We start from the raw sequence: 1,082,174 nt of genomic DNA on the forward strand, positions 1-1,082,174 counted from the left end.
CAAGGGTAGGGGGATTCTTGTTAAACTGACCTGACAGCATTCTTGCTGAAGACAGGCCAGGGTGATCAGATATCAAGGATGGGTGATGAGGACTTTTTGATCAGACTGAGATATCAAGGGACCTAGTTGAAATAAAGCAAGGACCTAGTTGAAAAAAGGGCTTGGAATTCCTACCTAGAGCAATCAGGCAAGAGAAACGAATAAAGGGCATCCAAATTGGAAAGAAGTAAATTATCCTTGTTTACAGATGATATCATCCTATATTTGGAAAAAGACTCCACCAAAAAACTATTAGAACTGATAAATTCAGTAAAGTTGCAGGATAAAAAATCAACATACAAATATCAGTAGCATTTCCATATGCCAACAGGGCACAACCTGAAAAATCAAGAAATTAATCTCATTTACAATTACTGCAAATAAAATACCGAGTAATTAAAGAAGTGAAAGTTCTCTACAATGAAAACTATAAAATATTAGTGAAAGAAATTGAAGAGGACACAAAGAAATGGAAAGATATTCCATGTTCATGAATTGGAAGAATTAAGGTTGTTAAAATGTCCATACTTCCCAAAGCAATATACAGATTCAATACAATCCCTATCAAAATACCAATGACATTCTTCACAGAAAGAGAAAAAGGAATCCTAAAATTTATATGGAGCCACTAAAGACCCAGAATAGCCAAAGCTATCCTAAGCAAAAAGCAAAGAGGGCTCAGAGAGACTTTGTAAACATGGCTGTTTTGTTCCTCCTCCTACCATTCCCCATTCACCCTCACCTTTCTTATAACCTGGATCTCTGATGTCTGAAACTGCAGCAGTAATTTTGTGTTCACAAAGAAATACACAGGAGGAAAAAAGCACCTTCATTAAGGAGGGTGTAATGAAAATAAAGAGCTGGAGCTCCTTTTGGCATCATTAGTCAGTAAACAAATGCCAGCAGCCACCTGAGTCTTCATTTGTCTTGTCTTTGCATTTTCCAGCTGATAAATCTACCATTTTCACCTATTTCCGGTGTCCCTCCCACCTCAGGTGAAATTTCTGTCCTATTTGGTTCCAGAGTTAATAATATTGGAAGAAGAACTACTTTAAATTTATTCCTGCTTTAGATCCCACCCCTTGACTCTAGCATTGACTTACTCTAGCAATTGACCTGACCTGGCATGGGTAGAGTACCCAGCACTCTACATGAGGCTCCAGAATTGCATCCTCAGTGTACCTGCTTCATCTTTCATCTGAGATGTGATATTCTGGGGACAATTATGGGCTTCTCAGTTGTTCTCTGAAAAGATTACTTCCACCTCTTACCTGTTTTATGTGAATAAGCTTCTGAGTCTTTGTTTTAAGCCCAAGTCTTCCATGTGAGTGTCAGTTTATAGAACTGGACTTTTTACGCTCCCATTCCTGACTCCTGCTGGACATTGGCTGTCTCTAACCCTGGTCTAGAGGCTGGCACTCTTTTCCCCTTGAGAAGGCCTAATAGACACCAGTGTTAGCCTCCTGAGCATCCATGCTCTTTGGTTTCCCTGCAGACCTGTGGTGGCCCCCTAGCTTCTCATCCTGAACCCAAAGCATGGATAAACCATGCATAAGCCATGATTGGAGATGTCCATAAGATTTGGACTTTGCGTGTGTTTTTAAAATCTAGACTATGCTCAGCTGTTAGCTTTTACAGCTGATCAGTTACCCCAGCAGAAAGTCTGACCTGGTAGGTGATTCTAGTGTCATACCAGTCCCATTGCCTGGTCTCATTACAAGAAAATGGTCACATCTTAGCTACAAATCCTTTGATACTTTGATAATAATTCTAGTTACTTGGGATTTGTGGTTTTTCCTTTTAATAATACCATTGAGACCCTGAGGGTTAGTTAATTCTTTTTAAATTTTTAAAAAATGAACTCTGAGGTTATTTATGAACATGTAATATTCTAATAATAATTGTTGAATGAATGGAAAATGAGTCACTAAGTCCAGGGAAACCTGTAGGTCAGAATAACAACAGTACTTTCTTTTCATATTTCTGTCTTCTGAACAGCTTCAGGGAGTGTGGCCTGGTTGTAATTGATAATGAAAATAGGAGACTTTAATTCTTTCTGGTGCTGTCTTGTTTGATTAGCACCACAATTTGTGTCCAGTAGTTACATGGAAAAAAACAGTTATCTTGGCATTTAAGCTAGTAATTCCAAATGTGACACAAATGACCTGGACACTGCTTGTAGTGGAAAATATGAAAGAGGCTTAATGTAAAATCCAACCTTCGAGGCCTTTTGTGGCCACTTCTGCTACTCAGGATCCACTCATGCCTGACCGGCACCATTCCCTGGTTTTAATCCACGTATCTGGTTCGCCAGCTGTTTCTTGGCTCATTAAATTTGACAAGGTTCCCAAGATGGTGAAACTAAGCCTCCCTGGTCCTTTTTTTTTTTTTTTTTTTTTTTTAACTAGGGAGAGGAAGGAAACATTTTCATCTTCTCATTGCAGTTTTTAATGAAATGTCTTTTTTTTTCTTGTTATATGTGGAGTGATGTCAGTGAAAAAGTGCTGGAACGTGAAGAAAAAGCAGGATAAGAAAATGGTAGAAAGAAATGGCAAGCTGCTATATAGAGACTTAAAAATAAACAGAAGGGCCCACTTAGGACCAGTGGATGAGGAAAGCTATCTCAGAGGTTGTCCCACCATGGGCTTGAGTCAATCACAGTTTATCTGATTCACTTTCAGTTCTTTGGAGACAGCAATGTTTGTAAATTCGGTTCCTTTCTATTGAAGAAAAGCTTTTGAGCCATGCCAAACAAGGGTCCTGTGATGAAATCTACAAAGGCCTTAAACTGAAGCCTCCCAAATGAAGGCTAAGGTCTGAAGAAGACTACTTTACACTATGGGTCAGTGAGTGAGCCAGGGGACCTTACTTCACTTTTCTTTTTTTTTTCCTATAGATTCTGACTCTACAGAATAAGCAACAATTGAGTATTTTGACCACCAACAACAAAAACATCAAAAGTCTTTAAGTACATAAGCAATAGAATATTGTAGTGTAGAAAATTGCAAGTAATAAAACAGGTAAGATAATAAGTACCTGTATTCCAAAGAAAAGTACATCAAAGGCCATTATAGCAAGTTACCTTACAACAAACATTATAGTCATTTGCTGCCCTGTGTTCTGATTTCCAACTTTCACCTCCCCTCAACATCAGCTACTCATTTCCATGGCATTGTCTGGACTACTGATCACCCAGAACTACTCCAAAATGACGATATGTAACATTCTACTCTTGGCCCATCACTTCCTCCTTCCAGCTCTCCCTCCTTCCATATCCCTTTATCCTTCCACATCTGCCCTTATCCAAACCTCCAGTCACATTCCTCCAAGTCTATCAGAGCCCCCAAAGTTTTGAACCAAGATGAAGGCAACCTTCATTCTGCCTTCCTGGAAGCTAGAGTTTGGCCACTGAATGCTGTTGGAGAAAGTCGCAAAATCACACCAAATGGTGCTATCACAGATTCATGATCTCTAATCTCAGCTGGCCTTCCACATGGCCCAGGAATTCTTACATATGTTTAGACATCATTAGCTCCAACAAGTGTGGCCCAACCTTCACAACTCTCCTCAGGCCCCCTTTACCAGTTCACTTACTCTCAGCAAATAATTCTCTTCCTGCTACATGAATAAAACAGGGTCACCATATCTCTAAAACTGTTGATCTGTATTCAACACCAAGAGCTCCAGAGAAAGAGGCATCCCTCTTCCTGTTTAAGACCAATCTCTTTCCTGTACCCTGAATCCCATTTGCATCCTCAGGAATATCTCCATCTACTCTACAGGCCGACTGTTTCTCTCCCGGACACATCCTATTATTTCTATTGCAGATCTCTTATTTGTCCTCTCTGCTTCTCTGCCTTTAGTAAGATTCTCCTTACTGAAGACCTGTAGGAGCCTCTTGCTGGTCTTCCTGCCTCTTCCATTCTTTGCTTCTCCCAGTCCACCCTCATCACCTATGAGTAATCTTGCATAGCAATACTAAAACATAAGCCTGACAAGTCTTTCCTCTATTCTTAAAATCCTTTAGGGGCTCCTTATCACCACTAGGAAAAAAGTTCAAACTCCCTGGCATATCATGCCCTTCATAACTGGGTCTTTCCCTAACCTCTCCAGCTCTATCTCTTCTCTGTTTGCCACTTGATGCTTCTGCAATCAAAACCCTCTTTCTTTCCCTTACATACTACTATCTTCCAGGTCTCTGCTTATGCAGGTATCTCTTCCTGAGATGTCTTTTCCATGTCTTGTCATTCCTGATTGGTCAAAGTCTTTCATAAAAGGCTACCACCTCTGTGCTGCCTTCTCTACCCCCACTTCACCTTATAACACTCTATTCTAGGTTAAATGCCTTGGCGTTACAATCACATCCTCCTCATGATTCTTTTCTAGTCTCTATCATGCCTGTATCATTTATTCATCTATTAAGCTGTTTATTTCTTTACACAAATTAACTATAGAAAAATTGAAACTGGCCGGGCACTGTGCTGAGGTCAAGAGTTCGAGACCAGCCTGACCAACATGGTAAAACCCCGTCTCGACTAAAAACACAAAAATTAGCCGGAGTGGTGCATGCCTGTAATCCCAGATACTCAAGATACTGAGGCAGGAGAATCGCTTGAACCCGGGAGGCGGAGATTGCAGTGAACCAAGATCATGCCACTGTATTCAAGCCTGGGCGACAAGAGCGAAACTGTCTCAAAAACAAAAACAAAACCCCAAAAAACCCCTATAATTTTCTATCTAGATTTAACAATACTAAGTTTTGGTATATATTCTAGTATATATTTCTAAGTATATATATAATTCTTTGATAGTGGGTTGACAAATACTGTTTTATAGCATAAATTTTTCAGATAGCATTATAAAGAGCTTTTCACGACACAAATACACATCCACGTCATAATTTTTAATAGCTACTGAGCAGCATTACATTGTATGGATATTTTATTAAAGCCATTCTCCATTCTTAGTAACTTAGAATATTACAAAGTTTCATTATTATAATCTACATTGCAATGATTATGCATAAATATTTGTATGTGTATTTGATAAGGATATTTTCTTACAATCAACTCTTAGAGGTAGAATTTCTGGGTCAAGGAGAATTTTAGATGGTGTTGGGAGATATTTTGCCTAATAGAAGAATCACTCTGTATTTAGATGCTGGTCTGTTTCTCTTCCTTCCCATTAGTCTGGAGCCACCTGCAAGGCGGAAACATTGTTGTGTTAGTTGCTATGTCCCTAGGACTACACTTTAAGTATCACTGCCTCATGTCAGAGTCAAGCATGTCAGAGATTCATGCCATCTGGCTGACTGCTGTTCTCTAAGAACAGGGAAACATAAAATAGGACTTCAGGATCATCAGCACCAAACTTTGTTCTACTATTGTCAAGAGAATAAATCAGCCCAACAGCATGATAAAGCAGAGTGTTTGAGACTATGTGTTAAATGGGTACACATTATGTGAAGTCAACCTTTATGGGCTCTGTCACTCATTTGGTGATTAATAAAGAGAGACATATCTGTGATATTAATATACATATATCACTAGATAATATACTTGTCTCCATTTTTCACAATTAAGAGGAAATTCCTGGAAAATGGCAACCATTATACTTCTATGAATGCCTGTAACTGTGTGTTCTTGGTAAGCCCTCAATAAATGCTTTAGTCACCCAGATGAATCTAGTCTTGATCATAAAACTGTTAGGAGGAGGGACAGGGGGCTCATTCTGCTAATGTTTTCAGCCTCTGATAAAGGGCCAGCTAAGAGAATCAGCTGCTTGCAGGACACTTGTAAAACAGAGTTGAAGGTGACTTTCCTCTGCTCAGCATCACTCACCAGTGGCAGGATGGTCTTGGCTGTGGCAGCCGGTGGGCATTTCTGGGAGTAACATGGAAGGTCAAAGGCCATTTCAGCACCTCAAGAAAATGCACATTCGTTATTGCCACCCAGGAGTTCTTTTCAGCACTGTATCACTAATATTTTGTATATCTGGTTTGAAGAAGTTTTCTGAATGACACACAGCTTCCCACCAACTTTAAAGGATGGTGGAATTTTCTTTAAAAGCTAGTAACAGGAATATAGGGGAAAAGGAAATTAGTGTCTGGAGACATTACCCACACACCAGGGTTGCTCAAAGACTTTTGACTTGAGTTCTGTAGCAATCAAGCACTCGAGGCTCACAGTTCAAGATGAACCCCAGGCTCTTAGCCTAAAAAGTCTACAATCACAGCTGAGCATGATGAGATGGAGAAGAATTAAAACAGGTTCAAACTTACTAAATGATGTAAAATCACTACAAGAAAAATATATCCCATGAAATACTTGAGGCCAAGGTGATAACTAATCAGCTTATTTCTATAAAATGTTTTGACTCTTGCAGAGAAAAGTATTAAAAATAGTCTCTGCAAATGTTCCATCTTACTTTATTTAGAGTAATGGATGCCCTAGGCCCTAGGTCTTCTCCCACACCACTCTCTATTTGGAGAGTTGGGCTTCTACTTCTACTCTCCTTCCCTTGCTTCCCAGGCTGAGATTTCAGGAAGTAGTACAGTGAAAAAAAAAATGAGACAGCTGTAGTTTGTTAACTTTTAATTGTACGAGTAAAGATATTGGGAAAAAATCCTCTCATGTACCATCACTAATAGTTCAAAAGCAGAGGACATTGTAACGTCCTAGAAAGGTAGACTGAAGAGAAGTTCTCAACTTGGGGCAATTGGGAATTTAAGACAGCATATATATCCCTATCATGTTGCTCTTATTTTTTCTTATTTTACAAAAAATTTGTGAAAACTTCATAATAGGGCAACACTGGCATTTGGGAAACATTCCTTTAGTGTATAACAGTATGTTTTCCATGTTTCCCAAACATAGCCCTTAAAGCAGGGTTCCTCAACCCCTAGGCCATGGTACTGGTCCTTGGCCTGTTAGGAACCTAGGCCACACAGCAGGAGGTGAGTGACTAGGCCAGAGAGCATTATTGCCTGAGCTCTGCTTCCTGTCAGACCAGCTGTGGCATTAGATTCTCACAGAAGCATGAGCCCTGCGGTGAACTGCGCATGTGAGGGATCTAGGTTGCGTGCTCCGTAATAAGAATCTTAGGCTGGGTGCAGTGGTTCACACCTGTAATCCAAGCACTTTGGGAAGCCAAGGCAGGCGGATCACCTGAGGTCAGGAATTCAAGACCATCCTGGCCAGCATGGTGAAACCCCGTCTCTACTAAAAATACAAAAATTAGCTGAGCATGGTGGTGGGCTCCTGTAGTCCCAGATACTTGGGAGGCTGAGGCGTGAGAATTGCTTTAACCCAGGAGGCAGAGGCTGCAGTGAGCAGAGATCGTGCCACTGCACTCCAGCCTGGGTGACAGAGTGAGACTCTGTCCTAAAAGAAAAAAAAAATCTAATGGCTGATGATCTGGGCTAGAACAGTTTTATCCTAAAGCTATCTCCCTACCCTGTCTGTGGAGAAATTGTCTTCCACAAAACTGGTCCCTGGTGCCTAAAAGATTGGGCACTGCTGCCTTAAAGCACTGCCTTTCTGTTTCCAGTCTGTTCTCAGGCACATTCTCCTCCTGCTCTCCTCCCCAGGCATGTAGCTTCCCTTGCTTACTCTCATCTTTTTCTTCCTCCTGCTATTCTTTTCCTCTGACCCCACGGAGCTCTGATTCCACTATGGGCCAACATCCGTTTTCTTACCTCTTACCTGTATTTCTCCCCAGTCCTCTCCTTTAAATTATATCCTAGATATCCTGATTATACCTCTTTCTTAGGGGGTTTTACCATTGCTGAGTGTGAGAGAAGGGAAGTAGCAGGATCAGCCCACCCAGTTCACACAACAGCTGAGGAAATTGGCCAAGTGTACCCAGCACTGGGGTTCTGCTGGAACTCACCTATTTCACTCCTGAGGCCGCTCCTGCTTATTTTTGCCCAGGATTTTCCTGTTTCTGGGCAGTGCTTTCACTTGGTGGTTCCTTGGTCTACTTGTCTCTCCATTTCCATTGCGATGTTTTTTGGGGAAGGTAAATTATAAAACTGATAGTTATTTGGCTGAAAATCTGGAAAATTCAAAATAAAGAAATGATCACCCATAATTTCACATTATCAGTTTTTTAAGCATGCAATTTAAAAAATGTGGCCATAATCATAGCATACATGTACTTTAAATCTTGCTTTATTTCATTTCATGTATTAGTTTTTCCTCCTTGTTAGCAGTCTTCAAAAACATTCTTTAAAATACTGTTATATCCCATTTCATTGATTGTATTGTATTTTATGGAACCATCTTTATATGACATTTCTTTTTTTTCTTTTTCAACTTTTATTTTAGGTTCAGGGGGTATATGTGCGGGTTTGTTACATGGGTAAACGTATTGCTGGAGTTTAGTGTACAAATGATTTTGTCATGCAGGTAGTGAGCATAGTACCCAATAATTTTTTTTTAACCCTTATCTACTTTCCACCCCTCCACCATCAAGTAGGCACCATTGTCTATTGTTCCCCTTTGATTTTTTTGTTTGTGAGACAGAGTTTTGCTCTTGTTGCCCAGGCTGGAGTGCAATGGCATGATCTTGGCTCACTATAGCTTCTGCCTTCCAGTTTCAAGCAATTCTCCTGCCTCAGTCTCCCAAGTAGCTGGGATTATAGGCATGCACCACCACTCCTGGCTAATTTTTGTGTTCTTGGTAGAGACAGGGTTACACCATGTTGGCCAGGCTGGTCCTGAACTCCTGACCTCAGGCGATCCACCCACCTCGGCCTCCCAAAGTACTGGGATTACAGGTGTAAGCCACTGCACCCAGCCTGTTGTTAACCTCTTTGTGTCTATGTGCATTCAATGTTTAGCTCCCACTTACATGTAAGTGAGAACATGTGGTATTTGGTTTTCTGTTCTTGCATTAATTCGCTTAGGATAATGGTCTCCAGTTGCTGCAAAGAACAAGATTTTGTTAATTTTTATGGCTGCGTAGTATTCCATGGTGCATTTATACCACATTTTCTATATCCAATCCACCACTGATGGGCATCTAGGTTGATTTCAGATCTCTGATATTGTGAATAACGTTGCAATGAACATAACAAGTGCATGTGTGTTTGTGGTGGAACAATTTATATTCCTTTGGGTATACACCCAGTGATAGGATTGCTGGGTCACTGGTAGTTCTATTTCAAGTTATTTGAGAAGTCTCCAAACTGCTTTCCAGAGTGGCTGAACTAATCCCACCAGCAGTGTTTAAGCATTCCCATTTCTCTGCAACCTCACCAACCTCTGTTAGTTTGTGTTTTTAATGGCCATTCTGACTGGTGTGAGATGGTATCTCATTGTGGTTTTGATTTGCATTTCTCTAATGATTAGTGATGTTGAGCATTTTTTCATATGCTTCTTGGCCACATGTATGTCTTTAAGACGTATCTGTTCATGTCCTTTGCCTACTTTTTATTGAGGTGGTTTGCTTTTTCCTTGTTTATCTAAGTTCCTTATAGATTCTTGATATTATAACTTTGAAGTACATAGTTTGCAAAAATTTTCCCATTCTGTTTACTCTGTTGAGAGTTTCTCTTGCTGTGCAGAAGTTCTTTAGTTTAATTAGGTCCCACTTGTCTTTGTTTTTATTGGAATTGTTTTTGGAAACTGCATCATGAAATCTTTGCCAAAGCCTATACCAGAGTGGTATTTCCTACATTTTTTTCCTAGGGTTTTGATAGTTTTAGGTCTTATATTTAAGTCTTGAATCCATCTTGAGTTGATTTCTGTATATGATCACAGGAAGGGATCCAGTTTCAATCTTTTGCATATGACTAGTCAGTTATCCCAGCACCAATTATTAAATAGGGAATACTTTCCCCATTGCTTGTTATTTTTGACTTTGTCAAAGACAAGATGGTTGTAGGTGTGTGGCTTTATTTTCTGGTTCTCTAACCTGTTCCATTGGTCTGTTTTTCTACAGTACCATGTTGTTTGTATTACTGTAGCTTTGTGGTACAGTTTGAAGTCAGGAAGTATGATGCCTACAGCTGTGTTCTTTCTGCATAGGATTACTTTGGCTATTTTGGCTCTTATAGTTTATTATGAACTTTAGAATAGTTTTTCCTAATTCTGCAAAAAATGTCATTGGTAGTTTGATAGAAATAGCATTGAAACTGTAAATTGCTTTGGGCAATATGGCCATTTTAACAATACTGACTATTCCTATCTATATACATGGAATGTTTTTCTATTTGTATAATCTCTGATTTCTTTAGCAGTGTTTTGTAATTCTCACTGCAGACATCTTTCACCTCCCTTGTTAGCTGTATTGCTAGGTATTTTATTCTTTTTGTGGCTATTGTGAATGGGACTGCATTATTGAGTTTGCGCTCAGCTTGGACATTATTGGAGTATAGAAATGCTATGAATTTTTGTACATTAATTTTTGTATCCTGGAACTTGACCAAAGTTGAAACTGAAGTGAGTGAAATTGAGATGCGAAAATCCATACAAAAGATCAACAAAACCCAAAGTTTTTTGAAATAATAAATAAGAACAATAGACTTCTAGCTAGATTACTAAAAAGAGAGAAGACCCAAATAAAACACAACAAAAAGTGACAAAGGTGACATTACCACTGATCTCATAGAAATAACAAAAATCCCTCAGAGACTATTATGAACACCTCTATGCATACAAATTAGGAAACCTAGAATAAATTGACAAATTCCTGGAAACATACAACATTCCAAGATTGAACTAGAAAGAAACTGAAATCCTGAACAGACCAATGATGAGTTCCAAAATTGCATAAGTAACAAAAAACCTACCAACTAGAAAAAGGCCTGGGATGGAGGGCCAGATAACCAGATATATTCACAGCAAAATTCTTCAAAACATAAAGAAGAGCTGATACCATTCCTACTGAAATAAGTCCAAAAAATTTGGGAGGAGGGACTCCTCCCTAACAATCTATGAGGCCAGAATCATTCTAATATCAAAACCTAGCAGAGACACAATGAAAAAAACCTTCAGGTCAATATCTCTGATGAACATAGACTCCTGATGAACAAAGTACAAGCAAATTAAATCCAGCAGCACATTAAAAGGCGAATCCACCACTATCAAGTAGGCTTTATTCCTGGGATACAAGGTTGGTTCAACATATACAAACTAATAAATGTGATTCATTATATAAACAGAGGTAAAAACAAAGACCACATGATTATCTCAATAGATGCAGAAAAGGCTTTTGATAAAATTCAACATCCCTTCATGTTAAAAACCCTCAATGAACTAGGCATTGAAGGAACACACTTCAAAATAATAAGATCCATCTATGACAAACCCACAGCTGACACCATGCTGACTAGGCAAAAGCTAGAAGCATTCCCCTTGTGAACTAGAACAAGACAAGGATGTCCCCTCTCACCACTCCTATTCAACACAGTTCTGGAAGTCTTAGCCAGAGCAATTGGGCAAGAGAAAGAAATAAAAGGCATCCAGATAGGAAGAGAGTAAGTCAAACTATCTGTCCTCATAGACAATATGATTCTATATCTAGAAAACCCCATAGTCTCTGCCCAAAGGCTCCTAGAACTTATGACTAACATTTCTATGATTTGATTTTTTTGCCTATTGTTTATCCTAATACTCATGTTCCATTTTGGAAATATTTTCTTGGCATAGGTTTACAGTAATGGAGTTATATGGCTCAAAGGACATAACTGTTTTTTAGACTCTTGATCCATATTGCCACATTTTGTTCTGAAAAAGCTATCCTAATTTAGTGCTACCAGCTATATCAATTAGTACAACTTTCACAATATTTTTTCTACAATTGGGTACGTTTAGCTAATTTAATAGTACATTTAGTGGCCTGGTGCAGTGGCTCACGCCTGTAATCCCAGCACTTTGGGAGGATGAGGCGGGTGGATCACAAGGTCAGGAGATCGAGACCATCCTGGCTAACATGATGAAACACTGTCTCTACTAAAAATACAAAAAATTAGCTGGGCATGGTGGCTAGTCCCAGCTACTCAGGAGGCTGAGGCAGGAGAATGGCGTTAACCTGGGAGGCAGAGCTTGCAGTGAGCTGTGATTGGGCCACTGCACTCCAGCCTGGGCCACAGAGCAAGACTCCATCTTAAAAAAAAAAAAAAAAAAGAAAAAAAAATACATTTAGCTAATTTAATTATAATTTAATATGCTAATTTAATAACACATGTTATTTGACTATAGTTTTTTTTCTGATTAGTAGAATGGTTATTTTTCCATATATTTGTTTCTGGTTCATCTTTTATAAATTATCAAAATATTTTCTCCCTTTTGCAATACTGTGTATCTTAATAGCATATTTTTAAATCAATTTGGGTGAATGAAGACATTAACATTGTTATATTTACTCCAATTGTGTGTGTGTGTGTTTTTTTTTTTTTGTCCTGTTCTTTTATTTTGGTTATCTTAGAGAAGTTTTGAAATTTAATAGAGCTAATTCTGTCTGCTTTTTATAAATTATTAAGCTTAAAAAGTTGCCTAACCAAAAGGAATACAAAGGAAAGAAAGAAGAAAGTTTCCCTATTGTCTGAGGTTGGTAAATATTACATTTGTTCTTGTCTTCAGGCCTAGCCATTGTGTTAGCTAGATAAATATGCTCGAAGGTCACAGTCAGCTCTCCTCAAGGAGGCGGCCAAATGAGACGGGATCAACGCATGGGTAGAGAGCTTAACTCTGAAGAGAAGAGCCTCTTTCTCTGGGTTTAGATGATCAAGGATTTGGATACATTGTGAGTGCTGAGGCAGGAGGCTGAGGTAGTCCCATGTAGACAGTGAGCGGAGGGAGAAAGGGTGTGATAGGACATCCTTGCCGAATTTCTTCATTATAGACCCAAGCCCTCTTAACACTCACCATGCAATTACTAGTGTTTTTCCCCTTTGGAAATAACCTGGGACTGTTAACTGCTGTAATGCACTAAGACATATCAAGACCTTCCTGTGCTTTTATCCGAATGAGAAAATTTACATAATTGACACAAAAGGGACTTGTAAACTGTTAATAATACCTGTAAAATTCCTTTTAGAAGTCTGTATAAAAATTGTTTCTCTTGGCTCCTTACTGCTGCTACTAAAGAAGAGGAGCTTGACTGTTAAACCCTTCACAAATGTACAGGATTAAAAGTAGCTGGTCTCACTGCTACTCACTTCTGCTCTAGTAGGAGTTTCATATGCATCCAGAAACTCCTCCACTTTCATCTCCTCCTACCTGCCACACCTATGCCTTTCAGTAGACACCTGGTTGCAAACTCCGGATGTCCTTTTCAAAGAGGCCCGGATCCAGATTTGCTCTTTTATATAAAGGAGAAAAAAATACGAGAAGTGAAACCAGTGTAGTGGCATTCAAATATTGTATAATTCTTTGTCAATCTCTGAAAATGCGTCATCATACTTGCATATAGTTCTATAAAGCCACTGCATAAAATAGCCCCTTGCAACATCCCAGTCACCACCCATTTTCACTTCTCAGAGACAACTATTTTCAATTTTTAAAATTATTTCTTAATGTTTACCTTTTATCTCTAAATAAAAAAGTTATCTTTTATTGATACTTTTTGATTGTCATTAAGTTTTATGCATTATCTGCTAATATCCCTTTATGGAACATGAGAATTTATTCTCCACATACATGAATTCCTTTACCCTCATCCTTCCAATATAATTGTACGATAATTTGGGGCTAGACCAATTATGTTTTGTATTTCCATAACTATGTAAATATGATAAATAGCTAACTCATACAGTATATTATAGTTACATTTGCTTTCTTGTGTAAAAGGTTGTGGTTCTTTCTGGAGTTACTAGCTTTTTCTACTTGCACAGCTTTCTAGGTACCTATCTCATCCATCCCTTAACTCTTACAAAAAGGTATGTCTCCCTTTAGCAAGATTCAAACACAATGAGCACTTCATCAGCTTCATCTTCTTGGATGGAGACTGTTCATTCTGTGAGCAGACTGGGCTGTTTAGGGTGGCTGTTCAGATCATCATCCTCACTTCTAGGCTTTTGGCTCCTTAATTGGTTGTGAATGACAGAGGTAAACTCTGGATAAGTAAAGTGGTACATGGGTTCAGAATTTTGGGAATTTTCTAGTATTCTACACAAATAGAGAATCTAAAATGTCTTACCAATCTCTTCTCCGGAATGAAGTGTTTTAGTAGGTGCCGTCCTAAATTTAATGCCTGTTACTTTTCATCTTCCCTTTTCACTTCATCAGGATATCAATATCCTTAGCACAAGATTCTATAAATAAAATACTTCACTGACTTATTAACCTTTCCTCAAACTTTAGGTAAGGTAGCAGTATTCCCCTCCCTCCCCCCACCAACATATTAAATAAGTAAACACACATTGATATCCAGTCTTGAAAAACTTGCCACAAAAATATATTGCTGGTGGCACTAAAACTGACATAAGACTCTCTGAACCCCCTCACTTAAAATCCTTGCCTGGCTGTTTGTATTCATCCTAAACAATTATACTGTGATTTTTACCCAATCCTACTCAAGGCCTGCTCATTAAAAGATCCACCTTAAACAAAACTCCAGAATTTCAACAAAATCTGATCTTACCCTTTGCCATAAGACACTACCAAAGCTCTGCTGAGGTGGGTTTCTCTCCCTTATGGTAGGGAGCAATGAACTCAGCCCTGTATCGTCAATAGATTGTGTTGATGACTGTGTCTTTGAGGAACTAGCAGTTAACAATTTAGAAAAACTATGTAATATATATGTGTAGAAAAAGGCAAAAGGAATATGTAAAAATATTAATAGTTATGTTTGGGGATTGGTATTTTGCTACATTTTCCAACCTATTTTTCTGGTATTCGTTTTTTTGTTGTTGTTCAGACGGAATCTCACTCTGTCGCCAGGTTGGAGTGCAGTGGTGCAATCTCAGCTCACTGCAACCTCCTCCTCCCGGGTTCAAGTGATTCTCCTGCCTCAGCCTCCTGAGTAACTAGGACACAGGCATGTGCCACCATGCCCACCTAATTTTTGTATTTTTAGTAGAGATGGGGTTTCACCATGTTGGCCAGGATGGTCTTGATCTCTTGACCTCGTGATCTGCCCGCCTCGGCCTCCCAAAGCACGGGGATTGTATGGTATTCTTACATAATGAGGGCTGGGCTTACTTTAATAAATAAGTAAGAATTCATTTCAGTACAAACCACCTTTCAATGTGCACAGATAAAACAAAGGCAAAGCTATGCAACTTGTTGTTCTCTTTGTTGTGTTTTGTAGAACAGTTAGTAACAATCCAGGGAGAAACCTACTTATGTAGGAAACTGAGCTCTTCCTATTGTAATTATGCTTGTAGAGTCCAAAACTGATGGGCTCAGTTGTAATGTAAATAACCCAAAAATATTCCAAAGTCACTTAGATAATGTTGAGAAACAATCAGAAAGACACTGACAATGGCCTTTATTTTTTGTGTTTTTGAGACAAGAGTCTCACTCTGTCACCCAGGCTGGAGTGCAGTGGCATGATCTCAGTTCAAGTGATTCTCCTGCCTCAGCCTCCTGAGTAGCTGGGATTACAGGCACCTGCCACCACACCCAGCTAATTTTTGTATTTTTAGTAGAGATGGGGTTTCACCATGTTGGTCAGGCTGGTCTTGAACTCTTGACTTAAAGTGATCCACCAGCCTCAGCCTCCCGAAGTGCTGGGATTACAGGCGTGAGCCACTGCACCCAGCTGACAATGGCCTTTAAATGGGTTTTTGTATTCAATGAGGCTGAAGCTGTAGACAATGGTTTTCTTGGCACTGAGTTACATAAATGTCTTAAACCTAATACAATATTGATACATTTCACCAAGTTAAAAGCCAGGCTTTATTAATAGAAATCTTATAGTCAATGGGGTTTTCAGTGTATATTGAATGTATATTTTCTATTATTTTATGAAAACCAGGGAGAAGAGTTGGCATGCAGATAGATTTTTACCACAGCTGTCAAAAGCAGCATTTAACCATGCCCTTATATGCTTGGAATTATCTGTTTTATGTCAAGTTTTCTGATGCAAACAAATTTTGATGGTTTGACTTAAGTTGGCTCTGGTTAGGGCCAATGAATGGTCAGCCAACCAGGTAAATGCTACCTTCTCTATGGGCTATTAACCCATATTGTTTGTTACCTTTCCAGTGATTGTTTCCTACGGCGTAAGTGAGCTGTAGTGAGTGTGAAATGCATCTATCTGGGCACGACAACACAAACAGGATCTATCTAAAACAGAAGGCTAGAAATCTCACTATAATAAGATCAAGAGTCGCTTCTATTCCAAGTAAAGACATGCTGATGATAGGAGTAAAGACAGAAATATTAAGATTAATCTGGTAATTTTATTTAATATTTACCATTCAGCAGCAACCAACATGAACATGTGGGCTAACAGAATCTCTTAAAATGTTCTGCTATGTAGCTGCTTCAGAAATACACACACATGATAAATTCAAGATAAATTCAACTGCTCACTGCCAAAATTTTTTTAAAAAAATGGCTCCAAGAGCAAATAACACTGATTTATACTGTGCCCAAGCACTAGTCAACAAATCTATTAAATTACACAGGAAAAGGAAATCAAGGAAGCTTTGTTATCTTATGCATGTCATCTTATTTAAATGGAAGTTTTTACTTCTTTAAAGCAACAGAAATATGGAGCTTCACATATATATGTGTATATATATGAATGTGGTTACAGACACAAAGTGTTATCAAAAGCAAAAGCTAGTTGAAAAAATTTCTGACTGCAAAACTTGCAAGATACAAAGCTAAAATGCATATGTTCCTTTTCTCAATTATGAACACTTTCACTAAACATAAATATTTAACATATATTAATTTTTCCGACATTCAAAATTGTAAAGTCAATATGGCAGAATTGTTAAAAGCACATATGTACAAATATTCTTTTTCCATACATAAAGTATTTGGCATAATTATAACAATCATACTGCATCAACAACTGTTTGCTTTTATTTTTACTTTTTTTTACACATAATGGTATCTCTTATTAAAATTAACCAGTTATATACAAAAATACTTGAACATTTATTATAGAAAACCTCTATAACCAGCCTCAACAGCATATACCTGCTGAATGGTTTCATTAAGAGAATATAAAAAAGTGGTCACTGCCTTCCAGGTAAGCTACCAACGAAATAAACATGGTTAAACTAAAATGAGCTTCCCAACAAAAGAGGGAAAATATTTAACAGTATGATTTAAAATACAGTTCATATCTATTGTCAATTGAGTGTTATAAACAGTCAGTAAAAGAAAAAACAAAGATATAAAATACATTACTACAGACAAGGTGCTTTATTCACACTTCTACAACTGTGGCATTAGCATCCCTACCTAGATCTAAGATGCTATGTTGCAATATTCAAGCTAGAGAAGTCTACAGCAACCCTCCTTCAACAGAAAGACGACAGGTCAGCTAAGACAAACTCCACTGGTAAAAGTGGAGAGTCGTGAGGAATTTTTTATTTTGTGCAGGATTGAAAGTTAATGCCCTTGCCTTTGATAAGTCCTTTTGCCATTTAATCATGCTAATACATTTTCACTAAGTTTTTTTTTCTTCACTTAAGCTATTAATTTAATACTGTCCTGTATTGATTCCTGAATTCTTGCTAATGGGGCACAGTCATTTGTGCCTCTTTAACACTTGAGCACTTGCTCTTGTTCAATGACAAATTTTTTATAGGAAACAAGAAAGGAAGCGCAAAATTCAAGTAAACATTTCTTCTGGAGTCTCTTGCTTAATCTAGCTGATTGGAACTCTGAAGCAAATTGCACCTTGAAAAGAAATACAGTAGATACCATGGTGTCAGGGTTGTAAGGGATTTAGCAACCAATTCGCGAAATAGCATTTTAAGAATGTAGACAGCAGTCAAACAGCAAAAGCAACCTTAAAGAAGCATTTTGTTTCAAGAACAAAACAATTTCCAGTCCCAATCCTTGCAACCCTTTAAGTATACTGTCTTGCTCACCTGCTTGAACTTTAATTCTGATGATCTGCACTGATAATCTGCTCAGGGGAAGAGCCAAAACCCTTGCCTTATTTACAGAAGTCTTCTAAAATAAGGACCACTGTGTTAGGATGTACACTGACTTAATAAGCTTTCTCCAAGTATCAAGTATTCAGTAAAAAGGATACAACATTGTCACACATTGTATTGTCTGACAATATCGTATTGGTTTTAAGATTAAACTATATAAAAAAAAGTGAACATAAAAAGGTACAAAAGGAGTCTTTATCACTATTTACCACTTTCAAATGAGAAACGTTTTAATGAAATTCAGCCCTACTTCATTTAACATCTGGCATTTTAGATCAGCAACTTTTAATATTGTGCAACATGATATTAATAAGCAAGTTTTAATTCCATTCATCGAAGGATCTGAGTAAGTTATTAAAGTGCCTACACTAAATGTCTTCTCATCATACTTCTTATTTTGTAAACGGGCAAAGAATGCATCGCAGGTACATAGAAAAGTGACTTATAACTGAGAGACCTTGCGCGGCAGGGGCCTGGGCCGCGGGCCGGGGTCAGTCCTCCGGGCCCCATTCTCCAGGTGGCTGGATCGCGCTGCCAGAGGCTTGGGGGGCAGCGCGGGCGGCTCGGGCGTGACGGGGATGGAGAGGCTGTGAGGTAGCGGGACAGGGCGCCGCAGAGTCCGCTCGTAGACGCTGTACGGGGGCGGGGTCTTGCTCTCCTTGCGCACCGGCTCCTCCCCGCCGTAGCTCGGCACAGGCACAGGCACAGGCACCGGCACTGGCACTGGCACCGGCAGGGGGACTGACTGTTCGTTCACCTGATTTTCAAAGCCTGAGGTTTCCGACGTGCTGCACCGGCTGAGAGAAGAAATCCCACTGCTGTAGCTGCCCGACAAGACGGGGGAGTTGGAGATGAGTCCTGGTGAGTGGTACTCCACCGGAGAGGGGGTAAAAGACTGCACAGAGCCCTGCTCCGGGGAGAAGGAAACGAGAGGGAGACACAGTATTGAGTCGTGAACGCAGATGCGCTGAAATGCGCGCCCCCATGCGGAGGCCCCCAGAACCCCCAAAGCCAGCTGCATCAGGAGATGCAGCCTTTAAGGAGGTGATTAAGGTAAAAGGTCATTACGGTGCATCCTAATCCAAGCTGACTGGTGTCCTTATAAGAGGCATCTGGACACACAGGGAGACGCCAAGAATGCGACACACAAAGACCTTGCAGGAAGGGCGGTCTGCAAGCTCAGGAGGGAGGCTTCGGGGAAACCAAGGCTGCCACGCCTTGATCCTGGACTTCTAGCTGCCAGAATTGAGAAAATACATTGCCGGTGTCTAAGCCACCCAGTTTGTGGTATTTTATGGGGGAAGCCCGAGCAGACTAATACACTCACACTCAAATTTGAGTGTTGTCCTTTGTAGCACTGAAAATGCACACCAGACGTTTATCTGCCAGGGCCACCAGTCCTTGAGTTCAGTTCACCGCCCAGTTTACTCCTTATTTTCAGATAGAGGATACATGAGCTAGGCGTGGTGGCTCACGCCTGTAATCCCAGTACTTTAGGAGGCGGAGGCACGGATCATTTGAGGCCAGGAGCTCGAGACCAGCCTGGGAAACACGGCAAAACCCCGTTTCTACTAAAAAATCCAAAAAGTTAGCTGAGTGTGGTGGCTCATGCCTGTAATCCCAGTTCCTCTGGGAGGATGACCTGAGCCTTGGGAGGTTGAGGCTGCAGTGAGCCGTGATCCACCAGTGCACATGAGACTCTGTCTCGAAAAATAATTTTAAAAAGGTACCCACCAAGATAATTTGGAGGCACACATTAGTCCTATAGTTTGGAAGAGAGGAACTGGCCAAAAAAAAAAAAAAAAAAAAAAAAATAACACAAAAACCACCATACAACCTTTGGGGGCCCTATTCACCTTCCCAGCTCAGCAGGGCATGCTGCAGGCCAGGAGCCAGGGCCGCTGAGCACACTCAGCTCAGAGGACCCAGAGAGCTGAGGAGGAGGAGCAGAGGCACCCAAGGTCCTGCACCTGATTTCTCCAGCCATCACTCCAGACTCCTGAGCTGAACTGGCATACTGGCAGCTCCCGGGCTGTAGCCTGAGATGTGAGCTGTTTCATCAGCAGGGTTTTTTAAAAACCTGATTTAGTTGTTATTTTTTAACATTTCACATTTCACATGAAACTCCAGAATTCTGGCAGTTCATAAGGAGCTAGAAGTTCTGGCCACAATGGCACACATTCTCTTAATAGAGAGAATCTTTAAAAGCTGAGCAGGGGCTGTCCCTTTTCACTGTGCCAGTCCCCACTGTGCCATGTGGGGACTATGCCCAGCCTCCTTCCTTCATTTATGTCAGCTGTCTGGCTCCATTTGGCATCTGAGTTTGTTGCTTTCCCAACTGGTATCCCATGGAAAACGAGTCCTAAGAGATGCTCTGTGAAAAGAGGGTTCTGCTGGGAAATGCTGCACACCGTATGCTCCTTGTGTATGTTCAAAACATATTCGCATTTTCAAGTCTTAGAATAAAGGAATACAAATAATTTTGTTCAGCCCAGTGTTTTCCAAACTTACTTGACTATAGACCTTTTATTCCCCGCTTATTACATAATGTCCTGGAAAACTAATGTTCTGTGGCATACACTTTGAGAAATGCCATCTTAAGCTAACTTTACTTTGGTCTCTCTTTGTAAACAAAACAACGCTGGTAGATATACATCCTGTCATTTAGTAGGAGCCTAAAATTAAGGCCAATTAAGAGTTCCCAATTCACTGCTACCTCTGTCAAAAGTTAGACCTGAAATTCAAAATATGGCAGGTCAGCTCAGTCTTCGCTGTAGGGTTAGACCCATAGTTTAATGGCTGGCGGGGGAAAAAATTCCCAAAACCCCACTAAACTCTATCAGTTAGGGCAGCACACTGCAAAGCTAGTAACATGGTAGCAGTATGCCCCCTAATGTAACCCAGGAGATATAACACAAATGTTCGATCTATGTTCTTTTCCTTCAAACCCTACGTATAAAGACATGGCTTCGGACTGTATATGGCCAGTAAAAATATATACAGGTCTGCTGAAAGACAGCATATACCAGCTTGCTAACTAAGACTATTTCATAGCTATTCAAACATTTTTAGCCCTTGGGTTCTTTTTAATGTTTAAGAATTAATCTCTAAGACTTATTTTCTTACTACCCAACAAAAATTAAGTTGAAAAATACAGATGGTAATTCCATAGCAACGTGTGGGAGCTCTGTGTGAGTAAGAGTAAATGTAAAAGTGTGGAAAAGCCATATTGCTTTCCTTTCCATCACATCGAGGTGACAGGCTATGGCTTCCAGAGTGAATGCTGTCACAGGTACTTCATAATAACAGCTGCATTACAGAATGAGAACAAAATGAGCCAATCACTTGCACTTACCCGCGAATTTCTACATCAGAAATTTTGGCAATGCAAGGGAATCACACTTCTTTGCAATTTTCTCCGTTTTGCGGAGGGAGGCGGATTGTTTTCCAGTTTCTCAATTTCTATCAGCAACCATCGTTAGCACCACAGATGCATTGGATCGCAACCTGCCCCTATGTATTTGTAGAGGCTAATTTGTCTTTTGAACATTAGCTAGAACTAGCTTATCAACACAAAAGACACGGAGCGTGTAAATCCTGAGTCACTCAGGTACAAAATCATTCTTTCAACACACTTCATATTTGCCTCTGGTGCAGCAGTTCTGAACACCAATCTCTCACGCACTGACAATCCTTGAAGCTAGTCTGATTCAATTTGGATAGAGACTAAATATTATTCTTTATCTTCATGAGGGACTTTTTTTATGTTTAAAGTTGTTAAATAGCCCATGTCTGCAAACCAATTCAAATGTCTGACCTTTACAACTTTCCAGTTTGTTCCCTAGAAATGTTTAAAATCCATATTACTGCCTTGTTTTTCATGATCAAGTATGTATTTCTAATGTAAATGAGAAACTTGGTATAAAAATATTAAAAGAGACTGTTAGGTTTGGCTTTGATAAAATGGGTGAGGCTTATGATAAAGGCAAAAAGACAACAGAGAATATTTAGTAGATCTTCATAGTGATGTTTCTCAATCTAAGTGTGTGTGTGTTTGATGTGCCTGAAACTAAAAGGCCAGGCTGAAAATTTCCTAGGAGGTACATTAGGACCACATTCCTTTCCTAATTCAGTATATGCACTGACTTCAGTTTGCAAGTTCTCACTGCTACCATTTGGAGAATGAGGCTAATAATGGAAAAACAAATGGCTGCATTCGTGGAGGAGGCACCCAGAGGGGAAAGTCCAGTGTTCTTTTCTTACCCAGCTTCCCCTATCCCTGCTTGATATGTTCTTTGCCTTGTCCCTGCAAATTAAAGCACCTTTTGATATATCCGGGATGAGTCTTAGAGAAAAAAAAAAACCTGGGCCAGTCTCTAGCTTCAGTCGAAAGACGGGCCTTTACCTTCAATGGAGATCGCCCGGCAGGTGAGGGGGATACTGATGTCGTGTGTCTTGCTGGTGAAGCTGTCAATGGGGAGAGAGATAACATTTCAATTAAGAAAAACCAGACGATTGACTTATCTGCACATGCTCTCTGTGTTACAAACCCAGATAGATGATCCAGTGCATAAAGACCTTCTAAGCAAAGGGGGTGGTGAGGATGGGGCAGAAGCTAAATGATGCCTATCTAGAATGGGTTCTCACAAAGGGCGGCACTGCCAAGATATGGGAGCATCAGCAAAAAGTTATCATGGCATATATGATGCTTTGACCAAATGACAGGTTCCCAAACTCATCCAATGTCCTTTCCATTTCCCCAAAGTTCAGGTGCTTCTGCACTGCTTGCTCTATCTCATAAGGTGCTTTTAGGTGTGAGGTGCTAGGGAGCAGTTCTTGGGGAACAGCTGTTGTCTTTGACCTAAGCACCAATGAGAACACCATGGCCACCCCAGCAGCCTGGAACAGGTCTATGGGAATATATTGAATCAGCTCCCCCCAACAACTCCAGTACTCTCCAAATAGGTAGAAAACCCTTGGCCATGGCCATACAAGAGGTGCATGGTTTTCCATTTCTTCCCCTAATGCTTGTACTCAGGTCTTCCCATTATCCCCTGGTGGTGGGTCTCTATGGATTTCATCATCGTGGCCAAGAAGAGTGAACTGTTTGCTTTTTCTCTCTAGATTTTCAAGTCCTACTCGTGGGACACAGCATGTGTGATAGCACTGCTCCTGTGTGCACGCTTGTGTAGCAAATCCAGCTCTCTAAAGCACAGTCCTGTATGGTGAAGGCTGGCCGTGACACAGTCAACAGGGCGAGGGTCAGCCACATTTCTCAATTCCACAGAGATGTTTCGGTGAACTCTGGGCATGTTGCTCTGTGATTAGCTGCCACTCTCCCAGCTGTCACAGTGAGGTTTGTAACTCGTAACAAAACTACTGAAAGGCTGTAAGGAAGAAAGACAGTTACAGAGCCCCACAACAGTGACCACAGATGATGACATAAGAACAGAACATGAGAGCAATCAGTGCAGAAGGGATGGCAGCCCTGCCAGTGAACTTGGGAAGGGTAAGGTCACCTGTGTGCTCTGGGTCCTAAGGGGTCAGGAAGAGTGCTCCATGATCACACTGCTGGTATGCAGCCTCTCTCTTGCTGGATCATGCTGTCAGCATGTGTCACATTCTAATAACAGCATTAGTTCTCCTGTCCCGTTGATTGTGGGTGATGATTATGGAAGAAAATCATGTCTGTAGGGAGAAGCTGATCCTGATGGGGAACTATATTCCTGCCTTAATGGTGGCAGAAAATTTATTGTTCCCTGGGACCCTCTTCCTCTTGACTCAGGCAGTTGCTGACACCACCATGGTGGCCCCTGCAACCACAGCACATTTGCAGAAATAGTTCTCTGGAAAGGCGATTTCCCACAGCAACCTAAAATAGTTCCATCAGTATCCTTGTCTTCAGGTTTGAACTGGCCTGGAAACCTAAGGACCATCAATATTATTCCCTAAAAAATGTTTTGCAGGTTCTCAACTTTAGGGACACAACCAGGTTTAAACTGGAGACTGCCTGAATATATGTACATTGTGAATGAGATACAAATAATTTGGCCAATAAGTTTTAGGCCTCTGCACACATACTGATACACTAATGCAGGTCATCAATAAGCTTAAAGTTATTTCTTGTTTTCTTTGAAGACCTCATATGCCTTTCAAAAATTATTGGTGACTTGACTTTGGGCTTTGACAAGTCGAGAGTAAATTGGGTGGCACACAGTTTATTGTATTTTGTTGCAGGGTCTCACTCTGTTGCCCAGGCTAGAGTGCAGTGGTGCACTCTTGGCTCACTGCAACCTCTGCTTCCTGGGCTCAAGCAATTCTCCCACCTAAGCCTCCCAAGTAGCTAGGACTATAGGTGTGTGCCACCACACCTGGCTAATTTTTGTTTTTCTTGTAGAGATGGGGTTTTGCCATGTGGCACAGGCTTGTCTCAAAACTCCTGGGCTCAAGTGATCTGCCTGCCTCGGACTCCCAAAGTGCTGGGATTACAGGTGTGAACTACCTTGTCTGGCCCACAGTTTATCTTAAAAAGAGGTAAAGAAGGATGAGATGCTAGACTACAGCAGATGAAACATGAATAAGCTAGAAACATCTATGAAAGAAATCATGTCATTTTTTGTTCTTGTTTTTAGGCTAGTTGTATTTGTAAAACTTCAAATCCACCAGAGACATAGGTAAGTGCTGAAAAAACTCTCCCATCCAGAATAAGCAAAGCTAGTAAAACAGGGCAGGCCCCTCTTAAAAATGGCCCCACATGTAGGTCACCAAGCAAGTTCAGGAGGCAAGGAGGCTTAAGATCCATTTTCAGTGGTTCTTAAGATCTAGTGAGCAGAAGGATCACTAGATCACTGAAAGGTTTCATAACAATACAGATATTAGGGTCTTACCCCAGAAAAACTTAGATTCTGATTCAGTAGGTGTGAGGTTAGAACTGAGAATTTGCTTTTTTATTTATTTATTTTTTTTGAGACAAGGTTTGACTCAATGGCCTGGGCTGAAGTGCAGTGGTGCCATCTTGGATCACTGCAACCTTGGTCTTCTGGGTTCGAGCCATCCTCCCAAGTAGCTGGGACTGCAGGTGTGTACCACCACACCTGGCTGATTTTTGTATTTTTTGTAGAGACGGGTTTCGCCATGCTGCCCAGGCTGGTCTTGAACTTGTGAGTTCAAGTGATCCACCCACCTTAATCTCCCAAAATGCTGGGATTACAGGCGTGAGCCACCACACCTGGCCAAGATTTTGCTGCTTAAACCACCACCTGAGCGGAGGCAGTACCCTGAATCAACCCTTTGAGAAATATAGTCCTTGCATAGAGACCTCTCAAAGCAACAGATAACTGCGGATGCAAAGTTAATGACTCTGATAAGCTTGTGGAGCATAACTATTAGTCAACAGCTATTTAGAGGCAACTGGAAACTTTGGCATCAGGCCTGAATAAGACTGAAGAAAGAAGCTGAGTTAGCAGAGGTTGATAAGAATGAAGTGGTTCAAAGTGAAGGTTAGAGAAGATGCTAGTGACCTACCAAGGTTAGGGTGCCTCCCCAAATTTGAGAATGGTGGCTTGGTAAAGAGCACTTTATAAAATCTGAGAGGCTTACTTGGAACGGACCATTGTTTGACCCCGTGTAATAGAAGTTCAGGAAAGAGGGAGACAATTGTCAAGGAATTACGCAGCCACTAAGGTATTTATCCCAGAAATCAAATGCCTACCTTTCTCTCAGGAATTCAGGACAAGCTGGAGTAGTCAATAAAAGTTATTTTATAAAAGTGATTGTTCAAATGCTTCAAATACCCACCAGTCTGTGTGGGTCTTGGAGGGACAGGGGGAGAGATAAGTTTCCCACTATCCGACATGTTCTTGGCTTCCTTCCCACTGTCCAGGCTCCAGCTGCTAGGGGTGGGGTTCACAGCTGGAAGGGAATAACACAGCTAAAAACACATGGTCCAGCTTTGCCCTTCCAATGCTTGAGATCTTAGAAGAAAGTCAGAATTATCCAGAATGAAAAAATTAACTGGATGAAAAACAAAACAGGAAACTTGTTGAATACTAAATCTTTATTTAATTGGCTGCCTAACAGTTATAGTTACCATTTAACTGGGCGCTAGCAAGTCTCTTCATTTCCCTTAGTGCTGTCAAAGGGAACTACAAATCTTTACACTGGGGTGTAAAACTTGCTGAGAATTACACATGTATTTAGATGCTGGATAACAGACGGAAGATGTAGTCACTGGACTATTTTAAAACTTGGTTTTTAGTAGACATTTCTGGACAAGTGACACCTCAAAATGGAGAAGATAATGACATACTAATATTTTAACTATTTGGCAGAATTCTTGGGAAAGAACAGCCATGCCACATTATCTCATTGATAACTCTTTGAGGAAAGAACTTTCTGAAATCAATGAATTACACTGAAATATGTCCTTAAAAAATGACTTGGAATACTGACAGTATCATTCTTATTTTGTAATTTGTCTGCTCTGTGCTTCGGTAAAATGCAGCAATATGGAGCAATCCTGGCAGGAATAAGGGCAGGATACGCTGGTTGTAAATAGCCTCTATGCAATGAGGTTTACATCAAATCTGAGTTCCAGTGACTCACTCCCTGTACAGACACTGCCATCTGGTGGGCATGTTGAGAATTTTAACATTTTACCACTCTCTTTTTCATTTAATGGGATGGAGTTACCCCTCTTAAAATTCTTTTTCTCTCTTCTTTTAAATTTGCATTGTGGTTTTCTTTTTTTTTTTTTTTTCTTTTTTTTTTTTTTTTTGAGACGGAGTCTCGCTGTCTCCCAGGCTGGAGTGCAGTGGCGCGATCTCGGCTCACTGCAAGCTCCGCCTCCCGAGTTCACGCCATTCTCCTGCCTCAGCCTCCCGCAACTACAGGCGCCGCCACCGCGCCCGGCTAATTTTTTGTATTTTTAGTAGAGACGGGGTTTCACCGTGTTAGCCAGGATGGTCTCGATCTCCTGACCTCGTGATCCACCCGCCTCGGCCTCCCAAAGTGCTGGGATTACAGGCATGAGCCACTCTGCCCGGCCTGTGGTTTTCTTTAGTAGAAGGGGTGAGAAAAATACCACATTCCTTAGTTCCGACAAAGATCAACATGTGACTTGTAACATTAAAGCCAAATTTGTGTTTTAAAATAATTTTGCCTAAGACTTCACTAATTTGCATCTTCCAAGGAAAGTTCTAATGTATTGGTGTACCCAAATGACAGTACAGTTTATTTCTTAATGAGGGCAATTAAAAGGCACTTTCCCAGAATATTTCATTAACGACTCTTGATTCATTGGTCTGGGGAACTGCTCTTATTTTTGAGGCCTGACCCTGAGAGAGGTGAATGGGTGACTTGCTGCAAGCCCCGACCTGTAGCTGAGGAAATCGTGTTTAATCTGCTCTTCATCTTCTGCTGTGTTGCAGACTGACCCTAATTGGCTATTTACTGCTATCCATGTGTTTGGTTCTCATTTTGTGTGACCTTGAGGCAGGGCACACTCCATTATGCACTGGATTGCAATTCTTAAATGGCATTTAATTGTACAAGAGCCATATCTGAGTCACAACAAACAACACATGAGTTGGCTGAATGAGCTTTGTAAGGGAGACAAAGGATGGGACCACCGAATCGATCTGGGAGAAGCTATTTTCACGGTGCTGAACAAGGAGCCTAATTGGCAACTTTGTTTCAGGAAGAGGAGGCATTGCCTGGGTGACTCACTGGATGGTAACAAAAGACCATTAAACATAGGCCTTCCTATCTTGCTCAGATTCTGCTGTTAAAATCTTATAGGAAAACAGCTTTTGATAAATGATCATGAATAACTGTCTTTCATTAATCCCCTAAAAAGCATACCAGTCCTGATCATTAAAGCGCTAGAGCACTGCTTTCCACACAGACACACAGAAGACTGGAGAACATGAGGATAAAACAAGCCCTTACACATTCCAGGCCTGATCATGCGGCTGGTCTTACCTTTTTCAGGTGCAGAGAGATTTGGGTCACTGCGTGGCAAGGCCCCGTCTCCAATATGATTAAACAGCATCCTCTGCAAAGGTACAAGGGTTGATTTTTATGATGTGATATACGGACATGTGAAACCTTTTAGAAAATGAGATGATTATCCCCTCACTAAAACTTTTGGTTCAAAATAATTTTCATATGATAGGATGAGCCTAGGAATAAATAATTTAATTAGATTTAAGTAAAAGGGGGTGGGAAGAGCCTTAGGTTTTGAGAGTGTTTGAAAAGTTTGTATTACATTTTAAATGTAAATGGTAAATGTTCATAATAAAATGGAAGGTAAAAAATAAATCGTAAATAGCAGTTGTGCTATGAAGTTCTTTTTTTTTTTGAGATGGAATCTCACTATTATTGCCCAGGCTGGTCTTGAACGCCTGGGCTCAAGCAGTCCTCCCACCTTGGCCTCCCAAAGTGCTATGATTACAGGCATGAGCCACCACACCTGGCCTGTATGGAGTTCTTTATAAATACAAATGCTACAGTGGTGATATAAAACAGAAGTAAGAATTAAAGGAGAAATATTAGTTCAAAAAATCACTTGCGAATGACATTTAACCCCTGCCTGTTAAAAATCCTTTATTAGGTTAAAAAAATGAAATAGTTGATAGTCTACAATTTTTAACTTATAAAAATGCCAGTTTTACATAGTTTTACCTAATATATTAAATAGAAAGTACCAAGTCCTTAAAAGTAGATGTACTACAGCAATGCGCACTATTGAAATTTTGGCAACATACATACTGCTTCCAATTTTGCTAAAACCAGAAAACTTGGGAGGCTAATCAGAGAAGGCTTTCAGAGTTGCCCATGCTGGCAACAAGTTCTCCTGGAGCAGAACAAACTGAGAAATTCCCTTGCAGCATCATCGAGTGACAAAGGGTAATAGCTAGTCCAGCCAAATGCATTCAGATATAATTTCTGCAAGACATCAGCACTGTGCAGAGGCGGTACCCCGGGACTTTCGGGAGGATCACACAATCAGCAAAGACAAACCAATCAAGCCAAATCCCACTCGCGCTCATTCACTTCCAGATGCGGCTACAGACTTCTGCCAGGACAGTGTAGAAAAACAGAGAAATTACCTGGCGTAGAAATAACTATTTTTCTCTGCTCCTAAATTATTCCCAAATAATCTTTAAAATTCAGAGGCTACCCATGAATCTTCAACTTTGAAACCAACCTTCAAGGCTCTCGAAGTGCCCAAGGGCTGAGCCCAAGTCTCTGCTCTCAAAAAAACAGGGATCACTTCAAAACCAAGTTCAGGCAGGGGCTGAGGGCCATGCTCCCTTCCTCCCATGAGGAGTTGACAGGGAAAGGCCAATGACTGAACCACTCTTTTCTCATGCATTCAAGAATGGCAAAGGCAAACAAATTGCTCCTATACTCATGGGTACCCAGAAAGGAATCTGTTGCAGCTCTTTTAAATAGGTCTAGGCAAAGGCAAAGACTGCTGGGCAGGAGAATGCTTCTCTTCAAGGGTATTTTCCTAGTCTAAGACGTTCCCCCAGACTTCTGTTACATACACAGGGCATGCAAACACACACAGGCACTTTATTCACCCAACTACTTTGCGTAATGTTTAAGCAGCAGCAATGAAATAGATCAAGGAGGGTAAATTTCCCATTTCCCTTTTAGCTTCACTGCCAAGCAACTACCATGTGTCCCTATCAGAAACATGGCTCAGGGCCGGGCATGGTGGCTCATACCTGTAATCACAGCACTTTGGGAGGCCGAGGCGGGTGGATCACCTGAGGTCAGGAGTTCGAGACCAGCCTGGCCAACATGGCAAAACACCGTTTCTACTAAAAGTACAAAAATTAGCCAGGCGTGGTGGTGTATGCCTGTAATCCCAGCTACTTGGGAGGTTGAGATAGGAGAATCACTTGAACCTGGGAGGCAGAGGTTGCAGTGAGCCAGGATTGTGCCGCTGCATTCCAGCCTGGGTGACACAGTGAGATCCTGTCTCAAAAAAAGGAAAGAAAAAAAAGAAACACGGCTCAGGCAGAAATTTCTAACCATGGGCAGCAGACAGAGGTGCACTCTTCACCAGGTGGATTGGTCTGACAATGCCCAGCCGCTTGCTTTCGGCAGCTACCATGTGTTTCTGCAGAGATATGTAAGCAATTCCAGAATCGTCCTTGTTTTCTAGTTCCTCTACCCTACAAGGATACCTGCGAAGGCTCCACGGGTGTTGGATAGATGGCACTGCATGGTCTCTCTCTTGGGGACAGGCAAGAGTTTTCTCGGGAATGTTTGTGTTTGTCAGACAACAAAGGAGAAGCTGGGAAGAGAAGGAGAGAGGAGCATCAGCATGGTAGTGGTGCTGCACCTGTTTGGAGAAGAGAGCCTGAACGCGTGGCAGCTGGCCATAGTTCCCAGGACTAGAATGTTCTCTGGGTACCCTTGGTCTTCCCCACACTCTGGCACTGACCTCTGGCACTCGATGGAGCAGAACTTGTCACATTAGGTGAAGCCGAGTGAGTAGAACTCAAGCTTGAGGTAGATGGACTTGGCTGGAAACACACAGGGAGCTATTATCACACCCTGATTAAAGGCTGCCCACAACACTGACATATTTGAAACAAAATCATCAACTTTTTTTTCAAATCAGCAAAAAGTCCATTTAACAATATAGAAAAATCTTAGTAACTTAGATTGACAAAGAAGTCTGCATGAATTAATAAAAAGTCTGACATTTTGACTCCTGCCAAAGGAATGCCTTCGTGTTAGATTCAGCTACACACTGTGACTTTGTACCAGTTAGCAGCGCATTCCTTGGTTGAGGTGTAAGTAGACAGACTTCCAGCCTAGGGCCCCAAAATAGGTGGGTATAAAATGTGCCTTATAAAAGGCATAAAATGTGCCTTCTCGTTATCTGTAAAAGTAAGTTCGACCGGGCATGGTGGCTCACGCCTGTAATCCCAGCACTTTGGGAGGCCGAGGCGGGCAGATCATGCGGTCAGGAGATCGAGACCATCCTGGCCAACACAGTGAAACCCCATCTCTACTAAAAATACAAAACAAAATTAGCCGGGCATGGTGGCGGGCACCTGTAGTCCCAGCTACTTGGGAGGCTGAGGCAGGAGAATGGCATGAACCCGGGAGGTGGAGCTTGCAGTGAGCCAAGATCGCGCCACTGCACTCCAGCCTGGGCAACGCAGCAAGACTCTGTCTCAAAAAAAAAAAAAAATGTTCAAAGCATGAATTGGGAAATATGTGTTATGCCCCTTTTTCAAAGACAGTGGTGAGGAAAATTTCAGCTTAGTCTTACTGAACTATCATAAATGCCATATTAGTAGTGTTTAAATAAAATGGTTGCAGGAGTTATACTAGCTCTAAAATTCCTAAAAACTGCATTTTTCTTGTGTTTAAAAAAAAAAAAAACTTTGGAAACTTTCTGATATGTACATAAGTAAAGAGAATTTTAAAACAGACCCTCAAATTGTGTATTTTTTTTTTTTCTTTGAGACAGAGTCTCACTTTGTTGCCCAGGCTGGAGTGCAGTGATGTGCTCTTGGCTCACTGCAACCTCCTCCTCCTGGGTTCAAGCAATTCTCCTGCCTCAGTCTCCCGAGTAGCTGGGATTACAGGTGTGTGCCACCATGCCCGGCTAATTTTGTATTTTTAGTAGCGATGGGATTTCACCATGTTGGCCAGGATGGTCTCAAAATCCGGATCTTAAGTGATCTCAAGTTCGCCCACCTCGGCCTCCCAAAGTGTTGGGATTATAGGCATGAGTCACTGCACCTAGACAAATCATGTCGTCTTAAAGAACAAAAAGCCATTTTGGAATGCTAAGAGGGGCTGGGCGCAGTAGCTCACGCCTGTAATCCCAGCACTTTGGGAAGCCAAGGTGGGTGGATCACTCAAGGTCAGGAGTTTGAGACCATCCTGGCCAACATGGTGAAATCCCGTCTCTACTAAAAATACAAAAATTAGCCGGGCGTGGTGGTGCACACCTGTAATCCCAGCTACTCATGAGGCTGAGGCAGGAGAACTGCCTGAGCCCAGGAGGCAGAGGTTGCAGCGAGCCAAGATCGCACCACTGTACTCCAGCCTGGGCGACAGAGTCAGACCCGTAAAAAAAAAAAATAAATAAAAAGGCAAGCTAAGAGGCAGCTAGTGAGTGGCGACACACTTTGAGAGTCCCGGACTGCAGAAGGAACTTGGGGCAGGTCTCAGAGCTGAACCCTGTGCAGCGTGCCTGGGCTTTTCCATCGCTTGCTGATGTCGTCTTAGAGCGATGGGGCAGTTTTAAGAGAAACGTCTTTGTAGACTCTAGAGACCCATAAAGCAAGAAGAGTGTTTAAAGGTTTGTCCTTAAGCCAAGTTCTTGCTTGTTGGCCTGTTCATCAGCGCAGCAGAATGAACAGAAACACTCATGACTGAGACAGAAAAGGAATAAACACAACCAGACAAAAAGCTAATTAAGTACCTGCATGTTAAAGACTTCATCAGAGCTTTCTGATTGCCCTGTAATATTGCTTACTTCAGCAGAAGCTTGTGAGGACAGTGAGGAGGAAGAATATCGGTTGACAGCTGGGTAACTTAATGGGCTGTTTCGGGGGAAAAAAAAGGACATTAACTCAGTCTCCAAATTGTACTTTATCATGTGCTAGAATGCTATGAAACCAAAGGGGGGGGGGGAATATATCCCATTTTGTTTTCTCCTGTTTGCCTCAATATAATCAAATGTTTGAGTTTATTTATTTCTCACGCTGTTGCTGTTTCACCAGTGGCAGATGTCTGCAGCTGCCTCGTGGGTTAGTTATTTCATTAAGAAATAGCATATTTGACAAATTGTGCCATAAAGAATGAGAGAACCACTCCAGAACATCTTGTGGATGAGGCCAAATTGTAAGATAATTTGGAATATGACTTACCTGCGTCTAGGAATTACCCTGGTACCATCTGGGCTCACAGAGGCAGGTGCTGAGTTTCTACACACACGAGGGCTTCCATTAGGAAAATGGACAGGACTGGCTTGCATACAAGCAGAGAACTCCTAAAGATGTAGTGAAGGAAATATCTCATTACAGTAATGATATGGGCAAAATTACTGATGAGATAGGTTAGCATACTAGACACACATCCTAATTGTCATCAAATCTTTACATAGGGAGCTATTAAAGCAAGTTCCAGAATTATTTGGCTTTTCCTCGCTTACATTTGTGTTTTCCCAAAAGGAAAGCCTCGCAAATAGCAGACAAGGCAATTGTATTTGAGGGCTCCCTGGTAAAACAGTGCAGTTCGGTAGAAAAACCAAAAGATGTCACTATTGGATATATCATCATCCCTTTAACAAGCAAACGGCAGTGGTCAGGCTGCCCCGCCATGGACACCTAAGTGTACATACCTGTATCCCTAAGCTCGACTTCATCACGAAGAATTGGTCGACCAGCTTTTTGTGAAGGGGTCTCATATCTTGAGGTACAAACTTCTCATGCACGGCCAAACCAAATTCCAGAATCTGTGCCTTAATTAACAATATAAGGAAAAAACCTCACATCAATGACTACCTCTCACTAAGTGCCTGCTATGGGCCAAACACTTTACTATGCATTTTGCTTACATTACTGCTAATCCTCTGCCTCTGACAAGGTAGGAACAGTTGTCACTTTACAGGTGAAGAAAAACTGAGGATCTGAAAAATCCTTCATGGATAAAAGACAAATGGGGATTAGAACTTGGTTCTGATTTCAGATTAATTTTCCTACTCCCCCAGGCTTCTTTCCCACGTATTTTAGACCTATAATTACAATGCTTCGTAACAGTTACGTGTCTTTTGGACACTTCCTTCTCTTCCCAGGGTGGAGAAGGAATAGGGGTGGGCACTGCTCCCTGTTAAGAGGGCCGGCAATTCTCCCCTAAGGATCTCTTCTTTGCATGGCATCCTCTCCCCCACATTTTCCTTCTCTCTCCCATCGGGTTCCTCTGTGCTCATCCATCCCTCCCACAGACTTTCAGAATCTGCCAGGGAGGATGGAAAAAATGAAAAGGAATTCTATGACAGTTTCTATGCTTCTTGTTTTTGTTTAAAAAGATTATTCCTGGCCAGGCGCGTGGCTCACCCCTGTAATCCCAGCACTTTGGGAGGCCAAGACGGGCTGATCACAAGGTCAGGAGTTCAAGACCAGCCTGGCTGACACAGTGAAACCCTGTCTCTACTAAAAATACAAAAATTAGCCAGGTGTGGTGGCACGTGCCTGTAGTCCCAACTACTCAGGTGGTTGAGGTAGGAGAATTGCTTGAATCCGGGAGGTGGAGGTTGTAGTGAGCCAAGATCACGCCACTGCACTCCAGCCTAGGTGACAGAGCTAGACTCTGTCTCAAAAACAAAAAACAAAACAAAAAACCAAAAAAAAATTATTCATTTTCACTTATAATTCAACAAGACAGCAGGTCCTACTTAAAAAACTTTCCTGCTGTGAGGATCCGAAGAGATGAAGGTAAACATTCAACCTTTCTTTGTTCAACCATCAATAGCGTGTGATTCCTTTGATTTGAGCAGCAGCTGTCTTTTGTATTTAAAAAATGCCCCCCATGCTAACATGGTCAAAAGGACAAATTTCACAGACTGGGAGGAAAATGAATCCTACATCACTACAAGGTTTTGTTGTTATTGTTGCTGTTTTTAATCTTTGCAGCTTGTGAAGATTTTAGGTTGAAAGCTCAGGTCAAACAGGACTGACCCTGGCGGGCTGGGGCATCCAGCACCTTCCCTAAGGGACAGGGCTCTGGATGCTGCCCACTGCCTGCACATTTGCATAACAAATATCAAGGATGCCTCTGAAAGGCACAGTTGGAGTGAAGTGTGTCTGAGGCATAAAGGGAGAGGCCACATCTGTGATGAGGACATGGAAGGAATGTAGGAGGTGAATCTAAACATAGGGGCCCCGTCTTCTCCATTTTAAACACTAGCGTTAGGTGACTTCCCTTTTGTTCACAGATTGTTGCAAGTTGCAAGTGTGCTGGGAAGCAGACTCCAGCATGGAGATCATAATGTTTATAAGGGTGTACCTTGGGATTGACTGATGCCTGTCAGGGGGAGGGACAGAAGCCGGACTTGACAAGAAAAGAAGTTGGGCTGCACAGCAGTCCTGTCAGCTGCTGCCAAACCCAAGGGACCTCTGGAACGTTTTTAAACATTTATTTGTATTTTAATCTTTTTAGAGACAGAGTCTCTCTCTGCTTCCCAGGAAGGAATGCAGTGGTGTGATCATAGCTCGCTGCAACCTCGAACTCCTAGGCTAAGATGATCCTCCCACCTCAGCCTCCCAAGTAGCTGGGCCTACAGACATGCACCACCACACCCAGCTAGTTTGTAGGTTTTTGTAGAGATGGGGTCTTGCTATGTTGCCCAGGCTAGTCTTGAATTCCTGGTGTCAGATGATCCTCCTACCTCAACCTCTGGACCTTTAATGGTCTGTTTGAGTTGTCCTGTGTTGGGCCCAAATGGCCAGGCTTTCTATTGCTTCCTCAGTCTGGGAAGTGCACCACTGAGAAGGTAGCAACCTTGGGCCAAGTGGCTCTCTGCAGCCAAGGCAATCCCTGAAGGGCCTGACAGCTGGAGATGTCTGTCGATAGCCACATTTCCTGCAGCTGAGGCAGCGTAAGGCTGTCCTGGAAGAAGCATTGGGGTGGTGCATGTCCCTGTCCTCTAGAGAGTTTATCTGAACTACTTTGCAGAGGTCCAGAGAAGGATGGTGCCCTCTCCAGTCCACCTCCCCAGAGAGATGATGAGACTTGGCCAAGGTCACATTGACAGTCATATGTGCACTGCTTGTCTTATAATAGAAATCTCACATTTCCTAGGCCATGGCTCTTTCCACGGTTTCAGGAACATAATCAAGCAGGACATAGAAGAAATAAAGGTTCCCTGGTTTTATTTTTCTTGGGAGTCTTCTTGACGCTGAGCTACCATTTAATTCTGGGGAAATAATTCAGTCAGGCTGAATCCAGCAGATACAGTCCTGGGGTGAAGTGAACCATTCATAAGAGGTAAAACACAGATCTTTAAAAATCAATGAAGGTTAAAGTCATTGCATAATTCTAAGTATTGGATGACCTAAACTGCTCACTTCTAGTATCTACAAACACCCAGAGTCACATTGGGAACTTGACTTATTCTTTATTTCCTTACAGATCAGCTTCAAGTAATTCTTCTCTGTCTTCTATGGCCACCTCTTTCCCTGCAGTATTAGGTTTTGTGGACTAAGCCTACAGAGCATAAAAAAATGGATGAAAACCAGACACAACCTCATCATTTTCTAATCCAAAGAGCATGCTTTACTTATTAATTTGGCATTATTGAGTAGAAACAGATGCCTTTGTCACATTTCATCACACATATTCCGCTTTTCACAGGAATCAAATGTTTTTATTTCCTGTTTAACACAGGCTTCCAACCATGTCTCCTACCTCAGAGGTTTTCAAACCATTTTCAGGCTGAGAGCTGTCAATAGGGACACAGTAGGCAACAGATTACTCCTTCCAGTTATTTGTACTTGACGGTTCCAAATAAATAAAATAAACCACGCTTCTCTGGGGTAGAAAATGATGAGTTGTATCTAGTTTTGTCCATATCATGTAATCTATAGGTTTACTTTGCAAAATATGACACTGCTTTAAAGCAAGGTCTATTGATTGCCCACTTCCTTATTATAATGCTTACGTAACAATCTCATTCATTCATGCACTCATATTTGGAGTTGGCATCAAACCTACAGCAAGTCTCTAGGAGGAGAATGTTCAAAGAATGTTTTAAGAGACCACATGAAGCTGTTTGTTTCATAGGTTGAGCATCCCTAATCCAAAAATTGAAAATCAGAAATGCTCCAAAATTTGAAGCCTTCTGAGTGCCAACATGATGCCACAAGTGGAAAATTCCACACCCAGCCTCATGTAATGGGTTATAGTCGAAACTTCATGCACAAAATTATTAAAATATTATATAAAATGACCTTCAGGCTATGTGTGTCAGATGTATATGAAATAATAAATTTTGTTATTTGACTTGGGTCCCTCTCCCAAGATATCCCTTATGTAAATGCAAATATTCCAAAATCTGAAACACTTATGGTCCCAAGTATTTTGGATAAAAGATACTCAACCTGTAACTGGCTGCCATAGTCTACTCATTGTTAAATTAATTTTTGCATCCCAGTGGGAAGAAAAAGTAGAAATTAGCAAGTTGGGATATATTACAGGAATCTGTGACCCTTGCTTGCCCGCTTCAGTTAGACCACTGATGCAGGAAACCATGCAGAGGGGGCTCTAGGTAAGCGAGCACATATCCAGGCAAAATAGAAGGGGATTGGCTTCTGCTTCACTTACCTGCTCAAGCATCAGCTCTCTTAATCGTGCAATTTTCTCCCCATCTTCAGGGTGACTTAAGATATATTCTTTGACAAAGAATGCCTAGTAAGGGAAAGGAGAATCAGTCTACTTCAGTGGAGTTACAAGACAAGTCAAAGACAAGTTGTTTTTAAAGACCTGGCATCTTTATGGAAATGACACCATTATAAACCACATTTTGGGACAGATGGGCTGATTACGAGCGTAGGTGGTTGGTCAGAATGGAAACATAAGAATTGTTAAAGGAAGATCAGTGATTGTACAATAAGTACCCTTGGTAAAATAAAGAACAAACCCAAATCAATAAGCTATATGGCTTGTATCCTAAAACAAACTGCCTTAAGATTCAGTGTGACCCAGATGGTGGCCTTACCTTCCAGGGTACTGTATCTTTCTGTTTAAGAGAGCAGATGAAAGGTCCACTTAAAGCATCATCTAAGCAAGATTGGTCTTGTCTTTTTTTTTTTTTTTTTTTTTTAAATTGGGATAGGATCTTCCTATGTTGCTCAAGCTGGTCTCAAACCAAAGTGCTGGGATTACAGGTGTGAGCCACTGAGCCCAGCCCAGATCAGACTTTTCTATGCCCATGAACTTCTTTGCTTAGAGAAATTATTTTAGGTGGATATTTATTAAACAATCCTAACGTCCTTTCTACTTTTATTCATGCAAGAATGAATACACACACATTTTTATTATCAAAATATAACATGTTGGGAAAATGGAGTTACTGAGCAATTACAAATGACTGTATGTTTTGCTCTGTTTAACAAAGGACTCTGTGTCAATTGCAGCCCTGTGTTTGCGTGCTGATATGGGTACACAGTCTGAAAAAAAGATTCATGAAACCCTGAGAAGGGTTTCACAATTGAAAACTTTCTCTGAAACAATACCTAATCCTTACCTCTTGGTACCTGGAAACACCACCATTAACTGCAGCATCTATAACTCCATTCAGGCACATCGTCAGGGGATTAATATTCTGCATCTGTCTTGTCTGACACTGACTAATCAGAGTCTTCAGTTGCTGATTCTTATTTTCCAGCACTTCAATTGCATTTTCCAGAGGACTCATTTCTACCTGAGAAGCAAATGAACATAAATATATGTTGAATTTGTGACATTCAAGAAGAAAGACAAAGTAGTTTATCCATGTTCTGAATTATCTGCGCTCCCCCTTGGCTTCCATCAATATCTCTACCAGGGGCCATTCTGTAGAATAGACTCAAGTGGGATGTTCATTAGCAAGGTTTGGAAAGGGTAAGGTAATTATATTTATTCATTGAAATGTGGTTTGGATAATCATCAATTCTATATTAGCACTGCAACAACCAATTTAATCCTTAAAATAATATCCAAGCATCTCATGTCTTTTAAAACCAGTTTTTTTTTTCTTTTGAAGGGTTAAATATTCAGAGACCCTGAATATTATCACCCTTCTCAATGCTTATTTGATACAAAGCACCATGGGAGATATAAAGATGCATTTATGGATCCTCTGATGTCAAGGAGCTTTCAGCCTAGTTGGGAAGATGGGACATATGCCATATGAACCTCATATGTATATATAACAGCACCATAAGGTGGCACAGGATGGCACACAGTTGGGAATTATAGAAAACAAGATAATATATACTGCAGGATCTATTTGTTGGAAAGCCAAATAGAATCATAATGACTTAAAAATTCCAGGCTGTATGGAGGACCTAATTGTGAAAATGGTAAAAGTGCTCTTCAAATGTATGTCATTGAGATTGCTATTGCCATTGACATTTTCCTTGAAGAGAAGGTCTGCCAAGCTCTCAGCAATCAAGTAATTCAGGATTACAATAAGCATATTTAAATATTGGTTCATGCAGGCAAGGAAACAAATTAGAATTTTTAAAGGTCACTTAGATCATCTTAAACCAACACTGAAAAATCCTAGAATATTAAGACTGAACATTCATCAAAGACACAAAGAGAAGGGAAGATAAGCAAGAACATAGAAGATTTTGTAACATGTGTAACCATCAAAAAGCACATGTTCAGGGTTTATAAGGACTCTTAAAAACCAATAAGAAAAAGGTAAACAACCAAATAAAAAACGAGCAAATGAATTAAACAGCGACTTACAAAGGAATAAATTCAAATGGCCAGTAAACAAATAATGAAAAGGTGTTGGGCCTCATTTGTGATCAAAGATGTGAAAAATACTACTACAATAACATACTACTAAACACCCACTGAAATAGTAAAAACAAAAATGACAACAGCAGATGAGAGTGAGATTGTGAGCAACGGACTCTCGATTACTGCTACTGGAAGTTTAAGTTGGTACCTTCACTTTGGAAAAACAGGTGAAGATATATATAGGGGTGTGTGTGTGTATATCTATATCTTATGATTCAGAAATTCTAGGCATATAAGGAAAAGTGGAGTAGGAGGTTTTTGTATGTATATACCAGGAAACATACAAAAATGTTCATAATCTCCAAACTCCATAAGTCCATTGACAAGAGAATAAACATATTGTGATATGTTCATGGAATGGAATAGCATACAGCAATGAAACAAACTTCAGTCACATGCAATAACATGGACAAATACTACAAATAACACTGAGTCAAATATGTCTCAATAGAACACAACTAGTATGTTATATAAAGTTCAAAACCAGGTAAAACTAAATTGACTTGTTTAGAGAGGCAAATAGGTGATAAACTAAGCAAGGCAATGGATACCATAAAAGTCAGGATACTGACTACTTTTTATGGTGAAGATGGAGCTATAATTGAGAAGGGGTGCATGGGAGGCCTGCAGGATACGGCTGGCAATGTTCTGTTTCTTTACCTGAATGGTGGAAAATGGGTATTTACTTTCAGATTATTTGTAACAGTAAATCTTTGTTTTATGAACACAAAAGTTAAACCATAAAGGAAGTCTGAGAGCTCTGAGTAACTGAAAGTTAAAAAGTAAGCAAAACATCTTAGAACATAGAATGGTGGTTCCCAGGGGCTAGGGGGAAGGGGAGAAGAGAACTGCTGTTGAGTGAATACAGAGTTTGAGGTTTCCAACATGAAAAACTTCTAGATACCTGTTGCACAACAATGTATATATAGTTAACACTACTGTACTGCACACCTAAAAATGGTTACAATAGATTTTATGTACTTTTGGGTATAAGAAAAAAGCAATCTTCATCTTTGTAAATTCAAATGCTATTAAAAATCAAATTTTCTAGAAAGTAAATAAAACAAGATATAATAAACATAGGCAAAATACAAACGACTTGGAAAATATTTCCAACATGAAGGATAGACAAAATGTTAGTATTTGCCAAATACTGAAGAGACAAAGGATATGATTGGTGCATTCACACAAGAAAATAGAGTACATCAATATATGAAAACATATCTTCACTCAGCATTCAAAAAATGCTGAAACAAAACATCCAACCCCAGTATAATTTTGGTCTATTTGGAAAGATTAAAATATACAACACTTAGTGTTGGAGAAGATACTGGGGAAATAAGTATTCCTAAGACTAGTTATCCCCTCTAGACAGGGTGTAAATGATATATCCCATTGCTGATCCATGAATCAATGGTTACAGTGAGGATACTTTTGATTAATTCACTTCTAGGGAAATCTAAGGGGACGGTCAAAGAAATGTGCAAAGATATGTGATATAGAGTGTTCACCAAGAATTACTTTCCTCCATCCCTCAGATTACAATCTGTAAATACTGTTTACCACCAAAATGAATAAAGAGTCATTGGAGAAATAGCTGCTTTCAGGTCTAGGGCAGGAGACGTTCAAGTGATCCCAGACCACCTGTCTTACCAGGAAGTCCTTCAAGTATCTGGGAGGCAAACATGAAAGTATCTGGCCTGTGATCCATTCATTTTCTTTACTGGGCAATGTCCTTAGGGGACAGAAAAGACAGGTGACTATGTCTTATCTCTTTGTCAATTGAACCTTCAAGTAAACAGACTAAAAATAATTGCTAGGGGGAAGAGATGTTATCTACGGAATGCCCAAGAGGGAAGTCCCCAGTCAAAGGATTTCTTTAAGTAAATAAACCAGAAGCCATGAGGCATGATTACAGAATGTCCCTGAGAAGCTTTACAACTAACTCTCTGGAGTAGAAAATGGAACGTTTCCTAATTGACACTTCATAATTTAAATGTGCTTCTGAATGAGGAACCTTGTGAACCTCACTTAGGGACTCCACCTATAATTCTGAATTATTACTGATGTGGGGAAGAAGGACCTGGCACGCGTGATGTCTCAGAAATCTCACTGCTTTATCTGAGCATCCTGCCTGCCTTTAAATTACTAGCAAAGCTTGATGCTGGGAGGGGTCACTGAGTCCTCTGTGGAATTTGACAGTCAGATCCTGTGTGTTAGCTCAGTAACAAAGACTACTTGGATACTGTGAAAAAAGACTCAGGAGCCATTCTGATGAGGCTTCCAACAGGCAAAGATGGAACATTTTGAAATTTAATAAGAATAACTGCAATGGATTAAAACAAAACAAATATGCTTACATCCATGAGTTACTAATGATACTAAAAACAAAACCAACCAAACAAAAACCCCTCTGGTCGCTTTTGTAGAATACAGCATTATCTTTACTGTACCTCAGGGTAATCAAATATTTTTTTTTTTTTTTTTTTTTTGAGACGGAGTCTCGCTCTGTCGCCCAGGCTGGAGTGCTGTGGCCGGATCTCAGCTCACTGCAAGCTCCGCCTCCCGGGTTCCCACCATTCTCCTGCCTCAGCCTCCCGAGTAGCTGGGACTACAGGCGCCCGCCACCTCGCCCGGCTAGTTTTTTGTATTTTTTAGTAGAGACGGGGTTTCACCGTGTTAGCCAGGATGGTCTCGATCTCCTGACCTCGTGATCTACCCGTCTCGGCCTCCCAAAGTGCTGGGATTACAGGCTTGAGCCACCGCGCCCGGCCTCAATCAAATATTTCGTGAGAGGACATTTATGTTTACAGAAGTATTCCAATGAGTAAATAAACATGAAATGATAAAATATCACCATTTTGTGACCCATAAAAGATTAATAGATCTGGTCAATGATCACCAGTGGCTGCCAGCATCACACACACACACGACAACCAGTAGCACATAACACCAAGTATGAAGTAGTCTTGTGAAAATAAAAGCAAAACATTTCATCAAGTCTCTAGTTCTAACTACCAATTTACAAGGAATACAGGCGACAGAGAAACATGTTAAATGACTTCACTGGGATGCAGTCTGCAGAATCCACACGTAAGGAAACATTTCAGGATAAACAACCTAGTTTCTTCAACAAAAAAAAATAAGGAAAGTGATGCAAGGGGAAACGTATAGCTTGAAAGAGACTTAGAAGACATTTCAATCAACTGCAATGCATGGCCTTTATTTAAATCTGGATTCGAATAACAGAGTAAAAATAAAATTTTTCTTTCTTGTTTTGAGACAGTCTCACTTGTTCTGTTGCCCAGGCTGGAGTGTAGTGGCGTAATCTTGGCTCACTGCAACCTCCACCTTCTGGGTTCAAGCAATTCTCCTGCTTCAGCCTCCTGAGTAGCTGGGATTACCGGTGTGATCCACCATGCCCAGCTAATTTTTGTATTTTTTGTAGTGACAAAGTTTTGCCATGTTGGCCAGGCTGGTCTTGAACTCCTGACCTCAAGTGATCTGCCTGCCCTGGCCTCCCAAAGTGCCAGGATTACAGGCATGAGCCGCCGTGCCCAGCCTAAAAATATATAATTTTTCTTTAAAAAAAGAGACAGGGTTGAGACCGTCACTGAGGCTAGAGTACAGTGGTATGATCATAGTTCACTGTAACCTCAAACTCCTGGGCTCCAGTGATCTTTTGGCCTCAACCTCTGGAGTAGGAGGTTGCTAGGACTGCAGACATATGCCACCATGCTGGCTAATTTTTAAAATTTTTTGTTGAGATGGCGTCTTACTACATTGCCCAGGCTGGTCTAAAATGCAGAATAAAAGATTTGGTAAAGTATGAATGAACACTGTACATTTTATGGTCAAGGAATTACTGTTAATTTTTAATGTGACAATATTTCAGGTTTTTAAAAATAAATATGAATACTAAAATATTTGTAGATGAAGTGATATGACATCTGAGATTTACTTCAAAAACAGTCCAGTTGAGAAGGAGCAGGTAGACATGTAGATGAAACAAAACTGGCCTTTTTGATGGCTGTTGAAGTAATGATGGGTAAGTCAGGTTCATTATATCATTATATATTTTCTCTATTTTTGTATGCTATAACTTAAGTTTTAAAAGGTCACTGGCTGCGAAGTACAAAAGAGACTACAGGGATAAGGGTTGGAAAGCTAATCTTTCAGGAGGCTACTGCAGTAATCAGGCACTAGGTGGCGCTATCGGTGGGGCGCTGAGGACTGGTTAGCTTCTGGGTATACAGTATTTAGAAACAGGCACATTGTTTTCTGATGGGCAGGATGTGGTATGACAATATTATCGTGATCTTTAGTTGGATTTAAAAAAATTATTTATGGATTCTAAACTATAAATGTTTGTCTTGATTAAAAGTTTTTAATGAGCTTAGTTTTTTTTTTTTTTTTTTTTTTTTGAGACAAGAGTTTCGCTCTTGTTGCCCAGGCTGGAGTGCAGTGGTGTGATCTCAGCTCGCTGCAACCTCTGCCTCCCGGGTTCAAGCAATTCTCCTGCCTCAGCCTCCCAAGTAGCTGGGCTACAGGTGCATGCCACCACGCCCAGCTAATTTTTTGTATTTTTACTAGAGACGGGGTTTCACTGTGTTGGTTAGGCTGGTCTTGAACTCCTGACCTCTGGTGATCCACCTGTCTCAGCCTCCCAAAGTGCTGGGATTACAGGTGAGTCATGGCACCTAGCTGAAATGAGCTTATTTTTTAATCAGGACAAAAACACTTTTTTGGGTTTTGAAAATAATAAATAAACTACAGAGGAAACAACAGTTCAAAGGCATTGATATCTTCACAAAAGTTGATAAGCCATTGAGGGGGTCTATGAATTAGAAAATAAAGGTCCCCAATTTCATCTGAAACCTTTGGTGCCATATGTTTCAGAATTAAGAACTTTTCAGATTTTAGAAAGGCAGTATAGGGCCATATATGGTATATTATAAAACCCCCAGCAGGATCTAGGGCAGGTTCCTCTAATCAAATGCATTACATTAATAAGGCCGGGCATGGTGGTTTATGCCTGTAATCCCAGCACTTTGGGAGACAAAGGCCAGAGGACTGTTTGAGCCCAGGAGCTTGAGACTAGCCTGAGCAACATCGTGAGACCTCATCTCTACAACAAATCAGAAAAGTAGCCAGTTGTGGTGGCACATGCTTGTGGTCCCGGCTACTTGGGAGACTGAAGTGGGAGGATCACTTGAGGCCGGGAGGTCAAGGCTGCAGTGAACCATAATTGTACCACTGCACTCTAGCCTGGGTGACAGAGGAAGATCCAGTCTCAAAAACAAAAAAGGAAATACAGTTTTTTTACAGTGAAACACATGAACCTTCACACTAAGTGAAATACAGTTAATAAATGGACTTGCATTAGAAAAGCTTGGGTGTATTATTAGCAAATGAGCTTTGGAGTCAAATGAAAGCATCTCTTGGTTTTCAGACATTGGCATCTGCAGATGAGGAATTTCAATTCAATGTGATATACTTGTATTGAGTACCTACTACCTGTCCCTGTTCTTGAAGACCTTCTACACTAGAAGTTAAACCAGGAAACCAATAGCTTTAATCGATAGTGAGGACATTCTAGGCAGCAAGAACAAGAGAAAAACACAAAAGCTGTTAAGAGTGGGCTGTGTTCAGGGAACAAAACAGTTGAGTTTGATTTGTTCTATTTGACAGAACATAAGATTACATATTCTAATAAAGTAGGCAGCTGATGTTTGAAAGGTTGTGTTTAGTAATGCTCCTTTTATCATTATCAGCATGCTATTTTTTATTAGCATTGTATGTGTGTATGACATTTCCAAGGGCTAGGACCATTGGTGAGACTTCACAGGATTTAATGCTCTGGGTAGTAAGTAGCTAAAGGCTCTCTGAATCATTAATGCAGCATGGATGACTAAAAACACTTCTCTAAGTTGGACCCATGCCATTCAGCAGGAAGCATAATAAGACTTTTTGAGCACTGCGTTTAGCAGTCTCCCCTCTTCCATGGAAGGTACCAGGGCACAATGTGTAAGCAGCCAGTTTTTGGGGACTCTGGACCTGAGACTGGACAAGAATACAACTACACTGATGTAATCTGCTGAATAGAGTTCAATTTTAATTTTCAAATCCTTAGCTTAATTGAACATGATAGGCTGAGAGTAGTTTCAATGCTGAGACATTTCAGGTAAGACAATTCTTGAAAAACAATTTGGTCAGGAGCTGTTCTTTCTACTGGATTGAAGGAATAGCCTTGTGACCTAAATAAGGTATGAATTACATTATATTTGTACAATTGGCACACTTCCTATCAGAGAACTACAGCGATCAAAAGGGTGAGATCCAGGCTCAAAAACGAATGACAAACACATTATTTCTGCAGTGAAACAAATGAACATTTCCACTAAGTGAAATAAAATTAATAAATGGCTATAATGGATGTAGCAAGGAAGGCTGTGAGACTGTGAGGCTGTGGCTGACATCGAGGTGCTGTCAGCTGGAAGAGCAGCACAGACAGCTGGGTGGGGGTCCCACCCTGGATGTGGCTGCCTTCAGCTGCTGCTCTCCCTGCTCTCCACAACTGGGGACTCGAGCTGGGGTCACATTTTACAACCTGAGGGTTCTTGGGAGCTGTGGTTACCAGGTTCTGTAGCGGTACCCACTGTAGATCAGGACTGCTCAGAGAGATTAATATGCTGCCATCCTTTCTACTGGGAACTGTAACAACACAGACCTACTGTGCATCGGGCACTGGGCAGAGACTTGACATTAGCCTCCTTCAGCCTGTAAGAAAAACATAGCTAGAAGAGATTAATATAACTGGCTTTGGAATCAGAAATATCTGCGTTGGAGTCTCTCTTCAACATCTTGCTATGTGATCTCTGGCAAAGGCTTTTGACCTCTTGTCAAACATTGCAAAAACAGGAATAAGAATATATACCTCATAGCTTTGATACGATGATTAACAGAAAGCAGGTAGCATTAGCACTGGTCTGACACAGTAAGCATTGAAGGTCACACAGCTATAGCAATTAGGAGAGCTGGAATTCCAAGACTCCTAACTCAAGGGCCTGAGTAGTTTTTTTTACATGTAGCAAATTGAGTTTTCAAGGAATCCCTCCGTCTGGATGCATTAGGACAATATTAATGTTTACCTTCTCAGCTTGGTAATAGCAGCCAATACTATAAACATTCACTATTTTACTATGAGTGCTTCCAGAGAATCTGGGTCAAAGGAGAAGTAATGAATATATGGCACCAACTCTAAGTGAACAACTGTGATGAGAAAGTGCTTGAGAATAAGCTCTGATCCTTACCACTTCACGTTTTTCCACTTCAAACCAGCGAGAAATGCCAGGCAAACTCTGCACCAAGTATAATGACGTTCTCTCCACCCAGAGACTCTACAAAACAAAAAGCACATTAAGTCCCCCAAGTTGCCCTTCTTTCTAGCTACTTCCATGACTAGTGTTTGTAACCCACTGTTACCAGGTTTTCCTTATTCCCATCAGCCTTTCTTTAGTCTTCATTCAAGCACTCATGAAACTATCACAGTGAGATATTGCTGAAGCTGATTTTAACAATTCCACTGTATATCATCAAGCTTTTTTCCATGTGGAATAAATGAGCTCCTACTTCAAACAGCAAGCTTAAAAATACAAAAATAGGCTATATGTTATTTTCTTTGCTATTTCTCCAAAATTCTAATTCAAACTCTCTTCACTCCTTAACATCTAGCCATTTATATGTAGAGGGGTCAGCCAGTCAATGTATTAGCCAGTTAGTGTAAGATTAGAATAAGAGTCCTAGGGGAAGCAAAGGCTTTAGGAACCACACAGCGTGATCTATGTTAAAGATGAGGACGTGGCCGGGCGCAGTGGCTCATGCCTGTAATCCCAGCACTTTGGGAGGCCGAGGCGGGCAGATCATGGGGTCAGGAGATTGAGACCATCCTGGCTAACATGGTGAAACCTCGTCTCTGCTAAAAATACAAAAAAATTAGCTGGGAGTGGTGGCGGGCACCTGTAGTCCCAGCTACTCGGGAGGCTGAGGCAGGAGAATGGCGTGACCCAGGAGGTAGAGCTTGCAGTGAGCTGAGATCACGCCATCGCACTCCAGCCTGGGTGACAGAGCAAAAAAAAACCAAAAAAATTTTGAAGACACTAAGTCTTAAAGCAGCAATGTGACTTGTTCAAAAGCTATACTACCAATAGAGCCAGCACTAGAGCCTACCCACTAGGACCTCTGACTCCCCCTCTGTTGCTGAATCTACTGTGCCACATTTTCTTGTGCTTGTTTGAACTGCTGTTAATAGAGGCAAATCTGTATTTTAGAGCCAGGGCTGCTTCTGGCCAGGACCAGCAACCCCAGGACATGTGAAACCATGCCGCTTTTGGTACGAGCTGCTGTTGATGACAGGTTTCTTTTTTGTCAACCAGGTTTTAGTATCTATGCCTCATCTTTCTTACTTAAACCAAGTATATTCCCAAGAGGATAATACACTTTACAAAATTCCTGAAATAGTGCCATTTACTCAAACCACCACCACCACAACAAAAAAAATGGAAGAGTTTCTTTGGGCCAGCCAAGCTGTGCTGAGATGAATAGGACAGAGATCCTGTGACAAGAGCTCGCAGTGTTCTGGTGCTGACAGGGAGGTAAGCAGATGAATAAGAGCTCAGAGTGAAGAGAAAGGGATGTTCAAGGCTCTGGGGGCCAACAGAGGGGGATGCAGGCGCACACGCCAGCCTGGGGGAGGAGGACAGCAGTTCTCAGAGGGGGCGATGCGTGAGCTGCATTCTGAGGAGTGAGTAGGAGTTTGCCAGGAGGAGAGTGGGGGTAGCAGTGCTGGCAGGAGAAGCAGCTTGCGAAAGGGCTTGGCGGGAGAGGAAGAAAGAAGCCGAGTGTCGCGGAGGCTGAGAGGGAGGAGGGGTGAGTAGGTTGTGGTGGAGATGAGGCTTCTGGAGGGGCAGTTTGGAGCCAGATTCTGAGGGCTATAAAGCACAGGAATCAGGAGCCAGATTTATTATTATTGCTTTTTAGGGAGATTGCTGCACTACTGATACAGATTTAAAGTGACAACCACAAGGAAATGTAGTATGGTGGAAAAAACAATGAAGGAGTCACAAAATGTGAGTTCTAGGACTGGGGCTACCAGTAACTAGAAGGTGACTTTGAACAAGTCAATTGCCTGATTTCAGTGGATTTCTGACTATGTTTTAACTAAAAGCAACTGCAAGAAGAACTGTATCATCAACTGGCTATATCTTTAATTGATTTTGGAAGGCACAAAGAAAAATGTAAGTTTCCAGAAAAAAACAAGAAAATGATCATGGATCTTTTTAGTACTATCCCATTGTTGTTTTCCAGTGGGCTCCTTGCCTTGGTATTTAGCCCATTAAATCTCCGGGCACAAGGGACTGCTCTTTATTCAATCCTGTCATAACTCTGCAAAACCTTCCCCTTCTGATCTCCTCTGGGTTGCGAATGATTCCTAGAAATACTTCCGGGAGTACTGGGAACAGACACAGGCAGAGCTGACCAAGTGAGTTAACATGAGACAATCATGTTAGGAACATGTTTCCTAGCTTAAGCAGGGAACATCTGTGATGAAAAATGGTAAGCCAATTAACTCACAAAAATAAGCTAATTTTGCATTCTTCGTTTAGGTACGAAATAAACTGGGGGGGGGTTTCACTATATCATTGTTTGCAAAGAAAGGGGCAGACTCTAATTTATCTAGTGAACAATCTTGCCCCTTTTCTGCAGTGGGGCTATGAGAAACCTTGCCCCTTTCTGGCAGAGAGGGTGCTGAAGTAGGAAGGTATGTTGGAACTACTGAGAGCAGAGAACTCAACACAGGCAAAGAATCCAAGATTTGCTTTTACTCGGAGTCCTGAGAAGTTCTGATTACACACTGTTCCCCCAAGAACAAGCAGCAAAAGATGGCACATAACTTACCCACCGTACCAGCAGTCTACCCAACTGTTCTCTGTCTTTAGGACCTCCTTTTCTCTGTTCCTTATGTATTCTTTATTAATTGAACTTTATGTGAAAATAAACATCCCAAGGTTCCCACAGTTGGTTCAACATAAATGAATGAGAGGACTGACTTCAGCCAGGAGTTCTCAAAGACTGGTCTAAGAACCACCAGCATTAGAATTGTTCCAAAAAAGCTGATTTTAGGACCTCCTCCCAGACCAACTGATTCAGAATTCCTGAGCTGGGCACCAGAAATCTGCTTGTTAGGGAGCACTCCATGTCACTCTGATACACGTGGAGCTGCAGAACCACTAGACTAAATGATTTATATAGTCCCTTCTGTTTCTGTCACTTGACACTATTCTGAGTGAATATTTACCAAGGGTTGCACCCCAAGGGGCTCGCAGTCTATCTGAGGAGTTAGCATGTAATAAGAATTGCATGGTACCTTGAATTCATTCTCTTTATCTTTTGTGCCTTTGTGAAATGGTCGGTCATAGCGGAATTTCCAGATGTGATTCACTTTATAGAAACTTTTGATGTTGTCCGGAACGCCCTCTCTCTGCAGGACCTCCTGGCTCTCCGGAATGGGGGTCACAGCATATATCTGCAAATCTAGGATTAACGAGTCAAGGAGAGAACCTGACTTGGCAATCCATGGAAGTCTGGCTCGGGCTGAACCATGGCAGAGAGAAGAGGATGGGTAAGAATCTTCTGTTTCCATTTCAGTTGAAGTCATTTAAAAAATTACCAAGAAGATGCCAAGAACTCAGTTCTAGCAAATCATGTCTCAAACTACAGGTCTTGAACTAGTTCTAGGTAGGTGAAGTATCAGCTTGAAATTTCCATGACTTAAAATTTTCATGACCTCTGAATTTAGATATCACTAATTTGTGTGTGTGTGTGTGTGTCTGTGTGTGTGTACGTAGACGTGAATGGTTTGGGCCTTAGGTACTCAGGATAATCCTAATCCTTGTTCATGAGACATATCTTAGTCTGTGCATGAGCCATTTAAATTTATTGTTTGCTGATAATAACATGTAAATACCTATGCAACCATGACCAAAGACAGAAACTAGAACATTGACAGTGACTTCCACCTATCTGTGTGATTTTCTGTGTCCCTAGCCTTCCCACATCTGTGATAACTTCTCTCCTAAATCTTGTATTCATATGCAGGGTGTTTAGTTATAGTTTATATTTTTAAAAATTACATTAAAGGGGTATCATATTAACTTGTATATTTACTTCCTTCTCTTCTTATCTAAAGAAAGATAGCAAAATATTTTTCCTATGTGCTTTCTTGCATGTCTTGCATTTTGGTTTCTGCTTTGAGATGGTATTCACAATTGTCAGTGGAAGTTTTAGGTGTTTTTTAAGACCATCAGTTTCAGGAAAAGGCAGAGGGGTTCAGAAAAGAGTGCTGGGGTGAACTGCCTTTGTCTCTAATACCTATATAATTTCAGCTCAGTTGTTTGTGTTAAGACAATAAGAGTATGAATTATACAACAATGATTAAAGGCTGTTCAGGATGCCATAGCTAAAAGCCCCCGAAAGATACTGGAGTAGCTCTTTCTCGTGCATTCCTCATTCTAGAAAAAAATTATCAGGGTGGGGGGAGGGGCAAATAATATGAGCCAGTAAGCATAATACTATGATTTTCTTGAACTTAAGCAGTTTCCACAGGATATGTCAAAGGAAATTTATTCTAAAGGAAATCACTAGAAAGGAGCTTTAAAGGCAGGGTGAGCTATTCAAGAGGTTTAATTAAAAGGGAAAAATTCTTTCAAGAGAGTTCTTTCAACTGACATCATCATAATAAATAGAACAATTAAGTTCTATTCAGAAGGAGTTAAGCTAAAATTAAGACGATGGAAAAAAGGGAGCAGTAAGGATGTGGCTGTTGAAAAGGGACTGGTGGCTGAACAACCTTGCATGAAAATGCTCTGCAGCTAAGAGCCAGTGCAATCTCACTGAGTCCAGCCCTTGTAGGTGCGGATACACTGAGCTTCTGCCTGGAAAATGGTCTCATCGGGCTGGTTGGCATGCTGCATGGCGATGGCGTGGGGGAACTCGTTCAGCATTCTCTGTTGGAAGGCTTCCAGCCTCTCGTAGTCATGCCCTCGACACACAAACTCCTTATTCTGGAGATGAAAGCAAAAAAGAAATTAGGGCTATATAACGGAGTGGATTACAGACAAAGTCAAAAAACATGACACTGGCAGTAACTGACCACACGCCTCATACCAAGACACTCTAACAAAAAATATGTTGGAACAATCTGAAAAGTTTGCCCAATTGTTAAAAATGCAGATAAAGATCAAGAGTTCACTCTCTACTGCATTTCATAAGACCCAATAGAATGCCTCACTCTTTCTGGTTCACTTGCATGAGGCGCAAAGAGGATTCTCAGAGCACCAAAGTATAAAAACGAAACACTTGTATTCCCTCTAAATGTTAATGAGCACATGTGTAAAGATTATTTTTATAAAATACATATGAAATTCACATGGGTAATTTTACAACGTGGAGGAAAAGTAAATTTGTTGTCTGCTTTTTGTGTGTGTGTGTGTGTGTGTGTGTGTGTGTGTGTGTGTGTGTGTGTATGAGTATTCTGCCATTCATGATGCTCTCCTTCAGGAAGAATGGTGAAGGTTATTTCTGAGGTAGGTTAAGACAGCTGGAAAGATGGGAAGGTTTCCCAAAAGTACCTGAATGATCTGATTAGATAATGATGGATCTGACATTTTAATGGTAATGAAGTTGTAATAGAGCACAGTCATTGACGAAGCACACTGCATGTGTCATTCAACTCATACAAGCTTGACAGGTAGTCACTGTCCCCTACCCCACCCCATTTTATAATTGGGGAACCAGGGCTGAAAGTCTTTTTTTTTTTTTGAGATGGAGTCTCACTCTGTTGCCCCAGCTGGAGTGCAGTGGTATTATCTCGGCTTACTGCAACCTCCATCTCCCAACTTCAAGCAATTCTTCTGCCTCAGCCTCCCAAGTAGCTGGAATGACAGGTATGCACTACCATGTCCAGCTAATTTTTGTACTTTTAGTAGAGATCGGGTTTCACTGTGTTGGCCAGGCTGGCCTTGAACACCTGGCCTCAGGTGATCTGCCTGCTTTGGCCTCCCAAAGTGCTGGGATTACAGGCGTGAGCCACCACGCCTGGCCACGGCTTAATGTCTGGAAATACTTTGTCCACGTGTACTAGATTGAAATTCTGGTCTGAGTCCAGACCTTGGGCTCTTTCTAAACTGAACACGGCCTAGTGTACGCAGGAAAAATGCCTAGGAGCTACCAAGACCAAGAAAGCTTGCGGGATCTCAGGCCTTGGAGATCGTCAAGTTAAGGGGAGATCAGTTTGGGGCCTAGAGAGCTGAGGCCCAGGGTTTTCCATGTTGTCCAGCTCTATGAGGTTCTTATGTAAAATGCTGTAAAGAGGAACTGCAGGCCACAGTGAGGGAGTAAGAAACAAGTCATGGGCAGAGGCTTAGTTCTTCCGCAAGGAAAGGGCAGCTGCAGGCAGGCAGAGGAAATGCAGCAGGAACTGAGCTGGATAAACTACCTCGATTCCCCACAAACCCCTAAATAAATCATGATCTTTTGAAAAACACAAGGTTAAGGCAGACTCTACCTATAATTGTGGACCCCATACAATTCTATATTTAAAACTTTCTAGATAAAAGTTACAATATCTGATGCTGTATTTTAAAAATTCTACTCAAAAGATAATTAATTTGCTTGATAAAATAAAAGACAATACATCCCTCTCTGCCTATTACAGGAGCCCCCAAATAAATATTCAAATATCCTAGTAAATGATATATATTTTAAAACAATGCTTATACATAACAGTTTGTAAAAATCGGGGCATTTGCTCTAAGAATACAGGCGTTCAATGCTATTAAGAAGCCATTTTAAAATAAAATGAAATTTTGGCTGATATTTGGGACTCCAAGAAATAAAGCATCTTCCTTATCAGTACTCTTTTTTTTTCTGAGAAAAACATAGCTTTATTGAGATATAATTCACATAAAACAAAATCCACTTTTTAAAAATGTGCAATTCAGTGGTTTTTAGTATATTTATAAAGTTGTGCAAACATTAACAAAATTTAATTTCAGAATCTTTTCATCATTATCAAAAAGAAACCCTATACTCATTAGCAGTTACTTCCTATTTTCCCCTTCCCCCAGCCAATCACAAAACGACTTTCTGTTTGTATGGATTTGCCTGTTATAGAATTATACAATGTGCTGGCCTTTTGTGACTAGCTTTTACTTAACATAGTATTGTTAAAGTTCATCCATTTTGTAGCACATATAAGTATTTCTTTTCTTTTTATTGCTAAGTATCATTGCATAGACATGCTGTATTTTGTTTACCCATTCATCAGTTAATAGACATTTGGGCAGTTTCTATGTTTTGGCTATTATGAATAATGCTGCTATGAAGATTCAGGTACAAGTATTTGTGTGAATATGTATTTTCAATTTTCTTAAGCATGTATATAGAAGTAGAACTTCTATGTTAGTATTCTTTAACCCATTTTCTTTTCTTTTTTTTTTTTTTGGAGACAGGGTCTCACTGTCACCCAGGCTGGAGTGCACTGGCTCAATCACAGCATACTGAAGCTTTGACTCCTGAGCTCAAGCAATCCTCCTGCCTCAGTCTCCCAAGAAGCTGGAACTAGAGGCGCATACCACCAAACTACTTTTTTATTATTTTTAGTAGAGACACGGTCTCACTATGTTGTTCAGGCTGGTCTTGAACTCCTGGGCTCAAGTGATCCTCTGGCCTTGGCCTCCCAAAGTGCTGTGATTATAGGCGTGAGCTACTGTGCCCAGCCAAAAGTAACCTGTTTTCCATGAGGGGAAAAATCCCTACTTAGATCATAACATTGTATAAATGTATTTGAGTTCTAAAAATTGTCTTGGAAATTGATCAAACAACAAAAGACTTCTGGCCTCAAGCAATTCTCTTGCCTTGGCCTCCCAAAGTGCTGGGATTACAGGTGCGAGCTACTGTGCCTGGCCAAAAGGAAGTTTTTAATGTTGATATTTGTTTGCTTTTAAATCCAAGAACAGACTAGAATCTGATTCCTTAAGAAAAAAGGTCAGGCTCCGGGATTCTGAAGAGTGTAGTGCCCTTTAGAAACCAATAGAGGGGGACCCTTCTCTTTCATTTTGAAGCAAATGCCATTTATACCCAGGAAAGCTATTTTTAAAAGAAGGATGATATAGAAGATTGATTTATTCTAATTGACTTTTTAACAAAATTTATTCTATTAGCTAATGCAGTTTTCCAATTTGCTAAACTCTCTTTAAAATTATGACTCTTAAACTACTTCTAGCTTTTTTAAACTTTATACTTTTAATTATAATCTTTCAGATGTGACTCTGCCAACAGTGTCATGTCTGTCTGTGCCAACAGAGGGAGATGACCTACTGAGGCAGAGAAGCATCTGGACCCTGCTGTGCAATCCCCAGCCCTCTGTGCGGCTACAGCTCTAGACTGTGCCGCTCCACTCAGAACCTGGATCCAGGCCATCTGCAGTCCTTAGCGGGGTTGCTCATAACAGCTTGGGACCAGCTACACCTCCAAAACTTAGTCTTTTAAATTCAACATGTATTCTGACTCTGCCATTTTTTAATTTTCATTTTTTTGGGAGTCTCGCTCTGTTGTCCAGACTGGTCTGGAACCAGGTTCAAGTGATATTCCTATCTCAGCCTCCCAAGTTCTTGGGATTACAGCGTGCCACTGTGCCCACTTACTGACGTTTTTTATCAGGAATCAAGATTTCCTCCATTTTTAGGCAGGCCCACCTGCAGAGTCAGCTTTGTGACCGCCCACTATACTGTGTTTTAATGCAACAAGGAGATTGCACATTATGTCTGTGTAGCACCCAAATGCACGGTCATTTCAATTGACTAAAGACAACATTTGTTCCATGTGATACTAAAATGAACCTGTATTGGATATTTTGGGATCTACCTATCTGTCTTTTTCATTCTGAAAGGCAGATAATGATTATTAAACAAACAATAAAGTGAAATCTTTCTCTTCTTCTCCAAGCACACCCATCCTAGTATCCTGTCATATGTGCTGACAGGCAAGATTTAGGTAAAAACAAACATCAAAATATTTGTATATTGAGAACTAAAGTTGTAACAAATTGATTCAATTTTAAAATTATCCCAGATACGTTTCCTTAGTTGCTTGGGAATTACATTTGTTCTTTTAAGCAATGTTTTTACACAAGGAAGGTGTATATACTGAAGTGTCCAATAAATATTCAAGCCTAGAAGACACTACTTGGCAGAATGTGAAAAATGAAAAGAATGGAGTTGAATATTTTATTATCTTGTAGGTATCTTAGAATGTCTAAAGGTTTTCCCTTTGTAGAAATGGAGTTTATACTAGCAATAAATTGGGTCTCTTTGCTGGGTGACATTTATCTTTTTACAAATTCATCAAAATGGCCAAACAACACTCTTTACATGGTGCTGGAGGTAGGGTTTTCACGTGATGTGAAACTGCATTGCTTTCGATACTCTGCAACTCCCAGCCTCCTGCAGTGCCCCGCCATTTTTTTTCCTAATACTAACTTGATGGGAATTGCAGACTGAATTAAAATAGTGGGTATCATATAAGGGAAACTATTATTATCAAAGATTGCTCACAAAATATACTAAATTTAGGAAGGGGTTGATTGCTATCTCAGAAATTATTTAAAACAAGGCATTCTAGATTAATATAATGTCAGCAAAGTAAAAGTTTAAAGAAAGTCTCATGCATATTACTACCTGTCATATAAAATGTCACTAACAGCTTAGTTTTCTTGATTGGGATATCTATATGAGAACTATGAAAGCAAAATTAAATAGTATATTACTTACTCTTAAGAAAAATGGAAATTTTTTTCCATAAAATCCAACTCTGAAGAACTCTGGTTCAAGACGTTGCTGGTCCATAATTTTGTCATACAAAGAGGCTTCCATCATCTAGAAAGCACAGAAAAGTTCTAAGCATTTTATCTCATCTTTCGTTTCTATCAAAGTTAGAGAATAAGATTTCTCTTTTATATAAAGGAGAACTTTATTTTAATTGAGTTTGCTGAAAAGAAGGTCTGACTTTCTTTTTGATGCTTTAAGTTGGGGATTGGCAAATTTCCTCTATAAATGTCCAGAGACTGTTTTATATTTTGCAGGCCATATTGTCCCTTCACAACTATTTAATTCTGCTAGGCCCAAAGGCTGTAGTTTGCTTACCCCTGCTTTAAAGGATCAAGTGTATTATCACATGTTATCCCAAGAGAAAAATTATTTCTACGCATGTAGTCTATCAAGAAAAATATTTTCTTCACAATTAAGTAGAAATTAACGTGAATTATTAGAGGCAAAACTTTTCTAGAGAATTCTCGTGCCAGATGTACTTACCTGTGGGTTTGCCTCCACCTGCCTATGGTAATTCAGGACATTTGGAAGGTGCAATCTTGCACAGGTTGGGCAAGGATAAAACAACAAACCAAACCAAAGGAGACCCATAGTGCAAAGTGCTGTCTGGGTCGAAAGCTCTTAAGTGCGCCTGACAATGTTGAAACTATGAAGCATATAAAGCTTATGGTTTCCCATTCATGGCATTATCATCCCCAGGGTTTCCAGAGAAAGACTAATATTACACTTGAAGATTCCTCCTCTATCCCCCCTCTAGTAACAGCACCCCAAAGAGCAGTTGGCATGAAGTATAATGCTTTGGGTTTATAAAAATCTTAGTGACTATGGCACCCAAGGGCTCTCACAAGTAAACATCATCACCTCGCTTCTCGTCACAGGAACAGGATGCCAAGAGATGAACATCAATGTTTTTATATAAAACTGCAGTGCCTGCCAGAGTCAACATGATGGACTGAAGTTAAAACAGGGTTTTTCTCTTTCATTTTCATGTTAGGAGAAGTATCGATGAACTGCTGACATGAAATACTGTGCCAAAAGGACAGAGTCAGTTCCTGCCAGTTGAATAAATTCCTTGTTGGGGTGTAAGGGATTTTATGAGCTGTTACAGGTTTATGGTATTATCTCTTAAATGGCTACCTCAAAATTAAAAGGCAGTATTGTAATCTTTTTTTAATGTATAAAAACTGATGATCCTACTTTAGAAACCCCGAGGAACTGACACACTCAGCAGGATCTTGTGTATTACAAGATGACACAAACGTTCATGCTGCTCAAGAGTAAGGACTTGGAGGGCAAGGAGGACTTGTCTGAACCTCAGAGCAAAGCAGGTATGAAACATCTGGTTCAGAGAAACAGAGTACTCAACTCCTTGAGCTCTTAGGTGCTAAAATCTCGATCTAAGTCCCGCAAATAAAAACACATTGCTGAAGCTAAAGAGAGGTGACGCGTACAGAATTTGGCCCTAAATTATTTAGAAATAGGTCAGCCATTCCCACAGATTTGCAGATTATGGGACTAAGAATGGTATATTGTTACAGAAACATGTGTAAGTGGAAACTCTTCAAACAGGGTGGAGATTTTCCACAATAAACTAAAAGTGTTAATCCTGGATTAGACTGTATATTTCATATATGGTGTATTAAACAGATCAAGCGCTCACTTTTTTATATTAAATAAAAGCATTACACAAATCAATTTGCTATTTCTCTGTATAAATAGCTAAGTATGCTTCAGAGGATTTATCTTAAAAAACGTTTCTGCAAGACCACAGAGTTAATTTCATAGAACCACACTGGAAAGCTAATCACAAAGGGAGGCTATGGCCTGATCAGGATGCAGTCAGGCACCTTACCCGCATCTTGCTCAGGTTTCTGTAGTCATAGTAACTCTCATACTGCTCTGCAATCTTCCGGCACAAGATAATGCCATTCTCCCAACACTGTGGACAAATGAATGAGATCAATGGAACCATCCGACAACATCCACTTACTTCTACCCAAAAGTCAGAACATGAGTGTGTTCAGAGCACCAAGCCTTACTCCTTAATCTTTTTTTTTTTTTTTTTGAGACGGAGTCTCGCTCTGTCACCAGGCTGGAGTTGCTCAACTCGGCTCACTGCAACCTCTGCCTCCCTGGTCCAAGCGATTCTCCTGCCTCAGCCTCCTAAGTAACTGGGATTACAGGCAGGCACCACCATACCCAGCTAATTCTTGTATTTTTAGTAGAGATGGGGTTTCACCATGTTGACCAGAATGGTCTTGATCTCCTGACCCCATGACCCGCCCACCTTGGCCTCCCAAAGTGCTGGGATTACAGGTGTGAGCCACCGCACCTGGCCACTCCTTAATCTTTATAACATACCTTTAATCATATCATTGAGACTTTAAGCTTGAAAACACCATGTAATTAAAATGTAAATTATTAAAAATCCTTTGAATGCTGGAAACGATAATCTACCACAACAGTCATTAATATTTGGTGCATGAACAATATTTTTTGCTGTCATTCCAGAATCATCTTGAAATAACTACAGTTCCACAATGGCCGAGTAGATGGATATAAACAGGCAGAGGAGAGAATTACCACTGACCCCTAAGGCCCAATTATCTGTGACTGGTACCCTGGATTTCTTGCTTGGCTTAGTTGTGCTTGCAAATTGTGAGAGGTCTAACCCAGCTGGTTACTCTCAGCAGAAATGTATAAAAGTCTTTGATCTAGTATAGGTGTCAGCAAACATTTTCTGCAAAGGGCCAGAAAGTCAACACTTTAGTCTTTGAGGACCATATAGTCTTTGTCACAATTACTCAATTCTGCTGTTATAGCACCAAAGCAGTCATAGACACAATTAAGCATGGCTGTGTTCCAATAAGAATTTAGGGCCAATAAAACATGCATTTCATATCATTTTCACATGTCCCAAAATGTTATGATTCCTTTGATTTCTTTCAAACATTTAAAAACGTAAAAGAGATTTGTAGCTTTGGGGCTGCACAGAAACAGGCAGTGAGTCATGTGACCTGTGGACCATAGTTTGCAACCCCTGATCTAGCACAAACTCCTGGGGATGGACCAATACATGAATCCAGAGAGTTTGTACCACCTTATCCCACAGGTGGAAACTTTACAGCAGGAGGGCACAAAAACATTTCTTTTGGTATTCATGTAATGGTATGTCAGTGTAGCTAGATAAATAATAAAGGAAGATGTGAAAGAAGCAATTTCCTTGCATCAAATTTTTACGTGTACCCAATTATATTTTGTAAAAGAATTACAGCCATTGGTTGTATTTTAATTTTCTGTTTAACCTTCGCAATCTGGAAGATATATTTGAGTCTAAGACATGTACCACCAAAGCATCCAAGTGTTCAAATCCAATAAACAATGGTGGTCAGATTCATGAATTTTTTAAAAGAGGACTACAAGCCCTTGAAGAGGGGGAGGAAGTGGAGGGAGGTGATGTACTGAATTGCTTTATGAGGTCAGTGAGGTTTTTTCAACACCCCAAGGCATCTCTTAAGTATATGATGGGATGCCACAAAATTCTTTAAACAAATTAAGTTTCATATATTTTACCTTAAAGTAGAATGGGGCAGAATGCATGCCAATTTCGGGAGACTGTGAAGGGTGATAATGGTTTTTCAGAGAATATAATACCTGTGTGCTACAGTCTGCACATTTGGGTCTCCTACAAATTTGTATGTTGAAATCCTAACCCCCATGGGATGGTATTAGGAAATGGGGTCTTTGGAAGTGATTAGGTCATGAGGGTGGAGCCCTCATGATTGGCATTAGTGCCCTTATAAAAGAGGCCCCAGAGAGTTAGCCAGTCCCTTTCACCATGTGAAGACACAGCAAGATGGCCCTCACCAGACACTGTATCTGCCAGGGCCTTGATCTTGAACTTCTCAGCCTTCAGAACTGTGAGAAATAAATTTCTGTTGTTTATAAGCTACCCAGTCTAGGGTATTTTGCTAAAGCAGCCAGGAATGGACTATGTTACTGGCGATCAAAATCTCTAAATCCTTGTTTATCAAAGTGTAATAAAAGGTCACGCACATTGGACTCTCCTAGGGTCCTTGTTAAAATCACAGATTCCCCAGCCTCATGCCAGATAAGGCATGAATCAGAATGGCTGATTCAAAATCAAAACGAATCAGAATGGCTAGGAGTGGGGCCTAGGAATCCTCATTTTAACAAGCTCTTGGGTGTTTCTAATATACGTTAAAATGTGAGGATCTCTGCTCAAGGAGGTGGGCATTCATACACTAGAAATGAAAGGGAAAGGGACATCAACACCACCCCCCCAGGAGGGACCCCAGGTGGGGCAGGGCCACTTACTTTGCCTCTGTCAAAGTTCTGGATGATGGTGAGGTGCAGGTGCTCTTTGCGCTGCCATTCTGTTTGCATGGGGTAGGTCAGGAACTCCCTGAGGGGCCGATCAGACCATTCCAGTAGCTCATCATATAAGAGGAGGGTATATGCAGCTTCTGCAAGTCACGTGGGAAGGCAATGATTGAGACAGGACCCCAAGCCACATTCCTTCAAATGTGGCCAGTTTCCGACAAACTGGGAAAAAAATACTATTTTCTAAACTTCGTGATATAGCAGAAAAATGTCCAGAATATATGCAGCAGTAGGGTAATGAACGAGGACTTCCCCTGGATGATGGACTTGGGCTTCTCAGAGATCTGTACTTCATCTTTTGTTTCCCTGTAATTTCTGTTTCTGTTTTTGCCTTTTGTTTTTGTTTTCCCTAAAATGTCTGTATGCTACAGCATAATAAAAATGTGTAAGGATATCTTGCTGTTGCTGGTTCAAAGATGTGGGGAGACAGGCCTTTGTTTGCTGGGAGAGTTCACTAGTAAGTTCCTTGGGGACTATGAGCATCTTCCAAAGAGCAGGCTTAGGAAACAAAAAATGGCAAATTCTTTGGAATAATAAAGGGCTGAAAAATTGAAACTGGTGAGGAGCGGGGATCAGAGTGGAGGCAGAATTTACAAGGGGCAAAGAAGCCAGAGAGAAGCTGAGTGAAGACAAAAAAAAAAAAAAAAAAAAGAAAAAGAAAAAGAAAAAGAAAGAAAAAAATCTAGCAACAGGGTAGGAATTGGAGAGGGTGGAAATGCTGGATGAGGAGTAGGGGGAGTATGTCGGTGTGTGGGTGTATTTGTGTGTGTGAGAGAGAATGAACTGTTGCAGGCTGTGTGACATGACCACCTTGCCCCAGATGGCCCCACAAATCTTCTGTAAAGACTACTGATATCATTACGTGCTTGACATGGTTGAATTTCCTGCAGAAACAAGGGGTGATTTTTCCATATACACATAAGTGGAAAAGGTGACTTATGAATTTAAGTATAGTTGGCAGATAGTGTATTTGACAGAATACTTGCCATTCTGCAGGTCTCTCCTTTTCCTGAACTGTAAATATAGCCAAATAGATCAAGAATAGGGACCAGAATTGTCACTGATAAAGGACTATAATAATTTTTCCTCTAATGTCATAATAGCCAACTCAATTACTAAATTGAATAAAATGGACAAATACTTAGGTTATTCGTCCATTTAACTCCACCTCATAGGTTTCTCAAAAGACATAATGGTAGCTTTTCAGATGGTATCAACAATGGTAATTCCTTTTCTTCATTTATTTGCCTTTAGGGTAACTACACATAAAGCCCTAAAGTAACATGCTAAGTTATAATGCTATGATGTGGCCATCTCCATGTAAAAAAGATAGTTGCAATAAGAAGGGCCAGGGCCCCTATCACAGGCTCTGGTCTTTTTTCTCTTCAGTTACATTTGGTGAGCTTATACAATCTCCTGGTCAATTACTATTGTGAAAGCTTTCCTAATCCACCAGCAGTCTCTTATCCCCCTCCACTCAGTTTGCAGTTACCAATATGAACTTCTTTCAATGCAAATAAATGATGATGTTGCTTCCCTGGTTAAAACCAGTCAATGACTCTCAGTAGCTCAAACAATAAATTTAGGTCTCCTACAGTGACAGAGAAGGTTGCTCATGATCTGGTTCTTACCAGTCTCTATCCCCATTTTCCCATTGGCTCTCCATGTAGTACAGGTATGAAAGAGCCCACCTCCAACTCTTTTAAGAAGCTTCAGTAGCTGCTGAGGCTCCAGTCCTCATAGTTGGACCCCCCGGACTCCAGTATCCACTTTCCAGGAATGAGCAAGATGCACTGTGGTCCAGAGGCAGCTGGGCACAAGAAAGCTGCCCGACAGGGACAGGGATGCCTTCTGTTGCATGCACTCTTGTTGGTCTCTTTCTTTATGGGATTGAATGTAAGATGGACAGAGAAAGCAGCCACTAAAAAGGGTGTCAGTTAACTGGTGGATGCAGACACAGAGCTGAATCACCATAACATAGGTAGCCATGGAAGACTGCTCTGATTGCACAAGAATTATAATAACCAGATCCTCAGAAGAGTGCTGTTATTTTAATAGGCATCTAGTTTTCTCTGACATCCCTGAGATGATCTCCTGATGTTTAATTCCCCATGTATCATTGTAATAAATGCTAAGTATCTAAGGAAACTCTACGTGTATTTTTGTTCTCGCATCCACACTCTTTGCTCTTGTCATCCAAACAAGCTGTGCTTCCTCTCACATACCTCTCTGATTCACACCTAAGGGCCTCACAGCTTGCGCCTGCAAGACTTTCTTTCCCCTTTAGCAGAAATAACGCCTACTTTCTCTCAATGACCCGGCTCAGGTCATCTTCTTTGTCACTCAAATTTCTTTTGTGTATCTGCCAACATGTGAGTACTCAGAAAATACCCCAGAGACTAACTGATCATTTCAAAGGATTAGGAAGACTGAGTGATGTCCTTCCCACAGCTACCTACAGGCAGTGATGACTTCAAGGGTGATGAAAGTCAAATTTACAGAGACAGAAAGTAGAATAGTAGTGGCCAGGGGTAAGAGGAACGGGGAGTTAGTGTTCAATGGGTACAGAGTTTTAGTTTGGGAAGATGAGAATAGTTCTGCCCCTGTAGTCTCAGGTACCCAGGAGGCTGAGGCCAAGAGTTCAAGATCAGCCTTGGCAACACAGTGAGTCCTCGTCTCTAAAAAAATTTGTTTTAAAATTAGCTAGGTGTGGTGACACACCCCTGTAGTCCCAGATGCTTGGGAGGCTGAGTCATGAGGATTATGTGAGTTCAAGACCAATCTGAGTGATACAGTGAGACCCCCATCTCAAACAAAGTTAAAGTTCTGGAGGTGGATGGTGGTAATGGTAGCACAACAGTGTAACTATACTTAATATCACTGAACTGTACAGTTAAATGGTTAAGATGGTAAATTTTATGTTATGCAGAATTAAAAAACAAAAAGAGGCCAGGCACAGTGGTTCACACCTATAATCCCAGCATTTTGGGAGGCCAAGGCAGGTGGATCACCTGAGGTCAGGAGTTTGAGACCAGCCTGGCCAACATAGTGAAACCCTGTCTCTACTAAAAATACAAAAAGTTAGCTAGGATGGTGGTGGGCGCCTGTAATCCCAGCTACTCGGGAGGCTGAGGCAGGAGAATCACTTGAACCCAGGAGGTGGAGGCTGCAGTGAGCTGAGATTGCGCTATTGCACTCCAGCCTGGGCAACAAGAGTGAAACTCTGTCTCAAAAACAAAAACAATCCCCCCCTCAAATCAAAAACAGCAATGAAGGTCTCCAGTCCCCAAATGTTTTCCCAATCAGCTTGCCCTTGTAAGGTCCTGGGATGGGTGGAATGCCAGGTGTGGGTGAGGTGCCCTGGGAAAGCCTGGGAAAAGAAGGCATTAGCAGGCAATCAGATGAAACTGACAAATGACTGAGCGATGGCATGGAAAAGATGTGAAGACAAATTACACCTGTTTCAGAATTTGATTTGGGAAAATGACAACATGTATCTGAAGAAAAAAATGTGTCTAGAGGAAGCAGTAGTAAATTTTTATTAATCCCATTCTACCATTTTGAGAAGCGTATTATAAGGACACCAATATGCAAAAAAAAAAAAAAAAAAAAGAGAGAGAGAGAAGAATAGAGATGAATTAGGAATGGAGGATGCTGTCACAAAAGGCTGGAAAAGGGTTAAGTCACTTAAACAGAATCCTAGAAAGACAGAAAAGTTCCCCATCAATTTCACTGTCTCCAAGTACAGAAATGAAGATATAAGAGAGAAGAATAAAATGTTACATGGGAAAAGAACTGATTTCTTATGACTTTGGGGAACATAAAGACTGCAAGTTGAGTAAACAAATGGGATTTACCCGTTTTTGAAATATAATCAGACAAATTTGGACTTTATTTCAGAGAACCAAAATATATCTATTATATATCTGGAGTAGCTTATCCTTACTTCCCTTCTGCGTTTTTTTTATGAACTTTAAAATTTTTTAAAAGTTTACTTCTTTTTTTTCTTTTTGAATTGAGAATTACCAATATTGAGAAAGAAAATCTGCTAATCAGGTGTTAATATTTAATAATTAAAGGGTACATTAATTTGTGATGCATTTATTTAAATCTCACATTGCTAGGCACTATTCTAAGAACTGAGAAGACTAAAGTAAGAAAAACATCACTGTGGGCTAGGTGCGGTGGCTCACACCTGTAATCCCAGGACTTTGGGAGGCCAAAGCGTGTGGATCTTCTGAGCTCAGGAGTTCGAGACTAGCCTGGGCAATATGACAAAACCCTGTCTCTACCAAAAAAAAAAAAAATTAGCTGGCTGTAGTGGCATGTGCCTGTGGTCCCAACTACTTGGGAGGCTGAGGTGGGAGGATTGCTTGGGCTTGGGAGGCAGAGGCTGCAGAGAGCCGAGATCGTGCCACTACATTCCAGCCTGGGCAACAGAGTCAAACCCTGTCTCAAAAAAAGAAAAGAAAACATCATTACTGTACTCAAAGGACCCTTTAACTGAAGATTATCCATATATACATGCATGCATGTACATACACAATATATAATATATAATCACATAATATGCAATTATTAATTTAAAAAAACCAGTTTGATATGTACTTTAATAGAAATCTGGGGCCGGGCATGGTAGCTCACACCTATAATCCCAGCACTTTCGGAGGCTGAGGCAGGTGCATCACCTGAGGCCAGGAGTTTGAGATCAGCCTGGCCAACATGTCTCTACTAAAAATACAAAAAACTTTAGCCAGGCACGGTGGCAGGCACCTGTAATCTCAGCTGCTCAGGAGTCTGAGGCAGGAGAATCGCTTGAACCTAGGAGGCGAAAGTGGCAGTGAGCCGAGATCACACCACTCTACTCCAGCCTGGGCGACAGAATGAGACTCTGTCTCAAAAACAAAACAAAACAAAACAAATCTGGAAAAAATGCAATGGGAAAAAAGAGATGGGAAAAATCACTCAGCCTACGGGAGGATTGTGGGGCATGGAGATGGTGAGAGAAAGAGAAGAAAAAGAACTTCAGGAGGGGGATGGCTGCATGGAAAAGAAGGCGAAGGAGCTGATCCTGAAGGATGAAAGGAGGGTATGTGGTACAAGTGGTAAGATGAGGCTGAATAGACAGGCGTTGGTTCAATTACAACAGACCTTGAATAAAGAATTTGTAGTTTATTTTGTAGAACACATACACTGACAAGAGAGTGCTGTCTAGGGAAGGAGTTGGCAAACTTTTTCTTAAAGGGCCAGACAGTAAATAATTTAGGCTGTGGTCTTTGTCTCCACTACTCAGTTCTGCCACTGTGGTGCAAAAGCAGAAACAGACAGTACATAAACAAGTGGGCATGGGTGAGCTGTTATAAAACTTCCCTTACAAAATAAGGTAGCTAGCCTGTAGGTTGTAGTTTGCTGACTCCTGTCCCAAAGAGTAACTGGTGATAGTCCAGAGGCAGTCAGGTGAGAAATGACGAAGGTCTAACTGAGGCAGTGAAGATGGGAATAGTGAAAAGGAAATGGTTTTGAGATTTCTAGGAAACAGAATTAATAGAACTTCATGAATGATTATTTGAGGGAGGCTAGAAAAGTCAAAGATACACCAGGGTCTTCTGACTGAGTAAACAGTGATGTTACTAATTGAGACAGTGGAACCTCAGCTAGAGGAATGTGTAAATTCTAGGAACACAAGTACCATTTCAGAAAGGATTCCCTTACTCTTTTAAAGCTGGGGGAGGAGCCATGATTCAGGAGTTCCTTGGAAGAACAGTGTGGCAAAAGACCAAGATTTGTAGTTCCCAAATCTAATTAAAGGGTTCTGCTTAAGATGGAGTACATCCTCTCTCTCCCACTGATTACAACTAAACAGCCTGGAGAGACTATATAACACAACTATTGGAGGACTCTGAAAAGTAAGTAAGAGCAGGTGGACTGAGGAAAAAAACTAATACTCAAAGAATGACATACCATAGTTAATTCTGTTTTTATTTTTCGCCTTCCATATCTCCTGGCTTAGACTTTCCTGTTTCCTGGAACTGCAAATGGGAACAGACAGAAAAAGCTCCAAGAAAAGTTCCTTTAGTCGGAGTACCGGGTAGAAGGTCCCCTGTGGGGTGAAGCTCTGTAGAAATTTCTGGCCTCACTCTGAGTTTCAGAAACAAAGCTACACAATGCAGGGGTGGCAGTGAGTGCAGTGGCAGTGGCAGTAGTGCCTTCTATGAGCTCTTTTCTTTCACTGCTTTGCCCACAGAGAGACCAATTGCAGAGAGAGCATCATGGCATGAAGAGGATCAAGCCTTGGCTATATAGCCAGAGTACTAGGAAAGGAAGTTCTTGGGAGACAGGAAGAATGGGGAGGATCACAGAGGGGAGGGAGCTCAAGAAAGGGATGCTAAATTCTGTATATGAAGTCAGACTCATCTCCAAGGTGCACAAGTGTAGAACAAACCAATGGATCAATATAACAAGGACTTCTATCTGTTAAAATTTAAAAAGTTAATGTCTTCCTAAAGATTTTAACAGAATCCAGAGTCCTAGAACATAATATTCAAAAGGTCTAGAATATAATCCAAAATTATCTGACTTTTAAAAAACTAAACAACTCTCAAAGGGCAAAAGCAATGAAAAGATGCCAACCCCAACTAGATGCAGATGTTAGAATTATAGCCAAAGACTATGAGGTAGTTATTATAACCATGCTCCACGAAGTAAAGGTGAACATTTTTGAATAAATAAAAAGATAGACATTCTTTGCAAAGAAATTGAAGTTGTAAAAAGAAAATAACTACATGGAAATTTTAGAACTGAATAATGCAATAACAAAAATAAACATTTCACTGGAAAGGCTCAATAGCTGAATGAAGTGACAGAAGAAAATCAGTGGACTTAAATCAATAGACATTAGTGATCTGAAAAAAAAGGAAGAAGAAAAGTTGAACAAAAATGAACAGAGTTCCAGGAACCTATGGAACAATATCAAAAGGCCCAACATTAATGCCATTACAGTCCTCAAAATGAGGAGAAGAACTGGTAGAGAAATATATTTAAGGATATAACACTTGGGAACTTCCCGAATTTGGTAAAGGAAATAAATGTACAGATCCAAGAAACTCAGCAAACCCAAACAAGTTAAACTAAACAGGAAAACCATGCCCATACATACAATAATCAAACCACTGAAAACCAAAGATAAAGTCCTGAAGATAACCAAAAAAAGTTACAAATTTCAGGTAGGTGAGTAATTTATTTTTATTATTTCTTGAGACAGGGTCTGGCTCTGTCATCCAGGGTGGAGTGCAGTGGTGCGATTTTGGCTCACTGCAGCCTCTGCCTCCCAGGCTCAAGTGATCCACCTCAGCCTCCCGAATAGCTGGGACTACAGATGTACACCACCATGCCTGGCTAATTTTTTGTATTTTTGGTGGAGACAGGGGTTTCGCCACATTTTCCAGGCTGGTCCATAACTCCTGGGCTCAAGCGATCCACCTGCCTTGGCCACCCAAAGTGATGGGATTACAGGCGTGAGCCATCAGGTCCGGCCTCGTAGGTGAGTAATTTAAATGACTGCATATTTCTCGTTAGACACCATTAAGGCCAGAACACAGTGGAATTATATTTTTAAAGTACTGAAACAAAAGAACTGTTCACCTACAATACTGTATCCAGCAAACATATCCTTCAGGGATGAAGGTGAAATAAAGACATTCTTAGATGAAGGAAAACTAAGAAGATTCTTCACCACTGCATCTGCTTTAAAAGAAATACTAAAACAAGCTCTTCAGGCTCAACAAAAAATTATAATAACAGAAGGAACCTGGGAACTTCATGAATGCAGAAAGAAGAACAGAAATGGCAAACATCTGAGTAAATAGAATAAAGTATTTTTATCCTCTTAAATTTGTTAAAATAGGTATGACTATTGAAAGGCAAAAATTATGACATCATTTGATGGGACTTTCAATGTATGTAGATGTAATACATATGACAACTACAACATACAGTGGGAAGGATAATGAGACCTACATAGTTGTAAAATTCTCATATTTAACTTTGATATGGTTTGGCTGTGTTCCCACCCAAATCTCATCTTCAATTGTAGCTCCCACAATTCCCATGTGTCATGGGAGGGAGCAGGTGGGAGGTAATTGAATCATGGGGGATGGTCTTTCCCATGCTGCTGTCATAATAGTGAATAAGTCTCACAAGATCTGATGGTTTTATAAGGGGGAGTTACCCTACACAAACTCTCTCTTGTCTGCTGCCATGTAAGATGTGCCTTTTGCCTTCCACCATGATTGTGAGGCCTCCCCAGCCACGTGGAACTGTAAGTCCATTAAACCTCTTTTTCTTTATAAATTACCCAGTCTCAGGTATGTCTTTATCAGCAGTGTGAAAACAGACTAATACAAACTTGAAGTGGTAAAATCTTAACTATAAGCAGACTATAAGAAGTTATGTATCTATTTTGTAATCCCAAGAGCAACCTCTGAAAAAGTATGCAGAGATATAGTCAAACAACCTACATGTGTGCCTATATGTATCATGTATATGATATATATAGAATCTGCAGAAATATTCAACTAAAAATAAATTTTAATTTTAAAGTAGAAATGCTTGAGTCTTCCACTCAAATTATGAAAAGCGTAGGAATGATCATGCTTAATACACCAGCCCCTTCCCCAATCTAAGCCAAAAGACAGAATTACCTGTAAAGTTCTGTGCTTTGAGATGCAGATCATAGAGTTTGTGAATGTAGCGTATATACATCTCCTCCTTGTTCAGTTCAGTCTTATAGAAGTTCTGTAAAATAAGAGTACAGGTATGGATAGTTCCTCAACAGTCTGGCCTACAATTATCTGCCTTTTACTCTGCTAATGTTCCATGTGTGAAGCCAAGAGAACTGATGCATTTTTCCATGTAAATATCTCTAAAAATGAAGTAAGGTGGGTCAGTGACAGTGTCAGTCATTTCCTAGCAATTACTGGATAAGTTGGTATCTTGTTATTTTTTATTTTATTTATTTATTTATTTATTTTTTTGAGACCGAGTCTCGCTGTGTCGCCCAGGCTGGAGCACAGTGGCCGGATCTCAGCTCACTGCAAGCTCCACCTCCCGGGTTTACACCATTCTCCTGCCTCAGCCTCCCGAGTAGCTGGGACTACAGGCGCCTGCCACCACACCTGGCTAGTTTTTTGTATTTTTCTTTAGTAGAGACGGGGTTTCACCGTGTTAGCCAGGATGGTCTCGATCTCCTGACCTTGTGATCCGCCTGTCTCGGCCTCCCAAAGTGCTGGGATTACAAGCTTGAGCCACTGCGCCTGGCCCCCTTGTTATTATCAGGTTATTATCCCTGATTCCTATTTCTTTACTTTTTATGATTTTTTGTTAGTTTAAATGTCAATGAACAATCAGCCTGTTCAACTAAAAAATATTAAGAATATGTAACAGATTAACCCATTTATTAACTTTGTTGATTTATATTCAAAGGACAGTTTCTTTCATTTTAAATTTCAAAGATATTTTGTTCTAAAGAAAAAAGTCTCAGCTGGGCACGGTGGCTCATGCCTGTAATCCCAGCACTTTGGGAGGCCAGGGTGGGTGGATCACGAGGTCAAAAGATCGAGACCATCCTGGCCAACATGGTGAAACCCCATCTCTACTAAAAATACAAAAATTAGCTGGGTGTGGTGGCACACACCTGTAATCCCAGCTACTTGGGAGGCTGAGGCAGAAGAATTGCTTGAACCAAGGAGGCAGAGGCTGCAGTGAGCCAAGATCATGCCACTGCACTGCAGCCTGGTGACAGAGCAAGACTCCGTCTCAAAAAAGAGAAAAAAAAAAAAAAAAGCAAAAAGTGTCTAAGACATACAGGTAAGGATGAGTAAAAGCAATGTAAAAGAATGTGAAGGAGGATAAATAAAAAGGCTCTTTATTTTTAAGATGTTATTCTGCATTTCCTACGTGTTGGACTTCAAATGTTTCTAGTTTATGTCCAAAACATAAAGGGACTAAGAGATTTTATTTCAAATTATTATTATAGAAACATGCTTACTGAAAATATTTTGTTTCCTAAGAAGTATTTAGATCTTAGGAAACATCTCTAAAATGTTTTTAACAAAAACTCAACTTTTACTTACCTGGACACATTATGTTGGCTATTTTATTTTTAGACAGAGTCTCACTCTGTCACCCAGGCTGGAGTGCAGTGGTGCAATCTCAGCTCACGGCAACCTCCGCCTCCCGAGTTCAAGTGATTCTCCTGCCTCAGCCTCCTGAGTAACTGGGATTACAAGTGTGCACCACCACACCAAACTAAGGATTTTTAGTAGAGATGGGGCTTTGCCATGATGCCTAGGCTGGTCTTGAACTCCTGACCTCAAGTGATTCACCTGCCTCGGCCTCCCAAAGTGCTGGGATTACAGGCATGAACCACTGATCCTGGCCTAGGCTGGCATTTTAAAGGCATACTCATAAGCATCCAAAGCTACTTCTTCACCACATTATAAAGCACATAAGTCCTCACTGAACTTAGTCAACATAAAAGTGAATATAAATGAAGTTGGGTTCTAGTAAAAGCATAATGTTGTCAGTCTCCAAAAAAGACACGTTTAGTGAACAAATCATTGTGCATTATGAAATCTCTGCTGGAGACACTTGAACTACTATCACTATTTATTGTTACTGTTTTATTTGATGCTAGTTGGTGTGTGGAAGAAGGGGAAATCAGTGATGAGGGAATAAATCTGTTGACTTGCGGGAGTGACAGGCTTTTCTAAGGAGGAAAGACCAGGAATTCTAAAAACGTTTTAAAGCTGATTAGCTAGACAGGGCTTTGGTAATAATGGACCAACCTAGCAAGTGTGGCTGTTGAAATGGTACTTGGGCTTGAAGCCTAAGGATCTGCTATCAAATGTACTTTCTGCCCATTACCTAACAGATGTCCGTTCTTCAATCTGAAGACTCTTCCAACTTTGAGACACTGATATTAAGTCAAATAAAACATAATTTTTTTTTTTCAATTTATACCATTATCCTCCTTCTTTTACTCTTGTCTCCTGTAGATCTTGGCATTCTTTAAAAAGTTCAGTAAATAATGCTATTCACATCTCTCTTATTATAACCAAAATTATTTTAATTAGCAAGAATTGTTGTACCATAAACACAAATCTAACAACTCCACAGCAGGTTTTTATATTATTAAAGGATGATTTGCTCTAATAGCTTTCTGGTAAGAAGCAGCTTTGAGAACAAAACAAGCAATCACTCTAAATAAATAGTTATCTTAAAAAAAAAATCTCCAGTCAGCAGATGATAATCTTTCAAATGTCTGACAAAGTGTGTGACACAAAGAACAAAACAATAATTACATTTCCTAGTATTAGTCATATCAAATATTACTTTTTTAAAAAAACCAATTTAACTCGGATCTTGTAAGGAATGCCAAAGCTCTCCTGAAGACAATCTGGAATTGACTTTTCCAAAAAGTTAAGAGAAGTCTCTAAGAGGAAGTGAGTAATTGAAGAGAACCACATTGCTACTAGAAAAAAATCAAGAACTTTCCATGTGGAGTAGAGGCTAAAACGATTAGCTTCAAAGTGATATTTTTGGTTCTTTAATAAGTATTCTTCTGCTAGTCTGAAATAAGTAGAGCTTTTGAAGTGTTAAAATTTTCTAGAAGGACTATTCTTGGTCAGTGCAAAGCTATCAGGATAATGTCCCAAGTGGTTAGTAATGTGGCCACTGATTATACTATGTTAAATCTCAGGTGTATTCCTACTGGGAGACTAAATACATAAAAGGCAGAGCATTAACTCTTTCATCTAAGGAAGTGATCTCTTCTTTTATACCAATTGTGGAAAAGAACATAAGGTCTATATTTATTTGTTCATCTCCAAATGGAAGGTACTTGTGAAAGAAGATGGAAGAATGGAGAGCATTACTTTGGGGAAAGGTAAAGACTTTGAGGTTATTTATGAGACTTTGTGCCTGGAGTTGAGGCAGAATCAGGGTTAAGAAGACAGAGAAGACCTAAAGCACTTAGCTTTTCTCCCAACACTGACATACAAGCAGAGACGTGGGAGAAACTCAGGCTGAAGGTCTTGACTGTGATGAGGGGCTGGCAAAAGCAGGTAAGAAACTGGAGAATCAACTAGGAAATTTAAGAGAGGGAATGACTATGTTCAAGGTTAGAAATGAGTATTGAGAGCAGAGGTCAATGGTCTGACCCAGTGAGCCTGGGCTGATGGCCTACAGGTTACCGTTGGGTCTAATGAAAACATTATGGAAGACAGTGAACAAGATGTGGCCTGATAGAGGATGCTTAGGTTTCACTATTTTTAGGGACCGATATTGGAGGTGGAGATGTAACAATTAGATTAAAAATGTGGAGGAGGCAGTGGGTGTGATAAAGACGGATACCATCCTAGACTCAGAGATGAGGAGCAGTGCAGCAAAAAATGAGGAAAATAGATGAAAAGACAGTCACAAGAAAGCAGAAGCCCTGAGCTTTGAAGACGGACTGTGACAGAAGTAGACAAAGTAATACAAAACTAAACAAAACAAAAAGACAGAAACTGATGAGCTAAGAAAAGGCAAAATCAAAGTAGGGACAAAAAAGAATTTCAAGGTGCAAGCAAATAGAGAACAATATGGTATGTGAGGAACTCAAATGATCAGAGTAAGGATAAGGATGACTGTGCAGAACTTAGAATGTAATAGATGGCAAGGATTCCTTTATTCTATAAAATATAACAAAAAGAAACCATGAGATTCATAAATACAGAACTAGACTTTTCCTGTATTTCATATTTTCCTGTACTTCAGATCTGATTAAAGGAACTTATGAAAAACATTAATTTGACTTATGCTAAAATATGAAAAATAAATGTCTAAATGTAGGGCCACTCCTTTGCTCCGCAGTAAGAATACCATTCTATTTAATAGTTAGTTATGTGACATTTTATATAAATGTTGGCTTGCCCAGGACAGCTTTGGATTAGCCTGTTATTCTTACAGAATGTTTAATTTTACTCTCAAAAATGTCCTGCTTGGTCATCCTAGTTATAAAGCAAACCTTAACAAAGCTGCTATTATGAATTCAATTTGCAAAAAAGCTAGAGTGAAAATTAGCGTGTTAAATAGAAAACTGTCATAAGTTCACAAATGAAGAGATCACTAATATTTAAGAAAATATGGACTGCATATCACTCTGTGAGAAAGGAAAAGAAGAACAGAAAGAAATTGTTACACAAAAGTAGAAAGACCTCTAACAGGGGACACAGTGCTTTTTCCCAGGACAGCAACAAGACTCTAGGGGGGTGATGTAGTACAACCAGGAAACCAAACAGCATCACTCTGGGATCCCACAGGGGTCTCCTATTAGGGCTGCGGGAAATGCAGGGGATGCACTTTGTAATGTCGGGGACTGAGGATTTCCTGGGCTTTAATTTAACCTGTAGCTCACTATGCTTCTCTTAAAAACACTTGTAAATTTAGAAATAACTCTTCTAAGAAACATCACATTGCAGATTAAACACAAACAAAACATAGTATTTCTGGGAAAAAAAATACCAGTATTAGGAGAAAAGGAAAAAAAGGGGAATAGTTTACTAACCAGAAGGCTAACTGTGCAGCCAATCTTTTTGCCATCTACCTCTCCCATTTTCATGCAGTCCCTAAAAACAAAAAGCAATAGTCAGAACTCAGAACTTCCTTCCTAGGGGCAAACACAATTTGTTCTTTTTGGGGGGAAAAAAAGAAAGAAAGAAAGAAAGAAAAAGAAGCCACTTTTAGAGACCAGAGGCAATTTGCATGCTCCAAGGACTGATAATCTAATCTCTGGGGAATCTGGGGAGTCAGAGACTCTTGAGCATCAGCTTCCGTTAAGAATTGCATTGCCATGTCAAGATTATGCTCCCTCTCAATGGACATGGGCTCAGGAAGTTAGAGTGAAAGTGTGTTATTGTACACTTTCTACAGTGGGATGAGAAGTGGTTGGTAAGCCTGGCCATTAACAACGAGAATGAGGGTTTCATTCCTAAAATAACACCAAACCACCATGTATTTAAGTGGGATGAACTACTTTAACAGTTTAGATAATATAAAAATAAAAAACATAGGTCTACGGAAGGTGACAGTGTAAGTTTCATCCCACCCACATCCCCTTTTTAAGAGAATAGCAAGACTGTACAATTCTCCGTTACACTGTTTTCACCCGAAAATGGATTGGTTCTACTGGTTCTAGGGGCTAAGTTTAAATATCAAAATAAAGATTTTTTTTTTTTTTTTTTTTTTTTTGGGGAACTCTCAGGGACTCTGAGAATCCTCTCAATTCACCAAGACTTTGAAAGAACTATCAAAAAACAAAACAAAGCAACAAAAAAGAAGCAAAAGCTCAAATTAATGGCTCTGAACCAGCTGGTTAGAAGTTCATTATCTTAGTACACCAGGTTCCATGGTCTGATAATCAATTGAGTGATTCACAAGAGTGGAATGTTGATTGTATTCTATTTGATTTTCTAACTGGAGTTTAGCATGAACTGGAGTTCAGAAAAACATGCGACTTGGCTTACCTGTAATCTAACAACCTCTCCATTAGACGAGTTACAGTAGCAATTAATGAAACGCCACTTTCCCGCCATGTTTCCCGCTCAATTTTCTTTAGTAGACTGGAAAAGAAAGAACCCGGGGCATTTTCAACATTTATTTTTATCAGTCACCATGACAACCACTTTACTTTCATCAGTACCTTAAATGCCTTAGCAACCACTGCAACATCTCACAAGTAGCACAATTTGCAAACAATGTCTTACCTAGGATAGGGACCAAATAGTGGAATTCTAATCCAGGAAGCATTGACAAAGCAAATTGATTTTCAGATTATCCAAGTCATAAAATACAAACACATGCATATAATCATATTTTCAAAATACACAAGCATCTCACAGCTCAAAGACATTTTTTCCTAGTTTCTCTCTTACACTAACAGAGGCTTGCGTCTTACCACATCAAATAACACTGCAAAAAGCAAAAACAGGAGTGCCTCCAAGTTTACTTTTAAGCAAGATCTTGCTTTATTCACATAAAAATATTTTCCTACCTCTCAGTGGAATGCATCTTCATCCAAGCAATTTTACTGCAATGCAACTGCTACAGGAAAATCCTTGTACAGACGGTATGACGTTTTGCGTTTTTTCCTTTCACTTAACATTTGCCCACTCAATACATATTGTACTATCTGTGCACTCACTCAACAGTTTCATTCATTTTGTCACTGATCACAGAGGATTTTCTGTGTGGTTGTTAGAGCAGACTGATGACAAGTACCGAACCACATCTCTCCTCCTACATTTCCCCTAATCCTAAGCACCTTGGAGCAGAGGTACTATGTAAACACAAAATAATAACAATCATGATAATTAGAATCTGTGTTACTTTCACTCCCACTTCTCAGCAAATTAACACAGTATTTGGCAAAGGCTTTATGATTGAACTTTCCCCAAAAGATAAAAGTAAGAACATAAGCATGGCAATATGTGGATACTTCCCTACCCCTCGAAATTTAATGATCGTCATTTCTGTCTAGAATCTTATTTGTCTTTCATATTAATTTCAGGAATAAGAGAGAAAACATTTCTTACAAGTACAATCTAAGCATATCATATATGTACTTAGTTCAAAAATAAACGTTCAAGAAGAAAGCTGTTTTGTCAAAGCTTTCTCTTGTCTGTGGCTATGTTCTCTTCCAAGTTTTCTCTCCATCATCCCCCATCTCTTTCTCTTGCTATTGGCATTCTAGTGCCCAGCCTTCTGTCTTGTCTCCTCCTCTGTTTCCTATGCATCTCTCATCCTGTTTTTCTGGTTTATTCTAAACTGTTTCTTAGGTTAAGGGTGGAGACTGTATATGGAAGGCATGGAATCTGCCCTGACCAGTCCTGCAGGGAAGGTCCCCTAGTTTGTTTAAAATGTGCTTTCTTTTAAAAACTCTGAGCAGCACCTGTTTCGGGCTTAAAGTGCAAATTGTATTGAACTCAAATGAAAATCTGCCTGCCAAAAAGCAATGCGGAATGATGTAGAAATTTCCCCGTGACAGCCTACACCTCATACTTTAGAGGCTGAAAAACAAAGAACTCAGGTTAGGTAATAATTCTAAAAATACATGGAGACTTCTTTTATGGGCATAAGTTTCATTAATTTGCACAGACTTCTGATGCAGTAAGAACTACACAATCGTCTTGTAAGAAGAGGCAAAGTTATGCACAGCCTGTTTCCTTGACTAACTCAAGACCAAATGCTAGGACTGAGTCTAAAACCCAGATCATCTGTGTGCTCAGCCAGCCTTGTTCCTTCTCTCGGGAAGCTTGCCATTTCTGTTTTCCTGATACAAACTGAGAAAGAGAGGCTATCAGCAAAAAGACAAGAGTCTTTCTAGGTAACCTGGGTGAGAGTGGCTATTTTCATTTGCTCTATGATAACGCCCACGTACCCACATTGAGCATATAGGGAGCCCTAATAACAGTGAAAGGGGGTTTCTCATTGCTAATTGATAAGGCTTCTTTCTTCTGTGCAATAGAAATTCCTAACACTGGGAAGCAAGATAATGGCCCTGCAGGGATGACACTGCTCACCAGGTTTTCACTCTATGAAAGAAATTTGTGTGTGTGTCGGGGATTTGACCCTCAATCTCCCTCTCTTGGTATCATAACGGGGTTATGTAGAAGTCATCACTCTAATACATAACAACTGTGTCTGTACATGCTCTTTTTAATCCAAAGAGAAGAGTTAAAGATGTAAGGTACGGTGTCACATAGTGAATTCTCTGTCTCCAAATGGTAATTAAATGTGTGATCACTAAAAATCTTTGAAATAATGTGGAGTCTTACTGAATTGTTTAGAACTACATAGGAGAAGGCAGAGTGAAAGACTAAGAAAGACCTGAGATGAACGTTACTTCTTCTGGAAAGTCCCTTTGGAACCCCCAAGACTGTAGGTAGACCTACTGTGTGCTCCTACAGCATAGTCACTGCTGCATGCCCAGCCCTGGGGAGTGCCCAGTAAATACAGTGGAATGAGCGAATCAAGTGGAGCCAGGGGAAGCAGAATTTAGTTGTGATACTCTCTTCTGGATATTGCATGTCAGTGTCTATAATCTAGAATTTCAGTGTTATCAAAATGAATATATCTTTTTGAAACTTATTTCAAAAAGATGTAGTATGCATTAATGAAGATAATGTTTGGGCTTAGGGAAAGACGAGTTGAGTTCTTAGGAAGGAAGGTACTAGACAAATTTAAAGTTTTACTCCAAGCGGGCCATTTTGGCAAGCACTACAATTTAGAAAGCAGTGAACTACTTACAGCTTTTCAGCTTCAGAACAAATTTCAAGAACTTTTAGACATGAATTACACAGAACAAATGAGAATTTGTACCATATAACGGCATGTGTTCTTAATTCATACCGTGTGCAGTGACTCATTGTGATTATACTAATTCATTGTGATTTCTGTTGCCAAAAAAGCAATTTATTGTTTCCTGAAATAAAGTAATATTTGCACCTTCTTTCTTGTGCTCAGGTAGTAATGACACTTAAGTATCACTTTAGATTTGATTTATTCCCAATATGCTGATCATAAAAGCATGAAAGGAAATTATTTATAGTAGCATTTCTAGTAATATCCTAAAAATCAACAAAAGTATAAAAATCTCTATAGAATGAATCAGACACCTTAAAATATTCCTAATTATAGAGGCTTAATATTTTAATTATTGGTTTGATTCTAATGTCGAGGCACATCTTCTATTTCAAAGTCATATTTATACACAAGCAATTGAAATTGCATACTATCAAGCCTTTATTAAAGTAGGTAAGAGGCACTAAAGAACTATGTGGGTATTTATTAATCCTGTGAATTTGTTATAAATAATTAATCACAAATCTCAAGAGATTCATTTCACTGAGTGCTTTCTCATTTTGGTTCTTTGTTCAAACCAAGGACTAGTAACTGAAATGAGAGCAGTTTTCAAAAGCAATTTATTATACTGCATGAGATTTTAATCAGAATTCTTGCTAAACTCCAGGCTGTCATAAAAGACTGAAGCTTTGTACACTAGAATGAATGAGGTCTTAGTGAATAATTATGAAAACTTCTGGTTTAATTACCATATCAGAAAAAAATGATATTGCTTAGAATCCAGTACAAAGAATATATTTTATCACCCACCACCACCACAGGAAATCTCTATACCCTTCTTGGCTTTTCCTTTTAATGTAATTTTCTTAAAAGCTTCAAGATAATTTTTAATCAGGCATGCTAAAATCTATCTAACCTATTAGTCACTAATAATATTCTTCAAGCCTATATATTAATGTTTCTACTGTTGTAAATTCATGATCATAAAATGAATTACAAAGTTTTGGACCTGGCCATCAATACTAACACGCTGATACTTAGTTTTGGGTGATACTTGGGCATAAATACAAACACAAATATATTTTGTTTTAGAAAAATGTGTTACTGAATTATTTTGCACTTCTGAAAGAACTGCAAAAATTTTTCAAGCACAATAAGCGAATTCTTCTTTCAAAAAGAAATACTTAGCACATATGTTAGATTTGAAAATGACTAAGATCCATAGGAAACTGTAGAGAAAACAAGTGCCAGAAGTAAAATCCCAAAGCACTAAAACATTCTCACTGTATCTTCTGGCCATTTAAACACAACGCATGAATACTTGGTACAAGCAATTCATCCTGTGGCTATGATCAGATTCTATGGGTAGGGCAACCTTAAAGCCTCTTCACAGCATTCCATTATTTCTCTATCTTCCATACAAATCCAAAATACAGAATTTACTAAAAGTGATTTGCTTCTGAGACATTCTAATAAAAGGCATTTAGGAAGCAATTAATGCTGAGTGAACAATCAGTATTAATGAATTAAATCAGGTGTTGAAGAACAAATGCAAACTAGGTTAATTTTTCAACAGCAAATCAGCATCAGTATCTGGCTTTGGAAAGAAGTGCACACAAACATTACAATCACTCCCCTTTTGCCCTCTCCCACTTATAACCCCACTTAAAATCATTATCTTGCAGCAATGGTTTTAAAATTATCAGGCATGAAAAGAGTGAGATTTGTTATGTAACATATGCAACCTGTCCTAATCAGAGATTAAAATAGGAAGACATGCCTAATCATCAACATAATAAGATCCATTCGCCAGAGTTAGGCAATTATCCTTTATTTCACACTCCACAAAGACAAAGCACTCCTGTGAGACCTAAGCTGTCTTTGCAGCTCTCAGCTACCGTGGTGCAGAGAGGCTCAGTACTGACACCAAATCCCCAGAATAGAATCAACTTCAGATAAACGTATTACTCACATACTGTTGAAGAGCTCGCGGTATGTTTCGTCACCTTTGCCTTCTGACATCAGGCTATCCAGTTTGTCAATTAGCTTGGCTTCCACCTGAAACATACCCAAATATTATTCTCTTTCCTCCCCTTCACAAGTAGGATTTCTAGGCAAGTTAAAACATATTTATTTATGCCAAGGAAAAAGCCAAGGTAAATTTTGTGAAAGTGACATTATCGGCTACAGCTAATAGCAGGCATCTCTTTGGAATTCTAAGGGACTAATCTAGATAGAGTTACTTGACTTCACACTCCCGGCTGGGTAGCGTTTATTGCTGCCAAAGACATCTATCTATTTGTTGATTCAAACACAAATGCTTGCAGCCCAGTTTAAATGTTTGAATTCTTTTTTAAGAGCTATAAAAACTGGCAAGTCCTGTTTCTTTTTTCTTTTTTTTAAACATCACTATATATAAGGACATCAGGAAACTAACATATCCACATACATTAATTTAAATCTTTGATGTGTTTTACATCTATTTTCTTTCTCAAAACAGTTTGAGGTTGCACTAGATCTTTGCTGAAGTTGAGAACTTGCCTTACCCACGTACAGATGGTAGATCCATAGCAATAGTCTAAGTCAGCAATAAGCAGCGAGAGAGAAAGGACATATTTCCTGAAAACTGTAGTCAAAACATTTATATTTTCCAGGATGTAAATCCTTTGGAACTTGAATATCAGGAATGGAAAAATATTCCTTCATCTATATCTATCTGAGGTGGAAGAGACAGAAAATGAAAAACTTCTCTATGGCCAAAGACAGTTAAAACATTTAGGGACTGGGAGGAATATTTGACTTTGTCAAAAGACTAAGTCCGATTATTATTCCTTTAAACCAAATTTCAATCAAGAAGTAAAGACAGGGGGGAAAGAAAGTGGAGTTTTCTTTCCTAAGTACAATTTTTAAATAGTCTTTCATTCATTTATCAGCTTTCTCGTAAATAAATGTGTATACCAATACAGGCAAAACACCCATGCTTTTGGCAATAGGAGGGTTGCATGTCTGCAGTCAGATTGCTTGACCAGTTGACAACCATTCCTGAGATTTGAAGGAGGCTTCTTCTGGAGAAGCATGAGGAAGTGCCAAACCCTGTGGGCACACAGGTTTGTGCCGGGACTGTGTGAACAGACAGTAGGCCTACTATCTCCAAAATGAAGGACCTGGCAGGGCAAAAGCAGTGGATTCCTTAAGAGATCTGCTTTTGTAATAACAATGCCTGTTTTCCCAAAATTGGAGCATAACTGTTAGAACCTATGTCAATGAGAAATGGTAAGCTCATTCCCTTGGAATTTCCTTTGTAAGAATTTCCACAGCTCTTTCCTTTAAATTAATTCTCAATGCTTCAAGCAAAGAGCAATAAAACATACTGTGAATCAAATGCTCAAAGCTAAGCGATTCGCCATATACAATGTGCAGACCACTGAGAGCTCAATGAGTTTAATCATTAACTCTCGATTCTTCTGCTCTGTGTCCAACTGGGTGCAAATAAAGTCTCTGCAAGTTCTTAAATACAGATCTGGGAAATCACAAAATTTTTCAGCTGAAAAGGAATCAAATGGTTTCAGGGCTTCACTGGAGGCTCAGGACAACACAGGATCTGAGAAGTATCCACGGCTGTGTGGCTTGGGAGTGGATAGGCCAGGCTGGAATCTAGGTCTGCTGGCCCAGTGTTCATTTCCCAATTCGGAGTTGAATCTGGAAGTTCACAGATGCTTCAGGAGAGCTGAAACTCTTCCAACTCTTCTGAGGAGTACTTCTGCCTACCTGTTTAAAGTTGCCACTCCGCCTCTGCTCCCAGTCCATCATATCATGAAAAATTGGAATCATGACATTCCGAAGATCTGGCTGGGGTATCAAGGTCACTTCTAGGAAGGGGCCAATCAGGGCAGGGATAAAATGAAGCTTGTGCTCTCCTAGAGTGAGAAAAATATTTGAGTTTCAATATATTCAATCTTAATATGATTTCAGAAATTAACATCATAAAATTTGTTTAAAACTATTGCTACAAATATATTCAATTATAGTTGTCTCCTCAAGCAAGAAAATAAAAGAAAATAATCCATGAGATACAATTACAAATTATATAAATAATCAGGAATTGGGGCCGGGCGCGGTGGCTCAAGCCTGTAATCCCAGCACTTTGGGAGGCCAAGACGGGCGGATCACAAGGTCAGGAGATCGAGACCATCCTGGCTAACCCGGTGAAACTCCGTCTCTACTAAAAAATACAAAAAAAAAAAAAAAAAAACTAGCCGGGCGAGGTGGCGGGCGCCTGTAGTCCCAGCTACTCGGGAGGCTGGGGCAGGAGAATGGCATGAACCCGGGGAGGCGGAGCTTGCAGTGAGCTGAGATCCGGCCACTGCACTCCAGCCTGGGCAACAGAGCGAGACTCCGTCTCAGACAAAAAAAAATAATAATAATAATCAGGAATTGGTTATGTACCTTATTGTACAGGCATACATTAAAATTTTTATGTGATCATTTAAAGTAAGGCTGAAGAAAGATAACATAGGTGAAGTTTTTCAATATAATTAAGTGAAAAAGCAAAAAGCAAGTGCAATACAGTATGTATAGGAACATTTTTAATTAAAACACACATACACACACACACATACACACATACACACACACACACATATATATATCTTAGTCTAGAGTATTATATCCCTAGTGTTAACCACAGAAGTTATCTCTGGATGGTGAGATTATGGGTGATTTTTGTATATGTAAAAAGGTGGTTAGGTGGTTCTCATCTGTATGATATAATTCTTCTTGAGTGTTTTTTTTGAGATGGAGTCTTGCTCTGTCACCCAGGCTGGAGTGCAGTGACACAAACTCAGCTCACTGCTACCTCTGCCTCCCAGGTTGAAGCAAGTCTCTGGTCTCAGCCTCCTGGGTAGCTGGGATTATAGGCACACGTCACCATGGACGGCTAATTTTTGTATTTTAGTACAGATGGGGTTTCACTATGTTGGCCAGGCTGGTCTCAAATTCCTGACCTCAGGTGATCTGTCCAGCTTGGCCTCCCAAAGTGCTAGGATTACAGCGTGAGCCACCACACCTGGCCTGTTTTTTAAAAAATAGAGATGGGGTCTCACAACGTTGCCTTGAATTCCTGGGCTCAAGCCTTGGCCTCCCAAAGTGCTGGGATAATAGGCAATGAGCCACCGGGCTGGGCCCCTTGTATTTTTTCTTAACATAATAAATACACAACTTACATAAAAATCTAAATAGTGGTCCCCCCAAAAGAATATACACATTTTGTGAAAAGACTAAAATGTAACAATAGTGAACCCACAATGGTGTTTTACCAGGTGCTAAAAGGTATGGTATTAATAATTCAGAGGAAAGGAAGGTGGGGAATGTATGGACACAGATGGTTTCATGTAGCAGGTGAAAGTTAAGTCTATTATGCCGGTGAGTGTTAAGTCTATTATGCTAATCATCTTTGTTAAATCTCATAAGTTTCTAGTTCTATAATATGACTACCGCATGCTATGAAAAATACGTTCAAGAGCTAACCTTCAGCATCATGGCTGAAAGCACATGCTACTAAGAGCATCCACTTAGAATTTACAAGTTGGGAGGCTGAGCAGAAAGATAGCTGACTTCATGAAGGAGGGTAATTTTCCAGTGACACTGCAGATTCACAGTGCATAGGTACACTATAAATGACTTTAGAGGGTTTCTGTTGTTGTTGTTGTTGTTGTTGTTGAGACGGAGTCTCGCTCTGTCACCCAGGCTGGTGTGCAATGGCACAATCTCGGCTCATTGCAACCTCCGCCTCCCGGGCTCAAGTGATTCTCCTGCCTCAGCCTCCTGAGTAGCTAGGGTTACAGGCACGCACCACCATACCCAGCTAATTTTTGTATTTTCAGTAGAGATGGGGTTTCACCATATTGCCCAGGCTGGTCTTGAACTTCTGACCTCAGGTGATCCACCCACCTTGGCCTCCCAAAGTGCTGGGTTTACAGGCGTGAGCCACTGCACCTGGCTTAGAAGGGTTTTTTTTAAAGTAATGTGAATATGAAAGAATCTGGGGAGAAGCTAAAATGATGACTGAGATGAGAGCTGGGAAAACATGTGGATGTTTGTGAATTCACTGTTTTTTGGGATTGGAAGTGCCTTGGGAAACCTCCACCATCTTTGGAAGGTGGGCCCCCATCTCTGCACAATCACCTTATTTTCGGTGCTATGGGACATTAGCAAGAAGATGACTAAGTCAATAGCAAGTTTTTCATATCTTGGCACAGAAAGTAACACTGACAATAGACGAACACATGAGGAAAGTGGGCACACAATGACTTCTGGACAATCAGTGAAATTGTTGAAACATTTCAAAGCTAAACCCATGTATTATTTTTTTCCTTTAGGCTAAAATATCCAGCATCAAGAAGAGTTGTTTGATTATTTCTACCCTCAAGTATTCACTCTCTAATATATCCTCAGAGTATGAGCATTTCTATCATGATAAAACTTTCTTCCCTCTCTCGATGACACAGAAGGGTACCTGTTACTGCACATAGCTGAATATTTTAGATTTGAAGGGCCATGTTGCAATACTGCACATGCCACCAATGTGAGAGAAGAGAATTTAGAAAAACTTCCCTACAGTCTGTAAGCCAGAGAGGTCATGGTATCTTCTGTCTCTACACATCAACTTTCCTCAACAAGACATTACAGCAGTCAAAGAAATGATTTGAATTTTTAAGTACTGAAATTGCTATAAACACAAAAAGAGATAAAGCAGTAGGGGTTACTTCTTTCTTGTACATGTTTTGATAAGGAACAAATTATTCATTTCATAGACAGTTTGGGAAGTTTGGGGGAATGTCAAGATCATAAAAATGTACCTTATTCTATATTGTATGTGTTTACTGTATTTCCATTTTATCAACTCATTCAGTCATTATTCATTCAGTGACTCAAGAAATAAGAATGTCTAGTGTATGTTAAACACTGTATTAGGAGAAATACTTGTAAATAGCTAAATCACAATGGCTATTTGGGCTATTGCTAAGCTACAAATCTAGTATCAAGAAAAAACAAAGGGTCGGGCACAGTGGTTCACGCCTGCAGTCCCAGAACTTTGGGAGGCCAAGGCAGGAGAACCGCTTGAGTCCAGGAGTTCAAGACCAGCCTGGGCAACATGGTGAAACCTCATCTGTACAAAAAATACAAAAAGTTAGCCAGACATGGTGTGTCACACTCAGAAGTTCAGTGTGGCAGGGGTCAGGGTTGGGTGAGGGAAGTGTTGGCAAAGAGGGTGACTTGGTTTGTAAGCTAAGCTGAGTGGAAGAGGGAGTTGGGTAGTTCAGCTGTGGGTGGTGGTGGCCGATTAGAGCTTTATTTTGTAAGAAAATAACTGGGAGAGTGTGGAAGATGGGCTGTAGTAGGGAGACAGATGCTGGAGGGCCAAGTAGGTTATCCAAGTAAATATGACAAAGATTGGTTCAAAAGCAGCAGCCATGGTAATACAGAAAAGGGGCAAGAGTATGAGTGAGAGTAAACACTGCTAAATGATATCAAATTTACAGAAGCAGAAGCCAACTTAAGACGTGAGGCAAGATCACGACTTCAGTTTGGGGCATGTTTGAGGTACTTCTAACACTGAATACTCTAGCAGCTGTCAAAGAGCCTGGTCTGGGGCTCAGGACAGAGGCCTGGGCTGGAGATGTACTATTTCAGAACTCTCAGTGATAAACAGGGTGAATGAAATCACATGGGGAAAACCTATGGCAAAATATAAAAGGAACACTTTGGAACACGACAGCCTGGGCACACATGTGCTGGGACAAGAGAGGAGCCGACTGAAGAGACATGGTGTGGGTTAGGGAAGGGGAAGTGGGAAAGAGGCAATGGGAAATGATAGAGAAGAGAAGGCTTTCAGAAGCAAAGAGGGGCAAAGTTGTCAAATGCAGTGACTCCTTAATAACATCTGGTACTTGTAAGCACTCCCTATGGCAGGCACTGCTCTGGGTGCTTTACATGTGTAATTTCTTTTTTTTTTTTTTTTTTTTGAGACGGAGTCTCGCTCTGTTGCCCAGGCTGGAGTGCAGTGGCCGGATCTCAGCTCACTGCAAGCTCCGCCTCCCGGGTTCACGCCATTCTCCTGCCTCAGCCTCCCGAGTAGCTGGGACTACAGGTGCCCACCACCTCGCCCGGCTAGTTTTTTTTTTTTTTGTATTTTTTAGTAGACACGGGGTTTCACCGTGTTAGCCAGGATGGTCTCGATCTCCTGACCTCGTGATCCGCCCGTCTTGGCCTCCCAAAGTGCTGGGATTACAGGCTTGAGCCACCGCGCCCGGCCTACATGTGTAATTTCATTTGCTCCCTACAACAACTCCAGTTGGTAGGAACTATCAACCTCCCACTTACAGAGAAGGCAGCTAAAATCCTGGGAAGTTAGGCAACTTGCACAAAGTCACCCAGCTAGCTGGCTCTACAATGAATTCTTAATCACCATCCTAGGGATGGGACTCACTACAGGCCTTTAGATGTGTCAGAAGAGTAATGCAAGTGAAAACCTGATTACAATGAATTACAAAGTAAAAAGAGAGAGAGACAAGGTAAGCTGGCAAGGATTGCCAATTTCTTCTCTTAAAGTTGTCTGAGAGTAAATGCAAGAAAGCTAATTAGGAACTTGAGGCATGGAAATGAAGAGGGATTTTTTTTGTCTTTCTGATGGGAGAGTGCAATCACATGTGTCATTTGTCCCACATTAATCCATCATTCCATGTGGTTGGGATGGGGTTGGGGAGTCCTCACTCTACTGCCCCAGCCTCAAGAGTAGGCATATAACCTGGGCCTTGCCAAAAAGATAGCTTCAGCTGGGTTCAGTGGCACTCCTGGTAGCTACTCAGAGGCTAAGGCAGGAGGATCATGGAAGCCCAGAATGAAGTACAGCTGAGAAACATAAGGACTTCTTTAAACAAACAAACAAAACCCAGCTTCATCCCTGGCCCCAGGGACTGGTTCATGATAGGCACATCACCCAGCAGGAACAATCTGTGGTTCTGTGCGACATTCTAAAAGGAACTTGGAAAAGAGGAAATAGGCTCGAAGCTGATGGAAGCCATTTTCCCACAGAGTGGAGAAAGCCTGAGAGTACACAGAGGTTAAAGTCCACACACAGAACAAAGGAGAGCTGGGAAACAGCCAGCTCTGATGTGTGTCCTCTTGAAAATTGTCATGCCTGAAGCCAGATCCACCTATGGGCTTCCTAGCTCCCAGAGACAATGTATTTCTTTAACATGAATTTGGTGTTTTGATCTTTGACTTTGTCACATGTAATCAACGGAGCTCTGCTATACTAGTTAGAATGTAAGCACCAGTACCCTCTGTCAAAGGCCCTCTGAACAGGGTCCTGCCTACCCTCTGCAGACCAATATGGTGATAAGGAGGAGATGGGAAGCTCTGTGCTAAGACCTTCATAAGCCTGAATTTCCTTGGAATTTCCATCCTCCTGGAAAAGGTACCTTTGACAGAGGCCACTGGTCTGAACAACCTTCTATCTTGAAAATACCTAGACGGCTATGCATCAACTTCTCAACCACAGTCTGTGATGCTGTCCCAAGGCCGTCTCAGATATCCGCCTCCACTAGGAACTGGATATCCTTGCCTTTAGCCTGTATCCTGAGTGCCCTAGGGGACCAAGGTCCTCATGATCTCCACTGGCAAGATGCTCACCCCCCCTTTAGCTGCACCCTGGGGCATCTGGGATGTCCCCCATTCTTGGGAATGGGTGCTCCCCAGAGACCTTACACCATCAGAGAGTGCCTCTCTATCACAGGAGGCAGGCTGATTTTACCTTGGGTTGAGTGTCAGTGTGACTTACAGTGATCAAAATGCTTTGGGCATCTAGGCAGAAATACAGCTCCAAACACAATCCTCAGACCTGTGCCCATTTGAAAGTCCCTTTATATCACCAAAGTCATGTAGTTCTTTCCTCTCTCTCAAGGTTTCAACAAACGTAACTTAATTGTTTCTCACTAATGCATGACACATTGCTAGTTCTTTGCAGTACACTGAAGCTTTGCAACTTTTCCTTTTTACATTTTTCTACTGCTACTTCTGTGAACAGGAAAGTTCTTCCTTCAGCAGTTGGCAGTAAGATATCTTCTGTAGCCAAATGTTAGTCTCAATATTTTCCCATCAGCAAAAAGATGGCCATTTGGTTTCTACGTTCTTTTAAGGCACCTATAGTGTTTTCTATTAAAATGGTACTTAATTAGTAGGGGATTTTAAGTTCGTAAGTTAACGGAACCATTTTTTTTAAAGGTAAGTGCTTTAGCATGGGCCACAATAGCAGGCAATCTAGCACATTTCCTCTGTTAAAGAAGCCTTGCCCAAAGGCAACACAGTCTCTCCAAGATCCATTTTTTAGAAGGCCAGCCAAACCACAAATATAGGAAGTCAAAGGGGAATCACACAAGGTGGACGAGCTAAGGTTGCGTGGGTAAGCATGGTTAGTCCCATCCGTCACTTAGTTCATCCAGTTCCATGACTTGCAGGACCATGCCTTCAACCATGGGCAACAGATTTAACATGGTGCCAAGATCCAAAAACCAGAAAGGGAAAACAGTCGGAGAATTCTCCCTGTCTTCTCCTCCACCCTGGGTCATACGGAAAGGAAGACGACTAAAAAAATGCTTTTATTCTCACTTCTTTTTCTAAATGGGTAATAAATTATCTTCAGCTTACACCCCTCTGAAGTGCACTCTAAAACACCAGAACTTCCTTAATCTTAGAACTTTAAAGAGAAAAGCAACTCATTTTCTTTTGCACAAGGACATGGCATTTTTACCAAACCTTTGCAACCCAGCTCTTTTAGCAATCTTATCAGGTAGGGCCAGGGAAAAAGTTCCCCAAAATTAAAAAAGCAACTTCCAGGGGAACCATCTAAAAATCCCCCTTATTTGGGGCCCCTTTAAGTTCCCTTCTTATTACAGAGCCTTAGGCAAATAAAGGAAAACTTAGGCTGATTTTCCAAAGACCCTAATAGGTATACAGAAGTTTTCCAAAATTTAACTCAAGTATTTCACCTCACAAGGAAGGATGTTATACTGCTCCTAAACCGGAACCTAATGGTAGCTAAAAAGCAAGCAGCTCAGTTTCAGAGGTGAGCAATATATTTCCCATAATACCACAAAAGGGAAGAAAACAAACAAGGAAAGCAAAAAAAATTGTAGAAATACCATTCCCAATTGGGAGGGAAGCAGTTCCAGTAAACACTTCTGATTGAAATCCCAACAACTCAGGAAATAAATGAAAACCAGGGCCAAACCTCTTAATTACTCTAAACTGTCTATAATAGACCACAAGACAGGTAAGAATCCTGTAGCCTTTATGAAAAGGCTGAGAAAGGCACTAATAGAATACAACTCCTTAACCCCAATTCAGTCAAGGGATGGCTCGTTCTAAAAAACAAGTTTATTACACAGGCAGCTGCCAATATTAAAAGGAAACTACAAAAGCAAGCTATGGGACCAAACAGCACCTTAGAAAGCCTCCTAACAGTGGCTAATTTGGTCTTTTATAATAGGGACCAGAAGGAGGCCCAAAGGAAAAAGAAAAAGCTCAGGAGAAGGACAAAGGCTCTAGCAGCAGCTTTGCAGGCTTGCAAAGTCCAGGATCCCCGAAGTGCATCTGCTAGCTGCTATTAGTGTGGCAGACCAGGGCATTTTAAAAAGGAATGCCCAGGCAGCAAGAAAAAGCCATCTCAACCCTGTCCAGCCTGTGGCGGAGACCACTGGAGACAGAACTGCCCCCAGAGGTGGAGGTCACTGGGTTCAGGACCAGTCTCACAGATGGTCCAGCAGGACTGATGGATCCTAGGGCTCAAGCCCTGGCTCCAGCGGCTCAAACTGCCATTATAGCATGAGAGCTCTGAGTAATTCTGAAAATTAAAGCAAGGAAAGTGAACCTCCTTCTAAACATTAAAGCCAGTCTCTTTCTTTTCTCCTCTCTAAACCAGGCCTCCCCTCTTCCCATAGCAAGACCATAAGGGGTATCTCAGGAAAAACTCTAATCCAATATTTTTCTCAATCTTAGTTGCAGTTAGGAGGACCTATTACACACACATGCTTCCAAGCCATTGTCATAATAGCTCTACTAGTCAAAAAAGCCTCCAATTTAACCCTAGAAAATTATTTAACTGTTTATACCCCACATAAGAATTACTGTCCTCTAGGGAAAACTCTTAGCTAACAGCCAGTAAAACAAGAAATACATAAGGCAGGATAAGCAGTAGTCACTCTAAATAATGTCTCTCCCCAGGCACAGTGCTCAATTCACTAAGCTGATAGTTCTTACAAGAGCACTTGAATTAAGCAAAGGAAAGGTAGCTAACATTTATACTAACTCCAAGTATGCTTTCCTAATTTTCCATGCTCATGTTGCCATTTGAAAGGAAAAATATCCGCTTACCACTAATGACTCTCCTATAAAATATCACCAGAAAATCAATAGGTTATTATCCTCAGTTTTTCTTCCACAAGAAATAGCAAGAATGCATTGTAGGGGACATCAAAAAGAAACAAGTGAAGTAGCCAAAGGAAATCAATTGACTAATCAGGTAGCTAGGTCAAAGGCAAGGAAGCCTCAAGGCATCAACATGCTTCAAACCTCTTCTAATCTAGGAAGGCTCCATAAAAGAAATTAAACTTCAGTATTCCTTATAGAAATAAAATAGGCCACTTCTCAAGGGCATACTTTCCAGCCCTCAGAATTGCTATGGTCAAATAATGGCAAACTCCATTTGCCAGCCTCCAGCCAATGGAAAGTTCTTAAAATCCTTCACCAAGCTTTTCACTTGGGAAAGGATAAAACTTATTAATGTGCTCAGATATTGTTTTCAGGCAGAAAACCTCTAAATTGGTTAAGCATATAATCTCTCTATTACTTCCAACAAAAATGGACACAACTAGCAGAAGCCCAACCCCAGAAAATAGAGCCATCTTTATTCAACCCAGGACATTTAGTATTAGCAAAAACTCTCATCTCTCTTTCCTTCCATAAGCCAAGCTGGAAAGGGCCCTACGCTGTTCTTCTTTCAATCCCTTTGGCAATAAAAGTTACAGAAATCAACTTCTGGATACATCACACTCAAGTCAAAGCCTAAAAAGCTAAGGGAGCAACCCCTGACAGCCCAGAGGAACGTCCTAAATATCAGTGTGAAGAAATAGAAAATCTTAAGCTAAAACTCATAAAAAAAATAAGTAACTACGTAAGGGCTATTCATCTTAATCCCACTCCTACCTAACCTTTCCTCTCAAAGTTCATCACCAAATATTAAAACTTCTTTTTAACTCATATTTGCAAACAAATTTTAATTATACATGGGATTGCATTTGTAACTTTATAAATCTATGAAGGAGATTATATCTTGGCAAGTAAAGAAATAATTTTAAATGGAAATTATTTACTATGCCACTCTTGTGGGAACTGTTATCATCCTGCTACTATTTGCACTAAAACTATACACTGTGTCACCCACAATGTGGAATTCTGGTTGAAAAATTCTAATTGCTGTAATATTTTGCCTGATTGTCATCCTTATAACAGGATTAATAATTGCAGGAAAGATTTACTCAAGGTTGTTTTGCTTATAGCAAAAGTAATAGGAATAAAAAGTAAGTATAAAAGTTTTACTATCACTAAGTTTAATAGGCCTTTTTACTAAAGGTTGATAATACAATACACTTTAAGCTAGGAAAAGAAGGTTATTAAAAAAAGATTTTATGCAAGGAAAGATTTTTATGGTAAATACAGTCCTAAAAAAAAATACAACTGGTTATTTGAAAGAAGGATGTTTAGAACAAGTCAGAAAGTTTAAGTATGTTGTAGAGTTTGTGGAAGTTATTAAAAAATTAATAAAGAAAAGAAATGGTCAAATTAATGCTAAAATTATTTTAGCCACCCAATAACATATCTCTCCCAATCATATTGCAAGGTACAAAAATAGCCTAAGCCTAAAATTACTCTCTAACGGCAAGTCAAGGGGCAAATACATGCTTTTCCTCAAGAAAAATGTTCCTTTTATATTAATGTTTCTAGTAATGTTCAGCACATCTAGTAAAGGCAAAACGGTATTGCAATCCATTGGTGTAACAAACAGGTGTCAAACTCTACTGTCAGTTACGGTCTATAGGACCCCCACTAATGGTGGTAATCTTAATGCTCATATTCTAACCCTGTATTTTAAATCTTCTTGTACAATTTATCTTTTTTTGCCTAAAGGTAACCAAACTCCAAACAGTGCTGCAAACAAAGCCAAACATAGACATGCTATTCTTCCAAAAACCCTTAAATCAACCTCAGGAGAAGGCCCAACTCCTGTTCCCCCACACGGCACCCCTTTTCAACAGGAAGTAGCCAGAAAGAATCGGCATCCAACATCCCCTAATAGCAGTTAGGTTTACTTCTCTTTAAAGGGGGAATAACACAGTAGTTATTAAGAAATAACTTTTAGGCAGATAGCAGGGGTAAAGGTTCTCAGTGAAAATTTTCCTGCAATAAAAAGCAACTGCCCGAAACATTTCTTCTCTAACAGAAAAGGCAGCTGAAGAGCCAGGCTGGCAAACTCCAATATGCGAATACCAGCGATCAAAAACTAGGTCCATCTGACATGGCCAATATGGCGATTCCTGCTTTCTCCTTGTCACCACCTGTGCCAAGTGTCATGGCCACCTCCGGATAACACCACGTGTTCAGAACATCATGGTGACCCACATTTGCATATTAAAGGACTAAGGTGGGAGGGCCAGGTTTTTTTCGGGCTATGTAAATGACACACCTGGTCAAACCAATCCCCTGGGCCCATGCAAATCAAACATCACCTCTTCCAGCCTCTGATATAACTGACCATTTTTCCGCTGCTCACGCAGTCTTTGTTTCAAGCCCCCCCACCTCTGTCTCTGTAGAAGGGAGCTGTTTTCTTCTTTCTTGCCTATTAAACTTTTCGCTCCTTAAAACCACTCCACGTGTGTGTGTGTCCTTTTACCTAAATCAGTGCAAGACCAAAAACCCTGGTGTTCTTCCATTCATCAGAGCCGTATCATCACTATCTCCAAATTACTTATTCATATCCATTACGTGTGAGGAAGAAATGTGGCTCATAACTCCTTTTGCATTCCTACCTTTATTTTTGACCTAGATATTCCTTTGTCTTTCCCAAAGGACTGCTTAGTTTTCATCAGAGCAGGAACACCTCAAAAGAAACTTTTTTATTAATCTAATTGTATGTTTACTGCCCAATAGAATCCTTTTTTTTTTTTTTTTTTTTTTTGAGACAGAGTCTTGCTCTTTTGCCCAGGCTGGAGTGCAGTGGCGCGATCTCAGCTCACTGCAAGCTCCGCCTCCTGGGTTCATGCCATTCTCCTGCCTCAGCTTCCTGAGTAGCTGGGACTACAGGCGCCCACCACCACACCTGGCTAATTTTTTTTTCTTTTTTCTTTTGTATTTTTAGTAGAGATGGGGTTTCATCATGTTAGCCAAGATGGTCTTGATCTCCTGACCTTGTGATCTGCCCGCCTTGGCCTCCCAAAGTGCTGGGATTACAGACATGAGCCACCGTGCCCAGCCAGAATAAATACTATCAAGACTGACAAACTCACTGAAATATAAATTCATAGCTCTCCCTATATTTTCCTCATTCTATCAACATACACAATTCCAGCCAGTAACTAGCAGCTAGCATTTGCAATTCCTTCCCTCAGTTATTTTTGTCAGGGTAGAAAACCCATGCAACCTGAACTCAATCACTCTTATTGTCATTTTAAAAAGCCTAAACCCACTAAACAGCTTATCAAGATGTTCTGGAAATTGAGTGGGGGGAAAGAAAAAAGGGGGAAGAAAATTTCTGTTAGGGCAAAGGCTCACAAATTCTGAGATTAACAGGTCTTGCATTTGTTCCACAACCCTGCTCCAGGAGATGGCTGCTGGGGCTCAAAGCCCAGTCACAGAGGCTGCACCCCAGCAGAGCCCCAGCTATGCTCTCTCTGCTGCCTTGACTCTGTCTAATAAACCTTTGCACAGCTTTTGGGTGTGTGTGAAAAAAGAAGGATGGAAGAGAGAGGGAATACAAAATGAAACTGAATTTCCTGCCAGCCCAAGTAGTTCTCCCATGCCTGAGTTGGTAGATGAGATTCAGAGCTTCTATGTTACTATCTTGGTCTTTAGTCTTTCCAGAGCCTGGCATCCCTTGGCCTCTCTAATGAAGACCATATTAGCATGCACTTGCTTGAGTACTTTTGAATCTCATCAAAAAAATCTCTTCCACTTATGATATTTTACAAACAAATCTTCTTCTTTAAATTTTTTTAATATGAAAAATTTCAAATGCACACAAAATCACAGAAAATAGTAAAAAAAAAAAAAAAAAAAAAAAAAAAAAACTCCATACATCCATCACCTAGCTTCAATAATTATCAAGACTCTTGTCCTTCCCATTTTACCTAATACCTCAACTATTTCTTTTTCTAGAGTACTTTAAAGCAGGCCTGAGACATTGTATCAGTCTACTTGTACACACATCAGTAAGCATCTTTAACAGACAGGACATTTTACAAATATAGAATTAGAATGCCTTTATCACACCTAACAAAGACAAATAATAATTCCTTAAATTAATTTAAAACCCAGCCTATATTAAAATTTCCTCTGATGGTCTTAAAACATGTCATGTATAGCTGGTTTCTTTCAATCACAATTCAAAGTCCATATACTACATTCTGTAGCCTGATTTTTCCATTGACAGTAAGGTCAGAGAAGCCACACCTACATTTAAGTCACTGTGCAGGAATGCATGAGAATAGCTTATTTGCTGAAAACATACTTTGGGAACACAGAATCTGCAAACCTGAACAGGCTCTCCAACCACAGAAAATTTAATTCCTGCAGAACCAGCAAAGCAATTTTGAGCTATGTACAGCAACAGCAAAATAAACTTCATTTAAATGACTTCTTTTTAAACCATAGATTTAGTATACTTTCTCTATCTCTAATTGTCGGCCACATGGTCTTATTTTGAAGTATTTAGGGCACCTGCTACTTGGGCTGTTGGAGTTTTACATTTAAGCACACAGAACAGCCTGCTAGGGAAGTATTGATTTTTTTTTTCCTACAGCAGTTACAAGACGCTATGTTTGCAAATGTGGAACAAAGAGCTCACTTTATATTTAGTAAGAATGTTAGTTCATCTAAAAATAGAAAGAAAAACTTAACCTTGAAGAAAGAGAAAAGCCAGTGCTGGAACACAGTAGTAAAGACCAACCTTTTTCTCTGTTCTTGCAAGTAGGGGTAGAGATGGGTAAAGTTTCGGGGAAAATATATGCCTTCCTCCACCACGGCCCTTGACAGAACATTTTTTAGCCCTTCAACTTAGAAAATGAAAACGCTGAGGAATACCATATTTAAGAAAAGCTGTTTACTTATCACTAGCTGGCTTTGATGCTCCAAAAATACATTATTTGACCAAAACTGCAAATGAGATACCACCTCACACCCATGAGGATGACTCCTGTCAAAAAACCAGGAAATAACAAATGCTGGAGAGAAAATGGAGAAACTAGAATGTGTGTGCTCCGTTGGTGAGAATGTAAAATGTTACAGCAGCTGTGGAGAACAGTTCCTCAAAAAATTAACAATAGAATTACCATATGATCCAGCAATTCCACTTCTGGCTATATACCGAAAAGAACTGAAAGCCAGATCTCAGAGATATTTTATATGCCCACGTTCATAGCAGCACTATTCACAACAGACAAAAGGCAGAAGCAACCCAAATGTCCACTGAGGAATGAATGAATAAAGCAAATGTGGTATATGCATACAATAGAATATTATTCAGCCTTAAAAAGGAAAATTTTGATACATTACAACATGAATGAATCTTGAGGACAATCTGTTAAGCAAAATAAGCCAGTTACAAAAAGATAAATTCTGTATGATTCCACTTATGTGAAGTACCTACAGTAGTTAAATTCATAGAGACAGAAAGTAGAATGTTAGTACCAGGGGCTGGGGAGACAGGGGAATGAGAAGTTATTGTTTATTGGGTATAGAATTTCAGCTTTACAAGATGAAAAGAGTTCTAGAGATGGATGGTGGTGATGGTTGCATTGAAGTATGAATATACTTAGTATCACTGAGCTGTGCCCTGTGTAGTTAGAATGTACATTTATTTTTATTTATTTTTATTTTTTTTGAGACAGAGTCTTGCTCTGTCCCCCATGCTGGAGTGCAATGGCACAATCCTGGCTCACTGCAACCTCTGCCTTCCAGATTCAAGCGATTCTCCTGCCTCAGCCTCCCGAGTAGCTAGGATTACAGGCATATGCTACCATACCCAGCTAATTTTTATATTTTTATATTTTTAGCAGAGATGGGGTTTTGCCATGTTTGCCAGGCTGGTCTCGAACTCCTGACCTCATGTGATCCACCCACCTCAGCCTCCCAAAATGCTGGGATTACAGGTGTAAGCCACTGCACCCAGCCAAGATGTACATGTTTTGTGTATTTTACCACAATTAAAAAATACTTTAAAACTAAATATTAATTATATGAGCAGGATGATGTGTTCAGTGCTCTGTATGCACTGGAGACAGGCAGCATGACTTAAGGTTCCTGGCAAGAGCTTAAAGCCTTTCTGTCCCCAGGATCCACTGCTGTCTCACAAGGGAAGAAGAGAAGCCCTGCCTCGTTGACCTGTGGAGGACTATTTGTTGTCTTTAGACAACAAAACCTTTTGATTTTATTTCTATGTTCCCAACAGACTTCATAGAACTAGGGCTGAAGCACAAACTAGCAGAGCCATGGATTCATTCTGGTAGACGTAAAAATGGGTGCTCATGGCTCTGCTTGCAAAAACTCCAAGACTGAGGGGACAGCAGAAGAGAAGTTAGAACTCGCTTCCTCCAGTTGTGTGAACTAAATATACTAAAGGATCCAAATATTTACTTATTCAGAACAAAGGTTAAACTGTCTTTATGTAAATAATCATTATAAAAGCACATTTAATACTACAGATAAGTTGTTACATAATTTTAGAATTATAAAATATGTCAAGCACACACAACTAAATGTCTATTAGTCAGATGATTTATGGTTAAAAATAACACTAAACGTAAGCAGTTCTAGGTCTCAGAGGGTTGAAAAATTGCTCACAGGTTGCTAAGGGATATAATGATCAGATTTTAAAATCCTACAGCTTTAAGTTTAAAAGCAGACAAGTCACTGAATTACATGTGTCTTTCCCCTCCCTGTCCTCAGTAGAATGGAAAAAAACAACATGTTTCCAGCATATGGAAGAATTTCAACACTTCAGAGGTAAACATCAATGACCAAATCTGATTTAAAAGTATTATCCAGTAAAATGTGTATTTCTAAATTAGACCAACTACATAGTTTCAAGTGGATAAAAGTACATTAAGTGACCTTGGGCATTTCCTCCCTTCATCTTATTTTCTAAAAGTTAGTGCATTTTGTATCTATTAAAAATATTGAGGATCTTGATATGTGAAATCATAAAAGCTTACTAGCTTTACTAAAACATGATGATGTTGTCTTTGTCAGGCTTTCTCATAGTTCCAACTAAACTGGACAAAATTTTAAAATATAAGATTTTAAAACTAAGATTTTAATAGGTGTGGACCATTTTTTCTTACGTCCTCCAAAATACTTGCATATATCCAGTGCTTCATAAACTTAGTCAAATTGAATTTATTGGACTGTTAACATTAAAACATAGAAAGTTTATAATTACCTGAATAAATTCACTTATAGTATTCGAATTCTCAACATGACATATTTATAAGTAAACCAAATGATAACTAATGTATTTTGATATTCCTAAGTAACAAGCTGATCTAAGGCCTATAAGGGGTATCAACATATCACTCTGAATACTTATTCTTCTCCTCATTTTATAAAAATATATATTGGAAGGGAGGCTTTAACATTTCCGAATATTTTCCAATTCTAGCTATTGCACAACACCAACAAACCTTAAAATTCACCTAATATTTGGGAAGTCTTTAAAAGTCTAGACACAACTCTTGGGAAATAATGCAGTAACCAAGGAATGAAATGAAAATTTACACTGACCCTACGCTTGAACCATGTCATGCTGGGAATCTGTAAGTTGAGTATAAAGGAGGAGCCTTTTCTAAAAGAGTCTTAAGATTGTGCTAGAGCTAAGTCTTTAGGGCTGTAACAACAAAGAAAGAGGATAAACTAAAGCAGTGCTTTTCAGTTTTTAGCTAAGTACATAAGAATCACTTGGAGAACTTGCTAAAACAGACTGCTGTGCCCCAATTCCAGAGATGGTGTTTCAGTAGGTCTAAGGTGGAGTGAGAGATTTTGCATTTCTTACAAGCTTCTAAGGATGCTGATGCTACATTATAACAAAATACTGCATTATAGAGATTGATATGCTCCAGAAATTTTCCATATTCTCTAGATCTCTGAGAAAAACAGAGAAGTAATTTAACATAAAAACCAGGGAGGCAGAAATACTTTCATTTTAGAAGAAAGACAAAAGAGAGGATAAAAGTTTATGAAGTATACAGTGACACGTTTAGGGAGATTACATGTGACAGCTTTACTTAGCAGCCTGAGGGTCATGGGACTAAATGCATAGCTATTATGGTTTGGATACAGGTTTATGTGGAAATAACCATCGATGGCAATGCTGAGATGCATCTGGAACAGGAACTGGCCATGCTTTTTAACATTCTTGTAACTCAACAGAATCTGTCCTGCTCTCATAATTTGAGCCCAGAAAAGAGCTTACACAATCACAAGTGCATTCAAACAGATTCAATGCAGCATTCTCTCAAAAACATCTTGCTAAATTAATGTCGAATGCAATACGGACACTACAAGGGCCTTGATCTTCTTTAGAAACAATAAGGACACAAAGAATGAATGAAACCTGAAGAACCTGAAGACTAAGAAGAGCAGTCTCCAAATAAGAAAACTATTTTTGAGCTGCAACTAAAGACAGACCATGATATCTTCTGGCTGGCCTTACATAGTTGAAGGTTGTTTTCAAGATGATAACTCTTTTATTTTTTTGTCAGTCTCACTCTGTCGCTCAGGCTGGAGTGCAGTGGTGCAGTCTTGGTTCACTGCAACCTCCACCTCCCAGGTTCAAGTGATTCTCCTGCCTCAACCTCCCAAGTAGCTGAGATTACAGGTGCCCACCACCACACCTGGCTAATTTTTGTATTTTTATTAAAGACAGTGTTTCACCATGTTGGCCAGGCTAGTCTCAAACTCCTGACCTCAAGTGATCTGCCTGCTCCAGCCTCCCAAAGTGCTGGGATTACAGGCATGGGTCATTGCTCCTGGCTTCATTTTTTTTTTTTTCCTTTTCCTGAAATCACCAGCAAGCATTGAACACTGGGCTTAATTATATATACCAAAGTCCCTCAAGTTGTTATGTATATTTGAGGAATAAACATACCCTATTAAAAAAAATCACCCTGTAATGATTCTGCTCAAAAATCAGTCTGTAACATGAGTGGAAGTAAAACAATAATGGTTCTATTTTCATTCACAGAAAATAAATCCTTCCATCTTCAAGTTGTGCTTGGATGAGCCCAAGAGAAAAGATACTTTCAGGTCATTACATATTCAACTCAAATAGGTCAATCTCTTTAATAAATAAAAGAGGAGCATTAAGATGCAGTAATAGTAAATGAATACTAAAAACTTGCATAGTTAATATACCAAATGAAATAAGTTACAAATCTCTAGAAAGGGACCTTATGCCAATGAATTTTAAAACAATTTGTTTTCCAAATATTATTGTTTTCTATGTGACCAGATCTGTGCCATCAATTTTCTGGGATAATACACTCTATCTGCTATGGCAGATTAACAAAATTGGATCTAACAGTTTCTTAGCAACTGCAGATGCTTTTAAAATCCTTTGGCTATACTCCTTATGATATAGGACAATGTTTTCAAGTTTTTAAGAGTAGTGACGTTCAAGTCAATGTTTCATGAAGTTTAACCTAAATTTATTATGATTCATAGCTTCAATTCAGAGTTCTAGAAATTTTGAGTTGTTACAGTTCCAAATTCTGAAAGGTTACCTCACCGCTGGAAATATGGGTAATGTTGGAGCAATGCTAGATTATAAAATTTATCATTAATTAATAATGAAACACACAAAGGTAAGGTGACTTTTCTTAGAGACCAATTTAAAGAATTTGTTGTAACCTTATTCAATGCCAAAGTGTCAATTATTTTCTATAGATGTTTATTGATTTAGACATTGGGTTTCAAATGGTGTCACTGGTAAATTGCCTTTCTTCATTTGTACACCTCAAGGTACAGCGAGGAACTGTACAGTAGATGTGGCTTCTCTTTTCCTCACTTACCTAGGTTTTGCCACATGCTGAAAATTTCACAACCCATTGTTACCCGCATGTCACCATACCTGAAATAGAACAAAAAACCAAACCTGATACAATGCCTCCAGAACAAAGGACTATTTGTGTGTCTTTAGGATACAATCTATCATTCCGAATTAAAAGGCAAGGAGTTTTAAATTAAAGATGTTGAATATATATGTCACGATGCCTCTAAGTCAAATCCTCATGTAAACCTTTTAGTAAAACAGATCTATTTCACAATTTTTTGCATCTATAGACATTTTGAATCCTGAAAGAGCCAGGTCAAAACAATGTGTAAACATGTTTGAAACATTAAGACGTCAAGAAAAGACTGCTTCTTGACCCCCTGGTCACCGGTTCTTCACTGTGTGATTTCCAGTTATGGGCATTCTAATTTATGAATCATTTGAACTAAATATTCTTTAAGAGGTAACATTTCTCACCTGATTATACATTGATACTTACTTTTCTAACACCTTTTTCTTCTTGGAAGGTGTGAACATCTCCAACTGCAGACACAACTGGTTTATAAAAATGACTGCGAGGTAAAAGTAGGAATCCCAGATCTAAAACAAGAACAAGATATTTCAATACTATGGTGTTACAAGCATATTGACAGGTGAAGTGACATAGTATTTTGGATTTGCTTCAAAAGTGGTTGAGGGTATAGTTGAAGTAAGACTGACCATGAGTTGATAATAGATGAAGCCGGATATGGGTACAGCATGGGGGTTCATTATACTATTTTCTCTAATTGTACATATGCTTGAAATTTTCTAAAACAAAGAAGTAACTAAATAAATAAGTACTATTATTATCTAGGTGTATATTGCTCCAAAGCTGTATTCCAGGTTTCATGAGCTTTTTGGTATATGCTAAAAGGTAGATGTGTGACTTCTCTTGTAATATGTCTGAGTATCTCCAAGAAGATGAAGTATAAGATGGATTTCTTTATTCCTGTGTGAGTTCATTTTTGGAACTCCTTTTAGCGTAGAACTTGTAAAAAATGCATACACTTCTTCAGATATGCTAATTGCTTTAAATTCAGACATTATATAAAAATTCCCTGCCCAGGCAAATCTTTTAAGTTTTCTTATACCAAAAAACAGAATCAGAAAGAGATCTGAATAAAGTTTCCTGAAATAAACTTAGCAAAAAAAAAAAAAAAGGACATAATGGAAGGAACACACTTCTCCACTGACACCACATAAAATTAAAGACAAATAACAAACCAGGAGACATATGACACAGAATCAGTGTCTGTTATATATAAAGAGCTCTTACAAATAAAAAAGAACATAATGAAACCCTAAGTAAAATAATGAATAAAAGTCAAGAACAAGCCAGGTGCAGTGAGTGGCTCACGCCTGTAATCCCAGCACTTTGGGAGGCCAAGGTGGGCGGATCACAAGGTCAGGAGCTCGAGACCAGCCTGGCCAATATGGTGAAACCCTGCCTACACTAAAAATACAAAAAGTAGCCAGGCCTGGTGGTATGCTTCTGTAGTCCCAGCTACCCGGTGGGTTGAGGCCAAAGAATTGCTTCAACTTTGGTGGCGGAGGCTGCAGTGAGCCAAGATTGTGCCACTGCACTCCAGCCTGGGTGACAGAGAGAGATTCTTTCTAAAACACACAAACACACACACACACACACACACACACACACACACACAAAGTCAAGAACAATTCACAAAAATATGAAATTTGATCAGTAACTAGTAACTAGTCAACAAGTAATAACTAGTGAGAAATGTAAATTAAAGCAAACAGGATTTTTTCTTTATCTGTCAGAAAAAAAATCTCTTCTAGTGTTGGTGTAGCTGCAGGAAAAGAGGCAATCAAATGTAATTGGTACAACCTTTCACTCAACAATTCCACTAATAAAGATTTGTCTAAAGAAATAATTAAGGGCTGGGTGCGGTGGCTCATGCCTGTAATCCCAGCACTTTGGGAGGCTGAGGCAGGCAGATTACCTGAGGTCAGGAGTTCAAGGCCAGCCTGGCAAACATGGCAAAACCCTGTCTCTACTAAAAGTAAAAAAAAAATTAGCCGGGCATAGTGGTGTGCACCTGTAATCCCAGCTATTCTGGAGGCTGAGGCAAGAGAATCGCCTGAACCTGGGAGGTGGAGGTGGCAGTGAGCTGAGATCGCGCCACTGCATTCCAGCCTGGGCAACAGAGCAGGATTCTGTCTCAAAAAACAAAAACAAAAACACCAGAAACAAAAAAAGAACCAAAGAAATAATTAGGGATATATGCCAAGTTTTATAAGAATGTACATAAAATGAGTAATTTATAAGAATGAAATATGAAATTTTGATATATTATAAGCTATGATGTAGACAAATATTATGTAACTATTAAAATTCATTTTTTATTGTATTTGTGCTTTTTTGTATTTTCTTATTATCCAATAAGGAAATTTTATAAAAATGTTTAATATGAAATATGTAAGAACAGAGTAAGAACAAAGATGCCCAAAAGAACCACCATTGAGGAAGAAAGCCAAGATAGGCACTGCTCATCTTTGCTGTTTATAATTTGTAGGCACCCAGGCATATCACATTATATCATAGATACACAGAGGGTTCTGCCTTAAAGAACCTTACCAATGTTTCATTTTTTCTTTTCATTAATTCATTCTAAAAAAATGGGAAGACAGAGAAATAACAAACTAAAGGGTCTACTTTGTATATGTTTTCTTCATATAAACTCCATTTCTAAAAAGTAAAAAAACACTATGTTCTAAGTCTCCTTTGTCATAAACAGGGATCATACAGAAAAGAGCAAGAATTAAAATGTATAGTAACAATAAAAAACTATCTCCTTGTAAGCGCTATGATTTCCCAGGTCGATAAGCATTATTATAGCCTTCATTTGTTCACAAATAAAATGAAAACTGTTCTAATATTACTCATAGTTAAAACTAACATGGCCCAAGAGAATGTTAGGTAATTTCCTATAATACAATGTGATTCTTCTAGCCCAAGCAGGAGAGTCATCTAAATGAATGCTTACCTTATAATCAAAGTTTTCATTTAAGAAGTTCTTACGAAGTGCATCTGAGAGGTACAGAACTGTTGTAATAATAACACTAGTGATAAAAAAAAAAAATGTCAAGGTGAAAACTTCATATTAGTGAAAATCATTTAGTATACAAGAATAAAAAGCTACTAAGATAAAATAAAACCTTCAGTAAGCATCTGGAGCAATATTAAATAATTCATATTTGAAACAAAGACATGACGGGTCAAAAAAAGGGGAAGGCATCTATCACTGAAGTCAGGTCCTTTGTAAACTGATACACAAAAGATCTATGAATTCATATGACTCAGACAGAAACATATTATTACCTTGATGTTTTGTAATGTTTTTTGTTAATTTCCAAACAAAACAGAATGATGAACTACAAACATAACATTCCATATTTTTCTGTTTTCGAGACAGGGTCTTGTTCTATTGCCCAGGCTGGAGTGCAGTGGCATGATCACAGCTCACTGTAGCCTCGAACTCCTGGGCTCAAGTGATCCTCCTGCCTCAGCCTCCCAAGAGGCTGGGTCTACAGGTGCCTGCTGCTGTGTCCAACCAAATGGTTTTTCAGTTTTTGTGAGACAGGGTCTCACTATGTTGACCAGGATGGTCTTGAACTCCTGACCTCAAGCTATTCTCCTGTCTGGGCCTCCCCAAGTGCTAGGATTATAGGCAACATTCCATATTTGATTATCATAAAAGAAAGTCATGCTTTTTAAAATACAGAGGAAAAAATGGAGCCCAAAGACAAAATGGATAGGAAAAAATAATAGAATACATTGAGTACTTATTAGCCTTCTCTCTGTTCTCCCCTGTTTAAGGTATTAGAGGGCATGGGAGAGCTATGGAAAACAGATTCCCTCTTTAAGGGTGACAAGACTGCCACTAAAGAAACAATTACAGACTGTGAAATTGTCTATAACCCAGTACTAAGCTGTGCGAAACCAACAGAGTGCTACAGACATTCAGAGAAAGGGTCATCTCCAGGGCCGGAGAAATCAGGAGAAGCCTGACCAATACAGCCACAGGTAGCTCACTGGGGAGATTTTAAAAGGAAGGATTTGGTGGTTAGTTCTAGAGCTCTGCAATTTGTTCAAAATCTGCTAATTTTTATAACCAGAAGATAAATATTTAAAGTTGAATATATTTCCAATTGGTTCACTTAATGTTTAATACAACATTATGCTAAAGCAAGATAAGCCACCCCCTGAGCTGCTATAAACTGAGGACCAATATATAAATTGTTGATATTTAAAATTTCTTTGACCTTAGAATTCTAAGATGCATGTGCAATGAGTGTGTGATATGATAAAGCCTCAGTTCTCTTCATGGGATTTGGAATTGGAGGATGTATTTATGTCAACCTAGGTAAAATGAAAAAACAAAAGAAAACAAAATACATGATCAACTTCATACCTTGGCTATCTTGCTAATAAAGATTATATTTACTAATTAGAAAAATATAGACTTTGAAAGACAAATATTCATTATTGTTATCTACTGGGAAACTCACTATTATAGTTTTCTTGTGGGGTAGGGAAACATTAACAAGGGTAAGTTGATGGTTAAATGTGGAAGTTCAAGGTAACAAAAATGAAACAAAACCACAATTTCATGGGAATCCGCTCTACCATGAACAGGCATTGTTACATGGGTGTGCATTTTATATATGCATACGCACCTTTCAGTGAATCTTACTATTAAATTTAAGTATAAGAAAAACCTATGAGATTGAGAAGTCTTATGGTTTCTTCAGTCCCCTAAATGGCAGGTATCATCAGACAAAGTCATATCAAAGATAAACATCACCTGCAAATGATGGTATAATGTGCCAATTTCCCATAGACACTGGAAAAATCAATGATAATTGAAGACATCATTAATGTTCCAAAGTATTTTACTCAAGTTTTACTATATGAAACTGAAGCCGAATCATCAGAAAATAAAAGGCTATCAGGCAAGGAAGTTGTTCTTGCCTAGCATCTAGCAAGATCATTGGACTTCTAAGTGTAAAGAAGAAAAATCTGGGCCGGGCACGGTAGATCATGCCAGTAATCCCAGCACTCTGGGAGGCTGAGGTGGGCGGATCATGAGGTCAGGAGATCGAGACCATCCTGGCTAACACGATGAAACCTCGTCTCTACTAAAAATACAAAAAAAATTAGCTGGGCGTGATGGCGGGCACCTATAGTCCCAGCTGAGGTTGAGGCAGAAGAATGGCGTGAACCCAGGAGGTGGAGCTTGCAGTGAGCTGAAACCGCGCCACTGCACTCAGCCCGGGCGACAGAGTGAGACTCCATATCAAAAAGAAAAAAGAAAAATCGGTATCCTTAACATATGGTTATAAGCACAAACTTTTTGCTTTGATGTTCAACGGAGAAATATACCCAGTCCCAGTACACCTGAGGTTTACATTAAAAATCACCTTGTGGCCCACAGTTTCAGCTTAGACTGATGTTCAGACACAGTACCTCTGGTGTTAGTGAAACGTGACATATCTGGAATTCGGACTGTCAGGCCAAATGTCACAGAAAGGAGCTAACAAACCCAATCTTCCAAGGGAGAGAGAAGTTATTCCATGGCAAAGATTACCAAATTGTTATTTACATGGTGGATCCCAAACACACAAAAAATATTTGTGGCTTTTTGAAGTACACTTGCTGGTAAACAACATGGAACCTCGTGGCCTTACCATGGAACAGTGGCTCCCAACCTGCCCTGGGCCCTAGAATCACCTGGGAGCTTTTAAAATACGATGTCTGGGTCACATTGTCAGAGACTTCTGATTGGTCTGGGCTACAATCAGAACATCAGGATTGTCAAAACTCCCAAGTGATTCTTATGGTCCAGAGCTGAGAACCACTGCTCTACCTCAGAGCAGTGCTTCTCAAACTCTAACAGGTACCTGGTGATCTAGTTAAAGTGCAGATGATCCAGCAACCCTGGAGCGGGACTGGAGATTTTGCATTTCTAACAAGCTCCAGCGGATGCTAATGCTGTTGGTTTGCAACCACTCAATGAAGAGCAAGGCTCTGGAGTGGCCCGAGTCAGAAATATTCCCACAAATTCTGCTTCAGCATTCTCCTGACTTCTGGAATGTTAGGACGATTCATATGGGGCCTGCAGTTCTTATTTCCAGATTGAACACCTCACCCTCTTATCAGGGCTGCCTTACCATTAGGCACAAAGAGGCACAGGGCATGGGGCCTGTGAGCCTTTCAAGGACTTTCGAAAACATTGAGACCTGAAAGAATGTTATGCAACCAAATTGAAACTACAAAATAAAAAGTAAAAATAATGAGTAATTACATGTCCACAGAAAGGGACACGATGACTTTCATTAATTGTCCAATATTTATGCAATTTTAAAAATATAGATTTTATAATTTTACAATTCCTAAATATAGTACACATAAATGCTGAGAAATCACAGCCAATCAAAATTAAATTATTTTACTTGATAAGCCAATAATTAAGAAGCAAATATAAAAAATACTTACAATTTTTTCTTCAGCAAAATTGTATCCAGTGTGGCATGTGGGTCTACTTAGTGTTTGATAGGATGAGGAGTAGGGTCTCCAAAAATATGACTGCTCAGGGCTAGAAAGATCTTAAAATGACTGTTCAAAGGCTTTTCTTTCCTACCTATAACATTCAGCCCAAGCCACCAAGGCAGTTCCCAGAGCCTTCTATGGTAACTCATCACTGAGACCATTTCCTAACACACAGGTCCCTAAGCCAGCCAGAGGCATTTATACATTATTGCTCCTACATTTTAGTGGATACCTGTGGTGTTTAGGGATCGTTCTTTACCTGTTTCAATTTATCCAAAACCATGTGGCTTCTCTGGTTTCATTCTTTCACTTACAACTCAGTGTTTGAACATGGGGATATTGCAAATCTCAGTGTTCCAATTCAATAGTCAAAAAAGATTTTCAATCTGCTACCACAAATGGCCAAATTACTGGTTTATTCCTTATTTACCTTCCTTCCTTCCCCTCCCCCTTCCCCTCCCCTCCCTTCCCCTCCTTTCTCTCTTTCTCTCTCTCTTCTCTTTCTTTCTGAGTCTCTCCCTCACCCAGGCTGGAATGCAGTGGTGTGATCTGTGCTCACTGCAACCTCTGCCTCCCACGTTCAAGCGATTCTCTTGTCTCAGCATCCCAAGTAGCTGGGATTACAGGTGCCCACCACTGTGCCAGGCTAATTTTTTTATTTTTAGTTGAGATGGGGTTTTGCCATGTTAACCAGGCTGGTCTCGAACTCCTGACCTCAAGTGATCTGCCCTCCTCGGCCCCACTGTGCGTGGCCCAAATTACTGATTACTGCCACAGCAAGGCATGCACTAGGATCATTTTTGACAATCATAATCTACAGGCACAGCATGATAAAACTTACGTCTAAAAGTGAAACTGGTGTACAGGAAATCAAAGTTACTGCTTTATGGTTTTCCAGTTGCCATGTCATTTTGGGCTTAAGAATTAACTTCAAGCAACCCTATTTCTCCCTCTCACTCTCACCCAGGAAAGCTTATCTGCCATAATTTTTTTTTAATTACTCCAATTGGATAATCTGCTCAAACACAAGCCCAAAAATCATACATGGACTGAGAGAAATACCTTTGTGGATAAACTGGGTCTCGACAATATTGATGTGTATATAATGAAAAACTAAGGACATCTGAACCTGGAGTCCAACAATTTCCCTACAACCTGGTGGATTAATTAGGACAGCGAAAAATCAACACAAAGACATTTAGGGGAGATGAAATTCCTGGATAACCAATGTGGGAATGCATCCAAACTAGTGGTTCTCAAGCTTCAGCATGCATGAGAATCACCCAAAGGATGCTTAAGACTTCAGGGTCTTACCACTACCTATGGCTTGGGAGGTTTGCAACCAGGCCCAACCAGGTGATTCTGAGGCATGTGGTCATCCTTCTTATTTTGAGGACTGGTGTTACACATGGAAGAGAAGATAAGGAAGGGCTGGGACTTAAGAGAGCAATGGCATCTGGGAATTTGGTCTTGTTTGCCACGGCATCCACAGGGGCGGAGACTAGTAAGCGTGTGTTAAATGACTGTGGCCTTATGATTACATTTGAGTCTATGCTTTGTTATACTTGTTTGCCATATTAGATGACTCTAAAATGTGAAGCTTATACAACTTTTATTTTATTTTTAAGCTATTTTGAACAGACTGAAATTAGACAGGGGCAAAGCTGATCTAAGTGGAGGGCACAGAATCAGCTAAAGCAGGGAAGCAGAAAAAGGAGTGATTTTGTTTTCAGTCAATGGGGCATGCAGTGCAGATGAAGCAAAAAGAATGGAAAAGGATTTACATGGAGTGACTCTGAAAACTCTTTTTACCAGCACTTCACTGGGCAGTACTGGTAGAAAACCACTCATATGGCAACAGCCTCTATTTTGACCTTTTAGGCTTAAACCCTAAGAAAGCCTTTCCTTCATGCATTCATTCTCTCTACCAACTCCTCACAACTCACCTGGAAGAGATGGATTGTGCAAGCAATTCTTTTGTCATTATTTGCTGTAACTATTCAAGTTTGGCATATTCAGCATAGTAATATACAGTTTTGATAAAAAATAAATATCTATTCTCTCCCTGAACAGTAAAAGCCTTTAAGGATAACTACACTTAATTAAACAAGCCAAAAACAAAACAATAGTAGCTGTGTCATTGGATGCTCAGCAGATTAGCTACTCTACCACTCAACTTTTCAGGGTCAGTAGCGCATATTCCGCCTTCCTTTCTGTTACTATGGATAAACTGTCAATGCTCCTAGCTTTCTTTGTGTGCACTAGATCAGTGCTGCTCTAAGTGTGGGAAGCTTCCTTCCTTGAGAAAGTCTTACCACAAAAAAACAATGTCAGTTTAATTAAATTGCATGCTTACACTGATGATTTATTTTTACATGCAAGCTTGTCATGGACAGGTAGCAGATAGTTCTTGGGCTGGCATACGTAGCAACCTTGCATGCAATCCCATCCCTGCTTGCCCAAGGACATTGCTCTTTTAATTATCTCTGTTTTCTTTAGCACCAATATTTCTGTCTTTTACTAACAGGGCCATTCCTATTAGTAAATCAACATGCTGTAATATCCCATATTCTAAAAAGAATCTCAGTCCTAGCATCTCCTTCCAGATACAGCCCTGTTTCTCTGCTCCCTTTGATAGCAAAACTCTTCCTGTAATTGCTGTTTTAGTTTCTCAACTCCTATTCACTCTTGAATTCACTCTAATCAGGTTTTCCTTTTTACCACTCCACTGAAACAACACTTGTCATGGTCACCACTATCCACCGCACTTCCAAATCTTGGGACCAGTTGTCTGTCCACATCACCACCAACCTCCCAGCAGCTCTAGATACTGCTTCCTTCTTGAAATGCTTTCTTCACAGGATACTATACTTTGCTGATTCTCATCTTACATCACAGGCTGCTCTTTTTCAGTCTTCTTCACTGGATACCTCTCTACTTCCCCACTTTTAAAATGTTGGCATGCCCCAGGACTCAGTCCTGTCTCTCTCTTTTCAGTCTGTACTTTTTTCCTCAGTGCTCTTGTTCAGTTCCAAGGCTTCAAATCCTGACCATATGCTGAGGAGCCCAAACATACATGTCCAGCCCCAACGTCATCCCTGAGCTCCATGCGAACATGTGTAGCTTTCTCTTCTACATCTCCACTTGGAAATCTAGTACACCTCAAACTTATGTTCAACATGGAATTCTTCAATTCTCTCATCCTCAATGCTACTCCTCTCTCCATTTTTTTCACCTAGGTGAATGGCATCACAATTCATCCTTTTGCTTAGGCCAAGCATCTAAGGAACATCTTCCATTACTTTTCTTTTCTCCCACCCACACCCAGTCACTTGCCAAGTCTTATCATCCTTATTTCCCAAACCAATCTTCTCACTACCTTCATTGCTATCTGCCTGTCCAAGCCATCACCAACATCTCTTACCTGGATGGCTGCAGTAAGCTCCTAACTGGTTCTCCCTGGTTTCTCTTTGATCTCTCTACATATCAATATCTGGGCTCTGTCTTCCTCCGCCAACCTCATCTTTACTGGTTCCTTCCCTCCCCATATTTCAGCCACACTAACAGTCTTTCAGTTCCTTGAGTGTGCCACATTTACTCTGACCACAGGGCCTTTGTAGATGATATTCCTACTGATAGAATCATTCTTCCTTTGCTCTTTGTTACCCCCTGCTTAGCTTTCAGTTCAAGCTTCACTCCTTCATGAAAGACCCCTCCTGTTCTAGTCCAGAACAATGTTCATTTCATAACACCCTCATAGACCTGTGCTCTTTGTCTTTATAGTACTTATTTTAAACATTAGGCACTGGAGAATACTGGCTGAATAAATGGGTCAGTAAATGAATGGACAATCTCTCTAAGAAACTTTGATTTAACAAACCGCTTTTTGGCTATGTAGAGCTCATTTGAAACCCAAGTTGGTTAATGTATGATATGTTTGAGGCCAATACGCACACAAGATAACCAAAATACAGACCTGAAATTTCAACTGAAGAGAGAGTTTTTACTTTCCTCAGTAAGCAAGTATGTTACAAGATTTTTCTTCTTGAAAATATGTATAAAGCTGTGACTTTATTTTTGTACTTTATTTCACAATGTGTATGGGAAGGGGGTGGAGAGAAGCTTGTTTCAAAGTGTCCTGTATTTTTGGTACTTAATTTTCATCTTCCTTATGTTCCTTCTTTATTAGGTTGAGCAGTTGTTCTCATCAGAAACATCTACCAAGAACTTACAGGGGGTCATGAGATAGCTCTGCAGCAAACAAGAAAGAGAAGAAATGCTTCTTGCCCTTGCAGAATTGTGAGTGGGCACACTTGCTATGTTATACAATATTAGGCATGCAGGTAGAAAAAAACAAAGAACCACACAAATCACCAGGTGTCTGGTCACAAACTCTGGCAGAGCTTTACACGAAGCAGGCAAGCTACAAGATTTGGAACAACACAGCTTATAGATGAAAGTTAAAGGCATTTAATTTACTTGAAAACACAGGAAGAAAAGACCAACACAAAAAAGAACATTCATTTTGAGGGATGAGCAATTCAATTGAGTTCAAGGGTAGGGCAATGGTGACTTCTCAGCCATCTGCTATCAATTTGACATGCATTAAGCACACAACTGGGTTAATAAAAGTGGGAGTTTGGGTTAAAATGCCATGCTGAGAGGCCCTGAACAAATGTTTGTCTAAGAAAGTTGAAACTATGGAAGAAAAGGTGGTCAACTTCAGAGACGTAGATGTAACTCTTGCAACGTGCTTCAACATAGTTTAGCCAAGCGGAAACCTTTTCCTCCTAGTGTATGCTCTTTAACATATTTAAGATGTCCTTAACATCTTTCAGAATCTAGTTTTCTACCAATACTATACGGGTTAATATTTTTCACAAAGTACAAATAGTAGAGGGCTAATTTTTGGACTGTGATACATTTATGAAGCAAAGCAAACCTCATCTGCTTTCATGACTTGAATGGAGGAGAATGGTTAGACTATTAAAAGAGGAGAGGAGAGGAAAGAAGAGGCAAGAGCAAGAACATGCAGCAGACTGGCTGCTCCAACTTGGCAGTGGTCTCTTTAGACACTGGAGTCCTGTCCATGAATGAGGCTGGACTCGCAGCCACCAGCCATTGCCAGTGGAGAGGCAGCACCATACTCCTACCAGCACTCACATGGGTGGGAATGGAATGAAGTCACCACATTTAGCAAAGAGTGACGGCACATTTCTTGGGTTTGCTATGGGAATAATCTTCTGTTTAAATGTATTACACAGAGCTCATCTCTAACAAAATCACCTTCCTATTTGGTTAACACTGTAAATGAAAATTCTGAACACTGTGTGTTTACTCAAAAGCAGAATCTATACTTCTCAGACTGCTATCCACTTGTGTGACCACAAAGTCTTCAAAATTGGAGTAAAGATGGGGCAGAGAGAGGCAGTATTTAATATCAAAAAGCCACACGGTTGTCACAATTTTAGGCAAGCTTAAGCAGAAATTGTATATGTAAGGAATAAAATGTCAATGTTACTTTCAGTTTGAATTTCTACCACTGAAATTTTAATTCAATCTAAAATATTCCTCTGCACATGAGTCAGGCAGAATGACCAAATGTTGATGCTGCATGATGATGATGTCCATAGCCTGGACCTCTTCCCATCTGGCTCCTTGGATTTCCTCACAGCCCTTCCCAGGTACTCAGAATGCTTGCTCTTTGGTTGTAAGGCCAGATGCATGAGCAAAAACTCCCACCTAAATCTGTAGCATGCGGACATCCAAATGAATAGATAGTTGATTCTACTCACAGATATCAAACTAAATATGTTAAATTCTAAAGACAGCTATTTCAACAGTCTCAATTAGTCTTCAAAATGGAAAAGCTGCTTCTGTACTTATGTAAAATATAATATGCTATGTTATACTATTTGTTACTTCACAAAGTTTTTAACACATCATTCTAACACCTCCAAGTCTAAAAATGTATACTGCAGCAGAAGCCATATTGAGCATATATAATCAAATTCGAATCCTATATTCCTGCAGCTCTCACCACCATCAAAGCTTGCCATCTGGAGAAAACACAGGGCGACTGTGACCTATGGATAGATGCTTAGAGAATCCAACCTTCATCCTGAGCATGAGGGTGTTGGCGTTCGGAAAAGAGGAAGAAGGCGAAGCAGGCAAATGTGGTCTTGGAGAGTGAGAATGAGAATGCTAATGAAATAGGGTAAATAACAAGCTTGGAAGTGAAGACCAGGCTAGTTTCCTAGAGCACTTTTCCATTATGTATCCTGAGACTATGGAGACAGAAAGTGGAGAGAGCAGATAAATCCATGACACCGCACTCTCCGGGATCAGTTCCTGCCATTCCGACTGCCCTAATATCCTTTCCTGGCTCCTCTCTCTTCTAGTATTACTCTCAGATCATGCTGGATATGCTTAATATAAACTGAATTTATCATCTTCTAGAGATTCCGATATCAACTTTATGTCAATAACCTCCCAAATGCCTATGTTTTGTTCTGAAGTTTCCTCTGGGCAATATTTTCAGCTGTCTATTGGCCATATCACTTGGATGAACAGAAAGAACTTCAATCTCCATGTGTCCACCTCAAGGGTCATGTCTTATTCCCAGTGTGGAGCAAACGGCAGATGCTTAATGTATTTTGTTAAGACGAATTAAGAAAGATCAGAAATGATTCAAATTTCTAGTAACAGAGAATTGGTTAAATAAACTATGGTATGGCCATTCAATGGAATATTATTCAGCTGTAAAGGAAAATACATAAAAGAATGAAAGGTTTTCTATCTATTAATTTGGAAAGGTTGCCAGGATTTCTAAGAGTGTTATAAAGAACAGTGTGTATATTACATTACCTGCTGGTCTCTGTATAAAGGAACACTAGGAGGACATGTAAGAAACAAATACAAGTGGTTATACAGCCTAGGGGTAGAGGGTCAATGGGAACAGAACTTCTCAATGCATATGCTATTATGTTGTTTGATTTTTGAATGATGGTAATATATATAAAGGAAACAGTAGTTCAAGACAAGTGGTAATATTTTTTTAAAAGGCTTAATTCAGAGGCAAATAAAAAAAAAAAGCCACCACTTCACATTTGAGATCAAATGAAAAAGATTATTTTGTACTCTCTTCTTCCTCTATACATTGAGCTGCAATTATCATCAACTTAAATGCCTTACTTGTTGGCAACCAAGCGCATAACAGTCCAGTCCTTTGGAAACATCTCTGGGCGTATCAATATTCGGAACACAGTAAATATCTGCAGCAGGAAGTCCTTGGATAAGGAGAAAATAGATCATTTTATTGGTTTATTGTAACTGTCAACATACATATGCACATACACAGGCAGTACTGTTGTACTGTTACCATTTCCAAAGCAATTATAGAGAAGAGAGCCATAGTTTAATAGTTTGCCCAATGGAAGGAGTCATAAACCTTCCCATTCTCAGCACTCAAACCCACCCAAATGTTTTCTTTTCTTTCTTAGGCACAGTGAAAATGAGTTTTTATTTCTCTCCACAAGTTCTAACAATTTAGGGTTTTGAAAATAAAGTGGAAAACTTGTAACAGAAGATTAACACGGAAATACATTCCCTTTCTTCCATTATAGTGTCTTAAACATCAGAATTTTTCAATGCAGGAGAGCAGTGAACAGTCCTGGCTCAGCTCTGCTTTCCTTTAAGTGGGTGTCAAAATTTAGAAAGTTATGCTTATCAAAAAGCATGTCAAACAAAAACCTATTTTTCTTACAGGGCATTCTTGAGATGCAGTATTAATGGAATGTATGCAGGTTTATAGAATTTGAGTGAGTTTTCCAGAGTGTGCTATGCAGAATACATTCAAATGAGGATATGTGCTAAGTCAAGCCCAGTGAGGAGTGCTTAGTAGTTATGAGATTATCAATATATTCCTCAGAAAGATGCCATACCAGAATGGTAGCAGTATTTACTGAGATGTTATCTTTAAATTGATCACCTGAAAACACTCTTGACAAGAAGCTATCATCAAACATGGAACTATTACTTCCTTAAACATTACAAGAGATAGGGTCAAATGCGCTATAGCATATGATACTTAAAGTGGAATCAAGGAGATAACGTACCACACACAATGAATGAAATGAGCTTTCCCTACTCAAAAAGGGATTAGCTCGATCTAGCTTTGATTTAGATTTATTAACTAGAAAACTTAAAGAGCTTTTTGTAACCTAAGTGATTCTAGGAAAATACATTTCTCTAACAATCTGATTGAAGGTAACGATATGGTGTTGCTTCAAAAATAAAAAGCAACCCCAAACACCAGAGTTTTATTTATCAAATACAATGACACATTAAGTTAAACATGTAAGCTGCTTGAATGTAAGATTATGGTTGTCACTCATGTCAACAGAAGACAGAAAAAAATCTAAAAACTAAAACCCATGTGGTAGCTTTATTTTCTTTTTATATACACTAACAACTTCAATCAAGCCCATAAATATTTTGACAACAACTTATTTTAGCTTCTTTGGCATCAACACACATATGTTGATATGTAGTATGCGCCATGTGGAAACATGCCCACTAGGTCATCCATCTTTAAATGGCTAGACAAATCCAGTCCATGTCTCCAGAATCACTGGAAGCAGAGTTTCCCAAATGTATTTCACTGTAGGTCAGATAATTTTGGGAAACACTTCACATTCCAGCTCTCTCTTGGGAGAGTAGGCCATTAGCTTACTAAACTGTGAGAAGCCCTTTCTAATGCATTTCTGAAACTTATTTTAATGGTTTCTTTTTTTTTTTTTTTTTGAGACGGAGTCTCGCTGTGTCGCCCGGGCTGGAGTGCAGTGGCCGGATCTCAGCTCACTGCAAGCTCCGCCTCCCAGGTTTACGCCATTCTCCTGCCTCATCCTCCCGAGTAGCTGGGACTACAGGCGCCCGCCATCTCGCCCGGCTAGTTTTTTGTATTTTTTAGTAGAGACGGGGTTTCACCGTGTTAGCCAGGATGGTCTCGATCTCCTGACCTCGTGATCCACCCGTCTCGGCCTCCCAAAGTGCTGGGATTACAGGCTTGAGCCACCGCGCCCGGCCTTAATGGTTTCTCAGTTGATTCTTTTGAGTTACTTAGACACACATATATATATATGTGTGTGTGTGGGTATGCGTGTGTGTATGTGTATATATATATATATAAAATATATAATCCCTGCAAAAATGGCTTGTGCATTTATCTTTGAAAGAGTTATACTCACTTCAGTTTCCTACCTTGGTGTGTTTGCTTAGATAGATATCAAAGTCACTCAAGTGGAGATTCTTTGGCTTTATGGTCAACAACTAGTTAGGAATAGTATAAATAAATGATAAAATGCGGAAGTTTTATCTTCTTGCCTCAAAATTTGTAACAGAATTGGAAACTGGAGGCAGCACTCTTAGTGGTAGTGGTGGTGTGTCTGTATGTGTGTATGTGGTATGTGGGGTGGGGGACTGTGCTGTCAGTTGCAAGGAGGAAAAATACTGGCTGAAAAGATTGGCTATAGGAGGCAAAACATCTATCTTACCAGCTAGCAACTTGAGTTTTCTTTTGTAGTGCTGGGGACAAAGGAAACAGTATTGCAGGTGGAGGAGTTGGGGATAGATGAACTGTTTCTGTGCTATCTCATTTTCCTAGACTCATTTATCTCCCACAATAAAAGGGTGAGGCAGCATGTGACATTGCCAATGCCTGTGAATTTACATAAATCTTTATTTCCCCCAAGAAAACTTTTCAGTGTCGCAAGTAGTTTTCTACAGTATCCATTCAAGATTCATTGATATTTATAAAACCAAACACATTCAGTAGTAGAACCTTGTAAGAAAAATAAAAGAGCATAATAATGAGGATCAGAAAACCTAGATTTTAAATCCTGGCTATGCAATTAACTAGCTCAATAACCTTGGCAATTTGTTTAACCTCTCTGGAAATGAGTTCTCATACTTGTAAAATGTGGGAGCTTTGAGGTCTCTTGTAGTTAGAGGAGATTTAAAAAATCAGTATGATCACTTAGTTATTCAAAAGGCATCTCCACATTTTTCTTACTTCTAAAATGTAGGCAAATGTTTCATCACATCACGTTGTCATAACACAAACACCTTGCATTTTAGTATTTACATGTAATTTAGTTCAGCAAGTCTCTGTCTACTGCCATGCAACAGGGTTTATTCCAAACTCAGTTCCAATATTCGAAAGCAATGTGACCTCAATGCTAGATTCTTTAACATTTCCCTCCCTCCCACCCAAAATACAGTGGTATTTCCTCGACTTTCCTCTCCAAGTACTTTTCAACTCTGGTCATTCCACTAAATATGTGTTTTTGCATAGACAGATGTGGTTATTTTGTACATTTAACTAAGTAACCGATTCTTTTTATAATTTGAAAAAGAACGTTGCCATGCCTATAATATTCCTGCTTGGACAGCACAAAGAAATCAGTATTTCATATGCTACCATTTAAAACCTGGCAGAATGGGAGCAGTTTCTTTTTCTGTTTTACATCATACAGGACAACAGGGTCACTTAACCACATTAAATTATTTAACATGGTTAAACTGTATTATTGGAATTCTTCAAATCAGGGTTCAAAATAAAAAAGAAACAGGGAGGTGTCACTTTATAGAAGTCTTTTTTCTGCAGAGGTTCAAGTAAGAGAGAGGTTCAAGTAAGAAAGTTCTTGTGAAAGTGTTCCAAAACAATAAAAGTCCCATATTTAAATATAAAACAAAGTAGGAACAGTTGTTATAATTTTAGAAATGATCACCAACATGTACTGATTTATAAATACTGGGTGCTTTACTATGTGCCAGGCACTGTGTTAGATGCTGGGGACACCTGGTAGGAGACATTCTTTTATTTATTCACGCAGCAGGTGTTTATGGAGTGTCTGGAACATGCCACACAATAGTCAGTGTGTTAAATGTGCTCTTTGCTTTCATGGAGTTCACAGTTCAGTGGGAGAGATAAATCTTAATCTAAAAACCACACAGATACATGCATGCTTTGCAAATGTGAATAGTCTGAAGGTCAGGTATTCCACACAGAGGGAACAACACCTGTAGGCCTCAGAGGCAAGAGAGAGCACAGGGTTGCCTGGACTACAAGTGGCGGTGGCAAGACATAGGGCTTAAAGATAAACAGGGATAAGTAAAAGATAGAAAAATGTCATAATTTTTTCCATAGTAAGGAGTTTGGACATTTATCCTGCAGGCATTGTAGAGACACTGAGGGGTTTTATGCAGATGTTTGAGAGGATCAAATTTGTGTTTTAGATTTTTTAACTGTACCATATAAAAACTGTTTTGTGCTTACATATGATACTATGATATTAAGAAAGACACAAGACAGGATTGGCTTAAAAAATATGGTACATTTACACCATAGAACACTATGCAGTCACAAAAAAGAACAAAATCATGTCCTTTGCTGCAACAAATAGCTAGAGGCCATTATCCTAAGTGAATTAACATGGAAACAAAAAACCAAATACCGTGTTCTCACTTATAAGTGAGAGCTAATCATTGGATACACACTGACATAAAAATGGGAACAGACATGGGGGACTGCAAAAGAAGGGAGGGAGGGAGAAAGAAAAGGGCTGAAAAACTACCTATTGGGTACTATGTTCACTATTTGGGTGACGGACTCAACTGAGGCCCAAACCTCAGCATCATGCAAAGTATTCATTAACAAACCTGCACATGTACCACCTGAATCTAAAATTTTTTTTAATCTAATTTTTTTTTAAAAAGAGAAAGCCACAAGACAAAAATTAGTCTTGTGAAACAGAATTGGCAAGACACAGAGAGACAAATCCTGAGTTCATGAAACATGAGTTAAGACATCCATAAAACAAAGCATCATGAGGCTGCTACACAGAGTAGGACATTTTTTTCTTACTTCAAGAACAATGAACAGGACAGACCCTCAGACTATAGTCAAATGTCATTAAAAAAATTTGCCACAAATTTCAAACCAGTAATATCCTTGATGTGAGGTTTGAATTCAATTAAAGGGTGTTAATAATCATTATCACATTGAAATTTACATTCTTAAAATGGAATCTTTAAGTATCTTATGCAAAATAACTCCCAAATGATTTTCCATCTTTTAGAGCTATATAACCATTTTTCTGTAATCAATATATTCAAATAAAGATAAGTCAAAATAATTATATTGAAAATCTTTTGAAGCAGGCAGAAATATTAAGACCATGCATTCCTTCAACAAAGATTTAATGTTCCAGGTTCTGTGCTTAGGACACCAAGACATGGTCTCGACTCTCAACGGCCCATAGTCATCAAAAACACAAGGAAGTGGCAAATAATGAGAGTGCATTATTGCGTGCTATCAGAGAGGGAGGATTGTATCCTGGGAAGGCTTCATTGAGAAGGTGATACCTGAGCGGGATTTGTAGGGTGAGCTGAATCAGAAAAGGGATTAACAGGGGTACACATTAGGCAATGGAAGTGAGGTGGGGGTAGAATAGGCATTACAGATAGAAAAAAAAATGATTCATAGGAATTAAAAATTATATATTTGGTTTTTAAGGAATATAACAGTATTTGAAGTGGCTGGAGTGACTGAAAGGTGTTCAGAAGGGGGTGGAGGATAATGTGGTTGGAAGGTAAACTGAGGATAGAAACAACATGATAAGGAGATTGGACTTTGTCCTGTAAGGAATGGGAAGTACTCAGAGTTTTAAAGCCAGATTGGGGCTTTAATCAATATATATGATCAGATATAATTTTTGAAAGCTAGTGGGACAGTATATAGGAGACATTGCAGTTATAATCGTGCTGTACTTAACTTCCAGCTCATGTATAATCTTGTGCTTATAGCAAGATTCCCACAGTTCTATGAAAAGTCATAATCAACAAAGCACAGGAGTCTCACTGCTGTATATACATGAAATGCCAAGGATATGGACAAAACTGTAGCCTCCAGTACAAGGTGGGTGTATAATAAAGCATTACTGATGACAGAAGGAGGAAACAAATCTTAATCACTACTTGGTGTTGACTTTTGTTCATTTTAAAATAATATTATGTTCTAGAGAAGGAAAAAAACAATACAGAGTACCAGCCCTCAGGTCTTTGCTGCCACATACTTGTGTTCTGACACTGTGACTCATGCTCTCACACACAAGTAGGAACCTGAGGACCGAGGAGGAGAAGTGGCACACTGCTCAGGAAGCCAGAAGCTACTTCAGCAGTAACCCTGGAGGCATCCAGGCTCTTCAGGCAAGAATGGAGTTGAAAGACCATTAGTCTTAGCAGATACTTGAGAGCTACATACTTTTAAAATTCATTTTGATTTACAGAACCACTGGAAAATGCTAAGACAAACCTTACCTTTCTTTCAACTGTTAAAAAGAAAGGAAAAAGCAACATCAGGAATAAAAAACAACATGAATATTCATTTGAAAATCTCTATATATAATTGGTCAAGTATCAATTAAAATATAAAAGGTACACATCCTATGACCCAACAATTATACTTCTAGGAATTTATTCTACAGCAATATGGGTACAAGTCCATAGAAAGAGGTGTATCAAGATGTTTACTGCAAGACCCATTCTAATGGTAAAAATCAGAAATGATTAAATTATGTAGCATTCATATAACAAGATTCAGCAGAATAAGGTAGTGGGCTATATAATGAGATATTATCATGTAAAAAAAAGTATAGGTCAATATAAATAGTATGATTCCATTAAAAAATGTGTATGTGTGTACATATATATATGTACATATATAGCATACAAAATAGTCTACAAGATTATACCTTTAGGTGTTAACAGCAGCTACCTCTGGGGATTAGGATACATTGGGGGTTGAGAGGAGGGTAACTACACTTTATTACTTTTTAAAACAGTAGCGTTATATGGAATTTTTGGTGTCTAATTTCAATATCACTTATAATTTTCCATTAAATATCACCCGATTAACTGTACTTTACCTGCTATTTACTTTCTAACCTAAATATACATACAAAACCCCAAATAACTCTCCTTCTATTAATCTGGCCTTTCTTAGACATCTCCATTCTATGACTAGAACTGCCTTATTATCTTTAAAGAGTTGACAATTGAAATTTTATATAATTCGATAGGAAAGATTTTGGTTTAAGAAAGTTTATTAAAGTTTAGGGAAAAGCTGAGTTTAGCTGCCTGAGCAAAGAGCTCAGGATGTTAATAGAATTCCTAGTTCTCCCAATTACTTAACAATAATAGCATCAGTCAATCTCACGGCGGGGGAGGCAAGGAGAGGATGAAATGTGGGGTAAGCACTACATCTGGCTCATGGCTGTGGGATGGGGGTGAGGAGGTGTTCTGTAACTGTTAGCCAGTATCACTGCAGTTTACATAATGCTTATTTATAAGAATGATTTAGATGGCCTTAATAACAGGCTTTTATTAGTCTTGATATCCCTAATGTCTAACCAAGATGCTCAATAAATGTTTGTTGAATCAACAATTGGTATCTGCAATAAAATAATGGGGGCCTACTTCACGGGGTCCTTTTGAGGATTAAACTGAGTTAATATTAATTAACTGCTTAGAACAGTGCCTGATACATACTAAATTGCATATAAAATGCCTTCTGCTTAGAGGTCTTCACTTCCTTTACTACAATATCAAAACCCAAAATTACTCTAAAATTTTTTGCTCTTATAATCCATTTGGCAGCAAAACCTGACCAGAATGATTTATAGTCTTTATTTATCACATATGGAGTGAACATTTTGTATCACTCTAGATTTTATTGGAGGTGCCATATATGTACCATATTATCTTTATGAAATCATAAAAATTCTGATTTCTGAAGTAAAATTGGCACTAAGGACTTTGTATAAGGGTCTAGGGACAAGTGTTATTATCTTTGAAAATATTACAATGTAGGGTTCAGGAACATAACTAGAAATATTTGGTTTCAAAGAAAATTGAGCACAGGAAACATTTATTAATATCTTTTATAAGGTGATATATGAACTTTTAAAATGCAGATTAAAACAAGATGACCAGGGAGGCTGAGGTAGGCAGATCACAAGGTCAGGAGATCGAGACCATCCTGGCCAATATGGTGAAACCTCATCTCTACTAAAATACAAAAAATTAGCCAGGCATGGTGATGCATGCCTGTAGTCCTAGCTACTTGAGAAGCTGAGGCAGGGGAATTGCTTGAACCTGGGTGACGGAGGTTGTAGTGAGTCGAGATTGCACCACTGCACTCCAGCCTGGGCAACAGAGCGAGACTCATTCTCAAAAACAAAACAGAACAAAACAAAAAACCAAAAAAAAACCCAAGATGACTAATCAGCCTTTAGTAAGTTAAATATATGTCCTCTAGCCTGCATTTACTCCAGTTATTTCTTCCATTCTTACACTGGAAAAGTGTAAGAATCTTATTCCCAGTCAAGGATAATTCTGTTCCTTCCTGCTGCCTTCTCAGAGACCTCGCCCTGAAAGTTAGTACCTCTTTCTTAGATTTTCAGCTTCTCCCTCTCCACCAGCTCTAATCATGAATATATTTACACATGCTTAAGTCTCCTCCATCATAAGTATTCATCAAAACAAAGTCTACACATCCAAACTTATCCCTCTTCTTCTTGAAACACTGCATACAATCCACTGTATCGTTTTCTATTTTTTTTTTTTTCTATTCTTCAATCCATGACAAGTTGGCTTTCACCCTCATCAGTGAAACTGCCCATCAGGTTCACCAACAATATTTAGGGAACCTTTCATGACGGTACTTGACCTCCTTGCAGGAGCAGGCGCTGTTTATCACGCCTCCCTCCTTAGGCTTAGGATTCTATGTAGGTCCTTTGGCCAAACTCTACACTCTCCTTGGATGTTCACATTTACTCCCATGATGTCAGTTATTATTCATTGACTGATAGTTTCCGGATCTACATCCCACAACCCATCTCTCTCTCTCTTGAACTTCAGACACAACTTACTAAACAACTCCATCTAAATGTCCCTCGGGTGGCCAAACTCAGGCTGAAACGGAATTTACCTTCGCTCCCAAACCCGTACACCTAACTCCTCCTGGGATCCTCATGCAGTGAATGGCACCACACCAACATCCAGCCAACTGTCAAAAGGCCTAAGAGTCATTTACAACTCCTCCCTCTCCTTCACCTTTTTAATAGTATCAGTCATCGAGTCCTGCCAATTCAACTTCCTAAATGTCCCTAGAATCTATCTCCACAATCACCTCTATTTCAAGCCACAGTCATTTCTAGCTTAGGTTACTACTTCAAATCTTTTACAGAGTTCTGCCTCTCATCTTGACCTCAGTGAATCCCCTTTCTTTCTTTTTTCTTTTTTTTTTTTTTTTTGAGACAGGGTCTCCTTCTATTGCCCAGGTTGGAGAGCAGTGGTGCAATCACAGCTCACTGCAGCCTCCACCTCCCTGGCTGAAGCGATACTCCCATCTCACCCTCTTGAGTAGCTGGGACTACAGGCGTGTGCCACCACACTCAGCTAGTTTTAAAAAACTTTTTAGAGTGACAGGGTCTTGCCATATTGCCTAGGCTGGTCTCAAACTCCTGAGCTCAAGTGATCCTCCTGCTTTGGCCTCCCAAAGTGCTGGGATTACAGGCGTGAGGTACCATGTCTGGCCAAATGCATTTTCAAAAGTGCAACCAGACAGGTCTTTCTTCCCTCAAATGTGATCTTGTCTCTCCCTTCTTAAAACCCTCAAAAGCTTCAAAATGTCCTCAAAACAAAGTCTACACTCATTCATACAGCCTTAAACTCTATATTCTATCAAACAATCAACAACTATTTCTTGAATGCCTGCTATGTGCTAGGCATGGTCTGGAATCTGAGGATACAGCAGTGAGCCAGACAAAGCTTCAGACATCAAGGAGCTCATGGCCCAGTGGGAAATACACATAAATAAATAAACAAAAATATTCCAGATTCTAATAAGTGTTATAGAGGTTGGGTAGAGAGTGTGCTGTGTCAGTCGGGGCATTCAGGTGATATTTTAGTAGAGACGTTTGAACGTTCCAGCCAAATATACATCTAGCACACTCCTACTAACCTCAGTTCTCAGCTGAGACCTCCCTTGGGAAGTTTCCTGGTGCCTTGAGTCTGGGTTGGCAGCAACTCCCACATGCTCTACAGCACCGCGTGCTTACCCTGCACATTCACCACTCAGGGTGCTAATGCCCATTATTGGTCTGATTACTCCCCAACAAGGACAGGACATCTTTTGCCTGGTTACGTCCCTAGTACATGGTGCACAGTGCTTGCCATGCTTGAGTTGCTCAATATCCACTTCCTGAATGGCAGATTAATTAATTAATATCATTAAATAATTCTCCTGGTCAGAAGGCCTCGCTATTAATTAATTAATTAATTTATTTATTTATTGAGACAGAGTCTCACTCTGTTTCCCAGGCTGGAGTGCACTGGTGTGATCTCGGCTCACTGCCACCTCCACCTCCTGGGTTCAAGCGATTCTCCCGCCTCAGCCTTCCAAACAGCTGGGACTACAGGCACGCGCCACCATGTCCAGCTAATTTTTGTATTTTTAGTGGAGATGGGATTTTGCTATGTTGGTCAAGCTGGTCTTGATCTCAGGCGATCTACCCGCCTTGGCCTCCCAAAGTGCTGGGATTACAGGCCTGAACCACGGTGCCCTGCCAGCCTCAATAATTTTGAAGAGGGGAATATAATTGTCCTTTGAAGAGGTGCATTGGCTGCCTGAAATGAGAAAAGTCTACATAAAACATTTTATTCATTATTTCCATTTGTTTTATTACTGCTAATATGAAAACCAAAGCATAAAACGCAACATCTGGATAATTAATCACGTCTTTCAGTTTATGCTTCTCTGCTGTTTTTTAATTCCCAGGCTCCATAAAAATATGTAGGCTTTTCCTACGGGAAATTTTCAAATATGAAGTCACAGAATTCTTAAGTAAAACCTAATGATTCTTTAACTGTGTTAAGAATACAACTTCTAATGAAAGTTAATAAATGCATAAATGCACAGTCATCTTCCTTTTGATGTTACAGATTTCTGTACTCAGAGTGGTTAAGTCCTAAGGCCTTTTATTCATTTTTAATTCTAAACTCAAAATTGAATGTAAGGCCAGGCATGGTGGCTCATGCCTGTAATCCGAGTACTTTGGGAGGCTGAGATGGGAGGATTTCTTTAGGCCAGGAGTTTGAGACCAGCCTGGGCAACATAGTGAGACTCCACCTCTACAAAAAAATTAAAAAATTAGCTAAGTGTGGTGGCATGTGCCTGTAGTCGCAGCTACTTGGGAAGCGGAGGCAGGAGGATTGTCTGAGCCCAGGGGTGAGCCATGATTGTCACTGCACTCCAGCCTGAGTAACAGTAAAACCCATCTCAAAAAAAAAAAAAAGAAAAAAAAAAGAAAAAAGATTGAATATAAGAATGAAAAACATGATGCCATATGCCAAATGACTGACTGCTGAGGGATTACATCTGCCACAAATGATTCTTCGTGTTATATGACTCAGCTTGTCAACTTCTCTAAGGTAACAACCAGAAGATTTTTCTGAGATCATACAATATTTTCCAGTTAAAGTCAAAGACAAGCCACCCCTATGCACTATCTATATTAAAAAATCAATAATTTCTTCCCCTAAGGCACTGGGAAGGCTTCCAATCAAGCAAATGTCATAGCAGAACTGTACTTTTGGTCCTATAATTCTCCACCACCCAGCTTAAAAGCAACACTTCCAATATGATGGTTTCCATATTAAAGTTGTCTGGAAAACTGAAGAGATGGAAGAGAAATAAAAGTAAATAAGGAAGATGACGGATCATATCATTCCTCTAAGAATAATCAAGCATTTCGTGAAACCAGTGCATTACATTTCCACAAATCTCAGTAAATACTGGATTTTTATAAACCTGGCATCCATATTTCCTATTTAATGTCAGCTTGTCAGGGTAGCACAGCATATTGATTAGACTATAGTTGATACAGAATATCAAATACAACTCTGTATCCCTAGTCAAAAAGTTGTAGTCAGAACTTCTCATTATGGTTTTAGTGAGATGAAATGAGCGAACCTATTTACATATTCTCCTTTATCTCCTATTAAGGCAATATTTCTAGGTTCGTGGAGTTAGTCTATTTGTTTTTATCTCTTCAGTTCTGTTATTCTGCTTCTAGTTTATTGAACTTTGATGACAGATACTTCACATCCTATATCCTTCTCTGAAATGAGAGTTAATAGCTTTGCCTGAGTACCAGAAATCTTTAAAAGCAAATATAGATGAGCAGATCTGTGGATGAGACTGAGAAAAAACTGCTTAGAACTTAATGGAAATAGGTAAAGCAATTGTCTAGGATTTATCTGAACAGTGATGAATAAAAACAAGAGAAACTAAAAAGATATGTTAAAGAAAATAATTTTAAAAAGTCACTTACCCTTAGTTCTTCCTTCGTATTGAAACTATCAAGAAGCTGTTGATAATGTCTATCAGTCATTTGTCGTAATAGGGACAGGAGACAAGCAACAAACTCCCCCTAAGTTAAAAAAAAAAAAAGCATATTTTTTTCTTTTAGTAAGGACATAAAAGAACATCAGTAACTTACACTGAACTGTCCTCAAAGAGAATACGTTAAAATGAAATCACTATGATCCAAACTTGCCCTGTGAAGTCTTCCTAATCTAAATTACCCAAAATGTCACAGCCAAAACTTCTCCCTATGATGATTACCATTTATTTACCTGGTATTCACAAATTTATAATTTTAGAGATGATTTTTTTTTTTTAACTTGGGTGGAAGCTTTTCACTTGGGAACTAACTTCACACATTTAAAGAAGGTAAGGCACTGAGGGTGATGATCATTTACTGAGCATTTAAAATGTCTGCACTAATTATATCATTTAAGTTTCATATCAGCACTATGAGGTAGGGGGTATAATACCTTTTTGAAGAAGGTAAAATGTAGTTTCTGATGTGCTTAATGACTTGCCCCAAGTCACTCAGCTAGAAAGTAGCAGAGCTGGAGTTATGCCCAATCTTTCTGCCTCCAAAGCCCTTCCTGTAGCTTCATGCTCCATTTTTGAATTCATATGACCTCCTCCAACTCATCAGAGAGTTGATCTGCTGACTCACAGGGTATAATGAAAGCCATACTTTGCATAATGTTCATTTCAATCTCCTTTTAAAAAATAGTGTTATTCAGATGTCTTGGAGGATTGAAAATAATTTTTTTAATTGGCCATTCTTTTTGTGCTTGGGCTCTATGTGATTTATAACCACAAATTCTAATTCTTAAAAATTAACAATAAAAAAGTAAACATAGCATCCATAGATTTGAAGACCTACATAAAATTGCTATCACTTGCATTTTTGAATGAACTTCTAATTTAAAACGCTTGCATTTTCAATGCAACCTTTTTTGCTCAGCAAAGAATTTATCTACTTTTAAACAGAGTAATAACATTTAAAACAAAACAAATACAATAGGAGAGGCAATTACTGGTAACTAACTGTATATTTACAGAAGTGCAATTTAATTGGGAACTGGTTTCTTAGATTTTACATGGAAATGACTACAGACTTTATAAGCAGAGACTAAAATCCCTGAGAAGTGGAAATTTTCAACAGAGGCAGCTGGGTCAGGAAAGTTCAATGTATCCTCGCCCACTGCCATGGGAGAACCAAGGAAGGTATAATACTTAAAGACCATGTCAGGGTAACCAGGTACTCAGGCTAGATCTTTGTTTGCAGATAATCATTTGCAACACACGGGTATGACAAATAATTGTCTGTTACATTTTTTAGGGTAAATATTCAAGAAACTAACCAGTGTGGAAAAAACACCCTTCAAGCTCAACATACACTTTGTTAATGAACATGGAAATCCTTGATATTTAACAAAAGAAATAAAAAGTTTAAAGGCAACATTACTTTTTGTGTATGTGTGTAAGGAAGTAACCCAACCCAACACTAGGAAAAGAATGATCTGGAAGGATTGAGAGAACAGTGCCTGGTGCTCACACACAGGACTGGGAATAACAGTGCCTTTTTTTTTTTAAACCAGCCAGACTGGAAAAAGCTCACAATTAATAAGGTATCAGTTAGAGTACCAAAAAGAGTGTTTCCTTAGTACTGGGAAAAATTACTCCTAGAGTAATGCTGTTCTGGTCCTACCTCACAAATTTCAAAAGCAAGACCTAAAATGATCAAACAGTTTCCAATAAATTTAACCTCATTCTATACCAAAGCTCAAATAAATTTTTTAGAAATTAAAAAAATCCACCTCTCGACAATGTAAAATTCACAATGTCTGGCATGCAATGAAAAATTGCCAGGTGGGTCAAGAAGAAGGAAAAAATGATGTAAATGAGGAGAAAAAGTAATATATCAATAGAAACAGATCCAGAAATGACACAGATAATAGAATTACCAGACAAGAACATTAACATAGTTATATTACTGTATTCTAATTATTCAGGACGCTAGAGGAAAGACTGAATATATTAATTTAGAGACATGGCAGACATAAAAAGAGCCCAAATTAAACTTCTAGAGATGAAGGCTACAATTTGTAAGATGAATATTCACTGAATGGATCGAGTGGCAGATTAGACACTGCAGAAGAAAAAATTATTGAACTTGAAAGGGAGAGCAGTAGAAATTCTCCAAAACAAAGCATAGACAGAAAAAACTGAAATAGATAGAAAAACAGAAAAAAGCATCAGCAAACTGTAGGACAACTTCAAGTAGTGGAATATCTATGTAACTGTAATCTCAAAGAGAAGGAAGAGACAGAAAAAATAATTGAAGAAATGAGAAGAAAACCTTTTCAAACTCTTTGAAAATTATAAACCTATATATCAAAGAATCTCTACAAACCCCAAGCACAAGAAACAAGAAGAAAATTACACCAAGGCACATCATAATCAAATTGCTTATAGCCAGTGGTAGAGAAAATCTTAAAACACTATTCAGAAAAAAAAGGGCACATGACATAGAGAAGAACAAAGACAAAGATGAGAAAAGATTTCTCTTGAAAGAATACAAACTGAAAGACAATGGAGCAACAGCTTCAGAGAACTAAAAGGAAAAAAAAAATAACCCAAAAACTATTAACCAAGAAAAATATCTTCCAAATATAAAATATAAAAATATCTTCCAAAAGCAAAGACAAAATAAAGACTTTTCAAACCTCCAAAAGCTTATTCACCACCCCTACTCCACATTGTACTGAAGGTTTTAGTTCAATAAAGCAAGAAAAGGCAATCAGGAATACAGCTTTGAAAGCTATGAAATTGATAAAGAGCTACTAGAACTAACTGAGTTTATTTACATTCCAGAATATAAGATCAATATACAAGAATCAATTTTACTTCTACACACTAAAAATGAACAATCTGAAATTAAAATTTAAAATATCATTAAAATATGAAATAATTACTGATATATACAACAAAAGATGTGTAAAATCTGCACACTGAAGGCTGCAAAACGCTGAGGGGTGGAGTTAAGACTTTAAAAAAATGAAGAGATTACATGTTAATATTAGGATTGGGTAATGCAATATCGTTAAGATGTCAATTCTGGCTGGGCGTGGTGGCTCACGCCTGTAATCCTTTGGGAGGCTGAGGCGGGTGAATCACCTGAAGTCAGGAGTTTGAGACAAACCTCGCCAACATGGTGAAACCCGAGCTCTACTAAAAATACAAAATTAGCTGGGCATAGTGGCGCATGCCTGTAATCCTAGCTACTCAGGAGGCTGAGGCAGGAGAATTGTTTGAACCCAGGAGGTGGAGGTTGCAGTGAGCCGAGATTGCACCACTGCATTCCAGCCTGGGTGACACGAGTGAAACTCCATCTCAAAAAAAAAAAAGTCAATTATCCCCAAATCGATATATAGATTCAATGCAATCCCACTAATTATCCTAGCATAGCTCTGGGGGTTAGAAATTGAAACGCTGATCTGACTTTCAAATCCATAAGGAAGTGAAAAGGATCTAAAATAGTCAAAACAACTTTGTAAAAGAAAAGTAAAGTCAGAAGACTTACACTTCCTGACTTTAAGATTTATTATAAAACATGAGAATCAAGAGAGTATGTTATTGGTGTCAAAACAGAAAAACAGGTAAATGGAACACAACAGCCAACCCTAGGAACAACTCAAATGTCTACCAAGAGGTGAATGAATGAACAAATTGCAGTATAGCCATACAATGGAATACTAGTCAGCAATAAGAAGGAATAAACTATTGATATACAAAAGAATAAGGATGAAACTCAAATATATTGTGTGTGAAGACAGAATTCCCTGACCCAACGCCCCCCGCAAAAAACTATGTATTATATGATTAATAATAATAACTATGTACTACATGATTCCATTCATATCAAATTCTAAAAAATGCAAAGTTATGTACGGTAACAGATAAGTTACTATAAAAAGCAGGTCAGTAGTTGCTTGGGGATGAGGTAGCATGGAGAAGCAAAAGAGAGGCAATGGAGAGGGGCACAAGGAAGCTTTTGAAAGTGATGAACATATTTGCTATCTTGATTGTGGTGATGGTTCATAGGAATATACATACGTCAAAACTAAAATTGTATATTTCAAACAGGTGTCATTTGTTTTATGTCAATTATACCTCAATAAAATAAAAAAGACATGTGACAACACTATGATTTATGGAATGGCACTATGTGTAAGTTACCATACTTTGACTATACTATTGAGTTCATTCCTTATTTGGGCTTTGTTGGGGAGACACAATCAACTTCACTTTAAAGAAAAGATAATTATCTCTTAAGGTTCAGAAATTTACCCCAGGTTCCACAGCTTGAGAATTGTGAGACTGGGGATGTGAACTCAGGTATCTCTGGTTCTAGAAGTCGGAACTCAGTGACTCATCTATTTCTGCTCAGACTATTTGATTGTATAGAGAAAATACACCTGATTTTTTTGGTTATAATTAAAATATTAGTAAGTATACTGGAATCCATCAGTTGATAACTAAGGTTCATACTTTTTTACCTTTCTCTTAATACGCCTTGACTTAAAAATGCAAATCTAGTTAGCAGAAACCCATTCATCTCTTTTCCATCTCTTAGGTTTTCCATATCATATTCACATTGTCTCCAATACAGCTACTAGATTAATTTTCCTAAGACATTTACTTCAACACACAATCCTGTGAATAGTGAAATATGCTAAAGTGGGAAAAATGACACATTATTTGTTGTAAATTTAGTAATAAGAAATAGTATGCAATAATGAATAGACTTTCATCTTAAGTCTTTACAGTCAGTATACATAGGGGAACAACCTGTTTGAATCCAGATTTATGATTTTATTTGTCATATCTGACTTAGGCCCATTTTAATAACTTATAATCATGACATATAATCCCTGAGGCACTTAGGATGATTATTGTCAATCCCAACATCTACTCTACAATGTCATTTATTCACTTATGCTGTTTAGGAACTCCAACCACATTCAACTCTGTTAGGAGGCCTACATGTCCAATTACTAATGTATATTTTATCCATAATGTAATTTTTTTGCTCTATTTTTTAAATTTAAATTTTAATTAATTTTTTAATTTTTTTATTTCCATAGGTTTTTGGGGGACAGGCGGTATTTGGTTACATGACTAAGTTTTTTAGTGGTGACGTCCAATTACTAATGTATATTTTATCCATAATGTAATTTTCTTTGTTTTTAAGATATTTTAAGAATGTATCGATATGAAAATCCTAGATCCATAATTTGTTAAAAAGAAATAAAAAGCCATCAGTGGCCAAGATGTACTTAGCTGCAGTGTAATACTTTCTTATATATAAATCACCTTGAAAACTCTGTAGTCCTCAGTGGCCATTTTATGTATAGATTGAGTATAATGAGAATTTCTATAAATGATTTTGTATAGCACGGGTATTGGAGGGCTACAACTGTCTTCATGAAAGCTATTATACACATACATTATTTTTTCCACATATTTCTTATAGAATTAACCCAGACCCATTTCCATACCCCAATCACAAACCGACAACACATGAAATTTTTAGATGAACACATCAGAGTAGCTGTCTTAGACCTGGCCTATGCCCAGAAGAATCACTTGCTCCATAAATGGTACTTAACAGAGTTATGAACAAGTAAGCATTTATAATTGTAAGGAACTCTGGAGCTCCATCAGTTGAGAATGCAAGGCAAGTGGTCATTTGTACTGCTTTATAAAATCTGCTTCTACCTATAATTAGACTGTTGAAAGGAATTTATCACAATGGTGCTTTTTTTTTTTTCTCGCTAGAGAAAGCATTTTAAAGTTCAAAAAACAGTTGGTGGGAAAACAAAAAGTACAATCCTTTTAAATTGTAAAAATAAGGCCTCTGTTATCTGGAACTATGATACAGCAGAAGCCAGTGCTCACGCTGGTGTGGCTGGGAGGCAGGGTAACAATCATGGTGCTTACAGAACACTGGAAGAATTCATCACGGCACACTGTGGGATCTGTGTTTACTTACAGTGTGTCTACCTGTCATGGGCACTTTTCCATATGTGTCTGCACAGAATGAAAAGGTGCTCAATGTAGAACTGTCATGTAAAGACTCCCTATTCAGAAAGCCTGTTCTCTGTGAGAAAATGATAAAGAAATTCAACAGATCTTCGGTCTCCAGAGAATGGATTTTGTGAAAGACCAAGGCATATTTCTCGCCATAGAATTATTATAACAACAACAATACATCAAGCACGTCTGCAACAATCATGGTATGACTGTGACTGCTGCTGCTACCATAATGACTAATGGCCAGCATTGATCGAGTTAGCAGACCAGATACTGTTTAAACACCTTTACAGATCTGAGGAATCCTCACACTAACTTTGAGATAAGTACAACTATTTTCTCTGATTTACTTATTTATTTATGAGACACGGTCTCGCTCTGTCACCCAGGCTGGAGTGCAGTGGTGTGATCTTGGCTCACTACAACCTCCACCTCCTGGGTTCAAGCCGTTTTTGTGCCTCAGTCTCCCAAGTAGCTGGAATTACAGGTACCTACCAACATGCCTGGCTAATTTTTTTGTATTTTTAGTAGGGGTTTCAACAAGTTGGCCAGGCGGGTCTCGAACCCCTGTCTCAAGCAATACGTCCGCCTTGGCCTCCCAAAGTGCCGGGATTATAGGCGTGAGACACCACACTCAGCCTATTTTCTCTGTTTTAAAGACAAAGAAACAGAGGCTTAGAGACATTAATAACTTGACCAACATCAGAGTCAGTGCAATGGCAGAGAAGAAATCAAGCTAGGTCTGTCCAAGTATTCTTAAAAAAAAAAAAAAAAGTCTTAAAGCATAAAAGCAAAGATGTCAAATAATTTATGTGTGTGTTTCATGGAAAATTTCACCCCACATACCTTGAGAGTTTGGTTTCTTACACAGCAAGGGGTACCACAGAGCCATGCAGGAAGGATTCTCCTCATGTGATTTTCTTATAATTTAGTACATGGGACAATCACTCTGCCTGCCCTACCCCACCTCCACCCACAGACCTGATTCACTGACTTCCTGAAGTCTCCTAATTGGCATTGGTTATTACACCATATGACCTGAAGACCACATGTATGCCATAGAGATTTGATGCACAACAACCTGGTACACTCTGCACGTCGATAGAAAGCAGTTTAACAAATGTTTTAGCTTTTGATCTCAGGCAATCTTTAACCATGTCCAGCATTTGCTATGATTTTGTTTGCTGTGCCATTATAACTTTTGAACTATGTAAGAGTTATATTGCCAGGAAACAATTAAAATGTTACCATCAAAACCATAATGAAAGAGACATCCTTCCTCTTCCAGGTTGAAAGTATAGAGACACTTCTCCCCTATTCCTCCTGCTAAGTACAACTAAAAACCTGAATATCAAATACAAAACAAACAGAAAAAGACTCTGACAGGAGGGGAGAGAGGGCAGACTGGCCAAGAACCTTGGGACCTGAGGAAGGGCATGGTGTAGATTTTTGGGTTTTCTTTTTTGCCTCATATATTTCAAACACGCGGCTGAAGAGGCCAGCAACTGTGAAAGACCAATAGTTGGCAGACAAAAGAAAGAGTCCCAACAAAACCTTATTTCTCCAGCCAAAGGACTAGGAAAGAGCAGCCCTGCAGGGCAATACTTTTAGCCACAACTGCTCTATTCTAGCTGAACACCACGGAAAACTTTGGCCTCAGTCACCCGTTCACCGCAAAGGCTGAGTGAGGAGCCTAGACTTCCATCCTCATGAGGATGTAGTGAGGTGCCCCAACATCTCTCCTAGAGTGGAGCCAGAGAAGGTCAAAAAGGGAGCAGGTACTTTCATACCCATGGGTCATGAAAACAATGGGAGCAACCTGGACTTCCACCCACAACTGGCAGTAACAAGTCACAATTTTTCCCTCCCTACTGAGGTGGTGTCACAGAGGCCTAGTAGAGAGTCAGGATGGCTACTATGGCCCAGCAGTAACAAAGCCACTCCCACCACTTTGTCAGTAGAGACCACATGCAGAGCCAGAACTTCCACCTCAACCAGCAGTAACAAGAAGCCCTCTTGCCTCAGGTGTCAACAGAAGCCAAGAGGCAAAGCTGGATTTCTATCTCTGTCTCACCATAACATGTAGGCACTCACTGTTTCCCTGATCAGTGGTGTCACATAAAGCCAGCTAAAACAGAAGGTTTATGTAAGATCCAAAACCTTATAATATAGAAATGTCTTGGTCATAAGAGAAAATAACACATCCTATTAAGATCTAAGAAAATCTCAAATTGAATGAAAAAGATAATAGATGTCCACATTGCAATGTCAGACTGTTAGAATTATCTGACACATACAAAATGGTTAAGGACTTACATGTAAAATATAAAACTACACTACTTTTAGGAAAGAAACTAGGAGATAACATTTAAGACACAGGGCTAGGCAAAAAGAGTCAAAGCTTGAACCATAAAAGGAAATTAATAAACTGGACTTATACGAAATTAAAAATTTTTGCTTTGCAGAGCTTGTTAAGAGGATGAAAAAACAAGTTACAGGGTAGGAGAAGAAAACCACATATTATAAAAAGAAATAAAAACTCAACAGTAGAAAAACAATCCAATTAAAAAAATGACAAAAAGACATGAAAAGACATTTTACTGAAGAGGATATTTAGATGGCAAGTAAGTATGTGAAAATATGCTCAGCATCATTAGCCATTAGGGACGTGAAAATTAAAACCACAATAAGATACCACTACATAGCTATCAGAATGCTCTCCACTCCAAAAGAGACAACCCCAAATGCTGATGAGAGTATTGAGAAAGTGCACCGTTCATAACTTGTATATTATAGTATATATAGTAGAGCCACTATTTTCCATGGTAGCTATACCATTTTGTATTCCTGTATATACATAAATAGATACACATTTTTAACTGCTAGATATATTATTTCTTAATATTTTTTCTTAATGTTTTACATGAATATAAAATACAGATATAATATTAGACTCAAAATAGTGGCACTTCAAAGCACCTTGAAATTTGCCAATTGCAGACTAGGCATGGTGGTTCATGCCTGTAATCCCAACACTTCAGGAGGCTGAGGCGGGTGGATCATCTGAGGTCAGGAGCTCGAGACCAGCCTGACCAACATGGTGAAACATTGTCTCTACTAAAAATACAAAAATTATCTGGGCATGGTGGCGGGCACCTGTAATCCCAGCTACTCAGGAGGCTGAGGCAGGGAGAATCGCTTGAACCCGGGAGGTGGAGGTTGTAGCGAGCCAAGATTGCGCCACTGCACTCTAGCCTGGGCGACACAGCAAGACTCCGTCCCAAAAAATAAATAAATAAATAAAATTGCCAATTTCAACCTTCTCATTTCCTAACTAAGGAAACTGAGGCCGAGAAAAGTTATGATCATGACTAGTCAGATTGAAAAATCTGGAATGAAAACTCAGGGCCCCTGACTCCTATTACTCTGTTTCACTCTTCTCATTTCCTCAAGCAATTTGATGGATGATAAGAAAATAAAAAGTTATCAAGTTGACTTGGGACATAAAATCTGGGATTAATTTAAACCGGACATGGTATGACTAATATCAAAGCTGGCTTTCTGCCATTAAAAACCGCTTATTCCAAGTTCCTTTAACAAACATGCTTTATATCTTGGTTTCCTTGTAAAATTAAGGTAACCTCATATGATTTTGAAATGCTCATGGGTTACTCTCCTAAGGTCAGATTTTCCAGATTATAACATCAAGCCACCTGCAACGTGACTGAAGCTTTAACAAGCATAACCAGGCCCTGTTCCACGTGCCATCTGCTCTATGATCTTACAGTGACATCCTGGAACTGGAACCGCATTGCTGAGCTGGACGGCTGAGGTCGGCTGGTGATCTCCAATATGGTCCTCAGCAGAATATCCAGCAAGCTGGCCACTATCACATCTATTTCCTCCAGCACAGATTTTTCCTTAAGAGAGAAAAAAAATAGTGTGTTCAGGAAATTGGGGTTTAACATGCACTTCAATCTAACAGAAAAGGGGAAATCAAAGAGTCAGAGAACTTGAGAGACCTGGATTTCACCTAAGTGAATGATCTCCTTTTACAGTAAACAAAGGCACAGAGAAGATAATGGCTTACCCAAGATTACACAACTCAGTGGTGCCATGGATACCTGAGGTACAAGTAAAAAGGTGGGTGATATCATGAACGTACACCAGACACACCAGTCTAACTCAGAACACCAGCTAGGCTCCCAAAAGGGTGTGTGATCTCAGGCAAGTCAGTTTGCCTCTCTAAGCCTGAATCTTCACTGCAAGTCCATCCTGGTTCTTGGTCTATAATTTATCGGTTCCAGACTGTGCTTATATTTACTTTTCTCATCATTGGAGTTACATCAGTCATTTTCCAAAACTCTATTTTAAGTACAAATGGCTATTCCTATAAAAAATGATGTGTAAAAATCTTTGTAAGTAAATATTAGGAAATGGTGTTTGGCCCAAATACCTGTAGCTACAGAGTAGATCTAAGGTCATGTGGCCATGTGGAAACTGCTTCTCTGATGCAAAGCTAATAGTATCCACGCCTCAGGACTTGAAAGAGAAACCCAAATTGCTCTGCACTGACTGTATGTGGAATTGGGTTCTTATTCCACCTGCACAAAACAAAACTCTATGTACAAATGCTCCTAACCAAGGAGATCACTCTTTGTAAAAAATACTTTCAGAAACTACGAGTTTGAAAGAGTTTTTTGGCTAGGATCTCACGATAAATTTTCTTACTCTTGCAAGAAAACTACCAACATTTTTCCTCCAATGACTTGGTTTCTGCTCTGAATGTCTACAGAGAGCAGAAGTTGTGGAGGTGATTTCTTTTTATTTCTCTTCTGCAGTTTTTGGTTTTGTGCAGTGAACTATCTAACTTAACATTTTACTCTCAGCAATTATAATTTGGGAAAAGATTCTAACTAGGCATAGCATAGTTATTCTTTGTAGAATTTTATAGAGTGGGGTTTAAAACTGAACTCATGCCTTCTGTCACCACGGTTCTGTCCAGTTCCAGATCACCTTTGGGGCCTGGATCATGGGGGTGGGAAAAAGTCAACTGCTTTGTTCCATGCAGGTTCCTCTTATTACACTTCCAGAGGCAGAATTTCCAGCTTTTTTCTCTCAAATGCCAACTCTGTTCCCATGCTACTGGGGCTCTATCTCCAACAACTCCACTGAGTTCCCATCCCAGCTCACTGATCTTCGGAAGCTGATCGTAACTGACAAATTGGGAAAACTGCAACCTAAAGGTAATAGGGAAGCAGAGAAACAGGATTCTTGGCACTCATTGCCAAACTCTGCTCCATAAAACCTGTTACCGATGAGCAAAATGGTTACTTAACAGTTGCATATTGGCAGAAGTGGAACAGGATATTCTCCATATGTGGATTTCACACCAGACCCCTGAGCCATGAACACAAATACTCTGAGTTGTCCCATTTATAGGCAAGCATGTGATTCTTCTCATTTTGCAGTGCACTCTCTAACGCAATTGCATTGCATCAAGAGTCAAGCACATTGATAGGAATCCCCAAATCCATAACAATTTGGAGATCACTGTTGGGGCCAAGTAATGGTTATATTGTAAGATACCCCTAATCTCCTGGAGCTGTCCTTTGCTTCTGCAATTTCCAGAGGACTCAGCCCGAGGACCATAGCCAAGTTCTGAGTATCATGAAGTGGCCTTTCACAGAATGGATCAAAAACGACTTCACGTTGCAAGAAGTAATTTATTCTTGCCACAGAGCAGTCATCATATCAAGATTAAAGACACGTGTGGGAGGCTTTGAGCTTTCTAATTTTTCTCACTCAGTATGCAGTTCTTCCTTGAAATACAAGTTTGGGGAACCCAGGTTATTTGGGGTTACAGAATCCCACAAGGTTAAAAAAATTCCTTCCAAAGAGGAGCAAAAAGTCCAGCCCAGCTGGAAATAAAAGTGAGTCTAAGAGGCTTCCTCTTTAGTGTGGTTTCTGTAGACTATTACAAGTTATTTCCAGAAGTCATTTGATGGGAACTATATACTATGACCTGTATTTACTTACCGAGCTATTTTTCTTGATGAGACAAAATACGTTGCTAAGGATACGTGCACACATGATCAGGTCCTTCTGTTCTTGCAAGTGAATGTGGAGGTGATGTAACACGACAGGCAGAAGAATGTATCGGGAATCTGAAGAGAGAAGAGTCATTAGTGTCACATCTGTTGGAGTCCCACGCAATACCTAGGGCAAATCCTTATCTACTTTTAATTCAATTTTAGTTGTTAAATTATTAACACATGTAGTTACAAAGGTGTTAGTTCTGCAAGGTTTATATTGAAAAACATCAGTTCCTTTCCCTAATGCACAATTCCTACACTCAGGAGGCCTTTGACACTTTCAGGTGAAATAGATTATCTTTTTAGAATTGTTTGTTTTACCTTTACATTTCTAAATCACATGCTTCTCTTGCTGTTTCCTGAATTTTCGTTAAGATAGACCACCTACTGACTTCCCACTATGGTAGATGAGGACTTAGTTTTGTTTTGTTTTTTTAACCCCCTGATATGGTTTGGCTGTGTCCCCACCTAAATTTCACCTTGAACTGTAGCTCCCATAATTCCCTGTGGGAGGGACCTGGTGGGAGAGAATTGAATCATGGGGGTAGTTTCCCCTATACTGTCCTTGTGGTAGTGAACATGTCTCACGAGATCTGATGGTTTTTTAAAAGGTTTCCCTTTTCACTTGGCTTCATTCTCGCTTACCTGCCACCATGTAAGATGTGCCTTTCCCCTTCCTCCATGATTGTGAGGCCTTCTCAGCCACGTGGAACTGTGAGTACATTAAAGCAGTTTTTCTTTATAAATTACCCAGTCTTGATTATGTCTTTATCAGCAGAGCGAAAGTGGACTAATACACTGCCTTTTCTCCCCCAAGCCTCTCAAAATGGTTATATCACAATTTCTGGCTAAGTTAACATTATGGTTTTGCTGCTGCTCTGATTTCTAAACCTTTGTACATGACTGGATTTTTGCTTGGTTTTGTTTTTCTCTCTTTGAAAGCTTTTGGGAAATTATCCCTGGTAATTCAAAATTTCATGATTATGTAACTTGCCTTGACCCTTTCAATCTATAAATTTGTGTTCTTCAGTTCTGGGAATTTGCCTTGAATTATTTCTAGGATTATTTTCTTCTATCCTTTGCCTGTAAATTCAACTACATTTACACTGAATCTCTTGAGCTATCTTCTGCTTTTCTAGGATGTTCCCCCTCTTTTTGTTCAACTTCTGGTAATTTCCATACCTTATCTTCCAAATCATGTATTCCATTTTATTATTTATGCTATCAGCTATTTTATTTCTAAGAGCTTTCTCCCTCCCAGGACCAGTGTCGTGGCTGTGTAACCTGAGAAGTCACACAGGTCCCTGTGCTCAGAAGGACCCTGTGCCTGGTGTAAGCGATGCTACTGCCACCTTGAAATTCTTAACTTTTGAGCACCAGGTCTTGTATTTTCATTATGCAGCCATTCCTGTTTATTTCTCTGAATGTTCTCTTTTCAGAGCTTCCCATTCTTGTTTCATAGATGCATTCTCTTCTCTCCCTGAGGAAATCCAAGATTTTTCAAAATTTGTTTTGAGGCAGGAAAACAGGGTCTGGAAGCAGGGAATCTGAGGCCAATTTGTTCTGACTTCCTAAAGCTGAACTGAGGAAAAACACTAAGGTCTGGGGCAGGGAATCTCAGGCCAATTTATGCCGACTTCCCAAAGCTGGATAAAAAGAGAAAACACCTGAGTTTGGGGGCAGGGACCTTAAGGCCTATTAATGCAAACTTCCAAAAGCTGAACCAAAAGGAAAAACCCCCCACTCCCCACGTCTGGGTAACAAGTATCAAAGTTTCCTCTCCCTGCAACTCTCCCCTTCACCACCTCTCAGATGGAAAGGGAAAGTGCCCTGGATTGACCACAGGCCAAGCAGATACCATCCCTTCATCTGCATAGGGTGCCAATTCACCTCAGCCTTTAATTAGCCATAGACCAAATCCTTCATCCAGATAAAGGACCTCAAAAGAAGTACTTCAAACCCAGAAAACTTTCTAACTGGGCCCTAGAGCTGCTTGCTCGGGCTGACTCTCATTCTGTGGAGTATTTCTCGCTTTAATAAATTCCCGTTTTTGCTGCTTGGTTCCTGTGTTTCATTCCTTTGTTACTTTGCGTGTTTTGCCCAATTCTTTGTTTAGAATGCCAAGAACCTGGACATCTCACACTCAAGACCCTTCTTCTGGTAACAGTTTTGCTCCCTAAACTATCTTTTTCTTCCTAGTTACTCTTTTTTTTCTTTTTCCTTTTTTTTTTTTTTTTTTTGAGACGGAGTATCACTCTGTTGCCCAGGCTGGAGTGCTGTGGCGCAATCTCAGTTCACTGCAACCTCTGCCTCCTGGGTTCAAGTGTTTCTCCTGCCTCAACCTCCCCAGTAGCTGGGACTACATGCACGTGCCATCACGCCCAGCTAGTTTTTGTATTTTTAGTAGAGACAGGGTTTCACCATGTTGGCCAGGCTGGTCCTGAACTCCTGACCTCAGATGTTCCACCCGCTTCGGCCTCCCAAAGCGCTGGGATTACTTTTTTCTTTATTTTGGCTTCTGCTTTTCACATTAGGGGCTTTTCTCCAATATCTGATGATCCTTCTTTGTCCATTCATCTTTACAAGTAAGGTACTAAAATGCTAACTGGAAATCACAAAATCTCTGTATGCCTAGGAAAGCTTGTGAACTAATGAGGCATCACTGTTGGATGGGGAAGATAGGTGTTCCGCTGGGGCAGGGGTCCCCAGAGTTCAGTATCTGAGATAGTTTCTCTTGGGCTGATAAGTTTCTCTGAAGATGAAGGGTGCAATGCATATGAAAATTAATCAATTTCATCTTCAGAGCTACCCGATATTTTCAATTCCTGATCCTTTCTGAAGCCTACCTGAGTCTTCTGAGGTTCTGTGGAATAAATTAGTTTGCTCCTTGGCTCTACCCTAACTCCACACACACCATGCCCACATTTCAGCCTTGTCTTGTCTGCAAGTCAACTGCCACCCAGTATCTGTAACTACAGATACAAAAACCCTTTTCAAAACTTTAGCAAATCAATCCCAACAATATATTAATATAAAGTTGATAACACCCTTGATATGTGATTGGGTTCCTCATCCTCCACCATCCTAGGTGATATCTGATCACCTTGCCCTGTCCTCAGCAAGAATCCTGTTAGGTCAGTTTAACCAGAATCTGCACACTCCCTGCCCCCACCTCCCACCTTATCTTTAATACTTCCTCTTAATAATTTCCTGTGTATACACCCCAACTCTGTTCCTTGGCTATAAAGTCCCACTTACCCACGCTATATTAGAAATTTAGCCCAATCTCTCTCCCTGTTGCAAAATCCCTTTGTAGCCATCCCCACAGCTATCACTATGACCCTCACCTTGAAAAAAGCCTGCCTTACTGTCCTCTGAGCTCAAGCTAAGCCATCATACCCCCTGTGACCTGCACATATGCATACAGATGGCCTGAAGCAACTGAAGAACCACAAAAGAAGAGAAAATAGTCAGTTCCTGCCTTAACTGATGACATTCCACCTTTATGATTTGTTCCTGCCCCACCCTAACTGATCAATTGACCTTGTGACATTCCTTCTCCTGGACAATGAATCTCAGGAGCTTCCTAGCGAGCACCCTGTGACCCCCGCCCCTGCTCGCAAGAGAACAACCCCCTGTAACTGTAATTTTCCATCACCTACCCAAATTCCATAAAACTGCCACACCCCATCTCCCTTTGCTGACTCCTTTTTCGGACTCAGTCCACCTGCACCCAGGTGATTAAAAAGCTTTATTGCTCACACAAAGCCTGTTTGGTGGTCTCTTCACAGGGACGTGCATAACACTTACCATCCATAGCAAATGTCATTAAATTTTTTTTTCTTTAACAGATGCTGAGGTAATTCAATGGAGAAACAAGTTTTTTCAACAAATGGTGCTAAAACAATTGGATACACATATGTTAAAAAAAATTGAAAAAAACCCTCTATCCTTACCTTACCCCAAATACAAAATTTAACTTGGGATAGATTATAGACCTAAATGCAAAGGTTAAAAGTATAAAAGTTCTGAAAGAGCCGGACACGGTGGCTCACGCCTATAATCCCAGCACTTTGGGAGTCTGAGGTGGGTAGATCACGAGGTCAGGAGATTGAGACCATCCTGGCTAACATGATGATACCCCGTCTCTACTAAAAATACAAAAAATTAGCTGGGCGGGGCGGCACGCACCTGTAGTCCCAGCTACTAGGGAGGCTGAGGCAGGAGAATCGCTTGAACTCGGGAGGTAGAGGTTGCAGTGAGCCAAGATTGCACCAATGCACTGTAGCCTGGGAGACAGAGTGAGACTCCGTTTCAAAAAAAAAAAAAAAAAAAGTTCTGAAAGAAAACATAGGAGAAAATCCTAATGACCCTGAGTTAGACATAGATTTCTTAAACAGGTACAAAAACCTCAAACTATCAAAGATAAGTGATAAGTTACATTTGATCAAAATTAAAAATTCTACTTGACTTGCACCACTGACCCTGTTCAAGATCCCTATTTGTTGCCTTCTTTCTACTTGAGGACCCAAGAATCAGACTGCTTAGATTAGAATTCCAGTTCTGTGAAAGACTAGCCTCAGTCTTTTCATCTGTAAAACGAGGACAGCAATGGTAACTCCTCCTGGGATTGTTTTACGGATCATAGTAGCTAGCAGTGCTTGGAATGCAATGAGTGCTATGTAAGTGTTATTCTCCTTTCTTCCTCTTTCAATTTTTTTCCTCTAATTTCCTCTATCTATAGATAAAAGTGATTCTGTATGCTACTAAAAATCATAAGGAGTGCAAATAAAGCATCCATAACTGGGAAAGTGCCTCTCTCTCCTTCTTTTTTTTTTTTTTTGAGACAGAGTCTCGCTCTGTCGCCCAGGCTGGAGTGCAATGGCACAATCTCGGCTCACTGCAACTTCTGCCTCCTGGGTTTCAGTGATTCTCCTGTCTCCGCCTCCTGAGTAGCTGGGATTACAGGCACACACCGCCATGCCTGGCTAATTTTTTGTATTTTTAGTAGAGACGGGGTTTCACCATGTTCCCCAGGCCGGTCTTGAACTCCCGAGCTCAGGCAATTCACCCGTCTCAGCCTCCCAAAGTGCTAGGATCACAGGCGTGAGCCACCACACTCAACCAGAGTCTCCTATTTCTTTTGGTGCCTGCCACTGGGTTACCTGAGGTCTGGCCTCAGGTTTAGCATCAAAACAGACAACATAAGGCACAGGCATTCTATACATGAAGAAAACAAATATATACAGAATATGCAAATCCAAACTTGTAAAATAATTCATTGCAAGACCTTCTTTAAACAGTAAGCCTCACCAAGGAACTTAAATACTTATTTACAAATATCAATTACTTGACAAAAAGAACCAGGAAAACAAAAAACAAAAAACAAAAAAACAAAAAACCCTGAGAATTTAAGTGCCAGGAGTCACTGCCCAGTAATGTTTAATTAGAAAGGAAGATAAAGCTTATCTGATATGTTCCTTCAGCTAGGGGGATTTGATTTCTAGAAATTCAATTTGCAGCCAACTGTTAAGAAAATGTCGACTGCAAAAAAGGAAGGTAGACAAATAATTCGTGTGTGGCATGTATAAAAAGAAATACATAACAACCTAGCTTGCAGATTCGCTTTTTCTCCATTACCTGGGCAATGGCAGCCAGTGCAATTGATAGAACGGGTGGGTAAATGCCAAATAAGCTGACTGGTTGATATGCTAATTCTTACCTTTAAAAGAAAACAAACAGGCCCGTTAAATAAGACCCCCCATAAAGCAAACCCAAGTTGAACATTCACTAACTTTCCATGCATTTAACAATAGAATCTGCCGTGCAGATTCTCTCCTTGAAAGGGCTGATACACTCATATTCCACATCTCAGATAAAGCTCACGGTGTTTTATGTCTCCTTGAGTGTATAAGGAGTGACTCTCATTTACTTTTTTGCTATACACTTGAGTGGATATACAGCCAGCTCCCATCAGTAATCCCCAATGGACACGGGACTAGGAAGGAGCAAGGGAAGCTAAGAAATGGGGGTAGATTTCCTCCTTTAGGTTAATTTTGAGGAGTCATACTTTGGTCTCTATCAATAGGCTTTAGATGGATCCTTGAAGCCAGCTTCGGTCACCAAGAGAGCGAGGTCTTTGAGTCCCATGACAACACACGATGGTTGGCCATCACATTCCACAAACTGGGTTGTAGCATGGGCTGGACATGGGCACTGCTGTGGGGCGGCCTCAGTAGGGGGAGATTGTAAACAAGGGAGGCAGAAGGACACGCAGCAGCACAGCTTTGCATGTAGCAGAACTGCTGACTACAGAAAGCCTGACATCAGAGCTGGGATGAGCCTCTGTGATCAAAGCCACCAGGAATTGAACTGCCAAAGTCACAGCCAGTCACAAAACCTGCAAACAAGCCTTTCAGACACTGGAATACAGACAACAAGAACTCAGAGAGGAAAGGACTGCAGATTCAGTGGGCTACGTTCTCATGAAGACAATGTCAGGATCACAGAGGAAAGCAACAGTGGAAGGCTACGGATGATCCCTGTATTAAGCTCCCAGATCCCACCCACTGGCTTTAATTGCACCCTAAATGCCTCCACCTCAGGCAACTTTCCTAAAGCAAGACACATGTACTGTGTACATCTTACTTTTGGTAGTTGTGCCACCTCCTGGCCTGGGACTCCTTACATAGCCGCCCTGCCACACACTGTTTTATTGTCATATTCATGCTCATTCTTAGCTCAAAAGTTGCTTTTCCAATAAGATTTTTTTAAATACACATCATTTATTCAGTAGTGTTTTGTTTGTTTGTTTGTTTTAGATGGGGTCTTGCTCTGTCACCCAGGCTGGAGTGCAGTGGCATGATCTCCGCTCACTGCAACCTCCGCCACTCAGGTTCAAGTGATTCTCCTGCCTCAGCCTCTGGACTGGCTGGGGCTACAGGTGCGGTCCACCATGCCTGGCTAATTTTTGTATTTTTAGTAAGGAAGGAGACCACCCCTCATATTGTCTTATGCCCAATTTCTGCCTCCAAAGAAAGAAGAAATAAAAACTAAAAGGCAGAAATGAAATCCACAGGCAGACAGCCTGCGCCATACCCTGGGCCTGGTAGTTAAAGATCGACTCCTGACCTAATCAGTTATGTTATCTATAGATTAACAGACACTGTATGGTAAAGCACGGTGAAAATCCCTGTCCTGTTCTGTTCCGTTCTAATTACCGGTGCATGCAGACCCCAGTCACATACCACCTGCTTGCTCAATCGATCACGACCCTCTCATGCGGACCCCCTTAGAGTTGTAAGCCCTTAAGAGTGACAGGAATTGCTCACTCTGGGAGCTTGGTTTTTGAGATGCGAGTCCTGCCGATGCTCCCGGCCGAATAAAGCCCTTCCTTCTTTAACTTGGTGTCTGAAGGGTTTTGTCTGCAGCTTGTCCTGCTACATTAGTAGAGACAGGGTTTCACCATGTTGGCCAGGCTGGTCTCAAACTCCTGACCTCAGGTGATTCACCTGCCTCAGCCTCCCAAAGTGCTGGGATTACAGGCGTGAGCTACCGCGCCCGGCTATTTAGTAGCTTTTGCTACTGTATCCTGATCCCTAACCCATGACTCAGTCAGTACCTAGTGTTTATGAAACATCTATTAAGCACCTACTTTGCACCAGGCACTATTAGAGAAGCTGGAGATATCATTGTGATCAAGGCAAATAAAGTCCCTGGCCTCTGGGGTTTTCCCTTCTGGGGTGGAGGAGGGAAACAGACATCAATCAATGAAATACCCAATTCTCTTATTTCATTACAACTGTGCTAGGTGATTCAAGAAGCAAAACACAATGTACTATAAAAGTGATAATTGAGTGGGTGGGGCAGCAAGATTTCTTGAGAAAATAAGAGACTAAACCATGAAGGATAAGTGGGAATTAACTCTGTTAGGCAGGAGCTGAAGAAAGTGGATTCTAGAGAAAAGTAGCAAGGAGATGGGATGACACAGGTGGACGGGGCCACATCATGGGGCATGGAAGATCAATTCTGGAGCGTGCCCCCCAATAAAACAGAACTGGGATGTGAGGAGGAGCTGGAAGTGACATCATCTGGTATGATTCTAAAGGTAACTTTGGCTAATAGACGGGTAGGCGAAAGGCAATACAGGAAACAAGGACAGAAAGGACAGAGGCAGCTCAGAACAAGTGAGGCTGGACAGGAGAGGAGGCAGTGGGGGTGTGGAGAAGCTACAGACTCACGTGAGGTGTCTTGGCCATGGACAGAGACAAAGGGCAAAAGGGAGAAGGAATGACTCTGAGGCTTCTAGGTGGATGGTGCTGCCACCTACTGAGCCGAGGAAGAGTAAGCTCAGAGAGAAAAAAGTTGAGATTTCCATTTCAGACATGCTGAGTTTAAGGAGCCTGTGAAATATCCACAAGAGATGTTAAGAGCACAACTGGATACTCAAGTTTGGAGCCCTGAGGAGAAATCTGGCCTAGAAATACAAATGTGAGAGTTGGGTCAGCACATGGATGGCACTAACTGAGGCTAAGCAGGTGGAATGAGACCCAAGATTTGCTCAGATTTCCCTGCTGCATGGCATCTTGGAAACTTGCCCCATCACAAATGCTGCTGTACTTTATCATATTATAATTACTTGCCGGGCGCGGTGGCTCAAGCCTGTAATCCCAGCACTTTGGGAGGCTGAGGCGGGCGGATCACGAGGTCAGATCGAGACCATCCTGGCTAACCCAGTGAAACTCCGTCTCTACTAAAAAATACAAAAAAAAAAAAACTAGCCTGGCGAGGTGGCGGGCGCCTGTAGTCCCAGCTGCTCGGGAGGCTGAGGCAGGAGAATGGCGTGAACCCAGGAGGCGGAGCTTGCAGTGAGCTGAGATCCGGCCACTGCACTCTAGCCTGGGTGACAGAGCGAGACTCCGTCTCAAAAAAAAAAAAAAAAAAAATATATATATATATATAATTACTTGTTCGACATCTACTTTTGTGCTTTACTGTAAACAGACATCGGGCAGGGACTCTATCGGTTCAATTTGTTATAATATTTCCATCATAATATATTTCTAAGATAATACTGTGGAGTCTGCCCATAATAAATATTTGTTGAATGAATGAACTCCATCATGAGTTCTACTGGATATTACAGGCTACTGAAATAGAGCCTGGCATTTCTGTCTTCAGGTTTAAACAGAGCTTAAACAGGAAGAGTGCAGGAGGCCCATTATCAGTCTAGTTTACAATGACTCCATCTGCTGGTGCTTGCTCTGAGCACGGGGAGAGCGCGATTCCCACTACCTTGCAAGCCACGGCAGCTGCCTGTGACACACATGCTCCCCATCCCTCTGGAAATCTGTGCAAATGTGGATGAGTGACGTGTAAGAAATGAAATAATACAGGTGTCACCCTTTCCCCAGTAATGTGCTTGCTATACTGTCAATCAGCATTGAAAAGTTCAGAAACATAGTAAGAGAACTAAGTTGAAAGGGAGTCTTGTGACTCCCAAAATATATGAGTTTACATTTGTTTTCAAAACCCACAGTGAAAACCTAGGGGCAACTATGATTTCAGTGAGGCATATTTTTCATCTTAAGTTCTATGTGCAGGGTGAGGTGTTACCTAAAACTCTTAATTTTATCTTTGCCCTGTCTAGAGACAGACGTAGAAACTATCTTTCAAAGATAATCTTTCTAGGTTCTTCATTAAGAACATCCACTTAAACATGGTTATAGCTGTTTAAACTTTAGCAACAACAACAACAAAAACAGAAAACGCAAAATCATTATGTGGGCAAATCTTTCATAAAATCCAAGAAAAGAGCCTGAAACCCAGTGGAAACTGTTACACTTTCAGCAAGTGCTTTCAGAGCTCCCTGATGGTGAAGAACACCCGGAAAGGCATTCGCCCCTGAGTCTTTTCCCTTTGGAAAAGCCTGGGAGAGGGAGCCAGAGGGGAATACAGGTAAGGGGGAAGAAGTGGGGTGAGATAAAGGGGTAGAGACTGAAAGAACAGAACACTAATGATTTTTAGCCAAAGGCTTTCTTGAGGTCCCAGGTAGTTTTTGAAAATATACTTTTATATTGGATCATCATCACAAATTTCATATGAAAAAAACTAAGGTCTGTACATTTTTTTCCAGTGGTCCTGCATTATTACTCTGCATCTAGAGAAGAAAGAAGCCCTTATTTGCACAACTTTATTCTTTATAAGGACTCTGTATTTTGCAAGCCCTGGCTAGCAGAAAAGTTCTAAACAAATGTCATTTTTAAGAATAAAAGAAATTTAATCACTTGCAATGCAATAAAACCCAACACTAAACTGCACTTTACAGTTCTAAGAAATAAAAGCTACTAGGCACCCATCAACTGTAGTAAGATTTTATTCCTGAAGTTGTCAAATTAACAGAAAAACCCATCAAACATCCTTTCTTTATATTATGGCCTAAAGTGTTGGGGAGGGCATTAATTCTTAGGTATATTTTAAAAACAGAGTAATAGTCTACCTTTCTCTTTCTTTCCCTTAATTTTTTATTGCAGTTTTGTATAAAATCCACAAGATTCTTAATGGGGACTGGGGAGTTTCCGCCAAAAAGAAAAAAAACAAAAACAAAACAAAAAAATACTTGATTACTTTAAAAAATACCTACCCTAAAACACTTATTTTTTAGTTTGTAGGCAAAAGCAAGTTATACCAGCAATCTTCTCACCAATGGTACATGATGAGTGCCTTTAGGTCTTTATACTCACTTCTATTATCTGTGCTGGGTTTTTGCCTGATAAACTCTTCAATTCTTTCAAAATAGAAACATATATAGTTATTTTTTAGCAAGAAAATGGCTCAGCATTACCTGCAGACATCTGCTAAACAAATCAAGTACTAAGCAGTGGTGACAAATGCAAAGTGAATGTAAAACCCACAGCTCTAGCAGAATTTGACCTTGCAAAGTCTGGGAGACCCTGTTCCTGACCTCTCACTACCATGCCCTAAACTATGTCTCTCTGCTACCCTCCATGCACCCTTCTTCTCCAACAATCCCTCCACATCAAATCTACCCTTTTGTCATTGCCAAAGCTGTCTTCTCCAAAACTATTTAGACTCTTCTATTCATGGCCTTCAGCAAATAGGAAGAATAAAATTTGGGGGAGAAAGGGAAAAATGAGTTGCTGATTTTTAATGCTTTAAATAAGTCCACCTGGACCCCAGATTATTTAGACATCAGATACCAATCTATTTAGATTCCAAATGTTATCTGTGTCCTTCAGGTTTGGTCAGATGTTCTAGAATCTGACCCTGGGGGTGTGACTAAGGGGGTGATTCAGTCCTCCTGCCCACTCTGTCCAGCTGTGTGGCTGCCCAGAGACCCTTAACACAACCTGTCTCGAATCTTCCCAGGCCAACATTCCATTCCTTTCTGTGGTGCTGACATTCACATATGTCCTTCTTTCTGTCTTCTCTATGTGTTAATTTCTACTCTTAAGCTCAACCATGACTATTCTGCAGCTGTGTGTGTTACTTTGCACGCCTCCTCTGCTTTTTTCTCCTTGGGATTTGTGATGGTTAATTTTAACGTATCAACTTGTCTGGGCCATGGGGTGCCCAGATAGTTGGTTAAACATTTTTCTGGGTGTGTCTGTGAGGAAGTTCCTGCAGGAGAATAATGCTGGAATTGCTGGACAGAGTTTAGCAAACTGTCCTCCCCACGTGGTGAGCCTTGTCCACTCTGTTGAAGGCCTGAATTGAAGAAAAGGCTGAGTAATGGAGAATATGCTCTCTCTTCCTGATGATCTTCAAGCTAGGACAATGGTCTTCTCTTGCATTCGGACTTGGACTTGAACTGTAACTTGTACCATTGTCTCTCCTGCTTCTCAGGCCTTTGGTCTCAGACTGAAACTATATCATCAGCTTTTATGGGTCTCCAGCTTACTGACTGCAGATTTCTCAGCCTCTATAATCACGTAAACCATTTCCTTATGACTCCTTTCCTTCCTTCCATCCTCCTCCCTTCCCTTTCTTTCCTTCCTTCCCTCCCTTCCTTCCTTCCTCCACGTATATACACACATACCCTATTGGTTCTGTTTCTCTGGAGAAATCTGACTAATACAGGATTCTAATAAAATGTCAACTTCTAGAACTTTCTAGTTGTCTCGATGGGCTTGTAACATCTAAGGTCTGAAAAGGTTTTGAAATTCATTTTCTTAAAATGTGAGCCAACTGTACTCTTTGCTTCCCCCTTTTTTTGAGACAGGGTCTCTATCTGCCAGCCAAGCGGGAGCGCAGTGGTGTGATCATGGCTCACTATAATCTCAACCCCCTGGACTCAAATGATCCTCCCATCTCAGCCTGCTGAGTAGCTGGCACCACAGGTATGCACCACCACACCTGACTATTTTTTGTTTATTTTTTGTAGAGATGCTGGTAATATCTTAATTTCGGCCCATTGAGAATAATCTTGGACTTCCACCCTATCGACCAGTAGGATAAAAAGTTTGTGTTATTTATTTATTTATTTATTTTATTTATTTTTGAGATGGAATTTTGCTCTTGTTGCCCAGGCTAGAGTGCAATGGCACTATCTCAGCTCACTGCAACCTCTGCCTCCTGGGTTCAAGCGATTCTCCTGCCTCAGCCTCCCAAGTAGCTGGGATTACAGGCACTTGCCACCAGGCCTGGCTAATTTTGTATTTTTAGTAGAGATGGGGTTTCTCCACGTTGGTCAGGCTGGTCACGAACTCCCAACCTCAGGTAATCCTCCTGCCTCGGCCTCCCAGAGTGCTCGGATTATAGGCGTGACCCATTGTGTCTCGCCAAGTTTGTGTTGTTTTAAGCCACTAAGTTTGTGATTATTGTCACAGCAGCAATGAGAAATGACTACACCATAACTATATCTAAAATGAGTCCTATTTCCACATTTTGGTGATGCTATTGTTTTGTGTTTATAATAAAATAATTTTTTTAACCCATTCCTTGTTATTTGGATACAGTTATCTCTGGGGAAACATGATAAAACCTAGGGCATTCAATCCCAAGTTCCCCATCCCCCCAAAGAACCCTTAGGTGTTGTAAAAATTGTGTATGTGTGTGTTAATTTTTTAAATGGAAGGTCAGAAGTGTGAGGCTTAACCCTTCTACCTTTTATTTTGAGTGGACCACTGGGCACTCTTTTATTATAGTTCTTTAGTTATACAGTTTTATATTGTCCCTCTTCTTTCCTCTCCAGTCAGACAGAATCAGCCTATTTTTGTGAGATATACCAAGGCCCTTGTCAGGATCACACTCTCCAGTTAACCACAACCCAAGATATCACGTCCTGTTCTCTGACACTGTCTGTGGAGCCTGCTGTTTGCATTTCACATCTTCTTTTCCTTCCCACATCTCCTCTTTCAACTAGACAACATAAATATGCCCATCAGTCCCCCCTAAGTCCACAGTTTCTGATTTAGAATGCCAAAGTCACTAGAAACACTTTCCACGTTTCCCTAGCAGTATTGTGTAGTCCCATGTGATTTAAACAGAAGATACTCTGAGCCCTGGAAGGCTCTCAGGGACACTTCGTAGTTTTCCCCATAAAGATGGGCTCCTTCTTGATGTGTTCTGCCTGGCCCATCTATACATCACAGTCTCTTCAATGAGTCAGGAAACACCAAGCCAAGCCACATCCTGTTGCAGCAGGGACAGAAGCCTTTTCTCTGTTCAACATCTGCGTGAGATAAGGATTCTGTTGATCGTGAGCCACTTTTGCTTCTCCATAATCATCCTCCATGGCGAGCTTCCCACACATGAGCAGACAGGGTTTCCTCTTCTTCTCTTCCTCTTGCATGCCACCATATCCACTATTACCAGCTTCCCCGCACTGGCCCTGAGCCTCTCTTCCAGGGCACTGACACAGACCCTGCAGGGTCAACATTTCTTGGGTCTCATGAGTCCTTCCATCCCTTACCATAGTACATGTTCTCATCAATTCCCACGGGACCCAACATTCTTTATCCTGCATCGCAGCAGCTTCTTCTCTGTGTATCTTTCCAGTCCTGATTTCTCTATTCTCTACAGAGCATCAGGAACCAATAAGGAACTGGGTCCAAAGACAGATTACATTGCTCAGAGGCAATGAACACAAACCCCTCATAATATTTTCCTTACATTTGAAAACAATTTTGATGACTGTCTTGCTTTCTTAGTGTAAGACGTTAACTTAACAAAGAATTATCTGGTCATTGTGGGAGAAATATGGCAGAAATTAGCAATTCTTCTGAGACAGGAGTGAACTTTTCTTAGTGTGGTGAAGGCAGGGTTGGTGCTTGAGTTACAGTAGGGTGCTCCATCGGGACCTACATCCCCTGTACAGTCCCTGTTCCCAACCCCGGAGAGATTCCCGAATCACTGTACAGAACCCTTAGGGCTCTGAGCAGCAGAGTCAGAAAACCACTACAAGAAGTATCTTTTCTCCAGGAAATGTTTTCATTGGGAGAAATCGGAAGGTTGAACTTTCTTTTACATTGTTTGAAGTGCTATTTCAGAAAAAATAATTAGAAACATCTCAAAAGTCCTTCAACAGGAGAAAAAATAAATTAACTGTGGTATGTTCATACAGTGGAATATTGTACAACAGTAAAAAACAACAAAGTAGAGCTATATCTAGTGGCATGGAAAAATATAAAAGTATAATATTAGGCTGGGTGCGGTGGCTCACGCCTGTAATCCTAGTACTTTGGGAGGCTGAGGTGGGTGGATTAGCTGAGGTCAGAAGTTCAAGACCAGCCTGGCCAACATGGTGAAACCCCATCTCTACTAAAATACAAAATTAGCCAGGCATGATGGTGGGTGCCTGTAATCCCAGCTACTCAGGAGGCTGAGATGGCAGAATCATCTGAACCTGGGAGATGGTGGTTGCAGTGAGCCGAGATTCTGCCACTGCACTCCAGCCTGGGTGGTTGAGCAAGACTCTGTCTCAAAAAAACAAACAAACAATAAGTATAATGTTAATCAAAAAAAGCACTCCAAAGAGTGACATACAATGTAGTGTTATCATTTAAAAGATGAAATGATTTAAAAATTTGTAAAGAAGAAAAAATCATATATTTTTAAAGCTATGTAATAAAGGAATAGAAAATAGGAACCATAATCTCTGATAGTGGAAATTTCTATGAAGGAAGTGGGAGCCTAGACAGGAGGACCATGAGTATATCTGTGATGAATTCTTAATAAAAAATCTAAAGCAAGGCCAGGTGCGGTGGCTCACGCCTGTAATTCCAGCACTTTGGGAGGCCAAGGTGGGCAGATTACAAAGTCAGGAGTTCGAGACCAGCCTGACCAACATGGTGAAACTCCATCTCTACTAAAAATACAAAAATTAGCCGGGTGTGGTGGTGCACGCCTGTAATCCCAGCTACTCAGGAGGCTGAGGCAGGACAAACACTTCAACCTGGGAGGCAGAGGTTGCAGTGAGCCGAGATCGCACCACTGCCCTCCAGCCTGGGCAACAGAATGAGACTCCGTCTCAAAAAAAAAAAAAAAAATCTAAAGCAAATAAATGGTAATGTTAAGATTTGTTAATGATTTGCCATTATTATGCTCTATTCTTAAATGTATATACAAAATATTTTACAAGAAAATATGTAAAAAATTGTTTACTATATATAAAACTATTTCAAAAAATTATACATACATACACATTCATATGGGAAAATCATTCTTTTTTTCTTTTTTGAGACAGGGTCTTGCTCTGTTGCCCAGGGTGGAGTACACTGGCGCCACCTTGGCTCACTGCAACCTCTGCCTCCCAGGTTCAAGCAATTCTTCTGCCTCAGCCTCACGAGTAGCTGGGATTACAGGCACCTCCCAACACACTTGGGTAATTTTTTTGTATTTTTGGTAGAGATGGAGTTTCACCATGTTGGCCAGGCTGGTCTTGAACTCCTGACCTCAAGTGATCTGCCCGCCTTGGCCTTCCAAAGTGCTGGGATTACAGGTGTGAGCCACCATGCCTGTCAGGGAAAATAATTCTTAATGGAATTTATTTTAATAAGTTTTTTTACTTGGGAGGCTGATTTAAATTTCTTAAAATAAACTTTAAAATGAGATTTGCAGTCACTCTGGTATTTCTTCAGGGAAAAAAAAAAAAACAGAAGAAAACGAGAGGCCATGGAACGTACTAACAGTTATTACAACAAAATCAATTTAAGTAACTGACCACTTGCTCTCGGGGTAAAGTAAAAAACAATAATGCAAAGTTTCATATAGCTTCAGAATGCAAACTGATGAAAACCTTTTAAAAACAAAAGAGACAAATAAGGATCCTATCAGGTACCTGTAAGCCTCTCTGAAGGAAAGTGTTAAATCCCATCAAACATAAAAAAACAATAATTTCATCATTAGTTTTCATTATTTCCAGAAATAAAGTTTTAATTGCCATACTTTTGTATTTGACTACTAAATACATTTACCACCCAAATAAACAATGGTTTTGAGAAAGTGCCTTTAAGTTTTTTGTTTTTAATTGCATCTGCTGACCAATGGCTACAATGCACAAAATGGCTTTTTAGAGGCAAAATTTCCTCCAAGAGACTCAGCACCCTACCTGGGTTGGTATAAAGCTGGCTTTCCACGGTTTTGCCAATGCACTGCAGTTTGATGGCCTGCAGGGAATCATCCACGTGCAGGATGGTCGGCAGACTGCCCAGAGTGTCCTGGACCAAGTTAGCCACTTCCCGGACATCAAAGAGCTTCAACAGTTCTGAGTACACAGCGGGGAAAGAGCTCAGAAACACAGCCTTAAAAAGAAGAAGAAATTTAAATGAACTCCCAGATATGCCATGAGAAATATGCTGCAAAGCGTCAGTGAGTTTAAGGACCGTGGCAAGTATTTTTGAATGGTAGGAATACAAGTATGAAACGTTTCTGTTACCTAAAGCTAAAAGGTAAATGTTTAAAAAGTGCAGCAGAATAGGACAGTTTTTGAAATGTACAAAGGAGCAGCATAATAAAAACTGGGAAATTTTGGAAAACCACTGACATTAGCAAAGAGATTGACAAAAGCCTCACAGAATAAGTGAAGTGCATCATGATTGAATAGAAAGAACGCTCAACCAAGACCTGGATTGTAGTCACTTTTATTCATTCCTTTTGGAAGAAGCTTTCTGAAACGCTCACTTAAATCTCATTCATGTTTAAGAAACCAAACACGTTAATTCCTCCAAAGCACTCCATTTCTGATTTAAGAAAAAACACAGGCCAGGGCATCAGAAGACCTAAGTTATATAATAGTGTTAGCTTTGCTTCCAATCAACTCTGTGACTTTGGAAAGTTATTTGAGCACCCTTTAGTTTCATCATTTAGGCTTTAGTTTCATCTCTTGTAAAACAGAAAGATCATTACAAGATCTTCAAGATCTATTTTAAACCAAGAACTGTGTGTACAGACTAAGAACAATATTTTTATGTAAATAAAAAACCCAATAATCATTTCTTATGGGGAAAAAAGATGCTCACATCAAATCTCAAAGGGCATACTTAAAAAATTCGGCTAGGATTATACATCAAAACAAACAAAGTCAGCCTTTTAAAATTCCACAAAAGGAGGGCAATGGAAGAAGAGTCGACTAGCTTCAACTGTACCTCGTCAGGGAAGGCACGTGTTTCTAATACGCTAAGATTCAAGTGCTAGTTGGCGTACCAACAAGATCTGGTTCCATCAGAAAGTAGGTCGCGTCTACATGTGCTGATGATTCAAACACAGACTCAAACTCAAATTTAAGAATTTTAGTATTTATTTATTTATACAGCAGCAGCAAAAATATCTAGAAGAGCCAAGATCTGTGTTTGATGCCAGAGCCCTCAAAATACTTCAGGTGCTATAAGTCAACAGTGATGGCCCTTGGCTCTTAAAAATTATAGATTTACTTGAATATATTTAAAGTTAATAACTTGGTATTCTCTGTTAGAGCCTGTATTTATATAACCTTCATGTCACCCTGCAGAGAGCTGAGTCATACCAATGAAGTTAAATAAAATGAGCCCAGCTTTCTGATTACTGAAAAGTCAACTAAGTTGATTTTCCTCAGGTATCCCTTAATTTATCCATTATTTATTTATTTATACATCTCGACTTCAAAAAGGTATCTGAATGTGCCTACAGTATAAGATACACATATAATAGGATGATTAAAAAGGATAAAGGAACAAGGATCTTGTGATGACAGCAGGAAGACAGCTGTGCCAGGGCAAGCTGATTGTTTTTACTGCAAGTAAAAATAAAAGTACAATTTAATTTTGACCTTCCTAGTAGCCAGGACACACAGGGAAAGATAACTATTGGGAATCGTCTAGCAGAGTTTGGGCTCATATTCCTTCTGACATTCTTCTTCTTTTAGGGATCTTGTGGTAGGGGGTGTATGTCCATGAAATGGAAAGCTAAGAATCACTGTTGCACTAGCTGGGTTAGTCCTTAGTCCTTCCAGGACAGGGCTAACAAGAACAGTGTCATTAGCAAGTTGCATTTGGGACAGGAGGACTAAATGAACCTACCCAGTAGGACCAGGATGGATACATCTGTGGGGTAGCTTCCCATCAATCCAACCCAAAGGACTGTGGGGATGGCCTCTAGAAGACAGCGTTTGCCCTGAGTTGTAGCCTACGTGGAAAAAATGCAAAATGGAGCAAGGAAACCAGGTTTCTGCCTCTAAGGCAGCCTAATAGTAAAGCTTGGACCAATTCAGAGCTGAATTTTATTTGACTGTAAATGTGGCAGGCAGGATTCTAAGACGACTCCCATGACCCTGTCCCCTGGTGGTGTTCCTGTGATTACATAATGTCACATGGCAAACGAGATTTTGCAGATGTAATCAAGATTACTCATCAGTTGACCTTCAAATATGGAGATTTGTCCAGGTGGGTCTCACCCAATGACATGAGTCCCTAAAACAGTTTTCTCTGGCTGGTAGCAGGAGAAGTAGTCAGAGAGATCCAAAGCATGAGGAGAATCTGACATACTGTTGCCGGATTTGAGGATGGAGCAGCCATGTGCCAAGGACTGCAAGTGGCCTCTGGCAGCTGACAGCACCTTCCCCCACTGGCTGACTGCCATCAAGGAAACGGGGACGTTAGTCTTCTGAAAACAAACATTTTCTGCCAACAGCATAAAAGATCATGAAAGTAAATTCATTTCCAGGCCTCTAGATAACACATGAAAGCCAACACTTTGATTTTGGCTTTAGGAGATCCTAAGGAAAGGACCCAACCAAGCCTGCCTGGAATTCTGACCGATAGAACCATGGGCTAATAAATGAGTGCTGTTTAAAGCCATTAAGCTTATGGTCATTTGTTATACAGAAAACTAACACATCGGATCCACTGAATTAGTGGCACTGCCTCTGCAGAGAGTACATGGGATCAAAAGGGAACCTGGTATGGGCAGAGGTGTGTGGCATTTCTTGTCTTCCCCAAATACAAAGAGGCAAAGTTCTCATTGCTTAATAAAGAAAACTAACCATTTTATCATTTTATATGGATTTTTTCTGAGCATCAAACTAAACATAAATTACCACATCAAAATATACAGGTTAAGTGATACTTGCACAAAATAACAGAGAATGACTTCAGCAGAGTTTACAAAGATGTTCAGAAACTTTACGGGCACATTTACATATTATCTCTTGATTAAAAGCTGAGAGCAAAAAATATCAAATATGATTCTTTGAAGGTGCTAAAGTTGTTTCTAAAATTTGCTGTGGGATAGAGCTCAGAGAATCAAGAGCAGTGGGAGTCAGTGTGTTGAAGAGGTGAAAGCGAGCTGCTCCACTCTGCTGTACCCCCGTGGCCCAAGCCACCTTAGGGGGACCTCCAGGATCCAGTGGTACAACAAAGGTAAAAAAAAAAAAAGTCTCCTGAATCCCTAAGAAGAAACCATGCCTTACGGTTACTCTTAAGAGTAAGAAAATATTTTTCAGGTGTGAATGAGGCAAGTTTCATCTCTGTAACTGATAAAGGGTAAAAAAAAAAATCTCAGGGTGAAAACTCAAATTCTGAATTACTTTTGTAGAGATAGTAAACTTCTAAGAACTCTGATCTAAAGGAATGCACGGTTAGCCTGTTGGATTATCCTGCTTAAATATCAAGTGCTGTCATCAGGGTTTAGCTAGTAGCGGGCAACTTGACACTGAGGTCTCTGGCAAGTTCCCATAGTGCAGTGATTGTACTCTTGACTGCAAAGGCCAAAATGACACTTAAAAGAGCCTGAGTTGTATCCTTGCCCAGATGGAAGAAGAGTCCACCTCTATAAAGAAGAGAGGAACAAGAATAGACCTCTAAACATTCAGAAAAAATACAGCACATTATCGGAGGGCTGGTGCATTCCTGGTGTTTTGCTTTCTGAACCTCACATAGTACCAAATCATAACAACACTGTTAAGGATCTAATTTTGTCTCCCAATCTCCCTTTTTATGTCCCAGTTCTCAATGATTGTAAGTTTCTCTAACCTCTAGGGCATGGTAAGAGGCTGCTTCTCCTTCTGACAGGTTTTTAACCAAGTCATCAGAATTAAAAGTATACAAGAAGAATCGAGAAAGTATAGGGAAAATATTCAGAATTACCTCATGGAACATATTCAAGGCCATGCTATTTGGGAAGTAGATGGATCCCATTCTTAAAAAAAACATGTGAGGTCATTTCCGGTAATAGAGTTTGGCAGCAGCAGCTCTGCACTGGTCTTATAAGATCACTCCCAGGATGATTAGGGTCAAGTTCAATAAAACAAAATAACATGCAGCTTAGCTGAGTCCAATATAATGATTCTCAAGTTGACAGATTAAAATGCAGTGAGAGGCTTGGGGAAAAGAACTGCAAGAGATTGGCTCTAGCGAAATTCCTTCCCCAGGGCTGGTGGTGATAGCATGTCCAATCATCAGTATGTGTTCTGGTAACTGGAAATGAAGCTGATGCAAACCAATAGCCTCTCCATGCAGAGAGAGAAGGGAAAGGCAGCCCACTTCTGCTCAGCTGGTACACAGAAGGTGGGGGAATTTTAAAAGTCTACTCATAAAGTTGGTTAAGCTACAAATATAAACTGGAGCTATTGACTTCGATGGAGAAAACATTTGATTACACTGCTGTGTAAAAATAAATAAATTGCACTTATCGCTTTCTTCTACTCAGCATAGATGAAAAGAAATTACCTGTGACTGAGATAATGCTCCAGACCCTTTGCTCTCTTGTGAAAGAAAGAAACGGACTGACATGAGAAGCTCCTGAATGCAGCAGCGGAATTCCTCTTCGTTTTGCCCACCAGTGGCAAGGGAAAACAGCCTTCGAGACTGAACTATATACTTAAAAATGTATTCTTGTGCCTTAAAAATACAATTTTTAAAAGTTAGCTTCAAAGGAGACAAAGAGTATTTATTTAACAATGACATGGCATAAAAACTATGGTATGGCATTAAACTTTCAAATTATTCATGTAAACGCCAAGGCCTTGTGAGGCTTTTTTGAATAGTATTTACTTTTATGGGGAACAGCCACTTTTCTCTGATGCTTAGTGAGAGAAACGTATAGAAAATTTAAAAACACTGGGCGTGGTGGCTCATGCCGGTAATCCCAGCACTTTGGGATGCCGAGGCGGGCGGATCACCTGAGGTCAGGAGTTTGAGACCAGCCTGACCAACACGGAGAAACTCCGTCTCTACCAAAAATACAAAACTGGCCAGGCATGGTGGTGCATGCCTGTAATCCCAGCTACTTGGGAGGCTGAGGCAGGAGAATTGCTTGAACTTGGGAGGCAGAGGTTGCGGTGAGCTGAGAATGCACCATTGCACTCCAGCCTGGGCAACAAGAGCGAAACTCCGTCTAAAAAAATAAAAAACAACAAACACTTTATCATTCTGGAGTATGATGAACACTAAGTGTTTTTGACCTTCAGATGTTTTTTAAATTTAGTCAACAAAAAGATAACTGTTTTTGAAAAAATAATTTTGTTTTGACAAGTAGTATTCTTGCCACTTAGCATTTTACCTTCAATCAGCCCAAAATTACAAATGTATAATTCACAAAATGCTTGTTTTATAAAATGTATACATTGTCTACTTAAATCTACTGACACCGGATAGGATGGTCCTCAACAACAGGAATCAGAAGACTACCAGGGCTGTTACTGGACAGTTCCTTTAAGAATTTGCACTCTTTTTCAACATGTTTGCAAGTAAGGGATTAGTATCTCCACAGACAAGGGAGCATATAGCACCCAGAGACCACAAGACCCAGTAAAGCCTCAGGTTTCCTCATTATAATCCCTGCTAAGCCACCCTATTTGCTCTTAAAATTTAACATAAATGGTTCTCCGATGGTCTCTGTCAGGTTGGTGGAAGCAAGAGCCAGGAACTTCTTTTTTTTTTTGAGACGGAGTCTGGCTCTGTCGCCCAGGCTGGAGTGCAGACGCCGGATCTCAGCTCACTGTAAGCTCTGCCTCCTGGGTTTACGCCATTCTCCTGCCTCAGCCTCCCGAGTAGCTGGGACTACAGGTGCCCGCCACCTTGCCCGGCTAGTTTTTTGTATTTTTTAGTAGAGATGGGGTTTCACCGTGTTAGCCAGGATGGTCTCGATCTCCTGACCTCGTGATCCGCCCGTCTCGGCCTCCCAAAGTGCTGGGATTACAGGCTTGAGCCACCGCGCCCGGCAAGAGCCAGGAACTTCTAAGCTTAACTGCCCCTATATAGTCTTCTCTCGCAAACCCTCCCTCTCCTGCTCATCTTAGACTTCAAGTGCTCTACAGCCCAGAGGAACAAAGATTCAACCCCGAACAGTTTCCAGTAGACTAGCCTGGCAAAGCCCCCTTCAAATTTCATCAGCTCTCAAGCAGCCACAAACTGATTAAGATCCTTGAATTGGAATGTCAGTAATATATCATCACCCATTACTGTCTGTGTAGAGGAACCAATTAGTTTAAGCATCAGCATGCAACAGCTTTGTCAGACTCTGTTATCAACAGCATGTTATCACCTTCAGCACCTCCTGGATATGCTCTTGCCGCTCTGCTTCTGTGATCCGGTCCACATACCATTTGAGCACTTTGATGAGATCTCTAAAATACAGGGGAAAATGTGCAGAATGTAGAATTGGTCTAATTCTCAATTAAATGCCAACAAATCCAACGCTTAACTGTATCATGAGGAGGCTTCTTTTCCCAACAGTTCTCACATTTTCCTGTCAATCTGCTGTACAATAATTTTACTAAATCTGCAGATCAACACTGCCACCCCTTTTCAAAGCTTAAGAGAGAAACAACACTCAATCTGGACATATTCCATAGTCCTGCGTTTCTGGTAATGCCTCCAAATGGGTGAACACGAATATTGGAGAAAAGGACTTTGGCCACCCAAGTGCCTGGCAGTATGACTGCCATGGTCAATACTGTAAAACTGCTCACTGGGATTTCTTTTCCAGTGACCATGTAAACAGTTGGATGCAATATCATTAGGCTGCAGGCAAAACGGGGTGGGGAAGAGGGATGGAGACAATGCTTCCCCACTGCTACGCACACCTTACGGATTTATCAAGGCAATTTTCTGACCCATGAGAAGAACATGGCTTATGTCAATATGTGCCTTAGGAGAATTTCTAGAAAGGCCAAGGTTTTTTTTTTTTTCCCCGTTTTGAAGAAATGTACAAACAACAGCGTACAACTCTCAAGATTATAGTTTTACCACCTTGAACTTTGGTCAGTTCTTGGTTTCTTTTTTTTTCTTTTTTTGAGACAGAGTCTTGCTCTGTCACCCAGGCCGGTACGCAGTGGCTTGGCCCACTGCAACCTCTGCCTCCCTCATGGGTTCAAGCAATTCTTCTGCCTCAGCCTCCAAGCAGCTACAATTCAAGTATGCACCACCATGCCCAGCTCATTTTTGTATTTTTAGTAGAGGCCAGGTTTCACCATGTCGGCCAGGCTGGTCTTGAACCCCTGACCTCAAATGATCTGCCCACCTTGGCCTCCCAAAGTGCTGGGATTACAGGCAAGAACCACTGCGCCCAGCCAGTTCTTGGTTTCTAGGAAACAGTTTACCCAGCAATGTTTCTCTGGGCCAGGGGAGAATACTTGGATGTGCCAGCAGGTGGATGTTGGTGGAGTGCTATTTTTTAAGATAACATGCCAGTGAGTTTCTGATCACCCCCAGCCTGAAAGGATTCCACAAGCCTTATTTGTCTTTTTAAGATCCTGCTTTCCTGGCCAATCAGAAGTGTGAGAAATTATACTCTTGTTTTCTAGCTTCCAAAGAGAATTTAACTTGGAAGCAGTGACCTCCTCACACTAGGGCCCAAATTGTTAGGCTGAGTGGGCCGATGTTTCAAAACTATTCGTGAGGTTGCATTTCGCTCTCAGCAAAAAATCACACTGATGAATGGTCTAGTCTAACAAAATTACCTTCATTCATTTCGATGTTGGAGATGTTGATCTTAACATGTCATGGTTGGGAATATCCAAGTAAACAGGATCAAATGCTTATCTGATAACCTACTAACCTTTATATATTACATAGATGGGGGAAGGATATCAACCTGATTTCATGCTTTTTAAACTCATCTCAGGGAACAGTCAGGCATGTGCATGCCCATAGGTGCTTAAGGTATAAGGTAGAAATATGGGAGAACAGCAAGCACCATATTGGACTGGGAGACAGACAATGGGGTACACTCCCAGGCTATCTAAGCAGAGCCAGACTGGGAAGGTGTTATTTGTCAAACTAAAAGAGAGAAGCTGTGGCCTCTGGCAATTATCAACTACCTTGCGAAGAGGCAGGCACTAGCTAAAGCATGACATTATTCATAACTTTTCAGCATCACCTGAGCCGGTAGAAAAGGAGGAGCAGTTAAAATAGCAGCCCCTGTCAAAAAGTAGATCCCAATGACTAAATTGCCTGAGGCCAGGGACCAGGTCTTCACATCATCAGCATAAAGTACAGCGCCTGGCAAGCAGCTGGCAGTCAGTAAATCCTAACAGATAAATGAATGAATGACTTTCAGCAGGTGTGAAGGCAAACGTTGTTTTCCATTCATATTTCTTTCTTATGAACATTTATAATCATCAGGGAGTACAGTGATGAAGTGGGACTCTCAATAGCCAAAGTGCCAGACATTTTAGACCAAAGAATATCCAGTGAAACAGAGACAAGAAGGAAAGACTTTATATTATAGGGCTCAGGAATAGAATTCAGGAGGTTTTCTTTCCCTTTTTAATCAAAATAAGTTCTAGCCATTGAAAAAGGGTGTGTTAGCAGGGAAGAGACTTTCTCAAGAGACACTTCAGTAGTGCTCCATTTCTTCCTACACTCCCTTTTAAATTTTCCTATATCGCCTCTTCTGCTGAGAAAAGCTTGAAAGGAACCACTTCTAAACTAATTACAAGATACAGGGCCTTACCTGTATGCAAGTGCCCCAGCAAAATGACTCTCAATATAAGTGTCCATTACAGGTTTAAAATGATGAAATTTGCTATCTTGCAGCAAATTTATTATGTGAACCTAAAAAAAGAAAATTGAGCTTTATAAAACCAAATGCAAATCAAGGTTTCCCTTTTTTTTTCTTCTTCTTTTTAAAATGAACTCTTACATTATTAAGTGCATGTTTCTGAATCAGCCTCATGAAAGTCAAGATTGAGAGACAAAACAGTTAAAATATAATTTAGGGAATTTGAACTTACCAAAGAATCAAACACTTTAGACCCATATTTTTGGGAATTTTCATCTAAAATTCCAAATAAGGTATCCAGTGTATCCTGCAGAAACTGTTAGATAAAGAAGTAGTACATGAGTAAATAAGATACTATCTGTCTTTTTCCTCCAAATGTTCTTTATTCTATGAATCTCTGCAAGGAAAATAGTAATGAAATACTATATACCTTTACTATCTCTGAGCCATCGATTTCTTTTAATTTAGAGAGACAGCCAGTGATCTTGTCTGGGTGGGTTCTCCATTTCAAAAGATCAAGCATATCACCTTTCAAAACAGAAAAGGAGGATTAATTGCCTTAATAGGGAACAGGTCCTCACATGAAAGCGTTCTGCTGGTAAAAGTAAAATTCTTAACACATGTGGCTCCCTTCTCCTAGCCACTCAAGTCGCAGGCGCCCACAAACTGTGACTAGCCCTCTCCAGGATGGCATTTATTACACTGTATTCTGTTTCCTCCCCACTGCTCTTGACTTAAAAACTCCTACTCTTCTTTTAGTCCTCAGGTTGGATGTTGCTTCATTTTGGAAGCCTTTCCTGAAATCTCGAGCTAACTGTCCCTTCTCCATGCTTCCACATCACAGCAGCACGTACCTTACCATTACAGTTGTGGGTGTATTCATCTATGCCTCACCTAGACTGTAAACTCCAAGAGAAAAAAGCCATGCCAACCTGGCCCCTGCTGTATTCCCAGCACCAAGAACAGAGCAGGCAGGTGACAAATATTTGTTGATTAATTTTTCTGCCTCCTCCTGGAAAGATGAGAGTTTCTTGAGGGCTGGGAACCTGCTTTATTCCTGTTTGGGTGGCCAGCACATAGCACTCTGCCTAGCAACCAACTCCACCCAGCAACAAAGGTCTTCCTGGCAACGTGACCAAAATCTTGCAGACTAAAAGAATGATAACAGGCCCAGTGATTTCTCAGATCATCCAGGGAGCTCTCAACCTGAGAAGAGCAGTTGCTGGACCCCATGGGCCATCTTCCATCCCAGAGTCCAGGTAAGCACACGGCCCAGCCCTTTAACCCTTTCCTAAACGGACATGCGGGCCTTAGTTCAGCAGGTCCTGAGAACCTCTTCACCTGGGGAGGGAATAAATTTATCTTTCTTGGGCAGAAGTTAGAAAGGCTCTGGGAGATGGTGTTCATGTGTTATTAGTCTACAAAGCATGCAGGGAGATGTGGCATCTGGAGGCCAACAAATGCAGTGAGAACTGAAGGTTCATGTGTGCCAAGCATGCACAGGGCAGGGGGACCTGGTAGAGCTGGACTCAGGGCTCGGTGGAGTTGCCAGGCTAGACTGGCCGAGAGAGAAGCCAGGACAGAATTTCCAGGCAGAGAAGCAGGAAATTCACTTCAAATCACTTGTTTTAGCAGAAACCCAAAAGGGACTTTCTAAGAAACAGAAAGATGAATGAGGGAACAAAAACTCCAAACCCCCCAAAACCAAGGAAGTAGGTAAGATGAGAAAGAAAAAGAGAATATAGAGAACAGAAGTGAGAAAAAGCATTAAGAATCTCAAGGAGAAAGAGAAGCAAGCTCCACCAAAGCCAGATTCAAGAGAAAAACCTCACAAAGGATTTACTATTAATAGTAAGGAATTCAGTACCAAACAGGAATGTTTATCTGCAACAAACATGGGTAAGAGGAGGAGGAGGAGTTAGAATGAGAAAAATAAAGGGATTTTAAAAATACCAACTTTGAACAAGAGATTTATGAGGTTTTCATAACCAAAAACCCTGAAAATGTTGACTATTCAGATGTAATTCAGACACCCTGGGGTATGATTGAAACCTTTTTAAAACTGATTGGTTATATTTGGCATATCAGATATTTCCACAGAGTGAGACCCAGAGTGACAAAGGCAAAGCTCTATTGTTCTCCCCAGTTTGCTGCTTCCCTCCCACCTACTTCCTACTTCCTGCATCTCACTTCAGGAGGCCTCCCCTCCCTGGCATCTTCTCTTTCATAATCCCCCGTGCACTTCCCCTGCCATTCACTCCTCACTTCCCACTCCACCCCCATCCCAGCTCTCACTCCTCCTTTGTGTTCTCTTTCCCTTCCTTTAAAGTGAGGCAGTTGGAGGGGCCATGAGGACCCTGCTCAATGTGAGGAGTGTGGGGAGGAAGGAGGTGGCTACGCTGGCTACAAAGTGGCAGCAGTGAAGAATGAGGACTAGTGCCCATTTAAGTAGGGCTTGAAAATAGATTACAGGGGTCCAGAAAATGAGTCAGGATGAGCCTGCCCATCTTCTCTGCAAGAAGGCTGATGAATCTCTACACTGCTCATGATGGAGCACGTGGAAAAGCCCATTCATTAACCACCGAATGCTGATAAAGCCTGGTATAACAAATCTTAACTTGGTGTCCTATATAAATATAGTAGCAATGTATGTTGAAATTGAGAGGTGTTTTAAAAGTGGTCAAAATTTTGATGTTACATTTTGCTTTTTTTCTGAGACTATGATTACATCTGGATGTAATTAATCATGTATGCAAAATACTTAGAGTTCAGGCAAAATTGCTGTATCCTAGGTTTTTGCTTTTGCCATCTGAGGATGTTAGCTGCAAATTAGGAGCTACAACCTATCACAGAAAATACCAATTTCTACATTCCATTCAACAGGCATTTATTAGGTGTATATTATGTACCTAACCTATCAAGAGCTATAAAAATAGGAGGATGCCATGACCCCTAATCCTCCGAACCACAAAATCTCTACCTGTTCTGGCAGTCACAGATGCCCAGCGTAGTGCTTTGGCCTTGGTACACTGTCCATGTTGGATGACACAAAGCGTGTGCAGACAGACACACTTTGGGAATTCTGAAATGCAAATCTGCTCTAGGAAACTGCTCCTAGAGACCATATCACTTAGTAAATGCTGAATTATAGTAGAAATAAGATTTGTATATTTTCCAAGTCAAGAAAAATGAATACATAGCAATTTAATTCCAATTTGGAACTAAATTACTTCGACACAGAGATGTGTGTTTAGCATGTAAATTTCAGAAAGACCAACTAACTTCCTTCCTCCTTCCCAACTCTTGAAACATGCCATTCATTTCCTGGCTCCTTTTGAGCTGTTTCTCATTGATAAGGTTAATCAAAGCCAAACTAATAATGAATGAAACACTTATCCATCTCCAAAAATGAGCCAACCATTGCATGTGATTCTGATCCCACTTTCCATATAGTGAGATGTTTAATATAATTATTTCATAAGTTGTTTTTTACTCATATTTACCTGAAAATGTTCTCTACTTTTAAAAAGTAGCAACCTCTAATTTTCAGGATTTGTTTCTCTCTGCCTTATTTTCATAATTGTGTCTAACATCCTAAACGCTACAACTAGCACAAATTCAGTATGTAGGACCAAATATCTTGATGGAAGAGAATCTATTGTTAGGTTTACCTGTGTGGTAGGCAGAATAATGGCCTCAAAAGAACCTGTTCCAAGAATTAGGAGGGACTATGTTTCCCTCACACAGCAAAAGAAGACTGTACAGATGTGATTAAAGATCTTAAAATATTGGATTATCCAGCTCAAGATAATCATAAGAATCCTTAAAAGATGTAAGATGGTCAGAGTCAGAGAGATGTGATGATGCTATGCTTCTGGCTTTGCAGCTAGAGGAAGGGGCTATAGGCCAAGGAATGCAGGTGGCCTCTAAAGCTAGGAAGGGTAAGAAAATGGATTCTCTCCATTCCAGAGGGAATGCAGCCCTGCTGACACTTTGATTTTAGCCCGGTGGAACTGAGTTTGGATATTTGACCTCCAGAACTGCAATAATAATAAATCTTTATTGTTTTAAGGCAGTAAGTTTGTGGTAGCTGTTACAGCTGCAATAGATAAGTAATACAACCCAAAATATTCTATTGGGGAAATTCAGTTAAACATGAATGCAAACTCTACTACCCACACACAACTAATCCACATAGAATAAATAAATATTTCTGTTTAAGGATCTCAATAAAAGGTTGATTTTATTATCTTCATAATTTCTATGGGGGTAAACTGGCCTCATAAAAAAAATACCTGAGGTTTCATAAATGCTTTATAATCATTTATTGAGTTATACCAATGGAAGTTTTATTTAAATAAAATCATTAACTACTGAATGCTGATAAAGCCTGGTATAACAAATCTTAACTTGGTGTCCTATACAAATATAGTAGCAATGCATGTTGAAATTGAGAGGTGTTTCAAAAGTGGTCAAAATTTTGATGTTACATTTTGCTTTTTTCCTGAGACTATGATCTAAAAGAAGAAATGTTTCCTTCTACAAATGCTGTTCTCTGACACAGAAGAAGGAACTAAGAAAGAACTAATAACAGCACACATGTTTAGGCACAGGTTTTTATGAGACATAATACTTCATTATAAAGTGATTCTTCTCAACATAATGAATATAACTTATTTAATGTAGCATTCAGGGTGCTAGCCAGAAGTCTTATATGGCAATCATAAAAAACTCAAAAATGTTTAATTTACTTCCTTCATTAAAGAACATGTTTTCATAGCAATTTGCCAAGGAGAAGAGCTTGCTTTATTAATCATAACTTGCTAAACAATCACTGACATAAAAAGTAATGCTAGAACTGAAAAGCAATATGCATCTAATTAAACAAAAAACAGCCTTTATTCTAAAGCCTGCAATTAGCACTGTTTATGGAGCTATAAAACACGAGATTAAGGTGTTGGTATTTTCGTCCTTTTTTTTTTTTTTTTTTTTTTTTAAAGCAGCTGGGTGTTGAGGGTTTATTTGAAAAGCTGTGTACTTGTTTTTCAATACTGGGATAATTTTGAAGTCCTTCTTAAATGACATGCATTCAACAGATCACTGGGTCACATTTGTTTCCATTTTATTCGAAATCACAAACAGAAGTATCCATAATTTTTCTAAAGTTCTTAACTATAACTTTGGTGTTTACTGAATATGCTTACCAAAATTTACATGATTACTAGGTACTAGCGCTTTCAAATAAAATATTATACATTACCATTTTGTGTGAGTTTTGTGGAACAGAGAAAGGATGTAATACAAAAAGACTCCTTTGTGGCCTTCATGGCTTGATTATTATTCCCAAGGAAAATGCCCTTGGAAAAGGGAAGTTTGAGGTAGCGGGTAGTATCCTGAAGGTTTGTGTTTTCTTCACACTGTTAAAAATATTAAAAAAACATAAGGGTAGAGGAAGAGATCTTATAAGAATTATTAAGCATAATTTATATTACTAGTGTTTATAAATTGGGAAACATTCCAAACAGCATTACAAGTAGAATTTGGTTTTTAAATAAAATGCAAAAAAACTGTCTAAAAGAATTAAGCATGGATTTTTGGACTAAGATTAATTTGAGTTTGCATCCCAGCTCTGTAACTTCCCATGTGAGTGACCATATCAAATCAAATTATTTAACCACACACTGTTTCCGTTATCTTCTCTAAAATCTCATTGTGTTGTCACAAGAATTAGGTTATATAAAGCCTTTAACACACTCCTGATACATTGAAAATGATCAATAAATCATATTTGCAGTGACCATAGCATTTTTTCAAAAACGCTTAAATTCTTCCAACATCTCATCTGAGGCAGCTGTTAAACAATTCCTTACTTTGAAAACTGGTAATTAAAAGAAAGGATATTTCAGTTATTATAATTTGAGAGTCCTACTATGTGAGGGAAATCTCTACTTTCATAGTAAATGCCAGCTAACACATGTAAAAGCAATTACAGATTTAGAAAATATAATTTCATATCCCTACTGTAATTATTTTAGTCAAGGATTATTGCTTAGTGCTAAAACTGAGGAAAGAGAGAGACCCTCTCATACTATTTTATATTGTTTTATACTCAGTACCTGTTTTAAGAAAAAAACAAGGAAGTAAAACCAAAGACAGGCAGCCCGGCGCCAGGCCCAAAACCAGGCCTGGGCCTGCCTGGCCTAAACCCAGTAGTTAAAAATCAACTCATAACTTAGAAACCGATGTTATTCATAGATTCCAGACATTATATAGAAGAACGCTGTGAAACTCCCTGCCCTGTTCTGTTTCTCTCTGACCACCAGTGCATGCAGCCCCTGTCACGTACCCGCTGCTTGCTCAAATCAATCATGATGCTTTCACGTGAAATCTTAAGTGTTATGAGCCCTTAAAAGGGACAGAAATTGTGCACTCGGGGAGCTCAGATTTTAAGGCAGTAGCTTGCCGATGCTCCCAGCTGAATAAAGCCTTTCCTTCTACAACTTGGTGTCTAAGAGGTTTTGTCTGCGGCTCGTCCTACTACAAAACCTGCAGAATTGTTGAGGAGGAACCGGATGTTCATATGGTATCAATGTAGCAACATATAGATTACTTCCTGAACTGGCAAGAAGACAAATATAACTGCATGTGGGGGAACTGAGCTGTCATTACACCAATGCAGGGCAATGCAAAGACACTTATCATCATCTACAATGCTTTCTTACCAAAGGTGCTGAACCCCAGTCCATCACATCTAGATTCAACTTCCACATCACAGGAAACACAAGAGATAGAGCAACATGTTGAGCAATACTACAGGGAAGAAACCAGAGAATCCAAAAGTTGGGGGTAAGAGATAAGAGATAAGATGCCTGGTCTTATCTCTTTAAGTCAGTGTTGCCAAAAAAGGGATTGTTCTAGATTAAACAACACTTAAGAAATAGATAGCCAGATGCAACATATGGTCCTAGATTTGAACAAACCTGCTGATGTGTCCGACTTTTTAAAAATCTGTACATTGACTAAGTTCCACATGAGATAAAAAATGTAGTGATTGGAAACTCATGAACTGAAAATAGGTAGATTAAAAATAAATATGAAGCAGACCAAGATGATGGAATAGAAGCCTACACTGCTTGTTGCCCTGCACCAATCCCAGAACACCAAATTTTCGCACACTATTTGCACACAGCAAAGCACTATCACGAGAACCAAAAATCAGGTGAGCAATCACAGTACCTGGTTTTAACGTCATATCCCTGAAAAAGGATTTGGGGAGGGCAGAAGAGACCGTTCTGAATCTCCGATGCCCTCTCCCATCTCCCACCCCTCCCCCATCCCCCAGCAGTAGATATGCAGCACGGAGAAAGAATCTGTGCAAGTTGCTGGGAGAGTGCAGTGACTGGGGGACTTTACATTGAACTCACTGCTGCCCTGTCATTGAGTAGGAAATAAAGCTTTTCTGAGCTCAGACAGTGCCCATGCAAGGAGGGAGCACTGAAACCAGCCCTAGCCAGAAGAGAATCACCATCTCAGCAGCTAGAACTTGAGTTTCTTGGCAAGCCTTGCTACCATGGGCTGAAGTGCTTTGGGGTCCTAGGTAAACTCAAAACGCAGTCTAGGAGACAAGGACAGAAACTCCTAGACAACTCCTAGTGGTAGTCTGGGCTTACAGTCCATGGACTAGGGTGGCATGTGACCGAGGGAGACACCTGCTCGGATGAGTAAGGGAATAGTAAATCTGGCACCATCCCTTCCCCAACCCTGGGCTGTGCAGCTTGCAGCAACAAAAGTGACCACTTCTTTCTGCTTAAGAAGAGAAGAGTGAACAGTCAAGAGGACTTTGTTTTGCATCTTGGTTACCAGGTCAGCCACAGTAAGATAGGGAACTGGGCAGAGTCATGAGGCCCCCATTCCAGGCTTAGATGACATTTCTACACCCATCCTGGGCCAAAAGGGAACTGACTTCCTTGAAGGGAAGGACTCAATCCTGGCAGGATTCATCCCCTGCTAACTAAAGACCCCTTGGGCCCTAAATAACCAACAGTGTTACCCAGGGAGTACGCTGCAGGGCTTGGGCTCTGAGATGTCCTGGCTTCAGGTGTGACCCAGCACATTCCCAGCTGTGATGACTACAGTGAAATATTTCTTCTGTTTGAGAGAAGCAGAGGGAAAAGCAAAGGGAACTTAGCCTTGTACCTTAGGTACCAGATCAGCCACAGTGGGGTAGAGCACCAAGTAGGCTCTTGGGGTCCCCCAGTACAGGCCTAGGCTCTTGGATAGCATTTTTGGACCTGCCCTGGATGAGAAGGGAGCAGGGTAAGTCCCAGGTCTGGCAGCATTCACCACAAGCTCAGACAGATAATTCAAAAAAGCTGTTTTGAGGAAACTCCAAGAAATTCAAGATAATACAGAGAAGGAATTCAGAGTTCTATGAGATAAATTTAACAAAGAGATTGAAATAGTTAAAAAGAATCAAGCAGAAATTCTAGAGTTGAAAAATGCAATTGACATGCTGACAAATGCATCAGAGTCTCTTAACAGCAGAATTGATAAAGCAGAAGAAAGAACTGGGAAGCTTGAAGACAGGCTATTTGAAAATACAGAGTCAGAAGAGACAAAAGAAAAAAGAATAGAAAACAATGATGCACTTCTACAATATCTAGAAAATAGCCTCGAAAGTGCAAATCTAAGAGTTATTGGCCTTAAAGAGGAGGTAGAGAAAGAGACAGTGCTAGAAAGTTTCTTTGAAAGGATAATAACAGAGAACTTCCTAAACCTAGAGAAAGATATCAACATTCAAGTACAAGAAGGTTACAGAACACCAAGCAGATTTAACCCAAAGAAGACTACCTCAAAGCATTTAATAATCAAACTCCCAAAGGTCAAGGATGAAGAAAGGACCCTAAAAGCAGCAAGAGAAAAGAAACAAATAACATACAATGGAGCTCCAATACATCTGGTAGCAGACTATTCCATGGAAATCTTACAGGCAAAGAGTGTGTGGCATGACACATTTAAAGTGCTAAAGGGGAAAGAAAAACAAACAAACAAACAAAACAAAACCTTTACCCTAAAATAGTACATCCAGGGGAAAAATATCCTTCAGGCATGAAGGAGAACTAAAGACCTTCTCAGACTAACAAAAGCTGAGGGATTTCATCAACACCAGACTTGTCCTACAGGAAATGCTAAAGGGAGCTCTTCAATCCGAAAGTAAAAGATGCTAATGAGGAAGAAAAAATCATCTGAAGGTACAAAACTCACTGGTAATAGTAAACACACAGAAAAACACAGAATAGTATAACACCGTAATTGTGGTGTGTAAAATATTCTTTACTTAAGTAGAAAGACTAAATCATGAACCAATCAAAAAAAACAAAACTGGAGGAATCACATTACGTTACTTTGAATTCTTCTACAGAGCTATAGTAACCAAAACAGCATGGTACTGACATAAAAACAGACACAAAGACCAATGGAACAGAACAGAGAACCCAGAAACAATCCACAAACCTCCAGTGAACTCATTTTCGAAAAAGGTGCCAAGAACATACATTGGGGAAAAGAGTCTCTTCAATAAATGGTGCTGGGAAAACTGGATATCCATATGCAGAAGAATGAAACTTGCTCCTATCTCTCACTATATACAAAAATCAAATCAAAATAGATTAAAAATTAAATCTAAGACCTAAAACTATGAAACTACTGTAAGAAAACATCAGAGAAACTCTCTAGGACAGTGGTCTGGGCAAAAATTTCTTGAGCATCCCCACGAGCAGAGGCAACAAAGGCAAAAATGGATACATGGGATCACATCAAGTCAAAAAGCTTCCACACAGCAAAGGAAATAATCAACAAAGTGAAGAGACAACCCACATAATGGGAGAAAATATTTGCAAACTACCCATTTGGCGAGGGATTAATAACAGAATATATAAAGACCTCAAACAACTCTCTAGAGAAAAACCTAATAATCCAATTGAGAAACGGACAAAATATTTGAATAGACATTTCTCAAAAGGAGATACACAAATGGCAAACATGCATATAAAAAGGTGCTCAACATCATTGATAATCAGAGAAATGCAAATCAAAATTACAATGAGATAACACCTCACCCCAGGTAAAATGGCTTTTATCCAAAAGTCAGGCAATAACAAATGCCGGTGAGGATATGGAGAAAAGGGAATCCTCATACACTGTTGATGGGAATGTCAATTAGTACAACCACTATGGAGAACAGTTTGTGGAGGTTCCTCAAACAACTATAAAGAGAGCTACCATGTGATCTGGCAATCCCCCTGCTGGATATATATTGAAAAGAAAGGAAATCAGTACCTCAAAGAGACATCTGCACTTCCATGTTTGTTGTGTAGCACTGTTCACAGTAGCTAAGACTTGGAAGCAACCTAAGTGTCCATCAGCAGATGAATGGATAAACAAAATGTGGTACATGGATACAATGGAGTACTATTCAGCCATAAAAAAGAATGAGATCCTGTCATTTGCAACAACACGAACGGAACTGGAGGTCATTATGTTAAGTGAAATAAGCCAGGCACCAAAAGACAAACATTGCATGTTCTCACTTTTTTTGTGGGATCTAAAAACCAAAACAATTGAACTTATGGAGATGGAGAGGAGGGAATGGTTACCAGAGGCTGGGAAGGGTAGTGGGAGGTGACAGGGAGGTGTAATGGGTACAAAAAAGACAGAAAGAGTAAGACCTAGTATTTGATAGAACAGGGTGACTATAGTTAATAATAATTTAATTGTACATTTAAAAATAACTAAAAAGTGTTTGTAATACAAGGGATAAATGCTTGAGGAGATGGATACCCAATTTTCCATGATGTGATTATTACGTATTGCATGCTTATACCAAAATATCTCATATACCCATAAATATATATATCTACTATGTAGCCACAAAAATTAAAAATGAGAAAAATTGTATAGTGTATTATATAACATCATTTGGGTGTAAATATCCACACAGAATATCTGGATGATATACACTAAGGAGCTAATAGTTAACATCACCTGGGTAATGAGACTATGGTACTTTCTTTTATTTTGGTTTATCTGTATACTGATTTTAATGCTGTAATAATAAAGGTGATTTTTTTTTTGAGACAGAGTCTTGCTCTGTCACCCAGGCTGGAGTGCAGTGGTGCGATCTCGGCTCACTGCAAGCTCCGTGTCTCAGGTTCATGCCACTCTCCTGCCTCAGCCTCCCGAGTAGCTGGGACTACCGGCACCCGCCACCAGGCCTGGCTAATTTTTTGTATTTTCAGTAGAGACAGGGTTTCACCATGTTAGCCAAGATGGTCTCGATCTCCTGACCTCATGATCTACCCGCCTTGGCCTCCTAAAGTGCTGGGATTACAGGCTTGAGTCACTGCGCCTGGCCACAAAGGTGATTTTAAATTAAAATTTTGAGGAAACAATTGTAACAGATATATAGCTGGTACAGCTTAGATGATTCTGATTATACATTAGAAAACTTATATTAACTTTATTCTTTTGAATTTGTTTGAATATTTTCAAGTAGGAGTTTAAGCACCGAATCCCTTTAGTATTCTAGACTATTCTGTGTGACTCACAATTTTTTTTACCTTTTTTTTTGAGACAAAGTTTTGCTCTTGTCACCCAGGCTGGAGTGCAATGGTGCGATCTCAGCTCACTGCCACCTCTGCCTCCCGGGTTCGAGCGATTCTCCTGCCTCAGCCTCCAGAGTAGCTGGGATTACAGGCATGCACCACCATGCCCAGCTAATTTTGTATTTTTAGTAGAGATGGGGTTTCTCCATGTTGAGGCTGGTCTCGAACTCCTGACCGTGTCATCAGGTGATCTGCCCGCCTCAGCCTCCCAAAGTGCTGGGATTACAGGCGTGAGCCACCGCGCCTGGCTACAGTTTTCATAATAATATTTAGGAAAGACCTCTCTAACAAGTTTAGAGAAACAGAATCGGAATATGACAAGATGTTCTTACTAATACACCTGCCCAGTAACAGAAACACCAATATAAACACAATAAATAGCCTCTATAATTCTTTTAATATTACAACTCCAAATGGTTTCTTTTACTACTGCAAAGTAATTCATGTAGACGGAAGAATGCCTAAAACATACATATATGGTTTAAAGAATAATTATAAAGTAAATACTTCAAATGCTTTTTTCAGAAAAAGTGCTTAGGCAAAGTAATGTTCTGGAACTCTAGAACACTGACCCCCTCCCCTCAGTCTCATCCCTGGCAAGTCAAAGCATGAGGGCAGCACTCTACATTCACCCTATCTAGTCCATAGTGTTGGAAACATCCTCTGATCTCTCATCTCTATCCTGATTTGTGTTCCCTGTGTCTAACCACCACTTCCTAGTGTGACTAAGTCTCATGCCAAACCCAGCCCAGACACTCTGTCCTGCTATTTCCAGGCCTCCTCCCCAGGATTTGGAGCCTGCCCTGGTCTAGCTAGATCCATCTGTTCACAGAAATTCTGCCACTGTAAATAAATCTCTTATTAACTCTCCTCCCCCTAACTGCCTGCCATCTCTGGAGCACTTCTGCAGCCTCTTGGAATTCCTGCTTGATATCCCATGTAGCTCAACTGGTTGCCATGGGATGGACCCCTTCTGTGAGTGAAGGTGTGATGCTATGCTGTATCCTTAGCGGGTATTATGAGTAGAAGACTTGGCTGCTTTTCCATGGGCCAGGAAAAAGTGATGTGGTCAGGTCAGTTCCACCAGCCTTGGTTCTCACTTCTCCCCCAGGCTGGAGGGGCCAAGACCTCAGCATCTGAGTCTGAGTTATGACATCTTGATAGCTTCTTATAGCTAAACTCTATCACCCTTGCTCAAGTATAAAATATAATAAATATGAACAATAGTCTGGACATAAAAGTTATTTCAAGAGCTTTCAGCAAAAACACTGGGGTGTGTGTAAGAGAGATGGGGGTAGCGGGAGAGAATCCCGCCCATCGATTCAGTAAAGCAAAACATGTAACCACTCTTTGGTCTCTATGAACACTTTTATATATTTACCAGGGGTTCAAAGCTGATTTTTTTATCCAGTAGGATTACACTAGATATGAGGTTAGGTTTTAATCTATTTCTGAAAAACTTAAGCTAATACACAGAAAATATTATAGCATATCTTTCATTGTTCCTTGAGGTTTTCAGCATGCACCCTTAATATATCATACAAACACTGGAAAGTTTTAAGGCAATCCAAGCAACTACCCTTTATAAGTGCTTACTGTGTGATAGGCACTACTCTGCACTGTGTGTATACTCTCTTCTCATAACAATCCTTGAGGCAAGATATTATAACCTAAGGAGCTTATGTGATTTGCCCAATGTCACAATATTAGAAAGTATCAGAGTCAGAATTTGAACCAAAATTTGTATTCACAACTACTATATAACATTGCCTCCCTCTACTGTTGTTTTAGCCAAGTTTTGAATTCAAGTAATGAATTCAAAGTTTACTGATTTATAGATAAAATACTGCATGGTAGGTATCGCTAAGAAAGACCAAAAAATGGTTAGCTTTTCAAAAGAAAGGTATCTTTGTGGGAGACACCCTGAGAGAGGGTTCAGAGTGGTATATGGAGCTGAAATAATTTCAAATGCAGTAAGCTCACGAATCTTACAATGAAATGGCTAGTTTATGTCTTCAAACCATGCAGGGAGCAAAAGGGATCATACAACCTGGATAAGGTAGGGAGGAAGGGCAGGTGGGAGCAGATGGGGCATAACATAGGGGCTTAGGAACACAACAAATGAGCTAGAAATCATTCATTCTTTCATTCAATGAGAGGGGATAGGAAAGAAATGTGTTCAAGAGCAGTGAAGAATACAAATAAGGTTCTAGCAGGTAGCCTTGTAAGGCAGAAATAGCTGTCGCATAGAGTTTAAGCCAAAAGGTTATCCAGTTCCCTAATACTAGAAGCAGCCAGGGAGTCAGTAAATTCCCCAGGTGGGAAAAGGGTCTACTGTGAGTGAGATTCTGAACTAGAGTATGGACTGGAGAAAAAAGTCTTCCCGTTAGGTGAAAGGCTAAGAGTCAAGATGTCATAGAAATGAGGCTGGAAAAGTATGGTTTGGCACTGCCTGTGCTTTAACTGGAAATACTAAGTGCGACAGAATAGTGGCTGGATGCTTGAATGCCTAAAAACGTGAGCAATACAGGCTCAACAGCACCAAACTGCAGATGTGAGATTCTTGTGCTGCGTGTAATTGAGAGATGGCTTTGTTACCATGGTAAAATCCAGCTATACCCCTAACCTGGATGGGGTGGTTAAATATGGATCATTTGCATTCTGAGGAATACTTGTAAAACAACAGTTTAGGCTTTCACATAGAGAATATTTTTTCTACCAAACCCAGTGAAGACATGGAGCATGGCAACGTGGATATGAGAGTAAGACGACAGTGTCCTCTCTACTAGAGAACTCGTTTTCTTGTGGAAGACACAAGCACATTTAAAGTGTTACCAGCGTTATGGCAGATGTATGCTGGCAGATGGATGAGGGAAGAATTAATGAAGTCATTTTTTTTTTTTTCCCAGGGGAAACAAGGCAATGTGACCACGGCTTCTTGAAGCTGCTACTGGACTGGGGAAACAAAAGGATGTCACTGTAATAGTGAAGGATAGTCTCTGCATTTGCTATGTTGGAATCTGTGCAAGTTATCTTAGAATGGCGTGGAGATAATTTACAAATTAGAGAGGAGAGAGATAAGAACCATCTTTGCTTTACTATACTTGGAGTCTGAAATCAGATCTGGCCAGAGAGATGTGCTCCCTCAGACTCTTACAGAATTATTAAAACGCAGGCTTTGCAGCAGCAGCAGTAGTCTCATCTTCTTTGAGATTATGTAGTTTGGCTCACAGTTTCTTTCTTTTTCCAGAATAAAAATCACTTGGTATAGCAATGAATACTGCATTATGTTCTAGGCTAGTTTTTGACTACTGTCTTAAATATGTGAAAGAGAATGTCAGTGGTCAGTCCTGGACAGTGTTCCAGAAGTATGATATTTGAGTTATGCAAGACATATGATTGAGAGATCCACATCTACAATTTACTAATTTAAAAACTGGCACAGGAGTTCATGTAATTAGTCAAATTAAGGGATCTGTAACTTGTGAAAAGTAGGTAATTACATCTTAAAAATACAGTACGGTAGACAATCCAGTTGAAACTCTGTTATTGCCAGTTGATAAAAACCAGATTTAAATAGTTTTTGGAGGAAAATACCTTTCTTTTAGGAACTTTTTCAAAATGACTAGTCATCCTTCATGTCATTATTAAACATTTATTAAATTCCTAATATTTGTCAGCCTTTCAGTTTGGCATTAAGAATATAACAAGGAAATGAACACAGTCTCTGTCCTTGAGGGCACTGCATGTCTGTCTGATCTCCGCATTTATCTGTTAATACTGATTACAACACTGGGATAAAGACCACTAGAGACCAGTTCTGCTGGGGAAGGGAAGGAAGACCTTATCGAAAAGGATGGTCTTTGATCTGAGGTCAAAGGACTATTTGACTTCAGTTGTAAAGAAAAAAGGGTAGTCAAGCAGGCAAGGGAGGAAAAATCAAGGGAGGGAAGAAACAATACACTTAAAGGCACTGGGGAATAAAAACACACATATGAAACTACGGGGACACGACCATTCAATGCAATGTGGGATCTTGGAATGAATCCTGGAACAGAAAAAATGACATTCGTGGGAAAACTTATTGTGAAATCCAAATAAATTCTGTGTTAACAGTATTGTGCCCAGATTAACTTAGTTTTGATAAATATGCCATAGCTTATATAAGAGGTTAACATAAGGAGAAGTTGGATGAAGGTTATATGGGAATTTCCTGTACTATTTTTGCAACTCTTCTATACATTTAAAATATCTTTAAAATAACCACTAAAAAAAGTACAGGCATATTGAAGCAACTATATATAGTTAAGTATGGCTGGAATAGGGAATTTTTCAATACATAAAAGCCTTGGGATTACCCCCAAATCTCTTAAATAAGAAAAACCTCAGGTGGTTCTAATACTCACCTCTGGCTTAGATTTCTTGGATGAAAGTATTATTGAGGAGGTGGAACTGACCACTTATGCAACAAACTATTTAGACATGGTGGGTAAGTGTGACAAGAGAAGCCTGTGACAAGGTTTGTCTTCATGGCAGGAGTGGATGGAGACAAGACAAAATGCTCAGTTTTGGACATGCTGAGTGTGTGGTGTCTTTGGGAAGACCGATTGAAGATGTTCAGTAGGCTGGTAAAAGTTTTGCACTAGAAAAACATATCTGGCAGTTAACAGCATAGCTTACCTGCCCAAAGGGATGAGATGGATCTAGAGAGTATAAGACACACATGGCAGCCAAGGGCTAAACCCCTGGTAACATCAACATTTAAGGTATCCATAAAGGGAAATGAGTCCTCAAAGAGGGGGAAGGATGAAACTCAGGAGCACATTGTCAGGCCAAGGAGTGTGGGATTTTAAAGAAGCATTATTAATCGTGCTCTATGCTATAGGGCAGTCAAGTATGGAAAGGTTTTTTAAACATCTAGTAGCTCTAGCTACTAGATGCCCTGGCTGGGCACTAGTGACCGAAAGGGGAAAAACTTCAGTTAAGCAATGAGGACATGATGAAGCAGAGGCAATGAGGGAAGAGACTTTTCACGCAGGCTGCATGTCATCACGGGAGGGAAGAAGGAACATGGTGGCTATTTAAAATAAATTATTTAAAAAAAATAAGGCTTGAGCATGTTTATAATCTGTATGAATACTGCTGGAAGAGATGCAGGAGGAAGAGACAGGACATTGGGAGGGGCAGGGTCTCACAACAGTCAGGAGGGAGGGAGATCCTGAAGGAAGTAGGTGGAAGAACTAGTCTTAAAGCGAAGGAATTCTGCCCCATCCCCCGAGACTGGAAGCCGGAAGGAAAGGAAGGATGCAGATAAGTTTGCAGGTGGCAAGGAGAGAGCACAAGAAGTTAAGGAAGTTCCTGTCTGATGGCATCTGTTTTCTCTGTTAAGTAGCTGGGAAGTAGTGGGGTAGGGAGAATGGTAAGCTCTTGTAAATAGCTCTTGTGAGGACTAGTTTGCCTGCAATGTTGATGGACCCACATCTATACCCAGGCAGATGCTAACCTACAGCAACTGTATAATTTCTTCTAGCAATGCCCCAATCTGTCAGCATTGCCCTCTCCTATCTCCAGCCTTAATTTCTTCTAGGGCTGGGGATAGCAGAGGGCAATGCTTCCAGATTGATCTAGGACTATTTTTTATTTCCTATGCAGGCACAGTAGAACTAAGCATTAACAGATACCTTAGATAACAATGGGAAGAAAATCAAGTGGTCTACTGGAGGAGAAAAAGACTGAAAAGTAGGTATAGTTAGAAAATCAGAAGGTTGAAAGGCTGTGGTCATAATACTGGGAGTTTATGATTTTTGATATGAAGTGGTTGTGGATGATTTCATCTACCCATCCACCCATCTACCCATCTATCTAATCAATGGGAGATTCTGATGGGTAGAGAGGCAATAAGGCCTATGGTGTGGCCATAGTGAAGTAGAAGGCAAATGGAGGTGGCTAGAGTTGAAGTGGCCAAGAAAACAAGAGGACATGAAATTGGACAGTCAACCAGAAGGAGAAGACTCTGAACTAGGAACTAGGCTCATTGTGGGAAACTAATCAGCGACTTACCACACCACTCCATCCTCCCCGCTCTTCCTCATTGGCCCTCAAAATACAAGTTGGTGGAAGACAGTAACCAGGACACATGGAAAATTTAGCCCTATATGGGATGAGCCTTGTAAAGGGTAGGGAAGCTCTTTACAAGAGGGTGGAGAAAGAGTATCTCTGGAAAGCGTTAGGGTATTTAGAGACAGCTGACCACCAGACACTAGACACCCAGCTTAAGAAGAGGAGCTCTCTACTCCAGCAGCTATACAGGAAGCCCTCTCAGCAGAGGAAAGTCAGGTCTCACTTAAGGAAGAACATTTTGGGAGGGTTGAAGATGTAGCAGTATGAACTGGTTAGCATTGAAGGGGCTTTCCGCAGGTCGCTTAAATACCCCTAAGTGCTACGACCAAGGCTACCTATTAAGATAGCTTAGCCTTTTCTCCCCACTGTTCAGCTTGATATGTTTTTATACTAAAGTTACCAGGTTATTTATTTTCGAACATTGTAGGTGTTTTTTTAATTTCTCTCACAGTGTGTAATGAATGAATAATCAGTCAAGTGATCAATTCTTCTACAGCCAAGCCTGGGGAGGACAGATATGTTTCTGGCTTGTCTAAGATTTACTGATTATGGTTACAGGGTGTCTTTTAGAAGAGTTGGTGGGGAATGTGCAATCTGGGCAGCAGGCTAGACTGCAATCCCGTCAGTCTATCTAAATTTTCAGATTCCCCTCATCTTTTCATTTTACTTATGAATGCAAGCATACTATAGGAAAAGGCTACACTGAAGTTTGAGATAAGCAGAGAACAGTAGCTTCTACCTGGATTTGAGAAGTCCATCTCAAAGGTGGTGGTCAGTGAAGTGTATTTGTGGGACTACTATGGACCAAGTTAGGGACTAGGATATAGCATAAGAACCTGAAAACTTGTAGAGAAAAATGTGGGCCACAAAGGGTTTATGGACAAATTTTTAGTTAACAAAGGTGAAATAAGTTACTCCACAATAGACTTTTACTGTCTATGTAATCATATTAAATTAATCCCTCTCCAACCAGGAAACAGCATCACCTTCTATTTGGCTGACTTTGTACCTGGCTCTTTTCCTTCTCGAATGCCTTGGATTAGGAAGCCAATAAACCCCACTACAGGAAGCAGATTCTCTACTAAGCAAAACTCTAGCTTGGTTGAGTCCAGCCACTTCAGTCATGGTGGTACTTGACAATCAATAGTGATGAATTTACAAAACCGCAACTTCTCCAAGGCAGACGGTATTATTACTATTTTCTTACTGGACCAGAGGGTGTTTCAGAATGTACTTCCAGTGACTAAAATTGCTCCACTAGAGTGAGTCAGAATGAATGGGGACTTGAGCACATAGTTACTTGTCTTCCTAGGCCCCTCTTTTTGGATTCTCACATCAATCTCCTTAAGAGATTTGACTTTTGGAAAACAAATTTGCGTCCGCTCATTCTTTTTTACTTTTTTATTTTTTGCTTCATTCTCTTTCCTTAACTTTTTGCTTAATTCTTTTTTCTTAACTTGTTTTCCAGCAGGTAGCTGAAACAAGCTTAGCCAAATACATTCCTACAAAGTTAAGGAAGACAATAATTCTAACAGAATGAAATACCAAAACTTAAGATTAAATACGGTTATTAGCAAACTAGTGATTCTAAAGAGAAGTTTTAGACTTCTCTGTCAGCCATTTGGAGATATAACTGATGTTTTGAGAGTTATAAAGGGGCCTCTGGAAGGACAAAATCTCTAACGACAACTAAGTTATTTTACTTATCCTCCTAGAGTTATGACATGCAGATTTTTATAGATTTCAGAGTTTATTGCCATTGGAAACCACTCCAAATATGTAATCAATCAAGTGATGTTGAAAATGACCTTTTCCCTTAGGATTCCTTAGACCCTGCCCTAAAAGGTGAGTTCAGGTCCTTGACAAAGTATTTACTGAAACAGCTCGGTAAGAACGGTTTCCTTAGAACACATTCGGAAGTTCAGCCATTGCTACAAAGGGAAACTATCTCACAAATTTAAGGCCTAAATTAGGATACTAACAGCCTTCAACACAGCAGATTTCTTCTTAGCTCACTGCAGGATTGAGTCTTTTAAACTAATACTTTACATGAAGAGCAAGTAGGTTTTAACCAATACTCTACTACAAACCAGAGCTATTCTCTGCATCATATCTCCAAGACAGATTTAAAGACACGTTTTTTAGGGTATTTTTTTCATCTCCCATTAACTTTGATATCATGGGCAGTACCACCCAATAAATGACACAGAACATGATTTATAAAAATCCAAGACAATTAATGTTCCCTCAAAAACCTTACCATAAACATTACTGTCAAGATTATATGACACAAGAATGGTCTTTACTTACATAAAAGTCCAGAATTAAATAGTATAAAACAAGACTAAGTTTAAATTTCTGTCTCTTCCTATTTTTGTTTGGTCAAAATTAAAAAAAAAAACAACACATTATTAATATTATAAAATAACACTTCTCCACTAACAAAAAATTTAAGCAATGTGAAAATAAAGAGTCATTATTAATACTTAAGGATATCATTCCAAGCATCTCTGTATGCACATATATACATAAGAACCTATAGTTAAACAACTTTATAAAAATGGTATTATACTAAATATATACATATATAAAGTATTAACAATAAGTACTTTTCTATGCATATAAAATTATCCTGTAAACATTATTTCCACATATATAGTATTTCATTCACTGCATGGATATAACTAAATTTAATCAGATCTATTTTACTGGCAATTTAAATTACTTCCATGTTTTCCATATTTTAAGCAATCTGCAATGATCATCCTTGAATCATCTTTACTCACCTTTCATTATCTTCTCCCAAAAAAATACCAAGATGTGTGGGACAGCTGAGTCGAAGGATATATACATTTAAAATTTATCTATGTATTGCCAAACTGCCCTCCAGAAACACAATACTATTCACATTTCTTCTGTAAATGCATGAGACTATTTTCCCTTAACCTTGCTCTCCAATTCGGGGCTTTAAAAATCCCTGCCAGTCTGACAGGCAAAAAGGTTTCGAATTTTTTAACTTAAACGGATTTCTTTACTTATTCATGCTTTTATTTTATACATTTGCATTTATTACTTTTAAATAGCCTGTTTGTAGCATTTATCAGCTTTTCCTTTTCCTACTGATATGTGATAACTCTTGGTCAATTAGGAATAGTAACCCTTTACAAGGGTTACCTATGGGGTTATAAAAACCCTTTACAAGCTACGTTGCAACTATATTTCAGTTTGAAATGCGTTTTCAGCCTAGATTATGATTGTTTTATCAATAAATATCTTAAATTTTACGTAGCCAAATTTACTTGATTTTTAAATTTGATTTCTAACATTTGAGACATCCTTAGAAAGGCCCTTCTCACCTGTAGATTACAAAAATGCTCACCCATATTTTTAAGGCTCATACAGATTGATTGATTGATTGATTTGACACTGAGTTTTACCCTTGTTGCCCAGGCTGGAGTGCAATGGCATTATCTTGGCTCACTGCAACCTCCACCTCCTGGGTTCAAGCAATTCTCCTGCCTTAGCCTCCCAACTAGCTGGGATTACAGGCGCCCACCACCATGCCAGGATAACTTTTTTGATTTTTAGTAGAGACGGGGTTTCACCGTGTTGGCCAGGCTGGTCTCGAATTCCTGACTTCAGGAGGTCCACCAGCCTTGGCCTCCCAAAGTGCTGGGATTACAGGCATGAGCCACTGTGCCCGGCTCAGTTTTATTTCTTACATTCAATCTGGAATGTGTTTTCGCAATAAGAGGAAGGTAGGAATCCAGTTCTTCCCTGCTTCCCCTAATACCCATTTTATTTATCTCAACACCACTTATTAAATGGGCTATATTTTTAGCTCATAATTTGAAACATGCTTCTCTCTCCACGTTTCTTTTTAAATACTGAATTCAAGGTGGCACAGTGACCGGCAGACTGTGTGCCTTCCTCTCGTAGCAGAAGAAGGATTATGTATTATGCCGGTAATATGGTTTAATAATCATAAATTACAAGTGGCCGTAAGCTGCAACTGAACTTGTTGGCTCAGTAGTATGAGAAAGAAAAATAAAAGTTGTTATACTTGGCAAGTATTTCATAACTCTGTAAATAAGAAATACTAAATAACCCTATTCATAAGAAAACTCAGCTACTTGGGGTTTTTTCTGTGGAGCGAATGCTTCCTGATGGATCCATACAATGCAGGTCTGCCCCAAATTAGACAGCCTACACATACCACACTGAGTTTCTCTTGTGGTTGAGGACACATTTTTCATGCTCAAATAAATTCCCCTTTATGGATTAGGATTCTTAGTACCAAGTCAATTTTTGTGGAAGAGCTTCAACTGAGTCAAAGTCCTATTTTTGAGAAAAGTTTTGGCCCTGACTACAGGCACCTGGACAGGCCTCTGTCTAGGAATTAATACCTGTTTGACTCCTAAATGTTCACGTGGAGAAACGAGCTCTGCTACCTGTCCTCTGGCATTTTAGGCATATGCATGTCTCTAGTCAGCAACTGAGAATCTTAGTATGGTTCATGCTCATGAAGAGAAGTCAACCAGGACTTGATTGGAAACCTAGCACTGACAAAGACACACCCGCAGACCCATAGGTGAGAGGGTCCAAACGGGATATGCTATGTAGAAGTGATTCATTCTTTTGCATATCATTAGGAAATGGGGAGCCCAGTCTTAATTATCTTAGCCTTACCTTTTCTGAGCTAAGATTTAATGTTACAAAGACATTTATATGAAGTACCATTTACGTTTTTGAAAATCGAAGCTCAAGACATTGCCTGTTATATTATATATCTTAGCGGGGAGCCTCAGACCTACAGCTGAGATAAATAGATCATCCCTGCAGTCTAGTATATGTAGTTCCTCTGCTTGCTTTTCTGGTTACTACGCTTTAAAATATTTTTGTATCTTTCTATTTTAACACTGTTAGCTTGTTAGCTCTTTTAGATTACATTATGAAGAGAGAATTTAAAGGCCAGAAATAGAAGGATTTGGCTGTCTTGTTTGCCACTATTTTCCCAGCACCTAGAACAGTACCTGGCTGTAGTCTGTGGTCAATAAACATGTTGAACAAATAATAGAAAATGAATGATTAAAGAAATAGACACTGAAATATACATTCTATAAAAATAGAAAATACCAGGTGTGGGCTGGGCGCGGTGGCTCACGCCTGTAATCCCAGCACTTTGGGAGGCCGAGGCGGGCCCATCATGAGGTCAGGAGATTGAGACCATCCTGGCTAATGTGGTGAAACCACGTCTTTACTAAAAATGCAAAAATTAGCTGGGCGTGGTGGTGGGCACCTGTTGTCCCAGCTACTCGGGAGGCTGAGGCAGGAGAATGGTGTGAACCTGGGAGGCGGAGCTTGCGGTGAGCTGAGATCTTGCCACTGCACTCCAGCCAGACAAGAACAAGACTCCATCTCAAAAAAAAAAAGAAAGAAAATACCAGGTGTGTTATATATTGCCTCTCATTTGACTAGCAATCCAAAGAAAGTTTTTGCTTATAATCTCCTATTCATTCAATAATCTTCACTGAACATCTATCACAGGCCAGAATCCCTCTGCATAGCTGTTGTTCTCAAGGGGCTCATAAATCTAACGGGGTAAGCTGAGGGATCAACAGATAGTTCTGGAACAGTGTGATGAGAACAATGGTAAGAGATGTGTGCAGATAGCGGGGAGCTCAGGGAAGGGCAACTGGCCAGCTGCGAATATGAGATGGGCCAGGCGATAGTTCCTGAGGGAGGTTGTGGCCCGGATGAGTCTCTGGGAATGAGCAGAAGATACTCAGAGGGAGAGGCAGGGGAAGGCTGACTCCAGGAGCCACAAGGGCAGGGAAGAGCAGAAAGAGCCAGTAGCAGAGGGTGAAGAACTAGAAAGTGCTGGATGTGGTTGCAGCATCAAGAGGCCGGTAAGGAGTGGGGCAGTAGGGAGGGAGAAGGTTGGCATGCCCTGAGATGCCTGGGATTTATTCTCTCAGCAAGAAGCTTTTGAATGGGTCTTAAGCTGGGAAGTGACATGTCTGGATCTGCTCCTTAGATGAGTGACCCTAATGTCTAGGCTAGAGGAAGACAAGACCCAGCCCAGCAGGACCAGTTACCATAGGTGAGAGTTGATAAGGGCCTGGCTATTACACAGTTACAGAAATGGAGAAATGCAAAGGAGGAATATTTTGGAGAAAATTGCCTATGCACTTAAAAATACATTTTTTACCCTACAGTTCATTATTACTAGTATTCTCAGATAATTACAAGAGGTTCCTCCTTTGTAAGTTTTCTTTTTGTTGCCTACTATAATACACTTTGTTCCAAATGTTTTTTATGACAATTCTTGATTTACAAGAACTGCTAAAGTTGTCATGATGAAATACAGCCACTTCTCTGCCTGCTTAGTAACAACAGCAGACAAAATAGTAATGCTGACCTTGCTAAATTTACTTCTGGGGATATACAGACCTAGATAAGAAAGCGCGTACTGTAGTATTTAAAAAGTTATTTGTAAGGTTTACTTAACCCCACCACAGCAATGGAAAGAACTTTAAGAACAATACACAGATTTACCTAAATATCCACCCCTAAATTAGGATGAAAAAATAAATCATCTCTAAAATATGTTCTAGAATATGACAGAATATAGAAACAATACTTTCAAAAAGATATTCTCCCTGAGAGCAATCTTACAAGAGTATTCTTTTCAGTCATTTTTTTTTCTCTTTTCAAAATGATAAGATAGTGAGGTGCTATTTCAGCACTATTTTTTACTGCCCATCGCCACCATCTGACTGATGTTACCTTATGCACGATGAGCTCATGAGTGCCATCTGGAAGAGTCCTACCATCTTCTTGCATCAGAGGGACAAAAGAAAACCCAAACAACTTCTTCTCTCCTTTCTCCTTTGCTGTAAAAAACAAAATTACTGGCTTATTTAAGTGTATCTATGTTCAGGTACATAGTTTGTCAAGAAGCATAATCATCGAGAAATATAACCCATACACAACAGTTCCCACTACACAATAGAGCACAGCTTTTCTGACAGGCCATCTCTATAAAGCAGTCACCCTCTAATCCCCTCTTCCTGCCCCCTTATCTGCAACTTACATTTCTTGCCTAATTTTCTTTATGGGAGTCACTATCTGAAATTGTTTTTTAAAAATTTGTGGATTGCCTGTTTCTTCTTTTTACCCCTAGGTCCCATTGAGGGCAGGGGTCTTATCTGTTTTATGTTATTGTTTCAAAGAGTGCTAGGAACATAGTAGGTGCTCAATAAATACATAGTAGGTGCTCAATAAATATATGTTAAATGAATGAACAAGTGAATGAATGAAAGTGAAATGCTTTGTTTTGATTACTAACCATCGAAAGGGAATCTCTAAGCTCTACCCCCGTCCATGACATAACTTCTTTCCCTATATCCACACTTGTAAGGAAAGTAAGTCCTGTTGCAGTTACCTCCTTGGAATAAGTTAGGCATGTTGAAAGCCAATATGAATATTAAACCTATAGTTTAATAAGGGCTCACTACTGTGGAAACCGGAAATGAGGCGATGAGGTTTTCAGATGCCTAATTAAGAAATACAATAGCTAGAAAAGGCAAGGATCATTAGCAATTATTTACAGATAGGGAAATTGAGGTCATAGATGTTACGTAACTTGTTGTAGATCCCTTAAGTACCATTCCAGCCATTCCAGTTCTTTCCACCAAGATTTTTTTTTTCCCCCTCCAAAAATGAAGAAAGCATTAAAAGAACCTTGTTTGGTTAACTTGACTCTCCCATTGTACTTAGATGGCCAGAGAGTTCTCCAGGGCCAGCAGCCTGTTAAGGGCTGAATTGTCCCTCTTTCACGAGTGGAACATTATACTTGAACAGAAAAGTTCAACTTTCGGATGCAGTGAGATCTGAGCTGGAGGTGTTAGGTATGGTGATCCTGAAGTTTGGACAAGATGTTTAGCAACACAGCATTTAATTGCTCCAGGCATTTAAACACAGGGAAGTAGAGCCTAATGCAGAAAACGGTAATTTTGTCTGGCTGGTGCTGGTCCCTAATATGAGGACACTCTGAAAATGTGATTATAGCAAAGGACTTTCTTTTAAAATCATTAATTTCAACCCCATAGAGAAACTGGAAAAAGAATTCATGTTTTTTAAAAAGTCAAGCAAAAATCACACCAAAGATCTCTGGGAAGAGATATCCACAGCAATGATAGTACAGGAACTTGAATCCATAAGTTCATTTAAGAACAACTGGCATCTTGACGACATTGAGTCTTCCTGTGCACAATCATAGCTCTTGTATCCTTTATAGCAAAAATTCTCAAAAGATTTGTCTATACCCATTACTCCCCCTCTTTCCCCTCCATCTCATTCTTTAACTCACGTTTATCACCACAGATTCACTAAAACAACTTGTCAGGTTCAACGAGTTCCATGATGCCAAATCAAATTATTTGTCCTCATCTTATTTGATCTACCACTGGCACCAGACACATGTGATCAATCCTCTCTCGAAAAACTGCATTCATTTAGCTCCTGGATTCTATTCTTCCTGGACTGGCCTTCAACCTACTAGATAGTCCTTCTTATTGTCATTTATAATGCCTCCTTCTCATTCTCCCAGCTCTAAATATGGCGAGTACCCCAGAGACCCATCCTTGGACTCCCCTTTGCTCTCTAAACTTACTACCTGGGAACTCCAATCAGTCTCGGACTTTAGAAATCATCAAAATTAGTGATGTGCTGGAACTGGATCATACTGGTCCATAAGAGCTGAAAGTGCACATTTCTCCCCAGTTCTACATTCAGTGATGTCATGTTGGAAGCTTGAAACTGGCCATGGTGGGAGTATCTACACCATGGAAATCAGCAAATGCTAGAGTTCAGGGATCCTCCCCAACCTCCAGTGCTGGCTCAGTAGACCAACCACTGAACAATATGTTCTCATTCCCAAGTTTCCAACCTGGAGGTCACTCAACTGCCCACTTGACATCTTGAGTGTCTAATAGACATCTCTGATTTAACATGTCTAAAATGCAATGCTTGATTTTTGTTCCCCAAACAGGTTCTTCCTGTTGTCTTCCCCACTTAATTAAATGACCATTAATTCTCAGGCCGACATCTTTGGGTCACTCTGGACTTTTCTCCTTCTTTCATATCCGATCTGGTAATATTCTGTAAAAAAGAATTGAACCACTACCCTCGTAATGCAGAACACTTTAAATCTCTTACTTGGAAGACTAAAAAAAGCTTCCCAAATGGTTTTTCTGTTCCCAACCTTACTACCTATAATCTATTATCCCATAAAGTAGCCAGACTTATCTTCGCTCCAAATCCTCTAGTGGTTCTTCTCAATTCAAATAAAATGCACAGTCCTCATCATGAAATAAAAGACTATACAAGATCTGGTGCCACTGCTACCTTCCTGGTCCCCTCACTATTCGTTGAAAATGCCAAGCATGTTTCAAGCTCAAGCCTTTTGTACTGACTGTCCTGTCTGCCTGGAATCTTCTTTCCCCAGAAAGAATAGTCTCAATGGCTCAGACCTTCACTTCTTTTAGTTTGTTGCCAACACATGTCCTTATAAGAGAAGTCTTTCCTGACAGCCCTATGTAAAACAGCAACACGGTACCATCACTTCCTACTCCCTAACTGCAATTTAAGTCTTCACTGCACTTCATCACTTGCTGTCTGATGTATTATGTACTTAGTTTCTCAGCTATTATCTGTCTTTCCTCTCTGGAATGAAAGCTCTGTGAGAGGGGCTATTTTCTTGGGCTCACTGATGTGTCTCCAGTACCCAGTAAAACGCTTGGCATATAGTGGGAGTTCAATAACTATTTGTTTCATGAAAAACTGATGTTTCTGAATAAAGATATGAACACGCAGATAAATATTTGGAAGCCCACTTTATAAAACGATTGCATTGGTTATTCATAGTTTGTGGTATTATCAAGATTTTTTCCTTCTTTACATTTGGCTGTTTCTTCTGACTTTTAATTAGGAAAATTAAAAGAAAAAAAAAAACCTATGAGTAATTTTTCAAGTACAGGGATAAGAAGGTAGAGATCTAATAGATTTTACTGAAAATAGCCTTTATTCTACTTTCCAAGTTCTGAATTAGAATAATTACCTCCAAATGCTCTTTCTCTCTTTCCCCACTATTTCACCGTTATTTTCTCTTTTTCTTACCTTAAAGCTCAAACCTCATTTTAGGCCCCAGGGAGAATTTATAACAAAGATTGATGGAAGAAATAGTACGGCACCATTGTAAGTCCTTTATGTTTTCCTACTTCAAGTCCTTTACAGGAAACTCTTCTTGGAATTTGGAAGAATTTTAAGACCCTGCTAGCTCTCTTCCTGCATTCAGAAACATTCACACAAGCATAATTTATGAAGCTCCTTGAGTCAATTCTGAAATATGCCATAATTCCAGCAACAGATAAAGTCCTTCTTCTCTGCCCGAACCTTGGGTAAATTACAACAGCACTGAGGTGAAGTCACCACAAATCTTTTGGCAAAGCCCCTATTCCTTCCAGACTGGAAAGGAGCCTGCTGCTTCTTCAAAAATGTGATTCTCCTGTATCTCTCATTTGTTGTATTGCTCCCAAAGCTAGATTCGCCAGAACCTTCTCTGGTCACAAGGTACACTGGCAGTGCTAAGATACCCTCAGGGACACAGGGAATATCAGAAGATTCCTGGACTCCTGGTAGTTGGGGGAGAGAGATGGGGCTTGAGAGGGTGGTAATGAATGCAAAAAAAACTGAAATAGAAACACTGAGAAGCAATAACTTTATGGATAGCAATGCCCATGTGGACGAACCCTGTAACAGTTCTATGTCTTGGGTTGTTTAAATCTATAAAATGAGGCCGGCTGTGGGGGCTCATGCCTATAATCCCAGTACTTTGGGAGGCCGAAGCAGGCAGGTCATCGGAGGTCAGGAGTTCGAGATCAGCCTGACCAATATGATGAAACGCCATCTCTAATAAAAATACAAAAATTAGCCAGGCATGGTGGCAGGCACCTTTAGTCCCAGCTACTCAGGAGGCTGAGACAGGAGAATTGCTTGAGCCCGGGAGGCGGAGATTGCAGAGAGCTGAGATCGCGCCACTGCATTCCAGCCTGGGCGACAGAATGAGACTTTGTCTCAAAAAAAAAAAAAAATCTGTAAAGTGAGGCAATTACTTCATGTTACTTCTAAGCCTTTTTCCAGCTGACATTATTTGATTCTCATCTGAATACTGTCTGAGAGAGTACAGTGATGCAGACACACACAAATCAGATATGCATCTGAGCCGACCAAAGGCTTTCCCCGTGGCTTCACATGCCATGAAAAGTCCTAGTGGGTTTTCCCGATCTGTGTGAGAGCTGGATCAACTCCTGGAGATACCTGAATGGTTAGGATTGCCTAAGCCCACCAGAATCAGTTTAGTTTTTAACGCTGTTCCTCCCCTTTCTGGCTAATCTTTCTAGAATGGAACAAACTGATTTTTACAAAAGTAATCAATTTAAGATCAACCCACATCTTCATGAGAGCCCAGTAAGCAGGATACTCCAGCACAAGAGAGACAGGCAGTCAATGCCATCAAATACTTACTGGAACAATGCCGAAACTCGAAGCGGATGTGTGCGCCCCGGAATTTATCCACGGGAATGGGAAGCTTCAGCAGTTCAGACCACCTGGGGCTGTTGTTATGATAAAGCACAAAGGAGTGGTACTCACTGGCTGGTGGCTCCCCAGAGCCAAAGGAGATAAAATCCTAACAAAGGGAACACACAGGTTAAAGAGAGCTTCATCTAAAGATCTTTTGAAAAGGCAGAGCAATCACTTTGCTCTATCTGCCTGCCCCTCAAATAGCACTTCACAGAAAATTACCTCACTGGTTCTTTGCCGTGTGTTTCTGTACCTGCTGCTGTTTAGCAGGGTGTATCTATTTAATTCTGATGCTGGTCTCCAAGGATTTACTGTGCCAAGGGTAGACCTGGGTGATACATGGGAGATGGTCGACTGCATGCCCCACTTGGAGCTCAACTACATGGCAAAGTTCCCAACCTGCAGTAGTCAAAAGCCTATTTTGTGCCTCAGTAGGTGACTCACTAAGCCCCAGGACCAACCTTCTTATTTAAATGGGCAGCTGTATTTCTCCATGAAGAAGGGGCTCATGAAAACTACTTCTTCCATAAAAACACCTGCTATTCTCACCCCAATTAGTAAGGAGTACCCTAGTCTTCATGCCTATTTTGGTCAGAAAGAAAATATATAGGATTAAATAATGAAATGGTTTTAAAACTATGCTGCATTTATCTCAGCACTTGGGGAAGACAAGGCTCGAGAGGATCACTTGAGGCGAGGAGTGCGAGACCAGCCTGGCCGACATGGTGAGACCCTGTCTCTACTAAAAATACAAAAAGTAGCTGGGCATGGTGGCACATGCCTGTAATCCGTTACTTGAAGGGCTGAGGTACGAGAATTGCTTGAACCCGGAAAGGAGAGGTTGCAATGAGCGGAGATTGTACTACTGCACTCCAGTCTGGTGACAGAGTAAGATTCTGTCTCAAAAAAAAAAAAAAAAGCTGCTTTTAAGTTAACAGCTGCTATAAGAAAATTATTGACACAATTAATTAAGCAAACTGTCGAAGTTGTTGCTGTTTTCTTTTCCTGGCTTGTCTTCAGCATGAAGACTGCGTTTTTCTGCTCTCTTTTCTGAAAGGAATTTTAGTGAATTTAAAAAAAGGAAAAAGAAAACTACACAGGGGTGAAGGAGAAAAATAAGATAGAAAATAATGCAAATCAGAAATTAACTGATTGCAAATCAGAAAATAACTGATCACATTAAAGATTAAGTGAAAGCAATTACACAGACTTGTTTGGCCTGGAAATATCAAGTATTAACATACCTTCAGGGTTTGGCCACTGCTGTCTACAATGAACATCGTAACTTCCACATTTCTGGCCACGCTCTTCCCTCCTTTCTCAAATTCTCCCCTTTCAATAGTGATATATAAATCATTCCTCATTTCACCTATAAGGAAAGGAAAATTAAAACCATGTTATATATATTAGGAAATGTAATAAAGTGCTATATCAAGGAAAAGTTTATACAATATATGGTTATACAGACATATAAAAGTACAAATATATTTGCATTTTTATAATTTTATAAAAGTGTCCTCACCCTCACTGCCAACATCTGAGAAGAATAAAAGCCAGCCTCTGCTAGTCTGAATTAGCAATACTGTAATTGTATATCTAGGAGGCGAATACTGGGACCGAGTAGGAAGGTATTGTCAGGTCTCACCATTTTTCAATATTTCCCTCATTTTATTTATGAGGTGTGATTGTAAGATGACAGCCTAGCAGGGGTGGCTCAGAGAAACCAGTCTTATTACTTTATAGTCATAGCAATTTAGGGTAGAAGAAATACCTAAATGTAGTAAAATAATAGGACTGTAAAGGATACAATTACAACTGAAATCTTTTCCACAATTCATGGACAAAATGATCTCACTGCTGGAAGAATCCAGATTAGCAATTTATGAACACAGATGTAGAATAATTCAGTCATACAGACAAACTCAGCTTAATATTTCATATCATCAAGCTATAAAACAAGTGAGAAAGGCCCTATATTCAAATGGGCACATCCTATGTACATATATACTGTCGATTTTTTCTCTACTGGTGATTTATAAAACTTCAGTTTTTAAAACTCTCAACCCTTTCTTATTATTGCAAGATATAAAAAGAGAAATTTGATGCCAACTAGCAAACTTAGGCAAATGTGCTAACAGCATGCTTTTACCTCTCTTATAAGAATTAAACTAGGGGGAAATAATGAATGCATAGAGAAGTGAGAAATAAGTCAACAAAGCACAACTAGAAAGTTTTTAAAGGTAAATGGTGAGATGGCAAGGTCGAATTTACTTTTACTTAACACAGATTTCAAACACTTGAAAAAAATCAAAAGTAATACTGTTTTCTTTTCTTTTCTCTTTTTTTTCTTTTTTTGAGTAAAAAAAAAGGGGGGGTCTCACTCTGTTGCCCAGGCTGGAGTGCAGTGGCGCAATCTTGGCTCACTGCAAGCTCTGCCTCCCGGGTTCCTGTCATTCTCCTGCCTCAGCCTCCCGAGTAGCTGGGATCACAGGTGCCCGCCACCAGGCCCGGATAATATTTTGTATTTTTAGTAGAGATGGGGTTTCACATTGTTAGCCAGGATGGTCTCAATCTCCTGACCTTGAATACTCTGTTTTCTAATAAAAAATTTCCCCATAAGAAAGCAAATCACTAGAAAGAAAAATAACCATACAACTATGTCTACAATGAGGAGTTTTATAAAACTTCTTCATCAAAGTATGGACAAGGAAGTACCCTAGTTCCTCAATGCCATGGACCATGGGAGATTATCAGTGTACCTGATCATCTTCCTCCATAAAGACCAACTTTTTATGATGGCATCATTTGCAAATGACCTAGGCTGACAAGGACACAGGTGGGCCATAAAACAGAAAAACTAAGTAAGTTCTAAAAAGAATTACATCTTAGTCACTCTTTACAAAGGGTATATATAAAATATATATAAAACATACATTAGTGGAAACAATACAGAGGTCTCTGGCTTATGAATTTCTAGTACTCTTATACAGCTTATACAAACCAACTTGGGAAGGCAATGAACTTAAAGTCCAGGAGAAAAGCAACACATTTCAACACTTTAAACATTGTATTTGTGTGCTTTGAAAGTTTTCTGTTTTAACTATTTCCTTTATTAATTTTTAGAGAATGGCCCAGTACATTTTATGTTTATTAGACTTTTTATAACCCATTTCACTTTACTACATGTATTCTGTACTGCCACATTTAATGTTATTTATTTAACAATTCCGTTATAGAATCAACAGCAAACCCCCAAAATTTGTCCCCTGAATCAACTGACTTCAACAAACAAAAAATAAGTCTGGTACATACAATGGCCTGCACATGCTAGTTTAACAAGAGGTTTGGGAGGAAATTCTTGACAATAATGTTTCCATGAGCAGATCTGGCAGGTGAAAAAACAACACTCAAATCAAGATACTTTAGAGCAAAATATATTGGCTAAAAACAGCAGAATTCTTTTGCTTCTTGGAGTAAGTGACACATCATAAGTAGCTCTGCTTACAAATAGACTGTAAAACCTACACTGACTAATGGGAAGTATAGCTACAGGGGTTTTTACCTTAGGAATTTCTCATAATGAGTAATTAGCTTGTCCAAACCACACAGGGATTAACTGTCCTGCAAAATAAAGAGTAAGTGTTTCTTGGGAAGGTGCTTTCCACTGTTATCTGCTAAAAGGACAGGGACCCTCAGACTCCAGCAAAGGCAAGAGGTGATAAGGGAGGTTTGCAAGGTAACCTGTTTCCCTCTGTCTGTAGGCTAGGCCCAAAGGAGGGAAAATGAGGGCTGTACTGCCAGCATCACAAAATTCTTTTTTTATGTACTGTATTTATTCAATGAATGTTTCTTGAGCATCTCCTGTGTGCTAGATACTATTATTACAAGCCAGGAAGATTCAGTAGTGAATACAGCAAAAATTATTTCCCCAGAGTCTTGATTCTAGTAGGGGTAACTCCTTAATAAATAAATAAATAAGTAAAATATATAGCATGCTAAGTGATAACAGACACTGTGGATAAAAGTGAGGAGGAGGATACAGAGTACTGAATGGGGATGGAGGGAGAGTTAAAATTTTCAACAGGGTAATTAGAGAAGGCCTCATGAGAAGATGAGCGCCCTGAGTAGGCTACGGTGTGTTTCACAAAGGAGTAAGGTTCCAAAGGGCGTTAGCTTCTCAGGCCAATCCCCAAGTCCTGTTTAGCTCATAAAATAGCTGGATTCTCCTAACTCTTCTTCACAAAAGAGATTCTGAATTCAAATATACTAACGGCAGTAGGTTCACAGGACAATTAGAATAAGGAGATATAGGTTCTAGTCTCTGCTACTGCTACGGTGTGTGACATCAGTCTACACAGGATATCAGAAACCTCTGGGTCTCAGGTTTTTGTTATCAAAATGAGAATAGGGTAAAGGTGGGGACAGGAGAGGTGGTAGGAGAGACAACACTACTTTGTTATATTATGCTGTTTCTATGCCTTACAAAAGAACCTCCTCAAAACAACACGTTCACAAAATCCAACTCCTTATACATACGCTTTAATTTTCTGTTCTTTAACTGTCACTATCCCTGCAACCCCATTATCTTTTGCAAATCTTTTAGACTAAAACCAGATTTCTTTGAAAAGAGAATACACGACAAGAAGAACACTTCTCCTGGGTGACATTCTCCATGTGCCTCTCCCCAGGAATTTTACAGCTTGCTTATGTTCCAATTCTGCAAGGTGCCACGTTTTGACAAAATATGCAGAAGGATCAAGTTGAAACAAGTGCTAATTAAAATCAATACATTTGAGGCTGACTCTGGAGAAAACTCATGAGTCCAAATGGTGTTCAGAAAGCATCTTGGGTAATTAAGAGAGAAACCATCAAGTCAGTATAAAAAGGAGTCATAACACCCATGTGAAAAGCTATTTCCCTGACAATGCTTATTAACACCTTGTACCTCTCAAATTTATTACTCTGAAAATTTCATGTGCACCACACTTTCTTTCTCTTTAGCAGGCCTGCTGGCTAGGGAGCCTTTACACATATGAAGGCCTTTCAAAATACCACTGTAGACAAGATAAAGACAAGGTCATAAAAGTGGGAACAAACTCAAGAGTTCAGTGACTGCAGTCAAATGGGTCCATTAACAGCTTCACCTAGATGGGTAAGAATTTCCATCAGTAGCTGAAAACTGTAATTCTTGTTTCTGTCTTAGGAGTGCCTTGGATAAAGGCATATAGTACATGATCACCACAGCATGTAAAGCACTGTACACCATCCCAGCAGCTTTATTTTATATATATATACACACACACATATATACATATATATACACACACACTGGATATTTGTTAAGAGTTATGGAACCAAATAAAATTTCCTGTCCTTTAGTTTAAAAAAAAAAAAGGCCGGGCGCGGCGGCTCACTCCTGTAATCCCAGCACTTTGGGAGGCCGAGGCGGGTGGATCACGAGGTCAGGAGATCAAAACCATCCTAACACGGTGAAACCCTGTCTCTACTAAAAATACAAAAACTAGCCGGACGAGGTGGCGGGCGCCTGTAGTCCCAGCTACTCCAGAGGCTGAGGCAGGAGAATGGTGTGAACCCGGGAGGCGGAGCTTGCAGTGAGCTGAGATCCGGCCACTGCACTCCAGCCTGGGCGACAGAGCGCGACTCCGTCTCAAAAAAAAAAAAAAAAAAAAAGAAAGAAAATGTGTAAATGACTTCGGTTTTTTGTGAACTCAGATTATCATTGATGATGTTGTTAATGATGATGGCAGTAGTAAGAGTCCTAGTAGCAAAAGCAGCAGCAGTATACTTTATTGAGTTCCTACTATGCGTTGGGTACTTTGCAAAATGCTAGAAGTAGAACATCTCATTCAATTATCATATCAACTTTATAAAAAAGGCACTATCATTTCCATTTTGCAGATGAGGAAATGAAAATGTAGGGATGAAGAAAGGTGCCCTAGGTATTATCGGTGACCCCACATTACCTCTGAAAACCTGTAATTCCATGCCATGAGAATGGCCGTCAAATAAGCCACTGCAATTCAGCCTTTGTTGGGAGAAGTGACTTGAGCAAGGAAGGGAGCAGTCCTGCGTTGCTTCGTATTTGTCAGACCAGTTTTTAAATACTGATTACAGTTCTTGGGACCATCTTTACAAGACAGAGACAGACACCAATGGTATCATCCAGATCATAAACAATATGAAGAAAGGACTCAGAACCCATCACAAGAAGGAAGATGTAGACAATAAAATTAACTGAATTTTAAAATGCTGAAGTTCCATGCAGAAAAGGAAACTGGTCCAACATGTCACTTTGAGAGACAATGTGATGATGTATTCTTGGTCAATACAAATATTCAAGTATGAGCCAGAAAACCACCACTAGGAACCATGAAGAGGAATGCATGCACTAGACACATGGCTGGGCTGGGTGGCCCCTCATGTGTGTGAAAGGCAGATTAATACCCCCTCCCCAAAGATGCCTAGGTCCCAATCCCTGGAACCTATGAGTATGTTACCTTGCAGATGTGATTAAATTAATGATCTTAAGATAGGGGGATTTTCTTGGATTAACAGGGTGGGTCCAATATAATCACAGGTCCTTGAAAAAGGGAGGGGGAAGGGTCAGAATTAGAGAAGGGGATATGATGAGGAACACAGAGGCTGGAATGACTTGGATCTAAGCCAAGGAGTGCAGGCAGCCTCCACAAGCTGGAAAAGGCAAGGAAGTGGATTCTCCCCTAGAGGCATCAGAAGAAATGCAGCCCTGATCACACCTTGATTTTAGTTCAGTGAGACTAGCTCATCCTCTGACCTCCAGAACTATAACGTAATAAATGTATGTTGTTTGAAGCCACCCTGTTATAGCACCTATAGGAAACTAATACAATGTGTCTTTCATATCCAAGTTTCTGTCACTTCATGACACCTTCAAGGAGGAGGAAGGAATGGGAGCAGGACTCACAGGTAACTGGAGACTGAAGCAGAGCACAGACAGGGCGAACATATGGATAGGCTGAAAAATTAACTAATATTATATTTCCAGTTTCTCACACAAGATACACTTGAGTAAAACCCATCAGGTTTTCTCTATTTTCTGTCTGTCATTCTCACTTTTGTTTTGCTCTGTTTTTAAAAGAGTACTATGAGATACTGAACTCTTTTGGGAGGTAGCTTTTTATGTTTTGCTTATGACAATTAAGCAAGCAAGGGCACATGATACAGCACCACAATGGGCTCTCCAGACAGTTTTGCACAGAGCCAAGAGCATGGAAAAATGTGGTTCCCTGTTGCCATCCCACTCTGGGACAATGCGTGGAGATCTGGCAGCCCGTTGGGGGAAGTCCTATACTCTTGGGGTGGTGGGGACTGCAAGCTTCATAATTTGAGAGGTACCAGCCCCTCCCTCTGTCTGATCTAGGGCTGGGATATAACTTCAGGGTGACACATTAGAGTCTCAGCTTCCCTCTCTCTTCAGTCACTGTGGCATTCATTGGTTGAAAGACCACCATCTCCTCGCAAATCAGGGTTCAGGCCTAAGCTAAGTGGTGTGGGGGCCCAGTGACTAGGGCTGGAGGGTGGTAAGCTTTGGTTAGGTTTAGGATATATACAGATACATTATATATATCAATGTATATTTTGCTACAGAGTCTCACTCTCTCCTAGGCTGGAGTGCAATGGCATGATCTCAGCTCATTGCAGCCTCAACCTGCTGGGCTCAAGCAATTCTATCGCCTCAGCCTCCTGAGTAGCTGGGACTGCAGGCGCACGCCACCATGCCTGACTTTGTAAAGACAGGGTTTTGCTATGTTGTCCAGGCTGGTCTTGAACAACTGAGGTCGAACAATCCATCCTTCGTGGTCTCCCAAAGTGCTGGGATTACAGACGTGCACCACCATGCCCAGCCAGATTTAGGACATATTTTTAAGGAAGATCAAATCTTACTAGTACACATCTACTTCTCCAAAAGAAGGCTTACTGCTGTTTCAATTCTATCTTTTGATGTGTATTTCTCTATCAGTACATAGTAAGGAATATTTATATTGGCCAGGCGCAGTGACTCACGCCTGTAATCCCAGCACTTTGGGAGGCTGAGACGGGTAGATCACGAGGTCAGGAGATCGAGACCACCCTGGCTAACATGGTGAAACCCTATCTCTACTAAAAATATAAAAAATTAGCCAGGTGTGGTGGCAGGCACCTGTAGTCCCAGCAACTAGGGAGGCTGAGGCAGGAGAATGGTGTGAACCCGGAAGGCGGAGCTTGCAGTGAGCCGAGATTGTGCCACTGCACTCCAGCCCAGACGACAGAGTGAGACTCCATCTCAAATTCAGAAAAAAAAAAAAAAAAAAGAAAATGTATATTTAAAATAATGAAATTGTGTACTTCTTTTTTTCTCAAAGTGACTTTTATTTATTTTTTATACTTTTGTTTTTATTTTGCTTTAAGTTCTGGGATGCATGTACAAACATGCAGGTTTGATACACAGGTATACATGTGCCATGGTGGTTTGCTGTGCCTACCAACCTGTCATCTAGGTTTTAAGCCCCACATGCATTAGGTATTTGTCCTAATGCTCTCCCTCCCCTTACCCCCCACCCCCCAGAGGCCCCAGTGTGTGATGTTCCCCTCCCTGTGTACATGTGTTCTGATTGTCCAACTCCCACTTAGGAGTGAGAACATGTGGTGTTCCTGTGTTAGTTTGCTGAGAATAATGGCTTCCAGCTTTATCCATGTCCCTGCAAAGGACATGAACTCATTCTTCTTTATGGCTGCACAGTATTCCATGGTGTATATGTGCCACATTTCCTTTATCCAGTCTATCATTGATGGGCATTTGAGTTGGTTCCAAGTCTTTGCTATTATAAATAGTGCTGCAATAAACAAATGTGTGCATATATCTTTATAATAGAATGATTTATAATCCTTTGGGTATATACCCAGTAATGGGATTGCTGGGTCAAATGGTATTTCTGGTTCTAGATCCTTGAAGAATCGTCACTCTGTGTTCCACAATGGTTGAACTAATTTACACTCCCAACAGTGTAAATGCGTTCCTGTTTCTCCACACCCTCACCAGCATCTGTTGTTTCCTGACTTATTAATAATCGCCATTCTAACTGGTGTGAGATGTATCTCATTGTGGTTTTGATTTGCATTTCTCTAATGACCAGTGACAATGAGCTTTTTTTTATATGTTTCTTGGTCGCATAACTGTCTTCTTTTGAGAAGTGTCTGTTCATATCCTTCAAAATTGTTTATTTTCTTAAACATAAGACAAACATCTCTATAACGTTCTTCTTACTCCAGTCTGTAAATCATTATTTAGTCAACTTTGACCAAATAGAAATTTGACTTATTTGAACTATAAAGACACATGCACACATTTGTTTATTGCAGCACTATTTATAATAGCAAAGACTTTGAACCAACCCAAATGCCCATCAATGATAGACTGGATAAAGAAAAAGGAGGATCGGTTTGAATAACACTTATAAAATAAACTTAAATAAATCCTGAGATTACTATTAAAACTAGCCCCCAAATCTCAACTCTATCACTCCAGTGTTTTCACTTAAATCTTTTTAGGGGATGGGCATGGTGGCTCATGCCTGTAATCGCAGCACTTTGGGAAGCTGAGGCAGGAGAATCACTTGAGCCCAGGAGTTCAAGACCAGCCTGGGCAACATAGGGAGATCTCATTTCTCCAAATAATAAAAAATTAGTTGGGTGTGGTGACACACCTGATGTGGTCCCAGTCATTCAAGAGGCTGAGGCAGGAGGATCACTTGAGCCCAGAAGGCTGAGACTGTAGTGAGCCGTGATTGTACTACTACACTCCAGCCTGGGTAACACAGGGAGAACCTGTTTAAAAAAAAGAAAAAAAAAAAAAAAAAAACTTTTTAGGGTTAGGAGCTTCACAGACCTACTAAAAGTGAATGCACTGAAATGTATAAATGATGGGTTCCCTAACAAAGAATGACAGTTGAACCAAGTGATATATGGGAACAAGTCTCTAGAAACAGGGTATAGGCATGAAAGCTTAAGTTATGAAATCAAGATGGAGGCAAAGAAAATTGTGTCTGAAAACAATTACAGAATAAAAAATGGACATTTGGGGTGCAGGGAAGACAGTCAGATCTTCCATGACATTCCTGACACATCAGCCAGCTTTGCTCCAGAATGTCTGACGGATGGAAACTTAGACCTTCCTGATACTCAGCAATAGGCCAGGCCCTGTTTGCATAGGGTCTGTTAAGATATTTAGAGCTGGGCTGTCCAAGAGGGTGACTGCTGCCACCCGTGGCAAAGGAGCACTTAAAACGTGACTCGCTAAAAAGAGACATGCTGTACATGTACGATACTCGCCAGCTTTCAAAGACTGAGGTTGAAAACAGAGTGTAAAATAACTCATCAGTAGTTTTTCATATGGATCACCTATTAAAATGATAATATTTTGGATATTTTGGGTTAAATAACATATGGTTAAAATTAATTTCACCTCTTTTATTCTCATTTTTTTTAAGTGGCTATTAAAAAATTTAAAATTACCTTCATGGCTCAAATGATGTTCCTACTGGAAAGCACTGATTTAAATAATTTGCTGCTCTCCCGCCCAGACCGTGGAACTCCTTCAATCAGAGGTATTTGGCTTGGAGGTGGCAGTGACAGAGTCTCACAGAAAATGTTTTTCCTCAGTTGGAAGTCTGACACCTTAAGAAATAAAGTGCTGTGCGACAGACCCTTAAACAAAGAATAGTCCAGAGGACTTCATGATGACTCAGAAGCACATGGGCAGGTCACCTCCTCACACTAGGAGACCTGTCTGTACAATAGTGAGACCAGTGGAGAATTGCTGTGCCTATGCTTTTCCCACTTCAAAAAGAGTCTGGCACTGATTACATTGTGTGATTGAAAAGAGTTTTATGTATGTTCTTGTCCTTGTCAGGATCGCAGATAATTCATTCTGCAGAGAGGCAGTGACTGTGTGCATAAACTTGGTCCTGTTGGTATAATCATGTGCCTCACCTGTTTTGACCCCTATCAGAATGCTAAAGATGCAAATTAACTCTGAAGGACACATCTAGACAATGAAAAAAAAATTATGCTTGCAGACTGTCGTTGTAACATTGGCATCAGAAATATTGTTCACATACATTTTCTCATGGAAGATTTCAGCTCAAGTTTTCATTAGAGCCACTGGTGAGAATGAATTGACAAGTCTGAAATTAACAAAGGAAAACAAAACAATGACTGCATGCTTCCCAGTGGAAAAAATTCAACTGAGTTTTAAAGTTGCTTTCAGTTGTTTAAGGAAATACATACATCTCTCCCTTTCCTATTATAGAAGATTAAAAAGCCAGAGGAAGAAAGGGAAAAAACAAAGAGAAGGAAGTGCTTTTAAAAACCCTCTTTTGTACTCCCCTCCACTACAGACACATGTCTGGAAGAACAATTTTCCTGGAGAGTATAGACTTCGCATTACAAGGTGGTACCAGAAAGGGACAGAAGCGAGCCTTATTCCACAGAAAGTTCACGTCCATCATTAAAGCCACACAAAAGCTGCGTGAGCACAGCAGAACCTGGACAATTAATCAGCCAGTGAAGTGTCATCTTGATTTATATTTTTCCATTTCTCCATGATACTGCCCAGAGACCAAGCTGAGGAATTCTTCAAGCAGCTGGCTGCATTCTGCTCTAAATTTTTTTTTTTTTTTAATATTAGATTTGTCCATCAATTTGCTTTCCAGTGGGATGAATTTTTTTTGTTGTTGTTGAAGAGGAAATACCAGCTATTTATAGCAACTGAAGGAAATCATGAATGGTTTTAAGAGCCACAGAATGGCATTCCACCAAGTAAACAGTTCTATAAACAGTCATTTTCGACAACAGTACCATGAGATGCTCAGGCCGACTGGGTTCCTAAGCGAGGTCAGGTCATCTCAGGAAAACTTACAGGATGTTCTCTCAGCCTTCCTTGCATAAAGGAATTTCAGTAGAGCAATCACAAAACGGTGCAATGGGCGATACTGGTCATTTAAAGTCTTTATTCATAGCAATCTCATTATTGGGTCTCATAGCTATGCCAGGTGCCTTGTCAGATACAACTTCCTTTGCTTGCACTTACACGTGGGATTTAAACGGTGGTTTAGAAGACCTCATTTAAAACAAATACTGTCAACAATTTAAGACTATTTTATTTGGTCTTTCTATTGTTTTTCCCTCTTCTTGGTTGTGGAGGGTGGGGTATGGAGCACCAAGAAATACTACTACTTAGTATGCTATTTGTCATCTTCTATCTGTAGACAAAAGGGTAGAAGTTCTTTGTTTCTACAGAAGACCAAACACAAGTGAGGTCCTTTTATAATAAAATTCATGACTAAAAAAATCTCATTTCTTGATTTGTAAAAACAAGAGGATATGTCAAAAAATTTTAAAATGTAAGCCACAGTAACCCATGTAGCTTAGTCCTATTCTGAGGAGGGAGGAAACAGAAGAGGGGGAGGAAGAGAAGAGGGAAAGAAGATGGAGGAGGGAGGAAAGAAGATAAAAAGAAAAAGAAAAAAAGAAAGATTAAGATCAAGACTGACAGGAAAAGAGAAAGAAAATAAGAGGTCCAGACACACACAAAGAAATAGATAGGCATAGACAGAACCAAGGGTTTTTGAAGATAACCCCAGCTGGTCATACCTGTGTTCCTAGGGACAGGGTGAAATTTCTAGAACTCTAGTGGTTCATTACTAAACGACAATTAGACTTTTTTATTTTTATTTTTTGGTTTTAAACTTCAAAAGTTTTTAAAAGGCTATTCTCTCATAAAATTGTGACTTTCACAGAATTTTAGAAATTAAAAATTTTTAGAGCATAGAAATTTCCTTTCCTTTTTTTTTTTTTTCAGATGGAGTTTCACTCTTGTTGCCCAGGCAGAAGTGTAGTGGCAGGATCTTGGCTCACTGCAACCTTCGCCTCTCGGGTTCAAGTGATTCTCCTGCCTCAGCCTCCTGAGCAGCTGGAATTACAGTCACGCGCCAACATGCCCAGCTAATTTTTGGTATTTTTAGTAGAGACAGGGTTTCACCATGTTGGCCAGACTGGTCTTGAACTCCTGACCTCAGGTGATCTACCCACCTCAGCCTCCCAAAGTGTTGGGGTTACAGACATGAGCCACCGCCTCAGGCCAGAAATTGCCTTTTAACATTGGAGGTAGGCCAGGCACTGTGGCTCAAGCCTATCATCCAAGCATTTTGGGAGGCCAAAGCAGGAGGATAACTTGAGCCCACAGATTGGAGACCAGCCTAGGCAACATAGGGAGATCCCATCTTTACACATTTTTTTTTTTCTTAATTAGCCAAGTGTGGTGGTATGTGCTTGGAGTCCTAGCTACTCAGGAGGTTGAAGTGGGAGGATCACTTGGGCCCAGGAGTTTGAGACTGCAGTGAGCAATGACTGTGCCACTGCACACCAACCGGGACAACAGAGTGAGACCCCATCTCTAAAAAAGAAAACATAAACAAACAAACAAAGAAACATCAGAGGTACAGCCATGTTGGCTATGACACATAGTCTTTCACTATTAAAGCAGGTACTTGCTATTAGTACAGTGGAGAAAAGACTGAGGGGATGTGGGCCTAGAATCATTAGCATTGAAGACCCTGCTCAAGTGTTACCTCCCCAGGAAATTTTAACAAGACTCCTTCAATAAGATTCTACACCTCCTCTGTGCTCTCCAGGCCATGTTCTCCAACTCCTTTCCAGTTACAGTATGTCTCTGCCTGTGGACTGTAATGAACAGGCAGAGCATGAACAGGTCTTACTCTCACCATCTCTACTGCTAACACCTTGCTCGAGGACAGGATCACCATTCACCTGGATTAGCTCAAACAGCCTCCAAACCCGTCTCCCTGTTTCTCTGCTGCCCTCCCACATTCCCTCCAGGTACAATCTCTATACAGCAACCAGTGATCCTGTGGCAATGTAAAGCAGTGTCACACCTCTATTCCAAACCCTCTAGCTGTTTCCTTCCTCGTTCTGAATAAGAGCCAAAGTTCTGATTGTGACCTACAAGGTCCACACGACTTTCCTCTTTGAATCTCTACTCCCATCCCCAGTACTGTATTTTGACCAAGTTGGCCTTCTTGCAGTTCCTCAAACAAGCCACACCTCTATGGCTGCAGGACTACTGCCCTTATTGTTGCTCTGCCTGGAATCCTCTTATCTGCATGGCTTCCTCATGTCTTTTAGGTCTCTACTCTACTACCTTCTCACCTAAATTTCTTACCTAACTCAAATCTCCATCTCTCCACCCACTACCATCTAAGACATTCCCTAGCCCTTTACCTACACTGGTTTTCACCTTAGCATTCGTCATCTTTGAACACACATGTTTTACTTACATATTTATTATAATTTTCCTTATTACAAAGTAACTGCTATGAGTTTTTTCTGTTGTGTTCAGTATTATAGCCCCAGTATCTGGAAGAATGCCTTTGTACATAGAAAGTGTTAAATATTTATTTGTAGAATGAATGAACTCACATTTTAACTTTTGGCTTCTGGCACAAAGTTTTGATTGATGCTCAGTCAATGCCTGCTGACTGACTAAATCAATTTTTGCTAAATATATATCCTTCCTCATCAGCAAATGTACTATTCTTATCCAATTCATAAGTTATAGATTAACACATTCAGAAAACCCTAAATTTCCATAAGCATGTAAAGGGATGTGCTTTTAAAAATTTATTTTCGTGGAGAGATTCGGACTGACCCACTCCCAAATGCATCAGTTTCAATGAATTTGGCATTCATTTCACACTGTAAATCTCCTTAACCCACATCTTTTCTGCTTTTGGGGAATTCTGGGGGCACTAATATATAGTTAAATCATACACACAAATAGATCTGGAAAAGGTGTAGAAGTACATATAATACTTGCATATGGCTGCTTATTTACATATGGCTAACTAGTGTTCAATAAGTTTTTATCAAAACTGTGGATATCCTCTAAGCATCTTCACCAACGTTTTCCATCAAGGAGTAAAATATTTTCTGGACAGTATCTCCGTTTTCCTTCTTCTCCTGGTCATAATGAAATGTAGCCATGGCCCCCACAAGTTAACCACTTTAGAATAATCAGAATGTAAAGATATTTTTGAGCTTCAAATCACTGACCAGAAAATTTATATAAAGGGAAAAATTTTAAAATTAAATTGAGAAGGATATTTTAGAAAAAAATGTGCTTACTTACAGTCACATACCTCATTTCATTCTTCAGCATGGCCCATGTGAATGCTTCAAAGCTGGCAATTTGAAAAATTTCTCAAACGTCAAAAACAGATAGTATACCCATATTTCATCATGTTGGTATGTCCCAAGTCACCTACCAGGCATAATAATATTTGAAAATCCCAGCTTCCTCGTTATGGATACTCCATGAGAAAATACTGATGAATATTCTCTTCTGATTTGTTCAATGTCTCCGTGCAATAGCTGTAAGGAGACTGCTAAACCTAAAACAAATGAGAGATACCCAAGTTAAAACCAGAATAGAAATAGAATAAAGAGAAACTGATGTATTGCAACAAGCCCAAATTTAGAGTATCATGGTTTTAAACTAAGGGTTAATATTCTGACAAAATCAACAGAATCTATATGAATCATATCTGAATAACACTTTTCCAACTTCAACATCTGAGTTTCCCATTCATAAGGAGGTTCAGAGCAAGTGGAGAAAATGAGCAGAACTCTAAAAGGCAAGCTGGCTTCCAAAGCCCAAATCTCTCCTCCAACCCCAGTTTGGTGGAGCATGTTCCTGTACCAACACTCATTCCAGCAACAGATGAAGGTCACCTGGCCCTAAAAAATACTGACATCAAAATTGGAGGATTAAAAAAAAAAAACAAAAAACTCTATAAGGTCTATGAATAGTTGCTTATCAAATATCAAAAGCATAAACATAAATCTGAAAACATATTAAAGATTTTAAGAATACTGATAGAGATTTTCTTCAAACAGAAGTAATAAAGCTGATTATAATGAAACTAGGATTATATTAATAATATATACAGTAGAAACTTAGGATGACATGATTTTCTAGTGAGGAGAATTTAGCAGGATACAGGACACTTTGACAAACAAAAGAGAATTTAGTCAGTAAAGTAATTTTTACCACAATTATAGTGACATTACCATAGCGGGATATACAGAAGATGCAAAACACTTTTCATCATATATTATTTTCTCAATTTCCAGGCAAGAAGTACAAAAAAATTAATGTCGTATCATTGTGAATATGTCTGTATGCATATTCCAAAGATAGTGATTCTCTTTCAGCTTTTTCCTTCCTTCTTCGTTTATCTTCCTATGTTTTAATTTTTTAAGATAGCCAAATTATTATATTTTTTACTTTTTTATTTCCATGGGCTATTGAGGAACAGATGGTATTTAGTTACGTGAGTAAGTTCTCTAGTGGTGGTTTGTGAGATTTTGGTGCACCCATCATCTGAGTAGTATACTCTGAACCCAATTTGTAGTCTTTTATCCCTCACCCCCCTCCCACCCTTTCCCCCATGTTTTGTTTTGTTTTGGTTTTGGTTTTTTGGAGACAGAATCATGCTCTGTCACCAGGCTGGAGTACGGTGGCGTGATCTCAGCTCACTGCAACCTCCACCTCCCGGGTTCAAGCGGTTCTCCTGCCTCAGCCCACTGAGTAGCTGGGACTACAGGCACACACCACCACGCCCAACTAATTTTGGCGTTTTTAGTAGAGAAGGGGTTTCACCATGTTGACCAGGATGGTCTCGAACTCTTGACCTTGTGATCTGCCCTCCTCGTCCTCCCAAAGTGCTGGGATTATAGGTGTGAGCCACCGCACCTGGCCTATATGTTTAAAAAAAATATCTCCCATCTATATTCACTACAGTAGTGATAGAAAATGAAACCAGTAAAAGACTTATTTTTAAAAACATTCAGTCATCATTAACCTGAAGTCAATTTAAAGATGAATTTGCTGGCTGGGTGCAGTGCCAGTTTATTTGTCATATGTCTAGAGGAAGATCTTCCCTTTTACTCTCTTTCAATAATAGAGCAAACAAACAATAACAATGAAAGTAATGTTTTTTCTTTTTTGGTTGGTTTGCTTGTTTTTCAATAGAGTGGTTAAAATATCAGGAAAATTTATAAACAAAAAATAAAAAAAGAAGGAAAGAAAAAAGAAAAATGCTTTAGGCTCAAAGAGAAACTGGAGCCTCTCCTGAGGCCCAAATCGGAGCTGAAAAGGAGGACAGGGACATGACGACATGATCGTGTCCTCATACTTTCCAGTTTGTGCACCAACAGAATGTCTCCAAGAGCTGTAAGTCTGGCACATCCTCAGAACTTCAAATCTGCATCCCAGTTAAACCTAACAATCCCTTATCTCCCTCTCCAGCTCCATCCCATTCACTCTGACTTAGGTGACTGGTAACAATAAAATGGAGAGCGTCTGTCTTTCCATGGCCAGGGAAATGAAGAAGGGGAGAATAAGCCATCTGGATGATTTGACGGAGACAACTATCATCAGAGAAGCTTTTGGGCACTTTATGTGATACTACTGGAACCGTTTAAAACCTAGAGGCAGAAGAACGAAGACAAACGAACATGTGTTATGATCCATCTGTCCCAGCAGCTATTTCTTCCTGACTCACACTCTACCCCCACCTAATCATGGATGTCTCTGTTCTTCTCCCACTTCTGTCCTTTTGCCTTCAAAATACTCACCCACATCATTGCCATCATCATTAGCATCACCAGGATCTGGTATTTGTAGAATATCAGTGTTTGCCAGACCCAGTACATAACAACAGTTCTTCCTGCTGGGGAAACACTGTTCAAATCCTGATGTACTATATGAGCAACGCTTTCCAGTACAGAATAAGATGAATTTAACAAAATTCTTAAGATCCTGTAATTTTTTCAAGTGAAGATCATTTTACTGGGGCTTCTCAGTGAAAGATCTGATCAGAGACACTAGCAACATTATGTGGTACACATAAAGGAAGAAAAGGACTCAAGAGTAATGAAAAAAACAAAGAGATTATGCTATTCACAATAGAAGTTGGAGAGAGGAAAACTGACCAAGATTCTTGTTTTGCCCTATAGAAGCCAGCGGCGACTTTAAAAATAAATAAATAAATAAATAAATAAGTTGAATACTGTACTTTACAGAGGATAAGACAAGGAGAAAAGAAAATCACTGGGTCAGAGAGAAGGTGAATCCTTAAGAAAATTAAAGAAGACAGGAAAAGGAGAAAAAAATGTTTTGGAAAAGACATAGACAGAGGGAGAGTAATAACAAACAGAAATATATCAGTGTTCTGTAGAGAGCAAGGGCCACAGAGGGAAGAGAGTGCAAAAAGACAGAGAGGACCCATTTAATGGAGACAGTCGACAGAGAGGAGTCAGTCAGTGGAGAAGGGAAGGGAATGGGAAAATGACAGGACAATAGACAAAACAGTGTGGGGAAAAGGAAAAGCAGGCATTTCAGATTTGGATGCATACTAAAAGTTTGAAAGATATGGTAGTTTTCAACCTGAAGGTTTAGAGCAATATAGATGAAAGCCCTCAGTGTAATTATGCCATTTGACTAGCCAAGTGACGATAATGGGGGTTGTGAGGGAGGGCAGTTACTGCCATTCGGAGGTTCCCTAATTTCTCCAGAACGAAGAATTCACAGACATCAAGAATTACAAAGGTTAAGAGGACACAGCGTTTGACCACAATGTATCTGGCTCTGCCCAAATCATCAACTCTTTCCACAAAGAAACCACAACATATGACTAAGAAACATCAAAGAGTAGGAACACAAAGAAAAAACATGATTCTGAGAGTGAGTCCACAGGGACCAGCCCACAAAGAGCCATTGCAATTCCATTTATTTTCCAATCAAGGAAACTCCAGATTCTATTTTTACTGTGGTCCTTAATTATCATGACCACAACCAAGAGGCTGGATAAATGAGCCGCCAGAACAGTAAGAAATAACATAATGAAGACTAAGAAACTACTCACCACTACAAAGGAGACACACAGCAAATATTTACACATTCCTTCTAAAAACGTTGAACTCATAGAAGCAGAGAGTGGAATGATGGTTGCCAGGGATTGGAGAGGGTGGGGGATGTGGGGGTTTGGGAGAGTAAACCAGGAGATTTTGGTCACAGGAGACGAAGTTTCAGTTGGACAAGATGAAGACATTCTACAGAGCTATTGTATGGCATGGTGACATGGTTAGTAATAATAGACTGTATACATAAAAATTGCTGAGTGGATTTTAAAACATTTTAAAATGAGGGTGAGGGTGATACGCTAATTAGCTTGATTTAATCATTTAACAGTGTATACATATATGAAAACATCACATTGTATGCCATAAATATGTACAATTTTTAATTGTCAATTATATTTTATTAAAGCTGGGGCAAAAAAGACAAATATTTACACATTCCAATTACCTGAGGATTAGCCCTGTCTTTTCCGGGTTATGACATAGGGCATTGTTTGGAGAAAGGTATTTTTCTTTCCATTTTCTTTCTTGTCATCCTACTTCACTGTCCTGGCCTTATCTGCTATCTCTGGGGTTGGGGCAACTTCTTAAATTTTATCTGTACATTTTACCTTATTCCTGCCACAGTTCAACATGCACACTCTGAGCAGCAGTAACTTATGGCTTGAGAGGAGGGTGGAAAGTGGGATTTAAGGATGTATATAATAGTGTTCCTACTCCCAAGGAACTGATAATCTAACAATGAAAATAAGAAACATATACAGAGAGAGAGAGAAAGAGAGAGAATATAAAACAGAATGGATTATTGGTATGATAGGAATATTAAAATAAGAAAAAATTATCATGGAAAGAATTGGAAAGTTTAGGGAATTTTTTATTGGAATTTATGACAGCCTGTAAAATTAGATTGAATCTGAATTTCATAAAATTTTAATTTCATAAAATTTCATACAATTTAATTTCATAAAATTTAACCTAATTTTGTTTATATAAATAGTATTTTAAGTCACTTTTTATAGCCCTTAATATAAGTGCCCAAAACGAAATTGCTATGGGAGAAATGTCCCCCTTCTTGGAAGAAACATAATCATTAAAGTGAACTTTCACATCAGCTTAGATGTTCAAGCCCAATGATAAATACTTAACATTTAATTTTAAACAAAAGGCATAGTCATTAATCTGGAGTCTGCCACAAAACAACATATGATTCATGGTTAAGTTCAGCTTACGGAGTAGTAGAAGACGAAAGAAAGGCTTGGTATCTTTTAAGCCAAATGTGGCTGATTGCTTGGAAGCTCTAATTTCATGAGAATCGAAACTCATTTATTCTACAAGTTGGCTCCTTTTAAATTCATGAAATTCTGCAATTTTACATTAAAAATGGGAAGCATAGCATGATTTTTAAGTAGCAGCTGAAATTTTAGAATACATGAGCCATTTTGCCACTAATAAATCAAATAACATGTAGCTATGAATGTACAGCAATGCAAAAATGGAAAACTGTGATAAATATATTTGATAAATACATGTTGTTATTAAGTGTGCAGTTTAAGAATTATATCATATGGTTGCAAGTGCCTGTCTCAATCTTAACCTCTGTGTGCTTTGGTTTCCACATCTGTAAAGTAAAGATAATGATACCAATTCCATAAAATAGGTAATGTTTAGCACAAACGAAGCGCTCAAAAATGTCAGCTGCTACTGCTACAACTGCCACTGCCACTATCATTATGTCTACCATTGTTTCTGTTCTCATTCCTCCCTACCATGAGTATCAACAAATTAGATTTCATCAAAAAATGGTCAAAGTCCCCTTAGTGTCATATACAAATAAAATATTCCTTTTAATAGTTGTGCCCACTTACCACCAGATAAATTCAAATATTGTAATTAAGTTCTATAAAGGTTTCAAAGGCAAATATGCCTGTGCATTGAGAACAATCCTCTAACATGGGAGACCTGACAAAGACATAACCGAGAAATACAAATAGATGATACGTACAATTAGACGTATGTGAAGGTGGTGAAATTCCTAATGACATGGAGATTACGGTGTTGTCCTCAGATACTAATAAGTCAATGCTCTGAACAAGTGACAAATTCTGTAATATTCTTCAGAAGATACTTAGTATGTAATTTAGTCAGGAGGAGAGGTTACACTGCTATCTTATTTTGTTTTTCAAATACGATTTTTATTTGCTTTTTTTCCCCCTTCTTTTTCATTTCTACCCTCTAAATGGATTGAGTTTTCTTATTCCCTTATTCATGTCTCTATAGTTCTGGAAATTATACATACTATTTCTATTCTTTAAACGTTTAACATAAGTAATTGACTTAAAGACTAAATTTAATCAATAGCTCTAGTCTCTTCTGGAACAAATCTGGGAACTTCGATCTTTTAAACTCTGATGATGATATGTTTTTAAATTGTTGCTGTTTGCAGTCAATGCTTAACTAGATTTATCCTGACATTTACTGTTCTCTTTGTACACACTTGCTTCTTACATTTCTTTCCTTCTGGGTTCAGTTCTTTTTTTTTTTTTTTTTGAGATGGAGTCTCATTCTGTCTCCCAGGCTGGAGCGCAGTGGCGCGATCTTGGCTCACTGCAATCTCTGCCTCCCAGGTTCAAGCAATTCTCCTGCCTCAGCTTCCCAAGTAGCTGGGACTACAGGCACGCGCCACCACACCCGGCTAATTTTTATATTTTCAGTAGAGACGAGGTTTCACCATGTTAGCCAGGATGGTCTCGATCTCCTGACCTCGTGATCCACCCGCCTCAGCCTCCCAAAGTGCTGGGATTACAGGCGTGATCCACTGCGCCCGGCCTGAGTTCAGTTCTTTACTCCTGATGATGAACTCTGACTAGTTGTTTCAGTGGATGTGAATGTAAAATCTCCAAGTCTTTATCTGAAATTTTATTTTACTCCCCCTTTTAAATATGGCAGGCCTTTTGTTCTGTGGGGCTCTGCATCTATGGATTCAACCATCTGGGTGTCAAAAATATTTGGAAAAATCAAATCAATAAAAAATAACAATATAACAACAGTAACCACAAAAAACAATACAGTATAACAATCATTTAGATACCATTTACATTGTATTAGGTATTATACATAAGCTAGAGATAATTTAAAGTATATGAGAGGATGTGCATAGGATATATGTAAATAGTATATGCCATTTTATGTAAGGGACTTCAGCATTTGCAAATTTTGGTATCCTCAGAGATCCTGGAACCAGTTTCCCATGGATGCCAAGCAATGACTGTAACAGTTCAGCAAGTAAAGAATTCAAATTGGCCACTTGCTCCCAGCAGTTTTAACATATTATCCCATAATATTCTGACCTCTGTAACTGCTGCTAAGACTATTATTTCTTTTTAGGTAATCAGTATTTTCTCTCTGGTTTCTGATTTTGTCTTTGGTGTTCTGCAGTTTCACCATAATTTATCTAGATATGACTTTAATTTTATTTATCCTGCTTATAACTTTTGCTTCTTTTATCTAGTATTTTATCCTCTGCAGAAGTTACTTAATTTATCTAGCTATAACTTTAATTTTATTTATCCTACTTATAACATTTTCTTCCTTCATCTGCACATTTTATCGTCTGCAAAAGCTCTACAAATTCTCAACCTTTTCAAATATTGCAGCTTATCCACGTACTTTATTTGTTCCTTCTGGAATTCCTCCTAGATGTATGCTGGTCTTTTCATTCAATCCTTTACTGCTCTTAAATGTTTATTCAGGTTATTCCATTGCATTTACCCCTTGGGTAGCATTCAGGCTAATATTTTAAGTTATAACTTTACTAATTCATTTTTCAACTATGATTGTTTGCTATTTAAGTAGTCCACTGAGTTCTTATTTTAATAACATTTTTAAAAAGAATTTTACAAGTTCTATTTAATTCTCTTTAACCACTAGAATTTACACACAAAGAAGACAAAGATTTTTCATTGTCAAAAACCCTATACCAGTGCCTTGAGTAATGCTGGAATATACATACTCAATATTCTTTTGATGTACGGGTTTAAAAATCTCATTTCATTTTTTTCATGATGTTTTCTTTTTCATTAGGAATCTCTTTTGCTACTTCTTTTCCTGATAGTTTATTACCTAAAATTTCAAAAGATCATGATTCTCATTTGTTGCATTTGCTTACTCTGCCTCATTGATTGCTAATTGTTATCATTTTATCACAATTCATCTTTAGTGGGTGTTGTTTTTTTCACAGGGATTCCATGCATCACAGGTGTGGAAGCGACGATATGCAGTAGGTTACACATTTACTTTTTTTAGGCTATGGAACTGGGACCAGAAGAAATGCGAAATGCTAGTAGCCTACCCTCTCCTGGTGAGATACCATATACCTTGCCTGGAAGGTGAAGGGAGAGGGAATCCCATCTTCTTGGCTACATGTGTATGGAGTGGAATTTTCATCACGCTGAGCTGGTGCAGGCAGGAAGGAGAAAATGAGATGTGACATAAGTTTCACCAACTCTCTTGATTCTTATCAGGAGTTGGTAGTTACTCTTTATTTGTTGTCTACACTTAGGAAGATTTCTAGACATCAATACTGTTTTAAAATACGATTTTTGACCAGGCACATTGGCTCATACCTATAATCCTTTGGGAGGCCAAGGTGGGAGGATTGCTTAAGGCCAGTTCAAGACCAACCTGGCCAATATAGTGAGTCCCCATTTCATTTTTAAAAACAAATAAATAAGAAAAATAATTTAATTTAAAATCTAAAAGAAAATATGATTTTCATCAATAATGGTTGTTCTATTGGAACAGGATGGTGCAGCTCTTCACACTGCCATTCTGTAGTGAACTCTCAAAACACTGTTTCGTGACAGTACTTGCATACTTTGTATGTGTTTGGGACGTGGGGGCTAAGAGCAAAACACAATTGGTGGAATTTCTACACTTGTACTACAAAATTACTAACAGCATGAGGTATTAGCAAAACTTCCTAAAGATGATATTGCTAGATTCTTTCAAAAATCACTTTCAGTAAAACCTGTTCATTTTTGAAATACCTAGGGCCTCAATATTATCAAAGCACAAATTTTTACAACTATTCCTTCCTACGTGCTTAATTTACAAAATTAATCATCTAAGCTTTGCTTTATGCATTAGAATGTCATGTGTTATATCTATAAGATAAGATAATTGAATTTTTAAGTAAATACATTAGAAGCTATATATCCTATTTGGAGTTCAACTCAAAGCCAGTGAAAACTTTTCAGAGGCACATCCTAGCTACACCAAGCAGTAAAATTCTGACTGATTAAGATGAGGCATTTACACTGGGAGGTCAGAGATAGGCCCTGAGAGTCTCCAAAGCAGAGGAAAGAAAGAAAGTCAAATTTCTAGAAAGTGTGAGGTATCAAGTGAGACAATACTACTGGATAATGAGTTATTGTCCAGAGACAATACTACTGGATATTCTGGAACAAAAGCCAGAATATTAGGAAGAGACTGGTGTGTACAAATGAGCCAGGTTAGATGGAGAAATCAAGATGCAGATGGGAAAATGGGAGCTGTGAACACTACCAGAGGTCTGCTTAACAATGTGTTAATTAAATGATGAAAGGGGCCTAGCTTCTACTTAAAGCCTCTACCCAGTAGGACCAAAGTACCCAAATTACAGCTGTCCTTTAACACTGTCATCTTGCAGCACTAGATACTTATGCTATTAATGTTGCTACTGCTTAAATTTGGGATTTATCTCCTCTTTTAGATATACTTTCAAAGCCAATTTAAAATGAAAAGAAAGAAAAAAGAGGGCCGGGCACAGTGGCTCATGCCTGTAATCCCAGGACTTTGGGAGGCCGAGGTGGGCAGATCTTGAGGTCAGGAGATTGAGACTATCCTGGCCAATATGGTAAAACCCCATCTCTACTAAAATACAAAAAACAATAATAATAATAAATTAGCCGGGCATGGTGGCGTGCGCCTGTAGTCCCAGCTATTCAGGAGGCTGAGGCAGAGGAATCACTTGAACCCGGGAGGCAGAGGTTGCAGTGAGCCGGGATTGCGCCACTGCACCCCAGCCTGGTGACAGAGCGAGACTCCGTCAAAAAAAAAAAAAAAAAAAAAAAAAAAAGAGAGAGAGAGAAAGAAGGAAAGAAGGAAGGAAGAAGGAAGGAAGGAAAGAAAACACTTTTTATTTCGTAATAGTCATACCTTGGTTTCTGAGTTTTAGCCAGTATTGTTCAATTTGTGAATACGCTTATTGTTGACTGCTTCTTTAAACTAAGTTAAGTCTTAAAGAATATAATTTTGACATCACTCAAGATAACTCAAAGGGTCTGACCATAGGCTCACCGTCTGAAGATCATCTTCCTGAGATCTTTAAAGTGGGTAACACTATCCCTTGGGATGACTACCTTCTAACATGTAAAAAGTATGATAAACATGAACAAATAATCTTCTGATTATAACTGCTGGTTCGCAGATCTGCTAGTTCTAAATTTCAACGTTTTGGAAAAGGCTTTTATGTTTTCTCTAAATAAGTGATTAGCTCATGGCTAAGAGTTATAGAGAACATAAGATCGAAGCAATACATAATGTCACAGAATGTCAAATGAAAGGGCATTAAAGACATGTGAAATTACTTACTTTAATTGAGTCTTAACCACAAAATAACTTTGCTGACCTGCAATGAAAGCTGGAGAGGGGCTTGTCCACATTTGGCAGGAGTGATGAGACCATTCAAAGGGATTTCAACATTTCCTTTTTAACTAAGGAGAATTTGTCACTTTAAAGTTTCCATTCTTTTTTTTTTTTTTTTTTTTTGAGACGGAGTCTCACTCTGTCGCCCAGGCTGGAGTGCAGTAGCGCGATCTCGGCTCACTGCAAGCTCCGCCTCCCGGGTTTACGCCATTCTCCTGCTTATTCTGATTTAGTGTATCAACATTCCAAAAGTATATACTGAGGATTATGTCTAGCTTTTTAAACAGGCTTTGTTTGTTTTTACTGTAACTATTATTACCTATTTGTATTTTATTTCCACAATACCAATACAAAGGAATCCATGGGCTGAAAACCATTTCAAAAATGTATATAGAGCATAGTGATGGGGTTCAGGACACATTACCCTAAAACATGGTACCTTGGCATACTATTTTGAGAGACACCATGTGCAGGAAGGTCTCTGGGACCTTCCCTGCCATTCTCCCCCGAGCAGGTCATAAGAGGTGCCCTCCCTATCTTGGATGAAAAGTACATCCTTATCTCTGAAAACAAAGTGTTGCAGAGAAGAATCTGAATAAACAGGCTTTCCTAAGTTTCTCCCAGTTTATTGCCATTAGATAGTATCTTTTTGTCTCCCTCATATTTCTCTACAACTCCCTGTTCTTCATCAGACCTACTATTAAAAAAACTAAGATTAAACTGTTTCTTCAGGTGTTCATTTCCTAATGAAGGCTCTCATGTCACATAGAACTTAAATAAATGTGTATACTTTTCTTTTGTTATTCTGTCTTTTGTTGTGCGGGCTTAATCCATGAACCTAGGATACACGAGGAAATATTTTTCCTCCTCTACAATAGTATCTATGATTGTAGTTTAATATCTGATTATTTTAATTTATTGAAATACTTCCATATTTTTCCTATGCAGCAAATCTTGCAAACAGTATTGTTAGCGATTTTACCTAAATTAGCCATACACAGCTCATTTAGAAAATGAAATTAAGCTCTAATCACTACTTCCAAAAACATCATTTGGATTTTTTTTTTTTTTAATATTGGATGAACTTTAAAAAATATCTTACAGTGTAATGTAGTAACATATTTTAAACTATATTTTTTCTTTGCTGTCATTAGCATGATTTAGATCGACGGAAACAAGAGATATGACAACTGCATGCAAAATAGCCTGGATTTCCTTTCTTTCTCTCTTTTTTTTAATTTTTAGATGGAGTCTTGCTCTGTCAGCTAGGCTGGAGCACAATGGCATGATCGTGGCTCACTGTAACCTCTGTTTCCCAGGTTCAAGGGATTCTCCTGCCTCAGTCTCCCAAGTAGCTGGGATTACAGGCACATGCCACCACACCCAGCTAATTTTTGTATTTTTAGTAGAGATGGGTTTTCACCAGGTTGGTCAGGCTGGTCTTGAACTCCTGACCTCAAGTGATCCATGGACCTTGGCCTCCCAAAGTACTGGGATTACAGGTGGGAGTCACCAAACCTGGCTAGGATTTTCTTTTGTTATAAAAGACATGGAGAAAATTGTCAAAATCTGAATAAGGTTTGCAGATTAGATAATAGTATTATATCAATGTTAACATTCTGATTTAGATAATTGTACTGTGGTTCTGTTGCTATGTTCTGAAGTAAGCATGGGTAGAGAGGCATCATGTCTTCAATTTGTTCTCAGGCAGTTCAGGAAAAGAAATGTATATATATATGATATGTATAGATGTGTATATGTGTACATATGTACATGTCTGTATACATGCATATATACGTGTATATGTACATATATACACACACAAACATATACAATCAAGGCTCTGATATAATCCTTAAGAATTATATCAAATTCATTAATGTTGAGTTATATGACTATATGCACACACATATATATATAAACGGAGGGAGATTATGCAAATGAAATGTAGTAAAATTTTAACCTTTGGGAAATTATGAATTCTTTGTACTATTTTTCTATAAATAAAATTAGTTGAAAAAAAAACTTTAAAGAGAGATCATGGTAAAATAATTAGTAAATTCCAAAAGTCAGCAAAAAGGTCACATATTAAATGTCTAACCAATAGGTGGTGCCAATAAGTACTACTTTTGCTTTAATGATACTAGAAAGCAAATTCAATGTTCAAAAATCAGGTGCACTGATCAAATTCTTACGAATTATACCAACTTGGTAACACTGAATAAAATGACTACATTGGTAAGTGTGGACCCCAAAATGCAACCTAACACTCTCAAAAAGCCTCCTTTCACCTCAGCCAAATAAAGAACACCATATATTTCCTGAATAGAGTTAAACTGCTCTCGCTATATATTGTGGTCTCCTTATCTAGGTAATTCCTTTTAACTTTCTGTGGGGGTTAAAAAGTATAGCTGGCAGGAATACAACCATGTACACTCATCTAAGATAAAATAAAGACTCTAGAAACTTACCTGAATAGCAAATAGGATTTCTTCTAATTGTAAGCTATATGTGCAAACTATAGAAAATATTTCAAAAATACATAGATAATATGAAAAGACTTTGAAGTTTCTCTTAGGACATACTGAACCATTGTCAATGATTTTTACACACTGTTTCAATACGTAGAACTTAATTTGCCTCAGTAAATCATATTGGCTCAGTCCAATTTCACATTCCTATAATTCAACTGCTGTCTATCAGAGGTGACATTTATAATAACCATTTGCTCAACAAACCTAAACCAGGCTCACATTAATGAATATTTTTAGAATTTCAAATTCTCACAACATTGCCTTTGGATTTAAAATTCATAAAATAGCACAACTTTGGAGATTTCAAACTACTCAACCTAACTAAATCTAACCATGGAGATACAGTAATTCAATTTTTTAAAAAAATCTTAAAAAGTTAAACGGATCACTTGCAATTTTCTCCCAGTTTCTAAACTCAACTAAGATAGTGGTTAATGTACCTTTGCAACGTAAGTCTTAGGTTAGAGGGGAAAAAAACCCAGTTAACTAGATGAATCCCTTTATTAACCAGACAAGATTACAACTCCAATAGCTAGGAAGACATCAATGAAGCATAAAGGGCCTGGAAATTAGCTGGCAGAATTTGTTTCCAAAACCAATTTCAAAGCTGTGTTTTTTTCTCTTTTTTTTTAGTGCCAATGACTGAGGAATAGCAGGAGAAAGTGGGGAAAAACAGTACTTTTTAGAGTGAACTCAATTCTTTTGAAAACATTTGAGTGCACGGCTTCCATTTAATCAACAATTCTGTGGCCCAGAAAGAAAACAGCCGAAGTCAACATTATCTAACTGCTGTGACAGCTTAAACATTAGGCACCCTAATTTCCCTCTTCAATTTCTTGTGCTCTTGCTTCTCCCACTATCTTGAAGTAAGCCATTAATGTGCCTCCCGTTCAATAATGAAGCTGAACAGCTCTGGAATCCCTATCTGCTGGCCACAGAACTTCCATTCCTCAACCAAGGGTATAGATCAAGGGGATACAGAACAATGATCTACCTAGACTGAAGAGTGGAAGCTTTGGTGGGAAGGAGTATAAGTTTTGCTTTTCTTTAAAATAGTTTTTAGGCTTCTTCCTGAGCTTCCACTCTCTGGAGCATAATTTTAGAGTGAAGAGGCTTAGGGCTGGGTTTGCCTCAGCTTGAGAGAGGCTAGAAAGGATCAGAGAGAGAGACCAGAGAAATGGCAGATAGATGCAGGCTGTGTGGGCCTGGCTGGGCCTCAAGGTTAAGAGAGAAGGGCAGAGAAGGGCTGAGGTCACAAGGACAGGAGAGCAGACAGGGCTTTGTAGCAGAAGCCAGGTATAAAGAGCATACATTTGGTTGCCTAGGAATCTGAGCATCACGGTAGGCTGCAAAATAGGAATGGATCTTGCCAAAGGAAGGGGAACCCTTTTTACAAGGCTTTATGGTACAATGGTTTCTTTCATTCTTTGCAAAGGCTACAACACGTAGCTTTTCATTTCAGTACAAAGGCTGTAAATAGAAAAGGTATGACTCATGGGAAAGGGTGGTTTGGATCTCACTTTCTGGTAGGGTTTCACTCAGGATTCCAGTAAGAATAAGGAGCTAGTAAAGTTGACAAAGCACATGGAACATGTGGACACATCTAAGCATCGGAGGAACTGGCCAAGGAAACAGAATGTGCTTCCCTTCCTTCCTGAAGTTAATCAGAAGGCCAACAATTAAGTTAAAAGAAACCAGGAAGAGATAATAGCAATCAAATCAGCAGAGAGGAGATGAAGGAAACAAAGTGTAGAAGGGGTTGGTTCAATGATCCAACATATCAATAATCCAATTGTGTTATTCTAAAAGTCTTCATTAAGGAGATTAAATCAGGATCCATTTTGAAACAACGAAAACAGACAACTTAAGAGGTAAGGATAGAATATTCCAGATAGTGGCTTTAAAGTGGGTAAACAATAATAGCTAACACTAAACACGTTACCATGTATGAAGTCCTATGGTAAGTGCTTTGCATACATTTTTTTTTTTTAATCTTCCCGATATCCCTTAGAGGATTCAAACCTAGGATATCCTGCTTGCAGAGAAACAGCTCAATACTACACTATACTCTCTAAGAGATGACTCCTGTCTATAAGCAGAAGGAAATTTGTGGTTTGGTTTAACTGGAATCCTGACCTCTAACACAGGTCTTAAGGATACAGGATCACTTATGTTAGGGTCTATCTAGAGATATAAATCAAAGCCTATCATTGAGAACTTCACCAAGATTCAAGAGGCAATAGGGTATCACCTCAGGGTTTGGACAATGATATATTCAAACAACCTAATAACAGATGAATGTTGTTCCGCATGAGGCATATGTGAAGTGGGAAAGGGCTGGAAGATGAAAAGTAGTTCGGAAAGGCATGTAGCCAACAGTTCAACATATCGTGGTGGGTCAAGACCACATCTATGATGGTAGGAAGCTCAGGGACTACAAGTCAGAAGGTCAGGATTAGTTTGGGATTTGTTTATTCATATAGAGGGCAAATGCAAGCAAATAGGGAGAAAGAACAAGATACACAACTGTTACCAACTCTTCTATTCACAGTTAATAGGCAGAAAGAAAGGAGCAGGGCATAATGGATTTGTTTGTGATCCATATAAATTAAAAAAATGCTAGCCTTTAAACAGAGTCTGGAGTAGCACTGACTCAGAAGTATAATGTGAATCATGAATGAAATTTAACTTTCCCTAGTAACTATGTCAAAAAAGAAAAAAAGAAAAAAATTAATAGCATATTTTATTTATCTCAATATATCCAAAATGTTATCATTTCAACATGCAATCAATTTGAAAATTATTGACGGGATATTTTACATTCTTCTTATTGGGCCAAGTCTTCAAAATCTGGTGTGTTCTTTACAATTACAGCATATCTCAATTCTAGTGGTATACTAGGTTCATATCTAACTGTCAATAGCAACATATGGCTGCTGCCTCCTGAATTAGACAGCACAGGTCTAGGGTAAATTTAATGACAAAATGATGGTTACTGGTATCAAGAAACACCAGAAGGTTTAGAGTAGAACTGCATTTGGCTGAAAGTCTACCAATGAATTCCACAAGATATGTTCTCTAAAAAACAGCAGCTCTACCATCTTACTGAGGGGGTATTGAAATTAAACCATTTTATCCATAGACAATCAGGAGAAGTATATATACATATATGTGTGTGTATATATATATATTTATTTTAGATGGTGTCTCTCTGTGTCGCCAGGCTGGAGTGCAGTGGTGCGATCTTGGCTCACTGCAACCTCCGACTCCCTGGTTCAAGCGATTCTCCTGCCTCAGTCTCCGGAGTAGCTGGGATTACAGGCACACGCCACCACACCCAGCTAATTTTCTGTATTTTTAGTAGAGACGGGGGTTTCACCATGCTGGCCAGGATCATCTCAATCTCCTGACCTTGCAATCCACCCGCCTTGGCCTCCCAAAGTGCTGTGATTATAGACATGAGCCACTGCACCCGGCCGAGAATTATAATTGTTTTGTGGGAAAAGAGAAGACAAGCATACGTAGTAGTTCCATGTTGTACTTCATTTCTCCTGTCTCCCATGAGTCTTTTAGAGACTCTGCCCTCAATATTAAGTACTCCAAGTGTCTTGTTTGTTTAGTGGTAGATGCAGGACTTTGTCCAAAGCAAAGGGCCATCTGCATCAAATAAAACTCAAGTTATCTCTCCAACTCTTGGGAGAAGGAGGAGAAAACTGACCTCACCACTTATTACAGTCTGAAGCATTGCCACATGTATGAGTTGGAGGTACTTATGGCTCTCACTGAACTGAACGACAAAGCTCTGTCTACAGTGATTTTCTCTTTGTGGGTCAGTTTGGTCTAGCAAGATGTGCAAGGGTCTGAAAAAAAAAAGTGGTTTGAATTTAAATTCCAGTTTTCCTAATTGCCAGGTGATTTGGACTGCAACAAAAATATCTACATTCAAGGTGCTTTTAAAAATCAGTCTTAAAAAACAACGCATTCAGTTCAAGAAACAGCTTACTTAATTTAAAGTTTCTTTATGTCAATCAAAGCACATGACTGCATACTTTGTTTTGCTTCAATGTGGGTCTGAACGGTGGATAAGAACAAACAATATTCACCAAGTTTTTGTCACTGACCAAACCTAAAGATGTCATTATATATGCTATGCAATCTATATATGCTATATAATATAGTATATACTATATGTTACTAGTACAGTACTGTGTACCTCATATGATTTATAGTGGTATATAATATTTCAGTTCCTCTCTGAACAAGCACACACACATTTTTCTTCACATGCCACTGCAGTCAGCATCACTTTCCTTTTTAGCCAACTTCAATGTGTGAACCTGTATGTTTGTCAATAATGTCGAAGCTCAAAGCCAGCCATAGGCACCGAAGCACGTTTTTTTTTTTTTGGTGATGTTGTTTGTTTTTTGCTTTTTTTTTGAAACGGTGTCTTGCTCTGTCATTCGGGCTGGAATTCAGTGGCGCAACCTTGGCTCACTGCAAGCTCCGCCTTCAGGGTTCATGCCATTCTCCTGCCTCAGCCTCCCGAGTAGCTGGGACTACAAGTGCCTACCACCATGCCCGGCTAATTTTTTGTATTTTTTTTTAGCAGAGACGAGGTTTCACTGTGTTAGCCAGGATGGTCTTGATCTCCTGACCTCATGATCTGCCCGCCTTGGTCTCCCAAAGTGCTGGGATTATAGGCGTGAACCACCACACCCAGTCATAAAGCATGTTTTTATTGGACCTCACTAAAAATTGCTATTTATCAAACTTATTTCCACAGAATAGTCACAAATCCAAGCATCGTATTTGTCATGCAATTTTTAGCTTTCTTTTTTTTTTTTTTTTTTTGAGACAGAGTCTTACTCTGTCACACAGGCTGGAGTGCAGTGGCGTGATATCGGCTCACTGCAACATCCGCCTCCCGGTTCAAGCAATTCTCCTTCCTCTACCTCCCGAGTAGTTGGAATTACAGGCATCTGCCACCATGCCAGGCTAATATTTTGTATTTTTAGTAGAGACGGGGTTTCACTATGTTGGCAAGGCTGGTCTTGAACTCCTGACCTCAGGTGATCTACTCATCTCGGCCTCCCAAAGTGCTGGGATTACAGGCATGAGCCACCATGCCAGGCCGATTTTCAGCTTTCAATAACGACTTAGAGGTATGAAGACGTGGTACCAAAGAGCAAATTTAGATCATCTTTTTCTTTTCAACAAGAATGGAATACATTTTTTATAGGGAGTTATAAGTACAAGCCTATCATAGCATAGGAAGATGTACCAGAATGTTCATTGAGCATTTTTAAAGTTAGGGAGTGAACAGAGAGAAAAACAAAGGGCTGATAATTTCCTTCCCACACAGACAAATTAAAAAAAGGGCTTGGAATGAAAAGTGTGGGGAAAGTCAGCCAGCCCATACACTCACCTGCATTGGAGCCAGTCAAGTTATAACGTGCATTCAGCTTTTTGATGATGTTCTCATGGATTTGGTACCACTCACTCTCTGTGTTACACCTATGAAAACATTAACACTCTGTTAAGCTTTAATGATGCATGCAATCAAGCAGTGACCCTCATAGTACACCTGCCCTTTTCATTATAACCACTATAATGTACTTCCTTGGAGTCCCCATCAACCTGCTGCAACTGATTGTCAGTTTTAGCATGGTTGTCCCAGGATGAGAAAGAATGCCCGTATCTGGTAATGCCTGAGCACCTACCTCCTGACAGAAGCAGCTGGGATTAACAACTCACAGATTACAAGTGGCCCCAAAACAGACACAAATCTCAGAGAACAATGCATACAGGGGAAGGCAGCCCCAACTGAGTTCAACTCCCCAGATTCAAATTCTCACTATTAACCAAGCTATGTTCTTTAGGTGAGTTTATTTACTCTTGTCTTAATTTCCCCATCTATGAAACACGGATAATATACTAGAACTTTAAATAAACATGGGCTTAGGGTAATTCCTGGCATATAATAAATGCTCAGTAAATTAGTTCTCAGTAGCAAGTCTCTGCTTACTGTAATATTACCAGGTTTGCCCAGCATCAAAATGCAGCAAATTAAGCAAAACGAAATTGACATTAACACAGCTTGTATTGGCAAAAGACTGGCAGGATTTACCAAAGAATAATAAAATTACTCTTTCAGATCTTCCACAAGGGGCATCTCTCCGTCTTTTCACAGCAATCGGTAACTCTTTCTCTTAGCTTTTATCACTCATTAGGTCATGTTATCTTTGTTTACATGGTGTACTTCACCTGGGAGACTGTTAAGGTTCTTGAGGACTGGATCTAGGACTGGCTGATATCAGAGTTTCCTTTAGTACTTTGAATGCTGTGGATGCTTAAAAACTGTCAGTGGTATGAATGGATGGATGGCTGGTTGGCTGGCTGGCTGGATGGATGGATGTCCCTCTGCCTGGTAACTCATAATGATTTGTAAGCATGTGGTTCTGCTATCCATCCTTACTGCCACTACTTTCCCAGATTGGCTAGGGAAAACTTCCTTCATCTGAACATATGTGAAAATTCACTACTTTATTAGCCATGAATGCGTCCTCCCAAGAGGCCTGAACATCAAGATTCTGTACACTATCAATCAAAATCTCCCACAGTACAGGTTCTGTTTCCTAGTGATCAAGTCTGAGGCAGATAATTCACAATTATTTGCTTTCATATTTATCTATTTTATCACCACAGGATTTTGCAGGATGAACATGATGGAGGTGATTTTTGAGCCAGTTAACAGTGGGATACCAAAATGAACACCGAATCTTAGAGGGCTGGAAAATTAAGATGGAATGAAACCATCCCACCTGTCCAGTTGTAAGACACCAAATTGCCATTTAGCACATTCTGCCTCCAGTTTTCTTATTTCAGCCCAGTGGGGAAGAAAGAAAGATGGCTTGCTTCCTATTAGATAGTTAAGTGATTCCAGAATTCATGCTTTTAACCCACAAAACTCAAAACTCAAAAAAAAAAAAAAAAAAAAAAAGGCTTCTGAAGTACGTGACTAAAATATCTTCCAGGCTCAGGCAGGCATTTGCTACTGTTCTTTATTTGAGTCCCAGAGGGGCTGGGGGTTCAGTCATCTTAACAAATAGAAATTTCTCTCAAATTGTTTCTAACAGGCACTTTCCCATGTTTGACTAAATTCATAGTTTCTTCCTAATCTACAGTGACTGTTTTGACTGGTTAGTATTAGTCTTGAAACAGCATCATCATTTGCTGAATGGGCATTTTTCAGGAATTTATCTTCTATTAAAAATTACCTAAAACCTTATTTGATGCTTATGGAAAAGCACACAATAACACACACACACACACACACACACACACACACACACACACACAGCAGAACAATTTGTCTTCACGAGTGTGACTGTCTCCCATTGGCAGGGCTGGAATGCATGGGTCTTGTTCCGCTGGCTGCATAATCAAGGGTGAGGATGGGACTGTCCGTCCCTCTGTTTTCCCAGTGGCAGGATAAATACAATACTTGCTACTCACACCTGGAAAGACTACTTTAAGAAATGATGAGAGTGTGTTGTGAGGAATTTCAGTTTGCTCCAAAAGCCACATAACAGCAGCATCATCACCTTAGTAGACTATGGTGTGAAATAACACCTGGAAAAATACATACTATTAACTGGAGAGCTCAGGTGCTTGAGCAAGACAGTCCTGACCTCAAATCTGCTTCCTTTCCTTATTAGCTAGGCAATATGGGGCAAGTTATTTAATTCTCGTTCCCCATGTGTAAAACTGAGCTAGGAGCATCTGTCTGCTTCATGGGTTTGTTGTGAGGACAAAAGGATATGACACATGCTAAGTGCTTAATACAGTTCCTCACACATACTGTGCACACAGTAAAGGGTGGTTATTAACAGTCATTAGTATTTCAAATAAATTACGTTTTATGACCACCAGTTGAGTACGGAAAGAAGGGCATCACGGATTTAAGCTTAACCACTGAAATTGAGGGTTGCTACATGATAAAAAGAGTAGCAACTTTTACCACCCACTAATTTCACCAAAAGTTTTCAAGTTTAACGTCAACATCACAGGCATTTTACTTTTTAAGAGGGATGAAGAGAGTTTCCGGTCCTAAACCATAGACTACAGATAAATCTTTGTCAATGAATTATTAAATGTGTTACATAGGTTCCATTGGATGGACAGTAGAAAAATCCATGAAACCCTGCAGCAGAGGTCAAAAAGGCAATTTTAAGTGTATGTCCCACAGGCAGTGGGCCACCTGTGTTACCATCACCTATGAAAAATCTACTGGCACATATCAGGTATATTAACACAACCTCCAGAAGGGAATACGAAAGCCAGTTCACTAATGGAGGTAGTCAAGGATGTGGTCCCTCAAACCAGGAGTGTGGAAACCCTATTGAGTCTGCTCTGAAGATGTTGCTGTATATCAGGTCTTAATGTCCAAGCCTGTGGGGAGGTGGCACGGTGGTGTGGGCCAAACCCATGTGCATTTAAAAAAATCGCTTAACTTAGGATTTGGAATATATCAAGTGACTTTCTTAGTAGAGAACCATGGGTTAAACTGTATCCCCCAACAAAGGTAATGTTGAAGTCCTAACCCCCAGTACCTCAGAATATGACCTTATTTGAAAGAGGGTCTTTACTGAGGTACTCATATAAGAAGGTTATCAGGGTGAACCGCACTCTAATATGACTGTATCTTTATAAAAAGGAGAAATTTGTAGTTGGGCATGGTGGCATGCGCCTGTAATCCTAGCTACTCAGGAGGCTGAGGCAGGAGAATCTCTTGAACCTGGGAGGCAGAGGTTGCAGTGAGCCGAGATTGCTCCACTACACTCCAGCCTGAGTGACAGAGTGAGACTCTGACTCAAAAAAAAAAAAAAGAAAAAAAGTGGGGGAAGGGGTGGGGTGGGGGATTGGACCCAGAGAAAGCCATCAACACCATGTGAAGATGAAGGCAGAGATCAGAGTGATGCGTCTACAAGCCATGGACCCCCAAGGACTGCCAGCAAAGCACCAGAGGCAGGAAGAGAGGCACAGAGCAGATTAGCCCTCACAGCCCTCAGAAGGAGCCAACTACACTAATACCTTGATCTGGGAACTGTAAGACAACACATTTCTACTGTTTAAAATCTATTTATAGGCCAGGCGCGGTAGCTCACGCCTGTAATCCCAGCACTTTGGAAGGCTGAGGCGGGCGGATCACGAGGTGATGGAGACTATCCTGGCCAACACGGTGAAACCTTGTCTCTACTAAAAATACAAAAAATTAGCCAGGCGTGGTGGCGAGCATCCGTAGTTCCAGCTACTCGGGAGGCTGGGGCAGGAGAATGGCATGAACCCAGGAGGCGGAGCTTGCAGTGAGCTGAGATCATATCACTGTACTCCAGCCCAGGCAACAGAACAAGACTTGGTCTCAAAAAAACCAAAAAAAATCTATTTATGCCTAGTATTCCATTATTAGAATGCTAAGCATGTGGAGTTATTTATATCCTACTGCTCAAGGTCATCGCCAAGGTGTGATTGCAAAAATTTTTAAAAATTGCAACCTCAGGCATAAATGGGTTAAGCCACGTGGTTTGTGGTACTTTGTTATGGCAGGCCCAGCAAACTAACACCTAGAGTAGGATGGAAGTCATCTGGGCTTCCCTTTCCCAATTCTAATTAATTTACTTCAAAAAGCACTTTCACTTTCCAAGAACACACTGACTGTCTGAAGGTAAAGACGTGCTAGGTTTATAAATTCAAAGGTGGTATCCCACATAGTAGATGGTCTACCTAACTGGTAAACTGTCTGTACTCATTGGTTCTTGATTCAGTAATTCTCCTGACTGGCAAATCGTGGCTTGTGGGCTCACTTGCAACAAATCTACAGATTACTGGGTTTTTGAGGAATGGTTCATAAACCATCCATTGTTCTTCTCTACCCACATAAAGTAGCATTTGCCCAAGTAGGACCCACATGCACCCCTGTACCCACCCCAGCCTCCACCATGTGCATGTTTCTTACATGTACACTTTCAGAATGAGGTCATCCTTTGTCTCTCCTGTTAGCAGGTCAGCGATGCTGAGAACTGCACAGCCAAAGGGTCGTCGGTACTGGACACTACAGGCATTCTTTTTTTCTCCTGCTCCCATTCGACCTGTTCAATTAAAGAGCAAGCATTACCCATGGAGCCATTTGATTAGATGCATCTGAGCTAGAGAAACATACAGCTATAAGATAGGCCATATGAAATGTAACTGGGCAATAAAGAGCACCCAGGTTGGGCATAACAGAAGATATTACTTCAGTTCTGGATTCTCCTCTCCAATCACCTAGCTGTGTGACTTTGGGTAAGCAGCTGAAATTCTGGGCATCAGTTGCCATCTATAAAACACAAAGATGAGAACAGATCCCATGTTTGGGAACCATCCCCTGGCCCCTGAGATTCGTGAAGGCATCCCAGGAAGTTCATGTCACTGAAGGCAGTAACGGTGACTCTTCCATTTTCTATTTTTAAACAAATTACATATTCAAAAAAACTATTTCAAAAATTTCACCTGTGACTAGAGTAGTTTGAGGTTGTCTGAAGCATGGCAAGTGAGCACAGGTGATCAAATGTGCATGCTCCTGACTCAGTTCTCAGGCTGTTCAGAACTCAGTTATCACCAAAATGGTTTTAACTGTTGTAACGTTTTAACTTGTTTAAATTGTTACATGTTTAAAAATGTTATCAATATATTGTTTTAATTTATTGTTGGTATTTAATTATCGGTGGATTATTTTGAAGACAAAAAGCAAAAAGTACACTGAAGTTGAAATATAACAAGTTAATGTGGGAAAAAATGACTTTAAAAATCTGCAAATTTGTGCCTAGATGCTTTTCAACAGAGCCATAAATTGTTCCTATCTGAGCAAAATTCTCCTATAGCACATCAAGATATCTCCAGCAATTCCAAAATCCAATGTTAAGTAGGAAAAAAATGGGATGACAATATCCAATTTGGCTTTCATTTGACAGTAGTAAAGGAAAACTACCTCTGCAAGATGTCACTTTCAGGGAAACACAGCCTGAAAACCTCTTACTTTATCAGTTAGAATCAAAACTAAAAAATGGCCAAAATAAGCTAGTTGCTTTTCAGATGTGCAAAATGTAAGAATTCAAAATATCAGGTTTTCATGACCTGACGCCATATGTGTGGCCAGATTTCACTCTACATAATTTTAATATAAATGCTGCCTGAAAATTGAACACTTTATGTCATACTTGAATTTAATTATCAACCAATCCTACTTTTACTTACACAACTGATTTAAACAAATTTAAAACTTTGGTCCCTTTTTTAAATGAAAAAAAAAAGGTGTCAATTTATCTCTATCTTGAATATTACAGAATGTATTAGGATGAAATATTAATATGTATGCCAGTCTTTATCAATATCATGGTTTAAAACATGCTTTTTTTTTTTTTTTTTTAATTTGAGATGGAGTCATGCTTTGTCACCCAGGTTGGAGTGCAGTGGTGCGATCTTGGCTCACTGCAACCTCCATCTCCTGGGTTCATGAAATTCTCCTGCCTCAGCCTCCTGAGTAGCTGGGATTACGGGCATGCGCCACCATGCCTGACTAATTTTTGTATTTTTAGTAGAGACAGAGTTTCACCATATTGGTCAGACTGGTCTTGAACTCCTGACCTCAAGTGATCCACCCACATCAGCCTCCCAAAGTGCTGGTATTACAGGCATGAGCCACCACACCCAGCCAAAACATGCTTTTTTCTTAACCATTTCCTTGTAAATGCAAGATGACTAAGGGATAAGATTTCTGAGTGGAGCGCTTCAAAGTTATTTAGCTCCTTAGTAAAAAAGAAACTTAGAAACTGTGAACAAGATTATTCCTAATGACTCTGCTAGCTCCTACAGTTTACACAAGGGCATGCACACATTTCAATCCTTTTTTTGTTTGTTTTTAAACAACCCCTTCATCTAAAGCTGCACTAAGAAAAAAATTGTAGGGGAGAGACGGAATGGCAAAATAAGGGAATAAGGTTGATGGGAGAAGTGTAGCTCTCACAGAGACAGAGTCCTAAGTGGTTACTTAAGACTCTCCAATGAGGATTCTGTCACTTGTGACCACTGGGAAGCTTATCTGCCAAACCTCCACCTGACTCATGTCTTCAAACATGCAAGTTTAAGGTTAAGCCACGGGTTTAGACACCATTCTAATTACTATACTGAAAAGATGGTTTGGTGCCCGATCAGCGGCACCAACCCTAGAGTTAGTAAGAATTCACAGTTCTGACCGGGCTTTGGGAAAGCTTATCAGATTTCTAGGCACATTCTCTAAGTAGGAAGGAAGGTAGCAGGAGTAGGGGAAGGGAAAAATACTGAGCAATCAGCCAAAAGTCAAAAGGGAGGCACAGAGGTTGAAGGAACTTCCTGGCATGGGCAGGAAGATAGAAAACTATTAATTTCTCTCTTTTTTTTTTCCTCTCCATCTATCTAAAGAGCTGGACTTAAATTCCCAGAAGTGAGGTGATATTGCTCTTGCTTTCTGCAGCCAGTGAGGGCCAACATACCCTTTTCCTACTAAATAGGTACAAAAGACATTCTGTAAGAAGTATGTGTCCCTTGTTAAATATAGTGAACCCCAAGTTTCTCTTCAAGTAATCAGTATGCCAGTATGTTCAGCTCTCTCATTCTTTGATTCTCCATTTTAAAGTTTAACTTCCTGGTTCTCTTCACTGCCTTGCCTCTATTTTCAGTAAACAACTTACCTGCCAGTTCTGATCAGTAGTTCACATCTGTTCCCCTGGTCACCTGCTCTGTCCTGACTCATCCCAGTCACCTGCTTTGACCTGAGTCACCCCTGATTACCTGCTCTGACCTAAGCCACCTTTAGTTACCCATTCCTAACCATCCTTCCTGCCAAACTACTCACCCCGACGCTCTGGCTTGTACTCCTGCTCTTTTCAACATAGTCAATTGGAACTAGCTTAGACTGTGCAGTCCAACCCTAGCAAATAGGGGAACAACACAGCAGTAGGGGCTACCTGAGTCAGGAATAAGAACTCCTTTCCCTCCCCTGTCCAGGTGTGCTCTCACCATTGTTCCATCTGTGAGAGGCACCCTTTCTGCAGAAAGTAAAAATTGCCTTACTGAGAAAATTAAATTTACGGTTGAGTGCTATTTCTTTGTGGCACTGAGGAACAAGCATTTTGCATTTCTAACACTCTGATAGACAACAATCTGCCACCAATTTCACTCCATCAAGGGAACTGGCAGACTAAATCTTAACCTATCGTAGTGTATTTCACCTTAATCTCACTTCTCCTTCGGTCTCAAAATGTTGAACTGGTAAAAGTTTTTTGCAATAATCCTAGAGAAGTATTCATTTGCCCAAAACTGAGGACAGGATAGAGAGGTAATTTCTGATTCAACATTCATTTTAATGACTTAATGACCATAACAATGTTAATAAAAAGTGCAATTACAAATCAAACACCAAGCATTTGAAAGGCTGCCCTGTGATGGGCAGTACTACTGAGGCAGCTTCCTTGGCAATAACACAGTGAGTGAAGTCCATGGGCCAGAAGGGTACATACTCACTTTGCTGCATGTTTTTTTTTTTACCACCCCAAACCCCTAGATATCTTTGAGAAATCTCTGAAAACAAGAGTGGTTTACTTTTTCTCTTACTGCTGTCAGATATTATATTAAAATTTTAGCAATGTTTACACGAAGATACATAAAACCATATTTTACTTTAACCATTGGTATTACATTTGAATTTAAACAAACACAGATTAAATAACAAACTACCTCTGCCATCCTGAGAACAGACAGGCTTTATCTCATAAGAAAACAGCAGCATGGGTTCTAACTTTTCCAACCTTTTCAAAGATTCTTTCCAATTTTTTTCATAGACTCATTTATAAAAAGAAAAAAACAAAACAAAAAAGTATCTGTTTTTTATTTCTACTGTTCTTCAAATACAAAAATAGCATAAAATGAAAACAGGTTTTCAGAGTAGATTTTTATGAGAAAAAACATATAGAAAATCTATGCTGGAATGAAAGCATGTTTTTTATAGTCTCACTCAATGCACAATATAGTTATCGTATACATAAAACCAAAGCCTATAAAAATAAATCACCTTGCAGGACTGCATGGCAAGATATTACTATCTCACAGAAGTATTCCTAGGCTAGTAACGGAGTACAGTTAGTGAAGAAGTGGGAACAAATTCCCAGTAATGACTGGTTAGACTTAATGGAAAAACTGTGTAGGTTACACCATTCCTCATTTCACCTAGCTCCTCTGCCATAAAATGCCTGCTTTTAGAGGTATTTTATGTGTAAAAATGAGAGAACACATTCTGGTTTCATTGAGCAAGTTCATCACAGAACATCAAAGTGGGTTCTGCAAGATGTTAATAAGTGCTACATTATATAACTGTTTTCATTCATAGTCAAATCAAATTTGAGGAAAACTAGGGTCAACAAAGTTAGACAGGCATATTTATTTTTCCCTTTAGGACTTCTCAGACCCTTTAATAAGCTGATGACATTATATAAGTTAAAAAAACATTTAGTATTCACTATTTCACAGCCTGTTTTTTGAAGCACCTTCTGGAATAACGCTCTGAAGCATTCTGCACTTTGGAAAATTTATATAGAGCCAATTTCTATAAAGCCTTCATTAACTTATAGGAAACTCAGCTCTGAAAAATTCATTTTATGCTAATAGAATTTAGAATTTTAACAGACAAACACAACATTTTTGAATCAAATATGTTTAGGAAGGCTAGCAGAACAAAATGAAACACAACAAACTTCTTATTTACTTATATTAAAAGAGACCAGAATCTGTTTATGGTAGGTGAGGAGGTCATACGTGGGGTTGGGAAGGTCAGGGGACAATTCACAACTTCTGTGATTCTTGGATTCAAATCTGGCTTTGATATCTTTCTAATTCAGACAGCAAATAAATCACAACAGAGAAACCTCTCGGCATTTCTCCTCTCTGTTCCTTGCCCCTACTGCACTGACAAGTGCTATACCTACCGATTCGGATAATGTGCACGGTGATATAGATGTCCTTTCTTAGCTCACTGCTACCCAAATCCTACAAACAAACAAAGTTTGGTTATTTTGGAAGACATGAGCTGCACTTAAAGGGAAGAACATTTTATTTTCACAAATAAAAGAAGAAAGACAGAGATGAACACAGACATTCTTAATGGAATGTTTGTAGCAGAAGTACGTGATTTAAATCCTGTTCTAAAAATATCATTACAATCAACCTTAGGTCAATTGACACCAAGTAATACTTTAAAGAAGAAGGCATTATTGATTCAAAATCTCTCACTCATTCATTCTTTAAACATTTGTTAAGCACATATTAAATACCAGGTATCTTGCCGAGCGTGCTTTTGTTTTTTGTTTTTTGTTTTTGGAGATGGAGTTTCGCTCTTGTTGCCCAGGTTGAAGTGCAGTGGTGCGACATTGGCTCACTGCAACCTCTGCCTCCCAGTTTCAAGTGATTCTCCTGCTTCAGCCTCCTGAGTAACTGGGATTATAGGTGCCTGCCGCCACTCCTGGCTAATTTTTGTATTTTTTAGTAGAGATGGGGTTTCACCATGTTGGCCAGGCTGATATTGAACTCCTGACCTCAGATAATCCACCTGCCTCGGCCTCCCAAAGTATTGAGATTATAGGCGTGAGGCACCGTGCGCAGCAATCATTGTTATACTTTGGTAATAGTATAACAGAAGCAGTAATATACTAACGGAATTAAAGTAATCCTGGAAGGTGATATTCAGAATTCTGGGCACTAATGTAATCTGTGTGTTATTTACATAAAGTTTAAAAGCAAATTCACTGTGTTCTCTCACAGTAATTTATTTCTCCTAAATAGCATGAATCATAATTGGATGAATCTGCCTTATGAATGAAACAAGATCCACTCACCACAAAGAGGGAGCATTGTCGTTCCGGTTTATCAGGGGCTTTGGGAAGCCCGTTTCTATTCAGCCTCAAGAAAAATCTCTCACTGCAAGAGAAAAACCGTTTAACAATTTGAAAATTATTTAATAGTTAAAGATTTATCCCTCTGTAACTACTCTTCATCACAACAGGTAAGCTAAACATTAGGTTGTTCATTTAACATCAACATTGCTTTTATATAAATTAGGAGAGCTCCGAAGACAACAAATATTTGCTTCACTTCTGATGAAACTGGCAAAACAGCAAGTGCAAAGGCAGAAAGCACCTATATACAAACAGACATTAACTTTTGAAAGACTTGAGTACAATTTTATATCAGTAATATCATTATTCCAAAAAGCAGAAATAAATCCACTAAAAGAGAAAAATACGTGTTTCATGTGTTTGTAACTAAGATTTCTTTTTCATGTTTTATGTCACATTACTTAATTAGCATTAAAGACATTCTGAGTGCTAACTATCTATTAGAAGGCTTCATATTTTATGGTCTTATAAGTCTCTAATCTATAACACAAGCAGAGATTTCAAAAATGAAACTTAAATTTTCTTTGGTCTACAAACGAACAGAAGATCTCAAACTACCCCCACTGAACTTGCATTTCAAAATACAGTGCCACCAGGAGCTGCGGTGGCTCAGGCCTGTTGTCCTTGTGCATAAGGAGGAGAGGCTAGGTGTTCGAGGCCAGCCTGGGCAACACAGAAACCTCTCATCTATATAACCAAAAAGAAAATACAGTGCCACCTAGATTTAATGAAAACATAAATAATGCTGTTGATCAGCCAGGAATTCTAGCAATAAATACTTATGGATGCCATTTATTTATTTATTTATTTATTTATTTATTTATTTATTTATTTTTATTATTTTGAGACAGAGTCTTACTCTGTCACCCAGACTGGAGGACAGTGGTGCGATCTCAGCTCACTGCAACTTCTGCCTCCTGGATTCAAGAGATTCTCACACCTCAGTCTCCTGAGTATCTGGGATTACAGGTGCATGCCACCATGCCTGACTAATTTCTGTATTTTTAGTAGAGACAGCATTTCACCATATTAGCCAGGCTGGTCTCGAACTCCTGGCCTCAGGTGATCTGCCTGCCTTGGCCTCCCAGTGTGCTGGGATTACAGGCGTGAGTCATTGCACCTAGCCATGGATGCCATTTAGATCCAAGGTAATGTGTGACACTATTTATGTTCAACAAAATAAAACAAATATAAATCCACAAAAAATTAATCTACCAGCTACTGTGGGCTTCAAATTTTAACTGAATTTCAATATCCTGGTACCAATGACAGAATTAAATAGTTGGCTGCCTCAGGCAATAAGCACACAACCAACATCTACAGAATGTAAAATGCTGTAGCTTTGGTCAGTGTAGCTTCAGTCTAGGGAACAAGCAGAGAAACGGAGAACAGGACATTAATAAAAGGCTCGGAACATGTTATCACCCGATCCTTGCCTTAAATAATGGTTCTGTCATTCAAATACATATAAGAGGAGATATGAGAACCATAAACAGATCTCTAAGGAAGCATATGAATTTGAATTTATGGCTGTTTTGGAACACTTATTCTCTTTGGTGATCTAAGTCTAGATAGATACGTTTAATAGAATCAACTACCTGGCTTGTCTCACTTTTTACTTATATTATGCCTATTTCTGACTTCTCATACGAGAAAGGGCAGCCAATACATATTTCTATGGGGCCATTTTCACTTTTATTACCTCTATTTTTCCCCCAAAAACAGATGGCCAATAAGGCATGCATGAAGAGAATAAAAATTGCTGTAAGTATCCTCAATTGAAGCTAAAGTTCACATGCGATATTATTCCGAACCAGAGGCTGGGAATGATAGCTACAACCGAGGGTGCAGAGATAAATTAATCTTATCCAATTATCATGTACTATAATTCAAGGAAAATGACTGTAAGCTCTCTTCACAGTAAAATAAAATTCATTATTATTTCAAATTTATCATTTTAATTTTTTTTTTTTTTTTGGCTGGGGGCACAGAGTCTCACTCTTTCACCCAGGCTAGAGTACAGTGGCACAATCTCGACTCACTGCAACATCTGCCTCCCGGGTTCAAGCGATTCTCCTGTCTCAGCTTCCTGAATAGCTGGAACTACAGCTGTGTGCCACCACACTTGGCTAATTTTTGTTTTTTTTTTTTTTAGTAGAGGTGGGGTTTCACTATGTTAGCCAGGCTGGTTTCGAGCTCCTGACCTGAGATGAGTCTCCTGCCTTGGCCTTCCAAAGTGCTGGGATTACAGGCGTGAGCTACCAGGCCTGGACTACTTCAAATTTAAAATCAGTGAAAAGGAAATGTGTAAGAGTTCATCTTGGGACAAAAGAATTATACTTTAACCTATTATCAGGTAAAATATTTTGGGGAATTTACCATTTGACAGGTACTCTGCCAAGGACTTTACATAAATTATCCCATTTTATCCTCACTATGCCTTTAGGAAATAGGTACTATTATCATGACCATTTTACAGATGGGAAAACTGAGAAACAGTAAATAATTTTACTCAAGGTCACAGAGATGGTATGTGGCTGAGCAAGGATTCTATTCCATGTATTAATTCAAAACCTTAGCACTCCACTAGAATGCTATAAGGTAACTTCCTCTTCTTCTCTAGAGAAATATTCAGTAAATATTTCTAGAATATTGAGATAAAGGAGAAGCCATCATTTGCCTGGGGCACCCACTCAGTAGTCAAGTCTGGTCCCAAGAGTTCAAGGTAACTTTCTCCATACCCTTCCTGGGCTAATAGGAATGAAAGAAGTCAGAATCTTGATTTAGCAGGTTTCAAAGAGGTCTTTGGTTTGAAATTGTTCTCTGGTAGTTTTCTTTCCTTTTTTTTTTCTCCCGAGAAGGAGTTTCACTCTTGTTGCCTAGTATAGAGTGCAGTGGTGCGATCTCAGCTCATTGCAACTACACCTCCCTAGTTCAGGTAATTCTCCTGCCTCAGCTTCCGGAGTAGCTGGGATTACAGGTGTGCGCCACCATGCCCAGCTAATTTTTGCATTTTTAGTAGAGACAGGGTTTCACCATGTTAGTCAGGCTGGTCTTGAACTCCTGATATCAGGTGGCCTCCCAAAGTGCTAGGATTACAGGTTTGAGCCACTGCACCCAGGCAGTAGTTTTCTTTAATGAAACATGCTTAGAAAAAAAAAAAAAAAACTTGAGAAACAAACTATTTTATTAAACAAACAAAACTCCAAAAAGATTTAAGAACTCAGCTTTACTTAATCAAAACTACTAAGGTTTAAGGATGGTATTTAGTCTGTTTCTTAGGAATCAGTTACCTACTAATGTATTTATTGATTACATTTTAGCACAAAACATAAGCAATATGAGCATTTTCCCCTCTCCTATATCATGGACAGTATGTTCTACTTTATATTTTTTGAGATGTAATTAGGTTTGAAGCTCCTCATTATTACCTCTACAGGAACATTCAAAGCAAATTTCACATTATCTTGGTCAGTCTAAAATGATGGACACCAATAAGATTAAAATACAGAAGTCAATAGGGCATTTTCAATATTAAAACCTTAACTTTAATACTGATATAAAATCCAATTCTATATCTGTACATTTCATCAATATTCTGGAAAACAATGTTTCCTAAAGTATTCTATTGCAGAAAGAGATCCTTTTTGCTCTGTCACTATTTTAATTTCACCAGTCTAGACATAATCTTGATTATGCAAGTATTATACTATATCATATCCTGTTTCAGAAAGAATATCAATATGTACTAAGCCAATGACATATACCTTAGCTTAAGCATGCCTTAAGGGGGAGATCAAAATAGATTGAAAACGGGTACTATGGAGAAATAAGTCATGTGCAGTTCTTTTAAAAGCTAGACTTCTTTTAAAAGAAAAAAGAAAAAAAAAAAGGAAAACATCTATGGCCAATTAAAAAATCCTTTTTATTCATTTGATGACATGCTATTGTTATACCAACTCAAATCAAATTGTCTTCTGCTTTAGTGATACAGCAACTGATCACTCAGCAAATGGTTTTGTACAGAAAAAAAGACCTATAATAACATATTTTGGAATCTTTGGATTATAATTACTCACCCACACTGAAATGTCTGGAGAATATCAGAAGGTATGCCTTCAATGCCCAGAGAAAAACTGAACAAGTCAATAATATTGCATTTTTTTTCTCTTTCTTTCTTTTGAGACAGAGTCTTGCTCTGTTGCCCAGGCTGGAGTACAGTGGTGCAATCTCAGCTCACTGCAACCTCTGCCTCCCAGGTTCAAGCGATTCTCCTGCCTCAGCCTCCAGAGTATCTGGGACTACAGACACATGCCACCATGCCTGGCTAATTTTTACATTTTTTGTAGTGACGGGGTTTCACCACGTTGGCCAGGTTGGTCTCAAACTCCTGACCTCAGGTGATCTGCCTGCCTCAGTCTCTCAAAGTGCTGGGATTACAGGCATGAGCCACCATGCCTGGCCAGTAATATTGCATTCTGGCACATCTTCTGAAATTCTCCAAATATTTTGCACATACTTTTGTGGCCACACAGAAATATGTTTTTGACAGTCTATTTTAAGTCTGTTCTATTGCAACTCTGGGGTAAGTATGATCAGATGACAAAATTAGTTTTTGTAAACTTAAAAAATGTCCTTCCAAAATATGCGTACCTCCATTACATACATCATTTAGACCTTTTTCCTAAGTGGAAGAGAGGTTTATATGTTTCTTTCCTATTACATGGTGAGCAACTAGAATACAGGCCCATGAGTACTAACCTTTGTATCTTCAACTTCTAGTGAATGATTTGGTATTCCCAGATGTTTGATAAGACTAACCAAACACAATCTTTTAGGACAAAATAGAGTGACACTCAAATAACTGGAAAGCTTTAATTCTCTACCAACCTTTCCATCATGTCCTTTGCTTTATGGTAGGGAAATGTATGAAACTCTGCAAAAAGGTATTTCAATCCACGATGCCTCACGACCCGACTTGAGATGCTCATATTAACTTCATGGCAGCTCAAGATTCCACATTATTCCATTTAATGCTGTCTTCATGAACATTTTATATCTTTACTATATTCAACATATAGTAATAAAAAAACTATACTGATACGTTTTCAAATGAGAATACTGTCTTCCTCTTCTTAAAGAATGAATAAGCAAATAGAACATTTCAAGAAACACTGAGAAGTGAGAGTTGACACTATTAACAGCAGAGAAAACTCATTATTTGACTTCCCCATATACTGATATCTTCCAGAGGCAATCTCTCTGCAGGATAAATTTAGTGTCCACCTGAATTCTGTGTATGAGTCATTATAAATCATGAAACTATAAATCAAAAATGACTCTTTCTTTGGAAATAGAGAATAATAAATCACAATTATGTATTATTTATAACTTTTCTTCTTCCAACAATCATTTGATGAAATCAGGATAATGAAATAAAAAAATAAATAAGCATCCCTGGGAAAAATCATAAAGGCAAATGTGTACTCTGTGCCAGACCCTATGACTTATGCCTTACATAGCTCTTCTTAACTCTCCTCACCACAGTAGGAGGTGGATACCACTGTCGTGCCCATTTGTCACCCCAGTGACAAAGTGGCGGCTGGGAGATATTAGTAAGTTGACCAAAGTTGTGTGGTCAGTCAAGGATGGGGCCAGGATATTAAATTCCAGAGTCTGAATTGAGAGTCTCGGCTTTTTACTACAATGCAACCCTGTCTTTGAAAGAACAGAGCACCTCAGAAATGGACAAAGAAGGCATGACCTGGTGGCTCACTACCTGTAATCTCAGCACTTTGGGAGGCTGAGTTGGGAGGATCACTTGAGCCCAAGAGTTCAAAAACAACTTGGGGCAACATAGTGAGACCCCATCTCTACCAAAGAAAGAAAGAAAGAAAGAAAATCAGCCAAGCATGTGGCATGTGCCTATAGTCCCAGGCACTCAGTACCTGAATAGTCCCAGCTACTCAGAAGGCTGAGGTGGGAAGACCACTTGAGCCTGGGAGGTCGAGGCTGCAGTGAGCCATGATCACACCACTGCACTCCCATGGGGTGACAGGCTAAGACCCTGTCTCAAAAAAAGAGAAAGAAATGGACAAAGAAGAGCAAGACTAACTATGTCACACAAACCAAGAGATTTTTGTGTGAATATTCTTAGTAAAATTAAAACATAATAAGTACAAATGGCCAAGCATAGTGTCACACTCCTGTTGTCCCAGCTACTCAGGAGGTTGAGGCAGAAGGATTATTTGAGCCTAGAGGTCAAGTCCAGTCTGGACAAGACAGCAAAGTCCCTGTCTGGGAAAAGAACTCAAAACAACAACAACAACAACAACAAAAACAAATCAACCAAATAAATGAACACACGAACAAAACTGCATGAAGTCAAACAACAAAAAAAGCCACAACATATCTGTGTTTACAGAGATTATACCTGTGACCAACTGCTCAGTTGAACTACTGATATTCTGATGTACTCAAAAAGACCTCTAATTATAACGAGTGTGTTTCACAGCATAGTGTGGCAGAAATGTTCTTCCTGGTCATGCAAATAATATAGGAGGCACAGTAGGGATCTGAAGGTCCTGATGGCTTCTCTTCTATTTCTCAGTAGGATGCTTCTGTCCTCTGTGCCTCCTTGTAAGCTACTCAGTAGAAGTAACCCTTCAGTTGGGAAGGCCAATATCAAAAATTTTGATATTTTATATGAAATATATTTTTATAGATTCACATAAAAATTGTTATATTTTTCTGCATGGATTTATACTGATCACTTTTACAGTTCACCTCACATAAGAAGTAAAACTGTTTAGAGATTCAATGAACACAAAAGTTACACAACATGTACTTTTATCCAAAAATATATGACTGGGTAATATCTTCGGTTAAACATGTTGTGAGAAAGATTAGCAAGCTAATCAATCCACAAAAAATTACAAAGAACGCTTGTAAACTAATTTTCAACATTTAAGTATCATTGAAATAGATTTATGGTCTCCGAGAAGAACAATAGTAAGAGAAAACATTTAGACCGTCATGTTCTATTAAACTAATTGGAAAAACAACTGTCATTTTTTTTTATACTCCTATAAACCAATTTAAAAAACAAAAAACCCACGTAACATATTTGAAAAAGCAGTCATTTGTCTTAAATTGAACTATGCTAATCTGGGCACAGTGACTCGTGCCTGAAATCCCAACACTTTGGAAGGCAGAAACGGGCAGATCACTTGAGCCTCGGAGTTCAAGATCAGCCTGGGCAACATGGTGAAACCTTGTCTCTACAAAAAATAAAAAAAATTAGCCAGGTGGGGTGGTGCATGCCTGTGATCCCAGGTACTCAGGAGACTCAGATGGGAGGATCACCTGAGCCCAGGAGGTGGAGGTTGCAATAAGCTGAGATCGCACTCCAGCTGGGATAACAGAATGAGACCTTGTCTAAAACAAAGAAAAAAAAAATTAACCATGCTGTGTGAGGAGTGTGAGGATAACAATTAATACCCATTCTACACTGGGTAGGTGTGAAGGGAGACACACCAGAAGCTAAGGGGTGGTAAGATGGATGAAGAAATAATGAGAAGAGCTAAGAGGATGGTTCCACAGTGCAGTGCTGACGCTAGAGCCTCTCCCTAAAAGGCAATAGAATACAAATGTAAGGTGATCTGAATTGTTTCTGTTTCACTGCTTCTCCTGCATTCTGTCAAATGTTTTTTTTTTTTTCTTTTTTTTTTTTTTCCAGATGGAGTCTCCCTCTGTTGCCCAGGCTGGAGTGCAGTGGCGCAGTCTCGGCTCACTGCAACCTCTGCCTCCTGGATTCATGCCATTCACCTGCCTCAGCCTCCCAAGTAGCTGGGACCACAGGCACCCGCCACCACACCCGGTTAATTTTTTGTCTTTTTAGTAGAGATGGGGTTTCACTGTGTTAGCCAGGATGGTCTCGATCTCCTGACCTCGTGATCAGCCCACCTCGGCCTCCCAAAGTGCTAGGATTACAGGCGTGAGCCACCAAGCCCGGCCCTGTCAAATGTTTTCTGATTGCCTAACAGTGTAAGATACATCCAACAATCTGCTGTGGGAGACCAAAATATGGCACCCCAAAATATGCCTCTTTGGCATAAGAATCGTTGAGCTAAAGGCAATTAAGAAGCAGGTACTGGAAAGCTCTCTGCCTTCTCTCTAATTGCCTAAAGGCAATGCATAGATTTACAAAAACAAAAAGAATCCTGCCTCTCTTATACCATCTAAGTACTAACAGGCCTGGCCTTGCTTAGTTTCTGAGATCAAACAAGATCAGGCACATTCAGGGTGGCATGGTCATGGACCTGCCCCTTCTTCTACCAGGGAGAACAAAGGTTAACCACTGATGACAACTTTAAACGTTACAGGCCTGGAGATGGCACCAGAGGTATCCCTACCAACACTCTTTACCAACCAGCCTTTTTCTGCCAGTTATTTGCCTTCCTAGAAGTTGCCTCCCCTAGGGACTTCAAGTCCTCTTTGCTCTTATCGTTTCTCCAAAATTTACTGTTCTTTCTTGAAGATGCTACATAAGCTGGAATTCAAAGCCACCTCTTTGAGAATTTCTCATTCCCTAGGTATTAATATACCTCATGAATGTATGAAAAATACATGTTAGTAAACTTCTATTTTTCTCTTTTTAATTTGTCTTTTGATAAAGAGGACCATTCCAACTAAGAACTTAAGAGGGTTAAAGAAAAAATTACTTTCCTCCCTAATATTGTGAAGAGAGCTGTTACTGTGCTCTCTCCTAGAATGAGTAGCAAAGGACAATTCAAAAAAGCTCAGGCTGCACTATAAATTGCTATATTCATGCCCCCAAGAAACCGGTGCTACCTCTGTCCAGGCAAGATACTTTGGGAAGCAGCTGCAAGGTGTGCTGGCAGCTCTGCCGTGGCCGCTGGACTACGGAGCTTTGGTGCTCATGATGGCAGAGATGAAGGACATGCGAATAGATGCCCTATGTACAGGGAATGATCAGTGGTAAACAGAAGAGACCCATGGACCTTCTAATTCAGCGGTTCCCAACTGAAAGATTCTCCTCCAGGCCTGAAAGCTTAAGGGAATGAATAACTCCTCCCTCCTCAGGCCCAGTCCCAAGCAGCGTGCGTCAGCAAGATAGCAGAAGCAGGAAGAGAGCTGGCCGGAAGACACATACCCACATACCCCCTAAAGATGGAGCGGGAGACCGTCCGGGTACTACATAGCTGTCACGTCAGACTGGGACACTTCCTGTTTACAGACGACTATAAAACCCCTGCTCTGTCCTCACTTGGGGCTGACGCCATTTTAGGCCTCGGCCTGTCTGCACCCAGGCGCTTTATGCAGCGTGTTGCTCCACCCTGCCTTGTGTTGTTTGTTGGCGTTCTCAGGGTTCGAACTGATACAAGACCCTTGCACCAACCTGATTGTGTACAATATTCTCCTGGTGAGCTGTATAAAGCCCAGGCCCCACCCTGGAGATCCTGATTGACTGAGTCAGGATGGACCTAAAAGCTTCCTGTTTGTTTAAAGCCCGGCTATGTTAAAGGACCACTGTTTTTACCCAAAAGCCCTAGTCTTAATTAATCAGAATTGCTGACTGTGTTTTATGATAGTCATGTATAACAGAAAACAGGCAATTTACGCCTGGTATCTTAGGGTCAAAGAGTTTTCCTCTCTTCCTCTTAACCACATGACAACACAAATGACAGAGTTTTTCCTTGGCAATAAATGAAAGCAACTTCTCAAGCAAGTCTTCCCAGATAAGATTATTAATGTGCCTTCTAATTTTAAAACTAAAGCAAACTTAGAGTCATGAGCTCTTCTGATTAAAGGGCAATGGAAAGAGGAAGACCTCTGATACAACTGTTTCCAGAGTTTACCTAAAGAGGAGATAGATTATGTTTTCTTTTAAAAATATTAATGCACAAGCCCATATTCACCTTACAAATAATTGAGTGTTGAGGACTATGCAACCAAATGATGTGATGGCTCTGTTAGCACATAAAGAATTTGGGTTTAGTTGAATGATACAACAGGAGACACATTTTTAAGCTATAGCCAATTCCATTGCCAATTTTGAAAAACAAGCCAATTCTTTCTTACTAGTCAGGATGATTGTAAAGCACTTCATGCTATTTGTCTTTGCAGAAAAATAAAGATATCTGAAACAAATACCTTTGTTTTTAGGAAAGGTAAAATTATAGGGAAGAGTTTTTAGGAAGGTAAAATTCAATAAAAAAAAAGGAATATAATACTCTTTAAAATTATAAATAATGTTCAGATCAGCTGCTGTTTCACATCTTCTGTACTATTACCAGATTAAGCAATTGGTGAAGTAAAGAAATGATTTTGATTGACTGTTGATTTAAGAAAAACAGCCATGACTTTAAGTTCAGAAGACTTGAGACCTTAGATATCTCAGTTTGTTTCAAGTAAAATGCTTAGAAAAAGGCCTATTGTATAACTAAACTGAGAAAAATACTTGCTTGAATCTCTCTCTAGAGAACTCATTAAGAATTTCACTAAAAAACGAGTTCCTTAGAGAAGTAACCAAAAGTAGGCAGAGATAGGATCTGGTCAACAGAAATAGGGAGCATGAAATGAGAAAGCCTGTATGTAGGCAGAATGCGTTCTGCTTATCATTCTGGGAATTTCTATCATTCGATCATTGGAAACACTGTATCTTTGACATTTCATGAGAAAAGAATCACTCTGATCTATATTCAGAAATTATTCTGACCTTTCTAACATCTTTTCGTTAGGAAGGTATCTATAATAAGAAATGTTAAAGTAAACCTGAGCTCTTTATAAGTACTCTGAGTTGAAGCATGCAGTTTCTTAAAAAGGCAGAAAAGTCATAAATAAACCCAGAATAAATACTAAAAATCCATGTAATTCAAGCCCTGTAAAAACAGTAAGTATAATAAATCGTTCATGCATTTATTATCTTAAAGAGGTTTTCTTTTTTTCATGAAATTACGTCTGTGAAGAGAAAATAAAAACTTGGGCTTCCCAGTTCACTCTACCAAAGGGAAAAAGATTAAGCTGAAAGCTGAGTCATGCAAGAAGCTGCCTTTCCTTTTGCTCCTAAGCAGAGAGCTACAGATAACAGGTTAAATATCTCCACAGGTAGTTACTCTATGTTCACCTTATTGTCTGTAAAGTGTTCATTTACTGAGCATGAGATGAATACATAATTGACTATTCCCCTACCTATGCCTTTTCTCTTGCAACATGTGGATTCAGTAATGTGACCACCTTTCTCTTTCCCCTCCAGCCTGCGTTTCCCCTTTAAATATTGAAGTCTCAATATTCTCATCTTCGGAGAAAGGCACAGACCTGTTTCCTAGGTGCATATCCTTAACTTTGGCAAAATAAACTAAGTTGACTTGAGATCTGTTTCAGATACATTTTTGTTTACAAGCCCAAATCAAATTTCCCTTCCAATAGCTTTTACTGATGGACACAACAGCTTACTGATGTTCTTTATATTCATTATAACTTTAAAAAATGAAAATGATCTAAGGCATCATTAAATACTATTTATTAATTAGATGACTCATTCAACTATATTTTTTGAAGATCAGGTGCTTTTTTAACCTGGGAGCTACAGAGCTTCTTAACTGATAGGAAAATGTTAATGCTTTATGAGAACAGGTAGATTATTTTCTGTTGAAGTCTATAGTTTATATACTTTTAAAAAGAAATCTTTGGCACTGAAAAAGTTAGGAACCATTGCTTTAGACATGTGAAATACTTTTGTGAAATAACAATTGCATATTGCATACCATACAAAGGGATGATACAGAAACTGGTGAAATAAGGAAATGATTTTGATTGACTGTTAAGAAATGTGAAATACTTTTGTAAAATAAAAATTGCATATTGGGTAGCATACAAAGGGATGATACAGAAACTGGTCAATTAAGGAAATGATTTTGATTGACTGTTGATTTAAGAAAGATAGCCATGACTCTAAGTTCAGAAGACTTTAGAAATCTCAAAGTTCATTTCAAGTAAAATCCTTAGAGGTATACTATATAACTAAACAACCTGGAAAAAATACTTCCTGGAATATTTTGAACATCCGTAGACTGTAAGTTCTGCCTACTGGCAAAGTCTTATCTTTGGAAAAGGCATTAACAAGGACTGCATCACTGATAACTCCTTTGTTAATGTCAAATCATCTTACAACATATTAATAAATGGTGTGAAGGTAGGAATTTTTTGTTCCTGTTTTATTCAATGATATGTTCCCAATGTCCAAATGAGTGTCTCACCCTGAGAAGGACAGCAAGAATTGTTTGCTGAATAAATAAATGAATGAACGAATGAACATCAGCAATTCCATAAGAAGAGTGTGAACTTTATAAAGCTCAACTGAAATAAAAAAAAGATGCAGTCTCTGTTTAACTTGTAGTCCAAAATGTCTACATGGAAATACTTGGGAGAAGATGCTATACATTTATCTGACAATTTTTATGTACTTTTTAAGCATGACAGTGTTTGCAAATGACGTTTCCCCAGAGACAGGGCTGAGAGCACAGTTCTTATTAGCACAGTGTAACATGAAACGACTCTATAAACATTTTTGACGCACTCAACACTTTGAGTACTCTCTCTTCTTAATAAGCACATCCTCACCACAGTGGAAAGATGATAGCAAAAATTAAGATAATAATGGCATGATCTCTTAATGCTTTCCCTCAACAACAATGTAAAACTTGTAAGCTTCCTCTAACTGCATCAATCCCAACCCTGTGTCAGGCACTCTACAAGGTGCTGAGAACATCTAGATGATGAGTGGGCAAAGTCTTACCTTTGGAAAAGCAACTGACAAGAACTGCATCATTAATAATTCCTTTGTTAACGGTGAACCATCTTACAACACAAATGGCGATGAATACCAAAGAAGTCCTTGTGAGGTGGGTTGTTACGTGTGACCAGAGCTTATCCTGTAGGGAACTTAGGAAAGCTGAATAATTCTGAATACCTTATGGGTAGCAGACACAGGGCAAAGGAAGAAAGACAGAGATGATCCAAATCCTAGCGAAAAGAACATCAATCATCACTTTTAAAACACAGGAATAGGGGTAAAAGGACCTTCTGGTCACCTTCTAAAATCCTGCACTATTTAAGTAAAAAGAGACAAGTAGCTTGAATAATCAGAGCTTAGAGTGAAAGGGAAAGAGAAAGTCAGTTCTGAGTTCACTGACTCTGTGAGTTTTTGGTTTTCTGCAACTTGGAATTTCTGGCCACCTATTATTATAATAACACATTATAACGATGCAGTAATTTACAACTTCAAAAACAACTAGAATTGTATGGCTCTTAAAATGCTACAGAGAAAAAAGTAAATCAGTTCTACCCTGGGTGCTCTCAGTATGAATAAAGCATTTCTTTGCTTGTTTTGTATTAATTTAGATCCTCCTGGCTCATTTCATATTTAAAACTCTTCCATTATTGACATCACAGCATCTCTAAAGCAATTATTTGTGATTCTTTTTTTTTTAATGTGACACAGAAGTGTGACCAAAGGGGGAGTAAACCACAAACCTGATTAACTCTGAAGTGACAACAATCCCACATTTCATGCACCTGCTGGAACAATCAAATGATGGAGAAGAGCGAGGGCGGAAAGCAGGAGTGCCTTTCAACAGGGGGCCCGAGGGAAGGTCGCTGCGGGTCACTGACAGGCAGGCAGACACCCACAGAGAAATCTGTGCCAGCATGTCTAGACATGGCAGGAAATGCTCTGGGCCGTATGGAATAGTTCATATCGCCACAATCCAAGGAGGGTCTCTGAATGCCGTCTCCATCTATTTTTGTTCTCAAACAAACTTGTACTCCCTGCACGTCTGGCCCCTCAGACATTTTCCCTACATTATTGCTCTGCTTTGCTCTGCTTTGGAGCCGTCACATTTTTGAGCTGATTTTATGACACGAAACTACAAAAAGGTATCTATGCCCATGATTTTTGATGTTCAAAACAATATATGTTCCTAATTTATATAACAATATAGATGCTGAACTTCTGTGATCATGCTATAAGTTTTCAATGATGTATGAAATGAGAAATATAGCACAGCGCAGGGAATTAAAAAGCCCTATCTGCTGTCTTAACTGTGTTATGTACTAGCATACATACACAAAAATATTAGCATTTTTTACTAGTCTGGGCCAAATAACAATTCTCCCCAACAGTTCTTTCTGTAAACTCTTGAAAAACTTTCCTAGCAACTCAGTGTTTTCTAAAGAAGCACAGTTCTTTCATTTCCTTTTAAAATTGAAAAGGCTATTAGATTGTATCAGCCTCACCCATTGGAAGCTATGATGGTAACTTCTTAGATTTTCCTTGTGACACAAAATTCTCAATTTTCTCATTCTTTTCCACCTATGATGTTTCAGTCTCCAACCTTATCACCTGCTTCTGATCCCTATTTGCTAAGCATGTCCATCAAAAGCTAACCTGGGATTCTGGATGCACCAGCAATTTCAGATGTCTCCCGTTGGCGCGGCCCTCACTGCACTCAGCAATTCTATGAGCACTCACACTCACTCCCTATCACACTTTTCTTTTTCATACTTAATTATTTATATATTGTAAACATTTATTTATTTATTTAGAATTGATAAATAAATGGCCTGGGTGCAGTGGCTCACGCCTGTTATCCTAGCACTTTGGGAGGCCGAGGTGGGAGGATCACGAGGTCAGAAGATCGAGACCATCCTGGCTAACACAGTGAAATCCCGTCTCTACTAAAAATACAAAAAATTAGCCGGGCATGGTCGCACATGCCTGTAGTCCCAGCTACTTGGAGGCTAAGGCAGGAGAATCGCTTGAACCCAGGAGGAGGCAGAGGTTGCAGTGAGCCGAGATCACGCCACTGTACTCCAGCCTGGGCAATAGAGTGAGGCTCCATCTTAAAAAAAAAAACAAAACCAGAATTGATAAAAATTGTATATATTTATCAATTCTAAATAAAACATGTTGTTTTTAAATACGTATACATTGTAGAATGGCTAAATCAAGCTAACCTACCGTGAGGTAAAACACATGATTTACCTCACATTTTTTTTTGTTTGTTTTTTTGGTGATGAAAACACTTAAAATCTACTCCCTCAGCAATACGCAAGTATATAATACATTGCTATTAAACATAACCACCATGTTGTACAATAGCTCTCTTGGACTTATTCCTTCTATCTAACTGAAATTTTGTATCCTCTTTTTCCAAAATTCCCTCCCCTAACCCCTAGTAATTCCCCTTCTTCTCTCCACTACTATGAGTTCAATTTTTTTATACTCTGCATGTCAGTGAGATCATGCACTCTTTGTCTCTCTGGGCCTGGCTTATTTCACTTAACATAATGTCTTCCAGGTACATCCATGCTGTCCCAAATGACAGAGTTTCCTTTTTTTTAAGGCTGAATAGTATTCCAAAGTGTATATCTACCACATTTTCTTTATCCATTCATCTGTTGATGGACACTTAGGTAGACTCCACATCTTGGCTATTGTCAATAGTGCTGCAGTCAACATGGAAGTGCAGGTGTCTCTTGGACACACTGGTTTCATTTCTTTAGATGCATGCCCAGGGGTTGGATTGCTGGATCCCTATCACACATTTGCTTCACATCTGCTTGCCTTCCTCCTACAACTCACTTTCAGTCCTCAGCTCTCTCTGTCCTCTCTTTTGCTCTCCAATGGCAGCTGGTCTTGTTTCCTCCTTTACTTAAAAAAGATCAAGGCCACAGACCCAGTCTCTTGATTCCATCTCAGCATTTTACACCCATTTCACTTCCCTCATCTTTCACATTAATAAAAGAAGCGTCCTTCCTCTTTTTCAAAGTAGGTTCCTTCACTTGTGTCTGGATCACTTCTGCCGTTGCTTCAGGATTCACCTTTGAACCTCTACAAATGCTCAAAGGACCTCGTACAGCTGGCATACAACACTTCACTTACTCCTCCCACACTTTCATAGTGAGTGAATGAACTAGCAAATGGGTAGAGGTGATGTGCATTCTTACAACTGGAATTCCCTCACCTTTGGGAGGATAAACCTATATATATTCAGAATTTCTAGGAAAGTGGTACTGATTTTGCCTGTAAGGCAAAAATCCTTTAAGGATTTAAGTATACAAGGTATTTTCTCTCACAGAATCTTTATTAATCTTCCAAAAGCTGCCTATTTTAAGTCTGAGTCAAGGCTCATGCTTCAAGGGGAATATTATTATAATGTATGTATGATATAACATTCAATGTCCTAGACCATTAGGAAAACATTCCTCTTAAGTTTTGTCAAATACATTATGAAAAACATAACTGTCGGTTCATATAACGAGTATATTGTTCTAGGCAGAATGGAATTCAGACCATCATCTATAGGGCTAGTGACTAAACCAATCCAATGTTCTTTAAAGAGATTGGGGAAAAAAAATGTCTTTTCTCATTGCTTTATGGCCTACATACAGAAAACATTAATAAATTTTAAGCAGGTAATTCATTAGCTATATATACTACAAGCTAGAAGTTCAACCACGAGCTCATATACCTATCACAGGGAATTCATAACCAAGAAATTTTGTTTTACTTTCTCCACATACTTTCTTATATTTTCTCCTTTTTGCTTTTTCTTTCTCTTTGTTCTGCCATTGCTGAAATATTTTAAAGCAAATCTTATACCTCTGACTCCATTTTACCTGTTTACGAGTAGGTCTCTAAATATTACATAACTATAATACCATATACCTAAAAAAATAAACAGTTCCTTGGAACATATTTCTTTAAGGCTTCAAGAGCAACTAACACATACTATTTCTGGTTAAGTATATTTCCTGTATTATTTTTTAAAAATAATCATTCTAATAACTAAGATTTACTGACCAATTATCAGGTGGAAAGTATTACACAAAATTTAATCCTCCAATAACCCCATAGGGAAAGTACTATTATTATCTCTACTTATCAGACAAGTTAACAGCCCCGAGAGACATGAATTAACTTGCCAAAGCTGATGTAGCTACTAAATGACAAAGCCAGGACTTGAACTCTTGCCATCTGACTCCAGCACAAGATGACAGACAGGTATGTGTCCTGGGGATGAAGAGATATCCAGATGTATTTCAGAATTCAGTATGAATCCGTATTTCCATATTAAAAAAAATCTATACCTCACCAATTGCATTCATTACTTTCCTTTCCTTAAATGACAGAATGGAATGATATACGAAATAGAAGGTAATTGTAGGCAATATAAAATTTATATGGAAAGGAACTATTTCAAGAAAAATGGAGAGTTTAATGGTGTGATGTTAGGAAAAATACCTAGCTTCAGAAAAGTATGTGAATATGTCACAAGCAGACAGTAAACCTCATCTGTACTTAATTACTAGGATAAGACTTTTTGTATTTAATCATCGGGATAACACTTTTTCCAGAAGTACTACCCTGCTGCTATTTTCTCAAATAAAAGCCCACGCCAGCAGCTCGCATGCCTAAGCAGCCCTATGCCAGCTGAGTACCAACTGGCGGCACTCAGGTCCTATTAAATATATTCTCTGATGAGAATGCAATGCATTAATAGATTAGTCCCCAGACAAATTTACAACTTTAACTAATGAAGCCTTAGAGTACATCAGTAAACAAAGTAATGAAAGTTATAAGGGAGGTAGTCAACCAGTAAACAGCGTTGTTTTCACTGGTCCATAAAATTTACTGTCTGTTGTAGATTAATTGACATATGCCAAAACAGCAGAGATAAGAATTAATGTATACATCCGTAGCTGCACAACCTATGGAAAGCATGAACAAACACCATGACTCTATCACCATGTAGTACAGAAGCCAATTTTAAATGCAAGCTAAAGGAGACACAGTAACAAATAATGCTCAGTAGTTTGCTTTTATGTAACAAAAACTCATATGCCCAATCCTACACCTCAGTTTAGGCACGTCTACATTCTTTTGTCTCTTTCTTTCTCTGGCCCATGGCTAATCTCCCCACCTGCAAACTCAAATCTGTTTCCTGATGCCTCCTAAGGGACCTTGGGCGATCAGTGATTTCCCCTCTCCCTCATTACTGGATCTTTCCTGTCAATTCTTTTTTTTTTTTTTTGAGAGGGAGTCTCGTGCTGTCGCCCAGGCTGGAGTGCAGTGGCCGGATCTCAGCTCACTGCAAGCTCCGCCTCCCGGGTTTACGCCATTCTCCTGCCTCAGCCTCCCGAGTAGCTGGGATTACAGGCGCCCACCACCACGCCCGGCTAGTTTTTTTGTATTTTTTAGTAGAGACGGGGTTTCACTGTGTTAGCCAGGATGGTCTCGATCTCCTGACCTCGTGATCCGCCCGTCTCGGCCTCCCAAAGTGCTGGGATTACAGGCTTGAGCCACCGCGCCCGACCTTCCTGTCAATTCTTAACGAGGTCAAGTCCCTCCTACTCTAGTTTCCTAAAACCACAAACCCTCGACAGACCCCTTATTACACAATGGTGAGTAAAAATAGGTTGATGAAAAATATAGAATTTTACAGATATTGTACATGATGAGTATGGGTGAAGAGCAGTGATTTAGAATACAGATTCCTACGTAAACTGCCATGTTAGAATACTAGCTCCACCACATACCAGCTGTATGACCTTGGGTAAGTTATTTAAAAAAAAAAAAAAAACTCTCTGTGCCTCAGTTTCCCCATCTATAAAAACATGGATATTAGTAGTATCTACCTTATAGAGTGTTACAAGGGCTAATTAAATTAATATTTCTTAAAGAGCTCAGAATGGTGCCTGGAATATAATAAGCATTACATGAGTGTTAAATGAATGTAATAAAATTACCGATGATTTGCGGAGAAATGATTCCCTCCCTTTCCCAGCAATACCCTTGAGGGCTGGGGAAATCATAAACTTTCAACCAGATAAATATGCTCTAAGAACAATTGGCTCATGTAAAAATCTGGAAAACTCATTTTATAAAACTAATAATTATCTTTTATAGAGAGAAATTGTGTCAAGACTGTATACATCTCAAATAAAAGTATGTGATTTTTGCTGCTCCAATGTGGCTGTGCCTTCAGGAGACTCTGGGCTGGTGATGTGACATAAACAAGTGAGGAAGGTAAACTGGAAAAGAGGCCTGGAGGAGGTGTGTTTGAGCAGGATGCCATTGGAATGGGCCTGAATCTTTAGTCACTGCGAGAGGTGTCCAAAACACACTTTGCAGGCTTAACATACTGGGCCACCTTCAGGGATATTCAGTAATTGTTTTGAGACAAGATTAATGGGCTTTCTAAATATGGTCCAGCTTCAATGACAAGTTCTTATCAGGAAACGCACTCTTGCTGGTACTGAGGAGATACTACGTGCTTCATAATTCTACTGAATGAACGAGAGACGGAGTACTTTTACATGCTGGCTCATTTTGTATTGGACATATCTAAGTACTTAATCTAAGATTTTGATCACTAGCATAAAGAATTGATGCCACTTTGCTTTTTTTTTTTTTTAGAATTATTATTTTTATGTACAAAAAACTCAACAGTGCACATTTAGCCCAGTTTAGTGGTGGGTTCTTTAGCCTTTGCCTTTTCCAGCTTGGGAATGTGAGCCAAAGATTTTAGACCCAGGATGTTGCCTCCCCAGTGATGGCAGATGTCATCATATCTGTCGTTGTAATTGGTCTTGATAGCTTCCACTGGCTTAGCTAAAGCTCCTTTGTCTTCTGAGCTAACCTGTGTGGAAGCAACAGTGGTGCAGGTCTTCCTGTGGACTAGACATTCCAGTCTTGCCTTCCCCTTGATAACGCAGTTAGGGAACCCTCATTTTATGACACAGGGCAGGCAGGAAGACAGTCAGCTCAATGGGATCCATGTCATCTGCAGTCACCATCAGTTGAGCCTTCTTGTTCTCCACCAAGGTGGTGATAGTGTTAATCCTGCTCAAAGAACAGGTAGTCTCTTAGTGGGCACAACCCCTTTGCTACAGCTTTCTTCTCAGCCTGGGCCAACAGCCTCTTCTCTTGCTTTGCCTTTGGTCTGTACTTGTGGGCCAGCTTATGCAGCTGAGTAGCTGTTAGGTGGTCCAAGGCCTGAGTGAACTGTTAATTGCAGGAGGCACTTTCAGCCACTTATGGGGGATGGCTCTTTGCCACAGCAACCTGATATAGCGGGGCCATTTCACAAAGCCAGGGAGGTGCCTTTTGGGCTGGATGTCCTGTCTAATGCCAACATTCTTAGGCCTTTTCTCAAACAGGGGATGTATCACTTTCTTGGCCTCCTCCTCTTCAAGACAGCAGGGGTCAGGGACACCTTCTTCTTCTTGGCCTTCTTTCCTTTCCACATCATGGGTAGCTAGAGGAGCCACTTTGCTATTCTTAAAGTATTTTGAGAAGGACTCAATTTTAAACCCAACTTCTATAGTATAGATGATTTCTGAGGCCCTATATCAATTTCAGAATTACCATTATCAAGAATTCATAACAATTTATTATTAAGACTTTCAGTCTCTAAAGCTCCAATTCTGGCCAATAAAATCCTGTTCAACTACGGAAACTTTCAGACAAATACTGAAGAGCTTAGGCAGTGATTCTGATGCGACTGCTGGTGTTGTGGTTCAGAGGGCAGGTGTTGGGCCAGAGTACAAGGTCTGCAGCTCTGCTCAGCCTTTTGCCACTTACAGAAGCTTGGTCATCTTCTCTAGCCTCTCGGTGCCTTGGCTTCCTCATCTATAAAATTGGTGCTAATAATATACTTAAAGCACTTAGAACAGAGTATGGCAGATGGTTAGTGCTCAATAAATGCTGGCTGTTTGCTTCTCAAAGGAGATTTTTTTTTTTCAAAGTACTAATCAGGTATCTGTCTTATGTGAGGAATAAACACCTTGTTTCCTAATCCATCCTCTACAGGTTTTACACATGTTGTTCCCTCCACCTGTACCTGGACAAGGTAATGTTCTGTGATCAATGGCCAGACTAAAGCCACAAAGATCATTTAGACTGCATTTTACTTTTTTTTTTAAGTTTTTTAGCATTATGAAAACTTTTAAATATAAAGAAATAAAAAAACTTCCAGTGAACACATATATACATACTACCTAGATTCTATCATTAACACTTATCATATGTTTTATCACATCTCTAGTTCTCTGTCCTTCTGTTTTTTATTTTTTTTAATTTTTTACATGAAGAAGTTCTTTAGTGGTGATTTCTGAGATTTTGGTGCACCCTTCACCTGAGCAGTGTACACTGTACCCAATGTGTAGTCTTTTATCCCTAACCACCCCCCCACCCTTTCCCCAGAGTTCACAAAGTCTATCGTGTCATTCCTATGCCTTTGCATCCTTATAGCTTAACTCCAACTTATGAGTGAGAACATATGATGTTTGGTTTTCCATTCCTGAGTTTCTTCACTTAGAATAATTGTCTCCAATTCCATCCAGGTTGCTGCGAAAGCCATTATTTCATTCCTTTACATGGCTGAGTAGTATTCCATGGCGCATATATATATATATATATATATATATATCTCTCTCTCACATTTTCTTTATCCACTCATTGATTGATGCGGATTTGGGCTGGTTCCATATTAATACAATTGCAAATTGTGCTGTTAAAAACATGAGTGTGCAAGTGTCTTTTTCGTATAATGACTTCTTTTCCTCTGGCATTTTACTTTTTGTAAATTATAGCACTAACCCTCCTAGTTAATAACACAAGCATTCACTTAACTATACTATCTTTTGTCCACTGATTTTCAATGTTTGCAATTAGAATTTGAACTCTCAAAAAGAAATAAACCAAACGACAAGTAAGTTCCAGGAATTTAAGAGGAAGAGGGAAGCTAGAGCTGAAATTTACGTATAAGACTTATCTGCAGCATATGGACTTTATTTGAATCTCAATTTGAACAATTTGTAAAACAATATTTATGAGTCAATAGGGGAAATCTGAATCCAATTGCAAATGAATATTTGATGATGTTAAAGGAATATTAATTTGTTAGATGATAATTCCTTTAGAGTTCCCTTTTTTACATTTGAAAATGTTATGAGGTCAGGAATTTGCTTCAAAATAATCTAGGGTAAAGATGAAAATTGGAAAGGAATGTGTTAAAACAAGATCAAACTTTTGTTGATAGTTGTTGAAGCTGGTGGAGGGTACATAAGGGTTCCTTACAATAGTCTACTTCTATGTATGTTGGAAATTTTTCTAAAATAAAAAGTTTAAAAGAAATACAAAATTTTATAATACTCACAAGAAGAAATATAACAATGCCTTAAAATCACATCTCACATTCACAGTACTTTTTTCTGAGAAGATGCAGACATTTGATACTCATTACCTATGCCAGGTGGGATGAAGGCAGCAAGAACTGTTAGCAGTTCCAAGATGAAAAAAAAAATAGAAGGAAGTAAAAGGGTCAGGGCTGCAGAGTCACCATCAACTGTAGAGACAAGAGTCAAGCCCAGTCTTCAGATCTGTGCATCCTAAGGCCTCTTCATGCAGGGACGGTGAACTGCCCTGTGTTCCCAGCAGTTTGAACCAAACTGACTCATTACAAGGTTTTGAACACTTCCTAAAAGAAAACAATCACTGTGTGGCCTGAGGCCTCAGAAACATCAAGAAGATAAATCTGAGGCTGTTCCAAACATCTAGTAAGCATATATTGTGATTCTTATTCTTTGGCCAATTACCTTCATGGTGATCTGAGTTTGAGAGGTGAGAGCCATAGATAACCAAACGCAGTGAGGAGAAGCAGTGGGAAGGGATTCACTTGATTTCTCCTACGATCATTACAGATCAGGTGGGATATTGAAGGAGTGTGTGTGTGTGTGTGTGTGTGTGTGTGTGTGTGTGTGTGTGTGTGTTTGTGTGTTTATGTGGTGGAGGGGGTAGAGAGAGAGAAGGAGGAAAAGGGATGGGGAGGAGGGTGACAAAAGGGGAGAGTGAAGGCAGAAGTGAGAAAGGGAAAAGTGGAGGGAGAGACCCAGGGGAAGTAGGCAGGCATGGCAGCCCAGCCACATTACAGACCAGAAAAACTACACAGCTCCTGGCTTGAACCATTTTGGCAGACCCTGTACCCGGGTTATTATCTTACTTTTGCTAAGGATATAGGAATAAAATAAGGGGCACTCTGAAGATCAATACCTATTTAGAATGTTTGAGAAAATTGGAAAATGTTTATAATGAGATGATATTTAGAGACAAGCTAATATTAATCCCAAATTACTACAATCCTATGATAATGTAATTTGAGCATTAGTGGCAAAGGGGAGTTTGTATTCCACAAAAACTTTAGCTTAACAGCTGACCAGGCACAGTGGCTCATGCCTATAATCCCAGCACTTTGGGAGGCCAGGGCGGGGGAATCACTTGAGGCCAGGAGTTCAAGACCAGCCCGGCCAACATGGTGAAACCCTGTCTCTACTAAAAATACAAAAATTAGCTGGGCGTGGTGGTGGATGTCTGTAATCACAGATACTCAGGAGGCTGAGGCACAAGAATCACTTGAACCCAGGAGGTGGAGGTTGCAGTGGGCCGAGAATGTGCCACTGAGCTCCAGCCTGGGTGACAGAGAAAGACTCTGTCTCAAACAAAAACAAAAACAAACAAACAAACAAAACTTTAGTTTAACAGAAATGAGCAAAAGAATAACTTCAGTTCTTCCTTTTACATTCCATATAGTTTATAAAGCATATTAAAGAGATCACGTATTATATAGACAATGTTATAAAGATTTTATAAACTAAACTACCCATAAACCAGACACACTTCGACATATAAACAAGTATCTCTAAATAATCTTCCACATTTCTAAAGTGTAACTTGGATCAGTTTTTCATGCCTTTTACTTCCCTTTTTAGTAGTGCTGATTTGTAAAGAGGCAAAGTTCTTTTAACACACTGATTCATTTCCTCTAATAGTGTAGAAAGTAGATTTTAAAACTGTATTACCACTGTTACTTCCACACCTCATAAATTTTGTCCCTGGTGCACAAAAACACCACTTTCTAAATTCTATGGTCATAGTCCACTGTCAAGAAATAAAAAGTACACTTACTAGTAGATAATGACTAAGATATGACTTAATTCAACAAAGATTTTATGACTGTAATTGCATTAAAAATAAACTTCACACATACTCCCTAGAAAAAGAAAACTACCAGAAAAGAATTACTCCAAGATTATTTTCTGTTTATAAAATAATAGGCCAGGCACAGTGGCTCACGCCTGTAATCCCAGCACTTTGGGAGGCCGAAGCGGGTGGATCATCTGAGGTCAGGAGTTTGAGACCAGCCTGGCCAACATGGTGAAACCTGTCTCTACTAAAAATACAAAAATTAGCTGGGCAAGCTACTCGGGAGGCTGAGGCAGGAGAATCACTTGAACCCCGGAGGCAGAGGTTGCAGTGAGCTGAGACCACACCACTGCACTCTAGCCTGCGCAACAAGGCAAGACTCCATCTAAAAAAAAAAAATATATATATATATATATATATATATGTGTGTGTGTGTGCGTGTGTGTATATATACACTTATATATGTGTGTGCGCGCACGTGCACGCGCGCACAAGTGTGTATATATATGTGAATGCATGTACGTGTCTGTATATATGTGTGTGTATACATATGTGTGTGTATACATATGCGAGTGTGTATATATAAGACTCGGTATTGCCTAAAATTGTGACTGTTTATTGAAAAGTATTTTTTTTAAAGCATGGTACAGTTGGGTCATAATGTGTGATTTGTGTGATTCAATTCGAATTCGCAATTTAACTGTGAAATTTTTAATGTAAAAGATGGCAAGTTTTGTCCTTAACTTTAAAACAAATATTAAAAATTTTAGACAAAAAAGTCTTAATAAGAGTTGAGACTTTCGAGTAACAACCAAAACATACACTATATGTCTTTTCCTAAATACTAAAAGAGAAGAGAACCAAAAGAGAACTGTAATAGGTAAGACTCAGAGAACTGAGAAAGAAAAAGAAATATGTGAAAATTGGTTTCATCTCACAGCTCTGAAACTCTAATGGGAAGGTTTCTAAGTATTTAATTGTCTCTTTAAACCATTTGATCCAGATAGGATAAGAATAACAGAATGGTTTACTGAAAATCTGAAAGATACAGCATGCTGACTGTGATAAGCAAACTTCTCCAGAGAATCTGTATTTTCTTCATGTTACCAATACAAAATAATTAAAACAAATAACAGACTTGATATCCATGCCATACTTCCATTTAATATTGATTATTCTGATTCTATAGCCCTTCTGAATTTTTCAAAGAATGTTGCATTCATCATCCCTCACAGAAACATCCAAAGAACAGGAAGCTTAGAAACTCAGAGTTCTACTGGTGAGAAAATTGGGGTTGATAGAGTAAAAAGTATACAAGATCATATATCTTAAATCTTGCCAAGCACAAATATGCACCATTCTAACATTAAGACATTGAAACACTATCTCCACGTGCAGGTACCTGATTGGCCGGTTCTCTTTACTGTCAAAGAGTGAGAAGATGACCTCCAGCTCCTCTCCTAGGTTGGAACACATGAGGCTCTTCATCTGGACAAAGAGGTGGTGACTGCTGGCCTGCACCGGGGTGTCCTTCTTCCGATGTCGATGTTCCATCTGAATGACACCCCCCAACAAAAACATGATCAGCATGGACTGAAGGAAATAATAGGACCCAACAAACTAGTTAGCTATGGGATAACTGTGATGTCCTATGCCATACTTTTTATTTTGCTGTGGATTTGGTATCTAAATCCACAGCAAAATATACAGTCTATGTCTTTTGGACTATAGACATAGAAATAGTCCGGAAGACATCCAATTTAACTTTGGATGTTAAATTCCAAATTTTCTTCCAACTTCTAAAATAAGAAACCGTGAAGTTTATAGATTATCAAGGAACCTTGCTTGAAGAATTTTTAAAATCATTAATGTGAAAATAACAACTCACTGAGTAGATTCAGGAAGCAGGAAGTTCAAAGGATTCTTTTGCTCCCTTATCAACTCCCAAGATGAGAACAAATTATTAGTCATCTTTTTAAAAAACAGACTAAATTATATCTAAGTTATAACTTCTCATTACTCATAATTAAAAGTTCTTTTAGGTGATACTAAATTGTAAAGTTGTGGTAGTTGTCTGAGACAGGCTGTGGCAAATCATAGTTTCTAACTTGCTGTAGAGCTATAGGGAGAGACCTAGGAAAGCCAGTAAGGTGTCTAAAGCTAAGAATAGCATCTGTGTCCACCTGAGTCCCTTCCTCAATACAGCCAGTGCAGGTTCAACTTGGGTAACAAGACAAGATGTGAGTTCCCACAGGTTGAGGGAGAAAAAGAATCATTCACAAGTTGAGGAAGGAGGATAACATGGGGATGATCATTCATCAAACATACATTCAAGTATCTGCTAGGTACCAAGCCCTGGGAACACAATGAGAAGCAAAAACAGAAACAGTTCACACCTTCACAGAGCATCTATCTACTAAGGGAAGCAGACATGAACAAAATTGTCACACATACACGTGTAAAACTGCAACTGTGACGAACGAAGCAAAGACCCAGATTATTATTATTATTATTGAGGCAGTATCTTTCTCTGCTGCCTAGGCTGGACTGCAGTGGCATGATCTCAGCTCACTGCAGCCTCTACCTCCCAGGCTCAAGAGATCCTCCCGCCTCGGCCTCCAGAGTAGCTGGGACTACAGGCATGTGTTACCACACCCAGCTAATTTTTATTATTTTTTTGTAGAGACAAGGTTTCACCATGTTGCCCAGGCTGGTCTTGAACTCCTGGATTTAAGCGATCCTCCTGCCTCAGTCTGCCCAAGTGCTGAGATTACAGGTGTGAGCTACTGTGCCTGGCCTAAAGATCCAGATTATGATGAGAGTATAAAAGTGGGGATTTGACATGAGACTGGGCAGGCGTCCTGGGAAAATGGCACTTTAGCTGAGAGTTAAGGAGGGTGCAGGATTTACCTATCTAGGTTAGAGCTCCTCAAACTGCTTGCAGTGAGGGACCAGGTTGTTTCTCCCTGTAACTTGCTGCAGACTGATTCTTTCATGAATACAATAAAAATGCCATGGCAATGTCAAATGCCATAAAGGTTTCTAATCATGTACTTGTCATTTGTATAGTTGGACCAACAGTTCACGGTCCAGCCATTTCTTGGACCACACTTCAAGTAATACTGACTCAGGATAAGAGTACGGGAAAAACATGTGGCTAGGCTTGTGTATTAATAGAACAGGTGCTAAGAACATGGAAGATTATCACTTTCATAGCACAGACTAATTTTTAAAAACTAACTCTTTTGGATCACTTTGACAATTAAAAAAATAGTTCAGGGATTTCAATTTCATTGTAACAGAGCCACAGCCTTTGTTGAAGGATAAATGACCCCATGTCTACATTAGCCATCTTTTTACGCCTTTGAGTTCAAAAACTACTGAATGACCAAATTTTGAAGCCAAAATGTCATGTAAATTTACAAGTGTTAACGCAACATAAAATCACTAGAATTTTTTCATGCTTAAAAGCTAAAACTTTCATTTTGAACTACTTCAGAAGCAAAGGGTAGAAAAAATTCAGCTAAGTTCATCTATAATCACTGGATACTCAACAGGTACACCGGGAATCTCTTCGTAAAAGTGGGGAGTAAGTAAGTCATTTTAAAAAGTAGACCTAAGCATTGAGGCATGTGTGGGATATAACTACTAAACACAGGTTCCTGAAGAAAAATATTCTAACTGTAGGAAAGAAGAACGATTTTGGCTTGTTTTCTATAAAGGTTGCTCTACTTTGTGCTTTAACAATTTTTTTTTCAACTGTGGCAAAAGTGGCATCATATGTTCATAAAAATACATCTCTAACTCACAAGGCATTCCCATCCCCCCTCCACCCCACCAGAATTGCTACCGTATTTACTGATTTACTTAAAAGAAAAACATATGTTTACTTAAAAGGGTAACAGAGCACAAGCTACTATGAAGAATTGAATGACTACTAAAGGCCAGAGCTACAGAAACAGATGTAAAAACCTTATGAAAAGAATAGACCTTAAGGAGATATCCGCTCTTAACCTCAAACAGTGCAAAGTTCCCTGCATCAGTCATGACGTTCACTAAGAATTAAGGAGAAAAAATTAGCTCCTTTACTTGTGCAACGAATTCATTATATCTAGATCAGTGGTTCTCAACCTTGGCTGCACTTTAGAGTCCCCAAGAGAGCTTTTAAAAAATACTTATGCCCAGGTCTTATCTCAGAACAATTAAATTAGAATTTCTAGGGGCTGGGGGGGTCCAGAGACTGGTAGTTTTAAAAGCTCCCCAGGTGATTCTAATGGGCAATGAGGGTTGAGAATCACTGATCCGGATCATGTGCAGACAGATGCAAATCACAGCAAACTAAACAATGTATTGTTGCGTCTTTCGAGTAATGATGGCCTTGGAACTTTTGTTCTTTGAATGCATGCTAGTAATAAGCCTGCCTGACTCTGCCCTTTGCACATTTAACATGGGCCCTCACATCTGGCACACTCCAGCACTGAAAATACCCCTCTTCCCATCCCCACTATTCTTTCAGGTCTAGGACCCATTTGGACTTAGTAGGTTATGATTACTTTCTTTTCTCTTGGTAACTCAGTACTTTGGCAAACTGCTAAAAAAATCTCTGTGAAAGTATTATTACAATAAAATTAAAAAGCCAGGTTCACAGTTCAAGAGCTTGAGTTAATTTGTGGCTACAAATGCACCTACCAGTTACTCTAACTGTGCTTAACAGTTGAACTATCTCTTTGATTAGGGGAAGAAACAGATTCATCCCAAAGATTTACTTAACTGACTCAAATTTTTAATCTTCAAATAATGCATTAATTATTGAATGAACTGTCTACATCAGGGTTTATCAAACTCAGGACTACTGACAACTAGGCTGAATATTTCCTTGTTATAGGGGCTGTCCTGGGCTTTGTAGGACATCTAGCAGCTTTTCCTAGCCTCTACCTACCAGATGCCTATAGTATCTCTCCTTCCCATCTCCTGTTGTGACAACCAAAAATGTCTCCAGACAATGCCAAATATCCCCTTGGGTTGAAATTGCATGTGAGAACCACTGTGTTCCATCTGAGATCTGCTAGTCTCACCTTCTAAGGATTGCAGAGTAAGCAGATGCATGATCTTACAAAACCAAGAAAGGTTTCCAAAAAGATAGAAACCTGCAGGCACAAATAGGAGAGAAGCTGGCTAATAAGGTTCCCTTTATTTATAGAAGGATTGAAATCTTGCCTTTGGCACTAAACCAAAATATCTAAGTGGACATATGCTAACACTGTGAGGTTTAGCACTTTTCCTGCTTACATGAACACAATTAGGTGAGAAAGATCTGCTAACAGGGCTATCAAGAACCTAAAGTGAGACTTTTTTTTCTAATGATGCAATACGAATTTGGTAAGATGCAAAGACTTGTGTTTCAAACATGACACTGACTAGGAAGAAGTAAAAGAAGAAAAGCAGCAACAATTAATCAAATGTCCTCTGTGTTGGGCCATTTAACCGACCCAAAGTGACAATGAATTGCCAAACAACAAGGGATTGGTGATGGTGCCTCCCAACCCTCCCTGGTGAAATCAATAGTCACTTTCACGTTGAACAGAGAAAAACACCAGGGCTACAGAGAATCTTATTATTGCTAGGCCAGGATAAAACAGAAACTTGAAAAAGAAACTCCCTTATGGATACTAGGCTTAATACCTGGCTGACGGGTTGATCTGTGCAGCAAACCACCATGGCACACATTTACCTATGTAACAAACCTGCATAACCCGCACATGTACCTAGAACCTGAAATACAAGCTGAAGAGAAAAAAAAGGAAGAAAAAGAAACTGTCTTAAAGAAAAGCACACGCTCTTCTGAAGCTGATAATTATTTGAGTTGTTCTTGGGCTACTTTCTTTGTTTTGGAAATAATCAAGTGCAACCAGCACTGAGGAGAAAATAAGGTTTCATGTCAAATCACGTTTTATTTTCTTCATCTGTAAAATGAAGGCTTTGAACTAGGATCTCAGCTGTAACATACTAAAATATCCCCTGCTGTCTTTCCCACCAAAGGCCAACATTGCTAATCAATGAGACCCTAGATGAGACCCTGGAATCTTATCAACACTGCACTCTAGGCAGCCACCACCAATAAACTGGAATGCCGAAAGAGGTGAAATCAATTTGCCATCCCATATAGAATGTTACATGAAAAGAACAGAGACAAAATTACATATGCACAAAATCAAACTCAGGAAAATAAAATATATTTGCATCAGACATCAGTTATTCATCCAATACCTGACATACTCAACTAAATACAGGGGTGTGCCTAAGCTCTGCCAATGAAATGTAAGTGCAAGTGTTGTGTGGAGCTTCCAGAAAGGTTCATTAAAGTATTTGAATCAACTGAGAGAAACCTGTCTCCTTCCTACTGCCTGGAATGCAAATATGATGGCTAGAACTCTTGCAGCTATACTGCACTTAGAGGTGTTCTTGGTGACGGAAGCCATGTTCAGTGTAGAAAGATAAGGCTGTAGATTCCTTTTCACACCATAAAACCACAACCAAACCCAGAAATTCCTGTTTCTAAACTTGTATACTTTAAGAAATAAATTTCCATCATGTTTTAGCTTCTACTTTTTATTTTTTCATGACACAGCCAAATCTAACCCTAATATGAGGCATCAATTATTTTTACCCTGTTGGCTCTCCAATGCAGATGAAATAAAGAAAGGAATGAAAACTGACCAAATGCTTACGTGTTGTGCAAATATTATCTGTCAAGGAAAGGCATTTTACATATATTTTCTTATCTAATATTCATAATAAACATGAAAATAATTATTTCCCCATTTAGTAGATGAATAAACTGAGGCTTTGAAAGATTAAATAATAAATCCAAGACCAAAATAACTGGTAAAAGAGAGAGAGAGATTGTAAATGCACTTGTTTGGAGCCAATAATCCACAGTCTTTTCATGATACCACAATGATCTTCAAAGCATTGACTGGGTGCCTACTAAGTGCAAAAGCACTGTACAAGACTATCTTGAACATATAGAGGTATATACAGTGCATTCCCTAAAGGAACTTAAAAGTTAAGTGAGAGATGTTCTTAAAAGTGAGAGCATATGATGTTCAATCAGTTAAATAAATGAACAAAAATAAAGATGCCACATCAGAGGATACGACTGACAAACTGTACAGATTATACTTGTTATGTAAGCTAAGAGGCAGTGATGACTTTAATGTGGAATGCTCTTATTTTTCCTTCTTTGCCTCCCACTAACTGACCTCTAACTATGTTCTCACTACATGCCAGATACTCTGTTTAGCACTGATGTCATGAAGGCAAGCAGCACACAACACCACTCTGAAGAAATTCAATATACTATAAAGAATATCCTCTAAAAAATGGAATTGATTCCAAATGACACAATGAAGTACAGATAATCTGAACATCAATTTGATGATCATGGAAAAATCTGAAAGCAATATTAAGAACTGCCTTCTTAAATCAGACACATTCCCAGTGGACTTACTGAAATTTTCCTCCACGTTTTTCAGATATAGATAATCTTCAGGTTAAGAATATCTCATTATTCTCAGAAAAATAAGCTTGGAAAGATATGCCAAAAGAGGCAGGATCATCCAAAAAGGAGTCTACTATTTCCGATAGGCAGTCCTTCTTGGAACTTTATGGTAAGAAGCAGCAGTAATGAGATCAAAGTACAATTATGCTTAGGGTGATGGTTTTTGAAAGCCCATCCCGGCCACCTCTTCTCTGATTTTGGATTTTCAGAACTTAGCTAATATCAAGATATTAGGTACATTTCATACAATTATTTAAGAATACAAGGTTAAACAGAGGCAGATTGGACCAGATTTGGGGAACCTGGATGCCAAGCAAAAAAACAGGACTTTAACTTACCATGTAACTAGAAAAAAACTCAAGTCATAAGTGAGACCATGATGGGCAATATGATCAAATATTTTAGGATGATTCACGGGCTTCAGTACTTAGGAATGGATTGGAGTCTGGGAAGGGTAGGTGTAAGTTCAGCAGTTGAAGACTAAGGAGGAGACTGTTTCAGTAGTTGGTGTATATAGTGCTATTATGTACGTACACACACACACACACACACACACAATGTATATAGAGCTAATGGGGGCAGGAGGAAGGTTAACATGCTGCTGAGCTAAGACTAGACATCATTAGTCATAGTATGGTCCTCAAACACAACAGATAACTATGCGTGACTTGTAAACATTTCACTAGACTAGGCAAAAAGTAGAAACATTTACAAAAGAACTGAAAACGTCTTTGTATTGACTTCCTGGTGCCTGGGCGTTGAGGGCCCACTGGAGAGTACCACGTTATTCTTAGACAGGTAAAGTGTCTCAGTACTGTACTGAGGGCATGGTCACCTCAGCTCTCAAGTCTTTTTACTCTCTCTAAATTAATCCTGGAACATCTGGTTCTTACAAAATCAAACAAGTATGAGGACTGCCATGGAAACCAGAAAATTAGCAGGGAGGCTGGGAGCCAAGATTTCCTGTACGTACCAATCGGTAGAGCTCAGTAATGCTGATGTCTTCCGGATCCACCATTGCATACTCTTTCCTAGGCACCAGGTCCAGTCCCAGTTGTCTAGAAAACAAATTGCAAATGTTTGGGGGACAAGTTATCTCAATGAAATACGTTCACACATCACTTGGAAATTAGGTATATCACCCACCATGCTTCTCTCACCCATAGTTTTTACCTTGTGTGACTTGTTACCACAGTTGGGGTAGACAACATAACTTGGCTGGACACTGGGCAAAACTTGAAACACAGAATGTGAGAAAGACAAGCAAATCCAGGAGGGATGGGTTGGCACTCTCAGTGGAGTGCTCCTGCCACTGGGGGCCTCAGCACCATATGGTGTAAAGCCTTCAGCACCCTTCAAATTATCACAAGAGAAGGCCTTCCACACTGGAGTGAATGGAAACTAGAGCTAGACATCATGTGGTTCTAGAAATTGGAGTTGAGGGGAGGGAAATTTGGCCTTTAGAATTTTACCTAGCACCAGTATGCCTAGCTGTGCCCAGAGGCAACACATTTCTTATATGAATCTCTGGCAACTTGTGCATGGTCCTTATTTACAGTAAATTCTGAGGTCAGTCATTAGGAAAAACTCAGTAAAGGCAGGAAATGGAAATGGGGAATGAGTTTCGGGCCTGGGCTGGCAGAAGAGTTTAACCCTTTATGTCAGATTTCACTGTGGCTGACATGTGGCTTGCTGTGCTGAGAAGTATTCTAAGGTTATATCCAGCCTCAGAGTACCAAGTGTGGCAATTGACTTGTGATGTCTTCCCATGAACAGAGGAACATGAGTCTAATTCTATTCTGGTTAGCTTCCCTTTAGCGACCTTCCTAGCATAATCCCCTCCAGGGCACCCACATTACAATGCTGACACCAATGCCACACAGTTCTGTTCATCTCCTTAACCCTCCATAATCATCTCAAAGGCTACACAATGCCTGTGTAATGCCCTATTGATCAAGGCCAAGATACCCTCTTCTCTAGCAGAACCCCTCAACCGCCACATCCAAGACCGCATGCTCAGTTCTCTGAGGATCACTTGTTCTGAATCCCTTTCACATCACCACTCTTTCTAACACGGAAGCCTTCTGGCATCACATTTCCAATTATAGAACCACAGCTTGCTTACTTTTGTATTTAAAAAAACCTAAAATTCTTCCATGCCCTCCCCAAAAATCTCATTAAGGTTTCATAAGTAAAATTTATGAATTCAGCACCTACTTCAAGCCAGGCACTGTCCCAGCTACCCTGAGGGCTATTTGTTCTTAAGAAGATTAGAAAGCTGTCACCTCCTTGACAGTAGGAGCTGTCTTTCAGATACTAAAACAGTTTCTCAATTTTCCTAAATGATGGTTCTCTTTGGGAAACCTAGAGAAAAATTCACACACCCATTATTTAATGTTAGTTGAATTTTTAACTCACAACAAGCACTGTGATTTGTTTTCAAAATGTCCATGTTCCCCCTTGCTACATCTCACCAGGGATTCTGATAGGGTCTATTCTCCATTCTCCATTCCCTTCTGAAAGAGAACCACTGTACTACAGTGTAAGTTATCATCTGACACTGGGTCAATATTACTGATGAAGATCATTTAGCAAAGGAAAGACGGCATATAACCATGTGTGATACCTGTCTTACTCATAGCTCCTTCTATCAGAAGCTGCTCCATCCACATTCTCTGCTGGGAGTGGTGGTGGCAGACAAGGTAGTCATTTGACCATCTCCCCTTCCTGAGCCGCATCTGATTGGACTATGGGTAAGCACCTGACCTAAGGACAAATAACCCAAAGACTGGCCAGCAGCTCATGAGAGGCTGGTATAAAATGCTCAGCCCAAACAGGAGTATTAGACATTGGCTATCAATAAGATTCCCTCTTTGAGAATTTGAACTTGGAAATTCAGACATCAGTCACACACAGGAGGAAGATAAGATACGTGAAGACAGGTGACCTACATGGCTGCAGAATGAGTGCAAAAATTCTGCAGCCTCAGAAACCTGTAATCTACAAGTCTTTTTCTCCCATAGTCTTGATTGTTTGGCTTCTGTTGGCTTCCTGGCGTCCTGGTTATGAAGAATCTTCTTTGTTTCTATTTGGTTTTGTTAATTCCTAGGTATATCTTCCCATGGTTTGAGGTTTCCTAGCCTACAGAGTAAAATCAAAGAAGTGCTTTACAAAGAATAAGGAAAAATGAGGCAAGCAGGGGAGAGAGAGGATGAGAGGAGATCACACAGGGAGAGCATCATGTTTTATATCAACTCAGTCACTAACCTACTCTGTGACATCAAGAAGAAAGGATTAACTGATTGCCTCCTCTCACATAATCTTAGCAGAAAAGTCAAAGAACATCGTGTTGTAGGACTCTATGGGCAACAGAAACATGTACCATTATTTTAGTGCTGTCTGAGGTTCCCAGGCAAGACCAGTTCTTTTGCTGGCCCTGTTCGGAAATGAGATTAATGATCTCTTCTTCCTAAGCTTCCCACATCAAGAGGGCTTCTCTTCACTAGTCTTCAACAGTTTGATATACAACGTGAGATGGAACATATTCTTAACTGATGTTCATCCAGAGATTTATGTGCTGGTAGCTTATTTTGCAGGACAATTTCATCTAGTTTAATAGGCAAGAGATTATCTTAATTTGCTTTCCATGAGCACTATTCAGTAAGAAAACAAATGTATACTTAAAGAAATAAGGTAAATTCATAATCTCTGTACTGTAAGTTATTTTAAAATAAACAGTCAAAGAATTTCAAAGAAAATAGAATCACAGCTCAGAAAATTCATGAAGTTGAAGATGATCTAAATAAATTATACTGCTCATTTTCATGCATCAATGTTTTACCGTCTTATCATAAATTAGCCACAGAACTGCCCAAAGTACAAGCCAGAACTTACGTAAGTCAAAAACTGAGTCATGATTCAGTCATAATTAATGTTTTTCCTTCCTTCCCCTTTTCATTCTGCCATCATTTTCTTTCATAAAACTGAAGAAGTATCATTTTCTTGCCTGATCTACATTCCTATGTTATTTTGGATAAGCTAATTTCCTCCAACTTTCTTCCTATTTACAAACTAGTCCTTGAAATGAGGACCAGCATAATGACTAAGACCCAAAATAATTCGGAGAATCCTCAAAGGTTTTTCAAAACAATAAAGAAATAAACATTAGGCAGCACAGGTCTCGCTCCAACGGACCCCTCCCACTCCTATTCCACCTCACATCACAATCATGGAGATTCAAGATAATCTCCTGTGAAATTCATTCCCATGGCAGGATGGGAAGTTCCCTGTAAATGGCTGGGAAGTCTAATCTGTTAGGAGGTGCTGTGTGTTTTAAATGTCATCCTGGAGCTGAAAGGGGCCTTGCGCCTTTTCTAGTTCAACTTCCTCCTTCAACAGATGAGGAACTGACATGAAGAGGGTTAAGGAGTTTGCTTCAGGTCCTAGGAAAGCAGAGCTCCCAGTCCTGTGCTCTTGTTGCCTCTCCACATTTGTACCTGTTTCATTTCTCACAGGAATGAATCTTCTAGAGATAAATGAATTGGGCTCTTCTATTCATTGTCTGTAAAAAGATGAACGGCACATCCTATTCAACAAAATACCAGAAGTCCTCTGAGTGAGATGGAGGTTTAAAAATCTGTTAGTAGGTCTGGGTATTCACATTCAGAGTGTGCAACATCTTGGGAAGAATCAAACCTGGCTTCTGACTAAGTGATTTCCTATGGTAATGGGAAGTGGCATTCTGCTTCAAATTGGTTTTTCCACATTCAGTAAGAGGCAAATTTACCCGTGGTTCACTTCCCCTCATTTTCTTCATTTCTGTCTGCTTTCCTTTTTTTTCTGTTGCCCTAAGATCCTTTGAAATAGCAAATGGGGATTTGGAGAGAGGAAAAGAAGGGAGGATATGGCCATGTGGGTTATTAAGGAACCATGTCACCGCTTTAAACCTAAACCTCATGCAACCCTAGGATCTCAGTCAAAGGTGGCTTATTCTAATTTCTCACTTCTATGTTAATATTCGCATTTAGTACAATATCAGCCTTGGTCAGAGCTTTCAGTGATTAGATTTACCATTTCAGTACGTGGCTGGTATTTTAAATTAGTCACAGTTTTGTTTAAAAATAAATCTTGGTCAAGAACAGCTTTTTGCTGAGTTCCCTCAAGCAGCTCCTCAAAGTAGCTAATATGTACGTAATACAAAGGACTAATCACAGCAACAATAAAAGGCCCCACCAGTGCACTTGTCATAAGACCTTTCACAGAAGCTGTTAATATTAGTGTCTCCCTCCAGATTACATTGGTAACCTATTACCATGATATGGAAGAGATGTATTTTAAAAGCAAATCCACATGCCAAACCTAAAGCCTATTTGAGAATAGGATCCATTTTAGCCAGAAGCCACATCTAATTCATTGCTGTGAACATTTCATTTTCCATGAGCATGTCCACACCATCAGGCCACATATGATACTAGACAACAAACGACATTTCATTGCCCACACCAGCTTGAGAAGAAATGGTTCTTGGCTCTATCAATGACAGTTTGCACTAAGCCTCCAAAAACAAGAAACATGAAAAAGCCCATAGGACTGCTTCCAGTGACATTACCACGTTCTGGCTCAGGCCTATGTCACTTCCATTGTGTTCACCTACTAGAGGCCGCCCTGTGATGCTCAATACTCACTCATTGCCCCAGTCAAGGCGGGCAGTAATGTGGCGCTTCACGTCCTTCATCCGGTCGTGGGTGAGGTGGCCCACCAGCACCTGCCGCCGCAGGTCCAGGATTTCATTCATGATGTGCCACAGCCGGTGGAAGAGATCGCCTTCATTTCGCTAAGAAATACAAACACGTGGAGGTTTGGCAGTCAGTCTCCATACTGAGTTGTGGGGTAACCAAAAAGGAAAGGGAAGGGGCCCCTTCCACTATGTGCTTGCCACTCTGGACAGATGTCTGTTAAAGACAAACTGTTCGCTCACTGTCCGCAAACACACTCGCTGCATTCTCTATATGCTTCATCTAAGTTTCACAACACTGCTCTCATGTCCAGAAATGCAACTTTACTTCTCAAGAGCTCCTTTTATTTATTTTTTAAACACTACTCAAATGCTACTATCCCAGAAGGTTTGGCTTGCCTTCCACCTCCATCAGGAAATCTTCCCTGATCACTTTTGCTCACATTCTTTTCTCCCTTCTCTGAGCCATGGCTGCATGCAACTAAAGCTGATGAAATGGAAGACATTGTTTTCCAATTATATTTCTTGCATATTGGTTTCAATACTTTATTGGATCCCCTTTCAGAAGTTGGGCACACAAATTCATTCATTGATGGACATGCAGTGCTATTATTGGGCCAGTATTTAGACTTTTAAAAAGGTAGTGCTTTCTTTCTTACTTTTAAAACAATCGTGGAGAATCAAGATAATCGCCTGTGAAATTCATTTAAGCTCTGTGGTTTACTGGAAAGCAGACAAGTTAAAATCCTGGTTTTGTCACTTACTAGTGTTATAGACTTTAAGTATCAATTCTGTCATCTGTACATGGGCAGCACATTCTTTCTGCAAGGCTGTTTTATGGATTAGTGGTGGCAACTGTGCAGAGAGCACTACAGCACAGTGGCAGAGAACATCAACTTACTTAGAGCCAAACAACTTCAATCTGAATTTCAGTTTTGCCATTTACTGGCTGAAAAAGCTTTGACAATTCATTAACATCTTTGTGCTTGTTTTTTCATCTGTAAAACAGGTATTATAGTACCTACTTCCCAGGGTTGTTGTGAGGATTAATGAGTTACTAAAACTCTGAGAACGATGCCTGGCCCAGAAAAAATATGTAAGTATTAGCTGTTACTAGTACTAGAGTACTGTTATTGTTTTGGGCTTGGTCCAGAATGCGCCCCCTCCAAATACTGTTTCTTTCCCAAAACCAAAATATATATCCGTTACCCCAGAGACAACAGAGTAAATCTTTTTTTTTTTTTTTTTTTTTGAAACGAAGTCTAGCTCTTGTCCCCCAGGCTGGAGTGCAGTGGCGTGATCTTGGCTCACTGCAACCTCTGCCTCCCAGATTCAAGCGATTCTCCTGCCTCAGCCTCCTGAGTAGCTGGGATTACAGGCACATGCAACCATGCCTGGCTAATGTTTGTATTTTTAGTAGACACGGGATTTCACCATGTTTGGCCAGACTGGACAAACTCCTGACCTCGTGATCTGCCTGTCTCGGCCTCCCAAAGTGCTGGGATGACCGGCATGAGCCACCGTGCCCGGCCAGAGTAAATCTTATCTAACTATTTACCCTTTGTCTTTCTTAACCAGTAGCTATGCTTTTACTTTCTTCAAAGATTATGACTGGACTTCATGAGTAGTGATATGAAAGTACTGAGGTTATCATCCATCTAAAGTCTTCTACAGCTGTAAACTGCCAGAAATATCAAATTATTCTGGGTGATGGGTAAAGACATTCAGTCATCACATATTTTTTATTTTAAAAAGTAGTGACGTGTTATTTGCTTTTTCAGTACTTGGTGTCTTGAAGAATGTTCATGTGATGTGCAGGTCAGACGAATTAGCCAGAGGAACAAAAAGCATTCTCCAGGATGCCATCCCTGATCCTGCTCAATACAAATCATCTTGTTTCTCTCTGAACTCTGAAAGCACTCTATTGAGCCCATTCTTCTATTGCTTCTCACTCTTAACTCACGTTATACACTCCCATACAAGCCATTACAAGGCCACTGTAACACAATACTCTTGTAATTAACTGCTCAGTGTCCATGTCCTCCCTGTGGCTGTAAGTGCTCAATCACAATGGCCGTCTGCCTGTGTATCCCTAGCAGCTGGAGAATGCATGAATGAAGAGCTTGATTTAAACATGTTAATTTTTGTGGATCTCAAGAGGTAGGTTGTCTATAGGCAATACAAAATAATAAGCAGTGAAGATCAAGAAACACTTGCGGAAGTCAATGTAGGAAGGAAAAGTCCACCTAAGTCAATAAAATTATATAAGCAAGTTATTAAACAAGTCAAATCTCATATAGCAAAGACAGCACCTTTCTGAACTGACTGTCACAGGGAGAAAGTCACCTGCCTTCTCTTGGGAAAGGCATCCTGTAGTTGTTTGGTAGGATGGACTTGATTTTCTGTGATGTCATCTCTAGTATTAAGTTTAAAAGAACACTAAGATGAAAAGGTTGCAGGATCCCTTATAAAGCTGAAAATCAGTTGGTCAGTTCTCCATTGAGGGAAGAAAATCCAGGTGTGGCAAGAACGCTGAAATACCACAGGCCTGGCCAGCAAACCTGCCCTACTAGTATAAGAAAAAGGTCTACAACTGAACATCTAGTCATAAAATCATGATTCTTTAAACATTGGATAATTATGAAGGCTATTCAGATATATGAAAAATGCTTTTGATTTAGTGCTAAATGAAAACAGGTAAGGCACAATATTAAACACTTAGAATAAAATAATACCAAGAGATTCTGGAAATATATAAAAAATATAGCAAAAAGTTAATTGAGAGTATTTTAGTGTTTTAGAAAGGGATGAGCTTTTATTTGCCTTAAAATGAAAACAGTACAGGTTTTGGCAGCAACAGACTTAGATTTAGATTGAGGCTTCAGCATGAGACCCTAGGTAAATCATCATTGATAAGATTCAAGAATAAAAAGTGCCTGGCAGAGCCCCAGGAAAGAGAGATGTAAAATGTCCAGCTCAGGGCCTGCACAAAAGTACTCAGTAAAAGATGGCTGCTATATTTCTCCTCAATGGTTACATTACTGATTATTAAGTGGTATTTATAAAGACCATTATTTAAGCCCTTAGCAATGTTATTTAAAGAGCAACTAGCATGTTTCAAGCATTCATCATGTGCTTTTATGCTAAGCATTGTCATATAAATTGCTAACAATTTATAAAATATTATGGCCCTCATCAAACATCTTCCAGTAGAGAAGCTAGGTGCCTTAAAACTGTTGGAAAAGAGGATGGACAATAACCTAAACACACTTGAGCATGAGGAACTTGAACCAAAACATTTGTGACAAAACATTTACGTTAGGAAAAGAGAAACCAAAGGTCTGACATGGCCAAGGTAGCTTCACTCCCAGTGTCAAAAATCTAATACCTCTGAGTTAAACTTAATATTTGTTTCTAATGTAACTACCATTCCTGTGTCCAGGGAACATTTAGATAAGTATCTCTTTCCCAATTACTAATGGACTACCATTCCAGTGTCCAGGGAAACATTTAGGTAAGTATCTCTTTCCCAATTACTCAGAACACTAGGAGGAGAAGAGGTTACCTGTAGAGTTTACAACATATAGATTTTCAAACCAACAAAGTCTGTCCCCAGAATAGATATTTGGAACCTCGAACACAGGTGAAAATAGCTAGATAAGGCAGAATCCAGAGGAAATTCAACTTTGGTCCCCACTAGTAGCTACATAAAAGGAAAAGTGCTTGTGTTCTAGTTCAGCTATTGACAACACTCACACTGTCATTATTTTTATAACTCTTAAGTCAGGTATTTAGAATGCAGTGGTTTGAGCATTTCAAATAGTTTCTTTTTCCATGTTAGTGCCAAGCACAATGTTACTTTAAGTGAAATAATATCAGATGTTGAATTCTTTCCAACATTAAAAAAAAAAGAAAATTTAAAAAGGAGATCTGCATTTCTTTGCACTTCCCTAGCACAGAGCCCTCGAGGTTAGTTATCTTGACTTTGTATTTACAAAACCTATGCTCTGCCAATTCATCTAAGGTTGTCTTGTGGATTTTCATAGTGAGTCTTAAAGCTACCAGCTCCAGGAGGGTTTAATCAGAGAAGTCCAGCATCAAAGGGTTTTCGCTAGTGACTTTGTAAGATTTTCTTGCCTCGATGAAATACCCTATTGCATTTTAGATGTAACAGACAATAAACACTATCATTCTGCCAGTGTCCCTCACTAATTTGGATTTTTTCTTTGACAGGCTGTTTTAAATCATTTTGTGAGGTTAAGTACACGTTTGTATTTTGAATTCATACCTTGAAATGATTAAACTATTCTACAAATTTCTTTAAAAATAAAAGAAGAAATAGCATGGGGTTTTCCCCAATATTTCACCACGCCCAGACTTCCGCAGTTACAGTGGGGTTCAGAGTGAGAGCACCATATTCACACCACAACCCCAGCTCAGCCACTTTCCCATTACTTGATCTAGGGTGACTACTTTACTTCACTCTCTGTGCCTCATTCTTCTCATCTATAAGTTGGATGTGATTATCATTATTATTTCTTTGAGTGGTAATAAGGATTAAAGAAGATACTGCATCAAAGAGTACTTACCATGGGATTTGCCATATAAGTTCCCAATGTGATTACTTATAATAAGTAAATAAATATATACTACATATCTCCAAAACACAGATCCTTTTTCCCCTCAAGAAACATTGTTTTCTCTAGTATATTTAGAATATTCTCATTGATACTAGCTAAGAAGTCTGTCATTTACAGTATACTTGAATTACTTACAGAATTTGAATTTGATAAAATACCACTGCCATCAAAATTGTCTTGAATTTTATTTTTCCCTGAAAATTAAAAATATTCAGGAGGTTCAACAATAGTCCATGTAAACCATCCTATTTGGTTAGATGCCAGAAAAATAATCTTTTATATTCCTGTGGTATTGAAAAATAACTTACAAAACCCATGCTCAGTGGACACAGAGATTGCAACAAGACTGTCTTGTTAATATCTATATCCCCAAGGAGTCCTAGAGGCTTGCAGAAGGTGCTATATTAGTTAATGCTTACTCATGTTCATGTATTTCTTAAAACAATTCTTTATCTGAAAAATCGTGTCATTAAAAAGCTACTTAACCACATAGAGTTGTTTCCACATGGTTCCCCAGTCTCTTAATGTTGATGTCATTTCTGTGATAACAGAGTCTTCAGTGGGAATAACCATTTCAAATTGTCTGTGAAATTAAAAAAGAAAAAGTATATATGTAAATACCATAGACAACAATTTTGTTTTAAATACTCTAAAAGATAACTAGGAAAGAAAGTTGCCTAGCTATTGTTCATTCTGCAGACAGTAACCAGGATCTGGTTGTAAGTTAATGTGAGGAATGCTACATGGGTTACGGGAGGACAATACCAGAACGATCAGCCACTTCAACAGACCAAGAACTTCAACAGACCAAGTTCGAGCAGCGTGGTGAAGAAGGAACAACATCAGAAGAGTTCCACTCCAGTACCAGCTCACGGCTAGGCAGTAACTCATTTAACCTGAGGCCAAAAGCCTTCATCTATAACATGAGGTCACTGGGCTACATAAACTCTGAGGTGACTTTTGCCTTCCAAGGGCTATGACTACAGGACTCAAAGAGAGTAAAAGGAACACCATTTAATCATCAGGACATGATTGATGGCTGTGGGCATCCAAACTGACTCGGTGTTATAAGTAACTAGACAGTAAGATACTAATTGAACACTCCCTTGATCTCAGTAACGCTTCATTTTTATTATTTGCAAACTAGGACCATGAAAAATGATTAGTACTCTAAGTAATGTTATCATACAGCATAGAACCTAAGGGCTTATGACATCACCGATATTTGAATATTTGTTCCAAAACGTTCCTCTTTCTGATTATAGTAACATAGTCTTCTCATTTCTTCTCTAAAAGTCAGAAACTATCCTTGGAAAAAATTTATATCAATATCTAGTAGGGTGTGTATGGTGGTCCTGAAGTTGAGAATATGCATGAGGAGATGGGGGAAATAAAAGAGAAGACTCTTTTTTTTTTTTTTTTTTTTTGAGACGGAGTCTCGCTCTGTCACCCAGGCTGGAGTGCAGTGGTACAATCTCAGCTCACTGCAAGCTCCGCCTCCCAGGTTCATGCCATTCTCCTGCCTTGGCCTCTCGAGTAGCTGGGACTACAGGCACCTGCAACCATGCCTGGGTAACTTTTTGTATTTTTAGTAGAGATGGGGTTTCACCGTGTTAGCCAGGATGGTCTCGATATCCTGACCTTGTGATCCACCCGCCTCAGCCTCCCCAAAGTGCTGGGATTACCAGCGTGAGCCACCACGCCGGCTGAGAAGATTTAATTTGTCCTCTGTATCCCACCTTTGGCATATAATAATCTTCATCTCCAGTTTCCTTTTTCAGATTCTTTCTGTGTGTGTGTGTGTGTGTGTGTGTGTGTGTGTGTGTGTGTGCAGCTGAAAGTGGTTAAGTGGCTATTGCTACCACTGCTTCCCCAAAAATGCAACTGATATATTGATTGAGACTATTTTCTTTATTTCAGTAAATTTTTTTCAAGAAAACGTCTAATAGATAGAAAGTAATGACATATTAGACACAGAACCATGTTGTCTAATGATCAAGGGGAAATTACTTCTTAGCATGAGGCTAATAACTGTTCTGTGATTCCTTTTTCATGTTATGTCCAAAGTGTGTATAATTGTCTTTTGTAAAATCTTCTTGTCAGACATATGGAAACTAAAATCTTGCCTTGATTCTTTTCCCAACGGAGTTTCATCTCCTCATTTCACAGTGCTGCTAAAATACTTGCCCTATGAATATTTTCCTTCTTTCTAGAGCTTAAACACAGCTGAAAATGTAAAACTGGGATTTTAAACTAGAAATAAAAGTAAACAGTAATATATAAACTGTGACAGATACAGAACCTTTTATTAAGCCTGCATATGACATTTTTAAATGGTAGTACATTTATTTTGCTTTTGAAGCAGCTGTTGCAATTTAAATGATGAATATTTGGAGATGGAGATTATAAAATGATCCTATACAAGGTCAAGGAGGAAACACTGAATTTCCAGGAAAACTTGACATCCTACTTAACATTCAAAAAGTGACATGACCTCAGTAGGAATTAAACAATACAGAAGTGGCCTCCCAGTCCGTAAACTATAATTTAATGGACCTCCATCAGTCCTACATTGATCTGAAGACACAAGAAAGAACATACACACAATTCAGTCTGTGAGAAGTTGATTGGGGGTTGTCCAAGCAAAATTTAATTTTTTTAAGCATAAAATTGCCATTTTAGGCAAGGTGACTGTTTTCTATTAATTACTCCAAAACCAAAATCAGTGTTCAAATAGTCTGTCGTAATTAGTTACCTCTGAAATTATATTTTGTTCAGTTATTCTGGGATGGACTTTTCCATTATTTCATCCTAGTGGGCCGTAAATCTACTTAAAATAAGACAGGTAATACCAAAACCCCAAAGATGTTCCTCTCTGGGAAAGCAATCATCTGGCAATACATGCCCTCAGATGTTTTCAGGCCATAGTTTTTCTTCCAGTAACAGCCCAAGACCTAGGGTCTAAGTCAATTCCAATAATTCTTTTTTAGAAACTAATGTTGGGCTTTTCTGCTCTTCTGCTGCACAATGTCCATCATACCTGGTGTCAGGTGGAGACCCCATAAGAAAGTCTTAAACTTACACAACCCAATTTTTAGGTACCTTCACCCACATTTAAACTTCCTGGGGCTCATGGAAGGGGATCAGATATACACCAGTTACTGACCAGGATTTTAAAAAAGGAGGTACTTATTTAAAAATCATATCCTACCCCAACTCACTTTGAGGGATAGACTTTAAGTGGAGAGATGCTTGACATCATCTTTGCTAGCATAGCATTCTCTCTTTTCTCTTCCTTGGTCAGAGCATATGATGCCCTTGGCACTGCAGAGTTGTGGGAGGTCAGGGTTGGGCTTGAGGTAAAGGCAGCAAAGAGGATTGGTTGCACAGGCTTGTTCAAATGGACACTTTAAGAAACAGGGGTAGCCCATGGCGTTTTCACTTTGCCAAGCCCAGATCACTAGCACAGAAGGATAGAACAAAGAGTAAGCATATGGCTGGAGTGTATTCTGAAGTATCCTCTGGTTTACTGGAGGAGGGCTGAACGCTGTCACATCTAGCCTGGTAGGAAAGTTTCAAAAGGACCAACAACTCGGCTTGATGCTTCTGGTGCATTATAGCTGCACACTTCTGAAGGACACACATTTCTTAAAAGATCAGTAGTAGTAGTGTAGTGGTAACTATTAGAATTAGAATTATGCTTTTAATCTATTATTCAATAATAGATTCAATAATAGATTCAATAATTATTCAATAATAGATTATTACACACATAAGACATGTAGAGTAATGGTCTCTGAGATTCTTTAAGTTTTACCCATGTAGGGAACTCTCAAAGTATTTATACCATAGACTCGTAGCCACTGCAGAGGCTGTTTCACTGAACTGAAATTTAATACCATACTTTTACTTGGGGGGAAATTAAGAATCACCTATTTGAATAGCCTCTTTGGAATTTTTGTCATGAGACTCGAGTTGGAAAATACCATTACTATGCTTTAAGAATTCAAATAACAAATTGCTATTTATCACTATTTGAGAAAAAATATAATTTCTATGGCGGAATCTGTATTCTGTTGGCATAAGATGAAAATTATGCAATGATCATGTGAACAGCCCTTGTGACACTGACACCAAATGTTTGTGTCTAAATCCATGGCCCCTTATAATGAATGATCTGCTCATGCTAACTATTTAAACAGGCAAGTTCTTCTGTTTTACTCTGCTACATCTTATAGGAATTATGTTAAAGTGACTGCCACTTCACATTCTTTTAGAAATAGACTAGAAATTTTTTTAATGTATTAGAAATACTAGGTGATCAATGAGCTCAATCAAAGCATCATATAAATGACATTCTCTAAAACAGAATAATGGCTTTGTGAAGTGGTCACACAAGAATATGTTATTATGCCCATTTAGAGAAAGACACACTATGCATCTTATAATCAGTGGTGAACCTAGGAAATTCCTGGGGTTTGAGATAATATGACAGCATTTAATGGGTCTGACTGACATGCTTCCCTAAGTAGCAAGAAACCAAAAAGAACCAACTCCTGCTCAAGCGTAGGCTGATTCCCTGATTTGTGGACACTGAGAGACCTCCAGTCCCTCAGATCCTGTTGTCCAGCATGCACAGATGGGGTTCTTTAATTTTCTCCAAATGCAATATATCTTTAACAAAGAACACAGACAATGGTATGATCTTCTACAGTTCATTTTTCAAGACAATTACTATGCCTTTCGAATTCCAAAAGAAGCAAAGGTTCTGTGAAAATCCTCCAACTACTAATAAAACTCATTCTTACCCTTTGTTCTTCACACAGGCATTTTTCAAGTGAACGTAGCTGGAAGGAAATATACCCTGAAAAAGGAAACATGAAGGTTACGATGCCGGCTGTTAAGGCAGGGTTGGTTTCACAAGTCATTTGTATAAGACACAGCCATACAATCATGACAATATCAGGAATAGGGAATAGCAACATCTCTACCACATTCTCTTGGATGAAATCTACTGTGGCTTAAGATCCATCCTTTCATTTTCTACCATTAACTACTTTACAAATTTAGAGACATTCTAAACAAACATGATCAAAAAAATTTAATCTTGCTCAGAAAATATATTGTTTATTAAACAGGAAATAAGGAAATTTCATGAATTCTACATAAAAATCATATACTAAGAGTTTTTAAAATATGTATTGCATAGTTTTGAAAGGTTCTTTGTTTTGGTGGTAGTTCTTTTTTTCTCCCCAAAACACTCATATTTCTCTTGAAAATATACATACAAAAAATATCATTGTGAATCTAGAGATAATATGTATATTCTGTGTTATGAAAGATTTTTGATGACAACTCAGCAGCAGTTAATCAGCATACTGCCATTCTGATGGAACAGAAACCAAACAAAAGAAGCCCTGTTAGCTTGAAGCTTTTTATTGCAGGGAAATGAAAGGGCAAAGAAATTGTTTCTTTGTTCTAAATGGGAAATTGAAAGAAACAACAACAAAAAAATGAGCATCAATTTGATTGTTCATTAAATGGCAATTATCCTCTGAAGAATTTCTAATGCATAATTAAATGACAAACTCAATTAAATATTTAAGAAAAGAAATGTCATTTGAATATATACATATCACCATTGTGGATCCAAGTATAAAATAAAATTTAATAAGCAAAATTCTTTCCATTCAATAGTGGTAAAAAAAAATATATATGCAGATTTTTAAAACTCACTTGTTTTTTTCAATATGGTGGGATCAACAAATAGAGTAATTCTAACTAATCAGGAAAAGTCAGACACGAGGTTTATTAGAAGTGACAGAAATAACACAGAAATCGTACTAAGTTTCCTTCTCAAACATGGTCTAAATGAATTCATTAAATACTGAAGCTATATTTGCATGTGCCTCATAGATATACAAAAACAATGTTAAATGAAGACTAAAGTATTTAAAAAATTCAATTCGTATACTCTTTTGTCCCTTACGGTTCCCCTTTACGATGACCTAAAATATGTGAAGTAATTAAACACAGTTGAATGTCCCAGAAAATGGCATATTTAAGGAAAAAGGCAAAAGTGTATTTTGAGAATGAAAATACAATTTCTTATCTACAATCCTGAAGCTAGAATTAAACCAAAAAAATAAATATGACATATGTGAAAATATTAGAGAATGTAGGAAATATAGGTGAAGACTGAGGAGATTAGAGTAAGATAGAAAAATACAGATATTAGTAAGGATTAGTGTCAAAATCGCAAACTATACAAATAAAAGATAAAACAAAAATGACATTACTTCTTGCTATAATTCCTGAGGATTTATAGAAATGTATCAAGGATAATGAATCTTACTTTCTGCCTGAAATGGTAAGAAAGATGGGTTTTTTAATAATATTGTTTTCCTCGCTTCAGCCCACCAAACCCAAAGGGACTCTTAACATGCCGCTAAGTATACTTGTTTCTCCAAACCAATATTTTGCAAATGATATTGTGGAAAACATAAAGATTAAATACTGCTATTTAATATTTCTTTTGGAATATATATTTCCCCTGCCTGAATTTTAATTTAGCTCTCTGAGAAACTACTACTTCAAAAAGATTTTGTTTACATATAATGAGCTTATTAAGGTCTTCTCAGTACAATTTTCAAGAGCTAAATAGGATTATCATTTGAGTAGCATATCTTAACTATAATCCAAGTTCAAAGGAATTTCCAAAATTATGAAAATCTGCAGTATCATTTGGCATTTCAACTGAGTCCCAACTGTAATTTCAATTGCATAAAGAAATAATATAAATAACTATATTTCTTAATAAATTTCATAATTATAGTTAGAAATAACAATTGTTACCTTGATATTTGGGTTTTTTAAGGCAAATCCTCTGTACCAGCCTGTGGAAAAATAATCATGGTCATATTTTGATAAACCATTGTAATATTTTAAAGATAATGACAAATCAATCTGTTCTTTGCCATGAAATTTTACCATACATGTAAAGATTCTGTGGATAAATATGGTAAGTATCGGCCTTAGGCTACAAAATAGCTCGAGTGAGCACACATAAGAATTCTATTAATAAAACCATTTTTAAAAAACTGTATCAAAAATTTTTATAAAAAACAGAAATATCCATAATGTGAATAAAGGTTTTAAAATCAGAGCACTGGGCTTCAGTTCTGGCTTTGCTTCTTACTGTCTGTTTAATCTTGGCCAAGTTACTTGACCTCTCTGAGCACCACTTCTTCCCATTTTACGAAAGGCCACATTATGTCACAGGGAAAGTCAAGAATCTGCACAAGATTTCATACATTTCCAAATTCTACTTGCCTGACTACAAAGGCCAGACTCTGCCACCAAATAAGAGTACCTGGCCAACAGACATGATGTGAATTGCACATCCTTAAGCCCACCATATTGGGTTAAGATCAGTCTCATATCATACGAAGTGTAAAGCCCTCATTCACTGCCAGAATTAACTGGCACATTTTCATCAGCACAATGGCTGACCAAAAGCTCGGCATAATTTTTATTCTGTAGAATAACTATTATAGTAGGCCCTTCTTATCTGTGGTTTCACTTTCCACGGTTTCAGTTACTCATGGTCAACCAGGGTGCAAAAATACTACATGGAAAATTCCAGAAATAAACAATTCATAAGGTTTAAACTGCATGCCATTCTAAGTAGCATGATGAAATCCCGTGCCTGCCCGCTCAGTTCCGCCCAGGACATGAATCATCCTTTTGTTCAGCGTATCCACACTGTCAATGCTACGCCCCCATTAGTTATTTACTAGCCCTCTCAGTTATCAGATTGAGGATCACAGTTTTAAAGTCCTTGTGTTCAAGTCACCCTTATTTTACTTAATCATGGCTCCCAGGCACAAGAGTAGTGATGCTGGCAACTGGAAAGTGCCAAAGAGAAGCCATAAAGTGCTTTAAGTGAAAAGGTGAAAGTTCTTGAATTTAATAAGGAAAGGAAAAAACCATACGCTGCGGTTGCTAAAATCTAGGTAAAAATGAATCTTCTATTCATGAAACTGTGAACAGAATATTGTTGTAATTATTCTATCATTAGTCACTGTCAACTGTGCCTAGTTTATAAATTAAACTTTATCACATGTAAAGGAAAAAACGTACGATGTGTAAGGTTCAGTACTATCCAAGGTTGCAGGTATCTTGGGGGCCTTAGGTCGCATGCCTTGCCAATAAGCGGGCTCAAGGACTGCTGGATTTAAGCTCCTAGCAATTCTGAATCAATTTTGCAGCACTGTCCTTACATGTCTTTTTATAGTTTAAAACAAATCAGCATATATATTGTATTTTTTCAAGTGTAAAGACCATTTTGCTTATTGGCAAAAAAAAAAAAAAAAAAATTATTATACTATGTAGTAAATATTATGCCTAACAGAATGTTTTCAATAATTAAATTTTAGTTAAAATTTTAATACAAAACGTATTTGAGCTTTGTATTTAAGCATTTTTCCTCCTCATAATACATTTTCTTAAAAGGATATATTGTAAAATATCGTCCCTTACCAGTTTTAAAATCAGTCTGAGGAGAGCAGAATGAACTGAAAATCAGAATCTCTGTATCTCAGGGTTTATCAGCTGCCATAAAGACAGATCCAAGAAATACATCCATTTGTAAATAATTATTCTAACAAAAACCAAAACTTCTTGAGAATTGCAAAAATGTCATAGAGAGGTCTCTGTCCAATTATACTATACAGAAAAAATTTTAGATTACAAAATACCTCCTATTAAATATGGAGCCCAGTTTCATACAGCAATTCAAAATAAATTTTATATTTATCTGTATACAAAGTAGAAACAGACAAAATATATGTGGTAATAACATAGAAAACCTTATTATATTTTTTAAGGTATCAATCACAGTGGACAGAATAAACATTCCAATATCACCACCATTTAATGCTAGGCTCTAACTAAATGTAGTAGTTCTGTCTGGGGGAATACAGTTTAATCTATAATAAACCTTGATATGATAAAATGTCATCATCATATAAATTCCTAGTAAGGAAAACCTTGTAAGAAGAAAAACATAGGTATTCTGGGATATACTAATGGGGCTCTAAAATGTAGTCATTTTGTCAACAAGAAAAGCTAGGTGGCCAGGTGCGGTGGCTCACACCTCTAATCGCAGCAATTTGGGAGGCCAAGGCGGGCGGATCACCTGAGGTCAGGAGTTTGAGAACAGCCTGGCCAACATGGTGAAACCCCATCTCTACTAAAAATTCCAAAAATTAGCTGAGTGTGATGGCAGGTGCCTGTAATCCCAGCTACTCAGGAGGCTGAGACAGGAGCATCACCTGAAACCGGGAGGCAGAGATTACAGTGAGCCAAGATCGTACCATTGCACTCCAGCCCGGGTGACAGAGAAAGACTCCATCTCAAAAAGAAAAAGAAAAAAAGAAAAAGAAAAGCTAGGTGCAGTGGCTTATGCCTGCAATCTGAGCACTTCGGAAGGCCAAGGTGGAAGGATCACTTGAGGCCAAGAGTTTGAGACCAGCATGGGCAACATGGTGAGACTCCGTCTCCACAAAAAATAAAAAATAAAAAAATTAGCCAAGCATAATGGAGTATCCCGGTGGTCCTAGCTACTTGGGAGACTGAGGCAGGAGGATCCCTTGAGCCCAGGAAATTGAGGCTGCAGTGAGCCATGATCACACCACTGCACTCCAACCTGGGTGACAAAGGGAGATCCTGTCTCAAAGAAAAACAAAAAACAAAAACAAAAACAAAAAAACAAAAAAAGAGTAGTCATTTGATGAGAAACCTTTTTAAGGACTAGTGTTTAAGGATGTTACATGGAACAGGAATGGAAACATTTGAGAACTATTAGGTATCTTAAACGAGTTACCTACTATACAAATTAATAATAATTCAAGTGCATTGAATAATTTTATTCCAAGTTTGAGGGGAAGAAACTATAGGTCTGGAGCAGAGTTGGTCTGGGCAGGAGCCCTCCAGAGGCATCTGGCTACTCAACCTCAGGTAAGCCATGTCTGCTCTGGGCCTCTGCTTCTTCCTATCCTGTGGGATCTACTAGATCCTGAGGATTCTGAGAAAAACCTTCAGTTTGGCACTGAGTCAAGAACTCCCACAGATATGGTAGCTTCAACTGCTTTCTCTGTTTGCATCTAATGACTATAAGGAAATAATATTATAATCAGCTTAAAAATAGGAAATGATGCCTTTCCATTAGCCAAACACTAAAAATGCAGGAAACAATTTTGTCAAAAATGACTTGCTGTGACTATTGGAAAAGTTCCAGAGATTAATAGCGGTATGGACAGAATTTGTAGACTTTATAAACAGTCGTATGTTGAGGAGGTTGTTCATAAGGCTACTCACCATCACACTTCTCCAGGATCTGAACTGTATCTCCAATTTCCAATGACAGGCCATACGGAACGGTTCCTCGGAAACTGGCAATAACTATAAAAAAAGATATAGAATATATGAAGACAACCATGTCCATTACAGTTTATTATTAAATATTATTGACTAGGAAAAATGAATATAAATAGGAAGTATAATTTGATAGCTGGAACCCTCTGTCATATTTTAATTTTATATCTTTCTAAGAAAATCACTAAGTTCATATACTTTGCCAACTTCTTGGTCAGATTCAGTATTATAAACATGCATTTCAAATATATGAAATGTATTAAAATAATATAAAACATATCAATGCTATCACCCAATAACAGATATAAACAAAGGTATTGCCTGAGAGCTCCTTAAAGGACTGTGACCCTTTTGTTTCACTGCTTTCTTCACTCCCTCATCCAAATGCCCGGCCCATAGTAGTTAATAAATATGTGTTCAATAATAAATGAGGAATATATCTCCTGCTTATTATTAGGCTTGGTTTACCTTTCTGCTATATTGTTTGGAGCAGATTTCTTTTCCATAAACTATAAGCTTCTCAAGAGAAGGGACTGCATCAATTTGCTTACCATTATGTGCCCAGAGCCTAGCATAGTATGTGGTGCATAAAAGCAGTCTTCTTGTGCAGTAAGCAACAGACACACTTTATTTAGTAATGATTGGGCCCTCCTACAGGTCTAAACACACAGCCATCACAATTCCCACTTGCACAATACCACTTGGAATGGGGAGGGGGATCACAATTAATTATAGATTAATGGTTTAGATTAATTGGTTTCTGAAACATTTTGCAGAGCAGAACAGGACTAGGATGTTGTACCCATAGAGAGAAAGTACACATAGATTAGTCCTTTTCTGGCAACTCCAGGAATTATAGAGAGAATAAAGCTCAGTGATTCTTCCCTGAATAGTAAGTAAAGCTTCAGCCAGAAATGAGGAAAAGATGGAGAAATAAAGAAAATGCATTTCAACACATAAAAAGAGAGAAGACATCTCCTATGAAATACTATGCACACTGAAATCAACTCACAATTCACATCAAAAGAAAATGATTCTTAAAAGGCCAAAATTTTAGGAGGGAAACTTATAATTTTGCTTCAGAGTGAGATTTAGATATAACTCCAATCCCCAAAATAAGTGATTGCTACTGTTGGGAATGTATATTTTAAAAACCTAAAGGAACACACTCATCTGTCAAAAATGAAAACATGCCAATAAGTAATGAGCTTTTAAAGAAGTCTCATGCCCTTTTATGATCTCAAAACAAAATTAACAGTAGAGGTCAAAACACAGGACAGAAAACACAACCCAAAGTCCATGAGACAGAACAAAGTAACGATATGGATAGAAACTAATTAAGAACATTTAGCCAAGCACTAATTTATGATATCATTTTCTAACTACAGCCACGAATACCATATAGCCTCATAACGACGTGCAAACAGCTTTTTGCTGGCAAAACAATCAAGGGTCTATATATCTTGACAGATGACTTCATTTAACTTTCAGAGACCTCTTCTTACAAGGGATCAGCAACTGAACTGACAGTAGATTGACTGCAATTTAAAAGACTTCAAGACAAACGTACACTCAGAATTGCCTTTCCAAACTCTGCACTACTGATGTTTCTCTTAGAAGTCTTGGCGCATGGACTTCCCAACACAGTTCTGTACACAACACAGTTCTGCACACAGCTCCGACCGCTCAGGAACACCCTCGGACACCCAGGGCTGCCTCCCTCACTTCTGGCTCTCCGCTCTTTTTCCTCATCACTTTCTTGAACACAGCAGTACCACTAATAGACTTCATTTCTTCACCTTCCTCAGCCCCTGCAATCCAGCCTTAGCTGTGTTTTGAAATTTAAGATCTCCAGTCCCCTCAATGTGGCCACATTCATATCACCATCCAGGAGTCTTTCCTCTCGAATCTTCTACTGCTTCTGTCACACCCGCCAGCCTTCTCCAGACCTTCCTTCTTAGCCCTTCTCTTAAACGTTGGTGTGATCCAAGTTCCATCCTCAAGATGCTCAAGTGTAGGAAAATAGCATCAAGCCTGGCATTTTGACACATGGATTTGAACCTCAATCTCATCACTTATTACCTGTGTGACCTGGGTCAGGATATCAACCTCTCAGAATCTCCACACCCTCACTGTAAATCATCACTGGGTGAGTGAATGAGGGTGTGGCTGGATGTAAATAATCACTGGGTGCATGAATGAGGGTGAATGAATGAGGGTGTGGTTTAAAGGTGTGGCCATTACCATTAAATGCTCTGGTCTTCAACAGTCAGGTTCTTTTATTATTGGAAATACTATTTTAAGAGTGTGCTTTAAATTCTAAGAACCAAAAACTGCCATTACCGGGGAAAACTCATTCTTTCATAGGAGTTATTTAAAACTGGGATGATAGCTTGTCTGAGCCATCACCATGTATTATCTCATTTCTTATCCAAACAGTCTATGTGGGTGAATTCTGATTTGACTATTCAGCTATGTAATATGTAATATGTAATAAGCATTAAAGGTCAGCAAAGAAGTTCCCTAATCTCACTGGCCTTCAGATGGTTCCTCTATAAAACAAAGGAGCTAGACAAATGAACTGAAGTTCCCCTGCCAGTCTCAAATTCTGAGTCTTCGAGAGGACTTTCAGCTCAGCAGTGACATGGCATGATACTTACCAAAGAACTGTCTCCAAACCAGCCTAGTCTGTGTAATCACTGCCTGTAATCAAGTGGACACTTGTCTCCACCTGCGACAGCCATCTGATAATGCAGAAGAGACAGCCTGCTCTCAGCAGCTCATGAGGCCCTTATCAACTGCTCTCCAACTTTTCTAGGCTCACACCCAACCCAACTCTCCACACACTGCCCTATGCTCAGTCACACTCAAATTCTCATCGAGCTTTTTCTTGCAGACCTCAGTACTTTTCCATCTATTATTCCCTTTTTAGGGGGTTGCCTTCTTCACTCCTACACTGGGAAATGCAAAGCAGCTTTAATTTAAGGCTTTGCTCCAAGGTTAGGACATTAGAAGATTTCCTGATGTTACTCCTTCCTTTTTGTCATCTGTGGGTCCATGTGGAATGCAATTACTCCCTCATCTGTGTTCTCAGGACACTCTGACCACACCTCAAATATAGTAAGGCATCACATAATATTACAGCACTTCGTCTATCTGTGTCTTTCTACTTGGGAAGAGAAACTATTTCTCATTCATCTTCCAAGAGCCAGCATGAGCATCTGAGTATAAGAATGGAGTACAAACACGTGGAATGAATGAATGAATGAATGAAGCCACTGAGAAACGGTGCCTAGGTTTTAATGGATTTGGACAACCTCAGGGACTCTTCTCATAACTAAAAGTATCTAAGGAATAAGTTTTAAACTGCAGATCATATTGGAGAGGAATATTTTTCAGGATATAGTTCAAGGAATGACTTTGATCTTTATCTTCTAAAATGGCAAGTCACTCTCAATCATTGAGTTAGACAAGTAACTCCACCTTGCTGTGTACTAATGAATAGATGGATGGATACTACACTCAGGAAAAATGTTTAGGCTTCAGGTTATGAAAGAGAAAGGCAGTTCTAGGTAAAGCGAAGAATTTGAAAATATGGTTGGCTCATGTTTCTCAGTGGCAGCATATAATGTATCATAAACTAAGGAAAACCAGTTTAGCAAAGCAGACATCCAAACACCATGTATGCATTAATGAAGCCTCAATATGCAATTCTGTCAAATGCACTTAAAGCATCTGCTATTTTCAAATTCCATTTGGAAACAACTTTTCAACTAAACCCCTTTAAATTTCTCCAAGTGTTTCTACATGAAACATGTCTATAATTGAAAATGCATTGTCACCAGTTATTATAAAGTAGCTGTCTCTTTATACAAAAGTTTACTCATCATACACTTCCCAAGGGCATTTTCCCCCAAATAATATCAAGGTTTACCAAAGATGCCTACACAGCGTTTTGATCCCTCAATTTCCTTTTCTTGTTTTTCTTATAAATTGAACAGTTTCTTATAAATTGAACAGTTTCTTATAAATTGATCCTTAGTAGCTACAGGAAACAAAAGCTGGGAATATAAATATTCAGTTCTATTATTTTAGTCATACTGGCCCTGAGAGCACAATTTTAAACTGCATATAAAAACTACTGCTGTGGTGATGTGTTCATCTCTGCCCATTTGCTACAATGGAAAAATTTACTTGGATTAATAAACTCAGTTTATATGTATATAAACCCAGTTTATAGGTAAGTCCTCAAAAAATTTCTGTCAGCTGAAAACACTAAGTTCATACCATAACCATTTTGAAAAAAATGTCCTAACCAACTGCCTGTTATTACTAACAGTGTCATCATTCCTTTATATAATGATATCAGTTCAGTGCCTATTGACAGTTTATTAAGAATTAAATAGCCATGAGAAACAGTCTCAAACACAACTCCTAATTTTCTATGAGGAAGATAAAAAGAAGATAAATGATGCAGTGAAATGGGGACTCATTTCTTAGTTTCAACGATGCTATTTGCTCATGCCAAGAACCAATGCACATTTTAAAACTTTTTAACTGAATACAAAGAAAATCACAAGAGTCCATGACTTTTAAAATTTTAAAGCAAAACAAAGTATTAAGAATTATCGGCCAGGCACAGTGGCTTATGCCTGTAATCCCAGCACTTTGGGGGGCTGAGGCAGGCAGATCACTTGAGGTCAGGAGTTCGAGACCAGCCTTGCCAATATGGCGAAACCTCGTCTCTATTAAAAATACAAAAATTATCTGGGCGTGGTGGTGGACGCCTGTAATCCCAGCTACTCGGGAGGCTGAAGCAGGAGAATTGCTTGAACATGGGAGGCGGAGGTTGCAGTGAGCTGAGATCGCACCACCGCACTCCAGCCTGGGCAACAGATTGAGGCTCCATCTCCAAAACAAACAAACAAAAAAAGAATTATTATAAGTCAACTACATAGCTCTAAACCACAGACAATAACATACCCTTCCTCATCATTGTCAAAATAATATTCAAAATGATTCTACTTGGCAAAGGTCAATTCCAGCCCAGCACAGGCTGCCCTTGCCCTTTACAGGCTGACCATCTAAGATGAATGGAACACAATGCAGGAAAGAAATCATGAAAATGCTTTGTCTTTGGTGATACAAAGGAAGGAAAACTTCTCTCTTCAGGTCAGATTTTGGCTTCATCTTTCTGCTAAAAGGATCTCCAACTCATGAACAGGTTGTGGTTTAAAAGGTCACGTATGAGCCAACTGCTTACAACACAGAACACACAAAGCTACTCTTCTCAAGTTCTGAGGCTAGCCCACAGAATCCTATTTCATGGCAAAAGGGAACTTGTTTTTCACAGCAAAAATAAGCTGACTGCACCAGAAACTAAACATAAAATTTTATATCAGTGCTTGTAAAATATTGAACACTGGTGCTGAAAACATAGCAGTGTCCGTCAGAAGGCAGTGATGGAGCAGGCATTGGTGTTGTAGACATTCTCAAGGAATTCTGTGTCACGACCTCAGAGGACATTTCAAACTGGTTCCTTCCTACATCCATGTTCATTTCACATTCGGCTCTGGCATGGCATGGAAGTATCCACTAAGGTTTATCAACTTTTACGAGGATTATTTGGGGGGCTCATAAATGGAAAAGAGAACCTAGATAAGATTTGGAAGAAACAGAAAAAAAGGAAAGGGATTAAGGACAACTAAATTCTTTAAAAAAAAATTTTTTTTATTTATTTGAGACAGAGTCTTACCATTGCCCAAGCCGGAGTGCAGTGGCATGATCTCGGCCCACTGAAACCTTCACCTCCCAGGCTCAAGCCATCCACCCACTTCAGCCTCCCCAGTAGCTCAGACTACAAGCGTGTGCAACCACGCCTGGCTAATGTTTGTATATTTTGTAGAGATGGGGTTTTGCCACATTGCTCAGGCTGGTCTCAAACTCCTGAGCTCAAGCAACTTGCCTGCCTTGGCCTCCCAAAGTGCTGGGATCACAGGTGTGAGCCACCACGCCTGACCAAGAAGAACTAAATTTTTCTCAGGTACTTTACTTCATGAAATAGTGAACTATGATGGAAGAGGAAAAGGGGTCACCTCTTCTACATATGTACAAAACCCCGCTGTAGGGAAAGATAAAATATGGTGGAAAAAAACAAAGCAATAGTCTATTTCAAGGTACTTCCCTGTTTTCTAGCTGTCTGGGACAGGGCTGGAGGAAAGACAGAAGTCATTTGGAGATTTCTTTTGGTACTATCATTTTGAAAGTATAGCATAGAACTGTTTTTCTTCTTTATTCCCTTCTGTTTTTTCCCCTCCAGAAGATGAAGTTAGAAGCAAGCTGGTTATTCCTAATCGCAAGCAACTCTCTGGTGGCTACCTGTGTCACAGTAGGACTATGTGGAGATGACGTGGTATCTCCCAGATACTGCTCTGTGATTCAAATGAACTCACTGGGGAGAATAAAGAAATGCTGTGTTCCATCTTCTGGCTCTCAGACCTGCCACATGTTTGGGATCTGTCTTCATCTGGTAATAGGTTGTGCCCACAGGCCTCACACACCTTGCAGGCTCACCTAAGAGGCACAAAAATATGCACACTCAAAATCAGGACTGCATTCTTATGCCAGTTATCACGGTCAGCCTTTGAGACATGTCACACAACTCCTTTCTGGCCTATGTGACTTTGAAATATCAGAAGCATATTGAATGAAAGGTACATAATTGTTTCTGAGATATTAAAAGGTACCACCTGAAAATACATTGCTGCCTTTGACTGTTAAGAAGATAGCTCTCCCAGGGATTGCAGAACGTCATCCTCCTTGAACCACAAGGCCAAGGCAAAGAATGGTGGTAGGTACTGTGACGCACCTCCCAGATCCTTCTTTGGAAATCAGTGACACTCCCTATGGCTGGGAGTGCTGGGGTAGACAGTTCTCGAACCCTAGCACCCTTCTGGGATGGCTTCAGCTGAAGAGAGCTGCTTTGCCCAAAGCCGAAGCTACTTCTCAGGGTGGCTCACATTCAGTGAAGGCTGGGCCTTGGCACTACAACTTGGTACAACTCTGCAGGGCCATTCCCACTTAAGTGACTAAGACTGTCACTAGGCCTGCATCACAGATCAACTCCTCCCTCTGTCAAGTTCTGCTTCCTTCCTCGCCACTGCACTGAGGTGAACCCCAAGAGGACTTCCTGCTAAATACCCTGCAAGCCAGTCTCCATCTCAGGGTCTGCTTCCTGAGGGGCTCAGCCTCTTACAAGCTTTCAAGCACTCCCCATTCAGAATTTACTTCTGGCCCAATTTGTTTAAAGTCCTCTTTTTAAGGGAGAAGAAAAAATAACATGATTGCATTACTATTTTATCTTAAGGATTTTGCTAAGTTTTTCATGTGTTAGTTCTAACCTTCTATGACAGACATTCCAATACTCATTTTAGAGATAGAGAAACAGGGAAAAATAAAAATAAAAAAAAGAGGCAAACAAGGAAGAGAATAACATCAGGAGGGAATTTTTCCACATTCAGATTTGAAGACATTGTCACTATGGCAATAAATGAACCCATTTTATTCTCCAAAGGGTCATAAACAGGCTCTTCACCATGGATTTCATGTCACAAATGCTAAGGTCCTCTTTCTTTCCTAACTGGCTACAAGAAGAACTGAAGGTCAAAAAAAAAAAAAAAAATCTAAGCTAATTATTGCATCCACCTATCCATACTTTTAAAAACAATGTAATATGATAAAAAGGTTATGATTTTGGCCAACTGCCAGCCAAAAGGAGCATCCTAGAAGAGATGAGAGAAAGCCCAAACAATTATTTCAAAAGCCTCCTAGCACTTAGGAAAGGGCGACAATGTGAATTAGATAGAGACTTGGGATTTATCTCCACCACTTATGAACCATGTGGTCCGTGGTCCTTCCATTTGCTAGCACAGGATGAGTTCCCCTGCCTGGCCTACCTCACAGGATGTCACAAGGATCAAACAAATATATGAGAATTCGATGTGTAAGGAAATATGAATTAATAACATTTTTTCTATCATAATTGTCAACTGGAAATTTGCAAGTTAGATCTGAATCTGCCATAGATTCAAAAGCCAAAAAAGCCTTCCATTTATAATAGTAAATAAAAAACCCTTTCTCTGTTCTGTTATTACAGTTTCTTGGAAATCGTTATTAGGTTAAACTTAGAAAGACTGAGGCTTAAGCACCTCAAGAGGAAAAAAGGCTGATACTACTGCTTTTTCTGATAAAGCAGCAAAACAACAACAACAACAACAAAACATCTTTGGCAATGAGACTGATAAGGAAAGTAATGGGGTTAAGAGGGATTTTCCAAACACGCTAAGGCAGAGTTAGGAAGGGAGGCAGATGCAGTTTTTACCATTCACTCTGCACAATAGTATTATTTGTGCAAGGGACAATAGATAGCACCAGGCGGGAAAAAATTACAATACAGTCTTCATGTCCCAGTGGAGAATGAAGTTACAGAAGGCAAGTGGTTTTCCCACAATCCAAATGAAAAACTGTTTTAATAAAATATCATTTTGCAATCAATTGTATTTTAATCCTCTACCAATATTTGGTAAAAATAAATGAAAAGCCACCTTTTTCCAATGTGAGACGGTTAATATTCAAATAATATTACTTAAGATTAAGAACTAAGATTATTTAAGATACAGGATTAAGTTTGCTGACTTTTGGTTACTTCTAGTTTTTTTCTATAAGGGAAGAGAAAAAGAATGTTATATCCCTCTGTTCCTTTTTTTTCTGATTTCTCTCTTTGAATACTAATACTCAAAGTCACAAAACATGTAACACAGTAGAATTGAAGTGGTACATCCAAATGTCAGTGCCGTCTCCACACTGCACTGGAGGGACTCAGCAGGCCAGCCCAGTATTACGAAAGTCACCAAAAAAAGTTAGCAAATATCACAAAATGAATTGGAAGACAGGGACCCAGCCTCCACACACTCCACTTTAAAGCACCCAGCTTCTTTTTGCAGCATCTTCTATAATGTTCTCTCCAGTATTCAGCCCTGTATCAGTTCCAGTCACTCATCTTCCTCATACAACTAAGCATTTATTTTTCTGATTTTTCCTCATAGGTATTCCTTTTCCCAATGTGGATTTTGACTCCCATTCCTAGTGTTGACTTCTTAAGAGGTCTGCTAGATTATTACCTACAAATTGCCTTACACTTAGAAGAAGTCAAACTCGAAATTCCTACAACTACTTCCCCTTTTGCTCTGATGACTAAGCCAATTTCCAATTTTGAACAAATACTAATTTTTACTGGCTCTGGCCGTTGACACCTAGTCAAAAACTATTTCTCAAGGAGATAGGGGAGCCAGTGAACAGTTCAAGGAGAAACAGAGGAACAAAGTCCAAAGTTCTTTCAAAATCTAGCTCCTACACAGTTTTCCAATCTCGCCCTTTACAACTCCCTGCTCAGCAGTCCCACTGAACCTCTCTTATCTATGCCTTTCCTATTGCTTTTCCCTCCACTTGACATCTGGGCCTCTTACTCCTGTCCCCTTGACAGGTCTTCTTCAAAACAATGCAAGCATCCTCCTCTGTCACGCGCGTCCATGTGAAGAGACCATCAAACAGGCTTTGTATGAGCAATAAAGCTTTTGCAAGTCACAGGGGTTATGACTGCTGAGCTTCGGCTCAGAGGCCTGACATCCTCAAGGAAGGCTTACTCTGTACCCTAACTCCACCGCACCAGTCCACTTTACGTCCCTCCATCCTCAAGGAAGGCTTAGCCTGTACCCTAACTCCACCACACCAATCCCATTTACGTCCCTCCAACACTGATTACATTCAGCACCTCTACTTTTGGGGCTCCTTTATGTTCCCAATACCCAGCACAAAGCATGACACCTAGTGGGTACTCAACAAGTGTCAGTTGAATATATAAATGGGATGAAATCACCAAGGTGTGCAGTTGAGTCATTTATTAAATTAATATTTAATGGTTATTCTCCATGTGCCAGTATTGTGCTAGGCACTAGGAATACAATGGTGAAGATAACACTTTGCACTGGTGTTGAGTTACTAAGTCATGAGAAAGAACAAGTTTCCCACATTTTTTGGTTGCTACAAAACACAGTTCAGAGTGTGTAGATGGATAACTCTTCAGGTGCTTGGATTTTGTCACTTGGTCATTCAATTAGCACTTCTTTTATGTGCATTTAATCCATTTTATTAATTTTTATCAATTTTATCAATTTTTACTATTGGTAGGAATTTTGTTACCTCAATAAAACTAAACACATCTTTAAAGAAGGGACTAGTAGTCCAACCAGCAGAGCACCTAGAAATGAGGATCTCTTAATTGTTTAGCAAATACCACAAAAGTCAACTGGAGGATAGAGACCCACGCCCCACACATACCATCTTAAAGTACTGATGTACTCTCCTACCAAAAAGCATTCTCAAAACCATTACTCACATGTGCTGAGGTCTACTTTCAGGCTAGTTCTCCCTTCTACACCTCTGTGTTTTATATTGCCAGAGATTTTTTTTTTTTTTTTTGAGACGGAGTCTCGCTCTGTCGCCCAGGCTGGAGTGCAGTGGCGCGATCTTGGCTCACTGCAAGCTCCGCCTCCCGGGTTCACACCATTCTCCTGCCCCATTCTCCTGCCTCAGCCTCCCGAGTAGCTGGAACTACAGGTGCCCACCACCACGCCCGGCTAATTTTTTGTATTTTTAGTAGAGACGGGGTTTCACCGTGTTAGCCAGGATGGTCTTGATCTCCTGACCTCGTGATCCGCCCGCCTCAGCCTCCCAAAGTGCTGGGATTACAGGCATGAGCCACCGCACCCGGCCCAAGATTTTTAAATGTACACAGCAAACAGATACACTTATAGTTAGTTCTATTATTCTTATGTGGGAAAAAATGAAGCCCACTGACTTTTTTTTAACATTTAATTTTGAATCCATTTCAGATTTATAAGGAAGTTACAAAAATAAGCCAGGCATGGTGGTATGTGCCTGTGGTCCTGGCTATTCAAGAGGCTGAGGTGGAAGGATTGCTTGAGCCCAGGTGTTCCAGGTTGCAGTGAGCTATGATCACACCACTGCACTCCAGCCTGAGAAACAGAGTGAGATCCTGTCTCAGAAGAAAGGAAGAAAGGGAAAAGGAAGAAAAGAAGGGAAGAAAAAAGAAGTGTCAGAGGTATTCAAACCAGAGTGACTCCATATTGAACAGAGGCTGGGAAAAATAAGGCTGAGACCTACTGGGTGGCATTCCCAGGAGGTTGGGCATTCTTAGTCATAGGATGAGTTAGGATGTTGGCAGGACTAAAATACAGGTCATTAGGACACTGCTGATAAAATAGGATGCGTTAAAGAAGCCAACTGAAACCCACCAAAACCAAGATGGCAACAAAATTGACCTCTGGTCCTCCTCACTCCATTATATGTTAGTTACAATGCATTAGCATGCTAAAACACACTCCCACCAGCACCAGGACAATTTACAAATGTTATGGCAACATCTGGAAGTTACCCTATATGGTCTGAAGGGGAGGAACCCTCAGTTCTGGAAATTGCCCATCCCTTTCGTTGGTAACTCATGAATAATCCACTCTTTGTTTAGCATATAATCAAGAAATAGCCATAAAAATAGCCAACTAGCAGCCCTCAGGGCTGCTCTATGGAGTAGCCATTCTTTTATCCCTACTTCTCCAATAAACTTAACTTGCTTTCACTTTGCCTCGTGGACTTGCCCTGAATTCTTTCTTGCTTGAGATCCAAGAACCCTCTCTTGGGGTCTGGATCAGGACCCCTTTCTGGTAACAGAAGGAAAGAAAAGAAGAAAGTAACACAAATAGTATAAAGATATATTCTTAAATAAGCTTCAGCAAATGTGAAGATCTTAAATAAATAAAGTACATTTACCAAAACCAGGAAGTTAATGTTGAATAAATATACTCTCTTAGTCCATTTTGTGCTGCTGTAACAGAATATCACAGGCTGGGTAATTTATAAAGAAATTTAATTCTCACAGTTCTGGAAGCTAGCACGTCCAAGATCAAGGCACTGGCATTGTGGTAAGAGCCTTCCTGCTTTGTCTTCACATGGTGGAAGGACAAAGAACATGTGAACTACCCAAACACAGCCTGAAGCCTGAAGCCTCTTTTAATAGGGCCTTAATCCCATTAACAAGGGAGGTGTCCTCATGGCTCATGGTCCTATCTTTTTTTTTTTTTTTTTTTGAGACGGAGTCTCGCTCTGTCACCCCGGCTGGAGTGCAGTGCACGATGTCCACTCACTGCAAGCTCCGTCTCCCGGGCTCACACCATTCTCCTGCCTCAGCCTCTGGAGTAGCTAGGACTACAGGTGCCCGCCACCATGCCCAGCTAATTTTTTTTGTTTTCTTTTTTTTTTTTTTAGTAGAGATGGGGTTTCGCGGTGTTCGCCAGGATGGTCTCCATCTCCTGACCTCGTGATCCACCCGCCTCAGCCTCCCAAAGTGCTGGGATTACAGGCGTGAGCCACCGTGCCCGGCCTCCCAGTCTAATCATTTCTTAAAGTCCCACCTCTTAATATTGTCTTTTTGGCAACACCTGAATTTTTAAAAGGATTACATTTCAACATAAATTTTGGAAGGGACAAAAACATTTAAACTATAGCATATACTTTTAACTGTTCTACAGTTCATAAGCAAATTTCACCACTTGTCCAACTAATGTCATCTTTGTCCTGTCCAGGATTGCACATTACATTTAGTTGTTACATTTTCTTAGTCTCCTCCCATATTGGACATTTTCTCAGTCTTTGTCTTTCATGACTTTGGCTACTTTTAAGGATATTGGCCATTTATTTTGTACAGTATCTCTAAATTTTGGTGTGTTTCCTGAAGATTAAATGTAGAATATGCATTTTTGGCATGAATATCACAGAAGTGATGATGTGCCCTGCTTGGTGTATCTCATTAGGAGGTATATGATGGTGATAGGTTTTATTACTGCTGATATTAACCTTGATCACTTGGTTAAGTGTCTGCCAGGTTTCTCTACTGTACAGTTACTATGTTTGCCTTTGTAAGTAACAAGTATCTTAAGGGAAGATACTTTGAGACTATGCAAATATACTGTTTTTCATCATACCTCATAACATCCATTGATAATTTTTGCCTTGCAACCTCAGCCATTTCTAATCATGATGTTTTCTCACAGGGTTATTCAGACACAGCTGGATTATTTCAACTGCAATCAAAACCTGTAATGGGTTCTTGTTGAAGTGGATACAATATACTTAGTTTAGTCTTGATTTCTTTAATATAAAGTACAAAATTAATACCACTACCATAGGCAACCTTGAACCAACTACTCAGTGTATCAGGTGAAATTTCAAGTGTTTCAGAAAATGAAAAACATTTCATTTATTTCAGAAAACGGAAACAAATGAACATTTTTGTCCAATTTTCATACATGGCATGATCTCTTTAGATATTACTTCCTTAACCAAATAATTTGTATATGGGTGTTTGGTGAAAAAGATAGCTTTTGAACGATTTCAGCCAACATTTTCAAGAAAAACTGGATGGGTCTTACAATTAACTGTATTCATCTTCAGGTTTGAATCAAACCCTCTATCTTCACTGCAATTATCAGTGACTTATAAAGGAATCTGGGTAAAATGATATATATTTGCTTCATTTTCTGGCAGGAATCTAGACTTCTTAATCATTTTGTATAATAACACTTATTTTTAACTAAGGTCTTAGGACTTACTGACATTCACAGAAGTATCAGAAGTTACTAATTCTGTGGCATACTGTATGAGAACTATGTTTAACTGATTTTAAGTATTAAAATCTTACTTCAAATAAGACACTGGCTACAAACTACAGTGAGCATCTTTACAAAGGATTTACATTTTGGAAATGTTATAAAGTTGGCTATTTGGAATCAGTAACTAGATTCTGAAGCTACCTCATAATAGCCTACTTAATCGATGAAACAACTGAAATAATAATTCCACACGTAATGAAAATTGGGTGATGGGAGGGATTTATACATAGTAGAGGCAGTATAGCATGGGAGAGGTAGAGCGGTCTTGGCAAACGTAGAGACAGAATGAACATGAGCTGACTCCTCCTCAATACCGTGTTTCTCCTCCTGGCCTCCTAGAAAACCTTCATTCCTGAAAAGCCTCACCCCAACTTTGCCACAACCTGGTGATCCATCCATACTGTTCACAGGCCCCAGGAGAGATTGGATAATTATGAACACACCTTGCTTTCTTCCATCATTTCTCTTTTCCCCAAGGGAATGTAGCTGCACTGAGAACACCAATCTCTCAACCACACCCAATCCCACCCCCTATGGAAAACATAGTAGCTACCTGACCAATGGGAGTTAAGGGAATGAACACTCATGTCTTCTGGGATCTGGGTTGAGCCCAGGTCAGCCACTATTCAGACTTGCGCAGTATTGGGACTAGAAAGGCCTTATAGGAACACTCACACCATTCTACGTACGGTACGTGTAAACCTAGTATTCATGTGGCTTACGTTATCTAGGAAACAAATAAAACTGTTATTTCCACTTTACAAATTCTCTATGAAGCCTTTCTGCTTCCTCTTAATGACTATTTTTAAAATGAAAAGATATTAAGGGAAAAAATGCTGCTTGTTTATCATAGAGATTTTAATGACAAGTTAAGGCATAATTCATGAAACTCTAATAGCCAAATTGGGGAATCAGGAAAAAAATGAACATTACCAACTCAGCACTTATCAATTATAAATGAACTTTTAAATTCTTCCTCAGGGTTTTTAGAAGGCACCAGGCTCCCCTGAGAATCATGCCCTCTGTTCTTCTGCTCTTCCAATTTTATAAGCTAATGAAGCAGTTGCTTTCCACCCCTTTCTTCTCACTGTAAATTTCAGCTAACTATTGATTTCAGATGCTGTCTACAATAATTGAAATCTGGGTTGTCTTTGTTTGCAAAAAGCTACACTATTTAAAAGAAACTTAAAAAAAAAAAACTCCCTACACCGCCACCACTCCCCTGCCCCCGCCCCCATTTTTTCACGGAAATCAAAATCCCCATGCTTAGCTAGGGTTAAAATCTTTAGAAATATTTCTCCTTTGCTCTCTGCTATGAAACTTGCCAAACAAATGAGATAAATTCTCCAAAATATCTTCAAAAACAAACAACAGGTCTGGTGTTAGGGCCAAAAGCAGTCACTGATTTCACAATAGGTTAATTAGGAACAATCCATCTACTGCAGTTCTTTGGTTCAAATGATAATTTTGCTTTTGTTTTTATTTTTCTGACCATCAACAGAGGTGACTTGGCCTGTCCATGAACTAAATCTGACAATGTGCATGCCCTTGGTGCTCACATACAAACTGGGTACCCTTAACATTGCAATCCAGCCAATGCAAAGCGAAATAACAAGTGCCCAAAGATAAGAAGATTCAAAGAAGAATTTTAAACAATTCAAAGAATTTTATTTTCTGGAAGACAATCTAAAATTTCCAAAAATATGCTCAACATTCAAAAATTAAATTGAGGATGAGACATATTCTTCCCTAGGTGTGCAGGAATTTATAGATAATTTCCATTAACAAAAAGAAGAATCAAGAGCTCAAATTCCTAAGTATGTCTAGAAGAAGGTATACCTGCATGAAAAGTACATATAAGATATGACTTTTTCTCCTTTTACTAATGACTGTAATTAAGAACTATCTTATTTTATAGCCTCTGCTAACAGTCATTTGTCATTACTAACAAATATTTGTATCTTATAACTATATTGCCAATTTACTAATAGTTTCACTATTAATAATATGGGTTAATATGAATATAGTTTTAGTGAATTCTGGAAGTTAAAAAGCAATCTATATAAATGAATAATTTAGCTATTTCTAAATCTAAGTGAATGGATCAAAACACTGACCACAGGCCATCAAGACCCCAAAATAATATGCTTAAAAATTCTGAGTTTATCAGCTTCTGGTAAAATTCAAATATAAATAAATAAATATCCCTGCTATCTTTCCTATCTTTACCTCTTACAGCTAAAGGAAATACAATTAAAAGATTAAGATACTTTTTGAAAACTTTTTAAATAACTGAGTTTTAAGGTCTTTTTAGTATACTAAATGTTCAATTTTTAAACTTTTTGATAAATCCAGAATAGCAGATTTGCCTACTAAAGGATGAAGTCTTAAAAAAATTTCTGCATTTTGCTGTGAGTTCTTCCTAAAAACACAGGCAAGCAGGAAAGTCAACTTGTTTGTTTGCTTACCTAGGAGTTAAGTCTAGAACTAAGTCATATTATGGCAGAAAATCCCAATGTACAACTGGAGCTGCAGAATTAAAAATACCCAGCATTATGCAGAAAAACTTCCCTACATTGTGTTTGAAGCTGTGTGACAGGTATATAAAAGTACTGACTGTTTCTCAGTCACCACCTGCTCAGCACCCACCTGAGTTCTGATACAATAAGCAAATAGGACAGGCTAACCAAGATCTCCTCAAACAGATGAGTTAAGAGCTAATATTTTCCTTTCTTTGCCACAAGACTGAACCTTTTTTATCCTCATACATGTGTAGAAATAATAGATCACTCTGTCAGTTTTCCAAAATCTAGTTTGGTCCTGCTGGAAGTAACTTACATCAAGCTACTCACTGTGCATCAATCTTGAACCCCCCAGGTAAAAAAGTTCACCTTCACACTATTCCCCAGCCGTGGCAGGTCCTTTTGCTTGTTAAAGCATAAAACAAAACAAAACAAACATCAGTCTGAACACTTAATGCCCTTCATGTAGTCTGTAGCTTATCCCGACTGGCCTCGTGAAAAGCCAATTTTAGAATTTACATTTGTTTTGGGAAAAGGGGAAATGTCAATCATGTTTGAAGACTAGTCTCTGACTAAATGATCATACCTTCAGAAACTCAAACCTGAGAGCACTGCAAGACCATGTGGCACAGAAGATAGGCCAAAACTGACTTTGCTTTCTATGCCAAAGAGTCACTGGTACCCTAAAAGAAAAAAAAAATTAAGGAAATTTAATAAGTGAACTAAAGGTGGGCTTTTCAGGGAGCTAGAATATAATGAAAAGGTGTGGTCACTGCTAATCACAATGACCTGGCTTCAGATGTTTCTTTCATGTTCTGTCACCATCAAAACTCTGGTAAAACATGATCTAATCCCATGATCTAATCCAAATTTCATTTGGAATTTCTCCTTAAATATCTCTATACTTATCCAAGTATTTGTACTTCATTTTCCTGCCCATTTCTCCCCAGAGTTCTGGAGGGTCAACAACAGCAGCTGGAACGAAGATGGAGGCCAAGTAAGGATGGGAGATGGCCCATTATCATGTCCAGCCCTGCTGGGGGACAAACGCTAGACAGTACACAGAGGACAAAAGCTGATGCAGAAAGCCATTATGATTTTTCTCTTCTAAACTATTTTGCTCCAGAAATCAGCCTTTTATATTTAAGCATAAAAAAAAGAATCAATAAAATACTACCAATGAATATGAGGAGCTTTAGCACACTTTGGCAAATCTGTTTTGCTAGTTCAGAAACTTACTTGTTAGTTCTTAGCTGTGTTTTATATAGATGAGGTAAATACCAGAGATACGAAATGTTTCATCTATATAGGAGACTAGGTATCTGTTCTCAAAGGGCCTACACCTAGGTGAAGAAAAGGGGCAGATACAAATGAAAGTAAATAGAAAACAATACCTATTTATCCTTTGACTAGTTCAGAAAAGAAGTGATACTTGAATTTCATCCATAGCTCTACACATAAAGTGGAATAAACATTCCTGAGGCCACTTATAGTGCAGGAGGAAGTCTAACGCTTTCCCATGGGCAAGTCAGACGGATCCACTCCATGAATCTGAGCACCAGCTGAAGCACAGTATTTTATCCAAAAAGGACCCATCATTTCCATGAATTCTCCCATGTCTCCTCTGAAGCTAATTTTCCCCATCTTTCAACAGCTTCCTTCAAGTTTATGTCTTTTAATTTATTTATTGCAAGGGGAGTTCTAGTCTAATATTTCCTCAGAGGGTTCCCAAACCATTCACAGCTGTCAAACACAACTATACACAAAAAGGATCAAGGCCCCGTCTATGGGTTCTTCCAGAGTTTCTTCGCCCTGCTTTCCCAGTTTACATGAGCCAGCTGATCTCCACCACTAACAGACTACAGCATAGGCCCAGTACAAACCCCAGAAAGCCCGATATCATGTGAAGGGCATACAAAATGCTATGTTGAAAACACATGCATATGATTATTGATGCTTCCAATTAATATCAAAATTATAAACTGCAAAAGGCCACTAACTATGAGCAGGGACATTAACTTGGTACTATATTCTGTGTCAGGACAGTGTGAGAAATACCTAGAACAGAAAGGTTTACCTTTTCCCCTTCACATGCAATCTCCTCTGTCCCTATCCAGTTCCCCCCAGGAGACGCTGTGGTATGTGTTTAGCACAGTATAATCACTTACTCAATGTTTACTAAACATCTACCGCAGACTGGATACCACTCTATGTACTGAGCCAGAAGTATCCACAAACTCAGTACAAGCACTCCTCACAGCAACTCTCTGCAGTAGGTATTCTTATCTGTATTTTATAGACAAGGAAAGCTGGGCCCAGACAAGAGAAGCAGTTTGCCAAAGGTCACAAAGCTCGATGGTGGTACGGGAGAGGGTTCCAACCTTGACCAGCTGATGGCTGTCCCAGCTGTAATTACTGCTCCTTGAGAGGGGAGTAGGCACAGAGCAGTGGTGAGGAGCATGGCTCAGGCTTCTGCCCAGGTGGGTTCAAATCCCATTCCTGCTACTTATTAACCATGTGACCCCAGCCAGCTATTAACCGTGCTGTGCTTCAGTTTCCTCAGACTGTAAAATTGGGGTAATAACAGTATTTGCCTCCCAGCGTTCTGTGGGAATGGAATGAGTCCTATGGAGAACATGGATGGTGTTCAGCACAGTGATGGGCATACCTGGGCAGCAAAGGCACATGAGCTGTCAATGTTGACCATTTCTTTGACTACTCCTATAATCACCTGGCAAGTAGTTAGCAACAGTAAATGTTTCTAATGAAATGCTTATTTTCTTAACATCCAAACTCTGGTTCCTGAGCTGCAATTTCCTGCTAAGGAAGCCAAAGTCCTGCAAATTGCCCCCAAAATTCAAGTACCACTTCAGTCAAAGAGGAGCCTTTCTTCTTTTTTTATTTTTGAGATGGAGTCTCACTCACTCTGTTGCCCATGCCGGAGTGCAGTGGTGTGGTCTTGGCTCACTGCAACTTCCACCTCCAAGGTTCAAGCGATTTTTCAGCGATTCTCCTGCCTCAGTTTCCTGAGTAGCTGGGATTACAGGTGCCCACCACCACGCTCAGCTAATTTTTGTATTTTTAGTAGAGAATGGCATTTCACCATGCTGGCTAGGCTGGTCTTCAACTCCTGACCCACATGATTCACCCACCTCGGCTTCCTAAAGTGCTGGGATTACAAGTGTGAGGCACCGTGTCTGGCTGAGAAGCCTGTTCCACATATCCTTCATGAATGATTTCCACAGTTGCTCTACAAAGCTGAGGGAAGCATGTGTAGGGAGAAGCACTGAAGCTGTGAGATGTACCTGAACTTGGTGCTGAGTTAATGCAGAGAGCTTTGGCAAAAGCCTCTGTTTCTTAAACCCTTAAGATTTGGTGTTTACTCCTATTCAAGTTGTAAAGAGCATCCAAGGCAACCAGACAGGGTGACAGAGCAAAGTTACACTCCCCCTCATAAAAACACATCCTTTGCTTCTCATGGAGCAAAAGCTCAGGAAGAAAGCACAACATTAGATGACATCATGCCTTCCGGATCAGAGACCAGAGGTTTTAGGTTATTAGCCTTTCTACTATTTTTTAAATCAGTAATATTGACGGACTTTTGTTTGTTTGTTTGTTTTTAAAAACTCTGTCCTTGGAATCCAACCACTAGAATACTAATGAAAGAGAAACAGGCAAACAGGCATTTTGTGCTCCGTCCCTGGAAAGGGGATGCATACCTTGTGCAGCATTATTTCTACAACTTGAAAATCGATAAAGAAAATCCTCATCAATTCATTGTATGTCTTTTAGAAATCAACAAAAATTATTTTCAAAAACATACTTACTCTTTAATCTATATTCTAGCTCTTTTCATGTCATTTTAAAAAATAAAACTTTGATATTTCACATTACTGCCAGCCAGCAGACTGAGTGACGCAGTACAGAAACATGTCTCTTTTCCTTATCAGTCATAAATGCTGTTCAATGCGTGTCCTTCCTAAACTGCTTTGTTCATGGCTTTCCGTGGCAAGAAAATGTTTATTGTGTATACGTGAATTCTGTTTTTCATCTCCACTTGTTTTTCAAGAAAGACTATTTATGTATGCATCTTTGAGGCGATACAAGGATGCAATGCTTTCAATTTTCACATAAAATGACTTAATAAAAATCATCAATCTGCCTTAAAAATGTAAAGATTATACTGGATAATTCAAGCATCACACGGGGCCTATCTCAGCCTTTAAATATCATCTCAGGCTTTAAATATCATCTAAACGCTGAGACTCTCACATTGATATTTCTAGTTGGGGCTTTTCCCTTGAACACCAGATTAGTATACTTAGTATATTCAACTTCTTATTTAATTCCTCTATTAAACCGAACTCCTGAACTCTCTGTCCCACCCTACTCAACTCACAGTCCAAAATCTGTTCCGTTGTTAGCCTTCCATCCCAGTAAATGGTCAAGGCATTCTTCCGGCTGCTCAGGCCAAAAGTCCTTTACTTCCTTTCTTGCCTCCTTTCTCTTACATCCTTTACCCAACCCATCAACAAATACTCTCCTCTACTTGTAAAATATATATCTGGCCATTTCTTGCCCCTTACACCAATGCCAACCTAGTCAAATTACCATCATGGGTAGTATCAACAGCCTTCTAAAGGTTGATAGTATCAACAGCCTTCTAAAGCTCTTCCTGCTTCAGAAACCTTGACTTCAGTCAATTCTCCACTGAGAGCCAGAGGGATTCTTCTAAAACTTAAGGTAGATCATGTCATACCTCTCCTCAAAATAACACAATTTCTTTCTTCATTGGATACTGACAGACATTGGTTATTTTCAAATTTGGGGCTCTAATGAACAATGCTACCAAGGCCTATTCTTGGTTATGCATAATGTATAATTAACAAAGTAATACAAACCTTTCTGAACTAAATGTCTTACCTTTTATATTCTAAGCTACAGAACTTCACAGGAAAGGACAACTTCTTTCTCATTATTTCATGCTACTAAATACACTCACAAAATAACCAAATTTCCAAGTTAAGAAACTTAGTTTGCATAACACAGCTGGTCATTGAGAAAGCACTAATCAACAGAAATGTTGAAGACCAACCTAAAGTATTTAGTGACATTGATGATAGTACAGATGTCTTCCAAATGCTGACATAAGCCAAATCCTCAATATTCACTCAGCATCCACCATACGCCAGCATCATGCTGGGTGCTAGGGATTCAGTGATAATAATAATAATAATAATTAAAAGATGCCTTTTCTACCTCATTTTCATTGAGTTCTCTAAGCTCTTACTGAGCTTCCAATTAGGCTCTATGCAAGGGAAATCACCACAAGCTCCAAGATACCCTGGTTGAGGACAAGGAATACAACAGACCCAGCTTCCAATTTATACCGTGGGTTAGAGTAGCTACTCACTGTTCACCTGAGCTATTTTAGCAGGGAGACCTATGAGACTTCTTGCCCTTCTGGTCTTAGTTTAAACTGCTGACTGGCCAGGGAGAGGACAGCCAACTCTATCAATGTGATAAGTTCCTTTTTCAGCCACCCTAATGATAGCTCCTGCCTCAGCCCCTCTGATTCCTCCTCTATTCAGGTGCCGGTATGACCTATCCAAACGAAGTCAATCATATTCCTCTCACATAAAACCCTTCAATGGAGCCTCAAGACTAATGAAATCAAGTGCTAACCCTCTGTGGCCTGGCCCAGCTGCCTGCCTTAACTGGGGCCTCATCTCTCACTATCTTTTATTTTCTTTATCAGCAACACCAGATCCTTGTAGCTCCTATCACTCATAATGCTGCTTCCTAACTCCAGGTTGCTCATGTGTTTCCTTCTGCTGAGAACAGCCCCATTCACTGTTTGATCATTTTAGATTCAACTAAGAGGGTGTCCCCTCCACCAGAAGGCCTTCCCTGGCTACTTCTACACAAGCATACAGCTAACTCCCCCAACCCCTGGGCTCCACCTTAGAACTCCCATGATACCCAATGCAAACCCCTCTCATTGCAGTCACCTCTCTATCTGCACAAGCAACAGACTCTTCCACTAAACTTTGAGTTCCCAGAACTCTAACACTAGTATATCATCAAACACATAGGAGAGCTTAATAAGGGCCTCATACACCTGTCCCCTACAACAGGGGTCCCCAGCCCCCAGGCCATGGACCAGTACCATTCCTTGGCCTGTTAGGAACCCAGTTGCACAGCAGAAGGTGAGTAGCAAGTGGGTGAGCATTACTGTCTGAGCTCCGCCTCCTGTCCGATTAGCAGTGGCACTGGATTCTCAAAGGAGTGTAAACCCTACTGTGAACTGCACATGCGAGGGATCTAGGTTGCAAGCTCCTTTTGAGAATTGAATGCCCTAATGGCTGATGATCTGAGGTGGAACAGTTCATCCTGAAACATCCCCCCCACCCACCCTTGTCTGTGGAAAAACTGTCTTCCACAGAACTGGTCCCCGGTGCCAAAAATGTTGGGAACCGCTGCCCTACAACAGGGTCAACAAATAACAGCCTACCAGCTACATCCAGTCTGCCACCTATTTTTGTAAGGCCTGTGGGCCAAGAAAGGCTTTTATATTTGTAAATCCTTAGATAAAATTTTAAAAGAGTAATATTTTGTGACATATAAAAATTATATAAAATTCAAATTTCAGTGTCCACAAAGTTTTATTGAAAGATAACTACATTCATTCATTGATCTACTGTCTATGCCTGATTTTGCACTATAATGACAGAGTGGTGTGGTTGGAACAGAGATTATATGGCCCCCAAAGCCTACGACATATACTATCGAACCATTTACAGAAAGAGTTTTCCACTCCTCTCCAACTTCCATTCCCTTGCCTATTACTCTCCTGGTCATCTCACTTCAAGGGCACTTTGAACTTCCATTGGAAATACAACAAAAGTTCAAATTAAAGAGAGTGGAAATGACTGAAAGTGACTGGAGATGGGAGATCGGTCTTCTGCTGTAAACAGAAAATGCTGCTCAGCTGGGCCAGGTAAGGACATATTGAGCTTGGATGAACTCATTTGCTACTCAATGGTACCTTATCATTTGGGACAACTATTAAAAAGGATAAATAATAACATAATTCAACCTCACAAATACATTGGAGAAATCTGAGACTTGTAGAATTCTAAAGTCTCAAGCCTCTAGGCCCAGAAAAAGGAACTGTGTATAGTGAGAGGCTACCTTTCCTTATTCCTTTTTTTGTTTTGTTTTCTTGTTTTTGAGAGTGAGTCTCGCTTTGTTGCCCAGGCTGGAGTGCAGTGGTGTGATCTAGGCTCACTGAAACCTCCGCCTCCCAGGTTCAAGAGATTCTCCTGCCTCAGCCTCCCAAGTAGCTGGGATTATAGGTGTGCACCACTACACCCGGTTAATTTTTGTATTTTTAGTAGAGACAGGGTTTCACCATGTTGGCCAGGCTGGTCTCGAACTCCTGGCCTCAGGTGATCCACCTGCCTCGGCCTCCCAAAGTGCTGGGATTACAGGCGTGAACCACCTTGCCCAGTCCTTTACTCATGTTTTTAGTTAATTTCAATTAACTAATGAAAAAATCATTTACACCAAACTGATAGGCAAATGATACATATTAGCACATTTGGCTTTTGTGATTTTGGTCAAAGCAGATTTAATGAACTTAAAATAAGTGGAAGACTCGCCTGCTAAGAAACTGGGCTGTACCAAAGAGCTTTGATTGTACAGAGCCATCAAGGCACAGGCTCAGAAAAATAGAAAAAAGAAAGGGACTGGGTTTATTTTTCAAATGTTTATTTGACATCCTTCTCCAAACACAATTTCCTTCCACATCATTTCTTAAGTACTGATTTGAATACCAAGAAAAGAAGCTGAGACAAGGCGGGTAAATCATAATCTTTTCTCTGAACTCACAGTTCTAGTGAAGGAGAGAGCCATGAAACCAGTGAGTTACCACTCCATTTGAGAAGGACAGAGCTAAAGGTGAGTACAGAGCAGTACATAGAAGAGGATTAACGATACATCTGGGAGACAATAAAGCTCCATGACAAAGATCGCCCTAAACTTGAGTTTTAAATGAGGAAAAGGATAGCAAGAGAGAAAGGAAAGGAATACCAAGTCATCTAGGGAGTTAGTGGTAGCTAAGTCTCACTAGAGCATGAAGTACAGGTCCCAGAGGGATGAGAAGGCAATGGGAAGTGGTAAATCGACTTTTTAAAAAGATTAACCTGAAGAAGGCTCCAACAAAGGAATATGTTAATATGTTCAAAATCCAAGCCCTCTGAGGGCTGAGAATCTAATAGGTAAAAGCAAAGATAAGAAATGGTTTCTTATATCTTCCTTACATATTGCTCTGAGAATATATATTCCTATTCCTAAAGGGAAAGTATTTTGTTGGCAGAATGGAGATCAGACGTTGCATCAAAAGGACCTATCAATGTTTGTTTGAAAACCGCTACCCCACTGTTGCAAACACAGAACTACATCATCTCACTAGCATAATCTCAGCACTAAAGGTTTATCAGCCCAATGAAATGGCTGAATTGTAATTGCCGGATAATAACTTAAAACGATCTGGCTAGTCTCTTTAAGAATTATCAAATACGACAAACTTCAACTCCAAAGGAAAACTTTCGCAACAACTTGGATCAAGTAAAATGGAAACTCAAGAGACGAATGAACACTTCTCATCATCATCTACACAGCAAGATAGCAGTGCTCTGCTCTCTAATACAGTCAGCTGCACTGAAAACGGAGCACAGGTTGCTGATGTCTCAGTCTTGCTACAAAAAGTCTCTAATTGCCTCACTGGGTTCCCTTTGTCCTTTTCTTTCTCAGCATTTGACAACAAGCATTTCTCACTGAATCATCCCACTGCTCAAACCTGCTCGCATGGTCCTGATTATTTTTTAGACCACCCTCTAATTATTTAAACATAATAATTAATGCTGTGGCTAGAACTTTCCTACTGTCTACCTCAAATATAAATCAGATACCCAGTAGTGCTTGTCTTGCAATATTATTTTGCAAGTAAGGTACAATTTTGAGGTTTTCTTCTTCTGTTTCTCAGTATCTGACCCCTTCCAGCTGCGCTTGAAAAATCCATCACTTAGTTGGTGGCACCCAGCTCTGAAATGTGCCCGCTCATTCCTTGGTTCTGTGCTCCATCACTGGGGTCCACTGGATCCAACACATCCTGATAAGTTAATTATTGTGAATGTGCAAGTACAGAAAGGCTGGATGACCACTCCGAGAAAACAAAATCTCAATTAAACCTTCCATGTGAAGACTGCACATCCACTCTTCCCACCCCAGCATATCTGAGTCTCCTGGCAACCCTAGAGAAGAAAGAATGTTTTTAAGCTCTCAAATTATACATCATAGAATTGCTTCTTTCAGGTAGGTTCTGGATATTAAACTGTTTTATAAAAATGAAAATCCTAAACAGCCTCAAAGGGAGGAAAATAAAATGGGGAAAAAATAATTCATAAAATGTTACCATCCATTTGCAGCATAAGACCAACAATTGATGTTTGCAACATCTTTTGCAAAGTCAAATTGAGGTTGGATGAGAACTGTTAGTAACCCTTGAACTTCCATGCTAATTTAAAGGACAGAACTTGTCACTGTGTTGAATAATCTAAAATGTCAGCCAGCAGTCACTCTTGAACTTACATGGAAATTCATTAGTTCCAACAGACAGCAGTGTTAATGGAGACGGTAATTGCACTCATCAGGTGGTTTGTTTGCGTGTGTCGACAGAAGGAGATACTAATTCGAAACAATCTGAGGCCACTTAATTCTTGGAAGTAGAAGTATAAACTACTGATGCATCACAGAAATAAATCATTTGTGCAAAATACAGCTAAAATGAAACAGTATCATGATTCATTGTTTTTCTGAATATTCATGACAATTAAATAGCTATAATATTTCAAAAAAGATCTGAATGTCTGAATCATTGCAAATGTAACTTTCTGATTCAAAATGACTTGAATTTGCTTTCTTAATAGAAGAAAGCAGTTCCATAGGAGAACCATTACATTTGCGGGAAAAACTTCATGGTATCAAGAACTCCGCTACTGGCATGTCACATCTCCAATTGAAATGCTGGCTGCAGATTCCTACTGAACAATATAGAGGATCAGGATCTTACAGAAAAGATGACCTTTTAATCCTAAACTAGCATTTGGGAGTGTAACAGCAAGCATACAGGAATCTGTTTTCTAAGAAGAACACACCTCAAGACTGAGAAAAGGGGTGGGATAGGCATTCACGTTGGATTTGAACAGCAAATGCTCAAATCTGAGACATACATTCAACTGTACAAACAAAACTCCTGTTCAAAGTCAACTATGTAGAACCCACTTGGCTGTGTTAGTGCCGCCTCAATTAATGCAGCTAAATAGTGGGTTAACATCCTTCAAGTATTTCTAAACCACAATGAAACTACAAAAATCATGAAACAGGAGCAAGGTGGCTGTAGTGAACATATACTGTTGGTGCACCTCGCCTTTCATCTTTTCTAATATTATATTTATTTCCTATAGTTTGAGGGTTACAGGCCCCACACATTCTACACCCTCTCATTTGGGCAATGAGAAAAGTCTTAACAGACTCTTCCTTCAAACTTTAACCAGAGATGGTGAGAAAGACCTTTCAACTTTTGGGACTTTGAGCTCTGAGACAGATGAAAGGCTAGAGCCACATGGATAAAGCTTGCTAGAATAAGTCTTTACAGAAGGATGAAGAGAGCTGTGATGATACAGTGAACTTGTAGACCCAACAGGTGCTGCAGCAATAGTCAAAGTCAGCTCCTCAGATTTCTCAGTTCATGAACTTTTTAAAAGCAAGTTTGAATTTTGGGGAACTGTCATTTGTAAAAGCACTGGCCACAATCTATGGCAAATACTCAGGAAGAGGTGCGACGTAGGACAAGGATGATGCCCTTTAAGGCAGAAGTCACTGGTCCATGTTCTCTTGTGATTTGCAGTGTACCATGGTGAAACTATGCCGGTCGGTCCTCTTCACATAGTACCACCAGTCAGAATAGGGCAGAGGGAAAAACAGCAGGAAGATTACACAAATAGCAGGAGCATCATACTACCATTACCTATTAACTACTAGGTCAAAGAAGCAGACACTAGCAATCACAAAAAAGCAAGAAAGGATGACACTGGATCCAAGGATGTGGAAAGAGGGGTTGGTTCAGATACCTAGCAAATAAGGAGGGCTGACCCAACTGAGACATCCTTCACATAGTCGTTCCACTCCCTGTCTTGTCTGCTGGGTTTCAGTGGAGTTGAGCATCCCTCTCTCACCTGGTGAAGGTGAGACACCAGAGACTTTTGTTGTTGTTTCTTTAGGAAACCTTAATTCCACTTTCTTATCTTCACAGTTTTCTTTTCCTTTTTTCCTTCCTCCCTTCCCTCCCTCTTATCTGTCCTTCTTCATATAAGCTTTATAGTATTAAAAACTGATCATATCTTCCTACAGACTTCTCAGAAAGAAAACCAGGTCCAGTTCTTATAACCTTTCATTGTGTGCACTGATTCCTAACCTTTAATCAAGTTTGAGCCTCTTCCCTCACTCCCCACCACTCTTTCTTTTCTCTCTCTTGAGCTGCAGTTCATCAATTGGCTTTTTTCAAGGTGAATTTGCTATGTGTATTTCATCACTTCAAGCCTCTTCAAATTAATCTTATTGCCACAGGAGAAGTGCTTGCTTTACTCTAGAACATTCTTTAAACTATTAAATGAACCCCTGAAATATACAGATTTATAAGAGAAATGCTGACAAACCAGAATTACAGTGAGGTGAACATGTCAATAAAGTGTCTCCTGATGAAATACTGAAAGATACAGGCATGGTACATTACAAAGTCCAACAAACAATTCAAATGGTATTGCTTCCTGGGAGTCAAAACAAAAAGCATGTCTACCAAAAAAAGAAGGCAGTGGGTTTGCATGACAAGACTGGCCATTATCTCCATAGGAACAAAGCTGGAAAATACAAGTAAAAGCGCTGAATCCACTGCCGTCTGCGGAACAAAATTCCCCAGAATTTTTAATCTTGTCATAAGACCCTTAAGTAGGTCATAGCAAGCTTAGAAAATTTTGATAGCAAGAAAAATGTGATGGGTGACAACGTGTACATCATCTTGGAGGAAAAGTCAGTATTTTGTTATTCTGACCCAACCTCAACTGCATTAACATTATGAAATATTTAGGAAGAAAATATACAAAAATATCTACTCAAACACAGAAACTAAAAAAGTTCTGTGCCAACTTCAACTAAAATGTTTGATAACTAATTAGGTATAAGGTGCTGCTGATTTTAAATTGGAAATCCGAAGTGCATGGCTATCAACTACAAATTAAATTAAGAAGCTATTTATACAAATAAATGGATTAGATTTCTAGGAAAACCTTTCACATATCACTATAATGATGTTTCACATAAACGCTGTCCTTGGCTTCCATTTCTCAGGCTGCTTGCTTTATTTTTAAAAAGGGCCTTTTTGTATTTTGGTATTTGTTGTAAGGAACCAATGAAGGATCTGTCTTATTGTGAATTCCTCCCTACACAACAATGTGTAGAAGTCAGTTTCCCATGCATGATGTGAACACCATATAGAAGAGCAAGAAATTGCTGAAAAGTAGGCCAGATTTTATTTCCAGCCATATCCTTGTGATTCTCTGTTGTTTATCTTTATTGGCTCATTTTCTCCAAAGCCCCACACTTGCCTTAAAAAGGTGGAGGGATAGGAAAGAGGTGAAAATAAATGTACTACCTTTTATTCTAGCTTCGAATTAACATTGAAGCATCCACTGAAAAATTTTCTCTAATATATTTTACTTTCCATGACAAAAAAGACATTCTAATCTCTGAGGAAAGAAAAAATGATCTTTTTACAACATTCCTAAAGGGGAAAACAGGCATTAAAGTGCTAATTAATTTAGCTAACAAATGTAAATAAAATAAAGCTCATTGTAATAACTTCTGACTTCAATCACTAAATATATCTGCTAATTGTAGCAATAATCTGAGTAAGCAAACAATCTAGTAAGAGATACAGTATATTTTAAAATTTCCAATTTATATACTGCACATATTTCTGAAAAGCTCAATATAAAGCAAATAATTCCAAGTGAAATATAATATGCAGACAGATGCATCATAATCTAAAAATAGGCCAAACTTCTTCATTGTTCTAGAGTAGAAAAAAAATGGGCTAACAAAAACCAATATAAAAATAATCATTTTTCTTGCTATTACCTACTGTTTGAGGCTTAAAGAAGAGAAAGGTGAAAAAGCATAAAACTTCAAATTTATGTGGATTTTTGAATACTCCCAACCCCACTACAAAAAGCAAAATAAAACCAAGCAAAAATCCCTCTTCAGGGAGAGTAGCAGTAAATGCCTTTTATTCTAATAGCACATGCTACATCCTGCTAATGAATTCAGCAATACTTTTCAAGGTGTGCCCTAAATTACTTTCTGAATTTTATTTGCAATGATTTCTCACTTTCATTCAAAACTCAAACCTTACCCGCGTTTAGGCTGTATCACTGTTTTCCTGACCTTTTCAGTTAGGACTGTGCTTACCTTTCTTGACTTCATGGGTTATGACTGCTTGACCAGCTTTCACGGTCACAAGATTACTAAAACAGTTCTGCTAAGGAGATGGATGGAGAGAGCTGGCACTAGTTTTCCAACATTCACACTCATTGCCCCAAGTAACACAGTCCTTGGAAATCTGAGCCACTACATCCCTGTTGAAGAATCCTAATATTTATTCTTAAAGAAATAAGTCTTAAGAGAACTAGTAAGCTCAGCATAAAAGCCACATCACCATTAATGTTTCCATGTGAAATATAGTGCTCAATCTGAGGCAATACCTAGAAATAAGAGTTCTCAAATGATAGCATCTAAACTTACAAATCCTGCAAGAAAGGAGCACATTTTCAATTCATGGGCTAATCTATTGTGCTTTTGATTGGGTTTTTGCTCTCAGCTCTCTCAAACCTAATGCTTTCACTTGCATACTCATATGGGAAATACAGAGAGAGCTGTTCATGTGTGCATTTTGAGGGCAGGATGGAAGGAGAAAGAGACGATATACAAGGCTAAATCATCTGACTGACTGAGTTAACCACAGTTTTACAATGAACCAGGTAACCATAGTGGAATCAAATACTATTCCTGAATCTCCTTCTTCAAATGGCTAATAAAAAATTTTAAATATATTTTTAAAGGAACTAAGCAAGAAAAGGACACTAAATATATGTTATTTTTTGAAAAGTGGCAGGTGGAGGAAAGGAATAAAACTCTAGCATGGCTCAGAATTGGGCCCATGTCCTCTGCCCCACACATGGTAATGAGGAAATAGGATCAGCTGACTAAACCCTGAACATCCTCACTTAAATTCTCTAAACTGGAGAAGTTAAATTGAAATAGAAAGTTATAAAGAAAGAAACAATCCTTGAGACTAGACTCGTATGTACCAAGGCACCCTGATCACATTCCAAGATACTAAGCAGAGTCGGAGTCAAGCTGAACCATGCATAGCTGCATGGAGTGGGCAGGGGCCTAGGGTATTCAAAAACCTTGGCCAGATGCGGTGGCTCCCGCTTGTAATCCCACACTTTGGCAGGCCAAGGCGGGTGGATCGCTTGAGGCCAGGAGTTTGAGACCAGCCTGGGCATCATGGTGAAACCCCATCCCTACTAAAAACACAAAAATTAGCTGGGTGTGGTGGCATGCACCTGTAAGCCCAGCTACTCAGGAGGCTGAGGCAGGAGAACTGCTTGAACCCGGGAGGCAGAGGTTGCAGTGGGCCAAGATCTTGCCACTGCACACCAGCCTGGGAGACAGAAAAAATGACTCAGTCTCAAAAAAACAAAAAACAAAACCAAACAAACAAACAAAAAAGACACAAGGAGAAAGATGGAGTAACCAGCCATCTTTTTATGCTCTGGACTGAGGAAGTTTCTCATGATGTGGGACTTTGCATGCTTCATCTGGGAAAGTCCTGGACACACAGAGATGGTCAACCCAGACCCAGGACCCCTAACTGTACTCCATTCCAGCTGAGTTCTCCCTACCCTCATGCCCTTGGATTAAAAGCACTGCATTAAAGCTAATAGCCAGTCCTTAAATGGTAGGTGGGGATTTGGAAGACAAATTAGTCCCAGATAAAGTAGAACTAGGATCAAGTGAACTCACTTTTGCGTGGTCAAAGCACACAGATGATATGGAGAGTAGCCGCCACTATGTATGAGTGAGATGAAATAAGGACAATTATAAAAATATACTAAAAAAAGAAAAAAAAATCTAGCATGCAAAGACATATGTAAACTAAGACTGTAAGAAACATAACCCCAGAAACATAAGAAGACTTCCAGTGAATATGCCACATTCCATAAAAACTTCATAAAACTATGAATTCTATAAAAGAAGGACCCAAAGACTAGAAGATAGAACAAAAGACCAAAAAGGAAGATTGTAGAAATCAGGAAATGCATGGAAAACAGAACAATAGTATTATGCAGTTAATAAACAAATTAGAAATAGCAAGGGGCAGAGGAAGTGAAAATCTAATTAATGGCATGGAGTAGAGAGATAATCACTGAGTGTAGCAGGAAAGACAAATAAATTAAAGGAAGGAGAGAGAAGGTAATACATGAAGAATTGAGGTAAACAAACGTAAAGATAATTGTTGTTCTGGACACAGAAGTGTTCATATTAAAAAACAAAACAAAACCAGTCACTACAGAAAATTACAACACTCATTTAAAAAAAGCTCTCCAGAATAAAGGAAGAAGTCAATGTACAGATCAAAAGGACATTCCAACACCAGCAAAAATTTAAACATAATTTTTAAAAAATCGAGCTATAACTTGAAGAAGTTTTTGAACATAAGAAAGAAAAAATTGTTCTTTGATCTAGGATCTTAAAAGAATAAAAAAACTTCAAGTATCAAATATAAAAGGAAGTTATCTACTAGAGGGAGAAAGACAAGAAAAAAAAGCTGACTACAGATATCTTCACAATAATATTCAGTGTCAGAAGACATGTCTTTAAAAAAGGAAACAGGTATGGCCCAAGAATATTAAATCCAGCTAATCTGCAATTCAAGCATAAAAACAAAAGGCAGGCATCTGTAAACACATAAAAACTCAGGAAATAGCACATCCATGAGTCTTTCCTTAGAATAAACAAACCAAAAACAAGGACGTGACAATGAAAATTTGGATAAACAAGAAATGAATAAAAATAAATAATCAGACATGGAAAAACTGTGGCAAAAGGATTAATGGTGAGCATCGAATCCATTTAAATATAGAACTAAGACTAAACAACTGGGGCATTATGATTGCAGTTCAGAGGATGAATGTTGTAAAACCTGAAAAAAAGAAAAAAATAACACAAGCAACATAAGGGGAGGTGGGAGAAAGCACAAGTGTGTTAATCTTCTCTGGTTTCATAACAGGGAGACAATATGTAATATCTAAAATGTCTAAATTTCATTCGCTTTTAAATTTTTTATGTTGAGATATATGTAACAAAGAGTACGGATCTTAGGTATACAGTTTGATGGGTTCTGACAAGTCTTGCACTTTTTTGTTGATACAGGTTTTCATTTCTTTTGAATAAATACCAGCAGAATTACGAGATCATTAGACAGGGGTAAATTTAATTTTATAAGAGACATTCTCTCATAGGGTCTATATCATTTTACATTTCCACCAGGACTGTATGAAAGTTCCAGTTGCTCCATATCCTCATATAAACCTTGTATTTTTAGTAGTTTTAATTTCAGCCATTCTAATGGTTATAATACCATTATGGCTCCAACCTCCTAATTTTTTATGATGCAATTAATCAGAAGTTAAAAGGTTATCCAGTTTCATTTTATTAAATGTAAAGCTTTAAACTTTAAAATAGCATGCAAAGCATGTTAGCATTGTTATAAAAGTATTCATGCCTGTCTACCTATCCACTCATTCATCCTTTTATCTGTATATTTGAAGAGGCTGATATTCCCCAAATCATAACATTTTATATCTGTCAAGTAGAATTTGGAGGTGTTTTGTAACTGTCTTCTTTATATTTTTCTATGTTACTTGGATTTTATAAAATGAGTACATCTCATTTTAAAAAAATATGTAAAGCCATTATTTGTTGTTTGGGGGATTGGGAAGCCATAAAGCCACATAAATGTGCACAGAGGAAAAAATATGGAGTTGAGGTCAAAGTGCTTTTAAAGAATTAATTAGCAGGCATATCAATAGGTCATCTCTATTTTGGAGACTTTTGAGTCCTCAAAATCTTTTTAGGGAGGAGCAATGAAAGCAGCTGAGTGATGACAAATACTAATGTCACCCTGCCACATAATTGGATCAGGGCTGAAGATCAATATGCCAAGTGAGGTCAAGAACAGTCTGGAGGTGACAGTACTGTCACTCCTGTGCCACCACTGGCTGTGGAGCTTCAACTGCACCCAGGACAGGCTGCCCCCTTAGTGTTATTAAGTGTGTGTCTTGACAACCAACACCAGCAGGTCACATTTCTCCTCCAAGTGACCAAAGTAACAAAAAAAACAAAATGCTAGGAGAAGCTAGATAATTCTCAAAGAAGTCAAACTCTGTTTGGTTCTAGGGAAAGAACATAACCTTTGGAGCCAGCTAGAGCTGATTTAAATCCTTGTTCTTTAGTTACCAACTGCAATGTTTTATGGCTACAAGCGAGATTACGTCTATTGCAACTCAACAGGAACTTCTTAAAAAAGGCAACATATTAGATGAACGTCGCTATCTTCTAGGCCTAGGAAATGGTGCATACCAGCAAATTTACCCATGGAAGCATTCATGTTCACTTTATGCTGCTCCTTTGCTTCTGAGAGGTAGTCTAGTTTTTTCACAGTACAAAGTGAATAACAGGAAAAGCACTTGGAGGAGGCAGAACAGAGAAGCTATGAGTATTAACATTCTCTTACCATGATATATTATATTGTTTCCGGCTCAGTGAATCTCCAAGATCCCCCAGAATTATCATCCATATTTCAACACACACTTCAAATGCATTCCTCACTTAAGTATAAGTGATGTCAGAATTGTCTCCAACTCTTCCATTATTATTTCAATGAAAAGATGTTTACTGATTACCTACAGTAAAAGGAACCCTGCCACAATTCCTGCTGATAACATTGAATTACCAAGCACTTTCTGTGATATGTAGAATACTGAAGGTTTTAAAGAGGATTTCATTTGGGGGGGGCGGTGCTTAAAGATGCATAAATCTAGTTATAAACTATCATTTTTCCTCTTTTTCCCTTAAGTAATTGCCTACTTGAAGTCTTGTTTTTTTTGTTTTAGTTTTTGTTTTTTTAAATAAATTATACCTATTCTTAAACTAACCTCAAAATGATGAATGCAGGAAAGCCTTATCTTTCTGAAGGATTTTCTGACTCTCAAATTGCTGACCACTTGCCCCCAGAGCCAGCTTTACCTAGGCATATGGGCTAGAGCAGAGTCACAGACATCTCCTATTTGGACAGAACTATGTTTAAAAACAATTATAACTGCTGCCAACATTTAAGAATTAGGAGTTTTTCTCAAAAAAAAAATTCGTTTCAGCTTTTCCTAAAAAGATCAGGGAACCTAGTTACTCCAGGTCTTTACTTCCCATGTTAATAACTTAGTTTGAGTTAAATAACACCTGATCCCTTTAGATGGAGAACACAGTCTCCAATTATTCCTATAACTTTCACCCAGACCTCCATACTCGTGCTTGGCCTCAGTTAGCATTTAAGCTTTCAGACCCTACCATACAACACATTTATTCTATTGTAATTGCCTTATTCATACTGCTATTTTTACTAATAAAATGTAAGTGGTTTGGGGCCCAGACTTATGATTTACCTTGCATGTAACCTACTACCTGGGAAAATAGACTCTCTCTATATGTATACTGACCCAATTTTAAGTGAGGTCAAAATGCTTTAGAGAAAATTTAATGAAACTGATTTATTAAACAACAAAAAGCAATTAAATGGAAATTCTCCAACAAGATTCTCAAGCAGTAGAGATTAAATTTCTAGTTTCTGTACTATGAAATCTTACCTTCTAACTCATCAGAATTCTAAAGAGAAACATCTTCTTATTTAAGTGATACAAACAGGGGAAATTCTACAACATGTAGACACTGTACTTTGGTTTCAAAATGTACAATAATAATGGCTTAAATAAATCATTGTGCTCCACACAGAAGAAATATTAGACGGCATTAAGAAGGATGTTGTAGAAGAAAACTTAACCACATGAAAAATTGATCAAGAAGTAGTATTTGCCAAGGCACAGTGAACCAACATAGACATTTCAATAGATAGTTGTGGAACACAGTGAACCAAAACAGACATTTCAATAAATACATAGATGCTGAGGTATGGTGAACCAACACACACAGCTCAAAAAATAGGTAGATGATGAGCCACGGTGAACCAACACACACATTTCAGTAAGTACAGAAGATGCCGAGGCACAGCGAACCCACAAATACATTTCAATAAATAGATACATTATTAGGCACAGTGACCCAATGCACATTTCAATAAATAGGTAGATGCTAAGGCAGAGTGAACCAAAAAACAAAAAGTATCATTAAATGAAAGGAGCAGATTCTAAAATAGTTCATGTAGTATTACTCCGTTTAAAAATGTGTAATTACATTGTGCATTAAATTTGTACATATGTATATGTTTATGAACATGCATTTAAAAAGTCAAAATATATGCAATGCCTAAAAAGACTAACAACTCTAAGTATATGCAATGTCTAAAGTAGTTATCTTTGGGTGATGGATTTAGAGGTAATTTTTTTTTTTTAACATTTTTGACAAATAATCAAATACAATTTTTTGGTAAGACAATGATAATATATACCAGCTCAGGTTCAGATGCAGCTCTGAGTTGAGATGTCTTATGAACTATTTTTCTTGGGTTTAACAGGGAAATACTGTTGAACACTACTAATAAAAATCCTTCTGGAGTCTCAAATACCCATCTATTGTGACAGGAAGGTCACAGAATGCCCAATTATTATAATTCTTTTCAGGAGAGGTGAGACCCTGAGGTGTAGCTGTCAGAGTAGATAAGAATATACAATTATGAAGTTAAAAATGTATTTCCTCTGACCTCAAGGAAATAGGGGAGAGAAGAAAATAGGGTCATGGTATATTTCCATATTAGCCAACATTTTAATCAAATCACGACCTTTAACAGATTTTAAGTATAACAATATGCTGTAATTCAATGTATATGAATACACAACAAATTTCAGATGAAGGTTGGTGGCGTCTTTGACAAACTCACCATTCCACGGATAAAAAACAATTTCAAAAATGCTGGAAGTTAATTATGCCAAATCATATAACTATTGTTTAACAATAAACTTGGGCATAAAATCCACATCTTCAGATTCCAAACCCAATACCATTTCTACTCTACCTATCTGCTTCTTGTTCCATTTCACCATGGGGGTAACACAGGATTGAAAAAGACTTTTTAGTAAGTGGTTTCTGTTCTGCCATTAACTTACATTTTGGAAAAGATACTTCCCACTTACGAGTTTCCTCTTCTCATCAATAAAATGAAGGACCAAATATACATTATTTCCATGACCCCATTCCTCCCACAACCCTAAAATTCTGTGATTCTATGGCAAAGAGAAGATATTTGCTTGGACCCAGCCTGCACAAAATAGCGTACTTCTGGACAGTTAAGCTGTACCCCACTGGAATGAGAGTGTCAGCCTGTGGGCATATAGGGGAACACAGCTGCCAATGTAAAGATTCTCCAGTTGATAGGTGAGCGAGGTGGCACATACGTGTAGTCCTAGCTACTCAAGAGGCTGAGGCAAGAAGACTGCTGGAGGCAAGGAGTTCAAGGCTACAGTGTACTACTACCACTCGTGAACAGCCACTGCACTCCAGCCTGGCCAACATAGCAAATCATTTCTTTAAAAAAAAAAAAAAAAAAAAAAGATTATCCAGTCCTTTGATGGAATGAAAATAATAGTCATCTGCAAGGCGACAGAGTTTTAGTATCTGAGGATGTTTATTCCTCATTTAGTGAACCCTATTCCACTACTAGAACAGACATCATTGTAGTCCAGAGGAATCAGTGACCAGAAGAAGACACTTTGCTCCAAGCTCCTGTCTTACCTGCCTAAGGACAGGAAGAGCATCTTGAAAGTGTGAAAGAAGAGACATTGAGGAAGGATCAAGAACCTACCAAACAATATTGAACAAAATTCACATCCAAGACAGCAAAGGCTAATAAAAGTCTGAGGAGAGGCTAGAAGACCAACACGTGCTGAGTAGAAGTTCTGTGACTGCTACCATGAATGACAAAAAACAGAGCAAATAAGTCAGGGGAAAAAATGGTATTTAGTTGATATGCATAATTTACACAAAATTAAATCTTTGCTGTCCAACTGCTTACTATCTGCATGACGAATCATCTTGGGATAACTTGCTTCTGTTAACTCACTTGATTTACTTCAAGGTTGACACTTAGCATGTCAGGCAGTGCTATGGTTTGAATATGGTTTGTCCCCTCTGAAACTCATGTTGAAATGTGATTGCCATCGTGGCACAGTTGGGAGGTGGTGGGGCCTGGAAGAGGTAATTTGATCATGAAGAGGGATTTATGTCTTTCTCATGAGAGTGTGTTAATCTCATGGGAGTAAGTTAGTTACCATGAAAGCGGGTTGTTATAAAGCAAGCTCAGCCTCTCATGCTTGTTTCTTTTGCACCGCCCCGCCCACAAGTTCTCCCACCATGTAGTGTTTTCCATCATGTTATGACACCGCATGAGGCCATCACCCGATGCGGCCACTCCATCTTGGACTTCCCAGCCTCCAGGATGGCAAGCTAAATGAACTTCTTCCTTTTATAAATTACCCAGTCTCAGGTACTCTGTTACAGCAACAGAAAATGAGACAGGCAGGGAAAGGAAAATAACCACACACCAACCAGTGAAATAAAGAGAGACTTTCATACTTCTTCACTGACACTGTTACTAAATCTCCTTCAAAAAACAAACAAAAAAAACCCTTAATCAATAATCTCATTATTCCCTCTGGAAAACTCACCAACTTCACTCATAAATTATAATATTCAATTCATCTAGAACCTGCCACAAATCAACTGTTATCCACAAAGAATGGGGTGTTAAAACAGGAGCTTACTTGTTTTGATTAGTACACAATGATGAATTAATAACATAAGCACACAACAATGAGATGTTACAGTGTAGATAACCAAGACATTGCCTAAAATGTTAAAGGCAAGATTAAATCTCTATTAAAAAGACATCCATAAAGCTATCAATGGAGAGAACGAAGTGTCACAGAATCATGAATGTTAATGAAAAAGGCAGCTAAGCCATTCTCACAGAACACAATCAGTTAAAAGAACACACTATTCCAATAGAGCAGAGCATGCTACCAACCAATTACAAGCACCAGTACATGCAAATGTCAGGGAATGAACAGGCAGCCCTGGATAAAGGGGATTTGAGAATATTTGATCTCAATATGACTTCTCCGTAGTATCTAAATACCCCCTAGATAAGCTAATTCTGGGTCCCAAGAAGTTGTAATGAAAGCTCTTGGCTTCCATTCTGAAATAAGAATCTTAAAGAGGAAGCAATTGGAAGACTTTATTATTTTGCATTTGAGCTAGGGAAACTAAGTTTAAACAAAAGACTTTTTTAAGATCTCCCAATGAGTGACTTAGAATAATAACTATTAATAACAACAATAAATCATAGCTGCAGCTTCTCTTGGATAGCACTTAACATAGTGTCTTAAATGCTTTACTTATGTCCTGTCAATTAAGTTCCCAAGTACTCTGTGAGGTACATACTATTGTTATCAATTGCATTTTGCAGATAAGGAAACTGAAGCACAGAGAAGCTATATCATTTAACCAAGGTCATACAGTAGGTATGTGGGAGAATGAGGAATAAACCTAGGAAGTTTGTTCCAGAGTCAGTGCTCTTAAACTCTGCCTTATACCACTGTTTACTATCCTGGCTCTTGTACTGGTAAGGTTCCCCCCATTTCTGAACTATATCAGTGTGAATAAAACACTGCGTGCTGTGCTGGAAACAGTAGAAGACAAGGAATCAATGACACGAATTCTGCCAAAAACCTGTGTCCCTGGGCACCTCATTCTTCTTTTCTGGGCTTTAGGTTCTCCATTTCCATAAAAATGATCTGTGTTGGATGATCTTAGATATTTTTATCTAGTATTCATCAAGGTATGTAAGTTTTTCTACTTAAATTATGTCTTAGTAAATTTTTATCTTCAGCCCAAAATTCATCTCTTATTCTAAACTCATAAATCTAAGTGTCTACTTGACATCTCCACTGGTGTCTAACATGTCCTTCAAACAGGTCTAAAATCAAATTCTTCCTTCCTCTACCTACCTTTGGGTAGGTATTAACCTACCCAAATCCCCTGATCCCACCATGTTCTTACTCACCTCGTGAAATACAACTCTCTTGCACTATCCCCAAACTTTTTTTTTTCCAAACCCCAAAGCCCTTAAAGTCTCTCCTGTACTCAGAATCTCACTCAGAATCTCACTCAGAATGAAAACTCACAGCCTTTTCACAGCCAATAAAGCCCCAGGTGATCTGGTTCCTCAGTCCAGCCACAACTTCTCTTCACCTCTGCCTTGCTGAGCTCACCTCCTGCCATTCGCCCCTTGCTCATTCCACTGGCCATTCTGGACTCTTTCTGGTTCTTCAGTCACAGCAGGCACACTCATCGTTTCTTATTTTTGTATCTGCCCCTGTTTAGAACACTTTCCCCCAGATATCTGAGTGACTTGTCCTCTCAATTTCTTTAAGGTCTTGGCTCAAATGTCACCTTACAACAAAAGTTTGACCACTGTAAAGAAGCAACACCCTTCCGCTGACAAGCTCCATTTTCTTACCCTAATTTATCTTCATAGCATTTTCTCCACTCTTCCACTCCCTCCACATCATCATCTTTCTCCTCATTAAAATGTTAGCTCTATGAGACTAGGGAATTACTCACTGCTATAAACCCACACCCTGTATTAATATCTGGCACACAGCATATTCTCAGTAAATATTTGTAAAACACATGAACAACTCAGCAAATAATTTATCACAATGTGTTATAATGATTATTTGTCACTAAATGCTCCTTGGCTGAGAACAAAGATCAAGTCTTTTCATCATACACACTTGAAACTCGCCTGAAAGACAGTAATTGCCCAATAACTTCTGAGGATATTCTTAAAATAACAAGGAATGAATAAATTCAAGTGTCATGTCTCTAAGTCTGATGTGTGATAGGCTGGTGAGAGCCCACCATTTTGTTCAAGAGAGAAACAGCTGACTAACAGTCATCAAAAGCAGAGCCATAGCAAATACTACCATTTAAAAAATGAGGGAATATATGTCAATTGCCATTTGCTAAACCCCCCAAAAAAGTTTGTTAAATTCACGCCTCATAACGTGAAGTTAAGAAAATAACAGTACATTTTTCATGGAGTGGAAAGAATGCAAGTTCCCTTTAGTTATAATGTATAAGTTTATATAGTCATGGCATATGGAACTGCTGCTTAGAGAAATCATTGTTCAACACCCTATCCCTTAAATAACAACTGTACAGAAAAGCTTGTCAACTCAAAACCTCCTTATCATTTGTGTTTGTTTGTTTCTTTATTGGATATACTTGGCATTATTGGATTCTGGGAACTTCACTGGCAGGGAAAAAAAGCAATCCTAGCCCATTCTACCTTAAAATCTATACAACACAAAAGGCAATAATCAACCAGATTTATACAAGTATACCCACTATCTATACAACTTTTGAATTCTCAAAAGATAGCAGTCTTCATTTGTTCTGCCTTGAATCATTTAAGAAAATTCAGACAATTGAAAAAATAGATTTAGGACAACTGTATTCTTATGATAAAAGATACAGGTCAATAATAAAAAAGTAAAAACCAAGATAAAAAGAAATAGTCTCCTAAAAATGCTGCCAAATTGGAGAAGAAAAGAAAACCCTTCAGTGGACATTTCTACCTAATACTTCTGCCTCCAACCAAGATGGAATAAAAGAAACCGGATTTAACCCACTGCCTGAAACAACAAAAAAGCTACTTGGGAGGCTGAGGTGTGAGGATCACTTGAGCCATGATCTTGTCACTGCACTCCAGCCTGGGTGGCAGAGTGAGACCCTGTCTCAAAACAATAATGACAACAAACTGGATAATATATGAAACAATGGTTCTTCAAGACAGCAGATTTCAGGCACTGAAGAACATGTTCCTTGAGAGAGGGGCTACATATGATGTTAACCCTATGATTGCCCCAGCTTACTCCCTTGATAGAGGGTCCAGGCCATGGAGCACTGGAGGAACCAAAATGGAGCCCATCCAACTCCCTGAGCTGAGGGAAAAAGAGTTGGCAGTCTGAGGGGACCAAGGCAGCTTAGAGTTTACAGCAGCAGAGAGGAAAAAGCTACAAAGAGAAAGAATCACAGAAATCTGCAAAGGTTCTACCTTAAGTATCCCAGAAAACATTAACCAGTGAACAAATACGAGGAAACGACATGACTCTGGGGAAAGAATCACTCTGAAGGATTAGAAGGAATAGTACCTGAAATTCACATGGGGCCTGTTCCCATTAGTCAGACTGGAAAACCTCATAATTTGTGGGACACTTGGAAGAGAAAAGTTTGCCTCAGTTTTAATGCAAAAGTAGCTCTAGACTAAATGCTACTCTGTCTCAACTAACAAAACCTAAAAGCAAGACCCAAGAGAATCAAGTTAACTTAAGAGAACCCCAGAAGGAAGGTTAAGAGTACTTACAGATATTCAAAATATTCACTACTTAAACTGGTAAAATCCACTGCTACACAATAAAAATTCTACAAAAGTGCAAATAAGCAGGAAAATATCGTCCTTTGTATGAAGAAAAATCAATCTAAAATGACTCAAAACTAATGCAGATGTTAGAATTAGCACACAAAGACATTGGAATAGTAGTATAATTGCATTCCATACATTCAAAAATTTAATAGAGACATTAAAAGACATTAGAAAGACCAAAATCAAATTTTTAGAGATTTTGTAAAAACTATCATGTGATATGGAAAAAGCAAACAAAACGACTAGTGGGATTAACATTAGACACTGAAGAACAAAAGATTAATGAAGTTGAAAACATAAAATTAGCAACTATCCAAAATAAAACACAGAGAAAATTAATTAATTTATTGGAGACGGAGTCTTGCTCACTCGGTTGCCCAGGCTGGAAGATAATGGCGTGATTATAGCTCACTGCAGCCTGGTGACCCTGGGCTCAAGGCATCCTCCTGTCTAAGCCATCTGAGTAGCTAGGACTGCAGGTGCATGCCACCATGCCCTGTAATCCTAGCACTTCGGGAGGCCGAGGCAGGTGGACTGCCTGAGCTTGGGAGTTCGAGACCAGCCTGGGCAACATGGTGAAACCCCATCTCTACTAAAAATACAAAAAAAAAACCCAAAAAAACCCCAAAATCAGTGTGGTGGCAGGTGCCTGTAATCCCAGCTACTCAGGAGGCTGAGACAGGAGAATTGCTTGACCCCAGGAGGCAGAGGTTGCAATGAGCCAAGATCAAGCTATTGCACTCCAGCATGGGTGATGGAACAAGACTCCATCTCAAAAAAACAAAACAAAACAAAACAAACAAACAAACAAAAAAACAAAAGAAAAATGCACATTAAGTACAGAGGAAGAAAGGTAAGAATGACAGATTTTTTTTCTCATAAATAATACAATCAAGAATCAATCTCTGCAAGAAAGCAGAGAAACATCTTTAAACACTGGAAGAAAAAGAAAAAAAAAAAAACCATCAACCTAGAATTCTACATCCAGTAGAAATATCTTTTTTTTTTTTTTTAATTTTAAGTTCCGGGATACATGTGCAGGACACGTAGGTTTGTTACACAGGTAAACGTGTGTGCCATGGTGGTTTGCTGCACCTATCAACCCGTCACCTAGGTATTAAGCCCCACACGCATTAGCTATTTATTCTGATGCTCTACCTTCCCCTACCTCCCCCAAAATACCTTTCAAAAATGAATGTTAGATAAAAACTTATTCAGACATACAAAGGCTGAAAGAATTCACTACCAGCAGAAGAGCACTACAAGACATAGTGAAGGAAGCCCTTCAGGTAGATGGAAATGTGGATGTACACAAAGGAATAAAGAGCAACAGAAGTGGTAATTACATGGGTACATATTTTTTTTTTAATTTGCTATTATTTAAGTCACTTTAAAAGTGAGTTCACTGTTCTAACAAAAATAATAATATATTCTGGAGTTTATAACTTATATAAATACAGTGTATGACAGTACCACAAAGGCTTGGAGGAGAGAAATGGAAGTATATTATTGTAATCTTGTTATACTACTGTGAAATGGTATAATATCACTTGAAGGTAAACTGTGACAAGTTAAAGATGTACGCTAAAACCTTAAAGTAATCATTAAATAAATAAAAGAGGCTTACAGTTGATAAGCGAAGAGAGGAAATAAATTATAATCGTTAAAATCAAATAGTATTAAAGAAGACAGAAAAAGAAGAAAGGTACAAAAAACAAATGAGACAAACAGAATACATATAGCAAGACGACAGATTAAAATCTCAGGACATCAATGATCATATTAAATGCAAATGGGTCTAAATACCACAAATAAAAGGCAGAGATTGTCATATTGGATTGAACAAGCAAGACTCAACTACATGCTGTCTACAAGGAAAGCACTTCATATATAAAGGCACAAGTTAACATGCTAACACTAGCCAAAAGAAAGCTGGAGTAGTAATATTAACATCAGACAAAGTAGATTTCAGGGCATAACATATTAGCACAAAGATTACTGAACAATGATAAAGGAGTCAAATCATCAAGAGGACCTAACAATCCTAAAGATTTATGTAACTAAAAACAGAGCTGAAAAATACATCTAACTGAAGCTCTATCAAGTCAGATGTGCCGGAAAGGTTTGGTGTTTGGAGACTTGGTGACTTAAATCTGAGTATTAGCTTCACCACTACTGATTTTGTGACCCAGGGCACGTGATATACTCCTCTGGAGCCTCATTTCTTTTTCTATATGATAAGTGTACTCAAACTAGGTAGCTATTTTAAGGATTTAAGAGGAACTGTCTCAACACCTAGCATGATGTCTGATACAGAGCAACACTCAAAACTGGTTATTTTCCTCTCCTTTTATTTGTCACTGTGTCTGTTTTAGCTTTCCTTCTAAAAGGAGACATTCAGCAGCACAAATAAAATCCAGCACTTTCCCCCAGAATTTAAAGAGGCCTCTCCTAAAACACTTTAAAATACTGGTCATCTTTGGACCAGCCTTGTTTGTATTTAAGTTTTAAGGGAGGTCTCCAATTGAGATAAATGTTTCCCTGGACTATGGAGGAGGCTCTTTTGCTATCCAATGTTAAGGTCACTGGGTTGATTCCCTGACTTTAAATGAACTATACACAAATCAGCACAATCCTAAACATGGTATTTACTTGTCCAACAACCTTGTTAGTATGCTGTCTAATCCACATAGATTACATAATATTATACTAGCCCAGAAATACTTTTAGGTATTGAATTTCAATTAGTCTTCCACATTGGTAAACAATCATTTAGATACAAAGATTAAAGGTAGTCACTGATATAAATGACAAATAACAGTAGTACCAATAATACTTTTTTACACAAAATTCAAATGTTGGAATTCATTGAAGAGTCTGACAGAGAGAGAGAGAGAGAGAGAGACAGCAAGCGCGCAAGAGAGAAAGCTCTGGCTTCCAGTGTATACTTAACTCACTGTTAACTTTTACATTAGGAGAATTGTTAATTTCAATCCTGGTTTTTTACTGATCTGAAAGCCTGCATAAGTTTTTGTGTTGTCAAGACAAAGTGAAATTGTCAAGTATTACTAAAATCCAAATTCTGAAGCTAGAACATCTATGTATTGTTTTTGTTTAGCTTAATAATTTCTGAGTTAATAATTTCAAAGTTAATAATTTCTGATAATGGCATTATAGATAAATCAATGAATTGTGAAAATCTCTTGTGACCTGGCAGTATGGACCATTGGGTGCACGGTTCTGAGAGTAAAACATGGCCATTGCTCACAGTTAAAAATAAACAAAGAAGACAGTAATAGGCACACATATATGTTAATACTATACAGTACTACTGTACTATACAATACTGTGCTTACACCTAGAACAAATGAGTGGAACACTAAAAAATCCTGTGTTACTTTCAAAGTTTACAAAGTAAGGGGAAATGGAATGGCACAATCTTGGTGGCTAGGCATTGTCAAGGAAAGTTTCACGCATTAATTAGGAATTAATGAAGTCTCTGGGGTGGAGGGTTAAAACTCTCTCAGAGGATAAGGATGAGGCAGGACATTTCAGCAGCGGGTTTTACTAATATGATGGAGGGTAGGTTTGGTGGCACCAGATTACAAAAGGCCTTAAAGTTTCTGCATATACATTAGTTAGACTTTTTAGGTGGAAAATTATAATGATACTAAATTACAGATTATTTTTAAATGACTTCTTTTATTGAAAAGAAGAACCAGGGAGAGTAACGCAGTTGGGGAATAATTAGTAGGCTCAACAACTTTTGATGCTAATTTCTGAGGTAAGATATCTAAAAACGATTGCAATCATTTTTGGAGAAGTCATTAATAGGTCAGGAGATCAGAGAAAAGAATGACATTTTCTAATAATAAAAAAATTAGGCCGGGCGCGGTGGCTCACGCCTGTAATCCCAGCGCTTTGGGAGGCCGAGGCGGGCAGATCACAAGGTCAGGAGATCGAGACCACGCCACTGCACTCCCGCCTGGGCGACAGAGCGAGACTCCGTCTCAAAAAAAAAAAAAATTAATTTGCTCTTGGCTGCAAATATATTTTCAATAAAAACTTGGGAACATGAAGGAAAGAACCTTTGGAGCTGCTCAAATGATACTATATTATTACATGAGATGATTTCGTACTGCTGTAGAAAATATTCAAGCATTTTAAAAAGGCATGAAAAGATACTCTTAAATCTTCCAAAGACTATTCCAATTTGTTTCTCAGAAGACTTAATTTTAATTAAAACCTTAAAGAAGTCTAGCTAAATAACTAGACAGATACCGATATTTATAGATTTATATCTATACATATTTATTTACAGTCGTCCCTCAGTATCTGTGGGGGATTGGTTCCAGGACCTCCTGCAGATACCAAAATCCACAAATGCTCAAGTAGTTCTTTATATAAAATGGTATGGTATTTGCATATGACCTATGAACATCCTCCCATATACTTTAAATCATCTCTAGATTACTTATACCTAATACAATTAAATGCTATGTAAATAATTATTGTTCTATATTGTTTAGGGAATAATGAGAAGAAAAAGGACTGTACATGTTCAGTACTGATGCAATTTTTATAAAATATTTTTGATCTGTGATTCGTTGAATCCACGAATGCGGATACAGAATGTTGACTGTATGTGTGTGTGTATATATATATGTAGCTAGACACACACACATATATACATATTTTTAATCTACCTTTTAACCTCCAAGTCCCAATACTCTTCTTATAGAAAACTCTATAGATATAAGTAGTGTTGCATTTGGTAGAATTTTGGAGTTTCATTGAATATTCTTTCCTGTTTCTCCTCCTTTCCCCTGACTTCAGGCGTATAATGTATTACGGATTTCTATTCTGTATTTATTTGAAATTCATTACAAAGTTATGTTATTTCAGTGAAGGATCCCCAGGCCCATGTTGGGTCAGACTTGTTTCCAACATACCAATTTACCATCTGTATCTTTACATTATGTTGTAATGCCCCAGACCCATCCCTGAACTATTATACAAAAAGATTTGCTGCCTCCCACTCACCCACCCGCAATAATGCTGTTTCCTCACATAAAAGCAGCTGGGATTGTACATCCACTCCCTCCCACCACCCCACTTTGAAATGTCTCTGCATTTATTTCACACTCCTCTCCAATATTAAACTCTTAATTTATTTCACACTCCTCTCCAATATTAAACTCTTAATTCTTCCCCTCAACATTCTCATTTTACAGCTTTACAAACTAAGGCCCAAGAAAGTTGAAATAATATATATCAAATATAAAGTCAGTCTGTTTTCAAAGCAATGGACAGAACACACCCATATGATTCCAGTTTGTAGTTCTGGTTTCTAATTCACCAAACTCCCCAGAGTTAAAAAAAAGCCAAGTGGAAAACCAGTTAAATGATAAATTTTGTCTTGCCCAGTGTTTATTCATTCCAATTATTCTTTCAAAGAACATACACATAATACGACTCTGTTCTCTTAACCATTAAAAACCTGGAGCTAATAAAGTGCTAATTCTTACTGTCCAGCCATCATTCAGGAAAGGCAATGACAGGCCATAATCCTTACTAATTATAGTACAATATTTGGCCACATGCAAGACCTTGGGGTGCTGTTTATATCCTACTCCTCATATCAGGTTCAAGAATTTGAAGTTCAAGGTAAGGACAAGCAAGGTGCCACAATCAGACTTCACGGCAGCACATCATGCCACAAGACCAAACACAAGGAAAAGGAAAAGCAGCCTTGCCTGTCATTTTTGTGACTCAGTGCATACACACATCTTTAAAAGGTTTTTTTCTGTAAGAAAAAAAATTATTCCACTCACTTCTTCCCCACTTTGACCCCTATTTCTCAGAAGTCCAAGAACTGACTCTGTCCATTCACATGAAGGCAAATACCACTAACTTGTAAAACCCCAACAAAGTATCATCCAGCTTAATTACAAAGTGTTGCAAAGCATAGTCATAGTTTTAAAAGGGCTCTTTCCAAACACTTGACAATACTCAACTTATAAAACATGAGATTTTATTTCTATAGTTTATTTAAAATTTTGCTTGCTTTCCCACTCGATGGCTGCATGGATTACCAGACCTTGCAAAACCAGCTATGTCTATCAGAACTTGTGGAAGAAATGTCCACAGGAAAGGCATTGTCAGCAATGTTGTCATAATTACACCATGAGCTAATCATACAGGCTGGGACCTTACCTAAGCACACAGGTGAGGAGTAGAGAGTGCAAAGTGGCAAATGAAGATAGGAGCTGTTCCTGGAAGCAACAGGTTGCTAAGGAGGCAAACAACAAATGTCCAGGAGGTCTCCTCTGAGCTTCTCGAATTCCCACTGTGTAAAGTCTCTGGGCATTTCTTATGAAGCACTCCTCTGAGAAGAGCAGGGACGAAATAACAAAGGAATGTATCGGGGACTATGTGCAGTGGCTCACGTGGTAATCACAGCACTTTGAGAGGCCAAGGCAAGAGGATCACTTCAGCCTAGGAGTTCAAGACCAGCCTGGGCAACACAGTGAGACCCTAACTCTACAAAATATAAAAGTAAAATAAAAACCAAAGTAACATATTTGGAACTCTGAGGTACAGGAAATAAGTATCTCCACCTCAGAACAGGGTCACAAAATAATGACTTCCTCAGCATTGAGTTTGGGATGACAAAACCTTATATTCCTTGGATAAAGGTTATTTAATACTGCTTTACAATTTCAAAATGATGAGACCTGTCATTATACACCTTTCTAACTCTCCATGTATCTTTACCACAACTGACCTCAATTTCTAGAGAAAAGAACGTTCACTCTCCAAGTAATCTCAGTATTAAAACACTGACCTTATAGCCAAAGACACCACAAAAATCATGACTATATTAAATTACTTCCAACTTAGAAAGCCCTAATGTTCTTTTCTAAATCGGGCTCTGAACTAGGAATTACTGACCAAAAAAAAAATATATATATATATATATACAAAATAATGAAATACAACAATGTATTTTTCAGTTCTTGTAGGGAGAAAAAAAGATGTTTCATGCAATGTTGGATTTATTCACCTATGCGCCCAAATCCTTTTAATTAAGCGAAAGTCATTCACTTAATTTGGAATTAACTTATTTTACATTTATTTAGAACTTTTCTTCCAAAAATCTTAAGGTTCATTTATGAGCAACAATAAAATAGGCGATATTTTCAAAGCCCTTTGTACTTATTCCAAGAAGGATTAAAGTAATTTAAGATACACTTAATATAGAAAGTTAAAATAAACTTGCTTCATTTAAAAAAAAAGAAATAGGAAGCAAAGTAAATAAAGGTAAGAAAATAAGGTGAAGACAAAAGTAGGCCTTGCATTCTAAATTTATTCAATTTCTACAAACAGTATTTCTACAGTCCATGTATTTCTACATAGAGTGAGTCCTTACCATCATCGATAAAGTCTTAGAAACTGCAACTTTCAGTCAGTCAAACAACATATAATGAAACCAGTTTTACCAAAGACTAATTGACATAAGCAAAAGCTAAGTTCCTGCAGCATATTTCTGGTCACAAAAACATCACCAAACTTCTAAACAACGACCTAAAACTCTTCTAATATTCAACATGGAAATAAATGTGAGCTATACATACATTTAAGGTAGATTAATAAAAACAAGGAAGATCATTATTTATCCACTTATTCCACAGAGAAACCCCCGGACAGGACAGTCATCCCATCACAGGGTGCACTCACAGCCCCCCACACTCACTCAGATAGAGACCCTATAGACACGCCAATGAACCTATCGTGCACATCACTGAGATATGAAAGGAAACGGGAATACCTGGAGAAAACCCATGAAGACGTGGGGAATGTGCACACTCCACACAAAGAGTGCCCACAGCTGAGAATCGACCTTTTTTCCCCTCCTCATCATCATAAGCAAACGACAATGAATGAAACGTTATTTGAGGACCTGTTGTACTGCAAAAGATGAGATAGAATTGGCTTTAAACTTCCCTAGGGCTGGGCGCAGAGGCTCACGCCTGTAATCCCAGCACTCTGGGAGGCTGAGGCAGGCAGATCACTTGAGACCAGGAGTTTGAGACCAGCCTGGCCAATGTGGTGAAACCCGTCTCTACTAAAAATACAAAAATTAGCCCGGTGTAATGGCGGGCACCTGTAAACGCAGCTACTCAGAAGGCCCAGGCAGGAGAATCGCTTGAACCTGGGAGGCAGAGACTGCAGTGAGCTGAGATCACGCCCCTGTACTCCTCTAGCCTTAGTGACAGAGGGAGACTCTGTCTCCAAAAAAAAAAAAAAAAAAAGTTTCCTAAAGAAAATAAGGAAAGAAATGTCAAGAATCTGTGTCCATGAGATAAAAACAAAAGGCTAGCAAAGGAGAAGCACAATGATACCTAGTACGATTATCAGAGGAAACTTTTCCTCCTATCTTGAATCCAACTGTGCTTTGCAAGCCTTGATAGGAAGGCAGGAGAGTGGCAGGTGGGAACGGGATACGGCAGCTGATGAGACCAGGTAGACTTCAGCTCTGCAACCGCCTTTCAAGAAGAGCAGCTCCGCTTATTTTTACATAATTAGCCTCTCTGTAAGATGGTATTTGGAAAAGGGATGTTATGTGGCTTTATTGTAAATAACAAACTGACAATGGTTGATAGAGTTAGGTCCACAAGATAAGCCACTGAGGCACAGGAGAACATATTAACATTTCTCTGTAAAAAAGAAGCGTATGCTTTTAAATGCTAAATATACTACATAAAATAGGTAATAGACATTAAGTACATAATAATATATATGTTAAAACTACTAAACTAAAAATGTGTAAGCTCTCCTAATGTTTATTATATGAATTCTCATGGCTGCCTTTCCTACATGACAGGGTAATAGAACCATGAGGCATTCAGAGGGAAGAGGGGAATTCCTCCCGAGGGAAATGTTCACACTCAGTTCTTCACTTTCAGCATATTGTGAAAGACTGGAGTGCACCTGGGCCCGCCTAAGTGGATTTACAAACAAGATTATCTTGGTTTAACTGAACTCATTTACAAAATGGACAAATGGCTTAAAAAGATCCCTGGAAAGAAAACATGGATTAAAACAGCACTAATAATATAAGCATGTGCAAACCAAAACTGGTCAAATGGACACTTCTGTGGTTTTACTTTAGTCAGCCATATAAGTAAAAACTGAAGATCTAATCAGATCTTAAAAAGAGCTGACAAAAACAAATTATATATACAAGGTTGAAATAATCAGGAAAACTTTTTAATATATAGTTTTAATATTTTATTAAACATAACTATATATGGTATATTAGACATCAGCTATTAAAATATCAAAATAAGCTACTTTGGTGAAAACTCATCAAACTGTATACTTTAAAATGGTTGCAATTTATTGTATATAAATTATAACAACAATGAGGCAAAAGATAATAACTTACTTGGAAACTTAAAATTCCTGTATCACAAAGAATTAAGCTCAGGTTAAAAATAATGAAGCGTATTTGCTGGGCAAGGTAGCCACTCTTGTAATCCCAGTGGCTCAGGAGGCGGAGGCAGGAGGATCACTTACAGCCCAGGAGTTTGAGACCAGCTTGAACAACAGAACAAGGCTCCATCTCTTAAAAAAAAAAAAAAAAGCCAGGCACGGTGGCTCAGCCTGGAATCCCAACACTTTGGGACTTCAGGATGCTGAGGCAGGTGAATCAAGTGAGCTCGGGAGTTCCAGACCAGCCTAAGCAACACAGCAAAACCCCATCTCCACCAAAAATACAAAACATTAGCTAGGCGTTTGGCAGGTGCCTGTAGTTTCAGCTGCTTTGGAGGTTGAGGTGGGAGGATCACCTGAGCCCAAGAGGTCAAGGCTGTAGTGGACCATGATGGCACCACTGCACTCCAGCTTGGGCAACAAAACAAGACCCTGTTGCAAAAAATAAATAAAAATAAATAAGCCTTGGCAACGTAGCAAGACCTTATCTTTGCAAAAAAATTTAAAAACTAGTTAGTTGGGCTTGGTGGTATGTGCCTGCAGTCCTAGTTACTCAGGAAGCTGAGTTGGGAAGATCGCTTAAACCCAGGAGTTCAAGGCTTGCAGTGAGCTATGATCACATTACAGCACCCCACCCTGGACGACAGAGCAAGACCCTGTGTCTTTATAAAATAAATACATAAAATAATAATAATGAAGCACGTTTAATCAAGATAAAGAGTTTATTTTAGCTTTATCTCATCCTACGAAAACATCTGTTTTTGTAAGTGCTTTTACACTTAATAAGAATTTGTAGTATATGAATATAAATTGTAAATAAAAATACATATTTTGGAAGTACAGGCTTTTTTTTTTTTTTTTTTTTTTTTACCAGTAGTTTCACTAATATAGGAGAAACTGTATGAATGGTATAAAGTCAAAATGTTTGGAAAATATTTAGAAAATTTTTTGGAGAGAGGGAATTCTAGTAGCAGTGACAAGCACCTTATCTTGGCTTCACTCTTCTGTCCTGTTTTTATTCCTTTCTCTTTATCCACACCACGGGAAATGTACTTTTACAATGTACATAGCCTAGTAATTATTTGTTTTTAATAAATCATTAAAGCCTCTGTTATAAGGAACAGCAAACATTGCTCTTCTACTCCAAGAAGGTTCCAAAAGCAATATGAAGTGATGACATGATGTAATATGCTTAAATTATATTCTTAATATGAATTATGTTAGCATAGTTCACATTAAATTTAATTTGTGACCTTTCATCTAAACCACCCTGTTTGATGAGAGTCTCTGATATGTCTTTCCAGCCCTCTCAAATGCTCACTCTTCTGCATGGGGCTTCCATAGACTAAATTTGTCACCTGCTCCCTGTTTTATTAACCCAATCATGAACACATTAAATATTAAGTCCCTTGAGCAAAGGCCTCATGTAGCCAATTCTCAGGGCTTCAATCAGGCAAGAGCCTTGATTGCGGGTTTGTTTGCTGTCTTACAAGGGTCATAGACAGAATATGAGCAGGAAGACAATGAAGTCAGCTAGACAGAAGAAAAGGAGAGAGAAAAAGGAAAAAAAATCTGGGAGTGAGTTCTACGGGTACACAATGGCAAAGATCAAAGCCTGCTTCCTCTCTCTCTTCCCATATCTCTAAGGATCACACTGTCCTGAAAACTGGTCTTTTGGGAACTGGGAAGTGAAGGCAGAAGGAAGAGGGAAAAGCTCTTGCTAAGTCATAGGTCAAAGCTCTGGAAGAGAAGCTGATTTGAGTCAAGATTAAACTCAACTCTAAGGACATCTGCGGCTTCCTAGTGCAAGCTGACTTAAATTTGCAGAGATTCAGGAAGACAACCTTGTTACAACCACTCGGGAAATTCAGAGGCAAATGAAGCTACAACAATGCTTTGAAGCACATGTAATAATTTCACATTCATAAAATTATACTGTAGCATTTCCAATTTTTTTTTTTTTTTGAGACATAGTCTTACTCTTTTCGCCCAGGTCAGAGTATAGTGGCACGATTTCAGCTCACTACAACTTCTACCTCCCAAGTTCAAGCAATTCTCCTGCCTCAGCGTCCCGAGTAGCTGAAATTACAGGTGCACACCACCATGCCTGGCCAATTTTTTGTATTTTTAGTAGAGACCATGCTGGCCAGGCTGGTCTCAAACTCCTGACTTTGTGATCCACCCTCCTTGGCCTCCCAAAGTGCTGAGATTACAGGCACGACCCACCGCACCCCACCCACATTTCCAAATTTTTTAAATAAAATGAATATAAAATCATCATGGCAGAATTTAGAAACATACTCTTTCACCTGTCAAATCAAAGTATAATAATCATCCTATATTTCCCTTCATTTTCATTTAACAGTAAAAGTGATATTTCACCAACTCATGATATGATAAAATCAGAAAAATCTAGGTATCCAACCTTGTCTCCTCAAAGAAGTCTCTCCAGTGAATTTAACAGATAGTTGACTAATGCAATAATTTTTTTATTGATATAAAAATTGATTCAAGATTTTAGGAAAACATGGACATGTCAAAAGAGGGGGAGAAAAAAGCCATGGAATGTGGAGACTGATAAGCAGTTATAGAGACATTTTCCAATAGCTTTGTCTAAAACTTAAGAGACATTCCTTTTCAGATAGCATATCCAACTGTACAAATATAATCACTCAAAATTACTGCTCTCAAAGTCTATACAAACTCAGAACAAGAAGAAAGATGATACATTTAAGAGTCAATAAAAATATTTCAAAGTAGTTTATATGAAAAAACCTTAGAAAACATGGGTATAATGGAAACGATTAAAAGCATATCCAAGGTGGCAGCTCGAAGGATCATGATATTCATTTTTGGAACTGCAAGAGCTTGACACCAAGTTCATAGGACACACTTTACAGTTAGGGCTGCCAGCTCCTAGAGCCAGCTAATTTCATTTCCAGCACCTTGAAGAGAAAAAGTACAGATAAGGTTTCATCTTTGATTTTTAAGCCATTTACAGGTCAAAAGCAAAATCTAACAGGAAAAGAACAGCTTGAGTTCATCAATTTACGGAAATGCAAATCAAAACTACAATGAGACTCCACCTAATACCCATTAGAATGGCTTCTATCAAAAAAACCCCAGAAACTAACAAATGTTGGTGAGGATATGGAGAAATTGGAACCCTTATGAACTGTTGGTAGGAATGTAAAATGGTACAAAGTTCTCTAAAAATAGTATAATGGTTCCTCAAAAAGTCAAAAATAGAATTGCCATATGATCTAGCAATTCTATTCTGGGTATATACCAACAATAATTGAAAATCGGGTCTCAAAGAAATATTGGCACATTCATGTTCATGGCAGCATTTTTCACAATGGTTAAAATGGAGATGCAACCCAAGTGTCCATCAACAGATGGCTGGATAAGCAAAATACGGTACATACACACACTAGAATAATAATCAGGCTTAAAAAGGAAGGAAATTCTGACATATGCTACAACATGGATGAACCTTGAGAACATTCTGCTAAGTGAAATTAAGCCAGGCACAAAAAGACAAACACTGTATGATTCCACTCACATGTGGTAATCAGAGTAGTCAAAAACATAGAAAATAGAATGGAGGTTGCCAGGGACTGGGGCTAGGGAGAATGGGGAGTTATTTTTAATGGGTACAAGTTTCAATTTTGCATGATGAAAAGAGTTATGAAGATGAATAGGACTGATGTTTGCACAACACTATGAATGTATTTAATACCACTGAAATGTATACTTAAAAGAGGTTCAGATAGTAAATTTTATGTTATGTGTATTTTACCACAATAAAAAATTAGAAAACAGAGATGTATTTGAGATAACTGGTAATCCCTCATGTCCTACTGTTTTACTTTTGTATTCCTTTTTTTCTACATGAATATTTTCAAATATATAAGGGAAATGATGGAGTTAAAAACTACTCCCCCTCTTCTCTCCATCTATGGAGATCTTTCCTTTAAAGCGATGAGGACCACAGATGTGTAAATCAGCATTTCCAGTAATTACCATGTATAGCCATGATGAATTCATGGCTATAACCCCACATGCAGAAGTGACTATTGCCCCCCACTGCAAACAGCCTCATCCTGTCCCGGCTGCCCTGCCCCATACCCTTGAGGATTGCAAAGGTGGGTCACATGACCAGGTAGTCACAGAATTAAACCACACAGACATTCACTGCCAGAAAGAATGACAGCCACATTAAGAAGACTGTCCTGGAGTGCGAGGCTTTGGTTCAAAAGGTAGCTCAAGACAGATGCCCAGGAGCAAGACGCAAACCAGGCAGGCCTTCCTTCACCGGCCTTGGGCCTGCTACACGTCTTTCTGTCACCCGCTTTCTAATGCTCCATCCTTCCGTTTAATATGGAGCAAGAGTCAGCACACACAGCAAATGCTTCAAAAGCTCTCTATGGCCACATTATTAAACAACTCTTAAACACATCCAATTTTTCCTTTAAAAATAATTATAAATGTAACTGATTCATAGCACCATTTGCCAAATTCTATTTTGTGGAAAAATATTCTGGGAAGATGTTAACGATGTTACACACACACACACACACACACACACACACACACACACACACAAGATGTACATGGTTTTAAAAATGTCAAAAGGTTCCTTTGCTGGAGAAATTCCCAGTGTCTTTGTTATGGGAATCTTCACTGGGAATAAAGTGATAACAGTGGTGGTAATGGAAATGTTTTATGGAGTGCTTAAACTGAAGTCAGACCAGCATTATCTCACTTTTTTTTACAAACATTATTTAATTCTCAAAACAGACCTACTCAGTAGGTACAATTATGTGGTACACAGATGAGGAAACTGAGGCGTAAAGAGATGACGATAACCCAGCTAGCAAGTAGCAGCGCAGAAACGGAAATCCAGATCTGACTCCAAAGTACGTTTTTTCATTCATTCCTTCATTTATTCATTTGGTGAGCTAGTTAATACTTACCATGTGTAGGACACTCCTAAGATACAGGATGTCCTAATAATACTTATAATTATGACCACCATTTTTCCTCCCACCAACCTCAATATTTTTAAAAATTTTAGACCTAAACAGCTTCAAGAAAAACACAGCGATTTTCACTTTGTCTAAAGCAAAGTAGGTTTCAAAACAAGAGAATATAAGTCATGGAAATGGGAAAAAGTACTCCGAACATTAATAAGACAATTCAAAGGGACAGTTCATTCTCCAGTAAAAATAATGCTAATTTCTTAAATCTTATATTCCAAAGTGAAGGCAGCTGTCAATGTTTTTATATTTAGCTAGTGACTTATATAGCATCTCTTGATGAACATGTTGTAGTGACCACCAAGATGTGCTAATACATCTTTATCTCTGCTGTATCTCCAGTACCAAAAACAGTGATGAGTGATAGATAGCCAAGGGCTGACTTAAAACAATCCTGTCTGCAAATGTATGCATCAACAGAAGCACGTATTCTATGATTTCCGCTGTGCCCTTCCAGATAGTACAATAGCTTTCATTACTTTTTTTTTTTTTTTTTTTTTTTTTTTTGAGACAGAGTCTCACTGTGTCACCCAGGTTGGAGTGCAATGGCATGATCTCGGCTCACTGCAACCTCCACCTCCCGGGTTCAAGCGATTCTCCTGCCTCAGCCTCCTGAGTAGCTGGGATTACAGGCGTGTGCCACCATGCGTGGCTAATTTTTTGTATTTTTAGTAGAGACGGAGTTTCACCGTGTTAGCCAGATTGGTCTTGATCTCCCAACCTCGTGATCCACCCACCTCAGCCTCCCAAAGTGCTGGGATTACAGGCATGAGCCACCGCATCCAGCCACTTTCATTACTTTTACATCATATGAATACTCAGTCATGGGTGTGTATCTACACACAGTTGCCTCCCAAAAAAAGAGAGAAGTTATAAGCAGAAAATTAAGGTAGAGTCCTTCTAAAACATACAAAGCACACAGAATCTCCCAGTTTAAAATAAACCACACTAAGTGAAGGCATCTCCAATATCTTGCTTCCTCTTTGACCAAACTGCAAAAGACTGTCCTAAAGATTAAAGTTACCATTCAAGAGACAGAAGCATAGGGAATCAAAAACGCTGTGTCTGTACTTGCTATACACCAGCCTGTAATTCGTGGCCTTCTATCATCCTTCTACCACATACAATACAGATGCTCCTCATTTTATGATGGCATTAAGTCCTGATAAACCCATTGTAAACTGAAAATACTGTAAGTCCAAATGCATTTAATACACTTAACCTACTGAACATCATAGCTTAGCCTACCTTAAATGTGCTCAGAACACTTACATTAAGCCCATAGTTGGGCAAAATCCACTACCACAAAGTCTATTTTATAATAAAGTGTGGAATAGGTCATGTAGGAGTATTGTACCACATATCACCAACCCAGGAAAACGTCAAAATTCCAAAATCTAAGTACAGTTTCTACTGAACGCATATTCGCTTTTGCAGCATCATAAAGTCGAAAAATTGTAAGTCGAGACTGTGTACAATCATAAGAATAAAAGGAATTCATTGATGAGACTCAAGATTTTATCTTCCAATTTAGGGTTTTTCTATCTTATCTGTACCCCTCAAAGATATAAAAGACAATGAATATAAAGCCTGCTTATGTTTTATAGCGTTATCAGGGTAGGATTGGGACATGTAATATATGAGCACATCTTGAAAAGGGAGGTTGCAGAGGACATCTGTTATATGATATTTTTGGGTACCCCAAGTCCTTTTCTTTCTATTCCTTTTTCAAAGGGAGGAAGGGGCTATCTCTGAGACCTCTCCATATTGTGTGTCTTTCCTTCCCAAGTCTCCCTTGCAGCTAGAGTGCAGCCTAGTGAGAACAGGTTCCATCCAACAGACGTGAGTTTTGATTTGGAAATTAACTATGTAAGGAACCAAGCCAGATTCAAGGCACCCATTTTGCTGGCACCGGTGCTGGCAGGGGTATGGGGTTTTGGAGTGAGACATGGCAGCAGCTTTGTGGATCACAGCAGAAGCAATGTGGGGTTGGCGGCAGCAGCAACTCTCTTGTCAGACTAATCCTGTGGGGGTGGTTCTAGGAAATGTTCATGGAAATTTAGCCCAGAGCATGTTTCTTCATCCTTTCAAAGAGTCTATAAACCAACCAATATCCCATAGTAAATCCCACTTAAGCCATCTAGGATGGGTTCTACCGTCTGCATCAAAGGGCCTTGGCAGACACAGGACTCTCTGGAAAGGAAAGGTTTTGAAACTGCTAAAGTTCCCAGACAGGCGAGCAAAAATTTTATAAACCAGCTCCATACCACTTACCATTCCTCCATCTGTATTAGAGTTTGCAGGGATGCTAAGTCTCTGTTTTGTTTAGGGTTATTTCAATCCAAGAAAGTAATACAGATTTCCCTCTTGGTCTCAGTAGCAAGTGGGAAACAGGCATTTGTCTTGTTAGACTAGATCCTAGGACAAATAGGAGATTTTGCCGAGTACACGACAGCAGTTATTATGGGCTGAACTGCGCCCCTTCAAGATTTAGACGTTGAAATCCTAACCTCAATACCTCGGAATGTGACTATGTTTGGAGATGAGGCCTTTAAACAAGTGATAAGTTAAAATGAGAGCATGAAGGTGGCCATGATGCAACCTGACTGGTGTCCTTATAAGAGGAAATGTGGACACACAACAGACATCAGGAGCATATGTGCCCAGAAGGAGAACCACGTCAGACACAGAGAGAAGACAGCCATCGGTAAGCCCATCAGAGAGGCCTCTGGAGAAACCGAACCTGCTGGCACTTTGATCTTGGACTTCTAGCTTCTAGAACTGCAAAAATTAAGTTTCTGTTGTTTCAGCCTCCCGGTCTTCGGTATTTTGTTATGCTAGCCCGAGCAGACCAATACAGCAGCATACAGGACATTCACTGGACACGCCATCAGCAAAGCAGGTTCTAGCCTGCATTCTGCCAGTTACCAGCTGGGGTTGTTGAGTAACTAATTAAAACAACTTCGAACATCTCTGTGCATTCTCCCCTCTCTAGCCACGTTCCAGACTCGCTGCTACCTCCATCCCTGACACATGCCAAGCTTTTTCTCATACCAGCATGTCTTGGAGTGCCATTCCTCAGCCAGAAGCCTCTTTTCCACACTTCCTTCGATTGGCTCTTTCTCAGCCTACTAGTCCTGAGACTGCTTCTCTCTCTGGGAAGCTCTACCTGACCACCGTAGCGAAAGTTATTCTCCCTCAGTGCCTTGCCTTCAAACCACTTAACACAATTTTAATTATTATTTTTATTTACTTGTTATTTCATTATCTTACCTAGTAGAACTTCAACTCCATGAGGGAAGGTACCATGTCTACGTTTTAAAAATCAGTGAACTGGCTCTCCAATTCCAGCCTACTAGATGGTGCTCAGCTGAGTATGGGAATTCCTGAGGGCATTTATTATTCTCAGGTTCCAGCCTTACTATTCTAGCTCAATTGGCCTAGGATGGTAGCAGTTTAACAAGTCCCCCAGATATTCTCATGCACAGCTAGATTTGGAGCCACAAGGATAGATGACTTCCAAGTTCCATTTCAACACTAGTTCATCTCCATGACACTTTTGTGTCATGACTGTTTCTTTTCCTCAAGTTACAAGTTATGCAACAAGACAAACACTGTTGGTGGAATTATTAAGGAGGAGTCACTGACATCAATCACCATTTGACGTAATATCTGACATCCAAAATGGAGCTTCTGTCCGAGGATCAAAAAACGTAAGGGAGGGCCATGGCATCACCACATGGTATCACATCAAGTGTCCAGAATGGAGCTTCTGTCCAAGGACACAACCAACATACACTGACTCATACCCAAGTGTCCAAAAACGTTAACTCTGGTCGTGACAGCTAATTTTAGGTATTGACTGGATTAAGGGACACCCAGATAGCTGATAAGGCGTTATATTGGGGCATGTGTGTGAGGGTGATTCAGGAAGATAACAGCATTTGAATCAGTGGACTGCACCCTCACTCACTGTGGGTGGGTCCCATCCAACTGGCTAAGGGCCCAAATAGAACAAAAGGCAGAAGAAAGACAATTTTGCTCACTCTCTCTTTTGGAGCAGGGACACTTTTCTTCTACTGTCCTTGGACATAAGTCCAGGTTCTTGGGCCTTCAGCCTCAGGACTGACAGTTACACCCTCAGCTTTCCTGGTTCTGAGGCCTTCAGACTTGGACTAAGCCATTCTACTGGCTTACCTTGTTTTCATGGGACATCTCAGTCTTCATTTTTGCATAAGCCAATTGCCCTAATAAATCCCCTCTCATATAGCTATATATTAGCTACATATATATATATACCTCTCTCTATATATATATATATATACACACACACACACACACACACACACACATGTATATATCTCCTGTTGGCTCTGTGTCTCTGGAGAACCCAAATTAATATACTGGTTACCTGCAAGTGGCAAGTTTAAAGATGACTTCATGTCTCTTCCTTTTATCTTATTTAAAACTGTTATACAATGGGCTGGGCACAGTGGCTCATGCCTGTAATCCCAGAACTTTGGGAAGCTGAAGCAGGAGGACTGCTTTAGCCCAGGAGCTTGGGACCAGCCTGGGCAACATAGCAAAACCCCATCTCCACCAAAAAACCCAAACCAAACCAAACCAAACCAAACGAAACCCACTGAGCATAGTGGTAGGCACCTGTGGTCTCAGCTACTCAGAAGGCTATAATGGGAGGACTGCTTCAGCCAGGGAGGCGGAGGTTGCCGTGAGCCGAGATCGTGCCACAGTACTCCAGAAAGAGCAAGACCCTGTCTCAAAAAACACCCAAAAAACTGTTACACAATTATAATCAGAAAAAAAAAAAAAAACACCTTTACTTAAGAAAAAAAAAAATGGTTCCTACTCCTAGATTTGAACTGGATACTGCCATGATACCAGACAAACAAACCATCAACATCCTGACATCGAGGTACTGGTCAGAAAGGCCATTAAGGCAGTGCTTCTTCCCGGATGGTTGGCCAGGGCAATTAAAAGCAATCTGAGACAGGAAAGAGAGAGGAGGATAGGGATGATTCAGCCAGGGTGGTGATCCCTAAGAAGGTACGACTTCAGCTAAGTTTTAAAGGGGTAAAAAATATACTAGAGAGAAAATAAAGTCTTTTACATTCTCATTGGGTGATAAACGGAGGGTTAAAAAAGAAAAAAAAAAGAATACTGTAAATGTCACAGTAAAGTACTGGTGCTGTTGCCTGCTTGGAAGCAGCATTACTTGTAGAAAACAGGCAGGGATGAATTTCCTGCCAGCTCTTCTAGAACTTATAACTTTGACTTCCTTCCAGTACCTGTGGGGAACAGGAAAGCTCCCCAGGGCAGGAGAGATGTACAAAACACATCTTCAAAGGCTACCACTTGAAATCTCCAGGAAACACTTCAGTGCTTACCACATTACTGCCGTGGACAACTACAGCAGACACCTATCAGCACAAACCTTGGCTGTTTGTTGCCACTGGCAGTTTAATTATTAGTATTTTGGGTGAAAGATATTGAAAAACTTAGACTGCAGGGCAACTATGTCCAATTCCAGTCCATTAATCACTGTACTTAAGAGTGTTCATCTCAAAGCAGGTATGTAATTATATACAGAGTCAAGAAAAGTATGCATTTCTCACACAATAAGGGAAAAGAAAAACGGATTGAAGAAATGTATAATAAGCACCAGATCGCTTTGTTCACAAATAATCTGCTGTTCTTGTTTACTTGCTACTGAGGAGTTTACAAAGAAGACTGCACTGTTGTCCTCATAATCGAGTATAACAGCAGTATGACTTTGGTCCAGGAAAAATCCTTTTGGGTCAGTTTCTTCAACTGTAAAATGGTAAGAGTACTTGCATCCCCTGTTGGTTCCTTGAAAAGATAAAACAATGTCAGAGCACCCTGTAATGACCCTGACAGTTATATTTCCCCAGATTGCTTTGGGTCACATAGGGAGGTAGCATAGTACTATGATTAAGAGCACACTGGCTTTGGGTGTGAATTCCAGCTCCATCCCTTCTACGTATGTGAATGTGGGCAAGTGATTTACCCTCTCTAAACCTCAGTTTCCTCATCTGTAAGATAGAGGTAATAATATCTACCTCATAAACTTATGGTAAGAATTAAACAAAAGAACCCACATCGAGTGCTTAGCACAGTTCCTGACACATTGCAAATGCATACAAATTATTATTATTACTCTGCCTTAGGCAATGAGAAGCCTATAAGGCAACCTAAAGAGCAAAATATCTTCTCTGACATTCCCATCGGCTGCAGCGAGACTCATCTTTCTAGAGACAGACATGGTCTCTCACTCATCTTGCATCCCCAAGCACCTCTTGTAGGCCCTGCCCTTAGTGGGTATTCACACTCTGATTGAAATAATGTCCCAAGGTACTTCTTGAGGATTCAGAGAGCCCTCAGATGTAGGATCTCTGTCTCTTCTGATTGTCCCCAAGTGACTCGCCAGAGAATAACTTTTTTAATGAGTTAACATGAAAATAACCAGCTGAAACATTTAAAAACAACAAAAAAGAGAAATATTAATGAATGATATCATTAGGAAGAATTTCCAACTTCTATCTCTAATTCTTCACTCCTGTATAAAATGTGCCTCCCTCAAAGAAGTAAACGTGCCTGACATTTAAAATGCACTCTTGCATATCCTGAATAACAGATTGGCTATTCTTAGTGCCCAAATGATTATCTGTTGCCTGACATTAGCACTGCCAGAAAATGATGGCTTGTAAACCAAGCCATCTACGTAACACCAAGTTTGTATACCAAGCAAACTTTTGTCATTGGGCGGATAACGGCTCAGTACTTTTCTTCTGAGAACACTGAGTTATCGTTGGCATTGTAGGCTAAATGTTTTTATAACACGCACGGCTTTGGTCATCTTCTCATTCAAGCACTCACTCAAGCAACTATTAATGAAAGACATAATTCTTGCCTTTAAGGGGCTCTCAACCTGATGAGGTAAGTAGCATCATGTCATTGTTACTAGACAGGACTCTACAGTAAGAATAACTTATTTGAATTTCATTTCTACCTCTTGTTGGAAGACTTAGAGAAAATTGACTAAAACTCTCTCGTTCTGAGTTTCCTTACCTGCAAGACAAAGACAATGGTACCTACCTGTCTCATAGGGTTGTTCTGAGGACTCAATGAGATAACACATATACAGTACAAACAGCCTCACACAAGAGCTTTCTCTTAAAAACTTGGCTTCCTTGTTCTTGTTGCTGTTACAATTAGTGGTGGTGGTGGTGGATATATGGTGACAAGAACATGGACTGGTATCAGAGCAAAGATCAAGAGACCCAATTCAGTGACAGTAAATAGTAAATGCCTCTCTGTTGAAACAGATCCATTGCATTAAAAAAGAAACAAGAAAAATAAAGGAAAATAGAAAATGCTTCCTCAAACAGAAAGTACCAAGCTAGAAATTGTCAAACAGGCAAGGAAGAGGGAAGAGCAAAGGATGGAAACAAAAGGGCATGTGCAGCCACGGGAAGAGAGTTACACAGTACACAAACTGAGTCAAGGTGGAACATCAGGGTGGAAAGAAAAGCTGGTCAGTTTTTGACAGGATATTTTTTCTTAGCCAGAAGATGATGGTGATCCATTGAAGGATTTGGAGCAGTCAAGGATGAATCACAGCTCAACAAGTTCATTTTAATGGCAGTGTGGAAGATGGATTAGATGAGGTGAAAGGACAATAAGACTAGGTAGAAAGCAGCTCTAGTAGCAGGCAGGAATCTTCAAGCCAAATGAATGTAGGGACCACAGTTAAATAGGGGATGACTGATTAAAAGGCTATTTAGGATGTGGACTTAGAAGTCAATAGGAACCCTTTAGATACAGGGGTGGGAGGAAGAAGGAAAGGATATTATGATTTCAGCACTTCAGGCTTAAGCAAGCACATGCATGATAATGCCATTCACTGAGAGTAACTACGGGAAGTGATATATTAGGTTAGTGCAAAAGTAACTGCGGTTTTTGCCATTAAAAAAAATGCCAAAAACTGCACTTACTTTTGCACCAGTTACTTCTGCACCAACCTAACATTTCTGGGGGAAATAGGAGTTAAATTTTATTCATGCTGAATTTTAGAAACTGTGGAATAACAAGCTGACGGTATTTAAGGAGTAGTTGAATATTCAGATTCCTGAAGCCCAGGAAAAAGGCATGCCCAGAAACAGAGATTTGAAAACTGTATTTGAAGCCATCGGTTGTTTTGGTAACAAAGTTTAATTAAAATGAACCACTAAAAAAAAACTATAAAATTAAAAATAAAAGTAAATTGAGGTCATGAGACACAGCTCATGTTAGGAAGCGAACATAAAAAGAAATCGCCTCAACCTAGGGGAAAAGGAAAAGTCTTAGGCACACTGGCCCTGCCTTTCTCCTCCTCCTCCTGTTCCCTGGAGCTTCATGAGTTTGTTCAGGTGACTGTGTAAGAATCAGTTGGTGCCATGTATATGGCTGGGTTGAAGGGGCATGAGGTAAGCAGTGACAGTGACCAAAGAGATGTGAACCATTCAGCTACAACTTCTTCCTACCTAAAAAGAAAAAAAAAAAAAAAAAAGGCTTCAGGCAAATGCTGTAAGTAAAGCGGTTGGCAGCAGACAGTTGACTATACAGAATTCCTTGCAACCAGATCAATAGTGCCTTTGGGTTACCTGACAGTAGGAGAAAACCAATTCGTTCTACAAAATCATTTTGTTTTTAAAATACTAGCATTGCTTATAATATGATTTTATCTTTGCCACAGCCCACAACAGAGCTCTCTTCCTGAGATATCCTGTACCTTTGTTGATATCTGATGCTGGCAATGAATATAAAAACTCGGACACAGATATTTTCTACTATTCTTAATTATTACTTAATTTCTCCTTCATTTTTATCTTTCAGACTTTTCCCTCATGTATATTCCACAGTACCTGGCAGAGTGTACTAAACATGTTGAAAGACCCAATCAGTGCTGACCGAAGAGAAACAAAAGGAATTCCTTAGTATCATTAAGGTTAATATTAATAGTTTGAAGTTTAACAGACCCTAACTGATTTAAACTGTAAATTGGTATTCTGCCACGTGAATGCAAACACATAAAAAATTAAAAGTTAAAAAGTTCCATTATTACTTGAATTGGAATGATTCTATTACAATAGGAATGCAATACATATTGTAAAATTATTTACATATTCAGAGCAGTCTTCAATCTTCTCAAAGAAATACAAGTATAATCCTTTAAAATATTTTCTAACCTTTCAATTTATTTTTATTCACAATTACCTGCCAAAATCTTCTTACTTGCATGTCCTTGCCTTAGCAGAGGAAAAACTAAAAGTACAGTAGCTTTAGAAAAATGTACCAAAGCAATATGTAACACTGACAGAAAAAAATCTATTAGGAAGTTACCATCAAAATCTTATCAAAGGAAGGGTACAGAATTATCTCATATTTCTAGTTAAAAAGATTAAACCAATGAAACTCCAGATTCCTCCTCCATATGTTTACAATTCTAGTGAAATTTCTTGACTATCATAGATTGAAGTAAAATATCCCTCACCTTGCTGAACTCATCTTCTTGCAAACCAATGTGAAAATTATTTTTTGAGTCATAACCTGTTTGAACACCATAGCCACCAGCAATTCAAAACATCTTCTGTTTTCTTTCTCTGAGGCTCTATGAAAAGAGCTACCATATCCTTTTCCAAAGCTCCAATAAACCATGATATTTCCATGTACTCAGTAACTAGAAAGAGCTCATAGATTTATCACCTCTTTAGAAATTCTCACATGTGAAAAAAAAAACAAAACTATCCATAACCAGATTATCAGCTTGCAAAATAACACAACAACAAATTAGTAAACACTCTATTATCAATTCATGGAATCTTTACTAAACTACACAAGACATTTTGTTAGACCTTGTTAGACCTTGTGATCCGTAATCCCTTATCTGACAACGTTGGGGTCAGATGTGTTGTGTAATTTAGAATTTCTCCAGGTTTTGAGGATGCAGACAAAAGGGAATTCTTTTATTTTGTTGGTAGGAATGTAAAGTAGTACAGCCACTAGGAAAAACAGTACAGAGGTTTCTCAAAAAAACTAAAACTCGAGCTATCATATGATCCAGCAATCCTGTTACAGTAGGTAGTGAGGCAGACATGAGCAGGACAGGAGAGCCCCTCACCTGGCTCCTGTCACCAGGAATTTCAGGCAACCATCAGGTGATGGTCAGGAGGTTGTTAAACTGTCTTCCTAAAATAATATTTGGTTGTAGCCAGCTCCAGGAAGTGGCCATCTTCCAATAGATAGCAACAACTGAAACGTGATCAGCAGCTTCCTAAGATCTCAGAAGCTGAGCAAGTGGTCTCACAAACGCACACTAAGAGGTAAAATGGCGCAGCTCACGCCTGTAATCCCAGCACTTTGGGAGGCCGAGGCGGGTGGATCACCTGAGGTCAGGAGTTCAAGACCAGCCTGACCAACATGGAGAAATCCCTTCTCTACTAAAAATACAAAATTAGCTGGGCGTGGTGGCACATGCCTGTAATCCCAGCTACTCACGGGAGGCTGAGGCAGGAGAATTGCTTGAACCTGGGAGGCGGAGGTTGCAGTGAGCCGAGATGGTGCCATTGCACTCCAGCCTGGGCAACAAGAGTGAAACTCCGTCTCAAAAAACAAAAAACAAAAAACAAAACAAAACAAAAACAAACCACAATCTTCCTCTGGGAACTTTACACTGGTAAGGGAAGAATGCCTCAAGTGAGCATGCGTACAACTCCAGTAATCACACTGCGCATGCGGCCCCTCCCACGTGCTGGCAGGCCACCGTGCATGCAGACAGCCCACCCCAAGGGAAGAATCAGGGAAGAAAGGATCGCAACACCCCCAGAAGCATGCGAATGTCTAAAATCCAAGGTCAAAGGTCAAACAGTGCCGTTGATCTCTCAGGTCGCCTGCTTGGCCCTCTTCCAAGAATAATTTACTTCCTTCCACTCCTACTCGAAAACTTTTTAAGAAACTTCCACTTATGTCCTAAAACCTGCCTAGGTCTCTCACTTTGCCTATGTCCCTCTGTCAAGTTCTTTCTTGTGAGGAGCCAAGAATTGAGGTTGCTGCAGACATGTACAGATTCCCTGCCAGTAACAATCTCACTACTGGGTATTTGCCCAGTGGAAAGGAAATTAGTATATCAAAGGGATACCTGCATCCCCGTGTTTACTGTCACATTATTCACAACAGCTATGATATGGAATACACCTTAATGTCCCTCAACAGATGAACAAATGAAAAAAATGTATTTTCTGTGCAATAATGTAATGTAAAATAATACATGTATTATTACATGTAATAAAATGTAATGTAAAAAAGGATTTCATACTTTTTTATGGCTGAATAATATTTCCTTGTATATGTACACAAGGAATATTATTCCGCCATAAAAAAGTATGAAATCCTGTCATTCACAGCAACATGGATAAGCCTGGAAGATATTATGTTAAGCAAAATATGTCAAGCACAGAAAGATAAACACCACATGATCTCACTCATCTATGGGAGCTAAAAATAATTTTGAACACATGGAAGTAGAGAGTAGGACTGTAAGTATCAGAGGCTGAAGAGGAGATGGGGGATGGGGGGTTTGGGAGAAGTTGGTTAACAGATACAAAATTATAACTAGATAGGAGGAATGAGCTCTAGTGTTCTGTAGCACTGTAGGGTGAAGGTGGTTAATTATAATTTATTATATATTTTCAGAAAACTAGAAGATTTTAAATGTTTGAGGTAATGGGTATGCTAATTATCCCGATTTATCATTATACATTCTATACATGAATCAAAATGTCACTCTATATCCCATAAATATGTACAATGATTACATGTCCAATAAAAATAAAAGAGAAAAAATAGTTGTATCTAAAATGAGTTTTAGCATGCCTTTTGACTACTATGTAATAAGCCTGTTCGGGTAGTTTCACATAAATGACTTTCACATTAAAAATAAAAAAGAATTTCTCCAGGTTTTACAAAATAATTTGGGTGAAATATCATGTATTATAAACCCTCCCAGGCAGATGTGGGTGAGTATCCAGGCAGGATTAATATTTTTGCTGCAACATGAGCGAATATTACATCCACAGGTTAGATTTTTTTTCACTGTCAAATGAGTTATAAAATGATTTAGATTTTAAATATTTGGGAATTGGAAATAAATAAGACACAATTCCTATATTAAGGGGCTCATAGCCCAATAGGAAGAAGGCATTTATTCTTCCGTGTCAGTTATCAAACCATTATCTATCAGCTACAAATTCATCCTCCTCTGTGATGCTGGGCTAACAATTCTGCAAACCTCACTTCTGCTTTGCCAGTTGCTGGCTCCTAGATCTGCCACAGGGATACCAGTGGGGGACTGCAAGGCTGAGAAGGGAGAAGGGACACACTCCTTCCTGTCTATGGATGTTTCTGTTTTGCCTCTTGTCTGTCTGTGGTTCCTGTGTTACCCAGGCAACACTTCATCTGGGCAGAAGCAGTTCTCTCTAGCAGCATTTCAATCCAGTTGGCCAATTTTCTCACTTGTAAAACCAGCCTCATCCTGACCCCAGCCTGTACCCAGAGATCTCACCACCAGCTGGCTGGCCAACCCTCCTTAAAGACCTGCATCCCAGACCCACAGGGACCATCTTCTAAAGTTAGCTACAGCAGCACTAGTAGAGCAGCATTCTCTCCTCAGAAATCTATTTCAGCTCTACAGGGCTCCTCCTCTAAGTTTCTATGTTCAAATAACCCAATCTCTTTCTTGTAGTTGAAACACACTTGATCCCTTAGGGTTCTCTTCCTGTCTTGTCAGTTTCCTAAGTATCACCTTTCTACCTAGCTAACAATTCTTTATATTGATATATCTCTGTTCAAGTAACTGTTGTGGTTTCTGTCCCTGATTGGTCTCTCCTGACACACTATCTGTACTATGCTATAATAAATGTGGAAATACTGATTGTGGAAAAATATAACAGTGGGGTCAGGGAAAGACACTGAAGACCTAATAGTTGAGCCAGGCACTTCTTTTAAGAAGGTATTCACCCAGGAGAAAGTACCAACAACATACAAAATGCAGAGGCTGCTCATGAAAATAATTTTTGCAGGGAAAAAGAGGCAAGACTAGAGGAGGGACTTTTTGCTGGTGCTAAGAAATGTTTTCTGCAGGCAACAGAGAGCTATTGGGAGCCTCACATGCAGTTCCCTGCTTTGGCTGGTACAGCACTGATGGTAATGAAGAGGACAGTTTGTAGAGGAATCATCATCAAGAGGGAGGACTTCGAGATAAGTTAGACACCGTAACACTAAGACCAAGACTTTCCTCTGAAAAGTTATATAACTTAGCAGGAAATTCAGATACAACTCACTGAATACTGTATAGCTAAATACAACTAGCTCCAAAATTTTGCGCCATACTCATTGGCAGCAAACCACAGAATTTGAGCCTATCTCAAAAACTGATATGACAACATTAATTTCTGAACCAAAGATTTTCATTACAAAGTACTTCAACCTTGATGTAAACACACTACCCCATTTACATGTATAGTCACAACGAAACTTTTGATAGTGCAAACATAAGTAGGGCTAAACTTCGTCCTTATTTAAAAAAACAAAAAAACAAACAAAAAAAAACCTTACAGCAATAACTACTATTATGGGAATTAGCTCTTCTAGACCAAAAGAAGTGTTGAAATAATATAGTGACTACTAATTTGCATTTTCTGTGAGCTTTTACAGCACTTAAAATCGTAATACAATTACCATTTACTCATGTCCTTACACTATCTGATATTTTATCTTATCTTTCAGGCTAGATTATAAAAAATTACTTTGTTAAAAAGAAGAGCTACATTTGACACTTTTTCTATATTCTCCTAGAATTTGTTACAGTGAAGAAAAACATCTAAAACATTTGTTGACTTTAATGCTAAAAATATTTTCAGGTAGCCATTTAAAGAACTTTATTTATAAAATACTACATGAAATTATTTTGTTGGAATAGTTTGCAGTAATTTAACAGTATTTTTTTTTTTTTACTTTTATATCCCCTTGAAACGAGTATAACACTATGTTTATAGTAAACACATAATAAATAAATGTTTGCTGGTTTGAGTTGACTAAGAAAAAGAATGGGGGGGGTCCTTAAAATATTTAAAATCATATTCTTCATTAATTTAGAATCAGGGGAATCAGTTAATAAAGACAAACTGAATTTGGCAAAAAGTATTAAATTTTTTGGAACCCATTTTCACATTAAATTGATTATTTTAAAAACAGATGAGGAAAGCTTAGAACACCTTGGCACACTTCCACAAATTATTTCATGATCAAAGACATCTGGCTTTTTTGATTATTTATGGAATTCCACCCTAAGGCCCATTTGATATTTTCAAAATACGTTTCGCAATATTTGAACATTCTCCAGGTAGCCAGTTTAATTCATGTTTCCCCAAAACCTCATCTTGTTGGGAAGTTTGATTATTATTCCTTTATGATTACAAATGAGTACTAAATTCTACATAAAGTGTGTTCAGGGTTTTATGAAACAAAATGAGTTTTTTTAAGAAATCATTTTTCACTTAAAATTGAAATTAAGCTTACAACCAATTTGTCATAAGTCTCATTTTCAGACTATAATGTAGGTAAGAACTAAACAGAGCACTGGGTTTTATTTTTCAGGAAAGAATACTACATTTAATCAAGAGTTGACTGAATATACTATTTCTTAAAGGTTGACACGTATATTTTCCAATAGCATAAAACAAAGATAGCATCATTTGAACATTCCTTCCTGCAAGAGACTAGTTACATATAAATGGCAAGGTGTACACAGTAAGTAGAGTACTTAGACGTTTGATTTTATTCAGTATAAAGTCAAAATGGGAAACAGGGAGAGAAAAGCCAGTGAGACAGGGAAAGAGTAATTGAATGACAACTGATATTCAGCAAATAAGGTTACTGTCTGCCAATAGTCAGAAGTTCAAAACCCTAAAGCAGTACACTTTTCTAATAAAAGTAACCTTTTGGATAAATCTTTGCTCCACCCCAGCATGGACAATTACATGGTAAATTAAGTTATCCAAAAAGGAAAAATGCTATAAAAGTTAGCCGAATATCATACTAGCAAAAAACACAACATATCTGGGCTCCTTCTGAACACTAAAGACAAAAATAGAATAGTATTTACATTGACTACTATGGGAAAGACATCATATAAAATGAAACCTAAATTAGAACATTTTTCATTTTATGCTTTTTATACTACAAAAATATTTTAAATATTTATAGAAACTAACATGTCTTTTAAAGATATATTATTTATAAAACAGAAAATTACGCATCATTTCTACTGTGTGCTTAAGAGTGATGGAATATGTATTTAGAAAAAGTCTTTCAGTAATAAATCATTCATACGCATTCCAAAGTGAGTTGTGGTATCATGCATTATAAAATCATGTTTTAAACCATAGTATGTAATAGATTATCTTCAAAGAGCACCTATGATTTATTAATATGTGTGTGTGTTTTTTAACATGCCGGTTATTTAAATACAGTATCATGGCAACATTCTAGGCTGAATGTTGATGCTAGAAAGCACTGGATAATACAGCACTTGTAATTTTCTGAATAATGGTCTCAAATTTTTATAAAATGTTATTCATTTTAATAAAAATTATAATCAGCAAATTTATCAGTTAATAGGGTTGCTAAAAATATAATAAATTTAATGTATAAAAGATAGCTAAAACACATCAAAGCGGTCCCAGAAAGACAGTAGTAAGTGTTGATCACTTTGTGTTTGGTATTTATTAGAAATACAAGCCTACGTGAGTAAAATTCTATTATATTTATTAAATGTATCAACATAGATATTAATTTCACTAATTATTGATAATGATGAAAAACAGAAAATTGTTCTCTACTAAATGGTATACTGATACATGAATCAACTCAATATACATAAATTCATCAAATTTTTCATAAAATTTTAGAACTATCAGGTGCATGAATAAGATTTTATCTCTTATTTTTTGAAATGTTAGAAGATGCTTGATTAGTTTACCTCTAAATCTGAGCTTTCCTTGAAAACAAACACAAAGAAGCCTCTTTTGTCTCACTATACTCTACCCCATTTCTCTCAATACATTCTGCTCCCAGCTACATCCAAGACCACTAAAGCTGTCATTTTTTATATGAAATACAAATGGTTTACAATTCCCCCAGGTAAACACTTTTCCCTTTTATTAACTCTCTTGATTACCAAGAACAAGGTATTATAAGTCTTATTATTTTGGAAACAAACTTTACCAAAGCTACAGCTACAGGCATGACACATAGACGATTTAGGAAAAAAATTATTTAACTAGGCAGGATCACTGTGGAATATCAAAGGAAGGTGATTTAAGAGTATGTCGAGTTTAAGGGATAGAAATGTTGTAACGCAGCTCCAACCTTCTTCCCCAAAGCTGAAATGGTCAAACAATATAGACACGCTGACGTCACCCTCTTGGATGTCTATTCAAGCCAACCGGGAAGAAAGCAGAGGCATAGGAACGTCTGGAGATGAGAAACAGGAGGGAGCTCACTCACTTACACACATATCTCTTGCAGAGTCTGGGTCTCTGCTCCAAACATAGACCAGTACTGCCTTTCTGATATATTATAAAGAAATATAAAATACAGCCGGGTGCGGTGTCTCACACCTGTAATCCCAGCAATTTGGGAGGCCGAGGCAGGTGGATCACTTGAGGCCAGGAGTTCGAGACCAGTCTGGGTAACATGGCAAAACTCCGTCTCTACTAAAAATACAAAAAATTAGCCGGGTATGGTGGCGTGTGCCGGTCATCCCGGCTACTCAGGAAGCTGAGGCAAGAAAATCGTTTTAACCTAGGAGGCGAAGATTGCAGGGAGCTGAGATCGTGCCACTGCACTCCAGCCTGGGCAACGGACTGAGACTCTGTCTCAAAACACAAACAAACAAAAAGAAATATATAAAATGATAGCAGGCAGGAAGAATAAGGCAAAATGAGACAATTTCTAAAAGTTATACAAATACAAGTGAATTCCTGTACATCTGTTTAAAAAAGCAAACTGTGCATGGGGAAACTGAGGGAGATTTTGCTTATCTGCATTTTGTATAGATAAGAACCTGGAAGTTTTACCTAAAAGGTCAATCTGAGCCAACTGCATTATGCAAAAGTACCTTCCCCATTCAAAAACTAGAACGAAACAAAACTCAGGTAATCCATGGGTCACTACTTGAAATATAACTTTAGTACCAAGGCCATTAAAAATCCTGCTGTATGCTACTTGTAAATTATATGACCTATGAAGTATACTTTTAAATTTTGGCCATAACATATTTCAGGGCACTGACAAACCACAGCAAGCTGAGAGCTGAATGAGGACAGAAAAGGGTCTAGAGACCTTACGCTAAAAGAAATGGTAGAAGGAATTGGGAACTTTAGAACTATGAAAGCTCTGGTACTTTAAGAGTTGACAGAGAGATATGGCTATGGTTAAGCTAATTAAGTTCCCTGTGCTTTAGTTTCTTATTTTGTAAAATGGAAATCAGAAAAGCACCTACCTCACGTGGCTGTTATAAAGATGAAACAAATTAAATCCAATAGAATAATGCATATAATTGGTCACAGCAAGTGCTGGTTATCATTAACATCATCATCTTCATTATTTTCTACAGCCCCCAGGGGACAGACTTAGGAGCAATGGGTAGAAATGAAAGAAAAACAGATTTTGGCTGAATAATGCGTATAAATCTTACTTTCCTATTTCAAATTCCATCTCTTCATTTTTAATCTAATGTAGCTGAAGTTATTTCTGATAGGTCAGCTTTTAAATTCCTATGGTTCCTTAGATATCTAAATTAGGTCTATTAGAGGAACTGAAGTTCGAGCAATTAAAAAAATACATTATTTTCATTCAAAAAAGAATTAATATTCTAATTTACCTATTAGGTAAATATGGACTTTTAGTTTTTCTTAAAAGGAGGGTTGCCAGGCAAAATATAGTATGCCCAGCTAAATATAAATTTTAGATTAACGAATGAGTTTTTAGTATATATATGTCACAAACATTTCACGGGACCTACTTATACTAAAAATCTATTTGTTGTTTACCTGAAATTAAAATTTAACTGGGTATCCTGTAATGTATTCGCTAACTTTAGCAACCCCATGTAAAAGGATAAATGTTAACAAAACTCAAGTCATTAAAAAAAGTTTTTATGTAAACAAAATTTTGAGCTTCCTTTTTCATGTAGGATGTTTTCTTGCATTGATAGAGAAATGTTACATATCTGCCAGTTTTTGTTTAAACAACACTTCAGAAATTCTTCTTTCCTGACACGTCATTTAGTCATGTCTCAGATTTCCTGTGCCAGCTTAAGTTGCTCAAGAAGAGGTTATGGTTGGCTATGTGCTTGCGACAATGTGCAGAAACATCACTTCCCATTTGGCTAAAGGCAGACAGACCTTATGGTAGACTTTTGTTTTCACCTCTGTTAGGCATGGATGACATAGCTCCTCTGTTCAGCGTATATTTACACAATGGGTATATCCAAATACGTGAGACAACTACTGTCAAAGAAAACATCTTATGTCATTTTCCTCAGGCTCTACAAAAACAACCACTGTCACCTGAATGCTGTGAACTAGCAAGTGGATGGAGACAGCAAGATATTTGATGTTTCAATAATATTTATACTTATGTCACTAAACACCTTGTGTAGATTTGTGGGGTATGAGGAATGAGAAGAGACCTAAATAATCGTTCCATCTGCTCAACAATATAAAAGAAATTGTTAAAGTACATGAACAATTGTTGAGGTACCTTTCTAGAGGGTCCGCCAAGTAGCCCACAGGCCATGGATAGGAGGCTGACGTATGAGAAGACAAGAAGGATAAGCCAGTAACAAAAATACTGAGACAGGAAGGCGGGTAGTGGTGCAAAAAGCCTACGAAAGAAGAATCGAAACAGGAAGAAGGAATCCGCAGTCATACAGGAATGCAAATCTGTGGGCAATTCAAGGAAGTAGTGAGGTTTGGAGGAGACACACAGAATACAGGCAAGCATGACTCCATTTCCACATGACAGCTACTTCTCAGGGCTCTAAGACACTATTTCACATGGAAACAAGACAATCTATGTGAAGATATCCCTAACACTACAAACTTTTTAGGAGAAGCTGATTATTACAGTCACAAATCAGGGTGGCTTTCATCCCAGACTCAGGGTGAGGACAGAGTCCTCGAGGGAAGCCTGAAATGAAAAGTACAGATGGGAACACTCATTATGTCCCACGGAGCAGGTCAAGGAGACAAAACAAGAACATGAAGAACCACTCTCAAGTGGGATTCTTCTAGAAAGGTCCTCAGAGGAAAGTCATCATGTCTTAAAGGTCTTGCAACTTATTTTTATCCCTTTCTTATTTTATGTATTTTGTCAGTTATCTCAAATGTTTTGTAGACAGGAAAATAAACAAATCCTTTGTAGTTCCAGTGCCCATCAATACTCCACACACAGCTGATGTTTAATAAATGCTGAATAAATTAAATAATTTATTTGTAGCTGTTCTCTTGAAGGGGTCAAAAAGAAAGATGGTAAATTGGACTTGGGGCTCAAGAATAAGAGGGAAAACTACCTAAGGTATCATAGTATAAGATGTGAAGACCAAAAGAGAAGGATCACAGAGTAATGCGCAAGATCTCCTAGTGCTCATGAGACCCGAGACAGACTTGGGTTGGGACCCTGCTCTGCCTCTTACCAGCTCTGTGACAAATTGGGCAAGTCACTGAAGGTTCTCCCAGCCTCAGAATACTCATGTGACAAATGGATGTCATCAGAGCACCTACCATGGAGAGTCGTGGGACTTACATGGCATTATACAGGTAGAGTTCTTAGTATAGCACCTGTCTTGGAAAACTTTTTAAAAACTTGTGTCATAACTGGAGAGAAAATCTATGCTAATGCAATCAGGCTTAGTGAAATCTCAAATATACAGTTAACCCTGAGAGTTTCATACATTATCATAACAGTAGAGGAAATCACAGCCACCACCACCATGCCCTCATTTGTGGGTCTGAGCAATTAGCAGCAAGCCAGGTAGGAAGTTGGTAATTCCACAGGAAAACCAGAGAAAAAAAGGAAGAATGGCTAGAAACGGTGGAGGAGGCGGGGGGGTGAGGGGGCGGTGGTTGCTGTGGTACGAAATCTACCTTCCCTACTCCTTTACTGGGGGATAATAGGATTGGTAACCCCTAGGCAGGCTGGGATTTCCCAGCAAATGGAATAAATTTCATAATTGTTGTTTGTTACAAAATTCTTTTTTTCTTCCTGTAAGAAACCGGAAAAGCCTACAGAGAATGTGTTGTTAATATTAAACCCTCCATTAAAGGAGATGTAGAGGTATTTATGGACAGTAGTGAACTCACTCTCTCCTCAGATTACATTACAATTAACGATTTAAGGCTTATAGTTTACTATATAGAAAAAGAGAAAGGAGAGAAAAATACTAATCACCACAGTACTTGCTGAGACATTTTATATCAGAAGCAACTGAGATTGGTAGTGCTATTCATGTATCTGAAAAACACACAATTTTTTAAACTTGGTAAAATCCTACCCATGTGACTTAGCTAGAAATAAATTTTAAATTAAAGAAGTATCATTTATTCTAGAATGTGTTTAAATAAAAACCACTTTATTACTTTTAATGTATTATGGAGATGGTTAAAGTCCACTGGGTCTATTTTTTGAATAGATTAAGCATACTTGAAATTAACACTAATTATAATTAGCATCAATTGTAGCCCCAAATAAATATTCTCATTCTAATAATGTACTTCTTTTCAGAGGGTTCACAACATAAATTTTATAAATAATCCCTTTTTCCATCAACTGTACTAAGGTAAGGTAAATTTCAATGTAGTTTAGGCAGATTAATTATGAATTAGGAATCAGTAGAATTTTTTATTAATATGATCTTAACATAGTTGAAAAGAATTTTATTTGATATATGAATACCACCACAATTGCCTCAGGCTCTCACATCTATCATCTCCATTGGTTTTACATACAAGTACCTAGAGATTAGGTAATTTTCCCCTGGTTATTCTGTGAGTGGGTTATAGATATAAGATTAGAATATAAAATATAGAATAGTATAATATATGACTCAGTTACTACAACGTAATGAATTAACGTCTGTTTCCTAGAAGTTTTTACCTTTACATATTGAGCTTAACCCCTTACACCCAGAAGTCAAATTTCTGGCAACATCTCTGATTCTTTTTGGAACAAAATGATTAAGGTAAAAAAAAAACTAAAATAAAAGGCTACCAAACATCCAAAATAGCTATGAAAACAAAGCTTCACTCCCCAGAAGGCCTTAAAATCTTCATGTAGAATTTATCTTTACCTGAACACGATTCTTAAAAGACATGGTTTTCTGTGGCATAGAATGAACAAGATGAAAAGTCGGAATTGATGGCAGGGATATTAAAGGTATGAATAATAACTACATATAGTATAGAAACTTCTTAGAGGATCACACCAAAGGCTTAGTTTAGTATGGTAAACTAGATTGGTATTTGGTAAATAATCACTTTTCCCTAACCACCTCATGGAATAAGTATACTTCCCTGCTCTGCTGTTCGGCTTAGTGATTGACTGACTTTGACCAACGGAGTGGAATCAGATGTGATTCCAGTTGACAGCTGAAGTGCGCTTGCACAGTTGGGCTAACCCTCTTGCGTTCCTACCACGACCACAGGAAGAGCTTCGCTGGTTTGCTTCCTTCGGATTGGGCCCTCAAAATAAACATTTGTGGAACAGACCTAAGCTTAATGCACAGTGAGGATCTAAACCCAGACAGGCCTGCAACATGAAGTACAGTCATGCAGTCAGGCCTGGCCTAGAACATGCCCAGCCAATCTCTATCACAGAGAATGAGAATGAATGAAAATTAGTTTAAGCCAGAGTTGTTGGATTGATTGTTATGGAGCAACAGCTGACTGATGCGATCATAAAGAAAAAGTGAAAAGATGTTTACATTGCTTCTGCTTAAAACAGTTAACATTTCAGTACAATTTATATCAGCAGCTACTAAAATATCTTAATGTTTAGTGTTTGAATTTCAGCTGACTAGAAAATTTCATTTATACGGAGGGCATCCCAAAGCCACTACTTAGCAGCATGATACATGGATCTTAGAAGTTGTGTGTCCAGCAAAAGGGAATGAGCATTTTCTTTAAATAAAGTCTGCTTAGCTTTGCTGACCAGTTCTACTAGACCCTGAGTTAATACACTTTCATCTGAGGTTTTACGCTGCTGACTAGCAATAAGAAACAGTCATATGATCCTCGGCCTGAGAAAATGTTTATTTCCGTTCCCACAAATAGAGCAATGCAGGAAATTTCAAGACCTGCATAATGAAAATGAAAGAAAATCCTTGTTTTCTTAGAAAATCTCCTTTCATGTTTGTACAGAGTGAAGTAACAGATATCCAGATTTAATGCCAAATCACAGGGACATTACTTGTTACCATTGTTCTGCTACCATTTCAAGGCACTTCCCGTGTGACCGGCTTTGTGCTGGGTGTTTTCACCATTATCACTTCAAGTTAACCACACAGCTATTCTAAGAGGCAGGTATTATTACTATGTATGTGTACTTTAGAAAATGAAAAAACTAAAACATACAGAATGTAAGTAAGTTACTGGGCCAAGTTGTATGGCTTGGAAATGGTCAAGCAGGAATTTGGAGCGAAGGCTGTCTGACTTCAGAACAGTGCTCTTACCATATTACCATATCCCATTCTATGAGAAAATTGTTCTAGTATATTCACTTCAACATCAGAAACTGCCACGCAGATCATTTCACAAAGCTATCTTCTAATCTTTTCTCCTCAAAATGAAGAGATTTAATATGGTAACATTTGGCAAAGAACTTCATAGCTTCCCCTCAATCCCACGATACTTGCTTGAATCAAAGGGTCAGGATGCTCAGACAGCAATTTCAAATACCTTTCATAAACCAGTAAACAAGATTAGAGATTTTAAGTCCATAGCCCATCAAAAACTGACTTGGCTGTGTCAGAAAGAAACAGAGGTCAAAGTGACCTAAGATAGGGCAATTTAAGAGGAAAAAAATGCACTAGATTGAGAGACATCTAATATATAAAAACTTATGAGTTCATAATGATACTAATAGGAAAATTTCAATTATTCCTTACTGCTGATTGCCAGGGCACAAATTTATGATTCCAAAAAGTTATAAATAAGGAGAAAGTATCAAGCATTTATCTTGCCTTTCCCATAAAAAGTGTATTTCAAGGTAATCAAACAGTAGATGGGTAGAAATTCTTAATGGAAGAATTCACCCAATAAATGTACAAGAAATGACAGAATCACAATGAGAAAATTGTGATTTGTCTAATTCCTAAGATAAATAATGGATCTTGACAGTGATCATCAACGGATGCTAAATCCATCAGGAAAAGCTTGATAGAGAACTTTCAAATGGGATCAGGCTGATAGCATTTGAACTTCCTGATCTAGGTATCTTCAGCAGTGTCCCTGAAAGAGGGACAGCCAGACAACGTGTTTCTCTTGTAGGAAAAAAGACACAGCCCCAGCTATGAGATATTTTTGCCAAAAAAAAGGAAATAAACAGGCTAGAATCTAATCAAGTCTCTAGCGCTAACAAGTACATCCTTGAAACCATCAGAAATATTGTAATATGGGCTGGCTGTATAGGATATTAATTCTTGAAATGATTACTCCTTATGTTACATGTCATGACAATTTGGTTAAAAAAATCCTCAGAAATGTATACTGGAGTATTTTGAGGTAATATAACACCATATTTAGGATTTGCCTAAATGTACTACAGGAAAAAGAAAGGTCAGACATGGATAAGATTGGCAAAATGTTGATAATTCTTGATGTTCAAAAAATACGTGAATATATACTACACTATCTTTGTATATCTTTGTGTACAAATTTCCACAATAAATAAGGCAGAAAGGGAAATCCAGGAAAACTAAACCACCATAGTTAATGCCCATTTAAATATGGGGACCATAAGTCATGCGCCAGTTAACATCTGTGTCTGTCTCTTCTCTGTTTTTTCTCTTTATTCTTTAGAATTATAGTTTTTATATTAAATTACTAAGTTTGGGAAAGGTTCTGTCTTCTTAACATGAGAGTCAATGAAACAGAAAACATTTCAAAATCAGAACTGAGAACATCAAAATTCATTAATTCAATAAATACTTATTGAGTACCTACCTTCTCCTTACTGTCAAAACTCAAAACTGTGGCAATACAGTCATGTATGAGACACAGATTTCTCCTGTTAAAGCAGTGGTTGCCAAAAATCTAGCAAACGTTGGCTTCCCATTAGGATCAGAAGTAAGGATGTGGTAACAGAGGCAATTTCCAAAATCAACTCGGGCATGTAAAATGTCAATAAAACCCAACTCTGAAGTCATATTTAACCAATTCTGACAGAGGTTTATGCTGAGCCAAGGCCATTCTGCCCAAGCATACTAAATGTTGACTCTGAAGCACATGTAGGAGAATTAAACAGTAACCAAAGATTAGAAGGGAATTTTGTCAAAGTTTACATGGTCAGCAGCACCAGGATAGAAAAGCAAAGGCACCTAGGACAACCAGAAAATTCTGTCACTACCAGCACCCCCACCACTCCTGAAAAAACAAATCAGAAAAAGACAGGATTTTAATGAGTAACTTTGCATGCTGAACTCTGGCTAAGAAGGAAGAAAAGACAGAAAAACTGAGCTAACCCTCAGGAGTCTCAGAGTTCTATATTTTGTGGTGCAGACAGGGCAGCCCACCGGACTAGGGCTGTGGTGAGCTATTTCCTTTCTTAACATTCCAAGATGCCAATTTAGATGATGTCCTTCTCCAGGCACTCATTTCTCTTTTCAACACCTGTAGTTCTTGATTAATTAATTCAATCAGGACCGACTTACGTATTAACTGTCTACTTTCTTGATAACCCCTTCTGACACTCAGGTGCCTCATGTAGGCCATCTCTTCTTCAACTTCTTGGTAATATATTCCCCTGTTTTTATGGAATCAATATAACATGAGGATGCCCTGGACAAACTTGAAAATTATCTTTAGATTTAGATTTGTTCTGTTTTGAAAGACACTTATGGAAATGCTTATTTGCACACAAATAGACATCCTCATAAAAATGCCCAAATTCACTGAAGACGCCTATACAGACATGACAGTCTTCAGATTCAATAATGACAAAGCAAAATATCCTGCAGCTCTGGAATGTACCCTTAAAGTACAAAGTGTCAAAAACAAATAATAAAATATCTAGGAAAAAAATGAGAGATTTCAGCTTTAAATCTTTTTCCTTGAAGAAAAGGAAAAAAGATATCCTTATCTAAAATACTATGTACCCTGAGACAAAATTGCCAGACAGTTTCATTTTGGGTTACTTCCCAAATAGAGTCTCACTTTTCCCTAAGTCTTTCTCTCCAGCCCCACTCAGAAATAGGGACCTAACTCCTGAGACCTAGACCATCATATTAACATTGTATTGGGACCATTTGTCAATTATGGGACAAAGGAGACACATCGTGAATGAAATACAGCCCTGTTCTGACATCTCTAAGAGATCCATGGAGTGGCATGCAGGTGGGAGATTTGTAATTACTACTTCAACACAAGGTGATAAAAACTATGATAGAAATAGTCAGAAATACAGTGGTGTCTCTAGCGAGAGGTACATACCCAACAGTGGTGAAGGGGAGATTTTTAAATAAATAGGCTGGAAAGGCAGTAGACAAGCAGGTGATCAGTGGGATAGTGGGACAAGGTCCCATATGAGACCTCGCATGCAGACAGGGAGCACAACTAGGTGAGTTTGCAGGCAAAAGCATAGAAGCATAACATCACATCTTCAGGCAGGTCACACTTTTGGCTGGAGGATCAGTTTTAGAGTGAAGTTTTAAGACATAGTCACTCTTCTTCAAGTTTAAACACTCAGTCCATGGCTAGATAAACCACCAGATAATAAACAGAATTACAAAACCTTTTAAAATGTTATTTTGGCAACTGAAATACCCCCTTATAATTCTTTGAAAGGTTAGATGTTTATAGATCAGCAAATGTATCTCCTAAATAATTAAAGGATTTTCTTATCCTCTTTTGGAAAACATGTAAGACAATACTTATTTGCACACATATATACATACACATAGAAATACCCAAACTCCTAAGTGAAAATTTCTGTACATATCTAAGTCTTCATATTCGGTAGTGACAAAATCATGATCAAAGCAGCCAGTATGACCTCCTGTTTTTTTCTATTAGTACTATGGGAAAGAGCACAGGGTTTAAACATGTGCTAAATCACTTACTAGCTTTGAATCCCCTTGGCAAGTTTCCACTCATTCAGTTTCCTATCGGGCAGGGTTGTGTTAACTGAGGCAGGAGAGTCTGCTGGTTAACATCAAACATTCTAGAGCTGCACTGCTGAGAATGTATCCTAGCTCTGCCACTTAGTTGCTCTGTGCCCTTAGGAAGGTTCCTTAACCCCTTTGTCCCTCAGTTTCCTCAAGTATAAAATGGAGATAACACTAGTATCTACCACCTCATAGGGAAACTGAAAGGATTAAATAAGTAATGCATTTAAAGAGCTTACAATAACAGCTGGCAGGTAGTAAGCGCTCAATACATTGTCAACGCTTGTTATTATATGTTGTCAATGTAAAAGACACACTGGATTTTGAAGAATTGGTTCCAAAAGAGAATATAAAATACCTAATTAATAATTTTATGCTGATTACATATTGAAATGACAATATTTTAGATATACTGTGTTAAATATAACATCAAAATTAATTTTGCCTATTTTTCCCTTTTTTACTTTTTAAAGTTCTTTTTACTGTGGTGACCTGCATTTCATTTTTATTGGCCAGGGATGCTCCAGAAGGTTGATGCCTGAAACTAGAGATCCATTACCTTTCCTCCTTTCTAGGGCTTCAAATTAGGTTTTAATTTAAGAACACCTTTGCTATATATAATCAATACCAAAAACTTTACCCACTTATTGTATCTTACCCTGTTGACACCGACTTCCCATTCTCTACCAGAAGAAATAAACAAACCCATCACCAACAAATCACCCATCCATTTTTCCATTTTTATAAATATATTAGTTACAGTTTTTCACTTAATGACCTTTCAAGGATATACAACTTAAAACCAATGGCTTTAACTTCTATCCAGAAGTCCTTCCAAAGGACATATGAATCAAATACTAAATTATGGTTTGGTGTTTGATATGGGTTAGATTCATGTCCCTGCCCACATCTCATGTTGAATTGTAATCTCCTAGTGGGAGATGACGGGATCATGGAGATGGATTCCTCCTTACTCATGATAGTGAGTGGGTTCTCATGCGATCTGGTTGTTTAAAAGTATGTAGCACTTTCCCCTTCTCTCTCTTCTTCCTGCTCCAGCAGTGTAAGTCGTGCCTGCTTCCCCTTCCGCCATGATGAAAGTTTCCTGAGGCCTTCCCAGCCACACTTCGTGTACAGCCTGCAGAATCAGGAGCCAATTAAACTTTTTTAAAAAAACTAACTTACCCAGTTTCAGGTGTTTCTTTATAGCAGTGTGAGAATTGACTAATACAGTGTTAAATGCATTCACTGAACTAATCCAAATCTTGAAAGCTGGCATCAGTTTTTGCTACCTGAGATTTCCAAATCAAGGTTTATGGTGTCAACTGAAGAAGCACAGAATATTCTTAAGATCCTCTTTCTGGAGAGTCTGAGTTAGTCTTTCAAGGATAAGCCCCTGGAACCTCTATTTTAGCTTCTAGTCTCAAGGTAGAGATAGCATGAATCAATCACACAAATAAATGCATAATTATCATAGGCGGTAAGTGCTATAAAGGAAAATTATATGGTATCATTAGAGGTTCTAAAAAGATAAATAACTAAAATATAAAATAAGGTATCAAAACCTGTACTCTGTCAGCTAAATTGATTCTAATTATATTTTGAGACTGGGAGGAAGAAATTATGCATTTAGACATTTGTACAATATAGAGTTATGAATTATGATCCTATAATCATTGAGATATAAACATATTTTCACGAGGTAAAAACTGTATGAAAGCTAAATAGAAAAAGTCAATTCACCTCTAACATTCCAAAAATATCTGTTTAGACCAACCTTTCTTGTCTATTTCTGAAATAATCTAGTCATCTGCATATGTAAGTAACCATATTTTATAATCTGGAAAAATAAGAGACTCTATGATCTCTTTGAAGTTGAAAACACTTGTCTACATTGCAGTAAGGGCAAATTGGTTAGGTTTTGAAAAGGTTAACTATACAAGCTCATTTTGAAAGATTAGACAGATTATTTTTCATGGAAAGAAGTAAACAACATATTTTGATTCTATAAACTATATTCTAGGTAAGCTATAAACATAGTGCCTGGAGCAAAGAATCACAATAAACATGCACTGAATGGATGGGCAAATTGTGACAATTGAGAGAATTTCAGAACTAGAGATCTTTTAATTTAACTCTTCATTTTATGGGTAAATCAATTGCAGTTCAGGCTAATAACGTTATTTGGCCCAAACAGCTAGAGGTGGCAGGGAGAGCACCAGATTTTCCGTCTCCAGATTCCTAGGCAGGGCCCCCCTGACTCTACCGGGCTCACATTCACCAAACACCCTAACCCTCAGGCACACCCACAAAGGTCTGTTTACCAATCATCAGTGGTGGCATAGACATTAGACTGAAGAGGTACTGTTCAAATAGAGCCCTCCAAGGTAAAGGAAGGTCTCTCGTCTTTGTTATAAAATAAGGGAAAGACTCACCAGGGATTGTGTACTAGGGCCCCAGTTTGCCACTCACATTGCTTTACAGACTTAGTATTGACTTGACTCCAATGTTCCTACCAACTAATTCACAGACATAAGTAAGATACAACTATCAGCAAATATCCCAGCTTCTCCCCTAAAGAAGAAAGAGCGGTAACATGGGAATTAAAGGATATACATGAGATCTGAACATCAGGCTCAGCAAAGATTAGCTTGGATTGGGGGTAGGTCAGGCAGAGAGGAGGAGAGATGTCTGGCATTCCTAGGCCTTCTTCACTCTGGGAGACTTCCAGCCTTGCCCTACCTGCACACCTAAGGCCTCTCTGAATTCTAGAAAGATGTACAATACACCTATACTCTTGAACTGAAAACAGGCTTTTAGAATATTCAAGGCTACCTGCTAGAATAGGTACTCCTGGTGCCACGACATTACCAATAGAGACCATATCACATTGATGAATGGTTATAATTTCCCACAGACTCAGCACTATACCTGGATGCAGAAACAGATGCAGGGCCCAATGTGAAAAGAATTTAAGATACCAGCCCTGAAAAGAGCAGAGGCAAGTCACAAGGGTATTTCTCAGATTTTTCCTCACCTAGAGAGGAAGGCTGTACCCACTGATGCCCCTAATTAACACTGTGTCCTCCTGAGATTTGAAATGAATGAGAATCCACAACTTACACCCATAATCCTTCCTGCACATTCTGAAGGCATCAAGAACTGAAAAGTATCAAACCCATACAGGCTATTTCATAAGCCTGGTGTTTGTTTCTGAGTATCAGAAGACAACCTAATCAGCCTTCTCTTTATCCCCATTTGACCATGTCAGTTTCACTGCACCCTGTACCAGGTGTGATGCTCTCACTATCTCACCAGATAACCACACATGTGCAGGTGAGCACTTGGCAAGCAAACTACAGAGGCTTTTGTGTGTCAGCGTTAAGAAACCCAGGACCACTTTCTCAATATTGAGCCCTGTTCTCAATATCCCACACTCCCACCCAGGCTGGCTGTGTAGTAACTTTGTTTGACAAATGAAGATGCAAGGGACTGTCATGAACCATTCCTTATCTGACTGTCACACTGTTAATATTCACATCTTCCCTCTTGTTTATCCACCACGCAGTACATTTGCCACACTGGTCTTTCATCTGCAACTAAATAAATGAGCATTTATCAAGTTCCCACCATGCACTAAGCCCTATTTTAGGGGTTTTCACATTTTATTTTTTGATCCCCTCAACAATCCTGTGAAATATTTTTACCAATACTTTCTAATAGATGAAGATGTTAGAATTCAATTATATGTCTGCAGAACAGCTCCCTGCAGAGCTGACGTGTGCAAACTTTTGATCTCAAGTATTAGAAAACTCTTGCTAACAACCTAATGACGTGACAGGCTCTCTACCTGAACGGAAAGAACCTGGGTTCCTGCTTGACCTTGGCCTCGCAATGAGGACTCTGGGCCTGAAGCATCAAGTCTCTTCAAAGCAATGTCTAAAAGAACTCAAGTGAAAAACAGCTTCTCCAAAGGCTATTACAGTGTGCAATAGCCAAAGATGACCCTGCCACAAAGAGACTGTGATTTGCATTAAACTTCTCTTCCTTTTCGTTTTTAACATGCCCAACAGGCAGCTATAGATCAAAAGGCCATAATCACTATTCCAGTTTTGAAACTGCACTGTCCTTCTTCCCTAAGAAGATGGAATGAAAAGCACAGACAGCAGGCTCTGGGCACCAGTAAATTACACCCTCCCACACCTCAGGATGTCAGAAAGGTTTTGCTCTCTCAGTGGGCATTTGGGAGAAGTGGGAACAGAATACTGAAATCTTTACCTGCTTAGTAACTGAAAGTGTCAAGAGAAACCAAACTTCAGTTTATCAACAGATTTATCCTTTTTGTCGCTCTCACATGGGCATCATTATGGAAGATTTGGGGGCACGCGGAGATAATTATATCAGAATGCAGAAAAGAAAGGACTCCAAACATTGCTAAGGTGTGCTGCTGCATCCTTAAATAGGCAGATAGTCACGCTGTTGCTTGGAAGAATACAAGTAGGCGCAATGTTACCCTGGAATTGCTTCATGACCACCTGATCACACATAAACATGAAGTGGCTCCTAGCACATGTGCTCTTTCTCAATGCCCACATCCCCACCTCCCATTCCCCATAAATCTCTGCTCCTGTTAATTCTGTTAAGTAATTCTTTCTGGGCAATTAACTGTTTTAAATTATTATTTAAGCTAGTCTACAAATCATCATTACTATACTCTTCATGAAAATAATCCACTACCTAATATTGGGACACATTGAAAGTCATCACACGTTTAAAGGGGGGTAAACAATTATATTAATATATCAGCACACTGGAGTCCAGTCATGAACACCCCACTGGTGGCTTCATGTGGACCAACAACTCTAAGCAGCAAGGCTGCTTTCCCTGTTTTAAAACACTCCCAAAGTAAAGCTCACAGTCAGCAAAAGTATTGTTCCTTTTAAATGAGAAATGCTGCATAAGCAAAATGACCTTTCTGTAAGGAAACTCTTATTACTGTAATACATCACCTCAAAAACTAGTGCAAAAAAATCCAGCAATTTTGATTCTAGTTTTTAAGGAAGAGAACATCTTACATCCATCTAATATAAAGTTAGTTTTATAAAGTTTGCCTTTTAAAAATTCTATTGAAATATTGAGATCAAAAATTGATCCACCACAACTTTAGGCCCTTATAAAAAATTAATGAATCTCTGACATATAAGGAAAAAAAAAAAAAAAACAGAAAAAGCACCAAAACTGTCTAAAATGCTTATTTTTTAAATTTAAACACAGAAAATTTAGACTACTTCTTAGAAAACCATATTGAGCTTAGATATTACGAGGCCATTTGACTTACCCAGGGCAAGCATAAAAATACACTAAAATAATGGCAGCTGATTGGCAAATATTTACATTAAAATATATAACAATAGGTTTTCTTCAAAAGCATATCATGCTATTTTTGTCTCAAAAACAAATTTAGCATTCATTTAATCCCACTAAAATAAAACACTCTTTACTTCAATAACATTGGTCTGTCATTGGTTAAATTAACAGTCATCACAGAGAAAAAAAAATTACAATGGTATCAGGTCAGGGCTCAGGGATGAGCAACAGTGAATTTTCTTTTGTGACACAGTGATAAGCTACATAGAAAAAAGTGGACTATGAGAAATAGAGCTGCATTTCAGCCAGCCCATTCCTTCCTAAATGATAGTTATATCAAATCAAGATAGTTTTAGGTCAAAACATCTTCCAAAGATTGAGTTCACATCCAGGGAATCTCTAGCGGCTATCAGTACTCAAACTGGAAAAGAATACTTTTCAAATTACACCAACTTAGTTGTAGCAAACTTGAAATTCAAAAAATGACTACTGCCTATTAAAATATGGTGCATACCTAGGGATAAAAAAAATTTAATCATATGTGGTTGAAAATTACAAAACCAACCAACAAACAAAGTTTTGAAACTTGAAATTGACCATAGCTTAACAGTATGTTGCAATGACCAAACTAGGGAGTTAATAGAGTTGGGATATTTGTCCTGGCTCAAATCTCAAGTTGAATTGTAATTCCCCAGTGTTGGAGCTGGGGCCTGGTGGGAGCTGTATGGGTCATGGGGGTGGATCCCTTGTGGTTTGGTGCTGTTCTCATGATAGATGTGGTCGTTTAAAAGTGTACGGCACCTCCCCCACCCCTTGCTCCTGCTTTCACCATGCGACATGCTTGCTCCTCCATTCATCTTCCACCATGATTGGAAGTTCCCTGAGGCCTCCCCAGAGGCAGATGCCAGCACCATGCCTCCTGTACCCTGCAGAATCATGAGCTGATTAAACCTCTTTTCTTTACAAATTACCCAGTCTCAGGTATTTCTTTATAGCAACATAAGAATAGCCTAATACAGGACTTTTATTGTGAACTTTTGTACAGCAAAAGGATAATTTGCAATCCTGAAAAAATCCTTCTATCTTACTTACCATTGATCAGTCTTTCAATGGTATAGGGCAGACATTTGGCTTCTTTATTTCATACGGATTATGAGCAAGGAGGAGTCAAAGAAAGGCAATGAAATTGAGTGGAGAAGGCAATGTTGAATCACTGAGGAACAGATAAAGACTTGAAGTTACATAAAGGAAAATAAAAGCCTTAAGAGGGAAGAAATTGGGGAGGGTAAGGGATTTTAATTGCTGTAAGAAATATTTAGTTTAGATTTAGTTTTAAATCAAGAGAAATGGTGAACAGGACACAAAAGGGAATCAAACCTCAAAACTCTAATCTATTAAGAGAGAGAATATGTAACTAAGTGACCCATGACATTTCTTAAAGTTATTGGACTCTATGATTCCTATGAACAGAGAATTCAGCAAACATTTCACGGAAGTCTTCCTTCTCTTAATTGTTGAAGTAATAACTGTATCAAAAAATGGCATCTTTTCCAATCCATGCATACTAATTTGATATACCTATATAAAGTTCATTGATGCAGAGTAGGACAAAATAAAAGCAAGAAATTTTAAAACACAACCATGAAATGAAAGCATTTCAGTAAATTCCCTTAAGAAGATTGAATAAGCAATTTTCATGAATTTAAGTGTGCTTTGTATCAAAAAAAAAAAAAAAAAAAAGGAGGGAATAATAAGGTCTTTTAGGCCAGGTGCAGTGGCTCACACCTGCAATCCCAGCACTTTGGGAGGCTGAGGCAGGCGGATCTCTTGAGGTCCGGAGTTTGAGACCAGCCTGACCAACAAGGAGAAACCCTGTCTCTATTAAAAATAGCCTCTACTAAAAATTAGCCAGGCATGGTGGCACATGCCTGTAATCCCAGCTACTCAGGAGGCTGAGGCAGGAGAATCGCTTGAACCTGGGAGGCGGAAGCTGTGGTGTGCCGAGATCGCACCATCGCACTCCAGTCTGGGCAACAAGAGCGAGAAACTTTGTCTCATAATAAATAAATAAATAAATAAATAAATAAATAAATAAATAGGATCTTTTGAAGAAAGTTCCTCAACTATATAAAATTATGTGTGTGATATTTTTAGGGCATTCTTTTTTTTTTTAGACAAGGTCTTGTTCTGTTCTTCAGGTTGAAATGCAGTGGTAGGAACATGGTTCACTGTAAACTTGACCTCCTGGGCTCAAACGACACTCCCACCTGTGTATCTGGAACAACATGCACATGCCACGATGCTCGTCTAATTTTTTTATTTTTTTATTTTTTGGTAGATATTGGGTTTCACTTTGTTGCACAGGCTGGTCTTCAACTCCTAGGCTTAAGCAATTCTCCCACCTTAGCCTCCCAAAGTGCTGGGATTACAGGCATAAGCCACCGTGCCAGGCCTTTTCAGGCCATTCTTTAACCCATGATGTAACATGTACTGATTTTATTTTGGTCTTTTAAGTATGTGGTTCTGGAAGTAAGGATCAAGTTTCACTTATTTCTTTGTCACAACACAAAGTATTGCCTTATTCACAGCTAGTACTCAATAAATATTTCATCAGACACGAAGAATCGAATGCCTTTGAATTCTACCCAGGAGCTAGGACTGTGTTAAATGGAAATGAGGCATTCCAGAATGAGTGGGATTTGGCGCTGCCAAGACCCAAAGACCATAATGTAGCTGGTTAGTAAAGGCCCCAGTGAGAAGCTAAGGAATGTTACAAGCCAAGCCAGCATGGAAAAGGGCAACTGGACATTCTGGCAATGGGTTACAGGACACAGTACTGGGGAACACAGAAGTAGGAGAGAAGTAGGCTGTCTGCATAAAAGAGGCTGAGCAGCAAGGCTCAGGGGCAGAATTTCTGTCTCCAGAATGCAAGGCCTTAATACAGAATAAACAGTATGCGTATCAGATGGAGTACATCAAAGCAGAGCTTGGGAATGGAACACAGGGCCTGGTTACCACAAAAAGCCAACTATCAGTTCACTGGAAAAGAGAAGAAACTAAGTTAATGGAACTCAAGTACCCACCCAGAAGAGAGGAAGTGATAGAGGAGGACTGGTACCCAGCCTCAAGCCACCAAATTAAGGATGTTTGTATTTTCTTGGCTAAGAAAAGATTGGTTCCAAATCCCAGAGAAGGTCTGAACATATGGAAGTTTAAAACGTTCTAGGAGAAGGATGAAAAAGATTCAGGCTGTTGGCAAGGTGTGGTGGCTCATGCCTGTAATCCCAGCACTTTGGGAGGCCATGGTGGGAGGACCACTTGAGCCCAGGAGTTTGAGACCAGACTGCGCAACATAGTGAGATCTCACCTCTACAATGTTTCTTTAAACTGTACTCCAGCCTGAGTGACGGAGCAAGATCCTGATTCAAAAAAAAAAAAAAAGATTCAGGTTGTTCCATGGGCCTCTGATACCGGCCTTCTGTAGAATAAACATATATTTGACTAATATTTTTATAGTAATGTGCTTAGTCATATATACTTTTGAAATTCTGATGAGTATTGTTTGTAATGATCACACATGTGTATGCATGAACAGAACTTGGTCATTCCTGGGCCTATGAAAATAACTCATTAATGAATTTCCTCATACTACCCTGAGATGTAAGAGATAATGCTGAATGCCAGAATGTCAAAGTAAATCCCAATCCTAACAGAGTTTACGACACCAGAGCTTTTCATAGAAAGCCAAATTCCTTGGTAGAATTCAAGGGATTCCACTGTGTGTTTCAGCATCAACGATTTGTTATATAACCAGAGCTTTAGAGTGGTACATACAAATAGTACAGTCTTTCAAGAAATGCCTTCCTTCTCTCTCACTCCACGTCTCAAGTGTTTCCATGCTACACAATTATCAGCAACAGCATAAATGTGAGTAAACACTGAAATGAAAAGTCATATGCACTAAAAATGCAAGGATAATCCATATACCTCTGCTCAAATTCTCTAGAAATAAACTATTCGCTGCTAAAGAAATTATATCGATTTTTTATAAATTATATCTTTTTTTTTTTTTTTAGATGGAGTCTCACCCTGTTGCCCAGGCTGGAGTGCAGTGGTGTGATCTTTGTTCACTGCAACCTCTGCTTCCTGAATTCAAGCAATTCTCCTGCCTCTGCCTCCTGAGTAGCTGGGATTACAGGCATGCACCACCACACCCGATTAATTTTTGTATTTTTAGTAGAGATGGGGTTTCACCATGTTGGTCAGGCTGGTCTCAAACTCCTGACCTCATGAGCCCCCCACCTTGGCCTCCCAAAGTGTTGGGATTACAGGCACGAGCCACAGCGCCCAGCCTATAAATTATATATCTTATAGTTAAATTATATATATAAAATTTCCTTTTGCAGTGAATAGGTACTATTTTATATAATATATAGATTTTATAAATTATATAAGATTATGGAAATTAAGTAATTATGTAATATTATGTAATCTATATAATTACTTATGTGATTATGTAATTATATAGATTATGTAAATACTTATGTGATTATGTAATTGGATTATGTAAAATTATGTGTAATTTTACATAATTATATACATTATGTAAAATTCAGTATATGTTAATTTGGGTCTAGCATTTAACTTATGCTCTTGAGCATAATTTATATCTAAATTATATCTCATGAGTATATACCTATATATTTATATGTAAATTATATCTCATGAGCATAATTTAAATACTAGACCCAAATTAACATATACTGAGTTTTATATAATCTAAGAGACATTTTACAACACCTGAAACGCAAAAGAAAAGAAGTTTATTTTTTTATTTTTTATTTTTTTGAGACTGAGTCTCGCTCTGTCACCCAGGCTGGAGTGCAGTGGCCTGATCTCAGCTCACTGCAAGCTCCGCCTCCCGGGTTTACGCCATTCTCCTGCCTCAGCCTCCCGAGTAGCTGGGACTACAGGCGCCCACCACCTCGCCTGGCTAGTTTTTTGTATTTTTTAGTAGAAACGGGGTTTCACCGTGTTAGCCAGGATGGTCTCCATCTCCTGACCTCGTGATCTACCCGTCTCGGCCTCCCAAAGTGCTGGGATTACAGGCTTGAGCCACCGCGCCCGGCTAAGAAAAGAAGTTTAAATTCTGAATACTTAATTACCCCATTTGCAGCCCAGAAAGTGTCAACTAATAGTAGTCCAAGGAGGCCAGGTGCGGTGGCTCAGGCCTGTAATCTCAGCACTTTGGGAGGCCAAGGTGGGCAGATAGCTTGAGCCCAGGAGTTTGAGAGCAGCCTGAGCAACATAGTGAAACCCTGTCTCTACAAAAAAATACAAAAATTTATCCGGGCTTGGTGGCACATGCCTGTAGTCCCAAATACTTGGGAGGCTGAGGTGAGAGAATTGCTGGAGCCCAGGAGGCAGAGGTGGCAGTGAGCTGAGTTCATGCCAGTGCACTTCCGCCTGGATGATAGAGCAAGAACCTGTCTCGGATTAAAGAAAGAAAGAAAAAAAAAAACTAGTCCAAAGAAACACTGTATTGGCAATGGCCAGACCTAATAACCGTATCTATAATGCGACCCACCACACACGCCTCTCTTTTACAGTAGTTCTTTATTCTCTTAAACAGAAAAAAAAGTTTACTGTGTTCCCCAACACAACTGATAATTATGTATTTACTTGTGTTTACTCATTCAGTGCCTGTCCCCAGTACTTCACTGTAAGTCCCATGAGGTCAGGAAGGGTAACAGTTCTGCTGGCAACTCAGCAACCATCATAGCACATGGTCAGTATTCATGAAAATTGATAAGTTGGTAGACTGAATTCATGAATAAACATTTTCATATAGGTTCACTGACCTTATATACACATCATTCAGAAAAGCCAAGTATGAAGTTGGTCCAGGAACCTCATAATATGTGCATACAAGAAAAATAACAGATGTAATTAGATAGCTAGCTAGACAGATGATGTAGAAGATAAAACGACCCCCTCCCTCATATTTATAAATATATTTGATAGTATTTGAACCCACTATAACACATTACTAATGACATAACTGTAGGTAGACTATAATAAATTAAAAACCAATTAAAAACAATGAACAGGTTGTGTTTTTTGTAGATTTATTACCAAATTAAACACTGATAAATATTTGCAAAACAAGAACTCACAAATAGTATTTTATCCTCTTAATGTTCCGGCTTATTATAATTTTACAATCATACCTTTATTTTTAGACCCCATGAAATATTTTTTTTCCCATGAAATATTTTAACAAAAATAAATTCTGGCAATAAAAATGAGCTGTGTTGCAAACCTCCATATGCTAACTATCATACCTCCTTCCAACTGTGCATAGGAATATTATACTATACATGAAGCATTTCATGTAACATTTTGATATAGTTGAGGTATTATTAGAAACTACGTACAGTCATTCATGAAATTAGGTAACTCTAAAAAATAACTACACATAATTCTCCTCAAAGATAAATTTGTTGAGATTACTGTTTTGAGATCTCTGGCACTCCCATGAGATTCACTGGAATAGATATGCATTTGGATGCTGAGTTAATAAAATTTACCATTCCCTTTGGGAAGAAGACGAAACAGCTATCGAAAGCCAATACATTATCCAGCAGAGACAAGTGGACACAGATGCTCCAGTTTTTTACCCAAGCCTGAAAAGACCCCATCCTTCCCTCTGAGCCTGCTAGAGAGCTGTTCCTTTCTTAAGGTTCAGCCCAAGGGACCCATTCTTAGCACATCTATGAGAAAGCTTTTCCTGACTTTCCACAAAACAAAAGATGGCTACGTACTTCGAGTAGCTTTCACTCAACATCCAGGATTGCATATATCAAAGTGCATTAGACATGTTGTACACTTCTATTGTCCTGATTAGACTCAGAGCTCAGTGAATTCAAGAACCAAACCACATTCACTCCCATATTCCTCAGGCCTGGAACATACTAGACACTCAAGTATTTACCAAAGGCAAAGAAGAGGTCAGAAATTATGAATAATGAAAGTTATATACCTGTATAGAGACAGAGATACAGATACACACACACACATCACCCAAAAGATATCAGGGCTAAGGAAAGCATTTAAAATAAGCTCCACTCTTAAAGAATGGGTTATATTCCAAACTCTGAGCTTTGAATTCAGACTTAACCAAGTGAACAGCCAACATTGAGAAGTTTATGGGAAACAGCCATTCAGCTATTGTGAGAGTCTCCTAGGAACAGAATATGGGGTGTGTTATGGAAGGAAGGGGTGCAGGGGGGACACATAGAGTGAGATTTCCACTTTGGAAACCACTTCTAAAGATGGAAATTATAATGGTCAACAACCCATCAGAAAAAGTATCATCTACCCAGAATTAACAAGCAATTTTATCACAGGCAGACAGATCCTTGGTATAAATTCAGCTCCATTATCCCAGTGTAAGGTCATGCTGATTTACTGTATATTTCACATGCTAGTTAAGAAAGGCATCTACAATATATCACTCAAAATGTCTTTTGAATCTAGACGATGGTCACCCGGTCTACTCCATAGCTCTGGTCCCCGGAGGGGTAAAATATAAGCTATAAAGAAGAAAGGCTTGATTTGTACACATGGTTGCTCAGCATCAAGTACTTTTATGGCAAAAGACAAATGAGACCAATAAAAGAGCTTATTACAAAGGCTACCAATCAGACCTAGAAAAGTCATGACCCAGTGCCAGTTTCCTGAAGCAATTCCCTCAGTTGGATTTGATATTAAGTGTTGTTATGATTTTCCACACAATGAAGCCCCTCAGAACCCTCCCCCTTGGTATTTTTAAACTCCATTACCTCACTTTCCAACCATAACTGTTTTATCTTTCTCACGCTGGCACATAGACTCATTTTTCCTTTCACCCTTAAATAGATCTGTAGTTCATTCTTGAACTTTCTGCTTTCAATACCTGCTGACCACCTTTTCTTATAGTCTTTTTTTGCTCGGCCCTTATCCTCCACCCATCATTTAAATGCTGAGGTTCTGAGACCTTTTCTTTTTTTTTTTTTTTTTTTTTTTTTTTTTGAGACAGAGTCTTGCTCTGTCACCCAGGCTGGAGTACAGTGGTGCAATCTCAGCTCACTGCAAGCTCCACCTCCCAGGTTCACACCATTCTCCTGCATCAGCCTCCCAAGTAGCTGGGACTACAGGCGCCCGCCACCACGCCCAGCTAATTTTTCATATTTTTTTAGTAGAGACGGGGTTTCACCGTGTTAGCCAGGATGGTCAGTTCTGAGACCTTTTCTAAGATTCACACGCCCGCTTTCCCCGGCAGAATGGGTCTCTCCCCTATCCGCCCAACCTCCCTCGGTTCTTGCTATAGCACTCCTTCTGTATCACTCTGGGATTGTTTATGGATCTATCTGTCTCCCACTTCCAGGCTGATGTTTCTGAGGACAGAAAACATATCCATTAACAACACCTAATTAATAGCGGGTCTCAAAAAATGAAAGATGAATAAGTAAGTGACTAAGAAATTAGATAACTGGGTAAAGAAAGTTAGAAACACTGTGAATGCTTAAAGTAGGTATACCATGGAAATAGTAAGAGGAAAAACTCTAGAGGCAAATGCCAGGGTTCAAATTTCAGCCCTGCCATTTTCTAGTTGTGTGGCCTTGGGAAAGGTACCATGATGGACTGAATGTTTATGTCACCTCAAAATTCATATGTTAAAATCCTAACCTCCAATCAGATAGTATCATGAGGTGGGGTCTTTGGGAGGTGATTAGGCTGTAAGAGTAGAGTCATCAGGAATAAGATGAACGCCCTTAAAAAACAGAGCTCATAAAACTGACCCCAGAGAGCTCCCTTGCCCTTTCCATCATGTGAGGACATAGTGAGAAGGTGCCATCTATGAACTGGGAACAGGCCTTCACCAGACACTGAATCTGCTGGTGCCTTAATCTTGAACTTCTCAGCCTCCAGAACAGTGAGAAAATATTTGTTGTTTCAGTCACCCAGTCTATGATATTTTTGTTACAGCAGCCCAAATGAACCACAACAGGTACCTGCTTTATTGAGTGTCATAAGGAATAACTGAGTTAATATATGCCAAGCACTTTTTTAAAATGACTAAGCATTCTAAACACTTTGTGCCAAAAATTGCCATTTACACAGTTGATTAGCCCTTTAAAAATTCTGTTTACACCAATTACCTTTAAAAGTTATGAGTAAAATAAGAAGTTTAAAAAATGTTTAGGAGTTTTCTTATTGAACCCCACAGATGCCTAGACCTCTGTCTCTAGTTATATTGACTTATCACCTGTTTGACATGTCTGAGTTTACCTGACACTACAGAATTCACTTAAAATATCTACAAATTAACTCAAGTCACATGAAACAGTTCCATTTCTTAAACTTATAAATCACTGTTTATTCATTTTCTCATCAAGTTATAGGAAAATAGCACATAATTCATTTTTATGTTTTCTTTTTTCAATTCTCAGATAAAAATCCCCAAGAAAAGGAAAGCAAGAAAAGGATAGAATTTTTCTAACAAGACGGTAGGCATGGAAGTACTGAAAAATGAATGAGAACTGGAGCCCAGAGAAGTGCTAAGCACAACTCCACAGCACCTTCTTCCTCCTTGCTACGCCCAACTCCACGTTCCTGAGAGCCAGGGGGAAATCCACAGAGTGTGATCTCCTGGGCCTCGAGAAGAAGCTTTATTTACTTAGGGAAATCAGGGCTGCAGTATATTTGATCCCAGCCCTTAAAATCAAAGGTTCTATCTTGGGAAAGCATAGATTGGTGAAAGATTATCTATATAGAATTTTAAAAATCATAAACAGTCTGGGCACAGTGGCTCATGCCTGTAATCCCAGCAGTTTGGGAGGCCGAGGTGGATGAATCATGTGAGGCTAGGAGTTCAAGACCAGCCTGGCAAACAGGGTGAAACCCCATCTTTACTAAAAATACAAAAAATAGCCAGGCATGGTGGCACATGCCTGTAATCCCAGCTACTTGGGAAGCTGAGGCATGAGAATTGCTTGCGTCTGGGAGGCGATGGTTGCAGTGAGCTGAGATCATACCATTGCACTCCAGCCTGGGCGACAGAGGGAAACCATGTCTCAATAAAAAAAGAAAAAAACAACAACAAAAAAATAAATTAATGAATGTTCTTTAATAAGAATAATCCTCAATAATCTTTCCCCTTCTCTGAGACCTGGAACCTGGTCCTGCATATCCTTTCAGGAACAAGATACAGGCTTAACTTCTGGGGGACCACCTACCAGCCAGAGCTTTATTCCAACAGGGATAGTAAAACCAAGCTCCCACCTCCCATTCTCAATTATATTCTCCCTGCTGAGGACCAATGTTTGCCCAGCCACACAGAAAGATCTCTTTCTGCAGAGAAATTCATTTTGAATTTTTTCTTACCATAGTGGTCAGCAGTGAACAGGGTTAGGTAGGTTAATGCATTCTCAATCTTATAATGGTACTTTCACAACAGATGTGTTATTGCTACTGTGTGTTCTGGAATATGAATCACAACATACAGCAATTATTACTGAATTACTTTTAAGTACATCACTGCAATAGAATGCCTCATTAACCAGCCATGCTCTCTCCATTAGCAAACTAATCATTAGAGTGCAGCCCTCTACTCTAACGGGAAAAAAAAACAACTCCCAACTCAGAACCTTTACAGACTCTTTAGGCATAATTGCAGGCCATGGCTTATGAAACTTGGCTCTCTGATTGCAAGGGAAGCGCCAAAACTCAAAATTAACCTTGGCTGCTACCAAGTTCTGAGAATCAGTTTTCAGAAGGAACTGGCTTCCCACCCTGCCTCATCTCCTGTATTGGAGAGCATAATTTGAATGGACAAGTATAAAATACAATTTTTTAGGAGAAAAATATCCAAATGACCTACCGTGTTTTAAATTTGTGCTAAGGAATACAGAAAGAATATAAAAAGCATAAGGCAGAAATTTCAAAATGTTTATAATCTGGGTGGGGAGAATGCCATAGAGTGAATGATTTCAACAACAAAAACTCACAGCTCTTGAGAATAAAAAACAGGTGGAAAAACATAAGGTAGTATATAATTAACCCAATGTTAAATGATATTTCAATAATAAGCAGTAAATGAGCTCAAAGGTGAGATCAGTAATGCTGGGGGATGGTATACGTTCAAGAGTAACTATTATGACTCAAGAAAGGGATTAAAGCATCATTTTAGGTTATCCTCTAAAGACTAGTAGCTTCATATGCTGCTGGGATCATAAAAAACAGGAAGATACTGGCCATTGTCAGAAACATGTCAGAAATCACATTGAGTGCATTTTCTGCTCTTGTATCCCAGTGGAAAAACTCCCAGTCACCATCACCTTGGAAAGTAATCTGAAATAGGTTTAGGTTAACTCATAGAGGACAGATTCCTAAGTTATTTTCTCTTATTTATCTGCCTTTATTTATTTTCAATCTTTCTCTTAATAAGTTATGAAAATTACAATAAAGAACATAGGAATATGTTTAGGGAAACAAACTTAAAAATTGGTGTGAAAATCCAAAATCCTTTTAAAATAAAAGTATATGTTTTAAAAATAGTAGCCACCACAAGATAATGGATAATGAGACCCCTCTGTGCTGTTTTTATAACGTCTTAAGTCTTTTTTTAATATGTAAGAAGTTTTTAAATCATCATGAGAGTGAAATCAAATGTGAACATTGTAACTATATGAGTTAACTTGGATAAACTACATTTCAAATGTGGTTTACGCTTCCTTGAAGCAAGGACCTAAAGACAACAAATCTAAAAAAAACAAAAATTCTTATAAGAGGTTTCTTCTTTGTTCTTTCCTTTTTCCTCTTTCTTCTTTCTTCTTCCTCTTCCTCTTCCTTCTTCTTCCTTCTTCCTCCTCCTTCTCCTTCTTCCACTTCCTCTTCCTTCTCTTCCTCTTCTTTTTTTTTTTTTTGAGGTAGAGTCTGAGTCTGTCACTTAGGCTGGAGTGCAGTGACGCAATTACCAATTACAGTTCACTGCAGCCTGGACCTCCTGGACTCAAGCAATCCTCCCACCCCAGCCTCCCAAGTCGCTGGGACTATAGGCATAAGCCACAATGCCTGGCTAATTTTGAAAAAATCTTTACAGAGACAGGATCTCACTGTGTTGCCCAGGCTGGTCTTGAACTCCTGGGCTCAAGCAATCCTCCTTCCTCAGTCTCCCAAAGTGCTGGGATTACAGGCATGAGCCACCACACCCAGCCAGAGCCTTTATCTTCTATCAAGGGATGGGAAGGCATGTAAGGGGTAATGGACCACAACAGATTCTGTTTGGCTGTTCCTTTTGTGGCCTGAAGCAAGAGAATAGTGCACAACATTCAACTAACTACAGCTCTGGGGAGGTGACAATGGAATTTATGAGAACCTGGTACTTGCAGATAGGAATGAACACAACTCCTTTAGGCAGACACTAAATTCTTTCTCTTAGGCAGGTTTCTAATAAAAGCTATTTGTCAGACAGGTTGAGCTTATACTCCAATCTGCCTCAAACAACTATATTCTAAACCACTGATGAGGACAATTCTTAATACAGGGAAAATCAGACAACCAGATAGCAGGGCAGCACCTTGTTAGTAAAGCTGAGAATTTAACCAGACCTTTCTGAGCAATACGTATACACACGGAGGTGGGGTTCTAATACGGCTGTAGCTAAACAAGGCTTTCTTTCTAGCATGCAGCAAAGATTCTGCGTGGACATTTAGACATGTATTTGATAGAGCATCCAGGAATCTACACCATGATGGATGGCAGAAATGCTTTAAACCTCGTATGTTTTCAAAATGGTAGTTACTGCATTCCTAGCCTAGCCAATGTTAACTTCATAAGTATTCCCAAGGAACATCCAATTCTGAGTAGCAGGGCTTCCTGATGTCGTCTTTGATGTTACTGCCCCAGAGAGCTGAATAAATTGGCTTGTTACATCCAAGCTTTATTTAACATTTGCCAGCTGAATGCAGAGAATGAAGATTCCTGTGCGGATGTAGGAGGTGGACATGTTAAGTTCCACCCTGATCTTTTTCTTGACATTGAGTTTATAAGAATGAGAGAAGATACGTATGCAAAAGAACAATGAGTATCACTTAAGTCTGAAGGGGAAAAAAAAGAAGAGTAGCCATGTTTTGTTTTATAAATGACTTGGCAGCATTTTGCCAAATTCGTAAAGTAATTTTTTAAGTAGCATGTGTGGCTATAGATCATTTCCATAAAAGTCTAATAACTACACTAAATTTGTGAGGTGTTGATTTAATTAAAATTAACTTCAGATATTTAGAGACTATTTATTATGTATGGGCATTATATTAAGACTTAATAAACCCATCTGTATAAGGCCCTGCCATCAAATACCTCATAGTCTAACGGGCGAAAGGAAAGAGGAGAAGACATGTAATGTATACAAATAACCACTATTATGGGCTGGCTTGTGTTCCTACAAACTTCATATATTGAAGTCCTAACTCCTGGTATCTTAGAATATGACTGTATTTGGAGATAGGGTCTTTAAAGGGGTAACTAAGGTTAAACAAGGTCACATGGATGGCATGCCCTAATCCAGTCTTTCTAATCCAGTGTCCTTCTAAGAAGAGGAAAAGACACCAGGGAGGCAGGCACACGGAGCAAAGGTCATGTGGGGACACAGAGAGAAAGCAGCTGTCTGCAAGACAAAATGAGAGATCTCAGAAGAAACCAAACCTATGGACACCTTTATCTTGGACTTCCAACCTCCAGAACTATGAGAAAATAAATATCTTGTTTAAGCCACCCAGTCTGTGCTACTTTGTTATGGCAATTCCAGCGGACGAACACAACCACTCTATAAAGGAACTAATAATGTATACTGTAAGAGAAAAGTGATGATTTATTCAACTGAAGGAAACAGGAGACACGACATGGATGAAGCACCTGGGATGAGCCCTGAAGGATGCGTAGAATTCTGAAGAGTGAAGGTCAGGGAAGAACAGAAAAAAGTTACTCCAGGCATGACCAAGATCCTCAGGTAGGAAGAATTACATACAGCATCTGGAAAGCAGCCAGTTGCTCACTTTGGTGATGTGGTGATTGCCTGTGACCAAGGAAGACAGGGTCTAGTAAATCCACAAGCCAAGGGCTGGAAATGTCAGCCTGAGGAATGTATCCTAAATTTGGCAGAGGTAGGAGTGCCCATAAAAAAGAAATCATCAATTACCCAGACTGCATGTGCAACAACAATAACTATTTCAGAATATGGAGAGTGCCTTGTAGAGGGCAATGGAGCTACCAAAGTTTCTTAGTTTTCCTTTTTGTAAGAAAAACACACACAAAAATTCTGAGTTTAAACTTATTATAAGAGCCTAAGATTAGTATAATACAAACATTTCTGAAATTACATGCTTAAATATATGTTGAAGATATTATTTCACTGCAAGCTATCCTGAACCCTAAAGAGCTTGCGAAAATAAATAACACTCTCTAATAAAAAATAGTAACCCGAGTTCTAAATTTATATTCTTTACATAATCTGTTAGGTGTCAAACAAAACACTATACTAGAGTGATACATATCCTTCTAGGAACGGAATAAAAAGTGACTGATCTAAACAAAGCCCTCATTTTAGCCTGCTCTGACTTTAAACTCCGTAGGACAAGTCAAGGAGACATTCACTCTCCCTCTGAATTAACATTTCTACCTCAATGAATAAACAAGAGAGTGTAATATTTTACACCGTTAATTACACTACTTCTTATTAGACCACTGAGGATACCGTTGGGTCACCCTGCTGGCAATAAGACATTTATTTATACTCCTTTAATTTGCAGACCCCAGTGAAACTTAGATAATTAAAACGGTATTTAAAACTTAGATCATTAAAGGAACACTGACCAAACACAGCAAGTTTCCACATATAACAAAATAAACTAAAAACTCATTTCAAGATCTGACCTTTAATTACATCCTTTCTATTTACCAAAGACAAATGTCAAAATACTCACATGATTGCATTTCAGTGCCAATGGAAAACCAACAATTGCTAAAGAAACCTTGAAAATGGACATTGAAAGTGAATATTGTAATCCTGCTTCTTAGGGGTATAAGTAGAATGTAGGGGATTTTGGCTAGACCCCTTATTTCTGAGCACTGCCAGGGACCAGGGATGTAAAGGTGACCAATCTCTTCCGGTATCTGGCCCAGTTTTTTTTTTACTGGGAGAGGAGGAGAGCAGCCATGGAGAAAAAATTTCCCCTATCCTAACCCCATTTCGAAAGATGGATGTAAGAGGAACGTACCTTTGCCTCTCTTGATGGATTCACCTCAATAAGAGATGTTCTCTTCCCTTAGGGGAAGACTAAAACTCCCCAGCCACATGGCCAGCCAGTGAGGTTGCCACACCAGTTGGCATGGCCAGCAGCTGAGGTTTCCCTGTTATGGCAGAAGCAGCACGCTGGGTACTCATGAGCACTGTAGCACTGCCCTCTTCCCATTATATCCCCACCTTCGCCCCCCAAAAAAACCACACAATCCATGGATTATTTCCCAAGTGCCACCCAAGGCAAGTGCTAACTACAGTGCTCTCCTCCAGTTAGGTTTTCAGAGGACGCAGAGCACTGGCCAATTCAATTCCTCCACAGGCCCCCCAATAAGTCACAGAGAAGAAAAAAATATATGGGAAACTTAAAGTAGAAAAAGCAGGACTGTTCTTTTGAAGAAAACGCTCTACAAAGCAGGCAATCCACCTCTCACATAAATGCAACTTGCTTTCATGATAGAAACTCCTGGGCCACCTGCTCTCTCAAGGTAACACTACTGAACTAAAAATAAGAACGTATTGATTTTCAGGGATAGTGTGCCCCTGCAGAAAAGGAAAGTCCTCAAGTTTTAAGAAGTTTGAAGAGAAGGTAGTTATTGGACAACTGCTACATATTTGTGAGTAGCCAGAGTCCATTTCTATATATAGCACTTTTTTTAAGCTGCAGTAAAATCATCTTTGAACACAGCATTGTATCCAAAAGCAAAGTCATTTGTGGATGCCCTCCCAGAGAAGCCAAAGGACTGCCAAATATAAATAGGAGTTTCCAAGTCTCCTAGTATTGTTTTCTTTTATTAAATTGTATTATCCTAACAGATAACTTCCCAGTAAAGGTAACAAATTTAAATACTAAAAAATCTGTTCTTAAAAACATTGCTAACACTTGCAGAATTCAATTTGGATTAAAAATCCAAGGAGATGAGTATTTCATATGGATTTGTGCAGTGGCATGCAAACAACCCTTCACATTCATCACTCTGTGGATTAAGTCCAGGGTGATATATTTATAGATCTACTACTTGCCCATCCATCTTAGAGCCATAGTCTTCAAAGATATGGCTAGGTATGCCAAAAAACTAAATAGGATAGAATGCACTGACATGTTATTACCCCTGCATCAGTGCCCTGACATGGGGCCTGTTCAGGGGGGAGCCATATGATGAACATGATCTTCAGGCCACATTCATCAGCGGGCAGAGGCAACATAAAGGACAAATCTGGCAAGTGTCATGCATGGGGGAATCATCCAGGAATCTCTGAGCCAGAGAGGTGGTGGCCCTGCTTTCAGGGGAGACCTCATCTCTGCCTGGAGGCACTTCCGGATTGTAGCCTTTCAGTTTAAAGATTCCTCAACCCCATCATGGGCTGCTCTGAGGACCTTCCTTCAGACACTTCCGGTATAGACACAGTATCCACTGCTCGGGGAAGTGAGACTGGTGGTCAGCTGGAGGGGTGGCTCACAGGCTGCAGGAGGAGGCTGTCCCACAGGGGCAACTCCCCTCCCCACTGAAATGTGTGGACCCTCACTCCCTGCCTGTGTCTTTCCCATTCAGAATGCACCTGTACCTCAGCAAAAGAATCCCTGCCCAAGTTCTAACGAATCCCCAAACCGCCATTGCCCCTTGGATGTCCACCCTTGAATGGAGTGTAAGGTGTGCAGGTGACCTACATCAGAAACAGGGTGTGGTCATTTCTGAAAAGCACCCACCCCAGGTGATGTCATTGAGGTACAGGAAGAGTGGTCCCTTTAGTTCATCACATATGGGGCATTTGGTCCTGGCACAAGCTCAACAGCTAGTGCCTGTCAGCATTCAAGTAGATCACATGACACCCAGGAGGGGTTGTGAGGACTTTGGGGAAGAAAAACCATCTCAAGTGGGGCAAGGATGCCTTGAGGTCTGAGCAGTGGGTATGAGGATCTAGGGGTATGACCCACCTAATGTGTGGAGGGGGTAGGGAAGGGCCTCCGTTCTCATTATTTCTGCCTTCTTCTACTTAGGACATAGGCAGGAGTCCTGGTCTCAGGTGTATCTATATCAAGCTGAGAAAAACACTTCAATTTTACAAACTGGTTGAAAACCACCAGTTTATATTGACGCCATTTACCCTATATTGAACTTATACCTGTTTAGGCATTTTCACAAGTCTTTTGTTATCTTGCCATTTTTAAATTTTAATTATAGACAGTAATTTCTATTTTTCATATTTCACCATCTTAATATTTATGAGCTCTAATTCAGAAAATGTATCACTCTCTGACCTTCAGTTCCACCTTTGACTTTTGCTCTCCAGAACTCATGTGATACTGTCCTGACCTGCACAGGACCAAGTTACTCATATAACGGCCAGGGGCGAGGTCCCTCTTCTGGGAGGAGTAGGATCTGCCGGTCTAACCTGGAATTGTCAGATAGTTTAAATAAGTACAGACTTCTTCATCCATGTAAAAAAGAGTTGAATAGGCTACATAAAATCCACATGGGCCATCTCCAAGGGCCTCTGTGATTCTGCTCAGACCTGACTTGGATGAAGACTTTTCCACACCCATCCAGAAAATTCTGCTCACAGTAAACTGGAAGTGAGTGGAAGTGCCAGGATGCTCACACCCACACAACTGTACCAACACCTGTAGCATCTCCTCTCAAATCTTTGTTTTTAGTTTCTAGCCACCAGCTTACCTTCTCTTTGCCTTCCCCATGAGAGGTGATATGATTTGGATGTGTGTCCCCCTCCAAATCTCATATTGAAATGTGACCTCCAATGTTGGAGGTGGATTAGTTGGCTGGGCTTGTGTCATGGGGGCAGATCCTTCATGAATGGCTTGGTGCCTTCACTGTTGTAATGAGTTCAAGTGAGAGCTGATTGATTAAAGGAACATAGCATCTCTTTTGCTCCCTCTCTCACCCTATGATACACCTGCTCCCTCTTCACCTTCTGCCACGGTTGTAAGCTTCCTGAGGCCCTCACCAGAAGAAGATGCTGGGATTACAGAAGAGGCCCTCACCTGTAATCCCAACACTTTGGGAGGCTAAGGTGGACAGATCACAAGGTCAGGAGTTCAAGACCAGCCTGGCCAGTATGGTGAAACCCCATCTGTACTAAAAATACAAAAAAACTAGCCGGGTGTGGTGGTGGGCACCTGTAGTCCCAGCTACTCAGGAGGCTAAGGCAGGAGAATGGCTGGAACCCAGAAGGCGAAGGTTGCAGTGAGCTGAGATTGTGCCACTGTATTCCAGCCTGGGCAATAGAGGGAGACTCCATCTCAAAAAAAAAAAAAAAAAAAAAAATGCTGGAGCCATGCTTCTTATACAGTCTACAGAACTGTGAGCCCAATAAGTCTCTTTTCTTTATAAATTACCCAGCCTCACGTATTTCTTTATAGCAAAGAAAAACAGGCTCACACAAGAGGTCTCTGAATCTCATTGGCTCTTGACTCCTCCTCAGGTACCTTTCAGTAGCCTCTCACCTCTCCCACTTGCCCATACAGAAAAATTGCATATTCGATTCCAGTTTCCACCTCAAGTCTTGTATCCCTGACCTCAGCACTGTCTTCAAGGACGTGACAGGCTGTTGTTGTGAAAGAGCTGACTGTGTACTCAGGAAACCACAGATTTTTTCCCAACTAGGGTTTTTAGAAGGCAGGGGTGGATTACTAATAGGAAAGAGAAATTATACTACTGCATATTCAATAAAAACGAGCATGCAAATAAAGAACAACAACAAATTAGGTCAGAGGCTATGGTGAAAGGAGCCATTATTAGGAAATTCCTGAGGCAAAGCGGGGTGTTGGCCAAGTTCTAGCAGTTTAAAAGCCAAAGAGATCTGTTCGTGAGTTCCCAAATACAAATGCCGGTATCTAAGACCAAGGAAGAAGTTGTGTGTAGGAACAACAGAAGAATTAGGACCCTGGTAAAGCAGCTGTGATGAGGAGGAGAGGGCAACTCTGCACAAGATCAGGGGTTCTGACAGTAAGGTCAGTAGGCCAGAGAGGACTAAATTGTAGACCATAAAAGATTTTTTTTAAAGGGAAATTATGATTATTAAGGCAGGTAAGGAGAGAAAAAAATCATATTTGAAAATTCGTTTCTTTGTATCTTACTCCATAAAAGTAGACAAGTTTTAATATGTTTAGCTTATTTTCTAAAAATTTTAAAAAGAACTTTTTAAAATTAAAAAATATGCATGTATATATTTCAGAGATAGGGTCTTGCTCTGTTGCCCAGGCTGGAGTACAGGGGTGCAATCATAGCTCACTGCAGCCTCCAACTCCTGGCCTCAAAACAATCCTCGTCCCTCAGGCGTGCACCACCAAACTTGGACTGATTTTTTTTTTTTTGTAGAGACACTCTTGCTATGTTGTTAGGCTGTTCTCAAACTTCTGACCTTAGTGACCTTCCCGCCTTGTCCTCCCAAAGTGCTGGGTATACAGGCATGAGCCACCATGCTTGGCCTAGATTTTTAAAAATGTATATCAGCACCCAGCCTGACATAAATTTAGCAAATTTTGGCAAAGCATCATTTTTCTTTACCCCGAGCCCCACAAACAGCTCTTCCCTTAAATTCCTTGTTTCTTTAAAAGTATTACCGTTTTTTAAGTTCACTGGGTTTGAAGAAGCTGTGGTTTTTAGCTTTTCTTCCAACCATCCCCAATGCAGGGGCCAGGAAACTCAACCTACTTCATTGTGTTCCTGAATGAAGACATGAACAATGAGCCATCCTGCCTCCTTAGGCTGCCCCATCCTGGTCAAGCCTTCATGACACGGTCATTCCCCACCACTAATACTGGAAAATGTTGGTTTACCTGTAATACAGACCATCCGAATGTTGATGCATTTCATTACACAATATAAAAGTAAAAAGTCTAAAAGTGTTGGTATGCCGTTATGTTCACAATGGCAGATACACATTTTCCAAACTTTGCATTTTTCCTTGAAAGTTCAAATTTTATCATTGGCAATAAATGTTGTCAACTGTTTACCTTGAAGTGACAGGCTCTCGTTATTCATTTCCAAAAGATGTCTGTCAAACACCCAAGCCTGAATAACTATTGTGTGTCAATCAGTCTACCAAGTAAAATGATGTTCCATGAAAAAAGTGGCTAGTTCACTTGTTTTCACTCCGATATTTGTGGAAGTGTTTTTCCTCAAGACAACCAGAATTCTCTAGTACACAGCAGAAGTAATTTATGTGTGCTTCCTATCTCGTCCCACAGAATATTAAAAAGATGTGAACCCGAGCGACTGAGATTTTTATCGCTTCATCGAGGACATTCTTAAGTGAAACTCCTATTTTTTTCTGCAAGAACAAAAAGAGGTAAAAAATACAATCAAGACAGTTTGGTGCCAGGGTCTTGATTCACACTAGGGCACCAGAAGATTTCCCAGCATTGCTTTTGCGCCATCGACACAAACATCAAATCCAAAGTAAAAAGGCAGACGTCTTAAAATTATAATGAAAATAATTTTGCCCTTACAGACTCTCCAGAAGGGTCTCAGGGACCCCTAGTCTCCACCTTGAGAGCACCTACTATAGACCATGAAAACCCATTCCCAACAGGCCTTGCTCTCTCCAGTCTATCAATACTGCAGACATTTTTATCTCTGGCTTACCCTAGTATCTAGTCAAGCAGAATTTGGGCTCTCCCAGCTGGGCGTTTGCCCCTAAAACTCCCTCTGCCCAGAATACACCTATCTATATCCGACTGTTGTTTCAACCTGTGGTTTGCACCAATGGCTGCATAAAAGAATCACCTGGCAATCTTTAAAAAACATATACAGAAAAAAAAAATATTCCAAAGCTGTTCCCTTTAGAGATTTTTACTTAATTTGAATAGGGCCTAGCCTAGGAAAAAATATTTTTCAGTGCTGTCTAGGTGACACTCAGTTGAGACCCAGTGAGTCCATCTGATGTGCTACTTCCTGAAAGAACATCATGTAGATTCTTCCAGAACAGGTGCACTCCTGCTTTGGACACCTGCAGCCTACTGTTCTCACCTCCTCCATGGCACACTTCATTTCTGTCTTGCAGCCTAACTATTGTTCTGTTTATCTCATCTTTCAAATACGCTTCAGACTCCTCGGAGATAGCACCTTGCCTCACTCCTCACTGCATCTTCTGCAGTGCTAAGCATGGTGCCATGCCCAGGACAGAGATCCAACATATGCCATCTATCAATTCACCCATCCATCCATCCATCCATCCATCTATTTATCTATCTATTAATAGAGTCTCACTCTTTTGCCCAGGCTGGAGTGCAGTGGCGTGATCGTAGGTCACTGCAGCCTCTCACTCTTGGGCTCAAGTGATCCTCCTGCCTCAGCCTCCTGAGTAGCAGGACTACAGGTACAAGTCACAGTGCCCAGATTATTCTTTACTTTTTGTAGAGAAAGGGTCTAGCTATATTGTCCAGGTTGGTCTCAAACTCCTGGCCTCAACTGATCTTCCCACCTTGGCCTCCCAAAGTGCCGGAATTACAGGCATAAGCCACCATGCTCAGCCTATTTTTTAATTGTGGTAAAATACACATCGCAGAAAATTTACCATCTTAAACATTTAAATAGTGTACAACTCATGACACTAAGTACATTCACAAGGTTGTGCAACCATCCCCATAATCTAGTCCTAAAACTTTTTCATCACCCCAAATGGAAACTCCATACCCATTAGCAGTCCCTCCTCATACCCTCCACCCTCCCCTCCCCTGCCCCCAGCAACCACTAACCTGCTTTCTGTCTCCACAGATTTACCTATTCTGGATATTTCACATATATGAAATCATATAATGTGTGACCCTTTGCATCTGGCTTATTTCAATTGGCATAATGTTTTCAAGGTTCACTCAAGTTGTAGTATGTATCAGTACTTCATTCCTTTTTATGGCTGAATAATATTCTATCATATAGAAACAACTTGTTTATCCATTCATCCCTTATGGACATTTGAATACATAGTTTTACTAAAAACTGCTCACCTTATGATCATACATCCAAGAAAAGCAACTGCTTGCCCCACCATCTCTGCCCCAATAGCCCCACAAATAATACATGTCACAAGTGGGAAAACCAGAAGAGGAAACGTAAGATTAGCAAGTGACTGCAAACATCACATTGTTAACTGCAATAAGGGTGAGCTCTGGCTACAATTCTGTTTATAACATATTCACAACTAAGGTGATGAAGAGTGAAGAGCCTATTCTTTAGACTCTAAAGGACTTGCATTTATATTTTTGCAAATACCAAAGAGAATAAACAAAGTCAAAAGAATTTATTGTACAGTTTTCTTTTCTTGTAGAGTCGGCTGTTGTTGCCCAGGCTGTTCTCGAAATCTTGCCCTCAAGTGATCCTCCCACCTCATCTCCCAAAGTGCTGGGATTACAGGCATGAGCCACTGCACCCAGCCAGTAGAGTCGCTTCTCTCTAATGCTTGTTTTGAAAATACAAATTTGTTCTAATGCAATTGATTTTAAAAGGGAACAATTTGAGCACAACACACATTTAATGTTTATTTAGTGTGTTTCCTCAGAAAGAAATACTAACTGAAGACTCCCAGGTGAACCAAGCCATGCAGCAACAAACAAAACACACCTGTGCACACACTTCAAAACATCCAGCAAACATCTCAGTTCACTGCCTGTGTTGTAAGCCACACCCTTTGATACCTGGTGTTAACAGTCTTTCTGGGAGTCCCATAGCTTTCCTCCCAGCTTTTCACAAAAACTCACAAGCTGCAGCCCTCTAAAGCCCTCATTCCCAAATAAACTTCAGGTCTTTTTAAAATCAAAATGTCATATTTATTGTAGTATTTGTGTATTTCATAACCATTAACATGTGTACAACCATGTTCCTACCTTTTCTTTCTTTTCTTTTCTTTCTTTTTTTTGAGACAGTGTTTTGCTCACTATTGTGGCCTAGGCTGGGGTGCAATGATGTGATCTCAGCTCACTGCAACCTCCACCTCCTGGGTTCAAGCGATTCTCCTACCTCAGCCTCCCAAGTAGCTGGGATTAAAGGCATCAGCCACCACGCCTGGCTAATTTTTGTATTTTTAGTAGAGACGGGCTTTCACCATATTAGCCGGGCTGGTCTCGAACGCCTGACCTCAGGTGATCCACCTGCCTTGGCCTCCCAGAGTGCTGGGACTATAGGCATGAGCCACTGTGCCCGGCCACCTTTTCTTTTTTTAAAATGTATTGCTGATTAAGTTTTTGAATGTTGCATCTGTTTGCCTCATACATACTGTGGTTTTGTTGTATTATTGTATGGCATGGTGATTTTTTAGGAGAGCAGCATTCGTGTTATGGCAGAACTGACTTATGGCTTTGATTTCCAAATAGAAGCTTAGGTCTAAGACCAAGCTTCATGACATGCCTCTTCCTTTACCTTGAGTCAATCCTGGACATCCAAAGACATCACTGCACTTTCTAAAAGCCTCTCTCCACTCAACTCTTTAAAACCTTTCTTCTCATATCACCATAAGAAAGAATGGCCTCCTGCTCCAGAGCCAGGAAAATCCATGTAAGATTTTCTACACAAAATACAGAGCTATTGTGTAAGGAAATTCATTCTGCTTATTGAACCATCCCCATTTTCCACAAAAATCTCTGATCTTCTGGCAGACCTCTTGTTTATAATATATATATTTTATCTTCTGTATTTTTTTCTCCTCCCCTTGAGACCTCTTATTTATAAAAGAATAACAACAGAACCAAGGAGACAAGATTGACGAAATCATTTCTCTAAAAATCCCTGGCACGTACTTGGGCTATATTCAATTTTCTCCTTCTTATATTTTAGAGAATTTATAGGAATCACTAAATAATTTATTGTTACACTTAACAAGATTTAATTGAACTGCTTCAAATGAAAATCATTCAAGAAGAGATAGGCAAGATGATGATAAAGTAAGGAAGTGAGATTTCAGAGTAATTTGAAAACAAGATAAATATTTTGGCCTCTCAATCTACCCAAAGATACCACCAAAATAAAATTCACACTTCATATAAATACAGAGTAACTAATACTCAATGACTATATAGAAACGATTGCCAAAAAAAGCCTTCCTTCTGTACCTCACCGTTGAGAGGCCACTGGGACTTCTCTCCATACTTCAAACTCCCCTTCCTACCTCTTTCCCTTCAGTAATGTAGACCCAGATGCTAAGATCATCTTCTCTTCTAACCCCTTCAACCCCAGTCCTGAGCCTGTCCTCAATCCATGAATGAAACAAGCCAGTTTGGCAAACAAGCCTGTCCGGCAAGGGGAGAGGAAGCAGGAGAAACTGTCAGTCCTCCAGCTCACCCCTGCCATGCTCCCAAACTCTCCATTTGTTGTACATACAGAGTCAGAGCCCAGTTTCTTCAATGACCACCCGGAAGACTCAAAACTTTTTCATTTTTCCTGAAATGTAGATGTGCCTTTCCCTATAAGTCTGAATATTCAGTGGCCTACATATAGCTCATACGCATCTTTTTCTAATGAAATTGTGTATCTATGTGAAAAAAAGGGGCAGGGATGGGACCGGAGCTAGTCACTTTAGCTCCCTGTTTCCAATCATTGTTGGCAGTAAAAAGACCCATAGACAACAGCCAAGTCATTATGTCATTCCATCAAGAACCCAGAGCAGCAGAAGAGATATCCAGAAGGACTCATTCTCCAAGACAAGAAGTGAAAACAGCAGGGCGGGAGGGAAGCAGAAGAAGACAGAGAATTGGATACATGGAGAATCCCAGAAGCTTGGCCAGATAGAAGCCTCCGCCCCATTCCACCCCACCCCACCCCACCGCTTTTAGCCTCTGCCCCCACCCCGCTGTGGCAGTAGATCCCCACCAGTCCAGGCAGTAGGTGAAGGGGTACAAGAAAGGGCAATTACGTCCAAGGCAAGACAACACTGAGGAAAGACTACTTCTAGCCATCCAAAGTTAAAAGCCCAACACCATCTCAGGATGGCTTTAGATCTACAGTGCTGTTGGCACTCAGACACCTCTGACATATTAATATTGGCCCAAACATCTAACACTGATTGAAATACAGGTTCTATGGCAACACGTGTGCCAAATCCAAGCAACTGTGCCCTAAACGAACATTGAAGACACAGCCCTTTCATAAGGAAACAGAACTGGGTGGTTATTAAGTCTGAGTTCTGAAGTCAGAAACCTGGGTTCACATCCCAGCTCCACCCTTCTGTGGCCTTGGGGAAGTCACTGATTCTTCTGAGTCTCACTTCCCTTATCTATAAAATGGGGATAATAATGGAACCCCTCTCATGGAGTTGCTGTAAGGATTATACAAAGGCAGGTAGCACAGTGCCTGGCGTATATTTAGTGCTCAATAAATGGTTAGATTGCTCTTTTTAATAATTTAAGCTTTACTTAAATTATTACAGATAATTCCTACTTAGTCGCCTTGCCTCAAAGCCTATGCACAAACACCACCATTACAAAACAAATAACAACTAAAGCTCTGAACTGTAAAAACGTCTATTAATAACTGCAGAATTTTTTTCATCCACTGGGCCACATGTCATTTGTTGTAATTTTCTGATGAAACTGTTTAGTAGCGCTGTATTAAAGTAATGTTGTAATGCCATGAAAAAGAAATCTGGTCTCAAATTTCACAAATTTTGGGTGAGGTTTACATTCTGTCTAGATTAGTAATCTAGACAAATAAGAAAAAATACTTTTTTTGTGTTTATATCCTCAAAACCAGACACTAAAACCCCTACGTTCCTGCTAGTCATACTAAAAGTAAATGAACATATCTAGAAGAGGACAAATTTTGGGGACACATCTGAATTATATAAACCTGGTTTGATATCAAGTCAACTTCTAATGATTCACCCTCATGATACAGACTTCAATACACATAAATACAGATACATACACATCTGTTTATGAATTTAGGTTGATACCAAGAGCAAATACTACATTATACTATATAAACTTGCAAACCTCTCCTTCCAGGCTCATAAGCAATATATCTACTGAACAATATGACCTCAGAGGCCTGATTCCATGATCTTGTGAGTTTCTTCAACATATCTTTGCTAATTTTAGAATAATTCAACATTTGGAGGAACATTTAGACATCCCAAGGTCTGAAATACATAATTATCAAAGTTAGGTCACGGCAGCCATTTGACTGTAGGGGGATTGGGAAGTACCTTTAAATTTTTCATTCTTTGAGAACAGAGGATTCAGCCCAGGAGACTGGCATCAAGGGAATTCACCCCATGCTCTAAGTCATCTTAGCAGAAAGGAGACATTTATTACCTAGCAGGTGTCACTTTCTGAGTACCTACTACATGCCAGACACAGTGCTAGATATTTTTATATGTTATATCCTCATAATAAAACTGCAAAACTAAATAACTCTCTATTATCTCATATGTGGAAGGGATGGGATCTGAACTTGGTCAGCCTGACTCCAAATCTCATGTCCCCTTTCTGTCTCATGGTATTTCTCTACCAGATATGATATTTTCTGTATCCTTGGATAAAGAGTCTGATCTCCAAGAAGTCTTCTTCCTTCTAGGGAGAGTAGTAGGCTGCTATACTGTTATTAGATTCCCCACATCCCCCTATGTGTTCTGCTGAGCACAGGCTCCTAGTGCTTCTTCCAAAGGTCCATCTCCATCAACAAAATGTTTAACATAGCTTTAGACAAATCCACAGGGGCAAGGTTCCTTCTCTCTTTTGTCCACTTTATGTTCTCTCAATCACTGACCTCTTAGCATTAGGTTCAATTTTCTTTAACTTTCAGAAACCTTCCCTTCTAGGCTTCCGAGCCACATTATTTCATCACCCTTGTCCAGGAAATCTTCACCCCACTCTAATATGAGAGAGAAGAGTAACAAATTGAATGCTTTTAACTTCTAAAAATTAGATTTCATTTGCAGACAGCAGAGAAAATAACTCCAGGCAGGAATGCTCATACACCAACATACAGATATTCAGGGTCTATGGAATCCCTTTCTGGTTTCCTTTTATTCTTTGACAGACCAGTGGTTTTGACCCCACTCATGCATTGAAACTGCTCTTATCAAAGTCACGACCTTCCTGGTGCAAAATTATATCTGATCTCTTGCTAAACACAGATGATACTCTCTTCTTTTTGAATTACAGAGTATATAGTTTAGAATTCTATATACTAAAATCAATTTCTCCAGTTACTTTTATAAGTATTTGATTTACATTTACTTCTGACTATAAAAAAAATGCTGCAAAAATTCCACATTTAAGTTTTCCCTTGGATTCTGCTTTGTCTGATATTAATGTTGTCATACTTGATTCTCATTTGCCATTGCTAATAGATCTTATCCTGTCTTTTTATTTTTAATTTTGGTGGGTCATTATGGTTAGTATTTTTATAAAATTGTGGTAAAAAAACAAAACAAAATTTACCATCTTAGTCATTTTAAGTGTACAGTTCAACAGTGTTAAGTACATACTCATATTGTTGTGAAAGAGATCTCCAGATTACAAAACTGAAACTCTATACCCATTAACTCCTCTTTCCTCTGTCCCCCCAGCCTCTAGCAACCGCCATTCTACTTTCTGTTTCTATGAATCTGACTACTTTAGAGGTGAGTCATTATGTTTTAAGATTGTCCTCTTCCTCCTCTTCCTCCTCTCCTCCTCTTCCTCCTCCTCCTTCTCATTTTTAATAACACAGATGGGGTCTTCTTGTGTTGCCCAGGATGGTCATCAACTCCTGGCCTCAAGCACTCCACACACCTTGGCCTCCTAAAGTCCTGGGACTATAGGCGTGAGCCACCATGCCCAGCCAAGACTGCTTCTTATAAACAGTATTTAGTTGGATTTTTTAAAGCTCAATCTGAGTTTTAACCCTCTAGTGTTTAGCTCAAGTGCATTTATTGAGATGACAGACATATCTGAATTTGTCATTTTTATTTCATCCTTTTGTTGTATGCTTATGTGCTATATACTTTATCTTCTATGTTGTTATAAAGACTAGTTTTTTGTCTGCTTTAATTAATTTTAGTATTTTGAAAGCTGAAACATTGTTTTTATCTTATGAGTAACTATCTTTAAGTTATCAACTATACACTGAAGCCCATGTTTCCCTAATTACGTAATCAAGAACAAGATCACTTCCCATTTTCTCATATGCAGGTGTAGAGGCCAAGGGAAACTTCCCCTCTGAAGGTCTGCTGAAAAATTAACTCACAGAAGCGAATTACTCAGGGCAAAGGCATACAAACTTTACCAATGTATACACAGGGAGAACCGCAAAACCCCAACTAGAGTCAGAAGCTTCTATGCCTTCCTGGCAAAATAGGAGGGAGAGAAGAGGAATTCTGTTAAAGGGATTGCAAGGGAGAATAAATGGATCAGGGAGCAGGGATTATCAGACATTATCTAGTGAAAAGGTCCATTCAGGTGTGGTTACGTTCTTGGTCTAACAAGATGGAGAAGATCTCCTTGTTGGGTCTGGATTTTAGGCAGATAAAGAACTTTAACTTCAACCTATGCTTTGGGAGAGATGGTGGCTGAGGACCTTGAGGCTTCTTCAGTTCAGCATGTCAAAGTGCCATATTTGCAGATATGGGTTTCTGAACCCCAACACAGGGATAAGAAATTTAACATATATCAGCCAGGCGCGGTGGCTCAAGCCTGTAATCCCAGCACTTTGGGAGGCCGAGATGGGTGGATCACGAGGTCAGGAGATCGAGACCATCCTGGCTAACACGGTGAAACCCCATCTCTACTAAAAAATACAAAAAACTAGCCGGGCGAGGTGGCGGGCGCCTGTTGTCCCAGCTACTCCGGAGGCTGAGGCAGGAGAATGGCGTGAACCCGGGAGGCAGAGCTTGCAGTGAGCTGAGATCCGGCCACTACACTCCAGCCTGGGCGACAGAGCTAGACTCCGTCTCAAAAAAAAAAAAAAGAAAAAAAAGAAAAAGAAATAAATTTAACAAATATCACAAAAAAGTAACATGAAGATTCATAGCCTTTATAAAAAGGACCATGAATACATCTTTGACTCAAAGTCAAAATAAAAGTCTAGTTAAGTGATCGCAGTTTATACCAGTCATTTCAATCATTCAAGCAAAGAATAGTATCTGGAATTTTAGCTATCAAGTCAAGAAACCTCTTAGCCCCTGCATAAAAGAGGAAATAATTTTCTAAATGAGTCTATCCAATGTATCAACTATGTGCTCAATAAATTTCCTACTACCACCCTGTGTAATACCCATGGTAAATTGTATATTCTGGAATCATTACAGCCTTGAACTATCTTCTATCACATTCTTCTGCCACAACTCAAGGCAGGCGAATTATTTTCCATTATTCCCAGAATCAGCTATCATAAGGAAGAAAAATCTGCTTTAAAAACTAAAGAATATATCCTAAATCTTAATAGACAGAATCTATCTAGATAAAAGGGATCTAACTAGAAGTAACAGAGGGACTGTCTATAGTTATATGGCACGCCTACTACTCTGCCCTGGCACTAGCTGTAACCAGAAGTTCAGAAGTGTATCATGAGGATAGGGTATTAGTTTTTCTGATCATGAAGAAATATAAATTTTTTTTTTTTTTTTTTAAGAGATAGGGTTTCGCTTTGTTGTCCAGGCTGGAATGCAGTGGAGCGATCATCATTCTCTATACCCTTGAACTCTTAGTCTCAAGTGATCCTCCCACCTCAGCCTCCCAAATAGCTGGGACTACAATATTCCATCACCACACTTGACTATTTTATTTTTTGTAGAGAAGAGATCCTGTTTTGTCATCCAGGCTGGTCTTGAGTTCCTGGTCTCAAGTGATCCTCCTGACTTGTCCTTCAAAAGTACTGGTATTAAAGGCATGAGTCACCATCACCTGACCAAACATTTTAAGTGATACAATAAAGCAACATTCTCCATAACTCATTCTTATATATAAAGCATAAGTGAGAAATGGTTAACATGGACATACCTTTGTCACTATTTAAATAAGAAATGAATTGATTAGAGTATTCTACCCACGTCCTTACAGCCACACTGAGGATATTCCACCCAGCCAAGGACCAAACACAAGCTCTTTTTCTCCTTCCTCCAGTGTAATATAGGAAAGAACACAGCTTAGAAGCAGAAGTGTAATAAGTGAAGAGAGGCCTACCCACTCACTGTCCATGTGACGTGAAATATCATTTCCTCTTTTATAAAATGGGAATAACATAATTAACTGCTTCATAAGGCTATTTTAAGGATAAAATAAAATCATGTATTTTCAACTGTCTAGCGCAGTGCCTGGCCCATAGTGTTTTAAGAAAACCACTTAGCTTATTTTTCACTGAAGGAACCCACGTTCACTAAGGCAATACATTTACTGATACATTTCATATATAATTGGTTTTTTTTTACCACCTTCCTAACAATAACCTGCTTAAACTCTCAAAACATAGGCTGTATTTGAATCTATTCATGTGCTAAGAAATAAATAACAGACTTAGATGAGATATTCATGTAAACATGAGTTTGATTTACTATGTATCAAAAAGATGTTTTCATAAGAATGCTTCAGGGCCCTAAGTCTCAAGCATGGCCCTAAAGCACTGAGTTAACCAAGGCCTCACTGTGAAAACAACAAGCCTAAAATCCCACAGCTTCACTAAATTTGAAATTACATATGAATGAATAAAGGAATAAGTCAGTTTACTCTCAGGTAATTATAATATCCACTACTTTCTATAATATCTTTGTGAGTTAAATTACAGTGTGTGGGGAAAATCATATGTTTTCAGAGACAATGCTCCCCTCCACCGGCCCCATCAGGATGATCCCAAACCCTCTCTATCATGTCATTTAGAGTAATTGTCTCGCCTCTCAAAAATCCAAACCAGCTATTTAAAAAATACCAACATTATTCAGAGTCTTTCTTTCTGAAACGCAAGGTCATTTTGTTTGTGTGGTTGCTTCCATTGACCTATAGATAAAGCGCAATTGTACTTCTTACAGGCTGTCTCCCAATGAATGCAGCAGTGTATCCGGTGTTGCTTAGTATAAAGTCACTTCAGTTATAATTTATACCATGCAGAGAACGGCCTTTGAAGAAGCAATCAACACTAAGGAATAGATACAGGTACATGACTAAAACTAGAGACAGACAGACTGGGTTACAACTTCAGCTTCACAAGATATGTGACCTTCATTAAGTTATTTAACTCTCTAAGCCTTGGTTTCCCTTATCTGAAAAAAGGGTATTGTAAGAGTATCTAGTCATAGATTTGCTAAAAAGCTTAAGTGAGACAGGTAATTCACACTTACCAAGCACAGCACTGCACTCAATATATTCTCAGTAAATAGCAGGCTCATTATCACTATTCTTTTTTTTTTTTTCTTTTGAGACAGGGTCTCACTTGTCACCCAGACTGGGGTACTGTGGCGTGATCATGGCTCATTGCAGCCTTGACCTCCCTGTCTCAGGTGATTATCTCACCTCAGCCTCCCAGGTGCCTGAGGCATGCACCACCACGCATGACCACCACGCATGACTAATTTTTTGTAGAGATGGGGCTTCGTCATATTGCCTAGGCTGATCTCAAACTCCTGGGCTCAAGTGATCCACCCTCCTTGGTCTCCCAAAATGCTGGGATCACAGGCGTGAGCCACGGTGCCTAGCCTTCACTATTCTTATTATTGAAGAATCATCAATGGAATTTTCTCTCTTCTGCAAAACGAGTGAAATATTAGCTATTTCTAATCAACATAAAAAATAATCAAAATGACACAACATTGAAATCTTCAAGAACAGAGGTTCTCTGGGTGCATACCATAATCAGGAATCATGCTATTTATGCTACTTAGTCCTCACAGCAGTCCAGAGAATTGGGTATTATCATCTCCACATTAGAGATGAAGGCAAAGCTCATAAAAATACCTACAGCTAAAATGAGTAAGAGTGGTGAGTTAAACACTATCTCCCTGACTTCCAGTTCCTCATATCAGATCATGTTCCCCTCTTAGTGTCTGGTATCAGCAGTCTCACACTGAATATCTGCTAATGAAAACATTAGAAACAACAACAAAAAAATACCAATACAACATCGTCAATGAGTATATATGCTTTGTAAAGAAAGCCTAAGCTTGGCTGGGCGCGGTGGCTAGCACCTGTAATCCCTGCACTTTGGGAGGCCGAGATGAGTGGATCACGAGGTCAGGAGTTTGAGATCAGCCTGGCCAACAGGGTGAAACCCCGTCTCTACTAAAAATTCCAGCTACTCAGGAGGCTTGACGCAGGAGAATTGCTTGAACCCAGGAGGCCGAGGTTGCAGTGAGTTGAGATTGCGCCACTGCACTCCAGCTTGGGCAACAGAACAAGACTCCGTCTGGGGGTGAGGGTGGAGGGCAGCCTAAGCTTATGCCTCATTTACTTAAAACGACATTCAGTTAGACAAACGGCACCATAAACACACAATTTAAAGAGTCCCTAAATATCTTCTGGCAAGGGTAGATTCCAGTACTCTCTTTCCCCAATCCTAAAAGATTCTAAGTTCTGTAACCAGATGACTTTCTCAGTGTTAAATTACTCTCCCCTTAAAAACTGATCCCTCTCATATACTGCTGGTAAAAATGTAAAATAGATAGTCACTGTGGAAAGCAGGTTGGGTGTTGCTTATAAAACTAAACATGCACTTATATAACCTAATAGCTATACTCTTGGGCATTTATCCCAGAGAAGTAAAAACTTAGGTGCTCACAAAAAATCGGTATACGAATGTTCTCAGCAGCTTTATTTTTATAGTCCCAAACTGCAAACAACCCAAATGTCCTTCAATGCGTGAATGGTTAAATAAGCTCTGGTGCACACTACAGATACAATTCAGCAATAAACGGAGTGAACTCTTTATAACAACTTGAATGGATCCCAAGGCATTATCTCAAAAGATTATATACAGTATAATTCCATTTATATAACATTCTTGAAATGACAAAATTAAAGAGATGGAGAACCCACAAGTATTTATCAGCGGCCAGGGAACAGTGGAGGGATGGGCACACTTACAAAGGGGCAGCATAAGGGAAGATCTTTTGTTTGATGGAACAATTCTGTATCCTGATTATTGTGGTGGTTACATATACCATACATGAGACAAAATTGCAATGAACTATACACACACACACACACACATACACACTAGTGTGTGTACAAAATGATTATAATGAACAAGGCATACAGTCTAGCTTAACAACAATGTACCAATATTAATAAACTGGTTTTGATATAACTGTATAAGATGTCACCATTAGGGGAGCAGAGTGAAGGGTACATAAAATTCTTCATGTGGAAGTAGACTCTTGTGAGTCTATAATTATAATTATTTCAAATGTAAGTAAAAGAAAAAAACAAAAGATCCCAAGCAGCTTTGAAGCTCATTCATATGTAGAAACCTATAAACAGCAGAGGAGGACAACGTTCCTCCTTTTATGGGGTTGTGATTTCCCCCAAGTTACTTACCCTAGCAGCAGAACAGAGACTAGATCTCATGCCACCTAACTCAAAATGCAATCCTCTGTCACACCTTTTATAATGGGATAAAATGAAGAAGCAAATGCATTAACATATCCATAATATTGGACTTTCAGTAAAGCCATTCCCCCAGTGACAAGTCTTTGGGGTTCCTTATCCAAATGAACAGGGCCTTGAACACATCTAGACATGCAGCCACTTTTAACTCTGCCTGGAAAGGTCAGGGGAGGCTTCCCGCATTCAGGGAAATTTGAGCTGAGTTTGAATGTTGGATAAGAGGTCACCTGGCAACCTGGAAGGAAAGAGCAATCCAGGAAGCTGCAGGCCTGGACAGCATCCCAGTCTCAGAGCACTACAGGATGAGGATAGGGGCTGTGTAACAGTGCAGGTACCCGTCGGGGAGAGCCATTATGAGCCTGGAATGAAGTGGGTACCAGGTCCAAAAAGTTCCTAGTGCCATCTGACAGGTGGTAACTCTCAAAGCTCAAGGATAGACACTCACTATGCTCACCAATGACAAGGAGTCTCTTAACACTTCTCTTTATATTTTAAGATGCCTACATTATATTTCTCTTCCTCACATGAATGTCTTTTGCTAGTTAATATAAACAAGATGCCATGGTTCTCCCAATAAGTATAATAATGTGATGCTTTTGTCAGTTGTTTTTTCTATCTAAGCAAAGCAAGGGATTCTATGTAAAGCAAGTAAAATTAAGCTAGTGATGAAGGATGTCAAAATCACTACTCCAAATAATATACAAATTATAAAGGAATCTCAAGAGCAGGTTGAATCAGAAAAAATACACTCTGAGTATGTACTTCCTCAATGCTGGTCTACACTCTCAAAATAAACATAGGTCATGTTTTAAGTTAGTAAATGTGGGGAAAAATAACATTACAGAGGCTAAGTAAAAATACAGACGCGTCCTACCAAAAGGAACCAATAATTCTTGACTTAAATTTAACAACTTTGTTCACTGTGGCAGTAAAATATTAATGGCATTCAAAGTTGAATTCACATGGGCAGTAATTCACAGTCTCTGGAACAGAGTCTTTATTTTATGTCAAGTCATTACATCAGTAAAAGTTACCAAAAATAAATCCATTTGACTTCCAGTATTTTAGACAATAAATAGGGCCATTTCTCGCAATGTCAAGTTGGCATAGAAATACAGAGGCTGATAATAGTGAAAACCTACGTGATATAAAAGAAATGGCCGGCCGTATGCCATAAATATGTCTTAAAACTAACAAATATGATCCTGCTTCTTGTAGTTTTTGAGGAGTCTTCTGTTCTTTGAAATAATCTAAAACTCACAGCATGAGATATATGCTGCCCACGAGATGAGATCAGCTCTCCATTCAGCACTTGAGATTGTTTTAAAAGTGCTGTGGCCCATGACTAATAAATCACTCCATGATGACTACAGTGTCAAGTATATGCAGCCACGTGATTCCCTGTGTACCTGGGAAGGACAAAAGGAGGCAACCAATTCAGCCAGGATGCAGGGATGCCAACTCAAAAACACCAGGGTGGATCCTTCACCCGTATGTGAAACTTAGTTGCCCTTGGTTTTATAGGACAAGGAGAGAGGAAACCAACTACTTTCACATACAATAAACCGTGGGCTCCTTAAGGGTGTCCATGTCTTATTTCTCCTCGCATCCCCAGCTCCTAAGACAATACCTCTCAATAAATGTTTTTTGACTAAATGCATCAAAGGTAGAGTGAATGTATGCATGCATGCTACAATGCAGGAAACAACTAAAATGTGATACATACATTATTTATCCACTTTTTTTGTTACAACATATTTATCAGGTGCCTATAATGAGTCAAAAATCATGCCAGCTAATGAGAAAGAGAAAAAAAAAAATCGCATAGCACAGTCCCTGCCCTTAAAGATGTAATAGGAGAGACAGACATGAACACTAATGACACAAAAAAAGAGGAAGGGAAAAGCATAAAGTGGGGTTGTAACACACTTCATGGTTTCAAACTGAACTACTGGTATTGTGGGGGGAGGAGATGCTTTTAAATTCTATCCGTGGAAAGATGCCAGCGTCCTACAGGGAAAATACACAGGGTCTGAAGGCAGAAGACTAAGTCAGACAGAAGAAAAAAGGGCCCTCTTCATATAAGCATCATCATAGTGAGCCTAAAAGCTTTCAAAAATCTCATTTCGGGCTGATTTATTAATATCTGCATTGAAGGCAAGGATGAAAGGAGCATGGGGTGGGAGGCTGGCAGTCCTTAGACCATTAGGAAAACAGTGGACTCCCACAAAGGTTACTTCTCACTTTGATAGGATCTCATAAATCCATGTCAACTGGCCTCCTACTTTAGAGCCGGAGGACGTTTTCTCTGTGGTTGCTTAGTCTTAACTACAGGGATTGCTGACGAGGTTTAAGTCACACTGTTTCAAAGGCACAGTTCTGCTTGAATTTAGGTTTATCACAGTTAATGAAGCAGAAACGAATCCTTTTGCCATCCCAAAAGGATTTCTAGGTATCACAAACAAAAGAATGGAATTTAACCAGGAAAAATCTGAGATAAAAACAGGACATTTGGTCATCCCAGGCTTGTGGCAGCTCACACAAAGGATGCAATGTTAAAAATAGCATCAACAATATTAACACAGAGATGATATCTAGAAACAACACAAAGATTGATTGCATACCTGCCCTGAAAGGACCTTAAAAGAGGAAGCTGTAGAGACCAGGCATGCATATACACAAGCAAGGCAGTTAAACAAATGCTTTCCTAGAAAAAAGGGGCTGGGGGAGGCGGGGAAAGGCCTTTGGTCTTGCTATTTCACCTCCATTCAATATCCTTGGTTACAAAGTAGGAGGGAACATGGGACACACACAAAAAGGTTATTAAAGGATGGACAGAATATTCTCTGGCCTTAGGAAATTTACTCCTGGTTTAAACTTCTCCTTGGGCACTTGGCCCACTTTCGCTGCAGGATTCATTACGCAAGGAGGCTCCTACAAGCCAGTCTTTACTCTTTGTCAGGAATTCTAAGTTTCACTCCTGAATTTGAACTGACAATGGACAGAAGTGAAATGGATGAATCCAGAGATTGGTATTCGGGGCTCTTAAAATTTAGAATCTCAAATTCCAGGATTACCAATTCCCTTTAAATTCTAGAAGAACTTTCTCTTCTCTAATTGAAGTCCTTCTGAGACTTCTAGGTCTTCATTCCAACCTAAATCCCAGAAGAGGGATACAGGTCATACCACATCTCTCTAGTGCTTTGAGGAGAGGTGACAGGCTATACTGACAGTGGCCAAGTGGGTGCCTGCAGGAGCTTCTGAGACCTTCAAATGCAGAAGCATTTCACAGGGATAGTTTTTCCTAGCCAGACAGAAACCAAAATAGAGTCCAGGGCTGATTGAGAGAGAATTTACTGTTCCCCTCCACAAATGTTCTTGTTATGAGATTTTTTCATATAAATGAACACACTTTCCTGCTTAATCTTTTATTTAGGCTCTTTGATTTTACACCTCTTTGCCTGAATGGAAAAAGTATGCTATAAAAAGGCTGCTTGGCCCAGGTATGGTAGCTCATGCCTGTAATCCCAGCACTTTGGCAGGCCGAGGCAGGTGTGTCACTTGAGCTAAGGAGTTTGAGACTAGCCTGGGGAACATGGTGACACCCGTCTCTCCTAAAAATACAAAAATTAGCCAGGCACGGTGGCGTGCATCTGTAGTCCTCGCTACTCCGGGGCTGAGGCAGGAAGATTGCTTGAACCTGGGAGGTCAAGGTTCAAGGTCAAGGAGTCGAGACGGCGCCACCGAACTCCAGTCTGGGTGCCAAAGTGAGACCTTGCCTCAAAAAAGAAATACATAAATAGAAAACTTTAAAAATTAAAAAATAAAATGGCTGTTTGGATGTATGGTTATAAAGGACAAAGACTGCTGCTTTGGAAGAGTGCTGTAAAAAGGCAGGTGGTTGTAAATTAAGCGAACCAGTGTTTCTCAGACCATGAGTTATCTTACATTAAGGCTTCCTGAAATGTTTGTGAAATAATTTTTTTTTTTTAACAGACTGGAATGCACTTGAGTGGGATGGAATGAAATAGAATGGAAAATAAAATACTGGAGTGTACCACATGTTGTCCTAGCTATTATTTGGTAAAACTTGTGCCATGGTAGGAGGCCAGAATGATGTCAATTTGACATTCAGAACAATGTAAATGCAATGTTCATATTACTTTGACTACTTCACTGCATTACAATGCTTCAGAATCATTTCAATTGTAATTAGACTAAGTCTTAGAGTCCATAGTTTATAGAGTTAAGACAGATTAATAAACAGGGTGGAGCTTTCACCACAATAGCAATACTTCCTCTCTGAGGCACGGAAAGCCAGCAGTGACACCAACAGCTTGTGAGAGAGGTAAACTCCCTATCCCAAACCATCAAAACCCTACATCTCAATCTCTTCCACAAGCATCTGATTTCAATATGGCAGATTGACCCAATAAACTGTGGAAGGTATAAAAAGTGTTTTTACTTATATCTTTAAATAACCCTGAAAATACAAACTTAATGGCCGGGCGCGGTGGCTCACGCCTGTAATCCCAACACTTTGGGAGGCCGAGGCGGGAGAATCACAAGGTCAGGAGATCGAGACCATCCTGGCTAACATGGTGAAACTCCGTCTCTACTAAAAATACAAAAATATTAGCTGGCCGTGTTGGCGGGCGCCTGTCGTCCCAGCTACTCCGGAGGCTGAGGCAGGAGAATGGCGTGAACATGGGAGGCAGAGCTTGCAGTGAGCCGAGATCGCACCACTACACTCCAGCCAGGGTGACGGAGGGAGACTCCATCTCAAATAAACAAACAAACAAACAAACTTAATAAAATATCTAAGACCAGAAAAATAAGGAAGTGGATTCTAAAATGGTAAGTATATCAAGGTGGGTTTCAAAGTGCCACAAAGCATTATCCTATTTAATAAGAAAATTCTATGCTTCAATGAGGCATATTCCATTTCTCAGAATAAAAGTAATACATCATAATAAAACACATTTACTTCAGTAATTTCCTTAACCAGTATTCATCCATGATTACTATAAAATTTATTTCACCATTAAAACATGTATATGTGTGCGTGTGTTGTACATATACCAAAAAAAACCCAAAATTTTTTGTTTAATCAATAAAGTCCTTTCTGTATAATTTACTATTTCTAAATCCTTAGTCAGTTTAATTTTGCCTTAAGTAAGGCATAATGTGTTTTAACTGAGACATAATTATCCTGATTGTGGCTCTTTAAATTAATTCTTTTATATTACTAAATTGAAAGTTGGTATATTTTTCAAGTAAATATGATTAAAGCTTATTGATAAATATAGATTGAATTTTAAGTCATTTTAAAATAGTTAAAACCATGGAAATAAATAGCTTTTCATTAATATATTTAAGCTTTACCTTTTTAGTCTTCTTTACGTTTTTGTCAAAACTAAGCGTTGGCCGGGCGCGGTGGCTCAAGCCTGTAATCCCAGCACTTTGGGAGGCCGAGATGGGCGGATCACGAGGTCAGGAGATCGAGACCATCCTGGCTAACACGGTGAAACCCCATCTCTACTAAAAAATACAAAAAACTAGCCGGGCGAGGAGGCGGGCGCCTGTGGTCCCAGCTACTCGGGAGGCTGAGGCAGGAGAATGGCGTGAACCCGGGAGGCGGAGCTTGCAGTGAGCTGAGATCCGGCCACTGCACTCCAGCCTGGGCGACAGAGCCAGACTCAGTCTCAAAAAAATAAATAAATAAATAAAAAATTAAAAAAAAAAAACTAAGCGTTTATCTCTTCATACTTCCTCTCATTATACTTCCATGATACAGTAGCATACACACTGTAGGTACTTAAGAAAAAAAATTATTTTCTGAAAGGAAAGACTACATAAGACATGATAAATTTATTCCAATACCCAATTATAATCCAACTTATTTATTAAATTTTATTCCCTAAAGCAAATTCGTATTAGCTATATAATCTATGTCGTTTAATCAACAGAAAGCCATCAATCCAAGCATTCAGTATCACATCCACTTGACTATGCTGCCGCCTTGATTAAGCTGCCTGCAGACTGCTGTGCAAGGAATTAAATACCATCTAGAATAGAAATTCAAACACCAAAAACTTTGGGGGAAAAAAAAACCAAACAGGTAACCAATAGCTTTTTCTATTTCTTTTTTCCAAGGGTTCCATAAAATTGTAATATATTCTCTCACCAAAAAAAAAAAAAAAAAAATTGAACCAGTACAAATTACCCCAAAGTTTAATGATAAAAAATTGAATTTTGTTGCTTTCCTGGTAGAATATCTGAAAGGCCAACAGGAAATAATAAGAGAAACCAACCCTTATTGATTCCCTTTCACATTCTTCCTAATTCCAGGCCACCTGCCCCAAATGATAATCTAAATCTTTAGCCAAACTGAGAAAACCAAGTATTTGGCAAGCATCAAGAGCTAATCAGATTTTTCTTGTGTCATACACCAGTGCCATGGGTTGAAAGGGGAATTATTTGGGCCAATTTCCAAAGATGTAGTGAAAATTAAATACACTCTCAGAAGTTTTGGCCTCAGTGTGGCTTATAACCCAAATCAATAGCTTGTAAAATTTCAAAGCTCTGAAGATATTTAGAACGAAAAGAATGAAACCTGTTTCATTTTATAGCTAATATGTTTTAATATCAAAAGAAACATAGAAACTATGAAGGACTAGCAACACACATAAAGCCATTATCTTGTAGATTTTTCTCTCTGTGGTTGACTTCACATTTGCAATCCCAGAGTAGCTTGTAAATCACTCAACCTAACATCATGCCAGAATCCCCACTCCCACAGACAAGTACAATGCACTTAGGGAACACAAAATAATTTTTATTACCTTAATCCAGACAATAATGAGAAGATAAATCTGCTACGAAATGCCATAATTCACTCACTCACTCACACATGCGTAACACCTATGTGTCAAGCCCTTTACTGGGGGACGGTGTGGCAAACAGAATTGTGTCCGCCCTCAGGATTTACACTTAGGCAGAAGACAAAAGACTGGATACAAATAACTAGAGTTCAAGGTCAAATGTTGTAACTACTATCAGGCTGGCATAAACAAAACACACTAGGAGTCAGGAAGGGGCAGAAATTACCTCTAGTTTATGTGATCAGGCAGGGCTTTTTGGAAACAGACCACATTTAAATTGGGTCTTGAAGGATGAATAGGATTTTGAAAGCAGAGACTGATGGATAATTTGAAAAATGAAAAGAGAGAGAGAGGGGGCTGACATTTTCCAGAAGGCTATATGTATGCCAGCCCTGTGCTAGGAGCTTCTATTTATGATATCTCATTTATTTTCAATGGGAAAGCAAAATGGTATTCAGCTATAGAATTTGGGAGAGAGGCAAAAAGGCAGTGAAGATTGGTTGGTGAGAAAGCAGAATGCCTCCAATACTGAGCCAAAAAATCTGAACTTTACCTGAGGAAAAAATGGGAAACTACCAACCATGTTTAGAATGCCAAAAGAGGAGAAGAGAGAGAAGACAGCAAGAAAGAAAGGGCATTGGGTCATACATATTGCTATGGATAACTGGGACAAATAACTGCCAACCACATTTAAATAATTTTTATGATTGCTTATGTGATGGCTGTATGCTATATTTCATTAAAAGTTTTGGAAGGATTCTAGAAGATAATTTATTTCACCTTCTACTCAATTGAATAAATCCCTCTACATCATCCCAGAGAGATCCTCCAGCCAGTCTCAACACCTGCCCAACAGGGAACCTCACAGCGAGCCCCTGCTATGTGTCAAGGCCTCTGTCAGGGAAGGTTACATTTCTCCACAGCTTGAGAGGTTGCAAAGCATTTCTTTGAGCTAAAATCTCCCTTGCAGCTTGGTCCTTTGGTCCCAGATCACACACAGAACAACATTTTTCCATCTATTCTAAGACATGCTTTTTACACGTTTTAACAACTATAAAATCAGAGGGAGGCTTACCATCAATTCTGCATTATAGCTTTAATAGGCAGCAATTTTTCTTAAAGGCAAATAAAATAATGATGCATTTTATAGCCAGTGGTATCTCAAATGCAATAAAACACAGTAAGATAATATTTTACATAAGGTTGGCCTAACCCTTCTTCAATGGCTAATAGCTTATCCATATTTGACAAATGTCCTCAAAAGTAGAGATATCTAGCCAAGGTTCTGCAGCCAGACACTCCTCAGCCCAGCAACAGTCTCCCATTTACTAGCTGAGAGACCTTGACCTGACTCACACCTCTTTATAATTTTAGTTTTCTCATCTGTAAAATAGAGCTAACAATAATACCTGCTTCATAGACTTTCTGTGTGTGCATTACATTGGATAACATGCATAAAGTCTTTTGCACAGTGCTTAGCACACAACCAACATTCAGTAATGTTAGCCATGATCATAATCAATCATCATCATCATCCACCTCTAGATTAAATAATTTCTTCTCTACAATCATCTCCCATATGACATACTTGCTAAAATTTTTGTCTACTTCTGGGTCCACTCCAATTTGTCAACACCCTCCTAAAATATGTTTTGTCAGTTCTCCTGCTGCCTTCAAACCTCCTATTCTGCTATTTCCCTTTTACTCTAAAGATAATGATTTTACTATCTTTTCAGTTCATCTTTATTGGTCACATTAGTTGTATCACCTTGACTATAGTTTTTAGGAAAACTCTTAATTATCATTGTTAATCTGTAAAGTACTTACTATGTTGTCACACCTAGCTACAGAAGTATTTTGTTGGAAAATGAACACAATATGCTCTCACTGGTTCGGTATACATATGGTATGGGAGGACAATTACTGCCCTTACTCTTGATAGGCTGTCTCTACTTACACAGCCTAGGTTACAGTCTCTCAGACACAGATGAAGAAGAATGGCCAAGAAAGTATTTGCAGAAGAAATTTTTACAATTTATGTATTCAGGCAACACATGTTGAGACCAAGTATGAATACCAAAATGACAGAACAGCCTACAGGAAGAAGGCAAGGGCAGTTTCCAAACGCCAGGCAGTCATAGCTATTAACGACACGCCTGCCCATACCCAACTCCCCCACAATTCTCTGTTCCTGTTATCAGCTAAATGTTTGTGTCTCTCAAAAATCCATATGTTGACATCCTAACCCCCAATGTGACAGTTTGGAGATGGGGCCTCTTCGGTAGGTAATGAGGTTTATATTAGGTCCTGAGGGTGGGGCCCTGTTAATGAGATTAGTGCTCTTATAAGGAAAGGAAGACAGAGAAAGATCTCTCGCCATGCACAAGCACCAAGAAAAAGCCACAGTGAGAAGGTGGCTGTCTACAAGCCACAAAGTGGCTCTGCATTGTAATTTCAACTCTGCAGGTTGGTCTAACCCCTCTGTAGGTAGGCAAGAATCAACTGTGCAGGTACATTGATCTTGGAAATTCCAACCTCCAGAGCTGTAGGAAATAAATGTCTGTTTTTTAAGCCCCCAAGTCTGTGGCATTTTGTGATAGTAGCCTGAGCAGACTAAGGCAGTAATTGGTACCAAGAGTCAGGAAAGACATAAGAAACTGGTAGCTTCAACAGTAGGAGCAAATCCTCCTGTAACCAATTTGTGCACATTAAGAACCAGGGCCTCTCAGATCTAGGAAACAACTGCAAATGGTATACCACTTGCAGTTACCTGGCTACCACTAACTGGCTACCACTATATCAACAAAAATCTACTGCAAGTAGCAAGCACAAAAAATACCCCCAAAAAGGGCTGAGTTTTTTGAACAAAGACATTAATTCCCAAAGCAAATCTGTTTGCTGTTTAATACAAGGAAAAACAGGTTGTAGATCCAGTAACCACTAATCCCAACAGAAGGCACTCCCACTGGTCTATTAGGCAGCAATTTCATAAACAGTATATTTTTTAAAATATAAAGGACAATGTGTGACTAAAACAGAGCTTAGGAAAAGGGCAATATCCAAGTCTAACCTTAACAAATGTGAGGACGGGATTTCATTTTAGCTAACCTAAAATGAGAGGGAACAGAGAAAGTATCAAATTAGCAAATTCAGTGGCAGCCTGATACTGCTGTAGCCAGGGGTGACAAAATAGTAAGTGCTTTACAGATTGACAGTGATAATTAAAAGTTTTCCTAAAACATATATATATATATATATATATATAGTCAAGGTGACAAAACTAAAGGGACCAATGACGATGTACTAAAGAGACAGAAAAAATCATTATCTTTACAGTAAAAGGGAAAGAGCAGAATAGGAGGTTTGAAGAGGGCAGGAGAATTGAGATATTAGCATGCCACAGACTACAGGCCTGCACTGAATAAAAAGTGGATATTAGTTGAAGAAGAAGTAGAAGAATCGAGGGACTGTGAGGAGCTCCAACCAAGCTAAACATTGTTGCCGAGGTGCAGTTTAAAAAGGAAAATACAGTATCTCCAGAATTTTAGTTACCATCCAGCCCAATCCCCCTGCAGTTAAGATGAGGAAAAAGAGACATCCCCTAAGGCCTCAAAGCTAAGGCACCAACAGAACCAAGATGGAACAACACAGGTCCCAGGTCTAGATTCATGGCTTTTCCTTCCCAAAAGTTTGTGATCTAGTCCAAGAATAAAAACGCAGCTGGAATTATCCCATGAAAAACCAAGGATACACATGTAAAAGATTGGTCACAATAACAAACCAACTGACACAAGGCTCTACGCTCTCCCTAGAATGGGGAACTCTGAAATGTGGAGATGTCGGAGTCCCCAACCCCCTGCCCACCTGCAGGACCCTGTTCTTCACTCCAGTGCAGCAATGTCCAGACCACACCCACAGCTGATGATATATTCCGTCTTCAGCAGTTGACTATGTTCCACACAAAAACATACTTTCTGAGATTAAAACTGGGAGGATGACCTGTTGGGTTTTGGGGTCATTCCTTAAAATTAATATTTTTGGATCTTCAGGCCAGTCTACTGTTTTTCATGGAAACAAAACACATTTCAGCATGTTAAGTTGTAGTGAATTCTCAAAATACATACAGAAATGAAGTCTTGAGGCTTTATTCAGATCTCCTGCTCCCTCTGACAAAAAAAAAAAAACTAAAAAAAAAAATACACATAAGAAAAAATAATCTTACCTGATGCATTTTTTAAATGCAGAAAAAAAACATACACGGAAGAACTTTTTTCCTTGCCTTTCAGCCTCTCTATAGCTGCTCTGCACAAATCTCGAAGAATCAAGGAAGGCTTTGGGAGAATTCCTTTTAAGCCTTGTTGGCAACCTAATGCACAGAGCCCCATGGCAAAGATGTTTTCAGAACCCGCATTAATACCTAACGATGGAGATGTTTTCAGAACCTGCATTCACACCTGACCTTGAGCAGGCAGAGCACACACCTGTACACCTGGTTAGCATGAGGCTCTACAGCTGGTAAAATAAAAATAGATACAATTTCTTCCTAAATACCCTGTCTTCCTCCAAAATCCAGAGTCTACACATGACTATTCTCAACCCTGAATGGCACACCCAGAACTACCAAACCCAGCATCTCTGTCACCCTCTACTCAGAGAAGCATCCTGCATCATCAATCACCAACATCTTGCCTCTCCAATCAGAGGCACAGACACAGCAGCTTTAACTGCGTATCTCAGAAGTTCTCTGAGCTTTCTATATTCAACCCCTTTGAAAAATCTCAATCCCCAATCCCACGGCAATCCTCTACCATAAGGAACAGAAAAGTGTACAGTTGCCACACAGTTATCAGAAGACCACTCAAAAACTTGCAATCTGTGATGGTTCACTTCATGTGTCAGCTTGGCTAGACTATAGTACTCAATTACTCAATCAAACACTAATGGGGTATTGCTGTGAAGGTTTTCCATAGATTTGATTACCACTGACAATCAGCTGAGTTTAAGTAAAGGCAAAATTATTCTTGATAACGTGAGTGGGCCTCATCCAATCAGTTGAAAGGCCTTAAAAGTAAACACTGAGATTTCCCTGAAGAAGAAATTCTGACTCAAGACTCTAACATCAACTCCTGCCCAAGGATTTCCTTATATAGAAATGATATAATAGATACATATGTAAAATCTCCCACAGGTTCTATTTCTCTGGAGAACATGGATTGATGCATAATCCAATCCCCTCTTTGCATCACTACGACCTCTTTAAATTAGGGCTGCAAACTCAAATGTTAATGGGGGCCTGGCAGGTAATGTCACTGGTGCAAATGTCTGTTGGACAATAAATGACAATCAACAGGCTGCCTCAGTGTCCAGAGGACATGAGAGTGTTTTGGAAACTACACTGAACTGGGGACACTTCCACTTACAAGGGATAGCAGAGTTGCCAGATTGCAACTGAGGCCAGTGCTACTAAATGCTCCACTTGATTAAGAGAGGCCAGAAATCCACACTTTTAAAATGTAACATCCCCTCACTCATTGCAATTCTTAACTACTTGCAACTAATTCAGATTTAAGGCACCTAGTAATTTAACTCTATGAAGAGCAAATACAATGAGTCCAGGAGCCAGATGGGAGAGGGAGAAACAGGCTCTATGCGTTCTACATGCATTAATTCACATGGTCCTCACATTGTCCCGATGAGGTAGGTACTATTATTAAGCCCCTTCTGCAGATGAAGAAACTGTGGCATAGAAAGAATAAATAACTCAGGCAAGGTCACATAGCTAGAAAGCGGGGCTGGCAGGATGTCAACCCTGGCAGAGTACAGGGCCACAAACAACATGGTACACCTTTTCTAGCATCATTATTGAAGAGTTGTGTAGCTCTGAATTTTCACTTTTGTATGTTAGGCTTGTAAAGGCAGTCATGGAAATTTCATAGGTAGAGGAAAGGTGACCCAGGAAACTCAAGACATGTTGAATGTCTAACCCATGTAGAAAAGCCAAGAATTCAACTGAAGCCTTACTCCTTTGCCTTTCAACTCAGCAGGTACAACACTGTCTCAGGAAACAGAAAGGTCACATGTATTCTTTACCACTACAGAACTAACCAGGATCCTGAATTTTGTGTATATCATTCACATACATGTGTAAGTTTTTACACGATTTCACATGCACACACAGTATCTAGTATTGCTGTACACTTTTAAACCTCAAGTAGGTGGAAACATAAGGCATATACTCTTCTGCAACTTGCTTGTTTCCTTTATGCATTTGACATTTATTTATTTTTACTATTGCATAGCACAGGATATTTATCTATTTGTTTTTATTAGACATTAGGTTGTACCTGGAAACGAAGCACTTTTGTACATACGTCTTTTTATGAATAAGTGTGAGGCTTTCTCTAAGGGTGGATAAGTGGGGGTGACTAAAATAATTTTATTATAGTTATGTAAAATGCTTACACTGGGGGAAGTGGGTGAGTTAGGTAAGGGGACTCTTTCTATGATTTTTGCAACTTTTCTGTAATTCTAAAATTAGTTCAAAACAAAAAGGTTAAAAAAAACGGAAAAGAACATCTCCTCTGGGCCACTCCAAGCAATTCACCATAGGATCACAATGCCTTGGGCTGAATCCCAGACACAGACAAGACCTCCACAGCAGTGGAAACAGGAAAAGGCTAGCTCCAGGGCCCTCCATCCCAGAAAGGCCACAAAATTGCCATATGAAACTGGTTGTTTAAAATGCCTCAAATAGCTGAGCTTATATATGGTCAAGTATGGTTAACTAAAATCAAAGCAATTCTTTGAATATTTATAAACCAAGGCAAGCAAATGTTATTTAAATTGAAAAGGCAATTTAAATTGAAAAAGTCTCTCAAGCTACAACTCTCTATCCAATATATGAAATGACTTGTCTTTAACCTAGGTTTAAATTGTATCTGATATATTTGTTTAATTCTACGCATTTGGGGGCACATCTAAAAACCTGCGGCCCTGCAACTATAAGGAATGGGAGGGCCTCTTGGAATTCAAGCATCTATTCTTCGTCTTCCTGTTCTTTCCAACCAGTCAGATGCCTTGTACCAGGAGAAAAATGTGTTTATGTAAAGTCTCCTGAGAGTGGGACTAAGAAGAGCTACATGGGCCAAACCCATCTCCTCTAGGAAGCCTGCCAGGGCTAACCTCATCTGAACCACATCACTCATCTCCTCCTTTCTCCCTTTAGACTTACACATTCCCTTTGGTCTCAATCACTTAGCACTTGCAGATGTTTTGACTGGGATCATCTGTAAGTTCCTGTTATGTTTTCTCTTCCTACTTGGATTGTAAACTTTTCAAGGCATTATGTCAATCCATCAACAAGTGCAATTGCCAGAATATAGCAGAAAGAAGCTGAAGTGGAAACAGTATGGGGCTTGGTAATATCTCCGCAATCACAATTTAAGGATACTACAATCTTTTGGGGGACTCAGTTTCCTTGGCATTCTTCAATTTCTAAGGTAGTTTCCTCCCATTAAATTCTATTGGAGGAATCCCTTCATTTCACCTTCCTCTAGTGACAGTATTACATACAAGATACATGGACACAGGAGACATAATCCTTGCCAATAAGAACCATCTGAGTATTTTCTTTTCTTTTTTTGGCACCTCACACAATATAAGTAGTCCACTATGAACTAAGCACTATTCAGTAAATGTTGGTTAAAGCAGCAAAGTGATAAGCCAGTTGCTGGGGAATAAACAGACTCAGCAGCTCCTTTATCTGAAGTGTGTGTTCTCTATCTAGCCTTCTCCATCATGGCCCACACTCAGCAACAGTGTGACATTTTAGCACCATATGGCTGAGTGAGGATCCAAAGGCCACACAAAAAATTGCCAGCCCACTTGGCATTTCCTACATTTGCCCAGACAGATGGCACTAGGTACCCAGCTCACAGCTGCAACCAGATCTAGGAGGACCAGGGTCTCTCCAGGATGCCAGGTCAGCAAGGACACAGGGCAGCAGCAACAGAGCTTTGCAGGTCAGCACCTCCATGCCAAAGCTAATAATCTAACACTCATCTACCCAGATTTCTGGCACAGCTGAGAAAATATCCTAGTAGTTTTTGCAAACATCTTTCTATCAGAGGTATCCTGTAACTATGCTCTGCACCAAAATACCATATCTCTAAAGCACACTGTGGTATGCACACTCTCCTTGGGATGCTTGGGAATACAGTCCTACCAGGACTACTGACACAAAGTGAGCAGAGAGGTGTATTAAGAGGGATCCCATCCCAGAATATGCCTGAATTTCATAATTAGGGATTTTTGTTCCACTGGGTTATGAAACACTCTTGCTTGTTAAAATCTTTTAAAGTACTACACTTAAGCAGACATTTTCTGGTGCTTCTCTAAAAGCAGTTCCCTATATGATGAAAAAATATCTATTAATATGTTGCAAAAAGGAGGAAAGTTGCAGGTGGTTCCAAAGCAGGGACTGGACACCTTAGGGAGGTATAAAGGCAGCAGGTGCTAGAGAGGTTAGCAAGCATCAGGCAAGCACCACAGAAAGAAAAAGCAAATGTGAACCAAAGACAATTTGCCTCAAGATCTGGAATGAGGATATTCTATAGGCATAAGTGTTCAGACTTAGGCTGAGATCCCTGAACCAAATCCCTAAGCAAAGCTTTATTGTAACTTGCCATGTCTCAGTTCTCCAGACCCTAAAATCTCTCTTAAACAACGTAAGAACATACACATACTAATAAACTCCCATATGCTAGGCCTAAGATTGGCTTGGCTCACATGAAACTGAGCCACATGCAGGCATATGTTGTTTAGGAAAAGGGCCATGGGGCTCACACTAATGCAATATTATATATTCAGAGATACAACAGAATTCTTCCCAGTTCATAGTGCTAAAGCTGGCTATTCAGAGGATGAGAAATTCCAAACGGACATACCATTTCTTGCGTAATAACAGTTAATCTGTATAAAAACCTAACAGGATCATTAAGCAGGATTTTTATATTTCCTTTAACGCTCACCAAATTTCATCCTCCCTCTAGTGAGCCTTGCATTCCACTAGACATACATGCACTTGAGGGATGATTCTGGAAACATGATTTGCATGGAAATTCTTTTGTCATCTGACTTCACCTCTAAAGTCCAAGTCACAGCATCCAAGTCACAGAACTTAGTTACTTGGAAGAAAAAAAAATGGGGCAATGGGTGGGTTGAGGAGAGTGTGAGAGCAAGTATGTAAAAATATATTTATGACAATCTATTATTCAATGTCATATAACTTCTCTTAAACTGCATACTTTATTAGAATGTACTTAAATTTTTTGTGTGATATAGAAAATGAGAGAAATACGCCGGAAGAGATAATATTCTAACAGGATAAAACACCTCCCAAAGTCAGAAGTCCACACAACAAAGCCAAGGATCCAACATCTAAAATCACAACATGGCAGTACTCATCAAACACTTAGAACAAAGATTGGTTTTTGTAGCAAGAACCTGAGGTGACTTTACAGAGGAACTGAGCTTTGAAAAGTAGCTGGGTCTTAAATGCTTTGCCAGAAAGACTTCATTAAATCAGCCTTTTTCTAAGGTTGGCATGGGAGGAGTTTCAAAGTCTCCAACCAAAAGCTACAGAAGTCCCCACAGCATGGTCATCCTAGAAGAGGCTTCCCAAGGCTTTCTTTAACAAGCTGGCAAAACTTGATCCCCTCCTTCCTGGTCACTGTGATTTCAGAAGTGTTAAATAAAATAGAGGAATTTCAAAGCCCCACAAGATGCTTTGTTACCAGTATAACTGAAAGAACTTTGAAGCCAGGTGCAGTGGCTCATGCCTGTAATCCCAGCATTTTGGGAGGCTGAGGCAGGCAGATCCTTTGAGCCCAGGAGTTTGAGACCAGCCTAGGCAATGTGGCAAAACCTCATCTCTACAAAAACTATAAAAATTAGCTGGGTGTGGTGGCGTGCACCTATAGTCCCAGATACTCAGGAGGCTGAGGCAGGAGGATCATCCGAGCCTGGGGAGGTTAAGGAGGCAGTTAGCCCTGATGGCACCACTGTATTTTTGCCTGGGCAACAGTGTAAGATCTTGTCTCAAAAAAAGAACTTTGGCAGAGGAAGAACATTTAACAGAGATCTAGGAGGCTTCGATATCCCTTCATTCCATCTAATTTCTTCATTAAGTTTGAAATTAAGAATTTGTAATAATTTAGATGAGTTTAACAGTATCCAAAATTTGATGCTATTTTCTCTAAAGAAAGGATATGCTAGGGAAACCAGCAATGCAAATAAAAATGATGTTTTAAATATTTAATAGAAGAGACTTTCTTAAAAGTCCCAAAGCACCTTATAAATACATCTACCTACAAATGATACATAACTATCATGTATTTATTTTTTAAAGCAGGACCCCTAGTAATATATACTAGGCCACACTTTGTCATATTAATCCAGATATTAAAATTATTTGAAGGTAACAGAGTTCTTATATAATAATGTTTATAGATATTGTCTGGTACCTAATTTAGATTATCTTCAGTCTGAATTCAGTGTTGTCCTTAGAAATATACACAGGTAAACAGTAAATTATTGGGTTTTTAGAGACTACAACCCACATAAGTCTAATTAGTCATTAAAACTATCTTTTCTAAATGGCAAGTAAGATATGTTTTGGGGGTTTTCAAGGAGATCCAAATCTAGGTTCTACCAGTACCAGAATAGACAATTTTTTAGTCTCTTAGAATTACATTTTAAGCACAGACATTTATATTAGTGCATGTCTGCCACCTTAAGCTCTATGCTGGATCCACCTGACCTGTAACATTTCCCTTTGGGCCTAACAGAGTCAACATTCTTACAGTTATCAGGTATTTTGCCTAAAAATATTTTATTGTGAAATTGTTTTCACCCTTTGCTCAATACCTCAAAATACCCTCAAAGGTATTTCCTATCATCGAAAAGTTTGCCCACTTTGCTGTGTTCAGTATAAAATCTAGAAATACTGCATCAGAAGACCTGGCCACAACCATCACAAAAATAAGGCGGTTATCTGAGAGGTAAGCTCTGAGTCACAAAACCTCCATACTGAATTCAAGTAATTGAAGACACGAGTGAAGAATCCATCCTTAACTACACAGGAACAATTCCCAGGAGCGAACGTAGATTTCTTTTTTTGATAAAGAGAAGCCTCCACCAGGAGGAGGTTTGAAAGTCTCAATTTAATTACTTCTCCATCTCCTCATTATTTCACCCAACTCTCTACTTCCCCATCTCATTTCACAGCCTCCAACAGCTCTCCCCTCAGGCCTCCTATCACCCCCCTGCTCAAGCACACACACTCTCTCCCTCTCCTCCACACTCCCACGGCTTGATGTTATCTGCCTTCTGTGTCTTGCTTTCACAGCACCCAGCTTTCTAGTAAATTGTCACTGAATCGACATCTTCCACTGGAAGTCTGTATAGACAGCATTGTCCTGGAAAGACAGAAAGCTAAAGAAAGCCTCCTCCTTTAAGACATGTAAAGCATAGACACAAATGGCCACAGAATCTTCATTGCTGGAGTCAAGATTATAATAGGGATTCCAGTGATTGATGCTGGGCCTTTCAAAGCCACATCTCGGGTCTCCAGAGGGGGAGATGTCAGAAGAATGGTGAAGAGCCAGGACTAACATAGAACCAACCCCCTTTGGAAAGTTGGTGAAGCTTATGGACTCCTGGTCAGAATAATGTTTTTAAAGGCATAAAAATCATGTAATTACAATGAAAAATAATTAAAATGAAATACAGTTATCTAACCCTTAGAAAACAAAGTTCTGATAGAGTTATTTTGTGCTTCTCCATTAATAACACTGAATAACAGGACTACTAGCATAAAATCTAGGGGCCAGTAGCATGTCTCACAAGCATGATTTCACATTTCAAATACAACCATTATTTGCTGTCTATATTCATAACTGAAGGAAATGCTAAATTTCAGTTAGGGAAAAGTGAAAATAAAGGGGTTTTTCTCCCCATCCAAATTCAGAGACCCTAGAATTCTATCCACGGGCTTTTTGGTTAAGAGTCCCTGCCAGAGTTATGCTTCCCAGATCCTAAAATGATTCAGGTTTCTGAAAAGAATTACCCCGAAGTTCACTGTCAATTCAAATTGAATGTCAAATCCAATTCAGTGAGAAGGGAACACACAAACCACTGGACAAAAAAGGTAACGTGAACTCCAATGTTTTGTGGATATGATAATTCTCCGATAGCCCTGACATCTGATTTTCTGGAATTCAGGTGAAGTCTCCAGCCACTGAGCATGCTGCTCCCTCCTGTAAGCTCTACTGCTTCATCTTGCTCTGTTCCTAGTATTTGAACTTTTAAAAAATACCATTTTAAGAAGTGCTTTGTTAACACATCTCTTTTTGGCACATACATCATAGAAACTCTCCATGGAAATTTTTCAAGAGGGACTTATGATTCATTAACGCCTATGGCGTAAAAGATGGTGCAGCTGCGCGGTCATTCCCAGGCTGTGCAAGAGGATGGCGCTACCATCCCTTCGTCATTATGGTTTCTCAGCTTCCCACTTGAATATACCACCATTTCTATGCTCAAGCAAACAGCCCATAGGCTGATATAAGCCAGCTCTAGGGAAGAAAAAAATGCAGGACAATCACGTTTTCAGCAACTGGGCCTTTCAGAGTAAGATTCTGGGCACACGTGATAACTTTGCTGTTACCACGCCAACATGGGTCTGATAACCCCTCTGTGTATGAGAATACAAGGTCTTCATAAAATCTCTGCAGAAAAGAAAGAAATTACTTATAAAGAGGTTTAAAAAAAGGAGGAGCAGACAACATTATAAAAAACATACAACATATCCTTATTTTATGGAAAATAAAAGAAGACTATCAAAGAAGAGAAGGTCAACCATCCTATCATGGACAAGAGAATGCAAGTTCACATAAGCTATAAAAAGAATAATAAAAGAAAATTTATCTGTCACCAGGAGATATTATTTCTAGTGTCTCTTTTCTGAATTCAGTACATCTGGAAAATGGATGAAAAATATTGGCAGAGGAAGCAGGAATGAGCTTCCAGGCCAAAACACCTGATATGCTTGTCCTATCAACAGGCTTCTGAAGAAGCCCTCATGCTCTGAAATAGGCCCCAAAGGCAGCCTCTAGAAAAGGGTTATGGGCCAGGTTCAGTTGCCACATGCTTAAAGGATGGGGAGGATGTGGGAAAGGCAACAGCTGCTGACATTTACTGAACATTTACTGTGGGCCAGGCAAGGTACCAGCTGCTTCCAACACATTGTCTCATTGAATCCTTCCAAAAGCACTTTGTGGAAAGTCTTATTATTGTCCACCATTTTAGAAAAGAAAATATAGGCTTAGAGAAGGAATGTTCCTAAAATAACAAGACTAGTATGAGCCTAGGATATAATCTGAACTTAGGTCTGACTCCAAGCTCATGCTTTGAAATGCTTTTCTGCCTGAGAAATTTCTCCTTCTAAGACCCTAACTCTACCTTTCTAATCAAAAATCTCCCAAAATGTCTAATGCAACTGCAGTGGTAAATGTATATTGTCTTATTATGGTTGGCAGAAATATCAAGGTACAAATTAGCCAATGACTAGGTAATTTACAGGTACAGCCTCAAGTTAATCAATGAAACATCCGTTAAGAATGAGCACTTGTCTGCCAACACCCCGCTCCAAGCTCTTTGAGTCTGCCGATTCTGTCTATGCCCCTCATACTTGGAGATCACCTCATCCTGTCTTGCTTTACCCTCACACGTAGTCCTGTGTCAAGTTATTTCCTTCAACTGAGACAAAGTCCACCTATTCAAAAGCAAGTCAATCCTGCTCTGCCTTGCAAACCTCTTGAGGTTTGGACTGTTCAGCATCCTAATCCCATTCACAGATCTTCCCTGAGGTGGCTTCAACATCTGCTCAGCTCATCCATTGCCATCCTTTTCTTCCAGTTTTTATTACAGCTCCAAGCCCTCCACTCCAGCAGTCCTCACAGCTAAGCCCCAAGGTGACTTAATAAACACCATCCTCAACCTCCCCAAAACTTAAAAAGTCCCATTGTGAGACCATGGTCCCTTCTCAGGACTTCTATACATCAGACACCATTTCCTACCCACGTTCTTGGAAACATCAGCAAGAGCAACATAAGCCCCATAGCTTAATTACAAGATACTACTTGGCCCCAACCAGACTGGGGATGCTAAAAGACTTGTGCAGGTTTGTTTGTTTAAGCCACAAGCATCTCCTAAGGATGAGTTTTCTGGTTATTAAGTGGAAGGTGAGCAGCGTTTCCTTATCTCCACTCAGCACAACACACATAAAACAAGTGACTTTCCATGATAGGAGAAGTAACTTAATTCTGTATACTTTTATCACACCCTGGAGCCAGTTCCTAGGAGATATGATGTAATACACAGCTCTGAAGCAGTTTTACAAGGGGGAGGATTTATACCTACAGCTGGGGCAATTTAGTGGTTAACGCCTGGGGCTTTGGCATCCAACCGGGATTGGTGGCCCATCTTCAGTAGCTACATTAGCCTCTTGCGGCTTCAGTTTCCTCATGTATAGAATGGCAACAGTAACATCTACCTCATAGGTCTGTAGGAAGCCAGTAAAATCATGCATGTTAGGTACTCGCTACAGCACCTAACTAAAAAAATGAATGCTCCAGATATGGTAGATAGTAGTAGCAGTAAAAAGGAGAGTGACTCAGGGGCATACCCACAGCACTTCAGTTGTCACACAGCTAGGGTAAGGAAAAGTCCAGTTAATTTTTAGTTCGCTGTGAAGGTGGGCACTGTGGAAATTCAGAGGGATACCACTGGGTCTAGAGCTTGTCACCCATAAGCATCTCTGAGTCATATGCTGTAGTGGTACATCTTTCCCCCATTGCATTTTGATACTGAGATTAAATCTAGCAAACATGAAGTTCTGCTATTGTGGATCTCTGAATGCTTTTCTTTCAGAGAGCTCCGTTGTTTTTGTTTTACTTAAATGAATGTCTCTTTTCAATAATGAGGAAAGTTCAGCAAGAAGTAGAGATGTGGAAAAAAAAAAAGGCACACATTAACATGAAGATTAATAATGACCCAACCACCTACAGAAATCCGATGACCAAAAAAACAAAAAACTTGTGTCTGGCTTTAGATTCAGCATGAGGGAAAGGAAGAGCAGCCACATAAAAGCAGAATGTGGAACCATGTATCTTTAACTAGAGCACCAAACTGCTATTTAAAAACACACACACACACACACACACACACACACACACACACACACACACACACACTAATTCTAGCTCACTGAAGCTAATACGCAATAACTTGATGCTTAGTTGCATTTGAGACAGAGAGAAAAAAACCTAAAATTCATTAAAAGACATACAAATGAATAATGAATGCTGTTTTCTCAAATGCTCTATTCATAAAAGAATACTTATATAAAGGCACATGCTCAACTTTAATTTTAGAGAAGCTGAAGAAAAAATAATTCTTCCATTTACTATGTAACGAGCTCAGAAAATGGACAATAAGACCATTCCATGACAGAGAGTATTAGCATTCAACTTATCTATAAATATAAGCAACAAACAGTTTCAGCACAGCTGGCTGCTAAGGACTTCAATATTAACAAACAGACTTAATATTCTTGATTTACTACAGATTTCCCATCAAATGAAATAGTCATGGTGATGATAATTGGACCCACATGCCACACAGCACGCCTCCTAAAGATACAGCTCTGTGGTGTGATGGGGTACAAGTCACAGAGTCCAACAGGCAGGCAATGTGCACAGCAATTCTTATCTTGCAGCACTGAGAAGGTTTCTATTTCCTTGATTCAACTGAAAATGAACAAAAAGGGTATATGCAGTAAAATGTCTCTGCCATAGATTTTAAATCCCAAAAACAAATTCATCCACCATTCAAAACATACTAAAGTCTGGATTTCTTGATATTTTTTGTTTGTTTGTTTGTTTGTTTGTTTGTTTTTGTAGAGATGGGGGTCTCTCTAAGTTGCTGACGCTGGTCTCAAACTCCTGGTCTCAAGTAATCCTCCTGCCTCAGCCTCCCAAAACACTGAGATTACAGGCTTGAGCCATCGCATCCAGTCTAAAGTCTTGATTATTAAGAGTACATTTATAATTTCCACACACTAAGCCAACAAACATATCTTAAGTAGTAAAATGTGAAAAAAAAAATGAACATTTCTTCAAACTAAGAGCCTGTAAGAGTAAAAGTATAATCTACCATGTAATAAAAATTTAAACATATTTTTGTGTTTAACCATTTCAAATACATGTAACAAATAGGATCAGTGGTCACACAGAATGCCAATGTCACTTTCAAAAGTAAATTACAGACGACAAAGTTTGGAATGGCAAATGAGTAATATTATATCATAGTCTCATATCTCAATATTATTTTACAATAAATTGTATTTACCTTTGCAGAATGTAGCACAATAAATTCTTAGACTTATGCCTTTGTTACCACCATGATATACTGACTTGCTGAGTTTTTAAGTAATTCTCTTTATGACAAAGAAAAACCAGTGTAAATGAATCAAAGAACACCATTGTAAATGGTAATTTAAAATGCACATTGAACATTTTTAAATAGCCATTTAAAAACTACATTTAAGTGGAAGGAAAATACTAAACTCTCAGTGTTTTTAACAGTCGGCACAACTTTGACATATAAGTAGACAAAATTAAATTTAGTTCCACGTCCACCAGCTGCTACACTTTAGATTTAAGGTTAATGTTCCTATGAAGGGAGGAGGCTCATACTTGGAAATGTAAGAAATAACTTAAAATTGGACAAACATAATAATTATCTGAAATTATATTTTTAAAATGATAGGTAGTTCCCAGCTTATGAATTTAAGTTTTTAGCTGTGTAAAATTTAGCTCTAAGTCAGTTGTTTGTTTCTCCATCATGTATATTTCTTCATGAGCTAAGCCATATTATGGGTTAATTTGGTGGACCATTCTGGGAATCAACCCATTATTTATAACATTATTCCAACTGAAAATTAATTGCCAATTCCAATACAGAATGTGAGATGTGTATGAAGGACACATTGTCCTAGTGAAACAAAAGGATCACCCTCCAATTTCTACCAAGCCCAGTTATTGAATAAGCAAGCAATGTGTGCAAGGCATCATACCAGGTACTTCAGAGGATAGAAAGTAGCAATATTTCAGCAACGTCAGTCTCTAAGTTAAAAGCTAGCATTCATAAAAAATGGACAACTACGACAGAGTGGCAAACTTCTTGTAGAAACAATAATGTAGCAACATTTGTTGTTGTTATTGTTGGACAGGGAATAACTCTGTTACCCAGGCTAGAGTACAGTGGTTTGATGTGGGCTCACTGCAACCTTGACTTCCCAGGCTGAAGCGATCCTCCCACTTCAGTCTCCTGAGTAGCTGGGACCACAAGCATTTGCCACCATATCCAGCTCATTTTTTTATTTTTTGTAGAGACAAGGTCTCCCTATGTTGCCCAGGCTGGTCTCTAACTCCTGGGCTCAAGCAATCCTCCCATCTTGGCCTCTCAAAGTACTGGGACTACAGGCATAAGCTACTGTACTGTTGGTTTTTAAAAATACATTTTTAGGTGAAAAGAATAAGTAACCTTTAAACAACATACTTGAAGAAAGCATAGATCTGAGAATTATAACCACTGAACAAGAGACTGCTGCTTTCACAACTAAGAGCACGACTCCATGCTACTTAGACATTGTTTGACTCCTTTTTCTTTGCACTTGCTTTCTGAAATACAGATTAATGTGAAGTTCTACAGTGATGTTTTACATTTGTCACAATGTCCTTCCATGCTTAACAGGTATTAGACAACTTCCTTCCCCCTTGTTGAATCAGGATGGCAGCTGATACCTAGAGTACAGTCTACAATATATCAAGACAACTGTCCTCTGCTACAGATCTACCAAGACAGACACTGATATGTTTTCCTCCATGAGATAAAGACTTTTTCATCTCCCAGGAACACTGGCTTGGGGTTGACAAAGGGAAGACAGTTCATGCAGCCCATGGCATCAAGAACTTCCCCTACTCAAGGTATTTTTCATCATGTCAATCTCATTACTACTGCCCCTCTAGAAAGAACAAGATCCTGCACTGCAACTTCAGCCAGGCCATAGGCATGCAATAGCAGGGAGCATTCTTCAGGAGCTCTGGCCTGACACAATACCTTGCTGTTCTTCAGATTTAAAACAGGTAGAGAAAAGAGAGGATCAACAAAACAACATCACATTGACATATGCACAGCACACGACTCATTGGTAGTTTCCCAAACACTTCCATATTCATGATTTCATTGAGTCTCTATTGACTTTGACAAGCAAGGAAGATGTTATTATTCTAATTTATTGATGAAGAAACTGACAAGAAAATTGATAAAGCTCAGAGAGGTTAAATGGCTTTTTAGAGATCAGCAGCATAGTGCTTTTTCTTTTATGTGACACTGTTTAACCCATCAAAGTGACCTGTTTTCCCCAACTACTTTTAAAAGCCATAACCAAATATATACACAGTAGGTTAAAATCTCTTTTATGTATCCCCAAAAGAAGTCCTTAGTCTATTCCCTGTATCATTAACATTTCCTGAGGAGAATACTAAGGATTAGTTTAATATGTTCAAAATGCATCAGAGTATACCCTGAATTTTGATTCCCACTAATTCCTCCCCATTTTGGTTTACCCTTCCACAACTGAATTAAAAATGGGTGTTGAGTAAATATTAAGAATATGTGAAAAAAGTAACTTGCACCTAGAAATATATAGTTCATAGCATTCATCATGTAAAGAAACAGAAATCACTACTTTTCTCAAGGCCTGTCATATTGAAAGAAATGTTTTTGGGTAATATTCCATATAAACTAGTATATGGTTCTGCTGCAATCATCAACCAGTGGGTTATTCAAGTTCTCCTCCCCTCCTTCAGTCAGGAGTCCCATACTGTGGACCGTGTGGATCCCAGAGTTCAAAAGATGTGAGTCAGAGTACCAGGGAAGTATTTGAGTTTGTCAGTGATTCTGCTAATAAAGGTAAAGTAGAGTAGTATTTAAGGACTTTTCCAGAGGCAGCCTGTCATCATCCAAAAGAACTTTCTGTGATAATGGAGATACTCTACATCTGCACGATCCAATGTGACAGCCACTTGCTACATGTGACAATCGAGCACTGAACAGATATATAGTGCAGTAGAGAAACTATAAGTTTTTAATTTTGTTTACACTTAATTAGTTTAAATTTAAAAATAAAGAGCCATATGTGGACAGCAAAATTCTAGAATTATGACATCATTCCACACAGGAATCATAGCCCAGTTTGTTTTCACAGGGCTCACAGACCTCGAGACCCCTAGATGTAACAGAGCATGGGCTTTGGAGGCTGACACACTAGAGTCTCTTACCCAACCTACTCAACCTTGAAATTGTACTTTACTGAGCCTCAGCTTCTTCATCTCTATAACGGGAATCTCAACACCAAACTCTCAGGGTAGCCTCCCTTGCACTGTGTCCAGCACACAGACACTGTAAAAATTAGTTCTCTCTTCAGTCCTCCTTCATCCTTCTCAGTCTAAAAGAATTACATATGTGAAACTTAACAGCCAATTATGAGATGTAATTTCATGAACAATCTATAAAAATGTTTGCATTTCTTAGAAGTAATGAAAAGAAAAATATCACAGTGGGGTTATATTATAATTTGGTAAAAATGGTATGGAATTGAAGAATTATAAACTGTATTCATGTTTAAACACTTGGTTAGTGAACCAGAAAGCTAAAGTCTGCTCTTTTCTTATCTTACCAAGCATGACATTCTATAACAGAGACAAAAGCCACATAAAATTGTTCAAATGCTACTTTCTATGATGTAGTATTCACAAATAGCAGATCTGGAGACTCTCTACATTCTTGTGTAAGGATGTGCTACCCAGCATTATTCTAGTGCTCAATAAATATTTGATTAATGTTAAATAGATGAAGTTCAGGAGAAATTACTGACATACTTAATTATATACTTGGCTAAAAGACTAATAAAAAACCACACACACACAAATTATTCACTATGTATTCAAGGTAGTTTTATTTACAAAGAAAGAAAATGGACAACCACCTTAACCTTTCATATTAGAATATATAAGCAAAGACAAATTAATTCAATAAAATATCATGTAGCTACTAAAATATGTATTGAGAATTTATGAGACAAGTTTATAGTATAAAAAGGAAATCAGATTGTAAAATTACATATAGCTTGATTTTAAAAGTTAAAAACATACATGAAAAAAAGTTCTTTTAATGTTATCTTCATTAGCAGACAGGGAAACATGTAATTTTTCTCCTTCATACTTTTTCCTATCTTCCTAGATTTCTATGAGTATGTATGACTTTTATATTGGGAGGTGAGGCTCAAATTCTTTTTAAGTTATTCACTGTGGTTGAGCCCTAGTCATCTTTCTTTCCCGTCATTTAAGAGCAGCTCATAGTATTGTGGGAGGATAACAGCTCAAACCACAAAACCTCAAATGTGTTTTGGCCCCCAACCGCCTGGCAACCAAGCAATGAGAGTAATTACAGAGTGCTTATCCAATACCCACCTTGTAGCGGCCATGGGAGACATCATTTTCCCCTTCCTGCCCTGGACATGGTACACTGTTGGCCAGATTCTATGCCAGCTGTTGGCTTCCTCTCCAGAGGTATGAACATCTTAAGGGTTAAAAAAAAAAAAAAAAGCACCACTCTGTAGCAACTATATACCTATGTAACCCATTTGCAAGATCTTCATTTAGTATCAAAGATTTTTAAAATAGGAAATCTGTGGTCAAATAATTTTTATAATAATTATTTGGAGATAATGTAAGGGAAACTCTGACAGTTCAGGGATTAGAGCACCCTAACTCTGCCCTGGGATGCTGATGAGCATCTGGTTACAGACCAGAAGCACGAACAGAAGTTTACCAGGAAAGGCAGAAACAGAGTGATACTTCAGATGGAGAGAGCTGTCCATGCACAGATTTGGGTGTCCTGGTATAATCAAGGAAGTGTGGCATGACTTTCACTAAGGCTACAGCACAGGGCATGTGCTAAAAAGCATAGGAGGAGATCTTGGAAAAGCAGACAAGGGCCAGGCCATGAAAACACCTTGCAAGCCATCTTAAAGGATTTGGACTTGAACCTGTGTGACCAATGACAATGATTTTAAGGATTTAAATGATTAGCACATAAGGACGGTCTCTTTGGCTATAGTGGAGGGGATGAGTCTAGTAAGGCCTATACATTCTCCGCAAAATGTTTTTAAATGCATAAAATATATAGAAACTATATATATACACACACATACACACTGAAATGCAGCATATAATACAATACTGACTATAATAATACTGAAATGCAGTTAACTCCATGGAAGACCACGTTAAAATTCCATGGCTTTCAACCTTTAAACTTGTATCAGAATCACTTAGGAGAACTTGTAAGAACAGATTGCTGAGCCGCACCTCCATGTTCTCAGATTGTGCTGATGCTTCTGGTCTTGGGAATAATACATTTAGGAACCATTTACTAGGGTGATGCCCAGGTTTCTAGCTAGAAACCTATATGGACTTGGTACTACTCACAGTCTTACTCATCTCTGTATCCCTAGCACCTATTGCTTGTACATAGTATGAAATTTTCAATAAATACTTTTTGAACAAATGAAGTAGGAATATAGACACAACAGTAAATCTAGCACTGAATCTGTGTGGAAAAGTTATAACTTTGTTTGTTTTTTGTTGTGCTTCTTAAAATAGTCCTTGGAATTTCTAAACACAATGAATTTTGATCAAATACAAGAATTGATAAGGTTCATAAAATAATCTTCAAGATACCAGTTATATACACATAGCATTGCATTTACTTTTCAAAATAATACTTGGGCAATCAATGCTGTTAAAATGTGAAATCCTCTTTATTCATATATAAGAAATCTCTCTTTTACTAATGTTATCAGTGTCAAATACTGAAAATTTCAAAGAAACGATCACTTTTAATATACTTAGCAAATTTCAAAGGGTATTTCAATAAAAGTAGTTAGAGAAGCTTTGCAATAAATGGCTAAAAACTATTTTTAATGAGCTTCTCAATTGTTTGGTTATAAATGGATGTTTCTCAAGCTCCTGACGGTACTTAAAAACCATTTGTTTCCATAAGTATTTTAAATATTCCTTGCCCATTGTCTTTTACTATTACCACGGTTTAAGGTTTACATGGCAGGTAAGGTTCAGCCTAGCTTCATCTAAGTTATTACAAGCCAACTAAAAGAATCCCATTACTGAAGCCAGCAGTGTTTACCAAGTGGCCTGTGTTGGTTGCTATGAAGGATGTAACAGAAGCCAAAGAGTCGGTCACAATGTATACTTGTGAATGTAACCAAATGCCTTCAGTATCCTCCCTATCAGTATACCACTGCAAATATGCCCTTCTAGAAATATGTTATCGTCTCATAAAATGATGTTCTAGCATCTTTTCAAGTCTCTACCACTCTACAAAACCCTACCACCATCCCATTATTTGACTGGGGCTGCCTTTCTTCCTTTCACAATCTTTCTCACATCTGCATCTCTTCTTCCTCCCGCCCTAATCATCCCTGTTCAGGCCCCTATCAGGTAGCCTCTGCAGCAGTCCCTCAACCCTTCTCATCCTCATCGCTCACTGGTGCGTGTCCATCACCTTTATCACCATCACTCCCATCCTTAAACGCATTCATAGCCCAACCTGGTCTGGCATAAGTCCTCCATTATTTGATTCCATCCTGAGTTTCTGACCTGTTTTTCCTACTTCTCTAAACACACTCCTCAACTACAGACAAACAGCCCTACTTCCTACTGTCAAAACACAGTTCATACTTCCATATTTCTTTTGCTCTAACAGTTGTCTCCCTGACAAGGATGTGTCACATTCTGTCCAAGTCTTATCCATCTGTTGGGATCTAGCACTTATATGATCCTCCTACCCCAGACGCTTTCCCTATCCCAATAACAATTCTGTTTTCCCACATCTCCACTAAATAAAGTCACAATTTGGGGGTAACTGTATACACCTTCCCTCTGTAGCCAAGATGTAAGCTTCTACAACAAGCATTGTGTATTATACTTATTACAGGTTGAACATCCCAAATCCCAAAACCTGAAATCCAAAATGCTCTCAAATTCAAAATTTCAGGAGCACCAACATGACACTCCAATGAGCATTTCAGGCTTACAGATTTGGGATGCTCAACCAGTAAATATAATGCAAATATTTAAAAATCAAAACAAAAATCTGAAATACGAAACGCTTCTGGTCTCAAGCATTTCAGATAAACACTACTTAACCTGTATTCCCCTCTGTCCATCTCAATGCACTGCAGTCGAAGCAAAGGCTCCATGTATATCTGACTCTGTGACTCAGCTCATCTGTAGACAGAGGCTCCTGCTGTACCTCTCTCAGAGGACTTTTGTGAGTATCAAATGAGATGATAAAATATTTCTTTTGAAAACACTCTGCAAATTGAATTGGTGGGATAATTTAATTGGGAAGGCAAATGTACACTCACACAATGCCAGAGAACCAAATAAGAGAACAGTATGATATCTAGCTCTTAACAGTATTAGAATGCCACAGGAATTCAAAGACAGTACAGACCACGCCAGGATCCATGGGATTGTTGGGGGAAATTTTCCCTGAAGAGGATGATTTGAGGCAAGCTCCGAGGGAGGAGCAACTAAGACAAAGAAAGCCTATCAAGCTGACCCAATCTCTGGAAAGCATCTTAATCTATTCAGTAAATCAGCAAGACTCTGAACATGGCAGTCAGAGGTTACACAGAAATCTGAATAGCCCTGGGTTGTCTCCTTAAGCAGGCACCCCCATAGACACAGCCAGAGGTCAGTGGCCACTGCAGGAAAGAAAACAGAATGTTCCTTCAGCAGGGAACAACAATTAATTTGTCAAACTTTAGCTTTCTATACACTTATCTTTCTAAACGACTTACTTGTACTTGGCTATAGCCTCTATTAAAGATCCTATCACTGCATTCATCAGTTTACATTTCATCACTTTTTCCTGAGAATGAAGACTGAGCAAATATTTTCACAGACTAACATCGACTCTGAGCTCTAGCAAGCAGGACTCGAGGTCCTCCATCAGGATCACCATTGTGGCCCTGTACCTCTTGTTCTCTGGTATAGACATTTAACTACTATTTGCAGGGAGGCAGAAAGACTTAACGACTCAAGTGAGTCACAGGACTTTAATAATTAAGTTAGCCTTTAAAGCAGACATGCACAGATAAGGTTTGTAAGTGGCAAATTTCCTACTGATTCCTTTCCTGTTATGTCTACCTAGCGACAGCTAGTCAGTCTTCAAATAGACCCCATATACAAATATTTCTAGAACATTGAACGTATTTGTTACTACCTATATAAGTCCAATAATAAAAGAAAAGGTGGAGAAAAAAAAGTCTGTGGACTTGCTTTAAAACTGGCTGCACTTGTTTTAAAAGTTGAATAGGATGTATGCCCATTGCAAAATCCATGTAAGAAAATTTCATACACTGTACCAGCAACCTGGATGCTAACAGCATGAAACAATCTGGCCAGGCACATAGTAACCGCAAGGAAAGATACATAGATCTTCCATGTTTGGCATGAAAAACCTAATAGAAAGCTACACTTTCCAAAAATTTTAATTAGACTAGAAAGGGTAACCAGAGAATTTTGCTTTGATCCTGGGATCTGTCTTTATCATTGTATCAACCTGTGAACCACAAAAGCAGCATATTCTTTCTACATTCCAATCTCAAGCAGCAAAGTTTTTTAGGGTGGGAAAAAAGGCAGTCTGTACTGACTAGAGAGGTTGGGCTGATTTATGTGATGTCAGAGATGCTTTATTTATGGAAGGAAGGTAGGTTAAGCTCTCCTGGGGATGACTTGAGCTCTGGTACAGTCTCTCTGGACCACTTAAACAATATCAATAGTTCACTTATGACATTTACACATCTTGGTTAATGTGGCACAACAAAACTGGAGAACCTTTACACCGAGGTAATTTTTCCCACTGTGACTGTAAGTAAAGGATAACAAAAAGCCTACATCCGGAGCATCCTAACTACAGAGAATTCTGAACTCACTACTCCCCATCCAGATTGGTTTCAACTTCCCAAGATCTTAAGATTTGGAGGATAAAAATGGGAGTGCACTGTTACTACTGTGTTTGTATAAAAGCTTGTGAAAAAGGTTCCCTTTGTATGACAGTATAAGTACAAAAAAAATGATTTAAAAAATGATAATGCAATTTTTAAAAATTTGTCACAAGTTTTATGTTGCGTGTTCCCAAAGAAAGTAATTCCAAATAGTGTGAAACCTCATTTATCTGGCATCAAGAGAGCAGAGCTCTGGAGGAGTGGTTTCCTGAATAACAAACACTCTGCCATTCATTTGCCTGGAGTGGAAGTGTTGTCTCTGCCTGCCAGCACTCCTCCCCTGCAGAGCCTCCCCTCCTCCACTCTGCAGGGCCTGGGCTGGGCTGTCACCCATGGTACCCCAGCCCCCTTGCCTCAGAGGAAACACATGACTCTGACTGATTGGACTAGACCAATCTCTCATCATCCCCCTGGATACAGTGGTACATCCAGAAGTAGGAATGTGACCCAAGCAGGACCTGTGCCCTTTCACTTAGTTTTGTGTTTAGATGTTGAGAGGAAGAGGGTGTCTGTCTGTCTCTTTCTCTCTCTCTCTCTCTCCTCCCCCACACCCCCCCCCACCCACACTTCCCTCTCTCTTTTTTTATCCAAAATCCTAACCGTGTAAACGTGGAGCAAAAGCAATGGACTCCTAAGAAACTCCACATAACCTCTGCCCCTGGACTACTGTGAGGAGGGTTTTTATCACTTTCAACTAAAAGAATACTGGTTCACACAATGCCCAAAGTTCATCTGGCTAAACTTTACCTGATGTTAAAGGAAACCTTCTCAAAATGAACTGCATCCTTCTCTACCTTGAAAAATGAAGCCACAGTAAACACAATTTTATCTTTTCTATCTAGTCACCTACTTAACCCCTAACATATAATGTTCTCAAGCACTATTGAATTATCCAAGGATACTCGACTTTCCACTAAATAGGCAGACACTTCTTTGTAACAGATTTCTTTGTTCATTATACTGTATGCAACATAACGCTGCCTGAGTATGGCGGGCCAGACGTCAACTTATCCTCCTTTGTAGCTGCTACTGCCTCTACTGCCATATCCTACACCAACAGGTGGGTTTTTCCTAAACAATTAACCATACACCAAAAAGGAATAAATTAAGATATGGCAAGCTAGTTATTAGGAATGACTAATCACATCATGTCCTTTGTCTTACAAGGACAGAGTTTCACTCAATTTATAAGACAAACCAACAAAAAGAATGGGTTTGGGGCAACCACTCTGACATGGCCTAACCCCCATACCCCAGCATCCTACCTTCCTCCGTTCCCTCCCCATTTTCTCCCTTCTTCTGTGCACAACATGCTCCACTCTCATCAATGCCCTGGCCAACAAGGCATCTTTGTTGCCTGCATCCTTTAATGACCACCCTCTTCCCTGGGCTATAACTATCCTTTCTCATAGCTAACTGACTTAATCTCCAACTTTGCAGGTATAACTTCGTAGAAGAGAAATTTGGCCTAGCTCTTTATGACCTAAGCCAAAATCATGCCAATGTCAGCAAACGAATGGTTGTCTTTCGGTTGTGTGCACATTCCTGGCACAATTAGCATTTATTGACTTATTATTTAATTATTTAACAATTACATAGAGCATAGTATAGGCAAAGCAGATACTCTTCTCAGTGATTTACAAATATTCATTAATTTAAGAGTCATAATAAATCAATGAAATAATTATTACCCCATTTTGCAGATGAAGAAACTAAGGCTTAGAGAGGTAAGTAAATTGCCCCAGACCCATAGCCAGTAAGTAGATTTGAACTGTCTGGTGACAGAAGTTATACTGTCAACCTTTATGCCATGGAAAAATTCATGATTAGTTAGAACTGCAAGGGGCTAAGCAAGCACACACATTGATATGTGTCTAGTACATATTCATCCATCCTTTCATTCCAGTGTTTTGAGCATTTATTATGTACCACACACATTTTAGTCCCTGAGAGACAGCAGTAAACAAAACACACAAAGACCCAGTCTTGGCCAGGCCCAGAGGCTCATGCCTATAATCGCCAACACTTTGGAAGGCCAAGACGGAGCACAGCTTGAGGTCAGGAGTTCAAAACCAGCCTGGACAACATAGAGAGACACCATCACTACAAATTTTTTTTTTTTTTTTTTTTTTTTTTTTTTGAGACGGAGTCTCACGCTGTTGCCCAGGCTGGAGTGCAGTGGCGCGATCTCGGCTCACTGCAAGCTCCGCCTCCCGGGTTCCCGCCATTCTCCTGCCTCAGCCTCCTGAGTAGCTGGGACTACAGACGCCCGCCACCGCGCCCGGCTAATTTTTTGTATTTTTAGTAGAGACGGGGTTTCACTGTGGTCTCGATCTCCTGACCTTGTGATCCGCCTGTCTCGGCCTCCCAAAGTGCTGGGATTACAGGCTTGAGCCACCGCGCCCGGCCAAAATTTTTTTTTTTAATTAGCTGGATGTGGTGGTGCATGCCTCTAGGAGGCTGAGGTGTGAGAATTGCTTGAGCCCAGAAGTTTGAAGGTGTAGTGAGCTATGATCATACACTGCACTCCAGCTTGGGTGACAGAGTAAGCCCCATCTCTCAAAAAAAAAAAAAAAAAAAATTAGACCCTGTCTTGAAGGCAAAGTATTCTAATCATATTAGTATCACCCTGCACATCTTCATTGGTTATATAGCAAGCTTAGTGTTCTTTAAATATATATACATATATAAAATTGTCTCAAAGTCTGCACATAATCATAGTAATAAAGTACATATTTTGTAAATGTTTGAAAACTGAATTAATAATAATACTCATAGCTGTTATTCTCTAATCTATCTGGATTACTTACTCTGTGTCAGGAACTATACTAAGTATGTACTGCTTCATTGATGTACTCTATACACACACACACGACTTTGTGTTCTATCTAAAATTCAACAGAAGGAAAAGTCTGTCATCTCACCAATCTTAGAATTAGTCAGAGAACCTGTTTTACACTCAATACACAATAATTTTTAAAAACCTTTCTGGGGCATTGAGTATGCCAGACACCATGCTAAATGCATTGCATGCCTTACTTATTGAATCTTCATGACCATCCTGAAGTAGGTACTGTTATTTCATTACACAGATGAGGAAGCTAAGGCTTAAATACCTAGTAAGTGGCAAAGCCAGAATATAAACTACGCTCCATTTGAGCTCCACTACAGAGTACTGGGAAAATGTCTTCTACTGGTAATGGACATGTTATTACAACCTGGCGAAACATAGAACTACCCATTAAGGAGTAAAAGTTTGTTATCTTTATAAGAACTAGCACCAGCAGAAATTGCCTAGTTAATATTAATATTATTTAGAATATCAAGTTTGGGCCTCAATCTATGGCTAGAAGGAAAAAATTGCTCACTACATGTGTACAAAGTTAATCTCTTTAAAAATTATTTTTATGTGTACAAATTTATGGGGTATATGAGAAATTTTGTTACATGTATATAACATGTAGTGATCAACCCAGGGTATTTAGGGTGTCCATCACCAGAGTACAGTACATTTTTGTGAAGTACAGTCACCCTACTCTGCTATCAAACACTGAATTTATTTCTTCTATATTTGTGCATGTTTGTAACCTTTAACCTACTTCTCTTCATCCTCCCGTCTCCCTTCCACTCATCCTTCCCAATCTCTCCTATCTGTCTTTCCATGCTCTCTGTCCATGTGATCAGATTTTCTTGCTCCCACATATGAGAACATGCGGTATCTGTCTTTCTGTGCCTGGCTTATTTCACTTAAGATAATGACCTCCAGCTCCATTCATGTTACTGCAAATGATATGATTTTATTGTTGTTCATGGTGGAATAGTATACGTGTATGTGTGTGTGTGTGTGTATGTGTTGTGTATCCCACCTCTTTGGACACTTAGGGTGATTCCATGTTTTACATATGTATTTCCCTGGGTTACAAATTCCAAGATGATAACTACTATTCCCTTCTTTTATCTTGATATTTAAATATCAAGTACATTTCTTACAGTAATGTAAGGGGAAAAAAATCAAGAAGTACTTAACTTTTGCTAAGAAACTGAATAAAACATAAGGATAAATTCTGTTAGAGTAGATCAAGGTAAATGAGAACACCTAGGAATCATTCAGTAACACAAAGTTGATCAAAGAGCCCTACTGCTTAAACATCCTCGTCACGTTTCCCATCCTATGTCAAGCCTTGGGACCCCTTTGGCATCCCTCGCCCCCTCCAAATAACTGCCACTTTCTGTATCTCTAGCACTATCACAATCCTACAAGCACCACTGCTGTTACTGAGGAGTGATGGAACAGGCCATCGTCCCCAACCATTTCTGTCGCATCTTTTCTCATCTTCTAAGAGGAAAATCCCATGCTGACTGCTGCTGCTTCTGTTTAATGCCATATCTATAAGAGGCAAAGAAAGTGAGGAGCTTTTAAACATCAATGTCCACTATACAATCTGAACTAGGTTTCTTTGGAAACTAAAAGGCATATTTTAAGTATGAAATAACCTAGAACTATGCCATTAAAGAATACAGAAAAAAATGCCAGGAATAAGTGTTTTGTTCTTTTTTTTAAAAAAAAAAAAAAGAAAAAACATGCTCTTGGGGTATGACTGACGAAAAAAAAAAAAGCTGTACATATTTAATGTATAGAACTTGGTAAATTTGGAGGTAAGTATACACCCATGAAACCCTCACTACAATCTATGCCATAAGCATATCCACCACCTCCAAAAGATTCCTCCTGTCCTCTATTATTCTCATTACTATTTTCTGTGTATGTGTGTATGTTATTCTAAGTAATCGCTTTGGAAGACTTACACATTAACTTTGCCCGTATCATGTCACAGGAAGTACCTTCAGAGCCTACAGTGAATTTCAAATCTAATCATTTCACAGAAGATTGATTTTAAATTTTTTTTTTTTTTTGAGACAGAGTCTCGCTCTATCACCCAGGCTGGAGTGCAGTGGCGCGATCTCCGCTCACTGCAAACTCCGCCTCCCGAGTTCACACCATTCTCCTGCCTCAGCCTCCTGAGTAGCTGGGACTACAGGCGCCCGCCACCACACCCAACTAATGTTTTGTATTTTTAGTAGAGACGGGGTTTCACCGTGTTAGCCAGGATGGTCTCGATCTCTTGACCTCGTGATCCACCCGTCTCAGCCTCCCAAAGTGCTGGGATCACAGGCATGAGCCCGGCCTTTATTTTAAATTTAAACCTCAATTCTCTCAAGAGAATTGGATGTAACAACCCAGCTAGAATTTAATTAAAGTTTTTTTTTTGTTTTTTTTTTAAAAAGAGCCTAACCTCGTTGGGCTGAAAGAAATTCCTAACGTTTTTACTTGATGATGGTGGTATCACTGAAAACCAGTTAAATGGTTAAAGTGGGTGATGGAAGAATAAATTCTGATAACTATATCTGTTTTAAATTCTTTTTACTTTTTTTTTAAGAGACAGAGTCTCGCCATGTTGCCCAGGATGCACTTGAACTACTGGGTTCAAGTGGTCCTCCCGCCCCAGCCTTCAGAGTAGCTCAGAATACAGGTGCACACTACCGTGCCCAGCTTAAATTTTCATTACTTTGATGAAACCCACTGTGTATTTGTTGGGGCTGTATAGTGAAGGAAAAGTAAAATAAATGGTTTGTAATTTTCAAAGTTGCCATCAGACACACCTCCAATAGTTCTCAACTACAAAAGAATTCATTAGTGGAGAAAATTCCTCTCAGCCAGTGGCCTATGGCTGGACCAATGTCCCAGCATCTCAATTAAGAGATGCTATTCTTCAGGGAACAAAACTAATAACACCGATCAACTTCTTGCCTCCCCTTTCCAACTTCTTCCAAGGAATTTTTTAAATTGATGTTGATGCCAGGAAAAGAACAAACACCCTCCATTTGCAAGTGGAACAGAAAAACAGAAGCAGGTGGTCAAGTAGCTAAGCTGGCAAAGCTTCTGGCCTGTAGCCAGATGGCCTGAATTCATTCTTGGCTGACGTCACTAGTGACTCCCCAATGCACAGCTGTATAGTGGTCAGTCCCACCTTTACAAAAAAAAAAAAAAAAAAGTTTGTGAAAGACAGGAAAAGGCCATGAAAATACTCACTTGATTACAGAATCTGTGAATGCCATGAAGAATATTAGGAATTCTGTCCATTACTTTAAAATGCTCATGGCAGAAGGAGGAGTAGCAAAGACACACACTCACAGCACTCACATTTGGTGAGGATGTGTAAAGTAAGTTCCTTGAATACATATGTTTCAAGAAAAAGTGTTGGTGGAGTGTGTAGTAACTAGTTGAAGTTGCACAACTGTTCAGATGAATACAACTTCTCTTGGGTGCCTATTGTAGGCAAGCTCCACCCCAGTGGCAGGACTGCTCGGCTCCATATGTATTCAAGGAACTTACTTTAAGATACTGATAATCAAAACTGCCCATTCCTCATTCTTATCATCATCCTTTAGAGTTTATGCTTTGGGGCTTTGTACTATTTCCTTAATTGCTAATTCAAGCCAACCTGAGTAAACTTAAGTAACTCAATTAACCAGTATATGTCTTGATTGTTTCTTCAGAAAAAAATAAAGTACTATACTAAATAATCTCTAAGACTTTTTTTTAAGACTTTTGATTTTATCATTATAAAATTGAAGCTTCTTTTTACTCTCCTATGCTAGCAAACTTCCCAGCAGCTTCCTCTTATTCTTCATACCTCTAAATAACAATTGTCTACAACTTAAAATGTATTCACTTTGATATACAAATACAGTGATAATCACAATTACATCTAAATTAAAATTTGAAAACTATATCCATTTTTTTGAATCATTGAATCTACCACATGTCACAATTTCTGGCATATAAGTATTTAAAATAGTTTCCCAGTTTGAAATAAAGGCTCTCTGGTACTTAACTAGTAAAAATCAGGTATTAATCAAGTTTTAGACTACCTTTACATTATTAATTTTGTTGTAAAACAATCTAAAAGCGTATTTTAAAAATTCTTCAAAATGCTGAATGATTCAAATGTCTTTCATTTGGACTACAATGAATGAGAATGAAATGCTTTGGCTCTTAGATCTGTCATACCTATTCTGATATCTGTGCTTTCACCTGGATATGTTGTTTGGAGCTATGTAAATTAAAGTCTCAAAGTCACTCCTTTTGGGTAACCTGCCAGCACACATACAGAGAGTTCCTTTAAAAATATAGTTAACGAGCCAGGCACAGTGGTAAATCCCAGCACTCTGGGATGCCAAAGTGGGAGGATTGCTTGAAGCCAGGAGTTTGAGACTGGCCTGAGCCACATAGGCAGACCCCCGTCTCTACAAAAAATTTAAAAAGTAGTCAGGCATGGTGGCGCATGCCTGGGGTCCCAGCCACCCAGGAAGCTGAGGTAAGAGAATCACTTGAACCTGGGAGGTCAAGGCTTCAGTGAGTCAAGATGCCAAGATCATGTCACTGCACTCCAGCCTGAGTGACAGAGTGAGACTCTGTCTCAAAAAACATAAAGTAAGTAATACAAGGAGTAATATAAGAACTTAGTAATATAAGGACTTAGGCCAGGTAAATGCTGACCATGGCAGATGAAGAGAATAATTTTGAATTCTACTTACAGCTATATTTGTCAATCACTGAAGGGGAAAATCAGGTACATCTGTTGTCCCAGTTTGGATCAGAAGTCCATGAAAAATTACATTTTAAGCATGGCCAACTTAACAAACAGTATCAGCACCCTGGGTGGTCCTTTTAGGAAAATACACATATATGTGTATTATCACTATTTGATATGATTTGGATTTATGTCCCTGCCCAAATCTCATGTGGAATTGTAATCCCCAATGTTGGAGGAGGGGCCTGGTGAGAGGTGATTAGATCATGGGGGTGAATTTCCCCCTTGCTGTTCTCATGATAGTGAGTTCTCATGAGATCTGGTTGTTTAAAGTCCATCTTTCCCTTCACTCTCTTTCTCCTGTTCCAGCCACGTAAGATGTGTCTGCTTCCCCTTCACCTTCTGCCATGACTGAAAGCTTCCTGAGGTCTCGCCAGCCATGCTTCTAGTACAGCCTGTGGAACCATGAGTCCATTAAACCTCTTTTCTTCATAAATTACCCAGTCTCAGGTATTCCTTTGTAGTAGTACATGAATGGACTAATACGCCATTGCTCCAAAGCTATACCTGTCCAAGCAAAACTGGTGGCAATACAGCTTGAAAAATGAAACTTTAAACACAAAAATTAAAATGCCACTCAGAACAGAATCACTTAATTCTTTGAGGGATTAAATTGAGAATTTTGTGACCCAAATATCTGATCTTTTAAAGGAAGCGTTTTCTATGAGGGTGGGGGAATTACAAATTATTCTGTGGTTGACTCACAAAGAAATTTCTGAGAAACATCATGCCACTAGTTAAGGGATGAAGAATTTGGCAGATGAATCCCAATTATGCATCTGTGGACCATCCAAGCCCTTCTTGTTCCGCTCCACCTTTCTCGTGTAGCCTTTAGTGAGAATTCTGGCCTCGATTCCAGCATACATATCAAGGCTAAGAGAAGCAGACATTTTTATTAACTGCAAAATCTAAATGTCACGGCTGATAAGGCAGGAGGGTGACAAATCACCTTTGTGCTTCACCAGTCCAAATTCGGGGAGCCGAGCAGTCCTGCCACCAGGGTGGAGCTTGCCTACAGCAGGCACCCATGAGAAGTTGTATTCATCTGAACAGTTGTGCAACTTCAACTAGTTACTACACACTCCACCAACACTTTTTCTTGAAACAGAATTTCTTGGGCCTCTCAGGTTCCTGATTTTTACACAACCCCTGTAAGTTCAATTGTTATCTCCATTCTCACAAGCAGAGTAAAAGCAAAATTTGAAAGAGGAATGAGGCTGCAAAAAGCAGCAAACAAAATTATAAGTGATGGTCTTACGACAAAAGAGAAGAGAGAAAAAAATAAAAGGCAAGAAAAATATTGAAAGAGCATATATGGTCGGGCACAGTGACCGTCGGTAATCCCAGCAATTTGGGAGGCTAAGACATAAAGATGGCTTGAGCCCAGGAGTTCAAGATCAGCCTGGACAATATGGTAAGACCCCGTCTCTACAAAAAATAAAAATAAATTAGACAGGCATGGTGGCACACGCCTATAATCCCAGCTACTCAGGAGGCTGAGATGGAAGGATCACTTGAGATCGGGAGGGTGAGGCTGCAGTGAGCTATGATCACGCCACTGCACTCCAGTCTGGGTGACAGATTACCCTGTCTAAAAAAACAGAAAAAGTATATATATTTACAGTTACTTACTATAGGAGCAGACCATACTTATCTCAATAGCTCCAAAGACATCATTACAGGCAGAACAAGAATTACATTCATAATGATGACCTTCATTAGTTACACAAATGGTCAAGCTATATTCAGAATACTCTAAGAGGGAAAGGATTATTTAACATATTTTATTAAAATTTTCTTTAAAAATATTTTTAATTAGGATGCTAAGGAGAGTTGCACGTATCCACAAAACTTGACATAGTACTTAAGCAATCTAAGAAATTTTAAAGCCAAAATGACTGCCTATGAACAATTATGAAGATACTGAGATACTATACACAGAAATATGGTTAGCTATTGCCTCAGAGGCTAGTATACACTCAGAAGTAGTACCATATATGCTGAAAAAAAATTGCTCTTTTAGCGCAATTATTCCAGTCAGACCTTATAACCACTGCCATGCATTTCAAATATAATTCAGCAATGTGAAAAATCTCTCAAATCACAACACACACATACACACACACAAAAGGAAGGCTAAACTAACATGAACATGGATCAGACCTGCTTCCACCAAACATCCACAACTTATTTTCCAGGACACAATAAATATTTCCAATTCTAAATGTTAGAAAAACTTTCACAAACAGTCCCAACCCTTCTTCAAAGCTTAAATATTTCAGCATCACGCTTCAATAGCTTAAGCTTCCACATTTTCATATCTCATTGCCAAGGCTGAATGGCTCACTTCTGATATTAATTTTCCTTTTAAATGGAAAAATAATTAACCTATTTTCCATAAAGAAATAACTAATGAATACAATTACAATCTGCTTCACAGAATAGAATGGCTATTGAAAGGAAAAGCAATATTTAAATGAATTGTAATAAGAATTCTGACCATGTCATATTTTATTTCATTAAATATAATCCATGTAAAAAATGGTTTTTTTCTTTTTTATATCTAACTTTTTTCCTTTATCTTTTTTTTACTTGTCAGGGATTTGAAGCTCACTTTATCTTTAATATAACATTTGATCCATGGAAAAATCACATAATGTTACATAGGTATACATTATACAGCATAATAATGTAATGGAACATGGTGAACCAACCACATGATATGGGAACTAAAGCTTTACCATAAACCTGCATACACCCAGGTACCCTGCACCCCTATTGCATCTCTGTTTGCTAAAGTGTTTTCTTTATATCCACATTGACATTTTCTCCACATTATTAATTACAGCTGGAAAATATATTCCCAAATATTTCAAACAATTCTTCTAGCTGTCTTATTAGTTTGCTAGGGCTGCCATAACAAAATACCAGACTGGGTGGCTTACGCAACAGAAATTTATTTTCTCACAGTTTTGGAGGCTGGAAGTCCAAGATCAAGGTGCTGGCAGGGCTGGTTTCCTCTGAGGCTTCTCTCCTTGGCTTGCAGATGGCTGTCCTCCTGCTGTGTCCTCACACGGTCCTCCCTCTGTGCACACGCATCCCTGGTGTCTTCCTGTGTGTCCAATTTCCTCGTCTTATATAGACCCAGTCCCTCATTTTAACTTAACCACCTGTTTAAAGGGGCTGTTAGTCACATTCTGAAGTGCTTGGTTAGGATTTATATGAATTAGGGGTGGAGAGACAATTCAGTCCATAACAATGCCCAGATGTAATTTAAAGCAAATATTTCACTATGTTCCCTGTGCTGTGCATTTTGGGATCCTTTATAGCAATTTGGGGAAATATCCTGTACCTAGAAGGCTAATAACTATTTGGCCAGAGGGAATGCCCACAAAAATAAGAATACTTCTTGAATAAGAAAGCCAGAAGCTTTATCTCTTCTTGGTGGCCACCAGCCTCTCTTGTAGGGTCCTATTTTATCTCCCCATGAGAAAGGAATTTGGGCCATATCTCTCAGAAGACTTGTTCTCTACTTCTAATGGGAAGTGAACTATTAGAAAATATCTGACTTCAGATACAAGCCAGGTAATCTCCACTTCCTTCATATCAAGAGAACCAGTGACTTTTAGATACTCACTGCCAGTATTAAAAACAGAGGTAAAAATGAGGGCAATTGTTCCCTCCAGAACCAGATGACACTAATTAATTAAAATTACAGTAATTCATATCTTCAAGTATTTATCATCTGCAGTAGAAACAAATTCATGAGCAATATGTCATTATGTGGAAAAACCATAACGCCAAATGGTAAATATTATATAATCCTGTTACTGTAAGGATATATCAAATACATAAGTAAAAAATGTAAAGCTGGGAAGAATAGTAGGTTATTTCTGGCAGTGGGTTCTGGGTTCTAGATAGATTTTGATACTTTTTCTTTACATTTTTTGTTATTTCCAAATTTTCACCCAAAAAGTGTTAAATCTTATTTTCTGCTATATAGATGCACAGGTAAAAATGACAACCTTATATAATGAAAGACCCCGTGACTAGACCAGAACCCACAGGATACAGTCTCAGATCTGAACAAACCAGAAATAAGCTTAATCACCTCATGTGAGCCCTTCACGACTACCAGTCTGTTCACACAGACATTTATCATTTCACAGGTACCAAAGACATCTGGCATGTCAACAGCTCAAAAGCCACCCAATGATACTCAGAATCCAGTGTAATCCTTCTAACATTCTATACATTTGCCTTATTACTTTAGCGTCAGATTTTACAGACATTCTATCCAAACACCAGGGAGAAAACAAACCACTAAAAAGCATGATTTCCCTCGTGCATTGTATGGGAAAGAAACAGCAAAAGGGATGACTCCCCAACCCCTCCCCAATTTATAATTATTTTTCCATGTTTCAACACAACTGTTTCAACTCAATGGAAGGAGGGAAATGTCACTTCCGGACAATAGCCCTTGCTGTACTAAATTATTTTCCATTGTCTCTTTCTAAAGACTTAGTGGCGAGGCAGCTGTTTTACAGGCAGCAGGCCCTCTTACCCTGGTTCCCTAAGGAATCATTTCCTAAAGAGATTAATAACAGAGCCAAACAGAAGTGGCTTTGAGGCCTGCGCTGCTCTTTTAAAGGCAGTCAGCAGCTAGTTCAAAAGGGTTCCGCTGGGATCTAGCGTGGCTTTCCAAGTAGGTATTAGTTGGGTAATATTTAGGAATCATCTGCTCCCAAAGACGAGGACACACATTGAAAACAGCATGAAGACCTGCAGGAGGCCGTAGTCACAGCTATGCCAGCTGAGGAAAAACTTGGAAATGCCCAAGGGCAGGTGCTAGCCCAACAAAACCCCACAGCCAAACATTTTCATTGGCAATTCCATGTGGAAAATAGCCCGCAAGAAAGGCTACCTAAGCAGCATTATGTCCCACAATGTAGTGACCAAAATACATAAGAGAGAAAGCAGAGTACCTGGGTGGCCTGATAACAGCGAGGCACTGACAGGACCTGGACGGGTGGACCAGCCCCGGGCAGGTAGCCCACAAGGAGCGCTCAGAGATGACCATACCAGCCTTCCCATGCAGGGTTTTTCCTTCCTCACTGCCTTTCCCCACCTCCCTACCTCTGCAGCAATTCCCTCCTGAGTCTCCACCTGCGTCCTGTTCTGTCCTGGTCTACCCAGCTATGAACCATTCCTTCTGCTGACTTCCACCTGGACCAGCTGAGGACTTTCAACTCTTCGGCTGGCTGTTAAGAGTCTGTGGTATCCCATCAGATGTTAGTACACAACCTGAGGTAGCTCCTATCATCCAAAAGCAGAAATGGTTCTCTCACACGCACAACCTGAAAAAAACTGACACAATCCTCAAAACACACTCTGCCTTTTCTAGCTTTAGCTTTTTTTCTCTTAAGGGCTTTAATTCATTCAGAAGTTCATCCAACTCACTACTTAATTCAAGGGTCAGTTGCTGACATTCTATCATGAAAAGGTATGTGGAGTCATCTTGCACAAAATCACAAGCTTACTGATTTTCTGCCTTTATCTAGTAAAAGGACCAAAAACCTCCTCTTTATCATCACATCGTAATTACACATGCACATACACAAACACACACGGACACACACCCCACATATACACACCACCATATACGTATATGGAAGAAATCATGATTACAAGGAATAAAGGCAAGATTTTAAATAATAACAGTAAGTATTATTGTTACTATTTTAATTAAAAGTTCTCATCACCACCTTAGGATAATGAAAGATGTTCTTCCCAAAACCCTCCCCTTCATTATGACCCCAAATGGCTCCAGAAACCTGTAATACCATCTGATTTTAGAGCTCTCACTTCCATATTCTACTCCCAGATGACTGATCTCTCATTTTCACTAGATGATGTTTTATCTCAATGTTTTAAAAAGTGGGTTTTTAGTTTGTTTGTTTTTGTTTTATTTATTTAGTTTTTTTTTGTATGCTTACTAAAATAATTATGGCCACTGTGTTTCCCCTGGGACATTTTTAATGTGACATCTTAATCATTTCTTCATCTGAAGTTTAAATAGTAAAAAAGGATATCCAAAGTGTCCTATTATGACATATAGAAAATTAAACTATAACATGAGTCTCTAAAATGTATCCACTGAATCAAAATACCAAGCTGTTTGCTCTCTACCATTATACATATTTTTAAAAACCTGAAAAAGCTCTTGTGTAACAGAAATTTTTCCCTGATTTGCCCTGCCTTTGTATTTCCATTTCACTATTCTCACAAAATTTTATCTTAAGGTAAAATATTTTTATGTTTGAAGGTTGTATTAATCATCCTATCATATATCTCTAAATTAAGTATACATAATATATAAGTCTAACTTACTAGAAAGTGACATATGTATACAAATGTGAATTTTCAGAAGGTTTTGTGGCCATAAAACTCTCATATTTTTTTCAGCTGGATTGATTTATATTTGTTATTTATTGTATACAATTGATAAAAACATAAATATTACATCTTTATAAATGATTAAGAAAATTAGTTTTCAAAACCTATCTCTTAATGAGACAGATGAGATTCTTTTTCCAATTAAGTTATGCATTTGCAGATGAATACTGCTAAAATGTGCATCAATTTTATTCCTATCTGCCCCCATCCCCTTTTTTAATCTAAAGGCTAACATTAAAACTTATTCACACAAATAACTACATGGAAATTTAAGTGTGCTATAATAATTTTCCTTTATAGTTTGAATTCATTCTGGGACAAATGCCAAAAAAACTCAGGGTGATCTATCATCAAAATTATTTTTAATGATCAACTGACAAGTCAATTAAGTCCTTTCTCAATTTTGTGGAAAATAAAGAATTGGATGCCACCTGAATTGCAAAAGTATTTGTTATCCTGTCATTAGAGTCATTAATTTTCATCAACCAACACCATTATTTCAATCATTCCTTTGTTTGGAGCGCAGATGTTTTTCTACCCCACAATCCAAAAAGCACCCTACTAAGTACGGGTGTGTGGAAGACTGACCTTTCTCTTACTGAGTGAAAGAAGATCTATTGGGAAAGGAGAGAACAGGCACTAAAGAAAAAGAACATAGGAAAGTTCAGATCTGGAAACCGAATTCCTTAAATCCACCCATACCTCTTATTATCACCCTCATCCAATGTGTACCCATTAGAAAGCCTCTGGGTCCATGAACCTGTCTGCAGGTCTCCACTTGACTTTACAATGCTCTATTTGGTTGTGATTCCAAAGACAACATAGAACTGGGAGCTTTGTTCTTCCCTCCTACAGTAATGCAGCTCTTGTCTGTGTGACCTCTCATTATTAATAACAATATAAAATTTTTAGTGGCCCATTTCTTGGCACAGAAAAATGTATTGGAAAAACACTACAAGCACAATGCCCTTATTTGGCTTCTTCAGGATCAAAACAGAAAAACCTGTAGTTTGCACAAATCTGCCAATTACTATATTTTAATTACATTAATTTTTACCCCCTAGAGTCTACTAACACCAAGTCCTACTCAGTAACAATATGGAAACTGACTCATTACCGTAAGCTGTCTCTTGAGTGCCTATTTCTTTCAACCAACTGCATTTGCTGTGAAAGTACTGTATTTAGTGTTGAAATTGCACATAATATAAAAACAAGTTTGGTGTGGTGGTGTTTGTTTTTAATGAAATCACTGCACAAATATTGATCACTGACATGTGAGCAGTCTTACATACCATTTTCAAGATCTTGGCCATGGTGTCCTCTAGTGACATAAGTTCCCTAGGTTACAAGGATAATGAGGTACAATGAGAGTAGGAAGAAAATAATTCTCCTGCCAACCAACTTCTAATTCTAGTCATCACTTCCAAAAATCAAGCTCCAGAGCACAAAATATAGCCGGAACAAGTAGTTGGGGAAAGACACTGGAAATCTGTATAATCCTTGCAGAGTGGTGCCTGTCCCTGCTGTTATAGACAGCAGCCTAGGCTGAGGTATTTGTTAAGAGTTAATTCACAGGAATCAGACAGCCCTGGGCTCAAAGTCTGCTATCACCCCTTACTATAACTGTGTGATCTTAGGCAAGTAACCTTTCTGAATCTTAGATAGCTCTTCTGAAATACATAGATGATAATGATAGCACCTACTTACCAAGGTTATTGTGATGAGTGGAGAAGCTAAGAATGCATTTAAAAGCACTTAGCCTGATACCTGGCAAACAGAACTGTTCGTTTAATGGTAGCTTTTGTTAAAATATCTTTATGGATTTGCAAACCAATTTCTGTGAATTCATAGTTGATATGTCAAATGCTATAGGAGACTACTGATTTTTTAAGAGAAATCTGAAATAAGCCCTTTTATAAGGTTAAAAAAAAAGAGTCACCCTTTATAGGAAATCTAGATCTTTATCAACACAGCATTAGGTTTGCTTAAAGGAAAGGACACCTGCTTTGCAGAAAGGCTGTTCTTCTTCATGCTATATGGGCACCATGGGAAATCTCGTGGGCATGACTGGCCACTAGCTCTCATCTGCTTGCACAGGCCACACACCTATACCCATCCCCGGGGACTTTTTTGATGCTAGTACCATGGCTGTGGGACCATAATCAATCCAATAAACAAATTGTATTAAGTCCCCAGCATCCAGATATAGAAGAATCCCAAAATGCTTACTAACATCAGTATCACTCTCTCATTCCCTGAGACCTTTCTGAAGGTTGCTCCTGCTCTCATTTTCTTTCATCACAGTTACAGGTGAAATGCAATGTCCTGTGACAGCAGTGCACGCACTAAGAGAGTTGTCATGTTCTTGCTTCAAGATTTAAGAAGGACTTTGGCTGTATCACTCATTTTGTACTTCTGAAGTGAGGCTTACAGTATGCCTTTCTTCTTATTCAATTTTTAATGGTCTCAAGTAATTTTATACTTTAAATGAATCAACTGTTTTTGCTATAAGAGAGTTAAGGAGAAAAAAAGAGGAGTGGGGAGCTAAAAGGGGGTGGGGAGCTATGAGAGATCAAAAAAATCATCGGTAATAGCCCCTCTCTCTCCCAGCCACACCCGCTCAAAAGACTTGCTTTGTCAAATACTATACCTTTGTATCTGCCCACCCCTGCAATGTAGCCAGGAAATACCCACCATGAAATAACAGTGCTAGGAAAAGAGCTGAACTGCAAATACATGGTTTCCTCACATCATTCCTCAAAACCAGTCACACACCAACATAACCTGAGTTCCAATCCGACAGAGAAGCTGCCTCAACTGTGATGACAAGCACATTATTTTGGTTTCTGATAGCAGCTAGTCACATGGAAATGACTGGTTTTGCACACTTTTTTAAAAAGGGATCCAAAAAATAAAAATATTTTTTCTATGCCTCATTCATCATACTTCCCTTCATTCCTCTCGTTCATCCTCTATTCAGAACCAGAGAAGATGAGCTCAGATACAGAATAAATGTGCACATGATGCAGGCTGCCAAATCAGAAGCTTTTGTGCATATCCTCATAGGCTAACCAAGCCATGAGAAATCAGGACAATATCTATTACTAAGGTTTCCTGAAAGACATAGCAACTTCAGATATAAAATGAACCTATGACGGGACACAGAATGAACATTTTAAAAAACTGTGTTTGAGCTTAGCCAATTCCTCAAAAGTTGTGATGAACTCAAAAAGCTACTTAAGATGCTTATTTATTTAACAGAAATAGAAATGGAGGCTGGATGCACTTGGCTCACACCTATAATCTCAGCACTTTGGGAGGCTGAGGCAGGAGGATCTCTTGAGACCAGGAGCTCGAGACCAGCCTGGGCAACATAAGGAGACCTCTGTCTCTACAAAAAATAAACATTTGCCTGGTGTGGTGGCACATGCCTGTAATCCTAGCCACTCTGGGAACCGAGGTGGGAGGATCACTTGTGCCTGGGAGGTTGAGGCTGCAGTGAGTGGTGATCATTCATTGCACCCCAGCCTGGGGAACAGGGCCTGTACCTTAAAAGAAAAAAAGTGACCACAGGAAAAAATCTTCTAAGTGAACTCTCTAGTAGCATTGCCTTATAGAAAAATACAATATTAACATATCATTATTTGTTACAGGAGTTTCAGCAAAGCATCCAGCACAAAAGATTTGTTTTTTTTTTTTTTTTAACCCAGCTACATGCACACAAAAACCCAGCAGTGAATTAAACATGCCTGGTGCTCAAAGAATCCCTTCAAGGAGAACACAGCTGCTTCAAAAGGAAGTTTTTCTAGAATCACTATGTGATTTTTCTGACACACAAGGTCACCTCAAAACCCTTTCTTTCACACCCTAGAAAAACCCAACTTAATTAGAAATATGGAAATAAAAATGGTAGTTATACTGTCAAGATGTAGGAGATTAGTACAGCTTTATTTAAAACCCCTCAAAATCAGAAACACACAGTGAAACAGACTCCTCAGAGGTATGATGAATATTAAACTTAGGCTCATATCACTTTAGCATAAGCACTTTTCCATTTTGAATCTTCATATTATGCCAACTTCTGACATGTTGTCAATAAACTGACAAGTTGTCAATCTAGTTTTAAAATGGGGTGGAGTGGGGCTGGGTGCACACATAGCACCAGTTTCTTATTCCACCGGTTACTAAGTCCAAAAGTCTAAAATAGAATGTAAATGGAAAACAAAATTCCAAAGTAAAAACTAAAAATTAATAGCTTCAAAGTCAACTATGGTGCAGCTGTCAGTTCCATGTAGGCATAGTTCATCATTCAGAAAACAGACCATAAAAGAGAAATGGTATTCACTAAGCACATGGTAGGGCAGAGGCAGAACCAGACAAAGAAGGAGCTAGCCCCCCTCAACCCAGAAACCCCCAGCAGCTGCAAAACAACTCGGGAGAACCTTGCTCTCCCAAACAGCCCAACAAGCATAAGAGGACCAAAGACTTCAGAAAAACAGAAGCACAGTGCTCCTTTATATGTGAAAATATCCTCTTCACTTCTGCAGACAACCTTTACCCCGACAGGTCCACACAGCACAACCTGCCATCTGCCAGGGAGATTAGGCTGAGATCCTCCTTCTCCAAATTTGGAAGGAAGTGTGAGTTGGTCCTCTGGAGCCAAAGTACTCAGAAATGGAATCTGTGGGCATGGACTTAAAGGCACTGGCTTCTCCTTAGAAAATCATCTCAGAGAAGGGTGCCCATGATAAAAGCGTAGCCTGAGAGTCACTTAAGGAGCTGTGCCAGTGCCATGATGACAGCATGAGCTCCCTGCCTGTAGATATGTATGTTTGAATGAGGCACTGTCCCAATGATGGCATCCTTCTTTTGAGTAGCTGGGGTCCCCACAGTGCCAACAGCATTTTGTGGCTGTGCACTGCTCCACCACCTTAGGGGCAGGGGTTGGCAAAGCAGGCTGCTTTAGGTATTAAAGGGCTAAAAGTAGACTCCCAATTCGTAACTGCCTGCCCCTCTAGGAAGCATCCCCATGTTGGTGACATGGCAGTCATTTTCCTGAAGTTGATAAAAATGGCTCACAATAGTTGCATTTTTAAGGCAAAAGTATGGAAGACATTTCTTAGTAAAAACGGGAGGTAGTAACTGTAGAATGGCTTACACATGACTTTTCTTCTTGAGCAAGTGAATATTCGCAAGACTGGATAGGCTAAAAATAACTTCAAATGTTGTTAATTTTGCTCATTTGGTATGCCAACATCACTTTACAGACTTGTAAAATATTAGAGATAATATCCAATGTTGGCAAGAAAGAAGAAACAAGTACGTTGGTGGGGATATAAAATGATACAGGCTTTTGAGAAGATAATTTGCCATAATCTATAAAAATATTTAGTGTGCATCCCATTTGACCCAGAAATTCCACACTGAAGACTATATTCTACAGAGATATGAACCCATGTGTAATTATATGATTGTATATAATTACATATAAGTGCAAAATACTTTGAGGTAGCATTGTTTGGAATAGCATGATACTGGGGCTGGGTCCAGTGGTTCACACCTACAATCCCAGCACTTTGGGAGGCTAAGGCAGAAGGATAGCTTGAGGCCAGCAGTTCGGGACCAGCCTGGGAATATATTGAGGCTCCATCTCTACAAACAAATTTAAAAATTAGCCAGGCACAGTGGTTTGTGCCTGTAGGCTGAGGCAGGAGGACTACGTGAGTCCAGGAGTTCCAGACTGCAGTGAGCCAAAATTGTGTCACTGCACTCCAGCCTGGGCAACAGAGTAAGACACTGTCTCAAAAACATAAATAAATAAATAAAAGCATGATACTGAACACCAGAAGATACATTCCCACTGTGGAATAGTATGCAACTCCTAACAAGAAAGAGTAACAGGAAGCAGGATCACAGGATTGAAATGGATTGACCAGTACGTGCACTTGCATCTCACAGAATAAAGTAAAATCATTTTCAGTAAGCATATACAACTTCCTGAGGATTCTGTGCTAGTAAGTCCGCAGGACAGCCTGAGAACCTGTACCCAAAGGGATCTGCCTCTAAGGTGAGAACTCCAGGCACTGGGGCACAGGGCCAGGAACCTCGACAATCACCATATCACTACCTTTTTTACCTTTTGAATTTGATACCAAATGCTGTCAAGTATAATATTTAAGACTGTGCATTCGAGAGTCACACTACCTGCCTTCAGATACCAGTTTTACATACTTGTCCAGGATGATCTTAGACAAGTTACCTGATCTTTATTCCTCAGTTTCTTGAGCTGAAAAATGGTATTAACACTGCCTATCCCATAGAGTTGTTGTGACACCTGTAAAGGACTTAGAATAGTGCCTGGCATGCAGAAGGAGTCAAATTTAAGTCTTACAGTTATTATTGTTTTTATATACAATTTTTCAAATAAATTTTGAAACAAATTAATTTTTAAAAGACAGCTAGATTTATAATGTACTTATATGGAATGATCTCTCCATGATGTAATATTTTTAAAAAGAGCAAGTTATGTGATCACATTTTTAAAATTACATACACCAACAGAATAGGAAAGGATCTGAGAGGGGCCTTAGCATTGCATTGGCTAATGATCAATTTCAGGAAGAAGAGTGGGAGAAGGAGGTGAAGGAAGATCTCAGTTTCATATGCTACATTTGTCTATACTGTGTGAACTTTTAATCACAAGCACGTATTAACTGTATGTGTGTGAGAGAAACAAAACTAAGAGATTACAAAGGAGCAAAGCCTCTTGTCACTAAGGAAACTACAGGTCCAGAAAAAGGAATAAATACCATCCCTTTCACCCACTGGAGAGACAGAAGAAGCAGGTCAAACTGAAGTCAGCTTTATGGCCAATAAACTCTGCATGAAAGCACACGGCTATGTGTGCAGACATGTGGCTCACTATCAAGACCTAAACCACGAGACACAGAATACAATGAGAACACAATAGTGGCCTCTGGAGCTGTGCAACAGGGTGGCCACGGGACTGTACAATGCACTTGTTCAAGTGAGAAAAAGGAACTGCCTGGGCCCCAGCACAGCTGGCTGGGCCCAGTAGAATTCTGGCTGGCTTCCAGCTGCCACTTGCTCCCTTCATGCAGGACACAAACAGCATCACTGTACACAAGGCCCAGCTACACTCCCCTAGACTAAGTTTAGGTCATAAACATGTAGGCCTCCCATACTGCCACTAACCTTACAAATCAGAAGGCAGCCTCTCTACAGAGGGAAGAACTCCATAGAAAGGAGGGAATGAGCAAGGCCAGCTCAGTCTCATCTTGCAAATTCACCAGTCAATTGCCAATTGAGTAGAAAAGGGAAGGAGAGAAAGGGCAAAGAAAGGCCATAACTACGTCTTAATGGAAGGTCCTCCATTTGGGAACAGGAGGAGGAGAACTGTTAGCTCTCAACAAAGATACTATCAACATAAGGCATTACCTAGAATTTTATAAAGCAGGACGTCAATAAAACATGGAAACCAAAAGGGCGAAAGAAATTTCAAACAAAAGGTATTGATGAGAAAAGCATTCCAGCCTTTACTGACAGCCTAAAAACTATGTGACCTTGGCTTTCATGCCTTAGCTGAAAACAGTAAACACATTCACTGTCTTGTCACCTCACAGGATTATGTCTGCCAGGATTTAAACCAGGGTTTCTCAAAAAGGATGACATGGGCATGTGGGACAGGGCAGTTCTTCCTTCTGACGGCCATGTAGCGTACCTGGTCTTGTCCAACAAATGCCAGGAGGGCTGTCCAATCACTCATTTATCAAAAGCAACACATTTCCAAACACCCCTGGGAGTGGGGGTGAGGGCTGGGTAGTTCAATCAGATTGAGAACCACTGATTTAACTTGGAGTGAGGTGATGGGTCAGCTACAGGTAGCAGTCTTTTGATAATAGCAACATTTATGGGAGTAATCCATGTGCGGTTCCCCAGCCACTCCTGCAAGTCTTTAGGCTTCCTTGCCTTTGCTTTTGCTGTTTATTTATTCAGGAATGCCCTCTCCTATTTCTTTCACCTAGTTAATTCCTGCCGTAGCTTCTCAACTCAATTCAGGTATCACCTTCTCCAGGATGCACGCACCTGCCCAGGTCTGAGGGCCCCTTCCTCTGTGCAGACCTTTACCACACCACCCTGCCTCTCCTAGGACCATTATCAGTGACCCTTTCTCTGACTTCTCTACACAAGTTTGAGTTCTTTGGAATTCACTCTTCATCTCTGTGCCCACAGCACACTGCACATGCCTAATGCACAGACCTGTATTTAACAGATGCGTGAGTTTCTCAGCTTTGTGAGAGCTGAAAACCCTCCACACACCAGTGTAGACCTAGCACCTAGCACAGTGCCTGGCACAAAGGAGGAACTCATATACACACAGCCACACAGGTGAATACCACTTGTAATATAAGTGGGCAGGGCCAGGTTTTCCCAAACGCACCCCTCTGTATGATCTGCAGGCACCTCTCGTAGGTGCTGCTTTGGGCAACTTCTTCACAGGGCAGAGCTGTAGTCTCCACCCCGCCCTCACCCAGGAGCATTACAGTCTAGTCCTTGGCTAACTAACTTATCTGAGGTTTAACAGTGCGTATTCTGCAACTTGTCATTCATTTTTCTTTTTTTTCCTTTTGGAGCAAAAGGCACAAGCGACTAACCTCCTTTTGACTGATTCCAAGCAGGATGGCACTGACTCTCCTCATAAAAACTCCAGCCCTTGGAATCAGCTGGTGACTCCTTCCTGACAGAGAGTCTCTGTTCCTATGGTCACACGCCTTGGACACTGGTTCCCAGAAGTGTGAGCTAAGTCCTTCCCAGGGGGCTTGAGAAGCCTTCCCGCTCTTGTAGTTTCTAGCAATAACACCTGTGTGACTCCTACAATTTCCCCACCCCCCGCTGACCCCCCCGCCCCCGCTAGAGCTCGCAGAGGGTGTTGAGAGAAGAGATTATGGATGGTATCACAACCAATTATTTTAACTGCTCCTGACCTCCATCTGAAACTCAAGGTCATCCACAGTCATTCCTTATGCTTGGAAAGCACTTTATAGTTTACATGGCTTCACAAAAATAATCTCACTTGATCATAATAATTACATGGTAGATAAACAAGGCAAATAGTATCATCCCTGTTTACAGAACAGAAAACTAAAGCTTAGGACCCTTCCCAGACTTAAAAGAAAGAAACTGACATGGGCTATTTAAAAAATAAGGAACCTATAGGAAACCAATAATACTGAACCACAGAGCAGCCGGTACACACAGCAATGGCAGTGTGGGGGCCACAGCTGGTCTTGGGAGTGCAGCATTGAAGTGCAGGCTGCATGCTGCTGTTCTCATCAGAAGCTGGTGACTGCCTGGCAGGAGCTCGTTTGATCCACTACTCGGTATGGACTATAAATCATGTGGAGGATGGTCACAGTTCTGCAGATGTGGAAAATAAGTATACCGAAGAATAAACTAAGTTCTTTAAACAAACAGCACTGGTCACTTAATTTGCTGTGTCTTAACTGTCTCATCATGAATACAGGAACAACCCTCTCTGTCTACCTCGTAAGAGTTAAAAGGATCAAACAGGACAAGTAAGAAAGCATCCAAACAGGAAAAAGTGGAATAGGGTAGTAGTCTACAAACAGGAAAGGGATGACTTAAGCATTCAAGTCTGATTTTGTTTATGAGGCCTGATGACTTCAAAAGGAAGTCAGAACGTGGGTCACCCTCAGTTTAAAAAAAGAAAAAAAGAAAGAAAAGTTCACTTGAAATAAAAGACACCTTCAACAGTCTGACCACAACATTTGAGTGACACAATGGTGTTATAATTAGCTCTCCCTTGTACTGCCACAGGTCCATCTCTAAAGGACAGGCAGGTCTCTACTTAACGTGTTCCATTCTCACTATCTGCTCCTTCCCACATCAATGAATGCACAGTCCTAAACCGCCTTTCCTAAGCAGAATCCAGTCTTTTATATCCAGTTACCCAGCTGGCAACTACTGCCAGGTGGAAAGGTGCCTGCCATCACTGGCTGCAGCTGAGGGTAGGGGTCACTTTGGTGGAAGGACCATCACAGCTGCACACTTAGGGCTGATGGCTTCTGGAAGCACACCATGCTTGGCCGAGTCTCAGCTCACACTACCTTCTGATGAGTCCTGCAACAATGCTTGGCTAGGCCAGGGGGCAACTTCACTGGGACATCCTTGGGGGATCTCCACTGGGAGCAGACCTAGCAGAGGTTTCAAGATCACAGGCTGCCCAACCTTTAGCCCTGGCTCTGCACCAACAGCCACCTTGCACCCCTGTATCCCAGTGGAGTTACTTGGTCTCAGAAGAGGGAATCTGTGCTTCAATACTTTCCATGAATTTTGTCAGTTGCTTAGCTTTATGGTAACAGATACCCCTTATTCCCACACCACCACCCCAAACAAAACAAACAGCAATGAAAACATGACTGGGAAGACACTATAACACAGTGATTAAGAAACCAGGCTTCGGAATCTGAAAGCAAATCAGAGTTCCACAACTCAACTTCCTTGTGATCCTGGACAGGTTCTAGAACATTTCCGTTCCTAAATTTCTCACTAGTAAAAAGGTGAATAAAAATAGTACCCACATCATGTAGTTGTCATGAGCACGGAATGAAATGATGCATGTATGACTTTGGCATAGGGCCGGACACCTAGTAAGAGTTCAATAAAGGTTTACTATTATTATAAAACAAGGTACTGCTTATAGTTGTCTGTATCACCACAAAATATGGTAGCATTAACAATTTGAAATCAAATTAACATTAGTACTGAGGTAGAAATGGAAATTAAAGAATCTTCTCATTGTCCTTACTAAGACAGCCACAGAGAAACCACTGCATTTGGACCTAATGTTCACCAGATATGCCACATAATTTTCCTACTGGGAAGCATTAAAACAAAACATGTCAGTTCTCCTTTAGAGTACTATAAGAACTCTATTTGGAGGGTAACAAAATTTCAGGGACATATAAAAGAAGCTGCTTATTTATTAGACAAACAAAAGTCACCCAGCAAATATGCCATGGCTACTAAAAATAGATGGTCCAGGGAGGAAGAATAAACTACTAATTAAACACTTTTGTTTCTCTCTCTTTTTTTAAAAGCCATTAGTATTGATACCTAGAGAGAAAAATAAAAACCAGAAATATTTTCAAAAGCCAAGCATGAGATAGACTGGCATTTATCAGTTACCTTTTTCTTTTCAATTCTCCTTTAAAAATGCAATCGCCCAAATAAATCTTAAGTATACCAAAACACTAAGAAATTACAAAGCTCAATACCAAAATAACTTATGTGTTACAACCATAATTACTTCTATAACTAGAAAATTATTCTCATAGGAAATCCTGGCAAATTGCTGAAAACATTTCTCTTCTGAGTTAATCTAGGAAGGAAAAAAATAAAACTTCAGAGTTCAGTCATTTTGAAGTCCTTATGCCTAAGAAGACATTATCTCCATCAATTGTCTACATGCAAATAATTTCAAATGTCTTTGCCTGTGCAATAGCCACATTTCCTTCTCTTATGACGTTTTTCTTCTCTCCCTGTCCCATTTTCATTTTCACAGCTGTTTCTGGGGAATAAAAATGAAGGAACACTTTCTTGCTCTGCCTCTGCATCCTCCACTTTTTACAAGTCTTTGTCTAATTTACTCCAGAGAACTATAACCAAAACCAAAAAAGAAGTGGCAAGCAAAAGTAGGAAAGGAGAGTTTGCTTTTGCACTCAGAAGCCACCATTTCTCAGGTGGAAAATAAGAATGTCATGCCATGATGACATTCTGCCTTGTGTCACAATGATTAATAGTTGTCATTTTTTCCAATTAGGGGAGTAAACGCAACCAGTCAATGGAATCTGACCAATTTTGCACAGTATGGTCAGTGAGTGCTATAATTTGGATGTAAAATGAGATCTAAAATGATCATTTTCCATTTGAAAGCTAAGTGTAATATTACATTTTCATACCTTTTTTTCACAACTAAACAACGAAAGAAGTCTTTCAGAAAAAATACGTTATTTCCAAATGTGACCCCTTTAACCAATGTTTTGTTTGAATTGGTACCATGTGACTCAAAAATCAAATATAGGGTTTAGTTAATTTATTTAAATAACTTAATAGCTCTGGCACTTCCCTGTTAAGGACAGAAAGACTTAGGAAAGCAGAGTGGTTTTATACAATAGCTATCAATTACTTACCAAAATTCACAGAACCAAATACTACAGGGAATTGCCCAAGAGCTTCAAGATAACACATAATGCTGCAAATGTAGTAAAACTGCCTGGTAGAAGAGACCAGCACAAACAGTAAACATCTCATATACTTCACCTTCAGTTACCTGAACACAAACCAAAACATTTCAGAGAATATTTCAGACAGTTCCACTGACATCTAGTCACAGTGCCCAAGAGACTCTCGAGCTTACAATGAATTCTATAATTTCAAGGAAACTTGGAAATCACCTCATCCAACTGTCTTTTCACAGCTGAGGCCCTAAGAAGATAAATGCTTTGCCTGAGTTCATACAGTTGTGAAAGAACCAAAATTAGAATCCTGGCCTCTTTCATAAGATAAACTGGAGTTCACCCTTTCAACAAGGCACTTTATAGAATGATGATATCAACTGTTTTTCAGATATGAAGAGCTTTATTACATCAATGGTGCAAACAGTGCTGCATGGCACTAATTATTACATGCAATAATTCCTTGACAATTCATACCCCCCAATCCAGAAGATTTCCCCACCACCACTTAAAGTAGAAAGATGTCAGCTCATTAGGAAAATCTAGGTAGTAACTTCAAACCTTGTAACAGAATTTACATGCAATACTCCAGCCTCGTAAGTCAGTGGTTTTCAAACCTTGGTTTTCACAGTAAAGGGTTTTGTTGTTGTTGTTCTTCAAATAAACACAGACAGCCTCATCATATAAAAGAAGCATTTTATCCTACTAAACTTATTTTATCTTTCTGAATTTATATTTGCTCAGTATCAAGTCAGTAAAAACAATGATGAGGGTTCCTGGTAGCCCATGTCACACCACTGTAAAGGAGAAAGAGGGTATCATGCTTCCCAGATGAGACATCCCAAAATCCAGCCACCATACGCAGAGCATACCACACAAGTGTGTGACAGATCACTGCCAACACAATGTTCTAGTGAATAAGCCTATTCTAACGAAAACAAAAATTTTAAATGGGAAGCTATAAATAACAATTGTAGTCTATTTCTTCAGCATGCCATATATTTCTATATTTTGTGTTGGTTATGCTATGGAGTGAAAATGCTGTTTCTCAGCAATGGCTAATTGCATATTTGGTAGGAGTTTTGTTTCTGTCTTTTGATAACAGCTTGCCTTGCTATCTCAGGATACTCTTATTCTGGAGGAAAAAAAAAAAAACAGTGGAGGAAATTTTTGTTACAAATTGCAATCTCTAAAAGGTTGGAAAAACACCCAAAACTTACAGGAAACAGTAAAAATGTCTAAGATCCAGTATCGGACAGAAGATTTTCTACAACTGACCATTACATGGTGGCCAGAAGATATGACAGGCAGATGTATCCGAGCATCTTCTGGCATTTAAATGGAGTCTGGCAGTCATACGCTGTTGTAGAGACTTCAGGTGTAAATACCCTATTAAAAATTTACACTTGCACACACTGACTCAAACAACATGTATATTTTTATTATATGTTACAATTTATTATGTAGCAAATGTTATACCAAGAACAGAGGATACAATCAAAACAATACAGTCCTATCTACACTGAAGTTCAGTGGTTGGCGGTAGGTCTCTTCATGACATAGCAGCCTAGCCTTCTTGTTTTTACTTTCTTTCATTCTTTCTTTCTCTCTTTTTTTCTTTTTTCCTTATTTATTTATTTATTTATTTATTTAGAGATAGCATCTCTATGTTGCCCAGACTGGTCTCAAACTCCTGGGCTCCTGGGCTCCTGGGCTCCTGGGCTCAAGCAATCCACCTGCCTCAGCCTCCCAAAGTGCTGGGATTACAGGCATGAGTCACCATGCACGGCTTTCTGTTTTTTCAACGGCAATTTTACATGGTCACAGGACAAACAGAACCACAATGTATGTTTCAGATTTTATGTAACTAATTTCATATACTTTTGATAAATTCTATCACTTCCCTCACAAACACTTGCTTTCCTCTGTGTCAATACTTTGGGATGTCAGGGGGTTGCCAGGCCCCAGTCAGGATACCCTCATCTACTCAACAAAGCCTGGTTTATACATCCTGTATAAAAATGTATAATGTATTAAAAAATTGTATATAAATGTAACAAATAACTACAAGACACTGAGCTTTGGGCTTTCTCCCTCATCCAAGGAACCCATTCATTCATTGATTCAACACTTACTGAACTTACTACAGGTTAGCTCTGTGTTACCCTCTAGAGAAATCAAAGCTGAACAACACAGCATCTCTGGCCTCAAGGGCTTCCCTAGACTGTAGTAAAGGCAGACAGTTTCAAAACAGCAGTAGCAAAAGCCCTAAGAGAGGCAGCTGCAGGGCACAGAGCAGGAACAGAGGTAGAGCAGTCCTCTACCAGGAGGAGTCAGAAACACACTCTTAAAGAAGAGACATTGCAGTTAGGTTTTTCAGGTAAAGAAGCAGGAGGTGGATGGTCAGCCCAGGAAGCATTTCAGCAGGTGCAGAGGCAACAGTCCTCAAGTAGCCTGGCATCTCTGAGGAGTCAGTGGTTCCGTAGGATGGAGGACAGAGTATGAGAGAAAGAACCGCCCAGCACAGGATGAGATTGCAGACGGGCCGATTTAGGAGGGAACTTGTGTACCATAAAATGACTTTGGACTCTACCCTGACTAAAAAAAAAAAAAAAAATTAAAGATTTTGGGTTTTACAAGTGAACTATATCAACAAATCTGCTTTATGAAAAAGGTCACTTGTGGCTTAAGTCCAAAGCATGTACTAGAGAAAGGAGAATGCAGAAAGGAGAAAGATCAGAAGACTACAGCAGTAATTCAGACCAAAGACGTACCTATTCAGCATACCAAGGAGTATACCAGTTCCTTGGACTGGTAGGACAGGGCTTCTCTGAGCACAGATGGAGCAGAATGTGAAGCCCTAGGTCCCAGTACAGCAAGGGCTTCCAATATCAGAATCACAAGCCTCAGAGCTCAGGGTTTCTCTTGCTCCTCCAATGAACGGGAATCCTCCCTTTTTTCTAGCCCCCTACCTTCTAGGCATCCCTGTTACTGCAGGTTTCTTGTTTTGTTTTGTTTATTTGTTTGAGACAAGGCCTCACTATGTTGTCCAGGCTAGAGTGCAGTAGCTAGTCACAGGTGGAATCATAGCTCACTGCAGCCTCAAACTCCAGGGCTCAAGTGACCCTCCTGCCTCAGCCTCCCAAGTAACTTGGACAAGTGTGAGCCATCACACCAGCCATGAATTTTATTTTCACTCCAGGGTTCCTCCCTGCTCCTGGTCCATCCTCACTCAAAGACGCACACATTTATTCCCTTCACGTAACTCAGCACTGTTTGGTCCTTGGCTCTTATTTCCCTATTTCTCCCCACCCCTCTAGCACCCATCCCTATCTCCTGAGGCACCTAGTGGCCTCTCTGTCACCACTGTGCCCCACACCCCCACCCACCAGCAGTCAGCACACTGACTGACCATCACTACCAGAGACTAATGCTAGAGTAAAGAGACAACAAGGGGACTTATTTCACACAATACTGGTATCAACACTAGTATCTTATTTAAAAAGTAAAGTATAGTGAGCAATTTCTTCAGCACTGTCCATAGAACCCCAAAGCCTAGGGTTGTGCCTCCAGATTCTGGCCCTAGGTCTTATGTACAAAGGTGTTTGATACCATGAAGGGACCACATGCTTCAGGCTGAGACAGATGAGTGCCTGAATCTCAGCCCTTCACAGGTGGGTCCCCTGCAACAAATTACTGGCCCTCTCTATGTTTGCTGTAAGGCTGGAGTGTGTGCACGGGGCCAATTACACAGGCTCAGCCCTTGGTTAGCATTCATCTTAAAGTCGGGTTTGCCTCTGCCTGTCCACTCTTATTTTTCTGTAATTTAAATATGGATATGTTTATATACTATATAATATTACATACTACATATACTTATATAATATATATAATTATATATGTATACTTTAATATTATATATTATATAGTATATAACTTAAACATAGTATAATTTAAGTAAGTATAGTATATATACAGTGTTTGTGTGTATGTGTGTATATATATAGTGTGCATATATATATATATATAATTATACACTATAGTTTCTATTTATCCTTCCCAAAATCTCTCTCGAAGAAGAATCAATCCTAAATCCATCTTTCTTCCTCTGCCCAGTCTTAGAAAGAATCACACACACAAAAAGATAAACCATTTTCCAAGATACCTAACATTGGTCAAGTGACAGGAATAAGAGGGGACAAGGGGGAAGGGAGGGAGAGGAGGCGGAAATTACCCAGAAGGAAGAGGAAAAAGGTTTTCCAGATATTTAAAATGTAATTCCACTCAGCTGTTTATCTTGCGATCTTAGCAGCCGGTGACTCACTCCTATGGGAAGTATCTCAATATGCAACTTCTATTCTTTTGTAGAAGTTCTGAGTCTTCCAGGATATGAGACACCCTTTCCTCCTCAGGGCTGTTTCTTCAGGTGCACAAGTGAATAATATCATCACCATCCCAAGTTCTTATCTTCATTTTAAAGCTTGAAGGGGAAATATCTGTCTTAACTTTCATACTGATTTATCTGTGATACTTTATGCACTCCCTTACTGTGTATTTTTTAAAAAATCAGGGTAACATCTATCTTGAAGAAGTGGTTGTTCAAAGTAAATGAGATAAAACTATGAAACATTTCTAGCTCCTTCCCTTGTCCAGTCATCCAGTTCTATATCTCTCTGAATGCTTATCAAGCTAGCACACTGCCTTATACATCGTAGGCATATCCCATAAATAATCATCCAACAGAAGTTTTTCTACCAACATCTCATAAAATATGCCCTTATGCTTGTCACTAAGAAAAAAAATGCAACAAGTAAATCTTTAGAGGAATGTACTAGCTACTCTCAGGAAACACATATTTAAGGGTAGTAGAAAAAGAAAAAAAAAATGAACCAAATATTGCTTCATTCTCTTCAGGGACCTGACATTCAACAGCCAGGACTTGAAAAAACAAAGTACCCCTAACCCAATGCCCCAAACCAAAGTTTCATATAATAAAACTTCCATCTACTTTTTAAAAATGCTAACCTACATGATTAAACCTGTCACCCTAGGTTTTTATAAATAACTGTAGCAAAAAGAAATGAAGCATCTGAAGACTCTACCTCTTTTGGTTGCTTTGAAGGCACCCAAAGTGATGTGACAACTCAAGACAATGTGAGCAACTTTGCAAAAATGCCATTATTCAAATAAACATATACCTGGAGTTATTAGTCAATATCTACCATCAAAAAATCTAACTCAAATGGGAGCAGTCATCTACACTTGTAATCCTAGCACTTTGAGAGGCCAAGGCAGGAGGATCACTTGAGCCCAGGAGTTCAAGACCAGCCTGAGCAAAATAGTGAGATCCTGTCTCTACAAAAAGTGAAAATAATAATAGCCAGGTGTGGTAGTGCATGCCTATAGTCCCCAACTACTCGGAAGGCTGAGGCAGGAGGATCACTTCAGCCTGAGAGATCAAGGCTGCAGTGAGCCATGATCACACCACTGCATTCCGGCCTGAGCGACAGAGACAGACTATGTCTTTAAAAAAAACAAGTCTAGCTCAATTAAGTCTGTGACTCCAGAGGTGGGCCTGGGGAGTCAGATCTCAAACCACAGAGAGGGCCAACACTAACTACATTGATTACACTGAGGTTGAGAATTCCTCTTCTGTTTTTTTATATCCCTCTTCCTACAATGCCTAAAATGCCTTTAACCCTTCTGCTTGGGCTGCCATACAAAGTACCACAGGCTCGGTGTTCTGAAGGATGAAGTCCCAAATCAAGGTCTGGCAGGACTAGCTCCTGGTGAGGACTCTCTTCCTGGCTTGCAGATTGCCACCTTCTTGCTGCACCCTCACATGGCCCTTTCTCATGCTACCTATGAGGAAAGCATGTGAGCTCTCTAGGATCTCTTCTTATAAAGACACAAATCCTATCAGATCAGGGACCCACCCTTATGACCTCATTTAATCTTAGTAACCTCCTTACTCCATATATATCCATATTGGGATTTAGGGCTTCAACATAAGAATTTTGGAGGAATATAAACATTCAGTTTATAGCACCCATAAATAAGCAATTATTTTTATTATTCTGTAATTGTTGAATAAAATCTCTTCAAATTGTTGACTTTCTATGTTGAAAGGTCTGTCCTGCATAAATTATCCCTGGGCCCACAGTCCAACAGGGCAGAGTTTATAGAACAAAGGAAAAGTGAGCAGTGACACCAACATCAGTCTTCTAAGCAAACATTTCATAGAGAGAACAGAATTTTTACCTTAGGTGAATTCATTTGAAGCTGTTTCAACAAATTAAAAGAGCGATTAGAGTTCTCTTTCAAAGACTTATACCCCACAGCTATATGAAAGCACATCTTCACTGTGGTTACTGGAAAATGAACACAGCAGTGACATCACAGACAGTCAAACTGGTATAACAAGGAAAGCTACTTCAAAATTTTGAAAGAGTACTTTCTGCACATAAATGACAAACTAAATTCAGGCTGTCCAGATGCAACTTGTACCAGCCCAACCTCTAATCCTGAAAAGAAACCCCACAAAGGAAATAATGTTCAGCTTACAAAAGAACTTACATAATTCTTTTCTGATTATAAAAGAAATGCATGCTAATTTAAGAAATTACTAGAAAGTATGAAATTAAAAATAAGCCATCTCCTCAATTGTAACAATTGGTTGTAAGAACATTACAGGTAATGTGTATGGCAATTCTTCACCTGTCATAAGTATTTTCCCATCTTAAAATTCATTACAATAATTTCTACATAGTATATATATATGATATCTACCAACCTGGGGCAAAGAACATAAATATTTAGTCTTCAGAATCAATTTCCATAACTAAAGATGAGAGTATTAAAGGAGATTTTACATACAATTAATGCAAATACAGTTCTCCTAAAAAAAGCAAACTGGAGGCCGGGCGCAGTGGCTCACGCCTGTAATTCCAGTGCTTTGGGAGGCCGAGGTGGGCAGATCATCTGAGGTCAGGAGTTCGAGACCAGCCTGATCAACATGGTGAAACCCCATCTCTACTAAAAATGCAAAACTTTGCTGGGCACAGTGGTGGGCGCCTATAATCCCAGCTACTCAGGAGGCTGAGACAGGAGAATCGCTTGAACCTGAGAGGCAGAGGTTGCAGTGAGCCAAAATTGTGCCGCTGCACTCCAGCCTGGGCGACAGACTAAGACTCCATCTCAAAAAATAAACTAGCAAACAAACTGGAACAAACCTTTACTATGTGTGTGATTTTTTAGGAATCCTCAGATCTTATGCTTAATGTCTTTCATCCAGACTACTGGAGAAAACCTGAGAGGTTTCTTCACTCTTCATACTTTATAGAACTGCCTGTTGATGTTTTGGGTTTTCCTGTTTCTTTGAGACCCTGGCTAACCCCTGAGCCTGTTATCAAGGCAGCTTCACAAGCTCCTCAACCTACTTTGGCTGCCAGAGGAGAATGGAGAACAGGTTCTCTCCTCTCCCCAGGATAGTGAATAATGTTTCATGTAGGATCTCGGTTGGGGCTATTTTCAGTTGCCTTATGTACATGCATCCCCATGTTCCCAAACCTGCCTACTTCTGGTTGCCAACAACAGATGAGATTATTCCATTTTGGAGAAAAAAAAAAAAAAAAAAAAAGACATAGAACCAAATCTCCACATTTCTGCTCAAAGACTTCAGGGAGAAATTTTTGGTTAATGTCCAATTGATAGTCTAATATACAGCAAATTTCTTGGTTTAGGAAAATGTTTCACAACTTGGGAGATAAGTTGTTAGTAAATTCAACTAGGAAAACTTTCAAATTTCATATCCAGAAGGGTTCCCACCAACCACCCTCCCACCAACCTTCTCTCTCTGGCACACTCAGAGGGGACACGAATGGGGGAGGAGAACAAAAACACATGTGTTAGTGGTTTCCAAAAGCCTCCCATGTAAATGTCATGCTCTCCCCTCTTCCTCACTCTCCTGTTTTCTTGAGAAATAGCCATGTTTTTGTTCATTGCTAAGTGACAGATGCCTGTCCAGATTTAGTGGCTTTCCTTCTTCCACAGAGATGCAAATGTGATCACTGATTAAGGCAACCTGGATCTCGAACCTCTCTACAGTGCTAAGGACTGAACTAAAAATAAAGGTATGGGTTCAATTCCACTTTCAGATCTGCATTCAAGGCTAGTTGATGTGTACAGCTCCAAGCCAGGTTCCCAGTTGTAAGTTATTTTATGCCATGTACCATGATTTTAGGGCAATTCAGATGAAATCATCTCTTATCCCCCTACCTCTTTCTCTGTCACCAATACCCTGCCAGAAAAACTACGCTATCCAGTAACCTTTGTTATTGCAATACTTTGAAGGCACCTATGAAATCACTGTCCTTATGAAGACCACAGTACACTTCTCAATGGTGAAGTGGCATCTTCTACAGACCCTTTTCCACCCACCTACCCATCTTCCCATCCCACTCATTTCTGAGAGTGGTCATCTCTCAATGGAAGTAAAAAGATGGGGTGAAAAGACAAGGATTACAGATGCTTCTGGCAGTAAATGGGGCGTCCCAAGTTGGATGTATTGACCTGGTCTCTAAGCTGGTGACAGAGAGTGGGGAAGGGGCAATGGGTCTTCCTGTCATCTTTCCAGTCATTGAGGCCTCTCTGCTTAATAAGGGAAAGCCAAAAGAAGCCACCAACAGGTTTTTTTCTCTTTTTTAATCTAGCTTTATTGAGGTATTGTTAACTAATACAAATTGTATATATTTAAGTTGTACAAACTGATGTTTATATCACCTTAAATATACATACATACATTGTGAAATGATGACTACAATCAAATTAACATATCTAGCACCTCACACAGTTCCCTTTCTTTTATTCCTGTGGTGAGAATACTTAAATCCATTCTCTTAGCAAATTTCAAATATATGTTATTATTAACTATAATCACCATGCCGTATCACTGAAAACCAAGAAAACATTGGTTTTCTTCATCCAGTTCCACCTGCCTTAGGGAAATTTCACGTGAATTTTGCCAACAGACTTTCTGTCAGACTTAGTTTTTAATATCATTAATGTTTGCCTCTTTCTGTGAATTTATTGTTATTTTACTGATTAGTTAAATAGAGCCTACATGAGGGGAAGGGAACCTAGCGCCATCATAAGCTAGAATTCCTTCCTTTAAATCACTGATTTTTCAGGAGTACCATAGTATAACTTTAAGAATTCTTGTGGTTCCTAAGAGGTATTATATATCTAACAACAAAAAAAAACTGCATGTACAAATCTATTGCTTTACATATTGAAGCATTTTTTTCCATTTTTAGATGTGTGCGTGTTCTTAAATGCTGTTTCAGGGATGTATAAATCTTGTTCATTGAAATATTATTCATGCACTGTTTTTCAATATCCTTATTGAGAAATCTCACAAACGTGCACAATCTGGCATGAAATATTTATTTGGGAGAAAACTGTCACAGACATAGAAATAACTAACGCCTTAGCCAGGCAATGCCCTAGAGGGAAGCAAGAAAAGACCATAAAACATAGTTTACTACCAACTCTAAATGGACAGCTAATATTTCTTACTTTAGAATCCTTTGTACCCATATTAATAAAATGCCTCGAGATGACTGCTCTTTGAAATTTGGGGTCTGTAATGTTAAAACTTAGAATGAACAGGCAGACTATACAGAATCAAAGTCAAAGCAATTAGCAAAGTCTCATTTAGACCCATTACTTCGGCCTTCACTCATAAGCCAAATAACCTCTAATCACTCTTCAGCACAGAACTTCTCTTTTTTGCTGTAGACTCAATTTCTACTAGATCTCATCACCTGAATGTTTTGCAGATATCTCAAAAATTGCAAGTATCTCAAACTCAAGGTGGCCAAACAAAAGTCTTCATCTTACATAAGCCTGACCTGCCCAGAAAAAAAAAAAAAAAAAAAAAATTGGCTCTTTTGTTGAATGGCACCTGTATTCATCTAGGTGCCCAAGCCAGAAACAGGAGGACATCTGCTATAAATCACATTTATATCCCCCTGAAATTCACATATTGAAACTGTAATCCTCAATGTGATTTGGAGATGGGGGCCTTTGGGAGGTAATTAGGCCATGAGGGGGAGACTTTATGATGGGATTAGTGCCCTTATATGAAGAGATGAGAGAAAGCTTGCTTCCTTTCCTCCCCATGACCCCCTTCCCCCTACCCATGTGAAGATAGAGCAAGAAGATGTCCACCTGCAAACCAGGAAGAAGGCCCTCACCAGGAACTGACTCAGCCAACACCTTGATCTTGGACTTCCCAGCCTGCAGAACTGTGAGAAATAAATTTCTTTTGTTTAAACTTTCCAGTCCATGATATATTTGTTACAGTATCCTGAACTAAGACAACATCCTAAACTTCTTCCTTTCTTTAACTCTGTTATATCTGATGACCAACCATGTTGCTTTCATTTCCTAAATATTTCTCAGATCTATCCACACTTCACCATGACAATGACTGCTAACCTGATTCAGGGACTTATCTCTCACCTCAGTTACTGCAATGCCTCTCTTTACTCATTTTTATGCCACCTCTTCCTTCATAAATAACAATGTGTAATTTAAAATTCAATACTGCTATTTCCAAACAAAGTTTTTTAAAAAAAGAATTTACTGATAATCTCTATATTCTAACAAAAACATTGTTCTCATCTGTGCATTGACTGCCTCTTCTCTATATGCTACACATTTTATGTAGCTCTAATCATAGTCTATACTCTTCTTTTGTCATTTAACACTAGATACCTGGAATATATTTTTGAAATAGTGTTATTTATGAAAATATTTCATTTCATGATTGTCTGATGCTCCAATGTGCTCACAACCAAAACTGATTTAAAGACTACATGGTCATGTAAGTTGTTTCACAGACAACACGGCAAGAGACAACTCTGTGCATAAAGCATTTTGTTGCTATTGATTTTTTTTGTCATGTAAACTTTAAGGGATGGGATTACTGATTCAAACTTCTGCTAACCACTGTTATACTAGGTAATGTGGCATAATGGCTAAGAGAACAGTTTCTAGGCAAGACAACTTAGGTTCCAATCCTAGCTCCACCATTTACAGTGTGACCTTAAACAAGTTACTTAATCCCTCTATGACTCAATTTCCTGTGAAATATGAGTGATAACTGAATCCTCCCTCATGAGGTATCATGAGGATTAAATGACAATATAAGACAAACTCTTAGAACTGTGCTTTACATGTAGCAAGTGCTCCATAAATGCTATTTTATATTGCAGTTTCCAATAAAAGTTATACAAAAGTTTCCAAAAGGATCATGATTACCATACATTCCTCAGGGAACTGCATATCAGTTTTACTGCAATTACGTTACCAAAGGCATTCCACTTTTTTGGTGATTTTTATTTACTTAGTAGTTACCCAATGTTATCTTGGCACAATTTTTTTAAATGCCAGGGAGTCCAAGAGTTGTTCCTTAAGTAAGTTTAAGTTGCTTAAATGAAGCTAGACTTGGGGAACTTCAATTCCTTATTTTTTGTCTTATATCCTGTAGCCAAATAAGCATACAGTTCAATTTTTTAATAAAACAAGTTCTACAAGTTGCCTTGTCTTTCTAATAATGATCGGCAACATAAAAAATGGTACAAAAGAATAGTGAGTGGTAATCCTACAACTGGCAAAGTACCTCAGTAAACCCATTATCTTTATTCTTCTGTTATAGTGACCAGAGAGTGTTGTCAAAGGACATGATATAGAAAAGTCCAATATTGGTCGTTATGCAATCCTTGTCAAAAAGGTCCTAGTAGGAAGATATACAAGTACTAAAAGAGAAAACGTATGCAATGTATATGATGGCTTTAAATATTTGTTCCATCTTTAGTAAGAAATACTACAGACTTTGACTTACATTGAAGGAAAAAAGTATAATTAAATTCTTTGTTAAAATAAACACGCATATCTGACTATCAGAGACAACAACCACCATTATCGACTCCTTGCCAATGTCATGAAACGAACTCCACAGAAACCCAGTAAGATTTGAGTTGCAGTCCTTCTGGTATCACAAATTAGCATTTAAAGCAGTTTTTTTCAAACTGTGGGTCAGGACCCATTAATAAGACAATTTAGTGACCAGTATTTTTTTTCATGAAAAAGAATAGAACATTACAGAGTATAAGCAAGTGCTATTTCAATTATATGTGTGTGGGGTGGTACTGGGGGATAGTTGTATATATACTAGGTCAGGAAATTAACTATATTTCTTATGGATAATAGTTAAACAAGATCAAAAGCTACTAATTTAGAGTAAGTCACTTAACCTTTATGAAACTGTTTTCTCATCTCTTAAATAGAAATTACTATTCAACTTCAAAGGGTAGACTCAGATAAAACAATTTCCCTTTTTAAGTAAAACATTGTATTACTATGTTACAGTTACAGCATTTTAGAAGGGTTTCATTAGCGTTTAATGTTCCTCTGACATATATACTCATAGCATGAAGTCACTATGATAGAAACTTAGACATATTGGATCAAACATAACTGAGAAAATGTTATCTCCTTTTGGAAAGGAATAGAGCTAGAGATAGGAAAACCTAAATTTCTTGAAATTTTTATAATCTCCCTTGTGGTATCTACCATAACAGCCTCTAAAAATACACACACACACACACACACACACACACACACACACACACACAAACAAGACCATAGAAGAAGGGCAGCATCTCTATGTGGCTTCAGGGGCCTTGTGAAGAACTGTTACTTAGGAGAATGACCAAAAGAGGGGAACATTTTTATAGGCCATTCCCATAGGAGGCCAGATCAAGAACATGAGCTGCCATCCCACTGTCTCTGCATGGCCCTTCAGTGGTATTTTACTGGGAGGTATAAATCATTCCTCTTCTAGTCCCACTTAAAGTTTAGAATCCTGTGTCAGGCTCTAAATGTCACAAACAATCCCAAGCAGCAGATCATTATTTAGCTCTATGTGCTATGTAGGTACATCATGGGATCACTAATAGAAAACATTTTAAGAAACTCTTAGCTAAGAAACTGCAAAAAACTAAGAGTAATGGAAACACATCCTCTTTATGCTCTCTCTCACACGTATGCTACCATTAACGCACCCTTCTGAGGTGAATGACACCTAACAATTCTGTATGAATAAGAAAAGGTGCATCTTCCACCAACATAGAAGGGACTTTAAAAAGGAACATGATTCCTACCCAGATGAGTCCGAAAACCCCTTCAAGAGAAATAGAAGATAGGAATTTATCTGATAACTGAGTGATACTCACACCATACAATTTATTTTTTAAATGACACTTTTGACTTCAGATCAGCTTGTTCTGAGTTTTGCTTCTTATAAAGGTTCATGGATTTTTCTGCACCGATCAATCCAGCCCATGTTCTCCTGTCAAGCTTAACTAAGCTCACACATGTAAAACATCTGGCTAGGTTTGAGAGGTACAGCCTTCAGCTCAGGAAGATGCCATGACTCACCTGTGAATCTATGCATAAAAGCCTATTGGACAAATGAATGCACAAACATATCTGCAAAGGTCTTAGCTTCCTCCATGAATAATTCCCACCACTTTAAGCTGGGGTAGGGTTGGGAGAGGAATAGGGGGTGCGCTAACAGATGAGGGCATGCAGGAGGTAGAGGTAATCTGAGGAAATTAGTGAGTATGCAATCAAGAATGCTTTAGTCAGCATTTTGTGCAATAGATCACTAAAGCATGTTCCTCCAGTCTCACTGAAACTTTGTACACTTTGATCATCATCTCCACTTTCCCCAACCACCCTCTTTCCCCAGACTCTGGCAACCATCACTTTAATCTCTAAATTTATGAAGTAAACTTCTTTAGATTCCATATGTAAGCAAGATCATGCAGTATTTATCTTTCTGTGCCAGACTTACACTTACTTCACTTAATATCCTCCACATTACTGAAAATGACAGGATTTCCCCCTTTTTCAAGACTATATAATATTCCATTGTGTATAGATACGACGTTCTCTTTACCCATTCATCTGATGACGCACACTTAGGTTGCTTTCATATCTCAGACATTTTGAGAACTGCTTCAGTGAACATGGGATAGCAGATATTTCTTCAGCATACTGATTTCAATTCCTGTGGATATATACCAAGTAGTGGAATTGCTGGATCATATGGTAATTCTATTTTTAGTTTGTTGAAGGTCCTCCATGCTGTTTTACATAACAGCTGTATTAATTTACATGCCCACTAACAAGTGCACAAGGGTTCCCTTTTCTCCGCACTCTCACCAATACTTGTTACCTTTCATTGTTTTTATACAGTCATTCTAACAGACGTGAGGTGATATCCACAGAATGGAGATATAATAAATAACAATGCATTGTATACTTCAAAAGTGCTAGAATGGATTTTAAATGTTTTTTACACCACAAAAAATGGTAATTATATGAGGTGTAATTTGTTAATTAGCCTGATTTAATCACTCCAACTGTAAACATATATGAAAATATCACACCGTATGCCATAAAATATATACAGCTGGGTGAGAAGGTGCATGTCAGTAATCCCAGTCACTCAGGAGGCTGAGGTGGGAGTATTGTTTGAGATGATCAACCAGGAGCTTGAGGCTATCAACCAGGAGTTTGAGGCTATAGGCTATAGCGCACTATGACGGCGCCTAGGAATAGCCACTGTACTCCAGCCTGGGCAACAGAGCAGGACCGTGTCTCTAAATTAAAAAAAAAAAAAAAAAAGGAAACTTAAAAAATATATAATTATTATTTGCCAAGGACAATATATTTAAAAAACAAACAAACAAACAACAACAACAACAACAAAAAGCAGAATGCTTCAGTCACTGCCCACGGAGCTCCTGCTAGAGAGAGAATCAAACAAATTGAGAAAGAGAGCAACCAGCACCTCAGTTCTGGCAGCTTGCCAGGTAGCGTTTGCTTACCTCTGATCTTACTTAAAAACCATGTGAGATATGTCACAACAAAAGTGTCTCTGTCATAGCAGTCTCAACACAATGAAGATGTTTTTCTAACCAAAAGACACAGTTAGTTGGAAGAGCTCTACATAATTAGTACCAGGAAAGGCTTTAGTTAACACTTGCCCCAGACGCTGGGACCCAGAGAGGCTAAGAGATTTTACCTAAGGTTACACAGCTGGCAGCAGTGTCTAGCCCAGAATCAAGAGCTAACTAGAATCTCCTAAGGTGAAATTGCCTATCACTGTGCGTCTTAATATGTTTTCTAAAAGACAAGGTTCCCTGTTCCTCAGAACTATAACTTCATCACTGTACCTTTTCATAAAATCAAAACACTTACGACTGAGTATTCATTGTTTTAATGAATTTAATCATTCATTAAATGGGGCAGGCCCATACATCAGATATGAAAAAGAATTTCCATCTCCGATACATTTTATTACAGACATACAATTTAAGTAATTTTACCCATGTTTACAGTATGCTGCTTGAAATTTAATCATAAGTATATAAAAACATAATTATCTCATACATGAGAGTATATGAAAAGTACCTTTGCAGAAATATATAATTTATACTAAAACTTCACATATTCTGTCACAAAGACTGATTTATTTCAAAGAATGAAGAAACTGAATTACTACTACATCTGGTAACAAAAGATCTGTGCCCATAAGCTCTTTTCTTTAACATCTATAAGAACTACTGAGAAAAACACAAACATTAACTAAGGTTAAAAGAAAAAAAACAACTTGCAATATAAGCAGCTACAAACAGTGCTCTCCATGTTGAAAAATAAAGTCCACACATAAGTATCCTAGCAAAAATTTCACTACACACACACACGCCTAACAGATGGATTCTAAAAAACAGCTAAGCACTCCACAATCCAAATGCTCAAAAATTAATAATAAAGGTTATTTAACATTCTGGCACATGTGATATTGAGAACAACAGCAGTAATTTGGGGCAGAAGACCCTCTCTCTGCTCTCGCCCTTCATCTCATTCAACCTCTTTTTCTCAATTGTGAGCACACCCTTCTGCCTCCCCTACTCTGCAATCAAATCACAACCACCCAAAACCGAGGTGTCTGCTGCAGCCCAAAACATTTGACTGATAATATCCGGTTTGCCATTCCAGGAAATCCCAGAGCGGTTTTTAAGCCTCTGCCCACAGCTTATAAAGAAAGGCAAGAGAGGAACTAATCGATACCAGCACCCCAGCTGTGACCTGGCACATGAAGAAATCAAGAAAATAAATCCCATCCATAATCTGTATAATTTAACACTTGGAAGAGAGCAACATCTGGGATCGACTCCAAGCAGGACAGTTTTGCCTGGATGGATCTGAGCTTCCTGCACTGAGTGTTAAAGCCGCTTAGGAGGCGATGCCCTCTGGTCCCTCACCAGTCCAGCAAAGGGAATATCATTTTCCTAGCAAGCGTTAATCTACCTCCCCAAAAAAGAGGAGAGTGAGGAAAAGGAAAATAATAACCACTAACATCTACTCCTTGCCAGTCAAGAGGCTGGCAAAGACTCCCCTGACACTTTGAAGGAGGGAAAGCTGGAAACCTTTCCCAAAGGTGGGTTCAGGTCAAACTATTGTCTTGCTAATCAGTCACAATACAGAATGGAAGCTAATGTGAAATGTGGATATGACTTTGGTGAATCCTACAGTCCTTTCAATGGACCCCAAAGTCCTATCCCCAGGCAAAGTTGGGAAAAAAACAAAAATCCCCTCGGACTACGACTCCCTGGGAAGGCTTTCCAGATTCTTTAAATTGCAGGAAAATGAATTTAGAACATAAACAGATACCTACACATCATCTAAATCACTAGATCTGTCCTCAATTTTAAAACACACACACAAACTACACCAGTCGGCAGAACAGGGCATTATAGGAAATAAAGAGTGTTAGTAAAATCCATAATGCTTTCTCTCTGTTAGACCTTCTGGGAGGTTATAATTGCATTTGGCCGGCTGCAGGCTTGTCGGAGAGCCTGGCTTCTTAATAGTCTCAACCCTAAAAGGAGTAACTGTCAAGGGGCGACCCAGCTGAAATCAAACAACAAAAACGGGAACTGTAACCCGCCTGAAATGGGAGGAGGAAAAGGGAGACTCCTGTATTCATCAGTCAACATTAATGTCCTTTGTTGTTCACCTTTGCACAGAACAGCGAGCGCTATCCTGTTCCTTTTTCTCCGAACGCCAGTGTCAGGATATGCTTTCCTAAAAGCTATCTCCCTGCCCCCAAGAACCAGGCTTTCCTATCTCCCTCCCTATTATCACTCAGCAGCCCTGTATCGCCACACCGCCCCCACTGCGCTCACCCAGGGTCGAGAGGGTGGCCAGAAGTAAAAACACTGCTGAAATACCCGTTCTCCTCCAAAGACCAAAGAACCGAACGGCGCAGATGTTGAAATTTACCATTGCCCCCGCCCCGCAACACACACACCCCATAAACCCGGGATCACAGGGAGGGAGGAGGGTCAGAGAGGGCTCAGCCTGTCAGAGCGGCTCTCTCCAGGACCCTGCCACATTCCACACTCCGGGAATGTCGATCCGAGCCAGAGGGAAGGGTTTGCGCCTCCCTACTGTTTTGGGGGTGTTCTCTCTGCCCAAGTGTTGTTGTCTCCCTCTCCACCCAGGGGAACCGTTGCAGCTCCCTGTCGCTTTGGGGAAGAAGGGTAAGGAAGGAGAGAAACCCTGTTCGCCTCCTCTTCCAACTTGACACACACATACACACACAGAGACAGACAGACAGACACACACACACACACACACGCCCAGTTGCCACTCCAAACTCCGCAGGCAGAGCCCGAAGCGAGCGGGCCGGCCGCGCACTCCCCCAAGCTGTCCCGGCGCTCTGGGAATCTGTGCGGGGCGCGCCGAGCCCGCGGTGCGGGGCGAGAGCCTGGTGCGCAGCCCTCTGCCTGGAGCTGGCTCGGCAAAGCCCCGTACCCGCTGCGCGATGCCAGGATTAGGCATTTTCAGCCGGGCGGAGCAAGAGGGGCGCGGGGGCAAGGACGAGAAATGCGCACTCGCTCGGGCCAGAGCAGAATAAAAGTTCGCCCCGCGGAGACTCACCCACGCCGTATTTCTCGTGCTCCGTAGGTATCCACATGGCTAAAGGGGCTCCGGGGTCTTGAGGCTTTGTAATCCCCGCGCCCCTTCTCCGGTTCACAACAATGCACAGTCCCCGAGCAGCGCTGCAGCGCCGGAGCCCGGGGGCTTCGCGCGGGCTGCGGGCGCTGGGCAGGATCTGCGCTGGAGGCTCCTGAGCCCAGCGTTGACACTGCGCCGCCAGCAGCTCTCCCGGCGGCGGCTGCTCACAGTCCTCAGATGCGCTCCCGGGGACCCGGCGGCGCAGTCATTGTTCTGATTCACTGAACTAAGCGAACACGCCGGGGCACTCTCGGGCGCACCCCCGCCCGCCAGCGCCTAGTCCAGCCCTCCCGTCCCGGGGCCCCGCGGCACGCTGGGAATTGTAGTTCTGGGCTTCCCCATCCCGGAAGTGGGAGAGGCAATTGCGGTTCGAGGCGGGGATTCAGTTTTACTAATTACGTCCTATTGGCCCAGAGGGCGGTGTAGGTGTGGAGAAAACACAGCGTCGACGGGGAGTTCACCTCCAGTCGCATTTCTATTGGTGCCACCCCGCCTCTGCCCCGCCCTGCGGCCCTCCCTTTTCTTCTCTGCCGGGTAATGGCTGCTTCCAAGACCCAGGGGGCTGTCGTCCGAATGGAGGAAGACCGTGATGGGAGCTGCAGCACAGTCGGGGGTGTAGGTTATGGGGGTGAGTACGGTGCCCCGGAGGCGCGGCTGATGTGTCTTCCTTTCACTATGACCGGGAGTGCAACGGACCTCTGGTCTGACCCTAGGAGCCCTTTAGCTCTGGGCCGCCTGGGTTCAACGGGGCCCCACGGGTGGTGGCCCAGAGGGATGGGGTGGAGCCGGGGGCGGCTACTTGGTTGGGGCTGCCCGGGGAGGGCGGAGAAAATGCCTTGGAATGGCCTTCCCCTCCGCCGGGGAAGCTCCCTGAGCGTTTGTCTTCTAGTTTGGAGCTCCCAGCTTTGCGCTAGCTGCTGAGTGGGTTTGGTTTAGGTCTGGTTCGCGCGCATGTGTTTATAACTTTGGGATTAGCAGCTCTTTTTTTCCTCACCAGTACACTGCCTCGGTTTGCTTGGTTTGACCTTGCAGATGTGTTTTATTTAGCTTCCGTAGACTTTCCAGTCGCAGACTGGTGGTCAGTGCTATCCACTCTACACATTTGCCCAGTTTGTGAGTGAAGTGTCTTCTGAAGGGAAAGTATCTCACAACCTCCCTGTCGATAGTTAACTGCTCTGGGTGTTCTCCAGATTTGGATGTGGAGCCTGAGACATCTTCCCAGTCTCTGGGTCCTTAGAGAAAGAAAAGGAAAGTGGTAGATAATTCGCACTCGTGGCTTCAAAGAACATTTGAAAAGGGTTATGAAAATCATCACAACTTTGGCTGTACCTGACTTTCAAGTTGTCCTCTGATCCACTGTAGGAATAATAAACCAAATTTTGAAAGCTGCAGGGGGATTGTGTTTAAGACTCTTTTACCCTTAGTCTATCGCTCCCCCATTCCCCCCACCCCATTTTTGCCTTGGTGTGTAATTTAGCACAAGTTATCTTTTTCTGATGAACATGGTTTGGGGCTTAAATATGGTTCTCAGACTGTTGAGACTTTGTTTTTCGGTTTATTTGTTTTTGCTTTCACAGTTAAATTGATATCATCTTAAATATTTACCTCAGCGGCACAGAGATGAAGTGCAGTTTTTTCCCACTTCCCAACTGTGGAACTCCCTACTCTGAAATTATTTTAGTACCCCTACCAAACAAATCTTTGGTAGTCTCCTGAGTTAAATATTGAGTTTAACACCCTAATGGTTTATTATTGGGTTGGTTATATATTGGGCTATCGGATGGTAACAAACTATTAAATTTTCCTAGATTCTCAAAGTTCCAGAGGGCTACGAGTTTGAGATCAAAAGATACACTCTTTGGTGAATTTATCTCACAGTCTAACTTATTTTAAAAACTGCACTTTGGGAGGCCGAGACGGGCGGATCACGAGGTCAGGAGATCGAGACCATCCTGGCTAACACGGTGAAACCCCGTCTCTACTAAAAATATACAAAAAACAGGGCGAGGTGGCGGGCGCCTGTAGTCCCAGCTACTCGGGAGGCTGAGGCAGGAGAATGGCGTGAACCCGGGAGGCGGAGCTTGCATCCGGCCACTGCGCTCCAGCCTGGACGACAGAGCGAGACTACGTCTCAAAAAAAAAAAAAAAAAAAAAAAAAAAAAAAAAAAACTGGCCGGCGCGGTGGCTCAAGCCTGTAATCCCAGCACTTTGGGAGACTGAGGCGGGCGGATCACAAGGTCAGGAATTCGAGGCCAGCCTGATCAATATGGTGAAACCCCGTCTCTAATAAAAATACAAAAATTAGCTGGGCATGGTGGCGGACGCCTGTAGTCCCAGCTACTCGGGAGGCTGAGACAGGAGAATCGCTTGAACCCGGGAGGCGGAGGTTACAGTGAGCCGCAATTGCGCCACTGCGTTCCAGCCTGGGAGACACAGCGAGACTCTGTCTCAAAAAAAAAAAAAAAAAAAAAAAAAGGGTATGCCTTTCAAAAATGTAAAGTATTTAAAAGTATTTATTTTTAAATTTTAAACGTTTAAACGTTTTTAAAACATTTCAAACCATTCAGAAGTGTGTGAAGTAAAAAAAATGAAAATTCCTTCACCTCGCAGTACCACTTCCCAAGTATAAAGTGGTAAGAGTTTGGTACCTAATCTTTCCAACATAATCTTTTTTTTTCTTTTAATCCTACAATCCGTATTCTGTTAAACCAACCTATACTTATATGACACCCATCTGTACGGTTTGATTTTTTTTAATAAAAAGGATAAATCTAGGTAAACTAAAAGATCTGCAACCTTCTTTTTTCTTTCAGCAGTCTATCATAGAAACCCTTCCACGTCAGTACATTTGTTTCCTTTTTTTTTTTTAAGGACTGTGCCCATCATATTCCAAAATATGAATGTGCCATGCTTTAGCCATTCCCTTATAAATGAACATGTAGTGGGACTTTAGTTTTTCAGTAATGTTGCAATGAACAGCTTTATGTACATATATTCTTGCCCACTGGGTGTATATTTTGGGGGAAAATTGCTGGATCAAAGGTTATGCAAGTTTAAAATTTTGATAGATGCCAGACTTTACTCTTAAAATATATTCAGCATACATTGCCACCTGTAGTATATGAGTGTTCTTTCCCCCATATTGTCACAAACTTTGAGGAAATAATTAATCCAGGACCAATGTTTCAATGACTAGTGGATTAAGTAACTGATAGAAAGCTTAGTTTTTGGTTCCAGTTTGTTTTCAACAAAAGTGTTGAGTAGTAGCGAATTTGCAGTGTCTATAACATAAAAAAATTTCTCATCCTGGGTGAGAACTACCCAGTATTCTCATTGTCTTGTAGCAGTCAATAGGAGAAATTAATGGTTGATATTTTTATGTCATTCTTATAAAATTGTCATTAAAAATTCTGCTTAGTAGGCCCGACGCGGGTGGATTACGAGGTCAGGAGTTGAAGACCAGCCTGGCCAAGATGGTGAAACCCCGTCTCTACTAAAAATACAAAAAAAAAAAAAAAATTTCTGCTTAATAACCTATGTATTATTCTGTTACTTTTTCCAAAATCTTTTCAAAGCCAACAAAGTGTGTTATAAATTTTAGGTGTAAATATTTACATTAAAAGTATATTTTTTTGTTAGGCAGTGATTTAGGTTATCAAGGATGTCTTGCCCTGTAAAAATCATACACCTTTTTGGATGAGTTCATGACCTTTGTAGGGACACGGATGAAGCTGAAAACCATCATTCTGAGCAAACTGTCGCAAGGACAGAAAACCAAACACCGCATGTTCTCACTCATAGATGGGAATTGAACAATGAGAACACTTGGACATAGGATGGGGAACACCACACACCGGGCCCTGTCGTGGGGTTGGGGGATGGGGGAGGGATAGCATTAGGAGAAATACCTAATGTAAATGACGAGTTAATGGGTGCAGCAAACCAATGTGGCACATGTATACATATGTAACAAACCTGCACGTTGTGCACATGTAACCTAGAACTTAAAGTATAATAAAAATAAAATTTAAAAAAGTCTGGCTAACACGGTGAAACCCCGTCTCTACTAAAAATACAAAAAATTAGCCGGGCGAGGTGGCGGCACCTGTAGTGCCAGCTACTCGGGAGGCTGAGGCAGGAGAATGGCGTAAACCCGGGAGGCGGAGCTTGCAGTGAGCTGAGATCCGGCCACTGCACTCCAGCCTGGGTGACAGAGCGAGACTACGTCTCAAAAAAAAAAAAAAAAAAAAAGTCATACACCTTTTTGACTTCTTGAAAACTGCTTCTTTTAAGAGATTTTCCTCTTGCTCTGATTAAAATGTTAGTCTGTGCGTTTAATACCCTGGGACAGTGAGGCCTAGGAAGACTTTTTATAGAAATCCTTGCAGTTCCTCAAAATCTCTGCTAGTGAGTCAGTGGGTGGGGTGTAGGCAGGTGCAACACTTTCACTGAGACCGCTGTGTTGCCAGATTTCTGTGGCTCCATCCTTCTCCAAGAAGGTCCCCAAATTGACGAGGTCAAGTCTCTTTTGTGCTTGTTTTTGTTTTGTTTTTTGTTTTTTGTTTTGAGACAGAGTCTTGCTCTGTAACCCAAGCTGGAGTGGAGTGGCCTGATTTTGGCTCACTGCAACGTCCGCCTCCCTGGTTCAAGTGATTCTCCTGCCACAGCCTCCCCAGTAGCTGGGATTACGGGCGGTTGCCACCATGCCCAGCTAGTTTTTATATTTTTAGTAGAGACGGGGTTTTGCCATGTTGGCCAGGCTGGTCTCGAACTCCTAACCGCAGGTGATCCACCTGCCTCGGCCTCCCAAAGTGCTGGGATTACAGGCGTGAGCTACCATGCCCAGCCGACTAGGTCAAGGGTTAAAGGACACTGCTTTACATACATTTGAAGAGTAACCAGGGTTTCAATTTGTCTCCTAAAATTAAGAACAGATAATAAATAGATTCAGCATCCCTCACGTGGTGTTACTGGCATTTATTCCTTTGCTGTTTTTAGTTAAAAGTCAGCAAGATAGCACAATTTAATGATAATACATTTAGGAGGCTTTTGTGACTGAGGCTGTATCTTCTGACAGTATTAATCTGTATCTCCATATTGTAATATTCTGTCAAAGTCAACTTTTTTCCCTCTGAATGCATGTTTAGTAGTTGATGATTTGGGTAATGCTTGGGTTCTGGAGACCATATTATCTGATGATTTTGGTAATGTTTATCTTCTAGAGAACTTACTATCTCATGTGTGATGTCTCTGGAAGAAAGGGGGAAGGGTAGCAGGTGATGTAAACTCCTCATTCTTGTATTTCCTATTTTAATAAATGGCATCAAGTCTAAGCTAGAAACCTAGGAAGCATCCTTGATTCTTAACTCACCTTCAGGTACTGAATTTGATCAGTTAGCAAGCCTTATTTTTCTGTGCCTGAAGTATCTTTTGAACCTGTTCCCTCTATTCATTGCTACAGCCACTATTCTAATTCCATTAGTAACCCTCACCATTACTGCTGAATTACCTACCTGCATCTCCCATAGCCCAGAAAGTGCTCTTGAGAACCAGTTGTATGTGTGTTTGTCAGCCTGATTCTGTTCTTGGCTTATTGTTAATGTTTAATAAATGTTTGACCAGAATGGCATTCTAGCCTGGACGATTGCAAAACCTTCCTGTTGATCTCGCTGACTCTTGACTTTACCTCCTTCAATCCACATTGTAAAACAAATATATTCATGGATCTCCACTTTAAAGCTTCAGTGTAATTCTGCTACATGTATAATTAGGTCCAAATTCTCTGTGTGGCATTTAAGATTCTAATTTACTTATCTAGCCTCATCTTCAGTCACCCTGCTTCCTTTGCCATATCTCCATTATCCACTTACCATGTCACACTGTAGTTATTTTTTGGCAACTTTGTCTACCCCAGTGGACAGTGAACTTCTTGAGGTCAAGACTTGTCTTATTTCACTTTTGTACATCCAGTGTTTATCAAAGCTGCATACGGTAAACATTGTGTAACAGTCTAATGTTAGAATATGCTTGAAATTTATTCAAGGCATTTAGATTGGCAACTATTTTAAGCAGAGGAACTGAAATAGAATAAAAAACTAAGTAGATGTTTTATACTTGTGAAAGGTATGCATACCAACTAAAATGCAAAATATCAGGAAGATATTCTGTCAAGGTGATCATAGTTCGCATTTAAGGATAGTTTTTCAGTTTTTTAAAATGAAGTTTTAATGTTGTTTAAATAATAATTACATTTTTTAAAAGAATACTTTAGATCTGGCCTTTATAACTTTAAGCCTGTAACTGAATGACCTACCACAAGGACCTTGAATTCTGTCTTTCATTATCTATATGGCTGTTACCAGTTTTCTACAGGCTGTCATTCTATTTCTATAAACCATTAAGTACAGTCTCATATATTTGACATGACAGTGGAAAGAGGACTAGACCTTATTTTGGCAAAACTGTATTTAAATTCCAATTCTGACATTTAATAGCTGTGTAACAGGTTTATTATATGTGCTGCCACATTTATGGAAATATCCATATATACCTGTCTTGCAGTTATTGTGATTATTTCATATTTATATATTTATGAAAGTGCAGCATATTTCCTATTTTAAAGTCAGACCTCAGTAAGTATTAGTTGCTTTCATTATAAAGATATGCCTAATTATAAAAATATGCCTATCAAGAACTGCCTTCTCTTTGAGACTGCATTCACTTAGGAAGCAATCTAAATTGTGGAGTAACCCTGGGGAAGCTTAGGAATGTGTTGGTGATAACTGCTTATGCTGTCAATGCTTTCCTGGAATTTGGGGGTTGTCAGAGTATCTGTCAGTGCTACATACTAGTATTACAACTATGTGCTCTGCAAGCCTTTATATTATCTTCTGTATCTTTTCTCACTTCTATACAGTGCTACTCTACTCACACCCAGCTCCCCACCCCCATACATGCACTGACACTCAAAGTCATCAAGAAACTCAAGTAACATTGTATACTGGGATTGCCTTGTGAGGTATAGGCCAAGGGATGTCAGAAAAGATAAGAATTATAGAAAATACTCTTGTAGGTCTTGTTTGGTGATATGGTTTGGCTGTGTCCCCACCCAAATCTCATCTTGAATTCCTGTGTGTTGTGGGAGGGACCCGGTGGGAGATAATTGAATCACAGAGGCAGGTCTTTCCCGTGCTGTTCTTGTGATAGTGAACAAGTCTCATGAGAGCTGATGGTTTTAAAAAGAAGAGTTTTCCTGTACAAGCTCTCTCTTTGCTGCTATCCATGTGAGACATGACTTACTCTTCCTTGCATTCCGTCATGATCATGAGGCTTCCCCAGCCACGTGAAGCTGTAAGTCCAATTAAACCTCTTTCTTTTGTAAATTGCCCAGTCTCAGGTATGTCTTTATCAGCAGCATGAAAACAGACTAATACATTTGGTATAAGGTTCTGAAGAGGCCTTCTTTAAAGCATTCTTTTGTTTTCCTGTGACAAATCAATGGGACCCAACTTGTAGGATGTTTAGAGAAGAGCTCTTATTAAAAGGGATATTATAATAATGATGATGCATATAACATTTTTTTGAGCCCTAACTGTGCCAGATACTGTTTCAAATGCTTTTATAGGTATTGTCTCATTTCATCTTCACAGCAACCCCTAGGTAGTCATATTATGCTTTTTATTTACAAATGAGGAAACTGATGAAAAGAGTAGCTTGCCCAAGGTCACACAATAACTGAAAAAAGACTTTTATCCTATGCACAGTTGTCATGATGTCTCATGGTAACTAAATTCCATTGAATGAAGTCTGAAACAGACTTTTCTCACACATAAATATGCTCTAAAGCCAATGTTACTTTAGAAAGGCAGTATGGAATAGTGAAAAGATTTTAAAATCAAGTCAACTTAGGATCAGATTCTGGTAAACCTCTGAACTTCAGTTTCTCTTCTGTAAAATGAGTAATACTGTAGCTATATTGCTGGGATGTGGAAGTGATTAGGTGAGATGATATAATAGTCTGGTCTTCAATTGAGACTGTTATTTCAGTCATAGGTATAGCAACATCTTTGGCATATGTGCCAGAAGTGATACAAGTGATTTTAATATGTCTTTTGCACTTGAAGAGCAGTTTATTATTGAGGGATTTGATGGGTCAGATACTGAATTACATTCACTTATTGTGTTGACCTTGACCTTCCCATTCATGCAAAATTATGATGCTGCCCTTTACAACACACACTCATACACTTACATTTGGAAAAACTGTAAAGAAGATGTCGATCAGATTCATATAATAGAAATCATACTCACTTCTAAATATAAATCACGAGTATATAGAAACAAGCAGTGTGCATAAACTGCTATCTCCAGTGATTAAATCTTTAAATGTTTCTATTAGCTCTTCTTAGAGAATTTTGCCACAAACTTAGGGTTCAGTTTTGACTTATTTGATAAACTTCTCAGATGCTGAATGAGTTGGCATTTCATTGACAGTACCTTAAAGACTTGCTACCTCATGCTGAAACAAGTATGTTCAACTGACTGACTTGACCTAAAGGTGAGCAGGGCAGCTTTTTTCGGAAGTGGTGATAGATTTGACTGATCAGTCTTCTGTTTTTCTTTACATCTCACTGATCATCTTTGTGACTAGTGGCATTTATCTGCAACATAGGCAGCTGGGGTTGGATGATATCTTTGGCTGTAGGAACCAAGTAAAGTTTTCTAGAGCTAAACAGGATTTAAACGTTTGCTTCATGGGGTGAAAGGAGGATGGGAAAGAGGGAGTCAACAATTGACAAGTGGTAAAATATTTAAAGTTTTATAGGATAATGTGGGATACTATTAAGCTTTCTCCATGAGTAGAATATTTAAAATAATCAATGTACAGTATTGAATCAGTAAAATGTATAGAAGGAAAAACTGGAATAAGAGTCAGAAGACCTGGATTCTGAATGTGAATTTGTAGCTTTTTAGCAATGTGAACTTGGGAAAAATCCTTTAACCTCTCTGAGCTTCAGTTTCATCAGGAAAAAAAAAATGATATTGATATTATTGGGAGGTTTGGTGAGGGCAGTGTACATTAAAGTACTCTATTAATCTTGAGGCACTATGAAAATATAGGAACAAATAATGCTACTGATAAAGGTCTGTCTCAAGAGGCAGTAGCGGGTACAAGTCCAAACTTTAGACTTGGATAAACTGGAGTCAAAAGGAGCTGTCAGCTAAAAGCTGTATGACCTTGAGCAAGTAATAGGACCTTGTTATTACTGTTATGGCTGCTGCTGCTGCTACTACTACTACTACTACAACAAAAGCTTGGATGTAACTTTAAAATGATTACAAACTAATCAAAGAATATTAAAGCTGGAATCAAGACAAATCCCACATTATACAATATATAAACTCTGTAAGGACAGGAACTGTTAAATATACCTTTAACCTCATCCTTTGGGACAGTGTCATGTTGTGATGGCATTTGGTGGTGTGTGGCAACTGTGAATCAGCCCCTTGCTGGGTTCTATATGGGATACAAATGAAGAACCCCTAGCCTTATCCATGTGGACATCTCAGTGTAATTGGTGGGCTCTGCATCCCTGTCTCACCAGAGCTAATCAGAGAGTCCCTTCTAATTCCATATAGCACTGTGGGAAGAAGTAGATACTTTCGAATCTGTGATATGCATGCCTTGCCAGAGGCGCTGAGCACACTAAAGCTTTTACATGTGTTTATTTTTAAAAGAAAGGAAATTCTTGTTTTGCCTCCTTGTTTCTCTAATACTGTCCTCATTTCATGTTTTTTCTTAACTGAAAGAAGAACTCTCCCCTCCCCCCAAGTAATCACAGAGGCTCTGCCTTTAAAAAACTTTTTTTAGTGCTTTTATCCAAATAGAGAGATTTGTGGGTTTTTTTACTAGTAAAGACCTCAGAATTGTAATTGTGGTTATTTATTTAACACAGTCTTCTGTTATGTAATAAGCTTCTATTCACCAGTAATAGCCAATTAGAAAAGAAAATATCCTGTACCCGCTAATCGTAATTACCATTATAAAGCAATTAATAGCAGGAACTGTTGCTGAACTGTAACATAACATCAATCAAGCTGTCTTTGCCAAGGCACCATACAACTGATTTTCTCAAATGAAGGAGGGGAGGGGAAGGAAAGGAAGGTGAGAGTCTGCAGGCTTATTTGAATTTCTTTCAAGCCAGTTTATGAATGACTTTTGAATGCCTTTTAAATATGCACCCACTCACGAAGGAAAGTAATGCTAATAATGTACTGGGACATTGAGCTATTTTTCCAGCAGCAGTGGTCATAGTACAGTTTTGCAAAAAGCTCACTGGACAAGGAATCAAAATAACTAGTTTTTTTGTTTGTTTGTTTGTTTTTTAGACAGGGTCTCACTCTTTTGCCCAGGATGGAGTGCAGTGGCATGATCTCAGCTCACTACAACCTCTGCCTCCCGGGCTTAAGCCATCCTCCCACCTCAGCCTCCTGAGTAGCTGACACTATAGGTGTATGCCACCATGCTCGGCTATTTTTTGTGTTTTTTGTAGAGATGGGGTTTCACCATGTTGCCAAGGCTGGTCTTGAATTTCTGAGCTCAGTGATCCGCCCGCCTCAGCCTCATAAAGCGCTAGGATTTTAATCTCACTTCTCCTTCTGACTGACTGTGATTTTAGAGAAATCATTAGCACTTCTGGTTAAGATTTCCTGGTTTGTAAATGAGGGAATGAGATTATGTTAGCATCCTTTCAACTCCATCTCCCAAATATCAGTAAAAGAAAGAAGAGGTAGGTTTATAGCTAGGGAGCCCACATAATTCAATCCTAGCGTCTGTAAAAAGAAAATGAAAAATCTGGATACGTCCTGAAGAATTAGTTGCACGTGTGTGTATTATTGATCAGGTGTATCAGGTTAGAAAATTGGCTGAGAACCACTGCAGTAGATGTCTTCTTGGATCCTTTACTCTGAGACAATATAGATTGATTATTAGGATGCATCCTATCTCATTCTCCTTTGCATTTGTAATGAACAGTACAAATCTGAAAGAGCTATTGATAGAACTGAGGCTTTATTCATTCAAAAATTTTATCCAGCATCTGCTATGTGCAAACTTCTTTATTCTGAATGCTGTAGAATACAAAGATGAGAATAACACTGGTCTTGCCATCAAGGATCTTATGACCTAATAGGGAGGATATAAGAAGTACATATTACAAGGCAGAAAGTGCTGGGGAACATTAGAGCGATATACACAGAGTTTTGCAAAAAAGAGATTATTCTCAACAGGTGGTACTGGGCCTTGACGTTTAATAATATTTGGACATGCAGAAACAAGGAAAAAGAGTTACAGGCCTATACAGCGGGAGGGAGCAATAGAAAAACTAAGGGCATATACAAGAAGTATGAGGTCAATTCATTTTGCCTAGAGAAAATAAGTAAATGGCAGCAATGGAAAAGAGGTTTGGAAATGTAAATTGAAAGTAGATCATACTGTCTCAGATGTTAGAACTTGATTATGCAGACTGAAACTGCCTTTGCAAAAATTATAACAAAATTATTGCAGTGAGAGATGTCTGACGTAACCGACTCCATCTTGCTTCTAACCTCCAAGCTGCCCATGTTCATTCCTGGATGTGGGCTGAACTAACTTTGGGAGGAGCTTAGTTTATAGTTTAACTTTGAAACAATGATGATAACAGCCCTTTCCCAAAACAAACCCCCTTCTTGCCTGGCAAGTAGACTGCATTTTGCAGGACTAGCTAACCATCAGATTAAAAATTGTGGTTTAGGAGTTATGCAGCTAGAGGCCACAAGTTTCTAAACCTCCTCAATTGTTCCTAAAGATAACATCACTATTGTAAAACCTAAGATTAGTGCTTGAGATATTTTCCAGACCCTGCACTCAGTGGGTCAGCTGGCACCACCGTATCAATAAACTGGCTCATCCGGTCTTGTGGCCACCACCCAGAAACTGACTTAGCACAAGAAGACAAGTTCGACTCCCTGTGATTTCATCTCTGACGTGACCAATCAGCTCTTACCACTTTTCGACTCCCTATCTACCAAATTATCCTTAAAAATTCCGATCCCCAGATTTGGGGAGATTGATTTGAGTAATAATAAAACTCCGGTCTCCTGTACAGCTGACTCTGCATGAATTAAACTCTTTCTCCCTTTCAGTTCCGCTGTCTTGATAAATCGACTCTGGGCAGTGGGCAAAATGAACCTATTGGGTCTTGAAAGTTTGAAGAAAAGGAATGACAAGATCAAAGTTTAATCAGGTAACAATATACTGGAGAGGGAAAGTTAAGTCAGGAGCCCTTGCCAAAGCAAGCAATAATGAAGAACCACACTAGACTTCAGTAACTTGCCCATGTTTTTTGTTTTGTATTTTAGAATTTTTTAATTGACAACTAAAAGTATGTATTATGTACAGCATGATGTTTTGGTATATGTATCAATATACACCATGGAACAGCTAAAATAAGCTAATTAACCTTGCATACTTACCATTTTTTTGTGGTGAGAACATTTAAGATCTACTGGTAGCAATTTTCAAGTATACAGTACAGTGTTATTAATAGTTACCATGTTGTACAGCAGATCTCCTGAACTTTTTCCTGACTGAAATTTTGTATCTTTCAACCAACATCTCTCCAATCTTCCCCTCCCCCTAGCCCCTGGTACCTATCATCATTCATTGTACTCTCTGCTTCTATGAATGTGACCATTTTAGATTTCACATACAAATGAGATCGCCCAGTATGTATCTTTTTCTGTCTGTCTTATTTAACTTCGCATTTTCCAGGTTCATTCATGTTATCACAAATGGCAGGATTTCCTTCTCTTATAAGGCTGAATGATATTATATTGTGTATATATATGCACCACATTTTCTTTATCTGTTCATCTACTGATGGACACTTAGCTTGATTCTGTCTTGGCTATTGTGAATAATGCTGCAATGAACATGGGAGTGCAGATATCTCATAGGCACACTGATTTCATTTCCTTCAGATATGTACCCAGAATTAGATTCATTGAATCATATGGTAATTCTATGTTTACTTTTTTGAGGAACCTCCATGCTGTTTTCCATAATGGCTGTATTACTTTACATTCCCACCAACAGTGTACAGAGTTGCCTTTTCTCCACGCTCTCTCCAATGCTTATTTCTTGTCTTTTTGGTAATAGTCATCCTAACGGGGGATATCTCTTTGTGATTTTAATTTGCGTTTCTCTAATGATTAGTGACATCGAATATTTCTTTATATACCTGTTAGCTTTTTCCTTTAGTTGCTTGTACTTTTGGGGTCATGTACAAAAAATCTTTGACCAGACTAACGTCAAGAAACTTCTACCCTGTTTTTCCTTCTAGAGTTTTACAGTTTCAGGTCTTAGGTTTAAGCCTTTAATCTACTTGGAGTTGATTGTTAGATAGGAGGTGAAATAAGGGTCCAATTTCATTCTTCTTTGTGTGGATATCCAGTTTTCCTTACACCATTTATTGAAGAGATTGTCCTTTCCCCCATTATGTATTCTTGACACCCTTATCAAAGATCAGTTGACCATAAATGCACAGATTAATTTCGGGGTTCTCTGTTCTGTTTTATTGGTCTGTGTGTCTATTTTTATGCCAGTACCTGGGTTTTTGGATTTTGTTTTCATTTTGAGATAGAGTCTCACTCTGTTGTTCAGGTTAGAGTGCTCTGTCTCCCAGGCTAGAGTGCAGTGGCACAATCACGGCTCACTGCAGCCTTGATCTGTTGGGCACAAGCAATCCTCCCACCTCAGCCTCCCGAGAAGCTGGGATTACCAGGTGTGCACCATCACACTCGGCTAATTTTTAAAATTTTTTGTAGAGGGAGGTCTCACTATGTTAGCCCCGTCTGGTCTCCAACTCCTGGGTTCAAGCAGTCCTCCTGCCTTGACCTCCCAAAGTGTTGAGATTACAGGTGTAACCCACCAAACCTAGCCGCTATGCTGTTTAGATTACTACGGTTTGGTAGCAAATTTTGAGATCAGGTAGAGTGTTGCCTCCAGTTTTGTTCTTTTTGCACAAGATTGCTTTGGTGATTCCTGGTCTTCTGTGGTTCCATATGAATTTTAGGATTGTTTATTCTGTTTCTGTGAAAAATGTCATTGAAATTTTGTTAGAGATTGCATTGAACCTGTAGATCACTTTGGGTACTGTGGACATTTTAATATTCTTCTAATCCATAAGCATGGCGTATCTTTCCATTTATTTGTTTCCGCTTCAATTTCTCTCATCAATGTTTTATAGTTTTCACTATACAGATCTTACAACTCTTTGGTTAATTATTCCTAAATTTTTTTTTTGGCACTATTGTAATGGTATTTCTTTTTCAATTCATATGTTAGTGTATAGAAATGCTAATGATTTTTGCCTGTTGATTTTGTATCCTGCAACTTTACTGAATTCGTTTATCAGTTCTAACAGTTTTTTGGTAGAGTCTTTAGGGTTTTCTGCATATAAGAGTTATGTTGTTTGTAAACAAAAAAAATTTAAAATTTGATTTTGATGGCTTATTCTTGTCTAACTGTTCTGGCTAGGGCTTCAATACTGTGGTGAATAGAGGTGGTGAGCATGGGCATCCTTGTCTTGTTCCCTATTTTAGAGAAAGAGCTTTTAACTTTTCACTGCTGAGTATGTTAGCAAGGCCTTATTGAGAGACAGGACTAGCTGGATTTCCTAGGCCAACTAAGAATCCCTAAGCCTAGCTGGGAAGGTGACCGTGACCGCATCCACCTTTAAACACGGGGCTTGCAGCTTAGCTCACACCTGACCAATCAGGTAGTAAAGAGAGCTCACTAAAATGCTAATTAGGCAAAAACAGGACATAAATAGCCAATCATCTATCGCCTGAGAGCACAGGGGAAGAGACAAATATCAGAATATAAACCCAGGCATTGGAGCCAGCAACAGCTACCCTCTTTGGATCCCCTCCCTTTGTATGGGAGCTCTGTTTTCACTCTATTAAATCTTGGAACTGCACACTCTTCTGGTCCGTGTTTGTTATGGCTCAAGCTGAGCTTTCGCTCGCAGTCCACTACTGCTGTTTCCCACCGTCGCAGACCTGCCGCTGACTTCCACCCCTCCGGATCCAGCAGGGTGTCTGCTGTGCTCCTGAGGCACCCACTGCCACTCCCGATCAGGCTAAAGGCTTGCCATTGTCCTGCATGGCTAAGTGCCTGCATTCATCCTAATCAAGCTGAACACTAGTTGCTGGGTTCCACAGTTCTCTTCCATGACCATGGCTTCTAATAGAGCTGTAACACTCACCACATGCCCCAAGATTCCATTCCTTGGAATCTGTGAGGCCAAGAACCCCAGGTCAGAGAACAAGAGGCTTGCCACCATCTTGGAAGCAGCCTGCCACCATATTGGGAGTTCTGGGAGGAAGGACCCCCGGTAGCATTATCATATATGGCAGTGGTCCCCAACCTTCTTGGCACCAGGGACTGGTTTCGTGGAAGACAGTTTTTCCACAGACTGGGTTTTGGGATGATTCAAGCACATTACATTTATTATGTACTTTATTTCTATTATTATTAATACTTCCCATAATAAAGAATCAGTGTGAGCCCTAAGCTCGTTTTCCTGCAACTAGACAGTCCCATCTGGGGGTGATGGGAGACAGCGACAGACCATCAGGCATTAGATTCTTACAAGGATTGTGCAACCTAGATCCCTTGCATGCGTAGTTCACAGTAGGGTTCACACTCCTATGAGAGTCTAATGCTACCACTGATCTGACGGGAGGCGGAGCTCAGCTTCACTCACATGCAGCTCACCTCCGGCTGTGTGGCCCAGTTCCTAACAGGTCACAAACCAGTACTGGTTGGGGACTCCTGATAAATGGCCTTTACTGTGTTGAGGTACATTCCTTCTATACTTTTAATCATGAAGCGATGTTGAATTTTGTTAAAATCCTTTCTCCACATCTGTGGAGATAGTCATTTTTTTTTGTCCTTCATTCTATTAACATGGTTTATCACATTTATAGATTCATGTATTTTGAACCATCTTTATATCCCTGAGATGAATTCCACTTGATTCTGGTGAATGATTTTTCCAGTGTGCTGTTGAATTCAGTTTGCAACTATTTTGTTGAGTGTTTTGTCCATGAGGGATATTGCCCTGTATTTTGTTCTCTTGAAGTGTCCTTGTCTGGCTTTGGTATTAGGGTGATGCAGACCTTGTAAAATGAGTTTGGAAGTGGTTCCTCCTCTTCAGTGTTTTGGAAGAGTTTGAGAAGCATCGGTGTTAGTTCATCTTTAATGTCCGGTAGAATTCAGCGGTGACATCGTTAGGTCTTGGGCTTTTCTTTCGTGGGAAAGTTTTTGTTACTGAATTGATCTCCTTACCTGTTACTGAGCTGTTCACATTTTCCCTTTCTTCATAATTCAGTCTTGCTAGGTTGTATGTGTGTACAATTTATCCATTTCTTCTGGGTTATCCAATTTACTGCTATATAATTGCTCATAGAACCCTCACGATCCTTTGTATTTCTGTGGTATCAGTTGTGATATCTCCTTCATTTATGATTTTATGTATTTGAGGCTTCTCTCTTTTTTTCTTAGTTAGCTTAGTTAAGGGTTTGTCAATTTTGTGTATCTTTTCCAGAAATCAACTTTTAGTTGCGTTGATCCTTTCTATTATTTTTCTAGTTGTTGCTGTGGGACTGAGTACTGCAAGCCTGCCCTTGGGATGTGAATAGGCTCGTGTGATGGTTAATACTGAGTGTCAACTTGATTGGACTGAAGGATACAAAGTATTGATCCTGGGTGTGTCTGTGAGGGTGTTTCCAAAGGAGATTAACATTTGAGTCAGTGGGCTGGGATAGGCAGACCCACCCTTAATCTGGGTGGGCACCATCTGATCGGCTACCAGCACGGCTAGAATATAAACAGGCAGAAAAATGTGAAAACAGATTCTGGCCTGGCCTCCCAGCCTACATCTTTCTCCCATGCTGGATGCTTCCTGCCCTCGAACATTGGATTCCCAAGTTCAGTTTTGGAACTCGAACTGGTTCTCCTTGCTCTTCAGCCTGTCGATGGCCTATTGTGGGACCTTGTGATCGTGTGAGTTAATACTTAATAAACTCATATATATATGTATATTTCATTAGTTTTGTCCCTCTAGAGAACCCTGACTAATGCAGCGTGTCTCCCAGCTGATCCCTGGCTAGGCAGCACTGCTCTCATTCCATAGCTGAGAGAGGCTTGAAGATGAGATTCAGGGCCATTTCAGGATCTGCTCTTGGACTGAGGTTTGCAAGTTGGCCCAGGGGACTCAGAATGGTGTGTCTCCCTCTATGTCTTTGTTCCAGGAACACTGATCTAGGACTGTAGCTGAGAGGGCCTGGAGCCAAATTAAAGGGTCCTTTTAGGGTCCACAGCAGAGACTGAGGTCAACAGGTCTGTCTCCTTAGACACTAGTATGTGTGACTTTTCCCAGACTCCCTGGTGGATAGTTTTGGAAGAGGCCCAAATCCAAATGGGGCTGTAGCCAAGCCCGTAGGGAGACAGGGTCATTTCTAAGTCCAGAGCCAAGATCACAGTTCGTGAGTCTGCCACCTGGTTGTAGGTTTGCCCTCTCAAAACGACCCTTCTAGGTTTTTAGGCTCCACTGGGGTTTTAGAAACTCCTGCCTAAATCCCAAGGCTCCCACAAAGGCGCGTTTGTCCAGGCATGGCTGCAAAATTTTTTGAGAGCAACAGGGATACAAGCAGGGGACCTCCTATTCCACTGTCTTGCAGACCCAGAATTCTCTGGTTAGAATTTTTTAAACTAGGTATTATGGACAACCATAGTCATAGGAAGGCTTTCAGAAGCAATTAGGGTTGCAGTCTTCTTTGTCACATTCAAAAGGAAAGAGCTCTGCCCTTGTTAATAAAGTCAGAGGATAGCTGAGTCCTGTAAGGAAATTTCTGAGATTAGAAAAATGTGCTGGGACAGAGCGGGTTGTGTGTGAAGATTCTGTCTACTTTAATAAGTTGGGTTCTGCTTGGGCACTGTCATTTAGAATGCCCAGATGACTGCAGGCAGAGTACGCCATAGAGATTAGACAGGCATCAATTAGAATACAGACAAGTAGAGAGATCTGGTAGCAGGTAGTATTAAAGAAAAACTAGAGCTGGACAGTTAACTGGTAGAAAAAATATTTTCTTCAGGAACTCTTAACAGTAGAGCAGGGGTGTCCTACTTTTGGCTTCCCTGGACCACATTGGAAGAAGAATTGTCTTGGACCACACATAAAATACACTAACACTTACAATAGATAATGAGCTTTAAAAAACTGTAAAAAACTCATACTGTTTTAAGAAAGTTTACAAATTTGTGTTGGACTGCATTCAAAGCCACCCTGGACCCTATGTGTGGCCCACGGGCCAGGGATTGGACAAGCTTGTGAGGAAAAGACACTTCGGTATAGAACTGGGCTCAATTCCTAATACAACATGGAAAAGTGGGAATTTATACCCAAGAAATAGATTGGAGGGTTTGGGAGATGGAAAATCACTAAGAGGAAACATCAGGGATAAAGGGGGATTCTTGCTGAAGGCAGGCCAGGGTAATCAGATATCACCTGGGGGATGGTGAGAGATGATGAATTTTGTCAGCTATTGAGGGTGGTGAGATATTGAGGATGGGGATTCTCTCTAAACTGATTTAGCAGGATTCTTGATAAAACTGAACTGTGCAGGTCTGGCAAGGACAGGGCCTAGTCAGGAAAAGGGTTCAGAGGAACATGACTAAAATATGGTCAATGAGTCTTTGTTCAGTAGCAAGGACACAGCTACAAGTAAACTGGATGTTAGGGAGAGGACTCAAGTCATTAAAAGTCCTGAAAAAAAATTAGGGCTGGGTACGGTGGTGGCTCACACCTGCAATCCCACCACTATGGGAGGCCGAGGCAGGATGATTGCTTGAGGTCAAGAGTTCAAGACCATCTTGGGCAACACAGCTAGACCCTGTCTCTAAAAAAGAAAATTGTAAAAGCAACAAATAGGTCGGGCGCAGTGGCTCAAGCCTGTAATCCCAGCACTTTGGAAGGCCGAGACGGGCGGATCACAAGGTCAGGAGATCGAGACCATCCTGGCTAACATGGTGAAACCCCGTCTCTACTAAAAATACAAAAAAAAAAATTAGCCGGGCGTGGTGGTGGGCGCCTGTAGTCCCAGCTACTCGGGAGGCTGAGGCAGGAGAATGGCGTAAACCCGGGAAGCAGAGCTTGCAGTGAGCTGAGATCCGGCCGCTGCACTCCAGCCTGGGCCATAGAGTGAGACTCTGTCTCAAAAAAAAAAAAAAAAAAAAAGCAACAAATATAGAGGAAGATGGATTCTGGTTGAGGCATCAAGTCAAGAAGTGATAGAATCAGGGCAACAGATTAAGAGCTCAATTACTGGAAAAGGAATTAAAGTTGAGGTTTAGTTTCAAGAAGTCAGTCATGTGTCCAGTGACTAGCATCCTAGAACCAGGTAGAGACGAGGCCAAGAAAACTGGGTTGATGCAGAGCCATTGGCTTGAGGCTGGAACAGAGCCAAACCAATGGTGGGCTTAGGGACTTCTGCCATGCTGATTAGTGGTATTGGCAGGGGCTTAGTGCCAGGCAAGTCATTACAGTTGCCCATATGGCCACTGAACTTCTAACCCTCAGCTCATTAATCCTGAATAATCAGCCAGTTGTAATATAATTCTCAAGTATAAGGTAATAATACCCTTTATTTTTCATGACCTCTAAAGTACAAGGGATTTGCTGCAGAGAAAGATCCCTGTTCTTGATTATTTTTCCTTACAAAATATCTTAGAGTTTATTGATAGAACACATTAAATTATAATGTTAATAATTTTCCCGTTTATGTTTTTAGATGTCAGTAGTTATAGTTGTCTACAAATAGGGCACAATTCTGTTTTTCTTTCCTTTGTGTGAATCCCAGAGTACATCCAACCTTGCATATTTACATGTTCATGGAGCCTAAATGAATTAAAAATTAAAGACAAACTAAGACCTTTAGGTAATGGACTGAAAAGAAATTCATTTCATGCTTTTAAGATATTTTAATAGAAATTCATGATGTCTTGTTTTTTTCACTGTGCTATTGAATTAGGCAAGGCCAATGTAAATTTAGTATACTATTTATATTTTTAGGGACAGTATTCCAGGACTCCATAGAATTATAAGGGAGAAAAGTATTATGATCTCTTATTACATGAAGAAAATTTTTTGAACAAATAATTTGCAAATACTGCTTTAAAGTTACCTGACTGTTTTACTTTAGGACTTCAGTGTGCTAATTTTTGTGACTGTCCGAGAAATAAATATTAAATCCTGCTTCCCAAATAGTTGACTATCACTACTTTTTTCTCAAATAGCATCTATTAACATTTCATGGGTTTCTAGTGTTCCATGGAATTTAATTTGGGAAATGCTAATCAGAGTTACCTTCCCTTTATTTATTAAGAATTTTGCCATCCCAAACAGTTCCATCTGTAAATATCTACAGAAAAGATCGTTCATCCTGTGTCTGTAATAGTAACCACTGTCATTCATCTTTATATGTTTCCTATTTATGCCCCAGGAGTAAGAAAATAAATATAGGATGCTAAAGCACAGGATAAATACAAGAAACAGGTATTTTTTCTGCCTCAGGGAGAGGTAGCATCCTTTAAGGAGCATTTTCTCCATTATATTTCTTCTTGTATATACAAGAAGGCAGAGTTGTTTTGAAAATGTTCCATGTATCATTGAAATTAATATTTATATAAACAAAACCTACCACTTTAGCACAATATGAGAACATTTACTCTTCAAATGAGTGTCTTTGTTTCTCTAGTGTTCCTTTGATAGTACATTTGAATTAGGATTTGAATATTGAAAAACAACAAAAAAGTTTCCCAAGTAACCATTTTCTGACCTACTGTTCCAGAGTACTCAAGCCTGTGCTTCTTATTAAGTCAGGTAACCATAGCTTTTTAATGCATTATTTAAGGTTATAAAAATTTAATTCACATTCCTCTATCAGCTTTCATTTACTTGAAGAATGTAGGTTAGTTGCATTTTTTTATATTGTCTGTGTGTGGTATCATTGTCAGAAATGTCAGTTTCTGAATTACTGTTTATTAATTAAATGATGAATCTAGGCATCTCTTTGATGTAAAATCCAAAACTAGTATGATGTAGAGGAATTTTTTAGTGAAAGCTTTTAAGACAGCTTCAAAATGATTCATAGGACCCATTGTTCTTCATTCCTGTTAGCAATATTCAGAGCCAACTGGCAAATTTCCATTTCTTCAGGATTCTCACGTACATTGAATGTAGTTTCAAAGTAGACCAATTTAGGCAAGCAGAGTTTAAATGACACAGCTGCATTGCCCTCTTTGCTTGTTACTTTTTTCTGAAATTACATTTGCTAATATCTCTTGTGGCAATACGTTAGTACATCAGACTTTGAATGCATCTTATTTATGGATAGTTATCAAAATTAATTATCACTTGGTCAACATTAGTTGATCCTTGCATGAAATTAGTTGATCCTGCTGTGAAATTCACTCATACATCAGAAATTTGAACACATTTTCATATGCTTACAGGCTACGTGTTTTTGTTTTTTTAAGTTATGTAAAAAGAAAAACCTTAGACAAATTAAATTTAACAGTTTAATTTAGCAAAGAACAATTGAATTGGGCACTCCTCAGAATTACAGCAGATTCTGAGAAAAAAATCTTTGACCATGCTACCTCATGGTCAAAGGAGATTTATGGACAGAAAATAGAAGTGAGGTACAGAAACAGCTGGATTGGTTATCAGCCTTTGCCTAAATGCAGTTTAAACAGTTTTTGTCCTGTGATTGGCCAAAACTGCATGATTGGCACAAGAGTAGGTTACTGTCTATTTGCACATCCAGTTAGGTTACAGTTCACCATGTAGGGAGAAAACTTGACCAAACCTATGTAAGGAGGCAGCTTTAGGCTAAACTTAATTTAACAGTTATATTCTTTTTAAGTTATACTTTGTAAATATTGTAAGCCTCATTATAAATGTATATAATTTCTCTTTCTGGTAAAGTCATATTCATACTTCAAATCTTAAGTTTTTTAAATGTGAAGCCATTCCTGAATGGCTATATTATTGTGTAGCTGAATTAGCTACATATGTCTTTGTAGCTTTAATCATATTATCCTATTTAGTTATCTGGGGAAATCCCATTATCCGCTTGTAGAGAGAGAAATTTTAATTCTAATAGTTCGGCTGTCATATACTGTATTTGTTTCTTGGAGTTGCCTGTGACAAATTACCATGAACCACATCTTAAAACAAAAGAAATTTATTATCTCACAGTTTTGAAGGCCAGAAGTCCAAAATCAAGATGTCAGCAGGGCTACACTCTCTTTGAAGGCTCTAGGGGAGAATCCTTCCTTTCCTCTTCCAGCTTCTGGTGGTACCAAGTGTTCTTGGCTTCTGGCAGCATAACTCCAGTCTCTGCCTCATTCTTCACATGGCCTCCTTTCCTGCATCTCTTTGTCTTCCCCCTGTCTGTTTCTAACAAGGAATTAGATTGAGGACCCACCCTAATTCAGGATGCTCTCAGGATCCTCACTTACATCTGCAAAGACCCTATTTCCAAATAAAATCACATTTTGAGGTTCCAGGTAAACATGTTTTATGAGTTATCATTCAACCAACTACTTCTATTGAATATATCACCCATATTTCTATATAGTCTTCTATTCCATTTGACCAACAGGTATATGCACAGGTGAATGCATGTTCTTTCTGGAAGAGGAGAGGCCTTTTTTTTTTTTTTTAAGCTGTTGAGCACATGCTGTCCATTGCTTGACTTTATGGACATTAGGCCTTATGCATTGACCTTGTCATTCCCATAAATATTAAATTCCTCCTAGAAAGTCACCCCAGACGTTTTGAATGAGCATATTAAATATGCATGGTCTTTTATGCTGGGCTTTTCTAACACTCTTATTTTTTTACTATCCTTTTATTGTTTCAGGTAATCAAACTGTACATAGTGTATGCTAAGTTCTTTTGCTTATATAGTTGACAGATCACTATAAACTTATTGTTTGTGCATACAACCCCTGAAATTTGTCTTATCCAAAGATTGAGAGCATAGTGGGGTATAAAGAACATTGAACTTGTGGACAAAAGAATCAGGTTGACATATTCATCGTGTGACCTTAAATCACACTCCCTGAACTTCTATTTTCTCACAACTAAAACAAATAATCTTACCTCACAGAGTTTTGGTGAGGTAGGAAGTGTTTAGGAGGTTATTTTACAAAATGTAAAGGGTTATATAAATTAAGCAGTGCTGTATTAACATCCTGCATGAAGGGATGCTTTTTGTATTTATACCATTTAATCTAAATATAGAGTGTTTGTTATTGACATGGAAATAAGTCAATTTGGGAAATGTTTTAAAAGGACAAGATATAGTTGTGTATTCTTTGAGCTTCTAGTCTAATTGGGGAAGAGTAACTAGTACCAGTAACTAGGTTAAGCTCTGAGGAAGGGGTAGAAAACATATTTGTTTGAAATAAGTAATTATAGTTGGCCTCATGGAAGAAGTGAGAGAGACCAGAGGACCAGGAAATACTAACAGGCAGGTAGATGGATGCAGAGTAGCATAGTCTAGAGTAGCAGCTTGCATACAACACTGCAAAGAAGAGTCAGATGCCATACAAGGACATTTCAGAAACTCTTCTTAAAGCTGCAGACTCCAAAGAGAAGCAGTGGTAGATAAAATGAAACAAAATACTGCATCTCATAACCAACTTATAAGAAATTGTCCAATCAGCTAAGCCCTTATTTATATGGCCATGTGGGTCTTTGTTCTCCAGGAGACCAAGTGCTCTCCAAAAGCATTTAGTAGAATCTCTCCAGTAATTGTCACACAGACAATTTTCCCTAGAAAAAATGACACCTTTGATATTCTCAAGCTCTGAGTCTCAGCAAACATTTACTAAGCACTACTTATGTGCTAGGCCCCAAAGCCACCAAAAAGAACAAGACGAGTTCCTGTCCTGAAGGAGCCACTTGTCTAGTAGAGGAAAGTAATGCAGAAGTGCCGTAAAAGAGTCAACACTGAAGCAGCAAGTTAACTTATCCCAGATTTCTGTGTTATTAACCTGTCTGGGCGGTTAGGGTAGGCTTCACAAAGAGATGATTCCTAGGCAGAGGTCTTTGCCAGGTGGCCAAGGATGGGTATGCCTTCTTGATAGAGTGAGGTGCTTGAGGAAGGGCTTGGGATGCCCTACCTGCTTTTTACCAAAACCTAAAATGGAGCAATGGAGTAGGAGACAAGGCTAGAGAAGGGAGCAAGGACTGCATTATAAAGGGCCTTGTGGGCCATGCGAAAGAACTTGGATTTTCTCCTACACGATGAGGAGAGTGCTTTAAGTGGGTAAGTAATATGAATCAGATTTGCTGTGTAGAAACAGCCTGTGGCTGGCCGGGCTCAGTGGCTCACGCCTGTAATCTCTGCACTCTGGGAGGCCGAGGTGGGTAGATCACCTGAAGTCAGGAATTTGAGAGCAGCCTGGTCAACATGGTGAAACCTCGTCTCTTCTAGAAATAGCCTGTGGCCGTACTAATGCGAGAATGGATATACGGGCAGGGCAGGATAGTTAGGAGATTTGTTAACTGGACATGTTCCTTGTGTAGTCCAAACTGAATGCCCAGCTAAAAATCAGCTATGATTTTCCTTATGTTAAAGGAAAAAGCCTAAAATGAAAGTATGTCTCATGCAAGTCTCCCAGAATTGGCCCTACTACTTTAATCTCTTGCCGCTTCTCAACCAGAGAACAGAGATAACTGAGGATTTTATTTTTCTCCCTTACTTATAACCACTTCTGAAGTGTGACTTTCACACTGGAAGAATCATCTAAGAGTCACAGATCAAGTAATTAACCTCTTTGTTGAGTGCACACTTGACTTTGTGTGGAAATCTGCACTTTTAAATTTGCTTTATTTTCTAAATGAGAGTACATTTTTCAAAGTCATGCTTTTCTTATTTCTAAGGAATTTTACAGCTCATAGCTTTTCCATGATTAAAAATGGCCATATATTAATACTCCTGCAATTCTGTATTTTTGTTTTGATCCATGCCTATTTTTACCAGATATTCCTAATTAAGCTCCAGATTTTATACAAAACTTACAAGAATTTTTAAACAAGACCTCACCTCATTTGGGATTTGGGATAGAGGAGTGATTGTGTATTTAAAATCATGTGTTTGTGACCAGGCACGGTGGCTCACACCTGTAATCCCAGCACTTTGGGCGGCCAAGGCGGGCAGATCACGAGGTCAGGAGTTCAAGACCAGCCCGATCAGCAGAGTGAAACCCCGACTCTACTGAAATACAAAAAATTAGCCAGGCCTGGTGACAAGCACCTGTAATCCCAGCGACTCAGGAGGCTGAGGCAGGAGAATCACTTGAACCCTGGAGTCGGAGGTTGCAGTGAGCTGAGATCGTGCCATTGCACTCCAGCCCGGCAACAGTGCGAGACTCCGTCTCAAAAAACAATTGTGTATTTGTATATGGTGTGTGTGTGTAAAATTTTTTTAAAAAGAAACTCTTAAAATGTCAATGTGTTAATTGGAGTGAAGTTTAGTGTGATAAACCAGAAAGGGGAAATGCTGGTTTGTCACTATAATTTTTCTCTTATTGAAAACTTACATTTATATCTACTGCAAATTCTTTATTCTGTGCAACTGATAAATCCAAGGTCACCCTTATCAAAATTTTGGTAATACTTAGTCTTCCACTGGAGTGCTTTTTCATGATAAACTGCATGTTTTATGAGTAGCTCCGTTATCTCTGAAGTCTCTGATGAATGCCATCTGGTCCTAATGCTGGGTTGCAATTTTTCAGGTTGTTTTTTGGCTCCTTCCATCTCCCCATCCTCCCTTTTTTTTTTTTTTTTTTTTTGATAACTTTTTATTATAATAGATACTCCATTGCCTCTGAGTGCTTTTACTGACATTCTTTAAATTTTCTTTAACATGATGTCTCCCTTTTATTTCTGAAAACAAGAGAGGGTACCAGCATAGTACTATTTTACGTCAAGTACTGTTATCAACACAACCACAGAACTTTCTTAATTCAAAGAATCTTTCCACTGATCAGTTTACAGTTTATGTATTCTTTCTGACTAGCAAGCATATTAACTTGAAATAGGTCATTTTCAGTGAAAAATCTAGCCTGTTATTTCAGAAACAGACAAAATAGTATTTTCTACTTCATGAGGAAAGAAGTATCCATTTAAAATTTTTTATTTTCTCCAATTACCTCCCTTCGCGAAAACAGCAACAGTATTGGGAACTGCCCCTAATATATATATATATAAAATATATATATATATATATAAAAATAATATATATATATATTTTTTTTCCCTTAACTGAAAGTTATCTCAAGCCCTTCTCTCGTAAGTGTCATATGTGAAAGACTAAACAGATTATTTTAAAAGTAGATAATGAGATCTAAGGAATTAAAATAGGGATTGGGAGTCAATCTAATTGGGATTACAGTTTCAGGGGAAGACAAACAGAAAGTGAATTGCAAGGGAAAAAAGCAAGGTACCAACTAGACAACCAAAGAAACCTTGTGAAATGGACAAGATGTGTCTATCTGAAGAATTCTAATAAAGTAATATGTCTGAGATCACTTGAACATTAACACTTCATATGGTTTGTGTCCTCTCCAGTACCTGTTCTGAGTTGATGATATACCTACTTTGAATTAATTTGAAAGCTAGATTACAAATGAAGTAATAAGAATTGAGGCCACTTCTCTGAGGTTACTGGAAGTGCAAGCATATGTCTATACCCAAACAATAACACAGATTACAGTTGATGATAATCTAGGCGTTGAAAGGAATGAGCAGCCAGGCGCGGTGGCTCACGCCTGTAATCGCAGCACTTTGGGAGGCCGAGGCGGGCGGATCACAAGGTCAGGAGATCGAGACCATCCCGGCTAACATGGTGAAACCCCGTCTCTACTAAAAATACAAAAAAATTAGCCAGGCTTGGTAGCGGGCGCCTGTAGTCCCAGCTACTCGGGAGCCTGAGGCAGGAGAATGGTGTGACCCCGGGAGATGGAGTTTACAGTGAGCCGAGATCACGCCACTGCACTCCAACCTGGGCGACAGAGCGAGACTTGTCTCAAAAAGATAAAATAAAAAGATAGGGATGAGCAAGAGTTGAAACGGTCTGGTCCCTGGGATGCACTTTCCTCAAGATCCCCTTGAGTTGTATATTTGGATGGCAATTTAATATCAGTTTTGCGTTAGAGCAGTTGTGTATCAAATGTTTTTTGCAGTGTCTAAGTCAAGAATATGGTGGTGCAGGTCCTATCCCATTGACCTCACTATGCTGAAGTTTTATCTGTGGTCAGTGGAGTACTTTGTACTCTTCAGAGTGACGGCCAGTAATTCTAAAAGCCTAAGGTTTTCTGAATCATCTACTCTCGTTATCTCTGCATATTTTGAAAAAGTTTATGTTTATTATCTTCTGACCAGTCTAACCCTAATTCGTATATTCTCTCTGCCTAAAGTAATCTCTTCCCTGCCTGCCTACCTCACCAACTCCTGCTCATTCCTTAATATTTCATTTAGATTTCACCTTCAACTTTTCTGTGAAATGTTCTTGCTGACTCCTTTCCTCCACCCAAAAGATAAACTTCCACCCAGAATTTTCTTGTTTTATCTTGTTAATGCTTCATTTTCATTATCAGTTTCTGATTTCAGCTCAGAAATAGGGATTTCACAATCCTATTGGGATTGTGATTGTGATTGTGATGTACTTTGCTCTTGTGTTTTATGTTCAGATGCCCAGTAAATGTCAGTGTTACTTCTGATTGGCACTTGGATGAGATTAGACATCTGCCTGCTATATGTCCAGTGCAGAAGCTAAGTCATCTCTGGTTCCATCTTACTCTTCTCTGCCTGTTGACCATTGCAAGATACTGTCCTTGCAGGGCCAGTGCTACACTGGCTTTCCTCCACAGTCCTACCCACATTGTTAGCAAGTCATAGTTTTCGGAGCATCATTCCATGGTTGATCTCATTTTATCTCCTCAACTACTTTTAGCATATAAGTGAATTATAAAGCAAAAGCCACAGGTCATACAACTAGTTTCTAGCAGCAGCACTGTCATGGGAACTCCTAGATATATTTACTCTTAGCATGTTATCGTTATACAATGATATTACTCCCTTACCAGCAATATTGGTAGTGCTCTTTCTTCAAAGCAGAGGCACTTAAAATGGTTAGAGTAGTTGGTTTTGGTTTTCAAATTGACTACATGGTTATTGTATTTTGATTAACAGTTTTATGCACAGAATATTCTGAGACTTTACCTCTAAATATTAAATCACAGGTTCCAATATTCTCATTTGAAAATTGAGAACCTAATTGAAAATTGAGAACAACTTGTTATTAATACAACTTTTCTAGTTGTATTCTTTTCAAAATTTTTTGGAATTTTTTGGTACTATGTCTGTTATATGAAAGTGTAAATTAAAGTTCTTATTGCTTTTCTGGCTACTTTTTTTTTTTTCAATTATGCTAACTGCTCTCTTGCCTTCCTCTATTTCAGTTACTTAGGTAATTTAAGTACAAGGATTTTTTAGAATCACCTCACTGGTAGTTTGAAATATTTAATATCTTTCAAAATCTGCCTGGTGATTAAAATTTTTTTTCTACTTTACCGTGCTTTATTTAGCCAGTTCATTATTAATAGGCATTCACATTATTGTGCTTCCTTTTGAAGTTTGAAAGAATGCTGCAGTAACCATCCTTGTATTTCTTAAAAGTAGAATTTCTGGGTTAAATTATATGTGCCTTTTAAATTTTGACAAATGTTTTCTGTCTTTGTCCATTTATGCTGATGTAGCAAAATACCGTAAACTGGGTGGCTTGTAAACAACAGGAATTTATTTCTCACTTCCCAAAGGTCCTACATCCTTCTGTCAGCACGCTGGTGATTATGTTTCTACATATGAATTTTAAGGGGACCATTCAGACCATAGTAGTTGCCAAATTTTCGTTATTCATAACTGTACTAATTTACACTGCCAGCAATTTGTAGAGAGATGCCTGTCCTTGAGAATGCCGCATATTAACAAAGTTTTTCATGTATGTCTGTCCAGTGGTAGAAAAATAATATCCTACATGACTATTATTTATATTATAAAATTCATATTATTATAATTTTAATTTGTATTTACTTTTTACTTGTATTTATTTTACATAGTATATATTTGCATCTTAATATCCACTTATATCTAATTTTCATGTTTGTTGTAAGGAAAGCTGAGCATCTTATATATAAGAGCCATTTGTATTTTCTCTTTTATAACCAATTTGTCCATGTCCTTTGTCCATTTTCTATTAAGTTGTAAACATTGATTTGAAGGAGTGTCTTATATAGTAAGGAAATAATTTATTCTGTTTGTTGTTTGTTAATTATTGTTTGACGTTGTTATTAATAGCCATCTATTTTTTGCCTGCAGAAATTTATTTTCTTCTTTTTGCAAAATTGATCAATCTTTTGTGTACTACTGTGTTTTATGTCATAGTTAGAAAAAAATTTTTTGCTCCAATATTATTTTTAAGCTTTTCATTATTTTATTTTAATGTACTTTTATATTTTGTTTAGGTCTTTAGTCGGCCTGAAATTTATTTTGTGGTAAATAGAGGAATAAGGAAGTTTTTGGGTGGACATGTTTTCACTTCTCTAGGAGTAGAATTCCTGTTGTCATATAGTAACTATGTTTGACGTTTTGAACTGTCAAACTGTTATAAAAAAGCTGTACCACTTTACATTTCTATCAGCAGTGTCTGAGGCTCTGATTCTCCACATCTTCACCAACACTTGTTATTAGTTTTTTACTATAGCCACCCAAGTGGGTATGAAGTAGTATCTTATTATAGTATTGAATTGCCTTTCTCTAGTAACTAATGATATTAAGCATCTTTTCATGTTCTTATTGCCTATTTATGTAACTTTTGAAGGAAAATGTCTATTTAAATCCTTTACCCATTTTTAAATTGGGTTATTTATCTTTTTTATTGTTTGTAAGAGTTCTTTATATATTCTGGATAAGTCCCTTATCCAGATAGAAAATCATAAGTCTATGATTTTCAGGTATTTTCTCCCATTCTGTGGGCTGTCTTTCCATGTTCTTGATGGTGTCCATTGAAGTACAAAAGTTTTTTTTTGTTCTTCATTTTAATTATATCAAATGCGTCTTTTTTTTTCTTTAATCACTTGTATTCTTCATTGCCTAACCAAAAAAGCTCTGCCTAATCCAAGGTCATTAATATTGACCCCTATTTTTGTCCCAAGAGTTTTATAGTTTTGCTCTTACATGTAGGTTTGTGATCAGTTTTGAGTTAATTTTTGTGTATGGTTTAAGAAAGTAATCCAGCTTTATTATTTTGCATATGGATATCCAGTTTCAGCACCATTTGTTAAAAAAGCTACTGTATCAATTGACCATATATGTGAGGGTTTATATCTGGACTCTGAATTCTCTACCAATGATCTATATTGGTCTTTTCTGATGCTAGTGCCACACTATCTTAAGTACTGTAGCATTTTAGTAAGTTTGGAAATCAGGTAAGTGTGAGAGCTTTAACTTTGTTCTACTTTTTCAAGATTTCTTTGACTTACCTGCTGATTTTTCCAAAATCACAGCACATCAAAAGAAATACAAATAGCACCAGTAACCCTTTGTTTTAGCACATATGTAATGTAAATAGTCTCTTGAAATTTGTTCTTAATGGATTATTTTTCAGGTACTATCCCTTGATTACATTAGACCTAGGTACTACTCTGGTCAGGTAGAGTCTGAACATTTATGGGCTTTAGTTTTTTTCTTATATTTAGAGGTTGAATCAGTTAGATACCCTAAGTCCCTAATATCGCTTCTAAAAATTTGGATCAATAATTCCTCCTTTCATCCTATTATAGTTGAACATGTAAGTATAGGAGAGGAAAAATGTCCTTATTAGTTAGTATTAATGAAACACCCATGTTGTACAATTCACAGTAAGTTTTAAAATGGAACGCTAGAATGATTGTGAGTGCTATGGCAAATGGCTTGAATTTTGGTAACTCATAAAATTCTACAAGTCCTCCTTCACTGTTTACTTTCCATATTAGAAATTAAACACAATCTAATCTTTTAAATTACAATGCAAAAGGCGATTTTAGAAACATTTATGCTGTAAAGTGAGGGATTTCAACACACGACTGACAACACTAGACAGATCATCCAGACAGAAAATCAACAAAGAAACCCTGGGCTTAAATTGGCCTTTAGACCACATGGACCTAGCAGACATTTACAGAGCTTTCAACCTCAAAACCACAAAATATACATTATTCTCATTAGTGTATAGAACATTCTTCAAGGTAGACCATATGTTGGGCTACAAAAGAAGTCTCAGTAAATTTTTGAAAATCAAAATCACATCAAGTATCCTCTTTGAGCAGAGTGGAATAAAACCAGAAATCAATTCCAAAAGGAATTCTCAAAACTACACAAATATATGGGAATTAAACAACCTGTTCCTGAATGATCAGTGTGACAAAATTAAGATGGAAATTTAAAACAATTTTGAAACAAATGAACATGAAGACACAACATACCAAAACCTCTGGGACACAGCAAAAGCAGTGCTAAGAAGAAAGTTTATAGCATTAAATGCCCACATCAAAAGAATAGATCACAAATGAATAACCTAATGTTGCATGTAAAGGAACCACAAAAACAAGAATAAACCAAACCCAAAGCTAGCAGAAGAAAAGAAGTAACAAGTCAGTACAGAACTAAAATAAATTGAAACCAAAAAAAAAAAATCAATGAAACAAAAAGTTCTATTAAAAAAGATAAACAAAATTCATAGACTGCTCAATAGGCTAACCAAGAAGAGAGAAATTCAAATAAACACAATCAGAAATGAAACAAGAGAAATTACAGCTGATACCACAGAAATACAAAAGATCATCAGAGACTACTATAAACAACATTATGCTCACAAACTAGAAAACCCAGAGGAAATGGATAAATTTTGAAAAACATACAACCTCCCAAGATTGAACCAGGAAAAAACAGAAATCCAGAACAGTAATAAAAATCTCTTAAAAGCAGCAAAAAAAGCCCAGGACCAGATGGTTTCACAGCTAAATTCCACCAGATATACAAAGAAGAACTGGTACCTAGCTTACCAAAACTGTTACAAAAAACCAAGGAGGAGGGAATCTTCCCTAACGTATTCTGCAAAGCCAGTAACACCCTGATGTCAAAACCAGGCAAGGACACAACAAAAAAAGAAAACTATAGACCAATATCTTTGATGAACATAGATGCAGAAATCTTCAACAAAATACTATGAAACAGAATCCAACGACATATCAAAAATAAATAATACCACTTTGCAGAAGAGGCTGAGGAAGATGGATGAATAGAACCCTCCAGCAATCATCCCCACCTATACAAACACCAAATTGAACAACTATCCACACAAGAAAGCACCTTCATAAGAACCAGAAGTTAGGTGAGCGAATCACAGTACCTGGTTTTAACATCATATCAGCGAAAAAGGCACTGAATAGAATAGGAAAGACAGTCTTGCATTGTCTCATCTGTCTCTCCCCATCTCTCAGCAGTGGCAGCTTAGCACAGAGAGTGCTTAGGGGAGGGAGAGCGCAGTAATTGTGGGACATTGCATTGGAGCTCTGTGCTGCCCTGTCACAGCGGAAAGCAACACAGGGCAGAATTCAGCCAGCACCCATGGAAGGAACATTCAGACCATCCTGTAGCCAGGGGGAACCATCCATTCCAGCCTTTGGAACCCGAGTTCCAGCTAGCCCCACCAGCAAGGCTATAGTGCTTTGAGGTCCTAAAGAAATCAGAAAGGCAGTCTAAGCCACAAGGACTGTGATTCCTGGACAAATCCTTGTGTTGTGCTGGGCTTGGAGCCAGTGAACTTGAGGTACATGCAACCCACTGAGACACCAGCTGTGGTGGCCAGGGAGGTGTTTGTGTCACCCCTCCCCCAACCCTAGGCATCACAGCTTGCAGCTCCCACAGAGACTCCTTCCTTGGTCTGAGGGGAGAAGAATGGGAGAGTGAAGAAGACTTTGTCTTGCAATTTGGATACAGCTCAGCCACAGTAAAATAAAGCATCATGCTGAGTCCTAAAGCCCCCATTCCAGGCCCTAGCTCCTGGATGACATTTTTTACTTAATTTTTTTTTTTTTATTTCAATAGATTTTTAGAGAGCGGGTGGTGTTAGGTTACATGAATAAGTTATTTAGTGGTGGTTTCTGAGATTTTGGTGCATACAACCCTGAACGTGCCCAATCTCATCCAGATGACGTCTTTAGGCACATACTGGATCAGAAGGGAACCCACTGTCTGAAGGGAACAACCTAGTCTAGGCAGGATTAATCACCTACTGACTAAAGAACCCTTGAATAAACATCAGCAATAGCCAGGCACTACTCACCAGTGAACCTTGGGCGAGACCTAGTACTGTGCTGGCATCAGGTGTGACCCAGCATATTTCCAGCTATGGTGTCCACAGAGGAAGACTCCTCCTGCACGAGGAAAGGAGAAGGAAGAGTAAAAAGGACTTTCTCTTGCAAGTTGGGTACCAGCTCAGCCACAGGAAAAGAAACCACCAGTAGACTCCTAAAGTTTCCAGTTTCAAGCCCTAGCTCCTGGACTAGTATTTCTAGACCCACCCTTGACCAGAAGAAAACCCCCTCGCCCTGAAGGGAAAAACACAAGTCTAGCTGGATTTATTACTGCTGATTAAGGAGCCCTAGGGCCTTGAGTAAAACTCAGTAGTGGCCAGGCAATAGTTGCCACAGGCCTCCGGTGACACCCAGTACTGTGCTGGTTTCAGGTCTGACTCAGCACAGTCCCAGTGGTGGTGACCACAGGAGTGTTTGTGACCCCCTCCCCCCAGTTCCAGACAGCTCAGCATGGAGAGAGAGATTCTGTTTGGGGAAAGGTAAGAAAAGAGAACAAGAGACTCTGCCTGTTAATCCAGAGAATTCTGAATTCGACAAACAAAAGCTGAGGGATTTTTGTCAACACCAGATCTGTCCTACAAGACATGCTAAAGGGAGTTATTCAGTCTGAAATAAAAGGATGTTAATGAACTATAAGAAATCATCTGAAGATGCAAAAGTCATTGGTAATAGTAAGTACACAGACAAGTACAGAATATTGTAAAACCGTAATTGTGGTATGTAAACTACTCATATTTTGAGTGTTTTGAGTAGAAGGACTAAAAGATGAACCAATCAAAAATAAGTGCTATAACCACTTTTAAGACATAGATAGTACAATAAGATCTAAATAGAAACAACAAAATGTTTAAAAGTGGGAAGAAGTTACAGTGTAGAGTTTCATTGGTTTTCTCTTTGCTTCTTTGTTAGTGTGTTTATAGAACCATAGTGTTAGCTTATCAGTTTAAAATAATGGGTTGTAAGATGTTATTTGCAAGCCTCATGATAACCTCAAATCATAAAGCCTACAACAAATAAACGAAAAATGAAAAGCCAGAAATTAAAATGTACCACCAGGGAAAATCACCTTTATGAACAGGAAGACTAGAAGAAAGGAAAGAAGGAAGGGAAGACTACAAATAAGACTACAATCAGAAAACAAATAACAAAATGACAGGATATTGAAGAGATTTCTGTACTCCAATGTTACATCAAGTTAAAAAAGCTTTTACTCAGCAAAGGGGTAGTTAATGGATACAAAAATATAGTAAGATTGACTAAGATGTAGTATTTGATAGCACAACTGAGTGATACAGTCAACAATAATTGTACATTTTAAAATAAAAGATGTAATAGGATTGTTTGAAACACAAAGAAGAGATAAATGCTTGAGGTGTTGAATATGCCATTTGCCCTGATGTCACTATTATACATTGTATGCCTGTATCAAAGTATGTACCCCAAAAATATATACACATACTATGTACCCACAAAAAAAATTTAAGAAAACAAGAACAAATACTACTGATCTATAGTAGCCAAAACAGTATAGTACTGGCATAAAAACAGAATAGAACAGAATAGAGAACCCAGAAATGGAATGGAACAGAATAGAGAACCCAGAAATAAATCCATACATCTACAGTGAACTCATTGTTGACAAAGGTGCCAAAAACATACATTGCAGAAAGGACAGTTTCTTCAACAAATGATTCTGGGAAAACTGGATATCCATATGCAGAAGCATGAAACTAGACCCCATCTCTTACTATAAACAAAAATCAAATCCAAATGAATTAAAGACTTAAATCTAAGACCTCAAACTATAAACCTTCTAGAAGAAAACATTGGGGAAACTCTATCTAGAGCATTGGTCTGGGCAAAGATTTCTTGAGTATATCCCAAAAGCTCAGGCAACCAAAGCAAAAATGGACAGATGGGATCATGTCAAATTAAAAACCTTCTGTACAGTGAAGGAAACAATCAACAAAGTCAGGAGAAAACCCACAGTATGGGAGAACGTATTTGCAAACTATCATCTGAAAAGGAATTGATAACTAGAATATACAAGGAGTTAAAACAACTCTATTGGGGAAAAAAAAAAAATCTAATAATCTCATTAAAAAATGAGCAAAAGACCTAAAGAGACATTTCTCAAAGGAAGACATACAAATGCTGAACCAGGTATATGAAAAGGTGCTCAACATAACTGATCATCAGAGAAATGCAAATCAAAACTACAATAAGATATTATCTCACCTCAGTTAAAATGGCTTTTATGCAAAAGGCAAGCAATAACAAATCCTGGCAAGGATGTGGAGAAAGGGGAACTCTCGTACACTGTGGGAACATACGTTAGTGCAACCACTATGGAAAACGGTTGGGAGGTTGCTCAAAAAACTAAAAACGTGCAATCCAGCAATCCTACTCCTAGGTGTATACCCAAAATAAAGGAAATCAGTATATCAAAGAGATAATCTGCACTTCTGTGTTTGTTGCAGCACTGTTGACAATAGCCAAGATTTGGAAGCAATCTAAATGTCCATCAACAGACAACTAGCTAGAGAAAGTATGATACATACATACAATGGAGTACAATTCAGCCATAAAAAGAATGAGATCCTGTCATTTGCTACACCATGGATGGAATTGGAGGACATTATGTTAAGTGAAATAAGCTAGCACAGAAAGACAAACCACATGTTCTCACTCATTTGTGGAGATTAAAAATTAAAACAAGCAAACTCATGAAGATAGAGAATAGAGTGATGGTTACCAGAGACTGAGAAGGGTAGTGGTGGCAGAGAGGTGAGGATAGTTAAAGAGTGCAAAAATATAGTTAGATAGAGTGAATAAGATCTAGTGTTTGATAGCACAATAGGTTAACTACAGTCAACAGAAATCTATTGTACATTTTAAAAATAAATAGTATAATTGGAATATTTGTAATGGAAATTATAAATACTTGAGGTGAATGGATATCCCATTTCCCTTAATGTGGTTCTTATGTACCACATGCATGTATCAAAATATCTTTTGTACCCCATAAATATACACATATATTGTTTACCCATAAAAATTTAAAATTTTAAAAAATATAATCTCAACAGGTGCTGAAAGATTATGCAGTGCAATTCAGCATCCTTCATGATAAAAGCTCTCAACAAACTAGGCATAGAATAAATATGCCTCAAAATAATAAATGCAGTATATGACAAACCCACAGCCAGTGTTACATCGAACAGGAAAAAATTAACAGCATTCCCCCTAAGAAATAGAACAAGTATCCCCACTTTCACCACTGTTATTCAACATAGTACTGTAAGTTCTAGTTGTAGCTATCAGGAATCAGAAGAAATAAAAGGCATCCAAATTGGAAAAGAGGAAGTTAAATTATTTCTGCTTGCTTGTGATAGGTGCTAAAGATGCCTAGATTTTATAAATGAATTCAGTACAGTTGCAGGATGTACGTAACATACAAAAATTAGTAGCATTTCTGTACACTGGTAACAGTCAAGCTGAGAACCAAATCAAGAAGTCAACCCCATTTATAATAGCTACCAAAAAACAAAATAAAATAAAATACATGGAATATATTTAACCAAGGAGGTGAAAGATCTCTACAAGGAAAACTACAAAACACTGATGAAAGAAATTGTAGATGACACACATGAATGGAAAAACATCCCATGCTCATGAATTAAAAGAATCTGTATCATTAAATTGACCATACTGCCCAAGGCAATCTATAGATTCAGTGCAGTTCCTATCAAAATATCAATGTCATTTTTCACAAAATTGTAAAAAGTAATTTTAAAATTCACATGGAACCACAAAAGAGCCTGAATAGCCAAAGCAATCCTAAGCAAAAAGGACAAAGCTGGAAACATCACATTACCTAATTTCAAATTATAATTCAAGGCCACTAAGTACCACTCTTTTTTATACCAGTACCAAAAAAGAATGCTACTGGTATAAAAATAGACACATAGAGCAATAGAACAGAATAGAGAACCCAGAAATAAAGCCACATACCTACATTCAACTGATCTTTGACAAAGTTGACAAAAATATACACTACAAAAGGATGCCCTATTCGATCAATGGTAACAATGCTGGGAAAATTATACAGCCATATCCAGAAGTTGAAACTGGACCCATATCTATCACCATATGCAAAAATTAACTCAATATGGATTAAAGACTTAAATATAAGAACCTGAAACTACAAAAATTCTAGAAGAAAACCTAGGAAAAAATCTTTTGGACATTGGTCTAGGCAAAGAATTCATGACTAAGACCTCAAAAGCAAATGCAACAAACAAAAACAAAGATAGACAAGTGGAACTTGATTGAACTAAAAAGTTTCTGTATAGCAAGAGAAATAATTAACAGAATGAACAGACAACCTATGGAATGGGAGAAAATACTTGCAAACAGTGTATCTGACAAAGGACTAATACCAGAATCCACAAGGAACTCAAACAACTAAACAAGGGAAAAAAAAAAAAAAAAAAAAAAAAACCATTTAAAAAGCAAACAAAGGACATAGACATTTTTCAAAAGAAGACATACAAGTGGCCAAAAAGCATATGAAAAAAAAAAAGTTCTCTAATCATCAGAGATGTGAAGATTAAAACCAAAATGCAATACCATTTTATATGAGTCAGAATGGCTATAATTAAAAAGTCAAAAAATTACAGGCATTGCTAAGAATGCAGAGAAAATGGGAATGTAAATTAGTACAACCATTATGGGGAACATTTGAACATTTGTCAAAGAATTAAAAATAGAACTATCATTTTATACAGCAGTCCCACTACTGGATATTTACCCAAAGGAAAAGAAATCATGTATAAAGAGACCTGCATTCATAGGTTTATCACAATACTGTTTAGAATAGCAAAGCATTGAAATCAACCTACGTGTCCATCAATGGATGATTGGATAAAGAAAATCTAGTGTTATATACATGGAATACTACTCAGCCATAAAAAAGAATGCAGTCATTTATTTTGCAGCAACATGGATGGAACTGGAGGCATGGATGGAACTGGAGTTATTTCTTAATTGAAATAACTCAGAAACAGAAAGTCAAATACCACACGTTCTCACTTATGAGTGGGAGCTAAATAATATATACACATGGAGAGTGGAATAATGGACATTGGAGACTCAGGTGGGTGAGGGGGATGAGGAACTACCTAATGAGTACAATGTACACTATTCAGATAATGTAACTAAAAGCTTTACTGCTGTGAGATATATCCACATAACAAAACTGCACTTGTACTCACTAAATATATTTTTTAAAGTAAGAAATATGTATACTGTAATAGTCTTTCTGTGCAAATAAGATGTACTTCCTATGACAGTGAGCTATTAAGCCTAATGGAAATATATTTCTAAATATTTTACCCATGTTTCTCATAATAAGCAGTTCTCACTTCTAGGTTCTCTGCTTATGTAACCTACTGAGGTTTTAAGCACAATTTTTTAATTATAATTTAAATTGCATATACTTCTGTTCACTAAAGTAGACCTTGACATTCTGGATATCAGTGACTTTTACTTCTTTAAAGCAGAGAAGTTAGTAGACATAAATTTAAATATACAGAGAAATAAAAAGAGCAAAAAAAAGTTAGATGTATTTTCCCTAACCAGTTTTTATTTTAAGTATCATATAGTTATATAGTTTTCTCTATGACCTTTCTTTTACAATACTTGAAGACGTCTGTTTATGTCACCTATTGCCTAATTTTATTAACTTACATTAGAATTTATGATCATGTGATTTGTTGACGTGCAGTAACGTACACTTTCTGTCTATAACCTTGATATAGGCATTAAACATAATTTTTTGTAATTTAGTACTTTAAAGCCTCATAATATACAGTTATTTTTATAATTAGGAAAAAATTCATCAAGTAATTATGAACAGTTTTCAAAAATGAGATGTAATGTGTTCCACCTTCTGTTAACTAGGAAAAGTAGCACAAATCCTGTGGTTTTTTTCTACTTTGAATACCCAGTTTAGTGGTACAGAAAAGATCAAATTATATATCTTTTGAATAAATGTTGGTTTACAGTGTCCAAAATAATATTTTTTCTCACGTCTACTCTTCTTTTCTAGCCTTCCCCTCAGAAAGTTCTTGTGCTTGGCTTTCTGATTTCTTAGTAACTTCTCTTCTCCTGGACATTTTGGCTCATGGACCTTCAAGTCATCATTTCTTCCTTTCAGTTATTCCTTTACTGCTACCCTAAGACAGTGACAGCAGTCAGCACATACATTGTTTTGGGATCAATACATAGATTCTGAGTGCCAGGGCAACTGGGTAAAGGTGACAGAGAATGCCAGTTGAAGCTGCAACCACCCTTCTCTCTTACCGTGGCTCTGTATTATTGTGACCTCTTAGATCCTCTTCTCATGTCCTTTCTAGGCCATTGCAAGGGAGAAGCTCCATTCCCTGGTTGTTGTGGATACATTCGTTTTCTGGGGCTGTCATAGCATACTATCAGAAACTGAGTGCCTTAAACGCAAAAGTTTTGTGATCTGGCCTCACAATTCTGGAGGCTGGTAGTCTGAGATCAAGGTGTCAGCAGGATTGGTTTCTTCTCGGCTGTGAGGGAGAATAAGTTCAATGCCCCTCTCCTACCTTCTGGTGATTTGCTGGCAACCTTTGGCATTCCTTATAGTGTATTATCCCAACCTCTGCTGTCACCTTTACATGGTGTTCTCCTGTATGTGTGTGTCTCTGTGTCCAAATTTTTCCTTTTTGTAAGGATATCAGTCATACTGGATTATTACCTCTAATGACCTCATTTTTACTTGATTACCTCTGTAAAGACCTTGTTTCCAAATAAGGACATATTCTGAATACAGTGGGTTGGGACATCCTATCTTTTTAGGGAGACACGATTCAGTGCATATCACTGGACATCTTATAATAGCCAATGTCAGAGTATCCAAAACTGGGACACACACCTTCTTCCTTTGATAAGCATGATTCCACAACTGAAGGAAGGGAAAGTCTTCTCTTTTCTTTCTTTGCCCCTTATGCTGTCACTAAAGAATGTACAGGTAGTTCTCAGAAATATAATGGTCCAGGGACTACATTGGTATAAAAGGTAAGGGCAGGTACAGTGGCTTATGCCTATAATCTCACCATTTTGGGAGGCTGAGGTGGGAAGATTGCTTGAGCCCAGGAGTTTGAGACCAGCCTGGCAACATGGCAACACTCCATCCCTACAAAAGATACAAAAAAAAATTATCCAGGCATGGTGGTGCACACCTGTAGTCCCAGCTACTCAGAAGGCTGAGGTGGGGCAATCATTTTAGCCTAGGAGGTTGAGGCTGCAGTGAGCTGTGATCAAGCCACTGCACTCCAACCTCGGCGAAAGAGCAAGACCCTGTCTCAAAAACAAACAAAACAAAACCCAACCAAAGTAATTATACGGCAATTTTGTCCTCAAAGAGTGTAATAGAAAATTTGATATTATAACTGAGTACTAAGGGGAACAGTCCAAAAGTAAAACAGAAGATGAGAAGAAAAGCCTTTGAGGACCTAAGAGAGCCAGCTCTAGAGGACCTAGGATTTGGACCTCATTTGAGGTTAGATGATGCATAGTAAAGAAAGGCATTGCAAATGAGGAGGAAGCATGGTGAGTCTGGAGTCAGTGTGGAGCATCAGTTTGTATGGAAGACACAGGCAGTGAAGACACTGGCTGGAGCAGATTTATGTGGAAGCAGGACTTTTCTGTCTTGTTCTCCTTGGTACCTTCAGTGTCCATCCAAATGCTTGGCATATAGTAAGCACTGAATAAATACTGATTTAATGAATGACTATTAGAAAGGCAGAGCAAACTGTTTTGGTTAGTGAGGAAAGAAAAAGAATATTTATCTTAGGAATGCAAGTCCTTTTAATTATTAGGCCCCAGAGAGACATTTAAATGAGACTGCAGTCATGCCCTGCTACCCACTTTGAGTTATGTATTCATCTCTTGAAACTGCTTGCTCTTGCCACAAGTACCTACAAATTAACCTAATAATGCCACACTGCACACTGTAACCCATACCCTATAGTTTAGCAATGTATAACCAATCACTAATCAATGTTTTTTTATAAGCCAATGAGAATTCCTGACAAACAACTTTGTATCAGTCTACTCCCTGTCCCCCTTTCTTGCCTTTAAAAATCCACTTGTAATGGCCGCTAAGTGGAGGGTATATTCAGGACAACTTAAATCTGTGCTCCTGCGTCGCAGTCTTCAAGTTTGGCCCAAATGAGCTCTCTACTTATATTCATTTTGTCTCAGTTTCTTCCTTTTGGTCAACATTAGCTAGGGTAGATTAAAATCGGTGCAGAAAAGTTCAAACATGATGAAATACGGTGCAGCTATAAAATTTTGAGATAGCAGATTGACATGAGCAAATTGTATTAGGAAGATTAGTCTGAGAGTAGCATAAAGGCAGGATGAATTGAAGCTTAGAGTGTTGGAATTCTCAGAAATGAATAATAAGCTAGAACGTTTTGGAAATAGTATTGGTGTGAGGCAATGAAGATGTGAAGGTGGAAATAGAAGACAGACAAATTCAAGAGATACATGTTGAATCATTGAGCACCTATCATGTTACATGACTGAATGTTTTTTTAATTTATTATAATTTAGAATTAGAGAGTCTTTGAGATTGTAACATAGTAAGACTTTATGTTTCCAGGCACGGATGCTCATGCTTGTAATCCTACCACTTTGGGAGGCAGAGGCAGGTGGATCACCCGAGGTCAGGAGTTTGAGACCAGCCTGGCCAATGTGGTGAGACCCCATCTCTACTAAAAATACAAAAATTAGCCAGGCGTGGGTGTGGGCGCCTGTAATCTCAGCTACCTGGGGGGCTGAGGCAGGAGAGTCACTTGAACCCAAGAGGTGGAGGTCGCAGTGAGCCAAGACCATGCCATTGCACTCCAGCCTGGGCAATAAGAGTGAAACTCTGTCTCCAAAAGAAAAAAAGACTTTAGCCTCAAATTAGGCCTTATACTTTTTGGGTACTCAATAGGTGTCAATGGACAAATACAGAGGAAAGTAAATGTAGAAGTTTAATTTCCACCTTAGAGAGTTGGGTAATGATTTATATTTTATGGAAAGTGTGAAGTCAAGAATCTGTGCTTCAAGTTGTCAGGGAAATAAGAAAATTTAATATATTTCCTAGATGACTGCAGTACATGCAGGTAGTCTTAGAATATGCCTGTTGATCATAACTGCAGATAGACTGGCTCATCTAGGAGAGTGGATGTGGCTCTTACTAGGGGGTGGGGTTGAGGGGAGCAGGTCTTATATTTGGTTGGTTTTATTTATTTTTGTTTTTCATAAAGAGAAAAACAAGCATTAAAATCTCAGGAAGCTCAATTAAGGGTCAGAAGAATGAACAAGTGCTAAAACAAAGGGGGAGAAAACAGAATCATAAAACAGCTAAAATAGGAAAGATTTAAAAAACAGAGCTTTGGCCCGGTGCGGTGGCTCATACCTGTAATCCCAGCACTTTGGGAGGCCGAGGCGGGCGGATCACGAGGTCAGGAGATTGAGACCATCCTGGCTAACAAGGTGAAACCCTGTCTCTACTAAAAAAATACAAAAAATTAGCCGGGCGTGGTAGCTTGTGCCTGTAGTTCCAGCTGCTCAGGGGGCTGAGGCAGGAGAATGGCATGAACCCGGGAGGCAGAGCTTGCAGTGAACCGAGATAATGCCAGTGCACGCCAGTCTGGGCGACAGAGCAAGACTCCATCTCAAAAAAAAAAAAAAACAGAGCTTTATTTTTTCCAATTATAATAATACATTTCTAATAACACATCAATAAATGAAATTACATAACACCAAAAAGTATAAAGGAAAAGGGAAGAAAATTATAAATCTACCACCAAGAGATAATCACTATTAATCTTTTAGTCTAATTCTTCCAGACTTTTCTGTGTATATATGTATAAACATGTATGATGTTTATATGTGTATATATACATTTTTTTAGTGGGATCATTCCATAAATTCTATTTCCTAGCCTGATTGTTTTAGGTTTAATGTCATATATCTTGGTACATTTAACTATACATTCAAAAATGATGGTCATCATTTTTGTTGACTATTTAATGTTCCCTGAATTGTTAGCTCTTCTTTTCCATCTTGTACATGGGACACCTTCATACTTTTTCTCTCCAGGAACTTCTCTTCATGGAAGAAATTTGCCTTATAAAACACAATCTGGATTGATGTATCTTTTCTTACTAAGTTATCTGTGCTCTTGGTTCTGCCTGTTACTTCCATCCTGCTGATTCTTTTGTGTGTTCACTAGCCTGTACTGTTAACTCCAAATTCTACATGTCTAGACTGGACTTCACATTCTTTTCTCACTCATGGATAATACTAGTTGTGGTCCAAAAACTGTCACCCTAACATTCACAGACGGGAGGTTCAACTGTTCTGAGCTGCTTTGAGTCCTTCCAGCTAAAGCCTTGGAGTCTCCACAGTTTTCTGTCTAAAGCAATTTTATGTTGCTAGGATGGGCTGAGGCAGGAGGGCTCTTCATTACTGATGTTTTCCCTTTTGTGTTTTAACCAATAAATACATAGGTCCAATGAACAAAATGAGTAATAAAATATTGGCTTTAATACTCAAAATTAGGGGTTGCCTCTTAAACTGTGTTAGTAGGTGTGACTTTGTACTGTGTTAAATGAGCCATTTGATCTCTTTCATGCCTCGGGGATTGGAAGAGAGAGGTCTGCTTAGTAGATACTTAAACCAGATAGCTGTATAAGTATACATATGTAACAAACCTGCACGTTATGCACATGTACCCTAGAACTTAAAGTATAATAATAATATAAATAAATAAATAAGAATAGCTTTGCAAACTTAGTTGATAGTAGAAAGCCGGAGAGAGTCCTGAAAAAGAGGGAACTGGATAATGTGTTCGAGCACAAGTGGTCAAAGAGAAGGAAACAGGAGACAGAGTTGAGAGCAGTGTTTTTCAGGCACCCTGCCCTGATAATGTTTTATTTTTTAACCCGCTCCTCCTGTGGGGAGAGGTGAACAAAGAGAAAAGCTTCCTCCCCAACCCTCCCAATTGGTGGAAGTGTTGCTAAGAATGTTGGTGTGAGTTGCAAAATGAGTGCCCCTCTCATCACTAAACATTAATTTGTATCCAAATCATTTTGCATCTTCTACCAGTCTCCCTTCTTCAAGTTGCCTTGAAGAGGCATCACATCATTCCCAAGTTTTAAAACCTAGTGCCTCCTATTTTCTTTTTCCACAAATAGAAACTTTTATGCCTACTTTTCTAGCTTATAATTTCCACCCACCTTTATTTCTCACTAACCTTCATATTGCTCAGGTCCTTTTTCTTTGCATTTCTTGTTTCTTCCTCTCTTCCAATTGTATAAATCCTGTCTAGCCTTCAAAAACCAACTTGAGGAAGAATCCACACTTGGAGCTTTCCTCTACTTGTCAGACCCGCAGTGAATTTTTCTCTTTTCAGTTTGCTGCATGTTTATGTGCTAAATTTAATGATTTTTAACTCTAATCCCAGAGATGCCTCAGATCCAAGGAGCCTCATTGGGGATGAAGGACAGTTGGCACAGATGGCATGCTGAAGCCTCCCTGTACCCTCTTTAACCAAAATGTTTCTGCTCATATAGATTTTATATAATGGGATTTTGTGTGAGATAACTTGGAAGAGAGTTCCATAACTTAAACAAGTATTTGGGAAATGTTGCTCTCTAATAATAATACCAACTCATTTGTTACTCATATGAAATACTGTTACTTGCGTTTTTGTTTTGTATGTATATGTTTTGTCTCATAAATTACTGGAAGCTCCTTGAAATTTGTTATCTTTCTTTTCCCCAATGGGGAAGGATTCTAGGTAGAATCAACAAACCTAGAATCTGGGGACCTACAATGTTCTTTACTAGTGGTACCCTTGGACCTGACACTGAATATTTGATAGCTCCCTTCTTCTGTGTCCTTATCTGAAAAGTAATAACGAGGTATTAAATTCTGCAGATGAAAGAAGGATTAGGCCTTTGTATTGAAGTGCAGTGCCAAGCAAAGGGGATGTATTCTGTTGATTGATTCATTTTTAAGTTTCATTTTGTAGATCTATGAAATTCATACTGAGATTTTAAGTGACACAAGCACTGCCTCTCTCAGTAATATCTCATTTTTAAAGACAGCTTATAAGAGAGGGTTGTACATAACCCAAAGAAATTGATTGATAAAGATATGATTTCATGCATCAGTAGCAAGTAAGGAGGATAGATTTTTCAGGAAGGCCACTTCAATTATCAGTTTTTTGTGAGACTGACCCAGTCTTGTGCCATAACTTCTCAATCCCATTTATGCCTTTTGGCCTAACTTCTTTACACTGATGCACAATATGTGAACTGGTACATTTTCCTGAACTACATGTATAGCAAAGCCCCATTATTTATATTTTTCTTACTACGTTATTTAAGAAGTATACAATTAATGAAAGTTCCACTGATTTGCTTATTTCCTTTGGATTACAACTACATTTGAGATGCAAGAGGGTAGCTTATTGCAATTAAGAAGTAGGAAAACAAGGCTGCTGAGTGGAATACTGAACTGAGAATAAAGTGCCTTTGTCACCATAGAGCCCCGTTGTTCTTTAAGCATATTCTTAAAAGAGTGAATGAATGGAGCAGGATAGCATAATATTTTTTCTGCATCCAGTACAAGGGTAGAGCTGTGGTTTTCTTGAGTCACTGAGACAGAAAGAAGAAAAATTTCAAAAGAAACAAGTAAAACTCTTTTCTGGCTAAAAGGTACTTTATACATAATATGCCCATAATGTCTCTAGGATAAAAATAACTTTGCCCAGTTCCTGAAAAGGAATTCTATGGGGTAGAATCAACAAACCTGGAATCTGGGGACCTACAATGTTCTTTACCAGTGATGCCCTTGGACCCGACACTAAACATTTGATAGCTCCCTGCTTCTGTTTCCTTATCTGAAAATACGTAGTAATGAAGTACCTTCCTCAGATGAAAGAGTAATTAGACCTTTGTTTTGAAGTGCAGTGACAACATATGGTGAAAATCCTGTCCATGAGATCCAGTAAAAGAAATAAAAGATACTCAGCATTTCAGACTTTGTATAGTCAATGAGTAAATAAACAAAGAAACAAACAAAAGAGTATTCCCTAAGAACCTAGATGTAGTGTCTTAGGAACTGGGCCACCTAGTGGGGATAGAACGATGAATAAAACATGGCTTTTGTCCTTGAGAAAGTCACAGAGAGGAAGCAGGCCTGTAAACAGGCAAATCACAGTATGGTTTGATAAGTAGTGTCTTGTGAATGGATTTGATAAGCAGGTATGTTTAACAAGGAATGCCCAGGGAAAAGGTAAATAGGATTTTGACATCTTCAAAGATGAGGCTCTAATGGAAAAGGCTTCAAAAGGGAGTTATTTTGAAGACTGTATTGCTAGGCGTTCAACATCAAATATCAGGTGTGGTAAATCTTGGTCCTCTGTTGTCTAAATATAATAATTTAAGAATTTTGCTGTTAGATTTTCTTCTAAAATCAAAGAGCTGAAATTTGAAATGAAAATGTGGAGAAACTTCCATGGAGATAGCATTTTCTTTTGCTAAAATTGAGTCTAAAATTCTGATACAAGTATCATTCCAAACCATAAGCAAACCGATGCATACAACCACGTGTCACTAAAAGCAATTTCTAATGATGCTTGCTCCCCAGCCCGTTTAAATCTACCTCTCATGTTATTTCTTTATCTCTCTGACTCTTCTTAATTTCATTATTTGAAAAACTGAGAGCAGGCCATCCACCTATCTTTCTCCCTTCCTCATCTCCTGAACTATGTTTTTTTTACCTACTTGAGCCTTCTGTCCCCCATATCCAGTTGGGCAAATAGCTCATCCTTCCCATGTAACCCCCAGCCTCAGGGCCATCATGCCTTATTGTACATAATAAAATCCCACAATGTTATTTCTGCCACTTTTCCTTCTCATCCTTTCAAAAAGATGTTGTTTTTGTTTTATTCCCTGAATTGCAAGGAGATTATGCATCTTCTGAAGATGGAGAGATCTATATATGATCATATCTTATTATTAAATGAGAATTTATACCTTAATTTATAGAAATACCAGAAATTGTACAATGTGACTTTGCTTTATTTCCTCAGAAATGCTAAAGTTCTTTTATCATCATTATTATTATTCATCAATTCCCTTCTTTTCATTCACTTGTGTACTGATGACTCCTCTCTAGTTTGTCCCCATAGCAACACTGGATAATGCTAATGAAACTGTAACATCTTAAGCTCTCCCACAGAGCATCTCTGTTAAAATAGCCATGAAACACTATTTTCTTTCCTTAAAAGAAATCAGTATTTTGGAATCTCTCCCATGATCAAGACTTAACTTTCTAAACTGTGTAACTAGCATTGAATCTTTAATTTAGAGAAGCTTTTTAGAAAGCAATAAACCACATTTGCGACACCACCGCCTTCCACACATTCATATCACATGTTGGTATACAGCCATGGTTCTCAGAATATGGTTCCTCAGCAGCATCAGCATCACCTGGGAACTTGTTAGGGATGCTAAATGACATGCCATACTCCTAACCTACTGAATCAGCAACTCTGGGAATGGAGCCCAATACTCTGTTTAAACAAGTCCTCTCCAGGTGATTCAAATGCGTGATACAATTCAGGAATCACTGGTGTACAGGATAGGCAGTGCTGTAGTAGGCAACAACATCACATCCAGTTTGTGTGTGTGTCTGGGGTTGTGTTGACATGATTGGAAATTAATGTGCTGTTTGTTTTTTATAACCTTTAAATTTATTTATGCTATGAAATATTAGCTGAATAACAATTTGTGTTAAAATAAATATGGCATTACAGAATGTCAGATTAGCTAATGAAAATCAGTGTTTCCTAATCCTTATTTATCTGTTATTAACAAGTGTAAGAAAAAGCCAAGTTAAGGTCAGGTGCAGTGGCTCATGGCTGTAATCACAGCACTTTGGGAGGCCAAGGCGGGAAGATTGCCTGAGCCCAGGGGTTCAAGACCAGCCTGGGCAACATAGTGGGAACTTGCCTGTACAAAAAATGTTTGAAAATTAGCCGGGCACAGTGGCATGGGCTTGTAGTCCCAGCTGCTCCAAAGGCTGAGGTGGGAGGATTACTTGAGCCTAGGGGAGTTTGAGGCTTCAATGAGCTGAGATCGCGCTGCTGTAATCCAGCCTGGATAACAGAGCCAGACCCTGTCTCAAAAAAACAAAAGAAAAAAAAAAAACAAAAAACAACAAGTGATTGCCATTTACTCCATAGTAGTAGGTAATGACTCCAACTATAAAAGTGTGTATTTTTTCTTCTATTTTTGTTTCTTAAATGGAAAGCTAATATATTTCAATTGTGTGGATGCTGACAAGTATTCACCTTTTTGAAAGAAGTCTTTTAAATAGTGCTTTTTCTGTTTGTGGTTAATAATTCATTCTTTTTATGCTTAAACACATCAAAAGCATACAGTAAAAAAATGATTTTTTGGAAACTATGACTTAGCAAAAAATAGGAAGCTGATATAATAAAGAATTGCAAAAAAGACACAAATTAACTTCATCACATAAAGTTTTAAGAGGCAGGTAGGATCCAGAAGTTGAAGATCCAGGCAGAAATTTAAGTCTCTGAGACAGTCGTTAAAGTTAAGTATAAGAATTGCTTTTCATCACAAAAGCTGAACCACCTCTATGCTAGGATGTGGGAACAGAGCCTGAAGAAGTTACATTGGTGGTGGTCTGGCCAGACCTAAAATCCCATCTGTCAGACTTTAATATAAATAGCTAAACAGGATTCAGAAATCAAGATAAGCAAGAATCCTTTGATCAGGAATCCAGATGTCAGTTATTCCAAGGAATCAGTAGCAATACAGTAATTCCCATTACCCATGTAAGCCTGATATAATAAGCACCTGGCATGTGCCGCTTCCTCTTGAGGATCACTGCCCGAATTCAGACCCTCACTGTGTCTCACCTGGGCTGTTGCAAGTGCTTCCTTATTGGAGTCAAATCACGCAATACTAATAACATTCAGTTTTGTGAATATGCTGTCTCTGCCTTCCTTCCGTATGCCCCTTGAAGTGCCCTGCTCTTCCACACTGGGCTTGCTCCTTTTATGTATTTGTACTTGTCCCTAAGTCTTGGTTCAAATAATTGACTTGTGATTTAGGTGCTTTCCTCACCCTGGATTTTCCCTCGACCTTGCACATACCATTATTTATAACAAATGTCATGTATTATAATTGCTTGTATTGCTACCCATTCTTTGAGACTAGAATCTATGTCTTCACCTCTCTAGTCCTCTCTCCTAGCTTGGTGCTTAGCATTACCATAGGTTTTCAATAAATATTTTTTGAATGGTTGTGTAAGAGATTTCTACATATAATAGGCATGGCAAACGTAAATCATGGATTTTCCTAAATAATTTTGATTTGAAATATTTAGTCCTTTCAGCTATCAGTTATTTTGAAATTCAGCAATTTCTGTGTCCCAAATTTATTTCCTGAATGTCTTATACATAGAAATAACAAAAATCCCTTAAAGTTACCACCTACCAGGGACCTAGAAAGAGGAGGACTAATGTCAGCCATTTAAGAACATCTCCAGGGAAGACCATTAATTAAGTTTTTTGGGGTTTTGTTTTTTGTTTTGTTTTTGTTTCTGTTTTTTTGAGACAGAGTCTGTCACCCAGACTAGAGTGCAGTGGCACCATCTCGGCTCACTTTTGCTCTCTAAGTGGCTCACCTCCACCTCCCAGGTTCAAGTGATTCCCTTGCCTCAGCCTAGCAAGTAGCTGGGATTACAGATGTGTACCACCATGCTTGGCTAATTTTTGTATTTTTAATAGAGATGGGGTTTCGCCATGTTGGCCAGGCTGGTCTCGAACTCCTGACCTCAGGTGATATGCCCACCTCAGCCTCCCAGAGTGCTGGAATTATAGGGGTAAACCACTGTGCTGGCCACATTAATAAAGTTTAAAGCTAGGGGATGGGATAGAATGTTTCTGTGCATGCTTGGGAGGTTTAGTACCATAATTTTTGTTCAGAATTGTTAGAAATAGACCATATAGAAAATCTGTTCTTTTCTTTCTTCTCTTTGCATTTTCATACCCATCCAAAATTTAACACACTGGGGAAATGTGGCTAGAATTGGGAAATACAAAACAGTTCTAGGTTTGTTCCATGGGGAACGGATTATAATGACTTTTAATTTATTTGGAAGCATCTCAGAAAACATTATGAAGTTTTGTATAAGGAGTTTACCAGATTTCTGAAGATTATTATGCTAAGTAGTTATTTTTCAATGGGATTACATACTTCACTGACTACAAACATTATGTATTGATGACTATCAACATAATCCATACAGTATTACTTGCTGACGCCACACCAGATATTTCTAAATTGCTCTATATTTTTGGTTTTTGTTTACATAGTTATTGCTTCTCCTTACCTGGTGACAATTTACCTACCATTTAGTTTGTGCAGGGCACTGTGCTAGGTGGTAGAACCAGAAGAATAAACAAAACAGACAGGCTTCCTGCCTTCATCATACTTAAAAACTGTCAGGAGAAATAAACTTTAGCAGTATTTCAGCTTCTCTCCATATCTTAATGGGTGCAAGAGAGAACTGGGTATAAAATGAATGTTTATAGCAGAAGTCAGGTCATGAACTCAGAGCCTACAAGGGACCTGCCAGGTAACACAAATGAGGGAAGTGGAATAGAAAGTAAGATTAGATGATGTCTAAAAGCAACAGGTATTAGACTTCATTAGCAGATTTTAGGTATTAGTAATACCTGTTGTTATTAGACTTTAATTGTGACCACTTTAAATTTACTACTACCTTCAGCTTGATGTTAGAGTAATAGGGAGTGGTAAGGGTCATGGCAAGCAATAACATACCTTTTCTAAGGAGGCAGCCATTTAGATCCGATTATTGAAAAGTGGAAAATCACTCCCAGTGTTATCACAATTTTCAAATTTTTAATTTTTAATTTTTATTATTTTATTTTACTTTATTATTATTATTATTATTTTTAGAGTCAGTCTTGCTTTGTTGCCCAGGCTGGAGTGTAGTGGCCCAGCTGTAAGTCACAGCAACCCCAAACTCCCGCCTTAGCCTTCCAAGTAGCTAGGGCTGCAGGCCTGGCTAATGTTTTTCTTCTTTGTAGAGACAGGATCTTGCTATGTTGCCCAGGCTGGCAAATATTTTTAAGCCGAATATGAAATCACTTTTTTATGTCTACTTTTTTCATTTTAATGATGGTAACTAATTGAAATCAAAATACTTTGCATAGCAAATAAAATATATCAGTGAGGTAAATTTGGCGTGAGAGTTGCCAGTTTGTAGGTCCTGAGAGAGTGAGCCTTCTGTGAGGTAAGTGCATGAATTTTAGCATCTAATTTGAGTACACAGAAGCTTTTTTTTTTTTGCTTTCTTCCTAGTTAGGATTACTAGATTAAGCAAATGATAATAATCGGGATGATGTCAAGTTATATTTGAATTTCAAATAATGCTTCTTTTTTTTTTAGTACACACCTTGTATATGTCTTACTTTTTTTTTTTTTTTTTGGAGACGGAGCCTGTATCTGTCGCCCAGGCTGGAGTGCAGTGGTGCGATCTCGACTCACTGTAACCTCCGCCTCCCGGGTTCACTCCATTCTCCTGCCTAGTAGCTGGGACTACAGGCGCCTGCCACAACGCCCGGCTAATTTTTTGTGTTTTTGGTAGAGACGGGGTTTCACCGGGTTAGCCAGGATGGTCTCGATATCCTGATCTCGCGATCCGCCTGCCTCGGCCTCCCAAAGTGCTGGGATTACAGGCGTGAGCCACTGCGCCCGGCCAATGCCTTAACTACTACACAGGATATACTTGTACTCAAAGCCGTATAGTATTTGGACGTACTTATGCTAAAAAAAAAGTATTCTTTGGTTATGTAGAATTCAAATTTAATTGGGCATGCTGTATTCTGTCTGCACCCCTGTTGCTAGCGCTGTGCTGCTATTATGAATTAAGTTCTCCAAGTAAGTGGCCTGTGGATAAATGAAATGTTTTAATCATTTTTCCTGTGTATTAATGTTCATTTTAAGCAATTAAAAATTTACTTTTTTATTGGGTGATTGCTGTTTGTCAAGATGGGCAAGCCTACAAATAGGAAGTTTAAAATAATCTTATCTATGGGGAAAATTTCTTATTTAACATTTATATACAGACTTCTAAATTGTTCTTAACATGCTTTATTACTTTGGCACCGAGAGAATTCTTTCTGTGGTTCCAATGAACATTTTTGTCTACGTATTTACCCTTATGCTATCATCTGCCTTGGTGACATAAAAAACAAAAACAAAAAAAACTTATCTTTATAAATGTCCCCCTTTCCATGTTAGCAAATTGATTTCATTTTAATCTTTGAAAAGCTAAGTTATTAATACTTTACTTCAAATAGTATTCTCCCTGCTACCCATGTCACTTTGCAATTGTTTTTGTACTTTTTGAAGTTCTCTTCTCTTCCCTTACTGATATTAACCATCTGTATTAATGAGATAATAAACCAGGCTTGTTGCTAATGAATTGATTCATTCAGTGCTGGATTTAATTAGAAAGATATTTAACATGCCAGCAGATGTTCTGATTTTGTTTCATTACCCCCAAATATAATAAAATACAATGAATTTTTATACTTTTGCATGAATTAAACTGAGTCAAGATTTATTACTCTGTTGTATATTATAAAAGACTAACTGATGGAGGTTTTGTTACTAGTATATTCCAAATATTAGAAGGAAAGTCAGTTTTCTCTTTAAAACACTCACCTAACTCTAATTAGCATAAGAGTAAAATCTAGGAATAAAAATTACATAGTAGTAAAGAATGCCATGACCCCCAAATCTATAGAAAAGAACCTAAGCCACAGATACATCCCAAAGATTTCTTTTTATTACTTTAACAGAGGATGCCTTTTCTAAATTAACCACTAAACAGGTTACTTAAGAACTCTTAATTTCAGAGACACGTCCAGTGACTTTATTTTATTAACTGTTTTCTTTTCGTAGTTTTGTTTGCAGTGTCCAAAAGACTTTCATTTAAAAAAAAAAGAAAAAGAAAAAGACAGCTTTAGGAGAGATTTTTAATGTTCAAGGCTTTATTAGAGAAATTAGGATGAAAAGTTATAAATGTATTAATGCATGCACAAAAGTAACAGCTCATACAAACTGAGCAGTCCTTATTTTGGACTTTCAGCCTCTAGCATGCTCTTTCTAGAAAAGAATAAAAGGATTTTGTGCAGTATCCCAGGTACTATATCAATAGATACATGTATTAAGCAATCTCTGACATACAAATACATTAGGAGAGAAAAACTGTTAGAAGATTTACCAAGTAGGTAAGTTCATCTATCAGGTAAACATCCTGAGATATGAGTATAAAAGCTACAGGCAGCGCAGTGGCTCATGCCTGTAATCTCAGCACTTTGAGAGGTCAGCGTGGGTGGATTGCTTGAGTCCAGGAGTTCAAGACCAGCCTGGACAACATGGCAAACCCCCGTCTCTACTAAAAATACAAAAATTAGCCAGCATGGTGGTGTGCGCCTGTGGTCCCAGCTACTTAGGAGGCTGAGATGGGAGACTCTCCTGAGCCCAGGAAGTTGAGGCTGCAGTGAGCCGTGATCACACCACTGCACTCCACCCGGGTGATAGGAGTGAGACCTATCTCAAAAAAATGCTCCTGGCCGGGCGCGGTGGCTCAAGCCTGTAATCCCAGCACTTTGGGAGGCCGAGACGGGTGGATCACGAGGTCAGGAGATCGAGACCATCCTGGCTAACCCGGTGAAACCCCGTCTCTACTAAAAAATACAAAAAACTAGCCGGGCGAGGTGGCGGCACCTGTAGTGCCAGCTACTCGGGAGGCTGAGGCAGGAGAATGGCGGGAACCCGGGAGGTGGAGCTTGCAGTGAGCTGAGATCCGGCCACTGCACTCCAGTCTGGGTGACAGAGCGAGACTCCGTCTCAAAAAAAAAAAAAAAAAAAAAAGGAGGAAGAAGACAAAAGTAATTCCTTTACTCTCTCCAGTTTAACTTTCATTGCTTTGTTTGGTAGTTCCTTTTGTTTAAAAATATGTCACATATTTTTAAAAACTAGGTATCGTATTATAAATACGGTTTTCTATATTTTTTCATTTAACAGTATGTTCTGAGTATTTTCCCATACTACTCCATCTCTCAAAACACATTTTAATAACTTACTTAATTTCTATAATTCATTTAATTATTGTTGGGTATTGAGTCATTTCTAATTTTTTTCCTAGCATTATGTAACATCAATGTATATTCTTGAATAAACCCCTCAGTTTTGCTCTTATAGGGTGTTATTTCTAGGAAGGGATAAGCCTTAGTTACCAGTTAAACTTTAATTTTCAAATTCCATTTCAGAGTGTAAGGAACGTATTAATTTCCTAAATCTAGGGCAAAATGGGAATGAAATCAGGAGTGGGAGGTGGGCTAGGCAGAGAGCACAAGTGATAGAAATAGTTGGGCCTACTCTAGTGTTTCTGCTACCTTTTCTGACTTTCAAGATGAATAAAACATTGAGTGATTGTGTTTTTCATCTGAGGTTCACTTCTTACAAATTTATGGTATTTTTCTTTTAGTCTTAACAGTTATTTCAAGATTTGATAGATTTGTTAATGTCATTCAAAGCCAATCACAGAAATGTATGTGAGAAAGATCAGAACTCATGACAATAGGTTCCCTAACCCTTAATTCGTTTCTATTAGATCTTGCTTCAGTGGTTCTGTTTATGGGTTTGCTCAAACAGCTTGGGAAGATCCCAGCCACCATAAAAACTTCAGCCGTTGGTCAGTTCGTAAATTCTATAGATCTCTATCATTCTCTGCATTAGATTCTTTTAATTCCTTACTTGGCTTCCCTTGTTCTGTCGGTTATCTGGTGTCATCAGCTTTGACCAGATGCATAAGTGATAGGAATGAAGTTTCAATAGTAAGGTACATACTTCAAGACTGTCCGTCCTTTTACCTTTTCTAAAGTCTGTTTTATCAAACATACAACGAATTTGGTTTTCAGCTTATTTATTTCAGAAATAAATTTGCTACATCCGGCCGGGCGCGGTGGCTCAAGCCTGTAATCCTAGCACTTTGGGAGGCCGAGACGGGCGAATCACGAGGTCAGGAGATCGAGACCATCCTGGCTAACACGGTGAAACCCCGTCTCTACTAAAAAATACAAAAAACTAGCCGGGCGAAGTGGTGGGCGCCTGTAGTCCCAGCTACTCGGGAGGCTGAGGCAGGAGAATGGCTAAACCCGGGAGGCGGAGCTTGCAGTGAGCTGAGATCCGGCCACTGCACCCCAGCCTGGGCGACAGAGCGAGACTCCGTCTCAAAAAAAAAAAAAATAAAATAAAATAAAATAAAATAAAAAATTTGCTACATCCCATAAATGCAGTGGATGGCATTTCATATGCCTAGTTCTATCTACTTTCTGGTTATGTTTTTTGTTTTTCAGATTAAGAAAAGCTATTATTTTATTTGAGCCTGTATTTACAATCATTTCTTGCTTTTTCTGGGAGGAAAGAATGATAACTCTGGAATTGATGATGGAAAAAATACTCCCTTTTTAGTGTTAACTTCTTCCCTAATTTATTTTCATGCTTCTTCCCTAAATGCTGCCACATAACGTTTCACCCCAAATTCTTAAATTTTTTAACCTTTATGATCCATTTAGGAGTGTATCTGTTTTTATGAATTTATTCATAATCTTGTCTCCATTAAAAGATACCATTGCTCATTTGCTTATTCCTCTTGAATATCAAAGCCTCTAGTCAAAGCTCATATGGCATCCAGCTCACTTTCGCTTAAATATTCTATAATAGAAAACATTTTTAAAGCAAGGTGACCTGAACTACCATTTGTTCCAAATAAAGTTTATTATTTGGTTTTTAAATAGCATCTTTTGACTTATACCAAGGCACTAAACATTTCAGAATGGTTTAGTTTTTGAAGCACTGTGCCAAAGGTTTAGAGTATTATCCTCTACTAAGCATTGATTCTTCTGTTCAGTGTCTTGTAGCATATGAGTACCTAGGGTGTACTCATTTTCTATAGAAACTGGTGTTCCCTAACTCATTACTTTCTATTTATCTACAATGAGTTCTTTACACTACTCTCAGCCAGCCTGCCTTTAATAGCTCTCCTCCTTCCTACAATCTGCCCTTCTAGTTTTGTAGCCTCTATAGATTTCATCTTTCTTCGTGCCCTGTCTTCCAAATTACTGAGACATTTAAAAAAGCAATAGAAAAAAAGAAGATTATTGAGCCACGTGTATAGACTGCTTAATGGATCTTAAAATGGCCAAGCTGCTAGCCAGGAATTTTCAGCTTTATATTAAATCTCAGCATGAAAGCCAGAAAGAGAGCACTGTATGGGATATTGTCATTACAAAAAGAACTTGGTACTTTAAGTTCCCATAGCAAACAGTATTTTTAGATTCAATTTTTATAGGGATTATTTGTCTATTTGCCATAGTTATTTATTTATGAAAAAAGTACATGATTTACATGATTTATTTTCTGTTTTGATATATTAAAGGCTAATAAGTTAAATATATAAATAAAGGTAATTTATGACAAAAAGCTTATTCTGTAGGATTGCCTCTCAGGATATTTTATAAACAATATAGAGGGCTATGTATCTTTAAGAAAAATATTTTGTCTTGATAGGATAAAAATGTGCCATTTTTCCTATTTAGAAACTCTTCAAAGCATGGCATTTAAGAATTTATATTTTATATTTGTTCCAATTAGAAATATGGATACTTTTGGTTATAAAAGTTGATATATAATACTGCCTAACTTCATAGGGACTTAGACACTCACAGTGTCCATAAAAAAATAATAAAAATAGTACAGAGCAGTAATAAAATATATATTGTATTTCATTAACAACATTCCTGCTGTCAAGAGGAGGAGGGGAAAACCGAGGTTTCTCCATCATAATCCAAATGTTAAGATATTTGCTCAGGGAGTGTATTATGAGCTACAATGAGCTTGGGCTCTGGAGTCAGACTTTGTGGATTCCAGGCCTCTCCATTTCTTACTGGCTGTGTAACCCTGTGTGTAACCTTTTTGTCAAGGAAAGGCCACTACTCAGTATGTGAAATAGAAAGCTGGATTTACTGTTGGACAGTGGAGATATGTACTTGTGAGGCACAGTTTTTCTGAATAAAGCAGACTGCTGATCTTGTTGAGGGTTTTGAGGCTAGTAGAGGTTAGGGACCGGCCAACTGTCAGAAGCAGGAGGGTATGTGGGGATTGGGGCCCATTAGCTTTGGCAGTATAGTCATTAAATTAGGCTGTTGCTAATGATTCAGAAATGTGGTAATGGAATTAAATTCTCACTGACCCATTGGGATGAGTTTAAAACTGTTTATGATTCTTACTACTTAACAATAATAAAACTACCTTCCTCATAGGACATTTCTGATAATTAAATCAGAGACTACATGTAAACTTCCTAGCATAATGCCTAATAGAAACAGGCCTTCTTCTTTATCAGTCTGACCTTAAAGAGAGTAAAGCCTATTCCTGATAATTAAATCAGAGATTACATGTAAACATCCTAGCATAATACCTAATAGAAACAGGCCTTCTTCTTTATCAGTCTGACCTTAAAGAGAGTAAAGCCTCTCAACTATGAAAGCCCCAGCTTTTGGAGCTCCAGATCATCACACTGGGCAGCGTGGCCTCTCAGATTTGTCTCACTCCTCAGATTTATACAGTACATGCTGTTCATTTGCCTTTGTGTGTGTAGTTAATACACAGCTCTGCAATGTCAGCATTTTCTGCAGTATTTGTCTCAGTCGTAAGTAGATATCATTTGCTTTCTATGCCAGTGGGCTTTTTGTGGGTTTGGCTTTGTTAAGCTTTTATGAGCATCACATATCTCTGTGAGAACCTGTTGAAAGCTCTGAACACTATCCCCTGAAAAATGTATATATACATATACACATTTTTGTGTTATAGCGTCTTGGGTTCTCAGGCTTCGTGAAAGTTCAGGCCCTGCTCTTCAGAGCTACCTCTGTTCAAAAGGATAAATTCTCTGTCAGAATCTTCACCTCTAGAAACATAGGTTTCAGTTTAAAACACTGAACAATATAAATGAAAACAGCAACTTAGAAAACATAAAATGTATCTTGGAATTTCAAAGCAAAGGTTGACATTGACTAGATAGGAGGGTGCCAGCTCCTGGGAGCCACAGTGACCTTTTCTAGGCAAAAGTGTAGGCCAGGGCAGTGTGGGTTTTGAATATTAATGTGCATAAGCCAATGGATTATGTACACTAATATTCAAAACCCATTGCCCTGGCCTACACTTTTGCCTAGAATGCAACTCCTAAATGCTAATACCCAAACTTCCTTTAGCCACAACATAATCCACAACATAATATATAAGTAAACCCTATTAAAATGTCCATACTCTTTGACCTAGAGATTTTACTTCTCCACCTTGGGATCCTGCTGTGGACCCTACCCCTAGAATTCAATTAATTAGGTCTTGCCCCGAGTAATTCTGGTCCTAACCACTCTTTGGGGAAAGCTGAAATACTTTTTATAAAGTCCAGACATTGTTATAATATAGCAAGTTACCCCTGACCAGTCTTCCCCTCTGGTCACATTTTTGACATCTGTCTGTCTTGCACCTTTCAAATCCTATGAAATAATTTAAGAGTTTTTCAAGATCTTGTCTCAGGTCACTACACCATTGGTTCTTAAACTGCATCAGACTCACCTGGTCAGCTTTTTTAAATGCAGATTTCTGGACTCCATCCAAGGGTTTCCGATTCACTAGGTCCAGGGCTAGGGCCCAGTAATTTGCATATCTAATGAGTTCCCAGGTGATGCTGATGCTCTGGTTTGGGATCCACACTTTGAGAACTACCACTGGAGTCCTTGATACATCATTGGTCCTACGGACCCATTTACCACTTGTCAAAAACAGTGGATTATTTATTTATACCAGCTACTCAAGCTCAGGAATTTAACTTGTATTATGGAATTATTTATAATCACTGTAGGTTACTTTAAAAGGAGAACTGCCCTTTGTTACTGTCTAATAAAAAGTACTGCAGAAATATCTTTAAGCTTAAGAGGATAGGACAAGGGAAGAAAAGGTATTTTAAACAAATTATTCCACAAATAAAAATAAAAAAATAAAAACAGCCCTTAGTAAAACAGATTGTTTCCTCTCAGCCCTAACCTGCCTCTTTGCTGAAAGAAGCTTTTGAGAAGAGACTGCATCCCTACCCAGGAACAGGTCACACTTGTAATACAGATCTATTCAGGCTATTCTGCCCTAGAAGGAAATAAGGAGCTCTTGAGGCTGGAGAGATTGTTGACCGTGCTTTCTGACTCTCTTTGTATCAGAATGAGAGAATGAAATTATGTTTATGTTCAAAGTCAACCATTAAGATATCTGGTCCCCTCTACTAATCATACCTCCTAAATGCTAAGGCCCAAACTTTCTTTGGCCACAACATAATATATAAGTAAGCCACATTAAAATGTCCATACTCTTTGACCTAGAAATTCTAATTCTAATAATTTATCTCAAGAAAATTATTTAAAAATGGCAAAAAATTAGGTACAGGTGTTTTCACTGCAACTTTATTTATGGTAACAAGAAATGTATGCAACCTAAGCATCTAACTTGGAGAATCGGTTAAACAAATTGTGTTATGTTTCAATGTTAGATTATTGTGGTTCTTGCAAGTAATTTTATAGAAGGATATTCAGTGGTGTGGAAAGTTATTTGTACCATATTAAATGGAGAAAAAAACATGTATCAAGAAAGTATTTTTTGGAATTTTAATAAAAATGTATGTTGAAATATACAGGTATACCTCAGAGATATTAAGGGTTTGGTTTCAGGTCACCACAATAAAGACAATATCACAATAAAGCGAGTCACATGGATTTTTTTTTGTTTCCTAGTACATATAAAAGTTATGTTTGGCCGGGCGCGGTGGCTCAAGCCTGTAATCCCAGCACTTTGGGAGGTCAAGAGGGGCGGATCACGAGGTCAGGAGATCGAGACCATCCTGGCTAACACGGTGAAACCCCGTCTCTACTAAAAAATACAAAAAACTAGCTGGGCGCGGTGGCGGGCGCCTGTAGTCCCAGCTACTCTGAGGCAGGAGAATGGCGTAAACCCAGGAGGAGGAGCTTGCAGTGAGCTGAGATCCGACCACTGCACTCCAGCCTGGGCAACAGAGCGAGACTCCGTCTCAAAAAAAAAAGTTATGTTTGCACGTATTAAGTGTGCAATAATGGTATTATGTCAAAAAATAATGTACATACCTTAATTAAAAGATACTTAATTGCTCAAAAATGCCTACACTCATCTGAGCCTTCAGTGAGTTGTCATCTTTTTGCTGGTGCAGTGTCTTGTGTTTGCTCAGTGTTTGTCTGCTGACTGGTCAGGGTAGCGGTTGCTGAAGGTTGGGGTGGCTGTGGCAATTTCTTAACAAAAGACAACAATGAAGTTTGTTGCGTTTATTGACTTCTCCCTTCATCAAAACATTCTCCATATAAGTTGATTTGCTTTTTTATCATTTGTGCATTCAGTGGAGTAGCACTTTCAGCCCCCTTCAACAATTTTTCCTTTGCATTCCCAACTTGGCCAGCTAGCACAAAAGGCCTAGCTTTGAATCTGTCCTGGCTTTCCACATGCCTTTTCCACTAACCTTAATCATCTCTAGCTTGTGATTTAAAGTGAGAGACTTGCGGCTCTTCACTTGAACACTTAAAGGCCATTGTAGGATTATTCATTGCCCTAATTTGAATATCATTGTGTCTCAGGGAATGGGGAGGAGAAAGGGGAGAATGGCAGTCAGTGGAGCAGTAAGAACACACGTTTGTCTTAAAGCCCACCATCTTATATGGCTGCAATGGCTCCCCAAAACTATTACATAGCAATTAGTAACATCAAATGTCACTGATCACAGATCACCATAACAGATATAATAATATGAAAAAGTTGGAAATGTTGCCTAAATTACCAAAATTGGACGGAGAGATACAAAGTGAGCACATGCTGTTGGGGAAAAATGGCATCAGTAGACTTGCTGTGTGCAGCGTTGCCACAAACCTTCGATTTGTAAAAAGCACAATACAATGAAGTATGCCTGCATGTGAAGAATCCATCATCTTAATGTTAATGGTGGTTATTTCTGAATGGTGAGACTATGGGTATTTTTTCTTTTCACTTTACTTGAAAGTTTTACAGTGAACTATGTGTTCAGTTTTTTTATTCAGAAAATTGTTTCAAAACACTATAAGGGTTAGTCAAAATAATTTAGTAAGAGTTTTAATCAAAGTATTACATTGGTCAACCAAAAAGTACAGAAGTTCACTGAGAGCTGTTCCTTTACATTTTGAATGAGAGAGGATGGTAAAAGACCGAGGACAGTACTGGGTGCCTCTGTAGGAAAGAAGGGTCCAGAAAGAAACTACTAGAGGCAGATACTTTGTTGGCTCTGCTGTGCTTTTAAATGATAAGGACAAATAGAAGCTGTGAGTAGTATTTTGATCTTACTGCAGAAAGAGGGAACTGATTCCTATGAATAACATTTTTACATTTACTTTTTAAATCTTTTTTTTTTTTTTTTTGACAGAGTCTCATTCACTGTCATCCAGGCTGGAGTGTAGTGGTACAGTCTCGGCTCACTGCAGCCTCCATCTCCTGGGTTCAAGCGATTCTGCTGCCTCAGCCTCCTTACTAGCTAGGATTACAGGCACCGGCCACCACACCTAGCTAATTTTTGCATTTTTATTAGAGACAGGGTTTCGCCATGTTGGCCAGGCTGGTCTCGAACTCCTGGCCTCAAACAATCCATCTGCCTCAGCCGGTCAAAGTGCTGGGATTACAGGCAAGAGCCACAGTGCCCAGCCTACTTTTTAATTCTTAAGATTGCAATATAGTTACTATCTGGCCATCAGGTTAGTAACATTGCTCCAGGATTATCACTAAATATAAATTCAAAAACCAAGAAATGAAGACTTTTTTTTTTTTTTTTTGATAGTGGGGTAACAGCTGCAATAGCTTCTGAGATTTCAGATAGGATACTCGAAGACCTCACCAGCATATCATAACAACCAAACTGACTTTTGAAAATAATTATAAAATTTAGGTATGTGGAGCACAGAAAATCCTATTGAAACCTTTGAAATTTTCTTGTACTACTAAAACAATTTTTTCACAAAAACTAGTAATGCCAGCAATGTTGTGTTTTTTTTGGTTTTGAAATATCCCCGGGCTATTTATAGTTCTGGGTCTTCTCTTATAGAATTATCAGTGTCACATAAATGTTAAATTTTAAATAAATCATTCCTGAAGTTCATAAATAATACTTGAATGCATCAAAAAATACATACTTATATTCTAATAACTGTAGGAATCATCTCTTTGATATTCATAAACTTTCTGTTCTTTATTCCTTTTTGAGTAAGAGTTTGTTCATTCCAGTGGTTTTCACAGGAAGGTGGGTGGGGGTGGTAACAATGCTTCCCAAATTATTATAACAATATCCTCTCCCTAATTGTGAATCACTGGTTTAGAACGCAGCAGAAATGGCAGCTTGCAGTGAGATTCAGAGCAAAGCGTCTTTCTGCTCTGAAAGACTCTGACCACTACTATAGCCTCTTAATGTATTCTTAAGTATATCGGATATGTTAAATAGAATTATTGTTCCCTTAGCTTATTTTATACAACTGAAATAACTTATTTTACATTTCTGTATTTTATTTAGTGGCTATCATATATGATCAATAATCAGTGTTCAGTGGACTGCTGGGATTTGGTAAAGCTAGTATCTTTTGATGCCGATCTCATCTTTATCAGTTTCAGCAATCAAACATTTTCCTGATATGTTTTAACTTTAGTTATCTTACTGAAAATTATCACATTCTATTTGAAAGGTATTATTTCTTAAATGCTTTAGGCTGTATAGAATTAGAATTAAGAATGAGAAAAGATTGGAGAATAAAGTGGGAATACAAAAAGGACAATGAACAACCCTTTAATAATTGCTAACATGTGATTAGCTTTTGCTGCCTTTTTTTCTCTTTCTCTTGCCTACTTCTAAAAGTGTCCTTCATTTTCTTCTCTTTTCCATTTTATCCATTCCTTTTTGTTAATGCGCCTTTCACTGATAGGGAATATTGACTGACTAGGAAAATAGTAGAAGGTTTGAGGCTTCGGAGCTGAGAGGCGTGGAGGGAAAGTTAGTTTTCTCTAGTATTGATATTTCCTTTTTCCAGAAAGGTGATGTGAGCCTACTGACCTTTCAAAATAGCAGGGGTGGCAGCTTGCCCCAGCCGAGACCTTCACCAAGATTTGCCTGGATGCTCCCACAGACAAGTGAAATTCTCAAGCATCAGGAACTAACCCTTTTCTTTTATAGAGACAGCTATGCATTTTTGTTAACTCTGGCCCAGTTAAGACCCGTTCAAATGAATCTGAATGATTTTATGTGCCTTTTCTAGAAAGTCAAAGGTACTTCATGACAATTTGCCATGAAAGTGAATTTAATTTTCCTATAAATCAAATCCGTCAAGGAAAATACCTCTCAGTGAGACACAGCTTTTCACCTAGTGTCCAAAGTGACCATGTGTGAAAGTACAAAAATGGAAAGGAAGCGGAGTTGACCTTCAGGAAAGAAAAACTCATTTTAGATTTAGGGGGAAAATATACCATATGCCTGCGTGCACGTGCATGCAAACACACACACACACACACAAAACACAGCTTAGTGACTGAGTATTTTGAATCAGGTTTTGAACTGGAAAGCTGTAGGGCTTAATTTTTTTTAAATTTGTTTAGTTTGAATAGGACTTACCATCAGGTAAAGAACAGTTTTTCTCAGGAGCTTGGAATTCCTAATTAGTATTATCTATATCTTCCTTAAGAACTTACAATGTGTTGCTTTTTGTCTTTCTCTGTTTGCATATGAGATCATTTGGTAAACACTAGATCATTATCCCACATAGGATCATTTGGTAAACACTAGAAATTTGGAATGATTTTATAACACAAGAAGTACCAAAAAAAAGTGTATAGATTATTGTTCCTGAAACTTTTTTTGCGTATTTAAAATTAAAAGCACAAAGTAGAAAATATTTTAGAATCATGATAACTATCTACCTGCGGATCAAAGTAAAATATACCAAAACCATGGTGTTTTTTCAATGCATATAATTGTTCCTTGGCTTGCTTATTTTGATTTACTCTCAGTTTTATTAAGATTACTGATTATCTGGTTTATGTGTTTTGTATAAACATCTGGTTTGGTTTCATTGATTGCCAGTTAATAACTTGAGATAAACAGTCAGTTGGGCATTTTGTTTTAATCTAGATTTTTTGAGGAGTTTCTCATTTTTAAGACTCTACATCTTTACACCATGAAGTCAACCCACAGAAGTGTAAGCTAAACCACCACTTGCTGTTTTAAGCTTCTGTGTGTTGGGACAGTTTGTTATCTGGCATTAATATGACAATACCTGACTGATAAACCTTGATTTGTCAGTATTCAAATATAATTGCCTCTTGTTAGTCATTAATATAGAACCATATGGACAATGAATGGCAAGACCTTGAATGTGTTCATGATCTTATTCCTAGGATGTGTTATCAAATTAAATTTTAAAATACAATGGATTTTTTTTTTTTTTTTTACAATGTGCTGTAAATAAAAGACTACATCTCTTTGATATCAGTGTCTTTTTTTTCCATGATGAATACCCCAAATCACAAGACTGGGAATCTTGAGTGATACTATATTACCTTTCTCCATTTGATATGTTTATCTCACTGTATGGCATTTATGTGTCTGGATTTGGGGGAAAATAAATTATTCTAGTACAATTAGTTGTAAAGCATGTTTTGGTAAACCAAACACTATTTTCTTATTGTTTTGCAGGAAAAAACACTGGAACTGCATCAGGGAGGTACAAAGCTTCATTGTTGACTTGGTTGTTAACATGAGGCAGAAACAGCTAAGATAGCCAGTCATTTATCATAGTGGACATTGGCATATGCAAGAAGACTTGTAGCACTTCACTAAAGAGGATGGCTTGGTAGAGAAAAAGGTTTTGGGTCATAGCTTGCTTATCTCTAAAGTGGGTTTTTGATTCTAGGTCCTTCCTAGCTGTAAGCCATGATACACTGTACCAGAAGCACTTTTTCAATATGTTGGATGCGTTTGTTCCCTAATCCCACCCTCTTTACCAAAGGTTTATCAAAGTCTAGAAGCTGAGCTGTATTATCAGACCTGGTCAATAGATACCTTTGTCTGTCCTAGCGTATTATTCTACCCTAAAAATACTTTGTTATGTTCAGGTACTTCTACTCTAATACCATATCTGTGTTGCTGAAAAACTTTGCATTCTACAAAAATCACACAATAAGAATAATAGAGATCATATGGAGGAGAGGGCTAGGGACAGATCGTTCAAAACCAATGGAACTTTGTAACCAGAGCAATCCTAATAAAAATAGCAACATGTTAAATCTCCACTGGATTTGCATCCAGAATCAGTCCAGTTAAGTAATCCCAATAAAAAGAGTAATATGGTTAATTCTTCACTGGCTTTGCATCCACAATCATAGTCCAGTTGATTCTTTGCATCCTTGAATTCTAGGATTCATGCTTCTTTCTTCAAAATTTAGGTCCTTGGGGGCACTTACGTCAAGTTGAGGTCAGTTTCGTCAAAATTAAATCTCTAACCCTGGGTATAGACCTCTGTCAGTCAGGTGTTTTTAAAACCCAGGAAGAAATGCCTTTGAGGGGTCTTCATCCTCATTCTTGACTTTCTTGAAAATGTCCCTATTTGCTATAAGGAAGGACTTAGAATTTTCAGGAGTTGTGTTAAAGATCTGTATGTATTGCTCAGGCTTGGTTTAAATAATGACAAAGCTTGACCCTGATTGATTCAAACCATTATTGTGCTGGCAAAAATACATATGAACCAATACAACTTCTATTGTATTCTGACATTATTCTTCAATTTATGAAATATATATGAGCAGACTCAAAGGAACATATATTAATACAGACTGTAGTCTAATTACACTTCATAAATATCATTTCTTTTTTTATCAGCTGATAAAATAAAAAATATTTTATCACAAAATATTTCTTCTTCCAAAACCTGTAGAAAAGGTAATATGTTTTCCTAAAAACAGAAACCATTTTTAACTCTTATTCCACGTAGTGTTTATCTTCTTATACTAACTTACAAAGTTATGAAATTGATCATATCAAGTTTTCATTAGAACAGTGGTTTGTGCCTTCACGTAAAGCATATCTCTGTCTAAGCAGCTGGGAGTAGTAAAAAATAAAATAAAATACAAAACGTATCTCAGCCACCATCAAGAAATTACATTAGAATCTCTGTGTAAAAAAATCAGCATATTTTCAAAACTCTCAAGTTCATTCATACATACTGTTAGAATTGAAAATTGTTGCCTGAAAATAAAAATAATGGTATTCATTAGGATATCATTTTCAGTAAAGTTCCATTTAGACATTCCATTGAAGCCAGTCCTAATCAGATTAACTGCTGGCAGAATTCATGTTAATTGTTACAAGTAATTTGCAACATATACCATTTGTGTAAACTAGACCACCTATTCTTTCAGAGATACAAGATTTCTATCACTTTTTGGATTTATTTAATACTGTATCCGAAATGCTAAGAATAAAATCTGTTGTGTCTTGTTTTATTGTCCAGCATCATTTTATTCCCTCATCCTTCCTCTTTGAAGTCAAGTGATTTTTCTGATGTGGTCACATATTTGTAGAGGATTCCGTTGCATCGTGGAGATGGGATTTATGATACTTAATGTCACTAAGAACATAAGAGTAATTGTCAGTAGACAAATAAATTGGAGAATTATATTTTTTAAGTGTCCTGAACATGACTGAATCTCAGGTGTTTCACAGGACCTTTAAAAGACTGCTTATAGCTATATTTTTTGAAAGCAGCCCAAATCCTGATGGGGCCAAGCAACTTGAAGAAAGTAAGGCCAAACCACCTGCCTTAGCAGGCAGGCATGTAACTGGAAATGGAGAACACGAATCCAGTGATTTAGTATCTTACTTGCTATATATGGGCTATCTTAAAATTATACTTGGTTCTTTTTTCTCCTCTGATGCTTCTGACATTCTTTTTTGATTATTATTATTATTATTATTATTATTATTTTTTTTTTAGTAGTAACAGAGATTGATTTATTTGAAACTGTTAGTGGAGCTAGTTATATTTTAGTGAAAATTCCACATGGGGAAAAATAACCCAAAAGAAAATGTTAAGAGATTTTAGCAGGTAAGTCAATTTTATCATGTAATATTTACATGGATTTGCTCATTGCTTAGGAGAGTGTGGCAGTGGAACTAAAACACTCCCTTCCCATTAAGACCTGGCTGTGGATAAAAGTTTCTCCCCAGGTCCATCCCACCTTAAGCAGTGATGATGACCTGTAATGCCATCCTGACACCAACTGGTAACATACTGCAGTATAATTCCCAGGCTAACCACCCAGAGTCAGCACAGACCACACAAGTTCCAGGGCATAGTTCCCAAAAAGATGCCCTTACTTCATACACCAACTGCTCTTTGGGTGACCCCAGGCCACTCATACTTTGGACCAAATAGGTACAGATCCAGGGGTTACCATCTTCCCATCATCCCTTCAGTTTGATAATTCACTAGAATGACTCACAGAATTCATAGGAGCACTGTACTTGCCATTACAGTTTTATTATAAAGGACACAGATCAGCAACCGCCAAATAAAGAGACACATGGGGCAAGATCTGAGTAGGTTTTGAATGCAGGGCTTCTGTGCCCTGTCTCTGTGGAATCTGGGCACAACACCCTCCTGGCACAGTGATGTGTTTACCAACCAGGAAGCTCTACTGAGCTTCGATGTCCAAAGTTTTCATAGGGGTTTCATTACATAGGCATGATTGACCCAGTCATCTGCCATATAATTGAGCTCAGTCTCAGCCCCCTTGTCCTTTCCAGAACCGGACTGACTCAAAGCTGTCTAATCATGCAGTTGGTCTTTCTGGAGACCAGACTCCCTCCTGCTGAGTCATCCCATCTCTTAGCCTAAACTCAGATGTGATCCAAGGGGCTCATGAATAACACAGAAACTTCTGTCACTTGGGAAACTCCAGGGGTTTTAGAATCTCCCTCCCAAGGATCAGGGACAAAGCTAGTATAATTCTTTATTATACATCAGGCGTACTGCATTTTTTGATTATTTTTAAAAAGTTTTTGTGGGTACATACTAGATTTATGTATTTATGGGATACGTCAGATATTTGGATACACATATACAATGCATAATAATCACATCAGGATAAATGGAATATCCATTACCTCAAGAATTGATCCTTTGTCTTACAAAAATTCTAATTTTACTCCTTTAGTGATTTTTAAATGTACAATACATTATTATAGAGTATTGTCACTTTGTTGTATTATGAAATACTAGATCTTATTTATTTAATTTAACTATAATTTTACCCATTGACCATACTCCCTTCCCCCTACCCCCTACTAGCCAGCCTCTGGTAACTATCCTATTTTCTATCTCCATGAGCTCAATGTTTTAATTTTTAGCTCCCACAAATAAGTGAGAAGATACAAAGTTTGTCATTCTGTTCCTGGCAGATTTCATTTAACATAATAACCTCCAGTTCCATCCATGTTGTTGCAGATGACAAGATCTCACTTTTTAATGGCAGAATAGTACTCTACTGTGTATACCACATTTTCTTTATTCCTTCATTGACACTTAGGTGGCTTCAAAATTTTAACTATCGTGAACAGTGCTGCAACACACAGGAGTGCAGATATCTCTTCAATATACTGATTTCCATTCTTTTGGGTATATACTTAGCAGTGGGATTGCTGGATCACATAGTAGTTCTATTTATAGTTGTTTGTTTGTTTGTTTGTTTGTTCGTTTGTTGAGACCGCCCAGGCTGGAGTGCAATGGTGCCATATTGGTTCACTGCAGCCTCTGCCTCCCGGGTTCAAGCGATTTTCCTGCCCCAGCCTCCTGAGTACCTGGGATTACAGGCGCACACCACCACATCTGGCTAATTTTTGTATTTTTAGTAGAGACAGGGTTTCGCCATGTTGGCCAGGCTGGTCTCAAACTCCTGACCTCAGGTGATCCGCCCACCTCGGCCTTCCGAAGTGCTGGGATAACAGGCTTGAGCCACTGTGCCCGGCCTTATTTTTAGTTTTTTGAGAAACCTTCATACTGTTTTCCATAGTGGCTATACTAATTTATGTTCCCACCAACAGTGTATGAGGTTTCCCTTTTCTCCACATTTCCACCAGGATTTGTTATTTTCTGTCTTTTAGATAAAAGCCATTTTAACTGGGGTGAGATGATATTCATTGTAGTTTTCATTTGCATTTCTCTGATTATCAGTGATGTTGAGCACCTTTTCATATGCCTGTTTGCCGTTTGTATGTCTTCTTTTGAGAAAAGCCTATTCAGGTCTTTTGCCCATTTTAAAATTAGATCATTAGATTTTTTTTTCTGATAGAGTTGTTTGAGTTGATTATATTCTGGTTATTAATCCCTTGTCAGATGGAGAGTTTGCAAACATTTCCTCTCATTCTGTGAGTTGTTTCTTCACTTTGTTGATTGTTTCCTTTGCTGTACAGAAGCTTTTGAACTTTATGTGATTCCATTTGTTCATTTTTGCTTTGGCTACCTGTGCTTACGAGGTATTACTCAAGAAATCTTTGCTTAGTCCAGCATCCTGGAGAGTTTCCCCAATGTTTTTCTTTCAGTAGTTTCATAGTTTGAGGTCTTAGATTTAAGTCTTTAATCAATTTTAATTTTATTTTTGTATGTAGCAAGAGATAGGGGCCTAGTTTTATTCTTCTGCATATAGATATACGATTTTCCCAGCACCATTTATTGAAGAGACAGCTGGCCTTTTCCAATGTATGTTCTTGACACCTTTGTCAAAAATGAGCTCACTATAGATGTATGGATTTGTTTCTGGGTTTGAGGATGGTGAATTCCCCTCACCCTCGGGTGGGTCCAAAGGTGCCATCCAGGAGCCAGGGCCTAGAGTCAGAAACTGTAGGAATCTACCTAGTGCTCTATTCTACTGTGGCTGAGCTAGCACCCAAGCCACAAGTCAATATCTTTCCCACTCTCTACTCCCTTTCCAAAAGTAGAGAAATCTCTCCCCATGGCCACCACCACCCCAGGCCTGTGGCAAGTACTGTCCTGGCTACCACCTGTGTTCACTCAAGGCCCAAGGGCTCTTCAGTCAGCTTGTGGTGAATGCTGCCCGGCCTGAGACTCTCTCTTCAGGGCAGTGGGCTCCCTGCTGCTCCAAGGCAGGTCCAGAAATGTTGTCCAAGAGCCAAGGCCTGGAATCAAGGACCCTAGAGTCTGCTTGGTGCTCTCCCCCACTGTGGCTAAGGTGGTACCTAGGCTATAAGACCAGATCCCCCTTTGCTTTTCTTCCCTCTCCTTTTCTTCAGCAGAAAGAGTCTTCCTATAGCCACCACAGCTGGGAATGTGCAGGGTCACACCTGAAGCTCACACATCTCTGAGTCTCACCCAAGGCCCACAGCAAGTATTGCCTGGGTACTGTGCTAAGTATTCAGGGCCCAAGGGCTCTTTAGTCACCTGAATTCTGCCAGGACTAGGTCCTTCCTTGGGGCAGTGGATTCCATTCTGGCCCAGGGTGTGTCTAGAAATGTGGTCCAGGAGCTGGGGCCTAGAATGGGGACCTCAGGACTCTGCCCAGTTCCCTGTAGTACTGTGGATGAGCTTGTATCTAAGTTGCAAGGCAAAGTCCTCTTTGCTGTCCCCTCTCCTCTCAAGTGGAGGGAGAGGGTCTCCAGAGCTGCGAGCTGTGCTACCTGGGGTCGGGGGAGGGGTGGCACAAGCACTTCCTTAGACACCATAGCTGGTGTCTCACTGGGTCACATGCACCCTGCATCCACTGGCTCTGAGCCCAGCACAGCACAGAGACTTGCCCGGTAATTGCAGTCCTCGTGGCCTAGTGCCTTTCAAATTTCTTTGGGACCCAAGCACACTTTAGCCCGTGGCTTGCTGGAACTCAGGTTGTGACCGCTGGTATGGGTGATTCCCCTCTGACTAGGGGTGGTCTGAATGCTCCCTCCATGTGCACCTGCCGAGTTCTGCCTGGTGTTGCTTTCTGCTTTGACAGGGCAACACTGAGTTCCAATGCGAAGTCCCGCAGTCACTGCACTCTGCCTCCACCAAACATACAGATTCTCTCTCCAGGCCACATGGCCGCTGCTGGGGGATGGGGGAAGGGTGACATGAGCAATTCAAGACTGTCTTTCCTACCTTCTTCAGTGCCTCTTTCAGGGATATGAAGTTAAAACCAGGTACTGTGACTGCTCACCTGATTTTAGGTTCTTATGAAGGTGCATTTTTTTGTTTGTGGATAGTTTGTCAATTTGGTGTTCCTGCCAGGAGGATTACCAGTCAAGGCTTCTATTTGACCATCTTGCTCCCTGACATTCTAAAGTTGTGTTAGGTGTATCTGTGAACATGACCAGCCTCTCTGATGGAAAAGATGTGGGTTCTTCTGCACTCCAGCCTGGGCAACAGAGCAAGACCCGTCTCAAAAAAAAAAAAAAAAAAAAAAAAAGATGTGGGTTCTTTGAGGGTAGGGTAGCTCTATTTTTGTTCTTCAATTGCTTGCTCCTCAGTACCTAGCACAGCCTTTTGCCTGAAAGTGAACTAGAAGGGAGAATTACTTTCTAGGGAAATATGTTCATAAAATTGTGATAAAATGAGTGTCAGCTAAGCCTTGCCTAATTTAAGAAAGGTTCTGTCTCGTATGCTAGAACTAAAAGACAATTTATTAGTTTTCATTTTCAAATCATTGAGTCTTGCTCTATAGCAATTATATATATTAATATATAGTATGAGAAACATATATATATATATCACATTAGAAAAGTTTGAGAAATTCACATGTTCAAAAATAAGAATTTAAATCACTGGTTATATGGTACTTTCAGAAGTTTATTTTTTATTTATTTGCATTTTGCCTTTGTTTTTTGAGATAGGGTTTTGCTCTGTCACCCAGGCTGGAGTGAGGTGACACGATCACAGATCACTGAAGCCTCAACCTCCCAGGCCCAAGCAATCCTCTCACCTCAGCCTCCCAAGTAGCTGGGACCACAGGTGTGTGCCACCATGCCCAGATAATTTTTTATTTTTTGGTAAAGACTGAGTCTTGCTATGTTGCCCAAGCTGGTCTTGAGCAGCTCAAGCGATCCTCCTGCATCAGCCTTTCAACATGCTGTGATTAGAGGCATGAGCCACAGCGCCCTGCCTTTATTAACTTTTATAGACCTAAAAACATTCTTTACCTGTTCCGTAAAAACAAAACTAACAAAACTATTATATTAAAATATTAGTCATGTTAATGAATTAAGACATCAAACAGTAAAATAAAAATGTATCATAGCTACTTTATTTTTTAAATAGAGATAATCTTAGCCCCATAACTCAGAAATGTATGATTCTATTAAAAACATTAATTATAATAGGAGGCATCAGATAGGTGATTTACAATTTTCTAGTTGCCAACTCATTTCATTAAAGTATTAACTAGACTACTGTTTCCAAAGTAATGCTCTGTCAAATCAAATGAATTAAATTAGGTTAAATCCAACCTCTGTTAATGTACTGTGAAATTTCCACTGGGCATCACTTATTTAGAAAGTATAACACAGGCCGATAACCAGTCAAATCTAGCTGTGTCAGAGTTTACCTTCCCTTCTTTTCTATCTTTTCCTCTATAGAATTGAATAAATAAAAGCACTCACCAGTCACTTTGTTTCCCTGGTCTTGCCAAAGAGCCTTTTGTTTGTCAGTGGCTTTTGTTACATTGGCCCTCCTGTTCGGATCACTAACTTGTTTGCAGTAGGTTCTTCTGGTTAATTCGATTTACCAGAACCAAGGTTAGGATTTTAATGTCTTTTTTGCTTGTTTTCCCCTTTACTGTTGAAAAATCATTCTACATCTATATTCCCAAATCCCTAATGTCTGCTCCTTCTACTGCTAGAAAGGAAATAACGTGGAGAATTTAGTTCCTTTAGTATTCGCCTCTTAGAACACAATATACACCCAGCCTTGAATTCTACTTAGAGCCCCAGCATCCCTAGTCCTGGCCCTATCAAAGTAAGAACTCTTAATTTGAATTAGTCATCTTAATTTGAATGCTCTGAAGTGTCTTCAGTAGTGCAGAGTGAAAGCAGTAGTGAAAATGAAATGTCTTTGATGTGAAAGAGTATGTAAAGTAAGCACATAACATATAGTATAGCCCTTCATCCTTCATTTCATTTCCTTTTAGATTCTAAATCTCATTGGCATTAAACAGTAGAGTTATAGAAAGTATTTCTACAGAACTGAATATACTTAACCATATGTTTTTAACCATATTTTTTAACACTAGAAATCTCGTCTGATTTAAATCTACAAATACATCAATAATTTATATTAATAAAGAGGGATTTGTTTTTATCCATTTATTTTCTTTTCCTAGTATTTATTTCTATCATGAATTTATAATATTTCAAAAAGCTGTTTCCACATCATTGTTACTGTTGCATTATTAATGTAGACATCACTGATTCCTCTTTATGAAATTGATTAAGGTAAGAAGGTATCATGTATAAACCAGAAACATACATAATCTATAGCCAAGAAATTTAACCAGTGCACCATCAGTTTCCCACTTTTTAACCAAAGTTGCTTGAGAAAGGAAATTTGACCACATTTTCATCATTAGGTAGTTTGAAACTAAGAAATGCCACATGGAAATGGGGCAGCAGTTAAAATCTTGGAATCTGCAGTGCTTTGCTGACATAAGAGGGAAAGGAGCTTCATCAGTATTGTCTTGTTAAACCTACAGTTCACCCATAATATGGATGGGAAATCAAGCCATTTCTATAAGAGGTCCACCTGAAGTCTACCAAATGGTTTGTTGCTGAGTCCATTGTTTAGTAGCTCCTGAACTCATTGAGAGTTTTCTAGACAAGAAGAATAGATTTGGAAATAACCAGCCCATTGTGGGGCAATCTGATGGATGGATGGATAGTATCTTAGGAATGTATAAGAAAGAAATGTCTGGGTATTTCTAGAAAGGTTGGACATGTTAATAGCTTTAATATTACAGTAGGATAGTTGCCAAATGTTCTTACTCAACCCTTACTTGTCTCATCTTTGCTATTGCTTATGCTTGCTTATAAATTGAACAAATGGGCTTCCCTAGAAACTATCAGATGATAAAAGATGCTACAAAGTTTAACACCTAAAACAGAGTTTTCTTTATAGAATGAGAGTGTAAAAATAAAAATTTGAGTGGAGGGGGAAGCAAAAGAGTTGTTTTTCCTGAGTCTCTGTGGAAAAATTTGTTGCCTTTTCTCAAATAAATTTTTGTTGTAGACAGAGTGCAATTATCTAGCCCTATTAGAGACTTTCCAGAATACATAACCCCATAATTTTAGAACCCACTCCTATTAATTATAGTAAATTATAGAAAATTAATTATAGCAATTATTAGTAAATTGCTGTGTTTATATAAAGGTAACATGTTACTTCCAGAAACAGTAGTCCAAAGGGTGTTAACTTTAAAGGTGGAGATTTCAGGCACTGTGATAACCAGATATTAAGAATTACGTTTACCAAGGGTATTTATCTGTAGTTTCCATATTATGCCGTGTGTAACTATTGCCTGTTCTGTCTTCAGGCTGTCTCTTTCTGCTCTGACTGCAAAATGAGAATAACTAGAATGATGGTTATTTTAGTAAGTTATTTTGTTGTTTGAAATCCCAACTGAATGACACTATTCATTTGCACATTATAAATAAAAATGGTAGGTCAAATGATAGAAAAATATAGTATAAGTAACAGGATACATGATTTTTCCATTTTTATGGGTCCCCAGAACCCTTTAAGAATCTATTAATTTTTATTTTATTTTACTTATTTTATTTTATTTTTGAGACAGTCTCACTGTGTCTCCCAGGCTGGAGTGCAGTTGCGCGATCTCCACTCACTGAAAGCTCTGCCTCCCAGGTTCACACCATTCTCCTGCCTCAGCCTCCCGAGTAGCTGGGACTACAGGCGCCCGCCACCATACCTGGCTAATTTTTTGTATTTTTAGTAGAGACATGTTAGCCAGGATGGTCTTGATCTCCTGACCTCATGATCTGCCCACCTCAGCCTTCCAAAGTGCTGGGATTACAGGCCTGAGACACTGCGCCGGTGAAGAATCCATTAATATTAAATCAAGAGACTTTCTTCCCAGAAAAAATTCACTACACACGGTATTGATATAGTTTCCCACTGAACTCCCGAAACCCCAGTCTCTGAATCAAGTACCCACTGACCTCGGGTTAAGAACATCTGCATAAATTCCATCTGTCTTGTCTAATAGACTAGTCAATAGCCACATGTGGCTATTTAAATTTAAATTTAAATTCAATTCCCGAGTCTCACTATTCACGTTTTAAATGCTGAACCGCCACATATGCTTAATAGCGTTGTTGGACAGAGTAGGTGTAGAGCATTTTCTTCATCACAGAAAGTTATGTTGAGCAGCATCAGGTTATGATTTTAACATAGCCTGTTTGTCTTATCATTATATTTATTTATGTGTATGTGTTTATATAGAAATACATAGTTTGAAAACCCAGTATAGATATTGTAAAAAAAAAAAAAAAATCAGTCTCTTTTAGGCACCAAATACAAATCTATTGCTAAAACATATGTTTGACTAAAAGTAACGCAGCAGGCTAACTTAGCTAGGCCTTCAGGACTGTTGTAGGATCATTTGTTTTTTATCTTTTGTCTCAGTTGCATTCTCCATAGTGGTAGTTCCAAATCTTTCCCCCTTTTTTTAACCCTTGTCTTGGGTTAAATATGGATGGAGCTTATCTCATATGCTTAGAAAACTGAGGCTATCCATATAAATCCCCTCACTTTCCTTTATGTCTATTATCAAAAATTTCCTTGTGTTTTCTCCCTTTTCTCTTAATTTAATGTTCTGCAGAAATGGCAAAGTGATGAACAGAGTGCAAAAGCCTTAGAATTTCAACAGTATAGTCAGGACCTAAGAGTAGATAGCTGGGAAGTAGGCTTATTCTGTTTTATTGAAAGTGATGGCAAAAACCACAATTACTTTTGCACAACCTAACCTGGGCTTCACTCTTGTGTGATTTAATTCTTTATATCTGTGTTGGGGCCCTAGAATGTGTATTTTGAATTAATCCATAGGAATTGCTAATAGATATCCGTGCATATGATGCCCATCTCTCTTCATCCTCAAACATAAAACCATTCTCATTATTACCAGGATTAGTAATAGGAACTAACCTATAATTGAGCATGTGTCAGACACTCATGTGCTTTACATTGATTTCCTTGTTTAACACTTAGAACAATCTCTGTTGGGTGGAACACTCTGTCAGGTGGACATTTTGATTAATTCATTTTATGTTGTGGAAACAGGCTAAGAGAGGTTAAAATAAATAGGGTTGGTTAATGGAAAGTAATGGGACCATGATTCCTCCAGCCTTGACTAAAGTCATCTGACTTTTCTCTCCTCCTCTCCATTTTTTAAAATTATGGTTAAAAAAAAATATATAACATGAAATCTATCCTCTTCACAAATTTTTGAATGTACACTAGTATTAAGTATATATACATTATTGTACAACAGATCTCTAGAACTTTTTCATCTTCCATTACTGAAATTCCATACTCATGAAACAGTAATTCCCCTTTTCCCCACTCTCCCCAGCCCTGGCAACCACCATTCTACTTTCTGCTTCAGTAAGTTTGACCACATACCTCATATAAGTAGAATCGTGTAGGTCGTTTTCCTTCTGTGACTGGCTTATTTCTCTTATAATATCTTCAAGGTTCATTCCTTTTTAAGGCTGAATACTATTCATTGTATTTAAATACTATATTATCTTTGTCCATACATCTACTATTTCTACCTCTTGGCTATTCTGAGTAATGCTTCAATGAACATAAAAGTACAATTATTTCTTTGAGATCTTGTTTTCAGTTCTTTTGGATAAATAACCAGAAGTGTGACGGCTGGCTCATATGATAGTTCTATTTTTAATTTTTTGAAGAACCTCCAAATTGGTTTTGATAGCATAAGGTGCATCACTTTACATTCCCACCAACAGTACACAAGGTTGTCAGTGTCTCTACATCCTTGCCAACACATGTGACTTTCTGGATTTTTTTTAATAATGGCCACCTTGGGAGGTACAAGATGATATCTCATTGTGGTTTTGATTTCCATTTCCCTGGTGATTAGCACCTTTTCATATACCTATTGGATGTTCGTATGTCTTCTTTGAAGAAATGTCTATTCCAGTCCTTTGCTTATTTTTTAATCTGGTTTATTTGGGCTTTTTGCTATTGAGTTGTAGGTTTTAATATACAGTTGACCCTTGAACAATTCGGGGATTAGGGTCACCAGCTCCCTGCCCAGTCGAAAAATTTTTTTTTTTTTTTCTTTTTTTTGAGACGGAGTCTCGCTCTGTCGCCCAGGCTGGAGTGCAGTGGCCGGATCTTAGCTCACTGCAAGCTCCGCCTCCCGGGTTTACGCCATTCTCCTGCCTCAGCCTCCCGAGTAGCTGGAACTACAGGCGCCCGCCACCGCGCCCAGCTAGTTTTTTGTATTTTTTAGTAGAGACGGGGTTTCACCGTGCTAGCCAGGATGGTCTCGATCTCCTGACCTTGTGATCCGCCCGTCTCGGCCTCCCAGAGTGCTGGGATTACAGGCTTGAGCCACCGCGCCTGGCCGAAAATCTTATATATAACTTTTTACTCCCTCAAAATGTAACTACTTGGAGTCTACTGTTGACTGGAATGTACCAGTCAATTCACATGTATTTTGTATGTATTTGTATATACCGTATAGAATATATACCGTATTTCTAACAATAAAATAAGCTAGAGAAAAGAAATTTTTTTAAAAACATAAGGAAGAGAAAATATATTTACTACCCATGAAGTGGAAGTGCATCATCATAAAGGTCTTCATCCTCATTGTCTTCCGATTGAGTAGGCTGAGGAGGAGGATGGATTGGTTGTGCTGTTTCAGGGGTGGCTGAGGCTGAAGATATGGACAAGGTGGAAGGGGAGGCAGGAGAGATGGGCACACTAGATATAAACTTCTATTGAAATAAATTCCTAAGTGGATGTGCATAGTTCAAATTCTTGTTTTTCGAGGGTCAGCTGCATGCTGGATATTAATCCCTTTTCATTGACTCAGAGCAGCCTGTGGGAGGCTTAGCTTCAGTGCAAATGGGATTTCAGGGCACCACACCTGAGGTCCTCTTGTCAATTATGCTCATGGCAGCAGGAGCTTTGAATGGCGCATTTCCATGGTCATTACACCTACTGAATCAGGATCTGCAGTTTAACAAAACCTCCAAGTGATTTATGTGCTCACTGAAGAACTTTGAGAAGCGCTTCCCTAGAATAATAATTTGACACTTTGAGGGTCTTCCCCAGAATCAATAAAAATGTTAATAATCAGCATAGAATCTCCTCAAAAATTCACCTTCCTTGGAATGGTGTTTTTTTACAGTTCATTTGAACAGAGTTGCTGTTCAAAGTGAGAACTAGAGCAGATAATTTGTTGTTAATGTGTAACACATGTGCAAAGTGGATCTGGGACCAAACCAAAATTTCCAAGATGTTTGCCTCTTTGCTAAAAGGAGATAGGATAGATGTGATTTACTTCCTTTTGTATTTTAGGGTTCAAGGTCCCTGTGGCAGAGGATTATATATTTCTGTATCTATTGTCTTTTGTTGTTGGTGGTGGTTTTTTGGGGTTTTTTTTTGTTTGTTTGTTTTGGGTTTTTTTGTTTTTTGATAACAAGTCTCACTCTGTCACCCAGACTGGAGTGCAGTGACACAGTCTCAGCTCACTGCAACTTCTGCCCCTTGGGTTCAAGCAATTCTCCTGCCTCAGCTTCCCAAGTAGCTGGGACTGCAGGCGCCCACCACCATGCCCGGCTAATTTTTTTGTGTTTGTAGTGGAGATGGGGTTTCACCATGTGGCTGGGCTGGTCTTGAACTCCTGACCTCAAGTAATCCACTCACCTCAGCCTTCCAAAGTGCTGGGATTACAGGCATGAGCCACTGCACCCAGCCTCTATTGTCTTTAACATGGAGTAAGATATAAATGTGACACTTGCAGTGACAGCTGGAAGTAATCTGTCAGACAAATCTTACTGAATTATGTTTGCTGGTCCATTGCTCAGTAATTTAGAGATTCTCTGTTGGACAGAATGACTATCAAATAAGCCTTGAAACAAGGCCATGTCACCTAATTTAGGGACTTTTCCTTAGGTTTAAAATACCCACACTGTTACATGATCAAGATATTCACACAATCCTCGTGTTATCATCCTCTGAACCACTGATTTCCAGGCAGTGGTCTAGGGACTACTTGGTAAAAATTACATTTTCTAAGTCTACAGTAAGGTCTTGAAGTCAGTATTTTTAAAAAAGCTCTCCAGGTGATAAAACTCAAATTTGGAAACCACTGCTCTTAGCTAAAATATATTCAGGATTCAGGTCTATCTCACATAAACATCCTCTGGTAGAGTGGTATTACTTACTCTGAATTCCAAATGCCACTGTTGCTTGCTTACTAGGGAGTATACTTACATGAAGAGTGAAAAAAGAATTCAAAATTTTCAAATTAAATGTAACATACTTTTATTACTCTCAGCAGTATTTATTATCTTAGAATTCAATGTAATTTTTACATCATTGCTTGTTATTTACTAGTGGGCCTGTTATACCAAGGCCCATAGCACTAAACATCTGGCTGTAAATATAGTTGAACTACCCTCAATCACAGGCAGAGAAAGTTCCTCTAAAGACAGCCACAGGTGTTCCCTGAAACAGGACTTTCCTAGAAACTGAGTACCTTTGGTCCATTATTTATTCTTTCATGTCTTCATTCAGCAAATACTTATCAAATACCAGCCATTCGATAACTATTTCAGCTATTCCAGGCCACTGGATTCTTTTTTTATTTATTTTTATTTTATTATTTCTTTTCTTTCTTTCAAGACGGAGTCTTGCTGTCACCCAGGCTGGAGTGCAATGGCATGATGTCGGCTCACTGCAACCTCCCCCTCCTGGGTTCAAGCAGTTCTCCTGCCTCAGCCTCCTGAGTAGCTGGGATTACAGGCTTGCACCACCATGTCCTGCTAATTTTTGTGTTTTTAGTAGAGACGGGATTTCACCGTGTTGGCCAGGGTGGTCTCAAACTCCTGACCTCGTGATCTGCCCACCTCGGCCTCCTAAAGTGCTGGGCTTACAGGTATGAGCCACCACACCCAGCCAGGCCACTGTATTCTATACCAGCTGTATGAGAATAAGTAAGACTTAGTCCTTGACCTTAAGGAGTTCACAGACTAGCATAGTAATAGAGGTATACATGTAAATAATTAATTACAACAAAGATATTTGTTCTTGTTGGGCATGGAGAGATGGGGTGGGCCAAGCCCACAGGAGAACCTGGAGAGGGGCCTGGCAGACAGAACAGTACAAATGCATCACATAAGACACCAGTCTGTGCTGCCCTTATCTATCAGACATAAAAGGAATATCTAACTTCTGAACAGATCAAGTGACTACATTTAAAATATAATTCATTATCCTTCCCTGCTATAAGACAAACAAAACCTGCTTCTGTACATGTATTCCTTGACTGGTGACTGGCACTTCATTTTGTGCTGTCTCCCCAGCCAGGAACATGGGAGGCTTCTCCTTCACTCCCTGTAGCCATACAGTAATCAAGAACTGTACATTTAACCTCTATCCCTCTTCTCTCCTCTATCCACTGCTATTGTTGCTGCCTCAGACAAGCCCTCAGGCTTAGACACTGCAGTAGTTTCCCAACTGGTCTCCCTAGATTGAGATCTGCCTCTTTCCAGTCCATTCTTGTATCAGTTTAGAACATAAGTGGCTTTACTTCCTGTAGGAAATGATCTAAACTCTTATGTATTGGTTAGGAGTGCTGACACGTAAGCAAGACTGCTTGGATTCAAACCCTGGCTTCATCACTTGATAGCTGCAGGCAGGTCATTTCACCTCTCACACCCTCAGTTCCTTCATCTGTAAAACAGGGGTGGAAGTGGAATCTCCTTCATAGGGTTATTGTGAGGGTTGAGTTAATAGCGTACATGTGACGTTGTTAACAATGCCTGGCACAAAATAAATACACAATGATTATGTTAATCATAGTGGGGTAGCGGGTTAATTCAGTATACATGTCAGGTAAATAAAGTCAACTAGAACTTACTTTGCCGTCTAAGGGCTAACAACCTGAAGTGGGGCAAAGAAGACGAAGAGATAAACAAATTGCTCCGTATGATCAATGCTGTTATAATTTTGAGCAAGGTGCCAAAAAATCATTTGGGAATCAGAAAACTATAAAATCTTTTTATCTAAAAATGTTCTATTAAAACTTATTTTCTGGCTGGGTGCAGTGGCTCACACCTATAATCCCAGCACTTTGAGAGACCGAGGTGGGAGGCTCACTTAAGTTCAGGAGTTTGAGACCAGCCAGGCCGGCGAAACCTGGTCTCTACTGAAAATACAAAAATTAGCCAGGCATAGTAACCTGTAATCCCAGCTACTCGGGAGGCTGACGCAGGAGAATCGCTTGAACCCGGGAGGCGGAGGTTGCAGTGAGCTGAGATTTTGCCCCCGCACTCCAGCATGGGCAACAGAGTGAGACTCTGTTACATAGTAACTCAAGCCGGGAAATACAACTTAATACCTCCCAAACCACAAGTTTCTCATGCATGAAATTTGCATAGTCATGATTTTGTTTCTAGACCTTTGCAGTAACCACAGGCAGTTTGGTTCTGGTATGTGTGAATATTTAGGTCCATTCTCTTAGGAATAATTTGAAAAAAAAGAAATTGAGCATTAGACATACAAAAGGGAAAAACAGATGAACCACAGAGGAATAATAGAGAGATTGCAATAAAGCCTTGGGAAAAAATAAGGAAAATTATGGAGATGAACTGTACTCTAGCGATTTTTGGACAATGTGGGCCATTGAGATTTGTATAAGAATTACTATGGGGTATCATGGAGACTGAAGGACATTGGCAGAATACATATAAATACAAAGTAGCTTATAAATGTATATATATAAATTCACAGCACCAAACATACATACTAAAGAAGAAACAGTTGGAGAAATGCCATTTGGTACAGGGAGCAGAATAGCATAGTGTTTGAGTTTAGGCTCAACTCGTAATGTTTAGGCTACTGACTAACATTTTGACTTTGAAAAGTTAGTTAAGTTTTCTAAATATTAATTCTCTCATCTGGAAGATTGGATAATAAGATAATTAGAATTAATTAGGAAAATGTCCTAATACACTTTGCAGGTTATTTGCAAATAGCAAGTAGCTGATAAATGTTAGTTATGCTGTTGATGATGATTATAAATACCATAGGCTTGTTTTCAGCAGTCAAACCAGTAAATTTCTATATATCTCAACTAAATTTGTGGAAAGGATGTAATATAGTATTTGTTATTTCCTACACGGCAGGTAATATTTACTAATATTACCTTTATTTAGAATATGCTGCCTTTTGTAGCTATATACTAGTGGATGTAAAATACTATCATAGAGTTTCGTAAGTATATTACTTATCTCTCTTTCCCCCATTCTGTTTTTCACATTTGAGTTTAAATTCCTACGAAAGTTAACCTACTACTAAAAAATATAACCTACAACTGAAGAACTATAGAAATTCCAGAACTCCTTGATTTCATTACCTAATTTAATAAATACAGTAATTGATAACACCAGTTTTGTTAATAGTGCTTCTAAAGGGCTTATGTATTTTAAATAGTCTCCCTGCTGTCATGTATATCCTATGTGTTCTCACCTTATCTGATATTAATTTTGTGAACAAGGATAAACAGTTTGATTTAGCATACTTTAATGTGACTAGAGTATGTTTGAGTGATGTATTAGAAGCCCTCTTCTATGGGACATCTTTCTTCTCCAGCTCAGTTAAGTGACTCCCCCAACCCCTGCTCCTGTAAACCCTGTACATTCTCCATCTCTTTATATTTTTTACTTGTACCTTCAAACAGACTATGAGCAGTTTAACCTTGGTGGCAATGACCATATCATACAACATTGAGCATCTCAGTAGATAGTCAGTTGATTTTTGTTAAGTTAATGAATGAATGCTGCCCTCTTACATTGCTTATATAATCCTTTTATTTATTTTTTTTTTTTTTGAGACAGAGTCTTGCTGTGTCACCAGGCTGGAGTGCAGTGATGCAATCTCTGCTCACTGAAACCTCCACCTCCTGGATTCAAGCGATTCTCCTGCCTCAGCCTCCTGAGTAGCTAGGACTACAGGTGTGCACCACCACACCCAGCTTATTTTTGTATTTTTTTAGTAGAAACGGGGTTTCACCATGCTGGCCAGGATGGTCTCGATCTCTTGACCTTGTGATCCACCCGCCTCTGCCTCCCAAAGTGCTGGGATTATAGGCGTGAGCCACCACACTTACATAATTCTTAAACCATGGTCACCAGTATACCAGTGACCGATTCAATTAATTCATTAATTAAGAATGCTTTTAAAAAGAAGATAAAGTAAGAAAAATAGGAAACTTTTTTTTTTTTAACAGAGTCTCGCCCTGTCACCCAGGTTGGAGTGCAATGGCGCCATCTAGGCTCACTGCAGCCTTTACCTCCCAGGTTCAAGCAACTCTTCTGCCTCAGCCTCCCCAGTAACTGGGATTACAGGCACACGCCACCAAACTCGGCTAATTTTTTGTATTTTTAGTAGAGACGGGGTTTCACCATGTTGGCCAGGCTGGTCTTGAACTCCTGACGTCGTGATCCTCCCACCTCGGCCTCCCAAAGTGCTGGGATTACAGGTGTGAGCCCCCGCACTTATATAATTCTTAAGCCATGGTCACCAGTGTACCAGTGACTGATTCAATTAATTCATAAATTAAGAATGCCTTTAAAAAGACGATAAAGAAAAGAGTAGGAAACTTTAATGGGAGAACTAATATTAACCTAATTCTAAAAATTTGTCTGTGGCATAGTTTTTGGGTCTTTCTTTCTGAAGAAAGTTCTTTTCTTTCTGAAGGTTGCCTGCCCTTCTGCAAATGCCAGAGGCCTTACCCTAGTTTGTTTACCCCAGTTTCCTGATTACTAACTACTAAATAGCCTGTATAAGGTGACAGGTCTAGACGTCCACTCTGGCAGACTAAAGGAGGCTACTGTCACAACTGGCTGTGGTTTTAGGCTCTGAAATGAGAGACATAGACTTTACACACTTCAGCTCTTAAAGATACTGTAGATGATGTTAGGAACAGGCATAATATAGACAGGAAAAATGTTTACCACATTACATATGTCTAGTGATTGAGCAGTCATCTATGTTCACAGAAGCCTGAATACATACTTGTATGATAGGCAAATGATAAACATAAATCAACATAGAAAATTGCCATGAGGGCCACCTAGCACATACTGTGTCTACCCAGTGTGAGAGCTTTGTTCTTCTTTGTGACAAATAATCAAGAAACAGGAAAGAGTTTGCAGGTACGACGGGAAGCAGCTTAAAAGACAGGCCTGGCATCATCTGTAGCCTTAATGTATACCATTTACTTCCCTTGGTGTGATGATTTTCAGCCGTAGGTCACAATTGAGCCTTAGAACCTTAACCCAGAGTGTTGCAGCCTTCCCCCTTGCAAGTACCCCAGGAATTGCTGCCATTGGCCAGCGTCCAAGAAGAAGGCTTGAACAGCTGCCCTGACAAATGGGTTTCCCCTATTCAAGCAAGCAAATGAGGAGTTTGAGCTGCTTTGCAATACTCCCTGCCTCTGGGCTGCAAATGCTGTTTAAAATAATAATAAAGTATCCTACTCTCTAGCACTATGTATTTTTCCTTTTGGAGACATGTAAATATCTTTAGGATGTTTTTAATGCAGGAGGTGGGAAATCATCCATATGAAGAGTTGGTTTCAGCTTTTCTTTCTTTTTTTTTTCTTTTGGTCTCTTCCAGACAGTAAGGATTGTATCCTGGAGCCGCTTTCCCTGCCAGAAAGTCCAGGTGGCACCACCACTTTAGAAGGTTCTCCATCTGTGCCTTGTATTTTCTGTGAAGAACATTTTCCTGTGGCTGAACAAGACAAACTTCTGAAGCACATGATTATTGAGCATAAGATTGTCATAGCTGATATCAAGTTAGTTGCTGATTTCCGAAGGTAAGTTTTGTTTTTGTCCTTAAAAGAATTAAATTTGACCAGGTGTGGTGGCTCATGTCTGTAATCCTAGTACTTTGGGAGGCCAAGGTGGAAGGATCACCTGAGGCCAGGAGTTCAAGATGCCAGCTCTAAAAAAAATTTTTTTAAATTAGCTAGGCTCAATGACATGCACCTGTAGTTCCAGCTACTTGGGAGGTTGAGGCAGGAGGGCTGCTTGCACCCGGGAGTTCGAGGCTGCAGGGAGTTATGGTTATACCATTGCGCTCCAGCCTGGGTGACAGAATGAGACCCTGTCTCTTAAGAAAGAGAATTAAATGTATTGTTTATTAAAGGAGTGGCATAATCTATAAATAAAATAATTCCTATACAAATATGAAAATTCATATTCATTTTCAGGTTTCTCCTTACACTTAAAAAAGAACGTTACAACTCTTTTGTACTTCTGAGATTTTTTTGTTTTTGTTTTTGTTTTTGTTTTTTGAGACAGAGTTTCACTGTTGTCAGCCAGACCAGAGTGCAGTGGCACGATCTCAGCTCATTGCAACCTCTGCCTCCCATGTTCAAATGATTCTCTTGCCTCAGCCTCCCAAGTAGCTGGGATTACAGGCACCTGCCACCATGCCCAGCTAATTTTTGTATTTTTAGTAGAGATAGAGTTTCACCATGTTGGCCAGGCCTGTCTCGAACTCCTGAGCTCAGGTGATCTGCCCGCCTCGGCCTCCCACAGTGCTGGGATTAGTCATGAGCCACTGCACCCAGCCAACTTCTTTTAGACTTTAAAAAATATCTTTGCATTATTTTTCTTGCATCTGTAAGTTTGAGAATATCACATACTAATGGTTTTTTTTTTTTTTTTTTTTTTTTTTTTGAGACGGAGTCTCGCTGTGTCGCCCAGGCTGGAGTGCAGTGGCCGGATCTTGGCTCACTGCAAGCTCTGCCTCCCGGGTTTACACCATTCTCCTGCCTCAGCCTCCCGAGTAGCTGGGACTACAGGCGTCCGCCACCTCGCCCGGCTGGGTTTTTTTTTTTGTATTTTTTTTAGTAGAGACGGGGTTTCACCGTGTTAGCCAGGATGGTCTCGATCTCCTGACCTCGTGATCCACCCATCTTGGCCTCCCAAAGTGCTGGGATTACAGGCTTGAGCCACTGCGCCTGGCCACTAATTTATTTTCTCTAAAGAGATGAACTTTCCAAAGAGTAGGTAATACCCCCTTTGCAGCATTCCATGACATTGTAGATCTTATTGATGTCTCCCAGATTATGTCTCATGTTTTAGGCCATAGACATTCTCTGAGTGGGTCCTTCCAGTAATTCCAGAATAGACTTGGCAACAGGACACTGAAAAGGCAGTGTTTGGGAATGGGATCCTTGGATCCTTTCAAGCCGAAAGGATATTGCCCAAACAAATCTCAGTTTAAGTGTTGTGATGAGGTTGATTCCTTTTATCCCAATTTATAATTTCTGGAAGTAGTTGTCGAAGAGAAATACCTTCCCTATACAGTTACTGAAAGCATTAAATTTGGTGTATCTGGTAACATCCCATTTTGAGGTATTCTGTCCTGATTTCCCCATAAAACATTGTAGTAGCCCAGACATTCAATACCCCTGCATCTAAACTCTGTTTCTCCCAGGCCATATAAAACACTCCTAGCAAACAACTTCTTTCTCACGATAGGTCTTGCAGAACAGCAAGCTGTATTATTAAGAGCTGACTATGAAAGTAGGCAACCTGGGGTTGAGTGCAGGTTTTCACACTTCCTAATCTTGTGATTTCCTGCAAGCTGCCTAACTACTCTAAGCATTGGTTTTTTCATCTATAAAATGAGGGTAACACCAGCCCTCACGGTTATTGAATATTACATAAAACAAAGTATGGAATGTGAGGGCGATCTGGCTGCGACATCTGTCACCCCATTAATCGCTAAGGTTGATTCAACTGATCTGGCTGGCTAAGTGGCTGTCCTCTTCCTCCCTCACCACTCCGTGTTCATGCCTCTCAAAGCTGTGTTCTCAAAGAGGACAACCATCCCTGCTAGAAGAGGACCAGTCTTTGGTCAAGGTATACGAGTAGCTGCGCTTCCCTGCTGGAACCTCCAGACAAGCTCTCAAGTCCATTTGTAGGAGAACATAGGGTAGTCAAGCTTCCAAGATTCCAGACACATCCAAATGAGGTGCTGCATGTGGCAGTCTGCCTTTCTTTTAAAAAAAAAAAAAAAAGAAAGAAAAAGAAGAATAAGAGTATGTGTAGCATCTGCTAGTGCCTGAGACATAATGTGTACCTGATAAGTATTAGATAAAATGCAAAATTTTATTTGTATTTTTATTACCAAAGGTATATTTGAAATCTTAGTTTTCCACAACTATTGTTTGAGTCTTCTGTTTGTATTCATGCTAATCTAAAAACCTAATTATCATTTGTAAAATGTAGCTTTTGAGAAAATTTCATTCAAGGTTCTACATAATCTAAACTTTTGGAAGATGGTTTAAGTTGGTATAGCCAGCATACCCACAGAGGTAATGATAACTGTTCTCTAGCCTTCATCTTTGTCCTTATGTTCTTCCCGCTGCCTAGCACCAATACTGAATATTTACTGTGTGCCTTCTGTGTATGTTGCCTTATATCGACTCAGCACTACTATTTTTGAATACATTTTGGTGTTGCCTTATCAGGGAGCAGAGATAGGAGGAGAGTTAATTGAGTGATATATGTTGCCAACTGGTAAAATAAACTAATTCCTTACATGCTTTCGTAGGACATACTCTCTGCTCCTCATTATCATTTGTTATTCTTTATTCTCAATTAAAATATATGTGTGTGTATGTCTTCATTCTCGGAGTATTCTGGGAGCTTTGTTATATATGCAACCCAGTTATATGTAGTTAGATCTGTTGATTTTGTTTGAGACACTTCTTAGGGTAGAGATCTTCTAATTCATACTCAACCACTGAAAGAAATATTACATGGGTTATTCTTTCCCAAGGCTTCTATTAGTCAGCTTTTCTTTAATGCAAAATCTTTATTTTTCTTTTCGAGTCCTGGCTGGAGTGCGGTGCCACGACCTCGGCTCAGTACAACCTCCGCCTCCCTGGCTCAAACAATCCTCCCACCTCAGCCTCCCGAGTAGCTGGGACTACAGGCCTGCACCACTACCCCTGGCTAATTTTTTATGTTTTTAAATTTTTGTGGCTTCACCATGTTGCCCAGGCTGGTCTAGAACTCCTGGGCTCAAGTAATCCACCCACCTCGCTCTCCCAAAGTGTTGGGATTACAGGTGTGAGCCATCGTGCCTGGCCATGAAACTATTCTTTTATTCCCTTTTATCATATAAACACAAATTGTCCTTCAGGAATTGCAGAAGAATATTATTAACTACCAGTGGTAATTGAATAGTTTAAGATTTTTCTTTCTCCTCTGCCACTGAAGTATGTGAGGAATGTCTGAATCAGAGTTTGTATTCTCCATTGTGCATATGTATCATAGTTAAGTAGCTCTATTTGTACTAATCAATCTGTCTATTTGTATCATTGTTACTAATGTCATTGTCCTATTATCCATACGTGGGCAAGAAAATTGAATTATTTACTAGGTCTTGGGACTTAGGAGTCAGTAATTAAGTGTTGGGATTATTCATGCTTTAAATGCAGATATACAGTAAAATGGATGCTTTAATTAAAAAGAAAAGGATGCATATCTGATATAAGTACTTTCTAAAGCGTATCATTAACATGTATTTGAAATATGGATACCTAGATTTTCCTTGTCAGCTGTCCTTCTAATTAAGTAAAATTTGCACTCTCAGCAAGTAAAAATGTGATTAATTCTAATTAATCAGGCATATATCTGAGTAAACTCTGTTGCTTTTAAATACCTTTGACTATATCCAGTCTTCTTTAGATAATAACCTCCTACTACTTAAGGAAACTAAAAATTCCTCTCCCAAACAATCCAAGTATTGATTGTTATGATCAAAATTAAGTTGGAATCTTCTCAATATCATGTAACTTGTTTCTAATTTTAGAAGACAAGATATAAGGTATAGGGTTGGGAGGAGGGAACATGAGAGGTTCAGTTGGCATGAACACATTCACTCAGAACTCAAGAGGAATTGTTACTTCTGAGTACATAAGTAATAAAAGTGGTAATAAGAGATGGCCTTACCTGGTGGTTTGCAAGAAGTAAGCTATAAGTTTTCATGCTATATTTGTTTATTTATGAAACAAAATAACAATAAAACTTCCTGGGGCAGAAGAAATAAAAACAAAAATAAAAATCTTTCCATTGAGTCCATTTAACATAGTTATTTATACTGAGCTATTTGCTAGCTTTATTCAGTAGATAAAATTGCTCTGGAAAATAAATGTTAACCTCTTATTTCTTACCCTTTTTTATATTAAATTCCACACATTCACTGCTACTTAATTAACAACCATATTTCAAACCTTTTTGCCTATGTCAATAACCATACCAATTGCAGGGGGCTGGGCAGGCAAGATATTGCAACAGAATTTTTTGTGAGACAATTCCATGAGATGATTTGAAGTTTCTTTGGAAGAAAAAAAGTATTTGCTGATGACCTAGTAATTATTTTTATGGATTTTTAATGAAGTCTGAAATACTTTGATAACTTATCCAAATAGAGTTCCTACCACATGTTATTTCTTAGTGGCCTTTATATATTGAGTAGCTGCAATTGTAGCTTTCAGTAAACTAGAGAAGTAGGAAAAATACAGAAGAGAAGTACTAAGTGATCTCTTAAATTTGAACAATATGTTCTAGTGAGTGGGAAAAAATGCCACAAGAAGCATGTACTGAAGATCTGCTATCTTTATGCTATCACTCAGTTGATTACAATTTATCTGAATGCCCATACCATCTGAAAGGAAACGTATATATTGACACTTCTTAATTATAAGCTTAAAAACCACTATTATGTGTTTAATGACTAGGATGTTTCTTTACTCAAATTTAGACGTAGGTCAAAATATATGTTGTTGTTGATGTCTGTAGTATACCACAGTAAGATATGATGCCTAATTTTACGTTTAATTTGTATGGTGGTTTATGGTTATATTTTACTTTGTAACAGATTTTTTTTTTCTGATGTTGTTGTCACCCAAGTTTTGGTTAGGAAGAGACCACTCAAATGACAACTTTGTTCCTCTTGTACTAACCTATTGCCTGCTTTATCCCATGGAAAACACTTCCTATTTGAGGAGGGCAACTGAGGTTCTGCTAGACAGAATCTCCCCGTGATTTTAAGTCAGTTGATGTCAGTAATTTCTTCCCTTGTGCATATCACCTTGAAGTAAACTCTGATGGAAAATAAGTATGTCATGTGATTCTTCTCTTCAGACATTAAAGAGACAGTACTCAAACATAGAAGTTTTTGGAGACTGAGACCCACTGACTATTGGAATCAGGCTCCTGTTACCTCTGTAGAGGAACTTCTCTGCACCCTTTCCTACCCGGTTAAGCAATTCCAAAACAGCCCCAAACAGCTGGTGTCAATTTTCAGCCCTTAGGTAGCAATTTAGGAGCAGTTCAGTCTGAGGGCTGCTGTTAAGTAGTATGCCTTTCGGAAAGGGAAAACATTCTCTTTCTCTTCAGACTTCATTTCTGTACTTCTGGTTCTGCCTTGTCGAAAAGCATTCTATGTGACCTCATTGGTCTCTGAGGGGAAAAAATGCTTCAAGTCTCTATTACAACTTTAATAGTAGGGGCTCTTTCCTGTCCCTGCCTTCCCTTTTCTGCATTTCTTGTAGTATTTGTCCCCACATGACACTAGAGGAGCTGTGTTGTAGAAGACTGAGTTTGGCCTTGGAGTCAGAGAGACAAAGTTCACATCTCAATTCTAACATTTTAATTGACCTTGGGCAAGTAAGGACTCATTAAATAGTAGCTGCTAATAATTGTCATTATTGTCACTATCATCATTCTTCTCTTCTACCACGTTAGCCACCTATATGTGCCCTCTGACACTATTAATATAACTATTTTGTCTTTTTCATCAAATGTTTGCTAAAATGTTATTGTTTTTGTTGTGTGTCTCATTATTTCACTGGGATAAACATAAATTCTTCACTACCTTAGTCTTATTTAAATATGTTACTTTTTCTTATAGTAATAATTGTCATATATTAAACACCCAGAATTTTGGACAGTGTGCTTTACATGCATTATTCTATTTAATTATCAATTTATTTTGCATATGAATAAACTGAGTTTCAGAAAGATTAAATAACTTTAAATTCAGGTTCATACCTTTGAATTCAAAGTCCTTGCTTCTCTATTCACCATTGCCTGCCTCTGGGGTGGTAATTAATACATCAACTATGACACTTTGACCACTGTCTTAATTTAAAAAGCAAAACTGCTTCTAGCATAAGATCTGTGCAGATAAGCAAGGAACAGTATTGATTGTCCATTAGGAAAAAAGAAAGTCATTGGCCAGGCACGGTGTCTCTCACCTGTAATCCCAGCACTTTGGGAGGCCAAGGCGGGCAGATAGCTTGAGCTCATGAGTTCAAGACTCGCCTGGGCAACATGACGAAACCCCATCTCTACAAAAAGGAAAATTAGTTGGGTGTCGTGGTGCGTGCCTATAGTCCCAGCTACTGGGGAGGCTGAGGTGGGAGGATGTCTTGATCCCAGGAGGCAGAGGTTGCCGAGAGCTGAGATCACTCTATTGCACTCCAGCCTAGGCAATAGAGCCAGATCTTATCTCAAAAAAAAAAAAAAAAAAAGTCTTTAATAATTCAAAGAGCAGTCTGTTCACGAGGATCCAAGCTCTTACCTGGTCATCTGTTCCACATGGTTTACACAGATACTTTTCTAAGACTGTGAACATTTTCCAAAGTAAAGTAGTCTATGTATTCAAGGAATTATCACTGCCTTTCAACAGGCTGTAGACCCAAAATGGAACCAGTTATATACGACTGACCACTATTCTCCGTTTTGTCTAGAAGATACCATCCAGATAGTTCTCAATGGAGTGGCAACCAGGACTGACGATCCTCTCCTTGGTGTATTCAAGCAATAGCCATAAGGAACCTCCAGAGGGAACTTGGCCTTCCTGTCTTTTGAAGACAGTTGTCTTAGCACCTGGTTCTGCCATGTATAAATTTGATTAATCGTGAAAATAGATGTCTATATTTCAGTTTCGAAGAATAATACATCTTCTCTTCCTGGCATCTCTAATACAGGTTATACTGTGTTCCTTCATCCCTGTCACCACTTTGTAATGGAAAATGTGCTGAGGGGGGAATAAGAAAAGGACTAGGATTTTCATTTTTATTCTCTTAAGCCTCCTCTTGTCTTCTCTTTCCCCTTTTTTCCTCTCTACCATGGGGTGGTGGGGAAAGCAACTAGTAAGGAATGGAAAGATAGAGAGACTAGGAGTAGCCATGTAGGAGACTGAGGAGTACAAGGTGTTGAAGCTGGCCCAGGATGGCTAAGGAAATAATGTCCCAGCCTTTTGTAGGTACTTTTTCTCTATTTATCTGCTGTGATGGATCCAATATGCACTTGCCTACTTCTGAGATTCCTAATATGGAAGCCAGTGAGTTAGCCAAAGATTAGGGTACATCATTTATGTATTTGTGGTTTAAGGCTCAATGGGAGCTTAAGATTGCCATTTTAAGATCTCTTAGAATAAAAGTTAGCACTGTTTTATAAGGAAAGCGTTCACCCCTTACCCATCAAAGTTAACAGTACGGTTGTACAGGAGAAGAAAAACTTACACATGGGATTCTATTTTTATACACTATTCATTGACTTCTTTTTCTTACATATTCTATATTCGTTCAGTGTATTTTTATTTGATGTCAGCTCATGTCATGTTTCTCTCTTTCTCCCAGACCGCTCTGTAGCACAGACTTCTAATACACAAATGCCCTTTCCATAGAGCACCATGGTATTGGAAAATTAATGTTAAGAAAAAAATTAATAACAAAAAGGAGACAAAATGTTGGGAATTGGGGACTACTTAGAGAACTTTACAGGAATCTTCAAACTCTCTTCTTCTTTAAAACATTTACTGTGGACCTATTATATCCAAAACATTCCTAGATGTGCTACGTCAAGCCATTTAAAATGTCCAAATTTCTACTCTTTCCATATTCTTCATCTATTTCAATAAGTCCCATTTCTTTTTTTTTTGTTTTGTTTTGTTTTTGTTTTTGTTTTTTTTGGTTCTTTGGTGTAAGTTACTTGTTTTATCCCTCAGTTGTGTGACCTGATAAATTGGGAGCTATAGAGTCAACCTTTCCTTTTCCTTTCTCTCTATGAAAATAACACTCTCTTCCTGGTACCATTCAATAAATGAGACTGCAATTGCCAATATAAATCTTGTTAGATAAATGGAAAGATGAACCACTTGTTAAATCCTGTCATCTTACTCCCTCTTTCATCACATATGTAGGTCTGGGTGTTAGGCTTTGGTTTTTAATTTAGCTGGTGTGCTGCTTCTAACTCTGCTCATTAGATACAAAAATTGTAAGTTGGGCTATTTTTCCAAAGTCTAAATTTGCCTCATTTCAGACTCAGTGTGGACATATGGAACTTTTCTATCTTATATTATATTGATATTGATTTTAGACTGGTTTCTTACTGCATTATTCTTCTGACCTCTGTTCTTTGGATATATAAGATAACCACTCAGTTTTCTCTTTATTGCAGAGTGTGTGTCATAGCCTATTTAATCATTATTGCATTTTAAAGACACATAAACTTAGATGCGATTTCAGAAAAATTCATTATCACATAAAAATATTTCATTTTAACTTTCCTATATGTCTGTTTATTGAATTTTGGGATAGTAAAGTTTGGTTGTTTTCATGCCCTTACATGGTAATTCCTTTTTATTAAATCTTTATTTGATACTTCTATAATGCTCCACTGCCTTTGTATTCACAAAAAACTGCTAGAAAAGCTGTTTTAAGTTAACATTTGATTTAATGCGTTGGGATAATTGAATGTGCTTATAGATTCCTGTCATTCTAAAGCAAATAGTGTATTGAATCTTCTCATCATTCCTTATTTTGTATTGTTCTAAGGTACATTTTATATTGGAGGAAAAGGTTCACTGAACAGCCTATCACAGATTTTTGTAGTGTGATAAGAATTAATTCCACAGCTCCATTTGGTAAGTGTACATCCTGGCTACCATCTTTTCCCTACAGTATAAAAATTCAAAGGAATAATCTTACTGTCTTATATTAGAATTGCTTTTACTTTCATGATAGAGAAAATTAAATTGATGTGTTTATTTTGCCTAACTCGAATAAAACTAAAACAGTTCTTTGCCAAAGAGATCCTAATAGACACACACATCTGTAATTTTTACGAAATAAGTCCTTCTGGGAAAAAAATGGTAAATATCTTTTGTCTGATTTGTTTTCCTGATCTCTCAACAGAAGAACAAGAGAATTATTTTTTGTTATGTGACGTTTTACCAGAAGACAGAATTCTTAGAGAAGAGCTTCAGAAGCAGAGACTGGTAAGAATTGTTTTTAAAGGGTGAATAGTGTCTTGAAAATACATATAAATACATATAAAATCTTTTTTTTTTCTTCTTTTTTTTTTTACTTTTTGTTATGGAAACTTTCACACAGGTAAAAGAGGAGACAATACAAAAAGGTCTTAAAACAGAAAAAAGTATACACTTGACTGAAAATTAAAGCATTTTATGTTGAAAATGCAGAGAGAATTTTTGGCTTTGTTTTGCTTCCTGGATTATCTCTAAAATAACAACAGAACTTACACATTTTAGTGTAATTTTAGCTGCCTGACACATGCTAGGGTTCAGTAGTCGTGGAAAAATGCCCTCAGCTAAAATTGAGTTGAATTGATTAACCTTTTTTTCTCCCCTTCACTGGAATGTGCTATGCACTAGCGTTTTTTTAATTTCCCTTTATGAATTAAGCATATGGTTTAATCTACATAGTAGCCTTTCTGGTTTTCAGCCTTAACCATAAGCAAGCTAATTTGAAAACCTCAGCATATTTAACCTTTAAAAAAGATGATAGCACATACAAGCATGAAAATTTTTATTTTATTTTATCTTATTTATTTTATTTATTTATTTATTTATTTTTTGAGATGGAGCCTCACTATGTTGCCCAGGCTGAAGTGCAATGGCGCGATCTCGGCTCACTGCAAGCTCCGCTTCGTGGGCTCATGCCATTCTTCTGCCTCAGCCTCCCGAGTAACTGGGACTACAGGCATCCGCCACCACGCCCGGCTAATTTTTTGTATTTTCAGTAGAAACGGGGTTTCACCATGTTAGCAAGGATGGTCTCGATCTCCTGACCTTGTCATCCGCCCGCCTCGGCCTCCCAAAGTGCTAGGATTACAGGCGTGAGCCACCATGCCCAACCGAAAATTTTTATTTCCATTAGTTCATCAGAAAATAATGTTTTTAATTGTTAATTTTGTTTAAAAGCACATGGGTTCTCATCATTTGTAATTTAATCTCGACTATTACTTGAGGTTGACTTGCTGTTCCTTTAGTGATTTCTCATAAATCTTTCTTGTATCTTTGGGCTTGGCTAAATATGTTATAAGAGAGAGATGATTTAAATATTTGTGCTATATCCTCAAGAGATCTAGGAGAAAAATAAATACTATTTACCATAGTCATATAATTTAAGAAAGTCCCTGGAAGCATGTTTTATTTTGTAGACATCCCAAATGATTTTTTATTCCAGTATGGGAAGGTGATACCGATGGATACTGATTTATATGTAAGAAAAGTTATGCTTTTCCTGTACAGCAACAGCAGTAAAGAAACAGGACTTCCTGAGTTTCTCTTCTCTCCTTACAGCAGTGTCTTATGAAATATGTAAAACAAGGGTAAATGTACTATCATGTCTTATGAATGTTATTTGTGTGCACTTATTCGTAATTTTCAATTTACATGAATTTTCTCACTGTTGCTAACCGTGGCCTTAAGAATGATCAAAAGCCATCAAGGATTGATTTATAAGAACTCAAACCCTACTACTTCAGCCATTCTTGTTCTTTAGTATGCAGAATCTTTACCATATGTCTGTAGATGGACTTAGGTCTCTAAAAATACCTACATATACTGCATTTAAGTTACCTTTTTTACTTTACAGTTTGATAAAGCAATACATTTAATAAAAGTGAGCATTATGCCAGCTTACAGAAACAAAATAAGAATAAAAAGGCAATTAATCCATACATGTTCATTGAATTTCTGCTTAAGTTAGATGCCTGTACAAAGAAGTACAAGAGTACAAGGCATACACAAGAGTGTATAGTCTGGAGAAGAAAGATAAATATGTATTCTTACCTTGGTAGTAGAGATAATGATAAAATATCTTGCTGGGCTTATGAAGATTAAGTGACATGTAATACACTTAGAACACTGCCTGGCACACGGAAGGCACTTAACAAATATTAGCCAATAAAAATAATAGTAATAATGCTGTGTCTTAACAATGAGAAGGATTTGGATAGTTAAGAGAGTTGTAGAGAAGGGAAGAAAGATACATATGCATCTAAATGTTCAAGGTGTATTCAGAAAAATCGAGTAAAAGTCTACTCTGGCTTAGGTGGAACATTTTTTATGGGGAGTAGTATAAGATAAATTTGAAGAGGTAAAATGGAGCTAAATTGTGGAAATCCTTCAGTGCCAGAAACTTGACTTTGTAGTAATAAAGACCCATTAATGTACCCTCATTGCCCATCAGTGGCATGAAGAAAAGAGTAAATGTAACTGTGTATAAATCCATTTCAAGCTGTCAAACCCTGAGAAAGATCAGACCAACTTGGGGATTGGAAGTAAGCTAACAATGACTGATGATCAGCCACAAGCCATGCCTTGTATTTGGTTCTTGCTTCATAGCACCCTGTGAGGTGGCTATTAAATGCCATTCTATTTATGAGTAAAATGTGGCAGCTTAAGGAAGCTTAATTTGCCCAGGAACACATAGTGAATGAGGTGCACAGCTAGAGTTTCAAACCAAATGTTCCAGATACATGCCTTTTAAGCCATGCCATGCCAGCATAGTAATTATTTGGCCCCTCACGTGTCTGGTACTATTATTCTAGGCTCTGGGAATCTCTGTGTCCTGGGTGCTCATGGTCTGACAAGTCTGTGTAGGGAGGGGATTCAGGCTTGGATTGAAGTTTAGGGAAAGCAGAGGCAGTTTACAATAGCCCGCCGCTGGAATTCTGATTAGAGGATCAACAAAAAGTAAAAAAAGCTTGCCAAGCAGCAGGAAGACAGGCTGAATTTGCCATCAGCCAGTTCATCACAGTTTTATGCTACATAGCATGGAAGCATGAGGTCAGTGTGGGTGATTCTTCTGTGGGTGTTAGCAATGATTATAGGATCTATCTCTTTTACATAGAAAGAACTTTACAAATCAGTGAGAAGCATGTCCAGAAAGAAGTCTAAATCATTAAATGAAACAAAAGTAACGGTATACTTTTTCTTATTCTGTCAAGTTAACAGGATTTGAAAATAATAGTACTAAATGGTGGCAAGAATGTTAAGAGACAAGTACTTTTTCAGCTGCTTTTAAGAATGTAAACTGGTATACCATTTCTGAGAGGCGCTTTCTCATCATGCGTTGGAGCTCTTGAAGATGTTTATGCCCTTGGCCCATAGTGTGCAAGAACTCATCCTAGGAAGATTACACAGCCAGAGGGTTTTGAAGTCCCTCACTCTACCACAGCTTGGTGGTGGTTTCCTTATGTTGCTACTACTTATACTTTATCAAACAATTTTTTATCAATGAGAATTTCAGTCTAGTTTCTAAAACATGTAATTTAAACTAATCAAACTGCTTTATGATAATGGATGTATAATGTAGTCAGTGTTTGAGTGACCCCAGCTCAGTATTTCAACTTAAGGACCTTGAATTGAGGATCTTGAGAATCTCAACTTGAGGATCTCAACTCAAGTCCACGAGGAAGAACCCTCAAACTAGAGTATTAGTAGGGCATTTGCTGACTTGATTTGCATTAATGATGATTTGCATATGTATTATTCTTCAATATTTATTCTTTCATGTGGAACTCTAAGTAAAAGGCATATAGTTTAAGTACCTTTGTATGGTTTGCTCTTAATTCAAAATGACTTTGTAACTTCAGGGCAGAAACTGTGTTGTATATGTAAACATCCTTCCTAGTCCTCCCTATACTCCTAAGTTCATATTGTTATTTTTCCCCAAACCTCATTTTAAACAAACAAACAAAACTCTGTTTTCTGTGTGAGTGGCTGGAGGTATATAGAGTTTAAATGATTCACTGAAAGTTACAGTAGCAGATTTTATGCTAGAACCATATTTCTTTTTCCACTTTCTTTGAGATTTCACTGGTTTCTTGACATTTACAAGATTTGTATGTGTTCCCAGTTTTCTTTTTGAAGAGCTTGATTCCTACTTGACACTTCTTTGAACATTTTCATCCATATGCTGAAGGGAACTACAGAATTAGGAAGATTCTCAAGGATTTCAATAGCTTGTACACCTACTTCCCTTTGGCTTCCTTTAAAAATTCTCCCTTGATCTTGGTGCATTATTCTCTTATTTCTCATCAGTCTAGCTTAGTCTCATCCAGTGGTTCTTTTCCCTCTTTTCTCTTAAATATGCGTACGTATGTTTCCCAAGATCTTATCCCCAGTTCAGGGCATGCACATCCGTGTAGCTACCACTGTTATGCCTGTGGCTTAAATGTTAGTGCTGGTGCAGAGCAGGCAGGCAGAGTAAATATTCATTAATTGAGTTCATCCATAGCTTTCATCCTGGCTCACTTCTGAACCCCAAATCTGTATTTCCTCATATGAAACTTTTCCATTTGGATTTCCAGTCCGCACTTTAATATGCCTAAAAACAGAACTTATTTTTTTCCTCCCCTAAAACTTGCTGTTTGCCTGTTCTCCTTTTATTACATAATGACACCACCATTCTCCTGGTCACTCAGTTTGGAAATCTCTAGAAGCATATTTAATTGATTCTTTTTTTCTCACTCCTATAGCTAAGTCATTTGTCAAATCCTACCAGGTCCAGCTGAGTCCCAAGTCCCACATCCATACTCATACTTACCTTGTCTATAGACTCACCTCTTCAGGCAATTGACACTGCCTCCAGAATGTTAATATTAAATGATTATTAAAATTAATTAATATTACTATTAATAGTAGTTGATTGTTATCTATTAATATTAATAAATAACATAAATGACTTCTTTTTTTTCTGACAAGATCTCCCTCTGTCACCCAGGCTGGAGTGCAGTGGCTCACTGCAACCTCTGCTTCCTGGGGTCAAGTGATCCTTTTGTAGCAATGGCATCTCACTGTATTGCCCAGGTTGGTCTCGAACTCCTGGGTTCAAGGGATCCTCCCACCTCAGCCTCCCAAAGTGCTGGAATTACAAGAGCAATCCATTGTGCCTGGCCCTGTTCTCTTCTTCAAAAACCTGCACTGTTCTTTATTGTCTTCATGTTCTTAAGGTTTTCTAGGCTCAAACTGCATTTCCAGTGTGTTTTCCCTAAATTGTCCAGTGTCCAATTAATTCATTTATGCAACAAATATTTATCTTGTACCAGATATTTTATAAATACTATTGACATAGCAGTGGATAAAACAGGCAATGGTCCCTGCCCTTGTGAAGTTTACACTGTAGTATAAACATTACTTTTCTCACATTTGTCAAGTATGTTAGGTACTTTCAGGATTCTACTTCATGAACTAGGAATGGCAACCCCCACCTATGTAGATACATATCCCTCAAGGCATTGCTCAACTGCCACATTTTCCAAAAGTTTCCCGTATGCCACCTGTCAAAATTAATAACCTCTTCTAATTCTATTAACACCCTATTTTATTTGGCTTTTCAATTATAGTTAGTTATTTTAAAATCTGTCTTCCTTACGAAGATGCCCCTTAGCAGTTCAGACTGTTGTATTAGCTTTTGTATCTTCTCTGAGGCTTGCTCTTAAGTATGAACTGAAATTTAATCCTGAAGTATTGGCTTGTATTTCTATAAAGCCATATAGTCAAATATCCCTGATTAACAAGGATACAATATAGCTAAGGCAGACATCTATAATCACTGCATTACACTTTGCACTTCAACATAAAAAAATCCTCAGTTTTTCCTTTGTCTACAGGAGAAAATGTGTGGTATTCATAAGCTCTCAGTAGCAAGATGTAACTTAACTAAATTGGGAAAAAGGGAAAGGTAACTGTATGAAGGTGTTTTTTTAATCACTATTTCAAATGTCAGAGATATTCATGACAACTACACATTTTTATAAAAGTTTTAACGTATATAACAAATTTATCTTCAGGAGAGAAACAGTTTTTTCTGTTTTCAATTCTACTTCATGTGTCTCACCTCTCCCCACAATCAAGCCACAACAAAATGAAATTGCATATCTCCCACTGAGAAGATTGTTCTTCGTCATGCCACTTTTTTAAATATAGATTTTAGAGACTTTCAGTAAAGGATCAAATTACTGTATGCCAACAAACTCAAAGTAAAAAAATCAATTTATATTTATACCTTTCTTGCATAATTCCTATCTTTCAGGCACAATACAAGTTCTAAAACTGCATCTAGAATAACATTTTCTTAAATATAAGATGATATTTCCCATTGAATGTAACATTGTTATTAACAGTGCAACAGAGATCAGTTTAGCTGCAATGACCATTGAGTAAGTTTAACCTTCAGATTGATGACTGCTTTCTTTGGGGAACAAATGGTAATCACAATCTGAAACAATATTATTTTGAGTGCTAAGGTTTACCACTTTGAGCATCTTCAACAAGGACTTAAAATTTACGTGACATTTTGTATATATACTGGTTGAGTGAGATCAGGCAGGAAATATTACCCCTGTTTAACAGGAAATGCAAGGTCAAGGACAGTAAGAAACATGCACACAACCATCGTTATACACTGTGTAAAACACAAAGGGAAACAACTCAAACTCCTAAATTTCCAACCCCAACCACCATTCTCTTTCTAATTGCACCAGGATACTTTATCACATTTGATCTTTTCTTTAAGCAAATGTGACTTTTTTTTTTTTTTTGACAGTGTCACTCTGTCATCCAGGCTGGAGTGCAGTGGCACAATCTTGGCTCACTGCAACCTCCACCTCCCAGGTTCAAGCAATTCTCATGCCTCAGCCTCCCGAGGAGTAGTTGGGATCACAAGTGTGTGCCACCACACCTAGCTAATTTTTATATTTTTGGTAGAGACGGGGTTTTACCATGTTGACCAGGCTGATCTCAAACTCCTGACCTCAGGTGATCCACCCACCTTGGCCTCCCAAAGTGCTGGGATTACAGGTGTGAGCCACTGTGTCCAGCCAAATGTGACATTTTCTAAATTGACATTTGTTAGAATTAATGAAAATGGCTCAACAGGACAAATAAATAATAATATTCTGTTTTCATTGTAAATAATTTTTTAAAGAAAATCTGATTTCCTGTTCTCTTACTTCAGTAGTAGGTGGGAATTTCTTATTCCCTTGGGCCTAAGCTTCTTATATTTTATTTTAAAACTATACCTGACCTTGGAAATACAGGAAAGTATACAGGAAGTACTTCCTCAGGCTGGTAATACTATACTGAGTCATGCCATGCTGATAGCTTTCTTTTTCCTTTTTCATCTAAAAGATGGGTATTTTGTAATCTCCCATGTCCACCTATTGAATTTTTTGAAGTCCTTCTCTTCCCACCTAAGCTAAATTCTCTTATACCTTTAATACAAATAGGAATTTGGCTTTTCTAGTTTTTTGTGTGTTTAACTCTTGCATTTTCATTTTATCTTGCACGTCTACCTTTTTTCATTGTGATGATATATTCCATGTGAATGATTAAATTCATCTCATTTTTTTATCTCCTAGTTCATTTTTTTTTAGATATTCTGTTCTGTTTTGAAGACACTCTTCAAAAGCTATCTCAGTGAGACTCAAAGTAGGAGAAAAATACTATATTTCTATGCTGTATAGCAAGCAGATGGCTGTTGTCTTTATCATTGCAGATTCAGAAACGGTGGGAGGTACTGATATCTTTCAAGAAGGTGAAATATTAGTCAGATCAAATCTCATGGATTTGGGGGTGTATATCATCTTCCAGTTAAGAAATTTCTCTCTATCTTTTATGTTTCACTGTCTTATTTCAGTCATTGACATGGATGGCTTTTCCTCATTTGTTTATTAAGATTCTAATGTCACAAGGTTAACTTTCTATCATCTCTCATAAAATGCTGAGAAAGGTGGATTTTATTGATTATTTTTAAAGAAACTGTATTTTGCCATTAATAATTTTTGTTTTAGTACAATTATCCCTGCCTTCTACATGCAGAGGTGTGTGTTTAAGTATATTAAGTATTATTTAAGGCCGGGCGCGGTGGCTCACGCCTGTAATCCCAGCACTTTGGGAGGCCGAGGCGGGCGGATCACAAGGTCAGGAGATCGAGACCACGGTGAAACCCCGTCTCTACTAAAAATTACAGAAAATTAGCTGGGTGCGGTTGTGGGCGCCTGTAGTCCCAGCTACTCGGGAGGCTGAGGCAGGAGAATGGCGTGAACCCGGGAGGCGGAGCTTGCAGTGAGCCGAGATCGCGCCACTGCACTCCAGCCTGGGCTGGGCGACAGAGCGAGACTCCGTCTCAAAAAAAAAAAAAAAAAAAAAGTATTATTTAATACATGATTTGAGTATATTGCTAACATAAATTCAAATGCTCAAGTGATCAGACTCTGGCAAACAGATCAGTCATTCCAAATGCTATTCAGTGACCCTTTTGACACTTAGAAAAGAATTTTGGGGGTGGGAAAAAGTAGCTTTTTATTTGACCCTTGGTGTGAGGGCTTCCAAAATATTTAACTCAGTTGTAGGCAGACTGCATTCTGAAAGCTGTTGAAGCTATAAATCATTATCTGTACAAAAAATTTATTCATGTTTCCATTTTACTTTATTAACCAAACTTGTCTTTTAATCCTTAAGTTAGTGGAAATTTACTGAACTTTTTATACTTTTAAATTCCTCATATTGAATGTTACATCAGATAGAATAAAGGATGTGATAGAAAAAAATAATTTCACCATAATACTGAGTGGGATTAAAATGAAAATGCCATCTTACTGTCAGAAAAGATAAGAAATGGCAGACAGAACAAGAGGAGATGGTATTAGGTCTTTAGCCAGCCTCAGTTTGAAACAATTTGAAAACTCTTTCAGTAACTTAGACAGTGTTCACTTATTCACATCATGTAACTAGTAATTAAAATTATCCAATACTTTCAAATTTATTTAGAATAAAAATTCAGACTCTTTACCAAGATCTCAAAGGATCTGGCACATGCCTCTCTGAGCCACTCTCCCACATCTCTCTCACCCACTTTCTCCTGTGCTCACTGTACTCCAGCTACACTGGCTATGTCTGTGTTCCTCAAACACACCAAGCTGTTTCCAGCTTTAAGGCCTTTGCACTTGCTGTTTGCTCTGCTTGGAATGCTTTTCTCTAGAATCTCAGGAGCCGGACGCAGTGACTCATGCCTGTAATTCCAGCACTTTGGGAGGCCAAGGTGAGAGAATCACTTGAACTCAGGAGACCAGCCTGGGCAACAAAGCAAGACTCCATTCCTTAAAAATAATAATAATAATAAGCTCATGGCTTTTTTGAAGGGGAAGGGAAGAGTTTTTGGAGAAGACGAGCCTCTGGAATGGTACTACAGGCAAATGAATGCTTTGGAAGTACTTTGGGAAGCTAAAGACATATAGAATAATTTATATAGCTGAAATGATTTAGGAAAAATTGCCTTCTGTGGAGGATTAATTTTAGCTATCAGCTACAATGTTTTGGAAAGTAGATACTGAAAAGTTATACTGATTGTTTAATTTGTTGGAAGTTCCTTTCTTGGGGGTAGGAAAGATTTAAACCTATTCTGAATTTGAGGTTATGACCAAATAGAAGTCATAGACTACAGTGCGCAATGTAATACTAAACTTTTAATCGGCCTTTAGGAAGTTTTTACTGAATAAAATTTGTTTTAACTGATTGAAGTATCCAAGTCAACTGTTTTCACCAAAAAACAAACCAAAAAACCTTCTTTGCTTTATATTTTGTATGTATTTACTCTGATGGAATATAGGTACTAGATAGTAAAGAAGCATCTCTGGTCCCTTTTTTTTTTTTTTTTGTCTTCTGAGATGGAGTCTTGCTCTGTCACCCAGGCTGGAGTGCAGTGGCACAATCTCGGCTCACTGCAAGCTCTGCCTCCTGGGTTCACGCCATTCTCCTGCCTCAGCCTGGTCCCTCTTTTTAATTACTGATGACTGATATACCACTCTCCATGCCTTGATGTCAGTCCTCAAAGGAATGCCTGTCCAGTGTCTGCAGTACTTGTACTAACAGACTCTGAGTGCTCACACTCTACAAGAGAAGAGGCTCATCAGCATTCTGTATGTATTAGGGACCTCTGCCATTTGACCTGCAGTCTGGGTCCTGGTATGGTAAACAAGTCACTTCAAAAGAAAGCTAGTACTTTGTGACACCTTTGTAACAATAGGACAGACCTTTTTCTGCATCTGATTAATGAGAATTTTAACTTTTATTACTTTCAAGTTTCCATTTTGTTGACTACTGTTTATTTTCTATCCTGAACTTTAATTAATGGCTGAAAATTTTAATCCTGAATTCTAAACTGTTTTAGAACTGCTTGCTCTTTAAGATTTTCTCTCTTCTGATATTTCTGCATGTTCATGTATGGTTTTTTGTTTTGTTTTTTGTTTTGTTTTGTTTTGAGATGGAGTCTCACTCTTGCCTGGGCTGGAGTGCAGTGGCGTGATTGCGGCTCACTGCAGCCTCCGCCTTCCGAGTTCAAGTGATTCTCCTGCCTTAACCTCCTGAGTAACAGGGGTTACAGGCATGCACCACCACATCCAGCTAATTTTTATATTTTTAGTAGAGATAGGGTTTCACCATGTTGGCCAGGCTGGTCTTGAACTCCTGACCTCAGGTGATCTGCCTGCCTCAGCCTCCCAAAGTGCTGGGATTATAGGGGTGAGCCACCACCCCCAGCCAATGTTCATGTTTTTTTCCCTTTTCTAGAGAGGCTCTTTTATAATCCCAGCATGTAAGCAAAAAGGGAATGCACTCTAGATCTTTACTGGTCCCTAGACAAAGGAGCACAATGACCAAGGGGTGGTACTGTAGGTCTCCTCATCTACCTTCTTTTCCAGCCACCTTTCTATCAGGTTGTTTCCAGACCTGACCTACCCTGTCTTTTAAAAGAAAAGACCTTCATTTTCATAAATTTTAAGTATTTTGAATATTTAATTTTTTAATATTTAAATGTTTTAACACCAAATAAATGCCTTTAACTTTTTTTTTGAATGATCTAAGGAAAGTGCATTGCAGAACTTGCTTGACAGACTGCAGGTTAGGTTCTCTCAGGCCTGTCCTTACATCCAGCTCTTATACCCCAGAACGCTAATACACATTCAGATGCCGTCGAGAAGAAAAACTCAGGAATAATTATATTATTTCTCAACATTTTTTACCTCATCCCCAGCAGTAGCCAACATCTACTTTGCAGTGCAGGATTTGGGTCCTTCTCCCAGCAGCTTATAGCCTTTGCTTTGTGTGCTAAAGAATGGTCCCCAGAAGCAAGCTGAGGTGTGTGCCTGTTCACCATCAAAGGGCTTTTGTTCATGTCTCTTTGCCCTATTCCTAGTCTTTCTCCTGAGAACTTGGAGGAAGCCCATGGAGGGAGTTGGACCCCTTGTGTCTAGGACTCCCAGGGATTTTGCCTTTAAGAATTATTTAAAATACAAGCTTTTGTCTTCCTACTTCCGTTTTCTTCCCATGCTCTGCCAAAGGTGAAAGAAGTAGTTCATGTGTTCATGTCTCTCTTCAGAGAGGCTCTCTGTTAGAAGTCAGTTTGTCTAGTTGCCTTGTGACTTCAGCTCTTCAGACTGAAAATAAGTTATGAGTTTATTTATTTATTTATTTTTTATTTATTTATTTTTTTGGGGGGGACAGTCTCACTCTGTCGCCAGGCCGGAGTGCAGTGGTGTGATCTCGGCTCACTGCAACCTCCGCCTCCTGGGTTCAAGGGATGCTTCTGCCTCAGTCTACCGAGTACCTGGGATTATAGGCGCGCACCACCACACCTGGCTAATTCTTTTGTATTTTTAATAGAGATGGGGTTTCACCATGTTGGCCAGGCTGGTCTCCAACTCCTGACCTCAAGTGATCCACCCGCCTCAGCCTCCCAATTGAATTTTTTTGATTATTCAGCTTTTTCTCATTGATAGGATGTTCTCTTGTATCTATTTCCTAAGCAGAAATTGAACTCCTCTTCCCCCTGCTTGATTTTAATTAGTATCTTAGTGGTTAAGCGCTGAGGTAGATGCTTTCTTTTTCCTTTTATAGAGTTCTAAAAGATAAATACATACGTATGTATGTATTTAGTATGTATACATATGTCCAAATACATATATATGTATTTGTCTACTAAATGAGGTATAGCTTCAAGAGACTATTGACCCTGTCAGCTAGTTGTCATAAATTCTAAAACCTGTTAATATGGCTTGGTATTTAATCTTGGTGTTGACTTACCCATCAATTATTGTATCAATAAATTGCTATATTTGGTTATCTTCATATCCATTTTGCCAGAAGTTTGTCTTTGGAGTATATGCCAGAAAATTATGTCACTCACTGCCAGATGTTCTTTGGATAGTTTTCTGATACCCACCCAATAAGGGCTAGGCATCTGGTAACACTTAACTTAAAATTTAATCTGTTAAAAATTGTGACTATGGCTGGATGTGGTGGCTCACTCTTGTAATCCGAGCACTTTGGGAGGTGAGGCGGGCGGATCACTTGAGGCCAGGAGTTCAAGACCAGCCTGACCAACATAGCGAAACCACTTCTCTACTAAAAAAATTAAAAAATTAGCCAGGTGTCATGGCACATGCCTGTAATCCCAGATACTTGGGAGACTGAAGCACGAGAACCACTTGAACCCAGAACATGGAGGCTGCAGTGAGTCGAGATCGCACCACTGTACTCCAGCCTGGACAACAGAGCAAGACTGTGTCTTTAAAAAAAATTGAAAAATTATGATCATGATATGTATGAGGCACAACTTTGGAAGCCAATAGTTGGTGTTAGGAGGGTGGATGAGAATTAGTGGACTGTGGTCTAGTGTGTGGCTGTTCTCTTCAGTGATTTTTGAGTAACAATTAAATGACTCTTCATGCAAGTTCTAGTCTGTGCTTAGGATGTAGAAGAGGAAAGATGTTTTCTCTCACTCACCTCTAGTTTCATGGCTGAGACCTGTAAAACAAAAGACAGATTAACAAAGAAAAGCATACAAATGTATTTAGTATGTTTTACTTGACTAAATTTCATAAGGAAATGAAGACCCAAAGAAATGGAAATCTGTGCATTTTTATGCTAAATTTGATGAAGAAGTGGTTCGTTGTGGGGAAGTATGATTAGACAAGGGGGATATGATCTGGTAAGAAACTGGAGAGGACCTAGCAAAACCTATTTGTTCAGATTCTTCTCTTTATCCTTGTGTCTTCAGAGATAAGGATGTTCCTTTCCCTCAGGTATAAGAGAGGGTACCTTTTGAATGAAGGCTTTATGATCTACTTTAGGGGGAAAGGGGAAGGAGGAGGTAAAAGTGAGCTTCCTGCTTCTTCTATTCCAAGGTGCCATATTTTGGGGTGGCATGTTCTGAACCCCATCACTGACTATGCAGTTTTTATAAGAGTCAACCCAAATATCTCCTCCTGATGATCTCCTGGAGCCTGTGCCTCTGTATCCATGTGAGAGTCTATGAAAGCAACATTCCAGATACTGACTGGAAGAAAGACAGATTCAAGATTATAACCAACCAATACTTACAAAAACTGTGCTCAGGGATGATTGAGGAAGACTGGAGACTGATATTAATTATGAAATTTCTCTATATAGTCTTAAACAGTCAGGAGACAACAAGTATCTGTACTGCATCATGACAACCCATACCCCACCCTCTGTACTGTTTTCACTGAGTTTGAGGGTGTGCTTTGTAATGAGAGTTAGCTTTTTTTAGGCTTCATACTGGAAACAGCCCTATGTTGTTTTTTCTATTAATCCTGAGTATATTGTCCATGATACATATACTTATTATGTACCCACAATGACTCTGACACCAGTTACCTAGACAGGCCAGACTTCACAAGTTAAGGGCACAGCCCTCCACAGACTATCCTCACTTCAAACACCAGCCACAAATTGGGGGTTTCTCAGGATACTTTTACTTCTGACCATCTGGCTATAAATTCAGAGATCCCCACTACTCTCTCAGGTTCAGTAGTTTGCTATAATGACTCACAGAACTCAGAAAAGCACTATACTTGTGATTACAGTTCAGTCATAGCAATATGATACAAATCAGAACAAGTCAAACAGAGAAACGCATAGGGTGAGATCTGGGAGATTCCCAGATACAAAGCTGCCATCATTCCTAGGAAAGCATTGTCCTCCTGGCACATCAGTATGTAACAATACCCAGAGTCCCAACCAAGAAAGTTTATTGGAGCTTTGGTGTCCAGAGTTTTTATTGTGGCTTCATTGAGTAGGTGTAATTGATTAAATCATTGGTCACATGGTTGAGCTAGATCTCCAGCTCCCGCCTCTTTCCAGGAGATGAGGCTGATCTTATGTGGCTCAGAGCCCAACCCACTAATCACATGGTTGGTCTTTCTGGCATGGCCAGTTCCCATCCTGAGTTATGTCATTTATATAAACTATCAGGTGTGGTCAAAGGGCCCACCATGAATAACACAGACCCTCCAGTCACTCAGGAAATTCTAAGGATTAATAAGTTACCTCTTAGGAACAGACAACAAAGGCCATCCAAATTCTCCACACAAACCCTTTATCTGGTGTGTTTCCCTTGTCTGCCAAAGCTGAGAGCCACATTAGGACCTACCTTTAGGTTAGGTTTGAGTGTGTGTGTATATGTGTGTGTGTGTGTGTGTGTGTGTGTGTGTGTGTATTTTATTTTTTGTTTGCAATTTAGCTGACCACCCTATTTTTTTCTTTCTTCTTTTATTCCCATTTCTATGCTACATTGTTCTGTAGCAGCCTGAAACATTTATTAAAACGAAGTGGAGGTGTAAGTGAAATAATCCCAGATACCTCAGAGTTAATCCATTATTCTTAAAATAAAAAGCAGGAGAAATAGGAAATTCTGCTGCCTTGCCATGGAGCCTTTGGGCCACTGCTATAGTTTTCATGGGGGGATTTGTTGTGTTCTGTATTGGAGGGGTGCCACTGGACTCCTAGGCTGAGAATGTCTAGCTGGTTCTGCCATGCTGCTGCCTTTAAGCTGGTTTGGGAAGGAACCTGAGGAGTGTGCCTTTTTCTCTCATAGCCACTCATATATCCATTTAGCCAAGAAACTATTGTAAATCAATTACTTGTCAGTATCCATAAAATGTTTTTGATAGCCATAGCTGATAACATCAGTCTTGGTTTTACTTCCGTGTGTTAATGCAGGTTATTTCCATTGGATTTGTCACTTTAAGCATCAGTTTTTTACTTTGCTGTGTATAAATTCTTACCTAAATAAACATTTTTTAAATTGCTCTTTCATAGATTGACTGGATTTTATAATTTTCAACCTAACTCTCATTTTCATTTTCTACCTACATGTCAATCCCCTATGACTATGTTGAGTGCCATCTGCTATATCTGCTGTTTTATTAATGTTTTCTCTGCTTTTAGCTTATGAATAAAGATGAAAGACTAGGCATTGACCCCTTTGCTGTCACACTTGACATTTTACACTAATTAGAAAAACATATATAGCTTGTTATTATGACTCTTTGCTTAGCACATAAGTTGATCTTATATTCTTACTACTATGGTTTTATCTAAGCATATTTGTAATGAAAATTTTATCTGATTTTTATCAGCTTCTTTGAGAGGCTCAAACATATAACGTCTGCACCATGCTCTTCATCTCCCTTTTCCTAGTATATAGCCCAGAATAAACCTAAATGAATAAAACCTGATATATAGCCCAGCATGAATTTTTTTTTTAGAAAACATAAAACCACAAAGTAGATGGGCACATCTTCGATTTGCACATCTTTGTGGTGCTTTTTTTTTTTTTTTTTTTTTTTTTTTTTTTTTTTTTGAGACGGAGTCTCGCTCTGCCGCCCAGGCTGGAGTGCAGTGGCCGGATCTCAGCTCACTGCAAGCTCCGCCTCCCGGCTTCACGCCATTCTCCTGCCTCAGCCTCCCGAGTAGTTGGGACTACAGGCGCCCGCCACCTCGCCCAGCTAGTTTTTTGTATTTTTAGTAGAGACGGGGTTTCACCGGGTTAGCCAGGATGGTCTCGATCCCCTGACTTCGTGATCCGCCCGTCTCGGCCTCCCAAAGTGCTGGGATTACAGGCTGTGGTGCTTTTTATGGAGTGTCTCCTGATTTTTTTTTAATTCATAAGTGACTTCAAACATATGCCACAGCTAATTCTGATGCTAAGCTTTATGAAGGAAAGAAAAAGTAAGGGAAAGAAAAAAAAAGAGGGAGAAAAGGAGGAAGGGAAGAAGGAGAGAAGGAAATAGGAAAAAAAAAAACTTTTCTTCATTGCGCAAGTAGCTTCTACTCAGTTTTTTGCCTGATCAGTAGTTGTCAGTGTTTACCACAGAAGAACGATGCACAGAATTTAAAACTGTCTTGTTTTCTCACATCCTAGTAAGGTAACAGCAATAGGATTAAAGGTGCTAGGGCATAGTGATAGTGTGACTGTCTTCTACCTAGACTCCTTTTAACCACTCGAAGTTTTGAAGAAATAGAAGCCATGGGAAACACAGCAACTCCATTTGACGGTTATTGTGCACCCTGTCTATAATGCACAGGGGAGATTACAAAGATGAATAAGAGACTTCTGCCTTCAGTGAGCTTATTATCTGGTAGAATACATTTTGAGTTGATTACATAGAGATAATAACATTAACAAGGTTTTCCTATGAGTCGTTCATATACTTTGGAAGACTATTAGTTTGGAAAAAAAAAAATTCTATGCATCAGAGCCTGAGTCCTAGGCAGATGGATTATTTTGTAATTTAAGATTTAGAGGTAGAGTACCTAAAAACCAAATGAAATGTGTGAACCTAGGGTGGTCTTGAGTAGAGGTTAGGGAGAAACATTAAAAGACATTCTTGGGGTAACTGAAGAAATCTAAATATTATCTGGATACTTCCAACTATTTTAAAATTACTATTGATTTTCTTACTTGTGATGATAATGGTTTTGTGGTTATACATAGGCGAATGTCCTTACTCTTAGGAGAGGCAGGCTGAAGTATTTAAGAGTAAAGTATCGTCGTATCTGCAACTTATTTTCAAATAGCGCAGCCAAAACAAAGTATATAACATACAAATGTACGTGTGCATGTGAAGAGAGAGAAAGAAACAGGCAAAATGTTCAGAGTTACTGAATGTAAATATTGAGTATAGGAATGTTAATTGTACTGTTCATTTGACTTTTCTGTGTTGGTGAAATTTTTCATAATAAAAATTTTTTTAAAATAGAAGAGTAGCAAAGTTTAGGGATAGCTACCTGTCTTATTTAGCTTCCTGGTGTACTAATTCATTTAGAATGGCATGACATAGCTATGTCAGCAAAGCCAATTTCAACAAATAAAGGAGAGCTTTCTTCTCCTTAATTTATTGAATTGATTACAATGCAATAATGAGAACTGTTCCAGACATAATAGTTGCATGTTTAAAAAACTTTTTATTTTCATATTTTATGTGTAAGTGAAAAATGGTCAAAAGTATATATAATATCTTCGGTGTTATTTTAAGAAATTTATAAGGCAAAAGCACTTTGTAGACTAAACTTTATTAGAGTGGAAATGAGGAAAACCTTGATATCATTATTTCAATTCTTAATATTTTTTTAAAAATAAAACAAAAGTAATTGTGTTCTATACCAATGTACTTCATTTTCCTTAGCTGTTGGGCTTTATAATTATCACTCCAGTTCATTTCCCTATGACTTGCATCTTCTATTTTGCTCAAAATGTCATGTTAGTAACAAACGGTATTTGTATGATCACAGCTCACTGAAGCCTCAAGCTTCTGGGCTCAAGCGATCGTCCCACCTCAGCCTCCTGGATAGCTGGACTACAGGCAGGCACCACCATGTCTGGCCAATTGTTTTATTTTTAGTGAAGATGGGGGTCTCTCTATGTTGCCCAGGCTGTGTTTATAGTATTAAAAGTAAAAATGATTTTTTAAAAGTAAAAACCTATCCCCAAGTCCCTAGTCCTATAGCAAGTAAAATTCTATGTATCTCTGTATATATTTTGTAAAAATTGTCTGTTGTAAGTTTAAAAGAAAACTTTAGGATTTTTAAAAATCATAATCAATGGTAAATTTCTTGGAATAGTTTACATATGTAGTAGACCATTCTCTGTTTAAACAAATTATCAACTTACTGTTGCTGTGGGAAGCTCTTCATTTCACTTTATAAAACTGAATAGTAAGTGCCAACCATATGTCAGTAAGGGATAATCAAGTGGGTTATAAACCCCTTTCCTTTGAGAAAGTCATTTTGATTTTCAGTAGAGCACATACATTTGTAGTGTGTATGTTGTTGCACCTCGGGTATAAATGTAGTCATCATGTATTTGTTGAGAATCTACTGTACGAAATTGTGTGCGTATGGCATAGAGGAGCTCATTTTCTATGAGTAGAGATGGTTGGGACACAGTTTTCCTGAAGACCAAGCAATGTAGATGCCAACTGAATGCTCTAAAACTGTGGTAAAAAATGGAAGTATCATTTCTAATACAAAAACGGTCTGGGAAAGTCACTTTAATGGTTTGTAGAATGTTTCACAGGCAATTTAGAGATGAACTGAAACTGAGTCCTAGAGAAGTGGTATGCACAAGGCCACATCAAGAGCTACTTCAACACAAAAACGGACAAGACTACAGAACTCCTAAGTGTCAGGCCGTTGTTCTTTCCATTCACCACAAAGATACAGCATTTGAACTGACCCTTGAATAGGCAAAGATGGGCAAAAGAGGGAACGATTACTCCAGGCCATTGAGTGGCTTCAGAAATCATAGTAGGTAGTTGAGAACTGCTACTGAGAGTAATACACAAGTAAATAATGACATGTGTTCTTGCTTTTCCCTATAATGTAGGGTTGCATGGGGAAGAAATGTGAGAGAAGACTTTTAAAAACCTAGGTTAGAGGCCAGGCACAGAGGCTCCCACCTATAAAGCCCAGCACTTTGGGAGACTGAGGGAGGAGGATCACTTGACCATAGGAGTTCGACGCTAGCCTGGGCAAGATGGAGAAACCCTGTCTCTACAAAAAAAATACAGAAAGTTAACCGGTCATAGTTGTGTGCACCTGTAGTCCCAGCTACTCGGGATGCTGAGGTGGGAAGATCACTTGAGCCCAGGAAGTCCAGACTGCAGTGAGCCATGATCGTGCCACTGCACTCCAGCCTTGATGACAGAGCGAGACCCTGTCTCAAAAAACAAAAACAAAAAAACCTAGGTTGGAATCAGGTACAGAGTATTGTGAATGCCATGCTAAATATTGTGGATTTTATTCAATAGAAAAACAAGGCTCCGTTAAGGTGTTACTAAAGACTTTATTGATTACCAGTTTTAGTTTTATTTCCAGATAGTGTCATTACATATTTGCAGACTAATTTTTTAAAGATCCATTTACGGTCAATTTTGTCTTCCATCCCTCTAGGCATGCATTGTGTAAACATACTTTTAAAATATATATACAGGGAAAGTCTTTCCTATAAATCCATCCATGTGGTATCTGATAAGCTCAGTAGATCCAAATTATAGAGAGCTCGATAATAAGAGACAAACCCTACCAGATGAAAATAACTCCCCTGAAGCTTATCTGAGGAAGATATTGGAAGCTACTTTTTCTTAGGTACCAAACACATTTGAGTTAATTTTATTGTTAGAATTTGATTATCTGTTTTTCCTTAGCTGAGTTTTGGGAGTCCCTGAGTCCCTATAGTTTTGTTCTAGGTCAAAAGGAAGAACAGAAGGTCTAAACAGGATAGTTAATGGCGAGGAGGTATAGATGGGGGAGCCAGTTGGTGGGTATAGAAGTAGACCCACTAACAGGGATGAAAAAGCTTCAGTGAATAAAGGGAGACAAACGTAGATGGCCATAAAAGAAAGAGAATAAAATTAAACCAAAAGAGCACAACAATTTAGAGTAATTTGCAAAGTGATCCTGAAAATATAATACTTTTGCATTACAGTACAGTATGGTAGTAATTGTTCACAGCAAAGACCCTGTGTCATATAGAACAGGTTCAATTGTGTCTTGAATTTGGAATGCAGAAAAAATATGAGAATTATCTTAGAAACTATCTTGTGCAAAACTTAACCAACTTCAAATATCAAATTAAAATGTCTGTCACCTAGAAATCCTAGAATTCCTCTTTTTCTAATTAAACTAGAAATAAGGAATAATTATATTTGCATGTATTATCTATTCTTTAGAGTGTTCTAAGCCCCAAATGCTGAGCAGCTTATTTATATTGAACTCATCTCAATGAGGCTTCCATGTGGGTATTTTGTAAGAAAGATTTTAATGCTGCCCTACCTCTCCAGATCACTGTCCCCTGGCTTCTGAAGCTGTTTGTTCACTAAATAAAAAGGTCATTGTTCTAAGCTCTGTATCTGCGTATGCTACAGTGGGTACCTTCTGAGAAAAAAGTAAATGTGGTATCATGAAAATAGCACCAAATTTGGTACCAAGTAGCTATGTAGCTTTAAACAAATCCCCTAACATCTCTTATAGGGAGTCAGTAGATAGTTTCATGAAATCCCTTTCAGCTATCATGTTGTAAAAAATCAGTTCTACACAATATTGGTCAGAAAGAAAATCTTACTAGAGTAGAAAGGCTAGATGTAGTTAGTAGAAATAGAATATATTAATGGAGAACACTGGAAAAATCGTCTTAAGAAGTGTCTGTTCATATCCTTTGCCCACTTTTTGATGGGGTTGTTTGGTTTTTTCATATATTTCTTGGCTATATAAATGTCCTTTTTTGAGAAGTGTCTGTTCATGTCCTTTTGCCCACTTTTTGATGGGGTTGTTCATTTTTATCTTGCAAATTTGTTTAAGTTCCTTGTAGATTCTGGATATTGGCCCTTTGTCAGATGGCTAGATTGCAAAAATGTTATCCCATTCTGTATGTTGCCTGTTCACTCTGATGATGGTTTCTTTTGCTTGCAGAAGCTCTTTAGTTTAATTAGATCCCATTTGTCAATTTGGGCTTTTGTTGCCATTGCTTTTGGTGTTTTAGTCATGAAGTCTTTGCCCATGCCTATGTCCTGAATGGTATTGCCTTGGTTTTCTTCTAGGGTTTTTATGCCTTTAGACTGTTGGTGGAAGTATAAATTAGTTCAACCATTGTGGAAGACAGTGTGTCAATTCCTCAAGGATCTAGAACCAGAAATACCATTTGACCCAGCAATCCCATTACTGGGTATATACCCAAAGGATTATAAATCATTCTACTATAAAGACACATGCACATGTATATTTATTGCACCACCATTCACAACAGGGAAGACTTGGAACCAACCCAAATGCCCATCAATGATAGACTGGATAAAGAAAATGTGGCACATATACACCCTGGAATACTATGCAGCCATGAGAAAGGATGAGTTCATGTGCTTTGCAAGGACATGGATGAAGCTGGAAACCATCATTCTCAGCAAACTAACACAGGAACAGAAAACCAAACACCACATGTTCTCACTCATAAGTAGGAGTTGAACAATGAGAACACATGGACACAGGGAGGGGAGCATCATATACCAAGGCTTTTCGGGTTGAGGGGCTATGGAAGGGATAGCATTAGGAGAAATACCTAATGTAGATGATGGGTTGATGGGTACAGCAAACCACCATGGCACATGTATACCTATGTAACAAACCTGCATGATCTGCACATGTATCGCAGAACTTAAAGTATAATAAAAAATGAAAAAAGAGAAAACTGAGGATTAAAGAGGTTAAATATCAATTATATGTGAGAGCCATATTTCAGATCCAAATCTGCTCCGTGTTTCAGAGCCTGAGCTCTGCACTGTTGTACTGTGGCCAGAAATGGTTGCATTATAGAAACAGGAATCGAGTAGGATCTTGATTAGCAGATAAGATTTGTGAAAGTGAAAAAGGAAATGACCTCAGGAAAAATAATATATGGAACCACCTTGATTAGAGCAGGATATTGTCAGAGCATATTTTAAATTATTTGAGTTGAGGTGCAACAAGTTAATTATGCATGAAAATATTAAGAAAAATTCTAGCAGCAAAAAGAGGATGAATATGATAAACAAGGGATTGAAATCAGGTAGACCCTTTAGGAGACTTTATTTATAGTAACCCACAACGACTGAATAAAAACTGAACTCCGGGGAGTGACCCTGGGAATAGTGGAGAAAAGTTATATGGAAGATAGCTCAAGTGAAAAATTGATCAGAACTTGATTACAAATCAAACTGAGAATTAGGAAAAAGAGCAAGTCAACGATCCCACCAGTTTTGGTTTTGGAAGAGGATAGGGATGGGAAAACACTGGAAAAGACAGGGTAGCAAAAGTGGTAAAACCTTGATTTTAATTCCCACATAGCTGTTCAAGTGGAGTGTTCTGTAAGCATTTTATGGGACAGACTTGGAGTTTAATGCAAAAACAGGAATGGAGAAATTTGAAATGTTGGCAACTTTTATATACTCCCTTTATGTTTGCAGCCCAGTTTCCTCCCATCCAGACTTTGACATTTTTTATTAACCAGTTGTGCATTAAGATAATACCATAAATCTGTTTCTACTTTCCAGAAAGAAATTCTGGAACAACAGCAGCAAGAACGAAATGATACCAATTTTCATGGCATTTGTATGTTTTGCAATGAAGAATTCCTTGGAAACAGGTTTGCCATTATGCATCTTTAAATGTTACTGTTTTTTAATCTGGAAACCCATCAAAACATCCTTAACTGTTGGTTATATAAATTAAGTTATATGTGTTGGCTCAGGACCCTTTCGTTTATAAGCAGTACTTTTTAAAAATATGCCCAACATCAAAGATGGACTGTAGTTGCTCTAAGCAGCAGAGGGGTATAAATTCTTAAAATGACAGAAGCAGATTTATGTTTAATATTATAGGGCTTTTAAAATTGGCTGACCGGCAAGACCATATGCCGCAAACTACTGCAGATGCACCTCCATATACTAACTCATTTCCTCTAAATCACTGGTAACTTTTCACTTTTGATTATTAAAAATAAAGACATAAAAAAGAAGTGGGGGCACTGGTGATTCTATCACCAATCCCAGCTGGTCCCAAACCAGCTGGTGCAGTACAATTCAATTCTGGCACTAATCATCTGGGATTAGCATCAAGTTTTACATATTTAAGGGCACAGGCTCAAACAAGACTGCCTTCACATTAGATACCCGCCATAAACTCATGTGGTCCCAAGACTACCCAAAGTTTTGACCACTGGTTATGAAGTCAGAGGTTCCCACTGATAATTTCATGGGTTTGATAATTTGCTAGAATTACTTACAGAACTCAGGAAAGCACTGTACTTATGATTACAGTTTTACTATAAAGGATACAGATGAGAAACAGCCAAATGAAGAGACAAATTGGGCAGGGTTTGAGAGGGTCCTGAATGAGGAGTTTCTGATTCCTCTTCCCAAGGAATTAGGACCTCTCACCCTCCTAGCACCTTAAGGAATTCACCAACCAGCAACCCACTCTGAGTTTTGGTATCCCGAGTTTTTATGTAGAACTTCATTATGTAGGTATGATTGATTAAATTATTGAACTCCATCAGCAGCCCCCTCCCCTCTCTGGAGGTCTGACTGGCTCAAAGTCCCAACCCTCTAGTCATATGGTTGGTCTTTATGGTGACCGTTCCCCATCTGGAAGTTATGTAGGGTCCTACCAGGAGTCTCCTCGTTCGCATAATAATAAATATACTCCTATCACTAGAAAAATTACTAGAAACTTTGTGCTAGGAACAAGGGACAAAGACCAGACACATTTATTATTATGCATCAGTAATGTTTACAAATGTACATTCACTTAAATACAAGTTATGAAGTTGTAACCTCTAGGAACTCAGGATGATTTCACTGATTCAGCATACAGTGGACAATCAGAAAAATATCATTCTCTGCTAACTTGAAAGAAAGCAGTCTTTAGTGAAAACATAGCCCAGCACAGTAACTGACATTGTTATGTGAAAAACCTTGGAAAGGAGAAGGTAGCTACTTATTGGAATTTATGAAAGAGTTTAGTTGAGGCATTAATGTTCAAAACACCAGTGGTAAAGGTTTGATTCTCGGATCAGTTAGCATAGAGAAAAATCTGTGCCACGGCCACTGATTGTACTTCTAACTTTTTCCTTCTATTTCAAAGGACTTTATGGGTATAACAATAAAGGCCAGTCTTAAAAGTTAACTTGAAAGTACCAGTGAAAACCCATGCCACCATCAGAAAAATTACCAAACATTACTACTGACAATGTTTTAACAAGATATTTCTGATTTTATGTTAAGGTAATTATTGACCTAGTGAGGAGGCATGTGATTATTGTCAGAGATCTCTAGTATTGGCATATGGGAAGCTACAAATGATATTTTTGTTTTCTATAAAGTTCTAGTGATGAATGTGGATATTGATATGATTTGAAATATCTATCCATATGATATTAAATTCTTACAATATTGGTATTTGAACATACTAAATATTAGTGTTTCTCTAGTTCCTAATATAATCCCCCTGTTCCTCTAGTCTAACTTATCTGCATTCTCTATTGAGTAGGGTCACATAGGAATTACATGAGCTCCTCAGGAGTCTTGACTTACGCCATTGTTCTGGCATAAGTAAATGTATATTTTTTTTAAATAACCAGTGAGAAAGATAAATAGTGTCTAGTTCTTATAAAAATCCCCTTTCCTTCATCGGTTCTTTTTATTTATGAAAAGCTCAGCCTGTAAGATGAAAGACACAACCTGATTCCACTTATACACTATATTAGCAGTGTTGCAGGCGTACATTTGTGTCCTCCCAGCATTGGGACATAAATATAGAAAGAAGGAGGTGGATAACAGACAAGGATAGAGTAATGAGTACTTTCTTCTTACCATACATCTAATTTTTCTCCTCCACACCCTTCATTATTTGTTTTAACCTGTTTGTGTCTTTTAATCTAAAGTATATCTCTTATAGACAGTATACAGTTGGATCATTTTTTATCCATTCTGCCAGTCTTCACCTTTTCATTGTAGTACTTAATTCATTTGTGTTTAATGTCATTATTAATAAGATCACGTTTACTTCTACCATTTTGCTATTGGTTTTCAATATGTTTTAGGTCTTCTCATTATTCTCCTCTATTGTTGCCTTCTTTTATGTTGAATAGGTATTTTCTAGTGTATGATTTTAGTTCCCTTGTTTCTTATACCATGGATTTTGAACTCTTTTTCTTAGTGGTTGCCCTGGGGATTCAACTAACATTTCAATTGAAAACAATCTGTTTCAGATTAATAACAACTTTAATTTCAATAATATGCAAAAACTTTGCTCCAATGTAGTTTGTTTCCTCCTCACTCCTTTGTGCTATTGTTGTCATACAAATTATGCCTTTATATATTATCAGCTCATGAACATGTTTGCTAATTACTGCTTTATACAGTTATCTTTCATATCAGATATGAGAAGAAAGGGTCCTAAAAATGCAATTATACTGTATTTTATATTTACTTACATAATTACCTTTATTGGTGATCTTGATTTCTTTATGTAGATTCAAGTTATTGTCTAATGTCCCTTTCTTTTAACCTAAAGAACTTCTTCAGTTTCTTGTTGGAGAGATTTGCTAGCAATGAATTCTTGCAGTTTCTGTTTATCTAGGAATGTCTTGATTTCTCCTTCATTTTTTTTCTTCCATATTTTTTTGAGGAATAGTTTCACAGGATATAGAATTATTGATTGGTAGTCTTTTTCCTTTAGCACTTTGAATATGACATTCTACTACCTTCTAGTTTCCATAATTTCTGGTGAGAAATCACTTACTAAGGACCGCCTGCCTGTATGTAAGGAGTTGACTTTTTTCTTGCATCTTTCAAGATCTTTCTGTCTTTGCCTGTTGACAGTTTATGTGTTGATAAGGATCTCTTATCTCTTGGTAAGAATCAGTGAATTTGAAGATTGTTCAATTGAGATTTTCCAGTCTTCAGAACAGAAGGAAAAAAGAACAACAACAACAAAAAATAAACAGCTACAGAGATCATCAATCAGATTCTTACCCTGCCCCACCAGAATTTGTGTTCCTGTTTGTGTGTTTAGTGATTTTCTTGGATTAATTCTCTTGATTTGTCCTACTTGAAGTTTATTGGGTTTCTTAGATGTTTAAATTAATGTATTCCGTCAAATTTGAAAAGTTTTTCAGACATTATTTATTTAAATGTTGTTTCTGCCCCCTTTCTCTCTGTCTCTCTGTTTCTCTGTCTCTCTTCGCTCGCCTTTTGGAAATCCTATTATACATATGTCGGTAAGCTAGATCTCTGTTGCTCTGTATTTTTTTGTTTTGTTTTTTTCTTTTGTTTCTAAGACTGGAAAATCCCATTTGACCAATCTTCAAATTCATTGATTCTTACTTCCAGCTTAAGTTTTTTGAGCCCCTCTAGTCAATTTTTTATTTCAGTTATTGTACTTTTCAAATCCAAAATTTCTATTGGTTGTCTTTTAAAAAAAAACTTTCTGGCTACTCTTGGCCACTCTGTGTATGATACGTCTCTGCTGTGTCTATGGAGCAGCATTTTTAAAACATAAAGTAAAATACATAATAATTTATATCTTTTTATTGGTATTCTGTTTGATAAGATATCATTTTCATAATTTCCTTTGATTCTTTCGACAGGGGTTTCTTTAGTTCTTTTGAACATATTCATATTAGTTAACTTAAAGTCTTTGTCTACTGTGTCCAACATCTGGACTTTCTCAGGGGTGATTTCTGTTTCTACTTTCTTCCCCTGTGTATATAGACCAAAGTTTCTTTTTTTTTTTTGCATGTCTTGTAATTTTTTTGTTGAAAACTCAACATTTAAGTAATATAATGTGGCAACTCTGGAAATTGGATTCCTCCTCCACCCCACCAGGGTTTTTGTTACTTTTAGTGTGTTTAGTGACTTTCTTGGACTAATTCTCCAAAGTGCATATTATTGCTAATGTGTAGCCACTGAAGTCTCTGCACAGTTAGCTTAGTGTTCAGCTAATGATCAGAGAGAGATTTCGTTAAATTCCTTGAACCATTTTATCTTCTGCCCTTTGTCAAGGGGCTTTGTATGTGGGTTGGGACATACCTTCAACACTTCATCAGTTTACAGTTCTGCTTTAGCCTCCACTTCTTGCTTGTGTAGAGTTTCAAGGTTAACCAGAGATGAGAGATTAGGATCTTCACAGGTTTTTCTGGGGCATATATAGACCGGCACATGTGTATGGCCTTCTAGATCCCCAGGAAAATGTCAACTTTCAAAGTCCTCTATAGACACCTCATTACCCAGATTTTCCTTCCAAATTTTTTGGCCTATTGTTTGCTGCAATTAGTATTGCCTCAGGGAACTGTGATGTTACAAAATTGTCACTGATTGTTTCTGGCAAATGCCCTAGGGGTGAGAATTTTTTCAATGGGTAGGCTGAATCATGTCAAATAAAGACAAACCCTGTGAATGGGCCTTTTCCCATCACCTGCCATATAGGCTGAATAGTAACAGTCCTTGTAACATTTCTTTCAGAATGGCCCACTTGTATTCTGTCCCCTCCAGTGGCTCTGAGCCTGCTGTTGTCAAGGCTATTGTGGAGCTAAGGGGAGGAGAATGGAATGGGGCAAATTAAAACATCACAAAGCTCACCATTCTTACCACAGTTGAGCCATGTTTCTTAAATAAATGTTCGTTGGATTGTTGCATGCCTCCTGTTAATTCCAGAGTCCTTAAAAAGTTGATTTTGACCATTTTCACCAGTGCTACTGTTGCTTTAATAGAGGAGCAGATTTTCGGAGGTCCATGCCCCACTGTTCCAGAAGTGCTTCTCTCAAAGCTATTTCTTTAATTTAATCCTGTTTGCCCAAATCACATTTATAAGTTTAGTGAAAACTGATTACAAACAGTATTAAACCAGGAAAAAAAATGAGATCAGAGAGCACTATGTAGGGAAATATTTATTCCTAAAGTATAGGGAAAGAATATTTGAAAAGGAAAAGTACATGAAATAATTTTTTAAGTAAAACTTCACTTCAGCCCAAAAGGTATTATGTATTTATAGTTATTACATGCTTTTGAGGACCATTATGAAAGTGAAAAAATATAATACCAGTGCTTCTTGATTTACAGTGGGGTTACATCTCAATAAAGTCATTGTACATTTAAAATGTCATAAGTCAAAAAAAATTTAATATACCTAACCTACCTTAGGCATGCTTTGAACACTTACATTAGCCTACAGGTAAGCAAAATTGTCTAACACAAACCGTAGTTTATAATAAAGTTTTGAATATCTCATGTAATTTATTGAATATTGCACTGAAAGTAAAAAACAAAATGGTTGTCAAAGTACAGTTAGGTCATTAATAATAAAATTAAGCTTATAAAGAAAGGAGTTAAAATAATAATTTAAACTGTTATACATTTAATTTCCCAGAAATTAAAGCAAGTTGACATTAGGAATTAATTTAAAAATTAAAGAAATAATTCAGCAATTTGAGGAATCATCTTGGCTGATCAAGAATTAAAGGACTTCAAAATCTGATATGAAGCAGATCACATAAGGTGCCATCTCTACTCCAAAGCCCCAAAGATTTTCTTGGCCCTTTACCAACCAGCAGCTGTGGCTAGAAGGGTGAAGCCTTCCCTCCCTTCTCACCTCAGACTAATAGGCTGAATCAAGCTAATTTTGAATTAGCTAGCAAACCACTTAAGTACTTGTATTAGTCAGGGTTCTCCAGAGAAACAAGACCAATAGTATATATAGATATGTAAGAGGAGACTTATTATGGGAATTGGCTCACACAATTATGGAGTCCAAGAAGTGTCACAATACGCCATCTGTGAGTTGGAGATCCAAGAAAGCCGATGGTAAATTCAGTCTGAGTCCAAAGGCCTTAGAACCATGAAGTTGAGTATTTAGGGACAGGAGAAGATGAATTTCCCAGCTCAACTATCTGGGCCCCCAAACCTTGGATGATGCCTCCCCTCATTGGTATGGGCTATCTTCTTTACTCAGTCTGCTGATTCAAATGCTAATCTCTTCCAGAAACACCCTCACAGACACACTTAGAAATACTGTTTTTACCAGCTATCTGGGCATCCTTCAACCAGGTCAAGCTGACGTGTAAAATAAACCACCATAGTGTTGGAGAGGACAGCCAGCCCCTTCTTGAGCCTGCTGCCAGCTCCATCTGTACCTGGCCCCCCTTTCAGAGCCTGGATATCAGGCTTAGAACCCTGGGTAGTCCTGGCTAAGGATAGGCCACTCCTAGGGGAACCTCCCCTAAAACCAGAAGACATCAAGGACCACCAGATCAGAGCATGGGACCAATTGAAGACTGTTAACCCCACCAACCCTCTTCCTAACACTGACTTGGCCTTCACTCAGTCCCCTTCCAACTCTTAGATGTCAGTCATAGAACCCTTGGTAAACCTGGCTCAATTTTGGCCCACTGTGGTAGAACTGTCCTGGATCCAGAAGGCATTAGGGATGGTGGCAATTAAGTATGTGGCCAGGGTAGCCTCCTAACACTCCTATCTGCTTTGAGACAGCTGCTTGTTAGCCCTCATTCCCTCACTTTCAATGTCTGTATTCCTGGCTGGCAAGCCCCCAAAAAGTTCAGAGCAAGCCTAGGCTCACATGGGCTTGTTCTCAGTAGGGCAACATAGCCTGGGATCATGGGGACCTTCCTAGTACACCTACACCTCCTGAGCCAGCTACTGTATCTTGGTCCATTCCAAGGCTTGGGTGTCAGGCCTGAAAACCCTGGGTAGACCTAACAGGCTTGGTTGCTGTTGGGGGAGCACTTTGAAGTCAAGAAGGCCTGACCTAGCTAAGCCTGGAAACAAGTTCTAAGGACTGTCAGTGAGTTCCACCCACATCCCTCCCAGCAAGCTGCCGGCTGCAGCCAAAAGCCTTACTAAACCAATCCTCTTAGATCCCAGAAGCCACTGTGGCTTACCTGAACAGAGCCTTCGAGACTGGCCAAGCCTCCAAACTCATTTACCCCATGAGCCAACCACTGGCCTCTCATCTCGTAACTCAGACTCTAGATGCCAGATTCTTGGGCCCCAGAGAGGTTGAGAGCAGGATTAGGCTCCCTTGAGTATATTCAGTGTGACTCTTAATGGCAAGACATTTTGATCCTAGATAACCTGAGGGTGAGGGAAACTTCCCAACCCACCTATACCCCTTGAGTCCGATATTATTTCTGACAGCACCCAGGCACAATCTAGACTCTGGATCTTCATCCTGGAAGTTCTAGGCAGATGTTAACTATGACTTGGCCACTCTAGGAGAACCTGCCTGGATCCAGAGGCACTGTACTTTACCCCAACATGGCCTTGGGGATAGGGGGAACTTTCCGACCCTCTGCCTGACACCCTCTCCCCGACACCCTCTCTCCACCCCAAAACACACACACACCTACCACACTGCCTACAAGAGGCTCCCAGCTCTGCTTTCACCTGAACTGTTCCACAGCCTGAGCCTCAGGTCTGGAACCCCTGGCAAGGTCTAGCTCTGTCTGGGCTGCCCCTGGGAAAACTTTTGTGGGCCCAAAAGGCACAGTGAACTACCCCAACAAGTAGTTTTAGTCAAAGTTATCAGTAATAGGCAGTGAGACAAATGAGCATACTAACTACAAGGCTAATAAATGTATCCCTTACATAGTAAAAAAAAAAAAAAAAAAAAAAGTCAACAAACATTTTTATAGAAATGTTTGTTTTATTTCTTTATTTCACTTTCTCGAGGGGAAAAAAACACTAAAAGCATTTTTTTGAGGGGGACCATGTAAGTGTCTAAATAATCTAGATAAAACCATATAATATCTCACTATGCATAGTCTATCAATGGTGCTTATACTGATGAGGCTTTCCAAGACAGTCACCTTTATTTTATGAACTAAAGTTGGGAGAAAAACTCTGTAGAATATATTATACACGTATACTTTTTTGCTATGTAAAAGTTACATAATTACATTTGTCCTTTTCTGTGTACGTTAATCAAGAAGTTGGTCATTATGTTGCAGATTTTCACAGCCCTTGCATTTAATAGACCTGTTAACTGTGGGCTGCAGGTCACTGTCCAGTGATACACTGGACCTGTTAACTGTGGGCTCCGGGTCATTGTCCAGTAATACACTGGACCTGTTAACTGTGGGCTCCGGGTCATTGTCCGATGATCCACTGGCTAAATGCCTGTGATCTTAGGTCAGAGCAGGTTGTATTTCTGTTAGGCAGTTGCCTCTTACTCTTCTCCATGATGAATTGGAAAAGTAGAAGCAGCACAGTTAATTTAATAGTTTAAAGCAGTGATCCCCCACCTTTTTGGCACCAGGGACCCATTTCAGAATGAAACTGTTTTATCTCAGATCATCAGGCATTAGATTCTCATTGTCATAATGAGTGCACAACCTAGATCCCTCGTATGCACAGTTTACAATAGACTTCGCGCTCCTGTGAGAATCTGATGCCACCACTGATCTGACAGGAGGTGGAGTGTAGGTGATAATGCTCACTTGCCCGCCTCCCACCTCTTTCTGTGCCGCCTGGTTCCTAATAGGCCATGGACCAATACCCCTGGTTTAAAGGACAGAACCTGATTCTTCTATAGAGTGTAGCCAAGCAGCAGATAGTGGAACAAACTGGTTTCCCTTTACAGAACTGATGTGACTGTACACTTACATACTTTATAATGTCACTCTTTAGTAGCTGAAACGTTTGTGCTTAGCACTTGCTTATACTTCTAATTAGTGTTTTTATTATGTGAATGCTATTCCAACCCAAATGTGTTCTTAGATGATTTGTGAATAATCCTAATTGCTCAAATTTCTTCCTAGATCTGTTATTTTGAACCACATGGCCAGAGAACATGCTTTCAACATTGGATTGCCAGACAACATTGTAAACTGCAATGAATTTTTGTGTACATTACAGAAAAAGCTTGACAAGTAGGTACTGATTTATGGAACACTGCCTAAAGCTCTTTTAATCTTGGACTCTGTTGTGAATTTTTTAAAATTAATTTAATAGAGTAATTAAAGAAGCAGGAGTTTCCCATGTTGGAGTTCTCATTTTGTGCAACAGTCCTTATTTTGTCTAGATCATATTGCCTTTGGTGTTTTTTAAATTTTTCAAATATACTATGTCATATATACCAAACAATATACATATCATACAACATATGCTATATAGGATATGAAGAATATACTCACTGTCTAACCTAAGAAATAGAGCATTGTTAATTCCTTTGAATCTCCCTGTGTGCCTTTCCTCATTAGTATTTCCCCCAGAAACCACTATTCTTAATTTTGGAATTGTAATTCCTTTAGTTTTCACTGTAACTTGTCTACATATTTAGTAAGGTAAATATATTGTCAAATTATGGAATAGTGTTTAGTTTTGTGTGAAACATAGTATTCTTCTCCCTTTTGGTTTACATTCACATTTGTATATAATACTCCATTTCCTCAAGGTCACATTCTGGCAACTATATCCAGAGCTTAGCCTGTTGAAATAGGGAAGAAAATTCTTTAGGTCACCAGAATGACTTTCAAAAATGTATCCACTTTTTTTTCTAGGAAAAGAGCCCAAAATTGTTTCTCTGAGAACCCAGTTTTTTTTATTCAAATAAAATACTAACAAGTGTGGTGCTTCAACCCACAGCATTGAGAGCAACAACATTAAAGATAAAATAAGACCCAGGCACGGTAGCTCACAACTGTAATCCCAGCACGTTGGGAGGCCGAGGTGGGCGGATCACCTGAGGTCAGAATTTGGAGACCAACCTGACCAACATGGAGAAACTCCGTCCCTACTAAAAATACAGAATTAGCCAGGCATGGTGTTGCATGCCTGTAATTCCACCTATTCGGGAGGCTGAGGCAGGAGAATCACTTGAACCCGGGAGGCAGAGGTTGTGATGAGCAGAGATTGCGCCATTGCACTCCAGCAACAAGAGCAAAACTCTGTCTCAAAAAAATAAATAAATAAGAGGTAGCAAGTAATCCAGATTAATTATAAAAAGTTCTAAATTCAAATTCTGATGTCAACACTATGTTAAATCGAGTCCCTTCACCCTTTTGTTAAATGACTATTTATAACATAAGACCAAATGTGCCTTCTAGCAAGATTAGCAATAATGAATATCTGTAATCAGCTTATCCCCCATAAATTGTCGACCATAACAGAATATACTACAAAAGAATATTATTATGCCCTGGAATATATTTTTTGGCATAAGAAATTGATGAAAAGGTGTTTAGTAGAGATAAAAACAAATTCAAAATTGAAACAATAACAGATTGCAATCATTTGAGAGTTTCCCATGTAAAAGATATTTATACTTAGACACTGTGTGGCTCCAGAAAGTAGAACTCTCTACTTTTTACTGAATAGCAGTTATAATACATGTTGTATCAACTCTCAGGCTTAGTATGAGAAAGACATTTTGTTAATAATCTGCTCAAAACTGGTAATTGCTGCTTCATTAGGTAATGAATGCCCAGTTGGTGGAAATATTCGAGCAGAAGGTATATGAGAATTATATGGTAGTAACAGCTACTATTTATCTTATTCACATACGTGAATAAATACCTAGCACAGTTCATAGTGCACAGTGAGTGCTCAATAAGTATATATATGAAATTGTCATTTCAAAATCTCTAAAATGTTGGTATTCAGTTTAGAAATCAGAAAATGGCAACAGAGAAGGCAAGTAACTTTACCAAGTCCCCCAGCTAGCTGGCACTGCAGCAAGGAATTAAACCCTGCAAATCAGCTCACAGGATATCACAAACCATGCAGTAATTATTATATACACTGGGTGCAGTCAGTGCAAGTCATTATAATCATATGAAGAACATACCTACATACTTACTTTAGAATTGGTAATTCAGTTAGTAAAGAACCAAAATGATTTTTGGATATGACCTATCTTTGTCACAGTCTTAACTAAAGAGCCAAGTTGGTCAGCTTAGCTAACTAAAAAATACACCATAGTATGCACTCTACAAAGCCAAATGAATAAAGTGAGGGGGGATTCTGACAAGGATGGTATATCCCATTTGAAGATTCTGTGTGACCTAAAATGAATAAATACAAAACTCAATAAAGGACTAGGCCGGGCGCGGTGGCTTGAGCCTGTAATCCCAGCACTTTGGGAGGCCGAGACGGGCGGATCACAAGGTCAGGAGATTGAGACCATCCTGGCTAACACGGTGAAACCCCGTCTCTACTAAAAAATACAAAAAAACTAGTCCGGCGAGGTGGCGGGCGTCTGTAGTCCCAGCTACTCGGGAGGTGGCGGGCATCTGTAGTCCCAGCTACTCGGGAGGTGGTGGGCGTCTGTAGTCCCAGCTACTTGGGCTGAGGCAGGAGAATGGCATAAACCCGGGAGGCGGAGCTTGCAGTGAGCCGAGATCTGGCCACTGCACTCTAGCCTGGGCGACTCCGTCTCAAAAATAATAATAATAATAATAATAATAATAATAATAATAATAAAGGACTATGGCAGCAACTATACAAGAGACTTGTTTATCAGTGTTTGTATATTTCTTGTAGTTTACAGTGCTTGTACTGTGAGAAGACCTTCAGGGACAAAAATACACTTAAAGATCACATGAGGAAAAAACAGCATCGTAAGATTAATCCTAAGAACAGAGAATATGACCGATTTTATGTCATCAATTATTTGGTAAGGCTTTCTTTTCATAACTTAAAATTTGATTGCAGTACTGCAAACAAAATCTTTCTGAGGACCAACTAATATTTGAATAAGCAATTAATGCAAAGGTCAAAATGTAATTGAGGGGAACATTCAAGTAGTGATTAGCTTTAAAATGGTTAGAGTACAAGACATTGGATTTGATTTGTCTTTTTATTTGACAGTGTTTATGTAGTAAAAATGTCATGTCGCTAGAACTCACAGTCATCTTGACCAAAAAAAAAAATACAGTATTTGGATATCCACATACCATCCCCCATTTATGTAATATCTTTTAACTTGGGACCAGAGACTCCTTTTTTTTTTTTCTTTTTTTCTTGAGACAGAGTCTTGCTCTGTCGGCCAGGCTGGAGTGCAATGGCATGATCTCGGCTCACTGCAACCTCTGCCTCCTGGGATCAAGCAATTCTGTCTTGGCCTCTCTAGTAGCTGATATTGCAGGTGCGTACCACTGCACCTGGCTAATTTCTGGATTTTTAGTAGAGACAGGGTTTCTCCATGTTGGCCAGGCTGGTCTCAAACTCCTGGCCTCAAGTGATCACCTGCCTCGCCCTCCCAAAGTGCTGGGATTAGAGGTGTGAGCTGCTGCACCTGGCCAGACCTCAAGTGATTCACCTGCCTCGCCCTCCCAAAGTGCTGGGATTAGAGGTGTGAGCTGCCGCACCTGGCCAGACCTCAAGTGATTCACCTGCCTCGCCCTCCCAAAGTGCTGGGATTAGAGGTGTGAGCTGCCGCACCTGGCCAGACCTCAAGTGATTCACCTGCCTCGCCCTCCCAAAGTGCTGGGATTAGAGGTGTGAGCTGCTGCACCTGGCCAGAGAGACTTCTGTGTTCTGTTCAAAAGAAACTGTTGAGTACTGGATGTGTTAGGTGCTATGCGAAATAATTCTTTAAAAACCATCTCTTTGCTCTTTCCCTTTCACCCCTACAGGTGTATATCTTTATCATTCTCTTCAGTCAGTTTATTTTTAAGGGAAGTTTCAAGGAAACCAAACCATTTTACCATGAAATGGGATTTTTATTTGTTGGCTTGTGGGGTAGACTAACCAGGTGACCATGCCAAGGATTTTAAATGTATTGATAGCTCTCCTTCCCCAGAAACCTCAATGCCGTTTGCTGGCCTCTGTAGATTTCAAGAAGAGGCATTCAAATGGAGATAGTAGGGGTTGGGGGAGAGGCATTTGGAAATATGGGAGGGTATTTTTGATAGACAACAATGACTGGGGAGTCTTACTGGACCTGCCTTCAATCTACTGATTTTTAAAATATATATATTTGTCATTTTTATATATTTTTTATATATGACAAATGTGTATGACTACTCATATAAAAGAAGAGGTTATGTAACTTTCCAGAGGAACTGGAAGAAAAATAGAGAGTTCTGTTTTGAATGGGCATTTTTCTTAAGCAAATGGAAATTATTTTTTCTCTCAGTGTAAATGAATTAAAACCCAAACCCACTGGTCACAAAAGGCTAATTGAATATAATCAGCCATTTTATCTATTAGATAGAAACAAGCATATCCTGAATTATGCTGGAAATCTCTGCTTTAGGGTAGAATTTTGTCTGTTCTAACTAATCCTTGTAGTGTTAAAATTCCCCCTGAGAAGCAAGTTTAACATGTGTTTGAAGATTGACTCTAAGAGGTTGCCATGGTTTTCTACAAATGTTTTACAACCAGCTAAAGGCAAACGTACCCTTTGAGCCCTTCCATCTTTTCTTGAAATCACTCAGTCATTACTTCCTAGAGCAAATGCTGCTTCTGGACCCAGCCCAGTCTAATAGGGAGTGGACTTCAGTGCTAGCTCTAAGAAATATTCAGCTACTGCATCTAGCTATAGGAGCAATTTAATAGTTCTTCCTTCTGGGGGTCTTTTAAAACTAATGTTGAAGAGCTTGAGACTAGCAGAACATTATATAGCTGGAGGTTTTTACCTTTTAGAGGAGACTTCAAAGGATTTGCTCACTCTTATTCTGCCAGCACTTTTAGAAAAGTATGATACTTCATTTCCTGGGCATCAAGTAGGGTAGCTGTCAAAACTGAAATCATCTGCCAGGGCCAGCCATCTCTAGATGAGTGTGCTAGATTGTGCTGCTCACACAGGGCAAGGATTTGATGTGGCGTGGACCACAGATTTAGAGAAGTGTTTCAAGAGAAAGTAAGGACTTTAACAATGTACAAAATGACAATTAAATTACAACTTCAGAGTCATATTGATAGAAGTCCTTTTTTTAACTAGCAGCTATTTGAGTACTTATAATTTGCAGGCACTATCCTAGGTATTTATATTGAATTATTTAATTCGAGTCACATTTTTATGACACAGGTATTGTCATTAAGCCTCTTATAGGTAAGGGGACTAGGCACAGAGAGGCTAATTTTCCAAAGGTCACATGGCTAGGGCAAATTACTTATCCCGGGCATCAGTTTCCTTCATTTTTACAATTGAGACAAGACTAGTACCTACATCTGATGCTTTGGGTTGGGTATTTTGGCCAAGTAATGGTGATGAGTTCATAATGATCTGTTCACCCACCCTTGCCTATTCTCTTTTGTAATAACTAAAAAGTGAGCCAAGGTCAAAGTAAAGCTGACGTTAATCAGCACTTTAAGGCTCTGCTCCACAATCTTAGTCTTCCTAGCCCAATTCTGATTCCTGTTCCTATTCCCTGTTTTCTATTCCCTATTCCTATGTGAAATTCTTGCTGAGGTAAATAACCAAAAACTCTAAGAATGATCAACAAAAAAAGAAACCCTAAAATGTGTTACGATGCCTTAGCATTGTGGAAATGATGTAAACACCTTTGAAAAGAAGGGAAGAAACCTATCGGCTTCACTAAAGACATACCCATGCGCTAAACCAGAGGGGTGCTCACCAGAGGTATCAGCCGCAGTAACATTCGAGGAATAGTTGAGGGAATACTGTTACAAATTAAAAGTATAATAATATATAGAATAAGTATATAAAAAACTGTCCCAAATACTAAGAGTAGAGGTATAGAAAAATAAAGGCCAATGTCTTCTCAGTATCATTTTAGTATTATTCCAGACCTCATTAAAGAATAATATTTAATGTGAAGAACATGAATAATAAATCGATATGAAGAATAAATTCTAAATTTTACTTAAACAATAATGACAATATTTTATTTAAAAAATATGTATATATTCCCTTGTTATCCCTCTGAGGGAAAGGGCTGACATGAGTGTGGGCAAAAGATAGAATTGTTTATCTTAGTAATCAGTGTTGATACATTATTTTATTGATGTCATACATTCTACATACATTTGAGTGCCTTCCAGCTACCAGATGCTAGAAGAGAAAGAAAAAATATTGTAGATAAAAGGCTGATTTGAGTCACTACTTTCAAAGAGTTCAGGAGTCGGTATGGAAGACCACCACGTAAGCACGTTAGTTTGAACCCTTTGTAATGGTATATCAAAAGTCAACGTTTGACCTCTCCTATAGCAAATATATGCAGTCATTGAGTCATTCACACACAGAGCTCACTCCACTTCAAATGCCATAGAGACTGCCAGCGCAACAGTGATGGGAGCATCCAGGATATCCGTGGCAAGATACACTCTAATAGGCATCAGAAGTAGGAGAGCCAGTGGACAGAGGGGCTGCTTCTGGCTTTCTGAGCTCAGCAGATTGACAAGTTCCGTTTTCCTTCTTAGATGAGATAATTTCTGTGCTTAATCATTCATATCAGTTTCTGAATAATTACAGACTTGCAAAAACATTAAAAGTTGTTTGCATAGTCTGAATTATCTACTTCAAATTCTTGCTTTCTTTTCTCACAAACAAAAGAGTTCAGCAGGTAGTGAGGATGGGTTGGAGGTAAGGTGCCAGTTAGTTTCACATTCAGATAACCTTTCCTCAGAGGGCAACAGACTGCTTAACATCAAGGCTTCAGCTGCATATTCCTACGATGCTCATGTTTCAAACCCTGAGTTTTTCTAAAGGGAATTGGTTTTGCCATGATTTTTATCATTCTTTGATTTAAATTTTTTTTATTCTTAAAGTATACAAAACCACTTATAACAAAAGTAGGCTTTTAACTGATTTTTCGTAGTTTTTTGTAGTTCTCCCTAGTGAAATTATTTACGCTGAAAACGCTTTCTGTTTCTGATGGAGTTTTGTGTAAGCACACGGAAGTGACTATGTATTAGGGCAGAAGTGTGATGGGTGAAGGGGATCTTTTTCTTCCATGTTTTTTTCCACCCTCTCATTGTTCATGAGCCATCTGATGCAGGGCTTTGAGGGGGTGTCTGAACATCTTTACTGATATGCCTTCCAAACTTTGTTTTTCTTACATTCTTTGCTTTCCTGACATGATTCGTTAGCAGGCATAGTGTCTTAATTAGAGAGTTACATGGTTTTTTTGGTTTGTTTTTTGTTCTTGTTTTCGCTTTGGGTCTTGTTTCTATAATAAATCGTATCTTTAACTGTACCAAAGCAGAGCACTCTAGGAAACTGGGCCACTGTCACGTGCAAATTACTTATTTCCTGATATACTAGTAAACATGGACATTCATTTTCCTCTCAGGTGGAGTAAGTGGTTAATGCTGTATGGCCTAGATAAATCTCTACATATTGTACCTAACACTGAGGAAGTTGCAAAATAATGCTTTGAGTTTAGAAGTTTAACAGTGGAAGATATTTTTTGTTACTTTTGGCTCAAAATACTCATTGACAAGCAACATTTGCCCTTATCATTCAGAATGATCAAATCACAGAAGGCCCGTACTTTAGTAATACCTTGCATCAATAAAACCATGACCTTGGCCAGGCGCGGTGGCTCAAGCCTGTAATCCCAGCACTTTGGGAGGCCGAGACGGGCGGATCACAAGGTCGGGAGATCGAGACCATCCTGGCTAACATGGTGAAACCCCGTCTCTACTAAAAAATACAAAAAACTAGCCGGGCGAGGTGGTGGGCGCCTGTAGTCCCAGCTACTGGGGAGGCTGAGGCAGGAGAATGGCGTAAACCCGGGAGGCGGAGCTTGCAGTGAGCTGAGATCCGGCCACTGCACTCCAGCCTGGGCGGCAGAGCGAGACTCCGTCTCAAAAAAAAAAAAAAAAAAAAAAAAAACCATGACCTTAAGTCCAAGTACAGAAAAACCAAGTAAGGCATGAAAGATTTAATTCATTGCCCAACTTTCTAACAAGCATCTTGTTGGTAGTGTTAGGCCATTTTTGGTGTTCCGTAATGAGGTTCAGACACTTCCTGATGACTCTGGGAAGCACATTATAGAGTCCAAATTAACCCTCTCTAATGACGTTATGATAGATCTCTATATATTTAAATGTATGCATCATTTAGCTGATAATGACAGCTTCAAAACCTCTCATTAAGTTGATAAATTATGGATTTTCTTTCTTCCCCTAAATCATAATGGCACTCATAGTTCTTTGTTTTTAGCTAGATGAACACCTTTATTTGGGGGGAAAAGACTCAATAATTGAGTGAATTTTGATTGTGTTTTTCCAAAAGAAGGATATTGAACAACAAAGCTATCTGTGCTTGTAGCAGGTCAGGTGGGCTTGATTCTAACCATAGCTTAGCTGCTTGAAAACATATCCGTTAGTGTTCCTACCTCTCTCTTTGTGACACTGTCTGCTTTTGCATGGCACAATGGGAAGACTGAATAGAAAGAAGACAGGGCAAGAAGAGAGGAAGAAATGGCCCAAGGGGAACAAAAGAAATGATTGGGCCAAAATAAATCATTCCTACTCATCACTCCATAAAGTTTTACTAGCACTATGACTAGGCTTACCAGACATAGCCCCAAAAGAGTGGAACTTTTCCACTGATGGTAAGGGATAAAAGGGATTTTAGTAAGTACTAGAGCACCTACTCATGCCTAGTACTATTTCTTTATAGACAGTAACTCACTCATTTAATCACCTTAAAAAAACCTTTTGAGGTGTAATCTAAATTGACCTCAAATGCATTTTTTTATTTTTTAGTTCTAACAAATTGAATTCTACTTTCCAATTCAACTCAAAAAATAGTTTATAGTAATAGTACCCACTATATGCCAGGCTCTGGAAATGTAACAGTGAACAAAGGCCATTAGAATCCCAGAGATTCTAATACACTTTCAGGGTTGAGAAACACTGGTTCAAATTTAAGAGAAAAGAATTTGATTGAAAGGATATTGCTACTTCTCTAAAAAATTATCACATTAAGGTTTCAACTTCATATTGCTTTCGCACTGTCATTAAGTCGAAAAAAAGTGTTGAATCAAACAATCATTGAGGACCGTCTGTGTATCCTACTTGCACTGTTTCAAAACCATTTAACCACGGGTGGTTTGTTTATTTTTTTGGTTTTGGTTTTTTTTGAGGTTCTGCATACTCTCTCCCTTCTCTTTCCCCCAATCTCTCTCATCCCTCTGTTCTTCCTACAAAGGAACTTGGAAAATCATGGGAAGAAGTTCAGTTGGAAGACGATCGGGAGTTGCTGGACCATCAGGAAGAGTAAGACTTGTTATTGCTGCTAGTTAATTGCAGTGTTCCAGGAGTAAGAAGACAATGCTTTAGTTTGGTTTAAATTATGAAGAGGGAACCTAAGAAGAAAAAATACCTTCTCTGAGCCATGCATCCCTTCGTGTCATGTGGCAGAAACTTGAATTCAAAATAACTTTCACATAAAAATTCCTAAAGACACTGTTATTCCAACTAAATTAAAGCTATTGATTGAACACACAAGTAATACATAATTCGGAGAAAAATACTTTCCAAAATGCTTTGCCTGCTCAGTTGGTGCTCAGACCTTGAAGTGATACGATCTTTGAACTTTCCGTGTTGCTGTCATTGGAATAGAGAATGTAGCTGCATTGAAGTTAATCCTGTTCTGTGTTCCGGCCATTGATGACTAACTTTAAACATTCACAGCTTCTGTGCTTGAAATTATAAGCTTGAGAAATGTTCTTTTCAACCTAAAAGGGTTTCTTATTTTTCATCTTCTTTCCAGTCAAAGCTTTTAGGCCTTTTTTCTCTCTCAGGATTTTAAATTATTATTATTTTAAGAGTGAAGTAAAGCCCAAAGGTAGAGAGCTGCCACTTGCTGAATCTTCTTGATGCATAGAGATTCAGGCAGAGAGTCTTCCAGACTGAAATAAAAACATCTTTCCCATTAAAACACACTAGCTGGAATGTTTAATGGGTGAATGTTGAAGTTTTAATGACACAAAAGGTTATAAATAGTAAGTCATGACCTGAGCCAAGACTTGTGGCTCCCTCCTGGATGGATAGAGTTAAGGAAAATGTTTCCTGTATTCTAATCGGGAAGCTTCTGTGCACATTGGGTTAGGTTGATCTTGAGAGTCTTATCAGTGATCATTTCTGAGCTTGCCATGAGAAATTCTCTCATCTGAGTTTGCATGGGTGTTCCTCATCTCCACAACTCTTCCCTCCTGGCAGTTTTCCTGGTTTGGGAATGATAAGAAGTTGGTAGTATTTCAAAAAGGTAAATGCAAGGAGCAGGGAAAGTGGTAAAAGGGATCTTGTATCCTTTTCGAGTTCGCTGTCTACCACCAGATATAACACTTGCCCAGTTTTAAATAATCATTATTTCCCTCATGAAAGAGACATGGTTTGCCTTTGTAAAATACACTATTTGTCATGCAGAAACACATTCCCAGCATCACACCTCACAGCGTGTGCACTCAGTGGTTGTGGTTAATGAGAAAGAGCATCACATTTTCTGAAATGTCTCCTTTGCAAATTAAACCTCATTGTCTCAGAATGACATTCCTCTGACTCTAGACTGAGATAGAGACTCAGAAGAATGGCAAATAGGAGAAAATGGAGCAGCACCTGTTCGCTATTTATATTAATTTCATGGTGCTGCTTTGAATTTCAAAAGCTGTATAGAGAGTCATAATATGATGTGACAGTCTTTACCAAAATGTCAGAGTTGAAAGAGATTGGCAGGGTTTCTCAGTAAGAAGAAAGTAATACCAAGTCACTGTGTAGTATACTCTCTTAATGAAGGAAATGTCTGTATTTTCTCTCTTCTTTTTTAATTCAGCGACTGGTCTGATTGGGAAGAACACCCTGCCTCTGCCGTCTGCTTGTTTTGTGAAAAGCAAGCAGAAACAATTGAGAAATTGTATGTCCACATGGAGGTAAGATACCTGTATTTATTTGAATTTTGTTTCATTCTGACAGGAGAAAGCTGGTAGTTGTTGCACCCTCATCTGCTTATACTTTAGTTTCTCAATCATTATTCCAAACACAAGAGACAGGCCAGGTCTGTCGGGGAGAACCAGAGCTCAGCGCAGTTTAGTTAGTACAGTTGACTGGACCTGAGTGAGCTGTTCGTTAGTGTGAGATTTCTCAGACCACTGATGCCATCTCACCTTTGAGATGCTTACAAGATCATTCTGGCTTAGCAGGTGGGACAAGTTCTGAGTCTTTTTTACAGTGCTGCTTGTGCTGGTGAATAGGAGAGCAAGAAGGGAGAACATTGCCATTTACAAAGCCCCCGGAGGAATGGGAAAAAGGAGGGTGGGTAGAGAGGGTCTAGGACATGATCCTACACTTCCTTCAGGTGCCAGCATTTGGAGAGAATAAATGAGGGAGCATTCCTAGTGTGGGCTTTCCCTTCTAGATGCCATTTTTATGTTATAGTGAAGCTTGGAGCTAGCAGTTCTAAACCTTTTTCACCCCCGTATACCTGGAGAGGACACACACCCTACACTCTGATCCTTAGCTGCACAAGGCAGATAGGGAAGAGGAACATCTAATGATTCATGACAGTATCACAGCTTGTGGGCAAAGGGGTGATTATAATAGAAAAATATTACTGGATGATTCTGGTATCTCTCCCTCCCCTCCCTGCAGCCACCTCTGCCAATAGTGGACCATATTCTCTGCTTTCACCCACTTTCACCTCACCCTTATTCAGAAATACTGTTCACCAAAACTTACTTCTCACATCTTAGTTTAGTAAAATAAGGACCTAGAAAGCGCTCAAAAGACCATAACCTTTTACCCTGATTTTAGTTTCTCTGAAAAAGGTTCCCACTAGTATGTGTGTATAATTTCCTGTGTTTAGATTTAATTCATAATATCTTTTTTTTTTTTTTTTGAGACGGAGTCTCGCTCTGTCGCCCAGGCTGGAGTGCAGTGGCCGGATCTCAGTTCACTGCAAGCTCCGCCTCCCGGGTTCCCGCCATTCTCCTGCCTCAGCCTCCCGAGTAGCTGGGACCACAGGCGCCGCCACCTCGCCCGGCTAATTTTTTGTGTGTGTGTGTTTTTAGTAGAGACGGGGTTTAGCCGTGTTAGCCAGGATGGTCTCGATCTCCTGACCTTGTGATCCGCCCGTCTCGGCCTCCCAAAGTGCTGGGATTACAGGCTTGAGCCACCGCGCCCGGCCTAATTCATAATATCTTAATGTCTTTGTATTGAAGGCAGCCTTAGTATGCCTATCCTGTGTAGGGATTACCTTTTCGGCATCCTTGACAGGTGTCCTTAACCTCTGCTGGGTCACTCTCAGTGATGACATCACCAGTTCCTAATCATCCTGCATATGGTGCTACACTAAATGCCATCCCAATGAGTTAAATGGTCTTTATCCTCTGTGAGATTGTAGGTTAAAACATTTACACAGACAATTGCAGGTGTCAAACAAGCAAAAAATGAGTCTGCGTTGTAAAAATAAAAAGAAAGTGTGATTTATAGGAAGGTGTGAGTGAAGAGAAACTTTCAGGTTTAAACAGTGTATTTGACAGCATAAAATAAAAAGCAGAATTTGTAAAAATTACCTATGTGGGGCAAAGAACCTATATCCATAATTCTAGTCCAAATGAACAGTACAATAGAAATATATCTTACTTATACTTTTATCACACTGCAGAATTCATACATAGACTTCTACATTTTTAGAAGGCTACAAAACGGATACATTGTAAATTATAAAAACTATAGATATAAGCTATGAGCAATTATAATGTTGTTGTTGTTGTTTGAGATGGAGTCTTGCTGTGTCACCCAGGCTGGTGTGCATTGTCGTGATCTCAGTTTACTGCAACCTCTGCCTGCTAGGTTCAAGCGATTCTCGTGCCTCAGCCTCCGGAGTAGCTGGAATTGCAGGCACCCACCACCACGCCCAGCCAATTTTTGTATTTTTGGTAGAGACAGGGTTTTGCCATGTTGGCCAGGCTGGTCTCAAACTCCTGACCTCAGGTGATCCTCCCGCCTCAGTCTCCCACACTGCTGGGATTATAGGTGTGAGCCACCATGCCCAGCCCAATTACAATGGTTTAACTGATTGACGTGACTTGTTTGGACTATGCTGTAAAAAGAAGTTGGGTATGGAGGGAAGTAGTTAGACTTAGAAGACTTTAAAAGCAGAAGATACCAAACTCAGACTGAGTTTCTAAACTCCTGTGAATAAGTTGTTTATAACTTCAGCCTGAAAGATTAAATAATTCATTTGCTTACAAATGTATTCATTCCTTTTTTTAGGATGCACACGAATTTGATCTTCTCAAGATAAAGTCAGAACTTGGTAAGTTTGATTCAGAAGTGTTTTTCTGTGATGCTTCATTTTTTATAAACCATCCTGTAAACTATGCCTATGTTCAGTAGCTACAATTGGAGAGCACACCACCAAAACATGTCTCTCTATATATGGTCTTGACAGAACTCTCTGTGAAGCAGTGATGCTCAACCATAACAGTCAAATATGGTTTTTGGTTTCATATACTCCTTCTTCCTCTTTCCTACATATACGACTGCTTCAAATGGAATATAAATTAGTGGTTAATAATATATCATAAATTGCAGGGGGCTAGTAGAATATGGATTTTTAAGTCAAACTAGAGTTCAGATTCCAGCTCTGGCATTTACTGGCTATCTGACATTGGGCCTCGGGTCAGAAAAATGTTCTGAGGAGTGAGTAATGTATGGTAAATGCCTACTGCACTGCTTAGCAGTATAGCTAGGATTGTTTGTTGTAGGTGTACCCAAATGTATCATTCTCAGTATCACAACAATAGAAGGATTTGGGGCATTAGGACATAAATAAAGTACTGACTTGCTAATAGATCTAAGACAGTAAAAAACTTACTTCTCACATCTCAGCTCCATCACTGTTTTCCTGGGTCCTTGGATGTGTTACTTTGCTGCTCTTATAGACATGTATATACATTGTACATATAATTAGCTTAGTAGTCAAGCACATGGGCTTTGCAGCTGACAGCTATCTATGCGACCCTGGGCAGTTTCCTAATATGTAATGTAGGTATGATACTACCTATCTGATAGGGTTTTATGAAGATTAAATGTATTAATACACAGAAAATTATTAGAATAGTGCCTAGCTCATAAGCCCTATGTAAATATGGACTGTTATTATTTCGTATCTATTATGCTTTATAATTGTACTACCTCTTCAGGTTGATTAAGAAAAATAAGTGGCTCCTTTAAGAAATTATAACAGTGCAAAAAATGGGTCTGCACAGTTGTCTAATGATTCTGTATTTTGTCATTTTCAGGATTAAATTTCTATCAGCAAGTGAAACTGGTCAATTTTATTCGGAGGCAAGTTCACCAATGCAGGTGTTATGGCTGCCATGTGAAGTTCAAATCCAAAGCAGACTTAAGAACTCACATGGAAGAAACTAAACACACTTCGCTGCTCCCTGATAGAAAGACGTGGGATCAACTGGAGTACGTACTGCAGAACCACATGTGCACTTCTTTACTCCCTTTGATTTTGTCCCTTTATTTAATTTATTTAAACTTACAGAAAAAAAGGAATACATGTTTATTATAAAAAGTATACATCAGTATAGTGTAGGGAAAACGTAAAAATCTTCAAAATGCTTATTTTTAAAATAATCTCCCTCTTACAAATGAAACCAAGTATTTTTCAGTATTTGTGATATGGAGATAGATACATATGTAGAGAGATGAAGTAGATACAGATTTTTTAAAGTATATTTTCTTAACAAAATATTGTAAATATCTTTCTATAGCCAGTATCTATCTGTTGCATCCTTTCTAATGGTTGCCAAATATCCATTGTATGGATATAATCTGTTCTGTTAGATACTTAGGTTGTTTCTTACTTTTTGCTATTATGATACAGTAAATATCTATATACCTACATTGTAGCACACTTATCTAATTATTGAATTATGCTGAACTACTAGAAATAAAATTTCTGTGTCAGAGTTTGTACACTGCTAGGACTTTTGGTATATATTTTGTATATTGGCACTTGAAAAAATTAAGCACTTGGTCATCTGTTGTTGGATTCCCAAGTATTCTTTGCCAGAACCTTCTAGACTGGTTACCAAGTATCCTTTGCCAAGAACCTTCTGGACTGGTTCTCACATCATTCTGGATAACCTCAGTCAAGGGCTCCTCTGAGAGGCTGTGGGGTTCTAGCTGCCCAGAGCTCCTTCTGTTCTTAGGGAATAAGTCAGTTCCCCCAGAACTTTAACCAGAAAGTTCTAGTTTTTCTCCTTCAGAAAATCCCACGCTTGTGAGGGTATCCTGTTCTTATAATCCTTCTTATATAAATTAAGATTTGTAGTATTCCAAAAGTAACTTCAAAGTGTATTCAGAGAAGAAACCAGAATAACAAACTTTATATTCCGTAAGTGTTTCCTTTTGTGATTAGCTAGAAAGAAGGAATGATTAGGCTGGAAAACAAAACACAAGGGAGAGCTTATTATTCTCAAGTATTCGAAGAATTTGTGTTTGAAAAATTAACTATATTTGAAGTTTGTTAACTTATAAGGAAGAACTAGGACCTTTGAGTAGAAATAGGAGAGATGTCATTTTTAGCTTCATAGGAGGTGTATCAAATGACTAGAGCTACCCACTACTGGGGTCAGCTGCCTTCGAAGATCGTGTGTTTCTTACCATGATAGATGATCAAGCAGAGGCTAAGTGGCCAGCGGGCATCTCCAGAGGCAACTCTGGAGCCTGGGAGGTCCACGATCTTGGTTTACCAAACCTAGATAGTAGATTTGGTAAGGTTGATGTCAGCCAGCAAAAGTCAAAGTGAAAGCAATCTGAAGTTGTCTCCAATATAGCCTTTGCAAAATGCTATGAAATTGTTGGTAAGGATACCTGGCAAAATTATAGTAAATGTGTACATTCAGCCACCTGAACAATGTATTAGTTTGGTAATTTAATACTATGTATCTGTGGTTGTTTTCAGGTATTATTTTCCAACCTATGAAAATGACACTCTCCTGTGTACACTATCTGACAGTGAAAGTGACCTGACAGCTCAGGAACAAAATGAAAATGTTCCCATCATCAGTGAAGATACATCTAAACTGTATGCCTTGAAACAAAGCAGTATTTTGAACCAGTTGCTACTACAAGAGTGCTTGAAAAACTAGAAGAAACTACCACAGAAGCAATTTTTCATGTTTTTCTCCTATGAGACGACATGAAAGAATAATTTAAATTTGAACATCAGCGAAGGATTAGTCCTTGGTGAAATAAACTTTTCAAAAAATAAAGTAGGAAAATGCACTTACTAAGAACATGAAAAAAAATGAAGTAGGAAAATAAGATGAAGACTTTGTATTTTGGCTATCAAGTTTTATTGTATGATCATCTTAAATGAGCTCATTTCATGAAACTCATAATTATCTATAGAAGGATATGCCAATTACAAAGAAATGAAAAGTTCATATTATTTATAAACCTGATTTTTCTATCAGTAGTTTCAGTCTCCTCCCCAAGGACCTTCTTCATCCAACAAGTTACAAAATTTCAATGTCCTTTCTGTACTATGTTGGGTGACCTGTAAATGTAATGACCAAAAGAAAAGCCACAGAATAAAGAAGAAATGGTCAAAGACCTGGATAATATGCAAATTGGCCATTATATTAGAACAATCAAGAGCTGACTGTATTATCATTACCGCTTTCTGCCTAGGGTGGCCAAATTCTCTAGAAATAGACATCAAGCCAGTTAACTTCACTTTTCCCTGCAATGTGTCTATCACTAACATTTAAACACTATTTTTTAAAGACATAACCACAATACCATTATGACACCTAAAAAAAAATGAACATTAACTTAATATCATCTGTTTTCAGTTTTTCCCACTTGTCTCAAAATGTGTATTTACAATATTATCAATTTCATTACTGATAAATATTGTGTGCCTCCTGATAAGATGCACTGAGGAGGGCAGAATATCACTTTTGTAGATTTATACCAAAAATGCATATCTTGGATATAATGAAGAAACAGTCAAATCCAAGTTTGAGTGGTATGATAGCTCATATCTGTAATCCCAGCACTTTGGGAGGTCAAGGCGGAGGATCACCTGAGGTCAGGGGTTCAAGATCAGCCTGGCCAACATGGCAAAACCCCATCTCTACCAAAAAATACACAGATTAGCCAGGCATGGTGGCACGCACCTATAGTCCCAGCTACTCAAGAGGCTGAAGCACAAGAATCGCTTGAATCCAAGAGGCAAAAGTTGCAGTGAGCTGAGATCGCACCACTGCAGTTCAGCCTGGGCAACAGACCGAGACTCTGTCTCAAAAAAAGGAAAAAAAAAAAAAAAAAAAATCCAAGTTTGAAGTACATTCTACAAAATAATTGGCCTTTACTCTTAAAAATGTTAAGATCATAAAAAACAAAGATTGAAAAACTATTTGAGATTAAAGGTGACTAAAGATAGCATAGCATGATCCTGGATTGGATGCTAGGACAGGAAAAAAAAAGTTTTGCTACAAAAGACATTAGCAGGACAATTGGCAGAATTTGAATAAGATTTGTAGTAAATGTTATGGTATTGTTGTTAATTTCCAGATTTTGATAACTGTACTGTGGGATGAGAATGTCTTTGTTTTCAGGAAATATTAATACACACTGAAGTATTTAGGGGTAAAGGAGCATTTTGTTTGCAACTTACTCCCAAAAAACTAACATGGGTATATAGAGAATAATGAAGTGAACATGGCAAGATGTTAACATTTAGGGAATCTAGGTAAAAGTATATGGAGATTCGTTGTACTATGGCAACTTTTCTGAAAGTCTGAAATTATTTCAAAATTAAAAGTTCTTAAAAATGTCTTTTTTCAGCCAGGCACAGTGGCTCACACCTGTAATCTCAGCACTTTGGGAGGCTGAGGTGGGCGACCACGAGGTCAGGAGTTTGAGACCAACCTGGCCAACATGGTGACACCCCGTCTCTACTAAAAATACAAAAAGTAGCTGGGTGTGGTCGCGGGCATCTGTAATCCCAGCTACTCAGGAGGCTGAGGCAGGAGAATTGCTTGAACCTGGGAGGTGGAGGTTGCAGTGAGTTGAGATGGCACCACTGCACTCCAGCCTGGGTGACAGAGCAAGACTCCATTTCAAAAAAAAAAAAAAAAAAGTCTTTTTTCAATTGGTTTGTTTAATCAGGTTCCAAGTGAGATCCATACACTGTATTTGGTCGGTATGGTTCTTAAGGGTCTTTTAATATATAACGATTCACAATTTTTTTAAAAAAATGCCACTTATTTGTTAAAGCAATTGGATTATTTGTCTTGCTTTCTGGATTTGGATGATTGTATCTTCTGTATATTATTTAACATGTTCCATTATCATCCATTGTCTCCGTCCATTTCGGCTACTATAGTAGAATACCTGAGACTGGGTAATTTATAAACAATTAGATTTTTTTTCTCACAGTTCTGGAGGCTGGGAGGTCCATGATCTTAGTTTAGTGTCCAATTCGAGAGCCCAGTCTCTACTTCCAAGATGGCACCTTGAATACTGCATCCTCCAGAGGGGACAAAGGCTGTGTCCTCACAGGACGAAAGGATGGAAGGACAAAAGGGCCTAGTTAGTTCCCACCAGCCCTTTTGTAAGGTCATTAATCCCAGTGACGAGGCCTCTGCCCTCATGGCCTGATCACCCTTCTGAAGGCCCCACTTCTTAACACTATTGCAGCAGGAATTAAGTTTCAACAGGAATTTTGGAGGAAACATCAAAACATTGAAATTATAGCAAACCCTTTTGTAAGGTCATTAATCCCATCCATGAGGGCTGCCCTCATGGCCTAATCACCCTCCTAAAGGCCTTTCTGACCTTTCGTTACAGTGGGTTTTTATTTTTATTTTATTTTATTTTTGAGATGGAGTCTCGCTCTGTCTCCCAGGCTGGAGTGCAATGGTGCAGTCTCGGCTCACTGCAACCTCCGCCTCCCGGGCTCAAGCGATTCTCCCGCCTCAGCTTTCTGAGTAGCTGGGACTTCAGGCACCCGCCACCAAGCCCTGCTAATTTTTGTATTTTTAGTAGAGATGGGGTTTCATCATGTTGGCCAGGCTGGTCTCAAACTCCTGACCTCAAGTGATCCACCACGTCCAGTCCTACAGTGTGTTCTTTATGCAGCATATGTGCTACGGAATGCTAGAGTCTGAGGCTCTGGTTTTCAATTATTAATGTTAGTCTGTGTAGGTAATGCCCCAAAACTAATCTTGGAGTCCATATTGCCTGTCCAGAGACTCAAGAGCCAGCCTCCTCTCACCATGTGGTCCTAACTCAACTGTGTTTGTTAATTACATAGACTCACACCTCTAGATTTCTACCCCTCCCTCTCTGCAGATACCATGGAAGGCTTTCATTGAAAACTAAGCAAACAAAGATATAGGAGCCTGTATTATAATGAAAAATGCCTAAGTTAAAGATTCAATTAAGTTAAATGTTTTAAAACCAAAGATTAAAGAGGCAGTTAGTCTAGGCAATTAGACTGTGCCTACCACAGTCTGTCTCTAGGAATCAGGTCTTGTTCAGGACATCAAGGAATGTCTGAAGAGGTTTTTAGAGCATGCTTCAGTGTTAGGACAGGAGCAATGGAAGAATGAGAACACAATAAACTAAGAGTAATTAAACTTGGGAAGGAGAAAGCTTTTTTGGAGAAAAAGTCGATAGAGAACAAGTCAAATAGATATAAAAGGAAAAATGAAATTGAAGAACAGATCAACACATAAAAAGGAAAAGATGTTGTACTTAGGGTTTAATTCATATTGGCAGTTGTTTTTTTAAGTGGCTAAACGTTTTCAGGTTTATTTGGGGACAGAAATGGCAACTGGGACCCAAAGAAATCTAACAAGAATAGAAGCAAAATCTCAGCAAACTGTACTGACTCCTAGATGGAGCAAGAATATAGGCCACTATTGGCGAAGGACTCTTTATGTAGCTCTAAGATAGAGACTCCTTGATAAAAAACCACTGGGAACTGCTCTTTAAAGACTGGGACAGTGATACCAAGTGTACCGGGAAAGTCAGGACAGTTTGAGAGGAAATATCAGATGAAAGCAAAACGTTCAAGGAATTATTGGATGAATTTCCAGATGTTACTGTAATTATAGATAGGAATACAAGAGCTTCTTGTGCCCCAAAGGAAACATGCCTGAGAAATTTTTAGAATTAAGACAGAATTAAGGCAACAAGATGAAAGATAACAGAAGAGAGCCAGGCAGGACAGTGATAAATGGAATCCAAAGTCAGATTAGCTGTTAATCCAATCAGAAAATGCATGCCACTTAAGATTATCTAACTCAGAAAGGTGAGGGCGGCCAAGATTTTTTGGACAATGGTTGCTTTTGGCAGACCAAAACCTACTGACTTACCTATCACAACTGAAGTCCACATTAGATAAATCTAGAACCAAATGTTACCTAAGCACATGTCTGGCCCAGAAAAAAGAGAAAGTTAAAAAAAAAAAAAATTCAGAAACTACAACTAGCATTAGACCTATTTACATTAGGGAAGGAAAGGGATCAACGTAAAAAGTAAGTTATACTGTAACAAATTCAACCATTTCTCCCTAAAAGGCCTAGAGAGAAACCAAGCACTAGGACACATCCACTACTGCCAAAAAAGCAGAAGTACTGCTGGAACCTGGACAGATCGAAAGCAAGGGATGGCTGTATGCTGAGGGCTCAGCAGAGGTCTGTCCTCACCAGGTCCCAGTGCAACTAGTCTAGTCCAGTTGGCCACAATATCCGTCCTCCTTTTCTTCAATAAAATAAAGTGTGGTTAGGTATACAGCTACCTAAAATGAAAATTACATTTCCAGGTTCAGTTATCCTGAATTGCACTTCTTTTGCAGCTCAGGGTACTCATGTCTAAATTGCGGCTAACAAGATATAAGCAGGAGGTCTCATATGACAGCTTCCAGGAGTCTTCCTTAAGATACTGGCCATAAGCACCCTCTGCTTTGCTTTTCATCCCTTCCTACCTCCTGTAGCCTAGGATGTAGATAATCTGCGTATGGGACAGTGAGGTCGAAGTCATGCGTGGTGAGACATCAATGTCAAAAGAATCTGGATCCCTGACACTGTGGAGGACTCTACAGCCCTGGAATGCTGAAATACACATTTATATGAAGGAAATAAAGTTCTGCCTTCCCACAGTTATTTAAGGTTTTCTATCATTCATAGCTGAGCCTTATTCCAACCAGTATGCCTAGGGATTCAAGCTGCAGAAACATCAAGAGCAGTTTTAGTTCAGGAATAGGCTGAGGATGTTTTCCAGCTGAAACAAGTGAAGGAATGAAGGGAAAACTGTTCTTAGAAGCCAGCCTTCACAAGCCGAGGCAGTTCCAAAGTCCAAGGCAACAACAGGAGCCACTGTGGCAGAGAACTGGGAAGTGAGCACACAGGAGAGTGTGGAAACCATGCCATCGTTATCTAGAGCACAAACTCCCTGGGTCAGGGGATGTTGAAGAGAAAGGGCTCAAAATGAAAATACAGAATGGGAAAGAAAGAGTCAAAACAGACCTATTTCTCAACTTGGCAAGAATGCAAACATCTCATATGCCACCCTGAGATAAATATCTGTGGATTCTTCCTCCAGGAATGATAAAGCATGTTAACGTCTTCAGGAGGATTCCCCCCAATCAGGTTTAAGTTCAGAGATCAAGGAGATCAGGTAACACTAGCATCCTGGGGAATCCAAAATCAGGATGCCACTAAGTCTCTGTTATGGAAAATGCAGGGCTCTGGGAGCATCATTACAGAAGATCTTGGAATTGATTCGTTTTCTTTTGTTTAATTTTGTTGGCGGTTAGTGCTTTCATGATACTCTTTTAAAAGTGAGATATACCAGAAACTTGGTGTTTAACTTCAAGTTCTAATTCTGGAAGAAAGCCACACTAGCGATTCTAATGAGACACTGTCCAGGCTGCTGGAAGAAACCACAGTGCTATCCCAGCATCAAGAATCTAGTTCAGAATGAGCAGAATCAGAAATTGGGAAGGATGAATTTTAGACTCTAATGGCTTCTAACTTTAACTCGGACAAGAGAATCCAATCTTTGTACTTTAATTTCTCCCTGAGAGATTCACAATGGTCAATATTGTTTTTAAATTTGAAACATCAATATTTTACTGGAATGTTTTTTATTGAAGCAACTTTACATTGCCGTATTATCTCTTTGCAGAACCTCTGATATACTGTTGTGAACATATTTAGACATAATTAGGAGTGGAAGATGAAATTGGGAACTTTCAGCTGGGGTTCAGCATGGCCCTGGAATTATACTTCCATCAGTGAATTGCCTTCTGAGAGCAATAGCTACATTCTTCACCACCAGTCCTGGGAGAGTACACAAAGAGTAGTTGTCATTCAGGTGGGGGCGGTGGGAGATGCACTCCTGAAGGTGGGAGCAGCACTGTCCTGACAGACCTCCTGCAAAGGAAATGGTCACACTCTTGGTTGGCCTTAGCTTAGTGGGTAAGCCCAATGAGCAAAGAGAACACAAACCTGAGGAGTGTTGGAAAAGGGGAAACTCATTTTCCACAGTATTTTGCTTCTATGAGAAAGAGAATCCATTACATAACATTCTTGGTTTCTCTCTGCTCCCTCTTTCACTTCTACAAGACAGAAGGAGTGAATTTTCTGACTAGAAATTTCAAGGACAGGAACTAGGCATCTGTGCCTCAGTCCCTTCCTCCTTTATTTCTTTGGGATTTGCCTGTCTGCAGAGAGAACACAGCCTGTTCTGCCCCACTGTTGTACAAACATCAGATGGAAGGGTCTTCCCCATGCAGTTGGAAGGCTGGAATTGTCCAACACTGTCTGACTATGTATATACATAAGTGCCTAATTTGGGGGCTCAGTATTAAGAAGCTCGCTTGCCCACAGCAGTAAGCCATGTTCTGCAATATCATCTTCATTAGCAATAAAGGTGATATTCCATCTCCGTCTGCTTGGCCGTTTATCAGCTGGCTCTTCTGGAAGGTACACAGCCTCTTAGCAAATGGTGGATGTGGCCAGGATTACCATGAAACCACCTCTTGGAAAGTTACCACTAAATACACTAAGTCCAGTCAGTAGGCAGAGTAGACTTGTTTCACATGGAACTAAGGCTGGACAAAATGAAGCCAGAGAGCTGATGGCTTGCATATCACTGTGAACTAGTTAGACACAGACTTTCTGAAAACCCATCAGTACTAGGGTGTTCACTTGTTGAGTCCCACAAACAGCCTTGAGAAAGAATTTTAGTGCAAGTCATTTTTTAAGAGGTAAACCCAGAATATACCAGTTCAGGAAGTAGGAGAATGAAAAATGAAAAAAAAAAAAAACACGAAACTGTACATTAAGGAAAAAGTTGCTGGTATGGGAACTAGGGCTCAACCTCACTGAGGACCTCTGGGAGATTGCACAGAATACTATTCTTACTGTTGCCCCGCAACACCGCCCGCCCCCCTCTCCGCCACCAAGGGGCAAAAAAGCTAGGCTATTCACCCATTCCCATTGGTCATGAGTTGAGGGCTGTTCCCAGGGGCATTATTAATTCCCTGGCACTTCCAGCCTGCCTCACACATTGATTCAGCATCCTCTGAAGGTGGAGGAAGGGCCTCACACAAAGACTGAGGAAACTGTAACGCAAAAAAGATCTGGCAGATCACGACAGTAACTGCTACAACTCTAGGTGTTGCGTCACCACAGAAGAAAACATTTTATGTAAGGCTCAGTGGTCCTCACAGCTTTTCTATGTGTCATCTCACTTGACAATGAAGATATAATCTTACGAGGTATCTAGTCAGGAATTTTATCTTCATCAAGGCTAAAGAGAGGATGGGAAACAGGATCAGAGAGATGAGGACCTGCCAAAAGAAAAAAGCACAACAAAGTGACTTCCAACAATACAATACATGGGAATTTACAATGAGACAAAGCCAAGTCCTGAGCTTTTTTAATGAATGGAGGAAAAGCAATTCTTTGAGAGGATGGATTAGAACATGCAATCAGAACAAGAATAAATGTTTTAATGTCAGTACTTTGCTGAATGTATATGCAGAATTGACACACTCCATCCACTTCCATCAAGGGCATCAAATTTCAGATATTGTTTGCTTTGTCTGCAAAAATAGCCACCCTACATCCTTGAAGCTTAATTCAACTCCCTATGTTTTAGATGATGGGTAGTTAAAGGATTAAACTGCTGTAGTTGAACTCTTACGCCTTATAATTGATATATTGAAAGGCTAAAGCATGTTCGATTCCTGACGATAGCAGTCTGTATGTTAAATTCAAACTGAAAACATTCAGCAAAGTTAATATTGACTTCACAATGTTCTGAGATTTAAGTGAAGCTATGCTCTTTTTGCCTTATAAAATTAGACTGCAAAAAAAACAATTTTTGAGGATATTCTCAGTCAATTGACTTGGTGAGCAGGAAATCAAACTCTAGTAAGATCATAGTTACTGGTGTTCTATTCATTTGGAAAACAAGAGCAAAAGAATATGCTGTAGTAAATTATTCATAAATTCTTTTTAATTCTAGAGGGGAAGAAAGTGAAAGTAAAAAAGCAAACATTATTAATCTCCTACTGTCACAAAAATAAACCCACTCCTACACCTCCATCATTGCCTAAAAGATAAACTCCAAAGACTAGCATTTGAGACTCCTCACAGTCTGCCAAAACTGCCTCCTCCCTCGTCAGATCCATCACCAAGTCCTGTCAATTCTATCTCCAAAACACATCTCAGTCCCTGCCACCATGGTCTGTTACCCAAACTACTATAACAGTTTCCTAACTGGCCTCCCTCCTTCCTCTCTGGACCCTCCAGTGTGTTCCTTCATAACAGCTAGAGTGGATTTTTAAAAGTCCTCCCATGGAATTTGAGACCAGCCTGGTCAACATGGTGAAACCCGGTCTCTATTAAAAAATCCTAAAATTTGCACACTTGTAATCCCAGCTACTTGAGAGGCAGAGGTGGGAGGATTACTTGAACCCCAGAGGTGGAGGCTGCAGTGAGTTGAGATTATGCCACTGCACTCCAGCCTGGGAGACAGAGCGAGACTCCATCTCAAAAAAAAAAAAAAATCCTCCCGTGGTGTAATGGACCTTCTAGGTTACTTACCCAGCATCAGTTCTCCTTTCTTTCTTTCTAGTTTTCCAATTCTTTGGGGAGCCACTCTATCCTCATTAAGTAACAGCCATACCATTTGGAATTGACCCCAGCCCTACCTCCAGGGAGAGGAGAGTGCTGACTAGAGTAGTAACTTCACCCTTCCTGCAGACTGGCTTATTGGATTAGAGATGGGCAGTAACTAAACCCAAGACCAAGGTGCGTAGCAAACCTGGGTCACTGTGGCCAGTCCACATTGCTCCAATCTGGGAGAAGCTGAAGATTTCCGTTAAATGACTTAGAGAAACTAAGACTCCCTTTCCTTATAAAAAAAGAAACATGTACCCTAGTTGCTGCCAAAGCCATCAAGTGCTATTGAGAGAAACTAGCCCAAGAACTTTTAGAGAAGAGCAAAATCAAGATAATTTCTGAGGAAGGAGCCAGAGCCCTCACCTGAGAGCTGTCCTCCTCTGGACTTCTCATTTAGTCGGGCTATAAACTCCCCTTGTATTACTTGAACTTTTTAAGTGGAGTTTCTATTACTTGCAATAAAAGCTTCTCAACTGATACAAATGGCTTCCCGGAGAACATGGAATCAAGTTCAAACTTCCTTTTTTTTGAGACAGAGTCTCGCTGTGTTACCCAGGCTGGAGTACAGTGGCGCGATCTCAGCTCACTGCAACCTCCATCTCCCTGATTCAAGCGATTCTCCCACCTCAGCCTCCTGAGCAGCTGGGATTACAGGCATGTGCAACCATGCTGAGCTAATTTTTATAATTTTGGTAGAGACAGGATTTCGCCATGTTGGCCAGGCTGGTCTCGAACTCCTGGCCTCAAGTGATCCACCCATCTTGGCCTCCCAAAGTGCTGGGATTACAGGCATGAACCACTATGCCCAGCCTCTACATTACCCATATATCTTCCACTTTGTTCCATGCCATCTTCTGGAGTGTCCACTATTCCCCAGGCAACCAGGCCTCCTTCCGCTCCTTGGACAGGAGACTGCACTTTTCTCTGCCTCAGTGTTTTTGCATGTTTTTCTCTCCATATATTCTTGCCCCTCCTCTTTACAGTAATGTCATCCAGGCCTCAGCTTAACTTATTGCCCCATACTTACCCAGTCCACTGTATATGTCTAAACTAATGGGTCTGCTGCCAATGCAGTTTCAAATTTAGCAAGCCCAAAGAAAAGAAGACAGGGGAATGTCAGGCTGTCAGCTGGAAATAGTCTTGGGTGCCATAAGCAAATATTGCATTTGGTCTCTTCTTCATCTCCCCTCTGTTATACAGTAGATTTGTGGGGCCATCTCATGGGGTTGGGAGAATTTGATTCACAAGAGTCCCAGAAGGGTGCTGCCTGTGAATCAAAAGCCAGGTAAGGAGCCAGACTGCACTTTGCTGTGTGGGATCTAGAAGGTGGCGTGCTGGAAGCTGGTGCTGAGTGATACGTGGGGACAAGGTGGGAGTGAGAGAGACCAGCAAGGCAGTGAAGAGACTGGAGAGAGACTGAAGGGGTCAGAGAGAGGGCAGAGCATTCAGCATGGGAGAGACAAAGAGGACTTTGAGGATATTTTGTTGAACAAGGCATGGTGTGCAGGTGACTTCCTTAAAAACATTCCTCTGGAAGCAGAAAATAGATGATTATCAGGGGCTGGGGGATGGGGGATGGGGAATGAGGAGTTAATGCTTAATGGTTACAGAGTTTCTGTTTAGGCTAATGAAAACATTCTGGAAACAGATTGTAGTGATGGATACATAACATTGTGAATGCAATTAATACCAATGAGTTGGCTGGGCGTAGTGGCTCACACCTGTAATCCCAGCACTTTGGGAGGCTGAGGCGGGCGGATCACGAGGTCAGGAGATTGAGACCATCCTGGCTAACACGGTGAAACCCCGTCTCTACTAAAAAAATACAAACAACTAGCCGGGCGTGGTGGCGGGCGCCTGTAGTCCCAGCTACTCGGGAGGCTGAGGCAGGAGAATGGCGTGAACCCAGGAGGTGGAGCTTGCAGTGAGCCGAGATCGCGCCACTGCACTCCAGCCTGGGCAACAGAGCGAGACTCCATCTCAATTAAAAAAAAAAAAAAAAACCCAGTGAGTTACACATTCAAAACTGATCAAAATGGTAAGTTTTAAAAGTGTTTTTTATTTAATTTTTTATTTGATGAATAATAATTCTACATATTCATGGGGTACATAGTGATGTTTCAATACATACAAAGTATAGTGATCAGATCAGGGTAATTAGCATACCCATCGTCTCAAATGTGTATCATTTCTTTGTGTTGGGAATGTTGAACATGCTAGCTATTTGAAACTGTAATTATTGTTACCTATAGTCATCCTACAGTGGTATAGAACACTAGCACTTATTCCTATCTAGCAGTAATTATACTTTAACGAACCTGTTTATCCCTCCCTTTCCCATACTCTTCCCATCCACTACTGTTCTCTGTTCTACATTTTATTTCTTTTTTATTTGTTTGTTTGCTTGTGTTTTGGTTTTTGGGTTTTGTTTTGTTTTGTTTTTGTCTCGCTCTGTCACCCAGGCTGGAGTGGAGTAGCACAATCTCAGCTCACTGCAGCCTCCACCTCCTGGGTTCCAGTGATCTTCCTGCCTCAACCTCCTGAGTAGCTGGGATTACAGTTGCCCGCCACCACGCCCAGCTAATTTTTTGTATTTTTAGTATAGACGGAGTTTCACCATGTTGGCCAGGCTGGTCTTGAACTCCTGACCTCAGGTGATCCACCAGCCTTGGCCTCCCAAAGTGCTGGGATTACAGGCATGATCCACAAAGCCCAGCCTGTTCTACACTTTATAAGATCAACTTTTTTTGCTTCCATATATGAGTGAGAACATTAGGTGTTTAACTTTCTATGCCTGGCTTATTTTCCTTAACATAATGTCCTCCAGTGCCATCCATGTTGCCACAATAACAGGATTTCATTCTTTTTTATGACTGAATAGTATCCCATTGAGTATATACACCACATTTTCTTCACTCATCTGTTGCTGGACACCTAGATCGATTCCATATCTTGGCTGTTCTGAATGGTACTGCAGTAAACATGGGGGTGCAGATGTCTCTTCAGTAGAATGATATCCTTCGCTTTGGATAAATTCTTAGTAGTGCAATTGCTGGATCATATAGTTGTTTGTTTGTTTGTGGTTTTGAGATGGAGCCTCACTCTGTCGCCCAGGCTGGAGTACAGGGGCACAATCTTAGCTCACTGCAGCCTCTGCCTCCCGAGTTCAAGCCATTCTCCTACCTCAGCCTCCCCAGTAGCTGGGAATACAGGTGCCTGCCACCACGCCTGTCTAATTTTTGTATTTTTAATAGAAATAGAGTTTCACCGTGTTGACCAGGCTGGTCTTGAACTCCTGACCTCAAGTGATCCGCCTGCATTAGTTTATTTTTAGGAGATTATTCGTTCTAATAAAATTCATTGCAACAAAAGTGCTAAGATTACAAGCCTGGGTCACCACTGCACCTGGCCCATATAGTAGTTTTATTTGTCATTTTTTTGAGGAGATTCCATACTGCTCCCCATCGTGGCTGTGCTAGTTTACATTCCTACCAACAATGTGTACATGTTCTCTTTTCTCTGCATCTTTGCCAGCGTTTGTTATTTTTTGTCTTTTTGGTAACAGCTATCCTAACAGGGATGAGATGATACAGCACTGTGGTTTTGATTTGCATTTCTCTGATGATGTAATGTTGAGCTTTGTTCATATATTTGTTGACCATTGGTATGCCTTCTTTGAGAAATATCTGTTCAGATCATTTGCCTATTCAAAATGTAAATGTTACGCTATGTATATTTTACCACAATTTAAAAAAATACACACATGGGGGAAAAGAAACAATTAGCTAACTGGTGATAGTGTGAAGGATGAACCGGGGAAGGCCAGGGTGATCAACAAGAAGGTTGGTAGATTAATCTGGTCAGGAGGTCATGAGAATTTCAACTGAGGCGGTGCCATCAGGAAAAAATTTGTATGAAGAATGGTCAGGAACAAATGAGTTTGGTTTTGGTCCTGCTGAGTTTGAGGCAAATGGTGGAAACTGCCCAGCTCCCTCCTTCAGAAATGAGGCACTCTTTCCCTAGCTGGCCTGGTATAGGCTGATAATGGCCACCAGCTGTGTTTCTTTATGGGGATTGCCCTTGGCTGAAAGGAGCTACAAGGAGTTCATGGGTGACTTTGGCCAGAGGAGTTTATGAGGAGAGGAAGGTCTGGGTTGCAGGGAATGGAGGCCACATGGGAGGCAATGAGGGGTCACAGAACCTGAGTCTTGAAGGAAGGGGAGGGATCAGAACATGGGAAGACCCGCTAGGCAGGGAAAGTTGTGTAAACAAAGGAACCTGGGCTGAGGAGTCACCTACTTTGAAGGGAATTGCAAAGACACCTAGAAAAGTGGGTGGTGCCCAGGCATGGCTCTCTCAAATGGTAGGCGGTGGAGTCTGGGTAGATTCAGCCAGGGAGTCTCCACACCTGTGCCTGAGTTCTAATGGATTCAGGATACTTCCTCCTAGTGGGAACCAGAGGCATTCTGTTTCCAGAGTGTGGACTTGACCCATCCTACAGGGGTGTTTCAGTCATGGTCTCCTTGGACTCCATGTTTATGAATGCAGATGTAATAAATTTTCTGAAGTGAGTTCCATTAAGCCAGTTTAACTCCCTGATCGGTTTCCTATCCTGTCTAGTAAATGTGTTTCTAATACTTTTTACTTTTATTTTTATTTTACTAACATTATTTTCCAAAAAAAATGTAATTTTATTTTGTATATATTATACAGGAAGGATTTAATACATCTACCAAATTGCATCCAGTATAAAACTTCTGCCATTGCAAATTTTCTATTGTGAACATTGTTTCTATCAAATCCAATTTTTCTGGACATATATTTGTATGTCTAAATTTTATCAAAACAATTTGATCTTTTATAAAATCTCTAATAAATTGTTCAGTGTGAAATTTTAACCATATTAGTTTATTTTTAGGAGATTATTCATTCTAACAAAATTCATTGCGACTAAGAAAAGAAGTTCCTCAGTAAAAATCCATTGTTGAGGCTTCTGTAGTTAACTCTGTGTTCTTTCTGGATGTGCCACGAAGAGGCAGGCCACAGTGGAGTTTAGTGGTAATCCAGTGACAAATGGATAAACACAAACCTCAGGGTGAAACTTAGTATCTCCTTTACCAGTGAAATTCAAAAACACTAATGAAATAGTTATTTTTGTCTTACAATCAAGGAATGGCTTAAGCTCTGGAGAGAAGTCTGGCTCATTAATTTCAAGGATAGCTTTATCTTTGCACACTCTTCCTTTCCTTGGAAAGTGACAACATAGTTTTTTTTTAAATCCCCCTTGAAACCAATGACAATGTTAATCTTGTTTTTTAAATGTCTTGGTTAGTGAAATTCCTTCTTTCAATAGCATATTATTATCCTCAGCTCCTGAAACAACCCAGGTTAAGTTATTAAAACAAGCTGCCACGATGCTGCACACAATAATCGTGGGCTTGTGCTCAGGTTGGCCTCTGTAAAATTACTTTATTTTTAGCATTTGAAGCCTACAAAAACATCAAATGTATATGAGTCAACTAAGATGATTAACTTTCAAAGTTGAGGGGGTAAAAATGACCTGGCAGCACACAACACGCCGAGATGAAGATTATCTAAACTTCATGTTAGGCTAGAATTAGAAATCCTCATGTCTAGGCAGTAGATCTGACGTCAAAGCCTGAAGTGCCCACCATCGTAATTAATACGAGTGAGTGAGGTGAGCTAGGCAGAGACTACAGCGACCCCAGAGGCACGCATGTGTGCCCCCCGCAAGGGACTGGCTGCTCAGCTCTAGCCCATTTCCCTAAGCAGCCCTGCCAGTTGCTATAGCAGAAACACAGGCCCAGGTGGCCAAATCTCCTGGTTTTCAAAGAAATCAGAAATCCTGATGTTTATGTGAGATTTCCTGACTTTTAATTCCTGTGTGAGAACTAATTCTAATTTATGACTTCTGATATTTGTGACATGATAAAATAGAATAACAAATTCATACTGTATTGACTATAAACCAGTGTTCCCAATGTAGGGTGGAGTTCACACACCCAGGGGATACTTTAATATTTTTATTTGTGTATATTTATAGTATACCTAATCCATTAGAATAATGGTGTCTATATATTCATCAAGGGAGTTCAGAGTACCTCTTATGGAGACTACACCTCCAGAATATCATGGAGCAATGGTTCTTAAACTCTGATGGACTTAAAAAAAAAACACTTATTTTAATGCATATTTCTAGACATTACACCATGGTATTCTGATGCATGTGGTCTAGGGTGAGGGTGAGAAATCTGCCTTTTTAACAAGTGCCCCAATTGATTTTGAGTCCAAAAGTCTGCGGACTAGACTTAATAAACACAGGTATGTTGTTAAGAGTGCAGTCTCTTGAGTCAACAAGTCCTGGGTTCAAATGTTGGCTCTGATCCCCAACCATGGGACTTTAAGCAAGTTAAACTGTTCAAACTCCTAATATTCTAATATGTAAAATGAGCATAATAATAATGACTACCTCATAAGTGTGTAAAACAGTGCTCAGCACATAGGAAAGGCTCAATAAATACTAATTTTTTATTATGATTAATTCATCCTTAAATCCTGTGGGCAGTATCAGGGATATTGCAGGCAAGCTAAGCGGTGGCCCTCGTCTTCCACCTTACAAAGAGCCTTTGACTGAGCACAGCCCCTTTCTTGTATCACACCCTCCTTTGTCTGCCCTTTCTCAGATTCTTCTCCTCTTCAAAGCTGCTCTTGATGTGCTTTTTAACTTGGTTTCATCTATAGGAAGATATTCGTGGACATGAATATCATCACACCTATCTCTCTACTGATGAATATGTTTGAAAATTTTCCTAATAAAAAAGTTTTTAAAAGTCTATATTCACATGAACTGCACCAAACATATTCTTCCTAAGGATGACTCTAATATCACGTGACTTTACACCTGGGCAATGAATTTGAGGAACGATCTCCAACTTCTGCCATGTGTGAGTCACTGGGAGAGTTTCTCATGTCACCAATATGAATAAAGTCTGAGCTTGATTCATGGACCTAGCATGCATTCTGTGTGAAGCACATCAACCATGCCAATATGTAGAAGTAGCAGTTTGTCAGAGCTGTTGCAGGTGGTGTTTCCAGCCCAACCATGATCTTGCTGCTGCGATAATCCAGTTGGCCAGGCCCTGTACCCAATACTGGGGTCAAATCCCCAGCTCCAGACAGGCACTCCCACCAACAAAAGCAGATGATCATAGGAACAGGTAAAAGAAAAATGTAGACAGAAAGAACATTCGTTACTATTACTGGGAGAGAAATTCAAAGCACATGCCCTGATTTCCACAACTCAGTGCCAATGTCTTTATAAAAAGATACTATTAATAGATTGGAAATTATAACCTAAAAATCACTAAGAAAATTTAAAAAGCAAATACCAGCAAGCATTGAATAACATATACACAAAGTGATTTTCTATTTTTGGATAAGTGTTTGAAAACCTCATTATGCTGAATTCCCAATGGAAAAATTCCAAGTGAACCTTCCCCCAAAATCTAATTCTAATAGAATTAGAATTGCCACAGAATTAATCAGTTTTAGGCTAAGCTGCTGTAACAAAAAGGCCCAAGGACACATGACTTAACCAAGAGTCTATTTGTATTTTCCATCACAGTCTTGATAGTCCATGGCAGTAGGGCTGCCAGGCCATCACTGCATAGGACTTCCAACCCAATCACTGGAAATGGGGAAGGAGCCACAGGAGTGCATGCCTGTTTCTTTATAGGTGTACATCACGTAACTGCACAAATCACTTCTGCTCATACCCCATTGGACAGAACTTAATCACAAAGCCATCCTTAACTGCAGAGTATGCTGGGACATGTGGTCACCAGCTGGGTGGTTATATGGCCAACCCAAATTCAGTAGTGTCATTATTAAAGAGAGAACGGCTATTGTTGAACAACTAGCTGCATCTGCTTTATGCACCCTTGTATAGTAGAAGGGCAGAAAGTTTTTAGGTTTCTCAAATAATCAGTCAGGACCCTGTGCAGGATCATGGTTAAGTAGATGGTATTTGGAATCTGTCTCCCTAGGTGCAAACCTAGTTCTCTAGCTTACTGTGTACCCTTGGGCAAGTTACTTAACATCTGTGTGCCTCAGTTTTCTTATGCGTATTTTGGAAAAAAAATAATAGTATCTATGTCATAGGCTGTCATAAGAAATAGATTGGATATCTTTCAAAGTGTATAGCATAGTTTCCACAACATAACCCCTATCAAAATCCCAACAGCATTTTTTTGCAGAAATAGAAAAATCTATCCTAAAATTCATATGAACTCTCAAGAGACTCAAATCACCAAAACAATCTTGAAAAAGAAGAACAAGGTTGGAAATCTCATACTTCCTGATTTCAAAGTGTATCACAAAGCTACAGTAATCAAAGCAGCATAGTGCTGGCATAAAGACAGACATATAAACCAATGGGATAATATGGAGAGCCCAGAAATAATATAGTTTCCAGCATATACCAGGCACTTAATAAATATGCTGTTATTATCATCATCATTATCATCTTAATCATCACTAAGCCTGAACATAATTACCAGTTTCTCTCCCAGCCTACTTCTCTGCATATTGCATGCTGATGTCATGTTAGTTCAGGTCTATTTCTCTCCTTTTTTATGGACTTTGAGTTTGGCAAGGGTATTGACGAGGTATAAGGAGAAACATGATTTAAGCAGGGATTAAGTGTGGAATAATAGGCTCCAAAATCTTATTAGCCCCCAAAGACTCAGGTCTGTTTTATCTTGCAGGATTTTGAATAGAAATGAAGGAACTTATCCTTGTTCCACTGTTGGGAGTTGCTGGACAGACAGTGGTGGTCAACAAGTCTATAGGCAAAGCCACAGCTCACACAAAGCCAATTATGGGCTCCTAGGTGCTATTGTTAATATGTTTATACAGTGTCTATAGAGTATGGAAGTCCCAGTGGGGTTTGTACTCTTGAATGACACACTGTTCGGAATATTTTCAACACCTCACTGCCGAGAGAATGAAACGGTGAAATAAACAGCCTAAAGGGGGGCTATATTGTGCAAATAATTTCAGAGCAATCTTGAGGTCAAGGAATGAAACACTGAAGGAATGAAGCATAGAGGTCAAGGCCTGGGCATGTGTTTTCCATTGCCTTCAGCTACAACTACTTCTGGAGTTTCAGAGGGACTTAGCAAGAGCCAGGAAAAGTGTCTGAGTGTTTACTGGTGACGATGCCAAAATTCTTGGTTGACATTTGCTCAGAGCAACATTATTTGATGTCCCAGGTGGAAGCTGTTTACTTTTTCCTTCCATGAAATAATAGCTGCAATTTAAATATAGTAAATAGTAACGACCAAATTTGATTTTCACTTTATATTCCAAATGTGTTAGTGCCAGTTTACTCCACTCATGCCATCATCAAAATCTCTACATATTTTTATTTAAAGGTCCACGTCTGAAAAATAATCTGTTTTCAGTCCTACTCTCTACCAGGAGATAATTAGAAATTAAGCGACCTGTAAGAATGTACAACTCTTACAAACATAGTCAAGGAGCAGATGCCAGCCATTCTTCTTCCTGGCATGTGCGGTCGATACCAAAGCAGATGGATTCTATTAAAGTCACCCTTCCGGTTCTGCCATAGGGAGTTGGTGACTGCTCCCAGACTTACACACTGCCACAAGGAGCTGTCACTTCGCTGAGTGCCCGGATCCATGGTGTCTGCAATGCAATTCCGTGGTCCCTAGGGAAACCTGAGATTCCCAGGGAATTTACACAACAGGAAGAGTTTCCTGTTTCCTCGGAAATTGGGCCATGATTTGGGCTCTGATGAAAACCAGGACACTTGCGCGCCCCCCTTATCCTCCGAGGGAGACGTGAGATGATATGCATTTAGGTAAACAATAGACATTAGTTGCTGGTGTACACAACTCAGGACTTCAGTGAACTCCAGTCTTGGATGTCTTAGAGAACGACGTGACAAACAAGTGGCTGGGTCTATGCTGCAGTCTCAACTAGGGGTTCTTAGCCTGAGGTCCCTGCACCCTCCCCAAAGGGGTCCATGGTTAGAATTCAAGGAGTCTATGATTGTGAATGAGAGGAAAAAAATGACAGCTTTATTTTCATGAACGAACTGAAAATTAGCATTTCCTTCCTTTATGAATGGAGGCAGTAAATCATGGAAGAATTTAGCGTGCTTTTGATGACAGAAACCACAGATAGATTCATATCACAATCATCTGTTGCAGAGCTCCAAAATGTCATTTGCACTCATTGCTACACCTGAGGTTGTCCTCTGTGTACCCTCTCCTCCCTCCACCTCGCACCCTCACCACTGCTTCCAGAGCAGTTGCAGACACTGGCACTCCTGGTGGGGGCATGGAGGGGTGGTCACACTATAGGAAAATTTGTCCCCTGCCCCCCTGGCCACCACAAGGTGGCAGCTTCCTGCTGCCTCCCTCCAGGAGTCACTTCTGCATGGCCTCTTTGAGGAACTGCAGAATTTACAGTGGACCATAAGGGTTAGAATATTTTGAATATCCCCAGGGTCACAACCATGCTACTCTGTCCTTAAATCTATGCCACTTTCACAGAGGACATTCCAGGGAGGTGTACTTGCTGAGATGGTTGTATGAACAACTGAAATATCACTTCCCACATTTTCCTAAAACTGCTACCACCAGAGGGACTGGAATTCACAAATAATGGCAATATTACATTAGAGGGGAGGTGGATCTTAGGTGCTTTGCCTTCATCAGCTTTCATTCCCTGAACCAAACTGCCACTTCACTAGGATCATCCCTGTCATTACCCCTGAGTACACATCTAAAACAACCAAAGTCACTAACATTTAGTAAATAGCAGCTCTCCACCACCCCTTAAACCCATCCCCAGATGGAGAGCCCTTGTTCTAGCTCACAGCACTCACACATGTAGAGGGCTTCACTGTTGCTTTAAAGCTTGTGTAAGAAAATTAAAAATTCGGAAATTCTCTCATTGATCCAAGAACATCCCACCCGAATATTTTCTTTGCTGTCCAGCGTATTTTTTCAGGCCCTAACTGGTGGACGAAACCTTTGATCATTATTCAGCAATGAAGTGTGTGATGATTTCTGCGGTGTGCTGTTGAGCCGTTGCTAATGGCAGCCTGCGTCTGGGCCCAGCTGGTAGTGGCTTTCCTTGTCTTCCAGTGGGCTGGGCGCTTGGAGTCAAAACAGCTGAGTGGATATTCTCACTCTACCACTTCTGAGCCATGTGCCCGGGGGAGCCACTTAGGCTCCGCAAGCCTCAGCCATTTATCTAAAATGAAGTTGGTGAGAGGTTTAGAGGAATGTAACAGGCCCAGCTCAAGGACCAGCATTTAACAAGGACTCAGTCATTTGTTATTTTTGTTGTTTTAATGCTCTTTGGTATTTGAGGAAGCCAAGTGGCAGGCAAAGAAACAGGAGTGTTTGGAATAATAGAGGGAAGGAGCAACCTTGTTATCACTTTATTGTGTGTAAAAGTCTGCTAGAGAGGCATTCTTTAGATTAACAACTTTTTAAAAAATGCAAATACAGAGGCTGAGGCAGAAGGGTTAATTGAGTCTAAGAGTTCAAGACCAGCCTAGGCAACATAGCAAGAACTTGTCTCTACAAAAAGTAAAACATTAGTCAGGCATGGTGATGCACACCTGTAATCCCAGCTACTGAGGAGGCTGAGATAGGAGGATTGCTTGAGCCTGGGAAATCAAGGCTGCAGTGAACCATAATCACACTCTAGCCTGGGCAACAGAGAGACCTTGTCTCTAAAAACAATATGCAAATACCTGTGGGGGTATACTTCATTAGACCTTTGGCAATAATTTACACTTGTAGGACATGTGTGACTGCAACAAAAGTTAACTTATGAGCGTCCACAGCTTCCCCTTCCCAGGAGATTGGCAGTGAATATGGAAGATGAAATACAAAAGGGGTGGGGGCAGGGCTCTGTCATGGAGCCTTTTAGTTCTCTGCTGGGTGGGTGTGAAGTCTGAGGACTCACTTTCAATAACGCAGCCTGAGAAAAATGTCAGAGTACTTTGAGGAATCCCTAAAAGGAGAAGACTGGAGCAGTTAAAGTTTAGGAAGGAAGTCGATGGGAGAGGGGAGAAAAAGGGACTCCAAGGAATTATTGCTGTGGTTCATATACTTCTTGTTTAGGTTGGGTTCCTCAGAAGCCGACACTGCAGTGGAGTTTGGGTTGCAAGTGATTGGTTAGTGATGGCTGGGAGGGAGAGGGAGGAAACAGAAGGAAGAACTGCAGTCTGGTGTGGCGCCCTGGCCCTAGAGTGAGTTGGCCGCTCACAGACAGCGGTGGGAGGATAAGGGGGAGCCCAACAGGCTAGAAGGGCTAGGCCTTTCCACTCCTGCCTTACTCAATCTCCAGATGTGGGCTCCCCAGGAAGAGTGTGACCTTGGCCAAGGGGGTCTCTGCAAAGTTGAGACAGACACTGACGACCTGATGGCCGAAGGCTGTCTGCTCACTGCACTCTCAAGGGTGAAACGAAGGTAGGCATGTCTCTGACTACCACATTCTCCCAAGCCAGGGCTCAGATTTACATTTCCCAGCCCATTTGTGACACAATTTGTCCATTGCTCTGTGGGCTTCTATTCCTCAGAGGAAATGTGGAAGAAGGAGGTACTGCTGCAGATGGTCTCAGGCTGTAAATAATATTCATTGGCTCCATCTTCACTCTCTCTTCTAAATTCCCCTCACCCTCAGCTACCACCCCTGCTGGACTCAGGAGCTTACCTAGTGCTGTAACCCAGACCTTTATCCTGAAGAGGCCTAAGCGCCTGGTTACCATACCCTTTGCAGGCCAGCATTGCTACACTTGACTGTTTACAGTCACAGTTTACAGTCACCCAGAGATCTCCCTGTCCCATTCCCATTGTGTAACAGCAGGCCTGCCTCCTTCCAATGGTCAGCCACAATCACTCCTGCCAAGATGGTAAGTTCTCTTCCTGCTGGTCCTAGACACAAGGAATCCAAACTGCCCAGGTGCAAGCCATAGTTTATAATTCAAGGGACTCTTGTTATGTTCCCTGACAAAAAAGTGTGTCTCCTTTGAGTGCCAGGTTTTCTAACCCTGCAGAGCCCAGAACTAAACAAACACAAAGTCTCTCAGAGGCTGGGTTGCCGAGAGGAATGGTGGGTGGCCCACCCCTGATTCACCCTTGCTTCTGATCCTATGTGTCCGTTCTCTTAGAGCACACGATGGGCTTTCATTCGGTGAATACCCTGCATCCCAGAGATTGGCACCCCATCCTTTCAGAGGAATGCCATGGCCCTGGTGCTTCAGCTGTGCCCTCTGTGGGTTGTTTCCATGCTCCTGCAGGCTGGTAGCTTCTGGGAGGTGTGGTATGTGCTGCAACCAGTGAATCCAGGATCATGGGCCCAGCCTACTTCGCCTTTGCTCTGCAGGGGGTCCCATGGTCTGATGCGATGTTTTGCAGGCTCTCATACCATTGGGTCAAGCACACTGTAAGCCCCTAGACAATAGTGTTGGCTGAGGCTTGCAGGTACGAAATTCAAATCTGTGCCCAGAGTGTGTATATTCCTGAACGGCTGCTTTTCTAGGATTGACGGGGCCCAGTGTAGTCACCTTGCTGCCACACTGGCCAGTTGGTCTCTTCAGGGAATTATACCATGTCAAGGGCTCCATGCTGGTCTCTGTTAATGGACATTCGGCCATGGTGATAGTCAACCTTAGGCCATTTCTCTTTCTACTCAAAGTGGAAGCCAGCAGCAGATCATTCTTGGTAAGGGAAAGTCCATGGCGCTGCCCAGGTATTGTCTCCATCTTTGCCACTGTGGCCACTTCATCCATGCGCCAGCATCGGGATAGCTGATGACAGAGGCTAGCCTGGGCATTTTTTCTACTTGGGTGTTATTGCCTCTTCTGTAATGGACACTGTCTGGTGGATGGTAACATTTGATACACCTCCACACTTTGTCCCCATTTGTTTAAACACATGCTTCCCCTAAACCTATTTGTCCCTGATTTTCTAATTATTTTCTGTCTAGGCTTCTGACCAGCTGGCTGGCCCATCTGATGCCATCTGTAAATTCATAAAGATTCTACCGGGCCAGATACAGTGGTTCACGCCTATAATCCCAGCACTTTGAGAGGCCAAGGCGGGCAGATCACTTAAAGTCAGGAGTTTGAGACCAGCCTGGCCAGCAAAACCCTGTCTCTACTAAAAATACAAAAATTAGCCAGGTGTGGTTGCAGGCGCCTGTAATCCCAGCTACTCGGGAGGCTGAGGCAGGAGAATCTTTTGAACCCAGGAGGCGGAGATCGCGCCACTACACTCCAGCCCGGGTAACAGAGTGAGAGTCTGTCTCAAAAAAAAAAAAAAAAAAAAAAAAAAAAAAAAAAGATTCTACCCTTGAGCCATTTCTCTTGCCACACAAAATGGATAACCATATGTACCCAAAATTCCGTCCATGGGGAGGATTTTCCTTTGCCACTGTCTTTCGAGGCCACCCTGAGTGGAGCTGAAAGGCAGCTGCTGTCTGTTTTCAAAATGCATGCACGTACTGACCCATCCATAAGTCAAGTTTGGGTTTGGGTTTTCTTCTTCAGTTAGTTGTACAGAATCACACACGCAGCCATAAGTGTGAGCTGAAGAAGGCAAGCTGGTGCATGAGTGGTGGGTGCCATGGGGGTCTGTCTTCCCTCTCATGCTGCTTGTTTGTGCTTTCTGGTCCTGTTTATGCTCATTCTTGGATATACCTCTTCATTTTGTAAAGAACTGTTGCGGGGCCAGTCTAATATCATTACATGGTGAGTCTGACGGGACCGAACTGACAACTGGCAGTTCTAGAAGTCTGGTCACTTACCATCCTATGGTCAGACATTCTGTCTGTACCAGGACCCAAGAGTATACTGAAAGTTGTTTTTCAAAAGGCATGGCCTTGCTCCTGAACCCCAGGATTTATGTTGTGATTCTTCCACTGGGGCTTGCCACAAACTCCAAATAGTCTCTTTTCCCATCACTGATATTTGTGACACCATGGGATCTGCTGACTCATGTCACTCATGCAGGAGGGTTGCATGCATTGCAGCCTGGACCTGCTGCAGACCCCTTTCCTGTTTTGCAGCTCTCAAATCCAGCAGCTTTTCACCTCTTTCAGTATATGGACTGTAGAAATATTTCTAGCCATAGAATATGATGCCTCCAGTTCCCAAAGAGATCCACTAGGCATAGTGTGTCTTTCTTTGTGGTCAGAAGTAAAACATGCAGTAATTTGTCTTTTCCTTAGGAGGGGGTGCCCACATGCCCCTGACCACTGGACCATAACATTTTAATGGATACAGCTGGCTCCTGTACACTCAAAGAGTTTGTCTCCCACCACCCATGTCTTACCAGCCCCCAGCATGCTAGTCACCTCTTGCTCACTTGGTCCTGTCAACATAATGCCTCATGTAATAAGTTAATATCTTGTTCTGTGGAATGTCGCAGAACAAGACTAGGAGCTCTATGTGGGAGTAGTGCCAACTGCCAATTATGTCCATCTGAGTTGTTCAGTTGGTGACAGGGGAGCTAATCACAGGGTGGTTCATGAGCACAGTAGACCAGATCTCTTCATAGTACATCATGATAGAGGGAAGACATTTACACAGCTCTGGGGCAAAATTGAAAAATATGTAGTATCGCCCATCCAATGTGAATGTGAATCATTTCTAATTCCCTTTCTTGACTGTGATAAAAAGGAATGTATTCATCAAATTAGTGACCACATGCCGTATGTCTAATACCATATACTTTATCTAGCAAAGATATCATATATCTTACTCCATTTTCTGTTGATATAACTGAATACCTAAGACTGGGTAATTTATAAATAAAATAAATTTATTTATTATGGTTTTAGAGACTGGGAAATCCAAGAACATGGCACTGGCATCTGGTGAGGACCTTCTTGCTGGGTTACAATATGACTGAAGGCATCACATAGTGAGGGCAAGAGCATGCATGCCAGCTCAGGCCTCTCTGCCTCTTCTTAGAAGGCCCATCATGAGGGCCCCACCCCAATGAACTTGAATCCTAATTATCTCCCAAAGGATCCACCTCCAATCAACATATGAATTTGAAGATTAAGTTTCCAACATATGAAATTTGGGAAACACATTCAAACCGTAGTACTATATATTGCCTGATGGCTATAACTGGTGACACTACTTAGTTGTGTTTGTTGTAGTCTATAGTAGGAGTCAGTAAACCCAAGCCCGAAGGCCAAGTCCAATCCTCTACCCATTTTTGTAAGCAAAATGTTATTAGAACACAGTCACAGGCTGGGTGCACTAGCTCACGCCTGTAATCCCAGCACTTTAGGAGGCTGAGGCGGTGGATCGCCTGAGGTTGGGAGTTCCAGACCAGCCTGACCAACATAGAGAAACTCTGTCTCTACTAAAAATACAAAATGAGCTGGGTGTGGTGGTGCATGCCTGTAATCCTTGCTACTTGGGAGGCTGAGGCAGGAGAATTGCTTGAACCTATGAGGTGGAGGTTGCAGTGAGCCAAGACCGTGCCATTGCATTCCAGCCTGGGCAACAAGAGCAAACAAAACTCCATCTCAAAAAAAACAAAAACATAAACAAAAACAAAAAACACAACCACATTTACAAATTATCCATTCTTGTGATGGTTAATGCTGAGTGCCAACTTGCCTGAAGGATACAAAGTATTGATCCTGGGTGTGTCTGTGAGGGTGTTGCCAAAGGAGATTAATATTTGAGTCAGTGGGCTGGGAAAGGCAGACCCACCCTTAATCTGGGTGGACACAATCTAATCAGCTGCCAGCACAGCTAGAATATAAGCAAGCAGAAAAATGTGAAAAGAGAGACTGGCATATATATATATATATATATTCCATTAGTTCTGTCCCTCTAGAAAACCCTAATACAATGCTACAACAACAGAATTTAATAGCTGCAACAGGAAACTCTATGACTTGCAAAATTTAACATATTTACCATCTGGCCCTTTATGAAAAAAGCTTGCTGACTCTGGATTTATAGTAATCCCCCAAGATCAATTTGGTTTCTCAGGGTCTAGATTGGCAAATTAAAGGGAGATATTTTAGGAATCACTGTGTCTACATCTTTTTGATCCTTAAGATTGGCATTAATTTCTGCTTTTTGTCACAATATCACTATTTTAGAGTGGCGGGTGGGGGGGGTGGGCAGGAGAGGTTCAGAGTCTTTTACTTGGTCTTTCCTGCTATAATAGCCTACTCTTACCTCACAGACCAAGAGCTCTATGTGGGAGTTGCACCAACTGTCAATTATGTCCATTTTAGTTGTACAGTTGGTGACAGTGGAACTGATCACAGGGTGATTCACAGACACAGTAGACCATTAAACCAGAACTTGGTTAAAATTGTATTTATTACCTAGTTCCCAAATACCTTCACTGTAACAAGAGTGTTATGGTGATGCTTCAGGTCTCTAGGTATCGATGTCTACTCAGATTTTGTTTCCAGCAGTCTGCAAAATATCTAGATATTCCCCTTTTCCCATTGCAGTTATCCGAGTAAATATCATATGAAGAAGAGGGAGAGGCTTCTGAATTGTCTTCTGGGGTGGGAGGATGAAAGGTACTTTCATAATTGTTAACCAAAAAGTGACTGAGGCAACTCAATTGATTTAGAGGTTTATTTTGGCAAGGTTTAGGATGTGCCCAGGAAAAAGAGACACAAGTCACAGTAGAATCCTGTCTCCTGTGCTTTTCCCAAAGAGGGTTTTGAGGACTTCAATATTTAAAGGGGAAAGAGTGAGCAGGAGGGGAAGAAGGAAAGGAAAAAAGGAGGGGAGTGGGTAGGCAACGAGGCAAGTGGTGACATTCTTCTGAGGCTCTAATTAGCACTCAGTGAATCTACATTTTATGTGCAAAGGAAAAAGTGGAGGGAAAAGTCAATTATGCATTGGTCTTGTGCTTAGTAGATCTACATTTTACATAAAAGAAAGTAAGCATGTGAAATTACAGCTATCTATTTGGGAACAAAAGTAAAGCAGTTTTTATGTCATTCAGTTTGTAAGCTTAACTTTCCCTTTGGCACAGTGAATTTGGGGTCCCAAGATTTTATTTTCTTTTCACATGATGTAGGTGAGCAACATCTGTAGTCAATGGGCTTAGTAAGTTCTGAGGAATCTGGAGAATCAACCCTTCTGAACTTATTCCTTGGCTTTTCCACCCTTCTTGAGCAAATGAGAGCTTCTGTGTATGCATCTACAGAGGCCCTCTGGCTTTCACACCTGGCTTCCAAAAGCTTATTACTCAGCCCTTAAATGTTCATTATGTTTCTGTACAGCATCACTGGCACTTAGCAGTCACCATCCCATACCCTTATCCTTGCAGCTGCTCTTTTCTCCATACACTGCAAATGCCCAAAATCACTCCAGCTAGTTCATTCCCTTCCATCAGTACACCTTCCAAATTCACAAAGTTTTAACAACTGGAGTGCCACCTTGCTCTGGGGCTATGTGTGTTCCTCCTGCTACCAGTCCTCATGGCCACCCAGAGGCAACTGATGACTGCTCAACAACCTTATCTTATTGCCCATTTTCTTGGGCCACTCCTGGTACCAACTCACATAGCTTAGATTCTGTGGAAGCAAATGCTGAGATGGAGTTTGAAGTGCAAGGTATTTATGAAGAATCAACACCTGTGAAGGGAAGAAGATGGCAAGGATTGGGCAAAGGAAGAAGTTGAACTGCAGTACAGGCTGAAAGTAGCCTTGGCCAATTTGGCAGGGAGCTATAGAGGGAGTGTTCTGTGCCAAGCCAGAATGAATGTGCTTACACACCTTCAGTGGGCTTCATCATAGAACGTAGGCTGCTCTGGAAAGGAAGAGGCCTCTGAGGTAGCTCACTGCACACCCCATCTCACCCACTCCCAGCTGGGAAGTCAGTCCTTCTTTGAAAGGGATTTAGGCCACCTACCTTTGTGTCTGTAACTGAAACACAGGTTTAGCTGCTTGCTATTTGCAGAGTCCAATTAACAAGAGTGAGGTCTGGTGTGATGTTTTTATTCCAAAGCTAGCTTAGGGTGAAGAAGTACAGACTTCCTGCCTTAAGGGTACCACTTTGCTTTTGGAGCAGAAAGCAGGCACTCTTTTTTTTTTTTTTGAAACGGAGTCTCGCTCTGTCGCACAGGCTGGAGTGCAGTGGCCGGATCTCAGCTCCGCCTCCCGGGTTTATGCCATTCTCCTGCCTCAGCCTCCCGAGTAGCTGGGACTACAAGTGCCCGCCACCTCGCCCGGCTAGTTTTTTGTATTTTTTTTAGTAGAGACGGGGTTTCACCGTGTTAGCCAGGATGGTCTCGATCTCCTGACCTCGTGATCAACCCGTCTCGGCCTCAGAAAGTGCTGGGATTACAGGCTTGAGCCACCGCGCCCGGCTGAAAGCAGGCACTTTTAAAAGAGGGTGTAGCATGAATGACAAGCAGCAGAGGAAGCATCAGGTGAGGGTCCACAAAACTTGCTTTAGTGCCTCATCTACCAGGTGATCAAGCTGGGGAGCATTGGTGTCCTTGTGGGCAGAACAAGGTTGTAAATGTGGCTGAAACTCTCCAAGTAGGAAATAATTTCGTAGCAGGCATACTTTGCATTGTAGATTGACTGTCATCTCTTGAGGCAACCTCCAGGTGAGTGACAGCTCCACTCTGGAACTTCTAAGCACATAGTTAGATGAACTTGCCCTGTAGAGAGTGTCTGGTGAAAGGGAGGTAAAATATTATAATTGTATTACTAAAGGGCTAAATAGGAAGTGGGGAACAGAGAGAAATGGAGAAAAAAGAAAAGAGAAAAAAATGTTTTTAAAACCCAACATTTTCTTTTGTTTAGAAAAATGGGGGTACTTTGTTACATGTATACCCCAACCCTTTCCTCAGTGTTGAGAAATCATGTAAAGAACTTGAGTTATTTTGAAATTGTTTTGGCTTGCTTACCTGTGCTTCTTGAATGTGATGCTCCTCAGAGTCTTTGAGTAAAAAATCATAAGGGCTGGGGAATTAAGGAGGGATCAGTGGTTTAGAATTTAGGCCACAATAGTATATGGGAGCGGGAAGGGACACTGCCCAGGGAGGGCATTGCACACTTGAAATAAAACCTGGTTAGGAAGGAGAGAGAATAAAGGGAAATAGGAGGGCCCAGTAGTCAGACTTTGCATATATTACAAGACTGCCTTCTGTTCAAAAAAACAGGGGAAAACAAGTGTGAATGAAAATGAAGAGCAATTGGAACCTTCAAACTTTGCTGATGGAAATGTGAAATGGCAAAGTCACGTTGGAAAATAGTCTGGCAGTACTTCAAAACACTAAACGTAAAGTTGCCAAATGACCCAGCAATTCCACTCTTAGATATATAACCCACCAGAAATGAAAACATATGTCCACACAAAAACTTGTGCATGAATGTTTATAGTAGCATTATTCATAATAACCAAAAAGTGGAAACAATCCAAACGTTCATCAATTGATGAACGGATAAACAATATGTAATATATTTGTACAATAGAATATTATTTGGCAATAAAAAGAAAGGAAGTGCTAATACATACTACAATATGGATGAATGAAAACATCACACACTAATTGAAGAAAGACCAAATGTCATATGATTCTATTTATATGAAGTGTCCAGAATAGGGAATCTATAGAAACAGAAATCAGATTAGTGGTTTCCAGGATCTGGACAAATGGGAAGTAACTGCTAATAAGATTTCTTTTTGGGGTGATGAAAATGTTCCAAAATTCATTGTGGTGATAGTTGCACAATTCTGTGAATATACTATAAACCCATTGAATTGTGTACTTTTAAGTGGGGGAATCATATGGCATGTGAGTTATTTCTCAATAACACTGTTAAAATAATAAAATATTTCATTTACAAAATTACATTGATCCTGACCAGAATTATCCCTGAGAAATGTTGCTAGTTATGAGAAAGTGGTATATTTTCTATTTTTTTTAGATTTGGACTTCTAAAATTTCTCTTCCAATATTTGGAATTCCTTTTAGGTGAACACTGGGAATTGAGCAAGCTGTTGTGCTTGATCAGCCCTATTCCACTATAGCCCTATAGCTATAGCAGGAGTTTTCCTGCTCACCCGCTTCTAGCCTTTAATAGAAAATAATCTATCAATCCAAACCTTTACATTATGTCTAGGGGCCATTACCCCCTTATTTACAGCAGTCTGCGCTCTGACACAAAATGATATTTAAAAAATCGTAGCATTCTCCACCTCAAGTCAGCTGGGCCTTATAATAGTCACAATCGGCATGAATCAACCACATCTAGCATTCCCTCACATCTGCACCCACGCCATTTTTAAAGCTATATTATTTATATGTTCAGGCTCCATCAGCCATAACCTCAATGACAAACAAGACATCCAAAAAATAGCAGGACTATTCAACACTTGACCCTTCACTTCCTCCTCCCTTATTATTGGTAGCCTTGCACTTAAAGGTATGCCTTTCCTCACATGCTTTTACTCTAAAGACCTTATTATCAAAACCACAAATACATCATACACCAACACCTGAGCCCTTTCTTAGTGTCACCTCCTTTACAGCTGTCTACAGTACCTGTATTATTTTCTTCGCTCTCATAGGATAACCTCGCTTCACAACTCTGATTATTATTAACAAAAATAATCCCTTCCTAATTAACTCAATTAAGCGCCTAACACTCAGCAGTATCTTCGCTGGGTTCCTCATCACCAACAGCATTATTCCTGCTTCATCCCCCCAAACAACTATACCACTCCACTTAAAGCTCAAAGCCCTAGGTGTACCCACTTTAGGCCTCTTACTAGCAATGGAGCTTAATCTCATAACTAATAACCTCAAACTAAAGTACCCATTACAGACATTCAGCTTCTCCAATATACTAGGTTTTTATTCAGCCACAATTCACCGTTCAACCCCCAACTCAAGCCTGTTCACAAATCAAAATATGGCTTCACTTCTACTAGACCTAATTTGTTTTGTTTGTTTGTTTGTTTTGAGATGGAGTCTCGCTCTGTCCCCCAGACTGGAGTGCAGTGGCGCGATCTCGGCTCACTGCAAGCTCCGCCTCCCGGGTTCAGGCCATTCTACCGCCTCAGCCTCCCGACTAGCTGGGACTACAGGCGCCCGCCACAGCGCCTGGCTAATTTTCTGTATTTTTAGTAGAGACAGGGTTTCACAGTGGACTGGATCTCCTGACCTTGTGATCCACCCGCCTCGGCCTCCCAAAGTGCTGGGATTACAGGCGTGAGCCACCGCGCCCAGCCTACTAGACCTAATTTGACTACAAAAGTCTATACTGAAGACCATCTCACAAATCCAAGTTTCAGCCTCCATTACTGCATCTACTCAAAAAGGCCTAATTAAACTCCACTTTCTCTCTTTTTTTATCCCATCCCTTCTAATGCTACTATTAATTATCTAATCTATTACCCCAAGTAATTTCAATTGCAACGTAAATACTAACAAATAATGATCAACTAGCAACTACCACTAATCAATACCCATAACTGTACAAGGCAGCCACACCCACAGAATCCTCACACAACAACCCCACCCCCTCACCCTCAAAAATTATCCAACTCTCTACCTATCCTCAAAGTCTTTGAGTAAAAATCATAAGGGCTGGGGAATTAAGGAGGGATCAGTCAATAATAATATTATTTGAGCACATAGGAAAACCCAAACCAGCCATCTAAGACAGATGGAGATGAATACATACAGCTATACAATAAAACTTTCTCTAAAGAGAATTACTAGGGGGAGAAAAATTTCAAGTCTCTGAAGAGAAAGTAATTAATCCAACTATTTCAATGAACTTGAGTTTCTCCTTACTACAATGTTTCTGGAATATTTATGTGGTTGTAACCTTGACAGTGTGGTCATCTATTTATAATATAGCAGCAAGGGTCTGATACAAAATTCTAATACTCTAAAAGTACATCATTAAAATGCTTTATATGGAGTAAGAATTTACTCAAAAATTATCCAACTCTCTACACTTTAAAATCAGTCGTGATCACCACCCCACTATACTCAACTATTCACCAAACCAACATCAACTCTATTAATAATCCTAATAGTAAAGCCCCTCAAATGTCTATACTTGACCCTCTTGTTTCAGGGTATTCCTCAATAGCCATCGCTGCAGTATAACCTAAAACAGCCATCATATGACCCAAATACATCAAAAAGACTATTAACCCCATGAAAGCCCCACCAAAATTCAACACAATACCACAACCCACAGCACCACTAATAATTAACCCTAGGCTTCCATAAATAGGAGAAAGTTTAGAAGGAAAAACCTACAGACTCTATAATCAAGAGAACACTTAATAAAAATAAGCATGTACCATTATTCCCACATGGACTATAACCATGACCAATGATATGAAAAACCACCGTTGTACTTCAACTATAAGAATACTAATGACCAATACGTGCAAAAGACACCCGCTAATAAAAATTATTAACTATTCAGTCATTGATCTTCCCATAGCATCCAACATTTCTACATGATGAAACTTTGGCTCACTTCTTGGTGCCTGCCTAATTCTCCAGATCATCACAGGATTATTTTTGGCCATGCACTATTCATCAGACACCTCAACTGCCTTCTCTTCAGTCACTCATACCAGCTGAGATGTAAACTATGGATGAATGGTCTGCTATTTTCATGCTAATTGCACTTCAGTATTTTTCATCTGCCTCTTCTTACACGTTGGCCGAGGGTTATACCACGGGTCATTTCTATTCCTAGAAACCTGAAATATTGGCATTATTCTCCTATTCACAACTATAGCAACAGCATTCATAGGTTACATGCTCCCATGAGGCCAAATATCATTCTGAGGCGCTACAGTAATTACAAATCTACTATCAGCCATCCCATATATTGGAACTGACTTTGTACAATGAATCTGAGGCGAATTTTCATTTGACAAAGCCACCCTTACACGATTTTTTGCCTTCCATTTCATCTTACCTTTCGTCATTACAGCTCTAGCAACTGTTTACCTTTTATTCTTGCATGAAACAGAATCTAACAGCCCTTCAGGGGTTTCATCAGACCCTGACAAAATCACTTCCCCCGCTCCACTATACAACCAAAGATGTTCTAGGTTTAATTTTTCTCCTCCTCCTTCTAATACTTCTAGTACTATTTTTGCTCGACTTCCCGAGCAACCCAGATAATTACACTTTAGCCAACTCAATACCCCACTCCACATTAAGCCAGAGTGGTACTTTTTGTTTGAATATGCAATCTTAGGATCTATCCCTAACAAATTAGGAGGCATACTGGCCCTCGTATATTCCATTCTCATTCTAGCAATTATTCCAGTACTTCACATGTCTAAACAACAAAGCATAATAAGTCATTAAGTCAATGCCTATTCTGAATCCTAGTGGTTGACCTGCTTACACTCACATGAATCGGAGGGCAGTCAGTCAAATATCCTTTCACTGCCGTTGGACAGACAGCATCTATCATGTACTTCTCTACCATTCTCACCCTTATACCACTCACTACCCTAATTGAAAATAAACTTCTTAAATGAAAATGTCCTTGTAGTACAATTCAATAATCTGGTTTTATAAACCAGAAATGGAGAATCCCCTCCCCAGGGTAACTCAGGGAGAAAGCATTCCTGCTTCACCGTCAACAGACAAAGCTGAAATTCTAATTAAACTACTCCCTGAATTTTTTCACAGCACACACTTTAACTACTATATCAGTATTAACCAACTAGCACTAATTGATTAGTGGTATCTGAGAGATGTTTGTGGCTATGGCTGTGATATTGATAGCTGAGCTTCCCATGGATATGAGGAAACTCCTAATTATTGTCGCCAAGGAATCTGCAGCTTCTTGACACCACAGATGTATGGTATAGTCCCCCATCTATCCATCCGTCTGTCTGTTCATCTGTTTATCCACTTGTCTACCCATCCACCCATCCACCCACCCCTCCATTCCTCCATTCCTCTCTATCCTTCCACCCACCCATCCATCCATCCATCCAGTTAACATCTACCAGTAAGTACCTACTGTACATTAGACCTTGTGGAATTGCTGGAGACACAATGGAAAACACAATAGTCATCATCTTATCCTTAAGCTTGTAGTACAGTGGTGAGGCAGTCAAATAAAAAGGCCATGGTTACACAATGTGATTTACATGCTAGGAGAGGTGAGCATAGGGGTTATGAAGAACATAGGTCTCCCTTGATAAGTCAATCCACTCAGTGGTCACTTCATCCAGTCCTCTTTCTACAGTTGACCTTCAGTTTTCTTTCTTTTTTCTCTCTCCCTTGTAACCACTTTCCCTTATTGAGTTAGCTTTAAGATATATCCCTTTAGTGAGTAATCAGAATTTCAAATTCTTACTCTATATAAAGCATTTTAATGATGTACTTTTAGGGTATTAGAATTTTGTATCAGACCCTTGCTGCTATATTATAAATAGATGACCACACTGTCAAGGTTACAACCACATAAATATTCCAGAAACATTGTAGCAAGGAGAAACTCAAGTTCATTGAAAGAATTGGATTAATTACCTTCTCTTCAGAGACTTGAAATTTTTCTCCCCCTAGTAACTCTCTTTAGAGAAAGTTTTATTGTATAACTATATGCATTCATCTCTATCTGTCTTAGATGACTGGTTTGGGTTTTCCTATGTGCTCTTAGCAGTTCCGTGAAATTGTTTGCTATTACATCTTCAGTTCTATTATGATTTGAGATATTTTGAAGGAAGAGTTAGTTTGTTGCTGACTGCATTATGCTGACCACATCCTCACCCATGTCAATTTACTTCAGAGTTCCTTTTTTTTTAAAACCACATTATCAATCTTTGTAATAATAGGTTTTTAGGTATTACAGATGCTTTTTCATAATTTATTTTATTTTGATTTACATAGTCTCTCAATTTAAAAGAAGACAATGGTATTCATACTTCAGGAAGACCTGGGCAAGTTCTGAGAGTTTGAGTCCTTTGAGTAGAACACTGAAGGACATATGCTACTTCTAGTTTGCTTTATAATTTATAAGCACTGACATTTTTATTTTATTTTTTAGAGACAGCATTTTGCCACGTTGCCCAGGTTGGTCTCAAACCCCTGAGCTCAAGTGATCCACCCACCTTGGCCTCCCAAAGTGCTGGAATTACAAGTGTGAACCACTGTGCCTAGCCCAAAATTTTTGAAATTTAAGAAAAGCTGTATAGATCTAAATATTTCTTTGAGAGACGGAGAGAAAGGCAATTGAGTGCTAGTGATCTATATGATGAAACTAAAGTATTTTGTAATCAGTTCTGCAGTGAAGACCCCATTATAAAGTTTGAACATGATATGTAAATTTTATGGTTTGTTTCTAATCTAAATGTTACTTTGAAAAGTTATGGACAAGTCCAGTTGTTTTTGCCTCAGCAGAGCAGTTTCCTCAAATTGAAACTAATTAAGAAAAAACACCTAAAAATTTTAATTACTCAAGAAATATCATCTAATTTGGTATTACTATCTACAGGAGTCAAATTATGTGAAAATCTTGCTTATAACTACATAATTAGTGATTTTACTGAAATGAAGACAAGAAAAAATAACATATGGAAAAAATATAAAATACACTGTGAATTAAATGTCTTTATTTACTGCTCTTCTCAACATCTCTGGACTATCAATGGACCACCCAGACATGCACAATAATAATTTAATTTTATCATGTTTGATATTTTGCCAAATTTTACATTTTATACTTATCTTTTTTCTATTTTGTCATTAAGAAAGTTTTTCAAAGAGGAGAAGAGAACATATTTTAATTAACTGTTTGTTGGCTTGATTTATAACTTTTATTATTTATTTTCTGTAGAGATGAGGTTTCACCATGTTGGCCAGGCTGTTCTTGAACTCCTGGCCTCAAATTGTAGCAGGATGAGCTGTGGACAAAATCCCTCGGACACCGAGATAGTGAAGGGAGTGGCTTTAATCAGCTGGTAGCATCGCCAGGCTAGAGTCTTAAAATCCGAGCTCTTCAGGTGCTCAACTTCTGTCCCTTTTAAGGGCTCACAACTCTAAGGGGGTCCACGTGAGAGGGTCGTTATCAATTAAGCAAGCCAGGGAGTACGTGACAGGGGCTGCAAGCACCGGTGGTCAGAGTGAAACAGAACAGAATGGAAGGTTTCACAATGTCCTTCCATACAATGTCTAGAATCTACAGATAACATCAGCTGCTAGGTCAGGGGTCGAATTTTAACTACCAGGCTTAGGTCAGGCAGGCCCAGGCCTGGTTTCAGGTCTGGTTCCTAGGCACCAGGCTACCTACCTTTAGTTTCACTTCCCTTTCCTTTTCTGAGTATAAAACAATATAAAACAATATGAGAGGGTCTCTCTTCCCTCATTTCCCCCCTTTGAGACTCTCACTTTTTATTAGTGGTAGTTCTCACTCTTATTTTCGCTATTTATGTCTTCTTGTGCAACAGATTGATAGTGATTCATATAGTACACTTGTGCTGAAGCATTTTGGTGAACTAAGGTAGCGATGAGGCTTTTTATCATTTGAAGAAGTACAGGTTGCAAACAAGGGAACAGTAAGCAGTTTCCTATTACTATTATAACTCCTATTATAAGAGTTTTAAGTCTTTCTAGTGCTGGGAACCAATTTCTAAACATGGCCTTAGGATCAAATCCATGCCACACTTGCAAGGGCACATGTGCCAGTTTTGTTATATCTTTAACTATGTCTTCAACTACTTGCCCCTTATCATCTATGTGTAGACAGCAATTAGTAAGGTTAAATTTTTCACAAACCCTTCCTTCAGCTGCTAGCAAGTAGCTGAGAGCTAGTCTATTTTGATAGATAGCATTCCTCATCTGAGTTTCTTGCTGGGCTGTTGAGAACAGTCAAGCCTTGACCGGTTTTATTAGTGATGATTTCTAAAACAGCTTGCAACTGTATGATCAGTTGCACATGTAAATAGGGGTCTGGTATCCCCATGAGCCGTCTTGGGCCTAAGTAGCAGGCCTATAATATTGTATGATTCTCTTAGGAGGCTATTCATTATTTTTCAGGTTTTTTTATAGCTATGTTTTCTTTTTGCAGGAAGCATAGACAGGGAAGCTCAGAAGCTCACCTGTTTTTATGGGCAGTAGGAAGAAAGATGGTTTAATAGTGCCAATAACACAACTACTTGTCCACTGGTCAGGCAGCTTAGCATAGGTTCTATGTCCACATATCCAGTATAGCCTCATGGGTGCTGTCTAGTCCTGGTGGGATTCTGGGTGGACTTAAATGGTCTGCAACTTTGGAAATTTACTGAATGGATTTTTATCTGTGTGGCTTGAACTCCACCATGTAACTGTTTTTGTGGTACTATTATGCAGTTTTTGTCTTAGGAAACTAAGTCATCCTACAGAATGAGTGAATTCTTTCCTTTTTCTAGCTATGCAACATCATCCAATAATTGAGACTTTTAGAACCTAGAAATGATCAGGGTGATTCTTTAGGGTCGGGAATTCATCAGGAACTGGGTCTGTAGGCACTAATTCTCGGGCTTCTTATGGCCATTGATCTCCTATTACAGTTCTTTCACAAACATAACATTTAGAGACTGGGCTACATAGCTTGGATAGAATAGCATTATACAAACAAGTTTCTTTTAGAGTCTTGGTACACTTATAATAACCATAAAATAATAGGACTGTAGCAATCTTTTGTCCTACCTCAGTGACCTGAGGTATATCCTGGGAACAGTCCTCAGTCTGAGGAAGGTCAGTTGAAGTCCTTCCTGTACAAGTCCAAATTTTAAGGAAAATGAGTCCTGTGATGAGTTTCCTCATGCTTTGGCTGCTCCCATCCACGTACAGCTCCCAGTCTACTGATGTTTAAGGGTGGTCTCGGAGGTTGGGCCCACCAGAATAAACTGAGTCCAATACCTCTACACAGTTATGTTTAACTGGGCTCTCTGATACCAGGAGTAAGGTGGCGGGGTTTAGGGTGCTGCAAACTTCAATGGTTATGCGGGAATTTTCACAGAGAAAGCTTTGGTATCTAGTTAGTCTAGCATTCATTAGCTAATGATGTCCTTTGGTATTTATTAAAGTCACCACAGCATGGGGGGACTTTATGTTTAGGTTTTGCCTAAGAGTTAGCTTGTCTGCTTCTTGTGCTAACAGGGACTTTGCTGCCAGGGCCCTTAGACATGGGGGCCAACCTTTGGAAACCCCATCTAGTTGTTTTGAGAGAGAGGCCACTGGTCTTGGCCAAGGCCCTATAGTCTGGGTTAAAACTCCAACTGCCATTTTTTTTTTTCTTTTTGACATGTAGAGTGTAAAAAGTCTTGTCAGGTCAGGTAGCCCCAGGGCTGGGGCCAACCTGAGTTTTTCTTTTAACTCATGAAAAGCTTGTTGCTGTTGGTTGTAATAGATGTAGTTTATCTAATTTACATTCTTATTAACTGTCACCCACTAAAATCTTGACTTAAATCCTGTAGCTATTTGATTTCAAGCTTTAAATTGATCTGGTATTCCTCATGGGACTCCAATTGCGTCTAAATGAATGTGAGAGTTGAAAGACCTATAAGGGGCTTCTCTCACTTTACAATGTCTTATTTTTCCTCCCTCTGGTTGATGAAATGCCAGGGTGAAAGGGATAGCCAATTGGACTAAAGTATAAGTGCCACTCCAGTTATTCGGCAGAGTGCCCAGTAAAGGTCCACCACAATACCACCACACATCCTCTTGGGGATGAACAAGGGCTGACTGATTGATAAGCTCTTGAAAATTCTTAAGCTCATCACATCCCTTCAGGTCTACAAGGAATGCTAAGTTTCCTCCCTGTCGTGAGAGACATGAAGTGAACTTAGTGTTGGGATATGGAGGCTGGATGGCCCTCGGGGGTTGACCTGCAGGGTGCTGGACTTTGGGATATAGCAGAGAGAGCTTGGCAAGACTTATTACTCCAGGCTGTAGAATCCTGGAAAAGAGCTCTACTATGCAGCCCATGCCTGGTTGACTGGAGGACCACCTTAGTGGAAGGGGGACAATCAGGGCCTCTGGCCTGCCATGTGCATGAGCATAACAATTGCTTTTGTTTAACATGCAGATGGAATGTTTGATCCATTTCAACCAGGCATTTGCATCTTGCTATGCTGTCTTAATTGCCAAAATTTGTTTTAAGTTTTTAACTTTTATGATCTTCTAGTAAAATGAATGTTTCTTTTAACACCTATTTTTATTGGTTTTTAAACCAAAGAAAGCCAAATACCATTTTACATTTAACAATGCTTTTTGTATGATTTTTATACTAGATAAGCTAAATTTTATCTTTATATTAGTGTGTTATTAACGTTAAACTTAATTTTAATAAACCCTTATAGATATATTTATCTAATTTTTAATGTTTGACCATAAGGTAAGATTTTATAGACTCTTTTTAACATTTTATAATTTTTGTTAAAGAGCAGGTTGGTGCTTTAAGAAAAATCTGTTGCATTTTTACTTTAATGTCCAGTTCACAGAAAAATTGGATGGTACCTTTTTAACTTTAGCTAATATGTTTACACACAGAATTTTCTTTACAATTAATGTTTTAAAACTTGCTTAAACTTTCAAAACAAAATTTTGTTTTAAACTTTCAATGTAGGTAAAAATCCACATTCTTATGCCTCCTTATAATCCTTTTACCAAAGGTATATTTTACTTTCCTTATACACCTTGCACATAAACTGTTTCTTCAATAGTACTCCTCCACTGTCAGCAAATGTGGACTCCATGTTTTCCCCTGCTGCTCCAAATCACAACCTCCCTCAACTCCTGTGCCTGTTGCTGCTCCTCCTGCTTGGCTGCTCTTTCTACTTTCTTTCTTCCTTCTCCGAGGCTTCACCTACACTTAGTGTGGGTATCATCAGGCCAACCAGGTGAGTGCTGTGAGATGAGCCATCACAGGCAGAGAACTCCTAACAGGATGTAAGTCAGGACTTTTCTCTTTTCAGCTCAAAATGCTCCTAGAAGTCCTCATTTCACTCAGAGCAAAAGCCAAAGTCCTTTCAGGCCCTGTGAGGCCCCACATGACTTGATTCTCCTCTTTATCTCATTCTCCATGGCTCACTCTCTCTTGCTCACTCTGATTCTGGCACATCAGCCTCCCTGTCACTCCTTGCCAAGCCAGCGATGCTCCCAGCCGAGGGCCTTTGCACTCACTGTCCCTTCTGCCTGGAACGCTCTTCCTCTCGGTACCACATGACTCACAGTCTCACCTCTTTCAAGTCTGCTCAAATGCAGCACTTCCACAGTGAAACCTCTGGCCACCCTATTTGTTACTGCAAGCCACTCTATCCCCCTCTGTCCTCCTCTTCCCTACTTTATTTTTCTCCCCAGCAGGGATTTTCATCTCTTTCATGCACTGATGAATCCCTAACACCTTCATCAGTGTTGGGCAAATAGTCAGTGGACATTAATAGCTCAGGAGTGAATTCTTTGTATCTTTTAGAATCATGGGATCTTCACATGGGCTAAGCTATTTTCACCAGGATTTGGTCTCTGCACAGTCTTTTTAGTATCACTATATTGCTGGGTTTTACATCTGTTTGAGGTAACAGATTGTTAAGGATCCCTCCTGGGCCAGGAAGCTGAAGGTATAATATGGAGAAGTCCCCAGTGTGAAGGCCCATGAGGGGCAGTCACACTGGGCCAGGGAGAAGTTGAGACATAGCAACCACTTCCAGGAGACTTGGATTAGTCTACATAAGAGCTTCAAGAAGTCTCTGTTCTACCTACCCCAAAGTCAGCCCCAATCTAGGCACCAAGTCCCATATGCTAATACTGGTACCTCCCATAGGAGAGCCCCATAGCTTCATCAACAGGAACAGCTCACCCAATTTCCCTGAGGGTGGGAGGCCTTGATATAGACAGTCATCAGAATGGAGTCATCTTAGCATCTGCACCTTAAAGAGAAGTCTACCTAACTAGGGGTGCAGTGGTTGAAACTCAAAGACCTAGACTAGCCACCCACTCCCTTCTTTATGCCCAGACCTGGGGGCAGGATATTTTTCCTGGTCTACTGTTCTACAACCTGGGGGTGGAGGTGGGGGTCGTCTGAGTAGAAACGGCAGGGGGCATGGCAGATGCTCTTCTCTGTGTCATTCTCCCAGGCCTGGCAGAGCAATCTCTCGACACAGTTGCAGGAAGGCATGAATTGCTGAGCCAGGTCTGACCTGGCTGCCCTCAGGAAGCCCTCTGACAGGGACCCGTCAGCTAAGCTGGCAACACGTGGTGCACCTGGCATTGTTCTTTTGTGATTCTACTTCTTGACTTCAAAAAGCATGTTTTAAGATTGGTTAAACCCAGTATCCAGTGTCTGGATGATTGTAAGGGACTCAGTGGGGATGGCTCCTTTTCCTGTTTAGTTTTTTAAAACCCTGGCCTCTGAAAAATCTTCGTTCTCTGTGTGTGTGCACTTAGCAAGCCTCCCAGTCCTTTGCCATCTTTATCAATCAAAAGTCTCTGGTACACTACAGGTGAGATTAGTACTGTTGGCCCAAGAAAGACCTTGGAACACTTTTGTCCTTCCTAACCAGAGTCACCTGACTCAAGCCCCATGGGCCATTTCCCTGACATAAGATTCCAAGGTAGGGGTTTACTAACATTTCACTAATACTTCTCAGTTTATGCTTATAGCTAAGAGAAAAAAAGCTCTAATAATTTCAACCATTAATCAAAAAGAATAAAAAGATAGCAATATGGATTCATATACATTAATATAGATATGAGCCATGAGACCTACCTGGGAAGGAGAACATTTCTAACATCATTTCGTTCCAGGACCTGACACCTGGAATTTGTCTTTCTGATTTTTTTTTCCTTTCTTTCTTTCTCTTTCTCTCTCTGATTTTCTGTCTCTCATAAAGTTTTTTTGTGATGGCTTTGCTAATGACATTTTATTGTTATTTTTATAAAGCAGAGGAATGTTTGTTTGCTAGTATTACTTGCCTATTACAAGTCCATTCAAATATATAGATACAATATTTTCTAAAATATTCTTAGATTGTGGTATATGTAAATTTTCTTTATGAACTTCTACTAAGGTTCATTGCTTCCTAACATTATTGTGCCTGTTGGTATAATCCAGTAGAGCAGGTGATATTTTTCTTTTATTAGTGCAGAAAACGTAACCAAAGTTATAATTAAAGCATTTGGTTGAACAGTAAATGAAATATATCACATAACAACCTCATACTTAGATATTACTAATTGTAATTCAATATAATTAACACTTTCCAAATTATCCATTATTATTTATTTGGACCAAAAAAAAGCATGCTCTGAGGCTCTTTGCTATCTGCCTAGGCATTTAGTGTCGATGATAAAACGATGCCAAATTCTACAGTAATAAATATATATATATGTACGTATGTATGTATACACATACACACATTTAATTTCCTTTGACAGATTTTCTCCCTGTATGAGGCAAATTTTCCAACTTATCAATTAAAACCTGTTAGTGAAACTGCTCATGAAGTATGCGTAATGCTCTGAGGTTTAATAATACACCCAGAATAAGCAGTTTCTGGGAAGCTGCATGGCTGCTGGAGCATAACTATTACTACAAGGTTGTTATTATTTGATTAGCTCACTACAGAGGAGAGGAGTCTTCTGAGATTTTGCCATGGATCACTGTATGCATTTAATAGCTTCTCTCCTTAGTTACAGGAGTAAACCAGCAGTAAACTCCAGAGGCTCAACTCAGGGATGTTGCTATCTTATGCTCTTAGGAACCATATCAGGTGTGATTAACCCCTTCTGAGCTGGTTAAAAGCAAATCTTCACAGCCTAATTTAGAAAAAGAATTTTTTTGCCCACTTATTGATGATCTCAGAAACAACTCTTAAATATGCAAAAGAAATATAATCAGTTTCTTGAATAGTTAGAAAACTGGTTAATAAGTCACTTTTAGTGACAGGTCTCTGACATTACAAGCAATCCCTCTCTTGTTGTTTTTTGCTTTAGACCCAGACCTAGATGCACCTGAAATGCCAAGGAAGAGGAACCACTGGATGACTGAGGAAGGCATGAAGAAAGATGCATCTTTAAACTAGACCTTCAGGATGGAATAGACTTTTTAAGAAATAACACTTACACTGAATTGCTTTAATTATATAAAGCAACCATAGAACATTTGAAAAATGTCAGTAAGAATAAAGATGTAAAGATTCAAGGATTTAAACTCTTTGGTAACTGTCTTTATAAATAATATTGTAATAAACATCCTTGTGCATAAATTTTGAGTGTCTCTAGAGATAAATTCTGATTGATCAGAATCAGAGATAAATTCTGAATTTCTTAGGATAAATTCTGAGAGCTGAAATATTTGGGTCTAACACTTCTGAAACTTTATTGCTAAATTGCCCTCCAAAGGGGTCTTACTAATTTGTCTGCATATGTGCCACTTACGAATGTCCAAAGTCTCTGTATGATCAGACAGAAGTGGGGAGAGATTAGTGTTGCTCTTTAAATAGTCCCACCGAAAGCCATGTTCAGATATACAATGCTACAGTTTCTCCAGCCTCTTATAGAGCAACTATTTGGGAATTTTTAATAGTCAAATTATGTGCCACACAAGAACTCCTTTTTTACACTGCTATTAACCTCTGGGATTCTTTTTCTTGTTCTTGATAGTGGTGGTAGTTTTACTTAATTTTGCCAAAACTTTGGTCAAAACCTTATTCAACACCCACTAGCATGGCTATTAAGAAAAAATACAGATAATAACAAGCATTGCTGAGAATGTGGAAAAACTGGAGCCCTCATACATTGCCTATGGGAATGTAACATGATACCACTACTTTGGAAAACAGTTTAGCAGTTCCTCAAAAAGTTAAACTTAGAGTTCGCATATGACCCAGCAAGTCTGCTCCTAGATATATACCCAAGAGAACTGAGGATTCAAAACATGTCCACACAAAAACGTGTGCACAAATGTTCATAACAGCATTATTCATAATAGCCACAAAGTAAAAACAACTCAATGACCATCAACTGATGGTACATCCATACTTTATTTGGTACAAAAAAGAATAAAATACTTCGTTACCTGGTACAAAAAAGAGTAAAATACTAAGCCAGGCATGGTCATCCCAGCACTTTGGGAGTCTAGGCAGACGGGTCACTTGAGGTCAGGAGTTCCAGACGAGCCTGGTCAACATGGCAAAACCCTGTCTCCACTAAAAATACAAAAATTAGCCAGGCATGGTGGTGGTTTGCACCTGTAATCTCAGCTACTTGGGAGGCTGAGGCACGAGAATCACTTGAACCTGGGAGGCAGAGATTGCAGTGAACTGAGATCATGCCACGGCACTCCAGCCTGGGTGACCAAAAAAAAAAAATCTGACACATGCTACAACATGGATGAATCTCAAAAACATTACGCTAAGTGAAAGAATTCAGTCACAAAAGGCCACACATGGCATGACTCCTTTTATATGAGATGTCAAGAAAAGGTAAATCCATTAAAACAGAAAGTAGACTCATGGTTACCAGGGGATGGAAGGAAGAGAAAAAAAGGAGTGGTTGCTAATGGGTATGGGGTTTCTTTTGGGGATGATGAAAATATTCTAGAGTTAGATAATAATGATGTTTGTATGACTCTATGACCATACTAAAAGCCACTGAATTGCACACTTAAACATCCTTATTCTGGTCAGGCACAGTGGCTCATGCCTGTAATCCCAGCACTTTGGGAGGCCGAGGCAGGTGGATCACCTGAGATCAGGAGTTCAAGACCAGATTGACCAACACAGTGAAACCCCGTCTCTACTAAAAATACAAAATTAGCTGGGTATGGTGGCACATGCCTGTAATCCCAGCTATTCGGGAGGCTGAGGCAGGAGAATCGCTTGAACCCAGGAGGCAGAGGTTGCAGTGAGCCGAGATCGCACCATTGCACTCTAGCCTGGGCAACAAGAGTGAAACTCAGTCTCAAAAAAAAAATAAATAAATAAATAAAATAAAATTCATATTCTACAGAAATGAAAACACGTCCACATAGAGACATGCATGTGAATGTTTATAGCAGCATTATTCATAATAGCCAAAAACTAGGAACAACCTAAATGCCCATCAACAGGCGAATGGGTAAACAAAATGTACATACCTTATGAAATACTATATTCAACAATAAAATAAAACAAAGTACTGATATATACTATAACACCTTGAAAACATAACGCAAAGTGGAAGAAGCCACATATTGTATGATCCCATTCATACGAAATATCTAGAAAAGGTAAATTTATAAAGATGGAATAGGATCAGTGGTTGCCTAAAGCCGGAGGATGGGAGTGCGGATTAACTGTAAATGGATTCCAGGGAGCTTTATGCAGTGATGGAAACATCCTGAGACTGGATTTCATTGATGGCTGTACAACTCTATACATTCATAAGAGTCATTGATTTGTACATGTACAATGGGCAAATTTTATGGTATAGAAATTAGACTTCAATTAAGTTGGTAAGAATGAAAACCTTATTAATAGACTTGGCTATGAATGTCCCTTAGACATTCCCAGTTCCTTGTTGTAAGGATGAACATTCTCTACATGTCATAGGGTCCAACTCTGAGTGGATGAGTTACATAAATGTTTTGAGGAATGGCAGCCTCAGAGCCCACCTGGAGAAATGGGTTTAAAGGGAACAGCCCTCATTGGGATGTCTCACTGCCAGTGTATTTCTGAAGCAGTCAGATCGCTGCGTTGTGACATCTGGTATGTGACTCTTCTCTGTACACACCCTGCAGGATCTGGAAAGCTTATGAGTGGAGGAGGCAACAAAACTAGAGGAACCTCAAGACAATTCCCAGGTCATAGAAACCAAGCCATCCCTCCCTTCCTTTCATAAGAGAAGTTTCTCCTAGTTAAACAAGATTATACAAAATGAACACATATTTCATTTATAAAGCCCATATGGCCATCCCAATATAGATAAGATGATAGCGATAATGGTGTAATTCAGCACTACCAGGAAAGAACACCTGTCCCACCTCACTCCACCCCATATATACATACACACACGTATACACACCTATACACGTGTACCTCTCTTTGTCTCAGTAATGACTGAAATTCATCTAACTATGGGCAATATGGTATGGAGGGGTATGATCGAGTACTCTCACGCCAGATGACTGAGTTTGAATTCTGGCTTCAACGCCTACTAGCTTTGTGGCGTTGGGCAAGGTTTAACTTCTCTGTGCCTCAGTCTCCTCATCTGTAAAATGGGGATGGCATACGATTTTTGTCCTAAGTAAATAGAATACTGCTTGTAAAGTGCTTAATATATTGCCAGTCACATAGTAAGTGCTGCATATGTATCAACCACATTAAAGCCCTGGTTCCAGCAGGTACCGGTCTTTGGCCTTGGGGAGTCATTTCATCTCTCTGGACCTCAACTCGCTCACATGTAAAATGATGATAATAACCCTGCACTGCTTACTTCTCAGGATCGTCGTGAAGGCCTCATAAAATAATACGTGGACAGTGCCTTGAAGAGCAGCAACCCCATGTAAATGACCGGCTTGTTTCTTATCCTAGGTCTATGTAGATGGCTTGAGAGCACAGTGGTTCTCACACTTGTCAAGAAATCAGACTATTTTCTCCTTTGTGGAGCAAACTGCTTCTACTTCAAGTCTTGGCTTAGAGGTCACTTCTGTAGGAAAACTTCCCTGATCCCCCCTACTCTGGATAACTGTGTTAGGTGCCCCTTTGACACCCTCCCTAGCACACCATACCTACCCTTATCATTGCAGTTATGTATGTATTGTCAGTATTTGCTTACTTGTCTGATTTTGAGATCCCTGAAGACAAGAATAACTGTGTCTGGGGTCACCTCTATGTCCTTAGCACTTATTTCAATGTCTAGCACATGCTCAAGAGATATCTGCTTAATAAACTCCAGATTCAAAGAGCCCACTCCCACTGGATATATTCACTCCAATGATATTTCAGAGGCTTCTCATTCTTACTATCTTCAATTGGAACTGGTTCTAACCGGTTATCTAACTTACCTAACTTATTACTTATTTAACTTAGCTGATTTAACTTTCTAATTCATTTCCTGTTGCTCTCGATGCTCCCACTCACTTTGTTCTGTGCTGTTCTCCCAATATACCAGGCACGCGGCTGCCTCAGAGCCACGGGGCACGCGTCCGCTTGAGAAACACCGGGCACGCCTCCGCCTCAGAACCACTGGGCACGCGGCTGCCTCAGAGCCACAGGGCACGCGTCCGCCTCAGAAACACCGGGCACGCGTCCGCCTCAGAAACACCGGGTACGCGTCCCCCTCAGAAACACCGGGCACGCGTCCGCCTGAGAAACACCGGGCAGGCGTCCGCCTCAGAAACACCGGGCACGCGGCTGCCTCAGAGCCACCGGGCACGCGTCCGCCTGAGAACCACCGCGCACGCGTCCGCCTCAGAAATACGGGGCACGCGGCTGCCTCAGAACCACCGGGCACGCGTCCGCCTCAGAAATACGGGGCACGCGGCTGCCTCAGAACCACCGCGCACGCGTCCGCCTGAGAAATACCGGGCACGCGTCCGCCTCAGAAATACGGGGCACGCGGCTGCCTCGGAACCACCGGGTACGCGTCCGCCTCAGAAACACCGGGCAAGCGTCTACGTTGGAACCACCAGGCACGCGCTGTCTCAGCACCAGCAGCCATGCTTCTACCTCAGAACCTTTGCATTTGCTGTTCCCTCGTCCTGGAACACTATTCCACGTCCACATGGCTTTCTTCCTCATCTCCTTCAGGGATTTGCTCAAATATTCTGTTTTAGTGAGGCTTCCCCTGAATATCTTTTAAAAAATAACAATCACTCTCCCTCAGGCCTTCCTGATTCTCTCTTCCAATCTTATTTTCCTTCATTGCAATTTTTTTTTTTTTCTAAGACAGGGTCTGTCTCTGTCGCCAAGGCTGGAGAGCGGTGGCACAATCACAGCTCACTGCAGCTTCAACTTTCTGGGCTCAGGTGATCCTCCTCTCAACCTCCCAAGTGGCTGGGTCCACAGACACGTGCCATCATGCCTGGTTATCTTTTATTTTTATTTTTGTATAGACGAGGTGTCACCATGTTGCCCAGGCTGGTCACAAATTCCTGGCCCCAAGTAATACGCCCACTTTGGCCTTCCAAAATACTGGGGTCACATGTGTGAGCCACCGTGCCCAGCTCCTCCGTCCTGTACCACCCTCACACACTGTGTAGCTATTTACCTGTTATCTGTCTCCCCTCACTAACTTATAAGCTCCATAAGAGCAGGGATTTTTGTCAGTTTTGTTGGCTGCTTTAGAATAGTGGCTGGCACATAATAGGCATTCGGTAAATATTGCTTGAATGAATAAATCTTGTTTGAATGAATAAATATTGTTTGAATATTAAATATTGTTTGAATGAATAAATCTTAAACAGAGTGTGTGATATAAAATGTAAGATTTCCTTTATGACTTGGGGTCATGTACATCTGGCTGGGCGTTCTTCCTGACCACCCATCCTTCTATTCTCATCCAAGCAGAGTTCCTCACTTTCTCCTCTTTATTACTCCTGTTCCTTACACATGCTTTTAGAGTTAGACCCATCACACTGAATTATCATTTATTTATAAACCTGTTTGCTTTCCTCCCCTTGCTGTAGGCTCCTTGGGGTAGTAACTGCATTTAAACTATTTCTAAATCCTCAGTATCCTGAACAGCATCTGGAACTTTGCAGGCACCAGTGAAATATCAGCTGGAACGCATTACCCATACCTGAAAGACTAGGTGCAGATACAGTGACCGATTTCGTTTGTTGTTCTGTCGTGTGCAGTTATGTCTCTGATACAGTTTGGATACTTGTCCCCGTCCAAATCTCATGGCGAAATATAATCCCCAATGTTGGAGGTGGCAGCTGGTGGGAGGGTGATTAGATCATGAGGATGGATTTCTCGTGAATGCTTTAATGCCATCCCCTTCGTGCTGTTCTTGCAATAGTGAGTGAGTTCTCGTGAGATCTGGTTGTTTAAAAGTGTGTGGCATCTCCTCACCTCTCTCTTGCTCCTGCTCCCTCTTCATCTTCTGCCATGATTGTGAGATGCTGGCGCTATGCTTCCTGTACAGCCTGCAGAACTGTGAGCCAATTTAACCTCTTTTCTTAGAAATTATCCAGCCTCGGCTATTTCTTTATAGCAATGCAAGAATGGCATAATGCAATTCCCATCCGTTTCCCTCCGATTACTGAATCCTAAGATCAGAGAATGTCTGCTTGGCATGTGGAAGTCCTCAGGAAGAATGAGAAACTGTTGGTCCATCTCCCCCATCTTCAGCTCCCTCTACATGGGACAAGCTTCTAGCATCCCACCTCTGAGAGCAAAGAGCCAACGTGGCAGCTCCTTGACCCTCCAATTTGCCTCCTCCTTCTCTGCTCACATTACCCCCAGCTCCATCCAACACTGCTGACAGGACTGGTTGGTCCCCTGCCTGCTTCCCTTCTTTCTTTCTTAATGTAAAATCTTCAGTGCTCTGCCCTAAGCCCCTTTCCTTTCTCATATGATCTTCCTTTGATGGTCTTGTTTTTTGTTTTTTGTTTTTTGTTTTGAGATGGAGTCTTGCCCTGTTACCTAGGTTGGAGCGCAGTGGCGCGATCTCGGCTCACTGCAACCTCTGCCTCCTGGGTTCAAGCAATTCTCCTGCCTCAGCCTCCTGAGTAGCTGGGATTACAGGTGTGCGCCTGCACGCCCAGCTAATTTTTGTATTTTTAGTAGACAGGGGGTTTCGCCATGTTGGCCAAACTGGTTTCGAACTTTTGACCTCAGGTGATTCGCCCACTTAGGCCTCCCAAAGTGCTGGGATTACAGGAGTGAGCCACTGTGCCTGGCCCTTTGATGGTCTTATCTATTCCTGTTCTACCTGTGACAATGCCATAAAACCTAGGATCTTAGGACTATTGAGTATGAAGTACCCTCTTGACAACCTAAACTTTGGTTTCTCAACCCTATCATTGGCAAATGACCTTCACCATTTCCACCCTATCAGTTTACTGCATGTATTATTTATTTACTATTTTAAAAAATCAGTATGCTTTCCCACTTCACTTAGCCAAAGAAATAGTGTCAGCAAAATGAAGAGTTTGTTGGACAATCATTTTTTTGAGAGAGAGAGTCTTGCTCTATTGCCCAGGCTGGAGTGCTGTGGCACAATCATGGCTCACTGCAGCCTTGACTTCCTGGGCTCAAGCAATCTTCCTGCCTCAGCCTTCCAAGTAGGTGGAACTACAGACATAAGCCACCACACCCAGCTAATTTTTAAATTTTTAGCAGAGGTGGGGTCTTGCTATGTTGCCCAGGCTGATCTCAAACCCCTGGCCTCAAGTGATCCTCTCATCTCAGCCCCCCAAAGTGCTGGGATTATAGATGTGAGCCACTATGACAGGCCTCGGCAATCTTTTTTCCTAAAACACATCAACGTAAATACAAGTGGTAAAACATTTTTTAAAGTTTCCATGTGGACCACCTAAAATCATATTGCAGACCACACTGTGGGAGACTTGGGTTCAGCACTGCATCTTCACCTTGTAGAAGGGAAAACTGAGAACCAAAGAGGCTAAATGATGCAACTGAAGCCACATTTCCAGTTAGCAGTAGAGCTTTGAGTATGACTTGTACATCACCTTAGGACCTTGAATCCTGTGATCTCTCCAGAGCCCAGGACTAGTTTTCCTAATTTCTGTGCTTGCTGTCACTTTTCCATAAACACTGTAGTAGTGTATCAGATTCAGCCTGATATGGTTTGGTTCTGTTCCCCTACCCAAATCGCATTTCAAATTGTAATCCCCATGTGTCAAGGAAGGGACCTGTAATCCCCTCTGTTGAGGGAGGGAAATGACTGGATTATGAGGGCGGTTTCCCCCATGCTGTTTTCATAACAGTGAGTGAATTTCACAAGATTGGATGGTTTTATAAATGGCGATTTTTCCTGCGCTCTCACATGCTCGCTTTTCTCTTGCCTGCTGTCTTGTAAGATATGCCTGCTTCCCTTTCTGCCATGATTCTAAGTTTCCTGAGGCTTCACCAACCATGCAGAACTGTGAGTCAATTAAACCTCTTTTATCTGTAAATTACCCAGTCTTGGGCAGTTCTTTATAGTGTGAAAACGGACGAATACATAGTCCTTATGGAATTCATCTTTCCTCTCTCAAAATCTGTTCCTCTTCTTAACTTCCATCTTCCCGTTATACCTATTCTCTACCCAGATTCCAAGCATCCCTGATTCTCTCACTCCCATATCCAAGTTGCTGCCGAGCCTGTCTCATCCCTCATTATCTGAGCTGTTAGTGACAAGGCAGCCTTGGTGAACCCAAATGACAGCCATCTCTCTCACCTCCAGGCTCCCTTAGTATTTTGCATGTTTAAATTTTAATTTAATTTATGACATGCTATCTATCACATCTGTTCTTTCACATGTCTTATCTGTAAACTTTTTGTGAGACGAGCTTAATTACCTTTGAACCTCCATAGTTTCTCATACCTCTCTGCCATGCTCTGTATGTGAATGTTTGAATGAATGACTGACTGACTGAATAAATAAGTAAATAAATAGATGCATGGATGAATGAGTTATGTACAATTAAAGCAGGGTAAAAGCAGCACAGGGAGTTATATTTTTAAAATAATCAATTTGTTAACATTTCCATTGCAACTTTTTTTAAAAAAGCTTAAATGTAAGTTTTCTAGATGTTTTATGACCAAAAGGCAGTATTAATATAGAGTCAGTTGAATGTGGCTCCCTAGTATGAAATGTAAGTCATTCCTAATTCAGATATAACCATAAAAATTCAGCTTCACTTATTATTGTCCACAGATTACTTACAATGGAGGTACAATCTGTTGATCAAATAATGAACCTGTTTGAAGGATTAGCTGGAGGGTAATTAATAAATATGTTAATTATTCCTTTAAGCTATGGACACTGCCAGCATTCAGCTTTTAACTCTAGCATGTATATTCTTATAATGGTATAAGTCTATAATATTGTCATTATGACACATCATTTACAAACTAGTAAGTTGGGAAGCTCTAGGATTATATTATTGAATGCTTTTGTCTTACACTGACTGGAATCCCAGTTCCTTGTCTTTTTCCCAGTTTAATTCCTTATATTATTAAAAATTAAGTTCGTCATCTGCATTGTGTTCTCTTTCCTAGCCCTGGGGAATAACCTAGGTATCTTCATTTAACCGTCAACACAGGTGACTCTGATGTAGATGGTCCACAGGCCACGCTTTGGATAAACCCTACACGAGACTCTAAGCATTTCAAGAATGAATGCCGGCTGGGCATGGTGGCTCACACCTGTAATCCCAGCACTTTGGGAGGCTGAGGTAGGCAGATTTCGAGGTCAGGAGATGGAGGCCATCCTGGCTAACATGGTGAAACCCCATCTCTACTAAAAATACAAAAATTAGCTAGGCATGGTGGTGCATGCCTGTAATCCCAGCTACTTGGGAGGCTGAGGCAGGAGAATCACTTGAACCAGGGAGTTGGAGGTTGCAGTGAGCCAAGATCGCGCCACTGCACTCCAGCCTGGTGACAGAGCAAGACTCCCTCTTAAAAAAAAAAAAAAAAAAAAAAAAAAAAGAATGAATGCCATGCTTCACTCATTTGTATCTCCAAGATGTGCAAGGTGCCTAGACATAAATAGACATTCAATAAATGATTAAATGTCTATTGAATGATGACTTCAGCTACCCTGTGTGTGTGTGTGTGTGTATGTGTGTGTAGTGGGAACACCCATGCAAAAGCCAAATCTTTGGGTTTTTTTTTGTTTGTTTGTTTTTTTGAGACGAGTCTCGTTCTGTCACCCAGGCTGGAGTGCAGTGACCGGATCTCAGCTCACTGCAAGCTCCGCCTCCCGGGTTTACGCCATTCTCCTGCCTCAGCCTTCCGAGTAGCTGGGACTACAGGCACCTGCCACCTCGCCCGGCTAGTTTTTTGTATTTTTTTAGTAGAGACGGAGTTTCACCGTGTTAGCCAGGATGGTCTCGATCTCCTGACCTCGTGATCCGCCCATCTTGGCCTCCCAAAGTGCTGGGATTACAGGCTTGAGCCACTGCGCCCGGCCTGTTTTGTTCTTAAAAGCAATTCCATAATAGCTGCTCTCTTGCTATTTACCTTAGTATGCAGTATCAAAACTTCCTTACTATTATTCCAGCATCGATACACTACACTTTACCTTTTAAGATAATGTTTACTTACTTTGTAAAACCCAGTTATCCACAGTTGAAAACATGGGGATCAGAGACCCAAAGAGGAAAGTACAAATCACCTCTAATTCCCCCTCAGAGGGATGCCCATTGTTAACATATGGGCACATGGCAATGATTGAATTATACATAGCGGTACTTTACCATTTTTAATTAACAGAATTATCTTTAATTACTTCTTTTCGGAGAAGTTATTTTAAAAATAGAGAATGGTTTCAGATGTCCTGTAGGTTCTGAAGAGGGATGACACATTTGAGGAGCAAAATACTTTTTCAGTTAGGTTCCTAATTAAATCTTTTACTTTACTCATTAAGGCTCTTGTTCAAGCAGTAGAAACTAACTCTAACTATATTAAGCAAAAAGAGGCTTTACAGGAAGGCTATGTTGTGTGGTCTTGGGATTGAAGAGAAGCTGAGGAATAGGGCTTACTAAGAAACAAGGATATGGCAGCTGCAGAAGATAGGAGGGACCACTCAGTGAGCCTGCCCCAGCTTTTTGCCTTGCTTGCCCTGCTTTTCTTAAGGATCAAAGTACCTGGTGAGAGTGGGTTTGGTTTTGTTTTGCTGGAGGTAGGTTACACAAAATTAGCTGAACTTGGCTATAGACTGACAGTGGGTGGAGAAAGAGAGGGGTCAGGAATAATTTCCAGTTTCTGGCTTGCTTAAATTGGTAATGGTGCCATTTCCTAAGACTGGGAACAATGACAGAGGACTAGGCTGGCTAAATCCAGGGAGGGGTTAGATGAATGGTTTGATGTGGGGCACAATGAATTTGAGGTGCCTTGAGACATCACAAAATCTTTAGTAGGCAAGTGGATAGGTGGGTTGTGCTGCACGTTCTCTGTCTGCCTCTCCAGACCTACTCTCCACCCTCCTCCACCCTGCTCTGGGCCCTTGGAGGCTGACCTGCATCAACGAACTCCCTTTGCCTCTAGCTTCGTACTGGGTTGGTTCAGTGGGGGATGCCAGCAGATCAGAGAAGGAAAGGGAATGCGGGGGATGTTTATCTCTCTGACTTCCTCCCTGCAGTGTTGCTGTGGGCTGGCTGCATCTCTGAATCATAGGCCATAGCCCTTGTCAGGTGACTTCTCCACCTCTCTTTCTCTCCAGGTTCTGGATGTGCTCTTGCTTGTTCCAGAATACTGCATGACCTTTTATCATGTCCCTGTTTCCCATCCACTTACTCTAGTTGTTTCAGTCTGAATGTATCACCCATTTCTGCCAGGGTACTAATGAACATATGGGTACAGAATTCAGAGGCGAAGCTCACGCTGGCTGGGAAGGCATTCTGAGAATCATCTGTTTATAGATGTCGTAGAAGCTAGTGTGGATAATAAATCTTTTGTGAGGGAGCACAACCGAGAAATGGAGAGGATTAAGGACCAAGGTCTAAGAAATTCTAACTTACCTCCCACTGAAACAGGGCAGTGAGAAGAATGACCTGATGAAAGGGACCTCCAGAGACCCTCTTGAATTACCTGGAGAGAAGATAGGCAAGTGTATTGACCATCCCACAATGACATCACACAGTGGGAGACAGGCAATTTCCCTACGAGGAAATTAGAATGATATTAAAAGGGGAGAATGGATGCTGAGTGAGAGTCAACACACACACACATACTCACACATGCACACATGTACACACATGTAGCATACACACCTACATAATTTATTAAAATGGGATACACATATCTCTGGTTTGTTAGCAAGGTTAATTCCTCTATGAGTGACAGAAAATCCAAAATAGTAGTGATTTAAACAAAAGAGCAGTTTATTTTTCTGTCAGGTAAATGAAGTTTGGAGGCAGTTCTGGCTGTCATGACACTTCACGGTGGCAGGGATAGAGGCTCCTCTATCTTATTGCTCTGCCATCCTCAACATATGACCTCATGGTTCAGGATGGCTATTTGTGCTCCAGGCATCTTGTCTGAATTCTGGCCAGGAGGACACTCCCCAGATGTTGCACATAATACTTTAGCTTACTTTCCATTGGCCAGAACTTAGACATATAACCATATCTGCTGGTGAGCTACTGAGATACAGTTTTGTTTCAGATGGTTGTGTACCCAGCTCAAAAGCAGGAGTTCTAATATAAAGGAAATAGGAGAGAATGGAAGCTGGGACATCACTAGTGGTCTTTGCCCAAACACATTATTTTGTAATCTGTTTTCTTACTCATACAAACATTTTCTTTTTTTCTCCCAACTAATTTTGATGACTCCTTGCTGGTCATAGTCAATCTGTAATATTCTTCCATGTACACTATCTTTCCTAACCCAAAGTGAGTGAAAAATATCAGATGATATCAAAGATCCAATACATGGCTAACACAGTTCAGGAGGATTCTTTAAGCCAACTTAGCTAATCCACAAATCTTACAACATCAGAGCCAAAAGGACCCATAAAGACCATCTAGTCCCAGGAATGGAGCAGCAACAGATCAAGGCTAGTATTTCAGCAAAGTGCAGCCTAGCTATAAAAGTCTGCCTCTTGCAGCTAGTCCGGACTCTCTGTGATTTAAAAATACTAGAGTATGTTTGATTCATGGGCACATTTTACATCCTGCTTTAGGCAGATGTGAATGTGCACATGCTACCCCTGGCTATACATCAATTTCCAGACAGGAATAAACTACCTACCGCTTCTTTCTCTAGGAGGCATATGATGCTGTGGTGAATGGGGCCGTGAATTTCTGCAGGAGATGAACATTCCACAGTCGGCACTCATTACCATATCATTGGACTGCCTTTTCCCTTAACAAATATGATCAATTTTGTTTATGGTGTTGGTAGGGAAGGTAGCCATTGGCTCAGAGAATGTGGCTCATTAAGCCAGAGTAAAGCAACTAAAAAAAATTTCTTAAGCAATGTTGAATAGAAACAATCTCAAATTCCAGCCTAGGGTAGGTTGGGAAGGCAGTAGGATAGTAGGGTTTTTCTCCTTATGATGGAACGATTTACTTTTTATGCAGGCATTTCACAGTTTAGGAGGTTAGCAACCACTCTGAGGCAAATTGTTCTAGAGTTATCAAACTCTGTCCTATGTGCAAGGCAGTGTGTAGCATGGTGAAAGGGGCTTATAATAGTAATCATGTCTAGCACACAAGATTTGTGGTGAGAAACGAAACTATGAATGACAAATAGTATAATAATATAAACTTTAAACTGTCTACCAATGTTATTTTCATCACCATCTTCTTTGTCTCATGGCTTCAGCATAGATTTTATTTAGAGTTTTATATATATATATATTAGTCTGATATAATTATTAGGTCCCAGGGAGCCCTAGGTTATTAGTCCTCAAAGAGCTATCTTAGCCAGATAGTCAAAGGGTTGTGTACAGCTCTGTTCAGTGGGAGCATTAGTAAGTCATCATGTAATTCTACCACTTGTGTGGGCAGAAAGTTGTTTAACTTGAACCTGGCATCCACAATTAAAGATGATACTCTGGAACACTTTTCAAACAACCTAATAATTCTCCAAGATTACAAAATGGTAACAAGAATTGGATAGTGCAGGTGTTGCTTTGGTTCCTGGTAAATCTAACCTCTGTGTCAGACCGTTCGTTGGAGACAATGGTTGAATAATTCATGGTGCCAGATTTTCAATCTCCATGTAATAGCTTGTCACATGTTGGTCTGTTGGCTGATCCATAAAAATACATAGTGCACAAAGTAGCAAGTAGAATTATTTTCCCCTATATTATGTGGAAAGGGTCATCAATATTGCTTCATGAATAAGTATTTAAACTACTGAATAATAGCTATATTAGTTATGTATTGCTGTGTAATAAATTACCCTAACCCTTAGAGGCTTAAAATAATTCCTATGAATCAGGAATCCAAACACAGCTCAGTTGAGTGCCTCTGGCTCAAGGTCTCTCTCAAGGTTACAATCAAGCTATCAACTGGGGCCGTAGTCTTATCTAAGAGCTCAACTGGTAGTGACATGGGGTCTGCTCTGAAGATCACTCATGTGGTTGTTTGCAGCCCTCAATTTCTTGCCAGTTGGGTTTTTCCATAGGGCTGCCCCATGACATGGCAGCTGACTTTCCATACACCCAGTGATAAGAGAGGAAAAGACACAGAGAGAGAAAAAGAGAGAGAGGAGAAGGAGGGGAGAGGAGTCAAATAGAAGCCAGTCTTTTCTATGACTTAATCTCAAAAGTGACATTATAATTTCTGCCATATTCTTTTTATTGATTGATTGACTTATTTGTTTTTATTTTTTATTTTTTTGAGACAGAGTCTTGCTCTGTCACTCAGGCTGGAGTGCAGTGGCATGATCTCGGCTCGCTGCAGCCTCTGCCTCCGGATTTCAAGCGATTCTCCTGCTTCAGCCTCTGAGTAGCCATGATTACAGGCACATGCCACCACGCCTGGCTAATTTTTGTATTTTTAGTAGAGACGGGGTTTCACCATGTTGGCCAGGCTGGTCTCAAACTCCTGACCTCAGGTAATCTACCTGCCTCGGCCTCCCAAAGTGCTGGGATTACAGGCTTGAGCCACTGTACCTGACCTCTGCCATATTCTATTCATTAGAAGTGAGCCATTAAGTCCAGCCCACACTCAAAGGAGGTATTACAGAAGGGCATGAATATCAGGCAGCAAGGATCATTAGGGGTTATTATAAAGACTTCCTACAACAATGGTATTGGAGTTTTATATTTTGGAAATGATCATTTGGCAGATGGTCTTGGTTATAATAAATTATTTTGTTTTTACATAGCAGCTAATATCAGATTGTCAACAAAGTGAGACCCTGTGAGTTTAGAAATTTGGTGATAATATCCTAGAAAATGCTTAATATCAGGTCAGGCTTTATGAGCTACTTGCAGATACTCAGCCTATAAAATCTACGTACTATTTTCATAGGTTCAATGTATTTCATCTAGTAAACTCTCTTTCAGTGAATTAAATAGTAAACTAATTTCTGCTTCTCCCAATTCTTTAAACTAATGAACAGAAAGTAAATTTTACAGGTGAGAATTGAGTTTTTTGTTTATTTGGCAAAATTGGGCTAAGTGTTATACATACTTTCTAAAATGTAAGACATATGTGTGTATGACTTTAATCTCTAGGAGTTTATATCAATTCATAGAAGATATGCTTTGATAAAACCAACGAATATTATTTTCTTTATGCCTGTAAAGTTTCACTTAATATTTCCTTTATAAATTCACTGGCAATGAATTCTCTCAGCTTTTGATTATCTGATATTCTCTTTGGGTAAATGATTCTAGCTTGAAAGTTTATTCTGTCAGTACTCTGAAGATACTGTTCCAGCCTCTTCCAGCTTACATGATTTCTGATTAGAAGTTTGCTGTCATTCTTATCTTTGTTCTCTGTACATTATGTTCCATAATTTGTCTTGGCATTGTTTTCTGAATGCATGTTTTGCTTGGGGTTTGTGGAGATTCTGTGAGTTTAGAGTTTTCATCAAATTCAGAAAAAAATTTGATCATCATGTCATCAAATATCCCCGCACTTTTTCTAGCATGTGTAATATAAGCCGCAGTTACACCCATTATAATCCCTAATATTGCTTACAGTCACTGATGCTATGTGTATTTCTTAGTCTTTTTTCTTTCTTTGCTTCATGGATAGTTTTTCTTCTGGTTATTGATAATATTTTCCTTCTTCTTTGCATGCTAATAATTTATGATTGGGTATTGAACATTTTTGAAGATCTGATTTTGCTGTATTCCTTTAAATAGTGTTACATTTTCTTCTGGCACAGAGTTACTTGGAATCAGTTGGATTCTTTCAAATCTTTCTTATAATCTTTGTTAGGGCAGGTCCATAGCTGTATTCAGTCTAGGATAATTTAGCCCTCCAACTAAAGTGGCATACTTTTGAGGACTCTATCCAATGCCCATGTCATGCAGGACTTTTCCACTCAGGCCTGTGCAACACAAACCATTCTCAGCCCTGTGTGAGCTCTTGGAATCGTTAGGCCTTCTCATTTCCAGTGGTTCCTTTGCTGGCCTTGGGTAGTTTCCTTTCACACACACAGAATAGTACTCACCCAAATACTTGAGCACACTCCTCTGTAGATCTCTGGAGCTTGCTTGTTCTCTTTCAGAAGCTCCCTCTTTTTTGGTAATTTGTCTTAAAAATTCTACTTGCCTTGGACAATACCTGCTTTGCAACCCAGCAAGACTTTTGGGGTCTGTTTGGGTTTCCCCTTTTTGTACTGCAGCCTAGAAACTGCCTCCAGTGAGTAAACTGGTGCAACTGTAGGCCTCCCTTTTTAGTTTTTGTTTTTTTTCTCTCAGAAAGCAAGGCCCTGCTGCCTGTTCTCCAGTATGGAAAATAGTTTCATTTATTTTGTCCATTTTTTTCTAGTTGTTTAAGGTGAGAGGGTAAATATGGTTTCTGTTACTCCATCTTGGCTGGTAGTGGACTTTTTATGATGAAACCAAAATAAATATAGAATTGTACTTTTAAGAACCTTTGATGTGAGAATTTGTGTAGCAGAAATGCTTAGAAAAGAGAAGATAAAATCAATTAATATGTTGAATGCTTCCTCTCAGATAACCTAAATGCAATACATTATTGCACAATAAAATATTTTTCAGTAGAGCCAAGTGTCCATGTTCTTACTTTTCCTCATGTTCCAATCTGTGGTTCCAGAGCACATTATTCACAAAAATTGTATATGGTGGCCAAGGAATACTATTACTTAAAAATCTGTAGATATGTAGGCCTGTTGTAACATGAGCAAAGTGCAATATGAATTCTTCACATTGTCAACTAAATGGAAACAGAATGCTAGAACATTGTACCAGTTTGGGTTTTCCAGAATGCACATGGCAAGACAGAGTCAGAACTGTAAGAGATTTATCTGGGAAATGCTCATGAAAGATAAAAGGAGGAGGGAAGAGGAATGGGCATGAGAAGCCTTCAGACCACAAGTGTCTGACACTTGATAATGGAGAGAGGGAAGGAGGGGAATTGGGGTAGGAGGACCCTCAGACTGCAATACATCTCTGAAAAAGTGTTGGCCAACCCCGCAGGGAGCTCAGGCACAAAGACTGCCAGTAGAAGAGTCCTGTATTGAGCAGAAATGGTTTGGTTCTCTTACCCCTGCCTTGCAGCCTCCAATACCTCCCTGGGAAGAGTGTAGCCTCAGCTTGAACACTCAGGTAAATCCTAAAGTCTCTGTAGTTCAAGACTGTAGATAGCTGCACACTTCATGGCCATTTTTCTCTTTGAAGGGGGCTCTGAAGGGCCCACTTTCATGGCTTGTAAAAATTGTGAGTAACTTTACTTTTATAAATATATTTAATGAGGTTTCATAATATTTTCAAAAAACTAAATTAAAACATCAAGTTGATTTCATAAGTTTGATTTAAAATTTGGATAATCATGCTACAACATAGATGAACCTTGAGAACCTTATGCTAAATGAAATAAGCCAGTCACAAAAAGACAAATACTGCATGATTCCACTGATATGAGGCATCTAAAGTAGGCAGACTGTTAGAAATAGCAAGTAGAATGGTGGTTGCCAGGGGGCTGGAAGGAGGGGGAAAGGGTAGTTGTTGTTCAATGGATATAGAGTTTTGGTTTTGCAAGATGAAGAAGTTCCAGGGAGCTGTTGGACAACAAGATGCATACAGTTAACACTACTGTATAAGTACACTTCAAAATGGTTAAGATGTAAGTCTCACATTATGTTTTTATCACAATAAACATTTTTATAATCATTCATTATAATTAGTATTTTCATTTGAATTTTAATAAAATATCTTGAAACAAGAATAAAGAATAATTTTTACTCTGGCCCTAACCCCACAAATATTAAGTCCTGTGGAGCTTCTGTTTCTCTCAGACCTGGACCACCCTGCCCAAGGTATAGCAACCTGACCCCAACAGCCTGCTTTTTATGCCCATCTTGTTTCAGAAATCTGATTTTTATAAGCTTGATTCAAAATTATAACTTGTAGGTCAAGCATGGTGGCTCATGCCTGTAATCCCAGCACTTCAGGAGGCTGAGGCAGGTGGATCACTTGAGCTAAGGAGTTCAAGACCAGCCTGGGAAACGTAGGGAGAAGCTGTCTCTACAAACAATTACAAAAATTAGTTGGGCATGGTGGTGCACACTTATAGTCCCAGCTACTACAGAGGCTGAGGTGGGAGGATTGCTTGAACCCAGGAGGTCGAGGCTGTAGGGAGCCTTGTTCGTGCCACTGCACTCCAGGTTGGGTGACAGAGCAAGACCCTGTCTCAAAAAAAAAAAAAAAAAAAAAAAAAAAAGGCAAACCTACAATTTTTATCCAAATTGATTTAAACAGTGTTAGGACCCTGTACCCTGGCCCATGTTGGGTGAAATGAGCAGAGGAAGGTGTCAAGGGAAGGAATGAAGTCTCAGGTGGGCAGGGGGAGGAGAATGGAAAAGTACTTGGTGTGAATGTTGCCAATAATGAAGCCAGCAATGAAGGAAGAGTGGGTGTAATAAAGTAGGAAAGCACATCATACTTAGAGGAAACTGAACAGTGAACTGTAATCAGCCCATAATTGACACATTTAAATTTTTCAGTGGTCTAAAAGAGGAAAATCACACAACTGACCTGCTCTTAAGACACAGTTTTAGCTATTACTTGAAGATGTCCAACAGGATGGTGCACATTCAGAAATATTAACTGCAAAACTTGAACTCACTCTGAAGATTTTCATTAACTTAGACCCACCTGGCTCTGTGGCACTGTTTTCAGAAGGTTAAATGCTTGGCAGCAGGGGTAGGCATTTGGGGAAATTTTAGAATTGCACATATCTGAGCAAATTGATTGTGTCCAGAAAGTACTCTTACTGGGAACACAGTGCTAATAAATAAAAAATAACAGTCCCCGCTGGGTAGCCTCCAGATGGCAAAACTTACAAGCTGTTTGGCTTTGGAATAGTCATGTAACCTCTCTGTACCTTTGGTTCCTCATCCATAGCAAGGAGGGATATATAGTTCCTACCTCATTAAACTACTGTGATGATTCAATGCAATTATGCATGTAAATAAACCACTAGAACAGGTCCTGGCACATACCAATAATTCAATAAATATTATTAATAATTATTATTTCTTTATGTGGATTTTCTCTTCTTCAGGGCTTGATTATACTTCTAAGCTTAACTGGCTGCCTTGAGAAATGTGCTCATTATGGGAGTCTTGAGTGGATGAGTCTAAACATATCACCACTACCGGTGAAAAATAAATCAGCTCAAAAATCCTCTAACAATGGTGGTGGATCACCCCTGCACCAAAAGACAGAATACTAGTTAGGGTGGATATTCCATTTTAAATCACTGCTGTATATCTACCAAGCAGGACTTGAAATGATTCTTCTAAAGGGCATAAAAGGAGTTTATTTTTCATGCCTATTCTTGAAATGCTACAGATGCTATGAAAAATAAGAACAAGAAGTGGGAGGCAAAGTTCTTAGATGAATGTGAGATTTAAGATATTACTTCACAAAAACATTGCCAAAGAGATTTTAGTCTTGTTTTCCTACATTTCATAATTGTGCCCCACAGGTCTCAATTGTGACATCCTGAAGATGGCTGAATGGCTAATGAGAAAAAGCTAATGGTTCTGTCTGGGACTCCAGTGGCCTTGCTTTGGTACTGTTGACTATTCTCCCTGCAAAGGCCAAGAAGCCCTGGGACCAGAAACCCCCATATTTTTGTAGAATTCCAAGTTGGTGATGTCAACTGAAATATGGGAATTCAGGACCTTAAAAAAAAAAAAAATCTTGAAATGATTAAGTTAAACTCTATTTGATCTGTTTAGATTTACCAAGATTCATTCCTCTGGCTCTGACCAATCTTACTATGCATTGGAAGCCACAATCCCTCCCATTCACTCCCATATGCCAATTCTGAACATTTTTCTTCCTTGAAAGGCAGACCTAGGAGAACAAGGCCCTAGGACATGCAATTCTATTTCTTGCCTGCTTCTTAGCTCACCTTTGAGTTCTAATTTAATGTCTGAGGAATCACGTACTTGTTGACACTGGACATTTCAAAGGAGAGGGAGCTCCCAGGCTGGAATGACAGCCTGTTAAGGCTTAGGGTAATGTCTCCCAAAAGATAGCTAGGAGTCATTTCCATACAAAGGCTCCAAAGACAAAACACACACCTACTTGCCAAAATTCGCACTGTACCTGGGCATGCCACCTAAAGGCACACAATGACTGCTTTCTTGAGACAGGGGCACAGCTCACAAAATGGACCTCAACATCCCAGGTTCCTTCCACTGGCTCATTTCTCAAGGCTTTGATTCTTCTTCTGTTTATAATTTTTATATTACTCTTGGGCTACATGCCTCTGAAAGTGAGGCCCCTGGAGTGAAATATGGTGTGGTGAGACAGGGCCAGGTAGGTAAGGGATAACCTGTGAAGCAGATGATTCCTACTTAAGAAGCTCCTAGAAGGAACCTAGACTACACTTAACAAATACTTCTGGCTACTCTTAGGATGGTTAAGATGTCCAAGCTGTCATTTTAACCTTTCCTGCTTTGAAGTTGCAGGAAGAACTTGATGTCACACTGCACTTATCTTTTGACTAATTAAAAGCTTCTCCATCTCACCCCAAATTCTGCCTAAGAATCCAAACATTCGTTAAGTGGCAGATCAACTTTGTGATGGCCAATAGGCTTTTTTCAATGATTGCCTGTGGATGTTCAAACTAACATTATGGAATGAGCTGCCCTCAAACAGACTGTGCTGGATTTTCTTTTATTGCCCTGTGGACATCTTGGGCACATGCCCTCTGTTTCTGGTCTCTTTCAGTTATTAGAACAGTCTTGTTTTTCAGGTATTAAAAGTCTAGTTCAGATGAAAACTTCACCTCATATCCCCACCCCTACCCTTTGCGGATCTGACCTGCAGTTGCCCAGAGCAGCAGTGGAGAGGGACATAGGGGTCTAACTTTTCCCTTCCTCACTCCCTGCCTCTGCCTCCTCTAGGATTTGACTGTGGAAGAGGATGGCAGGACAAGAAGCTCCTGCCTTTTAATTTAGCTCATGCTGTTTACAGTTGTCTCTCAGAGATCAAATGCCCTTTGTGGGCTGGGCATGCTGGCTCACACCTGTAATCTCAGCACTTTGGGAGGCCACAGTAGGAGCATCACTTGGGACCAGGAATTTGAGATCAGCCTGGGCAACATAGAAAGACCGCATCACTAAAAAAAAAAAAAAAAAAAGAAGAAAAAGAAAAAAAAAAATTAGCCAAGCATGGTAGTGTATGCCTGTAGACCTAGCTACTCTGGAGGCTGAGGTGGGAGATCACTTGAGCCCAGGAGTTTGAGGTTACAGTGAGCCATGATTGTGCCACTGCACTCCAGTCTGGGTGACTGAGCAAGACCCTGTCTCTAAAAACAAACAAAAAAGAAATGCACTTGTTATAGGGATGTCCAAATGCCAGGCTTTCTTTTCTCTCCTGGGGCATTTCTGAGGATAGCCCTCCCCCTGCCACCACCCGGCAAGGATCTTCTCATTACACTATTTTCTGACCCAGGTACTGTCCTTGTATCTGATTTCTTATGACTTTCCCTCCGGTCCTATTCCACAGTCCTCACCTGGGGTCTCGCTCATCCTCTTGAGCAGGGTCCTCTTGAGCAGGGTCCTCTGAAGATGGTTCTGGTATGATGGCCCTCTGTGATGTCAGTTTGGTCCATGGAAAGCAAACACCCTTTCCACCATTGGAAGGAATGCTGCTGGCTCAGCCACAGTTCTCAGTTCTTCCTCTGGCAGCTCCATACAGTCCCTCGGTTCATACCCTTTTGGGTGAGAATTAGGTAACAATCTCTGTGTTCTTCAAACTCTGGGGACATGTGACAAGTTTCTTACTTTGGTCTCATGGCAGTCCCTTCACCAGCCTCCTTTTCCCCCTAAAACATTTCATTGTAGGCTGACAGCTCCTTCAGTAAAGTCTTCTTTGATCCATTTCCTTTATAGTGTTTCTTCATTGAACTATACTCTTAATATTTTTATACTTTTCTGTATGTATGCTAGACATCAATAAAAAAGCTTGTTTAAGCATTTTCAAATTAATCTTGTATTGAGAGTTACCCTTACCTTAGCTTTAAATTGCTTTGCTATAATCTTTGACAAGTTTAGGAACACACGTATGTGAAGGGAGCTCCTTTACCTACATGAGGACCTAACTTGGAGTTCTTTCAACGCAGTAATAAGCACATAGTTAAATGACTTGGGGGGCTTATTTGCAATCACTATTAACTAAAATAATGAGGCAACTTCTGTGTATCCTGGAGAACCTAACAGGGCAGTTAGAGGTTTTCAAGGGCTCCAGGCTACATGTGAAAAAAAAGCCAGTCACCAAGAGTCCTGTAATTTGACATGAGAATAATGAGTATTTGGTTTAGTTTTTTAACTTTAGACTTTTTGAACTAGTTTTTAAAAACAGACATATATGAACTCTGTTTGAAATCAAAATGATGAGTCATCTGAACTGAAGAGTAAGCTAAGTGACTGAAGAGCACTTTATCATCTCAAATGGAAATATTTGGGGACCCTTTTTCTTAAATACTAAAGATAGTGAAAAATGCCTTAGTGTTTTGTATTTTACTTCTCAGTAATCGCTGCCTCAGAGATTGTGTCTGTGATAGAAGTAAAAACTTGTCTTTGGGAAGATGATTGTGTATTTCTTGGTATCCTGCTGGTGCCTTAGCAATTGTTCTGTAAACCCAGCAGCGTTGTCCCCCCACCCCCCAACTATTCTGGGTACCAATGGTAATACGTATGCATTGATTGAAAACTCCTACCATCACCTGGAGAAGCTCTTTTATCTCACTGGATGGCCTTGAAAGTCAAGCCACATCCTTGTTGTCTTCTCTGGGTATTTTCTTTTTAAAGTGGGAAGGACGGATCTGGAAGGTGACCTTCTGATGCAGCTCTTCACAGTTTAACATGAGGCATAACAGCTGTGTCCTGTGAAATAAGCAACTTCTCCAAACAAGCAACAGTTCTTATTCATCATTCAGATTTTCACAGGGAGGTAAAAATCACCACTTAAAGTTAGCAATGGGTTAACCAAATTTGCAGACCACTCATTTTAGCTTATTGTATAACTGTGCGATCCAGAAGGTGGAAAGACACAGTCTAATGGCTTATAGAGGAGATTATAAGAATTAGCTCATAGGTTAAAGATTTTCTGATGAGTTACAAAATGGATTTCACTCACAGGGGCAAATCTCTCTCATAATCCTTGAGGCATTGTACAAAAAAAAAAAAAAAAAAAGCACAGTTACTTTATGCAATAGTTTTGACATTTTATCAGCATGCAATTAAAATTCCTTTGTCTAAAGTTCTGGTTCTAAATTCTTGAACAGATAGAAGCCCAGAATGAACTGTGTTATGCACTTTAGAAAGAAGAAATTAATTTGACAACTCATAGAGTTTCGTCCTGGGAGGGACCGAGTAGTGCGGTGCTGCACTCTATGGGCTGCTGCAGAAACATACAGGATGCATTTTGTCTGTCTGCCAAGAAAATCTTCCCGAGGAAATATCTTCAATCAATTCTCCGGAATAATCTGGCAGCCTACTCAACATAGATTCTTCTTTCAACAGAAGGAAAATACATATACAATAAATGAAGCAATAGAGGGGAAAAGTAGAAATTAAATTATGTTAAAACTCCTCTGGTGGGTGCTGTAGACTGAAAGTTTATGTCTCCTGCAAAATTCATATCTTGAAGCCCTAACCCCCAATGTGATGGTATTAGTGGGTGGGGCCCTTGGGAAGTAATGAGGGTGAAGCCTCATGAATGGGATTAGTGCCTTTATAAGAGGAAGAAGAGACCAGGGCCTTCTTTCTCTCTTCACTATGAGGATGCCGCAAGAAGGCGGCCATCTGTAAGGCCAAAAGAGGGCCCTCACCAGAACCCAAGCAGCTGGCACTTTGATCTTGGACTTCTCAGCTTCCAGAACTGTGAGAAATAAATGTTTGTTGTTTAAGTCACCCAGTCTATGGCATATTGTTATAGTAGCCCCAATTGACTAAGACAAAGGTGTTTAAGTGAAGTGAAGAAGAAGTGAAGCGAGAAAAAGGAAAACAACAGGAAAAGCAAGTTGGTGTTGCTCACACATTCAAAAACCAACTTGGATTTGTTCAAGTAGAAAAATCCAGGCAATCATAGACAAATGCCCTAACTTGGAGTTTGGGTGTGTATTGCAATGGCATGGATATAAAAAGGAAAGCACAATGGTGTGTTTCCCCCATTGACTTCTCTGGTTTCCCATAAGGAAAAAGAGCTTTACAAGCCAGTGTTTGCTCTTCATTAGAACACAAAATGACACAAACAATGGTTCTGTGTGACTAGACTGGCAGCACTTGAAAGCCTGAATGCCAGAGGTTCTTTTGGGATGTGGCATTAATGTGCACTTTAATCTTCTAGGACTTCATCAAAGCAGGGAAATGTGCAAAATAGGAGAGAAAACATTTAAATGTTAAAAAGACATCAATTTATTCAATTTATTTAGATATATACTGACAGTATGGTTTTTAGATATTATCATTGGTACATACATTAGAATTGGCTTTTTCCCCTCCATTTGGGAGTTTTGCTGATATGGTCTTACTTTTTTTCTCAGATTTCATGTGATCAAGAGTATGCCATGGCTGGTTAGATGGGACTGTGATGGATGTCTGATTTTAACAAAATTTGGTCTAAACGAGACTCATGTCCTTGACCTTGGCCTTATTACCTCCATTCTCTACTAAAGTCATTATAAATTACTCTTAAATGCTAATTTTCTCTCAGTTCCAAAGATTCCTAGACTATAGAAAAGTACTGAAGAAAGGGTCTTAGCAATGTGCTTGCTTGATTCCCTAATTTTAGTGTTGAAAATCATGTGTCCTGGATTATAATTTATGGCTTCCCCCAACTCAACTATTTCACATTGAGTCTTATTCTCTGGATCTTGTTCACTGAAAATCATTAGGCTCTTCCCTCCTGTAATCACAGCAGTGAGTTGGTAATGAATCAATTACCAGCCCATGAATTCCTATCTCATAAAAGATCAGAAAAAGCACTGGAGAAATCTATGAAACCTGGTGTGCAAAGAATGCCAGCTATCTCAGGTTAGTTGACTTCAATTCAATGAGACAAAAATAGCATTGATGATCTACTTCACCAACAGCTGTTTCTTTTTTTTTTTTTTTTTTTTTTTTGAGACGGAGTCTCGCTCTGTCGCCCAGGTTGGAGTGCAGTGGCCGGATCTCAGCTCACTGCAAGCTCCGCCTCCCAGGTTTACGCCATTCTCCTGCCTCAGCCTCCTGAGTAGCTGGGACTACAGGCGCCCGCCACCTCGCCCGGCTAGTTTTTTGTATTTTTAGTAGAGACGGGGTTTCACCGTGTTAGCCAGGATGGTCTCGATCTCCTGACCTCGTGATCCGCCCGTCTCGGCCTCCCAAAGTGCTGGGATTACAGGCTTGAGCCACCGCGCCCGGCAACAGCTGTTTCTTATTTCCAATCTCTTAGTGCCACAGTTGGGCTTAAATCTGGCCATTATTGTAATCTAGCAGAGAAACACTGTCCTTAGGCTTTTTGTGAAATCATTTGGAAGAAAAGATTAATTGGCCACTGAATAAGCATCCTTCCTCCATTTCACTTTTAGAAGCAGGATTCTTTCTTCTTGGGCCCAATAGTAGCAATAATAAATACACTTTTGCAGCCGTAGGGCATGAAACCAGGACTGATTTAAGCCAGGAAAAGGAGTCTTGTGCCCTTGCTGTGGAGAAGGCCTGTGACCTAGTTCTGGCTCATCAAATATAAGAGCAAGTGTGCTGGGGGAAAGAATTTCCTCCTGATAAAGCAAGAGTTGCATGAGAAGGAAGTTACATTTGCCCACTCTCATCCCTTCCTGCTTTATGGAGCTGTTATGTGAGGCTGCAGGCACCTTGTAACCATGAGGTGTTAATTCTGTGGATGAGACCCCTGAGAGCTGACCACACCTGGAAGAGCCTAGCTCTGAACTTCTTGTTTCTTAAGGTTTAAGCCTCTGCACTTGAATGTTCTGTTAGTTAGAGCTGAATGTGTTTCAGCTGCTACAGATGGTCGTAAGTCTGAGTAGGAGGTAATGCTTCTCCACGCTGCTGCCTGGAAGAGTATTAGAATTTGGCCATCCTACCTTCTATTAATTGCTGCCTTCTTGATTGCCACTTCGACTGTACAGTGCCCTAACAGCCCTAAGGAGTATAGTTCAGTAAAGCCTGGGGGTGTGTAAAAGCAGCCTGTATTCACAACTGAAGTTGGCCTTTAAATGTGTGGTTTGGAGGACATTGCCGTTCTCATCTAGCATATAAAATAAATTTATTATCTGCTTTCAGTCTGACATTCTATTTGTGAAGCTTATTCCTAGAGTCTTCAAGACTTCTTTCTTAAATTATGTGTTTTCTTGAGTGGAGACCAGCATCCTACACTCTTATCAGTTCCCACATTAGCTGAGATGGAGAACTGCAAGCTGGGAATAAAATGAATAGAATTTTAGGACCTATGAGTTCGTAGAAATCTTTGAGATCATCTAACTTCACATCTTTATTTTGTATATTTAAAAGAAAAGCCGAAAACTGTGGACCAGAGAGTTTCAATAGTTTACCAGATAATGTCAATAATCCAGGTTTCCAGGCTTCCAGTCCAGGGGATTTTTTTATCTTCTTGTCACCCCAGATTAAGTGTATGAACAGCACATTTAGAATGCCTTATAGAAGCCTGCTGCCGTTTCTCTACCTGGGTCTGGAGTCTGTGGGCTTGAAACTTTATTTGAATGGTTGGTATACTTTTAGCAATGGAGGTTGGGATGTAGGGCATGGCATAAAAGGAGGAGCTGATGGACATCAGAGGGAGCAGATACATGGCCACTGGCCTCTGGGTTTTGCTGACGTCTAACCCTGCATTTGCCCTGTATCTATGGGAAAGCGCAGGTGCTTCTCTCTCACTCTTTCTTACTTGATAGACTACATACATGTTTGTTTTGAATAATTCATCTATTTAACAAATGTCATAACATGCTACCTTTATGATAGACTCTCATTCTTTAAAAAAGCCTATTTCTGAGGTTTAAAAAATAAATCACTGCTATGTGTGTTTACAAATAGATGTTTCAGTGTATCTGGGATCCTCAAATATTAGGTTAAATATTAAATATTAGGTTAAATATTCCAAAGAGATTCCCATATTTTGTCAAGCACTTACGGATCTATAAATAAAGGCAAGCACTGTTTAAAGAAATTCTGACTTTTTATAAAAGAGCATGAATTTATTGCAATACCAACAGTAGTCAATCTCTTCTTTAGATATGTAGTTTTAAAATGTTATTTCAAAAGAACCAGATTTGTAATTGTTTTCGTGATTTGTTTTTGCTGAGACACCTACACAATCCTTCTATTCCAAACAATCTTCAGGTCATAAATCTTGGAATGGTTTCTGTGTTTTCTTGCCCTCTGCTGGCTAAATTGAGACCTTTCTTAGAACATGCCAATCAGACAAACCCTGTGGGTCACAGATATACATCCTCCATCCCTCTCATTTTTGGGTCCATTTGGCAAACGCCTCCTCAACAACTTTTATGCCAGAGATAAAAATCTAGCTTTAGATCCCCTGCTTCTCATCAAGATATCCATGACCTGGTGACTCTACTTTATAACATTTGTCTGTTCTCAAGCATCTTTTGTATTTACTCCCTGCATCCTATGATTAGCAACTTATTATATCTTATAGCATTCCTGAATTGTCTCTACTACATAATTAAGTAAATTATCATGCCAGTGAGTAAACATAAGATGTAACAATCTGTCTTGCTTATTAATTGCTTGTTGTTTACCTTGTTTCCCCAGTGTGACTGTCATCTCTCTAGGCTTTCATTCAACCCCATCAACTGGATCCCAAAGAGCCCTCGGCCATGGAAACTAGGCCCCTACACCTCTCCCAGACCTTCATGGGCTGCTGAAGGGACCCTGGTGCCTGGTGGAACCCTGACATTCCCAGGCATCCCCTAGTCCCTCTGCAGTGGCCAAAGTAGAGCACACATGCTTGGGGAAAATCAGCCCTTCCCCAGTGGGCCATGCAGAAGAGGGTGAAACAACACATGATCTGAGACCTGTGTTCTCCCCTCTCCTGGAGGCGTGAACCCCAGCTGATATCCTTGAGGTTCTCCCACTGCTCTCTCCTCTCTCCCGTGTAATACTCACAAGGCTGGTGTTGTTCTAGGGTAGGCTCTGGAGCAACTCCTGTTCTTCAATGTCTCCTCCATTCACATCTAAATTGAAATCTTTTTCAATTATTTTGTCTCCCAGTTATTCTGAAGGTACACGTTATTTATTTATTTATTTATTGGCTCTCTTTGTTGAGCTGTACTTTTTTTGTGCAGAGAGAGGGTATGTGGAAAGATTTGAATTTGGGTGGCTGGCGTTATTATCATATGGGAAATGGCAGAAGTTCTCTTCTGATGTTTTGCATTGTTTTGTTTTGTCAGTGAGGTAGAAAACAAGACAATCAGCTAAATGAGGATGGGAGAAGGGTCGGGGGAGAAGGTGTGAATGATTGTCTGAAGGAGCTGGAGATGGAAGGACAAGGCAGTGTGACAGCCTAGCAGCAAGAAGGCACTCCTTGCAGTTAGCAGTAGTAAATTTTAAAGTAAGACCAGTCAGCATGATCGTGGGCTTTTCTCCAGCAACGTTCAGCTGCATCCTGTTGTGGTTTTGCCAAATGAGTATAAAGAAATGTGCTAAGCAGATATGAGAAAAACCTTAAAGCACTCCTGTGAAACACAAAAGTAGAAAGACATGTTATATTTTTGGGTTAGACAATGAAGCATCATGAAGATGCCAGTTCTCCCAGGTTAATATATACACTTATTGTCATTACATTAAAAGTACCATTTATTTTTTTCTGGAGTGAGAGAAGTTGATTCTAAACTATATAAGAAAAATTAACAAGCAGAATATTCAGGAAAACTCCTAAAAAGAGGCACTATAAACAAAAGGAATGAACTGGGTATTTAAAGCCAAAAGAAATTTTAAAAACAAAATGACCCTAAAATATGTGAAAAGCTACTCAATCTAGCTTATATTAAGAAAAAAGTGAATTAAGAGCATTTAAAAATCTTACTGCTCATCTATTTGGCAAGTTCAAAAAGGTTGCTAATATACTTTGTTGGTGGGGCTGTGGAAAAATAGGTACTATAATCATTATGGTTTAGGCCCTATGGGGAATAATTTGGAATTAACTAATAAAACTACATTTGCATTAACCTGTTGATTGAGCGATTCTAATTTTAAGAATCTCTACAAATTCAAAATGATATGTAAAGAAAGTTATTTATTGAGAGACATTATGTATAGTAGCAAGTGATTATAAACAATCCAAATGTCCATCTCCATGTTAATAGATTAGAAGAATCAATATTATTAAAATGTGCATTCTACCCAAAGCAATCTACAGATTCAATGCAATCCCTATAAAAATAACACTGACATTATTCACAGAAATTTTAAAAAAACCTAAAATTTATACGGAACCACAAAATACACAGAATAGCACAAGCTACCTTGAATAATAAGAACAAAACTGGAGGCATCACATTACATGACTTGAAATTACACTGCAGAACTATAGTAACCAAAACAGCATGGTACTGGCATAAAAGCAGACAAATAGACCAATGGAGCAGAATACAGAACCAATAAATAAATACACACTCGACAGTGAACTCATTTTTGACAAAGGTGCCAAGAACATACACTGGGGAAAGGATAGTCTCTTTAATAAATGGTGCTGGGAAAACTGGATGTCCATATGCAGAAGGATAAAACTGGACCCCTATCTCTTGCTATAGATAAAAATAAAATAAAAATGGATTAAAGACTTAAAACTAAGGCCTCAAACTATGAAACTACTAAAGAAAATACTGGGATTCAATACTATTCCCATCAAGCTACCCTTGACTTTCTTTACAGAACTAGAAAAAACTACTTTAAATTTCATATGGAACCAAAAAAGAGCCTGTATAGCCAAGACAATCCTAAGCAAAAAGAACAAAGCTGGAGGCATCATGCTACCTAACTTCAAACTATACTACAAGGCTACAGTAACCTAAACAGCATGGTACTGGTACCAAAAGAGACATATAAACCAATGGAACAGAACTGAGACCTCAGAAATAACACCACAGATCTACAACCATCAGATCTGTGACAAACCTGCCAAAAACAAGCAATGGGGAAAGGATTTCCTATTTAATACATGGTGCTGGAAAAACTGGCTAGCCATATGCAGAAAACGGAAACTGGACCCCTTCCTTACACCTCATACAAAAATTAACTCAAGATGGATTAAGGACTTAAATGTAAAGCCCACAATCATAAAAACTCTAGAAGAAAACCTAGACAATACCATTCAGGACATAAGCATGAGCAAAGATTTCATGATGAAAATACCAAAAGCAATTGCAACAAAAGCCAAAATTGATAAATGGGATCTAATTAAACTAAAGAGCTTCTGCAAACAGAAACTATCATCAGAGTGAACAGATAACCTACAGAATGGGAGAAAATTTTTTCAATCTACCGACTTGACAAAGGTCTAATATCCAGAATGTACAAGAAACTTAAACAAATTTACAAGAAAAAGACAAGCACATCAACAAGTGAGGAAAGGATATGAATAGACACTTCTCAAAAGACATTTATGCAGCCAACAAACATATGGAAAAAAGCTCATCATCACTGAGCATTAGAGAAATACAAATCAAAACCACAATGAGACACCATCTCATGCTAGTCAGAATGGCAGTTATTAAAAAGTCAAGAAACAATAGATGCTGGTGATGCTGTGGAGAAATAGGAATGCTTTTATACTACTGGTGGGAATGTAGATTGGTATAACCATTGCGGAAGACAGTGTGGCGATTCCTCAGGGATCTAGAACCAGAAATACCATTTGACCCAGCAATCCCATATGCAAAAGAATATAAATCATTCTACTATAAAGATACATGCACATGTATGTTTATTGCAACACTATTTATGCTAGCAAAGACATGGAGCCAACCCAAATGCCCATCAATGATAGACTGGGTAAAGAAAATGTGGTAAAGGCCGGGCGCGGTGGCTCAAGCCTGTAATCCCAGCACTTTGGGAGGCCGAGACGGGCGGATCACAAGGTCAGGAGATCGAGACCATCCTGGCTAACACGGTGAAACCCCGTCTCTACTAAAAACACAAAAAATTAGCTGGGCGAGGTGGCGGCGCCTGTGGTCCCAGCTACTCGGGAGGCTGAGGCAGGAGAATGGCGTGAACCCGGGAGGCGGAGCTTGCAGTGAGCTGAGATCTGGCCACTGCACTCCAGCCTGGGCGACAGAGCGAGACTCCATCTCAAAAAAAAAAAAAAAAAAAAAAAAAAAGAAAATGTGGTACACATATAACATGGTATACTATGGTATACAGCCATAAAAAACAATGAGATCATGTCCTTTGCAGGGACATGGATGAAGTTGGAAGCCATTATCCTCAGCAAACTAACACAGGAGCAGAAAACCAAACACCGCATGTTCTCACTCATAAGTGGAAATTGAACAATGAGAACACATGGACACAGGGAGGGAAACAACACACACCAGGGCCTGTTGTGGAGTGGAGGGCAAGGGGAAGGAGAGCATTAGGACAAATATCTAATGCATGTGGGGCTTAAAACCTAGGTGACGGGTTGATAGGTACAGCAAACCACCACGGCACATGTATACCTATGTAACAAACCTGCATGTTCTGCACATGTATTCTGAAACTTAAAGTAAAATAAAAAAAAAAAATGTGGTACATACACAGTGAAGTACTATTCAGCCATAAAAAATGAGATCTTATCATTTGCAACAACTGGATGGAAATGGAGGATATTATGTTGAATGGAATAAGCCAGGCATAGAAGGATAAATTTCACATGTTCTCACTCATTTGTGGGAGCTAAAAATCAAAAACAATTGAACTGATGATGATAAAAAATAGGATAATGGTTATTGGTGACTGGGAAGGGTAGTGGGGGTGGGGAGGAAAATTAGGATGGTTAATGGTTGCAAAAATATAGTTAGAATGAATAAGATCTAGTATTTGATAGCTCAACAGCGTGACTAGTCAACAAAAATTTATTGTACGGCCGGGCGCGGTGGCTCAAGCCTGTAATCCCAGCACTTTGGGAGGCCGAGACGGGCGGATCACGAGGTCAGGAGTTCGAGACCATCCTGGCTAACACGGTGAAACCCCGTCTCTACTAAAAAATACAAAAAACTAGCCGGGCGAGGTGGCGGGCGCCTGTAGTCCCGGCTACTCAGGAGGCTGAGGCAGGAGAATGGTGTAAAAACCCGGGAGGCAGAGCTTGCAGTGAGCTGAGATCCGGCCACTGCACTACAGCCTGGGCGACACAGCAAGACTCCATCTCAAAAAAAAAAAAAAAAAAAAAAAAAAAAAATTTATTGTACATTTTAAAATAACTAAAAGAGTATAATTGGAATGTTCCTAACACAAAGAAACGCTTGAGGTGATGAACATTTCATTTATCCTGAAGTGATTATTCGGCTTTATATGCCTGTATCAACATATCTCACATAACCCATAAATACATAAACCTACTATGTACCCATACAAATTGAAAAGAAAAAAAAGAGAGAAAAACAATAACAAATTCCATCAACAGGGGTCTTGTTAAATCAATTATGGTGCATCCACAAAAATAGAGAACGAAACAGCTATGAAAAAGAAAAGTTCTCAGCTGGGTGCAGTGGCTCATGTCTGTAATCCCAACATTTTGGGAGGCTGAGGTGGGTGGATTATTTGAGTCCAGGAGTTTGAGACCAGCCTGGGCAACATAGTGAAGCCTTGTCTATTAGCCCAGCATGGTGGTGCATGCCTGTAGTCCCAGCTATTTGAGTGGGCTGAGGTGGGTGGATCGCTTGAGTCAAGGTTGCAGTAAGCCCTGATTGTGCCACTGCACTCCAGTGTAGGCAACAGAGTGAGACCCTATCTCAAAAACAAAAACAAAAACAAAAACCAAGATTAGGAACAAAAGACTGGATGAATAGATAGATAAAACACATATATAGAATTGTATGTCTTGTGCAGAGGCGGTGATACTGCACTAAATATATTGAGCAATGTAGGGATTTTACAAATTAAAAAAATAAAATTAAAAAGGAAAATGAGAGCACACACAGACATTGGAAACAAATGAGCTTAAAATGAATATCAGATGGAGAGACCATGTGCCTCTTCTTGTTGATCCTGGACTTGTGAGCTTCCCCAGTAAAGCTTGCTCTTTATACTGCAACTACGGCAGGCTGTGGAATTTGCACAATTTGCTTCAATTGTGTTTACTGTCTATTGTCTGTCTTTTCCCACTCTACACGCAGCAGGGATCTCTGTCTGCTTTGTTCACGGATGTATACATATAGCCTGAACATGTCTGGCACACCGTAGGTGTTCAATAAATATTTGTTGAATGAATGAAACACCCTGTGGGCAAGGAAGCGAAGTCATTCTTTGTGCGTACTTATTTTAATGCCCCAAAACTAGTACAGGACTAGCAAAGGAATTGCCTGATATACGTTTTTATCTGAGCCCAGATGTTTTTAGCAGAACTGCAACTACATGCCTGTCTTCACTGACTTCTATTTATATCTGGGCAATAGCCCTGGACCCTGCTGTCCTGGCTTCATCTGTAGCTGGCAGTCTCTGGCAGCCATGATATTGCCCAGGCTCGTGCTGTGTTGAAAGTGGCCCAAACTGCCAAAGATTTACTCTCCTCTCCCTTTTAGTGTACTTCCCGCTGGGCTGCTTTGTGGATGTTTCAGAGGAGTTTCTCCATTCCTTTCTAGTCGGCTTACAATGATGGGCCTTGATAGTTTGGATTCATGGAGAAATAAATCTCTTTTTAAAAATGGCTACATACAGATGAAGACATTTCTTTCAGTAGATCTGGTTTAACAATAAACTGGAGAGATCTGACTATCACTAAGAATAGCATCAACCTCTCCACAGCCCTGTCTTAGCATTTCATTGTTTCCATAATATCCACCAAAAGGCTTGGGTTTAGAGTTCACTTCTTAAAGCATTTAGCCCCAGGAGTAAAACAAATGTGGATTAAATCCTAGCTTGAACAATTTACTAATTCATCATCCTGGGACTCAGTTTCCACAATTTTAGCAACACCTATTTTTCTGAGTTGTTGGAAATACTAGCAAATATGTATGCTATACCCCTTGTACAGTGTCCATTCTTCGATGAAGAATGAGCTATGAACAAAAATAGACCTACTATTCCTACTAAAAATTGCAGGGGAAAAAGATTGGAAGGAAATACATCAAAATGAATAATCATTGCCGTTGGGTGGTGAGATTATTGTGCTTTTATCTTGGTGATTTAAATTTTCCCCAGCTTTTTATATCTTGTAAAATGACTTTGCAGTAAGTTTATCATCAGAAATGTTAATAAAGTAATAACTTAAATAACCCTTAGTAGCTTAAAAATTCTCAATTATCCTTCCACAATTCTGTCCTGGTTCTCAATAAGAACACAAATCTAACTAAATAAAGTAAGTTATGTCAGTTCATTTCATTAGCGACCAGAAGAATTAATATGAGTACACAGACGCAGGGTCTAAAACAAGAAATCAGTCTGCAAACAAATATGAGTAAGAATTTAAACTAGGGGCCTGATCTTCAGCACAAATGTTGAAGTGGGAACTTTCAGGACCTGGTGAACAGAAGGCAAGCTTTGAATAATGTTGGCCAAGAAGAACAATCTCGAGATCAGGAAATGGGCCAATAGTGTGCCCTCTGTGAACCAGAGAGCAGCCCTCATTGTCTGCTGGGAAAGCATCCTCTTCAAAGGCACTTCTGGAGGGACCTCAGCCACGCCACAGCCACTTTCAGGGATCAGTGTGGAGAAAGATTCATAGTCAGGTTGTGGGTGCCTCCACAATGGGATGACTATTGTTTGCATCACCTGAGGGGTGGAAAGTGACCACTGGCTGGGAGAATGCAATCTCAGAGATTAGTACCTAAGGGGGAAGGAAATGCAGAGATGGTGGTTTCTGCTCTGTGAGCTGCCCAGCCCCTCCCACCTCCTATTGCTTGCAGGGGCTGTGGTCAAGGTTGCAAGAGGATCAGTGCGGACTGAGTATGACCACTCAGTCCTCCTGCATGAGACTTCTGACAACGCCACATTTGACAAGGGAGGAAACAGGAAGTGGGGGGCTTAGATGGAAACATGGGGTGGGGGATGGTATATTCAAGACTTCAAAGGGCAAGTGTTTTTGCCAATTCAGGTTCCCCAGTGACTGAAGATGTTGAAATGTGTTTCCTGTGTTGCTTCTTTTCTGTGTTGACCAGCTCTGTAACTAATGACACCTGCAGTCTGCTGCAGAGCTCTGCATCCTGACAATCAGAACAAACCATTAATCTCACAGTCCTATAGCAGAAAGCTAGGGTCAATTAGTTACCAAAATTGATACTTATTATGGGGAAAATTTATAACAGAATAGATGGCAAGCCATCTGTACAACTCTGGCAATGCCCTTGGATTGCACAGACAAGATTAGGAAATTAATAACAGAGTTGTGCTCCATCTATCTTCTAGAAAACACATCTAATTTTCCCCCTTAGCTTCATTTTTATGTTTCCACTTTGTGCAGATCTTTTACTTGCTTTTTCCTCCCTCTTATTTAACTCTTAAAAGAAGAACGGGAGCAATGTTTCCAGCAAGAAAGTTAGTACTTTTCCTGCTCAGGTCATCCCCTGATTCAAAGGAGAAAATTTTCAGGTGTTTATAAGAACACCTGACCATTTGGCTGCATCTCAAGAACTGGGATCAGGAGGTCTGAGTCCAGAGAAGGAAAAAAACCAGTTGGATCAGTGGGCGAGAGATGGGAGAATAAATAGGGTTGTGACAAAGAGAAGGTCAGCTGTAAATGGGTCAGGAGACCAGAGTGGACAGAGTAGGCCCTGGAATGCTTGCTCGGAGGCCTGCCATGAAGGATTTCTGCCTGCTTCCCCACCCTACCCCGGGGGCAGGATGACTCAGCACTTCCTATTGTTGTGAAGGCCAACCCCAGGAGGCCCTACCAAGGCTGACTGCTGTTAAAACCAGACTGCACTCCTTCTGGCTCCTGGTTCATTCAAGGTCTACATAGTTAAAGGTTGTTCCAGAGGGATGTATGTAATTCATCCCAGTATTTAACGTTTCTTTATTATTTTACTTGAGCCAATAGCCTGAACTGGTCAAGCTTTGGGCTGATGTCAGCTGCTTTATCTGGTAGCACTGTTACATAAAGTTAACATTTATTGGTGATCACTAGGTGCCAACATTATGCGAAGAACTTTACACGGACCTCCCATTTAATTCTCAGAAGCTGATCACAAGGTAGGTATTATCATCTCCATTTGCATATGAGAAAACAGAGGCTTAAAGATGTTACACTGCTCAAAGACTAAGATGCTACTCAAGTCTTTTGAGTTAAGAGTCCATGCTCTTAACCCGGTAAGTGGTGGGTACCTTGGCAGAGATTAGAAATGTTTCTTTGAGATTAAACAAAAACCAGAAGGTGATCATATGCAGGAGAACATGGAGAAAATCAAAAGCAAATAGTGGGTCGGGAAGGTGATGAGGAGGGAAGGATAGAGGGAGGGAAGCATGAGCTCTTGGTAGAAAATCAAAGTAGTTAAAACCTCTGGCCCTTTGTGGCCACGTAGGGTCCCACCTATAGGATTGCTCACCTAACATCTTTTCAAGATCGACATGCTTTGTTAACTCCATTTTTCATGTATGTGTTCCATGGATTTATCATGTATATCTGGATTCTTCCAGCCACCAGGGGACAAGTGTGAATTCAGTGTGACTGAAGAGGCATCTGCCATACTGTGACTGAAACGCAGGTTCAGTTGCTCGCTGCTTGCAGAATCCAATTAACAAGAGCGGATCTGGTATAAAGAAAGTAATTTATTCCAAAGCTTAGCTTATGAGAAGAAATACAGGTTCTTCCCTTTAACGATACTGCTTTGCTTTGGGGGCAGACAGCAGGGGCTTTTAAAGGGGGACTTGGCATGAACAGCATGCAGGGGAGGGAGCCAGCAGGTGGGGGTCTACTTGACTCACTTATGGTGTCTTATCTACCCCGCGGTCCAGCTGGTGCCATTGCAGGCAGAGCTAGGTTGTAAAGTGGCCATTGTCTGGAGATGCTCTCCAGGTGGAGAGAGTTCCGTTGCAGGCATACTTTTGTAAATTGTAAATTGACTGTGCTGTCTTAAGGTAATCTGGTGCTCTGGAGCTTCTAAGTCAGCACAGAGTCAGCTTGCTGTGTAGGGAGTGTCTGGTGAAGGGAAGGTAAAGATTATGATAGTATTTTGTTCTTTCTTTCTTTTTTTTTGAGACGGAGTTTCGCTCTTGTCGCCCAGGCTGGAGTGCAATGGTGTGATCTTGGCTCACTGCAACCTCCACTTCCCAGGTTCAAGCGATTCTCCTGCCTCAGCCTCCCAAGTAGCTGGGACTACAAGCGCCTGCCACCACGCCAGCTAATTTTTGTATTCTTAGCAGAGATGGGATTTCACCATGTTGGCCAGGCTGGTCTCGAACTCCTGACCTCAGGTGATCCACCCACCTCAGCCTCCTAAAGTGCTGGGATTGCAGGCCTGAGCCACCGTGCCCGGCCTGTTTCAAAAATTTTTTTAATTCTTAATTTCTTCATTGACCCATTGGTAGTTCACGAGCATGTTGTTTAATATTCATGTCCTTCTGTATTTTCTGAGGTTCCTCTTGTTTTACTGATTTCTCATTTTATTCCTTTGTGGTCAGAAAAGATATGAGATATGACTTCTACCTTTTTGAATGTATTGATATTTGTCCTGTGGTCTAAGATGTGGTCGATTCTGGAGAATGCTCCATGTATTGATGAAAAGAATATGTACTCTACAGCACTTGGGTGATTGTCAGGTTTTGTTTTGTTTTGTTTTTTTGAGAGAGCATCTCACTCTGTTGCCCAGGCCAGAGTGCAGTGTTGGCATGATTTTAGCTCACTGCAGCCTCAAACTCCTGGGCTCAGGCAATCTTCCTGCCTCAGCCTCCCAAGTAGCTGGGATTATAGCTGTGGCACCATGCCCAGCCAAATGTCAGTTTTTTATCTTTCTCTTCACTGACATCTTCAAACATACTCAGTGTGATGGTGAATTTTAGATGCCAACTTGACTGAATGGAGGAATGTGTAGATGGCTGGTAAGGCATCGCTTCTGGGTTTATTTGTGAGGTTTTCCAGAGATGATTGATTTGGGAGTCAGTGGACTGAATGAGGAAGATCTGCCCTCAATGCGGGTGGGCACCATCCAGTGTGGGCTAGGGTCCTGGCTAGCACAAACAGGTAGAAGGAGGGGAGATTCTCTCTCTCTCCCTTCTGGAGCAGGACACCTTTTCTCCTCCTGCCCTTGGACATCCAATTCTAGGTTCTTTGGCTTTTGGACTCTACAAACTTGCATCAGAGGCTTCTCAGGGGCTGCTGGACCTTTGACCTTGGACTAAGGGTTGCACTGTTGGCTTCCCTGGTTTTGAGGGTTCTGGATTTGGACTGAGCCACACTACCAGCTCTCTGGTTCTCCAGCTGATAGGTGGCCTGTTGTGGGACTTCTCTACCTCTGTGATCATATGAGTCAAATCCTCCTAATATATCCCCTTTCATATATCCTATTAGTTCTGTCTCTCTGGAGAACCCTGACTAATACACTCGGGCACTACACCTTCAAGAAAAACAAAACAAACAAAACCACCACCACCTATTACTCTAGTTCTTTCTTGTCATCATCCTGTTTTCTCTGTTTACTGTTAAATCTGAATAAATATCTGCACTTTTTCATCTTCATTTGTTCGCTGCCCCAAAACTCTTAATCCCATGAAATCTGGCTTTTGCTAAAACATTCTCTTTCTTTCTTATTTTGTAGAAACAAAAGACTTTACATCAGGCCACTTGTCTTTGGTATTCCTCTCTCCTTCCTTTCATGCATAAAACTTTCAGCCAGGTGTGGTGGTTCACTCCTGTAATCCCAGCTACTTGGGAGACTGAGGTGGGAGGACACTTGAGCCTGGAGTTCAAGGCTACAGTGAGTTATGATTACACCACTGCCCTCCAGCATGGGTGACAGGGTGAAACCTGTCCTTAAAAAAATAAAAATAAAAATGAACTTGTCTCATATTTCAGCTGTGGAGACTTAGCTAGAAACTACATTCCCCAGTCTCCCTTGCAGTTGAGAATGGGCACTTGGCCAGGAGTGGGGGCAACTTATGCCTTCCCTTAAGCTGACTACTTGTCCTGTCACTCGTCTTTTGTTCTCACCACTGGTTGGAAGATTTTAGTCTGTTTCGTGCTGCTATAACAGAATAGCACAGAATGGGTAGTAACTTATAAACATGAGAAGTTTATTTGGCTTATAGTTCCAGAGACTGGTAAATCCAAGAATGAGGGGCCGCATCTTGTGAGGGCCTTCTTGCCGCATCATGTAAACCAAAAATACAATTATAAGTCCTGCCAACCATCTGAATGGACCCCTCCTCTTGGCCAAGGGGATTCCAAAGTTAACCTGAAAAATTAGTTCAGGCCATGATGGGAAGTGGGATCCAGACATGTCTCATTATGCCCTCATCCTTTTTGTAATTACTGATAGAACAGACTCTTTGAGTCTGATAAGAATTTACAATCTATTTACAATCTATTCTCCCTGAAGCCTGCTACCTGGAGGCATCATCTGCATGATAAAACCTTAGTCTCCACAACTTCTTATTGTAACCCAGTCATTTCTTTCTATTGGTAATAACTCCTCCAACCCACTGCCAATCATAAAACCTTTAAATTTACCAATGACCTGGAGGCCCCCGCTCCTTGAGTTGTCACGCCTTTCTGGACTGAACCAATGTATATCTTACGTGCATTGATTTATGTCTCATGTCTCCCTAAAATGTATAAAACCAAGCTATACCCCAATCACTTTGGGCATATGTTGTCAGAAACTCCTGAGGCTGTGACACAGGTGTGTCCTTAACCTTGGCAAAATAAGCTTTCTAAATTGAACGAGACCTGTCTCAGACACTTTTGGTTTGCAATCAAAACATGACAGAAGGCATCACAAGGCAAAAGAGTGTGCAAGAGAAGGCAAGAGGGGGTTGAATTTACTTTCATAACAAACTGACTCTCAAGATAATGACATTAATCCATTTATTAGGGCAGAGCCCTCATGACCTAAACACCTCCAATTAGGCCACATCCCACAATCCTGTTGCATTGGGGATTAAGTTTCCAACACATGAACTTTGGGGGACTCATTCGAACCACAGTAGAAGCAGTTGCTGTTAAGGTGGCAGGGCTAGCATGTTGAGGACAGCAATGCTCCTCTGCCAGTCCTAAACTGATAACCACTGGACTTTTACATGTGAGAGAATTACATTTACACTACATTTTCATCATTCTATTTTGTGGTCCTTTTGTCTCAGTAGCTTAGCAATTAAATTACCCTAATAAACTCCTTTATTTCATTTTTAAAAAGTAATATGCATTCATTGTATAAACTTAACTTGATGATAAATAGAAAAACAACATAAACAATAGCTATTGATCCCTTTTACTAATTATTCTGTCTCCTGTGTTTAATTGATTTCTTTTCTTTCTCCTACTCACAAGCTTAGACATACCCCAGAACTATCTCTTATCTTTCTATACTCTATCACAGAGAATAACTCATGTAGTGCTTGACTTCATCATTAATTTGTTCACTCATTCAAAAATATCTAGTGAGACCCACATTCTGCGAAGTGCTGGGGATACAAAAATGCATCAGATGTGGCTCCTATTCCCAAGGAGATCACAGTCTGGAGAGGAGAGGGAAAGGCAGCTATAAACAGGTCCTTTTAACACAGGGTGCTGAGTGCCTTGATGGAGCACTGTATGTGGCATTACAGAGGAAGGCACCTCACCGGCTTGATTGGAGCAGAGGGGTGGGTCTCTATGAAGATCCCCAGGAAAAGGTGAGCCCGGTAAAGAGAGTTTGGAAGGAGGAGGGATGAGGGAAAAGGGAGATAATTCTCAGCCAAGAGGTCAGTCAGGAACCAAAAGTCCAGATGTAAAAACTTTCAAGGCATTTGCCGGAAATGCAGTATTGTGTTGACATGTGAGAAGTGCAAAGCAAGGGTGTCAAGAGCTGAGCTGACAAAGGGGTTCGAGATCACACAGGCTTTGCTTATAATGCTATGGAGGCTTGGGCCTTCTCCTGATGAAGCTTTAATGAAGAGTATTAACCAGAAGTGTGAGATTATCAGATCTACCCACAGGTAGAGGATTCTGGGTGGCTGGGTGAAGGATAGGTCTCTAGGAGGTAAACGGGGTGGAAACAGGGAACCAGTTTGGAAAAGCTATTTGCAATGGAGTAGTTAAGAGGCAGCAACACGTAGATCTAAGGTACTGGCATTAAGAATGAAGAAATAAATGAACTTGAGAAATATTTAGGAAATTAGATGGGCATGGCTTGGTGACTGAAGAGGAAATAAGATGAAGGATAAAAGATGACTCCTAGGGTTCTCACTTGCGTGGCTGGCAAGATGAGGGTGAGAGTGTTAGTGACTTAGTTATCATCTGCTTATGAGGTGGTTTATATTGAAGGAAAGGAAGCTTAACCTTCAGACTCCCTTCCTTGCATGAAGCCATTCAAAGGTTCTGGGAAGGGCCCTAGCAACTTTGTATACTTGAATCTGTATTATTTTCCTTAAACAGAGCCTCTACCCTTTTAAAGCTGGTATTAGCTTCAGACACACAAAACCTGAATCCACCCTGCCCGTCCCCTTTCAAGTCATCTTATTACCAGTAGATCAATCTTCCTAAAAACAAAACGTTGACATCATGTCAATCCTCTTCTCAAAAGCTATTGTCATCATGACAACAGACTTTATCAACTTGACAGTTTTTGGAGTGGCCCTTTACTTCCTCTAAAATTCATCTCCCAACATATCTTTATAGTTCAGAAAAGTAACTTTGACCTGTCTGTCCAAAAGCAAGGAAATCATTTACAAATGTCTGAACTCTTTGGTTCTTAGACCTATCTACCAATTGAGTTGCCTTAGTTGCAATTACTCCATTGTACTTTCTTGTTTATCACCCATATTCTTGCATTGTTTTTATCCCAATTGTGGCTTTTTCCACTTTAAAGCACTTGCCTAATCTCAGACCTGTCTATTCAGTTGTGTTTGGCATGTCTTGTACCTACAGAAACCACTGGCATATGCACACATCACTCTGTATCATAGCCATTGGGCACATCCAGCATGTGATTACACTTTAGAATTCTGCTTTTGGTCACGTTAAGTCAAAGGCAATTTGCAGTCTAGAATGTTCATTAAGAAGTATAAACCCTTGAACATCAGTTATTTGATAGTTCCAATATCTGGAACACAGCATGCTGTCATCTGCAGTCAGAGGTGTGTTGGCCCATTCTCTCATCTGAGAGAAGAATTGTCTTCGTTGTTGTTCACCGCACTGCCGCCTGATAAATGGCTTCTAAGGATTTTCCTGCTATCTGAGCAGCTGTTACTCTGTGTATGAAAAATCTAATTTTTACTTTCTAAGATTTCTTCCCATAATGTCCCGTCTGCTTCAACAGATTCTCACTCAGACACACTAAAATTGGACTCATGATATCAATTTAATATTTTAGTAATCTCAATAAACAAGGCAGTCTTACCATGTTCTTTTTTCTTTTGGGATAAGGCAGGCCTAGCATCTTCCTAAAAAAAGAACATACTCTGCAACGTCATGTTACAAAAATTGCAGCTTGGTTTTCTATTGATAGTCCTTCAGTTTTTCTTATAAGAGGGTAACTCATGAGAAAAGTTGTTATATAAATAAAATATAGAATGTTGCTTTTAGAAGACACTTCTGAGCCATAGAGCATAGTGCTGATATTTCAGTCAGATCTTTCTCGTCTCCCTTCTTCTCAGCTTCTTCCTACTTCTTCATCCTCTCCACATTTGTTCCATGTTGGCAGATACAAATCAGAGGTGTGGTGGGGTTTACAGCACTTACAGAGCCCCAAGGGCTTTTTTTTGGATAAAAGGACTTGGAGCTGCCCACTATCATTCTACAGAGGGAGTTAGGAGCCAAGCATAGCAAAAAATTGTAATCAGCAACGTAGAAAAGATGCAACCTGAGACAGGTGAAGGATTTGGGAGCCCGATTCTTTTTTAGGAAAATGCTGTTTTCTATATCATAATTCCCTTCTGTTATCCCAAGCCTCCTGATTGTTGTGGTACTTTGGGGATTCAGGGATGGATGTGTGTCGGTGCCGGGAATACAGCAGACAGGGAAGCCTGGCAGCAACCTGGAAGGTGGTTCTGAGACGGCCAGGGGTGGTCTGCTGAACACTGGAGCAGCAGTCTAGCTCTTTGCTCCTAGCTGAGGGGACAAGCAGTAGCGAGGGCAGATGTGTGGAACAGGTGAGCATTCCTTGGGGATTTTCAGAAGTACCTAGGAAGGAGAACCTGGTAAAAGTCTAAACTTCCTTTTCATCACAAATGACATGAGCCCTGATTTTTGTTGCCTTGGGAACACTAGAAAATAGAGAAGTCTTTCACATCTGGCCTACCCAGAATAAACCTTCATGAGCCCATGTCCAGGAATGGGGCTAATTCCCTGCTTCCCTTACACACACATGTTCATTCCTAACTACTTTTCATCCCCTTTCTGTCTCTGTCCATTTTGGGGTTGACCAAGTGGGTGGACCAGACTTTAGTCCTCCCTTTAGGGAGCCAGAAGGATCACCTATTGCGGCTTCCTACTCCACCAGAAGTGGCCTGGGGTACTCATACAGCCTGGGGCCTGATGTAGAAGATTCTCCCAGCATCGAGTTTCATATAGGTCAGCACCATGTTCCCCAGCTAATTGATACAGAGGCTCCCCAAAGGCCAGTGAGGGTGGAAGGACCATTCCTCAGAGCTTCTCTGGCTGAAGGTTTTACATAATTACTCCTTGAGATGAATGGAACTTATTATTTCTTTCCTTTCTTCTTCTTTCTTGCCTCATCCTTCTCCTCCCCTCCCTCTCACTTTCTTTTCTTCATGTGTCCTTGATCCTAGAACGTTTTCTGCTTATTATTTTTCAAGCTGTATTGCTGTTACTACCAGTATCCTGTGTTTCCTGTTGTGTCCAGAAAGCTACTTATACCATTAGTGCTTTACAGGGCACAAAGGGAGCTAAGGAAGCTTAAGGCTAGGCTAGGAGGTTACTGTCTAGCTCTTTTGGCTAGAAATTATTATACGAAGACATATACTATTGTTTTAACTATATGTCATATTATATATATTGAATTAAGATTGATTGGTCTCAATATATAAATATGTGGTAACAAAATTCAAATCTGATAATTCAGCATAATGGTTCAGGACTTTTTCTCCTCTTGAGAAATAGGACTTTACTACTACCTACAGCGTCTACTCTCTTATCTATGTTGCAGAATAAGCATGACATGCATCAGTTTGGAATATTTTAGGTGAAATCACCTAGAAGCCAGGTTCTGGATGAGATGTGGTGTGATCATTTATCTTTAGACTCACAACTGCAGTTCACCATCCCGCCACCTATTCCTCACATCTATGCAGTCCTCCTTCCCATCCTATTGTAATACTGGGAGGGAAATATCCAGGGCAGTAGGAAACTCCCTTGTCCTAACCTCCATAATCTGTTTCTCTACTATCTACATTGATGACCAAAGGTCATTGGGATTACTCTTTCTGCCTAAACGAGTGGAAGCAGAAATGTCACCATTATGAAAGTAGTATTTGAATTAAAGAAAGGGGCTGCCAAGCATTCTGTCTATTCATTATGATCTTTTGGGAATCTTCTTTATATGGAAACTCCAGTCATCTGAGGCCTCAATTCTTAGAAAGCAAGCATCTCCACATGCTGTTCTTGACATAGATGTACTTGTTCATAAATATTTCATCCATTTTGGCATCCTCCACATCCTATGTGCTCGATACATATTTACTAAACAAACAAGTGATTCTTGCTGCCTTTAATAGTGTTGTGTTGGCGGTATGAACACAATTTAATACTAGAAGATATTAGTCATCAGGCCAGCCATTTAGCCACGTCCTCTTATTGCCTACTCCTATAATTACATGGTAACTATAGAGGCATGAATGCCCAGGGCATTCATAATATGTATCCTATTTTCTTATATTCATTTGTTTTGAGCATCAAAAATCAGTTATTGTGGCCTACTGTGTAGTGGGCATTTTAACTGTAAGTGGTAGAGAGTGTAGATTTTTTAGAATTCTCACAATAGTGTGGTAAGAAATTATCTTCATTTTTCATTCATGTATTGGTTCATTCAACAACCATGTGTCAGGATCTGTGTTAGATACTAAGGAGACAACAGTAAACACCACAGACAAGATCTTGACCTTCATGGCACTTAGAGCTGAGACTTAGAGAAGTAACTTGTAGTTAGAGACATATCAAGTGACCAAGCCAGGATTTGAATCTGATTCCAAAATTTATGCTGTCTCTGAAAAATAGTGATAATCAGTTACAAAGAACTTGCCAAGTGCCAATCCTTTACAACCTGGCTCATTTTTAGACCTTTGAACCAATTCCATGGATTAAGTATGAACATCCTCATTTTACAAACGAGGAAATGGGACTCTCAGAGATTAAATAACTTGCCTAAGATCACTAAGCTAGTAGACAGCAGGGCTTAGATCTGGACACACATCACCCTGGCGTCAAAGTCCGTGCTGCTTCCATGTGGTCACACTGCTGGCCAATGGCATAATGAAGAGAAAAGTCCAAAGGCCAAGCACTGTAGGAGCTTATGGTTTAGCAGGTGAGAAAAGTAAAATACACTTACAGTGCAAAGCAGAATATAAGGTCACAAGAGTGTAAGCAAACTGCTTTGGGGTTGAAGAGGGATTATTTTAGTCTAAGGAGTCTTTGAAAACAGAGGACAAGGGAAAATACTCTGATAGACCTATACCGTATCATCTTTCAAGTAGGAAATGACCTATTATTCTGAGGAAAACACAATACAAATAGAAGTTAGGATTATTTCATTTCTTTAATCTTTTTTTCTCAATGAATATATTCATTATATACAATTTATTGAGTGTCAGAATGGATATGGCACTGTAAGACCTTTCAATTTCAGAGATATTAAACTGTTAAAACATGTGGATCATAGAATCAACTGTAACCTCCAAATGGGTTCTCCTTGCCTGCCACCCAGACAGAGCCGATTTATCAAGACAGGGAAATTGGAATAGAGAAAGAGTTTAATTCATGCAGAGCCAGCTGTACAGGAGACTGGAGTTTTATTATTACTCAAATCATTCTCCCCAGAAACTCAGGCATCAGCGTTTTTAAGGACAATTTGGTGGGTAGTGGGTTGGAAAGTGGGGTGTGCTGATTGGCTGGGTCACAGATTAAATCACAGGGAGTCAAAGCTGTCCTCTTGTGCTGAATCATTTCCTGGGTGGGGCCAGAAGACCAGATGAGCCAGTTTATCCATCTGGGTGGTGCCAGCTAATCCACTGAGTACTGATTCACTGAGGGTCTGCAAAATGCCTCAAGCACTGCTTTTAGGTTTTACAGCAGTGTTGTTATCTCCAGGAGCAATTTGGGGAGGTTCAGAATCTTGCAGCCTCCAGCTGCATACTCCTAAACCATAATTTCTAATCTTGTGGCTAATGTGTTAATCCTGCAAGGGCAATCTAGTCCCCAGGCAGAAAGGGGGTTTGTTTTGGGAAAGGGCTGTTATCATCCTTTGTTTCAAAGTTAAACTATAAACTAAGTTCCTCCCAAAGTTAGTTCTGCCTACCCCCAGGAATTAACTACGACAGCTTGGAGGTTAGAAGCAAGATGGAGTCAGTTAGGTCAGATCTTTCGCTGTCATAATTTTCTCAGTTATAATTTTTGTAAAAGCAGTTTCATAACTAAAGATAGTTTCTTTTTTTGAGACAGAATGTCGCTCGGCCACCCAGGCTGGAGTACAGTGGTGTGATCTTGGCTCACTGCAACATCCACTTCCCAGCTCAAGCTATCCTCCCACTTCAGCCTCCCGAGTAGCTGGGACCACAGGCACAAGCCACCATGCCCGGGTAATTTTTGTATTTCTTTTTTTAGAGACAGGGTTTCACCATGTTGCCTAGGCTGGTCTTGAACTCCTGAGCTCAAAGTGATTAGCCTGCTTTGGCCTCCCAAAGTGCTAGGATTACAGGTGCGAGCTACTGTGCCTGGCTGAGTGTCTTATTTTTTTAATTGATGAGCATGTCTTGCTCTCTGTTCGAGGTATTTTAATTAGTAAAAGTATTGAAGAGTCATAGTCTCTTCTCATTTTCATTGAGGTCCCAGTGGGGCTGCTGTGTATAGTTGCTTATTTTGTGCACTGAACATAGGTACCAAGCTGAGAGCATGAAAAGAGTTTGAAATCAAGTCTACATACTAAACAATGCTTCTCACTGCAGGACTGACTCATTCCCACCAAAAGAAGGGCATTTAGGAGCCTTCTTAAAATCTGTATGAATTAGAAAGATTTTTCTATGGGCTAGGAATGGCCCTGGGTCCCACAGCAGGAATGATGATAATGGTGCCACAACAGCCAAGGTTATATACTGTACTTAATATGATAACACATTTTTAATATGTCTACTATGTACTTTAAAAACTGTAGAAGTTTATTAAACTCTAAATTAAATTTAAGATTAACGTAGCAATTAAGTAATTACATCATCGTAAAATTTGTTAATGAAAATTTTTATTGATTCCATGTTATTACATAAAGACAAATTATAATATGGGGTAAAATGAAATAATTTTAACTTTCAACTATACAATATTTTTGCACATAATTTCAGGGGTTTCAAAGACCAACTAAATCCCATTTTGTGGGATGTTTGGATCTCAGATTATATACTAATATCACACTCATACTATTGTACAGAAAGATTAAAAAAGAATTGAACACGTACAAATATTAATATAAACATGACACTTTCCATAGACATTGAAAAGGTCACTCACACTTTGGCTCATACATGATTCTGAATTACCTGGTTACTGACAAATATATTTTGGAAGTGTTCAATTATTTTTTTGATCACCCTATATCATTTAACAACTTCTTCTGAGAGGTTTCAAATGCCAACTCGGCAATCCTAGCCTGGATACTATTGTGCCATGACTAAATATTATGGCTCATATTGCAAGATGCCTTTTATAGGTTGGATTAATGGTGAACAGAGTAATATTTTATTGGATGGCAATAATTTTACTTTAGATTTCAATAAGTGATGGCGGTATTACCTCTCCACTGCAACACTCCTTCAAAATCAGATCAACACATAACCACCTGCCGACAAAACCAGAGCATCTCTGAAAGCTTCAGAGTTGTCATAGTGACCATCAAATTGTGAGCCACTCCAGGGCTTATTCTCATAGAGAGTGAAGATTCCCAGGACAATGAGTCATTATTAAAGCAGAGAGAACCTCTAAATGGTTCCCTTACTAGATCAGTGAGTGTTTGACTGCAAAACATGGATCTGACAACGTGGGTATCATCATTAGCCAGGGGCTGTCTTCAATTTCACAGACTATGTCATGAAACTGTCATGTTAAACATTTATTTTTCTAGCTGAATGTCATCTTTAAGGAATATTATTTCACTGGAGAATTTGCTAAGAGAAGACTGACTTGGATTTTGCCAGTCCAAAACTGAGCCAGAGGAATCTGCTACAGGTGTGTGTGTGAGTGTGTGTGTGTGCGCGTGTGCTTATAGAAAACACCACATGGTCTGACTGCAACCACGTACATGAGCTCCAACAGCCAGTATAAATTCAAGTTGCCCTTAACAGAAATATTTTTATCTGGTCAGGTTTTAATTGGCTCTTACTAAAATGAACATTCAACATTCATACTTCATTATATCATTAATTTTGAAATATTTTATATGCCTATTACTCTATCGATATTTTGTTTGTTTGTTTTTTGTTTTTTGAGATGGAGTCTTTCTCTGTTGCCCAGACTGGAGTGCAATGGCATGATCTCAGCTCACTGCAACCTCTGCCTCCTGGTTTCAAGTGATTCTCTTGCCTCAGCCTCTCGAGTAGCTGGGATTACAGGCATGGGCCACCACGTCTGGCTAATTTTTGTATTTTTAGTAGGGACGGGGTTTCACCATGTTGGCCAGGCTGGTCTTGAACTCCTGACCTCAGGTATCTGCCCACCTTGGCCTCTCAAAGTGTTACGATTACAGGCGTGAGCCACTGTGCCAGGCTGAATATTTTTCTTCTTAAAGAAAAAGAATTTCAAATAATGTTGACTGATTAAAGCAGATACTTTTCTTTAAAATTTTCCTTTTTTAAAAATGAAAATATTTGTTCAAGAAACATGTTTTAACCATGAATGAAAGCTGAATGCAACAAATGCAAAATGAGGTCACCAAGGCACATGCCAAGTATTTTGCTTCATTGAACACCCAGAGCAGCAGTGATGAAAATGAATGTAGGGGGATTAGGGATATTCACTATCAATGATTAAATGGGTGGCAGTTTTTCTTGGCCTATACAACGATAATCCATAAATATTTACTTACGTTTTATTAATTCAACAAATATTTGTTGAGTGCCTGTCTGTGCCAATCATGGGGCTGGGTGATTGAGATACAAAGATGAATAAAGCAGAACCTCTGTGTGCTATATTCTGTCCCAGCTAATCAGTGTTTCATAAAAGGGGCTAGTGGCGTGAAGGAGGAGGAGGGATCAGTTCTAGCTATAGGGTGGCCATGAAATCAGGCAATGCAAATATATTATTTCATTGTGATTAGAGTATAAAACCAACAAACCATTTATTATGTATGTGCCTATGTTTCTAGACTTGCCGGCCACCTATAAAAGGGTCAGGAATGATTTTAAAGGAAAAGATACTTGATTAAGGTCTTATATGTAAAAAAATGTTCACCAAGTTTGGGGAAAGGGCTTGGAAAGACATTCCTGATTGAAGGAAATGTCCAGGCAACTGCAAGTGATCTTGCTTAGAGTATAGGAGAAGATTAAGCTGAATAGGTACATAAGTCAGGCTAAAGAGTACAGTGTTTTGTTTTGTTTTGAGACAGGGTCTCTCTCAACCTCTAGAGCCCAAACAATCCTCTCACCACAGCCTCCCAAGTAGTGGGGACAACAGGTGTGTGACCCAGCTAATGCCCAGCTAATTTTGTAATGTTTTTGTAGAGATGGAGTCTCACTATGTTGCCCAAGCTGAAAAAGTATGAATCTTATTCCACAGGCAATCAGGAGCCAGTGAGGAGTTACAAGCCAAGCAGTAACCTGATGATTCAATCAAAAATATGTATGGAGTGTCTCCTACTTTTCAGGCCAGTGCTAGGTGCTGGGTTACAAAGATGAATTAGGTACAAGGAACTCAAAGCCTAGTAAAGAAAAATATAAACAAGTTAGTGCAGTGAAAGTCGTAGATTTTCTATAATAATGATGATGATGATAACTTATTGGGTGTATATCAATACCATGTGCCAGGCATGCGCTAAGTGCCAGCATGTATCATCTTACTTAATTCTCCCATCGACTCCAAGAAGTACCACTGATTAGTGCTATTTTATAGAAGAGGAAATTGAGGAACAGAGATTTGGTAACTTGCAGCTGGTAAGTGGTAAAGCCAGGATTCAAATTCTAATGTTCTGTCTTCAGAAAATGTACCTTGTAACCACTAAGGGCTATGTTACTTCCCCATAATGGAAATCCCTCCAGAGCACTAGGGGCCGCACTAGATAAGGCAATCCATTCTGCGGGGATGAAAGTGGGGGCTGGAAAGTCTTCATGGAGATGGTAATGGGATGAGGGATGGGATAAGGAAGATCATTCTGTTAGCTTAGAGCAGGGCAAAACTAGAGGTGGGACAGTGAACTAAGAGGCTAAGTAATACTTGGTAATATCAGTGGGAAGGAGAGGAAAGGACAGGGTCTAGACATATTTTAGATGTGAAATGGTTTAGCATGCTGAATGAAGTTAGGTTTCTGGTTTGCATATTGAGATGGATAGTAGAGCCATTAACCATGACGCACAATGCCAAAGAAGAAACAGGTTAAGAGTGGGGTAGTAGAGTGGATACATGTTTCATTTGTTAAATTTGACCAGTCTGTGGGATACAAAATGAAGAAGACAGTGATTGGATATGCGGTTCTGGAGTCTGGGATAAATATCAAAGCTAGGGATTTTATTGAATGTCATCTTTGAAGAACTTCAAAAGAATACATTACTTAATTGCTTGTATCTCTCTAAGTGTCAAATCATAACTACTAATTTCATAAAAAATGGGGCCAAATTTTTGGGTAAAAAAGGAATAATAGCACAAGAAAGAAAATAGTGAAGCTGGCAAAGTGTACTACCTCATTTAAAAGCAAACGTGTAGGCAGGTTTTCTAGCGCACAGGGCTGTGAAAATGGCACGGAAGCACTCGTGCATACCTTTGAGGAGAAAAATACAGAGGGTGAGGAGAGAGGTAGATTAAGGTAAAGAGGTAGAGTTTGAGAGAACAAGGGTAGGGAAAGAATATTCCTGAATGTTGCCTCAAGCACATAAAGAGCTATAAGTATAAATGTTGTTGGTTCACTTCCTATTTTGAGAGTTTCTTGATTAGCCTGGGGTTTCTAAAAATTTATCATAAGAAACAGAACCTGGAGACAAAGGCAAATTTGTTTGAATGGATGTATGAATAGAAATAACTTGGGACTAGAAGATACCTCCTTAGCCAAAAAAGACTAGGCTATGGAAATCAAGCCAACAAATAAACAACCTTCAATCTATATATGTCAAGTCAAATTAACCCTATTATCATGTGGATGGAATTTGTTTTATTCCCTCAGTCTTTGGAATATAGCAAACGTACCATTACTCACCCATCATGGCAACGCTTGTTTAGAAGGAAAACTACCATTCATGAATCATCAACCTGAGCATAATGAAAGTTAGCCACCTGGGATACGTTGACAGAAAAATGGATTCCTCCTATTGACAACAACAACAACAACAACAAGAACAGTAACAAACAACCCTATTAAGGACCATTAAGGGAAATGAAAACTCTTAATTCAGAAGCTAAAGATGGGGAAAGAACAAGAGAGTGAAAAAAGCCCAAAAAAGCAGTCATACACAATAATAGTGGGCATAGAAGGAAGGAAATTCTCCAAATACAGTTTTAACAGAGTGTCCCAGAATTCTGTGGAGGCGGAATGAAGTGGGCAGGGCCCTATGTTGGTACATTGTATGTACAAAACAGCAGGTGACAAGAGTGAAGATTTCAAAGACATTTTCTTTCTTGGAACATATGGGACTTTTAAGGGAAGTAGGGGGATAGTTGTACGATTATTTTTACTTATTTCTGAATGCATATAAGACTGTTAGAAATTGCCAAATGGTACCATAATTTTAAAGAGATTGTTAGATATAACAGTACCAGTTAAGATGCTTTTCAGCCCCAAGCCACAGAAATCTCAAGTTTAAATTGTGTTAAATATTAAAGGCATTTATTATGATCACATAAGTGGTCTAGGGGTAGGGGATGGTAGGTGGTGCCTGTTGGTTAATTCGGTGACTCAAAAACCTCATGTATGTTCTTTTACCCTTCTCTTTTGCTATTCTTGGTGTTAGCTTTGTTTGCCTTTATGGTCACAAATGACAACACCCAGAAAAAGACAAGACCATCTGTTCATTTGTATTTCTCTTGGGAAGGTGAAATCTTTCCCTCAAGCCCTCAACTCTTACACCTCACTGGCTAGAGCTGTGTTCTGTGCCCAAGAATAAACCATGTATAAGAGGAATCAATTATGACCCAACCTCTGGAGCTGGGGTAGGTCTAGCCTTCCCCTGAAACACATGGCCACTTGAAGGAGGTTGAATATCTGAACAAAATTGGGGTTCTGAGAATAACGAAGAGAGTAAGATGGATCTGCGGCAGGAAATCAATGAGGTCTGCAACAAATTAATTTCAAAAGACTTTTTTTCTTTTTTTTTTGAGATGGAGTCTTGCTCTGTTGCTTAGGCTGGAGTGCAGTGGTGCAATCTCGGCTCACTGCAACCTCTGCCTCCTGGTTTCAAGCAATTCTCCTTCCTCAGCCTCCAGAGTAGCTGGGACTACAGGCGTTCACCACCACACCAAGCTCATTTTGTATTTTTAGTAGAGATGGGGTTTCACAGTGTTGGCTACGCTAGTCTTAAACTCCTGACCTCAAGTGATCTGTCTGCCTCGGCCTCCCAAAATGCTGGTATTACAGGTGTGAGCCATGGCACTCGGCCACAAAAGCCTTTCTTGAATGGAATGAAAATATTTACTAAGTGTGTCTTATTTATATAATCTTTTAGCAGTCTCAGCAGTTTGATAAATGGTTATTTTCTCTCTTGATTTTAATAAAACAATTAACATAATTATAATTTTAAGACTATTTAAAATAAATATTTCAATGTGATAAGCCTGGTACGGTCAATTTAATTTGGCATAGGTTTGTAAAGTGTCTGTTCAGAATTCTTTTGGCTGGATTGGTTCACAATAATTATCAGTAATGATGAATGAAATTTGGCAGTTCACTCCTCCACAATTTAGAAAGGTGCTAACATGCCTCCAAAGTGTTGGAGAATCTGTTCCTACTTCCTACTGCCTTTCATCTGAGTGTAAAAGATAGGCTTTTAAAGTCCCACTTGCAAATGCCTGGACAGTTTTCTGGAACTCCAAGAGACACTAATCAAGAAAACAGAGGAGTGCTAAGGAGAAAGTGTGAACTATCCCAGCTTGCAAGAATAAAAACTGACTGGACCTAACTTAAGCATAAGAAACAGTTTATTTTAAAAGTTCAGGCTGGGTGCGATGGCTCACCCCTGTAATCCTACTACTTTGGGAGGCCAAGGTGGGCAGACTGTGTGAGTCCAGGAGTTCCAGACCAGCCTTGGAAACACGGCAAAACCCCGACTCTACAAAAAATACAAAAATTAGGCCAGGCAGGGTGGCTCACGCCTGTAATCCCGACACTTTGGGAGGCCGAGGTGGGCGGATCACGAGGTCAAGAGATCTGAGACCATCCTGGCCAACATGGTGAAACCCTGTCTCCACGAAAAATACAAAAATTAGCTGGGCATGGTGGTGCGTGCCTGTAATCCTAGCTACTTGGGAGGCTGAGGTAGGAGAATTGCTTAAACCTGGGGGACAGAGGTTGCAGTGAGCCAAGACTGTGCCACTGCACTCCAGCCTGGGCAATAGAGTGAGATCCTGTCTCAAAAAACAAAAACAAAAACAAAAACAAAAATTAGCCAGGCATGGTGGTGCACACCTGTAGTCCCAGCGGCTTTGGAGGCTGTGGTGGGAGGGTCACCTGACCGCAGTGAGCTGTGATTGCACCACTATACTCCAGTCTGGGTGAAAGGCAAGACACCATCTCAAAAAACCCAAAACAAAACAAAACAAAAAGTTCAGGGTGTTCCCTGGAAGCCTAAGGCAGGAATTCAGTTGAGTCTCTGGCAGTTCTGCTTACCTGGAAGTGGAAGCTCATGACGAGATGGGAAGATCCATTTCTTTATCTGCTTCTCTCTATATTCCTGTTTCATTCTCTCCTCTCTGCAAACTGTCTTTCTTGTTTTTTCATGTCTGTGGTGGGCAGATGATAGCTACTTTTTATTCTCTGCTCAGAAGACAGTCCAGACTCTTCGAGTGTCCCTCAGTTCTAATTCAAATTCCAAGGAGAGAGAATCTGATTTACAAATGATGCTGAGCTCCCGTGCTAGACTAGGAACTTTATGAGGCCAAATACTCTATTTTCAGGCATCCCTTTGTTCTCATGCTCTAGAACATGCTTGGTATATAGTGGACACCTGAGAAATGTTTGTTGAAGGAACTGAGACTTTTCCAAAAATGATGACTATCCAGTGTTGGAACTAGCGGCCCTGAAGAGTTGTGTGATTCCTAGCACTCGCCGAGTTTAAGAAAAAAAACGGATAAATATCTGCTTACTAATATTAATGGCTAACATGTACTGTTTCATATACTCCTCATTCATATAGCTTAGATTAAGGAACTTGCACACAGTCATCAAACTAGTAAGTGGTTGATAAGGCATTTTGAGTCTAGTTCTGTCTGTCTGGACCTAAACCTTGGTGATCCTCCAGCACAATATATGGCCTCCAATAAGATTTTTAGGAGCAATGCTGGAGGCGTGGTTGACTCAGTCTAGTCTTGTCCTTATAAGTCTGATCTGGGGCTTAGTAAATTTCTCCTCTTAACCACTTTATCAGCTCCCAACCAAAAGATCTTCCCTTGCTTACTGATGTCTAAAATTCAATCTTTAGGAGAGTCATTTCTTTCTTTGGTTTAATATAAGGAGTATCTCATCATTATAGAGTACTTGGGAGGTTGCAAAGACCTTTACATAATGATGTCATTTTTATGACAATCCAGTGACATCAATAGGGCAGGGATTATTGACTCCCATTTCGAGATAAGGAAATGGAGGTTCACTGCGGCTAGGTGACTTGCCCCAGAAGAGATGACTGAACTCTCTAGGGAGCCTATGGACTCGCTGCTTAGGGGTAGAGAGGAGGAACCTCCTTGGTCATGTCCCTGGCGGTGGGTAGTGAAAGCTGATCTGTCATGAGAGAAGCAAGAGTCACCTCCAAATGGGCTGAGAGGGACGGAGAGTCACAGGCCACCTGGCACTGAGTTCTGTTGCTAGATTAGGGACTTTCTGAGGACAAACACTGTTTTCAGTCATCTCTTTGTTCTCATGCTCTAGAACATGCTCGGTATATAGTGAACACCTGAGGAATGTCTGTTGAAGGAATTGAGACTTTTCAAAAAATGACAAATATCCACTGTTGGAATGAGCTGCCCTGAAGAGTTGTGTGAGTTCTAGCACTGGCAGAGTTTAAGAAAAAATGGATAAATATCTGCTTACTAATATTCATGGCTAACATTAATTGTTTACTATGCGCTGAGTACTGGGCTAAGTGCTTTACATGTATTGTTTCATGTATTCCTCATTCCAGCCACATGAAATAGGTTCTATCAGTAACCACATTGAAACCAAGGCATGGAAGAGTGAAGTTACTTGCTCAAGAATCCATTGCAAATAGTATGGCCAGGATTTGAACCCTGTAATACTGAGTTAGAGCCTTGGATCTTAATCATGTTGTCAATGGTTTCCTAGATGAGGCAGGAGTCTGAAGTAGGTCACCCCTTAAGAAATTTTCAACTACGTAAGATTCTCTGGTTGTTGGCCGTAAGATTAGTACTACCACACAGAGAAAGCTGGGAACAAGAACTGGTTGTAGACTGGGTGTGGTGGTTCATGCCTGTAATCCCAGCACTTTGGGAGGCTGAGGTGGGAGGACTGCTTGAGCACAGGAGTTCGAGACCAGCCTAGGCAACACAACACAGCAAGACCCCATTTCTACAAAAATAAATAAGTAAATTAGGTGGGTGTGGTGGCATGCGTCTGTATCCCAGCTACTCAGGAGGCTGAGATGGGAGGATTGCTTGAGCCCAGGAGGTCAAGGCTACAGTGAGCTGTGATGGCACCACTGTACTCCAGCCTGGATGACAGAGGGAGACCCATCTCAAAAAAAGCCCCCCCGAAAATGGCCGGATGTGGTGCCTCACGCCTGTAATCCCAGCACTTTGGGAGTTGAGGTGGGTGGATGACTTGAGGTCAGGAGTTCGAGACCAGCCTGGCCAACATGGTGAACCCCCGTCTTTACTAAAAATATATGAATTAGCTGGGCATGGTGGTGAATGCCTATAATCCCTCGGGAGGCTTTGGCAGGAGAATTGCTTGAACCTGGGAGGTGGAGGTTGCAGTGAACTGAGATCGCACCATGGCACTCTAGCTTGGGCGACAGGAGCAAAACTGTCTCAAAAAAAAAAACCCCCCAAAACGAACACCTTCCCCAACAAAAAAACAAAAACAAACAAACAAAAAAACAAAACTGGTTGTAGAATGTAGAGAGGTTTGGTAAAGAACAAGTTGATTTTAGTTATGTTTGGTATGAAGACTCAGGATATCCAAATGGAAAAGTCTAATGATATCTTTATGTTCAACAAAAGATAATTCCTACTTACGCTGTTGCCATAAAAAGTTCTTCCAACACAATGCGTCATAACTATCCTAGTTTGGCTGTGTGTATTACGGTACTTATGGCTCACAGTACCCTGCTAACACAGTCTCGTATTTTATTATTGATAATACTGCAGTATTGTGAGATAAGCAACATCCCCGTTTTAGAAGACAATTAAACATTTACTGTCTTTTGTCAGAAATTTCATTAGAGAAAGTGTATGTAATTTCAAAACTGAAAACCACATAGAAGTGTCTTCTACACAACAAAAAGAAAAAAGCAAACAAAATATATCCTCAGCCTTGAAGAGTTCTAACTAAATTTGCCCACTGTATCATTTCTTAGCAAACAGGGATCTCAAATTTAGCATGCTGTATTATCACCATTCCTGGCAATAAAACAAAAATTGCAAACATATTAAGAAAACAATGCAATCTAAAACATAACAAGTGATAATCCATGTAAAAAATTATTTGATGGAATAACATTACTATTTAATAATAAAGTTCTGCTAAAGCTTTATAAATATCAGAAAAAACTTACACTGGCAAACAATCACCAGGCAGTCAACAATTGAATGTCCCCAGTATACTGATACTAGGGGTGAAGAGACTCTAAGAAAAGGGGGAAGAAGGCAAGATTTAGCTTCAACGGGCCGTTTTCGCAGGATTGCAAATAAAACCCATGACTCTGGACATTAAAATGGCAACAGTGACACTGGGGACTACCAGAGGCGGGAGGGATGGAGGGGGAAAGAGTTGAAAAACTACTGGGTACTATGCTCACTACCTAGGTGACGGGATCATTCATATCCCAAACCTCAGCATCATGCAATATAACCATGTAACAAACCTGTACATGTATACCCTGAATCTAAGATAAAAGTTGAAATGATAAAAAAGCAAACAAGAAAACCCATGACTCCTGGGAACAAGCAGTCAGGTTCCCATATGGCCAAAGCAAGCCAGGGGCAAACTTGGAATCAGTTAGACCCAGGTTTTCATCACAGACTCACTGTTTACCAATGGTACGACCTTGGGGAAGTTGCAAAACCTCTCTGAGCTCATTTGTTCATCCACAAAATGGTAAAACTAATCTTTTCTGTGTAGGGTTGCTGTAAGAATTACATGAGAGGTGTGAAAACAGTCTAGAACAGTGGCAGTGTGGACTTCCAATAAATGTTAGCCTCATCCTTTTCCCCACATTAGTTCCTTTGCTTTTAAGAAAACTGCTAAAATACAGAGGAAATTCACTCCCTCATTCAATTAAACATATACAGTTATTGTCTACTGGGCCACTATGTACAGATGTATAGGTTGTTCCCTGCTGAAGGGAGACTGGTGACTGGATTCCAGCCCATAAACACTCATCAGGCTTGGTGTTCTGTTTCTAATTTGCACAAAGGTGCTACGTGTGTGTTTCAGAAGTGACAAAACTGGGCTTTGGCCACATGTAGCTTGTAGCTTGTGTCTGAGGGGAAAACAGACAAGTAATCAAGAACTACAATACATATTGAAAAAAAAGAAGTAAAAGAAAACACTACAATACATATAATTAACACTAGTCTAAAGAAGGCACTACAGGAACAAAAAAGACAGACATTTAAATCAGACAAGTTGGGGGGCCCAAGATTAGCGGCCCAGGATCAGTCACTTAAAGGATGATGGGGAGATCGTAGAGAAGGATGTTCTAGGCAGAGGAGGGACATTTAGTTATTAATACATTTATCCATTCAGTAAATGTGTTTTGTTCATGTCTTTTATTAACTCATATACAAGTAACTGTCTTCTGGTTTGCTGAAGCAATAAGTGAGACATTTGTCACAGTAATGTCTGCCAAAGTGGCTGGCCATAAACACTCCAGCATGACATTCATCTGAAGAGCACTCTAGATGAAGGTGACTTATTTTGCCATTCTCATCCACCTTACAGTATTTCAGGACGGCCAGCTTCGCCTTCTTTTGCTTACACTTATTCTTCTCAGGAGTGGTATAAACATTCAGTAAATACTAACTGAATATCTAAGTGCCATGTACTGTTCCAGTACTGAAGATACAACAGTGAATAAAACAGACAGGATCTCCTTCCTTGTAATTCTAACATTCTAGTAGGAGAGACAAAAATGATTGGGCCACAAAAATATTAAGTAGTGAGATGTACTTTGGGAGAATATAAGCAGGGTGGAGGTGCTGGTGGTGGGTAGGGTGAGGATGTGACCTTAGAATGGAGAGTGGAAGAGTGGGAGAGAAGGAAGGCCTCTTCAGGTTGGTGTCATTTAAGCTCAGATCTGAATGGCAACTGTGGGAAGCTTGGGTTGATCATTCAGGCAGTGGGAAGAGCTGTTGCAAAAATCTTAAGCAGGGAATGAACTTTGTGTTTTTGAGTTGGCAAAGACCAGCGTGGCTGAAGTGCAGTGGGTGAAAAGAGGGGCAGGAGATGCAATACGGAGAGAGGCAGGTGCCAAACCTAGGTGAGGTCTGGAAGCTTGAGAGTGGTGAGCTCAGAGACCTGCTAAGAGTTTGATATGGCATTAGGAAAGGGACTGTGTTAGGTGATGAGAGAAGTGATTTGGGAGATATAGGCAAGAAATGGATTCTGACAAGCCCTACATGGAGGATCTGGGAGGCATTATTTCTGCTCAGTGCCATGCAGAGAATCCAAGAAGGCCATGACTAAAGTCATTCAAAGAAAACCTTTCATGTTTATGCCTTCAAGGAAGGTATGAATATGAATCTTATCTCTATTACTTGTTCTTGAATCAAAGTCATCAACACACAGACTCTATGAGAACTTAGAACTTTTCTCGAGTGTGCCCCTAAATTCTGATTAATGTAAAATTTATTTTTGCAATATTTGAGTATACTTACCCTGATGGTGATTTCTGTTCGATGAAATATTAAACTAAGTTGTTTTATAAGAGGAGAATATATTTTACAATGACTTAAATGTTGAGGTAGCACATAATGTCATGTTGGTAACAAATATGTGATATTTATTTACTAGAGCATGAGAGAATTTTGCCTACTGGTATATGACGCAGACATTGCTATTTGTCTACCTTATATCCATGGTTTTCCCTTCATTCTTAACAACAGAACCTCAATTTTGTTTGCCAATGAGCCCAACCAAAAAGACTTGTGTTTTAAACTTCCTTGCAGCTAGGGATCATCTTGTGACACGGTTCTGGTCAACATGTAGGTGGAAGTTTCTAGGGAGCGTGATCTTTCCTGAAGAAAAAAGCAAAATCTGGAGTCCCTTTTCCTGTTCCCTTTCGTGCTTCCCCTTCCTTTCTGGTATTTGTAATCATTTAGTGACTTGATGTTTGGAGTCTTCTAATTTCTTTAAACATGATGCAAAACAGTATGTGGAGCTGAAGACCACTGTCCCATGAGGAGTTGGGCTAAAGCTTTGTGATATTTGCATTGGTCTGGAGCTAAACTGTAGATGTAAAACTATAGTAAGGTAATTTTATCGAAAGTACACTATCTCTCAGAATTCATTATACTGAAGGCTATACTTCACGTATGTAGTGATAAGTAGTTTCTCCCTTTCCTTGATCCAGAATGTATGTATGTAGTGATACATAAGTTTTTGCCTTTCCTTGATCCAGAAAAATCTAGTCAACAATTATTTCTTAAATGTTCATTTAACTATATGTACACTGACTATAATTTCAATTTCAAATGTAACACTTCTTTTTGTGCCATGAGGGATACAGAAATGATGAAACCAAGATTTTTTCAAGTTCTTGGGTCTACAGATTTAAAAAAAAGAAAAAAAAAAGAAAGAAAAGTAAGAAAAAAGAAAAAAACAAATTAAAATAAAAAAAGATTTTTGTTCTTAGAAAGCTGATAATTTCATGAGATGACACATGTGTTCACAAATAAATATAAAACAAGTATGTATATGATGTGGTGGGCCATGGCCAGGCCTGCCCAAGAAAAACTAAGTGGATGTGAAAGGATTTGGAAAAAAAGCCCCAGCCCCAAATGCAAAGCACACATTTCCAGGGCTGGAACCTGGACGTTAGGCCTAGGTGATGTGCCTCCAGAGTGGTAAAACTGTTGCCTTATGTATAGTACAAGTTGTTTCTGGATGGTGAAGAGCCTAGGGTTATTAAAGTTATTGAGTCTACAATTCTATGAGACATCTCATTCCCTGTAGGCCCTGTCACTGAGTTGCAGTGTGCCTCTAGATACAAGGAGTCAGTGCGAGCTGCTTCCTCCCCCGCAACCTGCCTCTGCATCTGGTTTCTGTGCTCTGTGCAGTTTACTGGCTGCTTCAGGATTAAACAAAGTAAAAGCAACCCTGAAATGTTGCCCATTTTAGCATCTTTGAGTAGGCCGTGTGGGGAGGTAGTAAGTGCCATTAGGCGTTATTAGGATGAGTATCAAAGAGTTGTGAGGAGGAAGAAACAATTCTGGCTGGAGGCTTCAGGAAGGTGGCAGCATGAGCTACCTCTTGAAAGGTGGATAAAATTTCTTAAGGTGAAGATGGGAGGAAAGGCATTACAAGAAGAGGAAAGAATATGAATGAGGAAATGGAGGTAGGAGAACAGAGCTGTGTATTGGAAATGAAAAGCATCCCATTTGGCTGAAGAACAAGGACTGTATGAGGAAGCAGTGAAAGATGAGGCTGGAAAGGGAGTCAGGGCCAGGCTAAGAAGGTTGGCATTTAAAAATTAGTCATGGGAACCATGGAATGTTTTTGAGCAACTATTAAAGCAGGTGGATTAGTAAAACAGAGGACACACAAATAAATCTGGCAGCATTACTGAGCATGAAACATGGAAGAAAAGACTGGGAGGTCGCTTAAAATGCCCAGGCATGAACTGAGGTCACATGTGATCACAGAATAGGACAGGAATTTAAGAGTGTTATTTTAAAACTAATTGCTTTGTGTGTGTGTGTGGGGGGGGATGCATCAAAGAGAAAAAAGACTGAGAATTTGAGTTTTGGAATTTAACATATGGGAGGATAATAAATAGTACAGTGAACAAAGGGAAGACAGGAAGAAGGAAATATAGTAGTTGTTTCAGAGATGTGGGGTTGAGGTACAAGTGGAATATTCTGGTGGAAATGTGCTACAGGCAATTGAAAATAGAAGAATATAGCTCAGCTGAGAGGTGGAGTGGCAGATGACTCACATACATTGAGGTGAGTCAGGGACTTTGATCTGTCATAAGCATAGTATATGAACCTAATAACAGGCTCTAAATACTTGACAAATGTCCTAACAAGGAAGTCAGAGATCTAGGAGAGTCTTGAGAAAAAAAGCAAAACTGCGATTATTGATATGTATAACTTATGTTTGTTTTACCAGCTGTGAAGTTCTCAGAAACTTCTATCCTCAATTGACCTCCCAACTGGCAGGTAGTATTGCCAAGGAACACATTCTTGAATAGAAACCCACAATGCTGAATTGCCATATATTCCTAGTCTAGAATCTGAGATATACACGAACTCCATAACTAAGTAGACGAAAGCATCCCTTTTTTGGGGGGCTGGGGGGGGCACATAACCCTGAACCACGGTCCAATTACAGGTACAGTACTGATGATGGCTAGTTCATGGAACTAGTTAAAACTAAAACCATGGAAATGTTCCCCAGGAGAGGTAGGACTGTGTGCCTGGCAGGTGCCGCAGGGAAGTAGGGGAAAGGTTAAGGAGAACATCAGCCTCCGGAGAAAGAGAAGCAAAGGTGATTGCATAGCTGCCAGCTGGAAGCTGACTCCTGTCATCGGGCGTACTCGCCCCCATTGCGCATCGCCGGTGCCTACCTCACCCAGTTCCAAGGCGGGGGCCGAGCGGAGGCAGGGGTGGGGTCACCAGGAGAAAAGGAAGTGGGCAGAAAAGCCCGTAGGGAAGAGAGGGCTGGAAGGAGGCCCCGGCCCCAGCCTTACTACGTTTCCCAGAATTCAGTGAGGCCACGAAGACAGGCTCCATGGGCGCGGACGGAAGACCGGCCGCATGGGATTTGTAGGCAGGATCCGCGCCCCGCCCGAAGGACGATTCTAGCGGGGAGGTGTGCAGGGATTGGCTGAGGAGCGCTCAAGTCCCGCCTACATGATGACGTCAGGCGGCGGTCTTGCTACTTAAGGCGTCGAGGCCTCGCCTGCCCCGCCTTAGCTCCCGCGCTAGAGAGAAACATGTATCGTTTCCGATCACAGCTCTTCACGGGGATTTCTGCTGCCGCCACCGCCCACTCTTACCCCCGCCGTTTCTCGCCTCTGTTGTTAGCCGAAGACTCGCCTCTCAGCCGCCCGCCGCACAGACGCACGAGTAAAAAGTGCAGCTCCATCGGCTGATCCTCGCTAAGCTCCGACTCTAGGCGGCACCGGGCGTCCCACGATGCCGAAGAACAAGAAGCGGAACACTCCCCACCGCGGTGGCAGTGCTGGCGGCGGCGGCTCAGGAGCAGCTGCAGCGACGGCGGCGACAGCAGGTAAGGGGTATCCCCGCCGCCGGCATCCCGGTTGCCGGCCAGGCTGGCAAGTCTCCCATGCTTGGGCACGGTGGGAGTTGTAGTTCTTTCTCTGCTCTACACGTTTGCGTTTCCAGGGTGCGTGGTTTGGCTACTGAACTACAATTCCCAGCGTGCCCTGGGCGCCGCTCCTCGCGCGATTTAATCTGGCTTGCGAACCGGACTCTTGGGCACCGGCTGTGGGGGCGGGGAGGAATGGGTCCATGGGCCTGAGAGTGTGTGGGAACAGGGGCTGACCGGGAGCTGGGCGGGAAAGGAACTATTCTCAGAGTTCCTTTCTCTGCGGCGCTCTCTCCCTATCTTTCCCTGACCACGGGTGGGGAAGAACAGGGAGTTGGGTCCATGCCGTCACTGGTCGCCTTTGAGCGCCCGGCTCCAGTATGGAGCTCCTGGGATGCCAAACGTCCGGCGGGTTTGGACGAGCTCTTGCGTCACGCGGCCTGGGCCTTGCGCGGTGGGCCCGGGGTGACGCAGAGGCGTCGGGGAAGTTTTCCGTCCCGCCTGTCCACCTGGCCAGGCGGAGGCCTCGGAGGCGGGGGGGACCACTTTCTCCCCCCTAGGCTGTGCTCCTGCCCCTAACTGGCACCTACAGAAGCCCCGAACCTCTAGCACCTCTGCGATCACCCGAGGCGACCTCCTGCTCACGGGGGAAAGAAACGCGTTCCCCTTTGTGCTGCATTCTATATGTTCTCTGCAGTGAGCCCCAGAGAGCCAGGGTGTTGGGGAGCTTAGGTTGCAGTTGGCTAAAAGTTGAGGTTATTGTGCCCTCGCTACGAAGTCGAAGTTTTTCCTGGGTGGGATGGGTAGGTGCTTAACCGAATTTATGGTTTTCTACTTATCATATGGTTAAGAAAAAGGATTCCAATTGGAATTGGAAGGCCCTTCTAGGAGAGACCCCAGTAAACTCAAATCGAGTATTAAATAACCTGGTAATATTTTATTTAGAAATTTAAACAGGAGTTAAATATTGGAGTATTCTCTGACGTTATCGCACTGGAACTACTAGCTGTTAGGTATTTTTGAACACGGTTGTCACTGTCACGGCTGCCACTCAGAACGATATGCCTTTGTTCACAAGAAAAGTAAATATGCGGGTTGTGTTGTTAAAGGTTATTGGAAACTGGCATTTAGAAAGCTCAAAAACTCGTGATCATGTATTAAACATTTAATACTTGACCATAGGGAGGGATTCTTAAAACAGCAATCTTTTCCATTTTTTTAGGTGCCTCTTCATTTTGAATGCTCTCCATGTTGATGAAATTCATTTTTTATCAAGATGTAAAATATGTAATTAGTTTATTGTGGCCTCTGGTTGCTCTATGTGAATTGAGGATACTTTTTTTTTTTTTTTTTTAAAGGGAAAGGGAGTCTGTCTGTGTCGCGTAGACTGGAGTGCAGTGTGGTGTGATCATAGCTCACTGCAACCTTTTAACTCCTGGTTTCAAGCAATTCTCCCACCTCAGCCTTCTGTAGCTAGGACTATGGGCATGTGACACCATTCCTGGCTATTTTTTACATTTTTTGTAGAGACAAGGTCTGTGTTGGCCAGGCTGGTCACAAGTCCCTCGTCCCCAGGGATCCTCCTGCCTCAGCCTCCCACGATGCTGGGACAGTGCCTGGTCTGAGGATATTTCTTACCACTGTGTTTCAGCTTTTCCTCATCTGAATCAAACATTTTAATTCTTTCTAGAAGATACTTATTTTATTCTTTTACCCTTTTGTTGATGAAATGGAAAAGTTTGAAAGCTAAAGTTTGAAAGTTGTAATGATATTAGTAATGGCCTAGATCAGGCACAAACCTTTATTCCCGTCTAAAGTTTCTGGGCAAGCCTCCTTCCCTCTTTGTGCTTACAGTACCTCTGGTGCCACTCTGGTGGCTGTGCGGGGATTGCCTTTTAAATTTTGCCTCAGGGCTCATTTGTGACCTTTCATCAACTTTATTGCTGCTACCTTTTCACTATTTTAGTAGAAAAGATCCATTTCACCACTGAATTTTATCATATGTAAACAAATAGAAAATAATTCTTTGATTAATTTATAACACAATACATGCTTTGAATATCTTTGGAAGTATGTGCTAGAACTTGTTAACTGTGGTTGCCTCTCAGAGGTGGAACTGGGGAAAGGGATGGGGGTGAGATTTACTTTTTGAAACTTTAACTTGGTCCCATGTGAATGTTTTATGTGTTTAGTAAACAATTAATAAATAATAGTTGAGTAGAAGAGATGGAAAATTACACAAACTTTTGCTTACTTACAAGCCACTTACCTAATTGTTATTTTTAAATGACATCTAGAAGAAATGGGATTCAAATGAGGTCTCCACTATATAACCAAATTGTCATTATTACTTTAATGACTTAAACTATTTTTTATGTTAGTGGAGAGTTTTAGGAAGGTAATAAAATTGACTTCTTTTATACAGGTATGTCATAGCACTTAATTTAAAGAGAATGTTTTCAAGAAAGAACAAAACCTTGTTAGTAAGCCCTCTAGAAATAATTACTTTATATACCTAGAGTGCCGTCTCTTTCACGGTACTTAGGCTCACAACGTGGGTGAGTTTGACCTAGATATCAGACATTCATACAGGGTTTTTTTTCTTAATATATATATGTGTGTATTTTTTTTCTTTCCCTCGAATCTTAGAAATCATTAATACTGATGAGTTAAGGGACCAGACTAAGAGTTGCATAGGAGGAATACTCTCAGAAATAGGCTATGAAAAAGAAAATCTGTGAATTGACTTGTGAATAAATGTTAATAAAATTAATCAGATGACACTCATCTGTTGCCATGACTTCAGTCATAAACACGAGGAAGATAGATCCAGAAATAGAGTATGATGTCATAGGTCTTTGTTTATTCCTGTCCTAAGCACTCTAAGAAATTTTGAGATTTTGGCTTCATTACTTAATCTTTATGCTTTACTACTTTGGCACCAAGCAAGCAAATCTGAAGGCCACTTGCTTGCTGTGTTAATTTAAAAATCTGCTAAATTCTCTGTTTTGATTTTAAAAAAAGACAACTCCTTTAAAAAAAAAATCCAGCCCAACAGTAACAGGCTTAAATTTGGAGCATTAAAAAAAAAACAAAACCCTTAGGGTGGTGACGTTTGAACATAGGAACTTTGATTTTACTGAGAGGGAATTAGGTTCAGAGGTTAGTCAGGTGACTCACTGTCACTTTTAGGGCAGCATTTGGGACTTAACTCAGTGCTGATTGTAGTGCATGACTTGGCAGGCCTTTTATTTAATGCAAAATCCCTAAGCGACTGTGTATTTATTCCTGAAGTTAATGAAGTTGAAAGGAAGATTCTAGTTTTTAAAAAGATTTTATTTTTTTTTGTAACAGCATTGGTACTTTTTTTTTTTTTTTTTTTTTTTTTTTGAGACAGAGTTTCACTCTTGTCGCCCAGACAGGGAGTGCAATGGTGCTATCTTGGCTCACTGCAATCTGTGCCGCCTGGATTCAAGCAGTTCTCCTGCCTCAGCCTCCCAAGTAGCTGGGATTACAGGCGCCTGCCACCAGGCCCAGCTAATTTTGTATTTTTAGTAGAGACTGGGTTTTGCCGCGTTGGCCAGGCTGGTCTCGAACTCCTGACCTCAGGTGATCTGCCAGCCTAAGCCTCCCAAAGTGCTGGGATTATATGTGTGAGCCACCTCGCCCCGCCAGCATTGGTACTTTTAAACTCTTGTACGTTGTATAGAACCTTTCCCTTAAAGGTAGTTTATCTGATAGGCTTTTATACTATATCAAATACCAAAACTTCTATTTTAAACCTTTTTTTCTTCTCTCACTTTAAGTTGTCTTTAAAACTACCCTGTCTTAACTCCTTAATTCCCCTTAACATAAGACATGTGTAACCTAAAAACCTATTCACCAGTTCGTGTTTGCTAAGCCCAGCCATTCTCATTGGAAAATGTATTTGTCTTACTCTTATGATTATCTATGATACAACACTCTATTTCTGGATCTGTTTTCATTGTCTTCATGATTTGAAATCATGGTCTGGAAATAATTTTTTCATCTTCATATCAGTTTTTTTTGAGACAAGGTCTTGGCCTGTTGCCCAGGCTGGAGTGCAGTGGCACCATCTCGGCTCACTGCAGCGTCTTCCCCCCGCCGGGCTCAAGCGATTCTTCTGCCTCAGCCTCCCGAGATGCTGGGACTATAGGCGTGCACCACCACGCCGGGCTAATTTTTGTATTCTTAGTAGAGACGGGCTTTCACCATATTGGCCAGGCAGGTCTCAAATTCCCAACCTCAGGTGTTCCACCTTCCTAGGCCTCCCAAAGTGCTAGGATTGCAGGCGGGAGCCACTGCCCACCTTCCTATCAGTTTTGGTGTCATAAAAAGTGAGTGCCTCAGCTGGGGGCGCAGTGACTCACACCTGTAATCTCAGCACTTTGGGAGGCCGAGGTGGGTGGATCACGTGGGTGGTTCACGAGGTCAGGAGTTCGAGACTAGCCTGACCAACATGGTGAAACCCTGTCTCTACTAAAAATACACAAAAAATTTGCCAGGCGTGGTGGTGTGCGCCTGTAATCCCAGCTACTTAGGAGGCTGGGGCAGGAGAATTGCCTGAACCTGGGAGGTGGAGGTTGCAGTGAACCAAGATCGTGCCACTGCACTCCAGCCTGGGCGACAGGGACAGGAAGAAAAAAAGAATGCCTCTTATTAGAGGACTGATGTGTATAGTTGATATATCATTGGTGCTTTGAAATAATGTATTAGGTGAACTGACTTAGTTTAAGAATATTTAAATATATTCACTTGTGATAAAATTATCTCTTTTTATATGAGTCTGTGGTTTTATTACTGGATTTCTCTTAAGTAAACTTAAAAATTCCAAAGTTAAATATTTAGATATATGCCAATAAAATAACTTACTTCTTTCCTCTTTTACCTAATAGGTGGCCAGCATCGAAATGTTCAACCTTTTAGTGATGAAGATGCATCAATTGAAACAATGAGCCATTGCAGTGGTTATAGTGATCCTTCCAGTTTTGCTGAAGATGGTATGAGTTTTAAATTTAAATTTGCGACTTTAGATAAAATGTTTCAGGTGGAGGAATTCTTGTAGCTAAGGTATACTATTGTTCCCTGTCTTTTTTTCTTTTACATTATAATGGCTGGTTTATATTATTTCTTAGGACCAGAAGTCCTTGATGAGGAAGGAACTCAAGAAGACCTAGAGTACAAGTTGAAAGGATTAATTGACCTAACCCTGGATAAGAGGTAGGCAACACTGGAAACTCCATTCTGTGTGATTCTACGCTTGATCTTAGTCAAAAGCTAAGAGAAGTGATTATTCTGTGTGATTCTAATCAGCTACCTTACATATATATAATTTGTACAGCTCTCAGATAATAGCAATCTATTTTTCCAGAAGGTTAATTTGTTTACTTTGGATCATGTTTCTTGTTCCATTGGACTTTAATGTGTGTGGTAACATGCCATTAGAATTTAGATTGAGTCAGATTAGTAATTGTTCTAGCATAACAGCACATACATAACTGTATTTGATTATAATATAAATGAATTTGTTGAATTAAAAGTTAATCTTCAACTAGAAATGATAATGAAACCTTGCTTTAAGCTGCTTGTCTGCTAATGTTGTTATGATATGAAAAAAATGTCAAAGCTAGATTGTTTTTCTTCATTATAGCTTCAGAACTGACCTTAATAGAATTAAAAAGCCCTGAAGATGCAGTTCTAGACGTTTATAGTTTTTTAAAAAGTGTAAATTTACTTAAATATGTAATATAGGAAAACAATACATTGAAACTATACTGATACATTGAAACGATAAAATATTATGTAGGCATTTAAAGTTGTGGCTATCAAACTAAGAAAAATGCCATGATATAAAGCGGCCTTAAGTGTTTTGTGTAATAAGGTGAGTCATAGATGGAAATTAAATTATATTATTGACAAATGGTTAGAGCTTGATGAGAATTAGATTTAAAAAATCTATACATAGATAAAGTTTAGAAGGAAATAAGATTTTAAAAAGTTACTTATTGTATACTCCAACTGGATCTTCTTTCTCTTACATTGGGTGTTAAATAGTGCGAAGACAAGGCAAGCAGCTCTTGAAGGTATTAAAAATGCACTGGCTTCAAAAATGCTGTATGAATTTATTCTGGAAAGAAGAATGACTTTAACTGATAGCATTGAACGCTGCCTGAAAAAAGGTAATGCCCTTATTTTTGAGTCACAGACATAGAACTAATAAGGAGTGTGTTAGCTTCTTTTCGGTAACATTCAGTAATAGCACTGGAACACTGGTCCACTCTTAAAATTTTCTAATAGTCAAGGAGTACACCATCTTGTTATAGTTCAAAATGAGACTTGTTAGAACTTTTTGTTTTACGTAAAAAAAAAAAAAAAAGCTTGAAACTAAGAAGGATTGGCGTAGATTGTCATCATCCTTTTTTGTATCAGTAGAGGTGATAGTCATTCTCTTCTTTTACCAGAAAAGCTTGAAAGTGTATGTCAGACATCTAGCTCATTTTCCCTTGCACTTATATAAAACATTGATTATACCTGTAAATTACATCATTTTCAGGATATCCCTTGGAATACTTGAATTCTAGAACTTTGTAATAGAAATTCTGGAATTCAAATTGTTACAGCGATAGAACTTTTAAGACCAAAGAGAGATCTTAAAGATAATGTTGTCAGACCTTAAAGTCCAGTGTTACCAGACTTATCAGATTTAGGAACCACCAAATTTAAAAAGACTTGTGACCAGGCATGGTGGTTCACATCTGCAATTCTGGCACTTTGGGAGATGGAGGTGGGAGGGTCGCCGGAAGCCAGGAGTTGGAGACCACCTGGGCAACAAAGCAATACTTGGTTTCTATTATAACAAACAAAACAAAACAAGATTTGGTGTCTGCCAACTTAGCCAAGTAAGAACATTATGAAAATAATTATCTTCCACTATCATTGTTTTATTAGCAAAATATTCTAGCACCAAAAATGTAGAAATGCACTTTTAAAAAATTGAATTAACTAAGCTTTATATTCTTATTTTTCTCATTTTACCTGAGAGTAAAAAATTTTGTTGTAAGTGAAACCTTTGATCAAATTCACCTCTCCCATTGAATAGAATAAAGAAAGGCCTAGGAAAACTGAGATGGATCTAAGCTTATATATCTTGTTATTGGTATAGTTGATAGCAGACCCAACTTTTTAAAGATAACACAATGGCTCTATTAAAGGTGTTTTACATTCAAACTGTATGCTATAATGGTTGTTGGACTAGATGACCTTTAAAAATTCCATTTTAGCTTGCATATTTTTTACGTTTTTAATTTATCAGGTAATAGTTTAAGTTTAGTATTTGCCCCACACCTCACCTGTGGTATATACAGTTCTCAAGAGTTAATTTATATTTACCTTTATATAAATGTATTTTTTGCACCACTGCATTCCAGCTTGGGTGATAGTGAGACCCTGTCTCAAAAAAAAAAAAAGTTAATAAATGTATTTTTAATGGTCTTAAAGAATTATTTTTAATCCCATATTTATTTAAAAAAATGTTGGTGGAGAAACCCTGAAGGTTTACCTGATGGACTGTGTACATCTGAAATGCTTAGGAGATTAATTCAAGGGCAATTTGAGCACTGTTCATATGAGTACATTAAGGAGTTTGAAGACAGAAATTGGCTTGAAACACATTTAGTTGAACTGTTAAAATACTCCCTTAAGATAGATATTAATCTCCATTTTACAGATGAGGAACTCTAGAGAATAAGAGTAATTAATCGATGATCATTTGGCTACCTAGTAGAATCTAGGATTTGACTGAGGTCTGTCTGTCTTTATAGTTTGAGCTCTTTAGCCTAAGTGTGTAACTTGCATCAAAGCCTGGAGCATGGGGTTTCAAAAATGGTAAATGCTATTTTGTCATTGATCAAATTTGGGAAATTACTGTCTTAGTGAGTCTACTGAAAAGACTATTGTGATTGCATCTTGGCTGCTTTTATAGGTAAGAGTGATGAGCAACGCGCAGCTGCAGCATTAGCATCTGTTCTTTGTATTCAGCTGGGCCCTGGCATTGAAAGTGAAGAGATTTTGAAAACTCTTGGACCAATCCTAAAGAAAATCATTTGTGATGGGTCGGCTAGTATCCAGGCTAGGCAAACTGTAAGTATAAGATATTTACATTTATAGATCTGTCTATTCATGATACCCAGACATGGTGCGCCTGTAGTACCATACCAGCTACTCAGGAGGCTGAGGCAAGAGAGACGATCTTGTAAGTCCAGGAGTTTGAGGCAGCAGTGAGCTATGATCATGCCACTGAACTGTAGCCTAGGAGACAAAGCCAGACACTGTATCTTAAAAAAAAAAAATAATTAATTCTATATTTATGGATTTGGGTAGACATAGGAAACTCTGAAATTCTGACTTGTGAAATAGTCTTCCAATTTTGGGGTTTGAGAAAGCTTTCATTCTCTAATTGTTGGATGTTTACCTCTTGTAACACTTGACTTTAGATTTTGGGTTTTGGGGGTTTTATGTTTTGTTTTTGGTGTGGCAGTAAGTGATACAAATGATCATATGGACATGTTTTACTTTGTCCACATGACCACATCTGATGTGGTCTTAGTGGATTTGGAAAAATAACATGTGATCCTAAACTTTTTTTAAACAAGTGAATCAGTTTAAGCGTGAAACATTGTAATACTTTTAATATTGATTATCCGAATCAGTTTCCTTATTAGTATTACTTAAGTGACATTAATCTTTGTCTAAGTAGCTTGGTAAAAATGTATTTCTTCTTCTTATCATCACCACCCAATGCAAATTGGCTGGAACCCCAGGCCTCCATTGCAGCTTCACCCACCTCTAGGTTCTCTCCATATGGCAGCCAGGGTAGCTAGGTGACAGACTCAGACAAAGCATGTCAGTTTTGCATCTAGTTCCTTGGCTTACCAGGCATATGGAAGCTGGGAATAGTCTAGTTGTTTGCCCTGGAGGCAAAGAAATTGGAGTTTGGCAACTTCATAGTAATCTCCGTTTCCTCCAGTAGTTAGTAATACTGAAATATTTAATTAGCTTTTGCTACTTAACTTTTTCTTTTCTCCTTTTTGGGGGAATATATGCAACTTTTAAATCATGTGGAACTATGGGTATAATTTCGTACTAGAATGACAGAAGACACTCTGCTGGGTAGATTTTTGGAGCAGTCACTTAATTTTGATTGTATGTGAGTTTTTTGTTCATTTAAAGGCATTTTCTTTTTCATACTTCCGAGTTGCTGTGAATTTTTAAAAAACCTTAGTCTCCCTGTTTAGCAGATGGAATCCATATTAAATTGAGGCAGTCCTAGGGTTTTTTTTTTTTTTTTTGACAGAGTCTCACTCTCCTACCCAGGTTGGAGTGCAGTAGCACAATCATGGCTCACTGCAGCCTCCACCTGCTGGGCTCAGGTTATCCTCCTGCCTCAGCCTCCTGAGCAGCTGGGACTATAGGCGTGTGCCACCTTGTCTGGCTCACTTTTAATTTTTTGTAGAGATGGGTCTTGCTGTATTGCCCAGGTTGGCCTTGAGCTCCTGGGCTCGAGTGATCCTCCTGCCTTGGTCTCTCAAAAGTGTTGAGATTATAGGTGTGAGCCACCGCACCCAGCCAGTTCTAGTTTTTAATTGGCTGTTTTTCTTAGAGTCATCAAAAGGAACCATGTAGCCTTGCTTCTGCTGCTTACTTAGCAGAAGGGATTATGGATTGAAAATTTCCTTTAATGCTTCGGCTACTTTTAAATTTTAACAGTGTTCAGTTTTCACCAGGATGATATAATGAAAATAAAATAGTGACACCAAGCAGATTAATATCACAGATATCCTCATAGTACCGGAACAGAACTGACTAAAACCTGGGCCTGATGCCAGTAGTGACTTTAAAGACTTAAAGCTTTAATAATACTTAGAACAATATGAGGGAATTTTAGTAACAAAATGTAGAATAATAAAATCTCAGATAACAAATTCTGTTTTTATACGGATTAATTTGTTAAAACAAATTTTCTGAGAATTGAAGGCTTCTGTTTATGTTGCAGGTAGATGGCTTGTGTAAGTGTTGTGTTCTAAGTGTTTTATTCGATAAGCTTTACCTTTCTAATCATATAGTGTACTCACTTTTGTTTAGCCCTTCCCCTCTGCAAACAAAAGGCAATTATGTGATTCCCAGCCTCTTTTCAGCATAATCCAGAATAAGTGAAATTTGAATTAATGGGATTAATTAATTAGGTGGGAAGTTTGAAGACAGTTATTTACGTTTTATGAAATTTCTGCTCCTGTGTGCTTATTTCTTGGAAGCTGATTTCTTTTAGAAGTTTTCATAGTAGAGTCTTCATAAGAACAAAAGAATATAGATAGTTTTAACAGCTAAAAAACCGGTGGAATTGTAATGTGTTTTAAAGGCTTTTTAATAGAGAGGGCAGGCTTCTTTATCTCATATGTCTAAGCTTTCTATCTTTGAATTACAGTTGAAGTTTGAAATGATCCAGTAAGCACCTGTAAAGCATACAGAAAGGAAACGAGGGGATAGTTCACCCTTTCAGAATGCTTTACTGACATAGACTCATAAAAATAATTCGATAATTTAAATCATAGATTATGGAGCTGCAATTGTTTTAGAAATTATGTAATTCTTCTGCATGCTTTTGATTTTATGGATCAATAAAAGAAGACCGAAGAAGAACAGAATCACTTTGTTAAAGTCATGCTGTGAGTTTGGTAGCAGAGCTTGAACTAAAATGCACTTCCTTTGATCTTAGTTCAGTATTCTTTCTCTCCTCACCTCTTTTATATACAGTGCTTGGGACCTAATATATCATGTTGCTGAGAACATTTTCACATTGAATTATAAAAGCAGGAAGATGTAGAATTAATAAGAAATAAAATCATTAATGTCTATATATATATATTTTTTTTTAGTGTGCAACTTGCTTTGGTGTTTGCTGTTTTATTGCCACAGATGACATTACTGTAAGTAAAAAACCTTTGATTCTATTATCTGTGATTATTTCTAATTTATCTGTGGTTATTTCTAATTTAAGGTGGTTATCTTACTTCATATTATTATGCATTAGGAACTATACTCAACTCTGGAATGTTTTGAAAATATCTTCACTAAGTCCTATCTCAAAGAGAAAGACACTACTGTTATTTGCAGCACCCCTAATACAGTGCTTCATATCAGCTCGCTTCTTGCATGGACACTACTGCTGACCATATGCCCAATCAATGAAGTGAAGAAAAAGCTTGAGATGTATGTATTTTTAGTTTCATGTTTTATAAAAGCAACATTTAGTGGACATAATTGGTTGTATTCACATAGTAATGACTAACTGTTTTTTAGGCATTTCCATAAACTTCCAAGCCTCCTCTCTTGTGATGATGTAAACATGAGAATAGCTGCTGGTGAATCTTTGGCACTTCTGTTTGAATTGGCCAGAGGAATAGAGAGTGTAAGTATCTAACTGGCAGAGGAGAAAGCTTGTGTCACAAGGCCCATTGTTCCATCATTACCTTGCAGTTGAGAATTGGACAATAACTTTGGAACATGGCCAGCTTGAGAACTCAGTGATTTATTTCCCTGCTTCTTGGCAGTGGTGGTATAATACTTTAGAGAGCGGAAACCAGTAGGGGTTGGTAGAGCAATGTTTGACTGTGGTTTGTTATACTTAATTTTTGCTGTCTGTAGAACTGCAGTTTAGGGATGCTCATGGAGAGAGTTTTTTCTAGTGTAAACTGTATGAAACTGCTTGGATTTCTCAGATACCCGATATATCAAGCTAATGAAGGCACGTGATACTTCATAATTAATATCAAACAAATGAATAAAATATTAAGTCATCATAGGTTTGGGATGAGATGGGTTCAGTAACTTCTCTAAGCCAAAGATGGAAATAAACACTGCTCATTAGACGGGACATGTGCTTTGCAGTTACCCATTCACTTGTTCACTCACGGATGTTAGTTACCATGGGTTGGCTCTCGATGGGATTTGAGTTTGTGATAGTTTGATCAGCCGACCCAGTTTGCTTTGTACTTGTTTTTGGTTTAGTGCTTACCATCTTATGTTCCAGGAAATCCTTTAATTTGGGCAAACTGGGTCATTTGGTAGCCCTAGTTTGTCATCTCTATTTTAAGGATTGCTAAGATAAAGGAATGCCTCAAATCTTACCATTGGAAGGGAGAATTTATTCTTTTTTCTTTTTTCTTTTTTTTTTTTTCTTTTTTTTTTTTGAGACGGAGTCTCGCTCTGTCACCCAGGCTGGAGTGCAGTGGCCGGATCTCAGCTCACTGCAAGCTCCGCCTCCCGGGTTCACGCCATTCTCTGGCCTCAGCCTCCCGAGTAGCTGGGACTACAGGCTCCCGCCACCTCGCCCGGCTAGTTTTTTGTATTTCTTAATAGAGACGGGGTTTCACCGTGTTAGCCAGGATGGTCTCGATCTCCTGACCTCGTGATCCGCCCGTCTCGGCCTCCCAAAGTACTGGGATTACAGGCTTGAGCCACCGCGCCCGGCCAATTTATTCTTAAGATATGTGATTCAGATACTGTGGTGATATTTAGAAATGAGGAGCAGGTTTGACTGCCTTCACACTGAATCTGTGAAGGATCCAATAAGAAAACTAAACATATGGGAAATGGGTAACTAAATAGTAGATATTATTGCCAACCTTGAATTACTTACTAGCTGCTTTTTAATTTAAGGAGAAAGAGTATATTTTCAGAATGAAACTTTTCTGCATTTAAAGAAGTTATTTAACAGTGAACAGTCCCAAACAGGATTAATACAGTTCTGCCGTGTATAGTCATTCACATTCCATTCTAGGCCTGTATGAAGAACGTTTACAGTCTTAAAATTTTTGTGTGTGAAGTGACTTTCTCCTCCCCTACACTCCTTTTGTTTGAGGGATTACAGTAGGTAGGAATGGAAAGTAAGTTAATGTTGTCAGTAGCTAATAATTCTCCTTATGTGAGAAATTGGACTCAAATTTAGCAATTAATTTAATTTTACTGAGCTAGTTAATACCTTCTTAACCTCAAGGCATGGAAACCAGATGTCCCAATTTTTACACTTACGTTCCTCTACTGGCCAGAAATGGCAGTTTCTTTTCGTTTTTTTCCTTGGAAATGCATTTTTAAAATGAAGTCATAATGCAGTTTTAATTATACGTGTTGAATTTAAGTTTGTATAAACATTGTATGTATAGACACATACATATATATATACACACACACATATTTTTTCTCTAACTTAATAAATTACACAAGATAACCAGGAGAACTCATCCAGACATACTTCATTTGACTTGAATTTTTGTCCAAGGGCAAAAATGAACTGGGTTACAAAATAGAACCTAGTGTTTTTATTTGCCTTTTTTTTTTTTTTTTTTTAAATAAGCTTTTTATATGTGGGTGCTGGTTGGGGGATAGTTATAGGGTGTTCAAAAATGAAATCTAGGGTGTTAGTGAAAAACATGGACAGATTTGAAATAGGGTTCATACAGCAAATGAGTTTTGAATTATTCAAGTCCTTTTGCTGACTTACTTTCTGATGTTATTAACTTTGAAATCTAGTGATGTGATGAATTCTGCCTGAGAGACTTAGAAAAAAACTTTCGAAGAGCTAACTTTTAGGTTGGATTTTAATGAATGAGTTAGTTAAATAAAAATAATAAACTGTTCAAAGTTGAAATTAGTAATTATTACTCCTTTGTGAGAGTTCTAGGTTAATGGATGTTTGCCATATAACCAATTAGATAATAGTAGACTCTGGAGCTGTTCTGCCTACCTTCAGATCTCTTTCTCTCTTACTAGTTGGGTAATATTGGGCAACTTCTCTATGCCTCAGTGTCCTTATCATTAAATGGAGAAATTATTAGTCACAACCACATAGAGTTGTTGAGAACACATGATAGGTACAGTGTAAGTGGTAGCTGTTACTTGGAATGTTGGTTGAATTGAGTATTGCGTTTGGCAGTAGTTTGCTAGTGGCCTTTTAGGAACTCTAGAGTAACTTAATATAAGAGAGACATTATTTGGTGGGCAGAATTAAGATCTTGGGAGCCATTGCTGGTGCAATCCCAACTTGGGAAAATTTAACAAAATCTAGTTAGACCTTTTCCAAGTCTCACCCATTCCATTCCCCAGCTGAGCGGACAGGGGAAGTGCTATATCATAGAGAGAAAAAAAGATAGTAAAAGACCAAATATACTCCTGGGAAGTAAAATCTGAAATCACCTAGATTTTATACTTTGGAAGCAGCAACTTAGCATTCTTCTTGTTTTTTTTCCCTTGTTTGTATAATAACTGACCCTGTGTAAAAATATCTCCATACCTTGACAAAGATATTCTGCCTTGGTGAGTAGGAATTGAAATAAATAAGTCTTTTTAAAGACAGGGTCTCTCTGTGTTGTCCAGGCCGGAGTGCAGTGGCAGGATCATACCTCACTGCAGCCTCAGACTTCTGGCCTCAAGCAATCCTCCCTCCTCCTTCCAAAGTGTTCGGATTATAGATATAGAGCCACGGTCTGGCCTCAAGTTTTATTTTAATATTAGGCTTTTGTATGATTTTTATTTCTTAATACTTAGCTATCCAAGACCCAGCTTATTTTGTTTATAATGAGTGTTCCAGTGACTTCTGTATAGAAATAATAGTTTGGGGAATGGTTAGTTTTTGTGACCTTAAGCATCTCACCCTGTCTGCCTAAACTTTTCCAGAAATTTTCTTTGGTTTCATTTCATCCTAATTCCATTCAGCTTTTGAAACCATTTAATTGGTAACTTATTTTGCTTTGAAATAATTATCTTCAGCTGACCAGTTTGTTGTATTTATATTGTGTTAGATTCAAACAGGCTATTTATAACAGTAAGATCTATAACGTAATGGATGTTTATCTCCTGTGTTTTATATATTTCTAATAGTTCCTTATGATAAACCTATGAGATGTGGGTGGTGATAACTGTTACATAAGAGGAGCCTGAGACAGATTGCTAATATAGTTCTGTCAGGTTGTGTAGATCTACGCGGCGGATGCTTGTGATTCAAACCTAGATGTTCGGACTGCAAAACCTGTGTCTTACGTATAATATTAAACTGCCTCATATAGTTGTGATTGCTACACAAATTTTTAAAAAAATGTGAGTTCTATGTGCCTCCAAATCTAGAATATTGATGTAATAGTTAATGCTTCAGAATTTATTGGGGAATTTATTTTTATGTCTTTTTAATGCTTACAACCATTGTTGGAGAGGGTGGATATTATCTTTTTTTCAGATGATAAGATAGATTTATAATTTATAAAACTTGGTGTGGAGAGTAGTAGATTTGAGATTCTAATCTAGGATTTTTGACCCTGTTGTGTAGTAATGACTGCTATTTTCTTTTTATTATTGATAAGAGTATATTAAGATAATTTATTTATTTCTCTGGGAGCTCATTTTTTATTTGCCCCAGAGTGGTACAGCTCTATTATATAATTATCCTAAACTCCAATTAATAGGCCTTTGAAAGCTGTTTATGGCCTGTTCTTAGTTACATGTTACATTTTATTTCCTTCCTTCCTTTTTTTTTCTTTTTAATGCCCAAGTACTCTCTAGAGCCTTTTTTCTAAAATACTTAGCATTTAATTTTTCAAGTTTTAATAGGATGTTGAACTTGGTGATTCACAAACTAAACTTTATTGGGTTTTATCCATTGCTAAGATTATATTACGGTGGAGTTTTTCAGCCGCAGCATGCACTATTGATATTTTGGGCTGGATTATATTTTGTTGTTGTAGGGTTGGGGGCTGTCTTGTGCATTGAAAGATATTTTGCAGCATCCTTGGCCTCTCCCCACTAGGTGCCGATAGCACCCCCCTCTCCTAGTTGTGACAACCAAAAATGTCTCAGACGTAGTCAAATGTCCAGTGGGAAGTAAGAACATCCCCAGTTGATAATCACTGGCAGTGATTCTCACTTCTTAGAACAAATTAAAATAATGTATAGAATTTTCTTAAATTTTGATTTATTCTATACAAATTAAAAAACCCTTTACATATACAGCTATACACACATATATATATTTAGAATACTGTAAAAGAACAAGTAGCCAATAAAATGAGTAGGAGACTGCTAGTCCCTGAAATGTACTTGTTTTTTATAAATAAAATTATTCCCATCTTTTTATGATGCAAGTTGATTCTTTGGAATTTAAACACAGTTTGGTCTATTTTAATACCTACTTTGCATCTTATTAGTGAGTATTGTCTCTAACTTAGATACAGGAGGTAGATTGGAACATTAGAGGAAAACATTTGTTGGAATAGTTAAGAATATGTAATTGGAAATACGACAAGAAGATATTTATGTACTTAAAAGCTAGAATATCTGTCACATTAATTTCGAGCTTATTTTTCACCAGTGTAATAATCCTTTTCATTTTAGACATTAAAAGAAACCAAGAAGGTCCAGAAGAGCTGTTATTTTAATTGAATAAGTTAAATGATTCTTAACCTCTAATGCAATAAATGTTAAACATGTATGAATAAACTAGAACTGGAGATTGCCCATCTCCTGGGTTCTTAGTAAGAAGTATCTGTTCTAGTTTTGATCAGCTAAATAAGTTTGACTCATTTTTTAGATTTTAGTGTGGTTGTAAAATGGAGTTAGGGAATAAAAACACCACAAATAAAAGAGACTTCTTAAATGCATAGCCACGTTAACTATGACAAGGAAGCCCGTAATCTGCTTAAGGTCACAGCAAATTTCAATACATTTTGCAGCTGTGCCCCAGAAAGGGATTAAAACTTGTTCTTGCCTTAAATAATTTAATCACCTGAATTATGTGCTTTATTGCTTATTTGAAGTATGGCAGTAAATTAGAAAGTAGGTGCTTTAAAAGCACTACTAGTAGCTTTATGCCTTTGGGATAAGAATAATTGGAATTCTGTGAATGTTTGGTTTGGAGATTGGGAAGCCAAGGGTGGAAGCTATATTGGTATATCTGTCTCTCACTGAATTTCGAAATCCCAGTAATGTCTCATATATGGTTGGAACACAAGAAGTATTTGTTGGATGCATGAACTTGGAAGGGAAATGTTAATTGTTTTGCTGCAGTACATCATCTCGTAGTCAGCATTTCTGGGTTCGATTATTTCATGAAAATATGTGTTTATGTGTGCCTAGTCCCTAAACACCATGAAGATTTACATTGCCCTATGCAACTGGGTATTTTCCAAAGGTAGACTGTTCTTTGTTAGCTCTATATGAGGTCAGAAAAGAAAAACAATAAAGGAAACAAAATTGCTTTTCTTGACCAGGACTTTTTTTATGAAGACATGGAGTCCTTGACGCAAGTGCTTAGGGCCTTGGCAACAGATGGAAATAAACATCGGGCCAAAGTGGACAAGAGAAAACAGCGGTCAGTTTTCAGAGATGTCCTGAGGGCAGTGGAGGTAGGCTTCTTAAATGCTGTAATAGCTTCTCGTTTTGAATTGGATTGTGTCAGGCTACTAAACTTGACAATTGGGCCATTTTGTTGATTGAATTTCACCTTTGAAAATAATATCTCATTTTACAGCCTAGCAGGTGTTTAACAATATAAGTGAAGACTTTTGTTCTTTTCAAAGGAAAATTAATGCTGATGTATAAAGATACTTTATTTTAGTTTTTTTTTCTTTTAAATCAAAAGACTCATAGTGATAGAAATGTATTTGACCTTGGTGTATTTGTCATTTAAACAGTGGTGCTTAGCATATACATTCTTAGTGTACAGTGTTTTTTGTGAATTTAGTAAGTTATTGCCTACCCCTTAGACTCCAACCCAGCTTCATTGTCTTTTACTTGTTTATTTATTTATTTATTTGAGATGGAGTCTTGCTCTGTTGCCCAGGCTAGAGTGCAGTGGCACGATCTCGGCTCACTGCAACCTCCACCTCCCGGGTTCAAGTAATTCTTTGCCTCAGCCTTCTGAGTAGCTGGGATTACAGGTGCCCACCACCACACCCGACTAATTTTTTGTATTTTTAGTAGACACGGGGTTTCACCATTTTGGCCAGGCTGGTCTTGAACTCCTGACCTCGTGATCCACCCGCTTCAGCCTTCCTAAGTGCTGGGATTACAGGTGTGAGCCACCGTGCCAGAGCTCTTCATGATCTTTCTAGGAAAGCTGGAGGCTAAAAACTGAAATAACAAAACCCAGCATTTTAACAAGGCCACTTAAAATCATTATCTGATGCTTGAATTTCTTCTATAATTCTCAAACCTGTTTCAATCTATGTGGCAAATAAATTGGTTTAGAATGCATGGCTAAAATGAACTATAGGACAAAAGATAGTCTCACTGGAGAAAACTGAAAACTTTAATAATTGTTTTTGGTAACCCAGGTAAATATTTTTTGGATTTAAAGGGTGTGTTTCTTAAGATTATTGCTATCTGATAATAGCAGTTATTTTAAGAATATCTTCAAAATGTCATTCAACTTGATGTGTGTATGAAAATTTAAAATGAGAATTTAAACTGGAGATAGTGAGACCCCACACCAGATCCAGTTTTAATATGTTCCAGGGAATTCTTATATGTATCCTACTTTCTTAATTTTAATCTATTTTTAAAAAAGTAAAATCTAGGATACAAATTAGATCCTTTGGCATTTAAATACTTTGGTTAATGCTGACTTATCACATTATAGTAGTATTTTGTATTTACTCTGGATATTATAGTCTAAAAAACAACCTAACTAGAGCAAGTATCCATATTAAGAATTAAAATTAGTCTTATAATTAGTGTGGCAGTATCTCTAAAGTAAGCCATTTTCTTTAAGTAACTATAAACTATTCCTGTATTTAGATTTGTTTTTGAGATACTATAGTCTTCAAAAATATGATGACATGTCCTAGATTTTCTGGATGGACCTGATTTCAAGTTTTCTGCCCTGATGCGTCACCTTTGAGTAGTAGATTGTAAGGGTCTCTACTGGCCGTCAGACTGGGCCAGCCATAGCACTCAGTACTGATTATTCAGAGGAAGACACAAGTGACATTTCAGCCTACACCAGTATTAACAGCCCGTTGTTGCGTATTCCTCAGACACTATTAAATAGAAGCCATTCCTATGCCATAGTGATCTACCTGCCCACCTTCTTTTCTTCATCTCAGGATCTCCCTTGTCCCTCCAGCCTCTGCTTCAATGCACCTGCCTGAGAAAGTCCTGTCCTCAGGACCTTGCTAAGGGTTGTTTCTCTTTTTCTTTTCACTGGAACCTAACTTTTTCTGGAGTACCCAGCTTCTCAGATGGGTCTTTTGAATGAAGGTTGCTCAACTGCCACAAAGGAGATATAAACATCTTAGGTGTCGTAGTGGCTGCCACACCATTTCTTTTCATTTAAAACCTTTCTTGAGGCTCATGCATTCCTCAAATCAGTGAGCACTTAATATTTTAGGTGTTTTGCCATAGTTTTCTTACTTCATTTCATTATACCTCTTAAGCAATAGAATCGTCTCCTTTTAAAGGAGAAATGGGGACCAAAGGAATAGAGAATAGTTAAGTAGCAGAGCTGAAATTTGAACCCACTGTTCTGTGCTCTTTGAGCATGGCCCAATCCTGTATACAGATAGGTCAAGTGAGAGAGTAACCAGTTTCACTTAGGTCTGTCGATTAGGTCCTTGGTGACCTTTATAAGAGCAGCTTCAGTGGACTGATGAGGGAAAAGCCAGATTGAAGTGGATTGAAAAGTGAGGAGTGATTAAGTGAAGATGGTATGCCTTGACTATTTTAAAAACCTTGGCTGTAATGGGAAGGGGAAGAGAGTTGATAGTTGGAATGTAGTGGCGGATTGTGGGAAGGTTTGTTGTTTTGTTTTGTTCTAGACAATAGAGACAATTTATGGAGAAGGAACCAGTGGAGAAAGGAGCATCTGAAAATGTAGTCTGTTTCTTAGTATCCATGAGGCATTGGTGCCAGGATCCCCCTCAGATACCAAAATTTGAGTATTCAAGTCCCTGATATAAAATGGCATAGTATTTGCATATAACCTATGCACGTATACTTTAAATCATCTGTAGATTACTTATACTTAATACAATGTAGGTGCTATGTAAATAGTTGTTATACTTTATTGTTTAGGGAATAGTGAAAAGAAAGAATAGTCTGTACGTGTTCAGTGTAGTTGCAATTTTTTTCTGAATATTTTCAATCCATGGTTGGCTGAATCCATGATGCAGAACCAACCAGATATGGAAGATTGACTATATATGTAAAAGATTGGGATTAACCTTGAATTGTGGAGGGACAGAAGTCTATCTGTTACCACCGGGAGAGACGATAATAGGTAAGGATGCTGATGACTTTATAGAGGGTTGGTGGGAAATAGTTCTTTCCTGGTGCCTTAATGTTTTCTGAAATAAACAAGGTTAAAATAAGATAACTCTGCTGTTATTTATTTTTGAGCTGCTGTTACGCACCAGATGGTCACTGTGTTTGCCTCACATGCGTGTCCTCTTTTACACCTGTAATAACCCTCATGCAGTGTAGGTAAAGATGGCCCCATTTTACGGGCAAAGGAACAGACTCAACAAGGTTAAGTTACTTGATGAAATCACAAGCCCGCAAATTTGCCTGTCTGTGTTGTCTAGAGTTGACGGTCTTTTCTATTACATTATATACTTTGTCTGCTGAGTGAGAAGGGGCTGAGGTAGATGTCTGGAAGGCAGGTGGAGTGGTTTTGTCCTTCAAGTTCCGTCTCCTTTCTCCTCTCCCTGTGGCAGTCAGCTTCTTCCTTCTTGGTTGCTCTGACATATTCATGATTTACCGAAGAATTAAGTAACCAGTTTTCTTCTTAACAAGTTCTACCACTATTCCAGCTGACTTTTCTTTATCCATCTAACTTTTATTTCCGTGTCATTTGGGCTGCACTCCCGTGGTTATACCTTTGAAATGGTCTTCTGACAGAATTGTTCCATTACTAAATCTTAGATTCTAGTGTTACCTCTTATTTTCTTATAAACCTAGCCTGAAACCTCTTGGAGCCCTCTGGTTGCTGGACCTTTCCTTTTTGCTTGGTCAGTTAACCCTATTTACCCTCACTTTCTTCCCTGGATCCCTGCTGCTCATTTCACCACCCCCTGTTTGTGGTGCCATTGTGTTTTCCTGACTGTTTGCAACTTTCTTCCCTCTCCCATCCTAGGCCATTAAAAACACCTGACCTTTTCTTAAGTTTGTTGAGACATGTTGAAATTTAAAGATGTTCTCAACAATGTGGTTTTGTGCCTTAATAGTTATTGAAACTCAGTTGAGCCTTCAAGCTTATCAAAACTAGACCAATTCTGTACCCTTACATACAGGATAGCAATAGTTTGTCTACATCTCAGGTATGACAGTATCAGTTTAAGCCATATTGTTAATTTATCTCAGCATGTATATGACTGTTTAGAAATTGTGTTTACATAAGATCCCTTTGGGCCATTTTAGTGCCTGTGGTAATTTTGGTTCTTCCATTGGTTAGGAACGGGATTTTCCAACAGAAACCATTAAATTTGGTCCTGAACGCATGTATATTGATTGCTGGGTAAAAAAACACACCTATGACACCTTTAAGGAGGTTCTTGGATCAGGGATGCAGTACCACTTACAGGTAAGTATCATCCTTTCTACGTATTTGCTTTTAAAGTAGGGAGCAGTCTTGAATGTAGCTTTTAAAGTAGGGAGCAGTCTTGAATGTAGCTTTTAAAGTAGGGAGCAGTCTTGAATGTAGCTTTTAAAGTAGGGAGCAGTCTTGAATGTAGCTCACTTAATGGGCTTTTGAAATGAATTAGGTATCCAGAGTGCTTCCACGTGTTAGAAAACAGTAAACTTATTTTTGAAAGTAGACTTGAATAAATCTGAAGCTGTTCCTTTTTTTTTCCTCTTTGTATTGTTGAAGTTGGGTGGACTGTTACCGATGTCAGTATGAAAGCAAATAGCTTGACATAGCTTTCTCAGATTCAAGGCATTGAAAACAATTTGCTCTCATATTGAGAAACAGAAAATAAGTGATCTAAGTTTATATCTGTAGGTTCCACATAACTTCTGTTAATCAGTCACTCTATCTGGTGAAAAAGAGCTATAATGTTTAATACTGAGCTGTACCACCTTTTTCTTTCACATAAGTCAAATGAATTCCTTCGAAATGTATTTGAACTTGGACCCCCAGTGATGCTTGATGCTGCAACACTTAAAACGATGAAAATTTCTCGTTTTGAAAGGGTAGGTTTTGTTTTTATTTTTAATAAAACTAAATGCGCCAAAACTTTGATTCTGTCTGGTTTCACCAAGTTAGCTGTGTCTACCTATACTTGGGAGTTTCAGTTTTTCATGATGTTTCATATAGAACAGCTGTACTAAAGATATAGAAAGCATGTAGAGTGGGGGGGCATATATATATACACACACACACACGCGTATATATATATATACACACACATAATACACTTGGATATGTACACACACACATATATATATGTCAGCCTGGGTGACAGGAGTGAGACCTTGTCTCAAAAGGAAAATGGAGAAAATAATATTGCAGCTTGTTTGCCTGTGAGGTATATTTCTTTCATTTTATGAAACATATTTTGACAACACATTAAAATGTAATATGTACGTATATATTTTACATATAATCCTATCTTAATATAGGAATGATGTTCATATTTTGTTTCTTTTTATTCTATGGAGTTTTTATGTTTAAGAATAAGGATTTACATAGTCCTTTTGTATCAGATAATAGCCTACTAAGTGAAGTACCAGACTCATTTTACAAATGAGGAAACTTAAGAGGGTTTGTAGCATTACATAGTAATTAGTATGTTGTTTTTTTGTTTTGTTTTGTTCTGTTTTTTTGAGACAGAATCTTGCTTTGTCGTAATCTCAGCTCACTGCAACCTCTGCCTCCTATGTTCAAGCGATTCTCCTGCCTCAGCCTCCTGAATAGCTGGGATTACAGGTGTGCACTACCACACCCAGCTAATTTTTGTATTTTTAGTAGAGATGGGATTTTGCCATGTTGGCCAGGCTAGTCTCGAACTCCTGACCTCAGGTGATCCACCCACCTTGGCCTCCCAAAGTGCTGGGATTACAGGCATGAGCCACCATGACGAGCCTACATTTCAGAAATCCTTAATTTATGTATGTTATTTTGTGTTGAGATGAAATTCACGTAACAGACTATTTTAAAGTATACAGTTCAGTGGTACTTACTACATTCATGATGTTGTGCAACTCTAGTTCCAAAACATTATCACCTCAAAAGAAAACCCTCTCTTCATTCCCTTCTGCTACCCGCCGCCACTGGCAACCACTAATCTGCTCTCTGTCTCTGTGGATTTACTTTTTCTGGAGATTTCATATAAATGGAATTGTATAGCATGCAACCTTTTGTGTCTGACGTTTTTCATTTATCATAATGCTTTGGAAGTTCATGTTGTAGCATGAATCAGCTTTATTCTTTTTTGTGGCAGAATAATATTCCATTGTATGGCTATATATCACATTTTGTTTATCCATTGTAACAGTTGATGGACATTTGGGCTGTTTGCATCTTTTGGCCATTGTGAATAGTGTTGCTCTGAACATTCACATACAAAATTTTTTTTTGAAAGGCTCTTTGCAATTTTGGGAGGTATTACCTAGGAGTAGAATTGTGCTGGGTCAGATGATAGTTTTACATTTAACTTTCTCAGAAACCACCAAACTCTTTTCCATAGCTGCTGCACCAGTTTACATTCCCATCAGCAGTGTAGAAAGGTTCCAGTTTCTCCATATCCTCACTAATAATTATTTTAATTATAGCCATTCTGGTGGGTATGAAGTGTTTAATTACATTTTATAGAACATAGTTGTTTCTTGTATGGCATTTTAAGTTTTGTAAGAAACATTAATATTTTTACATACTTTTCTCTTTTGAATAATTTTTTTTGAAGAAATCCCCTGCATAACGTATTGCCAGATTACCTTCCAAAGTTACTCTAATATTGGAGACAATATTTAAATTGTCTCTAGCAATGAATGAAGGCATGTAGTTGTTACACAGAGATTTGACACCTTCAAGTTTTATAATTTAAAAAATTTAATTGGTATTAAAATGGCACCTCATCACTTTTTTCCTTGTTGTTTTAATTGACAGCCAAGTAGGACTGTTTTCCACATTAGTCACGATTTGTCTTGGATCATGGATGAAACTAAATGTTGATGTCCTTTTTTCACTGTTGTTTTTTGAAATTGTCTTACTTTCTTGGTGTTTTGCAAGTTGATTAGTGCTTTTCTGAATATGGAATAGCCATTAACTCTTTTTTTTTTTTTTTTGAGACGGACTCTAGTTCTGTCGCCCAGGCTGGAGTGCAGTGGTGTGATCTCGGCTCACTGCCACCTTTGCCTCCCGGGTTCAAACGATTCTCCTGCCTCAGTTTCCCGAGTAGCTGGGACTACAGGCATGTGCCACCACGCCCGGCTAATTTGTTGTATTTTTAGTAGAAATGGGGATTCATCATGTTAGCCAGGATGGTCTTGATCTCCTGACCTCGTGATCCACCCACCTTGGCCTCCCAGAGTGGTGGGATTACAGATGTGAGCCACCTCACCTGGCCCCCATTAACTCTTTGTTTTTCTCCTTCATTCTTTGTGTGTATTTTATAAACATTTAAAGGTTTATAGGTTCAAATTAGTTCATTTCTTTGTGACTTTTACCCTTTTTCAGTTTTTTAAGAGTATCTTAAGTCTTACTGATGCATGTTTTTCCTTTTCTTCATTTCAGCATTTATATAACTCTGCAGCCTTCAAAGCTCGAACCAAAGCTAGAAGCAAATGTCGAGATAAGAGAGCAGATGTTGGAGAATTCTTCTAGATTTTCAGAACTTGAAGACTATTTTCTAATTTCTATTTTTTTTCTATTTCAATGTATTTAAACTCTAGAGACGGTTTTTATCTTGGATTAACTTAGATAACTTTTATAGTAGGAGTTATATTGCTTATAATTTAATGTACAGTATTGAAACTGGTGAGTTCTGATTATTAAATATTCTCTGTAAATCAGTAAACATGTATAAAGTGTTTGTAATGTCATAATTGGTCATAATTTATTTACGAAGACAGCAAAAAACTTTGATTTCATGATGGGGAAAACTATTAGCCAAAGTTTAATTTCTTACACTGTGGTTGTCAAAAATACTGATTTGCTATAATGATATATACATACAAGATATTTAACTTAATATCTTAGACAAGAGTTCTGGATACAATTTTGGGATCTAGTTCCCTGGAAAAGCTGCTGTATTTTTAATTTTTAATGGAATGTAGCTTTTAAAATCCTGTCACTGGCATCAACAAAAGGAATTATGCCATGAGACCTTACAGTTGTACTTAAAAGCCATTCAGTTCAGCTATTGGGAGTTCACGATGAATTAGCATATGCCAGAAAGGTTGCTAACCTTAACATCTGAGAGCAGTAACACTGATTTTATCTGCTGTATGAGACTTTGTGCATTTCACTTTGAAATAAAGATTTTTTTCACACCGAAAGTGCGTCTCTTCTAATAGAAGAAACATTATTTATGGCTTTGAGGTACAGAGTCCAAAATGACTAGGCCAGGTGGGCAGGGAGACAAAACTTTATGTATATATTTGCAAACATTAAAGTAGATGAAAAGAATGTAACAATACATAATTGGGATTAAGGTTTCTGACTTTCGAGAATATTGCTGCTTGGCAACATGCAGTGGCTCATGCCTGTCATCAGCACTCGGAGGCTGAGGTGGGAGGATGGCATGAGCCCAGTTTGAGACCAGCCTGGGCAACAGCGAGACCCTGTCTCTACCAGAAATTTAAAAAAAATGAGTGTGGTGGTGTGTGCCTGTACTCTTTATCTACTTGGGTGCTGAGGCAAGAGGGTAACTTGAGCCCAGGAGGTCAAAGCTGCAGTGAGCCGCGATTATGCCACTGCGCTCCAGCCCAGGTGACAAGAGTGAGGCCTTGTCTCAAAAGCACAACAGTAAAAAGAATATTGCTGCTTGTTTGCCCATGAGGTATATTTCTTTCATTTTGTGAAAAGCGTTTTGACAGCACATTCACATTTAATAAACTTTAGATTAAAATACATAGTGCAAGCAACGTGCCATTTCAAATCCATAGACTTGTTTCTTTGATATTCTTGGTGTAGGTCACAGTGAGGAATAGGGAAGCATATACACTGTAGGGAGAAGTATCAAAATCATTTAAGGTCTTTTTTCCAAACTAGTGTGCCTCTCCAACATCCAACAACTCTTGGAAGTCTGGTGCTCCCTCTAGGTGAAAATCATTTGCTGTCGTATGGAGTCACTGTTGCTGAGTTCCATCCCCCAGTTACAGTACAGTGGAAAACAGGTTTAGAATCTAGAACTTGTTTGTATGTTGTCACTTGGTTATATTCCAAGTAGGTTAGAACCATGGAAAAGAGATGGCAAACGGTATAGTTTCTTCTAAATATTCAATTGCATATATGTATGTATATGTAATTATAAATAAAAATGAATTTTTATTGAACTGTTACATGAACATAGGTTTTTGTTGGTTTTTGAGACAGAGCCTCGCTCTGTTGCCTAGGCTGGAGTGCGGTAGCACAATCTTTGCTCACTGTAACCTCTGCCTCCTGAGTTGCTGGGATTACAGGTGTATTCCCCCACACCTGGCTAATTTATATTTTTAGTCGTGATGGGGTTTCACCATCTTGGCCAGGCTGGTCTCAAACTCCTGATCTCAAGTGATCCACCTGTCTTGGTCTCCCAAAGTGTTGGGATTACAGGCATGAGCCACTGTACCCAGCCTGAACATAGTTTAATGGTACTTCAAGGCTAATACGGAAAGCCCCTTGCTCCATCCTTTCCCATTCCTCAGTCCCATCCTGGGAGATACTCAGCCTTCAGTTTTTTCTGACTCGGTTTTTTCAGCCTTCAGTTTTTGGTTTTAGTTTTCTAAATAATATGATTATACAGCCATTTATTTTTTAGGCATTTGTCAACTTACTATTAAGACAGGTGAAAATTTCTTTTATCCTTTCACATCCTTCTAATATTTTGATTAGATCATGTACTTGTTTGCATAACTGTGATCATACTTGTATGTTCACTCATGAACTAGTTTAATGTGCCTACATTTTCATTCTCATACAACATTTTGTCTTGGAGTTAATTGTCTTATTTTTTGGCTTTTTATGCATATCATTGATTCTTCGCAAACAGTCCCAAATAAATTTGTTACAACTTTTCTTGATTCTGTACTTGTTTCAATCTAGACTAATTTCTCTCATCCAGTTGTACAGCAGTTTTCCGGAGACAGCACTATCGTGAGGATTTGTTTTTCTTTCTCTTGAATTGGATCCCTCATTTTCTGGATCCCGTGTCTTAATTTACTTCTTTGTTAACATGGAACACTTCTTTCAGTAGTTACTTGGGAATGAGTGCGTGAGAGATCAGTCAGTTATTTAGTGACTTCATATTTCTGAAAGATGGTTTGCATGGTATAAGAAATTCTAGGTGGAAAAGCAAATTTGGAATTTTTGAAAATTTTGACAAGTGTAATCAAATTTAGAATTTTGAAGGCATTGTTCTATTCTAATTTGCAAAATCTTGAGACATCTGATGCAGTTTTTATTTTTGTTTCTTTGTTTTCTCAGAATCTCTTTGTTTCTCGTGTTCTAAAATTGCATGATACTGTTCTTTGATGGGTTTGGCAACCTGGAAAATATTAAGTTCTTGATCTCTCCCCTTCCTCATTTTCTTTGTTCTGGAACACTATGACATAGTGGAGCTCCCAAATTGAATCTTGGGCTGTATTTTTTTTTTTTTTTTTTTTCTGTCTGGGATATTTCTCTAAGACAATTTTCCAATTTGTACTGCATTTTATTTTTGTCTAGCATTAAATTACTTGTCTCTGTGTAGCTCCACGCTTCACTCTTGCCTCTAAATCCTAGGCCTCCCTGAATTCTGCAGAGTCAGTCCCACTGCCACTCATCAGTGATAGCCCTGCTAAGGCAGATACCACTCTTCTTACCATGTTCAATACATTTGTTGAGCTCTTCTGTATTGTTTCTTCCTATTTTAATTTTTCTGGTTTGTAATTTGTACTCCTGCTTTTTTACTGGGCTTTTGGGAGGAAGAAGGTATAGAGTGTTCATTTGCATGTTGAGTTTATATGCAGGTGACTTTATGAAACTTGTAACTGCTAGACAAGGATGGCTGGGTGTTCAGTGTGTAAGAATGCTTGTGTTAGGCCGGGCGTGGTGGCTCAAGCCTGTAATCCCAGCACTTTGGGAGGCCGAGACAGGCGGATCACGAGGTCAGGAGATTGAGACCATCCTGGCTAACACCGTGAAACCCCGTCTCTACTAAAAATACAAAAAACTAGCTGGGCGAGGTGGCGGGCACCTGTAGTCCCAGCTACTCCGGAGGCTGAGGCAGGAGAATGGCCTAAACCCGGGAGGCGGAGCTTGCAGTGAGCTGAGATCCGGCCACTGCACTCCAGCCCGGGCTACAGAGCAAGACTCCGTCTCAAAAAAAAAAAAAAAAAAAAAAAAAAATGCTTGTGTTTTTTTGAAAGTAGAAAAATGCTGTGTGATAAGACTAGTTGTTCATTGCTTGATTCTTGATTAATTTTGTCTACTTTCGTTATTTTGAGGCTCAAGCATTTTGAAGTATTCATTGTCTGTGACTCCTCTTTGATGGGTACTAAATTTCCTGGAAGTGAATTTAGATACCTGAGATGTAATATATGAAAGAAAAAGCAAATGCTTGAGAATGTCCCTAGATTAGACACTTCATGTGAGAATATTTCTTTTTGTGAACCAAAACTTTTTTTTTGAGATGAAGTTTCGTTCTTGTTGCCCAGGCTGGAGTCCAATGGTATAATCTCCTGCCTCAGCCTCCTGAGTACCTGGGATTACAGGCAAGTGCCACCAAACCCAGCTAATTTTGTATTTTTAGTAGAGACAGGGTTTCTCCATGTTGGTCAGGCTGGTCTCTAACTCCCGACCTCAGGTAATCTGCCTGTCTCAGCCTCCCAAAGTTCTGGGATTACAGGCGTGAGTCACCGTGCTTGGCCCCAAAACTCTTCTTAAAGGTGGCCTTGCAGGTACATTATAGTTAAAATGAAGTAGGTTGTCTTGCTTTGTTCTTAAGTGGCTCTCCAGAAGTCTAACTGGTCTAGAGACAGTCTTATCCCCCTCACTGGTGTATAGTTGAATTCAAACTTGAATGCGAGGTTTGGGTTTACATCTCATCTCTGCCACTTACAATCAGTGTATCCCTCAACAGTTAAATTCCTTAGTCTCCATGTTCTTCCCCCTTCAGGGGAGGTTAATATTCCACAAAGTTAGAAGATTACAGGAGAGAGGAAAAGTAGTAAATGCCCCAACATGAGGTGGTTACTTCTGTTGTATCTTCGAAGGATAGATGGCTTAAGGCAGATCAGGTAGTTGGGAGATTTCTTAAAATCAGCATGATAAGAGCTAACATGAACATTTTCATTATTCAGAGAAATATGACATAGCTTTTTAACGTATAATATGTTTCTGAGAAAAGTTACTAGTTATATTGTCTTCATCCAAGAATTGGTCTTTGGGTACAGATGAGGCTTGAGAAAATGACATTCCCTCTTAGACTAGGTAGTGTGAAGGGGAAAAAAAATGACATTCCTCCTCCCCCAAAGCAGAGTGAAGTCCGTATGGGATATAGGTGTAAAGAAAATTTTGGACTGGGCGTGGTGGCTCATGCTTGTAATCCCAGCACTTTGGGAGGCTAAGGTGGGTGGATCACTTGAAGTCAGGAGTTCAAGACTAGCCTGACCAACACGGTGAAACCCCATCTCTACTAAAAATAAAAAAAATTAGCACGGTGGCACATGCCTGTAATCCCAGCTACTCAGGAGGCTGAGGCAGGAGCATCCAGAGGCAGAGGTTGCAGTAAGCTGGGATCATGCCCCTGCACTCCGGCCTGGGTGACAGAGCAAGACTCCAACTCAAAGAAAATTTTGTGGAACACATTTTCTCACTGACATGAAAAATGTTTCAAAGATGAATAATGTCCATCAAGCCATGGCAATGGAAGTGAGGATGATAAAGGATTGCACAGCTGTGTACAACCTCACTGTTAGTATCCTGCTGGGATAGTTGGTCTCCTCATCACTGTAGCATCTTTTATGTACAGCAGAGGGCAGAAGCTCCTCGGCATGTATGTGAGGGAACCACATAAATGGAAGGCTGATATTCCTGAGAAGGGAGGATGTGCAAACACTCACAGAATAAAGCCTTTGTAAAGGAAAGGCGGCTGATGAGATGGAGTGCTTCCTTCACCTGCGGTGGGTCTGTAGCCATGAAATCTCCCACTCAAAATCGCTTTTTGTAGCTACTGGAAGCACTAGGCCTCTGACCTGCCATCATCCTTGTTATGATGTCATAATCATATTCTGTCCCTGTTTATTGCAGTTCTCTGGTTTGTCTGGAGTGTTTGCAAGTCAGTCATCATAGTGGCAGCTTCTGCCTGCTACAGGATATTTATATATGGAAACATACCGTGGCAGGAGTGCTGTAAAGGTGGTGTCAGCTTACACAGTTGCTTCAGCCAAATAAGGACGGTAACTTCAATCCAATAAAAACCTCATCAGTTACCAACTAAATCAGGACATGGTGTTTTTTTGTTGTTTTCTTTTTAAAGCATAGTTTTAGTAATATGTTTACTAAAAACCTTAGACATTATGAAAAAAGTCAGGATTTGGAATCTTACACTGCTTGGCTAAATTAAGACTAAATATAGACCAACAGTTTCATACCGGGGCTTATGGGCCTCATAGGAGCACCTGTATGCTGAAGAAAGGCAAAGAGAGAACTACAGAATTTGTAGAAATATTTTGTTGTAGTTGCTTCTGAACAATTAGTTTTTGTTTGTTTGTTTTGTTTTTCTGGTAACCTAGCAGTCAAAGCTCACATTTTTGTAAGTAACTTGCATGCTATTACTCTACTGAGACTGAATTAGTATTATTGAGTCTGGGAAGTTTTTGTTGCATGTGCTGTGTTTTTCAATTTTGATAGAAATGATTTAGACTTGATTTTAAAAATTAATTCCTGAACATGAAGAGGCATTGACTCGGAAATGAAATTAAAGAACAAATTACCATGACTTATTCAATAAAACTGCTTATTAGCTTTGAATTATGCCCTATTATAACTATTCTGATTTTGTGTCAAGCAATACTGGTGTGAGTTATTTCTATGGTTTGATACCAAGCACCTGTGGTTAAAAAAATAAAGCACAAGGCAATTTTTCATAGACAATTATCTTTATTTGTCAGAATATTTATTTGTAAATAGCAAAATAATACTTAAATGACAAAAAAAATCAACTATTAGCAGTGATCTAAACCAGAGGAAAATGAAATTACTTACATGTTTCCAGTCAAGGTATAAGAAAGGGTTCTGTTAAAGGGATTCTGCTTTAGCCAATCTTGGTGAATAAGAAATTTGCACACTGGAGTTGAAAAGGAGGGTCAAGTTAGTGTGATGAAGAATAGCTAGTAACACTGGCTTCTCCAGGCTTGCTGGTTGTTCCTAGATGCCCTCATTTGGAGATGCCAAAGATAGCAACTACTGGGTGTCAAACAGCTGTGGGGCCTGGTTTTAGGGCCATGTGACCTTGTATCCATTTACTAGCAGACTCATGAGTCATTTGCAAGTCATCTGCAGGCCCTTGGAGCCCTGGAACAGCACCCAGCTCAGTTTTCTGTGCTAGTTCTTTATTTTTCCACTTGCATGTTGCAGTTCATTAAAAAAAAATATTGGAATAGCATATATTTACATTGTGACTTCACTCTAAAGAAGACATTTTCTTTCAGAGCACATCATGGCTCACTAGGTTGCTGTCTTAGTTTTTTTGGAGTCACCTTTTGAGTAGATAGCAAGGCCAGTAATTTGGAGATTTTATTAGCTGTACTCTTAAAGTCAGTTTTTGTGGCTGTGATTTTTTAGCTAGGTCTCTATTTTGTAAACATTAATTAAGCCTCAGTATGAAACTTAAGCAACAGCAGATACATTCCTGAAGGGGAAGCTAAGGCTCAAGGCTATTAAGTCAGAGATCCAAAAATGAACCATGCTTCAGTTACCACACCTAAAATAGAAGCTGTGTGTGGAACAATGGTCCTGTGATGTGGCACATAAAACTTTTTTTCCTGGTCAAATATTACTGTTTTGTCAAATATTAGTATAAATAAATGATAAAATATAAAACACATTTAAAGAATTGTTTTAAAATCTGTGACTATGCGTGAGTGAATATTTTGGGGCCTTGGATTTATCTGCAAAAGGATAAGATTCTAAGGCCTTTTTACTCTATTTGCTGCTGCTTTTTAATTTTTTAAAATTGTCATATCAAGTCATAGGAATGCTCTATGAAGTATATTTGGAATTCAGTAATATCAATAAAGTGCTACGGTAGTACCTTATCTGAAAACAACTCAGGGAATTGTTTGTTCTTATTAATTAAAATTTCAGGATAAGTGAAACATACTTTTTTAGCTTTAACTCTAAAAAATATTTTAGTCCACGACTTTTTGAGCTCACTTTCTTAGCTAAGGTTCTGGTAGCATATTTTTCACAAGTACCAGTAGTTTTAGGTATTACTGGGAAACTGCTGGAGTTTTTTGTTTGTTTGTTTGTTTTTTAAATATTTTAGACTATAGTTTAAGTTGCTCAGTAAATGTCTGATACTTTTTCCCCCATATCTTCTTTAGGTGTATACTTTTTTAATTTTTTTCTGAATTTGGTTTCTCCCAACTCTATATTTCTCTTCATTCTGTAGTTGAGTTTTAAAGGAAATTTTTGCAATAACAGGAAGTACACAGTGTGTTGTCAAATATGCACAGGCACCATATTTATCGCATTGACTTTATAGAGTCCAGATAGACATTACATGAGGATTTTTATCCTCAATCTTATTTCTGTTCATGTACTTATTATTAACTGCCTCCAATTCTTTTGAAAATGGTGAGATTTAAATCCTAAATAAACATTTCAGGTGTTCCATCTTAACGTAAGTCACTAACTTCTAAACCTGGCACTGGGAATTTGAAGAATAGGATTGGTCCCTACTCTAAGGAGTTTTCAGTCTATCCGGGGAAATCAAAGATGTAAGCAAATAAGTGCAATAAAATACTATAGATGTTCTGATAGAAGAATGTAAAGAATCCAACAAAGGCAAAAGGAAAGACAGGTTTGTTCTGTCTTCTTAGGGGAAGTGATGTTTGAGCTGAGTCTTGAGGCAGGATTAGGAAGGGATATAGAAAAGAAAAGTAGCACAAAGCAAGACTTAGTGAACACTGAGCAGAAGGCCTGATTCCAGCTCTGCTACCAGGCAAATGTGTGATCCTGGGCATTGACCTCGCCGAGCTTCCATTTCCTCATTTGCGGAAAGGATGGGGGCTAAAGCACATCTAACACCATTTCTAGATCGAAAAGTCCTCTATCATGATTAGACTCGATAACCATGAAAGGAAAAGCTTTTATAGTAATTGAAATTTGTCTTCCTAGAGCCTTCTTTTCACATAATTAAATGGCCACAAGTTCTCTGTTGTGCTAGAGATACATCTCCACGTAAACCTTTTAAACTCACCAGGCTTTTCAGTGTTGCTTGCAGTTGTGCTGTCATTAGAGAATATTACTTTTAATATTTAATAAACCTCAAGCTATTTATTACATAAGTGACCTCAGTCTAAGGGAAACCCAGGTGGAAGAGATCTTGGAGGTCCTGAAGTCTAGCAGGATTTCTCTCTATAGCATCTAAGTTTGCTAAGATTGTTGTCCTGGGGACTCACAGTCAGCATCTTATGGCTAAAGGAAATGTGTGAAGGGAAGGACTTATATGCCATATGGAGGAAGGCTATAAAAATTGCAATTTTCTATTAAAGCCTCCTGCAATTAGAATGGTTCATGGTAATATTCTCTTCTTTCAGAATGTTTTATGGCCACTGCTGACTAGCTTAATTTTGTGTACCTAGTCTTCTTGCACAAAGGGGATTTGAGGCATCTCACCAGAATATGAACAATGTAATAAAAGAGAAAAATTTAAAAATCAGTTACAAAACAAAAAACAGATCCAGGGAAAGTATAGGCAGAGCTGAGAAATCTGAGGAGGAGAAAAGAGCGTTTGCAGAGAAGCAGGGTGTACACGGATGTACAATTCTTAAAATTGGGCCACACATTTGACTGTGAGCTTCCTGGCAAGCAAAGCAAAAAGAACGATTACAAAGTGGTCCACAGAAGGAAATATTTTTTTTTCTGGATAAGCCAAGTTCTGTAGACCCTTAGCTGAAAATAGTATTTGTGGGTGGTTCTTCATAGGCCCGTATGGCTTCCTGATGGCTGTGCTTCTTGTGAAGTTGAGTTCACAAGCCCAACCTCTTGTTTTTAACGTCAGCATTTTCTTCCAGGGACAATGACTCATTCTTCCCAGGACGCTGGTTCTTGTGGCATTCAGGAAGATGGAAAGCTTTATGTGGTGGATTCCATAAATGACTTAAACAAATTAAACCTCTGTCCAGCCGGATCGCAGCATCTGTTCCGTATGTGTGCTGGGGAAGGCAGAGCAGCCCTTCCTAGCTTCTAGGCTACCTAAAAATAGCCACTGCTGACTGGATGTGTGGATGTGGTGGGGGTGGAGTGGGCATTAGGAAGAGGTTGGCACTGGAAATGTTAATTGCTGTTAGGGAAGTTTTGCTTCTGTTTTCTGAACACTTGACAGGATTATGGGCTTTCTTGGCTCCAACACAAGATTTGAACTCTTGACTTCAAATATTCTGAGATCCTGGGGCCTCAGATCTCTGGAAAGGGGTGGAGCCTGCAAAGCTGGACTCCTGGAGGCTCGCTCATCCCTCTCCCAGTGACCATGGCTCGGTTACCGATGGGGACCGCTTCCCACAAGAGTGTTGTTTTATAGCAGATTTGCCAAGAGAATGCGCAATCCAGAGCATTTTCTACTTACAAATTACAACTTGCGCAATTAAGGGTTGGACAAAGCGGGTGGGGGAAGCAAAATAACATCTGCTAAATATTAAATGTGTATCTTGCCTCCTAAATATTATAAATGAGCTCTGTCAGATCACTCTGAGCGCCATCTTTTCTAGCTTAAACGCTGACATTCATACACCAGTGTTAATTGCTCACTTGCCATTTGTTTCATATACACTCTAAACTTATTGTTCCAATGTTGTATCTATCATTTCCTGTCTAAATCCTTTCTAAATTCCTCCTTTTTTCTTCATTTTAATAAGTTCAAATTTTCAACTGTTTTTATTGCAGTCAGTCTCAACAGAAGTAGAAGTTTGGGTATCAGCCTACACTGTTACTTTGATTAGGAAGCAAAAGTAACTGAAGGGTATGGCATAGGATGTACTTACAAGGCATGGGACATAAGCCACCCATCTGTCCATAATCACGTGGCACAGTGAGTGGGACCAATTCAACGTAGGAGAGTATGCAAAAAGTAATCCGATGATCTCCACTACCCCAGGTTTCTGTGTTGCTTATTCAATTTAATCTGGGTGTTATTAGGCAAGCAGACCCTGCAAAAACGGTGATCAAATGCAGACAATTCTTGGTTTGAGTGAACCAAGCTGTTGATAAAATGTAACTGCATTCTCAGTTCAACTGCAAAGCATTTAAAAGAACCTTGCTTCCAAGGCATATCCATCCAGAAGACAGCTTTAAGAGAACAACAAGATCACTTGGACACAGGAAGGGGAACATCACACACCGGGTCCTATTGTGGGGGAGGCGGGGGGATAGCATTAGGAGATATACCTAATGTAAATGATGAGTTAATGGGGGCAGCACACTAACATGGCACATGTATACATATGTAACAAACCTGCACGTTGTGCACATGTACCCTAGAACTTAAAGTATAATAAAAATAAATAAATAAATAAATAAAATTAAAAAAAAAAAAAAAAAAGAAACCAAAATAGGTCAGGGCCGTTTTTGTTTAAATGGATGTAGGCTTAACTGATTATTCCTATAATAAAAGAAGTTTCCAGGGAGATATCCCAGAGCATTCAATTGAGTCTTCCACCCGGCATAGGTGTCCCACACCCAGTTCTGTTTTACTCCTGGGTTACTTTGGGAAAGGGTAATAGAACTTCTATCACTCTTAGCCTTTAACTTCTATATTCCCTCCCCCCACACACAAAAATTCATGTTCTGCTATTTCAGTGTTAAGACAGTCTTCAAAGAACTTTCCAAACAGGTCTAAGGAGATAGCTTAACCCTGCTTATTCCTTGAATACCAATAGAGAAGAAGGTAAATAATTCACAGATTTCTCTCTGCCCAAAGACATTCCTAAAACGGAAGTCACTTTCTAGGCTTGTCAGAGAGAAACTGGGTGTATCCATTACTCATGGTCTAACAGTGGGGTACTGTTCAGTTCTGCTGACAAGTTGTATGCTGAGCAGTTTTTGTCCTTGTTTTTTGTTTGTTTCGTATTAGCTCTAGAGGACAAAATCCCAGTCCTTGGCACAAACTCAGGAAATGGAAGCCGGAGTCTGTTTTTTGTGGGGCTGCTAATTGTGCTAATTGTCAGCCTGGCACTGGTTTTTTTCGTGATATTTCTAATAGGTAAGTACCACCACAGGTTTCTTTTTTATTGCTTGTATGCATTTATTCATAGCTGGCTGACTTTGCTCCTGCAGAGTTTGCACCCTCCAGTCAATACTTCCCGGTGGTCAATGCTTACATTGAAAGAAGAAGGAATGCCTCGAGTGAACCCTGCTGGCTGAGGACAGGGTCCCTTGGGCACAAACCCACTGCAGAAGCCCACAGTGCCAGAAGTCCATGAATGTGTATGTTGAATAATTCTATAGCACTTTAATTTCTCACTTGGAGACTCTAGCTGCCCAATGGAAGGCAGCTTATTCTGGTTGATTCTAGCTTTACTTTATCCAGTGCCTAGATTTCTCCACTAAATTCAGATCTATAACTCATAGTCACATTGAGGTTTTGAACTGAACTCGCTCCCAGGTTTTCTCACTTGCATATCATCCTAGACATCAATGAGAAGCACTTGAGGGCTTGTACGAGGCCCCAGAGACAGTGTTGGAGATGTATAAATATGGCTTCTTTCCAATTTGATCGTGTTCAGGCAACCTGCTCCTAATATAACCTGCTTTGTCTGCTCCTGGCCTGGGCCATGCATGTTGTGACCTTGAGTGGTGACTCAGACTTCCCCACCTCAGCTTCTCAGTCAAGGATCCTTCAAGCCTCCAGCACCGCCACCCTCTCTGCCTTGGATGTGGGAAGGGTGCTGTCCAACTGTGGTGCTGTCGCCCCGTTCTGAGCATTGCCTCTTCCCACGAAGCCCACAAGTTTCCCCTCTCATCTGGAATTATTTTAATTCTCTTCCAGATGACTTAAGAGTAGATGGAGCCTAAGGGAAGGTGTCATCTTTGATACCTTTTTGCCTGGGTGTACTGCACCGTCATTTCTTCCACCCCTGAGTGCTTTATAGCTTTTGGAAGGGCTCTAATTTAATCTCATTCAGGATTAGAGGAGGCAGAGGTGGTGATGACGATGAGAGGAGACAGGTGGGCAGAGTTCATGATGACCCTTTCACCACTTCCAATCCCATTTCCTCCCCCGAAGACTCCTCCCTCCTTGCAGCTTGAACGTCTTTAGCCTCTGGAGAAAAAGGGACTGGGAGGGAGGGGTCATGTTTAATTGCTTCTCTTGCACCTGGCTGATGCCCTTTTGCATTTAGAAGCTAACATGTGAACTATTTTTACAATAGTTGCAAACTTGCATCTGATGATCAGTTAGGGGAGGCTTGGCTACTGAACCAGCAATGCCAGAAAGAGCACATGGGCTAGTATTCTGAACCGTTACTCCAACATAAATTAATGCTGGCCATGTCATTCTACCACACCCGCCTGGGGGTAATAACCAAGTTAAACTGTTAGGAAATTTTAGGTATGTCTACAGACATATAAACACCTCCCCACCCCGCCAAATTCTCTTTTTCTGTGAGATAAGTAGCAAGATTGAGGGAAATAATACCAAATGCTATATATTGAGTCATTACTCTGTCCCAGACACTGTGCTAAGCCCTTGATACCTCTTTGTTCACAACCTCGTAACAACTCTGTAGTGTAGAGTCCATTATTATTATTATTATTTTAAGATGAAATCTTACTCTGTTGCCCAGGCTGGAGTGCAGTGGTGTCATCTCAGCTCACTGCAATGCCACCTCCCAGGTTCAAGTGATTCTCCTGCCTCGGCCTCCCAAGTAGCTGGGACTACAGGTGTGAGCCACCATGCCCAGCTAATTTTTGTATTTTTAGTAGAGATGGGGTTCCACCATGTTGGCCAGGCTGGTCTCGAACTCCTGACTTCAGGTGATCCTCCCGCCTTGGCCTCTCAAAGTGCTGGGATTACAGGTGTGAGCCACCGCACCCGGCCAATTCCATTATTATTTTGGTTTTATGAATGCTGAAACTGAGGTTTAGAGAGATCTATTAATGTGCCCAAGGTCATGTTGCTAATAAGTGGCAAATTGGGGCTCAAGGACACTCCACTTGACATCAAAGACTATGTACTTTATCAACATCACTATGTTCCACTTGTATGAATAGCATATTTTATATTTGCCTTGAGTGTTTTTTTATTGAAGACAAAGTCATATTAAGTGAGAAACAGAAAGATCAGGTGAATAAAGAAGAGTATCTTTTTATTGGACAATTGCTCTGTGTTAGATACATTAAGTTTATTATCTTAAATCTTTCCTCTAGCCATCTTAGAAAATTTAACTCTGATAAGCAACCTCAAAGTGTTCCATTCTGTATCTTATTTCCAAAGATCTTGTGTATTTGGAAAACATTGTTTTTCCATTCTAATGGGTGGTCTGAGGGGGAATGATTACACAATCATTTTGGGCCGGTAATTCAGAACAAGCAGACTTAGGTCAAAATAGGCTGGAACCCAAAGAATGTAATTTCTCAAATAAGGAGTGAAAACCTTTTTCTGAGAATGGGTCTCAAAATGAAGCAGTACAGCAATCACGTCTGGGAGGATAATCAAACATGCCGACAGTTTCCTCTGGTTGCTCACAGCAAGGTCTTTTTTATCCATAATTGGTGTGAAGTTGCCAAAGGTAGCCTAGGCTGGCACCAAGAGGTTGTAAAAAACAATTCACTGGCTAGGAAACTTCAGTCTTTACCGGTTTCTCTCCTGGGCTTCTGGCATGCATGGATATGGGAACAGGGGATTTGCCAAGAGTGTCTTTCAGCATCAGCTGAGCACCAGTGCGGGGCTCTGATGAATTTCAGTGGAACACAGTGGAAACCAATGTAACACAGTCTGTTTTCTGTTTTGAAGTTCAAACTGGAAACAAGATGGATGATGTGTCAAGAAGACTAACAGCTGAAGGAAAAGACATAGATGATCTTAAGAGAATAAACAATATGATTGTAAAGCGACTCAACCAATTGGACTCTGAACAAAACTAAAGAAATTATTTTCTGAGAGCAACTGCTAACACCTTGAGCTTCTTACTTTCCTGGGAGTGTACAGGTTTAGGAACTGAGAAACTGCACTTCTTCAGGCAACAGATGATCTGGTCAGGGAACCCACCCCTGGGGCCCACTTTCTGCAGCAAGATGGGATCAACCCCAAGGCAAGTGGGTATGGGAATAGCAACTAAAAAGGGGTGAACTTGTCTCAGCCCCCTTTTATGGTAGGACACTTCATCTTTAATGGGGTTAAGGGTGGGTGGCTAGCAGGGAGGAGAATCAACAAAAGGCAAGAGAACTTGACTACGTACATACAGGTTCTTACCGAAGGAGCTTTGCTACCAGAACAAATTCACGGTGTCAGTGAAGTTCATGACATCTCATGCACCTTTACAGATGCCTGGGAAAGCCTGAGAAATTCATTGAGTTTTATATGTTGAAGGGAACCAGGTGATTACTCTTTTCAATAAGATGGATTCTGCTCAGGTGATTAGAATTTAACTCTATTTCCCCAGGGACAGCAATGGGTGGGCCCCAGAGCTAGTTGCTGTCTAGTGTTTGCTGGTGAAAACATGAGCAGTAGTTATGGCATTGGACCTGGTTATGTAGGGTTGGAGGTTGAAAGGGAAAGCCTAATTAATTCAACTAATGTTTATTAAGCTCCTACTCTGTGCGAATCACTCTACTCTAGAGGAGCTTCCATAAGAGTGCAGGATAAAGAAAGGAGATGGACAGTTATATGTAATTATATAAGCTTCGTTTACTTTGTTTCTCATGAAAAAACCCCTTTGGTACCCTGCTGATTGATTTGGAAGAAATCTGGTAGGTTTGTGGCCTTTGCTAAATTACACTAGGAAATTATGTAATTAGAAGATTTGGAACCTGCATTAGTTCCAGCAACGAAAGTAAGACACACAGCATATGACATAAGATACAGTGTGAAATAAATGAGTTTAAAAAGCATATGAGTCTTAGAAAATCTTTTATTTAATATAAAAATATTCTACCAGTCATGAAGAATGTATTATGATTTTATCATTTTGGGTTGATCAAAAACATTTGGGTTTACTAGGATATTAAACATTCACTTTATAACACTAAATAGTTAATGAAATAAACACAACACATTTTGCTTATCCAGTTTTGCACTCAAAAACCATTTGTTTTGATACTCTTTTTCTTAAAATTGGTAGCTATCATGCAGAACATTGTTAAAATGAGAAATTTGCAATTACTGGAAAATCTTTTTTGACCTATTGATAGAGTATGGCAAAAATCATTGTTATCACGATTTGTTGTAAAGTTGTTTCAGAAACTGATGATCTGATGCAACAATTCTTTGAGAAAATCACTTATTTCTTTCCTTTCTGTATGCTCTTATTATACTTTTCTCCATTTTCTGTCTAAACAGTGGATATATTTCATCCTCAGTGATAACCTTTAGTCCGAGAAATTTATGGTTTTTACAACATAAAATAGTGTCAGATAAGTCATTTTATTCCTCTTTTTGGAGCCAATGTTTTTTGATCTGTACTGTCCTGCCTGTATTACACAGACAGAGGTGTGGTGACGCCTCCGACCCTCACAGTCTGGAAGACGTCAGTCACCACAACTCCCGGTACTGGGTATTGGATTCACAAATTAACAGTGTCCACTGAACGTGTTTAAAAAGTATTGGCTGGCTACAGATAATCTTATGGTAGTTAAATACAGCAGTTAAGAACATGGGTTTGGGGATCCAACATCCTGGTTTGAATCCTGGTGCCACCACTTATTGTGACTTTGGGGAAATTAACTTAATTTTTTGTTTTCAGTAAAATAGAATAATTAGATAATCGATTTCATAGTATTATGAGGCTTTAAAAAGGTTATACATATAAAGGACTTAAAAATATAAAGGACTAAATAAATGTTATTTGTTATAATGATATTGTTAAAAGTAGTAGGTGTGGCATAGTGGAAATAATCGGCTACATTTAAACCTCTATTGGTGAGACTAAGGACCAAAAATTGTTTTTGTGGCATGGTTTAAGATGATAGCCACCCTGATCTCTTTTGACCATGGATGATGGTGTGAGAGTCTTTTAGCAAAATCACTCGTTAAGTTACAGTATAACAGGTGATCAGTATAAGCAGGAGGGTTTGTTGTTTTCCAAATGATCTAGTCTGAAGAACATAAGGATCCACATTCACCTACCTGCGCTGGAGCCAGGAACCTGTCTGTCTGCCCTGGGCTAAGGGCTTGACCCACAGGGTGCACTGGGAGGAGGGAGTGGGACACTAAAGGTAAGGCCCAGGAGAAGCAAGAGGAATAGAAGGGACAGCTGAACCAAGACACGTCCTGATAGGAAAAGATAACAGAGTTTTGCACTATTCTTTGGATTTTGGCTGTGTTCACAAAAGGCTGAGAGAGAGATGATTGTTCTACTAACAGATTATATCTGCACGCCCTTCCTGATGTTGCTAGGCATTATGGGAGGATCACACTTATCTTTTGACTCTAGGTCCAATGCTGTGTACTTTGTATTCTGCCATGAGGACCCTGGAAGAATCTTCTTATAGCCCCACAAATTCTTCTGTCTTGGTAACCACCTATAGGTGGGCCTGGCCCAGCTCTGCATACCACACACTGCTGTGACACATGGAGGCTGTTGGGTCTTGAAGCTACCTGGAACTAGGTGGCCCTGGCTTCTAGTAAGGCCACTGAGCTGCAACCTAAGGGATACAGGGTACTTATCACTCAGGAATAGACCAGGGTCATCTGGCCAGGACTCTGTCAATGAGCACCAATCCCAAAGCAAGAACAAAGCAACAAGGAGATATGAAAATAACACAAAACAACTGTTTTGTTCTTGGTAAAAATAACCTGGGGAAAAGGGAAGAATCTTGGTGCGCACGTCATTTGGACTAACTGAGGTATCTTGGAATATATTGTGCAAACCATCATCTTATAACAAACTTTTATTGCTTAGAAAAAAAATTAATGGAAACAAGTTCTCCTTGAGTCAGGCCATAAAAATAATTTTATTCCAGCTTAACATAATGACCCTATTTATATTCAGGAGAGAAGGATAAGCAAAAGAGATCAATCATCAGAAAAGACTGGTAATCTATCCCCTCTGTGAATGAGTTTGCCCCCAGGAAGCTATGAAAAGAAGAGAGAGCCTTAGAACTGTGGTCAGGCAGTGTATTTTCTTTTAAGGAAAAATAAAAATGTTCTTATTGGAATTCATGCAGCCACTTATTTGGTGAAGATGAAGATTTCTCAGTAATTTTTTTTTTTCACATAGGGAAAACATTACTGAAATGTAATTCTACTTTTTATGAGGATGAAAATGATTTTTTAAAAAGCAATGAAAAAACAACACAGAACAAAAATCCATTTAATAAATGGGTACTAGGCATGTACACTGTGCCCAGCAGTGGGGCTGTGCTGTGCTGTCCTGTGCTGGATACTACAAGGGGTCTCAGAGGCGGTGAAGGCATGGTCCCTTCAAAGAGGTTTCCGATCTGGTCATGCAAATAAGCCATGTACAGGCAACCAGTAATAATCTGTAATCATGAATCATAAATAGCAGTTCCTCAGTGTGCCCATCCGAGTATCACTTAAGAGGCTGGAAAAACCCTGATTCTTGGACCGTGACCTCGGCTATTCTGACTTAGCAGGCATGGGGTGGGACTAGAAATTCCTGTTATGAAATGCTGCTGTGATGATTCTGGTGCTCAGTTTGGGTGGCTGGACTGATAATGGATTCAGAGTAAGCTTGGGTTCTGATTCTGGTTCTATGCACGAGTAACAGTGTGGCCTTGATCATGTTCCTGAATTCCCCTGACTTTCAGCATTTTCTTCTGTATCATGGGAGGGTGTTGCTGTTGGTGAGAATAAGGGAGTTGACACAAAGCCCTTCAGTCTCTGTGTTGTTTATAAGTCACTAAAAAATTAAGTGAACTTAAATTGTATATTAAAGAGGGGGTCCATTCTGTAGATATTATTTTCAATGTTTAGGCAACACTAGTAATCTCTTGTCCAAGAACCCCCAAATGTGTTCAGAAGAACATGCCTGTGTCACTTCCTCCCTCCCTCCTTTTTATTTTCTCTTTATTTCCATCCCATTCCTGTACCTCCGGTCCCACTTGTCTTGACCTCCTCAACTGCACAGAGCTTAGGTTCCAGTTCACGGGGCTGTTGAGGGCTATTTTGATAGCAGGTATAAGCAAGCCCCTGGGAACCCTGAAGGGTGAGGGACCGGAGGAGAGTCCAGGCAAGGGGCTTGCTCTACATACTGCCCCAAGAGAGCCTGGGAAGATCTGGTTGAAAAAAGTAGTGCTGCTCGGGTCTCTGCCTAAGGGAGTGGCTACACATTAGACTCACCCCCGCCTGATCCCACCCACATCAATTACATCAGGATCCACCAAGTCCCATCATTTTAAGTGGGAACTTACAGTCTTGAGTCTTCTTCAGAAGATATTTTCTAGACCCTGTGATAGGAGAAGATTGACATTCCCTTCTGGGGATGGTCAGATGTCCCTTATTTGATCTAGCCATATAAGTGACTTAGAAACAACTCTACTCTTCAGATTTAGTGGGATTAAAAATGTAATCAACCAATATTAAAATATTCAATAATCAGTTGGAACCAATGACAGTCAGGTGCCGTGAACTGAGACAAGTGATTGATTTATTCCTCAGGAGCTGAGGAGAAAACCAAATGTTAAAGTGAGCAGTGATAGGCTGTTATGTAGTACAGTGCAACTCCTAAAATGGCAAATAATAAAATTTGTCTTAAATTTAGCTAAGTTTTCTGTCTTCGCAAAAGAGTCAATTTGGACAAAACTTGTGTTGCCCTTGAATTTCCCTCACCACTTCAGGGAAATCAAAAGAAGTCACATAATCGGTCAGAAAGAAATTGACGGAAGCATTTTCTTCTGTTTCATTTCTTCGTTTTCTCCTTTTTTTTTCCCCTTCAAGATTAGTATTAACATTAACATAACTGGGAATTCTTCTGTAGACATTTGCTTTTTGGCTAGCAATGTGGGGAGTAGGATGTGAAGGTGGATAAGAAGAGAGAAAGCAGCCATACATGAAATACAGAGCCCACCTGCAAGGCGGCAGTGTTTGAAGTCTTCTCAGATGGAGGCAGGCATGAGATATTTCATGTCTTCCCAAGTGGATAAAGAATGAATGATCTGTGAAAAATGCAGTCCTGAATGTAGAGAGTCATGATCCTAATTCTTCATTTCTTGGCCTCATCTGTTCCCTTTTAAATTTTGAAACTTGATTCATTTTTCATGCATGAATCCCTAAAGAAATGAGTTGTAACAGGCTTGTTTCATTAGGAACATTCTTTCTGAATGTGGAGTGCTGCTGCCACAGAGCATTTATTGTTTAATGAACAAATGGAGCAGACCAAACAATTGAAAACCAGTTAATAATTCAATTATGGCTTCTCCACTGCTAAAAATGTCTAATTTTTCATTCTCTAAAATGATTTCAATATTGCCAGAATCAGACTAAATTAGAACTCTACTCTGTGTCCCCTTCCCAAACCTAGCAAATTTCTTTAATATTCATAAGTCAGGGTCAGCTTCTAAATTACTGTAAACTTATGTAGAGGCTCAAAAACAGTTTTTTTATAGACTCAGAAAAACACTGATGAAAGACATAAGGCAGCCTTTGACATTCAGTCTGGGACCTTTTAAAGAAAACCTTCCATGGAGATGCTAGAAAACCCAGGTTCTTGCCATATTACTTGATAGAAGTCACAAAGGAATCTTTCAGAATTGTTTTCCCGCCAACTTGATGCAATTCACTCTTCTTTTGAGCCTAGAACTTCATTCGAACCTCTTAGATTTTGCCTTGTAATTGTGTATTTGTGTTGTACCCTTTGTTCGATTCTGGTCTGGGCATCCCCAGCATGTTAGTACATTGCTCACTATCGTGAATTTGTTTAAATGAATTAAGCTAGGAGGAGTTTCCAGGCTGCCTGCATTGCCTCTGATTTGCAATTAGAGCAAAGTGGTGTTCACTAATAGGAGAGGAGGGACACCTGGTGGCAGTTGGGTACTTGAAGCGAAGGAGGTCCATTTGAAAGAAAGAAGGCAAGTGAGAGGATAGAGTACGTGTGGGATATTGGAAGGAGAGCAAATGGTGGCAACTGACCTAGAACAACTGGGAGCTGCAACTGGAGGAAATGGCCATGAGCAGGCTAAGAGGGCCACGTAGACAGTGGTGAAAACTGTGGACTTTGGAATTGAAGGACCTGCCTTTGAATCTGGCTCTGCTGCTCACAAGTTGTGTGACTTTGGCTAAGTTATTTACCTTTCCTGGGCCTTGGTCAGCTCTTCGATAAAATGGGAATAATATCTCACAGACTTGCTGTGACAATTGAACAAAATGATATCTAGCACTTGGTAAGCACTGGATTTATGAGAGGGGCTAATGTTTTTATTTGCAGAAAGAAGGGGGAAAGCAGGGTCTGAGGCCCAGACAAGACCTTCTGCTGGCTCTAGCAAGGGGCTGATGTTTCTTTTGGATTTGAGGAATTTTTCTCAGAAGGGAGCTCTCTGATCCCACTTTTAGGAAGGTCTGCACAAGGTAACCTTATCTTCAGGCCTCCTCCGGGAAGAATCTTCCCGTGAAGCACTAGGAATTTATTAAGCTCCTGATGCTTTCATCATGTAGACGTGCATCCCTCATGGATCTTATCTCTAATGGGGAAGCAAGGTTACCACACAATGGCAAAATAAGAAAGAAGACATGGTTAAGCGCCCAAATGTATGACCCAGAAAATAAGAGCTGGAATGGTTCAGGGGAGGGCAGACATCTCCTTGAGCAGACAATGAGCTAACTGCTATCCCAGGAAAGCCCTCAGCTCCATGCAGACCGGGACAGTTGGTCACCCTACCTTTAGAGAGAATAACAGAGCCATCCGGAGAGTTTCTTTGGATGTCTCTACAGAACCGCCCACAACTTCACCCTAACTTTTAGCTTTTCCTCAAGACTCAGATCGAGGTAAACTGCTTGTTTTAAGAACTGACCTCTGTCCTTAGTTCAATTTCCTATTCCTAACCCGGGACCATGTTCTATCTAGTCAATTTGTCCCTTTCCAACTTGTAAAATATTTCTCAAATCCATCTCTTCCTTCCTATCCGTACCGTCTGTGCTCTACTTAAGCCCATAATGGCGTTTTGTCCAAATGATCACAACAGCCTTCCCACTGGTCTCGTAGACTCTGGGATTGTCTCTTTCAAGTCCTACTCCACAAGGCCATTAGAATAATCTTCTTAAAAATGTAAATCTATACCCTCCCTAGTCAAAAATCTTTAATAGTTCTCAAATCCTGCTTTGTAGGTTTTTTATAGCATGCTATTTCTACGATGTCTTTGTTCATAGTGTCCCTTCTGTTTGGGATATTCTTTCTAATCCCTTCATTTCAACATCCCTCCTGTATGTATCCAGTCTTCTCAAACAGACCCTCTAAAATGTTTTTGGTTTTGCTTCCTACCCCAATATTTTCAGGCACCAGATGGACTTTGGAGTCAGGTGAACTGGATTAGAATCTTAGTTCTGATTCTTAAAAGCTGTGTGGCCTGGGAAGGAAACTTAACCTCTCTCTCAGTTCCTTCCTGTCTGAAAATGAGGGTGATAACATTGACCCTATAGTGTTTGAAAGGAGATCACGTGTTTGTGAAACACTTAGCGTACTCCTGGTTTATAGACAGCCTTCCACTGGGCTGTAACCACCACGAGGGAAGAGACCATGTCTCCCTTTTTCATCCTTGAAACCTTAGTGCCTAGCAGTGTCTGGCAGACAGAAGGCATTTTGAATAAATGAATAAGGAAACAGTAGCTTTTAGGAATGTATTTATATACATAGGTATTTCCTACAGTTTCCTCCTTATTAAAATTTCTTGGGGATAAGAAACCTTTAATTTTCCTAGGCTTTCTCTTATTTGCAAATGCATCTCTTTACTCCTCAAAGGTGGATTGTGGATTCTTCATGAAGAGTGATTTAACCTGGAAAGATTAGAGATGAAAGTTGACCAGGGAAAGCTTTTCTTAACTTGTAGTGACCTTTATGGAGGAATCCATTGCTTAGTGAACTCTGATGATGCAGCTCGTCCAGTCAAGGTCCACTCTCCTTGACCTTGCAGCTGCTGTCCTGGAGAAGGATGATGAGGGGGAGCTCAGTCAGCAGGTGAAACAGAAAGGGGGTCTTGCAGGAAAAGGGGGTGAATAGATTGTCCTTTTTCTTGCTTTACTCTCTACTCAAATTTGTCTGGTTTTTGTCTGTGCGTTTTGTTTTGTTTTCAGACGTAGGAGAAAAGAGACATTTTGCTGGTAGTGGTGCAATTCTTTTTTTCTTCTTCTTCTTTTTTTTTGGCCTAGGCTGGAGTGCAGTGGTGCGATCTCGGCTCACTGGAACCTCTGTCTACTGGGTTCAAGCTATTCTTCTGCCTCAGCCTCCCCAGTAGCTGGGATTATAGGCACCTGCCACCACGCCTGGCTAATTTTTTGTATTTTTAGTAGAGACAGGGTTTCGCCACATTGGCCAGGCTGGTCTTGAACTCCTAACCTCAAGTGATCTGCCCGTCTCGGCCTCCCAAAGTGCTGGGATTACAGGCATGAACCACTGCGCCTGGCCTGTGGTGGAATTCTTTACAGTCTGAATTTAGTGCAGGATCGGCTATGTGATTTGTGGAGCCCAGTGCAAACTGAAAATGCAGTGCTGGCCCCATGTTTATAAATTCTTAATAATTTCAAGATGGCAGTAGCAGAGTACTAAACCAAGCACAGTGTCCTCGGCAACTGCACAGGTTGGCAACCTAAGAAACTGCTCTAGTTTACAGATTATAACAATACTGGCAGACAAGAAAGTCTGTGTGTTCCTGACATTTTCTGCAGTGTTCAGCTCAATTCCTGACTTACAAAGTTTAGAAAAAGAAACACCCAGCCAGTAAGTCCTTACTTCTTCATAAAGCTCTGCTGTGTTCCCTGTAATTTACACTGTCTTGGTCTTTTTGGTTTGTTTTGCCCAAGACCCTGAACGTCTTCACATTATGGTTTCTCCAGGTTTAATTCTTTTCTTGTTGTTTGTTTTTTTGAAACAGAGTCTCGACCTGTCACCCAGGCTGGAGTAAATGGTGCTATCATAGCTCACTGCAACCTTGACCACCTGGGCTCAAGTAATACTTCTGCCTCAATCTCCCAAGTAGCTGAGACTACAGGTGTGTGACACCATGCCCGGCTAATTTAAAAAAAATTTTTTTTTGTAGGAATGGGGTCTTGCTTTTGTTGCCCAGGCTGGTCTTGAACTCCTGGGCTCAAGTGATCCTCCTGCCTCAGCGTCCTAAAGTGCTGAGATTACAGGTGTGAGCCACTGCACCACTGGGCTGTGCCACCACTCCGGGTTTAGTTCTTTTGTCTGCCTGCTCTCGTCCTTTCTGTTAGAAATTTGAATGTGCACTACATTCTTTCATTCCTACATTCTTTCTTCTTTGCATTTGTTGTCCTTTAACCAGATTTTCCATCTTTAACTCATTTAAATTGTCTTTGTTAAAAAACTGTCCTTCTATGGTCATTTTAGTTTTCTTTGGATACTTTCCAATTTTCATTTTTTCCTCAGCAAATAGTGTTTAAAATGGAGTATGGTTATCTAGGAGCCATGGATGTGAAGGTAGAGCTTAGGCTGCATTGATCTTAGGAGACCCAGCTTATAAGTGGATGGTTCGCTAACCCCCCAGCAACTGTCATGCTCTAAATTAGACCTACTCTTTTCTCATGGTTGCCTTCTGACCCAGTATACTTGGCATTTCCTTTTTCAAGCTTTTCCTACGTCCATTTTGTATCAGTTTCCTAGGTGTAGTTTTTACTTCCAGTTATTTTAGCACTCATCTTTAGTTGAATCTTGATTGATTTTTGACTATTTCTTTATTTTCTTTGACTCCATATCAACTTATTCTTTGGTCTTAATTTTTGACCTAAGAAAGGAAAGTCCACCCATATTGGGTCAGATATTTAACCCAGGATTCTGCTTTTGGCAGTCAAGGATATTTTATGGGTGAATATGGTGGTTTTTCCATAGTTCCTCTGAGTGATTAGAAATTAAAAACACATTATGGATCTATAGCATATGATATTAAATTCTTCCTCATAGCTGTTTATTTATGTATTTTAATTTTTGACTTTCTGACTTCCCTCTCTTTCTCTTCTCTACTGCCTCAGTCCATAATTTCTAAAGCAAGTTTTGTGCCTTCAAGACTATTGCCTAGGATGGGATAATCAAACTAAACAAAGCATTGGAAAATCTGTATCTATGAAGAAACAGAATTGCTGTTTATTCCTTGTAAAAAAAAAAAAAATTGCAACCTCAAAATCTACTAAAAGAATGGGACTTGCTTCACAGACCTGTTGGAAAAGACATCTTTTCTCAGTTTGAATGACTGTCATAGACGGGGGGGATATGAATTTATCATGCTTAATGTGAACAGGACAATTAAAACTGTGCCTGATGTCGCCCACTTGTGTCTAGATCTTAATGTTCTCAACACTAAATGAACATAAAAATGGAAAAAGTCCTAATAACGATCTGCAGTTCAAGTATACTGTCTTTCTGGAAATGGTAACATTGCTGAAGTTTTTGGTACTGCAATTTACACATTTTTTTTCATTGATTAAAGATGTTTGAACAGCTCATTCTCTTAAAAGTAAGTTTTAAAAGTGATCTACGTATGTAGTTAATGGCTAATAGCTAATGTAGTCTAAATTCTAAAGTGGATTTAGAGTAAAGAGTGGAGAGTTTTTCCACTAGGTGGTAGGATTTTGCCATGGTCACGTCTCAAAATGTTGAGGGTAGGAAAAGTAACTTAAGAAGAGTAAAATTAAGATAGAAAGTGACTGTAATAACAGCACACATTGATCAAATAGATTTTTTTTCTTGGCACAAATGCAGAAATTTACTCCTAATGTATCTTGAAGTAGACCCAAAATAAGTTCAAGGATTTTTAATTTTCAGAAAAAAACTGGGCATTAAAAGAACACTTTTAGAAACTTAGTTTGTATTTTATATCCTTTTATACTTGTTGGATTTCTTTTTTATCATATACAAGCTTTGCAGATTCAAAAAATCAGTTTGAAACCTCTGTGAGACTCCAGTTCTCTCTGCTTATAGAATGTCTTCTAGCAAGTACATCATGTCTGCATTTCTCAGAATCTTTTTTTTTTTGAGATGGAGTCTCGTTCTGTCTCCAGGCTGGAGTGCAGTGGCGTGCTCTCGGCTCACTGCAACCTCTGCCTCCTGGGTTCAAGCAATTCTCCTGCCTCAGCCTCCCGAGTAGCTGGGACTACAGGCATGCACCACTGCACCCAGCTACTTTTTGTACTTTTAGTAGAGATGGAGTTTCCCCATGTTGGCCAGATGATCTCGATCTCTTGACCTCATGATCTGCCTACCTTGGCCTCTCAAAGTGATGGGATTACAGGTGTGAGGCACTGCGTGTGGCCATTTTTTTTTTTTTTTTTTTTTTAATTAACAGCTTTTTTTTTATGTTAGTACCTTTGTGGAAAAAAAATCTTGGAACTGAAGAGAGGAAAATCTCAAAAGGTATTCGTTATTGTCAAAACAATTTATTGAATTTCTAGTTGCTTCTAAGGACATTTTTATTCCAATGCTCAGCCTTCCTTCTTGATTTAAACATGATTGTGTTGCTAGTAACACTTATTTTACATATAATAAAACATGTTTCAATTCATTTGTCGTAGTTCTAACCAGGAAATAAGATTAGAAAATATTCCTTGTTCTTTAGGTTTTTACTTTGACTATGGAATTAAAGTGTTTACATTTCCATCTAGTTTCTCTGAATAAAACCTTGACTCCTATGCTAACCTCCTTTAATTTTTCCTTATCCAATAAATGAATCTTCCTGATCCTTTTATCATTCCCCTGTGTGACACCCTGGCCCTTTTCCCTATATCCTTTGAGCTCCACAAAGGCCTCTGTTGAAAAGAGGATTCAGCTGTAGCCTCAATAGATTTGGGTCAGGCTCTATGATTAATATTTAATTTCAGGCCTTAGATAAAGGTCGGCCAGACGTTGTTTCTCTCTCTCAGTCCCTTTGTGTCTAAACTCACAGTGTAATTTGCCATGTAGAGCCATAGCCCTGACCTTGTAACCTTTCTGCTATCTGGGTCTTTCTTCCAGTACACAGCTTGTCTTCCTTTCATGAAAATTTCACAAATTGAAACCTGATTTTGTAGTGGAACTGGGCTTAGGCTCTTGTTAACCCTCACACTGATCTGGGGTGCTTTCCTACACGAAGATGACACACCCATTCTACAGGGTGCGTGTTCTGGGCTGCTTTCTCCTGTTGTGGCAATGCTTTTGGCAATCCTTCTAATGCTCCTGTGGCACTCTCTTACTGATAATTTGCTAGACAACTATTATTTATTGCCTATTTTGTGCCAGGCCCTGCGCAGAGTGCTGGGGATATATAGGTACATAAGGTAAATGTGGTCTCTGCCTTTACAGGCTTCATATCTAGTGTGGGGTAGACATGAGCAAGGCGGCAATGATACTTCAATGTGGAAATTTAGGATGGGAAAAGTACAGGATGCTCTGGGAATCCAGAGGCAGGGAGTCTAATCCAGGCCTGGGTGGTAAGAGAAAGCATATCAGTTACTAGTGCTAGGCAACATATTTCCCCAGAGCTTAGTGGCATAATTCCACCAATTGATTACACTTACAGCATTTGTGGGTCAGGAATTTGGGATGGGGATAGTGGGGCAGTTCTTCTGTTCTATACCACCTGGGACCTCATCCAGGAAGACTTGCATGGCTGGGGGCTAGCATCATGGGAGGTGTCTTCATTTGCATATCCGGCTCCTGGGCAGGTTATCTGGGCAAGTTAACCCACACATTATCTCTTCATGAGACCTGGATTTCCTCACAGCATGACAGCCTTGGAATGGTTGGATTCCTTACATGGGAAGCTCAGAGCTCCAAAGAGCATGTGGAATGAGAGATATTGATATGGCCATCTTTGGAAAACCTAATATGTACAGAATATTTCCCAGAAGATTCGAACAGTCATCAGACCTAATGAATGTGCAGAAATTAGCTGGGCAAAGAGGAGGGAACAGTGTTTCAGGTAGAAGGAATAGAATAAGAACGTGGAGTTAAGAAATAAAGTGTAGTGAATTTGAGGAACTGGATGAAGTTCAGAATAATTGGGGCATCAAGTAGGAAGAGGAAGTGGTGCCTGATCAGGCTGGACAGGCAGGTGTTGATGGTGTGTGGGAGTCGGGTCCCACAGGACAGTGGGAAATTATTAAAAGTCTTTAAGTGAGAATAACAAAGTAATACTTGTGCTTTTAAAAAATCACTCTGGCTGCACCGTGGAGAATTAGAAGGGCTAAGAGGTGAGTCATTAAGATCAGCTAGCAGAAATGTATAAGCCAGTTGTCAGACGGTGATGACCTCTTGGAGCAGGAGGACTGGGAATGGAGAAGATATTTAGAGGCTCAACTGGGCTTGGTGATAATTAGATAAGTGGGTGAGGGAGAAGGAGGAGTCACACATGATTCTCAGTTTTCTGGCTTGGCCCTCTGGGTAGATAAGAGTGCTGTTCATGGAGATGGGGGAATACTGAAAAGCAGGTTTTGTGGGTGAGGAAGTTGATAAATTCCAATCTGAGGCTGACCAAATTCTGAGAGGAACAGCAGATGTCCAGTGGGCAGTTGAATATATGGGTCTAAAGTTTCCAATCTGTGTTTTGAATCCCTGCTTGATGTGATAGCTCATATATGAAACTGGTATTATGAGAAAGTATAAAGTCGACCAGCCAGCATGGACCTAGCCAAGTTCTGTCTTTATTAAATTTCACCGTGGTAAATTTTCTTTTCCTGATTTTCTAATATCACAGTGTTAATTTGCATACTTCTATTGAGTTATAGGATCAAATAGCAAATTTGAATTACATATTTCACTTGCCACGTGGTCTTGGCTGGACACATGGCTAATTGATTAACTTAAAAAGAAATTAGCCAGGCATGGTGGCTCACGCTTGCAATCCCAGCACTTTGGGAGGTTGAGGCAGGAGGATTGCTTGAGGCCGGGAGTTTGAGAGCAGCCTGGGCAACATGAGGGGATGTCGGTGGGGCTGCAGGGATGTGGAGATGCAGGGACTATTTGGCAGTATTCAGTCTGATGGGGCCTGGCCTCTCAAAATGGTACCATGCTGCAGCTGTTTAGCACTCAGGCATGCGGAATTCAGTGTGGGCTCCCTTTCTGGAGCACTGCTACCATATGGCCTCTAGAGAGCGTCCTATGCTAGTCTCAGGGACCCAAGAATTGAGGGGCTCTCCTGTAGTTAAGATTGCATATATGCCGGGCGCGGTGGCTGAAGCCTGTAATTCCAGCACTTTGGGAGGCCGAGACGGGCGGATCACGAGGTCAGGAAATCGAAACATCCTGGCTAACACGGTGAAACCCCGTCTCTACTAAAAAATACGAAAAACTAGCCGGGCGAGGTGGCGGGCGCCTGTAGTCCCAGCTACTCGGGAGGCTGAGTCAGGAGAATGGCGTAAACCTGGGAGGCGGAGCTTGCAATGAGCCGAGATCGCGCCACTGCACCCTAGGCTGGGTGACAGAGTTGGACTCCGTCTCGGGAAAAAAAAAGAAAAAAAAGGATTGCTGGAGTTCGTGGTGGGAATGTGGACTGCTGGGGATGTCTCACTTACCCTTTCTCTGCACTGGGAAGCCTTTCTGGGCTCCCAACTGGCCACCTCACTTCCCTCTGCTTTTATGCCTCTGGTATTTCCTGTCACTTCTCTGTTGAATTTCAGTGTTCTTTTAGATGTTCTATTTGCAGTGTGATTATCTACTTGCTATTTTGGTTGTTCTTTGTGGAGGAAGCGAGTGCTGGATGCTTTTCATTAGCCATTTTAAAGCCCTTGGGTAAGGTTAATTCTCCCCTACACAGTGGGTTTAGGGGCAGGGCTAATGAAGGAAAAAGTCAAAAGTAACTTGGTGGTTTAAAGTCTGGGTGACTGAGAGAACAGAGGTGCTGTTGTCAGAAACGAAGCCAAGAGGTAGATCTGAGTTGGAAGATAGGAGGACAAGAAGATGGAAGGATGATCATAGATCTAGTTTTTGAGTTTGAGATGATGATCTACTATCCCGAATGTTTGCTGCTCTCAGAATGGCAGTGGTGGTGGAGGAGGTAAACCTGCACAGGTGGCATGGGAGGTAGTGAGGCCGGTGGCAGAGGCAGGAGGGGCAGCCGGGGTTAAACAAGTTCCTGAAAAGAGAGAGTGGATGGAGTTTGCAGGGCACCAGGAACCACCACTCACCCTGCCTGGCAAGTCTTGGATTAGGAAAACAACCTCTGAACAGCCCACCTCCCACTACCAGGCACTTTTGGGAAACCTACCTTTCATAGGTGACAAGGGTGTCACCCGGTGGGGGTCATTTCTTCGTGCTATAAGAAAGTCTTATTTACCATGCCGATGTTAATAATTTTCTAAGCAATAAAATCAATATCATCATTGAGGTTGACGTCACTCAGGGTATTTTTGCCCCTATTTCAATTTATAATTTCTTCTGTCTCAGTGGTATCTGCCAGACAATTCAGTCTTTATCTGTATCCACAGAATACAGATCTCAGACTGGCTTCTCTCAGTAACTTCCAAATGTTCATTTTCCTAGCAGACCCATAACATTTTCTGTTTGTAATAGCCCTTACTTTAGTCTAAATTTACCTTTAATGTATTTTTGTAAAGATGCTTTGGGTATTAACAGAGCTAAGATGCCTCTCCAGGGTATGCTTCTGTATCCTGTGTTTCTCTCCACCAAGCACAGTTTCCCAAGACCCTGAGCCCTCTTGTCTATCTAGTCAGTGAACTGCCATTGCTTTTGCCCATAGTCTTCCTGATGATGGCAGCAAAACTGTAAATTAAAAACCAAAGCCAGGGATACAAATGGAACTCTGCAAAGCTCCAAGCAGAGGTTCCAGAAGCCAGAAAAACAAACATGCATGAGCTCTCAGGGAGGTAGTATGATGGGCTGAGGCATGAGATAAGGGGCCTCTGTTCCCCTCTTCTTGGTGGGGCCTGGAGGAAACAATGCACCCAGTATTTCATTCTCCTGAAAGATGGCAAATTACTCCCATTGTTGAATGTCTACCTTCCTTGCAGGCATGGGCTTGCCAAGTGTCTCCTGGAGTGGGGAAAGGAGACGAGCCCCCTAAAAGTCCTGTTTCTTGAAACTTCCCATACCCTTGTAAGAGTCTAATATGGAGGGAGAAACATATTGAGAAGGGGTATTGGGAAATCAAGCATAGCCCTCTGATGGGTGATGAGGAACTGTGCTGTTAATCTTGGCTGGCAGCTTGGTCAAATTCCCTCCCCAGGACTGGCTGTTTTTTTCCCCATGTTACACTAGTTAGTCTCTCTCTTGCATGCTCTCTTTAGGCAATTGGCCACTGTTAACATCCACGCTCTGTGCTCTGCCAAGCACCACTGGCTTTCCTCAAGTCTTTTCTGAGAAGTACCTGAATGATAACTGAATTGGTAATGGTGTGTCTGTGACACAAGGCCTGGACTAGAACAGAGATGTGGCTATATCTGGCCCATGGGGGTCAGTGACAACTCCCCTTCCTGCTTTTATTTGCCTTTACTTGTATAACAAGGTGCCCTGATAGGGTACTTTCCCTGAGCCTTTTGCTTGCTTTTGAGAGAAACTGACAGCTGTATACTTAGTAAGTAGAGTCACATGGGACTAGATCTTTAATTGAAGAGTTAGAGGAGTCGAGTTGTTTCTTTTAATGTATTACTGTAAGGCATCAGAGTGCCTGCTCTGGGCAAAGAGGTAAAGGGACTTTATGTCTGACTTGGAGGAGCCAAAGTGCAATTTTATTACATGCATAGATTGTATATAGGTAAAGTCAGAGTTTTTAGGGTATCCATCACCCAACATACGTATGTTACCTAATGTACTCACTAAGTAATTTCTCATCATCTACCCCTGCCCAGCCCCCTACCCTTCTGAGTCTCCAGTGTTTACCATTCCACACTCTATGTCCATGTGTACACATTATTTAGCTCCCACTTATGAGTGAGAACATGTGATATCTTTCTGCATCTGACTTTTTTTCCTTAAGACAATGGTCTCTGGTTCCATCCATGTTGCTGCAAGAGACATGATTTCATTCTGTTTTAAAAAATGGCTGAATCATTTTCCATTGTGTATGTGTACCACATTTTCTTTATCCAGTCATCCATTGATGGACACTTAGGTTAATTCCATATTTTTGCCATGGTGACTGGTGGCATTGGTGTTTAAAATCTGGGGAGAAGATGGATCAGTTTGCACAAGAAGCCATGGAATGAGACTCCCATCTCTTCTTCCTAACATTTAGAGTTTTGTGTTGCTTTTGAGTCAGCGTAAGTGGCCCTAATCCAGGCCCAAGGCCTGTCACACCTTGGGGCTGGTGAGGCTCTACAACTGCACATAACACAGAGATGCCACTCTTGTCCTGTGTCCTTTGCATAAACAGCCTCTGAACTGCTGAGGCCCGTTGGGGAGTGAAGTCAGCGGAACAGTGGAGAGGCCATGCAGGAGCCATGGGGAAGGTGGAGCCGTGGAGGCAGGTGTGTAGGGATGGCTGCTCTGCTCCTACCAATCTGTGAGAACCTGTGGGGTAGCTTTTGAGGACTCCTCTTGAGGGTTTGTAGAGCATCTTTGTGGGGCTGAAATTCCTGCCTGGTTGGGAGGATGCTGTGGAGTCAGCAAACACTGAGCTTAAATATTACCAGGACATCACTGTAGACAAAAGCCGGGGCAGCCTGGGGTCATTCAGCAAAATTCTGAGGGTACCCCTGCTCTCATCTGCATGGCTGAAGGGCTGAACCATCTTCTCGGCTTGTTTTCTCAACATTTTGGGTTGCTCCATTGCTTTCAGAATCCATGTACTCAGCCAGGTTCTTGGTTTCATGATGCTTTAGTCAGCTTGGGTTAACATGACAAAATACCATCGACTGAGTGGCTTAAACAACAGAAACTTATTTTCTCACAGTTATGGAGGCCAAAAGTCCAAGATCAAGATGCCAGTGAGGTGAGTTTCTGGTGGGGACCCCTTTCCTGGTCTGTAGATGGGTACCCTCTCACTGTGTCCTCACATGGTGGGGAAACAAAAAGAGAGGGGAGGAGGGGCAGGGGAGACAGGGGAGAGAACTTTCTGGTATCTCCTCTTATTAGGGCACTAATCCCATCATGAGGACCCCACAGTCAAGATTTCATCTAACCTAATTACCTCCCAAAGGCCTCATCTTTAAATACCATCATATTGGGGGTTTGGGCTTCAATATGTGAATTTTGCAGGGACATAATTCAGTACATAGCGTGTGGAATGCTCACCAGCCTCCCACTCATAGCTCAGTCTTCCTATAAAGGGAAAACTGTACTTATCCTTCTATGGGCAGTGCCATCTTCCCAGGAGGAGGAGAACCCACTGTTTCTCTGAACTTTTGCTCTCTGAACAGTCATTTTTCATCTTCCTTGACTTTGCTCTGATCTCTTCCTTATGGAACATACCTGTGGAGTCTTGTGTCCTGTCTTTTGGGATGTCTCTAGCCAGGGACTACGTCAAGATAAGGAATAAAAGCTTAGTTTTGCCCCTGCAGCTCTCCTCCTCACATGTCAGGGATGGGAAGAGAGTTTTCAGGTCTCATCCCCTGTTGTGGTGGGATCTGGGGAGGAAGAAATTCTAAAGAGGCAGCCATAGGCTGCAGGGAATGGAGGCTGCCCACTCACAGCCCGGGTAGCACTGCTAACCACCTACTCCAATGGGTCAGGACTTTTTTGCTGAAAGCTGTGGTGATTATCAAAATATTAAACAACCAATAACACAGTCAAAATGGCTGCTGACCATAAACTGTAGATAATGAGACGGGAAAGATCGTGTGACCCCCTTCGCAGGTGGGAACTGGAGTGGCTTGTTTCACTCAGCCTGCTGCTGGCCACTCCACGCGGGAGCGTGTGAAAGTGAGTGTGAGAACTGGAGCAAATGAACACTGAAACTGGTTGGTCGCTCCTCTCTGGCGCGATCAGGCTCTGTGCGGGCCCTGCAGCAACATCCAAGTGTGTCACAACCAGTGCTCTTTCAGCTCTGCCGTCTAGGGATGGCCAAGTGCCAAGCAGCTCAGTGGAAGTTCAGGGTGGTAGCCCCCGCCCTCTCAGCACCCAGGTTCTCGTCTGGTGTCCAGGAAGAATCAGGTCACGTGAACTGTTTAAAAGACGATGAATGCAGGAGCCTTTATTGAGTGGTGGGTGGCTGTCAGCAGAAAGCGGGGCTAGAAAGGGAATGGGAAGGTGATTGTTCTCTGAAACCTGGCAGTCTTCGGACGGGGCCCCTTTCCAGAACCACGCTGTCTGAGGTTAGCTGCATCTGTCTTAGTCTCTGACACTCACTTGCTTCTCTGCTCACTGCTTAGACACTTGTATTCTCGACACTCAGCGGCTTGTATTGCTCTGCCAGCTGAAGTCTTTTATGGACACAGGCTAGGGGTGGGGCAGGTCAAAAAGGCAACATTTTGATGAAAAAAACAGGGTCAGCTGTTTTCACTTACGGTGTGGTTCAAGGCTTAAGGGTGAGATTTAGCCGAGAGCCCAGCCCTTCTGTATCATTACCACCCTATGGATGTAAATAAGCTAAATATCAGCTCTGGTTGTAAGTACCAGGACTCCGATTCCAATCAGGCTAAATAAGACTCCTGCAACTCTGGAACTGAGGGTGCGTGGGGGGTGGCTATGGTTTAAGCTTGGCTGGATCCTGAGGCTCCAATGCTGCTGCTATAGCTTTGTGTGGGCGTCAGTCTCTCTCCTCTGCCCTCCCTCTTTGGCTTGTCCTCTTCCTGCAGGCAAGGTCTCCTAATGCAATGAGGAAGATAGTTAATGAAAATCCCATGGAAACATCCTTCCAGTTTAGCAACCAGCCCCAGTGGGAAAGGCACTTCTCTCACTCTCTGCCTACATAGAGAAGGGCTCCACTGGGTCATCATAGCTCATGCCTATTCCTAGGGCAGTCACTGTGGTCAGGGCAATGAGGTATGATGATTGACCCAATCTGGGTCAGTTGTTTCTGTGTGCATGTTTGTGCTTAATTGCATCATGAGACTCATATGGAACAGGGAAGAAACAGTTCCTCAAAAGAAACTAGGAGGTGCTGGCAGGCAAACATGAGAACCATCTACTATCTACTTGTTGATAACAAGATGTTGGTAAAGAGTAGAAGAGCTCCTCTCACCACAAACTTGTACACTTCTGTACTGGATTCAACTCCTATCTTGGCTGCTGCTTCTAAAATTGGTGGGAGGAAAATCCCAAAAGGTTGACTCATGGTGATTAGAGTAGTGAGGGAGGAAGGGACTGCCTGTGTGGCGTGGTTTTCTTTCTGTGGGTTTACAGATGAATTATTGGGTGCTCTACTTCTGCCTTTCCCTGGGGGTGTCTAGTAGACACCAGTGCAGGGCAGGGAAGGTGAGGGGGCTCAGGCCACCTCCCCAGCAGCTCGCTCTCCTGAACTGGCATCCATGCACACCTCCCTGCCATGCACATGCAGCGTTTCTGTGCAGGACGTGGAGTCACAGTTCCTTGTGGTGTAATGAGAGGTTGCATTAATATGACTTATTCTGTTTTTTAAAGGTTTATTTTTAACAGTTGTGAGTGGGTTAGGGTTAGAAGGTAGTTGATGTTTAGGTATGAGTGGGAACCTGCCTCCCATTTTCATTCACTATAATTGGATGTGGATGGGTTTTTTGAGCAGACAGTAGGATGAGAGAGGGGGCTTAAAGAAAGGAGAGGGCCCACAATGGGAGATTGCTCCAGGCAGAGCAGCTGGAGAGCAAAGAAGATTTATAGCTGGAGGTGGGCACAGCAAACAGAAAGGGAAAAGAGGAAAAGGATGTGGGTGGAGATGGATGGAGATACAGGGAGTGAGGAAGGTGCAGAGTGAGGGGCTAGTGGAGGATTTGAAAGCCAGGAGTGATTTAGTGAAGCAGTGATATGGAAAGAAGAATTTGAGAGTTGCGGTGTTTGTGAATCAGCCATGCAGATAAATATTTTAGCCATTGTGATAGAAAATATGTATCACAATTCATGGGATGTACAAACAAAACCCAGGAGGGTAAAGATTACAGATGGATGTCCACCGTCACCACTATTTTGCTAATTTGATTCTGTAGCCCCTTAAACAGTAGCTAACTCACTTTTATTGAATGCCCTTTATATGCCAAGGATAGAGCTAACCACATTACCAGCATTGTCTCATTTCATGCTCATAACAATCCTATGAACAGGTGCTATTTAAGCAACCCTATTTTATAGATGGAGAAATAGGCTTGATGGCCCAGTGTTTTAGTTTCATAGGGCTGCTGTATCAAAGTACCACAAACTGGATGGCTTGGAACAACAGAAACTTATTGTTTCTCAGTTGCGGAGGTTGGAAGTCTGAAATCAAGGTGTCAGCAGTGCCATGCTCCCTGTGAAGGTGCTAGAGAAGGATCTATTCCAGGGCTCTCTCCTGGCTTTCGGTAGTTTCTTGGCTTGTAGCAGTAACTCCAACCTTCACATGGCATTCTCCCAGTGTATGTCTGCCTCTTCACATGGCATTCTTTCTATAAATGGATAAATTTTGGATGAGGGGCATATCCAACCCCAGGATGACTTCATTAACTAATTTTAACTGCAACGACCCTATTTCCAAATAAATTCACATTCTGAGGCACTGGGGATTAGGACTTCAACACATGAATTTGGGAGGAGGGATATAATTCAACCTGTAACACCCTGGAACCCATGGACACCTGGGGTCCTGTGTTGGCAGTGCTCCTAGCCTGTTCCCACCTCCTCTGGGGCCTCTGGCAAGGACAGGCATCCCCCTGCTCTGCAGCTGGCTCTGGGGCTCAGCTGTGGTGCACACACTGCAGTGACAGCCTTGGCCTGATGGGCTGGAGTCATTGCCAGGGGGCAGGTGCTGTGGCCCGGCCGCCATGGCAGCTGTGTCTTTGTCATCACTGCCATGTCTTGCTGACCCTCTGGAGAACCTCCTGCCACTCTTTGTCATTTTTTGTTTGTCCTCTGTGAAATAGACTCACAGCCTCCATCTATGTGCTTTTCCATCTACGATGCCTGTGTAATTGTTTCATAAATGCTTTTGGAAAATGATTTATTTCCATTGCAAATGCACCATGATTCACTTTTGCCTTTCTATCTATGGATTTAAAATGGACCTGCACTCCCCCTGCCAAAACCCCAGGAAGGCAAATGTAAACAGTGTACCTGCCAGGGGTCCCACTATATTTGAGAATAAAATTATCACCATCCTTTCTCTACCTTAGACTGTCTTCAAAAGCTGAGGCCTGTCCCACTACTTCCTGGGCTGGTTTCTGCACAGTAGCATATTTGAGAGGGAACTGTGATTTGAATGATTCTGTCAGTTCCCCAGCAAAGCAAGCCTCATGCTTGTCACTCATTCTTATTTGGAAGTCTATAGAGGACACACACAGTCACATTCCCCTTTACTGTATAATGTTCCAATCAGCAGCCAGCATAATAAAATCCAATTAATATGTTAGGCTGTTGTGATTCTAAAAATATTTCGCATCCGCCTGAGGGGCTAAGGAAATTGGAGGAATCAAGGTATTACTGCACACCTGTAATTTGCAGAAAAGTTCTTCAATCATTTTTGGAGGCGGTAGATCTGTTCTTGAGAAAACAAAAATAGATCAGCTCTCCAAAATGAGGCTGCCTGTGAGATCGTTCCAGTGATCCTTTATTCAGATGCCAGGCCCTGCGTGCAAGTCTAATGATCCCTTGGTTCAGATATATATGAATTATTAAGGTCAGTTAATTAACACATTTTTCTTCTGCTGAAGTAATTAGATGAATAGAGCTCTTGCCCTCTTTTTGGCTTTCCTGGCAGTTGCTCAGGGCTGAATAGAGGCAGTAAACATATTGCCAAACAAATGCTAACCAGAGAAGTAATTTTTCGGTTTCCGTTTGATTTCTGAAGTGTTATCTTGCAACTGAAATAAGCTGCTACTTGGGGATGGTAAGGGAAGGCAGTGGGGAAAAAGAGAAAGGTGAAGAATGAGCAACAAGCCCTCATACAAATCTACCTGAGAGCATCTTATTGATCCCCAATATTCATTTGTCATTCCACCTAATTTTTTAAATACTTCCTTCACAACATCTCTATGTCATTTGTACAAAAGTTATCCAAAGTGAATATTTATTACAGCTGTTTGCATGAATATTCCCAAGCCATTTCCTTTCTGTCCCTAGTGTGGCCACAACATTTTAAGTGGCCAGAAATTAGGATCTGGTATGTTTAAAGTGGTTTGTTTGTAATATGTGACTCTTGATTTTTCTAGGTCAGTGGTTCCCCACACTGCCTTTGTACCAGAGTCATCTGGGGGCACATAAGAAAAACACATTCCCAGCCTTTACCTAAGATTGATGGTCTCAGCATCTCTGGGGACTGGCCTGGAAATATGAGTTTAAAACATTTCCCAGGGTAAATCTGATGGTCAGTCAGGGTGTGGGAGGTACTGTTCTTGGTAATGAAGATGGAAATGTCAACACTCAGGAGCTCTCCTTCTCTTTGCAGACAGGTGAACTGTGATCATTCTACACCCTAGGCCTAATGGCCAGTCCAGGGAAGCCTCCTGAGTTGGTCCAGTCAAACACATGAAATGGAACTGATGGCTTAGTCTGTGGGTGTGATATGCATTACTCAGGATTGCTTGATGTTTTTGTCTCCAGGGTCTCTGCTGGAGCAAGCAGCATTTCATGAAAATTGCCTGCTTAGGAGGCAGTGTCCCATAGAAGAGAAAGATAAAGACATGGGTAACAACTTTCAGACTCCAAAAGCTCCAGTTTTTTCACCTGTGAAACAGGTTTAATCATAACAACCCATGCAGCTGTGAGGCAGGAACAAGGTGATGTGTGTGTGAGTCCTAAGTAAGTTTTAAAGCACTGTATTCATGGAAGGATGATGAGGATGACAGTGATACTGATTTCAGCGAAGCTCTGATAGAGATAAAGGAGTATAGTGGAGGGTTGGAGAAGAAGGGATAGAAATTTTGCTGTCCTTAAGGGTGGGGCAGGTGGCCTAGCAGCATCATGCCTGAAACACAGTCAATAAACGTTTCCTTGCTGACCATTGCCTGGCTGAAGTTCTGTGTGATTCCCTTGCTATGTCTTTCCCATATTTAGTAAAATGTAATGATCACTTTTCCTAGTTTTAACAACATTTTGCTTTCAAAAATATCATGGATGCAAGGAAGTTCCCTCACAGCTCCACACCTCCCAGGAATGGTCCTGCGGACAGGCCAGTGCATCAAGGCATGTGGGGTGGGCTGGTCTATAGCACTCACCTTAGGAACTTGGGGACTTCATGAGGGGCCCGACTGCATGAAAACTTGCTAGAATTTTCAAGAAAAATGAGGGAGAAAGCATTATGATTGGTGGTAGGGCTCACAGGCAGTAAAGATTAGAACCCACAGTGAAAAGAGGGGATGAAAACGGCTCCAGTTTGAACTTTTTGAAATGGCAGAGTTGAGGCACGTGGGCTCTGTAGCTGGGATCCTGGGTCACATTCGTTGACAGTTGGGAGGGATAGCAGAACCTAAGTGCTTTACATGCATTATCTCACCTAATTCTTACAACAGCTCTAAAGCAATATAGTATAGAAAGAGGGGCACAATCCCTGATTCACATTTGGAAACCCAAAAATCTTTGAAAGCCTCAAGCTTTTCATAATTCATTTGAATGTGAAATGAGCCTGACCTGAAATCTTTTGACAGAAAAACTTAACTAGAACTTATGTGAGACTTTTTCTAGTTTTGATTTATCCCACTTGTGAATATGTATGTTTTGCTGCAGAAATGTTAATGAATTTGATTACAGAGGAATGCATCAGAGCTCGCTGGGTGTGTTACATAATACATGGTATATACAACATGTTACTGTTCTATCATCCAGAAATCTGAATTCTGAAAACACGTGTGACCTTCTCCCAGAGTTTTGGAATAGGAATTTTCATTCTGTTTCTCCACTTTCACAGAAAAAAATGAAGCTTAAATCAGTGAAGTATTAGGTTGGTGCAAAATTGCATTTTTTTGCCATTACTTTCAATGGCAAAAGTCACAGTTAATTTGCACCAACCTAATAATTTGCCTAGGGTCACAAAGCTGCTAAGTCAGGAACCATGGTTGTGCCCCAAGCCTATTGTGAGATATTCTGCTAAGAATTGCTGTTTCTTCCTTGGTTTTGAATCCCTTTCCCAAAAGCTTGCCTTTTTGTCCTGGTTTGTATGGCAGGCTCCAGGAGGAGGGATGTGTGTGTGTGCATTGTGGGAAGTGGAGTCAGGTCTTTCTGCTTAGCTACCCATACTCAGGCTGCCTTGTTCTGTAAATACCTTGTTTTTCCTAAAACACAAGTCTGATCATCCCACTCACCTACTTAAAAGCTTTTAGTGTACTCTACATAATAGCAAAGACAAGGAATTAACCTAAATGCCCATCAATGGTAGACTGGACACAGAAAAGGTGGTACATATACACCAAGGAATACTATGAAACTATACGAAAGAGCAAGATCATGTCCTTTGCAGCAACATGGATAGAGCTGGAGACCACTATCCTTAGCAAGCTAACACAGGAACAGAAAACCAAATACCACACGTTCTTACTTATAAGTGGGAACTAAACATTGAGTACACATGGACATAAGGGAACAACAGATACCAGTTTGAGGGTGGAGGATGGGAAGAGGGTGAGGATCGAAAAACTGCTTGTTGGGTACTATGCTTATTACCTGGGTGACAAAATAATCTGCACACCAAAACCCTGTGGCACAGAATTTATACAACAGACTCGCACATGTATTTCTGAACTTAAAAGTTAAACAGACAAACAAACAAAAAAACCTTTTAGCACTGCTAGAAGGTCAAGTCCAAGCTCCTTAGAATGGAATATAAAGATGCCCTGCATGGGCTCCCGGCTGGCTGTAGTAGCATGGGTGGTTAAAAGTATGGACTCTAGAGCTGTATCATGGGGTAAAACCTTCCTTCTTGCTGCCCCCTAGGTGTGTGTAACCTGGGCAAGTCTCCTTTCTGCCTTAGTGTTTTATTTTTTATTTTATGTTTTCTGAGATGGAGTCTTGCTCTGTTGCCCAGACTGGAGTGCAGTGGCACAATCTTGGCTCATTGCAACCTCTGCCTCCTGGGTTCAAGAGATTCTCTTGCCTCAGCTCCCAGAGTAGCTGGGACTACAGGTACCCGCCACCACACCTGGCTGATTTTTGTATTTTTAGTAGAGATGGGGTTTCACCATGTTGGCCAAGCTGGTCTCAAACTCCTGGCCTCAGGTGATCCACCTGCCTCAGTTTCCCAAACTGCTGAGATTACAGGTATGAGCCACCACACCCAGCCTGCCTTAGTATTTTATAATGTAAGGCTGATAGAGTCATCCACTTCCTAGTGTTGTAATGAGGCATGAATGAGTTAATACAATGTAAAATGGTTAGAACAATGTAAGCAGTAGGCACTCAAATGACACTATTGTTTTCATGGTTTCTCTGGCCTTGTTTGCTGCCTGGACTCCTACCTGTCCCCATCTGACCACAGGCTTTGACCATTGCTTCCAGAACAAGGAAGACTGAAGCAGCCTGCTCCCCCTGTTGCGTGCTTTTTCCTTTCCTTTGTCCTATTGTCTGCCTGTCAAACACCTGTTTATCTTGGACAACTCAGTTCAAGAGCCATCTTCTCCTTAAAGACTTCCCCTGTTTGCTTTCCTCCTTCCTGTCCTTTGGGTCTCCACGATGCCACATTTGTATTTCTGTCACGACCACCAACAGTATTTTAAAGTCCTTATTGTTGTCCTGATCTGTTTCTTTGCCTGAATTTTAAGCCCCTTGAGAACAATTCCCCTATATGTTTGTATCTCCAGTCCCTGGCAGAGAGTCTAACACAAGCCATATAATCAATGTGTGTGGGTAAATGCTATAAAGAGAACTCGTTCCAACTTGGGTAGGAATTTCTGCTATGGATGCTATTTACAAGCAACAGAACCCACTCTTGCTAATTTGAGCTGAAAAGGAACATATTAAAAGATAGCTCACAGAATTTCCAAGAAGCCACAGAATGGGGCTTTGGATGTTTTATAGCCAGGAATAAGATGCAAGTCACATCAGTGGGTTGTTCTGGTGGCGATCCTCCTGCCATGCTGAGCCAGGACAGGGATTTGCCTTGCTGACATTGAGCATGGGACACTACCTCCAGACTGTTGCTGCTGCTCCCGCTGAAAGCAGAATGTCTGTGGCCACCCTCTGCCATCCTCACCGGCATGCTATCACATAGTGCCTGGGTGGTGCCTTTTAATTGTATTGCTTTCTCCCAAATTGAAATCTCCCATGGATGCACCTGACTGGTGGAGCCTAGGTCAAAGGCTTCTACATAGACTGCAAGGGAGACTAGCAAGGGGAAGGCATCTAGTTTAAGAAAGCATGGATTCATAAAGTGGGAGTGCCCAAGTGCAGAAAAGGGGGTTTCAAAGATGCTGAATGGCCAGAATATGTGGTGAGAATGACCATGACAGTGAGAATTGACACCAGCAGCAGCAGTGGTGGTAAAGGGGTGATGGCTGGACCAGGCTGTTATGTGGTGAGAGGAGCGGATTTCAAGGGCAACAGGAGGGGATCTTCAATGGGGTTGGAGCATGAGATACCTAAGACTCTGTAGAAAAATAAGGGAGACGTTTGAGCTTAAAGTTCCAGACTACTGATTTTCTTTCTTTTCTTTTCCTGTTTTTTTTTTTTTTTAAGATGGAGTCTCGCTCTGTTGCCCAGACTGGAGTGCAGTGGCACAATCTTGGTTCACTGCAACCTCTGTCTCCTGGATTGAGGCGATTCTCCTGCCTCAGCCTCCCAAGTAGCTGGGATTGCAGGCACCCACCACCACGCCCAGCTAATTTTTGTATTTTGAGTAGAGATGGGGTTTTACCATGTTGGCAGGCTGGTCTCAAACTCCTGACCTCAGGTGATCTGCCCACCTCAGCCTCCTAAAGCGCTGGGATTACAGCCGTGGGTCACCACACCCGACCGACCACTGATTTTCTTAGCTGAGTTTTTCATTGCCCCTCCCTAATCTTCTCCATCAAGACTGATGTCCTCTGGAAAAACGAGGATCACACTCACGTATCACAATTGCTTTCTTCTAAAAAATGCTGGCTATGAGGGATTCATTGGCAACAAAAGCGAGGAACTCTTCATAATCTAAATCAGTGCTGTTCAATGAATCTTCTAGATATCCACTGCTGATGTGGTAACTGTGAGCTACATGTGGCTATCAAGCACTTGAAATGTGGATAGTGTGATTGAGAAACTGTTAACATTTTGTTTAGGCAATTTAAATGTAAATAGCCACATATAGTCAGGGGCTAACTTATTAGATAGTACAGGTGTAGATAATTTGATCTGTTTAGGAAGGCAAAAGAGATCACTCTATTTGTAAAATTTAAAAACATATTTGAAGCTGGTCATGGTGGCTCACATCTGTAATCCCAGCACTTTGGGAGGCTGAGACTAGCGGATCACTAGAGGTCAGGAGTTCGAGACCAGCCTGGGCAACATGGTGAAATCCCGTCTCTACTAAAAAATACAAAAATTAACTGGGTATGGTGATTTGCACCTGTAATTCCAACTACTGGAGAGGCTGAGGCATGAGAATCACTTGAACCCAGGAGGCAGAGGTTGCAGTTAGCCGAGATTATGCCACTGCACTCCAGCCTGAGTGACAGAGCAAGGCTCCATCTCAAAAAAAAGCAACAACGAAATAAAACATATTTTAAAATATATCATAGACTGGCACATAACCAAGTGTAGTTTGTTGGCAAAAAGCCACTTTTTAATGGATAGAAATATTTTGGGGCATGATGATTTAGCAACAAATATAGAAAAAGTGAGATAGTAAATTTAATTCTCTTTTTGTTTGTTTTTTAGATGGAGTCTTGCTTTTTTGCCCAGGCTTGAGTGCAGTGGTACAATCTTGGCTCACTGCAACCTCTGCCTCCTGGATTCAAGCGATCTTCCCACCTCAGCCTCTCAAGTAGCTGGGACTGCAGGTATGGGCCACCACACCCAGCTAATTTTTGTGTCTTTAGTAGAGATGGGGGTTTCACCATGTTGGCCAGGCTGGTTCCAAACTCCTCCTGACCTCAGGTGACCCGCCCAACTCAGCCTCCCAAAGTGCTAGGATTATAGGTGTGAGCCACTGTGCCCAGCTGTGAACTTAATTCTTAATAGTGATTCTGCACTTTAAAGTTTGTTAAACTAAAGATCTTAAAACTGGGGTCTGCAGTAACAATATTTTCCAACTAGGACATTTTGGAAAGTGCTTATTTGTCAACAAAATAAAAATGGCCAAATGTTTGGGACTGTGGTCTTTGAATCACACATCAGAGTCACTGTGGCAGGTCATTATAACACAGATTGCAGGGTCTCACTTTTAGAGCTTCTGATTCTGTAAGTCTGCGGGGAGCTGAGGATGAACATTCCTCACAAGTTCTCAGGTGATACTCATACCGCTGGTTTGGGGATCACATTCCAAGAACCCCTGACTTAAAGAAATGCTCTTTTAAAATTTAACTTTTTCCTTTAAGGACATCTCAGAATCTTTCATCGTTAAGTATTGCTCTGGTCCTCTGAAACTCCCAGAGGGAGCGGTATATGAGAGATATCCCATATAATTTGATCATAAAACCCTTTCCCTTAGGGTAAACCAAGGACTATAATTGGAGAGACACAATTCTATGAAATTCAACTGAATTCAACATAAAGCTTAGTTTCCTTATTCTTCCGCTTCCTCAGTCCAGCCACAAAACTAGGGTTCCATGGGCTCAGTTCTAGGCTGCTTTCTGTTTTCCGTCTACCCTCTCCTCATAGGGAGCTCATCTGGGGCCATGACTTTAAATGCTGATGATGCTCCATTTGACATCTCCTGCAATCTCTCCTCTGAACCCCACATAGTGCATCCACTGCGTACTTAGCATTTTCATCTCAAACTGAATGAGTCCTGAACTGAACTCTTGTTAATAATTCCTCCGACCCACTCTGATTCCTCTCCCGGTTTTCCCTACTCAGGAAATGGCATCACCACCCACCATCTGGGTTGTCATCAAATCCATCAGCAATAGTTGTTATTTCTGCAAAAAAAAAAAAAAAAAAGTGTATAAGAATGTATGTGTTGGGTGTGATTCTGTTCTGCGGGGCTGTTCCCTGGAGCAGTAGTCATTTATCTCTGTTTGCCTTCTCTCCCACTTAAGTGCATGCCGCCACTCCATGGAGGATTCGATGAACAGGGATATGAGTCCCTTGAGGCCCCAGAACTATCTTTTCAATTGTGAACCAAAGACCAACAAAGATGATCACTTTAAGGTGAATGATGATGAAAATGAGCTCCAGTTATCTTTAAGAACCATCAGTTTAGGGGCTGGTGCAAAATATGAATTGCACATTGTTGAAGCAGAAGCAATGAATTACAAAGGTAGTCCAATTAAAGTAACAGTGGCAACTTTGAAAATGTCTGTACAGGTAACAGTTTCCCTTGGGGACTTTGAAATACCACTACCTATGGTCTTACAATTGAAGTGTGGTTTAGGGCCAGTGCATATTAGTGGACAGCACTTAGTAGCTGTGGAGGAAGACGCAGAGTCAGAAGATGAGGAGGAGGAGGATGTGAAACTCTTAAGTATATCTGGAAAGTGATCTGCTCCTGCAGGTGGTAGCAGGGTTTCATGGAAAAAAGTAAATCCTGCTGTGAAGACGATGATGATCATGATGAAGATGATGAGGAAACTGAAGAAAAAGCTCCAGTGAAAAAATCTGTATAAGATATACCAGCCAAAAATGCACAAAAATAAAACTAGAATGGAAAAGACTTAAAACCACCAACACTCAGATCAAAAGGTCAAGACCGGGCGTGGTGGCTCACGCCTGTAATCCCAGCACTTTGGGAGGCTGAGGCGAATGGATCATGAGGTCAGAAGATCGAGCCCATTCTGGATAACATGGTGAAACCCCGTCTCTATTAAAAAATACAAAAAATTAGCCAGGTGTGGTGGCGGGCGCCTGTAGTCCCAGCTACTCGGGAGGCTGAGGCAGGAGAGTGGCGTGAACCCGGGAGGTGGAGCTTGCAGTGAGCCGAGATTGCGCCACTGCACTCTGCCTGGGCGACAGAGTGAGACTCCATCTCAAAAAACAAAACAAAACAAAAAAAACAGGAATAAAAAATCTCCTGAAACACCAAAAGGACCTAGTCCTGTAGAAGACATTAAAGCAAAAATGCAAGCAAGTATAGAACAAGGGAGTTCTCTTCCTAAAGTGGAAGCTAAGCTCATCAGTTATGTGAAGAATTGCTTCCAGATAACTAACCAGGAAGCTATCCAAGATCTCTGGCAGTGGAGGAAGTCACTTTAAGAAAAGAGTTTAAACAATTTGTTAAAAAACTTTCATCTCATTTCATTTCTGTAACAGTTGATATCTGGTTGTCCTCTCTGTAATGCAGAGGGAGAGCTTTCCCTACTGTGTTTAATAAATGTTTTCCAGGTTCCATTGCCAAGAATGTGTTGTCCAAAATGCCTATTTGGTTTTTAAAGATGGAACTCCACCCTTTGGTTTTAAGTATGTATGGAATGTTGCAATATGACATAATGGTAGCAGTGGTCAGACATGGAAATGATGGGGAGACAAAAGTATATATGTGAAGTAAACTCAGTATTTTAATAAAGTAAGAGAAGAGTGTATGTGTCTATACTTAAACGTGATTGCAACCATAATACAGGTATGCATGTGTGTGCATGTGTGTATGTATACATAGATAAATGTGTCTCCTTTTATCCATCTGTAACGCCACATGCTAGATCAAGACGTAAGTCATCTTTGATATATCACCACATTCTTTAAAAAATGGATGACCCCTATTTCCCCAGGTCATGCCTTCATGGAGGTTACTATGAGGTCATAATGTAAGAAAGAAAAAAAGGTATTTCTCTACCTCTGTTCCTGTCTGTAATTGTGGAAATGGAGATGGCTTTCAGATTTCTCCAGCTGGTTCAGAAAGCCCCATAGATGCCTCACATGAGCTTAGGAGCTAGCACTCTCTGCCAGACTGCTCCCTCTTCCTCCCTCTGTCATTCTCTTCCACATCTCCCCGATTCCAGTAGGAGGCAGGTCCAACTTCATGCCCAGGCTGCTGTATCCCTCTGCTCTGGTGAGCTCCACATTCCCTAGAAGTGAGAAGTGATGATTAACTCCTTCATACTCTGTTATACAGGCCAGAGGAGTATTGTTTTTCATGCTCTGTACCTGACTGAAAATTTAGTGAAAGAAATCTTTTATTTTTCACTTCGTGTATTCCAGGCTTTTTTGCTGTGACTCAGGCAAACAACTGTCCCTAAATCTCCTTTTCCTTCCCGTACTGACCTAGTGTTCTTGGACCAAGTTTGTATAACTTTATTCTCCTTTCTCTTAGGAATACTTTTAAGAAGTGGCTTCTTATTCCTCCTGCAAATAGAACTGGGTAAGTTCTGCCCCACTGGCCTTTCTTGTTTTCTTCCTGCAGTGTACCCAACCTCTGGCTTCCTTTGCATCCTGCCTGCCACGTTGGCATACACTTTTGTGTTTGTGTATGTACATGTGTGTGTTTATATATAAGTTATATGTCTACTTATTTCCACTACTCTGTAGGCTCTTCTTTTTGCCGTGGCCTGCATTGTTTTTGGTGACCATCAAAAGCAGTGTACAAAGGTCAGAGAGGTAGATTTTGTCCTTCCAACTATGTTGCAAATCTAAAGATGATTAGATCCCTGAATATAGGTTCCTTAAACTCAATCGACCTTATTCACATTAATAAAAAGATTCAAATTGCAACCTGAGCTTCAGAGGAGCGTGTCATCGAAAGGCAGGACTTCCTTTTTCTTTCTTTGTTTTTTTTTAATATTATACCTTAAGTTCTAGTGTACATGTACACAACGTGCAGGTTTGTTACATATGTATACATGTGCCATGTTGGTGTGCTGCACCCATTAACTCGTCATTTACATTAGGTGTATCTCCTAATGCTAGCCCTCCCCAGTCCCTCCTCCCCCTTCCCCACAACAGGCCCCGGTGTGTGATGTTCCCCTTCCTGTGTCCAAGTGATCTCATTGTTCAGTTCCCACCTATGAGTGAGAACATGCGGTGTTTGGTTTTCTGTTCTTTCGATAGTTTGCTGAGAATGATGGTTTCCAGCTGCATCCATGTCCCTACAAAGGACACAAACTCATCCTTTTTTATGGCTGCATAGTATTGCATGGTGTATATGTGCCACATTTTCTTAATCTATTCTGTCACTGATGGACATTTGGGTTGATTCCAAGTCTTTGCTATTGTGAATAGTGCTGCAATAAACATATGTGTCCTTGTGTCTTTATAGCAGCATGATTTATAATCCTTTGGGTATATACCCAGTAATGGGATGGCTGGGTCAAATGGTATTTATAGTTCTAGATCCTTGAGGAATCGCCACACTGTTTTCCACAATGGTTGAACTAGTTTACAGCCCCACCAACAGTGTAAAAGTGTTCCTATTTCTCCACATCCTCCCCAGTACCTGTTGTTTCCTGATTTTTTAATGATTGGAAGGGCAGGACTTTCTACCTGTCCGCCCCTCAATTCTGCTATTTCTATCAATGCCAACCTTTCCTCGGTACTCAGAGCACACAGGGGCTGCAGACACTATCGGGAGTCATGGCACCTTAAGCACAGTTTAGCACAAGTGCTACCTTGATTGCTCTTCAGAAATCTGATGTGCAGATGGAGCCTCTTTTTAGGTCTTCGTTATTAGCAGTTTATCATGTAGCATAATGTCACTTAGGCAACATGGTGCAGTTATGGTGATATAATTTAAAAATCAATACACAAGGACGAGTTTGTGAATTAAATGTGGCATTTAATTTTTCAGATGTAAAATAGCACAAACATAGATTTAAAACACATTTAAAGATAAACCATGCCTGTGGTCAGTTACTCCTCTTTGTAGTCCAGTCCCCAATAAATACACAATTTAAAGATTAAATAATTTAGAGATTCATTTTGGACTGTACGCCAGTTTAATTCCAAATCATTCACATCATTGGATGGATCTAGTTTTCACTTGAGATGTTAAAAAAGTTTTAAAATCCTATGCTAGAAAGGTAGTTTAAAGAAAGGAAGTCAATTGACCTTATTCACGTTAAGGAAAGATTTAAACTGCATCCTGAGCTTCAAAGGATTGTGTCATTGAAGGGCAGCACTTTCCACCTGTCCACCTCTCAGTCATGCTGTTTCCATCAGTGCCAGCCTTCCCCCAGCTCTCAGGACACACAGCGGCTGCAGAGACTGTTGGGAGTCACGCACCCCGACTGCACCACATTGCCTAAGTGTGATGTTTAAAGAAGGGAAAATTCTTAGCTCCTGGGAGGGAGGGGCAAAAGGGTGGGGTATTAAGCCAAAAAGGCCATTCCTGACTTGGCATTTCCTGAGAATTCTGAATGCCTGCTTCAGTGCCATCACAGATGTACCAATTGTGTCAGCGTTAGCTTTCTGTTTTTCTCTCCAGAGCAATGGTTTCCAAATTTAGCTGTACAACAGAATCACCTGGGGTGCCTATTAAAAACACAGATTCTTAATCCATTTGGGTAATCAGATTTTGTAGGTCTAGGGTAGAGGGTAAGACCAACTCACCCTTAGAGTTGTTCACAGTGCTTTGAATTTACTTGCCTCAGGGATTTTTGCCTAGGAAAAAGCACAAGCTGAAGACTAGCTCTTCTAGTTTTGCATGGAAACCGAAATTCAGAGTGGCAGCTGCTGCTAGATGACTCTGGTCCCAATACGATTTCTTATAAAGTATTTGGAACAGCTTTTCATTTCATCTCAATTTTCTTTTACCCTTCTCTTTAAATTAGATTATTTGTTCAAAATTTTATTGCTTGCCTGGCAAATATTTGATAGGACACCATGTACCCCCACAAATGCACTCATTATGATACTATTATTAATTATTAATTGCTTCCAAATAGAATCCTTCAGTAAGCATATTTTTTGGCAAGTATCATGCTTTCAGAATTATATCAGTTGTTCAAAGAAGTGTTCATAGGGCCGGGTGTGGTGGCTCATGCCTGTAATCCCAGTACTTTGGGAGGTCGAGACAGGTGGATAACTTGAGGACAGGAGTTCGAGACCAGACTGGCCAACATGGTGAAGCTCTGTATCTACTAAAAATAAAAAAAAAAAATAGCTGGTTGTGGTAGTGTGTGCCTTTAATCCTGGCTACTCAGGAGGCTGTGGCAGGAGAATCGCTTGAACCCCAGAGGTGGAGGTTGCAGTGAGCTGAGATTGTGCCACTGAACTCCAGCCTGGGCGACAGAGCAAGACTCCATCTCAAAAACAAAACAAAACAACACCAACCAAACAAACAAAAAACAAAGAAGTATTCACAGTCCATTTGGCTATAATTTACAATGTGTACTTATTCCATTTAAATTTCACGTGTGGTCTGTGTAATAATAATGGTATTTTAAATATATGTATATATGCATGCTTCTATTTGTAAGTGGGTAAAAACGTAATCAGCTATTTCCTCTCTGGAAGTGACATGTAAAGTAAAAATATAATCTCCACCGTCATATTAGCATTTTAAGAAATGGGTTGGTAATCAGAGAAATTTAAATAGTAGATGCAAACAAAACTATGTACATTATTATAAACATTTTTTCAATTTGAATGTTCAAAACCTACAAGTTCTCATTATATCTTCCCAAAGGGTGATTAGAGGAGACAGAATCACCTGCCTTGAATAAATCAATTTTTTGCAGTGTAATAACTCTCTGATTTTAAATTCACCATTCAAGTAAAGGTCTAATATTACCTATGTTGCACTCATTAAATTTGAAATGGTTGTGATTATGTAAAGGTCTAATATTACCTATGTTGTACTCATTAAATTTGAACGGTTGTGATCTTTTTTATTCACTAAGAGACTAGTCTCTATCCTTTGCCAGGCTCAGATCTATGCCTGATGGCCAATTGCATGGAATGGCTGGTAGCAGCCAAGGCTTATGGATTCACAAAAGAGCGAGTGCCAAGGAATAGAAATTACTTACCTCATCCTTGATTTCCTTGCAAACCATTGATCAAATTATACCCAAAGCTTGTGATTTATTGCAGTTAAACATTTCTCCTTGCTCTCTATCTTGCCTTTTTAAAGAATATGGCTGTTTTTCTTTTTTTTTTTTTCCCTTCAAAGTTCAGTTGCCTATGGGATCAGAATTTTCTTGCAGGAGACAGTTTTTGTCCATGGTAAACAATTTTTACCTAAAGGCAGTTCTTGCTCTAGGAAGCATTTTGTACATAAAGTAGAAGTTGACTCCTTTTGGGTGCCTGCTCAGCTCACCATAACCACCACATGTCCACTTTCATTTGGGAACTCTCTCTTGATCCACAGGGATGGGCTACCGATAGCCATGTTTATATGTACAGCCTTGAATACCTTCCCCAGCCATGGGTGTTGACACTTGATCCACATTGAATCCACTATAGTCTCTTTCCTCAGAAAGTGAAGTTGGGATTCAGATGGAGATAAGATAGTCTCTGGGGGTGACTATCAGTGTAACATGTGTCATTTAGCTCTGGGAGCAGTAATGCTGCAAAACACCCACAAATCTCAGGGTCACATGACCATCATCATTTATTTACACTCATGTATTTGTGCTTGCCAGGGATTTGGCTGATCTAGTCTGGGTCCAGCTGAGCAGCTCTATTCCATGTGCCTTTTATCCTCATGCTGGCACTAGTGGACTACGCTGGAAAATCCTTATGGCAATGCCCAAAGTACAAGGATACCAGTGGAAATGTAACGGATCTCATAGAAGCTAGGCTTGGAAGTGGCGCTTTTGCTTCTGCCCCATTCTGTTGGCCAAATAAGTCAATGACTGACCCCAATGCACTCTCCCCCTTGATGGAGCTGCAGTTATATGACACAGGGCATGGATATGGACTGAAGGGATGAGTGATGGGTGGTGAGAAGAATCAAAGCCAGTGATATAGTCTATTATGCATGTGAACTTGGGTTTACCTGTGGGTGGCCATGTTCCTCCATGTAGACCACAAAATAGGGAGAGTGCATCTGTCTTGAAAAAGACTGACACAGATACTTAACAGAAAGGAGGGACAGCGAGTCCTGATGACTTTCCTATTTCTGGTTCTAGGTCTTTCCTGAGTCTGGCTACATCTCCATTCTTGGTTTCTGTGCAAGATCTCTGAGTCCTTTTAATAAATCCACTGTGGATTTATTAAACACTAAAAGGAAAATGGAAAGGAGGGCAAATAGAATTAGCTGATTTTTCTTAGGAGGAATCACAGTACCAACAAGAGCTCAGATTAGCCATAGCTGTGTGTGTGGCCAGGTGGGAGACATGGTAACTGTAAGCAGGTAAGTAGCGGGCAATTTTCCCAAATGAATTTCTTTAAAAAATTTTTAATTGGCAAGTAAAAATAGTATATATTTATGGTGTGCACCAAGATGTTTTGATAATGTATACCTTGTGCCAAATGCATTTCTAAAATTACATATACATCAGGAACTTGAACAACTTCCAACTAAACAAGCTCAGTTGGAACAAGCTCTGGATGGTGCTCATAAGAAAGTATTGGAGGATCTTTCACTGTTAGTAAACTGCATTCTTTGTGGAACGTCTTTAAACTTCCATTGGGTACCTTTCCTCAACAGGAAAGTAAATAGAATGCAAAGCTTTATTGGTCAAGTAGAAGGGGGTATGTTACACATGGTTGATTACCTCCAAATTAGTATCTCCTGTCAGTTCTGACTTCTACTTTAAGCTCTGGATTTGCATATCCAACTGAGAGGGGAGATCAGCAGGACTTGTTTTCCAGTACTGGTCATGACCCCAGTCACGAGGCTGCTTATCTAAACAGAATGCAGTAAAGAAACTGAGGCTGGGTGTGGTGGCTCACACCTGTAATCCTAGCACTCTGGGAGGCCGAGGTGGGTAGATCACTAGGTAGGGAGTTCAAGAAACTGGCTAAAACCAGCTAAAACGAAAATGACAACAAAAACAATCTCTAGTTGCCCTCATTTTTCATTATACACTAATTATAAAGCATTAGCATGCTAAAAGATACTCTCACCAGCACCATGATAATTTACAAACACCATGGCAATGCCCAGAAGTTACCTTATATGGTTTCAAAGGGAGAGGAACTCTCTGTTCAAGGAACTCCCCATTCCTTTTCTAGAAAATTCATGAATAGCCTGCCCCTTATTTAGCATATAATTAAGGAGTGGCTATAAATATAGCTAGCCAGCAGTACACGTGTGCTACTCTGCCTATGGGCCAGCTCTGCTCTGTCCATGGAGTACCATTTTCCTGTACCCTGTTGCTCGAATAAACTTGATTTGCTTTCACTTTATCAGTTGTCTCTTAAATTCTTTCTGGTGCAAAGCCAAGAACCATCCTAGCTGAGCCCTAATTTTGGGGTTTGTTTGCATCACAACTGCCTATGACATCCCTATTTGAATGTCTAATGGGCATCTCAAACTTAAAATATCCTAAACAAAGCTCCTGGCTCTCCATTCCCCTAAACTTGCTCCTCCGAGTCTTTCTTACTATATGGCATGATACATCCTTTCATCTAATTGCTTAGGCCAAACACTTAAAAGACTTCCTTGATTCATCTTTTCCTTCCATTCAATCCATCAGCCATACATTTGATTTTCAAAGTATATGCTGACTCTCATCATGTATCACCTTTATTTGGTTGCATTTGCCTGAGCCATCGTCATCTGTCACTGGTGTTCCCTGCTAACTGGTCTCCCTGTACCCTCTCTTGATTCTCTAAAGTCTACTTTTCTTACAGCAACTAGACTGGTCTCTATAAAACACCATCAGTCATTTCACTGTCCTTCTCCAAGCCCTACAATGGCTTTCCATCACACCCCTAATAAAACTTACACTTTTCTTTCGGTTTGTTCTTTCACATCACTGAGGTTTTGCTCAACTATTACCACTTGGAGAGGCCTTACCTAATTATCTTCTCTAAAGCAACTGACCTGCTCTCCTCCCTGCCCATTTCCTTAACCTTTATTTTTCTTCACAGTACTTATTGCTGCTTGAGGTTATATATGTATCATTTACTTGTTTGTTGAATGTAAAAATCCTCAAATACAGGGACTCTGCCATTTGTGTTGCTGTATTCTCAGCCTCTAGAAAAAAGCCTGACACAGAGTAGATGTGCAATGAAGATATTTTCCATATGAGTAAAAAATGAATCTTGGGGTACAAGGTATTCAGGGTGACCATGTTGCACAAGTCTTTTGGAGCCCATTTAGTCCACAGCTGCACATGGCATTTCTGAAGTTTGTGAAGAATAAGCCTATATAGTGAATATTTTACAAAGGGAATATTTCCTAAAATACTTTTGTACATTACTTCTAGAGGATGAGGGATCAGAATGGCCCCCCACCCCCCAGTTGTAGGTGGTAATAAGCTGTGTAGATGAGCATCTTTCCTGATTTATAGATGATGAAATAGAAGGCATCCCTCTATGTTTTCCTTCCATCCTAACCTTCCATTTTCCCTCAGATCATATCAGGTTAATTTACACATAAGAGCTTCTGATTACTCTATGAACACGGTGGATAGAAACAAGACTTTTACATATTAGAGAATAAGTCTATTTAATGAACCCTAAGTATTTCATCTAACTCAGAGCGGAAGAAAGGTAGATTTCCATAGCAGCTTTTGAGAGGGGAAGGAAATCCTGAGCTGTGGCATCAGGATAGCATGAGAAATTTCTGGGTCCCTTGGGTTTGTCCACATTCATATGGGAAGGGTTTATGTGTGTTAGGTGTGCATACACCAGAGCCTGCTGTGTACTTTTGTCCTTCACTTTAATATGTCACAGCTTAATGAGATGCCTTACAGGATTACTTTTACTTCCCAGATCAATTGATCTTCACTCTTTGAGCTGTCTTAGCTGATGCAGCTGTACTTTTGAAGGTCCCTGACCACCCACAGGATTCTCCTTCACCCTCTCAGTCTACTGTCTAAGAGCTCACTGGAGTTGGTCAACTTCCCCTACATAGCCCAGCAAAAATGAATGACATTCTCATGTTTGGAATGTTTCTTCTTTTACCCCAGTGTCCTGATGACAGTTCAGTGTCAGTGCAACTCAGTCTAGAATGTTTCTTTCCCCAAAACAATTTCCTCTTTATTTCCATTTCTGCCTTTCTGATTGGGAAACTCACCATTTCTTGTGTGTGAATTTCTGGGCTACTTGAACAGGGTAGAAGTTCTGGGAGCTTTCCATGCCACCCCTCCCTTCGGTCTCCCATTTGAGTTCTGTATTAAATGTGAGATCCAGACAGTCATGGAGGTTGTCTGCTAAGCAATTCTTGCTTGACGTGATATCTAAAATTCGATTGATTTTTTTGCTTCCATGCTGACTTGACTGACCGTGAGTGCTCTTAATTCACCTGAGATTTGGGCAGGAATTCTTGTTTTTAAAATGAAGCAGAAGCAGCAGCCAACTCTGTTTGAGAGGTCTTAAGCAAATTTACAGCCTCAAATGTTAATCTGAAAGTCAATCTCAATTGAATCAATATTTTTTACAACTATTGCACTCCTTTTTAAACATTTTTTTTCTCTTTTTCTCTCTTTCAAAAATACTCTGCCAAGACATAGGCAGATGGATGTCTGCACAAGGAAGCGTCCACTTCCCTCCTTTCATGAAGGGAAACTAAATCTAACTTATCTAACAGAATGCTGAACATTGTGGGAGGACAGTTGAATGAACTGTCAAACACTCTGAAGCCTCACCATAATGCAGACTGGGAGTTTTGCTACAGGAATATGTATTCTGACATTTTTGAGAATTAAAATTTGTGGTACAGGATCCAAGACTGATTTTTGTCTTACAGCAATTTTCAAGCTTTATGAGACTGGGTTCTAGTGGCAACATACTGGCACCCTTATTATGGCTCCAGGGGAGTCACTTAAATTGTGGGTGGGCTGGTATGTGTATAAAGAGAACAATGATTCTTTTACAGCCTTCTCAGAAGACTAGAGATGAATGAGAAATTCTAGTATTTTATCTTAAGCTTATATTTTATTGAAGAGATTTAGCACTGGCATTTCAGACAAGATTTTATTTTTATAAAGCATTGTTCTTTGTAATTTTGCTACATCTCCCCATAGGGGCATTTGCATAGTTAGACATATTCTTTTGTAAGGTTTTGCTATTATTCTCATTTAGATTGGCCATCTAGTCTGCCCCAAACTTAGGAAATAATTGAGTTTTCCAATATTTTCCTCTGATTATATGCCTTCACAATACAGGGGAAGACAAAATGTACATGACATTTTTGAGGTGGCCTACTGTGCAAATCATATTAAGCATTTGTTTTCTTAAGATCAAGCATTGTGCATCATAAATAGCCTCACCCCATTCCTATCCTCTCCTATGTTCAGAGATGGGGTAAGGCTTAGGAGAGTCTACCACATACATTTCTATTTCTTGTTTTAAACAATAGAGAATTTTTACATTTTGATGAAGCTGCATCAAAATGACTACATTAAAATCTCCGTGTAAGCCAAAACAATACTTGCAAATTAACCCTGTCATAATATCTTTCTTTGGAAATCACTTGAGTTGAGAAGCTGACATTTAAAAATTATGGAACACAAAATTATGAATACAGAACAGACTATAAATAGTATCAACTTTGAAAAGGGAAAAGCAAAGAGGCAGCTGTCAATGGACGGGAGGTAGAAGGGGAAGGTGAGATGGAGGGCAAGTAAGAGTGTTAATATTCTCATTTTACAAACCAGAGTCGAGATTGAGTTGAATACATTCAAATAGTTTAATGACTAAAACTATAAAGATAAGCAATAGATGAATTAAAATAGTTATGTAAATATCAAAAATGAGGCAAGAGGAAGGAAAGGTGGATAATAGTGCGTGCTGAATCCTTGCCTATTGTGGCAGAAAGGCAATAGCTACACATGGTCTAAAGTTTATAAATCAACCATGAGAACCATGTTCAGCACGTGGAGGAGTGGAAGAGAGAAAAGGGAATGAGAGGAGATGGGAGATCTGGGAGACCTTTGCGCTGAAATTACTAGTCTAAGGTGTTAGGAGATCTAGAGAGGATTTTAACTCTTAGTTTGAAAAAGGCATTTCATACACTCTGGAAGAGTTGTTACTCCCATGTTGAGGAACCAAGATATCTAGCAAAGCAAATTCTTTGTCTTACAGTTGCTAAGTCAGAATGTTTTACATGCTGGTTACCCATGGTTATTATCTGTGGCTCAACAACAACACAGACTGAGACTGAGCCTATAGCCAGGTAATTTGTGGGGGGAAAATGTCAGAATTTAGACTGTATTAAAAGAAGATAATATACCAAATCCTTGCATTAGTCAGACACTTGTTAGGTTATATTACATCTATTTTCAGTCAAAGCACTTGAGAAAAATAGGGTAGAAAGAGAAAAAAGTTTGGAAAAGAGACTAAAAAGGTTAAAGGATGTAAAGTACAGCAAGTCCTCATTAACTCTAGACCCAGGTCCTTATTTCTATTCAAAATATACCAAGTAGAGGGATCTCATAGACTTGGTTTCTCTTGAGACAAATATTGGCTTAAGTGACAAATATTGGCTTAGCAATTAGTATAATTGCTGCTCATGTCAATTGGCCCTAACTAAAGCCAACAAAAAAGATCTATTAAAAATTTTAGAGAGTATCACAATGCTTTTGCAGAATTATTTTGCTTTTGCTTTAATATTTTCATATAACATTACAGATGTGGTTGAAGCTCCCTTTGCATATTCCCCAATTTACTCACTTTAAAAATCTTTCTCAAGCTAACTTATTATTTTAAAATGTTTGTTTTCTGTCCAAATTAATTTTAAGACATATATTGTATTTCTATCTTTAAACATTAAAAAAATTTGTTTTGTGTGTTTCTAAATAAGTGGAATTATGGCACAAATAACATCTTACAAGTTATTTAAATGGCAGTTTTTCATTACCTTTACTGATAATTCACATACCATACTATTCACCCAGTGAAAGTATACAATTAAAAAAATTTTAGTGTATTCACAGATATGTGCAACCATCTCCATGGTCAATTTAAAAAAATATGAATATGTGTATATATTGTATATATGTGTGTATATGAATATGTGTGTGTGTGTGTGTGTGTGTATATATATATATATATATAGAGAGAGAGAGAGACAGACAGACAGACAGACAGACAGACCGACAGACAGGGTCTTGCTCTGTCACCCAAGCTGGAGCGTGTGGCACGATCTTGACTCACTGCAGCCTGGACCTTCTGGGCTCAAGTGATCCTCCTAACTCAGCCTCATGAGTAGCTGGGACCACAGGCATGCAGCACCACAGTGGGTTAACATTTTTATTTACTTTTTGTAGAGGAAGAGTCTCCCTACATTGCCCAGGCTGGTCTCCAACTCCTGGGCTCAAGGGATCCTCCCGCCTCTGCCTCCCAAAGTACTGGGATTGCAGGTGTGAGCCACCACACCCAACTGAATGTGAATATTTTTATCTAAAAAAGAAAAGCTGTGCCCATTAGCTATCACCACCTTATCTCCCCACCCCTTCCTTTCCTAGTTGGAGTAACCACTAATCTGCTTGATGTCTTTTAGATTTCCCTATTATGCGCATTTCATAGGAACTGAGTACTGTAATGTGTGGTCTTTTGTGATGGGCTTCTTTCACTCAGCACACATTTGGTGTAATTTTTCAAGGTTCATACATGTGGTAGCATGTATCAGTACTTCACTCCTTTTCATGAACAAATAATATTTCATTGTGTAGATATACCACATTTTGTTTATCCATTTGTTCGTTGATGGACATTGGGATTGTTTCCACCTTTGGCTATTATGAATAGTGTTGCTATAAACATGAACAAGTTTTTGTGTAGACATGCTTCCATTCTTTTGTATACCAATATCATTTGAAGAACTGCCAGACTGTTTCCAAAGAGGCTGTGCCATTTTACATTCCCATGAGTAATGTATGAGGGTACTTATTTCTCCACATTTGTCAACACTTGTACTTATCTGACTTTTTAATTCTAGCTGTCCTTGTGGGTGTGAAGCAGTGTCTTGTGGTTTTGATTTGCATTTCCTGATGAATAATAGTGTTAGGCATCTTTTCTGTGCTTATTGGCCATTTTTATATCTACCTTGAAGAAATTTCTATTCAGCTCTTTTGCTCATTTTTAAATTGGTTTATTTGCCTTATTATTAAATTGTTAAATGTTTTTTAAATATTCTGGATACAAGTGTCATTAGATATATAGGTTGCAAATATTTTCTTCCATTCTGTAGACTGTCTTTTCACTTTTGTGATATCCTTTGTAGAACAAAAACTTTTAATTTTGATAAAGTCCAGTTTAACTATTTTTTTTCTTTCTCATGCTTTGGTGTTATATTTAAGAATTCATTGCATAATCCAAGGAGGTCATGAAAATTTACCTCTGTTTTCTTCTAAGTTTCCTGGTTTTAGCTCTTCTACGTGCATCTTTGATCTACTTTAAGTTAATTTTTTAATATGGTATGAGGTAAGAGTCCAACTTCATTCTTTTGCATATGGCTATCCAGTTGTCCCAGCATCATTTGTTGAAAAGGCTATTTTTTTTTCTCCTATTGAATGATCTTGTCACCCTTGCCTAAAATCAGTTGGCCATGGATATATGGATTTATTTCTGGACTCTCAATTCTAACCTATTGATCTATATGTCTGTCCTTGTACCAGTACCATGCTGTCTTGATTATTATTTCTTTGTACAAAAATTTGAAATCAGGACACGCGAGTTTTCCTACTTCTGTTCTTTTTTTTGAGATTGTTTTGGTCATTCTGGGTTCCTTGCAATTCCTTATGAATTTTAGGATCAGCTTGTCCATTTCTACAAAGAAGTCAGCTGAGATTCTGATAAGTATTGAATCTGTAGATTAATTTGGGAGTATTGCCATTTTAACAATGTTTTTAAGTCTATAAACATAGGATTTTTCCAATTATTTTGATCTTCTTTAATTTTTTAAAACAATTTTTGTAGTTTTCAGGTTATAATCTTTGCACTTCATTAAATTTGCTCCTTAGTGTTTTATTATTTTTGATGTGATTGTAGATGGAATTATGTTAATTTAATTTTTGGTTGTTTATTGCAAGTATATGGACAAACAATAGATTTTTATATATTGATCTCTTATCTGCAATCTTGCCAAACTTGTTTATTAGTCTTGATTTTAATAAATTCCTTAGAATTTTCTGTATACAAGATTATGTCATCTGTAATTAGAGATAGTTTTACTTCTTCATTCCAATCTAGATGCCTTTTTTTTTTTCTTACCTAATTTCTCTGGCTAGAACTTACAGTACAATGTTGAAGAGAAGTGGTGAGTGTGGACTTCTGTCTTGTTCTTAATCTTAGGGGAAAAACATCAAGTTAATAATTAAGTAAATAGAATTATTGAATCTTAGGACAAGTTCAAAGAATTCTAAAAGGTTGTGACAATACACGCTTCCACTTGCTGATGAGAGTTTCCTTTTCCTGTATTGCTGAGTATGAGGTTAGTTGTGGGTTTTTCATAGATTCCTTTTATCAAGTTGAGGTAACTTCCTTCTATTCCTAGTTTGTTGAATATTTTTATAATACAAGAATAAATAATATACTTTTGTGTATTATCTATATGAATGCATGCAGTTCTAGTGCATTTTAACAGTTGCATAGTTTCAATATAAATATATCATAATTTATTCATAAGTTGATTTTTTTGGTTTCATTTCTTTCTTTTCTTGCTATTACAAATGATGCTTCAGTGAATACACTTGCACATGTCTCATAGTCCATATGGGCTATAGTATCCCTAGCATATATTTCAGATAGAATCATTGAATTTTAGGACAAGTTCAAACATTTCTAACAGGTTGTGGCAATATATGCTTACACTTGTTTTTCAGAGTTTCCCTTTGCCCATATCCTTCCCCAAATTTGTGATTGTCATGTTACTAAATTTTTGTTAATTTGATGAGTATAAAATACATCACACTTTATAGTTTTCATATGTTTATTTATTTGTTGAGGGGGTTTCATCTGTAATTTGCCCACTCCCACCAATTTTTGTCTATTTTTCTGTTAGGTTTCTTGACTTATAGGAGTTCTTTACATAACCTGGATACTAATTCTTTGTCGGCTTTCTACAGTACAAATATTTCCCCCCAGTTTGTGGCTTACATCTTTTTATAGTGTTGTGTTATATAGTAGAAGTTTTAAATTTAAGTGTCACATTTATTAGTGTGTTTCTTTGTATTTTGTACTTTTAAATTTTGTTAGGAATCCCTTCCCTATCTTAAGGTGATAAAAATACTCTTCATTTTTTTTGTCTAAAATGTTTAAAAATTTGCCTGTAAGCTTAGGTCTTTAATTCTTCTTCTGTAATTTATCTTTTGTGAAAATAGGAATCTAATTTTCCCCCATGCAAAGTGCCATCTATTAAATAGTTCATTTTTTTGCCTCACTGATTTGTTATTCTATCTCTGTTACTTACCAACTTTTTGGATATGTGTTGGTCTGATTCTGGACTTTCTATTCTTTGTTATTAATCAGTTTTTTTTTCTGCATTGGTAGCATACTACTTTAATCTCTGGAGTCAAAGTAGATACGCATGGTATAAGAATGTGTGTGTGTGTGTGTGTGTGTGTGTGTGTGTGTACAAAATATAATTAAGAAGAGAAAGAGAGAGAGACTTTATATCTGCTAGGCATGTGCCCTACTTGTTTTAAACAGTTCCAAAGTTGTTTTGGCTGTTATTGGTCCCTTATTTTTCTAAGTGAACATGAGGATGAGCTGGCCAAGTTCTGTAAGAAATCCTGGGACATTTCTACTGATTGCACATATTTATTTGGAGACAATTGACACTTTGTGCATGTGTTGATTTTGTATCAAGTCACTTTTCTAATAGTAATTCTAATGATTTGTCTACAATTTTATTGGATTTTCTATGTGGACAATCATATTTTCTCCCAAAGATGACAGTGTTGTTTGTTCACTTTCTAGATTTAAACTTTATACAACATTTTTAGTATTATTGCGTCAATTATGATTTTCAATATGCCTTGAGTGGCATAAGGAATAGTAGCAATTGTTCTTTTAAAATAAAACATTATTTTAATAAGAATGTTTCCAAAGTTTCATCCTTTCTTGCTGGTTTTTGATAAGCCACTTTTTATGGAACAGTGAAAGCTGTTCCAGAGCAGTTATTTTTATCCTGGATGCACAGTGGACTCCCCTGGGGAGCTTTACAAAAATACCTGTGGCTGGTTCCCACCTTCAGAAATTCTGATTTAATTGGTTTTGGATGTTGCCTGGGCATTGGGACTTTAAAAAACTCCCCAGTTTTTTAAAGATTGTAATTTGCAGACAAAGTTGAGAAGTACTGTTCTTGGTTAATGTCCACATTTGTTGGTCAAGGATCTATCAGTGACAGGTGACAGAAAGACAAGTATAGCTAGCTTAAGAAAAATAAAAGGGAGGGGCATTTATATGCTTATAAGACCATGGTGGTTGTAGAACTAGGAATAACTGGATCCAGAGACAAAGGCTGTCTAGATCCTTTTTCTCTCTGTCTTTGGTCTCTGTTCTCTCTGTGAGTGGTAGTTATTCTCATTACAACAGTAGGCTGTTCCATAAAGTGGTGAAAAGCTCTACACTCATAATGTAATAGTTCCAGTGACAAGAGCGTCTCTTTTGTGCTAAGTCCAGCCAGAAATATCCCCAGGAAGAGTTCTGATTGTTTGGTTTAGGTACCTGCCCACCTCTGGACTAATCACCATGGCCCACATATGGTTTAGTGATTGGGTAAAGACTTGTTGGGCAAATCCAGAGAGCAATTTATTTAATATTTAGACCTTGGTGAACTTTAACCTTCTTGAATACAGCCATAAATCTGACAGTATTAAAAGGTCTCTAAGAAAGGACGAAAACAGTATTCACAGAAGAGATAGGAATCTCTCTCTCAAGTATTACATTATTCATTTAATAAGATAGGCAATTTGGTTTTCCCTTGCAAGTTGCCTAGGTTTTAGAAAAAAACATATTAGGAGAAGGGAGGGGTTACTGCTAAAGCTGATATATTGAAAGTGATCATTGGTAGCAAGGGAGGAGGGAGAGAAATCGTATTTTAAAATCTCAGCAAACTGGGCTGTTTGGTATAGAGGTAAACAGTCTTTAAAGGCCCCCGTAGCAAAAAATGATTATAAAAAACAACTTTCAAAAGTTGGGGTAAAATTGGGGGAGGGTTGTGGGAAGAGGAATAGAAAAGTTTTGAAATCAGACATAACTGGATACATATTTTGGCTAAATATATCTTATTTTGGACAAGTTAATTTTTCTAAGCCTTAGTGTCTTTATTTGTAGAATGGAGATAACAATGCCTAGTTCATAGGTTCAAGGAAGTTAAGTATCATATATCAGACACATAGTAGGTGAACAATAAATGTGACTTCTTCTCATCCTTTCCATTATTTACCATGAGAAATAATGATCATAATGATGATCTTGTGTTTGCAAGCAAGACTATAGTATATCCAGCATACCATGTATTGGGAATATAGAAAAAATTTGATGAGATTTATGTTAAAAGATGGCTAAAATAAAATGCTTATTTTCTAAAATAGTAAACTTTATCTAGAACATTTGCTTTTACAAAGAAGACATTACTACTCTACCACTATGGAATAGACGAATCCGAGAGTGTGAACTTTGCAGTTCCAACATATAACTATCATCTCTAACTTATTAGTAGGCAGGTTGTTTTGTCACCGTTCCACGATTCCATGAGTTTTACATTTTTTCCAGCTGCTGTGAAGCTGACATGGGCCACATGATGAACAGTGGGATAAACTCTTCTCTCTGCTTTGTAGGAGCCGTGAAACTTCTGGCTGATTCGAGATATGAATGCAGAAGGGGACTGCTCTGTTCTGGCCATTGCTATCAGGGCAGCTTCCAGGAAGACTAGTGGGAGGTTCCTGGTGTGCCCCAGGGGATCCTCTTTGAGACTTGGGCCTGAGGTCCTAGAGAAGTTCTCAAATCTTATGCATTTCTGGACACAACTTTGCTTGGGTTGATCTGGTGAGGAAGCAGTGTCTGATCAGATCCTTCTCTCTAGAACTCTCCCCTCCCTTGCTTCTGTGTCACTATTGCTGCCCTTGTTTCCCTGTAAGCCCTCTGGTCTTCCCTCTCACTCCATTTCCCCTTTCCTACATTCTACGTATTTTTCCTGGTTCTCTTTTCTCATTTACTGATACTGTCAACTACTAACATGTGTGACCATTCACAGCTCTGTACCTCTACACTTCAACTCCTCTCCTGCCTACAGTTTCCACCTATGCATCTGCCTGTGCCATGTTTCTAACGGCACGCTTCCCAAGCTCCTCTAACTCAGCATCTTTTTCATTTTCCCTCCTCCCACCCAAACCTGTTCTTCTTTCTGTATTTCCTCTGTTTACCAGAGAAAGGTAACTCTACTTACCAGTCATGTAATCCCGAACCAGGGAATCATCCCTATCTCTCACTATTTCCAACAGATATTACTACTAATTCAGTATTACTACGAATCCAATATTATAATTCAGTTGCTATTTCTGTTAGTCTTACTAAACCAAAATTCTTAATAATAGAGCCAGAAGTCACAGACTGCAGGGTCCTGTTCTTAATTTCTCTAAACTGCCGATCAGTCCTCAGGTCCTACTGATTCTACCTGGTTATTATGTTTTAGATCTTCCTCCTTAATCGTTTTCTTGTCATTTCTATCCCACACTTACTGCTTTAATTCAGTCTTCTAAATGATCTCTCTACTCTGGTCTTGCCATTTTTCAGTTCTCCCCACACTGCAGCATGATCCAAACACCTCTGAGATTGACCACAGACTGAGTAAGCCTTTGGCATTTACACCTTGTGTTAGGCTACTCCTTTACACAACCACAAAGCAAATGTCTTGTGTAATGCTTCACTCATCTTCTTGTTTATCCTAGAACCTGAATGTGATAAAAAATTAATTCATTTTAAGCTGCTGAAACAGTAGCTAATCAGGTGTTCTCTCAGCGCTTCATTTCAGTATATTTAATATTCACAGAGGATTCATTCCAGCTTTCCTCAGCACCTTGCTGAGTTCCTCCCAGCTACACTCTCGTTGACAGAGGTGAGTGCTATGGGGCAAGGGAATTAGATGAAGAATGGTCTTCTAATCTCTGTCGACATAGGGATTGAGATGCTGCATGAACATGGGATGTAGGACTCAGTGGAGAGTCGTGGGAGAGCTTTGGAGAAGCTAGTGCTAAGTACAAATAGACTGATTTTCAAGTAGAGATGAATGCTATACACTAGAATTCTCCCTGTGGAGCTCTCATGGTTAATTAAGAACAAGTGAAGGGTCGTAAGATCCTCTGCATCCAACAATAATCTATGCTGGTTGGCAAATTGAGTCAAACAGCAGGCTCTGTTCTTTGAAAAAAATTAAGATAAATAAACAAGAAAGTGTGTTAGAATGTATTAACTTGCTACAATGTGGAATGACTTTTAATGAGGTATAAAAATCCACTAAATGTTACAAATTATTTATGAAACACATTGGATTTTTTCCCTCTTTTTTTTAAAAAAATAGTTTTAAGTTCTGGGGTACATGTTCAGGATGTGCAGGTTTGTTATATAGGTAAACATGTGCCATGGTGATTTGCTGCACCTGTCAACCCGTCACCCAGGTATTAAGCCCAGTATGCATTAGCTATTTTTCCTGCTGCTCTCCCTCCCACTGATCCTCCAACAGGTCCCAGTGTGTGTTGTTCCCCTTCCTGTGTCTATATGTTCATTGTTCAGCTACCATTTATAAGTGAGAACATGTGATATTTGGTTTTCTGTTCCTGCTTTACTTTGCTGGAATAATCGTTTCCAGTTCCATCCATGACCCCGCAAAGGACAAGATCTTGTTCCTTTTTATGGCTGCATAGTATTCCATGGCGTATATGTACCACATTTTCTTTATCCAATCTATCATTGATGGGCATTTGGGTAGATTCCACATCTTTGCTGTTGTGAATTATGTTGCAGTGAACATACACGTGCATGTATCTTTATAATAGAATTATTTATATTCCTTTGGGTGTATACCTGTAATGAATTATGGGACCAAAGGATATTTCTGGTTCTAGGCTTCTGGGGAATCATCACACTGTGTTTCATAATGATTGAACTAATTTACATTCCCACCAACAGTGTGAAAGCATTCCTATCTCTGTGCAGCTTCACCAGCATCTGTTGTTTCTTGACTTTTTAATAATCGCCATTATGACTGGCATGACATGAGATGGTATCTCATTGTGGGTTTGATTTGCATTTCTCAAATGATCAGTGATGTTTTTTTTTATATGTTTCTTGGCCACACAAATGTCTTTTAAGAAATGTCTGTTCATGTCCTTTGCCCAGTTTTTAATGTTGTTTTTTTTTTTCTTCTAAATTTGTTTAGGATGCTTGTAGATTCTGGATATTAGACCTTTCTCAGAAGGATAGATTGCAAAAATTTTCTCCCATTCTGTAAGTTTTCTGTTCACTCCAATGATAGTTTCTTTTTGCTGTGCAGAAGCTCTTAGTTTAACTAGATTCCATTTGTCAATTTTTGCTTTTATTGGAATTACTTTTGAAATTTTCATCATGAAATCTTTGCCCATGTTTATGTCCTGAATGGTATTGCCTAGATTTTCTTCTAGGGTTTTTATAGTTTTGGGTTTTACTGTAAGTCTTTAATCCATCTTGAGTTAATTTTTGTATAGGTGTAAAGAAGGGGTCTAGTTGCATTTTTCTGCATATAACTAGCCAGTTCTCCCTGCCACCATTTATTAAATGGGGAATCCTTTCCCCATTGCTTGTTTTTGTCAGATTTGTTGAAGATTAGATGGTTGTAGATATGCGGTCTTACTTCTGAGTTCTCTATTCTCTTCCATTGGTATATGTGTCTGTTTTTGTACCAGTACTGTGCTGTTTTGGTTACTGTAACCTTGTAGTATAGTTTGAAGTCAGGTAGCATGATGCCTAGAGTTTTGTTATTTTTGCTTAGGATTGTCTTGGCTATAGAAGCTCTTGTTTTGGTTCCAGATAAATTTTTAAACAGTTTTCTCTAATTCTGTAAAAAATGTCAATGGTAGTTTAATGGGAATAGTATTCAATCTATAAATTACTTTGGGCAGTATGGCCATTTTCACAATATTGATTATTGATTCTTTCTTTCCATGACCATAGCATGCTTTTTCATTTGTGTTCTCTCTGATTTCCTTGAGCAGTGGTTTGTAGTTCTCCTTGAAGAGGTCCTTCATATCCCTTGTTAGCTGTATCCCTAGGTATTTTATTTTCTTTGTAGCAATTGTGAATGGGAGTTCATTCATGATTTGGCACTCTGCTTGTCTGTTGTTGGTGTATAGAAATGCTTGTGATTTTGCACATTGATTTATTTTGTATCCTCACACTCTGCTGAAGTTACTTATCAGCTTAAGAAGCTTTTGGGTTGGAAGAATGGGGTTTTTAAATATAGGATCATGTCATCTGTAAACAAAGATAGTTTGACTTTCTCTCTTCCTATTTGAATATGCTTTATTTCTTTCTCTTGTCTGATTGCCCTGGCCAGAATTTCCATTACTGTGTTGAATAGGAGTGATGGGAGAGGGCATCCTTGAGTGGTGAGAGAGGACATCCTTGTCTTATGCTGGTTTTCAAGGGGAATTCTTCCAGCTTTTGCCCATTCAGTATGATATTGGCTGTGGGTTTGTTATTAATGACTCTTATTATTTTGAGGTATGTTCCTTCAACACCTAGTTTATTGATAGTTTTTAACATGAAGGGATGCTGAATTTTATCGAAGGTCTTTTCTGCATCTATTGAGACAATCATGTGGTTTTTGTCTTTAGTTATGTTTATGTGATGAATTACATTGATTGATTTGCATATGTTGAATCAACCTTGCATCCTAGGGATGAAGCCGAGTTGATCGTGGTGGATAAGGTTTTGATTTGCTGCTGGATTCAGTTCGCTATTATTTTATTGAAGATTTTTGCATTGATGTTGATCAGGGATATTGGCCTGAAGTTTCCTTGTTTTATCTTTGCAAGGTTTTGGTATCAGGATGATGTTCACCTCATAAAGTAAGTTAGAGAGGAGTCCGTCCTTTTAAATTGTTTGGAATAGTTTCAGTAGGACTGGTTCCAGCTAGTTGTACCTTTGGTGGAACTCAGCTGTAAATCCATCTGGTCTTAGGCTTTTTTTGTGTTGTAGGCTATTTATTACTGCCTCAATTTCAGAGCTTGTTATTTGTCTACTCAGGGATTCAACTTCTTTCTGGTTAAGCTTTGGGAGGGTATATGTGTCCAGGAATTAATGCATTTCTTCTAGATTTTCTAGGTTATGTGCAAAGAGATGTTTATAGTATTCTCTGATGGTTGTATTTCTCTGGGGTCAGTGGTGATATCCCCTTTATAATTTTTTATTGTATCTATTTGATTCTTCTCTCTTTTCTTCATTAGTCTAGTTAGTGGTCTATTTTTAAAATTTTTTCAATAAAATAGTTCCTAGATTTATTAATTTTTTTGAAGGGATTTTCATGTCTGTAACTACTTCAGTTCAGCTCTGATCTTGGTTATTTCCTGTCTTCTGCTAGCTTTGGGATTTGTTTGCTCTTGGTCCTCTAGTTCTTTTAGTTGTGATGCTAGAATGTCAATTGGAGATCTTTCTAGCTTTTTTTGTGGGCATTTATTGCTATCAATTTCCCTCTTAACACTGCTTTATCTGCGTTCCAGAGATTTTGGTACATTGTCTCTTTGTTCTCATTTGTTTCAAATAACTTCTTGATTTCTGCATTAATTTACTTATTTACCCAAAAGTCATTCAAGAACATTCAATTTCCATGTAGTTGTGTGGTTTTGAGTGAGTTTCTTAACCTTGAGTTCTAATTTAATTGCACTGTGTCTGAGACACTGTTATGATTTCAGTTCTTTTGCGTTTGCTGAGGAGTATTTAACTTCCAATTATGTGATCTTATGTGATCGATTTTAGATAAGTGAGTGCCATGTGACACTGAAAAGAATGTATATTCTGTTGTTTTTGGGTGGAAAGTTTTGTAGACATCTATCAGGTCCACTTGATCCAGAGATGAATTCAAGTCTTGAATATCTTTGTTAATTTTCTGTCTCTATAATCTGTCTAATATTGACAGTGAGGTATTAAAGTCTCCCACTGTTATTGTGTGAGGTCTAAGTCTCTTTGTAGGTCTCTAAGAACTTGCCTTATGAATCTGGATGCTCCAGTATTGGGGTCATATATATTTAGAATAGTTAGCTCTTCTTGTTGAAACTTTTACCATTATGTAATGCCCTTCTTTGTCTTTTTTGATCTTTGTTGATTTAAAGTTTGTTTTGTCAGAATCTAGGATTACAAGCCCTGCTTTTTTCTGTTTTACATTTGCTTGGTAAATTTTCCTCCATCCCCTTATTTTGAGCCTATGTGTGTCTTTGCATGTGAGATGGGTCTCTTGAATACATCACACTGATGGGTCTTGACTCTATCCAGCTTGACATTCTGTGTCTTTTAATTGCGGCATTTAGCCTATTTACATTTAAGGTTAGTATTGTTTTGTGTGAATTTGATCCTGTAATCATGATGCTAGGTGGTTATTTTGCAGACTTGTTTATGTGGTTGCTTCAGAGTGTCACTGGTCTATGTACTTTAGTGTGTTTTTGTAGTGGCTGGTAGCAGTTTTTCCTTTCCATATTTAGTGCTTCCTTCAAAAGCTTTTGCAAGGCAGGCCTGGTGGTGATGAATTCTCTCAGCATTTGCTTGTCTGAAAAGGATTTTATTTCTCCTTCACTTATGAAGTTTAGTTTGGCTGGATATGAAATTCTGGGTTAGAAATTCTTTCATGTAAGAATGTTTAATATTAACCCCTCCAATCTCTTCTGGCTTGTAAAGTTTTCACTGAGAGGTCCACTGTTAGTCTGATGGGCTTCCCTTTTTAAGTGACCTGGCCTTTCTGTCTGGCTGCCCTTAAGATTTTTTCTTTCATTTTGACTTTGCAGAATGTGATGATTATGCTTGTTGGGGATAATCTTCTCACGGAGTATCTTACTGGGGTTCTCTGGATTTCCTGAATTTGAACATTCGCCCATCTTGCTAGGTTGGGGACATTCTCCTGGGTGATATCCCAAAGTATGTTTTCTAACTTGGTTTTCTAACTTGGTTTTCATCTCTTTCAGGTACCCCAATCAGTTGTAGGTTTGGTCTCTTTACATAATCACCTATTTCTCAGAGGTTTTGTTCATTCCTTTTCATTCTTTTTTCTCTAATCTTGTCTACCTGTCTTATTTCAACAAGATAGTATTTAAGCTCTGAGATTCTTTTCTTTTCTTGGTCTATGTGGCTATTGATACTTGTGGTTGCATTGTGAAGTTCTTGTCCTGTGTTTTTCAGCTCCATCAGGTCATTTATATTCCTCTCTAAACTGGTTATTCTGGTTAACAGCTCCTGTAATGTTTTATCATTGTTCTTAGCTTCTTTGCATTGGGTTAAAATATACTTCTTCAGCTCACTGAAGTTTGTTATTACCCACATTCTGAAGCCTACTTCTGTCAGTTCATCCGTCTCAGCCTCAGCCCAGCTTGTGCCCTTGCTAGAGAGGTATTGCAGTCATTTGGAGGAGAAGAGGTACTCTGGCTTTCTGAGTTTTCAGCGTTTTTGCATTGATTCTTTCTCATCTTGGTGAACTTATCTACCTTCGATCTTTGAGGCTACTGACCTTTGGATGGGTTTTTTTGTGGCATCTTTTTCATTTTGTTGTTGTTGCTTTCTATTTATTTTTCTTTTAATAGTCAGGCCCCTCTTCCATAGAGCTGCTATGGTTTCCTGGGGGTCCACTCCTGACCCTATTCACCTAGGTCACTCCACACCTGGAGGTGTCACCAGTGGAGGCTACAGAACAGCAAAGATGGCTGCCTGCTCCTTCTTCTGGGAGTTCCATCCCAGAGAGGCACCCACCTGATGCTGGTGGGAACACTCCTTTACAAGGTGTCTGGGGACCCCTGTTGGGGGGGTCTCACGCAGTCAGGAGACACACGATCAGGACCCGCTTAATAAAAAGCACTCTGACTGCCCCTTGGCGGAGTGGATGCACTGCACTGTGGGGAACACCCCTTTTCTGGGCTGCCCGGATTCTTCAGAGTCAGCAGGCAGGAAAGACTAAGTCCGCTGAACCATGGGGACTGTGGCCACTCCTCCCTGCAGGGGCTCGGTCCTAGGAGATCAGCATTCTGTCTGTAAACATCTGGCTGGAGTTGCTGAAATTCCCACAAGGAGTCCCTGTGTGGTGAGGAGAAATGGATCCGGGTCTCACCTAAGAAGGCAGTCTGGCCGTGGTCTGCCACAGCCGTACTGTGGGGAATTCCTCCCAGTCCAAATCATCCGGTCTCCCGGGCACCGGCAGGGGAAAGCGGCCGACTGGAGCTGCAGTGATGGCGGCTGTCCCCACCCCCGACCCCACCAACTTCGGTGTCTTAGGCAGTCTCCAGTGTGCTGCCAGTGGCCGCGACCTGAACGGCTACCTCGTGTCTGCACAGTTCTGTGCTTGGGCTCACGAGGGGATCTCCTGCTCCCAGGTTGCACAGATCCATGGAAAAAGCATGCAGCACAATCACTCACCGCCCCCCTTGGCTGGGGTTGGGAGTTCCCTTTGCCCTGCACAGCTCCCGGGTGGGCCACTGCTCCATTCTGCTTTTCCTCGTTCTCTGTGGGTCATGCCAACCACCTAGTCGGTCCAAATGAGAGAACCTGCATACCTCAGCCGAAGGTGCAAGATCCACTCACCGTTTTCGTTCTTCTTAGTGGGAGCAGCGGTTCACAGAGACTTCTAGTCAGTTATCTTGGTCCCTCCACAGGATTTTAGAATCAACACATTTAAAATAAGTAACAGACATAGGACATAAAATTCAAAAAGTGAAAAAAGGGTATGACATAAAAATTAAGTCACTTACCCAGAGATAAACCTCTTGAAGGTTTGTGTTTCCAGATAGTCTACATAGGATAGGTTTTGAGCAAAGGTTTTATCAAAATGAACAACTCAGCCAGGCACAGTGGCTCACACCTGTAATCCCAGCACTTTGGGAGGCCAAGGCAGGAGGATCGCTTGAGGCCAGGAGTTCAAGACCAGCTAGTTCAAGACTAGCAAAACCCAGTCTCTGCAAAAAAATCCTACAGCTAAGCAAGCAATTGTGTAGTGTTGCATGCCTGTGGCCCACCTACTCAGGAGGGTGAGGTGGGAAGATTGTTTCAGCCTGGGAGGTTGAAGCTGCAGTGAGCTGTGACAGCACTACTGTACTCTAGCCTGGGTGAGAGAGTGAGACTCTCAAAAATAAATAAATATATAAACACTTCCATTTCCTTCCTACCCAGTGACTTGCTTGTTATATAGTAAGTATTCTATAAATACTAGTCATAGGAAACTGATGAATCATTTAGAAAATTTTATAAAAATATTTTTTCTAAGTTAAAATTTCTCTTTGCTTACTACCTAATGCCAAAAGCAATGTAAAATTCAGTAGTGATCTAAAAAAGGCAAATAGAGGTGTATGTAGTTTGAAATTATTTTATTGCTTTGAAGTCCTCAATATCCAGATGATGAAAGCAACATTTCAGATTAGTAAAGGGAAATGTAGATTACTTAGCAAATGGTATTGGTACAATTGAGTAATCACCTGGAAACAAAACCACAGTGGATCCACAGTTTACACTTTACATAAAAATACCTTCAGATGATTCAAGTATTTTTATATAAAAAATAAAACTATAAAAGTTACAGAAGAAAACATGAGAAGAAACTTGCTGGTGGGGAGAAATGAGTGAAGGAAACTTTTTCATGATAGACTTTATTGTACTTTATGAATGCTGTACTATGTACATGTATCAACTAGTAAAATATTTAAAAAATAAAATTGAATAATTAAGTTAAATAAGGATATTGTTTTTGCCAGAATATTCAAGTCTAATTTGTTCTTCAAATACTTAGTATTAACTAATTTCTTTCCAACTTCATTTCTGCTGTAACAACACAAAACTGAACATGGCAGTGAATATGAGACCCCCTTGCTCTTGCTGCTTTCTGAACAGAAAAATTGGGGAAAATAGTTGCATGGTAGGAGGAATTACTGGAAGTGAGAAGTAAAACACTTTTGATAATATTGTGAAATATTTACTTGTACTCTCCTCACTACTTCACTTTCCATGAGGATTTTTATGTGCTTTATAATCTAATATTTCAAGAGAATGACCACATCTTTAGGTTTTCTGATTGGTAAATCTGTTCTGATCTGTGTAATTCACAAATATAAGAAGCTTGATAGAAAATGAGCTTGCTTTGTCTATTTTGTTCTTCTCTTTCAGGCTTTAGCTGACTAAAATGAAGATATCATAATGCAAGCACCAGATGTGACTAGAAAGTTGATAGAATTTAAAGCCAAGAAGAACTCTAATCTATGCTTCAGACTTCATTATTATCAACATATTTAAGGAGTTTGCTTTTGGAGGAGTGAAGTGATCGCACAAATTCCAAGCAGATAATTATAAAAACTTGTTAAATAATTAAAAAAAAACTGTTTAAAGATATTAGAAAGTATTGAAAAGCAGATGAAAGACAAATGAAAGTTTAACCTCTGAACCAGAAAGAGTACGAATTGTGAGTTTGTCTAATTCCAGAATAACAACTGAGGAAAACTATAAAACATTGCTTAGATACATTTTATAAAATTACAATAAGTGGAAAGATACACTGAATTCATGAATTGGAAGATGCAATAGAATTAAAATGTCAATTAACCTCATTAATTTATAGATTTAATAAAATCTCAAATAGCACAGGAGGCATTTTCCTTAATAGAAATTAACAAGCTGATTCTAAAGTTTATATTAAAATGCACACTACCCAGAAGAGCCAAAACAATTTTGAAAAAGAATAAAGTTAGAAGACTCACAGTAACTGATTTCAAGATTTATTATAAAGTTGCTATAATCAAAATAGTTTAATTGGTGTAAGGATAGACATATAAACCAGGGAGTTCAGAAATAGACCTGTATGTATACAGTCAAGTGATTTTTGACAAATGTGCTACTGTAGTTCAATGGGGAATGAAAAGATGTATTTCAACAAATGCTGAAGCTATTAGATATCCATATGGAAAAATATCATTACCTCAAGCCATATAATTTTTTTTATTTGTTATTATTATTATTTTTTAGAGATAGGGTCTCATTCTGTCACCCAGGCTGGAGTGCAGTAGCACAATCAAGCTCACTGAAGCTTTGAACTCCTGGGCTCAAGTGATCCTCCTGCTTCAACCTCCTAAGTAACTAGGACCACAGGGGTATGCCACCATGCCTGGCTAACTTTTGTATTTTTTGTAGAGATGGGGTTTCCCTATGTTGCCCAGGTGATCCTCTCACCTTGCCTCCCAAAGTGCTGGGATTACAGGCATGAACCACCATGCCTGGCCACCATATAAAATTTTTAACACAAGTTGGATGATAGGTCTAAATGTAAGAGCTAAACTATGAAACTTCTAAAAGAAAATCTAAGAGAAAACATTTAGTCAAAGATTTCTAAGGTAAGACAAAAAGGACAAAGAAAATTGATAAATTGAAATTCATCAAAATTAAGCACACCTATCGGACCAGTCATCTATTCAAATCTACCCTTCTATTCCCTGCTTTGTAATAGTTAGGTTGTGTCCTATATTTATTTGCCAGCTAGTGGAACGCCATGTTTTGTCAGTAGAGGGCATTAGAGTAACATTGTAAGATGATAGCAACAGGAACTTTTAGGGGTGAAGAAAATGCTATGTGCTGTTAAAATGAAATAATTAACAATTCAGTACCCTAATTCCCCAAGCCACATTTCAAATACTCTATAGCCAATGTAGTTCATGGCTACCACATTGGACAAAACAGATACAGAATATTTCCATTATTATCAAAAGTTCTATTAACCTCTGCTGTATATCTATTGTGTTGATGGGGTACATGGCTGTATACATTTGTCAAAACTTATCAAATTGTTTGCTCAGAGTGAGAGAATTTTGTATGTAAGTTAAACTTCAATAAGAATTTAGCAAAGTGCTATTATTCTTTGATTAAACAGTCTCATCTAGGGTTTTAGTGATTTTCATCATTGAAACTGCACCATTAAATAAAAGCCTTGCAAACATCAATGTGTCTCCCTCTCAATGCCCTGCTTTTTTTGCTTTTTGAGCCAGAGGCAAACAGTGCTGCAGTGTTTACAGTTTTGTGTTTAACATTTTATTCTGAGTTTCCATTTTTAAACTAGGATTTTTCAACTCTTATCTTACTTTAGAAAATTAACATTGTATTCTTTGGAGATTTAAACAATTTTGTAACCATTTTTTTTCATGTTGTTCATGAAATTTAGTATTCTAGGAGAACTGCCAACCATTTAAAAATGTTTTTCCAAGGTGGTTTAAATAATTATTAAAAATTATTTGATGCATAAAATAAAATCTTCCTATCTAGTGCAACTCCCAGATGCTAGATGATTGTCTTTTCCAGAAAAATAGCTTGTGAGTGAGAAAAATCAGGGAGGCACCTCCATGGCGGGAGATAAGATGGGCAGAAACCATGTCAATTGTTTAATAAATTGTGTCTTGAGCATCTGAGTAGTACCTGATACTTGATGCATTTCTGTTGAATAACTGAGTGAACAAATGTTAAGTATCAGGGGAAGTTGGTTATTGGTTTTAGATTTTGTAAACATGGTGTATCTCACCAGCAAAGAACAGAAGAGAATTGGGGAAATGCATAGCTATTCTTTATCATTTGCTGAGATACTTCTTCCGAATTTCTTTTCACTGAGTATTGGGGCCAATTTCCTAATTTCAAACTCTATTTACTATAGCAAAGGGCAGGAGGATGGCAAGTTCTAGACATTTAAATGAGCAAATAATTAAGCTTTTCTGCAGGTGTGTAGTTTAAGCACTTGAAGTAGACAATTTGAAGTGCTACAATGGGGACTCCTATCCAGCTACTTGCCAACTTCTTTTCCTGGATGTCTTCAGTGTCAATGTGCTTAAATCTGAATACTTCCTTTTCTCCTAACTACACTTCCTTTTCCCCTAACTCCCCTTTCCTGGTCTGCTTTATACATCTTCGTGAGAAGAACTACTATTTACCAGCCACCCCAGCCAGAAACCAGGAGTTATTAGACTCCTCTTGCTTTCTCACCTTCTAGAGCCAATTAATTGCCTAATCCTTGTTTTAATGCATTAAAAACAGGATTGCCACTAGTTGTGTCCAGAAATATCACTGGGGTGGATGGAAGTGGGAAGAACAGACAAAGAACCCGGTAGGTGTAGAAGAGGTGTCTTCCTTTGGAAAAGTCTCAAAATGTGGCCTGATGGTTGCTAAGATTATGATCAACTTTTAGAGGAAATAATGTGAAGTCAAGACCATGATATTACAAAGTAGTTGGAGTGACGGGCCTCTTTTACTTGTAATATTTCCTAAGCAGCCACTGACAGAAACATAGACTATGTCACAGGTTTATTCTCTCTCTCTTTTAACCTCATATAGTTAATTTTTTTGTTTTTGTTTTCAGCAGTGAGAATATTTAAGATGTACTCTCCTGGCAAATTTCAATTGTATATTATTACTAACTTTGCTAGAATCTCTTTATTAGACTCTTATGTCTCTAGTCCTACTTATTTCAATTCTTTCCCCATCTTGATGTCAGAGTCATCCTTCTGAAACTAAATCTGCATTTATTATCTGCTCAAAAACCTGAGGAGGCAGTCTGTCCGTTCTCAGATCTCAGACTCCGTGCTGGGAGAACCACTACTCTCCGAATTGTACACTTTAAATAGGTGAATCATAAAGTATGTGAATTATGTCTTAATAAAACTGTTAAATGAAAATTTAAAATAACTTTAGTGACTTACACAATAAAATCTAAACTAGTCCTACTCCACCCTGCTCTCTGTGCAGAGTCTCAGGCTCAGAAATCTCTCCTCACTACTCCACAGATTATGAAATGCATCCTGACTCAATGTTTTGTCCACATGCTGATACAGTTTGAATATTTGTGTCCTCCAAATCTTATGTTGAAATTTGATCACCAATGTTAGAGGTGGGGACTGGTGGGAGGTGTTTGGATCATGAGAGCAGATCCCTTATGAATGGGTTGGTGCCATCTTTGAGGTAATGAGTGAGCTCTTGCTCTGTTAGTTCCCACGAGATTTGATTGTTAAAAAGAACATAGCACTTTCCTTCTCTCTTTCAATCTCTCTCCCTCTCCTTCTCCTCCTCCTCTCTTGCCATGTGACAAATCTGCTCCCCTTTTGCCTTCTGCCATGATTGGAAGCTTCCTGAGGCCTTACCAGGAGCAGATACTGGTGCCATGCTTCTTTTGCAGCCTGCAGAATGGTAAGCCAAATATACTTCTTTTCTTTGTAAATAACCCAGCCTCAGGTACTCTTCTATAGCAATACAAATGGATTAAGACACTGTCCCTGATGATCCAGACTGCTCCATGTGTGCAATTGACTCCTGCTCATGCTGCAGCTTCCCTTTGCTCAGAATGTCTTTCCCAGTGGCCCTTTTCTTCTGATGTCTACCACGGACACGCCTACTCATCTTCCAAGTCTAGTCACTAGTCACCTACATTTCAAAACCTTTATGTAACCACATGAATGTGTCATGAGGGCTTTCTCGCCAGGCTGAATCAACCACTTCCTCTTTTGCGCTCTTCTACACCTGTACAAGCTCTGTCACAGCATCTCTAGAGCCTGTGTGCTTACCTGTTTCTTTCTCCTTTATTAGGCAACTTTTCAGTGGTGGAGATATTGCTGTATTATTTTTATTCTACATCTTCTAATTGCTTGATTCTGGAGCTGTACACACTTGCTAGCCCTTATCTTCCACATACCCAAATCAGAGCTTATGGCAAGTGCACAGGTCAGACAGCGTTATCTTGGCCTCACACTTACACCCCGCCCCTGCTGCGCTGTGGTCCTGCATATTCTAATGGTTGCAGAGACTCTCTTTCCAGATTATTTCTCCAAATGCTAAGCCCAAATATTGACTTCTGACCTATGCCACCATGCTTTTGGCTGTGCTGTGCAGCCTGAATGGCCCCTGTTGTCCTTGTACCTCTGAAAGTTGACTGCAGCCTGTGTACTGGACTGTGAGCCTTGCCAGGTTTCTCCAGTTTAACTTGAGAACTCAAACTCCAAATTCTGCTTTGCTTTAAGATGTATGAGACCCAGGTCCCCAGCCTGTGATCTGCCTAAGGTGTCCCAATTCAGTTCCTGTTTCTGCCCACCTTGATCAGTCTTATCCCAAATTAGCCACATCTTGTATGGTTTCCTCTGACCCTAACCCCACCCTCTCCCCGCTGCATAGTTTTCTCTTTTACCCTTAAGACTGTATTAGATACTCTTTGCATGCTGACAGCTTCCTACGCGTATACCAAGTGCTTATTATAGCACTTCACAGTCTATCTTGTAATTATTGCTTATCTGTGTGTCTCCCTCTCCCATTGGCCTCTAGACTCACGCTTGTCAACTTTTTCCTACTGGGACATGTTATAGATAATTTTTATTTGCTGATACAGCCCCATTGATTTACCCAGATGGTGAGCTGCAGCAAAGACAAGATAGTATGTGGATTATTTGTAGTTTATGGTTTGTAACTCTAGCTCTTTAATCCTACTAAATAATGTGTATCACAATGACAGTAAGTGACTACAAAGTTATAAGGACAATAATCTGTTTTTTATAGCAAATTTTAAAAAGTAAACATTTCATCAACTTTAGTACTTTGTTATTAATAGCAAATTACTTGTGCTAGCCTTCCAAGATGGTGGTACCACACGACCGTGTCATTAGGGCATTCTTGCCAGATCCTGAGTTCCTAAGAGCTGGAGTTATATCACATTTGTCACTGTAAACCCAGCATCTCACACAGTTTCTGACAATAGCAGGCACTCGGTATATGTTTGTTTAATTGGTGGCTGGTTGATGAACTATGAAATGAGTTTTATTTTTAAAATTCCCTGGGTTTGCTTAAACACCAGGAGACTGAGGCTATCTCCCTCCAACTGTGTAAAGGCAGCTTCTAAATCCAGAGTCCTTTAGAATTCAGTATCCTTTTACAATAAGGCCATGATAGAGGTGACTGTTCTGGACAAGTAATATACAAAATAGCTAATGGGTTGGTACACTCCTGGAATGTTACTTTTACACACTAATGAATGGTTTCTAGTCTGGTATTGTGGATGTCTTTTGAGTATCTATATGTAATTGACAAGGTGAACCCATGAATCTGTTTCTCAGCTTTTCTGTCAGATGCTCACATCATAGTACTTTTAGGGTATTAGTACTACAAGGAGCTCACAATTTCAAATAGCCCAGTGGAAACCACGTCTGTCTTACAGATTATGATTCATACTGTGTTCACTACTGTGTTCATTACCTCGCTACTATCTAACCTGTGATTTGTCCTAATCACTCTGTTTTGCTGAACCTTTGAAATGGGAGTTGAACAAATAATCTCTAATGTCCTCATTGACTCTAAAAATCTTGATTCTAACAAATGTTGGAAGAATTTAGAAAGTAACTAGATGATTAATCTGTTCAGACTGCTATAACAAAATACCATAAATCAGGTATCTTATAAACAACAGTAATTTCTCACATTTCTGGAGGCTGGGAAGTCCAAGATCAAAGCACCAGCAGATTCCATGTCTGGTGAGGGCCTGTTTCATAGATGGGACCTTCTCATTGTGTTCTCACATGGTAGAAAGGATGAACTAGGTCTCTTGGGACTCTTTTACAAGAGCACTAATCCCATTCACGAGACCTCCATTCTTATGACCTAATCTTCTCCCAAAGGCCCCACCTCTTACTACTGTCACATTGAGGATTAAGTTTCAACATATGAATTTTGAGAGGACACAAACATTCATACCATAGCACTCCATAAAATAGAAATAGAATATTATAAAGATTGGTCCAAGTCTTTCTGTACCTTTCCAAGGAGGAAAGGCTGCTGCCGCAGCCCCCAGAGGACAGGAGATATTGGGTTGTTGTCCATTCCTATACAAGATGGGCGCCTCGTCTGTTGGGGGGAAAGTGAGGTAATTACTGCCAGGACTCCAGATTTACCACATGGCTGGTGTATATGAATTGTGTCTTGGGGTAGCTCTGTGAAAAGAGCCAGATATGATACTTTAGGGAAGTGTATTAGATTTGGATTACAGTTTAGACTGAGCAGTATCTCTTCTGACATTTAAGATTCATAAGGCTGTTGGCATCCGCATCAGTATTAACATTTGTGAGGGGTCACCCTGCCTCATTCGAAAGAGTGATATGATGAGATCTGAGCCTAGCGGGAAGATTAACTTTTGACAGGAGGAGGGATACTTCTTCCATTGCAACAGGTATTGACACAAGCAGGTTTTATATATGGAAGTGAGAAGGTGAGGGAATTTCCATTGAATGACATCTCTTTTCTCAGGAAGTATGAGTCAAGGTCATCAAGTATGAATGAAAAGGAGATGGGGTGTAGAAGTTTTTTGGAAAGGGAGAGGTAGGAAATAATTGTCTTAGGGAGTGGGAAAGTGACCTTATTAGATAAACATAATAGATGTTCCAGGAAGTATTGTGTGCCCATTAGAGATTTGTATTAGTGACCTTAAGATTATTTTCCCTAGCATTATTCAAAACACAATTGAGTATTCGGTTTCAACCAGGGTTTTGTTAGGATAGTACACTGGAAGGAGAGAGCATCCTGGGAATGATAGTAATGATGGATCATAGCATCTAAGGTTGGAAAAGAGGTAAGTGGACTAGGCACAGTGGCTCACACCTGTAATCCCAGCACTTTGGGAGGTTGAGGTGGGCGGATTGCCTGAGGTCAGGAGTTCAAGACCAGCCTGGCCAACATTGTGAAACCCCATCTCTACTAGAAATAGAAAAAATTAGCCGAGCATGGTGGCACACTCCTGTAATCCCAAGTACTTGGGGAACTGCTTGAACCTGGGAAGCAGAGGTTGCAGTGAGCTAAGATCGTGCCACTGCACTCCAGCCTGGGTGACAGAATGAGACTCTGTCTCAAAAAAAAAAAAAAAAAAAAAAAAAGGGTAAATGAAGACAGGAGTTGGGTGTATGTCAGCAACAGATAGATGGTGGTCTACGTGGAAAAGTGTAGCGGTGGAGTGAGTGGTTAATAGAATAAGCAAGCTCAAAGAAATAGAAGGTGGTGACCAGAAATGGGATGTTTGAAACTGATTATGGAGTGATAATGACAGGATTCATAGTGTGGTTATGGGAATGGCTGGCCGAGACTGTGAAAGAAACAGTCTTGAAATTGAGGTGGCTAGCAAATTGAAACACTGGGGTGTGTGATGGGTCAACCATGTGGATGTTGTCCTCACTAAAAATGATGACAGAGTAGGGGGTGATAAGGAAGACTCTGGTCTAGAATCCAGGATCTAATCCTGTCAAAGAAAGAAGGGGAGTAACTGAGAAATTAAATGGTAGCATTGAGGAGGTCGAGCGGCTGGTATAGCTGGCCTGTATGAGTTTCAGAGCTTTAGCAGGAAGCTCTATAGGAACGAAGAAGAATGATTTGAAGTTGCAATGGGAAACATGAAGGATAATTCACCTTCTAACCGTGTATGTGTATGTGTATGTGCATGTACATGTGCATGTGTATGTGTATGTGCATGTGTATGTGTATGTGTATGTGCATGTGTATGTGTATGTGAGATGCTGGGTAGGGCGTGTGGGCGGCGGGGGGAGGTTGCAGTGACTGGCCTCTACTTGAGCAGGTTGCAGAGGAAGCAATGTTCTCAGTAGATATTTAAGGCAAGAGGACAAAGGAATGTTCAGAGAAGCTATTAAAGATACAGTGGAATTTATTGATTAGGAATGTTAGAAAATGCAAGAGGAACATTTGGAAGGGAAGGTGGGGTGGAGTGCTGAGACCAGATTTAGGGACATACTAGTGTGGGGAAAACTGATGACCATGGAGAAGCTGCAGACTTAAAAGATGAAAGATAGAATAAAGATATGAAGTATCCACCCAGAAAGGCCAAGAGAGTCTCAGGATACTTTTCTTAGTGATAAGGCATCTCAGGAGCTTTCCTTTTTCTGAACATTAAAATTGTGGAAGCTTTCAGGTGAGAGGAGGAGTAAAGCAAGCTTCTGGGGTCCAAACCTATATTCAAGTTATAATGATGAACTTACAGTTCAGGTAGACCCTTTAAAATAACTGTGCTGGTAGAAACAGCTGAGCCCAGAAACAGAGAAAGCATTGGCAACTGGGGACTACCTAATGATGCATGATAATGGCTTGATAAGTGAAAAATCACCGTCTTTTTTTCCCCTCCACCAGAAGTTCTTCACCTGGTCTAGGTTATCTGGAGAGAAAATAACTTTCATTAAATTCTCAAAGTAGTCCTTGAGCCCCAAAAGATTACCAATCACTGATCTATATGATCCATTGAATGGTGAATTTCTCTTTTTCTGAATTAACTGAAATTTATACTGGATTTCCCAAGCTTTTTATCATCACTTGGACAAAAACTTTAACCTTTAGTTTACATAATTGAGTTCTCTGTAAACTCTTGTTATAGTATAATGAGAAATACTATACAGAGAAACCTTAGTAATTTTCCATAATTACTAAGAGAGCCTTTGCAATGTATTGCACTTCATAAATCGGTGAACAAATAAACAGAGACATGGTAAACAGACAAGGGTATGCTGTTCCTGTGAATACTCTTGATTGCATAATAAAAAAAGTCATTATAAACTACATGGAATGTGTATTACTGGTTTGAATAGTACTCTACAGAACAAACACCTCATTAACAGACTTCATTGGAATTGGTGATAATTCTGACCTGCAGAACGGGCTTATCTTTCCATTAAAAAATGTGTTTGATATAGATATTAATGCTGTAAATAAGGGAAAGGGAAAAAATAAATAAGGGAAGTTGATAGCTTATTCTAATGAAGTCCCTAGTCCAAAAAGCTATTTTCAAGCATTTGGACAACCACACTTGTAATATTTGAATAATATCAATGAATATGTTAATGAATAATTATTTGTTAAAGAACTCAAGAATTTTTTTTTTTTTTCGTATTTATTCACTCATGAACAATTTCAAAGAACTGCAACTCTGCTTCACTCTCCAGCGTCAGCGATGTGACTGCAGGTCTGCATACTCTGAGCCTCAGACTTGCCCTCCCGCCAGTCAACATCGATTTCTTACGTTTAATCCAATACTAGGTTTTTCCTTCCTCTCCAATCCATGGATATCAAAATAGGCAGGAATTCTAGTCTCAGAGACTATTTGAACACAGATACTTAGGCCTGTGAGTTATTGAAACTAGTAATTTCCTTTGGTTTGTGATAATTTCAGGTGACTTGAAATAATTAAGTGATGGTTGAAAAAACTGTATTGGTAGAAACAGCTGAGGTCAGACACTTTTTAAGATAAGAGTTCATTTTTCTATTCTCAGAACAATGGAAAATAAATAAACTTATATAATATCGTAAGTAAAAATAAAATCTGAAATACAAGTATGAAACAACCTCTGTAACATGAGCTAGACTGTAAATCCCGTGACAGCGGGGGCCATATCTGTCTATATCCTCAATACATAGCATGGGGCCTGGCTTATTGTGGGCACTCAGCAAGTATTTTCCAGTGGATGACTAAAATAGAATAAATAATTGACCTATTTTTGATGAATAGAAAATAGTAGTAGTTTGCGGAAACATGGTTATAAGTCTTTTTTTTTTGTAACTCGAAGTTCATAGTTAAAAACATGTTTAAATTAACAGTGTATAGAATTAGAGAGCTTTCTGACTGGTATGCATATTCTTTTTTAAAAAACTTTTGTGGGTACATAGCAATTGCATATATTTATGGGGGACATGAGATGTTTTGATACAGGCATGCAATGTGAAGCACATCATGGAGAATAGGGTATCCATCGCCTCAAGTATTGATCCTTTGAATTACAAACAATCCAGTTTTAATATATTAAAGTTATTAAAAATATACAATTTAGTTATTATTGACTGTAATCACTGTGTTGTGCTATCAAATAGTAGGTCTTATTCATTCTTTCTAACTATTTTTTGGTACCCATAAACCATCCCCACCTTCCTTACCCCCACCCTCCTATTACCCTTCCTGGCCTCTGGTAACCATCCTACTCTCTATGTCTGTAAGTTCAATTGCTTTGATTTTTAGATCTCACATATAAATGTGACATGCAATATTTGTCTTTATGTTGGTGTGCATTTTCTGATCCAATTGTAGTTGATCAGCAATTAGCATAACAGTCCTTACTTACTTACATACAGTTGCAGAAATACCAAATAGTGAAGTAAATCATGGGGCACCAACTGGATTTTATATCCAAAAATCTTATGAAAAATAGAAATAATCTATTACAAGTTTATTTCAAGGAAGAATAAGGAAGAAATGCATTTAGGCTTTAGTTATTAGGAATGAAAACCTTAAATACATTTTTCTTCTTATTTGCATTAATTGCATCTGCAACTTGGAGCCATAGGCAATTCTTAAAGACTACATTTTCTTATAGAATTAATATTGGCAGAATTTACAATTTGTTGAATTTCCCAGTGTTGATAGAGTCCGTATTCCTATGACTTCTTTTCTTTGTTCGTGTGGATTTCATCAACAGAAATGTTTTTGGAAAATGTACACAGTAAGCATTTAATACTAAATGGAAAAATAAAAAAGTGATAAAGAAAAATGATTTTGTGGTTCATTTTTATACTTGAATGTTCTGGTTCATTCATTTAGCAAATATTTATTGAGCATGTACTCTGTGCTTGGTACTGTCCCAGAACTGCGGATGCAGGCAGACACAGTGAAGACCAAGCTCCTGCTTTTGGGGCATTCACATCCTAGAGTAGCAGAGTCAGCCCTGATGGAGTGCTTACTTGGTGCCAGGCACACTTCTAGTACATCGCACACATATATTATTAAAATTCAACTTTTACTTTATATACATGTGCAGGTTTGTTACATGGGTATATTGCCTTCAGGCAGTGAGCATAGTACCTAGTAGGTAGTTTTTCCACCCACACCTCCCTCCATATCTCCCCGCTCTAGGAGTCTACAGCGTCTGTTGTTCCCATGTTTATGTCCATGTGTGCTTAGTGTTTAGCTCTCATTTATAAGTGAGAACATGAGGTACTTGGTTTTCTCTTTTTGCATTAATTTGCTCACAATTATGGCCTTCAGCTCCATCTGTGTTGCTGTGAAGGACGTGATTTCATTCTTTTTTTATGGCTGTGTAGTATTTCATGGTGTATATATGTACCACATTTTCTTTATCCAATCCACTATTGGTGGGTACCTAGGTTGAGTCCTTGTTTTCCTATTATAATCAGCATGGCAATGAAAATATGAGCACATGTGTCTTTTTTGGCATATTGAACTATTTTGGGTTGAATGGTGGCTCTGTGTTAAATTATTTGAGAAATCTTCAAACTGTTTTCCACAGTGGCTGAACTAATTTACATTTCCACCAACAGCGTATAAGCATTCCCTTTTCTCTGCAGCTTCACCAGTATCTGTTGTTTTTTTGACTTTTTAATAATAGCCATTCTGATTGGTAATATCACCCATATTAACTCATTTCATCTTCACAAGAGCTCTGTGTAGTAAGTGTTGTTTTTACCCATCCCAATTTTACGGATAAGGAATCTGAAGCTCAGGGAGGCTAAGGTACTTGCCCAAAGTCACACAGTAAATAAAAGTTGATGGGTTCAAACCTAGGTAAATACAGTTCCAGAGTTGTCTCTATGATATGTTTATGACTATGAGAGAAAGTGAAATTGGAACAAGGTTTGATGATGGAACTATAAATGGGCAACTATTTTATTGATGAGTAAAAGGTTTAGAGTAATTTAATGTCCATTGTCAATCAAAGCTCTTTTCACACGTATTGCTTAAATAATTGAGTGACTCTCACTGGATTTCAAGTAAAAGTTTTGGTGCCAGTAGATAAGGTTCTCAGACTAAATTTTCTCTTTATACTCCACTATGACAATTCTCACTGTCGTGATTGCAATTTTTAAAACAAGTATGATAATATAGTTTGCCTATATATTTTTCTTTCAGTTTAATTCTAAGGATTTAGATTTACTCTTTGCTCCCAATAAAGAGTACATTGAAGGGTATAATGCCATTTTAGACATTCCTGAGAAGGTGCTTGCTTGGTGCCAGGCATACTTCTAGTACATCATACACATATATTTTTAAAATTCAACTTTTACTTTACATACATGTGCAGGTTTGTTACATGGGTATTTTGCATCCAGGCAGTGGGCATAGTACCCAATTGGTAGTTTTTCAACCCACACCTCTCTCCATAACTTCCCCCTCCACTAGTCCACAGTATCTGTTGTTCCGTGTTTATGTCCATGTGTGTTCAATGTCATTCCTGAGAAGTAATGTCTAAGGGACATTATATAATGTAAGAAGAATTATAGTACATTATACATTACAGTTTTTCTTATATAATTATATATTTTATATATAATGTAAATATATAATGTAAGAAGAATTATATAATGGGAGGTAAAGTTTTCACATATATTTTCAAAGGAGTTATATTAAATCCATTTGCTATAATACAAAGTTTAAAATCTGATTACGTGCTTATTTTTCACACTCTGACCTGAATCTGAGATTGTGTATTCATTTAATCTATAAAGATATGTAGTTTCAAAACTATGAATAGCATACTAGCATTATGACTACAGAAATGAAGAAGGGTGGTGTTGGACTGTTTGGTTGATGTCTGGGTAGCCAATTTGAGCAGATTAAGAGAGAAGAGAAGATTGAGACTATTTTGAAAAAGCAGATTGAAGCCTCCAAAGACTTCGGTAAAGGTGCATGAAAGAAAGTAAAGCAAGGTATGGAAGAATATATGTTACATTAGCAAGACGTTGAGTAAATGTCACTAGGATGAAAGGAGTAATCATCATCTTAGATAGGCTTTTCCAGCTCTGAAATTTCAGAGCAGTCCCTGAGGAACAAAAGGTTGCTGAAGCAAGAAGCCCGATGCCCCATTTACAACCTCACTCATCAACAGAACTGAAGCTCTGGCTGGCCTCTTTCCTTCTTCTGTAATATAAGCAGTTGGGGACTGAGCAGCTGGCAAACTGGACAGGAGTGCTCTGAAATGACTTGCTTGAGCCTAGACCAAGCTGTCTTTTTCTATTAGTGTTAGGAATATTATTTGATGTCCTTAGGATTTTACATTATCTGGCCTTCAATAGATTTTCAAGTGGATGACCTTTAAAGTTCCAGTCTTTTGCCTTGCTGTTCCATGATTGGGCATATTTATGAGGACAAACGAAACTTTAAATCTCCTACTTTCACTGCCAGTAAAAGCAGCAGAAATGACAGCAATAAAAAGTCTTGGCTTCCATTACTGAATCAATGACCAATCCTTTCATATCCAAGTAAGCTCATGTGACAATAAGCAATGTTCTGTAGCACCATTATCACTAAAGGCCAGCCAGGAATTTCATTATAAAACCTTCTGAGGCAGCTTGTAATTTGGCCGTTTTAATTAAACCTCACCAGACCAGATTGCCAGGGGGAAATTACTGGGAATTTTCCACTGAACTGTCACTCTAAAACAATGTTCTATTATGGATTTGATGTCAGAAATCATAACAATATTTAATGCCAGACAATTGGCATAACAATGATCTTGAGTGACAGCTCGAGTGTTTGGAAAGTTAAATTAAAAGTGATACGCTTATTTATCACTTGAGCTGTCACGTCAACACAGACACCTTTCACTTTCTCAGCCCTGCTACATCTTGGGGGCAGCCGGCTGCAATTGGCAGGTAACTGTGTGTATTAGCAGGAGACTGGGTTTGATTCCATTTCTTCTCTTTTTTTCATTCTAAATGAGAATAACGAGAATAAAAGTAATGGTAAATTCATCAATACAACCTAGGGCCATAAAAAACTAAATGTCTGAAAGAATGTTTTCTTGGTTTAATTTATCTTTAATAAAAAATTTATTGATGTTTTTCAGGGAGTTCAGGATACAGCAGCTAATAATGGCAATGGTTGCTATTTATTGAGTGTTTACTCTGTGTAAGGTACTAGGCTAAAGTTCCCTCATTCCCTCATTTAAAACTTAGAGCCACTCTATCGAGGAAGATGATAGCACCATTTCAGAGACGGAGAAACTTGCCAAATTCCCCCAGCCAGCCAGAGGTGGATTTGTAATTTATCTCAGGTTGGCTTGACTCTGCAGCCTGTGCTATAGATTATAACATAATGCTTTCTGCTACAAAGGACTCCCTTCAATACCAAAAAACAAATTCTTTTTCCGAGAGTCTATATTATTGTGAAGATTTAAGAATATTGCCTTTTAACCACAGGAAAAATATTTATTCCAGAGCCACATTAAAAAATTTTAAATGTAAATATAGACATTCAATTCACCTGATTTTAGCTTAAGAACAGTCATAAAACTTACTGTAATTTTATAAAAGTTAATATTTATTTATATTTCACATGTATATTATGGCTGCGTAGGAGGGAGAGAAGTGAAGTGAGGGAGAGAAGTGAAGTGAGGGAGAGAGGAAATAGAAGAAATGAAAAGACTGCAAAGTTGAGGGGAAAGAAAGATTGATGGGAATGAGGAAAGGGGATTGATGGGAATGAAGAAGGATTTCTAGAAATAATGGGGAGAGGCCCTGTGAAGGCTCTTCCGCCATCCTCGACCATTGCCTCTGGTGACCTTTGCCCATGTTTCCCTCTAAATCAAGGTCTTTCTTTTAATATGATCAATTTCTCCTCTCTACCGGCTTCCTTCTCTTTGCCTTCAAAAATACACAGTTCCTCCCTCACATGAAAAAAACCTTCCCCGATCTTAAGCTCTTTCTATCATTGGTTGAATTAGTACTGACTGGATAGACAAGGTCTGAGAGCCTGTTTGCCAGGCATTAGCTATTAGGTCCCAGGAGTGTAAAGGAGCACAAAATAGGCATTTTTCCTTTATACAAGCAAACTTTCTGAATGATTGGAAATTAATCATGAGCAGGTAGGTATCTAAGGTCATATTTAAAAATAATTGAATCAATTAAGGGCAGAAATTGGCTGGGCATGATGGCTCACACTTGTAATCCCAGCACTTTGGGAGGCTGCGGTGGGAGGATCGCTTGAGCCCAGGAGTTTGAAACCAGCCTGGGTGAAATGGTGAAACTCTCTCTCTCTAATATAGATATTATATATAATATATAATATAGATATTACATATAATATATAATATATATCTATAATATATATCTATCTACATATAAAATGTATATTATATAGATTATATAGATAATATATAATATATCGATTATATAGCTATTATATAGATAATATGCAATATAGATTATATAGATAATATATAATATATAGATTATATAGATATTATATAGATAATATATAATATAGATTATATAGATATTATATAGATATATATTATATGGATTATATAGATATTATATAGATAATATATAATATAGATTATATATTATATAGATTATATAGATATTATAGATTATATATAATATAGGTATAATCTCTAATATCTATATTATACATAATATGTAGATATATAGACATTATATATTATATAGATTATATAGATAATATGTAATATATATTATATAGATAATATGTTATATAGATAATGTTTATATAATTTATATAATATATTATTATATTGGTTTGATTCCATTTCTTCTCTTTTTTAAATAATATCTATATAATCTATATAATCTATATTCTATGTGTTATATGTATTACATAGATAATATATAGATTATATAATATAGATATATAATATATATTATTATATCTATATATTCTTTATCCATCACGATTAAAATGCAGATCTCACCTGCTCTAATGGAATAATAATTACAGATGATAAATGTAAATATGGATATTTACTACCAGATTCAAGTCTAAATCATATTCTTAAGAATTCAAGGCTGGGCATGGTGGCTCAGGCCTGTAATGCCAGCACTTTGGGAGGCCAAGGCAGGAGGTCGGGAGTTCAAGACCAGCATGGCCAACGTGGTGAAACCCCATGTCTACTAAAAATACATATATATATGTATTTTTATACATATATAAATATATGTAAAAATACATATATATGTGTATATATACACATATATATATATATATGGGTATTGCGGCATGTGTCTGTAGTCCCAGCTACTCTGGAGGCTGAGGCAGGAGGATTACTTGGGCCCAGGAGGTTGAGGCTTCAGTAAGCTGTGATTGTGCCACTGTACTCCGGAGAGATTGTGTCTCAAGAAAAAGAAAAAAAAAAAGTAGAAATCTGCCAAATCAGTTGTTTAAAGTGCCATATAGATCGGGGGTCCCCAACCCATGGCTCCAGAATGGTACTGGTCTGTGGCCTGTTAAGAACCAGGCCGCACAGCAGGAGTTGAGCAATGGGTGAGCAAGCGTTACTACCTGAACTCCACCTCCTGTCAGATCAGTGGCAGCATTAGATTCTTAGATTCTCACAGAAGCGTGAGCCCTATTGCGAAGTGTGCACGTGAAGGATCTAGGTTGCATGCTCCTTATGAGAATCTAACTCATGCCTGATGATCTGAAATGGAACAGTTTCATCCCCAAACCTTCGCCCACCCCTTCCCCCAATACAAACTGGGGCCATGAAAAATGAAATACCTGAAAGAATATTTCAAGGATTTTTGTTTTCCGTGAAACTGGTCCCTGATGTTAAAAAGGTTGGGGACTGCTGATATAGATCAAACATGATGCTTGTTTTCCTTCTTTCAACCACTTATTTTTCCATTCTGTAGACTGTGATTACCATCTTCATTTTATTTCTGTCCACTCATTAGGATAGTTTGGGACACGCCTTCCCCCACTACTAAACCTACACCCTTGAATGTTACCTATTACTTCCTTATTGACAAATGTTGCTTTTACCCTCACACTTTCCCTTCTTTCTATTGTACTATACATATTGAATGATCTCCTCCACCTCCTTTTCCCACCTTCAAATTATTTCTTTCTAGAACTATAGTTCAAAGTATCATTCCAGTTCAGAAAAGCTTTATTTCAAACTGAATGAGTTTGGTCAGGAAAGCTTTATGTTGAATTAAAAGAGCTTCCTAAATTTGGGGCAAGCCACTCAATGGGAAATTGAGGTTCTTTTGATGCTGTTATATCTGCAGGTCATATATTTCATTATTTTACATCTGAAATATATCTTCCAATGATGAGTTTCTCTCCTAAAAGGAGATAGGATCTTTATTGTGTGTGATTTATTTGGGGGTAATTTTTTTTTTGATACACATATATCAGAAGGAGACCTGGATTTTCTCATTTAATCACTGAATATTTCACTTTTTGATATTCACTGATTCAAGCCCTTTGGCTCTCTGGGTATGAGGGAAGAAACCCACTGTGTTGGAAGTAATCTAAGTTGCATTCTAACTTTTTCAGTTCCACCTTCTCTTACCTTAAAGGGAAGACCACCAAACTCCCTGAATTTTAACACAGAAATCTTTCTTCTGGGCCTTCAACAACATCCTTACCATATAAAGGCACAAACTGCTCAGATGTTTTGTATTTATATTTTCACATATTTCTCAACTCTATTTTGTGTACACTCATCATGGAGTTACTTATTTTGGGAATTGAGTATCCTATGAAATTCGTTATCAAGTTTATTATAGAAATATTTTATCTTTGCTGTTTTTTGTTTAGAATTACAAAAGTTTAAAAATATTTTCCCATATGTTTTGCTTACTTACACAATAAGGATATTTGTGTTATGTCTACATAAAAAAGAAATAAGTTGTTAAAAAGAGGGAAAATAGTCATTATGGTGGTTGATTTATCTATATGCCTCTAAACAATTGGTTTGGCAGATTTCTACTCTTCATTAATTCAATTATCATTATAAAATATGGTGTTAATATTTACCTGACCATAACTAATTTCTGACTCAAAACCCCACCTTTCCTGCCTTTAGAAGTCTGCTAATAGAAATGAAGTTTCAAAAATAAGTATCAGTGAAATTGAAAAATCTGGAGTCCAGATGAAGGAAATAGAGCCAATTCATATAATGAAGTTCTAATTTATTCAGCTTTAAGACTATACAAAATTTGGGTTCCTAAATTCTTTTTTATTTTTGAGACACAGTTTCACTCTTGTTGCCCAGGTTGGAGTGCAGTGGTGTGATCTCAGCTCACTGCAACCTCCACCTCCTGTGTTCAAGCAATTCTCCTGCCTCAGCCTCCCAAGTAGCTGGGATTACAGGCATACACCACCACACCTGGCTAATGTTGTATTTTTAGTAGAGATGGGGTTTCACCATGTTGGCCGTGCTGGTCTTGAACTCCCGACCTCAGATGATCCACCTGCCTTGGCCTCCCAAAGTGCTGGCATTACAGGCCTGAGCCACCATGCCCAGCCTTGAATTCTTAAGAATATGATTTAGACTTGGATCTGGTAGTAAATATCCATATGTACATTTATCATCTATAATTATTATTCCATTAGAGCAGGTGAGATCTGCATTTTAATTGTGATGGATAAAGAATGAGAAGTGAGATAACATCTGAATACATTTAGTGAACTGTAGTTTCTATCTAACTTTTAGTAACAATTGTTATTGTCTTAACTACCTCTGAAAGTCAGGCTAACTCTCCAATGCTAATGTAAGAAGCATGGAGTCAGTGGCAGGCTGTATCAGTTAGGATCCAGACAGGAAATAAATGGCCCACTTAAACCAAGTAACAGAAAGAGTTCAATGAAAGGACCATTTACAAAGATGTAGGTAGGGTAGGCAAGGTCAAAAGTAACCGGTAAGGAATGATAAAGCTAGCAACAGAAGGGAGTCATTACCTCCTAGATCTGAGGCAGCAAGAGAAGGAAGTAGAACTGATATATACATATATAAGAGATGGAAGACACACACACACACAGACAGAGAGAGAGAGAGAGGCTATAGCAGAGTTGATCTGATGGGGGTTGTGGCTTTTGGTAGAAGAAAAGGGCCAAACAATAGCCAGAGAAAAAGATACCCTAGTCTCACCTCCTCTCCCTCACTTTGATCTACTAGTGCCTCCCATTGGCTGAACTCAGCTGTAAGCCAGAGGGCAACACAGCTCACCATGCAATTCATCAACAAGCCAGTCCCTAGGCACAGAGCAGAGAAGAGCAGGGTGGAGAATAAATTTGTTCTGGAAGAGCAAGTGAAATACATCCAGTGTCCAGGCTAAGACTGATATCTATATAATCCCTCAATTCACCAGGGGTTAATTAACTTTTATTGGTCCAGATATTGATATTACTCCTTCCCTTGAATGTCACCTGTTACTTCCTTATTGACAAATCAAATATTTCTGTCACTTTCAAACTTTCTTTTTATTGTATATCTTGGATGATCTCTTCCATTTCTTTTTCCCATACCAAATTATTAATTTCTAGAACTATAGCTCAGACCTTCAGTCCAGAAAATCTCCACCTTGAACTGGATGAGCTTGGCTTATTAAATTTGGAGTAAGCCACCTAATGGGAAGTTGAGGTTCTATCTGATGCTGCCCCACAAAAGAATATGTAAAACTTACAAGAGATTGTTGCCCTGGGTGAACATTGAACCATGACTTCTAAAGTCTATAAATATTGTGAGTTGGAAGCCTGACAATATTGGCAATATGCCGAGGTACACAGTAGCTGTCTTTATGGACCACTATCTGCTGTACCAGTCTCACCTGAAAGTGATCAGAGAAATGGGTTCTTTCATGTTATGTGGGAAAAGAGAGAAAACAAAGAGTCATATATTTTTCTGAATTTACATGGGAACTGCTGTATCAAGAAGTGTTAAGCTGTTAGAAAATCTTGATGTCCTTAAAACACACCTTGTCACAGTAGCCAGCCTTATTATTTTTGTCTTGATATGGTCAGAGCCCTTTGAATAACAGCCCTGAGAAAGTTTACCAACACACTTTGCCACAGTGAGATTACCTTTACAGAGACATAATTTGGCCCCTGCTTTCCTCTCTGATTTCATCTTTTACTATTCTCCCCAAACACCTTTGTGCACATTTGCACACACAGACATACACTCACAGACAGATGTACTCCTCTTCACCATACTGAGCTTGCTTGTTAACTCTAGGTTCTGCACAAGCTGTTTCCACTGCCAGGAACACTTTCTCCTCGTATTTTTCTCAACCTGCCACTTATTATATTTTATCATATTTGCTTATTAAAGACTCTAGGTTGTGAATGCCATGAGAGCAGGGGCTATTTTTACTTCTTGTCATTGAATCCTCAGGACTTTGTCTGGTGCCTGGCACATAATAGCTTCTCATTATCTGTAGAATTCATTAGTAAATGAAGGAAATAACAACAGGAAAAGTTTTATTCACCAGTGTTTATCCTAAGGTTAGATCTGCTTAGGATGATCTCATTTGTAACTGGATAAGAAAACTGGAAAGTGTCTGAATAATTCACAAATGCAAGTTCAGCTCTTGAATAAGCAGTACAATAAGCAATGTGTTGTACTGAGAGAGCACCTAACTTGCTAGACAATTGTGAGGAAACTGGTTGCTACTAGAGCTTCTCATATCAGATGCCCATCAGAATCCTTTCAAGTTACTAGTCCTAATTACTGAAACCAGACCTTCTGAATCCCAGGACTTCTGAGTCAGCACCCTCCGTGGGGGATGGGTTCTCAGAGTCTGTGTGTTGTTATCTGCCCCCTCCATCCCCCCGGGTGGTGGTTTTGGTGCATACGGGGCTTGTGATCTTGCTATGGGAGTGAGTCATCAACAACCTTAACTTTGTAAATGATATTTGCAAATATTCAGTTTTATTTTTTAATTTTTTATGACTTGTAGGCTTTCCCCTAGGGAGATGTTTAATTTTCTTTCGCTGTTTTGTGTTGCAGGGTCTTATTCACTTGATTAATTTTTAATTGGAGAATCATGCTATTTCCAGACTATGAGTAGAGACAGCTTTGTACTGCTTTCCCAGTGGAATTCTCATTAATATACTTTCTCTGTGGTCCCCATGGACTACCAGTTTTCTCATCCTCCAATTATATTTGTTCTGTTGAGAGGGAGGCAGACATCCGGATAAAGGTAAGCCCAGCCAAGTAATGTTGAGATGTTCTACGGGGCAGTGGTAAAACCAAATTTGCATGCCCGTAGGTATGAATTCACTCTTAGGTTTTCACAGAATCATCCAGTGTAGTTCTGTCCCTTTGTTTTTACAATCACTTGCTTTTATTGCAAAATCGTGTACTATAAAAATAAGCATTTAACTTCATCAGAGACCTATGTTAAAACTTCCTAATTGCATTTCCATCTAGAAAATGATTGTTAGTCATTTTAGCTAGATGGTTCTACTGATTCTTCTATTTTGGCTTGTTATTAAAGTTGAGTAAGTCATTTTCCTACACAGATCATCATAATCCAACAAATGATCTTCAGAAGAGCTCTTCTGATGGTCACCTGGTGGCCTCACTGTTTCCCTTTGTGAGTCAGATTTTGAATCTTTGTACAAAGCTGCATGAAAATATCAGAGACAAAAGAAGCATGGCACATCGGGATAGTGTATTAGTTATCTATTGCTGTGCAACAATTTACCACAAAGTTAGTGGCTTGAACAACATGAATTTATCAATTAACAGTTCTGTAGGTCAGAAATTTGACATGGCTTGACTGAGTTCACTGTTTAGGGTCTCAAAAGGTGGAAATCAAGGTGTTGGCCTTGGGGGGCTCATTCAGGTTGTTGGTAGACTTTAATTACTTGCCATTGTGAGACTGAGGCCACTGTTTCCTTGCTGGCTGTTGGCTGGGAGTCTCTCTTAGCTTTTAGAAGTTGCTCTTGGGTCCTTGCATGTGACCCCTTCTGTCTTAAGAGTCAGCAATTGTGCATCAAATTATTCTCAGGCTCAAGTCTATCTGATTTCATCCTCCGCTAGCAGCCAGAGAAAATGTTGCTTTTAGAGGGCTCATGTGATTCTCTGTAGCTTAAGATCAACCAATTTGGAACTTTACATCTTCAAAATCTCTTTACAGCAGCAACTGGATAGTATTTGATTGAATAACTAGGGGATAGGAATCTTGGGGGTCTATCTTAGAATTCTACGTAAAACAAAGACATTATCTAAAATGATAAGATAATTATTATAATTTGTGAATATATAGAGTTATATTCCATTTTAGTCATCTGATCATATGGCTTCTATCTTTGGGAAAAATATGCATTGTGGCAACATAGAATGTCATTGGTGTATTATACATAGGCCAGAAATGAGAGACAACTATGTATGACCTTTACTGAATTTAAAGGTACACTTTCTCTTGAGTTTGGAACAAAATAGCTAGTTTCTGCAGATAGGGCCTTTTCAGGTCAGCTACATGCTTATTCCAATACTGAAATTTAGTAGAATTTTCCTAGTAGTTACCTGCTATGCCTGAGGGACCATATTTTCCTAAATCTGTTGCCCAGTGTCAAGAATTCATTTACAGACTGTGACTGCAGTTACAAAACCTGCTTCCTGGTTGGTTTATGTTATGTTTAAAAGCACAAACGTTTAGTAAAAAGAAGTCCTTTTCTGATCAATTCTACAAGCCAACTACAATGTATTGTATTTAAGTACTTAAAGTTCTTATTACACACACACACACACTCTCTTTTTCTTCAATAGCATTGAGTGTCAAGTGAATATGATCCATTTAGGATAGTATACTTAAAATCAGTGAGAGAAAACAGTTTTATAATAAGTAGAGTCATAAGAACTGGGTTAAAGATCAGCACATTTAGTTGAAATAGGGATTTGCATATTGACATTGGGTGGGACCAAGGATAAATACTTATAGCAATGTGTACAAAGAAGAGAGGAGGCACAGGAAGGGAGTGAGACAGGAAAGTGCCCAGAGATGATGGCTAAACTTAAGAGCTGGAATGAGATGAGCTGTTCAGACACGCCAGAGAGGTTGTCCTTCTAAATATGGGTGAACCCTGAAGCCTGAGTTAAAGCAAAGTGATGGATTAAACCAGAGAGAATTCAGTAACTAGGATAGCACAGATAATGGAAATTAGTGGTATATTAGTTCATTCTTGCATTGCTATAAGGAACAACCTGAAACTGGGAAACTTATAAAGAAAACATTTTTAATTATCTCATGGTTCTGTGGCTGCACAGGCTTCTGCTTCTGAGGATGCCTTAGGAAACTTACAATCATGGCAGAAGGCAAGGGCAAAGGGGAAGCAGGCACATCTTCACATGGCTGGCAGGAAAGAGAGAGAGAGAGAGGGAAGGAGGAAGTGCTACACACTTTCAAACAACCAGATCTCGTGAGAACTCACTCACTATTACCAGAAAAGCAAGGGGGAAATCTGCCCCCATAATCCAATCACCTCACACCAGGACCCTTCCTCAATACTGGGGATTACAATTCAACATGCAGTGGGAACACAGACCCAAACCATATCAAGTGGTTTTTAACTTCTAATAAAATCTATTGTCTTTCTTCCTCAGAAACACACACACAAGAAACCACACATAGTGTATTATATTTAATTCTGCATGTAGGGATTGGGATTCTGATAGATGTTTAGCTTAATAGCCACCCAACACAGGCTCTGGAATTTGGATGCAGACCCCGAAGAACTCAGAGGACAGATCTGACACAACCTGCAGAACAAGGCTATGGCTGCAATCAGCAGCAGACACCAAAAATCTTCATTCTTCCACCAAGAACCTCTTCATATGCTCTGGTCTCTCAGAAGCCATTCTCATGGTATAGCCCTGTGTGGTCTAACAAGTGAGTTTAAAGAAGATTGACTTGGGTATTTAAGACAGGAAGAAGGGTACATCCTAATATCTAGATTGTAGTCTCAAGCAAATCTAATAGGTACTTAATAGAATTACCTTTAATTTTTTCCTTTAAAGATTCTTGTTATCCTTACACATTTCAGGCACCTTTATGGTACAATGCTTAGACTTGCCCATGTGCAAAAATTGTTGAAAGGCCTCCTTTTTAAGTTGATGTTCACATATGCTTATATAGTTTATATTCCAGAGTTGTGAAATAATTAAGAAGGAGCCCCAAGTAAGAGCTGAATGAAATAGATCCCTAATAATTGAACTACAAATGACTTTGAGTTGGAAAGATGAAGTGGCATGAGCTTTATCCTCCAAGGTGACATAGTAAAGAGACAGCATTTAGAAAATATTATTTGAATTTTGCCTAGGAATATTTGTCAAAAATTTTATTAGTCCATTCTCACATTGCTATAAAGAAACACCTAAGGCTGGGCAATTTATAAGAAATGAGGTTTAATTGGTTCATGGTTCTGTAGGTTGTACAGGAAGCAGAGTCCTGGCATCTGCTTTTGGGGAGGCCTCAGGAAGCTTGCAATCATGATGGAAGGCAAAAAGTGAGTGGGCACATTACATGGTGAAAGCAGAAGCAAGAGTGTGAACAGGGAGGGTGCTACACACTTTTAAACAACCAGATCTCAGGAGAGCTCACTCACTATTGAGAGAACAGTACCAAGGGGGATGGTGCTAAACCATTCATGAGAAATCTTCCCCCATGATCCAATCACCTCCCACCAGGTCCCACTTTCAACATTGGGTGTTACATTTTAATGTGAGATTTGGGTGAGAACACACATCCAAACTATATCAGTTACTAGAGTTAGAGTTCTAAAACGTCACTTTCTCTTCTTACCCTTGTCAAATCTGGAGCTGGAAAAACTATAGGGGTTGAGAAGTCCATAGGTTATGTATATCTACACTACCTCCAGAGAGGCCTGAGAATTATCCATATAGACTGTTCCATCAGAGCGGACTCTCCTGACCTGTCTGCATATTGCACTCACACTTGGGATCCAGTGTATCAGTTTTTCTCCCTGACTCCTATCACCATCAATGGATACAGAAAGAAATAATTTGGGAATTGGGGGCCACTGAACATGTCACTGCAGCCCTAAGTAGTCTGTGTTTTGAGTTTAGTTTCTTTTTAGGAAGGAGAATAGCTACTACCTATGGACATCTCAAAACATGATCCAAGGAAATGAATGGGAAGCTGTGTTTGGGAAATCCTTTTTAAACAAATGGATTTGGAAAGATCTAACTATTCTTACTTCTAGTGAGAGTAATCATTTGCATTGAACATAAATTACTTGATTATAAATGGTAAGCATAATCCATATATTATTTACTGTTTGTTATCCATTCTGTATGTGTGTGAGAATGCGCATGTTTGTAATATTAGATGACATGTATTCAGTGTTCTTAGTTGCTGTAACTCTATAATGTAGGCAGGAAAAAATGTTAATATTCTTCTTTTTAAATGACGCATAACTGAGGCACAGAGGGATAAGGTAACTAATCCAAGTTTACTTGCATTGTGAATGGCAGACCCAGGACTTGACTCTTACTCTTGGATACCTGAAAATGCCATTTCCCCATCTTCAGAAAGGTCTCTGTGATTTATTTTTCCAGAAGTGATGGTAAGATTTTGCTTTCTAATAGTGCCTTTGGGAGTCCCAGTAGCAACGCCCAGGCTGAGACTTGTGAGTGGCACAGACTGTATACCTGAAGTGAGTTTTTTCTTCAGGGAACATTCAAAATGCATATCGGTGATCAAAAACACGTCCTTATCCACATAACTTGGACAATACAGGCCAACCCAATGAAATGCCTAGAATAGTGCCTGGCTCTTGGTAGACACATAAAAATACTTATTGAATTGACTGTTCTTAGCATTACATATATGATGGAAACTTCTATAGTGTGAGTTTAGTCGGAATAATTTTCTAATTTATTCAGTAATTCAACAAGTATCTATCAAGGACCATTCTATGCTTTGCCCTGCTCTAGGAATTAGAGTGTGTAGCAACAAAGTCCCTGAGTTCACGGAATTTACAGTGAAGTATAGATAGACAGATACTTATTTATATATATATTTAAAAATTTTATTTTTAATTAAACAAATATAAATTGCATATATTTATGATGTACAACATGTTTTAAAATGTATATACTGTAGAACGGCTAAGTTAAGCTAATTAATGCATTCACTCACATATTTATCATTTTCTTATGATGAGAACACTTAAAATCTACTTTCTTAATGATTTTCCAGTGTGTAATACATTGTTATTAACTATAATCACTATGTTGTACAATAATCTCTTGAACTTATTTCTCCTATCTGACTGAACTTTTGTATCTTTTGGCCAACATCTCCCCAATCCCCTATCCCCAGGCCCAGCCTCTGGTAACCACCATTCTGCTCTCTGCTTCTATGAGTTTGACATTTTTAGATTACACATATAAGTGAGGTTTTACAGGGCTTGTCTTTCTGTGTTGGCTTATTTAACTTAATATAATGTTCACCAGGTTCATCCATATTGTTGCAAATGACAGGACATACTTCTTTTTAAAGGCTGAATAGCCTTTGTGTATTTGTACCACATTTTCTTTATTCATTCGTCTGTGTGTGGACACTTAGGTTGATTCCATATCTTTGCTACTGTGACAGATATTTAAAAAAAAATAAGAGAATTTCATGTATGATAAGTGATCCAAAGAAAAATGAAAAGAATAAGGTTCTAACGTGGTTGAGTCAGGGGAGCAACAGTAGATGGGGTTTGAGAGGCGTTTCAGGAAATTCTTCTCTAAGAACGTGACACGTAAACTGGGACCTGAATGATTTGAAGATGCCTGCTGTGCAAAGACCTGGGGAACCAGCTTTCTGGGAATGGGTCCTAAGAAGGTCCTAATAAGCTAAGAAGGTCCTAATAAGGTCCTAATAATGGATCCTAATAAGCCAGGTGGGTTTGAGGGACCAAAAACCCCAAAAGACTGGTGAAGCTGGAGACTATGCACAGAGTGAACAAGTGCGGGGGTCTGTCCCACAGACCCTGACCCAACGATGGATGAATAAATTACGCTGACACAGATATTCTGCTTTGCCAGTCTGGCAGAGCATCCGGGCCACTTACAGACTCCCAGAAGAGTGCTATAAACAGTTGCGACTGACCGTGGCCTGACCAGCCAGTGAGACTAGCATTTATTCAGTAAAGATTAATTGACAAAGGCTTGAGTCAACATCATTAGAGGATAATTGACATTGCAGACTTCATGAGTAGAAAGCAATTAAGCACCTGAGGTAGATCAAAGGTTAATCTTAGGACCATGTGAGTAAACAAGCTAGTCAGATTAATTCCCCACATAACTAAGGGGACAAGGCTGCCTTCAGCCAAGTATTATATGTAAAAACCCCAGGCTTTCCAAAAGGGTTTGTGTATATTCTCTATAACTAAAATTTTCCCCACCAACCTGACTGAACCACCACAGACAAGTAGAACGCAGTGAGGATGAAGAGACAGTCAGGGCCTTACAGACCATGATAGAAAATTTGAAATTTATTCTAATTATCCTCAGAAGTTGCTGGAGAGTTTGAAGCAGAGTAGTCACAAAATCTGAAATACATCTTAAAAGATGACTCAGTTCCTAAGGGGCCAGGTAAGAGGCTCCTGTCAGGGTCCCCATGAGAGATGTTGGTGGTGGGAAAGAGAGGCTGTCATAGAAGTGGCAAGAAGTGGTTGGGTATGACATGTACATATTGGTCATTCATACATGGATCATACAAGGCAGGACTTGGCTGATCTGATTGATTTGGTGGTGGGTTGGGGAGGGAAAGAGAAGAATTCAGGAAGATTCCCATGGTTTAGGCCTGAGCAACAGGTGGATGGTAGTGCCATTTTCTAAGGAATAGGAGTTCTGGGTATGTGGGTGGGTGTGGGAAATTAGCAATGAGATAGAATACTGGATGGAGCTAGGATTGAGAAGGCTGCAGGGGGGCGGTGGAGGGGAAAGGGGGGTGGGGTGGGGTACGGGCTTCCTTTGATCTCTCCCTGCTGCGGTATGTAGGTTCAGGAAAGTATAACTCTTTGTGTTTATTTCCTTTCTTAAGGAGTGGCAACAGTAAATACTTAAAGATTGTATATACACAATAACCTCCCACAGGAGTTTCAAGCTCCTCGGGTTTTGGTGTTATACAAGTGTAAATGGCTCCCCAAAAGGTCAGGCAGTATCTCCCCAAGAGTGATTGATGTTAGCAGTTTTGGTTGCTTATCTCTTCAGAACTCAGCTACCAGGAATAGAAAGAAAACCTTGAGACATCTTTTTCTTCATTAGGCAGTGGGGGAAGTGGTTTAAAGCCCCAAGTTATTAATTAACCACTTAACTCAGTTCTGTAATAAAATATAAGGAACTCTTTCTTCCTGTCTTATCAGAATATTTCGTATGAGGAGGCTAAGTATCTGAAATAAACAATATAGGTAGTGAATGTCACTGAAAATAACACTTGCCTCCTCCCCACAGTTTAGTCTCTATAAAAATAGAGACTATTTGTATCTCTATTTTTACAAAAATAATTCAAAGCTTTGAGCATCCATTAATATTTGACTACAATTTAGTCAGCCTTTTCCTTCACTGTGGTAAAATAAGCTGTCACCAGGAGATCATATCTGAGTGCTGGACGAATGACTTCCCTGACTTCACCCAGGACTCTAGATGGTCTTTAGACTGGCACTGGTAATAGGAGTCATGAGTGAAGTTAGCCAGAATGCCCAGCTCCCACACACTCTAAATTTAGTTGTTGTTTTTTTCCTCTTTACCTAATTAACATTCAAAGACCACCAAGTATTTTTAAAACCCTACACTTGAGAGACTTTAGACAGCTGGAAATTTGAGGCATTGAAGGGGTGGAGGGCTTATTTAAAGCTAGGCCAGAATTATGCTCCAAGGAATCCAGAGTCTTATGTGGGTGAAGAAGTTGAAATTTATTTCCAATGGCTGATGTCCCCACCTCGCTTAGTTACATTATTCTGCTCCCCATATACCTGGCTGTATACTCCTTTCTGGATTTCTCATTTCAGAAGAAGAGGTTATGATTGATGAATCCGTGGTTGAATCAAACTGGTGACAATTTAAGGTGTTCTTTGGGTGGCGGAATGGGAGAGGGATTTGCATATGTAAGTGTAGATACTCAGAGAATGCTTAGTTTAAGCAGGAAAAAAAGGTCTTCATGATGGAATTTTGATCATGTGGCCTGTGGATGGTGGACATGTGTTTGGGCAAGGAGTGTCACCCTGGTTTCCTCAAGTCAGGACAAGTCCATGATTGTTTGCTTTATCATTGCGAAGACTGGTCCTGCTGCAGCTTCCATTGATTCTCTGATGCCCAAGAGGCAATAGGACTGAAACATTCATCTCACCACTTGTAGGTCTATTTTATTTAAAATGAAAAGAGTATTTTTACTTGTGTACCCTCTATTAAATATTTGCATACATTTATTTGAGAAAAATAGCAAAAAAATTTTCTTGCTTAAATTCTCCTGTCTGCCATATTTCCTTCTTACTAATAGGTAAGTTGAAGGTAGCTGGTGAAATTAAAGCCAGTAACTGTTGGCATGTTTATGAATGAGCTCTTACTTTAGTGCAGTGATTCTCAAACTTGAGTGTGCAGTGGGCAGAAGAACTACTGAAGCACTTGGTAAAAGACAGATGGACGGGCCCTGCCCTGAGAGATTCTGATTTAGTAGGTCTGGAGTGGGGATTGAGAATTTGCATTGCCAACCATTCCCAGGTGATGCTGAGGCTATTGGTCTGAGGAGCACATTTTGAGATTTACTGACTTAGTTAAGTTTCACTCTCTTCTGACTCCTCTGCTCTCACTGGGTCCCCCTCACTTGAGTCTCTGTTGGGGTAATGAAGAGTAGACACAGCAGTAGCCCAGTTCTTTTCCCTGAACCAAAGGAACTTAAATTTTAAAATTTAACCACCAAGTTATTCTCTATTTTAATTTTGTCAAGAACATCTGGCCGGGCATGGTGGCTCATGCCTGTAATCCCAGCACTTTGGGATGCCAAGATGGGCAGATCACTTGAGGTCAGGAGTTCAAGACCAGCCTGACCAACATGGTAAAACCCCATCTCTACTATAAATACACAAATTAGCCGGGCGTGGTGCTGGGTGCCTGTAATCCCAGCTACTCTGGAGGCTGAGGCAGGAGAATCGCTTGAACTTTGCGGAGGTTGCAGTGAGCAGAGATTTTGCCACTGCACTCCAGCCTGGGCAACATTGCGAGACTGTCACAAAAACAAAAACAAAACCCAAAAAACACATCTATGTTACACAGGACTTACTACTTAAGAGTTAAGAATATTATATACCTAGACAGCTACCCCAACTTAATAACAATTTGAGAGACCCTACCCATTTCAATCACATGCATATTCTATCTCCTCATGAACTAACTTTCTCTGATATGCTGGAAACTTGTGTTATCTCATTCAGTTTAAAAATCAGATAACAAATAGAGATTAAGCTGCTTCTTAATATTCTTTAGTGGATTGATAACTGCCTGATGTTCTGATTCCCTTCAGCTGCCAGGTGATGTGATTGGTATCTTCGGGAACTATTTCAAATGACAGCTGTTTGTGAAACATTTCCTATTTCTCTTTAGCCTCCCTGTGCATGGCACACACCATGCTTATTTCCCATGCCATTGTTTATCAGGGAATTATATGTTTTAGCACTCTCCGTAGATTGTGAGATTTTTAGGAAGGACCAACTGCAATTTTTTGTAACCTCAGTGCTATTTATAATCCCAAGTATGTAATAGATGCTTGATAAATATTGCTAGGTGGATGAGGTTTTAAAAAGTTATTGTGAAACAAACAAACATTGATAAACAGATGCCAGAAGAGAAGCTCCTTCCATCAACAATGATGTACCAATTATCTTTTGGAATAAGTGAGAAACCTAATTACATAGTAAATGATAACAGACACAATTTATTAATCTCATGGCTATCTTGAAGTGTAAGAAACATTTGATGAATGAAATGTTTTTGACTATCAAAAAGTTGAAATTATAAAACAAATATATTTATTTCTTATAAGAAATCTGAAAAATAAAGAAGAAAATTTAAAAATCACCCCTAGTTCTACCCCAAATCAAATAATAAGTGTAAATACTTAAAGTGAAAATTACTTTTTAAAAACTACTACATCCATTCCCTTTCCCAAGAGCTAGTCATGTTAATCTTTGGCTTACTAATTTCACATATGTAAGATTATACTTGCTATATTGTTCTCTTTCTTGGCTTTTCATCGAATGTTCTATATTTTTATTACTCTGGGTGATACTATCACAAATCTACATTTATTCATCTACTTACTGTCGGGAAGAGAGTATTTCATGTTTCTGCTTGGTTGGCTTCCTGAGCAAAGGAAACTGACATGTTTGAGCATGTCCCCATCTCCTCAGATCTCTTTGCTCCTCGTGTGCAAGCGTATTAGTCCCGGAGCCATCTGCTTCCATTCAAAGAGTAATAAACCTATCTTCCTCAAACTACGGAGACATTCTAAAGGTTGTAAACTGAGAGATGCTTCTCTTAATTTCCCCCCGGACATACTTACCTATATTCCAAATGATAAGAACCTAGGATTCTTTCCCTTCTGCTCCTAGGAGAATTTGTTTAGATTGAGCAGCAAAGGTTTCCTTTCTTTTCTCAGGACAAAAGTTGGGGACTAGCTGCCCTCTTCTGTATAAACTCCCAGATTCATATTTATGAAGTTCCTCACACCTACAGTACAGACCCTATTCTATATATGATGATATCTATCTGACTCTCATTATACCATCTCAGAAAGGGAAAGAATTGGAGCCAAGGGGGAACCGATGTGATTACTGTAAGTAACAATTGATCTGTCCCTGTACTGAAATCTTGTGTCTATTTCCAGGAATGAATAGACATAGATATCAAAAGCTGATTACTTATTATTTTCATAGAATGGCGGTACCTAAGTTATTTAACACTATTTCGTTTTGATGAAAGCATTTAGGTTGTCTCCATTTTTCACTATCACAAATGATGCCTTACTAAGTAGATTTCTGGATATCTGATTCCTAGAAGTGAAATTGTTCAGTTAAATGGCATGTACATTTAAAATTTTGTCATATATCAGAAATTTTGACAAATGGCTGTCCAGAAGATAATACTAATGAATACTTCCATCAACACTGTATGTCAGCAACTAAATATTTTTTGTCTAATCTGATTGATCAAAATCATATTGCCTTGTGTTAATATGCATTTCACTCTTAACTGGTTAGGTTCAGAATCCTTTCATGTGTTTATCATTTGTGTATATTTCTTTTTCTATTCATTGGTTGTTCTGATACTCTGTTCATCCTTCTATTGTGTTTTTTTCTTAGTGATGCAGTCATCTTTATACATTATGAGCATTGATGTTTATCTGCTCTATATATTGTAAACGTTTTCCCCCAGGATATTGCTTGTGTATTGTTATTGTTTTGCTTTATTTTACTTTTTTATGACTTATTTTACTATATCAAAGTTTAAATTTTATGTAGTTCATTCATCAGCCTTCCCTTTTATAGCTTCTGAGTTTTCTTTCTTATTGTACAAGGAATTGCAAACTGACTCCCTTGGTAAATTTCCAGCCGGCTTGTAGTATGCTTTGCTTCATACTAGAGGCTAGAAAGTAGAAAGACTACAATGTATGAAAACTAAATTTCACAAAATCCATCAAAGCTTGAATTTTTCGTGTAAACTAATATCTAGCAGACAATTCCCTGCCTGCCAACATTTAGAAGGTGGAAGTGAAGAGTACGTCTATGCCTTTGCTATTCTAGCTATTTCCACAGGCAAGCAGAGTGAGAGGTGCATTAGATTTTCAGAGGCAGCAGTAGTAGAAGTCCCAGTTCCTATCTTTACTTTCATGGCTATCAAGGAATCCGGTAGATGGGAATTCATCTGGCTAATATGGAAGGGCTAAGGTAGAGTGGTCTTAGTGTTAGTGGATTCCCCAGCTTCCTGCTGTTGGAGTTTTCTGATCACAGAAGAGTTATGTTTATTTTGGTAGCCAGATCTGAAGTGATGTTTGGAAATCTTTTCTGAAAGTTCTACTTAAATCATGCTCCTTCAATCCCTTCTGTTAATTTTCTCAGTATTAGGCTCTCTGTGTTAAATTGTTTTCTGCTTAAGCCAGGTAGAATAATTTCTGTTATCTTCAAGTGAACTCTGACTAAGATATTTTGCTATGCCTCCCTCTTAAAGTTATATACTTATTTCCCTGTATTTTCTTCTAATACTTTTATAGTTGTGGTTTTTCATTTAAGTAGAGACTACATCTGGAGTTTATCTTTGTATTTGGTGTTGGATAAAGATATAATGGATAGTTATTAGTTCCAACAAAATTCTTTAGTCAATTCTTTTTCCAGGGATTTGAAATGTTACATTTATCTTACACCAAGTCCCACATATACAGATAAAGGAATCTGCTTAGACTTTTTATTTTATTGTATTCTTTATTCATTAATGATGTTTATTGTTTTAATAAATACTACACTGTTTGAGTTACCAAAGTTTTTCACAGTATGCTTTCAAATAGATGCAGGGCAAGTTCCCTGTCATACTCATACATTTTCAATAGGTAATTTTTAACATTTATATTTGCAGATGAACTAAAGAGTTAATTTTTCATGATCCATTAAAATATTTTTGGCATTTTATTTAAAACTGCATTGAAATTATAAATTGAGAAGACTTGTTTTTACTACTAATAACAGCAAACAATGACATTATACTTTACGTAAGTTAACTATGTACTTTTATTTTTGATATGTTTTTATTAGTGATAATAGCAGACAATGACATTATACTTTACATAAGTTAATTCATTTAATCCATATAACAACCCAATGAAATATATACTGTTTTCCTTTTCATTTCACAGACAAGGGAAAGAAGACATAGGTTAAATAATTTGCCCCACTTATACAACTGGAAAAAAATAGTGTATCCAGAAACATACTGTGCATAATGTGATGTTCTACTTAATCAAGTCTTTAAACATTTTTAATAAAGTTTTGATTTTTTTTCATAGGTCTGACACATTTCTTATGATGTTTATTCCAAGGCTTGGGAAACCCCACTTCTCTCATGGATATTTACACCCCTAGGATCAGGAGATTCCCTTGTGAGCCCACATCACCAGGGCCTCAGGTCCAACACAGAGCTGTGTGGAGTCTTGGCAAGCAGCTGCTCAGGCATGCACAGAGACCCAGGAGCTTTACATACTCCAGCCCCAGGAACCCCAGCAAATGCGTCTGCAATGAAGTCAAGGTGGGAGGTCCACACATACCCCAGGAAGAGGGCAGAATCCAGGGAACTGAGTGGTGTCATCCTGTAGGCTCCACTTTCACAACACTTCACAAGATAAGACCCACTGGCTTGGAATTTCAGCCAGCCACCAGCAACAGGATGGAGCCTGCCTGAAAAGGGACAGAGTCCCCAGGGGGAGAGGTGGGCACCATCTCTGCTGTTCAGTCAGCTCAGCCATTCTGGCCTGCTGACTTTGGAGAGTCCAGATGGTCTGGACAAGGAAGGGTCCCCCAGGCAGCACAGCACAGCAGCTTTGTTAGATTGTGGCCAGACTGCTTCTTTAAGCGGGACCCCTATCCATTCCTCCTCACTGGGCAGGACCTCCCAGTTGGGCCCTCCAGTCACACACACCCACATGTATTATGGACAGAGCTCTGATCTCTCCCTGGGATGGAGTGCCCAGCAGAGGGGAGGGCCGCCACCTGGGTTGGTTGTACGATTCAGTCATTCCAGTCTGTGGACTTTGGAGAGTCCAAGCCAAGGGGGCAGAAGCGGTTCCTCACTATGACACAGTTATTTTGTTGAGGCGTGGCCAGACTACTTCTTTTAAGCAGGACCCTGATCCACTCCTCCTTGCAGGGTAGGTCCTCCCAGCCATGGCCTCTGGTTCACCCCCACCTGTGTTCTACGGGGCTGACAGAGCTATAATTGCTCCCTAGGATGGACTGCCTGAGGGGTGGGGCAGGCCCCACCTTGGCTTTTTGGGCTTCTCAACTGGTCCAGCCTGTGGGCCTTGGAAAGCCCAAACTGACTGGGGGTGAAGGGATCCCCAGCATAGCATAGCTGCTCTAACAAAAAGCAGCCAGACTGCTTCTTTAAGCAGGTCCCTGATCCTGTTCCTGCTCACTGGGTGAGACCTTTCAACTGGGGTCTCCAGCTACCTGCTATAGACATGTTTGGGCCAGCAATAGGTCAGAACCACCCGGGACAAAGCTTCTAGAAGAAGGGGCAGGCTGCCATCTTTGCTGTTTCACAGTCTTCCCTGCTGATACCTCCAGGTATGGGAAAAGCCTAGGTAACTAGGGTCTGGAGCCAACCCCAGAAATCCACAGCAGTACTATGGAAGAGTGGCCAGACTACTAAAAGAAAAACAAACAAACAGAAAACATCATCAGCAACATAAACCCCATAAAAAACCCAATCCAAAGGTCAGCAACCTCAAAGATCAAAGATAGATAAGGCCACAAAGATGAGAAAGAATCAATGCAAAAATGCTGAAAACTCAAAAAGCCAGAGTGCCCTTTTTCCTCCAAATGACCACAACACCTCTCCAACAAGGGCTCAGAACTGTGCTGAGGCTGAGATTGCTGAAATGACAGAAGTAAGCTTCAGAATGTGGAAATAACAAACATCACTGAGCTAACGAAGCATGTTGTAACCCAACACAAAGAAGCTAAGAATTGCAGTAATACAGGAGCTGACAGGCAAAATAGCCAGCTTAGAAAGGAATTTGACCCATTGGAGCTGAAAAACACACAAGAACATCACAGTGCAATCACAAGTATTAACAGCAGAATAGACCAAGCAGAGCAAAACCTCTCAGAGCTTGAAGACTAATTTTCTGAATTAAGACAGGCAGACAAAAATAGAGAAAAGAGAACAAAAAGGAATGAACAAAACCTCCGAGAAATAGGGGATTATGTAAAGAGACCAAATTTAAAACTGATTAGGGTACCTGAAAGAGACAGGGAGAATGGAACCAAGTTGGAAAACATACTGCAGGATATCATCCAGCAGAACTTCCCCAACCTAGTAAGACAGACCAACATTCAAATTCAGGAAATGCATAGAACCCCAATAAGATGCTCCATGAGAAGACCATCCCCAAGACACATAATCATCACATTCGCCAAAGTCAAAATGAAAGAAAAAATCTTAAGGGCAGCCAGACAGAAAGGCCAGGTCACTTACAAAAGGAAGTGCATCAGACTAACAGTGTACCTCTCAGTGGAAACCCTACAAGCCAGAAGAGATTGAGGACCAATATTCAACATTCTTAAAGAAAAGAATTTCTAACCCAGAATTTCATATCCAGCCAAACTAAGCTTCAAAAGTGAAGGAGAAATAAAATCCTTTTCAGTCAAGCAAATGCTAAGAGAATTCATCACCTCCAGGCCTACCTTGCAAGAGCTCCTGAAGGAAGCACTAAATATGGAAAGGAAAAACTGCTACCAGTCACTACAAAAACACTCTGAAGTGCACAGTCCAGTGACACTGTGAAGCAACCACATAAACAAGTCTGCAAAATAACCAGCTAGTATTATGATGACAAGATCAAATTCACACAAAACAATATTAACCTTAAATGTAAATGGGCTAAATGTCCCAATTAAAAGACACAGAATGTCAAGCTGGTTAGAGCCAAGAGCCATAGGTGTGTGGTGTTCAAGGGACCCATCTCACATGCAAAGACACAAATAGGCTCAAAATAAAGGGATGGAGGAAAATTTACCAAGCAAAAGGAAAACAGAAAAAAGCAGGGGTTACAATTCTAGTTTCTGACAAAACAGACCTGAAACCACAAAAAAAGACAAATAAGGGCATTCCATAATGGTAAAGAGTTTAATTAAACAAGAATAACTAAGTATCCTAAATATATATGCACCCAGTACGGGAGCATCTGGATTCGTAAAGTGAGTTCTTAGAGACCTTCAAGAGACTTAGACTCCCACACAGTAACAGTGGGAGACTTTAACACCCCATTGATAATACACAGATCATAGAGACAGAAAATTAACAAAGATATTCAGGACCTGAACTCAGCTCAGGATCAAGTGGACCTGATAGATATCTACAGAATGCTCCATCCCTAAACAACAGAATGTACATTTTTCTCATTGCCACATGGCACTTACTCTAAAATTGATCACGTAATTGGAAGTAAAACACTCCTCAGCAAATGCAAAATAACTGAAATCAAAATAAGCAGTCTCTCAGACCACAGCATAATCAAATTAGAACTCAAGATTAAGAAATTGACTCCAGGCCGGGTGCAGTGGCTCACACCTGTAATTTCAGCACTTTGGCAGGCCAAGGGGGCAGAGCACAAGGTCAAGAGATGGAGACTGGCTGGGCATGGTGGCTCATGCCTGTAATCCCAGCACTTTGGGAGGCTGAGGCGGGCAGATCATGAGGTCAGGAGATCAAGACCATCCTGGCTAACACGGTGAAACCCCGTCTCTACTAAAAATACAAAAAAAAATTAGCCAGGCGTGGTGGTGGGTGCCTGTAGTCCCAGCTACTCAGGAGGCTGAGGCAGGAGAATGGTGTGAACCCGGGAGATGGAGCTTGCAGTGAGCTGAGATCGTGCCACTGCACACCAGCCTAGGCGACAGAGCGAGACTCTGTCTCAAAAAAAAAAAAAAAAAAAAAAAAAAGAGAGATCGGGACCATCCTGGCCAACATGGTGAAACCCTGTCTCTACTAAAAATACAAAAATTAGCTGGGCGTGGTGATGCGTGCCTGTAGTCCCAGCTACTTGGGAGGCTGAGGCCAGAGAATCACTTGAGGTGGAGATCGCAGTGAGCCGAGATCATGCCACTGCACTCCAGCCTGGTGACAGAGCAAGACTCTGTCTCAAAAAACAAAAAACAAACAACAAACAAAAAAATGTACTCCAAACCACACAACTGCATGGAAATTGAACAATCTTCTTCTGAATGACTTTTGGGTAAATAATGAAGTTAAGTCAGAAATCAAGTTCTTTGAAACTAATGGGAACAAATATACAATATACCAGAATCTCTGGGATGCAGCTAAAGCAGTGTTAAGAGCAAAATTTATAGTACTAAATGCCTACATCAAAAAGCTAGAGAGACCTCAAGTTAACAACCTAAAATCTCAACTAAAAGAACTAGAGAACCAAGAGCAAACAAACCTCGAAGCTAGCAGAAGACAAGAAATAACCAAGATCAGAACTGAACTGAAGCAGATGGAGCCACAAAAAAATCCTTTCAAAAAATCAGTGAATCTACGAGCTGGTTTTTTGAAAAAATTAACAAAATAGATAAACTGCTAGACTAATAAACAAGAAAAGAGAGAAGACTCAAATAAACACAATTAGAAATGATAAGAAGGATATCACCACTGACCCCACAGAAATACAAACACCAGAGAATACTATAAACACCTCCAGGCAAATAAAGTAGAAAATCTAGAAGAAATGGATAAATTCCTGGACACATACACCCTCCCAACACTGAACCAGGAAGAAATTGAATCCCTGAATAGACTAATAATGAGTTCTGAAATTGAGGCAGTAATAAATAGTCTACCAACCAAAAAATGCCCAGGTCCAGATGGATGCACAGCTGAATTCTACCAGAGGTTCAAAGAAGAGCTGGTACCATTCCTACTGAAACTATTCCAAACAATTGAAGAGGGACTCCTCTCTAACTCATTCTATGGGGCCAGCATCATCCTGATACCAAAACGTGGCAGAGATACAATAAGAAAGAAAACTTCAGGCCAATATCCTTGATGAATATCAATGCAAAAACCCTCAACAAAATACTGGCAAGCTGAATCTAGCAGCACATCAAAACCTTATCCACCACAATCAAGTAGGCTTCATCCCAGGATGTAAGGTTGGTTCAACATATGCAAATCAATAAATGTGATTCATCTCATAAACAGAACTAAAGACAAAAACCGCATGATTATCTCAACAGAGGCAGAAAAGGCTTTTGATAAAATTCAACATCCCTTCATGTTAAAATCTCTCAATAAACTAGGTATTGAAGGAACATACCTTAAAATAATAAGAACCATATATGACAAACCTACAGCCAATATCACTAGACTGAATGGGCAAAAGCTAGAAGCACTTCCCTTCTAGAAGCACAAGACAAGGATGCCCTTTCTCACCACTCTTATTCAATATAGTATTGAAAGTTCTGACCAGGGCAATCGGCAAGAAAGAAATAAAGTGCATTGAAATAGGAAGAGAGGAAGTCAAACTATCTTTGTTTGCAGATGACAGGATTCTATATCTAGAAAATCCCATTATGTCAATGGTTGAACTTCTTAAGCCCAGCCTAAAAGCTTCTTAAGCTGATAAGCAACTTCAGCAAAATCACAGGATATAAAATCAATGTGCAAAAATTCTCATGCTATTTTCATTCTATTCCTACTCTCATGCTATTCCTAGATTATTGAGTGTGATGGTTAATATTTAGGGTCAACTTGTTTAGACTGAAGGATGCAAAGTATTGTTTCTGGGTGTGTCTGTGAGGATGTTGCCAAAGGAGATTAACATTTGAGTCAGTGGGCTGGGAGAGGCAGAGTCACCCTCAATCTGGGTGGGTACCATCTAATCAACTGCCAGTGTGGCTAGGATAAAAGCAGACAGAGGATCGTGGAAGGACTAGACTGGATGAGTCTTCTGGCATTCATCTTTCTCCTGTGCTGGATGCTTCCTGCCCTCAAACGTCAGACTCCAAGTTCTTCGACTTTTGGACTCTTGGACTTTCACCAGTGGTTTGCTGGGGGCTCTCGGGCCTTCAGCCACAGATTGAAGACTGCACTGTTGGCTTCCCAGCTTTTGAGGTTTGGGGGACTTGGCGTGGCTTCCTGGCTCCTCACCTTGCAGTAGCCTATTGTGGGACTTCACTCTGTGATCATGTAAGTCAATACCCCTTAATAAGCTCCCTTTCATATATACATCTGTCCTATTAGTCCTATCCCTCCAGAGAACCCGGACTAATATACTGAGTTTATTTCAGGAGTAGTTTGGGATTTTATCAACTCCCTTTTCAGCACCTATTATTGCATGAATCAAATAGATTTTCTGGTTTCGTTTATTTATATAAGAAATTAAATGAATACATTGAAAAAAAGAATACATTTCTTATTTAATCATTTAACCAGCCTTTCATTCTTATAAAAAGTTCTACTTGGTTATGATATATTATTATTGTAATACGTTGCTACTTTGGATTTGTAATCTTTTAAGAAGACTTTTCCATTTATAATCATATGTGAGATTTAGAAAAAGGTTATTTTGGATAGTCTTTGTTCAATTTGGTGTTTTGCTAACTGTATTGAAAAAATAAGGAAATTTTTTATCAATTCAATTCCCTGAAACGAATTCAGTAAAACTTGAAAAAAAATCTTTCCTTTAAAGGTTGTAGAACTCACTCACACAATGGTCTGGGACTGATGCCTTTTTTTGTAGAGTAGATTTTTTTAAATTAAGTTTTCAATTCTTTTCTATGGCTATTTGGCTATTCAGTTATACGTTTTCTCTAATATTCCTTTAATAATCTATGCATCCCTAACACTTCTTTCCTCTAAAATTTTAGATTTCTTGATATAAGTATTAGATATATTCTTTCGTGGTTTCACAAGTATTATTTGCATCCTTGGCTATGTTTGCATTCTTATTTCTGGTCTTCTCTCTCTCTTTCTTTCTCTCTCCAGAGAGAATTGCCAGAGGCTTCTGAGTTTTACTGGGCTTTTTAAAAAATGTTAGACCTAATACCATAAAAACCCTAGAAGAAAACCTAGGTAGTACCATTCAGGACATAGGCATGGGCAAGGACTTCATGTCTAAAACACCAAAAGCAATGGCAACAAAAGCCAAAATTGACAAATGGGATCTAATTAAACTAAAGAGCTTCTGCACAGCAAAAGAAACTACCATCAGAGTGAACAGGCAACCTACAGAATGGGAGAAAATTTTTGCAATCTACTCATCTGACAAAGGGCTAATATCCAGAACCTACAAAGAACTCAAACAAATTTACAAGAAAAAAACAAACAACCCCATCAAAAAGTGGGCAAAGGATATGAACAGACATTTCTCAAAAGAAGACATTCATACAGCCAACAGACACATGAAAAAATGCTCATCATCACTGGCCATCAGAGAAATGCAAATCAAAACCACAATAAGATACTATCTCACACCAGTTAGAATGGCAATCATTAAAAAGTCAGGAAACAACAGGTGCTGGAGAGGATGTGGAGAAATAGGAACACTTTTACACTGTTGGTGGGATTGTAAACTAGTTCAACCATTATGGAAAACAATATGGTGATTCCTCAAGGATCTAGAACTAGATGTACCATATGACCCAGCCATCCCATTACTGGGTATATACCCAAAGGATTATAAATCATGCTGCTATAAAGACACATGCACACGTATGTTTATTGTGGCACTATTCACAATAGCAAAGACTTGGAATCAACCCAAATGTCCATCAGTGACAGACTGGATTAAGAAAATGTGGCACATATACACCATGGAATACTATGCAGCCATAAAAAAGGATGAGTTTGTGTCCTTTGTAGGGACATGGATGCAGCTGGAAACCATCATTCTCAGCAAACTATCACAAGAACAGAAAACCAAACACCGCATGTTCTCATAGGTGGGAACTGAACAATAAGATCACTTGGACTCGGGAAGGGGGACATCACACACCGGGGCCTATCATGGGGTGGGGGGAGGGGGGAGGGATTGCATTGGGAGTTATACCTGATGTAAATGACGAGTTGATGGGTGCTGACGAGTTGATGGGTGCAGCACACCAACATGGCACAAGTATACATATGTAACAAACCTGCACGTTATGCACATGTACCCTAGAACTTAAAGTATAATAATAATAAAAAATAAATTAAAAAAAAAAAGAACTAACTTTATCTTAATCCAGTCTACATTTGAGGGGTTACTTTGTGTTTAATCTATTTGTGTTTTTATCTTTTAAAATTCATTTATAATTTTTGTTCTGTTTTTATTATCATCAGTTGAAAGCTTAACACATTATTTTCTGTCTGTTTTGTTTTCTAAAAAATACACTTAAGGCTATGCATTTCTACTGAGTATTGCCTTGGCCCCATGCCATAGACAGGAAATGCAGTCCTCTCACTGATGCTCATTTTTATGAGTAATTTTAGATGTAACTTCTCCTTTAATGCAAGGATTACTTAGAAAAATGATTTTAAATGTCTCAAATGCCTCTACTTTCTCTTCACATCTGTTTTTCAATAGACGAATTCGACTGTGTTCTTTAAATACCACAAATAGGTCCTAAGTACCATTCAGCATCTCATTGTTTCCTTAGCTGAGCAGCTCCCAGATGGTATTCATCTGCCTGCTGAACTGTTCCTTTATTATAGACAGACACTATTAAAAACCTCTCTGATATCCTTGGTTTTAACTATCAGGGCTTGTTGAATTGAAGCAGCTGAATTCAATACAGTTTAAAGTTGTTTCCTTCAAGAGTTAACTCATTTTTCTGGGCTTGAGATATTGAACAAGTAATGGCCTGGTCTTATCCAAAACTTGTGAATATATATATATATATATATGCACACACACATGTATGTGTGTGTGTGGTGTGTGTGTGTGTGTGCATGACCAATTTTGGATTTCAAGACACCTACTCTCCTAAATAATAACATAGTTGGGGAAGTGAGGATACACGGACTTCATCTTGTAATGGAAGATATCTCCCAGTTTTGATGATGTTTTGTGTATGACTACAGATAGTATGAACCATGTGTAGCGAGCTCCTGTCTACTTTCCCACTATTTGTCAACCCAGGTCTTACCATTTTTCTTTCCAAATGGATGGGGTTCTATGGTGATGTGACTGATGTCCCCCTGCAATATTCCTCTGTGGCCCTTTGTAATAAATGTGCATTCCTTCAGATCAGCCAAACACTATGCTCTTAGAGTTAAAAAAATAAAATTAATACAAGCCATAAACAAAACAAAACAAAACAAAACAAATGCCAGCTAAGGGTGTTATTCTTCCATCTTTTAGGACAGGGAAGATTTGGGTACCTGCATGACTCCTCTGAAGTTCCTCAGAGGACAGAAAGAATAGCAGTCCTTACCCAGGGACCACAGATCTCTCTCTACAAGCCAATTTTTCCCTAGAAGTCTCAGCTACTGGTCTGCTCTTCTTCCTAGGACTTTCTCCTTGGGTTCCTGGGTGCTCCTTGGGCTCATCTCTTCCCTCCAGGACTGGCCAGAGCTCATACCTTCCAAGCCCGGGAGCCATTTGGCTGGACAGTATTGTGGTTGTTGGACTGGAAGTGAGGGCCCAGCAAATATTGAGCACACAAAACTAATTCAAAGCACTATCCTCCTCCCTTAGACATTTACATCTTTGCTGGTCTGATGAGCATAAAATGGCGTTTCATTGTGTTAATCTGATTTTTTCTAATTACTGGAAAGATTCAGCATCTTTTTCATATGGCCATTCAAACTCTCTCTTTTCCAAGTTGCTAGTTCATATCGCTTCCCATTTTCATACTGGCGGTTTACCTTTTCCGTAATAATTTGTAGTTGTATATATTAACATCCCTATACTCTGGACACTAGCCCTTTGTTAAATGTATTACAACTACCAGTGGTGGCTTGTCTTCATTTTGCATTGTCTTTTTTTTTTTTTTTTTTACAAAAGATTTTAATGTTAACCTAAGTAGTTTATTTTTTTCTTTTTAAAGAAGAAAATAAATTTGAGGATGTCCTGTCTTCTCCACTGCCTCCAATTCCCAAGAAAATGTTGAAAAGGGGAAAATTAACGATTCACTTCTCTGACTATGATAAAATAATAGGTGATGTTAATAGGAAAAAACCCAGATGGTGTTAACATTTTTATACTAGAGCTTTAAAAAGCTGCTTAAATGTCAATTTGTGCTAAATGACAGGCTTTAAAAGAGGCCTGCAAAATTAACTGTCGAGGTTATAAATCCTAAGAAAAAAACCAACCCTTAGGTCACATGAATGTCTGCCAGAACTGGGTAATTTTCACTTTAACTACTTTTTAGTTGACAGGAGTAATCTGTAAATGTTGCAGCCTTATTATTTACAGGACAGGGTGACTGAGTCATCTTGATATTAAAAGGAAAGAGTTTAAGTGCATTGTGGATCATCTTTATGCTGTAATATTAGAGGGAAGACACATTTAAAAGCAACATAGTTGAAAACAATGGGTCTAAAACATTGCTACTCACATTTCATCTACGTAGAAAGGGAGGTCTCTGGCCACCATGGTAACTGTTTTTACACATAAACTCACTGGTCACATAAGGACACCAAGTAGACTAAAAATAAAAATGCCAAATTTTACATTTCAAGACGAAAAGTGAATCCTCTCACACAAAAAATGTTTTTGTAATTAAACATCTCATGGCTGTTCATTTTCACTCCAAACTATGTATTTAACTCTTGATGGAAACATGCATATGTTTCTGACTTACTAATTCTGAAAGCTTGCTTATGACATTTAAAATAATTTAAAGTAGTGGCTTTGAGTTATTATTAGCATTCATCATTTTTTATATCCCAATTTTTTCCCAGTGTATGACATTGGGAAAAAATTCAAAATAATAAACTTCTAGATTAATAATTTAAACAATTTATAACTCTGGTCTTTTAAAAGTGATCTTCTGCAAACTCCTTCCTTCTTCCCAATCCTTCCAGGCAAGCTAAACCCTGTATCATGAGAGTGACCCATCTCAGAGGGCGAGACTTTTATTGGCCCCATTGTTGAGGAAGCCAGCAAACTGCGTGCATCTAGGGTTGGTCAGCCAACTCCTGTGTTGTTTCTGGATGCTGATCAAACAGAACTCAATTTTGTTTGACTTTGATCCCAGTTCCATCTTCTAACTTCTAGAAGAAACCCATACCTTCTTGGGTTCTGTGACATCCTTGACTTGTGACTGAGACCCTTGGCAGTGCTATGGGGCCTCAGTTGTTCTCTAGGTCGCTCTCGTTTCCTCAACCCTGTGATAACGCCCAAGCTGGTTCTTAAAACCTATATTTTAAAAAGTTTTTATTGAGTATACAGTTCGCCCTTTGTGTTCTCGAGTTTCACATCTGCAGATTCAACCAACCACTGATAAAGAAAATTGAAAAATAATAATAAATAGCAATACAACAATAAAAATAATTTAAAACCAACACAGCATAGCAACTATTTACATAGTATTCACATGGTATTATGTATAATAAATAATCTAGGGATGATTTAAAGTACACAGGAGGATGTGCTTAGGTTATATTCAAATAATACACCATTTATATCAGGGTCTTGAGCATCTTCAGATTTTGGTATCCATGGAGGTCCTGGAACTAATCCCCCTTGGAAACCTATCCAAGAGACAATCTGGGGATACATATAGATAGTATAATGGTTACTATAGTGAGGCAGATTAGCATATCTGTCATCTCACGCAGTTGCTTTTTGTGACAAGAATAGCCAAAATCTACTTATTTAACAAAAACTCCTAAGGCAATACAATTTTATTAACTTTAGTCCTCGTGTTCTTTATTAGCTCTTTAGGCTTTTTCATTCTACATATCTGCTACTTTGTATCTTTTGTCCTACATCTCCCCATTTCCTGCCACTCCCCCGACCCATGGTAATCCATTTTTCATTGTCTGGCTCTATGCATTTGAACTCTTTTTAAAAACATATTCCACAGGCGAGTGAGATCATACAATATTTTTCTTTCTGTATCTGGCTTACTTCATTCAGCATTTTGTCCTTTAGGTCCATGCATGTTGTGGCAAATGGCAGAATCACCTTCTTTTCAAGGTTGAATAATATTCCACTGTGTGTGTGTGTGTGTGTGTGTGTGTGTGTGTGTGTGTGTGTACACATGCAACATTTTCTTTAACCATTTGTTCATCAGTGGACATTTATATTGTTTCTATATCTTGGCTATTGTGAATGATACTGCAATGAACATGGGAGTGCAGATATCTTTACAAGGTGGTGATGTCACCTCCTTTGGGTATATATCCAGAAGAGGGGTTGCTGGGTCATATGATAGTTCTATTTGTAATTTCTTTAGGAACCTCCGTGTTGTTTTCCATAATGGCTGTACCAATCCACATTCCCACCAACAATGTATTAAGTGTCACTTTTCTCGAGACCCTTGCCAACATTTATTATCTCTTGTCTTTTAGATAATAGCCATCCTTATGAGTGTGAGATAATATTTCACAGTGGTTTTAATGTGTGTTTTCTGTATAATTAGTGATACTAAGCACCTTTTCATAAACCTGTTGGCCATTTTTATGTCATCTTTGGAGAATTGTTTAGATCTTTTACCCATATTTTCACTGGGTTATTTGTTTTTCTGCTATTGAGTTATAAGAGTTCTTTGTAAATTTTAGGTATTAAACCATTATCAAATATGTGGTTTACAATTTTTTTTCCCAATCCATATGTTGCCTTTTCATTTTGTTGATTGTTTTCTTTACTGTGCAGAAGTTTTTTAGCTTGATGTAGTCCCATTTACTTATTTTTGATTTTGTAGCTTAAGCTTTTATGTGATGATCAAAAAATTATTGCCAGGTCAGTGTCAAGGAGCTTCCCCCCTAAGTTTTCTTCTAGGAGTTTTATGGTTTCAGGTCTTACATTTAGGTCTTTTATCCATTTCAAGTAGATTTTTAAGTATGGTATAAGATAAGAGTCCAGTTTAATTTGGTTTTCCCACCACAATTTATTGAAGAGAGCGTTCTTTCCCCATAGTGTGTTCTTGATGCCCTTGTTAAAAATTAGTTGTCCATATATCTTAGTTCATTTAGTATTCCTGTAACAGAATACCTGAGACTTGTTAATTTACAAAGAAAAGAGGTTTATTTAGCTCACAATTCTGGTGGCTGGAAAGTCCAAGAATATGGTGCCAGCATCTGCTTGACTTCTGTTGAGGGCCTTGTGCCACATCATAACATGGTAGAGAAACAGAAGGGGAAGCAGGCATGCCAAAAGAGGCCAAATACTACAGACAACCTTGCTTTATAACAACCTACTCTCTGGGAGGCTGAGGCAGGAGAATCACTTGAACCCAGGAGGTGGAGTTTGCAGTGAACCGAGATTGTGCCATTGCACTCCAGCCTGGGAGACAGAGAGAGATCTTTTCTCAAAAAAAAACAAAAACCAAACAAACAAGCAAAATCTACTCTCTCAGGCACAAATCCATTTCTGTAAGAATGATAAATCACTCACTCCTGAAATATGGCATTAGTCTATCCATGAGGGATCTGCTCTCATTATCCAAACAAATACCTCCCAGTAGGCCTCACATCACAATACAGCTACATTGAAGATGAGGCTTGTTACATAGAAACTTTTGGGAAACACACTCAAACCATAGCACACTATATGTTTAAGTTTATTTCTGTACTCTATATTATGTTCCATTGGTCTATGTTTTTGTTTTTATGCCAGTACTATGCTGTTTTAATTACTATGGCTTTGTAATATAATTTAAAATCAAGAAATGTGATGCCTTAAACTTTGCTTTTCTTTCTCAGTATTGCTTTGGCTATTTGGAATTTTTTATGATTTTATACAAATTTTAGGATTTAGAAAATTTCTATGAAGAATGCCATTGGAATTTTGATGGGGATTGTGTTAAATATCTATGTTGCTTTGGGTAGTATGGACATTTTAAGAATATTAATTCTTCCCATCCATGAAAGTGATATATCTTAGCATTTATTGATGTTTTGTTTAATTTCCTTCATTAATGTTTAATATTATTTTAGTGTACAACTCTTTCACCTCCTCAACTAAATTTATTCCTAGGTATTTTATTTTTTTGATGCTATCATAAATGGGATGGTTTTCTTGATTTCTTTTTCATCTAGATCATTATTTTTGTATAGAAATGCTACTGATTTTTTTATATTGCCTTTGTATCCTGTATGTAGCTTTACTGAATTCATTTATTAGTTGAAACCATTTGTGGGTGTGCCTGTAATCTTTGGGGTTTCTGCATATAAGATTATGTCATCTGCAAATAGAGATAATTTTACTTCTTACTTTCTTCTTTTGATACCTTTTATTTATTTTTTTTGTCTGATTGCTCTTGCTAGTACTACCAGTACTCTGTTTAATAAAAGTGATGAGATTGGGAATCTTTGTACCATATCTTAATGTAAAAGCTTTTGGTTTTGTTTTTTTTTTTGATTATGTTAGCTGTGGGTTTTCCATAGATGGCTTTTATTATGTTGAGCAACTTTTGTTCTGTACTAAACTGTTAAAAATTTTTATCAAGAGCGGCTGGCAAGATGACTGAGTAGGAAGGGCTCCGGTCTGCAACTCCCAGTGAGATCAATGCAGAAGGTGGGTGATTTCTGCATTTCCATCTGAGGTACCCTCATCTCACTGGGACTGGTTAGACAGTGGGTGAAGCCCATGGAAGGTGAGCTGAAGCAGGGTGGGGCGTCACCTCACTCAGGAAGCGCAAGGAATTGGGGAACTCCCTCCCTAGCCAAGGGAAGCTGTGAGGGACTGTGCCATTAGGAAGGATGTATTACTGCCCAGATATCACACTTTTCCCACGGTCTTCCCAACTTGCAGACCAGGAGATGCCTTGGGTACCTATACCACCAGGGTCATGGGTTTCAAGCACAAAAAAGGGCAGCCATTTGGGCACACACCAAGCTAGCTGCAGGGATTTTTTTTTTTCAGTTTTTAATTTTTTAATTTTAATTTTTTTTTATTATACTTTAAGTTCTAGGGTACATGTACACAACGTACAGGGTTGTTACATATGTATACTTGTGCCATGTTGGTGTGCTGCACCAATCAACTCGTCATTTACATCAGGTATAACTCCCAATGGCATCCCTCCCCGCTCCCCCCTCCCCATAATAGGCCCCGGTGTGTGATGTTCCCCTTCCAGAATCCAAGTGATCTCATTGTTCAATTCCCACCTATGAGTGAGAACTTGCAGTGTTTGGTTTTCTGTTCTTGCGATAGTTTGCTGAGAATGATGGTTTCCAGCTGCATCCATCCATGTCCCTACAAAGGACATGAACTCATCCTTTTTTATGGCTGCATAGTATTCCATGGTGTATATGTGCCACATTTTCTTAATCCAGTCTGTCACTGATGGACATTTGGGTTGATTCCAAGTCTTTGCTATTGTGAATAGTGCCGCAATAAACATATGTGTGCATGTCTCTTTATAGCAGCATGATTTATAATCCTCTGGGTATATACCCAGTAATGGGATGGCTGTGTCATATGGTATTTCTAGTTCTAGATCCTTGAGGAATCACCATACTGTTTTCCACAGTGGTTGAACTAGTTTACAATCCCCCCAACAGTGTAAAAGTGTTCCTATTTCTCCACATTCTCTCCAGCACCTGTTGTTTCCTAACTTTTTAATGAATGCCATTCTAACTGGTGTGAGATGGTATCTCATTGTGGTTTTGATTTGCATTTCTCTGATGGCCAGTGATGACGAGCATTTTTTCATATGTCTGTTGGCTGTATGAATGTCTTCTTTTGAGAAATGTCTGTTCATATCCTTTGCCCACTTTTTGATGGGGTTGTTTGTTTTTTTCTTGTAAATTTGTTTGAGTTCTTTGTAGGTTCTGGATATTAGCCCTTTGTCAGATGAGTAGATTGCAAAAATTTTCTCCCATTCTGTAGGTTGCCTGTTCACTCTGATGGTAGTTTCTTTTGCTGTGCAGAAGCTCTTTAGTTTAATTAGACCCCATTTGTCAAGTTTTGCTTTTGTTGCCATTGCTTTTGGTATTTTAGACATGAAGTCCTTGCCCATGCCTATGTCCTGAATGGTATTCCCTAGGTTTTCTTCTAGGATTTTTATGGTATTAGGTCTAACATTTAAGTCTCTAATCCATCTTGAATTAATTTTCGTATAAGGAGTAAGGAAAGGATCCAGTTTCAGCTTTTGACTTATGGCTAGCCAATTTTCCCAGCACCATTTATTAAAAAGGGAATCCTTTCCCCATTTCTTGTTTTTCTCGGGTTTGTCAAAGATCAGATGGCTGTAGATATGTGGTATTATTTCTGAGGACTCTGTTCTGTTCCATTGGTCTATATTTCTGTTTTGGTACCAGTACCATGCTGTTTTGGTTACTGTAGCCTTGTAGTATAGTTTGAAGTCAGGTAGCATGATCCCTCCAGCTTTGTTCTTTTGACTTAGGATTGTCTTGGCAATGCAGGCTCTTTATTGGTTCCATATAAACTTTAAAGCAGTTTTTTCTAATTCCGTGAAGAAAGTCATTGGTAGTTTGATGGGGATGGCATTGAATCTACAAATTACCTTGGGCATTATGGCCATTTTCACGATATTGATTCTTCCTATCCATGAGCATGGTATGTTCTTCCATTTGTTTGTGTCCTCTTTTATTTCACTGAGCAGTAGTTTTGTAGTTCTACTTGAAGAGGTCCTTGTAAGTTGGATTCCTAGATATTTTATTCTCTTTGAAGCAATTGTGAATGGAAGTTCATTCCTGATTTGGCTTTCTGTTTGTTTGTTACTGGTGTATAGGATTGCTTGTGATTTTTGCACATTCATTTTGTATCCTGAGACTTTGCTGAAGTTGCTTATCAGGTTAAGGAGATTTTGGGCTGAGACAATGGGGTTTCCTAAATATACAATCATGTCATCTGCAAACAGGGACAATTTGACTTCTTCTTTTCCTAACTGAATACCCTTGATTTCTTTCTCTTGCCTGATTGCCCTAGCCAGAACTTCCACCACTGTGTTGAATAGGAATGGTGAGAGAGGGCATCCCTGTCTCGTGCCAGTTTTCAAAGGGAATGCTTCCAGTTTTTGCCCATTCAGTATGATATTGGCTGTGGGTTTGTCATAAATAGCTCTTATGATTTTGAGATACATTCCATCAGTACCGAATTTATTGAGAGTTTTTAGCATGAAGGGCTGTTGAATTTTGTCAAAGGCCTTTTCTGCATCTATTGAGATAATCATGTGGTTTTTGTTTTTGGTTCTGTTTATATGCTGGATTACGTTTATTGATTTGCGTATGTTGAACCAGCCTTGCATCCCAGGGATGAAGCCCACTTGATCATGATGAATAAGCTTTTTGATGTGCTGCTGGATCCGGTTTGCCAGTATTTTACTGAGGATTTTTACATCCATGTTCATCAGGGATATTGGTCTAAAATTCTCTTTTTATGTTGCGTCTCTGCCATGCTTTCATATCAGGATGATGTTGGCCTTGTGAAATGAGTTAGGGAAGACTCCCTCTTTTTCTATTGATTGGAATAGTTTCAGAAGGAATGGTACCAGCTGCTCCTTGTACCTCTGGTAGAATTCAGCTGTGAATCCGTCTGGTCCTGGACTTTTTTTGGTTGGTAGGCTATTAATTATTGCCTCAATTTCAGAGCCTGCTATTGGTCTATTCAGGAATTCCACTTCTTCCTGGTTTAGTCTTGGGAGAGTGTAAGTGTCCAGGAAATTATCCATTTCTTCTAGATTTTCTAGTTTATTTGCATAGAGGTGTTTATAGCATTCTCTGATGGTAGTTTGTATTTCTGTGGGGTTGGTGGTGATATCCCCTTTATCATTTTTTATTGCGTCTATTAGATTCTTCTCTCTTTTATTCTTTATTAGTCTTGCTAGCGGTCTATCCATTTTGTTGATCTTTTCAAAAAAATAACAGCTCCTGGATTCACTGATTTTTCGAAAGGATTTTTGTGTCTCTATCTCCTTCAGTTCTGCTCTGATCTTAGTTATTTCTTGCCTTCTGCTAGCTTTTGAATGTGTTTGCTCTTGCTTCTCTAGTTCTTTTAATTGTGATGCTAGGGTGTCAATTTTAGATCTTTCCTGCTCTCTCTTGTGGGCATTTAGTGCATAAATTTCCCTCTACACACTGCTTTAAATGTGTCCCAGAGAGTCTAGTATATTGTGTCTTAGTTCTCATTGGTTTCAAAGAACATCTTTATCTCTGCCTTCATTTTGTTATGCACCCAGTAGTCATTCAGGAGCAGGTCGTTCAGTTTCCATGTAGTTGAGCGGTTTTAAGTGAGTTTCTTAATCCTGAGTCCTAGTTTGATTGCACTGTGGTCTGAGAGACAGTTTGTTATAATTTCTGTTCTTGTACATTTGCTGAGGAGTGCTTTACTTCCAACTATGTGTTCAATTTTGGAATAAGTGCTATGTGGTGCTGAGAAGAATGTATATTCTGTTGATTTGGGGTGGAGAGTTCTGTAGATGTCTATTACGGCTGCTTGATGCAGAGCTGAGTTCAATTCCTGGATATTATTGTTAACTTTCTGTCTCATTGATCTGTCTAATATTGACAGTGGGGTCTTAAAATCCCCCATTATTATGGTGTGGGAGTCTAAGTCTCTTTGTCGGTCTCTAAGGATTGCTTTATGAATCTGGGTGCTCCTGTATTGGGTGTATATATATTTAGAATAGTTAGCTCTTCTTGTTGAATTGATCCCTTTACCATTATGTAATGGCCTTCTTTGTCTCTTTTGATCTTTGATGGTTTAAAGTCTGTTTTATCAGAGACTAGGATTGCAACCCCCCTGCTTTTTTTGTTCTCCATTTGCTTGGTAGATCTTCCTCCATCCCTTTATTTTGAGCCTATGTGTGTCTCTGCACATGAGATGGGTCTCTTGAATACAGCACACTGATGGGTCTTGACTCTTTATCCAATTTGCCAGTCTGTGTCTTTTAATTGGAGCATTTAGCCCATTTACATTTAAGGTTAGTATTGTTATGTGTGAATTTGATCCTGTCATTATGATATTAGCTGGTTATTTTGCTTGTTAGTTTATGTAGTGTCTTCCTAGCATCAATGATGTTTACAATTTGGCATGTTCTTGCAGTGGCTGGTACTGGTTGTTCCTTTTAGTGCTTCCTTCAGGAGCTCTTGTAAGGCAGGTCTGGTGGTGACAAAATCTCTCAGCATATTTTTGTTGGTAAAGGATTTTATTTCTCCTTCACTTATGAAACTTAGTTTGGCTGGATATGAAATTCTTGGTTGAAAATTATTTTCCTTAAGAGAGTTGAATATTGGCCCTCACTCTCTTCTGTCTTGGAGAGTTTTTGCTGAGAGATCTGCTGTTGGTCTAATGGGCTTCCCTTTGTGGGTAACCGGACCTTTCTCTCTGGCTGCCCTTAACATTTTTTCCTTCATTTCAACTTTGGTGAACCTGACAATTATGTGTCTTGGAGTTGCTGTTTTCGAGGAGTATCTTTGTGGCACTCTCTGTATTTCTTGAATATTGGCCTGCCTCACTAGGTTGGGGAAGTTCTCCTGGATAATATCCTGCGGAGTGTTTTCCAACTTGGTTCCATTCTCCCTGTCACTTTCAGTTACACCAATCCAATGTAGATTTGGTCTTTTCACATACTCCCATATTTCTTGGAGGTTTTGTTGCTTTTCTTTTTACTCTTTTTTCTCTAAACTTCTCTTCTTGCTTCATTTTGTTCATTTTTATCTTCAATCACTGATACCCTTTCTTCCACTTGATAAATCAGCTACTGGAGCTTGTGCATGCATCACATAGTTCTCATGCCATGGTTTTCAGCTCCATCAGGTCATTTAAGGTCTTCTCTACACTGTTTATTCTAGTTAGCCATTCATCTACTCTTTTTTCAAGATTTTTAGCTTCTTTGTGATGGGTTCAAATGTCCTCCTTTAGTTCAGAGAAGTTTGTTATTACAGATCATCTGAAGCCTTCTCCTCTCAACTTGTCATAGTCATTGTCTGTCCAGCTTTGTTCCATTGCTGGTGAGGAGCTGTGTTCCTTTGGAGGAGAAGACGTGCTCTGATTTTTAGAATTTTCAGCTTTTCTGCTCTGGTTTCTCCCCATCTTTGTGGTTTTATCTACCTTTGGCCTTTGATGATGGTGATGTACAGATGGAGTTTTGGTGTGGATGTCTTTTCAATTTGTTAGTTTTCCTTCTAACAGTCAGGACCCTCAGCTGAAGGTCTGTTGGAGATTGCTGGAGGTCCATTCCAAACCATGCTTGCCTGGGTATCACCAGTGGAGGCTGCAGAACAGCAAATATTACAGAATGGCAGATGTTGCTGCCTGATCCTTCCTCTGGAAGCTTCGTCTCAGAGGGGCACCCAACTGTATGAGGTGTCAGTCAGCCCCTACTGGGAGATGTCTCCCAGTTAGGCTGCTCAGGGGTCAGGGACCCACTTGAGGAGACAGTCTGTCCGTTCTCAGATCTCAAACTCCATGCTGGGAGAACCACTACTCTCTTCAAACTGTCAGACAGGGACATTTAAGTCTGCAGAAGTTTCTGCCTTTTGTTCAGCTATGCCCTGTCCCCAGAGGTGGAGTCTACAGTGGCAGGCAGGCCTCCTTGAGCCGTGGTGGGCTCCACCCAGTTCGAGCTTCCTGGCCGCTTTGTTTGCCTACTCAAGCCTCAGCAATGGAGGATGCCCGCCCCCTCCCCAGCCTTGCTGCCACCTTGCTGTTTAATCTCAGACTGCTGTGCTAGCAGTGAGTGAGGCTCCCTGGTCATGGGACCCTCTGAGCCAGGCACGGGATATAATCTCCTGGTGTGCCGTTTGTTAAGGCCATTGGAAAAGCACAGTATTAGGGTGGGAGTGTCTCGATTTTCCAGGTACTGTCTGTCATGGATTCTCTTGGCTAGGAAAGGGAATTCCTGGACACCTTGCACTTCCTGGGTGAGGCCATGTCCCACCCTGCTCCATGGGCTGCATCCACTGTCTGACAAGCCCTAGTGAAATGAACCTGGTACCTCAGTTGGAAATGCAGAAATCACCTGTCTTCTGTGTTGCTCACACTGGGAGCTGCAGAGTGGAGCTATTCCTATTCGGCCATATTGGAATCTCTCGACTTCTGTTTCGTTCTTTTAAATCTTTATACATTACTTTTTCTTCTTTCCCTGAAATTATTTTGTTATTGTTTCTCTAGCTTCTTGATTAGAATATTTTATTCACTTTAATGTATTTACTTAAAATTATAAATTACATCACACAAACAGAAACATAGAGAGGGATATATCTGTATTCCCCACACACAACTTGGATTAGTACTAATAATTTGGCCAATTTGCTTCATTTATTTAAGAAATAAGATATTTTTGGTATTAAGTCTCTGGTGTATCCTTCACTAGAGATAACTACTATTCAAAATTAGGTATTCAGGGGGGTGGAGCAAGATGGCCAAATAGGAACAGCTCCAGTCTCCAACTCCCAGGGCGAGCGACACAGAAGACAGGTGATTTCTGCATTTTCTTTTTTTTTTTTTTTTTTTTTTTGAGACGGAGTCTCGCTCTGTCGCCGAGGCTGGAGTGCAGTGGCCGCATCTCAGCTCACTGCAAGCTCCGCCTCCTGGGTTCACGCCATTCTCCTGCCTCAGCCTCCCGAGTAGCTGGGACTACAGGCACCCGCCACCTCAGCCGGCTAGTTTTTTGTATTTTTTTAGTAGGGACGGGGTTTCACCGTATTAGCCAGGCTGGTCTCGATCTCCTGACCTTGTGATCCGCCCGTCTTGGCCTCCCAAAGTGCTGGGATTACAGGCTTGAGCCACCGCGCCCGGCCCCGATTTCTGCATTTTCAACTGAGGTACTGGGTTCATCTCACTAGGGAGTGCAGGACAGTTGGTGCTGGTCAGCTGCTGCAGCCCGACCAGCGAGAGCTGAAGCAGGGCAAGGCATCGCCTCACCTGGGAAGCACAAGGGGGAAGGGAATCCCTTTTCCTAGCCAGGGGAACTGAGACACACAACACCTGGAAAATCAGGTAACTCCCACCCCAATACTGCGCTCTACCAAGGATCTTAGCAAACGGGCACACCAGGAGATTATATCCCACACCTGGCCGGGAGGGTCCCACACCCACAGAGACTCCCTCATTGCTAGCACAGCAGTCTGTGATCTAACCGCAAGGCAGCAGCGAGGCTGGGGGAGGGGCGCCCGCCATTGCTGAGGCTTAAGTAGATAAACAAAGCGGCTGGGAAGCTCGAACTGGGTGGAGCTCACAGCAGCTCAAGGAGTCCAGCCTGTCTCTGTAGACTCCATCTCTGGGGACAGGGCACAGCTAAACAACAACAACAACAACAACAGCAGCTGAAACCTCTGCAGACGCAAACGACTCTGTCTGACAGCTTTGAAGAGAGCAGTGGATCTCCCAACACGGAGGTTGAGATCTGAGAACGGACAGACTGCCTGCTCAAGTGGGTCCCTGACCCCTGAGTAGCCTAATGGGGAGACATCCCCCACTAGGGGCAGACTGACACCCCACACCTCACACGGTGGAGTACACCCCTGAGAGGAAGCTTCCAAAGCAAGAATCAGACAGGTACACTCGCTGTTCAGCAATATTCTATCTTCTGCAGCCTCTGCTGCTGATACCCAGGCAAACAGGGTCTGGAGTGGACCTCAAGCAATCTCCAACAGACCTACAGCTGAGGGTCCTGACTGTTAGAAGGAAAACTAACAAACAGGAAGGACACCCACACCAAAACCCCATCAGTACGTCACCATCATCAAAGACCAGAGGCAGATAAAACCACAAAGATGGGGAAAAAGCAGGGCAGAAAAGCTGGAAATTCAAAAAATAAGAGCACATCGCCCCCTGCAAAGGAACGCAGCTCATCGTCAGCAATGGATCAAAGCTGGACAGAGAATGACTTTGACGAGATGAGAGAAGAAGGCTCCAGTCCATCAAACTTCTCAGAGCTAAAGAAGGAATTACGTACCCAGTGCAAAGAAACTAAAAATCTTGAAAAAGGAGTGGAAGAATTGATAACTAGAATAATTAATGCAGAGAAGGCCATAAACGAATTGACAGAGATGAAAACCATGACACGAGAAATACGTGACAAATGCACAAGCTTCAGTAACTGACTCGATCAACTGGAAGAAAGAGTATCAGCAATTGAGGATCAAATGAATGAAATGAAGCGAGAAGAGAAACCTAAAGAAAAAAGAATAAAAAGAAATGAACAAAGCCTGCAAGAAGTATGGGATTATGTAAAAAGACCAAATCTACGTCTGATTGGGGTGCCTGAAAGTGAGGGGGAAAATGGAACCAAGTTGGAAAACACTCTTCAGGATATCATCCAGGAGAACTTCCCCAACCTAGTAGGGCAGGCCAACATTCAAATTCAGGAAATACAGAGAACGCCACGAAGATACTCCTTGAGAAGAGCAAGTCCAAGACACATAATTGCCAGATTCACCAAAGTTGAAATGAAGGAAAAAATGTTAAGGGCAGCCAGAGAGAAAGGTTGGGTTACCCACAAAGGGAAGCCCATCAGACTAACAGCAGATCTCTCAGCAGAAACTCTACAAGCCAGAAGAGAGTGGGGGCCAATATTCAACATTCTTAAAGAAAAGAATTTTAAACCCAGAATTTCATATCCAGCCAAACTAAGTTTCATAAGTGAAGGAGAAATAAAATCCTTTACAGATAAGCAAATGCTTAGAGATTTTGTCACCACCAGGCCTGCCTTACAAGAGCTCCTGAAGGAAGCTCTAAATGTGGAAAGGAAAAACCAGTACCAGCCACTGCAAAAACATACCAAATTGTAAAGACCATCAATGCTAGGAAGAAACTGCATTAACTGATGGGCAAAACAACCAGCTAGTATCATAATGGCAGGATCAAGTTCACACATAATAATATTAACTTTAAATGTAAATGGACTAAATGCTCCAATTAAAAGACACAGACTGGCAAACTGGATAAAGAGTCAAGACCCATCAGTTTGCTGTATTCTGGAGACCCATCTCACATGCAGAGACATACATAGACTCAAAATAAAGGGATGGAGGAAGATCTACCAAGCAAATGGAGAACAAAAAAAAGCAGGGGTTGCAATCCTAGTCTCTGATAAAACAGACTTTAAACCATCAAAGATCAAAAGAGACAAAGAAGGCCATTACATAATGGTAAAGGGATCAATTCAACAGGAAGAGCTAACTATCCTAAATATATATACACCCAATGCAGGAGCACCCAGATTCATAAAGCAAGTCCTTAGAGACCGACAAAGAGACTTAGACTCCCACACCATAATAATGGGAGATTTAAAGACCCCACTGTCAATATTAGACAGATCAATGAGACAGAAAGTTAACAATAATATCCAGGAATTGAACTCAGCTCTGCATCAAGCAGCCGTAATAGACATCTACAGAACTCTCCACCCCAAATCAACAGAATATACATTCTTCTCAGCACCACATAGCACTTATTCCAAAATTGAACACATAGTTGGAAGTAAAGCACTCCTCAGCAAATGTACAAGAACAGAAATTATAACAAACTGTCTCTCAGACCACAGTGCAATCAAACTAGGACTCAGGATTAAGAAACTCACTTAAAACCGCTCAACTACATGGAAACTGAACGACCTGCTCCTGAATGACTACTGGGTGCATAACAAAATGAAGGCAGAGATAAAGATGTTCTTTGAAACCAATGAGAACTAAGACACAATATACTAGACTCTCTGGGACACATTTAAAGCAGTGTGTAGAGGGAAATTTATGCACTAAATGCCCACAAGAGAGAGCAGGAAAGATCTAAAATTGACACCCTAGCATCACAATTAAAAGAACTAGAGAAGCAAGAGCAAACACATTCAAAAGCTAGCAGAAGGCAAGAAATAACTAAGATCAGAGCAGAACTGAAGGAGATAGAGACACAAAAATCCTTTCGAAAAATCAGTGAATCCAGGAGCTGTTATTTTTTTGAAAAGATCAACAAAATGGATAGACTGCTAGCAAGACTAATAAAGAATAAAAGAGAGAAGAATCTAATAGATGCAATAAAAAATGATAAAGGGGATATCACCACCAACCCCACAGAAATACAAACTACCATCAGAGAATGCTATAAACACCTCTATGCAAATAAACTAGAAAATCTAGAAGAAATGGATAATTTCCTGGACACTTACACTCTCCCAAGACTAAACCAGGAAGAAGTGGAATTCCTGAATAGACCAATAGCAGGCTCTGAAATTGAGGCAATAATTAATAGCCTACCAACCAAAAAAAGTCCAGGACCAGACGGATTCACAGCTGAATTCTACCAGAGGTACAAGGAGCAGCTGGTACCATTCCTTCTGAAACTATTCCAATCAATAGAAAAGGGGAATCCTCCCTAACTCATTTTATGAAGCCAATATCATCCTGATACCAAAGCCTGGCAGAGACGCAACATAAAAAGAGAATTTTAGACCAATATCCCTGATGAACATGGATGCAAAAATCCTCAATAAAATACTGGCAAACCGGATCCAGCAGCACATCAAAAAGCTTATTCATCATGATCAAGTGGGCTTCATCCCTGGGATGCAAGGCTGGTTCAACATACGCAAATCAATAAACGTAATCCAGCATATAAACAGAACCAAAAACAAAAACCACATGATTATCTCAATAGATGCAGAAAAGGCCTTTGACAAAATTCAACAGCCCTTCATGCTAAAAACTCTCAATAAATTCGGTACTGATGGAATGTATCTCAAAATCATAAGAGCTATTTATGACAAACCCACAGCCAATATCATACTGAATGGGCAAAAACTGGAAGCATTCCCTTTGAAAACTGGCACGAGACAGGGATGCCCTCTCTCACCATTCCTATTCAACACAGTGGTGGAAGTTCTGGCTAGGGCAATCAGGCAAGAGAAAGAAATCAAGGGTATTCAGTTAGGAAAAGAAGAAGTCAAATTGTCCCTGTTTGCAGATGACATGATTGTATATTTAGGAAACCCCATTGTCTCAGCCCAAAATCTCCTTAAGCTGATAAGAAACTACAGCAAAGTCTCAGGATACAAAATGAATGTGCAAAAATCACAAGCATTCCTATACACCAGTAACAGACAAACAGAAAGCCAAATCAGGAATGAACTTCCATTCACAATTGCTTCAAAGAGAATAAAATATCTAGGAATCCAACTTCCAAGGGATGTAAAGGACCTCTTTAAGGAGAACTACAAACCACTGCTCAGTGAAATAAAAGAGGACACAAACAAATGGAAGAACATACCATGCTCATGGATAGGAAGAATCAATATCGTGAAAATGGCCATACCGCCCAAGGTAATTTATAGATTCAATGCCATCCCCATCAAGCTACCAATGAATTTCTTCACGGAATTAGAAAAAACTGCTTTAAAGTTCATATGGAAACAATAAAGAGCCCGCATTGCCAAGACAATCCTAAGTCAAAAGAACAAAGCTGCAGGGATCATGCTACCTGACTTCAAACTATACTACAAGGCTACAGTAACCAAACCAGCATGGTACCAAACAGAGATATAGACCAATGGAACAGAACAGAGTCCTCAGATATAATACCACATATCTACAGCCATCTGATCTTTGACAAACCCAAGAAAAACAAGAAATGGGGAAAGGATTCCCTTTTTAATAAATGGTGCTGGGAAAATTGGCTAGCCATAAGTAGAAAGCTGAAACTGGATCCTTTCCTTACTCCTTATACGAAAATTAATTCAAGATGGATTAGAAACTTAAATGTTAGACCTAATACCATAAAAACCCTAGAAGAAAACCTAGGGAATACCATTCAGGACATAGGCATGGGCAAGGACTTCATGTCTAAAACACCAAAAACAATGGCAACAAAAGCCAAAATTGACAAATGGGATCTCATTAAACTAAAGAGCTTCTGCACAGCAAAAGAAACTACCATCAGAGTGAACAGGCAACCTACAGAATGGGAGAAAATTTTTGCAATCTACTCATCTGACAAAGGGCTAATATCCAGAACCTACAAAGAACTCAAACAAATTTACAAGAAAAAAACAACCCCATCAAAAAGTGGTCAAAGGATATGAACAGACATTTCTCAAAAGAAGACATTCATACAGCCAACAGACACATGAAAAAATGCTCATCATCACTGGCCATCAGAGAAATGCAAATCAAAACCACAATGAGATACCATCTCACACCAGTTAGAATGGCATTCATTAAAAAGTTAGGAAACAACAGGTGCTGGAGAGGATGTGGAGAAATAGGAACACTTTTACACTGTTGGTGGGATTGTAAACTAGTTCAACCATTATGGAAAACAGTATGGTGATTTCTCAAGGATCTAGAACTAGAAGTACCATATGACCCAGCCATCCCATTACTGGGTATATACCCAAAGGATTATAAATCATGCTGCTATAAAGACACATGCACATGTATGTTTATTGTGGCACTATTCACAATAGCAAAGACTTGGAATCAACTCAAATGTCCATCAGTGACAGACTGGATTAAGAAAATGTGGCACATATACACCATGGAATACTATGCAGCCATGAAAAAGGATGAGTTTGTGTCCTTTGTAGGGACATGGATGCAGTTGGAAACCATCATTCTCAGCAAACTATCGCAAGAACAGAAAACCAAACACCACATGTTCTCACTCATAGGTGGGAACTGAACAATGAGATCACTTGGACTTGGGAAGGGGAACATCATACACCGGGGCCTATCATGGGGAGGGGGAGGGATGCCATTGGGAGTTATACCTGATGTAAATGACGAGTTGATGGGTGCTGACGAGTTGACGGGTGCAGCATGCCAACTTGGCACAAGTATACATATGTAACAAACCTGCGCATTATGCACATGTACCCTAGAACTTAAAGTATAATAATAAAAAATAAAAATAAATAAAAAAAATTAGGTATTCATCATGTTTTTATATTTAGCATATACGTATGCCCACAAGCAATATAGACTTTATGTAAGGTCTTAAAACTTTGTGTAATTGGATCACACTCTTCACATCCTTTTGCTAATTGATGTTGTTTTTGCTTAATGCATTATATGTTTAAGATTTATCATCATATTGATGAGTCTAGGGGAAAAATTCATTATTTGGGATAATACTAAAAAAAGCAGAAAAGCGAGTGAAGGAAGGTGATATGAGAGTTCAGACACTGCTATAGAGTGTAGGCAGAACTTCAGTTGCCATCATGTTTGCAAATCAACTGTCATCTTTGCCATTTCTTTGTCCAGAGTTCTTCATTAAGTTTATTCAGAATTTTCTTATGGTACCCAAGTGGAAACCACTTAGATAATGTGATTAATATTATTAAAATTTGCTTTTCATTTAGGGGCCATACATTTTGTAAAGGCTGTTTCTTTTTTAGTTTAAAATTAGGACACTAAAAATCATTTCAAAAATAGTTGAATTTTCTGTGTGTAGGGATAACAAAGTAATACTGGTGAATCTGCTTAACTCTGTTCCTTGGAGTAGGATGAATACTGAATGTTCATCCACCTCTTTTCTTAGATTTCTTTTTTTTCCCTCTCTCTCATCTGTTGTACTCCATCTTAATTAAATACAGTACAGAACTAAAATATCTAATAGCTTGATGTTCCAAGTTCTGAATTTTAATGCAGCATACTTTTATTTCCTTTTTAGTATAAAAATTTTTTGATGAATTTTTACTTAGGAGAGAAATGTCAATTTTAAAATGGGGGATGTCTCTTCTTCTGATTTAAGGCATTTGAAACTACAATAAGGCCTTAAAATTGGCACTTTACATGGTGTTTCACAGAAGACCCCATTCTACAAGGTTGTCCTGAGCTAGATGGTTTGCCTGCATCATGACATTGAATCTTTCATAAAAGCATTCTGCGATGTCTCCATGTCAAAATTGTATATTATAAGTTAAAGTGTCATGTGCAACTCAGGAAGCTTCCCTAAAAAGGAGTGTGTCCTTCCTCACACATCTTGCTTCCTGATGACTGGAATGCAAGCAGATAGTTGGAGCTTGAGTAGTCATTGAGGACCATGAGGTGGTATTCATGTATTGTGTGCAGTGGAGCAACAAGACAAAGGAGCCTGGTAATCATGGAGCTGCCATGCTGCCCTTTATAGTTTGCTTCCAGGCTGCATGGAGTACTTTATGGAGTGCTTTTTCTGAAAAAGCAGACACAAATCTACTTGCTAACCCTATCCTAATGGCAGTACTTACCCGTGTATCTGCCCTCATTCCTTCCTCCCCACTAATGGTATAATCACCATTAATCCTTCCTTTTTTGTTGTTTTTCTTTAGGGTTTTTTTAAGACAGGGTCAGCTCTGTCACCCAGGCTGGAGTGCAGTGATACATTCTTGGCTCACTGCAACCTCTGCTTCCCGGGCTTAAGTGATCCTCCCTCCTTAGCCTCCTGAGTAGCTGAGACCGTAGGCATGTACCACAATCCCTGGTTAATTTTTAATTTTTATTTTGTAGAAACGGGGTTTCACTGTGTTCCCAGGCTGGTCTTGACCTCCTGGGTTGAAGAGATCCACCCACCTTTGCTTCCCACAGTGCTGGGATTACAGGTGTGAACCACTGTGCCTGGCAAATCACCATTTGTCCTTCTGATTGAACTTCCAATAGGCTTCTCACCACAGTCCACTACCTGTTTCCAAGGCTGCAGAATGTTTGTGCCCTGGAATTGGCTCCTTCCTTAGCAGGAAGTACAAGGGTAGGATAGGAAGGTTCTCTAATTAATAAGGACAGTAGTTATTGGTGTCCTGTGGTTACTCTGGAGTCCACTTGGAGAAAGTGAGGGTGGAGAGCTAAGAGGACTTTGTGACTCCTTTGCTTGTAGAGTTTTTTTTTGTCTTTTTTTTTTTTTTTTTTTGAGATGGAGTCTCACTCTTGTTGCTCAGGCTGGAGTGCAACGGCGCGATCTCGGCTTACTGCAACATCTGCCTCCCAGGTTCAAGCGATTCTCCTGCCTCAGCCTCCCAAGTAGCTCGGATTACAGGCATGCGCCACCACGGCTGGCTAATTTTTGTATTTTTAGTAGAGACAGGGTTTCTCCATGTTGTTCAGGCTAGTCTCAAACTCCTGATCCATCCACCTCGGTGATCCGATGGATCACCTCGGCCTGGTGATCCATCCACCTCGGCCTCCCAAAGTGCTGGGATTACAGATGTGAGCCACCGGGCCAGGCTGTAAAGTTTTATTTCTGTTGTGATAATAGGCTGTCTGAACTGATATCCTGCGGGCTAACTGATGGCCATGCCTTAGTCCTCAGTCTTACGGAGTGTTCTCATTTCTGATTCCTTGCTTTCTGGCTTCTTAGTTCAGGTTCGACTCCCCAGCTCTGGCCAGCCTTCTCACCCCTTAGATTTCTTACTTGCTCCTTATGAAAGGCTAAATGTTTTCCATATTTCAATCTCAGTTGACCCAAATACTCAGTGGGTTGCAAACATGGACCATATTATTTAACATCACATAGCCTTTTATTAAAATGGTTTTTTGACATTATGCCATCTGTTTACATTGATGAATGCAATAATAAGTAGCTATATAAAACATAAGCAAATATATTGTCTCATATCACTAACTGACTTTTCAAAGAGAACTCCTGGGAGAAATTTCTCTCAAATCTCCATGCCAAAAAAAAAAAAAAAAAGAGTTGTATTTGTTCTTAGTAATGGAAATGTTTTTAATGCTATGTCTCTGTGACTTCTGTAACTATTAAGTGTCCATTCCTATTTTTACTGCAACAAATGCAACCAAAATTTGTGGTTCATCTATAGCTTACCTGTGATTTTATCTTATTTTTTCCATCCCAATTTTATAATATCATTTTAACCTCGTGTGTGTCTATTAAATAAGCTGTCTTAAATTCTTTTTAGGAGGATCTACAATAAAACACAACCATAATTTAAAGGCTGCATTATTAATTTCCTGCATTAGAGATTCTAATGTTGTATTAAGTGTTGCCTTTGCCATCTATGTCCAGCATTAAACCTAACTTCTCCATTGTCTGCAGGAATGTTTGAAGCAATTGTGATCTAAGATATATCAGTTGTTGAGATTCCATTGAGTGTAAATTCAATCCTATGGATCTGGAAAAGATTATGGGATATAAACAGATGGAACCAAGGGACAGATGCCTGGGAAAAGTGATGAGGCCTGGAGATGTACAAGCAAGATTTTGGAGTTTACACCAAAGGTGATAGCGTTAGCAGTCAGCATAGGAGATGTCTAGGGAGAGGTAAAAACAGAAGAGCACAGCTCTGAAACCAAAACCTGGGGTAACCTCTCCAGGAAGAGGAGGAGTTTGAAAAGGAGACTAAGACAAAGGGTAGGAGAAAATCAGGGTAGAAACTGGAGTTCCAAAAGCGCAGGCTTACTAGTATCAAAAGTAACGACGACATCTTAATCAATGGGCATAACAACTACGAACTCCTTGGTTTGTTTATTCACTGCTGAATCCTGAGGGTAAGTTTGATAGAATGAGGGAGCAGAATCTACATGGCAGAAGGTTGGGAGAGAATAGGTAGTGGTCAATGAAATGCAACATAAACCATTCCCTCTGATTTCTTGTCAGTGTAACATGGGCATGAAATTGGACTGAATCCAGAGGGGAGGCAGGGTCAAGGGTTGTTTTCCATTTTGTTTATTGACTTTTCTTTTTCTCTTTCTCCAACCACAGTGAGAATTAATGATTATGAACTTGGAGAGAAAAATAAGATTCTGAAGTTTGGGATGGAGGGAAATGGCAGAAAAGGATCAGAGAGAGAGAGCCTGGGAAGATGACGGTTTTTTGAAGGCAGAAGTGTCATCTCTTCTGAAAGAAAAGATAGGAATGAATGAAGGTAAAGACAGATGTTTTGATGTAAATAGAAGGTGAAATGAAGGAATATAAAAGTGATGGCTCAATATTTTCAGGAAAGTAAGAAGGAGAAGGTTTTCAGTAATAGTGCGAATAAAGGAGAGAGGTGGGTTAGTCTTGATATAAACAGCCACTGTAGGGTGAAAGGAATCAAAAAGAGTCACAACAAAAAAACCCCAGAAGTGTGGAGAAAGGCAGTTCAACAGTTCCAGAAACTCTGATGAAAATGTACCATGTTAAGACATTGTGCTAGGCACAGGATCAGAGAAGATACAATCCCTTTCATCATGGAAATCACACTTAGTAGGAGAGCAGCTACATGGGACAGAACCAGTTGACAGTAGATAAAAGTGAAACATTAGCATAGTCACAGGATGATTTTCAACAATGTTTGCCAGACTTAGAACAGGAGGAGAGGATGTTGAGTTGAGGGCTGTGAAGATTCGAGTCAGCTCCTGACCTTATGTCAGTATTAACAAGGGCAGCCTTGATCTTGGTGAACATGATGAGCAGTCCAAGAAAGGAGTACGAAGAATAAGGGCCAGCATTGGTCTTGTGTGGAGGGAGTGAAAATGGGGTCAGGTGAAGAGGTATCACTTCCAACAGGACCATCAAGTTAGACATCTTTTAAAGGATAAGAGGCCCAGAGGTTAAGCCCTGATAGCGGGTCACTGAGACACTGTGGAGGGAAATGGATAAGCCAGGAGTGTTGTGAAGGTGTAATAAGGGCTGCACATGTCATAATGGGATCTAAACAAATAGGAGGCATACAAGGCTTATGGGAAGTTGGCTCCCCAGAAATCTGAGAGAAACTAAGACATGTAAAGTCCTGCTCACCCATGAAAGTTTCTAAATACAGGAGCTCTGATTCTAAAGTCATCTCCATTTATATTGGTTTACCTTTTTAAGACACTTTGTTGTTTCAGAGCTACCTTGCCATGGAGATTCATTACCTTTTCTCTGCTCTTTTCTTCCTTGGCCTGCTGTCTACCTCAGGTAAGGCTTTAGTAATAGTAAAGGAAACATTTGAGTGAATGAGAAGCCAGCATGAAATGGCATAAACAACCATCTATTGCCAGTGTTAATTAGTAACTGCTCAATGAACATTTGTTGGATGAATTGTTTTAATGGATGAATTAGTTTCTCCTTCTAGTCTAAAAAATATAATCGAATTTGAAGAATTCCATGATTCCCTTTCTATTTCATGCCAAATTTCTCGTCTCAACGCTGGGATAGACTTAGGTTTTTTCCAAGAAAGGGAATTTAGAGATTATATCCTCTGCCCTCTCATTTGTTAAATAATGATTTTGAGAGCTTGAGTACAGGTCCTCTAACTCCCAGTACACCATGAAAATGGAATATCCACTCTCATCTTTCTCTGCCTGATCGAAGCAAGGTGCAGGTAGTGAGTTTGCTGTGAACCTTAAATGTGGTAATTCGTGTCAAGGGATTTTAGGAAATACTTGGCAAATAGAAAGTGCTTAAGAAATGTTAACTAATATTATTATCATTATTACTATTTTCACTTTTTTTTTTTTTTTTTTTTTTTAGTTTATCTTCTTCAGTAATTTCTTCTTTCAGTTCAGAATATCCTCAAGCAGGATGAGCCTGGAGAAAAACTGTGAAATTATTGGCATTCACCTTTAAAACCATAAAATGATAAGGGCCTGATGGATAAGAATCAAAAGAAAGGAATGGTGGGCTGGGCACAGTGGCTCATGCCTGTAATCCCAACACTTTGGGAGGCTGAGGTGGGTGGATCATGAGGTCAGGAGTTCCAGACCAGCCTGACCAACATGGTGAAACCCTGTCTCTACTAAAAATACAAAAATTAGCCAGTCGTGGTGGCACATGCCTGTAATTCCAGCTACTCAGGAGGCTGAGGCAGGAGAATCGCTTGAACCCAGGAGGTGGAGGTTGCAGTGACTTGAGATCGTGCTACTATACTCTAGCCTGGGCGACAGAGCAAGAGTTCGTCTCACCAAAAAAAAAAAGAAAGGAATGGTGGAGAGATAATGTAAGGAAGATGAAAAACATTGATGGTATAAAGGAGAGAAGAGGGAGGAGGAGCCAATGATGGCACAGAAGGAATTTGTGAGGGATTTAGAAAGTTGTGGTGCCGTTAATAGAAATGTGAACGCAGGGAAAGGGAGCTGATTGAGATGCAGCCGGTGAAAATGATTTTAGAAATTGTTACCTTGAAGTGACAGGGAGACATCTAACAGGAAATAATGCAGTAGAGATATGAGAGTAGGAAGAAGCTCGTGGCTGATGATAAACATTGTGGGATCCTTCCAAAAAAGGATGACAATGAAATTATATGAATAAATTACTACCTCAAGGGCAATTCTCCCTGTCTCCTTTCTCTTTCTCTTGTGCCTGTTCTGGACATGGTGGTGATAAGTGTCTGTATTAGTGGAGGACAAGGGCAACACAGAAAATATTCACTCTCTTTTCTTCCTTTTTTCTCTTCCCTCTTCTCACCCTCCTTACTCTTCTCCCCTCTACCTTTCGATTTTTTTCTTGTTCCTGAACATATAAGGAAGCTTACAAATTACATACAATACACAGGTTTTTTAAAAGTGAAATAATTAGTAAGATGATTCAGGTAGAGGAAAATCATCTTAGAAAAAAGTAATTTGCAAGAGTGATGATGTTGTTTTCCAAAATGGCCCTGGGTGAGGTCACCGAAAGTGGAAGGTAGTAGAAGTCCTTGACGTGGATTTCAGATAGGAATGGAGTGGTATGGGTTGCCTCCTGAGAAATTGTGCCTAAGATTTATGCCCCAGTGGCCCTCACCTGCCTGCAATGGCAGAACATCCAGCATGCATGATGTTCAGTACTGATCTTCTAGAAAGCCCAGCATGGGGCTCTCTCTTGGGATTGTCCAATAATGCTGGGCTTATGTAGTCCAAAGGGAGTTCAACTGTTTTCTGCACCAAGTGAGGTGTACCTGCAGAGCCTGTCAGTCCCTTCTGAAATATATTTTTTAAACTGATTAATAACTATTTTGCTACCATGGGCCATTCTCATCAATATTTTCCCGCAAAGCTTTATATTTGAAGTCTCTTGCAAGTAAGTATATCCTTGTTTTTGTTCATCTATCTGTTTATTTTTAGGAAGTGAAGGTGCTTATGAAGTCATTAGTATCATGGACTGTAAAAATCAAACATTGTGTAATTCTCAGAATACAACTAGACACTGCTCTCATGGGAAGGAGATTGAACTATGTGTCTTGCGTCTTGGAAAAATTGCAAAGCGACTGACTAACCATGAAGAAATAGCAAATTAGGAAGACAGGATGATCAATTTCCTTGTCTTATTAAAAAATAAAGTCTGCTTTCTTTTCTCTCTCCTTTTATTCTCTAGTGACACATTTATTTATTGACAGTTTGGACAAAAGTTTATCAAGGAACTTTTCACGCTTAGAATGAATTACAACAAGAACCAACATTTTCTTAGTTCCAGCAGATGAGAGAATACATGCTTGAGAAACGAAAAGAATAGCTGTCCTGTTTGGGTTGTAGGGGAAAGTTTTGGGAAGTGTGAAGTAGGGGAGGGAAGGATCTGGGGTGACAATTATAGTGTGACATACACTGACAAGGGCAGATGTGAAAAGAGATTATCAGGTTTTACTATTACAAATGGAGTTTTCCCTTAGTGTTTTGCAGGAGATTTTGGTAAAGACTTAATTAGCTTTAAAATTTTTATTTTTTGTTAAAATATTTGATTGTAACATTTTAGTGCTTGCATTACTAAAGTGAATACTTTATCCAGCTTTACAAGCCAAATACACTCCACCCAGACCAGACCTGAAAAGGTAGGAAAGTGATTCTTGGAGCCTGGGACTCCTTTCCATTGTTCCTGGCTTCTATGATGCCTATGATACCTGCAGCCCAGTACCTTTCCTCCACAGTTCCCTGATTCCACTATGCTAGCTTCCCTCTGAAACCACTGTGTTAAATTTTTAGGAAAATATGGGATGATGGAACAATTCTAATTTGGGTAGAAAAGACCGCCTACCCATGCAGTAGTATCTGTATTATTTTTTCTTTCTTTCTTTCTTTTTTTTTTTTGAGATGGAGTTTCACTCTTGTCGCCCATATTGGCCACACCATCTTGGGTCTCACCATCTTGGCCAGGCTGGTCTGGAACTCCTGGCCTCAGGTGATTCACCGGCCTTGGCCTCCCAAAGTGCTGGGATTACAGGCGTCAGCCACCGCGCCCGGCCTGCATTTTAAATAGGCAGCTTATTGCTGGTAGGTGAATTTCAGACTACATAACTAAAGAATTTAAGGCAAATATAGGAGGATCAGTCAGGATTCTGGCTGGAAACTGATGAGACATTGGAAGAAGTTCACAATATAAGGGTGGGGCTCCGGCACTGAAGGAGGGGTCTGGAAGCACCGGGGGCAGGAGCAATGAAGGGAAGAAAGGCTTCAACTGACTCCTCGACCTGAAGGCCCACAGCCGGGAACACCAGCAAGGAGAACACAAGAGAATGCACGGGAAAAACACAAGTCAAAAACAATGGTTTGTCTTTTGTTATTATTAACAGGATGGAGGAGCAGCAGGAAGGTTTATCAACGGAAATATTCGTACTGATGAGCCTAGAGGAAGAGGTTTTGTTTGCCTGTTTAAGAATTAAGGGTGGCAGCAGTAGGCTCTGCCTTTGGGGTCGAGGTGGCCAGTTAGAAGGGCGTGCTACTTTCCCTGGGTCCCGCCCCTCCCCAGGTGAGCTGGGTCCCTTTGTGATGCTGATGAAAACGCCTAGGAGGGAGATATGACAATGACTCGCTCCTACCCCCTACCCCAGTCCTTTCCACCCCAGAGTAGGCGACTTCCCGCTCCTCGTCTTGGGACCTAACCCCAGGAAGTCAGATGTCCTTGTCCAGCAGGTCGCCTGGCTCGAGGCAGCGGACGAAGCGGTCCAGGCACAGCCAGCTGCAGGGAGCGGCCTTGGCGGTGCTGCTCGTGGCCCTGGTCAGTGAGCGCACGCACTCCCGGACTAAGGTAACCCGCGCGGAGGGGACCCAGCTCCCAGGTGGCCATCCCAGTTCCCACAAAGCCCTCCCTGACCTTTAGATCTGGAAATTATAGCCCCAGCCCCCGGTCCCAACGCCATGTGCTTTTTAAAAGGTGCGAAGGTGCATGGAAAACGTAGACTGTACTATTGATGCTTCTCATGCTATAAATGCATTTCCTGTTTCTGTACTCAGTAATCCCTCCCCTCACAAATACCTAGGGCTGGTTGGTCTAGTTTTCCAATTGGTCTCCCAGTCTCAGGCTTGCTCTCAGATTCATTCTCCTTGCTTCCACCAGGGAGATGGAGAGAGGGAAGAGGGGAGGAAGAGGGGAAGAGAGATGATTCTATGGCTTATCTATTTGTGTGTGTGTGGAAGCGGGGGGACTGAATTTTAATTCATGTGTTTATGGATATGTGAACCCAAGCAAATAAATGAAAACCAGTAACAACAGCAATAATAGAAACAACCAGGCAAAACGATTATCATAACACTTGCAGTGCTCGCTTAATTGCCTATGTGAGATAGGAACTATTAGTATCACCTGCGTACTGATGCAGAAACTGTGGCACCTGAGAGGTTGAATAACCTTCTTGGGATCTTGCAGGTTGTAAAGGGTGATGCTGGGATTCAAATCCAAGCACATAAGAAAGCAACCAGATACAAACTTGAGGCAACCTATCAAGACAAATGCTGGGGCAGGCTTACAGCAGGCAATACCAACAAGCTTGATTGAGCGAAAATTGGGTGTTATTTAATTTCTATAGAAGTAGATGTGTTGCCTTTTAAGTGAAATGGTAGTGTTACCGGAAAGGGGTCCCGATCCTGACCCCTTTCCACTTACTTCTTGGATCTCACTCAAGAAAGAATTTGGGACGAATTCATAAAGTGAAAGCAAGTTTATTAAGAGATTAAGTAAATAAAATAATGGTTACTTCATAGTCATAGCAGCACTGAGGGCTGCTGGTTGGCTATTTTTATGGTTATTTCTTTATTATATCTAAATAAGGGGTGTATTATTCACGAATTTTCAGGTAAAGGGATGGGCTGTTTCCAGAGCTGAGGGTCTCTCCCCTTTTTAGATAGGATAACTTTTGAACGTTGCCATGGCATTTGTAAACTGTCATGGCGCTGGTGGGAGTGTCTTTTAGCTAATGCCATGTAATTGGCGTATAATAAGCAGTGAGGACGACCAGAGGTCACCATCTTGATTTTGGTGGGTTTTGACTGGCTTCTTTACTGCATCCTGTTTTACCAGCAGGGTCTTTGTGACTTGCATCTTGTGATTCTAGTCCTGTTGACCTCCTGTCTCATCCTGTAACTAAGAATACCTAACCTCCTGGGAATGCAGCCCAGTAGGTCTCAGCTTTATTTTACTCAGCCCCTATTAGAGATGGAGTTGCTCTGGTTCAAATGCCTCTGACAGTAGGGAGCAGGAAATAACAGGAATTGAAGATAATTTACAAAACAGGAGCCAATTTTAAAACACAGTTCCTATTTACAAATATGCTTTCAGTTTATAATATCTCCAATGGACTTGGTTAGAAATATAGATGTTTTGTGAGAGACTGCAGTTCTTTTAAGAAAAGTATGTGCATTACTATTAGAAAGACATCAGTTGGAATGAATCTGGATCTAGCCACATTAAGATAAGACAGCGATGCCAAAAGGCTTTGAACTTAATCATGATACATTCAGTAGCGTGATGCTTTATTCTTGGGGTTAACAAACCAGAAAATAGAGTGCATATCAATATATTTACCTGTGAATTTATACTAATTGGTTGACCAAAATATATGTTAGACAATGCTTGCTTATTTTACAAGCAATGTTAAGAACATTAATAAAATGGATTTGAAATTCTCAGCTTAAAAAACAAACAAAAAATGAAAAAAAAAATCACCATTTTCGAGTTTCCATCTCCCTGAGCTGCATTCTGGAAGTCCCTGCCAGCTGAAAGATTTCTGAGAGACTCTACCAGAACTAATTAGCTAAGCAGTCTTGGGACCTCCCCACACAGCCAAGGAAACAGTTATTGGAATCTTTGCTCTTTGAAAATCTTTGTTCTCTGAAAACAAGTAGCCATACTTTGATATCAACTTAATTCAGAGAGTTTACTGGATATTTACTGTATTTTCTGCATGGTCTCAGTTTAAACACAAATCTGTATTTGAGAGTCTCTTGGTCTCACTTATGTAGCAATACCATTTATGCTTCCATAGTATAAATTATTTCATATAGTTGCCTGAGATAATGGGATAATGTTTTACCGATCAAATTGACAAAGATCATATTTAGTGCTGGTTTCTAAAATCACATCAGTATGAATCAGGAAACTTTAAATGCTCTTAATTTTTTTTCACCATCTAAATAGATTTAATTAGTAAAAAATCACCTTTTTTAGTCACATGGTCTCATATGTAGCATCATGGTTGCAATGGTAGTGCAAGTCTGGGGACAAAGAACTTTGAAAGGCTCCAGTGGTAGCCATGGGATCAGTTCTTTAAATGATATAATTTTATTAGTAAAGATGTCACCTTTACTATAAAAAACTCAATTCTTTTCAATAACTAGGCAGAAGAGATGCAGTGATATAGATAAGCCGTATGAGCTATATCTATCTACATATATTACATATGTTACAAACCGTATAATTCCACTGCTAGTATTATACAAGAAGTCATTAGAAATATGGAAGAGATTAAGGTATATTTGTTATATTTTTTCCCTTTTAGTTGAAATTCTCTCGTATATGACCATATATGTTGTAGTTCCTCACTCTTCTCATTCTCTTTTTTTTCCTGAAGCCCCTTCATCTTGCCCATAACGTCAGTTATTTTCTGTCTATAAAGACTGCACATTTACCTCTCCTCTCACAGCACAGCCAAGTAACTAAATTGATACTTCTACTTGGGTGTCTCAAAGACATTTCAAATTCAGTAGCCCAAAATTGAACTTAGGTTTTTCTGTCTGGTCTGCTTCCAAGTTCCTATGAGGAAACAATGTCATTCCTATACTAAAGTTACTTAGTGACCTCCCATAGCTCTTAAAATAAGGCTCTGCCATGGTAATTATAAGGGTGACTATCAAATTCTAGAAATTAATACGACCAAGCCAGGTAATTTGTTAAATGTCTTCCTTTAGGTTGTTAAATACCATACTAAACTGCTAGACATTCTAAACCAAGTAGAAATACACCAGATATCTGACCCCACCATTCTTTTAGCTCAATTGGTAATTTTTAACTTTCTTTCCAAAGAAACTTATTATGGGTAGTAAAAAGGTGATCCTTAAAATGCAGTTGAGTTTCTGGAATGAAAAGCACAAAATGTATAATGATTTTCATATTGAGTTTTATCAACATTTATTATCCTAAGAAATATTTTCTCGTGGATATAAGGTAGAGTTCTTTTGTCTGTAACTCAGGAAAACCACTGGTACAGGATCAGAAATAGATGGGTTATTTAATTAGCATTCCTTAAATCATTTGTGCAGCATTATTCTCTTGGACTCACCTTTGCAAAGAATTGAACAAAAAAGAAGCCAAAGAAGTAGACAGAAAATAAACCAGTCCACTGTGCTCAAAGAGCACACAGTCTTATGAAGATGATGAACATGAAGTCAACTCTGTAGTGTTGAGAGCACTGGTTCTCCAGAGCAGCACTTCTCATCAGGGGCTGCACATTAGACTCACCTCAACACAAGTTCAGATGCCCAGGCTGTACTTCAGAATCTCTGGAGGTATGACACACAATGTGCATATTGTGGTCACCCAGACTGGAGTGCAGTGGCGTGATCTTGGCTCACTGCAACCTCCACCTCCTGGGCTCAAGTGATTCTCCAGCCTCAGCCTCCTGAGTAGCTGGGATTACAGACACATGCCACCACACCCAGTTAATTTTTGTATTTTTTAGTAGAGATGGGGTTTCGCCATATTGGCCAGACTGGTCTCAAACTCCTGACCTCAGGTGATCTGCCCACCTTGGCCTCCCAGAGTGCTGGGATAACAGGCGTGAGTCACTGTGCCTGGCCCACAATGTGCATTTTTAAAAGCTCCCCAGTTGATTACAGTGAGCAGTAAAGTTGGAGAATTAAGTACGAATGCATCACTTTGTTAATGAATTTCTTTCTTTTAAACCTTGATAGCCTTAGAGCTGAGCCTGAGTTTTAAACAAATGCAGATTTTATTCTAATTTTAAAAATATTTTAACTTTTATTTTACATTCAGGGGTACATATACAGGTTTGTTATATAGGTGAACTCGTGACCTGGGGGTCTAGTATACAGGTTATTTTCTCACCCAGATACTAAGCATAGTACCCAACAGTTATTTTTCCTGAACCTGTATTAGTCCATTTTTATGCTGCTCTGAAGACATACCCAAGACTGGGTAACTTATAAAGAAAAGAAGTTTAATTGACTCACAGTTCTGCATGGCTAGGGAGGCCTCAGGAAACTTATAATCATGGTGGAAGGCGAAACAGGTATATCTTACATGGTGGCAGATGAGAGAAATGAGAACCAAAGGAAAGGGGAAGCCCCTTATAAAACCATCAGATCTCATGAGAACTCACTCACTATCACAAGAACGGTATGGGGGAAACTGCCCTCATGATTCAATTATCTATCTGGTCCTGCCCTTGACATGTGGGGATTATTACAATTTAAGGTGAGATTTGGGTGGAGACACAGAGCCAAACCATATCAGAACCTCTCCCTCCTCCCACCCTCCACTCTCAAGTAGGTCCCAGTGTCTGTTGTTCCTTTCTTTCTGTGCATGTTTAGCTCTGACTTATGAGTGAAAATATGTGGTATTTGGTTTTCTGTTTCTGTGTTAGTTTGCTAAGGATAATGGCCTCCAGCTCCATCCATGCTCCTGCAAATGACCTAATCTCATTTCTTTTTTTATGGCTGCATAGTATTCTATGGTGTATATGTACCACATTTTCTTCAGTCTACTGCTGTTGGACATTTAGGTTGATTCCATGTCTTTGCTATTGTGAATTGTGCTGCAATGAACGTACACATCCATATGTCTTTATGGTAGAATGATTTATATTCCTTTGGGCATATACCCAATAAAGGGATTGCTGGGTCAAATGGTAGTTCTGTTTTTAGTCCTTTGAGGTATCACCACACTGCTTTCCACAATGGTTGAACAAATGCAGATTTTAATGTGGGGATCACAGAAGCAAATTTGCAGTTCTTTTAATACTGTTTCACTGACTGAGAAGGGCAAGAATGAGGAACCAAGATGATGTGACTTTTAGACAATACAGCAATATGCAAAAATTTCTTAATTGACTGTGATACTTCATAGCCTAATTTCTTAGACTGGGGGCAGGAAACATCTGAGAAAACAAATTTCTTTCGTGGCAGTCTCCAGAAACATGCTTGTCAGCATGCCTGGAAACCTGAGCCTGAAAAGCAGTCCTGCCGTAGCCTGTTGGCTTTCTTGTGGAGGCACTAGAGCATTGACTGTAGAAGCACTCACTTTTTTTTTTTTTTGGTTCAAGTAATTTTTATGTATTCACATATGAGGATGCTATGGTTCCTTGATTAACTTATTTTTTCCTCTTAAATATATGACAGATATAGAAGCAAAGCTACAAGTGCTTAAATGTACACTTTGAGAGCTGGTCCTAAGTACCTTCTGTGATGATACCCTTTGTTTTACCAACCAGCACTTCCCTTAGCATCTCAGTGATTCACAAAAGCCACCCCACCCATTCTGAGCTCCACAGCAGAGTGGGGTTTTCATAGTTCTGATATATGACTGATATTCAAAAGCTCACCGAACCAACTAGGCCTTAAGGCAGAAATTAGCCCTGAGGCATTCTCAAGTTAAGACTCTTCTGCTCCTACTACTATCAAATTGGGTTTAAGTAATTTTAACAAATCATCTTCTAAACCATTAATTACTAATAGTTATTAATTGGAGGTTTTGAATTTCTTTACCCTTATAAAATATCATCACTTTGATTGATTTCACTTTTTTAGGAAAGAATAACAAACCCACCTACATTTATGAAGCAGCACATATTTAGAAGATTTTTTTTAACTGTGCTGAAGCTATAGTTTTAATTAGTGAAATGTAATTTACTTTGCAAATAATTTGTTCTTATAAGTACTGTTCCAATTATGTTGGTGGCACCGATACTTGATGGAGATATAAGGCAGAAAAAATGGCAAGTGTTATGCTTTCATGGAAGAGATTGTTAGCCAAAGTTATTTTAAATAATATTATGAAACCCATTTTGGGCCTGACCACCATTTGAATAAATATTCACACTTGAAGAAACCCTCCTTGTTAAATTGTGGGTCAGATTTAGTCTTGCAACCTGATTTTCTGTTCCTGACAGTGATAAATATTTTTCAGAGGTCATGGTGCATTTCATGATACCCCCCAGACTAAGCTGTCACTCAGACATTCCTACCTTTCTCAGGCCTTGGCTATACATTTATCACAAATTTCTCTAAGCATTTTAAAAATCAGTTTATACATGTAGCATGGACTATAAGTTATAGCGTAGGAAATTAAAATGTAGAAATAATAGGTTTTTTATGCTTCAGCATTTTTCCTAGGATTTACGTGACCTCTAAACGCACATTCCATGATGTAATGAATTACTTTTTAAACTTTTCTTTTTATTTGAGTAATACATAAACATAGTGTTTCAAAGAAAGAAGAGTAGCCCTCAGATATACCCCATCCCAACCCTGATTCCTGCTTCTAGTCAGTTTTCTCTTAGTACTTACCCCTATATTTCTCAATAATTTATGTTTATTGCTACTTCCTGGCCTTTTTGTTATAGGTATTCCGTATTGGCTTTCTATCCTGGAAGATGATGATTTAGCATTCTTATATCATCTCTCTCAGACACAGACTATCACACACATACACACACACACACACACACACACACACACACACACACACACACACTCCCAACTGCATAGATGCTTCCCCTCCTCCATTCTTTTTATCCTGCTATTTCACAACTTTCGGTTAAGTCCATATTCAGTGTTTATATTATCATGACACAATTATTATGAACCACACATAGTGTATCATTATTATATTTCCTTATTGCTTTTCCTGAAGTTAACCATCCTTGGTGTTTTTTTTTGTTTTTTGTTTTGTTTTGTTTTGCTTACTTGGTTAGCTATTATTTACTCAACACTTAGCTTATGACAAACACTGTGCTAAACACTTTACAGTATATTAACAATTTGCACTTATAAGGTAGGTATCATTATCACCCTCAAGTTTGCAAATGTAACTGAGACACAGAGAGGTTGAATAAGTTGCCCAGATCACAAAGCTAGTAGATGACTAACTTATATTTGAACCTAAGCAATTTTATTTCTCCCTAACCACAGCAAAATCCAAAGAAATGTCCAAAGATTTTGAGGCTAGTTTCTTGAGAGAAGATCGGTGTTATTAATGAAATGAAAGAACTGGAGACAGGACTTAGCCTGGATTTTTCTTGGCAAGCAGAGAAGGAAAGGAAATGATGAATTTGTTTTGGACATGTTAGAATGATGTGATGTCAGGATATGTAAATATTTATCTAATAGTTAATAGTTGGATACATGTTAGGAAAGAAACTTGCACTGCGGATGTGAGTTGGAGAATCTTTGACATAGAAAAGGTTGGCTATTAGATGAGAAAGTGTGATTTCTCCAAGCAAGTGAATACACAGAAAGAAAAGCAGAAAATATGGGGCTGAACTTTATGGTAAATATGAAGTTAAGATGGGGGAAAAAGAAGAGACGCTCAGGTCAGAGAGACAATCATAAAGGTAGGAGGAGAATGAGAGAAGGGCTGAAATCCCAGCTACAAAAGACTTTCACAAAAGATGAACATAAAACAAAAAGGGTTGTGTCCTTCAGAGAAATGGAGGAGGGTGATGAGCAAGAAGAAATCAATCTGGAGAAAAGGTGGTTATTGACAACCTCCACCACAAACTATTACAAATATTAAGTATAAATAACAGGAGATAGTACTACACTCTATTTTGCCTTGTTTATAATTTTTTTCATGTCTGGTGTTTCATTATTTATTTATTTTTGGTAGATAGAAGGAATAAATTATTATTATTGCTTATCCAAATATTTCTGGGCCAAATCCCAGAAATCTGGCCAGAACTTAGGTACTGGCAAAGTCAGAGAATCACAGAACGTTAAAAATGAGAAGCACCTCAAGAGTTCATCCTGGTTTATTTCATTTTATTTATGGGGAAACTGAGTTTCAGAGTGGTTGAGTGACTTCTAATACTGAAGGCTCTTGAGATGAGCTTGGAGGTGTGATCTGAAACCAGGTCCCTGCTCTCCTGTATCTCACTGTGGCTTTGAAACAGCAGGTAACATTCAACTAAAAGACTTACGCTCCCTTCTGACTCTCATATATCTCGACTTGTGGGTCCAATACTGCATCATGGAGGGATATCCTGGACCAGTAAAGAAGTTTTTAAAAATCCTTAACTGTTGAATCAGAAAACTGAGCTGTGTCCAATTTGTTTGGTCCCACACTTTAGGTGCCTTGATGCGTCTTTTAAATGTAATGGGGCATAGTTAGGATCAGTGGTGTCAGAACAAAATACATACTCTTTTCTTTTTTTTTTTTTTTTTTTTTTGAGGCGGAGTCTCGCTCTGTCGCCCAGGCTGGAGTGCAGTGGCGCGATCTCGGCTCACTGCAAGCTCCGCCTCCCGGGTTCCCGCCATTCTCCTGCCTCAGCCTCCCGAGTAGCTGGGACTACAGGCGCCGCCACCACGCCCGGCTAATTTTTTTGTATTTTTAGTGGAGACGGGGTTTCATTGTGTTAGCCAGGATGGTCTCGATCTCCTGACCTCGTGATCCGCCCGTCTCGGCCTCCCAAAGTGCTGGGATTACAGGCTTGAGCCACCGCGCCCGGCCTACTCTTTTCTTTAAAGACTTTAAAATTGTGACATATAACTTGGAACATTGGAAAATACTGAAAATAATGGTGGTTGGGATTTTAATTGTTTTTTGTAATTTTGTAATTTCTGTGCAGTTTAACATATTACCATAGCATGGCTGCTGGAGTTACATCTGTGATTTTCTACCTATGCTGCCTGTCTTTTTGGCTGCTGACACATCTTTTTATTCATCGGGCAGAAGATTTGCTCTAATATATTTTGGAAAGTAAGCTGACCAACCGAAAATTTTGCTGTATCCAGGAACCCATAGAAGTGTCATCATTTCTAGAGGGAACTGTGAGCTGTATTCTTTTGTAATGAAAAAACATGTGCCTGCCATTTCAAACTACTAAACACCTAGACTAGTGGGAGTTTGGACTGTCCTATACAAGGACCCATATATAGAGTGTGATCATAGAATCATGTGCTCATAGATCACAGAGTCTGTCTTTGGACCGGTCTATTCTTAATGGCCGTGGGGAAATAAGGCAACTTACTCAACTTCATCAGTGGCCTTACTAAAGTGGTAGAAAAAATTTCTATTTTAGAGTTTAAACTTTAGCCAAAAGCTTGTTACTTAAAAGCCAAAAAACAAACCAAAAAAAGCTTAAATACTTTGACACTGTTTTTATTTTTCAGCTCTATGCGACTCATTTTCATCTAGCAGTACGTCTCCAAAACCTGAATCTTCACAAGAAAGCCGTACAGCAATTAACCAGTGTTGCAAGGATTGCCTCTGTAATAAAGGTAAACCTGGGAGCTATTGCTTAGAATTTTCAAAAATGTACAAGTGGTAGGATGATTCCAGGGCAGTGCATGACTACATATATCATGTAAACACACCGGCCTAGAAAACACAATGCATTGCTTGGTTTATATCAGGCATTACCACAACCCATTTTTTTTCTGAATATTTTTTGCTACTTTCTGCTTTTCTTTTTTAACCCTTTTCTGACTGTAGAGATGATATGTACTCATTGCTGAAAATAGGGAAAGTAAAGGAAGTACAAATCTCACTACCCACAGTGCCTTCTGCATTTCCTAAAGCTATGACAGCACTCTCAAATATGTAAATGAAAGAGACTCTTGATAAAAACTGAATTTTACTTTTTCTTTGCCATTAAATTTGTGTCTAACAGAATCAGCTTAGGGAGCAATTAGCCCTTCCAACTGTTCTTCAATGTCATTTTACTTACATAGTTGTTATTATTACTAATAATAAGCTTTCTCTCTGATCACTTAGCATGTGTTAGGCAGAATGCTAAGAACTGCACATAAATGCTCTCACTTAGTGAAAAATCTAGGAACCTGGCACTATCCCCAGTAACTAATTACCGATCATTTAGTGGACTCAGAGTACTTATGTAATGTGCCCAAGGTCATGTGGGAGACAGGATTCAACCCCAGCCCTCTGAAATCATCACACTACCTTAGTTGTGAAAGGAATGGAGGGAAGGAGCTAATTTATTGAGATTCTCCATTAGGTAAGTAATTGTGTTGGACACTTCACATGCCGATCGTGTTCAATTCTCACAGCCTCACAAGGTAAATAATATTATTGCCACTTACAAATGTGGAAGGAAACTGAGGCTTAGTGGGACTAAATATTTTATTAAAAGTCACACAGCTGATAAGTGGGGGAGCTAGAAAATGACTTTGCTTTCTCTCTTTCCAAAGCTGTCATTTCTACTTGACCACATGAGAACATTTTTCTCTTACATCTCTTTCCCCCACTTGACTTCATAAGATCAAAATGTGTTGCCCATTTTGGTAAATTTTTACAAGACGATGGACAAATGGGATTTGAAGGCTTTTTCAATGAATGAATGAATCTGTAGATTCATGCTAATCTGGACTAATGTCCAGCTTAGGGTATTTCACCAGAGACTCAGCATGATGCCTCAAGATTGTACTGAATGCATAATCTGATATCTCAACATTTTAACGTTTAATCTCAATTTAAAATAAACAAGAGTAGATTTGACAGTCTAGCTTAAAAGAGATAGCATTTTTTTAAACGTGTGGAGGAATTCAAGCATATTGCTAAAGTTTTCCTGATCAAAGTTTCTCTCATTTACCAATTAAATAACAAATGAAAAAATAAACAGGTCTGTCATCACTTAGAATATGTTTGCCCATAAAAATAACTTTTAAGAAATTATAAATAGCTTAGAAAAATGATATTAGAAACCTAGGTTAGCAACAGTTACTATAGTTTATTTACTTATTCAACAAATATGAGGGAAAGGAAGTGTGGTGTATAGGGGGAGATGATTGTTTAAATAATGAGGTCAGAGGAGCTCTCCTTGTAAAATGGAAGTGTAATTCCTGCCTTATAGTGACAATGCAAGAATGTGGAATGAAATATGCAGAGCTCCCTGTGCTGAGCATAGATGAAGCTATTATTATACTTTATAGATGAGAAGACAGATGTGGTTTAACGGGGTTAAGTTCACTCAGTTGCGGCCAGTTGGCAATGCTTGGATTTGAACTCAGGTTTTCTGATTCTAGGATCTGTGATTTTCTCATTTTGCCTGGCAGTTGTGTTGTTTCCTCTGGGTATTGATCACACTTGTACAAATGGACAGACATTGAAAATACATCCGCTGGTGGGTAAACCTGAAATAAATGCTAATTTTTCATTTTTATAAACATTTCTATTTGATGTATTTGTGTTTTGAGAGTATATTTGCTGTTCAATATAATTTTGTGTCTATTGAATGTGTTTTAAAAATTATAATCTCTAAGGATATGAATTAATGTACATTAATGTGTAACTAATGTTACAGCTCCTTTTTTTTTTTTTTTTTTTTTTTTTTTTTTTTTGAGACGGAGTCTCGCTCTGTAGCCCAGGCTGGAGTGCAGTGGCCGGATCTCAGCTCACTGCAAGCTCCGCCTCCCGGGTTCACGCCATTCTCCGGCCTCAGCCTCCCGAGTAGCTGGGACTACAGGCGCCCGCCACCTCGCCCGGCTAGTTTTTTGTATTTCTTAGTAGAGACGGGGTTTCACCGTGTTATCCAGGATGGTCTCGATCTCCTGACCTCGTGATCCACCCATCTCGGCCTCCCAAAGTGCTGGGATTACAGGCTTGAGCCACCGCGCCCGGCCTACAGCTCCTTTTACAGCCACTTGGGTTTTCATATTGTTTTTAAGAACTGAGTGCAATTATAGGAAACACATTTGGAATGATGGCATAAGTCAGCCCTAAAGGAATAGCAAAAGTCCTGGGAGTAATCTTGTGGAGTCCTGTCAAGACAAATAAGGGTGGTGACTGAGAATAAAGAAGCAATTATGCAAATACCATGATGGTATAAAAATATTGTTAGATTTGTTGGGAATAATTTTTATATATAACAGTTCAAGTTAATTATTAAACAACTTTAAAAATTATACCATTAAGAAAATAGCAGACAAAGAAAAAGATTTTAGTATATATAATCAGAGCTAAAGATTACAGACAAAAAGCACATTTAGTTAGAAGGAAAAAAGTAGTATCCCAGTATAATTGGCAAACACATAAATACAATTTCATCAAAGAATAAAAAATAGAACTATTAAGGAAACAGTAAAAATGTTTGTGGTTGCTAGTAATCATAGAATGTAAATTAAGACAAAATAACTTATTTTTCCATTCAAATTAATATGAGTTAGAAAATGTCATGAAAATGGTACTTTTATATCTTGCAGGTGAGAAGACAAATTGATGCAACCCTCTTGAAAAGCAATCTGGCAATATGAACCAAGAGCCGTGAAAAGGCTTATGCTATTGTAATTAGTAAGTCAATTTATAGAAATTTGTTTTTTAAAAGCAAGGTAAAATAAGGGAAAACCCTTGTTGGGAAAGATGTTCATTGCAATATTGTCTACAACAGGAGAAATACTGGAAGAAAAAAAACAACAGGAGAAATACTGGAAGAAAAAAAATCTAACAAATGGATAAAATCATATTAGGTAAATTAGGGTGGATCTCTGTGGTAGAAAATCATGCAACTGATGGAAATGATAATAATAAAAATCACAGCGACATAGAAATGCCTTAATTAGAATCTTAAGTGGAAAATGAGCATAGGAAATAGAATGCAGGCTATAGTCATTATATACAATTATGTAGAGAAGACTGAAAGGAAACATTTCAAAGGTTTGTAAGTTATTTTAAAGATGGTGGGATTACAGATTTTTTTTTTTTTACTTTCCATATATATTCTTCAGTGTTGTTATAATGATTTAACAATGAAAATGTAATTGATAGTGTATTATTGCTATTTCCTTAATTCTAGAATGGTGTAATGTTGGCTATAAATATGAAATTTTCTTTCATACACCAATATTTTCAAGAATGGCATATTCACATGCAGTGTGTGGTAAGTTGCATCGTTTCTCTTTGAACTGGGCTGATAATTTTCAAGCTAACAAACCTGTTCCTCCATGAAAGTAAGTTGCCACTAAAGATCTTACTATACATAAGCAGTAGTTAACAAAGAGTTATTATTTTGAAATGGCAAATGCTTCCTATACTCAGATGTTTTTATACATTCACAACTCACAAACAATCAGCCTGACTAAAGCACTGGGATTTAAAAAATGCACTGAGACAGCATCTTCATATGCCTGGGAGACAATTCAACCCAGAGGTTCAAATACAGAATGCACGTTTGTAAGAAAGGTCACTGATTTTTCACCACTTAGGAAAGCCATGTTATGTGTGCCAAGAGAGATGTACTTAAATCTAAGGCTGTCATGCCTTGAAAGATAGATGGAAATCACTTTCTATCGTTCACCTCCTAGATTTGCTAAAACCTAACTTGGGGAGACATCCATTTCTGTAGGTTAAGCAGAGAATAATGCAAATAGCTTGAGCTCAGACTATATCCAATCTTATACAAGATTCCACATTTCTGAACTTTTCTTCTTAAGCCTGCATCTCTTTTTCAACATGAAACATCTTGATTCATGTTTCTGTATTCCAGGCATTTTCCTAAGAGAAACACCTCAAAGTTATTCCAGACTCCTCTCTCTTCTTTATTCAGAGACTGTCAGCTTTAATCATCTGAAACTCTAAAATGCTTCTTGAGTTGAATCTCTATTTCTACACCTGAGATATTGTATTAGCTTTTTGATAGCTTCTTCCAGAGTTATCTTCTTCAAACAATATTTAAAAATATTTAGCTTTTGGTTGGGTGCGGTGGCTCACACCTGTAATCCCAGCACTTTGGGAGGCTGAGGTGGGCAGATCACTTGAGGTCAGGAGTTCAAAACCAATCTTGCCAACATGGTGAAACTCCATCTCCACTAAAAGCACAAAAATTAGCCAGATGTGGTGGTGTCAGCCTGTAATCCCAGCTACTCGGGAGGCCAAGGAAGGAGAATCACTTGAACCTGGGAGGTGGAGGTTGCAGTGAGTTGAGATCACATCACTGCACTCCAGCGGGTAACAGAGGGAGACTCTGTCGCCAAAAAATAATATATACAGTTTTAAGCTTTTATATTAAAAAATCTTTTGTGGCTCTTTACTGTCTGCAGGATAAGGTCCAATTTTCTTTTTTTTTTTTTCTTTTTGTTACAACATTATCAATGTATTTAATACCACTGAACTCTATACTTAAAAATGGTTAAGAAACTAAATTTTTTCTGTATATTTTACTACAATAAAAACATTGGAGAAAAAAATAAGTAAACTTTTAAAAAATGGTTCAGTAACTTGTCTAAAATCACATAGCTATTAAGTACAGACATTATGATTCAAAAAATCCTTGTCATACTCCAAAACGTACTCCTTTTCTATCATAGCCATGGTTTTCATACCGCTTCAGGAACGATACAGTATTTTATTTGAATAAAGTTTCTTTATTGCCCTTTTGTACACTTTTAACATAAAAATGATTGTTTACTTTTTGCATTACTCTTTCAGATTTAAACTGTGGTCTTAGTTTTGCAAAATTTAGCATATCTTCATGTGTTTGGAAATTGAAGGGTGCCTGAATATTTCTTCTTAGTCATTGCTTCTGTAATCCATATATTTTTCTCCAAGTAAAAGGTGATGTCTTAAACCGTGACTTAGCAAGCTACGTATGTATTTGCCTTGTGTGTAAATGGAGATGATAGGAAATACAATCAATTTTTCTTCAGAACTATAATTTAAAAAATTTATCTCTAATTACTACTTATAAACACCCTTTGTAAAGCTTTTAAAATCACCTATACACTTTAAGTGAATGATGCCAAACTTCAACAGTTAGCTGTTGTAATCTGATCTAATCTTAGAATTCATCTAGTGCTTAACGGTAAATTTCTTCTCATGTTTGAGACTAACTCTTCCAAGCCTTGTCAAGAAATCTGGGTCGCTTAACTATAGCACTCTTTATCGCACTCTGAGGATCTTGTGACTGCTGTCTCCCCAAAAGTTGATCTTTTAAAAAAATATATTGGTAAGTGGTCACCCACTTTTTAACTCTTGTATTTCTATTTTTCACCTCTTCCTCATGCACTTCATACCTAGACACAGCCCATTGTTTTCTTTCCTTAATTCCAGGAGGCCTTTGCTTGATTCCATGCCTTTGTATGAAAATATTTTCTGTAGTACATGAAAAACACAGAACCATTATCTGCTCATATATGTCTCCCTTACTGCATTATGAGTCATTCAGAACAGAGACCGTGTCTTGTTTATCACTGTATATCAAACATCTGCAGAGGGTAAAGACTCGAGATACATTAATTGAGTGAGTAAATAATTTAATCCAGTAGTGTAGGGTGCAGATTAAGTTAATGTGACCCTCCAAAAAAACGACTCTTTGGTTTTCATAGGTGGGTAGTTTTGGCTGGGGAAATGCTGGCAAGGGGTGAGTCTGTAGACCTGGCCCAGGCTTGACCTGGAAGCAGGGCTCTGAATGTTCACAAGCAGTTCTAACTAAAGCTAGAAAGAAGAGAGCTAAACTGGGAACATGGTAGGGACTGCATTCAAGATCAGGAATTAAAGATTAAGTCAAAATTATAATTAAATATGATTGGAGGAACACAGACCCTGTTTCATATTTCCTGGAACCTCCCATAGATAGCTTTTCTTGCTGCAGATAGGCCAAATTTACATGCTCTGCTAAGAACCTGAAATAGAATCTGTATTATTGATAGAAGTAGAACCCAGTATTTTGACAGGCAGCTGGGTTGAGGGCAGGGCTGGCTTTTGTTCTTGAATATTAAGAAACTTAACAAACACATACATGCATTGACAACTAGAAGTGGACCAAATGACATTTCAGTTAGAAGAAACAGAATGTACAAAGGCTCAGAGATGTGAAAGTGGGTACCATGTTTGGGGGATTTCCATTACTTTCATTTGGTGTGAAGATAGGATGTGAGTGACCAATAGAAGTGATTAGTGACTTTTGGGAAAGAGTGAAAGATCCAAGGTGACCCCCATGGTTCTTGCCTCCTGGTGTTCACATGTAATTCTCTCTCTGTAAGTGTGGGCAAAAACAGTGACTGCATTCTAACAAACAGAATATGGAAGGGTGATGCTACATTACTCCTATGATTATACTACATTCTACAATACTCAATGTTGGTAGCAGACTCACTCCCTCTCTCCTCTTGCTGGTTTTGAGGAAGTAAGTTGCGATGCATGCTGTAGCCACAAGAAGCTGAATGCTGCCAACAACCACTGACAAGCAGGGAGGCAGATTCCACCCTAACTGAGCCTCCCTGCGGTAATCACCTCCATTTGAGTGCAGGCAGAACCTGACTTGATTCTAACCAATACAATATTACAAAAGTGATGGAATATGATTCCTATGATTTCATTATGCCATGTTAGTCTGTCTTACTAGCATACTGTCTCTCTCTCTGCCTTTTTATTTTTAAACAAGTAAGCCTTCATGGACCTTGTAGCTACAAGAAAGAGAAAATGAATGCTTCCAATAACATCAGCAGGGAAATGTATCCTTCCCTAGTTGAGCTTCCGGATGAGAATCCAGCCCGGGCCAGGGTGTTTGTGCTGTAGTAATTTGTTACGCAGCAACAGAAAGCTGATACAATAGCAGGAAGCAAAAACCCCTGATAATCTCCACTTTCATCTCCAAACAATCTATGCAAACAGTTAAAATATTGTTCAAGTGGGAGAGAATTATATTTTATCTTATCAAGCTTTGTCAAAGGCTTATCAAGTATCTTATTAATTTTCTATTACTTTGAAGAAGTCAAAAAATTATTAAAGCCAGTTTTACAAATTAATCTTCTATTTTCTTTTGCCCTTTTATATCTGCTGATCTTTATCTCCAATATAAGCTATGTCCAAAGCCAACTCTCCTTGTCTAGTTTGAGGTGAAATGTCTCTTACTACTATCAACTGCTTTTAGATCACCCCAATAGCTCATTTTTATTTTTAAAAACCTTTTCTCACTTTATATATGGTACCTTTTAAGTGAATTCCAACTATCTCTGAACATGCCACATAGGTGAATATTAATCAGAATATTATATGCATTTGTTACCTAGTTTACCCTTGGAAATAAAATGTAAAGGAAAACTATGGAAAAATATGCTTACCCTAGACATTCTTTACATTGATTTATGACAGATGAAAGAAGCAATAAGAGATGCTAACAAAGCTGTTTCTTTGGACAATCTGAACCTGGTAGGTTTGATACATTTTAATTGCAAAATAAGTGACAAATAATGGTGTGCTACTATAATTTTTTTCCTTTATCATTATGTTTGCTGTTTTTTACATATTGTAATTATGTATCCCTATTTTTATGTATGTCTGTGCCATGGTATATCTCTCTGACTAGTTTTTAAGTCAGTAGGAATTGTATATCATGGGATATAAAATGAAATTTAGAAAGACTTAAGCAAGTTAAAGAATGTTTGTAACCAACAACCTTATTCTATGGCTGACTCACTTCTGCACATCATCTCCATAAAATTTGCCTTATAAAAAAGAACTTCACTTTCAGAAAAATAGGCTGATAAAATTTGGCATTAATATTATTAATGACTTTCCATCAAATGATATGTGCAGTTTACTGAAAAGAAAAGCAGAGCTAATGGTAATAGTTGTAAATGTGCGGAGAAGATAATTGTAGTTCTATAGCTGGAGAAGCCTGGAAGATATCTATTCCAACTTTCTCATTTTGCAGATGAGGACACTAAAATCCAGGGAACTGATTGCTTAAAGTTATGTCTAAGTTTAAATCATGTGGATGGCTCCTCTGGGTTTCCAGTGCACAACCTGCATGGCTGTACAATTAGTACAACCCTGTTTGATTTCATTCTATTTCTTTGAAGCTTGAAGATTAGCTACGTTTTTTTGGATGACCTTTGTGTTTTCCAGGATGTGTGTTGTTAGAACTCTTGTGTGGAATTCATGCAAAGTAACCAAAAGAGCCATTTATGATTTGAACTATGGTCTCAGACTAAATCCTTCTCACATTTGTACTTATAATATCAAGAGGGGCCATCATCAAGTCTATTACAGATGTAAATGAGCAGTTTAATGAGAATAAAGATCATGAAAAGGTAAATGCAATTTTTGTGGGATTTTTAAAAACTTATTTTTTTCTTAAAAAAAAAAGGGATACATGTGCAGAACGTACAGGTTTGTTACATAAGTATACATGTGTCATGGTGGTTTGCTGCACCTACTGACCTGTCCTCTAAGTTCCTTCCCTTCACCCCCCAATCCCCAAAAGCCCTGATGTGTGTTGTTCCCCTCTCTGCGTCCATGTGTTCTCAATGTTCAACTCCCACTTATCAGTAAGAACATGTGATGTTCGGTTTTCTATTCCTGTGGTAGTCTGCTGAGTATAATGGCTTCCAGCTTCATCCATGTCCCTGTAAAGGACATGATCTCATTCCTTTTTATGGCGGCATAGTATTCCATGGTGTATATGTACCACGTTTCCATTATCCAGTCTATCATCGATGGCCATTTGGGTTGCTTCCATGTTTTGGTATTGTAAATAATGCTGCAATAAACATATGTGTTCATGTGTCTTTATAGTAGAATGATTTATATTCCTTTGGGTATATACCCAGTAATGGGATTGCTGGGTCAAATGGTATTTCTGGTTCTAGATCCTTGAAGATTCGCATTACTGTCTTCCACAATGGTTGAACTAATTTACATTCCTACCAACAGTGTAAAAGCATTCCTGTTTCTCCACAGCCTCCCCAGCATCTATTGTTTCCTGACTTTTTAATAATCACCATTCTGACTGGCATGAGATGGTATCTCATTGTGATTTTGATTTTGATTTCTCTGATGATCAGCAATGTTGGGCATTTTTTTATGTTTCTTGGCTCTGTAAATGTCTTCTTTTGAGAAGTGTCTGTTCATATGCTTTGCCCACTTTTTGATGGTTTTTTTTTGTTTTTTTCTTGTAAATATGTTCAAGTTCCTTATAGATTCTGGGTATTAGATCTTTGTCAGATGGGTAGATTGCAAAAATTTTCTTCCATTCTGTAGGTTGCCTGTTCACCCTGATGATAGTTTCTTTTGTTGTGCAGAAACTCTTTAGTTTGATTAGATCTCATTTCTCAATTTTGGCTTTCGTCGCAATTGCTTCTCCTATTTTTGTCATGAAGTCTTTGCCCATGCCTATGTCCTGAATGGTATTGCCTAGATTTTCTTCGAGGGTTTTTATGGTTTTGGGTTTTACATTTAAGTGTTTAATCCATCTTGAGTTAATTTTTATATAAGATGTAAAGAAGGGGTCCATTTTCTGTTTTCTGCATATAGCTAGCCAGTTTTCTCAGCACCATTTACTGAATAGGAGAGCCTTTCCCCATGACTTGTTTTTGGCAGGTTTGTCGAAGATCAGATGGTTGTAGATGTGTGGTGTTATTTCTGAGGTCTTTGTTCTGCTCCATTGGTCTGTATGTCTGTTTTGGTACAAGTATCATGCTGTTTTGGTTACTGTAGCCTTGTAGTATAGTTTGAAGTCAGGTAATGTGATGCCTCCAACTTTGTTCTTTTTGTTTAGGATTGTCTAGGCTATGCAGGCTCCTTTTTGGTTCCATATGAAATTTAAAATAGTTTTTTCTAATTCTGTGGAGAATGTCAATGGTAGTTTGATGGGAATAGCACTGAATCTATAAATCACTTTTGGCAGTATGGCCATTTTCATAACATGGGTTCTTCCTATTCATGAGCATGGAATGTTTTTCCATTTGTTTGTGTCCTCTCTGATATCCTTGAATTTGTAGTTCTCCTTGAAGAGGTCCTTCATATGCCTTGTTAGCTGCACTCCTAGGTCTTTTATTTTCTTTATAGTGATTGTGAATGGGAGTTTACTCATGATTTGGCTTTCTGCTTGCCTATGTTTGGTGTAAAGGAATGCTTGTGATTTTTGCACATTGATTTTGTATCCTGAAACTTTGCTGAAGTTTCTTATCAGTTCAATAAGTTTTTGGACTGAGATGATGGGATTTTCTAAATAGATAATCATGTCATCTACAAAGAGAGACAACTTAACTTCCTCTCTTCCTATTTCAATGCCCCTTATTTCTTTCTCTTGTCTGCTTGCCCTGGCCAGAACTTTCAATACTATGTTGAATTGGAGTGGTGAGAGAGGGCATTCTTGTCTTGTACCAGTTTTCAAAGGGAATGCCCATTCAATATGATTTTGCCCATTCAATATGCTTTTGGCTGTGGGTTTGTCATAGATAGCTCTTATTATTTTGAGATATGTTCCATCAATCCCTAGTTAATGAGAATTTTTAATATGAAGGTACTTTTTGAAGGGTTTTTGTATCTCTATCTCCTTCAATTCTTCTCTGATCTTAGTTATTTCTTGTCTCCTGCTAGCTTTTGGATTAGTTTGCTCTTGCCTCTCTAGCTCTTTTAATTGTGATGTTAGGAGGTCAATATGAGATCCTTCTAGCTTTCTGATATGGGTATTTATTGCTATAAATTTCCCTCTTAACACTGCTTTAGCTGTGTCCCAGGAATTCTGGTATGTTGTCTCTTTGTTCTCACTGGTTTCAAAGAACTTGATGTCTGCCTTAATTTCATTTTATATCCAGGAGTCATTCAGGAGCAAGTTGTTCAATTTCCTTGTAATTGTGTGGTTTTGAGTGAGTTTCTTAATCCTGAGTTCTAATTTGATTGCACTGTAGTCTGAGAGACTGTTATGATTTCAGTTCTTTTGCATTTTCTGAGGAGTGGAGTGTTTTACTTCCAATTATGTGGTCAATTTTAGAGTAAGTGCCATGTGGCATTGAGAAGAATGTATATTCTGTTGATTTGGGGTAGAGAGTTCTGTAGACGTTTAATAGGCCCACTTGATCCAGAGGTGAGTTCAAGTTCTGAATATCCTTGTTAATTTTCTGTCTCATTGATGTGTCTAATATTGATAGTGGGTTGCTAAAGTCTTCCACTATTATTTTATGTGAGTCTAAGTCTCTTTATAGGTGTCTAGAACTTGTTTTATGAATCTGGGTGCTCCTGTATTGGGTGCATATATATTTAGAATAGTTAGCTCTTTGTGTCAAATTTTACACTTTACCACTGTGTAATGCCCTTCTTTGTCTTTTTTGATCGTTGTTGGTTTAAAGTCTGTTTTGTCAGAGACTAGGGTTGCAACCTATGCTTTTTTTTTTTTTGGCTTTCCATTTGCTTGGTAAATTTTCCTCCATTCCTTTATTTTGAGCCTGTGTGTGTCTTTGCACATAAGATGGGTCTCTTGAATAAAGCACAGTGATGGGTCTTGACTCCTTATTCAATTTGCCAGTCTGTGTCTTTTAATTGGGGCATTTAGCCCATATACATTTGAGGTTAGTATTGTTATGTTTGAATTTGATCCTGTCATCATGATGCTAGCTGGTTATTTTGCACACTAGTTGATGCAGTTTTTTCATAGTGTCATTGGTCTTTATATTTTGGTGTATTTTTTGCAGGGCTAGTACTGGTTTTTCCTTTCCATATTTAGTACTTCTTTCGGGAGCTCTTGCAGGGCAGGCCTGCTGGTAATAAAATTCCTCAGTATTTGCTTATCTGTAAAGGATTTTAGTTCTCTTTCTCTTATGAAGTTTAGTTTGGCTGGATATGGAATTTTGTGTTGAAAATTCTTTAAGAATGTTGAATATTGACCTCCAGTCTCTTCTGGCTTGCAGGGTTTCGGCTGAGAGGGCCACTGTTATTCTGATGGACTTCCATTTGTAGGTGACCTGGCCTTTCTTTCTGGCTGCCTTTCACAGCTTTTCCTTCATTTCAACCTTGGAGAATCTGATGATTATTTGCCTTGGGGTTGATCTTCTTATGTAATATCTTAATGATGTTCTCTGTATTTCCTGAATTTGCATGTTGGCCTGTCTTGCTAGGTTGGGGAAGTTCTCCTGCATAATATCCTGAAGTATGTTTTGCAGCTTGTTTCCATTCTCCCTGTCTCTTTCTGGTACTCCAATCAATTGTAGGCTCAGTCTTTTTATGAAGTCTCATATTTCTTGGAGGCTTTGTTTATCCCTTTTCATTCTTTTTTTCTCTATTCTTGTCTGCATGTCTTATTTCAACAAGGTGGTCTTCAAACTCGGATATCCTTTCTTTCACATGGTTGATTTGGCTGTTGATACTTGTGTATGCTTCACGAAGTTCTCGTGCTGTATTTTTCAACTCCATCAGGTCACTTTTGTTCCTCTCTAAACTGGTTTTTCTAGTTAGCAATTCCTTTAACCTTTTATCAGTTTCTTAGCTTTTTTGCCCTGGGTTAGAACATGCTCCTTTAGCTCATCATAGTTTGTTTATTACCCATCTTCAGAAGCCTACTTCTATCAATTCATCCATCTGATCTCCTGTCCAATTCTGTGCCCTGATGGAGAGACATTGCTATCATTTGGAGGAGAAGCAGCAGTCTGGCCTTTTGGGTTTTCAGCATTTTTTCCATTGATTCTTTCTCATCTTTGGGGGTTTGTCTAGTTTCAGTCTTTAAGGCTGCTGACCCTTGGATGGGGATTTTGTGGGGGCCTTTTTTTTGTTGTTGTTGGTGGTGCTGTTGTTGTTGGTTTCTGCTTGTTTGTTTTTCTTTCACCAGTCTGGTCCTTCTTTGTAGGGCTGCTGCAATTTGCTGGGGGTTCACTTCAGGCCTTGTCATCTGATTTGCTCCTGTGCCTGAAGATGTCACACAAGGAGGCTGGAGAGCAGCAAAGATGGGTGCCTCCTCCTTCTTCTGGGACCTCTGACCTTGAGGGGCACCAACATGATGCTAGTAGGATCACTCCTGTATAGGGTGTCTGACAACCCCTGTTGGAGGGTCTCAGCCAGTTGGGTGGCACGGGGAGCAGGACCCATTTAATGAAGCACTTTTTCCGTTGGTGGAGAAGGTGTGTTTTCTCAGGGGAAACCCACTCATCTGGGCTGCCTGGATTCCTCAGAACTAACAGTAGAGGCTAAGTCTGCTGGTCCACAGAGACTGTGGCTTAGGCCCAGGGAGATTTGAATTCTGTCCCTAGTCTCTGGCTGGAGTGATTAGAGATCCTGCAGGGAAGCCCCACTCACTGAGGAAGGATGGGTCAGGGTTAGGCTTTAAGAGGCCCTCTGGCCACAGACTGCCACAGCTGGTGTGTTGGGCTGTGGGGACAAGTCTCGGGACCAAGCCGTCCAGCTTCCCTTGCTCCAGCAGGGGAAAAGTGCAGCCTGGAGCTATAGAAATGGGTGCCGCCCTTTCCCCTCCCGTGGAGCTTAGCGTGTTAGGCAGTCTTGAGTCCCAGTGCTGGCTGCTGCCCCTCCCCCGAGGTGCTCAAAAGGCTTAGACAGCAGACAACCACAGCCGATACTGGTCACCCATCGCCCAGGAGTTTGGTAGGCTTAAGCAGATTCCAGCTGAGAGGCTGTAGGAATCTGCATGTCTGGGCTTGGGACGCTAGGTCCTGGTAGCGTGGGTCCACAAGTGGGATCTTCCAATCCATGGGTTGGATAGTTCCGTGGAAAAAGCACAGTTTCCCCGGTTAGGTAGCGTGATCACTCATCGCCTCCCTTGGCCTTGGGGTGTGGGTTCCCCTGCCCCATGTGGCTCTCAGGTGGGCCGCAGCACCACACTGCTCTTCCTTCTCTCTGTGGGTCATGCTAGCCTTCTAGTAATTTTTTTTTTTTTTTTTTTTTTAGAGGGAGTCTCGCTCTGTTGCTAGGCTGGAGTGCAGTGGCGCAATCTTAGCTCACTGCAACCTCTGCCTGCCGGGTTCAAGTGATTCCCCTGCCTTCGCCTCCTGAGCTGGGAGTCAGGCACGGAGGCGTCCCCTAGCTGGGACTACAGGCGCATGCCACCATCCCCAGCTAATTTTTGAGTTTTTAGTAGAGAAGGGGTTTAACCATGTTGGCCAGGATAGTCTCAATCTCTTGACCTTGTGATCTCCCCCCTCGGCCTCCCAAAGTAGTCAATTTTGATGAAAGAACTTGGATACCTTGGTTGCTGGTGAAGGATTCACAGGCTTGCTATGATTTTATTCAATGGGAGCCTCCAAATGCCGTGGCTTCTAGTTGGCCATCTTGGCCCCACCCCCTAAATGTAATTTTCAGTTTTCTTCCTCTGGTAGAAATATTTAAAGGGCGTGATCTCTATGATTCTTTCAGCTTAGGCTGAGTCTTTGTCCACTTATCGTAGGGAAGATGGGCTCCTCTTAGGGTGTTCTTTGTTTTTCTCACAGATTGCCGCACACCCCAGATTGTTCCTACCAAGATGAGGGTGATCGTTTTTTCAGAATTTTGTCTGGGTTAACAAGATGACAAAATAGAAGGTCACTGAATTTAGTTTCTTTCACAGAAATACTGATTAGCAACCATCCACAGACAAGAATGCCTTTGTGAAAAATCCCAGAACCCAAGAGATAGTGGGGAGAAGGGACAGGGGAGGTGAAGCTGAAGCACTCCCTTGGAGTACAAAAACTGAGAAAAGTCACATTACAAGAGTAAGATAAGTGGCTTCATTTTGACCATGTTGTCCCTCTCACAGCCTGGCACAGTGTCACTCCAAGAGGGACCCTTGGGGCTTATGGTTTCTCCAGTGAGAAAAAGGGAGCCTGAGGTAGTCAGCTTCCCTAGCATTTCAGAGTGCTTCCCAGGAAGACCACTTATATCTCACTTCATGAGGAACACTGGGGGAACTGGCATGGCTAAAACACAAGGGGTCGGCTAGGTACAAAAGCAGGGAGGCAGAGCTTATAGCTACCAGCTGACAAATCTTAGTGCTGGCACTAGATCCCTGCCAGCAGCCTTGACTAACCAGAGAGACCAGCCACTGGCTCTGCCAACCCACAGAACTAAGCCAGCTGCCCCAACTGGCCAACAAGGATGGTCAGAGTTCTGCCCAGTTGAGATTGCCAGTTAGTAGTCTGGCCTAACCACAGAGCCCAGACTATAACCACACCAACTAGCAGAGCACAGCCTATAGCCCTGCCTGACAAAGAAGCCTGGCCAGTGACCCTTCCTATCCATGGAACACAGTTAGCAGCCCTACCTAGGCAAGGGACACAACCAGTTATGTTGCCCAACTTTGAGGCACAGACTATAGCCATGCCCAATTGCAGAGTCCAGCCAGTGGCCCTGCTTGACCATAGAGCATAACTAATAGACTCACCTGTCCAAGGACCCCAGCCAATAACCCCCACTTGACCTCATAACGCAGGCACTGGCCCTGCCCAACCGGAAACTCTCTCAGCAAGCCTCATCTATCCATGGATACTACCAGATGGTCTATCCCACTCCAGGCTGGGATGACTCATGAAGGTCTTTTCCTGATGAAATAAACCTGTAAAGGCGAAGAGGGAACAGCTTAGTCAAATGCATAGATACCAATGCAAGGATATAAGCATCATGAAGAATCAGAGGAACATGACATTACCAAAGAAACAAATAAAGCTTCAATAACTGACTTTAAAGAAATAAGTATCTATAAACTGACTGGCAAAGAATTCAGAATAACTCTATTAAAGAAGTTTGTAACTACAAGAAGACACAGATAGGCAACTAAACAAAATTAGGAAAACAATACATGAACAAAATGAAATGTTCAACAGAGATAGCTAAAGAGTGGAATTATTCAACTAAAAAGTTCAATAAAGAGCTGATAGACTCAGGCGAGCCGAAGAAAGAATCAGTGAACTTGAAGACATCATTTGAAATTATCCAGAGGAGTAAAAAAATCAAAAAAATGAAAAACAGTAAAGAAACCCTATAGGGTTTATGGGACACTATAAGCAAACCAATATACATATAATGGGAGTCCTAGAATGGGAGACAGAATGGGGAGAAAGTCTATTTAAAGAAATAATGACTGTAAACTCCCCAAATTTGGGGAGAGAAATGGACATTGAGATTCATTAGACCCAAAAATTCTCAAATAGGTTGATCTCAAAGAGGTATATAGCAAATAAATTGGCAGAATTCAAAGACAAAGGGAGAATTTTGAAAGTAGCAAGAGAAAAGTGACATCACATATGAGGGAGTCTCCATCAGACTATCACTGGATTACTCATCAGAAACCTTGCAGTCCAGGAGAGAGTAGGGTCATATATTAAAAATACTGAAAGCAGTAAAACTGCCAAGAATACTACACCCAGCAAAGTTGTCCTTGAGAAATGAAGGAAAGATAAAGTCTTTCCCAAACAAAAGCCAAGGGAGTTTGTTACTATCAGACCTGCCTTACGAGAAATGCTAAAGGGAGTTAAGGGATTTTTTTCAATCTGAAATGAAGTGATTATAATTAACAATGTAAAAACATATGAATGTATAAAACTCACTGGGAAAGGTAAATTCAGTCAGCCCTCTGTATCTTTGGGTTCCACATCTGTGAAGTCAACTAACCACAGATTTAAAATATTAGAAAAAAAAATCACATCAGTACTGAAGATGTACAGACATTTTTCTTGTCATTCTTCCCTAAACAATACAATGTAAAAACTATTAATATAGTATTTACATTTTATTAGGTATTATAGGTAAATTAGAGATGATTTAACATGGGAAAATGTGCATAGGTTATATGCAAATATTATGCCATTTTACATCAGGGATTTGAGCATCTGCAAATTTTGGTATCCACAGAAAGTTCTGGAATCAATCCCCCACAATCAGTGAGGGGCAAGTGTATATAGTTAAATTCTAGAATTTTCTAATATTGAAATAGTGTTATGTAAATCACTTTCAACTCTAGTGTAAAAGTTTAAAGACAAATATTAAAAGTAACTTTAACTGCAGTAATTTGTTAATGAATACACAATGTTAAACAGATGTAAATTGTAACATTAATAACCTTAAATGTGAGTTGGTGGGGAGAATTAAAAGTATAGAATTTTTTTGATGTGATTGAACTTATTATGAGCTTAAAAATAAAATGTTATAACTATAGAATATTTTAAATAAGCTTCATGATAGCCACAAAGGAAATATCTGTAGTTGATACACAAAAAATTAAGATAAAGGAATCCAAGCATACCACTACAAAAAGTCATAAAATCACAAAGAAAAACAGCAAAAGAAGAAGAAAGGAAGAGAGGAACTCCAAAACAGAAAACAACAAAATGGCAATAGTAAGTCCTTACCTGTTGATAATTAAACATAAGTGGATTAAGTTATCTGATCAAGAAACATAGAGAGGCCAAATGGATTTTAAAAAGCAAGATCCAACCATGCTGCATATAGGAGACTCACTTTCAGCTTAAAGACACCCTTAGGTCTCAAGTGAGAAATAATTTGGCAAATAAAAATTAAAAAATAAAAAAAGACACATATAAACTGGAAGTGAAGGAATGGAAAATAATATCCCATGCATATGGTAATCTAAAGAAAGTTGGGGTGGCTACTTTTGTCAGACAAAATAGACTTTAAGTCAAGAACTGTGACAAGAGACAAAGAGTACCATTATACAATGACAAGGGGGTCATATCATCAAGAGGATATAACAATTGTAAATATACATGTACCCAAAGTTGGAATACCTAAATATGTAAAGGAAATATTAACAGAACTGGAGGGAGGAGAAATAGATAGCAATACAATAGTGGTAGGGGACTTCAATACCCACCTTCCACAATGACAGAAAATCAATAAGGGAACAGAGGAATTAAACAATGTTGTAGACCAAGTGGCTCTAACAGACAAATATAGAACATTCTATCCAACAGCAGCAGATTACATATTCTCCAGAATAAAGATCAAATGTTAGGACTTAAAACAAGTCTTAAAAGTTTTTAAGAAGATTGCAATCATATCAAGTATCTTTTCTGACCACAATGGTATAAAACTAGAAATCAATGACAGGAGAAAAATGGTAAACTCACAAATATGTGGAAGTTATGCAATACATTTCTGAACAACCAATCGGAAAAAGAAGAAACCAAAAGGAAATTTTAAAAATATCTTGAGATAAATAAAATGGAAACACAACATACTAAAACTTATGGGATGTAGCAAAACCAGTTCTTAATGTAGTAATAAATGCCTATATCAAGAAAAATGAAAGATCTCAAATAACCTAACTTTAAACCTCAAGGAAGAAGAAGAAATTGGAAACTTAGCAGAATAAAGAAAGTAATAAAGATGAGAGCGAAAATACGTAAAATACAGATTAGAAAGACAATATAAAAGATTAACAAAATGAAGACTTTGCGTTTTGAAAAGACAAAATCGGCAAATTTAGCTAGATAACCAAGAAATAAAGAGAGGATTCAAATCAAATTATGAATGAAAGAGAAGGCATTACAACTGATATCATCCAACCACAAAGGGTCATAAGAGATTACTATGAACAATTATATATCAACAAATTGGATAACCTAGAGAAAATAGGTAATTTTCTAGAAATATGCAACCTACCAAGACTGACTCATAAAGAAATACAAAAATCTGAACACACCAGTAAAAAGTAAGGAGATTCAATTGTTAATTAAAAACTACCCAATAAAGAAGAGAACAGGACCAATGGTATCACTGGTGGATTCCACCAAATATTTAATGAGCAATTAATGCCAATTCTTTTCAAACTTCCAAAAAATTGAAGAGGAGGAAACACTTCCAAACCTGTTCAATGAGGGCAGAATTACCCCAACACTAAAGCCAGATATGGATACTACAAGGAAAGGAAATCACAGGCCAATATCCCTGATGAAAATAGATATAAAAATTCTCAATTACTAGCAAACAAAATACTAGCAAAATTCAACAATACATTAAAAGGAGCATATACCATGATCAAATGGAATTTATTCCAGGCATGTAAGGGTGGTATGATATACTAAATCAATAAGTATGATACACCACTTTAACAAAATGGAGGATAAAAATCATGTGATCATTTCAGTAGGTGCAAAAAAAAAGCATTTGATAAAATTCAACATCCTTTCATTGTAAAAACTTTAAAAATTGGGTATAGAAGCAATATACCTAAACATGGCAAAGACCATATATAACAGGCCCACAGCCAACATCATACTCAATGTTGAAAAACTGAAAATTTTTCTCTAAGATTAGGGGCAAGTCAGGATACCCACTCTTGCTACTTCTATTCAACATAGTACTGAAAGTCCTAGCCATTGCAAGAGGCAAGAAAAAGAAATAAAAGGCAACCAAATCAAATAGGGAAAAGTTAAACTGCCTCTGATTGCAGATGATATGATCTTATCTATATAAAACCCTAATGACCCCACCAAAGAAAACTATAGAAATAAGAAATTTAGTAAAGCTACAGGGTACAAAGTCAATAAAAATCAGTTGCATGTCTACACAGTATCTGAAAAAAAAAACAGAAAAAATTATGTCATTTACAGTAACATCAAAAACAACAAAATCCTTATGAATAAATTTAACCAAGGGGTGAAAGATCTGTATATTGAAAACTATGTGATATTGATGATAGAAATTGAAGAAGACACTAATAAATGGAAAAATATCCCATGATTTGGAAGAACCCCTATCAAAATTCCAATGCCACTTTTCACAGAAATAGAAAAAACAATCCTAAAACTCGTATGAAACTACAAAAGACCCTAAACAGCCAAAGCAATCTTGAGAAAGAAGAGCAAATTGAAGGCATCAGACATTCTGATTTTAAGTTATTTTACAAAGCTATAGTAATAAAAATGGTATGGTACTGGCATAAAATGAGAAACGCTGACCAATGGAACAGAATAGAGAGACCAGAAATGAACCCATGCCTATATGTAGTCAACTAATATTTTACAAGGGTGTCAAGAACATACAATGCAGAAAGAATAATCTCTTCAATAAATGATGTTGGGAAAACTGGATATCTATATGCAAAAAGAAATGAACTTGACCTCTGTCTTATATCACACAAAAAAATTAACTTGAAATGAATTAAAGACTTAAATATCAAACCCAAACCAAAAACTTCTAGAAGAAAACGTAGGGAAAACATTCTCTGTCCTTGGTCTTAGCAATGAGTTGTTTGGATATGACACCAAAAGCACAGACCACAAGAGAAAAAATAAACAAGTAGATCTACATCAAACCAAACAGCTTCTGTTTGATAAAGGAAACAATCAACTAAATGAAAAGGTACCCTAGGGAATGGGAGAAAATATTTGCAAACCATATATCTGATACAGGGCTAACATCTAAAATACAAAAGGAACTCATACAATATAATAGCAAACACAAACAATCTGATTTTAAAATGGGAAAAAGACCTGAAGATATACAAATGAGGTCAATAGGTATATGAAAAGGTGCTCAGCATTACTAACGATCAGGGAAATGCAAATCAAACCACAATGAGATATTGTCTCAGACCTGTTAGAGTGGCCATTATAAAAAGTACAAGGGATAACATGTTTATGAGGATGTGGTGAAATGGGAACCCTTGTACACTGTTGGTGGGAATGTCAATTAGTGCAGCCATTATAAAAAACAGTATGAAGTTTCCTCAAAAAATTAAAAATAAACCTATCATTCATTTGATTGAGCAATCCCATCTCTGAATATATATCTGAAGGAAATATAATTAGTATCTGGAAGAGATATCTGCATCTCTGTTCATTGTAGCATTATCCACAGTAGCCAAGACATGGAATCAACCAAAGTATCCACTGATGAATGAATAGACAAAGAAAATTTGTATACACACGCATGCACACACACACACACACACACACTTACAAAGGAAAAACTCTTCAACCTTTGTTCCTTTCAAAAAAAGGGAAATTCTGTCATTTACAACAATATGGATGGACCTGGAAGATACGCTAAGCGAAATAAGCCAGACATATTACAGACTTTTGGCCCATAGTCACTTTGCATTTGCCTAGTGTATAACCGAGAACAGGCAGAACATATTTTCTATTAATCTGGTGATAGCATATTTGAGAGAGTTAATTTCAGCAGAGAGAACAATCTCTTTATAGAAAGTGGATTCTCAGGGTGTTGTCAAGTCTTAGCATAGTTTTCCCAGAGACCTCATCTCCATTAAAAAGAAAAAATAATAGGCATGGTAGCACATGCCGGTAGTCCTAGCTACTCAGAAGGCTGAGATGGGAGGATAATGTCAGCCCAAGAGTTCGAGGTTGTACAGAGCTTTGATTACACCACTGCACTCCAACCTGGGCCACAGAGAAGAAAAGAGGTTACTTGGCTCATGGTTCTGAAGGCTGTACAAAAAGCACGGTGCCAGCATCTGTTTCTGGTGAGGGCTTCAGGCTACTTCTACTTACGACAGAAGGGAAAAAGGAGCCAGCATGTTTGGAGATCACATGGCAAGAGGAAGCAAGAAGCGTGGGGTGGTGCCAGGTTCTTTTTTAACAACCATCTCTTGCAGGAACTAATAGAATGAAAACTCACTCCTTATGATGAGGAAGGCACTGAGTCATTCCTGAGGGATTCGCCCCCAGTGACCCAAACATCTTCCAAAAGGGATTCACTTCCAACATTGGAGATCAAATTTCAACATAAGGTTTGTGAGACAAACATGAAAACTATAGCCAATATATTCTGCAGAATTTGGTGATTATTGATAATGGAGATGGAAGTTCAGAGAACTCTTCAAATTTATTCCCCTGCAGATTGGAGGAACAGATTGCTGATTGTCTTTTAAAAGCAAAATGTTTTTGAAATTTTGCCTGAAATGCAAATGAAAATTTTGCATAAAATTTTGGCCTTCAGAAAGAGAAAAAAAAACATAAATATTTGGCAACCTAAGTGTCTAATATTGTGTGGTTAGAAATCTTTTAATGTCTCCTTAGTATGCACTTAAAATGAAAGATTCACACCAACTATTCTAATGCAATACTCTCATTGAATTTAACAACTGTCTTTTCTGTTTTTTAGCTATTTTATTTTCACCTTGCTCTTTAAAAATGAATGTTGTTTGTGCAAATTACGATGCATATATACTAAGATGTAAGCATAAATGGTATAATCTAGAGTTGTTAAAATGTGTTTTACCTAGTTGTTCCAAGGAAGAAGTTAACACTAATATTTATTAAACCAGGAAAAATTGCTATGCTTACTTTAAGCTAATATATTTTCAAGATTGTTTTCCTAATGTCAAGATTTTTGCAATAGAAAATTAAAATTCTGCATTGTTGTTTTTAAAACAAGCACTTTTCCATTCCACTTCCATTATATTCCATTTTCCATTCAAATAGGCTGCTAATTCCACTACTGTTAAGAGTGCTACATTGAACATATGCATCCATGTGTCTTTATGACAGAATGGTTTATATTCCTTTGGATACATACCCAGTAATGGGATTGCTGGGTTGAATGGTAATTACACTTTTAGATCTTTGAGGAATCACCACAGTGTCTTCCACAATGGTTGAACTAATTTACACTCCCACCAACAGTGTGTAAGCATTCCCTTTTCTCCACAACCTCGCCAGCATCTGTTATCTTTTGACTTTTTAATAGTAGCCATTCTCACTGGTCTAAGATGGTAACTCATTGTGGTTTTAGTTTGCATTTCTCTAATGCTCAGTGATGCTGAGATTTTTTCTTTCTTTCTTTTTTTTTTATTATACTTTAAGTTTTGAGGTACATGTACAGAACATGCAGGTTTGTTACATAGGTATACACATGTCATGGGGTTTTGCTGCACCCATCAACCCGTCATCTACATTAGGTATTTCTCCTAATGCCTAATGCCTCCACTAGCCTCTCACCCCCTGACAGGCCCTGATGTGTGATGTTCCCCTCCCTGTGTCCATGTGTTCTCATTGTTCAACTCCTACTTATGAGTGAGAACATGTGGTGTTTGGTTTTCTGTTCTTGTGGTAGTTCACTAAGAATGATCGTTTCCAGCTTCATCCATGTCCCTGCAAAGGACATGAACTCATCCTTTTTCATGGCTGCATAGTATTACATGGTATATATATGCCACATTTTCTTTATCCAGTTTCCATATTTCTATCATTGATGGGCATTTGGGTTGGTTCCAAGTCTTTGCTATTGTGAACAGTGCTGCAATAAACATACGTGTGCATGTGTATTTATAGAATGACTTATAATCCTTTGGGTATATACTCAGTAATGGGATTGCTGCATCAAATGGTATTTCTAGTTCTCAATCCTTGAGGAATCGCCACACTGTCTTCTACCATGGTTGAACTAATTTGCTGTCCCACCAGCAGTGTTAAAGTGTGCCAATTTCTCCACATCCTCTCCAGCATCTATTGTTTCTTGACTTTTTAATGATCACCATTCTAACTGGTGTGAAGTGGTATCTCGATGTGGTTTTGATTTGCATTTCTCTAATGACCAGCGTTGATGAGCTGTTTTTCATATGTTTGTTGGCTGCATAAATGTCTTCTTTTGAGAAGTGTCTGTTCATATCCTTTGCCCACTTTTTGATGGGGTTGTTTTTTTCTTGTAAATTTGTTTAAGTTCTTTGTAGATTATGGATATTAGCCCTTTGCCACCAGATAGATTGCAAACATTTTCTCCCAGTCTGTAGGTTGCCTGTTCACTCTGATGATAGTTTCTTTTGCTGTGGAGAAGCTCTTTAGTATAATTAGATCCCATTTGTCAATTTTGGCTTTTGTTGCCATTGCTTTGGGTGTTTTAGTCATGAAGTCTTTGCCCATGCCTATATCCTGAATGGTATTTCCTAGGTTTTCTTCCAGTGTTTTTATGGTCTTAGGTCTTACGTTTAAGTCTTTAGTTCATCTTGAGTTAATTTTTGTATAAGGTGTAAGGAAGGGATCCAGCTTCAGCTTTCTGCATATGGCTAGCCAGTTTTCCCAACCATTTATTAAATTTAATTATTTATTAAATAGGGAATAATTTCCCTATTGCTTGTTTTTGTCAGGTTTATCAAAGATCAGATAGTTGTTGATGTGTGGCATTATTTCTGAACCTGCTGTTCCGGTCCATTGGTCTATATATCTGTTTTGGTACCAGTACCATGCTATTTTGGTTACTGTAGCCTTGTAGCATAGTTTGAAGTCAGGTAGCATGATGCCTCCAGCTTTGTTCTTTTTGCTTAGGATTGTCTTGGCTATGCAAGCTTTTTTATGGTTCCATATGAACTCTAAAGTAATATTTTCCAATTCTGTGAAGAAAGTCAATGGTAGCTTGATGGGGATAGCATTGAATCTATAAATTACATTGTGCAATATGGCCATTTTCAAGATATTGATTCTTCCTATCCATGAACCTGGAATGTTTTTCCATTTGTTTGTGTCCTCTCTTGTTTTCTTGAACTGTGGTTTGTAGCTGTCCTTGAAGAGGTCCTTCACATCCCTTGTAAATGGTATTCCTGGGTATTTTATTCTCTTTGTAACAATTGTGAATGGGAGTTCACTCATTATTTGGCTCTCTGTTATTGGTGTATAGGAATGTCTGTGATTTTTGCACATTGATTTTGTATCCTGAGACTTTGCTGAAGTTGCTTATCAACTTAGGGAGATTTTGGGCTGAGACAATGGGGTTTTCTAAATAGAAAATCATGTTATCTGCAAACAGAGACAATTTGACTTCCTCTTTTCTTAATTGAATACCCTTTATTTCTTTCTCTTGCCTGATTGCCTTGGCCAGAATTTCCAATACTATGTTGAATAGGAGTGGTGAGAGAGGGCATCCTCGTCTTGTGCCAGTTTTCCAAGGGAATGCACCCAGTTTTTGCCCATTCAGTATGATATTGGCTGTGGGTTTGTCATAAATAGCTCTTGTTATTTTGATATGTTCCATCAATATGTAGTTTATTGAGAGTTTTTAGCATGAAAGGCTGTTGAGTTTTGTCGAAGGCCTTCTCTGCATCTATTGAGATAATCGTGGCTTTGGTCATTTGTTCAGTTTATGTGATGGATTACGTTTATTGATTTGCATGTGTTGAAACAGCCTTGCATTTCCAGGATGAAGTGACTTGATGGTGGTGGGTAAGCTTTTTGATCTACTGCTGGATTCAGTTTGCCAGTATTTTATTGAGGATTTTTACATCAATATTCATCAGGGATATTGGACTGAAATTTTCTTTTTTTGTAGTGTCTCTGCTAGGTTTCGATATTAGGATGATGCGGGCCTCATAAAATGAGTTATGGAGGATTCTCTCTTTTTCTATTGTTTGGAATAGTTTCAGAAGGAAAATTACCAGCTCCTCTTTGTACCTCTGGCATAATTTGGCTGTGAATCCATCTGGTCCTGGACTTTTTTTGGTTGGTAGGTTATTAATTGCTGCCTCAATTTTAGAACTTATTTTTGGTCTATTTGGGGATTCGACTTCTTCCTGGTTTAGTCTTGGGAGGGTGTATGTGTCCAGGAACTTATCCATTTCTTCTAGATTTTCTAGCATATTTGCATAGAGGTGTTTATAGTATTCTCTGATGGTAGTTTGTATTTCTGTGGGATGGGTGGTAATATCCCCTTTATCATTTTTATTGCATCTATTTGATTCTTCTCTCTTTTCTGCTTTATTGGTCTTGCTAGTGGTCTATTTATTTTGTTGATCTTTTCAAAAAACCAGTTCCTGGATCCACTGACTTTTTGAAGGTTTTTTTGTGACTTTATCTCCTTCAGTTCTGCTCGGATCTTATTTCTTGCCTTCTTTTAAATTTGTTTGCTCCTGCTTCTCTAATTCCTTTAAATGTGATGTTAGGGTGTCGATTTTAGATTTTTCCTTTCTCTTGTCGGCATTTAGTGCTATAAATTGCCCTCTACACACTGCTTTAAATGTGTCCCAGAAATTCTGGTATGTTGTGTATTTGTTCTCATTGGTTTCAAAGAACATCTATATTTCTGCTTTCATTTCTTTATGCACCCAGTAGTCATTCAGGAGCAGGTTGTTCAGTTTCCATGTAGTTGCACAGTTTTGAGTAAGTTTCTTAATCCTGCATTCTAATTTATTGCACTGTGGTCTGAGAGACTGTTTGTTATAATTTCTGTTCTTTTACATTTGCTGAGGAGTGTTTTACTTCCAATTATGTGGTCAATTTTAGAGTAAGTGCAATGTGATGCTGAGAAGAATGTATATTTTGTTGATTTGGGGTGGAGAGTTTTCTAGATGTCTATTAGATTAGCTGAGTTTAATTCCTGGATATCCTTGTTAATTTTCTGTCTCTATGATCTGTCTAATATTGACAGTGGGGTGTTAAAGTCTCCTACTATTATTGTGTGGGAGTCTAAGTGTCTTTGTAGGTCTCTAGTAACTTGCTTTGTGAATCTGGGTGTTCCTGCATTGGAAGCATATATATTTAGGATAGTTAGTTCTTCTCGTTGCATTGATCCCTTTACCATTATGTAATGGCCTTCTTTGTCTCTTTTGATCTTTGTTGGTTTAAAGTCTGTTTTATCAAGAGACTAGGATTACAACCCCTGCTTTATTTTGCTTACCATTTGCTTGATAAATCGTCCTTCATCCCTTTATTTTGAGCCTATGTGTGTCTTTGCACACGAGATGGGTATCTTGAATACAACACACTGATGTTTCTTGACTTTTTATCCAGATTTCCCTCTGTGTCCTTTAATTGAGGCATTTAGCTTGTTTACTTTTATGCTTAGTATTGTTATGTGTGAGTTTGATCCTGTCATTATGATGCTAGCTGGTTATCTTTCCCATTAGTTGAGGCAGTTTCTTCATAGCATCAATGGTCTTTACAATTTGTTATGTTTTTGCAGCGGCTGGTACTGGTTGTTCCTTTCCCATGTTTAGTGCTTCCTTTAGGAGCTCTTGTAAGGTAGGTCTGGTGGTGACAAAAATCTCTCAGCATTTTCTTGTCTGTAAAGGATTTTATTTCTCCTTCACTTATGAAGCTTAGTTTGGCTGGATATGAAATTCTGGGTTGAAAATTATTTTCTTTAAGAATGTTGAATATTGGCCCCCACTGTCTTCTGGCTTATAGGGTTTCTGCTGAGAGATCTGTTAGTCTGTTGGGCTTCCCTTTGTGGGTAACCTGACCTTTCTCTCTGGCTGCCCTTAACATTGTTTCCTTCATTTCAACCTTGGTGAATCTGACGATTATGTGTCTTGGGGTTGCTCTTCTCAAGGAGCATCTTTGTGGTGTTCTCTGTATTTCCTGAATTTGAATGTTGGCCTGCCTTGCTAGGTTGGGGAAGTTCTCCTGGAGAATATCCTGAAGAGTGTTTTCCAGCTTGTTTCATTCTCCCCATCACTTTCAAGTAAGGGAGGAGACCACCCCTCATATTGTCTTATTTCCAATTTCTGCCTCCAAAGAAAGAAGAAGTAAAAACTGAAAGGCAGAAATGAAATCCACAAGCAGACATCCCGGCGCCACACCCTGGGCCTGGTAGTTAAAGATCGACTCCTGACCTAATCGGTTATGTTATCTGTAGATTACAGACATTATATAGAAAAGCACTGTGAAAATCCCTGTCCTGTTTTGTTCCGATCTAATTACCTGTGCATGCAGCCCCCAGTCATGTACCCCTTGCTTGCTCAATCAATCACGACACTCTCACGCGCACCCCCTTAGAGTTGTGAGCCCTTAAAAGGGACAGGAATTGCTCACTCAGTGAGCTCAGCTCTTGAGACAGGAGTCTTGTCCATGCTCCCGGCCAAATAAACTGCTTCCTGCTTTAACTCGGTGTCTGAGGGGTTTTGTCTGTGGCTTGTCCTGCTACACAGGTATACCAATCAAATGTAGTTTGGTCTTTTCATATAGTCCCATATTTCTTGGAGGCTTTGTTCCTTTCTTTGCACTCTTTTTTCTTTAATCTTGTCTCCACTTTATTTCATTGAATTGATCTTCAACCTCTGATAGTCTTTCTTCCACTTGATAGATTCAGCTATTGATACTTGTGTATGCTTCACGAAGTTCAGCTCAATGAGGTCATTTATGTTCTTCTCTAAACTGGTTATTCTAGTTAGCAATTCATCTAACCTTTTTTCAAGGTTCTTAGCTTCCTTGGATTGGGTTAGAACATTCTCCTTTAGCTCGGAGGAGTTTGTTATTACCCACCTTCTGAAGCCTACTTCTGTCAATTTGTCAAACTCATTCTCCATCCTGTTTTGTTCCCTTGCTGGTGTGGAGTTGTGATCCTTTGGAGGATAAGAGGCATTCCGGTTTTTTGAATTTTCAGACTTTTTGTGCTGGTTTCTCCCCATCTTTGTGGATTTATCTACTTTTGGTCTTTGACATCGGTGACCTTCAGCTGGCATCTCTGAGTGGACGTCCTTTTTGTTGATGTTGATGCTATTCCTTTCTGTTTGTTAGTTTTCCTTCTAATAGGCGCCTCTGCTGCAGGTCTGCTGGAGTTTGCTGGAGGTCCACTCCAGACCCTGTTTGCTTGGGTATCACCAGTAGAGGCTGCAGAACAGCAAAGATTGCTGGCTGTTCTTTCCTCTGGAAGCTTTGTCCCAGAGGGGCACCCGCCAGATGCCAGCCAGAGCTCTCCTGTATGAGGTGTCTGTCAGCCCCTACCAGGAGGTGTCTCCTAGTCAGGATACATAGGAATCAGGGACCCACTTGAGGAGGCAGTCTCTCCCTTACAGAGCGCGAATGCTGTGCTGGGAGATCTGCTACTCTCTTCAGAGCTGCCAAGCAGGAACATTTAGTCCTGCTGAATCTGTGCTCCAACCACCCCTTACCCGACGTGCTCTGTCCCAGGGAGGTGGGGGTTTTATCTATAAGCCCCTGACTGGGGTGGTGCCTTTTATTCAGAGATGCCCTGCTCAAAGATGAGGGACTCTGAAGAGGCTGTCTGGCTGCAGTGGCCTTACTGAGCTGTGGTGGACTCAGCCTAGTCTGAACTTCCTGGCGGCTTTGTTTACACTGTGAGAGTAAAACTGCCTACTCCAGTCTCAGCAATGGTGGACGCCCCTTCCTCCACCAAGGTTGAGCGTCCCAGGTTGAGCTCAGACTGCTGTGCTAGCAGTGAGAGTTTCAAGCCAGTGGATCTTAGCCTGCTGGGCTCTGTGGGGGTGGGACCCAAAGAGCCAGACCACTTGGCTCCCTGGCGAAGCCCCCTTTCCAGGGGAGTGAATGGTTCTGTTTCGCTGGTATTCTGGGCACCACTGGGGTAGGAAAAAAAAACTTCTGTGGCTAGCTCAGTGTCTGCCCAAATGGCCACACTGTTTTGTGCTGGAAACCCAGGGCCCTGGTGGTGTAGGCACAGGAAAGAATCTCCTGGTCTGTGGGTTGTGAAGACCATGGGGGAAGCACTGTATCTGGGCTGGAGTACATGGTGCAGTTCCTAATGGCTTCCCTTGGCTGGCAGAGGGAGTTCCCTGACTGCTTGTGCTTCCTGGGTAAGGCGATACCCCGCCCTGCTTCAGCTCACCCTCCTTGGGCTGCACCCACTGTCCAACCAGTACCAATGAGATGAACTGGGTACCTCATGCAGAAATCACGCACCTTCTGCGTCGATCTCACTGGGAGCTGCAGACCAGAGCTGTTCCTATTCATCTTGCCAGCAATCCTTGCTGAAACTTTTTTTCATATGGCTGTTGGCCACATGTATGTCTTCTTTTGAAAAGTGTCTGTTCATGTCCTTTGCCCACTTTTTAATGGGGTTGTTCGTTTCTTGTAAATTTGGTTAAGTTTCTTATAGATGCTGGATATTAGACCTTTGTGAAATTTTTGCATAGTTTGCATTCTGTAGGTTGTCTGTTCACTCTGTTGATGGTTTTCTTGCTGTGCAGAAGCTCTTTCATTTAATTAGATTCCATTTGTCAATTTTTGCTTTTGTTGCGATTACTTTTGGTATCTTCATCATGAAGTCTTTGCCAATTCCTATGTCCTGAATTGTGTTGCCTAGGTTGTCTTCCAGGGTTTTTATAATTTTGTTAACCTAGTAATCTTAATCCTACAGCAATGAAAAAGTTTATTTGTTAAGTTTACATTTTTGGTAAATTTCAAAATACATCCAACCTTGAGTTTCACTTTGAGAATACCTTCAGAAATTATGACTCTGTGAATTTTAAACCTTAATTAGTATTTTAAAATATTTATTTGATGGCTTTATGACCATGGGACTTAACACTCTTCAACAAATTTGTGAGTTAGAGTTGCAGTAATCCCTCCCAACTGATTAAGGCAGAGAACCTTAATGTAGAGAGTGGTGTAGAACCTCTCTCTGAAGCTCAGGCTCACAAATATTTCTTTGCCTTCAGCTGAGAGTGCTTTAGACTTGGAATCTGAATCGAACTTAGTGCCAAGTCTTATGAAGTGAAAGGTCACCTATTTAATGGAAAGGTTTTAATTAAATGAGAATAGCTTTTTGTTATATAAGAGAAAGTAAGCAAGTTCCAAAATGGAAGACTGAATAGTTATTCTAATAAGAAAATCAGACTTAGAAACATAGCAAAGTTATTCATTACTTTCTTGAATAAAAGTTTATTTTGTGCTATTTACCTGTTTTAATTTTTACAATGGAGTATATTTCTTATACTTATATTAATTTTTAAATTACAGTAGGTATTGCTGGGTCATCTCCCTTAGAATGTGAAAAATAGAGTATGAATACTGAAGCTCTATTGCTGTTAGAACTGGAGATAAACTGTATGTGCATTGATAATTAAAACTCACCTTTCAATATTTATTATTTTAAAAACAAATTTTCAAGCAGACATACCATTAATTCAAAGTCAAAACCAACAAAGTCATCCAAGATTAGCCATTTGTATCACAAAACTGAAAATGTTTCTCAATTCTGTAGATAGAGTATGGATGTTCATTATTGAGTTTATGGATTACTATGGTTAATTTAAACAATAGGAGCCATCTGTGTGGAGATTTGCACTAAAGCTAAATTAAACATTGAGGAGCAAGCAAGTTTAATGTACACATAAACAAATATGCTTATTATAATTTATATTTGGGTGAGCTGATACTGATTGCTTCAATTTTTTCAATGTTTGGATACCAACTGCCTCCATTTTTTTCACTTCCATTTTATATAAAAACTTTAAATCAGCCCTTTAGTGAAATTAGTCTATTGAAAATCTTCTGAGAAATCTGATGATTTTCTAATTGCCAGTGCCAATAATTTTTTTAATATATTTAAATCAAAGTTTAATATACATGTAGAAGAAAATGCACAAATTGTAACTGCACAGCTCAATGTATTCTCTTTCTTAAAGGCAACCACTATCTTAACTTAATGGTTTAGTTTTGCCTAATTTTTTAGCATCCTATAAATATAATCACATAGTACTTGTGTGTGTGTGTGTGTGTGTGTGTGTGTGTGTGTGTGTGTGTCGGCTTTTCCTCCACTCAATATTTCTGAAATTCTTCTATGTTGTTAGGTGTAGCTATTTGTTTTAGTCTTTGTAGAGTATTCCACTATAGAACATATCATAATTTATCTCTTTTACTGCTGATGGATACTTGCATTTATAGCTAGGTTTGAGCTATTATGAATAATGCTTCTATGAACACTTTTGTGCACATATTTCTATTAAATTGTATATTCACAAGTGGATTGTTTTGTCATAGGATGAATATTCTTGACTTTTGTAGATAATGCCAAGAAGTTTCTCCAAATGGTAGTAACGATTTATGCTTCCATCAGTGATGTATTCTAGTGATCAAGTTCTTCAAATATGGTATTTCAAGTTTTGAATTTTACCTATTTAAATAGGCGATTACCGATATTGCATCTTTATTTGCATTTCCTTGATTACTAATGAAATTCATTACCTTTCACAAAGCTGATGTTTATTTGGATTTTCTATTTTGTGCAGTGCTGGTTCAAGGCTTTTGCTCATTATTTTAAAAACAGATTATTTTTTCTTATTAATTTGTTGACATATATGTAAAAATCTCCTCCCAGTCTGTGGCTGTTTTTTTTTTGTGTGTGTGTGTATGTGTGTGTGTGTTTTTAACTGTCTTAACTGTATCATATGATGAACGTAAGTTTTAGATTTTAAAAAAGTCAAACTCAGCAGTTTTTTTAAATTGTTAGTACTTTTTCTGTGTCCTGTTGCAGAAATTCATTTCTCATCCTGAAGGCATGAGACTATTTCTTTTATTGTCTTCTAGATGTTTATTAATTTTCCTTTTATAAATCACATTTGGACATTGTGAGAGTTAGAGAAAAAGCCAAACAAGGCTTGTAGGAGCATTAACCCATAAAAGTGGAGGATCTTTAAGTTCCATATGAAGTCAAAGACTCAAACAGTTTTTACTTTAACCAAAAATTACAACATATCTTCCAAGATTCAGGAAAAATAAAGTAGAAATAGCATTTTTAGAAACAACAGGAGGTAGAGTTCTGCCTGTCATCAGTGTGCTTTGTGACTTTCCACTTAATGGGATTGCAGAACTCCTGAGTGTGCTCAAGAGTGAATTGCTTTGGAATGGGAGGAATGCAAGCCCAGCTTCCCTGAAGACCACCACTGGGGAGCAGCAGATATCAAAAAGGGGAAAGCCTTTGAACTTCTTGCAGGAAAGACAGTATATCTCAGTTAAGAGATATATGTTTGGAGAAAATCATAGTCCTTGTTTTTTCCCATGCAGATGGATTTTTATCTGAATTCTGAGGTGTTTGTCACCAAACAGAAAATAAAACAAGAGCCACTTAACTAAAAGATGAAAGTTTCAAAGGAAATAAGCTTCACAATTACTCAAGATGGAATCGATTCTATGATTTTTTTCCTACAAACTTTTATTTTACATTTCCTGATTAGCAATACTTTCATGAAAAGTTAACAAATGAAATGAAAGTATATCGTATTAGTCTCTTTTCACACTGCTGATAAAGACATACCTGAAACTCGGCAATTTACAAAAGAAAGAGGTTTAATTGCACTCATAGTTCCACATGGCTGGTGAGGCCTCACAATCATGGTGGAAGGCAAGGAGGAACAAGTTACATCTTACGTGGATGGCAGCAGGCAGAAAGGGCTTGTGCAGGGAAATTCCCATTTTTAAAACCATCAGATCTTGAGAGACTCCTTCACTGTCATGAGAACAGCACAGGAAAGACCCACTCCCATGATTTAGTCATCTCCCACTGGGTCCCTCCCACAACACATGGGAATTATGGGAGCTACAAGATGAAATTTGGGTGGGGACTCAGAGCCAAACCATATCATGTGTGTAGATGTGAAGATAAATATTCTGGTTCCACTTACCCTTGTAAATTAGTTTTCAAAGTAGTTCTGATACTTTTAAAGAAATTAATGATAATTAGGGCAGTCAGGATTTCCTGAACTGAGTCTTAAATGCATTCACTTTTTGTCATTTGAAAGGACTTGAGTAAAGAAATCACAGAAATGTGAATGACATTGATTGGTCTAGGTTCTTGTTGGGTGGAAGATGGTGGAAAAGTTTTCAAATTTATATAAGGCCTGATTTGGAATGTGTTGAAAACTAGGCAGAGAGGTTTGGGTTTGATGTATCAGAAAATATTGAAAACTTTTGGATAAATTTAAGAGTGCTGAAAAGCAATGTTTGAGAAAGGTGGCTGGGTGTGGTGGCCCGCACCTGTAATCCCAGCACTTTGGGAGGCCAAGGTGGACGGATCACCTGAGGTCCAGAGCTCGAGACCAGCCTGACCAACATGGTGAAACCCCATTTCTACTAAAAATACAAAATTAGCTGGGCATGGTGGTGCTTGCATGTAATCCCAGCTACTTGGGAGGCTGAAGCAGGAGAATCACTTGAACCTGGGAGGCAGAGGTTGCAGTGAGCCGAGATCATGCTGTTGCACTCTAGCATGGGTGACAAGAGTGAGACTGTCTCAAAAAAAAAGAAAAGAAAAGAAAAGAAAGGCTAATTGTGCAGTGATAAACAGAAGGAAATGAAATGGCAAGATCCTGTGATAACAGGCCAGCTGAGGAAGCTTCCAAGGAGAAGATGTGGTCAAATGGAGTAGAGAGCACCTTTCCAATCAGAAAAGCCTGGTAGTACTGTTACCTTTATCACCTAGCCTCTCTGAGCCTACTTCTTGTATAAATCAGGAATCTTTTGCTGGCAAGTAATTGAATTCCAACTCAATCTAGATTTAACAAAAGAAGAAATTTCTTGCATAATTACTGGACTGGCCTCACAAAGCTGAACAACCAAGCTTTGGGAAAACATGAACCCAGACAGCTGTGGGAACTCAAGAAATTGAACTAGAGATTTGAAACCTGTCAGAATTATCTTTTCTTCTCTAAGGAAGTTGGGGAAAGTTTCACAGTGGGGTAAGGGATGTGACTATTCATAACGTTGTGCTCACCTCTTCTTCATTGCCAAAGAGAAAAGGACTCTTTCCACAATTGAAGTCTTTAAGTTTTTTTTTTAAATTTAATTTTAATTTAATTTTAATTTTTTGAGATGGAGTCTCACTCTGTTGTCAGGCTGGAGTGCAGTGGTGCAATCTTGGCTCACTGCAACTTCTGACTCCCTGGTTCAAGTGATTCTCCTGCCTCAGCCTCCCGAGTAGCTGGGATTACAGGCATCCGCCACCATGCCCGGCTAATTTTTGTATTTTAGTAGAGACGGGGGTTTCACCATGTTGGCCAGGATGGTCTTGAACTCCTGATCTCATGATCCACCCGCCTCGGCCTACCAAAGTGCTGAGATTACAGGCATGAGCCACCGCACCCAACCGAAGTCCTTAAGTTTTGAGAAAAGGCTAACTTACAACCTTAGGCAGGTTTCTTGAATCTCTGTGCCTCTGTCTCCTCTTCTGATAAATGGGAAAAACAATAGGACTTACATCATAGGGTTGTTGTAAGGAGTAAATGACTTAAAATATTTAAAGTGTTTGGAATAGTTGCCAGCACAAAGCTGTTGTTATTGTGTGACTGATTGTTGTTGCTGTCTCACCCCGGGACATCTCTGTGGCCAGAGGGTGACCTAAATATATCTGGGAGCAGGAATGAAAGCATTGTCATTGGCATCACAGGAATGGGGCAGAGCAGGAGCCCCAAAAGAAGATGTGGGAAAGGAAGGTGTGTCAGCCAAACCAAAACAGCTTTCACTGTATTCCTCATCCATAAAATAGCTTTATTATTAAGTTCAATGTGACTGAGAATAATGATGTATGTGAAGTGCCTGTCATGTGGCAGGCCTTCAAGATATGCTAGTTACTTAATCTACACATGACAAAACCATAGCCTGGGCTGGTTACAGTAATGGGCATTAATGAAATTATTATTTTGAAGGAAAATCAGAAGGATCTAGATTGGCTTGTGGATTGTATTGATGGTGGCCAGGGGCTGTGACTTTGGACGTTTTCCTATTAGGTTGTGCCTTATAACAGAGCAGTCATACTTATATATGTTCACATTAAAAACATGTCTTGTTATTTCCTCCTATGGCCCTGGGAGGGAGTGGGAGTGTTCCTCAGGAAGAGGTGCATCCTGCAGTCTCTCTAGCTGGGTGGTATTTGGTCCATGCTACAGTCTAAACAGCCTGAAGGGTGCCAGGATCCTGGGTTATACTTCTTTCAGTCAGAGGCTGTGGCCTCTTTAGTCACTATCTCAGCAGAGAGATAAGTGTCCACAGCTGGCCAAAAAGAATACTGCTATCTCAAACCCATAATGGGAGAGGGTGTCCTTTTTTTGTGAGGCTAACAGGAGTATTGTGGTTCTTACTAGTTGCTACCAGATGACTCAGTTATTCTACTCTTTGTCTCATCTCAATATCCATGTTATTCAAAATCCAAACCAACACTTATGTCATCATATTACATTGTGATAGTTAATTCTACATGTCAACTTGATTGGGTCATGAGTGTCATGGGCTGCTAGCTGACCATTATTTCTCATCCTCTTGTGCCTCTGAGGATGTTTCCTGAAAACATTAGCATTTGAATGGGCAGACTGAGTAAAGCACATGACCCTCCCCAGTATGAGTGGGCATCATCCAGTCCATTGAGGGCCTGAATAGAACAAAAAGGCCAAGGAAAGTTTAATTGACTCTGCTGAACTGCTTGATCTGGGACATCAGTCTTGCTCTGTTGGTGCTCCTGGCTCTCAAGTCTTTAGACTCAGACTGGAATCTATACTGTTGGATCGCAGGCTCTCAGACCTTGGAACTATATCACCAGCTTTCCTGGGTCTCTAGCTTATAGATTGCAGACTGTGAACCTTCTCAGACTCCATAATGCCTGAACAACAACTTAATAAATTCCATCCTATATATATGCACTATCTCCCATTGGTTCAATTTCTCTGGAGGACCCTGACCAATACATACAGTTCATAAATTTTGGTGTCTAGTCTTCTACTAATTAGTAATATAATGATCATCTTTTAAAAAAATCCATTATATGATACTTTGAGAATGGAAATCCAGGCCCAAGAGAGATAATCCCAGACCTTCTTCAGCATCAGAAATAAAAGATAGGCTTTTAAGGCTTCAGCTGAGAGACATGAAAATATTTTTTCATTTTAAATCCTTTAGAATGTGTAAGGGAGAATACACAAACACCCAATGATCCTTGTGTCTGTCATGTGCTCGGGATGAGCAAGAAAAACTGCATTGCAAATCCTAGCAAGCTTTTAACTGTGGCATTGCTCTGAAAACAAATTATGTGAAAGGAGTTTTATAAGCATTTGATTGACATCAATTCTCACAGGAAAGAAAAAGCCTGGGAAGAGAATGAGGAAGAAAAAATTGAACTTTTGATTTGTAGTTCAAGAGCACAGCAGACTAAAGAGAATTAAATAAAGGGGGTTAGGGAACAAAACAGAAAAGAAGGTAGAATATAAGTGGTAAAAAGGAAGCTACGGAGGATTCCATAGAACAGAAGATTATGGGGTATCTTTGTTTCAAGATAGTACTCTCTAATGTGTGGGAAATTGGGAGCGGGTTTATTATTTCTGAGGGTTATTTGATTTCATGTTAAGTGTTGATGACACTCATTGACTAGAGTGTTATTTGATACACAAAATCCCTAGTTTGCACCTAAAATTTTATTATTTCTTTATAATCTTAATAATCCTGAGGTTGCCAAATGTGTATGCACATATACCTGTTTGTGTGTGTGTGTGTGTATATGTGTGTTCTTTGTAGGAACACATCCAAGATGGGTGCAGCCAGCACTACTATTTCTTTCTCTAACAAAATCATAATACAATATATGTTATATTACAATTATGTAATTGTATTATAATTATTATATATTATTACAATTATTATAATATAATAATATTACAATCCCGTTATAGAAGAAAAAAGTAGTGCAGGTTGCACCCATCTTGGATGTGTTTCTATTACAAATATACCTCATCTGCTCATATATCAGCTTTATGCTAACTTTGTTATTAACGCATTGGTTGACTTTGGAGTTAGAGCCTTCTAAATTACCTGGTTGTATTGAGCAAATGAATTAATAATCACCATTCCCCATCCGAACTAATTAATCGCAGCGGAGCAGTAGCAGTAACAATTTCTACCTCTCTAGTATTTTACAGTTTACAAAGTGCTCTCACAGATTTATCTCATTTGATAAACAGCTATACAAGTGAGTGCTGTATGCATGCAACTAGCTCTTTTGGCAAACAAAATGCTATAGTTAAGTGAGGGTATGTATCTCTTTTCTTACAACCATGGGTATTGATTTCTATACCAAGCCCTATTTCAATAAAAAATTTAAGTAGACAAATATCAGTTGCAACATGGACAATAGGTTTAGTTAATACAAAAGACACAGAAAGCATGTTAATAGCCAAAATTGCCGTACTCTACCCACTGAGCATCAGACAGTACCACAGAAAAGTAAAACAAGCTCCACTGCTGATTAAGATTAATTGAAAAGATTCACAGAAAGTAGAAAAGTGCAGCTCAATTTTGCTTTAAAAACATTAAATATATTTAGCACATGTGTTTCTTTTTATAATTAATTTATGGCTGATTATCATTTAAAACAGTTTGATTTAATGTTTTTCTTACAGCTGTATTGAGGGTTAATTGATATATAATAAATGGCATATATTTACAGTGTACAATTTGATGAGCTTTGGCATACATGTACACTCATGAAACCATTACCATAATCAAGATAATAACATACCCATTACTTCCTGATATGGTTAGGCTTTGTGTCCCCACCCAAATCTCATCTTGAGTTGTAATCTCCATAATCCCCGTAATCCCCACGTGTCAAGGGAGAGACCAGGTGGAGGTAATTGAATCATAGGGACAGTTTCCCCCATTCTGTCCCTGCAATAGTGAGTGAGTTCTCATGACATCTGATGGTTTTATAAGGAGCTCTTGCCCCTTCATTCGGCACTACTCCTCCCTGCCGCCTTGTGAAGAAGGTGCCTTGCTTCCCCTTTGCCTTCTGCCATGATTGTTAAGTTTCCTGAGGCCTTCCCAGCCATGGTGAACTGTGAGTCAATTAAATCTCTTTCCTTTATAAATTACCCAGTAAACTGTACATTTGTATCCAACTCTCAGTAAACTGGATAATTTATAAAGGAAAGAGATTTAATTGACTCACAGTTCACCATGGCTGGGGAGGAAAGATCTTATAAAACCATCATATCTCATGAGAACTCTCAGGTGCTTCTTGATATCAGTTGAAAATGGACTAATACACCCCTAAAATATTTCTAAGGCTCCTCTGTAATTCTCTTCCTACTCCTCTATTCTCCAGGTAACTACTCATCTGCTTTCTATAGATTAGTTCACATTTTTTAGAATTTTATATAAATAGACTAATACAGTGTGTGCTCTTTTTTTTGTCTGAATTCTTTCAGCACAATTAATTTGAGATTCATCCATGTTCTCAATATGTGTAAATAGTTCTCTCCTTTTTTATTGCGAGTGGCATTCCATTGGATGAATAGTCTACAATTTGTTTATCTATTAACCTATTGATGGAAATGTGCTTTTTCTTTCATTTTGGGCTTGTTACAAATGCTGGGAATATTTATGTACAAGTCTTTATATGGACATATGTTTTCATTTATCTTGGGTAAATACTTAGGAGTGGGATGGCTGGATCATATGGTAAGTATATGTTTAACTTTTTAAGAAACTGTCAAACTGTTTTCAAAAATAGGAGTAAAGGAAATTGTTTATAAAACAAACATTTCTTCAACATAAAATTTGACTTACATTGTTTAAAACAGTTGATTCCTGGGGCAGAGTGAGAGGAAGCAGGGAGATTGTTCACAATAATTAATGAATATTTTAGTACTTTTGATTGACATGCTAAAGTTTGCACCAATAGATTTTTTTCAAACTATTTCATGCTATTGTTCCAAATATCATCTCATTATTCATCCAAGGCATCCATTTCATTGAAAGGCTATGGCACAAATATGTCAGTCATTTGTTCTGCATCTTCCCTTGTTTATATTGAGGTTAATGGAAAGATCATTACTAAAATATCCATGTTTGGAATTTCATTATATGGAGAATTTAGTTATGTATACAGATTACTTAGTTACAAATACAGATTAATTGAAAACAGGGGCCTAAAAAAAAGATTTATTTCTGGAAGTACATACACATTTCCTTAGAATCAGTAAGTAACCAAGTTTGATAACCCAGCTGTAGGACATAGAGAGTTCGATACAAACTTACAGATACTGGTACCAAGCTCCCCTTTCTGTATGGGGTTTTCTACCTTTAACAAGAAAGGAGAGGGCAAATCATTCTTCCTTTAACATGAAAATAGCTGTAGCTCCCATTCCACATAGAGAGCCAGCATCTCCCATTCTCCAGCCTCCTCCCTGCCCCTTCCCATATCATTAGAGATTTTGGAGACCATGTTTCTCCTAGTCATCTCTTGCTTTAAATTCCCGCTTCCACTGTACTCCTGATCTCCTTTGTGTCTTGCCTCCTGTAGCTGATCTCTTGTGTGTGCCTCCCACATCAACACAAACATGGAATAGCCCATTTATCTTTAATCCCACAAAGTCGTATAAATATAGGCTCTTGTATGCAGCAGAGTAGTAATCTAGGTTTGCAGAAATGGAAAGTGCAGTAGGGATTGCATCACAGCACAGCACACAATTTATTTGAACATTAAGTGTTATTTTTCCAGAGGTCTTTAGCTACCTGCCTTAGAAAATTTCTGCCTACTGGTGAAACCCCGTTTCTACCAAAAAGTATAAAACATTAGCCAAGTGTGGAGCATGCACCTGTAATCCCAGCTACTCGGGAGACTGAGGCAGGAGAATCGCTTGAACCTGGGAGGTGAAGGTTGCAGTGAGCTGAGATTGTGCCACTCCACTCCAGCCTGGGCGACACAGTGAGACTCCATCTCAAAAAAAAAAAAAAAGAAAAAAGAAAAGAAAAGAAAAGAAAATGTCTGCCCACTACTATATTCCTCTTCCCTTCACTCTTTCTCCAGTCCTTTGTCATTCTCCACTTCTTTGAGCTTCCTGAAATCCCGCTAACTCTTTCTCTCTATACATACAGGGTTTCAGAAATGACTGTGTTTTAATACAGATAGAGCAGTACTTCTCAAACTTAATATGCATATGGATCACCTGGAGATTGTATTATAATATAGATTCTGATTCAGTGGGTCTTAGTCTGTTTTCTGTTGCTCTAACTGAATTATTAAGATGGATGATTTATGAAGAAAAAGAATTTATTTCTTACAGTTCCGAGGGCTGGGAAATCCAAGGTTGTGGTAACACATCTGGTGAGGGCTGTCTAGCTGCTGGGGACTCTCTGCAGACTCCGAGGTGGCTCAGGGCATCACATCGTAAGGGGGCTGAGTTGCTAGCTCAGGATTAGCTCTCTTTTATAAAACCCACTCATGCCCCACTCTTATGACCTTATCTAATCCTGATTACCTCCCAATTGTTCTGCTTCTTAAATACCATGGTTGCATTTCCCATCCTCTTAATACTATTACAATGGGGATTACGTTTCAACATGACTTTTGGGGGCAGGGACAAACATGCAAACTGTAGCAGTGGGTGTGGTGTGGGGCCTGAGATTCTGCTTTTCCAACAGCCCCCAGATACTGGCAATCCTGCTGGTCCAAGGACTAGACTTTTGGAAACACCAGGTGGGGCCAATCCAACTCTGATCCTGATCTATTTCTGAATTACCTTTGTCCAACCCAGGCATCCTCAAATGGGGTAATTTTTGTCCCCCAAGGGACTTTTGATAATGTCTGGAGATATTTTTGACTGTCACATCGGGGAGAGGCCAGGAATATTCCTGAACACCCTACAATGCACAAGTCAGTCCCCTACCCCAAAAAAGGAATTATCCAGCCCAGAATGTCAATAATGCTGTGGCTGACATACCCCATTTATTGCAATAAACTGTTTTTCTGAACAAAAGACCATCTACCTGGTGTCTCCACCCTAAAAGAACACTTGTGTGGATATTTTGAATGTTAACACTGCTGAGGCTTTGCTTCCTTGGCTCAGTTGCTGATTTCTATTTAAAGAGTGCATCTTCCTCTTCTAGAAATTAAACTCCCTATTCTTCTGCTTGTATTTGAAGGCAGAAGCAGCTGAAGTCAGTCGTATTGTTTTTGTTTGTTCACTTTAAGTATCAATAAAAAATTTTCGGCCAAGAACAAGTGCAATATAATGTATATTTATTGTTATGAGTACATGTTATTAATAAGCCTCTTCTTTATCTTCTACAGTTTTATTCTCTGCTATCTTGGCATTAAGAGATAAAAAGAGATCTCAAACATCCTCCTAGCATAAAAAAATCATTTTATAAATATACAAGGAAAGCAACTACTTTACTTGATGGAGTTCTGCTTTAGGTTAAAGAATGCCCTCTCATTTTCTCAACGTCTACCAGTGATGTGCTGGTCACAGTCCTTGTTATTTGAAGGTTGTTTTTAAATGAAGTATAAGACCGATGATGAGTGGTCCCCAAATAATACTAAAATACCTTGCCAGAATTGGGAACTTACCTACGGTGAACTTTGAGGGACTGGTATTCCTAACATTCCTAATGAGGAATGGAGGGGTTAGTATTATCGTACTAATCCAAGACTATTCCTGCCATGGGGGTTTGAATTATGTGAAAGGGAATAGTCAAGGATTAGTATGATAATACTAATTAGTACCCAATGGAGGGCATTGTCTTGGATTAGGCATGATAACACTTATTCATACCCAATGGAGGGAATACTCTTGGATTAGTATAATTAAAAGTAAGGGCCAGGTGTGATGTCCCATGCCTGTAATTCCAAAAATTTGGAAGCTGAAGCAGGAGGATTTCTTCAGGCAAGAAGTTTGAGATCAACCTGAACAACATAGTGGGACCCTGTCTCTACAAAAAGTTTAAAAATTAGCCTAGTTTTAGCGAAGTAGTTCCTTCTACCAGAACTGGATGTAGAGGTGTGTGCCTGTATTCCCAGCTACTTGGGAAGCTTGAGGCATGAGGCTTGCTTGAGCCTAGGAGTTTGAGGCTACAATGAGCTATGATCCTATGATCCTGCTGTATGTGGAATTTGTGGGTTCTTGGTCTCACTGACTTCAAGTAAGAAGCCACAAATCCTCACGATGTGTCACAGTTCTTTAAAGATGGTGTGTCTGGAATTTGTTCCTTCTGATACTCGGACATGTTCAGAGTTTCTTCTTTCTGGTGGGTTTGTGGTCTTGCTGGCTTCAAGAGTGAAGCTGCAGACCTCCACAGTGAGTGCTAGGACTCATAAAGATAGTGCAGACCCAGAGTCAGCAGCAACAACATTTACTGCAAGGAGCGAAAGAACAAATCTTCCACCACGTGGAAGGGGACAGGAGTGGGTTACCACTGCTGTAGCCTCTTTTATTCCCTTATCTAGCCCCACCCACATCCTGCTGATTGGTCCATTTTACAGAGAGCTGATTGGTCCGTTTTACAGAGAGCTGATTGGTTCATTTTACAGAGAGCTGATTGGTCCATTTTGACAGGGTGCTAATTGGTGTGTTTCCAATCCCGGAGCTAGACACAGAGTGCTGATTGGTGCATTTACAATCCTTTAGCTAGACACAAAAGGTCTCCAAGTCCCCACTAGATTAGCTAGACACAGAGCACTGATTGGTGCATTTACAAACCTTGAGCTAGACACAGAGTGCTGATTGGTGCATTTACAATCCTCCAGCTAGACATAAAAGTTCTCCAAGTCCCCATCAGATTAGCTAAATACAGAGTGCTTGATTGGTGCATCCACAAACCCCTGAGCTAGACACAGAGTGCTGATTGGTGCGTATACAATCCTCCAGCTAGACATAAAATTTCTCCAAGTCCCCACCAGACTCAGGAGCCCAGCTGGCTTTGCCTAGTGGATCCCTTTTCTCCGAGCTGGGGGAGCTCCCGTGCTGCGTACCTGCACTCCTCAGCCCTTGGGTGGTCGATGGGATCTTGGTCCACAGAGCAGGGACGGTGCCTGTCAGGGAGGCTTGGGCCATGCGGGAGCCCACGGTGGTGGGGGTCCTTGGGCATGGCGGGCTGCAGGTCCGGAGCCCTGTTCTGTGGGGAAGCGGCTGAGGCCCCGCCAGAATTTGAGCATGGTGCCCGCGGGTGTGCAGTGCTGGGGGACCCGGCACACCCTCCACAGCTGCTGGCCCGGGTGCTGAGCCCCTCACTGCCCAGGGCCTGAGGCAGGGGCCAGCCGCTCGGAGTGCGGGCCCGCGGAGCCTGCGCCCGCCCAGAACTCCCGCTGGCCAGCTTCCCGCCATGCTCAGCCCTGCTTCCCGCCCACGCCTCTCCGTCCACATCTCCCTGCAAATAGAGGGAGCCGGCTCTGGCCTCAGCCAGCCCAGAGACGGGCTCCCACAGTGCAGCGGTGGGCTGAAGAGCTCCTCAAGCGCAGCCAGAGAGGACGCGAGGCTGAGGAGGTACCTAGAGCGAGCAAGGGCTGCTGGCACATTGTCACCTCTCACTGCCACTGCACTTGACTGGGTGATGGAGCAAGACCTTGTCTCTAAAAATAATGAAAAAAAAAAGTTAAAAAATAGGTCTGCAGCTAGCTGTACCAATTGCTGTGTGACCTTGACAGTGCAAGGCAAGGCAAGCTCTGTAACCTTGGCAGGCAGCTGTAGGGTACATATAATGTAGGGTTTAGAATGGCACACCCTGGACTTGTGCAGTGCACAATCTACACAGGCATACATGTAGCCTTCATCCTTGGGCACTTTTAAAAATCATTCTTTGCTTCTTTCTTCTTTTGTAAATGAAGATAATAACTACATACCTCATAGGGTTGGTGAGAATTTTAAATGACATCATATTTATGAGGTATTTAGGGCAGAAGCTAGCATATGATAAGCATTCAATAAATGCCACATTGTCTTAATTTTCTTTATGATGTAGGACAGAGAGATAGTAGGGATCTCCATGAAATACAAGAATTTTCTGTTGCTTTGGGAAGAACTATAGAGTAGAGGACATAGAAGGAGATTGGATATTAACAATAATATCAAATATTCTCTATTGTTAATATGAAACTCTACTCAAAATTAATAGGACAAAATTCTAGACAATTAATTATTATGAATCCAAACACCAGGCTCAATTCTCACCCTACCTGATCCATATCAGCCTCATTTATTTCAGAAAAGTGTTTACAAAACTGACTTAATACCATTGTCCCGGGTTTTCTGAGGTGTTGATCAATGGATCAGACATATAAAGAGCATCTTCTACATCTTTACGCAACCCCTACTAAAACCATATCTATTACATTACCCAGCATAGTAAAGATTGTTGTCATTTGTTCCAGGAGTTACAGTTAGGCAAGTGATAGTCTCTGGAGAAAACAGTATAGATAAGTTACACAGCTGTGAAGCTATCTGCGTCACCTACAAGGAATGTCAGAGCTAAATTTAATACTTAGAGAATTACATCACCCTCAGTTTCCTTTTTCTGTATTAACTTAGATCTCTGTCTTAACTTTATTTCCCTGTGTATATGACTATGTGCCTTTCCTATAAGATCAAATTTTTTTATGGCAACAGGAAAGACATTACACATTTATTTAAAAGGTAGTAATATGTTTGATAACATCTCTACCATTTTTCAAGACATTCAGGCTTAAACCTTATAATCCTCTCTTTTTCCTTCCCATCATTCCTGAAAGCTATGTCACATAGATTTTTTTCTCTAGAAAATTTGTATAGCCATTTTCCCCTTCATCCCTATTGTTCTCACTGTAGTCCAGGATCTTTCCATATTACATTTAGATTATTATGATATCCTCCCATCTGACTTCTTGGCCTTATGTGTGTCCCCTTGAATCCAGCCTCAATATTCATATTCAGTAAGTGCCACTTTCATCAGGACATTCCTATGCTCAAAAATGTACTTTGGTTCTTGATTTCGTCTCTAAGTTTTACCTTCATTGCCTGGCCCTTTGGCTGTATCGTACTTGCTTCTCTGACCTTTCTTTCTTTTAACTCTTTTAACCTCTAGTATTGAAACTCCACTCTTTTTTAGCTTGTTACTTCACTGCCCCATGCCTCTGTCTCCAAACCTTTGCTTATGTTTCTCTCACCAAGGGTGCTTATCTTCTCCCCTCCCCTGCTCAGTTGAAATGCATTTTGTTGTTTTTTAAGCATTATCATAACAGGTGGCATAGAAGTTTCTCTTAGGGAAAGAATCATGTTTGTTTAGGGAACAAATCTTGATAAAGTGCGCTTGGAGTGAAAGGTGGAACCTTGAAGGCATGGGTTGCGGCATCCAAGGAAGAAAAATAGCCAAGTCCTCTGCGTTAGAAATGGAGATGGAGAGAACTGGGAATGAGAGAGGAGAAGGGAGAAAGGGAAGGGTCAAGCAACAAGGCGGAATGGTTTAAGAACAGGGATCTTCAGTACTCAATTTGAAATTATTTTCTTTACTGGTCTCCATTGTCTCCAATTTTCACTTCGATTTGCTCTTGTTAGTTGAGTTTCACATTTGATTCAATGCAGAAAATCACGTTGTTTTCTCTTGAGCTAGATTTTAAGCTACTTGAGTATAGAGGTTACAACTTATATTCATTCAGAACTCACCACAGGGCCAAGCACAGAGCTGGGCAAGCGCATATGCAACTGACCATTGATGGAATCTACCTTTGAGTAGACATGATGACTAATACTCATGATGTGTGCAGCTGGCAGAGTAATAGAATACCCAAAGGTTACAAGAAAGTAAATTGTTGTAAAACGTGTTTTTGGGAAGTGAGCTAAAATGTCCTAGTTTACAGCAGAAGTTGGCAGGTTGTTTCTGTAAAGGGACTGATAAATATTTTTGCTTTGTAAAGCATAACCTCTTTGTCACAACTATTCAAGTTTGACCTGTGGCTTATGCAAAAGCAGCCATAGATAATAGGTAAACAGATGACTATAGCTATGTTTTGATAAAACTTTATGTATGGACACTGAAATCTGAATTTTATATACCTTTCATGTGAAGAAGAAGTATTCTTTTTCTAATAGTTTTCAACAAGTTGAAAACGTAACAGCCATTCTTAACTCATGGGCTGTCTAAAACCAGGTGGTGGGCCTGATTTGGCATTTTAGTCTCAATAGTTTACCTCTGATTTAGATAATCCATCTACTTGCTTGTGTGTTTTATGAAATAAGCTCTTATTTTAAAAAATTTACTTTCTATCCTGGGAATTCTGTATATGATTTTGTTTAAAATTAGGATTTCCGGCTTTTTAAAAAAGTTTGAGAACTCTTGATCATGATTTTAGACCATCATCAAATGGTTATTTTTCTCTTGAGTTACTATTAGAGCTTTGAACTGTATACCAGAGCTGTCAATCATAAATGTCTTGAATACATGGGTTGAGAGAAAACATATATAGAACATGATTATTCAAGCACTTCCATATTAGATGGCCATATCTCAAAAACTGGGTTTTTTTCCTTAATCACTAGAACAGTTAGAGATTCTGTTCCAATTAACATCTTCTCTCTCTCTCTCTCTTTTTTTTTTTTTTTTTTTGATACGGAGTCTCGCACTGGGCTGGAGTGTAGTAGCACGATCTTGGCTCACTGCAACCTCCGCCTCCTGGGTTCAGCGATTTTCCTGCCTCAGCCTCCCAAGTAACTGGGATTCAGGCGCCTGCCACCATGCCCAGCTAATTTTTTGTATTTTTAGTAGAGATGGGGTTGCACTATGTTGGCCAGGCTGGTCTCAAACTCTTGACCTCGTGATCTACCTGCCTCGGCCTCCCAAACTGCTGGGATTACAGACATGAGCCACTGTGCCTGGCCTTCAATTAACTTCTTAAACGTATGTCCATTTGTTTGCCTTTGCTTTGTTGATGTTTAAAAAAAAAAGAAGGAAAAAAGGATATAAAGAAATGTATGTGCATTTGCATCTTCGCCAGTGTTGGAGGACTTAAAATATATTTACATTAAATGTGTACAACATCCCTAAGCTTGGTATCTGATGACTTTACAAATATTATATAAGCTTGAAAGCCAACATTCAGAAGAATATTTTGGCTTCAGACTGAAAATAATGCAAAGCTGTGGTTTTCTTGCAGAAATTCCTAAAGTTAGAGCTTTATTTGCCTAGGGAAGAAATTCATAATTCAGTATTCCCTGTTAGTTTTTCTGAATCCCAAAAATGCTGGAGTCTAATTCATATGCTACCCCTCAAACTTTCGTTTTGTGTTTCTTCCCACCAAGGGTCATTTAGCTTTAAAATTTTATTAACCATTTTCATAAAGATGTCACAATGTACTGAAGGGATTATCAAAAATATTTTTAAAAAATCATCCTGATAACTCATTTTATGTTGATTATATGCCTGACTCACCATGGTTACAACACATTCTAAATTTGTCCAAAAAGCCTAGAGAAAGAAATGAGGAAAGATTGAAAAGGATGATGATACCAGGAAAATAAAAATACACTTCAGTAAACCTCTGGAAAAGAGGCATAGGAATTTTCACTCAAATGAATGCAAATACATATGTCCCACAGTAGAATCAAATAGGGCGTGATTCATAACCCAATTGCCACCCAGTGTGATTTATCAATATAATTTGCTTTCTTGTTGCTATATTAAATTGTGCTTGGACAAGGTGCGAATTTCTTCTAGTTTTAATATGTTTTTCCTATTGTGATTGGTATTTAAGTTTGTATCTTAACCAAAAAAAAAAAAAAAGTTGAAGAAAGGAAGAAAACAGTTACATTTGGTTTATTAAAAATGTCTTTCTTCTAGATTATTGTGGTCTCTGGATGTCCCTCACACAATCACAGTGGTAAAGCTAACAGAAAGGCATATTTCAGAATTATATCTTTCAATCCAGGCATGTATACTTAAAGTTGGGGATAGATGTTAATTAGAAAATCCATATTGGTTTTCAAACCATTAATACTTATGACGACTAAATAGAAACAGGGAATATACTTTTCCAACTAGAAGCAAAACCACTGGAAGTATAGGCAGATACACACACATACACACACACACACACACACACACACACACACAATTTGGGCCCCAACAGAGTATAAGAGCAATGCTGACTAGTTCATTTTTGAAAATTCAGTAAAACTATTCTGTAAATGTGGAAGATGATAATTTGGTAGGTTGACTTTTTCACTTTTCTTCAACTGGTTATTTTTATGTTACTTAGCTACAACCTGTGTGTTGGAAATTAACGCAGTGATCAAAAGTATAAGATTATGAATGACCAATCAGAGAGAGAGAGACAATAGAGAAAAGAAGGAAAGGAAGAAAGTTTTTATGTTGGTCCCCGGGAATGGCTGGATGATCTTTTTCCCCTAGCATCTATTTTTCAAGATTATAGTGACTATAAAATTCACTCAGCCGAGGAGGATGAAAATCAATTTTTAATTTACAAGCTTGCCAAGCAGATTACTAAGCAGCTTAGGGGATTGTTTGTTTGTATTTATGTTCTCAGTCAATGATAAAATTAACTTTAATTTTATATAATGAGATTTGAGAGATTTTAAGTGTAAAAGCCACAAATGCAAAGCTTTTGGTAATTTTCTGAGCTTTTACCACCTCACCAATCCCACTGGGAGCCCTATATTCAAGAAAAAGAGATAAAAGTTTTCATTTTTTTTTTTTTTTTTAATAGAGCCGGGGGTCTCACCATGTTGACCAGGCTGGTCTAGAACTCCTGGCCTCAAGTGATCTGCCCACCTCGGCTTTCCAAATTGCTGAGATTACTGATGGGAGCCACCACAACCGGTCAGAAATAAGTTTTTAAAGGATAATAATTATTTTAGGAGTTTTCCTTAGTTATCTCTCTCTTCAGTTATAGTCAAAGACAGGAGTTGACAAATTAAGGCCTGGGATCAGATTCAGTCAGCCATTTGTTTTTATAAGGTCACTTTATAAGAATGCTTTTATATTTTGAAATGATTAAAAACAAAAAAGTTACCCTGAATAATTTTTGTGTGAAAGTTATATGAAATTCAGTTTTCGGAGTTCACACTGAAGTTATTGGAACACAGCCACACTCATTCACTAATGGATTGTTTATGGCGGCTTTTGTGCTATGACACCAGAGCTGAGTGGTTGAGGCAGTGATGGTATCGCTGCGAAGCATAAAATATTTACTATTTGGCTGTTTACAGAAAAAGTTTGCCAACTCCTGCTCCAAGATAGTCTTGTCCACAGATTATGCATCCAACTTAAGGAAAGGACAAAAAAAAAAAAAAAAAAAAAAGGAAAAGAAAAAAAAAGTCCAGCTATTAATTCATATAACATAAATAAATTAGATGGTTGGCAAGTCTGTCTTATTGGGCTGTAAATGCCTGGCCAAAAACATTGGAATTTAGTGAAGAAAATTAGAACGCAGGTTAGTAGGTGTCTTATTGCTTAGACTGTATCTGAAGAGTTTGTTTTAGTTTTTGTTTTGTTTTGAGACAGAGCCTCATTCTGTTACCCAGGCTGGAGTGCAGTGGCATGATCTCTACTCACTGCAGTCTCTGCCTCCCGGGTTCAAGTGATTCTCCTGCCTCAGCCTCCCGAGTAGCTGGGATTATAGGTGTGTGCCACCATGCCCAGCTAATTGTTGTATTTTTAGTAGAGATGGGGTTTTGCCACATTGGCCAGACTGGTCTTGAACTCCTGACCTCAAGTGATCTGCCCACCTCAGCCTCTCAAAGTGCTAAGATTACAGGCGTGAGCCCAGCCTATTTTTTCTATATAATAAAATTGGAAATAGTTTCATCCTTCTTTACCAGAACTTGTGTGGCATCATGAACAACGATAGTTACAGATGAGACTACTTTATAACTTGTAAGAGTGATACAGATGTCAAGAATTAAGGTATGTCTGGAATATACCCATCCATCAAGAACATCTAATAAGTAGTCTCAAACTTTTTCTGATCGTGTGCCACCAGCAACAAAATTCATGAAACATAATTCCCACTATTTTTTTTTAAATACCTCTATTGAGATACAGTTCACATCCTATATAATTCACCCAAAGTGTGCACTTCAATCGTTTTTATTTATATTCATGGGAACATGAACAACCGTCATCACAGTCTATTTTAGAGCATTTTCATCATCTCGAAATGAAACTCCATACTCTTCAATTATCATTTTCTTATCACCCCATTTCCATAGCCCCTAGCAACCACTTACGTACATTGTCTGTATACATTTGCCTATTCTGATCATTTCATATAAATGGCATCGTATTATATGTGGGCTTATGTTACTAGCTTCTTGCACTTAGCATAATGTCTTCAAGATACATCCATGTTGTAGTATGTATCAGTACTTAATTCTGACAGATAGAAGCAGCTAGCTCTCTGAGTCTCTTCTTACAAGGGCACCGATCCCATCATAAGGGCCTAGCCCTCATGATGTCATCTGAACCCAATTACCTCCCAAAGACCATCACATTGGAAGTTAGGACTTCAACGTATGAATTTTAGAAGGACACAATTCAGTCCATAGTACTGTTTGTCAGATCTAATGTCATCGTCATTCTTTTTACCTTGTAAAGTAGCTGCCAAGAGCTTTTACCAGGAGTCAAAGTAACAGATTTGCCATTTTCTCACTGTTTGCCTGTATTTGCATTATCATCATTTCTACTTTTATTTCCTGTTTTCTTTTTTCTTTTTTTTAAAGATGGAGTCTTGCTCTGTTGCCCAGGCTGGAGTGCAGTAGCACTATCTTGGTTCACTGCAACCCCTCTGCACCAGGTTCAAGCAATTCTCCAGTCTCAGCCTCTGGAGTAGCTGGGACTACAGGCGCACACCACCATGCTTGGCTAATTTTTGTATTTTTAGTAGAGACGGGGTTTCACCATATTGGTCAGGCTGGTCTCGAACTCGTCACCTCAGGTGATCCACCTGCCTCAGGCTCCCAAAGTGCTGGAATTATAGGCGTGAACCACCCTGCCAGGCCTATTTGTTGTTTTCTTTTTCTTTCTGTTTTGTTGTTGTTGTTGTTTGTTTGTTTTTTGTAATTATACTTTAAGTTCTGAAATACATGTGCAGAAGGTGCCGGTTTGTTACATAGGTATACACGTGACATGGTGGTTTGCTGCACCCATCAACCTGTCATATGCATTAGGTATTTCTCCTAACGCTGTCCCTCCCCTAGCCCCATAGCCCCCGACAGGCCCTGGTGTGTTATGTTCCCCTCCCTGTGTCCATGTGTTCTCATTGTTCAAGTCCCACTTATGAGTGAGAGCATGTAGTGTTTGACTTTCTGTTCCTGTGTTAGTTTGCTGAGAATGATAGTTTCCAGCTTCATCCACGTCCCTGCAAACGACATGAACTCATCCTTTTTTATGGCTTCATAGTATTCCATGATGTATGTGTACCACATTTTCTTTATCCAGTATATCATTGATGGGCATTTGGGTTGGTTCCAAGTCTTTGCTATTGTGAACAGTGCTGCAATAAACATATGTGTGCATGTGTCTCTATAGTAAAATGATTTATAATCCTTTGGGTATATACTCAGTAATAGGATTGATGGGTCAAATTGTATTTCTGGTTCTAGATCCTTGAGGAATCGCCACACTGTCTTCCACAATGGTTGAACTAATTTAATTTACATTCCCACCAAAGTGTAAAAGCGTTCTTATTTCTCCACATGCTCTTCAGCATCTGTTGTTTCCTGACTTTTTAATGAATGCCATTCTAACTGATGTGAGATGGTATCTCATTGTGGTTTTGATTTGCATTTCTCTAGTGACCAGTGATGATGAGCTTTTTTTCATGTTTGTTGGCCACATAAATGTTTTCTTTTGAGAAGTGTCTGTTCATATCCTTCACCAACTCTTTGATGGTTTTTTTTTTCTTGTACATTTAAGTTCTTTGTGATTCTGGATATTAGCCCTTTGTCAGATGGATAGATTGCAAAAATTTTCTCCCATTCTGTAGGTTGCCTGTTCACTCTGATGATAGTTTCTTCTGCTGTGTAGAAGCTCTTTAGTTTAATTAGATTGCATTTGTCAATTTTGGTTTTTGTTGCCATTGCTTTTAGTGTTTTAGTTGTGAAGTCTTTGCCCATGCCTGTGTCCTAAATGGTATTGCCTAGGTTTTCTTCTATAGTTTTTATGGTTTTAGGACTTAAGTTGAAGTCTTTAATTCATCTTGAGTTAACTTTTGTATAAGGTGTAAGGAAGAGGTCCAGTTTCAGTTTTCTGCATATGGCTAACCAGTTTTCCTGACACCATTTATTAAATAGGGAATCCTTTCCCCATTTCTTGTTTTTGTCAGGTTTGTCAAAATTCAGATGGTTGTAGATGTGTGGGGTTATTTCTTAGGCCTCTGTTCTGTTGCATTGGTCTATGTGTCTGTTTTGGTACCAATACCATGCTGTTTTGGTTACTGTAGGATTGTAGTATAGTTTGAAGTCAGGTAGCATGATGCCTCCAGCTTTGTTCTTTTCACTTAGGATTGTCTTGGCTATACAGGCTCTTTTCTGGTTCCATATGAAATATAAAGTAGTTTTTTTCTAATTCCGTGAAGAAAGTCATTGGTAGCTTGATGGGAATAGCATTGAATCTATAAATTACTTTGGGCAGTATGTCACAACATTGATTCTTCCTATCCATGAACATGGAATGTTTTTCCATTTGTTTGTGTCCTCTCTTATTTCCTTTAGTAGTGGTTTGTAGTTCACCTTGAAGAGGTCCTTCACATCACTTGTAACTTGTATTCCTAGCTATTTTATTCTCTTTGTAACAATTGTGAATGGGAGTTCACTCATGATTTGGCTCTCTGTCTATTATTGATGTATAGGAATGCTTGTGATTTTTGCACATTGATTTTGTATCCTGAGACTTTGGTGATGTTGCTTATCAGCTTAAGGAGATTTTGGCCTGAGATGATGGGGTTTTCTAAATATACAATCATGTCATCTGCACGTAGACAATTTGACTTCCTTGCTTCCTATTTGAATACCCTTTATTTCTTTCTCTTGCCTGATTGCCCTGACCGGAACCTCCAATACTATGTTGAATAGGAGTGGTGAGAGAGGGCAACCTTGTCTTGTGTGGGTTTTCAAAGAGAATGTTTCCTGCTGTTGCCCATTCAGTATGTTATTAGCTGTGTGTTTGTCATAAATAGCTCTTATTATTTTGACCTACATTTCATTGATACCTAGTTTATTGAGAGTTTTTAGCATGAAGGGGTGTTGAATTTTATCAAAGGACTTTTCTGCCTCTAGTGAGATAATCATATGGTTTTTGTCATTGGTTCTGTTTATGTGATGGATTACGTTTATTGATTTGTGCATGTTGAGCCAGCCTTGCATCCCAGGGATGAAGCTGACTTGATGGTGGTAGCTAAGCTTTTTGATGTGCTGCTGTATTCAGTTTGCCAGTATTTTACTGAAGATTTTCTCATGGATGTTTATCAGGGATACTGGCCTGAAATTTCTTTTTTTGTTGCTGTGTCTCTGGCAGGTTTTGGTATCAGGATGATGCTGGCCTCATAAAATGAGTTAGGGAGGAGACCCTCTTTTTATATTGTTTGGAATAGTTTCAGAAGGAATATTACCAGCTCCTCTTTGTACCTCTGGTAGAATTCAGCTGTGAATCCATTTGGTCCTGGGCTTTTTTTTGGTTGGTAGGCTATTAATTACTGCCTCAATGTCAGAACTTGTTATTGGTCTGTTCAGGGATTCAACTTTTTCCTGGTTTAGTGTTCGGAGGATGTATGTGTCCAGGAATTTATCCATTTCTTCTAGATTTTCTAGTTTATTTGCATAGAAGTATTTATAGTATTCTCTGATGGTAGTTTGTATATCTGTGGCATCAGTGGTGCTCTCCCCTTTGTCATTTTTTACTGTGTCCGTTTGATTCTTCTCTTTTTTCTTCTTCATTGGTCTGGCTAGTGGTCTATTCACTTTCTTAATCTTTTCAAAAAACCAGCTTCTGAATTCACTGATTTTTTGAAGGGGTTTTCGTGTCTCTATCTCTTTCAGTTCTGCTCTGATCTTAGTTATTTCTTGTCTTCTGCTAGCTTTTGAATTTGTTTGCTCTTGCTTCTCTCGTTCTTTCAATTGTGGTATTAGGGTGTCGATTTTAGATCTTTCCTGCTTATTCTTGTGGGCATTTATTTCTGCCTTAATTTTGTTATTTACCCAGTAGTCATTCAGGAGCAGGTTGTTCAGTATCCATGTAGTTGTGTGGTTCTGAGTGAGTTTCTTAATCCTGAGTTCTAATTTGATTGCACTGTGGTCTGAGAGACTGTTATGATTTCTATTCTTTTGCATTTGCCAATTATGTGGACAATTTTGGAATAAGTGCGATGTGGTGCTAAGACTGTGTAGTCTGTTGATTTGGGGTGGAGAGTTCTGTAGATGTCTATTACGTCTGCTTGGTCTAGAGCTTTGTTCAAGTACCGAATATCCTTGTTAATTTTCTGTCTTGTTGATCTAATATTGACAGTGGGATGTTAAAGTCTCCCACTATTCTTGTGTGAGAGTCTAAGTTTCTTTGTAGGTCTCTAAGAACTTGCTTTATGAATCTGGGTGCTGCTGTATTGGGTGCATATATATTCCTGATAGTTAGCTCTTCTTGTTGCATTGATCCCTTTACCATTATGTAATGCCCTTCTTTGCCTTTTTTGATCTTTGTTGGTTTAAAGTCTGTTGATTTTGTATCTTGAGACTTTGCTAAAGTTGCTTATCCGCTTAAGGAGATTTGGGGCTGAGATGATGGGGTTTTCTAAATATACAGTCATGTCATCTGCAAACAGACAACTTGACTTCCTAGTCTTCCTAGAGACTAGGATTGCACCCCCTCCTTTTTTTTTTTTTTTTTTTTTTTTTGCTTTCTATTTGCTTGGTAAATATTCCTCTATCCCTTTATTTTGAGCCTATGTGTATCTTTGCACATGAGATGGGCCTCCTGAATACAGCACACTGATGGGTCTTGACTCTTTACCCAATTTGCCAGTCTGTGTCTTTTAATTGGACCACTTAGTCCCTTTACATTTAAGGTTAATATTGTTATGTGTGCATTTGATCCTGTCATTATGATGCTAGCTGGTTATTTTGCCCATTAGTTGATGCAGTTTTTTCGCAGTGTTGATGGGCTTTCCAACTTGGTATGTTTTTGCAGCAACTGGTACTGGCTTTTCCTTTTCACATCTAGTGCTTCCTTCAGGAGCTCTTGTAAGGCAGGCCTGGTGGTGGCAAAATCTCTCAGCATTTGCTTATCTGTAAAGGATTTTGTTTCTCCTTCACTTATGAAGCTTAGTTTGGCTGGATATGAAATTCTGGGTTGAAGAGTCTTTTCCTTAAGAATTTTGAATATTGGCCCCCACTGTGTTCTGGCTTGTAGGGTTTCTGCTGAGAGATCCGCTGTTAGTCTGATGGACCTTTGTGAGTAACCCGACCTTTCTCTCTGGCTGCCCTTAACATTTTTTCATTTATTTCAACTTTGGTAAATCTGATGATTATGTGTTTTGGGGTTCCTCTTCTCGAGAAGTATCTTTGTGGTGGTCTCTGTGTTTCCTGAATTTGAATGTTGGCTTGTCTCACCAGGTGGGGGAAATTCTCCTGGATAATATCCTGAAGAGTGTTTTACAAGTTGGTTCCATTCTTCCTATCACTTTCAGGTACACCAATCAAATGTAGGTTTTGTCTTTTCACATACTCCCATCTCTCTTGGAGGCTTTGTTTGTTTCTTTTCCTTCTTTTTTCTCTAATCTTGTCCTTTCACTTTATTTCACTGAGTTGATCTTCAATCTCTGATATCCTTTCTTCTGCTTGATCGAGTCGGCTATTGATACTTGTGTATGCTTCATGAATTTTCCTGCTTTGTTTTCAGCTCCCTCAGGTCATTTATATTCTCTAAACTGGTTATTTTAGTTAGCAATTTCTCTAACCTTTTTTCAAGGTTCTTAGCTTCCTTGCATTGGGTTAGAACATGCTCCTTTAGCTCAGAAGAGTTTTTTATTACCCATCTTCTGAAGCCTGCTTCTGCCAATTCATCAAACTCATTCTCCGCCCAGTTTTGTTCCCTTGCTGGTGAGGAATTGTGATCCTTTGGAGGAGAAGAAGTCTCCTGGTTTTTGGAATTTTCATCCTTTTTGCACTGGTTTTTCCTCATCTTCGTGGATTTATCCATGGTCTTTGATGTTGGTGACCTGCAGATGGGGTTTCTGTGTGGACGTCCTTTTGTTGATGCTGATGCTATTCCTTTCTGTTTGTTAGTCTTCCTTCTAATAGTCAGGCCCCTTTGCTGCAGTTCGGCTGGAGTTTACCGGAGGTCCACTCCAGACCCTGTTTGCCTGGCTATCGCCAGCAGAGGCTGCAGAACAGCAAAGATTGCTGCCCATTCCTTCCTCTGGAAGCTTCATCCCAGAAGGGCACCTGCCAGATGCCAGCCAGAGCTCTGCTGTATGAAGTGTGTGTCGACCCCTGCTGGGAGGTGTCTCCCTATCAGGAGGCACAGGAGTCAGTGACCCACTTAAGGAGGCAGTCTGTTCCTTAGCAGAGCTCAATTGCTGTGCTGGGAGATCTGCTGCTCTCTTCAGAGCCTGCAGGCAGGAATGTGTAAGTCTGCTGAAGCTGTGCCCACAACTGCCCCTTCCTCCAGGTGCTCTGTCCCAGGGAGATGGGAGTTTTATCTATAAGCTCCTGACTGGGGCTTCTGCCTTTCTTTCAGAGATGCCTTTCCCAGAGAGGAGGAATCTAGAGAGGCAGTCTGGCTGCAGCAGCTTTGCGGAGCTGCAGTGGGATCCGCCCAGTTCAAACTTCCCTGAGGCTTTGTTTACACTGTGAGGGGAAAATTGCCTGCTCGAGTCTCAGTAATGGCTTGCCCCTTCCTCCACCAAGCTCCAGTGTCCCAAGTCAACTTCAGACTGCTCTCCTGGCAGCAAGAATTTCAAGCCAGTGAATCTTAGCTTGCATGGCTCCATGGGGGTTGGATTTGCTGAGCTAAACCACTTGGCTCCTGGCTTCAGCCCCCTTTCCAGGGGAGTGAATGGTTCTGTCTCATTGGCATTTCAGGTGCCACTGGGGTATGAAAAAAACTCTTGCAGCTAGCTCGGTGTCTGCTGAAATCACCACCCAGTTTTGTGCTTGAAACCCAGGTCCCTGGTGGTATAGGCACCGAAGGGAATCTCCTGGTCTGTGGGTCATGAAGACCATGGGAAAAGTGTAGTATCTGGGCCAGAACACACCATTCCTCACGGCAGGGTCTCTCATAGCTTCCCTTGGGTAGGGGAGGGAGTTTCCTGACGCCTTGCGCTTCCCAGGTGAGGCAGTGCTTTACTGTGCTTCAGCTCGCCCTTCGTGGGCTGCACCCACTGTCTAACCAGTTCCAATGAGATGAGCCGGGTACCTCAGTAGGTAATGCAGGAATCACCCACCTTCTGCGTTGATCTTGCTGGGAGCTACAGACCAGAGATGTTCCTATTCGGCCATCTTGAACTGTCATTTTTCCTATTTCCTGTTTTCTTTGCAGAAATCTTTTAAAGCTGTTTATTACTTTTGTAAAGGTAAGTTTCATTAAAATTATAAAATATAATCTGTAAACTCCCTTGTCTGGCACACATAACTGTAATATATTAAATACACTGAAAGCTAAATAAATGAGGATAAACACCACTATTACACCCTGCTCCCCAACCATGTTATAGAACACTTATTCTTCCTTTAAGACATTGTCCTTCCATTTTGACAGACGCACATGTAGAAAGAATGGGGGCTCCAGTGTCTCTCTGAATAATTAACACAAAAAGCCTAATGTATTATTTTTAAGAACAAAAATGTGAAGAGACGTCTTTTCTTCTGCACACCCTCCCCCCAAATCATCTTAATGCACATCCTGGGAATGCACCCATCTTTGAAGACCTAGGAAAAACCTCACAACCTGAGGGTTATGTTTAAAAGACAATATTCTAAAAACCAATGTGGTGTGGCAATTTTTGTCTGTTAAGGAAAGGATTTACTAATTTGTTAAAGAAGTTATAGTTCATCAACTTTATATAGCGTTTACTATGTGCCAGGCACTATTTTAAACACTTTATAAATATTAGCTCATTCAGTCCTCATGCTAACCCTTAGGATAAGTACAATTATTTTTTCATTTTACTTTGGAGGGAACTGAGGCATGGAACTAAGAGGCTGTCTGGCTCTTAACCAGTGCCTCAGTTGTCTCTGCCTAGTTAACAATTATCAGAAAAATGTAACCCAAGTTTGGAATGAAATGGCAAATTAAGTCCCAAACCTCTTTCCTCATTCTCTCCCCGACCACTCCAAAGCCAGAGTCATTTCATGCTTCATTCTAGGTATTTAGTCCTGCCACAGATCATTCTATTTTTTCAAAATAAGTCTGTTCTAAGGAGTGGCCTGGAAATACAAGTGGAATTACACTGTTATTTTATTCTGATTACAATATATTTATTCTGGTTAGAATAAACTATTCTCTTAGGAATGACAGGGTTAGGAGACAGGAAGTTACCACAGATGAAGGAGAATGAGGTCCTGTGCACCTAGGGAATGATTAGAAAAAATTTTAAAAGGAGGAAGGAAACCAAGTATGCTTCAGAAGGAAAACTAACTGGGCTTAACACAGTTCCTATGTGTTTGGGGTTGTAGGGAGAAGGCAAAGAATAGTGAAATAACACAGATGAAAAAGAAGAATCGGCCAAAATTAGAATGAGAAGACATATAGATTTTTTAATTCAATTGTACTTTTTGACCTTTTTTTAAAAAATTTTCAGCCTTTTTATTATGGAAAACTTTAAACAAATGCCAGAGTAGAAATAAGTGTGTGCATGAACCTGTAGGTAGGCACTACCAGCTTCATGTCTAGTCTTACTGCATTTATAACCCCCACTTTCCTGCCATATTACTGTAAATAAAACTCTCAGACATCACATCTTTCATCCATAAATATTTTAGCATGTACCTCAAGAAAAATGGACTTTTAAAAACCATAACTTAATACCGTTATCACACCTAAACAAATTTAACTATAATTCTATGTAGCATTCAAATTTTCCTGATTGTATTATAATTTTTTCCAGCTTGTTTGAATCATGTTCAACATGTAATCTACAAGGCTGATATGTCTCTTAAATCTATTTGAATCTGTAGGTTTCCCTTTTATTTCCCTCTTGCTTTTTAAAACTTCCAATTTGTTTGTTGAAAATATGTGGGTATTAGGGAGAAATGATTAATTTGGTGTTGCTCATGGTGTGTGGATGGTGCCAGTCATGCACCCAAGTGGAGCTACTTAGGAAGCAGTTGATAACCTGGGTCAGCAGCTTAGGTCAAAGCAAATTATATTGATTTGGTAAATATTTGAACAGAGGTTTTTATTGAAGCCATTGGAGCAGTTAAGGTCACCAATTGAGAGGCTACAGGACGAAGAGTAGGTCAAGAGCTGAGCTGTGAGAGGAGAGCCAAGAACAAGCAGGGCCAGAGCAAAGAGAGGGAACTGCTTCAGGAAAATGTCAGCAGTGCCAGTCTTTGTTTTTTGTTGTTATTTTTTATTCATGGAGAATGGGGTATCTATACCCTCAAACATCTATCTTTTGAGTTAAAAACAATCCAATAACACTCTTAAAGTTACTTAACAATGTACAATTAAGTTATTGTTGACTATTGTCATCCTCTTGTGCTATCAAATAGTAGATCTTACTCATTCTGCTTTTTGTACCCATTAACCATCCCCACCTTCCCTCCATACTCCCCACTACCTTTCCCAGCCTCTGGTAACCATTCTTCTATTCTCTATGTCCATGAGTTCAATTGTTTTGATTTTTAGATCCCACAGATAATTGAGAACATGCGATTTTTGTATTTCTGTGCCTGGCTTAATTCACTTAATGATCCCGTTTCATCCATGTTGTTGCAAATGACCGGATCTCATTCTTTTTTATGGCTGAATAGTACTCCATTTTGTATATGTACCATGTTTTCTTTATCCTTTCATCTGTTGATGGACACTTAGGTTGCTTCCAAATCTTAGCTATTGTAGACAGTGCTGACACAAATGGGAGTACAGATATCTCTTTGATATACTGATTTCCTTTCTCTTGGATATACACCAAGCAGTGGGATTGCTGGATCATATGATAGCTCAATTTTTAGTTTTTGAGGAACCTCCAAACTGTTCTCCATAGTCATTGTACTAATTTACAACCCCACTGACATTTTGCAAGGGTTCCTTTTTCTTCACATCCTATCCAGCGTTTGTTATTGCCTGTCTTTCGGATAAAATCCATTTTAACTGGGGTGAGATGAAATCTTATTGTAGTTTTGATTTGCATGTCTCTGTGATCAATGATGTTGAGCACCTTTCCATATGCCTGCTTGCCATTTATGTCTTCTTTTGAGAAATATCTATCCAAATTTTTTGCCCATGTTTTGATCAGATTATTAAATACTTTTTCCTATAGAGTTGTTTGAGCTCCTTATATATTCTGGTTATTAAATCCTTGTCAGATGGGTAGTTTGCAAATATTTCTTGCATTCTGCGAGTTGTCTCCTCATTTTGTTGACTGTTTCCTTTGCTGTGCAGAAGCTTTTTAGCTTGATGTAATCCCATTTGTCCATTTTTGCTTTGGTTGCCTGTGCTTGTGGGTATTGCTCAATAATTATTTGCCCAGACCAGTGTCCTAGAGATTTTCCACAATGTTTTCTTGTAGTAGTTTCATAGTTTGAGGTCTTAGATTTAAGTTTTTAATTCATTTTGATTGATATTTGTATATGGCAAGAGATAGGAGTCTAGTTTCATTCTTCTGCATATGGATATCCAGTTTTCCCAGCACCATTTACTGAAGAAACTGTCTTTTCCCCAGTGTATGTTCTTGGCACCTTTTCAAACATGAGTTCACTGTAGGTTTGTGGATTTGTTTCTGGGTTCTCTATTCTGTTCCATTGGTCTATGTGTCTGTTTTTATGCCAGTACAATGCTATTTTGGTTACCATAGCTCTGTAGTATAATTTGAAATCAGGTAACATGATTCCTCCAGTCTTTTTTTTGCTGAGGATAGCTTTGGCTACTGTGGGTCTTTTGTATATACATTTTAGGATTGTTTTTTCCATTTCTGTGAAGAATGTCATTGGTATTTTGATAGTAATTGCATTGAATCTGTAGATTACTTTGGGAAGTATGGACATTTTAGAAATATTCTTTCTTCCAATCCATTAACATGAAATAGTTTTCTGTTTTCTGGTATCCTCTTCAATTTTTTTCATCAGTGTTTCATAGTGATCTTTCACTTCTTTGATTAATTCCCAGGTATTTAATTTTATGTGTGGCTACTGCAAATGGGGTTACTTTTTTTTTTCTTTTTCACATTGTTCACTGTTGGCATATACAAATGCTACTGATTTTTGTATGTTGATTTTGTATTCTGCAATTTTACTGAATATATCAGTTCTAATAGTTTTCTTGTGGAGTCTTTAGATTTTTTCAAAAATAAGATCATATTATCTGCAAACAAGGATAATTTGACTTCTTCCTTTCCAACTTGGATGCCTCTCTTGTCTGAGTGCTCTAGTTAGGACTTCCAGTACTATATTAAATAATAGTGACAGTGGGCATCCATGTCATGTTCCAGATCTAAGAGGAAACACTTTCAGCTTTTCCCTATTCAGTATGATATTATCTGTGGGTCTGTTATATATAGTTTATTACATTGAGGTATTTTCCTTCTATCTCATTTTTTTCGGGGGGGGTGGGGTTTATTATGAAGGAGTGTTGAATTTTATCAAATGTTTTTTCAGCATCAGTTGAAATGATCATATGGTTTTTATTCTTCATTCTGTTAATATAATGTAACAGGTTCAACATTGATTAATTTGCCTAGGTTGAACCATGCTTGCTTCTCAGGGATAAATCCCTCTTGCTCATGATGAATGATCTTTCTAATGTATTGTTGAATTCAGTTTTCTAGTATTTTGCTGAGGATTTTTGCATCAATATTCTTCAGAGATATTGGCCTATTTTTTGATGTGTTTTTGTCTGGTTTTAGTATCAGGGTAATATTGGCCTTCGAGAGTGAGTTTGGAAGTATTTCTCCTCCTCTATTTTTCTGAAAAGTCATTTTTCAGAATCGTTTGAGTAGAATTGTATTAATTCTCCATTAAATGTTTGGTAGAATTTAGCAGAGGAGCCATCAGGTCCTGGGCTTTGCGTTACTGGGAGACTTTTTATTATGGTTTCAGTTATGTTACTTGTTATCAGTCTGTTCAGGTTTTGGATTTCTTCTCGGTTCACTTTTCGTAGGTTGTATGTATCTAGGAATTTGCCCATTTCTTCTAGATTTTCCAATTTATTAGCATAGAGTTGTATATAGTGCCCACTAATGATTCTTTGAATTTTTGTGGTATCAGCTATAATGTCTCATTTTTCATTTCTGATTTCATTTATTTGTATCATCTCTCTTTTTTTCTTAATTAGTCTGGCTAAAAGTTTGTCAATTTTGTTAAACTTTTCAAAACAACTTTTTGTTTCATTGATCTATTGTATTTTTTTATTTCAATTTCATTTATTTCTTCCCTGATCTTTATTATTTCTTTTTTGTACTAATTTTGGGTTTGGTTTGCTCTTGCTTTTCTTGTTCTTTAAGATGTATCATTAGGTGTTCATTTGAAGTTGGTTTTTTTTCTGTTTTTTTTTTTTTAATGTAGGCCCTTATAGCTATAAAATTCCGTCTTAGTACAGCTTTTACTGTATCCCGTAGATTTTGGTATGTTATGTTGCCATTATCATTTAAATGATAAATGAAAAGGAATTTTTTCAATTTCCTTTCTAATTCCTTCATTAGCCCACTGGTTATTCTGGAGCATATTATTTAATTTCCATGTATTTGTATAGTTCCCAAAAGCCTTCTGGTTATTGAGTTCTAGTTTTATTCCATTGTGGTCAGAGAAGATGCTTGATATTATTTCAGGTTTTTTTTTTTTAATGTTTTGAGACTTGTTTTCTGATCTAACTTATAGTTTATCCCTGAGAATGATCCGTGTGCTGAGGAAAAGAATATGTGTTCTGCAGTTCTTGGATGAAATGCTCTGTATGTATCTAGTAGATCCATTTGGTCTATAATGCAGATTTTGTCTGATGTTTCTTTGTTGAATTTCTGTCTGGTTGATCTTTTCAATGTTGAAAGTGGGGTGTTGAAGTCTCCAGCTATTATTGTATTGGGGCATCTCTTTTTAGCTCTAATAATATTTGCTTTATATATCTGGGTGCTCCAGTGTTGGGTGCATATATATTTAAAACTGTTATATCCTCTTGCTTAATTGACCCCTTTATCATTATATAGTGACCTTCTTTGTCTCTTACAGTTTTTTCTTAAAATCTATTTTGTTTGATGTAAGTATATAGCTACTCCTGCTCTTTGGGTGTGAGACTCATTTCCTAGAGGGGTGATAGGCAGTAATACTATCAGTGAAACATTAAACTTACTGGGGCACGGCCTTGTCTCACTGATACTGGAGGGATAGTTGTATTTCAGTCTATAGGAAGATATCACTCATCAACTTCAAAAAAACAAACAGGGTCAGGTGCAGTGCCTCATGCCTGTAATCCCAGCACTTTGGGAGGCGAAAGCGGGAGAACTGCTTGAGCCCAGGAGTTCGAGGCTGTAGTGAGCTTTGATTGTACGACTGTACTCCAGCCTGGGTAACAGAACAAGACCCTGTTTCTAAAACAAAACAGAAAAATCCACACAGACTTCCCCAGCTAGGACACACACACTATTCAGCAAGAGGAGGCAGAGGAGGGGGCAGTGTTCCACCTGCAGAGACCCATTTGACCACTCTAAAATTAGCCCCATGATTTCCTTTCATTCTTTGTATCCTATGATCCTGAACTTGAAGTTTCTCTGAAACTATCACTCTAGCTGCAGCAATCTACTGTTTGGGGCTTATTTTGGGCTGTCGTTTCCTATATTTTCCCAGAAATCTGATCCTGCCTGCTTTTTACTTTTTAGGTATTTCTCAAATGTTCTTATCCTTTTTTTTTTATTTTCTAGTGTTGGTAATAATGTATTACTTTTATAATTCTTTTTCTTTCTTAGAGATTGGAAGAGATAAGGAAATTTTCCATCTTGGTTCAACTAAAGATAAAAATTTATTTTGAAAAGAGAATCATAGTTTTCAGGAAGAAAGTCTAACTATACCCACTGGATGATAAACTCTCATCTTACCCATCAGTGCTAAGTATTTAAATGACTACATAGATCTTTTTAAAAAATTATTTTCTAGGAAACCATATACCAAGGTCAAAAAGATCACAGTTAATACAACCTTTAGATTTATTTTAAAGTTGCATTATTCTAAGGAGGCTACCTAATTTATACAGAACTAAAATTCTTTCATGTTAAAGAAGAGGCGAAATTTACTTATAAAACAAAGGGGCTGGGTGCAGTGGCTCACGCCCCCAGCACTTTAGGAGGCTGAGACGGGAAGATCACTTGAGGTCAGAAGTTAGAGACCAGCCTGGCCAATGTGGTGAAAACTCGTCTCTACTAAAAATACAAAAATTAGCCGGGTGTGATGGTGGACACCTGTAATCCCAGCTATTTGGGAGGCTGAGGCAGGAGAATCTCTTGAACCCGGGAGGTGAAGTTTGCAGTGAGTGGAGATTGTGCCCCTGCACTCTAGCCTGGGCAACAGAATGAGACTCTGTCTCAAACAAACAAACAAACAAACAAACAAAAAAACCAAAGGGACTAGGATATCAAGTTTCTTAAACAGATGCTTAAACAAATACTCATACATTTTCCTACCTATTTTCTAGGCAGAAGATATTCCACATTACTTTGTAATCTGTCCCCCTATACTTGCCTTATGTTAATGACTTTAGTTGGTGACCACCCTCCAATGCCAGAAGTAGCAAGTTATTTATTGTCAAACATATACATGCATGTATTGATTGGACTCTATTCTGACTACTTGAAAATTTAGAAATAAGACACTTTAAATACTGAGGGTACAAACAATAACACTGCAGGGGCACAGGAGTTTTCTTCCTCTTGGTTGGTAAAGCACCTTGGAGAGTAGAGCAGACTCCCGGGTAAGGACCATGAAGTAGAGAACTCTGGGAAGAGCCTGGTATCAGAAAAGAGTGAGTAATGAAGGGGGAAGGTCACCTTATAAAAGCATCAGATCTCATGAGAACTCATTCACTGTCATGAGAACAGCATGGGGGAAACTGCCCATATCAGGGGTCTAATGGAAAAAGTATAAAAAAGTACACAATATGTAAGAATAGATAAGTAGTACAAGCAGAGAGATGGAAGCACTAAGAAATAATCAAAAGAAAATGCTATAAATAGAAAACAGTATGAAAGAAATAAAGATGCCATTGATGGGTTCATCAATAGACTGGATATCAATCACCAAAGAAAGCTTGAAGATGTGTTCATAGAAACTTTTCAAACTGAAAATCAAGGAGAAAAAAAAGAATGAAAATAAAAAATAGTGTATTTGAGAACAATAATCTAGTAATTACAAAAATTGTAATATATATATAATGAGAATGCCAAAAGTAATAGAAAGAGAAAAGAGTAGAAGAAATAGTTGGGGTAATTATGGCTGAGAATTTTCTAAAATTAATAACAGCCACCAAATCATAGCTCTAGGAAGCTCAGAGAATACCAAGTAGGATAAATGCCAACTCCCCTGACCCCACAAAACCAGAAACCAAACCAAACCAAAACTATACTTAGGTATATGATATTCAAACTGTAGAATATTAAACACAAAGAGAAAATCTTGAAAGAAGCTAGAGGGGAAAACACCTTACCTATAGAGGAAAAAAAATAGAATTACACAGACTTATCATCAGAAACCATGCAAGCAAGAATAGAGTGAGGTGAAATTTTAAAGTGTTGGCATGGTGGGTGTGGAAGGAGGAGCCCCTACCAACCTACAATTCTGTGTCTATTAAAATTATCCCTCAAAAGTGAAGGAGAAATGAAGACTTTCTCAGACTAACAAAAATTGAGGGAATTTGTTGCCAGTAGCCTTCCTTGCAAGAAACCCTAAAAGAAGTTTTTTAGAAAGAAGGAAAATGATATAATTCAGAAACATGGATCTACAAGAAAGGACAAGTGTTAAAGAAGGGATAAATGAAAGTAATATAAAATCTTTTATTTTTCAAATTTTTAATTGCTATAACTAATAACAGTTTGTTCAAAGAGTAATAGCAACAATGTATTTGGTAATTATAGCTTATGGGTAAGTGAAATAGATGATAGCAGTGTTAGGACAAGAGGGGGAAATTGGGAATACTATGTAATAAGGTATCTGCACTACCCATGGAGCAGTATAGTGTTATTTTAAAATGAACTTGGATTAACTGTATATGTTATATTGCATACTCTAGGGCAACCACTTAAACATTTTTTGAAAGAATTACTACTGATATTCTATAAGAGGAGAGAAAAGGGAATCATATAAATTGCTCAATTAAAACCAAAGATGGCAGGAAAAAGAGCATGAAATAGGAAAACAAAGAACAGGGTAACAAATAGAAAACACTAACAAATATGGTTGATATTAATCCAACTATATCAATAATCACTTTAAATTTCAATGGTCTAATTATACTGATTAAAAGACAAAGACTGTCAGAACAAACAAGACCCTACAATATATTGTCTATAGAAAACTCAGTCTAAGTTAAAAGGCTCATTTTAAAAGTAAAGGGATGGAGAAAAATATACCATATTACACCAACCAAAGGAAGCTCTATCAGAAATGGACAGATCCAGCAGACAGAAAAGCAGTTAAGGATGTAATTGAACTGAACAGAGCCATCAATGAACTGGATCTAATTGACATTTATAGATTGTTTCAGTCAACAGTAGCAGGATATACATTACTCCCAAGTTCACATGGAACAGTCACCAAGGCAGACTGAATTCTGGGCCATAAAAACAGGTAAACAAATGTAAAGTAATAGAAGTCATTCCTATATCCTCTTACACCACCATGAAATAAAGTGGAAATCGATAACAGAAAGAGCACTAGAAAATTCCAAAATATTTGGAGATTGAACAATAGATTTCTAAATAAAACATGGATTTAAGTCTTAAGAGAAATTTGTTAATGTTTTGAACTGAATAAAAATGAAAATACAACTTGTCGAGATTTGTAGAATGCAGCAAAAGCAGTGCTTAGAGGGAATGTTTTAGCATCGAATGCATGTAGCAGACAAGAAGAAAAATCTATAATCAATGATATAAGCTTCCACCTCAAGAAACTAGAAGCAAAGCAATATAAACATAAAGCAAGCAGAAGAAAATAATTGGAGCAGAAATTAATTACCTGAAACCAGGAAATCAATAGAGAAAATCAATAAAACCAAAAGCTGGTTATTTGAAAAGATTAATAAAATTGATAAACCTCTAGCCAGAAATCAAGGAAAAAAGAGAAAATGCAAATTACTAATATCAGATATGAAAGGGGGTAATCATTACTGATCACATGGACGTGAAAAGAATCTTTTTATCTGGTAGAACCCTATTGACCTAGTTACATGTAAATTCATATATATGTAAAACATAAGGCATGAATGAATAATCATCAAAATCAATGTAATAGTTGCCCTTGGGGAAGAATCTAGAATAGAGTTTCAACTTAGAAGTTGATTTTAGCCTTATATACCTTTTTTGAAACCAAGAGGAGGTATTCATATATTTCTTATGCAATTAAAAATATTTTTCAAAGAAAAGAGCAGTCAAAAACCTACATAACCATCTAATCAGCATAAGTGTTGTTAATACAGGAATGTACACAACAAATAAAGGTGTGAGAGAAAAGCTTTGTATCATTTCTGATGGCACAAAACACTTTTGCCAAGGGCTTACAGTACTTACCAGCAAGACAGCAGGATTAAAAAAAACACGAAAAACAAAAATGGTGTCCACCCTCTTGTGAAGGAGATGTCACCATCAGTCCCATCCCTTGAACACCTACTCTCATTCCTAGGAGCCAACATTTTATTGAGTAATCACAAAGTACCAAGACACTGTTCTTCATGTTTTAAAACATTTATTTGCCAGTTAATCCTTATAGCAGGCACATGTGCATAGGCACTATTTTTTATTATCCCTGTCCTGAAGAAAAGAAACCAAGCATAGACAGCTTAGTAACTTGCTTTTGGTCACTCAACTAGAAGGTAAGAGTCAAACTCACTCTGCCTTTCTATTAATACTGCCTTGTTATCTTGTTTTGTCCTTACCAATATCTGGCCAAGTACTACCCATTCTTATTTAACATATGAGGAAACTGAAACCTGAAGAGGTCATGGAAGTGCTGTGTGGCCACACCAATCACACCAATGTTAGACCCAGATTTCAAACCAGCTTTTTCTCCAGCATTATTCTTTATGAGAAGAATAATTAAACTTATTGTGTAATAAAGTGTGTTTTTAAGGCATAATGTCTAATGAATTTTTCCAGCTTTATTCAAGTATAATAAATGTACAAATAGAGATGTACATAATTCACATACACAATTTAGTGAGTTTGGGCATATGTATGTACTTACGTTACCATCACCACAATTCAGTTAATAAACACATCCATCACCTCTAAAAGTTTCCTTGTGTCCCTTCATTATGTTGTTTTGTGGTAAGAACACTTAACGTGAGATCTACTCTCAACAAATGTTTAAGTGCACAATACTCCATTGTTAACTGTAGGCACCGTGTTGTATAGCAGATATCTGGAGCTTACTCACTTGTATAACTTTATATCCACTGAACTAGTCAAAGGCATGGAAGTAGTCAATGGAATACTGGTTACCAGGGGATGGGTGGAGGGGGATGTGAGGAGTTGTTGTTTAATAAAGTGTTATGGAGGCACTGATAGCAAATACCTCCTGGGTGATAATTTTGAGCCTCTTTGCCACTCTCTAATTCTATACCTTAGTCAGTTTCCTCCCAAGTTCCTTCCTTTTTCTTTTCTTGCTATGTCTCTGCATAGATTTCCTCTTTATCCTCTTAATAGCTGCTTTCTCTATCAGCCTTTCTCTCTTTCCCTTCTCTCTGCCTGGCTCTCTTAACTCCACTGTCTGTGAATATTTATACCAAACTCCCAACTTAAACAAACAAAATTCTTCATAGTTCTCGGTTTGAGAGAAGGGCAGGAGATGAAGCACTTGTGCTCTTGGTTAAATTCAGGTCTTTGACTGTTGATCACTTATTTTCAGAAAAGTTAATGTTTTCTTCTTGTTCATGTTCACAATTATTGTGGCTGCAGTGATTTTATATATGCATACGTGTATTCTTCTATATGACATTTACAAGTGTTGACAGAATATTGCCTTTTTCAGTAAAGATCTTGCCAGCTGGTGCCTGAGTGCTTAGACTGCCTATGGCTCTTGAATTGCATGCTGAAAACTTCATAATGAAACCAGAAAATCACAGAAGCATAAACACAGCTGCTTATGCCTATAAAGTAAGTGGTTTACAAGGGAAAGCATAATCAGTAGAATCGAGTGTTTAGTCAATTACATTAACAGTAGACAAATAGAAATCATATGTATTTGACAGGAGGCCATTTTAAGAAACTTTATATTTGTATGCTGCAAACATAATGATACACTTAAAAAGAAATGTCATCTATTATTCATGACTTTGAAGAAAATACAAAGAGCTCTTGAAAAAAATCAGAAAATTAAAGTTCTTTTAAAAATGTGAAGGTTTTTATTTTAGTAGCTCATTTTATTTTTTAAGTTGGTTTGGAGGTATTTTTTTCTATGATAAGTGATTTTTATGTGGTGACAAACAAAAAGATTTAATGTATTTTAAATATGCCAGAGAGATTGTTTCAGAAAACCCTTTATGCTTGGGAATATTCAAGGCTGTAAGAAACAAAATCTCTATTAGAGCTTGAACTGGGCTGGGGGCAGGCCATGGAGAATAGTTAGACCCAGCTGACTGTAGCAGGTAATTAAGGAAGTTCTCTCAATGGATGATATGAGATAATCAGTGCACAGGTGAACCATTCAGGGACTCTTGTAGCACACAAAGGTCAGAGGTCAATTCAGGAAGCTCAGAAGGCCCACTGCTGGCTCATTGGTGGAATTTCAGCCATTGGGATTCCACAACACAAAAAGATCAGTGATGAAATTGAAAAGGAACCAGGAAAGACCCTTGTGCTGGGACTAGAGTACAAAGATTCTGCTGCTGGAACTGGGGCCATTTCCAGGACATCCAGACATGAGGTACAGTTGTGAAATCACTTGTTTCTTAAATTTTACTGATTAAGGACTGTTTTGAGAGCCTGAAGTGGGGCCAAGGTACACTGTCTTGTGATAAGGTCTGTGGGGGAGTAGGTGAAGCCAAATTGCTAATGAAATTTTACTAATCCAATATAATCACAGTGGTGATAAATCAGTAAATGATAAATTTCCAGTGTGAACAACTAGCAGTTCCAAGTTTCACAAAGTGCTTCTAAAAGCATTTCTAAATTCTAGTTACTGTGGGACTAGAAGTCCTTAGGGGGCGTTTTAATAAATAGATAAGATGCATGGTTGTGTAATTAGCACATCAGCAGAGATCCCCTAACAACGGTGCATGGATCAGTAGCATTAGAATCACCTGGTGGACTGCAAATGGTCTAAGGAATCTGACCTGAGAGAAAAGCCAGAGAATCTGCATTTTCTGCAAGGTCTGCAGAGAGCCACTGACATTGATGACTGAACTCCCTTTTAGAGCCCTGTCCAATTTATTCCACAGAGAGCTTTTTTTTTTTTTTTTTTGAGAGGGAGTCTTGCTCTGTCGCCCAGGCTGGAGTGCAGTGGCGCAGTCTCAGCTCACTGCAAGCTCCATCTCCTGGGTTCAAGCTATTTCCTGCCTCAGACTCCCGAGTAGCTGGGATTACAGGCGCATGCCACTATGCCAGGTTAATTTTTATATTTTTAGTAGAGATGCGGTTTCACCATGTTGGCCAGGCTGGTCTCAAACTCCTGACCTCAGATGATCCACCTGTCTCACCTCCCAAAGCGCTTGGATTGCAGGAATGAGCCACTATGCCTGGCCACAGATAGCACTTTAAGTGTTTCAAAGAATTTAAGGATTTGAAGTCTTTGTTCTTTCAAATAGTTAAACATCCTTTCTTCCAATAGTATCATGTAAATGTGAGTAAATACAGCTTCTTGTATGCCATAATGTGTACCTGTAACTCAGTGTTTCTCAGAATTATCATGAATTCCAGTTTAATAAATCTGAATTAACTCTTAATTCCAGCAAATCATCTCCCTAAATGTCTCTGTTTCATTACAATTCCATCATACTCCTTTGAACACACCTGCTCACAGAGAACAGTGTCTTTGGAACAATCTCTGCTGAATTCCACTTGTGTGTGCCTATGCCCCGCCATCATTCCTTTCATGCTTGCGTGACTTTTGTCTGGTGTATTCGAGATGCGAGAAAAAGCCTTGATCCAGATCATCAGAATGTAAGGACTCTACAACCAGTCAGATTATTATCCCCGGTACCCAGATAAAGACACAGGGGGTGCATCAGACTTTGACACTCGAGTAGGGTTTCTGCCACCAAGTCTCCGGGCAACTCACTCTTTCTGGGTGGCAGTTGCAAATGGTTTTGAAGTTTGTTCATAAATCCTAGGCTATCTCAGAATCCTGGATGGGGAGTCAGGTGACCCGAAATCAGTACGAACCAGCTGTGTGGCCTTAAGCAAATAGCGGCTCTGCTCTGGGCTCTATTTTCCTGTGTAGTGGTAGGAACAAGGGTTTGAATCCTCACTCCACTTCCTAGTGTTTGTGTAATTTTTAGCAAGTTATTAACATCTAGCATCTCAGTCTCCTTACCTGTAAGCAGAGGTAATAAAAGGACTGTTATTTTATACTCTTATGTATTCATATTTACAAATTTATTGTTATAAATTATTGGAGCAGTTTACTCAGATATTGTAAGTTTTAGCTATTGTTATATGTGGGAAGAAGGGAGATAATAGATATGAAAAACACTTTGAAATGATTGAAAGTCCCTATGTACATAAGAAGATAAGTGAAAAAGATATAGTATTAGCTATCTAATTCTGTGTAACAATTATCCCTAAGCTTTGCAGCTTGCTTACTGTCTCACATAGTTTCTAAAAATAAATGGTTTGGGCTCAGTGTGTCTTCTAAGAGTCAGGAGCTCAACTAAGCTGGAGGACCTGAGGTGTCAGTAGCTGATGAAAACAACAAGCCCAAACAGAAGTGATAGCGAGGTCTTTCATCACTTACTGTGATAGTGTTCATAAGAGGCTAAGATGGGAGAAAGCTTCAATCACCTTCAGTTCCATTTTTCCCCCTTGGAATAGTATGTTGGTTGAGGGTCAGATGAATTGTCTCAGTGCTGAAGGAACCCTGAACAAAGGACTCCTGAAGTTTTATGGACCTGGCATGGGAAGGAGGACTAGGAGTAGGAAAGTACAGTGATGCATTGCATAACGATGTTTGGGTTAACAATGGACTTCATATACCCAAGTGGTCCCACAAGATTATAATGAACCTGAAAAATTCCTATTGCCTAGTGACACTGGAGTCATCATAAAGTGGCAGCACAGTGCATTCCTTGCATGTTTGTGAGGATACTGGTGTAAACAAACCAATGGCACTAATCAGTTGTATAAAACCATAGCACATACAAATTATGTACAGTACATAATACCTGATCATGATAATGAATATGTTACTGGCTTACTATTTAGTATAGTGTAGTTTTAATCATTATTTCAGAGTGTACTCCTACTACTTATTTTTTTTTTTTTGAAGTTAGCTGTAAAACAGCCCCAGGCAGGTCCTTCAGGAAGTATCCAGAAGAAGGCATTGTTATCACAGGAGATGACAGCTCCATGTGTTATTATCCCCGAAGACCTTCCAGTGGGACAAGATGTGGAAGTGGAAGACAGGCACACTGATGACCCTAGTCCTGGGTAGGCCTAGGATAATGTGTGTGTTTTTGTCTTAGTTTTTAACAAAAAGGCTTTTAAAATTTTGAAAAAAATTTTAAGTAGAAAAAAAGCTTAACAGAATAAGGATATAAAGGAAATGTTTTTGTATAGCTGTATAATGTGTTTGTGTTTTAAGCTAAGTATTATTACAAAAGAGTCAAAAAGTTTTAAAAAAACTAAGTTTATAAACTAAAAAGTTCTAGCAAGCTAAGGTTAATTTATTTTTGAAAAAGAAAATATTTTTTTATAAATTCAGTGCAGCCTGGCCAGGTGCGGTGGCTCATGCCTGTAATCCCAGCACTTTGGGAGGCCGAGGCGGGCGGATCACGAGGTGAGGAGATCGAGACCATCCTGGCTAACACGGTGAAATCCCGTCTCTACTAAAAATACAAAAAAAAATTAGCCGAGCATGGTGGCAGGCGCCTATAGTGCCAGCTACTCTGGAGGCTGAGGCAGGAGGATGGAGTGAACCCAGGAGGCAGAGCTTGCAATGAGCCGAGATTGCACCATTGCACTCCAGCTTGGGCGACAGAGGGAGACTCTGTCTCAAAATAAATAAAATAAATAAATAAATAAATAAATAAATAAATAAATAAATAAATTCAGTGCAACCTAAGCGTACAGTGTTTATAAAGTCTACAGCAGTGTACAGTTAGATCCCAGTCTTTCACACTCACTCAGCACTCACTTACTAGAGCAATTTCCAGTCCTGCAAGATCCATTCATGGTAAATGCCCTATACAGGTGTACCATCTTTTATCTTTTATACTATATTTTGACTGTATCTTTTTTTTTTTTTTTTTTGAGACAGAGTTTCGCTCTTGTTGCCCAGGCTGGAGTGCAATGGGGTGATCTTGGCTCACCGCAGCCTCCGCCTCCAGATTCAAGCGATTCTCCTGCCTCAGCCTCCTGAGTAGCTGGGATTACAGACATGTGCCACCAGGCCCGACTGTATCTTTTCTATGTTTAGATACACAAATACTTAGCATTGTGTTCCAGTTGCCTACAGTATTCAGTACAGTAACATGCTGTACAGCTTTGTAGCCTAGGAGCAATCAGCCATACCATACAGCCTAGGTGTGTGGTAGACCATACCATCTAGGTTTGTGTAAGTGCATTCTGTTTCTCAAGGTAACGTGCTGGGAGCACCCGTGTGATCACCTGAGGAACCTGCTACCCTCCAGGCCTGTGCTTGCTTTCTCACTCACTAGTTTGAAAATGGAACCAGGACATTTAACATTTTAAGTTCACCTTTGATTTTCCCGCATACAACAATTTGAGAACCACTAGATGATGAGGCTGAAAAGGAGGGGGAGAGTACATCAGAAACACCCAGAAAGGGTTGGCAATGGCACAGTCAGGTGATCGTCACTTACCATGCATTATACACGCTCTACTTGTTTTTACTCTTCCCTTTTCCAGGTAGGATGTTCCATCTCCGGCTAGATTCACCTGGAAACACAGAAGGAAAGCTAATTGGGAATAGCTTTAAAAAAAATCAGGATTTAGTAACTAAGAACAGATGTGGCTCTTGTAGTAGTACCCAGTGAGCACCATCCCAAACACCGGGGCTGGTCTTGGTTGTCTTTCTGGCTTGGAATTTTTTTCTTTCTTTCTTTCTTTTTTTTTTTTTTTTTTAACTGCTGTTAGAAAATGCAAACCTTGATTGACATTTGAACCAGTTAAGTTGCTTCTCACACATCTGCATGCCCTGTGACAGGTTGATTAGAACTATTTAGCTTGACTTGATTTATCTGATTCAGCCTCATGGGGATATTTTAGAGTGCATTGAAGTGGTCCTGGTGCTAAAGCAGAGGCCATGGTTTGCTGTGGGAAAGCTGGTTGGACTTCGGTGGTCCTATGGGACAGAGCTCGTCATTTCAGTGGTGTAGTGATTGTGGCCACTGGTCATGATGCAGTGAATGAGTAGTTAATAAAGCATGCAAATCCTAATGACAGTGGCTATCTGAGCAAGAGGTCTTCATTTGGAGCCTACTGGGAAGAATCATAGAAGTGAGAAATTCACATCTCTTTGTTCCTGGTAACATGATAGAGCATTATCAACATTTGATATTTTTGTCTGCCATCCACACTGGCCCCAATCAACAGCAGTCTGGAAAATCCCGGAAAGAGTATGTATAAATTTCTTTAGAGCCTTAAAAAGCCCAAGGGCATGGGCTAAGAAATGTGAATAAGTTTTCCACTCATCTACTGATTGCTTTCTGACCAGATTATGTGTTACACAGAAGTCCAATTTAATGAAGAGAAAGGTCTCATGCTTAGGACAGTGAGGATCTACTTCTCACTGTGGTATTATGGATCCAATACTCTGAAAAGCCATCCTGCTGAAACACGCATAGATCCTGAACAACAAATATATTTTTAAAAACGGCTGCGTTTGCAAGAAAGTAAATTCCTAAGAGCCAAAATTTAAAACTGGGCTGAAGTCAGGGCTGCAAGTGAACGTAGAAGCCTGGCCTACCCTAGGGCAGATGCTGTTATCTAGAATCGAGAGCTTTGGGTTTTATACTCACTAAGAAAATTAAAGGGCAGGCCTTGTGCCTATACAAGACAAGGAAATAGAGCCTGGGATGCAAATATAATGTCAGGGCCTGTTGATGGAACTATGACTTCAATGAAATAATGAGTTAGAAAAAAATCTGACAAAGCAGCAAAAGGCAGCTAAGAGGAGATTGTCTGGGTTGCTGCACTGGGTGGAAAACAACAACAACAACAATAAAAATAACAATATGTGTCTCCAGAGAATTTTAAATCTTATCCAATCACTTGTGATGGTGGAGTTTAAACTGATACTGGCCACTGAGCCAGGAAAATCCCAAACTGGAGAAAGTAAAGTAGTTCAGGTGGGTAGTATTTCCTGGTGCCTGGCATAAGCAAACATAGGTCATGGAGAAGCAGCACCTACCTGAACTCCTAGGATTCTCACACGTTAGATTAAAACAAATACAAATTCCTAATTGAAAAGTTACCAAACACAAGAAAACAAACCACGATGACTGAAAGTCAGCAACCACAACAAACATTAGATTTCGAACACATAGAATTCAGATAATGGAACTTTCCAACATTGAATATAGGCAACTATTTAAAGAAAGGAAAGTTAAAAGTAAAAAAATATCTAGAATGCAAAAAGAGCAAAATAATTAGCAAGCAGAATCCAATACCAAGTCAAGAAAATAATAAATCCTGACAAAGTAAGATTTATTCTAGGGAATGGAGAGTTGGTTTAATGTCAGAAAATTTAATCATATATACTATATTAAGGAGTTTTTTTGTTTGTTTGTTTGTTTTTGAGACAGAGTCTGGCTCTGTCACCCTGGCTGGGGTGCTGTGGCACAATCTCGGCTCACTGCAAGCTCTACCTCCCGGGTTCGTGCCATTCTTCTGCCTCAGCCTCCAGAGCAGCTGGGACTACAGGCATCCGCCACCACGCCTGGCTAATTTTTTGTATTTTTAGTAGAGACGGAATTTCACCAGGTTGGCCAGGATAGTCTTGATCTCCTGACCTCGTGATCTGCCTGCCTCGGCCTCCCCAAGTGCTGCGATTACAGGAGTGAGCCACCGTGCCCAGCCTGGGAGCATACCTTTAAATAGCTCTATTGCAATATAACCTAAATAAATAGCACATATTTAAAATGAACTATTGAATGAGTTTTGACACATGCACACCTGTGAAACCAGCACCAAAGGCAAGAAAATAAACATACACATCACCACAAAAAGTTTCTTCATGCTATTTTGTAATCCTTCCCTCCTTTTTCTTTTTGTGAGCCCCTCCCCATAGTCATGCAACCACTGATATGCTTTCTGTTACTATAGATTAGTTCACATTTTCTAGAATTTTATATAAGTAGAGTCATACAGTATGTACTCTAATTTCATCTGGCTTCTTCCACTCTGCATAATTATTTGGGGATTTGTTTGTGTTGTTATGTGTATCAGTCAATCATTCTTTTTTGCTGTGTGGTGTTCCAATGTTTGTTAGACTTTAGAACATTTGTGGTAGGTTCTCTCCAGTTGAGTGGGCTCCAGCAATTGTGCAGGGTAGAGGGCAATGGAAGAATGGAAAAGGCCTCCACTTGCTCCTTAAGGTCAACAGCTATAGGTCTATTTGGATTCAGAAGCATAGGTAATCCTTAATTTGGCTTATGCCCTTGGAGTGAACAGAGCTCTCATGGGACTATGGCTCTAACTTGTCCTGGTTTGTGTCTGTACTGAGGCATAGAACCTGGCTAATGAGCTTTCAATCTATATATTTCTATGTTCTTAAGTGGTTGCACTAGCATGCATATGGGGGACTTTGCCACACAAGCTAGATTTTCTTCTTGATTTTTTTCTGAAAAACCCAGGTGCAAAAGCTTGTTTAGTTCACTCTGGCCACACGTGGGTCCCTCCCAGCCTTATCACAGGAGCCCAGAAGGAAACTAACCCAACTTTTTTGCTGAAGGTTGTATAATGGGTGGTGGGGGAAGGTGGCAGAGGAGTAGGGGAGAACACAGCTTTGAAACAATGACTTACAACTATCTTCTCACGAACATATTTATCATTCCTTGGATTTCTTATAAAATGTTCAGGTAGGAGGAAGAAGGTACAGAACAAAAGGTAAGAAAGGAGTTCAGAAGGATTCATAACTCTTCCCAGACACATGGAGACCTGTGAGTCCATAGCAGTTTCCTTAACTGTCTGTCATGCTAGGGTAACAGCCAGCTTCAGGCCTGCAGAGAGACAGGAAGCCAGGCCCAAACAAGTTGTCATAGGGTTTAAGTGAAGAGTGTGGAATCGAGAGGAGACCAGAATGGTCCTGAGATACATCCCAGTGGTGAGCCACATCTGATGTTATGGGAACTGCTGAGAAGAATCAGGACAAACATTGGCTAAGGGTCAGGAGGACAGATCTGAGTAGGCATGGAGGATCATAAGCGTGAGAAAGGAGCTGGAGAAGCAGCATGTGACCATGTCAGGAAAGGTAAGAGTGGCTGATAATAAGAAAAGTAAATACATGATTTTCAGACTGTGAAGGTTTATCAGCTAAGGTCTCTTGCCATCTCAGCTCTTGTAGCATACTTCCTTCCAGTCCAGGCTGGAACCAATTCTCAAGCAGGTTGTCACAGAGGCAAACTGGAACACCTGCTAGCAGAGTGGGATAGCAGAAGGGAAATGTGCTTTCTTATGGGAATCTTTGGCTTTCCTGAAAAATTGATTATGTGCTTTAAAAAGTCTTTTGAATAGTGGCTCTTCTAGTGCTTTAGAAATTTCTTGATTTGGCCGGGCGCGGTGGCTCAAGCCTGTAATCCCAGCACTTTGGGAGGCCGAGACGGGCGGATCACGAGGTCAGGAGATCGAGACCATCCTGGCTAACACAATGAAACCCCGTCTCTACTAAAAATACAAAAAAATTAGCCGGGCGAGGTGGCGGGCGCCTGTAGTCCCAGCTACTCGGGAGGCTGAGGCAGGAGAATGGCGTAAACCCGGGAGGCGGAGCTTGCAGTGAGCCGAGATAGCGCCACTGCACTCCAGCCTGGGCGACAGAGCGAGACTCCGTCTCAAAAAAAAAAAAAAAAAAAAAAAAAAGAAATTTCTTGATTTATACAGAATTCCTGCCGAGTAGCCCATGTATGATATTTTTAAAACAATAATGATTGTAATTCCAATATAACCGTGATCCCCACTCTGATCATCGCTAATGCAGATAAGCAGGAATTATGTTTGTCAGCAGCAAAAGCAGCAACAACAGCAGCAGCAGCCAAAATGAATTTGGCTTGCTTTGTGCCAGAGACTATTCTGACAGCATTCCAAACATTAATTCATTTATTTCTCACCACAGTCTTATGAGGCAGGCATCATTATTCCCATTTTATAGAGTGATCTTGGTACATTTCACTGGGTTAACAATGTTTTCATTGGGTTAACAGTTCTTTATAAAAGTCACGTAACAAGTATGTTAATCGTATGTAGATAAAATTTAAAATCAACTAATGATATAAAATGAGTTATAATCATAGTCATATTTATTCAATGAACTTCATTAATTAGAGTTTTGGGGGTCACGTACAGAGAAAAAGATCTTAAGCAGAATGTATCTGTGATTTCCATCTTTTGAAAAGGCTTTTGCTTAATTATGAGAGAAATAATCTTTATTGTAGACACACAAAACAGAGGGACCTATGGGTTTTGTTTTGTTTTAAACTTAACTCTCAGTGACTCCTGATTACTCAGTTTTGGTGACAATTTGTATTGGCCACTTAGGACAGTTTACATTATAATAAGCAAATTTTTTTAGAAAGAGAAATTGAGACATGGATAGGATAAGGATGTTACATTTTGGAATCAATTCTTATAAAGATAGACGATTTGGTTTCATCAGTGTATTTGTACTTTTAGTAACTGTCATACTATGAAAGGATCTCATTTTATTAAGGAGAAATTAAGTGTGAAATATATAGATTCAAAACTCATTAGATATAGTAATATATCAAAGATTCTGGTGACACCCACGTTTATGTAAAAAGGATAACACAATATGTAAAGGCAATGTGTTCTTTTTTCACAATAAATTTAGTTCACTGATAAGTGTATACAGGAGATTGACAAATCTCTTTCTGCTCTGGGTGCATTCAGAAAAGTGAGAAATAAGAGAACTTCTTCCAGAAGGACTGAAAGAAGGAATAAGAGGTAGAGAAAGTAGTAGAGTCATAAAAAACTGCCTTCCTGACTAAAAATGTATCCTATTTGTCCAACTTGGATCTTTATATGATAGCTGGAAAGGGTAAAGCATTAAATCTGTACCTTCCATTGACATTTCAGCATCATGTTGCATTTTAGGCTGTAACCAATTTTCCTAATTTCTTTCCACCCATTTCTCTTGAATAAAAGAGTTGGGAGAGAGAAATGATACCGTATGGATGAGAGGCTTAGTATTCCAATAGCACAGATCCAAAACGAATGCTGCAATGGAAATGCTGGGACCTGAACACCTTCAAGACCCTTTCAGAGCATGCACTACACTGGGTTTCCCACAGAATGGTGAGAATGATGATTAAGTGATTTGGCCATCACATTTGGTGTTACAGAGAGTTGTTAACAACTGAGGTGGGCACTAGCCCTGGATCTTGTCTTTTCCCACTCCCCAGCCTCAAGAGGAGCTAGTCATTGTCCCAACTTCTGATAGCATCTGTATACAGCTGACTTCTACATTTTTAATTCAAGCCCAAACCTCTCCTCTGAACTATGAATCCATGTAATTTCACTGCTTATTCAACATCTCTACTTGATTATCTCCTAAGACCCTAGGATGCAGCAGTGAACAAAACAGGCAAAAAGTGTCCTTGGAGAACTTACATTCTAGGTATCTACTCAGTATGTCCCAAACTGAATTCATATTCCTTAAATATGCCCTATTTACTCAGTTGCTCTGCCTGGAAACCACGTCTTCTTAGCTTTACCTCTAAGGTGTTTTTCTTATTATTTGGTCCCAACACAATAATACAAAAAATCCACCATTTCTCTCCTGAACTTCTATAAAAAGCTTCTAACTGGACTCCCTCCATGTTCTCCTCCAATCTAAGCCAAAATGATTACTTATTTCATTCTTCAAGAGTGATCCTTTAAAAATGCAAATCTGATTATGACTAGGTTAAACCCTGCTTAAAAATTCTTCAAATGCAACTTGAATAACATTCAGAGCCTATTAGACCTGGCACAATCTCACTCCTGCCTACCTCCCCAGCTCTCCTCTTTTGCTTAACTCTGAGTTCCAGCCACAGTGACATTCAGTGTGCTCTTAACTATGCCAAAATTATTCTCATCTAGTACACTTCTTCCATTGAACCAATTCCAAATCATTTTCAGATCTCAGCTTGAACATCTTTTTCTTGCCTGCAATTTTTTGCCAGGTTATACTGAGTCCCTTTATGCATCCATTTCCCCATACCTGCATACATACATACACACGCACACACACACACCCCACACACACTGTCTCTTTCTCTCTCTCTCTCACACACACTTTTTTCTTATGCTTTCTAACATGTTAATTAAGTAATTACCATGTTACTTAATGACTGTGTGATGATCTGCTTAATATCTGTTTTCACCATTGAGGAGGGAACTATATCTCCATCGCCACAGAATATCCAGTGAAATAGTAGAATATCACAATGAAAACAGTAGACACTCAATGAATACGTGTTATAGTTGAATATAAATATGTGTTATAGTTGTTGAATATCGGGAAAGGTTATAACTCCTTCAAGTAAGCCAGTATTATGCTAACAAGAGACAAAAAGTCATTATTAATGGCTACATGAATGTTAATAAGAGTGACAGGAACAAAGACGTAGCAGCTCCAACCTGGCAACAGTGATGGTAGAAATGTCATCTAAGATGAAAAGTGACTTTCGTTTGTATAAAATGAACCAGCAGACACTCATGATTGTAAGTAGGATTTCCAGTGATTTGTCCTGCACTGAAAGCCTTTGAATCTATGATTTCCCTATAGACAGGTATTCAGATGTGGCTGAGTAGAGTTGTATAGAGGGTAGCACGAAATGCTAAACTGGAATGGGCAGAAACCCAGGTGACTAGTAAATATAGAAAGAAAATCCTACATAGTGCGTATGCAGGTAGATTCTTGTGATGACTTTTAAATCTGGTTTAGGATGCATATGCATACATAGGTAAGGAACTGAAAAGCTTTAAGGTTGGGGATGGTGCCCTGCACAGGCAGAACGTGAATGTCTTTTGCACAGAACTTCTGTTGACTTCAGATTTCAAGAGAATAGAGTAGCCCCCTCCAAAAAATGTGTAGTAATGATTTCATAATGGACATATTATGTCTCAAGGTTTGGAACCTTCTAAATTATGCAAAAATCCTCTGAAATATTTATTTTTCAACCTTGAAGGACTGGGTTTATTTTGTTTGGGGAAGAAAAAATGTCTCTGTATTTCTGAGGCTTGTTCTTGAATAAAAATAAACCAAGATAAGTAGGTGTGTGCATATATATATACACACACACATATTATGTGTATATATATATATGGATATATGGCATATGTTTCCTGTATTTTCATCCCAAAATGTTGAGTAAAACATTCAGACTCTGCTTAATGCCAAATATTGCATCAATGCACCACGGAAGTACTACTGTTGTTAAGCTGCTAGGTCAACATTGAAATTATCTGCGAAATTTTAAGTTGCTTTTAGTAATAAATTGCTTTTTTCAAAGATGCTTTGACCATAATGTACTATCACCTTTTCTCACAATTAAACTATGATAAGGGAGTCTGAATAGACTTCCAGTTTCTTATTCCTATAAAAGACCTTGAATAAAGATGTGTTCCTTTTTATTTTTTGTCTGGTCATGGTTAACAATATACAGAACTACTTTTTAAAAGATAATTCCCAGCCACTCTGGAAAACAGTTTGGCAATTTCTTCAAGTAAACATGTAGCTACCATACAATCCAGCAGTTGCACTCTTGGGCGTTTATCCCAGAGAAATGACAACTTAGGTTCACATAAGATATGCAAATGTTCATAGAAGCTTTATTTGTAACTGCCAAAGACTGGAAACAACCTAAATGTTCTTCACTGGGTTCATGGTTAACAAATCGGTATGTGTGGTATGTACCATGTGTATTAGGGTTCTCTAGAGGGGCAGAACTAATGGATGTATGTATATGAAAGGAAGTTTATTATTAAGGAGAATTGACTCACACAATCACAAGGTAAAGTCCCACAACAGGCCGTCTGCAAGTTGGGGAGCAAGGAAGCCCAAAACCTCAAAAATAGGGAAGCCAACAGTGCAGCCTTCAGTCTGTGGCCAAAGGCCTAAGAGACCTTGGCAAACCACTGGTTTAAGTCCAAAAGTCCGAAAGCTGAAGAACTTGGAGTTAGGGGCATGTTCGAGGGCAGGAAGCATCCAGTAGTGAATGAAGGCCAGAAGACTCGGCAAGTCTGCTTTATTCTAGCAGTTGATCAGATGGTGCCCACGCACATTGAGGGTGGGTGGGCCTCTCCCAGTCCACTGACTCAAATGTTAATCTCCTTTGGCAACACCCTCACAGACATACCCAGGAACAATACTTTGCATCCTTCAATCCAATCAAATTGACACTTAATATTAACCATCACACCATGGATTGCTACTCAGTAATAAAACAAAGTGGATAATTATGCAGGCAACAATTTGGATGAGCCTCCAGGGAATTATGCTGAGTGGGGAAAAAAAAGTCAATCCTGAAAGACTGAAAACTATATGACTCCATCATACAAGATTTCTGAAATGACAAAATTATTAAAAACAGAGCTGATTAGTGGTTGCCATGGGTTGAGAGTGGGAGGTGGTAGGTGAAGTGGGGTAGAGTTGAGTGTGGTTATAAAAGGACAACACAGGGATCCTTGTTGTGATGAAAATATTCTGTATCTTTCTTATCCATTCACTAGCTGATAGATATTTGAATTGTTTCCAATTTTGGCTACTATGAATACTCATGTACAGGTCTTTATATGGACATGTTTTGCTAGTTAATAGTAAGTTAACTATGATAATATAATATTAACTTCTTAATAAGTTAATGTTTAACTTTTGAAGTAATTGCCAAAATGTTTCCCAGAGTGACTGTACCATTTTACACTCTCATGACCAATGCATGAGGGTTCCAGAAACTTCACATGCTTCAGAGTTACTAACATTTAGTATTGTCTTTTTCTTTATGCCCATTTTGATGGGTGTGGAATGATATCTCACTGTGGTTTTAATTTGCATTTCTCTAATGACTAATGATATTGAGCATCTTTTCATATGCTTATTAGCCATTCATGTATGTTTACAGTGAAATGTCTGATCAAGCCCATTGCCCATTTTTTAAATTGGGTTACTTGTGTTCTTATGATTGAGTTTTAAGAGTTATTTACATATTCTGGATATAAAAAAATCTCTTTATCAAATAGAGGATTTGCAAATTTTTTTTCTTAGTCTATGGCTTATTCTGTTTCCTTGATGATGCTTTTTAAGGAGCAAATGTTTTTAATTTTGAAAGTCTAATTTACCAACTTTTTATTTAAATTGAACACACTTGTGGTGTCATATTTAAGAAATCTTTTCTAACCCAATGCTAGAAAAGAAAAATGCAGAGATTTTTTCATGTTTTCTAGAAGTCTTATAGTTTTAGCTCTGACATTTAGGTCTATAATCCATTTTTGATTTTTTTTTTCTTTATAGTGTGAAATAACAGTCTAAGTTCAATTTTTTTTTTTTTTTTTGCATGTGGATAGCCAATTGTCTTAGGATCATTTGCATAAAAGATTTTTCTTTTCCCCATTGAATTGCTTGACAAAATCATTGTCAAAACTCAGTTCACCATAAATGTAAAGACTTATTTCTAGAGTCTCTCTTCTGTTATATTGATCTGTATGTCTATTCTTATGCCAATACTATACTGTTTTGATTACTGTAGCTTTATGGTAAGTTTAAAAATAAAAAAGTGGAAGGTCTCCACTTTTGTTCTTCAAAATTGTTTTGGCTATTCTAGGTTATTTGTATTTTCATATGGAGTTTAGGATTGATATATTCATTTCTATAAAAACCTTGCTGAGATTTTAATCAGGATGACATTGACTCTAGATAAGTTTGGGAAGAATTACCATCTTAATGATATTGAGTCTTCCAGTCTATGAACAAATTATGTCTTTCCATTTATTGAGGTCTTCTTTAGTTCCTTTTAGCAATGCTATTATGAGGGAAATTATCTTAATTTTGTTTTCAGATTGTTAATTGCTAGTATATAAAAATACAATTGATTTTTATGTATTCATATTATGTCTTTAAAGCTTGATAACCCTATTTATTAGTTTTAGTAGCTTTTTTTAGATTCTTTAGGATTTTCTACATGTCATCTGCAAATAAAACAGTTTTATGTCTTCCTTTCTAATCTACATAACTAATTTCTCTTCTTGCCTTATTGTGATGGCTAAACTTCTGGTACAATGTTGATAGAAGTGGCAAGAGTGGACATCTTTGCCTCTTTCCCAGTTTCAGGAACAAAGCTTCTATTCTTTCACCAGTATTATGTTAGCTGTATGAGTTTCTTGTCTACCGTTTGTTGTGTAGTATAAAGCCTAAAATTAAGGCTCAGAATTACATGCTGCCTTGACGTTTGGTAAACTCGGAAGGTCCTCAAATGGCCTAACAGCAAGTTCCCCACTCTGCTCTGTTCCCATGGCTAAGATCACATAGTTAATTCCCTTTGTCAAACAGATCAGGTGCAGTTCCTGCTTATCTCTGAGTAGTGGGTTTCAGTTCCCTGCCAGCCCATGGAATTATTCAAACAAGCCAATCACATCCTCCCATAGACACCACAGAACTCCCACCGATGGGGGTCAGCTGACACTCTTGATATTACAAAGCCTGCCTCACATAGTCCCCTGATGTTCAATTTCCCAGTGCAACCCCCAAGTGGCCCCACATGGCATGTGGTGTCCTGCTTCCCTAAGCTGTGAGTATATGTGACTGCTGTTGATCTCATCTGTCCAGTGTCAGTTATTGTGTGTCTGATTATCCCTAGAATCCTAAGACAAGAATGCCTCTCTCCCCAGTGGGGTAAATAGGAGACGACAAAAACATTTTGTAGACTCCCTTTATGAGGCTGAGAAGTATACATCTAGTTGTAGTTTGTTTTTAATCATGAATTGATGTTAGACTTTGTTAAACAGTTTTTCTAAAAAAATCTGAGATAATCATGTCATTTTTGGATCTAATCTATGAATATGCATTAATTGATTCTCATTTGTTAACCAAGTGTGCATTCCTGGGATAAATCCCAATTGTTCATGGTATATAATTCTTTTCATATGTTGCTGGATTCAATTTCTAATATTTTTTCTGGATTTTTGTGTCCATGTTTATTTTGGTCTCTTTTCTCTTTACTAGTGAAGTCTTTATCTGGCTTTAATATCAAAATATAAATAACCTCTTAGAACGAGTTGGGGACTTTTCCTTAGTCATTTTTATTTCTTCTGTTTGTTTCAGTTGAATTTGCTGTTTTTCTTAAGGTGAAGCTTAGGTTATTGATTCAAGATTCTCTTTTTTCAAATATTTTTTTCTAAAGCTATATATTTTGAGCACTGCATTAGCTGCAACTTATATCTTTTGTAATGTGTTTTTGTTTTCATTCAGGCCAAAAAAATTTCTAATTTACCTTGTGATTTCTTCTTAGTCCTTATGGGTTATTCATAACTTCTTAGTCCTTATGTGTTATTTAATTTTTAAATATTTAGAGATTTCTCAAATTTATCTCTATTAATTGTTCATTAAATTCCATTGTGGTCAAATAACATACTTTGAATGATTGTTTTATGGCTTGCCATATGGTCTATCCTGGAGAATGTTCCATGTGTACTTGAGATAAACATTCATTTCTCTATTGGGTGGAATGTAGGTAGTTATATGCATCTTACCATATTATATACCAGTTAGGTTCAATGGACTTAGTGTTGTTCAATTCTTCTATATCGTTTTTGATTTTATGTCTGTTAGTTCTACCTAGTATTAAAAGTGAAGTATTGAAGTTTCTAATTATAGTTTTAAATAGTCTCTTTTACCTTTAAATTTTGTTTTAACTTCTTCTGATATGAGGCTCTTTGGTGATTATAAGTTAAAATTTGTTTTATTTTAATAAAATTGACTCATTATTAAATGTTCCTTTTTATTTCTAATAGTGACATTTTATCTTATATTAATATAGCCACTCCAACTACATTAGTATCCTTTTATTTGCATCCAGTTGTGTCTTGGATTCTGTATTGTCTCTTTTGATAGCATATAGTTGAATACTGCTATTTAAATCTGGTCTGAAAATCTCTGCCTTTCAATTAGACTGTTAACACACTTACTGTAATTATTTATTTCATTGGATATGTGACTGCCATTTTGTTGTTTGTTTTTTAGATATGTCATGTATTTTTCTATCTATTCCTCTTTTATGGCCTTCTTTGGTGTGAAAAAATACTTTAGTGTATAATTTTATTTCCTCTTGCAAATTCTTAAGTATGCTTGAGTTATTTTCTTGGCAATTCTGCTAAGGATTACTATGTACCTCATAATTTATAAATGTCTATATCAGGTTAATACAGACTTAATTACAGTAAAATATAACTTTGCTCTAATATAGCTTTGTGCTGTTATTGTCATATTATAACAATTTATAATATAAACCCAACAATATAGGATTGTAATTACTGCTTTATATAATCTTATGTCTCTTAAAGCAATTAAAAGAAGAAATTCAAATATGTATACATTTTTTATACTTATCCACATATTTACCATTTCATTTCATTCTGTGGATTCAAGTGACCATCCTATGTTATTTCCTCTCGGTATGAAGACTTTCTTTAGTGTTTCTTTAGTATTTCTTGTTAGGCAGATCTATGATCTATGATCTCTCAAACTTTGCTGGGTATAAAATTATTGATTGACAGTTGTTGTTTTTTTTTAACCTTCAACCTACTCACATCAGACAGTTTTTTTTTTTTTAATTCCAGCACTTTGCATGTTTTTCTGCTCTCCACTGTGAAGATAATCCTAAAGATATAACTTCTACCTTCTTTTTGAACTCAAAATTCAAGTCTTTCCTGCTTCATAATCTTGGGTCTTTTATTGTCCTATAGTTGGTTCTCTTGGCCCTATGTTTCCTATTAGTCCTGAAACCCTTGAGCCTCAGTAATTGTGCCTTCCCATTACTAATGGATTAATCTCTGGAAGAAAAGATGAACTTTAATTTAATTTAATTTTTTTAATTCACACAATAGTTGTACATATTTATGGGGGTACATAGTAATGTTTCGATATATATAATGTGTAGTGATCAGAGCAATTAGCATATCCATCTCAAACATTTATCATTTCTTGGTGGTGAGAATATTCAATATCCTCCTTCTAGCTGTTTGAAACTATACAATACATTATGGTTAACAGTAGTCATCCTACAGTGGTATAGAACACTAGAATTTGTTCCTCTTATCTAGTTATAATTTTGTATCCTTTAACAAATCTCTCTCTATCCCTTATTTCCCTCTACCTTTCCTATCCTCTATTATACTCTGTTCTACTTTTTACTTCTGTGAGATCAAGGTGGTTTTCTTTTTCATTTTCCACAAATGAATGGAGGACATGTAGTGTTTAACTTTCTGTGCCTGGCTTATTTCACTTAACACAATGTCCTCCAGTTTTATCCATGTTGCTGCAAATGACAGGATCTCATTATTTTTTGTGGCTGAATAGTATTTCATTGTGTACATATACCACATTTTCTTTATGCATTCATTCATTGATGGGCACTTAGGATGATTCCAATCTTACATTGTCCAGGATGGTCTGAGAAAAGATTTTATGAATAAGACCTCAAAGGCACAGCCAACCGAAAGCAAAAATAAATGGGATTATATAATACTAAAAAGCTTTTTTGCACAGCAAAAGAATCAATCAACAGAGTTAAAAGACAGCCTATAGGATGGAGATTTCTCGAAAACTAAAAATAGAACTGCTGTACAATCCTGCAATCCCACTACTGAATATTTACCCAAGGGGCAGGAAATAAGTATATCAAAGAGAAACTTGTACCCCAATGTTGGTAGATTTGGTTTCCTAGTATTTTGTTGAGGATTTTTCTGTCTATGTTATTGGCCCATGGTTTTTTCATTTGTGTCTTTATCTGGTTTTGTTATCAGAGTTATGCTGGCTTCATAGAATGATTTAGAAAGAATTCTATCTCTTTCAATTTTTTTGGAATAGTTTCAGGAGAACTGGTATAGTTTTTTAAAGGTTCAGTAGAATTCAGCTGTGAAGCCATTTTGTCCTGGGATTTTCTTTGTTGGGAGACTTGTCATTGGTCTGTTTAGATTTTCTATTTCTATTTAGGTTCAATTTTGGTAAATTGTATGTGTCCAGGAATTTATCTGTTTTCTTTAGGTTTTCAAAATGACTGGCATAGAGTTGTTCATGGGAGCCTCATAGTCCTTTGTATTTCTGTGGTATCTGTTAAATCTTTCTCATTTCTTATTTATTTTTTTCTCTTTTTTTTCTTAGTCTAGCTAATGGTTTGTCAATTTTTATTTTTAAAAAATTCCATAATAACAATTAAAAATGGAAAAAAATAAGCTTTTTGTTTCATTGATATTTTTTGTGGTTTTTGTTTTGTAGTCTCAACTTCATTTATTTCTGCTCTGCTCTTTCTTTATACTAATTTTAGGTGTGGTTTGTTTTTGCTTTTCTACTTCCTTGAGATGCATTACTAGATTGTTTATTTAAAATCTTTCTAGTTTTTTTAGATTTGGGTTCATTTTATTTGTTAAATTATTTGAAGAGATGGTGTTCTCAGTATGTTGCCCAGGCTTGTCTTGTACCCCTAGTTTCAAGCAATCCTCTTGTCTTAGTCTACTGATTGACTGATAGATTGACAGGGTCTTACATTGTCCAGGATGGTCTTGAACTCTTGGCCTAAAGTGATCCTCCTGTCTCAGCCTCCCAAAATGCTGGAATTGAAGATATGGGCAACTGTGCCTGGCCTTTTCTAGCTTTTTGATGTAGGCATGTATTGCTATAAACGTTACTTAATACTGTTTTTGCTTTGTCTTATAGGTTTTGGTTTGCTGTGTTTCTATCTTCTTCTTCATTTTTTTTTTTTAGTTTATTCTTAACATTTTCCTCATCTATTCGTCATTCAGGAGCATGTTTAATTTTCTTGTACTTGTATAGTTTCAAATATTCCTCTTGTTAATGATGTCTAGTTTTATTCCATTTTGGTCAGATAAAATACTTGATATAATTTTTATTTTTAAAAATATTTTGGGGGCTTATTTCATGTTTTTATATATGGTCAATCCTGAGCAATGTTCCATATGCTGATGAAAAGAATATATATTCTGCAGCTGTTGGGTGAAATGTTCTCTAAATATATGCTAGGTCCATTTGTTTTATGGCATAATTTAAATTTGATGTTTCTTTGTTGATTTTTCTGTTTTGGTAATCTATCCAATGCTGAGAGTGGGGTGTTGAATTAACTCCCTGACTATTATTGTATTGCAGTCTATCTCTTTAGATAGAATATTTGATTTATATATCTGGGTACTCTGGTGTTGGGTATATATATATTTACAATTGTTACATTTTCTCTCCAAAGTGATCCCTTTATTATATAATGTCTTTGTCTGTCTCTTTACAGCTTTTGACTTAAAGTCTGTTTGTATTGCTACTCCTGTTCACTTTTGGCTTCTGTTTGCATAAAATATCTTTTCCGTCATTTCACTTTCAGTCTGTGTTTACAGTGAAGTGAATTTCTTGAAGGCAGCATATTATTGGGTCTTGTTTTTATTAATTCAGTCAGTCAGTCAGTCTATATATTTTAAATGAGGAATTTAATCCATTTACTTTTGAGGTTATTACTGATAGATGAGGACTTACTCCTGTTATTTATTGATGTTTTTCTGGTTGTTTTGTATATTTACACCTGGTTTGTTTTGTATCTTTGTTCTTTACTTCCTGATTGATCGTTGTTGCAGCTGGGTGGTTTTCTGTAGTGATAAGGCTTATTCTTTTCTTTTTCTCCTTTGTGTATTGGCTTTACCAGTGAGTTTTATAGTTTCTCATGTTTTCATCATGGTGGTTACCATTTTTTCACTTCCAGATGTAAGACTCCCTTGGGCATTTCTTGTAAGGCTGGTCTAGTGGTAAATTTCCTTAATTTTTGTTTATCTGTGAAAGATTTTATTTCTCCTTCACTTCTAAAGTATAACTTTGCTGGGTTTAATATTCTTGGCTGACAGATTTTTTTTTTTCCCCAGAACTTTGATTCTATCATCCTGTTCTTTGCTGGCCTGTAATGTTTTGCTGGAAGTTCACTGTTAATCTAATGAAGATTCCTTTATGTATGACTTAATGCTTTTCTACTGCTGTTTTTAAAATTAATTGTCTTTGACTTTTGACAATTTGACTACAACATGCTTCAGAGAGGACCTGCTTGGGTTAAATCTAATTGGTATTCTTTGAGCTTTCTGGATCTGGATGACCATCTGTCTCCCAAGACTTGAGAAGTTTTCTGCTGTGATTTTATTAAACATGTTTTCCTCTCCTTTGCCCTTCTCTTCTCCTTGTAGAGCACCCATAATATGAATATTTATTCACTTAATGGTGTCTCATACATCTGTAGGCTTTCTTCATTTCTATGTAATTAGAACAAATGATTTATCTCAAGTTCTATGAGTTTAAAGTTTTTCAGAAGTTATTACAGAAGTCAACACTGAAATCAGAAACAAACTTTCACACCTGTAGCATTTATAACAAAGTCAATATCTACATGACCTTAATTTAAGAGATTTAGGGTGTTTCCATGATTCAGAATCCATGACTAAAGTTTCAAAGTCCTGATCCAAGTAAGAAACAAGGGCACTTACAAAGTAATCAATAGAAGGGCACTTCTGAAGCATACCTTCAACCATGAGCATGGGCTCCTTGCCTCCACTGTGGGCCAGCATCTCCCTGCAATAGCACTCCCTGGTGGCCCTGTTAAAAGAATTTTGTAGAAAACATTCCTTCCAAACCATGGAAGTAACTGCCCTAGACATGAGGTAAGAGCAGTATTTGGCACCATAGCCCACGAGGTAGCTGATCCGCAGCTTCCAGGCAGTATTTGGAACATATGGTAAGCCATAGAATGTCTCTTGTGTTTCCTTGAGAATGTCTGTGGTTAGACTCTTCAAGGGATGCTTTCCCTGGTAGATTTGATCCAGAGTGGCATAAAAGACCTGAAGTTTCATATTGGCTGCAGCACAAACCTTTTTAGATTCACAAAGCTGAGACACCATATTTTTTTGGCAGTAGCCCATTCTAATTATGTCTGGCAAACTGGTTGCTCAATAATCATTTGTAAAGTACTCCATTAGAATAGAAGGAACCTCTGCAAAATCAGTGGGACAGCCTGGTTCTGGTGACATGTTGGTAACAAGTACATCCTAGCATTCAATGCATAGCATGTCCCATTTCATGGACAAGATTTTCCCTCATTCCAGAAGTTAGCCAAGTTGGTGAACTCCTTGAGGAATGGGGAAAATTCAGCATAAGAACTATGACTGGGAGTTAATAGTCTCTGTCTTCCTTTAATCTGCATCCATGGATTGTAAAATGGCAATCCTGATGTGGTTTGTCTGCTTGCTGAAGAAAATCAAAGTTAAATGCACCCCAACAATCCTTCAGATTCATGAATGACAGCCAGTTTTTGGACATCTTCACACATACCTCTCCTTTTGCAGGCTATTCTGCATATAAGGAAATCTCCAACAGTTTGTTAAGCCAAATATTCAGGCCTTCCATGCATGCTCCAAGGGAGAAAAACAGGCAATGTAAGCCAGGCTCAATATTATACCTGTGTTCATGAATCACATCACTGTGATAGCAGGGGTCCCAAGGCATTACTTTGTAATTTTGAGAATTCTGTTTCATTTTCATCCCTCATATCATCTCAAAATCTTTTAGAGTTCTTTCAGAAAGTTGGTCAGAGAATTTCTCAAGGAACTGGACTACAGTCTCTGAATTTTTAACTATTGTTCCTTGGAGAGCCCTGTGGGAATACACAGAATACCTACCAACTTTTCCAGAAGATCTCTGTTGCTGAGCAATTCTTCTAAACATTTTAATTGACCAGTATTGGGATAAAGAAAAATTTTGTAAGCAGCTTCTCACACCAAGTCACCTCATGCTTCTGCATGGAGACCACCAATTATGATACGATCCCCATCAGATAAAAGTTATGGCGAATGTGTTCTGGTAAGAGATGCTTCTCGGTCTTGTTGGGAAAGTTGTTTGCCATAAGATGTGGACTACTCAAATCCAAGATTTTAACATTGAGGTCTACTGCTCTTTTACACTTTTCTTTGTCTAGATGGATTCCACTAATTTCAAAATCAAACATAAACAGTTCAGCCACTTGCCTGGTTTCTGGATCAAGGGAATCCATGATTTTTTTTTTTTTTTAATCAGACAGTAATTTTTGCAAACTTTGACATAATTCCATATTTGTGTTCAACCAAGTCAGCCACTCTGTACAAGGAATCTGAGAGCTCATCAAACATGCACACAATCTGGGGTCCAGGTGGGGTGGAACATGCATGTTCCACAAGCAATTCTATCTTCCTCAAGGCTTTTTATTGTGCAATATGAAATCTTTCCGCAGCGCTGAGCTCAGGACATCCAAAAAGACCCTAGTGCTCACTAAACAGGTCCAAGCATAGTCCTGCAGCTTGACATTGAAGGTGGAGTCCACCAGGGACCAGCTGGTGCTGACCCTTCCACATGGGTCTCGGCTCTGAGGCTGCCCCTGCCTACCCACCCTGGCCACAGGGCTGCTACTCCAGCTCTGAAGCGGCCTAGCCTTTGGGCACATAGTGTTTGTGGAGTAGCCCCATGCCCAGCTGCAAGACCCTTGCCCCAGTGCTGCAGCTCCAGCCAGGAGTGCACGCTTTGCACTTCTGGGCTTTCTTCATTTTTAAAAAGCTCTTTTCTTCTTTCTTTTCTTTCTTTCTTTACTTCTTTCTTTTGTTCACCTGTGATATTTCAAAATACCTGTCTTCAAGTTCAGAAATTATTTCTTCCGCTTGGTCTAGTTTGTTGTTGAAGCTCTCGATTGTATTTTGTCATTTCATTCATTGAATTCTTCAGCTCTAGGATTTCCGTTTGGCTCTTTTTTAAATGATATCTCTCTCTGTTGGATTTCTCATTCAAATAATTACTTTCCTGATTTCATTGAATTGTCTATCTGTATTCTCTTATATCTCACTGAGTTTCCTTAATATTATTATTTAGAATTCTTTTTCTGGCATTTGACAGATTTCCTTATGATTGGGGACTATTACTGGAGACATTTTTTCCCTTTAGAGGTGTCATGTTTCCTTTCTTTTTCATGTTCAACATGTTCCGTTCCTACATTGATTTCTATGTATCTGGTAGAAAAGTTGCCACTTCCAATTTTATTAAGTAGGTTTCATAGGGAAAGGCTTATTTGTATGAATGGGCCTTGGAGTGTTGTTGGCCTTGGTTCCCCGTGGACACTCTAGTGTAGTCTCCATGTAGTTGTGTTTTTGTTTTTTTTTTCCAGCTGTAATCCACACTAGTAACATTTATGAGTGTCTCAGTGGCCTAGGCTAAGATTTTGATGGTAGTGGTGTGGCTATGATGGGAGTGGGTTCTCCAGGCTGTTTCTTAGGTCATGGGAGTGTGTGTGCACATGGTGGTTCAGTCACCTTGGGGTCTGGCTCACTGGCATTGGGGTCATGGGGTTGTTACTGTGGCTGAGAGCATGGGCACACATTTGCTTGGCTGGCCTTGTGGCATGCCTCCCAGGAGTAGATTTGTGGGATTGTTTCTCAGGCCCAGAATGTAGGCACATAGCTGGTCAGCTGGCTTGGGAGTATATCTGTCTACCAGGGACAACCCACAGTATTGTTTTCAGGCCTGAGACATGGGTGCAAGGCTGCTCAGATGGCCTAAGGGTGTGTCTGCTCTGGGGAAGGGGGACCTACCGGAGTGTTTCTCAATTTTGGGACACAGGTGTTAGGTAGCTCAGCTAGCTCAGGGTAGCCTTTTGGGACTGTTTCTCAGGTCTGGGTCATGGGCTCAAAGCTGCTTGGTTGGCCTAGGGGTGTGCCCACCAGAAGCCAGACTGTTGGACTGTGTCTCAGATCTTGATTGCAGGTGCAGGGCCATTGGGCAGGCTAGGGGCATGTCTGCTGGGGAGTGGGAGGACACTACAGGGACAGGGCTATTTTTCAGGTCCTGAGCAGAAGTGCGTAGTTGCTCCACCAGCCTGATGTGTGTATTAGCTGTTCAGAGGCTTGGATGCCTCTCCTACTTTGAAGGGGGCATGCAGTGGTTGGACTGGCTCAAGGTTGAGTTCACCCTGTGTAGGACTGCCAGACTGTTCATTCAGCTGGAAGTGTGGCGGCAGGGATGGGTGGGTTACCTTGCTGTGCAAGACCTGAGTCACAGCCTACCCTGGGCCTGAGTTTTGTGCAGATGGAGTTGTGACATTTAGCCACCTGTGTAGGCTTGGTGAACTTAAGATGAAGCCCCAGTATTGGAGAGGAACTGTGGCTACTGGCCATCAGAACAAGGTGTACTACAGAGGCGGCTCTGTTCTCATGATGCTGTGCAGCACCGGCTTGTCTTGCAGAGGGCGAGTGGTGCGTGGGAAGTACACACGTCATGCCCCTAAACTGGGGCAATGCAGCTGCATGAATTCCTGGCAGTTCTCCAAACTGGGCTCAGGGCTTGCAAGAAGCATGTGATTCTCCTGTAGTAAGAACTGTGGGTGTTTGTGGTGGCAATGGCAACTGGTGGGGATCTTTTGCCTACCTTTTCCCCTGAAATGGGAAGTTCCTCCTAACTCTAGGCAGACTGAATCTGAGCAGGGGAGGTGGTTGCAGACACTGGGTACCTCCATGCCGTCCTCCTGGATTTCTGATGAATCACCACAGGTGCATCTCCACTCCCTCGCTGAACACCAGCACTCTCCCTTCAACATCCCAGTAAAATCTTAGCTGTTTATTCGTTGCCTTGGTCCTTTCTTGTGGGAGGCATGAGTATCAAGCATCTCTAGTCAGCCATTTTGATGAAGTCACTTCTTTACTTGTACATAAAAGCAATGATTATTTCCTTGGCTTGCCAGAGAGCTGAAGGTTAAAATTTCATTTGAGAATATAATGCCAGGCTCCCAGTGATCTCCCTCTTTATAGAACTAGCAATCTTTCTACCATTCTTTTAAATTTATTTTTAATTTTCCAATAGCAAATCATTAAATAATCCAGACTTCCCATTGCGTGTAGTTTTTAAGCTGCCAGCACCACCATCTTCATTTTATTTACCAAGCTAACAAACAGAAAAATTAGACCTAGAGTCTGGCTTTTCTGACCCACATATAATACATGCAGTCATAGGTCTAACAAAGTTTATTTATACCATAAAAAGGAGCAAATTATAATTTTTACAATAAACATATTTTGCCAAAAATAAAAAAGGGAATAAAATGTCTTACATGCCTCCTTGTTAAAAGAAACTTTAAAAAATATTTTTTTCTTGCTTCCAGTGTGGTTAGGGAAACTTCAACAAAAATTGACTATCATGGGAAGATCTTTGTATTAATAGCTCTGGAAGAGAGTGTGCCTATCTTAGGAGGCATGCTGCTTCCCGTAAGTGAAGATAATAAGAGAAATGGCCTCTATCCATTGTAGCCATTAAGATCCTGTTAGGATATAGCAGTCACACTACTTATTTAACAGAAAATATAACATAAGGAATTGTTAATTAGGTATAAAGTTGTTAATTAGGTGGCTAAAAAGACAAAAAGGAAACGTAAAGCAACTGCAGGAGCAGATACCACCCCTAAGGCTGGGAGAACAAAGGGAAGAGGTTGCATATACAGGTTTGAGTATTTCTTATCCAAAATGCTTAGGACCAGAAGTGTTTGATTTCAGCTTTCTTCAGATTTTGGAATATCTGCATATACATAATGAGATACCTTGGGGATGGCACCCAAGTCTAAACATGGAATTCACTTATGTTCCATATACATATATATAGCCTGAAGATAATTTTATATAAGATTTTAAATAATTTTGTGGATAAAACAAAGTTTTGACTGTATTTTGGATGTGACCCATCACATGAGGTCAACTGTGAAAATTTCCACCTGTGGCATCATGTCAGCCCTTAAAGTTTCAGATTTTGGAGCATTTAAAATTTCAGGTTGTTGAATTAGGGATGTTCAATCTGTATTAAAACTTGGAAGCTTGGAGACAAGAAGCTCTGAAACTCAGATCTCTGAAAAGGGGTCTTTAGATAGGTAGTTGTTGTGTCTTTGATGAGGTTCAAAAAGGCTGGTTCTATAAGAGTTGTGATGGGAAGGACTTACCCTCTCAGGGTGAGGCAGCACTGGGGAGTGGAATTGCCTTTTTAGGGCAAAAAAGCATTGTAGGACTGATGCTTCCAGGAAGAGGAAGCAAGCAAGAGCAAGTAGTTCTTTCTTCCTGTCTCCACCTTGTGCTCTCCTTCTAAACAACCTCCTGTCATCACCATAATTGGCAGAACTTAAGAGGGAGCCAGCTGGAATGTAGTTTGTAAAGTCTCAGTTCCAGCATCATGTAGCACAGAATAGATAAGTTTGGTGCTGAGATACAAAAACTTAGTAACGAGCACATTCATTTAATTCTAAATAAAATGTTTTCCCCACCTATCCAATATCTTTGTTTCCTATGTTCTTGAGATGATCAGAATATTTTGACATGAAATAATTGAATATTATTGTAACTTATGCTTTCCTATCACTTTAACCAAGGCTGAATCAAAGTTAACTTTTACTTCTTTCTATTATTGTTGGGGGGGAGGGGGGTGTACACAGGGATTAGTTGGGAAGAGGGGAAAGATTACTTTTAATTTCTATAACGGACATAATACTTTTATTGTTGACCACCTCAAATATGTTGGAGATACATTGAGTATAAATTATAAATAAATAAAACTCAGCTGTGCCAACTAATAAGAGACTCCCAACAATTCCCCAATTATCTAAGCTTGGGGTGGGGATGGGAATGTACAATTTTACTGGTGAAGAATTAGTAGCAGGAGATGATGGAAGAAAGATAGTCTGAGCAGGCACACACAACACTTCTTCAGTCTGAACTCTGTTTTTCATTCACCCGAAGGCTACCAGCCTAAAGGTGTAGTGCCTTCCAATTTCTGGATGAAAAAGCCACTAGGGGCAGGGGTGGTTGCAAGATGACTGAATAGAAACAGCTCCAGCCTCCAGCTCCCAGCGTGAGTGACACAGAAGATGGGTGATTTCTGCATTTCCAACTGAGATACCAGGTTCATCTCACTGGGGCGTGTCAGACAGTGCAGCCCACTGAGTAACAGCCAAAGCAGGGAGAGGCATCGCCTCACCTGGGAAGCACAAGGGGGAAGGGAATTCCCTTTCCTAGCCAAGGGAAACCGTGACACACAACACCTGGAAAATCTGGTCACTCCCACCTTAATACTGCGCTTTACCAAGGGTCTTAGCAAACGGCACACCAGGAGATTATATCCCGCACATGGCTCGGAGGGTCCTATGCCCACAGAGCCTCCCTCATTGCTAGCACAGCAGTCTGAGATCTAACTGCAAGGCGACAGCAAGGCTGGGGGAGGGGTGCCCGCCATTGCTGAGGCTTAAGTAGGTAAACAAAGCGGCCTGGAAGCTCGAACTGGGTGGAGCCCACTGCAGCTCATGGAGGCCTGCCTGCCTCTGTAGACTCCACCTCTGGGGACAGGGCATAGCCAAACAAAAGGCAGCAGAAACCTCTGCAGATTTAAATGTCCCTATCTGACAGCTTTGAAGAGAGTAGTGATTCTCCCAGCACAGAGGTTGAGATCTGAGAATGGACAGACTCTCTGCTCAAGTGGGTCCCTGACCCCTGAGTAGCCTAACTTGGATATATCCCCCACTAGGGGCAGACAGACACCTCACACCTTACACGGCCAGGTACCCCTTGGAGACGAAGCTTCCAGAGGAATGATCAGGCAGCAACATTTGGTGTTCAGCAGTATTCACTTTTCTGCAGCCTCTGCTGCTGATACCCAGGCAAACAGGGTGTGGAATGGACCTCCAGCAAACTCCAATAGACCTGCAGCTGAGGGTCCTGACTATTAGAAGGAAAACTAACAAACAGAAAGGACATCCACACCAAAACTCCATCTGTACATCACCTTCATCAAAGACCAAAAGTAGATAAAACCACAAAGATGGGGAAAAAGCAGTGCAGAAAAGGTGAAAATTCTAAAAATCAGAGTTCCTCTCCCCCTCCTAAGGAACGCAGCTCCTCGCCAGCAACAGAACCAAGCTGGATAGAGAATGACTTTGAGGAGTTGAGAGAAGAAGGCTTCAGATGATCAAACTTTTCTGAGCTAAAGGAGGAAGTTTGAACCCATTGCAAAGAAGCTAAAAACCTTGAAAAAAGGTTAGATGAATGGCTAACTAGAATAACCAATGTAGAGAAGTCCTTAAATGAACTGATAGAGCTGAAAAACATGACACAAGAACTACATGACAAATGCACAAGCTTCAGTAACCAACTCGATCAACTGGAAGAAAGAGTATCAGTGATTAAAGATGAAATGAATGAAATGAAGTGCGAAGTTTAGAGAAAAAAGAGTAAAAAGAAATGAACAAAGCCTCCAAGAAACATGGAACTATGTGAAAAGACCAAATCTATGTCTGATTGGTGTACCTGAAAATGACAGGGAGAATGGAACCAAGTTGGAAAACACTCTACAGGATATTACCCAGGAGAACTTCCCCAACCTAGCAAGGCAGGCCAACATTCAAATTCAGGAAATACAGAGAATGCCACAAAGACACTCCTCAAGAAGAGCAACTCCAAGGCACATAATTGTCAGATTCACCAAAGTTGAAATGAAGGAAAAAATGTTAAGGGCAGCCAGAGAGAAAGGTCGTGTTACCCACAAAGGGAAGCCCATCAGACTAACAGCAGGTCACCTGGCAGAAATTCTACAAGCCAGTAGAGAGTGAGGGCCAATATTCAACATTCTTAAAAGAATTTTCAACCCAGAATTTCATATCCAACCAAACTAAGTTTCATAAGTGAAGGAGAAATAAAATCCTTTACAGACAAGCAAATGCTGAGAGATTTTGTCACCACCAGACCTGCCCAACAAGAGCTCCAGAAGGAAGCACTAAACATGGAAAGGAACAACTGGTACCAGCCACTACAAAAACATGCCAAAATGTAAAGACCATTGATGCTAGGAAGAAACTGCATCAACAAATGAGCAAAATAACCAGCTAACATCATAATGACAGGATCACATTCACACATAACTATATTAACCTTAAATGTAAATGGACTAAATGCTCCAATTAAAAGACACAGATTGGCAAATTGGATAAAGAGTGAAGACCCATCAGTTTGCTGTATTTAGGAGACCCATCTCACGTTCAGAGACACACATAGGCTCAAAATAAAGGGATGGAGGAAGATCTGCCAAGCAAATGGAAAACAAAAAAAGGCAGGGGTTGCAATCCTAGTCTCTTATAAAACAGACTTTAAACCAACAAAGATCAAAAGAGACAAAGAAGGCCACTACATAATGGTAAAGGGATCAATTCAACAGGAAGAGCTAACTATCCTAAATATATATGCACCCAATACAGGGAGCACCCAGATTCATAAAGCAAGTACTTAGGGACTTACAAAGAGACTGAGACTCACACACAATAATAATGGGAGACTTCAACACCCCACTGTCAACATTAGACAGATCAACGAGACAGAAAGTTAACAAGGATATCCAGGAATTGAACTCATCTCTGCACCAAGCAGACCTAATAGACATCTACAGAACTCTCCATCCCAAATCAACATAATATACATTCTTCTCAGCACCACATCACACTTACTCCAAAATTGAACACATAGTTGGAAGTAAAGCACTCCTCAGCAAATGTACAAGAACAGAAATTATAACAAACTGTCTCTCAGACCACAGTGCAATCAAACTAGAACTCAGGATTAAGAAACTCAGTCAAAACTGCTCAACTAAATGCAAACTGAACAACCTGCTCCTGAATGACTACTGGGTACATAACAAAATGAGGCAGAAATAAAGATGTCCTTTGAAACCAATGAGAACAAAGACACAACATACCAGAATCTCTGGGACACATGTAAAGCAGTGTGTAGAGGGAAATTTATAGCACTAAATGCCTACAAGAGAAAGCAGGAAAGATTTAAAATTGACACCCTAACATCACAATTAAAAGAACCAGAGAAACAAGATCAAACACATTCAAAAGCTAGCGGAAGGCAAGAAATAACTAAGATCAGAGCAGAACTGAAGGAGATAGAGACACAAAAATCCTTCAAAAAATCAATGAATCCAGGAGCTGGTTTTTTGAAAAGATCAACAAAATTGGTAGACTGCTAGCAAGACTAATAAGGGAGAAAAAAGAGAAGAATCAAATAGACACAATAAAAAATGATAAAGGGGATATTACCACCAACCCCACAGAAATACAAACTACCATCAAAGAATACTATAAACACCTCTACGCAAATAAACTAGAAAACCCAGAAGAAATGGATAAATTCCTGGACACATACACCCTCCCAAGACTAAACCAGGAAGAAGTTGAGTCCCTGAATAGACCATTAACAGGCTCTGAAATTGAGGCAATAATTAATAGCCTACCAACAAAAAGAAATCCGGGACCAGATGGATTCACAGCCAAATTCTACCAGAGGTACAAGGAGGAGCTGGTACCATTCCTTTTGAAACTATTCCAATCAACAGACAAAGAGGGACTCCTCCCTAACTCATTTTATGAGGCCAACATCATCCTGATACCAAAGTCTGACAGAGACACAACAAAAAAAGAGAATGTTAGACCAGTATCCCTGATGAACATCAGTGCAAAAATCTTCAATAAAATACTGGCAAACCAAATCCAGCAGCACATCAAAAAGCTTATCCACCATGATCAAGTGAGCTTCATCCCTGGGATGCAAGGTTGGTTCAATATACGCAAATCAATAAATGTAATCCAGCATATAAACAGAACCAAAGACAAAAACCGCGTGATTATCTCAATAGATGCAGAAAAGGCCTTTGACAAAATTCAACAGCCCTTCATGCTAAAAACTCTCAATAAATTCGGTATTGATGGAACATATCTCAAAATAATAACAGCTACTTATGATAAACCCACAGCCAATATAATACTGAATGGGCAAAAAATGGAAGCATTCCCCTTGAAAATTCGCACAAGACGGGGATGCCCTCTCTCACCACTCCTATTCAACATAGTGTTGGAAGTTCTGGCCAGGGCAGTCAGACAAGAGAAAGAAATAAAGGGTATTCAATTAGGAAAAGAGGAAGTCAAATTGTTCCTGTTTGCAGATGACATGACTGTATATTTAGAAAACCCCATAGTCTCAGCCCAAAATCTCCTTAAGCTGATAAGCAACTTCAGCAAAGTCTCAGGATACAAAATCAATGTGCAAAAATCACAAGCATTCTTATACACCAATAACAGACAGAGAGCCAAATCATGAGTGAACTCTCATTCACAATTGCTTCAAAGAGAATAAAATACCTAGGAATCCAACTTACTAGGGATGTGGAGGACCTCTTTCAAGGAGAGCTACAAACCACTGCTCAATGAAATAAAAGAGGACACAAACAAATGGAAGAACATTCCATGCTCATGGAGAGGAAAAATCAATATCGTGAAAATGGCCATACTGCCCAAGGTAATTTATAGATTCAATGCCATCCTCATTAAGCTACCAATGACTTTCTTCACAGAATTGGAAAAAGCTACTTTAAAGTTCATATGGAACCAAAAAAGAGCCCACATTGCCAAGACAATACTAAGCCAAAAGAACAAAGCTGGAGGCATCATGCTACCTGACTTCAAACTATACTACAAGGCTACAGTAACCAAAACAGCATGGTACTGGTACCAACACAGAGATATAGACCAATGGAACAGAACAGAGCCCTCAGAAATAATACCACACATCTACAACCATCTGATCTTTGACAAACCTGACAAAAACAAGAAATGGGGAAAGGATTCCCTATTTAATAAATAAGCTGAAACTGGATCCCTTCCTTACACCTTATACAAAAATTAATTCCAGATAGATTAGAGACTTAAATGTTATACCTAAAACCATAGAAACCCTAGCAGAAAACCTAGGCAATACCATTCAGGACATAGGCATGTGCAAGGACTTCATGTCTAAAGCACCAAAAGCAATGGCAACAAAAGCCAAAGTTGACAAATGGGATTTAATTAAACTAAAGAGCTTCTGCACAGCAAAAGAAACTACCATCAGAGTGAACAGGCAACCTATGGAATGGGAGAAAATTTTTGCAATCTACTCATCTGACAAAAGGCTAATATCCAGAACCTACAAAGAACTCAAACAAATTTACAAGGAAAAAACAACCCCATCAAAAAGTGGGCAAAGGACATGAACAGACATTTCTCAAAAGAAGACATTTATGCAGCCAACAGACACATGGAAAAATGCTCATCATCACTAGCCATCAGATAAATGCAAATCAAAACCACAATGAGATTCCATCTCACACCAGTTAAAATGGCGATCATTAAAAAGTCAGGAAACAACAGGTGCTGGTGAGGGTGTAGAGAAATGGGAACACTTTTACACTGTTGGTGGGACTGTAAACTAGTTCAACCACTGTGGAAGACAGTGTGGTGACTCTTCAAGGATCTAAAACTAGAAATACCCTATGACCCAGCCATCCCATTACTGGGTATATACCCAAAGGATTATAAATCATGCTGCTATAAAAGACACATGCACACGTACATTTATTGCGGCACTATTCACAATAGCAAAGACTTGGAACCAACCTAAATGTCCATCAATGACAGACTGGATTAAGAAAATGTGGCACATAAACACCATGGAATACTATGCAGCCATAAAAAAGGATGAGTTCATGTCCATTGTAGGGACATGGATGCAGCTGGAAACCATCATTCTCAGCAAACTATCACAAGAACAGAAAACCAAACACCACATGTACTCACTCATAGGTGGGAATTGAACAATGAGAACACTTGGACACAGGAAAGGGAACATCACACACTGGGGCCTGTTGTGGGGTGGGGGGAGTGGGGAGGGATAGCATTAGGAGATATACCTAATGTAAATGACAAGTTACTGGGTGCAGCACAACAACATGGCACATGTATACATATGTAACAAACCTGAACATTGTGCACATGTACCTTAGAATATAAAGTACAATAAAAAAAAATCCACTTGGGAGATAGAGAAGAGAGAACAACAGAGGAAGTACACAGTTAAAGTGCTAGTTAAGATTCCCTTAAATTAAAATCAGGATGGAAATCATTTTATTCTGAGAACCTTCAGAGAATACTATTGAATAATCTATGGTTCCTTAACATACGAAGGGGTCTTCAATTATCTTTTTTCCTTTAACTGAGATTTTAAATTTAATAGTATCTTTTTCAATTTAGTAATGAAAGAAACTTTAAAATTGCTGCGAATACACACACGGTTATATCTTGTTATGTGATGGTGCTTAACATAAAACAGGATGTTTTACTCATGGCCAGGAAAGCTTGTTATATAAGTGCATTTAAACATAAAGCCTTCCTCCCTGCCTTAGAAAAATAAAAAGGTCTATAAATTCCTAAGGATTTTGAAACTTTTGTTTAAGAATTTTGAGGAATTAGGGAAATGTAGGTTATGCTTGGTTTTTAAAAACTGGTTGTTTTCAACAAAACATAATCTTGCAGAAGGGGAGTAGGAGGTTAGAGATTATTTAAAAGCTTTTCGTAAGTGACTTTGATATCCGCTCCCCACCTCAAACCAGGTGAAGACCAATGGAAAAAATAAACATGGAGGTGGATGGAGAATTGCAATGCCAGGAGAGATATTATCCTTTAATAAAAATCTTTTCCATGTTTATGATTATTTTATTTTTTATGTTATAATATAAATAATAAAATAACATCTTAATGATAACCAGAGCACTAACAACCACCACCAAAAAAAAAAAAAAAAAAAAAAAAAAAACCACAGGTACCTGGGTATTAAAAGGGCCTGTCAAGGCAGGTAGCTCAGTGTGATCAGAATTCACTACAGGGAATATTAGATTGAACAGAGAACTAGAATAGAAGCATTGACAAAATTTAATTAGGAGACGGCTGGTAGGCACTCAAGCATGGCCAGAGAACACAGAGATTAGAGCCTGTGGAGCCTCCCTCTAAGTGGGCATAGAAGGTAGTGAAATCTGTTTGGAACTGAGCTGCTACAGCCTGGAGCACTTCTCTGGGGAGACAGCTCTTCTTTCTAATTTTCCTAGAATACAGCTAAAAAGGTGAATATTACCAGCCCAGCTGAGGTCTTTTTTTTTTTTCCTGCTGCTGAGGTTTGTAATTCTACAATTTTAAATGTCCTTAACTATAAAAAACAGTCTATGAACCAACCCAACTTCCACATTACCCAAGTATCATTACCCTACTATATATCTCTTATGTTAACTTATTATGTTAGTTTGTTCTTCTATAGTAGTGCTTCCCATTGCAATTCTTATAGAACCAGATATGTTGATATTTGTGGTTTCAGATTTTTTAGGCAAAATTTTTTCATAAACCTATAAAAAGGATATAGTAATATATAAATCCCTTGGCATTTTCAGAATTTATATTTATGGTGTCCACCCTCATTTTGTAAAAGTCCATGTCATGTGTTAATTTAAATGGAGAAAATAAAATCCACTCTATAGGGTTGTTATGAGGATTAAATGAGATAACAGAGTATTTAGTAAGTATTTAAATGTCAGGGGTTGAATGCTTGCAGATTACAGGGTTAATCTTTTTGTTAGAGCGGGAAGAATCCAGTGAAAGTTTGATATTCCCACTAATGATTGGTTTAATTTTGAAGATTGTTTAAGGCCTCCCACATATACTAGAATTCTTCTGAATATACTTCTGTGCCTTTAATGAACGGACATTACCACTTGATTCAAACACTCAATTGAAGACAGCTTACCATAAGTGGTTAGAATCAGGCTTCAGAGCCAGATCACCCAGAGTGGACCCCTCCCTCTCCTACGTGATGATCTCGGGTGAATTATTTTTACCTCATTTTACCTCTCTGCCTCATTTTCTCATTCCTAAAATAAGAATAATAGTACCTCCTTGAAAGGATTGTGAAAAAGATTAAATGAGTTAACATATGTCATGGGCTTACAACAGAGGTTGGCTATGTTAGCCAGTGTTAGCTATCCTCTAGTGGTAAGTTCAAAAACATCTCTTAAATCAACCTAGCTTCTGGTAATTTATTTTTAACTTAGTTCCAGTAACAACAAAGCTATATTTAACAGTTTTGCCCCATCACTGGTTAAAAGCAGGCTTATAAAACCCTGTTTTAAAACTTCATTTTCTACACAGATGGAGTTTCCTCTTGTTCCCCAGGCTGGAGTGCAGTGGCATGATCTCAGCTCACTGCAACCTTTGCCTTCCGATTTCAAGCGATTCTCCTGCCTGAGCCTCCCAAGTAGCTTGGATTACAGGCACCCACCATCATGCCTAGCTAAGTTTTGTATTTTTAGTAGAGATGGGGTTTCACCATGTTGGCCAAGCTGGTCTCGAACTCCTGACCTCGTGATCTGCCCACCTCAGCCTCCCAAAGTTCTGGGATTACAGGTGTGAGCCACCGCGCCCGGTCTGCATTTGCTTTTAAAATTCCTATTTAAAAGAATTATTCCAGACAACTCTATGAATCTCAATGGATTGTTTACTGTGTTTGTGGAATTGTTATTTCTAGAACCCACCTTGATAACTAGTGTGCTTGGCTCACTTTAATCTACTTTGCTTTGACTTGCAGCAATTTCCAAATTCATATCTTTCTATCAATAATAAATATATTGTGATGCAGATGGCCTCACTGTTATATTGCTAGGAACCTTGACTGAAAGATACCATTGAAATATAATCAAAGAAAGCAATGTAATCTTGATTTTTCCAAAAGTATACTTCACAATATGTTGGCAATTTTTAAGGTCATTTCAAATAGAGTGGCATTTATAGCTGCCACATTTGACATTTAGTAATTTGCATCACCAAACCACAGGCTCATAAGCTTTCTGTTTCTCCTCTGTGAATTATTCTTTGAGATGCTTTATATAGATGATACAGTGAGAGTCACAGTATAACTAGTTCATTTTATAAAGCTTAATTTAAAATGTATGTAAAGAATACTAAGAGCTCATAAATGATGAACACAGGAGTTAAAAATCAATCGCTGATAGAAGTTGGGCATAAAGTTAATGAAGCAGTTCATGTTTTCTAGTAACGTTTCATCTCTTGCATGGGATTTTCCGTTAGAAACAGGGTTTAGGGGCCAATATGTCATCCATTTATCTTTTCTAGCAATGAATTTTCTTTCTCCAACTTATTCTCTTGTAATGATCTTGGAACAAGCTACAGTCACTTCATGTGTATATTAGAATACAGTTAACAAGTCAGTATAGAAGGCATCAGGATTCAAATAGTAAAAATGTGAAGGAAATAAAAGTGAATGTACCTGGAAATAAATGACTGGAAAGAAAACAACCAAAACCTCCCTTTTTTATAGTTTGGGCAAAGTTCTCATTTTGAGGTAAATAGGTAATGCAATCTTCATTTCTGAAGCAGCATAAAAACAGACTGGTGCTTTTCAAAAGCAATATGGTTGAAAGATAACTGCTGTGTGAAGAATTATAGCCAACATCAGTTTCTTCCTGGGAAGTCATTAAAAGAGTATTGATCAGCAGGTTTGATATTCTTTCGCATAAATTAGATTTTATTTTCCACAAATCTTAGCTGGAAATGAATTTGCAAATTAAAATGTCTTCTAATGTAATTACATTGTCTTCTATTATAAATCATTTCAGAAATGAAAACTCTACTTTTAACAAGAAATGAATGCATGTTCTTAGCAGAATTAAATGGAGATCCAAGCAGGACCTGAGATGCATATGCAGTGTGGGCCACAATATGGGGAAAATATAAGATGTGTAACACCTCCATAAATTCCTGAATATGAGTAGCTGTGTACAGAACTACAGGCTAAGTTTAGTACATTTGTTTTGAAGGCCTATTTTGTAACTTAATAGATCTCGGGATTTTTTTTAAGAAGGTTGGTTTGTTGCAAAATGTCCATCTGTTTCTTCTGAATAATTAAGAACTCAGGATATATTTGAACATCATGACTAAACTTTATGCTGTTAAATGCCTAAGTCTCATAGTGGGATGTGTGTTGGAGTTGGGATGAGTTAGACCTGGTTTTGAATCCTGTTTTTGTCACTTACTATCTGAGCAACTTTAGACAATCCTTACCTCTAAATTAGGGATACACAATTCTAGGTTCTCAAAGTTCATCGTGAGGACTAAGAGATCTGACGGATGCAGAAGGCCTTGTTGGTGCTCTTTTGGTACCTAAAGTATCCAAGAAGTAACCATTTTAAAACTTCTGTGCATGGGAACTTATTAAAAAGTTCTTAGGGCAGGGCAAATTGAATTAACTAAATCAGGTACATTCTTTTCTATCATATTCCCTGATGTGGTTTGGATATGTGTCCCCACCAAATCTCATGTTGAATTGTAATCCCCAGTGTTGGAGGCTGGGCCTGTTGGGAGGTGACTGGATCATGGGGGCAGTTTCTCATGAATGATTTAGCACCATCTGCTTGGTACTGTCCTCATGATAGTGAGTGAGTCCTCCTGAGATCTGGTTGTTTAAAAGTGTGTGGCACCTCCCTCCTCTCGCTGTTCCTCCTGCTCTGGCCATGTGACATGCCTGCTCCCACTTTACCTTCCACCATAATTGTAAGTTTCCTGAGGCCTCCCCAGAAGCCAAGCAGATGTCAGCATCATGCTTCCTGTACAATTTGCCGAACCGTGAGCCAATTAAACCTCTTTTCTTTATAAATTACCCAGTCTCAGGTATTTCTGTATAGCAATGAGAGAAAGGACTAATAAACTCCTATATGTCATCCTCAAAAGTCTTGAAGTGGTAAATGCAGGTTTAAATCCACCTTCTTACTGTGCTATTTGTCCTGCTTATTCTATGTTTTGTTTTCTCTCTCTTCTTGCCTTCTTATGAAGTGATTGATTTTTCAATTTTATTTTTTCCTGTTAGTCTGAAAACTATGCAATTTTTTTTACCCTAGAAATGACAAATTAATTAGTACCTTAACCCTCTAGTAGAAAATACAACTAATATACTATTGTTGGACATATGATCTTTATTTTGAATCTCTCTATATTTTAAACTCCACAAAACTTTACTGTTATTATTTTACATCGTCAATGTTCACTTATCTATCTACTGATTTATGGCTTTTTTTCATATTCTTCCTTGCCGGCATAGCTGGTCTTTTTCTTATGCCCAACGTCCCTATTTCCTTCCTGGAAGACTGCTGGTAGCAAATTCTCTCAATTTTTGACTGACAATGTCTTTATTCATTTTCATTCCTGAAGGATATTTTTGCTGGGCATAGAATTCTATGTTAGTTATTATTTTCTTTTAGTATATTGGTTATATAATTGTTGTCCCTTGATTTTTCTTGTTGCTGCTAAGCCAGAGCTGACAGGGTACATTTTGCCTCTTTGAAGACAATCTGTTACTTTAAAAATCTATTTGCCAGCCTGGGCAACATGGAGAAACCCCATCTCTACAAAAAATACAAAAATTAGTTGGGCGTAGTGGCTCATGCTTGTAGTCCCAGCTACTTGGGAGGCTGAGGTGAGAGTATCACTTCAGCCTGGGAGGTGGAAGCTGCAGTGAGCTGAGATCATGCCACTGCACTCCAGCCTGGGCAACAGAAAGAGACTGTGTCTCAAAAAACAAACAAACAAACAAATAAATAATAAAAAATCTATTTGTTTTAGATTTTTTTCTTTTTTTTCCCTGCAGTTTCACTGTGAAATGTCTAGGTACAGACTTAACAATTTTTTATCCTGATTAGGATCCATCACTAAAATTATTCCTTTTCATATGCCAGCTAAAGTTATAAGCTCATTCCTAGTTGGCAATGCCTTATATGCAAAATACTAGTTATAACCATAATTTTCTGCAATCCCAACACTGATTATGCTCAAAACAACAATTTCTGGACTTATCAAATAACATTGAATTCTTTATGAAATAACATTGAATTTCTTTATTCTCTGTTCTGAATAACTGAATGTTAACATGACATTTATAACCTTCTTTAGCCTTCCATTCTTATAAGTGTGAGGTTAAAAATGAAGGGGTAAGTGACTGCCCAAGGATGCAAGGAAATCATTTAAATGGTTTTGATGAACTCTTTCTTTGGCCATCCAAAGCTAGTTGGGCTTGAGAATGGGTTTTAGAATCTATTGTAGCAAGTATGATCCCAGGGTTAAGTGAATATGTGTACTACATAGGAGTTCTGTTTGGGATTCTAGGCAGCAATTTGCATAAGCCAGATAAAAATAATTGAGTGAGAACTACAGGTGTTCAGGAAATACTCACAGGCAGTCACGGATTTTGATGAAGTTCTATAATGGGAAGACTTTTATCCTATCCAGGGCAAAGTTGTCAAAACCAGCCTGTGGTAGGAATGTCTAATTTTGAAGTGTCAGAATAAGCTGAGCTGTATCTCCACAGTAAATGATCACAGTCAGGCAAGAAACTTCAGTTATTGTATTCAAGGATGAAAATCACTTTCTAGAGTCAGATTAGACACTCAATTGAAACATCATCCTCTGACAAAAAGTAGAGAGAATGGTTTCATGTGAGGAAAGTTCTGAGTTCATTCTCTTTTGGAGGTTTTATCCTCTGCGACTCTATAATGCTCCATAAGGGGAATGCCAGGGTCCCTGGATTTGAAAAATGGCTTCAGGTTTTTAATGCAGTCGTGTGCAGCATAACAACATTTTGGTCAAGGATGACGCACATCAATGATGGTGGCTACAACATATAGCTTAGGTGTTTAGCAGGCTATACCATCTAGATTTATGTAAGCACACTCTGATATTCACACAACAAGGAAACCACCTAATGATGCATTTCTCAGAATGTATCCCCATTATTAAGCAATACATGACTATATATTGATACTTAGCAAAATCTTATGATTTGATTGTTATCTTAAATATGCCTTTAGACATAAACAGACACTTCTCAAAAGAAGACATACACACAGCTGAAAAGCATATGAAAAAAAATGCTCAACATTATTCATCATTAGAGAAATGCCAATCAAACCACAAGGAAATACCATCTCACACCAGTCACAATGGCTATTACCAAAGAGTCAAAAAGTAACAGATGTTGGCAAGGTTGTGGATAGAAGAGAACACTTACACACTGTTGGTAGGAATATAAATTAGTTCGGCCACTGCAGAAAGTAGTTTGGAGATTTCTCTAAGAACTTAAAACAGAACTACCATTCGACCCAGCAATCCCATTACTGGGTATATAACCAAAGGAATATAAATTGTTCTACCATAAAGACACATGCATGTGTATGTTCATTGCAGCACTTCTCATTCACAATAGCAAAGACATGGAGCTTAACTCGATGCCCATCAACGGTGGACTGGATAAAGAAAATGTGGTACATGTACACTACACAATATTACATGGCCATAAAAATAATAAAATCATGTCCTTTACAGCAACATGGATGCAGCTGGAGACTATTACCCTAAGTGAATTAATGCAGGAACAGAAAACCAAATATTGCATATTCCTACTTATAAGTGTGAGCTAAACACTGAGTACACATGGACATAAAGAAAGGAACAACAGATACTGGGATCTACTTGAGGGTAGAGGGCGGGAGGAAGGTGAGGATTGAAACACTACCTATTGGGTACTATGCTCACTACCTGGATGATGAAATCATTAGATACCAAACCCTAGCTACACACAACTTACTCGAGTAACAAATCTGCACAGGTACCCTCTGAACATAAAATAAAAGTCGGGGGGAGAAAAAAAAACATTTTAATATTAAGTAGATATTCAAAAAGTCAAGAAAATTGTTTAAAGAATAAAACAAGATAAAATATCTTATGAAATTTATGATTTTTATCATCTGAAAGAAAACTGTCACACCTATTAAAAATACTGTATCTCAGTCTTGACAGTTGTTCAAAATCAAAAAATATTGAGTTGATTTGCAAATTTATCTTGCATCTTTAAAGCATTTGAAAGTTCTGAAAAACTTTTTTTTTCCAAAGGCGTCTGTCATCTGATGGAAAATTTTTCACACACAATTATTTTCATTCCACTAGCATTATTTTTGGTGAGACTATTTGAAAACATCAATCAAACCAGTGTCTTTTGATGTTAGATATTGTGAAAGATTTAAAAAAGTAAAAAGACAACAGTAAAATATGCCTTTACATATACATTAATTGACAAACTTTTTTTCAGTTATTATTGAACTTGTACCTATAGTAAAAAAATGAATTTCTATATTCTACATACTGGCATGAAAATAATCCTGCATCAGTGCTTGCTTTACTTACTTGCTTAAAGTACCAGCAAATCAGGGATACTTTAAAACCGAATTATTTCAAAGAACTTTGACATCATTTGAAAATATTTTTAAGTTTCCCTTGTGATTCTTTGGCCCAAAGAAAATCCTATGGGTCACAAAAACGTCTTCGATCTAAAAAAAGATTCTACTTTTATTGGAAGTATGTTACTATAAAATACTTGTGGATTTTTCTAGATATCTTTTCATTACTGATTTTTAATTTATTTCTGTTGTGGTCAGAAAATAATATTTTGTTTGGTTGTAGTCACTTGTAATTTAGTAAGACTTGTTTGTTGGCCCAGCATATGCTCTTTCTTGGTGAATATTCTGGGTGACTTTGAAATACATGTATAGTCTGCAATTGTTGAGTGTAATATTGTGAAGGTATCATTTAGGTCAGGTTGGTTGATAGCATTGTTCAAGTAGTCTGTTATCTTACTGATTTGCATCTAGTTGCTCTAGCAATACTGAAAGAGCAGTGTTTAAATTGTCAAATATGATAATGGAGTTGTCTATGTTTTTCCTTTATGTCTATATATTCTTGGTGTATTTTGAAGTTCTGTTATCAGGTACTCGCACATTTAGTTCCCTTTGACAGAGATAGTTCATGATGATGAAAGGATCTACCTATCTCTGGTAATGTTCTTTGTCTTCAAATCTACCTTGTCTGACATTAACATAGCCCCATCAGCTAAAAATTAATAAAAAAAATTTTTTTTGAGAAACAGGTTCTCCTGTAACCCAAGCTGGAGTGCAGTAGCATAGCCATAGCTCTCTGCAACCTCAAACTCCTTAGCACAAGTGATCCTCCCACCTCAGCCTCCCAAGTAGCTGAGCTACCATGCCTGGTAGTAATTTCATTTTTAATATTTGCATGGAATATCTTTTTTAATCCTTTTCTTTAAAACTATTCATATCTTTGTATTTAACAAGTATTTCTTTTAAACAACATATTATTGGATTTGGGTTTTTATCTAGTCAAGTGTTTCTCAATCAGGGGTGATTTCTTTCCCACCACCATGGGGCATGATATGGTTTGGCTGTGTCCCCATCCACATCTCATCTTGAATTCCCATGTGTTGTGGGAGGGACCCAGTGGGAAGTAATTGAATCACGGGGGCAGCTCTTTTCCATGCTGTTCTTGTGATATTGTGTAAGTCTCACAAGATCTGACGGTATCATAAAGGGGAGTTTCCCTGTTGGCAATACCTAGAAATAATTTTAGTTATCACAAGTGAAGGTGAGGAGAGTAGTACTACTGGTATCTAGTGGGTAGAGGTCAAGGATACTGTTAAACATTTTGCAATGCACAGAACAGCCTCTGCATCAAAGAATTATCTGTTCCAAAATGTCAACAGTGCTGAGACTGAGAAACTCTAGTTTGATAATCTGATTTTTAATTAAAGCCATTAGTGTAATTTCATTTAATATAGTTATCAATGTGCTTTAATGTAAACCTAGCATTTGCTATTTGTTTTCTGTTCATCCTATCCGTTCTTTGTTCATTTGTTCTTCTTGCCTCCTATTGGATCAAACCAGTTATTTCTTTAGTATTGTTTTCTTCTCTTCTTTTATGCCTCTTCTTGTTTTAATGTAAATATTCTGTTCTTTGAAGTTTTCATTTATACATTTATTTATCAGTATAGGTACATTATTTCTAATATTACTCAATGGGCTATAGTCCATTACTGGAATTATTTGTTTTGATACTCAATTTCCCCATCTCTGGCCAATGGGAGTTGTTTCAAACTACTGTTTTTTTTTTCAATTTGTTTCTTATCATTCTTTGAACACTTTCTCCTTTCTAGAACTAACATTTTCCAAGCTTACCTTGTATTTCTGCTGCCTCAGCGAAAGTATTCAGATGTAATCAGTTATTTCTCCAAGAAGCCCTTATTCCTTTTGGTGGGGAATAATATTCAGAAGCCAAGATCTGAGATATAGGTATGTTCATTGCTATTGGGGACTGGTAGTCTCAGGCCCTTTTAGTAGACAGATCTATCAAATATGTGTGAAAAAATACACACACACGGTTACATATATTTATATCTGCATTCATTTCTATATATACCTGATACTTTATCTTTCAATCCAGCACCCTAGGGATCATTCTAGTTTTCTCCATTTCCATATTTGCAATTTCTTTCTTCATCAGAAGAACCTGCTCCCCATGATCTTACTTGACAAGTCTGCCTTTATAAATGCAGACAATCTCTCATCATCATCATCCCACGTCTATTGCTGGTATAGATGCTCTCCTCAGCCCATGTCAGACCATTCCTTTTTGTGGACTCCTTCTACATGCTCTGATATCCTATGCCAGATACCCTTCCTCCCCTAACACACAATGAGTGATATCCAGTAATTTACTTTAAAATTTAAGATATATTTATCAGTCCTAAAACTTCCATTTGGTTCTGAAATGTCCTATCTAGCCTCATGGAGCACAACTTGGGAGAGGCCTCAGAGATTGCTGGTAAATTGAGGAAGGAGTTAAGAAGTGGGGCTGATATTTGTGCAATTAATAATTGAAGATCTTTCTATCGACCAAATGCCCTTCTCCCCTATGTTCATGTGCTTATAGCCAAGTGTTTTACTCTCCAGGCAAAAAACTCAAACAGTTCTCTAAAGGGCATGTAGGTATTTATACTTGAGAGTAAAGCCTGCCTTTTTCTGGCATGTGGAAAATCCCCATAATATAAAAGCTGGCTTCCCACCCTTTCACTTAATATGAAGCTCTCTGGTTGACAGCTTCCACTATGGACAAAGAGATTTAAATCAGCCTTTTTAGTATTCACTTAGGCAGCACATACACCAGCCTTTTTATTGCTCCCTCCTTAAACATGAATAGGTAGCCAAAGATCTTCAGCTATTTGAGAAAAGCCTGGAATTTAAAAGAGAAACTGAGGTAAACTAACATGAATGTCAACAAATGCCAAAGGAAGCAAAGGAAATTCAGAAATCCAAAGAGAACTTTAAAAAATCTCTCCTAATGCTATCCGTCCCCTAGCTCCCCACCCACCGACAGGCCCCAGTGTGTGATGTTCCCCTCCCTGTGTCCATGTGTTCTCATTGTTCAACTCCCACTTATGAGTGAAAACATACCTAATGTAGATGATGGGTTGATGGGTGCAGCAAACCACCAAGGCACGCGTATACCTATGTAACAAACCTGCATGTTCGGCATGTGTATCCCAGAACTTAAAAGTATAATTAAAAAAAAAAAAAAGGTAGTTCAAGGTCTTCTTCACTGTCTTCTAAATCTCTAACTTCTTACCATTAATTTGAATTTAGGTGTCATTTCCATGTATATTTTTATAAAATATTACATTACCCTTACTCTCTTAAAATATTACTTTCATTATATATGTATCCAAAATCAACATATAGCATTGCTTTCCAAGTTTTAAAATTTTATATAAATGGTATCATGCTTAATGTATCTACAACTTTTAAAAAAGTATGTTTTTGAGATTTATCTATATTAGTATAGTTCTAATTTTTTCATTTAAATGGATGTATAAATATGTGTTTATCCATTTTCCTGTAAACATTTATTTTGCTTCTTTAAAAAAACTTTGCTATTAAAAATGCTACAATAGTCTTTTAAAAAAATCTCTAATTAGCATTTTTAGATGCTAAATCCATACCATGAAAAGGGAATTATAAAGAATGAGAAAGAGTTTTTGGAAATTAAATGTATGATTGCTGGAGGAAAAAAAACCTCAGAAGTATTGGAAAGAAAACCCAAGAAAATCTTACAAAATACAGAACAGCAGCAAAAACAAAACAAAACAAAACAAAAAACAAAGAAACAAATTAAGTCCTACATCCCAGTAGTAGGATATTAATAAAGTGAGCACACAGAAAATAGAGAAAAGAGAAAATAATGGAAGATAATTCTCAGAGCTCTAGGAAGATACACATCTTCAAATGAAAAGGGCTTACTATGGAATGCTAAGAATGATTACAATATATGCCCATGCCCCAAACAGTTATAATTTCAGAACCAAGGTAAAGAGAAGTTATTTTAAGAGGATATCATAAAAGCTTCTGTAGAGAAAAGAAAGACTAGAATATTGACCACCGGTAAAATGGAGCAATAAGGGGCAAAGCCTGTAAGTTTCTATAGACTAGAGTTCTCTATCCAGTCATACCAGCAAGGACAAAGAACAGAATAATAACTCTGTGGGACAAACATGGTCTAAGAACATTTACATTCCATGCATCATTTCTTTAGAATTTGATTCATAAAGTGTTCCAATCAAAATGAGCAAATGAAAGAGAAAGATGTGGGGTCCAGGAAATATTAGATCCAACACAGGAAAATAATCAAGGGAAGTCCTAGGATGGCAGCCTTGCAGAAGCTCTAGAGAATAAATGGTACTGACTAGAAGAGGCAGAGTGGGATCCAAGAGAAAGAATTTGGGGAAAGCAAGATTCCATGCATTATATAATTTAATGGGGGATTCAGGAAGAAAACAAGAAAAATTAGGACTTCAGGTGGGATGAGGTAGACAATCAGAAACTTCAGGTGAAAAAGGTTACACAAAAGAGGAAATGTAGTCATAGCACATTTGGCTATGCTATGAACAATATAATGAAGTCATACTAATGGAATTGTTAGTTCTTAGAATCAACCATTAAATAAAGCAGGAGATGTGACTGTGGTTATTCTACCAAAGAGACTAAAGTCACAAGTTGGTGGTAGTAGGGGAAGTAAAAGGTGAGGAAAGACCAGAAGTGCTAATTCCCTCATCACAAAAGGAGGGGAGTCAAGAGAGAGTGTCCACAACTGAGGAAATAAGAAATAGAGTTTTGAGTATATTAAAATATAATAATTTCATAGAACTATTTGGAAGGATGAGTAAACTGTGTAAGTGAAATAAGCCCTCATCTATCATAGTGGGCCATTAATAATATCTAAAGTTGATAAATTTAGGAAAAGACAGCATTATAAATTATAAAATAACACATTATTTACAGACATGGAGTTGATTACCATAAGAAATAATATTGGTTTCCTCTTGGGAGTGGGACTTGGGTCAGGAATGTTGGAATAGGGGACTGTTACATTTCATTATGATTCCTTCAGTATGACTTGATTCCCTTGATGTATTTAACTTTATTCTTAAGGGTATAAGATTAAACAAATTTATAGTCAAAATTTCAGAAAACAGGGGAACAAACTCAAAAAACTTGGACTATAGGTAACTACTGTTGACATTTTACTTATGATTGTATTAAACTTATTTTACTACCCTGTTAAGAACTGAGATATTTACAGTATTTATTCATTCCCTTAAAAAAATGCTGTCTCTGTATTTAGTAATCTTCTCTATATTTTAGTGCAGTTATGCTTTTCTTATAGGACCCAAATATTTCTGATTAATCTTACATTCTCTATTTCTGTTGGTAGAAGAAATCTTTTTCCCATTATATTTCAAATAGTTATGGGTGGTGAAAAGGATGTTTAAGCAGAGTGAGAGACTCTCAGCAAAAAAGGGTAACTGACAGACTGGTAAGTCAGACAAAGAAGAAAAATGCCAAAGAAGAGGGTCAAGAACCACTCATATGACTGAAATCCCTCACCCACATAGGAGTTATAAAAAGTTCAGGAGCTGGAGATGAAAGGCAGGTTCATAAAGAGGATTCCTTAGAGAGAGTTGTTATAATGCTGTGAGTACCCCCACTGGGAGGGGGTAATGGGGTGACTACCCCTTGCCTCAAATCCTAGTGGAAAGGGATTTAATTGGGCCCTCAGAGAGACTGGTACATGGCCCTGCAGTGGTAGGTCCAGTGCACCAGTGTTGATTCTTGCCCATGAAACCAGAAGAGTGTTGGCCAGGTGCTGAGAAATGAATTCAAGAGGCAGCTGTAGATCTGCATGGGTGCCCAGACTTGCAAGGGCAAAGGTTGTGAAAGGGTTTCCCACAGACCACAGAGGGCCATGAATAGAGTGCCAGTATATGGCCATGGGAGGTCCTGCCCATGAGGGCCACCTGGAACAGCAAACCGACCTCAGTAGAGAGAAGCTAGGGTAGCAGATGAATTCCTAAAAGCCATGGAAAGAGTAAGGCAAAGAAGCAACTGCATACAGGTGGGAGATCCCCAGTATCAGGAGTATCAGTGCAGGATGCCACTGTAAATATCAGAAGATGCAGTCTGCCAGAGCCAGGTTACCACGGTCCTAGTCAAGTTCAAACTCTTCTGCCTTCCTTATGTCTCTTTCCTCCCTTCCACCTCTCTTCCAACCCTTGACGGGTCGAAGACTGCAAGCTGAAGAAGGAAGAGAAGGAAAGAAGCAGCTATCCCTATTTCCTTCTCCAGCTAGAGGAGTTAAGAGTAGCTGTAATTTTGACAAGGCTGGAATCTTTGCCCTTTACATGGAAATGGTCCATTCTCATTACTATAGTGAGACTGTATCTTCAAAACATATCCTGGGGGAAAAAAAAGAAGAAACAGTTTGAATTTTCAGTCAACCTGCCAGAACAACCATACCTACCAAATTTTTTGTAAGTCCTGATTATTTATCAGACCAGTTGCACTACTCTACTTCAGGAAACAAAAAAAGTGTGCAGCTTTTCTCCCTTGCTCTTGTGACTTCTCTGTACCCTTTGTCATCTCAAAATCCCTATTGCTTTCATCTGGTTTTTGTCCCGTCGTCCCAAGGCTGAATTATTTCATTCTACCTAAATCCTGAGTGATATTCAATTTAACACTTTGCTTGGTTTTAATCTGTCTCTCTCCAAGGGGCTGTCTTGGCTCTTTGCTCCTTTGGGCACACACTTGACCAGCTAAGCTCCTGGGACACCATATCCCAATGTCAGACCCCTGTCACTGTCCAGGAGTAAGGGAAGAGAGTAATTACCTAACCCTAACAAGAGGATTGTTCTTCCAAAGAACAACGCCAGGTTAACAACATTCGATTGTAAATGATACACTGGAATTGTGCCTTTTCTACCACACTGGATGAAATGAACTTGTCAAAAAAAAAAAAAAAAAAAAGAGGGTTATTACTTTTTTTTTTTTTTGGACAGTGACGGTAGTTTAGTTCCTTGGAGTTTTTAGCTTTTCTCCAATTCTGACACTACGACCAAACCAGACATCTTGATGTCTTTCAGGGTTTTACTGCTGAGCTTTACCATCTATTTGTGGTCAATAGGTCAGCCAAGACCCTCACTCCACATCCCATCCTTGGCTGCACCTACAGCTTTAGTAGTCACTTCTAAATATAAGTATGGGCCCTTGAGTGCAACAGACTGCCAGAACCTCATCCTCTGACTTAAAAGTGACTTCAAGGTAGCTGTTTCAGCCCGTATCTTTCAGAGCTGAGATCTGAGCTCTGGTCTGGTGTAAATAGAACGTTTTACTCTTCTGAAGCTACTGAGCCTGCCTCTCCAAATAAAACAGGAAGCATGGTACCCTGCAAAGCACTCTCATTCAGAAATTCTAGATATCTTAGGCACCAAATTCAAGGAGGCAACAGAACACACAGCATTTCCAGTCTGAACTCTGGCAGAAGATACAAAGAGGTGTCTCAAAAAAAATTTTTTTTTTCCCTGAGCCTCTAGGGCTGAGCTTTGGGTATGGTGGCTCTGCTGGGAAAGAGCTTGCTGACGACCCCATGAAGGGGATGGTAGGAGTAGGTCATGGTTCTCTCCACTGTGGAGTTTGGGTCATTTCTCAGGACTTTGTGTGGAATGACCAAGGCCTGAGGATGGAATTCTTCAAAGGTTCAGGGGGTGGGAGTGGTGCCCCCTGACTGTGAAACTGTCATTCATAATGAAGCAGAGTATCTATTCTACCAGTTACTGGATAACATGGAATGAGACGAGTCCTGCATATTAACTAGCATAGCTTCAGAATCCCTACTCTTTCTGAATTGATAAGCCTCACTGAGGACAGAAGGCCATGTGGGGACTGCTCTTAGTGTTTCACAGATGTTGGCCATGCAGCTCCATTGCCAGCTGTGCTGAAACAGCACTACCTACAATGGGTCAAAAAAAGAAAAATCACAAAACAAAATGGTGCATGGTTTGCAAGGGGGCTGCTTACTTCACCCCTGGACTTCACAGCTCTGATCCTATTTTGCACTGCCTGGGTAATAAGCATTTTCCTATGTTTTGGCAAAACTAGAGTGGCAAGCAAGCTCCTGCCTTTGGATTGAAGAGAGATCACATAGTTATGTGGACCACGCCTTGCAATCTAGACCTACCTCCTTACCAGCTGTAAGGCTCTCCCCTCTACCTGCCATGATCCTCCCATCTCCAACATGTTGTGGTGGGGACCAATGACATAAAAAGTCAGTTAAGCTGTTATATTCATTAGTCACTGTCCATGATTCTCTACTCTCGAGTATCTCTCCTGGATGCAAACCTGACTCATAAATAACAAGGGAAAACATCTTTCATGCCAGATTTATGCCACCAGCACGATCTATTCTCCCTACTGAGCCTTGCTTCACTTGTGACTAACATGTTTTGAGACCAGCATGTATTTTGAACCCACGTGGAACAGGTTTAAAAAAAAAAACACATAACATTTTCAGAGATTTACAAACAGTTCTAAATGACAGGAAGGTGACTGAGATGACGAACAGTTAAGAGATTTTGGAAACAGGCTAATCACAAGGCAGGCCTGATATGCTAACACAAGGAATGTATCCTTTATGGTGAAAGTTATAGGGAGTATAGACAGGTTGTTTTGGCAAAACTATGGAAGTTATATTGGAGCAAAATGAGACTTGAGACAGGAGAATAAAAACAGTTAACAAGCTATAACAATAACTAGTGGGAAAAATGGTGAAGGCCTTTATAGGGTAAAGGCAGTAGAAATGGAGATGAGGGATGGTTATATAAGATACTAGGTAGGAGGTGGAATTAGTAGGACTTGGAGACTAATGGGATGTGGGTAATGAGGAAGAGGGAGAGTCAAGGATAAAGCCCAAATTTTTGTTTGAGTAATAAAGCATGAATGGTACCATCCACATGTACATGAATAGAGGGAACTAAGCAATTTGGATGAGGCTCTACCTGATTTGAATTTGAGTTTGAGGAACCTGTGAAATGAGATGTTTAGTACATGACTGAATACATGTACCTGGAGTGCCAGAGATGTCTATGTTGGAGACAGATGTTTGAGAGTAATCAGTGGAACGTGTTATAGCTGAAATCCCAGGTGTGAATGAGATTACTGAAAGCAGGTGATGGAATGAGCAGAGAAGGAATATGAGAAAACCCAAAATATAGGGTAGAGAAAGAAGAGCTGGCAAAACACACTAAGGAATGTCCAGAAAAACAGCAGAAAAAATCAAGAATAGTATTTACAGAAGCCAAAACAAACAAACAAACAAAAAAGAAAATAAAGGAAGTAGTTAATAAATGCTCTAGAGATCAGATGTCTCTTTATTTGGCAATATGGAGGTCACTGGTGATTTAGTAAGAACACTGTCAGGGGAGTGCCGAGTGGAACCAGACTGCTATGGATACAAGATAAAATGGAAGCTGAGAAATTGGAGACTGAGTACAGAATACTCACTTTCAAATAACCTCACTGTAAGCAAAAAATAAAGATCTGATATAAAATTGTGGGAGGATTTCTTTACTACTAAAAGGCCTTGAGAATGTTCATACTGTATTCTGATGGAAAAGTGCCAGTAGAGACCCTGAAGATACCAAATTGATAGGATTACAAAGCAGTTTTTTTTTTTGTTTGTTTTGTTTTTTTTTAAGGAGTTCAGGGTTAAAGCTGAGTTTGATACCCAATTTCTTAGACATAGCTTTGTCATTCTGGTAAAGTTATGCCTCAGTTTCCTCATTCATAAAAGTATATCTACCACAAAAGGTGGGTGGGAGGATTCAACGAAATCAATATACAGAAGTGCTTACCACAGTGCTAGAACCTAGCGAACAATAAGTAATAGTTATTGTCATTTCAAGTTGTTTCATGAGGAAGGGAAGAGAGAAATCCAAAGGTTAGGTGTTGTAAAAAATACCTCTTCTAATTAGGTAGGAAAGAAATAGGAGAGAACGTGTATCAATACACATGGATGTGGATTACAAATTAAAATCCATATCCTGTATTTTCCTTACCAATACCCAAGTGTGTAGAACAAATTGTGTATAAGGACTTTGAAGAATCTAGAAATATAAAATCCCATTAAAATGGCATCTATCTGAAATTCTATGTATAAACAAAAGTATTTGTTTAGTGAAAATTAATTGTGCTATTTGTATTCCAAGTCAAAAGAAAAAGGTTTTTTTTTTTAAAAAAAAAAAAAAAACTTTTTAGAGTGTCATTAACATGCAGTATTAGGTCCAAAGTGTTTGGGGATGAGGAGGATGAATCAAATGACCCATTGCAAGATTAAAATTGCTTTGAAGTCTATAGTTTATATTAAAAATTAATGCAAATTTTGTTTATCAATACATTGGTATGTTTTAATATAAAAATATTTTTAAACTTAGAAAAGTTTACTTGGCATTGAGTGAACACTGCTTGTCTATGCCGTACTCATTTATCCCTTGCACGCTGCTAAAAATCTTTGAGATAAATCAATGTCTTTTAGGCTAGACCAAATAAACACAAAAGCTGACTAAAATTGTCTACTTCTAACTAACTATTTTAAGTTCAAACTTATAAAATATGAGGTCATTATACAAGATGACTAGTCAACTTCAATTTTAAAAATCAGAATGGCTTTTAGGTATTGAATATTTCAAAACAAAAAACCTTACGGTAGGCCCACAGTTTTCAATTTTAAATCAACTTCGGTCTAAGTAATAAAAACAATATTTCCTAATAAACATAAATGTAAATTATCAACAGAATGGTTTCTCAAAACAATTACTGCTTAAACTTCATTGTTTTATATTGTTTCTATGTGTTGTAATTAGTGAATAGGTTAAGACAATATAAAAAAGGAGATACTTGTAGTTTCCCTAGCTTGTCCTTACCTTGCTTACGTTTATAGGCCTGTTTTACTGACCTTACAATTTAGTTGTCACTGATATGCATAGCCAAATTCCTTCTTTGTTCATCAGTCAGACTTTTTCTTTTAATAATTTCCATTTGTGATAAATTTCAATCTGTCTAGATATAATAGTGAGGAAATGAATGATTCAATCTTAATGATATTAGAGTCATGATGGAAATGGACTCAACCCACAAAAAGCCATTTTTTTTGCAACATCAGCTATGTTTTCATTCAAACCAGTTCTGAAACAGTTTTTCCTTCCCTAATCTTAACACTTATTAACTACAAATTTGAGATTTGCTTTCCTTTTACAGATTCTGTAAGTTTTTACTAAATTACTTGCTTAATGAAGATCTTGAAATAATATCCATTTATGTAAAACTAAAGAAAATGTAGTAATTTACAATCAAGTTATTCCAATTTCTCCTTAGGATTCTAAATTTATTCACTCAGCCCAAAATATTTATTAAATGCTTCTCATTATGGACAAGGCACTCTTCTCGGTAACTGTGTACCAGAAATACCAACACGTGTAAGCCTTTGCCTAAAAAGAGGTGACAGTCTAATAGTTTCCAATACAGGAGACATTCAAAAGTACTGACAGATCTAACTCCTTTGAGCATTTACTGTCAAATATATCTAATCACATTCTTAAAATTAAATCATTTTCTTCTGGCATACATTATATTAACTATCATCACTTGTGGGAAAGTAATGTAGAGTATTACTTTAAAAGAGACTAAGCTATAAATTTGAATACATATAAAAAAGCAGTACCCAAGAGTAAATATGTTTAAGTCCAAAATTACAAAATATCCAGTTACAAATAGATTCTAATGAACATTTTACTCACAACGAAAATCTACCCACTAATGCATTAAATATAAGTGCATTTTAATTAAGAATGTAATTTTTTAAAGCATAACTGGTCATAAGAATAATCTTCTGAAATGCATCTTTTCCAAAGAATTTTGAATTTATTAAGAGCAAGATGGAATTCTATGGAAATATAACCCCAAGTAGTCTAGGGAAGAGTTTAGGTAACAGCAAACTAAACATTTTTTAATAAAATGACAGTATAACTGAAAAGTCATGGGGAGAGAAAGAACTTGGCTCCTTATTTATTTTGCAACAGTGTGTACACAATTTTAAAAGATGTTTTTAGAGGCTAGTGGTTTTGTGGTTTTAGCAAGGTATCACACGAGGAAACAAATATTAAAATTATGTTGAAAAATATCTCCAAGTTACCTCTTTCTTTTTAATAGAATGGTAAAGTTTCACCCTAAAAGAATTCCTTTCACTCCAAGCAACTCTTTCTTAAACTTGACAGCCATGGACAAATTAGTCTCATTAATTGTCAGATCTATTTTTTAATCTTTAGGTGAAAGTAACCAATCACTTTATCCTTCTTGTAATATTTGTTTTCTACACCCTTCGTTATTGTTTTTAAAATGTCAGCTTTGTGCTACCATCCCAAAAAGTCATTTATAGTTTTTTTGTTTGTTTGGGTAGGAGAATTCATCAAAGTGGATATTCTATAAATTTTTGGTTAACGAATTGGCTCAAGTCACATTCTTGGCCCAAAGATCATTTTTGGTTTTACTTTCACAGAAAATACATATCAAAAAGTTAGGTTTGTGGCTGTCAAACTGTCAGCTGTTTTTAGAATGTAATTTTTAGTACCACCTTAATACTACCTTATAAAGAATGCAGAATATACTTTTGTATTTGACTTTGTTACAGTGAAGAGATAATGCTTTAGTTAAAGCTAACTCGCTCACAAAGAGCCGAGAAATCTAAAAGGAGATTTTACTTACCATTAACTTTTTTTAAGCTAAAAGCTCACAATTTTAACATTTGGCTTTTCTACTACACTACTGCTGAACAGAACAATAAAAAAAACTATACTGTTTGGACAGTGCTAATATAAATCCTTAACCTATATTGGAAACTTTCAAACGTGAACTCTAAAACATGGGCATTTTTAATGACCACCACTTTTAATATACTATTCAATATTTGCACATTAAATGAAAAATTAATTTTTAACAAAATTTTATTTAGAGCATTAGGAAAATCATACTCAAAACACAGAAATAATCAGACTATAACAATGCTGCATAGATAGTGGTATACAAGTTCCCCGACTCTTCTTCCTAACTGAAAAGTTCAATTTTCAAGTCACCAGGTAGAAAATGGTGGAGGCATTATTTCCTCTTTCTGAGGCTAGAAAAAATGGCTTCAATGGTGAGAAGTCAAACCATTTAAACAATGAAGATTAGATTATTCTCCAATTTAATTCTGTTCCCTTCTTGTTATTTCTCATAGATGAAAATTTAGAATGTAATAATTATTGGAAAGGAATTAGAAGTGAATTACCTCTTAGGAGATACCCTGATCAGTGCCTGCTTTAATCAGACAAACACTAAGTTTTAAAAATTACAACCACACTATTATGCCTAACTAAAATTGCCAATATGAATACTTTTTTACATAATACATTACATGTATACAAGAGGAGAAATGACTTGTTTCCTATCCTTTGACCTTCAGTAGAAAAAAAATGTTATCACTAACAAGGATCAGAAAAATAATTTTCATGGCAGAGCATTAACTCAATAGGGATCAAAATCTTTTCTGAATACTCAAAACAGATTGAGTCAGTAAATGAGAAATTGCTAAATTTATTCTATGAGAGTACTTTTCAAAAAGGAAGACAGTTTATTGGAAGAATTTGTAGCTGGAAACATTGTTCATTAAGAAAACATTAAGTTACCCTGAGAAAGACTCTTAATACTACCAGTGTTTTCAGGGCCCCCTGACCAAAGCATGAAAGGGCAATTTGTAGGCGCTAGCCTTTTAACAATACCTACATAAACAATGTTTTGATCTAAAATGTAACTTGGGTTCTCTGCTACACTGGTAATAGGTCACAACCAAGACGTCTGAATGTGATGGAGTAGAAGCAAATTTTGTGTTTATTTTAGGCAGCCCTCTTTGTTTTCTAAGAGAAAGAGTTTGCAGTTCTTCAAATGGTCTTGGATGAAACCTACTGTTTGGAAAAAAGAATCTTCTGTAAGTAAACTGGTAGTTTTCTTAAAACAGTAAACAAATTTATCTGGTCTACATTCTCTAAACTATTATATGCCTAGAAAATAAGGCATTAGTAATTCATCATTGGCCACTGCAGAGCATAGACAACTGTTTTCTTACTAATCAGGACCATAAGCAAACATTCCTGAAAGTGCAGTGTTATTTTTAACATCTCTTATGCATTTACAGTCAGCATTTGACTCCCTACATACTTTCATTATAAAATGTTTTTTCCCAACACCTTACATATACCATAATTACTTAAGAAAAGACAAAGTGAGAGCAGCTACAGAAGTAGCAAGGTATTTTCCACAAATAAAAATACAGCATACAAAAAATGGCAAGTTAGTGATAATTGGTAGTATGAGTGCTTATTAATATTCCGCTTTGGGGTCCAAATTAAGATTTGACAAGTTTGAAGCCTTGTCCTGTGTCCAGCACAGTAGGAAGAAACCAACTCATTTTTAATCTTTTCAAGCACCTAAAACAAGTTTTGCAGATCCAAAAAAGGTTCAGACCGCATAACCAATTTGCCAAATGCACTAGGGGATATGTAATACGAGGAAAGTGTAACATCCAGTGCTTGGCCACATCGCTTCCCGTTGGCAAATGCAGAGTGTAGTCACTCCACCGTTTTGACACACCGTATACTGCTTTCACTGTGCGTCCCTTTTCAGTCCAGCAGATGTTATTACTGGAGTTGCAGTTATATTCTACCCAGTCTTTTGTAAAGTCACCTAGCTGTGGCGGGTCAGCTTCTTCAATATCTACTGTTTTTACCAACTCTGCTCCTTGCACTGCAATATACTGGTCATTAATTTTCCTCACTTCTTTCACCCAAGGGGTTGAATTTTCGCTGTCTAATACGATAATAAGCCGGGAACAGAAGGAACCGTTCTTTTCTCTCCACCATTCTAAAAGTGTGTCAAGGCGTAGTGTATCTCCACCTGTGAACAAGAGAAAATTCAATGCAGCAATAATTTCTGCAGCCTCTCATTAAGAAAACTCTCTTAATAATTTTCTCCTAGTGGGAACATACTCATCTTACATGTATTTTCCTTAAGTTCTTAGAATTAAATAAGCAAAAAATAAAGTATTTAAATTACACTTTCAAAGTATCTTTTGAAAAGATATTTTTTACAACAGATTTTCAACTTCAGGTAAAAAAAAAAAAAAATCCTTATTAATCACATAAAAAGGAATCTGCTAGTATAAATTAAGAAAATACTTTGTATTTAGTGAAAACAACTATACAGAAAAGCTAACATTCTATACCGGGGCAGCAACTACAACCCATGGGCCAGATCCAGCCTGCCACCTCTTTCTGTATGGCCTGAAAGCTAAGAGCTGATTTTCTATTTTTACATGGTTGAAAGAAAATCAGAATATTTTGTGACAGTAAAAATTGTATGCAATTTAAGTTTCATATAATTATTTTCATAAATAACAGTTTATTGGAACACAACTACATTCATTCATTTACACTGTCTATGGCTGCTATTGCTCTAAAGTAGCAGAGCTGAATAGCTGCAACAGGGATCTAAACCCACATAGCCAAAAATATCTGGCCCTTTACAGAAAAAGTTTGGCCCCCATTCTGTATCATTGTTTCCTTCTCTTCCTCATATGTAAGTACCTACTGAATGAAAATAAACCCTATTCCTACCTGTACAAGAATGAATTTAAGAACAGATTTACATTTAAATCAGTTTTATAGCTGAAGAACAAGGGATTAAAAAAATATATACCCAGAAAGTTCTAAAGTAAATAAACTTCTGACTACAGGTTTTACATCTAGTTCATCGTGGATCTTTTTTGCATTAATTTTGATTTTTAAGTGTACTACATTAAAATGTTCATTTTGATTATTGAGTTTTTTGGCATTCCCTTATGTTTTGTGCCTGAGGCAACTGCCACCCTCACCTCATTTGGCCCTGCCTCAATGGTACACTGATAATGATCATTCCAATTCTACGAATCTATCCTAAGAAAAGAACAGACATAGGGACAAAAAATTACAAAAAAGACTTCTTTCCCATTTGGGAAATGGAAATAAACTATGTCCTAAAACCTTAGGAGGAAATCTTATAACAAAATATTTATAAAGAAAATTTATTGATGAGCAAATGTATTAGAAAAAGCATGACAAGGCATCTACAAAAATTACAACAGCAGCTATTGCTAGGTGTTTCACTTCCGGGTGGTTTTTAAAATACTTTTCTGAAATTTTTACATTGAGCATAAGTTACTTTTATAATCTGTCAGCACAAGATCCAACAACCTAACTCCAGAATACATATTTCCCCCAAATCAGCTGTCCTCTTGGTTTCACCGTTAAAAATGGACACCACCAGAGAGAGAATCCTTTAGAATTGGGATTCTGTCATATTCTTTATGTGTAATTGATTAATGTTTTATTAATCAGCCCACAATAGCTTAAGAACATGAAAATAAACTTGTTTTATTAATCGCTCTAACACTCACACATATTATCTCAGAGACAGTATTTCAGTACATGGTCTCCACATATTACTAATGTGTTATTCCACTGATACCTCCAAAAGATACTTTTTCAAAAATGGCCAAACGTTAACTCTCCATTATTGCCAGCTCTATTAAATTTCTCTAGAGATCAGAGGATGACACAGATTACAAGAACTATTATATAAATTCCATCTGCCACAAAACATCATTGCCCAACATGCCATCCACAACTATTTCAATAAATACTCTTTAGCATATTCTACCCTAATTCTCTTATATAAATGCTCTTTAGATATCAACAAGAGACTTAAAGCAGCATTAAAGCTTTCTAAATGATTTCTCTTCTTTTGCTCTGCTTTCTCCTATGAATAGGTTCTATGCTACATTTGGCTTTTGGCCCAGATTCAAAGTACTTACATCTATCTAAGATAACAGCCATCTGATGCATTTCAAGTAATTGAGACTGCTTTTTAAAGGCTTTATTTGTAATAAACTACTTTATAAATTATGTACATTTTTCCCATTTATTTCTGTCTCTCTTGTAATTACCATGATTGTTTTCTATCCTCAAGCAGAGGCAAAAATATTAGGTTCCATATCATGAAACTCCATAAATATAAGAAGACTACATATTCTAAGTACATATGGGATAAACGGCAAATATAGATTCTCTTTCCCACAGTGATATTAATACTGGGTCTGCTACTAACTTGCTAACCCAACTAAAATCCAGTTGTGATGTTTCCTATTTCAAAGTCGGCTGAAAAAACAACAACAACGACAACAAAAACCCAACTATTAATAAATTAGCAGAGCTTAAAGCTCTTTGTCATGTAATTTGGAATAGATTAAAGCATTTTCCTCAGAGCAGAGATATTCAATATTATTTGTGAGGCAGAATCAGCCCTTGAGGGTTATGTCTAAAGCAGGTCAGGGCATGAACTAACTGAAAAGCAGGCTTTTCTGTATGCCAGATGCCTCAGGCCATGCTTGACAGTACGCAGTTGCTGAATTATAAGATAAAATCTACCTTTCTCAGGGAAGGGAGATCAGTATGCTTTCTCTATTTTTTTAAACTTCTTATAATAAGCTCTCAAAGTTACACAAGAACAAATCTTAGCTAACAGATGAATTCTGTAATGGTCAATTTACTGGTAACATACTTCAAAAAAAATTATAAAGACATCATTCTAGAATGTAACTGCTAAACATTTACCTAAAATACGACTCTATTTTAGAGTTCTTAAAGTTTTCAAAAATTATTCCTAACTTAATGATGAATGAAAATTTTGAAAACCTGATACATATATATGTGTGTATCTTAGTGTTTTTTTTATTTTCTTAGAAAAATAAAACGCTGATATAAGAATTAGTAAATGAACATCTAGAATTGATTTCCATAGCTATCTTTAAGAAATACTTAATGAATTTTAAATTACTTAAGAAAACTGCAAACTTGAAAAGTGTTTCCATTAAGTAATAAATCTTTCATATCAACACACACAAAAAACTTACTTCTAAAATTACTCTAACACTTTAAAATAACTAGGGATATATGCATGGCCACCAAAAATTAGCCCTGTTTTTTCCATTTGATCTGGGTAGAGTTTATTATCTTAAGGATTATAGTAAGTTTTCAGTAATCCCTACTTGTAGATCTAAAATTCTATTTCTGTAAAGACTATTTTAATTGACTAAAGCTTTCTCTTGTGCTCTGAGTTGGAATACACAGAATGTTATACTTTACCTGAAACTAAAGTAGCCATAAAGGTTAAAAAGATGTTTTCTACCTTGTAATTAAAAAGTTATAGGTCAAGTAAATGATTTTATAAACTATATTGAAGTAGTTTTAATGTTCAGTACATCTTTTAGTCTTGTACATTCTAATTTTTTGAAATGGGTAACCCATGCTAACAAAAATATCCATTTAACCAAAACATGCCATTTCTTTATCATCATGGCTTTCACCCTTGGAGGCAACATGGTACAGTGGGGGGAAAAATACACTTTAGGAACCGGGCAGATCTGGTCTTAAATCATAAGTTGCATAACAACTTACAATTTCCATTTCATCCTTTCAAAAATGAAGATAACAGAAGTGGTGGTATCCATCTCAAAGGATTTCACATAAAGATTAACAATGTGTGTAAGGTACTAAGTACAGTAAGCTGATGCTTAAAATGTGCCCAATAAATATTAGCTCGTCTTTCTACTAGAAGGCCACTGAGTTATTCAATATTTATTTGCAAAAAAGAAAAATTTCAAAAAAATACTTCTCTTTATGATAAAAACTCCAGTTACAAATCTGGCATGAAATTAGTGAGATCACACTGGTTTAAAATCATCTCTACCTTAACCCTTTGTTTGTTTCTTTCTGGAGTTCTTATATTGGCAACTCTGCCTCTGTCCTTCCATACTACTTCTATTTATCTTTTTCTTCATCCTGAATGTTTCCAATTTATTCATGACTATTTTATTATTTATATATTCTTGGTTTAAAACATCTACACTCTTTTATGGAAAAAAATCATGTAATTAAAATAACTATTTCTAATCTAAAATAAGAAAATTACCTTTCTTTTTTAATGATTTATTCAATGATTTCATCTATTAGCTACTTAAGGATCCTCTACTATGTACTGGGCTCTGTTATAGGTCCTAAGCAAGTAACAATTCATAAAACAAAGCCCTTGACTTACTCTCTATTAATAGTTGGAAAGCCTGACAAATTTATATATTATATAAAGAGATCTCATTTCTCTCTTGGCAATAACTAAGAAGTTTTCTATTTCCCATAATGCATGTAAACCAAAGTTATTTTATGATTTTTCAAATGCAAAACAATCCCTACAGAATTTTGTACCTTAGAATAAAATTCAATGATCATTTAAAATTACCGCCTTATTTTACAGGCGAGAAAACTGAAGCCAACAGAAGTTAACTAACTTGCCTAAAATAACACAGTTGTGGCAAATTAGGACCAGGACCAAGGTCTCCTGACCTAAATGCTACTCTCACTATACTACATGATCTGCTGTTTAAAATTTTGGTGAGCTTTATAAACATAAATAAAACTACAGATGTGAAGGACTACTGAAATCTGCATCCATAACATTTCAAAACTTAAAAATACTAGTCAACGAAGTTTATCAGCTTCTGAAAAATATATTTAGCAATTCTGAAAATATTTTCAGGGAAACTATAAGTCTCAAAGCATTTTTTCCTTCTAATCACTACAAGACATATTTCTGAATCTTATCATTAGAGATGGCTAAACAGGGATGCTAGAGCAAAGAAAAACAAATTAAAGTCATATGTACAGTTCAGTAAACTAAGAATCCTGGAAATTTAATGACTGTGTGTGAAGTACAGATTTCTACATATACATGTGTATCTTTACAATAGTGAAACTGCCAAAGGTGAGTTTACCTGCTAGAGCCCACTCTCCTGTACCATGGGTGTGCCCACTGTAATACAAAATATACGTATCATGTCTGGGTCCATCCACAGTCCGAAGTTCGAGGAAAGCTTTCAGTTTGGAATGCAGCGTATCAAAAGACAGTCCACTTGTGGAATAGTCACATCCATAGGTCTCAATCATATGATATGCAAAAAATCTTTGGATAGCATTGAGCATGCCAGTAGACCTCAAATTTAACTCCTGTACATGTTCTGGGGGAAGCAGTGTTGGCTGACCATCAGGACTGAAGCAGAGAAAAAACAATTATTTTGGTGTTTAAGAAGTATTCATTCTGTATCACATTCTCATCTGTCATTTTTAACTGATTATCTAAGAATCAGTTATAATATAGTTGCTGGTAAGAGGCAGGCTTTTTAAAAAAAATCATCCTTTCTAAAATTCCTATAGTACTAAGAATTAAGCTTAGAAAATCAAAACCTGGTTTCTAAATACTCACTATCATTAAAACAATAATCAAATTAAAAGCTGGGATAATACCTCCAAATGTAGATAGTACTATTCTTTGTTCCTTATTCATATTTTCTTACATGACAGATATTGGACAAGGCTTTTTAAAAGCAGGATTACACTGTTTCAAGAACATCTGGGTGGGGCCTATTAAAAAAACTATTGTTTAAAAATATTATAACACACAAAATATAAAAGCAATATTTTAATTATATATTTCTGTATTGAAAAATAGTCTATAAAAATTGTGTTCAAATTTCATTAACTTAAGGTACATAAACAGAAGAAATTATTAATAGGCATTTAAAAAGTTATTAAAATTTAGGTCCACTGCTTTATACTGAACACTAGTTGAAGACTTAGATTTGCTCCTGGAACAAATATAAAACGGTACTCTAGTAGATAAAGCAAGTCTTATAACTAGCAAAATACCATTAATATTGAGAAAGAAAAACCATCATTCCTATCCAGAAAAGGGATTTCTGTCAGGATTTTTGAAAACCTTAGATTTTGCTTCATGTATCATCAATAGTATTCTACTAACTTTTAAAATTACAGTCACAAAAGAGTAAGCACTACATTTAAAAAAATTACAATGTAATAAATATCTAACTGTGCATATTACTATTTCCACACATTCTTTCTTTCTACAAGGTTGTCATTTCTCACTTTATGGGACATTTCCAAATCTGTTTCCCTCAGTTCTTGAACCTTCAACTTTTGATTAAGTCTTTAACATGAAGGAAAATATTTCCTACAAATAGTCTATTTGGAGATTTTTATGTTAAATACTTGAAATTAGAAAAAAAACTTTACTTCAACTCTCCCCTCCCCCAGGGAAAGTGTGATGAAAACTGTCATCAGAATTCATTTATGGCAAATAACTATTTTAAAGGTATTTAGCTATAAAATAAAAATCAAAATGTAGCACATTTACAGATTTATACAGCTGTCACCACCTTTGTGGGTAAAATTTATTTTGGAACAAAACTGCAATAAACATTTATTAAACTTCACTGCCAATCCTCTGAATTCCTAGTATTTGCATGGCACTTTTCAATGTGCAGAGTGTTTTTACATTCACTTTTTTTTTTTTTTTTGTTCTTCATACCATTCCTATCAGATGAACAGGAATGATGTCTTTAGGTAAAGACAGATAATAAGGTTCAGAGTTATAATGTACCGAAGGTAACACAGAACTAAACCTCCAGCCTCTCAGGCCCAGTGCACATTTTATATTTCACTATGTTGTTTCGGACTTTTTTTTTTTTGAGACGAAGTCTTGCTCTTGTCCCCGAGGCTGGAATGCAATGGTGCGATCTTAGCTCACTGCAACCTCCGCCTCCCAGGTTCAAGTGATTCTCCTGCCTCAGCCTCCCGAATAGCTGGGATTACAGGTGCCTGCCACCACGCCCGGCTAATTTTTGTATTTTTAGTAGAGATGGGGTTTCACCATGTTGGCCAGGCTGGTCTCAAACTCCTGACCTCAAGTGATCCGCCCACCTCAGCCTCCTAAAGTGCTGGGATTACAGATGTCAGCTACCACGCCTGGCCAGAGGACACTTTCTTAAACAAAATATTCCCTTTAGGGTAAGATCTTTCCTCAGAAAAGTTATACATGAATATTTTCTGGTTTCTAGCTAAAATATAAGCTTATCATATTTATCAAAATATTTCAATTGAACTCTGAAGATATTATCACTTGGAATGAAGTTTGTTAAAAATCTGGAAGAAACGCAAAAGTTATATTTTGAAAATACGGTTTTGAAAAGGAGCTATATTTTATTCATATAAATATTAAGAAAATGTTATGGACTGAATAGTTACCACTAACTATACTAGATTACTGTACCTGCAGAAGTTGGTGGGAATCACAATAGCATATCCAACAGATGTTCCTCCTAAACAGTTACCCAATTCATGGAAGAGCCCATGAGCCATGGATTCCAATGGCAAAACAATTAGAAACATGCTCAAGAAAATTCCATTTGTTGGCTAAAAGAAATCCAAAACATGTTTACACAGTACACGTACATATGTGTATATATTTACATACATGCACATTGATTCACAATTTGTAGCTTCTACTTTCAAAAAGGATAAAAGGAACAATTAATGATCTAAAAACAATGTTCAGTTAAAGCAGGCAAGTATACATGGATGAGCTAACTAGTGCAATAAATCCTAAATTTATCTCTCAGTTTTTTTTGGAAGTTGTGGCAAAACACAGCACATCATTTTTAAAAAATATTTGTCAAATAACATCCTATCCAAACTAGAAAAAAAAACAAACCAAAACCACTCTTCGATATGACAGAGAAAATGCCAGATAACAAATATCTTGTTAAAATCCACGTGCCTGTCATTTTTCAAATAACAGATTTATTTACTTTATCAAAAAGGGTACTTTAGAAAGGGCTCATTTTTTCCCCGTGAAATTATGAAAATAAATTCTTAAGGAAATTTAAGACCCTAAAGCTTAAAAACTAATTCCGTTTATATGGTATAGTTTACCTTACAAAGCACTGAACTATCTAGATGTACAAATTCAAAATTTTAACAGAAGAAAATATTAAGGACACGTAAGCATTGTAAAAGCAGAATGGGAAGTAGAGAGGCAGAAGAAATAAGGAGGAGGCAATCAGGTATCAATTGCAATGAAAAAGCAGAAAAAATTAATACTCATTTTTAGTGAAAAGAAAATGGATGACAGTCACTTGAACATATCTTTAGAATATTAAACTATTACATTATTTCTACATTCTTTCTGTATAAATTCTTAAGGAAATTTAAGACCCTAAAGCTATAAAAACGAATTCCGTTTATATGATATAGTTTACCTTATAAAGCACTGAACTCTCTAGATGTGCAATCAAAATTTTAACAGAAGAAAATTTAAGGACATATAAGCACTGTAAAAGCAGAATGGAAAGTAGAGAGGCAGAAGAAATAAGGAGAAGGCAATCAGGTATTAACCGCAATGAAAAAGAAAAAATTAAGACTCATTAAGTGAAAAGAAAATGGATAGTCACTTGAACATACCTTTAGAATATTAAACTATCACATTCTTTCTGTATTGCTACTGCACATACTATATGCCTAGGTGCATGAACACATGCTTTTAACACTAAGGGGTGGTTCATTTGATCAAAATTTAATTAAAAAATTTATTTCTGCAATAGAAAAATGAATATACTGCCCTATTTTGGTACATCCTATTTTGTCAATGACATAAATAACACAGTACATGCTCCATTTAGAAACACTATAAAATACAAATAAGTAAAAAAGATATGTGATTAAAATCATTCCAAATACCATCATCTATACGCACAACTACTCTGAAATATTCCCAGACTTCATGCAATGTATTTTTCACAAATACATATTCATGTGTATTTTTTTTTACCGAAATGGGATACCTAATCTGTGAACATTTTAATCTAAGCTTACATAACTCTAAGTCACTTGTAAAGACCAAATGGCATTCCTATAATACATATAAAACTTTAATTGGTGGATCCTATTATTGGTATTTAAATTGCTTACAATTTGCCATTATACCAAAACTAGAATAACAAGGTCTGATTATTAATGAGGTTAAGTACCTTTCACCACGTGGGTATCATCTGTGATGAAGTGTTAAATATTTTGCCCACCTTTCTATGGGGCTGACCTTTTCTTCATTGATTTAGCTTTGTTTGGTTCTAAACATAGTATAAATGAAAGTCTTTTGCTTGTGACTCTGTAACTACCTTAATGCTGTTTTTTGCTTAACAAGAGTTCTTAATTATAATATAGTCACTTTATGCCTTGTTTAAAAAAATCCCTCTATCCAACCATTAAGAAGATATTTTAACATTATCCTCTAAAGGCTTTATTGTTTTGCCTTTCACATTTAAATCTATAATCCAAATATAATTGATTTTATGATAATGGCCCAATTTTTTCTTCTACAGAAACACTCAATTGTCCAAGCAGCAATTACTGAAAATATCAACCACTCCACATTACAGTGCCACTTTTGTCATAAGTATTCACGGATCTGTTTTTGGTCTCTCTTCTTCTGTTCTGTTGGTCTATTTTTTATCCTTTCACATATGTACTTTGGCTTTCATTTCTTCCATTTTTGGGACTCTAATCAAACAAATATGAGATCTTCTTAACATATCCTCTGAGTCTTATCCTTTCCTTCTGTTCACTATTTTCCACACTTCTCCTCTTTCATGCTGCTTCTTGTATAGCTTCTTCTGAACTGTGTCTTCCAGTTCACTAATGCTCACTTCAGCTTTGTCTAATGTTATGTTTGTAACACTGAAATAATTTATTTCCTGATCCTAAAATTTCTATTTAGTTATTTTTAAAATCTGCCTTGTCATAAAGTTTCCAGTATACTACCATTATGTCCTGATCTCTCCTTTTGTTTTTGCAACTTAGCATGATGGTTTTCTGTTTGATAATTCCAATACCTAAAGATTTTTTTCTGTTGTCTGTTGATTTTGCTGCTTCTTGCTCTTGGTGCTGTGTGTGTGTGTGTGCACCTGGTTAAATTTATAAGCTGAATGCTGGATATAAAAATTATATTATTATTAATTTTAGGCCTAGATAATGACACTTTGTCCTAGGGACAACTGTTTCTTCCAGAGAGCTGCGGACATCACGAGTCTACATATCTTAATCCGGGTTTGACCACTTAATCCCAGGTTGAACCACCAACAGGACACAAGGGCAGAAAGCAAGTTCATGAGAGGGCTATAACACACATGGCTTCACCCTCTTCTTTCACTGTGTAAGCGTAAAATGGGAGGTAATTTACCAGAGATCTCACTTCTGGAGGCCCTGGGCTTGGCTTTTATTTTTGCCACTCTTGAGGGGGCCAAAAGTGCAGCTCAGCTTTGAAAACAGTTTCCTCTATGTATACAAATGTCTGCAAGGCCCAGCATCGAGTCTTTTCATCCCAGGAAGTATGGTGTGTTTTTCCATTCATTCAAGTCTTCCTTTATAACCTACATTGAGGTTTACAGTAATTTTAAAATAAAAGTTTGATAAGTTTAAAACTTATTTTATGTTTCTGTTCTTACAAATGGAATCAGTTCCAATTTTCTGATGATTGATTTCCAGGCTATTACATTTTATATATTTACATATTTTTTCTAAACGAGTGCTTCTCATCTTCAGTATGTTTTTACTATTAGAAAAAGTATTGAACGGTTTCATTTAGCAGCAAACTAAACAAATGATAAAGTTCAATTGCCAATCAATTTGTAGATGACTTAAAAGCCTAATAATTCAAAATTCGAATTAAAATGTTAATTGATATTGATGTTATTCAATACCCTAATGTTGGTTATGTAACACTGATGATGATATTTGATACAGTAGGACTAAATAAGTAGATATTCGGGGGTTTACTGATTACAATTCATAAATAACAGATGATCTGTTACTACTTGCTTTTTATATTAAAAAATCTTAGAAATTGAGAATTTTATGCTGATTGACAGGTCTCACTCTGTCATCCAGGCTGGAGTGCAGTGACATGATCACAATTCACTGCAGCCTCGACCTCTCAGGCTCATGTGATCCTGCCACCTTAGCCGCCGAAGTAGCCTGGGACCACAGGCAAATGCACCACCATGCCTGGCTAATTTTTTCATTTTTGTAGAGACGAGGTCTCCCTATATTGCCCAAGCTGGTCTCAAACTCCTGTGTTCAAGCAATCCTCCCGCCTTGGCCTCCCAAACTGTTGGAATTACAAACATGAGTCATCATGCCTGGCCCTGTCATACATTTTTAAAAAGCAAATTTATCAGGAAAAAATCATTAAGTACTTCTATTAGGTTATTTTGAAAAAGCAAGCTTAGAAAAACAGTATTAAATATTCTATTAAGATCACACACAAATTAATGTTTTGGCAATACAAAAATTCATAATTTTAACTGAACAGATGGCAAGTATGTCCAGGGGAAGCCAAAATTAATTTAGGATGTTTTATCCACTTGCCACTTTCAGAGAGCTTCAATTTTATTGGCCTGCAAACCTTTACTCTATAGCTTCAATCTAGAAGTCATTTGTGATTTTGGAGTACTCCTTACACCTTAATTCCAAGTAACAAATAAGATCAATTGATTAAAGCCTATAAGTACTTTTTCTCCTTTGCTTCTCAAATTATCCTCAGCTCACTATCAAATTTTAAGACATGGCTCATATTTCAGAGCAGATACAAACTCAGCACAAAAGAAGACCAATAAACAACCTGTAAGTGACGCCCTTTGAATAAAAGTTGTTACTAGTTATTAGAGCTCTATTCAGCTGGGCTTTCAAGTCATGGTCAAAGTATTCAACGTTTCATATCCTAAAATTTTTCAGGTAACAGGAACAAAATTTCTTTCTGCAATGTCGTTTTTAAAATGTAACATTTACATAAACATATACGGCTTGTTTGTTTAGAAGTATTTTTTTATGAGTCATCTTATGCAAACCAGATTTGGAAAACATACATAGAAGCCTAAAGAAAGTAAAGCCCAACTAAGAAACAGAATACATAAATGCAGCAATATATAAATGGAGAGACTGTGAGAAATCTAGCTTTAAGGCAACTTTCAAAACTTTGCTTGGTTCAGGAAATGTAAGAACATTATGAAGACTACTGTATAATTTTAAAGTCAAATGACTTCTTTATGCAGAAGAAGTAGGGCATAGTGGAAAGGACCCAAGCTTCGGAGTTAGACTTTGGTTCAATCCCAGCTCAGCCACTTGCTATGTGTGCACGAATAAGTTAATTAACCTTTTCAGTCTTGATTTCTGGAATATATACATACATAATTTATGTCATAAGCTTATTCTGTAGATTAGAAATACATATGTATGGCAGTATAAAGTTAAAACAAATTCTTTCCACATGACCCAGCAATTCCACATCACACTAAAATAAAAGCTTATGTTAATACAAAACCTTGTCTACAAAGGTTTATAGCAGCTTTATTCATAATTACCAAAAAACTGCAAATAATTTCAGTGTCTCTCAACTGGGTAAAGGATAAACTGGAACATCCATACAATGGGATATTGCTCACAATAAAAGTAACTAACTTACTGATGGCACACAGTAACACAGATGAATCTCAAATGATGTAAATAAGACGTCAAACTTAGGGCCAGGTGCAGTGGCTCACACCTATAATCCCAGCACTTTGGAAGGCCAAGGCAGGGAGGACTGCTTGAGCCCAGGAGGTCGAGGCTGCAGTGAGCCATGATTGTGCCACTGTACTCTAGCCCACACTGCAGAGCAAAACTCTGTCTCAAAAACAAAAGTCAGGCTCAAAAGACTACGGTGTTAAATGATTTTACGAATATGACATTCTGGAAAAGGAAAATTTCTAGGAACGGAAAACAAATCACGTTGCCAAGTACCTGGGGGTTGGGAGAAGGACTGACTACAAGGAAGCAAGAGGGAATTTTGGTGGTGATTTAACTGCACTACACATTGACTGTGGTAGTGGTGGTCACACAAATATATGTGTTTGTCAAAATAACAGAATTACACACTAAAAAAGGTGAATGTTTCTATATGTAAATTTTTCCTTAATAAAAAATTTTTTATGTTAAGCTAAGTAAAACAAAACCCAAAAGTTTTCATATGCAAAACCTTAAAAAAAAATGGTTAAACCCATTTTTTGGAATTATGATCTAAATTACAACTGTGCTCCATAAGGCATGTTAATCTTGCATGTTTTTACTTCTCTAATAGTAAAACAAAAGTACATTTGAGTCCCTAAAAATATATTTTAAAAGATAAAGAAAACTATAAGGTATTTAATAAATTCCAAATGTCCACTAGGTCATTACCTCAGTGAGATCCATCATCATGTCTTCCCTCATCCTACATTCTTATCTGCTCTCTTCAGTTTCTCAACATCTTTTTAACATTTTGACTATCTACCACGTCCGAACTTTCAACTTTACATTTTATCAACTAATATAAAATTTGCTTTAAATTTACTTCTCAACAAAATCTACTAGTTTTTCCTCTGGTAATACTCTCAATTTTATCCTTATCATAGCCCTTTTCCCTATCACCTTAGTCCAAGTCCTTATCTCTTGCTCCTGGCTAGCCTTCTGGATTTCAGTCTATGTCTACTTTCATAGATTCTGTCATAGCTGGCAAACTGATCTGCTCAAAGCCTTCTTTAATTCCTCATTTTTTTCTTGGCACATTGGGTCTGCCCTCACCCAATCAGTGGCACAGTTTTTCTAGTAAAAATAGATTGAAGGATATTTTAATGGGACAGTGAGAAAAATTGGTTTAGTACCTTAGTATTACTCTCACAGAAATATGACAAATGGTTTTAGATTATATTAAAAACTTAATATCATTTAGGAAATAAGTAAAAATAGTTCAATTTTAAAAATCAATTAAAATCCAATTTAAATAATCTGAGATAACCCTCAGAATTTATTTGCATTAAACGATGGTGTTATTATCCCCAGAATAGTCATGTCCTAACAAAGCTCTTAATTATTTGCCTTTCTACATAATTTTCTGGTTCTTTCATAATTCAAGAGATCTGGAACATGTACAAATTCAGCAGATACTTCCCAAATTATGTTTCACATAGAGGTTAAAAGGTATGGGTGTGGGGAGGTGTGTAATGTAAGTAATGAGAGTAGAGCAAGGACTTCACGGTCAAGTTAGTTTGGAAATGTTTTTCTTTCTGTACTTTGAACATTTTTTTCTCAGAGCACACTCACTAACATCTCACAAAACACTGGGCAGAGCAGAGTTTGAAATCTTTCTACAGAGGATTGGTTAAATTAAGTTGAAAAAATTTAGTTACCTTTAAGGCATAATGCCTATGCCACGGGCAGCAGTTTCCAAATAGCGACCAATTGTGGAATGCAGACACAACTCATGTAGATTCACACTGGTCTTGAATAGCTAAATGAATATATTGCCACTAAATGAGTACGCTGGTGACCGGAAGTGTTTGCATCACATTGAAGATTTTTAGAGACACACAGTCTCATGCTCTTCCCCAAAATTACTGAATTCCAATCTTCAGAATTTTAACAAGATCCCTACATGATTCACATGCATACTGAGGAGTGAGAAACACTGGTCTGGAACAAAGATTGGCAAACTTTTTCTTAAAAGGGCCAGATAGGGGGCCAGGTGCAGTTGCTCATACCTGTAATCCCAGCACTTTGGGAGGCCGAGGCAGGTGGATTACCAGAGGTCAGGAGTTAGAGACCAGCCTGGCCAACATGGCGAAACCCCGTCTCTAACAAAAATACAAAAATTAGCCAGGCCTAGTGGCGGGTGCCTGTAATCCCAGCTACGTGAGAGGCTGAGACAGGAGAATTACTTGAATCCAGGAGGCGGAGGTTGCAGTGAGCAGAAATGGTGCCTTTGTACTGCAGCCTTGGTGACAAGAGTGAAACTCTGTGTCAAAAAAAAAGGGGGGGGGGCAGATAGTTAATATTTTGTTTTGCACGTCATTGCAATCTCTGTTTTAACTACTCAACTATGCTGTTTACCATAATTACAAGAGTTAATACGGTAAGAAGATATAACAAAGATGCATTTACATCTAGGAACAGTGCTTCAAAATACATGAAGCAAAAAAAAAAAAAAAATGACAGAATTGAAAAAGGAAGTAGACAATTCAGGAACTATAATAGAGATTTTAATCTATTACAGAACTAGACAGAAAATTAACAAGGCTATAGATATATGAATAACACTACCAACCAACTTAATCTAGCTGATATTTATAGTACACTGTACCCAACAACAGAAGACTCATTATTTTCAAGTGAACATGGAATAAAACATGCCATGCCACAAAGCAAGTGGCCTAAAAGACTAAAATCATACAGTGTTCTCCAGCCACATGGAATTAGAAATCAACGGAAAGAAATGTGAGAAACTTCCAAATATCAGGATATCACACAACAAACTTATAAATAACCCATGAGTCAAAGAAGAAATTTCAAAGGAAATTAGAAAACATCTCACCAGATGGCATAGTACTAACATAACGGGAGACATACAGGTCAGTATAATAAAAGAACTCAAAAATACAACCTTACATTTATGTTTAATTGATTTTAAACAAAGGCACCAAGGCAATTCAATAGGGGAAATGTTAATCTTTTCAACAAATGGTGCTGGGAACAATGAGACAGTTATATATTTAAAAAAAAAAAAAAATTAGATCCTTCTCTCATACTATAACTCAAAATGGATCATACACCTAAATGTAACAGTTAAAACAATAATGCTTTTGAAAGAACTGTGACCTAGTGTTGAGCAAAGACTTCTTAGATAAGCTACTAAAAGCAGAGTCCATAAAAGAAAAAGTGGATAATTTGGATTCTGTAAAATTAAAAACCTTTACTCCTGAAAACTCTTCAAAAAGTGTCATTCAGAAAATAGAAACGGAAGCCAGACTGGGAGTAAACATTTCCAAATCATTTATCTTACAAAAGGCTTGTATCCAGAATATATAAGGAACTCTTAAAACTCAATCAAGACAAATAACCCAGCTTTAAAATGAGCAAAAGATGTGAATATTTAAACAACAAAGTAAATGGCTAATACACACATAAAAAGATGCTCAACATCATTAATCATTAGAGACATAAATTAAAACCACAATGCTATCACCCTACATCTAAATCGAGGGATTCTCAAACAGATCAACTTTAGGAAAGAGCAGAATTGAAGGTGAAAATCAGGAAACTGATGCTCTTAAAATTATCTCTGCTGACAGACTCCTTGGAAAGTTTTTGTGTACCTCCAGTGGTACACACCATATCTGAAGACCACTAGATAAGAAAAACTTTGGAGACCAAGAAAATATTAATATTTGGTTAACAGAATTTGACAGCCTGGAATGGCATCCAGCATGAATGAGGTTGACTTGGAAAAGAAAAAGTATTTAGGGCTGGGAAAGGAGCTAGCAGGAAGAGAGGCAAGGAAGAGGGAGGAAAACTCATGCTTGAGTTTTGGACATCATCATCATAATTCTGATAGTATCCAACACTAGCAAGTACAGCAAACAAAGTAAGGACAATATCCTCAGGCCACACCCAAGATGTTTTCTTCATTTGGTTGACTCCCACCAGGATCCCTGCCCTAGCCCAGCTGACTAGAAAGCACCATGTCCAGGCAAGTCTCCACATCTCCCTCTTCAAAACACACTTCTAGAAATCACACAGCAGCAACAAACTTACAAAGCAGAGAGCTGCACCAAGCAGAGCTGACTTTCCTCTAGAAATCACTGAGCAGCAACAAACTGTTTCAGAGAGCTGCACCAAGCAGAGTTGACTTTCCTTTATGCCCCACATCCCAGCCTGATGTACACAGATTATAGTATTTATCACACTGTAATCATAATTGTTTGTTTACATGCCAGCCTCTTCCTCCTCCCATTGGAGACTGTGCCACCTTTGACAGACATCCTGAGATCTTCCGCACCTACTACGGTGCCTGGCATATACAGTGCCTGACATAGTCAATACATGCTCAATTAATGGAAGACTGGGTTTGTTAATACTGCAGATGCAAACTCCAACTGTACAAATGTCTTTGTCTACAAGAACCTTTTAGAAAACATTTCTGGGCAGCAAAGTTCCTGTGAAACCCATGTTTTCTTTCTTAGGATAACCTCTAATCTATAATTAAGCAACTGATATGTAGTTATATATCTAACACCTTTTATATAAAATATTCAGAGAAATGGCTACATACAAGAAACATGTTACAATGAGGAGTCCAGGGAATAGACAGAAATTAAGTGACCTTGTTCCTGCCAGTATTAGTGACTCTGGATGTGTCTTCTTTGGCTTTCAGTTTCCTCATGGGTATAATGAAAGGATCAGAATACTATCTTTAAATACTTTCCGAATGTTAGTTTTCTAAGACTCTTTAATCGACGAGTGTTTCACTAATGAACAGTCAGGAAGTGGGAGGCATCTCAATGCTGAGTGTTCATAACATTTTGGTACTTCTTTGCTAGAGATCAAACAAATTATCCTCTTGAAACACATTCAGTACTTCAATTCCATGAACAAAATTAAATAAGAGCAAATATGAATATCCTTTTGAAATCAGGATCTTGACCTTACAACTTTAATTTCAATTATTGAAGTTAGCATTTTATTACATCATTGGGGTTGATGGACAAACAATAAGCTTACCTGCCAGGAAACTGCTCCCAAAATCGCTGTTGCAAGAAGACTAAAAAACACCAACTGCTCTGAAATCAAGCAAAAATGGCGCATCCCTTTGGATGCCATGATTCTATCAAGGCTATTGTAATCTGTCCTGTGGGTAAAATATACTTTATGGCAGTCATTTAATTTGGTATGGAATCCCCAAAGAGTTAAAAGAAAAATAATATGACAAATCATCCAGAAAATTCCAAAAATGGAAAAGCCAGGTATTACAAAATACCAGAGATGAGTGTCTCTAAGTTTAAATGCTGAAAGAATAAAAAATGTAAGCTCAATCATTCCAGCAAAAACGACTGAAAGTCTTCTGCAAATTCTTCCACGGTACAAAAAGGGTTTCCATCTTTCAGTTACTGAAAGTCCACTAAAATAAATGTCAAGGAAAGGATCAGTTATCAGGCAAATAAAAAAACATGCAAAAGCAATCGGATTTTTGGGAGTTTCCAATGAGGAAAAAAATAACAAAACTGCAAAAATAACTAAGTTTGGAATAGCTAAGAAAGATTTCATTCTCAGATCAATAATCAGCATAGCCAGCGCCACAACAAGCAAAATGACACTCAGAGACTTCTCCACCAACATAGTTGTGCTGGCAATGGCAAATCCAACAAGCTCTAGAAATTCAATTGTGGTTAGTAAAGTGGGTCGATGACGGATGTAACCAGAAATTCTCTCCACCAGAGAGCACAATATCCTTAATACTATGGATGTCAGAAGCAAATATTTGGTTGATTCTTCTTTTACATCATTTTTAAAGGATGAATTGTCAAGAAAACATAGGAGGCCAAGCAAGAATCCAAACCAAAGATTGGAGAGACTTAAACTTGCTGCTTCCATTGAAAAATAATAATAGAGTATGCTGGCGATTCCAAGAACAAAAAGACCAAGAATAAAAATTACCAAAATTAAGGAATTTGCTGTTTTTTCCCATCTTACGTATAGACCTAAGCATATAGCAACCAATAAATTGATTCTGGCTAAATAGCCAAGATACCGCACTGAAGAATGCATGTTCACTTCTCTATTTACTTCTTCCAGTCTTGTCATTGCTAAATAGAGACAATGACTAAAGCAGTAACGCAGTGATTTACACATGTAACCAGCAATGTGGGCTTTTCCCTCACGTTACAAAAATTAACCGCTTGTATTTCATCCAGTATATCCAATGTATCCGCAACTCCTATTTCAACATTTTCTCTCGTGGAAATTTTGTTTATAGTGATCTAAAAAGAAGAAGAAAATATTTCAGAGTTAATTTTATATAATTTACTCATTATTTTATATAAAGAAGCATATAAAAAGTGAAAAAATCCAGTTTAAAAACTGAAATCCAGTTTATAACCTGATTTGCAATATCTTAATGATTACTGTTTCTGGCTTAAAACTTGGCAGTTTATCCAAACAGACATGGCTGTGCCTTCTACTCATCATATGCTATGACTGCATGAATAGAATTGTTCTTCCAGAGATGGTGAAGAATTCACCTAATCCATTCTGGTTTAAATATCTGGTTTTTCAACAACAAGGAAATGTGATATGTTAGCTTTAGCTTACATTGTAGCAGGTTTTGGTACAACATAAAGCTACTTAGTTCTTAAAGCAAATGAAGGACTTCACTGTTACCTCTAATGTGAAAAGCACTTGTATATACTAGTAGTAACAGCAACCATTACTACCTGCCAAATATCCCCTACATCTTTTTACAAGGCAGCTCTAGAATGTTACACAAGGTCTTTACATTGTTTAACTAATAAACTCACTAGTATTAAAGTTACTCAGTCCCTAAAGTTGAGCCATAATTCTCCCTGTACTTTTACCTCTATTAAATTACTCTGATTACTAAACTTGCTTTCCAAATCTAAACACTATCTCTATAGAAACCAATTCCTGATCAATTCCGAGTCAAAAATGAAAAACTGAAATGCTCACCCTAATAGTCATTATAAAGTAAATGAAGAACTTTTCAATTCTACTTAAACAAATGTTACTACAATTATTTGTTAGAGGACCCAGGAAATTAAAGCTTCCACAAGTCACACCTAAAAAATGATAGTAGTCAAAAAATGATTTAACCATCTATATAATTCTTCAAAATTTCCTAGTATACTGTTTCAAAAGAACTGATCAATGATTCATGGTAACTCTATCTAAAGAGAACCCAATCAGACACTTAAAAAGAAACTAGGGCCAGGCATAGTGGCTCTCTCCTGTAATCCCAGAACTTTGGGAGGCTGAGGCAGGCGGATCACTTGAGGTCAGGAGTTAGAGACCGGCCTGGCCAACATGAAAAAACCCTGTCTCTATTAAAAATACAAAAATTAGCTGGGTGTGGTGGCAGGCATCTGTAATCCCAGCTAACTCGAGAGGCTGAGGCAGGAGAATCGCTTGAACCCAGGAGGCGGAGGTTGCAGTGAGCCAAGATTGCACCACTGGATTCCACCCTGGGGGATAAAGCGAGACTCTGCCTCCAACAAACAAACAAACAAACAAACAAACAAAAAATACTAGTTTGTGATTAGTTTATCTGTACTTTCTTAATAGCTCTACACTAAAAGGCTCAAGAGAAATATGAGAACCTAGAATCAACTCTTCGTACTCATTTGGCTGGAGAGGAATGTTACTAAAGCAACCTTAGGGTCTCTGGGAAGTTCCAAGTATTATTACTTATTTTGCTTTTATATGTTCAACAAGCATTTTTTAAAAAAATTTTTACAACTAAGTCTATTTAAGTATTCCAACTGACTTGCCTTAATTAAATTTGTATTCACTTATGTCTTAAGGTACCACATAATGTTAAAGAAAATGTCTTCCTTTGGTATATTTTGGTTTATCTTTTTAACTTGAGTGTGAGAAACTGACAAAATCTGGAATGCACTGAGGTTTTTTTTAAAAACATCACTATTGTGTGTTATAAAATAATTCAACAAATACATTAGAATATTTATCCTCAAAGAGCTGATGGTACAATCTGGGCTCAGACTACTGAACACTGCTGGACAGGAGGGGGAAAAAACCACACACTAGGCTAAATAGTACCACTCTAAATCCATGGAACATCCTTCCCTGGTCAACATTCTTCTCCATTCTTGTGACTACTCAAAACCCTACTTCCTCTCTTCAAATCTCTGATACCCTACGTCTTCCTATTGCATGCTCACCAGATGATTCTGCCTCCTAGAGAGTCATCAAAAGGGAGTTCACTTGAGTTCCCAAGTCCACAAACCCATCTCTACTTATATGTCCAAATATAAGGAAAGAAGGCTGTTGCTTCTCTAAGGTTAAATCTTTCAGCCATATTGTGCATCTTTCCTTCTGCCTCTTCCAGAACATCAGACTCTCTCCTCTCTGCAAACTCTCACTTTTATCTATTAGTATTTAAACATTTATAAACCTGTTTCTTTTAAAAACAATACCAAAAAAGTTAAGAAACAAAACAAAAACAATCCTTGCTAATCCCCATATCCTATATGAAACTCAATTTTGTGTCCTTTTGACAGCTGGGAGGTAGTTGCTTTACTTCTTACCTACTCACTTTTCAAACCACTAAATGGTGTTTCCCACTACACAACTGCTCTGCTAAGTGCTGAAATGACCTGTAAATTCCTAAATCCAATGGGTACTTTTCACTCAGTATCTTGCGTACTCTTTTTCTGGGGGGTTGGGGGGGGTGGGGGAATGGAGTCTCGATGTGTTGTCCAGGCCCGAGTGCAGTGGCAGGATCTCGGCTTGCTGCAACCTCTGACTATCGGGTTCAGGCGATTCTCCTGCAACCTCTGACTATCGGGTTCAAGCGATTCTCCTGCCTCAGCCTCCAGAGTAGCTGGGATTACAGGAGCCCATCACCATGCCCAGTTAATTTTTGTATTTTTAGTAGAGATGGGGTTTCACCATATTGGCCAGGATGGTCTCAAACTCCTGACGTCAGGTGATCCACCGGCCTCGCCATCCAAACTTCTGGGATTACAGGCACAAGCTACTGCACCTGGCCTTTTTTTTTTTTTGAGACGGAGTTTCACTCTTGTTGCCCAGGCTGGAATTCAATGGAGCGATCTCGTCTCACCGCAACCTCGGCCTCCCAGGTTAAAGAGATTCTCCTGCCTCAGCCTCCCAAGTAGCTGGGATTACAGGCATGCGCCACCACACCCCGCTAATTTTGCATTTTTAGTAGAGACAGGGTTTCTCCATGTTGGTCAGGCTGCTCTCGAACTCCCGACCTCAGGTGATCCGCCGGCCTTGGCCTCCCGAAGTGCTGGGATTACAGGCGTGAGCCACTGCACCCGGCCGTATCCTGCATATTCTTTAAACAAACTTACATTGTTGACTTCTCTCTCTTTCCAAACCATTCCTTTTCGTGGGCATCCAAAGACTAAGTCTCCAGATTTTTTTTCTTAATTCATTGGTTTCCCCTCCTTGGTCTCCTTGAAGGCTCTTCATTCTCAATCCATCCTTTGTAATGTTCAACCCCAAACCTAGGCTTTTCTCTTACTACATACTTTCTCTAAGCAATGTCATTTATTTCTATGTCTTCAATTATTATCTCTCTACTTAAGTACACACATATATTAATCTACTATAGAAATTGAAGCACCAGCTCTGTTCTGCACTGTTAACAGAGGTAAATACCTGGAAACAAAGTAAATGTAAACATGTAAAAAAAAAAAAAAATAGTCAAGTACAGTGCATCCATATAATGCAATATATGCAGTTACCTTCTGATGGACCAAAATCAACATGGCAGATTGTTTTTAAATGGCTAATTTACAAAAGTCTTTCCCCATTCTGATCTTCTTCAAAATACAGCCTGAGTTAGAGAATAATAGAAAAACATTACAATCCTTTTCAATTGGTTTGCCATCATTAATGATTCAATGAACAATTATTCCAGAGGTAGATTAAAATGGAGCATAGAAGATTCAATATGCATATGGGAAAAGTTAACTAATCACTGCCAGAGTCTGATTATTTAATAAAACCTTACATACTACTCTAACCCTCCTCTCCACCATCATCTACATTTAACCCTCACCAAGTCCTGTCTACTGTTCTTCCTAAACATTTTTTAAGTGTTTCTACTTCTCGTCCCCAGGGTCACCATCCCGATTTTGGCCACCATCATGTTGAACATTTCCCTGTATCCACTCTTGCCCTCTCTAAGAAGTGTACTTTTTAAAACCAAAATGTAGCGCTCCAATGGCGTCCCATCACCCTTAACAATAAAGTCAAAACTCCTTCAATGCCTTATAAGGCTCTCCGTGTTGGGCCTGAATAACTCTCCTGCCTTATCTGTTACCACTCTTCCTCTCACACTTTGTTTTCCAAACTTACTGACCTTTCAATTACAAACTGCACAAATACTATTCCCAAGCCAGGTACACTCCTTTTCCTCCTCCTGGCCCCACCCCAGTGCTCACACTTGGCTTACTCCAACTCTTCAGGTCTCAGATAAAACATTATCTTAAGAGATTATCCTCGCCCCCTCCCCATTACATGACCCCCGTACTTTCTCTGTTACATACCATCACTTATTTCATGTCTGCTTTTCCCACTAGATCAAAAGGTCTCTGAGGGTTTGTCTTCAATACTGTACACCCAGTGACTAGCAAAAATTCGGCATCAAGAAGGTATTCAATACATGCTTGTTGAAAAATAAAGACTAATACAGAAATAACTACATTTAACAACAATTGTCGCCACTGGACACTTATTAATGCATAAAGAGAATACAGAACTTAGCTAATATCTCACAACTAATAACTGGTAGTACTAAGGGAGATTCCATAAATGTTTGGTTTCTCTTTCAGCTTTCCACCAGTCTTTACTTAATTCACCCAAATTCTTCCAACTCAATCCTCTCTCCATGTCCTACCTCTAGGGAATGACTTGAGGCATACCGTATCACTTGCATTATCCTTCACTCAGAAACTTTCTGTCCCATCTAGAAGTGTCAAGGCTGAAACAACTACACTGAAAAAACAGGGCCAGGGAATTTCAGTGCTTCGGTTCTGAGTTACTGATAACTATTTGAGCCATCTCATACGAGGAAAATGGTATCTCGAATATTAAACTCCTGGGCACTAGAGCAGCAATAGCAATTTCTCTCCCTTTCGGCCTCCTTTTAGCGAGATGTGGGAGGTCCTACAAGGAGCTTCGCTGTTCTCCACCATTCTCCACCTCGGGAGAGCGCGACCACAACGTGGCGCCCAGTTGAGGGGGAACCCTTGCAAGACACGGAGAGGCGCTCCCACACCCTCCAATCTCCAACCACCACTGTCAACTCCTCCAGGGGCAGGTATCCTACCCCGGCCCTGGGAGGCTGGCTGGGCGGAGCTTGGGGTCCACCACGCGGAGCCCTGGCGGTGTCTGTACCTAGATCTCGCCGCCCTGCCGTCCATCCATTTCTCCCTACCTGACTCGGCCACCAACGCGCTCTCCCAAACCTCGGAATCAGTTCCAAAACCAAACCAAAAAGGAGGAGGGCAGACAAGGCTTCAGCCTGCAACGGAAAACAGGGAGGCGGCACGCCTTGGGGAACGAGGGCCCGAGGTCATACGCGCTAATACAGGCCGGTGTTTGTGGAAACTTTCTCCGTTACCGGCCCGGCCGCGACCGCCATGTTTCCGCCGCCAAAATCCGCGACGGTACGGAACGTCGCCGGGGTCAAACTGCGCGGCGCGCGTCCTTCCCGAGGCCCGGCCCCCTCCCCGCCCAAACCCGCGCGCCGCCGCGCACCGAGGTGAGCAAGAAGCTGCGCGAGTGTCAACTGCCCCACCTAAGGCGCCTGACTTCCTCGAGCCAAAGTCTACTCCTGGGACCTGGAATCAGTGACTGAGAACAGACAGCGGGAAGACCACCAAAGATCAGGCTGACAGTGCCCATCAAGCATCTAGGCCACCGCCTCGCGCTGGACCGAACGGGGACAGGGCGGACGGGACTGCTACGCGTGGGCTGTAAATACTGCGGGAGGCGTTGCTGCTCTTTAATATATATGGCATAATATATGGCTTTGTAACCAGCTAAGCCCCAAGCTCCTTAGGCCCGCCCTCAGAACCCTTCAGTTCCTCAAATGCTGGGACATGTCGGGTTTTGCTAAACATTAAATCACCTTAGCATAGTGTGTGACACAAAGTTAGCACTTAAATACTTGTAAAATAATAACGTACAATAGGCTCTCCACGATCCCTACTTCTCTCCTCCCACTTATTTTGCATGTATTATCTATATTTTTCCTATTTTCCATAATAGAGTGTGAATTTCCTAATTTTCATAATAGATGTTGGGGGTTGGTGTGGCCAGCACATCTACAAGAATGAACAACCCTCAGATTGAGATTCTGCATATGTATATGAAAATTTTGAGTTAGAGTCTCTCGAGACTCCTAAAAGCAATCGCAACTCAACTTCCCAAATCTGTAACTAGCTCTCTGGGGAACACCAGTGTCACATTTCCAACTACTGCTAGATGTTTCTACTCAAATATATTGTCATCACGTCCAAATCAACTTGCCTTTAAAGGACATTTATATATATTTATTATGCTTCCCATTTGAATCCCCTTCCGTATTTGGAGAATTCCCCACCTTAGTTAAGAGTCTAATGGCTGCAGCTGAAATGCTGAACCCTTGTTTAACCAATCATGTGTACCCGCTGGAAGCCATGAGTCAACAAAGGTACAGAAAGCTACACTCCCAGGTCACCTGTAGGAGTATAGTAAGTGTAGAAACAGAGAACCCATCCCCAACAGCAAGATAAGCTTCTGGGGCAGTAGTGAGAGTGTTGGCATCCACCATTAACATGTCAGAGATGGAAGATGCCTATGCTTGGTGAGGGTCACAACCCCAGAGCCCTTTCCCAATCTGTTCTGTAGCCTGTTAACAGTCTCTGTGTACATTTCTGGGTAGCCTGTGACAGACTCTGTACTATATAGCCATGAGGCAGGAGAATAGGGTCTAAAGGCAAGGAACTTAAGGCCGATTCATGCTGACTTCCTAGAACTAAATCAAAAGAAAAGCCCCAACTTTCCACACCTGAGGAACAAAAGGACCCGTCCCCCTCCCCCACCATCTCCCTTTTCTGCGTGGCAGACGGAAAATTGAAAGTACCTCTGATTGGTTGCTTTCCACAACGAATCAGATGTTTGCATAGTGTGTAACCTTTGTAACTTCGCTTCAGGCTCTGATTGGTTGCTTTCTGCTATCAGACTGATTGTGGGCCACTATATTTGCGTGGGGTGTACACCAAGTGGCCAATGGGAAACCTCTAGGGGTATTTATACCCCAGAAAATTCTATAACCCGGCCGCCCGGCTCTTGAGTCTCATGTTCCAGCTGCTCACGCCCTGTGGAGTGTACTTTCATTTTCAATCTCTGCTTTTGTTGCTTCATTCCTTCCTTGCTTTGTTTGTGCGTTTTGTCCAATTCCTTGTTCAAGATGCCAAGAACCTGGACACCCTCCACCGGTAACAGCCAGAGGTAGTTTCTGGCCATGTAGGTGCAAGCCTCAATCTCCAGCTATCCTTTGAGCTACTTAGCGTCCTCCAGTAAACTTACTTTCTGCTTAAATTAACTACAGCTGCATTCTGTTGCTTAGCAGTAAGACCAGCTCACTAAATCAGTGGTTTTTCATCATCTTCCTCTGACCTGGTCTTCTGCCTTATGACTTTAAAACCATTTTTGATGCTTGTTATCTTGTCCTTATACTTTAGAATACTTCAGTGAGATGTGTATATGTTTGAAAGTTAATCTGCACAGCCCAGGGCGGGTAATTGGCATTTGAAAGACTAATAAAAACTGTTCCCTGCAGAGTTGAATGCACAGATGCTTCCAGTATCACCATGTAAATCTGCACTAGGTGTACGTCAGCATAAAGGATTAGAAAGAATTCTTCATTGTGGAAACAAGATATTCAAGATACGTGACTGGCTAGAATATTGTACAAGCACCTCTTTGCATAACTGTGGAGTAGAAATCCGAGTGTAGCAGGCCGACACCCTTCAGAATGGCTGTTAGTCTAGACTTAATATTTTGCCACAAAGTACTATTTGTACTGTTTTTTGTGTCTGCTTGCTGATAAGATTTGTGTAGTAGCATTCAGTCTGAGACTTGTTTTAACTGTAGGACACTACTTAGCACCAAGGGAAAAGAAAGATAGCCTTGTCAATCATTAGTTATTGAAGTCTACCAGTATTCACCAAAAAAAATTTGAAAGTTATGAATGACCAAGTGCTGTTCATTTTCATCCACCCTATCTCTTGCATTTATTATTTCCCATCAACTTCTATTGCTTCTACTCTGTTATGGTATTCAGTAACCTCTATGCTGGTCATCTTGATTTCAGCCTCAGCTCAGTCTAATCCATTACACAGGCCCCTGGCTGATACTTTCAGAGTACCACGCTTTGTCACTTCTGGGATTAAAACCAGTGACTTGGCCAGGCGCAGTGGCTCATCCCTGTAATCCCAGCACTTTGGGAGGCCGAGGTGGGCGGATCACAAGGTCAGGAGATCGAGACCTCCTGGATACCACGGTGAAACCCCGTCTCTACTAAAAATACAAAAAATTAGCCAGGCGTGGTGGCAGGCGCCTGTAGTCTCAGCTACTCGGGAGGCTGAGGCAGGAGAATGGCGTGAACCGGGGAGGCAGAGCTTGCAGTGAGCCTAGATCACGCCACTGCACTCCAGCCTGGGCGACAGAGTGGTACTCTGTCTCAAAAAAAAAAAAAAAAAAAAAAAAGTGACTTACACAGGCTACAGAATAAAGTCCAAATTCAGTCTGGCACCCGAGGCCCTCAAGGACCCAATCTAAATCCCCCTTTATCCTGAAAGTAGAAGTGTCAGGGTCAGATTCTGACATCTGGTACATCCACAGCCAAACACCTAAATATAAAACAGCCACCTGGGAAACATTGCAGAGACTGGTGATTTCAAGTTCTGGTTAATGATGGCGGTATAATGATCCTAATCACTGGAATATCCATTCTTTAACACCTGCTTCTATACAGACAAGGTCTGTGTGCTTCAGGCCAGGAATATCACCTGAGGAGTTATTTCAGACTAGGAACACCTGATGAAAATATAATCATGATAATAAGAAAAGGAAGAGGGAGCAGCACCCATCACAGGAGGTACTCCAATCCTACCACACATTCTAGTCCTCCGGCAGGGAGTCACAGATGAATCCTATGTTATTTCTTATGTTCTCTATTGTTTTTCTCCTACTTTTTCCATTTATTCAGTTCAGTCCTAGGGCTAAACTAACTCAGATTCTCCATAGAGAATCAGCTGGGCCTCCCTTATTACCTCTGGGTAATACTTTGAGTTTACAAAGTACTTTCACCTATATCATATAATCTACACAAAAACCCAATCATGTAAATATTTTCATCACAGTTTGCAAATAATGTAACCAAGGTCTAGAGATACTACATTGTTCTAGGTCCTCATAACTGTCTAAGATCAGGGTATTAAATCCAGTCTTTTGGCTTCAAGTTCTGGGCCATCAAGAGCAGCTTTCTAAATATCAACTCCCCTCTGTGGGGAATCACAGGTATTTCCTTCATATTACTATTGTTTCAGTAAGTAGGGAAAGAGTTACAGCATTCAGTCTACACCTTAGAATCATCTGGCTAGACCAGTTAGAGTTTCCGAAATTAGCCTTGGGGGGGGGTGGGTGTGTGTGTGTGTGTGTGTGTGTGTGTGTGTGCGCGCGTTTTTAAAGCCTCCCTCTCTTCCAGTGATTCTAATGTAAAGCACAGCTTGAAAATCACTAAGTTATTACCTCCATTAGTGCAGTGGTTCTTCAGGTATGGTCCCCAGACTAGCTGCATTAACATCACCTGTTAGAAATGGAACTATAAGGCCCTATCCCCAGACCTACTGAATCAGAAACTCTAACGGTAGAGCCGAGATTTTAAGATTCGGCTCAGATGTGTGTATCAGAAGACTCAACAGTGTCTTAATTGCAGTTTATTTCTTTCTCATGTAAAAATGGTCGAGAAGTAGGTGTTCCAGAGCAAACATGGTCCTTCCTTGGTGTTAGAGATCCTGATTTATTCTTTTTTGCTACCCTGCAGGATGTGGCTTCCTCTTCATAGGCCAAGATGGCTGCCTGATTTCCAGCTATGACTTCTGAATTCCAGTCAGCAAGTAGGAAATGCACTTCCCCCCACCCTTACTTTGACACTTCTTGGAAGTTGTCTGACACATCAGCTCATATCACATTGACTAGTATTTAGTATTTATAGAGTCTGCAAAAGGTGGTAATTTTGGAGGTGGCCATGTGCCCACCTAAAATCAGGGTTCTCTTTCAGAGAAAGGAGAATAAATACTGGATGATAGCAAGCAGTATTTGCCAGAGTTAACTAACTGCTTTTTTTCTACCTCCAAAATTCTTAAGTGAGATGACAAGCATCATTATTGTTTGAACAGTTTTGGTTTGTTGTTCTAAGTGATGCTCCTTATTTAATTAGTCTTTTCATTGTATTAATGATGGCAAGTATTTATTCATATGGCTGAACCATGATTAATTCTTCCCCGAATTTTGAATATTTGGAATGTTACAGTTTTTGCTGTTGAAAATGCTACACTAGGGCTTATTGCATTTGCGATGCATTGCATTTCTGATTATCACTTCGGAATGTAGATTCCTAGATAGGTTAAAGAATTTGAACATCGTTAGGGCTCTTAATTCATATGGCTGATTTTCTTGCCACAAGGGAAACATTTTGTGCTCCCCTTATAAGTGAACTACATTTTTGGCAGCAAAAAGTTTTGTCTGTTTAAACTTTTTGTTCTTTCAACATGTTGAAAACAATGCATTAGTATCTTCTTGCAACCTAATGATGCTGCCGAGAAATCTGATACCAATTTGATTTACATTCCTTTGGAGGTAATCTGACCTTTCTCTCTTAGCTTTTAGAAAATTGTCTTTATCCTAAATGTTCTGAAATTCTATATTTAAGTGTAAGAAGACCCTATATTTTTATTTAGCAGTTCTTTTTTATTGAAGGATTGTAGTCATTCTTAAATTCTGAAAAAAATATTAACCATAGATTTTTCCAGTATTTTCTTTCTTCCATCTTCTCTATTCTCTTACTTAGAACTCCTATTTGTTGAAACTGTATTTAAACTTCCTTTTTCTTTTATATTTTGCATCTCTTGGCCAGGTGCGGTGGCTCACACCTGTAATCTCAGCACTTTGGGAGGCCGAGGCGGACAGATCACCTGAGGTCAGGAGTTCGAGACCAGCCTGGCCAATATGGTGAAACCCCATCTCTACTAAAAATACCAAAATTAGCTGGGCGTGGTGGCAGGTGCTGGTAATCTCAGCTCCTCAGAAGGCTGAGGCAGGAGAATCGCTTAAACCTAGTAGGTGGAGGCTGCAGTGAGCTGAGATTGCGCCTTTGCACTCCAGCCTGGGTGACAATAGTGAGACTCTGTCTCAAAAAAAAAAAAAATTAATATATATAATCTCTTTATTTCTTTGGAAGAATTCCTCAATGTTGCAGCCACCAATTTACTTCTCAAGCTGTTGTCAACCAACAGGAGGCTAAAGACCAGACTACGATGCAATAAATCAGGGCATTTTTTGGAGTCCTAGGAATTGCAATTTAAGAGTCACAGATTCAACTAGAAGCGAAACTGTGTTCTGAAGAGAGGTGGAGCATAGGGGCTTTTAAGAAAAAAATCAAAAAGAAGCTAAGGGTGATTACATAAGTTGTTTTGAAGGAATTATCATTGGTGGAGGGGGTGGCTTAGTACATGAGTCCATAGTTCTTTGGTGGTTATTGTCAACATAAGAATCTTGAGGTCTTAACTTTGGAGAGGAGACTTTCTTGTAAAGGGTTATAGCCTGCCAGGCTGGCCATTCTGCAGGCTGGGAAGTGTAGCCTCTAGCAGAGACCATTAGCAGGCACTTCTAGGAAGGGAAGGATGAGACAGAAATTTATTCTGAACAGGTTGGCTAAATATACATTTTCAGTAGCTTATAAGAGGACCTATGAATATTCACAAAGTGGGGATGCACACGTGTGTGATAAGCAAGCATGCATTTTAAATGCATTCCATGTTCACTTTGGGACAGAGATTTAACATTGAAACGTATTACAATTAGGCCCTATATGTCAAAAGGTGAAGTAGAGACACAAAGACACTCAAGTTCACAACCTCTGTAAATCAGCCATCACCAATCCATAATCTGTGGTCTCTTATAAGGAGAAAGTTACTGAAATAGGTCTCTTGTCCAATCAAAGCTGTAGTTATGGGCCGGGCGCGGTGGCTCAAGCCTGTAATCCCAGCACTTTGGGAGGCCGAGACAGGCGGATCACGAGGTCAGGAGATCGAGACCATCCTGGCTAACACGGTGAAACCCCATCTCTACTAAAAAATACAAAAAACTAGCCGGGCGAGGTGGCGGGCGCCTGTAGTCCCAGCTACTGGGAAGGCTGAGGCAGGAGAATGGCGTGAACCCGGGAGGTGGAGCTTGCAGTGAGCTGAGATCCGGCCACTGCACTCCAGCCTGGGCAACAGAGCGAGACTCCGTCTCAAAAAAAAACAAAAATAAATAAATAAATAAAAAGCTGTAGTTATGGCTTGTGGAAGAGGGGATGAGTTAGCATTGATGGCAGATGAGCTGTAATTGTTTTAACATTGCTTATCTCAAGACCAACACTTGTTTTGCTGATAGAGGAAAAGAAGAACCTTGTGGCAATTAGAACATAGCTTATTCTTTAAGTGTAGGCATAGGTAACTTAACCCTTGCCTGGCATGACCTTAGGTCTGCTTATAATTTGGTATCTTCTTCCTACAAAGAGTCCATTCTGTCAGTCCTATGAGTTCTATTTTAACAGACAACTGACCAGCATTAAGCTGCAGAAAGGAGGGAGTACAATGAGGCATGTCTGACCTCCCATCCCTTCATGGCCTGGAACTCAGTTTTTAAGGTTTCTCTGAAGTCCCTTTGGCCAAGAGGGGTCTGTTTTGTTGGTTGGGGGGGCTTAGGATTTTATTTTTAGTTTTCACTGCTCAGGAATTAAATTCAGCTGTTTTCCAGGATGTTGTGGACATGGAGGTTTGGCCCAGCTCAAAGGTTCAAAACAAGTTTCTGGGTTTGTTTGGTATTTTTCTTCCTTCAAGTCTATGGGATGTGCAGGCAGTCCTTCTTAGAATGGCTTCCCGACTCCGTTTGAGAGCTTGAACCAGTGACACCATTTTGCATATCACCTTTCGCACTATCATTTTAAAATTTTCCCAGGTCGCTCGTTTCATTTCTTGAAATGTCCACTAACCTTTTATTATCTCCTGTTTTCTTGTTTGATGGTATTTACCATCTTTATCTTTTCAGGATATTAAATATACATGTTTTAAGCCCTGTTCTGAATACTCATTTTACTGTTTCATCAGCTTGTAAATTCTTCTATTTGTTGGATCTGTTGTCTCTCTTTCGTGGTGCTGACTATCTCCAGATGTGAGGAGTATCTTGCTTTTCCATAGTAGCTTTTCTGCTGTCATCCCTGATGCTTCTTGCTTTAATGTCTTGCAGAGACTGAGTTTTTCCTTACTTTCCTTATTTAAAATAGTGCTCACATTATTCTGCTGAGAATTACTCTGATTTCAATGCAGCTATATTTATATTAAATTATTTTAAATATATTCTCTATTATTTTTCTCAACTCAGTGTAGGAAGGGTTATTTCTGCATATGCTGATTCTGTCTTGACATTCTGCATTATATTTTATAATTGAATATTTTAAGGAAGATATTTTAAAATTTGGTCATGTCACTAAGTTTTTTTCATGTTATACTTATGTCATGCTGAACCCCTATTAACCTAAACAGGGATGGCAACATGTTCAAGAGACTGAAGAAGAGACCCAGAGCCAGCAAACAGGACATAGAGCTTTATTCGCAGGAAACCTACAAAGAGGGAGGTCCAGTGGTGGCAGGCTGGACAGGAGAACCACACAGCCCAGTGAGAGGGTGCTGGGCTGGAGAACCACACAGCCCAGAGGCAGTAGGCTGGGCAGGAGAACTGCAACTCCTTGCAAAAAGCATGTAGTTTATATAGCACCCTCCCCCTAACCATCTTCACCTGGCAACCTTCACTTAACCCAAAGCAAAGGGCCATGATCCCTCGTATGGCCTGTGTTTCACTAGACAGGCCAGGGGCTCAGATGTTCCTCATAGATAAGGAATGAATGCCTGGGTTGGCCACTCCTGGATTCCTTAGCTGGGAACTCTGAGCACACATTCAAGTGCTTCTGCCATACAGGGCCATTCTCAGGTTATGGCTAAGTTAAGGAACTGCTGTCAGGTACTTCTACCATACAGTCCACCCCAGCTACCCTGGAACAGCCCTCACATTCTTATCACGCTATTCTTCCATGATTTCCCAGGGGCCACATAATGTGGAGAAGCATTGCCGCCAGACTGCTGCAGCAGCAATACAAACTAAAACAAAAAATAATCCAACTTGGGAGTTGATTTTGGATTCACCACAGCAGGCCCATGGTGGAGGGGAGGGGCAGCTCTTCACAGGCCCAACAGTCTATTTTGTTTTGGAGAGAGGCCACCATCTGTACCTAGTTGGTGAAGAGGGTCTGCTGTACACCATCTGTGGGTGGAAGATGAGATGTTTAGTGGGTACAAGGAAGGGCAATTACAGCCATTCAACAAGACACAGGAAGTTGTATTGTTCTGAGAAAGCACCACCCTTGGCAGTGGCCTGGGGCCTAGCTTACATCACCAAATGGATTGGCTGCCTCTGGGATACATTGCGGGAGGCCAGAATAAGACAATGGGAATGTCATGATGTTCCATAATGAGAGGATGATCATCCCTTTTCACAAGGGAGGACCAGGATTCATTATTTTAGAAATACGATGGGGAGCAGGGTGCAAAATAGGTGTGACCTGTGTATCTTCATCTAGGCCCTTCTCCCACAGAGTGGAAAAACCAAAGCATCGGGGACTGGCTTGCCATTTCCAAGGCCACGTAATGATATGCTCCCCAGTGGATAGGTCCTGTGGCAAGGGCAATCACAGGTTATCTTGAGTCTCAGGTTGGGACAAAGGAGTACTGTCCCTTACCTTGTCCACCTGGATCGTGACAGTGGTGTCACATTCTTGCATCAGAAGGACATATGCACTGGTGATGAGGACGTCATGTTCATTCAGAGTGGCAACAACTGCTGGTAAGTGGTGTGTCCACAGAGCCAGAGTGTGTCTCCTGCTGGAGTTGTTGCTTCAACAGCTCATTCATCCTTTAAATCAGCCCCACGGCTGCAGGGTTGTACAGCAGGTGGAAATGCCAGTGGATATCCAGGGCCTCCGCCCGTTCCTGCACTTCATGTCTGGTAAAGTGCAAGCCCCGGTCACTGTTGATATTGGTGGGGACACCATAGGCCACATACAGCAACTCTAGTCCTTTTATGGTAGTTTTCTGGGTAGCATGCTTGCTGGGTATGACTGTGGTAGCCCTGTGCAGGTGTCCACACGAGTCAAGGCATAGTAGCAGCCATTAGATAGAAACAAATGCCCTACATAGTCTACCTGCCACCATTGTACTGGACTCTGGCCCCAGGGGATCTGTCCAGTATTAGGTGGCAAGGGCCTGGGGCATTCC

At 39.1% G+C, this 1,082,174-nt stretch overlaps 6 protein-coding genes, 4 long non-coding RNA genes and 2 pseudogenes across 33 annotated transcripts; 8 read left to right on the forward strand and 4 right to left on the reverse strand.

Moving 5' to 3' along the window:
• Positions 1–4,967: 4,967 nt before the first annotated feature.
• On the reverse strand, positions 4,968–8,096 carry LOC102141010 (uncharacterized). 2 transcript variants are annotated; one of them, XR_010585270.2, is made up of 3 exons: positions 7,930–8,096; positions 5,880–6,107; positions 4,968–5,238 (listed from the first exon to the last, which is right to left on the reverse strand). It is a non-coding gene; the product is annotated as an uncharacterized lncRNA (long non-coding RNA). The 2 variants fall into 2 exon arrangements; XR_001489654.4 differs by having other exon boundaries at positions 5,102–5,238; positions 5,880–5,959; positions 7,930–8,066.
• Positions 8,097–16,373: 8,277 nt separating this feature from the next.
• Positions 16,374–490,180, reverse strand: DOCK4 (dedicator of cytokinesis 4). Of its 9 annotated transcripts, none has more exons than XM_065541073.1 (53): positions 489,880–490,180; positions 290,615–290,698; positions 287,090–287,130; positions 285,043–285,098; positions 280,721–280,817; positions 275,545–275,693; positions 270,834–270,918; positions 263,702–263,853; positions 238,170–238,251; positions 237,264–237,324; positions 232,226–232,358; positions 227,636–227,724; positions 209,335–209,460; positions 195,199–195,323; positions 193,898–194,060; positions 189,098–189,204; positions 169,786–169,942; positions 164,956–165,053; positions 164,758–164,841; positions 164,478–164,578; positions 162,066–162,147; positions 160,250–160,420; positions 155,659–155,851; positions 139,033–139,160; positions 136,779–136,913; positions 126,869–126,967; positions 114,606–114,700; positions 103,846–103,921; positions 101,295–101,395; positions 100,815–100,873; positions 82,189–82,337; positions 80,393–80,478; positions 75,825–75,851; positions 75,585–75,680; positions 74,627–74,687; positions 69,720–69,813; positions 60,955–61,103; positions 58,469–58,555; positions 56,560–56,664; positions 51,651–51,792; positions 50,097–50,263; positions 46,984–47,070; positions 38,403–38,579; positions 37,481–37,564; positions 33,501–33,620; positions 33,028–33,149; positions 32,634–32,700; positions 30,576–30,657; positions 30,316–30,425; positions 28,097–28,169; positions 25,913–26,026; positions 22,521–22,582; positions 16,374–19,022 (listed from the first exon to the last, which is right to left on the reverse strand). In XM_065541073.1, the coding sequence occupies exons 1-53, from the start codon at positions 489,914–489,916 to the stop codon at positions 18,558–18,560; spliced, it is 5,892 nt and encodes a 1,963-aa protein (XP_065397145.1). In that variant the 5' UTR covers positions 489,917–490,180; the 3' UTR covers positions 16,374–18,557. The 9 variants fall into 9 exon arrangements, 7 of the variants coding, with proteins under 7 accessions (XP_065397145.1, XP_045243407.1, XP_073891924.1 ...); XM_045387472.2 differs by having other exon boundaries at positions 32,580–32,700; XM_074035823.1 differs by lacking the exon at positions 75,825–75,851.
• On the forward strand, positions 50,217–58,308 carry LOC141409919 (uncharacterized). The gene is made up of 2 exons (XR_012432800.1): positions 50,217–50,351; positions 54,241–58,308. It is a non-coding gene; the product is annotated as an uncharacterized lncRNA (long non-coding RNA).
• LOC141409918 (uncharacterized) lies at positions 165,709–179,858 on the forward strand. The gene is made up of 2 exons (XR_012432799.1): positions 165,709–165,784; positions 179,098–179,858. It is a non-coding gene; the product is annotated as an uncharacterized lncRNA (long non-coding RNA).
• A 299-nt stretch (positions 490,181–490,479) lies between the features above and the next one.
• Positions 490,480–633,990, forward strand: ZNF277 (zinc finger protein 277). 3 transcript variants are annotated; one of them, XM_005550547.5, is made up of 12 exons: positions 490,480–490,585; positions 575,847–576,048; positions 585,103–585,191; positions 585,463–585,545; positions 607,964–608,055; positions 617,245–617,355; positions 619,967–620,099; positions 626,553–626,620; positions 628,176–628,272; positions 630,617–630,659; positions 631,648–631,822; positions 633,327–633,990. In XM_005550547.5, exons 1-12 carry the CDS (start codon positions 490,495–490,497, stop codon positions 633,511–633,513), a joined length of 1,371 nt encoding a protein of 456 aa, XP_005550604.3. In that variant the 5' UTR covers positions 490,480–490,494; the 3' UTR covers positions 633,514–633,990. The 3 variants fall into 3 exon arrangements, 2 of the variants coding, with proteins under 2 accessions (XP_005550604.3, XP_005550605.3); XM_005550548.5 differs by having other exon boundaries at positions 575,851–576,048; XR_012432798.1 differs by lacking the exon at positions 626,553–626,620.
• A 79,061-nt stretch (positions 633,991–713,051) lies between these two features.
• Positions 713,052–766,122, forward strand: IFRD1 (interferon related developmental regulator 1). 6 transcript variants are annotated; one of them, XM_045388554.2, is made up of 14 exons: positions 713,052–713,326; positions 725,611–725,714; positions 740,322–740,526; positions 745,482–745,586; positions 745,722–745,806; positions 746,641–746,765; positions 748,568–748,725; positions 751,518–751,568; positions 751,673–751,851; positions 751,942–752,050; positions 757,896–758,030; positions 762,077–762,205; positions 762,721–762,816; positions 765,359–766,122. In XM_045388554.2, exons 3-14 carry the CDS (start codon positions 740,433–740,435, stop codon positions 765,446–765,448), a joined length of 1,356 nt encoding a protein of 451 aa, XP_045244489.1. In that variant the 5' UTR covers positions 713,052–713,326; positions 725,611–725,714; positions 740,322–740,432; the 3' UTR covers positions 765,449–766,122. The 6 variants fall into 6 exon arrangements, 5 of the variants coding, with proteins under 5 accessions (XP_045244489.1, XP_045244488.1, XP_065398546.1 ...); XM_045388553.2 differs by lacking the exon at positions 725,611–725,714; XM_065542474.1 differs by lacking the exons at positions 725,611–725,714; positions 740,322–740,526.
• On the forward strand, positions 740,204–740,389 carry LOC135970220 (uncharacterized). The gene has a single exon (XM_065542475.1). It carries the CDS (start codon positions 740,231–740,233, stop codon positions 740,387–740,389), a length of 159 nt encoding a protein of 52 aa, XP_065398547.1. The 5' UTR covers positions 740,204–740,230.
• A 5,126-nt stretch (positions 766,123–771,248) lies between the features above and the next one.
• LSMEM1 (leucine rich single-pass membrane protein 1) lies at positions 771,249–781,078 on the forward strand. Its single transcript, XM_005550551.5, has 4 exons — positions 771,249–771,560; positions 775,048–775,179; positions 777,102–777,230; positions 779,982–781,078. Exons 2-4 carry the CDS (start codon positions 775,053–775,055, stop codon positions 780,110–780,112), a joined length of 387 nt encoding a protein of 128 aa, XP_005550608.1. The 5' UTR covers positions 771,249–771,560; positions 775,048–775,052; the 3' UTR covers positions 780,113–781,078.
• A 28,149-nt stretch (positions 781,079–809,227) lies between these two features.
• Positions 809,228–811,138, forward strand: LOC102143632 (nucleophosmin pseudogene; annotated as a pseudogene).
• Positions 811,139–905,887: 94,749 nt separating this feature from the next.
• LOC123572233 (uncharacterized) lies at positions 905,888–908,464 on the forward strand. Its single transcript, XR_006696616.1, has 3 exons — positions 905,888–906,099; positions 906,655–906,870; positions 908,223–908,464. It is a non-coding gene; the product is annotated as an uncharacterized lncRNA (long non-coding RNA).
• A 103,553-nt stretch (positions 908,465–1,012,017) lies between these two features.
• Positions 1,012,018–1,013,957, reverse strand: LOC102139617 (mitochondrial intermediate peptidase pseudogene; annotated as a pseudogene).
• Positions 1,013,958–1,045,861: 31,904 nt separating this feature from the next.
• Positions 1,045,862–1,072,198, reverse strand: TMEM168 (transmembrane protein 168). 8 transcript variants are annotated; one of them, XM_045388550.3, is made up of 7 exons: positions 1,071,968–1,072,198; positions 1,071,078–1,071,157; positions 1,070,271–1,070,362; positions 1,065,529–1,066,784; positions 1,055,177–1,055,319; positions 1,052,826–1,053,100; positions 1,045,862–1,047,859 (listed from the first exon to the last, which is right to left on the reverse strand). In XM_045388550.3, exons 4-7 carry the CDS (start codon positions 1,066,654–1,066,656, stop codon positions 1,047,312–1,047,314), a joined length of 2,094 nt encoding a protein of 697 aa, XP_045244485.2. In that variant the 5' UTR covers positions 1,066,657–1,066,784; positions 1,070,271–1,070,362; positions 1,071,078–1,071,157; positions 1,071,968–1,072,198; the 3' UTR covers positions 1,045,862–1,047,311. The 8 variants fall into 8 exon arrangements, with proteins under 8 accessions (XP_045244485.2, XP_005550609.2, XP_073892706.1 ...); XM_005550552.5 differs by lacking the exon at positions 1,071,078–1,071,157; XM_074036605.1 differs by adding an exon at positions 1,058,141–1,058,330 and having other exon boundaries at positions 1,070,271–1,071,978.
• Between the last annotated feature and the right edge of the window lie 9,976 nt (positions 1,072,199–1,082,174).

The sequence above is a fragment of the Macaca fascicularis genome, chromosome 3 (assembly GCF_037993035.2).
Source record: "Macaca fascicularis isolate 582-1 chromosome 3, T2T-MFA8v1.1".
Lineage (NCBI taxonomy): Eukaryota > Metazoa > Chordata > Mammalia > Primates > Cercopithecidae > Macaca > Macaca fascicularis.

Coding starts and splice junctions, on each gene's coding strand:
- DOCK4 (XM_045387472.2), bottom strand. CDS start 489,916: ATGTGGATACCTACGGAGCACGAGAAATACGGCGTGG. Junction 275,694..280,720: donor TGTGGAAACAACTCTATGTG/GTTAAGTAGCTT, acceptor TGTATTTCTTAG/CGAAATGAAGGCGATCTCTT. Junction 263,854..270,833: donor TTACTGAGCTCTACCGATTG/GTACGTACAGGA, acceptor GGTGTCATTCAG/ATGGAACATCGACATCGGAA.
- ZNF277 (XM_005550547.5), top strand. CDS start 490,495: ATGGCTGCTTCCAAGACCCAGGGGGCTGTCGTCCGAATGGAGGAAGAC. Junction 576,049..585,102: donor TTAGTTGCTGATTTCCGAAG/GTAAGTTTTGTT, acceptor TATTGTTCTAAG/GTACATTTTATATTGGAGGA. Junction 630,660..631,647: donor CAAGATAAAGTCAGAACTTG/GTAAGTTTGATT, acceptor TGTCATTTTCAG/GATTAAATTTCTATCAGCAA.
- LOC135970220 (XM_065542475.1), top strand. CDS start 740,231: ATGTATCGTTTCCGATCACAGCTCTTCACGGGGATTTCTGCTGCCGCC.
- IFRD1 (XM_045388554.2), top strand. CDS start 740,433: ATGCCGAAGAACAAGAAGCGGAACACTCCCCACCGCGGTGGCAGTGCT. Junction 751,569..751,672: donor TTGCCACAGATGACATTACT/GTAAGTAAAAAA, acceptor ATTATGCATTAG/GAACTATACTCAACTCTGGA. Junction 752,051..757,895: donor TGGCCAGAGGAATAGAGAGT/GTAAGTATCTAA, acceptor TTTCTTGACCAG/GACTTTTTTTATGAAGACAT.
- LSMEM1 (XM_005550551.5), top strand. CDS start 775,053: ATGACTCATTCTTCCCAGGACGCTGGTTCTTGTGGCATTCAGGAAGAT. Junction 775,180..777,101: donor CGGATCGCAGCATCTGTTCC/GTATGTGTGCTG, acceptor GTTTCGTATTAG/CTCTAGAGGACAAAATCCCA. Junction 777,231..779,981: donor TTTCGTGATATTTCTAATAG/GTAAGTACCACC, acceptor TCTGTTTTGAAG/TTCAAACTGGAAACAAGATG.
- TMEM168 (XM_005550552.5), bottom strand. CDS start 1,066,656: ATGTGTAAATCACTGCGTTACTGCTTTAGTCATTGTCTCTATTTAGCA. Junction 1,053,101..1,055,176: donor ATTCCCACCAACTTCTGCAG/GTACAGTAATCT, acceptor TCTCTGCTTCAG/TCCTGATGGTCAGCCAACAC. Junction 1,047,860..1,052,825: donor AGGAGAGTGGGCTCTAGCAG/GTAAACTCACCT, acceptor TCTTGTTCACAG/GTGGAGATACACTACGCCTT.